This window comes from Vanessa tameamea, chromosome 30 (genome assembly GCF_037043105.1).
Source record: "Vanessa tameamea isolate UH-Manoa-2023 chromosome 30, ilVanTame1 primary haplotype, whole genome shotgun sequence".
In the NCBI taxonomy this organism is placed as follows: domain Eukaryota; kingdom Metazoa; phylum Arthropoda; class Insecta; order Lepidoptera; family Nymphalidae; genus Vanessa; species Vanessa tameamea.
Genome location: NC_087338.1, coordinates 3,207,042 through 4,360,474, shown reverse-complemented (window position 1 = coordinate 4,360,474; position 1,153,433 = coordinate 3,207,042). Strand labels below are relative to the sequence as shown.

At 34.6% G+C, this 1,153,433-nt stretch overlaps 25 protein-coding genes, 1 long non-coding RNA gene and 20 other non-coding genes across 59 annotated transcripts in view; 14 read left to right on the top strand and 32 right to left on the bottom strand.

Moving 5' to 3' along the window:
* LOC113391633 (synaptotagmin-7) overlaps positions 1–149,006 on the top strand; it is a 632,900-nt gene extending 483,894 nt beyond the window's left edge. The window contains exons 1-9 of one of the 4 annotated variants that reach the window (XM_064220037.1): positions 915–1,060; positions 105,656–105,667; positions 106,768–106,924; positions 140,646–140,786; positions 142,623–142,799; positions 144,188–144,268; positions 145,075–145,243; positions 147,676–147,888; positions 148,430–149,002. In XM_064220037.1, coding sequence (XP_064076107.1) covers positions 936–1,060; positions 105,656–105,667; positions 106,768–106,924; positions 140,646–140,786; positions 142,623–142,799; positions 144,188–144,268; positions 145,075–145,243; positions 147,676–147,888; positions 148,430–148,530 — 1,176 coding nt within the window. In that variant the 5' untranslated portion in view covers positions 915–935 and the 3' untranslated portion in view covers positions 148,531–149,002. Of the gene's footprint in view, positions 1–914; positions 1,061–105,655; positions 105,668–106,767; positions 106,925–137,767; positions 137,881–140,645; positions 140,787–142,622; positions 142,800–144,187; positions 144,269–145,074; positions 145,244–147,675; positions 147,889–148,429 lie in introns of those variants that run through there. The other 3 variants (XM_026627662.2, XM_064220038.1, XM_064220039.1) reach the window with 3 other exon arrangements.
* A 5,957-nt stretch (positions 149,007–154,963) lies between these two features.
* Positions 154,964–167,836, bottom strand: LOC113391640 (uncharacterized). The gene is made up of 3 exons (XM_026627672.2): positions 167,561–167,836; positions 155,871–156,059; positions 154,964–155,167 (listed from the first exon to the last, which is right to left on the bottom strand). Exons 1-3 carry the CDS (start codon positions 167,670–167,672, stop codon positions 155,031–155,033), a joined length of 438 nt encoding a protein of 145 aa, XP_026483457.1. The 5' UTR covers positions 167,673–167,836; the 3' UTR covers positions 154,964–155,030.
* A 45,362-nt stretch (positions 167,837–213,198) lies between these two features.
* Positions 213,199–235,936, top strand: LOC113391632 (MAP kinase-activated protein kinase 2). The gene is made up of 8 exons (XM_026627659.2): positions 213,199–213,522; positions 227,274–227,399; positions 231,250–231,387; positions 231,822–232,028; positions 233,863–233,994; positions 234,350–234,472; positions 234,940–235,092; positions 235,789–235,936. Exons 1-8 carry the CDS (start codon positions 213,430–213,432, stop codon positions 235,858–235,860), a joined length of 1,044 nt encoding a protein of 347 aa, XP_026483444.1. The 5' UTR covers positions 213,199–213,429; the 3' UTR covers positions 235,861–235,936.
* A 7,505-nt stretch (positions 235,937–243,441) lies between these two features.
* Positions 243,442–279,645, bottom strand: LOC113391694 (putative fatty acyl-CoA reductase CG8306). Of its 2 annotated transcripts, XM_026627752.2 has the most exons (12): positions 279,540–279,645; positions 251,996–252,218; positions 250,242–250,493; positions 249,591–249,736; positions 248,974–249,083; positions 247,508–247,591; positions 247,321–247,429; positions 246,234–246,350; positions 245,439–245,558; positions 244,601–244,760; positions 244,220–244,317; positions 243,443–243,824 (listed from the first exon to the last, which is right to left on the bottom strand). In XM_026627752.2, exons 2-12 carry the CDS (start codon positions 252,191–252,193, stop codon positions 243,686–243,688), a joined length of 1,533 nt encoding a protein of 510 aa, XP_026483537.1. In that variant the 5' UTR covers positions 252,194–252,218; positions 279,540–279,645; the 3' UTR covers positions 243,443–243,685. The 2 variants fall into 2 exon arrangements, with proteins under 2 accessions (XP_064076106.1, XP_026483537.1); XM_064220036.1 differs by lacking the exon at positions 279,540–279,645 and having other exon boundaries at positions 243,442–243,824; positions 251,996–252,282.
* A 4,631-nt stretch (positions 279,646–284,276) lies between these two features.
* LOC113391683 (uncharacterized) lies at positions 284,277–344,291 on the bottom strand. 2 transcript variants are annotated; one of them, XM_064220007.1, is made up of 20 exons: positions 343,862–344,291; positions 303,704–303,794; positions 302,124–302,626; positions 301,026–301,176; positions 300,170–300,365; positions 299,025–299,101; positions 294,936–295,134; positions 294,361–294,496; positions 293,793–293,910; positions 292,837–293,026; positions 292,369–292,528; positions 291,462–291,969; positions 290,623–290,737; positions 289,841–289,880; positions 288,913–289,020; positions 288,495–288,622; positions 287,223–287,604; positions 286,584–286,737; positions 285,835–286,021; positions 284,277–284,590 (listed from the first exon to the last, which is right to left on the bottom strand). In XM_064220007.1, the coding sequence occupies exons 1-20, from the start codon at positions 343,890–343,892 to the stop codon at positions 284,510–284,512; spliced, it is 3,555 nt and encodes a 1,184-aa protein (XP_064076077.1). In that variant the 5' UTR covers positions 343,893–344,291; the 3' UTR covers positions 284,277–284,509. The 2 variants fall into 2 exon arrangements, with proteins under 2 accessions (XP_064076077.1, XP_026483515.1); XM_026627730.2 differs by having other exon boundaries at positions 284,282–284,590; positions 287,214–287,604; positions 343,862–344,290.
* On the bottom strand, positions 295,385–295,458 carry Trnai-aau (transfer RNA isoleucine (anticodon AAU)). The gene has a single exon. It is a non-coding gene; the product is annotated as a tRNA-Ile (tRNA).
* Trnai-aau (transfer RNA isoleucine (anticodon AAU)) lies at positions 295,533–295,606 on the bottom strand. The gene has a single exon. It is a non-coding gene; the product is annotated as a tRNA-Ile (tRNA).
* Trnai-aau (transfer RNA isoleucine (anticodon AAU)) lies at positions 295,681–295,754 on the bottom strand. Its single transcript has one exon. It is a non-coding gene; the product is annotated as a tRNA-Ile (tRNA).
* On the bottom strand, positions 295,829–295,902 carry Trnai-aau (transfer RNA isoleucine (anticodon AAU)). The gene has a single exon. It is a non-coding gene; the product is annotated as a tRNA-Ile (tRNA).
* Positions 295,977–296,050, bottom strand: Trnai-aau (transfer RNA isoleucine (anticodon AAU)). The gene has a single exon. It is a non-coding gene; the product is annotated as a tRNA-Ile (tRNA).
* Positions 296,125–296,198, bottom strand: Trnai-aau (transfer RNA isoleucine (anticodon AAU)). The gene has a single exon. It is a non-coding gene; the product is annotated as a tRNA-Ile (tRNA).
* On the bottom strand, positions 296,273–296,346 carry Trnai-aau (transfer RNA isoleucine (anticodon AAU)). The gene has a single exon. It is a non-coding gene; the product is annotated as a tRNA-Ile (tRNA).
* Trnai-aau (transfer RNA isoleucine (anticodon AAU)) lies at positions 296,421–296,494 on the bottom strand. Its single transcript has one exon. It is a non-coding gene; the product is annotated as a tRNA-Ile (tRNA).
* On the bottom strand, positions 296,569–296,642 carry Trnai-aau (transfer RNA isoleucine (anticodon AAU)). Its single transcript has one exon. It is a non-coding gene; the product is annotated as a tRNA-Ile (tRNA).
* Trnai-aau (transfer RNA isoleucine (anticodon AAU)) lies at positions 296,717–296,790 on the bottom strand. The gene has a single exon. It is a non-coding gene; the product is annotated as a tRNA-Ile (tRNA).
* On the bottom strand, positions 296,865–296,938 carry Trnai-aau (transfer RNA isoleucine (anticodon AAU)). Its single transcript has one exon. It is a non-coding gene; the product is annotated as a tRNA-Ile (tRNA).
* Trnai-aau (transfer RNA isoleucine (anticodon AAU)) lies at positions 297,013–297,086 on the bottom strand. The gene has a single exon. It is a non-coding gene; the product is annotated as a tRNA-Ile (tRNA).
* Trnai-aau (transfer RNA isoleucine (anticodon AAU)) lies at positions 297,161–297,234 on the bottom strand. The gene has a single exon. It is a non-coding gene; the product is annotated as a tRNA-Ile (tRNA).
* Positions 297,309–297,382, bottom strand: Trnai-aau (transfer RNA isoleucine (anticodon AAU)). Its single transcript has one exon. It is a non-coding gene; the product is annotated as a tRNA-Ile (tRNA).
* Trnai-aau (transfer RNA isoleucine (anticodon AAU)) lies at positions 297,457–297,530 on the bottom strand. Its single transcript has one exon. It is a non-coding gene; the product is annotated as a tRNA-Ile (tRNA).
* Trnai-aau (transfer RNA isoleucine (anticodon AAU)) lies at positions 297,605–297,678 on the bottom strand. Its single transcript has one exon. It is a non-coding gene; the product is annotated as a tRNA-Ile (tRNA).
* Trnai-aau (transfer RNA isoleucine (anticodon AAU)) lies at positions 297,753–297,826 on the bottom strand. Its single transcript has one exon. It is a non-coding gene; the product is annotated as a tRNA-Ile (tRNA).
* On the bottom strand, positions 297,901–297,974 carry Trnai-aau (transfer RNA isoleucine (anticodon AAU)). The gene has a single exon. It is a non-coding gene; the product is annotated as a tRNA-Ile (tRNA).
* Positions 298,049–298,122, bottom strand: Trnai-aau (transfer RNA isoleucine (anticodon AAU)). Its single transcript has one exon. It is a non-coding gene; the product is annotated as a tRNA-Ile (tRNA).
* Trnai-aau (transfer RNA isoleucine (anticodon AAU)) lies at positions 298,197–298,270 on the bottom strand. Its single transcript has one exon. It is a non-coding gene; the product is annotated as a tRNA-Ile (tRNA).
* A 2,578-nt stretch (positions 344,292–346,869) lies between the features above and the next one.
* On the top strand, positions 346,870–362,367 carry LOC113391697 (uncharacterized). The gene is made up of 10 exons (XM_026627754.2): positions 346,870–346,978; positions 348,186–348,349; positions 349,340–349,510; positions 350,322–350,481; positions 351,235–351,311; positions 356,101–356,155; positions 359,120–359,250; positions 359,435–359,554; positions 360,514–360,668; positions 362,139–362,367. Exons 1-10 carry the CDS (start codon positions 346,891–346,893, stop codon positions 362,212–362,214), a joined length of 1,197 nt encoding a protein of 398 aa, XP_026483539.2. The 5' UTR covers positions 346,870–346,890; the 3' UTR covers positions 362,215–362,367.
* A 4,014-nt stretch (positions 362,368–366,381) lies between these two features.
* Positions 366,382–429,619, bottom strand: LOC113391692 (putative fatty acyl-CoA reductase CG5065). 2 transcript variants are annotated; one of them, XM_026627750.2, is made up of 12 exons: positions 429,392–429,619; positions 382,561–382,799; positions 382,043–382,159; positions 380,184–380,306; positions 377,531–377,656; positions 374,995–375,148; positions 373,906–374,007; positions 371,378–371,570; positions 370,361–370,467; positions 369,852–369,984; positions 368,669–368,926; positions 366,382–367,793 (listed from the first exon to the last, which is right to left on the bottom strand). In XM_026627750.2, the coding sequence occupies exons 2-12, from the start codon at positions 382,672–382,674 to the stop codon at positions 367,646–367,648; spliced, it is 1,575 nt and encodes a 524-aa protein (XP_026483535.1). In that variant the 5' UTR covers positions 382,675–382,799; positions 429,392–429,619; the 3' UTR covers positions 366,382–367,645. The 2 variants fall into 2 exon arrangements, with proteins under 2 accessions (XP_026483535.1, XP_026483533.1); XM_026627748.2 differs by lacking the exon at positions 429,392–429,619 and adding an exon at positions 387,902–388,055.
* A 4,092-nt stretch (positions 429,620–433,711) lies between these two features.
* Positions 433,712–446,325, top strand: LOC113391699 (cyclin-dependent kinase 12-like). The gene is made up of 17 exons (XM_026627758.2): positions 433,712–433,835; positions 435,962–436,042; positions 437,067–437,087; positions 437,614–437,652; positions 437,761–437,796; positions 438,669–438,755; positions 439,463–439,531; positions 440,088–440,183; positions 440,514–440,549; positions 441,189–441,266; positions 441,355–441,429; positions 442,182–442,244; positions 442,925–443,011; positions 443,555–443,599; positions 445,425–445,508; positions 445,919–445,963; positions 446,256–446,325. The coding sequence occupies exons 1-17, from the start codon at positions 433,781–433,783 to the stop codon at positions 446,312–446,314; spliced, it is 1,056 nt and encodes a 351-aa protein (XP_026483543.2). The 5' UTR covers positions 433,712–433,780; the 3' UTR covers positions 446,315–446,325.
* A 1,131-nt stretch (positions 446,326–447,456) lies between these two features.
* LOC113391698 (arginine-hydroxylase NDUFAF5, mitochondrial) lies at positions 447,457–452,645 on the bottom strand. Its single transcript, XM_026627756.2, has 6 exons — positions 452,267–452,645; positions 451,815–451,966; positions 450,565–450,672; positions 448,880–449,025; positions 448,059–448,242; positions 447,457–447,670 (listed from the first exon to the last, which is right to left on the bottom strand). Exons 1-6 carry the CDS (start codon positions 452,577–452,579, stop codon positions 447,473–447,475), a joined length of 1,101 nt encoding a protein of 366 aa, XP_026483541.2. The 5' UTR covers positions 452,580–452,645; the 3' UTR covers positions 447,457–447,472.
* A 514-nt stretch (positions 452,646–453,159) lies between these two features.
* Positions 453,160–454,538, top strand: LOC113391701 (uncharacterized protein). The gene is made up of 2 exons (XM_026627760.2): positions 453,160–453,323; positions 454,325–454,538. Exons 1-2 carry the CDS (start codon positions 453,194–453,196, stop codon positions 454,453–454,455), a joined length of 261 nt encoding a protein of 86 aa, XP_026483545.1. The 5' UTR covers positions 453,160–453,193; the 3' UTR covers positions 454,456–454,538.
* A 1,265-nt stretch (positions 454,539–455,803) lies between these two features.
* On the top strand, positions 455,804–457,132 carry LOC113391700 (zinc finger protein 808-like). The gene has a single exon (XM_026627759.2). It carries the CDS (start codon positions 456,067–456,069, stop codon positions 457,060–457,062), a length of 996 nt encoding a protein of 331 aa, XP_026483544.1. The 5' UTR covers positions 455,804–456,066; the 3' UTR covers positions 457,063–457,132.
* A 2,760-nt stretch (positions 457,133–459,892) lies between these two features.
* Positions 459,893–460,954, bottom strand: LOC113391749 (uncharacterized). Its single transcript, XM_026627808.2, has 3 exons — positions 460,896–460,954; positions 460,248–460,472; positions 459,893–460,026 (listed from the first exon to the last, which is right to left on the bottom strand). The coding sequence occupies exons 1-3, from the start codon at positions 460,944–460,946 to the stop codon at positions 459,949–459,951; spliced, it is 354 nt and encodes a 117-aa protein (XP_026483593.2). The 5' UTR covers positions 460,947–460,954; the 3' UTR covers positions 459,893–459,948.
* Positions 460,955–464,010: 3,056 nt separating this feature from the next.
* LOC113391685 (serine/threonine-protein kinase BRSK2) lies at positions 464,011–513,397 on the top strand. The gene is made up of 25 exons (XM_026627735.2): positions 464,011–464,303; positions 472,266–472,498; positions 487,984–488,078; positions 490,137–490,222; positions 493,883–494,023; positions 494,640–494,790; positions 500,718–500,834; positions 501,850–501,948; positions 502,230–502,429; positions 502,685–502,829; positions 502,917–502,990; positions 503,914–503,975; positions 505,161–505,223; positions 506,104–506,175; positions 506,438–506,536; positions 506,946–507,032; positions 507,999–508,103; positions 508,511–508,680; positions 508,843–508,947; positions 509,643–509,724; positions 511,006–511,137; positions 511,420–511,541; positions 512,146–512,205; positions 512,845–512,929; positions 513,008–513,397. The coding sequence occupies exons 2-25, from the start codon at positions 472,414–472,416 to the stop codon at positions 513,175–513,177; spliced, it is 2,607 nt and encodes an 868-aa protein (XP_026483520.1). The 5' UTR covers positions 464,011–464,303; positions 472,266–472,413; the 3' UTR covers positions 513,178–513,397.
* On the bottom strand, positions 495,671–499,361 carry LOC113391684 (kinesin-like protein KIF23). Its single transcript, XM_026627731.2, has one exon. The coding sequence runs from the start codon at positions 499,244–499,246 to the stop codon at positions 496,622–496,624; it is 2,625 nt and encodes an 874-aa protein (XP_026483516.1). The 5' UTR covers positions 499,247–499,361; the 3' UTR covers positions 495,671–496,621.
* A 3,936-nt stretch (positions 513,398–517,333) lies between the features above and the next one.
* On the bottom strand, positions 517,334–757,240 carry LOC113391690 (uncharacterized). 2 transcript variants are annotated; one of them, XM_064220031.1, is made up of 16 exons: positions 756,647–757,240; positions 712,629–712,849; positions 532,053–532,200; positions 530,082–530,149; positions 528,190–528,337; positions 527,651–527,763; positions 526,978–527,092; positions 525,407–525,534; positions 524,376–524,491; positions 523,403–523,512; positions 522,725–522,861; positions 521,925–522,005; positions 521,568–521,696; positions 521,147–521,254; positions 520,977–521,069; positions 517,334–520,472 (listed from the first exon to the last, which is right to left on the bottom strand). In XM_064220031.1, the coding sequence occupies exons 2-16, from the start codon at positions 712,720–712,722 to the stop codon at positions 520,369–520,371; spliced, it is 1,692 nt and encodes a 563-aa protein (XP_064076101.1). In that variant the 5' UTR covers positions 712,723–712,849; positions 756,647–757,240; the 3' UTR covers positions 517,334–520,368. The 2 variants fall into 2 exon arrangements, with proteins under 2 accessions (XP_064076101.1, XP_026483529.1); XM_026627744.2 differs by having other exon boundaries at positions 521,568–521,681.
* Positions 757,241–760,896: 3,656 nt separating this feature from the next.
* On the top strand, positions 760,897–771,117 carry LOC113391695 (uncharacterized). Its single transcript, XM_026627753.2, has 7 exons — positions 760,897–761,015; positions 762,386–762,412; positions 763,181–763,393; positions 764,670–764,828; positions 769,134–769,175; positions 770,002–770,151; positions 770,874–771,117. Exons 1-7 carry the CDS (start codon positions 760,973–760,975, stop codon positions 771,113–771,115), a joined length of 876 nt encoding a protein of 291 aa, XP_026483538.2. The 5' UTR covers positions 760,897–760,972; the 3' UTR covers positions 771,116–771,117.
* A 2,425-nt stretch (positions 771,118–773,542) lies between these two features.
* LOC135194482 (uncharacterized) lies at positions 773,543–774,522 on the top strand. The gene is made up of 2 exons (XR_010309789.1): positions 773,543–773,643; positions 774,105–774,522. It is a non-coding gene; the product is annotated as an uncharacterized LOC135194482 (long non-coding RNA).
* A 932-nt stretch (positions 774,523–775,454) lies between these two features.
* Positions 775,455–837,971, bottom strand: LOC113391686 (P protein-like). Of its 2 annotated transcripts, XM_026627737.2 has the most exons (21): positions 837,814–837,971; positions 835,370–835,536; positions 805,992–806,095; positions 804,338–804,470; positions 801,573–801,633; positions 798,950–799,085; positions 798,096–798,241; positions 788,001–788,193; positions 787,112–787,260; positions 786,267–786,470; positions 782,839–782,954; positions 782,316–782,454; positions 781,708–781,843; positions 781,209–781,306; positions 780,435–780,536; positions 779,811–779,904; positions 778,906–779,048; positions 778,243–778,353; positions 777,845–777,986; positions 777,019–777,348; positions 775,455–776,977 (listed from the first exon to the last, which is right to left on the bottom strand). In XM_026627737.2, the coding sequence occupies exons 2-20, from the start codon at positions 835,528–835,530 to the stop codon at positions 777,170–777,172; spliced, it is 2,547 nt and encodes an 848-aa protein (XP_026483522.1). In that variant the 5' UTR covers positions 835,531–835,536; positions 837,814–837,971; the 3' UTR covers positions 775,455–776,977; positions 777,019–777,169. The 2 variants fall into 2 exon arrangements, with proteins under 2 accessions (XP_026483522.1, XP_026483524.2); XM_026627739.2 differs by lacking the exons at positions 835,370–835,536; positions 837,814–837,971 and adding an exon at positions 825,230–825,331 and having other exon boundaries at positions 775,456–776,977; positions 805,992–806,237.
* A 788-nt stretch (positions 837,972–838,759) lies between these two features.
* Positions 838,760–887,480, top strand: Plx (pollux). Of its 3 annotated transcripts, XM_026627723.2 has the most exons (25): positions 838,760–839,052; positions 841,381–841,506; positions 842,560–842,648; positions 844,466–844,571; positions 875,883–876,058; positions 876,361–876,460; positions 876,737–876,877; positions 876,963–877,670; positions 878,003–878,201; positions 878,689–878,811; positions 879,318–879,433; positions 879,732–879,823; positions 880,200–880,335; positions 880,664–880,781; positions 880,909–881,008; positions 881,588–881,700; positions 882,182–882,328; positions 882,810–882,974; positions 883,230–883,394; positions 883,575–883,726; positions 884,331–884,429; positions 884,839–884,992; positions 885,084–885,253; positions 885,341–885,487; positions 886,321–887,480. In XM_026627723.2, exons 2-25 carry the CDS (start codon positions 841,387–841,389, stop codon positions 887,200–887,202), a joined length of 4,518 nt encoding a protein of 1,505 aa, XP_026483508.2. In that variant the 5' UTR covers positions 838,760–839,052; positions 841,381–841,386; the 3' UTR covers positions 887,203–887,480. The 3 variants fall into 3 exon arrangements, with proteins under 3 accessions (XP_026483508.2, XP_026483509.2, XP_026483511.2); XM_026627724.2 differs by lacking the exons at positions 838,760–839,052; positions 841,381–841,506; positions 842,560–842,648; positions 844,466–844,571 and adding exons at positions 848,965–849,733; positions 869,232–869,308 and having other exon boundaries at positions 886,321–887,479; XM_026627726.2 differs by lacking the exons at positions 838,760–839,052; positions 841,381–841,506; positions 842,560–842,648; positions 844,466–844,571 and adding an exon at positions 848,967–849,733 and having other exon boundaries at positions 886,321–887,479.
* A 3,102-nt stretch (positions 887,481–890,582) lies between these two features.
* LOC113391687 (dynein axonemal intermediate chain 7-like) lies at positions 890,583–928,136 on the bottom strand. The gene is made up of 25 exons (XM_064219948.1): positions 928,110–928,136; positions 927,294–927,315; positions 926,446–926,571; positions 924,518–924,561; positions 922,921–922,987; positions 922,660–922,763; positions 921,302–921,393; positions 920,397–920,530; positions 919,833–919,885; positions 919,537–919,674; positions 919,079–919,153; positions 917,977–918,176; positions 916,757–916,923; positions 915,087–915,222; positions 914,210–914,310; positions 913,567–913,642; positions 912,606–912,691; positions 902,081–902,237; positions 900,397–900,539; positions 899,360–899,435; positions 897,707–897,860; positions 894,616–894,764; positions 893,420–893,489; positions 892,068–892,169; positions 890,583–890,720 (listed from the first exon to the last, which is right to left on the bottom strand). Exons 1-25 carry the CDS (start codon positions 928,134–928,136, stop codon positions 890,583–890,585), a joined length of 2,637 nt encoding a protein of 878 aa, XP_064076018.1.
* On the top strand, positions 903,690–911,347 carry LOC135194485 (toll-like receptor 3). Its single transcript, XM_064220029.1, has 8 exons — positions 903,690–903,721; positions 904,607–904,752; positions 906,189–906,331; positions 907,009–907,183; positions 908,319–909,665; positions 910,011–910,144; positions 910,570–910,697; positions 911,112–911,347. Exons 1-8 carry the CDS (start codon positions 903,705–903,707, stop codon positions 911,323–911,325), a joined length of 2,304 nt encoding a protein of 767 aa, XP_064076099.1. The 5' UTR covers positions 903,690–903,704; the 3' UTR covers positions 911,326–911,347.
* Positions 928,137–930,241: 2,105 nt separating the features above from the next.
* On the top strand, positions 930,242–948,327 carry LOC113391693 (fatty acyl-CoA reductase 1-like). Of its 3 annotated transcripts, none has more exons than XM_064220033.1 (14): positions 930,242–930,371; positions 937,020–937,116; positions 938,681–938,811; positions 939,335–939,422; positions 940,821–940,893; positions 941,758–941,848; positions 942,567–942,712; positions 943,075–943,184; positions 944,547–944,630; positions 945,529–945,637; positions 946,626–946,806; positions 947,025–947,095; positions 947,562–947,819; positions 948,149–948,327. In XM_064220033.1, the coding sequence occupies exons 2-14, from the start codon at positions 937,026–937,028 to the stop codon at positions 948,264–948,266; spliced, it is 1,551 nt and encodes a 516-aa protein (XP_064076103.1). In that variant the 5' UTR covers positions 930,242–930,371; positions 937,020–937,025; the 3' UTR covers positions 948,267–948,327. The 3 variants fall into 3 exon arrangements, with proteins under 3 accessions (XP_064076103.1, XP_064076104.1, XP_064076105.1); XM_064220034.1 differs by lacking the exon at positions 930,242–930,371 and adding an exon at positions 936,604–936,742; XM_064220035.1 differs by lacking the exon at positions 930,242–930,371 and adding an exon at positions 936,605–936,751.
* A 14,822-nt stretch (positions 948,328–963,149) lies between these two features.
* LOC113391748 (fatty acyl-CoA reductase wat-like) lies at positions 963,150–971,621 on the top strand. Its single transcript, XM_026627807.2, has 10 exons — positions 963,150–963,324; positions 964,764–964,854; positions 965,460–965,582; positions 965,991–966,115; positions 966,611–966,769; positions 967,503–967,612; positions 968,456–968,523; positions 969,507–969,702; positions 970,256–970,436; positions 971,222–971,621. The coding sequence occupies exons 1-10, from the start codon at positions 963,155–963,157 to the stop codon at positions 971,589–971,591; spliced, it is 1,593 nt and encodes a 530-aa protein (XP_026483592.2). The 5' UTR covers positions 963,150–963,154; the 3' UTR covers positions 971,592–971,621.
* A 9,103-nt stretch (positions 971,622–980,724) lies between these two features.
* Positions 980,725–989,125, top strand: LOC113391747 (fatty acyl-CoA reductase wat-like). Its single transcript, XM_064220032.1, has 10 exons — positions 980,725–981,051; positions 981,267–981,357; positions 981,705–981,827; positions 982,209–982,333; positions 982,735–982,893; positions 983,977–984,086; positions 984,366–984,433; positions 985,413–985,611; positions 988,427–988,607; positions 988,676–989,125. Exons 1-10 carry the CDS (start codon positions 980,882–980,884, stop codon positions 989,049–989,051), a joined length of 1,602 nt encoding a protein of 533 aa, XP_064076102.1. The 5' UTR covers positions 980,725–980,881; the 3' UTR covers positions 989,052–989,125.
* Positions 989,126–1,000,680: 11,555 nt separating this feature from the next.
* Positions 1,000,681–1,051,734, bottom strand: LOC113391691 (fatty acyl-CoA reductase wat-like). 2 transcript variants are annotated; one of them, XM_026627746.2, is made up of 11 exons: positions 1,051,594–1,051,734; positions 1,037,032–1,037,200; positions 1,009,294–1,009,387; positions 1,008,052–1,008,174; positions 1,007,006–1,007,160; positions 1,005,647–1,005,763; positions 1,003,816–1,003,925; positions 1,003,152–1,003,213; positions 1,002,730–1,002,946; positions 1,001,909–1,002,089; positions 1,000,681–1,001,705 (listed from the first exon to the last, which is right to left on the bottom strand). In XM_026627746.2, the coding sequence occupies exons 2-11, from the start codon at positions 1,037,196–1,037,198 to the stop codon at positions 1,001,357–1,001,359; spliced, it is 1,575 nt and encodes a 524-aa protein (XP_026483531.2). In that variant the 5' UTR covers positions 1,037,199–1,037,200; positions 1,051,594–1,051,734; the 3' UTR covers positions 1,000,681–1,001,356. The 2 variants fall into 2 exon arrangements, with proteins under 2 accessions (XP_026483531.2, XP_026483532.2); XM_026627747.2 differs by having other exon boundaries at positions 1,051,562–1,051,641.
* A 38,752-nt stretch (positions 1,051,735–1,090,486) lies between these two features.
* LOC113391681 (uncharacterized) lies at positions 1,090,487–1,145,461 on the bottom strand. The gene is made up of 11 exons (XM_026627727.2): positions 1,143,427–1,145,461; positions 1,113,421–1,113,765; positions 1,097,894–1,098,002; positions 1,097,132–1,097,595; positions 1,096,096–1,096,235; positions 1,095,567–1,095,663; positions 1,094,456–1,094,808; positions 1,093,654–1,093,803; positions 1,092,916–1,093,084; positions 1,091,736–1,092,014; positions 1,090,487–1,090,919 (listed from the first exon to the last, which is right to left on the bottom strand). The coding sequence occupies exons 1-11, from the start codon at positions 1,145,002–1,145,004 to the stop codon at positions 1,090,605–1,090,607; spliced, it is 3,999 nt and encodes a 1,332-aa protein (XP_026483512.2). The 5' UTR covers positions 1,145,005–1,145,461; the 3' UTR covers positions 1,090,487–1,090,604.
* Positions 1,145,462–1,153,433: the final 7,972 nt, after the last annotated feature.

The window sequence follows — 1,153,433 nt, the reverse complement described above, 5'->3', positions numbered from 1 at the left end:
TTTGGGTGGTGGTGACCACTTACCATCAGGTGGCTTGCTCGCCCACCTACCGATACCATAAAAAAAAATTGTAATAAATACAAACCCACAATAAAAGCATTTCGTATACTTCGGATACTTATTCATCCATATTTTTTACGAAATGTTTCCAATTAGATTGAAATACAAAAATTGTAACGTAAAGTGCGAAACCGTGAAACAAAACTGTTCATCTGTAATGTCACTAGCAAAATAATAATGTCACGGCGTTTGACAAACACACAGCGACGTATATAACAGAGAACATATAAAGTTACATCAAGGTGAAAAGACTGTTATAAATTGGTATCTAAAGTCAAACCAACTGTGGATTCCCTTGTAGCGAGTGAGTGTTATATATTATTGCCGTCGATCCAACCATTATACCAAGACCCGTGCGTTTGTAAACAACTACCTCTAAGTACCAACAATTCATCCAGGATAGAGGGGATGGAAAGGTCGAATAAATTGGCCGTATATTCCATCAGGGCATGCGCCATCCGATCCTTTCTCAGTTCAAGAACGGGGCCCGATAGAAGCGTACGTTCATTTAGAATTAAATTAAATACTTTTTTTATACCGGCATGTAATTCGAAATTTGAATTAATAATTCAAATTTAGAATCACGTGACAATTTTAACGTTGGCCGTTTAAATTAAATTTGTATAGTAGCGGTTTTTTCTATGTAAATAAGCTGACCTGTTGCTGAGTACTACAGACGGTCTGTGTAGGCGGTGTAGTAACGTAGACACAGATTTTCGCGTTACGTTTTCAGATAAACTATGATTACGCGCGCGTATACTCATAAACATATATAGTTAAACAACTTTTCATTATTTTTTTTAAGTTTTGAAATGTTCAACTGAAATAAACTCGGTGTGAATTTGACAGTGATATTATTAACCATGTGTGTTTAAATGTCTGACGATCAGTCAAGACTGCCTATGCCATCGCTCTCAAAATGCAAATCGCACGAAATGTGGGCTGCAATGACTAGGTCGATCGAAATTCTCGTAGCATTCTTCGAATATTATGCCCAGAGGTGAGTGATTTTATTTTTCTATTTGAATCCATTGCTGCGTTCTATTACAGTTGATACAGCATTACTTGGCTTGAAGATCATTTGTCAATTTACATACGATGGTGACTAAGAATCGATTTCGGAAAATGTACAAAATGAGTTTCGCCGTGGGATACTCTGTTTGGACAAGAATACTTTCGCTTTATATTTATTAAATAAACCAGATTATAAAATATATTATCAAAGTTTGTCACTGATTAACGATAAAAAAAAACTGTTATTGAAGTTCCGTGTGAATTAAACCAATAACAAAGAACGCTTTTTCCTTAAGCCGCGTACAAGAATTTAGTTCCAATAAATTGGGCGACTTGTAATACTCCAAAAAAAAGGTAACCTAGAATGGAAAATCACAGAATTACAATTTTGAATATCTATACGTCTCGAACATTTATTATGTATTAAGTTTTTCTGTCATGATCGCAAAAATACCTAACAATATTTAAATTATTTTTTATATATATATGTAGCTTATTAGATAGAAGAGCTAATTATTTTAAGCAGACGTTGCCAATATTATATGGACTAAAATTCTGTACCTATGTACTTTTACAGCATACAAAGCGATCACATCTATCTGTTTGGACGCGATAAATTGAAAAACTACAAAAAAGACTTTCATACGGTTTAAACCATTTGAGGTCGTGTTAAAAATCATTGAGGTTTTGAGTAAAATGTCTAAAATACGACCATAGTTGTTGAAAATGTCAGAAAAGATAATGCCCTTCGTTTTTCTTGCTTTTGAGTTTTACTTGCCTGCCCTGTGTAAACCAAGAGAGTTTATTACGACATGAACTTTTTATGGTAAAACTTTCCCTACCCATGCGAAGCTGACGGGCAGCAAGAGTAGTAAGAATGAACAAGGAACAAATACCAACTTGTTACTCCTGTTACTCGACTGCATGGAGTCAGTAACTCTTTTCTCGGACAATATGTACGGGACAACGAAGTCTACAACAGGACCCCGGAAAGCGTTCAAAATGCCTCTCTTGCCAAATATAAAAAAACGTTCAAGAACGCTTGTGTTCGAAAGGTTCTTAAATACAAATAGTGAGATCATGGTTGAAAGCACTTGGGATAAATCGATCGCCTCCTGGCTATTTCTTTTGATATTGAATATTTGTGAACAAAAAAAACCGCTGAGTTTCTTTCACCGGTTCTCAGGTCGGGGTATTTTGCTTTCAGAACCGGTGGTAGTGCTTCTATATTGAATAAAGGAATTTGATTTGATAACACAACCATTGAAGTGAACACTATACTTATAAATTCTTTCCGAGCAACTTTCATTGTTACAGAACGTGACTAATTTGTCTATTAGGTTGATTTTGTATTGTGTCTTGAAAATGTATATACTGCGACAGGATTATATTATTTGATATAAAATATCTATATATTCATTGCTGTAGTTTGATTTATTTTAATAAATTTAGCAAACTTCAAAAGCGCAATGGTTTAAGGGCCGCCTGGCGATGTGAATTGCGGGATCGATCCTGACCCCTTGGGCTGTTGTCGTCCCCACTCCTAACACAGTCTATAAGCTAAAAGGAGGGGTTAAATAGGATTTTTACTAATTTAGTAATTCCTAAATTTGGGGCATCTCTACTATTATTTATATAAAATAGATATTATTACTTCATTGTAATGTATTTATGATGTTTATCTACGCTGTGTACCTTGTTACCTGTTTCTTTCCTTTAACTTAAGGTTGTCTGAAAGAGATAGCAGTTTTAGCAACAAGGACGTCATTTTTGCATCTTTCTTAAATGTAATTTATGTATGTGTTTACTGGTGTACAATAATGAGTTTTATTACATTGAACGTAGTAGTCCTTTCGGTCAACTATATAGACTATGTTTGGTAAAATAATATTATTAATAAAGATTTTAATATATGTTTGAGAGATATTAATATATTAATATATATGTGAGAAAACTATATGTATTAAATATATAGGAATCAATTAATCATCATTCGATAGCACATGAAAGTAAAAAGCTTTTTGAATTGTTTTTTTTTTTAGCATCTTAAGGCGGACTGGCAAATGTATCACGACCTTAGACATTATATATAATAAATAAATATAAATAAAAAAGTATTTATTATTCATAATATTTTGACACGTTATACTCTGACATTACATAGTTCAATACATAGTTCAATTCCTTTAATAATAATAATATAATATAATATGTAGGTGGTACAATGCTATACATTATTGAGTCAGAGTGAAAGTCTGTGTCCGTGCTAGTATAAACTGTGTTACAGACACAGGCGCCTTCCTCTTACAGTTCATTCACAATTCTCTGCACTATGTAAAGGTTTTGGTAAGTTTACCTATGGTAAATTAAGTTTTGATACCATTATATTAGTAGTGCTGTAATAAATATTAATATAAGGTAATTTAACTACAAGGTACATAATCCCTTTTAGTTTAAATAGCTTACTCACCCTTTAAACCGGAATACAAAAATACTAATTGCCGTTTGGCGGTATAATATAAGCCCTGTTATAATAACACGAAAATCATAATTAATTTATTAAAAAAAAATCGACATTTTATTTTTTATATTTCATATTTTGATGAACCTTATTTTGAAGTTACTTTTTTTAAAGTATTGATCTACATCACCAGTGCGCTACCAACATTGGCTGCTAAGGTGTTATGTCACTAGTAATTAAACTGGCTCACTTCAAACCGGAACACAATAATACTAAATATTACTGTTTGGCGGTAAAGTATGTGATGTGCTGTTGCCAGTCTGACAAATTATTTGGCAGAAATATCTTCTAGGCCTGTGGCGAGTAATAGTATGTATCTGTACAGTACATATTGATAGATCATTAGGTTTAATATTGACCTGGTTAAACCCAAGCAAGCACCACTGAATTTCCATGTGCTTAATTTGTGTTTATAATTCATCTCGTGCTCGGCGATGCAGGAAACCATCGTGAGGAAACCTGTATGTGTCTAATTTCAACGAAATTCTGCCACATGTGTATTCCATCAACCCGCATTGGAGCAGCTGCTAATTTAATAATGTAATGTATGTTCCACTGCTGGGCTAAAGCTGAAAAAAACTATTCGTGAATGAATGAATTTATAGCCCTTACGTGCCACTTAGGTTGAATTAATCATGGGTGAGTTCTAATGATACCCCAATAATTTGAATCTTTTCAGATATTTAAAAGTTATGATGGAATAAAGAAACTTACATACATACATATTTTGAAAACATAGCACTACGTTTAACGGACGCGGTTAAATTAAAGACATTAATATTTACACGTTTTTCTTAATTAACGTAGTTGTTAAAACAAAAGCCAGTTGTGTCCCACGAAATTCAAATTTCAAGGGGAACTCCCTTGGAACGTGAGCACTAAAACAAAACATAGTTTTGTTTTTAAGTGTATGTACAGACTATATATATTATAAATTTAGTAGACGTAGCAGATCATATGATTATATTATTAAAAAATGTTTATTATATAAACAAAACGTTATCTGATTTTAATAAAATCAAAATCAAAGTATACTTTATTCAAGTAGGCTTTTACAAGCACTTTTGAATAGTCATTTAACAAACTATTTAAAGTAAAGCTACCACCGGTTCGGAATGTAGATTTTACCGAGAAGAACCGGCAAGAAACTCAGTAGTTACTCTTTTTCAACATATAAAAATACAGTCATGTTAGTTAAATACAATTATATATGTATGTTATGTCTCCTGCCTGGAAGTCAACAAGCATCAAGTCCACGCTTTTTCATCATCAATATAATCTTGATACCAATAGTATGTATCTATCAATTCGTATTGAACCAGCTCGGTGGCATGAGCTTCAAATATTTTCATCAAAAAGAGATTAGGCGTTAGTCTAGCCCATAACACACAGGTTATAGCCTCAGTACTTTTAGTTTAGATAACTTTCAGTCCGGAGTTACCATTTAGTTACCACTAGCCTTAATGAGGTTCTTGTGTATGCCGAGATGAGCCAGCAGTTAGTACGCGTGCATCTTAACCGATGATTGCGGGTTCAAACCCAGACAAGCACTAGTGAATTTTCATGTGCTTAATCTGTGTTTATCATTCATCTCGTGCTCGGTGAAGGAAAATATCGTGAGGAAACCTGCATGTTTTGAATTTCAACGAAATTTTGCCACATGTATATCCGCATAGGAGCAGTGTGATGGAATATGCTCCAAACCTTCTCATCAAAGGAAGTGCTGGCCTTATCCCAGCATTGAGAAATTTATAAGCTATTACTGTTGAGTGACTTGAAGGTATTAAAAGGAAATCACAAGAGGTATTAGTTGAGCAACTTTTGTTGCTCAAGATTTTTTTTTTAATTGAATCAACAAAATTAGAAAATTGACAAACTATATAATGTTAATATATGATTTAAATGCTGTTCTAAGAAAAAATAACGTTGGATGTACCAGCTGGTCGATTATAATTCACTTGTGTGAAAGTTTTCGGTAACGAGACATTGATATGCGTCTTGTTTGATACACGTTTTGAATTCAAACATGAGCGATAAAGATCAAAGTTTAATCATATCACGATATTATTAATGGTGTAAATTTAATTATTTGTCGTATAAATACTTGGTAAGATTATTGGCTTAAAGGTCTTCAATTGAAAAAAATAGAACGTAAAATGTTTTGGGCATATGGATTAAAATTAATACCAATTTTTTATACGATAGATTGGACGTTCTATTCAATGAAAGACTACCACCATTTTTGCACGAGAAAAATTATATAGTAAAAAAAAACCGCTCCAGGTTGACCTCGAAATATACATACAAACAAATTACCATTAAAAAAAAAATGATGCTATTAAAAAACCGTTGGTATAAATCATACCGAGTGACGCTGTCCCCCATCAAATATGACGAGTTCGCCGAAAAAGTGCGCGTCATCTCACATAACTCGCTTTAAAATGAAAGCCGCTATTGCATATTTCATACGAAAATTTACATATCACGTTTTTGAAACATGCACTTGTATTAGTGATAAGTAACATCCCGTATATATCCCACTGCTCAGTTAACGCGACTCATATAGAGGGAAAGGTTTTGGAGTTTATTCCACCACCCTGCTCCAATTCAGGCTGGAGACACGTAAAATTTAGTGGCGCTAGTCTGGATTTGAACTTGTTGCCGTTAAGATTGACGTATTCTAGCATCAGGGTCGTCTAGGTTATTTTTTCTGTACGTCCTGTATATGTCACTGCTGGGTAGAGTTATTCTTAGAGTAAACCCTTGAAGCGAGTCTGTCTTCGAGTTCAATTCAATTCAGACTCAAGCTCAAATTCCTTTATTCGACATAGAAGCATTACACTTTCTTATTGATGTTCAAATTAAACACTACCACCGGTTCGGAAAAAGGAACACCCTGACCTGAGAAAAACCGGCGAAAGAAACTCAACGGGTCTTTTTTTTTTTTGTCAAATTAATTACATACATAATTGTGTATGAATAGAAACAGCCAGGAGGCGATCGTTTCATTCCCAAGGTGTGCTATCAAACATAAACTCAATAATTGTATAGTAACCTTTAGCACACAAGCGTTCCTTGACAATATTTTTTAAATTTGGCAACAGAAGCATTTTGAACGCTTTCTGGGAATTGTAAGCAATATAAAAATGCTATACTATATTTAAAAAAAAAAGCAATCCTTACAAATTAAATTAAGCACTGTACTCATTCGCATCCCACAGCTGGGCACGGGTTGTCTATTCTATTACGGTTCGAAAATACATGTCTCAATTCACTTTTCTTCGACAAATGAAGACAATCTTTTGATAATTTCCCTTGTCTATAAACGAATAAATATGTCTAGGCACAAACCCACTTAAAAAAACACAGCGAATCAGAACCTGTGAAAGTCGGTTAAGATCAAAGTGCTAACAACTGCGTGTCTGGAACAGTTTACCTCGTACCGTCGGTAAATATTTCACTTATTCAAACAATATATCAGTCTTTATTAAAGCTTGTATCACATTCGTCCCGCCAAAGAAATACTTTACCATTTTTCTTGCCAGGTAATAAATTTGCCCGGATTATGGTATAAATCAAACCCACCTGTATAGGTAGGTAATTAATAATCGGGTTTTGAAATGCTTATCGGCTTATACTTCACTGGGTTTGATTTGTAAAAGAGACGAAAAAAAAATCATCTGAACGATGATAAATTGTCTGTCTATTTTGTTTTTCGCTTTTTACTACGGGACCGGAAAAACTTGGGCTAAGGTCCAAGTTCTGAATAGACAAATTTTTTACTTTAGAAACATCACAGCACGGCTCATGAATAACTTTTCCTGTCTCTCCGTTGACATTTTTGCAATAATCCGGCTCGAAGGATCAATTTATAAACATTAAAATATCGGGATCAAATTAAGGATACTCTTTTATTTCTAAAATCCTTTCTTATAATTGCTCGAACAAAAATGTGGAAAGCATATTTTGGAACTAATTAAACTTCGATCGATAAGTATTCGTAATATTTACACTGGACTTAATATTTTTGTCTGCTCTACGATATTACTTAGTAGGGATATTTGCACGTCTAGACAAGTACTGCCCTTCTCATCATCTTTTTTACTGTTAATACCCTGAATTACTTTAATCTATTATTGTAATTAAAAGTACTAGGAACGTAATAATATAGACTACATGGTCAACAGCTCATCAACGATATAAAAATAAATTCTAAGTACACAATATGTCTGAAGATGTCATCATGTGAGGGGTGAAGAGGCATCTTGCTGGCCGGTATGGCGAGGAAGATTAGTGCATTTTTCGTTCATTCTTCCTGACTTCACTACCACTTACCATCAGGTGGACTGGAGTCATGAAGCTTACCCGGATAACAAAAATAAAATAGAAAAAATATGATCGTACTAAAAATACGGCAGGAAAATATGATTCATTTTTTTATCAAGGTCAAACTCATTTTTTTTTTATTATTCGTGTAACATAAAACCTTAGAGGTTCAAACATAAAAATCTATAATTTTAAACTGTACTGCCTCGTTTATTTAGTAGCTGGATATAAGACTACAGATCCAAATGTCCTGATCTCAAACCTCGTCGGGCTAGCATAAAAGTTTATGGGGGTTTTATGTTGAGAAAAATTTAGTTCTGTTTGAGAATTATTTTCGTGTCGGATTTGCCGTCCTATCGGTATTTGAGAGTGCACCTGAGTTTGTGTATAGACCTATGAACTATCATATGAAATGCCTCATCAGGTAATATTCCTTGAGATTGGTCACCGCATTTGAAATCAGTTAGAAGGACTTCAATATAGCCATTAATGCCTTCTATTTTTTTCTTTTATTTATGTATTTAACTTTATTCACAATTATGTACTAAGTTTCTTGCCGGTTCTTCTCCGTAGAATCTACATTCCGAACCGGTGGTAGCTTTACTTAAAATAGTTTGTTAAATGACGATTCAAAAGTGCTTGTAAAAGCCTACTTGAATAAAGTATATTTTGATTTTGATTTTGTAAGCTTTCCGTAAGTATACATTGATTGATCTCATTAATTGTATAATGTTACCTCTTTGATTTTATGTTAGTCTTTGTTTAATTTTAATAATTGTGTAATTAGTATCAGTGAAAACTTAGCTGATGTACGTGATTATGCACTAAGTGTCATCAGTGTTTGTTTCCCAAAAAAAAATCATCAATTTTAAAAAGAGGTAGGAAGGTTAGATACTTTTAAAAAAATCAGCATCTACCGACGTAATAACAGGAACATATATTTTTCACACATTCAATGGCGTTTGTTCTGGAAGGTTCTATCGTATTTTTTTTCTAGTTATAATATCATCAGCTTAAAGACAACGATACGCAGGGTTGTTACATATGTTATCAGAATTAAAATCGTAGCATAATCCCCCATTTTTTTTTTTTTTGTATATGCTTATTCCTTTATATTTTCTGTATGGCGTATGTAAACTGATATAGCTTAGGGGTTAGAAGAATTAAAACTTTAATAAAAAATTGTGGTTTCTAACTTGGGCAAGTAAGTTAGTAGCTCGGAGTTCCATGTGCTTAACAAGAGTTTAAAATTCAACTCGTGTTTGGGGATGAAAGAAAAATCGTGAGAAAACCTACATGTGTCGAATAGTTTTGTATTTCAATTTGTTTTTGATAATTTTATGTATGTACGCAAAAACATAAATGATTTTCCCAGAAATTGTGACGTACATTCTATAAACACTAGGAACAAGAATAAAATTGTTACTCCAAGTACCCGATTACACAGGGTTAGTAACTCTTTTTTGGGGTAATGTATACGTTTTTACAACAATACCCCAGAAAACGTTCAAAATTATTCAATTATAAAATTCAAAAGAATCGTTAAAGAGCGTTTGTGTGCTAAAGGATATTACAACACTAATGACTTTATAGTTGACTACACACCTTGGGAATGAAATGATCGCCTCCAGGCTGTTTCAAATATCTAAAATATAACTATTATTGTACATGCAAAATTGAAAAAAAAAAATATCCCGCTGGGTTTCTTTCGCCGGTTCTTCTCATGTCCGAGGTGTTAAATTCCGAACCGGTGGTAGATTTTGGACTACCAATAAGCAAGTGTAAACACTTCTATATTGAATAAAGATTTTTGACTTTTGTATATCTGCTAATCCAAGCTCCAAGCTTTCTCGGGGAGAAAAAGCCGAATCAACAAATACAGGAGCAACAGGATACGAACAAATTGTTACTTCTAATATGCGTAGATTCATATCTTGGAACAAACAACACTTTTGGTAACGGTGATCGATCAAATTTTCCTAATCTCTAAGGTTTTAGTTTCAGGAACCTTTTAACAACCTTTCATTGACACAGTCCACAAATCTAAACCAGAACCTGGATAAGATAAGCATTTTAAGCAAAAAACTAAGCCTACGAGATAGATTGTTAAATTTTCCAATTTTATTAACGATTGTTATTTGACCTTGAAGTATAATGTATGGCGTCATAGCAACACTACAAGGACACGTCGAAATTTCGTTATAGCTGTAAACGTATTTTATAGTCGGATTTCCGAGACCCTTTCCCCCGATACGTTATAAAAAATCCACTCGCCGACCGAAGGTAAAAAATATGGAGAAAAAAACGAGTTTTGTCAAAATATAAATCCTTGTAAAATTACGCGTTACTAAAGTCCTTTCTTGGAATACAGCTTCATACCAACTGCCATTAAATTCGATGCATTAGTTCGGCTATGAAATAGTCAAGGTTATACATAGTAACTTCGCTGAAATCGCTGAATCGATTTAGTTTAAATTTGTTATAGAGGTAGTATAGAGTGCCGGAAAAAGACTTAAGGATAAAATGGGATGACGGTTGGGTACTAAAAGTAATGTTTTTTAAATTTTGTGCGGGTAAATCCACCGTTTCAGATAGTGATTTTATAATTAAGTTCGTGTTCAAACCTAAAGGAAAACATCGTGAGAAAATTTGCATGTATTGCGTGAAGTTATGCCACGTGTGAATTCACGCCGCATTGAAGCAACAGTTTCGTGAAATAAGCTTCAAAGGTTGTCCTCGAGTGGATAAGAGGCCTTAGCAGTCAGACATTTAGAGACTTACTTCACTTTACAGAATAATGACGTAACACAATGGGTAATAAAGAATAAGTAAAATTCCTTTCCTTATTTAAAAAGTATGACACTTTTAAGTGAAATATCACATTTTTGGAAGGAAATACGTCCGACCAAGTCGCATCACAAATGAAATGGTTTAGTATTTTCAAACAACTTTATGCCATTTAAAACTTTTTCGTATATATAAAGCCGACTGTCTAAATTATCATTTACAGTTCCTATCGTATAAGGACACATTTTTTTTATATAATTATAGATTCAAAAGGAAACTTTATCAGTTTCGGAAATTTTGGAAAAATGCCAGATTTTTTTTGTGAGTCCCATTTAAAGAATTTAGTAACTTTCTTTGTCGAGAAAAAAGTTTGTTCCTTTTATATTTTTTTTTAGAATATTTATTTATCCTTCTAGAAACTTTCTTTCTCCACATACTTAAGCGATAGAGCCTTATTGAGTATTATAATATTGAACAAATTGACGAGAACAGAGGATAGCATTGCTTCATATAATCCTATCTGTTATACGAAGATAAGAATTATTAAATATAATTATATATTATGTTAATTAAAGGTATTAATCATTCTAAGAAAAATAAATTAATGACTCTATGGGTTTCTAAACCACTCCGCTTGTAAGGATACTTTGGTAAGTCGTTCTGCGCACGCAAAAGTTATCGGTCAAAGAATAAGATTTTATTTTTTGTATGTTCTTGCTTCAATATAAATGTTTTATATAGATACTTAATCTACCCATGCGAAGTCGGGACGTGTAGCTAGTAATCTTCAGACATGTTGTGCATGCTTTTTATATTAATATGTATTATTATTTTATTTTTTAATTAACTGAACCTGCATATTTTGTTACCAGACAATATCGTGTATGTTTTAAATCTAATATTCATATCTACATGGTATAAAACAAAATCGCTTCTTATCGTATGTACGGTTCTTTAAACTACGCAACGGATTTTTCATCACTTACAAGAAACTTCCTATTATTTAATAATAAAAAAAAATATCTTATTTTTGATTACTGAATTGCGGTCAAAATTTTCCATTATAATTTCTTTTTCAGTAACATGAGTATAATTTCTCTCAGATAAAATACTACAAATACTATTCATCAACTTTCCATGTTCACATAGTAATCATGATTATTTATAGTGGTCACAATTTAGTTGTAATTATGGTTCGTGGTCATTTCCCAGTGATTAGTGGTTTCGCGTGTTTTAGTCCACTGCAGCATGCAATGGGGCTTGAAATTAATAATATATTTACAGCAGGTTTATTTTGTACTTATCATTTAAATATATTTTAAGATCTACTTTGGTCTTAGAGCAGTAGCAGTCCCCAGAGACCTGTAACAACATTTTACTGAAAAACCCCAAGTTTTTTGGCGGAAACCTCATTAACAGTCCAGGGTATCTGTTAGCAGTTACTACACTCTCGTGTCTCTGTGAATTTCACTGAAATGTGTTGAAGTCAATCATTTTGAAAATCGATTCATTATTAAATATAACTGGTTTGATTGACATAATAATTAATAAGCAAAATGAGTTCCCGGACTAATTATGGTTAAAAGACAGACGTTGATCTACTAACTAAATATCACTTGGAAATAGGGCTTTGTGCAAGCCCGTCTGGGTAGGTACCACCCACTTATCAGATATTCTACCGCCAAACAACAATAATCAGTATTGTTGTGTTCCGGTTTGGAGGCTGAGCGAGCCAATGTAACTACAGGCACAAGGGACATAACATCTTAGTTCCCAAGGTTGGTGGCGCATAGGTGATGTAAGGAATGGTTAATATTTCTTACAGCGCCATTGTCTATGGACGTTGGTGACCACTTACCATCAGGTGGCCCATATGCACCAACCTTTACCATAATATATATATATGCGGTCAAAAATTCGGAGGTCATTAATTTAAGCCCCTGGTAGGGCTGATATAAAGTTATTGGGGTTTTCTATGAAAAAATCACAGTAGCTGCCTGTAGTCTGAAAGCTGGAAGGGTGTACACTCCCGTGCATCACAAAGAAAGCAAATAAAGCCGTTGGTCCTGCGCCTGAACCCTTTCCGTTCATGTCATATTCGCTGTACCACGTGATTATGAAAGCGAAGGAGTACAGAACGCATTTATGTTTGCACACACATTTGTGCGTGACATGCTCTGTTGGCCGTTGGCCGTTGGCTGGTCTCCCTTGAGATTGATCGCCGTAACCGATATTGGTCGTCTGTTTTTATTAATTAAAATATAACAATCATGTTAATGCAATTATACTTCCATTTGAAATTACCTTAAGACGGTCGTTTTGTTCCCAACGTATACCACCAAAAATAAACCAAGAACGTGGTCGCGACAATGATTCAGAATATAATTATTGTGAAAGCGCTACCATTAAGTATATCTGTATAATATCTACATTAAAAATATTATTAATACCAATATAAACCTAATGTAGTGCTGTGCGTTCACATCTTACCGATATCGATATTCCATTAGCCATGACCCGTACGATGACGGGTGGCCGGTTAATCGGTTATAACCGGTACGGACAGGATACAACTGCATTAGTAGAGCGGACGTTTCGTGTTGATATTTAAATTAGTTATCGATACAATTTGATTTATCAAGATATATTTCTAAGTTATATTTAATGGTTAGTTTTTTTTTTTTTTAAATATAATTAGATTTTTTTTATCTTCAATTGAAAAAGAAATGCCTCACACTTCAAACCGGAACACAACAATTATACATGTTGGTAGAAGACATTATGATTGGAGTGGTACCTAATCAGACAGTCTTGCACAAAGTCGTACCACCAAGTAAAATAGCAACAATAATTTTAAAGATAGATTTTATCGAACTTTGTAATTTTATAACGCGATATCATACATAAATGCAGGATGTCGCCAAAAAACACACAATAATACAACAAAATAGTTATTTTTACTGCCTGGTCTAGTGGATACTGAAGTCCTCGAATCAAATGTCACTTCGCACTATTAATATTTAATAGATTCGGTCGTGAACTTCTCAGTAGCGATCTAGAGTCTGGAAATAGTTTATACTTATATTTTGTTCCTAAATGATGTAGTGCTGTTGGCCCTACTGACCTTTACAGAGTCACCTTGAAATTTGAGCCCTTTCGAGCTCGAGAGTGACCTTCGTCCTTAGGGTGTCTCCTATGAGATCGCATCTCGGCTCAGAATGTAGTCGGTGGGGTGGGAACACTTCTAATCGGAGCACTGATTGAATCTAATTGACGTCACTAACCTGGGTAGATATTTTATACAGTCCTTCGCCTCCTGAAATATTTCTGATCGTGTCAGATTTACGGACTCATCGGATTATGAGAGTTAGGGACTAGAATGATCCTGTGTTTATGCACACACTTTTGCACTATAATAAATCCTGCGTAGTTGACTAATCTCTCTTGATATTGGCCGTCGTAGTCGAAAAAGGTCAGGGCGACATCATAATTTATCCTTGTTGCGACTAACGCATCGGTCGCAGACTTGCGCTCGGCAGCCAATGGGCGAGTGTGACGTCGTGTCTGCAGTGATGGGAGGCCGGGTATATAAGGCCCCGACAGGCCACACTCGCCCTCTGCTCCTACATTTTCAACATTTAAAATTGTAATAGTAATACGTGGTCTTGCTCCTAATTTAAAATATATTAACCAGTCTATGGACTTTTATTACGTCCCAACAATCCTATGTAGTTAACGTCGATCTCTAGAGTATAAACGCCGTAGCCGTAATCGTCCTTCTGACCGATTGTCCTTTTGTTTCGTTTCCCACGTTATTCATAATTACAATAAATTTTATTTCAACTTTCTAATGCGTACATTGCTTTCCTTTATTTTTAATTATCTGTGTGCACTAGGGGTAATATTTATTTTTTAATTTATTAGTTTCGATTATTGTTTTACGATTCAGACTTTAATTAGCATTTTAGAAAAAAAATATTTTGATTTTTTCTGATATATTCCTGTAATCTATTTTCTTTTCTATATATTATAAAGGATAGTGTAATTATGTGTGAAATTGAACTTCTTCGGCGTAATTAAGAATAGTTATTAATATAATATAAAATAATTAATTACAATAAAGTAATAATATTCTACTGCATCTAAACATTGTAAAATAAAATAAGGTGTGAAATTCTATTCCGAGTGACTGGAAACTCAATTGGCGATTAAGCGAGCAACTTGCGCGCACCCATCCAAAAAATTCCAACTTATAAATCAAAATATACTTTTACAAGGACTTTTGAATCGTCATTTAATAAACTATTTTAAGTAAAGCTACCACCGGTTCAAAATGTAGATTTTACCGAGAAGAACCGTCAAGAAACTCAGTAGTTACTCTTTTTCAACATCTAAAAATACAGTCATGTTAGTTAAATACAATTATATATGTATGTTATGTCTCCTGCCTGGAATTCAACAAGTTTTCTTTCTTAACGCTCTAAACAAAATATAACTTCAAAAATCATTAATCCAGTTCAAAATCATGTCTTCGAATATAATTTAAGGATCCTTTCAATATTTATGTAAAGATAAAAATCATTAACCCCCCCCCCTTTTAAGTCGATGTTTATAATATCGATTTTAAATAACACAACACTAAAACTCTAACGGCTACGTTTAACTTTGCAAGTTGCAGTTCCCTTTTCTAACTCATGAACTAACCAACTGAACGCTAGATACCCTCAGATATGATAACGAAATGTTTCCATTTGTATATCTTATGTTAAGAAATATAAAAGTAAATTGTCTCCACCACCATTATAGGTTTTAATCATTCTTTACATCTCCAACGAATCAACAACCTTGAGAACTAAGTTAAATGTCCCATGAGCCTTTAGTTACACTGGCTCACTCACCTCTATATTTATATCTACCACTAGTAGAAAATAATGAGGAGGTGGTACAAACACTGGCTTGCACAAATATTTAACATTTAACGATCTTGTTCTGAGGTGAGTTTAGTTTAATTCAAGTAGTAATTATAAAAAAATAATGATATCCCGACTTGTACTGACAACTAAAAATTACTTTATGTAGTTTTCTATCAACTACGAAGCTGTTTGAAGTCTGCCGAGCATAAAGCATGTTGTTTCATGTTTCACTTAACAATATGTACAACATAAGTTTTTGCACGTGTGGTTAATGGGGGGGGGGGGGGGGACGAAGGCACCAAGTATAAAAACGCCTGTGTCCTTCCTTGTAGTTCCAGCTCGCTTCATACCTATGAAATTCGGTTCATTGGCTTATACGTAACAGAAAGACAGAGTTACTTCCGCCTTTATAATATTAGTATAGACTAGCTGTGCCCGTGACTTCGTGCGCGTTTGAATTTAACAAAAATAGTGTAGCCTAAGTTACTCCCTATTACGTCACATGTCCGTTGTGCCTGTTACACTGGCTCACACCCCCTTCAAATCGGAACACAACAATACTGAATACAGCTGTTTGACGGTAGAATATCTGATGAGTGGATAGAACCTACCAAGACTGGCTTGCACAAAGCCTACCATCAAGTACATAAATTATATCTATGTTATTTTAATAGAACGCGATAAATAATCGGCGTTTTTGACTTTAAGGGGAAAAGTGGTCCTCTTTCAGAGATCGTATCGCAAGGGTCATCACTCAGTTACTCTTCAAATATAATTGGTTGTACTCTTAAGATTGAAGGGATTAAATTATAGATATTTTTGATTGATTGCATTACCGGTTTTTACAAATTACGACTTGAGTTATCTTTAACTTTTAATGAACTTTCAATATTTATTTTGTTGTCAGGCCTGTGAAAAGTCACTTCGTATCTCACTCGTGAAATCTTGAAAACCGATTTAAGATTGTACTGTATACTATTTTGACGCGTGTATCTTTTATATATATATTAGCCGAGATGGCCCAGTGGTTAGAACGCGTGCATCTTAACCGATGTTTTCGGGTTCAAACCCAGGTAAGCATCACTGATTTCTCATGTGTTTAATTTGTGTTTATAATTCATCTCGTGCTCGGCGGTGAAGGAAAACATCGTGAGGAAACCTGCATGTGTCTAATTTCAATGAAATTCTGCCACATGTGTATTCCACCTACCCGCATTGGAATATGCTCCAAACCTTCTCCTCAAAGGGAGAGGAGGCCTTAGCCCAGCAGTGGGAAATTTACAGACTGTTAATGTAATGTAAAAAAAATATTTTATATATATGTGTGTTTATTTACTTTCACCATTTAATCTTCACACGCACACTAAGATATCTAAGTATGAGTTTCAGTCGTACGAATGTCCGCCGATAAAATTAGTGAACGGGAGCGGCTTCGTGATGGATAAGATCTCTGACAAAGAGTAACTACTGAGTTTCTTGCTGAGTCCTTTCAGTTGAAACTACATTTCAAACTAAACTAATTTAAAAGTATTTGTATACTCGTACTATATATATATATGTAAAGTATATGTATTATATATTTTAAACTTTAAAATATTTAAAGTCAAAGACCCATACCATATTCTGTTTTATTATGATATAGATATTCAGATGAGCCTAACGTTAAGTGCACCACCGCCCATAGACAATGGACAATGCCAATGACAATGTTAGAAATATTAACCATTCCTTACATCCCTAATGCGCCACTAACCCTGGGAACTAAGATGTTATGTCCCTTGTACACTCTATTCCAACCATAACAGGAAAAAAGTCAAATAAACAACATTTGACAGCAATTGACGCGATATCATTGGTCGAGAGCTTGATTAGTCTATGATATTCACTGTGGATTTGCGAAAAAATGGCGTTTTGAACGTCGACGAAACTATTATCGGAATTATGGAAGTAAGATTCAAGTTGAAAGTAGTTAAGTGTAATAGTGTTGTATTATAAATACAGATATGTTAACCATAAACTCTTAGTAGTGCACGATATAGCTGAGTTATTAGCAAATCGCATGAAATACGTAAGTCTAAGGTTTGTTTATCTTTTTTCCTACTTTAATTGGAATAGGCTATATAGTTACACTGGTTCACCCACCTCACACAACAAGACTGAGGACTACTGTTTGGCGGTAGAAAATCTGATGAGTGAGGTACCCAGACGGGCTTGACGCAGAAAGCCCTACCATTTGACGATCTCCGTGGTCGAGTAGTGTGTACACCAGTTTTCATGGGTACGCCACTCCGAGGTCCCGGGTTTGATTCCCGGCCGAGTCGATGTAGAAAAAGTTCATTAGTTTTCTATGTGGTCTTGGGTACTGGGTCTGTGTTTGTGGTACCGTCGTTACTTCTGATTTTTAATAACACAAGTGCTTTTGCTATTTACAATGTGATAAAAGTAATGTATGTGATGTTGTCCAATATTTATTTATTTTACGATCCTATTCTGCGTTGAGTTTAGAGTTTCATTTTAAAGAAATTTTTCTATAGCTAATTATCAGCTCAGTCACAAAATAATGATAAACTAATTCACTTTGTTGAGCAGAAAAAGAGAATTACCAATGAAAGACAGAATTAAGTAATAGTCTCATCATTACAGAAGTATGAACGTCGTGGAATGTTCGAGAGAATCCGAGTCATATTCTTTGAATCGATTAGCCGCTACCAAGAATGTGAAACCAGCGAATGGAACTAGAACTACTTTAATTATTGAATGTTCTACTTATACTTTCTCATTAAATTTCATTAGATACCGATAGATGGCGGTAATCGATTTCATTAGCATTCCTGAATCGCGCTGGCAAGATTATTGCTAATGGGTATATATGGTTTGAGATTTTAATGAATCGTCCCCCACCCCCGCCGACTACGTTCTGTGTCTAGATACGATCTCATAGGAGACACCCTCAGGACGCACGTCAACCCCGAGCCCGAAAGGGCTCAAACTTCAGGGCTGAGACTAGTACTCGCCCCAACGTCCGGTGACGCTGTAAAGGCCAGTAGGGCCAACAGCACTACATCATTCAGGAAAAAAATATATGTATAAACTCTTTCCAGACTCCAGATCGCTACTGAGAAGTTCACGACCGAATCTATTAAATATTAATAGTGCGAAGTGACATTTGATTCGAGGACTTCAGTATCCACTAGACCAGGCAGTAAAAATAACTATTTTGGTGTATTATTGTGTGTTTTTTGGCGACATCCTGCATTTAAGTATGATATCGCGTTATAAAATTACAAAGTTCAATAAAATCCATCTTTAAAATTATTGTTGTTATTTTCCTTGGTGGTACGACTTTGTGCAAGACTGTCTGAGTTGGTACCACCCACCAATCATAATATTTTCTACCACCATATATCATTGTTGTGTTCCGGTTTGAAGTGAGAGGCGTTTCTTTTTCAATTGAAGATTAAAAAAAACAGTCTACAACTCAGGAAAAAAATAAATTATGGTCGATCTAGTGGCTAGTTCTTAGGGCCGTAGACAAAATCAAAATCAAAATATACTTTATTCAACTAGGTTTTACAAGCATTTTTGAATAATAATTTAACAAACTATATTAAGTGAAGCTACCATTTCAACATTATCAACATTTGAAAATACAAAGTCATGTTAGTTAAATACAATTATATACCTTATGTATATAATACATCCTGCCTGGAAGTCAACAAGTATTGTAGGTCCAGCTTATCCTTATGTCTCGTGCACATACAATGATTACCACTGATTCTATCAAAGTAATCAATGTTACTGTGTCAACATAATATTTTTGTAAATATATTGTGACGAACCAGTGAGTATCCCTACTTTGTAAAAACATCTCGAAGGGACTCCTAAGTCCTGGGATCAATGCCCAAGTCGGGGCCGAATATTGTCAGGAACAGTCCGCAGTCCAGAAGTTGACAGTGCTATCAGCTATATAAGATCCTGCGATCTAATTACTTTCCAGTCGTACTGATTCATCAGTCCACCGAATTAGAACAGTGTAAAAATAAAGTATGCACCTCTATTGCACACACAACTGTAGACTATTATGTAAGTATATCCTTTGAGATTGACCAGCGTCGATATTTCAATCCAAAAGAAACTTAACTGGATTCGAAACAGAACTCGTCTATTGACGCCTTTGTCCATTGAACTCTCAGCCATCTTGTGTACCGCCATAAGATCGTTTCAGACAAAGAGGTCGGATGTGATTACTTGCAAAGTTCCTTTTAATGATCCTTCAGATATGAAAACGTGTTCCCTGTAAAAGAAAAGTCTATGCATAATCTTTGAATAAATCACCCCAGTTGATTTTTATTCAGAAGATTTCCGGTGTGATAAAATTATTGATATTCATTCAAATTAGTGGTATGTAAGGGCTGTAGATTTTGCCCTCTAGTTACTACTAAGTTTCTTGTCGATTCTTCTCGGTAGAATCTACCTTTCGAAATTGTGGTACGCTTACATTTAATAATCTTTAACGTCTTTAATTCAACCTTCAAGTAGTAATACTTAATATTATTGTATTCCGTGCATGGTGAGTGAGCCAGTGTAACTATAGGTACAAAGGAGTAAGGTATGATATCTCAACTCCCAAGATCGATGGCGCATCGCACTGTTTTATCTTACGGTACCGATGCCTATATGACTTTCGGTAGTGGTGATCACGTAATTAATAATATTTTGTTGGAAATGGTTTTTTATCTTTCTGGTCCTTAACAACAATATTTTATGAAGGTTTATGCACTTAGCCCATACACGCCCCATTGCTGGGGAAAGTTCTCTCTTTCGTAGTAAAAGCTTATTCCACCATACTCCAATACGAGATACGTACGTGGCATAATTTAATTGCAGCAGGTTTCCTCACGATATTTTCCTTCGCAGTCAAGCGCATGATGAATTTAAAATTCAACTTGGACATTTTTGTCTCACAGTTGTGGTAACCTCAATATCATGAGCAGAGTTGAACACATGTCATCATCAATTTTCTCGTCTTTTTTGTATAATTAAAAGTCTTATATTTTAAAAAATGAAATGCGAAAACATATTTCCAGCTTTTGTATTGTTATTTTATTTTAAATATAATTAGACATTGCGTCATTGAATTTTAATTGATATCGGAAATGGAGTTTCATTAAAATAATGGTACTATTATATTCAATAGCACATCCGAACCCTCACAATGAAAATTACCTTTGATTACTAATTACAATGGATGAACTGAACTGCCTCTTTGGGTGAGAAGCTAGGTATAAGGCGACAGAAGACGAGGTTCTGAGTTCGAGTCTCAGGTCGAGCTGAATTGTTTTTCTGACGAAAATATTCCCAATAACAGTCCGGAGTAATCCCGTACCCGTAATAACACGTAGATCCTAGTCCTGTACTTAAATTGTTTCCGGTCTTATCGTAAATGCCGGGTACATGTAAACTTTAATTTATTCTGCGTAGTTGGCTGATCTTCCTTTACAGTATAGTGTCCGCCGTGACTGAAATCGATCAGTACGAGTAAATATCGCATCATAAGCCCGATATTCTTTATCAAGTATGGGTTCGATCATATCTGAGAATCCTCGTTGTGTTTTATGTATGTGTTTGTATATAACCTCTACTAATACGTGTTGAAAGCCGAGATGGCCCAGTGGTTAGTACACGTGCATCTTAACCGATGATTTGAGTTCAAACCCAGGCAAGCACCACTGAATTTTCATGTGCTTAATTTGTGTTTATAATTCATCTCGTGCTCGGCGGTGAAGGAAAACATCGTGAGGAAACCTGCATGTGTCTAATTTCAACGAAATTCTGCCACACGTGTATTCCACCAACCCGCATTGGAGCAGCGTGGTGGAATATGCTCCATACCTTCTCCTCAAAGGGAGAGAAGGCCTTAGCCCAGCAGTGGGAAATTTACAGGCTGCTTATGTTATGTTATGTTAATACGTGTTGTGTACGTTTTCAAATACGATGAGAGATAATTACGTTAAGGACATTTGTGGAATTAAAATTTTGTTGATATAAATAAATGAAGCTGTAGGGGTTGTTTGAACCCGTGAGTCGTAGAACATAATGTACCATTTGATAAAATATATTTTCGTTAGATCAATTTATTCGATAAGATTATTCTAATGACGTCACGTTACGACTGACAGGTGCGGAGCCGTAACGATTTCGAAGGTACTTACGTTATTTGACATTAGTGGTACATTGTTTTGAAACATGTACTTATGTTTTCGGGTATATGACACTCTAACTTGCCGGTAAATAAAGAAACATTGGACAAAATCACATACATTACTCTGATCCCGATGTAAGTAGCTAAAGCACTTGTGTTATGGAAAATCAGAAGTAACGACGGTACCACAAACACCCAGACCCAAGACAACATAGAAAACTAATGAACTTTTTCTACATCGACTCGGCCGGGAATCGAACCCGGGACCTCGGAGTGGCGTACCCATGAAAACCGGTGTACACACCACACGACCACGGAGGTCGTCTTGATGATGTCTCTTGTGTAGTTACACTGGCTCACTTATCTTTCAATCCGTGATTTAATACTAAGTATCTACCCAGAAGTGCTCGCACAAGAGCTCTACCCACAAATCAAGTAATGTTCGATTATGACTTACGACATGTAAGTCAAAAAAATGATTCGGAATATTGATTACTAACTTTGGCATACCCTCTCTGTTCTCCCTTGTGTGTGCGAGACACATGAAATATCGTAAACAAAATATACTTTGTTTGAATCCTCATGATACAGTGTGGAATTTAACGGAAAGCCAAGAGAACAATGAGTATTTACTCATTTCCGCGATTTTAATTGCAGCGTTTTGAATCGTCAATTGCGCAGTGATTTACTGGTCGCCTAGCGATGTAAAAAATCGTAGGATCTTTACCCCTTTGGTTATTCGTCCCCACTCCTAACGCAAGTGATAAGCTTAAAAGGAGGGGTAAATAGTTACATTAGTAATACTTCAATTAATTTGGGGCATTTTTAGTATTATTTTTATAAAATATTAAAAATAGTATTTATAAAAATATTTATTTAGTATTTGTTGCCCATAGCTTCGGTCGCGTTTTAGGGGTTCTTCAACATTCTTGGGGTTCAAGCTTCATACCAAATCTAATCAAAATCGGTACAAAAGTATGGCCGTGAGAGATCAACAGACAGACAGACAGAGTTAATTTCGCATTTATAACATCAACATACGTTGTATTTTCTTTATTAAATTTTATTGGCTGCCTTTATTTATAAACTATTCCAATTTTAAATTTTAACGACATTTCTATATCTATCTTGAAGACGGATGCTGTGTAAATAAAAGATCTATCACACGAACGCAAGCTGAAGTGATTTTAAAGTATCATTTATAAAGCTGAGACTACACAGGTGTTCTTTATCAGCTGTTCATGACACATTTGCTGTCATTTGACAGGTTAAGACGTCTTGTATAACGTAGACTTAAATTTAAAACGAAACTTATAAAGTTATGTTATTGTTAAGCTATTTTTAGTTATTCTATGAAGTAGAATCCGTTAATATTCCACTGCTGGTGAAAATATTAAGAAATTCCTATAAGTTTTACGTATAGCCTATTGCAATGGAAGTAGGAAAAAAGATAAACAAACAGATTTACGTATTTCATGCGATTTGCTAATAACTCAGCTATGTTGTGCACTACTAAGAGTTTATGATTATTATGTATTTATTTATAATATAACACTTAACTACTTATTTCAACTTTAATTTTACTTCCAAAATTCCGATAACAGTTTCGTCGACGTTAAAAACGCAATTTTTTCGCAAATCCATAGCAAAGATAAATCAAGCTCTCGACCAATGATATCGCGTCAATTTGCTGTCAAATGTTGTTTATTTGGCTTTTTTCTTGTTATGTAATAGAGTATAGACTTCTTCTATCCAAGCAAAGCCGGGCCAGATTAGGGATATATATATCATGAAATTTTAATGCTTATAAGCATCAAGCTTTCTCTTAACCCAGTAGTGGCATATTTTGATGTAAATTTGTTACCTTTATTCGGTTCGGAGAGAAACAAATTCGACAAAATAAACGCAAAACAAAAAAAAAAATTTTTCTTTCGTTATTAATAATTTTATATAATAATAAATATTTATTATTTTAAAAGGCTTGCAGGCGATCGTTTATCTCTAAAGGTGTTTCATCTTATTTAAAGTCATTAGTTAAATAATTAAAAACAGTTTTATTTTTATTTTATTTTTAAATAAAAAAAATTACATCTGGTAATTTATTGTATAAGCGTATTAAGCCACAAAAAATTAAGAGGGCAAGAGATATATAAATACTAATTGAGCAAGAAATACTCTCAAATCTGACATTCAAACCTGATCAAATCAAATGTACTTTATTCAAGTGAACTTTACAAAAAGGCGTTTTTCAATCGTCAATATTTAAACTCAACCACCGTAGAGAGCCTCTAGCTTGAATATACGGCAAGTAACTCGCATAATTGCTATTTTCAAATAAAGAGATTTACAATGAATATAAATATCATGACAGACATTATTTTACGTGCACGTGTAATATACTTAAAGCTTTGATATCGCTGAGTCGTAACCATTAGGGATGTCTAGACGAGATCCATGTCGTAACTACCCCTCCATCGATAAAGTTATAAAATAAGTTTCAAAGTAACATGTTTTATATATCAAACATTTGAAATATCAAAAAAATATATCGTTATTATAAGAATTTTCTTCTTATTATAAAAAGGCTTTGTGAAGACCTTCTGGGTTTATCCTGAGCAAGAGAATTTGTGCAAAGCCTGGGTCTGGGTTTTTCCTGGGCAAGTGTCGCCGTAAACCGATGACATCTCGTTCAGTATGTTCAGAACCGATTTTCAGTGTTTGTTTCAGTGGCTGCTTCAAATAACTAAAATATAATTATCATTGTACATGGAAAATGGTTAAAAAAAAAATATATATATCCCGCTGAGTTTCTTTCGCCGGTTCTTCTCAGGTCCGAGGTGTTAAATTCCGAACCGGTGGTAGATTTTTGACAATCAATAAGCAATTGTAAACACTTCTATATTGAATAAAGATTTTTGACTTTGACTTGACTTTGACTTTGTTAAGGAACTTTACAACGGCACGATATTCGATATTTTCCACATTTCACTTTTCACTCCCGATCATGTTGCTTGGTTGACGATAGATCAAAGAATAATTCTCTGATAACAATGAAACCACGTATTTATACTAATTATGAGTCCCTGAACACGTTACGATCCTAAAGAGCTCAACCACCCCCTCCAACCCCCTTATTCCGCGAACATATAAACGCTAACGTATTATACCGCCAAGCACCAATACTTACTGTCGTGTTTCAGTTTAAAAGGTATGTGACCCAGTGGAACTATAAGCACGAGAGACCTAACTTATTAGTTCTATATTATGGAGGCCCGTCTGCCTACTTAAGTTATAAAACATTAAAAAATAACACGCCACTCACAAACAAGGAAGTAGAGCGAAGATACGAATGACGGGTTAAACGTCATACGAATCTTTCTCAACAACCAATATATGTTACGTAAAAACCTTTTCGTATTTGCTAAATAACTAGTTATCAGATGCGGCTGCGCTCGCCTTTTAAAGGTAAAAGCTTATGTCGTTCCTTGGAGTTCAAGCTTGCTTCGTACCAAATTCGGTTTAGCGGTTTGATCGTGCCGAGATTTAGCGAGAGTTTCGTAGAGCCGAGATGGCCCAGTGCTTAGAATGCGTGCATCTTTACCGATGGTCTGTCTTTGATGTTGAGTGTGTTTAGCTAAACTTTTAACCTAAAACAAAAATATGTTCAATTGATAAGCTATTCTTAATTTTTAAGTTACTAATTTATATTTGTTTTTTACTGCTACGTATATTTTTTTCACTTTTTATCTTAATTATATTTTTTTACTTAAGCTTAGTTCATGCTGTGGTCTCCTATAATTGAAGGAGCACACAACTTGTAACCCTTATATTGTTTAATATTAAGAATATGTATTTAGTGTGTATCTTTTGTTGGAGACTCGTGAATTAAATAAATAAAATAAATGATAAGGGGTCAAATCCAGGCAAACATCACTGGATTTTCATGTACTTAATTTGTGTTTTATATTTCATCTCATGGTCAGCGGTGAAGGAGAACATCGCGATGAAAGCTGCATGTGTCTAATTTCCATCAACCCGCATTGGAGCAGCGTGGTGGAATAGGCTCCAAACCTTCTCCTCAAAAGGCCTTAGCCCAGAGGTGGGAAATTTACAAGCTGTTACTGTGTGTGATTTCGTTGTGAAAGAGCAACAAGCAGACATAGTTACTCGCATTTATAATATTAGTACAGATGTCAATGTTTCAATCAATACGTTGTGTAAAGTATGCCGCGTGTTGTTGACTGTCGTCCATTTTTATTGTAAATACCTACTACAGGTACGACCTCAATTTTTATTCAGGTCCACGCCACAAATATATTTTAAATCTTTACAATAATGATTCGATGTTCAACAACTGTGCATTAATGCATTACATACATACATTAACAGCCTGTAAATTTCCCACTGCTGGGCTAAGGCCTCCCTTTGAGGAAAAAGTTAGGGGCTTATACCACTCCCTTCGGAGAGAAGGTTTGGAGCATATTCCATCACGCTGCTCCAATGCAGGTCGGTGGAATACACATGTGGCAGAATTTCGTTGAAATTAGACACATGCAGGTCTCCTCATGATGTTTTCCTTCACCGCCGAGCACGAGATGAATTATAAAAATAAATTAAGCACATGAAAATTCAGTGGTGCTTGCCTGGGTTTGAACCTGAAATCATCGGTTACGATGCACGCGTTCTAACCACTGGGCCGCCTCAGCTCATTAATGCATTAATGCGATTAATAATACTGATTTAATTCGATAGAACCAGCAATGATCAATCCCAGTATTATAAAAGCGAAAGTAACTCTGTCTGTTACCTCTCAACGCTTCAACCGTTGAACCGATTTAGATGAGTTGTAGTCAAGGATAGAGGCTACTTTTTTAATTCACTCGAGGTAAAATGCCTCCATTTTGATTGTGATGACTTAAGTGCTGTAGGTAGTTATAAAACTCGTACGGGTAAAGCCGCAGGTTCAATTAGTTCCTGTATCAGCGAGAAGTAAAGTTTTTACCCCCATTTAACATTAAATAAGTTTAACATTAAATTAAATAACATTTAACAAGTTTACGACTCCGTAAAGTTCTATAAGTAATGTTTTAATAAAATTACGTATATATTTATAACTGCTATATAGAATCTATTAATTTATTTTTGTATAAAAAATAAGTTTCAATAAAGAATATAAAAATATAAATCAATTCGACTTAAATATTTATATAGTATAAAACAAAGTCGCTTCCCGCCGTCTGTACGTTAAGATCTTTTAAAATACGCGACGGATTTTAATGCGGTTATCATCGATAAACCGAGTGATTCAAGAGGAAGGTTTACATGTATGATATATGCATATTACAGTAGAGAAAAGCCAAGAATTTCAAGCTTTTCTAGCCGAAAACAAACGAGAGTTTTTCTTTTTATGTTTGTTATTCAATATAAAAGTTTTATATGGACCCTTATTGTACTTGTACGTAATTAACATTTTTACCTACAATAGTCTATACTAATATTCTAAATGCGAAAGTAACTCTGTATGTCTGTCTGTTGCTCTTCACGGCGAAACTACTAAACCCAATTTGCTGAAATTTCATACGAAGCAATCTTAAACTCCATGGAAGGACATAGACCTAACACCTGACGGCTACCCTTAAAAAGCGAGCGAAGCTGCGGCCAAAAATTGTTACATAATTTATGAAACATCAACTACTAATATTTTTTCATTCATTAAACAAAGTATATTTAATTTAGATTTTGATAGTAGAATCATAAGTGTTTAAGTTTATAATCCTAAATCTGTTACAATACATTAAACATGAGATATGTTAGTTATATAAATCTGAAACGCTGGTTTTATGGCCTCATACAGTTTTCCGGTTGACCGCTCGTCGGTGATGGGATTCTGGACATTTCAACATCATAAGCCTGTCAATTCGATTCTGATGATTTGTTTACGTGAATGCTGTCATTGATAGAGCTATACAGATTAAGTACCAAGTATTCGTCAGTTGTGTTCCAAAAAAAAAAACATTTTCTTCAGTCAGGTGGAATAATTAACTCCTTTAACATTTTTAATTATTTATAAAAAAAAAATGTTTTATAATATATATAGTTAAGATCCATACAAATCACCTCGTCCATTTCTCGCCCATGAAGTTGTAATTTTCACAAATTCATTCTCATTAAGTGTCTACGAAATGGCCCAGTGGTTAGAACGCGTGCACCTTAACCGATGATTTTGGGTTCAAACCCAGGCAGGCACCACTGAATTTTCATGTGCTTAATTTGTGTTTATAATTCATCTCGTGCTCGGCGGTGAAGGAAAACATCGTGAGGAAACCTGCATGTGTCTAATTTCAACGAAATTCTGCCACATGTGTATTCCACCAACACGCATTTGGAGCAGCGTGGTGGAATATGCTCCATACCTTCTCCTCAACGGGAGAGGAGGCCTTAGCCCAGCAGTGGGAAATTTACAGGCTGATTATGTTTGTTTTTATTATGTACATATGTATATGTCGCAGGCAAGTATCTTAATTAGCCATCCAGTGAAACGCCTAGCCACTTTACTATACGGCGCTGTTCAATGGGGGGCCTGAATGTCACTCAGCCAATCATTTCCGTTCATAGAATAGGGATTTGACTTTTTATTGAAAATTAACTCAAAACTGACCATTTTAACTCCGACTCTATATGGTCTTGTCGGCCGTACCGCTAGAGTGTTTTTTAAGAAACCGCAGGCGCGAAGGGGGGGCAGCACCCGCCTGCTATAACAAAGCTCACGCACGATGTGCCTGTGCTTTGTTACGAAAGGCAATGGTGCTGCACATCCCTTAGCGCCGAAGGCCACTGAGTTTCTAAATTGTTGATAAGATTTTAAGGTTAGAAGTATAATATTAATTATTTGCCAATATCTCAAGAACGGAGCACATTCGCACGATGGGAATGGTACCCGGGGATAGGGAGAATAGATCACAATGAGAAATTATTAAAATTTCATGTGTCAATGTTTATGGCCAAAAGTTACCATCAGTTTGCTCAATTTCAAGTCCGTATACTAAAATAATAATAATTATATATGTACCAAATATTTTTCTTTAATTGTCACTTCGAAAGAACTCGACATTAATTATAACTTCCGTGACGTTACGTGGGTTCTTCATCGTGTAGATATACGAGTATGTATCTCATTAGCGTTATTCATTTTATCTCATACTAGCTGTGCCCGCGACTTCGTTCGCGTTTGAATTTAACAAAAAAGATTTTCTATAACTTATTAATTTTGTATTAGGCAGGTTTTGTGATATTAAATCGGTGGTAGGAGGCACCCGACGTGACGGCGGAGTGGTGGCATGCGCGAGTACTCCGCGCGGTATTGGACACTATTTGGACATTGAAGCGTGACTTTATTATTATTTTATATACAATTATATAACAAAAGTAGCCTTAGTTACTCCTTATTACATCGGCTATCAGCTAGTGAAAGTCCCGTCAAAATTGGTTCAGCCTTTCCAGAAATTAGCCAGAACAAACAGACAGACAGACAATCATTGTAAACAATGTTATTTTGGTAAATGTACCGTGCATACATACATATGCATTTAGTAAAGAGCGGTTATTTTAATATAACAAACAGATACTTCAATTTTATTATATGTATGTAAAGATTATATTACAATCACCAAATTGGACATCACTACACATATATTCCAGTCAACCATATGTTAAACAGTGAATATGTGATTGGAAAAATACAAAATAGAATATCGTGTAACGTCTAAAACGATAAGGAAAAGAGTCTCACCTTAGTTGTAAATGAAATGTAACATTCGATATTCCACCTTAATAAGCAATACTTGCACGTTGTCCAAAATATGTTATAGTCCAGTGAATAACTACATTGCACTTCGGAAAAATTACGGGAAAAACTGGATTTTTGGATGAACCTTCCTTTTGATGTTGGTTGAGTCCTAACAAGATTCTGAAAATTTTTAGTGCTAAGCCGAGCCTGCCCTCCAACACTTCGTTAACGAGCTGGTGAGGCAGGTTAGGTTAAGCAAATAATATACGTATTTCCTTGTTTCTTTTTTTTGTATTCTGCTTTTTTGTGTCGTAATATCTTTTGTTGTACTAACATAGTTGTAATGTGTCTTTTGTAACTAACAAGTGGACTATTGATTGTCTTAAATAAACGAAATTATTTTGATGGTTCTAAACAAAAACCCGGAAGTCCCCATTGATTCACGTCCCGCTAAGAATTCACAGGGTCAAAGGTCAAGACAAACAGTTTTTCGCGATTATCTCCATCCGAAACTCCAGCTTTCCTCTAATTTTTCCGAAGTTCGGTTCGTTGTCAATTTTTGCTTATTTGTCTTAACTGCTCTTGTGGTTAGAAACGTCTCGTTTTTAAGGAGAATCGTTAGCTGCGTAAGACATATTTTAGTCCACAATAGTCTGGACAAGTACATATGTACTCTTAATTCCCTTGTGGTCATTATTCACTAAGGACCAGTGCAGGAGACACCAGTAACATTACTAATAGTCTTACTTCCACCAGCTACATCAAATCCTTCCAGGTTCAAACCTAAGACCAGTCGATCTGCAGATGAACAGGCTAATAGACAACCGAGACCATCCATCTGATCTTAACACAGATCTATTATTGAAATAATTCTTCAAACTTTAATGAAATAAAAAAAAAAAACTGGACAGGTACGAATTGAACAAAGAGTGACCCAGTTAACAGTTTTGAATTTATTTTATACGTTTCCGGTAGTTTTAATTATGCTCTGGGAGACATTGAAGTGAATGAAAGTACTAAAGATTACATTATCATATTTATCTTTTGGGGTTAGCGTATAATAATACTGGCAGTCATTATAGTTGTCATAATTGTCATTTAATACGTTTTGAGACACTTTATAATTTCCTATACTCCTCGTATTGTAATGGGTATTTTACTTGGTCTACGTTGGTCTACGTTGGTTACGTCTGGGTAGCTATCATCAGATATTCTGCCGCCAAGCAGCTATACTTGGTATTGTTGTGTTCCGACTTGAAGGGTAAGTGAGTCAGTGTGGCTACAGGCACAAGGGATATAACATCATAGTTCCCAAGGCTGGTGGCGCATTGGTGAAGTAAGGGTGGTTAATATCTCTAAAAGCGTCAATGTCTATGGGCGGTGGCGACCACTTAACATCAGGTTCGCCAATTGATTACATAAAAAAACCACCTGCAAAACCTTACGAACATCAGGAACACCGCTCCTTCAAACATCAAGCAGCCGATCGGCCGTAAAATTCTGGCGTAATATTTTTTTCAAGCAGTTTATTAATTCGCTAATTCTAAATAAACAGTACTAGTTATATTAAATTAGTATCACAAGATTTCATTTAAAAAAAAGTCATCTATTCCACAAATGAATATAAAGGACGTGGCTAAGCAATACTTGCCATACCATTGAACCGCGCGCGCGCGCGCGCTTTAAGCGTTAGCTCAGTATTGTATCTCTCTCTCGAAATTTTTATTTAACTAGTATTTATAGTTATTTTTTTATGTTAAAATTGAACAATTGTATAATAAAGTGCCAGTACTTAAAAGTGACTAAAGTTAAAAGTGGTGCAAGTCAAAGATTTTGTGTGTGTTGAGAAATTAAAATTACAAATTATTAGCAGTGTTAGTATAAACTAATACACGGTTGTCGCTGTGACCACAGGGCATTGACCTGTAGCCGAGCTGTGCGTGTGATTCATACGGCTCGCACCTGTGCATCGCGAAGAAGTCCTTATCTACTAGGATTACGTTCGCTTATTGAAATTACTTATATTTAGCAACAAGTGTCAGCGCTGTTTACCAGATCAACAAATTGTTATAAATTTATTATTTTGTGCAAGATGTCAAAGCAATGCGCAGGTTGTCGTTCGTCGATAACGCGAAAAGACTTTTTAACTTGCATAAAATGCAAAGATAATTATGATCTCCTCTGTGCGAACTTGACACCTAAAAAATTTAATTCTATGTCTCAAGAAAATAAAAATAACTGGACTTGTCAAGCGTGTCGTAACAAAATACCTAAGTGTGATAATACGAACACACCAATTAGCCGTCGTTATGGTACTCAAAACCAAACTGAAATCAACCCATCATGCCCAGAAATTTCTAACGTAACGTATCGATCCAAAAATATTGAACATGATCACAGATCCGTCAGAGATGAATATATAAATACCTCGGACTCTCAGGAATTAGAATGCACGAAATCTCCCATATCTGATGTTATTAAGAATGAAATACGTTATGTAGTAAGAAATGAATTATCTTCTTTTCTCTCAAACTTTGAAACAAAAATATTCGAAATACTTGAATCTAGGAACAAGGACTTGTTACAGCAGGTTGAACAATTAACCAATTCATTGAATTTTTTTGAGCAAAAATATGAAGAAATCAGACAAGATATTAAGTTTAAATCGGAGTGTATAAAAGACTTGGAGTCGAAAAATAATGAATTAAAATGTACTGTCTCAGATCTTAGTGCCAGATTAACTCAAATGGAACAACATTCTAGGGCCAGTAATGTTGAGATTCAATGCATACCGGAGCACAAGTCTGAAAACCTTGTTACTATAATAAAACAAATAGCAAGCATCACAAATTATAAACTAAATGAATCTGACATACATCTCTGTACACGCGTATCGAAATTAAATAAGTCAAATCCCCGCCCTAGGTCTGTACTAGTGAAATTTAGTTCCCCAATAGTACGAGATGGGTTTTTGGCCGCCACTTTATCTTTTAACAAGAAGAATAAAAATAAATTGGATAAATTAAATACAAGCCATATTGGCATATCGGGTGATAAAACACCTATTTATGTGATGGAACATTTATCCCCGGCTATGAAAGCTCTTCATGCTGCTACCAGGATCCAAGCTAAGGCAAAAAATTATAGATATGTCTGGATTAAGTCAGGTCGTATCTACGTGCGAAAGAATGAGTCATCCGAACATAAACTTATAAAAAATCAAGACTCTGTTGATAAGTTAGAATAGTTACAACTTAATGTTTTTATTATTATTCAATTGATCTCAAATTTGTTTAAAAGTTGGTTATGTGTTATTAATTTCTTATAAAATAATTAAATTCGGTACTTTAAATATTTATTATCAAAATGTTAGGGGTCTTAGGTCTAACACTATGGATGTATCCCTAAAAATTTTAAATACCAACTACGATATAATTGTATTTACGGAAACTTGGTTAAACGGTACCATATTTGACAACGAAATATTCGACAGTAGATATAATGTTTATAGGACTGACAGAGCTGGGGCTAGGCTCGGAGGAGGTGTATTAATAGCGGTTTCGACAAAATTCCCGTCATGTAAGATTTTAGGACATAGTAACGATTATGAGGATCTATGGATTGGGGTAGAAGTAAATTCAGGCAAAAGTAAAGAATTTTTAAAAATCTGCGCTGTATATCTTCCTCCTCCGATGAACCTAAGAACATTTAATAATTTTTTTGATGAGGCCAACAAATTATCTGAGCAGAATTCTTCTAAATATACCTTAATACTAGGTGACTTTAATATCAATAATATTACATGGAATTCAAGCGAATCTGGTTCTAACTTAGTGCCTGAATTTAATTCTGGTTGCAGCATACATAATGTCCTATCGGATTTTATGGAATTGAACGACATCCGGCAATTTAACTGCATTACTAACGAGAATGACCGAGTTTTAGATTTAGTTTTATTTGATTCGGATTTTCTTAAGATAAAACAATGCGATTCACCACTACGTAAAGTCGACTCACATCACCCTCCTTTAGAGATATTTGTTTCGTTTCCATTGAGTAAAGAAAATGCGAATGCGAGTCCTACAAGTATAAGGTTTAATTTTCGTAAAGCAGATTACGATAAAATTAAATCAGCCTTGGACAAAATATCTTGGTTAGAGGAACTCCTCATTTATGACGATGTCAATCTTATGATAGATAAATTCTATAGTATATTAAGAGAAATAATCCAGCAGCATGTTCCTAAAAGTAAAAAATATAATAATAAGTATCCAACTTGGTTTAATTCTAATTTAATTTATATGATTAAGCAAAAACATAAATATCACACTCGTTATAAAAAATATAAAAATCCTCTAGATTTACTTGAATTCCAATATCTTCGTGATGATTGTGAAAAACTTATGCATCACTGTTATAATAACTATATTATGTCAATTGAGTCCGCTATAAGTAATAATCCAAGGTACTTCTGGACACACATAAAGAATAAACATAAAAATAGTTCCAACTATCCACCTATCATGTCATTTAATGAGATTAAAACATCGGACAAAAAAGGCATATGCGATCTTTTTGCTCTTAACTTCTCAAGCGTATTTGAGGCAAACCTTGGCTATTCGAGCTATAGCTTAAGTAAATCGACATCTTGTAACGAAATGGAAAATATATTTATTTCTCAAAAAAGTGTTGCAATTAAATTAAAAAGACTTGATGTGCATCAAACTGCGGGACCGGATAATATACCACCTATATTTTTGAAAAACTGTTCTGATTCTATATCTTTACCACTAGCAATTATCTATAATACCTCTATTTACAGTGGAATATTCCCGGATAAGTGGAAAGAGGCCAGAATAGTACCAATATTTAAGGACGGTAATAAGGAGTGTGTACGCAATTACAGGCCAATATCGATCCTATCAGCAATGTCGAAGGTTTTTGAAACCCTTATTTACCCGTTTATTTTTCATCATGTCAAGTCTCTTCTATCACCCGATCAACATGGATTCATTGCTATGCGGTCCACAAATACAAATTTATTAAACTACCTTTCAGATCTTATAGACGCAGTGGACAGTAATTTGCAAATTGATTCTATCTATACAGATTTTTCAAAGGCATTCGACAAAGTTGACCACGATCTATTGCTTCTTAAGCTGACGCATCACGGAATTTCCAATCCTTTATTGACATGGTGTAAATCTTATCTTTGTAATAGGCCAGCGAAAGTAGTCATCGATGGCTATGAATCATATCCCTACATTGCCACCTCCGGGGTCCCTCAAGGCTCAAATTTGGGTCCACTCTTTTTTATATTGTTCATAAATGATCTCATGACGGTAATGAAGCACTCACGTGTATACATGTTTGCAGACGATCTCAAAATCACTAAGATTATTAAGCAACAGTCTGATGTCTTAGAACTTCAAGAGGACCTAAATAATCTAGTAATCTGGTGTCAGAAAAATAAAGTGTATTTGAATCCCCTGAAGTGCTGTTTCATTAGATTCACAAGAAAAAGAAATCCAATAATTAGTTCATATACAATCTCCGAAAAACATCTAAAGGAGTCAAAAACGGTACGTGATTTAGGCGTTATATTTGACAGTAATCTCCGCTTCGATGCTCACGTTGATGGCATTGTCACTTCTGCGTTGAAATCACTGGGTTTTATTATAAGACAATCTAAAGACTTCAGGAGGACATCCACCATGATTCGACTTTTTAACTGTTATGTTAGGAGTAAACTTGAGTATTGTTGTCAAGTATGGTCACCGTTATATAAGGTATATGATGATCGTATTGAAAAGGTGCAAAAACGATTATTGAGACACTTGTGTTACAGAATGAGGGTACACGTAAAAAGCTATAGCGATAGACTTAAGTACTTCGAAATGCAACCTCTTCGTGTGCGAAGATCCTTATTGGATTTAGCCTTTCTGTATAAGCTTTTTCATAATAAAGTGGACAGTAAATATTTGCTCGAAAAACTTAATATAAACGTACCACGAAGACCACCTCGGAACCCATGTCCATTGTTCAAAATGAGTAAGAATAGAACCAATCTTGGGAAAAATTCACCATTAGCCCGAATGACACGCTTATATAACGCAATACCAACTATCGACATGGGTTTCGACACTTTTAGCACTTTCAAAAAGAAATGTTATGCCTTTTATGCAAATTATTAGTCAAAGTAAATTTGTTTCTATAATTTGTTTATGAACTTATTTTCATTTTGTTTAGTTTACATTTTGTTTAGTTTAGATTTATTAAATAGTTTTCGATAAATTATTTTATTTCATTGTTTTGTAATTATTAGTTTTAGTTTTTTCTTTTTCTTTTATTTTTATTTCTTAAGTTTTGTTTTAGAGTTCAATAATTTATAAGTGCATGTTGTGTTCTCCTATAATTGGAGGTACATTTAATATTTTATTGTCTAAACTTGTATTTTTTGTATTACATATGTACCTGTGTTGGAGTTCCATATTAAATAAATAAATAAATAAGAAGGGGAAGGGGTGGTTGGAGGATTACACGCGAATTTCACTTCATAAATTAAACTAATTCAACTTGAATTATTTAATTGTTTGAGAAAATCCATCATCTTAATCCATTGCTAACTATATACAGTGATAAATTTAGTTTGTATGTTGACCTTTACAGACTAAACAGCTATATAATATGTACCACTCGGTCTATGATGATCGCCTCGTCGGTCTAGTGGCTTGACATAGGGCCACAGATCAAGGGATTCTGTGTTCAAGTCGGACCGATAAAAGGTGGAGTAAAACCTACCCGGTTTGTATAAAAAAATAATTGGATTTTCTAATTTAGTGACAATAATATGAATGAATTCTATTTCTTTTTCACTTAAAAAAATCATAACTATTCTGACACAACAATGCATATTAATCATTATAATATTTATTCATTTATAATTTGATATTGAATTTTAATTGCGTGTTTAATTATCGTGTTAATAATTTGACGTATCTTTGTTAATTCGTAAATAATTCGCCTCGTGTTCTGGAGTGAACAAAAATATTTAGATAAATCATTCGTCTATCTTCAACAAGTCTAATACTCTGAACCATAATCTGAACCTCTTCAAAATGAACACCAGAGGAACTTTAGTACAAGGAGTTTCACAGTATTTTCATCGTCCGTATGATACTGAGCGATATGAAATTTTTGTACGAAGATACGAAATAAACCCTTGATATTTATTCAACAAAGAAAATACCTTCAAGAGCACGAATATTTTCATAAGTTTAGTAATAAATTTTCATATCTCCTTAAGTTGGAAAACCTAATGTGTCAGACGGGTAACTAAAACTAGTAACTTTTTTATCTCAATGTATCTCTTCTCTTCTTCTATCTTCTCTCTAAGTCTCTCTATATTTGTAACCTTTATCACGAGTGACGCTCCAAAAAATATATTTTAGATTTTTTTTTTTTAATATTTCTATCTAGAAATTCAACATTTGAATTTACACCTTCAATTGGACCGTGCTTTGAATTTAGCATTTGTGTGTAGGGATTTTTTTAATAGCTCTCATGAAGTAAAGTCAATTCATCATAATATATTCTTACTCCAAACAGCATTACTTTTATTTATATTTTCTACACGAAATACCGATATTTCTTTTGTCGGCCGACCGGAACATGCGGCCTTTATTTAGATTAGAGTAAGGAGGCAATCGAAAACATCACAATACACATTAACCGAATCACAACTTATTAAAATAATACTAATACAAAAAAAAATACAACGCTCAAAATCGATTTCAACAGTCACCTTCGAAAATTTACGACCCCACCAATTTCTCACCCTGGTCCTTGTCGTACCGTAAATTATATTGATTTAACGTAACACACCTTTACACACAACGACATCACCCATCAATGTGTGTGTAATTATTGAAGTACTATGTATAACAATAAATTTATTTTTTCCTTACATATTAGTTTATAATCTATTGACTCGAATCTGACCAAATCAAATCGAATTCCTTTATTCAATATAGAAGCATTACACTTACTTATTGATTGTCAAACTAAACACTACCACCGGTTCTGAAAAGGAAATACCGTGACCTGAAAAGAACCGACGCAAGAAACTCAGAGGGTGTATCAAAAGAAATAGCCAGAAGGCAATTGTTTCATTCCCAAGGTGTGCTATCAACTATGAACTCACTAATTATATAATAGAAAAAACTACGTAACATATTCAAATAATTCTTACACCATCAGAAAACTAATTCACCATACGTACATAGGTCATATTTTAATTTAGTAATACTAAGATATAACCCCAAAATAACTTTGTAAAGTAACGCTGAAGAAAAAGCGCTACAAAGCTGCTCTTTTCTCAAGCGCATTTTCTTCAATATATATACAAACAGTTTTTCACGAGTGAAACGTATATATACATATTAAGCTCTCTTTTAAAACATAGTATCATTTCCTTTTAATAAAATATTATCTGCTTATTAATAATAAAATTATTATCATAATTATGATAAATCTAATTAGCTTTTCTTTCCACGACTGTTATAACGCTCGCTCGCAAATTTAAATTTCTACTAAAATAAACATTGTACAATGAGATTAGGTGTGAAGTTGTCTATTTCGAGCGCCTTGTCATTGGCGGATTAGCGAGCAACTTCAGCACGTAGAATTCACGTCACCCTGTGCACGCGCAGCATGAAGTTACTCTCATAATTCATTTTCATTCAACTTCAAAAATCGGTGACGAGCTGAGGAAAATGAAGTATATTACTGTTTTCGTTCGTCTAGTTATATTTTCTTATCATAAATTATACAAAGTTCGAATACCTCATCTCGTTAGTCAACCTTAAGTCAAAAAGTTTCTCTGGAGGAGATCAGTGTACAAGAGATTAAGCTGCTTATGAACATACTTTGGTAATATTTATTTTATCACTGGAAGTTATGATATGGATTAAAAACGGCGAAGCTACAATATTTGGGAATACTTGGTGGTAGGGCTTAATAGCCCTACCATCAGTCTGGGTAGGTGCCACACACTCATCAGATATTCCGTTGTGTTCCGTTTTGAAGGGTGAGTGAGCCAGTGTAACTACAGGCACAAGACAACATCTTAGTTACCAAGGTTGGTAACACATTGGTGATGTAAGGAATAGTTAATATATCTTACAGCGCCAATGTCTGTGGATGGTGGTGACCACTTACCATCAGGTGGCCCATTTGTGCGTCACGTCGTCAGGCAAGTATCACTGAATTTATCTTAGTGTTTATGATTCATGCTCCGCGTTGAAGATGAACATCGAACAAACCTGTAACTGACTGGCTCTGATGATCTACTCATCTGCCTGAAAACATCGACCTTTAGACACGATATGCGGGAAAACGCTGTTTATTATAATTTCCCTTAAATAGGGGTAGTTGTAACAGATTTTGAGATCTGTTTTACTTACTGTGGTGCTTTGTGTAATTCAATCAAGTAGGTACCCCTTAATGATACTAAAACTCATTAATAAAAAGATTTCATATACGGGATGTTTCAACTAACATATTTTTAAGAACTACGTGCGGTCAATATTTTTAGGTAGAAATTCGACCAATTTTTTTTTGTAAAGTTAATTTTTTTTTTCCACGATGAGCTTTGTGCAAATGTCTGATACTCATCAGATATTCTACCTTCAAACAGTAATACTTAGTATAATTGTGCTCCAGTTTGTAATGCGAGTGCACCAATGACTGTGCCCAAGATAGCATTTATTCCCTGGGATTGGTGGCGCATTTCTCAAGCTATTAATGTAAATTACTGGTAGTGACATCTTACCACCAGATGGCCTATTTACCCACCGTCTCACGCATTTTATAATTGAGAAAATTTCAATGGATGTTTGTTACTCGATAACGCCATAACGCCTAAACGAATTTGGCTGAGAAATAGTTAATAGTCTGGAAGCACATAGAGTTCTTTTTATCCCTTACATATACCTGTTCTCCCCTTACGTACAAGCGAAGTTGTACCCGAAAACTATGACAAATAAGGTATCAAAAACGACATAACCGGTCCATATTCATAATTGGCTCGTATTATACAAATGTCATGACAAAAGACATTCGACATTGTAGAAATAAATTATTTAAATGTCAATTCTATTGTTGTTGTCATTGACACGAGAATGTCGCGTGAACAGTCAGTTCTATAACTGTACAATCGACGTTCGACTTTATTCATCGGGTCACGTGACAATAATAATAAATAGAATGACCTATAAACGTGAATTCTTTTCAAGCATATTTCTATGTTATTTTTGTATTTAATTATACTTTATATTAATTAGCCCTCACGAGCTTCATTGTTTCATTGTGTACGGAAAAATATCCCCTATAGTACCCCTCCCACTTCCCCTCCTTAAAATTTATATCACCAAAAAATTTTTTTTGCAGCGGATGCTTCATCATCATTAGCAGCCTGTAAATTTCCCACTGCTGGATTAAAGGCCTCCTCTCCCTTTGAGGAGAAGGTTTAGAGCATATTCCACTACGCTGCTCCAATGCGGGTTGGCGGAATACACAAATGGCAGAATTTCGTTGAAATTAGACACATGCAGGTTTCCTTCACCGCCGAGCACGAGATGAATTATAAACACAAATTAAGCACATGAAAATTCAGTGGTGCCTGCCTGGGTTTGAACCCGAAATCATCGGTTAAGATACACGCGTTCTAACCACTGGGCCATCTCGGCTAATACGGCGGATGCTTACGTTACCAAATAATATCATACATACTTAAATGTCAGCTTTCTAGAATCTTTATTTTATTTTTAACTGTACGTTAAAACTCAGAGAAACGATTTGATTTACGGTTACAGGTCTACCGATCTATTTAAGCATTCATTTTTCTTTATTAAATAGCCCGAAGGATGTACTTCAAACTTGAGACTATTGCTAAAACTATTGACTTAAATTGAGCTATAAATATAGATACTTTAAGATATCACCACATACGATTCGCTTTATAAGACGATTTTGACACTGTAGTCTGAGAAATTGATCCATCGTTGTAAATCGCCTAAATGATTACTGTGGGATCCAACCAACCGGGTTATATGATATTCTTACGCGTCAATACACTTGCAAACGGACAGACACAAACACAATTTTGCATATATATTGTACCAGCTCGGTCACGACTATGCATAGAATCATATTAGGAGTCACTCAAGTAGGCTTTTACAAACACACTTGATTTGTCATTTTACAAGGGTAATTTTAATATTAAGATATCATTGGTTAAAAATGTAGGTTATAGGGAGAAGGGCTGGCAAAAAAAACCTTTTAATCGACGTGATATTTATAAATATTACACTTTAATAAGTTCTAAGTCAAGCGACCTCATGTCCCCTACTGTGTTTAAAATAATAACGCATGCCACGTCAATTACTTTTAAGATTACGCAAGTTACTAGGTCTTTAATGTTGTATAGGTAGACGATCGGGCAAATAGGCTACCTGATGGTAAGTGGTCACCACTGCTCGAATAAATGGCGACGTAAAAAAAATAACTTATTGTTTCATCGCCAATGTGTTACTAATTTTTGGAACTAAGATGTTATATGGCTATTGTTGCACTGGCTCACTCACCCTTTGAACCGGAACATGTCGATACTAAGTTTTTTTTTTATGGTAACGGTAGGTGGACGAACAAATGGGCCACCTGATGGTATTTGGTCAACACCGCCCATTGGCAATGGCGCTGTAAGAAATATTAACCATTCCTTACATCACCAATGCGCCACCAACCTTGGGAACTAAGATGTTATGTCCCTTGTACCTGTAGTTACACTGGCTCACTCACCCTTCAAACCGGAACACAACAATAGTACCCAGTATACGGTACTGCTGTTTAGTGGTTGAATATCTGATGAGTGAGTGGTACCTACCCAGACGGCCTTGCACAAAGTCCTACCACCAAGTAGTATGATTTATTTATTTATTTATTCACTTCAATAAACACAGACATAAATATCGTTTAACACAATACTAATTGCTATATGCTCAAAACTTACTATAAAAAAGTGTAGTATAACCCGTGCAAAATCAGAAATATGGTAAGCTCTGTACGTTCCACACAACAAAGGCCAATTGAAAAAATTATCATAACACTTACACAGACTAAAAAGTACAGTAGGTCTGACAATTATTTAAATTCAAGTCGAATTGGGTCGTAAGTAAAAAATTTTAACGAAACGTGGAGTCTCCTAATTAAGGTGGGTGTAATTGTTGCGTTTGGGCACCCCCGGGGGAGGGAAAGTGGGTGAAATTTTACGAACGTCATGTAACTGCACAAAAAGTTTATTTAAATATGACCGTTTGAGATTATAATAAGGTTTTATTTAACTTAATCGGTATACTTAACAAAGTTTACTAATGCTTCTCTATAAATTAAGAATAAAAGTGTTGAGAATGATTTTTTAAACTTCGCAACGGATTTCAATGCGGTTTTCACCAATAAATAGACTGATTCAAGAGGAAGGTTTATATTCTGTATAATGAATATATGTTATTATTATATATATGATTATATTAATTATAAAAAAACATGGACTTAGTATTTGTTGATAGGCTGTATATACATATGTTTATATAATTTAATTGTATTTTATTGACACACTGTGTAATTGGAATGATGAAAAAGAGTAACTACTGAGTTTCTTACCGGATCCTCTCGGTAGAATTTACTTTCCGAATCGGTTGAGCTCTACATTTAACTCAACACTGTGTAATATGACGATTCATAAGTGCTTTTATGAGCCCACTCAATTGGGCTCATAAGTTGTTCAAACTAAGAATATTTTGATTTGATTTGCTTCCCACCCTCTGTACCCTTAGATCTTTTACCATCAATTTAAAACATATATTATATTCAAAATTGTCGCGAGATTTAAGTACTCATATTTACTTAGTTTGAATATTAAAAAAAAAATCTATCAGATCATTACGATGACGTCCGTGGTCGAGTAGTGTGTACACCGGTTTCCATGGGTACGCCACTCCGAGGCCCCGGGTTCGATTCCCGGCCGAGTCGATGTAGAAAAACTTCATTCGTTTTCTAGGTTGTCTTGGGTCTGGGTGTTTGTGGTACCGTCGTTACTTCTGATTTTCCATAACACAAGTGCTTTAGCTACTTACATTGGATTCAGAGTAATGTATGTGATGTTGTCCAATATTTATTTATTTATAAAAAAAGTCATTTAATTTACTTGTTTATCTTCACAGGTAAATCTAGATCCCTTATATAAGATCCTAGCATATAATAAAATCGTAGGAGTTTATTTGTTTTGTCTGTTAAACGAGCTATTTTCAGTAACCAAATCCCTCGCCCACTACGGCAGATGTTAGGCACCCCTAACATCTGTTCGGAAAATTTAATAATAATCGCTTGATTCGTTTATTCGTGAAAGCGTAACAAACTAACTTACTTTCGCATTTTTAATATTAAGTTTTAAAGACCAATTTTGTTTTTATTTATATTAACATGGATGTTTAAAATAAATTAAAAAAAACCTTATAATTATAGCAATGATTTGTGATAGAGCTGTTTGAATCTTAAGCTCATTTAACTTTCATAATCCTGGCAACATTTTTGAAGGTCAAACGGTTCTTTGTTATGTCAGCTAATGTAATATTTAAAGCCGGATTTGGTGAGACCCGAGCATATACGACCGGAAGCTGAGCCTCCGTCCTGACGAATCGTGGCTTTTATTATTAAAAGGTATGTGTTTTAAATATTTTTGTGAATAAAATGTTTAAAAACTATACATTTTGAAAATGTGTTTATATGCTTGTATAATCGATTATTTTTGTCATGGATTAATATCAATAGGCCATCTGATGGTGAGTGGTCACCACTACCGTTAGACATTAGTAGCGTTTAAAATTTTTAACCATTTCTTACATAATCATAGCACCACCCACTGGTTTACTCACCCTTTAACACATACACACAAAAATACGAAGTATTTGCTTCTTAACGTGGAATATATGCCCAAAGCCCTACGACCAAGTGCTCCCGCCTTCCACACCCAATTGATTGAATTGATTATTAGAACGCATAAAAATTGTAGAACTTAAAAGTCTATAGAAGAGAATTAATAAATTATTATATACAGAGTTGTGTTAACAAAATATTAAAAAGGTTTCAACTCAGTACAGTGCATTTATTTTTTGAAATAGAAACGCCCCAATTAAATTAAGGAATTACTAATATTCTTATTTACCCCTCCTTTTAAGCTTATCACTTGTGTTAGGAGTGGGGACGACAACAGCCCAAGGGGTCAGGATCGATCCTGACTCTATGTTACTGTAAAAGCTCGAACTACGGTAAATCTTAAGATTTTCCAGTATAACCTAAGATTTACCGATTATGAATGGTAAAACTTTGGGATTCGAACTTTTAAAATCATTCCCTTGGTAAATCTTAGGATTTACATGTTAGTTTAGTTTAGGTTGGAATGGTAAAAGTCCGAAAAAGTCGTCCCTTTATAATAAATACTTACATTTACAAACTCATTTCGATTTAATTCATATTGATTTTAACTTATTATCTCGAATCATAATATAATATTATTGAAATGTTTCTATAAAATAATCTTTATTTCGTATTCAAACTATGATTGTTATTTTTCTATGTATATCACTACATAGTATAAAACAATGATGCTTTCCGCTGTCTGTCTGTTCCTGTGTAGGCTTAGATCTTTAAAAAGTTTTCTTTTTAATAGATAGAGTGACTCAAGGATAAGTTTATGTTTATAACACATGCATTATAAAGTAGAGAAACACGGGTAATTTTTTTTCGCTTACATTGCAAACGCTGGCTGATCCCTACGAGATAGATCAAAATAAGTTCTGCAAAAAAGTCCTCAATAGTATACGTCTATCTCTTAGGGATAGCTCACGACAACCATTTTTTAACCTTTACTTTTTAAGAGACATAATGGCTTATTTACGAAGCAAATTTAAACAATACAGCATTAATCCTTATTCAATTAAGTACCTTAAGTGAATTGTGTATTTAATATAGATCAATATGGCCTGTAATTTAAATGAGTATTTTCGAAAATATTACAGATTTAAAATGCAGGGACATAGCGGTTTGTATTGTCTAATTGGAATCTCATTTAGTTGGAAAAGCAAACAATTATAAGTACACTTTAAAAAACAAATATAAGAAAAACATAAATCAATCGAGTTAAACAAATGTTTGTTAAAATTAACAAACAAATGACAACTTACATTAAAAATAAAAACAAAAACAGAAAGTATAAGAAGCAAGTAAAACAGTTAAAGTTTAATAATATTAAATTTATTACATTATCAGCCTGTCAATATCCCACTGCTGGGCTAAGGCCTCCTCTCCCTTTGAGGAGAAGGTTTGGAGCATATTCCACCACGCTGCTCCAAAGCGGGTTGGTGGAATACACATGTGGCAGAATTTCGTTGAAATTAGACACATGCAGGTTTCCTCGCGACGTTTTCCTTCACCTTCACAAACACAAATTAAGCACATGAAAATTCAGTGGTGCTTGCCTGGGTTTGAACCCGCAATCATCGGTTAAGATGCACGCGTTCTAACCACTAGGCCATTTCGGCTCTAATATGACGTAAACTAAATTTAAATTAACTATTATTCTAGTTCAATATATCTTATTCTTTACAATGTATGTTATAATTTTTACATATATATATATTTAGTATCAGTATTGCATGTTTGCGAAGCCGGGGCAGGTCGCTAGTTTTTACATCTATTTGGAAAGAAGTTCGTTTACGCGGCTGACACAGAGTGAACTGAAATAAATCGTAACGTAAGCAAGCTCTCCCTGTCTTTCTCTCACTTTCTGTCTCTTTCTATTTTGTACACAGTTTATATAAAATAGAAAGCATATGTATATACAATTACTAAACTGGTCATTCTATAATTGTTATACATACACCGGTTATTAAGGGTTAAGAAAAAAAAATTATAAAACATATAACTCGTTCAAGTAAAATAGTCATTCGTATATAAAAATTCGAATTAATATTTTGAAATGAGAACGTTTACGTTTATTCGAAATTTGAATTTCAATTTTCTAATTTAGCTATGAAATGTGATTTACGGAGGTTGATTATTGCGGTGTATTTCATTTTAGAATGTTTTTCTTTCGTATTTCACTCTACTTAGTTTATTTTACTGGTGGTAGGGTACGTCGGAGGTGGTAACTGCTTGATTTATTGGCAAGATATAAGGCCACAGATCCTAAAATATCTGGGTTCAAAGCCCGAGTCAAGATGATATAAAGTTATTAGATTTAATGTCGGAAAAAATCTCAGTAAGACCTCGGAGTCCGGAAGGAAGTATTAAACGTTACTCCCGTGCCTCGGAGAGCACGTAAACCCGTCGGTCTAACAGCGGAACTCTTTCCAATCGTGTTGGGTTTGCCGCCCCATCGGATTATAAGAGTAAATTAATAGAAAGTACATCTGTGTTTGTGTACGCACACATTTGTGCACTATAATTTTTAGTTGTTTAAGAATAAAACATGCTTGTTTGCACCATCCCGTTTCCCACAGACAAATTCTTACTCTAAAGGGTTGTCTGTAAGAGATTGCTTTAAGCAATAAGACCGCCTTTGCACGCTTCTCTTTTTTGTTATATGTTCTTGTAATGTTATGTACACTGTATCTTTTGTCTTTTGTGTGCAATAAAGTGTTTATAAATAAATAAATAAAAATAAATATAATATGTCCTGCAAAGCTGGTCCTCCATGAGACTGGCCACTATAACTGAAATCGGTCTGGTCCATATCATCATCATCACCAGTTTTCCACCATTTACTAATCTACAGGAATATCTACAGGCTTTTCAATTACATATTTACAATTACCCGAACTTCTCCAAATCCTTCCCAAAAGTGATACAAATGATCCATTATTCTAAAAGCCTTCACACATAAAGCTTATAAAGCTAAATATACGCTTACATTAAAAAAAGCTAACATGTTCCCATTAGACAGGATTTTTCCATACCGTTGGCGGTTTGTATACGGACTAATATATCATGACTCTTTTCGTTGAATCAGACAAAATTTCGGTAACAGAATCGCATTAACGAGTTTTTTGTAACTGAACATGATGCTGAGCTTTAAATGTGGTTAAGAAAGTGATTAGTTAAGCAATGCTGTATGTCGAATGTTAAATCATTGCTAGGCGGGCAAATGGGCCATCTGATGATTAATGGTCACCACTGCCATTGGTATCCTAATTAATTTAAGCATTATGCGCCACCAACCTTGGAAATACACACACATATACTGGCAACTAGTTACACTGGCTCACATTCCTTTCACACATATAACTATACTAAGTATTGCTGCTTAGCGTAGAATAGATGATACACAAAGCCCTACCACTGAATAATCCTGGCTTCCAGAGAAGGCAGTGGAAGACTGGCAAGATACCAATAAATCCTAGTCTGGAAGATGCCAATCTTCCATTCTTGGTCGCGTTATATTTTCCGTTCCAGCGGATCATGAGAGGTTACAAATAGTGCACATAAATTGGTGCACACACTTGTGCAGATTGAGCAAATATACCAATTATAGGTGATCAGTTATACGAACAATAAATATACTAAACCATTTCATAATGAATTACAATAAAGTGGATCTCCGCTAAAATATTAGTTGCGAATTTCCATGGTGTTCAAGTCTATTAATCTCTAACATATATACCGAAATATATCCTTCCTACTGTACATAATAATAATAAACAAAATCAGCCTGTAAATTTCCCACTGCTGGGCTAAGGCCTCCTCTCCCTTTAACGAGAAGGTATGGAGCATATTCCACCACGCTGCTCCAATGCGGGTTGGTGGAATACACATGTGGCAGAATTTCGTTGAAATTAGACACATGCAGGTTTCCTCACGATGTTTTCCTTCTCCGCCGAGCACGAGATGAATTATAAACAAATTAGCACATGTAAATTCAGTGGTGCCTGCCTGGGTTTGAACCCGAAATCATCGGTTAAGATGCACGCGTTCTAACCACTGGGCCATCTCGGCTCTCTACTCCTCTCCTCTCCTACTGTACATGATTTAATTTAATGAAAACCTTCCCACAGACCAAATAGAAGTGTCGTCTTTCAATCCACCAATTTTATTTACCCTCGTCTTATTGGAGATAATGTGATCAGAATTTTTATGGAACGCTGATGTCGAAATAAATGTGTCTACTGAATGCGGAAAGCCCCTCACATTACTCTTGTTTAAGACATGTTTTCCTTCAAGCTATTTTATTTCGTACTTGCGGCCCACCCCGGCTGCGCACGGGTGCAATGCTGATAATAAATATACTACAGAACGTCTTACAACGTTCACAGCTTTTTTGTCATTAGACAATAAAAACCGCTATGTCCCTGCGTTTTAAATCTGTAAATATTCAATTAAATTTTATGCTGCAAAGGGCCATATTAAATGCACAATTTATTTAAGGTGCTTAATTGGATAAGGATTAATGCTGTATTGCCTAAAATCGTTTCGAAAATAAGCAATTATTGCTCGTAAAAAGTAACAAATATAGAAGAGACAGAAGATATACCATCGCAGACTTTTTTGAAGACCTTTTTAAGGTATACAATACTGTAGTACATTAATTTTGATCTATATCGTAGGGTTCAGCCAGCCTTCAGACATCGCTTCAGAAACCTTTAAAATTATCAGTGTTTCTCTACTATATTGTGCATGTATAAACCATCCTCTTGAATCAATATATCTATTAAAAAAAAATCGCATCAAAATCCGTTGCGTAGTTTTAAAGATCTGATCATACATAGGGTCAGACAGCGGTAAGCGACTTTGTTTTATACTATGTAATGATAACCTGGAATACTGGCAACCATCACCACCCCCTTGGACCTTCCAACATTGGAACTAAGATTTTTTTTATGTGTAATAAGTAAAGGTAACCATCGCCCATAAACATTGTCGCTGTAAGAAATATCAACTATTCCCTACATCGCCAATGCGGCTCTAAACTTGGAAATTAAGATCTTATGTCCCTTGTGAATGAGGTGACATTGGCTTACTCACCCTTCGAACTGCAACACAACACTAAACTGGTAAGTAGGTGATTGGCGGCAGAACACCTGATACCTGGTGGTACCGACCCAGAGTGTGTGTTACAAATGTTACAACGTCGCTAAATACACCAGGAACATAACGTCTTGATTCCCAAAGTTAATATAAATAGTATATAAGTTTTATTTATGACATGGTGATCATTGCCTCTATGTTTTAAGCCATACATCCGCATCCGCTTCCGCACGATATCATAATGAGGTAGAAACTTGTCGAAGTAAATCATAAATGACAGTTCCCAGGCGCGGAAGCGTTAGCAAAAAACTTCGGAACATTAATTATATACGAAGGCAATATCATTTCAGCTGATTGTCTGTATATATGTATGTTGTTGTTCGTGTATATGTGTGTTCAATTGCAAAGGTTATTTCACGTATATGACTTTCAAAAATGCTATCTATATTTTGACGCTACATTAATCAAATCACTAACATAATAATTAAGGCTGTATAATAATTGTACAGCCTTAAAATCTAAAGCAATGCAGTAACAAATCACGAGCAGAACCCCAAACAAATCAAACACCACACCTTTTAACGAGCATCGACGCGAGTTTGCCGACTGCACGTCTCAATTCCAAAAGGTTATAACTCATGAATAACAAAAAATAACATAAGGTGGTTAGTGATGGCCACTTACCTATCTAAAATACAACGATTATACTTTATATTCTTTGTCGAAAAGACGAAATGTATGTTGTGTTTCTTGGTGCAAACCCGTCTGGGTAGGTACCAATCATGAGATATTCTACTGCCAAACAACAGTACACAGTATTGTTGTGTTCCGGTTTGAAGGGTGATCTATCGGCAGATTCATCGGCCGAGCGGCGGGTGTTTCAGAAAAGACCATCCTAGAGCACAGCCTCAAGACTTCTATACATAAACGCGACATCAGAGTCGCTGAGGCTGTGCTCTCTCTGATCGAGCACGGAGCAGGGCCCGCTGGATTGCAATAAATAGGATAAAAAAAAAACTACTATATACAGTATTTTTATATATTATATATTATCATATATTATTTATTGCGGATTATTTATATATTATTTAAAAATGAAAAAAAAAATGTCAATGTGGGCCACGTCTTCCAAGAAGAAGACAAGCTCGAAGGCCAGCGAAGATCTGCTGATGTTCAGTAAAAATATAAAATAACGCCAAAATTTATAAAAGTAAAATGTAAAAAAAGGCACGGGCAACAGTGAGCCCGTGGATGTTGTAAATTAAATAAAAAAAAAATGAGTGAGCCAGTGTAACTACAGGCACCTAAACCATAAAAAAAATCCTCTCGTGAGTAGGTCTTACTTAAAAAACACGACGTCAAATTCCCTCCTTCGAAGATTGTTTACAATAAATTAAAAATATATTTCTTTAGCTAAAATTGTAAAATGTATTTATTGTCATTTAATTTTAAGGCACAATACTTTATCGTGTTACGTGTTATTTTGTGATTATGACAAACACGAGATTATCCTAAAACAAGCTTAGACAAACGGTATTCAAAATGATTTTAATATGAAATTTTACTGTTTGTCATAAAATGTAACGGCTCATTCAATTTTCGCTTTTATATCAATCGATTTAAAACCTATATTTCCAGTAGAGTATTTTAAATGTAGGATCGAAGATTAGTATTCGGGTCCACGCTTAACTTAAAATTAGATAAAACTGTATCGTATAAAACAATGTAATAATTTATGCATTAAATTAAATTACATTTAACAAATTTTCGATATCGTAAAGTTCTATTACGACGATGACGATGAAGGACGACCTCCGTGGTCGATTAGTGTGTACTCCGGTTATCATGGGTACGCCACTCCGAGGTCCCGGGTTCGATTCCCGTCCGAGTCGATGTAGAAAAAGTTCATTAGTTTTCTATGTTGTCTCGGGTCTGGGTGTTTGTGGTGCCGTCGTTACTTCTGATTTTCCATAACACAAGTGCTTTAGCTACTTACATTTGGATCAGAGTAATGTATGTGATGTTGTCCAATATTTATTTATTTATTTTTAACTATGAAAAAGTTATTTTCTTTGGATAAAGAATATTGATACGAGTAAATCTTAATCTCTACATAGTATAAAACAAAATCGTTTCCCGCTGTCTGTGCGTTTAGATCATTTAAACTACGCAACGGATTTTAATGCGGTTATCATCAATAAACAGAGTGATTTCAAGGTTTATATGTACGATACGTGCATATAAAAGTAGAAAAAACCCGGGTATTATATATACGGGTGATATACTTGACAACTTCGAAACATATTAGTCGTATTGATGATAAAAAAGCGTGGAGTTAATGCTTGTCGACTTCCAGGCAGGAGACATAACATACATATATAATTGTATTTAATATATTTGTTTTTTTAATAACTTTATCGACCTTATGTTAAAGAGTATTGTCGTTTCGTTTAATGTGATTACGTCGGCGCCACTCTATATAAATTAATTATTAATCTATACATATAATAAAATTGGAGTGTCTGTTTGTAATATTAAAATAACCCATTTTTACTAAATGCATATGTATGTATAAACGGTACGTATACCAAAATAACATTTTTTACAATTTTTGTCTGTTTCTCTGTCTGTCTGTTTGTTCCGGTTAATCTCCGGAACGGATGAACCGATTTCGACGGGACTTTCACTGGTAGATAGCGGATGTAATAAGGAGTAACTTAGGCTACTTTTATTTTAGAATTATATACAGAATAAAAATAAAATCACGCTACAATATCCAAATAGCGCACGAAGTCGCGGGCACAGCTAGTTATTAATAAAATATAACTACTTTCTTAAACGAGAATGCCAGATCCTGTGACATCACATTAATTAATTCACAGAAATATTAATATTTACATTACATTAAATTAGCAGCCTGTAAATTTCCCACTGCTGGGCTAAGACCTCCTCTCCCTTTGAGAAGAAGGTCTGGAGCATATCCCTCCACGCTGCTCCAATGCGAATTGGTGGAATACACATGTGGCAGAATTTCGTTGAAATTAGACACATGCAGGTTTCCTCACCATGTTTTCCTTCACCGCCGAGCACGAGATGAATTATAAACACAGATTAAGGACATGGAAATTCAGTGGTGCCTGCCTGGGTTTGAACCCGAAATCATCGGTAAAGATGCACGCGTTCTAACCACTTGGCCTCGGCTCGATATCATATATATTAATATATGAACAAAAAATACCCATGAAAATAAGAATAATTATTCTAAGAAACCCTCGCAATCAAAGTTTCGGATAAAAGGAATTTATTTTCGATCCCTGGTCCTTTTTTCGGTTCTTTGAACGAATGCTGATGCATTTCTTTGGAGGCACTCAAGCTGATTAGAAAGAAAATAGTTAATATATTTTTAATTTAGATGTATATTTTAAGCAGATACAGATTAGACATCAAGTTTTAAGGCTATTTTCAAGAGAGGGAGGAGGGTGAACGAGGGTATCACTAGATATTCTACCAGCAAACAGCATTTATATTTGCTTTTATAAGCAAGTGTAACTACAAACCAAGGGATATAACATTTTAGCTCTCAAGGTCACTGAAGCATCGGGGATGTAAGGATGATTAATATTTCTTACAATGCCTATGCCTATGTTCAGTGGTGACCACTCACCATCAGGTGGCCCCTTTGCCCGATTACCTTACGAATAAAAAAAGTGATTCTGATATTCTTGCATTATCCTTTATTACAAAAAACTCGACCGTATTACGATGATATCATGATGATACTTACGAAAAATTTGAAGTTTATCTAGAGTTCGAGCTCCATTGCTAATTTAAAAATCGAACGTTCTAATTTCAAATCTAAGTTCTGATAAAAAAATCTATATTATTAGTAAAAAGGTTTATATTGTAGATTATGCAGCAGCCTGAACATGTTTTACTGCTGGGCTAAGTAAGGAGCTTTTTGTCCGTTATTCCAAACCAAGTAGGTTGCACATAGCTCCGACTTAAGCGCAATAAAGTCCAAGCAGTCCCCCCAAAATTTTCGAAAGCTCTTCTGGGGTGCGTCACCAAGACTTCACCATCATCAGTGAAGCATCCCACGCTTGCAACACACACGCATCGATTGGGTGTTTTACTCCTGCACCCTGAGTTAAGTCGGACCTGGTCGCACATTAACAAATGGCAGAATTACATCCAACACTTGTATTTCTCAGTAATCTTTAATTTCACTAAGCACCTGAAAGCTCAGTGGTGCTTGATTTTAATCCGCAAATTTTGGTTATGATTAACGCAATTTTTTTTAACTGTAACATGACATAAAATTATAAGCCATACATTATTTCTGATGAAGGCTGGTTTACTTCAAGTAGTAAATATATTTTCTATGGCCAGTGGAAACACTAACTGCTGTATTTTAATCGCTCTTAATCAAAGTAATCTAGATTGCGAACAAATGGGTTACGTTTGATTGTCACGATATACTTGTAAAGCGATTCATGATGTACTTGGATAAAGAAACAGTATATCAATAAATCTCAGTAGTTCTCTTTTTTACTAGTCTTCGAAAAAGGAGGAAGCACAATTTTATCTGGAGAATTCTTTAGAACTCTCTAATTTTACATATGATTAGGTATCGTTTCTAGGTATTGAAATGGGGCCATTTCAATATCATTATTATTATTTTTTGTAAACGTATGTTTTTTTTAACTTTTCTTTCTAACCGTACCTAGATAGTATCGATAGGTTTTTGGGACAGTCTTATGAATACCCTTAATAACACCAAAACGTACTTTTAAAACTTTCAAAATGGCTATCTACCCAATAAAGCCTCAAATGTTTTCCATAATTTAAACATTATCCCATAAAAATACACTTATCGCTGTTCAAACTTAAAGTTTGTTGAAGTTGTAATTTTGGAAATTATTCCCATAAAAAGTATTGTCGATATAAAAGATGAATGTTTAACTAACATTTTTCTCTTCAAGCTAAAATTGTTTTTGGATGGAATGTGGTAACATTAGTAAATTAAGTTTTAAGAAAATGTCTTCTTAACTGATAATAGTAATAATATTATAGTTATAAGTAACTCTGTCTGTCTGTTATACTTTCACGACTAAATCATTGAACCGAATTCGATGAAAATCTAAAACCATCATACCTAAAACATACGACTGCACCTCCGTATTTAACAGCTAATTACAATAATTATTCTTATAATGCACATAAGCCATATTAATAATAAGTTCTAAAAACAGCATTAAGAACGAAATATAATTTATTCAAATGGATAAGAATTTATGAATCGTCATTTAACAACAAAAAATATTCATAATATACATTACATAGAACAAGAAACTTTGCCACCAATTGAATTATATACAGTTTAATTAAATCGCCGATTTATTAATTCAGTAAAGGGTCACTCAGTACAAATTACCTGCTTAGTATGCTACCCCAAAGAAATAAAAATTACGTGTTTTTAGTTAGTCAGTATAATTAACGACACAATCGACTTTATAACCAAAATTCTGCGGCTGGCAGCGTCTTGCATGTTCAATGCGCCTGAAATTGGCAATGTCTTAAAGACCCTTTATTATAATGCCCAGTTACCGTCTTAATCTGCAGACAAGATGGCTGACTGAGTTACGTTTACAACTATTTAAAACCTTGATATTTTATCCAATGGTCACGCCATGGCAAAAAAAATAAAAATGGCTAATTCGACTGGCAAATGAGCTACCTGATAATTTTAATCTTTTTTATAACATCTTCCCATCCAAGAACTAAGATGCCTTGATGCTATAGTTTTTTTTATTATATAGAAGGCTAACGAACAGGAAGCTAACCTGATGGAAAGTGAACACCATCTTGTGACTTGTATGTGTTGCCAGTATCTAAGAAATATGTAAGCTCTTTTATTAAAGGTACACTGGATCACTCACCCTTACAGTACATAAGAGGTAGTTTGAAAGCGGCACTGGTACCCGAGAAGCTATCTGAAAACCGACTGTCATGGTATGGGCATATTATGAGGACCATGTTGTGAGAAAGGTTTTGAGAATGGATGTGGATGGATATAGAGGTAGAGGACGACCAAAGAAACGATGGATGGATTGTGTGAAAGACGATAGGGTTAGAAATAATGTTACTTGTGACATGACGTCCGACAGAGAAGTATGAAATAAGAAGACATGCTGCACCGACCCCAAGTAAAATTGGGATAAGGGCAGGAGGATGATGGACCACTCAACCTTCAAACCGGAATTTAACAATAATGAGTTTAGCTATTTAATATTGAGAGAAAAATATTGAATACATTACATTATTTATTAGCGAATGTTTAGTTAAACACTAACCTCTCGATGTCTGTCATTGATTTTATATTCGAACGAAGAAGACACACTTATGTTTAAATGAACAAAATTATAAGTAAAACTATAATTACTAAGTTTTCTTTTATTGTCATGACATGCTTATAAATAGATAAAATATAATATATTCATTAAAGTATTACTTAAATAAAATCGTAGTATACAATATTAATAAAAGCAACTTTAACAGAAGTTGAATGTTAACTAGTCAATGGATATTATTATTAATACTTTTCTGTAATCACGACGCTTTATACTAATAAATGTTTATTTATTCATTTCAGGTAAGTATCCAGACCTGACTGGTAAGCAAAAAGAAAAATGGCGCCCGACATGGGACTACAGACGTCGCTTAGTTTTTACGTTTAATTATAATAACATTTTTACGCACAAATAATCATATTTTTTCTTACATATTTATATTGTCTACAGAAACTGATTTTAGAGTAAATTATTTTATCCTCAATTTATTCCATATTAAATTATTTATTTTAATGCACCTTATATAATTTTTTGAAAGAAACGGTAACCGATATTATATAATCCAGTCCATCCTGGTTTGATTGACCGGCTGGTAATTAAATATAAAAATGGTGCCCGACGTGGGGCTAAGGGCGTCGATTAATTAATATTTAAAAAAATGAGATATATTTGTTTGATGTATTATAATTTTTAATCTACATTTAGATAATTCGGAAAAAGAATTATCCTTTATACTATATGTAATTTTACTACTTAATTTATCAATCATATACATATATGATACACACAATAACCAACGTTGTATAATCACTAAAAGTAGAATTAGTATGATTATATATTCGATTAATGAAGACATTTTTACATATATCATTAAAAGAAGATCCTAATCACAATGTCAAATAACTATTCGTTGATATTTATATAGGTAACATTTAGTTGCTCCGCGTTGGTTTTACGCACGTTAAGCCTTATATTCCGCCTCTCAGGGTCTGAGGGTGTTTCTTCATAGTTTATGACCGTTATCAATAAATGGGCTATCTAACACGATGTTTTTATAACGGACAGCTATATATTATGATTAGTGCGTTCAAACAAACAAATTCTTCAGCTTTTTATATATATGCTAGTGTTCGCTCCGTGCTCTAAATTCGAACATATTAACTTCTATTTACTGATCTTAACGGTAATGCTGTTCCATTTTTTTAAAGATAATACTGAGGCTCATGAAAAAGAAAAAAAAAAGTTTGTCAAAGAGCAAACTGCAGAGTTAAGTTTTGGCCTCTGTCTTTATTTCTATCCAAATGTACGATCCGCAGCAGTAGTTGTAATAACACTCGGATATATATTTAGTTACATTGAGCTAATACAAAAATCGTTGACACGAGGAGGAAAGGTAAACTAATAACACATAGTTTCCGACTTCGCAAAGTTTATACATCCTTTCTGGGGCACGGTCTTCGTTTTTGTCATAAGATTTCACAGTTATTTTTAACTTTGCCTATTAAAAAATTAAAGCAAATGTCAAAAAAACATTGATAAATATGGCATATTCCTCAATACAAGATTATATTAATGATAAGAAAGTGTGCAGGACATATAAAAAAAGTAATTGTTCTTTACTGATTACTCTGTAATTAAAATTGTGGAAAAGAGTAACTACTGAGTTTCTTGCCGGTTCGTCTCGGTAGACTTTAATTTTCGAACCGGTGGCATTTTACATTTCATTCAAAACTAATATGACGATTCAAAAGGACTTTCATGAGCCTACTTGAATAAAGAATATTTTGATTTTGGTTGGAAAAAGATTACCAGAACCCATTTACTTTAGATAGAAAGTCAAAGATCGATTCCTATAATGGAATTCAAAGTTGTTACTGATAACAGAATTTAATCAAGCGCCCCTAAATGATAATAAAATTCGAAAGGTACATTTCGATAGAACATTATTAAGATATCAGATACGAGTTAACTAACTTATGTTTTTAAGTACCGCATGTGATCAATAGTCGCTATTTTTTGGGTTAAAATTCGACCAATTCATTTTTGTAATATTTTTTTTATAGATACTATTTCTACGATGGTCTTTGTGTAAGTGTCTGATTGATCTTAGATATTCTACCATTAAACAGCAATATAAAATGCAATATAAAGTGTTCCGAATTAAAGGAGGAGTGAGCCAGTATAACTGCAAGCAAAAAAGGTATAACATCTTAGCTCCCACGGTTTGCGCACTAGTGTGGTGTAAGGATGGCTTAATATTTCTTACAGTGCCACTATCCTTGGGCGGTGGTGACCATCATCAAGTGATCATCAGGTGGCCCATTTGCCCAACCTACATATTACATAACAAAAAAAAAATATCTTATAGATTTCACGTCACGATACCTAGATAAAGTAGACTTAAGTTTATGATTAATATTTCCAAGAAGTAAGTAATATGTCTTTAACATATTTTTTATATTAATAATTATGCATGACTCGGTTCTATTCGGTTATTCTTGGTTGAAAAAATATTTAAAACCAGTAGTCGCTTTAACTAACGTGATTGGACTTGATAACTGATTCAAGTATATCGAGTAAGAGCCTACTTAAATAATATAACTTCGAATTTTATTTTAAGCTTTAATTTACAATTTTTTTGCATCGTCGATCTAATATTTTCTATAAACGGTACCAATATCTACGGATGGTGGTGACCATTTACCATCAGGTGGTTAATTTGCCCATCAGCCTTGATTTAAGAAAAAGAATACAGAAAATTGCAAACATATTCCTGATTATCCGTTGAAGTCTTTGAAATTTGACTATGTCCAAAATTCCGACAGTTAAACATTATTATTTATGATTCTATCTAAGAATATTTATTATCAAAACACCCTTGAAGCTAAGGGATTAGTACAATTTATATTAAAGAAAAACAACTACTCAAAAAGATGGATGATACAAAATAATCACGCGATTAAGTCTGACACTTAAAAATAACATTTCGATTAAAAACGTATTTTTCGTGTCAAGACGGCCTTGTAAAAAACAGTAATCATTCATTCAGCGCGATATAAAAGATATAACGTCTGATATTATAAAAACAATTTCATGCTCATTTTCTTACAAAACTTTTAAGTCTTAAGTGTTTCTGGAATAATATGCAACGCTATTGAACGAAACGGATGCCTTATTGTAGCAACGTGGCTATTGTACCCGTAATAAATGATTGTATGTAATTATATCATTAATATAAGTCCTCAGCCACAGTCTTAAATGTCCAACTGATGGGCTAAGGCCTCCCTTTTTAAAAAAGAAGATTGGTAGCCTATTCTCCACGCTGCTCTAATACGTGTTCATGGATACACAAGTGGCAGAATTTCATTGTCGTCACGATGTTTCCATTCACCGACAAGCACGCGATGTGCTTTAAACACAAATTAAGCACATGAAAATTAACCGGTGCCTGCCTGAGTTTGAGCATACAATTATCCGTTAAGATGTGCGCGTTCTTATTACTGGGCCATCTCGGCTCATCTCATTTTTTTCTGGGTTTAGGCCTCATCTCCAATTTTCTTTAAATTGAACCATAAAGCCCTTCACCAACTAAAAAAAAAAAAAAACACCATATACAGTATTTTTATATATTATATATTATCATATATTATTTATTATAGACTATTTATATATCATTTTAAATTGAAAAAAAAAAAAATATGTCAGTGTGGGCCACGTCTTCCAAAAAGACGACAAGGCCGAAGTCCAGTGAAGATCTGCTGATGTTCAGTAAAAATATAAAATAACGCCACAATTTATAAAAATAAAATGTAAAAAAAGGCACGGGCAACTGTGAGCCCGTGGATGTTGTAAAGCAAATAAAAAAAAAAAACTAGCACGAAATTTATTATACACCCAAAATATCCACATTAAAAACGGTTATGAACCGATAATCCTCAGTCAAGATTCATTCTAACCATTAGGCTAATTCAGCACATCTATCTCTATTGGTAAAAAGCTTGAACTCATTACATTATACCTTGGATTTGGATTTGAAATTTTGATTTTAAAACTCTAATCCTTGTGAATAATCTCAACGGTAGAAACATTCTTCTCTGTATTGCTGTGTTCTGCTGTAGTAAGTGGAACTAAAGGTTCAGGATCTACAAGATCAATAGCATGGTTGGCTGGGTATTAATGGTGAAAGGAGTACTCCTTTATACATTGACAATGGAAAGCACTTACTCAGGTACCAAAAGGTTTGTTTGCCTCCAAAAAGAAAACAGTAAAAGATAATTCTACTTTTATTATAATTGACGTGTTTTCTTTGGACCGAAGCACTTTTACACGGCTTGGAGTAAACTGGCAGAAATCGTAACGTAAGGTAAAAACGTTATGGCCCCTCGAGGCTACATTTCCCTATCTTTCTGTTCCTCTTTCTCTTTCTAAGATATACAGATATATATCTATAATAAGATTTTATATAACATTATTTAATATAACTTTTTGTTGTTGTTGTTGTTTTAAATCACGCGGGAGTTATAATGACAATTCTATATCTTGTTAAGTCATTCTCAAATGCTTAATTATATATTTAATATATAATACTATAAAGCAAAGGCAATTTCATTTCGGGTGTTAAACGACGCCTCTCCTTTTTTAATTAAGTGTATTTATGTTAACCGAAAACATTTCCTAAAACAAATGGTATCCTTTCTTTTGTTTTTAAGACTGTTTTTATCTTTTAGACTTTCAAACAAGATTGCGTATATGTTTACTAATCTACCTATATTCGATTTATATAAATCTTTAATTACCTTACACATACTACCGATTTAATACTATTTCAAAGGTCTTTGATTTAAAAGGAAACTTACTCCGTAGTTGGCTGTGTGACGCAATATCCCCTGGAACCTTTTAATTTTATTTAATTATCCTCTATAGAGGGAAAGTGAAGAAATTTTCTGTGCAATCTTATCAAGTTTGTCTCCTATATGGTACGCTTTAATGTAACACGTATCTCCACTAAATAAATGAGAAGAAGAAAAAATGTAGAGACTACAGGAAATTAATTGATTTCAAGAACGTACTTGATACCTAGTTGATTACATCCCTATGCAAACTGGCAAGTGGTATCTGTGGTCCAGTGATCACCGCTCATAGATAACGTTAATGCGTCAACAATCTTGGTTACTAATATAAGTGTCCATTGTGCATGGTTTCACTGCCTTACTTTTTGAGCCGGAACAAAACTATAATAAGTATTCCTGCTTGTTATGAGATTACGTGTTAAGTGAGTGGTACCTGTCTACATATATCTCAGTTTTAGTATATTCTGAATTATTATTGGTGGACAGAAGCCGATGGGGCAATAAATGCCCAATGTATTTAGCTGGATTAGTAAATCTGACACCGAATCTACGGTATGTTATATGAGTTTAGCTAGAGCGCGGATCGGTCTGGTCGGTTCAGCTGAAATCATCAGAACTCCTAGCAATAAATCAGTCAGAGTCAAATATTAAGTTGAAGGTTATTTGCCTCGGGAAACACATAATGGGTGAACGGGGGTTCCGATCTGATTTACCTTACATAAACATTACATAATCAGCCTGTAAATTTCCCACTGCTGGGCTAAGGCCTCCTCTCCCGTTGAGGAGAAGGTATGGAGCATATTCCACCACGCTGCTCCAATGCGGGTTGGTGGAATACACATGTGGCAGAATTTCGTTGAAATTAGACACATGCAGGTTTCCTCACGATGTTTTCCTTCACCGCCGAGCACGAGATGAATTATAAACACAAATTAAGCACATGAAAATTCAGTGGTGCCTGCTTGGGTTTGAACTCGAAATCATCGGTTAAGATGCACGCGTTCTAACCACTGGGCCATCTCGGCTCGATTTACCTTCAGTCATGTTGAATTGCTGTCCCATAGGATTATGAAAATGAGACAATAGAGAGTTTTCTCGGTGGTAGGGTTATGTGCAAGCCCCTCTGGGTAACTAACTCCCACTCATCGGATATTCTACCACAAAACAGCAGTACTCAGCATTTTTGTGTTCCGGTTTGAAAAGTGATTACGCCAGTATTACTACATATACAAGGGACGGAAAATATTAGTTCCCAAGGTTGGTGGTGTATTGGCGATGTAAGGAATGAATAATATTTCTAACAGCACCATAGTCTATAGACGGTGGTGACTACTTGCTCGCCAACCTACTGATATCGTGAAAAAAAATCTGAAAGCCAGTTGGATAGTCTCCAAGAAGTATAGCTACTGGCATTGAAAGTCAGTCAGGCAGGGGCACATAAATATGAAACTGTTGTTTTTTTTATATCCGGGGGGTAGGGCCATGTGCAGTCAGGCATGAGTACAATGTTGTGCTTTGGAAGGTGAGCCAGTGTAATTACATCCATAATGCCAATAGCTTATATACTTATTAGAAGGTGAATGAATAAAATGTCTAATTTTGGTGTTAATTTTCGTAGTTCCAATGTCTGTGCAAAGTGTATACTACCAGATCACCTATTTGCTCGCATGTCTCTCGTATAAAGGTATAATTATAGAATTACTTTGAACAAATATACCACTTTTGCAAGAAAATATTAATAGCTTACAGCAATCAACGAAAGTGTGGTAATTATGATGTCCTCCTTTTAATTTTTGGGCACGTTGGCTATTTTTTAAACATTGTAGTCATACCATGAACCGTTTTAAACACAAACTCGAGTGCGATCTCTGCTTCCTCATTTTCATAATCCGATGGGATGCTGAATTCAAAATGAACAGAATGAGTCCAGGTGTCCGGTTTTACTTGCTTTCCGAAGCACGGGAGTGATGATACCTCCAATTTCCAAACTTCAGGCTACTTCTAAGATTTAGTCGGAAAAACGTACTAATATTTTAAATGACCCGAATTTTTACGTTTCTGCCCACGATAAGTGGATTTAAACTAACTACTGTACCGACGAAGCAGTCCAACAAAAGTATAGCGCCTCACAATTCACAGCTTCCATAATCTTATTACTGAAAAATTTCTACAAGAACGATTTTCCAGTAATGCGTCATCTAACAAGAAAAATCTTCCATTTTAAATGAAAAATGCATTTACGGCATTTTCCCGATATGATCCTTTTAAATAAAAGATGATATTCAATATTTCTAGAGTAAAAGTAGCCAAATCGTCTTGTTACTCTCGAAGATTTTATATTTCGAATATAGAATTGATTCGCTAGAAAATATGAACAATGGAGTCCCTCCATACCGATGTTCAACCGGGCTATTATCAAAGGGAGAGCTCTAGAGGATATTTTACAAGGTACACATACATGATGAGTGCGTGTGTGTGTGTGTGTAGTTTTAACACACATTTAAATCATTTGTTATTGTTGTGTTAAAAAAAACGCGACACTAATTCATATTGACTTTAGACAGGATATAGTAGATACAATTGTATTTAACTAATATAACTATGTATTTTATATGTTGGAAAAGAGTAACTACTGAGTTTCTTGTTGGTAGAATCAACATTCAAGCCTACTTGAATAAAGTTTCATATTTATTTTAGTTTTTTTTTTTTTTTTAAGAACGAAATCCAACTCGTATGTAACTAATTCAATTGCAAGACCAAAACCTTTACACGCCTTCTGAGTAAAGATATTGTATCCACTACTGATTTTAAAATTTTAGGCTACTACAAAAGAATATTTACAACACCCAATGTTTTTACTGACCCAACCAATATATTTCTGTGGCAGGACCCAAGACTTGAACTTACGACCTCTGGATTTGGGACTAGCCGCAAATTTAACAAAAATCCTTCATTTGCGTTTTAAAGAACGATTAAACCACACATTGTATTCAAAGCAATTCAACCGTAATCGGCTTTGAAAATCAATAATTCAACTGGAAATAATCGCAACAAAAGCTCAACATACGAGGAAGGTATTTTTGCTATAACTTGACACAACACAACGAAATGGTATATTTGTAACATTTATGTAATATAATATAATAATATATAAAACTTTATCGGAATTCCTATTAATAATACCAACAAACCTTTCAAAGGAAGGACTTTTGCAATTATTACCAAAATTTTCCATTATGATGACTCCAACTGGATAGATTTTTTTATTGTAATTAGGTAGGTAGTCTCGTAAATGGGCCACCTGAAGGTCGCTTACCTTGATCACGGTGATGACCACCTACCATAGATAGCGTATATACATTAGCACTGTAAGAAATATTAACCATCCTTTGCTCCTACCAGCCAATACGCCACTAAGCTTTGATTCTAAAATGTTATACTCATTGTGGCTGTTGTTACTCTGGTTAATTTATACTAATATTATAAATGTGAAAGTAACTCTGTCTGTCTGTCGCTCTTTCACTGCCAAACCAATGAACTGAATTTGTTTAAAAATTTAGTATGAAGCAAACTTAAACTCCTAGGCTACTTTTTTGCCTAACACGTAACAACCAACCGCTTAAAACGCGAGTAAAGCCGCGGGCGACAACTGGTCCAGAATACAGCAATGCTAAGTATGTGACGAAGAATATATGGTAGTGAAATAGACAAACAGACCAGCTTGCACAATGCCCTACCACCAGAATAATGCAACTATGAATCATAGTTGTCTTAAGAGCTCAGGATCCAATGTATGAAGAATATCCCATAGATGTCCAACAAATTCTCTATTTGTAATCTTGGAGCTCGAAATTCTCTTCTGAGATGTTTTTAATATTACTAATATTATAAATGCCAAAGTACAGATGTTTGCTACTCAATCACATCAGAACAGCTGAACGGATCTGAATGAAATTTGGCTCAGATGGATTCTACTCTGGATTAGCAAATAGGTGATTTTTATCTTGGGCAACAGTACCACTTTACATCGACCCCTTAAATATACAAGCGAAGCCGCGAACAGAAACCAGTGTGTTATATAATCAGCATACCGACATATTCAGCTACAATCGTTGCATAATAAGATTACGCAGATATTTCAACAAGTTTCTTAATAGATTAAAATCTTATATACAATACATGAGTATATAATAATGCTCATGACACAATACGCGAAAAAAAAATAGATTATAAAAAAGCGTGAATTTCGTTTTCGTTGATTCCATATTTCATTTGAAAAAAGGATTAAATTCTGAGACGTGATGATTCTTTGTGAGCAAAGTCTACATTCAAAATCGGTGGATGCTTTGCATGCCATTTATTCCATTGCATAAGGATCCATAACATAAAGATCCAAGAGCCGAGAACGCCTAGTGAACTAGTGAATTTAACCGATGATTACGAGTTCAAACCCAGGCAAGCACCAATCCGCGTGGAATATGCTCCTAGACTTCGCCTCAAAATGGGAGAGGAGGCCTTAGCCCAGCAGTGGTAGAATTCCAAGCGGTACGTGTTGTTGTTTTTGTATAAAGATCCAAAAGTGCTTCAGAGAGCAGACTTTAATTGAATTATATTTTGATTTGTTCGAACCAATCGCCTTATACAACCCTATGATGATAAAATATACAGATGGAGATATCAGAACCACCAATAACATTCTCAAGGCGTTTAGGCTGTAAAATCTACCTTTTACTTTCTTTGTAATCTCACATTGCGTCGAGCTCTAATAAAGAGACGTAATTTAGTTGGTTGGTGCCAAGGTTGGTTGCATATTGGTGATGGAAGGATTGGTTAATATTTCTTACTAATGTCAATGCCGATCTTGGTTAAAACTATGAGAATTGGTAACTACTGACTATCAGCTGCATCAGTATTAGCATCAGCGGCATCAGTCACATGTTTATTTGGAAAAAATATGTGTATAGTTCCAAGACATTACTGGTCGAAGAGCTAGTGAACTATTCCAAAGATAATTGGAATTGCAATTGGACATGTTATGTTATGCTACATACTCGTACTTTTAGAAACGAATTCAGTTCAAATACGTTTTTCATTTGTACAGTATTTATTTTATAAATTGATCTGATATTTATTTACTTTTTTTGAAGTGAAATTTGTTTCAAAATAATTTCATGGTCAAATTTGAGTGCAAGTTTGGCTATATATAGAAAAACCGATATTCTTTATTTTCGTCGATCAGTCTCTTTAATTAGAATTTTACCCCAGGGTGAGGACTAGTCTTTATAAATTTATCAAAATCAGACAATATATGCAATACCCTAAAAGTGACCTAAAAACTCTATCACTCTTAAACATAATGTGATATTCATGTCCACATCACGTCCCTCAAAATTGATCCCAACTATTTCATAATACAATCTTTCAAACCTTTACATTGATAAAGTCAGAATAAATCATCGTGAAAGAAAATATAACGCAAAAAAGTCACATTTGAGATTCAAATCAAAATCCCTTTCTTATAAAATACACTATAATATTAAGTGACACTTTTTTTGTAACCCAAACTGCGGCCTTCAAGAAACAAGGAGGTTCTCAATTGGGTTGTATTTTTTTTTATGATTGTCACCTTAGAACTTTGTCATTTATGATCCGTTTATAAAATTGGTCCAATTTCCATTAGAAGAAAAATAACACCCTAAGGATAAAAAATGCAGGTTTTTTTTTTATAATGATATAAGTTAATTTTCTTATCTCAACAAACAAGTTTTTATTTACAATTGTTCCCAAATAAAAAAAGAAGAACCTCGGTTGACAACCAATCGGAGAAAAAGGCAAAGATTATTTTCTTTCTGCCATTGAATATTTCAATTGTATCGTATCAATAGTTCAATATTTAACTAGAATGAACCATACGATACCGGTTTTTGCCGGTTTAAATCGGATTGCAATGTATATATGACTCAATCCAAGATAACGAGTACTTTTTGCAGTTAAGTACTTATTCAATATTGCTGCTATTGTTACGTAACGATGGCATTCGTATATTGAAATTCTTTGCAATACTTTAAATGCGCCATCGTCAATCGAGTCGCCCGTATTTCGACATATTGTAAATTCAAATTATTCGCTTGGTTTAAGACGCTTGATAAAACGATTATTCATTGATACAATAGTTCCAAAACTTTTCCTTCTTAAGACTCTTCGAAAGGTAGTTAGGCAATAGCCCGTAAAGGCCCACCGTAGGGCAATGATCTTCTATCCCAGGTGACATTTTGGACCTTACTTCTCAACGCAGCTTCAAGTAGTAAGTTCTATTGGTTTTCATCCGACACATGTTTAACAGCAATTTTTGAGCACCAAAAACAAATGAGGACTCATTGCCCACTATATAATATGTCCCTTTAGGTGTTAGTTCTTCCTAAGCAACCTAGCATCAGATTGTTGTGGTTTTTTGCAAATTTCAATTAATGAGATACTTTATTTACTTTAGGGTGAACTGTAATTTTGGTGCTAGTGAGAAAATAAATCAATTTGTTGAAACTAATTGAAAATTACATTTCGTTGAGCATTTTTAGGTATTAGCAACTAATTCTCTTTCGACAGAATTTGAAATATCTTCTGAGAATTTTCATCAGAATTTTCTGTGAAGTTCGTCGTTAGTTCATGTAAATTTTGGACATGCCATTCTTAATATTTTATTGTAAATGAGATTTGTTTTATGCATAAATTTACCAAGTCATTGTTGTGATAAGGAGACGCGTAAAAGTTTCTTCGCTAATAGGATTCAGATCCAGCGCAAGGTTCATACAGATTGCAAAATTAAGTGGCAGAATTTCGTTGAAATTAGACACATACAGATTTCCTCAGGATGTTTTCCTTCACCGCTGAGCATGAGATTAATTATAGACACAAATTAAGCACATGAAAATTCAGTGGTGCATGCCTGGGCTTGAACCCGAAATCATCGGTTAAAATGCACGCGAACCACTGGGCCATTTCGGCTCATCTCATGTAATTATTTACATGAGAATTATGAACATCAAAGCCTTATTTATACACACATATCAATATAAAAATCGTTACACTTGTAATATAATTTCTCAAAATTTTATTAGTAGAGTTCAATTTATGTTGGTCCTGTGCTTAGTAAAGTGAGAATGTTGAATGCCAGCGACTGACTAACGCTACAGCCAGATAAGTGTCATTAATTTATGGAGATGAAACGACGTTTCGGAAAACGTATCCTTTACAGAAGTTTTGCAGAAAATTTATAATTAACGTGGATGAAATAGAACAAAATCTTTCTTAACATGATATCCTTAAGAAAATTTTGATTTTAGGGCGTGGCGCTTCACGTGCAATTTGTAAGATTTTTCATTTTCCATTGATAGTTTTTTTACAGCAGAAAAATAATAAAATCAGAGTCAAATTCAAAATATTCTTCATTCAAATAAGCTCATAAAATAACTTTTGAATTAAAATTTGAACTTAAAGCTACTACTGGTTCGGAAATTAGATTTTACCGAGAAGAACCGGCAAGTAACTCAGTAGTTATTCTTTTCCATCATTGTAATCACAGAGTATGTCAATAATATCTCTATTAATAAGATTATTTGGAACAACGATATGGATTTTCGCAATTCTAAAAAAGTAATTACTTTTTATTTTAAAAAACTAACAAAATGAAGATTACTAACTATTCAAGATAAGCTCATTCAAGAAACCATTTTAAGTCAACCATCTGATTTAAATGTAACATTACGTCTTAAAGTAAAAGAAATATTAGTAGGAAGATTTATTACTGCAATAAAGAACAATCATTTAAATATCCATCCCACTAAATACCTCACGGATACAAAGTCTTCGCTCCAGTCACAGATCTTCCCTTCACTTCGCTTCGCATAGATATATTTCATATCGATTTCGAAATTAAACCAAGTTGCTATCTCGATGCTCAATTTATAACACACATAATATCAGGAACATTCTAGGTATAAGAGGAAACGCACAGTCAATAACAATAATATTCCTCGAATCATAAACCTACTTGAAATTTTGTAAACAGAGCAGATAAATAAAAACGACTTTAAGTCAGTAACAATAAGGTCTTTATTACTTTGCGATTTGATACACATCGTACTTTCTCGAATATTTAATATCTGACGCAGATTCTAAATGTTTCTGTAAATGTCGACATGTACAAAATAGTTATGCATTTATTTCATATGTCTGTTGAGCGCTGTATTCGAAATACTTAGTTTCTTATTTATTCACTATCTTTGACTTTGACTTGACTTAGCTGGGGGCCCCTTGAATCCATGGGGTCCTGGGCCCTGGGCCCAAAAAACCATATGGTAGATCCAGCTCTTCAATGTAAGCCTGACAGATTTCCATATCTATAACATCAGAAAAGACAATTTTTTTTAAAAATTATCGTCCTTCATTAAAAACTCTTAAGAAAATCCTGTGCATTTAATTCTGTTGAACCCATTTAGATATTGCAACAATCACTTTAAAATTTTATTAGTAGTATGTGTGCGTGGTTATATATAATCACACACACATCAAAAAACCGAAACAATATCAAATTAAATTTTGTTAAATTATAATTTAGATCGAAAACTAGGGCATAGATCAATGTGCTTACAAATTAAACATTCCACACTATTCGTGACTAGTAAGTGCTATTTCGCTTGTACTGATAAAAAGATTGACTTTTTTACGATAACATTTTGATTTAAATTGACTTTTATAAAATAAAGTCTTTGTAACTTTATTATTTTTTTTAAACAGCTTCATATCATGCAATGCGTAACCCTCCTTACATCGCGCACTAACCTTGGGAACTAAGATGTTATGTCCCTTGTGCCTGTTGTGTCTTACTCACCCTTCAAACCTGAACAACAATACTGGATTCTGCTGTTTGGCGGTAGAATATCTGATGAGTGGACCTACCTAGACGTACTTGCACTAAACCTAACCACGAACTGAAGCGTAGTCAATTGCTTATAAAATTCATGTTAATAAAAACCACATAATAATCGTATTAACTCGATAAAAGATTACACAGATGATAAAAATTCTTATTAATATTCGTTGATTTTCGTTTACGATAAATAATAATACAATTATATTTAATCAACGTGTAATTTAATTAGTGGAAAACAGTAGCTGATGTTTCCGATAGCCTTCGGTACAATTTATATTCTAAACAGGTGTTAAGTTCAAATCTAATTGCACATACAGAACAGTAATACTATACGGCCACGGTTATTCTAAAGCGGTTTTCCATGTGATAGATTTTTATCCGCCACATGAAAGTAAAACCTAGTCTAGCACTAGATGAATTATACACATAAATTAAGCACATGAAAAGTGAAGCCTTAAACCCGAAATCTTCGATAGATCGATGAAGCTAATCGAAGTTGGCACTAATCATGTATAATGTCATTGAATTAGACATACAACAATATGTCATAGCATTATTTATTCATCAATCAAATGATAAATATTAAATCACGTGCGTTGGAGTCACTTCAAATGTTTTCAACAAAAATTACTTACTTTCGTCACTAAACAAAATGTTTTTTTACAAACATTACGATATTATTTATTTGTTATATTTACTCACTACTCTAAAGAGGTACATGAAGGGACGTAAGGTAACCTAACATAACATTTGACCACGCCCCCCCCCCCCTGTGGGTAAACTTGGGGAAAAATGAAATTTTATTAATATAACTGTCATCATTTCATGTTTTATAATCTTAGTTTAAGCCAGCCTGGCTGTATGTTATAACCAGTTTATAACGAAAATCTATTTAAAAGGCTAATGTTAGGTACCTTTATTCCCGTCGTGTTAGGTACCTTCCTCTAACTCACTGTCACAAATAACATTGCTCAGTATTGTTGCGTTCTGGTTTAAATAGTGAGTAAAGAAACGTACATGCACAAGGGACATAAACATCTTAATCCCCAAAGTTAGTAGCACATTGGGATTATAAAGAATGATTAATATTTCTCAAGCGCATTTGGTTCAATATTTATGAGTGATGACATTTAACTACCACTCGGCCAATTTTCTCGACAAACTCTTTAAAAAAAATAAAATATATATTCATTAATCATGATTTATAATAATTCATTAAATAGTTCCATTACTTATTATAAACCATGACAAAATGCTTTAAAAAAAATCTCTTACTCAATGCTTTATCGTGTAAGCTCAATTACTAGAAAGCTCCTAACCTAGATGTGTCATTAATTTAACTGAGGCCATTAAAACTTGGAGCCTGCGTATACCCTCAGCGAGATAACGCAGAATTAATCTATTAATAAATTATACCTTATTACTAGACAGACAAATGAACGCAAAGCTCAACGATGTCTAGATATATATGTATATATATATATATATATATATATATATATATAAATAAATAAATAAATAAATATTGGACAACATCACATACATTACTCTGATCCCAATGTAAGTAGCTAAAGCACTTGTGTTATGGAAAATCAGAAGTAACGACGGTACCACAAACACCCAGACCCAAGACAATATAGAAAATTAATGAACTTTTTCTACATCGACTCGGCCGGGAATCGAACCCGGGACCTCGGAGTGGCGTACTCATGTAAACCGGTGTACACCCTACTCAACTACGGAGGTCATCATGTATATATACATATATTAAGACGTGATTAAGGATAAACTGGCCAACTACCAGACCATTTGAATAATCCAGAATCCCAAAATGAATAATAAACAAAGACAAACTCCGAGTCAGTGATGAAGTCGTCATAGTAGTTTAATGCAAAATGCTATCTATACATATAATAAAATTGGAGTGTCTGTTTGTAATATTAAAATAAACGCTTTTACGCGGTACATATACCAAAATCAGATTATTTTAAATTTTTGTCTGTCTGTCTGTTCCTCTGACTAATATCTGGAACGACTGCAGCTGATGCAAAAAGGAGTGACTTAGGTTACATGAAACTTTTTTTTTGTAAATTCAAACGCGCAGAAAGTCGCGGTATTCAGCTAGTTCTGATGCTACCAGACCATAAAACCAAGCAGGCTCATTCAAATAAGATCAATCAAACTTTAAATAAGATACGATAACGAAACAGAGTGAACGTTAATATCTCCAATATTAAAATAGTTAGTCAATGACAAGGTGGTCTTTCCGATACTATATGGAAACTTTCAAGAAAAGAATCCACGCTTCTAGGTTTCCAACGCACCTACATGCATTTCGGTGTTGGCGATGTCTATAGATGGCACTTTCCATTAGTGAGCATCCAGCCAGTATGAACTTGTTATTGTTTGGACCTTTTTATTGTTTGGTAGTTATTAATGTGTTACCAATAAAATTCGGAAAGAAAAAAAATGCCCAAAACGTTCAGTACATTTTTCTCAAATTATCAATAATAATTTTGGTCGAAATATTCGATACTAAAAGATAAACCACTTACTATATTTAAAAAAACAAGGCGTATTGCATATAATGATCCTTTAGTTGAATTTCTTGATTATCGTTTACAGAATTTTATTGAAACAATTTTATTCTTCATCTTCATATCTCGACACTTCTATCCGTCATTCGCAGTCTTCTGATCTGTAAGTAGCAAGGCAATGATAGCATAATGAAATGAACAACTGTTCGAAGACAATTTTATTGTACTTTTCATTTCATATCCTAGTAGGAAGCGGGCATAAGTTAATTACAAAATTCGTTCAACGCTCGAGCAGAAGTATTTTTTTCAAATTTGGACCCCTGAGAGAATGAATTGCGGATCAAGGTTCACGTGAAATCTAATTTCATACTCGGATGGACACAAAACTTAGTAAAATAATTTATTAATCAAATACTGAACAGAATTGGCAACTTTGACATTAATCCTAAAAGGACAAGAAAATTGTTTTCTTAAATTACGTGCCCTAAAATAAGACCCCTGTAACTCCAGTCGAAGTTTCACTTGAAATGCTAGGACAAACTTATAGACAGACAGATCATAATTATAAGGATAACCATTTTCGACATTCGACTACAGAAAATACTTGTGCAAAAGAAAAGCATCACATTGGTAAGACGTATTGATTTCTAAACCTATTAGATTTTTTTTTATGGCATTGATTGGCGGACGAGCATTTGGGCCACCTGATGATAAGTCACCACCGTCCATAGACAAAGGTGCTGTAAGAAATATTAACCATTCCTTACATCACCTTTGCGCCACCCACCTTGGGAACTAAGATGTTATGTCCCTTGTGCCTGTGATTACACTGGCTTACATTGGGTACACAGATTAAAGGATCTTCTAAAATATGCGTAGTCCAAGCTTTCATGTCAGAGAAAAATCCTAAGATCTCTCTCTCTCGTCAGTAATTTAACATTCGAAAGAAGAAGACGAAGCATTTTATTTCCAGAAAATTAAAATCTTATTATGGCTCTTGCAAAAGATAGTAGGACCGCCCATCCTGTAAGAAATATGACCCAATAATTCTTTACACCAATGCGCCACCACCATTGGGAGTTAAGATATTATGTCCCTTTGCCTGCAGTTACACCAGCTCACTCACCCTCCAAACCGGAAAACCGGTACTACCAGGTAAAAGCTCTGTATAAACACTGAACATAGATATCGAAAACTAAATTATAAATTAATTTTACTTTGAGTTTATGTAATACCTCGTACGACGATCCAATCACCAGAATCTTACTGACTTAGTTTGGACATGCACGGGCTCACATTGTGATATCATATAGTGATTATAATCTATATATATTTTTAACTGATTTAAAATATAGCTGACTGACAATTTGACGTAACTCCGTCATATATTTCCAAAATATTTTGTTCGATAGTGGTATTCCGAAATGAGCCCATTCGAATTACGTAAAGATCGGATTCGGAGACAGGCAACGGAACTCTTCGAAAATGCCAGCGAATCAACCGCGAATACTATTCTGGTTCATGTCATTGAGATATTGTTCGAAAACATTTCATAGAATCCACATTCCGATATTCTGTTGCATGACAATTCTAACTTATATATGGTAATTTATCTACTGACATTAGTATTATGTATGTAGTATTTATTGAATTATGTATATCAAATAAATAAATCAATTAATTTACTCGTCTATAACTCATACAATAAATTCAAATATAAATTAAACATTTAATTTATTTCCAAGGAAATTCTGGTTAAGATTTAAGCGCTTACCGTGTTCCATTTCGACACCAATTTATTCAAAGTATATTTACCGCTCATGCTGAGTTCATACAAGATTTTATCAGCACGGAATTTTCTTAACAGGTTCTCATAATGGTATGGCTATCACAAAGACGGAAATATAAAGAGCAAAACAAACAATGGATCCTTGTAAGGCTGGGTATACAAGCACATTCGTGATTAAAGTAACAGCTTGGGAACAAGCATTTGTTATGCAATATATATTTTAAAGATTGTCTCGTTCCTCCATTGGCTATCTTAGGGTCATTGACTCTAAAGTCTTGAGTTTTTTTTTTATGTTAAAGGGGGCAAACGAGCAGGAGGCTCACCTGATGGAAAGGGATTACCACCGCCCATAGACATCTGCAACACCGGGGGGCTTGCAGGTGCGTTGCCGGCTAAATGTTGACTTGGACCAAATAAGCTGTTGCGTTTTTTACAAGAAATTATTTCGTAGCCCGGATCCACGAAATTGTCGTCTGAAGTTTTCCTGGTCGCGTCGGATTTGCCGACCAATCGGATTATGACAGAAAGAGCGTACTTGTCTCACACACCTGAACACTTATGTCCTGCAGAGTTGGGGTTAGTTTACGACTTAAAACGGTCAGGAGTTTAGGACATTTTCAAAATAAACAACAAACCTTGTCACGTACATTTTTAATGCTACAACTACGAATATTGTTTGAGTTAATAGACATAGTGTGCGCCACTTTTAATGTAACGCGACGATCCAGGTGCTATTCAAGGGTAGGCACATGATTCCCTAGTAGTTCTCGTCTCGTCTCGTATTTTTTCAGGGATATCGATAAAGAATTCAAAATCCGAAATAACACTTCAGCATTTTGAATTTTTTTTATTGAGAAATTCTCAGCAACATCTCGGATTTCAGAAGTATTGGAATGTACGTACTAATAAAGAGTTTCTATCTTCAGAGCAGTATCTGCAATTCGATAACCATTAACATACAAAAAATATACTTGAACAAGGAAATAGTACATACATGTTCTCGGCCACCTTCCGTATATCGTCGCTCCACCGTGCCGCAGGGTCCTACACTACGCTTGCCGATTCGCGGTCTCCGAATAAATAAATACTAAAAAGTATGGTCATTATAAAATATTCATTTATTAAAATACATACAAGAACTCATCGTGAATACCCACCCTTATAGCACAGCCTATTGTAACAAACGGCTGATTCCTTCATTGATTTACGGATTCATAGATATAGCTAATATATTCCTTGATTGCTTTTTACCTGAGTTATAAAATAAAGTATTTTATATCCTCAGAATTTAGTACATGCAATTTGCTAATGAAATGGACCGAGATGGCCCAGTGGTTAGAACGTGTGCATCTTAACCGAGAATTTCGGGTTCAAACCCAGGCAGGCACCACTGTATTTTCCTGTGCTTAATTTGTGTTTGTGAAGGTGAAGGATAAAGTCTGCCACATGTGTATTCCACAAACCCGCATTGGAGCAGCGAGGTGGAATATGCTCCAAACCTTCTCCTCAAGAGAAGAGGAGGCCTTAGCCCAGCAGTGGGAAATTTACAGGCTGCTATTTGCTAATAGCTTTGCTATATTATACACTAAAAATATATGATTATTATATATTTATTTATAATACAAAATTATACCACTTATCTTTTTAGTAGGGCTCTGTGCAAGCCCGTCTGGGTAGGTACCACCCACCCATCAGATATTCTTCCACCAAACAATACTTAGTGTTGTTGAGCAACAACAGGCATAAGGGACTAGCCATATTAGTTTACTAACATTGGCGATCTAAACGTGTAATAATTCTTACAACGCAAATGTCTATAGGCGGTGGTGACCACTTATCATCAGGTGACCCATCGACCCGACTGCGCACCTATATAATAAAAATTAAAAAAGGTACTCATATCCATTTCATTTTCATAACCAGAGGTCTAATAACTTGACCGATATAAAAAAACACCTTTTATTGGAACGAAGTTTTGTTACGCGGTTTACAGTAGAGTGAACCGGCAGAAATCGTCGCGTAAGGAAAAAGCGTTATGCCCCCTCTGGGGGGGGGGGACCTTTATCTCTTATTTCCTTTTCTGTCTCTCTCTTTCTATTATATATATACAATATTATTTCAACTTATCTCATAGTTATTGTTTAAAATTCCCTGGATTTAAAAATATATGTTTAGTTATCATTTAATTACTTTCTAACATTGCCGATTTATTTCATTGTATGTTAGTGGATGTGGACAACATCACATACATTACTCTGATCCAAATGTAAGTAGCTAAAGCACTCGTGTTATGGAAAATCAGAAGTAACGGTACCACAAACACCCAGACCCAAGACAACATAGAAAACTAATGACCTTTCTCTACATCGACTCGACAATCGAACCTCGGAGTGGCGTACCCATGAAAACCAGTGTACACCCTACTCGACCACGGAGGTCGTCAAATTACTACCGGATACATAGTGAAAGCTACTTCCTTCTAAAAGGGTGTCCACCCACCTCCCCTTTTTTAAAATGAACACAAAAGACTGTTTAATATCACGATTAATTACGTCATATCAATTCAAGGTCATAGTTGATTATTTTAACTACTCCTGCCATTAGATTAGACTATAGAGTCGGTTGCGATATACGATAGACTATATTTAAATTATAACACGCGAAGCCGCATTGTTATAAATTTTAATTTATATCTTTGTAAAGTGCAATTCAGTTTTGCCTGATTCTAATTATATATGTTTTAAGTTTCTATCTACATGTATTATTTTCATCCTAAATATATTATATATTTTTGACGTGACTATATTTCTTATTTTGTATTTATATGTTAAAAAGTACACAGTACAGTAAGAGCCTGTAGACGTTCCAATACTGGGCTAGGGCCCATCTCCCTTCGAGACAATATATTGGGAACTAATTAACTAAGGGACCACCAGGCTGGTCTAATACTAGGTCTAATCCAGGTTGTATATATGTAGTAGAAATTCATTGAAACACAGCCGAGCACGAAATGAATTATAAACACCAAATAAAATCATAGAAAATCATTGATGCTTGTCTAGGTTTAAGTTCGCAATCATTAGTTAAAATGCATGTCTCCGTCTCCGCTTTTACTGAATCCGAGCATTCATTGCTGAACATCAATGTATCTAAAATAAATTCTTTGTTGCGTTGGAAAGAAATACGTATCCTCTATCTAACCCTTATCGTCACAGTGTAGAATACTATCTAAAATTCCTTCTCAATCAGAGAACAGGTAATTTCCCAGTAGAAGTAAAGTTACTCTACCTTTAGAATAAAGTGGTAAATCGTTGATTAGATTATTTCCCCTGAAAGGTAGTAAGTTAATTAAAACTCAGGTCAAACGAAAAGTTCTAATTCACAAACTATATCGTTAAAATTCCAAAACAAAGAACTTTACATCAAACTAGATATACTTCTAAATTTATAATCAAAATTTTACATGGTCCAAAAGACTTCATGCCTTCGTAATTCAATTAAGTTCAATGACTTAACACGTATAATATATTTATTTATTTAAAATAGATTAGGAGGCAATTGACAGAGGTGGTTTTTTGTGACATTTTTATCACCAATGTACTGTAAACTCTTAGAACTGTGACGTAATCTCCCCTAAGGCTGTAGTCACACTGGCTCACTTACCTTTCAAACCAAAACACGACAATTCTAAGTATTGTTGGTGAAATATACAATGAGTGGAGTTTTAGCCTTAGTCAGAGTATTATTCACACAATATCTATATAAATAGATTATATATTAGTCTATGTATTATTCTGATGTATAATCTATATTAATGTAAAGTTTCATTCAAATCGATTCAGTAGTTTTTGCGTAAAAGAGTAACAAACATTCATACAAACTTTCGCCGCAGAAGCCGCATCCGCTTCTGCCGCCTCCGTAGGTATTGTTAACTTAAACGCCATATCGAACGTGATATCCTCTTCCGTCTTTGCCTTATATTTTCACTGGTTATACCACAAACAAATTGATCTCTTAAACTCTCTTTCAAAGGAACTGATGAAAAACTACAGTTTGCGGAAGCTTTTTTTAATGCTGTAACGTAATCTGAAATGCTTTGCTCGCATTTTTGCACACACTGCCTAAATTTAAATCGCTCAGCTAGACCACTAGGTTTTGGCTGTACGTGATCTTTCATTATATCGACTAAATCTCCGTAGGTTTTTTCCTATGGTTTAATCGGTCTTCACAAGTTAACCATAAGCATAACCTTCCAGGCCGGCTTGACGTCGTTTACGATAAAAAATTGTTCTAGTCTGTCGATATATAGTTCCCAATTACCGCCTGAGATATCAAACGCACCGATTTTACCGACAGACATTTTGGTCATATATTGTATCCAAATAATATTTATTCAGGCAGTAAATTAATTTAAACGCAATACGCAATAGACTCGCTTGCTTCTTCGCTTACATTTGGTTTCTAATGGTTTTTTATCGTCGTCGCCATTGAGATGTTTGTTGATAATTGAAAAACACGTTCAATTGCTCGTTAGTTTATTGCTAAGAAGGATGTTGCCCATAGCAACCCGAGTAACAATAAATACGAGCGGTAACCATAGCAACGCGTATAATCACATCACAGTTAATATTGTTACATCAAATATATTCAAGTAATATACTAATATCGTTAACTCTTATTCGATAAGGGAAGTGCGCAATTCAAATATTATCTTTTTATATATCTACCCTGTATATTCTCGTTTAAGCCTCAGGTAATGTTTTCATAAATTACCTAAAGATATAAGTTCACCTATAAAGCGAAGATATAAAAAGCAAAGCGATTAATTCAAGAATTTTTTTTTTTTTTGGGTTATTGAGTTTAAAATAAACACATAATATGAACTTATATTCAAATAAAATAAAAATGACTGTTATATTTTACGTAATTGTAGTCACAGGATTCTACATATTGCATCGATCAGTTCAGTAGATTTTGGTGACATTATTCCAGTTACTAGAAAAAAGCTGATATTGACCCCAATGAAAAATCCTTTCTTAGGACATACCTACGTTTCATAAGGAATTCCTGTCCAAAGTTTAATCCTACAAGAACCTTAGACAGTGATTTTAGACTTATATTATGAATCGCGTAGCATCGTGTGAAGTGAAATCCTTATTCCAGATTCTTTGAGATAACGAGTATTTCAAGATACCACCTAAACACACCTGAGCCTATAATGATCAATCTGCTATCTCTTTCTGTTACACAAGAATATTCGAGAGTGAAAGAGATAGATATAAACGTAATACGTTTTCCGTGTTGAAAGTTGAAGGAAGTTTTTTACGTTACAATTTTAGTGAGACTAACAAACTACTATCAAAAAGTTTTCGATGATTCAATTCAATAATACAGCAATATTGCATTACATAGTTTTGTAATGTAATAGTTCAAACATGTCTTCTGGGTTAATAGGCTCTTTTTCTTTTGAGGTTGTAGCAAAATTATAAACCACGCATGCGCTTATATACGTTAGTTTACGTTTTAAAAAAAACCGGGCAAGTGCAATACGGACTCGCGCACTGAGGATTCTATACGAACAGATCGGTAAACAGACACTGACTTAATAACAATTGTTTGGACAATAAAATGATGTTTTTTATTTTTATTTGGTGGAGCTCGATATTTCGACATTATCTACGAATGTCTTGTTTACGAGACAAGACAAGACAAGACGAGACAAGACAGTCTCGTGAACAAGACATTCGCAGATAATGTCGAAATATCGAGCTCCACCAAGTAAAAATAAAAAACATGGTAAATATCCCGTTTTAAATACTGTTAGTAATAAAAATAACCACGTTCATTTAAAATCTTAAATAAAATGATGGTTTTCATCATCATCATTGGAGTAAGTGCAAAAAGCTTCATTAAAAGTATAACCTCGCCTTTTAACCTCCACTGCTGACAGGAGGGCTGGATCGTGTTTTGCCCAGAGGAACGTCTCGGTTGAATCTACATTCCTTACCCCGTAAAGAGACGATTCAAATGCATTTTATTCAGGATTTTAAACAGTAACCTTCAGCTTAAATGTAGTTAAAATCACAATATTGATATTTTTATTTAAAACAAAATACAAACATGGAATAATAATTATAAAAAATACTATATTAGACTAATGAATACGTAGCTAAAACGTAATTACATTATTGACTTACCAGATTTTGTCAATTTAAAAAATACTACCCCGAATAAAATCATTCATGAATGAATGGATCGTTGTCATTTCTAACGGCGCCAATGTCTACTAGCACTGGTGACTACTTACCATCAGGTGACCTATAAAAAAGATTGGTTGATGGTACTATTCAACTCAATACACACACGAACCCAATGTAGGGGTTCGTGTGTGTATTGAGTTGAATAGTACCTGTAACATGTTGTAAATTATTTGATTTGAAAAACTCGTTCTATAAATAAAATCAAAGGCAATTAAATGAAAACAATACGTGACGCGTTATACATTCAACGACTCATTCATTCAATATCATTCACATGACAACATTTATTTCCGCTCTTAAAGAACGGAATGGGAACAGCTATTGTATATAGACACAGATCTATAGACACGAGAACAATAAATTCAGACAATGCAAACGTCAAAGATATATATACGTATATATGAATATCCAAGTTGATTTTTACACTTGGTGGTAGGGCTTCGTGCAAGCCCGTCTGGGTAGGTACCACCCACTCATCAGATATTCTACCACCAAATAACAGTACTCTGTATTGTCGTGTTCCGGTTAGAAGAGTGAGTGAGCCAGTAGGTATAATCACAGGCACAAGGGACGTAATATCTTAGTTCCCAAGGTTGGTGGCGCATAGGTGATGTAAGGAATGGTTAATATTTCTAACAGCGCCTTTGTCTATGGGCGGTGGTAACCACTTACCATCAGATGGCCCATATGCTCGTCCGCCAATCAATGCCATAAAATATATATATATATATATATATATATATATATATATATATATATATATATGACGGCGCGCTGATTTTTGATTAATTTTCATGATAAAAATTACGAAATTATTATTTACGATTTTTTAATAATGTTTTAATTTTAGTTGATTATGTGATGTTATTAAAAATATGAGCGGGTAACTCCGAATAGAGTAGTGGGTGTCGCCTCGAGGAATAGCGGCCGGCATTCGTTTGACAGCTGCCGCACGAGGTGCACACGTGCTAATCTATTGGCTCTAATTTAGTTATAATAAAGTGTTGATTGTGTACCTTTTGTGTGAAATTGTAAAACGGTGAAATAATAAGACTATACAATACGAGTGTGCCTTTTTTTATTATCAAAGTCCTGCCGTTACAACGCCCACTATGGATGGCGACGCCCGGGACCTCAATGGGGCCCCTTCTGACGCTCCTTTATCAGAAGTGGGATTACCTGTGACGAATCAGGAACAGAATACAGGCCAGTGCAATAATATTTCACAAGTAAATGAGTGTGAACGTTGGAAAAGTCTTTTTGAAATGCAGCAACAAAACATGATGGAGTTAATTCGTGCTATACGAGAACCACGTGTATCCAGCATGATTACGTTGCCTGAGTTTAATCCTGATACTCCAGAGCACGACGCTCGCGCTTGGTGTGAGACGGTGGACATATGTTTACAAGAAAAACCTATTTCTGGCAGTGATTTGATAATCACTATGAGCAAGGCACTCAAGGGATCGGCGTCACCATGGCTAGCCCAATCTAGTTTTTCGGGAATTACATGGCCGCAATTAAAAAATCTGTTCTTGGCAAGATTTGACACTGTTGAGACTCCAGCTGCGAGTTTATGGCGATTACTGAATAGTACTCCAAAGGAAGGCGAGTGTTTGTCTGCATATGCCGGACGATTTATGAGTACTTTATTAGCGCAGTGGAAGTCTTTGTCGAAAGAGCAGATTGCGATCGCGATTACTCTAGCACATGCTTCAAAAATTGAGCCGCGATTGCAAAGAATAACATTTACTACTGAGATTGACACTCGTAATAAATTACAACAAGAGCTCATGGCTTTTAGCTTTAGAAAAAGAGGGCCTCCGCCTAATGAGAAGACTACTACGCCTGTAGAAGCGAAGAAGCCACGTATGGAGAATACGCGGCGATGCTATAATTGTGGCAAGATGGGTCACGTGTCTAGTGATTGTAGAGGCAACAGTAGTCGTGACAGTAATACTAATACGCGACTTGAGATATCAGATACAACCTCCTCTCAACAGTCGAAGGAAACTGGCGCGCAGAAGAAGACAATCACTCCGACCTGCTTCAAGTGTGGTGAACGAGGCCACATCGCGCCGCGCTGTCCCAGTGTGGATGTTAAGGGCAGCGATGTACGGACCGAACGGCGAGTGAATGTCTGTTCCATCCAACCAGCTATGGATAAGCTCATAGATGAAACCGGTGAGATGTTTTCATTTTATTTTGACTCGGGTGCCGAATGCTCTTTGATAAAACAAGTTCTGTCAGATAGGTTTCCAGGTAAAAGACAATATAATGCAGTAACATTATTGGGTATAGGTAACGCTTGCCTTAATTGCAATATCCAAATTCTCGCTACAGTTTCAATTCAGGGTTATTCAGTGCAGATACTGTTTCACGTGGTGCCCGATTCGTGTATTTCCAACGATATAATGATTGGAAGGGATCTGCTTGCATTAGGGTTTTCAATAGAGATTTCTGAAAACAATCTTATTCTTAAAAAGAACAGGGTAGTTTCTATTTGTGACATAGGTAAAAAGGTAGACAAATTCGAGACTATAGAGTGCGACGTATCCGATCGTGAGAAAGAGCAATTAATAACCTTACTGAAAAATCATTCTAGTTATTTAGTTGAGGGTACACCCACTGGTAGGGTTAGTACTGGTCAGCTGGTCATTAAACTAATTGACCCTAATCTCACGGTTCAACGTAGACCCTATAGGTTGAGTCCAGACGAAAGACAGGAAGTACGCCGTCAAGTCAAAGAACTTTTATCAGCTGGTATCATACGCGAGAGTTCTTCCCCCTTCGCGAGTCCAATTATCCTAGTTAAGAAGAAGGACGGGAGCGATAGGCTCTGCGTAGATTATAGGGAACTGAACAGCAATACGGTGCCTGATAGATATCCTCTGCCACTTATTTTGGATCAAATACAGCGTTTAGTGGGTGCAAACTATTTTACTTCTTTAGATATGGCTAGCGGCTACCATCAAATTCCTGTCCAAGAAAATTCCATAGAACGTACCGCGTTTGTTACACCGGATGGCCAGTTTGAGTATCTGTCAATGCCTTTTGGGCTTCGCAATGCACCTTCAGTGTATCAACGTGCCATTAATAAAGCCCTTGGGGCATTAACTGAGTCATTTGCTGTAGTATACATTGATGACGTCATCATTCCATCACGAACAGTAGGCGAGGGCATCGAACGATTACAGCTAGTTCTTAAAGCGTTAACTGATTCTGGATTTTCGCTAAATATAAAAAAAATGTAGTTTTCTTAAAACCAGGGTTGAATTTTTGGGTTATGAGGTGTCGGCCGGTGAAATAAGACCAAATCCTCGTAAAATTCGAGCCCTTACTGAGCTACCACCACCTCAAAATGTCACTCAACTTCGACAATTCATTGGTTTAGCTTCCTACTTTAGGCAATTCGTACCTGGGTTCTCTCAAAAGGCAGCTCCTCTTTATGGGCTTACCTCGGGAAAAGGTAAAATCAATTGGAATCCCCAACTCGAGAAGGTTCGTCAGGATATAATAGACATTTTGACTGATAAACCTGTATTGATGATCTTTGATCCTAAACTCCCAACGGAGCTACATACAGATGCCAGCGCTGAAGGCTATGGTGCAATACTTATGCAGCGAGTTGATGGCAAGCTGCATGTAGTCGAATACTACAGTCGCCGAACCTCCAGCGCTGAATCAAAATACCACTCATACGAGCTGGAAACGCTTGCAGTGGTGAACGCTGTCAAGCATTTCCGTCACTATTTGCAGGGTAGAAGGTTTATTGTTGTTACTGATTGCAATGCTGTCAAGGCTTCTAAGTCGAAGGTTGACCTTACACCTCGTGTTCATAGATGGTGGTGTTTCCTGCAAGCGTTTGACTTTGATGTCGAATATAGACTGGGGAAACAAATGAGTCACGTAGATTTCTTTTCCCGTAACCCGTTGCCAAACACAGTGCGTTCAGCCATCAAAGCTGAACAAAAACGTATCCATTTGACTGTGATTTCAGACCATTGGTTACAGGCTGAACAACAAAAGGATAATGAAATTAATTCTATAATGACAAAACTTCAAGCAAATGAGCTTAGTAGTGATATCGCTAAAACGTACGAAATTAGGCGCGGTCTTCTTTATCGCAAAATTGACAGGAATAACAAGAGCTATTGGTTGCCAATAGTGCCTAGGGAATTTCAGTGGGCTATAATTAATCATGTTCACGAAAATATCATGCACCTAGGGTGGGAGAAAACATTGGAAAAGGCCTATTGCCACTATTGGTTCCCAAATATGAACAAGTACGTACGAAAATTTGTAGAAAACTGTATAACTTGCAGAATTGCAAAGTCTAACTCGGGAAAAGTTCAAGCTGAACTACATCCAATCCCTAAAACTCCAATCCCATGGCATACCATTCACATGGATGCAACGGGTAAATTAAGCGGTAAGAAAGACGCAAAAGAGTATGTTTTTGTATCAGTAGATGCTTTTACCAAGTACGTGATATTACATCATACACGCAACATAGACGCAAACAGTGCCATTTCGGCATTAAAATACAATGTCTCCTTGTTTGGTGCTCCTACACGCGTCATAGCTGATCAGGGTCGATGCTTTGCTGGAAAAGAGTTTAGGGACTTTTGCAATACACATAACATTAACCTACATCTTATAGCTACCGCCACAAGCCGCGCAAACGGGCAGGTAGAGCGAGTCATGTCCACATTAAAGAATATGTTAACTGCTGTTGAGGTAGATAATAATAAGTCATGGCAAGATGCGTTGCCTGAAATTCAGCTGGCCATTAACTGTACTATAAATAGGGTTACAAAGGCAAGTCCTTTGGAATTGTTAATAGGAAAGGTTGCTAGGCCCCTAAATTTAATGTCATTAGAAACCGATGACATAGAAATAGATTTAAGTCATATTAGAGAGCAATCGGCACAAGCAATAGAAATTAACGCTTCCTCGGAGAAAGTAAGGTTTGATAAAAGTAAAGCTATTTTAAAAAAAATTCAAGTAGGTGATTATGTGCTTCTTGAAAATCACGAGCGTAACCAAACCAAGCTTGACCCAAAATTTAAAGGCCCCTATAAGGTAGTTGAGCTGTTGGATGGTGACCGGTATTTACTGCGGGCCCTTAACTCTAATAGGACGTATAAGTATGCGCACGATCGTGTGCGTGCAATGCCTGAATGTTATGTTCCATTAGAGTTAAGTGGCGGACTAGAAATCCCAACCAACCAAATTGAGACAGAATGTGCCGATGACGGCCATAGTAAGTAATTACATTTTCTTTCAATTGTATTTTTGATCTATGTGACATTGACTAGCCTGTGTGGCAAAGACTAGCCTGTGTGGCAACGACTAGCCTGTGTGGCAACGACTAGCCTGTGTGGCAACGACTAGCCTGTGTGGCAAAGACTAGCCTGTGTGGCAACGACTAGCCTGTGTGGCAACGACTAGCCTGTGTGGCAACGACTAGCCTGTGTGGCAACGACTAGCCTGTGTGGCAACGACTAGCCTGTGTGGCAACGACTAGCCTGTGTGGCAACGACTAGCCTGTGTGGCAACGACTAGCCTGTGTGGCAGCAAATGGCCTGTGTGGCATTGAATAACGTATGAGACATTTGTAGGTCTCTATGCTATGTGTACTTTTTATTTAATTTACGAAAGATTTTGTTGTATCTGGACGCAAATATTTGTAATCACTGTGAGTTGTTGTATAAGATTAACAAAGGAAGTTACTTGAAGAGTCAGGGTGACCGAACGGAGTGTGCTATAAAAAAAAAAAAAAAAAATACTATGTCTTTGGCTTACAGATGAGACACACGAGGACGTGTGATAATGCAGGACGGCCGTGACGGCGCGCTGATTTTTGATTAATTTTCATGATAAAAATTACGAAATTATTATTTACGATTTTTTAATAATGTTTTAGTTTTAGTTGATTATGTGATGTTATTAAAAATATGAGCGGGTAACTCCGAATAGAGTAGTGGGTGTCGCCTCGAGGAATAGCGGCCGGCATTCGTTTGACAGCTGCCGCACGAGGTGCACACGTGCTAATCTATTGGCTCTAATTTAGTTATAATAAAGTGTTGATTGTGTACCTTTTGTGTGAAATTGTAAAACGGTGAAATAATAAGACTATACAATACGAGTGTGCCTTTTTTTATTATCAAAGTCCTGCCGTTACAACGCCCACTATGGATGGCGACGCCCGGGACCTCAATGGGGCCCCTTCTGACGCTCCTTTATATATATATATGTTTATACATTGCCTATAATAAAAATCTCTAAGTTTAAGGTTCAAATCCCGAGTTACAGTTATAGTACAGTAAACTGGCAAAATCGTCTGTTTGTTATTCGTTTTTTGTTCTGTGGTAATTAATACGGATTCTCAATATATATTTGTTGTAATTAAATTATTCTCAAAACTTATTAATTTATATTATCGAGTCTGTCAAACTTCGTTTCAACCCGACGTCCTGTTTTTTTGTTGAGATATTCTCAGCTAATCAAAGAATTGTCAGCCAATCGGTATCTGGTACATATAGGCCATTTCCGAAGTACGCCAAAGCTGTTCGTCGCCTTCCACGTCCAATCAAGTCGCGCCACCTACATACCTCAGATCCTTCGTTGTAGTAAAACGGACTCGGGAGGTTCACAGTATTTACTCTTTTGTATATACCTATATATATATGTATATAATATACCCAATACACTTGGTAGGGTTTTGTGCATATTATACCGTCAAGCAGCGAATTAGTATTGTTGTATTCTGGCTTGAAAGTTGGGTGAACCAGTGTAACTACAGGCACAAGACACGTTAGACCGCCTATCTACATTATAATTTAAGCTATAACTATCATTTACTGATAACTATCATGACTTAGTTGAGTATTTGTTTTATATGACTACTCACATTAGTGGCCCCCCCACTAGGGAATTATGGAAACTTCCTGTAGCAGAATTATGAGCGTGGGTAAAAGTATCGAAATACACATTGAGGTAATTCTCAGTACTCAGAAGCGACCGTCGAGCATCCGTTAGGGCGTTATGTTAACATGAGCGAGCTACTCCATAAGCCACCAGCAGAGACGGAGTTGGTACCGCTGGTTTTTAGTGAGTATTCAGGCGAGTCCAGCTTTAATGTGTATTTCCCGCGAAAAAGTCACTATATTCCGAGTACTTAATTTGTGTCTAGTTTTGAAAAACTATTTTATCTAAACTATTATGAAGTCTATTCATCATTTAAACTATGAAATATGGAACATTGTTATACCAACTCCTTAGATTAAAATATTTTCCAACGAGCTAAAACATATTATTCTATCCATCTTATAATGCCAAGACTTCTACTTGAGTATGCTATTTATTACATAGTTGAAATTTTTCTTCCATATCTACCAGGCTACTTCATACAGTTACGATTAAGATTTATCAGGAGACCAGTAACTCCTCTCGGCTGCGCACTAGTAAGGCTCTACTTTAGGTAGAGCCTTACTAGTGCGTAGTTACTTTCTTTTAAATGTCATGAATGTATGTAGTAAGGCTCTACTAAGGTAGAGCCTTACTACATACATTCATGACATTTAAAAGTAATTTAGTTTATAGTAGTTTAAAGAGCATGCTACTCAAGCTCTCAGTCGACATGTTTATTTCCGATATTTTCAAAAACCTTTGACACAATTCAGCCAATTCACTTAAATCTTCTTCATTCTTCCATCAAAAAACCGTAATATGAAAATCTATTTAATAGTTTTTGAGTTTATCGCGTGCAGACAGACAGCATTGAAATAGCGTGGTCGAAGGAGCTCAAAGATTCCTTAGCCCAGCAGTGGGACATTTACCATCTGTTACTTCACTTCAAAGAACAAATACTTTTACCTTATTTAAAATTGGATTTTATAAATATTGATAATTAATTCTTAGTAATGATTGGATTATAACAATAGTAAGAGACAAAAGATTACAGAATGTGACATTCCAAATTTAAAATTCAATTTTATGAATATTGAACATTAATTATTATTAATAATGATTCGATTTGAATGAGAATGAGCCAGTGTAATTACGAACATAAGGGACAGACTTTTGGCGCCAATGTCTTTGGGCGGTGACCACTTACCATCAAGTGGCCCATTATCCCGCCCACCTTAATCATAAAAAAAGCCAAGCAACCATTACAACTGTAACAAATTCAGTTCAGACGTTTGTCAAACACTATCTTTCTATACAAAAAAACTCCAGAGACATGACTCTTTGAAGTGCCTTTAACAATAGCTACAGAGCATCCGGTAAAGTGTCGAGTGTCCAAGAGGAAGTGTTCTTTGAAAGCGAAGTTATTTTTAAAATGGTATATTTTGTTTTAATTTATCGTTGCTTAGGTATCTTGGTTAATGTAATGGGGAATTCGTTTAAATTAACGTGAAAATACTCGTTCAGAATGATTTGTGAGTTTTTTTATCTGAATACAGTATTTTAAGGGCTGTTCCATCTCTTGTATTTTGCTTTGACTTCAAAGGTACGGAATTAAAATTAGGAAACACTTCACATTGGCTTCAAGTAGGCTCTTTAGAAGCATTTGAATCGTGATTACACAATACAAACTTAAATTTACCACAGGTTTATTTGGATATAATTAAATCGGTATATATCCCACATTAAATTTAATGGACAGTTTTTCAGAATCATCCTAAATAAGCAAAAAATCTTCATTTTTCCTTCAAGAAAAGATCCCACTCATTCCTTAAAGGCCGTCAAAGCACCTGCAAGTCCAGTGTTGCAGATGTCCATGGGTGTCACTTTTTTATACATTATCCAGGTAGGCATACGACTCCTGGCAGTAGTGAAGTCCAAATGCGAAGACGACCTGTCCAGTTAGGAAGAATGAACTGCACTAGCCGCCCTCGCCATGCCGACCACAAGATGCCTCTTGGAGCCTCTTGGAACACATGCGCTGTTAGAGCATTCCATTTTTAAACGGTGCAACAAAGGAAAGCGTTAATTACTTCATGCGCGATGGAATTGTTAGTTTGGTGGTGTCATCGAGAGTCAGCACGCGTAGACTTGTCGTAAATCAAATTTAACGAATAAAGTTTTTACGAAACATCCGAAATAAACAAAAATTCTTCATCTTCAACTCAATTCTTAGTTTAATGGCTTTTAATGTTGCCAGGGCACAGATTATTTCGCCAATGTCACGTAGGATGGAGAAGACTCGAAATATATTGATTGGTACGGTTGAGGTAACAGACTCAATTAAATTTTGAAGACTAGCATAGTAGAAACTATTCCCTTGTTAATCCTTAACCTAGAACAAGACAAAGATATTCTTCATCTTTATTAATGACTAAATTTCTGATGGAAGCAAATGTCGTAATGGAACCTGCACGTGCCGCATGAAATTCTGCAACATAGGTATTCACCCATTGGAGCAGCAAAGCTTCTCCTTAGAGGACAAATCGTCTCATTAAATATTTCTGACACAAAATAAAAATTAATAATCTTACGCGACTAACAACAGCGTAATTCCACTTAGTGATACCAACTTTCACCAACGATTTTTCCGAACCGATATAACTTCAACCGTCAAGAAAAGAGTACTCTGTACTTAAATGCTACCATTCGCAGCAGTCACTTTCCATCAGATGAGTATTCCTGAACGTTTGCCACGTATTAAAAAAAAAATACGTTCTCTGAGTTGTATACACTTCTTTTTAAGTTAGTAAATACAAGTTGCTGTTAAATACAGTCTTATACAATATTTCAAGTTAAATAATTGTATACAGTGCATTTAATTTTTTTATGTCTAATTTATTATGCCTTGCAGCATTAAATAAATAAAATATGATTTAAGTGTAAATTTTTTTTTACAAGCTTTTATACTTTACACTAAGAACGTGTACAAATTATTTATGTGTTTAAATTGTAACTAAACCGCGACACATCACGCGACTGGAGTTGGGATTTCCTAGTACATCATTACCGTAAATAACTTTTATGAAAAAAAAAAAAAAAACAATAAACCATTTCCCTAAGATTTGTTTACTTTTGTGTAAACTCAAAATAGAAATATCCTCTAATACAGGGATTCCCATAGCGGTCAGGGGCCATAGGGGTCGACAAGGTCTAAAAATTGAACCCTTTCAATTAACACAAATTCTTATTTCAAACTGAGACTGTGTTACGTGTATCAACTTGTTATAATTTGTATTAATAATTATTAATTACTTTTGATTTTATATATGAAATACGTAATGTCATATAAATAATTTCAAGTCAATTAACGAACCGAAAAGTTTTTAAATTAAATTTGTATTTTGTTTCAACAGGAAAAACTCTAAAGATAGGATTGTCAAAGTAATTCGACAATGGGAGTCTGATGTAATTAGTTCATTTTTGAAAAGGGGATGCCCAAAATAGTTTTGGAATAACTCTAACAAACACAAGAATCCAAAAGATTTTTTAAAATTCATCCCCTAATTGGGTGACGAAATTGTGTTTGGAAATTCGTTATTTCTAATGTTTGAAATACGAAAAATTAAAATTTAGGCTCATGTTAATGAGCTTAAGACAGATATTAAAATTATTTTTGATAAATCATAACAAAAGAAGATGAAACTTAGGATGAAAGTTTGTATGAATGTTCGTCAATTTTGAAAGTTAGGTAATATAGAAATGAGAATTTATCATTCTGTTAATGAGACAGCTGGTTTAGAATTGGAAGGGTGAAATTGGGGCGAAAAGCCTGCACACTTTTTAAAAGAAAGAACTTTAGAAAGGTAGAGAAGAGTGGGTAGGTTCGATGGGTATCTAAATAATGTTCCCGATAACATATCCCATCGCGTACATGCCTAGATAAAAATAAAAATTTAATTTATTTCAAATAAAAGTAAAATGCAAAAGAAATTAATTTAATAATAATTAATTAATCATTAATCATGAGCCGAGATGGCCCAGTGGTTAGAACGCGTGCATCTTAACTGATGATTTCGGGTTCAAACCCAGGCAGGCACCACTGAATTTTCATGTGCTTAATTTGTGTTTATAATTCATCTCGTGCTTGGCGGTGAAGGAAAACATCGTGAGGAAACCTGCATGTGTCTAATTTCAACGAAATTCTGCCACATGTGTATTCCACCAACCCGCATTGGAGCAGCGTGGTGGAATATGCTCCATACCTTCTCCTCAACGGGAGAGGAGGCCTTAGCCCAGCAGTGGGAAATTTACAGGCTGATTATAATCATTAATCATATTTAATTAATCATTAATTATTATTATGCAATAAAAATATTAGTGTACTCATGTAATCTTATGAGAAGATTTAATTCTTCGACCTACTTATAAAAAAAATTAATTGCTTACAAATAATTAATTACAATTAAATTATAATAATCTACTTATTTATAATTTAAGATTATTACTACTATTATTATTATTAATTTAAATTTGTAATAAATAAATATATATTAATTAAATTTAATAATTAATAAGATTAGGTGTGAAGTTGTCTATTTCGAGCGAATTGATACTCAATTGACTGTTTAGTTTTTTTTTTATGATTTCGATAGGCGCATGAGCAAATGGGCCACCTGATGCTAAGTGGTCACCACCACCCATAGACAAGGGCGTTGTAAGAAATATTAACCATTCCTTACATCACCAATGCGCCACCAACCTTGGGAACCAAGATGCTACGTCCCTTGTGCCTGTAGTTACACTGGCTCACTCACCTTTAAAACTGGAATTACTGCTGTTTGGCGGTAGAATATCTGATGAGTGGGTGGTACCTACCCAGACGGGCTTGCACAAAACCCTACCAAGTGAAGTTAGTGAGCAACTTCATCGTGTAGTTTTCGAGACAAGATGACATTAAAATTTCCTCTCATAATATTTACTATACAAGAATACGTTAATTTTTTTTCTGTTGAAATTCCCAGAACTGGCAAAAAACCTTCATGCTAAAGGCATTATAACGTTAACGATAAGATATATTATGTTACGCCTTGAGGATGAAACGATCGCCTCCGGGCTGTTAAAAAAATATATCACTGTAAACACACAGTTCTAAAAACAATAAAATCACACTGAGTCTCTTTCGCCGGTTCTTCTCGTGTCAGAAGTGTTTCTTCCCAAACCATTGTATTACTTCTATTTATACTTCTTTTGTTTTTCTTTGTAGTTAGGGGGATAACTAATGAATCAATCCTATTTTTTTTTTCTCTACTAGGAAGCTACATTGTTCCTGTTTGCTACAGAGTATAAATTATATTAATATCATATCATTTATCTTTATAAAAAAAATTATCATGCGAAACTGGTGTTATCGAAAAGAAATTTCATATTCTTGTAATATATAAACAAGACTCAATTTGTCAAATCTGATATGACAGTTCTTATTACCTTTTCAGTATATTCCACTAAATATAAAGAAACTCAAAACAATTCGTATGTGATCGGAATTTAAATACTATGTCAACTATAGTTACCTCCACGAAATACATGACGTAATCAGTCACGACCGACGCGTGACGAACGTTTAGGGATGAGAATTCTATCGATAAAAAATATTTCTTAGCTAATCCTTACGAAATAATAAAATAATGTTCGGAATTTAAGTTATCTGTACTGAGTAATTTTGGAGTCCGTCGACAGACAGGATAGGTAATAAGCTAAATTAATTAATATCATTATATTAATTAATTTAATTATACGAAATGCAGTTTGTTTGCACCTGGTGGTCAATTTTAAACCAGTCAATTACTGTAGCGATGTACAGAATTGAGTATGCAATTAATATGTATTTTAATACCTAATTAAGGCATTGATTACACACTATGACAGATTTTTATTGGTCAACTAACTACCCGTCATATATTTTCACTAACTAGCACTCATCAGATATACCGACTCATAGCTACTCTTATATGCAATGCGGTTTTTTTTACGTTCGATGGTATAAATAGTTCGTAAGAAAGAAATTTTAATCATTCCTTACATCGCCAATGCACCAGCCATGTTGGAAGCTAGGATTTTATGTCTCTTGTGCCTGCAGTGGCTAAGTCATCCTTCAAACCGAAACACAACATTACTAAATATTACGATTCAATCTCAAGTAATTTACATATAGATTTAGATATTTTTTAGATATAGGATATTTCTCAAAATATATTTGCGAAATAATCAGTAAATTGTAAAATCGGTATAATAAAAATCCAATACTTCAGTCCCTAAAAGTTTTATTTTTTATTTTATTGTCGTCTTTGAAAGCAAGGAGAGTAAAATTTTGAAATTAGAACGTAATGTTGTGGTGAACGCTGCGCAGCGGGCACGTATTGAATAAAATAATATTCGACATCATTTCGAGCAAAACGTATGAATATAATATTACATTAAAATTCAACATATACCTTACAATTGTCAAATTTCATTAAGTCCTAAAATTTGGATTCCTAATTCGGAATATTATTTTTAACTTGTACTATTAAAAATTTGAAACTCATTTCAAAAACACAAGCAAATCAATAATGCATATTACTCAATACAAGATTATGTTAAAGGAAAAAAAAACGTGGAGTTAGTATTTTTGGATTTCTAAACAGGATAAATAATAATTGAACCGTACTTTTCTGCCATACTCTGTATTATAAAAATAAAATTAACTACTGATTTTCTTGCCGGTGATTCTCGGCAGAATATACTTTCCGAACCGGTGGCAGCTTTACAATTAATTCAACACTGTAACTGTAGTTTTCATCACAATCGAAGCCAATCGCTTAAGTATTTTTCGCCATTCCTCATAATTTCTGATTTGGCCTTTAACCCAGATAAAAATACACCCTGTATAGCCTGTGTCTGACCTTAAATTATTACTAAAATAATCTATGAGTTCCATATGAATCAGATCACTAGCGTTCAGGTGATATTCATATTAGTTTTAGTATCCAAGGCGCGGTCGTTTCCTCAATAGAATGACATCACTGAGTCCATATATTTACAGGGAAGCGTTTTCATTGATTGGCGATAGTAAACGTATTCGGAACGCCGGAAGTTTCTAGGATGTATTTCAATCTACAGCCTATCGATATTAACTTCCTATATAGGGTGGTTTGGATTATTTGCGTCGATTCAGATTGAAATTATCCAGTTTTACTGTTTATTTATAATAATATTATAAATACGAAAGTACCTGCGTGTTGTTCACGCTTAAATCGCCGAACCGATTTAGATGAAATTTGTTATGGAGATAACACTGACTACTTTTTCAATTCACCTCTTCTTGGGGAGGGGGAATGGAGGGTGACGGTTAGTGTTCTGTAGCTAAAGTCTTATAAATTTCTATAAATATGAGCCTTAATTCAAGGTCAAAAGATCACACGGAAAAATAACTGGAAAAACAAAAATATTACTATTCCACTGCTGGGCTAAGGGTTCCTGTCTTTTTGATGCGGGTTGGTCGAAAAACTGAGACAGATTTCCATATCACCAGTGGAAGGAACGAAGAGATAACGCACTTAAAAGGAAAATGAGACCTAAAGTTCGGTTATTAAACCTCATTACCCAAAAGCGCCTTTTTGCCACTTCATTCATTCTTCCTTACACTGACATAAGGAAATTCAGTCTTCGATCTTCTGTAAGGTTCCAGCCCAAAATAAGAAGTACAATTAAATATACATTTCATGTATATTTAATTGAAAATAATTAATAAATGTGTCTAAATAGGTCACGGCTATAATTAGGTCGATTTTTATACATCAATTCTGATTGATTGTATTGTTTCGTTAATTAATTAATTATCAGAGAAGTCAATCACACATCATTAATATTGAGTTGACAAACACATGTAATTAAATATTTTATCGATATCGATATTTTCAATACATTGACGTCCCTAAGCATGTAAGAAACATGAGGGTTCTAATCATCCATGAAATGAAAGGTCGGCAGATCAGTGTCGATGTCGGGATAGATTTAGTAGGAAACGATTACGTCAAAGGTTTAATAAAATTTACTAAGGAACGTTTTAATAGTCCCTAGCCTGATTTATAAATAAAAAATGTGATATAATTTGATTTTGGTTCTAAATAAATACAAATTGGAATGACGGAATCAGTGAAATTACGAAACTTCGTCATTGAAAAACAAAACTTACGTTACGTTAAACGTTAATGAAATAAATATATTTGTATAATTATTATTATTATTGTAATGTGTGTTATATGTGAACCGAGTGTTTACAATCCGTGCATTTTAACCAGTCATAGAGGCAAACACTACTTAATTCGTGTTTATAATTTTTGTTGAAGGAAAACATCGTGAGGAAACCTGAATATGCTTAATTTTAATAAAATTCCGCCACGTGAGTATCTAACAACCTGCATTGGACCTGCGTAGTGGTATTAGCTCCAAAACCTTCTTCCTAAGGGGAGAGGAGGCATTAGCTCAGCTGTGGTACTGTACAGGTTGTTTCTGTTACTTTGCTATATGTTATATAGCAACGATGTCAATAAAGATACTACGCACATGAACAGCAGCAAGATGAGAGCAACATATACGAGTCGATTCTACCCCCTAAACGATCCAATAGATATTTCACATAAAATACACAAAAGTACCATCTTCGTAATGATCGGAAAAACGATCTGAAGTCACTAATCCAAAACATATATACAAATATTCATTATTAGGGTTCCGTATTTCTATAAGAAAAAGGAACCCTTATGCGATCACTTAATCACATGGCCTTGGAGCTGTGGAAAAATCGAACCCCTTAATTGACGACCTACGTGGTCGAGTAGTGTGTACACCGGTTTTCATGGGTACGCCACTCCGAGGTCCCGGGTTCGATTCCCGGCCGAGTCGATGTAGCAAAACTTCATTAGTTTTCTATGTTGTCTTGGGTCTGGGTGTTTGTGGTACCGTCGTTACTTCTGATTTCCATAACACAAGTGCTTTAGCTACTTACATTGGGATCAGAGTAATGTATGTGATGTTGTCCAATATTTATTTATTTATTAAATCTACGCAATCAAAATGTATGGTCGTGTATGTAATTAAAGACAATCAAAACCTATTAGGTACTTCAAATAGACCCAGAATCATGAAATTTCGCAAGAAGTAATCTTGTCTTGCACAAGTATAGGAAAAAATCTGAAAACCGGTAAATCTTTCAGTATTTTCTGGTGGTACGGAACCCATAGTGCACGAGTCCAACTCACACTAACCCGGGTTTTTTGTATAAAATCTTTTATATAGTGTTTTTTTCTGGCATAAGAACATCTTTCCGGGGTTAAATATCATATCTTCCATTCAACGAATTCGGGCACTTCATGAGCTTAAATAAATATTGATTTTGAACATATTTCCTTCGCACAGCCTTCAGTTTAATGCCTCTGGAGGCATAAATAACGGCCAATGATATCATATCTAAAAATAGCAAGGTTTAATGTTAAATTCTAAGTGAGTACTTCTAAAAATAAAGTCATCATGAGACGCCCAGAAAAAGTAATACAAATCGAAGATTATTATTAAATGTATCTGTGATTTAAAATAATATACATCTTAGTTCCCAAGGTTGGTGGCGCATGGGTGATGTAAGGAATGGTTAATATTTCTTACAGCGCCTTTGTCTATGGGCGGTGGTGACCACTTACCATCAAGTGGCCCATATGCTCGCCAGCCAACCAATGTCATAAAAAAAAAAACTAATTACCAATATAATTAAAATCAAAACATTCTTTATTCGAGTAGGCTCATAAAAGTACTTAAATGTAAAGCTACCACCTGTTAGGAATATAGATTCTACCGAGAAGAACCGGCAAGAAACTCTTTTCCACAATATTCATTACACATTGAAGATAGAATCGGGTCTTGTTGCATTTTTACGGATTAAAATTCCGGATTTGTAGCCTTCGATCGGAGGGGGCAATGGTCGTCTCAATATGCGTCCGTTGAAAAGCGAAATCCCTAAACTCGCTGCCGTTCCCATGGAGTACTTTACTCATGGTTCAGTGGAGCTCATCTCAGAGGGAAAGAGATTAATTTTGACAGACGACTCAATGACAAGCTCACCAATTGATAATTTATTTATGGTCACCATCCAACCTTGCAAACCAAGATATTAAGTCTCTTGTAGCTGTAACTGGCACAAATAACAATACTTATTATTGTTTGGCAGTAATATATATGGTACCTACCCATACAGACTTACACAAAGCCCTACCACTAAGTAGATCAAACTTCTACACTATGATCCAGTATGACGTAACTTTTATACAACCACAAATAATTTCAAGCTACATGTGTTAGCTATTGGTATGAATTCCGGAATAATTTATATGTGGAACTAACTAAATTGCGGTCAACGCTAACATACTAAAACAATATATTAACACATTCAATTATAGCTTAACATATGTAAACATACAAATCAGCTGCGGCTAAAATGTAATTTAAATTTTAACTATATATTATTACGAATAACAATGCAATGACTGGACGTCTATATTCATATTATAAGTGCGAAAATAAAACTGTCTGTCTGTGTTGCTCTTTCACGACCGAACAACGGAACCGAATTCCAAGAACCGTTTGCCTAATACCTCACGATCAATCCCTAAAAAGCCAAACCAAAGATAACTACTTTATAAATCCTACAGCGCCAGTGACTAGGCGACCATTTGCCATCAGGTCGTACCATAAATAAAGTATCATCATAGCTTAACATCGTGTTGAAGTATTAAAATTGACAATTGTTGGAGATGACTTCCAATCGGATGGTCCATCGTCTGTTGATAATTCTTTAAAATAACTTATGTTTTCTAAGTCAGACTAATTGTTAAGCTTTTCTTCAAACTCCAGCCTTATCACTTTATGAACTTGTATCGTTCCAATTAACAGTGCTTAAAAATATTGTACGCTAATATTAGGATATTATTGGACCATTTGGCTACACTTCGCCAAAATCTTATACCCAAGTCATGCTTCAGTTGAATGTTAAATGGAGTGTTTTTTTTTTCTTTCTCGTATTATTTTCCGTCGTTCCCGGTTATTGGATAATCTATCGTATTTTCCTTAGTTTTCCTCATAATAAAGGGCACGTTGTAACATATTATAGATATCCGAAAAGATTTATATTTTCACGAGCTTATCAAACTAGAGATAATATTGACGAAGAATCCCATCTGTAAGAACCGCCTCGGGGTAAGGAATGCTTTAGGAAGAAGAACAGCTTAAGTGCATGTACAACAGATTATGAACGTTTTGTTTGACACTTTTAACACTTCGTATTTCACTCGTGAAATATTGACAGGCGACTTTCGACAGTGATACGCTATTATACAGGGTTATTGGTAATTCGACGTAATCCCGTTAGGGGGTAATAGGGGTGACTATTTGTGATAATTTTAATCCTCTTATGCATGATGCAAAAGTGAACCATTTTTGAGTTATCGCGTTTTTAATTTTTTTTCAAAATAAGTCAAAAATACAACTTCCTAAATTTATTTAAAAAAAAAGTATCAATTTAAATCTATATTCTTTTAATTTATCAATATTAAAACAATAATTATCGGTCGTATTTAAAAATGCGAGACGAAAAACGATATAATTTCAATATATTTTTTATTTGTTTCCACAAAAATGCCTTAAAAACAAAAATAAAACGTTACAAAACGTGTCCTGCAAGATTATTTTAAAAACATCACCTTTTTCTTATCTCTTCAAAAATTGATAACAACTAGGAACTTATTTCAAAGCAACCGAAATAAAATTACCACCAGGAACGCTCGTGGAAATTCTTCGTATAGTCAATGTCGTACATTTCACGCTCGTGTTCTGCGGTGAGTTTCGAGTTTCTTGTTACAGAATAGCCTAAAAGTATGGGTTAGATTTCCTAAAAGCTGATTCAGACTAGTTGCGGTACAATTTGGTAATATTATCTAAGAGTTTTTAGAGTCGCGCTCTTAATGAATTTACATGGTAACGTTTCGGAATATTAATATGCTTAAATTGAAATACTGATAATTAAAAGTTTCGGAAAGTAGGCCGATAATCTACCATAAGTTCAGGTTTCTAACAAGTATAAGAACTCAAAGTTCACCGCAACGCATAGGGTCATAAAATTGCAATTCATAAGCATACCAAATATTAATATTATATTTAAATGTTTCTTTAATTGTAACCATAGTAGTAAGTAAGGGCAGGAGAGAAGTATACCCGGACAACTATGGCTGAATTTTCATTAGCGTAGTCAATTGGTGCTTGGTGGGTAAGGAAACCATCGTAACATTAACAGTCTGTAAATTTCCCACTGCTGGGCTTAGGCCTCCTCTCCCTTTGAGGAGAAGGTTTGGAGCATATTCCACCACGCTGCTCCAATGCGAGTTAAAACACAGGTGGTAAAATTTCGTTGAAATTAGAAACATGCAGGTTTCCTCACGATGTTTCCTCACGACCCGAAATCATCGGTTAAGATGCACGCGTTTCAGTCCCTGGGCTATCTCGGCTCTTATATCTTGATCTATATTACTGTAATCTATATTTCTGTAATGTTTTTTTTTATAATTGACACATGCTCTTACCAAAGAACGATTTTTGAAATAGTTCGTTCAACATAAAGAGACATATTATTATTACTCAAATAACTAAGATATGTTTTATTGATACGACGCTAGCATACGTATTATGATTAGACCACAAACTATTCCAAAACAAAATTGAAAAATAATAAGGTTCTTTAGTTTATTTTGTAGGAAAGATCAAACGTCAATAACGCCTATAGTCCACAGGCCGCACACCGATGTAAAAAGTCGCAGGTTCGATCCTGACCCCTTGGCCTTTAGGTTCAATTTTAATGTACTTTATTGTACACCACGAACATTAAAAAAAAAATAAAACAAAAATTGAAATAATACTAAAAATAAGGGTGGACTTACGGCTTATTAGCCACCTCTTCCAGACAACCCAAGGTTTAATTAGAGGGTTGAAGGGGAATATTAGTAATTCCTTAAAATGGAGCATCACTAATATATTTTTTTAATTATAGCAATAAGCTTGTGCACTAAAAGAGGTGCACTGTTTATTCAATTACCGTCATAATCCGACGGGACAGCGAATTCAACACGACCGGAGGCTGTAGAGGGATCATGGACTCGAACAACTTGAAGGCACTTGAACTTTACAACTCCGACCGGATATTGAAACTTTTTTATTTTATTAAATTTATTTTCTATCCGAACACACGAATATAACGAGCGAGCGAACAGTCAATTACTAAATAACACACTAATACATAAACTCTGTCTATTTATCTGTACGTTTCGCCAGCACGGCTAAACAACTAAACAGAATTTGATGAAATTTGGTATGAAGGAAACTAGACCCTATAGATAGGCTTTTTATACCTTAAACTTATATCAACCAAACCCTAACATATATATTATATCGAAAGCAATATGCAATTATGTTTGACTGAAAATTCAATAAACAGAATAAGTAAATCATAAACCACACACACAGACACAGACACGGACATACGTGTAAAATCAAACAACAATTGACAAATATTTATTAAATAAAACAAGAAATCATTTACGATTTGAAGTATCCGCCAAACCCGGTGAACATAATATGATAAGACTATTGTTCTTCTGTCTCTACCCACCCACACACACAACACTCTCACACACACACACAGGCCATCATGTAACCGATGATAAATATTTAATCATTACATCGAAGAATAACTCGCAATGAACTACGAACGCGAACGTTATTGAAATTGTTATTCAAATTTCGAACGAATGCAATTAAATCGACGTATTTTTCCGACAAGTTCACTCACTTCGCTCGTTTTAACGTTTTATTCGTGCAAATAATATCTATTTAAACTACTGCATACCGTTGCTTGAATTAACGTCTACTAAAATGTTTCAAAAGTTAAATGTATTTTAGTTAATAATATAACTTCAATGTAATTAGTCACTTGTAAATATTTAAAACAATCGATTTATTGTGTACTATATTTTGAACGCGGTTTCGCTCATTTCGGGGCGCTTGAAGCGAGGTTAATGTATTAGGAACCCTATGTTTTTTAGAAACACTGATAATTTTAGAATTTTCTGAAGTGATGTCGTAAATAAACACATTTTTTACGCTTACATTGAAAACGCTGGCTGAACCCTACGAGATAGATCAAAATAATGTACTACAGTATTGTACACCTGATAAAGTTCACAATGTTATATGTCTATCTCTTACGGATAACCCAGAATAACCATTGTTTATCCTTTAGTTTTTACGAGAAATAATGGCTTATTTTCGAAGCGATTTTAAGTATGTATTAATCCTTATCCAATTAAGTACCTTAAATATATTGTGAATTTAATATAGATCAATATTTTCGAAGATATTACAGATTTAAAACTTAGGGACATACCGGTTTGTATTGTCTAATGACTGAAAAACTGTGAACGTTGTAATACATTCTGTAGTATATTTAGTATCGGCATTGCACCCGTGCGAAGCCGGGGCGGGTCGCTAGTAATATATAAAATAACTTACGAAAAAATCTTCGTTTGATATACGACACACGACGCCTCCATCTTAATTTGAAAATTTGATTAAATAATGATTACATAATCATAACATAAACATAATCAGCCTGTAAATTTCCCACTGCTGGGCTAAGGCCTCCTCTCCCGTTAAGGAGAAGGTATGGAGCATATTCCACCACGCTGCTCCAATGTGGGTTGGTGGAATACACATGTGGCAGAATTTCGTTGAAATTAGACACATGCAGGTTTCCTCACGATGTTTTCCTTCACCGCCGAGCACGAGATGAATTATAAACACAAATTAAGCACATGAAAATTCAGTGGTGCCTGCCTGGGTTTGAACCCGAAATCATCGGTTAGGATGCACGCGTTCTAACCACTGGGCCATCTCGGCTCTCAATAATAATGATTACAATCAAAAAAAAAATTCAAATCACAAACACACGGACAAATATATCTTATTAAATACACAGAATTAGAAAATGTATCCGTTTTAGTTCAGACATAGAAACGAGCAGTAACGTTGAAAGAAAACTGCTCCACCCGTAATGCAAGCAAAGTGGAGTACTATTATAGCGATCCAAGTTAATTATGGTAATTTTTTGGCAAGTGTATTCTGCCGGTGGAAAACATAAAACGGAATTGCATTTTGTAATTTAGAACCAAGTTAATTATTTAGAAAACACTTTGTTTTACTTTGTGCAAACCTGAGGGAGTAGATACGACTCACTCAGCACATGTTCTACCCCCAAACAGAAAGAGCAAGGCAACCTGAATTCACAATACGTAGTCATTTAAGAATTAAATTTGATTATTTTCAGTTGAGAACTTTAATTTTAACAGATCTCAAAGACTGAGAAGTAACCAGCATGTTATAATGAGTTCCAAATGAGTTTTTTAATTGAGCATAATTTATTTTAAGAAATTTTGGAAAATCCAAAAGTGCGCAAGTAACGCTCATTGCATCGTAAATAAAAGAAAAAGAATAATCTGAGTGAAATAGCCATTTGCAATAATTAATTATTAATAATATTTGAACCCACAATAACTTTAACTAGGGAATTTATTTAAAATAATTGTCATAATTAGTGTTGTGTTTTTCTTCTTTAAACATTTTCAGGTCACACTTGATTGACGAGAAAAGTTCTATCACATTGAATTGATTTTTGAAAAGTACAGAATTAATCTTTAATTAATTATTGATCTTGATTGTGTAAACGCCAGTTTAAAATAAAAATTGTTGCCTAAATGAGCAAAAAAAAAGTAAGATGTCGCCTATTTTCACGAAGTGAAAAACTTTAGAAAGGCCCCTACAGAAGAACCAGGTTGTGAAGGGTTCTTAGCCATTAAAACCACTATGATGTCTTAGCCACGGCTCGGGGAGGCTGCGGGATAGTGATCATTTTTTCTATTTCCCGGGAGGAAATGCACTTACGCATCCCGCCCAGATCTATGGGCCTCCCGGTGCAGAGGGCCTTAGCCTACCCACTAAAACCTCCACTAAGGCGAAAACCCACTTGTAGCTTACCACCTCCAGTGGCAGTCTCCATTAGGCGACAGTCGCCATTAGGCAGGCAAGGCCTTTCTTTTTTTTCTCGCTCGAAAAACACGTTACGCTCTTCCCCCACGTGATGGAAAGTGGGGTGTGTGTGGGACTCCCCGAAGCCCTGGACGCCGAGTGCGCTCAGGTACGCCTGGTTTACCCACTAAAAAACCAGCGGTACCCTCTCCGTCTTTCGGCGGGCGCCACGGGACCGCTTGCGCATGCTACCGTGACGCCCTGACGGTCGGCCCGCCTATGCAGGCCTCCAACACTTAGGGGGGTTATCGGGGTATTGAGACCCCCCCTAGTCCCTGCGACGTCTATTGAGGCGGGGGCAGAAGGTGCGCGTAACGCTTCTTTCTTCTCCCCGGTCGTCGGCTTCCTTCTGCGACTTCACGTTTTCGCAGAAGGAGTGTGAGTGTGCCCTTCTTCCTCTCGACCCAGCGGCTCCAGTCGGGACGAAGCGCCTCCACTGTCGCCAGGCCCGCCGTGGGTGACCCCAGGTCCTCCTCCCATTGGACGATCAGGGCTCGCTGGGCTAGAGCCTTGATCCGCTTGGAGCTCCCAGGGCGAATCGCCCGCGAGAAGTGTCGCCGCTGTCCCCGACACCGCACGGTACCCTCTGATGCCTCTCACCGCTATGACCCTCTGCGGCTTTCGCAGCAGGGCCCGATTATCAGCGGTGAGGGCGTCTACCCAGATCGGGGCACCGTACAGCGCCATCGACCTCACTACGCCGGAATATAGACGCCGGCATAGCAACCCCGGCCCCCCCACATAGGCAGGCAAGGCCTAGCACAACTTAACTTTATAACTTAAAATTTGGCCACCAGTTGAATATATTCCAACTTAGATATAATATTTAAGCTATTTTAATGACCACTATGACCGTTATCAGTCACATCATTATATTCATACAGAAATATTTGGTCTCAATATTTTTTAACCAAAACAACACAATTAAAATCCTTGAAATCCAGTAGAGCGAACTATTTCAGTATTTTAACGAGTGTTGAAAATAAGATAAACGTGGAAGTTTTCAGAGCACCATTTTTAATCATTTTTTATTTTCAGAGAAACATATTTATTAATTAACTGTCGCTCGCGGCTCCGCTCGCGTATTAGGGGTTGGTTGTCAGATCTTAGGCATAATAAAACGTTTCCTTGGATTTTTTTTTAATTTACACAACTTCCATGGGCTCATGCCCATGACTTTTTTCCATGCCAGCAGATCTTCGCTGGAGTTGTCGCTCGTCGTCCTTCTTGAAAGACGTGCCTCCTTCTTGAAAGTTTTTTTAAGAATTTAAACATTAATAATTATTATTTATTTATTCTTTCTTGGAGTTTTAATAAAGCTTGCTTCATACCCAATTTCATCAAATACGAATGATAGGCTATTCTGCAACAAGAAACTCGAATCTCACCGCAGAACACGAGTGTGAAATTTCAGAATATTATATATGACGTTGACTGTAATAATTAATAACATTTATACGATACACGTATCAAAATGGCGTATCACTGTTAGTCAGCTGTCAATATATCACGATTGAGATACGAAGTGATTTCTTTCAGAATCGCACTGCGGTTATTCGTGAAAGAGCAACACAGACAGACAGAGTTCCTTTCGCACTTATAATATGAATATAGACGTCCAGTCATTGCATTGTTATTCGTAATAATATATAGTTAAAATTTAAATTACATTTTACCCGCAGCTGATATGTGTTTACATATGTTAAGCTATAATTGAATGTGATAATATATTGTTTTAGTATGTTAGCGTTGACCGCAATTTAGTTAGTTCCACATATTAATTATTGCGGAATTCATACCAATAGCTAACACATGTAGCTTGAAATTATTTGTGGTTGTATAAGAGTTATTTTTCATATTTTTATACTAAATACGTAAAAAATTATTTAAGAATTGTTTTTCTCTATGGTATATTATTTTCGTAGCACTTAAATAACAATTAAACAAACTATCTCAATTTTATAGTATTTTATTAAAAATGTAAAAAGTAACGTCAATTTTCCACGACTTGCTAATTTAGGAGTTGATTTAGAGTTAGCAGAAACTCATGTGAAGGATTTGTCCTACCAACACGTGCAGGTTTCCTCACGATGGTTTCCTTCATAGACAATAATGAAGCACATGAATATTAAATAGTTCGTGTCTAGATTTGAATCCTGTTAATATAAATATATAAATTATACCTTCGGTATTTTATTGACCAACTCTAAAAAATTCAATAATTTTTTTTTTTTTTTATAGTACCAATGTCCCTTTTTTAAGGAATCATTTAAGCTTAAAACTTTTGCTAAGAGTGAGGACGACACTAGCAAAGTCAAGATCGAACCTGAGACTTTTTACATCGTAAGATGATCCGTAAACAATTGTGCTATTAATGCTGTATTATGATACTGATGATGTTTTTGTATGTATTATTAACGATATATCATAAACTAGCACACCGATTCGGATGATTTAAACTTAACAGATGTGAGAAATAGCGCGACTTACGATCAGAACGCATCGTAGATCGTGACGTCAAACGGCATAACATAACATGACATAACATACATATATAATTGTATTTAACTAACATGACTGTATTTTTAGATATTGAAAAAGAGTAACTACTTAGTTTCTTGCCGGTTCTTCTCGGTAGAATCTACATTCCGAACCGGTGGTAGATTTACTTTAAATAGTTTGTTAAATGACGATTCAAAAGTGCTTGTAAAAGCCTACTTGAATAAAGTATATTTTGATTTGACGCTCTCTTATGACGTCATGCACCTATTTACTCCCTTTTGTGTGTGTGCGTATTCTATACTTCGCAGCTATAAAATATTTTTATTATATTAACGAAATTTAATATTATTAAATTTATTTTATCGTTTTTATTAATAATTGTTTCAATAACTCTTAATGTCAAATAAAAAAAAAACAAATAAATAACAAATCTGTCGTTCCGTAACGTCCGATTTTTTTTGTTAATGTAATTTATTTTACTAATTAACATAATATACGAACAAAATGTATACAATTTTTAATATAATATTTTTTTCCTTTTTTTCATGTGCTGTCTACACAGAGCGCAGCTTGAGTAAGTATTACAAATGTATTATTTATATTCTAATAACACACAATACACCATTATTAACACAGGACACTTGAAGGATACTTCACTTGGAGGTAGGGAGAATGACAGAAACAAAGGACATAACATCTTAGTTCCCGAGGTTAGTTAATTTTTCTATGGGGAGCACTTACCACCAGGCGGCCCATTCGCTCGTCCGAAACAAGCATTGGAAAATGTGATATGCAACATTGACTTGAATTATTTGAACATTTAAAGGATATACGTGTCAAAATAGCGTGACACTGAAAGTCGGTTTTCAATTCACGAGTCAGATACGAAGTAAGATCTTTATGATTATAACTGTTGTTTGTAAACGGATGGAAATGTTTAAAATAATATAATAAATCTATCAAGCGCTTTAGCGCTACGTACATAAATGTATTAAAAAAATAATAGTTTATATTAAGCTCTGAAAGTGCTGTTGTTGAGTTTTTTTTTCAAATATGGAACAAAACAATCAATCAAGTCGAATTAAACGTCTTGACCGCTCGTTTTTGGTGAGAGTCACCAAGATTTGGAACGACCTGCCTGGGTCTATTTTTTCTGATAAGTTGAACTCTGGAGCCTTTAAGAGTAGAGTGAACAGATTTCTTTTGGATGGGCGTGTACCACCTTCGTCTTCATCTACACTTTCCATCAGGTGAGATGGAAGACAAACGCGTATTCCATTATAGCTACATTAAAAAAAAACCAATAGAATCACTCTTTCAATCTACCTAGAAATTCGATCGAGAATTTTTGATATAATACTTTAAAGTTTATAAGACTAACAGAAATTTCATTTAAATTGTTATCAAGTGGAACGTACTATGTGACAGAAAATACAGTATATACAGTATTTTGTTTTTGTACTATGATAGAATATATAATGACAGAAAATATAGAAAGTCCACCAATGCACATATCGCTGAATGAAATGTAAACCATGCTTTGCCAATACGCCACCAACATCGCGAACTGAGAAGTTCACACCCTATCACAACAGTACTTAGAACTGCGATTGACTGTAATAAATTAACTTGTACCGCCAATATTTCCGTGTGACTTTAAAAATACATTTCCAGAACCACATCAACAAGCTCACCACAAGCCAAGTCGCCCGCGAGCAGCAGTGCTGGAGCTGCAGCTGGAGCTTCAACAGCCCAAGGGGAGAGGACACCGACAGCCCATAACAAGCAACTACAGAATGTCAAGGGACAAGACCACCCAACGCATCCTTCCGTGAGTATTAAGTTTTATAGAAATTACTCTTTAAGATAAATGGAAATTTTTATTCAGCAAACTGGAAATTATCGAACGGAAATTAAATTATTGAAACTATGAAATAATTACATTTTCAATTTAGTATTTTTTTTAAAGTAGATATTATACAATATACTATACATTATTGGACGACAAAAAGTAAGTATATAAATTTGTTGTATATAATATGTCGATCTTTGTTGTTAGTTTTAATTTGTTGTTGTAATTTGGAGTAAGTGTTAATTTAGTTTAGTTAATTTCTTGTTGTTGACTGTTGTTGACGTTAAATGGAATTTCTTTTAATTGACTTAACAATTAATAATTAGGATGATTACACAACAACGGTATATTAATAATTATAATCTTATCAATTTATCCATTAAAAAATAATAGTTATTAATTATTAATTCTTTTGTACATGTAATAGTGTAATTATCCTAATATTTAAGTATTTTGGACTTAATAATTATAAAAAAATTGAATCAAAAGTTAAAAATATAATATCTGAATGCGTGTTATATAAAATTTCTTTTATAAATTGAATATTTAAATTTAAAATAAGACGTGCAACACCCGCTGAGTTTCGCCGGTTCTTCTCAGGTCAGGGTATTTTTTTTCCGAACCGGTGGTTTTTATCTTAGCCTATCAATACGTAAAAATCTCTTCTATCGAATAAATGAATTTTCATTTGAATTTACTGATAAGAAATGTATATAACAGATAACAGCTACGCCGAACTGTCATTCCTGTTATTTTTTATAACTTTATAGATGTTGAAATTGAGCTTGGTTTCTGTGCGTATTTCTGGCCTCTCCGCATTTAATTCACATATCGTATTTTATTTACAATTATTAAACCTATTAGTATGAAATATTATAGTATTATGAATTATAACAATATGTAACAATTGAACTTAGTTTATTGTGCGTATGGCTTGCCTATCTGTGCCCTTTGAGCACACTTCTGCTAGTTGTTGTTTAATATATTTCTCATATGACATATTTCGTAATTTAAATTATACTTACTAAAGGTGATATATTTTTTTAAATATATTAATTAAAATAAAATGTTATATTATATATATATTATTGCCGTCTAATACCTGTAAAATTTGTGCTTGACTTCTGTGCGTATATTTTGCCTCTGTGCTCTTAAAAAACTTAATGTTAAATGTCATTTAGTATTTTAGTTTCAATTCGTTTTTTTTATTATTCTTATAGAAGCTTATGTTTTTATTTATAAATGTTGTTTTGGGAGTGGTTAGACACACAATGCTGTCTTCTTCTGTATTTGAAATCTATAATGGCAGAAAGAGACAAATAATTGTTTAACTGTCCACCCTCTAAACAACTTTTATAAGTAAGGTAATGAAATAAATCAAATAAAATTTTACTGTTAATTTCACATATTTACAGAGATTTTTATTTTTAATAATACTATATTTATTCGAAGTAAACCCTCAATATTAAAATTATTAAAAAATACATTAATAATAATCTTCCAAAAAGACTCACTTATCCTATAGTAAAGTTAGCAAAAGTAAATTATATAACTTAAAAGACAAACGTCACAAGAATCCCCCCCCCAAACACCGAAATAATATGTTTAAGTTAATGATATAAACATGTATATGTTTACTGTGTATTCATAGTATTATTTATCCTATTTAGTAATAAATTACAGTGTCATTGTCCGGAAAAATGGTTCGTACCTAGTGATTATAATTAAGGGACGAAACGTTTTCCTTACGGATAATAGTATTGTTTACAAGGCGTATTTCAGAAGCTACCATTGGCTAATTAGATAAAGAACTAATTAATCACGAAGGCGAACATCGACCCCCTCCACCCCCTCGTTAATTATCGGAGTTTTACAAAATATACATAACAAATATAATGTAATTTGTATTTTTTTGCTGTCTGTACTCTTAGCAGTCTCACACACACTAGGACATTGTGTAAGCACGTCACTCAAACACACACCTTCGTGAATGAATAGATCTATAATATAGTACACTTATTAAGGTGACATAGTAATCTTTGAATAAAAAACGTCAGACGCTTACTATCCGTAAGAAAAACGAACCGTTTTTTGAATAAAATATCCAGGATTTGATTCTGAAAGTAATACCAATACTACAATCTTATTTGTGTGAGTTTTAAAGTAACATTGAAAATTGATATTCCCAAGTATTTAGGCCATAACAGTTTTTAATTAAAACGAGCTTATAAAAGAGCTCACAACTTCGCTCATATGGACATTCTTTATAGAGGATCGGATATATGTATTAAATCTCTACGTACTCTTTCTATCCCAGGACAAAAGAAAAGGATAGAAAATGTTTGATAAAGCAAAAAAAAAAGGTTATAAAAATCTATTGTTGATTTCGATTTAACAGTTAATCGATTTAAATCGACTTGTGACTCGCACACATACATTTTCCCCTTTTGGGTGTTGGTCTTTTCTAATTAGGGAGGATGTTAAGTACTGGAAGGACGACGAATACTAAACAAACAACGATTTAAAAACTTACATTTGAAGACACTAATATAAGCATTAAAAAATCACCAAAAACGTCTTCAAAACGAAAGAAAATATTATTGCTATGTGCTTAGCATTCATTATGAGGTCCAGGTTTATTTATTTTTTAACACCTTATACCATGTACAAAAGGATCGAAATCGTTTTACATTTCAGATGTTATAAGACTTTATTGGCTCTCGTGGGACATTTTTGTTTATCTTTATTAAGATTACGTTAAATGTTTAGAATCTAAATGAATATATTAAATAGTAAAGAAAAGTTACGTGCCTGTAAAATGACTACGGGATCTTACAGTTAGCGAGTTCAAATTCAAAGAAACGCCAAATCCAGATCCAATCCAGTGTTCTGAAAAAGTGAAGCTTAACCGCAGATTCAAACCCGAGCAAGCATCGTTGAATTTTCATTGTCATGTGCGTGATATGTTTTTATAACTCATCTGAAAACTCCATCTATCGGACGAAATTCTGCCACGTTTGTATCCACCAACACACATCAAATTCCCGTTGTGAGATAAGCTCCAAACTCTCTTCTCAAAAAAGAAACCCTTTGTCCATTTGGGGGACATTTACTAGCCTCTTTACTTACCAGACTGACGATCAAAGTCCAACGTATTGTATAAATATAGTATCACAATTATGAGGACAATTCGCCAAATGTTGTGTTTGTCTTAAAAAATTCTCTGCGAAGATCCACTTGTTCATCTAGGCCATCTTAATTTACTAACTGACAACATCTCCATTTATTTTCCGAAGAAAATCTATTAATATAGTTTTAAATGCGCGTTCAGTATGATTAATGGACAGGCTTTCTTTTCGCTAAATGGGCTTTTTTTGCCCATTTAGCTGTAACAGTAGTCTTGGATCCTGAAATCATCTCATTCATTAATATAATTCAAACAAATATATTCATTTAAGATTTTAAATTAACATGGTTATTTTTATTACTACAAGTATTTAAAACGGGATGGTGATTGCGGGTAGATTCTACCTGCAATCTTCAGTCTCGTGAACAATATCGAGCTCCAACGAATAAAAATAAAAAACATGGTAAATATCCCATTTTAAATACTTGTAATAATATTAATTTAAGATTTGAAATAGAAAATTGATTAAAATTTGATATTGACGTGCTGACTGATTTTGGCCAAACAGGCCTTTCATCAAATAGCCAAGGAAGATATCGATATACGAGTACGACAAAAATATATATTTTCCAACAATGATACCAGTTTGAGTTTATATACCACTAAAGATTATATTTGTTATAGCTATTTACAAATAGGTATTTATCTAATATAGAAGCATTACACTTACTTATTGATAGTCAAATTAAACACTACAACCGGTTCGCAAAAGAAAACCCTGACCTGAGAAGAACCAGCGAAAGAAACTCAGCGGGTCGTTTTTTTGTCAATTTTATTATTTATGAATAGAAATAGCCAGGAGGCGATCGTTTCATTGAATAATTCAAATAAACCTTTATCAATTCCTCTATCCCGATACCTTACTGATGTTTTCCTTTGTTAAAGGCTGTCACCCAAATATCTAATAAATTAAAATGTATTTAACTTTACTTATATACATTTTATGAGTGTAGATTTTTTCCTATACCTGTGATACCAAATTCAATTATCCTAGATCATCGTTACGGTTATGTTTTACCAGACAAACAGACAACGAAGTGATCCTATAAGCCTAACCTGTATAAAAACCATGATCTCGACATTTGCAGTCTATAAAGTAGAGATTAGACTTACTGTTTCAATAGAAAAGAAATCATGATAACGTACAATACAGGCAAGAATGCTAGTAACATTTTTCCGTTCCACAATTCCGGTTCTCTTGTTGAGAAATGAATTATCCTGTCAACGTTGGATGTGAAAAGTAAATTAATAAAATTGGCTATAGCAAACTGTTCCCAATGGAATAAGTTTTGCATTTGCGGTAACAGTTGAAATGTCTTGGAATAATTTAATATCCTGCGTTTAATAATAATATTTAATGTATCGTCATAATTGGACAGCATTTCACAAGAGATATAGGAGTGAGTTCTTACTTTTTTTATGATATATGTAGGAGGACGAGCAAATCGGTCACTTGATGGTAAGTGGTCACCATGGCGCTGTGAGAAATATTAACCATTCCTTACGTCACCAATGCGCCACTAATCTTGGGAACAAATATGGATCTTTTGTAGCTGTAGTAACACTGGCTCACTCACCGTTCAAAACGAAACACAACAATACTAAGGTGGTAAGTATTAAGTGGTACCTATTCAGACGAGAATACACAAAACCGTATCAACAATCAATTTCACACAGCACTATAAGTGGCCTATTTAAGTCATAATAATTTTCATGAAATATTTTGCAATGTCATAAATTGTCGTCTTGAATCTTACTCCAGTATCAAGAGTAAGAACTTCCATTGAAACTTTTGACACATAATTCCAACACATGACAGCTCGTTTAAGCTGAAGATAGCAGAAATATAGTTTACTTCGAATATTTCCAAAAACATATTTTTTACCTTTTATCAATGGATTTTCTTTTGTTCGAACTCGACTTCGGGTATATTTTTGGCGTTGGCTGAACAATTTTCCAGGAATCGATCATTATCTGTGATCCGTCTTTTGTTATTAATAAATTACAATCTTATTTTAAAAATAACAATGATTTTATTATTTGTTTTTTTTTGGTTTTAACTCAATTTTATTTATAAAAAAAAAAACTAGACGTGTCTTGGGATAACGATGACATTTTTCATTATAATCTCGTATGAATTAAAATAATAAAAAAGTACGTTCCAATTATGTGGACTAATGTCATAAATGCGAAAATAACTCTGTCTGTAGATGAAAGTAGACGTATTTACTAAAATTTGGCATAACGCAAGTTTGAACCTCAAGGAAAGACATAAGCTACTTTTTTATATAACAACTGACAACCAACCCCTAAAAACGCGAGCGAAACCGCGCATGAAAACTAGTCATTACATAGTATAAAACAAAGTTGCTTACCGCTGTCTGTCCTTATGTATGCTTAGATCTTTAAAATTACACAACGGATTTTGATTGCGGTTTTTTAATAGATAGATTGATTCAAGAGGAAGGTTTATATGTATAATACATGCACAATATAGTAGAGAAACACTGATTATTTTAGAGGTTTCTAAAGTGATGTCGTAAATAAACACATTTTTTGAGCTTACATCGCAAACGCTTGCTGAACCCTACGAGATAGATCAAAATAATGTACTACAGTATTGTACACCTTAAAAAGGTCTTCAAAAAAGTCCACGATGGTATATTTCTGTCTCTTAGGGATAACCCACAATAACCATTGTTTATCCTTTAGTTTTTACGAGAAATAATGGCACATTTTCGAAGCGATTTTAAGCAATACAGTATTAATCCTTATCCAATTAGTACCTTAAATACATTGTGAATTTCATATAGATCAATATGGTCCTAGCATATAATTTAAATGAATATTATCGAAGATATTACAGATTTAAAACGCAGGAACAGAGCGGTTTTTATTGTCTAATAACTGAAAAATTGAACGTCGTAAGACATTCTGTAGTATATTTTTAGTATCAGCATTGCACCCGTGCGAAGCCGGGGCGGGTCACTAGTATTATATAAAACCGTTTGCAATAGATAGATAAAGAGCAGTAGTTCATTCTGCTGTAAGCCTCGTTAAAGAACTTCATTCCAAAAATGGTTACATTTACATTTTATCATGAAAAGTTTAGCCCCAGTTTTATAAAACATATAGTTTTTATATATCAAAATCTTATTCCAAAAAATACACAAATCTACATTTTAATATGACACTGAGATAGAAGCCTTAACCATTGGCAGCTGAGTGAAATTCTGCATAGAAATACCTAATGGAATTTTAGGGGTACCAAAAGGATTTTTCGAAATGTTTCCACTAAAATCTTGAAATTTGTAATTTCGTTTTTCACCTACGACTACAGCGTGGATATCCTGGATGATATTTTATAAGAAAATTTTCAGTTTTTTAAGCTTCTTCTTATGAGTAAAAGACAGCTGGTACAGTCATTTTCAAAAGTGATCACATAGGAAGTTGAAATTGGGTATGAAAATTTGTAAAGTAATTCGTCGCTTCTTCGATGTTAAAATAATGAAACTCGGTATTTTGGCAACTTTTCAAGAATAAAGGACAGCTGTCACGATGTTTTTGAAAACTCATCTAAGTACGTGAAATAGGGGATGAAAGTTAGTTTGGAATTTCTTAATATTCGAAGTTAAAAAAATGGCAATCGATGTTTAGGGATGTGTTTATGAGTTAAAGTACGTCATTACAGCGGTTTTTAATAACCATCCCACGAGAGAGCTAAATAGAGTGAGTTTACATGGTGGTAGGGCTTTGTGCAAGCCCGTCTGGGTAGGTACCACCCATTCATCAAATATTCTACCGCCAAGCAGCAGTACTCAGTATTGTTGTGTTCCGGTTTGAAGGGTGAGTGAGCCAATGTAACTACAGACACAAGGGAGATAACAACTTAGTTCCCAAGGTTCATGGCGCATTGGTTATGTAAGGAATGGTTAATATTTCTTACAGCGCCATTGCCAATGGGCGGTGATGACCAAATACCATCAGGTGGCCCAATTGCTCGTCCGCCTACCGATATCATAAAAAAAGAGGATAAGAGCTTGAGCGAGGTGACCAAAAACTCTAAAACTTAAGAAATTTCGTCGAGTTCATATAAAATGGATAGTGGCAAATAAGTAAATTTCTCTTAAAATGTATACCTCAAAGACCTTTTAACGCTTTTAGAATGCTGAATTATTTATGCGGAACCCGTCCACCGTTATAAATGAGCAGATATCGGAACTGAAATTAATCGATTGCTTGAATATCGCAAGAATGGCATGACATTCGTTTAACTGTTTCGTCGAATCGAATTATGCTGTTCGACTGGAAATTAAGTTGCTCTCACTGTATAATGTTGTGTATTAAATAACAGAAACAATACAATAAATTAATAACGATAATTTGTAATCCCTTGTGAATTAAAACAAATACAAAAGAAGACGAGTTCAAGAAATGTCTAATAAATTGTTTTTAAAAGAAAGAGAGAGAGACGGAAATGTCGGTTGGAGTTCGGATATTTTTTTCTAACGTGACAATTTTTGCCAGTTCACTCTGCTATAAGTCGCGCAAAAGAACTTCGTTCCAGAGTCACTTTCGTATTTATAATATAAGTTTGGATAACTTAACTTTTTTAGTGAAATTCGTACACAATTCTTATCCAATTACCTTTTATTACATTGCAATGGCAGAAGGAGCAAAAATTAACAAACCATAGGTTTACATCTAAACGATTTGCAATGATAATACCTTGCTATATGCTGCACTACAAATATTTCTTGATCAATATTCCAATACTTATATTCTAGTCTAACCACAAGAGGAGAAAACCCTAATAAGCAATATTTGACAGCGAATCGACGCAGTATCATTGGTCGAGAGCTTGAATAATCTATGACATTAATTATGGATTTGCGAAAATAAAATATTTTGAACGTCAACGAAACTGCTGTCGGACCCTTGGAAGTAAAGTTAAACTGGATATAAGTTGTTAAGTAGAATTGTGTTGTATTAATCAAGCTCTGTCAGTAATGCATTTTTTTTTTTTTAGCATTAGCAGCCTGTAAATTTCCCACTGCTGGGCTAAAGGCCTCCTCTCCCTTCGAGGAGAAGGTTTGGAGCATGTTCCACCACGCTGCTCCAATGCGGGTTGGCGGAATACACATGTGGCAGAATTTCGTTGAAATTAGACACATGCAGGTTTCCTCACGATGCTTTCCTTCACCGCCGAGCACGAGATGAATTATAAACACATAGAGCCGAGATGGCCCAGTGGTTAGAACGCGTGCATCTTAACCGATGATTTCGGGTTTAAACCCAGGCAGGCACCACAGTAATGCACAATATAGCTAATGTATTATTAGCAAAACGCGTGGCAAACATAAACCTAAGATTGATTATATTTATGTCTTCTTCGATTTTAAGCTTTACTTTTTCGTAGTTCCGATAACAACTTCTCGAATCCATAATGAATACCATAATTATTTTAATTCAAGGTCAAAATAGTTTAATAATCTTCACACCTCCTGCCAGTGAAATGGACTACACGAATATATATTATAATGAAAAGAGACAATAGTAACAAATGCATAATGCTTTTTACGTGTTAGAACGAGACGGATATATTCATTTAGTCCGTTATATTTTCCGTAACATAGCATTAAATGCGACTTGGTTAATGTTAATTAACTCGTTTACCTTCGACCTTTGTGTTTCTAGTGTATATTTTCGCGGAATTTCGCCCTCGTTACGTGTAAAGTTAATGTTTTATTTGTTCAACAGTAAAGTATGTTCAGTAAAACGAAGTTGAATTGAATTATATATTATGAAGGCTTTGATTATAAAGTCTAGACAATGCATCGAACAATAGTGGCCAACCGCTGGCGATTAAGTACACGCACACTAGTAAATTAGTATAGCCTTTGGCGAGTGTCAACGTGGCTATCACGCACACCAATATAATAAAGTTGACTTGTTTGGTTTTTATTTTTTTTATTTTAGTGCGACACTATGTCGGTATGTCAATGATCCAATTATAAATATATACTAATAAATGAGTACCGATATGTTTTTTTGTATTACCAAAATGAAGAAAATACTAAACCGATACACATAAAACTTTTACCAGGAAATGCAGCATTTTTTATTTATTTATTTGAGAAACCAACGTGTATTTTATATTTTTTTTTGAAGAATCTCGTGTATGCTAATATTTTAAATGCGAAACTAACTCTGTCTGTCTGTCCGTTGCTTTTTTATGGCTAAATCACTGAACTTGATGAAAATTGGTATTGGTAGGTCGAGCACGAGATGAATTATAAACACAAAATAAGGACATGAAAAATCAGTGGTGCCTGCCTGGGCTTGAACCCGAAATCATCGGTTAAGATGCACGCGTTCTATAAAACACGCGCGCACGGTTTCTTTAAAAGTTCTTTAAAGAGCCGAGATGTTTGTGCGTCAAAAATTAAATATTACTTAATTTGTAAGTAAAAAATCCATAAGACATTACTTTTAAAATTTGTACTTTTTTCATTTGTTCTCAGGGTAACGTTTTTATATATAATTCTTTTGTACGTGTGTATGTCACTGTCTAAACGGCTGAACCTATTTTAATGTGACTTTTTTATCTTTTTATGGTTAAGATTGAACCCAGCGAGTGGCCAGACAATGACGTCACAGGTTTTTAAAAAGTATACATATATATAATGATATTCTTAATTCTTAAAGATATGGAAGCTAGAGGCTAGCTGGAGTAACTACTGAGTTTCTTGCCGGTTCTTCTCGGTAGAATCGACTTTAAATTTAATTCAATACTGCAACACGAAAATTCAAAATTGCTTTTATCAGTCTACTTGAATAGAAAACATTTTGTATTCCATTTTGATTTTCCGAATTTAAAGTTCGAAGTCGGAACGGGAATCTAGTATAAGATTTTTATTTTTTTGCGTTAAGAAATGCGAAATGACAAAGGTTTCATAAATTCATCCTACGAAAAATTTATGAAATAATTATCTGTCACTCTGTCACTCAACAATAAAGTTCAATTCATTCGGTCTTAAACAAAAAAAAAATCTCTCAAAAGTTTTCCATTACAACGTACCATAATGGAATGATACGCTCAACATTTTCGTTCAAGTTTTTAACGCTCCTGACCTTTAGGATGAAATAAACCAGACTTATAGAGAAATTGACCTTTTATTTGGAACAAAGGAACCAATTGAATTCGTATAAATAATTCTTTATGAGTTACTAACAAAGGATGGCCCAGTAGCTGTGATATGAATTTTAACTAAATTACGAGTTCAAATCCGGCAAGCACTACTAAAGTTTTTTTTTTTAAATAATAGGCGGTCACGCAAATCATCTGATGGTACGTGCTCACCACTGCTGATAGACAATAGCACTGTGAGAAATATTAATAAATCCTTTCTTGTGTGTTACATACATGATATTTTTTTTATGGTATATGTTAGCGGACGAGCGTATGGGCCACCTGCTGGTAAATGGTCACCACCGCCCATAGACAATGGCGCTGTAAGAAATATTAACCATTCCTAACATCCAATGCGCCACCAACCTTGGGAACTAAGATGTTATGTCCCTTGTGCCTGTAGTTACACTGGCTCACTCACTCTTTTAACCGGTAACAATACTAAGTATTGTGGTTTCGTTTTCTATCTTCTCTTATAGGAAACAACTCGCAAACAAAGAAGCACTTGGTGGTCTTTGTGCAAGCCCATCTGGGTAGGTACCACCCACTCATCAGATATTCTACCGCCAAACAACAGTATTTAGTATTGTTGTGTCCCGGTTTGAACGGGCGGTTGAGTCTATGGGCGGTGGTGACCACTTGCCATCAGCTCCCATATGCTCGTCCACCAACATATACCATAAAAAAAATCATGTATATAACACACAAACAACGTACATAGGGACTAGATAATCTATTCAAAAAGGGAAGAATCGATCTTTCTGGAACAGAATTAAAGTGTTATTCTTATGAATGTACGAAGTTCCATTTATGTAATTAAATTGTTTTTTCCATTAATTAATTATATACGTCGATCCCATTAGTTTTAATCCTTTATATTACTTTAATCACCATTATCTGTAAATATCTCAAAAGAAATTCACTTAGCGCCGTCTGTATGCTTAGATCTTTTAATCTTTTAACTACGCAACTAATTTCAATACGTATTTCATCGACAAACAGATAGATTCCAGGTAGGTTCATACGTATGCATATTACAGTAGAGAAAAGCCGAGAATTTCAACTTCCCTAGCCGGAAAAACAAGACAAGTATTTTTATTTTTTGTCTGTTATTCAACCTAAAATTTAAACATACTTATTTAGTACCCATGGATATGTAACTAATCACCAATAAATACTAAAAATATTTACGTCAATATTTGACGTTCTCAAGTTAAATATTGTAAGGAGTTTTCGTGCATATGTAAGGAGGTTTTATGCATCGCCGTTAACCACCCGACGAAAAATAACTCAGAAGTAAATAAGTATGGTGACATTTGGCTTAACTTCGGTGGTGTGGTACGGACGATGGTGATGCTCAGTGTCAGTCGTGATTGAGGTCACGTACGCCATTTTGTTTTGACTTGATGTTATTTTGTTATTGAAGTTTGCAAACTTTGCCGTATTTGTTTGCAATAATCTTTGTGTGTTACCTCTCTTCTGGTAGCTAAAAAAATATATATTAATAAAAGCGCCAAGTGTTCAGTCAGCCGCGTAACCCCTTCACGTCAATTAGGTATTTATAATCTATTGCTAACATCGTGTTACCATGTATATCTTTATATATTTACTCGATAATGATCCTTTATTGAAACTCAGTAAAACTCACACGCATCTAGACTGTGAGTTAAGTAATTTAGACGAAAAAATATCACAAGCTTAATTGTTAGCTTGACAGGCGGCATTTGGAATATGAACTACATTACATTTTTACGTTAACAGCCTGTAAATTTCCCACTGCTGGGCTAAGGCCTCCTCTCCCTCTGAGGAGAAGGTATGGAGCATATTCCATCACGCTGCTCCAATGCGGGTTGGTGGAATACACATGTGGCAGAATTTCTTTGAAATTAGACACATGCAGGTTTCCTCACGATGTTTTCCTTCACCGGCGAGCACGAGACGAATTATAAACACAAATTAAGCATATGAATATTCAGTGGTGCTTGCCTGGGTTTGAACCCGAAATCATCGGTTACGATGCACGCGTTCCAGCCACTGGGCTATCTCGGCTCTTATATCTATATTGCTCTATATTTCTGTAATGTTTTTTTTTTATAATTGACACATGCTCATACCAAAGAACGATTTTTGACATAGTTCGTTCAACATAAAGAGACATATTATTATTACTCAAACAACTAAGATATGTTTTATTGATACGACGTTATTTTATTAATACGGCCATCTCGGCTCGAAGAACTACATGTACTTTCTTATATACTAACTGCATCATCAATTATTGGCAATTAAGTCTCGCTCTAAAAGTTGTGTCTTTATATAAAAAAGCGAAATACTACTCCCTGATTAAAAACGAACACCCAGAAACTATAGAACCTACAAACTTGATATTTGGTAGGTTCTTTATATGGTTAGACAAACGCTATGAACGGATTTTACGAAAAATAAGGAGTTTCGTAAAATAAGGGGGTGAGACGGGGGTTGGAAGTTTGTGTTTTATAGATTTCGTGCGGCTAAAGCCGCTGGTTCAGCTATTGATATTATAAATGCGAAAGCAGTTCTGTCTGTTAGCTCTTCGCGCTTAAACCGCTGTACCTGCTGCTTGCTCTGGAGATAGTTTGAATCCCGGGTAAGAACATAGGCTTCTTTTAATTCACCCCTTGAGGGCGTAAAATCTGGGATGATAGGGTGTGCTATAGGTGCAGTTTTATACATTTTGAGCGGGTAAAGCCGCAGGTTCAACTAGTTAATTATAATATTCAATTTCGTGTCAACAGCTTCCCGATAAAGTAACATTCGTTAAGTTATCATCTCAACTTTAAACTTATCGATAACCAACTAAGTTTAAACGAGATTTAATCAATCCACATTATCTTATACGAGCAAATATTATACCAAGAACTCCAAGGAAGTTTAATATAAGTTTATGACATCTGAGTTTATAAGGTTTCCGTTAAAGTGTATCGCGTATTAAGTGTATCGAGGAGATCTTAGTAGTGGAGTGAGGGAGTTATTTAAATTTCAAATGTATGGTCCTATACATGATCCAATATCAAGTCCACTTCTCTCCATATCTACTATATATGGGGGAAACGCTTAATGCATATTTCTAATGAGAAAAAAAAGAAGGCGAAGGGGAAATGGACCAACTGATGGTAAGTTGTCTACACTTCCCATAGACAACGCTGTAAATTTTAACCATTGATATCAATAAGATGAGAACCAAACATCGCTCACGCGAAAAAAAACTTTAAATTCGCAAATTATTAATCGCTCGTCCTTCCGCTTCCGCCGGCACTATACGCACGGTTTGATTTAAGTCGCACTGGATGGGAGACAGCGTTAACAGTGTAATTAATTGGTAGGCTAAAATCACAAAGTTTCCAATTAATAAAACGACACAAACTTTAATGGTTATATTAAACGAGCAGCTGTGACCGCGATCGCTTTCAAAAGGAAATTTAACGAAAACATACGATTAATTAACTATTCTGTAGGGAATATAATAATATCTTGTATATTTATTGAATAAAAAATACGTGTGCGTCTCGGGACGCCCGACCGAAGTGATAACTTAAGCTGTCCGAAATACGGCGAGCCGTGGGCGTTAGAGTGAGACAGGAGGAGCTTACCGCTGCCGTATGCGAAAGAGAAAGGGAATCCAGACAGACTGGCGTCGTAACGCGTTACGTAACGAAGCGGTTTCTGATAAGAAGTTATCGCTTCAAAAAAGTTTAGCTACCAGATCTAATCAAATCCACCAATAAAAACATACAGTTATATATGCCGTTTATGAGGAGTTCAGTGATATATATAAACGTAGAGAAGAAATATATAAAGATCGATTATATACTTATTTATGTAGTTATATTATTATACAACCGAATATTTACTGATATTTTAAGTTGTCTCCAGCTCAAAGGTTTTTTTATTATATTAAAAGTAGGCGGATAAATTGGCGCTGATAGAAATATTAACCAATTCTTCCATTGCCAATGCGCCACCAACTTTGGGAACTAAGACTATGGCCCTTGTGCCTGTAGTTGCACTAGTTCTCTCACCCTTCGAACCGGAACACAACAATACTAAGTATTACGGTTGGGCGACAGAATGCTTGATGAATGAGTGGTACCCAAAAGGAAAGAAACCATACCGTCAAGTAAATTGATATTATAAATCTGGTTCGAAGGAGCAAAATCTCTACGACAACCACGATCACTTTATGTAGCTATCGAGTTAAATATACATTAAAACAACTCTCATTTTACAAAATTAAAACATCACCATGGAAAAATAATCGTCAGATTCAAGAATAAATTAATTCTATCGATTTAAACCGAAAGTTCATTCACGTCACGTTGTCAATAAATTATTCATTTAATAAATTTACAAAGGCACTTTGTTCTGATGTTCGAGTGTTTTTCGACCTAGATACATCACTATTCCCAAAACAGTTAATAACAGTTCAATATACGTTTGACAGCTTGTTAACTCAATATTAAGGTTACATCGTTCGAGAAAGAATAAAGAGAAAAATAAGATTAAATAGAATAAGCTTAAGGCCGAGATGGCCCAGTGGTTAGAACGCGTGCATCTTAACCGATGATTTCGGGTTCAAACCCAGGCAGTCACCACTGAATTTACATGTGCTTAATTTGTTTATAATTCATCTCGTGCTCGGCGGTGAAGGAAAACATCGTGAGGAAACCTGCATGTGTCTAATTTCAACGAAATTCTGCCACATGTGTATTCCACCAACCCGCATTGGAGCAGCGTGGTGGAATATGCTCCATACCTTCTCTTCAACGGGAGAGGAGGCCTTAGCCCAGCAGTGGGAAATTTACAGGCTGATTATGTTTATGTTATGTTAGAATAAGCTTGTCGGATTGTAGGATCTACATTACGAATCGGTAGCTTTTAATAAAATTTAATATTGTAAAATTACGATTCAAAAGTGCTCGATACACTACTCGAACGAAGTATATTTCGTGGGATTGGTTGTTTTGTAAATCGACATTTTACAAGGTGGTCTTTGGAAATTTGGCAAGTGACAATTTTTACTGGTAGGGCTTTATGCCTTGGTCTGTGTAATATCATCCACTCGTCAGATATTCTACCACCAAACAGAAAAAAATTAGTAATGTTATGTTTCGCTTTGAAGGATAAGTGAGCCAGTGTAACCAATGGGACAAGATAAATAAAATCTCAGTTCATCTCATGGTTAAAATTTCACACGGTGCCAATGGCTATGGAGAATGGTAACCACTTACCATGGTGGTGATCTTGGCAGGTGACTCATTTGCTCACAAATACTAAATAAATAGATATATATATAGGTATCGTCAGTAGAAAGGAAGAATTAAAGTGCCAAGTTTACAAACGTATCATTAATGCTCATTTCTCAAAAGCACCACTTCGGCACATCAGCGTACCTTCCGATGGACGATTCAATAAATAAGCAGTTCGAAGTATCACTCGTACTAAATTTAGACTATTGATACGATACACGTATATTTCATGTTCCTTGTAATTGAATAATGAATTAGAAAAAATGTTGTGGTCGATGATGTTATCCTGACACAGATTAAACAGCATGAAAAAGTAGCAGTACTTCTCACATCGAACAATTTTTTTTTATACTGTACGTGTGCGTACGAGCTAATAAGCCACAACAGATTTTAAGTACTGGACATAAACATTGGCCCTGTAAGAAATATTAACTATTCCTTAAATCGGCAATGAACCTATTTGAGAGCTAAGACGTTATGTCCCTTTAGTTATACTGGCTGACTGACCCTTCAACCCGTAACACAACAATAGAAATTATTGCTGTTTGCCGGTAAAACCGATGAATGGGTGATACCTACCCGGACTGTTGCATAAGGCTCTACATCCAAAACTTTGACAAGTTTTCATATATTTTTATTTATTAGTATAACTCTGAAAAAACCATCAAATAATATTGGTTAGAAAACACTTTGACATTTACTGCCAAATGCATACCAAATCTTTCGGTATCTCTCGAAGATTTCCCTCGCGTCTTGCCTTAACTTTAATATTATTGTCTAACGACAATAATAAATATTTATTACGGACAGTGAGCACATTGTAACCTATCTTAAACTCAATATATTTATATTTCATAAAATAGTATTTTTTAATATAATTTCTACAGTCCTCTGTGTCAAGTTTAGAGATTTTCTCGCGTTTTTGTATTGATCATAGAGCTAGGGTATGATTTAAAGTTCTAATTTAAGATAATACTTTTAAAGCGAATTTATAAATAGTTATCAATTTTACTTTGGTAGAGATTTTGTGATTGACAGTCTTAAGTACTCATATTTACTTAGCTTGAATATTAAAAAAAAAATCCAACAGACCATTACGATGACCTCCGTGGTCGAGTAGTGTGTAGACCGGTTTTCATGGGTACGCCGCTCCGAAGTCCCGGCTTCGATTTCCGCCGAGTCAATGTAGAAAAATTTCATTACGTCTCTATGTTGTCTTGAGTATGGGTGTATGTGGTACCGTCGTTACTTCTGATTTTCCGTAACACAAGTGCTTTAGCTACTTACATTGCGATCAGAGTAATGTATGTGATGTTGTCCAATATTTATTTATAATTGTGTATCGATTTGAAGGGTGAGTGATCCAGTGTAGGTACAAGTAAAAGGGACATAAATTTATGGTACTTTGGAGACGTATTTTCATATATTAACCGGTGGGGAACTCTTATGTTCAACCCATTTGTTAGTCTGTCTATCTATTTTCGATGAGAAGTTATTTGTTTTCTATGAATCCATTACAAATTACAATCGACTTTAGAACACGATAAGATCCAAGCGTGCTGAGCAATCACTTTTTTATTATCGAAAGCAAGCCAGTGGACAATCGCTCTAGAAAAGATTTATCGCTTTGAGAATCTTTCTTAATAAGCAATCTCGTCTAGGTAGGTTATTCATTATACCGCCGAACAGCAATATGTTATGTCCCCGTTTGAAAGGTGAGTGACCCAATGCGACATTTGTGGTGACACGTTGGTTACGTAAGAAATGATTATAATATCCAATGTCAATGAGCACTGGCTACCACTTACCATCAAAATAGATTTTAATATTATATTTATGCAAAATTTCGATCATACAAACCAAGTCCCAGTCGGAAACATTTCTAATAATCACGCAAACTGATTTGAGCATTCCTTATTTACATAATTGCTCACTCATCCCCCCCCCTTACCCTTCCCCTCTACTTCCTTCCAATTACTCACGCAAACTGAGATTATATTAAATTATTCATTACTTTCCTCGTGTTATCTACATAGAATATATTCTAGAGGAAAATAGTGATGCACTTTCTAAGATCGTTGTGGAAACCAATATGATTGGAGAAAACAGAACATATAGGTGGTAGGGCTTCGTGCAAGCCCGTCTGGGTAGGTACCACCCACTCATCAGATATTCTACCGCCAAATAACAGTACTGTGTATTGTTGTGTTCTGGTTAGAAGGGTGAGTGAGCCAGTGTAATCACAGGCACAAGGGACATAACATCTTAGTTCCCAATGTTGGTGGCGCATAGGTGATGTAAGGAATGGTTAATATTTCTTACAGCGCCTTTGTCTATGGGCGGTGGTGACCACTTACCATCAGGTGGCCCATATGCTCGTCCGCCAATCAATGCCATAAAAAAAAAATAAAGTCACACCCGCCGTCTGTACGGTTAGATCTTTTAAACTACGCAACGGATTATCATCGATAGAGTGATTCAAGAAAAAGGCTAATATGTATAATACATGCATAAGGCAGTTGAAATATGCCGAGATTTTTTTTTTGTTCTTCAATATAAAAGTTGTATACAGACCTTGATTGTACCCGTGTGAAGCCGGAACAAGTAGCTAGTATAATATACATCTTATATATGTTAAATTATGTACAAATATTCGAAGACAAAGCAGTTCAGTTTCGTGCGTCTCTTCGCCAATTGCATTAAGTATTGACGAGCTTCGTTATCAATAAAAAAATTGAAAACGGAACGTTAATAACGGTCGTCCATGATGCATGTTTGAATATACACATAGTTATATCTTTTTAATTTTCTTATAGTCTAAATGTTATCTGGGCTGACTCCGTCTTAATCGTCGCCGCTATTGGAGAAAAGTTTATTCACCAAACTGCACCAACGAGCCTTAGTGAAAACATAAGTGGTACATTTACTTGTTTGTAGGGCTTTGTGCCAGCCCGTGTCAATAGAACCTCCCATTAAAATATTCTACCGCCAAAGAAAACATGTTCTGATTTGAAGGGTAAGTGCGCCAGTGTAACTCGAGGCACATGGGACATAATGTCTTAGTACCAAGGTTGGTGGCGTATTGGCGGCTTGAAGAAAGGTTTCCTTCTTCACGGAGCGTACCTTTCCTTATTCCTTATGGAGCGAATGATTATTGGCAGGTTTGACCACTAGGTGGCTCGTTTGCCATTCCGACAACATTAAAATAAAAAGTTTTCATACCACGTGTGCAGGTTTCCTCACGATCGCTCGAGAAGAATTGTAAATTCAAATTAAGCACATGAAATTTCAGGAGTGATTCTTCTTAAGTACGACATTAAGGCAAGGCGAATATAGAACTGTAAATTATGTAATAATTAGAAAAGCAATCAACACCTCGTATTGAATTTTATAAAATATTTCTAATAGAACTATTGTATTAATAGGATAAAGAATTGTTGGTTCGTATGCAGGGAGTCATCTCAGGAATTGAGGATACAATTTAAAAAAAAAATACTGGAAAATGTTCATTATTCCTGAAAGGGTATAGATTATAAATTATATTGATATCATATCATTTTCTTAATTGATAAATAGTACCCGTGCGAAGCGGAGGTAGGTAGGTAGTTCTGTAATAATTAATAAAGAAACTTTGCCATTGTAACGAAATTTAAACTCCAAAGCGAAAAATAAGAAATTCATTTTCATAAATATTTTTTCATTAGCAACGTAAAAATATTATAAGAACTTACTTAGCTGCAATGTTATGAATATTAACGACAGTTTAATGAATAAGGAAATTCCATTATACCTACAATTATAAAGATGGAAAAAAGGACGCGCGTCACCAAAACCGCCATATTGTTTTCGGCTCCCGGACAGGAATATCGTTATTGACGCAACATGACATGATGTCTTAAAAGAGTCCGATTGTATTATTTGGATATTTAAAAGTAACCAAGTGTGTAGGATACTTTAGTTTGGATAGTTTGATATTTTATGCTCATGAATGCACCACTACACATAGATATTGGCGCCGTGTGAAATTTTAATTATTTCTGACATAATTTATGTTTGTTTGTTTGCATAATTTATGTTTGTTTATTTGCATGTTTGTTTGCTGTTTTTATTTTTGTTTTAATTTTAATTTTAATTTTATATTTTTTTTTTGTGTATTAGCTTTAAGTGGAAACTTGATTGATTTGTGTTTTATGTTATTTTTGTTTTATATTACAGTGTTTTTAAAATTGTTTGTTTCCCAAATAAATAAATAAATAAATAAATAAATAATTCGCCACCAGCCTTGGTAACTGAGATATTACGTCCCTTGTGCCTGTATTTATACTGGCTCACTCACCCTTCAAACTGGTACAGAAAAATACTAAGTATTACTGCTTGTCCGTAGAATATATGATGGGTGGGTGATACATACCTAGATGGATTTTTATTTATGATATAGGTATAGGAGACTTGTTATAGAATCAAATATCCTACCTCAGAACAGATGTACTTACTTTGTTAAGTCGAAAGCCTGCTGTTGCAAGTCTACCTTACCTTAGAAAAAGAGCCTGCTCATTTATGAAAGGTCAGCAAAGCACCTGCGAGCCGTTATGTGTTGCAGACGTCCAAGGGCGGTACTGGTCACTTGTATAGTATATTTTTATGGTATAAAAAGTGAAAAAACCACCAAAACTATCGATATTGTAAGTTTTCCAAACATTCCGAATGGAGTCCCTGGTTCTAAAATTACAAATAGCCCTCACTTTTCTCTCTCTTTCTGTCATACTTAAATTACCATTTGATAGTACAGGATAGCATTTCTTTACTGATTAGTTGTGAGTAAAAGTTTATATGATATAAGTTTCTCATCGTTTATAAAAATAATCGGTATACTTCCGAAAGATGTATGTGCTTAACATTTAATTTATCTCTGTAACTTGATGATCCAAATGTGTATCAATAAGCCTACTTGAGTAAAAATATTTTGATTTTGGATTTTATCGAAGAAGGTTATAGCCAAGACTATCTTTAACAAAAGTCTACGACCACGGGATCGGAACAGTATCGTCTAATGTCAATGATACCAAGCGTAGTGTCTCAAGTAAATAATTGTAAGTTAAGTTTAAAACGTGGAAGCTGGTTTTAGGAAGCTGGTTTCTGGTTTTCTTGGTGGTAGGGCTTTGTGTAAACCCGTTTGGGTAGGTTAAGTGAAGTGAAGGGTGAGTGAGCCAGTGTAACTACAGGCACAAGGGACATAACATCTCAATTCCCAAGGTTGGTGGCGTATTGGATAGGGAATGTTTAATATTTCTTACAGCGTCATTGTCTATGGGCTGTGGTAAACACTTTCCACCAGGTGGCCCATAAGCTCGTCTGCCAATCTATACCATTAAAAAAAAGTTTTTTTTTGAGATTCCTTTTGTCTGTCTTTGTCCCGATCTGGTTTGCACCCAAGAGCAAATGTACTAAAACTATTTAAGCAACGGTAGTCTAGACTGATGTGGTGGATTGAATACTATTTGAATGGCTCTTTCATCTCATTTCAAATTTATATCTCGTTCCTTAACGATGAATGTTAAGTGAATAATATATTCAATTTAAACGTTAACGCAGAAGTCGTTCATAGAATAAAAATCTTTTCTCTCTTTCGTGCATACGGTTTTTTATACTTGTCCCGGTCACACTTTCACACAACCATCCATTCATTAATTCTAAATGCATAGATTATGTAACTCGCGTTAGGGGTGTCGATTCTACAGTCTTTGTCATTTTTGATTTATTTGAGGATTATTTAACAGATACATAAAAAAAAACTGATTTGATTTGGATGAGGATTTTTTTCAGATAGATAAAAAAAATTGTATGAATTATAATGTTAATTGATCTATGTACTTGCTGCTAGTTGCTAAATTGATATTTTGTAACGAGGTATATTGTAACCAATGACAGATTCATTAATACAGTATCGAACAAAATAATATTTAAGCTCTGGGATGTTGAGAATTAAGGGTTTCGTGTTCTTATGTATACATTTATAACTTTATCGTATACAAATACAAATACAGACATTTTTAATAAAGGAGAAAATATAAAATTGTAGACGATCGTGGCCTTAAGCGGCGCTAATACAGCCTTAATAGCGATCACTTACAAGGAACCTCGAGTATATTGCGATTAAACTAAAATATTTAATCTTCTACAAATCTTTTACAGGTAAAGTGACAGTACGAATATTTAAAGTTACGTTACTACATAAATATTCACAGCAACATTGATTACTTTGATAGAATCAGTGATAATCATTGTATGAACACGACACGTGAGGATAAGCTTATAATGCCAAATTTCCGACTCCGCAAAGTCAAGAATTCTTCTCGGGGCAAGGTATTCGTTTCTATAATAAAATACCGCAGATAATTTTAACTTTGCCGATTCGTATATTCAAATTATTTGATAGATAAATCTTAATAAATAAGGCATATTATTCGTCACAAGATTATATAGATGATAAAAAAAACGGGCAGTTAATACATGCTTAAGGCAAGATATATTATATATAATTTAACTAACATAGTGTATTTCAAATCTTGGAAAAGAGTAACTACTGAGATTTTTCCGGTATTTCTCGATAGAATCAACATCCCGAAGTGGTGGGAGCTTTACTTTTAATACAGTTCTGTAAAATGACTTGTGGCTTGTTAAAGTGCTAAAGTGCTTGTGGAAGCCTACTTGAATAAAATATAATATTATGATTTGATCAACCTATAAATTTCCTGTTTGACTAAAGTATCTTCTTCTTTTCTTCTTTTGAGGAGAAGATCTGAAGATTATTCTAGCATTCTGCACCGATTGTTTAGTGGATTCATGTGTAGCAGAATTTTCTAGACGTGTAGCTTTCCTTGGTAGGTGATAAGGATTTGTATATACTCACATTAACAGCCTGTAAATTTGGAGAAAGTTTGGAGCATATTCCACCACGCTGCTCCAATGTGGGCTTGTGGATACACATGTGGCAGAATTTCGTTGAAATAAGCCACGTGCATGTTTTCCTTCACCGCGGAGCACGAGATGAATTATAAATACAAATTAAGCACATGAAAATTCAGCGGTGCTTGCCTGGGTTTGAACCCACAATCATTAGTAAAGATGCATGTGTTCCTCGGCGCTTGTATACACGTCTGGGTAGACACCACCCACACATCCTAAATTCTACCGTCAAACAGCAATACTCAGTATCATTGTATTTCGGCTTATAATAACAAACACGAGTATATAATCTTAGTTCCCAAAGTCGGTGATACATTGATCTCGTGAGAAATGATTATAACTTGCAGTACCAATGTATTGACAGTGACCATTATAATAGTAGCCCTTACTTCAGACAGTAATTTAATTACAGTAAGTTAATCACTTATTAATAACCCTTTGTTATATTTTCGCTTAACTCAATTCAACGACAACTCTGTCTGTATGCCTCTAATGGCAAAGTTCTCCTCCAACTTCTCCATTCTCCTATATCGTTAGCTCTCATCGATTCGTCTCCAGCTACAGCTTTAATATCCACCACCCATCTTCTAAGTGGTACCATTTTTTCTTTTCCTTTTATCGTGACCAGTAAACCAATTCATTGTTGATTTCTAATTGTTTTTATAACGTCTTTTGTTTTCGTTTGTTTTATTATGGTCTCAATTATTGTTATGTCGGGTAGTCTGTTTCCCATCAAACTCCTTTCCATGGAAATTTGGCAATTATCTAACTGTCAGTGACTATTACCATCAGGTAAGTCATTTGTCAGTCCACCTTCGAATAACTTAAAAAAGTACATTTATAGGCCGTTATGTTACATTTGACTAAGCTATGAAGTAAGCAAAATATATGTGTTTATTTTCGACCGAACTAAATTGGACAAGTTTCGGTACCACGCCCGGATATAATGAATGTGTACCTCGACAAGTGTACTGTCGTACGATTGAGATCAAATTATCTAAAGTCTAGACGACAATAATTACGTTGTTCAGAGAAATAGCGAAACATTACACAATCGTCTAATTAGGATCTCGTTATCTTAATAGCAAATTTTGTCCCCTTTTTAACCGACTTCGATAAAGGTAGATATCAATTTAATGTAATAAAAATAAATTGTATAAATGTATTTGAATGAATTAAAAATTCAACATAAGGGGTTAAAAATTTGTTGACTGTTAATGATAAAGTATTTTGAGGGTGTCATGCTTAGAATGTCTACTTATATTTACATAGTATAGACCCTAAAGACGAGTTAAGACTTGTCTGATCAGACCTTTGATCATAAGATGGATATATAAAAAAATATATACAGGGTTATTGGTAATTCGACGTATTCCCGTTAGGAGGTGATAGGGGTAACAATTTGCAATAATTTGAACCCCCATATGCATAATGCAAAAGTGAACCATTTTTGGATTATCACGTTTTTTACATTAATTCAAAATAAGTAAAAAATGCAACTTCAACAATTTATTTAAAAAAAAGTATCAATAAAAATCTATTTTTTTCATCTGATTTATAAAAACGAATAAACACTGGTTATTTTTCAATATTAAAACAATAATTGTCCGTCCAAATTTAAAAATGCGAGACGGAAACAGATATATATAAAGCAAGTTTGGACTCCACGGAAACATAGGCAACTTTTTCGTGCCTAAATCCTGAACCAACCAACTCAACGTGACACCTAGTTCTATATAAATTAATGAGCTCTATACGTTACGTATCACAATAAAGGCTATAAATAGTATTTCATGCTGTACCGTATTAGACAGAAGGTGACTTCAGGAAGGTAAGGTAAATTGCAAGAAGTGTCGCACATAGACAATGGCGATGTATGTCCCTTGTGCCTGTAGTTACGCTGGCTCGCTCACCCTTCAAACCGGAACACAACAATACTGAATACTGCTGTTTGGCGGTAAATACCAAACATACGGTAAATACCATTGACGAATTTGCCCGTCCTTATTGAAGTCGAATAAATCCTCGAGAACTAGAGGGTTTGTTTATTTTTGCAACAAATAAATTTCTCCTTCTTCGAAATCATCCTACGTCGATTGATTTTTAGTTCAGACCCGTAATGTTTAATTCAGAAGGCGGCAATAACGTTCGAATCACTGGTAATAGGTACCCTTTATGAGTCTTGTTTTATTCAAAGGAAAAACTGTATTAAATAGTTTCTTAGAAGATAAACCTTTATTTTAATTAGTTGAAAGAAGGAGTCTTTAATTAATTTCAGTGATTGGATTACATTACATATATTAACAGCCTGTAAATTTCCCACCAGTGGGCTAAGGCCTCCTTAGGAGAAGGTATGCAGCATATTCCACCACGCTGCTCCAATGCGGGATATTGAAATACACATGTGGCATAATTTCAATGAAATTAGACACATGCCGGTTTTATCACGAAGTTTTCCTTCACCGCCGAGCACGAGATGAATTATAAACACAAATTAAGCACATGAAAATTAAGTGGTGCTTGCCTGGGTTTGAACCCGAAATCATCGGTTAAGATCAGAAGATTTCTGGAGATATGTTGAAAATTTTCAAAAGACAATTTTATTTTTAATTACATGTCGGAGGAGCAGGATGCCGAACATTTGGATTCGGGGATTGATCCGACATTTGGAAGACTATGCGGGCGTGAAATGGAGATATTCACAAAATAAAACATATTTAATATCGTCTAATCACTGTATTAATTGATTCAATAATCGTACACCACAAAAATGTCAAAGGATTACAATGATTCATCTCGATTAAGAGCAAATGGGTTTGCAAGCAGCCATCGCATTCGAGTCGCTTGTCAAAACATAACAGCTCGCGTTGCCATGACACTTACAACTCCATTCGGGGTGACCCGCTCTTAAAAGTAAATCAGCCATCAAACATTATTGCCAACTACTCGATTCATTAACTATCCAAATCAACAACCAAACTAACCGCGCCCCGTTATATATAATAATCCGTCTATAAATCCAGAAAATCGAATCCTTAATCAAATGAAAGTACAATATCAATCGGTTTAGTACTTTAACACGAACAAAAATACCTCTGATGCAAGATACTAAGATTTTTCTAGAACAATTTATTCCCAATTTAGTTCAAACGATAAGTGATAACAACTACAATTTCTATGAACCTAAATGAAGTATTTAACTGGGTTAAACATTGTTTCTCTTTGACTTGTGAAATGAAATGCCCCAGATACGTCGTACTTAAAGGTATTAGATCAAAATCTATGTAAATGTTAAGGTGAATTGAGTATTCTAAGATTAATAGAACACTACTAGGGCTGGAAAAAAATGCGCCTTGAAAAAAATTCGATATACAGTTTTTAAATAATTAAGATTATGAAAAATTATACGTATTAGAATTTTTTTCTGTTTTTGAAATATAAGATAAGACGAAGAATTCTTGCATCAAAATTCTTTTACGCGGCTTACAGTAGAGTGAACTGGCAGAAATCGTCCTATAAAAGAAAAGCATTAAACCAAAGGGTGATCTTTCTTTTTCTTTCTCTCTCTGTGTCTTTCTATTATATACAGTTTAATGTAGCATCATTTCAGTTGTTGTTGTTGATTTATTTTATTGTATCTGTTATTTAATACATTATATATATATAGCAAAAGAAACATCATTCAAACCGGGTATCCCATAAAATTATATTCTTGTTCTTCAAACTTGTCGATTAATTATAATAAATTTCATGACATTTGAAATGACACAAGATTTGAAAAGACTTTTACGACCTCTTGGAAGTATCTGATCACACAAACAAGTAGACACAAACATACATGCAAATATGAGATAATTTCTCTTAAATTCCAAACGTTTTCCATTCGGTTTTGCTCTGAGGAAATTTCTGGTAGCACCCCAAAGTTTAGAAGCTGGTAATACATACTTCCAAGTTACCAAAATTACATGTCCATTACAACGTTTAATGAGAATTTGAGACAAACTTCTCACTGCAGAAGAGATTCGACGGTAACATTTTGGTCACCCCGTATTATGAAATTCAGGAAACAGAAAAAGCACTTATTTTTGCGTTCTCACTTGTGGAGTATATTACATCCTGTATATATAACAATAATAATAAATGATTAATTCAGACTATATGTCTATTTTGTTAGTATCAATTTTCTTACCCTAGTGTTAGTTCAATTGATATAAATAAAAAGGAAAACCTGTTTACACTGAGTGCCGTTAGAGATTGTACAACAGTGATAGATATGAGCTGTCAAGTTTGCTGGCGATCATACTAAGGCTGGTGATCATGCTAAGTTATGACTAGAATCCAGCAGCCACCATCAGGACATCACCATTATTATAACCACATTCTAACAATTTTCAGAAAATTCCCTTTGTTCAAAGAATAATTTAATGTGTGTAGAAAATATAGCACCTTGACGTCAATAATTTAAAGCGAACGTTCGTTTACGTTATGGAATATAACAATAACGAAACCCCCCAGGCATTAATTAACGCCGACGATATGTTTTCTTCGTTCAGAGGCATTTTGCCCTCCGGCCCTCACTTGAAGGTGTATAAAAGAAATAAATGTATCTAATTATTATATAGTAAAGTAAATAGTAAAAGCCTGTAAATGTCCAACTATTGGGTTTCCTTTCCATTTTGAGAAGAAGGAAGAAGAAGTACACCAACGTGAGTTCGTGGATACACGTGGATATACTTGGTGGTAGGGCTTTGTGCATGCCCGTCTGGGTAGGTACCACCCACTCATCAGATATTCTACCGCCAAACAGTTGGTGGCGCATTGGTGATGTAAGGAATTGTTAATATTTCTTACAGCACCATTGTCTATGGGCGGTGGTGACCACTTACCATCAGGTGGCCCATTTGCTCGTCCGCCTACCAATAACAAAAAAAAAAAAATGCTCATTAAATATGATTTTCATGTCATCGTTAAAGACGGCAAAGCTCAGCCATCATCAATTATTCAGTCGTTAAACGATTAAAAAGTTGAATCAGCCATAAAGGACATCACGTTTGAAATTCCAGTTCTGGTGACATTTTTAATACCGGAAAATTCATGTACAAACAAACGACGAATCTAATATACATTCAAGTAAGTCTATTTTAAGAATGGACAAAACTGTCACCAAATTTAAGTAATACTCATTAATATTTTTACTAGACAAAGGCCTGCTCCCCCCAGAACAACTTGTTCTGACACGATACTCTATAGCGGATTTATGGACTGACATTTGGCAAAATTTCGCCCGACATACACGGTGATGTTTTTATTCAAAAGCAAGAGATTAAATATCGTGGTTAAGATTTTTGCAAAATTATAATAATATCTTCTATGCATGACATTAATGCACTTTGTCCGTTAAATACTTTTCCTAGCCATTACGCTCGCAGTGAAGTTGGAATATTCGAGAAAATCGTTTCTTTACTTGCAAACTTGTATTCTGAAGACTCCCCAAAATGCAATCTGTTAAATGTTGAAAGTTAGTTTTACTTGAAATCTACCATTGTCTTGTAAACGTTATTTAGTTTAAGGAAGATAAATTTCATGGAAAATAATTATCGCCAGCTGTATCAAAGTCATAAATTTAAACTGTCGTGGTTTAGTTACAAAACATGAGTACGTTTCAGCATATTTACGACTTAAACTGTTTTTGGTTCTGATAAAATATCAAATTTAAAAGAATCAGAAATATTTAGTTCCACTTGAAAGTTGGACGTTGAATCATCTATTTGGTATTATACCGTTATAATTACGAACCGCGCTTTTTATTGTCATGACAAAACTTAGAAGATCCAAAAATATCTGGTACCACCAAAAATTTGAATAGGCGTGTTAACTTTTGAACTTTTCAGTCGTATAAGATTCCTTCGGATTATGAGAGAGAGAATAATTGCACTTGTGTTTGCCCATATAGCTGAACTATAATTTGTCCTGTGCAGTTGGTTAGTCGCTTAAGAATAACAGCCGTTGCTGAAATCCGGAATGTAGATCCGCGTTTTAAATTGTGATAAAACATCAAATTTAGAAGATCCAGAACTATTTTTTTGTTTCTTTTTTATTACTCTAATGTTGTAAATACATACAATTAATTTTTTTGTTTTAATCTATTTAACATTGAATAAAAAATAAAGTCATAAGTATAAATTATGACTATGTCGTAAAGTTTTAAAGGAACTGACTCACGAAATACTGCTAGCGCTGGTTTGCGTTTCAGTGCTAACATAAAATTGTAATTACTGGTTATTTAATACCATTTTTTCCTTAAAAACTATGTATTTTATTCTGATAACATCTCGGTGGGAAGGTATTTTCAGCATATATCCAAGTTTTGCTGCAATAGTTTTGTCCGGTATTTTTTTAAGAACATCTGTATGTATGTACGAATGCGTTCGTTCATATTCTTCTTCCATATCTTAAACAAACTACTTTCATTCGACGTGCGATTGCATAATGGATGAATTAATTAAGTTTTCTCTGAAACCCGATAGTTTTTTTACAATAAAGAAACCACCAAAAGTAGGTTTTAGTACGTTTTTCTTCAGTCGATCTTTTATTTTTATGTTACTAAACGATACTAAAGACTATACAAGATATAATATTTTATATATATACTATCTTGGGTACGGACGTGGATCGATATAGAGGAAGGAGACGACCAAAGAAACGATAGATGGATTGTGTGAAAGACGATATGACTGGAAATAATGTTACTTGTGACTACGATGATCATGACGATCAAGACGACGTCGGACAGAGAAGTATGGAAGTAGAAAACATGCTGCGCCGACCCCAAATAAAATTGAGATAGGGGCAGGAGGACACTAGATGTCATCAAGGCTATGCTCACGTTTTAGGGATTAGTCGTAAAATGTAAGGTATAAAAAGTAGCTTATGTCCTTCTTTGTAGTTCAAGTTTTGTTCATACCAATTTTTCTCCAATTCGGTTCAATGGTTTTGGCTTTGAAAGAGCAACAGACGGACGACACTAACTTTCGCATTTATAATATTAATATAGATAAAAAATATAAATAAAAAAAAACAAATTACCACACAAGGCGTTGCATATTCTGGTTTGTGTTTTATGTATATTGGTTTATATATAACCGAAGTATTACTTGGTGGTAGGGCTTTGGGCAAGCATGGCTGGGTAGGTACCACCCACCCATCAGATATTCTACCACCAAAGAGCAATACTTAGTATTGTTCTGAATAAGATATTGTAACTACACCAGGGACAGGGCGATGTAAGGAATGGTTAATATTTTTTACAGCACCAATGTCAGTGGGTGGTGGTGACCACTTACCACGTGGCCTATAAATCCATTTCGAAACTTTAGATCCGATTGACTTTAAATTTAGCATCGTTCCTTCTTTCAGGACGTAGAACTAAAAAATGCTTTTAGGAAATTTCAACTTTAAGGTTGAGAGTTGTTTTGTACGAATTCTATTTTGTACGAAGTCGGGAAGTTCAGCTAGTCATAATATATTCGGGAACTCGTCTGCTGTTACAGTACATTCATGACAGACGAACTACAGAAGAATTTAAAATGCACCTTTTAAATATATTCGAAGGAGTTCAACGATCGTTTTGAATTACAATGACAGTAACACCATAATATGTAATATACATATACAAAGAATATAGATACATTGTTTATCGAAAACCGATGTCAAGGAGGTTTGAACATGTGAATCGTAACCGAAGATTGTGGGTTCAAATCTATATATAATACTAAATTTTGTTTAACTTATTATGTGTGTTACGGTTAAGGAAACCGGCACGTGTCGGATGAAATTCTGACACATGAACCATTACTGATTAAAATTCACGTGTTCACATTTTCATAATTCTATAGTTTATCTGTCTAGATCTATAACAAACTAACGGTACATACTATGCGGCAACATAAATATGATTATTAATAACAATTTATATTTAACAATAAATTGAAAATATATTTTAAACTCTATTTACGTATTAAATCTCACTCGAAACGCAGATAGGTTTTTATTTAACGAAATCATTATAGGATTTAAATTACGAAATCACGCGTTACAAACATGACGTTAAGATATATGCAAATATTTATAATAAATATACACGCATTCAGATCGTATCTCCTAAACTTCAGTCCATCGTGTTCTGTCGTAGCGTTAAGTGATGAGAAGTGAAGTGAAAAGTCAGTGATAGTGTTATCTTTCTCCTTTTCTCTTCTAATATATCTAACTTTTTGGTTCTTTTTCCATGCTATCTCCTTCAAAAATGGTAGGTAGAAGAGGTTGTATACGAAAGATATAGAAATGAAAAACATATATATTTATAGTGTGGAGCTTCTTATGATTAATTTTAAAATGCAATTTATTACGAACTCATATGAATTGAATCGCTTTTAATTTCATTTAGAATAGAGCTTGCTTTGAATTTATATTTTGATGATTATAAATAATGCTGAAATTGAACGCTTTAGATAAAAACAATATTAAATCCACTCAGAACTGGATACTCACTTATATAGATATATCACAATATACGAATATTATATAACATTCTAGTTTGTAATATATAAAATAGAGGATTAGTTATAAAATTAATTAATTTAATTTCGAAGTATATAATTTTTATCTTAACGTAAATTAATTTACATAAGATAAAAATTACAAAAAAAAACATATATTAGATATATAGAATAACATATCATTATATATATTAAAAACACAAGCTGTAGTATCTATCACAAGTGTTTTTCGAATTAATAAAAAACACGCACTTAAAAATAACAAAACACTTATATTTGATTTGGCACATTACAGAACTTGCACTGAGCACTGTCATGTTGGACCAACAACGCCAACATTGGTTAATACATACATTTTTAATTGCATTAACCATTAATTATATTGTATTCATACATAAAATTAATATAGTATATTAATAATCTCAGTAACAGATAATATTAAATACAAAAGTATATAAGAAACACATAATAAGCAATTATTCAAAAAAAAAAATTTTACATAATTGGCACCAATATTGGTCACTAATGTACGTAAATATACTTTTTACTTAAACAATTTGTATGATTTATACTTAAATATTTAAAAAATAATTTTATCCGAAATTATGATGGACTAAAGAAAAATTTTGAACAGAGAAAATTTAACATGGGGTTTAATTTACGGTCAATTGACCGCCATTTAATCCCTGATTAAAGCCCTAATTCAGGGCTGGATGACCCTCGGCCAACCGTGGAGTATCCTATTATTACTTTCCAAATAAATTGAACAATTATTTAATGTATCGCTGTTTCAATAATTTATTGCGAAACATATTAAATTCTTGTAACAAACATTATGAAGATATAGTAAAATACAAGATATATACTTTTATACATACTATATACTATGTTAGAGTTGTTTACGCGTCGCAATTGGAATTTTATTTTTGGTAAAAAAAACAATTTTAAAAAGATTTCTTTTTATTTTGATTTTAAATAAGTTACTAAACTTACAAATAACAAGTGCAGTTTACTCAATTCGAAAGTTAAAACTAACTCAATACTAACTTCGAAACTCAAACTTGACAATTTGAGTTCAGACAAATTTATTTAATTCAAAATTTGAAACATATTTAATAACATCATAAGTACGCATTCTCATACTCGGTTACTATATCCAGTAAACGATTCGTTTTAGTTACGAGGCGTCATGCAATTTAAAACACCTTCCGAAGTCATACATGTGACAAACATAGAAACAACTTCAACCAATGATTACTCGTAACCAAAAACCGATCGACTTATATACAATAAATTTTTAAATAGTAACCGGGTGTTACTGACCGACGTAAAAAACAGGTTCTATTATGGACGCGTATGGTTCTTTTTGTATTAATAAAAAACATTTTATATAATTCATTTAGCATAACATCTAAGCCGGGGTGGCTTAGATATGTAGTCGAGTTTATAGAAGTATGATAACATTATTAACCCTCAGAAAAAATCTACCATAATTATTACCTAACATATAACCATCAAAAATATATCTAAATATATAGTTACATCAAAGTCATTATAGAGTTATCTTTAAAAAGAAATGCAATTCTCACAACCGCTACCAAATCAGATTCACTTTTCAGTTTCTGAAACGCTTGTCAAAGTGAGATTAACCAATCTGTCAAAATACTCGAAGCTCATTGGTCGTGTATTACGTCATCACTTGCAAGCGACCAATTAAAATTCAGATTTGTTATTTTACCTTGATTAGTTGCTCAAAAGTTTAATGATGTCGCTGTAGCTCTGATCACGAGATTAAGACCAGTGACTTAAATTGTCATACAATTGTTTCGTTTATTTTAAATGTAAATATAACACAGTAATAATACGATACTTTGCATGAGGAAATAGATTTCAAATAATAAATACAGTATAAATAAATAATCTTTTGGCCACAATATGTGTACTTAGGTAAGTTACTTTAATGTCTAAATTGTTAATATTTTTATGAAAAAAAAAATTATTAATAATTTAGTTACTCTTTCTAATTATTATATATATAAATAAAAATTTTACTATTAAATATATGAAATATTTTAGCATATAGTTTCAAATAGTTTTATTATGATTAGGTTAGTAATATCATTGATGTATTCGTATTGCAATTCGAAAAACAAAATTAATTAATAATATTGTGCAACAACTATTATCAAGTTTATTTTTTTTAAATATTTCCGTCGTGTAGTAATGAAAGACTTAACATTAAAATAAAAACAATTTTATAAAATTCGAATAATTGTTGCACGATGTATCCTTATAAAGCAAAAATTGTAAGATTTTTTTTACAGCCGATAGTTTACGCATGTATACAAAAAGACAACTAATTCATTTAACATATAAAATAACTTTCGTTATCAATAAAAACTATCCGCCTGTTATGATAAATCTGCAATTAATAGTTTAAAAAAAATTGCTATTACGAATACATCAGGCGCTATTCAAAGCGCCGTATATAGTGTATACCAATCTGGACTCACAGATGGCGTTCCTTCAGAACCGGTCCATCTCATTGGTGGACATGTACATCGACAACTCGGAGCCGTCAGAGAACGTTGGCCAGATCCATTTCTCGCTGGAATACGACTTCCAAAACACTACCTTGATCCTTAGGATTATACAAGTAAGTATAGTTTATACGTGTATTTATTACAGCAATTCATGGATTTCTCAAACGAAATTGGATTTCAAGGTAATTATTTCTTTATTTTTAATAGCTTACAAATCGATTTAGCTTTTTTGAAACATCTTATCTTTGTCCACAATATGATATTAGCATAAACAAGATCGATTCAACACATATGTGATAAGCATTTGATCAAATAACGTAACGAACGTCAATTTATTTCATTTCAATTGAATAGGCGTTGCCTTTCAATCTTAACAAAGAACCTTGGGTGATATGATAATAACTCTGTCAATATCACATGTTGAGAGAAACTCGAAATTCACCGCCGAACACGATTGTAAAATTTCAGATATCGTTTAACAACATTGACTGAAATTAACTGTAAAATTTATATCATAGGCATCAAAATTGCGTATCACTTAAGTCGACTTAAAACATTTCACGTTTGAGATGCGAAATAAATTCCTATAGTACTATTGATATTTAGATCGGCAGTGAATGAAATATACATTTGGACAAGTTTAATCTCATTGTTATTTGGTGAAATGTAATTTAAATTAAATTGAAGTTAGTTCGAATATTTACTCTGTTAACTCAAAATTGGTAGTTTTAGAATAGCTGAATCTGAAACTGAATTAATCTGTTATTTTAAATACAATTTCTCAGAAGTTGTCATAATCGCCGGCTTACTGAAAGTTTTAAGACAAAATGAGTTTGTAGTACAATTTTCTCATGGACTAGAGAAAATTATTCTGCGTGATATGAAATTAAAATTCTTTTGATAAATATTAAACGTATATTTTTATCAATACATTAGGTATTAGTCAAGTAATATTTTTTTTTAGTATTATAGATAAGTTTGCTTTTTCATGTTATTGTTAGCTATTAGTCTATTCTGTAACAAGAAACTCGAACTCACCGCTGAACACGAGCTTGAAATGTCAAAATGTGATTATAATAATAATAACATTGAAAAAGACATATGTATCAAAATGGCGTATCACTGTACGTCGGTTGTCAACATTTCACGAGTGAGATGCGAAGTGATTTCTTACAGAATCGCATCGCATATAATTGAATTTATATTCGTTAACAGTAAAATCTAAGCTTCTTGTCAGTTTCGTTGAATCAATATTCCGAATCATTTTTTTTACTCGTATGTCGTAAGTCAAAATCGAACATTACTTGATTTGTGGGTAGAGCTTTTGTGCGAGTCACGGATTGAAAGATAAGTGAGCCAGTGTAACTACACAAGAGACATCATCAAGACGACCTCCGTGGTCGAGTAGTGTGTACACCGGTTTTCATGGGCACGCCACTCCGAGGTCCCGGTATCGATTCCCGGCCGAATCGATGTAGAAAAAGTTCATTAGTTTTCTATATTGTCTTGGGTCTGGGTGTTTGTGGTACCGTCGTTACTTCTGATATTCCATAACACAAGTGCTTTAGCTACATACAATATTTACTATCTATCTTAGCTCCCAAGTGTGGTGGCGCATTGTGGGAAATAGTTAATGTTTCTTAGAGAGCCAATGTTTATGGGCGGTGGTGATCACTATCATCAAGTGGTCCATTTGGCTGTTCGCCAAGATATACAATAAATAAAATAACTATACACTTTATTAGAGTGACGTCACATATAGGATAGCCATCCTTAGCTTTAGCGTAGCTCATCCTAGAAGCTGTCTCTGGTACTCTGTTTCCAATAGAGATTTTAAGTGACTGTGTTTCAAGAACTAACGAAAGCGATTATCAGAGCCAGTTTAAATAAAGAATATCATTTTGAACTCAATGCCATGTATTTAAAGTTTGTGAACATTATTCAACCAGGGCAAGGAACTCCCGGCTAAGGATCTAAGCGGGACATCCGATCCTTACGTGAGGGTAACATTGCTGCCGGATAAGAAACACCGCTTGGAGACGAAGATCAAACGTCGAACCTTGAACCCGAGATGGAACGAAACCTTCTACTTCGAAGGGTTCCCGATACAGAAGCTGCAGAGTCGGGTAGGTTTTGTTTAATATGATATTTATAGTACCAGTTGTCTTCGACTTCGCTCGTGTTTTAGGCATTGTTAGTCAGGTATTAGGGATAAAATAGTAGCATTTATTACTTGGAATTCAAGCTTGCTTAATATTAAATTTCATCAAATTCGGTATAGGGGTCTAGCTGTGAGCAGCGACAGACATACAGACAGACAGACAGTTACTTTTGAAGCTATAGTATTAGTATAGATTATAAAGAATTAAAGTTTGTTTGTATGTGGAAGTAACCTCAGGAACTAATGATCCTCTTAAAAAAAATATCTGGTAGACAGCTATAGGGCATTAATTATATTTATATCAGATCATTTTGTTTATTAATACATTTCACCCTCGCGAAGTGGGTGGGCGGCAAGTACTATAAAAAACCGATATTCCCTGTAATTTGGTACAGGTTTTTTGATATTGGTATATATGATATTTGTTTTAGCCTTTTGGTAAATCTCACCACTTTTTGAAGTGAGTATCAGTACCAATTATAGCGACAAATAAAATATATCACTAGCGACTTAATAATCAATATCATGGCGAGGAATCGACCACACCATCAAAAACCTAGCCACTTATATGGCCTTGAGCTACTCGTATCCTTTTCCTTAGAATATCATGAACCCTAAACAAATGGAATCTTGGAACGGATGATAATGATAGTGAAGGAAACTGCATTTTAATAAACAGCCTGTAAATTTCCCACTGCTGGGCTAAGGCCTCTTCTCCCTTTTTAGGAGAAGGTTTGGAGCGTATTCCACCAATGCGGCTTGGTGGATACGCATTTGGCAGAAATTCGTTGAAAATAGACACATGCAGGTTTCCTCACGGTATTTTCTTCACCGCCGAGCACGAGATGAATTATAAACACAAATTAAATACATGAAAATTCAGTGGTGCTTGCCTGGGTTTGAAGTCGAAATCATAGGTTAAGATGCACGCGTTCTAACCATTGAGCCATCACGGCTCTAATTAACACAACATTTGACGGCAATTAAAGTACTATCTATTCAAATATGTACCATAGTTACTATATGAAGCAGCAATACTTAGTATTTTTATAATCCAGTTTGAAGGTGAGTTAGCCAGTGTAACTACAGACACAAGTTACGTCTTAATTACCGACGTTAGTGGCGCATTGTTTATATAATGAATGATTAATATTTCTCATTGCACCATTGTCTACGGGCAGTGGTGACTTACCATCAGGTGGCCCATTTGAAAAAGTAATACAAATTTATACATAAAACATTAATAATAATACTGTAATTCGTTATAATTCCGCTGCAATTTTTCCGACTATCGACGCAGTCTATAACGAATTAGTTTGAATATTTCCAAGCTTTACGACATAATATTCACAGGTGCTACACCTTCACGTCTTCGACTACGATCGTTTCTCGAGAGATGATTCCATCGGCGAGGTGTTCCTTCCATTATGCCAGGTAAATGAATATTTGTAAGAAAATGTACATCGCGCGTTCAATTGTTTATTGTTACGTACAGTCCATATCATGGATCGGCTGCGAGAGATGCTGGATGAGATGGTCTCTTTCTGAGAGAAGTAGGAAGAACATAGAGCTGGAGACACAAACGTAACCTTTTCCAACCATGAGAGGAGAAAATCCAAATAAACGACATTTGATAGCAAATTGACGCGATATCATTGGTCGAGAGCTTGATTAATCTATGATATTCACTATGGATTTGCGAAAACATGGGGTTTTGAACGTCGACTAAACTGTTATCGGAATTTTGGAAGTAAAATGAAAGTGGAAATAAATATTTAAGTTTAATAATAGTGTTATAAATAAAAATATATTTTATCATTGACGACCTCCGTGGTCGAGTAGTGTGTACACCGGTTTTCATGGGTACGCCACTCCGAGGTCCCGGGTTCGATTCCCGGCCGAGTTGATGTAGAAAAAGTTCATTGGTTTTCTATGTTATCTCGGGTCTGGGTGTATGTGATCCATCGTTACTTCTGATTTTCCATAATACAAGTGCTTTAGCTACTTACATTGGGATCAGAGAAATGTATGTGGTGTTGTCCAATATTTAAAAAAAAACTCTTAGTAGTGCACAATATAGCTGAGTTGCTAGCATATCGCAAGAAATACCTAAATCTAAGGTTCGTTCATCTTTTTCCCTACTTCCATTCGGATAGGCTATCAGAAATATCATAATACAGATCATTGTATTAAAATAGCACTTTACAAATTTTTAATCAACTAATTAATACGTTTTGCAGGTGGACTTAAGCGAGAAGCCATCCTTTTGGAAGGCTCTAAAACCACCAGCTAAGGATAAGTGTGGCGAGCTGCTGACGTCACTGTGCTATCATCCGAGTAACAGCGTACTAACACTGACACTACTCAAAGCTAGAAACTTAAAGGCTAAAGATATTAATGGAAAATCAGGTAAGTTTTAGTAACTTAGGCATTTTAAGGATAGATTCTGGTTGCATGTCTTAACGGAAGATTTCTAGTTCAAACTCAAAATTTTATAATTAATCGGGTGCTCAGTGACGTAGAAAAACATCTGGAGTAAATCTGGTTATTAAAATCCGCCATGTTTATCTGAATAACCGAATTGAAACTGTGTAGTGGAATAAACTCCAAACCCTATGCTCAAGAGAAAACGAAGCATTATCCCATCAGTGGGACATTTACAGTTATTTTTCTTTACTCTTGTTTTTGTTCATAGGTACTTATAATATCTATTACTAGCGACTCACCCCGGCTTCGCACGGGTGCAATGCCGATACTAAATAATCTATATAATGTCTTCTAATATTCACAAATTTTCTGTCATTAGACAATACAAACCGCTATGTCCCTGCGTTTTAAATCTGTAATATCTTCGAAAATATTCATTTAAATTACATGTTGTTGAGGGCCATATTGATCTATATTAAATGCACAATGTATTTAAGGTACTTAATTAGATAAGGTTCGCTTCGAAAATAAACCATTATTTCTTGTAAAAAGTAAAGGATAAAAATGGTTTATGTGGGCTATTCCCAAGAGATAGACCTTTTTAAGGTTTACAAAACTGTAGTACATTATTTTGATCTATCTCGTAGAGTTCAGCCAGCGTTTGCAATGTAAGCGCAAAAAAGGTATTTATTTACGTCACTTTAGAAACCTCTGAAATTATCAGTGTTTCTCTACTATATTGTGCATGTATTATATATATTCCTCTTGAATCAATATATCTATTAAAACCGCATCAAACTCTGTTGTGTAATTTTAAAGATCTAAGCATAGATACAGACCGCGGTAAGCGACTTTATTTAATGATTTTAAAAAACGTAACGCCTGTTTATATAAAATAGCAATGACACTTGAAAGCAAAATACAGTCGCCTGCTAAAATATAATGGCAACAAAATAATAAAATTATTTAACCTATCAGAATCGGTACGGCAGAAGTCGCTTAGCGATACTAATACAAACGCTTAACAAAATTATGTTCTTTCAACTTTTTAATAAAATAAAGTTTTCTTCGCAGGGATTATTATAAATCTTTTCAAATTTTCAGTCGCTCCGTTAATCCGCAAATTGTCGACTAAGACTCATAAATCAGGACTATCTGAAACGGCCAATTACGCGAATCATTTTGAAACTCGATCATTTCGCCTAGGCGTTTGTCAAATTAATGACCCGGGTGGAAAAAATAGTCGGAAGACAAGATTTTGTTCTCAGTTTCATTTTATAAATAGATAGTCTATTGCGGAAGATAGATTGATATTAATGACACCGACGGACAATTTTACAGCTTGTGTTTACATTACATTAGCGGCCTGTTAATTCCACCACGTTGCTCCAATACGAGTTGGTGGAATTCACATGTGGCTGAATTTTGTTGAAATTAGACACATGCAGGTTTCCTCACGATGTTTTCCTTCACCGCCGAGCACGAGAGGAATTATAAACACATGAAAATTCAGTGGTGCCTGCCTGGGTTTCAACCCGAAATCATCGGTATCTTAACCGACGCACGCGTTATAACCACTGGGCCAACTCGGCTCCAAAAGTGCACTTACGCTGTTTATTGTATCGAATAATAAAATAGAAGACTTTGTTTTTTTTTTATTAATAATAGACGCTGAATAAGGTAGCCATTCGCAAAGGGGACAATTATTTATTAAAAATAAATTAATAAGAAAAAATACTCAATTTGTGATATTTTTAAGTTCGTTTTTTTATTGAAAAAAATTGAAATAAACAAAATTGATCACTATTAATGTATCGTTACAACGGTATGCAATTTATCAAAATTCCTTGAGCGAACAATAGCTTAATAATAAAAGTATTTACCGAATAGAATCAAAAAAAAAATCGACCGTGAAGAACTCTCTGACAGTTCGCATCACGAGTCGTGCAAAAGATGATTCTAAGCCGAAGACTGGGTTCAAACAAGGGTAAACATAAATTAATGCGCTTCCTGTGGGCTTGTTTTTAATATAACGTGTTCTCATATAGTATCTTTGATCAATAAATTTGCTTTTTAACTTGACGGCAGGGCTGTGTGCAAACCCGTCTGAGTAGGTACCCATAATGTCATCCGGGTGGTGGAAGCCAAGCACAAATACCTAGTGGTTTTGTGTCCCAGTTAACGGGTGAGCCACTGAGTCACTAAGTACAGGCACAAGTAACATAACATATCAATTTCCAAGGCTGCTGGCGTATTGCTGATTTAAAGAATGGTTATTTTTTTCACTGGGCAGTGATGACCCATAACATCATATTATTTATATCAAAAATAAAAAGTATGGAACATTCCAAACTCAATGATATCAGACTCGACCATTAACAAGTACTAAATTGTAACTCCTGTGTTATTTTCAGATCCCTACGTTAAAGTTTGGCTGCAGTTCGGTGACAAACGTATCGAAAAACGCAAGACAGCCGTCTTCAAATGCACACTGAATCCCGTCTTCAATGACTCGTTCTCCTTCAACGTGCCCTGGGAGAAGATCAGAGAGTGCTCCTTGGACGTCCAAGTAATGGACTTCGACAATATTGGCCGGAACGAGCTCATTGGCAGAATACTCTTGGCTGGTATGTAGCATTAAATTCAACTCAACAATCCAAATCGAAAACACTTACATCTCTCTCCTTTTCAATCATCCATCCTTCTGTCCTTATCCCAATTTTGGGGTCGGCGCAGCATGTCTTTTTCTTCCATACTTCTCTGTCGGACGTCATGTCACTAGTAACATTCTTTCTAACCATATCGTCTTTCACACAATCCATCCATCGTTTCTTTGATCGTCCCCTACCTCTATATCCATCCACATCCATTCTCAAAACCTTTCTCACAACATGGTCCTCATTCCTCCGCATAACATGCCCATACCATGACAGCCGGTTAATCCTATACAAAAAATGCAATTTTTTGCCTATTTTTGCTCGATATCATTAAATATTTTAACCTTCTGTTGTTTACCTAGTCAATAGTACGGAACCCTTTGTGCGCGAGTCCGGCTCGCGTTTTGCCGGTTTTTTATAAAAAAATTCAAAGACCTCTCTGAATGATCTGATTTGAAATATACCTATGTATTAATATATGAATAAATTTAAATTTTCATCTCCTTTCCAGGGAAAAACGGCTCTGGGGCCACAGAAACAAAACACTGGCAAGATATGATCACCAAACCTCGACAGACCATCGTACAATGGCACCGCTTGAAACCTGAATAAATCGTTGACATGGGGTCATTTAAACCCCATACATTAATGCGTGTTAGAAAGAAATAACACTATAGGTTAGACAGAGATCGCTCTCTGAACTTTTCTTAGCGTTATATCTATTTGACGAGCAATATTAATCGTATGGGGGTCATCATTTTTTAGACAAGACGTTTATTAGTAAAAAATAATAATAATTAATTAGAATTAATATAATAACAGTTATTTTATTGTTGAATCGAATAAAACATTGAATATTTGTGCTACTAAATATTCGTTGAAATTAACTTTTGATAGACAACATATAAAACATAAGTTTTGTCTTGTGAATGATAATGCCCCTTATCAAATAAATTCAAAACGTCATAAGACTGAATGGTTAAATAAAAGATTAATATTCGAAACTCTTCGTCGATATCATGGCTTAAGATATTGCTGAAACGAACGTAACTTTAATATTATTTCTATGAAATATTTACAAAAATTTTAGTATTGTATGTCATTTTATGATAGAACATACCATAATACTTTAAATTTGTGGATCTTCACTAATGAACTTCTTTCCTTTAAGCAACATTTTTTGGAGGTTTCTCAGTGCGGGTTATTATTAAAAAAATGAATTGAATAAAAAAAATACAATAATCATTTTTGCTATGATATCGACAGCTAAATTTCACCTGATTCGTACTTGTCATCTATTCTCAAAGGAAAAATGTAATCCTTATTAATAAACGTGAACTTCTTTCACTATATCTGTCCTTCTCTAACTAAATCAATTGTTACGTATGTTAGACAGTGACAAAGCGTTAGGAATATGTTGTTACTGCGCGTTTATTAATAAGACGCCTTATATTATGGAAACGTTGAACATCAAAGTTTCTTAGCCATACGGCAAATTGTTAAGATTTTTATGATAAATCTGAAATGACGAGTTTTTATTATATTTTGTTGGTATTTCTATTTTATGTATACTTGTATGTCTGTTTAAGAGTATAAAAGTCAAAATATGTATTTTTTTTAAATAACGCCTGACAATTTTTTACGAGAAAAAACACAAGGTGATGATTTTGCTAACTTTATTTTTAATATTTCACTACAATCTTTTGAATAATTATTATTAATTTATGTTTAAATATAAATATATTAAATTTAAATATATTTATTTGTCTTAATAGTAATCTGTTTTTATATGTATTGGAAATTAGTTAATGATATTTTCAACAAGATACAAAGATTTCTCTAAATGAGGTAATATGCACTCAAAAGTTCTATGTAATTTATATATTTCTTACCATTTTGTAACACGTGAACAAACATCTTTGGTGCTACTATTTTCATTTTTGGACAACGTTTTTTTGATTATTTATTTGTAGTTAAAAAATATATTATTTACATTTTAAGAATTTTAATGACAGATTTTTTAAACGACTTTGACAATTACGCTGACGTTTTAAAACTAATTCATAAAATTCGACGTTGTATGTTAGAAAATCAATGTTAAGGTTTTAATAGATTACTAATAATTGTTAAACTGTAGAAAAAATATTATTAAAGGTCGCATAGTATCGCACAAAATGAGTAGGTGGTTTTAGTTTGTATTTTTTTTTTTAAATATTAATATATATTTTTTTGCGTGATGGAATTAAAAATGGAAAATAAATAACTGCCAATAACGCAAGTGTCAAAAAATTACGTTTTCAATTTAGAAAAAAAAAAAAACATTATCTGATACGAAATGTTAGTACTTCATGGCAACATACTATATCCATGTAATCGATACCCTAGAAATTGACAGTGTAGTTATTGTTAGTTTATATATTAGTAATTATTTATATATTATGTACATATATATTATAAAATAATTTTCTTGCTTCTTGTTATAATGTTACGAAGCTTATTTATAGATAAATAATTAGTTCGAATCGATGTTGATAATCAGTTTTCAATATTGTATACATTTATAAAGATTTTATAGGTATTCGTAGAATACTTTATATACCCTATGGGCTTCACGTTGACGTGCAATTAACGCCCATATCGCGACGTTATAAGAGTCATAGTGCTCTACATACTTCGACGTGTAGCCCAGAGCGTTGAAAGAGTAGGGTGTTGTTATAGTGGTTAGATCGGCTACGAATGTGACACAGTAGCAAAACTAAACAGAATAATAAAACAATAAAGACATTTTTTACCCCCTAACCGAGCTTCGAAACCCGATTTTAGGAAATTGCCAACAAAATAAAATTAAAATTTAATCGTTAAGATTATTCTTAGAAATAGATATCTGAGTCGTTATTGGTCATACGGATACTAGTTAGATACTGTTTACGTAGTGCGTAAAACGTAGTTTTACCTTATATTATTTGTCGGGGGACACAGTTTGAGAACCAGTGTCGATGCAATCAATACCATATTTAGTACGTGACAACGTTTTTGGAGCATATTAGATCTGATCTAGATTCTAAGCTGGGCTCAGACATAGATTCGGTGATTAATATAATATTCTACATATTATGCTGATATATTTTTTACTCCTGGGTTTTTGGATGCGTGTAGCGTTAGTGGGATATAATGATAAAGTGCTTCTTATTATTTTTGCTATGCATTTTGAAATAATATTTTTTCTTATCAATGTGCGCAAACGCTTATTTAGTGTTAAGCATGCACGTGATCCCATTCAATGTGTACAAATGTAACATGCCAACAGTCTCATTAATGTTTGAACAACACAGTGAATCTCCAATTTATAACAATAATCTTCCAGTCTACCTTCAGATAAATTAAGTGATATTGCTTATGCAATCTCGCAACGACTAAGTAATATGTATAGATGGTTATCATTCCATATTTAAAACATTCCATAAACAAATGCCGAGTACATGTCAAATTTGAGAGGTCCTTGTTTACATCTGTACAAATTGGATTGGTATGGATTGTAATTGAACTACGTGATCAGGTGTTCTGCAGTTATTATCGTATGTCGTATGATATAGAAAGAGACAGAATAATGACATATTGTGTTCTCTTTCATTTCTAATGACCACGTAGTTCGTTGTTAGAAAAGTTAACATTACACTTCATTGTTTGAAGCATATCTTCGGTAGTAAAATTAAAAATGTATTTAATATAAGTATAATAAAAAAAGGTCAATATGAGAGGAATTATTCTATAAATGTATATAAAATAGGAATATTTTAATGGTGACGTCATGCAAAGTTTGAGAACCAGTGCTATTTTCATACTTATTAAGGTTTTGAAATCGAATCAATCATTTTTATCTTCCTTGCTCTACCTCTTATTTTTTTTATATAAAATAGGATAAAGGTCGTAATTTATTCTTTCTAAATTATTTATTTCAGTCGTTGTGATGTACAATATATTGACATATCATTTTTTTATGTTTCGTCAAAATAGTAGCACAAACGAGTATGTTGATGCAAAATTATTTGATCTCTATTATTGAAAACTATTTATAATTTTGTCTAGATTATTTATATACAGTTGTGCAAATGATTCGTGCAACACTATTTGGTTATAAATTAAAAAAAAAAACAACTTAGTAAAAACTTAAAAACATTTTCGCATTGACATACTCAAATATATTTTCATGAAAACTATTAAATATAAATGTATTTTTCGCATAAATGTTTTAAAATAATAAATATATTTGTTCAGTTCAATTTTTAATTTAATAAAATATATATCCGATTTTAAAACTTTCTACATCGATAGTTGTCAAAATTTTCGCGCGCTTTCGACGGTCGGCCATTTTAAATGATTGCTTGTTGGTAAAACGACGGCTCAAAATATAATTGCAATGCGATCGATGTCTATTTTGTGCAATATAAATTAATTATTAGGAGAATTGTGATTTAACGATATAGTTGATTATTTTAACATATAATAATGTTTTAAAAATATATAATATCATAATAATATTAAGTCTGTGTTTAGATATAGATAAAAAAAAATGTTAAAAAATTGTATTTATATAGACTGTTACCGTAATGATTGGCTTGTCTATAATTAATTACGTAGTTTTGTCAAAAAAAAAAAACATAGTTTTTCTGCCGTGTTATAATGAATATTCAATTTGATTTTGTTTAATTTAAAATTATACCATATAGCTGTATGTTTATATAATACGTATTTAAAGTGTTGAGAATTAATGTATTCTGTATTTATTATACTTGTGAAATTAATTATTCCCAAATAAATTATTGAGTTAATATTAATTTTTATTTAGATATACATATTTAGAAAATATCATAATATATTTATGATCCTACTATAAACGCAAAGACAAAACGATCGTATCTAGATAGCTGAAATTTGCAACGCAATCCATTCAAAGAGGTTTTTTCTTAACTCTCACGAAATGACGAAATCTCAACATTAAAGGGGGTAAAAGTGGGAAGGTTAACTGTGAGTAAACTGGACCATACGTCGTTCGGATAAAATCAGCTCTACAATAAACATTTTTTTAATTAAATTAGTGTTATTTCGTCCATAATGGCCTATACAGCGTCGCTTGGCGGGGAGGCGAGTTAAAATACTCAAGCCTGGTCTTGGTACCCCACTTAAGGGCTTAGAATACGCACGTCCTAAGAGTGCTGGGAGGCTGGACTTCGTATTACGACACCGTTGACGTCGGGAGGAAGGAATGACGGGTGCATACGTTGTCATATACCTAGGCGTCGGTGAGTCGATATAAATGACCTCCGTGCGTGTATACATAATACAGTTACCTATTATATTCATGTTGTTGGCAGTGAGTCCGTTAACAGGGTCGTATAGGGCGTGCTTAGGGCACCTAGGGGTCGGTTAAGGTAAATCTAAGGAGCTACACTTGCTCGCCTCGGGTATAAGTGGATTTAAAACGTCAAAAAGTTAAGTATTAATTTCGTTACTCTAGTGGTCAAGATTACAGGTCCAGAAGCAAATTATTTAAAAATTTTCAGAAGTAGTTCCGAGTTTAAAAATTAGCAGTGTTGTCTAGGGAAGGCCTTGCACCAGAAACGTCTTCGTCTCTATTGAATTGTGTCAGATTATAAAAGTGTTCGTCACGGTGCGAAAACGGAGTCGAAGAGGGTATCGCTGGATTCTTAATGGGTTATCATGGTGTACTGGTGCGCGCTAATAGTCCTGGGCACCAGCGAGTACCATAAAAAAGTAATGAGTTTATCCAGAGAGAAAAAGAGGAGTATTATGACTAATCTCCTGCGTACTCGGCAAGTCTTCATTAAGAATATTGGTCACGACCACGTTTTGTTAGGATCATCATCATCACAAAGACCACATGGTCCCTCAGTCACATCCTTCAATAAATATATAATACTAGCCATCGTCCGCGGTTTTGCTAGCGTTTAAGCGGTAGGTCGTCAAGTGTTACCCATATAAAAGTAGCCTTTGTCTCTCCTTGGAATTCAAAGTTGCTTCATACCTAATTTAATGAAATTCGGTTCAGTGGTTTCGGTCGTGACAGAGCAACAGATAGAATAACTTTCTCATTTATAATATTGTTTTAGATAAATACTTAATTACGGCAAACAATTGATTGAATGGTCAATGAGACTAAGGGCTGCGTTAAGGGTACCGAGACATTTTGTCGTCTACAGCTGAACGAAATCCTTATTATACGTATTGAATATAAATATATTATGGATACTGTATTCGAATCATAACAGAAAAAACCCTTTTGACATTTGACAGCAAATTGACGCGATATCATTGGTCGAGAGCTTGATTAATCTATGATATTCACTATGGATTTGCGAAAAAAAGGCGTTTTGAACGTCGAAACTGTGTGAAATTGGAAGTGAAATTAAAGTAAAAATAAGTAGTTAAGTGCAATAGTGTTGTATTATAATTAATGATATTTTAATCATAAACTCTTAGTAGTGCACAAAATAGCTGAGTTTTTAGGAAAACGCTCGGAATACGTAAATCTAAGGTTTGTTTATCTTTTTTCCTACTTCCATTGGAATAGGTCATTCTATAAGTAGCTGAAACGGGTTGCTAGTTACAAAAATATTATAAACTGCTGGTCAATGATCGTTTAATTAAAACAAGGGTAATGGGCCATAAATAAAATTCGATATTAGAAATTTTGTATTTTTTATTGAATCTCTTTTCTATTTTTAATCACAATATCACAAACTTTACTTATAATAGGCAGGTATTCAAGTAAAAAAAACCGATAAACTTCTAAAAAAACCAAAATGGCTACGTGACAACAACATTAAAACTATGCTGTTAACAAAGGACGTAAGTTTTGTCATCGTTTGAATGGGACCGGAAATAGGAAACCGCTTTGAATTTCGAACAATAGTTAATTGTTATACTAAAATTAGAAAGCGGTGAAAAAAAATCACGTTTATAAGTAAACAACGATCGGCTATTGAAAACGTAACTGTTGAAAAACAAAATTAATGGACGCGGGAAAGTGGAATGTCAATTGTGCGTTCATTCACAAATAACTAATAAATTTAAAAACTATTTTTTTTTTTTATTTAGGCTTTCGTCTCCTCCTTTTTCTTCTCGTCTTCTGGGGGAGGGGTGGGGAGTTCTGGGTATTCTAACTTGACGCCATCCTCGCAGGTGAAGATCGGGCAGCAACCAGGGAATGGAGCAGTTTTGTTGGTTTTGTCTGTAAAATAAAAAAAAGGATGATACACTTACTTCTCATGGTGTACTTAATTTTATTTATTAATTTAAACAAAAGATACAAACTATATTATTTAACGGTACATGTGTTTGTAAGTGATCAATGGTCTATAAAAAAAATTACAACTATCAAATTGATTTATTTGATGATGTACTTGGCGGTGATAGGAATTGTTAATATTTTTAGAGAGTCAATATCTATGGGGGGACCACCCCCCATAGATTTAAAATTGACTTGAACCACCAGGTTCAAGTCAATTTTAAAAAATACATTGGTATAGAAGGCATATTATTCGATACAAGAGTATATTGATGATAAAAAGCGTGGAGTTAATGCTTGTTGACTTCCAGGCAGGAGACATAACATACATATATAATTGTATTTAACTAACATGACTGTATTTTTAGATGTTGAAAAAGAGTGACTACTGAGTTTCTTGTCGGTTCTTCTCGGTAGAATCTACAATCCGAACCGGTGGTAGCTTTACTTTAAATGACGATTCAAATGCTTGTAAAAACCTACTTGAATAAAGTATATTTTGATTTGATTTTATTTGATTTGGTGACCACTTACCATTTGCCTGCCTATTTTATAAAGCCAGCACCAGCCAAAGTCAAATAATATAGAATTTAGAATTACTAACTTATTTATTGCAAATTTTAATTATTTTATTTCTTAAACTTACCAGTGTCAAGTTTGCATTTGGGGTTAGCGATCGGGAGGGGTCCGCAGTCCTCGACGAGTTCCAGAAGCCTGGGAGGCACGTCTTCACTGATGACGCAGGTACTGCGGCCGCAGAATGGAGCAAGGTCCCAGGAGTTTGTGGGCTCGACGGTGGCACAGCGAGTTGACGCGAAACACATTCCGGGGAAATCTAAAAAAAAATATAAAAATAAGTTTACATATTTATTTATTAGAAAACATTTTTAACATATAGTTTTAATTTAAAATCTTAGTGTAGTTTCTGAGATAAGTACATTCGAACATACAAACTAAAGAGATTTATAATATATATCTAGCTGAACCGGCGGTCTTACCCGAATTTTATAAAACTTGACCAAACCGTCATCCACTATTTTACCCTCTCGAGGGTTGAATTACAAAAACTATATAGTCTATCCTTCCCCGGGACTCAAACTATCTACATACCAAATTTCATCTAAATCGGTTCAGAAGTTTGAACGTGAAGAGGTAACAGTCAGAGTTACTTTCGTATTTATAATTAGTATAGATTATTGATTATAAGGAGAAGAGGAGGAGAGTTAGTCAAACTTTCCGAACGTCATTACGTCGAGCTGTCAAATTGGTCTTTAATTTTTGGCGGGAAGCATCGCGAGATACGGAGGACCATTGCAAACCAGTAATTGAAAAAGTATTTTGGTATTAATTAATATATTATTTTATATTTTAATAAATTTATTAAATGTGTTTTTGTTTTATTAATAATATTATAATATATATTTAGGAGATAACTAATATTCCTATTAACCCCTCTGATAAAGTTCGAGTCTGCAATAGTCCTGCTGAGCTAAAGCTCTCTTAGAAGAAGGCTTAGAGCTTAATCCATTACGCCACCACTGCGGGATGAACATGTGACACAATATCATACAACGCAGTTTTCCTCACGCTTTGAACGAATGAATAATAAACACGTCCCCTCAAAATAATAGAAAAATTATATAATATATAAAATATTATTGTTTATTATTGAATTAATTATGAACAAACAGACACATTAATTTATATATTTGTGAAAGTAGTCAACGAGTATATAACACGTATTGCTTTTTGTAACGTATGATAAAACTTGCAACATTCAACTGTCAAAGGACTATATATCGTATGGCCTTGTTAATAAGGTGCATAAATTGCAATTTGTGAAAATGTCTCGCGTGACCGGCCCTGGTCTAGAATCTAGATTCGAATAAGCTTTACCACGCCTAGCTTAATATGTAAGCGTTGGATTCGTTTTGTAATAATTTCTAGATTATTCGTTTGAAATCGATTTTGAATCGCGTTTAATAAACTCAACTGTTTATTGATTAGGTTTTGTTTTGAATGCGCTTTATTAGCCCTGATTGGTCAGTGGTTACAAGACGTGAATCTTAATCGATGATTCTGGGTTTGAACTCGATGCAGACGTAACTGAATTTATGTACTTAATTTATTATATGAAGATTTTTTAGTTATAATATCGACTATAACGAAAACATATTTTTTTTCTTATGTCCAGTAACTTTTTTCCGCTCACTAAAATCAATTATTTCTTAAATCGTAACAATTAAGTAAATTACAATCAATAATCCTCTATATTTATATTTTTCTGCACATCTACGGCTGGAAAAGAATCGGCTCACGCTATTAATATATAAGATTTATATTTTAACTCCTTCTCTCTTGTAGTGGATGAGAATCTGTCACGTATACCAACCCCCATTCTTCCGCGTGATAGAGTAAGCTCTACATCCTACTCCTCAAAAGGGAATTTAAAATTGCCTTTGTCCAGCAGTAAGTTATTAACTGATTGACACTATTAGATCCGCCTGTATTTATTTAATGTAATCTTTGAATGCGATTTTCAGTCGTCATATAAAATTTAAACTTTAAACAATAACCTAGAAACGACGACAGTACAATTATTTAATTAGTAAAGTAATCACACCGACCAGAACCATTAACCTTAAAAAAAAAACGACCGGTATTACGCGAAATTTTTCATTAGTATTAAAACGAATATCTTCCGTGCTTAGACAGTTAACTGCTCAGAATTTGACATTTTGTGTTCCCGATACTTGTTGTTGAAATTGCTAACACAATATGAATTTACATATATTGAGACTTGACTGAAACAAATCTTTATATATATAAATTCAAAAATAAATAAATAAATAAATTCAATCAAATCGATATATATATGATTTCTTTTGTACATGTGTATGTAACTATTTTTTGGACCGTAAATGGCGCTGCGATCGGAATCTTCATATAAAATTAACCCGACTGAAATCGAGGCGAGATTGTATACATCCAGTACTTAGTATGTATGAGTTTTTATATATAGTTTATACGAGTTTATGAGATACAGTTGGACATTCAATGAATATTAAAATAACGTTAAAATGTTAACTAACGATGCAACGTCAGAAAGTATTGTAAATTATTCATTACACGTAAGTTACGTTACGTTGTTACCTGTTCTTTTATAATTGGGTCATAAGGCATGTTTTGTGTATTAGCTATACTATTAAATGATATATAAAGCTATATAAAAATTTTGAAAGAACATAATGTTTTTTATGGATTCTGTCTGATGGTATTTTCATTGTTAGAAATCAACCAAGTACAAATTTGATATTGCATATCGTGTGTTTAATTACACTGGCTAACTCAGAATTTAAACAAAATCTGTATCAAATTTTGACCTTGAAAATGACGATTCAAAACTCTATGAATGAGCTTACTTAAACAGAGTATATTTTCATTTTCATTATATACATATATGTTTGGTATATATTGTATATAGAATTTAATACTAAGTTATTATTAAAATGAAGTAAATATTTGTTTGTATAAGTAATTTATTTATATACATAGGCGAAGAAATGGGCCACCTGATGGTATGTGGTCACCATCGCCCACATGTCGTTTGTTTGTAGTTATATTGGCTCACTCAACCGGAACATAACTATTCTAAGTATTGCCGTTTGACGGGAGATTAAGTTATGAGTGGGCGGTACTTACCCACTTAAATAACATTAATAATAAATTCATTACTTACATATTTATCTGTATGAATATAAAACATATTCATAAATAAATAAATGTTTAAATTAATAATTATATAATCAATGTTATAATTTTTTTTTGTCAAAGAACGAATGTATGAAACCGCCTTTATATTAAGTTAAGCTAATATAAAACGATTACTCATGTGGTGAATGGACTTTATAGTTGCATCCAAGGTTGGCTGATTCACGATATTTCATTAAAACGCATTCTCTTTGAAATGCATTAGTAAATGTCAAAATGACAAAGGAATTGGCGGGTTTTTTTTTTTTTTATTAGAACGTTTAATGTCCGAAGGTAAAACAATGAATGATTAAGTTATTTTTAAATTTAATTTAAATGTATTACGAATGTTCATTTGGGATTGGGTAACATTTATTATATTTTTTTAATGACACGATAAAAATCAGTTTTGTAATATTTTTAGTTATATATAAAATTAATATTGAAATTTGTCACATTATAAACGAGAGCGGCCATTTGCAAAAATGCAACCGAGTGTTACACAAGTGATTACGAAACAACGATCCGTCTTCGGATTAACCGCCCTACATTCTAACACTTCTAGAAACTTCTAACTTTCACTACACGTTCGATCTCTTTCATGTATAACTGTGATTTATCTGAACAAATTTCTGATTCGATTTAATTTTAACCGGCGGTTGTGAAAGGCAACATTTCAAACGGCCATTTTGTTTTTAGTCTTGTACTGATTTTATAACGTTTCAATATTAAAACAATTATTAAATTAAAATGTAATGAGTGTTTGTACAACATTAAATATATATTGCATTTTACTGATTACTAGTTGCCAGTCTCTATTTCGTACGGGAAAAGTTCATATATATATATATATAAATTGATTTATATATATAAATTCGCGTATGAAATATATATATAATAAAGATCGAATACGAAACAAACAAATAATTCTTTTTATTACAAAACAATAGATCATTGACTTGCTGTATTACGCAAAGTTACTGAACGCAATCAAAGATGGCTGCAATGAAAATTGATGGCGGCAAAACAACCGGAAAATTACCAATTAAACATGTAAAATATTCGTAATAAAGTTGATTGGTACAGATATTTGAATAAATTAATAAAATTACCTTATAACTCCGTCATTTATGAAACGATTTTGGAAGATTTATTTACTTTCCAAAATCGTTCAACTAAGAATTGAATTGAAGTTTATTTTCTTAAAAAAAAAATTATAACACTTGACGTGACTGTGTACGATTACTGACGTCACATTAAACATTTTTGACGTTTCGACTAACGATGGATATGAACTGAAGATTTACGTTACATTACATTTACAGCCTGTAAATTTCCCACTGCTAGGCTAAGGCCTCCTCTCCTTTTTGAGAAGAAGGTATGAGCATATTCCACCACGCTGCTCCAACGCGGGTTGGTGGAATACACATGTGGCAGAATTTCGTTGAAATTAACCACATGCAGGTTTCCTCACGATGTTTTCCTTCACCGCCGAGCACGAGATGAATTATAAACACAAATTAAGCACATGAAAACTGAGTGGTGCTTGCCTGGGTTTGAACTCGCACAATCGGTTAAGATGCACGCCTTCTAACCACTGGGCCATCTTGGCTCAGAAGAAGATTTACTTCATTGGTTTTTTTTTTTTAAATTGCTTTACTATGTCTGGATAGATTATCAAAGAGAACGCGCCGAAAAATAGAGGCCAACTGTTGACCACTAAGTACACGCACACCAGTAAAGTAATATGACGTATGGCGTATGTCAAGTGTAGCTGTCACGCACACCAAGATACTAAAATTAGCTCGTTTTTTTTGTAGTGTGTCACTATCTAGATATACATATAATCAATTTGTATTTTAGTGTGCCTGTATGTTATGTAACTACAGAATTTCTTTTCGATTCTGTAGAATCTACATTCCGAACCGGTGGCATCTTATACTTAAACATATACAACTTTGAATAAATAATTCCACTTAAGCTATCTTCATGTAAATTTCCGAACACGTTTGACAATCAGCTTGAATTATAATTTAACAAATAACGGATTTAATATAATTAGATAGATATCTGCAATAATATTGACTAAGTGCTTCTCCTTACAGGTTTATAATTGTTGGTAACTAGATAAATTACAAACATTTAAAAACACAAACGAGAAAACGTTAACAACATTTCTAGACAGATTTCACTTTTAATGACAAACGAGGAAGAGACGCTGTATCCTTATATAACGCTAGTAACGTATATACAAAACAAAACATTTAATTCGACTTGTATAAACATACATACAAACTGAGAAGCCTGCATAGCTTAGCAATTGAAACCTTGTGAATTTGAAACGAATGTTGTAGGTTCAAAATGAAATGTTTGTTAGTGAAGGATGCATGCATGTAGCGAATGAAAATCTGCTACATAATATAGATACGCATGGTGGAATATTCTTCAAATCTTCATCTTAAGAAGGCCTTAGCCCAGCGATGGGACATTTAAATTTTTTCTTATATGATTTACAAAATCACGACGTATAAACAAATAGTTTTTAGGTTATACGAGAGATGATTTAAACTTTAATATTTCAACATTTCGGAAATACTAACAAAGAATATCATCCGTCTTAATGTTCAATTAATAAAACTCTGACGAAATTAGGTTGAATATTAACATTAACATATATTTGAATATATTAATCGGTATATTTATATTGACCTTTAATATAGAATTTATGAAATGAAATAAATCGCAGAATTTTATATAATTAAATCTCTTCAAACTAGTTGGAAACTCGAGCACAAAAAATTTGAATAAATTATCTTTGGCTGTATGTCATTATTACATCAGCTATAATAAAAAAAAAAACTGTCATTTATCTCAATACACGACCGTTCCACGTTTTCATCGAAATTAATCGTCTCGTTGTTGTAATTAATTCATGTATCAATAGAGTCTTAATTGAATATTTTAAAATTAGAACGTTTTATCTAATCGACGTTTCAAAATTAAGTTTCGTATTGTACAGGCACAGATAATATATACTAAGTGTTATACTAATCAACTTGATAAATGGTGCTAATCAATTATTCTCAGAACACACAAACATACTGAAATCATCTTACGTAACTCTTTATTGGAGTAAAATTAAATCCTGTTAGACAACATCACGCACACATCTAAAAAAATAAATAAGCTTAAATTAGACTTTGCAGAGATAAGTCACGATTTAAAATTTGATTAAAAATAAAAATCGAATTGTATCTACAAACTTAACCTTTGCCAAAGTATTTTAAGTTTCGTTAATTCAGAACATCAATAATTAAAAAAAAAACAACTAACATATTCATGTCAAAATATCAAGAACGTCTGATAAATGACAAAAGTGTGCAAAAGCAATCGCTCATCGTTCACTTTCCATTCAGTGTGGTCACGGAATGATTTTTTGCGTGGTTATGTAAATGTTTTTTTTTAAAGCGAAAGTCAATATCTATACATCCTTATATTTAATTCACAATAACTTGTGAGAACTTCATTTTTAAAGTATTATTAAATTTATAATTTATTTGCATATTTTCAAATTCGTATAAGAAAAACATTCTTCAATCATAATATAAATTCTATGAACTCATCTCTCAGACCTTGAATGTTATACCAATACAAAAAGAACAGCATATAATTTGATCTAAAATAGAATATATATTTTGGAAACATTCGACATTTGGAAATTTTGTAAAAAACTGTTCCATGAACTCCCATACTAACTATTTTAAACTAACCTTTTCCTTAATCTTATAATCCCATCGAACCGAAAAACAGCCTAAGATTCGAACCCTACAGCCATAAAAGTTACTCCTTATAGATCAAGTCGAATTAGCAAGAATATTTAAATGGAAATAGTTATTAAAATTCATTACCTACAAGTAACTCAGTCGTTATGAAGTTTCTAGAATAATCCAAGGTTGGTTTCAGACCACTCACCATATTCGACTTTATATGACTCAACCTTTCACAACAAAAAGGTCACCAGGAACTTTTTTTCTGTCCAATTCGTGTGACAGATAAAAAATAATATGATTGAACTGTCAAAAAACGATTAACTTTTTAATGTTGTTCAAATATACACATATTGTTCCGTGAACAATTTATTTTAGTGCAAATAACTCAAATGGAGTTTTTTTGCCGCGTTTATTTACTTTTTCTACAGATAAATAAAATTAGGCTAAGATGTAAAACTGAAATTTCATTGTATGTATACGATAACTACATATATTATTATATAATTATAAAGATAACTGAAATCATTGAAGCGTAAAATTCATATTGAAATTTGTTCGTTACATTCTATCTAGATATGAAAAAAATGTTTTTTAATGTCAATATTTTATCTTGATAAAAATGAGCCTTTAAAATATATCATAATACTAAATAACACGTAAATTAAATATAACTCTAATTACGAAGTTTAACGATTTCCTTTTTATATCAAAAACAAATATATAAATTAATTTATATATAAGGAAGTGCCGACAAAGTAATTAAATAAACAAATACTGAATACTTTAACTAGTGTCAATAAGGGTAGTAATAATTTCCTGTTGAATCGTAATCCTATTTGCGAAATATTAACATGCCTGTCTGTTCATAGTAATGAGACGATTACCTTTTTTTTTTTTAATTTTGTCGTCAGCTTTAGTATTGTGTTGTATTGATACGGTTTTAAGCTTATTCGACCAAGCCAGTGTGGGTTAGTTAGTAGATACAAACGAGGCGTATGACATGAAATTTAATCGCTTTAATTTGTAACAGTGTGATGGGATATACTCCAGACCTTCTTACGAGGAGATATTTTCGTCTACCAGTGGAAGATTTTGAACTTTATTCGCGGATTATTTTATTTATTATTTAAAAGCTTAATCATTAATCGAGCCGAGATAACCCAGAGGTTGGAACGCGTACCAACCAATGATTGCGGGTTTAATTACAGCTTAAATTTTTTTTATAATTCATCTCGTGCTCGGAGATAAACTAAAATATCCTAAGGAAACTTGCATGTGTCTAACTTCAATGCAATTGCAATTCTATGTACCAAAACTGTATCGATATATATAAAAAAAAAAAATAAACAATGTCGTAGTATATAATGTATATATACTTCTTTTAAAAATTATATGATGAAATGCGAAATCCTAATTATGTTGCAATGGAAGTTGTTAGGATATATGAAATCAAACGCTTCCATTGCTAGGTTGAGCAACTGGTTGCACGATTTGCAACCAGCTACGATTTAGTTTACGATAAAAATATTAACATCCTTTAAGGATCTAAGTTGTATTTAACACATTTAATATTTTATAAATACAAAATATATTTGAAAATCGAATTAGTGTAATTGAAATCCAAATCAGTATGGCTATTTATATACTGATATAAATAAACAATTATATATTTATATGGTTGTTATATTTATATTTATTTATATGTACACATACATAATGATGACTGGATAAAAATAAATTTACTCTATGTTCAATTTACTTTGCTCTATAAATTATTTTAATAAACAAAAATCATAAAAATATATTTTACATCTGCCGTCGTGTGACGACCATTTTTTTTGAACCCCTAATGTTTTTTGACAATAATATGTCCAGTTACAGATATATCGATATGTCATACAATCCATCATTCTAGGCAAGCTTAAGTAATTTTTTTTATTATAAGATATGTACGTAAGACTCAGCATAAAACTCATTCTTATGAGATAGTTAAATTTTATTATATTATATAATATAATATATAAGTATGTCAATTAAACACCATGAAATTATTATTTATATATTTTGATATTATAGTATCTGTAAAGCGACGGGCCGCATAGTAAACTATATTAAAAAAGACATCGTTTAAATTCGGGCAACACTATTTTTAATACTCAAACCAATGTTAACTAACAAATTCTATTTTTAACAATTATTATGTATTAACACGATCACTTAACTACGTAAATAAGCATAAAATCTTTTGTCGTATTTTAAGTTTGAATTATGTAAGTTGGACAAACATGAAGCAAATCCTATCAAGATTTCCCTTGGAAATAAAAACAAAAAATCGACTTTCGTTATCAAGATAACCACTATTAATCAGTCATCTTACTACATTTTTTTTGAGGGGACGGTTTGGAGATTACTCCACCACGCTATAATACGGGTTGAATATTCACACATCATTAACCACATGAATTCAGTGGTGCTTTGCCCCGGTTCAAACTTAGAATCATTAGGAAAGATTCACGCTTTGTAAACACTAGGCTATTACGACTTTCTCCTCCTAAAGGGAAATTAGGTCTGTATAACCGTAAAAAAATATGAAATGTTTGTACTTAAAATTTATACGAAGGCACGTGTTTCTGAATCGCGCTAGCGTTTGGTTCACCCCAATCTATATAAGGTCTCTCGACATTGAAAACATAATATTGGCATTTTAGGGACCTTTGTGTTTTATTACCAAGTAGGGGTAAATAAATGTCAACCAAAACTACGAAATTTGGTTACATGGATTGTAAATAATAATACAAGATCTATGCCCAACAGTGGGATATTAAGGGGCTATTCCTACTTACTAAATAATAAGCATTATTAATAATTTAAAAGCCAATTATAATTTTCTTTACGCCGTTTTGAATACCAAGGTCAAGATTAGTTGAGACCATTCTCTATCAAATAAATGTCTTTAATTTAAATATTATATAACAAATTTAAGACATACCTACTAATATAGAAGCCGAGATGGCCCAGTGGTTAGAACGCGTGCATCTTAGCTGATGCTGTTTGTTTCAAACCCGGACAACATTGAAGTTTTACGTATTTATTTTGTGTTTAAGGAAACCAGCATTTGTTTAATTTCAACGATATTCTGCTACATGTGTACCAACGGGACCAGACTGGTGGAATTAGATCCAATCCTTCACTTTAAATAGAAAGGACGCCTTAACCCATCGCGAGACATTTTCCGACCGTTACTTGTTTACTTAACTACTAATTACGAAGATAGAAAGTGTGATTATCGGTTTAATTCTTCTTAACGCAGCCATTTAATAGTCAACTCATTTATTATAGTCACGTTATACGTCACTTAAATACAGAACATAGATAGAAATATATAGTCACTCATATGCAATAGATAGATAGAAGTCACTAATGTTATTATGAAAAGGATCCTTAAAAACAACAAGAGTTTTTAAATATATTTAATTACGAATTTTGTTTCAACCAATTAAACGATTCTAAGTGTGAAACTTGAACGATAAAATTATAATTATTCAAATCATATTAAAATTAATTTATTATTTATTCGACTCATATAATAAGTATATATTAATAATACATTCATCGTACGATTATATGATTCATATTAACTGCCTAGTTTATAAGAAGGCTGCATCCTTAAGTCCTTAGCACATAGTGAAACGATCAATACACGATCACAGCCTTGTAATTAAATTTAAAAAAAAAATAGCGACTCAAAGTAAAGCCCAATCAAATAAAGATTTTTTATAATTGACACAGTATACTTGTCTCCCTTGAGTATGTAATGTAATATATATTATAACAATACGATTATATCAAAGAAAACAAAGCATTATAGATCGAATCTATTCGTAATTATTCAATTAAAAACACAACGATAAATACATTTGATTTGATTAGAAAAATAATTCATTGTAATTAAATAACGTTATTATTACTCAACACATACGTAATTATTATCAAATTATATAAAATCGAAATAAATCATTGTTCACATAATAGTTTCTAGTCTAATTCTAGTGTAGCTCGTCCAGCATAACATTTAAGTTATTACGTGAGGTAAAATTTTTCGCTTAGTGGTGCACACGCGTTGACGTCTAATTTAAGTGGACTGTTTGTTTTATTAATAATGTTTAATAATTGTATGTCTTAATATATATATATATATATTAATTATATTATAAAAGCGAAAGTAGATCTCTGTGTTACGCTTTGTCGGCTAAAACACTAAGCCGAATTTGATGAAATTTCGTAGAAAGTAAACTTGAATTCCAAGGAAGAACATAGGTTATAGTATACCTAAAACCTAAGACACAAAATGTGAGCGAACTGGTATTTTATATAACATTAAATAGGTACACCTATTGAATACATTTTCATTTTCTTCATGATTCTATTAACTACCTATTCATAGACTTCCTCGAGAGTAGGTTTGAGACTAGAAGTATGTTATAAGGCTACTTTTAAAATTTATTTGTAACGAGACAGCCTTGTTAAGACTTTTAATTCAATTTTACGCAGTAATATTTATGTATTGTGTATGTATTTAAAAGTGTTATAAATTTTTTTAAATAAATTCAAAGTAATTTCATCCATTTAATCAACTGAATTTTTCATTGAACAAAACAAATAGATAAAAATATATTTAGTTTTTTATATACAATTAATAATTATTGTAATATTAGAATTTTTACAAGTAATTTAAAAAAATTGTCTCATTAAAAACGACATTATCAATTATATACTATTTTAATAAAACACAAAATATTTTCACAAAGGCACTGACCTCTCAAAACGTCAGCTGGGATAAGCCGTCTGAACGTCTTCGGCCGTTCTTCCTCCTTTTCTTCAGCGGCGAACGCCAACGCGAAAACAGCCAGGACAACTAGGTACTTCATCTTGAACACCTGTTTGGTGAATATAAAAAGAATAAAAAACCCAAGCGCGCTTTCCGTTAACTTCGAATGCGTTCGCGCGAACGACTGAGTTCTAAATTCAATTTTCGCGGTATTTTATTCGTTACGTGCGGGCGGGGAGTGAGCGGACAAGATGGCGGCTTGGTGGGTATCATATTTTTTAATGTTTTATGCCATGTTCACACGAGACAATACAGTAAGATATGACAATGTTTTACTCGTGAACTGACAGTGAACTGTTGATATCAATTTGGATGTACGTGCGTGACGATTAAATAAATCTTGGCCAGTTTCAGTGCAGTTAAATTTATCGTATCATCCTTCAAGATTACTTTCACAAAACATATTTAATGCTATAAGCTAAGATTATACAGTATTAGGAAAAAAAACGCAGTCCAAATATGAGCGTCATTTTATTGCAATAATGGGGATTTTGACATTACATTCTAATATTAAAATAAATCTGCTTTTTTTTTAATTCGAACGCAAAGCGAAGTCTTTGTGCTTTATTTTTAAATACACATTGATTCGAATGCAGAACAGATAATAAAACGAAAAGGAAGAAATGATAAAAGATTATTTCATTATTTATTTAATTCAATCTCAACACATTTAAAAGCGTATAAATAAAAAAAATAAACACCCTAATAGAGAATATAAATATTACAATTTAATTTCGAAATTTAAATAATTAAACAAAAAAAGTTTTTATATATTTTACCAATAATACCATGTCTTAACAATTATACTTTTTTTTTTTTTAAATAATTGCATCAGTTAAAACGTAAAGACTGAAGGACTATACAAATTGTCACAATACAATCGTTTTTACGCTATTGTTGTATGTATGTAGCTTTTATGAACGTCGTCAGTTTGGCTCAGGGTTGCATGTGTTACGAAATACCATTTTTTTTATTGCTGATTGTTCAAAACATCGTGTGAATACGTAAGACAAATGAACTCGTTTCTTGGGTATTATGTTTCGCATTTCTGGAAGACTTTTTCAATAATTCAGTTTGATTACCATTTTGTTTAATAACGCAACTTTAATCGCACTGTTATAGGCCTGTAAAGGCGTATCACACTGTATTGACTTGACGTAACTTATTACATATAATATTCAGAAGTTTAAGGGCCGCCTAGTGATGTAAAAAGTCGCAGGATCTATCCTGACCCTTTTGGATAATGTCGTCCTCATTTCTAACACAATCTTTAAGCTTAAATGTATTTGAAAATGGAATATTAGTAATTCCTTACAAAAAAAAGTAACATAAATGCCTTCAATATACAAAAATAGTTACTGTAAAAATCATGCGTGCGTGGACTGGTGGCAAGAATACTAGCAAGCATTTCCTCGTTGAAAAGCAAATCCGATCCTCTGGCCAAAAAATGACCCCAGCGCTCCTGTCACCGGTGGAGGCAGTAAGGCGAGGTGTAATATAAAATATATATATAAGCTATTATATAAAGGCTACTAGTACATATGTCATAATATATAAATGTTGTACATTACTGGAGAATATTTACATATTAATTATTTCTATATTATTAGTATTAATTTATATATTTTCATACATAGATAGTATAAAACAAAGTCGCTTACCGCTGTCTGTCCCTATTATGTTTAGATCTTTTAAATTACACAACGGATTTTGATGCGGTTTTTTTTAATACATAGATTGATTCAAGAGGAAGGTTTATATGTATAATACATGCACACTATAGTAGAGAAACACTGATAATTTTAGAGGTTTCTGAAGTGATATCGTAAATAAACACATTTTTTTGCGCTTACATTGTAAACGCTAGCTGAGCCCTACGAGATAGTTTAAAATAATGTACTACAGTATTGTACACCTTAAAAAGGTCTTAAAAAACGTCCGCGATGGTATATGTCTATCTCTTAGGGATAGCCTACAAAAAACTTTTTTTATCCTTTACTTTTTACGAAAAATAATTGCTTATTTTCGAAGCGATTTTAAGCAATACAGCATTAATCCTAATCCAATTAAGTACCTTAAATACATTGTGCATATAATATATAATATAGATCAATATGGCCGTTTATTGCATATAATTTAAATGAATATTTTCGAAGATATTACAGATTTAAAACGCATGACATAGCAGTTTGTATTGTCTTATGACTGAAAAACTGTGAACGTTGTAAGACATTCTGTAGTACATTTAGTATCAGCATTGCACCTGTGCGAAGCTGGAGCGGGTCGCTAGTTTGTGATAAAGCATTAAATTAAAAATAAAAACGAATGTTGAAAACTGTCCTTATAAGTACGGACTGAAAATAGCAGTTTTTTTAAACGGAGTTCTGTTACGCGACTTATAGAGTGAACTGGCAGAAATATATTTCCCTCTCGTTTCTTTCCCTGTGTCTCTTTCTATTATGTTAAGTTTTATGTAATATTATTTCAATTCAACTTATTTTTCGTAAAAGTTTATAATAATTAAATGCATTTTTTTTTATGTCATAATAATATTGACGCTGCCAATTAATAAATTATATCTATATTAATAATTTCGTGCAGGAAAACTCTTCAGGAGATATTTCTCTCTCGTTTTTTCTGTCTGTTTCTATTATATAAAGTTTTGTATAATGTATAATGTAATATAGAACATGGTGGTCATATATTAATTTATATTTTAAAACCGTTTTCTGGTGAATGTTTATCATTTTTATTATATGAATGCAGTACCGATTTATTGTAAGATTAATATTTATTTTAAAGTATATACCTTTTATTGTTTAACCAGTTATAGGACGACCTCCGTGGTCGAGTGATGTGTACACCGGTTTACACGGGCACGCCACTCCGAGGTCCGATTCGATTCCCGGCCGAGTCGATGTAGAAAGAGTTCATTAGTTTTCTATTTTGTCTTGGGTCTGGGTGTTTGTGGTGCCGTCGTTACTTCTGATGTTCCATTACACAAGTGCTTTAGCTACTTACATTGGGGTCAGAGTAATGTATGTGATGTCCAATATTGACTGTATATATTATTGTAATATGTCTATATGTAACCAAAACTATTACACTGAATAAAACATTAATAAAACAGATGTAAATGGTTATATCAAAAATAAATTAACATTACATATAAATAAGGTTTGAAAGGTAACTACTACGGTTGAACGGTACGGACAATGATGGTCACCATTCCACATATTCAATGGTGCTAAATACTCCTTGTGGTACAATATAATACGATCAAAACAGTCAAATTAATAACTTATAATGATTAGAATTGAGTTGAATATTGACACAGATCTCAGTCAGGTGAGATTGTTATATCATTGTTATTATTATTTCAAATATTATTACAATTTTCTACAGGATCTACAATTTTTGGTCAACTTATTTTCATGATAACACTCACCGTTTACGAGATAAAGTAAAATCTTTTAAACTGGAATTTTTATTATATATATAGATTCCTTGAGCATTTCGTAGATATTTCTTTTGTAATAGAGTACCATTTTAAATTGTTTGTATTGTTAATTGGAACATCTATTTTGACTGTATTATAACGTAGGTGAGAATTAATAAAGCTAACGATCAAATATTTCAGTTGGGCTACTCTGTAACAAGAAACTCGAAACTCACGACCGAACACGAGCGTGGCGTAACAGATTGTAAACATTGATTATATGAATTATAAAGTTTATACGATACACGTATCAAAATAGCGTATCACTGAAAAACATTTGCCAATATTTCACGAGTGAGATACGAAGTGATTTCTTATAGAATCGCACTGCTGAACTTATACGGGAACTTAAAATACCCTCTCCATAACGTCACCGAAGTCAGTTAAGAATCCGCTTAGTTTCATTTGCTCGTTCAACGGAACTCAAGAGACTTTTTCCTTTCAAACTTTTTGTATTATTTTATAAGAGAAAGTGTATTGACTCGACTTTCAGTAATACATTTGACTTTGACTTTGAAATTGTATTATATCAATAAACTATAGACGAGCTTAAAATATTGATTATATAATTTCGGATCTATTGTGTGTGATGGTTCCTCCTGCTTGACCTAGGCCAAGCGGGGTGGGGTACATGTCAGTCACCTCCTCGTGGTGTACCCTGGGCAACGGGGCCGGCTTGAGCTTGCTCGTCGGCCGCGGCTAAGACTGGCGGGAGGGATGCCGCGGGGCCGCTCCTGGTACGTCCCTGATCGGCGTCAGGGCGGACCATGTGAGTGGCCTCGTTGGCTAGGAGGGAGTGGGAGGGCTCGCTACTCGAGCCTCCCAGGTGTTTTACACCAGCGGTCAGCGGCGGAGCCTACCATCTTGTCCGCCGCAGGGCGTCAGCTTCGTTGACGCCCAGCCTCCAGTGGCGGACTCGGGGGAGTTCGCCACATTCCCACGTGGAGGATGAGGGGGAAGGCGCGCACTAGGCGCGCTTTCCATGAATATTCAGCCGCCTTACGGCGGCTGCCGCTGGTGGGGTCGCGGTTGCATGCCCTTGGCGATCCCGTTGCCTCACCACTCGGCGGCATGGTGGAAACCCGAGGATGGTTTTAGTGGGTAGGACAGGGCATTAGCATCAGCGTGCCCTGGCACGGGGCATTAGGCCCCGGTTGAGTCCCACGTACCCGTCCCGGTCCCCCGACCGGGCGGCATGCGTAAATGCATTTCCTCCTCGTTAAACAAAAAAAAAAAAAAGGCCAAGCGGGGTACTGGCCTCGAGGTTGCCCTCCTTACCCGGGCTGTTCTGCCCCGGCAGCCTTAGCTACCGTGTCAATGTGTGACCCGGTGGGTCAGGGTCCTTTAGGCCCAGTCGGATCTATTACATTCAAATATGAAACATCTAGTGTTGGGGTCGCTGGGGGTTAAATCTGGCACGTATGACGAGACGGCAAACGTCATGACGTTCTCTTACGACGTCATATAACTTCGCCGCCATTTTGAACTCCCGTGTCTGTCTTATTAACCGTATACCATTTGATCAATAAAAAAATACATTAACGAAATTACATTTTTATTTTTATTAAACAAAAGTACATTAAAGTAAGAGCTTCTAAATGTTACATTCAAGGTTTAGGGCATCGTTTAGGTTTCCGCGGCGCTGCGCAAAAGAGGGTTGTGGATACACAGCTAACAGAATTTCATATTCTCCCAAATCGCCGAGATCTATACATATATATAAAAGCGAAATACAAACTCACTGATTGACTGACTGATCACGAAATCTTAGCAACTATAACACCTAGAAACTTGAAATTTGCCGGGCAAGTTCCTTATAGGGTGTAGACGTCTGCTAAGAACGGATTTTACGAAACTCCATCCCTAAGGGGCTAAAACGGGAGTTGAAAGTTGGTGTTTCATAAATTTCGTTCGGGTAAAGCCGCAGATTCAGCTAGTATAGTATAACATGATATAGGTAGCACATCGGCAACCTGAAGTCAAGTGGTCATCACCACCCATAGACAATGGCGCTATAAGAAATGTTAACCATTTCTTACAGCACAAATGCGCCACCAACCTTGGGAACTAAGATGTTATGTCCCTAGTGCCTGTAGTTACACTGGCACTGAGTGAGTGCACTCAAACCGGAACACAGCAATACTGAGTACTGCTTTTTAACGGTATAATATCTGATGAATAGTTGGTACCCAGACGGGCTAGCACATAGCCCTACTATCAAGTAATTCATACTACCAAGTATAATCATTGCCTGGGTTAGAACCTGGGTTAAAATGGACTAGTTCTAACCACTTGGCCATCATAGTATTATCTATTTTTTTCTTAACATTACTGATCATAATAGTTTATTTTAATGAGCCGATTTTGATGTTACTCTTATTACGTTTCCTCGATCTCTTAGGAAGGTTATGAGATATTTATCACTGAAATTTACCAGAGCAGATCTAATTACATCCACGCGTTCTTAAATAAATCATATTTTATGTACAAAATGTAAATATTTACTTAATATTGCTTATTTTTATTTCAGCCTCTTTTTTATACGTAATTTTGACTAAGGCCCTCTCGTGGGCCTCCCCCTCACTCTACTTTATCCTGTCATGGACTATTCTCATCCAGTCTCAGTTTTGCAAATTTTAAAAGTTCCTCTTCTCATTTTTCCAGGGGGGGACCTCTATTCCTTTTTCGAGGGTCCAGCCCGTGCAGTTATTTTTCTGGTCCTCTCTCTTTATCCTGATGTGCAATGTGACCTTAATCCACCTTAAGTTTCCTGCAATGGGTTAACGCATCAATAATGGTTCCGCACGCTTTTTCAACGTTTAAAATGATACGATATGCTAATTATTAAATCTATCCAATTGAGTCCTTAAACATATACAAATATGAATTAAAAATAGTTACTGTATAAATCTTGACCGCGTGGAACGGCGGCAAGAATGCTAGCAGCATTTCCCCGTTGAATCGCAATTCCGATTCTCTGGACTGAAAACGAACCGGCCCTTCTGTCACCAGTGGAGGCAATAAGGCGAAGTATAATACTTTTTGCACTGCAACTCCTACTACTGATATTTAAAATGTGAACGTTTATGAGGCTGTATGGACGTTTGATAGTCTTTCACGCAAAAACTACAGAATGGATTTCAACGAAACTTTACAATAATATAGTTTATATATCATAGTAACATATATGCAGATATTGTGTTAATTGCCCCAAATATTATATATTAGCGAGCTATTTTTGGTCGGCGTAGCAAACATTGTAAGAGTTAGAGTTACACCAATAATATAACAATTAGTTAAAATTTGTTGGGGGTAATCTCAGTAACTAGTCATCGAATTCCAAAATGTTTTTCATCGGTAAATATTTACACCATATCTGAGTCCTTATGAGTATAAACTATTTTTATATCATATAATTTATATTATTGATTGCGGACGCGCGTGTAGGTACCACATACATCACACATTTCGCAAGCAGCGGTACTAAGTATTGTCGTGTTCCGGTTCGGATGGTAAATGAGCCAGTGTAATTACAAGGGACATAACATCTTAGTTCTCAAGGTTGATGCCGCAATGGCGATGTATTTCATACAGCGCAGTTGTCTATAGGCGGTGGTGACCACTCACCATCAGGTGGTTCATGGGCAAGTTTTTTTTTTATGGCATTGGTTGGCGGACGAGCTTAGAGGCCACCTGATGGTAAGTGGTCACCACTGCCCATAGACAAAGGCGCTGTAAGAAATATTTACCATTCCTTACATCACGTATGCGCCACCAACCTTGGGAACTAAGATGTTATGTCCCTTGTGCCTGTGATTACACTGGCTCACTCACCCTTCTAACCGGAACACAAAAATATAGAGTACTGTTGTTTGGCGGTAAAATATCTAATAAGTGGGTGGTACCTACCCAGACGGGCTTGCACGAAGCCCTACCACCAAGTAAAGTCCAACACCATAAAAAAAATTCGACATAAATGATCATATCTTTTGATTACACAGACTTAGAGGTTCCATTTTTTGACAGCTCCAAAATTTCATAGAACTCAGTATTTGGCATTCATTTCAACTATATGCGTCTGTGCGTTCCTGAGGCAAAAGGTGTTGGCAGACAGATAGATAGACAGATCTTATAAAGGTACCTTTTTTACTCAGAGGTACGGAACCCTAATAATGAACGATACAAAAATAGGACATGTTTTTAACACCGTAATATTTTTAATCTGTTCCATTAATAATACGACATGGCGTTACGCTCATTTTATTAACAGATGATAAACTTAGCCTTATTGTATTACATAAAGATCGTATTACGATAGAAGTCACTACCGATATATATATTTTTTAATACAATTATATACGTATATTAATTGCTTATAATCGGTATTCAGACTGGCAAATTGGTTACTTGATGGTACATGGTCACCACCGCCGTAAAATTTAAGAGTTAATATACTTAACGGGACCAGACCAACATGTATTGCTGTTTTGCGAAATATTTTGATGAATCATAATTGTTATTAATAACTCCTCGACGACTAACGTAAGTAGAAATAGCTAAACTAAATATCCTAAAAAAAAAAGAAAAATATCGCTAGTTCTCTCGCAAAATCTCAATTAATCGAAAAAAACACATTTTTTAATATAAAAACTTAATATATCAATACTACCAAAACAAACGATACAATAACCATATTTTATGTCACCTCCGACATTCTTAATTTAAACATGATTGAAAATTTTGACATTATTATGTTATGCCATTAAAACTAAATGTACAGGCAAAGGAATCAACTTATTCTACCGTATTTTCATGTTCATGTAATTTCCTCAAATTTAACTACTGGAAAAAAAAAACAATTTCAATTAAATGTTTTGTATTTCTTTTTATTTACAATATGTTACATCGGTATATATCAATAAATGAGACTTATATTTTAATGACATGCTAAAAAAATCTACTAAACCAACATACATATAACTTATAACAAAATATGCAACGCGTTTCGGAAACTATTTTAGTATACCCTTCGATCGGATAAAATAAACAAAACTAAAGAAATACGATTTATCCTTGACTTTACATAAACCATATAACTTTTTAATAAACGTTGATCTATAATTTATTGTGGATAAGTTTCCATCGAGTCTACCGTACCACTGCAAGAAATTATTATTTGGAAAACACTTTCTGAACGCACCCGTAAACATCAAACATGGCCGCTCGTTGAACTGTCATGTCAATGAATTTTTTGGATTTAATATCGAATTATCTCGATTATACCAATTTTGCTGATATGTTGTTGACTAAAAAGTAATTATATTTTAAAGATCTATAATTGTGGATAGGTTTCGATCGGGTCTATCGTCGATCTGCACGAAAATATAAATATAGAAATTATGTTCTCAATGAATATGAGGATGATTTATACATGTGACAATACTGATATTCGTTTACGTCATTAAACTTAAGATGGCGCGTGTTATTCACAAAAAAAGGCTCGGCCATATATCCGAATTTATGTTCAATTCAAAGGTACCGTCTTATTAGGTGACGGTGGCTAAAATGAAAGCCACTGGCGTCATCGCGTGCTTATGACGTGATGTCATTTCGAAGTTTCTCTTAGGTTTGAATTTGTCAATAAATGTCAAATAAAATCGAATAAAAATTTTAATTTTTTTTATTAATTTTGAAATTTACAAATGCAATTGTCAAAAGCTACAATGCCAGAATGAGGAACCGAGAAGAACCAGCAACTCAATAATTACCGTTCAACTATTCGCCATAGCTCATGATTAATCCTTTCAATTACCAGCGTAGCCTTTTCAGATGCTGTTCAATCATTGGCCTAGATGACATTTGGCCAATACATAACATATTATACAAAATTATAAAAGCCAAAACGGCTGCCAATTTGCTAAGACGGTACAATAAACGTATCGATATATTTTTTAGATTATAGATAAAAATAAAATTTCTTGTTTTTTTCCTTCTTGTAATATTGAAATTCTTGGCTTTTCTCTACCATAATATGCATGTATTGTACATATAAATCTTCCTCTTGGATCACTTGGTATATTTATTAAAACCGCATTAAAATCCGTTGCGTAGTTTAAAAGATCTAAGCGCACAGACGGAATCGACTTTGTTTTGTACTATGTAGAGATACTTCGAGTGTATGCTGTTGAACGTTGAGGAGTTGCTGAGTCTGGAGCCAAGACTAAGTAGAGTAAAGTCAAGGTTACCATCAAAATGAATTTTGTATTAAACCAACATGTAATTTTAACGTTGAAGTTGATCCATTTCAGTTAAGTTTTAACCTAAACAAACCTACGGAAAAACTCTGCAAGTTAAATAAACGCTTATTAAATTATGTAAAATATCTAAATAACATTTTAAAAGTCGTTGAATTGCTCGCAAAATGCAGCGACGTGTACGTTTCTTTAGTAAAAAAAAAACGCATGAGAGAAAGGCACTTGCCCATGCACTTGCCAATTTCTGATAGCATCGGCCATTCTAATGGTAACATACGATTTTAGACTTAATAACAAACGTATTAGAGACGAGAATCGTGTTTTATTAAAAAGAAATACAAAAATTCGTTATACAAAACGGTACTGCATCTTGAATTTAAATCTATTATATTATTTTATTATTATAGAACACTCAATCGATTGCTCAAAATTATATTCCTTGTTTAAATTATTTGGTATTTTGACGTTTTTAAGTTTTTTTTTTCCGTGAAGGCGAAGGCTTGGATTGATTAGTTTATTTTAATATAGTATTTAATTAATATAATTCCCTCTTCTTTCCAAAATAACATCTGAATGGTAATGACAGAGATTAGAGCATTGAAATAAATCAAGCAGTTGTACCATACTATAACACAAGTAGCTAAAGCACTTGTGTTATGGAAAATCAGAAGTAACGACGGTACCACAAACACCCAGACCCAAGACAATATAGAAAACTAATGAACTTTTTCTACATTCTCGGAGTGGCGTACCCATGAAAACCGATGTACACTCTACTCGACCACGGAGGTCGTCAAATTTTTTTATATTTTTGTCCACGGTCAAACGTCTAGACATAAACGTCGCCCAATAGGACTAAAGTAAATCCTGTGTTAATGACTAACGAAATATTATCACTAAAATTGAATTGTTAACAAGTAATGCGAGCAACTATTCTGTTATTGTATTGGCTGGAATTACATCATAATAACTAGAATGACAAGTTCTACTCGAACTACAATGACTAAATGTCCTGAAATATACGAACGATCTGTATGACTTATGTCCATTTTGAAACTATTGCCTCGAATTAATAATGTACTCTATTTTTCTTATACGTCGTTGTAATATGTGAAAAGAAAGGATGACACGGAATAAAAAATGGCGCGAAAAAGCGGTGTAATTGCTTCGATGTTTCACGGAAAACTTTTGGTTAAAAATGTTGGTAGGAAGAAAACCTTACCAAACGTAAAAATGAGGAAATAATGCTATACATTAACAGCATGTAAATTTCCCACTGCTGGGCTAAGGCCTCCTCTCCCTGTGAGGAGAAGGTATGGAGCATATTCCACCACGCTGCTCCAATGCGGGTTGGTGGAATACACATGTGGCAGAATTTGCCATATGCAGGTTTCCTCACGATGTTTTCCTTCACGGCCGATTACGATATGAATTATAAACACAAACTAAGCGCATGAAAACTGAGTGGTGCTTGCCTGGGTTTGAACCCGCAATCATCGGTTAAGATGCACGCGTTCTAACCACTGGGACATCTCGGCTCGGCATCTATGCTCATTTAAATTTAAATGCGTCCTTTTAATATTTTTCATTTGTTTAACATAAACAGTCAGCAAATGGGTCACCTGGTTACCAATAGTTTCAACGCGTTTTAGGAGTTGGTTGTCAGGCGTTAGGAAAAAAAATAGCCTTTCTGGCCTTTTAAAAAGGTGTTCAGTCTTGCTTTATACCAAATTTCATCAAAATCAAAATCAAATGAAAGAAAAACATACTAATAGACAGACAGAGTTACTTTCCCATTCGTAATATTCAACTATACGCCACCGACCTGAAAACTGAGACGTTAAATCTCTTGTGCCTGTAGTTACACTGACTCACTTCACTGACTTTAGAACCAGAACGCGTGGAATATTGGCAACAATGCTAAGTGCTCGGGGTAAAATATCTAATGACTGGGTATGATATGATACCTCATCATAATTGCTCCAAGTAAGCGCCAGCTGTAGATTTATAAACAACGCAGTTGTTCGACGCAATTACAAATATCAGCAGATTAGAATCAAGTATATTGTTAAGATAGACCAATCACAGCATTCGTTTGTATGTAATCGAGATCAACGCTGAGGTTACAAATATAAATATATAGGTCACTTGTATAGCAAAGTTGTTTAGTCGCCTATAAAATGTTAATTACGTGCGATTTGTATTAACATAACCGGATACGGAATGCGAAGGAAATCACTTTATATTGCTATTTGAGTTTCGATGATAATGTTCCAAAATTTTAAACTTGTGTTTGATAGCACACGTTGGTTTGCAATGATCGCCTTTAAACTGTTCTAAATACAAACAAGTAAACAAATAATTTGTACAACACAATTGGTGCTGATTATTTTTTCGGTTCTTCTAAAACGTCTTTCTCTCTGATCCGAATCTTTAGTAGATTTAACAATAAACATCAATTAACAAATTTTGCAATCTGCATACAAATATCAGATAGGTTGATAAAAACATAAATAACATAATCAGCCTGTAAATTTCCCACTGCTGGGCTAAGGCCTCCTCTCCCGTTGAGGAGAAGGTATGGAGCATATTCCACCACGCTGCTCCAATGCGGGTCGGTGGAATACACATGTGGCAGAATTTCGTTGAAATTAGACACATGCAGGTTTCCTCACGATGTTTTCCTTCACCGCCGAGCACGAGATGAATTATAAACACAAATTAAGCACATGAAAATTCAGTGGTGCCTGCCTGGGTTTGAACCCGAAATCATCGGTTAAGATGCACGCGTTCTAACCACTGGGCCATCTCGGCTCTTTATATAAGTTGATATGTTAATGAAATCAAATAATAATGAAAAATTGCATGTGTTGGATAAAATACTGCCCTAATAACTAATTGTGTTGGAATTGAGTTCCAACTCTACTTTAGTAGGAAAGGTCTTTGGCCAGTACCAGTCTTTTGGTGGCAGACACCATCCACTCATCAGATATATGTTCCAATTTGATGGATGAATGAGCCAGTGTAACTACAGGCAGAATAAAGTATTAAAATATAGTTATTTATATAAAAAATATTAACATTAAACATTAAAAATAGTTACTGTACATCATGACCGCGTGGAATTCTGGCAAGAATACTAACAGCATTTTCCTGAGTACTAATTCCAATCCTCTGGACAAAAAATGAACCATGTCACCAGTGAAAGCAATAAGATAAGGTGTTATACTTTTAATATATCTAAATGTACTAAAAATAACATTTGGGAGTTTATTCGCCTCAGACAACGGTAGAGACGATGAACTTAAATGCACACGCCCAAGTCGCAGGGCTCGAAAATCCGGGCGACGCTCTTTGGAGGGCGCCTCAACGAACATAATCAAGACCATTAAAATTGAACAGAATCAGATCCCCTAGAAGATTGACTGACGATCTTGTGAGGATCGCAAGAAGACACTGGATGCAGGTAGCACAAGACCGGCCATTGTGGAGATCCTTTCGGGAGATATTTGTCCAGCACTGGACGTCTTGCGGCCGAGATGATTATGTGTATAAAAAATCTAGCAATTAATTTAAACAAAGCCATTAATAAAACATAGACATTAAAATTTCATACAATACTTCGGATCTGTCTGATCCGACAACTTCGTGTTTTGAAAACATTTTAAATCAGACATCGAAGATTACAAAACTTAAACCATAAAAATCTCATTACCAAGCTCAAAAACAACAAGTCATTTTCGAATGTACCACCCAAAAATTGCCACCTGAGATCAATGATTTAGCAATAACGCCAACTAACCAACCTAATCAAATCAAATCAAATCAATTTTATTCAAGTAAACTTCACAACGAAGCGATTTTGAATCGTCGATATTAAAAAACTACCACTGTTTCGGAAAGCAGCCTCCAGCGAGAAGAAACGGCAAGAAATTCGGAAGAAGCGGCAAGAAACTCGCATATATCGCTTGCAGTATACCTCATTACACATGACTTTGGCGAAACAATCCGTGGTTATAATAACTGCCTTTCACCGTGTGCTGTCTTACGGCATCATACTTTGGGGTAACGTTCAATTATCCATACGAATTTTGTGTTGCAGAAGACAAGTATTCACGTGATCTATAATTTAGTAGTCTAAGAGTCAGTACTCATTGATCTAGTGGCTATAGGGCTCCAACTCCCAAGGTTCTAATCCAAAGGTTCAGTAATTTCAATGAAATTCTGCCTCTCAATTTTCCTCGCGAAGTTTTCCTTCACCTTTGAACCTGAGATGAATTATGAACACAAATTAAACACATAAAGATACATAACTAGGAGCTATGTATGTATGTATGTGTATGTATGTATATAATAGTAAACGATTACAAATATAGATTTAAAACCCTCTGAGTATCTTTCGCTAGTTCTTCTCAGGTCAGTATTTTCTTTTCAGAACGTTTAGTACCTTTCACTTTGATTCTATCAATAAATAAGTGTAATGCTTCTTTAGTGAATAAAGAAATTTGAATTGAATATAAATTATCTTTGTCAGTGACGGTATTCTGTAAAAAAAAAAAATTAAACTCATCGCAGAACACTATCGTTAATCAGAAAGTGGTAAGTATGCTCCATCAAGTATTAGAATTCTAACGTTTGAAAAGTAAGTCAAAGTGCTTTTTTTAAATATTTTTGACAATATCGTTGTATCATATTGATGAACACTTAAATATAATATTTATTTTCTAAAATTCCAAGCCATTTTTACACATCATGAACCAAATTCAAGCGTTTAAACTTTCAAACAAATTAATAGATTATATAAAACTAGATGAACCCGCTCGGGTGAAATAAATAAAATTAAAGAAATACGATTTAACCTTTACTTTTCATATAACACATAAATTTTTCATAAACGTTGATCTATAATTTATTATGGATATGTTTCCATCGATTCTTGCACGAAATTATTACTTGGATCACACTTTCTGAACGCTCCCGTAAACGTCAAACATGGCCGCCCTTTGAACTGTGAACAAGAAGATTAATCAAAACACGTAAACAAGTTTAAAAAAATGCTCAATAAATTTAACCCTGTACAATTGATTTTCCAGCACCAATACGCGTTCACATAAAAAAAAACAATGTCCAACTTTTTTGTTGACGGTTCAATGAATCGTGACGTCACAATAGACTGAATGAACAGCATAATTCACGGTACAGATAGCATGTGGGGCGCCTTGAATTGTTCTCTAATTTTACAATTTTTGTATGATTAATATGAGTGACATTGTTTTATTAATAACAATTTCAAGATTAATATATTTAGATTTTGTCTCATGTCTTATTTTTTTTAATTTTATATAAAAAAAATTAAATTGCCTGGAAGAGAGCTCTGTTTTAGCAATAAGGCCACCTTGTGCATCTTTCTTGAATGTGAGTTTTGTATATGTATTTTGTAGTTCCCAAGGTTGGTCGCGCAATGGCGATGTATAAAGTGGTTAATATTTCTTACAGAACCAATGTCTATAGGCGGTGGCGGCCACTTAAAATCAGGTGGCCCATTTGCTCGTCAACCAACCTATTCAATTCAAAAGAAAAAAAAATTGGATTTGGTGGTCAACCGAATCACTAAAGGTTAGACACGTAAAAATACCATGTTTTTTTTTATTTAACGCAGTTGGGCCATTGGGCCACATAATGACAAGGCGTGATCCGCTGATAGACATCAGTAAACAGTACAAAAACGCTTTGACCATTTTACTTCTTCTGTCGAGGGTTTTTCCAAACCGATATGATTTGGGAACCTTCAATAAAATAATTAATTTCGGCAATAAACCTCACCGGCTTTTCAGATGTTCTTTGGTGGTATTACGTCACGTTCCCTCTGAGAAGCCAGCTGTTCGGTTCGCCCTCTATACCGTAAAATAAAACATCAAGATCCTTGTCACGTTCGTCTCCAGATAATTAGTTGTCAGAACACATTACTCTCCAGATAATTGAGAGCCAGGTCGTCGTAAAAACAGGATAATATGGTTTTGTCTGGATTAAAACTCCAGACCTAACCTAACCAGCAGACCACCAAAACATTACAAGCCCATAGACTTTGCCTTCATTGTCCGAATGGGTAATTAATTGTTGTTTACTGACATACCTTGTAATTAAAATGGTGGAAAAAAGCAACTACTCAGATTCTTGCGGGTTCTTCTCTGTAGAATCTCCTTTCGGAACCGGTGGTAGCTTTTAAATTTAATTCAACAGTGTAACATGACTTGAATAAAGAATATTCTGATTTTGATTTTGAATCCAGGACTGTTCGCACAGACATGACTTAAACATTACATTTGTATAGTTTATTTGTTATTTATTAATGTCAATGCTGAAATAAATATGTATCAAGCTCTTGAATACACAGCCTTGTAATATTTCCTGCTTTTAAACCACTTTAATGAGACATTTTATCCATGCAGATATTATTACATTTATTTTAATTACGCGCGGTTTTAAATCCTACAACAATAACATAGATTACATCATAAAAAAAAAACCTAAACAAAATGGCTTTGTATAGTAATATCCAAATGTGCCCACTAAACAGCCCAAACTCTAGTGATTTAGTTTGTGTTTTTTTTTTTTACTAAATTATTATCCGCCAACCAGCATTGGACTAGACCTCACTTTTCCAGTCCCAATATGAGTGGTGATCAATTTCCCTCTTATCTTCTTAACTGATAGAACTGGTACTGTAAAAATATTAAGTCTTATTAAAAATAAGTAAACTGTTAAACTCTCACTGCTGGACAAAGTCAGGGTCGGATTTGAAGGTGGAGGCCCTGGGGCCACAAAGGAGTGGAAGCCCTAGTCCGACAGAGACGTGGAGACCCTAATGATTCTATCATAAATTAATTAGAATATTTTAAATTTCAATCAGTAAGCTATAATTCATTTACTTGTAATGGTAAATTTTAACATTATTATAATTTGACGTTGTATATATATTATGTTGTCTCTCATGTGTAAGCCCCAGGGCAGTTGCCCCGGCTGCCCTCCCTTAAATCAAGCCCTGGCCAAAGTCCTTCTCTCCCTTTTGAGGAGAAGGTTTGAGGCTTACTCATAATACACGTGGCTTATTCTCATCTGCCAGTTCATCATCATCATCATCGTCAGCCCATATTCGTCTACTGCTGGACATAGGCCTCACCAATTGCACGTCACTGTGGTCTTTCTTGGGCAACTCGCATCCAGCTCCTGCCAGCCGTCTTGCGCAAATCGTCACTCCACCGTGCCTGAGGAGGTCCTACACTACATTTGCCGAGACGCGGTCTCCACTCTAGAACACGTTACAGGTTTACACGTTATCTGCCAGTTACAGGTTTCAATTTTAAATACAAATTAAGCACATAAATTCAGTGGTGCTTGCCCCAGGTCTTGTAACCACTGGGCCATTACGCTCTGAAAATAATCTTATAACACCAAAAATTAAAATTAAAATTTTTCGAATGTACAATGTAGACTGCATTGTAATAGAACGGCAGAATAAGATCAGATCTTTGCCTTTGACTTTTTTTTTAAGATCAATAACTTGTATAGAAAAAAAAAATACCAACTCTGTTCTTTCGTTAGGCATTTCCGTCTCATGACAGTTGTCATATATAATTAAGATTTAAAATATATTCTTTGCAGATGAAAAGTAATATAAAGTCTTTATATGTTGTTTGTTTTTTTTTTTAATTCACAGATGATTAATATCTTATTAGCCCAATAAAATACAAATAATTATTATTTTATTTAATAAAAATGCAATTAGTTCTTTAATTGATCGACCCAATAAACATATCAAATCTGACTATTGACACAGCCAAAACTACTGGGAAGACTGAAGTTTGGAACATATCATGTTTAATTTATAACGCAAGCATTCAGTAATTGTCCAGTAATATATAAAAAGGAAAGAGCCACGTTGGTCTAGTGGCTAGATATAAGGAAACAGATCCAGATCTTGTGGCTTCAAGCCCCAGGTCGAGGCGGTAAAATTATATTGTGTTTTTTAAACAAATAAATATCAGAATCAATCCGGAGTTTGGAAGTGCATACTCTTCGGAAAGATCGTAAATCAAGTCCTGCGCTCGAACTCATCCCTGTCGAGTCGGATATGCCGTCGGATTATGTGAAGTCAAAATCAAAGTCAAAAATCTTTATTCAATACAGAAGTATTACACATGCTTATTAATAGTCGAAAATAATATAATAAATAAATAAATAAAAAAAATAAAATCTACCGCCGATTCGGAAATTAACACCTCGCACCTGAGAAGAACCGGCGAAAGAAACTCAGCGGGATTTTTTTTAAATGTCATTTCTGACAACTATTGTGTTCATATAATAATAATTATATTAAGAGTGAGGAAATAGCGAGCTCATCTGTGTTTTCGCACACACCTCTGTGTGATAGCTATAGTATCAATAGTCTATCGATGTTATGGTCACGCTTACTTTTAACCTAAACTATCGATAGTCCAAAACTATCGATACTATCGATATTATAGATCAAACGATACTATTGATAGTACTATCGATATCCTGAATAGTTTTCGAGGTCAACTATCGATAGTCAAAATATCGATAGTTCTGCAACGCTGGTTGGCTAGTCTTTGAGACTGCTGGTTTTAAAAACATGACTCATGCCTTCATACTAATATTGTTCAAGCCGATGTGACCATGACGAATCCTAACCGCTTTATTATTTCTCTAATTAAAACATCCTTCAAACATTTTTAGACTAATTAAAACTACAATATTTTTTCTGTTGTTAATGTTTAACTGTAGTGTAACTTAAGAATGTGAAGGTTAAAGGTTTTTTTTTTTTTTAAATCAGTGCCGTTAATTGTGTCACAGATGTAAAAACTTAGACTTAACTGAGAAATAAAACAATATTTATTAGGTTTTCTTATATGATTTGACAAAAAAATAATATAATGTTTTAATCAAAACGGAGCTAAAAATGTATATTCAAGAATTTTCCCGCCATTACGAGTAACTGTCAATGTTCATGTTAACAGATTAAAAATATAATCTTTAATAAACAAGTGACAGATACTTGTCTGTAATACATAAATAATAAAAACTCATATATTTTTTAATATAAAGTATTACATTCTTATTGAATCTTACACAGGCACAGGATGTATTATTTGTGATGTAACTCTTAATGCTAACAAATGTTCCATAAGGAATTCCTGTGCAAGATTTCATCCTTTTAGACCCACACGTGTAATTCATGCGTTGCCAGCCAGTCATTATGATTGTATTATATAAGTATTTTTAATCAATTTTATATGTAATTCATAGGTTTGTGCAAGCTCCGTCTGGTTAGGTACCACCCACTCACCATATATTCTACCGCCAAACAACAGTACTCAGTATTGTTGTGTTCAAGTGAGCAAGTTTTCAAGGTTGGTGGCGTATTTGTGTTATAAGAATGGTGAATATTTCTTACGGCCACAATGTCTTTGGGCGATGGTGATCAATAACCAACGCACTCGTCCGCCTACCACGTTTTTAAACAGCAGTTTATTTTGAAGAATTGTGTTACGACGTTGCATTAACAATCGACCTTGAAATTTCACTTTTAAAGTTAAAATGATTAACAAATATCCTGTTATTTTTTTTTACAGTATATTTATTAAGTACGGTAAAAATATATTCAGTAATATAATTCTTTGACATTTAAGCGTCTTTTTTTTTTTTAAATATCATTTTAAACGTTCATATCTGACGTTGTCATAAAAGTCAGATAATTTTACGAAACACTAGAAAGTTCTATCAAATTGGCGAAATAATCTATGCCCTGTCGGCACACCTAAAAGCCATTAAACTAAGAATTGAATTGAAGTTCTATCAAACATATATGTCGGAGGAGCAGGATGCCGAACAGTTGGGTTCGGGGATTGATCCGACATTTGGAAGACTAATAATTCATCTCGATTAAGAGCAAATGGGTTTGCAAGCAACCATCGCATTCGAGTCGCTTGTCAAAACATAACGACTCGCGTTGCCATGACACTTACAACTCCATTCGGGGTGACCCGTTCTTAAAAGTAAATCAGCCATCAAACATTATTGCCAACTATTCATTAATTATCCAAATGAACAATCAAAGTAATCTCGCCCCGTTATATATAAATAACTATGAAACTATTAAATCTTACTAATTGTTTGTTACTCAGTCACGCCAGAACGGATCTAATCAGATCAGAATTAATTTAAGCAAAGAGATATACATATATAAAAAAAATAAAAGAATTGAGGTAATAAATACATACAATACTCATACATTTTTTACAGGTACCTATAAATGTCCCACTGGTGTGCTAAGGCCTCCTCTCCCTTTAAGGGGTTTGGAGATTACTCCACCACGGTACTCCAATGTTCCAATGCGGGTTGGTAGATAATATGTGTACATGAAGACAGTATAACGTTCAGACGTCGCAGACGGTCGGTCGGATAGACCACCTGATGGTAAGTGGTCACTAGCACTAATTAAGAAATATTAACCATTCCTTACATCGCCAATTCGCCATCAACCTTGGGAACTAAGATGTTATGTCCCTCATGCCTGTAGACCCTCACCCTCTCACACACTTTTCAATCCAAAACACAACAATATTAAGTATTGTTTGGTAGTAGAATATTTGGTAGTACTGGCTTGCACAAACAACACAAACACCATCACCAAATTTTTGTATAATGTTTAGTGTTTGTGTCTTAATGAAAACAGATTAAAATAATATATCTTATATGTGAATACCGTAAGCCGATTTTTGTCTCAGTGATTATGAAGAGCTCCAGCCGTAGCTGTGCAGAAAAATAAAGAGGATTCTTGATTGTAATTAACTAAATTATTACAAGGAATTAATTTTAGAATTCGGAAATAAGTTACTGGCCGGTTAGAGGGTGGTATCTATAAGAGAGACTGAATCAATGTATACTATTTGACATTAAAAAAATCATTTAAAAGAGGTTTCATCATCTTGGCGTCAAATGTAAATAACTGACTTGCAGTTTACAATGAAATGAAATCAAAACAAAACCTGTCATAGGTTTCGAAATTCCTAAAAAATCTTTTGAATAAACGCGAAGTTTCGCTTGATAGCCATTAGTATTAATAAATCTTAATAATTACCCTTCAATCATCTCGTCTCTCCTGTCACATCGTGACCATGTTAAGATATTTATGCTTGATTATGAATGCAGGCAGGCAAACGGACTATGTAAAGGTAAGGTCGTCTCAACCCATAAGAAGTACATCGGCAATGTTTATTATTTTTAAATTTATTTTTTGTTATTATTTTAATTGACACGGGATTTTATATTTCTCTGTGTGACTGTGTGAGTGTCTCATGACACCTCCCTTTTTTATAAATCGAAACGCTTTGAAGATGAATTTGTTCGTTTGAACACATTCATTTGGCATTTTATGGTTGAAATAGATAATTGAAGACAGTACTACTTACCATCATGTAATCAATTGATAATAATCTTATAAAAAAAACACATAAGATACAAAAATGTTTCATTAATTCATTTGCAAGAATAAATGTTTTGTTTTTGTTTTTTTTTGTTTTATACAGATAACCGATTTATTGAAACTGTTCAGTCTCGTTTTCCGTTGATTAAAAGCCTCGTAACCTTTACAAAACTGTCGTATCGCATGCATGTATGACAATGCGATCCTGTCCCTTGCCCATATATGCTTGTAAGTTATTTATATCATAATATATTTTTCAGGGTCAGTTGCCTTAATACAATCGTATTGCGCATTTATCTGAGGTATATGATGTAAGATTTAATTTTATATGTAATATTTAAATGTAGTTACTCGGGGTTTTGTGTAAGTACATCTGAGTAGGTACCAACTAAATTTTTTTTTTACATTCACAGCCTGTAAATTTCTCACTGCTGAGCTAGGGCCTACTCTCCCTTTGAGGAGGTTTGGAGCATATTCCACCACGCTGCTCCAGTGCGGGTTGGCGGAATACACATGTGGCAGAATTTCGTTAAAATTAGACACATGCAGGTTTCCTCACGATGTTTTCATTCACCGCCGAGCACGAGATGAATTATAAACACAAATTAAGCACATGAATATTCAGTAGTGCTTGCCTGGGTTTGAACACGAAGTCATCGGTTAAGATGCACGCGTTCTAACCACTGGGCGATCTCGGCTTACGTTACTTGGCGGCAGTTTAGATAAACTCAATCAGATGATGAGTGGGAAACCTACCCAGACTGGCATGAACAACGGCTTACCAGTAAGTAAACACATTTACGACATTTGATTCTTCAGCATTTGGGGGAGCAAATCCAAGTACTAACGAGCCCAACAGTATCATTTACCGTCTTATTTTATATTCATAATGCATTTAATATTTAATCCGTCCGTCTTTAATTATCTAACTCTTAACTCGTAGAACAAATCTCTATTAAGCGATACGGCCGCTTAACGTTCAAACGTGTTTATTATGCTAAGTGCTTCCGTATACCTTTTGTGTGTGTGGTGGAATAAAGAGTATCTATTTATCTATCCACCACACATTCAAAAATCTAGACGACAGGTGTGACATTAAAAACAATATGGCTGACACGCCGCGACAGCTGTTAAACGTCAAAATAAAAGAATTTATGTTTACAGGAAACCAATAAATAAATATAAAGAAAAACGTAGAGTTACGTTAATAAAATATAAATGTTTCTCTTATTATTGTAATAATATATAGAAATGAATATTAATACGCGATGCACATGCAATGGGGGACTGACAGAGAGGGACTAAGCTATCTCAAGCGTTATTCTGTTTGCCGTCACGGCATACGTCGACCATAACTTCGAAGCGCGCCAATAGATTCATACAATTTTATTAAAATCATTAATTCGATAACGAAGTCGCAAACCGCTAGATACGAGTATGTATGTATATACAAGATTATACAGATGATAAAAAAGCGTGGAGTTAATACTTGTTGACTTCCAGGCAGGATATATTACATACATTTATATATGTACGCTTACGCATTGGACCAGTGTGGTGGAATATGCTCCAAGCCCTCTCCTCAATGGGAGAGGAGGCCTTAGCCCAGCAGCGGGAAATTTACAGGCTGCTAACGTAAGTAACGTAAAAAAACTCGTAACGATTGGTCCATCCATCCATCTTAGTCTCTTTAATAATTTTCGTTAATTCTAAATCACATAACATTTATAATTTATAAGATTCCATTATCTAAAGATGGTGAAAGGAGATGACATGAGAATTTCTCCAACAGACGTCCACTGTATATAAAACAATCATACGCAACCTCAATTAAAGATCATTAAAAATAAAATCAACATCACTGGATTCAATTAAAACCGAAATTCTGTAATACATATATTTCAAATGAATATTTATGACGGTTTTTAATGATCAGATAAGTGTTTTTTCATTAATGACTAATATATTAAACAAAGGACCCAGTACGTTGCCTTGCGGTACCCCGAGCTCGAACAATAGAATAATGACCTGACGGGGTCGAGTTTTAATGAGATCGTTGTATGGCAATGGACATTGTTATAACCTTTTGTTTATTAGATTCGTGAGATTCATTTGACTCGTATAATTAACCAAAACATTGACAATTTACTTGGAAATTCGCTGAATATATTCATCTATATAATACGTTATAATATAATTATATCAATTTTGTCTGTATTTATGTACAGTTTTTATTGATTAATAAATATTGAACAACATCACATACATTACTCTGATCCCGATGTAAGTACCTAAAGCACTTGTGTTATGGAAAATCAGAAGTAACGACGGTACCACAAACACCCAGACCCAAGACAACATAGGAAACTAATGAACTTTTTCTACATCGACTGGGCCCGGATCGAACCTGGGACCTCGGAGTGGCGTACCCATGACAACGGCTGTATACACTACTCGACCTTTGAAAAATTAGACTAAATATAATATACATCTAAGTATCATTAGATATAGTTATAGATTTGTTTCTAAGTTGAATTTTATATTCAATTAAAAATGTGTTTTCAAATTTCATAGGAACTTACGAAACTATTATTTCCGAAGAAAGTGAGTGGTGTTTCTGATGAACCAATTTCTACACTAACTAAGTTTAGTTTATCTTATATATTAATAACGTAAGCCGATTTTTGTCCCAGTGATTATGGAATTATAACTGCACATAAAAAATCTGTTATGGGCTCATTTTGACGAGTAGCCGTAGATATGCATAAAGTTAAAGAGAATTCTTGATTGCAGTTTACTGAATTGTTACGATTTAACAAAGATTTTAGAGAGCGGAATAAATCTACTGGCCGGTTAGAGAGAGGCTCTACGTCTGTATAAGAAAAAAAAATGAAAAACGTAAACAAAATTAAAGTAAATTGATATCGACAAACTCCAATTTCAAATTCAAATTAAATATTTCATTTGGATAAGGTTAATTTTTTCCGAATGTAGATGAGTAACTTGCAGTTTACAATTATATCAAAATAAAACCTGTCATAGGTTTCGAAATTCCTAAAAAATATTTTGAATAAACGCGAAGTTTCTCGCGAGACCTTCTTGTAAATGAACACGACTATGACGAGGAATCAGAATCTAACCTTTAATTTAATATTGAATGTTGAGACATTTATTAAATCTCAGCGTGATTGAAGTCGACGTAAGAACTTGTATAATGCTTTTCGATGACAAATTTCTTTAAATTTGTATGCTTTGAATCGCTGTTTTATTGTATTTACAAAATCTTACAAATATTTATTTTTAAATATTCAGACACGGTTTCTAGCCGTGGCTAATGCAACAAGTTTATATGACCAATGACTGTTATTAGACATTCAGTGGTTTTTTTTTTTAAATAAAGTTTGATAATTTTGAATATTCCGTAGAAAATTGAGAGAACGCGGATACTATCATCAAAAATAAATTGAAATAATTGTCTGGAACTATTTGTATAGAATGACATGGACATTGCATTTTTTTATATATTGCAACACTAAACTTTTTCAATTTTAACAAAAAATAATTTCAATTAAATGTGTTTGAAGTTTAATATAGAATCTCAAGTTAACTATTTAAAAACGTCCTGTCTTCGTCCAATGAGAAGAGATATGTTTTATTAAAAAACAATTTAGAAATTATGTTTAACTCAGTCCTTGTTTATTTATTAACATAAGAAATAAAAAATAATATTAGTTTCTGTACAAGTCATGACCGTGTGGAATGATTGCCGAATGCTAGTAGAATTACCCCATTGATTCGCAATTCCGATCCTTTGGGCAAAAAATGACCGAACCTTCCTGTCACCAGTGGAGGCAATAAGGCGAGATGTTATACTTTAAATAAAGGTTTTTGCACCACTACTACAAGGTCCAAGTGTTTATACTGCAAATGTGACAAAGACTTAATAAGAGATTGTACGCTTCAGCTTTTTCCGCGGCGGCTTCGCCTCCTAACACTGTTTCCCTGATGTAAGACGTCTCACACTAAAGCACATCTTCGTTCCCAGGGAACCAGTGTCAGTCCATCAGGTCTCTTGCCATCATCACTAATAATTCCATGGGCTTAATAAGAGAAGGAGCGTCGATGGTGACAAGAGCCCTTTTTATTGTATCATTAAGAGAACCATGGTGGAAAAACCTACCTGAACTTCTTGGCTTGTCCAAGACTCCGTACTACCTTAAATATGTACAGTCTACCACCAACTAATATTGCCAAAAATAACCGACTTAAGGGAAGGGTCAAGCTCATCACATTATCATATCCCAACGTGCTGTTTCAATGTAGGTAGATCCATTTGTAACAACATTTCATGTGACACAATAGGGGGACCCAATCGAATTAATTTATTATGGGTACAACATGATCCCGATTCTCTTCCGACTTCCACCTAACGGAAAATGGATCGTCGTGTTTGTAGATTCAAGAAAACGGCTAACTGACGACGATTAATTTTCGATTCAATTGAGCTGAGATGCCTCAGTGATAGATGATGATGGATTCAAACCCAGATATGCACCACTGAATTTTCATGTGCTTTGTGCTTATAATTCATCTCGTGCTAGGCGGAAAACATCACATCATCAACATCGTGGGAAAACCTGCATGTGTATAACTTCAACGAAATTCTGCCACATGTGAATCCACCCACCCGCATTGGAGCAGCGTAGTGAAATATGCTCCTAACCTTGTCTTCAATAAGGGAAACGAGGCTTTAGCCCAACAGTAGAAAATTTACTGGCTATTACTGTCTAAAGTGACAGAGAACAGAGGTGTCTCAGGCTTCCTAACAATGTTTTATTTCACAAAGATGAATTTTACATACAAAACAAGCACGTCTAACTGTGTTTACCGTGGAAACCGAAATCTTCCGTTGAAGTCCACGTGTTCAGCTCCACGGCGATCTCGACTCTGTAAACGTTTCATTATCTAAATTGATTTCGTACATGATTTACAATGAAATAAATTTAAACCAAGGTTCCCGTTACGGTCAGTATAAACGAATTTATAAGTATCATTACGCTTCTTTTGATGGGAAAAAATAAAGATCGTACTACTTCCTGCAGAGCATTAATTAAACGCTATTACTCCATAATCAGCGAGACAAGAACAATCTGAAACGATCTTGTATAATTTTAATATAGCAAGTGGTTTAAGGTTTTTTTTCGGTCTCGACCACATACCTGATAATAAGTATAGTATCGATGATGTTATGACGATGTTTTTTTTTTTTATTATTATTTTTATGTAAGTAACTGTGAGAGCCGAGATGGCCCAGTGGTTAGAACGCGTGCATCTTAAACGATCATTTCGGATTCAAACCCAGGCAAGCACCACTGAATTTGGATGTGCTTAATTTGTGTTTATAATTCATCTCGTGCTCGGCGGTGAAGGAAAACATCGTGAGGAAACCTGCATGTGTCTAATTTCAACGAAACTCTGCCACGTGTGTATTCCACCAACCCGCATTGGAGCAGCGTAGTGGAATATGCTCGAAGACCTTCTCCTCAAAGGGAGAGGTGGCCTTAGCCCAGCAGTGGGATTACAGGCTGTTAATGTAACTGTGACGTTTGAAAATGGACGGCAAGAAGGAACCCCTCTTTACAATGACTTAGAGTGTATACCTGTAATTAAGCTGGTTCACTCATACAACAAATAGTACAGATATACGTGTTTGGTAGGATGGTTGGTATTGAGAACCATCGATTGATCACGAAGGAATGAATCAACACAGAAGTCAAAACAGCTGTGAATATTTTGCAATCAGCGCATTGGAAATAAACCTCTTTGATCGACCAGATTTAGTATGTTCTCGTGATTATACCAAAAGTCACTCAGCCACTGATATCAAAACAGAAATCATTAAAGTGGACTCCTGTATCAGGATGAAAATGAAAATGAAAAAATGAAAAATAGTTTATTCTTTATCAAGTTGTACATAGCAAATAAAGGTTGGGACCCTCTAGTGAGTATAATATAATACTCGTGACAGAAGGGCCCGCTCTTCCATAACATACAATTCTGTCCATGTTCTTAAAAAGAATAAACAATATCTTACTATATACTAAAACTCACAATCAGTAGGTAAACTAACATTATATCAAAATAAATTTTACTTGTGTGTGCGTGTGTGTGTGTGCGTGTGTGTGTGTGTATGTGTAGGTGGGTGTGTGTGTAGATTACAGTAGATTAGATTATGTTTTATGAAATAGAATTAATTCGGTGTCATCGTATGTTTTTGTTTTTAACCATTCAAATAATTTATGTTTGACGTTAAAATATTGTTCGGGATATATGTTTAGAATTTTATTAATTTTATTATAAAGGTAGGCAGAACGTGTTATATATTGGTTGCTAGCAAAAGTAGTCTTAGCACCATACGTTTCAGCAATTTCATGTTTTATTCTTCTGTTTAATGAACTGGATTTAATGAATTTTAATGATTTATGAGCTTTAAGAATGATACGTTGGATATACATTTGTCTGACAGTCAGTATCTGGCTCATTGAATATAGCGTGTCCGTTGAGAAGCGATATGGCTTGAAGTGGATAACTTTTATATGGATAAAATTGAACATAAATCTATAACTGGTTGTCAAACTGGTTTCGAATAATCAGCGAGAAACTTGGGAGTTACTGTTTTTTCTCTAATAAAATTACATATTAAATTACGTAAAATTATATATCCTGTGTTTAAATCAACGAATACTAATTCCACGCTTTTTTATCATTTATATATCATATATTATGTAATGACTTATATATATTTAGGTTTTTTCATAAGATTTAAATTTATTAATGAGCATAGGTAATAATTTATTCGGTTTATCATTTCTATTTCGGATCCGGCTCGAAGGACCAATATTCAAAAGATTTTAAAATAAAAGTCTTTGCTGTATATTGACTATTTAAATTCATATATTTGAATATGTCATTTATATCCGTTTTTATAATGAAAAAATATTATAGATTCATTCCGTTTTAGCGTAAGATAATATAGTATTTAAAAAAAAAAAAACATACGTAAATTGATCTGTACGTATGAACGCATGATTATTTGTCGATGATACTTAATATCTAGATTATAGACTTAAAAAATTCTGCAGAACTCCAGTATATTATTAGATCAAAGAAAATTATAAATCGATCGAGCAATACAGCGGACGTTCTGCTATGAAATTATATACATATATAAGAAATGAACTGAGTCACAATTAAGAGGTATTAGGGTGAAATAGAATACATAAATCGTACTCGAGAGTAAAGCAACAGCCTGTAAATTTACCACTGCTGGGCGAAGGCCTTCTCTCCCTTTGAGGAGAAGGTTAGGATTATATTCCGCAATGCTGCAGAACTTGATCAGAATTTCCGTTAAAATTAGACACATGCAGGTTTCCTCATGATGTTTTCCTTCATCGCCGAGCACGAGATTAATTATAAACACAAATGAGGCACATGAAAACTCAGTGGTGCTTGCCTGGGTTTGAACCCGCAATCATCGGTTAAGATGTACGCGTTCTAACCACTGGACCTGAAAACATTCATTCTTTTCATCTCGGCTCTCAGATTATCTTGATCATCTTAGTGAGTTTATTGATTCATCTTGGGATCGATAATGAAGTCACTTACACCCTTAATTCCTCCACTCTCATAGTCCAATCAGAGAGCAATCCGTTACGTCCAGAGATACGATATACAAGTGCATTTTCTCTAACAATGCCCTCCCCCCTGCTCCTTTTAAATCTGGAACACAAAGAGTTCCGATATAAAATCACTGACATTAGGTGCATCACAATGTTTCCTTCTGAAAATTTAAAAAAAGAACTCTACGTCTGCATTTGACCTTCAAGAACTGCAGCCATATGTGCTACCCATAAAAAAACCAAGGCAGTTGTTCAACAAAGCCAGTACATAAATATATAGTATCATTTTAAATGTCAATATAATAAATCCAATGTCAACGTTAATGAACAAGTTTGAAAATGAAAGTTTAAAATTTTAAAGAGATCTGACATTTGATAACTTCGATGAATAATGTTTGATCGCAAGTAGCTTAGTACTTAATCCGATATAACGTTTAAATATATATTTAGTCATTTCAGTTATTAGATAAGTAACAATATATTAATCCCATATTGTTTATCCAAAGGTTGTCTGGAATAAACCGCTCTCTTAACGATAAGATCGCCTTTTATACAAACCAGGACCGGATATGGAGGTCAGGAGACACTGGGGCACTTATAAAACAACAATACTATAACTTGACTATATCAAGATATCTAAACAAATATTACATTAAAATTCTTAACTCGTCGGAACCTCTATTGGGGGGGGTTATTTGTATATAACAATATGTTTTCTTTACTCTTTTGGTATACAATACAGAATATTCTATTCTATTCAACTAATTGCTTCAGGCGGTTTTATATATGTTAAAGTAAGTGCTCCGCCTCTGTGTGTCATGTTATATAGTTTACTAGAAGCATTGCTTGATTTCGCATATTCATACGAACAGAGCCGGATTTAAAGGACCCGAGATTCCAGGGTTATATATATATATATAACTTTTTTCAAAGATTGTTTTTATAAATAAAAGTGTTAAACATAGACAGTAGCCAGTGAGTCCTTTCCTGGAGTTCAATCTTGCTTTATAGCAAATTTCATCAAATTCAATCCAGTATTTTTCACCTTGAAAGAGCAACAGACAGACAGACACAGAAAACGAGTTACATATTTTGAATTTATAATATAAGTATAGATTAAGAGATATAAAAGATTTCTAAGGAGTTGACAGTAATATTTTATTTATTCAAATACAATACAGAAACATTACTGCATAAACTTTGTATGCAGGACGCGACTTGAAGGGTTGGACCCTTTAAGTCTCGTCCTGCATACATAAAGTTACAAGGTATGTTATCATCATAGTCAGCCGAGATGGCACACGTGACTATTTACCGGAAATTAGGGTTTTGAGGCCGAGCAAACATCACTTAATTATCATATGCGTAATTTGTGTTTCCACCAACGCGCATTGGAGCAGCGTGGTGAAATATGCTCCAAACCAAAAAAAATAATTATGTTTAACATTAATCTGGTGCTCGGTAATGAAGGAAATCATTGTGAGGAAATCTACACGCGTCCGTAACACATTTGTAACCCGAATTAAAGCGGCGTTAAAGATTTTCGTTCCAAATAATATTCATTCAAACCAATATTAAAAAGATAAATATCTATTTGAACATTTCACAATTGAATAATAAAATATTAACATACACAAACAAACGCACAATTCCGCATCACAACTAAATCACGATACACTGACATAACGCCATAAATATTCATAATTATTGCGTTATGTATAACAATCTTCTTTAAAACACTAAAGAAACTTGTTTTTGCATAATATTCGAATTCATAACACGCGATGAATGAAAACAATGATACGTATTCAATTTTGAACTCAATTTACTTTGGTATAAAGTTTATATTTGCGAGGATACTTGCCCAGTAAGGCTTTGTGCAAGCCCGTCTTGTAAGTGGTCACCTCTGCACAAAGACATCAGTACTGTAAGAAATGTGTGATAATTCCTCAAATCCACCAACTTTGGGAATTTAAATGATGTTTAAGTGGATAGTAAGTACCTACTCTTTATATACTAGTGCGTCGCCCGCGAAACTTCGCGTTTATTCAAAAGATTTTTTAGGAATCTCGAAACTGCAAGACGCTCTCTACATTTTTTTATAATTTTTTTTTTATAAATATTGGACAACATCACATACATTACTCAGACCCCAATGTAAGTAGCTAAAGCACTTGTGTTATGGAAAATCAGAAGTAACGACGGTACCACATACATCCAGACCCAAGACAAAATAGAAAACTAATGAACTTTTTCTACATCGACTCGGCCGGGAATCGAACCCGAGACCTCGGAGTGGCGTACTCATGAAAACCGGTGTACACACTACTCGACCACGGAGGTCGTCATTTGGCGCCAAAATGATGAAACTTTTTCAAATTAATTAAATTTTTGATGTCAAATAGTATTTGTTAACTTAGAATTGGAGTTTGTCGATAATAAATTGTTTAACTTTGTTTACGTCATTAATTTTTTTTTCTTATACAGCCGTAGTACCGCTCTCTAACCGGCCACTAACGTTTTTTTCCGCTCTCTTAAATTAATTATTTATTAAATCGTAACAATTACAATCGAAAATCCTCTTTATATATCTGCATATCAACGGCCGGAACTCTTCAAAATGAGACCAAAACCTATTTTTCATGTGCAGCCATCGTCCCATAATCACTGGGACAAAAATCGGCTTACGATATTAAGATATATAAGATACTTCTGGTAAGCAGTGATACTTAGCATCCTTGTCTTCCGGTTTGAAGGGCGAGTGAGCCAGTGTAACGAAAGGCATTAGAGACATAACATATTAGGTGCCAAGGTGGGTAGAATATTGGTGATTTGAGTAATTATTAAAATTTCTTACATTACCAAAATCTGTAGACAGTGATCATGACTAACCTTCAGGTAACCCGATCTACGTGACAAAAAACGGATGACGAATCCGCCATTATTGAAAAGAGTTCCAATGGCTTTACGTGCTGTTTAAGGCAAGAATAAGTTCTGCCATTTCCAAACTCCAAACTATTATGAAAGATTATACTAAATCCAATAAAAGTTCTTCCGCGATTCGAACCAGGGACCTCGGGGTCTACAGCTACAACAGTTATTACATTGAACATTAAATGACAAACTTAACAAAAGTCCATTACTGAATAATTCTGTTCTAGTTTTTTAAAATTTTGATACATATAACATAAACATAATCAGCCTGTAAATTTCCCACTGCTGGGCTAAGGCCTCCTCTCCCGTTGAGGAGAAGGTATGGAGCATATTCCACCACGCTGCTCCAATGCGGGTTGGTGGAATACACATGTGGCAGAATTTCGTTGAAATTAGACACATGCAGGTTTCCTCACGATGTTTTCCTTCACCGCCGAGCACGAGATGAATTATAAACACAAATTAAGCACATGAAAATTCAGTGGTGCCTGCCTGGGTTTGAACCCGAAATCATCGGTTAAGATGCACGCGTTCTAACCACTGGGCCATCTCGGCTCAAACTTTGATATTTAAATAAAATAACAGTTATATTAATTGCATTTAAATTAAATATCTAAATTGTACTGTTTGATAAAATCTTTTTACAATAACAGTTCAAGGTATTTCCTTATTGCTCGTTTTGATCAACTATTGTACTCTGTACTCTAACTTATTATTTACTAGGTGTACCCGCGCTTTAACAAAAATATTATTGTAGCCTAAGTTACTCTTTATTACATCAGCTTTCTGCAAGTTAATGTCCCGTCAAAATCGGTCCAGTCAGAGATTAGCCGGAACAAACAGACGGACAGACAGACAGACAAAAATTGAAAAAAGTTATTTTGATATGTACCGTGTGTATGTTACTGTAAAAGCCCGAACTACGGTAAATCCTAAGATTTAATACTAAGTCTTAGGGTAATAATAAGCCGAGATGGCCCAGTGGTTAGAATGCGTGCATCTTAACCGATGATTTCGGGTTCAAACCCAGGCAGGCACCACTGAATTTTCATGTGCTTAATTTGTGTTTATAATTCATCTCGTGCTCGGCGGTGAAGGAAAACATCGTGAGGAAACCTGCATGTGTCTAATTTCAACGAAATTCTGCCACATGTGTATTCCGCCAACCCGCATTGGAGCAGCGTGGTGGAATATGCTCCAAACCTTCTCCTCAAAGGGAGAGGAGGCCTTTAGCCCAGCAGTGGGAAATTTACAGGCAGCTAATGCTAAAAAAAAAATGCTAGGGTTTACCGAAATGAGTTGGTAAATGTAAGTATTTCAGAAAATGGGACGATTTTTTCGGGCTTTTACCATTCGAATTCAGTGTATGCTAGGTTTTACCGCTGTCAACTGGTAGATGTTGGTTTTAGGAATAAAACAATGAGTAATTCTTGATCACTTATTTCAATTAACTATTAGTCAAAACCTTAGGTATCAAACGATAGTAAGCAAATAACTAACCTAATCTAACCTAACCTATTTAAATTATTTTCATTTCGGATATTATTTTATAATACGTTATGACATGATTTTTTTCAACGTTTACCGCGCCTTAAATGAATGGTGGCAAAAGTCCGAATCGCAAACCGTTTTGGGCATTTACCATTAAGAATTGGTAAATCTTAGGATAATTCAAGTAACTTACAAACTTATGCTTGTTAGTCAACAATACGTCAAAATTCCTGGTCATATCGTTTATGGTGTTACATAGCCTATTCCAATCGAAGTGGGAATAAAGATAAACAAACCTTTGATTTAGGTATCTTTCGATTTGCTAATAACTCAGCTATATTGTACACTACTAAGAGTTTATGATTGATATATCTTTATTTATAATACAACACTATTACACTTAACTACTTATATCCACTTTAATTTTACTTCCAAAATTCCGATAACAGTTTCGTCGACGTTAAAAACGCCATTTTTTCGCAAATCCATAGTGAATATCACAGATTAATCAAGCTCTCGACCAATGATATTGCGTCAATTTGCTGTCAATTTGCTGTCAATTTGCTGTCAATTTGCTGTCAATCTCTCGTCTTATGGTTGGAATATTTTTTATGTTATGTATTTACATTATGTATACACAAAATTATTAAAATAACATTAAATAATTGTACCAATAAATAGTTACGTACTACTTAAGTAACTGTTACTCCACACTAAAATCAGATCTCATGATGTAATAATTATAAAACTAAAATGATTATATACCTAAATGTTATAATAATTTGTGTGTTATATTGTGATGCGTAATTTCGTACCAGTTTAAAACGTTGCCCAACAGACGCGGAGTCTGCGAAGAACAATGTGGCTACGAAATTAGCGATTTTATTATAGGAATAGTTTTAAGAAAATGTTAAACTCTTTGCTGAATTATTTAATTTTTTTATTTCCTTTTAATGTTTTGTGAACTTCCATATTGTTGTTCATGTTTTTGATTTTATTTTAATGATTTATATATTAACGTAGGATTGTAGTGTTTAGTTTTGTTGTTATAAATATACAATGTAATCGTCTTTAGTGGTATTACATAATAAGAACTTGTTTACTACTTTTACCCAATAAGCCCGCCTACGTCTATGAAATAATAACACAAAAATAAAAAAAAAATACTTGTGGTCAAATCTACTGACTTATAACCTTGTTACATTCCGATCCAATTTCAATCGAACCGCAACTGATCGTTGTGTTAGTAGAACACGAAAATGCGAGCAAAACCGCGGGCGACAACTCATATATTATTTTACATTATAAATTATGAATTATATGTATTGTATATGTTACTTACACAGTAATTTTATCCTCGCTTCCACTATTGATAAAGGTTGCCTGTAAAATATCTCTGTCAGTGATAAAGCCTTCGCATACTTTATATGCAAAGTATATATTGTACTTATGTTGCAAATAGTAGAAGTATCATAATACGTGCAATAAAATAATATTCATGAATATTATTATTATTAATTTATTATCGAGTCAAGCGCGCCATTCGTCTAGTTTTGTGCCCACGTATTTAATCAAATAATTTAATTGTGTAAAACTACCACCGCAAATTGTAATGAAAACGTAAATTTTATGTAACAAAAAATATTAATGTTTATATTATTGTGATGTTTTGTATTCATGTTACTATTATTTTTATTTACAATTGGTGTCATATATTATTTTTTATTCTGTTTACATTCTGAAGATTGGAAGATTGGCAACAGAAATTGGAGAATGTTGGCTTGAAAATCAGTAGAACGAAGACTGAATACATGTTCTGCGATTTCGGCGGTCTTTCCGGTCCTGAAGCTTACTACTTGTTACTTGTGAGATAACTTCCGACAGAGAAGTATGAAAGAAGAAGACATGCTGCGCCGACCCCAAATAAAATTGGGATAAGGGCAGGAGGATGATGATAATGATGGCAATGTTCGCTTTTAAAGCCTCCGGGTCTGCAATTTTCTACGATTATATTAAACCTATCTTCAAAATAAACAACACATAAACTTAATACATATCGAACTACTATAGGTATAAAATATATGTTAACTAATACACAAACATAACTTATACCATGTCGCATCAGTTCTTACAATCACTTAAAATATTCATAACACAAGTATTTTTTTTTTAATAAAAAAATAGGACGGGCAATTGTGACACAATTTCAAGTTTCAACGTCTATGGGCGATGATTAGGACTCACCGATAATAATTAATAAGCATTCCTTAAATTTCTAATGCGCCACTGATCTTTAGGGCTGAAATCCTTGTGCATGTTACATTAAGTCATCCTTCAAACTTAAATACAACAACACTTGAGTACTATTTGGCGTTAGTATATGTGATGTCATAAATAGCACAGACGGGCTTGCACAAAGCCCTACAACCAATGCTTACAATTAAATCTTTACATGATTAGTAATGTAAATTAAAACATCAGAAATATATATTCAACATTTATTGATTCACCAATTTAATTATGAAGCTGATATAATTGTAGCGCTTATTAAAAATCGCTTATTTCATAGCCACACTCATGAGTCATAAAATAGAAAGTGGTCCCTGACAACATCGCAGACTCGAACCGAATTCAGATTAAATGCTCGTACATATTAGTTTTGTCGATTTGTATGTCTGTTACAGGAAAATAATAAACAAGCTTATCATATTCCTCACTAGTTGCGGCGCGCGATTACTCTCGCGTTTTAGTTTAAGGTCGGAGCAACAGACAGACCAACAGAGTTATTTTCGTATTTATAATATTAGATGGGATTTTTCAGTGTGATTAAATTGAAATTTGTATAAAAAGTAAATAATATTTTAATGAAAGCAACATAGTCGTTTTCGCTTTGCCATTTATAAGTTAGGATTTATTATTAAATAGAGATATTAATTATACGTTTTTCAACGTTAATACTGATATTTTTTTCCAATTTTAAATTTGGACCAAACCCGAAGTCCCTCCCCAACCAAAAAAAATTATCTTCCAAATCTGATAAATTACGAAATGAGGTAAGCGACATAAAAATAATATGTACTTCTGAATAGAGAACCTCTTTTGAAAATACTGTTGGACACATTAGTTTGTTTCGTAAGTTTGTCGGATACAGTGAAAGAAATACTTACATTAACTTAAAGTTAATGACGGTTGCAATTCAAAAAAATATATAATATATATGTATATCATAAAAACTTAACAACAAATAATACGATGGTGTTACATTTACTAAGAGAATTTTATAATGTTGTTTTTTTTTTTTTTTCGATACGTTAAAATTTATTCAGATTAGTAAAAAAAAACAAAAATTAATATCAATACTCTTGTAAAATAACTTTAAATTGCTACACATTAAAATATATATCATTTATATAATATTAGATTTATAGTAATGATCAGTTGACAATCCAGACTACAGAAGGTGCAACCACCCGGACACTACGATTTGGGGACTTCGCCGATGAAAGTAAAGTCTTGGGGCAATGGTAAGTCGCCCCAGATAAAGTTTAAAAAAAATCTTTACTTTTAAATCGCCTGAACACTGCTCCACCAGCAGGTTTAACATAGGGCTGCTCACACAATACCAATTCTATATAGGTAAATTTACAACTTTAATAATTTAAAGGTACACAGATGACTATTGATGTGAGAGATACAGGTTCCATCCTGTTTTCATGAGCTATATCCATCCCACTTGCGCCACAAGAAGAGGGGAAATAAGGAATAAAATAAAAAATAAAAAATCAATAGAATAAATGAAACATAGATTCAATTTGTATAAAACTAAAACTTTTATTTGAAACTGGTTTCCTTGACTAATTAGGGGGGGGGGCAGAATTTTTGCACTCTTAGTCATTTCCTGTACCTCTCACGACGTGTGTGCAATTTCATGATGATCAGTTCAGTAGTTAAGAAAAGGAAGCGTAAAAAATAATCAGACCCATTTTCGGATTTCGGAGAAAAACACGTGTCCGGAAATTATTGTTTTAATTATTTGTTAATAATTGAAAACTGTTTGATTATTAAATTAATTATATTTAGTGAATTTTGAGATGTTAAATTAAGTAGTTCGAAATATTTCAATAATTTCCAGGGACGTGTTTTACTTAATATTATGATTTTCCGCCGACATACATATTAAGGATCAGTTGTGACTATGATAAAAACAGGACGTTCTTAAATAGTTCAAAGTGAACTATTTAGTTTATATTTGTAAGCCGACTTTTATTTAATGTTTTAAATTATTATTTTATATATTTTTATTAACAATAAAAGATTATTGACTGCCGGGAATTATATTTCGTGAATGGCAACAAAATGTGTGCAGGGAAGGAGGATACGGTAATTTGATTCATTCGGTTTCGAGCGTTGAAGGAAAAACAAAAGGAAATAAAAAAAAGAGAAAAATGTACAGTCAAGGGAAAAATAAAAAAAGTGATTGTGATATTTACGGAGTTTTATTTTGGACATATTTTGTTAAGTTTACATATTAAAGTTAAAACACAAAAAAAGTTTAGTTTAGTGTTGCTATATTGAAAAAAGTATAGTTTTTCCGTGGCGTATTGTATATATTATTTTTATTTGTACCTAAACCTTACGAATAAACATACTCATGCACTGACCTGATTTCTATAGTCCCTGTCAATATCACTTTGAACGAATGATCCAAGGTACTGGAAGTCGGAGCTTGCTGATAAGGGTACCCGCCAGGGGTATGACCGTCTGACCGATGAGACTATAATACTAAAATAAACACAAAGTAAGCTCAAAAAAATTATATTAATATAATATCAGTAAATAAATACTTCATTTTTATACACCCGTATAATAAAGTTGAAGCGCATTGCAAGTTTAACGACTGTCCTTTGTACGTGTAATTACACTGGCTCACTTAACCATTACACCGGAACAAAACATCACAAATTATATTTGTTTGTCGGTTATGTTAGATTTTAATTATGTCTTGCTTCACGCACTACGCTGATATTTAATGATGATCTGTCACGATGGTCTATTGGGTGCTTGTACGGCTGCGGATCGTGATGATGAAAAGCCAGGGTTGGATAAAAGGTTTGGTGGTAAATAGATACGCTTACTTGGTAAGTAGGGCTTTGTACAAGCCTGTCTAAGTGGTCCACATATTCCACTGCGAAACAGTAATACTTTGTATTGTTGTGTTTCCGTTTGAAAGGTCAGTGAGTCTGTGTAACTGGCACAGAACATCTTAGTTCTCAAGATTGTTTTCGCATTGGCGTTATAAGGAATGATTAATATTTCTAACGGTAAACTTAAGTGGCATTACTTAAAATTAAGTGGCATTTGCCCGTCCGCGTATTTATTAAAAAAAAAACGCTTTTGTTTTGGTAGGATGTAATTTAACTGAATTGGCATAACTCCAATCCTATACTAAGGAAGAAGTAAAACGATCTTATGATGAATATCTGCTCAAGGTTTCCAATGGCAGAACGTAAACTAGAAAACTTTCTATACCAAAGGAGCCGCTCGTTCCCGGGGCTTAGATGAGCAGAATTTTTATTATCGTTGTCTGCCTGTGTGTCTTGTAGGCATGTTGAATGAATTTAGGCGAGAACCCTAAAGACGAGGAGGTCATAGGCGTTTGTTGCGAAAATCTATTGGAAGTAAGAACAAATTGTATGCATTGACGTCTAACAGCCTGATAGTCTTTTACGCCGTCGTGCGTGAGTGGCAGGAGGACTCTCCGACACTCTCTTCTTCCTGTGCGTAGTGCATATCTCTACATAATATAAAACAAGGCGCTTTTCACCGTCTGTACGCTTTTATCTTTTAGACTACGCAACGGATCCTAACGCGATTTTTATGAGTAAACAGAGTGGTTCCAGAGGAAAATTTATATTTAAAATACATGCATAATATTATTGTAGCGAAAAGCCAAGAATTCCAACATTACTACCAGGAATCTTTCTTCAATCTAAAAGTTTTTATAGAGCTTTATTGTATCCGTATGAAGCCAGCTAATATTATATACTTTGCTGCATGCTTAAGAAGGCGTCATGCCGTTTGCTGTCACGGTATATGAGTCAGCCTTACCCCCAAGATCGATTGAAGTTTTACAACAAAAAAAAAAACGGACCAATTCGTGACCTTTACTTAAGTACCAAGAATAATATACGACGCATATAATATGGACTAAAAGTTGCAATATGTTTTGTATATAATGTTAGATAAGTTTAAACGTGTAAAAGCTTAGCAAGTACTAACCTTAGACCTCAGTGAAAGTACTGATTTCCAAATGCCAACCACTGAGGTTAACAACCTTATCATATATATAATACCTAGAAATACTTATCTAAGCAGCTCTGCATTCGTACTGCATAATATTAGAGCACTATACAGAATTCGCGCTCAGATCATTAATGTCGTAGTTTTTAGGAATATTACATTAAATTAAAAAGTAGTAAACTTGTCTATGTCTAAATGCCATTGTCTTTGATTGGGCACATATAATACTAGTTTCTATCTACAACTTCGCCCGAGTTTGAGAGGAATTTGCAGATGTTAGGGATAAAAAGTACTCAATTCCTATAATTTATCTCTGAGCAAAATTTCATTCAGATCCGTTCAGTTTTTCTCGCGTGATTGAGTAGCAAAGGTTATTATATTAGAAATAAATGTTAATAACAAATAAGATATGACTGTACACTACAGGAACTCGAAAACAATTCAACAATAAGTAAATGGAATGTTCAAAAATTATAAAGGTAAACAGTTATGTATTCAAAAATGATATATACCCTAAGCTATTGTTGCGTTCGTTTTTATTAAGGATAGGTAACCAGACTGGCAAATCGGCCACCTGATGGTAAGTCACCACAAAAAAAACCATTCCCTACATCGTCTGTCGCCCCACTAACCTTGAGAATTGAGATAATACGTCCCTTGTGCGAGTTACACTTGCATTTTTCTTAAGAACCACTCCTAACTAATTTGAAAATGGAAAGTCTTAGTGAAATATACTATAATTAAAATGATTGCAGATTGGTAAAAGTCAAAATTTAAATAACTATGTTTTGAGGAACTGTCTTTGTGTTACGTATTCGAAACCACACAAATATTAATTATAGATTAAAACAATAAATATGTTACATTACTTCGTTTTGAAATCCTGTTAGAAATCACATATGTAATAATTATACAATAATTACAGTAGTGTTATAATATAATATTTATTAATATATATATATATATATATATATATATATATATTACTAGTACGTAAAGTAACAAACAATATCGAAGTTAATGTCGTACAGCGCCATCTAGTAGCGAGTTGCAACAAAATGCATTGCGTAAATTCTCTCTAAAATATTATACATATTCCAACCATTATGCTGGTCGGTCAAACGCTGCCAAGATCTTTTAATCTCAAATATATTCATTTTTATAAACATAGAATTAAATATTTTGGTATTTTGTGAGTTAGTGTAAGGTTAAGTATGAAATTCCGTCAAATGCAAACAGATCCCGCATCGAAGCGTGATGAACTAATCGTAAAATATTCTCCTCAACAGAAGAGGCCTTTGCCCGCTACCATGCTTCTTAAATTGTGAATTCCATGAATGCATGACACATATGAAACATACACAGCCAAGCACCAGATTAATTGTAAACACATGAAAACTCAGAGATGATTGCACAATTTTATATAAGCAAATTCCGGTTAAGATTTACTCAGAGCCAAATTTAGAGAATCCGGGGCAACAATTCCCGAAGTCACAGCAAATATTGCTTTGTTATTAAAACTCTTTGAATTATCATTGATCATTTTTTAAGAAAGTATTAATTTTGTTTTATTTGACATTTATTCTTGTATTATGGTGTGTTTGGAATTATAAGATTATTCTATTCTATTTTTTTTTTAAATATATAATACGTAGGCAGACTGGCAAATGGACCACTTGACGGTAAGTGGTTACCACCGCCCATAGACAATGGCGTTGTAAGAAATATTAACCATTCCTTACATCACCAATGCGCCACCAACCTCGGGAACTAAGATGTTATATCTCTTGTGCCTGTAGTTACACTGACTCACCCTTCAAACCGGAACGCAACAATACCGAGTACTGCTGTTTGGCGGTAGAATTTGTGATGAGTGGGTAGTACCTACCCAGACAACCTTGCACAAAGCCTCACCACTAGGGATTGCAATCCGGCGTGATTTTCAGTCCGGCCGGATTCGACCGGATTCCCATCGATCCGGCCGGATTCGGTCGGATCCGGCCGAATCGGTTAATACTATTTGATAAATCTGTCTAATGAGTGGCACAATTACCACAGTAATGAGTTTGTATTATAAATAAAAAATATTAGTTTCAACAACTTACGGTAAAAAAAAATTAATTAGGTTTTTAGCGGTAATCCAAAGTAAGGCGTTATTCTTTACCTGTTTCGTCTGTCACATACGTTTGTAGACAATATTTTGAAAAGCTTTACCACTTTTCGTATCTAAGAATTACTTCTGCCTTAGAAAGATAAGGATGACGGAGGTCAGTTATTGTAACTGTAACTCCTTGTTCATCATCATTCGTTGTGTCTTCATCATCTGTATCTGATTCATTTGATGTTGTTGGCGTTCTTGCCAGGCGGTCATCTGACTTCTCTTCATTATTTTTATATAAAATATCGACCATATCTAATCATAGCTAATGTGCGAAACACAGCTTTTCATAAGAATTCATAAGCTTACCTACTTTGACCATGACTCTTGCTCATGCCAATAATATCAGTTCAGTATCAAAACCGGAGTTTTTTAAGCAGTGCTGATAGTATGTTCTGCAGTACATTAACGATGTAATTTAATCAAGCCTAGATTAAAGAATTTTTAACAATTAAGCGCATTTAAACTGTCTACTCATGCAACAGTTCTATCATTTTGCCAAAATTGCTAGCACCGGATCCGGTATATTGGTACCGGATCCGGTAGACGTATAATGATGCCGGATCCGCCGCATTACCGGATCCGTTTTTCCGGATTGCAATCCCTACTCACCACCAAGTGTGTTAAAATAATTTAATTTGATCCGCGATAAATTATTGAAACTTAAATTTATTTACAATTTAGTTCATTTAAAAAATAATTTAGGACTACAAGACTCATTTGCTGCCCCAGGGTCAAACTGTATTCTAACGATAGAGTCAAACTTACCTTTACAACTATACGATAACTTAATACGTCGAATGAAATTACATTGAATTATAGTTAATTGTGTAAATAACGTTGTTTCCGAATGTAGACACAAAATACACAATTATTATAATTATATAAGGAGGCAGTTAGCTTGTTCTATTTGAGGATGTATATTTACACAACATATATATATATTAAAAGAACTGAGATGGCCTATGACTTAGAACGCGTGAAATTAACCGATGATTACAGACAAGCACCACTGAATTTCCATTCATCTCCTGCTCGGCGGTGAAGGAAAACATTATGAGGAATCCTGTATGTGTTAGATACACAGTCCGCATTGGAGCAGCGTGGTGGAATAAACTCAAATCTTCTGCTCCTCTCTCAATCTCGCCTCGAAGGGAGAGGAGGCTTTAGCCCAGCAATGAGACACTTCCAGACTGTTACTTTATATATAACAACCTGCCTTATATTATATATATATAACAGAGTAACAGCCTGGAATAAAATAAAAATCTTAGACAGCTTGTAATTTAGAAATTTACCCTTGTCAAAAAGCCCATCAAGTGTACTAATATCCTGTGCTTTGTCTGAATGTGAAATGTTACAATAGTTAAACCAACTAATTAATATTTAAAGTCCTTACTTTCCTTCTTTCTTTGTCACCATATGTTTGATAGTTATACCCTGTACAAGATAGCTTGATATTTTTGACATATGTAATTTTTTCTGATCGACATAACTTTGCAATGACGAACATATTATATAAAAATTGTAAAAATATTTTAAAAAAATACATATAATACAAAAGTTCCTAAAGATTCAAGCGTTATCCGAAAATTTTAAGACTTTTTCTATTATATATTATTGCTTCAAAGTAAAATTTAAATAGAAACACTGAAAATAATAGACGCTTGTACATTGTTACATCGGTCGGATGCGAATAACAGGCAGTAAGTGCTACAAATATCGAATACAAAAATCCTTATTAAAGATCATTGTTAAATTATTGTTACGAACGGGGGTCCTTTTGGTTGGGTTCTCTTTGGCTAGTAGTTCGGGTCTCTTTAGCTGGTGTAACTCTTTTAACTTAAGTTGAAATCAAAACATACTTTATTCAAGTAGGCTTTTAGGAGCACTTTTGAATCGTTATTTTACTAACTATATTAAGTGAAGCTACCACCGGTTCGGAATACAGATAATACCGAAAATTACCGGGAAGAAAACTAGGTAGTTACTCTTTTTCAACATTTAAAATACAAAGTTATGGTATGTCTGGAAGTCAACAGTGAAATATCCCTCTTTCGCCTCGGAAAGCACGCCACATCATTCGTCCTGAGCCTCGTAGATAGATATATATATATATTATATTATATTTAAAAAAATAACCTACTACGTCTTATTACGGTATAAAATCGACACAAATAGCATTGTAATAACTTTAACTATCCTAATATTCAAATATATTTCAAAGCTAAGTACCTATTTCTTTTATTAAGACTATTTAAATGGACACAAAGAACAGACATTAGAGTCAAGGCTGTAATTCATAATTCTTACCATGAAGGTTTATTTCAGATGACCCTCTATTTTTTATACGGTAATAAGAGCCATAATAAAGGAAGCCAGTACCAACCTTCAAAATTTAATAATTGACTCTTGTATATGAAAAGTTTTAGCAACACGTACAAACTATATAATCATTATAATAAATTACGATTTGACTTTTACAAATAACATATTATTATTAAAAAAAATTATTACCTTATAAATAAACAAATAATAAATATAATGTAATTTTATTTAAGAAATATGAATAATCCCAGAACACATTCGTGACATTTGACACAATCATTACGATCATTAGACATATTACTCAAAAACGGTGCACTTTGTAACGACTCGAGGGATATTGTTGTGATCAGTGATGAAATCTTAACCGTATACGACATTTTGTTTGGTTAAGCCCTTTTTTAATTATACTTGTTTATGTATTTAATTTATTATTTATGTATTTAATTTTAGTTATTGCATGTATAATCTACACGCGATTAGATTGAAATGCAACATTTTGGTATTGGAGGTGAGCAATTGACAAGTTTTAAGCCATTCACCGCCAATAACCTTGATGATCCGACCTGCCAAAAAGCTGGTGATTTAGTTGCATATTTCCCAGGAAGCCATAGGAAGGAAGCTCCGAAAGAAGCACTTTGTGTCAGGAAAAATTATGTATAATTTAAGGCCTTCGCTATGATCAAACTGGATGCTGAGATTGAAATAGCAAAAAGAAAAAATACTAAAATAGCCTACAATGTTTAAAAGGCATAATTATCCTCTACATTAAAGTACCGTGTGCGATTCAAAAGGGAAATCAAACTTGTTTATTTACCCAGAATTACTTTTATTTATAGACATTCCCAAACGAGTCACATTGCTGATGAGCCGGGTTAAAGGAGCATCAACACCATTTTGAGGGCAGTGAGTAAAAAACTTGATGTGATTGCTGAGATTATAAGAGATATACGAACGATGCCTTCGGCAGATAAATATGTATTGACCAAAATCACCAAACACAAAAGTTTGAAGTAAAAAAATTCTGTTTTATGTAATTTTATTTTATAAACATTTAAAATGTATATATATTGCGTAAATTTATGATCTGTTAACTTTTCATGTGATTAATATAACTAAAACAAAATACAAATAAAAGATAAGTACCAAAACAAAACAAAAAGAAACATTTTAAAATATAGATAATTTTACTAATTTTAAAACTTATTACTGTACATTAGCGTTGGTAATTAATATAATTTCATTATTAATTAATTAATTAGTTAAAATTATCTTTAAAAAACACACTATATTCAGATCGTTTTAAATAAAGATAGGTAATACATAAACTATACGAATTATTATTTTATATAGCAACACAATATGAAAAGTCCACTGTGAGATTGCGAGTCTGTGAAAATTTTATTCGTTTAGTTGGTAGCCTTGCCAGTTTATTCGTCAATCTTAGTGGTGTGTTGCTCAACTCGATGTAAGATTTGTCATCTACGAAGTATTCAGATAAAATATACATATACTTTTACTGTAAAGACCATTTAGTTTAATTACTAAATATACTGTGTATCCAATAAATCAAATATAAAGTGCAAAAAAAGAAGCGATATTGTGTAACTTTGTGTTTAAAATTTATGGTGCGGACTAAAATCAATACAAGATGAATTCTATATCAAGAACACCAAAAACTACGCCTATAACGGATGATTACGATATATCTAACACGGTCCTCGGCCTTGGTATTAACGGAAAAGTAAGTTTCTTTAATAATATTGCTTTAAATATACATATAAGGAACTATAACGTAAATCACTCATTGTTTACATAAATGACGTAAATGCACAAAATTAGATTTATCTGTAGGTTTCTCACTGTGACCAAAGCGACAAAATTAAAACGTGAGATTATTAATATAATTGCCTCGTTTTTATTTAATTTTATGCATACTTTGAATGAATGCTAAAACGAATATTATGAGCTAATAGTCAAAACGTTTTTAAATATTGACTCATTAATATGTTTAAAATCTATTATTGGAACTTATGAGTATTTAAAAATATGTTTAGTAACTCCAGTATAACATTGTAAGCTCCATCTAAAAACAAATTATATTTTTAAGTGAAAAATTGTATTAAAAACTTATTCGTGATTAATAAATCCGAATTCGTCTATACCATTTTACAATGTTTTAAAAAAAGAATAATGTTAATTTATTCAAAAATGGATGCTTTCAAATTGAAACCTTCCTTTATTATCTATTATTATTATTAAATTATCTGAATTAGCATATACATATATTACTCAGTTTCATGTATCAATTTATATGCCATCTGAGTAATATAATAAGCAAACACTTGTTTCTTAAGACCTTTAGGTTTTAGCAATATTTATATTTAATATATTTATACCCTTATTAAAAAATTTACAAAATGTTTACACACACATACATTCATATTCATATATACACACTGAAAGCAATGGCTCTTTCGCTTAAAAAAAAAAAGTAATAAGATAAACTTGTATATCGATAATGAGTAAGTTGAGAAATAACTGTATTTTAAATATTTATTTAATTGGAAAATCAAATAGGTGTACCAATAAATTAAAAACTAAAAAGAAGCAAAAATAATCTTTGTTTAAATATTATTAAAGTATACACAGAATACTGTCAGGTAAATAGACATGTTAATGTCACCCAAACATTGGTTCCAAACCCTGGCAAATTATACATGTATATTTAACTTACACCTGCCTTATTGAATACACCATTAGTTAAATCAATACAACTGATTGAATTCAAGTAACAAAATGAATTAAAGATGATCGAACCCCTGGTTAAGTAAGTGCGGCTATGAGGAACTGAAAGTATATGGATGGCATTTTGGTGAACAGAAATTAAAAAGTTAACAGAGCAGCTTAGAAATAGTAAATAACATTTGCCTTGAGTAATATCGTATATATTAATCGCATATATTAACCTATTTAATAATGTACATATTAGAATCACTTATAATAATAGCACAATCAACACAAAGCTCAAGTCTCTCAGGGATAAGTATTTAATATCGGAACAATTGCCATTTTTTATTATTTCTTATCTCTACAGAAGTGTTGTCCGTCCATTTAATCTATTAAATCAAGTTTAGTTGTCTGATGGACCTGCCTTGCTTGACGATTCAATCCAAATTTCAATACAACAATTTTTAATTGTTTTGTTTTCTTTTTATCAGTCATTTGGCTCTCTTGTATTAGTCATATATTAGTGGTACAAAAAGCTTCATTAAAAGCATAAAACCTCGCTTTATTGGCTCCACTGGTGACAGTAGGCTGGTTTTTTCTTTGTCGTGTGGATCAGAATTGCGATTCAATGGAGAATTGATGTTAGCATTCTTGCTGCCTTTCTATGCAGTCGTGATTTATACAGTAATTATTTTTAATTCATATTTGTATATATTATAAAATTGATATTAGTGGTATTCCAGGTAGATTGTATGGGTTACTAGGCTGTAGTAGATTGTATTCGACCATCAGATCATATTTTTACAGGATTACCATTATAACATTGATAAACTAAAGTTGTGGAAGAAAATAAGACGGAGTGATAAGTTTTGTATGAATAGTTAACGATATCCAGTTGAAAATATTAAATCTAGAAATAAATTATAAATATCTACAATTTAATATTATCTATGGGCGCCTTGTTGATAACATATTTTATCTGCAATGATAAACGTTAGTTATCATAACGACGGAATTAGTAAAATTGTTCCATGGTTATTAAAAAATTTAGTTTAAATGTATGCGAATGTTTTTTTTAAAGCTATAGATTAGTGGCGGATTGGAGTCACGTGCCTACCCGGAATGTATATAAAAAAATATCTTAACCTTAAAATATCTGGTTCGAATACCGACCCAACACCACCTCGTTTTAATGTGTTTATTTGTGTTTATGATCTCGTTATAGGTGGTAAATGTTGTGAGATAGTCTGTATGAATTTCTATCACATGTACGTAGCACCAGCTACCAACCCGACGGGGTAGTGATCAGTTTCACGATTGCGAATCTATACAGACTGTTAGATTTTGAATTTTATATCATTTTTTTTTTTTTTACGTTGAACAGCTTTAATAGCTGTTCGACGAAGGTATTTTATAGGTAAATATTTGAATTCAGAATAAACTAACCCGCATTGGAACAGCGTGGTGAGATAAACCTTCTTCTCAAAGGTCTTTGAAGCTTCAATAGCGGAATAGTTTACCAGCCGTCTAGTAATGTAAAAAGTCGCAAGGTCGATCCTGACCCCCACTATTAGCACAATATTTAGGCCTAATTGAAATAGATTTATTAGTAATACCTTTCAATGGAGCATTGATACTATTCTCTAGTTTAAAAAAAAAATGTTAAGAGGAGGTAGCTTAGCCCATACATTACTATATAACATATCAACATATAAAACGGATGCAATTCATCCGTAATAACATTCAAGTATCATGCAAGTATTCAATTATTATTATCAATAGATCATTGACCTTATATCCCTTAGTAATGCGAGTTGATTCATCTCATTTTATACTAAAGTATCAAGACGAGTTAAGTTAGTTACAATTAAGTTTACTCAATCAAAGTATCTTAATTTTAATTTAATTAAATGTATTCTTAAAGCAAGTCCAGCTGGGTAGGTACATGCCGCTCAAAAGATATTCTACTACCAAACAGCAATACTTATGTACAATAAGTGCTGTTTTCTGGTTTGAATGATGAGTTAGCCAGTGTAACTACAGGCACAAGGGACATAACGGCTTCGTTCCATGGTTGATCACGCATTGGCGATGTATGGTTAATATTACAATGCCAATGTTTACGGACAGTGGTGACCACGTTGCATCAGCTGACAGATGGATAGAAATGGCCCACTAAAATATACTTTTAAACTTAGTTATTCGCCATAACAAAAAAAACGAGAACTGTTTGGAACGTAGTTGCTTTTGTCATATATTATGTACTAAATAACAGATACAATGAAATACATAAGATGATGTGGTTAGAAAGAATGTTACTTGTGAGGTGACGTCCGACAGAGAAGTATGGAAGAAGAAGACATGCTGTGCCGACCCCAAGTAAAATTGGGATAAGGACAGGAGGATGATGATGGTGAAATACATTAACAACTTTTAAATATAATTAAATGACAACCATTTTTTTTTTGTTTAAAATACTTTGCGAATTAAAGCAATAAGTTTTTTTTTTTACATAAAACCATATACAACAGAAATTGAGGGAATGGTCGCCTGGAGGGGGGAACATAACGCTCTTTCCTTGTGTGACGTTTTTATGACGCAAACATTTTTTTTAATGCTTATCTGATGGTTGAACAGTGTGTTTATTCTTGTTGGTGATAATGTATTACATTGTTTACCAAAATAAATTAAGATAAAGTACGTGTTGTGTGTTTTTATTCTATATATTTATTATACAGAGTATGTGTGTCCTTAGTGACGTACACACGTTGAATCCCCTGTGCATGTGATATGTCTGAACCAGTCCGGAGAGCGGGTGCACACGCCTCAATTGCATAATGCTGGTGGACAGGGCTGTCAGGTCGTTTTATGGGACACAAAAATTAAAAATGAACAATTCGAGGCCTACAACAGAAGATGTAAGAAAATTAAAAAAAAAAGTAAGATAATCCGCAATATCTATTTAGCGACTTTACTTTTTATGCGATTTCAACGTTTATTAAGAGTTTTGTTAGTATATTAAATTTAAAGGTAAATCGAAAAAAATATCTAAGATATAAAAGACCCAGCCGTTTAAAATAAGTTGGCTCCACTTGCAGCTCTGTTGTTGGAACTCCGTGCGCGATTCGCTGTCACTCAGCCCGCACACTAAAGGCACATTTGTATGTATTCCATAAAATATAACAAGCGTACACGACATTTATAGCATCGTGTAAACTTAATTTAAAGGTGTTTAATAATTACACATAAGGAAAAACAAACAACTAGATATATGTAGCAGCCAATTGGGAATGGACTAATAGTTGCAAGAATAAAATGTTATGGTCGTCTTATCCATTCCGAGGCAGTAAATCGTAGGTGACCTATTTTTTCTTCAAAATGACAGTACATTGCAAAGGTAAATCCTCGTTACCGCGGCGCGGGTAATCCCTGGTCATAGAGTACTCGATTTTGTTACGTTCCCATATATGTTACAATACACAAAATAAAATAGAATATCAAAAATTTGTTTTTTAATGTTTGTTGTAAACTGAACATACAACTTTATATTCCATACAATTTTTTTGAAAATAACGAGTTTCATGAATTGGTTGTTATATCAATCATTAATGAGGCCGTGCTATTGTCGTATCTAATAAATAGAGCAGATGGTCGTCTGAGCAGATTTATTTCCGGTCCCACAAATACGACCTCCGTGGTCGAGTAGTGTGTACACCGGTTTTCATGGGTACGCCACTCCGAGGTCCAGGGTTCGATTCCCGGCCGAGTCGATGTAGAAAGAGTTTAGTTTTCTATGTTGTCTTGGGTCTGAGTGTTTGTGGTACCGTCGTTACTTCTGATTTTCCATAACACAAGTGCTTTAGCTACTTACATTGGGATCAGAGTAATGTATGTGATGTTGTCCAATATTTATTTATTTATTTAAATATGCGGGATCCCGTACGAGTAATCCCGCATTTCTGATCTTGCATAAAAACGATCACACGTTTGCGGAATTGGTATCCCTAGTTATAGCAATGTCGTGAAGTGAACGATATGTTCCCTACAAGCCTTCTAAACAGGAGACGATGCCTTAGCCCAGCTGTGGGGCATTGATATTCGGTTACTTAATACTCTACTATTGATTCTCTAATTGGTCTAGTGGCTAGACTTGAGGCTCCAAATCCCAAGAGCCTGATAAAATGTTATGTTGATTTGCATCTGAAATTTCTAAATAGATGTTAACACTGGGGCCTTTGGCAGTACGTAAAGCCGTTGGTTCTGAGCCTGATTATATCTTTCCGGTCGTGTCATTTGACGTCCCATCGGATTATGGTGGTAAGGCTTTGTGCAAGCCCGTCTGGGTAGGTACCACCCACTCGTCAGATATTCTACCGCCAAATAATAGTATTGTTGTGTTTCGTTGTTGTGTACCGTCAGGGAGCATATGGGCCATGCTCCCTATGTCATAAAATAAAAATGGGGGTGAGGGCAAATTGCACCTGTGTTGGCTCAACCCTTGTACACTATATGTTGTGGGTATTTGGCCGTGGCTGGAATCGATAAGGCGGATATCACCTTATGTAGCTAAAGTGTTTCGTACAGCCCTGCCAGTCTTAATGTATGTTTGTATCTATCCTGAGTATGCGGGTCGTCTTTTGAAGTTTATTTTTAAAACGCTAAAGCTATATGAGTAACATATCCGCTACGGGATGGTGAATGATCGTGAGACTGGTTGTCGCCCGCGTCTCTCGCGTTGTAATTGTTGTCGTCTGGTTTTGGGCATAAAAAAGACTTGCATTTATTGTAAATCAAAATCGAAATATTATTTATTTAAGAAGGCTCTTAAAAGCACTTCCGAAACGGCAAAGAACTGCCAAGAAACTCATTAGTTACTCTTTTCCACCATTTTACTTACAGAGTGTCCATGCAATGATTGTCAGTGTTTCTTTCGAAAATATATATATTATTGTGAATATTACTGTATGTTGAATAAAAGTAAAAAGTTAGGTAACAGCCTGCTAACGGCTCACTGCTGGGCAAAGGACCTCTCTTCCTTTTGAGGCTTACTACACTACGCTGCACCGCGGTTTGGTGGTTATACGTGGCAGATTCTCATTCACCATGTGCGGGGTTCATCCAGGAGATAAATTATAAATTTACTTTGATATAATGGAAGACAGCCTTTTGCATCTCATCCTACTTTTGTTAATCCAAATGTTAACTTTGGTTTTAGTGTCTGTTACGTTTTAACTAAACCAATTTTGATAAAATTTACCGATCTAAGGGGTAAAGTTGTAGTATGCAGGATCTTGAGGGGTTTTTCGTCGCAAACTGAATTTAAAACGGACGAGGCTGCGGCTTCGACTAGTACTAATAAAATAACATCGATGTGAATTGTATGTACTTCGTTTGAGAAAAAGAAGTAACTACAGAGTTTCCAACCGGTTCTAGTTAGAATCCGGACTCTCAGCCATTGATAGTCCGTTAAAGTTTATCAATGTCAGTAACAACCGATTCAAAATACGCGTATAAATTTATTTTTATTTGGCGCATAAACGTATTCAAATAAACAACCGTATTAAATGATTTGTAATCACTTTTTTTTGCAAAATCATTCTCCATAAAGGCATACCTTGGCACAGTTTTACGTAAGCGATCTGACGTCATCCGTTTCACAATATGACGTACAATTTATAGTCTCGTTCTACGTATCAGTTGCGTGTGATGGCATTTTCACCCGTTGATCGTTTGGTGCGAATTGAGATCTAAAGGTCCAAAGATCGTACTCCAAGTTTGTATAATAAAGTCACCAAATTATATGGAGTTAATTTTTTTTTAAATATTAAAACTTTTGTTTGGGAGAGCCGAGATGGCCCAGTGGTTAGAACGCGTGCATCTTAACCGATGATTTCGGGTTCAAACCCAGGCAGGCACCTCTGAATTTACATGTGCTTAATTTGTTTATAATTCATCTCGTGCTCGGCGGTGAGGGAAAACATCGTGAGGAAACCTGCATTTGTCTAATTTCAACGAAATTCTGTCACATGTGTATTCCTCCAACCCGCATTGGAGCAGCGTGGTGGAATATGCTCCATACCTTCTCCTCAACGGGAGAGGAGGCCTTAGCCCAGCAGTGGGAAATTTACAGGCTTATTATGTTGGGAGTGTGTATCTCTACAAAGTAGGATAAGTTGTTTCCGCTGTCTATACGCTGAGATCTTTTAAACTACGCAACGGGTTTTAATGCGGTTTCCATCAATAAACAGCGTGATTCAAGAGGAATATAATAAATGCGTATGCAATAATTTCAACTTTTAGACTTTTTTTGTTTTTTTTTTTAATCTTAAAGATGTATATAGACCTTGATCGTACGCGATGCGTCCCGGTAGCTAGTAATTTATGAAATTGTGTTATATACTCACTGTCCATTTTTTTTATTAATTTATCCCTCAATTACGATTCAGCTGAGGATTATTTTTGTGCGGTATAGTCGAAGTTGGTTCGGAATAGAATCGGAGTCGTGTCGTAATCGTCGGATTGCCCCCAGATGAAATCAGCCCTTTTACATCACTAGAGCTGCCTTTAAAGGAAGACGCTATTGTCATTTACGTTTTTTAACTTTCATAGAATATTACGTACGATCGCCTTCTATCTCTAGCGCCATTTGTGACTCACGCTGGTAATTTTCAGATACAACATATATAGAGAATCGATAACACATTAGTCACGATGACGTCGAGAAGTATGTCTAAATAAATCGTTAATTAATTCGTTGAAATATAAGCTTTAATGACATTCCGATAAGTACCTTAGCTATACTAATGTTCTAATTGCGACAGTATCTCTGTCTGTCTGTGTTTCATTCAAGGCAAACTTACTGAACCGAATTTGATGAAATTCGTATAGAGCAAGCAGAAATGGAAGCTTGAAGGACACACATGCCACCCGTGATTTGGTTCGTGTTTTAGGGGTTGGTCCTCAGGTCTCAGGTATATAAGTTACCAGTAATGGGATTCAAGCTTGCTTCATAAAAAAAATCATTAAAATTAGTTCGGCGGTTTGGCTGTGAAAGAGTAACAGATAGAGTTACTTTTTTTATATAGCTGAACCTGCGACTTATCCCGTGCGAAATCTATAAAACTTATAGCACAGAAACCGTCATTTTCCATTCTACCCCCTCGAGGGGTTAATTAGAAAAAGTAGCCTATATCCTTTCCCCGGACTCTAACTATATCAAATTTCAGCTAAATCGATTCGCCTGTTTAAGCTTTTTTTGTTATTTTTTTATTTTATTTGTGTTACTAATATTTCTCGCGTTTTCCCTTTTAAAGTCTCGTTGCGGTAAAACGTAACTGCGTATTATATTGTCGCAATGTTTACTCTACGCGATAAATGTTTATACGAGATAATATCGCTGTCAACAAACAGTGAAAAACATAACTTTTACGCATAGTATAAATCGTTGTGTTTATATACAAGAGAGCCGTGACGCTCCAGTGGTTTGCACGCGGGAATCTCGGATCAAAGTTGTGAGTTCAAAGGCGGGAGGATCAATTTTCATGTCCGTAATTTGTGTTTGTGATGCCATCGTGAGAAAACCTTCATGTGACGTCACCAAACCGCATTCAGGCTTGGATGGCCTTATTATTGTACCTTATGTCAGACTAGGTACTCGTCCCATCTTCGCACGGTTATATTAAGGGTTACCGTGAAATTATATTGTCATTTTCCATCAATAAACAGAGTGATTCAAGAGGAATGTTTATATGTCTTATATTTGTATATTATAGTAGAGAAAAGCCGAGAAATTGAACTATATTAATTAAATTGTAAAAGTAGTATATAGTTCCTTATGGGGCCCGTGTGAAACCGGGACGGGTTAGCTATTAATGAATAAAACTAGTGGTTTAAGCAATACACTATAAAGCTCAGCTCAGCCATTCTTCGGGTGATTTTCCGACATCTTCAACAGTCATCGTCTTTAAGCCAATTTTTCAATGAATTATACACCTAAATCTTCGTCGTGAATCACAACGTCCATTGGTAAATACCGAATTTTAAATTTATCGTGTTCGGACAGACAGACGCGGAGGGGCTTTGTTTTTAATACGTAGTGATTCACAAATAATTTGTACATATATAAATAAATATTGGACAACATCACATACATTACTCTGATCCCAATTTAAGTAGCTAAAGCAGTTGTGTTATGTAAAATCAGAAGTAACGACGGTACCATATACACCCAGACCCAAGACAACATAGAAAACAAATGAACTTTTTCTACATCGACTCGGCCGGGAATTGAACCCGGGACCTCGGAGTGGCGTACCCATGAACGGTGTACACAATTACTCGACCACGGAGGTCGTCAAGGTTTATGAACATTCAATGAATTCTGTGTTTGAAAATATGATCACTAACCTGATAACGTCTTCTGTACTAGTATTATAAATGTGAAAGCAATTATGTCTGATTGTCTGTCTGTTGCTCTTTCACGGCCAAACCGCTTAACCCAATTTGATGAAATTTCGTATGAAGCTCTAAAGAAGGGCATATAGTTTTTATGCCTATCATCTGACGACAAACCCGCCGAGCGAAGACGTGGGTGACGACTGGTTATAAATGATGAATGAGTATTGAGTCATCCAACAAATGTCTGAATAACTCGATAAGAGGATAGATCATTAAGATAATAAATAAGCTAAATCATTAGTTTTTAAATAGATAGATAAATAAAAAAAACATTATTCCACTCAATTACAATCCTCCTCTCCTCGAAAGGGAGAGGAGGACCAATTTTAAGCCATTTTCTGACTCACACAACCGTTTTATGGAACCAGCTTTCGCTGGCGGTTTTTTCGATACGACTTGGAAACCGTCAAGAAAAGAGCCTACTCAATTCTTAAAGGTCGCGTTGGCTAGCCTTCCGTATTGCAGATGTTGCAATTACTACTAAGTTTCTTGCCGGTTCTTCTCGATAGAATCTACTATCAAAACCAGTGGTAGCTTTACATTTAACTCAAAGGTGCTTTTATGAGCCTACTCGAATAAAGGTTAATAATTTTGGAACTGAAATCAAGTTTTTTATTTAAATATTTAGATACATCTAAAAATGGTGCTTTGATGTAGTCTTTGATCTTTAACCTTCAGTCAAACTAAGACCAGTGTAACACGTTTGTTAGTCAATTTTATTTTTAAAACATTCGCAGAATATCGGCTTCTAAATATAAACATACAAGGTCGAATATTGTATACAAATAGTTGCGAGAATACTCGTATGAAATTGCTTTTTTTTTCAAGTAAATGTTAGTCACGAGCAAATGAAATTAGTTTAAGAAGTATTACTATAGAAAAACATTGGCTTAAAGAATCGTTGGAATACTTTAATTATTGTCTGATTCGTTGGTTTAGTGGCTAGATAAATAAATGCAATAAGTTTTCATTGTTGTTTTATAATTTAACAGTGAGATTAATTAAGACTAAATTAATTATGGAAAAAAATACGCCTATATGCGCTCGGGTTCCATCACAGGACTGATTGAACAATAATTGGTGAATAACACCATCGTGAATCTGTTTATTTGAAATGAGAAACGAGTTCCTTGCCGTCTCTCTATCGACTGCTTTCCGAAACGATGGTTGATTTTAAATATTGACGGTTAAAAATGCTTCATTGTAAAGGTTACTTGAATAAAATACATTTGATTTTGATTTGATGACATTTATTATTGATAATCGATTTTTCCATCAACAGCTTGTCCTTCGACAGAGGCCGGTTCATTTGGCTCCACCTCGAAAGGGCTCCAATTTTTTTCAAGAATGATTGAAAAATATGTAGCACCCTAAGTAATATTAAGAAGGTGCATGACTTTGAAAATTAGGCTTAGGTACTTTGATAAGTACCTGCACTGGATAGCGCGGCGGAAGGTGTCACCCTCCTGCCACGAGTGTGGTGCGTCAGTGGACACGGTGACGACAAATTTACCCAATGGCCTCCGAAGACTCCCTAATTTGGTCTCTTGCAACTCTGATCCTTTTCTGGACTGACACTTTTTTCGGGTTACTTTTCCAACGTTTTACTTATCGACCATTACTTCTTTTGACATCCCTAGGGTACCACTTACATAATGTTTTCGTCCATTTCTCATTTTCTACACACATGTACGCTCCTGTTCCTCTGAAAGTACGGAATTTCGTTGGTCCTGTGCCAGTTTTTTCGGATCATTTCGGACCATCGGATTATTAAGTGCACCTGTCCTGTGTAATTGTCAAGTCCCTCGAGATTGATCACCGTTTAATAAACCTATCGCCCAAATGGGTGCAGCTGGGACTTTGAGACCGTACGCATGATATAACGATTCAATGAATTAATTGTGTTCTGACGTCATAGTTCACTTGAGATTGATAATTAAACGCAACTGCATCAAGGTGCCGTGAATTAATTTCGTGTCGACATTTCTTGCTTGATAATCTTAATCACCTTGGCATGAAGTGGGGCTTTCCCCAGCCAACATCTATATAAAATATTATAAATCTGAATTGTTTGTTTGAATGCGCTAATCTTGAGATTTAAAATTAAATTAATTTAGGGCGTCATCCAAGCCCGCCTGAGTATGTACCATTCATCACGTGTTCTATTACAAAACAGCAATACATCGTTTATATAGTATTTCGTATTGTTGTGTTTCAGTTTTGAGTGATGAATTCCCAAGGTCGGTGCCGTGGATAATATTTCCTAGAATGCCATTGTCTATGCCCATTTGCCAACCTGCCTGCCTATTTTAAACAAGAAATCATTTTGATCAACTTTGGCGGAGCAATATCGTTTAAGACGCGCGAACGGGAGCTACACGGCTAGGCTAATTTCCAATTACTGGATATTACGTCTGTTCCAATTAAAATAATTAATATATCGCTTATAATAAACATCGGACGCTAATTTATTGCTAATTAAAAATAGATAGGCTAATATTATTAATTATTCTCTCACACAGTAGAGACAGTTAAACATACAGACGTATAAACATATACATACATAAGATTTGTATTATATCGTGGAGTTAATGCTTGTTGACTTCCAGGCAGGAGACATAACATACGTATATAATTGTATTTAACTAACATGACTGTATTTTTATATGTTGAAACAGAGTAACTACTGAGTTTCTTGCCGGTTCTTCTCGGTAGAATCTACATTCTGAACCGGTGGTAGCTTTACATTAAATAGTTTTTTAAATGACGATTCAAAAGTGCTTGTAAAAGCCTACTTTAATACAGTATATTTTGATTGATTGATTGATTGATTGATTGATTATAGTTTTACCGTCTAGCAAAATTTAGTATTGTTGTGGTAGGTTTGGAACGGTACGGTTATAAAAACTACTGGCACAAGGAACATAACATAACATCTTAGATCTCAGGTTTGTGGTATATTTGCAATGAGGAATTATAAAAAATTCTTACAGCGCCAATGTTTATGGTTATTGGTGACCAATACCATCAGATAGCCCAGAGGATACACCATGCAATAAAATAAATAAAAACAGTAATATTATTTACGACATTAGTGATAAATATATTAAAATTAAACATTTTTTTATTGTAAAGGAAGTTACAGACTTCTGACGCACGGTTAATTTTAGTTCAGATGTCAAGGCTGCGGTATTTTGTTTTGTAGTAAATAGTTTATTATTACTGTCCGTTATTTCGTTCGTCTGTTGTTGATTAGCGTGATGGAACAATGTTTAAAAAAAAATCTCTTCACCTATGTCCGATGGTAAGGAAACTTTGAGAAGCTGTAACTTTAACAATATAACATTACTCGCTGTATTTAAAAAGGTCGACGAACCCTGTTTTAAAACCCATAATCACGATCCGTCGTAACTAAATATCAAAGGTTAATGTGCCGTGTGTTGCAAAAGGTTGGGAACCACTGCACCAATGTACTGTAATTCTAATACTGTATACAGGATGTTATCTTATTGACGTCAGTATAAACAAAGAATCTTCTGTCTTTATGTGCGTTCTCGTATATCTTATAACGGGAAATTGATATACGCTATGATTCATACAATATTAGTGACTAGTGGCACGCGACTTCGTCTATCGTTTTTGTTATTTTTGCTGTAATAAACATACTGTATATTTGTTCATATTTTTATTCTGAATTGTACTAGGATTTCTTTGTATGATTAAAAAAAATGGCTACGAATATTAACGAAATTTAGCTATTTTTTTTATCACTTATATCTATATATATTTCCTTAATGGTAGGCTTTTGTGCAAGCATCTCTGGGTAGGTAGCCACTCATCAGATATGCTACCGCCAAACAGCAGTGCTCAGTATTCTTGTGTTCCGGTTTGAAGGGTGAGCGAGCCAGTGTAACTACAGGCACAAGGGACAGCTTAGTTCCCAAGGTCGGTTGAGCGGTGGGGATGTAAGGGAGGGTTAATATTTCTTACAGAGCCAATGTCTATGGACGATGGAGACCACATACCATCAGGTGGCCTAGTTGTGCCTCAAATGGGACATATATATCATAAAAAAATAGTAGTTTAATAATTAAAATGAATCGCTTTGAACCAGTATAATCCAGTTATCAGATAAGCTGCCAAAATTACCAATATGAGTTGTCAATCGAAGCCATGGAATTCCCTTAGTTGACAATAAATCTCATTTCAAGCAGAAGATCAGCTTGAAGAAGCTCCCACCCCATGGTGTCTCTTCCAAGAATCAAGAAATTTAAAAGCTGTAACTTATTTAAAATATATTGTTCACAGGTGGTAGAATGCAAGGAGAAGAGAACTGGTATGAAACGAGCGCTGAAAGTGCTGCACGACAGCGCTAAAGCTAGACGCGAGGTTGAACTACATTGGCGTGCAAGCGGCTGCATTCATATAGTCGAGGTAGATATTCAATACATACTTACTTATATTATAAAACCGAAACTCTTTCACGCGAAAACTACTGCATGGATTTTTACATTACATTAGCAGCCTGTAAATTTTCCCACTGCTGGGCTAAGGCCTCCTCTCCCATTGAGGAGAAGGTTTGGAGCATATTCCACCACGCTGCTCCAATGCGAGTTGATGGAATACAGATGTTGCAGAATTTCGTTGAAATTAGACACATTCAGGTTCCCTCGCGATGTTTTCCTGCACCGCCGAGCACGAGATGAATTATTAAACACAAATTAGGCACATGAAAATTCAGTGGTGCTGGGTTTGAAACCGACCCGACCACGACCCGAAAGATCAAAATGATATACTACAGTATTGTACGCCTTAAAAAGGTCTTCTAATCTGTAAAGGAAAAATTCCGCGATGGTATATATCTATCTCGTAGGGATAACCCACAATAACCATTTTTCATCCTATATTTACGAGAGATAATGGCTTATTTTCGAAGCGATTTTAAGCAATACAGCATTACCCAATTAAGCACCTTAAATACATTGTGCATTTAATATAGATAAGGATAGCCCTTTGCAGCATGTAATTTTAATAAATATTTTCGAAGATATTACAAGATTTAGAACGCGGGGACATAGCGGTTTGTGTTGTCTAATGTCTGAAAAACTGTGAACGTTGTAGGACATTCTCTAGTATGATTAGTATCGGCATTGCACCCGTGCGAAGCCGGGGCGGGTCCATAGTTAATAATACAATAATAATCCACATTAAAATATATATCAATTATATTTTAACTTTGAAAGTTTCGATAACAGATTTTATTTTTTATTTATCGTATCAGTCAAAGTAGTCACGCCTTCCCATACCCCTATGAATGTCCCCTCTTGTAACTTTGGCTCAGAAGTTTGAGCGGTTGGTAAACGATTTCCTAGAATGTACGACGTTTTCAATCTTCGTCAATGGATCGATAAATGATCTCTTCGTTCTTCTAGACAAAACAATGTCAATTCCTATACAAAAATACCATTTGTCAATAGACAATAGATAATTATGGCGTCATTTACAATTCCATTCATTAAAGCGTTGTAATCGTTTCTTTATCTATCACAGTAATGTCTGTTTATGAATAAAAAGATTTCTATGAAGTAAATTGATCGGTTTCCGTTAAAAGTATAGAAATACAGATAAAAATCATTTGGTTGTGCTGATGATTAATTGAATGTGCATATAAGTGTCGAAATTGATACCTATGCCAGTAGACACAAGGCTTGCAACTTTGTGGACGTGACGACTGGAGTTCCGGCTTTTCGTATAAAACCTCTTCCAATCCAACAACATCCTAAGCCAAGTTGCGGGGACTAGAGATACCATTAGGTCGGTCGTCTCACTTGGCCCTTGCGTTGTTAACCATTCGTCCTGTTTAACCAGTGACGCTCTCAAAGCCACTAGAGCTAAAATAATTTAACACAAATTAAATACATGAAAACTAAATGATGATTTCGTGTGTTCGAACGCGCAATCGTCGGTTTAAATCCATCCAAATTCTAATTTCTTCGGCCTAAAAGGCTCACTGCTTTTCCATTTCTAGTTTGTTCTCAGATTTCCCAGTTGAAAAACAAATAAAACCTAATTACGTCCCGATCGATTTATCCCTATTTGAAAAATACACCTTTGACCTTCCAAAAGGTCGGGTTATTTTTATAAATCCAATTTTGTCGTGAACGTAGATCGGGGATCAAATAACCATTATATCATTTCCTCGTAATGTTGTCGTATCTTTCAAGGTTTATATAACACGGTTAGGTATATACTAAAAAATCGTTTGTCCTGGCTGTCTATCGACGTCCAAAATTAGAGAGTCCAGAAAGCTGATATTTGGAACATAGGTTTACTTAATAACCTATTCCAATGGAAGTAAGAAGAAAAATAAACAAACCTTAGATTTATGTATTTCATTCGATTTGCTAATAACTCAGCAATATTGTGCACTACTAAGGGTTTATGATTAATATGTCTTTATTAATAATACAACAGTATTATACTTAACTACTTATTTGCACTATAATTTTACTTCCAAAATTCCGATAACAGTTTCCTCGAAGTTGAAAACGACATTTTCTCGCAAATCCATAGTAAATATCAAGCTCTCAACCATTGATATGGCGATTGCTGTAAAATGTTGTTTATTTGGCATTTTCCTGTTAAGAAAGGATTTTCGTAAATTTTAAGGGCGTTGTAACTTGGTATGAAATTTACCCGTCGGAACGACGTCAGGACGAGTCGCACATAAAACGTAATATAAATCTTCAGTCACGATTTTTACGATCCTATACTTCGTCATATTTTATTATTAATGCTGAAATTTATTATAAGATCGTATTTCCACACGCCCACGCGTTGTGATTGTAATTTATACCTTGCGTCGAAAGAAATAAGGGCGATTCTACTAATAAATTGTCTCTATCGCAATATAATCGAAAAGTCATCATTGCCGTTCAACCGTTTCCCTATTCCGCTAACACAACGATCCATTTACCGTTCTAAATGTGTAGAATTGTCCTCAGCTACGATTAAGCTGAGATTCACTGTAAAAATAGTGAGGGATCGAGGATTGAAAAAGAATCGGGAATATACATAAAATAACCGTTATGTATTAGTAGAATTGCCCCCTGTATGTGGCGGATAAAATGCCTAATACGTGTGGATTAGAGGATTTCCAACCTGTATTGGAACAGTTTGGTGATGAAAGCTTCAAATTTTGGTTCCAATGGAGAGGATGTATCATCCTGTCTTTGGGACATATGTTTTTTTAGGATATCTGTAGACGGACGGGCAAATGGGTCGCCTGATGTTAAGTGGTTACCACCGCTCAAAGAAAATAGGGCTGTAAGAAATATAAACCATAGCTTACATCGCAAATGCGCCATCAACCTTGGAAACTAAGATGTTATGTCCCTTATGCCTTAAGTTACAATGGTTCGCTCACTCTTCGATCCGGTACACGACAATACTGAGTACTGCTGTTTGGCGGTAGAGTATCTGATGAGTGATTACCTACCCAGAGAGGCTTGCACGACGCTCTACCACCAAATAAATATATATAGATATATCTGATGAAAATAATAACTGAACTTCGTCGATATTCAAAAGGCAATTTTTTCACGTGAATCATTTCATCATGAATCATCATTCAATGAATATCATTGATTATTTAGGACTCTGCCAATGAGCTCATTTCACTTCAAGGTCAAATTTGTTTATTTTATAATACTCCTCTTGGACACCTTGGGGATCAGATATAGATAGATATAGATTAGATACATTCACTGGTATCTTGACTGTCTAAGGAATGAATAGGCTATTTGACTGGTTTTTAAAATCCATTTTATATTATTTAGTAGAGGTTGAGGAACCCAGTAAAAGTTGTTTTTTTTTATTCTAGTACATATTTGCTGTAAAATGTCAAATTAATAAAATGTATATTTAAATAGCGCGCGAAAACGCTACTTTGACAATATGGCGCTGCAATGGGGTCGGTGACGTCACTTGCCTGTATTGTAATCTGTGGCACATATAATCCACATACAGTAGGCAAACGAGGTTAACAAGCAAGTGACTTCATCATAAACCCGACAAGTCAGGAGCGTTTTGTGTCACGTGACAAACGTTTAAAGAAATGCATTATTAAACTCATAATATATACTGATTACAATAAATGACACTTTATTTTTCGCATTGTCAAATACCCTATTAATACTTTTTAAAGGTTCCTTGCCGGATGTGACGTTTACTGAAATCTCGAAGACAAATAAAACAGGTCTAAATTTAATTTTTTTGTTCATAGATAATAGATGTCTACGACAATACATACGGTGGTAAGCGCTGCCTACTCGTCGTGATGGAGTGCATGGATGGTGGCGAGCTGTTCCAGAGGATACAGGACAACAGAGAAGGCGCATTTACGGAGAGGCAAGCTGCAGAGGTAACTCCTGACCAACTTCATATAATATCAATAAAATTAAAGTGCTTGTCTGTGATTTCAAAACACCCATTATTATCATCGGTATCTGTCTGCTAGCACGTAATATTCTTCAGACTCAGATTATTATACAGAGTATTCCAAGATAGTGTCTTGGAATACTCTGTATATTGAAGTGGATTGAGTCTTATTAATATTAATAACAATTTAATGTCTACCTATGTACATATTCCATGTGTAATACAAATTTAACACAAGTAAAACCACGGGGCTAAACCAGCGTTATTATATATACTAAAATATGTATTGTATACTTTTCGTAAATTCTCAAAAAGTTTCGTCAATAATTTATCAGCGATGATGTAACTGTTTGCAGTGTCTCCTTTGTCGAATACCAAAAAAAAAAAAAACGCTAAATGTCATCATTCGAATTTCAGATTATGCATTCGATATGCGTCGCTGTACGTCACCTCCACGATTCGAACATAGCACACCGGGATATCAAACCGGAGAATCTCCTGTACACAAGCATGCAACCGAACGCAATACTAAAACTAACAGACTTCGGTTTCGCTAAGGAGACATTGACACCCGCCGATACACTGCAGACGCCGTGCTATACGCCCTACTATGTTGCTCCAGAGGTAAGAGCTCGCTGGTCAGCTGATAAGCCTGCACTCCAAGGTCAGACCTGGGTCGGAGGGGTCATCCTCGTGGGAAGTTGTGAAGCTGGTCTAATTTGATAAATCATTCGACTATACGAAGATAATGTCAACTCTAGATCGGATCAATAATTGTTATTGGTGTTTCTGTTAAGAAGTTCTCCGTATCAGCCTGATGTTTGGAAGTCGGAAGTATTTAGATCAGTTCACAAATTAAGTGCCTCGACAAGCATGTAAATCTTTTGTCAGTTTAGGATACCTGTAAATTTCCCACTGCTGGGCTAAGGCCTCTCTCCCTTTGATCGTTGGGAGCATATTCCACCACGCTGCTCCAATGCGGATTGGTGGATTCACATGTGGCAGATTTTCTTTGAGACTCGAGACACATGCAGGTTTCCTCACGATGTTTTCCTTCATCGCCTCGCATGAGATGAGTTATAAACACAAATTAAGCACATGAAAACTCAGTGGTTCCTTGCCTGGGCTTGAACCCGCAATCATAGGTTAAGATGTGCGTGATCTAACCACTGGGCCATCTCTGCGGTCCTATTATATTATTAAAATGAGAGAATAGAGCACCTGTGTTTACGCACACATTTTCGCGCTATGTCAGACCAAAAATTGTCAGATGGTCATAATCAGCCTAATGTCAATGAATTGACGTTGAAACGTCAAAATTATTTGTTTGCTTCAACTCCTCCTGCCATTGAAATGAACTATACGATATAAAGAGCTCATTCCAATTGTCTGTTTTATTTTAAATTTTATAGAAAATAAAATGACATATTATTTATGGGTAACGGCGTTGAATTGACACAGAAAGGTAGACATTTTTGAAAACATTCGTTGTTAAAAAATAATTTATCAAATATCAGTAATGTTTATTAAGGGTTTTTTTTTCTATAGATTCTATTAAACAGAGATTAAACTTTTGTAGAGTATTTTCTGTTTAAGTAACTTATAGATATTTGGCTCACGATCCCTTTAAAAAGTTTCGTGAAAACGGCCAATCCGACCGGAATTCAAATCGGAATGTAAGCTCTATTCAAAAGGAATATAAATATATGTTATATTTTTTATGTCGAATTTTCAATTAATTATTGAAATATACTACTACTATAGGTATAATATAAGCACTACATAGTCCCCTAATCAGTCCTATTTATATATATATATATATATAGGGTTAATATAGTATTAATATATCTTAACGCACTGCTGACTTTTTTCTTTTGCATGAATTGATAGATATTTTTATATATCTCAAGGTATTGATTTACGTTGCAAAGTTTAAAAGGCGTTTTTTATTAACTATAAAGAGAAATAGAGCCGAGATGGCCCAGTGGTTAGAACGCGTGCATTTTAAACGATGTTTTCGGGTTCAATACCACGGAGGCACCACTGAATTTTCGTGTGCTTAATTTGTGTTTATAATTCAACATCAACAAGGAAAACATCGTGAGGAAACCTGCATGTGTCTAATTTCAATGAAATTCTGTCACATGTGTATTCCACCGACCTGCATCCAGCGTGGGAAATTTACAGGCTGTTAATGTAAAATGTAATAACTAGAAATACATTGAAACGACATCAACAAAACAACGGAGAATTTTTAACCCAGGACAAGACAACAGGAGTTATAGTTTTCATATTAAAGCAATGTCATGGAATAAGTCCTAATATTTTTATAGCAGAGGCATTTGCCCAGCCTGCATTAGGTGTTTGACCAAAGCTGTTCCTGATTTTTTCCTAATAGTTTCCCGATTGAAGATTTTCTCTCAGACTTAATTCGAATATTAACAATTTATAATTTCAGGTGCTGGGACCAGAGAAGTATGACAAATCGTGTGACATTTGGTCATTGGGAGTCGTGATGTACATTCTTCTGTGTGGGTTCCCCCCATTCTACTCCAACCACGGCCTGGCCATATCGCCAGGCATGAAAAAGGTACATATATAAATAAATAAATATTGGACAACATCACATACATTACTCTGATCCCAATGTAAGTAGCTGAAGCACTTGTGTTATGGAAAATCAGAAATAACGACGGTACCACAAACACCCAGACCCGAGACAACATAGAGAACTAATGAACTTTTTCTACATCGACTCGGCCGGTAAACGAACCGGGGACCTCGGAGTGGCGTGCCTTCGTTACACGGGCTCACCCCCCCCCCCCCTTCTATTCGGAATACAATAATACTAAGTACTGTTGTTCGGTGGTAGAATATGTATCCAGGTGGATGATGGATAGAATACATAATATAAAGTAAATAATTTAATTTTTTTATCTTTTCAGCGTATTAGACTCGGGCAGTATGACTTCCCAGAGCCGGAATGGTCGAATGTTTCGTCTGAAGCAAAAAATCTGATCCGTGGGATGTTGTCTGTGGATCCAGCGAAACGTCTCACAATACACCAGGTAATATTTTTTTTGTACTTAATTCGTTTTTATAATTCATTTCGGTCTCGTCGGTGAACGTGATGGAACCCTGATGGAAATCTTCCATTCGTGGTGGAATATATATGATATGCAATGTGTGAATGATTTGTCTTAAAATATTCGAATTTGGTTCTAACTGTTTTCAATCAGTTGGAACCAAATTCGAATATTATACGAAAAAGCTAGCTTTAGACATAATTACAAAATCGAAATATACTTTATTCAGGTAGGCATTTACAAGCACTTTTGTATCGTCATTTAACAAACTATTTAAAGCAAAGCCACTACCGGTTCGGAATGTAGATTCTACCGAGAAGAACCGGCAAGAAACTCAGTGGCTACTCTTTTTCAACATCTGAAAACACAGTCATGTTAGTAGTCGACGAGCATTAACTGCCGGCAATGTAGTGCCGCGTAACCGGCGTAACAGTGAGCGCGTGGCGCAGGTGATGGCCAGCCCGTGGGTGCGGCAGCACGCGCAGGTGCCGCAGACGCCGCTCTACACGCACGCGCTGCTGCGCGACGCGGGCGACGCGTGGGCCGACGTGCAGGACGAGATGACGCGCTCGCTCGCCACCATGCGCGTCGACTACGACCAGGTGAGGCGTTGGGGGGGGGGGGAGCCCGTAATGGACAGTAACGACACAGTCGCAAAGTTGACAGGTTAACTTCGCTTGGTAAGTAAAGAGAAAGTTGAGTCCAAGGTCGTGTTTTATAAGCAACGTCTCGGGATCCGGAGTTTGGCAATGTTCACACGTGCCTCGGAAAACACGTAGAGCGGTTCGATCTGACTCTTTCGAATGAATTAAATTAACGTGTGTATAAATTAGGTTGTTATAGTATACAGTGGCGCTGACGTCATCACGGTAAATGAAACGACGATCAATACTCGTTTTTACGAGGCTGATAAAATTATTGAAAAAGACAAATGAACGACTAATGGAAAATTTTAATTTTCGAACAAAATAATTCACACGGATACGAAAACGAAAGTAAATTATTGACCTCTATGAACCCTCACCATCAACCCCTTTGACGTCAGTCGGCGTTACGTACGTTTAAGGCTCTTTGGGGCGTAAGTTATTTTACCAGCTAGTTGTATTGTAACAATATCTCCGGTAATTTTTAAGGATGTCACGGCTAAGTTAATGAATGTATTTGATTGTTTTTGGTCGTGTTTGGTCCTAAAACGCCAAGTATTTTTGGGGGTATCGTTGAATGCGCTGACGTCACAGACACATTGTGTATACTTAGTCAAAATACGTTATTAACGGTTTTGTTGATTTTTATTAAAGGTACAAATCAAAGCGCTGGAACAGAGCAACAACTCGCTGCTTAATAAACGACGAAACAAAGTAGGCGCTTGAGAAATTTAAATAGTAAATATAAATGACCCGACAGTGTGACCAGAATAATTAATGTTTCAATTGTTTTTTTTTTTTTTTTTTTATATATGTATACAAAATGTAAACAAATAATGTCATACAGTTGCCAATGTTGCCAGTAGATTTTTTTTTTTAATTTATCGTACAATATGATTCATTTGAAACCGTATTCGGTTTAAACGTACGCACTTGTAACACTAAGATTATTTAATTTATGTTTTGTTTATGATGCCTAACTGAAAAACTACAAAACCTGTATATATAAAACTTGTATAGATCGGAGATGGTTTTAGTATATAATATTGATATATAGGCTGTTGTGTGCTCAGCAGTTACAATCCCTATATATTTGAACTGTTGAATGTCAAGCGTGAATTTTATTATATTGGTTTAATATTTGAAATATCTTATATCATAGCCAAGAGTATAATGGTGCTTTCGTAGCCTTAAGTAATATTATCAATAAAAAAAATGCCGAATTGCAGACAGCAAACGAAATAGAAGTTATTAATGAGGAGTTTGTTTACATTTTGTATAAACTAATTTAAGAGTATGAGTTAAAATTGTAATATTTTATGTAATTTATTATGAGGCCTGTTTAATTTAAATTTTGCAATCATTATTGTATAAAAATTTAATGGAAGTGCTTCAATAACCTTTTTAACAGATCTTTGCCCAGCTGTGGGAATATAATGGGGTATATTCGCTCATACTCTATACACAACCTTGTGCCAACAAGTACAGCTGAATATTATAGATTATTATAAGTGAACGTCAAATCCGACTACGGAAGGGTGTCTTTTAAATTTGTATCACAAATTATCCGTCCAAACGCCTTAAAAACTTGGAAATGGATTTCTTTATATATATATTTTACTTTTTTTGTTAAATTGTTGATAAATTTACTTTACTGTAGTTTGTTTTTTGTTATAATATATTTATTAATTTGAATTTAAAAATATTACTCGTGACGGTTCCGTAGTCGGGTGGAGAGTGTGATATACATATTTTGTTAATTTATGATGTCAATTAAAGTTTCAATCACTACTAAGACTGAAAGTGTTCAACCATTAAATTGTTCTGGTCAGACGCTTGATACAATCATTATTAATTACTTATTAATAATTTAAAGCATGGTTGAATAGTTATTTAATAACAAATAGTTATTCCTAAATATATCTGAATGATGAAGTCTAACGAAAACAAGATGGCTGATTTGTTTAGCCGCGAAATTTCGGATTTATAAATCCGTTAATATTATTGACATCACAAATTATTTTCTTTAAATATAACAAATATATATTAAAATCAATTTTAAGACGCATATTTCTTGTTTTATTTTTGTATATTCGTTTAATATTTTTTATCAGTACACACAGATTATTAATTAAATAAAAAGTCTGTCCACGTTTAGAAATATATTCTATATTCAAATATGTTGCTGCCTTTTTCTTGTCTGTGGTGCAGTGGCGGTGATTTTGAAGTAAATTTACGTTTAAATAAATTAAATGTATATTTACAGTGCAATTGTATGACAAATGGAAAGTATATTGTTGTAAAACTGAGTTCTAGTGTTGTTATCGATGATAGATAGAATGTCACAATTTATCGATATTTATATCGATATTATATACCTGTCAATGATTACAAAATAGCTTAAGTATAGGTTTAAGAATCTAGATTTATTACTAAAATAGTCATTATGTCTACATATATACAGCGGGCTTAGAGGTATATATTATATATCTATTAAAGTATTTGTTCGTGAAAATAATTAATATTATATGAAAATTATTTATAATTTTTCGATGTCACAAAATTACGATAATTCTCTGTTTGTAAGGAATACATTTTTCTTTATAATAATTCTTCTAATTTTAATCGATTAGACAATTAACTAGTTTCATTTGTATCTAAGCCCGTTAAAGATTAAATGCTATATCAGAGGTGACAATAGTATCGATATATCGAGTTTAGTTATTACTATACATCACTATTTAGTGCTTATATTATATTATAGTTATTGTAATTCAGTAACGATATTCTGTAATTAATTAAAAAAATCTAGAGAAAAAATAATCTATGTAAATATTTTGATCGTAAAATTCCTTTTCTTTTTTGGCTGGGAAGTGTTCATAAATGACGAAAAGCACCTTTGACTTTGAATTGATAAGACGCCATTGGTCGAGATCTTGAAAAATCTATGTTATTGATAAATACTTCTCAAACTATTCCGTTTTTAATGACAGCGAAGTTATTAACGGTTCGTAGGAAGTACAATGTGGATATAAGTAATTAATTGGAATTTGTGGTATTAAAAATAAAAGTATATTAGAAAGAGGATTGGGAGCCTTTTATGTACACTTCTTCATCACAAGCTAAGACTAAGGTTTCTCTCGAATGAAATGTCGATTTGGTTGATTTCCTACAGAATGTTATTACTGAAACGAATAAATTCTTTGAATATTTTTGTATGTCGATGAAATCAAAAATATTCATGTGTAAAAATTAACTTTACTCGGTGTAACGTAATTGTGCGTGTCCACTGAAATCGTTGACAATTTTTGTGTTTGCAACAGTTTTGTTGACAACTTACTAACTTGCTAACACAAATTTGTTGAGACACAGCTTAATTTTTATAAACAAAAAACAATAGTATACCCATAATGTACAAAAATAAATTAAGTTTAAATTGCAAAAAAATAATAAAATTAAGCTAATTGAAAAATATTCAACATGTTACTTCTGCTGTCGGTACCTATAATGTCATCTTGACAAATGCTATGTCAAAATGACATTGAAGTTACTTAAACAAGTGCCAATATAATAAATCTGTGTCATCTCATCATACTATTCGCATCTCTAGATCAACATTAGAATACCTAGAATTCCAAATTAAAACCGACTGCCCCGCAATATTGATTTTAAAATATATTAAAACCCCATATCATTTGGGATTTTGTAATGATTCTAACATACATCCAAATCTGTTCAGACGTTTAAAAGTTGGGATGGATTTAAAAGTCACATAGAACCGTTAAACAAGTTAACATCACAAACTGGTGTAATCTGTTGGCTATAAAGTCTGTACCTTAATTATAAATTGTTGCTTCAAATCTTGGTAAGTGTTCTTATTATAAATCTATCTTTAAGTATTGTTATTATAATCTGTTGTAACCATATCGGCCATTATTTTGTGCACTCTATCAATCTTATGAATCAAAAATATATATCTTCGACCATATATATTTAGGTACAAAAAATAACCACAATGTTCGGTTTGAACTTATATAAAAATAAATAAATACCAATTAGTTTATATTTAGTTTCATTCCTATAATGGTCAGTATAATTAATAATTTTAATTTAGTTATATATTTGTGACTTTATTTAAAAAAAAAACGCACAGAAACTTACTAATAATTATTCTAACCAATATGAATGTAACACTCAACGTGTATTTAAACCATGTATGTATGTGAATCATGCAGTATAGAAGCCTTCTTATTTCATTCAGTGTGAAGCTACTTAAGGTCTGTCTGGATCGCAGTATCATTCTCTATCGCGTTGTAATCGGTTAAAAATTAACGATGTTTTTTTTTTTATAATCATCAATAATATTTTTCTCGATAGAAATATCACATGTAATACTAGTTTGCTTAAAAACAGTGTTTCTAAACATTTTTCAGCATAGAAAAATTCTAAGTAATCTCAATTTAAACTAGACAAATATTTTCTTTTCTATTCCATAAATACATAGTACATATGTATGTTAATTAACACATATTAATAATTGTTACTGACAGTACTTATATAACTATGTTTTAAGAAATTTAACTTCTTTTAACGATATAATTATTTCTAAAGATATTACAATGAAACTATTATTATCATTACCAAATGTTTAGAAACGCTTTTGAGCAATAAATAACGTATCTCATTATAGCATTTTATTTAACTAGTCGTTTGTATAAATATAATCATTCAAAGCATTTAATTGATGACAAAATATTTGCATAAACTTGTATAATTACTGTATAATAACGTTCTACGACGTTAATACTATTATAAACGATTCGCTGGCTCAGTGGAACCAGTGAATCGTAACCGAAGATTGCGGGTTCATTCGAGAATTTTCATGTGCTTAATTAGTGTATATCGTAATTACTCTAAAGGCGAGGACTGTCTTGTGCTTCAGATAAAATTCAATATTTTATATCAAACGCGTCGGTGTTGGTTCAGAAAAATTGTATGCACAATATTTAAAGTCCATATTTCGATAAATAAATCAATTGTCATCGTCAGGAAACCCGCATGTGTCTAATTTCAACGAAACTCTGCCACATGTCAATCCAACCAACCCGCACGGAGCGTGGTGGAATATGCTCCTAATCTTTTTCTCAAAGGGCGAGGAGGCCTTTGCCCAGAAGTGGGAAATTTACAGGCTGTTACTATATACTCTATATAAATTTGGATATAGGAATGCAGTTGGCTGGGATTGTATGCCGTCGCATTCGAGCGTTCTTTGCTAATATGGACTTTAAAAATTGTCTAGATATGTAATTACCACATGAAATGAATCGTATAATGTCATTGGAAGTGTGGTGGATTAAGCACTAATCCTCATCACGAGGAGAGGAGGCTTTTGTCTGGTAACACTGTCAAAAGGGTTTTTGACAGATGACATGGCTGGGTTAAGTTAGTTTAATTTTTTTATTAATGTTCTTTGGGGACTCTTATCGCATAAACTCTTGGTCCGTATACTGAGATGTATGATATATATACAAGCTTACAAGTCAGATGGTACGCCGAGAAATAATCTAACCTTAACTCCGGCCAGAGAAGGAATACGAATCTGACGTCTGTCAGTTTGACAAGTAAACACTTGACATAACTGTCAAATTATATGTTGAAATAGTTGATTATAATGTAACGTGTTACATGGTCAATTCGACCAGGGATCTGTCAGTAACGCGTTCTATCAGCGATCGGATATGACGTATGTCTTTTGTCAAAAGTATTTTTGACCGAAATGTTCATAGCTCTAACTGTAGCAGATACTTTAAATAAATATATAAAAAAAAAATATTTGATATGTCATTAAAATATATTTCATGATAGCATCGTGAGAAATTATATTAAAGCTTAAAGGCTTTGCCATTTCCCGTCCGTACTTACAAAGTGTGTACTTTAATAAAAGTACATACTAATATTTTTGTAGTCAGTAGTTATAACGTCGTTTTGATGTTTATATAATAAATGTATTAGGCACAAATTTTATGATAAGGTAGTCCCACGAAATGATTGATTTTTTGTTAATTATTATTATTAAAAATAATCAAATACTACAAAAAGACATATTTTTGTAATAAGTACAGTATATTTATTATATATGTGAAGATTTTATTTAAAATGTGCCTCGATGGTCAAGTTGATAACTTATAACGCTGCACGTGCAATTACTGTCTGTCTCATTAAAACGCGCATTTTGACATTTGACGTTATATAACGATGTAGTTTCAACTGAAACTTTATTAAATTCATCAAAGAATTAATCTTGAACGCACTATATACAAATATAATTTGTTACTATGAAATAAAGTTGTGACTTTTTTTCTCTTCTAATATTTAAAGTGATTGCCTATGTTTGTGTATAGGCTAGTTTTTTAGGTTATAAGTTAAGAGCGTATATTTTTTCAACAGAATAGATAAAATATCGACAGAGATATATATTTACATCACAGTAAATAGAAACCACACGCAATGAAAGTTTAATAGACTAAGTACTTATTTTCATATATTTACATAAACAATGTAACGTATAAGTTTCTTTAAATCTAGTGTTGCCATGATTATTTTTCGCGTTTAATTTAAAGGTGACTAGCTCATAATTTACATTTCTAGAATGTTATACATGTATTTACTTTAATTATATTTTAAGGAAAGCATTGTATTATGTATGTACTGATGTGTAATAAAATTTATTTAGATAACGTAAGCGCATTTTTTATTTTATTTCCTCTTCAATATTATGCATCCATTTCGTATCATAATTTTAAAATTTTAATTTAGAAAGACAGGGGACTAATCGTCCTTATAATATTTATACGTATATGGTAGTCTCTCATTGTCAATGTATTTGGGCTCAAATACACTAGAATTGCGGCACTGAGGTCTTAGATGTTGAGTTAGAAACACTTCTGCGCTGTATATTCCAGGCGGTTAAATAGTCAGTTATGAAACGCTATCCATGGAATGGTCGATTTCAATCAAGTTAAAATCATTATAATTTTTACCGATCCCTCGAAGTCATTTATTTTAAGACATATTGTTCAAGATTAAGCTTAGTGCAGATTTATTCGCTAGAGTAGACCTATTTTTTCTTTTCCCGTCAAACACCTATTTCTGTTTTTGTGTTTTAATATTTTCGATAATTTAAATAGTAGGTGAGCCAGTAGCATGCCAGGCATGATGGATATAATATCCCATGAGTGGCGATACATAGAAATTACAGAAATAAAACTCACTTCTCAATAATCACTATTTTTATTAGTATAAATTTCATTCATAATTGCACAGAAAAAACAGAAAGACTTAAAACTATTGAAACATGAACCGATTATATTAAAAACACTTTAAGCTTAAGATTATCATATTGTAGTAATTAAACATTTTTCTTCATTATTTTGTAAAACAGACACAGGATATAACAAACAAATCCCATGCGTATTTGTAATGCAACTTTAGTCGATCAACAGCTAAATTGGAAGAATTAAATCATCTGAAGAATTTATAGCAAGTTTGCCTTAAAACATTGGCTTCCAATATCAAATAAACTATTCTTTTTTTTCTGTTAATCAACTAATATTGACTTACTATATGAAACCGTTAAAAGTCAGTAAGCAAAGAAACAAAATAAAGCGTTCAATTGTAATTTAATAACACTAGCTAAAATTGTTACAATGAGAACAATTTCCCATACAGTCAAACTTTGCTGTCAATAATACTTACAGTATCGGGAGACCGTTATAAAATAAATCAGAAACAATTTGATTCTCTTAAATATTGTAATGAGCCGAAATACACAAATATATGACAAAATAATACGTTGCTTTAGCTTATATAATATGTGATAACTGTATTGTATATCTAGAAATACTGAATTAAAATATAAAATTGGTCTTTTTTCCAGAATAATAATAAAAAATATATTTAGATTGGCTCATTCCATTAAATTGGTGTAAATTATATATAAAAAACTGTCTTAATTTTATTTGACATATTTAAAAAAAATTTACTAAAACCATTTTAAACCAAAACATTTTACTATCGATATACCTAAACCAGTCTAGTCTTTCCTAAATTATTTTTTATCTTAAATTAATAATACAAAATATATATATATACTATATAGTATAAACGAATAATGTTTAACTTTTTTATACATTTTCCATAATTTAGAGTCATTCAAACAAAATATATATATCAATTAATGCAAGATTAAAATAGATAAAAAAATTATATAATTTATAAGTAGACTAATTGTCCGATAACTGGTTCATTGTGATCCAAAATTATTGTGGCTCATTGTAATGTTCTAATATTACACTATGATCTGCATAATGAGATTCTATTTTTAAATTGAAGACAACAAATAAAAATGTTAAAATCAAAATATAATAATAATAAATGTATAATACTCATTTTAAAACAATTGTAAAAAAAATACTGGTAGTAATTTTAATTAGTTTGAAACAATTCCATTGAAAAATTCTGTGATGTTGTTCCTGACGGATTAAAATATAATCTATAAAAGACTGTAAAAGAAGTAAATGACAGGTGGACACCATGAAGTCTGGATCATAGTGAGCCCAGTGACAAGTGCGAATATGAACCATACTAAAGTAATCACTAAAACTTGCCATACTATATGTACCATCTTCAGACTGAAAAAATAAAATAAAAATAATATAAATACCCGAAAATCGAAATATATAATTTTAATTCATGTCACTAGTTGATTTTGAGGTTGAATCTCGCTTATGTTGGGCGAGAATGTAATTCATTTGAAATAAATTAATACATAATTTCTCTTAATAACTCACAACTTTAAACGCTAAACAAAGGTACGTAAGTATATAGATATGTTATTTTTTAGAAACAATCTTATTCACGATAATTTAGACAAAAATGTTTGATTAAGTATTTAATTTATACACTCAACAATTTTGATGCTATGTTGTATATATTAGTATTAAGTTTATTGAAGATAATTATTGGACTAGAGGACATCAAAAAAAAGATATTTTGTAAATTTATTGCAAATTAATTAAGAACTTACATTGATTGCTTGTTTTTCGCAGCCGGTAATGTTTTCTCACTTTCCTTATTCAAATATCTTCGTACGCCCAAATGTAGATTCACAAAATACTCCTCCCACTGTTGGCAGTAGATGGCACCATATTTAAAACATATATACATTAACAAATGTTACAATTCACTTATTAAGTTACTTATAAATGAAAACATTTTTTAAATTCTTAGCAAAGGCCAACGAGTTACAGATTTTAATCTACCTTGTAAATTTTTCAGTTAACCAAGTCGGCTCGTACAAATAATAAAAATGTTTTTGTATTATCTCATCTTGTATTCTATATCAGCAATTACACTAAAAATTATACTCTTTAACAATAACGAGGCTTATTACCCCTCAAATACTTACATACATACTCTCGATGTTTATATAAAATTTCTCCTTGTCCGTCTTGTTGAGTTTATCATTAAGTTCTCTCGTATTTTTATTGTGGAACTTCCACTCGGTGAATATGAATATTTCTAGACGATTGAGTGAATTCCATACGTTTTTATGCAAACGAAACAATCTGTAATAATTAATGTCTCTATTAAAAATTTATTACCGTTTTTCATACGACATCTAATGATGTTTTCTTTCGCAACCGAGCACTAGATTCTGTGGTTTAGTGTTAAAGGACACAAAGTGCATTTATAAGTAAAATGTATTCGTGCTAAAATTATTATATCACGGGCAAATAGACCACCTGATGGTAAGTGGCCATCGCTGTCCCTAGACATTTACATATCCGTACACCGACATTGGAAACAGAGATGTTAACTCCTTTTTGCCTATAGTTACACTGACTCAATCAACCTTCAAACCGGAACACAACAATACTAAGTACTGCTGAGTGGCAGTAGAAAGCCCTACCACCAAGTAACCTTAACATTACGAAATCCAACAACAATACGCGAAACTGCCTATGTTAATATATTTCCATTATTTCTATTATGATAACTAAAGTAAAGCCACAGCATCATGAACAAAAAAATATTAAATTTAATACATGCATTAATCGGTTACAATTCGCGTGCTCTTAATTTAAACAAAATAAATATACATTCAAAAATACCTATACCTCCAAGTGTTTGCTAAATAAAAAACAGACATTTAATATATATGTAGATAACAAAACACCAAAATTCAATTTAAACGAATAACATTTTAATTATATATAAACCATTAAGATAAAACAAACGCTTACATCGGTTTTCCTCCCATTATCCTCAATAATGTATCCAGTAGAACAGCCGGGATGAAATGAACGAATATAGCAGACAAGCGAAACAGCCAGAGAGATGGAACAAAACTCAAATACGGGTACCTGGTATAAACAAAATTAGTTCATATTGATTGGATTTATTGGAATTGAAGTTATGACTGTATAGTGTTCAAATGGTAAAGTTCAATTCGAACGCATCATTATTAACAATCTCAAGTGGTCACCCTTAATTGGGCCTTAATTGGGCCAGTTCGTTTTTGTTATAGTTTTATCCTTAGTAACTTCATTACACTTGTTTAACAACAACAACAACATTAACAGCCTGTAAATTTCCCACTGCTGGGCTAAGACCTCCTCTTCTTTTGAGGAGAAGGTTTGGAGCATATTCCACCACGCTGCACCAATGCGGGTTGGTGGGTTTAAATCCGCAATCATCGGTTAAAATGCACGCGTTGTAATCACTGGGCCATCTCGGCTTTTTTTATCAAAATTCAAAAATCTACCACCGCTCCGGAATGGAATACCTTATAGTGGTAACTTTACTTAATATATTTAGTAATATGACGATTCAAAACTGCTTGTAAAAGTCTACTTTAATAAAGTATATTGATTTTATACCATAGAAGAACCAAAGAAACTAAGGGCTTATTGTTTCTTAAATAATACATATCAATTATTTTGTGCATACAGTAAATAAAATGATATATTTATCTGCAGGCGATGCTAAAATTAATTAAATTAAAACCAGATGTTACAAGTTGAATATAAAATACTTACCACACAGCGCTTTTAAGAGGATAGTTATGTAGTATATCATTAATTACAGGTTCTATTATTGACCATCTGAATGGCTTTTGAGTTGAAGACGAACAGTGGTACACCGTGAGCCCAGATCTGGAAATAATATAACATTTTTATGTATTATTAAGGGTTAATTATTCAAAAAAAACTTTGTGTTAATTTGTACAAAAATTTAAATTTAATTGATTTTTATATTTCGAGTCTATTAGTAATTTATATAAATTTTATTATATATATTCAATCAATTTACTTAACAAGAACTGCTAGTTAAATCAATCAAATATATATAAAACATCAAAAATAAGATTATTTTATGTCTAATCCATACACTATGAGCCACATTACAATTAACTTCAGATTTTATGAGCCATAATAAAACAAGTTATAACGTATAAAATACATATTAATACAACTATAATATATCTCTTGAGAGCCCGGTTAGTAACAATTATTCACAAAATATCTTAGATTTTAAAATATACACAATATGCATATCCGTCGTTGCGAGTTATGGATTACATTATTTTAGAGATGTAGAAAAGGCGAATAACCGCTGGATTGGTAGTATAATTTTACTGCTCCAGCACGAAAAAGTAATTCAAAAACTAAGTGTTGATAACTTTCAGAACGTAACACAACGGATCCTCTGATAAAAATAATCTAACTTTTATTGTTTTTATTTGTTAACACGAAAGGTGCAAAAATTTAATATGATATAATCGCCTTAAACGAGATTGTACCTATCTCAGGATACAGGTTTGATTGCATTGTTATTGAAAATGACTTTGACCTTATGAAAAATCCTATATATATATAAAAAATATAGCATCACAAACTAGGTGCAATGACCGATGTACGAGTTTAAACCAGTGTTACTCATCCACCAAGACAAAGAGTTAAGAATAATAGATCTTAAAATACACAACTTTATATCTATGTGTGGGTGTGTCTGAGCGTTGTAAAGATTATTTTTTTTTTAGATTTATTATAATTTCGCAATAGATATTGTTTGATAAGTGAGTTATTAAATTAATTCACAAGGTTACTAATAAAAAAAACTTACTCGGACGTAGCAGCGTTCCAGCCGGCCACAAGGAGCTGGTTAACCACCACATCGACCGGAATGTAGTCCGCTATGTTATCTTTCGCTAGAGGAAGTCTACGGACAACACCTGTGGATGGTATACTTAATAAATTATACACTATTAACAATAGATCAAATATACATAATATATAAAAATATTTCACACCTTTAGCTGCTCCCATAAGGAACCCTTGTGGTCCAACTTTAGAACAAGTCCAGCCAATCACCGGCTCCTTCCATGACGCCACAACTGAAATTAATTTCAATAATAATTTATTGTTTACGATAAAACCGGGCGTTTTACATAATAACACTATTGGAAAAGTTTGGAAACCAAGCTAAAAAATATGTGCCTTATACCGAAACGATCATCGGTTTCTGAAACCACGTCTATGATGTCAGAGAACTTTCTAATCTGTAAATGTTAAGTCAAAACTAAGCATCTCATATATTACTTAGTTTATATAGGATGATATAAATATATAAAACATAATAAACCTGTTGCACCTCATGCAACTTTGTGTAGCAAAATTGTAATTTTTAGTTTTAAGTTTGGGTGCAAAAAAGAATTAATAAAAATAAAATAACTAAACAAAATAAAATATAACATTAATATCTTACGTGCATACTAACATACGTTATGTCAAACTTAAAAATCAGTAACGATTTTATTTTTTTTAATTATCATAATGACAAGATCTCGACCAGCTGAGCCTCATTATTCCTAACTTTCGAATAAATGCATCTTATATTTTAATACAATGGAATTACGGTGGAATTTCGAATAATGGGCAGCCACTATTTATATAATTATTCCAATGGCAGGAGTTAAACAACCTTGAACTGAATTGTAAACATCGGTAGAGATATAAAATCGATGTTATTAATTATGGACTCGTTAAGAAATTGCGTTTTGAAACGCAAAGTTGTTGTTGGAACTTTGTACGCAAAACATAAATTTAATATAAGTAATTCAGTGAAATTGTATTGTAATATAAATAAAAATAAATTCGTCATAAACTGTTTGGAAGGTATAAAATATCAGCAAATCGCATAGAATATGTTAATCTAATGTTTGTTTATCTTTAAAATATAGTAGACAGATCAACTAATTGTAGTGTACAGTACACGTAATAAACATGGCCTTATTTAGAAATAAAGCCGAGATGGCCCAGTGGTTAGAACGCATGCATCTTAACCGATGATTTCGGGTTCAAACCCAGGCAGGCACCACTGAATTTTCATGTGCTTAATTTGTGTTTATAATTCATCACATGCTCGGCGGTGAAGGAAAACATCGTGAAGAAACCGGCGTGTGTCTAATTTCAACGAAATTCTGCCACATGTGTATTCCACCAACAGGCATTGGAGCAGCGTGGTGGAATATGCTCCAAACCTTCTCCTCAAAGGGAGAGGAGGCCTTAGCGCAGCAGTGGGAAATTTACAGGCTCCTAATGTAATGTAAAATGTAATGTAATATTTAGAAAATATCGAAGTAATACAAATCAACTGTCTAAAGTGCAACCGGTGTGCCTTGCCTTTTGTACTAAGTTATCTTTTGACATGTTTACTACCAATTTTATTACGGTACCGATATATATCTATAATATGTTGTTAAATAAATCAACTTACTCATCGTCGGTCTGACTATTGTACAAGGGAATTTATCAGCACACTTCTTGACTTCATGTTCAGCGAGATGTTTCGTAAATGTGTAGGTATTTGGATGTTTTTTTAATATTCTGAAATATATATTCTTTTTCAATACGATACGAAGACAAATAACAAAACACACCATATAATAATTCGCAAATCATTATGTAATTTTTATTTACTTTAGAAGTTTAAGATCATCAAATTCATGATCCTTGTCTATAATCCCTATTATTTGCAATTATGAGCCAAAATGTATTAATGAGCTATTTTTTTAAAATATTCATTCAAAAATATTCTTATGAATAATATATTATTTTCCTTATAGGTTTTTGTCGACCTCCGTGGTCGAGTAGTGTGTACACCGGTTTTCTCCGACCGCTCCGAGGTCCCGGGTTCGATTCCCGGCCGAGTCGATGTAGAAAAAGTTCATTGGTTTTCTATGTTGCCTCGGGTCTGGGTGTTTGTGGTACCGTCGTTACTTCTGATTTTCCATAACACGAGTGCTTTAGCTACTCACATTGGGATCAGAGTAATGTATGTGATGTTGTCCAATATTCTTGTCCAATATTTTGTATTGTATTTAATTTACTCACGTCTTCTCCAAATCAATCAACGCCTGTTCCGTTAGCTTATCAGCCATGCTGATTACTGATTCAACATCTGCTGGTGAATCATAAACCTTCTCATCAACTTCCTTTAAATAAGAGTTTACATAAGCAGATGACACATGAACCATCACCTGAAAAAAAAAACATTTTGGATCATACTTGTATACGACTCATTGTGGTTGCTATGTATTGTAACTAACCAAACAGAATATATCTTCACCGAACAAAGAATTAAACTGAACTTGTTAGAACTGTACATGCAATTATGTAAAACTAAGTTGTATCTGGACTATTGCATAGCTAAATAAAATATAAATAATATGGTTTTTTAAGATTTAGAAATAATATTATCTTATTTTAACTAAAAGAATGTTTTTTCTGACTTAATATCGGTCGGTCCAATCTCAAAGATTTGTTTGTCTGTAATAATATAAATATAGCAAACTCTATCCTAGTCAGACTCGAGACCAACGGCTTTAGAAATATTTCTAAGACATCCCAGTTTAACCATGCTTCCTGCATCCAGTACTTGACAGAAGATTTGTTTTTTTTTTACAAAGTTCTACAATAACTGTAGGGCTATCCAGGAGTCGAAGCTATGTTATCTATAAAACAATAATAAGTAAATCGCCTTACCTTTAAGCTTTTAATCTGTTGACAAAGTTCCATAACCTGCCGAGTCCCTAATATATTGATTTTGACAGTTGGCTTCAAGCTCTCTTCAAAGTCTAGTGTAGCAGCAGAATGGATAACAACATTGACATTATCAATAAGCGTCTGTCGATCTGTGCTACTGATGCCGAGGTCTTGAGAGCCCACATCACCGGATATTGGCACAAGTTTGTTGAAGACATCTTTTGATTCTGTTGTTAGGAGTTTCTCAAATACCTAAAACAATAAATATTAAATAACATAAAATTGTGATGTTAAATCACTAAACATTGCTTAGGCAATGATTGTTAAACAATACTGGGTGTCCTTATTTCAATAAATATATATATATATATACATCCGTCGCAGTTTGGCAGTGGAATATCTGATGAATGGGTGGTACCTACCCAGATAGGCATGTACAAAGCCCTACCGCAAAGTAGTTGATAAATCAAGATAAAAAAAAGAGATGTCAGTGTATTTGAGACTACACCCAACAACTGTTTCCATTTTGAGTTTTTACAACATAGCATACATTTTTTATATATAAATCTTCTGCATGTGTGTATGTAATTGAAATTCTACAAACGGGCTGGACCTATTGTGGTATGCTGCAATTTACTGTGTGTATTAATGTGTGGGTTCTAGAATGGTTTAGATTGGACCCCGTAGATGGTGCTATGAACAGGAAGTATATAAATAAAATTATTTTTTCCCCTAAACAAAGTCAGCACGGACATCTAGTACATACATATTACTAGAATAAAAATTGAAGTATCAATGTCTACCGGTAATACAATGATAAATTGATTTATATTTATGTAATTATCTATAATAAAACTTTATAATATTTAACTATGGAGATGCAGAACTTTTTAATTAGTTTCATCTAGCCAATTATTTGTTATAGTCACGAGGATAATTCATATAGAAATTAGTACTTTATGGCTTATCAAACTACATGTATACTAACATCCTTGAGCCGAGAATATGATATTATTCTATAGTATGAACAGCTTTATTTAAAAATTATACAAACAAAAAACATTTCACTTCCATTGCTATAAAATAACATTCCATTGCTAAGAATTAAACAAATTCAAGGGTAATCAGAAAGTTATAAGATGTACCTTTATATAATTGTATAATGTTTCCCTCAGAATGTATAGAAATTAGACGTCACTGCTAGGGCTAGAGGGTGGAATTTGATGAAGGAATGATAGAGTAAACATAATTAGAAAGAAAGAACATCGGTATCCTTTTTTTAAATTGACGAGCTACCTGTCCCGGCTTCACGTGAGTCTGAGGGTCTATATATAACATTTGGATTGAAGAACAAACACTAAAAAGATATTTAATTAAGAGTGCTCGGCTTGTCTCTACTGTAATATGTATGTATTATGCACATAAACTTTCCTCTTGAGTCAATCTGTTTAATGATGAAAACTTCATTAATAACCATTTCGATGTTTGCGTAAATGGCGGGACGACTTTGTTTTATTCTTAATAGAAATATGATTAATGACTTTGCAATGCCAGTGTATATGAGGTTCCATAACCTCTTTAGTAGCCGAGCTACAGTCCCAAATTTCATCCTTTAGTTTTAAAATAAATTTAAGTCTTATATTAATAAATGAGATGGATGCACAGGTTTTATAGTCACAAGATCATTAAGATATATAAGTCAGATATAGACAATGTATGTAAAAAAAAGTATTATTAAAAGCACAAATACTTACAGGGTTCGTAGGAAACTCTTGCAATCTTTCTGATATCTCCTTGCCTTTCTTCGGTCTCATTAATAAGTATATTTTTCCAACATCAGGTATTGTACGTAGTATTTTCTCAATAAGACACAATCCTACAAAGCCGGTGCCGCCGGTTATAAATATGTTTTTGCCGGCGTAAAACGCGCCCACTTGCGTTTCTTCTGACATTTTTACGGTTGTTCTTTGGTTAATTCTGAAACAATCATGGGCTAAATTATAAAACTTAGTATTAAACGAGATTGCAACTTCTTCCCAATTCCATTAATAAACAAAAATTGACAAATTAAATTTTCAGTTGTCACAGTACCAGTAGAGCCAACATAAAATTTACAGAATCAAATCTTATTATACCAATTAACAAAACAAAATTACAGCAGTGTTACCGTAAGGCTTAAATTTATGAACGATATTCTTCTCAGATTGACAAATTATTTAGTTTAGCAACATAAGGAAATCTTTTTTTAAAATAATGACTGTCGCTTCTCAATTTGTCTTTGATAATGTTATATGTGTACGCAAAAACTTAAATGAATTTTCCAGAAATTGCGATATACATACGGTTAGTACTAGGAACAAGAATAAACTTGTTACTACAAGTACCTGATTACAAAGAGTTAATAACTCTTTTGTGGGGCAATGTATACGTTTTTTACAACAGGATCCCAGAAAACGTTCAAAAATATTTAATTGTAAAATTTAAAAGAATCGTTAAAGAGTGTTTGTGTGCTAAAGGATATTACAAAACTAATTAATTCTTAGTTGATTGCACACCTTGGGAATGAGATGATCGCCTCCAGGCTGTTTCAAATAAAGAAAATATGTTTATTGTTATTGTATATGAAAAAAAGAGTAACTACTGAGTTTCTTGTCGGTTCTTCTCGGTAGAATCAACATTCCGAACCGGTGGTAGCTTTACTTTAAATAGTTTGTTAAATGACGATTCAAAAATGCTTGTAAAAGCCTACTTGAATAAAGTATATTTTCATTTTGAATCAATACCTGTTAAAATGACAATTAAAAAAAAATACCGCAGAATTTATTTCACCGGTTCATCTCATGTCCGAGGTGTTAAATTCCGAACCGGTGGTAGATTTTCGACTATCAATAAGCAAGTGTAAACACTTCCATATTCAATAAAGATTTGACTTTGAATTATTTACACAAATCAAATCCCACCCAAAATAGTAAAAACGTTTTCAATTTCTTAATATAATTTATTTATAAACTTGAAATACGTGATAAAATCTTGACCAATATTTTATTCAACTACGTTATTAAGGCTGTTTTTTAACTATTTATATAGTGTAATAAATATTTTGCAACTTATTCACAAAGTATTAAATTTATTAATATTGTCAAACAAATAATCGATCGATGTAAACAAAACGTACTGATTGGAAAAAACAGGAAATGTTTCTCTAATTTCTATCGACGCTTGACAATGACTTTACGAAAACGTCGAAGATTTAACTTTAACGCTGTCCGGCCGATTACATTTGCGCTTTACAGATAAGTAATTACTTATTTTAATATATCCAAACGTCTCTCATGTTTTGAAGTACGAACAGAGAATCTCATACTGACGGTGCAATTGTATTTTATTTTAGAAGTGTATCTGTTTGACACACTCATAAGGCTGATTTCTTGACGGTGTTTTTATCACGGCCGAGCACGAGATGAATAATCAACAATAAAAAATAATGTAGGTAGTTAACCTACATGAAAATTCAGAGGTGCTTCTTTGGGTTTAAGCCAACAACCGTCGAATAATCGGTTATTCGAATAATAGGTAATAATCGGTCAGTCGGCATCTCGACTCTTATACATAACTTTATATAAAATATTTTTTCTTTAATTAATTTTAATATTGTCAATACTGTAAGAACATTTTTATATTGGAAATATTATTGAGACTTATCTTACGTTTTAAATTAAATTATACCGTAAATATGGATATAAACATAACATAAACATAATCAGCCTGTAAATTTCCCACTGCTGGGCTAAGGCCTCCTCTCCCATTGAGGAGAAGGTATGGAGCATATTCCACCACGCTGCTCCAATGCGGGTTGGTGGAATACACATGTGGCAGAATTTCGTTGAAATTAGACACATGTAGGTTTCCTCACGATGTTTTCCTTCACCGCCGAGCACGAGATGAATTATAAACACAAATTAAGCACATGAAAACTCAGTGGTGTCTGCCTGGGTTTGAACCCGAAATCATCGGTTAAGATGCACGCGTTCTAACCACTGGGCCATCTCGGCTCTTAAATATGGATTGCAATGTTAAAATTATTATAGTTGCAACGAATATTCGGTAACTAATCGATATTCGCCGTATTCGGTAAATTTATCACTTTCAACGGCATACCAAATATGGTTCGAATAGAATATAAAAATATGAAATGTCACAATCAAAATCTTTAACAGTTTAATATTGATTAAGATATAAATATGCATCATTCATATATTTATTAATAATGTCGAGTCAATATTTTTATTGAAGTTTGAAAAAAAAAACAAAACGCCTTGACCGACTTTTATTAATCAGTTTGTCCAGATGACCCGTAAATATTATATAACTAGCCACCCGACCTGGCCTCGTGCGTGTAAAATAAGGATTTTATGCCGAGCTTCTTCGCCCACACTCAGAACTCACTTCGCTTTGAGTATTCAAATGGTTTCAATAAATCGCTTAGAGATGTTTATTTAAAAAAAAAAATTGTGACGGGTAATTTTTAAATTTAAGTTCTTAATTAAAAAAAAATAAAACTTCATTGTGACAGCAACTCATCCGGTTGCATAGAAAGATATTTTTCGTTGACATTTAATTTGTAAAAGATTCTATTTCTAAATAGTAGTAGTACCTTATTCATTCGAATGTTTCGTTGTAAATGACAATTTAAATCTATATGAAATTAGCTAACTTACATATTTTTTTCAAAATATATTAATTCTGTATCAGATAAATACAGAATTAATATATTTTGAAAAAAATAACAAAAACACTATTAAGAATTTACCTTAAAAGATAGGCACTATACCATTTGTAACGAAATGTACCTAACATTGTTTTGATGCATCTCTTAAAGTTAACCCTGCTTTAACAATATGAGCCTACAAAAACATTTTTTTTCCACAAAAATTCCGCCTAGTTCAGCCACAAACCATTCTCGTTCATCGCTATTTCGATAGTGTAAACCGTATCAAAATTTGTTGAGTGGTTTAAAAGAAGGAAGTGGAGATACAGACAAAAAAGAAGCGACCTGGTTTATGCTATCCATAGATAAAGATTCTGAAATATATTTAGGGACCGTATTATTATTATTTTTGTTTTTTGGACTATTTATCTCCCAAATAATGGGGCAAATATTCCAGTCACACGGGTCAATGACCAAGTGTATCTGGGGAGTGAAAAAGTCAGTCAGTACAGTCAGTCAGCCAGCTCATTATTAGATTCTAAAAACTTACGTACTATTCGACAAGTATTTAAAATAGCAGCTTTTTGCATGGTGATGTATGTGAGAGGTGGTAAATCAAGAATTTTTAAACTTTGGTGTAAGTGCTTAGGTATGACTCCGGTAGTGGAAAGCACGATAGGGACAATAAAAACCTTATTTAAATTCCATATTCTAATTATTTCTTCTTTTAATTCTGTATATTTATTGATCTTTTCCGTAATAGTTTTTAATAAGTTATGTGTATTTGGAACAGAAACATCAATTAAGTAAGCTATTTTAGATGATTTGTTAACTAAAGTTATATCCGGTCTATTGTAATGAATCGTTTTATCAGTAAGAATTGCTCTATCATAATATATTTTTATTTCTTCATTTTCTAAAACGGGGTTGGGTTGGTATTCATAGTAATGTTTTAGTGGAGTATTTGTGAAGTTATATTTGTGTGCAAGTTTTTGATGTATGTAGTGAACTATTTGGTTGTGGCGATGGGTGTAATCTGTTTGAACTAGAGTAGGGCAAGCTCCTGTAATATGTTGTATATTTTCTGGCATTCTTTATTATTATTATTATTGCATTATAGGTATTTGGTACCGATTACAATCTTGAATCCATTTTTACACTGGCTCACTCGCTCTGATCCACAATTCCGAAAATTATCAATAAAATATGCAATATTCTAATTTTGCAGACTTTACCGGACCGTTACCAGTTTTTGTTGAACGCGGATTTCGAATTATCTAATTGCAGATAATAAATCATAGACAATTTACGCTACCCTATGTACGCTACCCGTGAGTTATGTTACACAAGTCACTTTGACTTTATTCTATTTTTTTAATATCCTCGATATTCGTTATGTTTTTAATGATTTTCCTTATTTACTTTAAAAAAATATATTTTTCATTTCGAAGAAAATATTCTATGAATAAAACCGTAAAATAAGTATTAATTACTTAGTAGAACATGGTTGGATGTATATCGTTCGATCAGGGTCTACGATACTATCTCTAATAAAAAAGTTTAAATTTGATACGTAATGAACCGATGTTCAATAATGCTATATGCATTTGGTGTCTCACTCGTAAAATATACACCGTCTTACGATGTTACGCCATTTATTTTGAACTTTGTATCCTTCAAGTGTAATTGTAAGTACAAGGTACAGAATATCTTAGTTCCCAAGGTTAGTCTATCAGGGATGGAAACCACGCAAACAGTTCTTAACCTAAGATAAAATATAAAATAAGAAATGCCCGCGACTTGGTGCGCGGTTGAATTAACAAAAATGTTATTTTTTGTAGCCCAAGTTACTCCTTATCTAATCAGCTATCTGCCAGTGAAAGTCCCGTCAAAATCGGTCCAGCCGTTCTAGAGATTAGCTGGAACAAACAGACAGGCAGACAGACTAAAATTTAAAAACATGTTATTTTGGTATACGTACCGTGTATACATACATACGCATTACATAAAAAGCGGTACAAACAGACACTCCCATTTTTTATATTATATGTTTATTTATTTAATGTATAAATATTATATTAAATATTAACGTAGACAGCCCGAAATGAAAATCAGCGTTGGATTTTGGAACCCGACTTGGAAGCTGAATGGTAGGTACACCTATTTAGGGCATGATTACTATCAATGCTTATTAATCCCTTTTTGTGGATCATTGTTTTTTTTTGTAGCTTAATTAGTGTATACTTTGTTTTTTTTTTTGGCAGGATTTCCATTTTTTTTTTAAATTACGCCGTGTCCTAAATACATTTTTTTTTCTATTTCTTTCTCTGCCGTCATTGACGGCGCGGCGTCCCGATCCTAGGACCAACCTTACAGGAGGCACCCTTAAGGCATGCGTTCTCTAAGCCCTTAAGTAGGCTCTGAACATCTACATAACTTTAACTGACGCTGTAAAGGCCATTGGGGCCAACAGGAACACAATAAAAAGAAGTAAGAAAATAAATGATCACATTTCACCACGGTGCTTCTGCTTGGTGTACAGGCCTTATAACCTATTCCTATACACGTAGTTTCCTCATTTCCTTCAAGGTTACCGTGTGAGGGCAATCTGTATCATCCGGTCATTGAGTATTCAACACTTATGAACGTATATGGAATATACGCATCACATCGCATGGTTACTGTATTACTCACCTCATATATTGTCTTTGGATAACACTGTACGCATATATAGTTGATAATTAAAAAATAACAGCGCATAAATATGTATTTGATGTGAAAAATCTATTGCCGCAGGTAGGGTTGCCAGATCGCCAAACCTAGTAGCCGGACAGACCGGCCAGTTTGGCCGGACATTTGTAAAAAAAGCTGACACCCTACATTGTTAAAGATATTATGCCTCAGTATTAATAGATATGATAAAAAAATATGTATGTAAAATCAAGCTTCTCTGATTACTAACATGAATCTTGTTAAATTCCAATGAAATATAAATAATATCAAATGAACCTATCTCGTTTGCGAGATAAATAAATAAAATTTTGGCCGGACACGCAATCAAAAAGCCGAACTTTATCCGGCTTTATCCGGACGCCTGGCAACCCTAGGCGCAGGGAAGACTAGCTCGTATATGTCGGCAACGGCTTGACGTTCTCATACGCCGTCGTGCCAACTCTCCACTCTATATATATACATATATATATATAAATAAATATATAATAATAATAATTAAAAAAGCCTATAACGCAGTTTTGATATGTCACAGGTTCCTCATCACACTGATTCCTTACAGTGGACCCCCGGCAATCCGACAAACGTTTTGCAGGGCAGTGTTGGACTATCAAATTTTCCGGATTATAGAGTACTGCCTAAGACCCCTATAGGGGATTTCAGGCAGTACTTGAGATTTAAGTAAATCGTATTAAATACGTAAATCCAAAGTTCGTTTATTTTTGCCTGCTTGCATTGGAAAAGGCTACAGATAGGAAGGCCTTTGTTCAGAAATGGAACATTAACTTCGCTTTAATGCGATTGGACAATAGAACTGAAACTGAGGCAGGTTTCCTCACAATGTTCTCTTTCACCGAGATTAATTATAAACCAACGGTCATATCGGATATTTTCAAAGAGATACTTTCAACTGATCGGTTGCCCTTAAATATGATCTCATTGTTTGCTCTCCGTTCGACACTTCACAAGTGTATCTTAAACATTACATGACGCTTTTCTGTTTACGTAATAACCTGTATATGTTTGTTCTTTTGTTACACAATCAGTTTCAATAGCGATAACATCATTGACGTTATGACAAGTTTTTTTTTTTTTTTTTCATTTACTATTTATTTTAAAATTAAATTCGAAATCATGCACCTTTATTAACACGACTGAGAAACTATTATGTGGTCTGCCTGCGTCTTAGAACCGAACTATGTGTCTGTTTTTGTAGATATATGTATATAATAATAATATACATAATATATATAAATATCAGCCTTGCTGAAATAATGTAAATTTTTGTCAAATTTAAGTAGCTTTGAAATTATAAAAAATATAGAAGGAACCGGAGTAAGTGTCTGCCATTGAAGTTTTCTATATATTTTTTTTACATATTTTAAGATATCAAAAGGGCAGACTTGCTGCGGTCACGTTTTGAAAGTCAATTTTTATGCTTTTCGACTCCATGGCATGCTCAAAGGAACCCTCGATGGGAATAGTGAACCTCCATTTCACGAACAGCAGGTGAAGCAGTATACCTGGCAGTAATATGGAGCTTGCTACTATACCGTAAGTCTGCCGATCACTGGCTCTCAGTCTATATCGTTGTTATGACTGCGGAGCCACAGGGACAGCTCCTTCTTAAGCATAACAGATAAATATTTTAAGAAATCTTCCGTGTATAACAGACAGATAAACGTCAACAGCTTCCTATTGTAATGTCAACATGAGAATACCTTTTTGGGCAAGCTACGTGACCGACATAAACCCGTTAGTGAACACTGAGAACTACGAAAATAAAATAAGTACCAAAACTTAATTTTAAGCGAAGGTCTAGTCTATACTTATATTTCAAGAGGTTGAATTTGTTTGTATGTAGAGGTTATCTCCGGAACTAGTTATACAATTCTAATTATGTTTTCACTGGTACATAACTATATTATACCGGAAGGAACGATCTTTATTAATAAATTGCATCCGTGAATAAAGGGGCGCTTAATTTAAATTGTTATTAATATTCATCTAATGTTCGGATGTGAAGGAGACAATGTATGGATACTCTCACGTATTCATATAAATCTGAGACGTGAATCAAGAAGTTTTAAAGAAATCTATCCGAAGCAATAACACAATTTGAACGAGTCAACCTTATTTTTTGTCGCTAAAGCGTATCCCCTACGTGATGTGATCGGACGTCTAGTACATTACATTAATAGCCTGTAAATTTCCCACTGCTGGGCTAATACCTCCTCTCCCTCTGAGGAGAAGGTATGGAGCATATTCCACCACGCTGCTCCAATGCGGGTTGGTGGACACACATGTGGCAGAATTTCGTTGAAATAAGCCACATGCAGGTTTCCTCACGATGTTTTCCTTCGCCGCCGAGCACGAGATGAATTATAAACACGAATTATGAACCCGCAATCATCGGTTAAGATGCACGCGTTCTAACCACTGGGCCATCTCGACTCCATGGACGAACCAAGGCTCTGGACGTCTAGTACGCCTTAGTAAACGGAATACCCATTATAAAACCAGCGGTATCCTCTACGTGTTTCGGGCGCCACGGTATCGCTTTCGCCTGCTACTGTGACGGTAATGAATCACCTGTGTATTCCGTTTTTAACCTATAAATAGTTGAATTATAAGAGGTATTATTTGTGCAGTTATGTGACATTGAAGGGGGATTAATGTTTGTCTTTTATTTATGGGCGCCGTTAAAAATATTAACCATTCCTTACATAACCAATACGCCACCAACTTTATTGGCTAAGATGTTATGTCCCTTGTGCCTGTTTCACTGGTTGATTCACCCTTCAAAATGTAACAACAATACTAAATATTGCTGCTTGGCGGTTGGATATGATGATGAGAGAGTGGTACTTACCCAGACGGGTTGGCACAAAGCCCTACCACCAAGTAAATCCCACTATGAAAAATGACAATACTAAATCTACCAATACATTTAAAAAAAATAATTTCAAGTATTCTTGAGAGAATAAAACATATCGAGTAATGTAGATTCTACAGAGAACCGGAAAGGAACTGCTTCTGCGACAATCAAATTATAACTATCATTAAAAACAATTAAACTATTATTTAAGCTGGATGGAAATCAACGAATACGAATAACATGCTTTTATTATCTGTACTAATATTGTAAATGCGAAAGTAACTCTGTCTGTCTGTCACGCTTTCTCGATCGAATCACTGAATCGATACATTGAACCCCAAAGACAGCCATGGACGTATTCTCACCCTTTTAACAGATAATGTTTCCCAACATATGAGATTAAGTATACTATTAACTTTAAAATATATTTAGTTACTTTATTTAAGTATAACACTATTTTTTATCGGTTCGATTCGATTACAGATATATATTAATTTCGGATATCCGATAGTTTCCGTTATGGTTACGGAGCTCCATAATATCCCTGCTACGGAGCATTACGCCTTACTAAGGAAGTTTCTTTAACATCCGATTGTAATTTATTAATTTGCAAAGCTAAATTTGGAAAATACGACGTGTATTTTGTAGTTTTAATATTTTATTAATACAAAATAATTATTCTCGTCTGCAATTATCGTCGTGTTAATACGGAGCCGGCGTTATTTTACGTTCACTTAACAGTAAATCACGATTCACGTGTCGGCCCGAATAAAGTATATTTGGATTTAATTTGACTGTGTTCGTATACGATTTGGTATGTGTTATTATTATTTGAATGTCTATATATTTGGTATCTTATATATGAACAGCGTAAGCCGATTATTGTCCCAGTGATTATGAGACGATAGCTGTAAATAATAAATCGGTTACGGTCTCATTTCGAAGAGCTCCAGCCGTAGATGCGCAGAAAAATAAAGAGGATTCTTGATTGTAATTTATTAAATTGTGACAACTTAATAACGAATTAATTTTAGAGAGCGGTTATTAATGACCGGTTATAGAGAACTAATGTACTTATTTGACATTAAAAAGGTCATTTAATAAAGGTTTCATCAGTTTACAATGAAATGAAATCAAAACAAAACCTGTCATAGGTTTTGAAATACGTAAAAAATCTTTTGAATAAACGCGAAGTTTCGCGGGCGACCCAATATTTTTAATATTAATAGTAACAATAGTGCTAGTCATTTGTTATTTTGAAAACATGATGTGATTAATTTGGTACGATAGAAAAAAATCACAAAGTTACCTCTAAAAAAATCTTTTAACAAATAATAACTATACTTATATACATTCAATAATTCTGGTTTTTTGTCAGATTATTCTACAAGCAATATACTACTTTACCTCTGTGTCACTTTTTTAGTAAAATGAAGTTTTTTTAAAATCAGATATTCTTATTTTCGAACAAAATGCGTACGCATGTGTGCGTAAACGCCGTGTACAGACATTGCCGGCCGAGGCCTGATGCTATACAGACGTGTCGATCTTTTCGCCGCATCATTACGTTACGAGATATTATATTATTATAACTAACATCGAAAGAAATAAAAACAATTCTGTTGTCCTATCTATTTTTTATGAGATTTATGATTGATCTTACTTCGCTCGGTTTGGCGGCATCTATTAGAATATTCGGGCGTAACCTCTTTACCTCGCTTAACCATTAGTTCACGGGCTTGCCGTTTTTGTCGATTTTGTAAGTGTGTGCGTGCGATTCTCAAGGGCACTTAGCTCTTGTAATCCTCTTAATGGAGAGTTTGCTTGAATAAAGAAAAATAGTATAATATACATGTGTGATAATTTATATATAAATGATATATTTATATATAAATTATCAGCCGATTTAAAAAAACATGACGCGGTAGTCAACTCGTCTGTTTAACATATAGGTCCGTCCATCCATATAGTCCGCAATACATTAATAATATAGAAAGTACCTTTACATATAAACATTCTTTTATTAATGCGTTTTTTTTTTTTTAATAAATTTACGAACAATTTGCGGACAGATATCACAGTTATTTAATAATGAAAGTTTTTTTATTAAATAATTGGACTCCGTGTTAAGACTCTAAATTTGGATTTCATCGTTATGTGAATAACCTTCATATATATAATTATTTTGTACGTGTGTATGTACGACCCTACCTAATGAATGTTTCCTTGCCGATTCTTCTCGGTAGAAACTCCTATCCGATGTGGGAATACCCACTAAAAAACCCGCGTATTTTAGGTTCTCAGGGTACAAAGACTTTCTAGCCCCGGCGACACTTATGGCGGGAGGGGATGTCCGTAGTGAACACTGTAACATGGTGCTAGGGTAGGTGCCACCTACTCATCAGGTAATCTACCGCCAAACAGCAGTACTCAGTATTGTCGTGTTCCAGTTTGAAGCGTGAGTGAACCAGTGTAACTACAGGCACAAGGGAGATAACATCTTAGTTCCCAAGGTTGGTGGCGCATTGGCGATGTAAGGAATGGTTATTATTTCTTACAGCGCCATTGTGTCGTGGCGGTGGTGATCACTTACCATCAGGTGGCCCATTTGCTCGTCCGCCAAACTATACAATTAATAAAAACAACGGTATATCCATTGCATGTTGTAATTATTTTATTTAATGTCACGCATGACATTCTCACTTTTCACGATAGTGTTCCGCGGTGAGTTTCGGGTTCGTGTTTACAGAATAGTTCTACATATATATTACGCATTCCTTTCATATAAGGTAAGTGAAATCGACACACGTCACTGCTGGCTTTGGAGCCTATTCCACCACGCAACTTCAACCTGATTTGGTGACATACTGTCATAAGATAAATGCAGGTATCCTCGCGACGTTTTCTTTAGTCGGGTACGAGATTAAATACATTCAATTCAGTGATGCCTATCCGGAGTGAACTCGCAATACTCGACGTTTCAATTGTTTTAACCATTGGGCCAATCGGCACAATAATAAATATGATATTCCGAAAGTTTACAAAATAAATATTAATAATGTATATTTTATAATAATCTATTTTCAACTTTATGAAACAGAATACTTTGTAACAAAAAAAAAAATGTTTGTTTATACGTGTGTCTCTATTATTGTGCGTATGTAATTTATGTTAAAACAATTGTTCAAGTTAAAATATACTTCAAAGTGCTTCTGAGCTTCATACTATACGTTAACAAAAGCATAAACCTACATTCTCGAGGTCTTGAGGTGAATGACCATACGCGTTCTCATAAACTTGCGTATTTCTACACTTAATGGCTTATAATCATATATTCATGTTTTCCTCGGCACGTCGCCAGCTTTGCGTCCATGAAAGGAGGTTGGTACATTGAGGTTTTATTACTTCGAAACTATTAAAAATAAAAAGAAACGAATATAAATGAGGCAGTAGATACTTTTTTTTTTTTTTTTTTCATTAAATTTATAATATTAATTTGTTAATTATATAATATTAACCAACCTAATAAACAATTAAATTAATTATCAATAAATTTTGTGTGATATTATAAAAATGTCACGCTCCATGTCTGTCTGTATTTCCATACGGTGTATAATTCATTTTGTTTAAATTGTCTTAAATATGATGATTGTTGAAGATGTCAAATCAAATCAAATAAAAATAAACTTCATTCAAGTAGGATTTTACAAGCACTTTTGAATCGTCATTTAACAAACTATATTAAGTGAAGCTACCACTGGTTCGGAACGTAAATTCTACCGAGAAGAACCGGCAAGAAACTCAGTAGTTACTCTTCAACATCTAAAAATACAGTCATGTTAGTTAAATACAATTATATATGTATGCAATATATCCTGCCTGGAAGTCGACAAGTATTAACTCCTCGCCCTTTCATCATCTGTATGTCGGAACTGGCATCACGTAAACTAACATAGTTATATTGTGTATTACTATGTAAATTTATTTAGATCATTATTATACTCGTGCGAAGTAGGACGCGTAGATAGTGTTCAATAAAACTATCATTGTTGTTTAATTTTTGATCGATCCAAATATTCGTGTTTTATGTCAAATATTTTTTGGCGCTTGGAGTTAGTGCAAAAAATCCTCATTAAAAGTATAACACCTCGTCTTATTGTCTTCACTGGTGTCAGGAGGGCTGGTTCGTTTTTTGGCCAGAGGATCGGAATTGCCATTCAACAGGGAAATGCTGCCGAGCCGAGCCCAGTGGTTAGAACACGTGCATCTTAACTGATGATTGCGTGTTCAAATCCAGGCAAGCAATGAATTTTCATGTGCTTAATTTTTGTTTATAATTCATCTCGTCCTCGGCGGTCAAGGAAAACATCGTGAGGAAACCTGTACGTGCCTTATTTCAACGAAGTTATATTATAATTAATGCCAATAACTCGATTACAAACATAATTAAAATAATAATCATAAGCTTCTTCATGGCGAATGGACTTGATATTATTGCCAATAATAATCATATTCATGGCGAACTTGATCTTCTTGCCTTGATCGTAGTCCACGGGTTATTAAAATATACCATTATATAATTAATTTTATTTCTACTTTGACGACCTCAGTGGTCAAGTGGTGTGTACACCGGTTTTCATGGGTACGCCACTCCGAGGTCCCGGGCTTAATTCCCGGCCGGGTCGATGTAGAAAAACTTTATTAGTTTTCTATGTTGTCTCGGGTCTGGGTGTTTGTGGTACCGTCGTTACTTCTGATTTCCATAATACAAGTGCTTTAGCTACTTACATTGGGATCAGAGTAATGTATGTGATGTTGTCCAATATTTATATATTTACTTTAAATTTACTTCCAAAATTCCGATAACAGTTTCGTCGACGTTCAAAACGTAATTTTTTTGCAAATCCATAGTGAATATCATAGATTAATCAAGCTCTCGACCAATGATATCGCGTCAATTTGCTGTCAAAAGTTGTTGATCTGGATTTTTCTTGTTATGGTTGGAATAGAGTATAGGAGCGCCTTCAGAAGTGAACAGATCTATAATCAACGTACGAATGACCTAAGGATTTTTTATCTTTGAAATAAAGGATACCATTGACTAAAAATTCATAGTGGCTAAAATTACAAATTTCCAATTAATTTCAAATGAATAAAGCGATTTATATGAGTTTTCTTACAATAATATATTATTTGTCTTAGTTTTAATATAAAAATAATCAATCATAATCATAACTCTTTTTTTTTTTTAATCCGCGCCGCGAGGCCTTAGTCTGTCAACATACAGACGCAAAATAATTATAATATATATTTTTAAGAAAAAATAAGAATATAAATAGATATGTATAATATCAATTCGGCTTCACTGTATGGTCTCGGGTTCAAAACCCAGGTGGGGTCGATAAACAATTACTGTGTTTTTTGTTGAAAAACTAAAACAAAAATATATTTAAAAAAAAAAACCCTATAAGAGTAGGTAAAGTAAGAGCTGGAACCCGGATTATTTTCCATTGCATTGGTAAAGGCCTAGGCAGGTTCAAAATTAAAAAACAAGATTAAAAAAAAAATAACATTATTTATGAAATTGTTGAAGGCAAATTAATTCATTTTCGTAATTAAATATGGCAAATCATCGTAACTATGAATTAGACTTCGTTTTGCTAAAAAAATAAATATACGGGGATCTAGAAATTACATAGCGGTCCTGACTCGGTAAATCCTGTTCCGAGTATAAGGTTGTCCTGTGTCATTAACCCTGGATGCTGGCGTGGAATTTTGTTCTCTACTATAATACATTGCAACTCATTTAATTTTAAGCGTGCAAATTCAAAAACAGAAACTACAATTAAAAAGTAAAAGGTAAATATATTCTTTATCTTATTATTATTGAATTGAACGGCTTGCGTTTAAGTTACTTTCACCGCTTACGGAATTCCAATTGTACGGTTCCGTTTGGCGCCAATTGAAAATTGAAAATAGCTACCTTTACGTAAAAAGATATTCGTGTCAAAATTTCGCGCCTAAAATGTTTTTTTTTAACCTTCGTAATTTAAATCTCTTTTTGTAATGCGTTAAAAGACGCAACGTTTTTCGAGGAATGTTTTTTATTACATTTTTACATTAGCAGCCTGTAAATTTCCCACTGCTGGGCTAAGGCCTCCTCTCCCTTTGCGGAGAAGGTTTGGAGCATATTCCACCAATGCTCCAATGCGGGTTGATGGAATACACATGTGGCAGAATTTCGTTGAAATTAGACACATGCAGGTTTCCTCACGATGTTTTTCTTCACCGCCGAGTGACCTTCAAGCATCATTTATAGAAAGTGTTATTACCGCTTATTTAAAATGGGTCGCGATGACCCAGAGATAGGAACGCGTGCATCAATGATCGCGAGTTCAAGCCCAGGCAAACATGAAACTTTTTGAGCTTAATTATTTGTTTATAATTCAACTGTCAGTGGTGAAGAAATCGTGAGCAAACCTGCATGTGTATAATTTCATGGAAATTGTACTTCATGTGTAACTTGGTGAAAAAGCTCTAGAGCCGTCTTAAACGGAGGGGGTTCTTAAGCCCGATATTCGTTTCTATAATAAGATTCTATTGTTAATTTTAAGTTCGCCTATTAATAAATTTAAATCTCATGTCAAAAAAATCATTGATTAATAAGGCATATATACATATATTGATTAATAATAATAAGCATACTCAATACAAAAATATATTAAAGACTAGCTGTGCCCGCGACTTCGTGCGCGTTGTTTGAATTTAAGTTATTTGGATATTGTACCGTGCTTTTATTTTTATTCTATATATAATTCTAAAATAAAAGTAGCCTAAGTTACTCCTTATTACATCCGCTATCTGCCTGACAGACAGACAAAAATTGTAAAAAATGTTATTCTGGTATAAGTACCGTGTATACATATACATGGGTTATTTTAATATTACAAACAGACACTCTAATTTTATTATATGTATAGATAAAGAGGCAGGATATTGAGAAATCAGCTGTTCTTCACTGAGTACTGAAGTACTCTGTAATTAAAATGTTTCAAAAGATTAACTACAAAGTTTCCTGCCGGTTCTTCTCAGTAGAATATTCTTTCTGAACCGGGTAGTTTTACGTTTAATTGAACACTGTAACCTGACGATTCGAAAGTGCTTTTATGAGCCTACATAAATAAAATACTGAAAGGACTTGAAAGGGACTAAAATATTACTTATCCTTTATTCAAAACAGATTAGGCAATATTTAAAATATGACAATAACAACTTAATAGGCGGTTCAGTTTCTAAGCAGACATTTCTGCCAAACCGCTAATCGTTCAAGAAACTCGTACTAGAAAGTAATACGACAGGATGAAATTATACGAGAGACAACTTCCATGACTCTGTGGTTTAACTGTCTGTGAAATTTTAATTTAAGTATACATTTTAACTTAATCCCAATAAAAAAATCCAGCCAATGTCGAGATGATCCAGTGAATATTTACTTGGTTATAGGGCTTCGTGCAAGTCCGTCTATGCAGTACCTACTCTGTTTGGCGGTAAAATGGTCCCACTCATCAGATATTTTACCAACAAACAACTGTACTTAGTATTGTTGTGTTGTGACTTGTGTGCCACTTCAGGCACAAGGGATAACAACTTAGTTTCCGTTAACAAATACCACAAAAAAAAACATGATTATTATTCGGTAAATTCGTAAAAGGATTTTTTTTTAGAGCTCCATAGCCGTAATCATAACTATCGGGTATCGGAAATATAAATCTATTCGTAACCAAATCCGATAAAAAAATATTTAGTGTAGAAGATGGAAGAAGAGTGGGGGAAACATATAAAAAGCAGCGCCAGCACCCGTCGCGATCTCTTTGCTGTTCGGCTGTTATCGAGTCAACATCTCGGCATTCTGTTTGTTGGGTTTTTCGTTAGATTGTTCCGTAATTGGTGTTATAGTTTGAAAGGTCTTACATTTTTAGTTTTCGTTTAATTTAATTTTGGTTTGTTAAATTTAATTGTTTTCAAAGTAGATTCGTTTTGTAAATTGTTTTCTTGAGGGTAGTAATAAATTTGTATTTAAAAAAAATAACTTCTGGTCTTATTTCTAAGATTAGTATAATTTTGTTTTTGCATATTACAGAGAGTAGGTAATTGTATTTGAAAGCTGATAGCTTTTTTCTGTGATTGTACCTAATACTTAATAATGGTTTACGAGTAAAGTAAAATTTATATCTTGTTTTTTTTTTCTTTAACAATTTATAAATAAATTAATATCCATAACTGACGCTATCCGATACAATCGGATAACCGAAATTATTTCGTATCCAAAACCGGTAAAAAATTATACAAATATCCTTATCCAGATCCAACATCCCTGAGCGTAACCCATAATTGTATCATATCCAGCTAAACATCGTATATTGGGATGATCAATTTGTAAGTCTGTTTATAATTCATTTAGTTCTCGGTGGTGTTAGAAAGTCAAAAGGCGTGAGAAATCTTGCTTTTACTGGCTGAAAATCTATCAAAATCAAATCAAATTCCTTTATTCAATATAGAAGCATAACACTTACTTATTCATTGTCAAATGAAACATTACCACCGGTTCGGAAATAAAATTCCCTGACATGAGAACCGGCGAAAGAAACTCAGCGGGTGTTTTTTGGCAATTCTATTATATATACAATTTAATATGAATAGAAACAGCCAGGAGGCGATCGTTTCATTCCCAAGGTGTGCTATCAATCATGAACTCACCAATTGTATGGACACGAGCGTTCTTTAACATTTTTCTTTTTTTTTTAATTTGGCAATGAAAGCGTTTTGAACGCTTTCTGGGATCCTGTTGTAGAAGCGTATACATTGCCCCACAAAAGAGTTACTGACTCTATGCAGTCGAGTAACAGGAGTAACAAGTTCGTGTTTGTTCCTTGTACCGATGCTATGAGTATCAACATTTTCTCATAAAATAATTAACATTTTTCAGTACATACTCGTACATAATAACATCAAATTCACTCAAACTCACAACTCACAGTAAAGAGTAAGTAACTACTGATTTTCTTGCCAGTTCTTCTCAGTCGATTTTAGATTCAGAACTATTATTAGATTTAAATTTTATATAATCTTGTAAAATGGTGTATCGACATTGTTTTATTGATGAATAGTTGAACCTGCGGCTCTACCCGCGCGAATACACGTGTGGCAGAATTTCGTTGAAATTTGAATAAACTGCTATAAACAGAAATTAACTATCAAGATATTTTTTTTCGTAGCATTTGTATCCTTTACAACGTTACCTTGAGGTACGCAGTACTTAATTATAACTTAGTTACGATTTATGAAACTGGTTTTATGTTGACAAAGTACTCATGATGTTAAGCAATTATAACTTTAATTGAATAAAAACACGCTATAAACAAGATATACTTAACTAACTTATCGCTACATTCAAGTTTTACTTAAACACAGAATTGTTGCGATTTTTTCCGAGCCTTTGTCTTTAAAATTTCGTCAAGTTTATAATAGATGGAGGTTACTTATTTGGCTTTGCAGTTGGTTCGAGTTCATCTGGGTAGACATAACACGGTCACCGCAACACGCGAAATCGATCCTGTGCCGTCCGCCGAAGAGAGAGTACCGCTAGTGGGTATTCCGGTGTACCGGGGCACACTCGGCGTTTTGGTCACCGGTGAGACCCCCCCCCCCACTTCCAAGTGGGAGTCACGCGTGACGCGTAAATACAAACCACTCATCAAATATTATACCGCCAATCAGTAGACGACCTCCGTGGTCGAGTAGTGTGTACGCCAGTTATCATGGATACGCCACTCCGAGGTCCCGGGTTCGATTCCCGGCCGAGTCGATGAAGAAAAAGTTCATTAGTTTTCTATGTTGTCTTGGGTCTGGGTGTTTGTGGTGCCGTCGTTACTTCTGATTTTCCATAACACAAGTGCTTTAGCTACTTACATTGGGATCAGAGTAATGTATGTGATATTGTCCAATATTTATTTATTGTAATATACAATCAAATCAAATCAAATCAAAAATCTTTATTCAATATAGAAGTGTTTACACTTGCTTATTGATTGTCAAAAATCTACCACCGGTTCGGAATTTAGCACCTCGGACCTGAGAAGAACCGGCGAAAGAAACTCAGCGGGATATTGTCGTATTCCGGTTTGAAGGTTGATGGGGCTTGTGTAACTACAGGCACAATTGACATGACACCTTATCTTACAAGATGGCTCATTGATGATGTAAGGAATGGGTGGGAAGGGGAGGTGTTCATTAGCATACATACATACATTAACAACCTGTAAATTTCCCACTGCTGGGCTAAGGCGTCCTTTCCCTTTGAGGAGAAGGTTTGGAGCCCTTTCTACCAGGCTGCTCCAATGCGGGTTGGCGGAATTCACATATGGCAGAATTTGACACACACCGCCGAGCACGAGATGAATTATAAACACAAACTAAGAACACGAAAATTCAGTGGTGCCGGTTAAGATGCACGCGTTCTAACCACTGGGCCATCTCGGCTCAGGGGTTCAGTCCCCTTCAATATTTATTTTATTTTGTTTTTAGTATTTGTTGTTATCACGGTTCATGAGATACAGCCTGGTGACAGACGGTTGGACGGACAGTGGAGTCTTAGTAATGGTGTCCCATTTTACCCTTTCGGTACGGAACCCTAGTCAGATAAAAGGTACAATTAAAGTAAAAGAATCTCCGTTTTAATCTTCAGTGACGTTGTTAGACAATTGCAAAAGTACTCAGATGTAATACAAGACAAACTATTGAAGACGAATCCTAATTTTTGTGCATATTTAAATGTTTTTTTTTTATATGAATGTATGAATCGAATCTCATCAAATCGAATCAAACGAGTAGTATTGTGTGTTTAGCATTGTAATTATATATTGTATGTAATTATATATATATCATAGTATTGTATGTAAATATGGTTAGCACGACGTCGTGCTCAAATGTACAAAAAAGTCAGCATAGCTTGAGAAAATTTTTTCTGAAGAATACTTCATTTCGAAACAAACCTATTAAAATTGTGTTGTGTTTAGACGGAAACGGCGCAGCAGTGATTATTACCTAACAGTCATTTTTTAGTTTTTTTTTTTTTATTTTTGGTTTTTTTTGTAGTACTAACACTAGGGAACGTAACCGTTACTAACAATATGGACATACAGTCTGAAATAAATGATATGATGATAAACTATGCGCGTTTGAATTTAACAAAAAGTTAATGTTGTATCCTAAGTTACTCCTTATTGCATCAGCCATCTGCCAGTGAAAGTCCCGTCAAAATCGGTCCAGCCGTTCCAGAGATTAGAAACAGACAGACAGACAGACAAAAATTGAAAAAGTTATTATTTTGGTATATGTATGTACCGTGTATACATATGCTACAGAAATAAGGTCGCAAATTCCGAAATCTTGGGTTCGAAATCCGAGCCGGACCATTGAAAGTTTAAGGGTATTGAACCCGTAGTCTTCGAATTAACAGCGTATATACTCCCGTATCTAGGAAAGCGAGTAAAGTATTTTGCGCCTTAACGACGTCATCGTATCGGATCTGCCGTCCCAAATGCAATTTTTAGTAGTGAGTTCGGAATTCACCTGTATTTTCCATTAGTGTTTCGCAGTTAGCCAACTGATGTATCAGGTAGGTTTTAGGTATTTTTTTTTTTCATGATCGTAGAGTAGGATCGTTTCATTGAGTAGACCAACTAAGGAAGGAATTTTGGAAATTCTACCCCTAAGAGGGTAAACTAGGGGGTTGCAAGTTTGTATGGAAGTCAAACATTTTTTTAAGTTAGAAACATGAAAGATTATTTTTGGGATAGATTAAAAATGAGTAGATACGTATTTAAGCGTTTCTGGATATTCTAACCTAAGGATTGAAATACACACCAATCAGGTATACAAAGAGGTCTTAAATTAACGTAATCTTATAAGTTAAACCGTAAAAATAAAACCGCAGGCAACGGCTAGTGATAGATTAAAGTTAGTTCTCAATGACAATGTTTCACATCAAAATATACTTTATTCAAGTAGGCTTTTACAAGCATATTTGAATCATTTAACAAACTATATTAAGGGAAGCTACCATCGAATCGGAAAAAGTAGTAGAATCTATCTACCGATAAGAACCGGCAAGAGACTAAGTACTCTTTTTCAACATTTAAAATACAAAGTTATGTTAGTTAAATTCAATATACAATCTTTGATTTTATTTATGTCTAGCCAACTGGTAGTCATTACGTTTTGAACACGCACACTATAAAGCTGTTAAAAATAGTCTCAGTATAAAAGTAGTTATCGAAACATTTAAAAGATTTAACTGTCCGATCAAAGTTTAATTAAATATTTATATATATGCATTTCAATACTTTTATGGAAATGGAAAAGTACAGCCGGTTGCTTGTTTTTAGGGTTCCGTAGTCGTGATAGAGCTTTTTTTAATATGTAATAGGTGGGCAGTCTACTTACCTACCACCAAGTAAAGTCGTAGTAAAGGACACGTCTAACATTACAAGTATCAGAAATCAGGACTTCTTTTTTACTTTCAAAGATTGTGAAAATTATTAAAAAAAAACTTGTTAAGTGAGAGTCGTACTCGCGCACCAAAGCACTTCTTACGTTTAAAACGTTTTTTTTTTTTTTTTATTATTATATTTGATAGCAGAAATAGTTGCGTCTGTTCCGTATAAATTCAACTACACATGAGACGAACAAACCCACGTACTACAAAATAACCTACAAAATAAAATAATCACATGACTAACAAACTACATATTTAGTTTTTCCGGTTCTACGCGGTAGAATCTAGTTTACGAACCGGCGATCGATTTACATTTTATTCAATAAATATATACTACTCTTAATAAATAATAATCATTTGTTATTTTTTTTTATAAAAATTGAAAATATCATAAGCTTATATAATAAACGGCTACGGAACACTATTGCGCATGCGTCGCGCTTGACTTTTCCTTCAAACCCATCGGCCTAAACGGTGAATCTCGAAAAAAATTCCATTGATAGCGTGGAAAAATATAATTACGCAAATCGTTTCTTAATATCGAATGAATAGAAATAAATGTATCTTTGTATGTTTGTTCTCCTTACGCTGCTAAAAGAACCGGTTGGGATGAACGTTTTTGTTAACTGCGTGCGAAGGTTCTCGACACAAAAAAGAGATTTTTTTCTTTGTAGTTCCATCGTCCACGAATTCAGGGCGGACCGCTAACAATATAACACACTAGTTGGCGTCGCGGCTTCGTTCGCTGTTTAGGGGGTTAGTCGTCAATTGGGTAAAAAAGTAGCCTGTCCTTGGGATTCAAGTTTGTGTTATACCAAACTTCATCAATTGTCATACCAAACTATTCTTTCATGAGTCACTGAAACGTCAGTGAGTATATATATGTATATAGCTAGACTATACTAATATTATAAATGCGAAAAGAACTGTCTATCTGTTGCTCTTTCACGGCCAAAACACAGAACCGAATTTGATGAAATTTTCTATGAAGGAATCTTGGACTCTAGATAAGGATATAGGAAGGCTCTTTTACGCCTAACACCTGACTGCAAACTTCTATAACGCGAGAGAAACCGTGGACCACAACTAAGAGGTATTATAAATGTGAAAGGCAGTTCGTCTATTTGTTACGCGTCCACGTTTTAACCACAGAACCGATTATCTAACTATGCCTACGTACTTAAAGTCACAGAAAAGGCATACGGTATCAAACGCCTTAAAAATCTACCGCAGGCAAAGGCTTCGAAAACGCTTCATTGTGAAGTTTACTTGAATGAAATACATTTGAAGCAAATTCAATGCAAAAATTAGCTTGTTCAAAATGCAAGACACTGCGTCGAAAAAGTTATTTTAAAGTGAAAGTTAGTTAATTTTAGCGCAAATTTCGTTCGAAAGTTGCATCCGATTACAAATATGGATCACGTGGGGATGTTAAGGTGTTACATGAAAGGTAAGATGAGAATTCTGGGTTGACTCGGCTCACAGTAGTGAACTGGCAGGAATCGTCACGTAAGGAAAACCCTTCCTTCTCCCTCTTTATACCTCTGTCTCTTTCTTTTATATACGGTTTTATATAACAGTATTTAAACTCATTATTTTACTAACACGGGTACAGTAACAGCCTGTAAATTTCCCACTGCTGGGCTAAGGTCTCCCACGCTGCTCGAATGCGGATCGGTGGATACACATGTGGCAGAATTTCGTTGAAATTAGACACATGCAGGTTTCCTCACGATGTTTTCCTTCACCGCCGAGCACGAGATGAATTATAAACACAAATTAAGGACATGAAAATTCATTGCTTGCCTGAGTTTGGACGCGCAATCGTCGTTTAAGATGCACGCGTTCTAGCCACTGGACCGTCTCGGCTTACACGGGTAGTTAATAACAAATTATTTGTTATTTATATATTTTTAATTTTTTTTATTTATATAAAGCGAAAGCAACTTCATTATAACCGGATATTCCAAGACAACTCCTTTTTTTGTTGCGTGTAGACAGGCTGTAAGAAATATTAACCCTCCCTTGTTATATAATAGGTAGGACGAGCAAATAAAACACCTGATGGTACGTGGTCACCATCATGGACATTGGCGCTGTAAGAAATATTAACCGTACCTTACACCAATGCGCCATCAACCTTGGGAGCTAAGTTATGTTCTGTAGTCAAACTGACTCACTCACCCTTCAAACCGAAACCCAATAACAATAAGTATAGAATATCTGATAAGTGGTACCAATAAGTAGATTCGTTTATTAACATGACAATGGTTTCGTGAGTAAACAGATCCATACTTTATTTGGAAATAATATTTAATTAAGTATATAAAGCAAACGATCTGAGTTTCAATAATAAATAATTAATCATTAAAAATAAATTATATAAAAAGTCAAGTGGCCGTCGTACGATAAATTCAGATTATTATATTGCTTGGAAACTCAGTACTCTGATGATACATTGGCTTGCGTTTGTTTCTAAATTGCCATATAATTATATATATTTACATTCATGTTGATCGAATCAGTAATAATCATTGTATAAACTTTACAATTATAAAAAAATAAAACGTATGGGAGCGCGTGGAACATTCAAGTGGAGCAACTAAAGCGAATACAAATCAGAAACCAGTAACATTTTGGTCAGTGCGAAATTACGCGTCGTTTTGTTAATAATTCAACAATTTGACTCGTTTAACATTCTACCACCAAGATCAGCAATGCTTAGTTTTTCTGTAATCCGGCTAGAAGCAACTTCCTAAGCTTCACTAGCGAACCAGTGTAACTAGACACAAGGGAAATATCATCGTAGTTCCTAAAATTGCTGGCGCTTTGGCGATGTTAGAAATTGTTAATATTTCTTCCAGCGGTATCGTCTATGGGATGTGGTGACCAGTTACCATCAGGTGGTCGTCCACCTGTCTCCGTCAGTATCTATTAAATAAATAATAATAATCTAATTTGTATTTTTTTGCTGTCGTTACACTTATGGTAGTATCACACACACCAAGACATCTTGTGCTTACAAGCGTCACTCGTGCTAATACAGGCCGTTAATAAATTATCGTGGATCTAGAATTTACTTAGAACCGAAATGGAACATTAATCTTCGCTTAAACCAGTGCGGGCACCATTCAAAATCAAAGTATACTTTATTCATGTAGGGCTTTATTATGTAACGTAAACCTACCACGGATTCGGAATGTAGATTCCACTGAGAAGAACCGTCAAGAAACTTATTAGTTGCTCTTTTACGACATATGAAATACAATTACATCCATATAATATATCCTGCCTGGAAGTCAACAAGTATTCGCTCCACGCTTTTTTATCATCTATATAAACTTGTGTTGAATAATATGCCTTATGCGTTTATGTCAAATATATTATTTTAATGTTTCTTATTGCGTATGTTTTATTCCAATCGAAAAATGAATGAAGATAAACAAACCTTTTTTCGTATTCCATGTTTTACCGACTTTAAATATTTTGATTTTAATACATTGTTTAATCAAACGGAAATATATAATACTTAAATAAATCACAAACTATATCCTACAAATATTTTCGTATTTCAATTAATTCTTTCCGTTTGGATTTAAATATTTATTTGATTAATAATATAGTTTTTATTTTGACTATAAATTAAGCTTATTAATTAAAGTCGGACAACCAGCCATTCGTTTGGCTAAATACGAACAAGAAAGGTGTGCTGTCAAATAAATACCTATACTATAAAAGTAGTACCAAAGTGTTTTTAATTAAAATTAAAATCCTAACGTCGAAGAAACTGTATAGTGAAAAATAAAGTGTTGTGCAGTTTGAGTGATCAAAATAATAATACCGTAACACATGCGATTTGGATAAAAGCTATATTTAACAATACAAAAAGTTATTGATTAATATACAAATCTTTATTTATAGCACAACATAAGTACACATAGCTACTAATATATATGTACTTAAATTTAACTGTCCAATATCCGATAAACAGCTTCGTCGTTTTAAAACACCATTTATTCTCAAATCCGTAATAAATATCATACATTTCAAACTCTCGACCAATGATTTTTTTTTTTTTTTTCGCGAAACAAACTGTACAATAGAATATCATCATCATCCTATCTCGTCAAATCGATGTCAAATCTATACAAATACGATTAATGCGAAAGTATCTCTGTTAACTCTACGTATAAACCACTGAACCCTTTTAGATGAAATTTAGCGCGGAGATAGTTTGAGCTCCGAGGAAGGACATAGGCAACTTTTTATAATTCAACCGTCGATGGGATAAAATCGCAGAGAAGGTTTATGTGATTTTATTTTATTTTCATTAGGACAACCAACAGTAGATACAATATCACATCTATAAAAAATAAAAAATTACATTTCAAAATTATCAAGGCAAAAGTTCTACTACTTACAGGTAGTCTCACCACCCATACTACACAATGTAATTATTAAAAATATGAATTAAACATAAGCATAATAATTAAAAATAAGAAATACAATACATTAATATTATTATATTAATATTTGTGTTATAGCTTTTACAAATTTAGGCGGGTAAAGCCGCTGGTTCGGCTAGTGTTGTAAATTTGGCTTTTGTTTTCTTTTGTTTGGTGACGAAAGAAACATCGTGAAGAAACTTTCATGTATCGCAAGTATACCAAGACTGCATTGGAGTCACATTGTTGGAATAAACTCCAGCCTTTTCCTTGAGAAGAGGCTTTGCCCAGCGGTGGGACACTTACGGACTGTTACTAATACTTTAAGAATATAAACAGGTTTAGTTTAATTTGTATGGTTCAATAATTAATTATAATTATTTACTACTATTTTCTAATACGGGAAAGTGACACTCCCAATCGTGAAGTATGTGTCCGTAACCAAAGTTTGAGAGAAACACTAAAATATGAACTTAATTTAAAAATAAATTAATATTTGTTTCTTTTAATTCTATCCTTCGAGTATATCAGAATTTAAAATTTATGAATTTGTTAGTTATTCTCTAAAACTTAATTATTCTTAGTTTTTGAACCATTTTTCATTTAATTTAGCGTATAACGACGGCGCCGACATAAAGGCTCCCTATAAAGTAAAAAAAATAAAATAAAAAAAGGTATCTCGCAGAGATCTGTTCGGTATAATCTCTACATAGAATTTAAAAAGAAAATCACTTCTACGCAACGGATTTCAATGTGGTTTTTATCAATAAGCAGAGTGATTCAAGATGAAGATTTATATGTATAATACCTGCATAGCTACTAAAGTTCATTGTTTAAAACACATTAAACATCATGATTGTAATTTTTTATTAAATAAAATTGAAGGATTCTTACATAAAAACTGCATAAAAGTTTAGGTACCTGTGATTTCAATTGTAGTCTCACATTAGTCACGAGTCGCTGCGTTTATTAAATTTTCTATAAACCAAAAGTGGAGTTTGCCAGCGGTAACTTAGGTTAGACAAGCGACACACGCTAACAAATATGACGCAGTTAAAATTACTTAAATAAACAGTCATTTATTTTTAAACGCGCAAACTTCTTAGGGTAACTAACTCGCTCGTGAAATATTGGAAAACCGATTAACGGTTTTACGGTATTTTGAAACTAATATCTGTTAAATGTTATAATATTTAAAGTCATTGTCGCATAATATATAAATTTATAACGTTTTACGATCTTACTTTTAGACTTTGTATTAAGTTAGTATTTACTATACATAGTTTAGTATACTGGTAAGATTCTCTTATATATTGGTTTTATCGACGTCAGTAAGAGTGAATTAAAAAATAACCATTGTAACGTAACTTTTAACCAAAGTACTACTTGTATTAGTGAAGGCAAAGAATATTAAAGAAAAATATGTTTGTTTGTTTATTTTTGTTATGTTTGTTTTTGTTGTAATGTTTAATTTAGATTCAATTTATTGAGATAATATGTTCAAACAAAATTCAAAATCTAAACGTACTTAATATTAGTAGATTATATTTTAAATCATATTTTTGACATGATTAAATTATATTAAAACTTACCACTGGTTCGGAATGTAGATTTTACCGAGAAGCTTAAAGACCAAAAACCTAGTTCCTCGTTTTTTAATATATTGCCAATATGTACCTTGAAGGCGGAGAAGGCGGCGAGGAAATAACAAATGGCTTTGATTTTTTTAAATTAAATACTACGTTTGTTTATTAAAAATGGTTCCACAAATTGTATGAACCAGCCTCTAAATATAATGCGGATGACCCATGAGACAAAACTTTATCAATACTCAATATTAACTATGTAACTATTATTCGCTGTACCTAACACTTTTTAAACTTTTCGAAGTTATTCACAGCTCAATTTACGATCTCTACAAAATATATTCACATTCAAATATTAAATCTTATAAACTACTAATAATATAAAAACTACTTACAGATTACAGTTATGTCAATAAAATGATCTTGCAGTGTTATTTAGAAATCACGACACAATAATAAACTCAACAGCACACAACTTTGCGTGTTCACCGCGCGTTGAGAACTGCCAACTGTCAACTAAATTGACAAGCTAAACTGCCTACTAAATACAGTGCTACCAACCGCAAATATGACTTTGTACTGGGCGCGTTATTAAGTCATAATATTTTATTTTGAGCCATTATTTACAAGTTAATCCAACTAGAATGTGAATATTGTGTCGAATGTGGATATTAAAAAAACGATTTTTTTTTTCGTTCTTTTTTTATTTAAATGATTATTATTCTTTATTTAGAAAATAATTTTCATCAATTAGAATTTAATCAATATCTTAAACTAAAGGAATTCCTCGCTATTAAAATATTATATATTTATATAAATTAACCATGTGAAATTCAGTGATATTCGCTCGGATTTGAACTTTTGATCTTTGATTGAGATCATCTTATTACATTATATCCACTGGACAATCGCGAATCTTTCAAAAAGCAATTGTTTCATTTAGTTTAGTTTTATGTTTATTTATTTGTATATTAGTTTTCATAGATTATTTGGGATCTCGATCAATGATAGCACATCAATTTAAATGTCATTTGATACATGTTGTAGTTTAAAATACTTATTGCAACTGAATTACTATCATAATTATTTGTCAATGCAAAATATATTGTTACCATTGATAAAATATACGTGTATTTTTTTTACAGCCCTTAAAACTAAGGTGCATTTACCGGGTCAATATTAAGACTATATACATTATTTTCTGAGTTTAAAGTGTTCCGGTTAGAAGGGTAAGTCTAATGGTTAGAAATTATTAAAATGACAATATGCGCAAGGGTGATAACATACTATCAGGTGGTGTGACCACTGACCGTCACCATTTACACGTCATCCTATATGGAATAAATAAATTAGTTACAAATGTTTTTTTCTCAATTAGTGGCTAATTTACTAGATAGGGCTTTTTGCAAAACCGTCTGGGTAAGTACCTACTCATTGTATTGTATACTATTCATTGTATTGTATACTATTCATTGTATTGTATACTATTCATTGTATTGTATACCTACTATGGGCATGTTATGCGGAGGAATGAGGACCATATTGTGAGAAAGGTTTTGAAAATGGATGTGGATGGATATAAAAGTAGGGGACGACTCAAGAAACGATGGATGGATTGTGTGAAAGACGATATGGTTAGAAAGAATGTTACTAGTGAGATGACGTCCGACAGAGAAGTATGGAAGAAGAAGACATGCTGCGCCGACCCCAAATAAAATTGGGATAAGGGCTGGAGGATGGATGAATGTATTGTATACCTACTATCGTTATTGTACCGACAAACAGCAATTCAGTTTCAAGTTCTTAGATCGCCAATGTCTATAGGTATGAGCGTTGGTGACGACTTACCTGAAGTTAGCCCGATAAAAATAACAAACACTTCGTCTTTATAAACATATATAATAGAAATTTGGTTAAAAAAAAAACAAAGTTTTATTTCTACAAGTAATATTTTTATTTTCTTAAACAATGTTTTGTCGTTTACCTTAAACTAATAAAAATTACATCTTAATATAAATAACTAATTTATATTTTACGACGAATTAAAAAAAAAACATTAAATATGGCGTCATAGACGAGCCACGCAGAAACAATATAATAAGAAAAAGAAATATAATAAAATGTTTTGTCTCTATGTAGCAAAACTATTGACTTTTTAAAATATATTTTAATGGTGTGAAGCTGATCTGGTTTGGAATAGGTTTTATTATATTTGCATATTGTAACTATCCCGTGACGTCATGCCCCCTTTCCGCCGCTCTCTACGTGCACGCGTGGCACATATACCATACTTTGTTGAATTAATATAAATATATTTTTTGGAACGAAGTTATTTTAAGTTTAAGTGAGCTTGCAGTAGAGTGAACTGGTAGAAATCGTCACGTAAGGAAAAAGCGTTATGCTCCCTCCAGGCGACCTCTCCCTCTTTTTGTTTCTCTCTATCTCTTTCTATCGCGTATGGTTTTATATTATATTATTGATGTTTTTTTCTATTGATTTAATTCACGCAGGTTTACATAATATACTCAATAAGGAAACCAACTTCGATCTAACCGGGCCCCACCGACTAGGTTCTGAGCCGAGGTGCGATCTCATAGGAGACACCCTCACGACGAACGTCACTCTCGAGCCCAAAAAGGGTTCACCTTAAGGCAGAGTCTAGCACTCGCCCCAACGTTCGGTGACGCTGTAAAGGCCAGTAGAGCCAACAGTAATACACAAATCCAGATAAAAAAAAAAAAAAAGATCTAACCGGGTGTCCTACGACACATCCCGTATTAAATGTCATTAATGAAAAGTCTTCGTTTCTATTTATTTTATTGTACGTATGTGTGTTTTTTAATTATACAGAATATATTATATTGATCTTCATATATGCATGATAACTGAGGAAAGTGTACTCGCCATTCGCCCAATTAAGATTTGATGATATTGTTGTTAAATACTTTTTTTTTTATTAATCTTAGTTTTAATTACCATTCAATTCCAATAGCTATACAAATTATAGACAAAAACGGACTAATACTCATTAAAAAAAAACATTCTACTATTTTCGAATTATCATTATTAAATATTTGCATGCATGAAAATACAATTATTAATAAATCGTTTTGTATATCATAGTTGTCATTTCGAAAAATTATATATACTACATACCACTGGCAACACAGGAGCTATGTGAAATATGAAAGACATAAATTATATAATATGTATATATATAAAAAAAATCTTAACTAAAGATAAACCAGGAATATGGCAAGATACATTAATTCTAACCTTAAAACTATTCTTATATGTTATAATGTTCCCTAAATTTTCATATAATAATGTGAGTTTCAAAAATACTACAGTGAACTGCACACGAATCTAAATTAACTATAAATAATTCTATTCGTTTAATTTTAATATTTTAACCATTAATTATGTATATTGAGATTCATCGTTAATTATTCTTTTTGGCGATAAATTTAATCGCACGTATAATATTAACAAATTTATTTTCGTTTAAGTTTAAAACTGTCTCTATGGTTTTGATTAACGCACGAAACGAATGAGTTAATGCGAAAATAATTCGAAAATTAAAAAAGTTTCAAATCGAGAGTGAGACAAACATTTTAAAAAAAAAGGTCCGAAAAATAAACTTTTTTTAAATGATCCAAATTACAACCAAAAAGAATAAGCACTAATAACAGTAATTAATAATATTAAAAAAAAAAACTATGAAGATTCTATCTTTTGAAACCTATTCCTTAAGAACAGAATATAAATATTAAATAAATGAATTGTGCGTATACATAGAAAAACTTAACATAATGGCTTAAGTACTGGCTTTTAATGTTATATATTAGAAATATATATATTTCTGAAATTCGATACGAAAAATATTAAAATCAATATAATTTATATTTAAACTGCTATATCAATTAAACGAATTAACTATTTTGAATATAATTCCTACACTGAGAAGAAATTAATAAACGCAAATGTTTGCAAACTAATATATATATATATATATATATGTATATAAAAAACTACCATCGTTCGAATTAAATTACTGTGTGAGAAGAAAAACTGTCAGAACGTTTTTGAGTATTCACTTACCAACTAAATACAAAACTAACTTAATCAAATAAAAATAATACATTCGAAATATCAATGAATATCTGTACAGTACAATATAAAAAATACAGGCGAGAAATTAATAATAATAATAAAAAATAGCTACCACCGTCTTTAAACACCAACATAACTTATTAATTAACTTAATAATAATCTATATATCTGCATTATATTATTACAGGTACAATTAAATAAAAAAATATATCTTCAGACAGATATATTTTTTTCTATTACTATAACCGAAAGACAAGAACAGGGATTACGAACTTCATACTAAATTTGTAGACCCAAAAAATAAAACCACAAATATTTTTTTTCCGTTATTTGTGAAATAAAATAAATTATTTTAACATATGTTAATGCTTTTATACTATGTTTATATATTCACAGTTAATTATAGATAAAAAGAGTCTTTTTTATCTGTAGATCGGAAAGTCATGCTAACTATAGACGTAGATATAGTTTGACTTATCACTAGAAAGAGACAAAACTACTGCTATAATAAAGTCTATAGTGCGACCAATAAATAACTACTAGTCGAGCTATCGTTTCATCTCCCTCGCACTATTCTAAATTAAAATCCATGCTTGGTACATATGACACAAAATTTCATATGAAAACGTTAAGAAATTTTTAAAATTTAAAAATCAGAGACAATTTTGACAATTAAAATGTTATTTATACTAACATAGACGGAAATTATTATTTCTATTTCAATCATCGCTTAAACAAAAGTTTGTTTCCGCCAAAGACTAAGCGCAATCCTTAAACATAAAAAATACTTTCTAGAAAGGGACAACTACTGACCCTAAGGTAGGTCTTGTCTCATACTTTATTAACTGCATTTATTTGACGGCTTGATAATGTCAAGAATTCTACACCTTTGTCTAAAGTATACACAGTTCAAAATTTTTCTATATTTTTAAAACTATTGCCTGTCAAAGATTAAATCGTACACATCTTTTATATGTTATTGACATATAATATAATGTATATTTTATTAAGTTCCTCGTCAGGGTCGCCAGAATAAAATTACACGTCATACTAAATTCCATTAATTTTAAAGCTCTAGGAATGTTGAACGTATATATAAAAAATAAATATATATATATTAGAATTAATCCGGACGGATATATAATTGCACTTCTAGGAATGTTTTAAAGTTAAAAAAAAAAATAATAATAAAAAAAATATAATTTGTGATGTTTATATCAAGTCAATGCCTGAGACATATAAAAAAAAAAAATTAGTTACGACAATCTCTATAGACGTGCATGTTGAATTCTAGGAAGGGTGTCTTGCTGTCTGGGCTCAAATAGCACAAATCCTGTTGAAAAAAATAACATTTCATATGAATTTAAATACATTTATTAAATACAGATGTATTAAACTTATTTATTGATAGTCGAAACATTGATAAAAAAGGTAAACTTTGTGTCTTATATTAGCCCTCCTATTGTCAACAATTTCTCATATTACAAGGAAATAGCTGGAGATGATCGTAATTCAGGGCGTACCATCATCTATGAACTCACTAATAATATATATGTCGCAGGCTACTACGTCAATTAGCCACTTTACTAAACGGCTCTATTCATCAGCGGCCTGAATGACAATCAGCCAATTCATCTTCCGTTCATAGAATAAGGTATCTTGCTTTAAATGTCCCTTTTTTTTAATCTAACCTAACCTATAGGCGCGACTTTATAAATATTTTGTATTTAACCAAATAATTCCAACCTAAACTATAAATCTCTATTCTATGAATGGAAGATATATTGACCGGTGTAATTCAGGCCACTGGTTGAACGGCGCCCTTTAGTAGTGTCTAGGCGGTCAATTAAAAGACTAATTTAACCAGTTGGCTGCGACATATATACTCTATTCCAACCATAAGAGGAGAAAAGACAAATAAACAATATCACTGGTCGAGAGCTTGACTAATCTATGATTCACTATGGATTTGAAAAAGAAAGGCGTTTTGAACGTCGACGAAACTGTCGCAGGAATTTTGGAAGTAAAATTAAACTGGTTGTAAGGAGTTAAGTGTAATAGTGTTGTATTATAAAATAAAGATATATTAATCATAAACTCTTAGTAGTACACAATATAGCTGAGTTAGAAGCGAATAATGATGAAATACGTTAATCTAAGGTTTGTTTATCTTTATTCCTACTTCGATTGGAATAGGATATATATATACATATATATAAACCTTTTACACATAGCATTCGTTTCCTTATAAAAGATTTCCTGAATATATTCCATCAGCTTTAATAATTTCTTTTAACCATCGGATGATATGAACATGCTAGTATTTAATTAAACCAAAAGTTATTTCAACTTTTGGGTAGGTATCAGCACCTAATTGACATTCCCAAAGACCCTATATTTTGATCTCATATCGTGCAGGATTGCCTACCTACCCAGAATATAAGAGTCTAAGATGCAAAGAGGGAATAGAAAATGGCCATTATAGCAGGAATCAGTTGAGATATTATTATAATACCCAATGTAATAAGGACTTCTCAGCAGGTCCCTCATTGGTCTAATATCAAATCAAATACGAACCTTTAGAGGCACAAACGCCGCTCTAATCTTCACGCGTCTGTCCATGTTGCATTCCAATGTCATTTTCGACGTCCAAAACTCGCCCGTCGGTATCGGCTTCGCAATCTCACGGTTCAGCTGACAATTCTTGATCGTGTCGTACTTGCAATGGAGTTCGCACAGACGCATTTCCTTTAGTTTTGACGATCTGCAAATTTTTACGCAAGTTATAGTCTGTGACGTGGTAGACGAGAGGCATCCATCGTCCTCTCATTTTGAGGAGGGATAAAATATTTTTATCCTAGATGTTGTTCTCTTTCGTGAGATGAATATTTACAAATTGCACGTGATAGTTAAATATATCCATCAACTTGAATCGGAGCATAACCGAACCATCTCCTCGAGAGGAAACGGGGCCCAGCAGTGGGAAATTTACGACTGTATTTATTAATATAGGCAGGCGGACGAGCGAATGGGCCACCCGGTGGTAAGTGACAATGACACTGTAAGAAATTTTAACGTCTTCTTGCGCCGCCAATGCGCCACTAACCTCAGAAGCTAAGATGCTACGTCCCTTGTGCCTTGTTACAGCGTCTGACTCATCTTTCAAACCGAAACACAACAATTCCAAGTACTGCTGCTTTCGGTAGAATATCTGATAGGTGGGTTGGCCCCACCCGGACGGGCGCGCACAGAGCCCTCCGACCAAGCGTGTAAGCGTGTAAGCTCGTTCCCTTTAGATGAAAATACGTGTTCGAGAGACGGGTCACCTGAAGGTGAGGTCGAGGCGCTCGGCGCGCAGGCAGCGCGACAGCGGCACCGCGTAGGAGTAGTTGTGCGCGGCCCGCGAGCACGCGCGCGCCGCGAACACGCTCGCGTTCGCCTGCGCCGCGCTCGACACGCCCACCGACACCGTGTCGCACTCTGGCGGCGACACAAATGACGACACTATTCAGTCCCCTCTCTCTCTCTCTCTCTGGTCACATCTTATACTATTCCCCTTTTACATTACTGATGAAACTTTAAAAATATACATTATGTCTATGGACTTATCACGAGTAATTTACGCTTGATGCCTTTGTAACTTATCGATTGGCGAATAAATTTGTAGAAAACACCAAAATACACACAATGACATTAGTAAACGATGTCACGTGATCAAACATTGACAAAAAAAAAATAATCTTCAACTCAAATTAAAAACAATTGTCTTAACTCTTTTGTAACCTAAACATACCACTTTAACGTACAATAACAAAATATGGAACAGTCCACCAGATCCAAAACTACCATACAATACCATTTAAAAATATGTAACTATTATACAAATTTATACAATATGTAGTTCGACATCCAACCCCCCATTCTAAGATACAAAAGTATAAATCATATCAAATCACCTGGCATACTTATCTCTTCCGATTGCTCTATGATCATCTCCTCGGAGCTGCTCCTCAGCAGTGCCTCATTGGTCTCCCTTATATCTCTCGTCAACTTGCCCCGCACATCTCTCCTCAATCTCCCGCTCTCCGATCCGTTCACTTTATTCTGCTCCAAGTAATTCGATTCGGCCATTATATCCTCATGAATTGCGTTTTTGAGAGAATCGTTTTCAGTTTTTTGTATTTTTGAATTGTTCTTCTCTGGTATCACTGGGGTCAGGGGTAGTTTATCTTTGGGTAATGTCTCTAGGGTTCTCGGGTATGTCTCGTTTAACTCTTTATCTGTTTTAGAACGTTCTAAGGGTTCCTGGTTTTCGTATGTCTGTGGAGGGTCGAGGCCACAGGAAGACTGAAACGAAATTATTTTTGTAATAAATATTTTTAAGAACCATAGCTGACTTGTAAAGATTATATAAAATAACCAATGGTCCTTCGAGCCGGATCTTAAGAGATCTCTTTATAAAGTGCCGGCGTAAGAACACATGTTATGTTTTATTCTTCTTAAAATGATGATGTTCAGAATATGGTTTAATAAATATACAATAAAAGAAATAATCCTCACCAGAAAATACAGTATCCATTTGGAAATCCTTTTAATATCCTTTTTTTAAATGCAGCGTGAAAATAATATTAAACTATTAGTAAATATAAATAAATCAATGTGAAGTTATAATAAGGTATATACGGCATAACTCAGTGCTGTAGTGTTCCAGTTTGAAGGATGAGTGGGCCAGTGTAACTGCAGTCACAAGGGACATAACACTTAGTTCCCAAGGTTGGTGACGCATTGGCAATGTGAGAAATGGTTAATATTCCTTACAACGCCATTGTCTATGGGCGGTGGTGACCACTTACCATTAGACGGCTCATTTGCTCTTACGCAAACCTATACAATAAAAATATATTAATGTTTCTAATCATCATTTATGAATTATTATGTATAATAATAGTCTTAACTTCTACGTTGCTGATTTTGTGTTCTTGATTTCTAATTCAAGTGTGTGTTAAGCTGCTGTGCTCAGTAAAGCATGAAAATACTTTGAAAAGACGTAATAAAAACAATGTCGGTACATAACATCGAACAACAAGGCATAAGTTTAAAAAAAAAAGCAGGTATTACAAGTTTTCTAACAATTAATCACAATTTTTATATAAGTAAAATAATTAAAGCCTCTACATAAGATGTACACCTTTTTTAAAATACTGGTTGGTTTATTTCAAAAGAGTAAATCATCTCACCTGACATTCAGCGTCCAGTTCGTTATCTGAGTTCACGGTGAACGTGCACCCGCTACCGATGACGTCAGCGATTCGAGTCAGAATTACTGGCGTATCCAATTGGGGAGATTGGGATGTTTGCTCCATGTCTGAAATGACATGTCATAATTTAATATGGCGACCATTTACATTTTATTTTCTCAACAAGTGCGGATTGGAGTAGCATGGTGGAATATGTCAAATCTTCTCCTCAAATAGAAAAAAACCTTTGCCTTATCTTTTATCTAATGACAGGCTTTTAATAACATGACCTTGAAAAAAAAAATATTGTAAAAATAAATAAAAACACTCTAAAAAGCAAAACCATAGAGCTTGTTAATATCCCACAGCTGGGCAAAGAGCCCATCGAGGTGAAAGTAATAATAGAATATTAACTTACTTAGGACATTCTTCACGTAATTTCTCGATGCGTGCAGAGTCGTCGCCACGAAGTGGGGGTCGGGGGTCGATGTCGTGTAGTCTGGACTCGTTTTATAAGGACCTTTCTCTGTTGACAATAAAACACTGTAAAGTTTTAAATAATTGTTTTAATGGGATAATTAATGTATGTTGCGTCCTCTTCTTAGTAATATCAATAGAAAGAGATATATCATTGTTTAAATGAACACCCGTTTTTTATATAAAACTATACGTATGTTATACATAAGTCTATATGTAATATAGCACTCAGGAATAATGTAGATTAATGTACAATCGATTTTCGTATTTTGTTTCTTAAACACTACAATATTATGTGGGGAACGGAACGTTTTTGTGTGTGAGCGAGAGGTACGACAACCCTCTCTTGGAATAACTATATTTACAAATGACGGAAGGAGGAACAAAGACGTACGAAGAATTAAATAAATAAATAAATATTGGACAACATCACATCCATTACTCTGATCCCAATGTAAGTAGCTAAAGCACTTGTGTTATGGAAAATCAGAAGTAACGACGGTACCACAAACACCCAGACCCGAGACAACGTAGAAAACTAATGAACTTTTTCTACATCGACTCGGCCGGGAATCGAACCCGGGACCTCGAAGTGGCGTACCCATGAAAACCGGTGTACACACTACTCGACCACGGAGGTCGTCAGAATTGTCTTTGTTTTAGATAATCGACACCAGTATTGCCAGCTTTTAAGTACAATGTTAAGAGTATACAAAAATAATCAAACACTGGTTAATTGAGATGATGTTCGATTGTTCAATCATACATTATCAGTATTACATTGTGTTAGTGTGTGTGTGAGTGTGTGTACTTTGTTATGTATTTGGATTATTGTTTATGATTTATATGAATCAATCAATTTAACTTACCTTTAGTCTTCTTAGCGACCGAGTGCTGTGATTTCAGATTCTGTAAAATAAATTAATATTAACGTTAACGCAACGCGAAGTTGTAACAAAATGTTACTATATATGAATATATATTTATTAAATCGTGAACATTAAAATGTTTAGTAATTTTATTTTGGTATATAAATATTTATTTATTTAAAGACTTTATTACCACCACAAAGTAAATGGAACAAAAGGCGAACTTAATTATATTTATAATATATAAAAATATATATTTTTTAATAATATAAAGCTGTCCCTTTCGAATTAGTACGGGTGGAACAAGAACTTGATGTCTCTTGTTAAAAAAAAGAAACAATTCTCGTCCTCTCTAAATTGTTATCTAATCACACAAAGATAAATAAAACATCAAAATCGGTTCAGTCGGTTAGGACTTCAGTGTCATAAAGTTTGGTGCGTCAAAGATCAATCGACGCAGACCGTAGATGGTAACAGACTATTTTTTTTTAATTCCGCCCCCCCTTGTTGGACGGGTAATAGCCAATAACATATCACAGTAACATACAAATCACAATTGATAAATTTCCACTGCAAATATTTTTTTTATGATATAGGTAGGCAGACGGGCAAATGGAGCACTCGACGGTGAGTGGTCATCACCACCCATAGACGATGGCAATGCGCCACCGACCTTCTAAACTAAGATACCATGTCCCTTGCACCTATAGTCATACTCGCTCAGGCCAAGCCTCATGCGTGGGCTGTGAGGGGCTCGCACCGAACCCTACCAAGCAGCGCACCTGTATGCGGTTGTGCGCGCGCGGCTCGTGTCGCGGCGCGGGCGCGAGCGCGCGGGCGCGCGCCGCCAGCAGCTCGCGGTGCTCGCGGAAGTACAGCGCCGACATCGCCACCAGGCTGCGACCACGCGGCCATCAGCGCGCGCCGCGCAGCGCCGCCCTGGGGCTCCTGCGCTCCAGTGGCGGCGCTGGGCGGCGCTCGCTAGCGTTGGAACTCACTTCGACATTCCGCTGTACGTAAGCAATATCTACTTCTGCTCACGTTTCGCGTTACGTGTGTTCGATACGCACATATATTCATGATTATATTGTCTATGTTTCGTAACGATATCTAGTATGACGTATGTGAAACGATGACTTTTGTCTATGGATGTGTCAGAAGCGATTAATTTATCAGTTATCTGTGGCGAGCATGTTGTTAATAAACAGGAGTTTATTGAAAGCGAAGTGTGCATTGCTATCCGTTATACATACGTAAATGTCTTATCTGTAAGTAGTGAGCCAACAGTTGGCGTAAAGTGTTCACTTTCGCAATAAACATCGCCAATCGTATTTAGAAAGTTACTATGTCGCTTGTGCTTATATAGGTGAAGGTGTAATGGACGATCTGATGGTAAATGTTGCCCATTGCTCATAGACAATGTCACTGTAATAAAATGTAACCATTCCTCACATCGCTAATGCGCCACTAACGTACTAAAAATATACTAAATAATACATGATGGGTGGGTGGTACCTAATCAGACGGATTAGCATGTAATACCACCAAGTAAAACTCATCGCGTCCAAATGAATGTGAGATTGAACACCACATATTATAAATAAATATAACCAGTACTCACCATACGGCCATTATGAATATTAGTACAGTTATAATAATTTGTAGAAACTTATTTGATATCAATTCATTACTGGCATCCCCGTATCTGTATTTTCTTCGACAGCAGAAAGCCAAATTAGTGTTGCCATTACCGAAACTGTCGTCGTCTTTTAGCCATAGACAAGAATCCTTCTTTTTGGACGTGTTCGTATAATTTTGCTCTGGCAACTTTTGGGTGCTTTCAATTGTATTTATATAAGCGGGATAGACTTTTGGATCTTCAACTTTTTCTTTGCTGGAATGATATCTGACGCAGGTTTTATTGTAATTATAATATTTGCCGTATTTCGAGTAGCTGCCGTGGCAATTTTTGCATTGTTTGCGTGTAAATTTCGGGGAATTGTGGCTCAATTTGTGACAACATTCATGCTTGCGGATGCTTCGGGCGATGTCCCTTATCTGGTCGATGGAAATGTTACCGTCGCTGTAGAATGACTTCGATGATGTCGATACGCCGGAAAAACGCGAATCTACGACCAAATATTTTATTTAACATAGTTCGGTATATTATTTTGTAAATTAGTACCACTTCCCATTGGGTATTCTAAATATCTCTTCAGAAAGTATATGACCCAACAAATGTGGATTAAGCCTCAGGCAACACCAGGGATATTTTTTTTGTGCTTAATTTATAATTCATCCCGGCTCAGCGGTAGAAAAACGTCGTGATAAAACCTGCATGTGTCGATTCCGTCACATGTATATATAAACACATAGAAGCCGCATGGTGAAAAAAGTTCACCATGTTCTCCTCCAATTTCCTCTAGAGGAGAATGTTGTGGGCTTTTTGGAGGCTTGGAAGATTCACTCAAACGGTATTTCATTTGATAAATATTGTACTTTAAACGATCTGGCAAATGTTTGCTTACCATTACTAATGCTAGATCTAGAACTGTCTCTCCTCTGAAGAACGCTGATCTTGCAGAGCTTCCTGTTGATCCTCTCCAGTTGATCGATCCTGGATTCCAGGTTACCCGTCACTTTACACAGCTCCTTGACAGCTCCGAGGTTCTCCATAAAGATACGGTCCTGTCGACGAATATAGAATATTCTATTTATTATTCTACGTAAATATGGACTGATTTGATGTGGAGTTCAAGGAGTGATCATATATCAAATTAGTCTTAATCTATTGAGATATTCAATTACTTAAATTAGGTAGTCTATCACTTATTTGAATTTATTTGGTCACATATATACAAAATCTTTATTCCTAAATGAGAAGATATTTTTGTACCTACTTGTAAAAGTTGCACTAGATAGATAGATAGATACAGCGTGTTTCTAAAAAAGTTCTCGTCATAATACATGAAAGAGGTTGGGCAAGGCTAGCGCACCTTGTTGACGACGAGGAACTTGTGGATGGTGTCGCCGTCGGGCAGCGCCACGTCGCCCGCCTCGCGCACGGCGTCGGGCAGCACGCGGCGCACCTCCTGCGCCAGCACGCCCGTGTCGGCCGGCGCGCCCGCCGCGGGGTCGCGGCCCAGCAGCCCCGAGTGCCGCGCGAACGACGGGTCGTACGTGAACCTGCGCCGCGCGCCGCGCACGCACCGAGGTCAGCCCGGGACACACCGGCCGGGGGGTCGGGCCCTTTGGCCGGTGGTTGGGAGAGGACGAGAGACCAGAGCTCCATGTCCGGGATGGTTGGAAAATGATGAACCACTAGGTACTAGGCACTTTCACCCTGGCTTTCGGTAGTTTTTTATCTCAGTAGTAGTACTAAGTTTGGAAGTTCCCTATACTAACGTACTATACGTAACCGTTGGTCCTGCGTCTGAAGCTACTGGTCGTTTCGGATTGCCGTCTCATCAGATGAAAAGAATTGTACCAATGAAATAGCACTTATATTCAGACAGATACGTTTACACTAACTGTCCCGTGCCTCTCGGCAGTCTCCTTTGACATTGGTCACCATCACATCATAGATCGAAATATCATCATCACACAAAAAAAATGTGATCTATTATATATTTTAAATATTATTTAACGGGAGGGGGGCACAATGCAATAATATTCACTTGGTACCACCCACTCATTAGATATTCTACCAGCAGACAGAGATACTTAATATTGTTGTTCCAGTTTGAAGGGTGAGTGAGACAGTGTAACTACAGGCACAAGGGACGTAACATCTTAGCTCCTGGGGTAGTGGTGCAATGGTATTATTTCTTACAGCATCAATGTCTATGGATTGTAACCACTTACCATCAGGTGGTCCAATATCCCGCTCATAAAAAGTAGCCAATGATGAACGCTTCCAGACATTCGTTCGTCCAATTCGTCCAATACTCACTTGACCACTCTTATACTCTGCACGTTCTTCAGCTGCTGCGCCGTGTCCAGCTCTTCGATATTATGTTTAGCCCTCGCGTCCGAAGGATGTACAATATGGCCCATCACTTTCAGATTACCTGCAACGATTGTATTAAGATTTGAAACTCTGTTAAACCTTATATACGAGTATATGTCGGAGACGCCATCTTGCTTTATCTGACACTCAAAATAATTATACTTTCGTTTTTAGCAAGCATGTGTGAAGTAGATGGAGCGGCGGTGACTGGATTAACGTTGGCCATACGTGGACAGCCGTCATTGAAATTAAACAGGCTCACTCACCCTCCAAACATAACAAAACAACGCTAAGTATTGCGGTTTGGCAGTAGAATATCTGATGAGTGGGTGATACCTATCAAGGCGGGCTTGCACAAAGCCCTACCACCAAGTAAATTATCTGTTCTTGCTCAGCTCTTCAGAGAAACCCGCTATCATTGTTGATATATATTCAGAAAGGCAGGATATCAGCTCGGTTTTGTTTTGATTATAAAATTGAAGGATTTCATGTATATAAATATATTACTAACCATTTATAACGCAGGCTTCGTCTGGTCTGTCCGTGTTGATACCGACTCTACCGTTGTAATGGACGCTGTTCTCTGACACGCCACGCTGCCACCAGTTTTCTGTGCAGTCCGACTCGAACTGCCCGGGGTTTGATGCCTGGGTAAAAAAAATAAAGATCATTTAAGGTCTACTCTGTGATATGTGGTGATTTTGCAAATATACATATTGATATTGGTCGTGTATAGCTGTAATTACACTGGCTCACTTTTACAACAATTGGTGGTGGTGGTCTGTTGTTATACGGTGTAAAATACTGGCCTCGATTATTTTATTTTAATAGGACTACCAACATAATTACATATTTTATGTTACACGTTACAGAGCCGTAGATAACAAAGTTACACACAATCCTACTGACCAGATCACGTCAATTTAGTGTACGCCCGCCTGCCTGTGTACAACCCACTTTAAAACCCACAGTCTAACTAAAGGCACAATCGACATAACATCTTAGTTTCCGTGGTTGATGGCCCATTATCAGGTGAATCATTTGTCTAACCATATGTTAAAAAGTAGTAAAGTAAATAAAGCGTACCCTGACGATTATCCTGTCGCTGGCATGGGCCGCTACCATGTAATCAGCGTGGGTGGTGTGCGCTCGTAGAGCCACCACCAGCTGGAAATGTCTCTGGTCTGGATTAGGTCTACCCTTCTTTCGCATGTTGTTATTGGTGGTTTCGGCAAAGTGAAGCCTACCGACCGTCACCTTAGCGCCTTCTCGACGTAATTCCACACTGAAATATTTAAAAGAAACGCTCCCAGATTTCGTACCAGAAAATTCATACAGATTTAAATCTTCCATTTATCCCGCTTAAAGTTGATATTTTCACAAACTCTCTTAGTAGATGTTTAAATAATAAAATAAAACTGTTACAAATTTAAGTTTCCTAGACTCAGTAGTTCTATGAGCCGCCTGCGTGATATAGCCAAACACTGGATCAATATGTGAGGCTGTCTTAAATGGTATCAAAACAAAAGAATCCTTGGCTCATGAGGGGATCTAACCCGCGGCCTTCGCGTTATTAGCACGACGCTCTAACCAACTGAGCTAATGAGCCTGCTGTGTGATAGAGCCAAACACCGGATCATTAACTGAGGCTGTCTTAAATCGTATCAAAACAAAATAAATCCTTGGCTCATGGGGGGATCGAACCCGCGGCCTTCGCGTTATTAGCACGACGCTCTAACCAACTGAGCTAATGAGCCTGCTGTGTGATAGAGCCAAACACCGGATCATTAACTGAGGCTGTCTTAAATCGTATCAAAACAAAATAAATCCTTGGCTCATGGGGGGATCGAACCCGCGGCCTTCGCGTTATTAGCACGACACTCTAACCAACTGAGCTAATGAGCCTGCTGTGTGATAGAGCCAAACACCGGATCATTAACTGAGGCTGTCTTAAATGGTATCAAAACAAAATTAATCCTTGGCTCATGGGGGGATCGAACCCGCGGCCTTCGCGTTATTAGCACGACGCTCTAACCAACTGAGCTAATGAGCCTACTGTGTGATAGAGCCAAACACCGGATCATTAACTGAGGCTGTCTTAAATGGTATCAAAACATAATAAATCTTTGGCTCATGGGGGGATCGAACCCGCGGCCTTCGCGTTATTAGCACGACGCTCTAACCAACTGAGCTAATGAGCCTGCTGTGTGATAGAGCCAAACACCGGATCATTAACTGAGGCTGTCTTAAATGGTATCAAAACAAAAAAAATCCTTGGCTCATGGGGGGATCGAACCCGCGGCCTTCGCGTTATTAGCACGACGCTCTAACCAACTGAGCTAATGAGCCTACTGTGTGATAGAGCCAAACACCGGATCATTAACTGAGGCTGTCTTAAATCGTATCAAAACAAAAAAAATCCTTGGCTCATGGGGGGATCGAACCCGCGGCCTTCGCGTTATTAGCACGACGCTCTAACCAACTGAGCTAATGAGCCTGCTGTGTGATAGAGCCAAACACCGGATCATTAACTGAGGCTGTCTTAAATCGTATCAAAACAAAATTAATCCTTGGCTCATAGGGGGATCGAACCCGCGGCCTTCGCGTTATTAGCACGACGCTCTAACCAACTGAGCTAATGAGCCTACTGTGTGATAGAGCCAAACACCGGATCATTAACTGAGGCTGTCTTAAATGGTATCAAAACAAAATAAATCTTTGGCTCATGGGGGGATCGAACCCGCGGCCTTCGCGTTATTAGCACGACGCTCTAACCAACTGAGCTAATGAGCCTGCTGTGTGATAGAGCCAAACACCGGATCATTAACTGAGGCTGTCTTAAATCGTATCAAAACAAAATTAATCCTTGGCTCATGGGGGGATCGAACCCGCGGCCTTCGCGTTATTAGCACGACGCTCTAACCAACTGAGCTAATGAGCCTACTGTGTGATAGAGCCAAACACCGGATCATTAACTGAGGCTGTCTTAAATAGTATCAAAACAAAATAAATCTTTGGCTCATGGGGGGATCGAACCCGCGGCCTTCGCGTTATTAGCACGACGCTCTAACCAACTGAGCTAATGAGCCTGCTGTGTGATAGAGCCAAACACCGGATCATTAACTGAGGCTGTCTTAAATCGTATCAAAACAAAATTAATCCTTGGCTCATAGGGGGATCGAACCCGCGGCCTTCGCGTTATTAGCACGACGCTCTAACCAACTGAGCTAATGAGCCTACTGTGTGATAGAGCCAAACACCGGATCATTAACTGAGGCTGTCTTAAATGGTATCAAAACAAAATAAATCTTTGGCTCATGGGGGGATCGAACCCGCGGCCTTCGCGTTATTAGCACGACGCTCTAACCAACTGAGCTAATGAGCCTGCTGTGTGATAGAGCCAAACACCGGATCATTAACTGAGGCTGTCTTAAATCGTATCAAAACAAAATTAATCCTTGGCTCATGGGGGGATCGAACCCGCGGCCTTCGCGTTATTAGCACGACGCTCTAACCAACTGAGCTAATGAGCCTACTGTGTGATAGAGCCAAACACCGGATCATTAACTGAGTCTGTCTTAAATAGTATCAAAACAAAATAAATCTTTGGCTCATGGGGGGATCGAACCCGCGGCCTTCGCGTTATTAGCACGACGCTCTAACCAACTGAGCTAATGAGCCTGCTGTGTGATAGAGCCAAACACCGGATCATTAACTGAGGCTGTCTTAAATGGTATCAAAACAAAAAAAATCCTTGGCTCATGGGGGGATCGAACCCGCGGCCTTCGCGTTATTAGCACGACGCTCTAACCAACTGAGTTAATGAGCCTGCTGTGTGATAGAGCCAAACACCGGATCATTAACTGAGGCTGTCTTAAATGGTATCAAAACAAAAAAAATCCTTGGCTCATGGGGGGATCGAACCCGCGGCCTTCGCGTTATTAGCACGACGCTCTAACCAACTGAGCTAATGAGCCTACTGTGTGATAGAGCCAAACACCGGATCATTAACTGAGGCTGTCTTAAATGGTATCAAAACAAAATAAATCTTTGGCTCATGTGGGGATCGAACCCGCGGCCTTCGCGTTATTAGCACGACGCTCTAACCAACTGAGCTAATGAGCCTACTGTGTGATAGAGCCAAACACCGGATCATTAACTGAGGCTGTCTTAAATGGTATCAAAACAAAATAAATCTTTGGCTCATGTGGGGATCGAACCCGCGGCTTTCGCGTTATTAGCACGACGCTCTAACCAATTGAGCTAATGAGCCTACTGTGTGATAGAGCCAAACACCGGATCATTAGCTGAGGCTGTCTTAAATGGTATCAAAACAAAAGAAATCCTTGGCTCATGGGGGGATCGAACCCGCGGCCTTCGCGTTATTAGCACGACGCTCTAACCAACTGAGCTAATGAGCCTGTTGTGTGATGGACCAATATACTCGAACACTATGTGAAGCTAACTACAGACGTAATAGAACGAAATATATAGTATAGAAAATAACTTATCAGAACGTCGAATATAAAATAAAAAATATATATTAAGCGACGTTCCTGTACTGAAGATTAAAATAAAAGAATTCATTACGTATTATGAATCGTTTCTGCCCGCGGATTCATCCACGTCAGAGGTGGGGGGTTGGAGATGAGTCATACGGTCGAGATATTAAGCAATAATCATTTAGTTGGACTGCGCGAAGCCCTACTAGCAATAATAAATATAATTTGTATGTATTCAGCGGCTATTCAGAAGATAATCTAGCCTGAGGAGGATATGGGCATAAGTCTAACATTACATGATCGAAAACAGCTCAGGTAGCCCAAAGAGGCTCATGCTCCATCACAGGACAGTAATTATTATAAAATGTTTTTTAATGAATTGTAAATCTATTTATTTGAAAAAAGCAACTATGCGAGTTTCTTGCCGGGTCTTCTCGCTTTCTGAAACGGTGGTAGTAATTAAATATCGACGATTCAAAAACGCTTCATTGTGAAGTTTACTTGAATAAAATTGATTTGATTTGATTTGAAAGCCTTTACATGTTCTGAGCTCCTGCTGAGAATGTCTTGACAGAAAAACTTACACGTCCGTGCATTCACCTGACTCGGTATTTGACCCTAGAACCTCATGAACCCGATGATGATGAGAATTTGTATTTATTTGGATACTCACGGAACAGGATGGAATGGTTTCTTCGTTCTATCGGACTGGCTTTGTTCGATCCTCACTTCCTGACTGGGATCTTCTGCCTGGAAATCGATAATGATAACATAAACATGAATTGTAAAACTAATTTGCCCTGGATTTTACCATATATACTGAATATCAAACATTAGAGGGAAAAATGACGAAATTACTTCTTGTCTACCAATTCGAAGTCATAAAAATAACTGCTTAGCATATGAGAAAATAATCAGAGATTGAGTTAGCTTAATAAATTAACGTTAACTTGATCGGATAACAATAATAAATAATTAAACAGTCAAACATAATAGAACAAATACAATGCCACTAATTTCAGTCTAGGGGGGGGGGGCATCGCTTGCTAACATTTTGACTAGTTAAGCCGTTAAAAAGTAACAAGCAGACGCATATTCATTTATAGTATTCGCACAGCGTAAGGAAAACCTACCAGTGGGCCAACGAACGCCAGACACGTCAATCGTGTTAATAGCGAGCCTAAGCTGTCATACACTCGTTTTGGACATGCCATTCAGGGGTGTAAAAATCTCATTGTTTTTTTTTTATGGTATCGGTAGACGGACGAGCAAAATAGGCCACCTGATGGGATGTGGTCACCACCGCCCATAGACAATGGCGCTGTAAGAAATATTAACCATTCCTTACATCACCAATGCGCCACCAACCTTGGGAACTAAGTTATATCCCTTGTGCCTGTAGTTACACTGGCTCAATCACTCTTCAAACCAGAACACAACAATACTGAGTACTGCTGCTTGGCGGTAGAATATCTGATAAATGGGTGGTAACTACCCAGACGGGCTTGCACAAAGCCCTACCACCAAGAGTGTTATTTAGTTGTGATAATTTGAACGATCGATTTAATAAAACAATTCATATGTACATCAATATTGTATGCATTATATTCCTGGTTAGTGGTACCCTACACATATGTATACTACAAATAAAAAAATACGGAACTGACATATTATAACAAAATAATAAAAAAATGTGACAACCCTACGGCAATGACGGAAAGCGGCATTTCGCGAGTCTTCAAAGGCGATGGTCCACTGGTAGTTATTCTTTACACTGCTGTATTATTAAAGAATATCCCTCCTTGAAAAAAAACTTACCTTAACACCGTAGAAGTGGAGACAAAAATTATTTATCTTCTTGAAGCCTTCTGCCGTCTTGACATAGTGAGGGTCGCCCTGCATAAGGATCTGACACGTCACTTGGAAGTGGTTCTTCTTCTGGCAAACGAAGGCTTCGTCTATTTGGGAGAAATTAAAACCCTTGTCCGCTCCGACGATGTAGGAAGGAGGTGGTCTGAAATTAAGTACGTATGGACAGGATGTTTTATGGTTTTCGTACTAATCATGATTTGAGATATATGAAAAGATTTTCATTTGTAAGAGATTTCTAACCTTGTAGGTAAGTACAGTCAATAAAATAAATTATTACTTGTATTGAATTCATATTAATATTAAAGATTTCCTATGACATGACAAGTATCTATACTTGATTGTAAGTGGAATTTACTTGGTACCACCCATAGATACCGGCAATTTTATGATATAAGTAGGCGGACGCACAAATGGGCCAACCGTCGATAAGGGGACACTATGGCCCATAGACATTGGTGCTGTAAGAAATATTAACCATTCCTTACAACGCCAATGCGCCACCAACCTTGCGAACTAAGACGTTAAGTATTTGTGCCTATAATCTAGCTGACTTAATCTTCAAACCTGAACACAAAATACGAATTATTGCTGTGTGGCGGTAGAATATCTGATGGTGGTACCTAACCAGACGAGCGTGCACAAAGCTCTTCCACCAAGTAAAAAATATAATAGAATTCTGAAATTTTGCTTTAGAAAGAGAACTATATATTTTAAAACGTTTTATCTCCATCGCCTGTACGGTCAGCAGGCACTTACTTACATTTAATTTGTACTCAATTAAATGCTCAAAATAAATACTTACAATAACTTCGCGTTGCAATCGTACAGTGAATGCCAGATATTTTGTTGGAAATGGGCAAAACGTATGCACTGTAACGGCGACTCGTCACCAGCCTCCGATCCGTCTACCGAAGCTGGTGGACGGACCACGACGCTCTCTGGTGACAGGGCAGCTATTAAAAGAAAGTATTATATAAGATTCGTAAGAGTAAGACACCACACATCATATCATAGTGATTCACTTATTCACACTCTGCACACACACATATATACACACTTTTTAATGGTAGAGAATATTAATTCCATTTTGGAAAACACGATGAAACGATTAGATGAAGCTGATAAGTTATTATTACCTCTTGTAGTAGCAGATATAAATCTCACATCAAACGCACCGCAGCGCATTTTACAAGTAAAGGAAATTAAAGTGTCCACACATTATTTAAAGTCCATACAGTTAACAGGTAATCGGACAAACGTTTTTCAAGGCGATGTCGGATAATATAATTTGTCCAACTATAGAGTGCTGTCCAACCAACCTCCGTGCAGTCTGGATTTTTTTGAAAGGACCTTTTAATCCGAAAAATTTCATGACTACCGTCCCGCGAACAAGTCACAACATAAACATAAATTGTCAAATATTTGCCGCAATAAATGTGCTTTGTACGACTCTGTTACGAGATCTCGAATGGCGACCATGGACCGGAAGACGCAGCGTGGGTAGGCCTCCACAAGGTGGTCCGACGACCTGGTGAAGGTCGCGGGAAGCCGCTGGTTGCGGGCTGCACAAGACCGGTCGTTGAGGTGATCTTTGGGGGAGGCCTATGTCCAGCAGTGGACGTTCTTCGGCTGAGAGAGAGAGTACGACTATGCACTATTCTAGGCATGTCGGATTATAGGGGTGACAAATTTACATGGGTCAATTATATTTGGATAGAGGGATACAGTCAGTTGATCGTATGCCGTCGTATGGATGTCATGCAAATATGAACTTTAAATAATCCGTAGAAACGTTAGTTTACTTCACCACAGCTTATATTATAATTACGTTTCGATGCTCGCATCTCATACGAATAGTACTTAAGGAAACCAATTTCAGAATATACATATGTAATCTTACCTGGCTCACATTTCACTTGAGAATTAATATCTTGCGAATGTTTTCTCTTCTTGGTGCTTGGTTCCTGTAGATTCGTGTACACGGGCGTCAGGGTCTCATGTCCCAGCGACACTAGCTGAGGGTTAATCATGCCCTGTTCCAGCTCCGGCAATTCGACCCTTATTTGATTGTATCTGTTTTGGTAAGCGATCTGCTCCGATAGGCCCATATCGTGGCGAACAGTTCTCAATCCCAGATCTATGTTAGAATCTTGGGGCAAAACCACCACTTCGTTTAAATTGTTCCTTAAGACTTCATGGTCGATATTATCTGCTTTTAATTCTTCGTATATGTAGTCACCATTTTGATGTAAGATCTCGTGGGATGTTATATGGTCTGGAACCAACATATAATCAGCTCCGAGGACTGTTTGTGATACCGCAATGGTATGAGACACTTGAGTCTCTGGACTGTAAGGGTTTTCTGAACCGGAATCTGGTGGACTCTCTGGTAGTTGGTGGCCCCTAAAAGGTAAACAGTATGATTGTACACGTTTAATCAAAAATACAAAATATTTAAATGAACATAAATACAGTTATTTGTCATTTTAATCGTTAGTTTAAACTTATTCTCATTATATTTTACGTTTCATAGTTATTTATAGTCAAATATAGCGAAGAAAAATTATTAATAAATTCAATACAAACATATATACATTTACATACACACATATATATATATCCAATATAATACGAGTAATGCAAAAAGGAGTCCCAACAAAAAAAAAACTGGTGTACAAGACGCCTGAGAAATTAACAATATTTTTGAAAATCACATTTTGCGCTATATCAAAAATAGAACACGAATAACAGGTAATGGTTCTATTTTCAAAAATTTAGTTTCCTGGCAAAGAAAAGTGCTGGAGTATTATCCACCAAGTTTTTCAAATGGCATTTAGTCAATATCCATGTGGCAAAATTGCAACCAAAACAAACAGGTTTCCTCACGATTCCTCTCTGAAGTGAGTGGTGGGAATCCATCTCTTTGTTCACAAAGATACAAAAAAATATGAATCCATATATATCCATATATGTTTACAATAAACATAATATTTTGATATATTTAACTAACTTATTCTTAATTTGTACTAACTGAATTTATAATTATCTTTTTTTTTTATGATATAGGTAGGCGGACGAGCAAATGGGCCACCTGATGTTAAGTGGTCACCACCGCCCATAGACAATGGCTCTACCAGTAATATTAACCTAACATAAGATTTAAAGTCCCTTGTGCCTGTAGTTACACTGGCCTACTCATCCTTCAAACCGGAACACAACCGATAGAATATCTGATGAGTGGGTGGTGCCTACCCAGACGGGCTAGCACAAAGCCCAACCACCAAGAAAAGTATAATAAAATATATGATAGGGATGTGCAATACCCGTAAAAAGCAATGTTAAGGATACTAAGCAAAATATATATATCGTGTAAAGTCATATTGATAAATAAAAAAAAGTGATAAAAAATTAAATCAAGCATTTCGAAACTCAGAGGTTGTTGTCTCGTCACTGAATAAGGTTATATAATTCAGAACATACCCTATTCGGCGGGCGTCGATTGGCTGAGGCTGATAACATCCCTCGCCGACGGGGGCCATGAATGCCTCCAACTCGTCTATAAGACCGGGGCCTGTAACAACAAAACATATATTACGTCAATTATTTCGAATAAATATATTAAAAATATTGGATACAAGAACAATACACTAATAACAGGTTTCGTCCAGATAAGCCTCATATTGCAGTATCTTTCGTATATTTCAAATAATTCGTTAATTATTTACTTTATTTTATACTAGCGACCCGCCTCGGCTTCGCACGAGTGCAATGCTGCCACCAAATATACTACAGAATGTCTTACAACGTTCCCAGTTGTTCAGTCGTTAGACAATACAAACCACAATGTCTCTGCGTTTTAAATCTGTAATATCTTCGAAAATATTCATTTAAATTATATGCTATAAAGAGCAATATTGGTCTATATTAAATGCACAATGTATTTAAAGTACTTAATTGTCTCAGGATGAATGCTGTATTAAAAAATGCTGCAAAAAAAAGTGTTATTTACATCACTTTGAAAACGTCTAAAATTATCAGTGTTTCTCTGCTATAAACCTTCCTCTTGAATCAATCTATCTATTAAAAAAAACCGCATCAAAATCCGTTGTGTAATTTTAAGGATCTAAGCATACATAGGGACAGACATCAGTAAGCGGCTTTGTTCTATACTATGTAATGATAAACAACAAGACCAAATAGATATCATTGGTATAAAAGGTGGACTTAAACCTTACTCTCTACCAGCTGATCAGAAATGAATACCTAGGCGGCTCTAATTTTTGACCACAATGGTCAATCTTAAGGGTGAAGCTACACAGGACATATTATAATGGCAAACACGGGTACGGAGTGCACCTGTTGCCTGTACATAATCCGATGGGACGGCAAATCGGACACGATCAGAGTAAGTTCAACTGAACTGATGCATTTACGTGCTTTCTGAGGCACGAGAACGTACAAGAATCACAGAGACAGAGTTACTTTCGCATTTTAATATTAGAATAGATTCATTACGGTCGAACCAATAGTTTTGTTATGGTTAGGGTTCCGTATCCAAAGGGTAAACCGGGACGCTGTTACTTAGACTCCGCTGTCCGTCCGTGTGTCTGTCCGCCTGACACCAGGCTGAACCATATGAATCTCATGAACCGTGATAGTAAGACAGATGAAATGTTAGCAGATAATGCATTTCTGTTGCCGCGTTAACAAGTACTAAATTAAATAATAAAATAATTATTTAAGGGGGCCTCGCATACAACAGACAACTTATTGCTGTTTTTATAGACTAAGGTACGGAACCCTTCGTGTGCGAGTTCGTCTCGCACTCGGCCGGTTTTTATCATTATTTTTCTATTGAATATCTAAATTCTTTTGAGTTTATATATAACACACGACACCTGTTTATGGTTATCAAATAAAACGATTCGCTTTGCCTACCGATAGTAGAATTATCTGATAACCGTTAACATGGATATGACTAGTGTATCTAAAACAATTTGTTTACGCCTCGTTGGTAATTTTACTATCGATAGGCAAAACGAATAGTTTTTTGAATATAGTAACGGTCATAAATAAGACTAAATCAAGTCTTATTAATTTTAAGTATTACAAGTTACCTATCTGTATAACTTTAATAATAAAAACACAAATATAACTCACTTAAATTCACTGAAAATCCGTTTACTCAAAATCAACAATTTTAATCAAAATCTATGCTACTATAAAAACACGAAACAGGACAAATTAAAAATTAACTATTTTTAAATAAAATAAAAATAAAAACAACACTACACACTGCAGCACAATAATATTTTCAAACTATTAATACGATTATTTTTTTTTCACAGTTAAAATGGCGTGTCGATTCTCTAGATGAAAGAAATTAACTGTTCGGTTACGTTTATTACGTATTTAATTGCGTCATGATTAATCAGAAAGAAAATGTTACGGTTCATGTGTGAAAAATAAAAAAAAGTATTATTTTATTAACATTAACAGCTTGTAAATTTCCCACTGCTGGGCTTAGGCCTCCTCTCTCTTTGAGGAGAAGGTTTGGAGTATACTCCACCACGCTGCTCCATATATATGCTATTATTACATGCTCTATTTATTTTCTTTTAATTGTAACACTGTTTAGTTTAGATTATTAGGTACTATTTAAATAATTATTATTTTGTAATTTTGGAAATATTTCGAATCATTAAAAATAAGGAAGGGATGTAGTGTATGCGCAAGCGCTTTGTTACGTCAGTCTAACACCTACCGTAGCCGAGTGCGCACGTCATACTTTATATCCTTCGCAAATATCAAAAGTGTGTTTTATTGGCCCCCGAGTCATTACAACCATTTTAGTAGATTCGATAATCTAATTTCATTTTAATATTCTAAAGCATTTTTTTTAATGATAAATATATATCTATGCATATCGTACATGTTCCTGATAGTTTCCTGATACTGATAGCTTAAGTTGGGGGCTTTGTTTGAGGGGAATGTTGGATGCTTATATCTCTGCGGTACTCGAACAATTAATTTCTTTCGCCGGTTCTTCTCAGGTCAGGGTATTTTCGTTTCCGAACCGGTGGTAATGTTTAATATGACCATCAATAAGTAAGTGTAATGCTTCTATATTGAATAACGGAATTCGATTCGATTTGATTTGACATATGACAGATTAACATTTAACGTATGTAGGTTTCCTCATCGAGATGATTATAAACACAAATTAATAAAAGAAACTAGAAATATACTTACATGAAGCGGTTGAAAGCTATTATGACATTTAACATAGTTATTATAATAACGGAAGTTACGTTTATCACAAATCAACGTCAATATCACTACTCGAACAAACGACGCGTTCCTAAATTTTGAATTTAGAACGTTTTAATGGACGTTATATTCCATTCTCCATTGTACCGTTGACTATAAATAATCACCATGACATATGTAATTTAAAATTTTGCTTTTAATTTAAAACAATCTATGAAAAAATAAAAAAAAATACATTTTATTTTACCGTAATTATACAATGAAACTATATAAATGTAATATTAATGAAACATAAAAATATCACATTGCATGTTTAGCACTTTTAAAGGCAAGTACATCATGATTAAATAAAATTAGGTACAACTTAATTTAATTTAATTTACCTAACTAAATTCAATATATTGCATATTTAAACAACAGGAAAATAAAAACAAGAGCAAAAACAAAAAAAAAAGAAATAGTGTCATCAATATAGAAATAAATAAAAAAATCACGAATCTCGACACTCACTGCAACATGTTAAATTACAGCGCTGAAGAATGCCGACTGAGTGAAAGTTGCGTTAACGTTCTAAGATGTAACAGAGCAACTTGTAAACTTAGATAAAGAAATGAGACATACAACTTTACATTGTATATAATATATATATATGCAATTACGGATCTGGATATATGAATTATATTTGAACGATTTCGGATACGGTTAAGGATAGGACATTATTCCGAACTATTTTTTTTACATATAATGGTAAATGGTAAACCTCATGGTAAGTGGTCACCACCGCCCATAGACATAGCTGTTATAAATAATAACCTTTCCTTACATCACACCAATGCGCCACCAAACTAGGGAGCTAAGATGTTATGTCCATTGTCCCGGAAGACAACAATACTGAGAACTGCTGTTTGACGGCAGAATATCAGATGACTCAGGCGCTTGCACGAAACCCTAGCACCAAGTAATTTCTGATTATCCGATTGTTTCAGTTACGAATTTTAGATAATTTATAAATAAGGTATGAGGTATGTATATATAATATATATACTCTATTCCAACCACAACAGGAGAAAGGCCTAATAAACAACATTTGACAGCAAATTGACGCGATATCATTGGTCCGAGAGCTTGATTAATCTATGATATTCACTATGGATTTGCGAAAAAATGGCGTTTTGAAACTGTTATCGGAATTTTGCAAGTAAAATGAAAGTTAAAATAAGTAGTTAAGTGTAATAGTGTTGTATTAAATATAAAGATATATTAACCATAAATTCTTAGTAGTGCACAATATAGTTGAGTTATTACCAAACCGAATGAAATATGTCGTTATGGCGATCTTTGGTACAGGCCTATGACCAGCAGTGGACGTCCTTCGGCTGAGAGATGAGATAAGATGAAGGTTTGTGTATCTTCATTCCTACTTCCACTGGAATAGGCTATATATCTAACTGTTATTTGCGGATTATCCACTGTATAATATATATAATTGACTTGTAATAAAATACATTGTACAAAATGCGACATTTATAGTTGAACGAGTATTTCGCTACCTTACCGCGGTATTTTCCAATTACGTCACAATACTATTATGATAACCAATGAAAGAGAACCCTGAATATAAGCAGATTTTCTTTAACAGTAATGATGTTCTCTTGACCGATTTCGGTCACGACCGACATTCTTGACTAGCCTACGCAAGACATACTAGCTACTAGAAGTTCTAGTTTACTCTAGAAGGGCGATTGCACACACAGGTGCACTGTTAATACTCCCACTCTTATAATCCGGTGAGACGACAAATCCGAGACGAACCAACCAAGAGACTTATGTCCTTTTGAATCGCTAGAGTATACACTACTAAATTCCATACCTATTGTTCCTAAGAATTATTCCGTCGAAAAATTCTGTATAGATTTTTTTATTTATTTACTTTTCATCTAAGACTAGATCGATCGATACTTAAATATTGTACCTATGTTCTATATGATATAATTTATTTATATACAAGTCGATAAAATCAAAATATAATTTATTCAAGTAAGCCTTTAAAAACAATTCTGTATCGTCATTTTACAGAATTGTAACCACCGGTTCGGAATATTGATTCTACCGGGAAGAACGGTTAAGAACCTCAGTGTTTGCTCTTTTCGAAAACTTTGAGATACAATATGTCAGTTAAATACATTTAAAGTAAACATGTATTCGCTTCACACTTTTCTGTCGTCTATGTAATCTTTTCTTGAATAAGGTCTTATTTATTGATGGTTTTTTGTAACAATTGATTTGAATTTATAACTCGGCAAAGTTAAAAAAAAGTATATCATTAATTGACAATTTTCTTTTCATATAACTACTCGAGGAAATATTTGACACGCTATTTGGTTCCACTGGCTTAATGTATCGGTAATGTAATTTACTTTAATCGTCAACTAAACGAGTCATTTTATATCATCATTAGAGAAGGAAAAATATAAAGAAAAACGACTTCAAGTAAAAATAAAATTGAAGCCAATAAACAATTTTTTTGCAGTCGTAAGGGTAAATTTATTTTCAAATTTAAATTTAACCAAATTTGAAGTATTCTCTTCCAAACAAAGAGAGGTCCAAAGCGGTTTATAAATAACGAAGTTTTTAGGGTAACAAACGTAAAAAAAAAAAGAAATACAACCGCATTGACGTCGGCTTAGAACGAGAGGCGCTGCGGTACGAGTGGTTCCAACGAAGTCCCTTTCGATCCCTTATAATATTATAGTAATGTTTGGCACTTATAATTATCGAAATATAAGGAAAACTGCATTCATTTGTACGTTGCGAACATTTTTCAAGCGGCACGTCTCGTCGATTCGATAATCAAACAAGTGGACGAGAATTAGAAGTAAAATTTGAAGGAGTTTCGTGTTTAGTCAGATTTCGTTTTACGTGAGAGAGGAGATAGATGTGACGTGGAGAGAAAGAGAAATAGAACTATATTTTCCGTTGCCACGCAATTGGAACAAAAGAGAGAGATGTAGGTATACATAAAGATGTGCCTCGGAGATGTACGCCTCGGACAGGACAGCAGAGATACCACGCATAGGTCTTCTTATTAATATTTAAGTAGTTGTATCACGTGTACGGTGGCAAACGCAAAATATTTATTAAATTAATAATCCTTAAACATGTCTACATAAATTCAATTTAACAAATAAAGTCCGTTATATATATATATTATATATGTCGCAGTGTCAGATAATTAAATACTTTGATTGTAATCTCTTAGTTTTGAGATTTGATTCTGGATGGCCAGTGAAGTCAATCACTCTTTGTCACGTTAGAAAAACATAAAAGTCAGTTGTTAAGAAGGATAAGACAGATGTGGTCGCGGCCAATGAAATATTGTAAAAATCAATATACGATAATCCAGCTATCGATTTGTTGTATTATTTGTGAATATGTATGACGAAGATGATGACCCCGAACCAAACAATATTGCCGGCTCGCCGTTATATATATATATTATGTATTCATACATTTATTTACTCATCTCCCTTAGAGGAGAAGGTTTGGAGCCTATTCCACAACATACACATGTGGCAGAATTTCGTTGAATTTAGACACATGAAGGTTTACTCACGACATTTTCTTTTAGCAAGAAGCACGAGATGAATTATAAACACTAATTAAGCAAATGAAAATTCACTGGTGCTTGCCAGGGTTTAAGCCCGTTAAGATACACACGTTTTAACTACTGGACCATCTCTCTTATTTACAAGAGAATTATTAACCATATACCTCAACTACATTTATAGTAGTACTTTTTTTCGTTTGACATGATGTATTTAATTTTTCAGTATGAACGTAAAGTATGAATGTTTGTAACACATAATTAAGTAACTATGTCTGTCTGTCTGTTGTTTCACGGACAAACAGCTGAACCTAATTTGACGAAACTTGATATGAAGCAACTTTAAACACGGAAGAACATAAGCTACTTTGATAAATTGCCAGCGACAACTATTTCATCTCACCCCCCCCTCCATTTAAAAAGAGGTGCAAAGTTGTCTCTTCACGTATTAATGTATAGATACATATTAAATAACAGGTACAACGATATAAACTGACAACGAGAATATCTAATTAAATTAATTAGGAATGTTAACCAATAATTATTATTGTAATTAATTACTATAAAATACGATTACAGGAAACGCTATACCGCACGACAGAAACGCGTACAGAAACAAAAACGAAATCCACTTCATTCAAGTAAGCTCTTACGAGCACTTTTGAATCGTCATAAAACAAACTATATTAAGTGAAGCTACCACCGGTTCGGAATGCGAATTCAACCGAGAAGAACCGGCAAGAAACTCAGTAGTTACTCTTTTTCAACATTGAAAATAACAAAAATGTTACACTCGCAGTCTTACAGTTATTTCGAACTCATACACCAAGCGTCTGGAGTACAAAGTGCGATAAGGAAATCCACACCAATATTTATATATATATATATATAAATCAACAAAAACCTCCACCAATATGAGACCCACAAAAAAAAGCATACATTTTAATGAATTTCGAACGTTAAACATAATTTTCACGGTTGAGCAATTTCAGGGTGGTTTCACACGATCATGTTTACAAATTAGCGATATTGGGGGATTTGAAAGGGTAGCTTGCTCAGTGAACCGCTTGATTTGTTGTACACGCTAGTCTTTGATAAGCACGAACCATTTTTATATGTAAACGGAAATAAGTTTAAACCGATCATTACATCTATTCAATTATATCAGCAGGTGATTTATATTTAACAGCACCTGCTAATTCAATTATTTTAAGTAAGAAAAGTAATCTTCGTAAACGCAGAGGAATTAAAGCAAATGGTACAGAAAGCAATATCCAAAGAAAACTGTCCATGGAGCCATCGGGAGTCCACGAGATTATCAGAAATCTCGTCGAAGAAGAAGAGGCCTTAAAGGAACTGAAATCCCATACCAAGGAAAGGAGTTCGAAGACAACGAAATACATTGAATAAGCAGATAGAGGCACTGACTTAGCACCAATACAACATTCAACACATCGACATACCACCGGCATGAACTATGCCGCTTACCAAGCGCCATTACTCCGTAGTAGTGGAGTCGGCTGCCCCAGCGCCTAGTAGTGAGGATATAGTGAGAAAAATCAAGGAATGGTGGTGGAGTGGGTGTATTGGTGTAAACAGTGTGAGAAAAGTCAGGAATCAAAGAGTTGTTATAACATGTGCTACGGACAGTGACCAAAACACGTTATCCACGGCGATCGTAAATACGAGCGAGAAGCTAACGGTAGCAACGCAAGATTCTTCTTGGGTCTTCTTGGGTATTCTTCTTCAGGATAAACATCTATAGTCACTTCTTGTAGAAACTTGTAGAAACAAGAAGTGACTATAGACGTTTATCCTGCCAGATATCATCAGATTATTGTCAAACAAACACACAAAGCGAGGACAATAACAGCTGACTTCGAGCCGACCGAGGGTTTCCAATTTTGTTCGATCCACATAAACGAACGAAAGAATTGTTCTGTTCCGTTTAGAAGGGTGAGTGAGCCAGTGTAATCACAGGCATAAGGAACATAACATCTTAGTTCCCAAGGTTGGTGGCGCATAGGTGATGTAAGGAATGGTTAATATTTCTTACAGCGCCTTAGTCTATGGGCGGTGGTGACCACTTACTATCAGATGGCCCATATGCTCGTCCGCCAACCAATGCCATAAAAAAAAAGAAAAACGAATGAATAAATTTTATAAAATAACGCGCGCCATCGCGCTATATGTCTCCAAGTTTGGTGGATAAAGAGAATTATTTCATAAAACCGTTTCATTCTTAACACGCTAGCACTAATTACCTATAACAATGTTAACAACTATTATTCACCTGCATTCACGTAAAGTCATCATTAAAACGTATTATTAATTTATATTATGGAAATATTTGTTACTTATGGAATAAGGAAATTTATTCCCGTCTACTTATTATTTTATTGAAATATCCTTATGTACTATTACTATGTAACGAATAATAAAACTTTATAATTTAAATTTGCATTTTTAATCTGTGATAACTCATTTACATAAGAATTATTAACATGAAGTTCTTAAATATATACAAATTTGAATTAAAAATAGTTATTGTACAAATCATGATCACGTGGAATGGTGGTAATTCCGATCCTCTGGGCAAAAACGAACCAGCCCTATAAACCAAGTAATAACTTACTGTATACCTACTTAACTACCTACCTACCAACTATATACCTTTATAACTTTGTATATCAAAAATTTAAACGCTTAGAATGCAAGACATCGCTCTAGTAGTCGTAGTTTTTATGTATATAAACCAGCCTACATACTTCCTTGGGATCTGACATAGTTGTTCGCCCGTAAATCTGAAGTCCACGAATATTTGCATATCCCGACCAGAGGCCAATCAATATCCAAAAAAAATATTCCAATAGATTGGCAGACCACCCAAACCCTCTATCACAGCTACTAGCCGTAACAAATGAATAGGGAACAAGAGAATCAAGAGCTGATGTACTGCTGGAATAAGGGCAGCTAGGCAATGGCCCTCTCTCGTCAAAAATTAATTTCTCTCTAGCTGTCTACTCTCATAGTCATACGACTGATTGCAGATTATACATTTTGAAAAAAAATCCTTGGGCTTCAGTGGTTTAAACAACAGACAGACCGAGTATCTATCGCAGTTGTAATATTATGCTTTGCAGTTTCACGCGCTTTGAATTTAAACTATTCGTGTTAGAATTTCATGTTTTTATAATAAACGAAATCGTTGTGTACCTAACAATAAAATCGTTCTTAAATACCGAATTCCTCGCGCCATTTTTATTTTTTTTTTAAATTCAATTAATATTAACTAAGCGAACATATGCGTCGTTTATTTATAGAAACGTTCGAAATTCGAAATTTGAAACCACAGATAACGATATTACAGTTGTCGCAGAAACTATTTATTTTATCTGTGACGTCAATGTGTTGCAATTTGTTTTTAATTCGATATTTAAATTTAATTTATCGATTTTTTAACATCCAGATTTTTTGAAAATGAATAATTATCAATTAAAAAATTTAGGAAGTTATTGTTCTATCCTTTTCGTTTAAGAGTAAGAAGTTTATGAGCTAATTCCACCACGCTGCTCTGGCGCTAAATAGTGGATACCTATGGTACATATTTATCAAAAGAACTCTCACAGTATTTTCGTTCACCGCTAAGCACGAAATTAATAATCATAAACAAAAATCAAACACGTTACAATCTTCGGTAAAGATTCGGGCGTTTTATCCACTGGGCCATCACGGCTCGTTTTAGACATTTATTTTATTTATTTATTTTCATCATGATATGACATCGTATTAATTCGCTATACTAGGAGACAGTGACAGAAAATCATAAGTGATTTGTTACAAGCTGTCTATTTACTAATTTATGAATGTTATATATTTTATTAATTTGATTAATAAAAGTTAAAATTATAAATAAAGAATTAATTTTAATAAATTAAATTGACATTATTATGCTTTTATTTGAAGCATTTATTTAGAACAAATTTTTGAAGACGATTTTTTTTATATAACTTACAATTCTGGATCTCCGCTAACTTGTAAACCATTCAACAGATTTTGATGCGGTTTTCAATACAAGGAAAAGCGATAAACGAGAAATATTTGTGTATATAATTTGTAACAAAATAACTGAACTCTGACTGTGTTTTGTTCAAACAACTGTTTTACGCTTAAATGGCTCGCTTTGCATCCTTAGGAAATGCATCAAAACTTTATACCCAAAAATTGTAGGTCTTAAACCGCCTACATAAATGTCTGGAATAGCATGTGTTTATCCTTAAAGGTACACTTATAATAACTATTTTATATCTATAAAAATATAAATAAAAATTCTTAAATTCTGTACTAATATTATTTGAAATTTCATAAACTCTGCACTGATATTATAAAGTTAAAGAGTTTATTTGTTTGAACGCGCTAATCTCAGAAAATTCTGGTCCAGTCTGGCGGGCTCGGGTCGCTAATATCTCAAAGGATAGTAACAAAAAAAATGGCGACGTACTCCAAGAATCATGCATTACATTACATTTTAATAATCGTAAACATAACACACGTAACCAGTAATCAATCAAATTATTTTGTAACATAAACGTTAATTATTTTCCAATGATTATTCATTAACGTATGTATGTATAACTTGTATTTTGTCGGTCCATTTGTTGTGAATTGTTTCAAAACTGATTGACCTCACTTTAAAAACATTAGTGGTCGCCCACTTCACTAACTTTTTACTTGGTGGTAGGGCTTTGTGCAAGGCAGTCTGGGTAGGTACCACCAACTCAAAGATATTCTACCGCCAAATAATAGTACTCTGTATTGTTATGTTTCGGTTAGAAAGGTGAGTGAGCCAGTGTAATCACAGGCACAAGGGACATAACATCTTAGTTCCCAAGGTTGGTGGTACATAAGTGATATAAGGAATGGTTAATATTTCTTACAGTGCCTTTGTCTATGGGTGGTGGTGACCACTCACCATCAGGTGGCCCATATACTCGTCCGCCAACAAACGCCATAATTTTTTTTTAAATAACGTTTTATTTGAGACTAAGCATAAATAGCTTATGTCCATCCTTGGAGATTAAGATTCGTTCATGACAAATTTCATCAAATTCGAATCAGCGGTTTTTCGTTAAATATAACAGACAGACGGACAGACAGAGTTACTTTCACATATATAATATTAGTATAGAAATATAAAACACTCCCCATGTTAGTTTATTTTAAACAGTTTCCATAATAATATTAGAAATTGGGTAAGTTTGTTTGTTCCATTATATAGCCGAGTTTCTTTCGGTTCTTCTTAGCAAACCGTTAGTAGATTTTTGACAATCAATTAGGAAATGTAACGCTTCGATGTTATATAAAGATTTAAATTTAAATAATTCATACCGTCAACGTATCAACTGTACTATGATAGAATTTGGTATACGCCCGCATAAGACCCTAACGCCGCGCGTTGGCGGGCGCCTCCCATTTCATGGTAAAGTTTTGGACTATCAGTGAGGCATCCCAGGTCTCCTAAAAGTGTTCTTAATCCGCTCACTATGATTAAGGCTGGTTTGTTGTGCTCGCATGTTTTAAGTTACGGACAGCATAACAACCAAAATGTCATGATTAAAATTTACTTTTTGCCTTTGTGCTTTTTATCAGACGTGTTATAGAAAAATGATCGTAATCTGTGTGCTGACGACCAAATGGCATATTTTGATAAATGATCGTTGATTACAAAAAAATGCATTAAGACCGAGATGGCCCAGTGGTTAGAACGCGTGCATCTTAACCGATGATTTCGGGTTCAAACCCAGGCAGGCACCATTGAATTTTCATGTGCTTAATTTGTGTTTATAATTCATCTCGTGCCCGGCGGTGAAGGAAAACATCGTGAGGAAAACCTACATGTGTCTAATTTCAACGAAATTCTGCCACATTTGTATTCCACCAACCCGCATTGGAGCAGCGTGGTGGAATATGCTCCATACCTTCTCCTCAACGGGAGAGGAGGCCTTAGCCCAGCAGTGGGAAATTTACAGGCTGATTATGTTATGTATGCATTAAGACCGGAACGATGGACAGGATTGGGTGTGATTGAGATTGAGATATGAAGTTCTATTGCGTATATTTTAACATAAATTTTATAAAACACTAGCTGAACCTGCTTTACCCGCGCGAAATTTATAAAACATATACTTCCAACCCCCGTTTTACCCCCTTAGGAAAGGAGTTTCGCCTACAAGGAACCTACCTGCCATATTTCAAGCTTGTAGGTTTTATAGTTTCTTATATTTCGTGACAAATCTACATGTGAATCTGGTATGTTTTATGTCAACGGTTTGAAGTGTTTTTTGATAATTATAAATACCTATCAAATATTGGATGACTTATACGTAAAAACCAGCCTCTAAAACGCGAGCGGAGCCGCGGGCGAAAACTAGTATACAATATTAGTAAAATATTGACTACAATGGTCTCGTAGCTTGGTTATATGTCTGAAGATCTGGGAATACTGGGTAAAATTTCTTTTGACTGCGTATCGACCACAGATATCCATCTCAAAAAACATCAAGAGAAACAGTACAATAGTTTATACGCAAAAGTAGACATTCTAACTCATCACTCATCTCATTGGCAGCAATCCTCCACTAGCTGACTGACAACTCTGAGAGATCAAATAAAAGACAAGAGTTTAACGAGTTAACCAAAGTTCCAAATTCCATCCTCTGTTAATCACGTTTGCATAAATAAATCCTTCATAAAAAAAGTACTTACGTAGTAACTTCGATTATTTATATATACCGAGATACTAATAATATAATATTTACTTGGTGGTAGGGCTTTGTGCAAGCCCGTCTGGGTATGTACCACCCACTCATCAGATATTCTACCGCCAAATAGCAGGCAGTACTCAGTATTGTTGTGTTCCGGTTTGAGTGATCGAACCAGTGTGACTACAGGCACAAGGGACATAACATCTTAGTTCCCAAAGTTGATTGAAGGGAATGATTAATACTTCTTACAGCGCCTTTTTCTATGGGCGGTGGTGAGCACTTACCATCAGTTGGCCAATTAATCGTCCGCCTACCGATATCATACCAAAAAGTGTCGCACTATAAACGAGCCAACTTTATCATCTTAGTGTGTGTGACTATTACGCTTGACACTCGCCAACATTTACTAGTGTGCGTGGCCAATAGTTGGCCACTACTTTTTTCGAAGCGTTCTCAACTTTAACAGTACGTCTAGACATATTAATAATCAAAGACAATTTTGTAAATCTGACTTTGTATTTAAGTAATACAGATGATGTTATAAAATTAAAACACTGATATACATCATGTCGGCTCACTTACGGGCGTGATTAGTTAAACAATGCTGTCTTCTTCTTTCATACGTCGAATCAACGGCGACAAAAAGAGACAAATCAGTATTAAACGCCGCAAATTTTCTGCGTTTCATTGTATGATTCTGAACGTATACTTAAAAAACCCATATTTTTCTGGATTTTTTTTTACGGTTGTTTTTGCGCGTTTAATTATATTTAAGAGAACGTGAGGATTTTTCAAAGTGCTTGAAGGTTACGGTGATTTTAATCTTAATTAATATTATCAATGCGAAAGTGAGTTTGTTTGTTTGTTTGTTACACATTCACATCTTAACTAATAAACTTGGGTACAGTATAGGGCAAAGGGAGCCCTTTCTCATACGTAGTTGAAGCCGCGGGTCGAAGCTAGTTTACTTATATTAGAGGTAGCTTTCTTATACCTATCATTGTTTAAAAAAAAACTACCTTGATTTCTGCCTTGGTTCCTGTTATTCCGTCCGTTCGTGTCTTGGCTCCCTGCGTCCTCCATTTGCCAAGAAAATTCCATTTTTATTCAAACAATGCTCATGTCGCACAAACTTATTTACGTCGCGTCCAGGGCGAAATCGGAACACATAATTAAAAAAAAAAAGGTTCCTTGTTTGAATTCCGATCAAAACTCACAGCGAGAATGTTTATTTAACAATAACAATATTATTTAAATGTGGAACCTTAAGTGTTCTTTTTTTAAATCTTCGTTAAAATATATTTGCTTATTTTTAGAAAAGAGTATTAGGTATGTCTTATACGTCCGTTTATAGTTTAAACTTGGAAGGCACTGACGGTGTACCATCGTCGCCACCCTGGCGTGAAAGAGGCAGCAAGCGGAACGTTCCGTAAGCAAGAACGAGACAGCTGTATTTGTCATTTAATGGTTTTCACGAAAAACATTGGCGGTTTGGAGGGAAATATTGACCAATGGGGTGTTTACGCCCCTTGTATGTATTTAGGTTTAGTAAACAGTATCGACAGTATTTTATGAGTTTTTGATTTCATCTTTTGGTTTAAAATAATAATATATAAACTTTTACATTTCATTCATAATAAATTAAACTATCTAAAAAAAATTGCAGGCTCATCAAATTACTCAACTCAATAAAAACAACATGGACGATACATCGAATGGCTGGAAAACACGTCTCTAAAGAATTCTAGAACAAGCGAATCTTAAACAAGGATTGCGGGTTCAAGTCCGGACAAGTACCACTAAGTCATCGTGTCTTTATAATTCATCTCGTACTCAAGCGATGAAGAAAACAAACGTGAGGAAACCTGAATGTTTTGGACGAAGTTCATTCACATACATCTCTTACCTACAGTGGAGCGGCGTGGTGAAATGATCTCCAATCGCATCTTAACGCATCGATGGGACGTTAACGTCTGTTACCATGAACTAGTATATTATGAAGTTAATATGTTCAAATAAATTTTATTCAAGTAAACTTCACAATAAAGCGCTTTTGAATCGTCGATATTTAAATACTACCACCGTTTCGGAAAGCAGCTTCCAGCGAGAAGAAACGGCAAGAAACTCGCATAGTTGCTCTTTTTCAAATAAACAGATGTACAGTGCTGTTATTTATAATTAGTGTTCAACCAGTCCTATGATGGAACCCGCGCCTATAACCAGGCGTTTTTTTCTAAAAAGTATTATTTTAATGAATTATAAGATTTTTTTTTTTTTTAATTCTAATTATATAATTAAACTTGCTGGTAGAGCTTTGTGCAAACCCGTCTGAGTATCACCCACTCATCAGATATTCTGTTGTGTTCCGGTTAAAATAGTGAGCCATTGTAACTACAGGCACAAAGGACATAACATCTTAGTTCCTAAGGTTGGTTGATAAGGTTTCTTACGGCACCAATATCAATGGGGATGGTGACCTATCACCAGTGGGTGGCCCACTTGTGTGTCCGTCTACCTATTCCATAAATGAATAAAAAAGGTACTATTATAACTTCGCATAGAACGCATTTAAGGAAAATTGTCATCAAACAAGATCGCAATATTATAAATGCAAAACTCTGTCAGTCTGTTTGTTGCTCTTTTTTATGAAAACAATTTGTTATAAAGCAAGCTTGAACTCCAAGGGACATCTTCATACCTAACACCTAACCGAGCCATAAAACGCGCGAAGCCGAGTGACAACTAGTTGAAATGTAAATAGGCATTTAAAAAATCGACCTTTTTCTCCTGTTATTAGTTATCGATGACCTTTAGACCTTTGACTTCATCAATAAAAAAAAAAGAGAAAAAAGAAAGTGGCTCAAGAGATATAACATATTAGTTCCAACGTTGGTTTCATATTGGCGATGTGACACCAACTTTGGTTAATGGTTAAAAGTTTCTTACGTCGCCAATGTCTATGGGCAGTGGTGACCACTTACCGTAGGTTGCCCGTTCGCCTAACGGCAAATTCATATTTATGTCGTCAGTGGAAAGGAACAAGGGCTAAAGTACCAAATTGGTGCTTTTGGGAAATGATGTTTAAAATAAAGTTAGTAAACATCATTTCCTATAAATTCCATTTATAGGCTTTAGCGTTTCTTCTATTTAATAATCTTTATAGCCGAATTTCGACCACTAAATTGAACTGAAAATAGGAAGTAGGCGGTTCTTCCCAGTACAATCTACATTAGACATTAAAAAAAAATAGCTTTAATTTAAATTGAATTGAATGCTGTAACAAAACTATTCAAAATATTCAAATTCGGAATGTAGATTGAAGAGATTAGATGATAAAAAAGCGTGGAGCTAATACTTGTTGACTTCCAGGCAGGATATATAACATATATATATATAATTATATTTAACTAACATGGCTGTATTTTTAAATGTTGAAAAAGAATAAGTACTTAATTTCTTGCCGGTTCTTCTCGGTAAAATCTACATTTCGAACCGGTGGTGTCTTCACTTAATATAGTTTGTTAAATGACGATTCAAAAGTGCTTGTAAAAGCCTACTTTAATAAACTATATTTTGATTTCGATTTTGATTTTTGAAGAGAATGCCCGTCAGGGAACCCTGTTTTTCTTCATCAATTCAACTACATCGAAATCAATGGAATACTTTATATTATACTTTATATATGTTTGATTGTTTTTTTTAACAATATATTTAAATTTATTAATTGGTCATTCTAAAAATATATTCAGAATTTTAACTACAATTTTACAATCGAATTTAACTCAAGTACTTATACTCTATTCCAACCGTAAGAGGAGAAAAGTCTAACAAACAACATTTGACACCAATTGACGCGATTGACGCGAGAGCATGATTCGTGTATAATATTTACTAAGGATTTGCAAATGGCATTTTAAACGTCAACTGTTATAATTACTGAAGTAAATTAAGTGGATATAAGTAGTCAAGTGTAACAGTGTATCATTAAAAATAAATATATATTAATCATTAACTCCTAGTTGTGCACGATATAGCTGAGTTATTAGCAAATCGCATGAAAAACGTAAATCTAAGTTTTGTTTATCTTTATACCTACTTTGATTGGAAACTATACTTAAAAACATCTGGATTTCAAAATCGATATCCAAAAATCGTTTTGAATATGACTTTGAAATTAGAAGCCAAAAAAATCGAACTACTTGACCGAAACGTGCAGCTTGACACAAACATGTGCTGTACCGTTTTCGATGCAATGACGCGTGAAATATAATCGAGTCCGTCAGGTGGCGATCGAGGCGATCATGGGTGACATTAGGGTCAGAGCACCTGGATCAGAACCAGAACACGTCAATAACATAAGAAGATAGTTAATACGTTATACGTAATAGTTAATACGTAATACTACACAAGAGTTATTGAAGTCATCATTTCTTTAGCATTAGCAGCCTGTAAATTTCCCACTGCTGGGCTAAGGACCTCCTCTCCCTTTGAGGAAAAGGTTTTTGGAGCATATCCCATCATGCTGCTCCAATGCGGGTTGGCGGAATACACATGTGGCAGAATTTCGTTGAAATTAGACACATGCAGGTTTCCTCACGATGTTTTCCTTCATCGCCGAGCACGAGATGAATTATAAAAACAAATTAAGCACATGAAAGTTCAGTGGTGCCTGCCTGGGTTTGAACCCGAAATCATCGGTTAAGATGCACGCGTTCTAACCACTGGGCCATCTCGGCTCTATTAGTAGAAATTAGTAGCATGGTGGAATAAGAAAAAATTCTATTAAAACAGAAGAAGAGATAGAATCGAATTTAGTTTAATTGATAAGTTTCCACAGAAATAGACAATATTTGTATTTGCAAGTGAATAAATTGTTCTTAAGTAACCAACGCAAGACGGAAACGTAAATGATGGCAATTTTCCTTAAACCAAAGTTCAGCTTTGCAATACTTTTAAATTAGAATGAGATATTCCATCCATTAAAGTTCTTCACTACATAGTATAAAACAAAGTCGCCTCCCTCTTGTATGTCTGTACGAAATAGATCAAAATAAGGTACTGCAGTTTTGTACACCTTGAGAAGGTCTACAAAAAATCCGCGATGGTATATGTCTATCTCTTAGGGAGTAAGAAAATAAGAAAATATCTCAGCACCCAAGGTTGGTGGCGCATTGGGGATGTAAGGAATGGTTAATATTTTTTATAGCGCTAATTTCTATGGACAGTGCTGACTACTTACCAGGCGATCCATTTGTCTGTCCGTCTACCTATATCGTAAAACAACTCATTCATTTAATTGAGTACATTTTCCAGAATTTCCGATAAATGCCGTCTCCTATGTTTCTTCACCACCAAACATAAGATCCTTTTATAAAATTTTACGTGTCTTATAGTGAACCCAATAATGTAAAACGATATAAATAATATCACAATAAAAACTATAATTATACTAAACTCTTGTTTCGATGTTCAACCCCAAACTGTTAAACACAGCCTGTGGGAAGTGTGACGTCCCGCTAATTCGTAACGCAGGTGCTTTTTAGGGTACCTTTGGCGATTTAAACGAACCCCTCGTATATTTAACATGGTTTTTTTTATGATATCGGGCGGCGGACGAACAATGCCACCTGATGGTAAGTGGTCACCACCGCCCATAGACAATGGCGTTGTAAGAAATATTAACCATTCCTTACATCACCAATGCACCACCAACCTTCGCAACTAAGATGTTACGTCCCTTGTGCCTGTAGTTACACTGGCTCACTCACCCTTCAAACCGGAACACAACAATACTGAGTACTGCTATTTGGCGGTAGAATATCTGATGAGTGGGTGGTATTTAGGCTTATACTGACATTTGATTTAATATACATATCATATATAACATTAATTATAGTGTTAATAATTTCGTCCGTCGGTCACACGACCTCTTCAACGCGTATATCCCCTACATTAATGGAGCAAGCGTTACTCAATAATTATTCACAATAGCCGACTTCAAAATAGAAGGCTATTATCAATTCGACTATTTTTGTTCACGAATTATAACTTCACTTTCGTGCCGCTTTTAGAGTCTTAAGAATCTAAAGACCGAACCGGCTATCGCTAGAAGATTTAAAAGTACTTGCATAATTACAATTTTTATCAGTAACTGTGCGCGTATTTCAATTTGTGGAACGAAGTTCTTTTACGCGGCTCACAGTAGAGTGAATTGGAAGAAATTGTCACGTAAGGAAGAAGCGGTTTGCCTAACTAAGGAAGCTGCTAAGAAATTCTCAGCAGCAACCCTGAGTCTAAGAAGGTGCAAATGTGTACACTACCGAGCCTCCAAAGCACGCAAAACCATTGGAACTGAACTGCGCCTGAACTTGTTGAACTGAAGCAAAGCGTTGTTTGCCTGGAAGAGATCGCTATGTAACGATAAGGTCGCCCAAATTGTACGCCTATTTTATTTAGGCTGTATCCATGTTGTATTTATTTTTCTCTTTATGGTGTACATAATATATAAAGTAAAGCAAGGGAGACTTAGCACTTATGCACTAATACGTCTTGCACTGTTAATCTAGTATCTCTTGAGACCCCTGAAAAAAAACTCCATCGAACCGAGAAGAGCACAGCACGGGGCCGCGGATGCGTTGTATCGCGTAGTGTCTCCGATACGAAGCCGTGTCAAAGATGGCCATCGCAGTGGTTTTAGAAGGTAAGAATCCCACATATATCGGTTCCTCTTCAAGGGATCGGGGTACCTTTGTGCGTGCGTGAAAAAAAGTTTGGTCGATATTAGCCAAGAGAACTTTGTCATCATTACCAATATAAAAACAAAATTATTTATAATCAACATAGTTCAAATTAAAGCAAACTTTAAAAACATAAATTCGTGCAATAATTTCAAAAGTCGTTTTAACCCGATTTATGACTGACTCCAGCCATAATTAAATTCGCTTTTTCGACAACAAAAGCGATGTAATTTCGGACATAAAATGCAAATTCCGTAATCAATACTTGACATCGTCGAGGGCGAAGTAAACGTCATGCCAGTCACGAGATCATCATGGCAACGGACTGTTGGTTCGATCTCAAGTTGACGCTAACTTTTAACGTATATCAAATTCACGAACGTCAATATTTCATTGTTTAAATTAACAATAAATATCAAGTTTATAAAACATGACTTAAATTCACAGTGAATATCGTAGATTAATCAAGCTCTCGACCAATCATATCGCGTCAATTTGCTGTCAAATGTTGTTTATTTGGCTTTCTCCTCTTATGGTTAGAAATAAGATATACATACAATAAAATTGGAATGTCTGTTTGTTATATTTAAATAATCGCTTTTTACTAAATGCATATATATGTATGTATACACGGCACATAGACCAAAATAGCATTTTTTACAATTTTAGTTTGTTTGTTTATTCCGGCTAATTTCTGGAATGGCCGGACCGATTTTGACTTTCACTGGAAGATAGCTGGTGTAATAAGGAGTAACTTAGGCTACTTTTATTTTAGAATCATTACATAGTATAAAACAAAGTCGCTTACCGCTGTCTGTCCCTATATATCCTTAGATCTTTAAAATTACACAACGGATTTTAATGCGGTTTTTTTTAATAGATAGATTGATTAATATAGTAGAGAAACACTGATAATTTTAGAAGATTCTAAAGTGATGTCGTGAATAAACACATTTTTTGTACTTAGATTGCAAAGGCTGGCTGAACTCTATGAGATAGATCAAAATAATGTACTACAGTATTGTAAACCTTAAAAAGGTCTTCAATAAAGTCCGGGATGGTAGATGGCCATGTCTTAGGGATAACCAACAATAACCACTTTTTAACCTTTACTTTTTACGAGAAATAATGGCTTATTTCGAAGAGATTTTAAACAATACAGCATTAATTCTTATCCAATTAAGTACCTTAAATACATTGTGAATTTAATATAGATCAATATGGCCCTCTACAGCATGTAATTTAAATGGATATTTTCGAAGATATTACAGATATAAAACGCAGGGACATAGCGGTTTGTATTGTCTATTGACTGACAAACTGTGAACGTTGTAAGACATTCTGTAGTATTTAGGCTGCGTTCACACCAAACTGACTGTCAGCCGCCGAAAGTGAGCGAGCGTTACGCGGTTTATTGTATCTCCATACATATATACTTTTTCGTTCACATCAAACCGACAGTACGTTATTTCGCTATGCGTAAACGGTGACATTCGTCAGCCGATTAATTTAGGCCGTCACTACGTACGTATTGTAGGCTACAGCGTATTGTCAGCATATTGTGAACGTTTACACTGCAGCTCACTGTGAGCCTGCTCACATTCGGCGGCTGACTATACGTTTGGTTTGAACACGGCCTTAGTATCAGCATCGCACCCGTGTTACAATATACAACTTTTAGTTTAAAGAACAAACATAAAAAGAGAAAATCCTTGTTTCTTTTTCTGGCTAGGAAAGTTGTCATTGATCGGCGTGTCTCCAATATAATATACACTTATTATACATATTCATATATATTACCTTCATCTTCAATCACTCTGTTCATTGATGAAAACCGGATTAAAATCCGTCGCAGAGAAAGATCTAAGCGTGCAAATTGCGAGATACGACTTTATGTTCATACTGTGTAGAGATATCATGCACCAAAACCTTCCCCAAAAGGTGCTGCATGTTCTGATATGTAACTATTATATACATATGTACATATATTGGTTTATGAGTTCTGCCTATGAATAGGGATTACAAAAAAATGTCTCATTTATTAGTTTATGTTGTTGGAGACAGTTGTTATTTGGGGGAAGGGGGATGTGGTTTACATTTGACGTTATTATTTCAACAATGTTCTGTCTTCTTCTTTCAAATATCAAATCAACGTTGATCGAACGAGACGCAACAATTTTAGTTTTCAAACTAATTTAAACTTAATTAGTTTACAAGTATTAACTGGTTAAGCTATAATATATTATTTTTTATATTTATATAATTATGTTTAGTTTATGTCCACCAGCCTTTAGTGAAAAAGCCTGATATATATCTGTCTATTTATATATGTATGTACACAAAAACATAAACGATTTTTCAAGAAATCGTAATATAACACTAGGAACAAACATAAACTTATCACTTCATTTACCCCCATTACACGAGGTCCGTAACTCTTTTACGGGACAATCAATGTATGCGTTTATAAAAAAAAAATCCAGAACATTAAAAAAAATATATCCATTGTAAAATTTAAATGAATCGTTAAAGAGCGTTTTTGTGTAAAAGGATATTATGAAACTACTGACTTCTTAGTCAATTGCACACATGGAATGAGATAATACCGTCCAGGCTATTTTAATACCGAAAAAGTGTTTTTTATTATTGTATGAAAACTGTAATTGTAAAAAAAATACCGCTCCCATAGTATACTTTATGTTTATGTTGTTTTATAAGTTTTAATAGCATCTTTTAATCGTCATTTTACAAAACTATATTAAGTGAAGCTACTATGGAATTTAGATTCTACCGAGAACCGGCAAAAAACTCAGTAGTTACTCTTTTCCAACATTCAAAATACAAAGGTGTGTTAGTTAAATATAATTATATATGTATGTAATATATCCTGTCTGGAATTCGAAAGGTATTTGCTCCACGCCTTTTTATCATCTTTACAATCTTGTATTATTGTATATTTTTTTACAAGTAATTTGAATTTATAAATTAATAATTTATTTTAACATAAATTAAGCGTCTTTTTGTTAACTTTCGAACAGTTTCTCTGTAAAATACTTGTATAATAAAAACTAACTTTAAGTAATAAACTGCAGCATCACGAAGTTCTGAAACCGCACAATTACTTTCAAGGCTACAAACAACTGTACAACTATAAATATATATATATATAATAATCTGTTATATTGATCAAACAACCTGTATATAAATACGGGGCGGACCCTCCCTTCCAACAGGGGTTGAATCGACCAATCACGTGCTGAGATTTTAAATTGAGAACGCGTGCCGATGCGTCACTCGAGTTGAATGTCAAAATGTATCGTCAAAACATTCGTATACAGAGTGATTGCATTTCAAAAAATTTTGTACTGTCTAAAAATTTACTTATTTTTATTACATTAAAGGTATATTAACTTAAATATCCATTAATACATTAGCAAATACAGGTTGTACGTTTTCTGAGATTATGTCTGAAGTAGACCCACCCACAAAAGAGTTAATTACTCTATGGAGTACCAAAAGACTAATACATTTCATTATTTAGTCGTTGAGATACTACATATTGTGATCCTGTTGAATTTGTTAAATTTCTTAGTGGTCACAACTGCCCCTATACATTGGTACGTAAGAAATACTAACTTTATTCAGATGTTCCTTCCACATGTACACAATACTGTATTGCTGTTTGGTACATTATGTGTTGAGTTGATGGTACCATCAAGTTCTTATTTTTATACTTTATTAAGCAAATAAATAATAACTTATTTAGATAGAACTTTGTTGGCCGCAATGAATGGGTAATTTCAAGGTCAAGCTTAAGAACAACTATTCTATACGTAACGTATATTCAAAACGTCACTTGTACTGAAATAAAAGTACTTTTTTATTTGAATAAATCATTTTTTAAACACTCTATATAATAAAGCTTGTTCATTCATTCGCGTGCCGACCCGTTAACCGCGACGTACGCTGTTCCCATACATAAACACTGTTTCGGGAACCGAATAACAATAACGGAAAAAATGTGGCAGATTCTTTGAAAAATCAGTCATTTAAAAGACCTTATATGAACCCTTAAATACTCATGGAGGTCGTTTTCACGCCAATGAAAAAAACCCACCTTTAATACAAAACACTATAAATTATTTTTACAGACCTAATTTAAGGTCTTTAATGTTTTTTTTTTTATTTCTTACTAGCTTAGGCCGCGGCTTCGCTTGTTTGTATACACGGTTATTAGGCATTCTATATTATTTTCTATAACTAGAGAGTTTCTTGAGTTTAAACTAATGAGTTTCTTGCCGGTTCTTCTCGGTAGAATCTACATTCTGAACCGATGGTAGTTTTACTTTAAATAGTTTATTAAATGACGATTCAAAAGTGCTTGTAAAAGCCTACTTGAATAAAGATTTGATTTGATTAGATTTGTACTTACCAGCAGCACAGTATTGACAACGTGTTGGTACATTTTATGATGATTGGTTGGGTTTTTTTCTATGAAATAGATGGCAAACGAGCAAGAGGCTCATCTGATGGAAAATGACTACCACCAGACATTTGCAATACCTTAACTTGCAGGTGTATTGCCGGCCTTTAAGGAAAAGTTGCCAAGACGTGTAAACATAACGAACAACCAAACAAACAAACTCACTTGCGCATTTATAATATTAGTTAGGATTAAGAAATGATTATAGAGACCAGTTTAATTATAATTAAATCATTTAATTTTCACATATAATAATGTACAAGTTATTCTCCCTCGTAAATAAAATAAAATTATAATAATCGGTGCCAAAAATGTACCCAGCCGGCGCATAAGGGTTAATGGAAGGGATACGTGTAACTGATATGTCACGTGATCAAAAATAGAAAATGACATACAGACAATAGTTTAACAACTTATAAGCGATCTATTTTAAGGTGGCTCTGGACAGGTTTTTTTTCATGATATCGGTAGGCGGACGAGCAAATGGGCCACCTGATGGTAAGTGCTCGCCCGCCCATAGACAATGGCGCTGTAAGAAATATTAACCATTCCTTAGATCACTAATGCGCCATCGGGAACTAAGATGTTATGTCCCTTGTGCCTGTAGTTACACTGGCTCACTCACCCTTCAAATCGGAATACAACAATACTGAGTACCGCTGTTTGGCGGTAGTATATCTGATGAGTGGGTGGTACCTACCCAGCCGGGCTCGAACAAAGCCCTACCACCAAGTAAAGTCCATATACAAAGTGCATAAATTAACACAGGCAGACGATTTCGATGACTTTACATTATTTATAAGCTGCTCTATTGATTTAATCACTAGCTTGTACTGCTGCAGATTTGGGGTTCCAAGTTTGAAAAAGCCAAAATTAAAAAAAATAAAATTATTCGCCTGATCTTTTTCTGTCAAGAACGTCTGCAAGCAGACTTGGGTTAGACGGTTTCCAGTGTTAAACGTATCTCGGAAAGAGAGAAAAATGTGACCTTACGACTACCAATCACATAGAATAAGAATCCATAGACATAAAAAGAACCATAGGTCTGTTTGCATACATAAAAATATAATATAATTTAACTTAAGACGGTATCCGCTCAGCCAGATCGCCATTTTTATATTAGAGCCAACGCAAAAGTTACATTAAAAAAAAACAGTATCAGACGACCTTCTTATTTTAAAAATCAAATCGAATTGTACTTAAGACCTAATGCCACTAAGACTGTAAGTGTTGATTCAAATTATTCTCCACTATTTCTTTTAAATGTCATCGAAATCGGTTCAGCAGTAACTAAATCTATATACACCTAACATTTAGAAGTACAGTGGCCATAGAATCGAACCCAGTCTATTGTATGGGCATTGTTGCGCCTTGAGCACCAGCCTTCAATTAGAAAACCACTGTAACTGTGAACTTAGCGAAGCGATTGATTTTATGCTATTCAACACTTTTTTTGTTTTAAATTGTGACTGGTTTTTTTTAAACTAGCTGCGCCCTCGGTTTCGCTGTTTGAAATTCAGGTTTTTTTTTTTTTAATAATTATATAGGCGGACTTAAAATGTGACATTTAACTACTCTAATGCGGTACCGACCTTGGGAATTAAGTTATTATGTCCCTTGGGCCTGTTATACTGGCTCGCTCACCCTTTAAACTGGAACATCACAATACAAAGTATTGCTGCTTGGCGATGGAATATTTGTTGAGTCACTGGTACCCGGACGGGCTTGCACAAAGCCCTACCGCCAAGTGAAAAAGTTTGCATCTAGAATTTTTATTATTACTGAAATCAAATATGACATATGTTACTTCGGGCAAAAGTATATTTCTAATGGCGAAAGAATTTAAATCAGTTCAGTATTAATTTCTACCATATTTTCTATTAAACTTACTGACTGGATAAGGCTGTTGGCATTATTTAGTCTACCTTCGCACAATTTTAAATATTAAAAAAAAACAATAAAAAAATTGCAGTTAGTATACCGTGACCCTATTTATTTATTAACTTTTTTTAATACCAAAAAAAAAACTCTTCCAACCTTGGCCTTGGTTAGAACAAAATTATAATCGCACGAACAAGTCAGGTCAAGTTAAAGTTAAAATTAGTTAAGATTACGTCCAAAGTTTTCGTGATTTCACATGATGCAATTGGGTATTGTATTTGCTGTATAAAAGACACGTTGCTTTCGTTACGAATTATGTTCTTGACAAATGTATAATATTCTCACACTTAAATGTCCTTTAATATGAATCGGGGTCTGAAATGAAAGTTTAAAATGAAAAAAGTACGTGTATTTAATTATATTTTTTATATTTAAACATCGTTTTTGGTGTATGTGCCAAGATGGCCCAGTGGTTAGAAAGCGTGCATCTTAACCGTTGATTTCGGGTTCAAGCTCAGGCAGGCACCACTGAATTTTCATGTGCTTATTTTGTGTTTATAATTCATCTCGTGCTCGGCGGTGAAGGAAAACATCGTGAGGAAACCTGCATGTGTCTAATTTCAATGAAATTCAGCCACATGTGTATTCCGCCAACCCGCATTAGAGCAGCGTGGTGGACTATGCTCCAAACCTTCTCCTCAAAGGGAGAGGAGGCCTTTAGCCCAGCAGTGGGAAATTTACAGGCTGCTAATGCTAATGCTTGGTGTATGTATAAAAGTTATACTAACATTTGATTATTTACAATTATTATAATTGATAAATTGATACTACTGAACTGATTTTAATAATGATTTCGCTATTAGAAAGCTGCTTTGACCCGAAGTAACATAAGTTATATATATTATTTCAGTAATAATAAGATTTCTGGTGTATGTCAGTCCCCCTGGGCAGGGCCGGACCGTAAGTTTAGAGGGCTCTGGGCTAACAGTACTTAGAGAACTAAGATATATCTGAACGTAGACTTCAATTAAATTAATTGAATGGATTACGATACGATCTGTTTAATTTAATAAAGTTATGCATTCTTTCGCATTGAATCCCTTTCCCCCTTGAATCCACGGGGCCCTGGGTTGAAGCCCAAAATGCCATGTGGTAGATCCGGCCCTGCGTCTGGGTAAATACCGACGACTCATGATATATTGTACCGCCAATTAGTAATCATTTGTATTGTTGTAACTTAAGGCACAAGGGAGTAGTTTCAAGGTCGGTGGCGCATTGGCGATGTGAGATGGTTAATATTTCTTACAGCGGATAGACAAGGTATCCGCCGGTGACTACTTACAATCAAGTGAACCATTTGCTCGTCCACCTACCTGCACTATAAAAAAAGGGGCGTGAGAAGTTCTACTTCTTCGGCGTATTAAAAATTGTTTTTAATTGCATGCTCATAATTAACAAAATAAAAAAGTAATCTACTTATTGACAATATAATAATTAATATCATTATAATAAATGTATTTCTTTATTTTTTTTTTCGTAAATTTGTATTAAAATTAAAATTGTAAATTAAGTTAAGGCGCGAAGTTGTCTATTTCGAGCGATATGACTTTTAATTGGTAGTTTAGGAAAGAACTTCATCATGTAATTTAAATGATGAAGTACTGCGTACTACTAACATACTATGAACTACTATGTACTACAACACACGCGTCATAAAAATCCAATCTCATAAATTTTTCATAAAACGCCGAAAGGAGTATTATTTCAAAAACCATTTAATTTTGAAGTTATACTTCGTACATACTCAGTTCGGATCGAGAACACGTTGTTAACGTGAACGTTGTAACGTGAGTTAGTTATAATTGTGTAGACAGACTTTGACTGTATGTTTGTGTATATACGTTCATAAGTTCCTTAATAGGTAGGCGGACTGGCAATTAGGCCTCCTGGTGGAAAATGATCACTACCAACCCATAGATATCAGCATTGTAAGAAATATTAACCATTACATCGCCAGTGCTACCAACCTTCAAATCTGATCAACATTAACAGCCTGTAAATTTCCCACTGCTGGGCTGAGGCCTCATCTCCCTTTGAGGAGACGGTTTGGAACATATTCCACTACGATGCTCCAATGCGGGTTGGTGGATACACGTGTGGCAGAATTTCATTGAAATTAGACACAAGCAGGTTTCCTCACGATGTCATCCTTCACCGATGAATTCATCTTCCGAGATGAATTATAAACACAAATTGACTACCATGAAAATTCAGTGGTGCTTGCCTGGGTTTGAACCCGCAATCATCGGTTAAGATGCACGCGTTCTAACCACTGGGTCATCTCGGCTCTCAATTCAAACCTGATCAAAAAATATTAAATATTGCTGCTTGGCGGTAGCCTCTTGTACAACACTACCACCGGGTTAAATTACAAAGCAAAACCTAGTCTAAACTTAAATCACAAAATATTTAAGCCATATAATTCATTACGTAAATAACAGGTGTACGAAGATACAGCCTCCAACACAAGTTGTGAAATTCAGATATAATTTTAAGTCTTATTTTATACACCATAAGGTTTAATACGTAAAAATGTAAAGGTTCATTGTTTAAATGATATTTTCTTTTTCTTATGAATCTATTGTTGAGTTTCGAACCGTGGGAAAGTTTGATAATTGTTTGCGAGTTGTGTAAATAAAAGAATTTACATTGTCTTAAGCCGCGATGACCTAGTTGATAGAATACGTTGATGTCAAAAGAAGATGACAGGTTCAATACCTTTTATTATGTTGTGTTTTTATTTATATACATATATATATATTTATATATATATATATATATAATATACATATAAGATGACCTCCGTGGTCGAGTAGTGTGTACACCGGTTTTCATGGGTAAGCCACTCCGAGGTCCCGATTTCGGTTCCCGGCCGAGTCGATGTAGAAAAAGCTCATTAGTTTTCTATGTTGTCTTGGGTCTGGATGTTTGTGGTACCGTCGTTACTTCTGATTTTACATAACACAAATGCTTTAGCCATTCACATTGGAATCAGAGAAATGTATGTGATGTTGTCCAATATATTTATTATTTATTTATTTAATACTTCAATACTATATTATAAGTAGCTATAACCCATCACACCTGGGAAGCGTCTTGGTTTAATATCTTTTGAAAAGCTATCGCGTTCACAATTAATATAATATGTTAATTGTATATAATATACAATATTTAAGCGTACTAAAAATAAAACAACATTTAATTTTTGTTTTTAATTCCTTTTAAAACCGTAATAGAAATTTATAAGGGAACATAATTGTTTTTAAATAAAAAACGAATAATAAAAAGCATTACGTCATAAAACGTCACGCTGGCTGACTTGACGTCATCGCATTATTAACCTTAATAATCTTATTGTTAGACAATATCTCGAAGTATACATTGCTTGTCATAATTTCGAGAATATACGATACATATATCATTTTAAGGTATATTTGGGGGACTTCCCGTATTAAGATTATGACTAACATATTCCAATCAAAGATTAACAAGTCTCAGATTTCAAGCATGACCCGATCTATACCTAGAATTGGGTACAGCAGAACTCATCATCACTCACCGTGACTCTCACTTTCAGACTGACCAGGTTCCTGAAAACCTTTGGACAGGAAAACCTAATGACTTTATACGGTCCGATCTTGGATTAGAACCCAGAAACTCAGTATCCGTGGCCTTATATCCAGCCACTATCCCAACGAGGCAATCATTTTATTAATAACATAATCCTTAATAGCTACAAAACAAAACAAATGAAAATCGATTGACAAACATATGAGAAAAACCGAGCTGAACCGTAGGGCTATGAGTTAGGGAAACGAGCGTGTAATGTCAGAAGGTTATATGTAACATTGACAAAACTTTTAACCTAACGCAAAAATAATGTTTAATTAATAAGCTTGTGTTTTACTGCTACGTATATTTTTTTAACTTTTTATCTTAATTATATTTTTTTACTTAAGCTTAGTGCATGCTGTGGTCTCCAAGATTTAAGAGGACAGTCCTTGCGGAACGCCTAAATAGCGCTTACTATTTTCGAAATATCTTAAAACTGGAGCATTGGTTATGGATGAAAAAAGACATTCAGTATCTTAATAGATAGATCTCAAGTTTCACCGCGTGATATTTATAAAATTTGTATTAATAACTCAGTAAATTCATCGTCAACATCACTCCAAACACTGAAATCGACCTTTTCTATTAGCGTTTTTTAAGCTATTTAGCTGCTAGTTTATACATGTATTTTTGGTTAAATGGGGACACAAAAGTATAAATAATAAGTTCACCGTGTTAAATTTCTATTATATCACATAATATTATAGTAATTTTTATTTAAATATTGCTTACTTTTTGGCATTCGTCGTCCATACATTTTAGTATGGAGAAAATAATTTGACGGTTTTGACTTATTATTCGACATCGCTGTCAATAAATTTTCAGTCCCTCCCCAGAGCCCAAGGTGAGAGCACGTCAATTTTTATTTCGAGCCGACTCTTATAATTTCGCAAAACGTCTACGCACACATAGACAAGTTAGCATAAGGGTGGGGCGCGAGTGTCGTGAGACACAATTGTTAATTTTTATGTTGCGGAGCTGAGTCTTCCTGTCAGGGACGATAAATGAGGACTCCACTGAAGTTTGGAATCCAATGCTATAAAAAAAAACCGTAGTATTGGCTACATCAAGACGGCCACTATTTATAGATATATTATAATTTTGCTTTCTAAAATTTGGTAGGGTAAAAACTACACATTTTGTTTTTTGAGTATTCAAAACTAAATTATTTACTGTAAACCAATCGTGTATCTGTGATAATGCACCGTTCACATCGTCATAGTCAGTTTTTTCCTGTCTACCTTAAAAATCAGTGAAGTATCGTCAGCAAACAACATTATATCACAAATACCTTTAACATAGAAAGGAAGATCATTTATATATACTAGAAATAGAAAGGGACCCAAAATTGATCCTTGTGGAACACTCATTTATAACGTAGATCCAGAAAACTTAATGCCATTAATGAAAACTTGCTGGACTCTTTGACTTAAATATGAAGCAATGAGATCAAGAGCTTTACCTTTAATACCGTAGTATTTGAGCTTATAAAGAAGCGTCTCGTGTTCTACACAATCAAATGCTTTAGACAAATCACAGAATACTCCAATAGCATTCTGTGATTTTTGTCAAGCATCGTAAATATGTTTAAGAAGTGCTATTCTCGCATCAGTTGTCGAGCGACCTCTTGTAAAACCGAATTGCTCACTATGAAAAATAGTATTTGTACCGAAATGGACGAGAAGTTGATTTAAAATATTTATTTCGAATATTTTACTTAAAAATAGAGTATTAAAAAAAATTATATTTAACTCCGTTATTTATATTTATAAAATTTAAGAAGTGATTATTTAATGTGTCTTTACTTTAATTTAATTCGGTATATCTACTAACCTTAAAATATCAAGAAAATAATTATTATTATTTAGTTAGACGAAAGCAGTTGAAACAATAAAAATCATAATGAATATTTGGCATCTTAATGCACTCTGACCGCACCCTATGCTAACAAATAATTTATAATTGCGTTTGCGAGTGACAACCTTATAGCTAATACATTACTCGTAATTAAATGTATTTTTATAAATTCTACGTTATGAACGCGCAATGAAAATTTAATTTATTCGTTGCACCGAAAACAAGCAACTAATTATCTCCGGGGATGCGTACGATACACTGCACAATGCAACTGTATTATTGAAAAGTACCTATGTGTGTGTTCTAAAATTAATTCCCACGCTTACAAACTACGCTCTTAAGGAGCACACAATTTGTAACCCGTATATTGTTCAATTTTAAGAATATGTATTTAGTGTGTATCTTTTGTTGGAGACTCGTGAATTAAATAAATAAATAAATAATAACTATAAAATTTATTGTATACATGTATCAAAATGGCGTATCACTCTAAATCGGTTGTCAACATTTCACGAGATACGTGGATACATAAGTGATTTTTTACAGAATCGCGCTGCTTTCCTGTCTACCAATACATACATATAGTATATTCCAATCACAAGAGGACAAATGTCAAATAAACAACATTTGAAATCAAATCAAATCAAAATATACTTTATTGAAGTAGGCTTTTACAAGCACTTTTGAATCATCATTTAACAAACTATTTAAAGTAAAGCTACCACCGATTCGGAATGTAGATTCTACCGAGAAGAACCGACAAGAAACTCAGTAGTTACTCTTTTTCAACGTCTAAAAATACAGTCATGTTAGTTAAATACAATTATATATGTATGTTATGTCTCCTGTCTGGAAATCAACAAGCATTAACTCCACGCTTTTTTACCATCAATATAATCTTGTATCGACTAATATGCCTTCTTTACCAATGTATTTTTAACATATGACTTGAATCTATGAAACTTGACACTGAATTGATGCGATATCATTGGTTGAGAGCTTGAATAATCTATTATATCAATTACGAACTTGAAAAACATTTTCAACATCAACGAAATCGTTGTCAGATCTTTGGTGATAAAGTAAAAGGATATAGTGTTGTATTATAAATAAAGATATATTAATCATAAACTCTTACTAGTCTTACTCTTGACGACCTCCGTGGTCGACTAGTGTGTACACCGGTTTTCATGGGTACGCCACTCCGAGGTCCCGGGTTGGATCCCCGGCCGAGTCAATGTAGAAAAAGTTCATTAGTTTTCTATGTTGTCTTGGGTCTGGGTGTTTGTGGTACCGTCGTTACTTCTGATTTCCATAACACAAGTGCTTTAGCTACTTACATTGGGATCAGAGTAATGTATGTGATGTTGTCCAATATTTATTTATATTTATTTATTTATTACTAGTGCACAATACAGCCGAGTTATTAACAAAATGGACGTATTACGTATGGAATACGTAAATCTAAGGTTCGTTTATCTTTATTCGTACTTCCTTTGATATAGCTGGAATAGAGTAAATATATAAATATATGCATCACATCAAACTAGCTCCTAGTCTACTTGTCAAATGTCTAGCCTAGACTTGCTCTGCGATGAACTAGGTCCACGCTTAGTGAAACCGGTTTTAGTGTTGTGTTATACTACTTTAACGTTATATCGATTTTTTGAATAATATTTATTATTTCAGAGCAAAATTCTAACAATCTACGGTTTAATTTAAAAAATTATCGAGTTGAGAACTGTTTTATTTTTAAATATTCTTTAAAGTGGTTTTAATAACATCGATTAAAATAAAAATCGATTTAGCCCCTCGGACCGTTACCAATATGAGTTATATCGAATGAATAGATCGACAAGTATATAATGGTCACCGGATAGCCGCATTACTGGCCCGATGGCCCGTATTGTGTGCCCATCTGCGACGAGATTAGGCGCAATATAAACACTTCCCTTGACATCGTTCCCAGTCGTGATTGTCTGGCGAAAACGATTGATGGACGGACGGGATATTGATGATTATAAATACGAAATCTATATTCATATATACCAAGTGAAGATACTTTTGCCCAACTGTCGCACATTTACGATACGACAAATTACAATTATATACATTTCCTCTGATTTACAATTGAAAGACTGGCCAGGAATAGGTCGCCTGGTTGTAACAGATCACGACGATCCCAAGACATCGGTCCCGTAAGGAATATTAACCACCAACCTTGATAACTACCCGACGCACGACCCCTTGTACCTGTAGTTACTAAGTACTGCGGTTTGGCAGTAGAAAATGTGATGACAACAATATCATACATCTATTCCTATTCCATGAATAGAATCAAAAGCTGAATAAAAATCGATATAACTAACATAGTGTTGTTCGTGACCAAACAATAAACTAGTGTAATTACCGGTGTTACTGTTACAATGGCAGAATAGATTTTCCTTGATCACACTTACAGGAAAATCGGTAGATATTGTGACGTTATGTAAATTAATTATTCGCTATTATTAAATATGAAAGTACAATAATAATCGTTCCAGAAGCAATATACTTTGATGGATAATAATTGGTGCGCCTTGGTGGTGAGATTATTCCGTATGGCAACACGCGAGACGGCAAAACGCTCTCTTGTCCGCCGCCCGCTATCCGCTGACGCTCGCTACTTCCTTGTGCGTGGCGCGCTACATATATAATTCATATACAGTAACTAAGTAGGTATATGAGCTTATAGCGCCAAGTTTCCGACTCCGCAGTCAATAATTCCTTCTTGGTGCAAGGTATTTGTTTCTATAATAAAATTTCGCAGATATTTTTAACTTTGCCGATTCACAAATACAAAATTAAAAAAAGAAAAAAAACATTAATAATTAATGCATATTATTCAACACAGGATTATGTAGTATAAAATCAAAAAGCGTGGAGCTAATACTTGTTGATATTATGACCTGATGTTTGACCTGATGTTTAACCTGACCAGGCAGGTTATATTTTATACATATATAATTGTATTTAACTGACAATGCGTTTCATATATCGATTACGAATAATTAGTAATTCAGTTTATTGTATCTGTGAGGTATGAACGGCGTGACATAATGAGTCACGTGATCGGAACCTTTTGAAGGGACAACTGGCACATTTTTAATGACTTCGAGAGCGATGAGTCGGAAGCTAAATTTTATTATAAAGTGCGATACAGTTCGGGCCTTCAAAGTCTGATAATTATAATATACCTAATTTATAATTTGTGATTGCTGTTTACCTACATAAAGTACAAGAATTGTCATATTGTATCGTTGCGGTTAATTGCCTTAAACCTACGTCATGAACCCTGTACCAGAACTCTGTACCAGGGCGTGCCGCTGATCTATCGTGGTCGCCATCATATTATATTTGTGATATATTTATAAAATATACCCAGCGGAGAATATTCAGCATGTTAAAATCGTGCAAAGGCGGTCTTATCTCTATGAAGATCTCTTTCAGACATCTGTGACAGGAACTCGACGACATTTAATCACAAAGAACGAACATAATATTACAAAGATTCGATCATTTCATTCATTTATCGATTGCTCAATCAATATTTAAATATTACATATAATTGCAACACAGCGAGCTTGATCAAACAAAAATATGCTATGGAATAGTTATTACTGTATGTATGTCATGCCTTGTTGGTTTATTGACTAGACATAAAGCTGCAGTTCCCAAGGTTCAATACCCAGGTCAGGCCTAAAGTATGTGGTTTTTCCATAACAGCCCGGAGCATAGATACTGGAAGTGTGTAACTATCCCGTACCTCGGAAAACACGTACTGAGCTTCTCGGTCGTGTCGGTATTGGCATCCCATCAGATTACGAGGGGGATTAGAGAGGGCATCTGTGTTTCATTTGCACTATAGCATATCCTCGTGAGGTTGGCCGCTGTTACCGAAATCAATTAGGACGGACGATAGCAATGTTATATCAACAAAACCATTGAGTATCTTTCGCCAGTTCATCGCAGGTCAAGGTAGTCACTAATTCAACAATCAAAGATTAATTTTTTTACATTATCAGCCTGTAAATTTCCCACTGCTGGGCTAAGGCCTTCTCTCCCTCTGAGAAGGTTTGGAAGCATATTCCCCCACGCTGCTCCAATGCGGGTTGGTGGATAATTGTAATGCTTCTTAATTACCGTATCGTATTCGTATCAGTAGTTAGTTAGGTTAGGTTTAAGTCAACAGCTTATGTTAAAATAACATTGATATATAATGCGAGTTACTCATACAAGATTATATTAGAGATAAAAAAGCGTGGACTTAATATATGTATACATTAAAATTTACTATACTGACGTACTATGTAAATAAAATCATGGAAAAGATTAACTTGAGATAAATAATCTTTTGATTTTAATTGTTTTGGGTAAGCTTATTATTAAGTCCCAGTGCTCTTAAACATATGATTGCGGGTTCATATCCAAGCAAACATTAATATATTAAATAACTTTGTGTTAAACAGACACGCAGACATACGCGGCGGGAGATTTTATAACATGAATTGATTGTAGGTCGAGATGACCCAGCGGCTAGAGCGCGTGAATCCTAATCGAAGCTTACTGGTTATAACCGGTTAAGCAAAATCAAGCATGCTAATCTTCATTTGTTTGACTTCCGAGATTTGTGATTTGTAATTATTATTAATCGCAAGAACCCGCATATGTCATTGGAGTATTAATTAAATAAAACAACCGTCCAAGTGCGAGTCGGACTCGCGCACGACATCTTCCGTAACAATATCTATTAAAACGGTAACAAAATCCTGGAGCTCCCATTAAGATATATTTATTGCTTTTTTTTTTAGTATTTGATGTTATAGCGGCCACAGAAATACGGTCATGAGATACAGTCTGGTAACAGACGGACAGACAGACGAGACGAACCGCAGTAATAGGGTACGGAACCCTAAAATAGGTTCAATTTATTTAATAAGTTATTCATTACGTCATAAAAGCACAAATACATACATAACATATTTACGCTCAAAACATTGATTAGGTTTATTAAATATGAAGAGAATACAAAAATAGATTAAAAAGTCGAGTCTCCTGCGAAATACCGACCATCTATAACCGGTCCAGCATCCGATGGTGACTTGTGACTCGTGATATACGCGCTATCTGATTTTATAATTTCTAGAACTAACTACGACTTGACATAATATTATACAATTATACATACATGTGATATATGATTACAATAATATAATTATATATATTTGAATGTGTGCGTACGTCACTGAAGCCCTCCTTAACGGTCGGTCGATTATGATGTTTTTTTTTTGTTTATGTTTGAGTCGATGGAAGGTCTAGATTGGACCCAGTGGCTGAAATGGAATCGAGGATTTTTAAAACTATGTACATTTAAATGTTATAACTCCTAAACCACTGACTTTCGGTTTAAATGAATGCATGCGATGGAAACTACCCAAAAACAAAAAAAAAAACTGAATCACCATAAATGTAATATCGTGTATTTTATTTATAAACGGAATACAATTGTTTGACTTATCACGAGATCTCCATAACTATGGACCCGATAGACTTGAAATTAAGCATAATTACTACTTTTTTTTTTATATCTGAGAAACAATGTTAAGAGCCGGTGCCGCTGCGGAAAAAGCTGAAGCAAAAAAAGATGAAATATTCGTGTCTTATGTCAAATTACTTTTTTTGTCCCATTTGCTGTCGAAACGCTTGGCCCTTGGAGTAATGGTGCAAAAAGCTTCATCAAAAGTACAACACCTCGCCTTATTGCCTCCACTGGTGACAGGAGGGCTGGTTCGTTTTTAGTCCAGAGGATCGGAATTGCGATTCAACGGAGAAATGCTGCTAGCATTCTTGCCACCATACCACGCGGTCAAGATTTATACAGTAACTATTTTTAATTCATATTTGTATATATTTAAGCACTTAATGTTATCAATTCTTATGTTAATAAATTAATTAACTTTATTTATTTATTGAGATAATTACACTGTCAACTTATCACTTAAAATTCGAAGTGTATATCTTTAAAGTTGTAAAAATTAAAAATCCAATTTGAAAATAAAATAAATCGTAACTAAGATAAGTTATAATATTGTGATTAAGTAAAAAAAAAAAAAACTAGAAACTGTTAGAAGCTATGATCGATCGAATATCTATGGTAATTTTAACAAAATTTGTTTTGTTTATTATGAAAGATGTCATCACCGACGGACGTCACGTCATTTATTCACGAGATTCTTGAGTGTGATGCTTATTTACATGAGTTCGTTTTCGAGGTTGGGGTACAATAAGTGATTTTATATGTTTTTATGGCCCATTCGTTAGAACGCGTGCATCTTAACAGATGATTGCGGGTTCAAACCCAGGCTAGCACCACTGAATTTTCATGCACTTAATTTGTGTTTATAATTCATCTCGTGCTCGGCGGTGAAGCAAAACATCGTGAGGAAACCTGCATGTGTCTATTTTCAACGAAATTCTGCCACATGTGTATTCCACCAACACGCATTGGAGCAGCGTGGTGGAATATGCTCCAAACCTTCCCTCTATGCTCCTCAAAGGGAAAGGAGGCCTTCGGCCAGCAATGGGAAATTTACAGGCTGCTAATGATGCTGTTAAAATACTTTAGGTATAGATTCGATTCATTTGTAAGGTTTGGATTTAAATTGAAAAGTACATGTGATTTAATTTAATAATTAAATTTACGTATTTCATGCGATTTGCTAATAACTCAGCTATATTGTGCAATATTATGAATTTATGATTAATATATCTTTGTTTATAATACAGCAGTATTACACTTAACTACTTATTTCCACTTTAATTTTATTTCCAAAATTCCGATTTTCGTTTCGTCGACGTTTAAAACGCCATTTTTTCGCAAATCCAAAGTGTAAATGTTCGCAAATATCATAGATTAATCAAGCTCTCGACCGATATCGCGTCAATTTGCTGTCAAATGTTGTTTATTTGGCGTTTTTCCTGTTATGGTTGGAACATAGTATAAGATAATTTTAATTCAGTTATTTGCGGGTCCGAACCATCTAGTCCCGATCACACGTCCGATCTCCACTTCCGAGTGGACTAAAGATCTAATATACCTCGTATTTGTGGTTTTAATTTTAACAAACTGTTTGGTACGTCTTGAGTGGTTTATTGGAATATTCGATAGTAGTATTCGAAATTCGATAGTTTCTTTATTTGCAAATTTATCGTTAACAGCATCCAAACAAACAATTGGGTGTCAACAGAGAAGAAAAAGTTACTGGACTGTTTAGTTTACTAAACAAAGATACGTCTACTAATGTTGAGTGAGAATTTCTACTTATTCGGCGTAATTAAAAATAGTGTTTATTATAATGCAGACAATTAATTACAATAACTTGTTAATAATCTACTTATTAATCATTATTATTATTATGATGAACTTTAATTCTTCTTTTGTCACGAGTATTATAACACTTCGTGTAGTTTTCATGACAGCCTGTGCGCGCGCATCATAACAATTCGATACCTTAATATTTTTTCATAACGTGCAAAAAAGTATAACTTCAATAAGTAAGCATAATTTATTCTAAACTTTTTTCTGTGAACAAAACGATTCTAGAATAAACTTACATCATTGTAGATAATAAAAAGCTTACTGGCGATGTAGATCGAACAATTGACAATTAAACGCCTTTACAAATAATTGTTTAACAATTGAGAGAAAATAAAATAACAGTACGATTCCATTTAGTCGGTTTATTATCTCGAACAGTAGGTAAAACGCTTTGTTATAATATTTACATAACGCGGCTGTTAGTACAAAAGGGACGTATGTAAAAATCGTCTACTTAACAAAAGAGCATATCTTTAATTAATAATTTACTACAATATCATAAGAACATATTTCCTCTTATGTCATTTATATTTTAAAAAACGAATAACATTTTTTAAATCAATTTATGAACAAGATGTCGGTAAATGTGACTATTCGAAGTTTGAAATTGTAAATAAATTGTGACATACGACCTTTTTGTATTTAACGATAAGTGAGAGACAGAGATCGTGGGAAATGACCTTACGATAACGAATAGTTAAGATTTTTTGACATTACACATGAACAGTTCACCGTACGGTCTTTTTGTTTTTAGTTTAATTTGATATTATATTTGAATAACAGTTACAATATTTAAAAGTAGGTCATTATTTTTAAAGTTTAATTTAAAAATAGAATTATTCATAATTATTTTTATATGTCACATCGGCATAATAACTTTACATATATAGTCGTATACGTATATTGCTTTTTTTTTAAATAATATTTGGATTGATAAAGTTCAAAAAACTTACTTAGCTGTGACAAATCCGTGATCAAATCCATGTTAGGGAATTCACTATATATGTTTTTTCTTTCACTTTAAATGGGTGTTTCAACCTGTCACCCATTTCTCAACCACAATTTTTTGCACATCGAACTATCCACATACACGAAATACACATTTTAAAATAAGTTCGTCACATACTTTTCCGTATAAAGCGATTTGCAATCACACAATTAATTTCATTCAGGTAAGCGTTTATACAATTATACGATGTAATTCAACACGCGCAGACGCACTAACGATTTATTTCGATTATATCTTGATATTATCCGAGTATTTCACGCACTATATGATTTAATTTTCGTTTAAAACAAACACTAACACGAATATTGTGCTACTAAAAGCTTCACAAAAACATAGACGAAACGTCATCGTATCAAACAGGTTCTGTTATTTTTTTTTTCATCGAACTAGGTACCACGTGACCGATAGTTAGCATGTAGTTCGGCAATTAACCGCTAGATGGTGTTAGTAGTTCGCAATAAGCGGGACAAATTGAAAGATTTGTTTTATTATTTCCTCGATGTTTAACTAACCGTATAAAAATAATTAATGTCGTGAATTCCATTCGCGTTGATGTTAATTTTATGTTGATTGGACTGATAACGTTTTGACATTTTGAGTGACAACATTTTTTTTTAAATTTATTACATATAGAATATGGTAGAAATATGTATACTATTTTGTCTTTTGTCTTGTATAATCTGTCTGGTTTTGTTTTATCCTACATAGTACATCATTGTTAAGTGTTTTCATAATTAAGTTTGTTTTTAGGTTGCTTGAAACGACTTTGTAGAAAATATACATAATACTCGGAGCATTGGAATTGCGATATAACGGCAATTACTCCTTGTTTAATATAAAAGCTATTACACATGTTTACCAATAAAAGGTAAAATATACCTAGATTTAATTTTATTCAAATCTAAATAGATTTGTGGATTGAATTCGATTTTAGTATAAAATAAAAAAATATATATTAAGATGACTTGCGCTGGTTCAGTGGCTGGAAGACGTGATTGAGTAATGATTTCGAATTCGGGCCCAGGCAAGTACCATTGAATTATTATGTCTTTATTCACATGTTATGTATTGAAATTATTTTCAGTAACAACCCAGAGACTGGAACTTGGAAGTATTTACATGACGCCGTAAGCACGTAGAGTCGTTGGACTTGCGCCTTAACTCTTTCCGTTCAGATTTTCCATCCCATCGGATTATAAGAGTTAGGGAACAGAGATTACACCTGAGTTTGCACACACACTTACGCACTGTAACATGTCCTGCGTTGGCTGGTCTTCCTTGAGATTGACAACATAATACGACGCTATAATCAATTTAAAATATGCACGTTATCGCCCTCTATCTGGATACTGAACCTTTTTTTGAATTTATTTTAACTTTTATGGTAATACAACTATTCGGTTCTACGTAAAACAATTAAAAAATATATTTATTACAAAATAGTATATATATCAATCAAATTAACTAATTGTTGTTAGGGTTTTTTGATTATCATCCCTAATGGAAGCCCGTCTGCGAACTACCCGTTTCAGTCCAGTCCGCGTGAGATCCATTGTAACTACGGATACAAGGGACATGACATCTTATAAAATAAATTAAAATCAAATCAAACATTTCAACTCTACCACCATTGCGTTTGTTAGTCGAGAAGAAACGGCCAGAAACTCGCAAAGTTGCTCTTTTAAATAACCATATTTCCAATGGTTTTAGTATTCATAATTATTGTTTAAATTTTTTGTTGGAACACGATTTTTAATTGAGGCCTCTAATTAGTTCTCAAGGTTGAAGTCAAATTAGCGACAGCAGGGACGGTTACTGTTGCCACCAGGTAGCCTATTTGCCTTTTAGCCTAATGTATATAAAAACTTCTATGTAAGCCCTTATTCTGCTAATGTCAAGCCGGGTCAGGTTTATTTCACCATATTCTCACGTATCAATGCTCGCTATTATTCAGGTCTATGAAGCTAGAATTGTCAGTTGGAAAGAATCACTCAAATGTTTGCAGAGTATTAGGGCCGGCGTTAGGGAGGAGCGCGATGGGGTGACGGCCCAGACGCCAAATCTACGGAGGCGCCGAGTCTTCTGCACCCGTCCTACCTACCCTCAAAACCATACGCATATTGTTCCTCGATCAGACTGCAAGTTTGCTCGCCTCGCTACGTAAGAGAACCTTGACCTTTCCATTCCGACCGTATTTAACCGTAAATTTAATTTAAAAGTATTAAGTTAAGCACTCAATGTTTTGCACAATGAATGATTCTGCCAAATCGACCATTCTACCTTAATGTCCAAATAATCTGCGGATATGTCAAACGTCAACGTTAACGCGTTGCTATGGCAACTGTTATACCAAACTTGGTTGCAATAATTTTGACGAGGTGAGTGCTATAATATAATCTTTTATCGAAATGATCAGGATTACACTTTATTATTTTATTATTTACATGTGTTGATTAAATTAAGTAATTAAAATGCAATTGCAAAAAAAAACCCCATTAAATTTTTTCGTTTAGTGGATATTTTTAGGTTATAATAAAGAATTACGTTTTATAGTATTTAAAAATAAAAAATATGCTTTAATGATATTAAATAGGATTATTTTCTCTTAATCATTGAAACAAGCTTGTTCATTTTTCCCCTAAGAAAAAATCGAAGGTGCGATTTTGGGAAGGCTGCTTGCCACCATACCACGCGGTCAGAACAATTACAGTACTGAACTTAATACCTTCCGATACATATTAAGCTTTTATTTAATATATGAATTAAAACATAGCAACTTTTTAGATAGATACTTTTTATATTTTTCATTAATGTTTTACAATTTGACGATACTTCGAACTTTTTTCTAGTTTTAGGCTCAAGGACGTTACACCTTATCATCTTAAATAATATTTTAGACATCAAATTCTTCTATGACTACTAGACTTATTCATCTCAAACTTTGAATATTTTAGGTGCTAAGTAAAATCCAAGATGCCGGAACTCATAGAGCAGATGTACTGTTCTCAGCAGATCGTTATTCCGCCGAAGTTTCCGTACATACTCAAGAAGTATTGTAAAGGTGAGTTCATTTATAAGGTTGGTGTTTACCAGCTAGGCAGGTCTGGGTGGGTACAACCCGTGTCTCTTGGACTTGGTAAATTGTGCTTCAGGTAATGTGATTTTATTTATACTGATATGAGCTGAGCCAAATTTGATGAAATTTCTAGGCTTAAGAGTTTATTCTCAAAAAGACAGATTCACTTACATGAGAACAATATGTTAAATGTAACAATAAAATATACGCCTTATTGGTACTCAGTTAACGGAATAGAATATAATTAAACCGCTGTATATATTTTAATCGCAGTTTAATTCTCTAAAACATATTTTGAGAGTTGAGACTTAAACTCGTTAACTGAGTTTACATTTTTTTATATAAGAAGGTAATTTGTTATAAAGTTGTGCTCCATCGAAAGGAATATTTTTTTTGCAATTTGGTTCTAATTTTTGGGAGAACTAATAAGCTTGGTCTGCGGGTGCTGCGTTTACTGCTTTGTTTTATAAACGTCAAATCTGAATGTATCGATTCATTAATAATTGTTCTAATAAGAATACAAGAGTTATACACACAAAGTTGCCATAAGTTCATAATGTTTGTTTCCTTGTAAAGTGTAGTTGTGGATGTCAAGGGTGGATATCGAAAAAGTATTTTAATTATTTTATTTGAAGCTGTTGCATTTTTTTTTTCCAGTATTGCCCCATATTTCTATTAAATACAATAAATTTCGTATGAAGTAAGCTGAAGCCCCAAAAGAAGGATATAGGCTACTTTTTTATTCCTAAAGCCAGATAATCAATCCCTATAACGCGAGCGAAGCCGCGGGCGACAACTAGTTATTTATAAATAGTACAAATATCGAATATATAGGTTCCTTCTAGGCCGACAAAGTCTTCGCAATTCCCCCTACCATCACCACTTACCATCAGGTGGACCTTTTGCTCGTTTGCAATCTATAGATATACTAAACTAAAAACTATTCATTTATTTCTTATAATTATTGTTACATATCTTTTTTTTTATTCATATATTTTTCTATTTGTAATAATAAGCGAAGTACTTCTTAAGTTAAGAAACGCAGTAGTTGAAAATGCAATAATCACAAGCCTTATCCGTTACATGATCATATTACTAAATAAAGCAACAGCTTTTAATTGCTGGGTTAAGCAATCAAGGATAACTCAGTTGTACTTGCTTAGATTTGTCAATTATTATTTCTTCTTTACAGCAGCTATAAAAACCCAGCCATACGACCTTCTCCGTTGGTCCTATGAGTACTTTACAGCGCTTGCGCAGAACCGCCCACCCCCTGTGAAATTGAGATTGGAGTATCCCATATACAGCACCGAGGGTGGCCTTACCAGAGGATGCTTGAAGGTCTTGGCTAATCAGGTACATTTATTATTGCCTTAGTTAAATTTGGAGCAATTGAAAACAGTTTAATGACCAGAAATTGCCAACTATTTTAGTTTTTGCTCATTATAAGATACAGTTCATATACCTTATTAAATCGTCTAAATCTTTCGCCTCTGTAATGATTTAGATATCGCATAAAATTAAAGTAATATCCTGTACGTTCCATGCTGAGAATATCTCCTCTCCTCTTTAGAAGAGAGTTTGAACCTTATATGTTTAGCAGAGTTTATTCCAATACGTGCAGTTTTTTTTCTCAATGTATCCAATCACACACAATCTTCGGTAAAGATTCACGTAATTTAGACACGGGGCTATCTCAGAGTTTCAAATACACTGCTCCGTTACCTAGTGACAAGATATGAGAGCGCACATCCCAAAATCACGGGTTCAGACCTCAAGTTGGGCTGATAAAATATATATTGAATTAATCTGTCGAAAATTCTCAGTCGTAGCCTGGAGTCTCAGTGAATCTGAAAGCACGTAAATCCTTGGTCTGAACTCTTTCTGGTCGTGACAGATTTGCCGATCTATCGGATTATCAAAATCAAAATATAATTTATTCAAGTAGGCTCTTACAAGCACTTTTGAATTTGAATCGTCATTCAAACAATATTAAGTAAATCTACCACCGGTTCGGAATGCAGATTCTACCGAAGAGAACCGTCAAAAAACACTCAGTAGTTACCCTTTTTCAACATTTAAAAATACAAAGTCTTGTTTGTTAAATACAATTATAGTATGGAATATATCTTGCCTGGAAGTCGACAAGTATTAGCTCCACGCTTTTTTATCATATATATAGATATATGATATATGAAAGTACATCTGTTTGCACACACTTGTGCATTAAAATATGTACTGCGTAATTGGATAATCTCGTTTGAGATTTGCAGCGGTAGCCGAAGATTCAGGACTACACCATCGCCATATTGTGAAGCATTGTTAAACATATAATGTTTATTTCAGCTGATTGGTGTATCGGATGTGCCTCTGCCGGTTGTGCGTAATGCGTGGGACGGTTTCTGCCTTGATCCTCATGAACTAAGGCGGATATTCTGCTTGTGTGAAGTATATCTAAGGGAAAATTCGGTACCATTTTTGCATTTCATAGCTGTTGCTGGAGGCTTGCTAACAAAGGTATGTCGTTCATGTTTTAGTACAATTTTGCACAATTTTCTTAATGGTGCAATTGTAGTTTAGGTAGTAAGTGAGCATAACAGTTTTTCTTCAAAGTAATAATGTTTTAAATTGTTTTTTTTCTCATTTATTTGATAGCGGCTTTGTATATAGAGTAATAGTAAATTTTATTTATGGCCACGGGCAGCTCGGACAATTATTTATTGTTTATTTAACATTAACAGCCTGTCAATTTCCCACTGCGGGGCTAAGGCCTCCTCTCCTTTTGAGAAGGTTTGGAGCATATTCTCGGCTCTAAATTTATGCCATTAAATCAACTCTAAAATTTACGGTTCTTATTTAATAACTGAAATTCCTGTAGTTTCTTGTAGTTTTTATTTTAGCACTCTTGAATCGTTATTTATAATTCCGGTTTGAAATACAGACTGCATTAAAAAAAAGTAACATAAAATATCTAGTCACTCCTCTTTTACTTATTAAAGTACATGTGGCTTTTGCCGAAAATGAGCATCAATGAAAATTTTGTATATTTACCGAATCTCGTATGATATCGCTTATTTTTTACTTCTTGCACTGTCTTCAACTTTTAAGTATTGTCTTATTTGACTTCTGATTCCGCTATGGAACAAGTTATTCCTATGGTTTTTTCCGGCATCGAGATCTTAAACTCTCAAGTAATCAAAGACAATGATATTTGGACATAGATCATTTTACAACTTATTCTAATTTAACATATTCCTTAATTTTTATTATCGTAAACGTTTATAAATTTATTAATATATCTATTATATAATCAATATTTTTTAACTAGACACTCACACACACCATGATCCTACTCTGCGAGACGCTGACCAAGGAACCTGACGGTGGATCAGCAGCAATACCAGTTCAAGATTTCCTGGTTATGTACAAATTCCTGGCGCACATAGACGCTTCTAAGGATGTGAAGTATTTCAATGGATATCGGGAAGGTTATCTATGTATTGTATAGACTTTAGTATAGAGTTTCGAAGGTTTTAGTGTATTGACGCAATTTGACTTGCTTTATGTTTAGACCATTGGCTGGACTAACGTTAGTTTCATGTTTTTGTATATATATTTGGTAGGGCTTTATGCAAGCCCTCCAAACAGCAATACTTTGTACTGTTGTGTTTCGATTTGAAGGGCGAGTAAGGCACAAGGGACGATGACGACCTCAGTGGTCGAGTAGTGTGTACACCGGTTTTCATGGGTACGCCACTCCGAGGTCCCGGTTTCGATTCGAGTCGATGTAGAAAAAGTTCATTAGTTCTCTATATTGTCTCGGGTCTGGGTGTTTGTGGTGCCGTCGTTACTTCTGATTTTCCATAACACAAGTGATTTAGATACTTACATTGGGATTAGAGTAATGTATGTGATGTTGTCCAATATATATTTATTTATAGGGACATAACAACTTAGTTCTCAAGGTTGGAGATGTAAGGAGTGGTTAAAATTTCTTACGACGGCAACGTCTATCGGCGGTGGTGCCCATTTACCATCAGTTGGCCCATATGTCCATCCACCAACCTATTTTTTTGTATATGTATATATAATATATTATTCATTGTATTATAATTTGATGTTCAGAGATGGTTGATTATATTTCGCGTCTTCCAACTTCTGGGTCATCTCGGTTCTCTCATGTAATGAATTGTATACGTGATGGTACTTGAATATTATTATAAAATTCTTTTTAAAACTAGGCGAAGCACCGAAACCTGAAACTCCTGTCGAGGAAGAGGAGCAGCCGCAAATGTTAGAAGAGCTCACAGATACTGATGTAAGTATTATATTTAACTACAATAGGGAAAAATGGGAGGGTAAAATTTATATGAATTTACTCGTATGAAGTACCAAAAATGTTACGGTAGTATCAATATATGTCCTACTTTATAGAGTTTTTGAAATATTTTTGATAGGCCTTTGAGAATTGGGAATCTCGATGGTGAGTGGTCAACTTCGATCGTGGATAGCAAGAAACGAATGCGCCTCTAAACATGAGCTCTGAGATATAATATGCCTTGTGCTTGTTCCTCACTCACTTATCGAACCAGAACAAAGAAATACTGAGTATGATGTTAGGCAGGATATTTGTGTAAGCTCTCCCTCGGGATCACGATGTTTAAGAAAAGTGAATGTTGATATATAGGATGAATTATATGTTCCTTCCTTATGCATAGAAGTGATGCGTTATATTCGAAATTTAAATATATCGTCTTCAATGTCAGTTAGCTCTTAGTTATATTTTGCGTAAACTGAAGCTGCTCCTCTATACTAAGTTACTCCAACTCGTTTATTTTTTATGGTATACGTAGTCAGATGAGCTAATAAGCCACCCGATGGTAGGTGGTCACCACCACCCATAGTGGCGCTGTAAGAAATACGAATTCCTTACATCGCCAATGCGTAACCAACCTTGTGAGCTTAAGATGTTATGTCCCTTGTGCCTGTAGGCTCACTCATCCTTCGAACCGGAACACAATAATACTGATACTGCTGTTTAGTGGAAGAATATCTGATGAGACTGGGTGGTACCCAGATGGGCTTGAACAAAACCCTACCACCAAGTTTATGTACGTAATCACATAAAAAAATATCCAATTATTTATAATTCTATTTCCTAGTCATTAGAAGATTATTGGCAAGACTCTAAGAACCTTCACAAGGTGAATCTTATAAATGATCACGTGTCCCAATCAGCGAGATTAAGTGGTAAATTGAACATGCCAATTATTGGCAAAATCCAACGTTCACCTTCCGTCGAGAGAGCGGGACGGATAGAGATGGAGAACTACTTGAGAGAGAGAAAAGGTTATTTACTAGAGGAGATTTTTTCATTAATATTTTTGGTATTAGGAAACCAGTTTTTAAGACCGCATATTTGTCAGACATAAGGTAGTCCACACAACAGTTCCAAATATAAACATTGTTTAAAAAATCTATATACAGTAGAACGCCGATTATCCGAAATCATTGGGACCGCGGTCGATTCGGATAATCGGACATAGACTGGTAATAAAGAAAAACGAACTGCCACACATAGAATAAACTTTATTAAGTTTAACAAACGCAGTTCTACAACCATAACAGTTGAAATATATCTTCACTCCAGCGACTTCTAACTTGTTACAACAAAACAAAACAAAAATACTTGGTTTTAATTTTTTGTATTACGATTAGGACCGATTCGGATAATCGGCGTTCGGATAATCGGCATTCTACTGTATACTACAATCCAATGACAGGAGGAGAAATTTTTCCATGTGTTTTACTAAGAGTTCTGCTGTATTATGCGCTACAAACAGTACTTGAATTATATGTATCTTTGTTTATAATATCAGTCTATTCCACTCAACTATAGCCTATTCCAATGGAAATAGGAAAAAAGATAAACAAACCTTAGATTAACGTATTTCATGCGATTTACTAATAACTTAGTTATATTGTACTCTACTAAGAGTTTATGGTTGATATATATTTATTTATAATACAACTCTATTACACTTAAATACTTATTTACACTTTAATTTTACTTCCAAAATTCCGATAAGTATTTCGTCGTCGTTCAAAATGCCATTTTTGCGCAAATCCATATTGTATAACTTAGATAAATCAACCAACCGTATCGGGTCAATGTTCTGTCAAATGTTGTTTATTTGGTTATACTTATATTCGCTTTGATTTTACTTCCAAAGTTTTTAAAAATTTTTGCTCAGTCATTATGAACACATAGATATATATATACATAATCAGCCTGTAAATTTCCCGCTGCTGGGCTAAGGCCTACTCTCCCGGTGAGGAGAAGGTATGGAGCATATTCCACCACGCTGCTCCAATGCGGGTTGGTGGAAATACATAGATATATATATAATATATTCGAATCGAAAAAGATAAAAATATACAAACCTTAGATTTACGTATGCCACGCAATCAATTAATAGCTCAGCTATATTGTGCACTAGTAACAGTTCTTGATTAAGATATCTTTATTTATAACACAACGCCATTCCACTGAATAACTTAAATCCACTTTAATTTTACCTACAAAGTTCCGATAACAGTTTATTCGTCGTTCAAAACGTAATTTTTACGCAAATCCATAGTGAATATCCTGGATAAATCAAGCTCTCGGCCAATGGTATCGCCTCAATTTGATGTCAAATGTTCTTTATTTGACTTTTGTCCTCTTGTGGTTGGAATAGACTAAAGAACTTATGTAAATTCAATGGTCGAAGTTTATCATTTATCTTTAGTCCTTTTGCAATTGGAATCGACTGATTTTTCGTTTTTAATTAAATGATAATATTACACCAAATTTGAAATACTGGAGTCACCGGAAATGTTAAAATTATATTCTGTAAAGATTATCGCGATTGAAAAATCTTTTTTTTTATACAATAGATAGACGGACGGACAAATGGGTCACCTAATGTTAAGTGGTCACCACCACCACCCATAGACAATGGTACTGTAAGAAATATTAAACATTCCTTACGTCGGCAATGCGTCACCAACCTTGGGAGCTAAGATGTTACGTCCATTATGCCTGTAGTTACACTGGCTCACTCACCCTTCAAACCGGAACACAACAATACTGAGTTCTGGTGTTTATCGGTAGAAGATCAGATGAGTGGTTTTTACTTATCCCGACGGGCTTGCAAAAAGCCTTACCTCTAAGTAAATCTATGTGATGAATTGTCCTCATTGATTTAAATTGTTATTACTACAATGTTTTATTTTCGATTGAGTTTATTTCCCTTTTATAATAATGACGTTGAAATATTCAAGACACATTTCAATATTTATGTTGTATAGATACTATTTCTAAATATTTCAGGAAGGGCTGCACCAAGCGAGGCAGTTGAAGTTAGTTCAATACATCGGATATATTTGGATAAGATTTACTTTCATTTAGAGTATATAGTGTTGAATTACAATATACATATTATTTTTAATAGAAGTAAATATTTTGAAACGTCGTCAGTTTCGGAAAAGTTTATTAAGAACTTTCTAGAAATTGCAACTAAGTTTCACTCGCGTTTTAGGAGTTGGTAGCTGTCTACCATATCTGAATATTAGGCAAAAGAAGTCTAAGTTCCTTTTGGATTTTTGTTAAGCCTATGTTCCTCTTTGGAGTTCGAGCTCGCTTCTTAAAAAAAATAATCAAATACGATTCAGGAGACAGAGTTGTTTTCGCATTTATAATATTAGTATAGGTTATACGTCTTATATGTTACTTGTAGTAATATATATGAGTTCATTCATCTTATGACACTAGTTTAAATACAGTAGCAAGGTAAATATTTCACTACTATAGAGAGACATATCTTGTTACGTTTATGTAGAAGTAAAAAGTTTATGTAGAACTTTCTAGAAAATTATGTACTATTAACTCATCCAATTTACGTATTATAATTTTTTATTGTTTTATCCGACGATTTGTCAAACAGTTGTCAGTAACCCGAATATAAAATATTTTTAACGAAGTTGGTCTTCGGGAGTTCGGAATTCAAGCTTACTTCATAAATTTCATCAAATTCGGTTCAGTGATTTAGCCGTGAACACGTGTAACGCACAACACGCAACAGACAGACAGAGTTCGTTTCGCATTTATAATATTAGTATAGATCATATAAAAACACGCACACATCGGGTAAGTTTAAAGTGTTTTTGATTAATTTACTTACTTAGCTGTTTAGAATTTAATAGTATGTACTGTACTTGGACGAAATGACGTAAGTATATTGTACTTACGTCACTTCCGTCCGTATAAAGTTTAGAGCTGTGATAACACAAGTGATTTAAAATTAAGTTTACATTGACCTTTACGGCGCCAATTGTGTTAAAAAATTGTCACTCTATCGCAATCGAATAGAAATCGTTTTCCGAATGTACTAACACAACGATCCAATAGCGATTCGGTCGAAATTGAATCGAAATATAATCAAGAATACATACACATTAGCAACCAAATTTGCTACTGTTGGGCTTAGGCCTCCTCTCCCTTTGAGGAGAAGGTTTGGAGCATATTCCACCACGCTGCTCCAATGCGTGTTAATGGAATACACATGTGGCAGAATTTCGTTGAAATTAGACACATGCAGGTTTCCTCGCGATGTTTCCTTCACCGCCGAGCACGAGATGAATTATAAACACTAATTAAGCACACGAAAACTCAGTGGTGCTTACCTGGGTTTGAACCCGAAATCATCGGTTAAAATGCACGCGCTCTAACCACTGGGCCATCTCGGCTCTTAACAAATATTTTAAGTAGAATTAACCCTCATTACATTAAACTGATTTTTATTTTTTTTCGAATTTAGATTTAAATAGAATTAGGAACGTATCATTATCGGTATATGTTAGAATTGACCCCCTCCCCGTGTATATCAATTGCCGCGAAGATTTGTATAGTAAGGTTAGTGTTTATGTTGGTCGAGAGAGTTGCGTCAAAGTGGAAAATTTATAGTGTAAAAATGCCTCCATGACACAGTCAATACCACTTTTGTTAATAACTCTTTTGTAAATGTTTCTAGCCTAGATAATTAATTAATTTTATCATATTACAGAAAAAGCTTCGTGAAATTAGTAGTGCGAAAATCAACGCAGATGGAACAGCACCAAGTAAGTAATTCGAGCAGAAAGGGTTGAGGAAAATTTCAGTGTTATTGTCCCGCTTATCAGAGTATTCGTCCGTGTTTTAGGGTACGTGGTGACAGGTTTGACGCATAAAAAAGTCTGTGTCATTACATGGGGTTTAAGTTTTTTTTTGGACAGTAAATTTTGACAAACGGTTTAGCCTTGAAAGCGTAACAGGAAGACAGACAAAGTTATTTTGCCATAAGTATAGATGTTTATTTTCATTGACGGTCTATTGCTATGTTTAAGAAATGTTCGGTATTGCTAACCCATAGATTTGTCTACTTAAATCTATCGTCACATAAGTTTTGGGCTCCTATATAATGATGTAAACTAGATGAATTGATAAAAAATTACAATCGGTAACTGGTTTTGAACGATTTTTGAAGTGATAACTTGTTATGGGATACCCTTCGTTACGTAACGCGTTACGGTGCCAGTCTGTCTGGCTTTCCTTTCTCTACACATACGGCAACGGTAGGCAGGATCTTCTGTCAACCTAACCCACAGCGCTAGTCGTATTTCGGAGAGTTATAGTTAAGTATTCACTTCTGTCGGGTGTCCTGAGATGCACGTGTATTTTTCTTTATATGCAACGCACAAAGTTTTTTTTTTTTTTTCAAAAAATCGCGTGCACCTCATCTCTTCAGGTTTATAATTTACCAAAACATGCCCATTTGAAAATCCAAAAAATATTCATACCAATGATTTTATAATTTACAAAATTATTCCGAATAATAAGCCTTAATTCATTATGATATTAGTTATTTATAAGTGGTTGTTTTTAATGATTATTTTATTAAATATATTCCTTCGTGAAATTTAGGTGAATCCAAAACAAAAGACAAACTTGAGAAGAAGAAAGAAGGAATCGAAATTATTGTCACAGATGAAAACGATACGGAAATACCGTTAAAGATATATGGTTATTTACTTGTATTGTTATAACATAGTACATAGTATGTTTATAGAATATTATCACTTTAATTGTTTAGTTAATTTTTGATTGCCTTGTTGATCCCAGGCCCTGGGTTCAAACCCCAGGGCCGAAATAACATATAGCATATTCTTCGATAGAAAAATTCTCAAGTATGTATCTGCAATCTGGTGCCTCGGAAAGCACGTTAAGCCGTTGATCCTGCTCCTAAACTCTTTCCGTTCGTGTCGGAGTTGCCGTCCGATCGGATTATGAGAATGCACCTGTGTTTGAACACAAACTTATACACTATAATATCTCCTGCGGAATTGGCTGGTCACCTATTCAATTGCCAGCCATAACCGATATCCGTCAGGACGACATTAAGATCATTCATCACAGGTTCATTAGAAAATAATCAAAATATTATAGAAACGACAAATAAAATTGAACAAGTAATGTTGAACAGAATATTATTAGTAACAAATATTAAAAAAGAAGTTAAATTTTTAGGAATTATGGTGCTACTTGTTCACCGCAAGATTTCATGATGTTTGATTCATAGTTAGGACGTTAAAGGTTAACAAAGATTCATATAAACAAACTCACTTTTCTATTTATGATATAAGTAAGTTATTAATAGAGTTTGATATGTTGAAATTATTATTAGTATCATACAATTATAGGCGAACCGAGACAAGTAATCGTTGATGATGAAATTATAGACGGAACGGATATATTAGGTGGTGAAGAAGTGAAAGAAGAAGAAAATATAGAGATCGATGAAAAAGAGAAGATTAGACAGTTTGTTGATGAAGTAAAATATACTTTATGATATTGTAGTTACGGTTGAAATATTAACACAGCGTTGGCAACATTTGGTATAATACTTACTTACTGGTACTACACTTTCAAAATAAATTAAGTTACTCTGTTAGCTATTTATAATATACTAAGATCGTATAGAGCATAAATCCATCTTCACACAATTTCATTTTATTTACAGTAGCAGCTAATTTATTGTAGATAGACCACCTAATTATTTAACAATTGAATTAAAAAAGTATTTTTATGATATACTTGGGCAGGCAAATGTTAATAGGCCCATCAGGTGTATCAATTCTGGCTTACTCGCCGTTTAAACTGGGTCGTACCTACGCAGAAGGGCCTGCAGTAAGCCTTACCACCAATTTAGATTGATATCAATGTCAACGTTGAGACTATTTATTATAAATTCTAATCCCAATCAGTGTTTTGAAGAACGTGAAAGACGTCGTGAAGATTTGGAACGTACATTCGAAGAAATCGCAGATATCGTGGATCGATTCAAATCGGCTAATTATGATCTCGGTTAGATTTCAATAGTTATTCATTTTAAAATGTACATTCAATATTTCACCCTAAATAAGAAGAACATAGACCTAGTAATATTCACTTATATTTACATAAATTAAAATGTATTCAACATTTGCAAGTTTTAAAACAGAAGCTATTATTTTTTCAGTTATATTGTTATGACATTATATATGATTGACGTCAGTATCATTATTTACATCATCATTAGTAGGATGTACGTCACGTATACCATTATGGTTCCGATATTCTCTTTGCCTTCGATTTACCTATATTTCTTATTTTCATGAATCATTTGTGTAACTGTTTAAATCACTTTTTAGCTTTGCTCCTTTGCTCTTATTTTCAAACGTTTTAGCAGTCTCGTGACGTTTGAAACCAAAATTAGCATGTGCTGTGTTTGCTCCTGGACATTAATCTCTCGTAAATTATAGTACAGGATCAATAATCTATGTTTCATTTATTTTATTAATTTTTCCAAAGTTTATTTTAATGTAAACGTCGGTAGCTTTAAATTAACTTGCTTTAATTCCTCTTATTCATTTAAATATATTCAATACGAATGCTGTCATGTTAAGTGTAGAAAAGTTTAACGTTATATCGGCGACAGCACTTTAAGAAAGTACTCGAATCTTTAGTCTTTTACGATGGTATCGAAAAAAAATTGGATTCGTCTTCAGGTATGGTCGCTGGTAGACAGATGTCGACGACGAGCGGCGAATTCGTAGTGGCTCATATCGAAAAGGATATCATGGATTACATAAATGATCAAATTGCAATATTACCTGATCCAGACTTGAAAAGGAAGAAGGTAAGGATTTTATAGATTGGTTAATATTTTTTACAGTGCCCCATTGTCTATGGGCAGTGATGTGCAGCCTATTAACCAGACTGTCTCATTATTTTAAATATGAAACAATATCTTACCATGTAGTAAAACTTAATCAGGATGTGTAATCAAAGCATGAAATTAGTTTATATTTAATTGGTTTCAGGCTAAGCCCGAGGAGGTGGCCATGGTGAGGGAAATTCTGGACAACTATCTCGATGAGAATATGGATGTGATCATACCTGAGCTAGAAGAAGTGGAAGAAGAGGAACAGCCGATACCAGAAGTAAGATTACTCTGACAATAAAACAAAAACTGTTTTTTATTTGTCTTATACAAGGTTATTTATACATAATAATAATCAGCCTGTAAATTTCCCACTGCTGGGCTAAGGCCTCCTCTCCCGTTGAGGAGAAGGTATGGAGCATATTCCAGCACGCTGCTCCAATGCGGGTTGGTGGAATACACATGTGGCAGAATTTCGTTGAAATTAGACACATGCAGGTTTCCTCACAATGTTTTCCTTCACCGCCGAGCACGAGATGAATTATAAACAAATTAAGCACATGTAAATTCAGTGGTGCCTGCCTGGGTTTGAACCCGAAATCATCGGTTAAGATGCACGCGTTCTAACCACTGGGCCATCTCGGCTCAAAGGTTATTTGTAAATTACTAATAACCTCGCGGGAACGTATTACTAATATTATAAGCAATAACTTTTGTTCGACTAATATCGCCGACTTCATCGTCAAAGTTTTAACATTACAACAAAATAAGTATGATTTCAACCACGCAAAGTAGGTGCCCCGGTCTGTCCATTGATCCGAGACCCTTTTATGTTCGACTAGGGTCGGCCTAGGCCGCAAGTGCCCAGGTGGGTTTCATAGCCGTCTTTGAGTGTAGAAATCAAATGATATAAAATTGTGTTTTTTTGAAGCAAGCATAAGTACAGTGTGATCAAGGATTGACTTGAACTATACGAGTAGAGCACAGTGTTGAGGGTATGCAGCACGGGAGGCAGGAGACTCCAGACCTCGGCACCCTTGCCCTATGGCGCATGCCCCTCACGCTGGCACTGATTCAAACCAAAACCTTGGCATTTGTGATTTTAGTCACTATATCAGCCAAGCAGTTAATTCCTTAAGTAGTTACTTATCGTAATAGCTGTCTTGCATAAACGTTTCCAAAATCGATTATCAATATTAATTCAGATTTTGATTTAAAGAATCATAATATAAATTTCAGGTAACCGTAGTATACGCGGTACCAGGAATTGGGCCTCCGGTTGAAAATGACTTGATAGAAGAATTCGCAGAATACGCTTTAGATATATGCAAGCTGCAAGCTGATGTTATTATGCCGAGGAATATTCGACATTTTCTGTGTCCACCCTTGGAAAAGTAAGTATTTCTTTTCCTCTGTCTCAATCTTTTTATAATATTGGAGCTAGAGACTCCCTGTTTTCAACAAAGTAGCAATGCTTACGGTTGCGTTACAACATATTAACAACAATGTTTTATATTCACATTGATTACTTTGATAAAATCAGCGATAATAATTGTATGGTAACAAGAAGTAGGGATAAGCTTATAACGCCAAGTTTCCGATTCCGCAAAATCAGTTAATTCTTCCTGGGGCAAGGCATTCGTTTCTATAATAAAATTCTGCAGATATTTTTACTTTGCCGATTCACAAGACGACCTCCGTGGTCGAGTAGTGTGTACGCCGGTTTTCATGGGTACGCCACTCCGAGGTCCCGGGTTCGATTCCCGGCCGAGTCGATGTAGAAAAAGTTCATTAGTTTTCTATGTTGTCTCGGGCCTGGGTGTTCTTGGTACCGTCGTTACTTCTGATTTTCCATAACACAAGTGCTTTAGATACTTACATTTGGATCAGAGTAATGTATGTGATGTTGTATAATATTATTATTATTATAAATTCAAATAGTTTGTTAAAAGAAACATTAAAAAATATAGTACATTGTGCAATGCCAGATTATATAGATGATAAAGAACGTGGAGCTAATACTTGATGGATTTCAGGCAGGATACGTAATATGTATTCAACACTGAGGTTCTTCTCGGTAGAATTTACATTCCAAACCGTTTTGGATTTACGTTTCAAAAGTGTTTTGAAAGACGTACTCGAATGAAGTATATTTTGATTTTGATGTAAAACATCAATTGACGCACCAACATCAAGACTCGTAGGTCATACAGCAAACGGCAAACATGTATAAACAGGATTAAATAACCAAGATTTTTGTGGTTTCTCACGAAAAATGTCGTTACGAGTAATTTCTTCTACTCAACTGTTAGAGACTGTAGTAGTATTGCTAAACTTTATCTAAATCTAATCGAGCATCGAGACCATTATCACGTAATATTCGGTGTCCAATAAAACTGAAAGTTGTTGAAAAACATCAGATCTTCTATCCTGTAATTTAAAGGTAAGTTACAAGTGCTAGCGCCAAAAGTTTGAAGAATATTACTCAATGTATTACGTGCTTTTGTGCAAATTTAGTGTAAGTCCGTCTTCCACGTAGATCTTCTTGAGGGGCTCCAGGGTATCTTGCAAAGATTAGCCCTGCATAAAAAATATTCTTACTTACTTTACGACGCAAAGGCCGTAACATTTTAGATACCGTGAATGGCACAATCAATCCATAATTAAAATATTGAAAATTTGAAGGTATGTATGTATTGATGGATTTGAATGAAAATAATAGTTCGCCTCTGCTCCCTCATACACACGCAGATTCAGATGAAAGCTGTTATATATAACACTCAATAAATTAAAGTCTATGTTAAGAATTTTTGTTGTTTACGTGATTTAAAAGTAAATGATAATATTTCTTAAATATTTTGTAGGTATGACGAACCAAAGTACGAAGACCAGCAGACCAAGAGAGAAGAAGTGGCAATGGGGGGAGTTATCACAGAATGAACATGAAACTCATAAACTATTACGTACTCTAGGGTGTACTGGAGCCTTAAATATTAGATTCCTAGATCGAATCCTTACTCTATACTCGTATCCTCAATCAACACAAACTTAACACTTTTTCGAAGCGAAAAATAGATGGTATTTGAAATGTTCTTCACGTCCCAAGAAGAAATTGTTTTATTATTAATCATGAAATATTTAATAACGTTTTTAACTTTATAATATTTTATAGCACAAAAGCACATTTGTTATAGTGAAGTTTTAAATAAATTATTAAAATAAATTATTATTTATTTTATTTTATTTATTGTCAAGTGGTCTTGACCGATTTCGGCTAATGCGACCATGCTCAAAGAACTGAACAGGACATATATTGATGGATGACCGAAGAGATTAACCAGAGGACAATGGGATATCCTCACGGAGGAGTAACACTAAAAACTGCTTTCTGACTCTTGACTGCTGCTGAGAATGTCATGTCAGAAAAACTCCCTTTATTGACTTGACCCAGTATAAGCAGCCAGGTCCTTGAAATCTGCGGCTTTAGGAGCTAGCCACGAAACCAACAAGCCCATCAATTATTAAAGAAAGGTTAAACTTATCTCCTTCACGAAAAGTATATCTAAATTTTCAAATTTCCCTCCAAAATGTATATCAATAGTAAAGCGTACATGCAGGCGGTAAGTGATTTCTGGTACCATGACCAGTTCTTAATAATCTCATCTTTTTTTATATGCGTGTCAGGCATAACCGATAAATATTTTGACATGAAATTACCATTATGTTCAGCGTGCTTTAGAACATCGCGGGACCAGGTAGCTAGTATAATATAATTATGGACAGAAAAATCCAGATAAAGGTGCTTTGGAAGCGATAAATTTTTAGGATAATCTAAGTTACCCGTTCGCTAGATTTATACAAATGAAAAGACATTTAATTTATTTTATAATATTGTAGCAGTGGAATCCAGCTGTTAGGTGATGATGAACAATTGATACAAAAATTACGTCTATAATATTAGTAAGATCAGTATTTTGAATTACATATTTAATATCAATAAACTGAGAACAGCCTGAATATTTTATTAGAACTTTAGTTAATAGACTTATTAATAGTCAGGGTTTACAAAATAAAACATAAAAAACTTTACATTCTTTTATTTTAATATATATGGAATAATAAATTAACCCCCCATGTATATACCATCCTATCACCGAGACACGTTGGCTGCCTACGGACTATCCCCATCCCGCTCTAACTAGGTAAACAACGTAATTTCATCTCACTCTGTTTCTATTTCAATTTAAAAAAGTTATATATCGTGACGAATATTAGAATGCCGTTAAAATTATTAATTTTATGAATATAATATGATTTGCCGAAATTAGTCAGATATTTTGTGAAAAAAAAGGAAGCCTAATTAATCCGGAATGGGGACAATCGATCGTTGAACATTTAATACCCAGCACTAGTTAATAACATTCCACCAAGATTTTACGGATTTTAATACCATTACCATAAACCGCTGGCATCTAAGCGAAACAAATTCAATTTAAAGCATTTTCTCTCACGGTTTCCAAACGAACTGTCATGACGCCATTTTGTATTATTTCGGCGCGAAACGCCATTTTATTTCTTAATGTGATAGTTATAGATTCTTTTTACAGAGAATATTAATTATGATACACGTTATTAAGCATCGCATCGATTCGTATTATTATATCTCGATTTTTAATATTTTAAAAAACGAAATACAAATACAATGGCGTCAAACGATTGATAGTCCGTTCAAAAACCGTCTAATTTCACACAAAACTCCGAAAATCTACGCCATACAGCGAATGATACAAACAAAATTCGCTTTCGTGTATATGGATCGTATCTTTGGGTAACTAAATTCTATATACACAATAATATGTCGCATTTATGCAAATAAAATGAAAAAAAAAATACATTTAAATATACATAAGCATAAATTAATTTTACACGCTAAAATAAACTGCATGACAAAAGTTTGTTCAAAATTTACATATAATATTACTTACAAGCGACAAATAAAACAAATAATCAATAAAGAAACTCGTTTTTTAGGAATTTATTATTATACACTAATCCGTTGTACTACGCTGCCGAAGCACGATTCGTAATCGATATAGCGAATCGATACGATAATCGAGAGACATACAATTATTCGTCCCAATAAACACGTATAACAACGTCTAAGTTAACTTAAATAATATTTAACACTGGAAGAAATCGGAATCGATATTCAATGCCGAATATTTTATAGCAAAAAAATCGATTTGATATTCGACTAAAATTAATGGCAGCTAAATTTGAGTACAAGTTGCAAATAATCGGGTATTGATTGAATCGATTCCAACGTTTCGCGACACATTCTGATAGATCGAAAGCGAAAGCATTAGGCTTATATTAAGTAAAATGCTAACATTTAACAAAACTTAGGCATTACTTAACAGTACGTATATACCGAACATCCTGTAGGTATTTTTTTTTTTTAAATAAATCGAATAATAATATGTATTATGGAAGTTAAATCGATTAAAAATTTTACTATAGTCTATTTTCGTAATGTTAAGTTAGCACGTCTCGATCTCGTTTGCTATTGGCTACAAATAAGAACCAATAGCGGCCGATAAGCCGGCGTTCACAATCAATGCGTAATACGTACCGTTCCTATTTTAAATTCTACTTACCACATTTTTAAGATTTGAACATTATTAATTAACCATAATATTGAATAAAGTGAACGCTTATTGTGAAAGTCGGTTTATACCATTCCATTTGACTAACCAATGAGCGAGCGAGTTTTGTATTCAATAATCATAGAAAATATTGGATATAGTACAACACAAAAACGATGCTTTATATTTTAATATGTAAAAGTCCGTTAAAAGGAAGACAAGCCGGAATACTTTATTTAAAAGCTATATGGAATATCAAATGTGACAAATTAAAACACAGAATAAACTCTGATAGTTAAATTAGCTCTTTGTTATAAACACTGAAAACATTTTCATACTAATTTGACAATAGGCCATACTCTGAGATTCGAACAAAGGGTTGACACCAATGTACGATCACGGCCGGTCTTTGAACTTGTGTGACATTTATTTGTTTTTAATTATTTTGAATATAATTACAAAAACAATTATCAAATAACTATTTTCATTTTTTTTTTATCGTCAGCTTAAAAAAGAGCTACGGGACAAAATTTCACACTATACTAAATTTGTATTTCAAAATTTTCACATTTCGGTATATTACGAATAATAACTAGCATTACATTAAAATAAATAAAATTGTAAATTAATTACATTTAAATATTTTAAATAAATACCTTACAATATACCTATATTAAGGAAGCGTCATGACATGGAACGAAATGACCAAACAAGATGGCCGACAACGCGATTTTTTTATCTTTTACCATTATAATATCCTTTGTCATATTTCACTTTTTTTTATAGTCATCGTGTAATTCTAACTAGAAAAAAAAACAGTAAACTAAATTGACATTTTATCTCTAGACACGTTGTTGTTACAAAAAAAAAAAAGAAATATTTATAATCAAACTATAAAAACTTTGTTGCCAAACTGATTTCCATATAACTATATAACATTCATTACATACATACATTCTGTCGATTTCGTTCGCCAGAAGAAAACGTCGTATTATATTTTGTAATGTTTTTTTTTTTTATTTGTGAAACCCATATAAATAGAATGGACGGTGAGCGTTCCCTCTCAGTCAGCAAAGCATAAAATTGTGAGAGAGACAAAGGTATCATGCGTCTAGTAATTGTGAATTTTTTTGTAATTACAGACTACGCAAAGGAAATAGAAATTGGCAGCACAGTCGCTGTCCCTTTCTAGAGCACTAACGATCTGTCAGCTTATTAATTTTTAAACGTGTCTAGAGAATTCAAAAGTCAACTGTCATAAATCGCGTCACTAACGTATTATTATTTTTTTTGTAAAAAGATTAATTTTGACATCTTTTATATCGAAGACTGTCACCTAATTATTATTGATTCAATTGTATTTCCTTTATTTAAATTTATAGAGAATAATTACGTTATAACTTTGATTATGTCTAGATTGGAATAGTTTATTTATAACAAATTCAAACGTAAATTAACAATATTATCTCCAAACCCTTTCCAAGCTACATACAAACTTTCTAGACAAAAACAATTACAGTCACTTACTTTTTAGAAAATGCGTTTTTTGTATTTCTAATTTACAAATTTAAATTTAACAAACGATAAATTTTCAAAATAATCGATAACTTTTTTGCTTCATTCGCTAAATTTTGAGCGTTAGTTTCTAATAATTAGAAAAAAAAAATCGCAAAAATTTCACTAACATTTTCATTGTAAATAAGTTGTTCTTTTTTATTTAAAGATTAGCCTAGCGAAGATTGAAAATTTTCCTAGTGATTTTTTTCCGCAATCGATTAAAACAATATATATAAATATTAATAGTGAAAAGCATTATTTTTTTAATTTACATAAATTAAATCGACATCTTTGGCAGACTGACCGGTAGCTAGAAATAATCTTACAACCTTCTTTTCAAAAACAATGTTATACCGATAATATTCCCAATTTTCTTAAATTAAATAAATATAATCAACTTGAATTTAAATTGTATCGTTCACAATTTTTATCATATTTCGCTACCGGTAAAGCTTTGTTGCTTTGTTCAATGTTGCTAATTAACAAATAAATATGCTACAAATGTTACAATAGTCGAAAGAAGAAGTACCAACAATAATTGGTTGCACTTATATTACGGCTTAAGGTGGAGTTTTTTCTCTCTTTTTCTATAAACTATAATTAAACGCGTAGAACCGATTTAAGTTATTAAGTCGTTGTGACACCGTTCGAGTGACAAAAATACAGCACTTACAAATAAGGCAGTTATATTATCTATGGCTCAATTTACAATCATTAATATAACGGGAATTATTGCGTCTCTATTACAATAATTATTACTATGCATAAAGTTTTGAACTTTATCATTTTTTTTTATTTGATTTATCATTGAGCTGTAACGGTACAAAAAAATCCGGAATAACACCTTAACATTTTAAAAATCTAACGTCTAGCGCTCGATAATTCGAACGCGACTTGAACTGTCAAAATGACAGTTGACGTTTCAATTTGACATGTGGAACGTGCGTTGACATATGTCATGGCAACGTCGAGTTGACGTTAAAGCCGCAAGCCGCTTGTGAAGCTTTAAAAACTATCGGTGTTTGACTGTTTACGACCGCCATCTTGTCGTTATATTAATGTCAACATGAAAAGAAAACGTCGAAAGGGTTCTTTTTATTGTTTAAAGCGTTCTTAAGCTGTAAGTGGCGATGTCAACGAAGTTTATTATATATTATGGAAGCGGGACATCAGGCGATGGCTAAAAGTCTCGCGGCTCGCGTTAATAGGTCGACAATTCGGCGCCATATGTTTCGCAGTGCATTGGAACGGCTGAAAAGGAATCTCCAAAGGAAGAATACGGCAGCCACTTGAGTAAGAATGTGCACTATGTGTAACCTGGAAATTAAGAAATTATAATGTAAATTATCTAAATACATTTCTAATTAAACCCATAAATAATGCAAAACGTGTACTTCCATAATCTAGTATTAGTGTCAACATCAATTTTTACTTGAATTATTAAAAGTATTAAATTTGGATTTAATCATTTCTATTGATTAATTTGGCAATCCTCCTCGCAATCCTGGACCTCACATGGAAACTTGCCCATTTTGCTAAATAACTTATCCACAAAATAGGGTAACATGCAGAATTAATCTGAACAGTATCTAGTAATATTTTATTATTTATTAGATGCATTTACCAAGCAGTGAGAAATTAAAGTGGGATCGATTAGATTATTCCTATAACAGTACTAAGAGTGGTAGTGCTCTGTGTCCTACTGGAAAATTACTACACACACATGTTATTCTACCGCTAAACAATAATACTTTCTATGGGTGTGTGCTGTGCAAAATGACTGACTAAGTATAACGTATGATTGACAGGCCATTAACCGCGTAAAACGCCCTCTACACTACTCGGAAAGTAGCCACGTCGAAATAATTGTCGAAGTTTTACGAAATCCTAAGTACGTGACTACACACTCATGCAACCTCGGAGGCTCATTGAATGATACTTCCAGTCCTTTGACTTGTACGTAAATCGACAACGGTCGGTATTTAACAGAGTTTGCAAGAGCCGAGATTGCAAGAATCGAATCAAGTGAACCTCTCGGCTTCGCTTAACCTTATTAACTTCGCCAGTAGCCTTTTTAGGCATGTTCATATTCCTCGTAGTTCATATAGATATATGAGTTTTAGTGCCTCTTATCAAATTCCTCAATTGAAGCGTTCCTGCTAAAGATAAAAAAAATTGTTTTCTTTACTCACCTACGTAGTAATTTTCTTGACTTAGGCAAAGTGTCCGGACTTTCCTTGAAGAGGAACCTCCGTATACCTAAGACGTAGGATTCGATATAGGCGTCCCAGTCTATGTTAGTGACATCAAAGTCGAATGTATTCCGGTCCTCGGGCGAGAGGGCGGTACAGAGGGCCTGTACATTGTCGTCAGCAAAGGCCCATTGACGAGTAGTAAAGTATTCCAAGCATGCTGAGGCTTTTTCCAACTTGTTCTGAACACGAACCATCCTGAAATTAGCAAAAGATTATTAAAACTTTAAAACAAAAAAATAAAATTTGAATGAATAATCATTTAACGGATTGTGCCTAAACAGAACGCGTCCTTAATATTTAATTCTCAAATCTCGTTCACTTATGAATTGTCATTGAATCACCACCTGAGGAACTTCAAAACTTCAAAAAACCTTCGGAAAAAATGTCTAATTTGGAACTATGTATATATACGTACTCTTTCTTATACGTAATCTACAGCAATACGAGTATTGCTGTAGATTATTGTATTACATAAATACATCCATCATAGAAAACAATTCCATGATGGCTCTATCTGGCATATGTGCACAGTAATTCTAGGCCCAAAATATTTGACATTAAATATTCATAAGCATTCAACCTGCTCTTATAATTTCGAGCTGATCATCTTAGCAATTCGCTGTTAACAATCCTCTTACCAAGGCACAGTATATAAGACACATTGCCAATAGACTGTGGATATATACAGAGTCTACCTTAGATATATATAGCTGTATATCCAAGTTTTATGCATACCAAAATTTCCTTCCTTCTTTTATTCCTTTTCCAAACTTACAAAGTCTAAATAAACTCAGTATATATTATAGTGGTAATGATTTATTCAGGCGTCCGAATGTGTTGTAGCATTCAATTATCAATAATTATTCTTCTGCCAAACATTATTACTATTGCTATTTTCCGGTTTAAGTTAAATTTGAGTTGGCAAAGAGAATCGACACTAGATTCCATGGTTGCCGGTGCATTGACGGTGTAAGGTTAGCATTATATCACTTGCAGTGCCAAGTCTTTGAGCCAAGGTGACCACTTATGGCGGAATTGCTGGTGTAATTTTTGGACCATTATTGCATTCTTAAAACAGTTCTCTATTTTTAGTACATATTTTTCGATTGATAAAACATACATAGGTTTGTTTCCAGTGAGTTTGGCGATGAGGTCTATGATGGTGGCCGGTGCTCTGTGCTGCAAAAACGTCAGCGTGCTGTGCTTGAGACGGTTATTCGTAATATCTCCACCAGGATACCAAGTAATTTCACCTGGAAACATAATATGAAAACACTAAAATACAGCGCAAATTATAAATCCTAAAACAAAAATAAATCAAACATTTCATTTACAATTACTTTTGGTTGAAAATGTAAATTTGCCCAAAAATAACAGATCATATGATATGGCTAAAATATTTGTTTAAGATACTTAATTTTTTTTTCATAGATTGATCTAAATTGTCAAAAAAGTAAGTAATTGATTCGGAAGATTGAGGATCATTTATTCCTAAAGCATACACCTATTGATTGAAAAATTGTAATATAGTTCAATACGCACACGAATAAAACAATATTGCATTAAAACACTACAAGTTTTGAATCAAATTAGTAAAACACTAGACAGTTAAAGCGATCAGATACTCACTAAAGGGATGTTTTCTCATATACTTGAAACTGGTTTTGACGAAACGTTGCCACGTGATCGGATTCTGCTGACCCGTGCAGCAGTTGTAGACCACCACACCGTCACCTCTAAAAATCCAGTAATAAAATTATTAGAGGATCTGCTTTCTCCTTAATCTACATTTTTAGTCTCAATACTTTTAACAGTTGCCTAAGTTACATATCATGACGAAATAGTGCGCCTTTTTCTTAGCGCCCTAAACGCTCCCAGCATTTAACTATAAATTGGGGATAAAGATATATTATGAAGATAAAAATAAGAAATAGCCCAAGGAACCATTTGCAAGAAAGAAATTAATAACATAACATAAACATAACATAATCAGCCTGTAAATTTCCCACTGCTGGGCTAAGGCCTCCTCTCCCGTTGAGGAGAAGGTATGGAGCATATTCCACCACGCTGCTCCAATGCGGGTTGGTGGAATACACATGTGGCAGAATTTCGTTGAATTTAGACACATGCAGGTTTCCTCACGATGTTTTCCTTCACCGCCGAGCACGAGATGAATTATAAACACAAATTAAGCACATGAAAATTCAGTGGTGCCTGCTTGGATTTGAACCCGAAATCATCGGTTAAGATGCACGCGTTCTAACCACTGGGCCATCTCGGCTCTAAGAAATTAATATCGAAGATAATTTGCAATTGATTTGCCTTCGGATTTATTAAGTTCGGCTCAGAAAACCGTATGCTATCCCTTGAAAAATAGAATACCTCAAGCTGATCCACATACCTCTAAGGAAATTATCACAATGCAGTCAATCGATAGATTGATAGTATGATTAACTAGAAGCGTCCAAATTGATGATCAAAGTGAGATTAACTAAGACTAAATGATGCGCATTGGCTGCCGATTGGATCGTATGCTGTTATCGACCAATCGGTATTCAGAGTCAAATTACTAAATAATTAAAAAAAAAAGCGTTTTTACAAATGTTCTTATTATACATACATCATTATAATTAATTTCTCATTTACCGTCTCAAATGAGTCCGCCAAGCGCAAACAATCATCAGATTGATGACGGTATCGACTGGCACCAAATCTGCGACACGTCCACCCGTGCCAAGCATGGTACGGAATACGCCCTTGCCGACCGCTGCTATGATGCCATTGGGACCATTCCAGTTATCCACCCAACCTTTAACCGGCTCCCGGACAGATGAGAGTACTGAGAATTTAAAACATAATGTTATTAATAAATATTTTAATTTATGGGTATTCTAGGTATATGATACGTATTCTACCGCTAGACAGCAATACTTAGTATTGCTGTGATCCAGCTTGAAGATTGAGTGAGCCAACTCAAACTAAAGGCACAAGGGACATAACATCTCACTTTCCAACGTTGGTGGTGCATTGGCGGTGTAAAGGACAATAAATATTTTTACAGAGCCAATGTCCACAGTGGTGCCCACTTACCATTGGTTGGCTCATTTATCAGTCGGTCTGACTATTTACATTGATAAAAAATATAGAATCTATAATCTAGAGACACCGTGTCTGCAATACATCAATAGTTTAAATCTCAGCTTGAAGCGATAACTGAGAATCTCAGGAGGTATTACATAACTTTGGAAATAAAATGAAAGTTAAGTGGAATTGTGCTGTGTTACAAATAAAGATACATTAAACAAGAACTGTTTGTAGTGCACGATGTAGCGGAGCCATTAGCAGGTCGTATATGAAGATCGAAGGTTTGTTTATTGCAACTCCTCTTGCCATTGGAATGTATTAAACCCGTCATCGTTATCATATGATTGATTATGAAACGTTAAAAAAAACCCTTGTTTATCTACACGCCTAAATTTATCGTGCGATTAAAAATATTTTAAAAACTGTGTAATTATGTTAAACGATAACATAGTTATCTTTCAACGAAATTTATTGACTAATAAGACTAGCATCCATAAATTCAAAAGAATTCGTAGAAAGAAATTATTATTATTTCTTTTACTGGACATATGATTTGATATGGACTTTTAGTATTAGTTTTGTACACATACGGATGAATTTATTCTCTTTTTTATGTATGATGTAGGCGGACCGGCAAATGGGGCCACCTGTTTAGTGGTCACCACCATAGGCCCATAGACATTGATAATGTAACAAATATTAAACATTCCTCACATCGCCAATGCGCCACCAACCTTTGGAACGAAGATGTTATGTCCCTTGTGCCTGTAGTTACACTGGCTCACTCACCATTAAAACCGGAACACAACAATACCAATTATTGCTGCTTGGCGGCAGAATAACTCATGATATTATTATTTTCTCGTTTGAAATTATTTTAGGAACTTCAGAGCTATTACTGGGGAACTTGAATTAAAAATTACCGCAGTTTAAGAACCTGTAATACTAGAAGGCAATATCCGACACTACTTATATAAATAATTATTATGATAATCACGAGTGAGCTATAAAGTGATTTCTTACAGAAACTCGACTGCGGGTAGTTTTGAAGTATAATTGAAATGAAACATACGAGCAGAGAGCCGTGGTTCAGTTAGAACATTGTGTAGTGAATCTAAACTTAGTATAGTAGGTACAGATTTAAAAAGCCTCACTGAATTCTCATTTCTTCGGTAAAATCGTCATTTTACAGTGTTGAATTAGATGTCGAGCTAATACCGGCTCGGAAAGTATGTAGATTCAACCGAGAAGCGGCAAGAAACTCAGTAGTTACTTTTGTCAACTATTACAGAATATGTCAATAAATAATCTCGAGGAAACCTACGTCTTATGAAAATGCACAACTAATACCAATAAAATCTTGAAACGATCTAACTAAACGGGATAAATAAAAATATCTACATATATAATATTCCAATCAATTTTAATCTACGCCAATCGAATGATCTTGATAGTTTCAGTTGTGACTAACAAGACATCAAGAGTCATCGTTACACTGTACTCCGATATCCGATATCTATGTTTTATCTATAATATTGTATAAATCATTTATTTATAATAGATAAAGTGCATCATTTGTTTCCGCAACTATTTAACGGAGCTGTAAACTTGCTTAAGCAATAATTTAAAAAAAACTAAAGCAAACACTTGGTGATACTTTGTGATAGGTCTTTGTGCAAGTACCGTCTAGGCTCATTTATCACATATAACTACTAAGCAGCAATACCTCATGGTTATGTTCCGGTTTGAGTGAGTCAGCCAGTGTAACTTTAGGCACAAGAGGCATAACATTTTTTTTTTGAATAATACTAGTGATGCCCTAAAATTAATTAAGGAATCACATTGTTACCCCTCCCTTTAAGCTTGTCAATTGTATTAGGAGTACCACAATAGCCCCAAGGGTCAGGATGGATCCTGCGACTTTTTACATCGCTACGCGGCTTGTAAACCGAAGCTCTATTGACACTTAAATACGCTTGGCGATGTGAAATGGTTATTTCTTACAGCGCCAATATTTACGGTGGTGACCAAATACCATCAGATGGCGTATGTGCCGGTCAGCTTCCATCTACACGTCTCGTTTAACTTACCAATTGAAGGTCTAACGATCGCGACAGGAAGGTTATTGCATTCCTTGATCAGCATGTCCTCGGCAAGAGCCTTGGTGAACGTGTAGGTATTAGGCCTGTCTCCTGAAATTATAATTAACATATATGAAATATGAGAACCGACATGGCTTATTGATTAGAACTCATTCTCACCGTTGATTATGGATTCGAACCCTGGTAAGCACCAATGAATTTTCATGTACTTTATATCTTTGCAAATCATCTCGTGCTCGGTGGTGAAGGAAAACATCGTTAGGAAACCTGCATTTAACTAATTTCAATGAAATTGTGATGGGTGGAATTAGCTCCAAATGTTTTCTTCAAAGGTTAGAGGGTCATGCATTAGGGCATTTTAATGTTGATACTTTAGTTTTGATATCTCTACATAGTATACAACAAAGTCGCTTAGATCTTTTAAACTAGGCGATGGCTTATGATGAGGTTATCATAAATAAACAGAGTGATACAAGGGGAAGGTTCACATGTATAATACGTTCATATCATAGTAGAGAAATGCCGAGAATTTCAAATTTCCTAGCCGGATAATAAATAAGAATTTTCATTGTTTTTGTTCATCAATTTAAATGTACAGATACATTTAGACCCTCATTGAACACATATGAAGCCTAGACGATGTTTTTTTTTTAATTTTTTTTTTATTGTTAAGGACAACTTACAAAACATACACCATTTATAGGTTAAAAATAAAGGTAATTACATATTTAGCTAAGTGTTGTTTCAATTAAGTCATCACGGCATGGAAAAGGCCAATTTTATCTATTAACCTAACAATAATAATACAATATAAAAAATGCAAATTACAAAAGACAAGACAATTACAAATTACCAACTAATTACTAAACAATTAAAAAAAAATAAAAAAAATAACATCGTCTAGGCTTCATATGGGTTCAATGGTGGTCTAAATATACATATGTAACATTGCTATTTCGGCCCTGACTTACTATATATGTAATATATTTCCCAAATGGGAACTATATGTTACAATAAGATAACCTCAGCATAGATATAGTTGCAGGGAACACTGAGTTGATTTTAACAGAAACGTACCAACTAAATCCGGCGTGATTCGATCCACCAGTTCATCAGGCAGCGTCTGTACCAGGGTGACGACGTGCTCCGGGTGAGCGGGTGGAGCGTACACCGTTTCCTCTACGCGTTCTCTCTCGCAGTTGCAGTATGCGGTCGACACGTGAACTAAAGCCTGGTTCGGAAGTACATTAAAATATATATATAGTTTTTCTCACTATGACCTTGAAAAGAATATTTTGTAAAACTTATTCTATCGGCAAAGATCAACTACTGAGTTAAGAATCTGCATCCTGAACCAGGGGCAGTATAAAATTTAATTTAATCTTGTAATTAACGATTCAAATATGCCTACGAGACTCGACTCGAATAAATACTTTAAATTTCACGGTTATTTTTCTGTTTTGTATAATTCATTAAGAAAAACTAATTTATTACGATAAATAGTTTTTTGTTAACCTATGAAAGTACTTATTTACATATAATAGCGACCCCTTCGGGCTTCGCACGGGTGTAATTTATTATTGAGAAAATTATATTCAAATATAATTTATAGTATTCAAGAATATTGAAGACTGGTGGCTTGCACGCGAAACTTCGCGTTCATTCAACATATTTTTACAAATTTCGAAACCTATGACAGGTTTTGCTTTGATTTAATTACATTGTAAACTGACGACGTCTGTTCGCACGTTTTATTAATATATAAGATTTCTATCAGTGGAAAAAAAGCATTTACATTTATATATTAGGTAATATTATAATAATATTAATGAAAATAAAACTCAATAAAGACGCGAACGAAAATGTCTTAAAAAAAGAAATAAAATGATAATAAAAAAAATACCCAATTTTGGCCATTGGTCACAAATATTTAAAAAAAAAAAAAACTTTCACATTTCAAAATAAACGCGAGTAAAGTCGAAGAAATAACTACGTATGATGAAGATATTCACCAATAAGGGGGGAACTGGGTAAATAGACAGGTGTATCGTTAGAAATGAACACCTAATGCTATAATAATATAATTATATTCTTGAATAAAACAATACCATAACAACACTTTTTAGAGCGCATTAATTATGCATACACACGATTTTCTACCTGAAGTTTAACTTAGAGTGGAACATCGTATTCATTATGACAATACTGCTATCCGACCTCGGCTTCGCCTGCGTGTAAGGGGAAAGGGGGGGGGGGGGGTATGCCGTACAAAGTCACCTATTTGTCATTCCGGACAATAATCTGTGCCAAATTTCAATAAGATGTTCAGCTGTTCCGGCTTGATTTAGATAAAAACATCCATCTAGTGTTGCATATCGATAGACTATCGATAGTTAGGGTGGCAGCGATAGTATCGATAGCTGCCCACGAGCAATACTTTCGATAGTATTGCAAAAACCATTACTTTTAACCTAAACTATCGATAGTCCAAAACTATTGATAGTATCGATGGTATCAATAGTATCGCTGCTACCAATAGTATTGCTCACGGAGAGATATCGATACTATCGATAGTACTATCGATAGTTCTGCAACCCTACATCCTTCCATCCATCCAAATTTACATTAATAATAATAGAAAAATATCTACTCTTCGTTTTTTATTTCTAAAAGGACTCAAGATCCAAGTAAACCAAGTTAGTCCAAAGGTGGGTTCTAACAATGTGGATTACGCTGTGTACCCATAGACATAAACTCAATCATGGCTAGCCTTAGACCATTACTAATATTATACATTTACTTGCTTGGGTATTGTGTTTGAATGGTGAGCCAGTGTAACTAGGGGCATAACATCTTAGTACCCAATGTTGGTGGCGCATCGACGATGGAAAGATGGTTAATAATTTATTGGTGGTGCTCACTTACCATACAGTGGCACGTTGCTAATTTGTACATTAATTCAAAAATATAATCTTCGACAACACAAATATTATACCGAGCCTTGTCAAGACAGATATATTACGTGACGATTTGAAAGTGCAAATTTACATGATCATTCAAAGCGACCAGAGAGAGAGAGACGTATGTGTTTGTGTAAATACACCCAATACACACACAGAGAGACATCTTATTCACGACAGCGTGCTGCGTGTATTCGAAAACCAGGTCAGGTGAGTTATTAGGTTTTTCTGTCAAGAAATTCACAAGAGCAGCCCGTTAGTTAGTCTCCCCACTCTTCCTATAAGGTTTATGCGCGAATCGTGTCCGATTACCATTCCATAGGAGTTTGATCGGGGGAATATAGCATGCCTGAGTTTGCGCACAAACTAGTGCACCAAAATACTTCTTGAGCAGATTGCTAGTTATTCATCGTTAAAAATTGCTACCTAAGCCTAGAAGGTTCGGTCAGGTCAATTTATTTTTGCTCGACTCTTTGTCGAAGTTTTTTATTTTCAAAATAACTTTTAAATGTCCGAACTAATTTGGACGTACGTTGTATTTTTAGAATCCTTACATCATTCCCAAGTGACAATGGCTATAAAATCATTCATTCATTTTTACGTTAGAAAAATGTTTTTTTTTTTTTGTTTTCCATGTGTGTGTTTATACGTACCTCTAGCCCAAGCATACGATGACAGAGCTGGACGAGCTGTTGCGTCCCCAGCATGTTGATGGTCACTGATAGCTTTAGTTTCTCATCGAATTTAACCGTCGCAGCCGAATGGAAGACCACAGATACCTGCACAGAGGAATAAAATATTAAGTTTTAAGTCAAAGCAATACTTATAACGTCTTTAACGCATTAAGGCTATTTGTATTGGACATAATCGATCAATCGAGCACGTAGCGACTGCAAGGAACAAGGAAACCTACGCACCATAAAAGGCATCTCCCAAAAAGGATTGATGTCATGCAGTCCTTTAAAGTTCTCAAATCATTTCACATAACTGCCTCCTCAATATAGCAGAAGGATTCCCTAGTAGACCTGACGTCAGGTAAAAAGATATTTAAAAGTACAAGTCTGCCAAATTTATTTGTTTTTGTTTCAACATGCCTCTCCACTCACCCCAAGAAAATGGGCTAAGGAGAAACGAGTGAGAATGATGCTAGTAAGATGTAATATGTCGTGCCTGTTGAGTGTATTTGTGTGAGTTTATATAAGTAAGTCATTTAAGGTCGTCTTTTCACTCACAAAGGCACGTCTCTCCACGACGAGTGATTTACAAGATGTCGTAGTGTATGTGAGATGACTAATGAAAGAATAAAGACAACAAATGGTAGCCCGTCTGGGTAGGTACAACCCACTCATCAGATATTTTACCGCTAAACGGCAGAACCCAGTATTGTATTCCAGTTTAAAGGGTGAGTGAACCAGTGTAACTACAGGCACAAGGGACATAACGTCTTGGTTCCCAAGGTTGGTGGAATGGTTAATATTAGCGCCATTGTCTATAATCGGCGATGACTACATAACATCAGGTGGTGCATTTGCTAGCGTGACGGCGTGTGTGTCAGCGTAAGTATAAATATGAGAAAGTTCGGGTGGGAGTCCTAGTGAAATCTTTGACTGCAATCATTTAACAGACCATACGTATAGGAACAGCTGAGAAGTGAGTGATTATGTATCTTAATTAAACAGGCGATCTTCTTTAGAAACCTATGCGATTTTTATTTTGACTCGTATGATTCGTACATTCATATTGTATGTGTCTGTTAGCATGTGTCTATTCCATCAACAGGGTCATGGGTACGTGGCTCAATTCCCAAGGCTTTTTTTTTCTATAGACAGTGGATTACATGTTTGGTGCATAGCAACAGTTATATAACGTGCAAAAACATCATACCATCAAAGTAATTAGGTTAATTATCCACGATACAGGGGTTCAATTTCGGTTGAATATAACATATATCAATTTTATTTTACGTTAAGAATTAAGTTGTATGATGACTGACGTGTGTACCGTTAGCAAAACTATTCGTTTTATTTATTTTTTGTATTGCTTTTATTAATGGTGCATATTGACGTGTGCTAAAGGAGATGTGATCGAGATATAGCTATGAGAAAAATCTGGTGTACCGTTTGAAAAACAAGGAGACACTATGAGTTCTGAAGAAGTAGATGACAATATTAATGCTGAAGAGTTTGTTTGTTCGAACGCGTTAATCTACAAAATCGATTTGTAGATTACAAGAAAATTGTAATCTACAAAATCTAAAAAAAAAATGTAAAATTTTTGTTTTAGATTAATTATTATTGAGAATATCAAAAACAATTCAAAGGTAAAGAAACAGAGCGTAAATGTGCCACTGCTCGGCTATGGCCTAAACCTTGAGGAGAAGGTTCGGAGCATAAACCACCACATCGCTCCAATACCGGTTGGTGGAAACTGCATGCATGTTTCCTCACGATGTTTTCCTTTACCGCCTTTACGAGGTAAATAACCATATCCATCAATATATCTAGACTATATCAAATCACGCTAAAGCCCATGGGGACGGAGCAGTATCGCTTCACACCGTTGAAACCGCACGAACCATTAGTACGGAACGACGAAAATTTGTTTAAAAACAAACGAAAATCAACGAATTATAGACAAGATGTTTGAAAAAAAAGTTGTATGAGATAGATAAATAGTTATATCTTGATAAAAAACATTGTGATAGCTTAAAACGTCGCTAAATCAAAGTCCACTTTACGCTTAGTAAATTTGTTTTTTTTTATAGATAATCAAAGATTAAATTGACTGATAATATTGTAGCTTTATTGAGTATTAAAATGTGTTTTAAATTTTATTTATAACTAGTCATCGCTCGCAGATTTGCTTACGTGTTAAGGGTTGGTCGTCATTTTTACAATACATTAACAGCCTGTAAATTTCCCACTGCTGGGCTAAGGCCTCCTCTCCCTTCGAGGAGAAGGTATGGAGCATATTCCACCACGCTGCTCCAATGAGGGTAGGTGGAATACACATGTGGCAGAATTTCGTTGAAATTAGACACATGCAGGTTTCCTCACGATGTTTTCCTTCACCGCCGAGCACGAGATGAATTATATAAACACGAATTAAGCACATGAAAATTCAGTGGTGCCTGCCTGGGTTTGAACCCGAAATCATCGGTTAAGATGCACACGTTCTAACCACTTAATTCGGTTCCGTACCAGTATACCAGTGTACCAGTATAGTTTGGTCGTGAAAGCGTAAGAAACAAACAGACAGACAGAGTTACTTTGGCATTTATAATATTAGTATAGATAAAGATCTTACCTTCTGACATAACATCGCTTGATCCGCTGGACTGATACCTAATTCTGGTTCCGTGATGTCGCCGACTATTGGTACGATCTTGTTAAGTTCTTGAGGCCGTTCTTTCCTTAACGTCTCGAACAACTGCGAAAGGAAAATCTTTCTAATTATCCCTCATTTTAAATTGTACACATAATTATTACCTATTTTAATTTAATGAATTACTTATCTATAAACATTTTACATAAGATACGATTTGTAATACCCAGGCGATAGATCTCTAATGTATTTTAATTATCACAACTTTCGGGGAGATGACTGATTATCCTTAACACAGGCTATTTAATTTAGCCTAGCTAGGATAGCCAGTACTTGACCTGTTTTTCTTTTGATGACCATATTATATTACACATTAAGTCTTTACTCATAGTGCAATCATGTAATAGTTTTATAGATGTTTTCTGTGTATGAAATAAATAAATTATTTCAGTTGTTATATGTAACTGAAACTGAAGATTAGTCGAAGCCTCCAAGTTCGAGTGAGTAAATATATCTGTTCGTTGTTGGATTAATTAAAATTGTAAAATTACATTTCCCACTGCTGGACTAAGGACTGTCCTCTTAAGAAAATATTTTTCACAGTTGCATTCGTGTCGGTGGGTCCACGTGTGATTTCCAACACACGAATTTTTCATTTTTTTTTTTAATTTTGAATTCGCGATCAGATTCACTCGTTAACGCTTGTGTGAAAGGTTATTTTACAATTGGTGAGTTCATGATTGATAGCACACCTTGGGAATGAAACGATCGCCTCCTGGCTATTTCTTTTCATATTCAATTTATCTAAATAATAAAATTGACAAAAAAAAGATCTGCTGAGTTTCTTTCGGCGGTTTTTCTCGGATCAGGGTATTTTAGTAAGTGTAATACTTCTATATTGAAGCATTACATTATTATTGAAAGGAATTTGAGTTTGAGTTTTTTTGCTGTCCGCTGTCATTTCAGTGTTGGATAAGCGAGTAATTAATTCCAGATATGATATGATATGAGTGGATACACTTACACACTCATACTATGAGTGTTGTGTTCACAAAGTCAAGGTTCAGGGTAAACTTGAAATAATTTTCACCTTTCAGATTCGTCAAATTATAACCGCTTGACGACCGACTTTTCGAGGGGAGAATGACCTCACTATTTCAAGGTCAATGACCGTTCTATTGCAGATAGCCCAGGGTAGTTTAAATTGTTCGTGTATAATCATAAGCTTAGAACAATCACCTTAAAAACTCACAAGATTTGATCAAAAAATTATGACACGACAATTTTGTTATCGAGTAATTTAAAACAACTCATTCCACGAAATAATATACTGAGCTAAAGAATTAGAATCGCGTGATTTACGTCATTGTTCAGTTTTTTCTATTATTTTCAACGGATATCGATCTTAGTTGATTACATGGTATTTTATGGTCATACGTAACATACTAGTCACGTCATATGTTTCGGAATATACCTATTCGAACGCGGGTCGAATATGAAATTAAATTTTGAACACGTTCTAAGTTACTGATTGAGTTAAAATTTTGCACTCTATTTTGAGTTCTGGTAAAAATAAATGGTTATATTAATATCATAGAGTACATCGTTGTCAAAATCTGTCTCTTCAACCCATTTGACCACCAATGCAGAATAATGGGATTTATATTGGAATAATCACTATACGTTTATTAAAAACTTATTTTTTATGGCACTGGTAGGAAACTAAGTCGTCACCACCATAGAAAATTAATCATTCACAACCATAGACCACAGTTACATACAAATACGTACAAACTGATACACATACGTAATACACATAAAAAATATAAATAAATACTTACAGGGGATTGTGTGAGTTCTGTAAGACGGGACGCCACATCCTGACCACGCTTCGGCCTCATCAATAAGTAAATCTTCTTGATTTTGGGACAGCTCCTCAGCAATTTTTCGACCAGCACCTGTTATGAGATCTATACATATAATCAAATAGAAGCACCGCACCAATTTCCTATAATTGGTATATCGTTAAGTCCAATAGAGAGAAAGAGAGAGAAATATAAAATTGGAGTAAGACAACAAATCACTCATCATCATCAATTTAAAAGAATCAGTTAAAATCTCGACTATATCACAATGCTGCTACACTGCGGATGATGGATATTTGGCAAAATATTCCCCTAACACACAGAGAAATATACCCAAAAGTAACCCATGACTGGATATGAACTAGTTATTTTCGGCTGAGATCCTAACGACTGGTCGTTCCAGCATATATAGGCCATAATGCCTGCCCGGAATTCAACTGCAACCAGAACCAGGTGCAACGATCAATATAAAATAAAAACCAGATATTCCTCACCTTTCCCATGAAACCCGTTCCACCCGTGACAAAGACTGATTTGTCCGCGTAAAATTCCGCCACCGGCATATACTCCTGACTCGGCCCAAAATGGCCGCCAAGGCAAGACGCCATATTTATTCCCTTGTCAAACGTTTCAAAGTTAAATTTTTGAAGGCATCAGTTTCTTGTTGACGTATGCGCCTGTTTTTATTAATCTTGAATTACTCTGCGAATGTCACTCTTCCCAACATGGCCGACTGCAACAATGGAAACCACAATGAGAATTTCTTTAGTGAGCTTAGTGGCTCGAAAATAGCACGATTGTCATGAGAAAAATATAAAAAATATATATAATACAGTAGTTTTATTGTGTGTGTGTGAAAAAATCTAAATTAAAACACGTTTCGTTTGGAATCCATTTGATTTATACATTTATATACGATAAACATACATACGTAACATTATATGGTATAAATTGGCGAACGAGCAAATGGGCCACCTGATGGTAAGTGGTCACCATCGCCCATAGACAATGGCGCTGTAAGAAATGTCGTCAATGCGCCACCAACCTTGCGAACTAAGATGTTATATCCCTTGTGCCTGTGATTACACTGACTCACTCATCCTTCAAACCGGAACACAACAGTACTGAGTACTGCTGTTTGGCAATATTTGATGAGTGGATGGTACCTACCCAGACGGGCTTGTACAAAGCCTAAATATAGAAATAAAAAGTAAAGCTTAAATATCCTACTGCTAAGAAAAGGCTTCTTTTCTTAGGTATTATTTCTGTAGAAAGCTTCCACAAAATTGTCCTCTTTATAATAATCAAATATTCTTAATAAAATTATAAAGCGGTTTTATATGTTTGTGACTCTGTTACGTGGCATGACAATCATGTTAAATCATACACAGAATAACAGCATTTTTATCGATCGTCGTAATTTTTTCATATAGACAGTGACGGACGAAGATTCAAAAAGGAACAGATACCACCGTCAAAAACTATTTTGAAAGTAACAACATAACGTTATAAGAGAATATATATTTTTACAATTTATGAATGTAACTTAGTGTTTAATAATACTAAATAGTGCACTATTATACCCTGTACAAGATAGCTCGATCTTTTTGACAGATGTAAATTTTTCTGATCGACATAACTTTGCAATGACGAACATATTATTTTCTTAATTTAATGATTTTAAAAATTGTAAAAATATTTTAAAAAATACATATAACACCTAAAGATTCAAGCGTTATCAGAAATTTTTAAGACTTTTTCTATTATATAGTTATTGCTTCAAAGTAAAATTTAAATAGAAACACTGAAAATAACTAACAATGTTACATCGGTCGGACGCGAATAACAGGCAGTAACTGCTACAAATATCGATTACAAAAGATCATTGTTAAGTTATTGCTTACGAACGGCCGTCCTTTTGGTTGGGGTCTCTTTGGCCAGTGGTTGGGATTCCTCTTTAGCTGGCATATCTCTTTTTAGAAAAATAAGTTAAAAAAAAAAGGGAATTCTAATTTGAATTACGCGTTCCATCGATTGTTATATATGTTATATCTTCTGTTTCTCATTACTAGCCGGTCTGTCAAAAAGATCAAGCTAACTTGAACAGGGTATAGTACTAATGCTAGCTTATGTCAGACAGTACTTCCTGTATTTAATTTTAAGCAAGCAGAAACAACTTCAAAACGTCAAGAAACATCGTGTGAACGATTAAATTACCAATGTTTTCATAACAAGTATTAATTATATATAATATATTTTAAACAAATTCAGTTTATCCGTTACTTTTCTGATAAGTTTCCATCGAGTAATTATTATGTGGAACACACTTTCTGAACGCACCCGTAAACGTCAAACATGGCCGCCCGTTGAACTGTCATGTCATTGAATTTCGTTGATTTAATGTCGAAATATCTCGATTATATGAATTTTGCGGATATATGTTGTCGATTGAAAAATCATTATTTTTAACGATCTATAATTGTGGATAAGTTTCGATTGGATCTATTGTAGACCTGCACGAAATTATTAATATAGATATAATATAGATACATTTAATAAGGTAGATTTTGTTATCTACATTTCATTTTGAAAATAAACATTAAAAAATATAGTCGTGATCAATCGATGCCGCGGAATTAGATTAAATTATTTACTGAGGTTTCCGGTTCTCAGAATCCATTTCCACAACTAGTGGTAGCTTTTAGTTTAAATATTTTTTTAAATGATTACGCATATCTTAAAGTTACTTAATAAACAGTTTGAAACGAAATTAGTATTGCTTTATAATGTAACGTAAACGAAGTTTTTTGTAATGCCGAACTGAAAAACATTACTAAGCAAATATACATAAAGTTTACACCAAAAGACACAGCGCGGTTTGGAGAAGATTTTAGAATACAATAATATTATTCATGTAGTTGCGTTTTGCCATTTTAACCCTCGTTAACTTTAGACAATTTTTTGACAAAAGTGAATTTCGTATTTTTGATTAATATTTTTCAAACGACGATTCAACCAACTATTTTGTATATAGCTACTGACTACTGAGCTTGCTGGTCTTTATCGGTAGTATCTATACTCCAAACCGGTGGTATATTTACTTTTAATACAGTTGTCTAAAAAGACCCTTAAAATTTATCGTAAAAGTCTACTCGAATAAAATATATTTTAATTTTGATATTAGCTTTAAGTCAGTCGCGTCACTAAAATATTGGTCCGACTAGGTATTGGACCTCTTCACCACGTGGTCTGTTGCATTATAAACTACATTAGACCAACGCGACGGTTACAAAAATTCTGTTTAACAGAATCGACTATCATCTATGAATGAACGTAAACCGTGATTATTAATGCAAAAAAATATAATCAATAAAAAAATATCAAAGTCCTTTTTGAATTTTGGCATGGTCCCATTTTATCCTAAAAATAGTAGTAGCAATTACCAATTTTAAAGAATTACTGATATTCCTATTTACCCCTACAATTAAAGTTAAGTCTTGTGTTCGGAGAACGACCATAGTCCAAGGATTCAGGATGGACGAACTGGCGACTTTATACATCGCAAGGCGTCCCGTTAACCAACAGACATTGGTTCGTAATATAAATGTAAACATCACATCCATGGGTTGAGGCCTGATCTACATTTGAGCGGAAGATCTAAAGCTTATTCCACCAATGCAGGTTTTCTCACGACGTATTCCTTACCACCGAACACGATATGAATTATACACACAAACTAGCTGAAACTGCGGCAACACAAATTTTCAAACCCCGTTTTGCCTTCTTAGGGGTGGAGTTTCGTAAAATCCGTTCGTAGTGGATGTCTACACCATATAAGGATCCCACACGCCAAATTTCAAGTTTGTAGATATTATAGTTTCTAAGACTTCGTGATTAATCAGTGAGTGGTATTTCGCTTTTATATATATTGACGAATTCCGTGGTCGAGTAGTGTTTACATCGGTTTTCATGGGTACGCCACTCCGAGGTCCCGGGTTCGATTCCCGGCCAAGTCGATGTAGAAAAAGTTCATTAGTTCTATGTTGTCTTGGATCTGGGCGTTTGTGGTACCGTCGTTACTTCTGATTTTCCATAACACAAGTGCTTTAGCTACTAACATTGGGATTAGAGTAATGTTTGTGATGTTCATCAATATTTATTTGTTTATATATATAAAGTACAGGAAAATGAAGTTATGATTGCCTGAGTTTGAACTCGCAATCATCGGTTAAGATTCACATGTTCCAGACACTGGACCATGTCGTCACTAGACTATACGAAATATTAACTACGAGCATCATCAAGGTACCACTTTAGGTTTACCTATCAAGGTACCGCCAACGGTTTTACATTTAAACATAGTTTATCTAGTGTTTATTAAAACGATTTGTCTCTGACATAAGTAATTGGACATTCGAAAGAACAGGACAGCATTCTTCACTAAACACCACCTACAAACAATCCTTAGAAGTAAAGTCGTAAAATGTTATATCCTTTGTGCCAATAATTCCCATAGTTCATTCGCCTTTAAATAGGAAGAAAGAAATAGACGTATCTGTTAAGAGATATAGCACAAATGGCTTCGACACGTAAAGTCGTTAGTTTTTGCGTCTGAACTATCTCTCTCTATCGTCTCAGATTGATCACATCAGATTTTTAGAGGGGGGGGGGCTTAAAGACACCTCTGTGTGTTCAGGCTTTAATTTAAGATATTTTACACTGTATTACCGACGATTTGATTATCGTTGAGAATAGTTACCGTGACCAACATACAGACGAATAAATTGTATATACTTAGGGCTATCCCATTAATATAAAACAGTCATATACTTGGTGGTAGGGCTTTGCACACACCCGCCTTAATAGGTCATCCATTTGTGTTATATTCTCCAGTCCTATCCAAAAAGTAATGTTAAGTATTCTTGTGTTCCAGTTTGAAAGGAATGAATTATTGTAACTAAACAAGGAATATAGCATCATAGTTTCCAAGGTGGCACTTAACATCAGGTGGGCAATTTACCTGTCTAACCACCTATGTTAAATAAAATTTTTAATTTTACAAGATTATATTAAATTTAAAACAAAACTCAGTAGTTACTCTTATCCGACGATTGAATTAAACGGTTAACTAAGTACAATCAAGAGGAGTCAAGTTTATTTCACCAGTAATGTGACTTGGTGTAAATATGTGTCAGAATTTTATCACACGCAAGCAGATATCCTCACGATGTTTTCACAAATTGAGTACAAGAAAATACATTGGTCCATTGATAAATTGAACTCGTATTCTTCGGTTTTTCAACCATTGAGCTGTTTCCTGTCAGCAATATATTGGAAATAGTAAACGTCTTGAAACGTGATCTTTTGTGAAGATATTAAATCGTTGATAATTATTATGTACATAATATTACATTACATAAAATACATAATAAAGTTTTTTTTTTTAAATATTTGCAAAAAATATGCAAAGGTAGACATTCATTATGCCAATAGGCTTTCCCTTTCAGACAACTCCATATTGACCAGAAAAAAATTTATTGGGAAATAATATAAATAATATAAATCCAGAAAATATATAAGAACAATCCCAATCAGCGAATAAATACAAACATAAAAATATCAATGACTTAAACACACACATATTATAACAAGATATGAAAAATATTTGGACGGAAATGTAGAGGGAACTTTGATGAACTCTATCAAGTATTTTCTAAGTGTCTAGCGATCGTTTTAAATGATAAGTATCGCTAGTATAATCACAGGATTCACCCAAACATATGCCACGCGAATGAAGTCATAGCTATCAGCTAGTAATATTTAAGATAGAATTACCTGTCACTTCAAAGTAAATATCAGTCCAAACATTTTCTTCGAGTCAAATTTAACAGTTTCACAAAGATCGTTTATATTTATATTACATATACGACAAACACGTGTATATCGTCGTGTTACTACCGATAAAGTTATAACACTAAACTCAGACTGAATATTTATCTGATAAAATATTTTTTTCATTGATAAAACGTATGACGTTTTGCGTTATATAATCTGTCGATTTAACGTTTACTGGCAGGTAACAGAAGATTTGATTTTAAGGTTTTATTTGAAACGTTGCATCTATATTTATATATATGGATGCAACGTTTATTTTATTAATGGCGAATGAACGATTTGGTGTTTGAGCTCAGAAGGGGTTCATTTGCCTTATGGCCACTAGTCCCACGAGGCAGTTGTATGTCAATGAGACTATATCGAGAAACTGGAATATGAAAAAAACAGCACAAATGGCTTCGGCACGTAAAGCCGTCAGTTTTTGCGTCTGAACTATCTCTCTCTAACGTCTCAGATTGATCACATCAGATTTTTAGAGGGGGGGGGGGGGGGGGGGGGGGGTTAAAGACACCTATGTTTGTGAAGGCTTTAATTTAAGATATTTTACACTGTATTACCGACGATTTGATTATCGTTGAGAATAGTTACCGTAACCAACATCGATCAGCTAGACATACTGATTCTTAGTGACACATATCAAACAGATAACCTAAGAAAAATACTAGTCTTCTATTATAAATATAATAAAATTGGAGTGTCTGTTTGTATTATTAAAATTCAAACCGCTTTTTACTAAATGTTTAATTTTTTACCAAAATAACATCAAATAATTTTCAATGTTTCTGCCTGTCGGTCTGTCTGTTTTTTCCGGCTAATCTATGGAACGGCTGCACCGATTCTGACGGGACTTTCACTGGCAGATAGCTGTTGTAATAAGGAGTAACTTAGCCCATATAATTAGTCTAGTCAGAATGGACTATTTTCATGAGTAGTATTTGAAATCAATCGCATGACGCCTCCCGAAAAAACGGAGCATTTATTTAGGATTTTAGTGGGTATTGCGGTGTACTAGGGCGCAAAAACGTTCTGGGCATTCGTGAGTCTCACATAACCCCCCAATTCACGTGGTGCGAAGGTGTGACGCGTTTATCCAGTTAGGTAAAAAAGAAATGAGGTTTATTTCCCCTTCAAATCTAGACTTGAGATTAATAAATATGACTGAATGATTAAAACTAAACTAAATATATTTTTGTGCGCGTCATACTAATAATAAACATTTTAAATACAATTTCATTAACTTTAATCAAAGAAAGAGGGAAAGCCTTAAAACAAATAATTCTATTTAGAAACGAACCAATATTAAATATACATAAGTACCGATATATCTCAATCCCTCTTCAAAGGGAGAGGACGCCTTAAACAGTGGGACATTTCCAGAGTGTCACTTACTTAAGTCTCAACCAGACATTACGAATAAAAACTAAATAGTTTTTTTTTTATTGCATGACTTCGATTGTGATGTAAAATATACTTTGACGCGCCTTGGGTAGTCCGACGCGTATGCTGTCATTTACGCCGAAGTATTATCTGGGGATCAAATGATGAATGAAACTGGGGAACTGCTTTCCGCTGTTCACAATTAATTTTATTAGATTATTTTTTTCGAATGGATAGTCGCTGTTGGTCATAATGGCCTCTACAGAGTCACTGGACGGGTGGGCGAATCGTAGTAGACTGCCGGATGTCGGGAGCCCACTGAAGGGTTCAGAGTATGCACGTCCTAAGGGTGCCTTATGTGAGGCTGGATTGAAAACAATGAGACTCGTTACAGATTTCAGTTAACCTCAATTGGGATTTGAGACACATACTAAATTATGATAAAATAAAATATTTATATTATTTAGAACGCTGTGCCTTAACTGTGGGTATCACCAGAAATGTTATGTAAAAGTCTTATGCTTCTATATTGAATAATAATAACATAATACTTGTTTACTGATTATCATAAATCTACTAGCAAATCGGAGAGGGATGGTGTCGTCCAGACCGAATTCTGCCATAGCGGCAAATCGTATAATACACAAATGTGGCGCTAATACAGGTGCACTAGATATTTTCTAAATTCGATGTGATGGCAAATCAGGATCAACGGCTTTCCGTGCTTCCCATGGTAAGGGAATGTATGTACATACTTCCAACTTATAGTCTCCGGGTTGTTACTGAGAAATTCTATAGATAAGGCGTATAACTTTTTATCGGCCTGACTTGAGGTTTCGATCCAGGCCCTCAGGACCTGCAACCTTATATCTAACTATTAGACTATCGAGAGTGATAAGTTCCCAAGAATTTATAATAAGCTTTAGGTATTTACTTATCCATTACCAGAAGATGCAGCGTCTTTCGAAGAAGGTTTTAGTATATAACATTCATTACGTTTTTAATTTAGACTATTGACAATTAGCGTGAATTTCCATTTCTCATGCGCGACTAATGACAAATAGCTAGTGGAATGTGGTGCCATCTGTCGAGGAATATTTCTGTAGTGTTTATTGAGGAAGTTCGTCCCACGTTGGTTTGTATCACGTCAACTTGCTCTGAATACTACAAGATATTATATATTTAATTGTAAATGCCTATTTCTGAATTGCTAACAATTCTGCGTCCATTTACGTGCTCATATCATTGATGATGTTCTGAGCGTATTTGCTGTTGAAACACTTGGCTCTTGGTTTAATTGTTCAAGCTTCATTAAAAGTACAGCATCTCGCTACTGGTGACAGGAGGGCGTTCGTTTCTTTCGGAGGATCGGTATTGCGATTCAACGGGGAAATGCTGCTAGCATGCTTGCCACCATTCCGCGCTTTCAAGATTTATACGGTAACTATTTTAAATTCATATTTGTATATATTTAAGAACATAATGTTAATAATTCTTATTTCGTATCTCACTTGTGAAATGTTGTAACTGATATATTGGGATACGCGATTTAAATACTTATATTCCTTTAAATGGTCTAGTTATGATTTATGTTTTAATGAGTAGGCGGACTAGCAATTGGGACAGCTGATAAGACAGACATTGGCGCTGCGACGAATATTAATCATTCCTTGAATCATGTATTTGTCACCAACCTTGGTCAACCGACCAACCTTTATCAATTTGGGGCATTGCTAGTATTATTTAAAAAAAAAAAAAAAGATTGTCATACTGAAGTGTAAATATGTTACGTTACGGAACAAATCTAATTTACACTCAGGATTACAGAAAGCCAGTGTTGCTATGTGCAAGCGTTACGCAATATATTACTAGAAAAGTAGATTACAAATTGTATTGTAAGTTATCTTAAAAGAAAGATAGACAGATGGAGTTACTTTCGTATTTATCGAATTAAGGAGACATAGGCTAATTTTTATACTTAAAACCTACTAAGACCCCCGTAACATACAGATAAAGCCGCAGGCGATAACATGTAACATTACAATATATTAAATGAGATACATTAATAAAACTTAAGCAATAATACTGTAAGTATTTATTAATGTATGTTAGTTATTATTAATTATTATTCGCTCGTGTTTTAGTTGTTGGTTATAAAGTGTTACGTATAAAAAGTAGCCTATGTTCTTCCTTGGGATCCAAACTTGCTTGATAGTAAAATTCATCAAAATCGGTTCAGCTCAGTCGTGTAAGCAGACATCACATGCATTTATAATATAATATCAGTATATATTCTTTAGAACTTGAAATAAGGAACATAAGGTCTTCAGACTTTATTAATCAAAATTATTTATCAAAATAGCAAATATCATTTTTTTACGTTTATCACCCCCACTCTAAAATTGGAGGGCGATTATTTCCACTCAATCCATCGAGTGGGGTATCCTTGAAAGTCTTTTAAAATCAAGTCGATTTTTCTTTGATCATTTTCAATTTGATTCTTAACTTTAAGAAATTGAAGTTCAGAGTGGCTTGTTTTTTCTTCATACTTGGGAGTAATTATTTCTCTAAGCCTATGTTCAAAGAATCGAAAAAAGATTTTAATTAAATTATGATTAATAGGCAATTATACGGCATAACTTTTTCTTTGACCCGAGAATGGAGCCTTATACCAAGGGATCACATCAAGGGTCAGTTTAACGAGCCACTTTTTTCTTTTTTTTTTCTCTGGAAAACCTCATTACGCGTTTCCCCTAGAGAAGTGGGGGGGGAGGGGTATATGTAACTCGCCGCTCCCTAAGACGACACTAGTACATCCTAGTACATCTGGAATACCCTCTTAGAAATCAGCGGTACCGTCTCAGTATTTTCAGCAGGCGCCACAGGATCGCTTTCGCATGCCACCGTGACGCCCTGACGATCAAACTTAGCAAGCCACTAAACCATCGATATATGTTCATATATATATATATTATTTGACTGCCTCTAGTCTAGTGTATATAGTTCGGTAGAAAGAGATATAGAGAGTGCACCTGTGTGAGTTGTGCACACACTTGAGCACTATAATATGTCCTGCGTAGTGGCTGGTCTCCAAGTCAAGTCAAGTCAAGTCAAGTTTCTTGGTGGCAGGGCTTTGTGCAAGCCCGTCTGGGTAGGTTCATTCATCAGATATTTTACCGCCAAACAGCAGTACTCAGTATTGTTGTATTCCGGTTTGAAGGGTGAGTAAGCCAGTGTAACTACAGGCACAACGGACGTAACATCTTAGTTGCGAAGGTTGGTGGTGCATTGGTGATGTAAGGAATGGTTAATATTTCTTACATCACCAATGCGCCACTGTCTATGGTCGGTAGTGACCACTTACCATCAGGTGACCTATTTGCTCGTCTGCCTACCGATATCATAAAAAAGAGTCAAGTCAAAAATCTTACTTTTACTTTATATTTTATTGTATACCACACAGAGAAAATAAATAATTACAACATAGATCCAGTCTTAATAAAATAGGCGTACAATTTTGGGGACCTTATCGCGACATAGGGATCTCTCCCAGGCAACCGACGGTGTGGGTTGGGTTAGCCCGTAGAACATGAGGTGGGTGGTGCTGTAATAATGAATAAAATAACATGAATCTACTATTACTAAAACTAATAAATAAATTTAAATATAGATTCTTTAATTCTTGTATTTAATAGAAATATGGGGCAATACTGGAAAAACAAAACTGCAAGAACTTCAAAGAAAACAAAATAAAATAATTATAATACTTTTTCGATATCCACCCTTGACATCAACAACTACACTTTACAAGGAAACAAACATTATGAACTTACGACAACTTTATGAGTATAATTCTTGTATTCTTATTAGAACAATTATTAATGAATCGATACATTCAGATTTGACGTTTATAAAACAAAGCGGTAAACGTAGCACCCGTAGACCAAGCTTATTAGTTCTCCCAAAAATTAGAACCAAATTTGCAAAAAAACATATTCCTTTCGATGGATCACAACTTTATAACAAATTACCTTCTTATATTAAAAAATGTAAACTCAGTTAACGAGTTTAAGTCTCAACTCTCAAAATATATTTTAGAGAATACCCACTTTTGTAGCGATTAATATATATACAGCGATTTAATTATATTCTATTCTAAGTACCAATAAGGCGAATATTTTATTGTTAAATTTATTATATTGTTCTCATGTAAGTGAATCTGTCTTTTTGAGAATAAACTCTTAAACCTTAAAATAAAAACCTGTATTCAATACAGAGTTACACTTGCTTGATAGTCAAAACTCTACCACCGATTCGGAAATTAATGCCTCGGACCCGAGAAGAACCGGCGAAAGAAACACAGCGGGATTTTTTTTTAATGTAATTTTTTACTCTCTTGCCGCCTGGCCGAAACAAGTCAGGTCGACATTATCATTATCATCATACTGACGATGGCCGTTGTCAAGGAACAGCCTATTTTCATGTTTACCCCTCCAGTTAATCCTACGTTAGGAATTAATACATTTTTGAAAAAGCCGGCAACGAAACTCACTTTCATATTGCTGGAAGTTTCGTAAGCCACTGAGCGATTGGGTCCGAGGCTGTGTAATCCATTATTTGACCTCAATGGAATTATATATTAACCTAATTAGAACATTTAATTATGTACTATTAAATATTAAACCACTCTTTGAATTATTAATATATGTTGAAAATTATAGCAAACATACAAATTTATGATTTGTAAATTAAAAAAGTAAGGTAATGGAACTGATTCTCTGCAGCTGGGCAAGGCAAAGGGCAAGGTATTCGTTTCTATAATAAAATCTCGTAGACATTTTTAACTTTGCCGTAATATAAAATATATATAAATTAAAAAAAAACCATGAATAAATAAGTCATATTATTCAACACAAGATCATATAGATTATAAAGAAGCGTGGAGCCAATACTTGTTTCGGGTACAATCTGTTTATATTGTATTTGACTAACATAATTAAAAGAGTAACTGAGTTTCTTGACGGTTCTTCTCGGTAGAATCTACATTCCGAACTGTTGGTAGCTTTACTTTTAATATAGTTGTATAAAATGGCGATTAAAAAGTACTCTTTTCTTCGTCGCACAACCAAAAAAGTCTGTATCAGCACACATGTTCCTCTCCTCTTATGAACTGGGTTCCTTCAAACGAGGCGTGATGATCTTGCGGCCCAGCATGGCAAGGGCTATTGCAGTTCTTACCGTACTAGCCGTCTTCGCTTTTGGACCCCATTGCCACTAACTATCAGGTGGAGAAGAGTCATATGCAGTATAACCGTTTATATATACGAGTATTTATAAAAAATGTGTCAGAATTTCCACCATGATATCCTCAAGATGTTTTATATTCGATTTTAGATATTTGTAAAACAAATCTGTGCGTGTTCGGTTTTGATATGTTTTAAATTCCATGTCTGACATAAATGGGACATTACGTGTTATATTAAAACGCAGACGTTATCAGTGCTACGTGTGATATTTGAAAGATATCGATGTAGATTTAAAGTATCTAGTCACGCTTATCTAAAAGTATTTTTTAAGTTATTCGATAAGAGATTGCGTTTTGTCAATTACGGTACTAATCCGATTATATATATATTTTATAGACGTTTATTCTTGATCACTCACATACTTGATGTTTAGAGTAGAGAAATAAAAGATATTAAGAAGTGGTTAAAAGGAGAAAATAAAGACTTGTTTAAATAAAGAAAAACGTGTGCGTCGAGGGACGTCCGATAGAAGTGACTACTTAAAAAAAACGTCTTGAATAAGACATGACTAAACTTCTATGACTTGCCTAGAGCCCTTTGCATGACTAATCCGGCCCTAGCAACAGTGATACCAACTCTCATAGACATAAAAAAAAGAATTGATAAAGCGTTGGGTGTGTGTGTTGTTTTCTTTCGTTTTTTAGGGTTCCGCACCTCGATACGGAAAAAGGACCAATCATAAGAACACTGTCTGTCTGTCTATCCTTTTCTCATGAACGCGCTGATAAAGTTGAAATGAATACCAAATACTGAAATTTGCGGTCACTTAGAGCTACCTCTAAATCTACTTTTATTGTTACATCTGCATCTGTTTGTCTAATTTTCTAGTTGTACGGAACCCTCAGTGCGCGAGTCCGACTCGCATTTGACCGGTTTATTATAATATAGAGGCGCACGGGCAAATAGGCCACCTGGTCCCATAGAAAAGTTTATTCAGGACACGAAATAAATATATATATATATTTAAAAAAAAAACAGATATATATATTCAGACAATAAAACATTACTCAATCTACAAAACACCAAAAGAGGAAAGAAAAAAAAGAATAAAACAAAAAATAAAGATATTTGATAAGCAATGAATCGTGTCCTAAACAATTACACCAATCAGCTTCCAAGTTTGGTTCCAAAAAACAACCAACTTTCAATACTACCTATGTAACTATGAAATATCGAATCCTTACATCTTCAACGGACGACCAAGCTTGTGAACGGAATTAATTTGTTATGAATGAAATTAGATTGAATCACTCACCCTTCAAACTGTAACACAACAATTCTAAGTTTTGCTTATTAGCGGTAGAGTATCTGATGAGTGGATGGTACCATGATGGCTTACACAAAGCCCTACCACCGAGGAAATAGATATGTGTTTAATAACAAAATCTCCTCAGTTGTGGTGTCCGTGTGGTGTATCTTATCTTTTAAATTTCAATGTAGCTAATGACTACCACGAGCCGATCGCCCAGAGGTTAGAACGCATCTTAACCGATGATTGCGGGTTCAAAACCATGTGCTTAATTTGTGTTTATAATTCATCTCGTGCTCGGCGGTGAAGGAAAACATCGTGAGGAAAAAATAACTGTACACGTGGGATGTAGAAAATGGATAGTATTTTTTTACATGCAGCCTTTTCTGTGCCAACGCCCGGCCGTGACCTCGGCTTATTGATCGAGAGTCCAGACGCGTAGAGAGAGTTGTACAGATTAACTCGTGTACAGAGAATTCCATACAATTTAATGCACTTTAAAAAAATATAATTTACTTATGATTTAATAGTGGTTGCTGTAATGATTGATTATAGTTGTGGTGTTAAATAACACATTCGGCGATAGTCGTTTTAAATTTCGTCGCTGGTTTTAAATTATCATATAAAAAAGGACTTTTGCAATGTGTGGCAAATGAGCAGGAAACTCACTTGAAGAAAAGTATCTAACACCGCCTATGGAGAACTGTAATACCGACGCTAATAAAAACGGGCTTTACGTTGCCTACCTTTAGGAAAAATGTAGAATCTGTTTAGAAGATTCCCCAGTATCGGTTCGGAAACTTGATGACAGATAACGATACGACAATGTTCAAATTGGATACAAAAAGAGCGAGACGACAAATATTTTGTTATTAATTAAAAGCACAAGTGTAACTTAAACTTTAACTTACATATATACAATATAAATAACTCCTGAATTTGGTGGTATAACTCTGTAGTTTGTATGCAACCGCATCGTGTCGTGTTATTACGCACACAAGTACTGTGTTACGTAGCGTTGTTTTCACACACGTGCACACAGCGACAACACGAGATAGACATTGATGTGTACAGACAACAGTTGTCACTTTCAAAACTTCATACTTCTTTTTGATTATAGCTCGTAGAGACATAATATATAGCCTGCCTATAACCTCTATAGCCTGTCTGGGTAGCTACCACCCACTCATCAGATATTCTACCCAAATAGTAATGTATAGAACAGTATTCTGATTTGAATGGTGAGTGAGCCATTCGATTCACAGGAACGAGGAACTTAGTTCCCAAGGTCGGTGGCGCAATGGCGACTTAAGTGATGGTTAATATTTCTTATAGCATCAGTGTCTATGGGTAGTCGTTTCCACTTACCACAAGGGTTTGAGGACAAGGTTTTGTAATGCCACCACACACATGCGGCAGACAGGTCTCCTCACAATGTTTTACTTCACCACCGAGCACGAGATAAACACGAATAAAGCACATTAAAAAATCATTCGCTAGCCTGGGTTTGAACCCGCAATCTTCTAGAAAAATAAACGCATTCTTAACATTCTACCACATTAAACCATACACGTACTGGTTACTTTGCTTACTTTATTTTGGAACTAAGTTCTTTTACGCGACTTAGAGGCTGTACTGGCAGATATAGTCACGTAAGGTAAAAGCGTTATCCCCTCCAGGCGAAGTTTCCCTCCTACGATTCTCTATGTCCTTTTTCTCTTAAATGCGGTTTTTTTTAAACTTAGTTTTTGCCATTGTTTCAATTCAAACGAGATTTTTAATATATATTTTTTTCATATCTATTTATTCTCTAATGGTGTTAATTTATTTCATTATGTATATAATTTTATACATAATATTTAGTACACCTGTAGTTTTTTAACTAAGAAAATTAACAGTTTGCGTACAGCGCTATATCTAGTCTGTAGTTTGAGATGACGGTGTAATGTCGGTCGGTGCTCAATTGTCGGTATCCGGTAAGTGTCGGTTAATATGAGAAACCCTACGGAATAAATAATGTGGTTCTAAGATTGTGATAATACACAATTTATTATTCGTATTGATTGTTATGCTTATAATCATAGAAACAGTTTATATATACGCGTTATGACGTCATATAAACAACGTAAAAGCATTGCTCTTATGACGTCATAAGGGAGCGTCATGCCGCTGTCACGGCATTTACTTGGTGGTAGGATTTTGTGCATGACTATCTGATTAGGTATCTACTCATATATTCTACCGCCAAGTAGCAATACTTGTAGCAATACGTGAGTCAGCCAGTGTAATTACACGCACAACATAATACCCAAGGTAATCCCAAGGTCGGTGGCGCATTATTGTTAATGGGCGTTGGTGACCACTTACCATCTGATGGCCCGTTTGCCTGTCTGCATACCAATATTTTATTTTATGCTATAGTTGGCAAACGAGCACGAGGCCCTCCTGATGGGAAGTGACTACCACCGCCCATGGACAACTGCAACACCGGGCGGCTTGCAGGTGCGTTGTCGGCCTTTAAGTAATGAGGAAGAAAAAAAAGTTTTCAAAAACCTATCCCGAAACTCTATATGTATTCAAAAAAATATATTTTATTTGATTTTATTAAGATATTACCAATGTTAAGTTTAACAAGCACAAATTTATGTGACGACATGCTTAAATTAATTTAAGTATATATTTTTTACTAGCGACCCGCCCCGGTTTCGCACGGGTGCAATGCTGCCACTAAATATACTACAGAATATCTTGCAACGTTCACAGTTTTTCAGTCGTTAGACAACACAAACCGCATAGCGGTTTCTCTGCGTTTTAAATCTGTAATATCTTCAAAAATATTAATTTAAATTTCATGTTGTACAGGGCCATATTTATCTATATTAAATGCAAAATGTATTTAAGGTACTTAACTAGATAAGGATTAATGCTGTATTGCTTAAAATCGCTTCGAAAATAAGCCATTATTTCTCGTAAAATGTAAAGGATAAAAAATAGTTATTGTGGGTTATCTCTAAGAGATAGACATATGCCATTGCGGAGTTTTTTGAAGACCTTTTTAAGGTTTACAATACTGTAGTACATTACATCACTTCAGAAGCCTCTAAAATTATCAGTGTTTTTCTACTATATTGTGCATGTATTATGCATATAAACATTCCTCTTGAATCAATCTATCTATTAAAAAAAATAGCATTATAATCCGATGTGTAATTTAAAGATCTAAGCATACATAGGGACAGGCAGCGGTAAACGACTTCACGTCGTGTATTAATTCAGACAGCCCAGAAGAGCACAGCAGCCAAGTGGTCTCGTGCTGTCGTACGCGCAAACGAGAAGTGTGTGGACATCAAGTTCAACCCGGAGGAAATGGACCGAGGATGAGTTATATTAACATGATTCCGCCTCTCCGTGCAAAAGACTTCCATCGCTGTGGTTTTTGTAACGCACATAATCCGATTCCCTCCTAGAGGTACCTCTCTAAGGGCGACAGCGTGATAAAAAAATTGACTACCGTCTCATAAGATTCTTATGAAGAAACAGGAGTTGAGGGGTTATGTAAGGGTTATTTAAATTATATAAAATTAAAAAATAGAATCGATTTTTATCTTATAGTTTGCGTATCGAAGCCAATATCAGCTGATAGACCAATATACAGAACTATTTGTCGCCTGCGGCTGCGCTCGCGTTTTAGGGGTTGGTTGTCATGTGTTAGGCAAAAATAGTAGCCTATGTCCTTCATTGGAGTTCAAGTTTGCTTCATACCAAATTGCGTCAAATTCGGTTCATTGGTTTGGCTGTGAAAGAGCGACAGACAGACAGACAGACAGAGTTACTCTCACATTTATAATATTAAGTATAGTATAGAAGTGTAGATTAATTATAAAAATATATATAATACAAAGTATTGTTGTTGTTGCCGGTACCCACCCAGACGTGAACCCATAATAAATCTACCGACAGCAAAAAAAAATCAAGTTCAATAAAAATATGAAGGAAATAGCAGGCTATACAGATTTCAACAATATATGTTTTATATATGTATCAAATATGTAAAACATACTACGTATTCTAAGATCGCTGAGCGTGAGTGGTTTGAATGAAAGAAGACTTGAAATAGCTCTGTGCATACTTAATTGGGTTACCATTCATTCACCTGCAAAGACTTGAACGGATTTTTGTATAGAATTTCAAATGTACTATTAATATATACGCTATGTCCTTGGATATTAACAAAAGGGTTACCACTCAAAATAATGTAACTGTACTAATAAATCCAGATTACCTTACTTCATTGGTTCATTACTTTAGTAAGCTCTTCACGAGATCAACACAGTACGTGTGATCGTACCAAAGATTGTACATTAAATAAAAAAAAACACGTGACATAAGATATGTACTTGGTAGAACTTTTTTTTTTTTTTTTATTTTATTCGGGAAACAAACAGTACAAATTAACATAATTAAAAAAAAAAAACATAAAATATAAATCATTGATCAATAAAGTTTCCAAAATTAAATAATACATAGAATAATGCGAGCAAGTTAATTACAATTAAAAAAAAAAAAATCTAATACATTAAATAAAAAGTAATATCATATAAACAGAAAAACTTTGTGCCCCCTTGTGGTGCAACTCACTGATGAGTGAGTACTTGATATATTTACCGCCAAGCAGCAATCCTTACTGATGTGATCCGGTTTTAAGGTGATTGATTCAGTTTATGGTCCATTGACGATGTTAAGCATGACTAATCTTTCTCCGTGGTCGAGTAGTGTGTACACCGGTTTTAATGGGTACGCCACTCCGAAGTCCCGGGTTCGATTCCCGGCCGAGGCGATGTAGAAAAAGTTCATCAGTTTTCTATGTTGTCTTGGGTCTGGGTGTTTATGGTACGGTTGTTAGGGCTGTTTTTTCATAGCACAAGTGCTTTAGCTACTTGCATTGGGATCAGAGTAATGTATGTGATGTTGTCAAACACTTCGATGATGACCACTCACCATCAGGTGGACCATTAGTCTATCTTCCTAATTTAAATAAAAAAGACATGTACCATACACATTTGACACAGAAACGTTGATTTATAATTTTGATCACAGAAAAAAATATTTCACTTAGCTTAAAGAAAACAAAGATTTAGAACTTGTTCCTCCAGGTTGTCCACTAGATTTTGGTGGGGGGGAAGGTAGAACAACATTATCATGGCGTGTAGAAGTGATCATGGGGTTTTGATTTAAGCGAAAGTTTTTGTGAGTCTGACGATGAGCCAGAAGTTCTTCATAACCTTCCACCTACAAATTGTAACGGGATGTCAAATATATCAGCGTCAAATAAAATGTTCGTTCGTCTGTTTTTTTTTCGAAAACAGGTTTCTCGCGAAATTTGCTTTCGCTGAACACTCAATGAGTAATATTGTAAATATGTATATATATTAACATACATTAACAGCCTGTAAATTTCCCACTGCTGGGCTAAAGGCCTCCTCTTCCTTTGAGGAGAAGGTTTTGGAGCATATTCCACCACGCTGCTCCAATGCGGGTTGCACATGTGGCAGAATTTCGTTGAAATTAGACACATGCAGATTTCCTCACGGTGTTTCCTTCACCGCCGAGCACGAGATGAATTATAAACACAAATTAAGCACGTGCAAATTCAGTGCTTGTCTGGGTTTGAACCCGCAATCATCGGTTGAGAAGCACGCGTTCTAACCACTGGGCCATTGGATCTGAGTACATATATATATTATATAGTAATAACATTTCGATAGCGTGAATCACACGTCGATTGTGTTTGAAAGTTGCGACGGTACAAAGTGAAAGTTAAACGTGGAGAAATTTTAAAGAAAAACATGAATAAGCCATCGAACCATATCATACAAGTTGTCCCCCGCGGTTTTACTCGCGTTTTAGGGGTTGGTCGTCAGATGTTTCATATAAAAAAGTAGCCCATGTCCTTCATTTTGGTCTAAGCTTGCTTCATTTCATTTTCATCAAATTCAGTTCAGTAGTTTGGCCGTGACATCGTAACGGACAGACAGAATTACTTACATTTATAATGTTTTTATCTGGTGTTTATCGTGTAGAAATTCGAACATAGTCATTATTGAAACTTTAACACATTTATGAACTTGACGTTTGAATTTTTTTTTTTTATTTATTCGTATACAATAATAGTACATATAGAACCTTTAGTTGAAGAACAAACATGAAAAAAAAATCTAAATTTTGCCCGCTGGGAATGTTAAAATCCTTGCCTTTTCTCGGCTATAATATGGATGTATTATACATATAAACCTTCCTCTTGAATCACTCTGTTCATTGATGAAGACCGCATTAAAATCCGTTGCGTAGTTTAAAAGATCTAAGGGTACTTCTATATTGGATACAGATTTTAACCTTGACAAAAAAGGGCCTTGCCAACTGAGATGATATATGTATTAGTGCTCTAGCCATTCTTACAGAAATATTATGGGATGACTATTTGCTTAAAAATACCAAGCACAGGCGCCGCGGTACTCACGCCCAGGTTACGTATACTCTAACCATAAAAGGAAAAAAACCAAATAAACAATATTTGACAGCAAATTGACGCGATATCATTGGTCGAGAGCTTGATTAATCTATGATATTCACTATGGATTTGCGAAAAAAGTGGCGTTTTGAACGTCGACGAAACTGTTATCGGAATTTTGGAAGTTAAATTAAAGTGGAAATAAGTAGTTAAGCGTAATAGTGTTGTATTATAAATAAAGATATATTAATCATAAACTCTTAATACTGCACAATATAGCTGAGTTATTAGCAAATTATTAGCAAAATTACTGAACGTTGTGTTAAACTTGAATAGTTACACAATGTTTTGTCTCATTTTTTTAAAGTTAAACAGATGATAGAAAGAGCCAAATATATTAAATAATTGGTAGATTTAATCAGAGAGACTAAGAACACCAAGAGACCTGCGGATCCAGGATTGTCGTTGGGACGGGCTTTAGGGTAGGTTTTATTAAACTAAATATCAAAATTACTAATTTTATTGTGCTTTAGGTAGTCTTATACTTGGTAAAAGTATCAAAACAATACTAGTTAAGATTTCTGACGGAAGGACTCACATAGTTTTGGAGTTTATTTAGGAACTAGATACTAACTGTATAATGTCACAGTATTACGCAACACAAATAATATTAATCTTTGATACTCTAGTGGCTAACTTTTAAGCTTGCAGATTTCGAGATCCTGAGTCGCATTCATGGCTTGAACCAATAAATAATTGTTGCCTATTATCGTAGAGATTTTGCAGTAACAGCCTGAAGTCTGAAGGTCAGTGCACACAATTCTTCGAAAAACACTTAAAACTATGACACACACCAAATCCCTTAATGGCAATTTAAGGGACCCATCGATTTATGTGTGCAAATACTTAGTCTTTTGCAGTTGGTTTGTCTTCCTTCGAGAACGCCGTGACTGAAATAGATCGAAAAGACGTCACCGTTCATCATTATTATGATACTTCTTATCGTTTATTCAGAACCGAAAAACATAGAGGCATGTTTGTATACAAACGCTATCTGAACATATAAACATTGACACTCAAATCAAATCAAATCAAAATATTCTTTATTCAAGTAGACTGATAATAGTATCTTTTGAATCGTCATGTTACACTGTTGAATTAAATTTAAAGCTGCCACCGGTTCGGAAAGTAGATTCTACCGAGAAGAAACGTCAAAAAACTCTGTAGTTATTTTTTTTCACCATTTTAATTACAGTGTATGTCAGTATATACATATAATCTTGTATTGAGTTATATGCCTGATTTATCAAAAAAAATTTGTCATGAGCTTAATTTTTTTTTTAATTATATAACTATTAGAAATATCAACAATACATTGGTCTCTATCCTTAACGATCCAGCGATATCAAAGATCAAAGATAAATTAGCCATGATCAGGATATATTGTAGAGCACGTGTGTCTCATAATTCGATGAGTCAGAAAATTCAACAGGAAAGAGTTCAGATGCAGGAGCAGACTAGGATTATATGGCGCCTATTTCTATATTCTAAGTTATTATTTTGAATTTTTAACTAGCTTTGAGAACAATTATGTAATCGAATCAATCAAAAAAATCAATTAATGATTGAATCATTAATTGCATTTATTAATTTTTATTAAGACGGTAAGCTTATTAAAGTGTGGTCAGTTTGAATCATGTTGAGAAGATTTAACTTATGATTCAAATAACTTTGACCGTGTTGATACGGAATATCATAGAGCTGATGGTAAGTAAATTTTGTTGTAAGGCATTGGCAATGTAAGAAATTTTAAACAATCCAATAACCTTGGTAACCAAGATGTTATGCCAATAGTGAGACTGGCTCACTCACACTTAAAACCGAAACACAAGAATATAAAGTATTGCTGTTTGGCGGTTTAATATCTGATGAGTGGGTGGTATCTACCCAGAAAATATAAATATGAAAAGCTTGAAATTAGAATAAAATATTGACGGAATTTATAAAGCTGTTTCGTTGGTCCGTATGTTATGTAATTTTTTAAACGGGAAAAATTAAGGATAAATTTTAGTACAGTTTAGTTTCAGACTATTTGTAATACGAATTTCATACGAATTCGTTCAGGTTTTTTCGCTTGAAAGCATAACAAATATCGCACGATGCTTACAAACTTTCGCATTTAAATAATATTAACATAAAATACGAACGTTTGGGAGTCACATAAATATGGCAATAATTGTAATTCTTTGTTTCATAATGTTAAAAAAAAAACATTTTTAAATTAATTAATTATTTTAAAAAACTAATAACATGGCATATACGTCAAGCCGCGCACATACGTCGTGACGGTCGACGTATTAAACTTATTTGGACTATCATCATCCGCCAAGTCTGGAGTGAAGCAAAAAAGAACTTCATCAGAAAAACACGCAAACTACTGGAACTATAGCAGAATAAAAGCAAATCAGAATCATCATCCTCCTGCCCTTATCCCAATTTACTTGGTGCCGACGCAGCATGTCTTCTTCTTCCTTACTTCCCCATCCGACGTCATCTCACGAGTAACATTCTTGCCAGCCATATCATCTCTCACACAATCCATCATCTTTTCATTGATCGTCCCCGTCCTCTATATCCATCCACGTTCACGCTCAAGACCTTCCTCACAATATGTTCCTCATGAGGAACATATACCATGATAGCCGCCTTCCACAAAACTTCTCGGCTATCAGTGCCACTCTATCCATTCGCGTAACACCACACATTCCTCTCAACATTCTCATCTCACCTACATGCAGTTGTCTTTCATTAATCAAAAGCAAATCAAAATATTCCACTTTGATCAAGTAGGCTTTTACAAGAACTATTGAATCGTCATTTAACAGATTTGTATTGAATGTAAATCGATCTCAGGTTTGAAATGTAGAATCGTAGAATAACAAACAGAAAATTAAGCAGTTACACTTTTCCTACAGTTGAAACACAAAGTTATTGCAATAAAATACAATTAAATTTCTATAAAAGCGAAATACTAATCACTGATTAATCACGAAATTTTAGAAACTATAACAGTTACAAACTTGAAATTTGCCAGATATTCCTTATTGGGTGTCCGCTAAGAACAGATTTTACGAAATTCCACACCTAAGGAGATAAAACGGGGGTTTTAAAGCCTCAGTTTCAGTTAGTATATAATATATCCTGACCGAATGTCAACAAACCCAGGTTATCGATAGAATCATGTGTTGAGTAATATAATCTTGGCGGATAATTAGTCATAACTGAAAGTCCTGTGTATCTTTTATTAATAAAATATGTCATGAGCAGGATTTAATTGTCATTTTAAAGGATTTAATTTAATTTAAATGCTTCGGAAGAATCTAAGAGGAGCTTATTATTTAATATATATTTTAATTGAAATAGTCAAGTATAATTAAATGGAAGTGTTTCCGTTTCATTTAATTTAAATAATGAATTTTTAAAATACGATTTACAAGTATAAATATATAAAATATTTTAGTTTATTTAAAAAAAAATGTCTTAATTGAAGTCAGACCAAAATATTCAGCCGCTCATTGCAATATATGTTTGTATTTTTTTAATTTCAATTATTATAACGTAATTACAAAGATAATTGTATTTCTGACATTTTTAATTGAAAAGTCAATGAGATAAAAATAATACATATATTTTTTATAATTTCCGTAAATTTTAAAAGATCAAATAAAATTAATATCTTTTTATAAAATAAAATACAAAACAATCCACGTTTTTTTTAAATACTTATCTGGACTGAAATAAATATTACCATAACATTTATAATAATTAATAAATAAATTATTTATTAAAAATTATCACAATTTTTTTAACAGTATAAAAAAAACGTATAATAACAATAAGTATATCATTCGGCCGTTAAACTGTACAAAAAGAAAAAAAAACAACGAAATAACATTCCAAATTCGAACACATAAACAAAACAAAAATAACAATAATATCAAATAATAAAACTTACCCGATCCACCGCATAAATCACATCGAACCACAACTGAAATGATCTAAAAAAAAAAACTCGATCGTAACAAATCCTGACCTAGTAGAATTTCGTTTTTGTATACCGACACACAAAAATACCGTTTCGACGAACAATGATTACCGTTACGGACAGAGTGTCACGGACAACTGACAAAATTCTTAGCTTGTCCGATCAGATGATTCATAATATTATACCAGCGGTTGCTCGTAACTTTGTTCCTTTGATTTGTTATGTTACCATCTACTTTAACACGTTTACCCAGATATTTTTAACAACCACACAATACCTGTTGAGATTTTTTTCGCCGGTTACACTTAGATCAGATAATTTGACAATCAATAAATGTTATGCTATATTGAATTAAGGATTTCAATTGATTGGATTTATATAGAAAATGATGGCAGTCTCTGGAGGAGGCCTTCAGCCGAAAGGGTTCTTGCCAAAAAAAATAACAGAAAATAGTAATACTAATAATACCAAATATAAGTTTGATATTATTATTGTATACGAATTATAACTTAACGTAAGAAATAATTATTATATATTATTTAATATAATTAATAAAACTATTTAACTTAATATACTTTAATAATATAAAGTTAATTTATTAAATTTAATTGTTAAATGTTACTAAGTTTTGTGAGAAATAAAAGCAAAATTTTTTTTTTAGTTTTTATAAAATATAGCACGTATTGCTCCTGGAGATACGAGTTTTTTTTTTTTTTTTTATGTTTAGGCACAGATACAAATGGATCACTGTACGTAGTCTTGACCTCTATTGATTGTGTTCATTAAAATTGTAAGAAATAATAACCAAACTTTGACACCAACCATGAGATTTAAGATTTTATGTCCCTTACACTTATGTTAGTATATAATCACTCTTCAAACTGGAACACATTTATAATGAGTACCGCTGTATGGCGGATGAATATACGATTGATCTACCCAGAGAAGATTTCACAAAGCCCTCACAGGACAAAGATTTAAACAGAGCTACTCCAACTAATTTCCATTTGGTCGTAACAACGTTTCGTCCCATTGGACTGTGAGAGGGATAAGACAGTGCACTTGAATGAGAACTAATCATCAATTTGTTGCGTCATATTACTTTGTAAGATTAAACCATTTTACTAGCGAACCAAAATATATAAACAGACCACCTGTTATGTTTTTAATATACATATATATGAGTAAGCTTATTAGTTTATCACGCCTTCACCGTCACGGTACATCTACCGTAAAGCCAACCAATATTGAATTACTCGCTAATCGTTTAAGTTACTTTTGACGTTTGCTAGAAACAACTCAATTTACTTTGTGTGCCAACAAAATACATTTTGAAGCGAACCAAAATCGCCTAAATAGTCTACCGTTTAAACGACAGCCATAAAGAAGTACACTAGTTAGTAAATACCCAATCGAGGGCGCAGATAACTATGTAGATCAAATCAATATAGAGGCACTTACTTATTAATTATTAATATTGATCGAATTAAAAACAACCGATGGTTCGTAAGAGAAAATACCCTGACCTGAAAATAGCCAGCGAAAGAAACTCAGCGGCTTTTTTGACAATTTGTGATTGTTTAAATATTATTAATGTTGTCCATTACAACATAAAAGGTTATATATAATATTATATGTTGAAGAAAGCACAGCAATGATGCAAGGAGCTTGCTGATGATGAATAAAATGGCGTTTGACAGCTACAATGTAGTAGTTGACGTTTGGCAGTACTTAGCTGGTACTTACGGCGCCCTCTGGTGCCAGAAATGTAAGGTATTCTAGATTAATTATGTGTTCCAGTAAGTAAATACAGAATCATATGGACTGTTTCTTCATTTCATTCATTTTCGGAGACATATAATATATTCAATATATCAAAGTGAATATATAAATTAAATATATAAGTATATATTCACTTGGCGCTTGGAGTAGTGGTGCAAAAAGCTTCATCAAAAGTATACCACCTCGCCTTATTGCCTCCACTGGTGACAGGAGGGCTGGTTCGTTTTTAGCACAGAGGATCGGAATTGCGATTCAACGGGGAAATGCTGCTAGCATTCTTGCCGCCATTCCACGCGGTCAAGATTTATACAGTAACTATTTTTAATTCATATTTGTATATGTAAAGAAAAGATCCAAAACGTCCGATTGCATAGAAAATTTGGATATAGTATATCGTAGGTTCAATGCGGACAAGTGCTAATCTTTCATGAGCTATACATCTCTATCTTACTAGGAAACATCGAGAGAAACTTGTAGGAAGAAATAAAGTCACATCTGTAATCATCAACCCGCATTAGAGCAGGGTGGTGACGTCTGCATTTATAATCCTCAAGAAAAAATATATATGTGAAGTTACATTTTATTTAAAATATATATTGGTACAATTTGAGGGTAAGGCCGAATCAGCTGCCATGACGGTTAATGGCTGACGCTCTCAACGTCGTAATGGTACTCTCTACTCCCTTGTGTGTGTGTGTGTGTGTATGTGTGTGGCTCGTATACTATAAACATCGTTGTTATCTATACTTAATATTATAAATACGGAAGTAGCTGTCTGTCTGTCTGTTGCTCTATCACGTGAAATTTGGAATCAAGCGAGGTTGAACCCCAAGGAACGACATGGGCTTTTATTCGTAACACCTGACGACCAACCCCTTAAATTCGAGAGAAGCCGCGGGCTACGACTAGTATAATATAAAAATAGTAATAAAAATGTATTTATGATATTAATGAAACTCAGTTTTTCGTACGGAGTTCTTTTACGCGGTCTAGAGTAGAGTGAACGGGCAGACATCGTCACGTAAGGGAAAACCGGTCCTTCCCTCTCTCTCATTATATTTTTTTTAAACTTATTTTTTGTTATTGTTTCAATTCATACTGGTTTTTTTAATTTAATCGATTTCATTGTTTCTGTCATTTAATATGATACTAGTGTGTCTACTTTATTAGAAATTTCGAAACGTATGATAGGTTTTGTTTTGATTTCATTTCATTGCAAACTGCAAGTCACTCAACTACATTTGGTGCCGAAATGATGAAAGTTTTTTTTAAAGGATTTTTTAATCGCAAATAGTATACATTAATTCAGTTAGGTTTGGAGTTTGTCGATAAGAATTTACTTTAATTTTATGTACATTTTTTATTTATTTTTTCTAATACAGCACCGGCTCTCTAACCGGTAAGTAACTTTTTTTCCGGTATCTAAAATGAATTCTTTGTTAAATCGTAACATTTTAATAAACTGCAATAAAGAATCATGTTTATGTTATCTACAGCTGGAGCTCTACAAAATGAGACCATAACCGTTTTTTTTATGTGCAGCTATCGTCCCATAATATATAATACATAAACATAATCAGCCTGTAAATTTCCCACTGCTGGGCTAAGGCCTCCTCTCCGGTTGAGGAGAAGGTATGGAGCATATTCCACCACGCTGCTCCAATGCGGGTTGGTGGAATACACATGTGGCAGAATTTCGTTGAAATTAGACACATGCAGGTTTCCTCACGATGTTTTCCTTCGCCGCCGAGCACGAGATGAATTATAAACAAATTAAGCGCATGTAAATTCAGTGGTGCCTGCCTGGGTTTGAACCCGAAATCATCGGTTAAGATGCACGCGTTCTAACCACTGGGCCATCTCGGCATAATATATAAGATTATAATATCGAAAGCAACTTCGTTCCATGCGCGCGCGCAGGATGATTTGAAAAGTACACAATAAAGTTGCTCGCATAAACGGTTCCCACCTCTTATTTTTACAAGGTTAATTTTATTACAAATTTAAATTGTGAATATTTAAAACATTGAGTGAGTCTTTGAGTATAGTTGTGATAAAAAAAATTACATTTATCATAATAATAAAATCATTATTTTAAATACCACTCACTGATTAACAACGAAATCTCAAAAAACTTTAACACCTACAAACTTGAAATCTGTCAGATGGATACCTACCTTATAGGGTGTAGACATCCGCCAAGAACGGATTTTACGAAACTTTACTAAGGGGGTAAAACGGGTAAAATGTTGTTCTTTTTATCGAGTGTTAGAGATCTAGTGTATCTAAAAAATAATATAAATACTTTTATTAATAAAATAATATGTTCCGTCATTTATGAATCTACTGCATTCAATTTATTTTAAAGAAATCTAACGGTTATTACATGAGATAAAAATATTACGATCTTTAAATATTATTTGTTTACGTAATGAGGAGGCACACCCTCAAATGGGCCACCTGATGTAAATCGGTTACCATCGCCTACAGACAATGGCGCTGTAAGAAATACTAACCATTCCTTAAATCGCGAATGCCCCACCAACCTTGGGAACTAAGATGTTATGTCCCTCGTGTCTGTAGTTACACTGGCTCACTCACCCTTCAAACCGGAACACAACTATACTAAGTATTGCTATTTGCTAGCAGAATTCCTGATATGTGGATGGTACTTACCCTGATAGGCTTGATCAGGGCCATAACACCAAGTGGCTTTTGGGTGCAATTTATTAAAAACCAATTTACTGTTTGGCGGTAGAATACCTAATGCGCAAGTGGTACCCAGACGAGCTTGCGCAAAGCCCTACCACCGAGTAAACTTATTGTTAATAATAAATAAATAAATATTGGACAACATCACATACATTACTCTGATCCCAATGTAAGTAGCTAAAGCACTTGTGTTATGGAAATCAGTAGTAACGACGGTACCACAAACACCCAGACCCGAGACAACTTAGAAAACTAATAATTTTTTTCTACATCGACTCGGCCGGGAATCGAACCCGGGACCTCGGAGTGGCGTACCCATTAAAACCGGTGTACACTCTACTCGATTCCTTCGATCCCGATTTTAAAAACATCTGTTGAAATTGTTGGCAAGCGTATTCAACTGGGTAACTATAAAAAAATGAATGCCATTTAGATTGATGTCAAATTGATCGCTCTATAGGAAATCCTCAATTGTCTCATTGTTGTAAAGGTAATCTAATACCCGTCAGTCTGTCTGTACGCTTTTAGTACAAACATCTGTTACTATAACAAGAATATGATTTCTAAATATACTATACTCGGCTGTAGGGATTCGTGCACGGTGAGTACCACTCATATTTTACCAATAAATAAAAAAAATTATAGCTTATTCCAATATAAGTAGGAAAAAAGATAAACAAACCTTAGATTTACGTATTTCATACGATTTGCTAATAACTCAGCTATATTGTGCAATACTAAGAGTATATGATTAATATATATTTATTTATAATAAAACACTATTACACTTAACTACTTAGTTCCACTTTAATTTTACTTCCAAAATTCCGATAACAGTTTCGTCCACGTTCAAAACGCAATTTTTTTTAATACGTTTTGGCAAACGAGCAGCAGGCTCACCAACACCAGGGGGCTTGCAGATGCGTTGCCGGCCTTTAAGAAATGTGAACGCACTTTTCTTGAAGGTTCCCAAGTCGTATAGGTTCGGAAAAACCTCCGGCGAAAGCTGATTCCACAGAGAGGTTGTGCGAGGCAGAAAAATCTCGCTGTTGTGGATTTTTTGCAAAACCATAGTGAATATCATAGATTAATCGAGTTCTCGACCAATGATATCGCGTCAATTGGCTGTCAAATTTTGTTTATTTGGCTTTTTTCCTGTTATGGTTGGAATATAGTATAGTATGATTGTGATCCAGTTTAAAGTGTGAGTGAATGTCAGTACAGACTCATCTATGTTCCCGAGTTTGTTCGAATTCTTATATTAAAATGAATAAAGTATTAGTTTCGAGCTATCCAATAAAAAAAAATCAGACTACTCCTAAAAAGTTATACGTATCAAATAACAGAACTCAGTATTGTTGTGTTCCAGTTAGAAGGGTGAGTGAGCCAGTGTAATCACAGGCACAAGGGACATAACATCTTAGTTCCCAAGGCTGGTGGCGCATAGGTGATGTAAGGAATGGTTAATATTTCTTACAGCGCCTGGTGGCCCATATGCTCGTCCGCCAACCAATGCCATAAAAAAAACGTATACAAATATAAAATAAGTTTGTCATGGGATACCGGTTGGAACAAAAGCATCGATATATATTGTATATTAAATAACAGATACGATGAAATAAATTAACTAAATTTAAAAACGTGTATAATAAAAATAGAGAAAATGACGGAAAGGTCGCTCGGACCGCTTCTAACGTGACAATTTATGACAGTTCTATTATAAGACGCGTAAGAGAACTTCGTTCCAAAATATAAATGAACTTAGGTTTAGGTTTAAAGAAGTTAAAAGAGCCGAGATGGCCCAGTGGTTAGAACGCGTGCATCTTAACCGATGATTTCGGTTTCAAACCCAGGCAGGCACCACTGAATTTTCATGTGCTTAATTTGTGTTTATAATTCATCTCGTGCTCGGCGGTGAAGGAAAACATCGTGAGGAAACCTGCATGTGTCTAATTTCAACGAAATTCTGCCACATGTGTATTCCACCAACCCGCATTGGAGCAGGGTGGTGGAATATGCTCCATTCCTTCTCCTCGACGGGAGAGGAGGCCTTAGCCCAGCAGTGGGAAATTTACAGGCTGATTATGTTATTATGTTTATGTTAAAGAAGTTTATTTCCAAAAAGAACAAAGTTCGCTTACAAAGGAAATTTTAAAATTATAACTACAATTAAGATATTACAAATAATAAACAGTAGTGATATCAAACAAGATCAGTGAAATCCTCTAATATATGGGTTCTTAATCGTTTTTTAAATATATTTAGAGATTTTGAATTTACAACACTTAAGTTCGACATAAAAACCTTACCCTGAATATTTTTTCTGTGTCAGGCTTTATAAACGCAGAAGTGGCTACAGAACGTACCGAGAACATCCGACAGGATACTCAGAAGTTATCATTTATTAATGAATATATTAATATATAGGTATTTATGTTACGCGTGCAATTAAATTTGAAAAATTATGAAAATCAACACAATATAAACAGCGATCTCCTTCAAGCAATCTTTGGCCAGAGGACTGGTTGTCTGTAAAATAAATAAAAAGACACAGAGAAAACGACAACAATATATTAGTATAGATTTATATAATAAGATATAGGTATCAATCGGTTTAGTAGTTACTACGTGATACTAAAAAAAAAAAAAAATTAAGAATACATACCCCTTAATAATATTAGTCTAGTATAATCATGTTATATTCAATCATAAAAAATCTCCAATATAATTATTTTTATAACAAAATGTACCTAACCTAAACATTTAAAAGTAACCATTCAAATTCTTCGTAAATGAATAATATTTAAAATAAAAATTTAAACAATGCATGACTATTTAATTATTTAAACAAACCAAATTTAAATTCAACAATTTCGTTATATAAATATTTTTTAACAAATTCATTAATTCATTACTTTATTTTTAACAACTAAGGAATTAATTCCTTGAGCTGCAGCGTAATACATTAAAAAAAAAAGCGCGCGATCATCTGTCACGCACAGACTTGGATTTTTTTCGCCGCGAAGTTTGGGTGACGTACAATAATTAGTGTGTTATTCGTTTTTACTGATCTTATATATTAATAACGTAAGCCGATTTTTGTCCCAGCGATTATGGGACGATCGCTGCACATAAAAAGTCGGTTATGGTCTCATTTAGAAGAGCTCCATCCGTAGATGTGCAGAATTGAAGAGGATCTTGATGGAATTTTACTAAATTGTTACGAACTAACAAATAATTTATTTTGACAAAGTTACAGGCTGGTTAGAGAGCGCCGGTATGGTGTATAAGAAAAAAATGAAAAACGTAAACAAAATTAAAATAAGTAAATTGTTTTCGACAAACTCCAATTCTAACTGAACTAATGTATACTATTTGATATTAAAAGTTTGATTTAAAAGAGGTTTCATCATTTTGGCACCAAATGTGACTTGCAGTTTACAATGAAATGAAATCAAAATAAAACCTGTCATAGATTTCGAAATTCCTAAAAAATCTTTTAAATAGACGCGAAGTTTCGCGAGAGTTTAACATAATAATTGTAATAGTCATTGTTATTATAATGTCAGATAGACATTTGTGTATTTTTTTTACCTTTTTTTTTAAAGTTTTCAACCAATTATATCGAGTGAATTCAATATTTATATATCTTAGCTCTTTCGATTGGTATAGAATTTAAATACAAATTACTTGAGAAAGAAAGAGATAGACGCTATTTTGTCTGCGCTTCCTTAACAATAATCATATCAATATGGACGAGCCCATTCATGCGATGTATTTATGTCAAGAGGTCACTGACCAATTGAGTCCTTGGAACGGTGTCCTCTGGGCCATCTATCATTCAATTTGGTAATGGAATAAGTGCGATTCCATTTTTGAAATTGGAACGTTACGAAAGTTACGTTTAAAATGTATTTTTATTATATATTTAAGGTTAGTTGCTGATTTACTTACTAAATTGAATATTCCGAGTTCGACTACAAAAATGTATGTCGATTTTTTTTATTTTAAATTTATAATAGCTAGATGGGCTGGCAAACTTGGTGGCAAGTGGTTACCAGCTCCACAGGGTTTAAATTAGGGGGGAAGGTTTGGAACATTGAAATTCGTAGTGTATGTACCACGCAATGTACCTCGAAAAGTTGGTAAGGCCATTGGATCTTGTGCAAGAATTCTCTCCGAGAATGTTCTAGTCGTCATTTTGAATTATAAATTGTGTTTGCGCACACAATTCCTCACTATTTCGGCATCAATTTTGCTAACACACATCACTTTACCGCAGTCAAAATAGAAACATAAACGTTAAGTTTTCCCGTTTTTCCGCAACGATCCAGTTGCGGTTCCGTCGACACTGGATCGGAATTGACTCGGGATCGTATCTGTGCCCTGTCTTTTCATAATGGCTACCCTTGAATAATTGGTCAAGAGGACCAGTTTAGTTTAGTTTCGGTCTACTATAGACGGCTTAATCTGATGTAAAAAGATCGTCGTTATAAGTTCAACGGGTATATCAGTACGTCTTTACGGCATAGCTCATAAGCCCATTTTCATTCGGAATTTTTTTAATTAGATAGATCTATGATCTTTAATATAATCCTTGTTTCTCTCCGTCACGCCAACTTGAGAACGACATTACCTAGTGGCTTGATATAAGGACACAGATTCCGAGGTTCTGAGTTCAAACCTCAGGTCGGACCAATAAAAAGTTATTACGTTTTTCTGTAAAAGAATCTTAGTAACAGCCTAAACTCTCGAAGTTGAAGTTGTGTGTCTCGGAAAGCATATAAAGCCGTTGGTCCTGCGCCTGAACTTGCCTGATTTTCCGTCTCATCGGATTATAAGATTTAGGGTTTAGAGAGGGCATCTATGTATGCACACACACATTGTGTAGTATAATATGTCCTGCATAGTTGGCTTGTCACCTTTGAAATTGACCATTGTGACCGGAAACGACCAGAAAACGTCATCGTCATCATCATCACTCTTTTTATTTCCGTGAGAACATTCCGAAAAGGTTCTCACAAAAGGAAAATTTTAGAAAATTTTTATTTTTTTTCCCGATTAATTATTTATCATTCATTGATTACCATAAATTTTAATACGTTTTAATTGAGCGGCTCATTTTATTTCTGAATAACAGGATGGATGATTTTTTGTCAGTTCTTTTCAATGTAAATTTTTAACCTGTGGTAACTTAACATTCAATTGGATCGAACTTCACTCGTATTTAGTTATGACACAAAAAAAAATTTAATTGTGTTATAAATTGCGTTTTTTTTTCAACAAATACTCCAATATTGCTTTATTTTTTAATGCATCGTTAGTTCGATTGGCAAATTGAGATGATGGTATGTGATATCTCTTCAGATTGGCTCCGTATGAAATCTTAATCATATCTTAAATGACCAATATGCCACCTATCTTTGGAACCCAATCACCCTTCAAATCGGAACACATCAAAAGTCAAAAGTCAAATATCTCTATTCAGTACAAAAGTGGTACACTTGCGATACTCAAAAATCTACCGCCATTTCGGAAATAAACACCGCGAACCTGAGAAGAACCGGCGAAAGAAACTCAGCAATTTCTTTTTAAATGTCATGTTTTCAACTATTCTAAGTATTACTGTTTGGCGGAATATTCGATAAAGTGATTGTACCTACCCAAACGGGCTTGCACAAAGCCGTACCACCAATTAACTCAATAAACATATATTATAATATAGTTTCCTTATAATTCATCTCGTGCTCGTCGATGTAGGAAAAATCTCGTGATGAAACCTGTATGGATTTGTAGGAAAAATAATTCCAAATGTGTTGGAACAGCGTGTGATAAACGCCTAAACTTCCCTTCAAAAGTAGATCAAAATATACTTTATTCAAGTAGGCTTTTACAAGCACTTTTGAATCGTCATTTAACAAACTATAGTAAGTAAAGCTACCACCGGTTCGGAATGTAGATTCTACCGAGAAGAACCGGCAAGAATCTCAGTAGTTACTCTTTTTCAACATTTAAAAATGCAGTCATGTTAGTTAAATACAATTATATATGTATGTAATATATCCTGCCTGGAAGTCAACAAGTATTAATTAACCATTAAACTGATTTCAGATATCGCCCTATCTTTGTTTAACTTTCCATTGTACGATTTGTGAAAAAGAGATGAAACGAATTTGGTATAAAAATGGGTTCAACATTCGCTTCATCTCTTTCCCACAGATGGGTTACTGTACCGTAAAAGAGAGACGGGGTGAATATTTCATGAGTTTAATGTTATCGTACTTTGAATGCTTTGACGTACGAATGAAAACGGTTACCCGTCAACATCAAATCGATGACATCTGATATTCCGATGACATCCGATTTCAGATGTGTTTCGATATATCTAACACATGCCCATTTGTAACTGTAGATCGCTAGGAATTTGTGAAACAGGCTTTATTTATTTACATTATACATTTCTATGAATTGTATATTTAAAAACAACATGTTTATAAATATTTAATATTTATTATTATTAAAAACAATATTAAGATTGTTCATTTGTTCGTTTGAATGAGCCATTGTTTTTAGTAGGCTAGCTACTCGTCCCGGCTTCTGACGGGTACACTAAGAGTCTATACACAACTTTCAGAACAAACATAAAAAGAAAAATTCTTATTTTTTTCCGGCTACGTAAGTTGAAATTATCGGCTTTTTCTACTATAATATTAATGTACCATACGTAAAAACCTTCCTCTTGAATCACTCTGTTTATTGATGAAAACCGCATGAAAATCGGTTGCGTAGTTTAAGAGATATTTTATACCATATAGAAATGAATAACCTAAAAGTCGATCAAGAACAGTATAGGTTAATAATTATTTTAATGTACTTAATTTCAAGTGCCACGTCTTTCAAGAAGGTCGACGAGCTCCAACTCCAGCGAAAATCTGCGGATGTTTAGTAAATAAGAAAAAAATGTTTACCGCCACACCTAACTAAAACTATGAGAATGTATACAAAAATATAAAAAGAAAAAAACATAATGAATATTAAACATCGGAAGACAGGTTTAAGTGCGAAAATGATTTTGAAAATGAGATTTAAAGTAATAACTATAAATATCATTTCCGAAATGGGAATTTAATGACGACGATGAGTTAAGCCGTTACAGCCTAACAGACAAACATACTTTCGGATCTGTAATAGTTAGGACCACTAAACTAGGAGCCTACAGGAGTAGGCTAAATACCACAAATCCGACCAACCGTTCAAGTCAAAAATGCAACTTCAAATATTTATTAAAAAAAAAAGTATCAATTAAAATCTATATTTTTTTTCTTCTGATTTATAAAAATGATTAAACACTGGTTATCTGTCAATATTAAAAACAAAAAAATACTCATTATAAAACATGTCCTGCAGATTATTTTAAAAACATAACCGTTTTCTTAGCTCTCCCAAAAATGTTTAACAACTAGGAACTTATTTCAAAGCAACCGAAATAAAATGACCAGAAAGGACGCTGATGGAAATTCAGCCACGGTCCACACTGCCTCATTGCGGTTACACGTGTAGAAGTTTACCAACGGATACGTGCATTGCACACAAGTTCATTATTGCTGAATTAACTTTGATGGAATTGGTGATATATATAAAACAAACTTAAACAAAGTCAATAAATACGGTATGACAAAATACAGCGGATTTCTTAGATTGACCAATTAGCTTATTCTAAACTTCCTAATCTACTTTTTATCTAACAATAGTATACGTCACTGTTTACTGCCAGTACTTCTGGCAAATGGTCGCCACTGGACAGCGAGCTAAAACATCGAGCTCAATAGCAGCCTGTAAATTTCCCACTGCTGGGCTAAGGCCTCCTCTCCCTTTGAGGAGAAGGTTTGGAGCATATTCCAACACGCTGCTCCAATGCGGGTTAGTGGAAGACACATGTGGCAGAATTTCGTTGAAATTAGACACATGCAGGTTTCCTCACGATCTTTTCCTTCACCGCCGAGCACGAGATGAATTATAAACACAAATTAAACACATGCCTGGGTTTGAACCCGAAATCATCGGTCAAGATGCACGCGTTCTAACCACTGGGCCATCTCGGCTCTTCGACATCTCAGTGGAAATCAATTTGTTTAATCACATTAGAATATTACATTGATGTATAATTATTATATTATAATGTTCACATATATATCTACATGAGCGTCGTACTACAAAATAATTAAAAAAAAACGGACCAACTTTATAATCTTGGTGTGCGTGACGGTTACGCTTGACACTCGCCAAACGTCATACAGTTTACGAGTGTGCGTATTGTCAGGGGCCAACTGGTGGCCATATTTTTTTTCGACGAGCTTTAACAGTCTAAGGTGATGTTCAAAAATTTTTATTTTCATGATTTGTTTTTATTATTTCATACTATGTCTAATTTTTATATTTATTTATTTACATGCATATAGTGTGATTTCAACGGATTTAATATTATTATTAGTAATTATAAAAACGGAAAAAAAATAAACATATAAACTAACGGTCAAAAAGGGCATAACCCATTTTTTCTTAAATCCTACAACAACGAAAATTATTATATTTGAGTTATGACACAATTGTTTTTATTTTTTATTAAAAAACACATTTTGTTTGATTTTTTTTTATACGGATTATATTCCTGGGTCTAAAATTGAACTTTTAACAGTTTGAAAAGGTATACGTAATAATATACATACATAGATTATTGTGTAAACGGTTGCTTCCGGCACGTATAGCAATGTATGTCTGAATTGTACTTGTCATATCTCGTTTTATGCTATAAATGTTAGTTACACACGATATTTTCGTGTGAAACGTCTTTTTTTTTAATTTATGTTAGGACGACGGTTGCGTAAATTGACAACTGATCACGTCTTATGCCGTCAATGTGAACACTTGAGATTTAAAATATAAAGTCAAAGTCAAAAATATTTGTTTAATCTAGATCAACCATCGGTTCGGAAATAAACACCTCGGACCTAAAGAACTGGGGGGAGGTTTTCTTTGTTGTTTTTTATAATTATAGCTTTCGTACAACAATAAAATAATACCTTTATTCGTTATTCAAAATATCCTGGAGGCGATGATCTTAAAAGAAATTACATTTTATTAACTACTTTCCTATTTTCGTTGAATTTTAATAAATGTTAAATTGAATGATCGTTAATTTCAATTATCTTTTAATTATTAATTTATATTCATTACAAGTTTCTTCATTCTGTTGCTGATTTTTTATAACATACTATTTTATGGTCCCTCTTCTTTTTTCGCTGTAAAAACGACTTTAAGCGTTTCCCCTACGCGTTTCCCCCACGGGGATCCTGCGGCGCTGAAGGCACCGGAATACCCATTAAAAAACCAGCGGTACTCACACCGTCTTTTCAGGGGAAGTCACGGGATCGCTTGCGCATACTACCTTGAGAATTCGGCTTTACGAGAGGTCGCTCGACAACTGATGCAGGAATATCACTTCTCAAACATATTTAAGATGCATGGGAAAATTCACAGAATGCTGTCGGAGTGTTCTGTGATTTGTCTAAAGCATTTCGCAATCTGCATTCCTAACCGGTGGTAGCTTTGCTTAATTGTATCGCAAAAATCGTACAGCGCCCTTCGGGTACACTATAACAATGCGTTCAGGGTGCTGGTGGGGCTGCCGCGATTCTATAGCGCATCGGGAATGTTCGCGGAATATCGGGTCGATTGTTTTTATGCCACGATGCGTAAAAGATGCGCAACCCCAGTGCGTAAAGGCAGTGGCAGCACCAGCAGCATTCTTAGCATGATCGCCAGCAGACTTGAATGCTTGTATATCAATCACTGTTGTGCAATCTCCAGCGGAATGGCGCAGTAGTGATTATTTAACAGATTGTCTTTTGTTTTTTTTTCTTCTTTAGTGTTATTTATAGTACTAACGTCAGGTTAAGATAATTGTTACTAACAAAATGGACATATAGTCTGAAATATTCATTATTATTATATTATTTTAATGTAGTTTGTTAAATGACGATTCAAAAGTACTTGTGATGGCCTACTTGTGATAGCAGAATATCTGATGTGTGGTACCGACCCAAACGGGTTTGCACAAAGCCCTACCACCAAGTAAAAGTGTATTATGCTCACTACAGAGACCCAACCTCAAATATGTTATAATAAAGGAAAAGATGTTTATTTTTAATGCAAGTTTCATGTGAGAAACAAAATAAACAAAAACACAGAAAAAAAATATCTATAATAATACATTAAATTTAAAAGATGTGCAAATACCTTTACAATTAGATTTCACACTAGAACTGAATGTAACCTTTATGTATATACTACTAAGGATAATAATTGTACGAGCTTAAACTTCTAAGTCAATTACGAGACTGGGTTAGTACTGTAATCCAATAAGAGATGGCGCCACTATGCTGTAATAGGGTCAATGATCGTAAAATGATTTAAAATCCCTTCTTACTCGACTGAGACGCAACCAAGTGGGGTATGTTCTAAAGATACGACTAGAAATGTGTGTTAAGTGGAATATTCATTGTCTTTTTATACGGTTGTAGTGCATGATGTTCTTATTTTATTTGAAACTAGACGATCGGCGGCTGCAGCACCCGCATAAAATTTATAAAACTTTGCTTATATCACGCAAACAGTAGCACCTAGATCATCATCATCATCAGATAGCACGATATCCGAATTTTGTGACACGCTCGGCTATATTACAGATCCTGTCATACATGATTTTTTCGAAACTTTGGTTTCGGAAATTTCCTTAACTTAAAAAAGGAATAATTTTTCCCCCTTTTTGCAACACATTTCATTGATACTCCGCTCCTATTGGTCAAAGCGTGATGATATGACTATAAACTTTTTCGATTAATAGGTTATCTCATGCTGAAATATTTTTTTTAATCGGACCAGTAGTTCCTGAGGACGCGTTCAACCAAACAAAAAACCTCTTCAGCTTTATAATATATATATTTTTTATGATGACAATGGCACCGTAAGAATTTTTTACCATTCCTTACGAGTACATGCACCAACAATCTTAGGAACTAAGATATTATGTCCTCTGTGCCTGCAAATACATTAGCTCACTCACCCCTCAAACCGGAATACACCAATACTGAGTACTCTTATTTGACGGTAGAATGGCATGAGTGGGTGGTAGCTACCGAGAGGAGCTTACATAGAGACCTACCACCATCTAAATTTAGTAAGTATATATATTTTAAACTTTAAACGAAAATCACATTTTACTTGGTGGTAGGGCTCAGTACAAGACCGTACCACCCATCACACCTATCGCCCAACAGCAATACGTAGCATTGTGTACAGCCTAAAATTCCATATTTTTCGTTCCTAAGTAGTGCATTGGCGATCTCATTGTATTTAAAAATTCTTAAGGTGCCAATGTTTATGGGCAATTGCCACCAGGTGGCCCAATTTGCCAGTCATATTTATGTGTCTATCTGTGGTCTTGTTGGTAATATTCGTATGTGTAATGTTCATGAGAGTTGAGTACAAATTGACAGTCAATTCCTTATATTTTATCAATAAACTACCCATGTTATCCCCCTTTTCTGGTTACCATGGCAACTAATGTATAACGTGACAGATAAAATTATGCATAAAAGAATTTTCGAGCGATAAAAATGGTTGTTAATTTTCACTAAAGTTTTTTTTTTATATTTGAAAATCTGTCAATAATCAAGTACGGAAATTAGTTGTAAAAGTAAATAAAAAATTGTACAACAGTATTAAGTATAAATAAGGTCCTTTTGATTTACAAAAAATATTTTTTTTTTTAATTTGTGAATCTGAAATTAAACTACATATATATATAATACAAGTAGCCATACATATGGTAAAAAAAAAATGACAGATTATATAAAACAATGCGTAAATTTTCGACGAAAAATCTCTCTTGCGGAAAACTCGGGGCAAGAGTCGGATAAAACCGGCTCTGGGTTGTATGCTTAACCATACACCAGTGCGCGGTGGTGCAATTGAGGGTCACTATGTTTATCATCACCGCCGACAACAGACTGAATAATAAACGACAATAAAGGACAAATTGAACACCTGATGGTAAGTCACCACATACATTGACCCTGAAAGAAATATTAACCATTCCTTACATCGCCGATACGAACATTGGGAACTAGGATGTTATGTCTTGTGCCTGTAGTTACACTGGCTCACTCACCCTTCAAACCGGAAAACAACAATACTGATGTTGTGCACAGACGGGCTTGCACAAAGCCCTATCACCAAGAAAAACACGAAACCATCGGTTATGCTGTAACCGCTAAGTAATTTCGGTTCCGTTTTACGAATATTCTCATACAATTAACGATGCGAATTAAAAGAGACACCGAGCCCTCGAGTCTCAATCAGCCAGGTAGAAACTAATAAAGCAATTACCGCACCTACCTTACAAATTGACCAATTAACTAATTGATAAAACGGTTGACACTGTGTAATATAAAAATGACAATGTCTGTTTGTTCGTTTGAGTTCGCAAACTGCTTATAATAATTTCTTTTTTACATAATTACTACAACTTACAACTGGGCTAAAGTCTCTTCTCTTTTTAAGGTTTGGAGCTTTTGGTGGGTCAATATTTAAATATAGAAATATGGGCTATTAATAAATATAATACAATAGATAGACAGACGGGAATATGGACCAGCTGATGGTTAGTGATCACCATCGTCCATAGACATTCATGCCGTAGGAAATATTAGCCATTCCTCACTCCGCGAATTCGCTACCAACCTTGGAAACTAAAAGCTTATGACCGTAGCTGTAGTTACATGCAAAACTATGACATAAATTAATGTTATTTATATATTTTGATAGTTTAGCTTTAAGACAAACATAGGATATGTAATATAATGTCGTTTATCTTTGTAGATATAGGTTTTTATGTCCGTGCGCTTTCAATGAATCTTGCCAACGTCGTAACGTAAAGCACGTAAAATCATTGCAGGTAAGATTTGTAGATCATGAAAATGCCTTTTAATAAACATATCTATCTTTCATAGATAAATCACAGTAACATTATTTCTCACACAATATTAATGCTTTGTCAATATAAAACGTACGTGTATTCTAATTAAAAAAAGGTTTTTCATCAAATCTGACTTACGGTTTAAGAGTTACGATTTTTTTAGTATCAAATAGTATACATTCGTTCAGTTGGAATTGGAGTTTGTCAAAAACAGTTTAATAATTTTGTTTACGTTTTTAATTTTTACTCTTATACATCCAAAGCACCGTTCTCTAGCCGGTCAGGAATTTTTTTCAAAAGAAATTATTTGTTAATTCGTAACAATTTAGTAAAATGCCATCATGAATCCTCTTTAATTTTCTTCAAAATGAGACCATCATCATCATCATCCTCCTGCCCTTATCCCAATTTTACTTGGGGTCGGCGCAGCATGTCTTCTTCCATACTTCTCTGTCGGACGTCATCTCACAAGTAACATTCTTTCCAACCATATCGTCTTTCACACAATCCATCCATCGTTTCTTTGGTCGTCCCCTACCTCTATGTCAAAATGAGACCATAGCCGATTTTTTACGTGCAGCTACCATCCCATAATCACTGGGACAATAATTTACGCATTAATATATGAGATAGATTTTACGACATGGATCTTTTTCAACAGTAGTAGAAAGAAAAGATTATTATATTTTTTTAATATTCGCAAAGCAACGCTGGAGTGAGATCGTTTACATCTTTACATCTACATATTTATATTTATACAAGTTCAAACGCCTTCCTGAATTCAAATCTCAGAATCAAGTCAATAATATCATCTAGTACAGCATAACTTTAAACTCGCCTTTTGCAAACCTGTTAAAAGCAACAGTCTCACAGCTAAGACCACCTTTGGAGGAGAAGTTTTGGGTCTTACTCCACGACGCTGCAACGCTGGTGGTTATTTATGTGCTAACTATTCATCGGATACATGTAAATTTTTCATCAAGATGTTTTCACTAAGCGAATTTTAATTACAAATTAATTACATCAAAATTCAGTGATGCTTTACTCGGAACGAACCACGCTTAGGTGAATACTTACGTCTTCAAACTGGACCGAAATCGTGGCAGCGTTTCCGATAAATATGTCGTAGCCGTTTTATCGGTGCTTACTTATTCGAATACAATTGACATATATACGTCAACAATGGCCGAGATGGCCCAGTGGTTAGAACGCGTGCATCTTAACCGATGATTTCGGGTTCAAACCCAGGCAGGCACCACTGAATTTTCATGTGCTTAATTTGTGTTTATAATTCATCTCGTGCTCGGCGGTGAAGGAAAACATCGTGAGGAAACCTGCATGTGTCTAATTTCAACGAAATTCTGCCACATGTGTATTCCACCAACCCGCATTGGAGCAGCGTGGTGGAATATGCTCCATACCTTCTCCTTAACGGGAGAGGAGGCCTTAGCCCAGCAGTGGGAAATTTACAGGCTGATTATGTTATGTTATTATGTACGTCAACATACATGCGATATCTTTCATAACGACCTTTACGTATATATGTATATGTCACCGTGAAATTATAAATGCCGTTAGATTATAATCTATCTCGCGAGATTGTGAACTGTCGAAAGATACTGTTTATAATTTAACGCATTACTTTTCGGTAGATTATAATCCACCGAAGCTAATAAAAGTTAAATTATATAAACTTAAGCCTAACCTAACCGAAATATTATAAACTATCGAAATTTTTGACGTTTTATTCTGAGGTAAATCACCGTTCACAATATTGCTGCAGTTTATAATCTCGCAAGATAGATTACAATCTAACGGTATTTAAAATTCTACGGTGATATATACATATATAATTGTATTTAACTAACATAACTTTGTATTTTAAATGTTGAAAAAGAGTAACTACTCAGTTTCTTGTTACTCGGTTCTTCTCGGTAGAATCTACATTCCGTACCGGCGGTAGTTTTACTTAATGTAGTTCTGTAAAATGACGATTCGAAAGTACTTGTAAAATCTTACTTGAATAAAGTATATTTTAATTTTAATTTATGTCAGTCTGTAGATATGTGAACCTCTAACTATGATATTATAATTTAAAAAAAACATTATAATGTAGCCTTTTTATTTTTTAAAAAGATTTCCGTATGTAGAATAAGAGTATTCACTAGCCTACCTACTTGACACACTAACCAGTTGTGTTAATGTTTGCACAAATAGACGTATGTATGGACAGACTATATAATATATATACGTGTTACTGTATATCGCTTTGTCTGTTAAAAAAATTACTGAAAACAGTTTTTCCTTAGGTAATATTTACTAATTATAAAAAGCTTAATTTGTTAGTATGTAGGGGGTAATCTCCGGAAGTAATGATCACATTCGAAAAAAGCTTTTCCTTGGGAGAAAGGTATGTACCTTAATCTGTAATCCTGAGTGCTATAAGGTGTAAATAACATTGATATCATATCATTATGTCTACATAGTATAAAACAAAGTAGTTACCGCTTCTGTGCGCTTATATCTTTTAAACTATGCAACGGATTTTAACGCGGTTTTCATCATTAAAGAGAGTGGCTCTAAAGGTTTATTTGTGTAATACACGCATATTGTATTGCTGAGAATTTAAACTTTCCTTACCGTAAAATAATTTTTCATTCTTATGTTTGTTCTTCAATCTAAAAGTTAGATATAGTTTATTATTCTTAGGTGAAGTGGAGATGGGTAGCTAGATCAAGATGGTCTCGTTTAAATGTGATCATAACAAATCCCTTGTCGACATCATCATCATTGTTTGGGATTTGTTACTTGTTTAATTTTATAGTATTGACAGGCGGACGGGTTAATGAACCTTATGGTAAGTGGTCACCATCGCCATAGACATTGGCGCTATAAATATTAACAATTCCTTACATTGCCAATGCACCACCAACCTTGGAAGCTGAAATGTTATGTACCTTGTGCCTGTAGCTAATCACCGTTCGAACCGGAACACAACAATATTAATTATTACTGTTTAACGGAAGAATATCTCATGAATGGATGGTACCTCCCAGACGGGCTTGAACGAAGGCCTACCACCAAGTGACCACCACCAAGTGTTCTCATCCCTTCATCACTATCAAATGAAATCAAATAAGAATATTTGTTTTATAAATGTGGCTTCGAAATATACGAAAAAATATCCTAATTATAAATAACATTGCGTTGAGATGAAAATATATATTTTAGCAAGATAGAAAAGGATAAAATATCACCAAGACGTGAATTGCCTAGAGGCCCGAACATGATTAATCCGGCCCTTTAAGTGTCAGTGTAGACTGCGGACTATGCGTATTTAGCGTATAATTTGCCCTAAAAATGAATTATACTAACCCCATAAAGACAAAAGCTTATATTCAATTGATATAGGTATGTCTGCATTATAAAACTGAAAAGTTTGTTTGTTTGAACACGCTTATCTCAGGAACTAATAGTTCAATTTGAAAAATTCTGTCAATATTCGATAGCCCATTTATCGAGTAAGGCTTTAGGCCATAAGGCATTATGGTAGGAACAATTAGAGTTGAATATCAATGAAAAATATTGCAAAGGGGGGGAACATTTTCCTTTTGAGAGCTTCCGTTGCGTGCGTTAACGGTTAAAGTTTCGCAAAAATCATGTATGACAGAATTCATTCCATTTAAAAGTTCTAAAAGAAAATCACGACAGCATATATCTATCTTTTGAGGTTGACTCACTATGACTGTCTTTATGGTGATCATAGATATATTTAATCGTCGTTGTCGTACGTGTCTCTCACACAAAACACATATAGTTACTATATTTTATTCACCAATACATATATAGCAAAATATTATGTACATGATCATATACACAACGTAGGGTCCTAACCCCTAGACGAACACGGCCTTTTTATTTTACCTGGTGAAGGTCGCGGGAAGCCGCTGGTTGTGGGCTGCACAGGACCGGTCGTTGTGGTGATCTTTCGGGGGGGGTTTCGGCTTCTTGAATGATCATATACATGATAGTCTAATATTGGAGTCAGTATTCGTTGATTTTCATACAAGATATATAATCTGACTAATATTATAAACGCGAAACTATGGATGTATGTTTGTTGCTCGATCAAGAAAGAACGAATGAACGGATCTGAATGAAATTTGTCACAGAGATAGATTACAGTCTTCACATAGTCTAACTAACATCTGCAGACCCTCCCACGCGGTCAAACAAATATATACCTGATTATTACAGGTGTAAACGTGATTGAAACGAGGATCTACGATCACGGGGCTTCTTGTTAGAATCTACATTCTGAACCGGTTTTAGGTCGAAAATGACGATACAAAAGTGCTTTTTTAATATTTTATCTATAGTTATAAATATCTCGCTGTTTTATAACACGCTTCAGGCTAAGACTGCTGAATATTCTGACAAGTCATTTGTACCATTACATTCAGCGTGTTTTAGAGAAGATTAGAACCTAATTATGATACAATATAACTAAACATATAACCTAGCCAGAGCAACGCCTGGCTGAGTCTGAAAGTTTAATATTTAGTCTTGGATTTTGATTTTAAACGGCACTACGCACACACCAAAGTCTTCATTCCACCACTAACGCAATAAGTCGACACGATTTGATTTTTTTTTCTATCTGTGTTATGTAGTACATTATATAGTACATATAAATTCTAAACATATAAGCCATATGATATTATAGTCAATTTTATATTAAATAAGTTAAATGTATTTTAATATATAATTGTAAAACTAAAAATTTTACACGCAGATGATATTTGCTAGAATAATAGGACGCCTTAATTCTAATCTTAATCCCGGGACCTACAAATTAGCTGTATAACCTTGAAAATTGTTGGAATGCAAAAAAGTCCAGATATTACAATTTTTGTTATAAATATTACACCCTGTATTAAAATTAATTAATTCACTTTTAATAAAATTTAAAGATTATGTTTTCTTAAATACTTATTCTTTTTTTTTTTGAGAAGAATTATCTCATCGAGGCACAGAAAGCACCGCGCATGCTTATCCCCTCATTGAGAAAGACCTCAGAGGGGGACAGATTCTATGAGAGAGAAAAAGACAGCGATACGACTCCCGAAAATCAGGGAAAACCTCGTTTTACCAATCGCAGAACTGCTTATAAAATCACATTTTTTTTACATAGTTATGTCATTCCTTAATTCATTACTTACGAAGTTCAAAAGAAAAATTTAAAACGTTCATAAACGATTCGTATATTTGAAATTGGAATGCTCATAACCTGTCAATGTAATAAAGATTGTTTTAAATGCAGATAAAAAAAAGAAATTCCGATGGAACGAAACACGCTATACTCAAAGAGGTTTTATATCATTAAAATTCAATAAAATAACGTAATGCACTTACCTTTTTTCTAAGGAAACGCACAGAATATACAACACATTATATTCGACACTGAACACAGAGTAGGTTATGAAATTTTATTATTCTATTTTTGAACGCTGCGTGCGTCTCTACGAATAGCGTGTTTTTTCTCTTATATTTTAGACGCGGACTGTGCGGAATTAAAAATCAATCGGAGTCTTCGTTGATAGTGGCCATTTTGTATTAATAAACCGGGCGGGCGAGCATGCGCGTAGCGTCAGCTATAGACTAACTTTACAGAATCGTAGCAATGTATTGCCAGATCGTCTTGAAATTACGTTTTTCATGGTGGTATGCGGTTACACTTTCCACAGATACTTTTTCACAAAAAAAAAAAAAAATCCTTGTTTATTATTTACATACGTAAAGAATGCATGAATGGAATGTTTTATTTTTAATATTAATAAACGTGGACAGTTAAAAACGGTCAATTCCGATGTTTAATCGCTCACTGTGAGTTCCGTACACTTGAGAAATTGACACAACGGCTTGTATTTAACACGACCATTGTTACATCAAGGATGAACTAAAATCTCTATTTTTCTTTTATTTTCTCCCTCTTTATTAATACATCAATTATAACTATTAACAATAAGGCCTTAATTTATACAAATAATAATTAAACATAGTTACTGTTCAAATCAGTCGTATGGAGTGGTGGCAAGAATGCTAGCAGCATTTCCTCATTGATAGGCGATTCTGATCCTCTGAATAAAAATGAACCAGCTCGCCTGTCACCGGTGGAGTCAATAAGTCGAGGTGTTATATTTTCAATGAAGGTTTTTGCATTATTACTTCAAGGTCCAATGGTATGATAAAAATAATATGCAACCTTTGAATTATTTCTAAGTTACACCACAAATCTACCGCATAACAGCAGTACTCAGTATTGTTGTGTTCCGGTTTGAAGGGTGAGCCAGTGTAACTAAAGGCACAAGGGAAATAACATCTTTGTTCCCAATGTTGGTGGGGTATTGGCGATGTAAAGAATGGTAAATATTTCTTGCAGCGCCCATTATCTATGGGCGGCGGTGACCACTTACCATCAGGTAATATTTGCTCATTCATAAAAAAACATACATCAAAGTTTAACTGTTTGTAATGATTAATTAATTATTTAACTTTAACAAACATATGCCATCAAGAACGTAAAAGGTAAAAAGAGTCTCGCCACGCAGTTCAACCAGAAGAAGTATTCTGATCTCATTAAAAACCAAGTCATCTTACTTTCCAAGGTTGGCGTATTGGCCATGCAAGCAATCGATAACCTTTCTTACAGCGCCAATGTTTGTGTATTGGGACTGTTCACCATTACTGTCTTTACCATAGGGCACATGGGGCACGGGCCCAGGGCCCCCATCCTGAGAGGGCCCCGAAGAACCAACAATTTACCAAATTAAGCAAAAAAATATCTAGCAAAAGGGCCCCAAATTCATGGGTGCCCAAGGGCCCCAGCATAGCTTGAGAAGGCTCTGCTGTTCACTATTAAGACCCATTTGGCTGAACTTACTTTATTAGCCTAATTAAATATGATTATGGTTTCTTTGTTCTGATTTTATATGACGACCTCCATGGTCCCGGGTTCGATCCCCGGCCGAGTCGATGTAGAAAAAATTCATTAGTTTTCTCTGTTGTCTTGGGTCTGGGTGTTTGTGGTGCCGTCGTTACTTCTGATTTCCATAACACAAGTGTTTTAGCTACTTACATTGGGATCGGAGTAATGTATGTGATGTTGTCCAATATTTATTTATTTTATTCCTCTTATTTTAGTCATATTGTACTGTATAACCTGTGGTCTAGATAAACCTGTACTCGTTCTATTTTAAAGTTATTTTCTATTCGCAGATTAGTGAAGAGACGAAAATTTACCAAACGCAAATAAATTAGATTTTTTAATTCCAAGCTTTTTTTTTTAAATATAACCTTCTTGGTTGGTCAATTTAATTACTCACGAATGTAGCCAAGAAAACTTTGTGTGAGAGATTTAAAAGATAATTTTACAGAGAAATCCAACGATAGCTTTGAATTTTAACATAATTCAATGCGGTCACAAGCTGACGGAAGCTGATGCAACTTTATCAAAAAGTTGGACGAAAAAGAATGGCAGCTGTTAGAGAACTTTAAAAATTATACATAATTATTCAGGCTACCCAAGTATTTAAAAAAATAAGAGCAGCAAGTACCCTAATGTAAAGATCATCCAAAAAAATGTGGGGCAAAGTGTTAGGTACAGAGCACAGGGCATAGAAAACCCTGTATTTCCTCTGTATGTGCCACTGAAAACTTGCGAGCAAAATTAAATAATGATTGGTAGGAAACGGTACTATAAAAGAAAGCGAAAATTATGTATGTCTGTCTATATGTTTGTTGTATGTAATTTTTTAAGATGCCGATGAAGAATCGAGATGGCCCACGGATGCATCTTAACCGATGATTTCGGGTACAAACCCAGGCAGGCACCACTGAATTTTCACGTGCTTAATTTGTGTTTGTAATTTATCTCGTGCTCGGCGGTGAAGGAAAACATCGTGAGAAAACCTGCATTTGTCTAATTTCAATGAAATTATGCCACATGTATATTCCACCAACCCGCTGTACATTAGAACAGCGTGGTGGAATATGCTCCAAATCTTCTCCTTAAAGGGAGCCCAGCAGTAGGAAATGTACAGGCTGTTAATATTGTTGTTGTTGTAATTCTAGAATGTTCTATAGTTAAACAACATGATTTCTAGATTTTTTTATGTTATAGTTAGACCGGCAAATGGGCTTCTGATTTAAGTAGCGCCGTGAGTATTCCTTTAAGCGCCGTAGTTATGTAACGAATTCTTACAGCACCAAAGGAAAGCCAACAAGCGCCATCCATGAGGGCTAAGATGTCCCTTTGGGCTGTAGTTACACTGGCTCACTAGGGCGAATGGTATAATCGGACCACAACAATACTAAGTATTGCCACTTGGCGGTAGAATATATTATGACTAAAGTGTAGTTCACACATTGTTATTGACATAAAAACAAATCTAGTCCACAAACATCTGACCTTTTTATGTATGTATGTATGTTGTTGAGTTAGCTCTTAGCTCAGTTATCCATAACATGATTGCTATTGCATAAATCTGGACAAATAATAATTTATCCTGTTACAGTTCGTCACGCGACGACGCAATTTATTAATCATAGTAGGGTGACCAAACGGTTTTGCAGTTTTAATTAAATAAATAATACTTATTTTGACGCGCTATTTATTCCAAAGGTACACTTACAATGTACATATCAAACATAAGTTTTAGTTTTTTATGTTAATGGTGATACACTCATTTTTTTATGTAAGTCAATCCGTATGTAACATTAACGAGAAGTATATTTAAAATTGACGACCTCCGTGGTCGAGTAGTGTGTACACCGGTTTTCATGGGTACGCCACTCCGAGGTCTCGGGTTCGATTCCCGACCGAGTCGATGTAGAAAAAGTTCAATAATTTTCTATGTTGTCTTGGGTCTGGGTGTTTGTGGTACAGTCGTTACTTCTGATTTGCCATAACACAAGTGCTTTAGCTACTTACATTGGGATCAGAGTAATGTATGTGATGTTGTCCAATATTTATTATTATTATTATTTATAAACTATGATAACAGAACAACGAAGAATATTTGACCTAGAGTAAGTCACCGATTGGTAATCGGATTTTTTTTTAATACAGAGTAAGAATTGTGGAATATGTCGATATGAGTCATGATAAAATAATAGGAGTGATTTATTATGATGCGTGCGCACCGTGTGGCGGGATAGCTACGTGATGAAGTTGCTCCCTAAACCGCCAATTAAATGTCAAGTAGCTCGAAATCGACGACAAATTCATTCCTTATCTTATTTTAAATCTTTTATTTAAAAAAAAAAATTGAACCAATTGACAACGTTACCTACTTGTTTTTTTTTTATTATTATAAATAAATATAATTTATCACACGACGAGTTATTTAAACGTCAATAGCGCAGTCAAAAGCCGTCTAGCGATTTAAAAAGTCACAAGTTACATCCTGACCCTTTGTGCGTTACCATCCCCTGTCCTAGCGTAATTGAAGGGGTAAATGGGAATATTAGTAATTATTTACAATGTGGCTTTGGTACAATACTTAAAAAAAATAAAAAGCTTGTGACATTTTAAAAATCACTATTGTTATAGGGAGCGAGAGAGGTTATATTTTATTTTGCCCCGGCGCAAAAAGGTCGTATATACCAGGACTGATATTTGTCACTGAATCATGGTCAGCCTACGATTTGAAAAGTTCAGATATCGTGTCTATTCGCATAAGTAATATTTATTCCCCATTATGAGGTATATTGTTGTTGTTAAATATATTGTTGAGAGCTAATATGTTTTGTTGTGTTTTTGTGTTCCATTTATTCGGATTTATTTTCGCCACTGAGGGTAAGTGATATTTATCGTCATCCAAATATTTAAATATTCCTTAATTTTTATTCTGATTGGTAGAGAAGACTGTATTTTTAAACCCTGGTTAAGTTTATTCTTTTGTTTTTTTTGGTATTTTGTCTATTCGTATTTAAGTATGCATAAAACTACTATTATTAATAGTCACTGTAAAGTGTAATTTATTGTAAAAAAAATGTCGATCCCTGGGATTCCCTTAAAAGCATTATTTATATATAAATGTCGATCATCTACATTTATAAATAAATAGTCATATTAAGGTTAAGGTTTACCATATTACATAAAAAGTGACAGTTACCTAAATGTCCCATGGCTGGGCTAATGCCTTTCAGTTTGAAGGGGGAGGTTTGGAGCTTATTTCCCCGGAATTTTATAAGTCACATGTAGAATTCCTCACGATACTTTCCTTCACCAATTTTATACCCTTTTGACCAATATTAATATATCTATATAATTTATTAATATGGGTTTAATTCAGGATATTGTGCGAATTATCTGAGTTTATGATGGTATTTACAACTGAATTTTAATGTACTTTAATTCAGATTATCTGTTCACTGAAAGATCTGCTTTATTTGCTCTATTTCTGGTTCATATTGATCGTATGATATGTAATTTAACTGCGTCTAAGTGTATGTATCTCATGAAGCTTTCATCACTAGACGGATTGATTCATGAGTAAAGTTTAAACGAATAATTCATTTGGATAAATTCGCTGAAATATTACTGACTAATGGCTAACTTATGGTAAGTCACCATTCCTTACATCGCCAATGCGCCATCAACCACGAGAACTGAGATGTTTTGTTCTCCATGTGTTACTGTTATAGTGACGTGAATCATGTAAATCAAAAATGTACGGTATCATTTTATCCGTTTCTTACCCGTGTAAAGCCAGAACAAATAACTAGTAAATTCTATATACCAGTAAACAACTCGTGACACAAAACCTTACACAGTGTGCGTTAAGCATGACTATGATCTTGTAAACAATGACGACACTGCTATGAGACTAATAACAAACATATTTTTAAATTAACATATATCTATCACGCTTACTCATGTTGTCGGCGTGTTGGGATGATTAATTAGACAAAGATGGCAATACTACTTTCAGTACATGCTTGGTGTTATTTTAGAAAACTAAAAATAATATTAAAGTACCGTATTTATGGAAAAACCAGAAGTTTATCGAATGTATTGTCATTTTGTTCTGAGTTTCAAGCCTCTAGCTCATCGGGAAGTTATAAACGATTGCATAATTTGTACCGAACAGACAGAGCAACAGTCGAGTAAAATTAAACAAAAATTATATAAAACACCCATCAAAATATATGAACAGTAGTTAACCACCGGGTTGGGGACGGTCGATGCAGGTGTAATGGATCAGATGACGTTTTTCAAAATTTTCCAAAACTTTCTAGTAATCGTTTGGGTAGATGTTACAAAAATTCAGAAACTTAGCGGGTTTTTTGTTAAGTTGGGAAATAGCAATAAACTAACAAATATACTCTTATTTATAATAATATAAACACATGATCTCTTAATAATCGACATTGGTCAATATTATTAAAGGAGGACTTACGAACGACGGGAACCCCTTTTTTTATCAACGAGTGTGTTTTAATCAGACGCTCGCTCAAAATGTAAATAAAAATATACTTAATTCAAGTAGGTTTTTACGAGCACTTTTGAATCGTAATTTTACAAATCTGTATTAAGCGTAAAACTACCAACGGAAAGTAAGTTCTACCGAGAAGAACCGGCAAGAAACTCAGTAGTTCCTCTTTTCCAACATTTGAAATACAAAGTTATCTCTCTCTCAAATGCAAATGTACAATCATTAAAAAACCCTTTAAATAAAAATGACGATTACATTTCAGTTTTAAGTACGAGAACTTTTAAGCACAACACACAATACGACTTTAAATATTTATAATAAGAACTTATTTGGCAAATACCGCAAGCCCCTACGATTTGATGGCGAATCTCTATGGGGTCATGAACTCCACTAAGTAGACCTACCCTGATCGATCAATTCTTGGTCATTTCGAGCTTATGGCCCTTCATATTAAATCAAATTAATATCACCAATTTTTTGACAGGTAATCCAATTTACGATCCGACTTTATCACGAGGTCTTGAATTGGACTATAATAGCATTCAAATACCTTCAATTAAACCAGGTAATTATGTTTTTTATTTACAAATGTAGACAGACTGACAAACAGTCTGACAGTGAAGACTGACTTTAGATACAGACACAAATACAAATATATTCTTATGGTCATGATATGGTACATACATCAAAGAGACCCTGTACCACTAAACTAGAAGACCCCGCATCTTATGGGGCCGGTGACTTGCCAATCATTGCTTAAATTTGTTAGACATACATACTTTTACTTGGCTTTGTGTAAGCCCGTCTGGGTAGGTACCACCCACTCATCAGATATTCTACCGCCAAATAACAGTACTCTGTATTGTTGTGTTCCGGTTAGAAGGGTGAGTGAGCCAGTGTAATCACAGGCACAAGGGACATAACATCTTAGTTCCCAAGGTTGGTGGCGCATAGGTGATTTAAGGAATGGTTATTTTTTCTTACAGCGCCTTTGTCTTTGGGCGGTGACTACTTACCATCAGGTGGCCCATATGCTCATCCGCCAACCAATGCCTTAAAAAAAACTAACTACTTATATAGATATTTACACGAATCGAATATTAATGATCCAGTACATCATTCAGTGGTGGAATATGTGTTCATTTGACGAGATTGCACAGAGATACTACCAAATAAAAAAAAGTAAGATCTATCAGAAGTACATTTATTTTCTTCTTCTCAGTCGACATGCTCTTGACAGAGTGGTCGTGGTAGTTGATGTAACTCTCGTCAGGATGATATGCCATCTCTTTCTATCAGCTATCAGCCTAGTCCACTTATGACACAGGTCATGTTAAAGTGCACAAGAGTTCTATTCCCTCACTCCCATAATCCAATGGGACTTCAGATTAGACCGGAAAGAGTTCAGACATAGGACCAAATCGCCAATCACGTGATTTCCGATGCACGACTGTATTCTCAGTCTTTCAATCGACCAGGTCGACGCCCTCACGGATTTGCGTCCTTGTCTAGCTATACAATGTATAAATTTAAGTGTTATACAATAGTTTATTTATCATAAAAATAATAATCTATTTTATTGATTTCAGATGGCGAAATCACAACTATCAGTAAGTGTCTTATTTTATTATTTATTTTTAATTTTTTAGTTATATTCATAACTTTAGGCTAATTACTAACGCCCTGAAGGACCACCGAATACATGAGTTTCATTTGTATTAATAATTCATTACGTGATCGACGGTGAAGGAAAACATCGTGAGGAAACCTGCACACAATACATTACACAAGTATGAACACCGATCACTAAGGTCCTGCTCCTGGGCTAAAGGCTCCTCTCGTGTAGCAGAAATTCATTGAAATTAGACACTTGCACGTTTCCTCATGACATTTTCCTTCCTAACGAGCACAAAATTAATTATAAACACAAAATGAGTGCAAGAAAATAAAGTGGATCCCGCGATCATCGGTTAAGATACACGCATTCTAATCTTTTGGCCATCTCGGATCATTATAATCCTAACACTTATTTAAACAAAATATACATAGTACCTTTTTTGGGACCCACGGAAAGAGCTCTTTATGCCCCAGATAATAAGTATTCTAATATCCATTTTTGTATTCTTTTTGTTTTAGCCCCTGATCCAACTAAAGAAACAAAATCGACTATGATTAGTAAGTAAAATTTTCTTTCGTTCTTCTTTGCCCAAGAAAAATCAGTTACGTAGTTACAAGCTGTGCTGTTAACAGAATGTGTAATATACATCAATAATTTGTTTTCAGCAACGCCACCTGTAGTGGAAAATTCACTCGGAATAAGTAAGTACAACCTCGTTCCATTTTTCTTTTAAGAAAATATAAATATATATATGTTAAAAGAGGTCATCACAATACAGATATTTCAGACACAGTGAGGAAATAATGAATGTACATATTTGAGCAAGAAATTCATCAATTTAAATATCTAGGAGAAACCAGAAACCTCCAGATTTTTTTTAAGCAATAGATAAGTGGACCAGCAAATGGGCCACCTGATGTTATGTGGTCACCACCGCCCATAGACATTGACAGTGGGAGGTACCTACCCGGACGGGTTTGCACAAAACCCTATCACCAAGTAGAAGAGTAAAGATATGTTCTAGTTTTTGACACAATTTGCAAACCCTGGGTACTCCTCATGGAATATTCTAACCAAACAGTAATACTTAGAATAGTAATACAGTATTGTTGTGTTCTAGTTTAAAGGGTGAATGAACCAGCGTAAATATAAGCAAGGGACATAACATCTTAGCTCCCAAGGTTGGTGGTGTGTTGGTGATAAGTAATGCTTAATATTTCATCGCCAATGTCTATTGGGGGTAATGACCGCTTAGGTGACAAATTTGGCTGTCAACTAACGCATGTACATTTACAGATTAACAGAGTTATCGTAATCAAAGTAGATTTCCTACGGCGATATTTCTAAATAAAACATTTTGACGTGTAAGATCTTTCCTCTCGCTTCCACGCAATATGTGATGATTTCGTGAAAAGGGACGGAAGTATGTAACGCGAAGCCGAGGAAGCGCGCGCCATTTTTTTCGACCAATGAGAGCGCGCGTTGGCAGAGTCACAATGTAAATTTTGTTTATAATGTGACACTTCAGATGTTACATTATATTCGATCATTATAAGGGTTGTTTTTTTTCCAGATATACTGTGGATCGGCCTCGGCATTGGAATTTTTATTTTAGTCTTTATCGTTCAAACGGTATGCATTATTATATACACACGAAAAGGTAAATATTTTTAATATATTTTTCAACAATTATCATGATATTTGAGACAATTTAAACAAAAGTTTAATGAATTATACATCTAAACATTCCGAATTAATCAAACGTTGATCGATAAACGACCTCCGTGGTCGAGTAGTGTGTACACCGGTTATCATGAGTACGCCACTCCGAGGTCTCGGGTTCGATTCCCGGCCTAGTCGATGTAGAAGAAGTTCATTAGTTTTCTATGTTGTCTTGGGTCTGGGTGTTTGTGGTACCGTCTTTACTTCTGATTATCCATAACACGAGTGCTTTAGTTACTTACATTGGGATCAGAGTAATGTATGTGATGTTGTCCAATATTTAAAATAAAAAAAACATATATTTATATATATATATATTTTTTATCTATATTAAGATAGTAATTATCGAACCAATTGTCATCTATATTATCACGCAGCGAAGCTTTGTGCAAGACCGTCTGGGTCCCAAACATATTCAAACGCTACACTTAACACACTCACACAGCAATGTTTAGTATGGTTTCACTTTGAGTGAGCCAGTGTAATTAGTGGCGCAAGGAACATAACATCTTAGTTCCCAAAGTTCATGCATTAATCTAAGGGATGATATTATAACACCGATGAGTATGCGCTGTGGTGACCATATAATCTGGTTGGTATTTGCCAGTCTACCTAAATATATTAATATTTATTTCCCGTTTATAGTAAAATCGGCACGTCGAACAATTGAAGACATCATACGTTCTAAGGAATTAAATCGTGACGACAGCAAAGGTGAGCTATATATATATATATGTGTACATATGTATTGAGTAGTATGACATAGCTCACGTGATAGGAACATATACACTATAAGCCTATTCTAATTGAAAAGGGAAGAAAGTTAAACAAACAGATAGATAGATAGACAGTTAGATTTATATATTCAATACGATTTGCTAATGTTTACTTGGTATTAGGGCGTTGTGTTCCGGTTTGAAGTGAGACAGTGTAACTATAGGCCCAAGGGATGTAACATCTTAGTTCCCGAGGTTGGTGGCGCGTTGGTGATGTAAGGAATGGTTAATATCTCTTACAGCGCCAATCTTGTAATTGGCTTTACTAATGTATACTTTTTATCTCACGTAATAACTTCTTGCTTTCTTTAAAACAAATTTACTGAAGAACGTTTATAAATGACGGGACACATCGTTTTAAAACAAAAGTATTTATATTTTTTGAGCCACACTAGATATCTAACACTCGATCAACAAACCCCCCCCCCCCTAACACTCACATATACCCGTGCGAAACTTGTTTCATAATACATCTTTTTTATGTTCACATTTAGCACGCTACAGTAAGACTCCAGGAAAACTGATAAAAAATCCTGAGAATATCGAGGCGTGTCATTACGAGTCATTACCGGAATTAAACAAAATAAACAGTAAGTATTAGTAGTACTAGCTTTTAAACGTCCCACTGCTGGGCTTAAGTATTATCTTCTGTTGATTAGATCCATTCTTCCTCAATTTATTGGCAATTTACGGCTATACGGGACCCCCTATAAATGTCATGTGCATGTATTCGTACCCACGCTTGCGTGCTTACTGATATAACTACTAAGTTTCTTGCCGGTCCAACGGTAGAAGCTGGACGTAAACTACAGTTCTGTAAAACTCCGATTCAAGGGTGCTTGTAAAAGCCTAGTTGAATAAAGTCTATTTTGATTTTGGTATTGATTTTAGTGATTATATTGACTTTCCTTTTTTTTCAGAAAAACCTCCGCCACCGCCCATAGAGACTCTACCTCGTGAGTAAACCATAATCAATAAACCTTTATCCATAAAATAAATCAATAGAGTTAATTTTACATACCCAAGCACATTATTCTCGAGAATGTAGACGTAGACTATTTTAGGCCGAGTAGAGGTAAGTAAGGTCCTCTAAAAAATCAAATTCTATAAAAAAAATATTGTTCGTTTTTTCAGTTAATTGCATATATTATGCTTTTGGCAAAGGTAGCTCGACAGTGCAGCCCAGTCACGGTCCTTTGGTCTTCTGACCAAGCGAACGTACAACAATAAAAAAAAAAAACAAAAAAGGATTCTTATACTAATTTCCGTTTTATATTCGAAATTCAAAATAAACGTCAAAATAGGATGTATTATGTTTTCATAGAACTTTTTTTTAATTAATTTTTTTACTTCTCTATACAATCCGCATTGATGTTTTTAAACGACTTCAAAAATAGAAGGAAGTTATCAAGTCGGTTGTTTTTTTTTTTATATTGGTTAAGTCGGAATTAATTTATGAACCGGCTTAGAATATTTGTAAATTGAAATCAGTCATTTTTTTTGTTAAAACTGTATTCCTTTTTCGAATTTAATTTGAATATTTCTGCTATATATTTTTTCAATGAAACTTAACGCTCTTTATCATTCTGCCTCAGGTGTTCCACATTCAAATCCATTACCAGAACCATTGGCAACACCAAACATTCACATAATACCACCACGGACAGTACCAGGTACATCATTGTAACCTTATTTCATTATTTTCTTTTTGATTTACATTGTTTTAAACGGTTTGAAAATTTAATAGTGTATTCTTTACAGTGAATTATTTCCATCAAACAGCGAGCATGCCAAGGAATAGAGAACGGCTACCCACCCCTAAGGAAATTGACTATGGTAGGTTTCATTCTCAACACCATAAACAACATTTCTTAATCTTACTAATATTATAAAGGCGAAAGTTTGTTTGTTACTCTTTCACGAAAAATCTACTGAATGGATTTTTAATGAAACTTTATAATAATATAGGCTATATACATCAGGCTATAATTTATAAAAAATATTGTGTAAATAATACCTGACAACCAAATAATGTAAAAAAAAGCGGCCAAGTGCGAGTCGGACTCGCCCATGAAGGGTTCCGTAACAGCACATAATATAAATGTTCTTGTAGTTCGTTGTAACTTTTGAATGAAAGGTAAATTGCGGTTTACGAATTGAGACGTATTAAAAAAAAACCACTTACCAGATCTCGTTCAAACTAATTTTTGGTGGAAATTTGCGTGGTAATGTACATTGTTTTATCTTTCTCTTATTTTAGAAGTTACAGGGGGGGACATACATTTTACCACTTTGGAAGTGTCTCAGTTTAGAAAAAAATTATAGTACAAATCTCAATATCACAAAAAAATTAAAAGTTTCAGTTCTAAGTATGGGGAACCCCCAAAATTTATTGTTTTTTTTTTAATTTTTGTGTAAAAACCTTAATGCGGTTCACAGAATACATCTACTTACCAAGTTTCAACAGTTAGTTCTTATAGTTTCGGAAAAAAGTGGCTGTGACATACGAACTTCAATTTCATTAAAATTGAACTATTTCTCTTTTTTTTTTATTTTTAATTTATTTTAAAAGTTGGTTTTTCTTTCAGTACGAGATCCAAAGCCTCAGAGAAGTAGATCACCGATGCCTTTACCGCATGAAGTCACAGCAGGTTCTTATCTTTCTCTTAAGAAATTGTATTTATTGACGTAACATTCTAGCTTCATATGAGTAAAATAATACGTACAACATTTAGATTTAAGAGCAAACATAAAAAGAATTATTCTAGATTTTCTTCCGGCCAGGAAAGTTGAAAGTCTCGGCTTTTCTCTACTATAATATGCTTCTATTATACATATAAACCTTCCTCAGCTTACATATGAAAACCGCCCTAAAATGAACAGTGGCGACCACCTTCCATCAGCCAATCCTTTATAAAATAATATATATTAAATAAGAACTGGTTGTGGTGCATAATTTAGCAGAATATATAAATTCAATAAATAAAAAAATATCTTTATACTTAAGGTTTGATTATGATAGATTGATAAATATAGATATAGATAAATAGATAGATTAAGATAGATAGATAAAGGGTATATCTATGCATACAATTTGAGAATAGAAGCATTTTGTCTGTTTTTAATCTCTGAGTTTTTTTTCGTATCTATGGTCATCCAAAAAGGCCTTTGTTTATAAATGTTCTTGAGGGGGTGATTATTTAAACAATGCTGTCTTCTTCTTTCGTATGTCAAATCAATGAAGTCAGAAAGAGAGAAAGCTATTTTTATCTAACCACCCGCTAACGTCCTCAAGTGTAAGCTAAGGTATAAGTATTATCTTTGTTTTCAGTTAAGCCTTCAACTCTACCATCAAGATCTCGTAAGAACTCCCTCAATGTCAGACCAAAGCATATTTTGCCGGCTCCAATAGTACCAGGTAATTATTTTAACCGACTTAAAATAGGAGGTTCTCGATTCGGTTATATGATTTTTTTATGTTACCTCAGAACTTTGTTGTTTATAAACCAATTTGTGAAAGGAAATTTTCGATTTCGCTTGGGATTAAAAAATAGTATATAAAATGTAAATAGTATATATAAATAATGATTTTTTTTATGATATCGGTAGGCGGACGAGCAAATGGGCCACCTGATGGTAAATGGTCACCACCGCCCATAGACAATGGCGTTGTAAGAAATATTAACCATTCCTTACATCACCAATCCTCCACCAACCTCGGGAACTAAGATGTTACATCCCTTGTGCCAGTAGTTACACTGGCTCACTCACCCTTCAAAACGGAACACAACAATATTTGAATATTGGTAATATAATTGATGAACATGCATAGTACGAACAATCAAAGGTTCTTTAATTTGAAATCGCGACCATCAGTTAAAATTAGTTTGATTTAATGTTTCAGTTCGACGTTAGTTGGGTTTTATTTTATGTTATTGAATTTTAAATCGTTTGATTCCAGGGGAAAATCATGAATTGCTGTCAAAGTTGAAACGACGAGCAGCGAGTAAGTTTATTAATTAGTTAGTTAAGTTAAATAATTTATTTTATACATACATATTTATAATACAGCCGTGTACGCGATGGACATCCCATCGAAAACATTATACTGAAAACTGAATTTTCTTTAATATGCGTTGCCTATAGACCGATTTCCATATTTTGAATTAAATAAATGACTAACACACATACAAACTATCATACATACTTAGGAGATGCATTTTAAAATCTGCGCAAAATTCCTGTGCACAAATTCATTCTGTTAAAACCACCGGCTTAGGTTGCGCGTTGTATCTGACATACAGACAGTCGTTTTCAAATTTCACTACACGGACTACACGGAGTCGAGATGGCCCTGTGGTTAGAAAGCGTGCATCTTAACCGATGATTGCGGGTTCGTAATTCGTGTTTATAATTCATCTCGTGCTCAGCGGTGAAGGAAAACATCGTGAGGAAACCTGCATGTGTCTAATTTCAACGAAATTCTGCCACGTGTGTATTCCACCTACCCTCATTGTAGCACCGTGGTAGAATGTGCTCCAAACCTTCTCCTCAAAAGTAGAGGAGGCCTTAGCCCAGCATTGGGAAATTTACAGGCTGCTAATGTAAAAAAAAATGGACTTATATATTATTTGACTTGTTTTAAATATATTTTATGGGTTTTATTAATTATTATTTATTATGTAATAGTTAAAAAATATATTATACTTCTTATTTTTACTTATTGCTAATGTTCGTTTATATTTTCAATACATACATTGTGATATGATATTGCATGGTGAGACTACCTTTAAGTAGAACTTTTGCCTTTATAATTTTGAAATGTAATTTATTTTTTATTTTTGATGTAATATTGTATCTACTGTCGGTTGTCCTGATAAAAATAAAAATAAAATAAAATTATAATATTAAATGAAATATGAAAAATGAAAAAAAAAATTGCTTGTATCTAACCTACTTAACGGATAACAGCTAAGGCTTATCCATTTCTCCGTCTCTTTTTATTTATTAATTGCACCCGGGAGAAGCCGGGACGCCAGTATTTAGATAAAAAGCTTAAAATTAATGTCACTGTGATTGACGTCTGGCCGTGTGGTCTGTACACGAATAAAGCTTCATAGAAACAGATGAAACGTTACAAAAATAAAACGATTCTAAACGAACCAGTAATTTTAGACAATTTTAGCTTTTTTTTTGTCAACGGTACTTGGTGTTTGGAAATTTCGACTGTATGGTATGCATGCAAATTTCTGTATTATTAATATGGGTTGGCAGCCATGAACAGCAAATGTGCCACATGATGGTTAGTGATCACCACCGCCCGTAACATTGCCGTAACAAATATTGACCAATCGTTATCGCCAATGTACTAAGATCTTGGAACTAAGATGTTATGTCCCTTGTGCATATTACACTGTCTTCAAATTGGAACAAAATAATATTGCTGTTTAGCGGTAGTATATGTCATATGTAGAACTACCTACTACCTAGAAGAGTTATAAATTATAATAATGTTGTGAAATATCAAATCAGAATTAAATTTGACCGATTGAGTTGAAATTGTTAATTTTAAATCACAGTCTTTAATCTTATTTATTAATATAGGCTATTGTGTATTATAAATAATATTATCATCCAAAGTATGTAATCTCGTATATATCTTGAAACATTATTTAATTACATATTTATTTTCTTAATCCAGCACAGACCCTACTTATACAGCCAATAGTGACACATGTCAAATTATATAGATAATAACAAAATTATTATGAAATAAATTATGATGATCCAACAATGATTATGAACTAGATGTTTTTTTTTTTAATTTTTAGTGAACGAATCCACATCCAGTTCGACGAGTAGTGTGTCACCGCCAACATTACCTAAGCCTGTTTCACAACAAACGAAAAAAATTGGTAAGTCCACATTATCGTATTTTATTAAAATCACGTCAGATTCCCACTATTATTGTATATGTTACATTATGTATATTTCAGTTCAGCTTTTGAGGCTACAGTTTTTATGACCCTGGTTTCGAACACTGGTTTGGGCGTATGTGTTGTGAATTTTTGGTAACAACGCGAAGTTCGCTTCCATGGTCTTCAAGGTTTAGGAAGTATTGGAACGCAATCTTCTTTAGACCTCATGAAGGCAAGGCATCAAATTTATAAACGCCTTTATAACACGTTTGTAACTTATGTATTTCAATTAAATTGAAACAAGACTCCTACCTCAATAATGTCAGCTTTTGAATGTTACGTCATAGGTACGATGCCTTCATTTATTTATCGGTAGCCATAAATGGTGTTCTATTATATATTTACAGCACGAGCCCCAAGTCCAAAATTGCCGAGGCCGAGATATGAAAATGGTATTATATATTTTACTTTATTTACATTACATAGAATAACATACAAGTTGTAACCTTCGCCCATAAACGCAAGCGCTGTAAAAAAATCAAACTGTCAATGTGACGGGTGGCGCTTATCCTGACATGCTCAAAGCCTTACTACCGGAAATTCTGGCCTTAATTATTTATTCTATTATTAAATGGGTAGGCGGACGAGCAAATTGGCCACCTAGTGGTCCTGCAAACTCGGTGGCTTCAAAACCGGGTTTGACTAGATTTTAAATTGGTAACCAAAGTCATGTTCATTTTTCAGATTCCGATGAGGAATGGGAGATCGAGCAATTAAAGCCGTTGAACTTGTACAATGTTTAAAAATTTTTTTTTTTATAATATGTACATTTAAAAAAATATATTATAAGAAGTTATAGATTACATTATTTAAGTACGAACATGAGTTTTATTTGAAATACCATAGACTTTGTTCTATAAGAGTTATCTATACTGATATTATAAATGCGGAAGTAACTCTGTCTGTCTGTGACGCTTTGACTTAAACCACTAAACCGAATTGGATGAGATTTGCTATAAAACAAGCTTGAAGAAGGAAGAATATGTACTCTATTTCAATTATAACAGGAAAAAAAGCCAAATAAACAACATTTGACAGCAAATCGACGCGCTATCATTGGTCGAGAGTTTGATTAATCTATGATATTCACTATGGATTTACGAAAAACGTTTGCGTTTGCGTTTTGAACGTCGACGAAAGTGTTATCGGAATTTTTGAAGTAAAGTTAAAGTGGAAATAAGTAGTTAAGTGTAATAGTGCACAATATACACAGCTGAGTTATTAGCAAATCGCATGAAATACGTAAATCTATCTTTTCTTCTACTTCCATTGGAATAGGCTATAGGTTACTTTTCATACCTTAACGTTGATCAAAACTAATATATTTCTATATCTACACAACTAAATAAATCTGTAGTTTGTCTGTACACTCAATTTTTTCCCGAATTTTGTCATAGATATTCGTTTTATGACCCACCGACATCAGTTTTACAATTTTTGAAAATTTTGTCTCTGTCTGTCTGTATATCCCGCTATAACTCAAGAACGGTTGAACCGATCTTTATATACATTGGTATACAGTAAGAACATGTGATTGCGCAAATGATAGGCTATATATCCATCTATACTCTATACCTATACCACAATATAAATCCAGTCTATAAATACAGTCATTTGTCAGAGTTTTTTTTTTTTTGAACGACAGTTGAGTCGGAGTCAAAGGCGCATTAAGTTTGTCGCGAAAATTCAATTACTTTTTTAATTCGGTGTTTGTCTGATTAATTTTATTATGTTCTCTATTGATTATTATTTTATTATCTTATATGTTCAATATTCAAAATAAAAAAGTATGGCTTCCATTTCTAACAATAACAATTATTATTATAAATAACTAACTTTAAATAAATATTAAAACGGTAACAGCTAGTTGGGAATAAAATACAAATAAGGTTTTATACAATTTATTTTTTATCGTCCTCGGTCAATTCTATTTTAGTAGTCTCTTTTATAATCTCGTCGATTTTATCCAAATCTTTTAAAGATAGCTCTGCAGTTCCTCTCTCCATCGGCTTCGGCTGGGTCGGGTCTGGTTTCCAGCCGACGAAGTTTATTATCTGGAAAGTAGCTGGTACACCTCGACTGCCGCGTTCTGGAATTTCCTGCCACCAGAGTTTTTTAAGTTACAATTTATATAAACATCATAATATACAACCACTAGCGGAGACCGCGGTTTCCCCACGTGGAATGCACTTTATAACAACATTCTTCAAGTACCCTTAGAACCCTTCAGATCAGTCTTTGATAATTATCGGTGAATTGTCTTAATGTTTTTATGTGTGATTTATTACTTAACTAAGAATTCATCATATTTATCAGGGAACCTCTTAAACAAACTTCGTTTACTTTCAAAGGGATGATAGTTTCAGAAGACAAGGCTGCAGATTCCAAGATCATTAAGTCCAAACGGTTCTTCTGCCCTGAAATTCTCAGTGGAAGTCAGGAAGTCGGCACCTGCGAGCGGCATACGCGCAAGCACACGCAGCTCACCTTGCCGTACATCTCGTCGTAGATGGCGGCGGCGGCGAACTGCGTGCGCGGCGCGAGTCTGAGCGGGCGGGTGTGCGCGGCGTTGGCCTCGCCCTGCGCGCGCACGTCGCGCATCACGTGCCACGCGGACGGGTACCACACCGTCAGGCTGTCCACGTCTACCGTCTGCAGCGTGAAGCCCGCCCTGAACACATACTGGACATTACACGAATTATCGACTGCGATTCGGTTATTCGCCCGCAGCCCCATCTTAAGCACAAAAAGTGCCCTGGTGTTAACACTGTTCTGGCGGTTCACCTTCTGAGGTGCCTCACCCATGTTTCAAGACTTGATAATCGATGACCTCCGTAGTTGAGTAGGGTGTACACCGGTTTTCATGGGTACGCCACTCCGAGGTCCCGGGTTCGATTCCCGGCCGAGTCGATGTAGAAAAAGTTCATTAATTTTCTATATTGTCTTGGGTCTGGGTGTATGTGGTACCGTCGTTACTTCTGATTTTCCATAACACAAGTACTTTAGCTACTTACATTGGGATCAGAGTAATGTATGTGATGTTGTGATGATTTATTTATTTATTTATTATTTATTTATAATCGTCGGCGAGACGCCCCGGTTTTTTTCACTACCTGTACCCTGGACTAAGAATATATAAGCGACACGGGTGAATTTAAAATTGACCGGGCGCCTTTACGATCCTTTACGATACTTTAAAGATAAATTGTAAATTTGTTATAACAATCTATTTCAAGTTTATTCTAGAATATGTGATTCTATCTGTCACACAGACGCCATAAAAATGTTTCTTTTTAGTGATAACTTACGCATTGAGAAGGCCTCCTATGTCCCGTATCTGTGTGAATGGTGATATATGAGGATAAACACCACCGAGGCGCTCCGTTTCAGCCAGCTGCAGCGCTTGACGAAGTTCCATTAGAGTGTCTCCACCAAAGACGCAAGCCATGAACACCTGGAGCGATCAATCTATTGATATTCAATAACAGTCGAGTCTGATAGAAGAGGACAAGTTCAATTGAATTTTCATGTGCTTAATTTGTGTTTATAATTAATCTCGTGCTGTTAGGATAAAAGGGAAACACCATCAAACAGAAAACTTCCATATATCGAAGAAAAACTGCGGCAAATGTATTCGCCAATCCGATTCCTCGAGAAACATTTCCTCTAAAAAAACGCCTTAAGCCAATCAATGGAACATTTGCAGGCTTTAACTTTATTTCTTTAATTGTCGGATTAATTTGATCATGGTTACTGCTCTATTGCAATAGATCGATTTTATTTGGTATATTAAACATTGGATCCGCTAACTTCAATACTGGTAAACTCGGCCACAGGTGGACCTTGAGTTTTCTTACAGGAAGAAATGAAGTTTATTCAGCACGAGGGTTGTGGAGCAATTGAAGCTTTACAAATACTGCGTATTTGGAATTGAGGTATTTCCCTTGGTCCTTCGAGCCGGATATGAACCAGCGACCTATGAATAAGACCCCAACTCATTCCCAAGAGAAAGACAATTTATTAATTTATATTATTAGTCTTATATTATTTCCTTTGACAAAGGATAGCGTGATTCAGAAAGAAGATAAAATGAACCATAACATCTATTGATACATAATAACAACTAAATAAATATTTAAAAACTATATAGTTACGAACTTTAATATTTTCAACCAACACTGAGCTGATAAGAATAAAATCAATATATACTTTATTTAAGTATTTTTTTTACAAGCACTTTTGAATCATCACCGGTTCGGAAAGTAAATTCTACCACGAAAAACCGGCAATAAACTCATTTGTTGCTCATTTCCAACATTTAAATGTATCCTGCATGAACGTAAAAAAATTACTCCACGCCATTTTATCATCTATATAATTATTTGTTGAGTAACGTGCCACGTTTATTAATGTGTTCTTAACAAACGATTTAAATATATGAATCGACAAAGTTAAAAATATCTGCGGAATTTCATTATCGAAACGAATACCATAACCAAAGAAGGATTTGAGTTCAGCATTGTGATTTTCATCACAATTATGGCCATCCAGATTTTAAATCAATACTTCTGAATTAATAAAACGACTTAACTATACAGCTCACATAGTAGATTATAAGAATAAATATCAAGAAGATAACCTTGTGCGATATGTCACTTTTAAATAAATATAATTACACTTTTTACATTAACAGCCTGTAAATTTCCCACAGCTGGGCTAAGGCCTCCTCTCCTTTTGAGGAGAAGGTTTTTGTAGCATATTCCACCACGCTGCTCCAATGCGGGTTGTTGGAAAACACATGTGGCAGAATTTCGTTGAAATTAGACACATGCAGGTTTCCTCACGATGTTTTCCTTCACCGCCGAGCGCGAGAATTATAAACACAAATTAAGCACGTGAAAATCATCGGTTAAAATGCATGCGTTCTAACCACTGGGCCATCTCGGCTCTTTTTAACATTAAGGACATAATATGACTACTAAAATATACTTACTCCGTCTGGTTTTAAACAATGCATCACTTTATCGAAGCAACCGGGCAAATCATTGATCCAATGTAACGCTAACGACGACACTAATAGATCGACGCTGTCTGCGGGAAACTGGAAGTCAAATGAGAAAAAATAATGATTATTTAATTCAATTTATAACTCAACTTGGTCGTAGGGCTTTGTGCAAGTCAGGGTAAATCAAATCTGCACACATCTTTCACCCACAGTTTTTGGTGGTAGGCTTTTGTGCAAGCCCTGGGTAGGTCTGGGTTCCACCGCCAGGCAGCTATTGTTGTGTTCCGGTTTGAAGGTTGAGTGAGCCAGTGTTACTACAGACACAAGGGACATAACATCTTAGCTCCCAAGGTTGGTGGTGTATTAACGATATTAACGTATCTTACAGTCCCAATGTATATGGACAGTGGTGACCACACACAATCAGGTGGCACAATTACCACCTGTCCACCTACCTACATTAAATATAATAGAAAGCTAGCCAGTGCGAGGTAAGTACTGAGAAACATTTACACAATTGTCATAACAACTGTAAAATGTTTTAAATTAATTCAATGAATGATTTACAAACTCACACAAAACAAACATATTTCCTAAAAAGAGTGTAACATAGTAATTATTATTATTGTCATATTACGGTATAATTATCAATAAACGAAGCTCACATATATTAGAAGTTGATTTCATACATTAAAAATAAAAAAGGATCTAAAATTGATCCCTGTTGAAAACAGTTTCAGAAGAATTTGTTTCAACCATGGAAACGTACTTGACCTAAGAACGAAACTATGCTATCAAGAAGTTTCAAAATCGATTTGAATGTGTAGTACATACGGAAGTGTTATATTACTGTAATATAAAGTGTTTCATGTACTATCTGATCGAAAGCTTTAGATAAATCACAGATTCAGTAAATACTATTGAATTATATTTCTGTATTGTTCACTATGAAAAATAGCATTTATACTAATTTAAATACAGAGTTGATGACCGGTTAGCATCAAGTGGCTCATTTTGATAGTCTGACTACCTAATAGTTACAAAAACAAGACATTTATTTAATCAAACCTATCACAAAGTGTGATACTCAATGAATTCAAGCTGTATACAGAGAGATATTATATTTCATGGTGGATCTTTTTTTGAGTCTCATGAGGTCTCGGAGACAATTACAATGATTCATCAGAAATTAAAATTCAATACAAAGTTAATAAATGTATTTTAACTTTTTAACTTACATCGAATTTTTCTTCATCGATTAACATCTTTTCAAATTGCACTCCTTCGCCTACAATAGCTTTACCTAGATTTGTCTGTGAACAATCACAGAGTGTAACCTTTTCTACACAATCAGGTAGAAAATGACGAGACACATAGCCGCGACCAGCTCCTGTAAAATATAAAAAAATATATATTTAATTTATGTTTAAACTAAAAGTAAAATTGTCTAATATAATGTGAAATGGACTTTGTTAGTGTACCTCTTTTGCTAAATATGATAACACAGAGTGGGCATCAATAATAATCGCCTCCTGGCTTTTTTGTTTTAATTTGAAAAAAAAAAATTACTTACATCAAAATTATTTTAAAAAATATTTACCTACCAAACTAGTAGTGTTCTTGTACGTTGACTATCCATAAATAAGTGTTACTATAAAATGCAAAATGATTACAAATTACAATTACTTACCAAGTTCAACGGCGTTTTTGAACGTTCTTTTGATATCGAATATCCTATCAGCAGTTCGCCAACCGACCTCCTCTTTGATATACTCTGATTGGTCGTAATTTTCACTTTGAGCTGATCTCTCTTTTTGCAATATTTTTGCTTTCCTATCAAATATATTCATAGTACGATATACTGAACTAGCGGTTTTCTTCTTAGGAATATTTGTACTCTGATATCGATCAAATTGTTTATTACATATATTCTTAATCGAATTTAATGTGGTTTTTAATTTACGTATCCTATATATTGGATTTAACAATTGAGTCTGAGCCATTATGATTAATAAATAAATATTATTGTGTAACTATCATATTTTTAGGTTAGATAAACAGCTGAGCTGACTGACAAATTTCTTTGATGTTGCCATGATTTAAGGTTGAAGCATATCTTATGGTTGGTGAGGGTAATATTTAAATCAAAGTTTTGCATGGCGATATTACGATGTCGAAAATAATAATCCATTTTTGTAATTAAAATATATATAATTAAAATGCTGTTTTTACTCTGAATGGGTAAATTACATTTCATCAACAATACAACGTTATGATTCGCATATTACATAGTGGCAACATTTTGTTTGCATAAGTCAAAGTGACTTCCTCTTTTAATCGTAAGAAATTTCGAATTATTTCTTATTTTACAAAATAATGTTTATTAAATAAAATATTGTATCTAAAATAACTTGCAACAAATTTGAATCGCTAACTATTTATTTTTAATGAATCTATCTTAGCCAAAAAAGTTCTAACGTTAGTGTAATTTTCATCATTACAGAGTAAAACTCTATTACAACAATGTTTTTACCTATTACATAAATATTCGGTTATTATTATAAACTAAAAATTTATTTACTGTTAAAATTGTTTATTTACCGATATAATTTTCTAGATGTGGCCGATATTAATGCAATTCTTGCGTGCTAATGCACCGTATATAACCTTACCCATAGCGGCTGTGGTCGGCGTTATTGGATATAATCTAGAAAGTCTTATATCAGACAGATATACACCTTACAATAGTAAGTATTAAGTGATAAATTATTATTACAATTCTAATTGTTGTTAGTACGTATTTGACTATAAACAACAAATCATTTTTTTGTTTTTTTTTTATGCTGTTTACCAATGCAGACACATTCAAATAACTAATTAAATGATAGTCAAGATATAACAATGTGTTTCATAATACAATATAAAGACTAAACCATTTCTTTTAGAATTGTAACAAATATTTTTTACCTGTTATAGCTCATAATCATAATAGTATTTGAATAAAGGAAAATGTCATTATAGTTACGTTTTACTTAAATCAAATCTTTACTTTATATAAAGCAAAGATTTTTGTATTAAAATCATTACATTTTTTTTGTGATACATGTTATCAATCTTGCATAAATATACAAAAATAAGATGTATAATGTTTTCACTTTAATTTTATTTCCTATGTTTCAATAAAAAGTTCCCCAACATTTAAAACTCAATTTTTTCACTATACTGTCAAAACCATGTTCTCAACCAATGATTTAGTGTCAATTCTCTATTAAGTTGTTGATGATGTCGTCCTAACCAATTTTGGCCATGACTACTCATCAAGGACAATTACTATGCACAACCTGTTATAGTGCACAAGTGTGTGCACAAAAACAAGTGCACTCTGCTCCCTTATTCTCATAATCCATGAGGCTGGAAAACAATCAGGCACCAAAATATACACACTTGCAGACTCTCTGCTGTTACTGAAAATTAGAGACAAAAACCCAATGATTTTTACTGGCCAGGGCTGGGCTTCAAACCCAGGATCTGCAGCCTTATATATAACCACTAGAGACAGCAACCAACGATACAGTCAAAATAGCTACAGCCAGTATTGTAATAACCTAAAATTAATTTATTAATACAAAACAAATATCATGTAATGTAGTTTGTACAAATAGTAATTTAATTACTGAAACAAATTCATATTTTTAGTTTTTTTTAAATTACAATATATTTTTTTATTCATATTTAATATTTTTTTCAGAACCTGTCCAAGATCAAAGATATGAAAGAATGGAGGATGAACTTCTTAAAGATCCAACAAATGTTAAGAAATTGAAATACCAAGAGAATGTACTCGGAAAGAATGTGTCTCCATCTTTACAGAAGAACTAGTCATTTTATAGTTTGTAAGTTTAGATAGATAATTGTTGCTCTTTGTTAAAATAAAAAAGAAATTAAAAATGTTAATATTTAAACTGAATATTTTATCTTATTTTAGCAAGTCAATAATCAGTGTCACAAAACTTCTATGGGAGTTTCACGGTGAATTATTACAATCTACAGATTTTACAATGCACTTGAAATCTAATAGAATTGAACATCTAAAGACTCCTCTATAAGGATTTAAATTAAAATTATTTAGTAGTTGTTCTACATGTTGCTGTGTCAAATGAAGTCACTCAATTTTCTGACATTTTATAACAATGATTTGGTATTTTTTTCTAAAATAGTAAAGCTGTAGTTTAAGTTTAGAGATATATTTATTTAGAAGATCAACGAAAATATTATATGAAAGTTTACAAACAACAAACTAAAAGTTTGTTATAACTTGTATAGAATAGTAAACAGTATTTAATACATTAAAAAGGAAATTATTGTAAATCAAATTAATTATTTGTAAGTAGAAATTATTTTTCTTTATCATTTATTTCATTTAGCAATTTTATTATGGCAACATCTAAAAAAAAGAAGTACATTTTTGAAACTTTTTTTTTGCTTTAAAATTATTGATCACAATAATATTCTTTATAAAAATGTTATAAACTTCTTTATTCCATATATAATATATATCGCAAAGTTCCACAGTTGTTTTATTTGTTACCTTTTTAATTAAAAAAAAATAATTTACGTCTCATAGAAATTATATTTTATGTTAAAAGCTACATAATATACCAGTTTACTAATGTATTTTCTCTGAACTTCTGGTTATTAAATTTTATATTTTTTGTATCCTGACGAAAGATACATTTCCAGCTATCATCCTGCTTACACATTTTTTTTATAATAAGAGTACTTTGATTTTTATCATACTTATTTTTTAGTTCATAGAAAACAGTAATGTCTCGCAAACTCACTTATGATGCATATACTTAGAGCAGAAAACCCTAATTCAAATTTTAAAGATTTTTTTACATACATCGAAATTATTTTTTTCGACTTTTTGATTCTATTAAACCCCAATGAACGTTTTAATATATATTGAAATAAAACATTTAAATCATCTTACCTGAAATTTTACTTTGTACCATACAATTAAAAATTTTGACATACCTACATAACAATTTTAAATGTAAAAAAGTAAATACACAAATGCTTAAATATGAAATATCAAGAACATATTTTTTGTATTTTTTTTTTACTTATTATAATTACAATGTAAACAAAATCTGTTTAATGACAACTGTGAAGCATTCAGATATTTACATTTTTAAAGCTTGCAACAAAACCAATGTCAATGTTAAAAAGTTATCGCTGTCATTAGCTCTAGAAAAAAAAAACCAACGCGCTTCGCTTCTCTTTTGGAATTTATGGTACAGTAACAAGGCTCGCTTTTGTGTTTCACTTCGGAAAAGTTTTAAATTTTCGGATACAATCATGTCAACAATGCGTTAATTGCTTCAACAATCATAGTATTATAAATTTAGGAGTTATTTTATGGAAGCATTAACTAGATTTACGGATCAATATTCGAGTCACTGAAATGTCCCCATAGCGTCACTGCAAATGGAGACAAAGTCTGGGGTTGGAATTACTGACCATTGGATAAAAAGTATGATGGAGCCGGCCGGTAGCGACAAACAAATACTAAACGATAACAGATCATCAGTGAAGCGCGAAAAAATGGCAGAGGCATACAACGGTCAGGACAATAATATGACTTATGAAATTAAGCAACAAACCGAAGGAAGATATCGCTGCGATGTGTGTGATCTAGCATTCGAGGGCATGGAGTATTTGATGTTGCATAAAAAGTTTCACGGTAACGACAAGGACACGCCGACTATGGAACCAGAACCGCCAATTATTAAGGAAGGTCCGAAGAAGCGTCGTAAGTTCAAATGCGATCAGTGTGACGTGAAAGTGAACTCGCAGTACCATCTCGACATCCACCGCAGCAAGCATGAAGGTAACGCATCAAAAAAATACATATGTCAAGTGTGCGATCGCAGTTTTGTCGCAGCCCAGTTCCTCAAGAGCCATATGCAGTCCCATTCGGCGACGAGTACAATTAATTGCGAGATATGTAATAAAAATTTTACAGGACAAGCATATCTGAAACTACACATGCAATTGCATAATGATATAAAAAAATTTAAATGTTCAAAATGCGACGAAATGTTCCCTACGAAAAATTGCTTAAAAATTCATATGAAAAAGCATACGAAAGTGAAAAATTTCAAATGTGATTTCTGTCAAAAGTTGTTTGTATCGAAAATTACGATGGAGAAGCATCGTCAGACACACGAAGGACAGCCGATGGACTGTCACGTGAAATGTACCCAGTGTGATAGAACTCTCCATTCTTCTTTACTACGTACTCATATCGCAAGAGCTCATCCCTCCACTATCGACGATGATGTCAAACGTCCTCATAAATGTTCCACATGTGGAAAAAGCTTTATTGTTAAAATAAATCTCAATTTACATATTCGGGTATGCCACCCAGATCTAGCGGAGCCTGAAGAGGAGGACGAAGACGTAATGACGGACAATTCTTAGCTTTAAGAATAGTTGTATACTATCATGTATTATTAATGAATAATTATACTTTTTTATGCTAACATTTAAATATGTTTTTATTTCTTTAGATCGTTTTTATCAAATCAAATCACATACTTTATTGATGTATTTTCTTCTAAGCATTATTAATTATTAATATTTTATTATTAAATTTAAAGTACAAGTCTGTCTGTTGTAATTGATCTTTATAATGATACACAAAACTATCTAAAAGTTTGATTTTGAGATTTTTACAAGACTATATAGTAAGTATACATACAGTAACAGCTATCTCTCTGAGTTGTATTTTAAATAAATACCTAGGTTAATAGTTTACTTGGTGTTAGGGCTTGGAAAGTTTTAATATATTCCACTGCCAAATATATTATATTGTTGTGTTTCAGTTCGAAGAATGAGTGAAGAAGAACAGTCATAACATCTTTATTGCCAAATTTGGTGGCATTGTACATTGGTGATATGAAATACCAATGTCTAAGGGCAGCTGTGACCACTTACCAAAATCTGGCTAGTTTATCAGTCCGCTTACCTATATAACATAAAATAATTTTATTATTATGAGTTTACTTATGACTTATTTTTAAAAGTTATTTTCTTCTCTGTAACAAAAAATATAAAATTCTAAACAAGATTCATATACTTTAAAAATGGTTTATTAGATTACCTTTTTAACTTTTAGTATTGCCATATAAATCTGACATTATTAGTGTAATGAAAAAAGTTTAGTTTAGTTAATTTTTAATTTAATTTTAATAATATTATAAATATGAAATTATCTGTGGTAAGAATTTACTCAATCACACTTGCCTAAACAGATTCTATGAAATCTATCAAATAATAGATATATTGATTTATGACAACTTGTATGAAAAAAATCGCCTGATATCTTCATAGGATGCGACATTATTAAAATAATGTATGATAGCATTATTTCACTCAACCTAACTTCTATTTAGCGAGAACCCGAGGCCGGGCAAGTTACTAATTTATACTTAAAACCTAGACGTTGAGAGCGTTAATCTTGAGAACTATTACTCAGTTTTGAGTAATTATTATTTATGCGTTTATTTGGGAAAATTATCTTACTAGCTATGCTATTATTATAAATGCGAAAGTAACTCTGTCTCTCTGTCTATTTCACGGCTAAACCATTGAACTAACTGATTAAATTTGATATACATAGCAACCTATTTAAGGGTGCAATTAGGTAAAAAGACGTCCGCCCAATATAATACATATTCATAGCACAGGATATTCAGATGTTTAAAAGTGTGCAATAGCATTGTCGCTAAAGGGATCTCTTTAAGACAACCTTCTGATTGAAACTTGTATCTACCTAAACTCAATCCAAATTCAATGAGGATGGAACCTTACTTCGTATAATAGTCAATTGTGTGAAGCGGACATTGTTGAATATTGCAATGAAAATCGACACATACTTTATTCAAGTAGGTATTTTACAGAATTGTATTAAACGTAAAGCTACAACCGGTTCGGAATGTACCGAAAACGTATTCTACAGAGAAGAACCGGCAGGAAACTCAGTAGTAGACTAGTAATCATTTGTAATTTAATATTCAATTGTTTTATTTTTAATCACCGTCTAGCAAAGACTGCACGCACGCCGTGCAATACCTAGTTATTTTTGGATGATCTACTGAAAATAAAAAAATAAAAGTTTCATGTATTTAAAAAAAAGTACAACTGTCAAAGTTTAGAATTATTTATATATTTAATGTTAGATAAATTATTCATTCAAATAATATTATTATGAAATACAATTTGCTGTTTTTATTATTTTATTTTGTTGCATTTTAGTTCTTAGTGATTTTAATGCATTATAATTTTAGGAACACTTAAGTAAGGTTCACATCAAACACGTATTTTACATATGAATAAAATTAAAGTCTCTTCCAAATACTTAAAGTCCATATTTGCATGGAACACGCATACTAAGAAACGCTCGCATGCGGTGACGTACAGTTGCAGCCGACAGTGTTGCTATATCCAAAAATGGATATGACTTTAAATATTATGTAGAAACTTTAATTTCCTATACCACGTGTAAAATGGGCTATGGTACAATGCGCTGCGGCGTGTTTGATGTGAATCGTACTTTAAGCAATTATATGAGCTTTAAAATAAAGCCTTACCAATCTTTATGAAATTAAAATAAAAACACACTTAACACTGTTGAGATCGGTGTCAATCATTGCTACTTTAGTTAGGAGTCTTGTACATATAAATAAGTAGTTACATTTTTGGAACGAAGTTCTTTTAAGTGGTTTAAGTAAAGCGAATAGGTAGAAATAGTCGCGTAAGGAAAGTGTCCAGGCGACCTTACCCTTCTTTCTGTTACTTTCTACTGTATACGGTTTTCTATAAATTTAAACTTATTTTTGTTATTGTTTTAAAAACATTTTTATCATAGACATTTAATTATATTTAAAAGGTATAAAGGTAGGCGACGCCTTATAGTGTCTGGTAACCAAGAGGTAGGTTTCGTAAGAAATACTAACCGTTCCCTAAATCGCCAATGCAGCAACAACCTTGGGAACTGCGATGTTATATCCCTTGTGCCTGTAATTACCCTAGCTGGCTCGACATTTAAATAGGAACACAACAATACCAAGTACTGCTGTTTGGCGGTAGAAGATCTGATGTGTTTATACCCAGGCTTGCAAAAAGCCCTAACACTAATTAACGAATAAGTTAAACACGGCTAATTTTTATTTTTACATAGTTACCAGCAATGACTTTACACATTTCCACCATTTTGTTTAACAAACGAAACTCTAAAAAAAACACCAACATAACGTAAAAATTTAATACATAAATAATATGAACATGAAATTACAAGTAAACAAATTAAACTTTAGGTTCAGCTGGAATTTTGACTTCATTTTCAGCAGTTTCAGCAACCTTCGTCTCGACTTCATTTTGTTTCTAAAAAATATTTAAAAAAAAAATTTATCTCACCGATGGATTGGTAACGCGCAAAAGAAAATAAATTTTAGTCCTAATTTTATTTATTAGAACTTAATCGAACAAAACATATTTACCCAAATTAGTAAAGAGAATTTTTTTAATAAAAAGTTTAGTTAGAATTAAATTTAGTATCAATTCGCACGTATGCCGACAAAATAGAATTAAAAAAAAAAACTTACATCAGCCTTTTTCAGGTCTTCATCCTTCTTTAGCGCCAACTCCCTGCTGACTTCTCTGATCACTTCTAATTCGTCTAGAAATTTCTTAGGTAAAGGATCATAGATACTTATTGGGTCCTGGTCGTCATCGTGGATATTTTCTATAAATTTTTGGTAACGACCAATCAGGGTATTGTACCTTTCCTCTGAGATCTGGATGTAACGGTTGTACGGCATTTTTGTTAGCTGAAAAAAAAAACATTAGTAACAATTTTGCATATCCTATGAACTTCTGTTATTTTTTAGTTTTACTGAGTACAGATGCGATAATAACGGTCTGTCTGTATCTTTGTTGCTCTTTCATGACCAAACTATATAAACGAATTTGATGACATTTGTATCAAGCAAGTTTGAATCCAAGGAAGGACATAGACAACTTTATTATGCCTACACGTGATGACTGACTCCTAAATGGTGACGCCGCGGACGACAAATAGTTAACAATTGTGTGTAATAAATTTAAAAAACAAATTAAACTTCTCAAGTCATTAGAAACACATCAATAAGAATATTTGTAATCTAAGCAGAATGTACTTAAACTGCAACAGGTTATTTAAAAAAAAAAACAATTAAATAAAATCATTATATATAATACAGGAAATGTCTTACCGTCAGGCGAACGAATGTAAAATAAAAACAATATTGAACGTTCTCAACCATCAATATTTCTTTGTTTTTTTTTTATTAACCGAATGTAATATACAGATGTTGTAAACATTTTGTATTTGTATGTTGGTTTTAATCGAATTCGTACCTTTATTTTTTCGGACGAAAAGCGAAGAACAATGTCATTCAGACACTCCTCATAGAACTACGATTTATTTAGAAAATGTTTTTTTAATGCATGGAAATAATTAATTACGATAAAGTATTAATAATCTAGCTACTTATTATTATAAAAAATAATAATAAAATTAGCATAAATGTAATTTCATCTATTCTTACCACTGATATAACTTACAAATTCAAACATTTACAATTTAAATTGTACAATAAGATAAGGGGTGAATCTGTCTATTTCGAACTACTTAACATTTAATTGTCGGTTAGCGCGCGACTTCATCACGTAGTTCTCTGTTTGTCTGTTTAAAGTTTAATGGAAATACAAATAATGTAGAAACCGGAGTCGAATAATAATAAAAAACAGCGTGGAAATGTATTCATACTTCTTAGATATATTATTAGTACAAGGCCCTAGTGCACCTGGCCCAGTGGTTAGAACGCGTGCATCTTAACCGATGATTTCGGGTTCAAACCCAAGCAAGCACCGTCGAATTTTCATGTGCTTAATTTGTGTTTATAATTCACTCGTGCTCGGCGTTGAAGGAAAACATCGTGAGGATATGTCTAATTTGATCGAAATTCTGCCACATGTGTATTCCACCAACCTGTATTGGAGCAGCGTGGTGAAATATACTCCAAACCTTCTCCACAAAGGTCGAGGAGGCCGTAGTCCAGCAATTAGTACCAAGTATCCGGTAGATTTGGTATTTATGGCATCAATAACAGTTCATAAACATCTTTATTTTATTTTTTTTATGTTGCACAAATGCTTACAATTTCTGAGGTTAAATGTCATACCAATAAATAAAACATTGATTAATAACAATATAATTTGAATTCGAACTTGAATTAATATGTTATGAATATGTAAACAGTACACTGCTTTGCATTCTTTTTAATCTGTGTATTTATATGTAAAAGTGGGTAAGGATTTTTTTGGGGCAACTAAAAGGTCAACGTACATTGACCTAGACGTCAAGTTAGTACAAGTTTTTTAATTAAAACATTTCTAATGTTACAATTTTGTGAGCTGAACTAATCTATAATGCCTTCAATTTTTTTTTAAATAATATACTCATTTTAATTAAGAACATTTTGTTTTCCTCGATTACGTTGAAAACAAGACTAGAAATAGTGCCGGGTTCAACCTTAGCACCACACCCGGGTACTTTACAAAATGGCGCCCGTTATGAAATTTTTCATAAAATGGGCAAATTTCTGACTAATAAATTTTGACTAAATACAAATACTCATTCATATTAGAAGATTAATTATATTTTAATGAACCTCCAAATTTTACCGCCATTCCACCAGACCCGAGTGTACAAGTCTGGTGGAATGGCGGAAGTGTAAATCCAGAGCTGACTAGAGTGCTACCTTGGACTAAGACAATTCATTTATTCATCATCTGTTCTCTTATTTAAGAAAACTTCCTTTAACTATTGTTTTTATTATGTATCAGATACTCTTTGGTCTTTGGTGAACATTTTATAAAGTAACAGACAATGAAGACCTAGGCTCAAACCTCAGTTAATGATTTGCATGAAAAAGATAAAGTGTTTTCTATGTTAAAAATTCTCAGTCGTAGCCTGGAGCTTTAAAATTGTCACTACAGTGGCTTACTTGCGTAAGATAATTTTAGGACGTTCAGTTCAAAACGCCGCAGTTTCGTGCTGATATTCCAAAAAATATTAATTACAAATATTTAGTTAAATAAGAGCTTGTTTCTCTACTTAAATAATACAGGAGTATCGGCTTTTGTTTATTTATGAAATGTTTCCATTACAAAAACTCGGACACCACGTAATGCTATTTGTCCCGAACTTGAAATATTTTTGTGTCGAATTGACGTGACGTCATCATGAGACAAACACACAAGTATAAATCAAAATATACTTTATTCAAGTAGGTTATTTGCTATAAATCATGCTTGAACCCCAATTAAGGACATTTGCTATTTTTTTATGCCTAGCGCCAACCGCTAAAATGCGAAGAAAACTGCGAGCGGCAACTAGTCTATTTTTTTTTTTAATTACACAATGTTTTTGTAATATGCATGTAATTGTTATGCTTATGATATTATTTTTTACATAAATAAATAAAAGGTATCATTTAAGACAAAATGTAGTTCTGTTGTTTTTGGACTTAAGTCCCGGCAACGCACCTACACCCGGTGTTGCAGATGTCCATGGGCGGTGTTAAACACCTTTCATCAGGTGAGCCTCCTGCTCGTATGCCACCCATATAGGTAATAATAAATTAAAATATTTGAATACAATTTTTTTTATATCATAACTAATATTCCTATTTTCAGAACTTTTTTATGGCAATGCTTATTTAATGATAAGGAAAATAAATATATATCCAATATATCCAAATGTGAAGTACCTAATCACGATATTGATTTATTAACAAACTCTACAATACTATTCAATGTAGTAGAAAATTTTGTACTCAATATTACAATGCGATTAATGTTGCCTTGGTGGTAGGCAAGTCTGGGTAGATACCACCCACTCATCAAGGGACATAGCATATCGGTTCCCAAGATCGGTGAGGCATTGGTTATTAAATAAATTTCTCACGGTGACTTGACCACTAACCATCAGCCTACCGATGCCGTAAAAAAAAAAGTAGATACCGAAAAACCTAAAGTTGTTTAAATTAGCATTAATTCTTCTTTCTCCTCAATATATTTTATCTGTATTCATGCATTTATAGAATTTTTATATTGGATTTTAGGTTTAGAATATTTATTATAATTTAATTTTACAATTATTTAACTATTTTACTAAATCATTTTCTGATTTATTCTATTCATATATAAAAAAAAGTATATGTTTAATATATTATGATTACAAAACATTTACATCGCGTAAAACGAAACGACAAACCACCCCTCAGAGGCTAATGACTCACTCCACCCCCAGTCGGAAACACACGAACGCACCCGACGGACCGCGAGCGAGTGTATTAACACGGAAAACATATTTTACTGTCCACATACAATTATGTAACATTTTCAAATTAAGAAAAAAAATATATAGTGTAATTTAAGCGGGAATGAATATATATTCAGCCAGTGATATTAAAAATGTAATTATAAAGCTGTGTTCACACGAAGCGTGATGTTGAAGCGACGTATTGATTTTCTTGTGACGTGCGAAACGTTGTATGCGGAATCCAGTGTTATTATTAGATGTAGTGCTTAATTATTTAAAGTGTCCCTTTAGAGTGAGTGCAATTTAAAATTTTAACAAAACAATTTATCTACAACACACAAATATTTTTAATATTAATTCAGTGCCCGAATTAAAAAAAATAAATAAACAAATGCCAAATCGATAAAGCCAAGTATAGTATTTAATAAAATTAATATCGAAATAAAAATAATAATTTCAATTTAACACATAACTCGATTGTATACAATCTGACGGCGCCATGTTAAACCAAAAATTGAATAAAAAAAAAATTAACATTTTTTTTTATATTTCATGATTTCTATGAAATAATATCTAAGCAAAAGTTGACGCATCGATCGTAGCGCGTCGTAGCATTCTAATGCTTAAACTTTCTGCCTACGACATTCAATTTTGTAGATATTTGTTTTTGTATTTTAATCCTTTTTATTTCAACAATTAATCGTATTTTATTTATAATTTTAACTTAATACAAAAATGCTTATAACGTTATTAATACTTAAAGCGAAAATATTTCATTATCATATTTTAAATTAAAAAGATTTATCAAATTATAATAATTATTTGAAAAAAGAATGTTTTTAAAAACAAGGTGTGATATAATTACATACTACAAATAAAAAGTAGAAAATAAGAAAAGAAAAATCTGACTATGATATAGCACCCATAACAAGATAAACGATTAAAAAAAAGTCTATTAAACAAGTGTGTGGACTCACACTAAAATCAAAGAGAATAGAATCACTCATGTTTTTATAAAACTTTATACTTTATTGTTTTTATAAAAACATAAGTGCATGTCTACCAATGTCTACCAATATTATATATGTTAATACAATTCAGCCTTATACGTAAATTAAAAAAAAAACACAAATGTACTGATTTATTTTTTTTGTCATTGATTTAACATTCACAAGATTATATTTTATCATTATTGAAATAATGACCACTGATATTATTTATAAGTATATATTTAATAATAATATTTAAAAAAATATATTATTTTATTACTAGATACTATTACAGCCAGCCATTAATAAAAACAATGAGCTTGTGTATAATATAAATTTTTTTAAAGCTTAATTGTAGATAAATTTTACTCATAATTACATTTTTCCAAAGTGATTTCAATTTCTCTGACGGTATGTTTTAATTAAAAATACCTGTTATTTTCAAATGTAAATATACTAATAGATAAGATCAGAAATACATAGAATCGTTTGTCTATGATTATAACACTATAACACGTTTTGTCTATGATTACATTTTAGCTTTTATTTAAATTTACAAATATGTGTGTCATTGGCAGAATGTTCTGCGGTCAATTATCATAGATACACGTCAAGAAAAAAAAATGCTGCAAGCAATACACATAATTTTCATTTTTAATTTCAAAACTTATATTGATTAATAATATTGAAAACTATTAAATTAAAAAAATTATAATAGGTTAAACTGTGAAATAGAATGTCTCACTTTATACGAAATTTATGGTTTTAATGGTTGCACTCGTATTTATTTACGCATTTATTTTGTTTTAAGGTATTAACTCCATTATAATTATATTTATACTGCATATAAATGACTAATTTATGTATTGTATTAATCAAATCAAAGGTATTCCTCTTTCTTCATTCCAACACTACATTAGGGTTTATTCATATTAAAACATTTTAGGCGCGAAATTTAACCCGTCAATTATCTTGGCGCCATTTTTTTGTTTTTGTATATGATGCATGTAATGATATTGCTTTATGGTATACAGCCAGATTATTTAATTATTACGATATTTTATTTAACTTTCCATGTATGTTTTCTGAAGTCATTTATTTCAACTTCAATTAGAATCTCTTCCTCTTATCCTATGGAGTTAAAATTTTACATTTTCGATGACAATCCAATTTTTACGACAAGCATGACCTGATTTTTCACGCAGTATTGGCTCTAAACGAAGGAACTCCTTCAACAGCCAACCGCATAGAAACGAAAATTTGATTATATTGGTACGCTTGTTTTTTAATAATATTTTTTTATGATTGATTTATTTATTGAGAGAATCATAAATTATACAGTCAAATAAATTTGGAAATACGAATAATATAAATATAATTTAGGAATTAAAGAAAAACTTAAAATAATGTTTTTGTTTGTTTGAAAAAGTAGTCTTATTGACATGAAAAAATATTATAATAATTAATTTCGACACCCTATCTCACTACAAAATCGATAAAGCTTTATCGTTTCTAAGTTTACATTGATGTCAAATATCACATAATTTCACGTAATCAATCTAAGTAGATTTTTTAAAAGTAAATAGAATATAAATAGATTTTTATCGCAATTTTAAAGAGTTTTAAGAATAATTTTCACATCAAAAATCAAAAGATTTTGAAGAAAAAAACTACTGTATATTATAGGTACCTTCTTTTGTTTTGTAAATATATTTTTAAATCTATTACAAAAACTATATCGCAAAGGCTCATCACGGACATCACTAAACACCAATTAAAATTAAACGTAATTAATGTATCGTGGGCTTGTTTTTTTTTTTAAACTGTTGATTGACGGTAAAAAAAATATTCAGCCATATTTTTTTTTCGATTATAAACAGACAAAAATAGTAAATAATAATTCGCGGATAAAACCACTATTGCGGTATTATCGGCAAAAAATTATGTTAAAAGCCTGGCTTGAAGCCAAAACATCGAGTTACACTTCAAATAAGCTTAAACTCGACTTGCCTTATGTAATATTCGACTCAGATCCGTTTGAATTATAATACAGTATATTAACGTCCACGTTAACACTCGGTATGGCCAACTAAAAGGAATCATCATTTTTTGACTCAAAAAAGGCCTCATCCGATAAGCTGAGAAAGTATTTTCCAACTTTTTTAACTGCATTTTTAGCAAATATATAACTTCAAAAATCATATATCCTTTAATTTCGTCGTAGGACTTTGTGTAAACTCGTCTGGGTATGTACCACTCACTCGACAACGTCATATATATTCTACCGCCAAACAGCAATATTTAGCATTGTTTTTTTCCAATTTAAAGGGTGAGTTCCAGTGTAACAACCGGCTCATAACATCCTAGTTCCCAAGGGTATTCATTTATCATCTATATACAACATTTTGGGCTTCCATCCCCATTTGTGACGTATGCAGGTGTTAGGTAAATTTTTCCGGATTAAAAAAAAGTGCTATTCCAGAGTATAATCTATCTGTGCCAAATGTCATTCAGATCCGTTCAGTCGTTCTTTCGTAATTGAGTAACAAAAATCCATTCAATCTTTTACATTTATAAAATTAGTAAGATCTATCCATCAAATATAAAGACGAAGAACCGAGACTCCTCGACCACATTTTCAATGGGAAGCCTTAATAAATAACTTAATAAACTTTTATTAGGTTTACCTACGCAAATTTGTACCGTCCTCAATGTATTTATATAGATTTTCTTTCAAAGAATCGAATTGCAATTCAATGTTGAAATACTTCTAAATGTTCTTAGTCATAAAATTTTTTTTTACAAAAGATACGTAAGGTAAGATTAGGATTTTTTTTTATTATTATAGGTCGGCGGACGAGCATATGGACCACCTGATGGTAAGTGGTCACCACCAGTAGACAATGGTGCTGTATAATCATTCCTTACATCGCCAATACGTCACCAATCTTGGGGACTAGAATGTTATGACCCTTATGCCTGTAGTTATACTGGCTCACTCATTTTTCAAACCGGAACACAATCATATTATTGCTGTTTGGCGTTGAGTGGTACCTACACAGATTGACTTGCACGACCCCCTACCACCAAGTATTTCCAACACTCTATTCCAATGCGGGCTGTATATATGTGGCAATTTACCGATACATGCAGGTTTCCTCACGATGTTTCCTTTGTTGAACGCGAGATGAATTATAATTACAAATCGAGCACATGAAAATTCAGTGGAGTTTGAACTGGTTTGAACCCGCAATCATTGACGTAACCGAGTGCATCTCATTAACTAAATACCACTATCGCTTGCCAAGTTGAAGTTTATCGTTATTGCTAAAAAGCGAATCTTCGAGGCTTAACTTGAAGTTATATCTCCTATAACGTTCCTGATTTGGGCGATGGTGACCATATCATTAAAAATACGATAGCAATCAAATACGGATCAGCATTGCCAAGTTTACAAGCGTAATTTGTATTTTAAATTGTTTCGTAGGCAATGCAAAACATGCATGTATGTTTAAAGTAAACCACTGAGGACTGGGAAGCGTGTTTGAAGCTTCAAACAGTCTTGCATAACTGAATGAGCAGAGCTCTAAGCCTTTACCCAGCAGTGGGAAATTTACATTTATTTTTGGAACGCTTTTACGCGGCTTACGATAGAGTGAAATGGCATTTATCCTCTCTCTCTTTCTCTCTCTGCCTCTTTGTTTTATATACTGTTTTATTTTAAATATTTTTTTGTTGCCGTTTTAATTCAACATGAGATTTTTAATAAAAAAATTTTTCTTCTTGTTATTTAATTAGTCTCAAGCGTTAATTAATATCATTGTGTTTATTATATAATACATAAGTACTATACTATTTTTATTTTGTCATTGTTTTAATGGAGTTCATTGTACATTTATAGAAAAAAATATAGCTACTGCCCGACTGTTCGCTGAGCATTGCAAAAAAGGTGGAAAAAGGGAGAATCTACAGACGATTCCGGGTCGATCGGTCATAGTATCAGTTCAGTAGTTCATGTGATTGACGCACACACGCAAACACATATATAGAGTTATATAGATAGAAGACTATTAAACCAATACATATATCCAATTTTACCAGCAGATTATGATCAGATTTTATTATATATATATATAATATTATTATAAAAGTAACTGCCCATTGCAGTTACAGAGGCTTCAAATTAAAACAATTGCCATGACGAGCGTGAATTTCATATTCTGATAAATAAGTATCTAGATAAAAATCGTGTTCTATTTTCGAACAAAAACATCTTCGATTGTATCCGCCATCTTGTCCTGATTTGATGTGAATGACAACTCGAATGAAAATCTCCCGTTTAACATTTAAAAATAACTACGAGATTCTTTTATCTATAAGATATATTCTCTTTAAATGTATACAACTTGATGTAATTGAAAACATTTTATTATAGAATATATTTAAGACTTCAACAATTAAAATAGAAAAAGTAATCTAGAAGGATAGATTACATTGGTTTTCTAAGGACATATGAAGAAATCTTCTTGATAATTGGTATATTGTTAATAGGTAAATTTCTCGACGTAAGTCTGCATTTACCAAAAATAATTCTTAGATTTAGATAAACTGTCAAACTTGAGATCGCGTCGAGGAAATAAATGGCGATCAGTTGACCACTAAGTACACGCACACTAGTAAAATAGTATGACGTTTCGTGACTGTCAAGCGTAGCTGTCACGCACACTAAGATAATAAAATTGGCTCGTTTATTTTATTATTTTATATGGCGGCACTCTATTTAGATCCATTTCCTTTAATATAAACGTTTCATTAAAGTGATAACTTCTTATGGGAAGGTAAACCGCTTCGTTACGTAACGCGTTACGGCGCCAGTCTGTCTGGCTTCCCTTTCTCTTACGCATACGTTAGCGGTAGGCAGGCTCCTCCTCTCTCACCCACAGCGCTAGCCGTATTTTGAACAAACTTTTTTTTAAGCTATCACTCCTGCCGCGTGGACGCACAGATTTTTATATATTTAGACATTTATTCCCCCTAAAATAGTAAATAAAAAAAGAGCCGGGATGGTGTGTTCATGTGTATTTTAAACGATTGTTTCTCGATTAAGTCCAGGCTGGCTAATATTATAAATGCGAAAGGAACTTTGTCTGCCTGTCTGTTGCTCTTTCACTGTCAAATCACTGAACCGAAATTGATTATAGGTATTTGGGCAAGCTTGAATTCCAAGAAAAGACATAGGCTACTTTTTTCCAACAACACCTGACGACCAACCCTTAAAACGCGAGCACAGAAAGTTGCCCAGGTCGCCCTCCCCAAATCCGGCACTGATTATACCGTTGTAAATAAATGAATTTAAAAACGGAATTAAATAATAATAATAAAGCCTCATAGCAATAATCAAGTATGACCGTGTAAACATGATCACATTTTAGAACTTATTTCAATATTATTTGTTTTCGCGTGTTTACCTCAAATTAATTTACTTCTAAAAAGGGCTGTAACCTTTCATATAAATTATATACTTTTTTAAATAAATAATTATATCAAAATTAAATCTTAATTGTTTTAGTCAATGATAACCTACATTTTGAAGTTAATTTAAATAAAGAATATAAGCTTTGTATGACGAATAAAATCTGATAAGTTGTTTTTTTTTTTTAAATTCCTGCTCAGGCAAAGAATGCGGATATACGCCACGTTGATCCTGTTTGTATTTTCATACATACATATGTTCACTTTAGATACGCGATGTTTCCTTCTTAGGCTCTTGCATTAAACCTCTTTTACTTGTTAAAAATTCGCTTGGTTATGTTAAGTCTATACGTTTGGCTGTTTTATTCTTAAAATAAGTATAAAAAAAAAAACAATTCTTTATTCGAATAGGCTCCTAAAAGCACTTTTGAATAGTCATTGTTGTTTTGTATCTATATTGTTTCCCCTGGCATATATCAGTCTACAATAGCAAGAGACTAGTCAATTGCACAGTAGGTATTAAAATGCACATGTGTGCGCACAAGTCTACTCGCTAGTCCCATACTCTCAAAATTCGATACGACCAACGTAGCTTCCTAGAATGAGTCAAATTTCTTTCGCCGGTTTCTTAACGGTGGTACCACTTCCGGTGGTAGTGTTTAATTTGACAACCAATAAGTAAGTGTAATGCTTCTATATTGAATAAAGGAATTTGATTTGATTGAACTAGCTCGTCTCGCGGCAAACTACTTCCCATATCAAAAAGCAGTTTGATAGGATCAGCTTCAAAACTTTTTCTTGACGTTAGAGAATACTCTTATTCTGGACAACATTTACGCATTGACACGTTACAAAAAAATAGTTTTCAATTGCATGTAAATTAATTGTTTCAAATTAAAAAAAAAGATTGTTAATCTATACATATAATAAAATTGGAGTGTCTGTTTGTAATATTAAAATAATCCATTTTTACTAAATGCATATGTATGCATACACGGTAAATATACCAAAATATTTTTTTTTACAATTTTTGTCTGTCTGTCTGTCTGTTTGTTCCGGCTAATCTCTGGAACGGCTGAACCGATTTCGACGGGACTTTCACTGGCAGATAGCGAATGTAATAAGGAGTAACTTAGGCTACTTTTATTTTAGAATTATATACTTCTATTTTAGAATTATCCAAATAACTTAAATTCAAACAAAGCTCACGAAGTCGCGGGCACAGCTAGTTATTAATAACCATTCTGAATATGAGAAATGTAATTACTTCTTTTTTCACTCACAAATTTAAACAATCACGACTTAAAATTGTAATAAAATAAACATTTTAAAATAAGATTAGGTGTGAAGTTGTCTATTTCGAGCGACTTGAAAATATAATTGACCGGTTGGTTATTGCGCGTGAATCATAAAAAAACACTCATATTTCTTTCATAACGCGCCAAGAGAAATATAACCTAAATAAAACTATTCAAACAAAAATAATTCATACATTATAATTCAATAATAATATAATAAACTTTAGTTGAACAGAAGTTGATGTAATATATAATATTATCTACTTCAAATCAAAACAAAAACGAATTAAATCAAGATAGCTCTAACTGGACAAACGTGAAGCTATACTCCACCCAAATATCAAGAGAATCACCGAAATCGGTTCATAAATAGATAAATTACACGCAAACTTACAAAAACTTAATTGAATATAGAACCTCCTTTATGGAAGTCGGTTACAAAGGCACTGAATTAATATTAAACGAAAAAAAAAAAACTAATATATAATATTTAAGGTATAATTCCGGTGTATGGAATATAAATCAGTATTAAACAATGTTCGTTCTAAGAGGACTAATAACCACGTGTTTCAAACTATATGACACACCGTGCTTCTGACCGCGTTATGAGACGTTCTGACCTGTTCTTTTACCAAGCCTGAAGATGGAGGGGACGAATACGGCCGCGGAGGCCTATCAATACGTAGGACCATTTAGATTGGAGAAGACGCTGGGAAAAGGACAAACAGGTATGACATTCATATATTTATCAATATTTGGATATTGTTGGTGGAAGTACTTTGTGCCATCCCCTCTGGGTACCACTTATTCATCATTTATTCTAACAAACAGCCTTTAGTACTGTTGTGTTCCAGTTTAAAGGATCCAGTATAATTATAGGTACCAGGGACATAACATCTTAGCCGACGGTTTTTCCGAACCGATACTTGGGAACCTTCAAGGGAGTCCACTTATTTCTTAAAGGCTCGCAACTCTCCTGCCCGGTGTTGATGTGATGATGTGGAGATGGTGGTAGTTACTTTCCATTGGATGAGCTTCGTGCTCCTTCGTTACATGAATGCCAAAGCCATAAAAAAAAGTTCCCAACATGGTACATTGGCGATGTAAGTTATGGTTTATATATCTTGCAGCACTAATGTCTATGGATGGTGGTGCCCATCAGGTGTCTTATCTGCCAGTCCGCCTACCTGCTACAAATAAATTATTGAATACTATTTATTTTATGTTAACTAAGTCAAAATTTGTATGCTCTGTTCATATCACGTAACTGCACAGGAGCTTATCATGCAAGCACATTGCGCAGACTTTGACTTCGAAATGAGATAACATGATTGGTCGAGAAATAATGGTGTTCATTATGGATTCGTGATAAAATGTCGGTAATTGCAGTAGTTGAATGCAATAGTATTGTAATATAAACAATATAAATAGTAATCAAGAACTGTATTTATTTCAAAATATAGCAATGCTATTATTAAATAAAATATAATATTACGTTTTGTAAATCTATTTTTTGTTTATCTTTAGTCCTACTGCCATTGAAATGTGCTTTATCTACCTAAATTCAGATTATTCTAATTTTATTGCAGCGTTCGAATTAAATGTCATAAATATAGAGGAATTTGCAGTGTCCACAAATATTCCCGTGAAGCTCAGGACACAGAAATCTATTTACTAAAATATTGTATTATTGTTCTATAAGATGATATATTTATTAACATAAGAATTGATAACATTAAGTGCTTAAACATATACAAATATGAATTAAAAATAGTTACTGTATAAATCTTGACCGCATGGAATGGCGACAAGAATGCTAGCAGCATTTCCCCGTTGAATCGCAATTCCGATCCTCTGGCCTAAAAACGAACCAGCCCTCCTGTCACCAGTGAAGGCAATAAGGCGAGGTTATACTTTTGATGAAGCTTTTTGCACCATTACTCCAAGGGCCAAGTGTTTCGACAACAAATGGGATTAAATGTAATTTGTTCTATTAGAATAAAATAATTTAATTTGAACTAATAATTAAATTTTATTTTTATTTTTTAAATAAAATTTTAAATGTTTAAATAACACCTTTATTGTATATAGTGCACAATTTTTTACTTGTTAGGTACCCATCAAACAGCAGTACTTAGTCTTGTTGTGTTCTGGTTTGAAGGGTGAGCCAATGTAACAAGAACAGAACAGGTCTTAAGGATTTATCTATATGCGATGGTGATCACTTACTATCAGTGCCATTTTATCATCCTAGAAAATAAAAGAAAAAATTTGAACCTAGTATTAGACAAAACGATAAACTTTCTACCATTTCTCAAAGCAAAGCTGTCTGTCACGACAAAACTACCGAAAATATTGTAATGAAATTGAATAGAGGTAGCTTGGGAATCGGATGAAGGGATACAAGTTTATAAATTATTTAAGGGATTTAAGGGGAGAATGAATTTGACGCTCATACAACTGGTAACAGCGAGTATAATATTATATATTTCTATTTCTCTGTATGTTTGGTAATCACTTTCTGAATCTCATATTGGTGTACAGATTCATTATGTTGTGAACTTAAGTGAATATTGTTATATTATCTATGTATACATATAATAAAATTGGAGTGTCTGTTTGTAATATTAAAATAACCCATTTTTACTAAATGCTGTTTTTTACATAATACTTAATACATAATTTACTAAATATGTATGTATACACGGTACATATACCAAAATAACATTTTTTAGAATTTTTGTCTGTCTGTCTGTTTGTTCCGGCTAATCTCTGGAGCGCCTGAACCGATTTCGACGGGACTTTCAATGGCAGATAGCGGATGTAATAAGGAGTAACTTAGGCTACTTTTATTTTAGAATAAAAATAAAATCACGCTACAATATCCAAATAACTTAAATTCAAACAACGCGCACGAAGTCGCGGGCACAGCTAGTTCTTAATAAAATAAAACAATTGGTTTAATATAATTTATGGTGTATTTATTTACACGATGTAATAAAATTCATCATATTATTCAAATACGAATGAATAAAAGGGACACTACACTTAAACTCAATAAGTACACAGTAGTTAAAATCGGGTGCAAGCAGTGTTTGGCAATAGCCCTTTCTCCGAACAAAATAAAATTTCTGATCATAGATAAGACATCATCGATTAGGCCGTTGAACCCATTGCGCCCTTGATTAAGATGGGTCTAGTGAAACTTGCTGAAGGAACTATCAAATCAATATTATAACATCAAACCTATACCAGAAGATGTGTACCAGAAGATGTGTACCAGTATACTCTATTTCAACTATAACAGGAAAAAAGCCAAATAAACAACATTTGACACCAAATTGACGTGATATTATTGGTTGAGAGCTTGATTAATCTATGATAATCTATGATAAAGTGTTATCAGAATTTTAGTAAAATTAAAGTCGAAATAAGTAGTTAATTGTAATAGTGTTGTATTATAAATAAAGATATATTAATCATAAACTCTTAGGAGTGCACAATATAGCTGAGTTATTAGCAAATCGTATGGTTACTTCTATAGGAATAGGCTATATAAATATATAGTTCGTACCATATCATATTATTTTATCAAAAAATGCGCTTCGCAGTTTCATTTTACATTTAGACTATTGACCTTTGGATCGTGGTTTTAATGTTCTAAAAAAGTAAAGTAATTTTACATTACAAATACACGTGTACCATTAAGTTTAAAGAATATTTATTTTCTCATTAAAAACGAAGAGTCGCTTACACGAGATATTAATATATAAAAAAGAAAAAAAAAATAACAAAAAGTTTTCAGCAGGTTTTGTTTTGTTTTGTGTGCTTAGATTTACAGGGTTATTATTCTTTACAATCATTTTACGTTATATTTATAACTAAGCATTTTACGTATCATATTTAACTAATCAACAAATACATTATTAGACTCATACATTATTTCCTGCGATTTCGAGTATTTAAAATAAGTATAAACGACGCGTACACGCAGAGCGCACGGATGGTAAGTTACTGTTACTGCCACCGATCGTTCATTGGTCAGCTGTTTGAGGTTTTATTCTATGTATCTATAACGCTGGACTCTCCTCTTATTGTCGGACTCCTCCAAAACTATTTGAAATAAAGAATTCGTCAACAGAGGATCTGGAAAAGAAAAATGTATGTTATCTAAATTATTTAACATTGTATGTACTTGTATATTTATGTAAATCTTGTGTCTGTTACTTTATGCAAGCCCAAGTCTTAGTAGATACATGTAATCAGAGCCGGACCGTAAGTTTAGCGGGTCCTGGGCTAAAACTACTTAGGGGCCCACCTAAGACATATCTGAGACTTGAATTAAATTAATTGAACGGGTTTTATTAATTGCAGCACTCGCAGGGATGCAAACCATACGATCTGTTTAATTTAATACAGTTATGGATTCTTTCGCATTATCGTCTATTCTTGACTTAGCTGGGGCCCCCTTGAACAGTGGCGTAGCATGGGGGGGCGGAGGGTGCGGTCCGCACCGGGCGGCACTTTGCCGGGGGCGACGCTGCGGAGGTGGCAGTTAGAGAAAAAAAAGTTAATTTCTTTCAGTGTTTTTTTCGTAATTTTTTTGTTGTTACCAAATACCAAATACCCAGGTACCTATGCAGGTTCTATGCATGGGTGATGCAAGGGCAAGCTTTCTCAATAACTATTATTTATTTACAATGTTTTTTATAATGGATTACAAAAATAAGAGGACGGCAAATTTGGAATCCGCACCGGGTGCTGGTGACCTACGCCACTGCCCTTGAATCCACGGGGCCCTGGACTGAAGCCCAAAAAGCCATATAGATAGATCCGGCCCTGCATGTAATACCGCCTAACAGCAATAATTAGTGTTGTAGTGTTGTCAGGCACAAGGTGTCAAATATTTTAGTTGCCAATGTTGGTATTGACACAGTTAGTAATCAGCGTCATTATGCAAAGCTGACTTAACATTAGTTGGTCAACAAAGGAGATTAGGTGACTTCCTTCTTCATCATATTACAAGTACGATATAAAAGATGATGCACAGCACCAGGTCGAGCGCTATAAATAATTTGGGCTGTATCGTTGGCAATTAGGTATCCAGGAATATGACCTCGAGTTGAAGCTGCAGCTAACTTTTTCTCAAGTCATAAACACTGTACAGATATTGATTTGAGTCGGTAAATTTTCTCGTACCGAGTCTCGACTTTTACACGAGTAACTTAATTTAAACTTGTGAAATTCAATTATCTTACAATCACTAGAATATTTATATATTTAGATATAGTGTCGCAATACAAAATGACTAGAACAAACGGGTCGTCTTTATTATCTTGGTGTGTGTGACGCCAAACAACATACTATATATTTACTAGAGTGCGCGTACTTATTATTATTATTATTAGAGCCGAGATGGCCCAGTGGTTAGAACGCGTGCATCTTAACCGATGATTTCGGGTTCAAACCCAGGCAGGCACCACTGAATTTTCATGTGCTTAATTTGTGTTTATAATTCATCTCGTGCTCGGCGGTGAAGGAAAACATCGTGAGGAAACCTGCATGTGTGTAATTTCAACGAAATTCTGCCACATGTGTATTCCACCAACCCGCATTGGAGCAGCGTGGGGGAATATGCTCCATACCTTCTCCTCAATGGGAGAGAAGGCCTTATCCCAGCAGTGGGAAATTTACAGGCTGATTATGTTTAGGTTTTATGCGTACTTATTTGTAAACTGCTGTACCATATTTTTTCGACGCATTCTTAGATTTGACAGTCTATCTAGACTAAATAAATAATGATCAAAGTTATAGATCATGTAATACTTTTTCAAAATACAACGTCATCTGAATTTAAGAAGCAGTTAATTTAGGCAGTTTATTGAGTCATTTAGACAAGGTTCTATTCAACAAGTTCATAATATTATAAGTATATGGATATCTATACATATAATAAAATTGGAGTGTCTTTTTGTAATTATAAAATAACCGCTTTTTCTGAATGCGTATGTATATATATACATATACCCAAACAACATATTATTCCAATTTTTGTCTATCTGTTTGTTCCGGCTAATCTCTGGAACGGCAGAACCGATTTTGACGGGGCTTTCACTGGCTGAAAGCTGTAATTAGGAGTAACTTGGGCTACAACAATATATTTTTCGTTAATATCAAATGCGCACAAAGTCGCGAGCACAATTAGTTCTATAAGATGAAGTTGAAAATGCAATATGATTTTTTGAAGTTTTGTCCAAAACATACAATTCTCATCACTAAAATTTTGGTATATTTGAATTCGTGAAGTTTTTGGTATGTTGTAACATATTTTTGTGTGTTAATTATGACACATAAGTCAGAGTTACATAATAACATAAACATAATCAGCCTGTAAATTTCCCACTGCTGGGCTAAGGCCTCCTCTCCCGTTGAGGAGAAGGTATGGAGCATATTCCACCACGCTGCTCCAATGCGGGTTGGTGGAATACACATGTGGCAGAATTTCGTTGAAATAAGACACATGCAGGTTTCCTCACGATGTTTTCCTTCACCGCCGAGCACGAGATGAATTATAAACAAATTAAGCACATGTAAATTCAGTGGTGCCTGCCTGGGTTTGAACCCGAAATCATCGGTTAAGATGCACGCGTTCTAACCACTGGGCCATCTCGGCTCGGCGTAAGAGTTAGACACGTACAATAATATAAAATATAAATAATAATGTATCTGAGATAAAAACAGTAAATACTTTTCCAACTTTTTCTCACAATTAAAAATAAACTTACTAGAGCGAATTAAATGCGGCAACTATTACTGTTTCACGGTAGAACGAATCATAAGATGTTACAAAGACAGTTTAAGCTTGGTGTAGGAGTGCCTTTAAAAATAATAAGAGAATGAAATTAATATAACAACGACAGAAGTGGACTTAGACTTTATGCAAGAATGTTTAGGTACTGCATAACAATAACTATTGAGTTCTTAGTATTAGTTAATATCAAAGACAATGAAATTTAGACATAGACAATTTTGCTACGATATAATCCTAACAGGTACGACCTACGTTGCACATGGATTTCGGCTGCTAAACACGAAAACTATTGGTATTTCATTTATGAATCGTAGTTGAACTTCCATTCTATTTCGACCATGCGGACCGGAGGAATGATTGAAAATATCTCTTAAATCAATACCCAAGGTACAGGATTACCCAGTCTGGGTACCAATTATGTTGTTCATTTTTAAACAAACAAACATTAGACAAATATCTTAAAACTTTATGCCTATATGTTATTTTATGGACATTTTGCACATACCCTTCCACAGTCCTCTAGCCCTCTAGCGTACTGCCTAGCAAGAAGTATACTATCGGTAGTATATTGTCATCCAAATATATTAAGACACTTCCATAGACAATTTAACTTTACAAAACAAATGGGTAGGATATGACTGTCAACAGCCGCCTCATTTGTTTTTGTCTTCGAGCAAAAAAAACCTGTTTAATTTAAAAACATTGCGTTTTGTGTAACGTCATTTCCAGCAAGCGCAGCCAAGTTTAAAACGTCAAAGCAAACTAACCTGATTGCTTTTCAAGGAAATCCTCTTACGAGAATATCCAGCGCTTGATAAATTTCCTTTGTGAAACTCTGCAAATATTTATTTCAATACCTTTCATCGCGACACTAGATAACGTGAAGGGCTCTTCAAGCACTTCTATTTCAAAGGTTTATTCTTGTAACGGCGTTGAATAACAACTAAACTGTTACCGAATTAAAAAAACAATATTTAGAAGATCTTCATTATGATAGCATTTTTTGAACGCTTGATAGTGAATTGTAATTCTACTGAGATCCAGTGGCGTAGCTAGATTTCCATCCCCTCTTTAGCTCATATTGCCCTTCAAAATTATAGATAGGGAAAAAAAACCTTGTGAGCAGGGTCGAGGTTTTCTAGATTCAGGAGCTGGCGAGTTGGAAATAGCTGGATTATGTGAACTTTGCGGATATATATTGTCGACTAAAATATAATTATTTTTTAAGGATATATTGTGGATAGATTTTGATCGGGTCTATCGTAAGTAATGAGACAAAAGGGATGATCGATCATATTATTGAGTTTCATCCAAATATATTGAATAGTTTATTACGATATACATTATGTTTTAGTAAAAACTGTATATTTTACATATACCAATGTAATTTCACGGACAGGCAGCTTCGACGTTTAGCTTAAACTATCATATTATATTGCAGACTTAAACGTGAAATAGCTCAAAGTAAAAGTCTACTTAGTTGCGCGAAATACTTAAAAACGACTTGAGTGTTTCGCTTTACTTTTTAAAATTGCTATTTTTACCGACGGAGCTTTTGCTCGGCAAGCTAGAGAGCTTAATTTATGTGGTTCGCTTATATTACATAACAATTTTGTATTCAATGTATATAATAAATATCATCATGATAGAAAATCCTGCCTATCAAATTCAAAGAATTAAAATAGACGAATAAAAAAAATTGTTTGTAGTTACAAGTAACTAGTTGTCCAATGTGTGACCGCCGAGAACTTTTGCGAAAACTTATCACAGTAAATTAACATACAATATCAAACCTTGACGCGCAGGACAGCACCCGGCCCCTGTGGGAAATGGACAAGGGTTGCTATGTGGTAGCCGGATGTCATGGTATGGGCATGTTATGCTGAGGAATGTGGAACATGTTGTGAGGAAGGTCTTGAGCATGGACGTAAATGGATATAGAGGTAGGGGACGATCAAAGAAACGATGGATGGATTGTGTGAAAGACGATTTGGTTGGAAAGAATGTTACTTGTGAGATGACGTCAGACAGAGAAGTATGGAAGAAGAAGACATACTACGCCGACCCTAAGTAAAATTGGGATAAGGGCCAAAGAATTTTTTTATGGCATTTGTTGGCGGACGAGCATATATGGGCCACCTGATGGTAAGTGGTCACCACAGCCCATAGACAAAGGCGCTGTAAGAAATATTAACCACTCCTTACATCACCATTGCGCCACCAACCTTGGGAACTAAGTTATATCCCTTGTGCCTGTGATTACACTGGCTCACTCACCCTTCTAACCGAAACACAACAATATAGAGTACTGTTATTTGTCGGTAGAATATCTGATGAGTGGGTGGTTACTACCCAGACGAGCTTGCACAAACGCCTACCACCAGTATATACAGATTTAGGGGGTCAATTCAAAAAATAAAAAATCAGGAAACGGTTGTCCTCCATAATTCGATAATTTTATTTAATAACAATATTTCTAATAAGTTACTACGTTATATAGGGTATAGTCCAAATGGCTATCTTTGTGAGCTCAACCAGGCTGCAACAAAACAAATCTCTCCTATCGGCAGACAGAGTTACTTATGCATTTATAATATGAGTAGATATAAAATATATTTATTTAAATATATCTCTGGCGCGCTTGTCAACTGTCGAATAAAAAAATTAACGCCACTTAAAATCATGAAATTCAATTATATTTCAATCTGTTACATTTAAATGGAATACACGCGTATATTATTTTATCTGTCCAATGCCAACCTTAAAATAAAATGTTTAAATAATGTTTTTTTTTTATTCAAGCAAGTTGGCAAACGTACAAATGTCGTTTGATTGTAACTTTCATCTCTACACGAAGACATTAAACATCCCCCAATTTTGGGATTAACGTAGTTATGTCTCTTGTGGTTATAATTACAGCTGTTAACTCACCCCTTACACAGTTACCACACATATGTATGTAGATATTAGGAGATGAATTATAGATAACAATACGACATATTTATGAATCCTGTATTATTTTAACTTTTTTTTTTAATGGAACATTTTTTGTTTTACCTATAAACGTTGCTTAGGTAAACAATGCTGTCTTATTCTTCCGAATGTTAAATCAATTATGATAGAGAGAGATGAGTGTCTTACTTAACAGCCGTTATGTTAAAACTAATAATATTCTAGATCTATTCACTCACGATAGAGTGCCTCTCCATGTGTGAGTGAGTATCGCTCGTGTCGGGCATTAACAAATATAAAAACGTGTGCGTCTCGGGACGGTCGACAGAAGTGATTAATTTAAAAAAAAAAACGTCTGTCCGAAATACAACTAGCGCTGTGTGTTAGAGTGAGACAGAAAACACCTGCCTATCGCAAAACAGACAGGTGCCGTAACGCGTTACGTAACGAAGCGGTTAAAAAAAAAAGTAAAGAACAATAGAAAAAGAAAGAAATAATAATAATAATTTCATAAGAGAAAGGGAAGCCAGACAGACTGGTGCCGTAACGCGTTACGTAACGAAACGGTTTACGCTCCCATAAAAAGTTATCACTTCAATAATCTAATTTGTATTATTTTACCATATTTATTCTTACATTAGTCATCTCACGCACACTAAAACAATTTGAGCACGAACGTCAATAAGAATTGAACGTGGAGGCGCGCGCATTCGTGAGTTAACAGATCTATACATTATTATTTAATATTGTGTTAGAAAATCATTACCAATTGAGGCATTTTAATGCGGAACATTTGGAAGAAATTAGCAATAAGATAGTCCGTTAGATAATTCTAAGCATTTTCCGTACCATTCTCTTGTATTCACTACATAAAACATACATAATCAGCCTGTAAATTTCCCACTGCTGGGCTAAGGCCTCGTCTCCCGTTGAGGAGAAGGTATGGAGCATATTCCACCACGCTGCTCCAATGCGGGTTGGTGGAATACACATGTGGCAGAATTTCGTTGAAATTAGACACATGCAGGTTTCCTCACGATGTTTTCCTTCACCGCCGAGCACGAGATGAATTATAAACACAAATTAAGCACATGAAAATTCAGTGGTGCCTGCCTGGGTTTGAACCCGAAATCATCGGTTAAGATGCACGCGTTCTAAACACTGGGCCATCTCGGCATCTGTATTCACTAAAGTATAAATAAACGAATTTAACCCAAATAAGAATACAATTAATACTTATTAATACTTACTGATAAATGAATTTCCGTTAACCGTCTTTCTATCATTCAAGGGGAGAAACGAGAAACCTGGAGGCATTGCTTGGAGATCAGCTGAATATTCCGTCACTGGTATACCGATCACTCTTGATATTAGTACTAAAATAATACTGAAATAAAAATTATTGTAATATTAGCTCATGATGAAATGACGTGAGTCACCAACGAATGAAGATGGGCATTGTCATTCTCAAAAGAGAATAAGGGGTGACTTCCTCACTCTGGCTCTTTAGTCCAGGATCCCTAGAAGATAGAAATTTAGACCATTTTTTTTTCACGCAATGTAAATCTTAAGAAAGGCACTGGGGTCCTTAGGAGAAAGCGGGTTATATGGAATTCCTACGTACTAAAACCACTAGGCCGTCCTCGACACGGATCGGAGAGGCTGCGGGATCGTATCGATATAAAACGCTCCCACTGAGCGTCTTATACCAATACTCAGCGGAGCTCATCTCAGGGGGTGAAGGTGATCTCCTCCCTCAATCCTTCCTAGCGCGTACGGCAGTACAAGGCCATACCGGTCGTCGTCCCCCTCAGGGAAAAATTTAGACCAGAGCCAATGAAACGTTTCACATCAATATATATTTGGTCAATTCAGCCTTTTCGACATCAATTTGCAATCCAACAATTATATATATATATATACAATTAAAATTATATAACAACGGTATAAACAGCACGCTCTGATTGTGGAGAATATATATATATATACATATGGGTTGCAAATTTAAAAATATGTATATATTTTAACCGATTAAAATAAAGAACGATGGTGTGAATTCGGTTTTAGTTTTTGGGAAGTCCGTCATTTATGAAAGTATTTAGATTCTTTTTTTGGATGTTTGGTACAATTTCTAAGAAACAATACGATTAGGCCTATGACCTTTATAAATGAATTTTATTTATAATTTTATTGTAACGCCTTTTCAAATTTCAATCAGAAATCAATCCCAGACAAGTTCCACTAAATTTTCGTGTGCTTGATTTGTGTTTATAATTCGTCTCGTGCTCGGCGGTGAAGGAAAATATCGCGAGGAAACTGGCATGTGTCTAATTTCTACGAAATTCTGCTACTGCTACATGTAACACATGTGTTGGACACACAATCCGTATTGGAGCAGCGTGATGGAAAAAGCTCCAAACCTGCTCCTCGAAGGGAGAGGAGGCCTTAGTGGGACATTACAAATTGCTGTTACGTGGATTGGAATAGAATCGGGAACAAATAATAGCTGTTTAAAAACTAGTGGAATTTGCCCTTTCGATTCAAATGAGGTTTATTTTATGAAGGATATTCCAATTTCAAGAGAAATAAAGAGAACGTAACGTAACTCTTATAAATTAGTATAATTTGTCCTGTAGAGGTATTCTATAAGAAGAAACTCGAAACTCACCGCAGAAAAAGAGTGTGTAGTTAGAATTTGATATGCGACAATGACTATAATAATTATAAAATTTATACGATACACGTGTCAAAATTGCGTATCACTGTACGTCAGTTATGACCATTTAACAATTGAGATACGGAGCGAATTCTTACAGAATCCCACTGCTGGACTGAATTAAAGCTTAATTATTGTGGTATTTGATATGTGCCACTTTATTATCTATACTAATATTATAAATGCGAAAGTAACTCTGTCTGTCTGTTTGTCAATCTGTCAAACTGTTGCTCTTTCACGGTCCCAACAGTGACACGAATTTGATGAAATTTGGTATTAAGCAAACCTGAACTCCAAGGAAAGACAAAGGCTACTTTATTTACTATGAAATCATCAATTAAATACATTTCTAGAAAATTCTAAATTATATCGAAAAAACCTACCTGTTTAGTAAATGAGCCATTACCGTACCATAAGCCTTCTTGCTGGTAACTTAGTAACTGTTGCAATGAGGTTCGATGTCAATGGAGTTCGCAAATTAATATGTTTACAAACTGACAAGTTGGACACTACTAAGAGAGGATATTACCTCCCATTTCTTTTTAGGATTGATGTTTTTTCTTCACCTATAAAAAAAAATCAATAACAAATTCCATTAAAGTCCTTGATGAAAATTTACATTAAGACAAAATTACTAACTGTAGAGGGCAAAAATTAGGAACATATACATATTTTATAACGGATATGGAAAGGGTTATTTTATATGACTTTTACCCGTACGAAATCGCGACAAGTAACTTGTGATTGCACTTTATTGCAATTTATTTAATCTAAGTAATATTAAACTTAATATTGTCACCGATAAAGTTTGATTGCTGATTAATTTGAGTCTCGGTCGCCATTCTCAATGAAGGAAATTGCACAGGATATATTATAGAGACTGAGATTGAAATTTGCAGATTGACTGAGAAGCTTAAGCTAGCTTAACGTAGGAAACTATAAAAAAAAATACTTCGATGCTTTGTGCAGCCCGTCTGGGTAGGTAACACCGATTCATCAAAAAAATCTAACAGCCAATCTTCAGTACTTAGTATTATTGTTTTCCGGTTTGAAGGGTGAGTGAGAACATCTTAGCTCCCAAGGTAAAGCGCCACTATCTATGGGTATTGACCGTGAGAGCAATTTGCTTGTGCGCCTACCTATTAAAAAAAGAGCTCTTAATTTATTTCTATAATATTTCTTATTTACGGTCAGGAGGGCATTCGCACTACCCGCCTGGTGAATTGATAAATTAATTTGGATAAGTATAAATTGTAATCAACTTATATTATAAATGTGTAAGTGACCGTTTATTTGTCACGCCTTCGCGTCTTAACCTCTCAACTGAGCATCATGAAATAATGCAGACACGTAGTCAGGGAAACAGATTTTTTTTTAATCTAATCTAAGTTGAACATTCATAAGAGAAAGGGAAGCCAGACAGACTGGCGCCGTAACGCGTTACGTAACGAAGTCAATCCGTCCCATAAGAAGTTATCACTTCAGTATATAGAATACTTAATACTAACCATCACAGACAGGCAAAGCCACGATCGGGAACTAGTCATAAACAAAACTTAATTTAATTTAACAACTCTTAGTAAATACCTTTTTACTAAGAATTGACTACTTCATAGAAATTTTATTTTCCTTCGAAACTTCATTTATGATTTCCTGTCAAACTTTCCGATTCCCTCATCATTCGATCCAGATGTTGAACTCCGTTCAAAAGTTTTAATAAAAATAAAATCTCACATAATTTTTCTTCCTTATTTTTAGCAAAGCGAATTTTACTATCTCTACTGGATACACTAATATACGAGACATTTTTAATATAATATAAAATAGGATTAAATTAATTTACATAAAACTAACCAAAAGATACAGTACATTACAGAGATTATCATTTTCTTGTATTTAATATAAGTATCCTTGAGATAAGAGATCTTTGCCCAGCACCATTTTTCAGACTATTTCTTGTTCATACATTACTCTGTATTCGAAACGAATAAACGGTGCTAGGTACTAAATACAAGCATACCAGCATTGAAGCCATTTCATCAGAAACGTTGTATTTTAATGTTTGTGACATTGCATATTAAACGCTCTCTACCCTTTAAATTCCACGTCAGTAAGATGATATTTGAAGATAATTATGCTTTTAAAAATAAAGAAACTACTGAGCTATTCGGATCGAATTCAAAACTCACCGCAGAGCAGTGAGATATCAGAGAGTTGTCACATTATAATAACGTATATAGGCCATTCCAATGGAAGTAGGAAAAAAGATAAACAAACCCTAGATTTACGTATTTCATGTGCTTTGCCAATATTAGCTATATTGTGCACTACTAAAAGTTTATGATTAATATATCTTAATTTATAATACAAACCTTAACTACTTATGTCCACTTTAATTTTACTTCCAAAAATTCCGACAACACTTTCGCCGACGTTCAAAACATTCATATATATCATATCATATCATATCATATCATATCATATCAAGCTCGGCCAATGATATCGCGTCAATTTGCTGTCAAATGTTGTTTATTTGGCTTTTCTCCTGTATGTTTCCCCTCTACTCTCGTAGACGCTCCTACGCGTTAAATTGTCGCCGTTTTCATAAAATAATCTTAACAAATATAATCTGTCTATAAATATCAAGATTATTAAATTTCTAGTTTAAAATATCAATAGCTTAGTAGTAACTACCTAAATTACGGCATTTTTTTAAACTTGCTACGAAATTGTCAACCATAGATTAAATAAGTTGTGCGTGTTGTAATATATTCGGCCTCATGAAGGAAGCTCATTGGTTGAATTCATAAATAAGCGAGAAAAAAATATATAGATCTTTAAGTAAATTGAAAACATAAAACCAGCTGAAGATTCTTGATTTAAAAACGTCTGATGCCTATCTTGCATTTCATTACTCTTTCGAAAAAATCCTTTTCTACTTCAATTTTAGTAAAATCAATTTAGTAAAGTACATGTCTGCCTTTAATAAAAAAAAAAAAACAAAAATAACGCAGCCACGACTTTAAGGTCAAGTTCTTGCCAAATTAAAGAAATAATAAATTTAAAATCAAATATACTTTATTCGAACTTTATTAACTCGATTATATTAAATTTAAAGCTGTAGATTCAATGAAATATAATGTTGATTCCACCGCAAAGAAACGGCAAGAAACTCGGTAATTACTCTTTTCCAACACTCAGTAACATAGATTATTATTAAATACAATAATTTAATTATAGCGTATCCCGTTTGGAAATCGAAACTAACACACACATCCACATTTTCTTATCATATCATATCATATCATATCATATCATATCATATCATATCAGTGTAATCACAGGCACAAGGGACATAATATCTTAGTTCCCAGGGTTGGTGGCGCATAGGTGATGTAAGGAATGGTTAATATTTCTTACGCCTTTGTCTATGGGCAGTGGTGACCACTTATCATCAGGTGGCCCATATGCTCGTCCACCAACCAAAAACATAAAAAAAAAAAAAAATCATCAACATAATCCTTTATCAAGCAATACGCCTCCTTTTTTTTTAAACCATTCTGTCACTTGGCAATCTTTGTCTAACACAATAAGTCATTCAGATGAGGTATCTCGATCTGTGTCTTGCAGAAGGAATTCCTACCATACGCCTTAATATTCAAAATATTTAATCGTACAATTGCAATTTATTAAATGGCAATGCTAAAATATACTTTTTTTATATTTGTTTACAGGTCTCGTTAAGCTCGGCGTGCACTGCGTGACTGGGAAGAAAGTGGCGATTAAAATCATCAATCGTGAAAAACTTAGTGAATCCGTGCTTATGAAGGTATGACAATACGTTTTAATGGAAGGGAAATAATGTTCTTCAGGTCGAATGGAAAGACTTTGGCCGTTCGACCTGAACTCCGACCTGAGATCCTGATTCGATCGATCTTAGTCCAAAGGCAATAATATCTCACGGAATTTTCGAGAGCCAATTTTTCTTTTAAACGTATAAGACCGAGTAAAATAACTTCCGCTTAAGGGTGGAATCAATATAGTTTGCAAATTTTTCAAGACCAGAAATGGTCCAGTTGCTAGAACACGTGAATCTTAACCGAAGATTGCGTGATCAAACTTAGATAAGCGTATCTGTTTGGTGGCAGGACTTTGTGCAAGCGTGTCAGTGTAAGTACAGACACTAGGGACATAACTTCTTAGTTCCCAACGTTGGTGGTGTAGTTGCAACGTAAGGAATATTTGAATATTTCTTACAGCGCTTATGTTTATGGGCGGTAGTAACCAATTACCACCAGGCTCCTATATTTGTCATAAAAAACACAGACTTTTCACGGCTCTAATTTGCCTGCGTGTCTCGGAAGAAAATTTGCCACATGCATCCATCAACATTGGACAAGCGTGTAAGAAAAAGCTCTAAACCTTATCCTCAAAATGATACTAGATCATCCATCCCAAATGTTTTAAATTTAGAGTATATTTCTACATTTCAATTCCATCAATTCCGACCAGAAATTCAGAAAAACTTCAGTTAAAACCAAAGATCATACTTAGCACTCCTTTTAATGACTAGAACTGAATTGCTGAAAATAAGTTCAAAGGTCCCCGTTTGAAAGCTGATAAGTTTGTACACACAAGCATTATATCTGACCCTTGCGAGCGGACAATAGCATGACGGTAGCGCAAGTAATTTTAGACCAATTAAGCGCTTAAATTACTTGATTGAAGGGGCATTGTTAACAAGAGAATTAACAACTTTAAACAGTCTTTAGTGTAACTTATCTTGTAACTTACCTCTTATACTTTATATAGTTAAGCGTCAATAGGTTTAGGACTAGCGATATAAAAAGTCGCAGGTTCGATGCTGAACCCTTAGGCTATTGTCTTCCCGACTCCTAGCGCGAGGTTCATTGGAAAATAATAGTAATCCTTTAAAAGAGGGATATTGCTACTATTCCTTTATTAAAAAAAAAGAATATATACGTACTGTTTATACTTCGGTTTCAGCTGATATAAAATAATATAATTTATCTATTCATCAATGATATAACTGTAAAGTATCAATTATATTAGTCTTCTTTATTGGGTTATAGAATAATTGTAGTGTAGAAGATGCGCGGGGCTTTTAACTTCGCCGTTGTCGGATAAATTTCAATTCAATTCAAAGCAATAAAGTTCGCTTGTATACAGATTGATGTCAGTGTGTACTTTATAAATTACTAGTTGTCGCCTGCGGCCTCGCTCGCGTTTTAAGGTGTTGGTTGTCATGTTTATTATTAAATATTAGCCTATGTCCTTCCATGGAGTTCGAGTTTGCTTCATACCAAATTTCTTCAAATTCGGTTCATTGGTTTGGATGTGAAAGAGCGACAGACAGACAGATATTGTTATTACTTAAAAACAGCAACACATTTGAATTATTTAAAGTCGGTTTAATTGTTTTATCTAAACAACTATAGCCACTTGGACTATATCATATATAATGTAGACTTATTTTAAATTTTGTTAATAAACGTGCTGTAATAACGAATTAGGACAATCATGTCCTGTAATGATATGTATACAGTTTTGTATTATAAATAAATAAATAAACTTATATTTTTCTATTGTTCATTGTTTTTAATGTAGAATATATCGTGGAAATTGAATTAATATGACAGTTTCTCTCAACATAATCTGCATTCCGAACAAACATAGTTGTTCTGAAAACTCTTTATTCGGAACCGGTGATAGCTTAACATTTATCTTATAAAATTACGATTCAAAAGTGCTTGTAAGAGCCTACGTATATAAAGGTTTTTTTTTTTTAAATACTGTCTGCATTGGATGTTAGCATAATTGCTAATTCGAAATAATGAATTAATATATTTCTCTTATCTAATTTCAGGTGGAACGAGAGATTGCTATTATGAAACTTATTGAGCATCCGCATGTACTTGGATTATCAGATGTTTACGAGAATAAAAAATATTTGTAAGTATATTATTATTACTTCTGACTTAATATATAATAAAAAATATATATTGGACAATATCACATACATTACTCCGATCCCAATGTAAGTAGCTAAAGAACTTGTGTTATGGAAAATCAGAAGTAACGACGGTACCAAAAACATCCAGACCCAAGACAACATAGAACTAATGAACTTCTTTTTCTACATCGACTCGGCCGTCTGTTGTCTATTGATCTATATACTCATTATTACAACAAATATAATAATCATAGACAATGAGATTTAGACGTAGACAATTTTACTCATTATTTAAGTTATATTAAGTATTTATTATCCTTACTAAGTACTATCGATAACCTATAACTTAGTCTAGTCCAATCACAGGAGGTGCAACGAGAAATAAACAACTTTGACCTTGAATTGAAACTATATCATTGGTCGAGATTTTGAATTATCTATGTATGTTCAGTATTGGTATAAATTTCGTTAAAAATGTCAACATAGTTGCTATCGGAACTTTGTAAGTAAAACTAGAGTTGATATCTTAAGAGGATTAATCAAGAACTGTTTTTAGTGCAGAATATAGCAGAGCTATTGACCGAATCGCACGTAATGTGTAAATCTATAGTTTGTTTTACATCTACTGTTATTAAAATAGGCTGAAGGTGTAATTAACTTCATAACACAGTATTTTCCTAGCATAGAGGTCATCGATCCAAACATATACTATGTTATAAACAATTCAGTACTTTTGTAATGCGTATTATGAAACGACACGTCCGGTCTACGGAGAATTATCCTATGGGACGTAAAGTAACGCAGTCTAGAGAAATATGGAGTCAGAAAACGAAATTTAATTAAAACTTTCAGTGGCATAGTTGAGGATGTTGTGATTTATATTAATGAATTGCAAACGTGGATACTTTAAATGAACGGTTCGCATCGGGAGAGATTTCACAGTCAACAGTAATTGACAATATTACACATTGTTAACCGACTTAAAAATTATGCACTCTATTTCGATCGTATGTTTGCTAGAAATATATGACAAAGGAATTCGTTTATTTTTAAGATAGATTAGCGGTTAATGTTTTAGATTAGCAGACTGGCAATTGGTAAATGATCACCGTTGCCAATATACATAAAAGTAACTACTTGTAAATTTCCCACTACTGGGCTAAATCCTCATCTCCCTTTGAGGAGTTTTGGAGCATGTTGCACCCGCTGCCCCAATGCTGGTTAGTGGATACACATGTGGCAAAATTTCGTTGAAATCAGACACATGCAGGTTACCTCGCGATGTTTTCCTTCACCGCCGAGCGCGAGACGAATTATAAACGAAAAAAATAATACAACACAAGACAATATACATTAGTACTTCGAATATTTGTCCTTATATCGCCAAAAACCTTGAGAACTTTTATACAAATCACAATTGCATTTTCGTTTTGGCGCTAAGCTTGCTCAGTTAAACGAGCTGTTCATAAATATCTAACAAACCTAATAATAGCACCAACATATTATTCTTAAGATATAGGAAGCAATTTACTTGAGTACGTCCTATTATATACAACCCCCAAAGGATTCCTTGTTGAAAAATATCAACCAACGACGAACTTAGTTCATCTAAGTTCGTCGTTGGTTGATAGACAATCTTTTGTATAGAATCTCGTGTAGTAATAAATATTTTATATAATGATAATGATGTCTTCCTGAACGATTCTTTTTTCATACTTCAGTATGGATTGCAAATTATAGGATGGCAATCAATGGCATAGCTAGGTGGGCAAAGGCCCCGGTGCATAAAAAAAGAATTGGGCCCTCCTCCCCTCTTTAACTTAAATTTCTCTTCAAAATTATAGATAGAAAAAAGCATATTCTTGTCAGCAGGGTCGAGGTTTTCTAGCTTCAGGAGCTCTTTTCAAAGCTTAGGTTAGAGGGTTCCCTGAGCTCCAGGGGCCTGGTGCACTGCACCAACTGGCCCTACGATAGCTACGCCACTGATGGCAATACCGATACGACAGTATAGAGTTCAAGCGCAGTAAAAAAGTATTTACGTGCTTTTCAATGCATAGGAATGTAAAAACTACCATCATTCCAATTCTGACAGCTACTCTCTTGACGTTAAAACCAAATAGGTAACTCTTGTGTCAATGAAACAAACCGAACCAGGCCTCGCGCTCTGCAGCCATATAAACTAACTGTTAGGACAAAGTACCTACCCTACCAGTAACAATTTTTATTATTCTGTAAAAAATATACAATCCTTCAAATTCGTTTTTATATAGTCTAGTGACTAATTTTATATATCTTATATAACACACACACATTGCCAAATGACACAATGATTTACAATGATATTTGCTACAGAATATTTTCTAATATTAGGGTCATCGTTTAATAATACGGACACTATTAACATAATGACAAATGACAATAAACGGTGTTACGGAACCATTCACGTAAATTCGAATCACACTTGACTGGTTTAGTAAACACAAGTGTACTGCTTCTGCTTCTTTACGAGTAAGTCTTATTCTATAAAGTATATTGCTTAAAATAATATTGAAAATATCCATGAAATAAAACATTGTAGGCAATACAAAATAATTAAAAAACGAGCTTAGATTACCTAAAACAATTAAGTTAAAAAGGAATCAAGATTCCGGGTGAATGAACTCATTGTTTATTAATGACGAGAGTTCATTGAATTCGAATAAAATGTTGGCTGAATAATATACATGCACGAAAAAAAATCCCTTACATTTAACATTGTGTATGTATTCATAAATAAGTCTTGTTGAAAAATAAACATATGAACATAAACAATTAATATTATATAGGTATTCCAGCTGCTTATCCCGCATGAGTGAAATAAATTTATTTTGTATTTTTGTTAAAAAATATCTATGAACTTAGCCTACAGCGCCACTTACAGGATCCAATCTAAAACCAGCAGGGGTCCCCTCAAACACACACAGCAAAATCGATCTAGTCGTTTAGGAGTCCAATGACATACAGGAGCATTTTTATTTGAGGCAATTATTATAAAAACCCATCGTTTAAAATAAACAGGCTTAAAACAATAACATTGTATTAATTTCATTAAAAAAAAATATTTTCGGTAAAATCAGGACCGGATTTAGGCGATGACATCCAAGGCTAAAGGTCCACAAGAATCCAAAGCTATATACTCGTAATAGACATTTCTAAAACAAAAAACATTCCGATTGCGACAAGTAACATTTAATATAGCATATAAGTACGTGTTATATTATACCTAAATATTTAATTTAAAAACATATCTCCGTGTTTAAAGAATTCAAGTGGTTCCGCAATAAATTATTGAAATACTAAATGAAATTCTATATTTCTACATCTTTGGAAAATAATTAGAGGCCTGTACTCTTTTGTTGCATCAGGGCCTTCAGACTTCTTAATCCGACCCTGGGACCGACCCTAGAATACATATTCTGAACCGTGTTAGCTCTACATTAAATTCATTGCAACATTAGAACTCAAAATTGCTTTTAAATGCGTATTAGAATAAAGGGTACATTGATTTTGGACTTCGATCATACTCTCTCTCTTCTGTGAGTCTCCATGGGCTAGTAATAGCATTGTACCCTAGTTACTACACAAGTGCACAAGAGGTTAAAAGTTTACTCTATCTCCAGATACCTCGTGTTGGAGCACGTCAGCGGTGGGGAACTCTTTGATTATTTAGTGAAGAAAGGCAGACTCACGCCCAAGGAAGCGAGGCGATTCTTCCGGCAAATTATATCCGCTTTAGATTTTTGTCACAGTCATTCGATATGGTAAGAAATATTTTGTTTTAATAATCTGTTTAATTGACTCTTAAAAGAAGATCCCTATCTCGTATATAATTATTATAACTTGTTGGTAGGTTTTAGTATAAAACATAAGGTATCATTACAGTATTATATCATCGTATTTATTGCCTGTTTTTTTATAGATGTTATACAATACAGGAACTACAAAAGGTCGTTATGTGGGTACTGAAATTTGAAAGATGGGACATGATATCTCGTAACTAAAACCAAACGAATTACAGCTCACCATTTAAAGATGGAAAAATCAGTAATATAATTAATCAGTAAATATTTAATAACAAGCAATGGAGAGATTATTTATTATAAAAAGTTCTAATCTTTATTATAAATAATTTAAGTACATAAAAATAAATGTATTATATTGTATGTCTGGAATTATTTCATATTGTACTACATTATCCGCTCTCTGTTAATGTTCCTTTCAATCTTTATGCATATGACAAAAACCCCAGAATGGTACTAGCGACTTTCACCCCTCCAGTCAGTCACAATTACGCCATAATTAACCATGTTAATTATATATTAAAGTAGATATTTTTGTATAAATTTTTTGTAATTTAATTGAATAATTCGATTTCAGCCATCGCGATCTCAAGCCAGAGAACTTATTATTAGACGAACGAAACAATATTAAAATAGCAGATTTCGGCATGGCATCGTTACAACCTGCTGGCTCCTTGCTGGAAACCTCCTGTGGAAGTCCACATTACGCCTGTCCTGAAGTTATAAGGGTAATTATATTTAAAAAAATATATATAAATTATTAGCAAAAACCGGCAGATTTGTGCTGTCTGCGTTTTTTTTTTAATCGTGACGATCAGATGAACAGATGATTTTAGAATGACAACGCCATTTAGTGGCGAATTGCAAAGTAGAAAGCTGAAATACTATATCCATATAGTACATACACATTCATACTTCCATGATTATCGGACAAAAAGTGTAGAAATGTATTATTTAATTTTTTATATTAATTATTTCGATAATGTAACCGAGAATTAATTTAAACTACTACAATAAAATTGAATTTTTTAGTAATTTTTACAGTGAAGCCTACAAATTTTTTAGTTAAATAATAAATTTATATTGAAAAAATCTGCATCTGTAAAATATATAAATTCGAATATATAATATACTATCTGTGCCCTCGACTTCGTGCGCATTTGAATTTATCAAAAAAGTTATCTTTCTCGTGACTTTATTATTATTTTAGATATAATTTATAATAATTCTTAAATAAAAGCTATATATAGCTTATGCTACTCCTTATTACATCAGCTATCTGCCAGTGAGTCCCGTCAAAATCGGTCCAACCATTCCAGAGATTAGCCGGAACAAACAGACAGACGAAAATAGTAAAAAATGTTATTTTGGTATATGTACATACATGCATTTAGTAAAAAGCAGTTTATTTTAATATTACAAACAGACATGATCATGATATAGATCTTAGTGCATGAGAGAACCTTATTTAATATAAATAATAAATTATATAACAAAATAAGGAATAAAATGTAAAACACTAATGAAGGATAGAGAAAGGTATTTAATACACTTCCAAAAAATTACAATAAATGTTACAATATACAACATTACGAAAAAAACTTGCCGCTAACAATAAACTTAAAATATACAAGGAAAAGAAAAACTAATTAAGTACTTTTATATTAAAGATATAACACATAGTAATATATTAAAAATATATCTAAATTATTGTAAAAATTTGTACTCGAGATTCTATCGTTCTAATAGAAGAAACGAAAAGGGCAAAAAATAAAATAATGTCAAATGTTTCTATGAAGAAATTACTAGTCAGAAAGAGATGGACTATCTCTGACTATCTTATTTAATAGACACAATTCTATGCTACATGTAAGTTGAAATAAAACACACGCCAAGAAATAACATTTAACTAAATAAACATTCGTTAACAATCATAATGAACATTTTTTTTAACCTTGCAGGATACTGTGTGCCCAGATAAATGTAAAAATAGTATTTAAAAAAAAATAGAAAACAAAAATGGCGAGTTTTTGTTTACGTTTGATTTGAGGTTTTTATTTAAGTACTTTTAGAAATGATTGTTGGTTTTTACATATAGTTTACATATAGTGTTTTATATTATAAAATCACAGACAATTTATCTCATGATAAAAAAAACAAAGTATTTTTGTTTGTAGAAAATCAAGAATGACCAATCATGAATTGACTACTTGAGCAATTTGAGAATAAAACAATAAATTTTATTTATGCTAATTAAATGAATTTCATTCTATAATTATACCTGGCTTCTACCTGTGCCATTATTCACTGTTTTTTTTAAACAAAGAAAAAATATCAACTAAACTAAAACAATATATGAGGTATAATATTCTAAGTATCAATCATGTCATAGCTTAAATTATTATCACTACAACTCTTCAAGTTCATCCCAAATTGTCGAGAGCTATAAACGAATTTAAATTGATGTGAACAAGCTGAGCAGGAAGCGTACATTACACTTCCGTCGTTAAATCAAAATACTTTTGTCGAAAGTTAATTCAATTTCGACTGCACATCAAATTAATCGTCATCAACTCTCTGTTTTTTACTCGTGTTTGAAGGGGTCTGAGGAGGGGAGCAGCCAGTTTCCCGCCTTTTTGCGGAATGCCTAGCACACGTTCCAGATGTCCTTCTAGACGATTCACGATCTTTTGTTGGTGAAAACTGTTTCAACATTTCCACATCATTGAATATCACTTGAGCTCCCCCACCGCAAGTCGGTACGATGTCCCCCTTGTACAATTTCGTCTCTAATTCACCATCCGTATCTTGTTCTTGAGATACAAGGCAATATTTCGATGACTTGGAATTAGCTATGTCTTTAACATTGGTTAGCTTATTAACGAACTTGCTGTTGGTTATATTTGGTTTCAAAACTGTGCCCATTGGAACTATTTTGTTTGGCGCATGTTCGACCCAACCCTTACCATCTGCGGAGAGCGAACGTCTATGACGAGGGTTAGCGATGGCAACGCCACGACGAGATGATGTCGGAGTCTCACGAGTATCCCTTGTTTGTGGTACAGAGCTAAATGGCGTCAGTAAATGCGCTGGCAGAGCTCTTGGTGTAGACCCTGGCGTAAAATCTCTCACGCTGGTCTGAGCAGCCATATCTCCAGTCATTTTAGGCACCTCGATATTATCTCCTCTGTCACCATTCAATGCCTCAGCTATGATTCTTAAGCGATTTTCTTTTTCTTCAATTGCATAGCGTAGACGTTCCTTTTCAGAATTGAATTCTTTCGCTTTTTCGTGTTCAGCAGCAATTTTATGGTGATATTTACGTTCCAATATTTTTTTCTGTTTCTCTTTATCTAACTTGTTTTGACTAAGAAGTAATTCCTTTTCTTGCAATCCTCGTTTAAGGGACGTGGTATACTCAGTCATTTCAGCCAATTTTCTCTGATGGGAGACTGATGCATTTTCCGTAGCAGTTAACCTTTCTTCAAGAGCTCGTACACGACGCTCCGCTGAAGCTAACTGGCCTCGCAAAGAAGCATTTTCACTCCTGACTTCCAAGGATTCTTTCTCTAACTCCAACAAAGCTGATCTCAGTCTTTCGTCCTTAATAGCTTTGCTTCGTTTGAGAGTCTCTCTGCGAGATATCCTCATTTCCAAATGAGCCATTAGTTCTTTGATGATATGGGATGCCTGAGAACTATTTAATTCTAGGCTAGGGAAGTCAGGGCCAAGGCTGTAAACAAGGCCTAAGTCAAGTTCCAAATCCTTAGCTTCAGGTCTAATAATGTTGTCTTTAGCTGTATTAAATAGCCGGTTAGCTTTTCTACGACCAGACATTAAGCCAATTGTTGCTGCAACATCAGTGATTTGTGGTTTAGCAACCTCAACTTCTGCTGCCACTTCAGCAAACCTCATAACCTGGAGAGTCTCATCATAATCTTCAGCCCTTGGATTAGCACAAACGACCATTCTAACTTGACCCTCGCCTTCAAAGAAATTTTTGAATAAATGAGTAATTTTTGATTCTCGATATGGTACCATGTTGTTCGTGCCATTGATCTGGTTTTCTCGTAAAGCTTCCAAGCAAGTTCTTAATGTCATTAATGATTTATTAATATTACCTGCTTCTCGTAATCTTTGTCCAGTATTTTTAGTTCTGTTTGTACGTTCACTTCCAGCTAAATCAACAAGACTAAGCTGACTAATAGACAGGAACTTCTTATTTTGTATCACAGCCTCGCCCATTTCATCTACGGGTGCCTGCACCAATCTGATTGTGAAAACAGAATGGCTTCTACTAGATTCTGCGTTTAGAGTTGTGTGAGCCATTCTTTTCCGTTTCAAACCCAAATAGAATGCATCAAATGCTTCCTCGGCAGATTTAATCTCTATTTCTGTTACTCCATGCACATACATGTTATGAGCTGCATCTTCTCTAATAATTTTTACTGGTAAATTCTTACTCATCGCTGGCCCATCCTCCAAGAGATCAAAAACACTATTGTTATATATTTCTACATATGTAACAAATACAGCATACTGGTTATCCTCATTTACACCAAATATTTTTGTTATATCTGTGTCTGACATAGCCAAGTCTGGATTGGAATTGTTTTTTCTGCCACTTTTGAATTTATGCAACTCCTGCTGCCTTTCCAACATGGCTTCAGCTTCAGATTGAACATCAAACATGTTCATTTTATCAGGCCTAAAAACATATTTGTGGGCTTGAAGCTCGTTGATAGTTTTAAATATGATATTTAGACATCTAGGTAGAATACCACAGTTTAAGGGTTCGCCCGTCATCGTGAATGTCTTCCCACTGCCCGTGACGCCGTACGTAAACAATAAACCATTTTTACCTTTAATCAAACCTTCAACTAATGGTAAGGCTACTTTGTCAAACACTTCTTGTTGATTCGCTTCTGGCGGGAACACTTCTTTGAAAGTGTACTTCATAGTTTTGTTGCCTTCATTTCTGTAACTTATTGCTGTCGATGGCGGGGACATCAACACCGTAGTAGGAGATATAATTTTTATACAAGAGCTATCATTTTCTCGTTGCATAGGTCGTAATCGACAGAATACTTGAACAGGATCTCTTTCACCCTGATTCAAATTTTGTTTACTTCTAGCCGGAGTTCGCATATCGTTTAGTCTCGGTTTCGATTTTGCAGATTTCATTTTCACTGAATTCACTAAATTATCACTTCACCACGTAGCTTAATCGAATTGATATTTCAACGGTTGTACAAAATCAAAGCAACGGTCGTTCGTGTTGAAAACTAATAACCGAATCAATTAAATATTCACCGTTCTATTCATTGCATATTTTGTTGTAGCTGTCTTCTTTTAATCCGCCTTAAAAGTATATAGCCATTGCGCTCTAACTTTAACGGTTGTCACAGTGTCACTCATTTTAATCTCGTCGGATAATAGAAATAATGTGTTAAATGTCACACTATATGACTTTTGTATAATGTTGCCTGTACTAACATATCTAACTTCTGATAATAAGTTCTGACTGCAATGATTTCCACTTAAAAGAAGTACTTGTAATTGTTTTTTTTTTAATTTCTTCAAATAATATATATAATGTTTTCAATCAGATTAATAAAAAAAAGGGTTTGTGTAATTCACATACTGTAGCAGTGAATTTTAATAATAAAATTATTTATTTATTTTTATGGTTTTGTTTATCTCTTTATCGTAACGTATCTTTAGATCGAATTTCAAATCTCAACGTTTCTAGAAAAAATTAACTTTAATATAATCCACATTTCTATCTAAAGCATAATTTGTTTCTATATTTTATTTTCATAAGTATTCATTCTAAATCGTAAACACATGAATATTTGGCTAATAATCTAAAAATATACCAAAATTACTTTATAACTTTTTGGGTGAATACATGATCATATTGATCAACGACGTTATATAATACATGTATATCCTATTCCAACCATAATAGAAAAAAAGCTAAATAAACCGAATTTGACAAATTGACGCGATATCATTGGTTGAGAGCTGGATTAATCTATCATATTCACTAATGAATGGATTTGCAAAAAATGACGAAACTGTTATCAGAATTTAAAAAATAAAATTAAAGTTGAAATAACTAATAAGTAGTTAAATCTAATACGGTAATATTATAAATAAAAATATATTAATCATAAACTCTTAGTAGTGCACAATATAGCTTAGTTATTAGCAAATTGCATAATATACATAAATCTAAGGTTTGTTTATCTTTTTTTCTACTTCCATTGGAATAGGCTATAAAATATACATATTGTATTGGAGTGGGAAAGTAATTATTATAGCAACACTTTCTTAAACCACGTTTCTTTTCAAACAATTGTGAAAAAAATATTTATTCAAAATTGTCTTTAATATTCTTAATAATTTGTGTGTAAGGTTATTTAGTATAGAATTCCTTATTTATGACCATTTTATTTATTAAAGTACATAAAAATAATTATACTACCTTAATTAAACCTCACAAAAAACGAAACGTTTTTAAATTGATCCGTTTTAATCTGTATTTTGTATTTTTTTTTTCATATTTGTAAATAAATAACGAACAAGTGTTCGTTTATTGGAATTTAAATTAGAACTTGAATTTAAAATTAAATATGCATTTATTGTTCAGGGAGAAAAATATGATGGAAGGCGTGCCGATGTGTGGTCCTGCGGTGTTATTCTTTATGCTCTCTTGGTGGGCGCCTTACCATTTGATGATGATAACTTACGACAATTACTCGAAAAGGTAATATTACTTGGTAATATATTTTAAATGTAGAACTTGTTAAGGAATACCTCTTGTAGCTAATACATCGAAATGCATGCCTCCAAACTATAATGCACAAAAGAAAAAATACAGAAAAAAAACCGAAAGATCGGTGGACAAATAATGAATATTAAAATTTGTATGAAGTTTTCGAATCTGATTATTGTATCAAATATCTTTTCATACATGTTCTTACAATGTTGAGCCGGTATGGACTCTTAAAAATAATTTATTTGCCCGCTATAAAAATAATATACAATTTATTTTTGCATAATATACGAATTTCTTTACTGGCGGGCTTTAGAACCTGTGTTGGGTATATACCATACGCTCATTAATTATGCTACAATCAAAGTTACTACAACATTGAGTTATTACTGGAGGTGGCCATGTACCATCAAGTGGCTCGATTGCACATCTGCCTATAAATAATTAATTAAAAAAAAAAATGAAGGAAAAAAGAGCACCAGTGCTTTTGAACTCATCTGTGCTCAGGGCCAGATTAACCAAATCTGAGCTCCTAGGCAATTTATTTTCTACCACAACACATTTTTATTAGTTATTTGATGTTTTTCTACCATACAAAAGTGTGATGTTTTTTCCCTTAAGCCTATTGTTAACCCAGCCCACTCATTTTGCAAATTGGAATGCAGAAATGCTAAGTATTGCTATTTGATTGTTGAATATCTGATGACCTACCTAGATGGACTTACACAAAAGCCTACCAATGTGTAATGTAAATTTAATACAAGTCCTGTAAGCAGTTGCCGACGCTGCCTTATTTATAATCAAACCCTGCTTGGTTATAATCAATACAAGATGATTAGGATGTCCAGCACATAATAATGGATACTCATCTCGGGAATATATTCCCTTTACAGGAAGGAAATACTAATCAACTTAAGATAAACAACATAATATCATTAACCCTCTCAGATAGAAGCAACATACAATACGAAATGATTAATGATTGTATTAAAATAACTTATTGTAGGTGAAGCGAGGCGTCTTCCATGTGCCGCATTTTGTGCCTCCCGATTGCCAGCAGTTACTCAGGGGAATGATAGAAGTGAATCCTGAAAAGAGAATGACTGTAAGTTTTAAAATCAATCAATGTTTTGTTAGATTCTCCCGCAGATTCTTTTCATGGCTTAGGTATTTCTTTCTATACTGGAAGTAGATTTTTGATAAGCAGAGAGTAAGTGAACTGGTTCTGTAAAAAAAAAATATACAGATTATGAAAAAACTTCAGAACTGGTTCTACATACTTTGTTTACCTATCAATAAATAAGTGTAACATGTAATATTTGAATTAATGTACATTTAATATAGCTAGCATAAAAAAATTATAAATATGTACTTAATTAATTCCAGTTAGCGGACATAACCCGTCATCCATGGGTGACGGCTGGTGGTCGAGGGGAGTTAGAACAGGAACTTCCAATGATGGAGGTCGTTCAGACTAGAGTACTTCCATCAGCAGAAGCGATCGACCCTGACGTCCTGCAGGCCATATGCAGTCTTGGCTGTTTTAAACATAGAGATAAACTAATACAGGATCTCCTAAGTCCACAGTGAGTTGTGTCTGTGATAAGCAACATCAATGACTCTAATTTTTGTAAAAAGTTTTGCATTAGATGTTTCAAAGACTATGTTGTGTTAAAGAAATGTTAAAGAAATCTATGGATACTCAGTTACTATATACAGGAATTGATTTGTTTTGCTTCTCATGGCGTTTTAAATATCGGCTGTAAGTTGCTACCGGAGCCACCCGCCATGAAATGTAACGTAACACGTAATACTCAGTAAGCGTGTCGGTCGGCCCGCAGCCACAACACGGAGAAGGTGATCTACTTCCTGCTGCTGGAGCGCAAGCGGCGCCGGCCCGCGCGCGACGACGAGCCGCGCCCCGCCGCGCCCGCCGCGCCCGCCGCGCCGCTCGACCCGCCGCGCAAGCGCCTCGACACCTGCCGGGTACGCGCCGCTCTGCGCACTCAGTCGACCTACCCCCCCCCCATGGCGAAGACGATGTTTCTCAAAATTTCATGCATGTGCTTTCAGGTAAATGGTCAGTCTGCGCATTTTGGTCAAATAAGCGAGGGATCTCCGATCACGCCAAGACGATCGCAGTTCAGGTAAAAATATCAATCTTATCTTCAATTTAATTTACATTATAAATTTTCATTATGATTACACACACACACAAATTGAAGTTTATTCATTTATATTTAACTAAATTCACTATTTAAATTTGAAAATCATTTCGCTCACTATAGTCAAACCTTGAAATAATACTATAAAAATAAATTTAGAGTTATCTAAAACTGCTACCTTTGGGCAAACGACTTAAACAAAAAGCACTCCATTACACATCAAAATTGTGTTATTACATAAAATATTAAGATATAATTCTTATATACCTACTTGTAAATCATACATAATACAACATCTATTACCGGTAACTAACAGCTAAAATTAGTTACTATTCAAGCTATTAAATGCCTCCACAGAACCCGAGGTGACACTTGGCATAATTTGAAACAGAATTTAATTTCATTTATATTGAAGTCAAAGTTATCGATCGATTCACATGATTAAATGAAAATAATAATTTTAAAGCAAGTGTTGTATTTGCTCTACTTTTCCATCAGATGTTTATTCAAAAAATAATGTATTTCATACAAATAAATCTGAGTCAGATAGACCTTTTCTTCCTTATTTATTAAGGGTTGAAATTTGTTAACAACCAATCAGGGGAGAGGGTTAATTAATTAAAAAATCATACAGTATATTGTACATTTAATATAATATGTATTAGGTTGTTTATTAATAATAATAATTTTAAATTATATTTATAAAATATAATAAAAATCTTTTGTTGAAACTATAACTAGGATACATAACATTTAACACAAACATTTGTTTTTAAATGTTAATTATATATATTACTTACAACATTATGGATCTGAATCGAACCTGTGACCTAATATTTTAAATCATATACACACAAGTAGTGGTATTAAAATGTACGCAATGAGAGCAGGTTTGGTCGTAGCAGGTCCGCGTCGGGGCGCCGCAGTGAGGGGCGAAGCTCTCCGCAGTTGTCGGCCAGCCCGCCGGGTTAGTACCATACATCTACACATTACATTAACAGCCTGTAAATTTCCCACTGCTGGGCTAAGGCTTCCTCTCCGTTTGAGGGGAAGGTTTCTTTAAACAACTGTGTACTGTTTAATAAATTTTTTTTTTTAAATAAAATATTAGTATTATAATATATAAACAAAGAAAACTATTGAAACATAATTTTTTTCTCAGAACATACATTATTTACTCCGATGAGCTATAAGAATAATAATTAAATATGTTTATTAAACAAAAAGTTCCAACGTATACGATAAACTTATTACATAAATAAAATACTAACTGAAATTTTCACTAATAGTGCCGCTGAAATGTACAATCAACTAACAATACTGTTTTCAATGGCAAGGGGAATAAAGATATACAAACCTTAGATTGTGCACTACAAACACGTCTTGATAAACAATGTTTGTAATACAAAAGTATTCTACTTACTTACTTAAACCAATTTTAATTGTACTGTAAAAGTTCCAATGATTTTTTTTTTTATCTGTTTTTGTGTATTGCTGTTGGCCCTACTGGCCTTTACAGCGTCACCGAACGTTGGGGCGAGTGCTAAGACTCTGCCTTAGGGTGAACCCTTTTGGGCTCGAGAGTGACGTTCGTCCTGAGGGTGTCACCTATGAGATCGCACCTCGGCTCAGAACGTAGTCGTTGGGGTGTTCCAATGACAACTTCGCTGATATTTATAACGCCATTTTTTCTCGATTCAATAATGACGTCATAAATTATCTATTCTCGATTCCAACCATAATAGGAGAAAAGCTAAATAAACAACATTTGACAGCAAATTGACGCGATATCATTGGTCCGAGAGCTTGTTAAATCTATGATATTCACTATGGATTTACGAAAAAAATGGCTTTTGAAAGTCGATGAAATTCTTATCGGAATTTTGGAAGTAAAATTAAAGTGGAAATAAGTAACTAAGTGTAATAGTGTTGTAGTATAAATAAATATATGTTAACCATAAACTCTTTGTAGTGGACAATAGCTGAGTTATTATATTAACCAATCGCATGAATCGCATACGTAAATAAATCTAAGGTTTGTTTATCTTTTTCCAATTCAAGGTCAAAGTTTATTTTAACCTCTCCTGCCATCAGAATAGACTACACGTTCAAATTTGCACAGTAGATATTAAAAATATTTCTTATCGTTTAGGTCATACTCCACATCGTGTGTCCTCACTGGGCGGCACTCCGGCTACCCCTGGATCACCACTAGGTAAATAATGCAACAATAATTGAAAGTCAGTTAATAATCCCACTGTTGGGCTGGATTAGTGCCTTAGTCGTATCTATAATTTATATCATGTTTGGGATTACATTGTGAGGATACCTGGATGTCTTGTGAGGAACTAGAGGGTTATTAAATAAATTGTTATTGTAGTGGCATTTAAATAAAATTACAATTAAAAACATTAACAATCTATACTAATATTATAAAAGCGAGAATAACTTTTTTTTTTTATGATATCCTGATGGTAAGTGGTCACCACCGCCCATAGATAATGGGGTTGTAAGAAATATTAACCATTCCTTACATGACCAATGCGCCACCAACCTTAGGAACCAAGATGTTACGTCCCTTGTGCCTGTAGTTACACTGGCTCACTCACTCTTCAAACCGAGACACAACAATACTGAGTACTGCTGTTTGGCGGTAGAATATCTGATGAGTGGATGAGACGGGCTTGCACAAAGCCCTACCACCAAGTAGACGTTAACTCTGTCTGTCTGTCTCTTTCACGGCTAAACAACTGAACGGAATTTGATGAAAACCGAAAAACCAACAAAAACTGACGATCAATGCCCCTTAAACTAGTGTTCTTATGTATAACTCACAGTTTCAAAAGAAATTTAAAAAAAGAATCACTTTAAAAAATGATAAACAAATATATTTTATAAATATAAATGAGTAGATCTTGTTTTGTTTGAGACTTTAAAACCTTTTTGGTCAATTTTATATATATGTATGTATATTAAATATGTCATCCATCGACACTTACCTCTATATGTCGCTGTAGCGCTTAACTTGATATATAATCTGTGAATTCTATATGTATTTTGTTTAATATAATTTTGTTATTCTGTTTCATTTTCAGCGTCGCCGTCTGTTCGTGAACATCACCATCAGAGGGCGAACTCCACCGGACCAACTATTAGTCTAAATATCAGTAAGTTTGAATTTAAAATATACTTAATTTAAGTTACTGGGACAGGATGGTAGGCGGGCAAATTGGGCTCATGATAGTAAGTGGTAACCACCACCCAAACATTATATTAACGTTTTCTTACATTGGCAATGCACCACTAACCTTGGGCACTAAGATGTTATGACCCTTGTGCTTGTCACAATATGGAGCGGTTCCAAGACTAATTAATAATTAATTAAGTCCATGTTAAATTTTTTTGTAAATATTTTTTCTTTAACCACAGGTGGAGAGCCAGGTGAAGCAGTTATAATAATTAATGAATCTCCAATGATGGGGTCGTCTGTGGCCGTCCGACCTCACAGCCCGTCGCAATCACATAGAGGTTAGTTCATATTTATATTTTTGAAGCTGTTGATTGATTGAGACTGAGCCGATTTGGCCCAGTGGTTAGAACGCGTGCATCTTAACCGATGATTTCGGGTTCAAACCCAGGCAGTCACCACTGAATTTTCATGTGTGTTTCATGTTAACTTTCAGGTTAATTTGTGTTTATAATTCATCTCGTGCTCGGTGGTGAAAACATCGTGAGAAAACCTGCATGTGTCTAATTTCAACGAAATTCTGCGACATGTGTATCCACCAACCCGAATTAGAGTAGCGTGGTGGAATATGCTCCAAACTTTCTCCTCAAAGGGAGAGGAGACCTGAGCCCCGCAGTGGGAAATTTATAGGCTGCAAATGTATGTAAATGTAAAAATATGTTTTTATATAATATAAATTGTTTTTTACAGTGCGAGAGAGGTCATCACTCCCAGGGCCCGGAACGACCCAAGCTCCAGTGCAGACGTCTCTATTCCCTAATTTGGGCACTATACCATGTGAGAATTTTATTTCTGTCTAAGCCTGAAAGTTGATGGTAAGTGGTCACTGCCAATGATCACCATCATAATAAATGTTAATCATTTCCTCCATGGTCTTGGTCATATTTGGTGTGACGTTTTCTTGCGTCCGTCTTAATTGATAAATTATACCTTTACCAAAACTATATTCCATATTATGGTACTATCTCATAATACAGTACCATACTACGGAATAGGGTACTTACGGTAGTGAAATATAAAGTTAAGAAATTTGAGAGAAATTAATATATATGTAGAAATATAATTAAATATTTTGATTTTGAGTCATAAAAGCGCATTATTATATTAAAATTAAAAGTCGTAATTTTTAGTCTGTATATCACGTGACCTAAAACACGAGCCGTCGCGGTGTGACGTCATACAGGCAAACATTGTCATTTCAATATCTGGCACTTTGATAGACAACTTTTCTAGAGTTTTAATGCTAGTATTTGTACATTACACAGGAACGATAGGGATATTAATTCATTATTTTCCCAAAAAACACCAAATATTTATAGCTGTTAACGTTGAATGAGTGCCGGTCGTACGTACACAACTGTTTTTTTTATCTTTTATCAATATTACGTCATCATAATGACTGACAGCGTTTTTGCGGGACTTGAAAAAGGTTTAAAATTTAATTCAATTCTATGGCAAGAAAACGTGTTTATTTTGCCGAAATATATTTTTTGTGACTTTTTATTAGGATAATCAACATTTTGTAGTAATTTTTCAAATATAGTAGAATACCCTTTTATGACGAGGAATCAAAGACATACTATATCTTAAACGGCACAGTACCGTGTACTACATCGTAATGTAGTACAGTGCAGTACGCACTGTGACGTGCAGCGTATGTCGCTGTACCGTAGAGCTGTGTCGTTGACCACAGGCCACAAACTGTGGTCCAGGACACAGCTCAGTATAGCCCCGTGTGCGCAGCGTCGGCGGCGGGCGGGGCGGCGGCGGCGCCCTGGCGCGCCCGGCTGGCCACCATCAAGAACTCGTTCCTGGGCTCGCCGAGGTTCCACCGGAGGAAAATGCAGAGTGAGTCGAATGGACTATTTTATACAATCGAATACTTAACGTCAACAAAATTACTTAAAATTGTGCTTATTAAAAGAGCATATTCATTATCCGTTGAGACGGCAATCCGTACAGACTAGAGAGAGGTCAGTCGCATACTAACGGTTTTACGTGCTGTCCGAGGTAGTGTAACTTCTATCAGGTTCCAGGATGCTACTAATATCTCCGAAGCACAAGAGTGTACATACTTCAATCTTCCAATTGAGAATATTTCGACGGAAAAACTCAATAACTTTTCTGATCGGGCCGACCTGGATATTGAACCCAAGACCTCGGGATATGTGACTTTATATCTAGCCACTAGAGCAATGAGTCAAGTTCCCAATATACGTTACAATAAATACTAAACGATACATAAACAATTCCAGCATCGTCCGAAGAAGTGCACCTCACGCCGGAATCGTCCCCCGAGCTGACCAAACGCTCCTGGTTCGGCTCCCTGTTGCTGTCGGCCGATAAAGAGGAAACATTCACGGCTCTTGTTAAAGGGAAACCCTTGGCAACCGTCAAGGCGGATTTGATACACGCTTTTTTAAGTGTAAGTATGTTGTCTAAACTAGAACTAAAAATATCTTCGGTTAGGAGTAAAAATAAATCAACAAATTTGACTTTGAATTGACATCATTGATGTTTATTATTTAATTTAAAAAAAAAAATTAAAATTTAGATCTTTGATCCACTTGTCTATGGTGCATTTCAGATAGCGGAGCTCTCGCACAGCGTGCTCAGTCCGATGTCGTTTCGAGTTGAATACAAGCGCGGCTCCAACGCGCCGGCGATGTTCCAGAGGCACGTCCGATTTCAGGTAAGATTGTTTAAACTTTTGGTTTGTTTTTGAATAAACAAGTCCGTAGACGTTATGAGAATGTGTTGGAATTTTTGTGTTCGATGTGTCAAGTAAAACTGATCAACTGTCTCCTTAATTGGAGAGGATGTCAATAGTGGGACTTTTGTGGGGTGTTACTGTACATCAAGCCCTCCTCTTCTTTGAATTTGTTTTGTACATCCCCGTCTGGGTAGATAACTCACTCATCAGGTATTCTGTCGTCAAACAGCAATACTTGGTATTCTTGTGTTCCGGTTTGAAGAGTGAGAGAGCCAGTGTAAGTAGGCACAAGGGACATAACATTTTTGTTCCCAATGTTGGTGGCGCATTGACGATGTAAGGAATGGTTAATATTTCCGACAGAGCCAATGTCTCCAGGCGGTGGTGACCACTTAACATCAGGTGGTCCTTTTGCCGGCCCGCCTATCTATTACATAAAAAAATTAAATCTTAGCTTATTTCATTATGAAGCTCCGATGCAGGTTTAGTGGATAGCAAGTGGCAGAGTTTCATCCGATACAGGAATGTTTTCATACGTCTTCCTTCATAGTGGCATAAAGTTAAATTAAAACGAAAAAGACGCAATCTTCAAGTGTAACTAATCATGAATAGAAGTTTAAATAAATATAGATGTGTAAGATATTTTTTGTAAACATGATCCGTATATTTTCCAGGTCGATATATCGACAATAACCAAAGCTCCCGGTGAAAATGGAAAGGAGTATTTATATGCAATAACATTTACGTTGTTGTCTGGTGAGTTTTTAAATGTTAATATATTAAATTTTTGATTGGTCGTTTGATCGTTTGATTGGCTCTATATATGTATAAGACAATTTAGACTGATTTGATTTATTTTTATTATTACTACAAGTTAAGATTTTAAAAACAAATGTAGGAGATACTCTAACCGTAAAAAAGGTAATACATTTTATAGGATTTTGACTTAATAGCGTTTTTAGAACGTTTAAGTGAAATAGCACTTACCATATAAAATGCCACTTAAGAGAGACATAGAAAATGATCACTAGTTTGATTTCTGAAAAAGTGACGGATCAGGAAAAAATGTATTATGATGTTTTCAATCAGTAAATAGAACCTTTAGATTATACGATGCAAGTGCCAGCCACGGCGGTCACATGACCGAAACCATATTCGAATACTAATGCAATAACATCAAATAAAGTAAATTAATTTTTTATCAAAAACATTTATCTTTGTTTATTTTCGATTAATAGCTCTCCACCTCTAAACAACCCTCCTTTCGTATTTAACGTATATAAACAGTGTTATATATATACTGACTAATTTAAAAATATATAAACGAATGTTATCAGCAAACCTACAATTTCTTGTTTATCACCTACCAGAAATGGCAAGTCATTTGTATAAATGAAAAAGAGAAATAGACGAAGAATTGATCCCTGTGGGATCCACAATTAATACAGCTCCGGAAGGTTTCTTACGATTGTTGTTAAGTGTTGATATTCGTGCACAGAATACGTATAAATTAGTTTAAAATGAATATTAATGACAGTGAAATTAAATGAATATCAACTTCGTTTATAAAACTTTCAGCGAACAGAAGACTACATAACAAGTTTGATCATTTTCTCAAATAATTGGGGCTCGTTAAAAATATACATACATACATTTTGTTATATTTTTTGGACATGACCAGGCTTATGAAGAATTACATTGAAACATAATTCTTTTTATACATCGATAAGTCTTGTACTTTTTCCACTGTCTGTTTGTCTGTTGTCAATGTATTTCAAATAATTGAATGTCTCCTTGGTCTTGTGGCTAAGTATGCCTAAACCCAGGTCGGGCCGAAAAGAAAATATTTGATTTTTTCTGTCGAAAAATTTTACTAACAGTAAAATGGGTCATGTGTAAACTAACGGCGTTGGTTCTTACTCTAAGCTCTTTCCGTCATGTTAGTTACCATATACAACTCCGATAACATTTAAATTACCATACAATCCCGTTTCTCGTAATATGTGCAACATTAAACACAAGTTTCTGTTTTTGTAGGCAACATCCGTCGCTTCCGGCGCGTGTGCGAGGTCGTGCAGGCGGCCGTGTGTCGCGCGCCCGGCGCCGCCAGACTCGCGCCGCCGCACCCGCCCGACCCGCGCCCCTCCCGCCGCGCGCTGGCGCCGCACGGTAACGTACCCGCGCCCGCACGCACACACACGCACCCGCGCCCGCGCACACACACACACGCACCCGCCCGACCCGCTCACACTCACACACCCAATCAAATACAGGAATCTACCTGACCCGTGCAGCTTGAGACGCATAGCTGTGTCCCATAGTAACACATGAACGCACACAATATATAATCACACATACACAAAACATGAAATCAACAACCGTCAACCGGGTCTTGTGCACTACACACAATGTCCGCGCATACAATTACAATGTCGACCGATCTCCCAGCAGCCGCGGAGATTCTGGACAGTCCCGAGACGCCGCACCAGCAGTCCGACCACGACAGCGACTCTTCGGTCTTCGACGCCGTCAAGAGTCCGACGAGCCACACTTCCATCGACCAATTAGATCAGGTCAGCATTCTCATAATTAACTACTAACCTATCAAAACACAGGACGTTTAAAGACAAATAAACAATTTGACATTGTCGTGTTTGGCTTTGTTTGCTTCTTATAGGAGCGTAACTAGGCTGCACTGTTGAGATACTTTTGCCCACACAAAGTCGAACAAAAAATTTTTATCTTTCGAGACGATCATTAGTGTTCATCATCAAAAAAGTCTCGGTTGAAATGGTTGTCTGTCTGTCTGTCTGTGGAATCAGTTGTCTGCTTGAAGTCATTGTTCAGCAATTGCCGACAATTTCGATCCCGAAAATATTTTAAAAATCCATGGGTACCATGTATTTTTTACTTGTCATCCTTCATGATTTTTTAAGTGTAAAACTACTATCGGTTTGGAATGTAGATTCTATATTGATTGGTCGGTGGCAGCCGATGACGTGATAGACGACCAATAGACGTTCAAATAAATCTAAATCAATACACAGGTTCTTAGTTCACTGTAAAACAAATATTATTTTAGAAAATACGATGTACTAATAAATAGTTCGAGTAAAAGGAGTTCATCATCACCATCAACCATCGGGTGTTTTTAAACTGGCTACGTTTTTGTTACAGAACGGTAGCCACGCTTTAGGTTCCAGTTCATCTGTTACCAGCGGTTCCAGTGGATATAAAGTAAGTAATAACTTGATAAAAAGTATCTTTGAATATGGTCTTTCTTTGACAAAAGTCTATGATTTATCTCTGGTCCAAATCCCATTTTTAATAAATACTATTGATTATTACCATTTGTTTAAATATTTTCTCATATATAGCTGGTCAAGTTTAACAATAATGCTAGGTTATTTGGTAACTGAGCTCAAGGAAATAACTAGCCTATAAATCGCGTGTATTTCGTTTCTGACCTTCGAACTAAGATAGGGTCAGCAAAACAGAACGCTTCAGTAGTTAAAATTCAATATTTGTTTTCACCGTAAGCCTATGTAATTTAAGATTCTACTTTAAACAAAAAAATAAACTTGTATTCTAGTGTTAAGTTTGATGATTTTTAAGTAATTATTAATAGGCATTTTTTAATAAGTTATATTAAAATAATAATGGTTAATTATAGTAACTTATTGATTCTATCAGTTGAAAGAAATTCAATATAAACACCCAATTAATTTTATATTAAATGCGCTTTAAATAATTTTACATTCGGAAAGTTTGCCTGAAGCCTTATTATGATTGGGATATTGGGTGTATGAAGCATTAGTCACGGTGTAATCGCAAGTGGACAACACAATACGCATACAATCAGTCTTGGGATTGCAGCAAGGCGTGCGCGGCCGGCGCGCCGCAGACCCAGCCTCCGCCTCCCTCGACCACGAGATCATGAGCTGCGGCAGGGACCTGCCCGGTGAGTGCACGCACTGTGTAGATCGACTTCCCTCGATCAGTGAAATATTGTGTGATCTCATTTATTTTCTCGGGACAGGTACTCATACGAAGCGGTCGTCGTCCGAGTGCCGGGACGCGACTTCCTCCCCCCGCCGAGGACTCGAATCCCGGGAGAGTTCGATCAAAGACGAGCTCCGGAGAAATAACTCCCTCAGGGAGTCCCGCCGGGACTTCTCCCGGGATCCCCCCACTACATCCATCGCGTGAGATTTTGGATTTTGAGGGGTTAAAGCGTCTTTGTAGTGTTGAAGGTTGTCCAAAGGTGCTGAATCTGTGTAACTTACTTTAAAAATCTTCGATAGATTTTTTCTTAATAGAGATCGATTCAATAAAAAATTCAATATTTTATAAACAGTAGCTGAAATGGTTACTAAATAAATAGAAAAATAATTTTAAAAATTATATGAAATAATTTCCGCACCTTAGCAAAGAAATTTAAATAATGAAGTCATCCTTATTATCATAATATGCATAATTGATAATTAAATTTCTTTACAAAAAAAGTTTCCTAATAACTGCCACAATTCGTCCTATTCCAATAAACAGATATATCCATCCTTTAATGAAATAGCTTTAGCATAAAACCAAGTATTTAACTCACAATCAATAAAAAAAGTGACTCGATTCCAAAAAAAAAAATACATCCTGTATATCTTCGATTCATTTACAAACGGGAAAACCTTTAACACAAAAAACGACGCATTTAGTAATGTTTTTTATATAATACCAGTATATAAGTAAGCTTATATTTATGTGTTTGGAAAGAAATACATACTGAAACCGGCCATATATTAAAAAAAAAAAAAGTATTTAAAAAGCATGAACTGATTTACGCTATTTTAATTAGGGGCCTCAAATTAATGCAGTATTTTTGCAATTTATCAATGTATTTAAGAATAACCCGCGTCCTACTGCCGTTAAGTTAGCTTATGTAATAGTTTGTAAGTGAATAGTTTTCACTTTAGCTGAAAAACGAGTGCAACCGACGTACGCGTGTATTGCCACATTAAAGAAATATATCAAAAAAAAAAGTTTTAAATTAGTCCTCCTTTTTAAATGAAATCCAAAATCGTCTATGGATTGCGTTTTCGATAATAAACTAATTGTGATGTGCTGAACGCAGTTTAAATATGTATTCAATGGAAATGTTATTTTTTTTAATTTTGAGTCATAAACGACTTTGCTGTTGAACGTTCGCAGCGGTAGTGAAAGTATTTTGTATATATATAAAAGTTAAATTGGATATGCATGCGTTTATTTCGACACGTTCGAAATTTAAAATATCAACTAGTCGTCTGAGCCAATTAAATCTAGTCAAATCAATGTCCAAATCACATAGTTTTTCAATTGTATACACAGTTTCAATGAAATAGTCATTTGAATATAATAATAATAGTCAACTATTTGTTTTAAGGTCGTCGAGGTGGATTAAATTAACTGCGGGTTAAGAATATACAATTTAGTGTAATGTATGGAAATTGTATAGAACGAACACAGGCTATTAAGTACCTTATGTCTGTCGCTGTAAGGGTTATTATTAATCGCCTATGTTTTTGTTGTTGATGCGTTTTTGTTTTGTATTATTATTTAACACGACAATTTGTAATGTACTGAGCGTAAAAGCATTTCAATGTGGGCTTCTGTCTTTATGTTTTTTTAAGGAAAATTTTAATATTAGTCACAGGAACATGAAATTTAAGTTAATCATGTCAATTTCATAAATTATATTAATAAGCGCAGTTATTTATAAAATAATTTTATATGTCAATGTATTGTTGGAAACGTATTGCATCTTCTTGTATGGGTTCTTACGTATAAACGTCTCTTATTTATTAATAGAGATGACTTTGTGATAGTGTCAATAATGAGTAGCATTTACCCGACGTAAAGGAATAAATTCTGATGAAATAAAATTTAGGTCTTTCAAAAATACTATTGTTTTTTTTTTTTTAATTTTCGCGTAGTACATTACACTTTGTATGTAACGCAAGATGTTCCCATGTAAATAATATATAGATATTTGTATGTAATTAGTAACCGCGTGGATGATTGAATGCGCACATTAATTAAAATAATAATGGTTGTCTGTAAGAATCATGTTAAAAAAAAAAATATTTTTTTATGTACAGTCTTTGGGCTATATTTGCTTGAATTTGTACGAATATGTCGTGTCTTTGCAAGTTTTCACACAGAAATATTAAAAAAAAAAAAATATTTTTGCTTTATTATTTTTTTCTTTCTAAGTGCATTTTTACACAGATATAGCCCATAACTTTAATGTTAATATTTTTAATTAATAACGATTTCATTAGATAGTACATTATTCGTATTATTGTATATTTTTTAATGTAATATGTAAATTTTCTTAGTTTTTTTTTGTTATGAATTATAAAAGAAGTGTTTGCCGCTGAATTTGAGAATTTTTCTCATAAAATAATGCTTTCATTTTAAAAATAAACGTATTCTGATTTATATTATACAATATTAGTGTAATATTACCATATAACAATATATTTTTTGGCGGCAAAATTTTAAATCTTTGCTTAAGTTATTTAAAAGAAAACTGTAAACCATTCTCATTGTCTTGATAAATTCATAATATGTACACTTTCATCACATATCATAAATGCTTTTTGTATTAAAAGAAAATATGTAAAATGCTTGAAAATGTTAAAATTATAAATAAAAGTTGATATTGAATGGATGAATGAAATAGAACGATTCTCGTTTTTTTTTTTTTATAATAGCAAAATTGTTCGTTTAATTTACTCGTATAATCTGGCTTAAAAATATTTTCTTTGTTAAATATATATTTTTTAATCTTTATTGGCATATTTATTGTTACGGTTATGTTAAGTTTTTTTTTTTATTAAAAATGTAGACCGTATTGTTTATGGCTTTAAGAAATTCAAAACAATGCAATTATCATTTGTAAAGGTTGCCTTGATTCGAATGTTATAAGGTTTAAATATATTTTAATTAAAAAGAGTGTAATTTTGTACTCGGTAATTGTTAAGGGCAAAAATGTTTTCAGGTCTTGAAATTGATGTTTAGGATTTATATACTTTAGCCGAAAAAAAAAAGTTAGCTAATTTTTTCAAATCATGATTTTCTTATTCTATATTATCTGTGCTTAAAGGGTTTTTATTTTTTAAATTATTTATTTAAATCTACCTGTATATAATATAGTTTTATTAAATATATAAATTCGTAAACATCAATAAATCTCATTGATATATTTTGAAGTGTTCGTGAAATAATTTGTAATATATATAATAACTGCTATTTATCGGTCTGCGAGTGTTTACCTATATATAATTATGTACTAACATCTGTATGTATGTGGTGTTCTGTTCGAGACCGGATCTTGTACATTACGATCTGCTGCGCTATACTGTATTTGCTTAAGAGATCATTGGTTAATATTAAAAAAATAAATAAATGAAAAATTTATTTTTGTGTTTTTCTTTTGTGTTCCTGTCGCACTTTTTCAAAAGATGTTAAGTAATGAATTTATTTTTCTTCTAGATTCTGTTCTTGTATGAGGGGGTCAGGATTAATAACACTAATCCAGAAACTTCCAATGGTTTCCAGCTCCTCCAAATATATTCAAGCAAATATTAAATATTAATAAACACATATAATTTGTCCTTTATGTGTGTGATGTGATTGTTTAATAAAACGAATACATAGTTTACAGGCAACCTACACATTGTGTAGTGTCTGAAATCTGCACCCAGTGGTTAACATCGAATTAACGAGGGTCAATAAAAAGCGATCATAGGGTTGCGTTGAATAGAAAATCTAATTTAAAAAAATGTTTTCGTATTTAAGTAGTAAATCAAATAACGATCACAACTTTAAAACTAAAGTATTGAATAACAGAAAATAATATAGGGGATGATTAGTAAAATAAAACAAAATATGATTTTTAAATATATTTCAGTAATCAAAATATAATAATAGGCTTATACAGTAATAGTTACAAATCGTATTCCACGGCGTGACCGATTGCGAGAACAGAAAGCGAAATCATCAGAACATTCAACAAATGCTTATCAGCTATACAAAATGGACTAAGCTAACGAAACGGGCCCGAAAATCATACAAATTACAATTCCCATAGATTACATATTTTTTTTAATACATAAAAACTTCAGTGCAATTATTCACAATGTGAAATATATCTTATTTATAATTTTTTTATTTATTTATTAATAATAAATAAAAATGAAATAACGTAAGCCTCCTTATCGACTACGTTGTGAAAGTTATCTTATCGTACTGTGCATTCAACACTTTATTTAAAAATGGCTGTTCGAATTCCTTTACAATTCATTTAAACGCTATTTATTATCTTCGGTTATTTTTTTTTTTTAAATTAATACTTTCGTCCTGTATTTTTTTTTAAATGCGTTACACTTATAAAATATTGGTATATAAATTATAGGCTAAATTTATTTACAATATCTTTTTCGGCTAGGTTTTATATTCTTTTTTTAATAGGTCTGTGTAGGCAAGCATTGACATATTCAATTCTTCACTTACAAACTATTTTCGAATATTCAAAAATTATCACAAAAAAGTCGGAAAAGAAAAAATGTCAGGAACTCGAGTCTAGTAATTATTTACATATTTTTTTTTATCCTTAAGTAATTTTTATATCACAAATAAAATTTCACACTATTTTATGAGCAATTATATTTTACCTACTATTGGTCAGGATTTTTTATGTATAGCGTTCGCGTGAAGCGTCTTTTAAAAAGCTAATGAAAAAAATAATGGCGCGAAAAGTATTCGACGTCAGTGTCAAACAATATCACCAATGAGGGCTATCGCGTGAATTCGCCGCGAGAGGCGCTAGTGTCGAGTAAGGTCTCTACAAATGTCAAATGAATGAGGTTTTATCGCGGATGGTCCGACTGACGGCTGTAAATATTCTAGGAAGTACAGTTATTCCTGCGCATCGCTACCAAAGACTGTTTTAGGCGATTTTTGTAACATGTACATTTTTAACACTATATGACTGGGCAACACTGGGACTACTAATAAATATTTAATTTTTTTAGTTACTATCAAAATAAAACCAAATTTATCGGCTCTGCCGCACAAACTGATCTCATTCAAAGACAGTTTCAGGACCTCACTCGTTTGGGGTTGCCAACTGCAACAAAATTAAACAGCCCTCTGCCCTTAGCCCTCCATTGACTTTAGATATATTTCTCATATTTCGACGTCAAAGAAATCTAAAGAAAAGTTCTAACAGTATTAGTTGTACTCAATTACAATCACACGAAAACATGACAAGAAACGTGTGAACTAGAAAAGTATTCATCCATTTAATAATTATATTGAATTTCACTCAGAATAATGTATTTAATCAACACCTGTTCGTTCAGTTCACACTTCGGTAACAACGCGTGCAAAGTAAAAATAAACTGGACGTTTAAAACTTATAACGCTGAGCACAATTCTCCTACATTTTAGTCTATCTATTTAATAATTTAGACTTAACGTTAAACTGTATAGCATACCGTACAAATGTATACTGGAAAAGCGTTTTTTTTTTTTTCTATCAATAATATACATTATAAATATTAAGTCCCAAAAAGTACAAAATGGTAACAATTGTCCATTCAATTTTTTTTTCTAATTCTCCGGGACATAATGCCTAATCTCAAAAAATACATACGAAACATTAAAAATGCATATTTATTTCATTTCTTAAAATCATCTTATATTTACATTATGATCACGTTTCTTCGTTTCCTTTTAACTCTGTTTAGTTCCCGACTAACCTAAAAGTTACAATACAGGTGGATATGGGCACGCAGTCGGCATGTTCATTCAAAAATAGTCATAATTCTCTTGAGTATTAAAACCATAATTTCGTACACCGGTTCCCTATCGTAGGAGCGAAGATAAACAAACGGCTGACCTTGACATTGAGATGACGTCACTGATCAAGATCTATATAATCTATGTTTGAATACCTTATAATTATCCTCTGAACATTGTGGATTCATGAAAAAATGGCGTTCTCAATCTCAGTGAAGCTGTTGTCGGAATAGTGTTGTAATTCAACAATAACTTTTTGTCGTAATATTCCAGGGCTGTTAACAAATCGCACGGAATGCGAATCTTAGTTTGTTTATCTTTACTCCCCCTGACAATTAAATATAGAATACAACCCCACGTTACAATTGTAACCGTTTTAAATGAGTAGAAAAATTAAAAAAAAACATAGATGGCGTTGCTTGTTTAGAAAAATAACATTAAAAAATTAAAACTAAATCACACTGGGTTTTTGCAAGTGAAACTGTTAACAAATATAATGAATTCGTCTGAAACGACACTTTCGTATTTGTTATAACCAAATCTATTGACAAACCAGTTAGAACCGGCTTAAGTTTCGACATTGAAAACGAAATATTGCCAGACGTAAAAATTTAGAAAATATTAATTTAATATATTTTTTTTACTCAGAAAAAACGGTTACCCGATTGAATAATTAATTAATAATAGTAATAATTAATCAATAAATATTAAATAATCATACATTATCTAAGAGAAAACACAAAATACTCGAAAAAAAAAACAGTACGGACTCTCAAAAGTATTAAGATTCCATTTCACAAATCATTAGAACTTTTCTGGAAATGCTATTAAATTAACAATTAAAATCGTCGCCTCCAAAATACTTGCATCCAATTATATTCTCCTAGATTCCCACCCGAGTGTATGTATGTGTGTGTGGGGGGGGGGGGGTCTATTTAAGCGTTGGGAACTATATCCTCTAGTTCCCCTGACCTGTATGCTAAATTTTATAGTGATAAGTTAAGTAGTTATGTCTTAAAAGCGTAACAAACAAACAGCCTTCCGCATTTTTAATATTAGTTAGTTTAGTAACGATTTTAGTGCTTTTATCATTGTTTGTAATTTAATATAACTAGAATTATGTGTTTGTGTGTGTGTGTATATATACTTCGAGTTTATTTAATATAAATATATTATAATCACAATTTGACAAAGAATTCACTAAAGGAAAAGTAAACTATTCTTTGATAATGTATTGAAGTCGAGTACGTGTTATATAATTGGTTGTACGATACTTGGGAGGCAGTTCGAATCAATTCAACATATCAGGTAGATTCCATTAATTTCAACTATCAAATCCTTTACTTATAAAATCGCAGATTTATTAAAATACAATACGAAATATTAAAGTAAAATCAAAATCACGAATCCCTAAGACGATTGTAGTTTTTAAATATTTCTTAAAGGAAAACCAAAACGTATATTAATTTATCGATCGGTATCAATTGTAAAGCAGTCTTAATACCCCGATGAACTTGAAACTGTGCAGCGAATCTAGCGGTCGTCCGTCCAGCGTTCATATCACCTGGCGGCGACGTACAGCGCGCCGAGCGCTGCGAGCCAACGGGCGGACTGTCCCGCTCGCACTCCGGCGCTGTTGTATTTGCTGCTCTGCTCGCACGTGCCTGAAATATCGTAGATAACATTTTAACCGACATCAAAGATTTTTTTTCAAATTTAAATGGAACCAAATAAAAAATAAAATTATGATAATCTATTTATGAATGACAGAGTCCTGAGATGACAAGAAATAGGACAAAAAGACAGAATCGAATTGATAACGTTCTTCTTTTTTGAAGTCGGTTAATAGTAAGATCCAACTGTTTGTATCCTCCCTAGGTCTCCCGTCTTCTCAAGGAGAAGTTTAGAGATTTATTCCAGCACGCCACTCCAATGCGAGCCGGTTTCCTAAGTAAGTTTCCTTTAAAGTAGGGTTAAAGATGAATTTAAACATATTAGTATTTGTATGTATTTTAATCTGTGTAGTTTGGGTAAGTTTTGTGTTAATTTTGTATTCGATCGTCTCACTTCATAGGAGCCAGTACATAAAGTGAAAAAAAAATACTACTCCTAATAAATACTCTGCATTGATGGTGAGCTCATGCTCGGTAGGGTGAGTGGCCACTGACCGTTCCCGCTGAGGTCGTACGCGTCCCGGCGCGGCGCCCCGCGCTCGCACGCGCGCCGCGCGCTCAGCCACAGCGACACCGCGCCGCCCGTCTCTGCAACGCGAGCACACGTCAGGGCACAGGCATGGGGTACAGGAGTGGGGCGCGGGCACAGGGAATGGAGCACGTACCGTTCCGCAGCGTGTAGACGAGGCACAGCGTGGCGGGCGGGCGCGCCCGCGGGGCGGCCACCACGAACCCGCGCGAGCCCTCGCGCCAGCTGCCGTAGCACGTGTACGCTGCGGAGCCGATATATCGATTCAACTGTAGATGGACTCTGAGTACTTTAAGATACGACGGGGGAAGATATTCACATTTATTGAAAACCTTACACCGCTAGAGTTCATTCCACGAAACGAGCTCCCAAAGAAAAATGCCACTGTGCTCTTTGTTACCCAAATCATCTCTACGAATTGTTCGTCGTGAGAACCGATCGATGAGGCGAGCTTTTATTCCCCAGGAGTTCGACTCGTAAAATGAACTATACATTTAATTTTTCACTTCTACATAAAAAGAGTTTATCGTTTGAAAAACATGCTTATATAGACTCACCGGTGGAGGCGCAGGCGGAGCGCAGCTCGATGGTGTCGCGATCGCGGCCGCAGCCCACGCGCGCGCTGTCGGGCTCCGCCCCCGCGCAGGGCGCCACCGCCGACTGAGACTCGTCTACGGACCCAAACACTTTAATAAAATATATTTGTGAGTTTATTGACGTGAAGTAGGCGATAGACAATCGTAGTAACGTGCTACCGACTGTATAACACTCAAATCGAAACACATCGATACAAATTACTGATACCTAGACCAACGGATAAGTCAGGGCTACAGTACAAATCCATACAAACATACAGGGAGATCTACCACCGCTAGCGGTGACGGCTAATAAGTAGATAAGTTAAAAGGCGGTACCGTCTCGGCGTCTCCGCGTGCGCGCGACCCGCACGGAGTACCGCCCGGCGAGCGGGCAGGGCTGCGGGGACAGGGAAGTCGCTGCAAGGGGACACAGACGGATATTATATCGCTTGACCTTGAAAATCCCATATTAACACTTCGCGTACCTCACGCAATTTTCAGAGCAAATATTATAAGGGTACCCACCCCCCTGGGACTTTATCTTAGGGTTACAAGTTCAAGGCGATTCGCTAATAGCCCAGCTGTATTATATACTAGGAACAGTTTTTGATTAACATAATAACATAATCAGCCTGTAAATTTCCCACTGCTGGGCTAAGGCCTCCTCTCCCGTTGAGGAGAAGGTATGGAGCATATTCCACCACGCTGCTCCAATGCGGGTTTTAGGTCAAAAGTTTTTGATTAATATATCTTTATTGATAACACAACACTATTCAACTTAACATAACTTAACAAGTAAAAGCCTGTAATTGTCCCACTGATGGGCTAAGACCTCCAATGCGGGTTGGTGGATACAAATGTGGCAGAATTTCATTGACATTATTTATTATTATTGATGTTTTCCTTCAACGCCGAGCTTGAGACGAATTATGAACACAAATTAGGCACATGAAGAATGAGTGGTTCTTTTCTGAGTTAGAACCCGCAATAATCGGTTAAGATGCACGCCTTCCATCCAATGGATCATCTGGGCCCTTGACTACTTATGTTCACTTCCCCATAAATCAAACGATTTTTTCAAGAAAAATCCCGGCCAATGAAATCTTTAAGTCGTTACGTCAGTCCATATGACTCACTGATGAGCGTGACGAAGGGCGGGTTCCCGGACTCCGCACACGCGTCCTGCGGCTGCTCCCACAGCTCGGAGCCCTGCTGCAGTTCCAGGATGTTCCCTTCGCGCCGGAAGAACTTGAGGCAGACGTGACCTGACATGCTGGAATTGAGATACAGGTTTTTTTTATATTCAAATTATAGATAAACATTGTTTCGACAAAGCCGACATGATTTCTAGCTGCTTAGATATTTAAAACTAAATTCATTTTACATTTAGTATAAGACGTTAGAAATAAACTTTTTCTAATCTATTTCTAATACAGATTTTTCTTATCTCAGTCCCTCGAGTGTCATTATATAGAGTTTACACTGTACACAATAAATATATTTAACAATAGTGATTTAGACATTTCATAATAAAATATTCTTTAAAAATCCTCTAACATAACGTTGTTATTTATACCCAGGGCTGGGACTTTGTGAGCAGATGTGGACTCATGATGTCCTCCTGACCGGTCGGTTTCCATTCAGAATGTTTCCGGTACCAAGACTTAGCCAGATATATTATATTATAGCCCAGCAGGGTCCTGGCACTTTCTCCAATCGATTTTCTATCTCTCATAGTCCGATGTGACCAGGAAGGGTTCAGACGTAGGCCGGCTTGTAGGTTCTTGTCTGCTAGCGGATAGTTCTAGACTTACCAGCCTTTAGTGACGTGCGCCACCAGTTTAATGTGCTTCTTATCCTTCTGTTCCAGTATAGAGTGACACACGAGTCGCTTCTCTTCGAAAGAACCGTCCGTGTTCATTATCTGTGGTGAAAATAAGAAATTAAAAAATGACAATGCGATAGTGGTGTGACTGGGCGGAGAAAAATGGGCCTCTGCTTTAGTGATATACTTTTTATAGAAATGGGGCCTCTGCTTTTATTGATATACTTTTTATAGAAATGGGGCCTCTGCTTTATTGATATACTTTTTATAAAAATGTGGCCTCAGCTTTTATTGATATACTTTTTATAGAAATGGGGCCTATGCTTTTATTGATATGATTTTTATAAAAATGGGGCCTCTGGTCTATTGATATACTTTTTATAGAAATGGGGCCTCTGCATTATTGATATACTTTTTATAGAAATGGGGCCTATGCTTTTATTGATATGATTTTTATAAAAATGGGGCCTCTGCTTTAGTAATATACTTTTTATAAAAATGGGGCCTCTGCTTTAGTAATATACTTTTTATAAAAATGGGGCCTCTGCTCTATTGATATACTTTTTATAGAAATGGGGCCTCTGCTCTATTGATATACTTTTTATGAAAATCGGGCCTCAGCTTTTATTGATATAATTTTTATGAAATATACATTTTACAAAACAGCTGTTTCACAACTCTTACAAGCTATTTTAAGAGAGGATTTTTTTATAGCTGCTTGTGCTTTTCATTTAAAAACAGTAATTAATTAGAGTCCTTAATGACATTGTATGAAAATATTAATTGAATAAATAAGGCGATATTTTATTTTAATAAAAATACGGGGCCCCTAAGGTACCGCACTGCCCTACGCAAAACTTAATAACCTTAATTTTAATACACATACGACTATATATTGGAACTAACATTAACATTTAAACATTAGAACTGATTGCGTAAATAGAAAACTTCACAATCCATACCTTGAGGGTCGCATTCTTGGTGGTGAAGTGGTACTGATGGGTATGGTCGAGGCTGAACCATTTATGATGATCCACGATCCAGCTGGGGAAATGACAGCGGTTGTGTTCGTCGTCACCTGGAACACGTTATGATATGTTTGTTACACAAACTTTCTGATTCAGCAACGTCAATACATCCTTCCTGAGTTCAAAGTTTTCGATTTTATGTCAAATTCTATAACAATTAAAGCTATCAATATTTAAAGCACATCAGTCTAAAGTCCTGAGGCTAGACTGACTGAGTCTTTTCGTAGACGGTCACCACGTCCCATAGACTCTGACGCAGGCTCGCCAATGGGTCACCTGATGGTGAATGGTCACCACTGCTCATAGATGTTGGTAATTTAAGAAATATGAATCCTCTTATCAGCAATACGCCACATTAAGGACTAAGATGTTATGTCTCTTGTTTCTGTAGTTTTACTGGGTTACCAAACCGAACCTGAACACAATAATAATAGGTATTTCTGTGTGGTGCTAGAGTATCTGATGACCGGATAGTATCAACCCAGACAGGCTTCTACCAAGAACATAACACGGAATAAGAAGCGAAAATTGCGAGAAATCACCACTGAAGTATAATTTGCATTTAATTTTCAAAGAAAAACATCGTTAGGATACCTCCATGTATTGGACAAAATAAAATAAAGTTGGTTGAATCAACTCTATACCTTTTCCTCGCGAAAGATGAGACTAGGCCTTAGCCCAGCAGGGGAACAAGTCAGTCACTTTTAAGTTACGACGTGTATGGGGTCTACCTCATAACCAAGAATTCGTGTGCGATCAAGAATTATTACGCAAGAGGGCCATACTTCCACCAAATAATTTTCCACCAGCCTCAAAATATAATAAGGGAGAGTAAGAGACGATAGAGAATTACACTTACAACCTCTCCCCCCCCAAATATTTTTGGCATACCGTCTGGGGCACCTCAGCTTGGATTCGAGACTTGATCTTCATCCCCTGAACCCCGAATCAAGACCTGCACTTACTCGTAGTTAGTTTCATAGTCCGACTGCCGTCCGTGGGCGACGACAGGCCGTTGCAGGTCGCGTCGCCGGACTGAGCTATTATATACGACGTACTCTTCTCGCCGTGCTGACCCTTGTAGATGAAACATCTGGAATTGTGACGCATAACACGATTTATAATAATCTGGACAGTTCCACATTTAAACATTGGCAGCCAGGGCACCAGGAGGACAATAAGAAACAGACCCGATAGACTTGGATAGATTCATAAAGCATTATACTATGAAAAAGATAATAACATAAGAATATTCCTTGAACGTGTGCGAAACGCCGCGTCATAATGAATGTTTCCCCCTCCCGGCCCGTAACAACCTGGTCTCGCCTTACGAATGGCATTAGGGCAGCCTATTTAATATTTAAACGTGCATTGCACAGAACTGTGCAAAACCTTTGGTCAATAAACGTACTCGTATGTATAAGTAGACTACAGTATCGTGACCTTGAACGCGTCTAGCGTAAAGGTTCCTGTAGAGAACCGGGATTTCTGCCATCTTATCGAATTCTTCGCCGGTTCTTCTCAGGTCCGAGGTGTTTATTTCCGAACCGGTTCTAGACTTCTGACTATCAATAAGCAAGCGTAACGCTATCTTCTTTATTTATAAAATAACATTACCTGACTGACTCGTTGACTCATTTATTAAGTAGACACCCACTAAGGAAGGAATTTCGGAAATTCTCTCCCTAAGGGGGTGAAATAGTGATTGAAAGTTTGTATGGAAGTCCGTCATTTTTTAAGTTTGAAACATGAAGCTTTATTTTTGGGATACAGATTAAAAATGAGTATATACGTAATTAAGCGTCTTTTCGTTTTCTATTCTACCCCCAAGGGGTGGAATATACACCAATGTGGTACACGAAGAGGTCTAAAATTAACGTAATATTTTAAGTTAATCTGTATATACATTCAACTTCCAAACAAGCAAAGCCGCGAGCAACGGCTAGTATTTAATAAAGATTTTTGACTTTGAATTTTTCTGAGGCGACAGAAAAGAAAAAAGAAGGAGAAGAGAAGAATAAGACGTATAATAGGCGGAGACGACATAAAAAGGATAGCAGATTTTACTTGGAGAAGAAAGACACAAGATCGCACTTTATGGTAAGCTTTAGGGGAGGCCTATGCTGGGAAGCAAGACAATCTTGGCGAAACTGGTTTCGAATATTAAAATTTAATATTTAAGAAAGAACTGTAATATGTAAGATTGTTAAATGAAGGCTTTTATTATTTATTATTACGATAAGGGGATAGAGTATGATCTTGTTATTTGCCGACTTGAGCAATATAATATGACTCTTGTAAAATGCTAGAACCTCTTCAGAATAGGCGAAATCGATCAGACCCTCTTGTTCATTATCAGAATGTTTAACTACTCGAATGATAAGACATATTCTTCAGCCGTAATCAGAAGACGACAAAACTACTAAACTGCCTAACCCTCTCCCCTCCAAACGAAAAAAAAATTGATTTCTCTAAACTAATACTTTTTTTTTGTTTACCATACATATGTAAAGCTAGGTAGAAAATCAAATGTTACCTATAAGTGTCTTCATCCGAAGCAATGGTGTTCCTCCTCTGCACTTGCGAGATCTGGCCCACGAGGTACCTCGTTGAACCTTCCTTCCAAGTCGCCAGGCACACCAACTCTTCCACTGAAAATTAAGAATAAGAAACCTAAGGTTATTCAAGGCAAACTTAAGAAAGAAGAAGTATCTGTAATAAACTAAAATTACCCTAATTATATTAGATAACTTATATTCTATGAGTAGAATACAGCCACACATACTCAAATGTTTGAGTTAAGTAAAAGCAAAGTAACAACCACTGGTTTTCCACTGCTGGGCAAAGTCCTCTCTTCTCGAGGAGAAGACTTAAGAGCTTATTTCATCCTAATTGAATACGGGTCACATATGCGACCAATCTTTATCAACACGTGCAGGTTTCCTCACGACGTTTTCCCAAGCACGAGATGCTTGCCCATCAAGACTCAGTTAGTCTAGCCACTCGTCTACTCGCCTCTGAAAAGGCCATTAATCTACCCAATAGTTTCCATGAAAGCAGTTGGTGGTAGGAGTTAGTTATTAGATTAGGAGTTAGTTAGAAGATTATATAGATATTAGGAGTTAGTTGTGGCAGGGCTTTGTGCAAGCCCTACTTGGCACCATCAGGTGGCCCACTCGCCCATCAAACTTCATGAAAAAAAATATTACCATTGCTCTCCGTGCCGGGTACATCTGGACAGGCCATGTATCTCAGCAGCAGCCTCGAGTCATCCGTGCAGGATTCCGCCCGGGATGGTGGATACGCACAATCTCCCGAACCCCTGAAATGAGACGGAATATCTGTTTAAATATAAATCTAAAAAATATGACATTAATGAATGACTCCTATGTATGTTTACGTGATATTTAGACAGTAACACCATTTTTACAATTTTCAAAGTGTATCTGTATGTATGGTTTGTCTGTCTGTCCGTCTGTTTGTTTGTTTGTTCCGGGTACTAGGTTCCCCTGTTGCAGTAATGGGGTACTTGATAGGCTTTAAGCAACTCGCCTGTATCCCCAGTATTCGGGGTCATTAAAAAAATGACACAGTAGTCATTCCCTTCCATTGATCCTACTATCCGTTTCGTAGCGGACTGACGCATAGTAACAGGCCCCGGAGTTAAGCCTCACATACAATAATACTATCCGTAAACAAAACGATTCGTTTCTACAGTAACGAAGCATGAGTGGGTCGTGTTACAAACCTGCTGTACGTGAACGTGAAGGGCGCAGGATGGAAGGGACAAGGCTGGGGTTCAGGTCTTGGCTCCTTCCTGAACATGGAGTACAACGGCGCGTCGCCGCTGATCTCGTCGCAAATCGACGAAAGCGAATCTTTCTGACTGCAGAACGCTGAAACGGTGATAAGATCCATTTATCTTTTATCAGAAATCAAAACATTAATGACTTGGTGGTTGGTATACGGGTGAGATATCTGCCAAAGTGAGAATCGTGGGTTAAACTCTGATCTCATGGTCTATTTTCGTTACACTGATGATATAAATTGATTTATATTTCATAAGGAATTAAGCTATTATAATAAGCAATAACTGATTGTAAATAAGTTGTTTTTTTTTGATACCCAAAAAAATATATTTTTGAGCGTCTCTAGCGTCAGTATCCTTGTTGAAATCCATAAATTTTAATATGTATACATACATAATTTATATATATGTATATATTGTTCCCGCCTAATGCATCAATACTTTGTAGCATAATTTATTAAAAAAAAAAAAATACGAGGTCGTCTAGCACAGAGTCTTGAGTTTACTTTTGGCGCGAAGTTCGGGTACATCGGACATACTGTTTCTGAGTCATGGAAAATTTGTCGTTTTGATTGGTTTTTGTTATTAATAATAATTATTCATTTAAAGTAATTAATGTTATCGTTGACTGTTATTTACTTATTATTATTATTCTTATTGTTATTAGTCTATTTTTTTAAACTGTCATTTTCACTTCTGGTCGGATATATTATAAGAAGTTAATTAATTCCCTATAATTAAAAAAAAAAGTTTAATCATTGAGAATGACATGAGATATTCTATAATAATGAATACGGTCGCATTTCGATCAACGAACGAACACTAATACACGAAACGTAACAGAAAAGATTATTACATATAATACGAAAATAAAGCGCAAAAACGTACAGACACCAAAGCCTGCAAAAATAAAATAAATTAAAAAAAAAACATCGAGTACATTTTTATTAAGATTAATTATGATCATTAGTACATGTTTTGCGCCATATTTAATAAACGAGTACAAGGAGTTTCAACTCTAAAACTATAATAATTTCGTGCTAGAAAATTAGCAAGCAGGATTCAATTAAAAATTTCATAAATTATATTCGCTTTAATGAAACTCATTGACCGCCACACGATCGAATGCAATCTACTGCGGTTGAACATATTTGAGACGTGACGCTCGATGTAATACCGTACAGAGCTGTCAAGAAGTAAAAATGAATCGAACACAAAGCGTATAGTCGATATCGCATCTTGGGAATGAAACGATCAGCCGATCGAAGGCCCGGAGGCCTAGGCCGTTCGGTGGAATAAATAATAAAACATAAAACCCACTGACTTTCTTTCGCCAGTTCTATTCAGGCCTGAGATCTTTCTTTTCAAATCTAGCGAAGTAAAAAGACGCAGGTTCGATCCTGACCCCTTGGGCTATATAATTATAAAGTCGTGACTACATAGTACTTGTCTCGTATAAAGGCTACTAAAATGCCGAATGAATTCAACATGAATGTACGCGTGTGTTAGGTTGGAGGGGGGAAATTGATTTTTTTATACGAAATAGGTAGGCGGGGATGGTCCACCTGATTGCAAGTATCCACCACTGCCAAAAAACAATATCACTTTAAGAAATATTGACCATTCCTTACATCGCCAATTCGCCACCGAACTTGTGAACAATGTTATGTCCCTCGGGCCTTTAGTTAACCATTAAACACTACCTTGACCACCCTTCAAATCGGAACACAATAATACTTAATACCGCTGTTCGGCGGTACAATATCTAATGAGTGGGTGGTACCTACCCAGACTAGCACGAAACCCTTACACCAAGTAAATAATCAACTCACTTTCTTTATATTGCAGCACATACTTGTGCTTCTCATGTATGACCATACACCTGTAGCAGTCGAAGCTCCTGAAAACAAATACAAAAAAAAGTTAAATTAATTATATACGTACAAATATTAGAAAATACTACTATTAATTTATATCTTTAAGAAATATTCGAACCAGAACAAGCAACACAGAGTTGTCACGTGTTCAATTTGTGTTTACAAACCATCGCGTGCTCAGAAGGGCACGTATAGCAGTTCTCCTCAAAAAAGCGGGGTATGTAGTACCTCAGCCATAGGACACTAACAGTCGAATACACTTCTTATTAAATTTTTACTTCACCTGGCTCTTACATTCCCGAACTAAGTAAATCTACAAAATAATATAACAACATTTTAAATTTAACAACGGAAAAATTTCGAGTTTTCAGACATCCTGCCTGTAAAACCCTAATTGTCCCATAAAAGATTTAGTAACCATAAAGCGCGGCGCTCAAACTGACGCTATTATTGCATTTAAAAATTTCATAGAAACTAAATATATATTCTGAGTTATTCTAAAATAATTTGCTGATTTTGGAAAATATATCTAGTATACTATACGCCGTGAGTGACCATCAACACGCAGCCAAAAATTTCCAACACGAGTCTAGAAATTTGAAATTCAGAAAAAGTGATTCTTTTAAATATTTACTTTAATGGGTGAAAATGTGAGGGGTTTGTATGAAATTAACTAGTACAAAGTCGGGACGTGTCGCTAGTATGTTATATAAAAAAAATACAAGATACGAGACTTCTGACAAGTGCTTCCTTGGATTTGAGCTGTTATCCATGCCGTCTCGAGCTATGCTAGGGCCCTTGGGCACCCATGAATTTGGGGTCCTTTTGGTAGATATTTACCACCATATACAAATGTTAGTTATTTCTTACTAAATATGGCAATTTCGAAAATATAGCATAGCAGTCAACGTAAGCACAAACGTGTGAAAGAAATTGTTGGTTCTTCGAGGCCCTCTCGGGATGGGGGCCCTGGGCATGTGCCCCATATGGTAAAGACGGCAATAGCTGTTATAATTGGTTAATATCTATGTTTTATCCACTAAATAATAATACTAATACTTTAGGCGTCTTGTATACAAAATTAGATATTGGTATATTTTATTGGGATTAAAAAGACTTCAACACCATTTGATCATTAATCGTGGAAAGCAAAAAATCAAAATTATATAAATTATAAATATTCAAGCAGGCATTACCAGTACTTTTGTATCGTCATTTAACAAACTATTTTAAGTGAAGCTACCACCGTTTCGGAATGTAGATTCTAGCGAGAAGAACCGGCAGGAAATTCAGTAGTTAATTTGGAGCCTACGTATAGTATTACATGGAGAAGGTTTTAATATTCTCCAATTTGCTGTTCTGTGTTGTTCGCCACCAGATTTTTATGGCATAGTAAGGTGGACGGGTAAATATGTCACCGGATGTCACCACTGCTACAGGCAATAACCATTCCTTGCGTCACCAATGCACCACCAAGATTTAGAACTGAGATGTTATATCCTTTGTGTCTGTTGAACATTAGATGGTGCTGTAACCTTACCTTCTACACCGTTCAACCAAACGCCATGACACAGTAACAGCCTGTAAATTTCCCACTGCTGGGCTAAGGCCTCCTCTCCCCTTTAGGAGAAGGTTCGGAGCTCATTCCACCACGCTGCTCCAATGCGGGTTGGTGGATACACATGTGGCAGAATTTCGTTGAAATTAGTCACATGCAGGTTTCCTCACGATGTTTCCTTCACCGCCGAGCACGAGATGAATTATAAACACAAATTTGAACCCGCAGTCATCGGTCAAGATGCACGCGTTCTAACCATTGAGCCATCTCGGCCGTGACAATTGGTACCATTGATCGCCACGTAATATGCCTCATTAGGACAACATCCACCGGATCTTTCTAAGTAAAATATATAGAATTCAACTCACCTGTCGTATAATAGGAACTTGTCGTACGATTCAGTTTCTGAACACTCTCCCTTCAACTGTATGTGTGTCGAGTTGATGGCTATTAATCCCTGACTACCGGACTGGAACCAGCTACCCGTCCACTCGGCGGGAAACGTGCAACCTCCACCTGCAAACAGAGATGTATACGACTGAGAATCTGTTGGGAATGAGTAAATTAAGAAAGCACTGTTGTAGAAGAGTTTACGAGTTAGCAAACCGACTCTAAATGACGTAATCCTGGTTTACAACCTTCTCTATTTCTGAAGAGAATAAACCTACTGGAAAGTAGATTTTGGTTATTTTAATTTGTTCCTTTGGTATGTTCAATATTTATTCTCTGATTACGTATTATAGCACTTTTTCATTAAACATTAAAGAAATTTTTCGAGCATTTCAATCATCACGAATGTTTTAAATGATAAATTTCACTGTACAATAAAAAAATCTAAAGCCGTCGAAGTGATTATAGAGTTTATATTCAATAGCGGTCCGCAGGGTTATTCTGTAAGACGAAACTCGAATCTCACCGCAGGACACGAGCGTGAAATAACAAAATGTGAAATGCGACATTGACGAGATACGAACTCTTACAGAATCTCAGTGCTGGCCGGTTTCGCATTGAATCGCAACTTAAAGTTGCATCTATTTAAATTCGCTTCGTAAATCATAATCTATTCAACAAAGGAATCCATTATAATAGTTTTACATAATCATATTGTATTACGAAGAGCAATAGAAATCAAACGAATATCAGTAGCGCGTGTGACCACGCACGAATGGTTTGAACAACGGCTAGCTTTGTCGAGGGTTCGTTAACAATACCTAGGTCTAATAGACCGCCTAGGTTTTCAAAGACTTTTGTTCTAATTTATTTATTTCATTCACAACTACAAGTGCAAGGCAGTGACGAATAAACTGTTTACGATTGCGCTTTAAGTTTAAGGAAATTGGCGATTCTATATCTCAGAAAACGTGTTCTTAATCAAACTGACATTAGTTGGCAATTCAATTCGTCCTCGGCGTTTTAAGAAAACATCGTGAGGGAACCTACATGACGTATTGAATAAAAATCTGTCAAATGATGGTAATATTCCTTTTGTGAATGTCAAGTTGATCTAACTTATTACGTTATACAGATGAAGTTCAGTCGAAATTTATCTCTTGCTTTGAATTAGACATACGTATATGTCACGGAAAAAAGGTAAATACCGTTAGATTATAATCTATCTCGCGAGATTGTGAACTGTCGAAAGATCGTGAACCTTAACATACTGTTTACAGTTTAACGCATTATTTTTCAGTATTTTTTTTTTATGGCATTGGTTGGCGGACGAGCATATGGGCCACCTGATGGTAAGTGGTCACCACCGCCCATAGACAAAGGCGCTGTAAGAAATATTAACCATTCCTTACATCACCAATGCGCCACCAACCTTGGGAACTACGATGTTATGTCCCTTGTGCCTGTGATTACATTGGCTCACTCACCCTTCTAACCGGAACACAACAATACAGTGTAATGTTATTTGGCGGTAGAATATCTGATGAGTGGGTGGTACCTACCCAGACGGGCTTACACAAAGCCCTACCACCAAGTATTTTATAATCTATCGAAAAATTTACGTAATTTCAGTTAAATTATAAGCACTAACCTAATCTAACCGAAATATCATAAAATATCGAAATTTTTGACGTTTTTTTCTGAGCTAAATCACCGTTCACAATATTTCAGCAGTTTACAACCTCGCGAGATATTACAATCTAACGGTATTTACAATGCATTTAATTGTTCACCCGTCGTCTCTCGGTTATCCATAAGCGTTCCCGTCTGGGTACGCACCGCCCACTCAACATATAGTCAACCGCCTAGCAGCAATGCTTGGCATTGTTGTGATCCGGTTTAAAGGTTACGCAAGCCAGTGTAATTACAAAGGACATAACATTTTTGACCGTCCCTAATGTTGCGCGCCATCACCTAAAAGATACTTTACCGGGAATTCCCACTTGAAAAAAAATATCACGATACTCGCTACCGCTCATCCCTTACGTCATTCCCATACATTTATTAACCTCCATTGTTCAAGTTGGCTTTGTTTTAAAATCGCCAGGTGTTCATTGCGGGTTCCGTGGACTGTGTACTAATTTTTAGGGTACCTCGAGTAGGTACTACATTTTGTATAGGGTCTCGTTTTGTACGTATTTGATTTGTATGGCGTTTTAATGCGAGAGACTATAAATAGTTTTTAGGGTTCCGTGGAAAATGTTTAAATGCAAGTTTTCATTTGAATAAATCTATTAATAAGGGCGAGTCTAATCAATTTTAAATTAGACCAACCTGGGATTTGAACAATAGTGACATTCTTTATCTATACTTCTAGAAATAATTGACAGTCTAAAATTGACTGTCCAAATGAAGTCTATATGTATGTATGAGAGCCGAGACAGCACAGTAGTTAACGTCTCATCTTAACCGATGATAGCGGGTTCAAACCCAGACGAACACCACTGAATTTTCATGTGCTTAATTTGTGTTTATAATTCATCTCGTGCCCGGCGTGAAGTAAAACATCGTGAGGAAACCTGCACGTTACTATTTTCAATGAAATTCTGCCACATATGTATCCACCCATCGGAGCAGTGTGGTGGAGTAGGCTCCCAACCTACTCCTAAGAAGGAAGAGGAGACCTTATCCCAGCAGGAACATACACAAGCATTATACATACCTAAAGTAACAACATTATATTTGTGTGTGTGTATTTCTCTTTAATTTTTTATGTCATCGTATGTCTCCTCTACACTTAAAACTTCTGCTAGAAATTTACTTTAGCAATGTGGCTGTTTCTACAGCTCTTAAAAGATTGCCTATTTTGTAAAATTGTTTCATCTTTATCTGTTCTACGATAAAGTACCTACTAAATTATTCAAATCAAATCAAATATACTTTATTCAAGTAGGCTTTTATGAGCACCGTTGAATCGTTATTTTACATAATTGTATCAAATGTTAAGCTACAACCGGTTCGAAATGTAGATTCACTTGGTGGTAGGGCTTTGTGCGAGCCCATTTATGTTGGTACCACCCACTCATCATATATCCTACCAACGACAATACTAAGGATAGTTTTGTTCTGGTTTGAAAGGTGAGTGAGCCAGTGTAACTGAAGGCACAAGGGACATAGCGTCTCAATTCCCAAGGCTAACGGTGCAATGGCCATGTTTATGAAATGGTTCATATTTTTCTAGCGCCTGTCTTTGGGTAGTGATGACTACGTACAGAAGGGCATTTTGCCCTTCGCCCTACGTTTCTTTTTATATAAATAAAAAGAAACTAAGTGAAACCGGTTAGTAACTCAGTAGATAATATTTCCGAACATTATTATAAGAAAGACGCTTTTTACGTCGACGATACTTTACACTTTCCATTTATATAGGAAATTTCGGAAAAACCAAGAGCACTGTCTACAGGAGAGATTTATAAAGTTACGACTCAAAAGTGTCGACGGCAAACTTATCGTAGTCATATATTGCATATATACTCATAGAGGAAAGAATTTTGCCACCTGTGGGACGAAAGTTATGCTCTAAGTTTCAACCTCCGTTGTCTGTCCGTCCGTCAGTTAAAAAGAGTTATGTGAACGAAATGCGCTATAACTGGAAGTTTATTTTCCACGGTTTTGAATTATTTCATACGAAATTCGAGCTCTTATTTTAACATAAAATGCAAAGTCCTGACTGACTATCAAGTCCAGACGAAGTCCTCATGTAGCAAATCCTAGTCCAGGGATGGACATAAGCCTCTTCAAAGGGGCCGAAAGGTCACGCTAAGCTGTTCACAACCCGTCGGGTCTAGCTGCCTTCTTTAAGGAATACGTAAACGGATGGGCCAATCGCTCTGTTCCTTATGCCTGTGATTACACTGGCTCACTCACCCCTTCAAACCGGTACACAACAATACTAAGTATTGCTTGGCGGTAGAATATATTATGTTAAGTGGGTGGTACCTACCAAGACGGGCCAGTAGAGCCACAAAGTTGATCTCTATCGTGTCTACTGATCTTAATATAGAGTCCGGTCAATCTAGATATTCGGTGATACATAAACTTACAACAAACTGATAATTCATAAAAATGTTCAAAACATAATTATAAATAAAATGTTGCAGTTGCCCACCGTTCCTGTGTATGGATTTTTTTTTACTGAAGGTCAAAGGTAAAAAAGAAATGAATATTTCGCGATTTTCAGCAAAACGGTAAGTTTCGTCATAAAAATACCCCTGACAGAAATTGTTTTCTGGTCTAATTTCAGCAGATTAATATATTTTTAAAGTAAATTGTTAATCTGACAGATAAATAAAATATAACCAGATAAAGGCCTTTGACAAAGGACGCGACGAATTCACAAACGACTTCTCATGTGATTAATTTGTGGTATATAATGAGGCCCTCTCGATCGAGGGCATCATACATTTCATTTCATGATCCGATAAACTTCGCATTAATTCTAAATAATTCCTAATGTCTCAAAGATTACTACATTTTAACTGTATGTATGTAGTAATTATAATCATTATATTATAATCGAATTATGCTCTCTTCAAAGCTCTACTGATCGTGTGTCAACGATGGACGATGTTATGCAAGGATAACCAACAATATATATATATATATATATATATATATATATATATTATAAATGCCAAAGCAACTCTTGTCTGTCTGTTTGTTGCTCTATCAAGGCCAAACCACTAAACCGAATTTATATAGTATATTATACCATAACAGTGACATATTTTATATTCCTTCCAAACAACTATAATATAATTACTCAAGAACTTTTTGATGGATACCTTGGATACCTTGATTGCATGCCTTGGGAATGTGATGATCGCCTCCAGGCTGTTTCAAATAACGAAAAAAATATTTATTATTATTGTAAATTAAATCAATATTTATAAAAAAAACGATATTTAAAAAAAATACCCGCCGAGTTTCTTTCGCCGGTTCTTCTCAGGTCCGAGGTGTTTATCTCCGAACCGGCGAAACCGAGCTAGTGTAGCACTTGTATATTTGAATAAAGATTTTTGACTTTGATATTTTATTTGATTTACGGATCAAAAATCGATTTCAAATCAAATCAAATCGAATCAAATCAAATCAATTTTATTCAAGTAAACTTCACAACGAAGAGTTTTTGAATCGTCAATATTAAAATACTACCACCGTTTCGGAAAGCAGCCTCCAGCGAGAAGAAACGGCAAGAAACTCGCATAGTTGCTCTTTTCAAATAATTAGTGTCCTGTGATGGAACCCGAGCCTAAATCCAGGCGTTTTTATCCAAAAAGTACTCTTTTAATGAATAATAAGACTTATTTATTAATTTAATCTTAATAAACTTTTTAAATTTCGTAAACGGTAAATTGGTTACATTTCCCGGTATCTTATTATATATGCGTATACCATTGCCCAAAAACGTTCTCTGTACCGTATGCAAACGGAAAGTGGGGGTTATAAGTTTATTCTTATTTCTTGTATTAATAGTATGTATATCAGCTTTTATGGAATACTTTTGTATATTACATATACATAGTATTATATACTTTTGTATATTTCGAACATAGATCCCACCAAAGAGAACGGGCGAGGTGACTTTTGGTCGAATTTACAAACCTAGTACTTATTCTTTAGAAATTATGTATATACTCATCTTATTTACATATATATACGTATATATATATTTCCATTGCAAGAATAACTGGCCAGATATATTGTATGTCATGACAGATGAATCAATGGTCCACCTGAGCATATTGACATTACTTGGTGGTAGGGCTTTGTGCAAATCGTCTGAGTAGGTACCACCCACTCATCATATTGGCGACGTAAGGAATGGTTATATAGTATTCGTTATATCGTCAATGTATATGAGCGGTGGCGACCACTTACCAGCTTCTTTATAAAAAGAATGACTAATTAAAACTTGGGATGTAAAATATAATACTTCTTGTGTCTGTAATTACACTAGCTCACTCACCGTTCGAATCTGTACAAAGCAGTGGAGAGTGCAACAAAACAATAGAATGTTTTTTTTTATGTAACTCTCAGCGCACTCAGGAAGCAAGTAAAAATAAAAAGTAGAGTAACGCGTCCTACTGCCGCTCGCATGGTGGAGTAACCTCCAAATGGACTTATAATGGACCACCAGCGGCCGATTTGTCTTCGAATCGAGCAAGAAATTGATAATAAGCACTGAAGCCCATGACAATTACGTGTTGTTTATCTGAGTTTGAACCCGCGACTTGCGGTTAATATTCACGCGTCAACCGCCCACCTCGGTTCTCACTCCGAAACGTTTCGCTCAAAATAATTCCTTTAAAACTTTAATAAATTCATGGCGAGTCAGCTCTGTTGCATAAAGCGGTCCCATCTAAACGCGCCAGGAAATAATATGATAGAGTTACATTTTCTGAATTCGTAATGAACTCGCCTCATTTACCGTCCAATCTTTTGTCTCTTTCTATCGCATACATCCACCCTGTCGGACCGGGTACATCATATTTTCGTCAAACACGTATTCTAAGGGGTGTGACGTGAATGTTTTCAACTCATTTGTTATATTGTAAAGCTTTATGAACTCTAACGCTTACGACATAAGGTTTCTATTGTCCGAACACATTAAATTCCTGCATTAGCTTATTAATTTTCCATTCAATAAAGTGCTGCATATTCGTGAAATATATTTTATGATTGAATATTCTGCGCTCACCTGAAAGATTCAACTGGTTTTCATATTTTCGGAAATTTATTATTCATCGAAGGTATTTAATAAAATTATAAAGACGTAGTTTTCTTATATTTAATATTTAATCGTTTATATTGATCGATTGAAAATATTGGATGTATCCCATTAAGTTAGGGGTTAAGGTGAGGGGTACATGTCAGTCACCTCCTCGTGGTGTACCCTGGGCAACGGGGCCGGCTTGAGCTTGCTCGTCGGCCACGGCTAAGACTGGCGGGAGGGATGCCGAGGGGCCGCTCCTGGTACGTCCCTGATCGGCGTCAGGGCGGACCACGTGAGTGGCCTCGTTGGCTAGGAGGGAGTGGGAGGGCTCGCTACTCGAGCCTCCCAGGTGTTTTACACCGGCGGTCAGCGGCGGATCCTACCATCTTATCCGCCGCAGGGCGTCAGCTTCGTTGACGCCCAGCCTCCAGTGGCGGACTCGGGGGAGTTCGCCACATTCCCACGTGGAGGATGAGGGGGAAGGCGCGCACCAGGCGCGCTTTCCATGAATATTCAGCCGCCTTACGGCGGCTGCCGCTGGTGGGGTCGCGGTTGCATGCCCTTGGCGATCCCGTGGCCTCACCACTCGGCGGCATGGTGGAAACCCGAGGATGGTTTTAGTGGGTAGGACGCACCCATTCGCATATCGCATTCGAAATTTTTAATTTCGCTGATACTGAGAAAATCTTTCGCCGGTTCTTCTCAGTTCCGAGGCATTTATTTCTGAACCGGTGGTAGATCTTTGACTATCAATAAACAAGTGTATCAAACACTTCTATAATGAATATTGATTTCTGACTTTGACTTGATAGGCAAGACGTTCATATAAAATGTTCCGAAACATAAAATAACATCGATAAAATTAAATATAAAATACACCAAGGACGAATCAGATGTGTAGAGTTAAAATAAAAAAAAAACTATGTATATATACTTTTTTTTAGCATTAGCAGCCTGTAAATTTCCCACTGCTGGGCTAAAGGCCTCCTCTCCCTTTGAGGAGAAGGTTTGGAGCACATTCCACCACGCTGCTCCAATGCGGGTTGGCGGAATACACATGTGGCAGAATTTCGTTGAAATTAGACACATGCAGGTTTCCCCACGATGTTTTCCTTCACCGCCGAGCACGAGATGAATTATAAACACAAATTACTTAATATTAATCTATGTAACGTAATTGTATATATATACTTATATACCGAAAAAAAAAAACGCATTTATGAAACAATCTTTCAACTCACATTTTAAAATAATAAATATAGTGACCTACTTCTTCATTAATTTAAAAGTGCGACGACACAGAACTGTCAAAATAATCCCTCCGACACTTGAAAGCGGCTCGTGGAAAAAACGATTAGAGCTAAATTATTATTGATTTTTCACGGAAAAATGCTCTCTTCCTCCATCAGAAGAACGAGAAGGTAGAGCACAATATCATATAGTAATATACTAAGCATTGAAAATATACAATTTGTTTACAAAAAAGCCTGCGACAGCTTTCAAAGTAAACACTTTTTTGTTTAAAACAATGCAGAAATGATTTAGCCGTCACTCTTGTTTAATATACAGGGTTATTGGTAATTCGACGTATTCCCGTTAGGAGGTGATGGGGGTGACTCTTTTCGATAATTTTAACCCCCATGTGCATAATGCAAAAGTGAGTTATCGAGTTTTTTAGATTTTTTCAAAATAAGTCAAAAATGCAACTTCTAAAATTTATTGTAAAAAAAAGTTTCGATTAAAATCTACGTGAATGTATCAAATTTATTACTTCAAATCTTAAATCTATAAAAACTGATTTACTAGTAAACGATGGACACATTATTAGAATACACGTAGATCAAAATCACAATCGTAAATTTCCTCATAGACATAGACATCTTGCCTTACGAAATTTTCATACGTAAACATATTTCGCTATATTCCTGTTCGATACGATGGAAAAACGTACAGGATGAAGATAATCGGCTAAGCGCGGAAATTGGTAAAAAAACTGTATCTCTGTTTTTGTAAAACTGAAAAAAAAAAATCTTACTTGTACCGGATTATTGCGTACACCTGAATCTCAACGGATGATTGTCGGTTCAAACTCAGGCAAGCCCCACTGAATTTTCATTAAATGAAAATTACAGACAGATCAAATTTTGATCCATTTGTGTTTATAATTTATGCCCACACTGCTCATACATCTCATTCTACCAAATATAATCCATCAACTACCTGATAAAAGATTATACTATATACTATCTGATAAAAGATTACGTACGAAACAAAAGATCGTGGTGTATGTTCGTTGATTTTTCTTCAGGACAAATAACTTCACTGTACTTAATATTAATCTATGTAACGTAATTGTTGGAAAAGTCCACTATTTCCTCAAAAACCGGCAACCCACAAACCCCCAGTGTTGGATATGTCCAAGGACGGTGGTAGTCACTCTCCATCAGGTGTGCCTCCTGCTATTTTGCCACCTATTCAAAAAAAAACCTAGTTCTACCTACTAAAGACCTACTACCTCCTAATGAGTTAATAGTGAATCAGTCAGTACTACTGTACCTACTGGTACTTAGTTTTTTTTTATGTTATAGGTGGCAAACGAGCAGGAGGCTCACCTGATGGAAAGTGACTACCACCGCCCATGAACATCTGCAACACCGGCGGGCTTGCAGGTGCGTTGCCGGCCTTTCAGGAAGGAGTACGCTATTTTCTTGAAGGTTCCCAAGGCGTATCGGTTCGGAAAAACCGCCGGCGAAAGCTGATTTCATAGAGTGGTTGTGCGAGGCAGAAAATGTCTTAAGAATCGCGCTGTTGTGGATTTTGTCATGGTTGTGTTCCGGTTTGAAAGGCTGTTGAGCTATTGTAAGATTTTTTATACTGTCAAAACATTTCAGTGACAAAATCTCTTATAAAGACCTACATAAATTGTTAACATACCCGAAATCGTGTTACCGTTTCGGCGGAAAACATCAAAGCAACGGCCGCGTTGCATATATTTAATAGTGAGTGAGTGCTGAGTGCACGCTTGTTCAGTTGGAAACAGAGCACGTCTGAAACCTGGACGAACGAATTAACCGCAACGTTAATAGTCTTATATCACACCCGAAGTGTACTTTGGGACTCGAGCGAAGTGAATTTAATAATCGATATATGTGTGTCGAATACGAATACAAATATGAAATAAGAAATTTCATGCCCGAAATTCTAAATATATAATGGATAATTTTAATAAAAAAACCAGCCAAGGGCGAGTCGCACTTGGGCATAATGGGTTCCGTATCTATAAAAAAGAAAAGAAATCATGTCTGTTGTGTGGGAAACCTCTTAAATATTTAGTTTATTCTGTTTTTAGTATTTGTTGTTATAGCGGCAACAGAATTACAGTGTGCCGTCGACCTTGTGAACAAAGATGTCATGTCCTCCCTAGTGCCTGTAGCTGGCTCAGTTACCCTTCAAACCGGAACACCATCAAACACAGTATTGTTGTTTGGCGGTAGAATATATGAGTGGGTGGGTACCACCCAACGGACTTATACAAAACCGTACCACCAAGTTATTTATCAACGTTCCTCAAATTATTGATATATAATTTTAATTCGTTGCCAATAAATTGAAAAAAAAATGTCGGCGACTTGTAAATGTCTGAGTACTGCAAATATAGAGATAGAAACAAAAATCGCCAACTATTTAAACGAAAATACACCTTAATAACAACAAACTTTGTTGTATGAGTCTTCCTTTGAGTATCTATACTAACATTATAAAAGTGAAATTAACTCTGTCTGCCTGTCTGTCTGTTTTTTTTTTTTTATAGTAGAGGTGGCAAACGAGCAGGAGGCTCACCTGATGGAAAGTGACTACCACCGCCCATGGACATCTGCAACACCAGGGGGCTTGCAGGTGCGTTGCCGGCCTTTCAGGAAAGAGTACGCTCTTTTCTTGAAGGTTCCTAAGTCGTATCGGTTCGGAAAAACCGCCGGCGAAAGCTGGTTCCACAGAGTGGTTGTGCGAGGCAGAAAGTGTCTTAAAAATCGCGCTGTTGTGGATTTTGTCTGTTGCGCTTTTAAAGCCAAACCACTGAACCGAAATTGATGAAATTTGGGATGAAGCAAGCTTAAACCCCAAGGACATAGGGTACTTTCCACAAACCTACGAAAGATCGCCCCCTCCCCCTAAACGCTCGCACAAAAGCTAGTTCTTGAAAGTTTCGAATTTCACCATTAACGCCCTGTTGAAATATTCCTATATAAACAAATCGATTGTTATATTTTTCCTTATTGAATGGAATGGAAATTTGCCATTCCCAGTAAACCTGGTCACCCTACTTCAACATCGGCTTGTTTACGTCATTATAAAATGGCAATTACGGCGGAATCTATTTACGAATCTATTTTTTTACCGGAGTAAGTGCGATTTGATTACGCATTGTTTATAAAAACATCTCGAATTTATAAAAAAAAATATTTACGATATACGACCTTTTTCAATTAAGTGCTTTTTATTCCTATATAGTATATAATAAATGTGTTTTAAACAATGGTCGTTAGTTCAATTTGTACGAAGAAAGGATCATGGAGAAAGTAAACATCGTTATGTAATCTAGATTTTATTATATTTATGTAATCTTAAATAGTCAGACAGACTGGCAAGTAGGTAACATGACCATGGTGACCATCCCCAAAAAACCATCCTGATTTTTTTTTAAGCTCTAGATGGCAAACGGGCAGGAGGCTCACCTGATGGAAAGTGACTACCACCGACTACGGGCAGCTGCAACACCGGGGGATTTGCAGGTGCGTTGCCGGCCTTTAAACGTATAGGCTCTCTTCTAGAGGGTTCCCAAGTCGTAACGGTTCGGAAAAACCGACGGGAGATGTTTGTTCCACAGAGTGGTTGTTCGAGGCAGAAAAGGCCTTAGAAATCGCGCTGTTGTGGATTTTCGGACATCTAGGAAGGTTCGGATGGAACTTGAAAATTTTGTCCGATCTAGACATCCGTATCCATCCCATACTTGCCACCTTTTTTAAATCATCCGTCCACCTTGCCACGGGCGTCCTAACTTTGTCTAAGCGCGGTCAAGGCGCCTAGAGACATGACCAGCCTACAGCCACTTCAGTGAACTCATTCTTAATAAATACGTGTAAAACTTCTATATTGAATAAAAACTTTTGACTTTGACTTCATTGGTACTAAATTAGGCTTCGTTTTCAAGAAAACGTTTACGTACCGTCATTTGTATATAATTGTAACGAAGCGAGTAACCCAGCGGAAAACGAGTTCAACGAGAAGACTACACTCTATCATGATTTGTGGTAGTTCTTTGTACTGGGTCGTCTGGCTATCATGACAGAAGATTTATGGTAGGTATTTGTCACCTACTCAACCGATATTATATTGGCAAATAGTGTTGCTATGACATAGTATTGCTTAGTGTTATTGAGTTCTGGTTTGAAGGTTGAACCATTATAACCACAGGCACAAGGGAATACACATCTCAGATACAAAAGTCTGTGGCGCATTGGTGATATTAAAAATTGTTGATCTTTCTTCCACCACCAATGTCTATGTGGTCACCACGGCAACCATTTATCAGGTGGCCCATTTGCCATTCCTCCTACTAGCATGACATAAAAAAGGATAAAGAAAACGAAAAATGGATGTCATTGATTAAACACCTCCGTGGTCGAGTAATGCGTACACCGGTTTTCATGAGTACGCCACTCCGAAGTCCCGGGTTCGATTCCCGGCCGAGTCGATGTAGAAAAAGTTCATTAGTTTTCTATGTTGTCTTGAGTCTGGGAGTATGTGGTACCGTCGTTACTTCTGATTTTCCATAACACCAGTGCTTTAGCTACTTACATTGGGATCAGAGTAATGTATGTGACGCTGTCCAATATTTATAAAAATAAAAAAACAGATACATTGTCAGGAAAGCAACACGATTCACAAACAAACGTCTGCAGCTACGTTGACTCACGTCCAAACGTAACAGAGCCTGAAGTTTACGTAACGCAACATTCCACGATAGCAACGTTAATGTGCTTTTAAACGTTACCAAACAAAACAAGTTTATTTGAGTTCGTAATAATGATTAATTCGTGAATTATGATACGCCGGAGACATACGCATTAATGATCTGAATTTGATACCATTAAGTAAATTACTTCGTGTGACATACGGACAAATCACGTGACATATTGAAGTTTGTTCCATACCGGACCGCCCCGACCAGCTCGTTCCCTATACTCATCTATCTCCCCCCTAGCTGCGCCCGCATTAACTAAACAGCTGACGTGTTTATTTATTATATTAATAGCCGTCCTAGTACGGACGAAATATAATTATTATTAATAAAATTTTTATCCTGTAACCCGATTTCTGTGACATTTACATACGCAAAGTTTCATCGAAATCGATCCAGCCGAATTTCAGCCGATCGGGACCGGCGATATTAAAAGTACCCCTCCCAGTTTCGTACGGACGAAATAGAAGTATTATTATTATTATTATTTTAATCCTGGAACCCGATTTCAGTATCGCTTGCACACGCAAAGTTTCATCAATATCGATCCAACTGCATAGATGGTCAGTGACATACGAACGTACAGAACAACGTAAAGGTTATACCTAAAGACTGATGAAAAATATCACAAGGATTAATTTTCGCCGTAACGGCAAATGGCGTGACTATCTCTTATCAATACCCCCTCCCCCCTGCGCGACCGCAATCTAATCGTTGTGCCTTTATCTGACGGACCCGTTTAAAATAAACAAACAGAACCGGATATAAAAACTAGTATCATGAAACGAAACAAGCGTAAAATAATGCTACAGTTGATCGAACACAATCACAATTGTTAGGGGGGCTTATCTCGGAAGCGATCGACTATTATGTCTGTTTGTAAGCTCGCCATAACTCGGAAACGCCGATCGTTACCGTATGCTTAATGACGTTAGACATTTAGATGTTTATCTTTGATTGTTTTATTACCTTAATTTTTTTTGTTTTTTTTTTTTTGTTATTACGATGTTAACATTACATTAAATTTATTTTTATTCGATGATTGCTTTATAAAGGGGGAGAGATTCAAACGATCATAGAGAACGCGTATTCGAAATTCGAATACCACTCTTTTTAAATTACAGCATAAGGTGTTCGATGGTAATGATAATTGCCATACAGCCTTACTTTTTTCATACGATATATAAAAAATAAATTATAAATGATTATTACACTTTAAAAAAAAATGATATTCTACATTCCGGACCTGGTTAGCTTTAAGTTTTATACAAACATTTAAAATTACATTAAAAACGTGCTTGTAAAAGCATATATCGTACTTCATAAGTACATTTTCGTACACATTAAAATTGACTGTAAATACAGTATAAAGTAAATTACGTTTACGACAGACAGAGGCTTTAAAAAAAACCGAAATGATTTTTAAATTAACTTCAATTATATTTAAACTCATTACAAATTAATCCTACGAACTGTGATTCCACTTCAAAGTGAGAATATGGAATGATCATTCTCACAATTTTATCATTAAAAATGACTTTGTAAAACGGTTACATAATTGCTGCATTGACGATTTAACTATATCAAATATAATTCAATAGAAATGTAACGTCGGCGTTCCTCATTTGATAGTTATATGTAATTAGTATATAGACATTGTTTTGCAGACGGTACTTTGTATCTGGGTGTAAAACATCTATCCCAAGGTCAGTACTCACCGAGACGGGCTCACGTAAGGCCTCACACCGAGATATATATTACAATAACCACTATTTCCAGATCTTATATATTAAATGCGATATATGTATATAAGTATGTATGAGTGTGTATATATATACACGATGCTCATTGATTCTAACTAATATTAGGCGACGGAAGTGAGTTTGTCTGTTCGTTATGCTTTCACATATTGACTAATCAGATACTCTACCGCCAAACAGCAGTAGTCAGTATTGTTGTGTTCCGATTTGAAGGGTCAGTGAGCCAGTGTAACTACAGGCACAAGGTTTCTTAGTTTCCGAGGTTGGTGGCGCATTGGCGATGTAAGGAATGGTCAATATTTCTTACAGCACCTTTGTCTATGGGCGGTGGTGACCACTTACCATCAGGTGGCCCATATGCTCGTCCACCAACCAATGCCATAAAAAAATAAAAAAATAATCACATTATTACCTGAACCAACCCCCCCCCCCCTCTCACACGCGATCGGATACAGCTTGTCTATATTTCGAATTGTCTACAATGCTTCTATCAAAGTAACTGTATTCTACCTGTTTTTGGAACGAAGTTCTTTTAAGCGACTTACTGCAGAGTTATAGAAATCGTATAAAAACGTAATAAAAATACATTATTCGAGAGAAAGAGAGAGAAAGGTCTTTGTCTCTTTCGTCTCAAAGATTGTTAATTTATTGTATATGTTATTTAATTTATAATATATAGCGCGAATTCGACGAATTTCCTTTCTTTTTTTTTTTTGACAGCTTAGATCTTAAATTACCGTCGATTCGGAAGAGTACCACTGCCTTATTCTATAACATGGTCTAAATAATCTGGATTCCCTAAAAGTTATGAAAAGCTACTAAGCAGAGAATTAAGACGCCGCAATGGACAGTATTCACGATTTAAATTGATCAACATTAATCGCTCGATACGAAACATAAAACGTACGAAATTTTAAATTTAATAAAAAAATTTTTTTTCTTTTATAAAACATACGTTTGGCGGACAGCCAAATGGTTCACCTGATAATAAGGCGCCACCACCCATAGACACTGGAAATTTGAACCATTCCTTACAAATACAATGCGTCACCAAACTTGAGAACTAAGTCGTTATATCCCTTATGCCTGTACACTGGCTCACTGACCCTTCAAACCGGAACACAAAGAAAGAAAGTACTCAAAAATCTGTTCAAAATTTATTAAAACAGTTTTCCCGTTTAGCAATTCAAACATATCACATGATCGAGATTTGTTTTTTTGAATCGGTCACATCTCGCTTGAAACCGTCCAAGTCCGACTCGTCACGACGAGGGGACAAGCTCTAGACGTGAGATCGTATTATGCAATTGAATATGTCAAATACAATTGTACCACAATTTAACTAAACGACGACGACAAGTTACCGAGACGTGCAGTATTATCATAATATACTAAGAACTCGGGAGTTGATTGTGGGAATTATTTTACGCTGCGCCTGCGCACAAACGATTTCATAAGAATTGAAAACAATATTGTCTACCCACTTAATACGAGGTAGTGTTGTTTTTATTTAGTTCAATCATTATTTATAGATGTATTTTTTTTTATATTAAAGTAAATTTAAATTATATTTCGACTGCCTCGTTGCTGAGGTCCTGGGATCAAATCCAAGTCCGGGCGATTAAGAAGGTATCGGGTTGTTGTATCGATAAATTTTTAATAAGAGCCCAGTGTCTGGAATTTAGCAGTGACTTCTGTGCCGCGGAAAACGTGTTAAGGCGTTGGTCATGCGCTTTGAACTCTTTCCTTTTTTTAAAAATATAATAGAGAGCATTAGCATTAGCAGCCTGTAAATTTCCTACTGCTGGGCTAAAGGCCTCCTCTCCCTTTGAGGAGAAGGTTTGGAGCATATTCCACCACGCTGCTCCAATGCGGGTTGGCGGAATACACATGTGGCAGAATTTCGTTGAAATTAGACACATGCAGGTTTCCTCACGATGTTTTCCTTCACCGCTGAGCACGAGATGAATTATAAACACAAATTAAGCACATGAAAATTCAGTGGTGCCTGCCTGGGTTTGAACCCGAAACCATCGGTTAAGATGCACGCGTTCTAACCACTGGGCCATCTCGGCTCATAATAATAGAGAGACTACTGGCAAATGGTCATCACCGCCCAGAGACATTAGACCGTAAATCGGCAATGCGTCACCAATACTGGCCCAGTCTCCCTTCAAACCCGAACACACCAATACTAACTAGCACTGTTTGGTAGAAAGGGTGATAAATAAGAGAACTTACCGAGGCTTTCACAAAGTCTACGATCACCAAGCAAACGAATCGAGCTACTTTGATTTTATCTCTTAAATACAAACAAACCGACGTACTAATTTTATTTTTGTTCATTCAACTTCCCAATAGTTACAATTCAGTTACAACTGTTTCAAATAATCCGCAGGCCAATCTCATTTCAATTCAAAGGGCGTTTTAAATGTTATATAAATAAAATGAACCCCTGTATATAAATAAATTGAAATTAATAAGTCCGTAATTGTGTCTGAGGTTGGGGACACCTGCGCGTACTGCGGCGGGACGATCTTGATACTTTAGCCATTTATAACTAGACTACGCTGTAACTTAATAGAGTAATAAATTAATTACTTAAACCTTTCTTTTAGTTTTATACCAAAAGTTTTGTTTTCCTGAAATTAATTACAAAGTTTTTATTCAGAATGTGAACCACAAGTGAAAATTACTTTTTAGAGAGAATATACTAATACTATCTGACTTCATAGCCGCAAATAACAATGAACAATAACATTAATTACTTTAAATGAATACTATAATGAATAAACAAAAACGATAAATTCTCTACGAGTGAAATTTGATATCCGAAGCACCCAAACTTCGCGCAAAAATGTAAGCCAGAACCGCTGTGACAGACGATCGCGCGATTCTTTTTTTAATATATTATAAAGTATTGATGCGTTAGGCGACAAAAATTTATGTATATTAAAAACGAATGCTTTAAGAAAACATATATATTATATAACATCAAAAAAATTATTATAATATGTCAACGAATAAAAGTGTCTTTGAAGAAAACAGCTCAGTAATACTTCACAGCTGTGCAATGGCGTTCCTCTCAATTTCCACGAAGCTCTTATAAAAACATATTCCACTCTATATCATCTCGGCGAGTCAAACAAATAAATACACGAACAATATTATACACTAGAACATTTCAAATAAATTACAAGAAATATGAAAGTCTCAAGACTATAAGCCGCACTACAGACCGCTAGACAGGGACACAGGTGTGCCATCGAGACGTTTTTCTTGCCGTGAGCCTCTAGAGCCGTCGCGTTATAGCGATGGGACACTTCACGATGAAATTCATATCGACTTAGTTAAAACAAATATTTACTTTAAACTTATAATATTACTCGGAGCCATGATGGTCCATTAGAAGCAACAATCTTAGCCGAAAAACCCAGGATCAAATTCGAAACCATCGTGAAAAAAACATGTGTCAGATAAAAACTCTGTAACATGGTGGAATAACTACAGGTACACAAAAGGAGAGTAGGAATTCACAGAGGAGTGAAACGTTTATTTAATTTTCTTTCGACATCATTTTCCTTTATTCAAGTTGCCTCTTACAAACTTTATTTTAGCTTATACGACCACACTGCTTAGACGTACATGTGAATTAATTTCATCGAAAATATGTACTTTGAAAATTATAATGATGTTGTCCTGACCGATTTAGTTCACGGCGGTCAACATCAAAGGAGAACAACCCACCACGCTCTATTTCTTCTCTCTCATAATCCGATGGGACAGCAAGTCCGACACGACCGGAAAGAGTTCAGATACAGAACTGTCTTTACGTGCTTTCCGAGGCACGAGACTGTACACACTTCTAACTCCCAGACTCCGGGCCGTTACTGAGAATTGTTCGATAGAAAAACTCAATAACTTTTTATTGACCCTTTTTTTTTTTTTTTTTCTCGCTGGAAAAACGCGTTACGCGCTTCCCCCACGTGATGGAAGGTGGGGGGGTGTGTGGGACTCCCCGGAGCCCTGGACGCCGAGTGCGCCCAGGTACGCCGGGTTTACCCACTAAAAAACCAGCGGTACCCTCTCCGTCTTTCGGCGGGCGCCACGGGATCGCTTGCGCATGCTACCGTGACGCCCTGACGGTCGGCCCGCCTATGCGGGCCTCCAACACCTAGAGGAGGTTCTCGGGGTACTGAGACCCCCCCTAGTCCCTGCGACGCCTATTGAGGCGGGGGGAGAAGGTGCGCGTAGCGCTAAACTTTTTATTGACCCAATCTAAGGCTTTGAACCCAGAATCTCGAGATCTGTGATCGAGATCTCATTAGACGAGTCAGTAATTATAAGTATCGTAGTTAAATATACTTTACAGTACGAAATGTTATAGCAAAAAAAATATATAAACGACAGCGAAACAACAAGCGATTCGAAAAACGAATCGAACGTTCTTTAAAAAAAAAAGAAAACCAATCATATCGATAAATGAACGCCCGTCACTAAAGCGAAGCATCTATCAAACTATGACAAATATTGTTTTTAAGAGAGGGAATCTCAACACAAACACAGAGAGAATTGTAGTCGATACATACGAATAAAAAACTTTGATACAAGATAATATTTTTTAAACTTCTATCAGTGGTAGGATTTGATAGCGGGTTTGATTTTTAAATGATGAATATTTTTTTATATTACACAAATATAACAATCCAGCGGTAAAAGGTAATATCATTACATTATTATAATTTAAATACTTCAAGTAGTCTTTTACAAGCACCTCTAGATCGACACTTTACACAACTGTATTAAAAGTAAAGCTACCACCGTTTCGGAATGCAGATTCTACCGAGAACAACCGGCATGAAGCTCAGTAGTTACTTTTTCCAACATTTGAAATACAAAGTTATGTTAGTTAAATACAAATATAAATGTATATAAAGTCAACGAGTACTCCACGCTTTTAGCATCTAAATATACATTTAAGAGCGATATGTGCTCAGTGTATTTATAAATAATACACAGAGCACACACACATATTCTAAACGTTTGTAAAATAAAACATTCGTAAAATTACAAATCAGTGCGTTGTTAACACAATATACAATACAATTCAAGTAATTTACTTTGTGGTAGTATTCTGTGCAGCTTAGGTAGGTATCGACCACTCATCATATTTCGCCAAACAGCAAAACTTTGTATTATTGTATTCCGGTTTGAAGGGTGAGTGAGCCAGTGTAACTACAGGCACAAGGGACATAACATCGACGATGTACGGAATGTCTAATATCTTACAGCGCCATTGTCTATGGGTGGTGGTAACCACTTGACCAACAGGTGGTCCATTTGCCCGTCCGCCTACACATACAATAAAAATAAACTTTACATAACACGTAAGGATCCTATTAAAGCGAATAGTAATTTTCTAAAATTACAGTAATTCTCCACGTATTGGAGTCGTGTGGTTAATTAACAAAACTGAATTGTCATCATCGTCCTCCTGCCCTTATCCCAATTTTACTTGGGGCCTACGCAGCATGTCTTCTCCTTCCATACTTCTCTGTCGGACTTCATCTCACTAGTAACATTCTTTCTAACCATATCGTCTTTCACACAATCCATCCATCGTTTCTTTGCAGAGCCGGACCGTAAGGTTAGGGGGCCCTGGGCTAACACTACTTAGGGAGCCCCTACGTGTTACCTAGGACATATCTGAACGTAGAATTGAATTAAATTATTGAATGGGTTTGATTAATTGCAGGACTCGCAGGGCTGCAAACCATACGATCTGTTTAATATTATTAATTAATTATTAATTAATTATATTAATTTACATTATCGTCTATTTTTGACTTTGAAATGACCTAGCTGGGGCCCCTTGAATGCACGGGGCCCTGGGCTGAAGCCCAAAAAGCCATATGGTAAATCCGGCGCTGTTTCTTTGGTCATCCCCTACCTCCACATCCATGCTCAAGACCTTCCTCACAACATGGTCCTCATTCCTCCGCATAGCTGAATTTTATTATTGCTAGATTATTGTGCGTAATAACTTACAAAACCAAACTTTTTGTACCATAGACTTTCGTACATTGCTAGAGTACGAATGAGAGCGGTTACAATTTTCTTTTTTGACACCATTGTTTTTTTCCACAGAGATAGTAGATTAAACAGCCTTCACAAATGTATATTTCTTTTTTTTTTAAATATAGTTTTTTCTCAATACGCAACCAACACAACAATCATTTCACGATTGAGGTGTTTCATTCCGTGTTAAGCCTTGTATGGGATGATTTTAACAATAAAGAAGCACTTATACCTTGAAGCACTTCGAACGATTAAACATGTTTCTATTAAATATCTTCTACGTACGTACGTACGTATTATAAGAGTATCTTACCCTTCGTGTCCTGTTTAACGTACGTACATCATTTTAGTTGTGTTCATCTCTGTATTTATCACTTACCTGTAACAAAAAAAAAAAATTAATTAAAAAAAAAAATCGATAATACAGCACTATAAAATAATTAAAAAAGTATTTTTTTTATTGTGAAGTTACTACGTTATATAGGATATAGTCTAGATGCTATCTTTGTGAGCTCTCTCAGGCTGCAACAAAACAAATCCACCCTCTCGTCTATCACGTTGAGGGTACTTGACGTACATAAATATATTATTAATAATAGGAATTATTCATAAATAAACAACTTTAATACCGTTATGAAATATAAAAATAAAGTAAACCTTATATGAAAAAAAGAAGTAAACCAATAGTAAACTATATACGAGTATATAGTAAGTTTTGTAATATATATAATATCTATAAAGCGTTTTGAAGATTTAAACTCCAAGGGGGAGGAAATGGGATCTGTATCATACTTTATACTTCACGCGTACAATTTCGGGACGGACAGATAGTACACAGTAGTAACTATTAATCAAAATATAACTTTAAATATTTTTTTCATAATATAATATATGCTATGATCTACTATATGATCATACTACTATACAAAGGTTCTCCGACCATTGAAACGATACGAAGTATTGCCGAAAATTTAATTTTGAATTTCTTTTTCAATAATTTATAAACTCGATATATGCAATGGGCATTCACAAGTGCATCCGTAAACACAAGTGACTCTATTCCCTCACTCTCACGTCCTTCGGCACTTTCCGAAGCACGAGACTGTACAACTTCTAAACTTCGGACTAGTACTATGAATTTCTGGACTGGAAAACTGGACCCGAGGATTATAACTCGAAACATACAACCTTACAAACAGCCACTAGCGACGAGCCCAACGACACAATTACAAGCTTAATACACTTCGAAATTCAAAATACTAATTCTAAACGTTACGACTTTTTTATTTAAAAAAAAAAACGTCCCAATGAAAACAATAAAAATGTTTCTTTATGATATCTTTTTAAAATCCTCCTTTTAAAATCTATAGAAATTCCACAGTTTAAAAATTTTCACTTAGCCTGTATAATGTATTTGACAGCTCTTTTTGAACACCACTGGCTTCCTGCCATTTTCTTATCTGTGTAATAAAATTTTGTGAAATCCAAGATGGCCGACGCTCGGCGTTTGCTATCTACACCTTTAAAGTAAAATATCGTTGGTTCGTTCAGCCCTGGCTATGTAGGGATTGTAAAACTTTTTTTTTTTATTGAAAGCGAAATAAACGCCTCTATCATTAACATAAAAATATTTTATTATTTTTTTCTAGACTATAGATTATGAATACTTATATTTTTTTTTTATGGCATTGGTTGACACAAAAAATTGGTTTATATAAGTCTTGTCATCGATATCCACAATCAAAATCTTTTTAGCTCTAGAAATAATTATTATGCTCTGTTAGTAATATTAGTATTATTATTGTTGTATTTTTATCTTTAGAGGATTACAATTGTTAATCAAAATACTCTTTATTGTACATCAATAAACAAATACATAAGCCACATTCAAGAAAAATGCCCAAGAGTCGGTATTATCGTTAAAACAGCGATGTCTTTCAGGAAGCCCTAAGGTAGAGAAAAAAAAACCCAAAGGTAATGAATTGTTGTGTTCGCTTAATACGTTTAGATTTAATTTTTAAGGAACTCAGCTGTAAATACTTTTACCACACTGCAGTTCGTTTAATTTTGATAAATTTGTTTTTGTGAACATACCGATGGAGTTTCCAATGTGTACACATTTTTCTATTGGGATATCTTTGAATATCAAGTTAAGAAAAAGTTGAAAAACACCAATTCATCCTTCCATGGGTAAGGTGTTCGCTTCTATTTTAAAATCTCTCAAATATTTATAGGAAATTAATCTCTCACACACACACACTCACACACACACACACACACACACACACACACACACATCAGCCCGCATTCGTCCACTGCTGGACATAGGCCTCTCCAAATGCACGCCACTGTGGTCTTTCTTCGGCAACTCGCATCCAGCTCCTGCCAGCCGTCTTGCGCAAATCGTCACTCCACCGTGCCTGAGGACGTCCTACACTACGTTTGCCGAGACGCGGTCTCCACTCTAGAACACGTTTTCCCCAACGGTTATCGGTTCTACGACAAATATGGCCAGCCCACTGCCACTTCAGCTTACTAATCCGGTGGGCTATGTCGATGACCTTGGTATAATTAAACAGGCGTATTATTTGATAAAGGGTTATGTAGATGATAAAAAATGTGGATTTAGTATTCGTTGATTTCCATGCGGGATGAGGGATAATATAATTATTGTACTTAATAATCTATGCAACTGATCGTCGGAAAATAGTAACTACTGAGTTTTTTGCGGTTCTTATCGGTGGAAGCCATATTTAATCTTGACAGCGTTACGCTTAAGCGGAAGCGTAGGAAAATAGTCTTTTGAATTTACTACCGTCATAGTTCAGTTGTGCAAAATATTGACAAACTATAATTACACACCTTCTAAGAGTATCGTTCTTTTAATCAGTGAAAACTGTATTAAAATCCGTTGAGTGGTTTTACAGAAGGAAGTGGAGGTACAGAGAGTCAAAAAACGACTTTGTGGTGAACTATTTCAGCCATACCACATTTTAAGGAACTACCAATATTCCTATTTACCCCCAATTAACTAAGAATTTTGTATCGTATCATAAAACATTAGAACATATAATATATTTCTGGAATATGTTTTTGTCATTAATTATACCAATCAATATTCACAGGTAAGCTAGGACAACTTCTTTTGGGTTAGCTAGTCGAATACAATTTTTTTTTTTTTTTATAGTATAGGTGGCAAACGAGCAGAAGGCTCACCTGATGGAAAGCGACTACCAACGCCCATGGACACCTGCAACACCGGGGGGCTTGCAGGTGCGTTGCCGGCCTTTCAGGAAAGAGTACGCTCTTTTCTTGAAGGTGAATACAAAATTGACAAGGCGTTATGACAGCATTCGAATGTTTATAGAATTGGCAACTTTTCCTAATCACAGAGGGTTACGTATGACGAACAGTATGGTAAATATATCAATGTACGCTAAAATAAATTGCTTTAAACTTCAATTGAACAATGTCACTATCCGTAAGAAAAACGAAACGTTTCTTGAAAAGTAACCGGACTCTAGTCGACATATTATAAAATAAGATGCAGGTCAACGAATTGTAGCGCGGATAGAGCTTCAAGTTCCGAAACTCAATCACACACTCGAAAACCGACCGACACTCAATTTAGTATCAGCACCGGGTTGACACCTGTCACTTTGACATTGACGTAACGCGCGATCGACTGCAATTTTGTCGATGACGCGGACCGAGTCCATCATACTTCATGAATTCGAAAAACAAAGTTTGTTTATTATTCACTGTTCCATTTTCAAAAACATGAATTATAGCATTGATCTCCTTCGCCTCTCTTCCATCCTAATCATTTCAATGGACATTAGTTATTACTTTGGAAGATGAAGACGTTTTGAAAGACTATACATTAACAGCTTGTAAATTTCCCACCACTTTCTAAGTCCTCCTCTCCCTTTGAGGAGAAGGTTTGGAGCATTTTCCACCACGCTGCTCCAATGCGGGTTGGTGGATTCACATGTGGCAGAATGTCATTGAAATTAGACACATGCAGGTTTCCTCACGATGTTTTCCTTCACTGCCGAGCACGAGATGAATTATAAACACAAATTAAGCATATGAAAATTCAGTGGTGCTTGCCTGGGTTTGAACCCGCAATCATCGGTTAAGATGCACGCGTTTTTTACCACTGGGCTATCTCGGCTCTAGTCTTGAAAGACTATGGAGACTAGATATGTGACGATCAAACCGCAGTTAAACTCCTTGATTGGAGCTGCTTACAATTCTTCAGAAAGTCAACCAACTTAAGTTAGTTACCATTTTTTCCCGATACGCTCTCGAGTCTTGCTTCATCTTGTAACTTCGATAAAATCTCGTAACCTTTAAAAGTATGTTAACTAATCGTTAGTTGTTAACTAACTTATAGATAAACTCTTCGCTTGGTGTGCATTTTACTAATAGTTATGAGTTATAAAGTACGAACAAGACACGCAGGAAATTTGTAAAGTATTCGATTTTAATCTATACGTTGAGAAACTAAATAGTTCAGTGTACTCACGTAACATTGATCTATGTTATAGATAGCTGGCTCCAATCCAGACGTCTAAGTGTTGTCTTGGTCTGCGGTGGAAGAAAATAATGTCTTCCGGAGCGAGTTTCGGTCACGAGGCCAATCTTAATGACCGGCCAACTGCGCAGGAGATATATTACCGTGCACATGTGCACACACATGCATGTTCGAGCATCGTTACACTATCGACTCGCGCTCTGCCAATCCGATGGGACTGTTATTCCACATTGCCCTTGACCGATCAGAGATCTGGCGAAAGACAAACGTGTTTACGTCCGATCCGAGTTATACAACTTAACGGACGATCTGCTTTGGACTCGATACTTTTAATGGATAGATCCAGTATGTTATCATGATCTACATCCGTATAAGGCGAGTGAGATCATGTTTTCAAGTATCTCCAAATTATTAAGATTTTCTGACAATAAAATAAAAGTCGGGTGTCTTGACCAAAAGGATATCCTAACAATGGCTCTCACCATTCCTAGAACAAAGCGATCCAAAATAATTAAATCGAAATTTACAATCAATTATTAAAAAAAAAAAAAACAAATGAAAGCATATCTAAAGCCGTTATCACACTGTACAATTTGTAGAAAATCCAATTAGGAAATCGGTAGATGTGATCGAAGTAAGAACACATCAGATTTAGGTAAAAGAGGTAGACGGAGACGCCGATCAAACGTTTCCCCGAAATTGTCTACGATCTTGAATAGTGAAATCGCATAGAACGCCTAGTCGGCTACGTTGGCATCCGCGCTTTTATCAACGTGGACGAGTGGAGGTGCACGACGCGCTTTCTTATATCGTATAGGGCGTTGGACAGACAATGCCGAGTGGGTTAAAAAAAAACAAAAGTTTAAATAATGATCTATTAAATCGTAGAAAGTCACAGAGAGAAGGAGAGAGAGTTCTCCAGATGATAACACTTTTACCTTACGCGACGATTTCTGCCACTTCATTCTACTGTAAGACGTATAAAAGAATTTCGTTCCAAAAAAAACCCTTACGACTGCGTCGTACGTGGCGCCTGCACGATATCGAATTCGGCTCAGTGTGATCACTACCTAACACGTATTCCCTCACAGTTCCTATTTAGATTTCAACAAATCGTACAGCGTAATAACTGCTTTAGTACATTTCTCTCGGACATCAGCATTGATTACAAAACCATATTTTAATAATCGGGATCGTATATACATTCATACGATTGTCTGTCTGTAGCCAAAAAAATAAACCACAAAAAACAATTGCCGTTCAGAAACTTCCCATTAAGAAATAAAAACATGAAAGATTTTTTTTATCTAGCTGAAGATTGAAAATGTTCATTTGTAATAAAACAAAAATATGTATTCGTAGGCGTATGAACAAGTACTGTTTCCTTTGATCAACATACCACCATCAAGCTGTAGCCAAATCTACCCTGGCTTTCAATTACATATACATGAAAACTTGATAGTGTATCATTTCGGCTTTAATTTTTTTAAATCTCCCGTGGCCCACCCCATTGTAAGTGGTCACCACCTCCGTAGACATTAGCACTGTGAAAAATATTAACCATCCCTTACATCGCTAACCAATTTTTAGAACTAAGACCTTTCTATGTGCATGCTGTTACACTGGCTCACTCATCAAAACAAACACCAGAATACTAAGTAGGTATTGAAAATGGGCGGTAATGGTTTGACGAGTGGAAGCAAAGTAAGGTCGCTTTCTTAGCTATAATTTTTTTTATATATTACATTGTTATTTCTTTCTGTAGAATACATAAAGCCTGTTTGTAATTCTAATTTTATGAAGCAATTTTCAATCACGCAAAAACGACTGAACGGATTTAAATTAAATTTGAAATATGGATAGCTTACGATGTACAGAGATAACTTAGCACATAAACATAATTATTACTTGAATCAGTAACATCCCCCCCCTACCACACACAGACACATACCCGGAGCTAGTATAATACAAAGTTATTGTTTAACTGATACTACGGAAATTGTACACACATTGTTTGTAGACGAAAAAAGAAGCTATTCCACCAATTCCAAGGGATGGAATTCAACCCACGTCCGTCAATCGTAACGGATACCAGACAATTACGCTCTTGGTCCAATGGGACGACGATCCGTCACGAAGGAAGAGACATCAGACAGCCTTTACGTTCTCACGGTGCACTGTCAGCTTATTTCAACCGGCTTAGTTATGAAAAATTTCTTAACAGAAACCCAATTAAATGGTCCAATTCCAAATTCGGAACATTGAGGTCTGCAGCATTATTATCTACAAGTCTTGACCTATCTTCTCTATACTATTATTATAAACAGGTAAAAAATAGTTTGTATGTTTGTATGGGGGGTAATCTCTGGAAATAATGATGCAATTCTACTTTTTTTTTCAAGGGGGGGTGGGAAACGACGTTATTCCTAAGAGTTTTAGGGTATACATTATATTTATATCATATAATTTTCTTTATTAAAAAATAGCTCTCGTTCGAAGCTGGGTCCCGTCGCTATTAGATAGTCCGTTTAATTTAACATAGTATTTACTTGGTGGGTTTTGTGCAAGCCCGTCTGGGTAGGTACCACCCACTCATCAGATATTATACCGCCAAACAGAAGTACTCGGTATTGTTGTGTTCCGTTTTGAAGGGACATAACATCTTAGTTCCCGAGGTTGTTGGCGCATTGTCGATGTAAAGAATGGTTAATATTACTAACAGCGCCATTCTCAATGGGCGGTGGTGATCACTTAGCATCAGGTGGCCCATTTCCTTGTCCGCCTCCAGATATCATAAAAAAAAATTGCAAATTTAACAATTTAATTATTATAAAAAAAGAGTAATAACTATTTACATCTTAAAACTTGAGATAAATTTAAAAGATTTAAACATTATATTAAAAGCAAGGCTATACTAATATAAGGCATACTAATTTCTATGCTAATTCAGGACTGATATTGTTAATTGGACTGCTTTTTTATAGATGGCAAACGAGCAGGAGGCTCTGAGACGTGATGGAAAGTGACTACCACCACCCATGGTCATCTGCGACACCGGTGGGCTTTCAGGTGCGTTGCCGGCCTTTAAGAAATGAGTACCCTCTTTTCTTGAAGATTTCCAAGTCGTATCGATTCGGAAAAACCGCCAGCGAAAGCTAGTTCCAAAAAGTGGTTGTGCGAGGCAGAAAATGTCTTAAAAATCGCTCTGTTGTAAATTTTCGGACATTGAAGTGATCGAAACTGATGGTCTTCAGGTGTTAGATCAAGCTTCAGTGGTTTGACCTTGAAAGTTCAACAGACAAACAGACAGAGTTACTTTCGCATATATATAGTATTAGTATAGATATAATGTTTTGGAGTATAGCTGGAGTAATTTTCGATAATAAGTATGTATAATATTGTACATTGTTGTCTGTTCGCGTGACGATATGACTTAAACCAATAAAGTGGAACTGTTACGAGGAACGTTAACCTTGGGTCGTACTGTAAGATATAAACGTAGTACTAACTTTTAGGGATATAAATTCGTTTTATTCGTGAACCGAAATACAAATACAATAAACACAATTGTTTTTACAAGAATATAACATTTTTCTTTAACATACGTATATATATAATTTTTTTGTGTACGTCTTTATGTCTCTAAGCTCCTTATATATGTGTGTGTCTGTTCTTTCATAAACTTTACCTTGAGAACAAATGCCGTATCACCTCCAAACCTAACTAACGGTAAGTTAAGGCGGACACCACACTTAAAATGCATGTTAGGTTCCTATTCCATCACGCCATCCGGCTGTTATCATCACGTTTGTTTTGTTTCACGGTTGAGCACAAAAAACTTAGATTACCCACATTCTTCGAATTGAACCGGCGATATTCGATCACGTTTTCCATAAACTATGCTGAAACTCTTAAATTAAGTTGATCTTCGTTTGTTTGCAATATGAAAATTTCAAATTTCGTCAGATTTGTAAATTAATTTACTATAGAAGTGATTACTATTCAATCTCTGCCAGTAAGATGTCCGTCGTTATCTGACTAATATAAAAAAATTGCAAAAGTTGCCCGTCTATCAGAATAACAATTTTACATAGAAGTCACTGAATATCATATTTACACCTAAATACGCGATCAGTAAAGGCATTATGTAAGAAGAAAGTCGAAACTCACCACAGAACACGAACGTCAAATGTCAGAATGTGATATATTTACCTTGACTATGATAATATTAAAGTTTATACGAAGCGCGTGTAAGCCTATAAATTATTTAAAAAATTTTTTTTACAAATAATCTAAAAAAATCAACGTACTCCTGTGAAAGTTGGTAACGAACTAACTTTATTTAAAAATTAAGCGATATCTACATCTATCCAGAGACAAGAAATGTAACCATAGACTACGAACTACAGATGACACTAGGTTGCTTATTTGATGTTACCATTTGTAAATATACATTTCCAACGTAATCATTAAATGTTGTGTATAGCTTCTGGCTATTGAGTTTATATTCAATCACAGAATTATATCAAGGTAATGAATACTTTTTGGTTTGACATTTTTATAAATAAAAGTAGAAAAAGAATATTTTTGAATTTGACGTGGGAATCGTTAATTTGTGTAATGTATATATTAAGACATATTAATATTGTAAACTATTATAAATATTGTTAACTATATTATGTTCCTGTTTACTTGAAACTGGATCTTCACACGTATCAAAATGCCGTAAGTCGGTTATCAAAATTTCACAAGTGGATCACACATTGCTAGTAACAATTATTACGACACGTATTTGATAAATCTTGCTATATCTTAGCTTTAGCTTATCCAGATAGAACAGCTACCTAAACGTTAGACAAACGATTTATTTAAATTATCTATCGTATAGATGTTACTTGCAACATTATTTATAGCTGACAGATACATGCATCGAATTCAAGTAAATTATATACCAAGTTACTTTAATGTTACATCCAAGCTAATATATAAATGGAAAACTAAATTTATTTATGTAACCTCGTCACGAACGAGTAAATAGTCGATATCAAACGATACGAAGACGAGATATTTAGGTCTAATGTAGTCATCAAACAGACTGCATATTTATATGTATATATAATGCGTGTGCGCGTGTGTGCGTTGACTTTCTCTGTCCGTGTGCGCGTATCTATGAGCGTGCGTCCGAGTTTGTTTATGTGCGTGTGTGTTTGTGTGCGTGTGCGTGGGTGTATTCATGCATGTGTGGATGTGTGTATTTGTTAGTCACATCAATAACCACGATGACAATGACTGAAAATATAACGATTATCATGAATAGTAAAAAAATATTTTTCATTCAAGAAATCATTCAAGAAAGCGAATTCTGAAAAGTGCGAAACAAAATCGAAAGTTCGATGTTCTTCGTTTATAGTAGTCCTTTGAAAAGAGCCATTAGAATTTTCATTTTGCATGTTTTTTTAAAGGCAGCAGATGAAACTATTTCTGTAACAGCAAAACCTACGCGTAGCGTATTTTATACAAACTTTAAGACGTAAAACTGGGACAGCTTGATTTGCGTTCAATTCTTCAAAACATAGGAGATGAAGAAAAATTTAAAACTTCCATAGCTATGAGGTTATTATACCCATTGAAACTGTATAACCCTAGGTATAAACATCTAGGTAGGTACCATTCGCTTCTCGCACATTATTCAGTTGTACAGCAATAGTATTTTTGGGCTCGAAGGGTGAGTGAGTCAGTATAACTACAGGCACAAGAACATAGCATCTCAGTTCCCAAGGTCAATAGTGCACTGATGGTCGGGCTTGTCAATATCCCTCACAGTGTCCATATCTATGAGCGATGGTATTCATTTATAACCAGGTCCATGTGCCAGTCTGCCTACCGATTTAAAATAAAAATAAAATAAACCTGAGACAATCGAGGTTGAATGACCTCCACGAAACGTATGTCTAAAGAACCCTTCATTTTAAATCATTAATTATTATTTTCCGAGAGTATTTTCCCTTTTTTAATTGTCTAGACATCACGAGGATCCTTGTTCGATGATAAGTTAGGTAATATAAATGAATTCTCATTACTTTTTTTTAGACGTTCTTTTGTAATGTTTGAATTAAGTATTCCGTCATCTTTTAACGTAATATTGCAGTTTATCAAGTTTAACGCTGTTTTTATAAAACAGCGATTATGCAGAAGGAGATGTCAGCAGTGAAAAGAAAAATGGGGGAGAGGCAAGAAGTTTGACGGTTGTCAAATTGTTGGCAAAGGGGGGTAGACGAGTAACCTGAGTATAAACTATTCAACACAAGAAATCAAAAGTCAAATTTGAAAAACTACAATTGACATCGAATTGAGGCAATATAATTGGTCGAGAGCTTTCGAAAAAATCGCGTTGTGAACGTCGACGAATCTGTTATCGGAACTTTGGAAGTAAGATTCAATTTGAGTTCATCAGATTAAGAAGTTCAGTGGAGAACTGTCGTATTATAAAACAAGACATATTCAATCAAGAATTGAAAAAAACACTAAGTTTAATTGGCAATCTAAATGTTGACACATAAAGCTGGAATCAGACAGTTTTTTTTTGTTTTTTTTTTAATTCATTATTTCTTAAAGGTAGTAGCAATTATCTAATTTAATAAAGAAATTACTAATATTCTTATTTACCATTTGTCCGTTCAATATTAAAGGTTGTGTTAGGAGTGGGGACACCCAGGGAATCCCCCTTAGGTGTTGGAGGCCCGCATAGGCGGGCCGACCGTCAGGGCGTCTCGGTAGCATGCGAAAGCGATCCCGTGGCGCCCACCGACAAGACGGAGATGTTACCGCTGGTTTTTTAGTGGCTATGGGCGCACTCAGCGTCCAGGGCACCGGAATCTCACATACCCCCCCACTTCCACGTAAACGTGTAACGCGTTTATCCAGCAGGAAAAAAAGAAGAAAAGGGTTGGGGACGACAATAGCTCAATGAGGTCAGGATTGATCCTGAGACTTTCTACACTGCTAGGCGGCACGTGAACCATTGCGACATGAACGTTTAACATACGTATTACAACTTACATACTTACACATCTTTCACTCAAAGTGACACGTTTTAAATAAAAATAGAATCGAACGCGACAAATCAATACACGCATACACCAATGTCAGCTATTGGCGCTCTCGTAGAAATTGAAATCATTCGAGTGAACCAAAGCCGAACTCTACACTTCGTTACCAACCGAAAAGACAGTACAAAATCATTTACATCACCACAAACCCCCAAAATAAAGATAAAGGTAGATATCTAAGATATCGTACCAAATCTGTACGTCCATAAATATTTATCAAGCGACCGAATCGACCTCTTCCGTTTCCGTAGTACTGTGGAAGGAATATATTTATATTTTCCTAGAACTAAACGTTACAATTGGATAACAAGAATAATATCAATTGCTATTATTATAGTATTTTAATTTTTTTTTCGGTAAATTTGTCATGGTCTCATTTCTCGGTCATTATAAATATTTATTTAGGTGTATGTCGTATTTTTTTTCTACTTGACAACGTTTATCATTGAGGCGTTTTATATAAAAAAAACGAATAAAATATATACGTAATGAAATCAAATCAAATCAAATCAAATATTTATTGTTAATACATCAAAGAGGCCCTGTACCCTTAAACTAGGAGACCCCGTATCTTAGGGGCCAGTGACTTCAAAATCAGTATTTACACACGTTACCGACTTTAGATATTTTTAGATTTTGATACATTGTTTAATAAAGTGGAAATATACAATACTTTAATAAAACACTATACCCTAAAAATATTTTAGTATTTCAATTGATTCTTTTCGTTCAGATTTAAATATTTATTTGATTAAATAATATGATGTTTATTTTGACAAGAAATTAAGTTTATAATTAAAGTTGGACAACCCGCCATTCGTTTGGCTAGCCACGAACAAGAATGGTGTGCTGTCAAATAAATACCTATACTATAAAAGTAGAAAGGGATTATAATTATAATTAAAATACTAAAGTCGAAAAGTAAAATGTACTAGTGAAAAATAAAGTGTTGTGCAATTTGAGTGATTAAACTAATAAGGCCGTAACACATTTTTATTAGAAGTTTAAATATATTAAGAGCTTGCAAAGAGGAAAATAATATGTCGAACTGATGTGGTAATGAATTTCCGTCTATGGCTTGAACATTCTTTGTAACCCTCAGAAAACTGTGAATGCATATCATGACGATCGGTTGTTAAGGAGCACAATAAACTCAATTCCGCATTAATAATATTTAGTGTATATCATAACAGGGCAATGGTTTACGGGACACCTAACTACGTATAGCCCTTGATCTAATGTAGTCCCCACTTACGTCCTTTAACGCTACCATTCTTAATAAAAAAATATGTATTGTATACTATTTTGGCATACAACTGGCATACTACGAAAATGCTAAAAGGGACCGGCTTTTATGGAAAAAGTATACCAGGCATACGAGAAGACAGTGATTCTTTTTTGATCTCGTAGGGACCAAATTTGGAGATCATTCATACATTATATCGTGACGACCTCTGTGGTCGAGTAGTGTGTACACCGGTATTCATGGGTACGCCACTCCGACGTCCCGGGCTCGATTCCCGGCCGAGTCGATGCAGAAAAAGTTCATTAGTTTTCTATGTTGTCTTGGGTCTGGGTGTATGTGGTACCGTCGCTACTTCTGATTTTCCATAACACAAGTGCTTTAGCTACTTACATTGGGATCAGAGTAATGTATGTGATGTTGTCCAATATTTATTTTAGTATTTATGTATATAAATATACAATAATACGAACATACTCGTAACGCACGTGAGTTATATACATGAAATGTTCAACAAGAATATTTAAAGAAGTATTACAACACATGCAGTGAACATGCAACATGTACATGCAGAGACAAAGTTCGGCGTCGAAACGATATTACGAAAAATCATGTCATGGGATCGTCCAAAGGAACCGGACACGAGCGAAATCGCGAGAATGGAGTAGGCTCTCCACCAAAACGATTTATCAATAGGGCATGTAGAGCGATCGTGACCGATTGATACTTGACTGATTTTTATCAAGACGTCGAGAAAGCAAAATTAATAAAAAAAAACTAATTGAGTCTCGGGACGCCAGACAGAAGTGATAACTTAAACGAATCTAAGTTGAACAATTACTATTAAAACGGTTTAACTTGAGAAAAGCTTAGGTTATATGTATTTACTTAATTTTTTTGTATATTTATATAATAACGTAAGAAAAGGTTATTTATTTAAAATATTTTATTCTTTGTTACAATTCTTCAATATATACATTTAAATTTTGTGTTTGTACATTGTTAGTATCATTATTGCCCGCCTACCGCTGTCGTATGCGTAAAATAAAGGGAACCCAAGCACACTGGCGCCGTAACGCGTTACGTAACGAAGCGGTTTACGCTCCCATAAAAACTTCAGTGTTATGAAAAACGATTTGAGTGAAATTTTATGTTGCGCGCTGTGACATATGAAGTACGAGATGAAGTTGCTTGCTAAGCTAAGATTAAGTGTCAAATCGCTCGAAATAGAAAACTTAACACCTTATTTTATTTTAAAATGTTTATTCAATTACAAATTTAAATTGTGTTTAAATTTGTGAGTTAATGTTTTAGTTGTGGTGAAAAAATACAGAAAATAATAATAATAACTTTATATTCGTATTTTTGGAACATATATAGCAGTATTGTCGATGACTGTTACATCATTTCGAACTGCGCAGCTGCTGTATACTATTCATCCAATACGTAAACAATATGACCAAAATATATATTTTCTTTTCTATTTTAATATACATATACTATATATATATATAATATTCATATACTATTTCTATTTTTATATACATATGAAGGTAATAATGGCTACTTTTTAAAGTTTATTTCTTATAAAGAACAAAGCAACTGACTAGTAAATGTGGCTACACATATCGATGGTGTAAAACTTATAAGCCATCGCTTGCTTATTGTACTGTACTGTACTGTACTGTAGGTACAAGGAATTTAACATCTTCTACCCAATGGTATCCTTGTACCAGTATGTGTAATTTGACTATTCATGAATTCGTTCTCGAACAGAATCACTGCAATACAAATGATCGCTGTGAAGTGGTTCACTTGGTGGTAGGACTTTGTGCAAGTCCGTCTAACCTGGTAGGTACCCCCCACTCATCTTATATTCCACTGACAAACAGCGATACATAGTATTATTGTACCTGTAGTTACACATGGGACATAATATCTTAGATATTAATTTGTCCTTTTTTCTTACATACAAATGTCTATGGCGGTGGTAACCATTTACCAGGTGGCTTTACCAGTCTACCTATTTATTGAAAAAAAAAATTTAGCTTTGTTGTACTTACCCAAGTGGAGGAGGTTATACCAAAGTCCAATACACGGGTTAAATGTTTGTGTGTGTGTTTTTTTATGTGTTTTGTAATTATACAAAGACTACGATCTATATTATTGATAACATATTTATATAATTGACATAAAAAAAACACGTCCCCCGTCTTTCAATACGAAATAAAATCCAATATAATAAAACAGTATACATTCAAGCAGGCTTTGATACGTATTTTTGAAACGAAAGAGATCAAGATCAGATATATCAAGTATGTATTTTTGTAAAAAAAAAACACACGAAGTTACGTAACAAATGATCAAAGTGTATCGGTTTCACTATACCAAGCCGACAAGTTTTGATCGTCACCACGCATCGTTAAGTGATTGGCGCTCGACTGGACGACCTGTTTTTTTTTTTCTATAAATATATATGTATACATAGTTATATCCTTTGTTTGTTAATTGTTATACAATTATATACTTTACTTTTACTTATGTGATAATGAGTTATATGTATCAAGAGAGAGATAGAGTTATATATATCAATGAGAATAATGAGTCATTGACCCTGAGATTCAACCACAGACCTCGGCAGTCAGGAATCTGAAATCCTAGCCGCTAGGCCTCCGAGGTATTCCTATCACTAACAGCGTAATAAAAATTGTTGCATTTCATATGTAACAGCTTGTAAATATACCACAGCCGGACTGAAGCCTGCTCTTATTTTTTAGAAGGTTAGGATCTTAATCCACTACTCTGCTCCAATGAAGAAGGCGTTAACACTTGAACATGTTTTCAACCGACACAGGCAGGTGTTAACATCACGATGTTTTCCTTCACCGCTGAGCACAAGATGAACTGTGTTTTTAACTGGAAAACAGATCTTTTTATATATAAAAAAATAGTATATAAACCTGGATAAATCGTCGACGGTATAATAAAATCCTATCTCTTCTAGTCACCTACCAGACTAAAACTCACTTAACAAACCGATTTTTATGCATATCACCGTAGCTAGCCAACGGTTACTCGGGGCGGGTAAACAGGTTCGATCCCCGGGGACGACATTTCATGCCCATCCAAATGGAATGCCCATGTACAAAACCCTCGCGGGGCCGAGAGAAAAATATATCTCCATAGCGTAGGCACTGTAAATTTTATACCAGCTAGCTGTATAATGACGGATATGTCCGCGGCGGTTTTATTCCCTTTTAAAATTGTTCATTAAATTCTACTACTCTAGTATTAATTACTCTAGTATACGCATAGTGAACAAAATTCGACCGTAAAAATTGTTAGAAATTACAGGAAAACATTTTTTTTTTTAAAAAAGACTACTTTTATAACCAATCTTTTTATTTAATGGTAACACTAATGTTTCTATGACAAAAATAATTGATTTTAGAAAGACATTTATAAAAAAAAAATCGCAACGGGCGTCTAGTGAAACATAAATACAAATTTTTTATGTGTTATTCTAGTTTATTTAACTTTATTTATATATCTGTATGTATTTTTTCCTTTGTGCGTCGATCACGTGAAGACTACTGAACATATCAGACTATGACTAATCGCAGAATCGTCCGTACATACAAAAGGAGGCGGATAACAGCTAGCATATGTATCTAATCTAGTATGTAATCTATCTAGTTATCAGTATAAAAAACCATACAAAATATCAGTCAGAACGACTGTGCAGGACAGGCTGTGCTTCGTAGTAGGGCTTTGTGCAAACCCGTCTGGGTTACCGTGGTACTAACCACTCATCCTATATTCTGCTGCAAAGCACCAATAATTGGTATTGTTGTGTTCCGATTTGAAGGGTGAGTGAGGCTGAAGGGCCATGACATCTTAGTTCCCAAAGTTGGTGGCGCATTGGCGATGTGAGGTAAGTAAGTTAATATTTCTAACAGCGCCAATGTCTTTGGGCGGTGGCGTCCACTTAACATCAGGTGGCCCATTGGCCGGTCCGCCTACCTATTAAATAAAAAATAAAAAAACATTATACAGCACAAGTGTGAATAAACGAGTGCACACTCTGTACCCACAACAACAACATTATGTGAGTGTAACTACCGGCTCAAGGGTCATAACATCTTAGCATCCAAGGTTGGTGGTGTATTGGCGATGTAAGGAATGGTTCCTATATCTTACAGCACTAATGTCTATGGGCGGTAGTGACATACCATTGGGATGTCCATTTGTTCGTTTACTTACCTAATTTATAAACAAAAAAAAAATGAAAACGCAGAAACAATTTCACGCGTTTGCACTGCCAGACTTCGGAGAATTTCTCGACTGAAAACCCTAAAATCTTTTCATTCGCCGAAACCCGACGACCTTGGAATCTGCTGCTTTATAACCTATCCAATCACGAGTGGTCATTAAATATATATATTTATAGAATAGTCGCGATGCCCGAAATTAATTAAGGCATTACTAATATTCCTATTTACCCCTCGTTTTAAGCTTATCACTTTTGTCAGGAGTGAGGACGACAATACACCAAGGGGTCAGGATAAATCCTGCGACTTTTTATATAGACGTTCGTCTTCCCAGTTCTGCCATCATTAAAACTGTATCACGTCAACTGTCAGCTACGTATAGCGAACAGCGAAATTATCGATATGATTAGCGTCTCAGAATAGCTAAACGAAACGTACATCGTTTATCGCTTTGAAATAGAAACGACCGGTGAATAATAATCGGTAATTCAGAGCACTTACACACGACCACGACTGTTAACGTATAATTGTAACCGTTAGTTAGTAATAAATATATCAGATTGTATAATGTCGAAATGAGAATTAATTATGAACAGCGCAGACTGTTAATAATAAAAACCAATTTCAGTTAAATAATAACAAATAAATATTGGACAACATCACATAAATTACTCTGATCCCAATGTAAGTAGCTATTAGCACTTGTGTTATGGAAAATCAGAAGTAACGACGGTACCACAAACACCCATACCCAAGATAACTACTAATGAACGTTTTCTATATCGTCTCGGCCGGCAATCGAACCCGGGACCACGGAGGTCGTCAATAAGCTAAACTAATACTATAATAAAAAAAAAATCAAAAACTACTGAAGCAATTTTAACGAATAAATGAAGCTAATCTTACCTAGAATGTTAATAAGTATCAAAATGTTATGCTTGTTATAGTTAACCGAATGGCACTCACACAGTTTGCTATCACCGGTCTTTACAAATTTACGGTGGCGGTTGGAGTGTATTCAACCAAGCCGTAGACAGGATGATACCGACCCATAAAGAATATAGATTCTTTATGGGTCGGTATCAGGACATAAATACTTTATTCTTCATGATGTTCTCCTTCATCGCCAATCACGTGATGAATTTTAATCATATGAAAGAAAGGTGATTGAAATAAACTAAACGACATAAAAAAAACATATGTCGTATTGACAGGGCAACTGGTGATCCTATGCCATCCACTCATCAGCCAGTATAACTACAGTTCTTGGTTCCCAAGGGTTGGTGACGCATTGGAGTGGCCGGGAATGTTTTATATTTCTTACAGTGCCATGCGGTGGTTACTACTTAGCATCAAGTGGCCAATTTATCAGTCCGTCTACTTGTATAATAAAAAAGGCGTCCACTATATTTCATCATCAGTAGCGAAACAAAAGTGCCGTGAAAAGTCAGGGTGGCGAGTGGTCGGCGTGCTTTCGGTTCAATTTCAGTTCAGACACTACCTGCCTAGGAACTGCTCTGTGATTATTGTGCCTTCGGGAGGAGTCACAGGATGCCTTTGGGATATTTTGTGATTTATCTAAGGCCTTTGATTGTGAGCAATACGAAACTTTGGTCAGGAAGCTACGTCATTATGGAATTAGGGACACTGCACTCAGTCTTCTGATTTCGTATCTGAGCAATCGGATTCAGAGGGTTGATGTAAATGGAAAGAGATCTCCCGGGTCTCCAGTTACTGTGGGGGTCCCTCAAGGATCAATTTTTGGACCATTTCTCTTCCTTGTTTCTGTAAATGACCTGCCACATCTCCTAGGTGATAAACTCGAGATAGTATAGCTTGCTGATGATACTTCTTTAATTTTTAAAATAAAAAGACGTATTTCAATATATGACGATATGAACATTGCTCTCTCTGAAATAGTAAATTGGTTTAGTGTTAATAATTTAATGTTAAATAGTAAAAAGACAAAATGTATTAAATTCACTACTCCCAATGTAAGATGTGTCAAAAAGAGTGTACTTTTAAACGGGGAAGCATTAGATGTTTTAGAATCAATAGAGTTCCTTGGTTAGACAATAATCTCTAAGCTCCAATGGGGCCCCCATATAAATAAATTAGCGAATAGACTCAGCTCTGCAGCCTATGCGGTAAAAAAAAATTAGACTTTTGACTGATGTGGATACGGCTCGCCTTGTGTATTTCAGTTATTTCCACAGTATAATGTCGTATGGCATCCTACTCTGGGGTAATACAGCTGACTTTAATACCATTTTTGTACTGCAGAAGAGGGCTATTCGTGCAATTTATAACCTGGACCCAAAAGATTCGTTAAGAGGTAAATTTAAAGAAATTAAAATAATGACTGTCGCTTCTCAATTTGTTTTTGATAATGTTATGTATGTACTCAAAAACATAAATGATTTTCCCAGAAATTGTGACGTACATTCATTAACACTAGGAACTTGTTACTCCAAGTACCCGATTACACAGGGTTAGTAACTCTTTTTTGGGGCAATGTATACGTTTTTACAACAGGATCCCAGAAAACGTTAAAAATTATTCAATTATAAAATTCAAAAGAATCGTTAAAGAGCGTTTGTGTGCTAAAGGATATTACAACACTAATGACTTTTTAGTTGACTGAACCCCTTGGGAATGAAATGATCGCCTCCAGGCTGTTTCAAATAACTAAAATATAATTATTATTGTACATGCAAATTGAAAAAAAAAAAAATATCCCGGTGAGTTTCTTTCGCCGGTTCTTCTCAGGTCCGAGGTGTTAAATTCCGAACCGGTGGTAGATTTTTGACTATCAATAAGCAAGTGTAAACACTTATATATTGAATAAAGATTTTTGACTTTGACCTTGACTTTATGAAAAAAGCTTGTCAAAACTCTGCCTCATGTTGCACGATATCTAAGTATGCCCACATTATTATCCTTAGAAGACGTAAACTTTAATCCTATTTTTACTCAATAACATATACAATATTTTACTGACTACCCCATTAACGTCTAGACTGATTAGGATGATTCAAACTTTATTCCATTCGTCAATGTCCCAAAGGGATCGTAGCACGAACACGCATCGCAAGTATACAACAGTATACCTTGGAACAATTTTGATCATGAAAGTTGGTATTACTGTGACTTTTCTGGAACCGATTCTTTTTATAAATCATATGAGACGACATAAGTTTCAACATAATCGTACCAAGACTCTTTTTTTTACTATTTTAATTTTTGTTTTCAGATTTTGCAAATGGACTTTGCCTGTATATTTTATTTTACATTTTCCGCATATTTTCTGAAGATGTAATAGTTGGTTTAGGACCAACGAGACGATTGCTTGCCTTCTGATCACAGATACACACTAGTGTCTATAAGATCCCTAAAGATCTCCGGGGCTCCAGCGCGGAAGGGACCGAGGATATGTTTCATCGACACCATCCCGCAACCTCTCCGATGCTTGTCGAAGACGATCATTACGGTAGTCTTGGTAGGAAAAAGCCGTCATAAAAAGGGGCCTTGCCTGTATGAGGCTTGACCTATGCCGTTTGACCAATACCCATTGAAATTGGCGCATAGTTAAATGCATTTCTCATATGAGTAATATTCAACCGATCGCCATGACAATCGGGTATCACACAGAGAACAACGTCCAAGTTTTGCTACTATGTTTTATTACATAACAATATATAAGTGAAATGTACGAACGGAGATCGAACATTTGTACAACATTTGTACAACAGTGTAATCAAAGTCACTACGCCAAACGATCGTCGATTGTAATAATACATACAATTATATATAGATATATAGATGTACATAATTTACATAGAACACGCAACATTTACCAAGAAAGAAAAACATCAAGACATTTCTCTTTACATCTGCAAAATGATATCAAGTTTTCCACGCTCAGACGAGCATGTGCTTTCATTGATCATGCAAATTATATATATTTCATGTAATATAGAAAATTCGCGAAATATATACTTAAACGTCGTTTTTTCGGCTAAAGTTTAGGGAGATTAAGTAGGAGGAATTAATATAAATAAATGATAATACTACATATATTTTATTTTAAGTTATTATAAACATGTTAACCTTATTAGTTTCGACTTGCGCTTCTCGACTTTTCACTTTGCCAACTCGTATATTTGCTGCTCGAGCGGCCATATTGGAAAAATGGCGCCCAAAAACAGTTTTTTGACATTAGTTCCTTTTCGACTCATTTTTCAATAACAATATTTGTATATAATGCTTTATCGCGTAATAATCATTATTTTTTTTATATGAGGTTTAAATATCAACGGCCAAGTTAGTCCGAAAAATAGGTATAAAATCCCTTGTATAAAATCTTAAAAATCTTAAGAAACTTAATTTCGAAAAGTTAGTATCATGTACAAACATTACTCACTGCATCGCTTTTTCTCAAAAATTTTAAATATTATAGAAAAAATATATCAGAACAATTTTTCTAGACAATTGTACGATCTTCAATTTTTGTCTGCTTTATTTTTATGACCTAACCTTTACGTTAAAAAATCCAAATACACATTTTTTTGAACTTATACTTTCATAAAAATTTTGCCACACATGGGATCGATGAGGGCTTTTCAGAATTTTATCAAAATAGTATCCCTAACGTTCGTGATTTTTTTTTGTTTTTTGGGAACTTATGCAAGGGTACCCCTATTTTTCGGGCCTAATCGGACCATACATAAGATCTCAGTCATGTTTAATCTGATTTTCAGCAACGAGCTCACGAGAGCAAATTGTTACACTACACAATAACCATCAAATTTAGCATGAAAAATAAAATTTAAAACACGACTTATTTTAGAAGTCGCAGATTTCAAAAGGTATTCTATGTCGTCAGAGTTATTTGAAACTTGTTTAAAGTTCAAGTCTCACACTGATTATTGTTAATATTTTATTTCAATAGTTGACTTTAATTCTCAGAGGATTTTCAAGGTTTGAAACTTCTTTATAAAGTTTCTCTCGTGTTGACTAGTCGTGATGTTTTTTTACGCGCGTCGTGTTATTTACTTTTCGAGGATTTTTATTATATCTTTACTGATATATATATATATATATATATATATGTTTAATTATATATGCGAAAGTTGGTTTATTTTTTTGTTTGTTCCGCTTTCAGGACTTAACTACTCTACCGATCATCATGAAATTTCAAGCCTATTGGTAGGGGTACAGAAAAAAAGACAGCCGCCTCCCACCCTCACACGCTGTCAAAGCCCCGGGCGGAAACTAGTACATATATGTAAGTAAGTATATAAGTATACATTTGAGGTATAATCTGGTATAACATTTTTATTTTGTAATTTGATTTGATTCAAAAGAATGGAATTACGATTCAAAAGTGATTTTATGAGCTTACTTGAATAAAGAATATTTTGTTATTGATTTCGATCACCACGTGGATGATGTCGAGTAAGTACCATTACGTAAAACACCATCGACATCCACTCAAGTAAACATTTTATATTATACTTTTAACGGCAGAAAGAGATACACAAAATAAATACAGCAATACAATCATTACTGGAGACATAAAATTCGAAGTAAACTAAACGGAGAACGAGAAATACGTATTCCCTGGAAGGGAAAAGTACTGTTCACGTCGTCGCTTACCACATCTGTTGTCTTTTTAATAAAAACTACATCTCGCTCGACCTAATTATACCGTTAATATAATGGCGGTCGTCTCTTAGTGTCTCGTTTGAACTGGTATTTACCGGATAACACCAGTAAGTTGTGCCCTCGATAGAATTAATTGCATTTTTGGCTGTATAACGAAAAAAACATTTTATCAAAACCTGATTAGCGTTTAAACAAACTTTTATTTCAGTTTTAATAATAGATTATTTTAGTATAGATTTATTTATGTTAGAACTATTTACTTTAATTATATGCAAATAAAATTGCCACTGTACAAATCATGGCCGCGTGGAATGGTGGCAAGAAGGCCATTCCGTTTCTCTGGACAAACAATGAACCAGCCCTCCTGTTACCAGTGGAGACAATAAGGCGAGATGTTATACTTTTATTGAAGCTCTTTGCACTTCTACTCCAGTTTCAATTGTTTCAACAGCAAACGGGACAAAGACATAATTTGGTATAAGAGACGAATATTTGGATCGTTCGCTCGCTTCAGTTCTTTTTCCACAGCGGCCCTGACTCTTAGCACAGTTTCTCAGATATGATTAGTATATTAAATGGACATCCATCCATCTATCAACATGAGTTACCGCAACGTGATGCAATATATTCCAACATTCAGGAGTAGAACAGGCCTCTATCCCCATTGGGAAATTTTGGACAATTGCTAACATTTGGACTATACTTGGTGGCTTTAGATAGCCAGTCAGGGTACCACCCTTTCATAAGATTCTACTGCCAAACAGCAGTACGCAGTATTGTTGTGTTCCGGTTTGAAGTGTGAGTGAGCCAGTGTAACTACAGGCACAAGGGACATAACATCTTAATTCCCAAGGTTGGGGGCACATTAGCGATGTAAGGAATGCTTAATATTTCTGACAGTGCCATTGTCTATGGGCGGTGGTGACCACTTACCATCAGGTGACCCATATGCTCGTCCGCCTATCATATTATCATTAAAAAAAAAACGATTAAATTGTTTTGTTTATATTATAATGGCCCGGATACACCCAAACAATTTGGATAAACTGGTTGTAGTAGGAAAGATCGAGGGTAAAAGATCTTAAGAGTCGATCACCTCCCCACTGGTCTGACCAGATTCAAAACATAATGCTGCTGAAGAGAATGATGTGGTGGAAGCTAGTCGACCTATCAGTGACCTTCAGTTTAGTGAAGTGCACGAAAAAGAAAAAGTAAAGCTGTATCTGAACTGTACTACACTGTTATTCTCCTAATTGTTTAATAAATAAATAATTTCAACTCACTGACAGATTAATATATGAAAAAATTGTATTCGCTGAAACACAAAACACTCGGACCGCAGTCAGTTAACCAAAGATTAAATACAAGCTTAAGCTGTTAGCAACAGCTCGTCAGAAAGATTAACATCACAAAGCGAATCCCTCCCGGATGAACATGAAACTTTAATTATGTACCTGCTTAATTGAGTTTTGATTTAATGCTTAAACTATACTTTAGTTATAAGAATAGCTGAGGAACTCGGGCCGTTGAACTTTACAAATCAAGATACTTTATTAAACATAGAAGCATTACACTTACTTATTGATCGTCAAATTAGAAATCTGACCCGAGAAGAACTGGCAAAAGAAACTCAGCGGTTTTGTTTTTCAATTTGTAATTGTTTACATATGTATAATCATTACATAATATAAAACAAATTCGCTTACCGCTGTCTGTCCCTTTGTATGCTTAGATAAAATTACAAAACGAATTTTAAATGCGAAAGTAACTCTGTATCATAACGTCTGTCTTTTGTTCTTTTACGGCCGAACTACTAAATCGAATTTTATAAAATCTGATAGGAAGCAAGCTTGAAGCTTAAGGAAGGACCATAGGCTTACTTTCTGATACCTAAAACCTAACGATAAGCCCCTAAAACGCGAGCGAAGCCGCCGGCGACAACTATTAAATATAACAAAGAAATCCGACGGTAGTGGCTTTGGATCTGGACAAAAAATTGTGTTTTTAAGTATATTAGTGTAGTATGTTAGTGTAGTGTAGTATGTTAGTAAGTATATTAGTGTATGTTAACAATTAAAAATGACGATTATATTCATACAGGATTAAGGCTAGTCAGGATTAAGGCAGGACAGTGTGTATTAACAACTAACTTAGGTAACGAAATAACTTAAAAATATATAAGAAATACATAAATTTAACTTAGATCCTGACTTTTTTTGATCTTGCTGGAAAAACGCGTTACGCATTTAGTGGGGGGGGGGGAGTATGTGCTACTCGCCGGTTCTTAGGACGACTATTACACCTAGTAAAACCTACTAAAAACCAGCATCTCCGTACCCTTTCCGTCTCTTCGACGGGCGCTACGGGATCGCTATCGCATGCTACCGTGATGTCTTGACATTTCGTTTTACTTAGATCCAATATACCATTACCTACCATTTCCTTAAATACTGTTCTGTTCTGGTCCTAATAACAAAGATCATAGATCTTCATCATACTATCATTTCAACATATTCACAAAAACTCAATTAAATTATATTAATTCATGTTTAGTGGTCGAATATGTATTGAGTGGTACCCACCCAGACAGACTTGCCAAGTATTAAAATGAACTTTCTCATATCATACACAAAACTTATAAACAGCAAGGGACAATATAAACTATTAAGAAATAAAAGGCAAGTTTTAAAACTTTAACATGCAGTGTGTGGAGACCCAGAAGACTGTGGAGACACAGACAGCCAAATTGAATTAGTTTCAGACGTCTTATATAAGATATGGGAAATTATATATCTATATGTATACTATACATATACACCTGTATATACGAAAAAAAAAACCTATATTTAATCCAATACTAAGAATAATAAAACGAAGTATGCTTTACTTTTAATATATACTGTTTATATAAAAGAGCATACTGGTGGGCGTCCTTGTGCCTGGACTGGCTCCCTCACCCTTTAAACCGAATCATAACAATACTAATTATTGCTGTTTGACGGTAGATTATGTTATGAATGAATGGTACCAATCCAGACGGTCTTGCATAATCCCCTACCATCAAATAATTAATAAGTACTAGATTGTTTTGTCGTTAGATAACAGTCCGATTAAGACGCCCCATTGGTTTGTACACGTGAATCCTAACCGATGTTTGGGGGCTCAGACTAGGACAAGTGCAGGTCAGTAGAGTTTAAATATATTTTTTGGCTAATTTGTAATCTTTAGAATGTACAATGATGTGTTAAAAAAATGAAAATGTATGGTAATTAGAGAAATATTGACCACCAGAATGATTCAGAAAAAAGTTCCCCACCGCCAAGTGAATTCCTTTCGTAGAGCTTTAAGAAGACGTACAAGGCTCAACGCTATACAATACCGACCCTAGTGTCGCACGTAGACCTTAACAAACCAAGAAAACCTTCAAAATCAAATTGTAACATACAAATAAACTACTCAGGTGTGTATCATTAAAGTCTTATTCGAACGAAATAAATTATTTTCAATACCTTTTCAGGTACATTCTGAAAGCGTCGGATGGCCACTAGACCGCACGCCGATTTAGAAGGATGACCGTGCTTTTGAAAAAAGCAGGACTTTCTCGAATTAGAATTAATATATACAAAGAACACGACATTGTCACATTATCTATTAGATATATAAAAAAGTAATTATATGAAAATAATTATAATTATTATTATTATGTTTACAAAAAACTAGCAACCCGCTCGGGCTTCGCACGGGTGCAATGCTGATACTAAATATACTACAGAATGTCTTACAACGTTCATAGTTTTTCAGTCATTAGAAAATACAAACCGCTATGTCCTTGCGTTTTAAATCTGTAATATCTTCGAAAATATTCCTTTACAATACACGCTGTAAAGGGCCAAATTGATCTATATTAAATTCACAATGTATTTAAGGCAGTGAATTGGATAAGGATTAATGCTGTATTGCTTAAAATCGCTTCGAAAATAAGCCATATCTTCGAAGCTCTTAAAAAATAAAGGATAAAAATGATTATTGTGGGTTATCCCTAAGAGATAGACATAGGTATACCATCGCGGACTTTTTTGAAAACCTTTTTAAGGTGTACAATACTGTACTACATTATTTTGATCTATCTCGTTGGGTTGAAAATGTTCGAAAAGTGTAACTCAGACTTTGTTGCCGGTTCTATAAAATGACGATTCAAAAGTGCATACAAAATTCTCCTTGAGTAAAGTATATTTTAATTTTGCACGTGGGGCAGTTTTCCTTTCAAGATTTAAGGTTTTTCATTATGTTTTCTTTTTATCACAAAAACTTGAGATGAATTATATATATTAAAACTCATTTATGTTTGTCAGAGGATTGAACCCGCTACCTTCCATTAACAATAACGTGTTCTAATACTATATAAGACTATACCACCTCGTAATATATCAGCGAAACTTTTTAAATAAATAATTGTTCCACTCTAAACTTAATTGTTTTTAATAATAAGTCTGGACGGAAGTAACGTAGAGACGCCTACGTCGTAGCCGTCGTAGCCGTCGTAGACAATACACATGCGTATTAGTTTATAAATTAAGATTATAAGGATCGAGATTACAAACAGTAACACACATATCTAAAATAAAGGACAAAATATTGTCTTCGGCTGTAAAGTACAAGTCCACGTCACAAAATAACGCGTGGCGACCCTACTTTCAGAAGCCTTTGTGGATGTCGAGATTGTACTATCAAATGAAATGTGACCACTTCGGTACGAAGGTCTGATCGAAATGTATTCAATTCACAAGTTTATAGAAGGATAAAAATTAAATTACGTAACATACATATACGTAATTGGTGATAAGGCTTTCAGCAAGAGCGTCAGAGAAGGTACCACCCACTCATAACATATTCTAAAGCAAATAGCAACACTTTGTATTTTTATGTTCCGGTTTGAAGAGCGAGTGAGCCATTGTAACTTCAGGCTCAATATGACATCTTAGTTCCCAAGGTTGGTGGCGCATTGTCAATGTAAGCGACAGGTTATGGTCGGTGGTGACCCAAACACCGACCGATTTTAAGTAAAAATATTCCTACAGAAAGGATATCTAAAAAATCTTGTTAAATTTTTTAGCGCGATGGCAGACCAATGCTAAATACCAAATATCCGACTGTAAAAAATCAATAAACCGTTTTTGGAGTAAGTTATTACTTTCTAATAAGATTCCGCAGATATTTAAAACTTGCCAATTAATAAGAATATCTACTTTTCAAAAACTTCAGAAATAGATTATAAGTAAAAAAATATATAGAAAAATACCATGCAACTCATAAGCCCTGGGCCCATCACCACCACAACAATATCGTATACGCGAAACTTTAGGTGGATGGATGTTGGTACTCGATCAAATATATAGGCCAAAACGCCAAATGAATGAAACTTGGCACAGAGATAGATTACAATCTGGAATAGTACCTAGGTTACTTTTAACCTGACAATTGATACCTTTGGTATGTACCTGAAGAAGCCCCCCCCCCCTTTACAATACGCGGGCTAAACCGCGGCCGACAACCAGTACTTTATAGATGAAAGCCTTCACAAAAGCTTATATCTATTTAATAAATACAAACACTGCAAAATTAACTAGAAAACTAATTAAAACTATTTCAATTCAAACGCACGTCGTTTCAGTTTTTAAAGTAAATATAAAATCCGACTTTGTAGAAAAGTTAATATCAGTTTCAGTTTAGTCTGTTACAAAAATATTTTCAAACAATATTTTCTCCAATTTCGTGGAACACGTGCAAACTAATATGAATGTAATGACAATTTTAAATAATTTTTGTAACGGTAACGCTTTACTTGTAAACAGTTATTTCTTAAGAAGTTCTGTACAACAACACAACATGTACAACCTGTAAATTTCCCACTGCTGGGCCTCTTCTACCTTTGAGGAGAAGGTTCGAAGCATATTCCACCACGCTGCTCCAATGCGGGTTGGTAGATTCACATGTGGCAGAATTTCGTTGAAATTAGACACATGCAGGTTTCCTCACGATGTTTTCCTTCATCGCCGAGCACGAGATGAATTATAGACACAAATTAAGCACATGAAAATTCTGTTGTGCTTGCCTGGGTTTGAACCCGCCATAATCGATTATGATGTACGCGTTCTAACCGCTGGGCCATCTCGGCTCTAGAAGTTCTGTGTCTTCTCTGTCGAATCGATATGAGGGAAAGAGATAGATCTATCTTTCAACTAAACAGCTGCTACAAAACGGCCGTTAATCTTTATCAAAATTAAAACCAACTTCTTCTTAAGGAAACGACCGCGTGTGACGGTGGTGAGAACGGCATCGGCATTTCCCCGTTGAATCTCAAATTCTGACAATTCTCAAATTAACCAGCTGACACCATTAGAATCTGAATATATTTAAAGATTTTTAGCTGCAAACAGTGCTTTCACTCCACCGACCGATGGACCATAAAAGAGTCAGTTTAAACCGTCCTTCATGGACCTAAGATCTGGACTGATAAGTAGGTGCCTACTTGGTGCCTATAATTTCGGGCTTACTCAAAGTCCTACAAGATTCTGAAAATTCAAATCATTGGCAGAAGTCAATGGTCACTGGTCGGTGGCAACCGATGACGTAATTGCCGACCAATGAACGTTCAGTATATAAGTATAGATCTATTCAATCACAACGACGCGCCCCTCCACTTTAAATAATTTTAAGCGTGCATTAGTATGAGCGACTGAGTTAATCTGACTGATGACCGTTAAAATATCACCTACTTTTAATGCAGGCATACGGTAATTTAATTTTATTTATTAAATAAGGTTTTGTTATCAAATAATTGTTGAGCGGATAATTAATAAAGCGCCGCTTATCTCAATCCGTCATCACTGATTCGACATTCGTAAAAAGTAGTTGTTTAACTAATCGCGCCCAAACTACACTTAAATAGGTGAGCCATTATTCACTGTAATGAACAAGACCGCGATTAAAACGATTGTACTGATTCAGAGAGACCGCAAACGTGCGCACAGCAACATAGTTCATTTTCATCGCAATGGAACGAATGGTATAGAAACGCATTGTAAACAAATAAACATTTATTTACACACACACACATATATATATATTTAAATTATGGAGTTATATTTCATTTGTTTTTTTTTCTTAATTCAAGCAATTATACCATCGATTCGATTGATGTGGAACTTTAATTTCACAATAAATATATTTAAATATATATAATAGATGGCCCAGTGGTTAGAACGCGTGCATCTTAACCGATGATTTCGGGTTCAAGCCCAGGCAAGCACCACTGAATTTGCATGTGCTTAATTTGTGTTTATAATTCATCTCGTGCTCGGCGGTGAGGAAACCTGCATGTGTCTAATTTCAACGAAATTCTGCCACATGTGTACACCACCAAACCGCATTGGAGCAGCGTGCTGTAATATGCTCCAAAATCTTCTCCTCAAAGGGAGAGGATGCCTTAGCCCATATATATGTGGTTATACTAAGATATTTAGGTTAATTATTTTAATGTTACACCTCCTTACTAGATGATTTATTTTTTATAAGTACGATGACACTAGACAATAGTCAGAGAATGTAACTCTGTAGAGTAGAGAACTCTGTAGAGAGTGTGTAACTGTATGCCTGGCTACAGGCAGGCAGATAGGCTGGCAGAAAAGAGGTTACGAAGCGGAAGCTAGATCAAGCTGCTTTCGTTAAACACTAATAACGAATAGGATACCAGATTCAATCTCAAACGACCACGAGACAAACCAGGCGTCGAGACGACGCGGTATACACACGCGATTCGATGACATCCCGCAATGACGACTAGAACCGCTAGATTTTAGTGGGTAGCCTGGAGATCGGCCAGAAATCCCACACAGGTAATCGATGGGGGGTACTTGAAACACAGATATACTGCAATAGTTAAAATATAACTTTATTCATTTGTTTTATTCTCTTGAAATAAACGAGTACAAAGTTAAATATTTTATTTGGTTTTATGTCTCTTAAGCAGCGGGTAACAGCTATAACGCTATAAGGACAATATCACATAACTGACCCATGAGGACAGTTAGTATACCGGAACTTCGTGGGCTGTGAGTGCGTTTAATTAACTCGTACACGACAGAGAAATATTAGGGGAACGCATATTAAAACGACTATTTTACAATATACAATATGAATACATCTATACACATTTTTTTATCGATAAACAAACCTTAGAATTAGGTATTCCATGCGATTTGCTAATAGCTAAGCTATATACGCTTCATGTCAAAAAAACACACACACACACATTGATAAATAAGGAATATCACTCAATACAAGATTATATTAAGAATTAATAACGTCGTCTTAGTATTTATTGATCTCTAGACAGGATATATAAAAATTTAATTGTTCTTGATTGACATACTCTGTAATTACTCTGTAACTGGTATAAAAGAGTAGCTACTGAGTTTCTTGCCGATTCTTCCGATTTGGAAACTGTGGTAGCTTTGCATTTAAATCAACACTGTTACACGACGATTCGAACGTGTATTCACGATAAATATATATTTATTTATAACACAACAGTGGTCCACTTGACTACATATATCCACTTTAAATATCCACAGTTCGGATAACAGTTGTGTCGACGTTCAAAACGCCATTTTACGCTAATTTCAAACCTTCAACCGATGATATTGCGTCAATTCAATGTCAAATAAATAAATAATAATAAATATTGGACAACATCACATACATTACTCTGATCCCAATTTAAGTAGCTAAAGCACTTGTGTTATGGAACATCAGAAGTAACGACGGTACCACATACACCCAGACCCAAGACAACATAGAAAACTAATGAACTTTTTCTACATCGACTCGGCCGGGAATCGGACCCGGGACCTCGGAGTGGCGTACCCATGAATACCGGCGTACACACCACTCGACCACGGAGGTCGTCAATGTTGGTTATATGGCATTTGTCCTCTTATAACCACGAGGACGAGATCGATTCGAACCGATTTACTTACCTACGAAATATAATAACTAATTAAATATAAATAATTAAACTATTCAAATATTATGAAAGCAAAAGTAACTCTTTTAACGCTTAGACCGCTGAACCGATTCAGATGAAATTTGTTACGTACGTAGTTTGAGTCCCGGGGAAGGATAACGGCGACTTTTTCAATTCACCCCTTGAGGGTTACAATCGGGGATGTCGGTTTGTGTGCTATATGTATCCTTGCGTGTTCAGTTCGTATCTTCATATATATTTTTTAGATAAATTCAAACATTGGTACTTGAAGAAGTATTAATCATTCCACACAACGCTGGTTCGTCTCTAATCTTGGAAACTAAATTGGTATTGCCCTTCTATCTGTAACTACACCTTCCCGATTACCCTTCAAATAGGTTTACAACCATACAAAGGTTTAGCGGTAGCTTTAAAGATGACTTAGTCATACACTAAATGTCATACACACCCAGACGAGCTCCGTGATACGTACCCAAGCAAAATTACCAAAAACATCGAAACAATAAATATACATGTAACTAGGTGTGCCCGCGACTTCGTTCGCACTTAAAATAATAATTATTATTTTATATATAATTCTAAAATAAAAGTAGCCAATTACTCCTTATTTCATCAGATACCTGCCAGAGATTAGCCGGAACAAGCAGACAGATAGACAAAAATTATAAAAAATATTATTTGGTATATGTACCGTGTATACATAAATATGCATTTAGTAAAAAGCGGTTATTTTAATATTACAAACAGACACTTCAATTTTTTATATGTATTTATATATGCCTACAACAACATATAGTTTATCCAACCCTACACGACGCGATCCGAAGCATTTTCAATATAATTATTTACATATGTATACTTTTCATGGCAGCCGATGTATCTGCAGTGGACATTAAGTACACAGTCTGTCCTTATGGATATTGCTGTTTGCCTGAGCTTTACTACATGCAGGCTATCCTTGGTTTTAAATAAACATTTTCGGAACGCTGTATGGATATGACTGACTATACGACTGACTATAGATCAGCAGTGGGATTCTGTGAGAATTCACTTCGAATCTCACTCGTGGAATGTCGACAATCGACTTACAGAGATACGCCAATGTACTACGTTTATCCTATAAACTTTAAAATTATGTTAGAGACTAGCCCTAGCCTCCATACGGTGCTACGTCATAGGATATCATAATTAATTATATCACTAATAATATCACATATTATAAATATATACAATTATTATTGTAATTAATTGATCAATAATTTGTACAACTTTAGTTAATATTATTTTATATGGGATAACATTTAATACTGGCATGTAACACTATTTCTTATTATAAAAATGATTGAGCTGTCATAAGGAAAACAATTGGATGATTGTGAGGGATTGTATAGAAATATAGAGAGATTGGAGCATCATTGTAAAACATCATGACATTTAACGCTAGTGTTCTGCGGTAAGTTTCGAATTAAAAATTTGTAATCTTTTTTTGCCGTCTTTATTCATACAGACGTAAGCTATCTCACACCAAGACATCTTATAACTACGATCGATACTAATGCTAATGCAATCCGAAAAATATATTAATTTTATTCTCATAATCTCTATGCTTTGATTTATCTTAAGATCATAGACTTTTAACACATCAAAATACTTTTCACGTTTGCTGAGCGTCCAGTGACATACGTGTTATTTCATTATTTTTTCCAAATATAGGAGCGTTAATTTTAAATAATAATATAATAAATAAATATTGGACAACATCACGTACATTACTCTGATCCCAATGTAAGTAGTTGAAGCACTTGTTGTTATGGAAAATCAGAAGTAACGACGGTACCACAAAAACCCAGACCCAAGATAACATAGAAAACTAGTGAAATTTTTCTACATCGACTCGAACCCGGAAACTCGGAGTGCCGTACCCATGAAAACCGGTGTACACACTACTCGACCAAGGAGGTCGTCAATTTTGTATTTTATTTAGAAAAGACATACTAGCATATGGACCACCTGATGATAAATGGTCACCACCGCGTTTAGAAATTAGATTAAAATAGCGTTCAACCTAGACGGGCAAGGACAAAGTCCTACAGCTAACTGAAGTGAGTTTATTCTTTAATTAATATTCTATAGTATTCATATAATAAAATATACAGCTATTGATCTCATCACGTACAGACATACAACCCGTACAGGTGTATATGTCATGACGAAACCCTAAAACTCCAATCGTCGCCATTACAGGGTCCCAATTATTCTCGACCTTTCATTTAAATTATTTCGCGGACCTTTCACGTGTCGTAAGGGCAACACGAAAACTATGAAATTATCGCAATTTTTTTTATATTTTATTTTGATCGATCATTTTTATAGTTTTTTCTAATGTCCAATCGAGTATATACTGACATTGTTCTTTGACAAATTGACTGTAGTAATTGACAGTCATTAAACATCCCACAATTGGACTAAGGCCTCTTCTCCCTTTGCGGAGAAGTTATGGACCAAATTCGCCGATGCTGTTTTCCTTCATCACCGAGCATGTGATGAATTATAAACACAAATACAGCACATGAAAATTCAGTGGAGCTGGCGTTTGAACACGCAATCATCGCTTAAGACGCACGAGTTCTAACCACTGGGCCATCTCAATCCTGTAATATATAATAATAGATTTCTGGAAACGTCTCATCGAAATGAGATGAGCCAAGAATCCATGAACATTGTTAGGGCTGTTACCCGGTAGTATTGGTACTGTGAGACTTCAAAATAAAACCACCGAGTATGTACTGCTGGTCAGATAGTGTAATTGTTCTCACTTTATGAAATTACAAAAATTGTATTGTACTTTAGAAAAACATTTCTATAGCGCGATGTAAAATACATCTAACGCCATCTATTGACGAAATAATAAACTGAATGATTATTTGGCATAATGTTATTCGATCTTAAACAAACATCTTTAATTTTTCTAATTATTTTGTTTGAGCTTACTGTGTAGATGTGTCTAGATGTTATCTGTAAGTCTGTATATTATACCGGTGTGATCTGTAAATGATTTATATCGCACAATTAGGATTATTACTTTCGTGAGTCGTATGTTTGTTATTTTACTTCTGCCCTTCAAAAACATTCAAGTAGACTTTAAGAAATTTGAATCGTAACTTTACAAGATTAATATAAATATAAACCTGTTACAAATAACTCTAGCAGTGGTTAGTCTCTACCGACGAGTAACATACATACTTGCGATATAGGTAATACATTTCAAGACATAAATATATCAAAATCAGTTGAATTTTTTGTCACACCCATACAATTGACGATCCAGGCCAGATCGATTAACAATTTAAAATATAGACCAAAACTAAAGTTTTAAATAAATATCAAAGTGTAAAATTTCACCAAGTCCACAGTTTAACGAATCACAAACCCATATCACGTGACACGGGTGTACGAACATATATTAATCAATGTTCCGTTCAAACTAAAAGTCGGTGCGAAAAGGTCCCCGACATAAAACAATCTAATGTTTCAAGGACGATATATACCAAATAACAAAATAGTATTCACAATTACAATATACTAGCCGCTCGTCCCGACTTCGGTCGGCTTAATTACAGCTTCTATCATGTATTTATACTTGATGGTAGGTACCACAAAGTCATTATATTCTACCAAACAAAAGCACATAAAAAATTGTTGGTTTCTGGTTGGTTTGAAGAGCGACAGAGCAGGTGTTACTACAGCCACAATGGATAAAACATCTTAGTTCCCAAAGTCGGTGGCGCATTGGTGATATAAGGAATTTTTAATATTTCTTACAGCGCCATTATATATGGGCGGTGGTGACCACTCACCATCATGACCCAATTGTATGCCACCTACCTATATCATAAAAAAATATGATATTTGCGAAACTTGAACCGTTTACGCAGCGCATGCAACTGAATCTCTCAAAAGGAATAATTTTCCCACGTTTTTGCAACAATTTTCACTGAAACTCCTCTCTTATAGGTCGTAACATAATTGTATATAGCCTATAGCCTTTTTAGACAAATACAAACAGACACTCCAATTTGATTCTATGTATAGAAGATTATCGTACGTAATATTTCAATTGCGCAAGCGAGTTAATTTATTTGTTACATCTTCACGTCTTAACCATTCAAGCGACAATTGCAAGATTCAACTACCCCCCCCCCATTACTCTTAATCGGAAACTACTCTACTATTTATTTATAAGAGAATTATTTACCAAGTCTCAAGATATATCATATCCCAGTACATGCTAGTTTATAAAATAATGATTTCAATGCAAACTCCGGTTTAGATGTTTGCTTGAATATCATTACGACGTGCACACACCGAGACCGTCGGGAACGACGGGCGCGCCGTTTCTGTAACGAGGCTAATGTATGACGTCACCGTTATTCCGGCTGATCAATAGCCATCAATCGACTCCACTTTTACGACTTCGTAATATTCTTCGTGTTACAAGAGTGACAAAGGCTAATCGATCCGAACAATAATTAATTATTAGATATTGATATACAACAAAAAGCTCTTTCATTGGTCATGACTGATGGGGTTTTGTAAGAACCAATCACTGTGTACTATTGTGGAACGATATTACACTTAGCGAATGAGATCTAGGCCGAAGTAAATATAAAGCGTGCGTAAGACGTGCGTATTCGAGTCGACGTCGTCGAGACACGTCGAGCTTGCCAACATCGTATCGCGATGTCGACGACGGCAATGTTTCATATTAAGGAATAGTATTATACTCGGTATCGGCCACGGCTTCTGCGGGCACTGAGGATACCGTACCACCACACAATACTGAAAGACACATTGATTTAACAACACATTAACGAATTTTCAGTTTTTTCTTATACTTGTACAACAATATATTGCTTCTTGTTAAATTTCATGATCCAAGGTCAACGAGATGTACCCTAGAGGTTGTGATTCTCTCTGCTAATGTATGGGAAATACGACATAAACGGCAATATCCTTCGATCGAGTAGACTTAGAGGTATGATCTTTTCGCAGCTCCAAGGGATCGCAGACCTCAGCATTTGGTAATTTCAACTTTTACATCTACGTGTTCCTGAGAAAAAATGTGTCTTGACGGACAGACGGACAGAGATAGAGATTCAGACAGAGAGACGGACAACGAAGTGATCTTATAAGGGCTCCTTTTTTCCTGTAGAGACCTGGAACCCTAAAAAAGTAACAGACAGAGTTACTTTCGCATTTACAATATTAGTATAGATGACATTTTAAAAACCAATAAAAGACGTCAGACTAAATGAAGTCACGCGATCTGCGGCGACTTACGAGCTGAGGCGGGCTACGATTAAAATTTTCAAACCTGTTGAATAGCCGACTAATTTACTCGGCGGTTTGAAAGTACTCGTACTTAGTACGACACACGAGCGAGAAATGTCTTCAAGCCCTGAGTACTTGCTCATTCGTCCATCAGCCCTTTACGACTTCGACCGTCATTACAGTTTTGCTAAAGTATGTGTTTACAAGCTTAAGAAACTAATCTTGTTTGTCTGTTAGTTCGAACAAATTAAACGTACAAACCCAAGGTCGCAAGTCATTTGATTTTACTCTATCGCCAAGCAGCAATACTTGGTATCGTTGGAACACAACGTTTGAAGGTTGAGTGAGCCAGTGTAATTACAGACATTAGCAGCCTGTAAATTTCCCACTGCTGGGTTAAGGCCTCCTCTCCCTTTGAGGAGAAGGTTTGGAGCATATTCCATCACGCTGCTCCAATGCGGGTTGGTGGAATACACATGTGACAGAATTTCGTTGAAATTAGACACATGCAGGTTTCCTTACGATGTTTTCCTTCACCGCCGAGCACGAGATGAATTATAAACACAAATTAAGCACATGAATATTCAGTGGTGCTTGCCTGGGTTTTAACCTAACCACTGGGCCATCTCGGCTCTCAATGTAACTACAGACACAATGACTTTGCCGATGTAAGTATCTGGTGGCACATTTGCCTATTCATCATAACACATGTTTGGGTGGATGTATTTTTAATGACACCAGAACAGCTAAGCGGTTCGGAATGAAAATCAGCATAGAAATAGATTATGGTCTGGAATAACACATAAGTACCTTTTTATTCCGGAAAAATGTACCTAGCGTCTACACAACCCCCTCACAAACGAGCGAAGGAGCAAGTGTTCATCAATTATTAAAAAAAAAAAAAAAAACTATTTCAGTATTTATGTCGCCTTCAAACACTTCAAGTAATGACATCAATGTAAATAGTCTTCGACGCTTTATTTTTTTCACGCGATATTTGTACGAGCGATACCTTTAAATAGTGTCATACGACACACGACCTACGTATTTTAAACTCTATCTCTATACAAATAAGATTAACTTTGGCACAATATTATCCCCGACTTGGGAATAGTTGAGTGTATTAGACTTACATTTGAAGAATTCTCGTCTTTATTTCATTGAGAACAAGAGCTAGAAACATATCGGTTATGTTAAGTATGGGTAAATTATTTCGTTCGAATATAGCTCTTACGTGTATCATATTAAAGTTCAGTTGCATAATAAGGGAAGTTGTACACATTAGGTTTACTGTCGCCAGGGGAGTGATCCGAGGTCTTTCCCCCGTTCCCACCGTGGTGTCATCGAAAGGAATTTTTATGGTTGTGTTAATAATTGATAGTACTTACTTTATCGGTAAAGACGTAAGGGAAAAAGCCCTTTTTTATATGTCTGAGAGGGTTTTCAAGGCTAAATCTTAATAAGGTTACACAACATTCGATATAGTAAAGGAGCAAAAGTATTGTACGACTAGAATCCTCCCGAGTTAGGAGGGGGGGGGGGGGTTGATTCAAGTGTTAGGCACCATAACGCATTGGCTATGTTAGGAATGATATTAATCATTCCTAACACTCTACTTCTTCATATGGGCGGTGGTGACCACTTCACATCAGTATAATTTTTTTTTATACGTAGGCGGCCGAGCATTTTTGCCCCCTGATAGTAAGTGGTCACCATCGGCCATAGACAATGGCGCTGTAAGAAATATTAACAATTCCTTATACCACCAATACGCCAACAAGCTTTAAAACTAAGATGCCATATCCCTTGTAGTTACACAGGCTCAACCCTTCAAACCGGAACACAACAATACTTGGTACTGCAGTTTGGCGGTAGAATATCTGATGACTGGATGGTACCTACCCAGACAGGCTTGCACAAAGCCCTACCACCAAGTGAAGACGATCACGATTGGAAGAATACAACAGCAATACATTTGAAATAAAAAAAACATTCAAACGACGTTATATCACAATACGTAACTTAAACATCGTGCGTCCTAGATTCCAGCTCCGCGGCACCGGCTCCGAACTATAAAACCATTCCTCCATTCATACAACCCATAAACCGAGGATCTTAAACAGTCGTAAACAGGAAGACATCCTGGTAGACGGGCTAGTACAGTTATATATCGTGAATAAAATTTATGTCTCGCGTATATTCTAGCGTTAGTATAAATCGTCGGATGGAACGTATAATAAGAACAATTTTAAAAGGTATTCCTTTCTCAGTTTAATCCTGTAAATATATCACTTCTCAACTGGTAAAGTACATACTAGTTCACGAAAAGGTTTACAAATTAGTTATTATTATTATCACAGCTGGGCAAAGGGCCTCGTCACCGGTCAAAGGCGTGGAACTTATTCCACTAGGCTCTACAATACGCGTAAAGGCTTTGTGAATGCTCGTTTGGGTCTATTGGCCCAAATAACAGTACTCAGTGTTGTGTTCCGCTTTGAAAGGTGAGTGAGTCAGTGTAACTACAGGCCCAAGGGAGGACATAACATCTTAGTTCCCAAAGTTGGTGGCGCATTGGCGATGTAAGGTATGGTTAATAATGTCTATGGGCGGTGGTGACCACTTACTATTAGGGGGCCCACTTGCTTGTCAGCCTACATATATCATCAAAAAAAAAACATGCGACACGTCATGCAGGTTACCATAGGATGTGTTAGGTTTTTGAACTTAATACAGCCTCGCTTGACCGTGGAGAGTGAATATAATTTTGGCAACATTTCATCAGACATATCACGCAGTTTACCCGACGATATTTTAGAAAGATTAGTGCTTATTTCAACTTTCTTCACTGAGGATAAATGGAAACAGTTGTGGAACAATTTTTCGGTTTTGACACGATATTATTTGAGCAGTTCTTTAAAAAAATCACTTGATTCCGTTGTCAGATTCGAGGTTACAGTTCAATTGGCATTCTGCCATATCCGAGGAAATAAACACTAGATTCTAACGCACCTGGGACTGGATAGGACGTTGAGACGACATGTGTTCTGGATTTTATAGGTCACAACCGACACTCGTTTAAAGTCTAGCTCGGAGTTAGTTCTCGGATAAAAAGAACATTCCATTTCTAAAATTTTGAGACCGACACCGCGTCATTGTTATATACGTATTGTTTAGTATGTATTTGATAAATTTATAATGCAGATATATTTTTTGTTTCTTTTTTTAATGAGCTCTGTTTGCAATTCTATTGTTTTGATTGAGTTTATTTCACAATCGAAATGTCACGGCTGTCAGTTGCCATGAAGGGGGATTTGGTATTCGTGAGATTCTTGGTAGTCGCGGTTCTCGTTTCTCACCGTGTCCTTACAGTCGTCAGAGCAACGACTGCGTAAGAAAAATTTTGGTATCGTGCAATGGTAGCTTCTTCGTCGAACATTCTAGACGCGTAGGACTATGGTAGCTCGGATATGGACCAAGAACTCATCAATAATTCCACCGATGATCAAATCAAAAATAAAATAGAAGAATTGCTTTATTAATACACAAGACTACAAACGGTTCGGAAAAAAATGCTCAAACTTGAGAAAAACCAGCAGGAAACACTTGAAGGTGTTTAACACTATTGACGTAGCAGCGCGTCGGTTAAAATAATTTTAACGAAGAAAACACAAAAACAAAAAAAAGGCGTCTTCTTTGTGATATTCGTGAAAATTCCCGAGCTGATTATTATTTTATAGAGGAATACATATATCAAATACACGTTGGTTAAGAATTGATATCTCATGGTTAATAAAGTTATCAGTGGACGAGACAAAAATATCACATTTTAAGGAAACAAAAGTATGACCGCAGCTTTACAGACGCCCGACGTGATCGTGTGTCCGAACCTCAAGTCATATCGGTCACAGATAATAAATAGCCATCCCGTCTGACAGTTAGATGTATTAGTTTCGCGGTAAAATAATAAAATGGCATCTTTCCCCATTTGCGCGATCGTAAAAACACATGTATCGTATTTTATTGCCAGTAGTGTCGTCAACACGAACCGTCACGTAGCCGTATAAACCGAACAGACCGTGAATATCCCACAGCTGGGCAAAGGCTTGCCCATTGGTGCAAACTCTGCGTAAGCCCGTCCGGGTAGGTAGCACCCGCTCATGACGTAATCAACCACCAAAAGCAATATCTAGTATTGTGGTGTTCCGTTTTCTGGGAATTAATTAGTTTATCTATCGACTTCAGTGTAATAAACACACATATATATATGTCTTCAAAGACGGTCACGAGTTAAATTCCCGAGAGAACATATTTGTTTAACACAAACACATTAATTTGGATCGGGATGTTTTCCTTGTGTATCTCCGCCATTGTTCGTAGGGAACGTAGGGCCATATTAGTGGTTTAATCGAAAACAATACAAACATACAAACGCACTAACCGAATGTATATCTTTTAGCGTATAGAAGAAATAGTTATCGCAAATTCATCTTGTGCTGAGAATATTAAAATATCGTTAACAAAACTTATACGTATCGGACGTAACTTGTCATCATGGTGTCCACAAATTATTATTTATCGTCGATCGATCGATCATCGTGGTGGAGTAAGTTCCCACCCTCCTCCCCATAATGAGAACACCCCTTAAAAGTAATGAGTAGTGGTACTTTACTCTCTTTATTATTTAAACAACTGCAAATATAAATTTTATCAATTTCTTTAGAACTTTCTAGAAAATCATCTGATAATTCAAGATCTTTGACTAACGACCAAAAAAAACAAACAAGACTTAATATTTAATTCAACAACATCAATTAAATATCTTGTCGTTTATTGGTATACGCAAATAAACTTCGTAAACATAAAACCAAACTACAATACTTTATCAGAAAAACCATGAAAAAATTGGTCATACTTCCCATGGCAAAAATTAAAACACCAAAAAAATTGTGAAATTAATAAAATAACAAGAACCTGAATACAGGCCCGGACGTGTTCAGAGTTGCCAGCTTAATATCATTTACACGATGTAAAGCTGAATCAGTGTTGCCACCGCGTTACGAATATTAATAAGGGCCCGTGCACACTAATCAGCGTCGTGTGTTCTCGCTCCATATAATTGTTTTTGGATCAGCGTATGGAATTATTCATTAACGAAGGGTATTTTGTTATATTGCTGTTTTTTTCTGATATGGTTCAGTCGATTGTACATTCGGATTTAAAATGACGAAACAAATTTAAAATCCGAGGAACTGAATTTTTCAATTCGTACAACCAACCACTCTGTGGAACCAGCTTTCGCCGGCGATTTTTCCGAACCGATACGACTCGGGAACCTTCAAGAAAAGAGCGTACTCTTTCCTGAAAGGCCGGCAACGCACCTGCAAGCCCCCCGGTGTTGCAATGTCCATGGGCGGTGGTAGTCACTTTCCATCAGGTGAGCCTCCTGCTCGTTTGCCACCCATTACATAAAAAAAAAAAAAGGTCGTAAACGAGAAAATATCACGAGGAAAGAACGGCGAAACAAATTTTAATTAGTGGTAGGGCTTTGTGCAAGCCTGTCTGGGTAGGTACCACCCACTCATCAGATACTCTATCGCCAAACAGCAGTACTCAGGCAAAAGGGACATAACATCTTAGTTCCCAAAGTTGGTGGCGCATTGGTGATATTAGTAATGGTTAATATTTCTTCCTGCGCCATTGTCTATGGGCGGTGGTGACCACTTACCATCAGGTTGCTCATTTGCTCGTCCACATAGCGATACCACAAAAAAAAATCTGTGTGTTTGTGTGTATAATTAAATTTTAAAGTAAATACCAAAGCAAAAGACCTTCGAATTTTTGATTTAACTCATTTTGCCGCACTCTGAAAACAACACACGAAAACTCTTCAAGTATTGCCAATTAACTGACGTCGAAACATACATACTAAAGGTTATCGCAAAAAAAATAAAACATTTTGTCCAATTATAAGATATCCTTATCAAATCCTTAAAAAAAGAATGATGCTTCTCTATACGTCGAATTTTTTCAGCACTTGTTACCTTGTTGTCCGATTTCATTAAATCTTTTTTTTTTTTCATAAAATATTATAGTAATATCAGACCATCTCTGTAACATCTCCTGTATTTCAAGTATCGCCTCGAATTACTTTGGTCAAGATCTGACCTACGCAAACGCATCTGCCGGACGTATGGGCGAATAATTCTTTACCAAATAACTGATTTCAATGACAAATACTTTAAGGACAGTTTTATATAAAGGTTGTCAAGATTTGGAGACTCCATGACAGCAACAGAAGTCTTCAATTCTAATGAACAAATAAATCTCTTACCTTAGTAATTAGGATGTTAATTTTAAATAGACAACTCTTTGAAAATATCAATAATAGCGCTTAGATATACAGTAACATACAAACATACGGCGAACACAAAGAACTTACCTTTTTATAACATATCCATCATGATTTTACGCAACAGAATAGTGTACTGATGCTAAAAAAAGCTCGTATAATTGAAACCCTCAAGCATATCTTCAGCCAATAAGGGTCCCCGGTGCCGAGGAACACAATCGCATACAGCATCACAAGTGCCATAGGGTTGAGGGCACGTAGAACTGTTGTGTGTTTCCATTGGACGACGAGAAGTAGATGACATTGTTAAAGGCGACACGACAATGTATTTATTTGTATAAACTGTATTGTCGCAATGCCATTGCATGGTACATAAGGCAGATTTAGAATCATAACCGATGATTGAAGTTCCAAGCCGGGCAAGCAACGCTAATTTATAATGAACAAAATTCGAGTTCGGCGTTGAAGAAAGCCATTTGTAAACCTACATTTGTCGGATGAAAATCTGTCACATTTAGATCCATTAACCTGCACTGGAGCAACGTGGAGGAAACGGAGAACAGTCTAGCAATATAAAGAAGAAAAGGTAGAAGAAATAATGTTTAATGTAGACTTTAAAGATTATATTCATCATAATATATATTTAAAACATGAGAACATCGATCGGTTGCACTTTGATAACAAAAATAGTATATTTAATCAAGAATTAGATCAGACTTGTTTAATTATGATAGATCTAATATATCTGATCGAGAGACAGTAATAAAAGATATACAGTACTGATAACTGCTTCGAAGATATATGCATTTAGTGCCTGAATACGGAAGAACTTTTTAAAATTTTGGGACGACGATTTTCATTGAGAATTGTCACACAATTGATATGATTTAAAATTTGATTACCCAATTTTTAAATTAATCCCAAATCTATGAGAAATATGCGAAAAGATATTTACTTTTGTTTTTAATATTTATTTCGAAGAAGCGGCCCTTTCGTCTGAAATAGCCTGATTAAGATATGTACAACTTTCTGCGAATTTACCACAAGATTTTTTGGAAGTGTGAGAGTCATTGACCTTTCATGTATAATAGCCCACTAGGGTTTGTTCTACGTTTTGCGAATTCGCTCGAAGACAAAATAAAGGTACATTTTAGCTGACGAGAATAAAAACGTTATCGTTCGATAATGGAAACGAACAACCTCTCGCGTGTCGTATCGATCGTCACGAAGGAAACAAATTAACAACTAAACTTCAAGTTGAACGTCAGAGACAATTGTAGTCCACTAGACAGAGCCAGAACCTATGTAAGTAAGTATGTATGTGTACATATATAACCAAACATACTCTAATATTTACCTAAAGACTAAGTATAGTTTTATGGCTAATTCTGTAAACAATTATTTCCAAAAATTATGAGCGTTAAATAAAAAAAAATCCCATACCTGAGAGGGACCCCTGACGAGATACTGGGTGGTAAGATTTTGTGGAAACCTGGATAGATACTCACTTACATATTCTAACGCAAAACTTAAAACTTATAGAATAGTTGTCTTCGTTCGTTTCCTTTCTTGAAACGAGTGGTTTACAGATGTTTATCGATACTAAGAATATCGCTTCAGAATATAGATCATACAATCGGAAACGATAAACAGACCTACCGATTTTTCTTAAGTACATTTTAATAACCTGTGTTGCCTAAAGACCAATTTCCATATTTGGAATTTCATAAACGAAAAACATCCATACAAAAATGTCACTCTCTATTCAGACCCCCTATGGGATAGATTTACTGAAGCGCTGAAATTACCGTCTTATTATCAAAAACAGTCAAACAAGCCTTAAGACCAATCCGTTATTTAAACATGGAGAAAAGACGCATTTCTATACAAAATTTTGAACCCAAATTTCACCCCTTAAGGGATGTATTTTTAAAAACACTATACTGCCTATTTTTAGTCATAAATAGTAACCAAAACAACGACTATTGATTAACATATTTTAAACATTGAAATAAGACCGATTTCGATACGAACTTTCATCCTCATCCATCTTGGGTGATAAATTTTCCAATTTTCTGTAACATCTGCCCTTGATATGTATCAAATAGCCTACACGGCTATTTCAGTAATTCGTACATCAGAAACAACGAATTTCCATACAAACTTTAATCTTCCATTTAACACTCTAAAGAGATGTCCTATAAGGAATTCCCGTGTAAAATTCCATCTCGTTGGACCCTACGGTTTTTTTCTGTTTTAATGGAAAACTAGAAATGGCTCATTATAAGAAATTACTTTTTGTTAGGAGTGAGGACGATAATAGCATCAAGGGTCGTACGAACCTGCGACTTTTGACATCGGCAGGCGGTCCTTGAACCACTGCGCTATCGAAGCTTAAACATGTAAATATATGTACATACATTTAAATCTATCTGATCTACAACAGTGATGCTATGATATTACGTAATTAAATTATTTATACATAAATTATATATGTAGGCGTTTCATCGAAATCAAAGAACGTCGTTAGTTCGAAATCGAAATATATCCTAATAAAAACACATATAATTATATCAACATATTCGCAACTTAATATTAAAGTACATTACCAGAGCCATACTTTCATCGAAATGTACGACGTCCTTACCTGAAAAGAAATAATATTTATTTTTTAGATAAATTCGTTATATATCGAGATAGTTAACAACATAACACAACAGCCACAAATACTACAAATCATTGCTGGTCATCTCACTTGGTATGGCTTTATGCAAACCCGTCTGCGTAGGTACCACCCACTCATCGTATATTCTACCGCCAAACAGCTATTGCTGTGTTCCGGTTTGAAGGGTGAGTGAGGGGTAACTACGGACACAAGAGACATGACATCTTAGTTGGCAAGTTTTCATTTCGTTTTCATTTTAGTTCTGATGAACCTAGTCATCGGGCGCAACATTTCACGAGATTCCCCAGACACCAGATCCAGGACCTCTCATCTGCGGCCGTACGAACTAACCTCTAAACCATCGATGCGGTTTGTAAACAAAGATAAACTACAGTCGTGATGTATTTCGGGTGGGTTAATAGCATTACTCGTAGTACATAAGCAATGGCAAGGGAGCTGAGTCGCTATGTCCCTGGTGCCTGCAATCACACCGGCTCACTTACATCGATACCACGAAACATACTATAATCAGTGACATAGTTCATTTATGAAACATTTACTAACTAGCGATTAGCTACGACTTCGCATGTTTTAAACCGAAATTTAAACACACACATACACAAAATTATCATACAATTGGTGAGTTTATGATTGATAGCACACATCGGAAACGAAACGATCGCCTCCTGGCTATTTCTTTTCATATTGAATATATGTAATTATAAAAATTGACAAAGAAAAAAAAAGTCCCGCTGAGTTCCTTTCGCCGGTTCTTCTCAGGTCAGATTATTTTCTTTACCGGACCGGTGGTAGTGTTTCATTCGACTATCAATAAGTAAGTGTAATGCTTCTATATTGATTAAAGGAATTTGAGTTTGAGTTTGATTAATCGCAATTAAAGATCGATTTCGAAAATCGTTGATAGTTAATAAAAATAAACAACACTTGTAGAAAATCTCAACATATCAAAACGATTTATTTTTAATGGCAAAGAAATATCAAACCTCTTTAGAGGCGAACTCGAAACTTGTGTCATATTGAACAATTTCCCGCCAACGATTGGATAATGGCGACCGGAAATGGCTCCGCCGATGACATCACATCACATCCGGCGCGCAATACAGCCTATTTGGAGTCGCTGTTTGTTTTCACAAAAGCCTGTATATATGTTGTTCCTGAACGTTGCTCGGAATATGAAGTATTTACCGACCTCGAAGTTGATGGAAGTAAGGCAATGAATTGTGGCTTATTTATATTTGTGACTGGGTTCTCGCTGCGATTGTGTGTGTGTGTGTGTGTCGAGGGGGGTTTTAAGTACATTTTTCGGGATGTACTGTTTCAGACTACGATTTACATTAGTGCCAAATTTCATTCGGTTCCGTTCACCCGGTTCAGGCGTTGAGTAACTTTCGCCTTTATAATTTAAGAAAGATATAAAGTTTAACCCTCTGGGTATCACTGCCAAACAGTTATACTCAGTATATTTGCGCACCGGTTTGAAGGAGAAGCCAGTGTAACTAAAAACCTTACCTCCCGTGTATTGCACTAGGGACATGACATCTCAAAACCAAAGATCGGTAGCGAGATGGTAAATATTTCTAACAGTGCTAAAGACTATGAACAATAGTGACCATTTACAATCAGACGTCCCGACTGCCCGATTTCCTATGTATGTATATGTTGCTGTAAAAGCTCGAACTACGGTAAATCTTAAGATTTTCCAGTAAAACCTAAGACTTACCGACATGAGCTGGTAAATGTAAGTATTTATTATAAAGGGACGACTTAGTCTTAGACGATTTAGTTCGAGCTTTTACAGTAACATATATATATGTATGTATGTATGTATGTAAATAAATTCATAATTCAATATAACAATTTCATCTGCACATAATTCGAATTCCACGCGAGTTAATAATACAATTATATCGATTTTAACAAACCGAATAACGCAAAGTAAAATGTCACATTGTGGGGGCTATTTGAAATGTACTTCCGTGACGGTCGATGAATTCGACCCCATCAATCGATATACACATATATCAAAACAAGAATAACTCACTACTTACTCTAATAACACAACAATTAAATACCATAATAACATCATCGCGAATACCATTGAAACCTAAGTATTAAGGTATTCTATAAGTATTTCTTTTCGACATTAAAGCGATTCCAAGTCTCCGCCCCAACGTCTATTAGTGCATTTTTCACTCGAAAGGACCTAACCGGCCCATAATCGAATAGCTAGATCCGGCCAATCGAGAAATACGTTCCTAATCGAATAACCTTAACGGGAGTTATTAAAATTGTTACGAAGGGTTGTCTAATTCATGATAAAAATATTGGGTTTAGAGAGCGAATGGTTTTATTAGCGGAAAGATGTTGGAATGAAGTTTTAATTTATTTATTTGACGGTTATACGTACGAGTATAGTGATTGCATGTGTCTCCGTTTGCTCTCGATTGAAAAACGTACTTGAAGTATTCAAATCATTTGCTTGGGATCAAAACAGGATTTTGGACAAATATACTATACCTAGCTGATTTTTTTAGACCGTCTTGTCCTTGCCAACGCTAAGGACAAGACGAATTTTAAACACAATTAAGAATATGAAAATTCAGTAGTGCTTGTCTGGATTTGAACTAATCTCTAGGTTGAATTGGCGGTTCTAACAACTGAACCATCTCGGTCCAAAGAAGAAAAATCAAATATAGCCATACGAATGGTACTTCGCCTGAAAATTGGAAGGACATACAAACTAAGCCACACGTATTTCCTCCAGCTCCACATTGGTGCAGCGTGGTGTAATCCACTCCAAGCCTTCTCCCGCAAATCGCTTGAACTCGTATTTAAGATTCAACTGTTCTTGCCTTTCGTCTGTGTCGGTGAATAACTTTATTAAACAAACCACCACAGAATCCTAAACAACTAGAATCCCACCAATAGAAAACAAATCTCTACTAATATTATAAAACTGAAGAGTATCTTTGTTTGGTCGAACGCTCTGATCTAAGGAACTACTGGTCCAATTTGTAAAAATCTTCATCGTTAGATAGCCCATTTATCAGGCAATAGACTATATACTGTTACACTACGACCAAAAAGGGTGGAGTATCAATAAAATGGTGCAAAAAAAAACGGAGGAAAATTATTAATCTTAAGAGCAAGACCAAAAATCATGTCAAATAATCAAAATTTGTAATACAGCCGAAGTCGGGACGAGCAGCTAGTAAGGAATAATTTCATCACCTTTAGTACCGTCATTAAATATTAACGTCTCGTCACATAGCACACATAGGCGTTGTGTACATACAGTGCTCGCTGAAAGTGTGCCACTGTAACGCGGTTATCTGATAGATTGACACGTGATTCGATTCGAAGTCAATTAAACGGCGTCATGTGGTTGGATGATTTGATAGCTTCAAATGAAAATATTCGATATGTTTTATTCATATAATTTGAAAGAGCGAATACTTTTCCTGTTTAATAAATAAATATAAGGGATTATGAATATCGAAAAGATACATTTTGATTTTAAGGAATTACTAAAACTAACGTGACATAAAAAATTATAACACTGATTCGGTAGCTGGCATATGGCAATTTTTAATTTGACATTTAGTTGAAGAACAAACCCTTTTTAGGGTTCCGTATCCAAAGGGTAAAAACGGGACCCTATTACTAAGATTTCGCTATCTGTCCGTCCGTCTGTCTGTCACCAGGCTGTATCTCACCGCCATAGCTAGACAGTTGAAATTTTCACAAATTATGTATTTCTGTTGTCACTATAACAAAAATTACTAAAAAGAAAATAAAATAAATATTTAAGGGAAAAAAAACAAAATATATCAGAATAAAAAACAAAAAACGCCATTTTTGCCTATTTTTTTCTCGATATCAATAAACGAGTTGTCTATCGAGTCAATGGCACGGAACCCTTCGTGCACGAGTCCGACTCGCACTTGGCCATATTTTTTCGTATTGCTCTATGGCACCCAATCATGATTCGTTTCTGTATCGAAAATGGGCAATATTCGTTTGACCTTATCCCATTCATTTAGGGTGGGGAGTCTACCCTCCATTCATATCACTAATCGAACGATTATTTATCACTCCTTCACGACCATTTATTTATTATCTACTGTAATATTTATTGATATACATATAGTTCATTGTTACAACATATACAAAGAGAGACTTAACCCGTGCGACCTCACACAGGCCCCTAATAAGGTGGATATTTGACTTCATTTAATCTATACCAAAACCCAAGACGGCCCAGTGATTAGAACGCGTGCATTTTAATTCGCTTTACTTGGTGGTAGGGCTTTATGCAAGCCCGTCGGTCTGGGTAGGTTACTCACCAGATATTCTACCGCCAAACAGCAGTACTTAGTATTGTTGTGTTCCGCTTTGAAGGGTGTGAGTGAGTGAGCCGGTGTAACTACAGGCACAAGGAACATAATGGATGGAATAAACTCCAAACCATCTCCTCAAAGGGAGAGGAAGCCCAACAGTGGGCCACAAGCTACTAATTTACTTTTATACTATTATAAAAAGATAAAATTTGTTTGTTTATATATTTGGAAGACGATTCCAAAAATATTTTCACTGGTAAAAGCTATATCATTCCCGAGTGCTACAGAATATAAATGATATATATATACATATATGTATATCATATCATATCATAGATAGTTAAATAATAATTAATTATTAGAATAATATAAAATTAGGAGTATTCTAATTTAATTAATTGAAAAAAAGAACTGACCGGTTCATTTAATTCAACAGTGTAACACGACCATTCAAAACTGCTTTTATGAGCCTACTTGAATAAAGAATATTTTCATTTTGATTTTGATAGTCTTAGGTTTTTCTGTCCAGTAATTTAATTAGCAGCCGCGAGTTCTTGCTCTCGTGTGCCTCTGAAGAAACTTTTAATGCGATGGAACGGATCAAACACAACCGGAAAGAGTTCAGTTCCAGATCAAAACCAACGGCTTCACGTGCTTTCCGAGACAAGGGAGTATACACACCGTCCAGCTACCGATAATTTAAACACAGAAACTCGTAGACACCGAACTTTACAATCAAGCCGACGATACGAGTCAGTCGTAACGTTCTATATCCGTCACGACTGATGACGTAAGTCGGTCGAAACTCCGATACACAGTCCCAACTTAAATGTACAAAAACATTTTTATTGCTTAGAAATACGAAGCCCTTACGTAACACGCACTTGATAGCTTTTTATATTGAAATTATTTTTACATCTATCTTTCCCTTATAAAAGCACCCTATAAAATTCTTTGTTAAAAATACTATTGTACTCTATGCTCGATCCCTCAACGACATAGCGCTATTTTTGTATTTAATACCTTATGTACTTAGATTTAAAGCTTATTTTGAATCGGTTTTGTATTGAGTCGCCGTCTGTACGTAATAGTGAAATTATTCGTGCCCACTCATCTGAAATTTCATTATGTTTTTATTCTTTTATTATAAATAAATAAATAAAAAAAAAAAACGGGGTTTCGAGTGCTTTATTTTTAATCTGCGGTGTTATTATAAAAAAATAAATGTTATTATTGTTTAATTAGAGCGTTAAATTTCAAATGAAACGTGAGAATTAAATGGTTCTCGATAAGTACGTCGTGTTACTCGATAAAGGATTGAAGAACTGGCGCTAGTTGCCGCTCACGGCTTCGCTCGCGTTTTAGGGGCTGGTCGGCAGGTGAGACATAAAAAAGTAACCTATGTCCTTCTTTGAGATACTTTCGGATTTATATTAGTACAGATAAGTATTATAATTAAATTATATTAGATGAATATTAACCATTTCTCATATGCGTCACAAAACCTTTGGAGTTATATATATATATAGATATAATCTCCCTCGTGTCTGTATCTACACTGGCAAACTCACAACGATACTAAGTATTACTGTTAGGCGTTGGAATATAACACCTCGTTAAAATCGACAGTCCGAACCGGTGGTAGTTTTTAATTTAATTTAATCGTTGAAAGTGGCGATTCAAAACTGCTCGCCAGTTCGCAAGTTCAAGTGGCAAAGTTTGTACCATCATGATGACCTCCGTGGTCGAGTTGTGTGTACACAGGTTTTCAAGGGTACGCCGCTCCGAGGTCCCGGGTTCGATTCCCGGCCGAGTCGACGTAGAAAAAGTTCATTAGTTTTCTATGTTGTCTTGGGTCTGGGTGTATGTGGTACCGTCGTTACTTCTGATTTTCCATAACACAAGTGCTTTAGCTATTTACATTGGGATCAGAGTAATGTATGTGATGTTGTCCAATATTTATTTTTATTATTTTATGATGGCCTAACCACCGAATACGATAGGGGATATATTATATATATTATAGGGTATCAATCAATAAAAACTAAACTTGGCTTAGATTAGAGCCAGTGACATCCGATAAGATCCCCAAATCTTTTTATGTGTCGTCTCGGCTCGCTTGTATACCGTTGATGCTATCAGTGACTCCAATAAAAAGGGTTGAAAACCCATTAACAGACTATAAGTTAAAGTACAAAGAGTAAAATTTTTAAGTTGCTCATTTAATTAAATAGTTTTTTACACCCTTCAAATCGGAAATATTGTCGTTTGGGGGTGGTATAACTTGTGATTGAGGGTGAAGAGTGAAATATAGCAAATAGATAGATACATAGACAGATAGATAAGAAACAAATTTTCATTCGAAGTGACAGCCGACCGTCACGTCGCAGCGCTCGTCGTAAACCGCTCGCTGCGACGACTGCGCGCCGATATAAAGTCATATTTCAGGGTATTTTATTACACATAGAAACAGTTTTTGAGTATTACGACCTGAAGTATATCATTTCCATGATGGATATAGTTATACGTTATATAATATTATTTCTATATAAATTTTAGATACCTACACATGGAGACTATAAATAAAAAAAATTGTTGTTTACATACATACATACATTAGCAGCCTGTAAATTTCCTACTGCTGGGCTAAGGCCTCCTCTCCTTTTGAGGAGAAGGTTTGGAGCATATTCCACCACGCTGCTCCAATGCGGGTTGGTGGAATACACATGTGGCAGAATTTCGTTGAAATTAGACACATGCAGGTTTCCTCACGATGTTTTCCTTCATCGCCGAGCACGAGATGAATTATAAACACAAATTAAGCACATGAAAATTCAGCGGTACTTGCCTGGACTTGAACCCGAAATCATCGGTTAAGATGCACGCGTTCTAACCACTGGGCCATCTCGGCTCATTGAGTATTTGTATATAATTTCTTATTATCGAAAAAAAAAAAAAAAACAAAACCACTGAGTTTCTTTCGCTGGCTCTTCTCAGTCTTCGTCAGGGTTTCGTGTACGACCGGTGGTCGTGTTAAATATGACAATTAATAACTAAGTGTAATGCTTATGTATTGGATTAACATTTGAATCTAGGATCTCGGTATTTGCACCTTTTTAGATTATCCACTAAGCCAACGAGGCAGTAATTATGGTCAGTGATAAGTCGGAAAACATTTAACCAACCCGCTTAACTACAGTTTAACTGACATACATAATTATGGATCAGAATTTCCAATTCGTAATATTACGCATTTGTTCAACACTTGATTAAGGTCCATTGAACTCCGAATTAATTAATGAATCGAAGTTCAATTTATAGTATTTATGGTAATACAAGTAAAACCATCCCCACACGTCGTGTGCCGTGTATGATATCCCCGAAACGCACTACATCGTCTGTTCATAGTTTTATGTATATGGGTTTAGTAATTTCATAAATTGCGAAGGATTCCAAACACATTATCCGGAATACATTGCAAAAAGTATACTCCTTTAATGTATTTATATACTGTTTTGCAACGACACGACTTGCGCTAAAATGATCAAGAATATACCTAGCCCGTCGAAATCCATGGAGGTACCCAAAAAATCCAGGCGCCACGCATTGCTGGGCACCTCACCGACGACCCAAGGTAGATCATAAGTGAGGAGCCATAGTTCTTCAAAAAATTTTGGGGGGAGGAGAGATCGCCAGCACACTGCTTGCACCCTGGCGTTTGTTGTGCTTAAGATAGAGCTGTGTATACCAATGGTCATAGCGATCGGTTGGTCAGCATAGATGCTGATATGCTGCAGCGACATCCAGCAACACGTTGTAACAACGTGGAACATATAACAACATATAGGCATGTGCCAAATTTTATCGTGATTGATCAAAAAGTACTAACTATATCTACCAAATTTTTTCTAATATATACATATATAAAATGTATATCTGTAACTTAAAGCATCCTTTATTAAGCAGCAATATTTAATAATGTAATGTTTCGGGTTTCGAGATGAAGTAGCCAGTGTAACTAAACGCACAGGAGAGATAACATCTTAAGTTCCCAAGTCTGTAATGTTAAGGTAACGTTAGGTCATTGGACAGTGGGGACCAGCAAGACCTTTTCGCCAGTCTGTTCACGTCCTTTTATTTAAAACTTTAATGGTGATCGTATCAAAAGTATCAACGTGTATTAATATCAAACACATGCATATACCTGCAACAAATTATATATATATAAGTTACTTAGCAATATAGTGCTTTATATCTTGAAGGTTATTTATTAAAGTTATGCTTTGCTGTAACAAATAGATAAATTAACCTTACGATAATAATGTTCAGAGTTAGCGAGCATGACGGTTTCAGCTTTCAGAGAGTTCTTCATATCCTCAGCTTTCCCGTCTAAACGTACAGGGGGTAAGAAACGCCTTCATTGAAAATAATTTATTATTAAACACCCCTTTCGTTATTAGATTGAAATGTTTGTCCATATATCCGTGACAGCGTAGACCACAAACAGTCAGGCTTCAATGTATTTTCATTTCGAAACTGGTCTAAACTAGTTTGTACTGGAGTTTATTTTCGGTAGGACCGGTGGTGACTTCAATTTCATTTATATCCAATATATTACGAATAAAAAATCCTACTATTTGACTAGCAAAAATCTTTGATTGTATGAAATGGTAAAAATTACTATTTATATAAGATTTTAAACTAATTTCACGTGTAGCTCAATGATTTCGCGTCATGGAAGTCACAAGTTGGATACCTTAACCATCTAATACCGTACTGACTTCTTAAACTTAAAAACAGGAAAAAATAAGTTTGAGCGAATTAAAGATTATTTATTTTAAAATAAATTTAAATTTTAAACAAATTGACTTGTTAATTTTTTTATATTAAACAACTGAGCTGATCTGAGACGAGAATTCGAATAAAAAATCCTACGAAGAATTATTATTATAATAGTGGAACAGCAAGCACTTATACACAAAACGCGAGCGAAGCCGCGGCCGACAACTAGTAGTAGATATACATATGTATATGTCGCGATAGGATCAGTCGGCGGCGATATCAGGTATTTATATATATCTCCGCTCGTTTCATATTTATGGGCGTAGATTTTTAAGTTCCCCAAGCACCGTGGGTAGAAGAAAAATGCTAAACACAATAAGTTTGAAAATTATTTAATTATTTTAAAATTTCGTATTACTTCGACACAAAATAGTTAAATTATTGGAAACAGACAAGTCCCTAGGAACACGTCTTACTACCACCGATTCTCCGAAACGTACTGCCCGGACTTTCGAGCGAGACCGTGCGACAGAGGCTTTGTCCAGGCTTACCGGAAGTAATGGCAACGCCTGCATTTTCGCAACATACAATTAATTTTAAAAAAATGTCAAATCAGATAGACAATAACAAATTGCAAATAAATCAAAACATCTATGAATAAATCTATAAACAAATAAATCGTGTCTATGCTGTTGAACGTTGAGGAGTTTCTTCGTTTGGAGCCAATAATGGGCGTTAAATGAGTTGATGGCAACAACAAAAATACACTATCGACACAAGTGGACCAACATATAAATTTAATCGCCGTAGGATAACGAAAATTTGTACTTGCAAGATTTATCCTCAACAAACACTACAAGTAACATATAAAATCTTATAAAAATACATTCCTTCGGTTATTTAAGGCGAAATCTAGCACTGTCGAATTTCAAATCGATCGTATGAGATTTAGCCCGTCGACAGATCAATCGGAAGTCGTCTCAACTATTAGTTCAATCCTAGCTGGGAAGGGTTTAGTGAGCCAGACGATAAGCGAAGCCTGGATAAATTCTCTACCCTCGTGACAGACAGACCCAATGAGGGGATAACCATTCAGTATTTAAATCTTTCTTATTTCGCCTAAAAAACTTCTATAGCATAGATATAACGTACAGATAAATAATTAACTTTAATAAAAATTGACGCGATATAATTGGTCGAAATTTAGAATATTCTTTGAGGATTCGATATAAAACGGCTCTTTGAATGTCGGCGAAATCGTCATCGTAATTACAGAAGAGTTTAGATGATATTAAATGGAATAGTGTTGTACTGTAAATAAATATATTCAATTGAGCAAGAACTGTGTGTAGTGCATAGCAATGATTTTTTTTTATGTCATAGGTGGCAAACGAGCAGGATGGAAAGTGACTACCACCGCCCATGGACATCTGCAACACCGGGGGTCTTGCAGTTGCGTTGCCGGCATTTGAGGAAGGAGTACGCTCTTTTTCAGAAAGTTCCCAAGTCGTATCGGTTCGGAAAAAAACCGCCGGCGAAAGCTGGTTCCAATTGAATATGCAAATCTAAGGTTGTTTTTCTGTACTCCTGTATTTTTAAGTGCCCATTTTATCGTTTTGTCTAAATATGCGGTATCTTGACCTCAACTACACACTTAAGTTAGTTACAAACCGGTCACATTATTCTACTTACCATAAAATTAAAATGTGTGTCTTCTCAAAAAGAAAATTGGAACTTTCATTTGAGTTAGCAGTAACAGTTGATGACTTCCCGAAGAATTCCTAGCAGTGAAATTGGTAATAGTTGCTATGAATCTTCTGGAAACATTATTGGGACACTTTTAACCTTGTAAATGAAAGAGTGTCGGGTAAGGGGTTTGAAGGTAATTAATTAAGTAAGAACAAGGATTCCAGCTCGCAAGCTTATATCCAACTCAGTAATAGATATTTTATTATGCAGATCTTATCAGGATATCAAATCGACGGACGACCTGCGTGGTCGAGTAGTGCGTACACCGGTTTTCATGGGTACGCCACTCCGAGGTCCCGGGTTCGATCCCGGCGGAGTCGATGTAGATAAAGTTAATTAGTTTTCTATGTTGTCTTGGGTCTGGGTGTATGTGGTACCGTCGTTACTTCTGATTTGCCATAACACAAGTGCTTTAGCTACTTACATAGGGATCAGAGTAATGTATGTGATGTTGTCCAATATTTATATATTTATTATTATTATTATCAATTAGAATATTTTTTAAGTTTAATTCGCCCAACCCAGGCTCTAACCCTGAACATCAGAAACCCTGACAACAGAGATCAACGAGACGCGTCCATCGAACGTAATACTAACCTTAAAATAATATAAATGACTTCGAACACTTCAAAGAGTTCGTTCTCTTTACGAATCCTAAAATATGTAAGACAATCTTTTCACCGGTCCCTCGAGACTCATTCGGATCAAAAACAATCCCATACATACATATGTTGACGGAACAAAAAAAAATATATACTTTATTCAGGTCAGGTTTTCTCTTGGAAGTCACTTCATATCATATAAAATGTGAATCAATTAACGCTCCAAAATACAAATCTTATAGTGGTATTTTTTTCCGCAGAGTTATATATGATATTCACCAATTAAAACTATTGCAAAGACTATCTTCGGATCGGGGGGCTACGGGATCCGATTACCACCTAGTCACAATATATTCCACATACAGTGTACCAGCGACCCGAGACGACACATTGGATAGATTCGACTGTCTTAACTGGATGTCACGGGGTCTAATCCGGGTAAGCTAAGCTAAGCCTTTCAATTGTTGATTTTTTTTTAATTTCCCTCATATTGGCTGGTAAAGGTCATAGTGATAGTATAAACTTTGCCACTTGAACTTTGTGATTAAATTAATTACAAAAGCTACCACCAGTTCGGACTGTCGATTGTAAAGCAGCAATACAAATAATTGTTGTGTTCCGGATTGAAGGGTGAGTGAGCCAGTGTAACAACATAAGGGACATTACATCTTAGCTCCCATGTTTAGTGGAGCATTGGTGATGTAAGGAATAGTTAAAATATCTTACTCTCTGTGGCCTTTTTAACCGATAGACTATATCGATCGATCTCCAAACTTATACAAAAAAATATCTAAGATCGATATGTCTAAATATCTCTCTATACACATTCTCCTCAGAGTTTTATTATTGATTAATTATCTTTGTATAACAACATATGTAATACATAGACAAGATTACATCGGAAACCACTGAATATTCCACAAATTAGCGCCACATAAATATATTCCAAAGATAACAGAGAGAATATTCAACGATGTTAAAAATTCGTTATAAAAATCATTGAACCTTAAATAAATCCTCTTTCAATGAACTTGCCCACAGTTATAATTAAATATTTTATATTTACGTTGAATAAATAAATCGTGTGAAAATATTAAAACAAAATCAAATTATACTTTATTCAAGTAGGCTTTTACGAGCACTGTTTAAACTATATTAAGTGAAGCTACCACAGTTTATTAACACTTTAAATGTATATCATGTAACAGAGATCACAGTGGCGTGCAATTAGAGAGATCTATGTCCATCAGTCGACGAGTATGGGCTGCTGATGATGATGATGATGAAATGTATATGAGTGACCGAAATCAGTCAGGATATCCTCATCATCATAATAAAGTTAAAGAGTTTGTATCATTGAACGCGTTTATTATGTTACAGAGGAACATTCTCGAACTACTGGGATATATTTCACGACGGATTGATACGCGTACCAATATCATACCACTGAAGAACTAAGACGAATTATACATAAAAATCAGACATTATTAGGCTCGTAGGCATTATTTATTAGGCTCGAATTATCGACGATCAAGCCCTTTCCGATCTGCTTGATCCTTTGGCTTTGCGTAGAGATGTTGGATCGCTCTGCATCTTCTACAGAATTTATCACGGGGAATGTTCCGAGGAATTGTTCGGATTAATCCCGGCTGCTGAATTTCACCGTCGGACATCTCGTCAAAATTCCAAATATCACCCGCACCACCTAGATGTCCGAAAATCCACAAAAGCGATATTTTTAAGACATTTTCTGCCTGGCACAACCACTCTGTGGAACCAGCTTTCGCCGGCGGTTTTTCCGAACCGATACGACTTGGGAACCTTCAAGAAAAGAGCGTACTCTTTCCTTAAAGGCCGGCAACGCACCTGCAAGCCCCCCGGTGTTGCAGATGTCTATGGGCGGTGGTAGTCACTTTCCATCAGGTGAGCCTCCTGCTCGTTTGCCACCTATGAAATGAATGACATGAAAAAAAAAAAAAAAAAGACATTAAAACTAAACCAGCTACCTCTACTCGAGGAGTAAGTGAACCAATCTACTGGGCATTGCTGGACCGTCACGGCTCTGTGCGTAGACATAATATTATATTGTATAGGACCGATGCACGTGACAGACACGTAATATGTCAATATGTCGACACGGCACTGTTTTTAATCAACGTTAATCCAGAAAAGTCCTTAAGCTCGCCTAGAAATATTGCACTCAAATTAAATTAAACCTCGACGACGAACCGGCACGAGATTATCATCGGAACCGGATAGACACTAGTCACTGCTACTTGTATTTCTATAAGAAGATACGTTTTAAGAAATATAAATAATAATAATTTAAAACGACTGAAATTGCAAAGCATATTATGTTTTATAATATTTATATATAGAAGTTTTATATACATATACTAGTAGTAGGAAGGCTTTTTTTAAAAAAAAAACTCGTCTTTTATTAGTAAAGATGGTAGCAGGTTCAAACATGGACAAGAACAACTCAAACTCAAACTCCGGAGCTATTTATGTTTTACTAGCTGTGCCCGCGACTTCGTGCGCGTTGTTTGAATTTATTTGGATATTGTAGCGTGATTTTATTTTTATTCTATATATAATTCTAAGAATAATAGTAGCCTAAGTTACTCCTTATAACATCAGCTATAGTATATGCCATTGAAATTCCCTTCAAGTCGAGCCGTTCCAGAGATTAGCCGGAACAAACAGACAGACAGACAAAAATTGTAAAAAATGTTATTTTGGTATATGTACCGTGTATACATACAAATGCATTTAGTAAAAATGGGTTATTTTAATATTACAAACAGACACTCCAATTTTATTATATGTAGAAGAACTAGAAGTAGGAAGGCATTTTTAAAAAAAAAAAAGCTCGTCGTTTATTAGTACAGTACACACGAATTAAACATAGCAGGTTCTCTCCAACTCAAACTCAAATTCCTTTATTCAATATAGAAGCATTACACTTACTTATTGATTGTAAAATTAAACACCACCACCGGTTAGGAAAAGAAACTACCCGACCTGAGAAGAACCGGCGAAAGAAACTCAGCGGGTCTTCCTTTTTTTTGTCAATTTTATTATTTACACAATTGAACTGATTTTATCACACTGTTAACTTGAATTTGTAATTGAAATCAAATATATATATAATACCTAGATCACCGTACGTTGGTTTTTAGTAGGTGATAAGGTTTTACGCAAGTCTGTCTGAACAGTTATAACGCACTCGTCAGATATTCTAAGCAGCAACGCTTAGAACATAATTACGAACGTATATAAGATTAGTACTTGTCCCCTGCTACGCTCGCGTTATGGACAGTCCGACTGATTCAAGCTTGCAAACCAAATAGTCAGTAGTTCCGCCGTGAAGAGCAACAGACAGACAGACAAATTTACTTTCGCATTTCTAATATTAGTATAAATCTACCTTATAGATATAATCGACCCTATATGGAGTTAATGCTCGTTGACTTCCAGGCAGGAGACATAACATACATATATAATTGTATTTAACTAACATGACTGTATTTTTAGATGTTGAAAAAGAGTAACTACTGAGTTTCAGGCCGGTACTTCTCGGTAGAATCTACATTCCGAACCGGTGGTAGCTTTACTTTAAATAGTTTGTTAAATGACGATTCGAAAGTGCTTGTAAAAGCCTACCTGAATAAAGTATATTTTTATTTGATTTGATATATCTATATAATATATCTAGATATTTCGTAACAAAACATAACGAAACGGCTCGTTCCAAGCTTGCAAGTCTAACGCGTCGAGAGCTTCATTAATCAGAGGTCTTGTGTTACAATCTATCATACTTTTTCGTTATCCCAGGAGTTTTTTATTCCCCTGGCTTACAGCTCTACAGGAACCCAGTACACTGGCTCGATGTACTCGTATCTCGCAGTGATGAATAGTTATTCTCGTATTATTTTATCCGTAAAAATAACAACGGCAGGTTTCATTTATATTTATTTATTGTTTTTACGGTTAAACAATTATTTTAGGATGTTTATAATGTAATGCACTTCGACCTATAAGTTAGCTGGCCTACAAAAGAAATGTTACCATATCAACTGACAAATTAATGAATTGATAGCCAGCGTCACTCTGGTTGTTACAACGAAATCTGTTCAGACATTTAAGAGTTATGTTAGAATAAATAAACGCTCCTACATATATAAACAAATCCGGTAGACGCTTGTTTTTTGGGCGATCGTATCCAACTGTCTTTTCTAATTTCCAAATATCTATAGTTCATAATTTAAACATATCGTTGATGAGTCAGGATTTAACTATTATATCAACATAATATATGTACATACATATTATATATGCTAGCCTCGTTGGTCTCGTGGCTAGCTTAATAGGCTATATACTAGGTTATGAATTGACCCATAGAAATAGAAAAGCAAACATATAATATATTTTTAATAACACATAAATATGTTTCTCAAACAGGCCATTTTTAAGTCAGTGTTCGCACTTGAACAGTGCATTCCTAACCTAACCACGGTGATCACCTCATATTGCCCATAACGACAGCAATAACGAATTCTTCTCCCTCCACAGTTAGTCGACTAATTACGTATTTCATTTTTGAAAACGGTTTTGATGTTATATAAGTAGGGGGGATTAAGTCTCGGCCAAATTAAAAATATATTTATTCCATTTTATTTTCGACTGTTTTCCTCTTATTACTGTTTTCATTCGGATTAGTTTAATTGGTCTTTTCATAAAAAATGATTTGTTTCTATTTTACAAGACTCGGTCATGCTGAATTATAATAGACAGGAACGTTCACACAGGCCCCGGCACAAAACTTGATGTGGTCAACGATTTTCACGAGATTGTTGTTTTTTTTATGTAACAAGTAGGTGAGCAAATGGGCCCCCTGATGGCAACAACCGTCATCATCGTCCATAGACTGACGCTGTGAAAAAGATTAACCATTCAGTACATCAGTACAATGCGCCACCAACCTTGGCAGCTAAGGTGTCATGTCACAACAATACAAATTATTATACGCTTGGCGTTAGAAAATATGATGAGTAGATGGTAGCTACCCAGGCGGGTTCGGACCAACTCCTAACACAAAGATAAGCTTTTATTTAACTTGAAAAACTGACCATGTTTACTTCGCTCATCATCACTTCCAGACTACACGATTGGCTCGAGTTAAAGGAAACGCCACCCCCCCAACGGTCATCAACACATAGAAGAAGTTTTATACATAAAACTTTATTTATTTGAAGGTTAACATACGTTTAGTGAGTGCTATCAAAGCATACGTCCGGATAAGTTTACTGGAACAACATTAACAGCCTGTAAATTTCCCACTGCTGGGCTAAGGCTTCCTCTCCTTTTGAGGAGAAGGCTTGAAGCATATTCCACCACGCTGCTCCAATGCGGGTTTGTGGATTACTGAGTGAGTTTACTGGAAACATTGAGATATTTCAGGGTTGTAAGCTCGTTACGCCACGGGACTGTTTTTTTAACAGGGCTGCCAGTTAGCTGTAGGAATTAACAAATAGGTATCCTTGGTCTTTGTCAATAGCCCCTCGCCCATAATTCTCTCTCGCAGCCCCTTTAAGCACACGGACGGAAATTAACAATATACCTACAGTACATTATGACGACGTACAACAATTGTCACGACAGCTCGAGTAGACAAGGTGAGGTATACGTATATGTCTCCCAGGGGCACTTGTATTGGACTTGAGCACGCGATGCTCGCTACGAACATTCTGCACTTAATTTAATTACTTTTTAAATGGAAACCATTAATATCCATTAAATGAGTACGAGACGATCTTAGCTGATCGCCGTACTTTTAAGTTCGAGTAAAACTCCTTTTTAAAGAACTCCTTCCAACACAACGATTTCTATATTCAAATTCAGTTTCACCCGTCCCACCTAGATGTCAGAAAATCCACAACAGTGCGATTTTTAAGGCATATTCTGCCTCGCACAACCACTCTGCGGAATCAGCTTTCATCGGTGGTTTTTCCGAACGGATACGACTTGTGAACCTTCTAGAAAACAGCGTACACATTTCTTAAAGGCCATTTACCAAAAGAAGTACCATTTAAGATAACTTACGAAGTAACAAGAGTCAGCAAATCCTAACATCAGATCTGTTTGTCTAATGTACATAAGATATATCTCCGTTTTAGGAAAACAGTTCCAATATCGTAAAATAACTCAATCTTTCGGTGATTAATATAGGAAACCACAGGAATTCGTAATAAATTAAAAAAGGTACACTACTGAAAAATTTAAAAAAAATCACTAACAGTACCCAATTAAATCATCATTACATTGTTTTACATTGCACCGTGTAAATTTCCCACTGCTGGGCTAAGAACTCCTCTCCCTTTGAGGAGAAGGTTTGGAGCATATTCCACGACGCTGCTCCAATGCGGGTTGGTGGAATACACATGTGGCAGAATTTCATTGAAATTAGACATATGCAGGTTTCCTCACGATGTTTTCCTTCACCGCCGAGCACGAGATGAATTATAAACACAAATTAAACATGAAAATTCAGTGGTGCCTGCCTGGGTTTGAACCCGAAATCATCGGTTAAGATGCATGCGTTCTAACCACTGGGCCATCTCGGTTCTTTAAATAAATTAAATCATCAACAAACATTATTGTTAACTAGCTAACCGTCCCGACTTCACACGGGTACAATAAGTCCATATATACAACTTTTGGATGGAAGAGCAATCACAAAAAGAAACACTCTTGATTTTTCCGGCTAGGAAAGTTGAAATATCCGATTTTTCTCTACTGTAATTTGCATGCATTATACGTATAAACCTTCCTCTCGAATCGCTCTGTTTATTGATGAGAACCAAATTAAAATCCGTTGCGTAGTTTAAAAGATATTACACACAAACGGCGTGGAGCGACTTCGTTCAATATTATTTAAATTAGTTCCAATTGTATGTTAAACAACATTCAACGACGACAACTCACATATCTACCGTAAATCCGTAATAAATAGAGTTCGAACGCATTACTATACTATTTTCGTCGAGATCGTGTAAACAAAAAACGATCGCAAAACTTGTCAATAGGAAACAAAAAGCCGTAAGCGAAATCTTGTACACACAACGGAACAAATGCAAGCACTTCTTACTCGTTAGTGGTTTGTATCGCGCTATCCCGACCTCAATCCCGTAATCCCGTTCCTATCCCGCTGTCTGTCCCCGGGTTCGAATCCCGTAATTGCGATGCGATGTCTCTTATGATATCGATTGTACATCGGGTTTTCTTTATAATAATACTAACTGTTTCTTATTGTTTCGTTTGTCGATTTCTTACTTTATTTATGAGTGACGTGAATACGTCATTAGTAACAAAAACACAGCGTACGAGTTAATTTATATACACGTAAAGAACCGTGATGGCCCAGTGGTAGGAACAAGCGAATCTTAATCAAAGATTTCGGATTCATACCTTGGCAATCAACGCTTACTAAACTAAGTGCCTAATTTGTGTTTATCATCACGAAACCGGCGTGAACCGACGTGTCGAATAATAATCTGTGTAGTGGTCGAATGAGGGGCAGCCTTAACCCAACACTAGATTATTTTAAAGGCTTAAAACCTTTACAAAACTGGTGTCTAAGATAACAATAAATAATTATAAATTGTTTAATTATTATTATTATTTTAAGGCATAGGCATTTTTCTCCACTCCACCTAACGCGAAGACGGCCAGTACAGTCAGGAAGGATCAACTGCACCAGCCGCTTTCGCCATGCTGGCCCGCAGAATGCCTCACCACGCCTGTATTATTCTAAAAAGAAAAATTTAAAATGCATGTTTAGATTACTCAATCTTATACGATATAAAACTTGTCATCGGGTTATTCTTAGAAAGTAGTGTTACCAACATATAAAATATTCAAACCCGTGCGATAATAGAAAGTAGGCCCTAAGTTAGCTTGCAAGATTTGTCCTAAACAAACTGATGCAATTGAAAATTAACTTAAAGCTTTTAAATATATATATATATATATATATAGTTTTTTTTTTTTTTTTTTTATTCTCATTTTAAGAGCTGAGTCACTTGGGTGACTATGTTGCTCTGGTAGGTTACACAAATATTCTTATATTTACATTATTTACGTTATCTATTCACGCTTATTTAAATTATGTTTACCTATATTATACATAATTTTGGCTAGTTCTGAAGTAGGATTAGCAAGATAAATATTACATATGCCCATAGATCTATCTATCAATTGTGATAGAAGAGGCTCGCTACGAACGCACTCCATTAAAATGTGGTATACATCCTCTACAGACCCGCAATCGGGACAATTAGGAGAAGAAACTTTCTTCATTAAATATCCAAACTTATTTAATGGAATGTGTCCGGAACGCAGTCTCAACGCCATTACAATATCTTCACGTTTCAAAACACATTTTTCTACCCAAGAATAATTGGAAGGTTGTGGTTGCATCGTTTTGTACCATATGCCTTTTTCTTTAGACCTCTTATCAAAATATTCTTTCCAAGTTCTTTGAAATCTATCTTTTATAATATAAAAACAATCTGAATAGAAAGGTAAAACATTAATTATTTCTCCATCAGTGCAGGCCTGTTTGGCAAACTGATCGACCTTCTCGTTACCAATAATTCCAATATGAGAAGGAATCCACTGCAAAACAACAAATTTTTCGAAGGACTTCATTTTTAGAATTAGTTCAATAATGGTATTGGCTATCGGTGTTCCTCGAAAAGTCGAGGTGCAACGAGTCAAATGTTGTAATGAACTTTTTGAGTCCGTGAGGATAATAAATTTTTTAAAATTAATTGTCTCAATATAACTTAACACTTCAGCCAAAGCAATAAGTTCTGCGTACATTATCGAAATTTTGTAATTATTTTTAAATCTTATATTGGTTTCTGCTTGGGGATCATAAAAGGCAATTCCCGTTTCATTCTTATCTATAGATGCATCAGTAAATAATTTATAATGGTTAGGATATTGTAAATTTAAGTAATTTATACATTTTGTTTTAATATCAAAAAGGTTATATGAGCGTTTTGCTTTATTTATGTGAGGTATATCTATCTTAATATGTGGATCTAAGTCAATTTTTGAAGGCCAAATATTGAGATTAAACATTTCTAATTGAACGCTTCTATGAACTGGTATATTTTGAATTTTATTAAATAATATAATTAATAAAGGCTTTTTCCTTCTGTTCCAATATGATTTTTCGAATTGAGGTGCATAGTCATTAAGTAACGAAATGATACTATTGTGTTCTAAGGATTTTGCTTTTAACAAATATTTTCCACCTAGGTAACTTCTACGAATAGTTAAAGGTGATAAACCTAATTCGCTTTCCATCACGTGTATAGGGGTTGTTCTTATAAATCCACCGATCACTCTCATACATTGGTTTTGAATTTAATCTAATTTAGATAAATGTGAGCGGGGGGCGTCATCGAACAGAAAACTTGCATATTCAATTCTACTTCTTAATAAAGAAATATATAGCTTCCTTAAATACCGAGGATGGATTCCCCAACCAGAGCCTGCTAAAACTTTAAATAAATTTAATAACTTGGACACTTTATCTCTTACACTAATTACATGAGTTCCCCATGCTAATTTCCGATTCAACCTCAACCCTAGATACTTTATATTTTCTACAGTTTCTAAAGAAACATTATCTATTCGAAGGTTAATAGATTGGCTATTGTGAGCTCTACTAAACACGCATGTTTTACTTTTAGAAGCAGAAATTCTTAAACCTAATTCATCAAGCATTGCAGTAAAAATGTTCAAAGCTGATTGTAAATCATTGGCGGCGATAGTCAAGTTCTTATGTGATGTATACAAAACAAAATCATCCGCATATTGCGAGATAAAAACATTTTTGATAGATTGGCATATGTGAGTTGTCGCAATATTAAATAGTAAAGGCGATAAAGGATCTCCTTGAGCTAAGCCCTGACTACAACATCTAGTCATCGATACTGTACCTAAATTAATATTTAGAGATCTATAATTAAGAAAATTCCATAAATAATTACAAATTTTTGATCCAATCCTATAATTGTCCATTAAAGTCAAAAGTCTAGATATATCTATGTTATTATATGCTCCATCAATGTCAATGAAACAAAAAGAGGTAGACTTGCCTAGTCCAAATCCGTTTTGTATACATAGAACTAGTTTGCTTAAATCGTCTAGACAAGAGCGAGCTTTTCTGAAACCCGTCGTGTCCTCAAAGAAGATATTTGATCTTTCAAAATACCATTCAAGTCTTTTGTTTAGGATTGAATGAAAAACCTTACATACACAGGACATTAAAGATATTGGTCTTAAAGATGATATTGAGTGTGGATCACGTCCAGGTTTCAGAAAAAGGATAATAGCAATTTCTCGCCATTGCCTTGGAACTATTCCATATTTGAGAATTACGTTGAAAAGAGTCAAAAGCCAGTCTTTACCACATTCAGGTAAGTTTTTTATCATTGAAAATGAAATCATATATATCCCCGGAGCCGTATCTTTAGATTTGATGGATACTTCTAATTCCTTTCTAGAAATTGATGATTCTAAAAGGTAGTTATTAGATCTAAAAGTAGGACAATTATTTACAACATAATCAGGAGCAAGAGTTTGAAGGAGATCCCTTGCGCTATCACCACCTATACAAGATTGTTTGGAATATCGTCCTCTTATCCATTTCATTTGAAACCACATTTCTTTTACTGAAGACACTTCACATATACTATTATAGCAATGGCAATATACCATTACAAAACTTTTGCCATGATTTTGACTTCGACTGACGTAATATTTTTTGAGCTTCACTTATTTTATTTTGTAAAATACCAAGGTTATTTGGCGTTGGGTTATCTCTAAATGCTACAAGTGCTAATCGACGTTCAGCTATGGATTTCGAAACAATCATATTCCAAAATGGTTTAGGTTTAAAGGCATTACTAGGGTTTAAGATAATTTTAATAAAAGGAATATACTTATCAGCAACACGTTTTATACAATCAAGAAACATATCGTAACCTAATTGCGCAGTTACGGGAAAGGTCGTATCACGTAGTGACGAACCAATTTCAGAACGATATGAATCCCATTTGGCTAATTAAAAGTTCCTCTTTTTTATAAAATGATTAGGAGATACGTTATAATTTAAAGTTATTTTAATTATTAGATGATCACTTCCTAGGGACTCGTTTGTAACCGACCATTCACAATTTAAGACAGTATCCGATGACACCAAAGATAGATCAGGAGAGGATTTTTGCAAACTATTATTAACAAATTTAACACGGGTTGGTACGCTACTATTATTGAGGATTACATAACTACTATCTACAATTGAATTAAAAATCTGGATTCCTCTTCTATCTGTTCTATTAGACCAGCTATGATGATGACCATTAAAATCACCTAAAATTAACGATTTTTGCGTACTGCTTAAAAAAAGATCATCCCAATTATTTTGCAAGGTTCGTGCGGATGGTGGACAATATATAGCATAAATACTTTCAAGATTAATGCAATTATGAATTTTGACATGTAAAACTTCAATATTTGAGTTTGCTATATTAATTTGGCAAACCTCCGTTCTAACCGAATAATGAGTTATAATAGCGACACCTCCATAACCGTCAGATCTATCAAGACGATATATGTTATAACCAGATATCCTTATATCATCAGTCTCATTCAGCCAAGTTTCACTAATCACTGCAATATGAATTTTTTCATGAATTAATAAAATCTCAAAGTCTCTTAGTTTAGGTTTAAAACTTTGTGCATTCCACTGCATAATATTAAGTTTAATATAGTTTCTAGACGTTAAACTATCCATGTAAAGATTCAAATATATTTTTAAATATTGGTAACTCTAAAACTTTGGTCTTGCATAAAGAAATTAGCCACTCCCATATAATTGTTAAAGCCTCTATAATTTTCTCCTTTAGAGATATTCTTCGTATAAATATAATGTTTTTCAGTTTTTCTACGAGTTGTTTAAAAGGTATATGACTACTACTATTATTTTTCTTTTCCTTTGGACATTTTGGTGTTGCCTCTATATTAGTTTCCGAATCCGAATTTGTTGACATGTCCCAGTCCACAGTGATTTGTGACTGAATGTTCTTTTCTTGCATTATGTTTTTCTTATATATTTTTTTACTTTTCTTTTGACTATCTTCACAATTTAATTTTTTCGCTGACTTTACTATTTCTGAAAAGCTTTGTGTTTCACTTGGGACTATGATTGGCTCTTGATATTTACTAAGTGCAGGGAAGTTCTCATTTATGTCCAGATTATTTTCTTTATCTGGTTGAGGAGATGGGGGAACATACATCATCGTCGCTTTTCTGAAAGTACAGTTAAACTCTGCCATTAACTGTCTAATTCGTTTTTCTTTAAGGAATATCGGACATGTTCGTACTAACGACATATGTTGTCCACCACAGTTAATGCATTTAAATTGGTTTGTTTCGCAATTGCTGTGATTCTTTGTGCACTTGGGGCATATCATAATTTTTGAAGGGCAATATTTATGGGTGTGGCCGAATCTCCAACATTTGGAGCATTGAGTCACCGGAAACACGTATGGTTCAACCTTTACCTTTAAGCCATATATGAAAATATGTGATGGTAAGGAGGAGCCTTTAAAACAAAGGCGAATTGTCTCGCTTTCAGTCCAACCAGCAGTTTCATCATTTCTACGAAATAATCTTTTAACCGATGCTATCTCTAAATCCGCCGCAATGCTCGCGTGTACATCTTTTTCGGACAATTCTAAGTCAATATTTCTGATAATTCCAAAAGAAAATCCAACTTCACTTGTTTTGTAACATTTCCAACCTTTTTCCTGGAGCGCTGTAGAAGTCAACAATTTATCTGCATCGCTTTCTTCATCAAATAAAACAAAAATTTTATAAGGTGTTGCGTATTTAACTCTTGTTATATTTGATATATTTTGTTCTTTTAAGAACCTCGCTAGTTCTATCTGCTTAGGAATTTTTTCTTTACTAGTAATACAAACTTCTATTTTACCGTCTATTTCTTCTGTACTTTTTTCTGATTCAGTTCTACGATACCTTCTTTTGCTATTTCTAGACACTAACGTCCAAATTTCTCCATCATCCTCATCACGATATCTTTTTTTTTTTGTATGTAGGTTAGTATTTTCTTCGGCCCCGTCCACTAGAAATAATTCTTCATTTTCATTATATTGTTCTACTTCACTCCTATTCTCCATGCCATCTTGCACGGGCGACGTGCTATTTACGATATTATTCATAATAAATATAAATCATAATATTCATTACGCGGTCTATTTACAAGAATGCACGATAGTGCAAAATGCACACGGCTAGCGATCAAACCGGTTTCTTATCTCAACGCTTAGTACAATAAATAATAACTTGCAAAAAACACGACCGTGCCGCAAAGGGTCTTCCTCGCAACTCCATATATATAGTGACGTCATAATAAATTACGAGCACTCAATATCTCTTAAACCATAACACGCAATCGATCTAAAAGCGTCCGAGACGTTTACTAGTGTCGCATAAGAACCTATAAAACGCGCTAAATATATTACCTTCGATATTGTAACGGCGTCACTTCCACCCTATGTGTATGCACTACTTAGAACGATTACTACGAACCGTAAAACATGTAGCTAGATATATAGATATATAGATTCACTTCGCCGGCCAGTCGTCGCAACCGACCGGTTTACGACTTGCGCCGCGACGTGACTGTCAGCTGTCATTTTGAAAATTAATGTTTTCGGATGTGAAATAAAAATAGTTCTCAACATATAACTACGTACCGCTCCGTCCTCCAATATAACACAAACTACGCTCAGATTTCTGTAATTATAAAATAAAAACACTAATAATCCGGACCTATTTTTTTCAACTAAAGCGCAATTAATAAACATGCATCGCAATAAAAATACCCTTTAAGCCTTAAATACTCGTAATTAACATAAAAACAGACATATATACACACTATCTCTCTGTCTCTAATACACACGCACACAGACAAAACACAAATTACACAATAATACATCCACACACATGTAATCCTACAATTTTTTTTTTTATTAATCGGTCTACTTGCTACTGTATTATTTTTTCTTTTACCAAACTTATGTAGTCTCTATACGGTTATATTTGATATCTACACTACTGACATATTATAAAACTGTAGAGTTTGTTTGTTTGGTCGAACGCGTTAATCTCAGAAACAACCGATCCGATTTGAATAAAATCTTTCAGTGCAAGATAGCCCATTGTTTGTGGAAGGATACAGTCAGTATGTACCATTACGCTACGGCCAAGGGAAACAAAATCACGTACGAATCTGTAGTATAGCCGAGCGAAGTAGGGGCGAGCAGCTAGTGTTAATCATATCGGTAAACATGAAATTATAAATACTATTAAACATAAACATAATCAGCCTGTAAATTTCCCACTGCTGGGCTAAGGCCTCCTCTCCCGTTGAGGAGAAGGTATGGAGCATATTCCACCACGCTGCTCCAATGCGGGTTGGTGGAATACACATGTGGCAGAATTTCGTTGAAATTAGACACATGCAGGTTTCCTCACGATGTTTTCCTTCACCGCCGAGCACGAGATGAATTATAAACAAATTAAGCGCATGTAAATTCAGTGGTGCCTGCCTGGGTTTGAACCCGAAATCATCGGTTTAGATGCACGCGTTCTAACCACTGGGTCACCTCGGCTCATTATTAGTGTACGTATATCGTATCTTAGTATTAATGCTTAAACACTTTCCCTTGAAATACCTTCCAAATCCACCCGAAGTTAGTTGGATTTGGATTCTGACATCGCTTGCTTCTCCAGGAGATAGACAACACGCTAAAAACTAGCGGTGTTCTCTCCATCATGGACGACACGGAATAGTTTTCCTGTTCTATCCTGCGAGTTTCCGTTGCCTAACTGGGTCGGTCTGGAGCTGAGGGGAGGAGTTGCCGGAGCATAGTCGTTTCCTATTGTTATAAGTACTAGCATAGCGTCGTGGAGTTAAACTCCAAATTCTTGTTTACGTTAGGATATATAATCAAAGCATCGAGAAACTAATTAAAAAAATATTTTTTCTACGATTTTTCAGACACTGTTTTATGTAAATCAAATCAAATACATCAACAGGCATACATAGAATATTATTGTTGGTATGTAGGAAAATACTATTTTATACATTTTTTTATTTACGTATTGGAGCAGCGTGGTGGAATATGCTCCCAAACCTTCTCCTCAAAGGGAGAGCCCAGCAGTGGGCAAATTCACAGGCTGCTAATGTGTCATTTTTACACATATATAATTATTAGGGAATTTCTTTAAATATTTTAAACTCAACTAAGCACCGTGATAGATTAACACATAATCCTGAACTAGTTGCCGTACAGACAGACAGAGTTACTTTCGCATTTAAAATATTAGAGTAGGTAACATACATAAACTAAACAATATAGATGTTATATATCCAACAATAATGACCGTCGTGCGTCGTGACCGAATTAGCCAATGGCGTTTGAGATATTATTGGTACACAAATGTGCGAATAGTCACACACACACACACAAACACACACATCCGTTCTTCAGTCTAGTTATCCGATGGCACGGCAATCCGACAAGACGTAAAGAGATAGGGCACGTGAACGCAGCCTCCGGGAATTTATCGACCGAAAGCCACATTTCGCTGGCCTTGACCTCGTGGTCTGCACCCATTAGAAGCTAGAAGATGAATAACTTCTTTATAAATAAGTATGCATGTATGTTCGTCTTCCATACATTTGTCCGGTTGTGATAAAACTTTAGTCAGGTGTTCTGCGTAACCAAGAGATGGTCTTGGTCAAAAGATATATACTATTTGTAAATTTATCCTACAGAGATGCACTTTTTTTGTAGACATGTCCGAACCCGGGACAGCTAGTGTCCGATTCAAAGCAGAACACAGCAAGGAGTCTGTAAGAACTCACTTAGTACCTCACTCGTGAAATTTTAAGCCGATATACGGTGATACTCTATTTTGTTGCGCCTCCTTTAAATATTACAATTACTTACTATCTCAATACTTGGTGGTAGGGTTCTGTGCAAGCTGGTCTATGTAGGTACAACACACATACCATATATTTAGATTAATTCATTCAGATTCAAACCGTCAAACAGCAATACTTATTGTTGTGTTACGGTTTGAAGGGCTAGTGAGCCAGTATAACTACAGTCAAGGGACATAACATCGCAAGTTCCAATATTGGTGGCGGTCGTATATTTCTAACAGTACCAATGTGGTAATTACATATCAACAGTTAGCACATTTGTCGAGAAAAATTCCTCCTCCTTATTCTAAAATGGGCGTCGAATATATTCTTTCAGGAGCTTCGAGCGACGACATCCCAGGTCTACACGAACAATATTACATCGCAATGTTTGAACATTTGAAGGGAAACGAAACGAAACGCCAAAATTGAATCTCATCCGATTCTATTAATCGTAAAAACATCAAAGGTCTCCCCAAAAATAAACGACGGTGACGTGGCAACATTGGCTAACATCTGTCACTCGCTCCGGCGTGCTGTTACATCCGATTCAACCGTATTTTTTTACTTGTACTGTGCTATAAGTACTACTACTACAGCTAGTGGAATCTACCGCGAAACTTCGCGTTCAATCAAAAGCTTTTTTTAGAAATTTCGAAATCTATGACAAGTCACTCATCTACATTTGGCGCTAAAATGATAAAACCTCCTTAAAATGTTTTTATTTTTTATTTATTTCAAATAGTATACATTCGTTCAGTTAGAATCGAAATTTGTAGATAACAATTTACTTTAATTTTGTTTACGTTTTTCATTTTTTTTTTCTTATACAGCCGTAGCACCGTTCTCTAAACAGCTAATAACATTTTTCCGCTCTCTAAAATTAATTATTTATTAAATTGTAACAATTCAGTAAATTGCAATCAAGAATCCTCTTTAATTTTCTGCGCATCTACGACTGGAGCTCTTCAAAACGAGACCGTAACCGATTTTTTATGTGCAGCTATCGTCCCATAATCACTGGGACAAAAATCGGCTCACGCTATTAATATATAATACTTGAATACCAAAGCGTGCTTTGTTCAAATAAGTGATAGTTTTAAAAATTGGAAGTAAAATCAAGTAACTTCTTGAACGTTTCCAGTGGTGAGCCTCTTCCTTCTTGAGAAGTTTCGAGCTGATTCCAACACGCTGATACACATGTACCAGAATATCACCCAGCACATATTCGTAATCTTAGTACAGACTTTGTAGGAGCCAACATGTATGTATAAAGAGGTAAAATTTGTTTGTTTGCATTAAGGTCATAATCTCCAGAACCAATAAACCAATTCCAAAATGTTTTTCATTGGTAGAAAGCTACATTATTCCAAAAAAATATTCTTTATTAATAAATTGCCCCCGTGCGAAACCCGGGCGGATCGCTAGTCAATCATAATTGAATTCGATTTTACTAAGTACTCGCTTCATTTATATTATTTTTCTTCATTTGAACACACAAAATAGTTAAAGATAATTAACAATTAAGGTAATACGTACAGCAATAAAACAGAAGCGTGGAACCGTTACGCTAGAAAGATAACGAACAAACAAACAAACAAAAACATAAAGCACTATAGTTCCAAAAACTCAATTTAATTTGATCTAAAAAAAAAAACATTCAATTTCAACGTTACGAACCTCGAACGGATCCGAACCCGGATACCGAGAGATGTAGGTCGTCGATTCACAAAGTCTATCCAATATTATCGTCTAGCACAAAGGCCTATATAAGTCCTTATAATTAAAACCTAGGCTATGACGTTCATAAAGGAACGTCAAAGCTTTTAAATGCGTTGTTAAACTCATAAATCCGTATTCCAGCAAAATACCCGGATAAAGCTGGCGTCAGACGGCTCGCTATAACCTACCTATAGATATACAGTGCATACCTATTATATATATTATATATTATTCAAAGTATTACTTCATTATGTTCAGCTTTTAATAGCGATCATACTTGTTTTTATTAGTTCGGCTAACCTATCGAGTTTTACTTGTCTCCTTTTCTGTCAATCCAGTTGTGACTACGACTTCGACCAATCCGAATATCTATATTAGTTACTAGTCGTCGTCCGTGGCGGTGGTTGATCGTAACATATCGTAAGAGCCTATATCGTTCCTAGGGATTCAAGCTTAAAAAATATGCCGAAGAAAGGCCTCTTGGGGCTTAATCTTACTTCGTACCAATTTTCATCAAAATCGGTTCACTGGCTTAACCGTACAACTTAATGATATTGTTATGTTTTCAGTGGTGAAAACAATACCCCTTGCAGTTCTCTTTTCTTTAAATTTCCCATTGCTGGGCTAAGGCCCCCTCTCCCTTTGAGGAGAAGGTTTGGAGCATATTCCACCACGCTGCTCCAATGCGGGTTAGTGAATTCGACTTCGTTCACGGTGGCCTTTCGCAAGGAAGACCAAACAACTAAACAGTACGTATTACAGTATAAAAGTGTTTGCACAAATACAAGCATCATCTTAATTACCTCATTCTCAGTCCTTCACGAACGGAAAGACTACTTGCTTTTTGAGGTCCATCCAAATCCTGCCAAGCTCCACTTAAGAATCACAAGTGCAAATCCTACAAATCATCAGTGAGTAGCATATTCATTGTTGTTTTTTTATTTTTGGAGGTTTATAATTGTTATGTTTGTGTTAAGTCTTAAGCCGTATCTTTATCTAAGTTTGAGCTAATTTAATTTTTTATTATTAATTTAATTTACTTATTGTACTTGTTTATTGTTATTCAATATTGTTATGAATATCTGTAGTAGTGTATCACATGCAATATGCCGATAGTGTTTCAAATAAATAAATCGAACATCAGTTCTTCGTCAGATTTCGTTCTCACGAGTGTGATGGTTCCACCCGCTTGACCTAGGCCAAGCGTTGTACGGGCCTCGAGGCATACCTCCTTGCCCGGGCATGTATTCAACAGTAGCACGCAGTTACCGTGTCAAAGTAATTTAAACCGGTGGGTCAGGGTCCTGTAGGCCCAGTGGTGTGTCCAATCCAGTTAAGGTCGTCTATTCGGTCGTCGTCTCGTTCTCGCGAGGTACGTAACTCGTGAAGTTTTCACTAATGTTTGTAACCAATTACGTACAATAGATTGTGACCAGTGAACAACAAGCCTTAGCTACACAACACATCCGTCTGTCGTATCTGCTGTTTGAGCGTTAACTGACGCGTGAACCGGTGACGTGAGTTATAGTCCTCATTTGTACTTCGCATTTAGTTTAAATATTTCCTATTTTAAGTAAACGTTCGTGCATTATAGTCGGTTTGATTGTATCCATATCACTGAATACCCCACGGATGACTACAGGCAAATATTTTCCGGTATTACTTCCAGAAATATAATTATAGTTTATTCTGACAATTAAAAAAAAAATGTGGTTTCCTATGTATTTCTTGATGTTTGTATTTAAGGTTACAGTCGTTACAAAATACACACAGAAAACAACGTAACTTAACATAACGTAACTTTATTATATCTTACTAATCCGTGTGTATATTCTTCTCAAATATTAAAGTACCACAAACACTTTGATGATCATTTTGATTCACATTATTTTTGTCGTGTCTCAGAATGGTTTCTATTTCCAGATACCATTTCAGCACCATAATCTTTTTTTTTGGCGGTAGGCAAAGAAAAACATAACACTGTTCTAAGAATATATAATTCGTTTTATTATTTTATTTTCAAGTATTCAACACTTTGTGTAACAGTTTTATATATTTCAAAAGGTGATTTTACTTACAAGTGTTATTTCAACTGATTGAATGGATTTAGCACTAGTTTAATCGCATTAACTGCACAGCCCTGCTGGCCAACTGAATGTCAAATATATTACACTAAACTCTAACAATATTCTGACAATATAGAAAATTAATACACTGTGATTGAGTCTCAAAAAACACTAGAAGCATCTTTATTTAAGATGATGTCAGAATTTGAGAAGCAGCTCAAGTCAACGGCAGTGAGTAGTGTTTCAATAGGCAGTCTTCATGATGAATTCTGTTGCTTCAAGGAACAAGTTTGGGCAATTCTAAACATCTTACGGCAACAAAAAAAAATGAGGCACAAAATGAGAAGAAAATATATTCTATTCAATGGAGTACCCGAAGAAGGTAAGGAAGATCTTCCAAACACCATTTCAAACATCTGTATTAATAAGCTTGGCATAAATGCTGCTACGACTGATAAAATTATTGCCTGTCACCGCCTAGGCAAAAGCACTGAGGGTAGATCTCGTCCCATTCTTGTGAGATTCAGCTACTTGAATCTTAAGGCATCTGTGTGGAGGAAGAAGGCAGGCCTGAAGGGTTCACCTTATGTTGTATCTGAGTTTTTAACTCATCAGCGCCAATCACTGTTTCTCCTCGCACGTAGAACTCTTGGAATGAGAAACTGTTGGACATTAGAAGACAATGTTATAGTTAAGCTTCCCGATGGCTCAAGACATCGTATAGATTCCGAAGAGAATCTCTCTAATCCAACTGCCTCTATTGATATAACCAGAGAAGTAACTCTTCCAAATAGTAAAGAAATACCATCTTTTACAGAAGCAAGCAAGACCAAGAGAGCAGCCAGAGTTAAAAAATAATACTTGATTTCTTATTCAGTTGAAATGTACTTAGTTGTAATTATTCCTTGTGTCTTTCTTTCGAATTTTTGTTTGTTTGTGTAATTGCCTTCATTAACTTATTGTTAACACACAATTCCTGTATATCTATGGTCTCTTCTTAAGATTCTAGTAATATATTCAATTAATTATGAACATTTTATCTCTTTAGTTTTTGTATTATATATTTCTACTATTAATCTATTACGTAACATTACTTTCTCAGTTTAGATATAGTTAACTCCAATTCTTGTACACACATGATCTGTTTCGAAATCAATTTAGTTAATGTTATAGTTTGTATTACCCATCATCATGAAATCAGGTCCATGTCCGTTGCTTCAAGTGATAACTTTGTCTTTTCTCCAATAACTGATGATGAAATTCTAGTGTCTAATTTCAACGAAATTCTGCCGCATGTGTATTCCACCACCCCGCATTGGAGCAGCGTGGTAGAATATGCTCCAAACCTTCTCCTCAAAGGGAGAGGAGGCCTTAGCCCAACAGCGGGAAGTTTACAGGCTGCTGACGTAATGTAAAAACTATCTGTCATTACGTATTCGAGCGCACTGCTCTCGCGCACGGCACGTTAACCGTGAAATATTCGAATCCTCTATAACGCGTGTTATTTCAACCAGAAGGATGACTTGCGTATCTGACCGTGTAATGAGAGGGTGAACGTCTAACGGCATATGTTGTTGCGGTTCATGTGTATGCTTATTGTATGAGTGTGTGTATACAATAATACGCAAACACTACGACATATAAGTATATTAATCATCTAGATCTTTAGGTATATTTTCCACCACAGTGCGAAGAGAGTGACGGGTGCTATGTACCCTATGTCCTTTTAGGTAAATGGGCTGGCGATGTGTACGAGATATTTTAACTAAACTTTTTATTACTAACAATCTATCTTATAATATTGGCCGAGAATGCTATTATTGCATTATATATACAAATAAAATAAATAAACAGCAAGCAACACTACGTCACAAGTACAACTGTCGCGACACGATATCCTTACAACACCCCCCCCCCCCCAATTATAAACATATTCACAAAAACCGCCAAGTCATAACAGATAATAGAAATGATTATGTTATCCCATTGCATAATTGGTCGGCTTTTATCGTTTCGATAGGGGATTCGAGAAACGGTGTCGAATATTAAAAACATATTTTATCGGTCAATTTTATAAATGACTGATTGAGTGAACGTGACTGTGACATAAGTTACAGTAATTATATCGTCAGTCGTTCAGTTCAACGAATTGTTATTTACGTATAGTTCCCTAAGTAGCGAGTCAAATATGACTGACGAATATAGAGAATCGAAGCCCCGAAGAAATCTATTAAGATATTAACGTTATAATAGCAATTCTAATTAATCGTATCAATAAAATTCAAATGAAAGAATTCTTATAATCTAATACAGTAATTCGATTTTCTCCTTAAAATATACATTCGGAACCCCTGAAACATGACTCTCAATCGAAATCTGTAACACGTCGATTCCGGAGTGTTCGTAAGAGCTTTGAGAGCCTACCCGAATAAAGTATATTTTGATTTGATTAACACTTCACGTTAAAACACATCTAGATCATTAAAATTCTTATTGTAGTCATTACAGGAGCAATCAAATTACAATGAACGTCGTAAACTCAAACTCAAATTCCTTTATTCAACATAGAAGCATTACACTTTCTTATTGATGGTCAAATTAAACACTACCACCCGTTCGGAAAAAGGAACATCCTGACCTGAGAAGAACCGGCGAAAGAAACTCAGCGGGTCTTTCTTTTTTTTTGTCAAATTAATTACATACATAATTGTATATGAATAGAAACAGCCAGGAGGTGATCGTTTCATTCCCAAGGTGTGCTGTCAAACATAAACTCACTTATTGTATAGTAACCTTTAGCACACAAGCGTTCCTTAACAATTTTTTTAAATTTGGCAACAGAAGCATTTTGAACGCTTTCTGGGATCCTGTTGTAGAAGCGTATACATTGCCCCACAAAAGAGTTACGGACTCTATGCAGTCGAGTAACAGGAGTAACAAGTTTGTGTTTGTTCCTTGTACCAATGGTATGAGAATCACATTTTCTCATAAAAACATTAATATTTTTCCGTACATACAAAACATTACAGAATATATATTGAGAAGCAACAGTTAATATCTTAATTTCTTTAAATTTATGCCTTAATGATTAAGAATCTACTGCCGAACAATTACACGTCCATATATAATATACACGTGCAACGCAATGAATATGTCCATACGAACACTCACTCTGTTCGACCGAACTGAACTGCGGACTGTTCACGTGTCATCAGTGTGGTTTTGTCATTCATTCAGTGTGGACGCGTACGGAGCACCGCTAATAATTCGAAAATCGAAATCAAAGTATGAACCTCGAATTTAATAACAATTCAGTAGTCTAGTAAATAAAATTACCTATTATTCAAGTGAATAAAAGCTAATAATATCACATTAGAAATATTTTTATTTAATTAAAGACGACGCCGTTTTACTATCTGTCAAATGTACAGGAACGACACGTTTTTACAGTACGTTGAACGAAAAACATAAACGCCATGAATTTGCCGGCGCTTACGACGTTTTGATCGCGAGAAAACTGTAACTACAAGCGATCTAGCGCTGTGCCATAAGCGCTCCTCATTCTTACCAGCATTTGAATAAATTGTTACGTCTTACATCTTACAATGTTCGACCGTAGACTATACGTAAATGGTATTACAATATGGTAACAGCTTTCTATTAGATATCTGACGTAATTATCACAGAAGTAATGCACTCTCATAATCCGATAGAATTTCAATCTGACACGACACGATCTTCAACCGGTGGACCAACGGCTTTGCGTGTTTTCCGAAGACATAAGTTTCAACACTGCCATCTTCCCTCCGAACTGGTACGGACAATGTATTTACAAAAAAAAAAACCACAATAGAGTTCCGACCCGCAACTGAACACAGCAATTTGAAACAATACATTTTACAGCGTCAGGCGGTGGACGCCACTTACTCCAGACGAGCCATTTGCAAGACCACAGAAAAATCCACTAGAACGACATTGACGTAGAGGCAATTGAATGGAATCATTTGATTCACTCAAGACACTTATACCAATCTTGAGACACTCAATTCTTCGACAACTTCGAATAATTCGACGAGAAAAAGTTCCGACTTTATTAGGTAGCAAATATACAAACAGGATACCTCCATTGACCGCTTTGGTTACGTCGTCGTCGTCGTCGTGGTACGCGTCCTTATAATTTAGATACGGAACTTAGTAACGTTCCCCACTCGACCGCCTTTTCGAATTGGTTGGGCAATCGCTGATTACGATCACTGGAGTCCACATCGAACTATGTATTCGATTCTATCATTAATCATTCGCAACGAGGGTGGGGGGAGTATTCGGTAAAAATACGTCACAGCAACAATTTGGACGTACAGGGCGGTTACAAAACCTACTGTGACGTCAGATTTGATTTAAAAAAAAAATGTTTTTTTTTTTTAATTCCACAGATAAAGCCAATTTTAAAATTGGTACTTTAGTAACTAAAGTTGAGTTCTTTCGTTCTTCTTATGTATTGTAATTATTTTAGTTTTTTCAACACCTCGTGTAACTCTCAACTTGGACGTAAGGCGATGGGCGATATTCATTCAGCCGTGAGCGTGATATAAACGGCCGAAGCATTCGGTCAACGTTCTTGACCATTTCGTTGTAAATTAATAGATAAACCATGAACTTATCACTAGGAACTTAAAATTAACAACCAATCATACGAAGTCATACCTTCGATAGGAGTGAAGAACTCAGCTCTCCAATTTTGTCATATAAATAGTTAAATATAAATAAATATACTCCATGTATGTACGTATGAGTTTCGTAATTCTCCAACTTTCTTATTAATAGGTAGGCGGACGGGCAAATGGGCCACCTGATGGTAAGTGGTCCCGACCGCCCATAGACATTGACACTGTCAGAAATATTAACCATTCCTTACATCGCCAATGCGCCACTAACCTTGGGAACTAAGATGTTGTCCCTTGTGCCTGTAGTTACACTGGCTCACTCACCCTTCAAACCGTAACGCAACAGTACTGAGAACTGACGTTTGGCGGTAGAATATCTCATTAGCGGATGGTACCTAGGTTATAGTGGAGCAATCGTAAGATACCTTATATCATTCCAATTGTAACTAGTTATTAATTAAACTAATTAATTATTTTACTTACAAATACAACGTAAAGTCGCTCTGTAGATATATACTTATATGAAACAAGTTCGATCATCATATATTCATGACTTTCGTTTCGATTATAGTTCACGATCAAGTTTATGCGTTTTTATCATTAATCACTCGTCCCGAGGGGCCCGTGGACGTATTGGGGGCCATTCGGTATGTGACAAGCTGACTTTATTTCACTTTTAACTCAACTGTTCACAAGTATAAAACTAGTAAATTAGAAACGAACCAGATTAATTGGACGAATCAATGGTGAGTGGTCACCACCGCAAATAAATATTGACACTATATACCTTATATCAGCAATATTTGACACCTTTGGTAACTATCGACCTTGATAACTAAAATGTTATGTCCCATGTGACTGTAGTTATACTGGCAAACTTTACTGAGTGTTACTGTTTCATTAACAACCTGTAAATATTCCCACTGCTGGGCTAAGGCCTCCTCTCCCTTTGAGGGGAAGGTTTGGAGCATATTCCACCACGCTGCTCCAATGCGGGTTGGTGGAATAACAAGTGGCAGAATTTCGTTGAAATTAGACACATGCAGGTTTCCTCACGATGTTTTCCTTCACCACCGAGCACGAGATGAATTATAAACACAAATTAAGCACATGAAAATTCAGTGGTGCTTGCCTGGGCTTGAACCCGAAAGCATCGGTTAAGATGCACGCGTTCTAACCACTGGGCCATCTCGGCTCAAGATAATTCATTGCCAAGATAATTTCGAATTGTTATTTTCTTTTTTTATGTGATATTGTATCTACCGTTGGCTGTCGTACTAAAATAAATAAATTAATTAAACGCATGATAATACGCACTTCTTAAAGGCTATTAATAAATTTATTTTATATTATCCTCCTCTCTCCATCATCAGCAATTTCTACTAGTTCAGATGAAACACGAAATAAGACTGACTAACATAGTTATCGCGAGCGATGACCTAATTAAACTAGTAGCCAAACGAAAATAGTAAATCAAATATCATTTCTCGACGAACGTTCCATTTTCTAATGTTTTTCATTTTTTTTCTCGATCATTCGAAAATACATTAAAAAAATGTTCAATCGTAAAACGTATGCTACTTCAAATATTGAGTTACACTCGGTGGCAGGGCTTTGTGAAAGCTCGTCGTGGGTAAGTACCAACCACGCATCAGATATTCTACCGCCAAACAGCAATACTTAGTATTTTTGAGTTCCGGTTTAAAGGGTGAGTGAACCAGTGTAACTACAGGCACTAGGGACATAACATCTGAGTTCCCAAGGTTGGTGGCGCATTGGTGTAATGTAAGGATTGGTTATTATTTCTTAGAGCGTCAATGTCTATGTGTGGTGGTGACCACATACCATCAGGTGGCCAGTTTGCACGTCCGCCTACCTATTACACAAAAAAAAATCTATAAAATCACGATTCAAAAGATATAACAATTTTTTTATCTTCTGGATCAGTAAATATTTAAAAAAAAAACATACATACGACCTATTTTGCAAGCAAAAGAAGAATTATTTTCTATTCACTGGTTTAAGGCTTTATTACGAAGCTTAAAATTTTCCATCGTTATCATGTTGAACCTTTTAGCACAAATTATTAAACCTAAAAGCTCTAAGCAATAAAAAGCCGTTCCGGTCTAGACATATCCGGTTTACGATCTAAAAAAGGTACAGAATTAGGATAGAGAATTAAATTTTGCGTTTTTTTTTATTTATCGATACAACACCGGAATGTAAATCCGGACGTCCGGAAAATGAATATCCGGTATACATTCGTACGATTTTATGTTCGGAATTTAAAAAAAAACATACTATTCTCCAAAAGCAAGATGAGTTAGGATGATCGAACGTAATATGTACATATTCCATGTGATTTGGCAACAGCTCTGCTATATAAAGCACTAAAAACAGTTGATTAACATATCGTCATTTATAACACGACATAAAACGCCGCCATTTTTTCACAAATACCACAGATAGTTTAGATATCAAACAATATTTTCATGATGTTTCGTGGACAAAGTTTTTCATGAATCACCACTCGTAACGGATGTATTCTGAGAGTCGAGGTGATCATCAAGAGGCTTCAAAGCTAGCCGACGGCAACTGAATCTTCATGCGGTTAATTTGTGTTTTATGTCAAACAGAGTAGCAAATGGGGCCATCTGATGGTATATTGTCACCAATACCTATTGATATTGGCCCTTTAAGATATATTAATCACTCTAATACCTGATACCCCCCCCAAATTCAAATAAAATTTCCATAAAATTAAAATAAAGTAATTATATATACAGTCATAAATATAAATATACATATGAATGTATGTGACTAATATTCGTTTTCAAGGAAATCTATTAAATTTCGCATACACATTACTTTTAAAAGCATATTTCGCGTAACAAAATTTATTACGTTGATAAATAAAACATAAAATAGGCAATAAACTACGGTTAACTGACGCTTAATTAATTAAAGCGTTTAGCGTGTACGGTGTCACTGAGCGAATGTTGATATTTGATTTAATTTTTTGTGAGTGTCTTACGCTAATTCAAAATCTCACATGGAGTACTGCTCTCACCCTGTGGGCGGGTGATCCCCAGTACCAGCTCCTTCTATTTGACCGTATCCAACGTAGAGCAGCTCGAATTAACGACGATCAAGCCCTTTCCGATCTGCTTGATCTTTTGGCCTTGAGATGTTGGATCACTCCGCATTTTCTACTGAATTTTTCACGGGGAATGTTCCGAGATATTGTTTGTATTCTAAAGTTTCACTCGCACCACCTAGATGTCCGAAAATCCACAACAGCGCGATTTTTAAGACATTTTCTGCTTCGCACAACCACTCTGTGGAACCAGCTTTCGCCGGCGGTTTTCCGAACCGATACGACTTGGGAACCTTCAAGAAAAGAGCGTACTCCTTCCTAAAGGCCGGCAACGCATCTGCAAACCACCCGGTGTTGCAGACAGTCTATGGGCGGTGGAAGTCACTTTCCATCACCTGAGCCTCCTGCTCGTTTGCCAGCTATCATATAAAAAAAAAACAGATTTATTCGGCTGAAATTTAAAAACCAGCCAAGTGCGAGTAGGACTCGCGTACGAACGGTTCCGTACCATCACTTGATTGACTTCTAGGCAGGATATATAAAGAAATAATTGTTGTTTACTGACTCTATAGTGAAATACTAAATACTCTGTAATGAAAATGGTGGAAAAGAGTAAGTACTGAGTTTCTTGTCAGTTCTTCTCGGTAGAATCTACATTCCGAACCGGTGCGGTGTTCGCTTTACGTTTAATTCAACACTGTAACCCGACGTTTCAAAAGTGCTTTTATGAGCCTACCTGAATTGAGAACATTTTGATTTTGATTTTTAATTTTACAGCCAAAGTTCCGATAGCAGCATCTTCGACATTCAAAAACGCCATTTTTTCGCAAATCCAAAACGAATATCATTGATAATTCAAGCCGAACCAATGATACCGCGTCAATTCGGTGTCGAATATTCTTAATTTAGGTATAGTCCTCTTGAGGTTGGAATAAGCCCTAGTGTCTCGACATTTTAAACATAGAGTTGGCTTATTCGGAAGTTTTGGATCTGGCGTTAAATTACCGTGTAATTTTAACAAGTGTCGTCACCTGGAAGTTCTTCAATAGCATCAATTAACTGCCCGTAAATTTCCCACTACTGGATTAAGTCCTTATCTTTCTGTGAGGAGAATGTTTTTTCTACCACGCTGTTCCAATGCGCGTTGGTGGATACACATATAACAACAGAATTTCGTTGAAATTAACAGTATCTATGTATGTAAATACACATATATAAATATTAAAATATATAACATTTATATAAATAAAAAGTTTAGTATGTAAAAATAAATTGTATTATTTGAAAAGAAAAAAAAAAGTAATGCTCTTAATTTAAAGCAATGAATGTCGTCGTATAAAACTGAACTAGTCGAGTTTACCTAATAAGTATGTAGATACGGGTTAATTATAAGTATTAAATAGAATTTCATTGTATACCGTTGCCTGACAAATAAAAAAAAAACAAACAAAATGTCACTCTCCTCAGCTGCTACGTAACAAACATCGTTACATAGATTATATACGAAGAATGCATCTTTGACAAAAAACTCAACATAATTTTTCTATTAAAATTCAATTTCCTTTTACATCATTTGTAAAGATCATTCAATTACCACAACGGAAAAAGATGGCGTCACGAGTGACATTTGTTTTAATTATTCTGCAGGGGAGGGATTGACAGGTGACAGAAACCGTTAAACAGTCGGAGGAGGAACGAGTCATCTACTGCATACAAATTTACAATCTTACTAATATAAATAGATTGCAGTAATTCAACACAGCTCCAAACCATTCCTATAACATGAGCCTTTGCCAAGTTGAATTGCATTGCAATTATAATTAAAAAAAAGTAAAAAATAAACTTCGTACTTTTTCGTTTCCCATATGTTCACAAATTAAGTTTTCAATAAAATTGCTTGTTGAATCTTCTATACTAATAAAATAAGATTAAAAATGTTAAAGTATCTCTCTCTAATATAGTTTGAGTTTCAGGGAAGGACAAGGACATTTTTTTTTAATTCGGGATGAATTAAAAAAAGTGGGTATGGTTTGTGTGTTGTAGGGTCTACATAACATCTTAGTTCTCAAAGTTGATCTGGGAACTAAGACATTTTGTATGTTATATGGTGCGCCACCGAGCATTGGCGATGTATGATTAATATTCATATTATCATCAGGTGGAAAATTTGCCCGCGCCTACCTTCAGCCTAAAAAGTATCTGCCTGTTTTGTTGGTTAGTTTCTCTAACGCCAATACGACAAGGCTGAAGTGAGTTCAGGTGCATCAACAGCGGCTTTGTGTGCTTACGTCGGTACGGAAAAACTAATACTGACATTTTTTCAAACTACATACAATTTAAAAAAACAACAACATTTTACTGGCCCGGGCTTTAAAACTAGGACTGTAGTACTAGAAACCTTATTACCTAAACAAACAGCATAGGCAATCATGAATGAACGTATGAAATGAATTCAACTACGAAATGTTGACATTGTGCCCTAACGATTTATAAACACTCGTGGAAAAACTTTGAGAAGAATGGCATTCTTTTGAACTGGAATGCAAATTATGGCAAAGGTGTTATGAAATGAATCCCGACTGAGCTCAGCAATTAATTATTTCAACAACAATAATATTTGTAATATAAGGTACCCATTACTGATCTATCTTCGTCTCGTTTTAATATATAATTATTAAAACGTATATATTTTCGGTGTTAAATAATTACGGTAATTATTCATGATACAACATTGAAATATTCGTCGTGATGTTATAATTGATAATTAATCGGTAACATCTTTAATATCGCAAAGACTATTACTTATAATACCTATATATACATTTGGGATCGGGGCACACCGAGCGCAGAATATCGTCTATCTAGCTTAGACTGATTACAAGAAATCCAATAAAAAAAAAATACTATTTTTAATTATAACGTTGTTTTAAGATTAATTGAAAGATACTTTAAAAACATTTAAATTGGTACACTTAAATATGGACCAACATCTGAAATACATATTACATTTAAGGAATATTATTTGGCGGTATAATTATATATATAATTATTATATGGTATAATTTTTAGCCACCTACAGACTATCCTTTGGAATAGTTTACAAGACAATACTTTTTATAGTATTAAAATGATTTATAACAGCAGTAAGCGATCCTAAGGCCAAGATGGTCGACATCACTGCCTATGTAAGAAATATTTTTTTATACTTCATATTTTAAAGCGCGCATAAATTTCTATATCGCGTAACAGTTTTAAAGTTCAAAAACTTTATTTTTATCTAATGACATATCTAAGAACGAAATTCAAAAAATAGCCTATATTTACGATATAACCATTCACAAGGTATCTGTCAAACAACATCCGATCCTTCTCAGTACCATCAATGATATAAATTAACAATACATTTAAATAATACGTTCGAGAAAATTCTACTGTAACGAAAGCAATTAAAACACGATATCGATATTCTCTTTACAAAGAACATTTAATAAACATTTTCATCTAAACAAAACTCATTGTATCCCCGACCTATTTCGCCCCATCTCCCACCATTAGTGTTTTGTCGCGTGAATTATTCAAATGGAGGACGCCCCCCTCCCACCTATTTATAGCGTAATGTTAATTTTATTTAACTTCAAAGTCTGTTTTGCACATAAATGTTGTTAGTGATCCAAAGTGAGGCTGTCATGGTTAACGAACTTTAAAGGAATCAGTTCTTTGAGTTGTGTTTGTGTGTGTGTTGTAGTTGCATAAGGTACAACGGATCTCTTTCGGGCAAGGACAAGCTGCAAAACAAGTGGGAGTATTCCACCATTTATACTGCAATACCCAAGTCTCTTGTTAGCTTTAATAGGAAAAAAAAATCTAAATTGTCCGTTTCATCTGCTATAAGGTCCTAGCCTGAATTTATAAAAGAAGTAAAATAAATGTCCCAGCACTGGACTTACACCCGCTCTCTTATTGAGGAGAGTGGGTCCTGCATTAACATTCACGTGTTCCAAATAGAGGGCTATCTCCACCAAAAATAATAGTAACACGCCGCGACAGACAAACACCGGAGTGATCCTATAAGCGCTGCTTTCGATCAGACAAACAAGATGTCAAAAACCTTCCGAAAATTATTAACAAAAGCATTACATTTGCTCAATGGTAGGGCCTTGTGCAAGCCCGTCTGGGTAGTTCGCTCATCACATATTCTACTGGCGAACATCAGTTATCAGTATTGTAGTGTTCTGATTTGAAGGATTAGTGAGCCAACTCCCCACAGGCGAAACGGACATAGCATCTTAGTTCCCAAAAATGTAGAGAATGGTTTTCTTAAAGCGCAAATGTCCACGGGCAGTGGTGACTATCAGGTAGGCGATTTGACTTCCCGTCAAACTATTTAATTTAAATGAAAAACCGTAAACGTAATATAAAACTTATGTATAGACAACGTTACTAAGACAAGATCGTACGTCACACCGTCACCGACGTCTTCCATCGTGAAATATCAGAAGGCTTCGGCGTCATTCACTCCCCCTTGTTTCATATTTAAATCAAATTTACTCCATTTATTTACAGGAAATCCTCCCTGAGGGCGTAATTATATTTTATTTCTTCTCTTTGTAATGAAATCGAATACTTTTGATTTTCGTTACGCAATACAAGACGAAATCCTCGCTTCTTATTCGCGGGGGCAAAGTTTTGTTTCCACCGGGTAACCTTCGTATTCTAGGACTATGTGTGTACAGATACGTATACCTATTGTAAGATAATTTTTGCTTTTATTTATTTTTATCGTTTTATTATATCTTGTGTTATTATTTATTACATATATCTCCGGTCTTGCAGTCCGAGCGGGTGTACGTCTTATTAACAACTAGTGGGCCGCCCGCGAAACTTAGCGTTTATTCAACAGATTTTCAGGAATTCCGCCAAATCTACATTTGGCGCCAAAATCATGAAACTTTTTTTGAATGATGCTTTGAATATTTAAATCTAGTTTACATTAGTTCAGTTCGGATTGTAGCTTGTCGATAACATAAAGGGCTAAAGGCCTCCTCTCCCTTTGAGGAGGATTGGAGCATATTCCACGACGCTGCTCCAATGCGGGTTGGTGGAATACACATGTGGCAGAATTTTATTGAAATTAGACACATGCAGGTTTCCTCACGATGTTTTCCTTCACCGCCGAGCACGAGATAAATTATAAACACAAATTAAGCAAATGAAAATTCAGTGGAGCTTGCCTGAGTTTGAACCCGAAATCATCAGTTAAGATGCACGCGTTCTAATCATTGGCCCATCTCGGCTCACTAGTTTCGTAATTCGTAATAATTGTTCTAATTAATTAAACGGTTGTTTTGATTTTAGGAAGTATAAGATTAGAAATGGCGTTAACGTTTAAATTGTTATTCTGAATTATAAGAGGTAGATCAGTTGCGTGTTGTTTATTTTTTTAATTTATCCTACATCTGATTTTTAATAATATATTAAATCATACGTAGACCTTTCAATCAGATGTATCTTATTCGCCATACTATCTTCGGGATACTTATATAATAAAAGACTTACCAAATTAAAGAATTATTAAAACAATGTTATTGAATAACTTTACCCCCCCCCTCTCCCCCATCTACTACCCCGGCTGATCTTACCTGCAAACAAAAAATACTTCATTAAAAATTATTTTATAAAAGAATACACGATTTGGTTGTAAATAAAATAAAATACATACATACGTATATTAATTTAATTAAAAAAAAATGCAACAGAGCTATAAAAAAAACAATGCATAGTCAAATAAAAAAATAAAAATTCAACAAACACGGACGTGAACAACTCTGAAATAACAATAAAACAAAATTTAAAAAAAATGTGTTGACTTGTACGCGCTTAAAACATCAAACATTAAAAATAATAAAAAAAAAAGTATTCTAAATATTTTTTCACCATTACTAGAAATAAAAATTCCTCATGAATTTTTTTTTATCATTTTTATCGTTTTTTCATAACGCGTTAGACAACCTCCCGGATTTGACACCCACCCGAACACGACGACCACCAAGAACAACAAGACAGGGCACACCACTGGGTCGACAAGGCCGGGTCAAAACTCAAGCACACGGTAGCTAAGAGCTACCGTTGAGGACATGGCCGGGCAAGGAGGCATGCCTCGAGGCCCGCTTGGCCTAGGCCAAGAAGGAAGGACCCTCTCTCTCTCATAACGCGCCAAAAGATGTTCAAAAAGATAGATAAATACTATTTTTGCTTATCTTATAACATTCAATGAGCAATTCTTGTCTAATATATACATACATATATTCATATATAAATTTATTTCGTACACAATTTTAACCTATCTCCGAAGTGTATTTAGATATCATGTTGCGTTTTAAGTAGATATATATTTATGTCTTTTCGATTTTTCTAATATCTATTAAAGTCGAACGAAGGTCGATCACCTATTCTATAAAATTTCCTTTAAATTCAATTTATAGTTGATATTTTAATCATTACCAGATCGTTAGAATAAGATTTTTAACCCACCCTGCAAAATATTTACTTTCGAATTACGTAATTATATAACGAACCAAAGAACACTGACAAAATAATATTTATACAGCACATATACGCACATATATATATATGTATGTATATGTATACAAAGTTCATAGAAAACCACACCTCCTGTTATAGTATCTACTTAATACTTGTTCAAACATTATTCGCGACAGACCGAACGACACAAATTATAGTTCTAGCTGACGTATTCATGGTTCTAAACAAAGTTTCGTTATTAGTTCAACGTATGACGTCGGAACGGGAACGGGGGTTACGGTGTATCTCGAATTAATGTCTCTCAGATATACTGCCTGCTTCAAATAGGATAACGTGTCACTGCCTCATTGGCTTAGCGACTAGATAAGTCCGAGGTCCTGGGTTCAAGGCTGGGTCATTCGCTGAGTTTCGTCGTTACAAACAAGACAATCAAAATATTATTTATTATATATTGGACAGCGATGAGATAAATGTAAAACTACCACCGGTTTGGAAAGTTGATTCTACCGAGAAGAACCGGCAATAAACTCAGTAGTTACTCTTTTCCGCCACCTAAAATACAAAGTTAGTTATACATGGCAGAAGGCCACGCTTCATATCACTAATATAATTATATATATATATATATATATATGGCTATGATTGGCGAACGAGCATATGGGCCACCTGATGGTAAATGGTCACCGCCTCCCATAGACAAAGGCGCTGTAAGAAATATTAACCATTCCTTACATCACCTATGCGCCACCAACCTTGGGAACTAAGATGTTGTCCCCTGTGCCTATATTGAGTCGTGTGTAAGTAAAACTCACGTCCATTGTACGGGAGTCCAACTTAAATATTTATTTTATTCTGTTCAAGTGTCTAACTATCACGGTGCATGAGATACAGCCTGGTGACAGACGAACGGACGGACGGACGGCGGAATCTTAGTAATATGGTCCCATTTTACCGTTTGGGCAAGGAACCCTAGAAAGGAAATAATTTCTGGAGGATTGTAAAATGGTTTTTAATAATAGAAGGTATGCGGCTGTTCAATAACCAGGAACTCCCTTAACACAACAACGTGTGCGTTACGCCCGTTTCACTCTGCGACCTTAATCCGTGGTCAGTACGCGAAGTTCCCGTCGACCGCGGCAATTTCAGACTCGATTTAACTGTGGGTTATAGTGTTGTTATAATTGCGAATGAACAATAACACAGTTAAGTTTTATGCGAGTTTATAAATTTTAAACTCTACTTTTGTCAACAGTTTCATTTAAAGAATTATATTATAAAACGAGAATTGAGATTCCGCCTGGGTAGGTATCACCTACTCGTCAGATATTTTACCGCCAAACAGCAATTTTCAGTATGGTTGTGTTTCTGTTTCATTGGCGATATAAGAAATGGCTAATATTTCTTATAGCGCCATTGACTATCAATCGAATGGTCAGCGGTCATCTCCACTCATGTACATTGACCCAACAATACTATGTACTGCTGTTCGGCGGTATAATATCTGATGAGTGGGCGGTACCTACCCAGACGAGCTTGCACACTAAAACATCTAACCTCCCCCTTTTTTTGAAATTCGAACACAAATATAAATTAACTCATTTCCTGATTCTGCAAATTCCAAATGAAGGAGGTACTGGAGTATGAATTAAAAAAAAAACATACATCGTCGCGGTTAACGACCCTTTGTTCCGTACCATTGTCCATCCGGCAGCCGACTGGCATACGATCCGCAGACATACAGGCAAACATTACATTTCGTCGAGTAAATTATTATCAAACCGCTCTCAAAGCATATGTAACTTTTGTTCTAAGCTAATCAGCTGATTTTTTTTATAGTATCTCCTATTCATAGACGATCGATTGAGTCATCCGAGGATAAACAACTCCCTTTCTATGAATATTGCTAATATATTTAATTTATTTATTTATTGTACATAAGCCGTCAATCAAATGCGTCACTCACGAGCGCGTGAAAGTGTGATCGTGAATCCTCCCCCTCCCCCCACAAAGTATTGTAAAAAATTAAACCACAGTTTACAACATCTATACGACGACACAGATTTGTAAATATTACTATTTTTTATTATTTATTGTAGATGAGTTAAACAGCAAACGTCACTCGATCCTAAAAAATAATAATAAGTAAACTACATTTTACAACATCAATGAAACGCTAATCACGGATTTTAGGCCGTTATATCAACTGTGTCGGTAATTACACTGGCTGACTCACTATACAAACCGGAACACATCAATAAAATTTATTTCTACACATATAAACCGCTACATCTGTACTAAAGTTGTATAGACGTAAAATTTGTTTGTTCGTATGCAGGTGGCAATCTCCGAAAGTAATGACTCAATTCTAAATCTGCAATTCGTAATATAAGTGGAATTTGGCATTTGTCTGCTAACCAAGAAAGTTATACACACCCACGCACACGCACACACACACACACACACACATATTTAAGGTAATCGTATTTTCCACGGAGTTTTGTATATGATCCTTACGACTTTCTTTAAAAATATTTAACAACTGTTTAATTAATAAAATTAAACTTTTCTCTCGCTTCAACTGATGTGAGGATTCTAAGGAGACGCCGTACATCCAAATCTGGTATGGTCCAGTTTAAGTTTTTATCAAAATCGCCACCGACACTTCTTTGAGCAGCAGAATTGGCCAATCACACCATCTTGAAAAGTTCACCTGTATACATATAAGAACCCTGAAGGCATTCGAGTAAAAACATGACCTCCCCACATCTACCTTCTTCCATACATAAGGGGAACCACTAAAACTAAAGATCCGATTGACTTGAAATTTAGCATACATTGTAACCAATGATCGGTTCATTTGATAAAATTTGGTAAGACTCTAGCTTGAACTTCAAGAAAGGGCATATTCTTTTTATACCTAGCACCTGACGACCGACCCTTAAAACGTGAGAAAAGCCGACTGCGACACTAACTATTATAGTAATATATATTGAAAAAAATACTTGAAAAGTAACTTATATTTGTATAAAGTTAATCATTTAAACAAAACAAAGTTCCCGTTATTAATATTATTAAGGTACGACTTAATGTAGTTATCTAATTCAATATGAGTTGATGGATAAAAATAGTAGATTCGAAATCAACACAATCTTCGCTTTAGAGTCCCGTATACCACTGAGCCATCACGGCTGCTAGAAAACAGCAATAATTTAACACGAACGTCTAAGCGAAAAATAGATATGAACCCACTGTACACGAAACGCGGTAGCATTTAATTGAATTTATCCAATTTAATTCAGTAATTACTACAATTTCAATTAGCATAATGTGTTTGATTTAACGGATAATCGCAGCTTCTGATAGATTTAGGTCACACAGATTAGAATAGGCTACAGGCATCGAGAGCCGAACCAGGCCCGTCGTGCAACCGAAGGTCTCAGATTCACATCCGACCAAATGTCACTTAATTTTGACACGCGTTATTTTCGTATATCCCAACAAATATTATAAAGGCGAAAGTGTTTTTTTTTTTCTTAACATAATATCTTAGCTCCAAGGTTGGTGGTGCATTGGTGTCATTTAATGAATGGGTAAAATTGGTTACGACGCCATTGTCTATGGGGATGAACAGCGGTGAGTCTTAGTAACAGGAACCCTAAATACCGACAATATTTGTCGATATTAATATTACTTTCATGACGTCACGTAGGATCTTCTAGAGATCTAGAAATCGTTAAAAAGCACCGTATACAAACATAACCTATGTTACTAAACTTTTTGTTGTTCTCGCTGGTAAAACGTATTTACGTGTTTTCGCCAAATGAAATAAAACTCATCGGCGCCAACCGCAATAATACCTACTAAAAACCAGCGGTACCCAATCCGTCTTTTCGGGTAGATCTTACTTACCCCACCAAAGTTATTAATGTGAAACTTTGTATATTCATTTATTTTTTTAAATATTAGTCACAGTACCTCATTTGAGTAATTACAAATATTCCTATTTACCCCTACGAATAAGCTTAAAGCGTGTGCTCGTAGTGGGGACGATAATTGAGCAAGGGGTCATGATCGAACCTGCGACTTTTTACATCGATAAGCCTTAAACCCTTAAACCATTGCAATATTGACGGTTCACTATGATAATGATGTTTGGCTTATTGTTATTCAATCGAGCAAAAACATCTGGACGGAAGAAGTTTGTAACAGAGACAGCTGACTTAACACATGGACTACCTAACACCCCTATCCCTCGAACACGCACGGGCGATTCCGCGGGCGGAAGCTTATACTAAGTAAAATGTTTAATTATTTGTACTTCAATACATATAACAATAAATAATTTATCTGTATTTACAATACACTAGATCAATTAAATAATTACATAAACTTAAATTTTACTTTCAAAGTTCACTGATTGCCAAAATGCCATTTTGGCCAAAGATATAAATTAAATGTCAAAGTTTTTAATTAGTAATTATTCTTCCTGTGGAGATTACAAAAGGATATTCATAAATAATGACAATATTAGTCAATAATGCGGCTGAAAGATTTAAGACCTTTAACAAAAATATAAATTAAAAAAAAGAAAAAACAACTGACAACACATAACTTGCAGGTACTCTTCACACATCGTGAGAAACATCACAACGATTTGCATACAACGAATAGAAAATCGCACACACATATGCAAATACAATACAACCTTCACCGACAACGATCATTTAAAAAAAACAGTTAACCGAAGATAGGCGACGGGAACTCAATCTGAGTTATTGATCTCGTGTTCTCATAAACACTTGTATACATAAAATCTATGAAAAAACACAAACGAATAGCGCCCATAAATCAATAGCGATACGACATATCATGAGTTGAACTTAGGCTGTTTCGTTTCGAAGCACTATAGATAGAGAACAGGAATCGTTTCAAAGGAAATTAGCCTTTATTTTGATATTCGTTACAGTACATTTTCAAAATACAAATGTTAAGTCCATTCGTACTGGACAGATGCTATTCCCCTTCAGTTGGCATTGTAAACAAAACGCCTATTAAAATGCGAGGCTGCACTAGTGACGTTGCATCAGTGTTATTAATATCGATAATTTTTCGATTAATGATTGATGTGATGTAAATTGTCGATTATCTGCAATCGACAATGTTATCTGGTAATTACTTAAGCGATTTCAGTTATTATATATCAAGAGCATTGATTATTATTATTAAAATTGTTTTCGTTTAAATTATATCAGTATAAAATTTTAAATACATATTTAATTTAAAAAAAAAAACATTTCGAATGTAACTTTAACGTAAAAAAGTGAGGTGTCGTGTGACAACCGATTGGAACGAAGTTGCTTTCGATAAATATTATGTATTAAATTTAATTAATTAACACACACAGAAGAACATATTATTTAAATAATAATTTAATAATTGTTATTAAAAAGGAGGGGAGCGTATAAAAAACAATATCATAAAAGTATAAATAGCTTTGTATAAAACTGTATGCAATAGAAAGACAGAGAGAGAACAAGAAAGAAAGGAAAAAAAAAAGGGGGGGGGGGGTGCATAAAGCTTTTTCTTACGTGACGATTACCGTCAATTCACTATACCTTAAGCTGCGTTAAAGAACTTCGGATGCTTTATATTGATTGATCAAAGCGAAATACCACTCATTGATTAATCTAGAAATCTCAGAAACTGTAACACATACAGACTTGAAATCTGGCAGGTATGTTCTTTATAACGTGTAGACATTCGCTAAGAACGGATTTTACGACTCCACCCCTAAGAGGGTAAAACGGGGCTTGGAAATATTTGTAAAAAAATGTTTTTAAAGTAAGATACTTGAAATTTAAAATTTTTGCTCCATAGATGATGATGGTCAACCCCTTTTTGGGGTTAAAACAGGGGAGGGTTGTCACAGCTAGTCGTCTTGTATATTTTACTTTTCATAAGAAATATAAATTATATTACTGCCATCGACTCATACTACGCGTTGAAATTACCAAATTATTAGTGTTAGTTACCAGTTCCATCTTTGCACGAGTAGAATCACGGTTTACATATTATAACGTGTTTATCGAAAAACATATCTCAATTGGTCGCCATATGTATTTTCAGACATATTCAACAATTTTACTTGGTGTTACAGTACTCAGTATTGTTCTGTTCGGGTTTGAAGGGTGAGTGAAACAGTGTAATTACAGGCACAAGGGACATAATATCCTAGTTCTCATGGTCGGTGGCGCAGGCGCTACAGAACCATTTTCTATGGGTGGTGGTGACCACTTACTATCAGGTTACTCATTGATCGCCCGTTTACCTAAATCATAAAAAACCTTTATAATGTTTCAGCCAATTAAATCAAAACCTTTATGAATAACACACCCAAACTTTCCTCATGAATAGCTCCATCCACTGACGAAAACCGTATAAAAAATCCGTCTAGTTTTTTAAAAAAAATATCCGTTACAGTAAGACAAGATAGAAATACGAGACTTTATTTTATAATAAGTAGTAGTGTTTTTCTGCCCTTTGTAATATAAATAATCAAAAAAGCACATGCTGCAGCCGTACCAGCCGAGCAATACGCTTGAAACTTAATGCAACAAACACGGGAGGATCACTAATTAATATTATAAATGCGAAAGTGAGTTCATTTGTTTGTTACGTAACATATTGTGTATATAATTTGCTACACCTCCCCCCCCCCTCCCCCCTTAACACACAGGCGGAAACGAGTATATTAATATGTATAAGATTACGGAAATCATTTCAAAGTATCACTAGACAGTAGAACATAAAACGACGAGAACCCCGCTAAGTCGCCATCCTATTAATTCTCGTGAAGCTGAAGAATTTCATTCTTCACAACAAATTAATTTGGAAGAAAACAAATAAAAAATAATTTTGCGCTCATTCCATAGAACAATATTTCAGTAGAAAAATGCAGCATGCAAGGCTAAGATGCTGCCCACCCTTTAGGCTCTCAAAAGTTATAGAAAACACGACGCGTTTCCATACCATAAAATCCGTTAAAATACACAAGTTCACGTACCCCATAACAGGATAACAATAAAAAATGCATATTATATTCAAATTTCTTAACATTCCTGAATTCACTGAACGCGAGAGAAATTAAACAAAAAGTACGCCATGAAAGTCAAACAATGGCGCGAAGTTGCGTTTAATTAACATGCAATTACTAGCGAGTACTCATAAATAATAATATGGCTGGCGATAAAGGGAAAGGTCTCAAGTTCTAGTCGGAGTCGTGTTTTTTTTAACTCCGTATATAATTTAATGTTAGAGTCGACTTTTTGTTTGCAACTTAACAATCATTTCATATTTCAGTATGCAGACAAACAGACACGATAATCTTGTAATTATTCTAACAAAATACTACTCAATTATATAAAAACAAATCTCTATCAAGGATAAAAAAAGATAAAACGACATTATTGTCAAAATCTATCGATATTACAATTTGTCGATTAATCGACGCAAACATCACTAACCCCTAAATTGTTGTAATCCGAACCGTTAGGTTAGGGCCGATGATATATGAACGTATTATTCGATTGCATCCGAATAATTCCTAGCGTGACGCACACGAGGAAATAAATTAAAATTTCGCAATTGATTTGACGTGTTAATCTATCATAATCATACATAATCAGCCTGTAAATTTCCCACTGCTGGGCTAAGGCCTCCTCTCCCGTTGAGGAGAAGGTATGGAGCATATTCCACCACGCTGCTCCAATGCGGGTTGGTGGAATACACATGTGGCAGAATTTCGTTGAAATTAGACACATGCAGGTTTCCTCACGATGTTTTCCTTCACCGCCGAGCACGAGATGAATTATAAACACAAATTAAGCACATGAAAAATTCAGTGGTGCCTGCCTGGGTTTGAACCCGAAATCATCAGTTAAGATGCACGCGTTCTAACCACTGGGCCATCTCGGCTCTATCATATCTCTATCTACGCATATATACTAATATAATCACAACTTTGCGTATATTATTAGACATTATAGATAGCATATAAATATATAAATATTGGACATCATCCACGTTACTCTGATCCCAATGTAAGTAGGTAAAGCACTTGTGTTGTGGAGAATCAGAAGTAACGACGGTACCACAAACACCCAGACCCGAGACAACATAGAAAACTAATGAACTTTTTCTACATCGACTCGGCCGGGAATCGAATCCGGGACCTCGGAGCGGTGTACCCATGAAAACCGGTGTACGCACTACTCGACCACGGAGTTCGACATATAGTTATATAAAACTTTGTCTTCTCGATTCGAATGACAACGTACTGACATTTCACTTGCACAGTGACCATTCGAACATTAACAAGAAACAACACGTCGATTTCTCGAAGTAGAATCTACCTTTAAAACCTGCATAGTTTTCCGTTTAATTTATCTTCTTTTAAAACGAAAATTAATACGTGCTTATTCAAATCAACTTGAATGAAGTTAGTTTCGATGACCCAATAGCTTAGAGATTGTATACCGGAACAATTCATTTTTCTATTGTAAACAAATCATGTCAAAGACTCTCAAATTCAATTCAAATTCATTTATTCAATATAGAAGCATTATATTTACAGATAGTCCAGGTAGACTCTACTTTCGAAAAAAAAAACCGGCCAAGTGCAAGTAGGACTCGCACACAGTAGGGTTCTGTACCATTATTATAAAAACGGCAAAAAAAATCATGGATGGTATCAATGTTCGGTGGTAATCTTTTAGAATCAGTTAGCACAGTTTCTAATCTGCCTACCGATATAAAAGAAGGAAACAAATGTTTAATTTAGGACACAGCACAATTATATAAAATAAATTGATTAAAAATGATTTTCAATGGTACCCTATGTATTTATAAAAGAGATAGTATTCTTAGATAGCTCACGCTGAAGATAGTATGGGCTGTTTCTCTTCCGTTTTATGCAAATCGTTGGCGATTCTCACGTCGTAACGAGTAATTGCAATAACGCTTCGGTATAACTGTTGCATTTTTCAAAATATGGAAACTATAGGAACGCTATTCTTCGAAACATATGAATAATTACACATAATTCGAACGAGGAGTTTCGCTTCGCTGGGCGTAAATTCAATGCAGTAATTATTCCTTGCAAAAATCTTTTACTAATATTATAAAAGTAACTATGTCTGTCTGTGTGTCAAACGCTTTCACAGCTGAGCCGCTGAACCGTATTCGATTTTTGTAAGTAAAACCTACGAACACGCGGGCGAAGCCGCTGATGAAAACTATTTAATGACCTTACTTCTATTCTATGACATAATCGACTTCTACAACCTAATAACGCTTGTCATATCACCATCATCATCCGAAATAATGCAATTCTCACAATACATAGATATAAAAAATAAAAAACCGTCGTTTCGTAAATCGTTAATGCATCAAGAGAAGATTTACGGAAACATACATTTTAAGGTCTACTTCTTCGAGCTTCAACCGAATCGAATTCAATTGAATTGAATTGAACAGTTGAATTCGATTCAGTCTCATCGTTTCGAGTACTACGAAACAAACATATTGGGTTGTTGAAAACTCAAACATACACTAACATTTCACAAGTCGCTCTATGTTTTGTTAGTTTACTATAATATCCTAGTCATGTATCTAGTACATATACCTCGGATATATAGTAACTAGTGGTCTGTTTCGACTTCTTCCCCTTTCCGCTTTTGAAGTTGACATTTAGCAAGCGTTTACGTCGCAAAAGGAGTAACTAAAAATACTAAACTTCAGGTCAATCACACCTACAGTTACGGAGATCTTGTGATGAGTGATGTTTGCAACTAAAATAAATATTAAAATCTTTTTCTTTATAATATAAGCATGGTAAGTAACCGCCGCCCATAGACAATGACGCTGTAAGATATATTAACCATCCCTTACATCGCCAATGCGCTACTAACTAATGGAACTAAGATGTTATGTCCCTTGTGCCTGTAGTTAAACTGGCTCACTCACCCTTCAAACCGGAACACGACAATACTGAGTACTGTTGTTTGGCGGTAGAATATCAAATCAAATTATACATTATTCAGGTAGGCTTTTACAAGCAATTTTGAATCGTCATTTAACAAAATATTTAAAGTAAAGCTACCACCGGTTCGGAATGTAGATTCTACCCAGAAGAACCGACAAGAAACTCAGTAGTTACTCTTTCCTAACATCTAAAAATACAGTTATGTTAGATAAATACAATTATATATGTATGTTATATCTCCTGCCTGGAAGTCAACAAGCATTAACTCCACGCTTTTATATCATCAATATAATCTTGTATCGAATAATATGCCTTCTTTACCAATGTATTTTTTACGAATGACTTGAATCTATGAAACGGCAAAGTTAAAAATGTCTGCGGGATTACATTATAGAAGCGAATATCTGACGAGTGGGTTAAAAGTGTATTAAAATGTAGTAACAGGATACTTTCTACAATAATATTAAGAACATATTTCATTCATAATCGCATTTACAATAAACATTAGCGTACATTTGTCGCTGTTTTAATATTAGGGCGTTACACCCCTTTGAATTTAGACGTGGGATGCGAAATGGTATTTCTTAATGCCATTGAGTCCAATATGTTATTAATATATTACAACTAGCTGAATCGGCGGCTATACTCGCTCGAAATTTATAAAACACAAACTTACAACCCCCGTTTTAGCAGCCTTATGGGTGGAGTTTCGTAAAATCCGTTCTTAGTGGATGTCTACACCTACCTGCCAAATCTTAAATTTGTAGGCGATATAGTTTCTGGTGATATATTTTAGTTAGACGGTTTATAGGTGAAAGAAAACTGTATGTTTGTCATGTGCGTCAATCCGCATTCGAACAGTGTGCTGGAATAAGCTCCAAACTCAGAAATTAAAAGAGGAATTAGCCCAGTACTTGGCATTTTACATGCTAGGCTTTATTTAAAGCTCTTATTGAATTACTTAAGTAAAAGTAAAATAATTGTCTGTTAATATTCCACAACTGGGATAAAGCTCTCTGCTTCAATACGTTTCGGTGCAAATACGCTTCAGATTCTCATCCACCGTACAGGTACCCTCACGATGTTAACCTTCATAGCTGAGCACGAGATGAATTACAAATACGAATTAAGCACATGACTGCAATAGTGCGTACTAGTTTGAACTCAGAATCATTGAACACCATTCACGACTTGTAACCAATGAACCATCGCGATTCAATGAATAATATTTTTTATTATTCTTATATATTCGCAGACGAATCTGAGATTTGGTTCGACTTATAAATCACTTAAATATTATAACTCAAAACGAAATATTTATTTTCAATAGCAAGATTAAATAAACTTCTCGGCATAGCTGCAGCGGCATTATTTATATGCACGCTCAGTTTAGGATACGGTTTGAATGGATAATATAGGCTATAAATGTAGCTATGAATGTAATAATGCGATTGGTTAAAGATATTTAATATTCAGTCCATAATTAAGTCAATTTGAAACCTTATACCTTATACGCGCCGAGAGATCAATATCTCTCTAAGAAAATATATGGTGTAACGTATTTTGTGTTTATTATATAATAACTTACCAAGTAAAGCCACTTTACAATTTGACCGACCGAAATTTAGAAATTTAAAGGTATCTATCACCCACTCATCAGATATTCTACTGCCAAACAGCAGTACGAGTTAGACAGTGTAAATGTAAGCATATCATCGCCCATTTGCTAGTCCGAATACCTATTTCATTACTTATATAGTTTCAATAACATTTATTATATTTTTTTGACACATAATTCTAAGAATTATTCTAAACTCATTCTATAGTATTCTAAAGTATCTAGTATAGTATTCTAAAGTATTCTATATACGATAAGTATTATTACAGGGGTGGATATGTGAAGAGGGTGAGTTGATAAAAAATATATAATAATTTGCATTACAAACAATTATACAACGAATATTATTTAAGCAGACTCTAGGTAAATAGGTTTGAATTTAAACCTTCCCATTGGTTATCGGTCTTTAATTTCTAATTTGATTTAACTTAATCAGATTTTAATTATCCAATTTTAACATGATCATACGCAATGTGTTGATAACATGCCTTATTTATCAATGAGCTTACATAAGCTTTCAATTTTTAATATGCCCAATGAAATCTTCACTACACAATATAAAACAAAAGTCCCTTACCACTGTCTGTCCCTGTGTATGCTTAGATCTTTAAAATCACCCAAAAGATTTTGATGTGGTTTTTTTTAAAAGACCGATTAATTCAAGAAGAAAGTTTATATGTTAAATACATGCACAATATAGTAGAGAAACACTGATTAATTTTAGAGGTTTCTCGAAGGAAGTCTCGAGCTCAAAGATTAGAAATAGACCGGTCAGCTCTTATTTGCAACGTAACGTCTCAACGGACATGTTTACAACGAAATATATCTTACGCTAATATGAAAATACATACATACATTCGACATAGCAGGATTCAGATATATGTATATCTAATTCTCAAATAAAACTCGGTTCTACAATATATTGAAACGTACTATTTGCATGTGGCATTATGAAGGTTGATGTTCGACGTGATATTGAACTATTGAAAGCTATATATAGCTTCACATCGCATTGCAAATATAAAAGTCAGAACCGAAAAATTTTTAACTGAAGAATTGGTTATTTTTTAAGTGTATAATTTGAAAATCATCTCGCGCCCAGCGGTCTGATGAATTTCGCACGAATCGATCAGCAAAAGAATTGAAACCGAATGCGACTGGCCACACCAAACGACCCTGAGTCTAACGAATAATGTTTTTGCAATGTTATATGTATATATGACGGCGACTGCGTTATCGGTAGGAGCTTCTGGTACAGGGTTCATGGCGTAGGTCTCAGGCAATTAACCACAACGATACAATATGACAATTCTTGTACTTTATGTAGATAATCAGCAATTATAAAGTAGGTATATTATAACTGTCCGAGTTGCGTGAACCAACGGTCCCGTTCGGAAGGCCTAAACTGTATCGCTCTCTATAGTAAAATTCAGCTTCCAACTCATCACTCTCGAAAATTAAAAATGTGACAGTTGTCCCTTCAAACGATTCCGATCACGTGACTCATTACGTCACGGCGTTCACACCCCACAGATACAACAAAATCATCTTAGTTAATAATAATTCAAAAAACCGAGCCGATATAAAATACACGCGATAAGGACGAGCGAATTCAAATGACTATTAATAAATATACATCCCTTAATCCCTACTAGTATAATATTATAAATGGGAAGGTAACTCTTTCTTTTACCTCTTCACGTTAAAACCGCTGAACCAATTATATATATATGTTTATAGTTTATGTTCCGAGAAAGGTTATAATTATACTTTTTTTTTATTTCACCCCTCGCGTAGGTATAAGGGTGGTGAAGGTTTAGAAGGATATTTGGCGCAGGACAACCCGCATTGGAGCAGCGTGGTGGAATGTGCTCCAAATCTTCTCCTCAAAGGGAGAGGAGGCCTTAGCCCAGCAGTGGGAAATTTACAGGCTGCTAATGTAATGTAATATAAAGACCGCCGGTTTAGCCCGTTATACATAAAACATTTGAAAAAGCACTGTGAAATAAATTCAAACTTCAATCATTAAAATATGTTAACAAAACTACTGTATGATTATTAAAAAACATTAACTAGGATTTTTTTTTAATATAAAAAATATATAGCATTGACTTAGTTAACACTACAGCATCGACCTAACCGAGTCGTGAGGACTATTCGAAAGTGTATACCATCACGAATGTACCTGTTACAACCTTATATAGACGGAAATACATCACGAAGATTACATTGTACCAGAACACGAGTAACAATAGCTTCAGAAGCGAAATAATTGATGCACACGAGAACGGAACTAACGGATGATTCTTTAATTTCAATACACATGCATATATAATTCTGATTTATTTCTAGTTTGATAATAGCTAGCTTACAAATAAGGCTCGGGGTTCAAAGCCCAGGTCGGCCGAATGAAAATATATAAGATTTTTATTTTTATTTGATGATCGACACTTCAGAAGATCAGAAGCATCCTAAATAAATTAATTTCCTTACTTGAATACATTAAATATAAATATAATAATCGACTCGGCCGAGAATCGAACCCGGGACCTCGGAGTAGCATACCCATGAAAACCGGTGTACGGACTACTCGACCACGGAGGTTGTCAGGTAGGAGGACATTGTAAATGATATAAAATGATTATCGAAATTTAATGACGACATTGGAACGGAAACAGTTTGCATTTCCCAGGCATCTCAAAGAGTTTGTCTGTGTTACGATCACCGGGAAGACGAAGGGAGGAGTGGATAGATGATATAAAAGATTACCCCAAGGGCACAACTGTGCTATATAGCAACAATGTATATATTATACCTACCACATCAAAGTAGAGAGCGATTGTGAAGAGGCATGACGTCATTAGGTATTTATAATTAAAAAAATAAATAAAGCCCCTTTATCGTACACTATACGACGTAAGCCTAACGAACGCTGAAATATCGAAATATAATGAGAATTTGAACAGCTATGATACGTCACGACAAAACTGGCTGTTTCTATATATAGACCGGTAACAAAACACGAAGCTAACATTGTTCGAGAGAACGGCGCCTGCGCACCTTATTAAATTTAAATTATATACATTCGGTATCGGTTCGTGTATATTCGAATCGATAAAATATTTATGTGTGCATTCCTTACGACCGTGGGGGGATCTCCATTTGAAGGGGAAACCTAAAAAAATGTGATTCGGTGGTTTATCGTCAGCTATATTTTAGAATAGCCGTAATTTCCTTCACATTTTATCTTCCTTACGACATTTTCTTTAACTATGACACTTGAATTTATTTGTAAACACACGTACATTTAAAGTTTCGAATATTTCAAATATTTTAATTGATTTTTAGTCTCCGAAATTAAATATAAACTAACTTATATAATTAATAATGTAGCGTATTAATAAACACTCCCGCTCTCTAATGAATATCCCACAGTTGGGCAAACGCTTCCTCTCCTGTCAATTGTACGGTGTTGTTATTAGACTCTGTGATTAGGACAAATAGAGTAATCTGTAATAAGTTTTCTCGAATTAAACCGGCAGTAACTTAACGCTTGAATGACTGAGTAACTTATATTTTGTTCGTGATTTTCTCCTTGAGAACATCTTTGCCCACCGGTGGGACTCGGTCCGTGGATTACTTTCGAGTCTCAGCGTCTTAGCCCTACCTTGGGTTGGATACCTGGACGACCCAAGAGACCTCTTCTGTAAAGATTATTTCAATTGTATACATATGGCTGCGAAATTCTTTTGTAAACGTAGTTTTTATAAATAAAATTATTATTTTATTTAACGGTACTGTAGATTCTTATATTATTTATTGAAAACAAAATTTAATATCGTTTTTAGTTTTTTAATATAAAAAATCCTTTCAAAGATAATTATCAAAATCATATCATCATTAAGAAATAAAACGTTTTAAAACTATTCCAACGTAAACGCCTAATACCACAACACGCATCGCGACCGCCCGCAATTCACATCCGTATGTTTCCATAGTAAATTCAATGAAGTTTTGGTTGGAAGCCCTTATAGAATTATACATGCAAATAACATTTTGACGGACAATATAAGTGATACGACTAATACGGTACACTTGAGATTTGGGGGCCCGCAAGTTGTTGATACTATTACAAACTCTAACGAGAGAACCGAAGCAGAATACCAATATTATTAAGTAAATTATGCATATGTTTGTCACATCGAGTCGACTCCTTAAACTCTGTAAACATTTTGGGGGAAATGTATACGGTTTCTCAAGATCTCAGAAAGAGTTTTACTCAGTGGTAGCATCCTGTTTTTAATAGAATTTTATAGCATCTAAATGTCTATAGGCGGTTATCTGTGACTGCACACATACTTGAACACAATAATATAAATTAATATTGGACTCTGATCCCATGCTAAAGCACTTGTGTTATTGAGCATCTGAAGTAACGACGGTACCACATACACCCGGACCCAAGACAACATAGAAAACTAATGAACTTTTTCTACATCGACTCGGCCGGGAATCGAACCCGGGACCTCGGAGTGGCGTACCCAAGAAAACCGGTGTACACAACTCGACCACGGAGGTCATCAGTCGTCAGAGGTCGAGGTCGTCGTCATAATATGTCCTACCTCGTTGCGTGACCCGTGACAGAACACAGTCAAAACATCAACACTACTAAATACCACAAAACGAATACTAAATATACAAAACTGCAAAGCGTGCACTAAACAACGGATGCAACATAACGGATAGAACTCATTAGTGCAGTTTACGAATAACGTGGCATTAATTTCCTCGATATGAATCATATGTCCAAATCTTCATCGCATCAGCAACGTGCAGACGTTGTATCAAAGAATGCGTAGGTCGTATATTGTTAAATCATTTTGAATCCTCTAATTTGGATCCGATACAGAATAGATGGATTCAATGAAATAAATAAAATGTAATGATACTATTTTCCCGCGGATCTGTTTGCCTGCGATGGGATCTGTTGTTAAGGGCCCTGCGTATTCGTCTGTATCGTTGATGACGTGCAAAATTTAATGACGACTTCGAAGCGTACTAGACAACCTATCTTTTGCATTACTAATATTAGTAATTGAACAAAGTAAGAAACTTTTCAATGTTGTTGTTAACAGTCTGCTGCTGGAATAACGACCTCTCTCCTTTTTAAGCAGACGCTTGGAGCTCCCTCCACCACAATGCTCAACAAAATGTCTACTTTCATCGCCGAGCAAGAGACGAATTCTCTTTATTTGGTCTTAGGGCTTTGTGCCCAGTGTAACTACAGGCACAAGGGACATAACATCTTAGTTCCCGAGATTGGTGGCGCGTTGGCGATGTAAGAAATGGTCAATATTTCTTACAGCGCAGTTTTCTATGGGCGGTGGTGACCACTTACTATCAGGTGGCCCATTTGCTCGTCCGCCTACTTGTATCATAAAAATAAACAAAACTGTATAACTTTTATTCGTCCTTCTGTAAGAACATTTAATACATAACACTGTAAACACAAATTAAGCACACATATAATTTATTCGATCTCACCCGGGTTTGAACTCGCAACCTTCGGTCAATATTCGAACACCGTTTCACTTCTATACGAATTAACAACAAGTTTTTGTTTTTAATATTCCAAGTTTTTCATATTACGAATAGTGCTCTCAAGACCCCCTACCGACCCCTATGTGAAACTGTTCTTGGGGTCCGGAGTACACTTAAGTTATAAAATCCGTGTAATTGCAGTTACTTTAATAGTTAACATAAGATTAAATAAAGTAATGTAAATATTATTTATATACTAAAATATTAACTATGGCCACAACACACAAACACACAACTTTTAATTATAATGAATACTATAGGGTATTCTACTGTTTGAAACGTTACTTCAAAATGTCGATTTTCCTAATAAAAAGCTCGACAAAGATCTTTGGGAAAAATAATCACGTTCTTGCCATAAAATCAATTTTAATTTTAAACCTTTTTACTCGCGCAAAAAACGCTGTCAGTCATTATGATGACGTAATATTGATAAAAGATAAAAAACGACAGTTGTGTACGTACGACCGGCACTCATTCAACGTTAACAGCTATAAATATTTGTATATATAATATTTTGGGAAAATAATGAATTACTATCCCTATTGTTGGTGTGTAATGTACAAATACTAGCATTAAAACTCTAGAAAAGTTGTCTATCAAAGTACCAGATATTGAAATGACAATGTTTGCCTATATGACGTCACACCGCGACGGCTCGTGTTTTAGGTCACGTGATATACAGACTATAAATTACGACTTTTAATTTTAATATAATAAAACAATAATGCGCTATTATGACTCAAAATCAAAATATTTAAGTATATTTCTACATGTAGTATAAACATACCCGCCTATTAATCCCCACTGCTGGGCTAAAGGCCTCCTCTCCCTTTGAGGAGAAGGTTTTTGGAGCATATTCCACCACGCTGCTCCAATGCGGGTTGGCGGAATACACATGTGGCAGAATTTCGTTGAAATTAGACACATGCAGGTTTCCTCACGATGTTTTCCTTCACCGCCGAGCACAAGATGAATTACAAACACAAATTAAGCACATGAAAGTTCAGTGGTGCCTGCCTGGGTTTGAACCCGAAATCATCGGTTAAGATGCACGCGTTCTAACCACTGGGCCATCTCCGCAAAAATATATATAAATCATAATTTATATATTAAACCGTAAAACAAACATAAACATCCATTCAAATATATCTGCGGAGATATGTTTTTATATAATAAATACACAATGAAAAAACTTTTCTTTATTAAAATTGATAAAAACACAAAGTATAACGAAATTCGTGAAACTTCCGCGCCCGTAAACAGAAAGTTGGAGGAGAAAAAAACCGACGACAATACGCGAAGGGATACATTGTACGTTTCTGAACGGTACGTGACTTTGTATATAGTGATGTTACTTTTGCGATACAAATATTATCGATATATTTAGTAAATATAATATTTATTAAATAAAATCTTTTTTTTTTTTAATTTAATAATGTATTGCACATACTTATCTATTAAGAAATTAATAAACTATAACCGACACGAGAAACTCGATAGTTTTCTTAAGGTAGATTTGATGATAATATAGACGGTCCAGCAAATGGCCATCTGATGGTATGTTCTATTATTATAAAAGCGAAACAGCTCTGTCTGTCTGTTGCTCTTTCAAGGTCAAACCATTGAACCGAATTTCATTAAAATTGGTATGAAGTAATCTTGAACTCCACGGAAGGTCATAGGCTACTTTTAATATGAAACACCTCTAAAACTCGAGCGAAAATGCAGGCGACAAGAGGTTAAAAATAAATTAATCAGTTAGACAGTTTCATGGTTTCTAGAGTTAAGAGACATTTAAACAAAACATCTTATAATGGCGTCTTTCTACCCGATATCCGTAACGGCGGCCATTCTCGAGAAAGACGTGCTAACTCCACGAGATCTACAGTGCTAAGTGTGCGCGCTAACACAATTCTTGGTGGTAGGGCTCGGTGCAAACCCGAGTGAATAGGTACCACCCACTCATCAGATATTCCGCCGCCAAGCAGCTATACTCGCCTACATATTGATAGATTAATGTCGGAAATGCAAACACCAAAAAGATGAGAAAAGATTTTTAATCCGTATGTTAATACATTCGAGAACGTTCCAGAAGCAAGTGAGAGATGTCAATCATTTTTTAAAACTATACAGCTACGGAACATTCTTTAAGACCCAATATTTAAGCATTTATAGAGCAAACATTATGTGAGACCCAATTCATAATTATTTCCCTTATGACATTGTGTTTATAAAGACAGCTCTAATACATATCACATAAAAAAAAACAAGTGCACTCTCTTATCCCTTAATCTCTCAATCCAATGGGACGGTACATCGGACACGACCGGAAAGATCAGGCTCAGCAGGCGGAGGAGGCTTTACGTACTCTCCGAGACACATTATCAACTTCCAGACACGGAGATGCCAATAAGGGTATATTTTTTTCGGCAAACAAATAATATACCATAGATCATAAATAATAAAAAAACAACAAAATAACACACAAACCAATCAAGTTTCCACCAGCAGGTCGTTTGAAATAAACAAGATGTAATGATATTAGTTTTCTCCCGCGGATTTTGTTTGCGTGCGAGGGGATCACTTGTTACAGACCCTATGTCTTCTTCTCTATCCCTGACGACGTACATGCAAAATTTCAAGAGGACTTCAATTCGCTGACTGCACTGACCGTATTCGCGATTGGACTCCACTCCCAGGTGGAGTGAAGCCTAAATCGAAAACCAATTAATGTGATTAAAAATTAAAAAAAAAAACAAAGATTACACACGACAATTTCTCGACAGAAAATCGCAATTAGTTCGAACCTAGCCTCGAGATTGACATCCTTACAAACTAGCTACTAGACCAACGAGACAAAACATCAAAACACGCGACACACAAACACGGATAAATTATTCGAAAACATCACATCGCACCAATTACATCACAGATAACTTCAATTACGTACTTCACTTACGAATAAACACGAAATAGAATTCAAATATATTGTATATTTATAAGATACCTTTGAACAAGAACCACTGAGAAAATGCTATCTGTGTTTACGCTACGCGAACAAGCATACAGAACAATTTCAAATAATCTTCGAATCGGTTTCTGTGTCGTTTAAATTGGCTGTGTCGTTGGTTTAGTAGTCTCATCATAATTGCCGCATATCCTGAGGTTCTGGGTTCAAACTGTGGGAAAGTTCTCAGTATCAATCCGACAACAGTATGTCCGGAATTTTCTTTTAAAATAAACTGTATCACTTGCAGAACTCTTCAATGTCCTGTGTATGTCGCGACGTAATTTTATTCATATATATATATATATATATATATATATATATCTTATATATGTGCTTAATTTGTATTTATAATTCATCTCGTGCTCGGCGGTGAAGGAAAACATCGTGAGGAAACCTGCATGTGTCTAATTTCAACATTCTTCCACATGTGTAATCCACCAACCCGCATTGGAGCAACGTGGTGGCAAATGCTCCAAAAACCTTCTCCTCACAGGGAGAGGAGGCCTTAGCCCAGCAGTGGGAAATTTACAGGCTGCTAATGTAATAAATCAAAAACACTTGATGCCATTTCCGACAGGCATGTTGTTCCATGAACGAGTTATAAGGTAACAAACACATAAACAGATCGTTTCCCTGACATTAACGTAAGTGAACTCGCTTCGACGAATAATATATATGATACGTGGTTAATAAATAAAATATCGCACGAGTTTTTCTTACCAAAGATGTAATACGGTTGCTGCAGAATATCCGAATCCTGTGTTCGCCGAGTGCTCGAACGCTCGACCGTAACCGCCATTTCGTGAGAAACATATTAAGCATATAAATTTGTATAAACTATTTACCGATTTTATTTTTTAAAGCTTGTCAGTGGTTACCATTCGAATAATAACAATGAGTTCACGAACAGAGATTAAAAGCTAGGTACTGAAGCGGTAGGCGTACGGGAGAATGGGCCACTCGATGGTAAGTGGACACCACCACCCAAAGACATTGGCGCTGAAATAAATATTAACCATTCCTAACACCACATCAATGCGCCACTAAGCATGGAAGCTCAGATTATATGTCTCTTGTGCCTGCAGTAGACGTTAAGGTTGATTCCTTGACCCTGTGATGTCACGAGCTCGGCCGCGTCAAATCGCGCCTATATGCCGTGGGAAGCCTTCCATTACTCATTCGAGTATTGCCTTTGGGCCAATTTTTCATAACATCTATCCAATCCTTCTTCTTGCCCTCCTCTTTCCTGGACATCTTTTTCCGGCAATCTTGAATGACTTGCTCATTGAAGATGCCCAAAAAATGCCAACTGTTTCTGTTCGAATGCCATAACTTTCGATAATCTCCCCCTCCAATTTTATTCTCCCCATCATAGCAAAAACGATTCAATTAAACAGAATTATATATAACATATTTATTACAAATTGTTTTCAATAAAACAACTACATAATACATTTAATTCGAACGAATGATCAAAAGAAAGCTTACGTCACAACTCACGATATAATTTCAAAGGGCATTACTCAAAACCCACGCGTTATCGAGTTTCGAACATATTTTTTTTCCTACCTTCGCGATATAATCTCCTTTAAGTTAAAAAGAAAATTTTACTTATTGCGAAGTAAATTGAGCGTAATGAGTTGATCGGCTTATACGAAATATTAGCATTGTAAGCGACAGCTTTAGACAAGTTATTATCGAAGCCGAGTCTTACGAGAAGTACGCTTTACGATTCAATTCGTGTACATATTAAAACGTATTAGTTAAACAATATTATAAAGATGTTGATGTATCTATACATACATTACATTAAATTAGCAGCCTGTAAATTTCCCACTGCTGAGCTAAGACCTCCTCTCCCTTTGAGGAGAAGGTTTGGAGTACATTCATATTGGTGGAATACACATGTGGTAGAATTTCGTTGAAATTAGACACATGCAGGTTTCCTCGCGATGTTTTCCTTCACCGCCGAGCACGAGATGAATTATAAACACAAAATAAGCACATGAAAATTCAGTGGTGCCTGCCTGGATTTGAACCCGAAATGATCGGTTAAGATGCACGCGTTCTAACCACTCGGCCACCTCGGCTCTTATATCTATACATATAAATAAAATAAGTAACTGTGATTTCAAAATAATCGCCTTTTAAATCGATAGTATTGCATGTTACAAAAACTAAAACTACCATTATATTTATCCTTGGCTATCTGTCTGTCTGTCTGGATAATCTTCAAAACGGACAAAAAATTACAAATGTAGAATTATCATTAAACATAACATTCCAAGGTACTCTTTATTATTTATTATATCAAAGTCGGTTTAGTCAATCAAATTTAAACATTTAATAACAATTTAAACTGCGAATTCACCCGCGCGAAATTTATAAAACTTTACCTATAGTAAACAAACCGTCAGCCGCCATTTTACCCCGAGGCTTGAATTAAAAAAGCAGCTTATCTGCTTCGGAACTCAAACTATCTCCATATCAAATGTCATGTAAATCGGTTCAGCAGTTTAAGTTTGAAGATGTAACAGACAAAGGTACTTCCACATACATAATATTATGATAGATTAACTATGTTTGTTTATCATATATTTTGCTTAAATTTGTGTCATACAATAAAACCGCGAGGCACACACACCTCGTAGTCAATAATAACAGTAAATTTTGTTAACAAACATCGAAAATAATAGCATCGAAACTGATCGTTATTTAATGAATTTATAATTAAGTAAAGAAAATCAATAGACTAATATGACGTAAAATAAAAATGAAAAATTTTAAGAATAAATATTTACAAACTAATTATACAGTATTCGCACTACGCACAAATGAGTTAGGAGAGAGCGGATTCCGAGACGGGCGCGTGACGGTATTTTTTTCGGGTAGGCATATGACTCCACACCACCTGATGGAAATACGGCCAGTAGGTACAGTCAGAAATAAACTGCACTAGTCACCCTCGCCATGACGGGCCGCAAGGTGAGGCACCTCGCTCCTCGTTCGAAGGAACCCCGTTTACGTGACGAAGGGATGTGTGCTGGTATATTGGAGCGTTAGGATATTACATCTCGTTTGCCATTGCGTCATAATCTATCATATCAAGCCAATAGATGTATCACACCAAAAAACAGTTATATATTAAGGGTCTTACGCTATCCCTCGTATTAGTAACATTAAACTTGATATTAAAAAATGAATAAATAATTATCATTCACTTCGGGAAGCCTTAAAGGGCGGCCTCTCGGGAAGCCTCCGAGAGCAAAAAGATGCGTGTATTAAAAGCGATGGTATCCGCGCGTTTAAATCCAAAGCCACATAAATAGCCTTACGTATAACTTAGATTTGAGTATTTCATGCCATTTGATAAATAAAAGAGCAACATTGTGCACTATACTTTTGAAGACCTCCGTGGTCGAGTAGTGTGTACACCGGTTTTGATGGGTACGCCACTCCGAGGTCCCGGGTTCGATTCTCGGCCGAGTCGATGTAGAAAAAGCTCATTAGTTTTCTATGTTGTTTTGGGGTTGGGTGTTTGTGGTACCGTCGTTACTTCTGATTTCCATAACACAAGTGCTTTAGCTACTATGGGATCAGAGTAATGTATGTGATGTTGTCCAATATTTATTTATTATTTATTTATTACTAAGAGTTTCTGATTAATATATCTTTATTTATAATACAACACTATTACACTTGCTTCTACTTTCAAATTTCCGATAAGTTTCGTCGACGTTCAAAACGCCATTTTTTCACAAATCCATAGTGAATATCATAGATTAATCAAGCTCTCGACCAATTATATCGCTTCAATTTGCTGTCAAATGTTGTTTATTTTGGCTTTTCTCCTCTTATGGTTCGAATATAGTATAGAGTTGTTCATGTGCAAAATTCGTTTATGATTCTGCGGTGAAGCAATCCTGCGTTTGTCGGGATAAACTCAGACAGTTGTATGTAAACGAACCGTCAGCGCAGACATCAACCAAGTTTGATGTCCTTCTGCTTAAAGGGAAAACCTTTTGTGTAGCAGAGGATAATTTAAATTTACAAAAATAAATAAAAAGGATTACTTATAATAAATTATATCATGTTTTAGGCCGATATATCTTCGTCATAGTATTTATTATTATCTCTTTGGAGGATACTTTCGACATAATAAGCAATGATTTAATTATGTCTTTATTTTCATCTTGTTGGTGTTGTTCTGCTGACCGATTGAGTTACCCGACGGCGTCCAATCTCACGAAAGACTACTACACGGAACCTTACTCTGCACAGGTACGCTGTATTCCTTCTCTCTGACAATCCTATATGACGGCAAATCCGACACGGATCCCAACCGGAAAGAGTTCATGCACGGGATATATGGCTTACGGCCACACAAACACAACGGCTGCGCCCGTCGCCCGCTCCTCTTGTCTTCTTCGACGTCGAGTTGACGACTCAACAATTGGTTTTGAAAGCAGGACCTCGAGATTTTAGGCTCAATTAAAAAGCCATTAGATATATATAATAATCGCCAGCAAAGCAAAGTAAACACGTATGTCAAATGAACGGTCATTTTTAGGGTTTATATATTACATAAATAGTACATAATGTAGTAAATAAAATCCATCGTTTCAACCCTAATAAGGTCTACGAGAGTAATATCGGTATGATACTAAAGCAATTTAATTACGAGTGAGCGTGATAGTTCCAGTGTCGATATCGAGTTATCGAGATCTTCACGCGTACGGCACTACACGACTCAATTTCAATGTAGTAATGTTGTTAAATTGTCGATATGTTTGTATTATATGTACGATATTTTTCAACATTTTCATTTGTTCAAGTTTATTTAAGCGTTATTTATTATATTTAAATGAACGTCATCATATCAATATCCTGCTGCTGGGCTAAGGCCTCATTCAGTTTGAGCAGTAGGTGTGGAGCATGTATCCTACTGGCAAAGAGCAATAAAAAAAAAAAACAAAATATACTTTATTCAAGTAAGCTTTTACAAAAAATTTTGAATCGTCACTTAACAAACTATTTAAATTAAAGCTACCACCGATTCGGAATGTAGATTCTACCGAGAATAACCGGCAAGAAGCTCAGTAGTTAGTCTTTTTCAACATATAAGAATACAGTAATGTTAGTTGAATACAATCACATATTTATTATGATAAGTATTATTGTGTTGCGTTTTGGGGGTCGATTGCGCCCGCGTAAGTACCGGCCCGAAGGACATAAGCATCTTACTTGTCAAGGTTAGTCGCGCACTGTCGATGCAAGGAATGTGTAGTATTTCGTACAATTTCCGTCACTGGCCCACTCGCCGGTCTGTCTACCTGATACTATAAAAAAAATATGACTGTCTCGTTGATCTAGTTGCTATATAAGGCCACCGATCTCAACGTTTAGGATTTATTAGGTTCTTATTTCGGAAAATTCTCAGTAACAACCCAACAATGTCTGAAAGTTGGGAGTGTGAACACTCCTGGTCCTGCGCCTGAACTCTTTCCAGTCTTGTCGGATTCCCCATCGGATTATATGAGTGAGGGTATAGAGTGTGCACCCGTGTCTGCGCACACATGCCTGCACTATTATAAGTCCTGCGTAGTTGACTGATCTCCTTCAAGATTAGCCGCTGTGACCGAAATCGGTCAGGTCGATATAATCCCAAAAAAAAAAAACTTACAATAAAAATTCGTAAAGTAACACGAAACGCAATAATTACATTTAAAGCATAACAAAATCTAATATTTACGTTCACTGGGTGTATTTTTAACTTCAATTTGCGTTTAGAATATTAAATGATTTATTAAAATCTGCCTTCCGGCGGTGAGACTTTGTATTTATTTTAATCTCTTCGTAGCGATTCGCTAAAAAGATGGTACTGTGTTTAACTACTGGGTTTAATAAAAGGTGTTGGTTTAAGGTAAGGTATCGCACTATAAAAAAAATAAAGCAAACGAACCAACTTCATTATATTTGTGTGCGTGTACTTACTAATTTGTCTAGACCTAGACATAATCAAAGACTAAAACATCCGAAACGTAACATCCGGTCAAGTTTTGTATCGAGTTTATCACGAACACGTTAAAAAAACCGTCGCCTAATTGACATTTAGAATAGACGCATTAGTCTCTTACGCCGGTTCTGTTCGGAACAGGGGAACAGAGACGCCCGTCATAGTTTTTACTTTGAAAATCAAAGTAATTCGCTAACGCTTCCACGTTAGATTTCGTTTTCGAAACATTGATAGAAACTTCGTGTTCCTGTATTTCAGCGCAGAGGGTACGCAAGCCACCGTAATTACAGTTCAAAGAGACGTTACTTCTGTGATCAATTGCAGGCGCAACCGGTAAACGAGTACATAATTAATTGTTTAACATTAACAATAAATTCAAAACTTACAATAACAACAATAATAAAAAAAGGCACAATAGTCGATACATGATCATAACTGTATACATCACTAAAATAAAAAAAAAAAACGTAGACGTACGATAAGTTACACTTTGAAAGCTACACGATTGCCCTGAACGAATGTATGAATGAATTTATAGCCAGTGTCATTCGGGGTTGCCATTATGTAAGTATTCTAATGATACCCTCCTATGTCACCACTGAAAACATTACACTCCTTTTTTGCGCAGTCGTCTAAATACTAGAGCCGAGATGGCCCAGTGGTTAGAACGCGTGCATCTTAACCGATGATTTCGGGTTCAAACCCAGGCAGGCACCACTGAATTTTCATGTGCTTAATTTGTTTATAATTCAACTCGTGCTCGGCGGTGAAGGAAAACATCGTGAGGAAACCTGCATGTGTCTAATTTCAACGAAATTCTGCCACATGTGTATTCCACCAACCCGCATTGGAGCAGCGTGGTGGAATATGCTCCATACCGTCTCCTCAACGGGAGAGGAGGCCTTAGCCCAGCAGTGGGAAATTTACAGGCTGATTATGTTATGTTTTATGTTTACGTCTAAATACTATACGTTTATTTTACGAAATATTATTTCGAAAATAATTTCATAAGTCAACAAGCTCATCAAATTATCCAACGGAATTAATTTTCCGTTAGAAATTAAAAACCGATGGAAGCGCTATAACTATTTGCGGAAGCTTTCATCGGAGATTTAAATCTAATTTACGAGGAAAACTATTTTACAAAATGAACATAAGAGGATTTCGAATCAATCTATAGTTTAGCAGATGAGATTCGAGTTGCTTTTTTTAGACTTTTTTTCATAACCACGCGAGCGAGTTTCGGCAAGCCGGATATTCTCAACGGAAGGATAGCCCATTGCGCTGGAGATATTACGGTGTTTATTGCGCTCACAAACACGGGCAAGGTAAGACAAGTCGATGGAGAGACAGCACTTCAGCTTACTTCAAAGACTTCAAAGACTTCTTGACGGGATAATCATTTTTTTATCACCCGAATCGGATTTTTTAACCTAGAACGATCGAAACCTTCAAAGGTCGACACTAGACGAACGAGGCAGGCAACATTGGGAGTTAACAGTTATGTCCCTTGTGCCTGTAGTTACACTGACTCACTCACCCTTCAAACCGGATACCTACCCAGACGAGCTTGCACACAGTCACACCACCAAGCATTTGCATGATTTGAATATTTTTTTTTAGTTATAAAAAATGGAAAACCGATATATATGGAAATTATTATTATTGATCAAAGAAGTTAACCGGTGCTCTGTGTAAACATGGACTCGGAATAGACGCCTAAACGCCTAAAAAAAACTGACAAATTAAAAGAATCTGGGCGGTTTTGTTTTACAAATACTTTGTCAGAGTCGGAAACTTGGTGTAAACCTACAAGTTTATCTTTACTTTGTTACGAAATAATCGATATAATTTTTGATAGATATTCAAATTACTCTTTTAAATATACATTAACTCTATAGTAAACATATTTAAAACTCTCTAATCTCGAAGTACCTTGTTCACGTCCATCAAAATAAAAATACTTATAAATTATATAGAACCTTTTTTCATAGCATAGGTAGGCAACCTGGTGGTAAGTCACCACTGCTCATAGACATTGGTACCGTAAGAAATTTTGACCATTCCTTACATGACCTTCGTCAACGTTGACAGCTGAGATGTTATGTCCCAAGTGCCGGTAGTATAGCGGAGCAGTAGCGGACAAGCGTGAAGAGCCACCAAGTAAAATTAATCATCATATCATCATCAGTAGATGGCGTCGATAACAACAGACTTTCTACACCTTTTTTTTTAAAGATCGTTCGTTGGTCAGCTTCGCTTGCAAACTCTGATGTCACCCAGGCCGATTTCACTTGGGAGACTAGCCAACTTTGCAAGATATACTATAGTACACAATTGTGAGAAGTGCACTCTCTAGTCACAAAATCTCGCAACCGGAAAGAGTTCAGAGGCAGACCAATGGTTTTACGTAATTTCCGAGGCACGTAATTGTACGCACTTCTAACTTCCAGGTTCTGTTACTATCTTTCTTTGTTCAGAAATATATACATATGACCTTCGAATTAACCCACGGATCTGCTGTTTTATTTATATCTAGCCACTACACCAACGAGGCAGTCAGCTGCATCACACAAATCAAACGAAATAATTGCCCGCCTACATTCCTCAAAAAATAAAAATATCCTTTATTCAAATAGACATTGCCAATCGCATTTTAAAATCCTCTTCATTATCATTACATAGTATAAAACAAAGTCGCTTACCGCTGTCTGTCAATGTGTATGCTTAGATCTTTAATATTACACAACGGATTATGATGCGGTTTTTTTTAATAGATAGAATGATTAAAGAGGAAGGTTTATATGTATAATACATGCACAATATAGTAGAGAAACACTGATAATTTTAGAGGTTTCCAAAGTGATGTCGTAAATAAAAACATTTTTTGCGCTTACATCGCAAACGCTGGCTGAACCCTACGAGATAGATCAAAATAATGTACTACAGTATTGTACACTTTAAAAAGTCTGCTATGGTAGATGTGTATCTCTTAGTAATAACCCACACTGCCATATTTAATACAGATCAATACGGCCCTTTACAGCATGTAATTTAAATGAATATTTTCGAAGATATTACAGATTTAAAATGCAGGGACATAGCGGCTTGTATTGTCTATGTAAGACATTCTGTAGTATATTTAGTATCAGCATTGCACCCGTGCGAAGCCGTACCGGGTCGCTACGCTAGTTACAAGATAAATTAAATTCAAAGAGAACCACCAGTTAGGAATTTGGATTCTACCGAGAACGACCGGCAGGAATCTCTTTAATTAGTATACACATAAATAATAAAAAATCATCAACGTATCGAACGATGCGTCACGACCTGAAACGATTTCACCGACGTAGTTTTTCTTACGTATTCCGTAGCTATTATCTCTAGTCATTATGAATGTCGCGGGAAATAAAAACGTTCGAAACGTTTCCGAGCACCAGTTATTCTAAGAGCGGTATGTTAAATTGTTTAGTGGAGTACTTTGAATAATCCCGCTTGCGATGAAATTCTAGCCGCGTGTCACACCGACGCGTAATCCTGATATAATATTATAAATGCGAAAGTTATTTTATTATTATTTCAAGTCTAACTACTTCACTGATATTGTAATATAAATTTTTGAATAATACGTGTCTTATGAGATCTTTGTCCAGCGGTGGACGTATTCTAGCTTATATGATGATGATGATGAATAAAAGCTTTTGAAAGATCTTTTCATTGGCTTACGCTTGACGACAAACATACTCAATGAATAAGTAGTCATGTGAAATGAAACGAATTCGCCCTGAAGCGGGCGAGTCATGTTTGTCTTAAAGATACCCGGATTGTAATGCTCAGGAAACACAGACACCGGAAGGATATTCCACATCTTGGATGTGAACATGTGATGAGGAAGCAACACGCTTCGTGCGAATGGTTCGATGACAGTCCTTTATATTTGTAGCTAGGTATAAGTATATTGTATATGGAAGTACTTCAAGTTAGTCTTGTTAATTACAATAATTAGTAATTCAACGATAACAATTACAAATATACCTATGATCTTATTGTTACTAGGATTGATTTTTTAATGTCGTTATTAGGACGCATGTTGAAAGGTACGTATCTAAAGTTTCGATTTATAGAAACAATTACGATATAAGTTTTTTCTTAGCTTGGAATACATTTTATCATTGTTATATATTTATTTTACTTTTTCACTGCTTGTGTTTTATCGAGTTTGTTTTTCGTTTATGTGGGATTTTGTCCAAACAAAAAATGGTTAGGACTTCGTAATTGGATATGAATTTTTGACTGCTTTCTGTAATAAAATAAAAGTGAGTTTCTGAATGTAAAGGCTTTGTAGGCTAGAGAAAAGTTAGTGAGGAATGACTCGAGTTGATGAGATGATAATGGGTATATTATTATTTTGAACACATCGAACGCTTAGCGATGTGATAGTGTTTTGTTATTGATAACAAATCGAGATACGCCTAGTTTTAATTATTTCTAGCGCGTTAATTTTACAATTATTTGATAAAAAACTTCACAAATGGTAAGAGGACATTCCATTAAACAATCCTGATAAAGTTATGAGTTATAATAATAAATATTTTTAGTTCTATTATTGAAAAATTAGATTTTAGTATTTTTCTTGTATGTGATCAAATTATCGCTTAAAATATAGAACTTTTAATATATACAATATAAAATTTTTCTCCTTATTAAATACTTTTATATAGTTCAATTCTTAACAGACAAAGTTAATATAATACAAATTTTATGTATTCCACGGTACGGTGTTATTGAGGTCTCCGTGGTATATGTAATCGGATTTGAACGTAATGCGTATCAGAGTTGCAGAACGTGTGTTTGTATTCGTGCTAATACCTCCAGTACTGACCGTTGCTTACATTAAGTATTGCTGTTTTGTTTCGTGTTATAATATAAAAAGGAATGATATGAATTTGATTTACTGCTACGGCGTTTGCAAATATATATAGATTATTAATTCTAACATCAATCGTTTTAAATTTGAAAGAAGAAGACAGAAGAATATCTAGGTATTGCGATGATTAGAACAGAGAACACACCACTACTAATTATTTTAATTTATAGCGTTTTAATTTCGCGTGAGTTAATCAGTGGGCACAGCTAGTTAAAATTTAAATGTGCGAGTAAATTAATCATTACTAACGTCTGTTTTATTTAAATATTTACTTTACATTATATATAATTCGCAAAAGGAGTATTCCTTTTATTTTGTATACTATACGAAATACTATGTAATATTTTTTTGTTAAAATTTCTAAGGGAATATTATATCTGTCTTAATAATATAAATATGTAAGTTTTCCACTTGAATAACCAAAACCAACTATTAATGTGAACGTGGACTTGACAAAAATCATCTATAAGTTTACAGCTTACATACTAAGTTCTATTACTAAACAGGTAAAAAAAAAAAAACAATTTCAATTTAATTAAACTAGATACACGCCCTGACTTCGCACGGGTAACGTTCTTCGGTAGTTCTAAAACGTTTGACATACTACATGCGTAGGTATAGTGGCTACATATAAGGCCGCAGATCCAAAGGTCACAGTCACAAACCGTATCGGACCGATAAATAGTTACCGTGGTTTTTCTGTCGATAAATTCCCAGTAACTAGCCCGGAGTCTGGAGTTTGGAAATGTGTACATTCCCGCGCCTAGGAAAGCACGTAAATCCATTGGTCCAGCGTATGAACTCTATGCGGTCGTGTCGAATTTGCCGTCGGATTATGAGAGTGAGTGTGAGCACATGCACTTGTGCCTTGTGTGCCTATAGATTGGTTTTCCATGAGATTCGCAGCCGTGGCCTAAGCCGATCAGGGCGACATCGACATAAACATTGTAAGACAGACATACAAAGGAAAATCTTCCTTATTTGGTCAAAATATTCACCCAAAGTTTCATCAGAATGTGATGAATGCGTTTTAGCACCCGAGGTCATTTGCGACCGAAGTTATATATTATAACAATTCTAATATTAGTTTATAGAAAGAAATGTGTTTGTTTACGACATCACATTAGAAACCTCTAAAGTTAAATCAGTGTTTCTCTACTATATTATAAATAATAAATAAATAAATAAATAAATATTGGACAACATTACATACATTACTCTGATCCCAATGTAAGTAGCTAAAGCCATCGTGTTATGGAAAATCATGTGTTATGGAAAATATTGGGCTCACTATATCTATTAAAAAACCTCATCTAAATCTGTTGCGTATTTTTAAAGAACTAAGCATACAAAAGGGCAGACAGACATTGGGAAGCGACTTTAATTTTATACTATGTGTAAAATTAAATCAACAATTTCACTATTCACACCATTTTATTAAAACATACGATATTATAATAATATTCCAAGTATCTCTGTATTAATGTATAGTCGTGGTCACTACATATTATAAAACATAATCCATCCGCCGCGTCTGTCTGTCTGTCGGTCTCAACACGATAAACTCAAAAATTACGCAACACAACGGATTCCCATACGATTTTCACAGACGGACGGTGGGATTCACAGGGAAGATTTAAGTGTATAATTGGTAGTGTTTAGTGCGGACCCGTCTGGGTAGATACCACCAACACATCAGACATTCTACCGCCAAACAGCAGTACTCAGTATTGTTGTGTTCCGGTTTTTGTAGATAAATGGTACGGAACCCTTCGTGAGCGAATACGACTCGCGATTAGCCGTTTTTATATATTTACAGCGACATATATAATACGCACACGTTGCACTTATCTCCGGCCTTGAATCTCTTCTTTCATCGCGCTGCAAGTAGATCTACAACTACAAAAACATATTAACCTTGAACTTCGTTGACCTTCGGTTGTGTAGAACATATATATAAAAGCGGAATAAAAAAAAAAAAACAAGAACAATACTAAATAACTTACAATATTTACGTTGAAACTATTTTGGTTTTTGTCTTACCTGAAACAATATTAAAACATATTAATATAAATAAACAGTCGAGAAAATATAAAAAAATATCTTACGACTATAGTATTTTTTGGAGAGCTAATCTGTAAGAATTAACTCGTAACTCATCGCAGAACACGATCGTGAAACGCGAGGACTCCTAAACTCGCGCGGGTAGCAAGGAGAGGGTGTCCGCTCCGAATGGACATGGATCCGATGGGACGAGGCGACGGCGCTCAACAAATTTAGAAAAATGGATTTGCTAGTGATATGCTACAATGACTGTAATTATTATAACATTTAAAGCATACACGTACCAAAATAGCGTATCACTGTAAGTCGATGTAACATTTCACAACCGAGATCCTATTGAGTGGACCAGTTCATTTTGGGCCTACTGATGTATCTTCAACAATTTTCTTCCTGATGTAAAGCGTTCAACATTCAACCAAGATGTTATGTCCAAACTGGATTAGAACAATAATAAGTTTTGCTGCTATTCGGTGCAACATATTGTACAAAACACGACCACGAAGTTAATCAAGCCTATATTACATTACATTAGCAGCCTGTAAATTTCCCACTGCTGAGCTAAGGCCTCCTCTCCCTTTGAGGAGAAGGTTTGAAGCATATTCCACCAAGCTACTCCAATACGAATTGGTGGAATACACATGTGGCAGAATTTCGTTGAAATTAGACACATGCAGGTTTCCTCGCGATGTTTTCCTTCAGCGCCGAGCAAGAGATGAATAATAAACACAAATCAAGCACATGAAAATTCAGTGGTGCCTGCCTGGATTTGAACCCGAAATCATCGGTTAAGATGCACGCGTTCTAACCACTGGGCCATCTCGGTTCTTTTATATATCACGTTTTAACTACTCATTATATTTTGCATACATCTTATATCACCCTATCCCCATAGAGCGATCCCCCACGAAGACGGAAACTAGTTTAAACTAAATTCGCCTATATTCAATAACACGAGCACATACTGTGTCGTCTATATAATGTTTCAAATGATACATTCGACAGTGTCCACATAAAGTTATGATGTGCGAACAATATTTCTCAACAAAAGCTGTACACATAAAAATGGCAACGTGCCAGTGGGTGCATCGTTTTTATGCTGACTGTACATTCCGCGCGCTCTGGCAACCGTGTGACTTAATATGTTACCCCCTTGTGTATTTAACGACACAAGATAAATAACTCTTCAAACATAAAGAAAATTTAATCATATTTTAGAAATAAATAAGTCATATTGTATGTTTATTTATAATAAATAAATATATATATAAAGGGTTATTGGTAATTCGACGTATTCCCGTTAGGAGGTGATAGGGGTGATTATTTGCGATAATTTTAACCCCCATATGCATGATGCAAAGGTGAACCATTTTTGAGTTATCGCGTTTATAAAATCATTTAAAATCAATTTTTTCCTTCTGATTTATAAAAACGATTAAACATTGGATATTTTTCAATATTTAAAAAATAATTATCGGTCCAAATTTAAAAATGCGAAACGAAAAACGATTTTATTTCAATTTATTTTTTTTTCCAAAAAAGTGCCTTAACAACAAAAAAAATCATTATGAAACTTGTCCTGCAGATTATTTAAAAACATAACCGTTTTATCAGCTCTCCAAAAATGTAAAACAACTAGGAAATTATTTCAAAACAACCGAAATAAAATGACCACAAAAGACGCTGGCCGAAATTCGTATTCGAACAAAATTTAAATTCGCTGTTTGAATGTCTCGCAAATAACTTAAATACATACTGAACCAATGCAAGATTATTCGCGTCGGTTTCCTCTTTACCGGCGACCCGATGTATCAGTTTATAATAAGCGAATCCGTTAACCTTTCATGACATCGCAATGCGCCACCAAACTTATGGTGATATCCCCTGAGCCTGTAGTTTTTGTCTCACTTCGTAAGCCGTTTGGCGATATAATATGTAAACAAGTGATTTTTAACCTAACCTACCCAGACGAGCTTGCCTATCAATGGTGTGATGGTGATCACAAACCTTTAAAAAGTAAATTACCTACTCAAAGTCAAAGATTAAAGTTATAATAACGACTATAAAATTTTCTAACATTTATTTCAACTTGTACGACATCCACGAACTGCAATTTCCTTTTAAAACAAATTATAATCGCATCTCACTAAAAAGTATTCAAAGAATCTCTGAGGACAGAGCTTCTCAAAGTGCAAGTCCATTAACTCCTTTTAAAAAACTTCTCATGCCATTATTGTTCGAAAGTAATGCGTGTGACTTATACTTCCGCTTTTTAACAATTACAAATAAATAATTGAAAACTTCAAATTTTAAACAATCAATTATTTTATATATGTAACATATAACATAATAATAAATATAAACTCATTTCCTGTACCTCGGAACCGGCTCTAACTTTATTTTAAGTTTAGCTCAAATTTTATTTTAAGATAAATTTTGCTTTTTGAGTTCATCTACCTATGTATGGCCGATTCCAATGGAAGTTGGAAATAAGAAACAAACCTTAGATTAATTTACTTCATGTCATTAGCTAATAACTCAACTGTATCGCGCTCTACTTAGTTTATGATGAATAATTTTCAGTTTCGTCGATTAATTATCAAAACGCAATTTTTTATCATTCTCATTTTCATTTATCAAAATCATAGTGAATATCATAGATTAATCAAGTTCTCGGCATATCGCGTCAATTTGCTGTATAATGTTGTTTATATGGCTTTTTGCGTGATATGCTGGTGTAGGGTATAAGTGTCTTTCGTGTTTGTATATCGTATTATTAGAGTTGAGCGAAACTGGGTCGCCCTGGTACTGAACTATATAAATAACAAACGGTCACATATTTAGGGGGTAACTCGTCGATTCGATAATTGCTAGTTTTAACTTAATGCCTTTTGGAATTACTCAAACCTGCATGTGTCAAATGAAAATCTACCACATGTATATCCAGCAAATATCTTTGGAGCAGCGTGAATATGCTCCAAATTTGGAGCCCTTGGGCCAATGTAGTACATTTACAGACAGTTCCTTTACTATAGTGTTTAATCTGCTTCCGAATTCGTAACGTCAAAGTCGAAAAAACCGTGAGGGTCGTTTAAATGTAGTTCATGTATTTGTTCACGATTTGTATTTGTTTTTTGCCTCAAACAAAAGAAAGAAATGACGGAAATGTATTTTTTTAGTCACTGTATTAAAACATGGCGTCAATGGTATGGTGGTCACTTCGATCTTGAACCAAAATATAATATTATAATTTTTGAAGTGATAATGGGAGTCTTCTTATAAATTCGTTACGTAACGCGTTACGGCGCCAGTCTGTTTGGCTTCCCTTTCTCTGGCAGGCTCCTCTCTCACTCTAATCGACGCGGTAACCGTATTTCAGACAGTTTAAGTTATCACTTATTAATATTATTATCTTTATCAGTGGTTTTCTTTTCAAAATATGTACTAAAATTGAACTCAAGATAATAAACAACTACTTTCATTCATTTAAAAGAAGTAATTTTATTAATACTCCAAATGCCTTACAAATTTCACCAGACGACGACGAAAAAGTTCACGGTACCATAAACTTCCATTGGAATCGGCTATACATAGATGAACTCAAAAAGCAAAACTTTATCGTAAAATAAAAAAATAAAAAATACAGAAAACTTCAAAAATAAACGAATTAAACCACACACATTAATCAATCGTAAACGTTAAAGATTTATATCACGGATGTCGAAAACGAGATGTTATTGAGATCGGAAGCTGTTAAAATTGTTTCTAATTTACAAAAATGTCGGCACTCGTGTGAGGTTAACATATCGCTTGACTAAACTATCCGTTTTATTGCTTAATATAGATAATAGTAAAGTTTTTGTAACAGGAATTTGTGTTGTTGATTGCTTTTCTTATGAAACTTAACTATATAAGGAAAAACATAAGAAAACAGATAAATAAATAAATATTGGACAACATCACATACATTACTCCGATCCCAATGTAAGTAGCTGAAGCACTTGTGTTATGGAAAATCAGAAGTAACGACGGTACCACAAAAACCCAGACCCAAAGCAACATAGAATACTAATGAACATTTTCTACATCGACTCGGCCGGGAATCGAACCCGGGACCTCGGAGTGGCGTACCCATGAAAACCGGTGTACACCCTACTCAACTACGGAGGTCAAATACAGATAAAGGTTCACCGATAATAAAAAATCAAAATTTTCTTTATTTTTTTTTATGATATAGTTATACGGACCGGTAGTACCTTTACTGTTAACTCAATATGTCACAGACATAACAGTTCAAGACTGATTATATGAACCTACTTGAATAAACATGCACTTGGTGGCTGGGCTTTGTGCGAGCTCGTCTGGATAAGTACAACCCATACATCAGATATTCTACCGCCAACCAAACGTACTGAGTATTGTTGGTACAAGGACCATAACATCTTCGCTCCCAAGGTTGGGGGCGCATTGGCGTTTTAAGGATTGGTTAATATTTCTTACAACGCTAATGTTTATGGGCAATGACCAATTACAATAATTGCATGGTCCATTTGCCGCCAACACGAGCGAATAGATCCAATCCTCATCCGTGTTAACCACGACCTACGACATCTCCCACCACGAAAGAACTAATAACACAATACATTCAATTATTATAGACATAGATCGATACAATCAACAGTCAATGACCTTTATACTAGTATTATTCAAGGCCTAAAGCCCACCAATTAACTTGGAAGGTTTCCTAGGAATACCGTAAGCCGATAGAGGCGTGATCGGTCTCATTATATCGCTTACGATCCGAAGAAAGGGACGGACCCTCGGGGTCTTAGTGTATAACAACAATTAAACTATTAATATTAAATCTATACTGATATTATAATTGAGTAAAGTTTTTTTTTATTTGCAAGTAATCAAAATATTCTTTATTCAAGTAAATAATAAATAAATATTGAACAACGTCACGTACATTACTCTGATCCCAATGTAAGTAGCTAAAGCACTTGTGTTATGGAAAATCAAAAGTAACGACGGTACCACAAAAACCCAGACCCAAGACAACATAGAAAACTAATGAACTTTTTCTACGTCGACTCGGCCGGGAATCGAACCCGGGACCTCGGAGCGTACCCATGAAAACCGGTGTACACACTACTCGACCACGGTCGTGTTATAATGTTGAATTAAATGTAAAGCAACCACCGGTTCCGAAAGTAGATTCTAACGAGAAGAACCGACAAGCAACTCAACTCTTTTTCAACATTTAAGTATAAATTTATGCCTAAAAATCAACACAAATAAGTCCACGTTTTTTTTATCATAAAGAGCGCTTATTGCAATTGCCGCTTGTCAAATTCAAGATACAAAACTTTTGTACGATATTTTATGCTTGAGTAGTTACTCATAAACATTTGCCTCAAAGTCTGCCATGAACGATCTTAATATAATCTCAAATTGATTAATGTGCAAACTGTAAAAAAAAAAATCACTGGTCAAAAGTTACATTAATCCTAGTATTAAAGGATTGCAGCCTTGCGAAGCCTTCACTATTTATTTATATAAATATTTTTTTCTGTTGAAGAGCATGATATACATATAAATCTGACGTGCACTGCGGTGTGTACGTTTTCTGAAACATACATAAAACTATACATAGGTATATATATATATGACTTGTACGTCTTCCAATTGTTATGCCCAACCCAAGAGATAGCCTTTACCCAGCGCTGGGACAGGCATGGTGTTTAGGTACACTATTCTTTATTCGGTTCTCCTGTAACAATTCATTCAAAATTTCATGATTATCGATCAGACTTAAACATTGACAATACTAATTAGTATTAGACATAAATATTTTTTTTACTATTCAAAAAAAAATCTTACACACATTTGCAGTCTTTAATATATATTCGTAACATTAAAAGGATTAAACGCCTTTACAGAAACTATGCGAGCAAAAAATGTACCAATGATTACGACCAGGTACCTTTTTAAAAAAAATACATAGAAAGAAAGAAATGTTTATATTTTTGGTTTACGAAACGGTACAATTATAAAAAGTATAAAAAAAAAAATTAAAAATACCGACGAATAAAAATAAACAAGTACTAGTACTAGTAATAATGTACTACTTAAGCTACAAAAACACAATAAAAAAGGAAAAAAAAAAAACGTGTCCTAAACATGACTGTGTACAATTCAGCTTCCAAGTTGGGCTCCAAAACGCCAACGCTGATTTTCAATGGTACCCTACCCTATGTAGCTATGACATATATGTATATAAAGACGCTAATTATATGATACATAATATCAATGTACATTTATTGGTAAGATAGAATATAGAGACCGGAAATATATATATATATATATATTTATAATACGTATATATAAACTCAACAATCCAACCATTTTTGTATCATCTAACTGAAAAAAACTTATACCAGAAGATACAGCGCGATACGGAGGTTTTACTATGTACAAAAAATCAAAATACATTTTATTCATGGAGGCTTTTAGGACTTTGAATCGTCATTTTACAACACTATATCAAATGAAACTACCACCGCTTGGGACTGTAGATTCTACCGAGAAGTACCGGCAAGAAATATATATATATATTATCACCAGCGAAGTCAACGAGTCTGCCATGTATAACTAACTGTATTTTAAATGTTGGAAAAGAGTAACTACTGAATTTCTTGCCGTTACTTCTCGGTAGAATCTATATATATATAGTAATATTAATTGATATAAATGCTAAAGCAACTCTGTCCGTATGTTACGCTTTCACACTGAAATTTGATATGGAGCAGGCTTTAACCCAATGGAAAAGCATAAGTTATTTTATATACTTAACACCCCCATAATAACTGATGAGTGAAAGCCCTACCATCAAGTCACTGTTATACAGATAGCAGAGTATAGTTTTGAAACGTTCAACAATTTGTACAGCAGCAGTCACAACAGGTAGAGAACAAACAGAACGTACTTATTATTATCCAAAGCAACGGGCGCAAGGCACCGTGCTAGCACTCAGCCTTAGGCAAGAATAGAGATGTCCAATGAAAGATGAAAATATCGATAAAAACTATTGTATCAATCATACATCCGGTTATATGAGGACTGGTTCGTTTTTAGTGAAATTGCGATTCAACGGGGAATGTTGCTAGCATTCTTGCCACCATTAGACGCGGTCAAAATTTATACAGTAACTATTTTTAATTCATATTTGTATATATTTAAAGAGTTTGATGTTAATTATATATTTCATATCTCTATAATTCATTATTAACCCTTATCCCATTTATTAGGCGGGTTCATAGAGCAAAAAAAAAAAAAGATTTGGCAGGCCTTTTAGGCTTGACGCCAAATTTCTTTCGGAATGCTTTTGCTGTTCCTATCTGTTCCTACCGTCATATTAATTATTTATGGTATTAATAAGTACGTATTAATAATAGTACGTTAATCAAATCTACCGTCGCACGAAGTACAAAAAAAGAACGAAGAGCTTTGTTCTAGTAATATTTTTTTTATTGTTAATGAAACAATACCATACATACACAAAAACAAAACACAAAAACGCTTGTCCCGACAATAGTATGAATTTAAGGAAGGTGGAATTTCGAAGCAATCGTTGCTACTTATACAATAATGATAGGTGTCACCCGCGGATTTGTCCGCGTTTTAGAGTTTGACAACGGAAGTTAGGCAAAAAAGACAATGTCATTCCTCGAAGTTCAATCTTGCTTTATACAAAATTTCATTAAAATCGTTTTAAAATTCGGCATAGCAAAAATTGTTTAGAGGTACTTAAATACTTGAATCAAATGCAATAAGATTTACAATTTAATGTATTTTAAACGTTAGATACATACACATATCTTCAACCAAAACTAACAAACCAATTCAATTTTGAATAACCAAAAAAAAAAAACTTAATTCAATAACAGTTCGATGCAACAGCTCCATCACTAACGACGTGGAAGATATCGAGCAAACAATACAGCTTCGGTTAATATTAGTGACGTGCAATTGAATTTCAATATCTAGAAATTTAAATATTTATTATATTGCTAATTTCGACTAAATTGTCATTTGATATCGTGTAAATATAACAATAAACGTGTAAATGAACGGAAGGAAGCCATTTGGCTGAGTGGCGATATAATAACAAAAAAAAAAAGTTTTTTAATTCAACAGTTAATATTATCTGAGTCACTCGTTTAAAGTGTCTCGGTGGTGTGTCTAAGTGAATTAAACGTGCTAAATAGGATGAGAATCAAGTCGACGTTTGTTTATTTGTGTACTTTTTCTCGCGGCAACTTATATAATTAAATATATAGTTGAACGACCGGCTTCGCGTGTTAAAGTCGTGACTTTGAATTGAATTTCGAATTGAAATTTAATTAAATCAAAATTTCGTAATTCAATTACTCGATTGGACAAAGGCGTCTTCTGTTTGTGTTGGTGTTTATTTCTGAGCCGCTGGTAAATTTTTGACTGTCAATATGCATACGTAACGCTTCTATATGGAATAGAGATTTTTGGATTTAACTATAAATCCAAAAAATAATTAAAATCTTCATATTACACTCAACTATGCTCGAATACAAAGAAATATTAAACATCACATTTTAAAAACTTGAACGTGAAAAAATAAACCAAAAAATCGATAAAGCCGTTACGTACAACACTAAACATTTCAATCGGTTAACGGACGGATTGTTATAATCCTGGGAAACAAGGGCTGCGGTGTCCCCACTCCTGACGCGTGGCGGACTCGTTTACACACTGTAGGGTGACCATGAACTTGTTCGGTGAAAGCGAGTGAGAGTCTTACAGTTTTGTAACGTTTTACAGTATTATTGTATTAATTTAACGCGAAGGTATCACCGGAATAAAAAGGACCTAGGATTCTATCAAGAATAACCGGCAAGAAAATCACTTAAAGTAACCTCCACGGCAGATTACTCGGGCCTTTGAAGTTAATGACTTTTGGTGAATCCGAAGGACCTTTAAGGCGTCAGGTTTCGTACGTTGCTTTAACGCAGAGGTATCACAGGCCTTGGAATCTTCGCTCTTCGATACTAATCATGAATATAAGACACATTTTCCAATCTATAGTAAAAAATGGCAATGAGGCAACCAATTAGAGAGATCACCTTGACCTATATACTATTTACGAATTACAAGCCCCTACCACTCTTTACGTAATCAAAGCGCCACTAACTAAGAGATCTAAACTCCATTTTACCCCCCACACTAGTTAACTTCAAACCAATACAGCCGCACAAAGTTTGGCGGTTGAATATTTGATAATATCAGGGCGGACTCATATGAATTATTTCTTTAAGATATGCAACTTGAAAAATCGAACATTCTCTACGGCCGTACATCATGTTAGTAAAATCATCAATATTTAATTTGACATTCTGAAGACATACTCTAAATCGATAATAGCTTTACATTTGACTGAAACTTGTCACGTGATTATAGTGCCTGCTAGTATGAACGGAATATCCTAATTTTGGTACATAAAAGAATATAGTTTATATTTTATCCAAAATTTGAAATTGAAAATGAACGATGTAAAGTTTTCTTTTTCCTAATCAATTTGGCAGCACAGAAAAGATACGAGGAGCAAGTTAAACAAGTCATATAAGTTTAAAATTGACAACTAAACCCGGCTGGTACTGAAAATTTCCTGAGAAAAACCCAATAATTTAATCAGAATTGAATGTGTCAGGTAACGCACTAAACACGAGACAATTTAATTAATATAATTTAGGCACTTGGAAAAAGCTCGTATATTTTTAGTTTATAAAATATTTTCAACTTGAAACTAAATACTCGGAAGCATTACAAAGAGTGTAGAGTTTACTTAAAATTTATACCGAAAAGTAATTATTGCTCTAAATTACTTTTGACCGCGGAGCACGAGATGAATACTTAATGTGAAAAAACCACTCAATAAAAAAAATATTCGGACGTGCTCGTTAAAACTCGGAAAAGTTTTTTAAAAATTTCACCACCTTTGTCTTGCTAAAAACTGTTCTCTCTAGAAGAATACGATGGATGGATGCTATTAAAATAGAAATATCGGTGAAAATTTTAATTTTAAGACATAATAATAAGACACTCTATTATTCAAGTGGGTCGATATCATCAGTATGGGATAATTGCTGATCCTTCTGGGTTAATTCACTCACAGAGGTCATTCTTATGAGGTCAACATTAAAGTGCAAAAGTGTGAGCCACACAAGCGCAAATATTACATAACTAACATAAACCAAATCGGCAAATGCATCACGACCGGAATTTCATTTGTTTATCTTTAATAGAAACCTTCATCATGGTCACACTAACTAATATTGTATCTAATTAATATGATCTATAGTTTTGTTTGTTTGTACAGTTGAGTGCGACAAAGGGCTTATGGAGGCTCGAGGCGTTTTTATACAAAGGGTTATCGACCAATTAGACAAAAGATGAGTATTGATTCGTTGCAAAATTTTTTTTTCTTTAAGCTCCCAAACCCCACACATCGTGCCCTTCGTGTACCTTTATATTATTTTGTTTGATTTTAATAATTAACATATTTTTTTTTTATTTCCATACAGCATTACAATCGAAATTTCTGGATTACAATTTAAACTACCTTCTGTTTTCACTTTCGACGTCCTAATTGTCGAGTCGCACGTTTTGCTCCCAGAAAAGCCGCATCTGATCTTCGTCAGAATCCATATTACTATTCTGTTCCGGATGGTCTAGGATTGTCTTGGTAGTCGCCATTTGTGCCTTCACCAGTTTAATTACTGCATCTTTTCTGTCATCCTTTTATACACAAGTTTACGTTTAGAACTGTCTGTAAACTATTCTTGGAACCCATCAGCTCATTCGTCGGTCACACAAATGTTTACAAATTGAAAATATAATTTTAGACATAATGATGATCATTACAGTATTTACGTATACATTGAAATAAAAACACTATACCATTGAACGAGAATTTTTTAGAAGACACGTTAGGAAATTACTGAATGATAAATTGTAACGATCCAGTGTAATTTGCATCCGAGATAAAAATTCTTGAGCAAAGTATTCCCTGCTCAATAGCTAGATGATCTTAGCTATGGTACCGCTGCTCAGCTTGTGCCAAAACATCACCCATATCCGACGAAAAAGGCATAAATTCCATACGTCATAAATTGGCTTAAGTCGATCCTATCGCCTTATTATCATTCAAACAGAGTCGCCGGAGAAAAATAGCTTATTACAATCCACCGATTTAAAATTTTAATGTCCTATCCGAGCGGAATTTATTTTTTACGCGGGAAAATATGGTGATTTTTTTTTTTTGGTTGTATTCTTCTGGGGTCGTAACGAGATTTAGGAAATTCTAAATTGCGTCGGAGGAATGAATTAAACGTCGAAAACACTTTAAGTATTCCTATGCGATATTTATGTATTATTGTTTTGGTTAAAATCTTTGAAGGTTTGAATCTCGATGAAACAAGAGCTTTAAATAAATTTCGGTATAACTAGCCAACTGCGAGCCAAGCAGAAAATATAGTGCACATATCAAAACACGACAAAACGGCCAAGGCATTCGAGTATATTGACGAATTAAACAACTCTATGCTTGACAATTTCTTAATAGAAAGACCCAATCCAATCAAATCAATTTTATTCGAATATGCCATTACGAGCACTTTCGAATCGTCATTTTATAGAGATTAAAGTTACCAATAAATTTTTATTACTCCGACCCGGAGATCGAACTAAGAACTTCGAGATTCGAAGCCTTGTAAGCCACGCTAAATACACTTGCAATCAGCCACGCCCATTTAAAAAATTCACCCAGTAATATAAAGATAAGCTTGTATATTTTTCTTTCATACAGTTAGTATTTCATTACTGATGTAAACAGACTCTGAGCCTGAACAACAACAATCGGGAACATATTATGACCGTTTCTATTTACTTAGGCACGTTAGGTACATAATAAAGTATATAACATCGATATTACTTTCTTTTAGAGAGTTCAAGAAAACCGACCAAATCAATTATATTTCTAATATAAACACAATAAGTATTTTCTTAAAGATTCGTCTGTATATTTAAGCATCTATTACAACGAAACAAATGGTCAGATTAAATATATAATTGGTACAGGAATAGTTGGAATGATGTTCTACCATATAGAATAACTTTAATATCGGAAACGTAGAGAGGTATTTTAAGAGGTCCAAAATACACGCACCCCATAAAATTATTTTTGATCGGTGAAACATCTGATTGAAGATTGTTTATCCTTAATTCGTTTGAAGTATTTTTACATCTAAGAAATAATTATACAAAGGCAGTTCTTTTTTTTAATTTCCTTCCCTCCGTTTCTTCCTCATATCTCGAGAAATTTATAATTTAGTATATTGCATTCTTTTGCAACAGTTTCGTTGATCAAGTAGCTAGCTTGGACGGCTGCAAATTAAAAGGTTCTGGAATGAAAAAGATTTAAGAAGTTCGAGACAATACAATATCCAAATAAGTTTTTCTATGGACAAATTTTCATTATTTAGAGAATATTCTCGTGTGTCAGACATATTGAATGATTCATGAAATGTCGTTATATCTAAATCTTTCTTCTGTTTTGTTCCCTTGCTATTCCAGTTGTCTATGAGAGTTAGGGGAAAAAGAGTGACCTGCCTTTGGAAACAAACTGTAACATCTCCGGCTAAATAAGCTAAAATCGGTCAGAAAAACATTACGATTAATCATTGTATAAAATTGCTTCTCGAAACAGACACGAGTAAAAACGCAAGAAACAAAAAGTATTATAACAAACTTCCCTCGAGATAGCATACTCTAAAACATTAACGAAGTTGTCCATCAAAATACTTGAAAGATTACACTCTCGCAGCGAAAAATCCGCCCCTTCAAGGAGTACCTACTAAAGCTGAGAAATTATTTGTAATTCCTCAGCGATTCCTCTGCGCATACGTGACAGCTCTTTGAATAGTATAATAGATACTTATGAAAAGGTAAGCATTTCACGAACAATGCTTTGAAAATCTTGTCTGTTTTTGCGAGAACCGGTAATAGGAGCTTCGTTATTGGGTATCAATTTGCGTTTCATCGACTAATTTTCCTTGTCAGTTTTTGGTTTTCAAGACAATAACATTTTTAATTTGTTTTTGTATATATTATATATTTTTTAATTTTTTTTATTGGAAATAGGCAAAGGGACCACCTGAAAGTAAGTTGTCACCACCGGCTATAGACATTGGTTATGTACGAAATATTAACCGTACTAAACACTTACCATTTAAGCCGGACCACAATAACATTAAATTATTGCTGATTGGCGATAAAATATATGATGAGTGGCAGCCCAGACATACTTGCACAAAGCCCTACCACCAAATAAAATATAATATGTAAATAATAATAATTAATTAATAACAAAAATATTAATAAATAAGTCATATCCATATATACATATATTCCATAAAGTATTTTAAAATTATAAGACCCTACTTGAATGTAAATGTATATTTTGATTTCGACGATTACTCATAACAAGACAGACAGACAGTTACTTTCGCATTTATAATACAAGTATAGATATAATATTAATACATACAATATCCTTATAACCAGATTCTTAACTATACTGTAGAGTTTATATTCTATTTCGAAGAACATAATCCGTTTCAGACACAGAATCACTAAGACCCAATTCATCATATAAAACAATAAGACACTTTTGAACTTGCCGCTATTGATAACTCGAACCGGCTTGATCCGGTTAAAACTAACGCGAGCCAATTAAAACCGGCAACAAACTCCGCGTCGGAGACACCTTCCGTTATTGTTAGTTTGTAATTACATTTCGTGGTCTCGATTTGTTTTCTTCGTTATAAGACACGACGTGTTGTTTTTCTTTTACTCGTTTTTAACGAAAACATCTCCCTATTTAATCTTTTAACCTGATTTGGCATACGATTTCGACACCTTTTAGGAGTCGTTGGACAAGCTCATAACAAAAAAAAAAAAAAAACATCGAAAGATTGCTCCGATATTTTTGTTGTGTAAAAAGTACTCACTTTTCGTATTTATAACAGTAAACACCCCGTAAAGGTAGAACTTCTCTTCGAAGGCTCTGGAACTGCAGATTTGGGGTTTAGTTGCAATGCGAGTTAATAGACTTTCGTCCGTGACATGTGCATTAATTCTTCTTCACCCCTGGAGCACGAGGTTAATCATAAACACAAACGAAGCCCAAGAAAATGTATTGGTCCTTTACTGGCCTTAAAAACCCCCATCTTCTTCTAATAAAGTATATTATATGTGGTGTGAGTCGTTTTTAGATCCAGGACCCTAATCAAGTGTGAGTGTCGGTGAATTAGCCGCTGACCAAACACAATGTAATGAAACCTCCCCCAATTTAGTAGATTTGTTCTCTCAACACCGACGCACTTTGGGGTTGTGTATATGTACATAGAACAGAAAACGGAATAGAAGTGATATTAGCACATTTTAATTTATTATAATCGAATCGAAATGGAAAAATGTAGTCCGTGAATTATATCATAGAAGCTTCAATAGCGCGGGTTACGGGCAACCTAGCGATGTAAAAAGTCGTATATTCGATTCTGACCCCTAAGATATTATCATCCCCAAGCCTTAAGATATAGATGTAGGTAAATTTTATTTTTTATTATATTTCATTTTATTATTATAAATGCGAAATTAACTTTGTCTGTCTGTTGCCCTTTCATAACCAAACCACTGAACCAATTTTGATGATAATTGGTGTGAAACCAGCTTCACCCCAAGCCTATGTTCTTGCATTATTGCATTAACCGCCTGTAAATTTCCCACTGCTGGGATAAGACCTCATCTCCTTTTTGGGGAGAAGGTTTGGAGCATATTCCACCACACTGCTCCAATACGGTTTGGTGGATACACATGTGGCAGAATTTCGTTGAAATTAGACACATGCAGGTTTCCTCTCGATGTTTTCCTTCACCGCCGAGCACGAGATGAATTATAAACACAAATTAAACATATAAAAATTCAGTGGTGATTGCCTGGGTTTGAACCCGCAATCATCGGTAAGGATGCACGCGTCCTAACGACTGGGCCACCTCGGCATCTCGGCCTATGTCCCTAACCCCTGACGACCGACAACTAAAATGCGAGCGTAGCCGCGAACGACAACTAGTTTCAAACAAAGATAACATTATTTTCACTTAGCATGGATACGAAGAACAATTAATTTTAATTCGCTCATAATATTTAATAAAATTAAGAATAGGGGAACAAAGAAATTAAATCATAATAAAAGAAAAATATGTATTAATTTGCATTTAGAACAAGTAAAGATTAAAACGACGACGGAAATTCCACATTACCAACTACAATAGTGTTACACATCCGTTACAAACTTTCAACTCGTAAATTACCCCCTTAGGGTAATGGATTTCCATAAACACAAATATAACTCACTTTTATCTATAAACAATGGGTAAACACTGGATTCCATATTTCTATCTTTGAAAACTACAAAACTTTCATTACGCATTCCTTTAGGGGGTGAATTAATATGTTTGAATTAACAAGATTTTATTAGCTTTACATGTTATTTATTCAACGTTTTCTTTAAAATTTAATATTGTCATATATACTTATACATTAGCAGTCTGTAAATTTCCCACTGCTGGGCTAAAGCCTCCTCTCCCTTTGAGGAGAAGGTTTGGAGCATATACCATATATACTTATACGAATTCATAATTTCTTCCCTGACCAGGATTGACTGGTTGCCTACGTACTCCTTGTGTGGGTAAATGTTATGTTCCCTCTTTTTTTAAACCATCATATTATTACTTACGTCGTGTTCGGCGGTGAAGGAGAACATCGTGAACAACTGCATGTCCGGTAGCCCACGTATTAAACCAGCGAATTAGCTACCGCTTTTCTGAAATACATCGAAATCATCTACAGAATTTATCACGGGGAATGTTCCAAGGAATTGTTCGGATTAATCCCGGCTGCTGAATTTCACCTCCGAACATCTCGTCAAAATTCACCCACACCACCTAGATGTCCGAAAATCCACAACAGCGCGATTTTTAAGACATTTTCTGCCTCGCACAACCAATCTGTGGAACCAGCTTTCGCCGGCGGTTTTTCCGAACCGATACTTGGGAACCTTCAAGAAAAGAGCGTACTCCTTCCTGAAAGGCCGGCAACGCACCTGCAAGCCCCCCGGTGTTGTAGATGTCCATGGGCGGTGGTGGTCACTTTCCATCAGGTGAGCCTCCTGCTCGTTTGCCACCTCTAATATAAAAAAAAAATCGAGCTGTTTTTGCGGGATTAAGTGACAGGCATACAAACTTTCACATATATTAAACTAGCGACCCGGTCCGGCTTCGCACGGGTGCAATGTGAGTTATCCCTAAAAGATAGACATATACCATCGCGGACTTTTTTGAAGGTCGTTTTGAGGTCTACAATACTGTAGTACATTTTTGATCTATCTCATAGGGTTCGGCCATCGTTTGCAATTTAAGCGCAAAAAATGTGTTTATTTACATCACATTAGAAACCTCTAAAATTATCTGTACTTCTCAACTATATAATGCATGTGTTATACATCCTCTCGAATCACTCTATCAATAAAAAAAACCGCATCAAAATCGGTTGCATAGTTTTTAGGCATACGCTTAGATCTTATTTACTTAAGCTTTATTTAATTAATTACTTACTTAAGCTATGTATATAGGGACAGACAGCGGGAAGCGACTTTGATTTATACTATGTGTGTAATGATAATCAAGTTTGTCTCATTTAGATGGATGGATAGAATAATTTTGGATAGAAAATAATGGATAGAAAAATTTAAGCCTCAAGTCTGCAACTGCTCGACTACGACATTCTTGTGGGAGACATTGATTAATTTTTTTTTGCTGCGACGTTATGTTGTTTGGGGAGATTTTACTGTGTTCTTAATTTAAATGTGGATAGAATAGAAATCATATATACCAACAACTATTTATATGTATGTTATAGGAATAAATCTGGTCCGATTGAAACTGACAAAAAATGTAATGCCCCATTGTATTATTAATATTAACGGGCTTATTTTAACTAACTTATCCATATACTAACCTAACAAATCCAATATATTATAAACAATCGAAATATTACGCGTTTCATTTTGAATACAATAATCTGCAACTGTTCTAGATCTTTTATTCAAACTAAGTCTTCACACTTTCACGGCGACATATACTTTTATAGCTATGTGTTGCCGTAAAAGTGTTCTTTTGGACATGCAACAGACGTTGTCATTATTATATATATACTGAAACCATACATATATTTACTGAAACCTTCTCCCAAACGTGCTAACTCTTCAAGGATACGTTCTATATCTATTGGCTTAGCATCTTTTTCAGCTCATTTATTTATTACAAGCGACTTCATGCGCGTTTGAATTTAACAAAAAAAGTTATTGTTATAGCCTAAGTTACTCCTTATTACATCAGCTATCTGCCAATAAAGGTCCCGTCAAAATCGGTCCAACCGTTCCGGAGATTAGCCGGAACAACCAGACAGACATACAGAAAAAAAAAAAATGGTATATGCATTTAGTAAAAAGCGGTTATTTTAATATTACAAACGGACACTTCAATTTTATTATATTTATTATATAGATAGACTACAAAACTGCTTAAAAACGCCAATCTAGACCGACTTCTGATCGACAAATTGGGCGTTATTCAATCGTCGAAATCCGCCTTTACAGACGGTCCCGAAATAATTCCTTTGTCGCACTTTCGTCTTTTTTTTTTTTTCACAAGCGACACGATGTCTAGCGATGTGGGCACTTAATTTTAACCGACATAAAAAAAAGATGAGTACACTTCGGAATCCTTAGTAGAATTACACACGAGGGATGCGTGTGTGTTATCTGTTTGTGTTTTTTGTGGCTAATAACGTTTGTAAATATATTTCAACGATTCTAATATTATAGCACAGTAGTTTATTGTCTTCTGTCATGTATTCGCTGTATAAATGATTAATGTTATGTATTATTATTATTGTTATGTACGTATATAAAACATAAAATCGTTCTTTAAATTGCAAAATATAACTTTTTGTATCGTATGCTATAACGTCGTGTCTTAAATTAAGTTTTATCTTTCATTACATACTAATATATACGAAAGTAACTGTCTGTCTGTTACCCTGTCACAGCTAAAAAGACTGAACCTAATTAAATAAAACTATGGCTGTAAAGCAATTGAACATTAAGGAAGAGCATAGGCTACCTTTTTATAAGTAAAACCTACGACCGTCCGCCCTAAAACGACGAATGAATAACTATAATGATATTTTCAAAGAGTTATTTTTTTTTTTCGACATCCGTACATATTTATTAATTACCCGATTGATATGAAACTTTCACGTCACAACATTTTACAGCTACGAAACGGACGCAGGGTATTCAGTTTATATTTTCGTGACGAAGCTGAATCAGGGTGCTTTTCAAACGAACAATGCATTGATAACAAAACTTCTTGATACCTACATTTTGTATGCAAATCCTTTGTATGCAAAGATTTATAGATCTTCCAAACGAGCCCAAAATAACTTGGATCCGTTAATTCTATCTGTCTGTCTGTCTGGCTTTCTTTTATGCTCTCCCGGATTGGAATGAACCGATTATGATGAAATTTGTAGTGAAGTAAGTTTGTATCTCAAAAAAGGACATGGCTGTTCAAGGACGCCTATTCAATGTTGAAGTCGGGGTTGATGAATTATACATGCAAATCTTTAAATTTGAAGTTAAAAACAGACACGCGGTCGATGCTGTGAGAGTAAAACTATCAATATATATTTGGAGTCACTAATTATACATTTTTTAAATGTTTATACTTAATACTTTAATGAATAATAAATATTTAATGAATTCTTTATTGTACCGACAGTCATTTTTATTAAGTGTGAGATAAGGTTGATAAGATGGAAAAAACTTAAATTTATATGACCTGGGGTTTGAACCGGTGACTTCGAGATCCGCGGCCTTGCGTCTAGACACTAGATGAACGAACCAAATCACCATACTGACGACAAGCAGTTAGTTTTGTCTAAGCTAAGTAAGTATATCTTTTCAAATCCTAGCTATCGTATCTTTCAAATAATTCACAATTTAAAGTATAGAATATTTAAAAAAAAAAACTAATAGCTTATATAATCTGTTGTGTACATTGTACGCTTTAAAAAGTTCTGACAAGTTACGAGGCGGCCTCTTTCGATATTACAAAAGATCGCAAACATCGTAACATAACATCGAGATAAAGACCACAAAACAAACATTACAATACGAATTGACATCGAATAAGGGTTTAGGTGACACGTCGGAATTGATGGGACGAGGACCGGTCGAACGAATGAACGGAACAAACGAAACGAACCAATGTTTCGGTTGATTATAATCAATTCAATGGAATTTAAGGGAATTGATTGATTGAGGATAAAACGTGCTTAATGTCTTAAGAAAAGATTACTTCATAACCAGTTCCCAACCTTTGCTTTTCGGAAATAGCTTGGTTTCGACTAGACGTTTTTTTGTACCCCTGACTACGTATATGCAAAACTTCATGACAAACAGTTGAGTAGCTACGACGTGAAAGCATAATTGCTTGGAAATGGACGGGGGGGGGGGGGTATGTGTGTTCTGAAATAGTTTGTACCTACCACTGATTACGTATACGCAAAATTTCATGACAAACAGTTGCAGCATTACAAAGTAACTTACTTTTGTATTTATACTTAAAACTAGCTACCGGCCCCGACTTCACACGGATACAATAATATAAAACAAAAAGAAAAAATCTTGCTTATCCAGGCTAGGTAAATTTTAATTCCCGGCTTCTCTACTGTAATATGCATTTAATATACACATAAACCTTCCTCTTGAATACATACATATATACATACATTAGCAGCCTGTAAATTTCTCGCTGCTGAGCTAAGGCCTCCTCTCCCTTTGAGTAGAAGATTTGGAGCATATTCTACCACGCTGCTCCAATGCAGGATAGTGAAATACTCATGTGGCAGTTTCGTTGAAATTAGACCTCACGATGTTTTTCTTAACCGCCGAGCACGAGATAAATTACAAACAAATTAATGCTTGCCTGGGTTTGAACCCGAAATCGTCGGTTAAGATGCACACGTTCTAACCATTGGGCCATCTCGGCTCTCCTCTTGAATAACTCTGTTTATTGATGGAGATCGCATTAAAATCCGTTGCGTAGTTTAAAAGACGTAAGCGTACAGACGGAGGGAAGCGACTTTATCTTGTCTTACGTACTGATGTAATATTAAGGCTGGGAATAAGTATGTTTGTATACAATCACAAAAGTGCAACTTTAGTTCTGCAGAGTGACATAAATTTTCTTTAAATGTCTGTCGTGTAAGTAATAGCTCCTACAATTGGATTTCGACGATTTATGTGTGTGCGATTACACAGGGGAACCTCCGACCCCTGTTCCGAGTGATTTGGTCATCATTGGTTTGCGTTACGCATGGTTTTAGGATTTTTAACCATTAATTATTTGTTTTAGTATTAAGTTGAATATCGTAATTATTTGACGACCTCCGTGGTCGAGTAGTGTGTACACCGGTTTTCATGGATACACCACTCCGAGGTCCCGGGTTCGATTCCCGGCCGAGTCGATGTAGAAAAAGTTCATTAGTTTTCTATGTTGTCTCGGGTCTGGGTGTATGTGGTACCGTCGTTACTTCTGATTTTCCATAACACAAGTGCTTTAGCTACTTACATTGGGATCAGAGTAATGTATGTGATGTTGTCCAATATTAATATTATATTATTATTATTTTTTATGTTAATTGTAGGTGGACTGGGTAATGAGCCATCTGATGGTAAGTGGTCACCACCGCCTATAGACATTGTCGCTGTAAGAAATATTAACCATTCCTTACATCGCCAATCCGCCCCAAACCTTGGGAACTAAAATGTTATGCCCCTTGTTCTTGTATTTACACTGAGTCACTCACACTTCAAACCGGAACAAAACGACACTATGAATTACTGCTTGACTGTGGAATATCTATTCCATACCTATTCCACCATGAAAAGTTGTCATAAGACATTACATACACAAAAAAAAAATACTTACAATAATGTTAATAGTTATTGATAAATTTAAATTGATTGATAGAAACCAATCTATCATCATTATCGGCAGAGTGATTCCGTAAGAATCACACTCGTTCCTCACTCGTGAAACTTCAACAACCGACTTACGGTGATACGATATCCAGTTACGTGTATCTTATAAATTCTTACTAACACTCAATGTCATATATCTCACTTCAAGATTTAACATTCGTGTTCTGTGGTGAGTTTTCGACTTCTTAAATAAAACTTCTTCAGGACCAAGATCTTACAATACGAAGTCTGTCCCATAATAAATATATTATTAAAATTTTATCAGCGTTAAGTTAGGATATGTTTCCCACACAAAAATATAAATAACTTTAATTGTTTGTTTATTAGTTTTCTTTTTCAATAAAAAAAATATCGTCTCTCTCTCTTAAGTATTTAAAAATTTAGAACATTTTTTTTTTTCGTTGTTACGAGAATTACTTTCCAAATCAAGAATTCTCGTCCACCGGATGGGGCGTGGTCTTTGATTTAGTGTATCCTTCCACGGGGCACTTCATTTGTGCGTCTGTGCGTTATTTTGTATAACGTCATCGAATAGTACGTACGTTACTCTTAGTTGAGTTTCTGCTAGTGTTACAAGTATTCAAGTTTACCGTATTGCATTTACAAAGTATATAACCAAGAACCAATAATAATTATATAATACGTATAATCTAATTCCAATAAATCCTAAATTCGGTCGGTATCCCTCGCTAATGTACTGTGTCAACATCTAACGATACTTACGACTCAGATGTCTAAGCAAAGCCTAATTTATTTATTTAAATAAACTATTAAAGCCGTATAATGGTTTAGTTTGAACTATTTTCTACATATAACTGTTATCTACGGCAAGTACACTAAGATATTTTTTGGTCCTTCGAGCCGGATATAAATCAACAACCTATTTAAAATTGCCTAACCTCACTGTCATAATCTGATGGGGCGGCAATCCAAAACAACTCTAGAGTCCAGGCGTTGGACCAGCGGCTTCACGTGCTTTGTAAAGAGTTTCATATACTGCAGACTTCCAGACTTTGAGCTGATTCTGAGAAATTTTCGGCAGGTATCTTTGATAATCTATTACAGAAACAACGAGAAGATACTGAACATTCCATAATTTTAAAGTGACCAGCGATACGTTTTCAGAAAATCTAAGATTTAATTACAAACACCACAATTACCGAGGACATTACCGGTCTAGGAATTTAATAAATGCTGTTAGAATATTATTCACAAAGCTTCTACGGTCTCAGACTTTGGAAGCTTTCCAAGCTCTCGAGCCGTTCTGCTCCGACGCCGAATCCGGAGGATGCAAGTATATACGGAAACAAAAAATACGTTTTTATATATTAAAATTAGTTTTATTGTTTTAATTACATAATGACGTCGTTAACGTCTTTGCATTACATTATTTAAAAAATAAAATACGAGTAAAATTATATTTTTATATTCATTAAATAATATCGTTATTTTCTTGTTCGTATATTTTTAGAATTAGTTTTTTCAATTAAAATTTAAAACGTCATAATTAAAAAAACAAATTTATTATATAATTAGTTTTGAATGTAGATTCTACCAGAGAATTAATACCTTGTATTTACTATTCATTCAATAAAATTATAACTGCAATAATGATATCAAATTTATGTATCGTGCGTCTTAAGAGTTCTGTGATGGTCCATCTCGGTAGAAATTCTGATACCTATCCTATTTTTCGGTAGACAACACTTTAAATCGGAACACAAAAATACTAACTGTATTGTTTGGTGTTTGTGTTTGAAGGGTGAATGATCCAGTATAATCACAGATACAAGTAACTTATCTTCCAAGTTCTCAAGTTTGATCGCACAATGGTGCATAGGGAATGGCAAATATTTCTAACATCGCCGAGGTCTATAGTTTTTTGCCAATCCAACTACTGAAAAATTAAAAAAAAAAAAAAAAACAAATGCCTTCGATACGCAACCGCCCATCGTAACTAAGACCTTTTGCACTCCGTGTCTGTTATACAAATAAATGTAAGAATACAATACCGCAAATAATTATAATATCCTTAAAACAAAGCAAAGGATTAATGTTACCTCGGGAAAAACAAAGACATGTTCGAACAAGACGAGTCCCAGTCATAAAAAGGGGTACAAGTCTTTTATGAGGTTACTGCGAGATGAGTTTCTTTGATGCATATTGTAGAAGTTCGCTAACGAGACTTATTAAATAATGGGAGCTTTATTCATGGAAAACTTATTTATTTATCGTAAAATAAATCCCTTGAAAACGTCTGATAATTTAGGTTTGCGTCGCCGACTTAGAGCGGAAATGGTAAAACGCAAAAATCAAAACCAATACCCCAAAATACTCGTTTTTCGAGTTGAGCAATAAAATCATTTTTGAATCATCATGTTACAGAATTCAATTAAATGTTAAAGCTAGGCATACAGAGTATCGATATCTGCGTATAATATATGCGATGGCAGAATTATTAATGAGTGGGTTGTACCCCGCCACATGGAGCATATTTCATTTATATAATTGAGTAAAAACACAAAAAAAAAAAAACAAAACTCAAGTATCTTATCACCGGAATGAAGATTTGAAAAAGAGAGAGATTGAAAAGTAAGGTAATAATAATATCTGATGATGACGCCACGGCTATCAATCTCAGAGACCTGCCATCAACGCAGGACATTATAGTGCCACTGTTAATGGGCCACCTTATGGTATGTGATCACCCCTGCCCACACACTAGTGCTTTGCTGTAATCCTTCCTCATTTCACTAATGCACCACCAAGACTGGAAACTAAGATGTAATGTTCCTTTAGTTGTTCACTCACCCTTCAAACTGGAACCGAGTTAACCGAGTGTGCCGTCCATATTATACCTACGGTGACGTCACCCCACCATAAAATGACTTTAAAATTAATTACAGAGCGACAAAATTACTGATAAAGGTAGGTAATACCGTCATTGATTCGATTTACTTGCCTACCTTAAAATATTTTTTACGAATAATGGCACTGTTACACGAACACAAACTAAAGTTAGCGCTTCGAGCACAAATCATACGATCAGACTAGTGGTATCTAGCGATCATGTACACAATTTATCTAGTAATGGTATTTTTTTAAATAAGATTTTAATTTATTGATGAAGAAAATTTTATCACAGAACCCGATGTTCGTTATAACACTAAAAAAATTAAATGATCTCGGTTTCGATTTCTTACAATCTCATAATAATACGACGACACGTAACGTATTCCCAACTCATTCTTTATAACGATCTTTTAAACTGTCACCGATATTATATTCAAGAAGGAATGGAGTCGTCATTCGGATATTAATTTTTATCCCAAAAAAAAAAAAAAATACAACAAACATACTTAAATTAACAATATAATATTAAACGAAAGTTAAATACATATTATAATATTATTTTCATCTGTCTTATATCGGCAAAGTCTTAATTGGTTTTTTATTTTTATAAGCAAAAGCGGGTAAGTGTTGACATCTCCTGAAGATATAACCATTAGTATTTTTAGGAATAAAATACGAGTATTGTTATAAAAACCCAGAACTATAATAAAAATGATCTTGAGAAAAAAATAATTGTGTTCTTTTTCGATAATATATCCCGAAAGGCTAATACGAATGGTCAGTTAAATTACAATTAGGAACTGTAAAAATGACATCAAATCGTAAAACGTAAAAATTTACACGTGATAAAAATTATAGTTTACGCAACAACTACTCCACGCCTTCTTTTACCTCGCACATGTTTCACATATGTCCTTAAATCCTGTTAAGATTCTATCGGAAACGCCATTGAAATATTAATAGATACCCTATATAATATCACTAAAAAGTTTATTGAATACGAAAACTGAAAAAAAAAACAAATATGACACTAAAAGCTTGTAAACCCCTCGCTCTAAATATCCTTAAACAAAAAATCTTTTCCAGCAGTCGACAATATAAGAGTAGAATGAGATATAAGCCGAACAAGACCAACTCACCAGCGTTTGCTGGTCAAACTTCGCCAACAAAAGCCAATATTTCGGGTCAGATTTACAGTTTAGCTATCAAATCCTCTTCCTGTACCAATCCACCAACAACGCCATACCTGGCCAAAAAACGCCAACGTTTTGCGTCAAACATACAGCGTTCGCATGGTCCAATCCTCTTTTAGCTCTATATATTACATGTTCTATAACCACAGAGATCATACAGATGATGACTCACTCAGAAGTCTTAGATACTTATCAATACTACAGAGTATAAATCTTTTCCAGTTATTCAAGCACTTAAAGAATCAAATCAAATCAATTTTATTCAAGTAAACTTCACAATGAAGCGTTTCTGAATCGTCCATATTTAAATACTAACACCGTTTGTGTTGCATGTGCTATTCCAGTTTATATTATCTGCGAAAATTTCATTCAAATCCATTCGGTCATTTTGGATTGATTGAGTAACATACGTCCAAAATTTGATACCGTCCGATACGCGTCTATTTCATTACCTGTATTTATACATGACAGCTAAACTAATGACGTTCATTTTATAGCGGAAATATCCGCTAAAAATCCATAAAGAGAGATAGAATCATTGGAAGTTTATGAGTTTCCATTAAACAGGTCTATAAAATACCCACATTCAAACAAAAAAATTATTAAACAGGAAAAAACATTTAAAAAAAAAAATAACGGCTCCGAGCTTTGCATCGGTAATGTGTACGGACGCGACCTAATTACACCTTTATTATAGACTAGCTTTGCCCTGCGGTCACGGCTGCGTTCAATTTAGATTATTATTTACCATTAAACATATTGGTCAATGACTATGGTTACAGCTCCGCTGCTTAGGCTCGAAGCGTGGAATTATATACCCTGACTCTACATCTATAAAGCGGATAACGCAAAAATAACTATTAGAATCGAAAAAATTATTCCTGATGTAACAGCCCATAAATATACAAGCTCTGGGCGTTATCACCCGACTACACATAACGTTACGTCATAGCATGATGTTATATAGTTTAATAACTATACAATACACAGGTGGGGCTTTATTTTTATGCAATACTCTTTGGGTAGATAAGATACTCTTTACTCACTGCTTATTCTACCAAACATTTGGAGGGCGATTGAGCCAGTGCAACCACAGTCTCAATCTCATCTTAGTTCCCAAGGTTGGTGGTATAGTTAATATTCCTTCAGAGCTATGTCAATGGGATGTGGTCACTTAACAGGCGGTCAATTCGTCAACCAATATTAAAATAAAACAGAGATTTATCGTGGGGGTACCTGGTTGAAACGAAGTTGCTTCTTAAATTAAATTAATTAAGTTTGAGAATAATTAAACGAAATAAAATTAAAATTTTACCAAAAATCCGGCACGAATTAAAACAATAACGAAAAATAAGTTTAAATAATGATAAAGAGAAAGGGAGGGAAAGGTCGTCTGGGGGCATAACGTGTTCTCCTTACGTGACGATTTCTGCCTGTTTCCTTTACTGTAAGCCGCTTAAAAGAACTTCGTTCCAAATAAACTTTTCCATCGCGTTTATACAAAATAGCTCTCCAGAATTTAAATACATAGAAATGGATTACTTAGTTTTAAATATGATACATCGTTTTGTCGAAATACAAACACGATCAGTCTGACGCTTATCTCGTGTTAGTCACGCTGAATTTTTTTCGGAGAAGTCTCGACGACCGAATTCAGGACATGACTAATTTGATTACGATGTAGTTTAAACGTATTTTTACCTGGATTAATTTAGTGATTTATTGTGATAATCTTACGAGATGTTATTAAGGTGTTGGTATTCATAAAAAAAAACAGCAAAATCCATTTCACTAAAAACTTTTATTAAAACTGTATAAAATACTAACGTCGGAATATAAAATATTTCACAGAAAACAATAAAATAAACTATAATTCCATTACGGAGTTACAAAAGTCGAGGTGAATAAATTCACAGTCCCGTTTCATACTGAATACATTTCACAAACAGACAGGCAAAACCATACCAAACAATATACATACAAATAAACAACCCTTTCAATAATTAATTTCAACAAAACAATTAAACATTTATGCATTATTCTTAAACAAGATGAACGACTTCAAAACGTTTGTCGTTAAACAATTTAGGCGGGAACCGTCCGTCATCTGTCAACATTTCGCGCCACGCCACATTAATGGCGTCCGAACGTTTGGAAAAATGAACAAGAAATATAAAATTCAACTTAAAACGTCTGTGCCAATGAACGTAGCATAAATAATAAGGAGGTATACGTCTCGGCAAATTACCCTGAACGGGCGGGTTAGGGAATTGATGGCAACACTGAAATAACGTCAGCCATGTTGGATGTCGAGAGCTTCCCTTTTTAAAATTCAAACGAAAACGAAATTAGAACTATTTATCGATACGGTTATTTCCGATGGAAAAGAATAATGAAATACAAACATACGTTTTAAAGGAGACATTTTTAATTATAATATAATATTTTAACAGTATAGAATAAAAACAAAAATACTTTTGTTCAATTATAAAAAAAAAAATTGAAACTAAGGAAGTAAATAAAACATACAAACAAAAAAGCAAGTTCCTACATGGATATGGATCTAATTTTAAATGTTTTTTTGGTGAGATTATTAAGGAAAATATGACCGGGATTATTATCAAATAGCAATACATAAATAATGTCTAATAAAATCTCACTTAGTAGCAACAATTATTTACGTTTAAACTGTGAGCTTAACGGAAGCGAGCCTCACCAATCGTCATAAATTCAAAAACCCCCGCCTTGAGCAATGAATCAATGAGACGAGAAACCGTGGAGACGAGACAGATTGTTAGCACTAAAGATTTTAAAATAATTGTCACATGTAACATGCTTACAAAAATATCAAACTATATTTTTCAATTTGAGAGTTAAAAAAACTAATAGTAACAATCTTGTTGTTAGTGAGATGCAAATTGCAAAGTGAAACAGAAGGTGCGCCACAGGATAGCGAAAGAATTGTTGTGTTATAACAAAATTTATTATACAGATAGATTAACCTCCAAGCAAGATCAACAATAATTATGATCGTTTATTGTAAATACATCGCCTATTTACACCAAAAAAATTATAATCAACTTAAATAAATATTAGGTTATTCTAAAAATATATACGAGTTGGTCGTAGCGTTTAGTTTAACAAAAGTGAAGCTCTTTTCTTATTTCAAATTTGAACTTGAGGGTTAATCCGGATTTTCAATTTAACGATCATCGGAGCTAATTAACTTCATCAATACGAATGTAACTCTTTCTGTCTCCCTTACACTTTCAATACCACAATATAACCTGAACTTGGTGATTTGATGATGAACTCGCTTCATACCCAGTTCTGCCCCACACAGGGACATAGGCTAATTTTTTATACCTAAACCTATAACACGGACGAAAACCAGTATAAAATAAATCACAGATGAACATTGACTGATGATGAATAGATGTGATATATTCATGTTGAAAGTTTTTTAAAACGAACTGAGATTAAAAATAAAGGATTAATTTTGCGTGCAATGTGTGCAGATTCTTCGTGTTAATCATTTTATTTGTTTTTTTCTTCGATAAAGACCAAAGCCCCAATATTATTTCACCGTATACCATACACCAATTAATAATCAAATAAATACAAAACTACCCTTATATTATTAACGTACGATTACAAAATAAAATTATATCGACTATATTAAATACTAGTAAAAATAAAACACCTCCACAGAATAATTTAACAATGCTACTCCACGGACACCGTTGTTCCTTTCAAAATGCATTTCAAACTCTACAGATTTATTTAAAAGTTATTTCCATAAACGATAGAGCCGTGTCTCGTAATAACTTCAAAGGATTCCGTGACTTGAGCCGCGGTAATAAGATACAAGGTGGACTTAAACTTAAAGGGGGGAGTAAAATCGGTAACTCGAACGATTACTTATTTTGTTATAACTTTACACACTTTTAGAAGCCGAATGGCCCAGTGGTTAGAAAGCTTGCATCTGAACTGACGATTGCGGTTCAAACCCAGACAATCACCGCTGAATTTTTATAGGCTTAATTCGATTACTGCGATGAAGTAAAACATCGTAAGGAAATCTGCTTTAGTCTAATTTCAATTAAATTCTGCCACATGTGTATCCACCAATGCTCATTGGAGCAGCGTGATGGAATAAACATCAAAGCTTCTCCTTAAAGGGAGAAGTAGATGCCCAACTGTGGGACATTAACAGGCTGATACATTTTTTACACATTCTAACTTAAAGTTAGTATTTCTTTACTGATCCGATTAATATTAAACCTTTTCGATTGGTAGATAAGTTTCAGGATGGAAAAAGGCTATAAAATGTTTATATGTTGTATATTCTTTATGATACATCTCATATATGTAGATCATTCAGATAGTGTGGGCGAAGAGAAAATTGTCGCTTCGGGCGCTTTCTAAGCAAACGCTGACAATACTTTTAGGTATGCGAAATCTTTCTACATAAGATTTGCCTAAGTTTAAGTTAATATTTAACTATAGGCAACTACACCATATTTAAATACGCTTTTGTAAAAACGTTAATATTTCTTACAGACACCCCCTCCCCCCGTCTGACCACTTACCATTTGAAGTCTGCCTACCTAGATTTATATAACAAAAATCAATGCATAACTTACATATACCAAAATAGGTAGTAATTACGTGCACCTTTTTAAATAAATCGATGCAAAAAAAAACACAGAAATAAGTTCTCTATTTATACTTCTGAGCATAATCCTTTGCCTCTTAAAGTGACAATTTAAAAAAGCAAATGTCAAACAAGGTATCGTGTTCCGTATTTAAAATCGTAACACTTCCCCGTCTCCTAATAGTCGAAACGTGACTTATTCTTAAATACCGAATATAGAAATAAAACGCTCTTCACACAGAAAGCGGTTTTGACGACGTGGTCTTAAAATTTATTTAAAGAAATTGTTACCTTATTTAAATAAATGTTATAATATGTTACCGTTATATGGTAACAGTACGTAACAATAAGAAAATAATATAGTAACGAAAACAACCACAAGAAGACGAAAGACAGCTTATATTTATATGGTGTTCAGTATGGATTTGCGAAAAATTACGTTTTTAATGACAAAGAAGCTGTCAACGTAAGTTTGGGAGTGAAATTAAAGTGGGTATAAGTAGTTAAGCGGAATAGTACAATAGAATAATCAAGAACTATCAGTATAGCTTCTCAGCTATAATTAGTAAACCTCATGGAATAGGTAAATCTAGGGTTTGTATATCTTCATTCCTTCCCCGTTTGGACTATTAGTAACAATAATTATAGTCGATATATTAAATTTTAGTTTCATCATTGAAATATTCATTTATCATAAAAACACCAGACACACATATTGATTGGTGAAAACCTACCATCGCTTCGGAGTGAAATATCTTAGACCTGAGAAGTACTGGCGAAAGAAACTCGGCGATATGTTCCCCTTTTAGGTCAAAGTGAATCAAATTTTTCAAATAAAGTAACATATCTTACTAAAATCTACATTCTGAATTAATAGTATATCACTACACATACCACTAAAAATACGCATCGTTTAATATCAATCTGACAAAACTTTAACACATCAGATTTTTCACAAATCCCCGCCTTAGCCAGTTAGCGCCATCTGTCATCGTGTTTGACACTTGACAGTGAATTAAAAATAGAACGATTTCGAAAGTGCCGTAGACCGTTCACATTACGGAAGGAGAATTTGTTGAATTATTTTACGAATGTTAATTTGTATGTGAACGGGATATTAAAGATATTATTCTTAATATGAACTCATATTTGGACATCTTATTATTACGGTACAGACGGTAATGAGAAAAAACATCTCGTCATGATAAACAGTTTAAAAAGCTTTGAAATTAATCTTAAGATTTTAAATTAAAAAAAGTTAATAAAAAAAAAACACCACTACCTGTAAATGTATAAAAAGATACACATGTGTCTACCAACTAATTACTCTTCCTTCGTCACCGAGCACGAGATGAATCCTAAACACAAGATAGACACACAAAAATTCAGAATAGCTTGGGCGAATCAAAACAAACATTCGATTAAAATTGTACAACCACTGAGCCGGCACGATCAAACATGTAATTTTTTTTTTCACATTAGTAGCCTGTAAATTTCCCACTGCTGGGCTAAGGCCTCCTCTCCCTTTGAGAAGAAGGTTTGGAGCATATTCCTCCACGCTGCTCCAATGCGGGTTAGTGGAATACACATGTGGCACAATTTCATTGAAATTAGAAACATGCAGGTTTCCTCACGATGTTTTCCTTTACCGCTGAGCACGAGATGAATTATAAACACAAATTAAGCACATGAAATTCAGTGGTGCCTGCCTGGGTTTTAACCCAAAATCATCGGTTAAGATGCACGCGTTCTAACCACTGGGCCAACATGTAATATCGAGCAACAATAGTTTTGCAACGCTAAACAATTGTACACCACAATTATCCAACTAATTAACCCGTACCGAGCCGGTGAAGACCTCAGTTACCGATGCGGTTAGACGAAATCTGGATACTAATGGTTATGAAAGCACTAAGTAGAATTTCGGTCGGATTATACATAAACATAACCGGACAGAGTACCTACTGCTTTATCTTCCCTGCCCGTGTCTCAATCTACTTGGGGTTGCGGCATGTCTTATCCTTCCGTTCCTCACTATCATTCGTCATCTGAACGTTCGCAATTAACGTCTTGTTTCCCTTTTCACGCACTCTTAGGATAGAGTACCTAGTACGAAGTACGCGTAAGTCAATTTGTTTGTTACATCTCACGTCTTAAAGACACTATTATATCTAACCTAACAACTACCCTCATATGGGGGCGACGCCAATAGTTCTCTTAATGGCAGGGTTACGTTTCGTTGTTATTTTAAATTAAACAACGTTAATGTCCTAAAGCTGTTAGTACAGTTATATTACGGACTTTGTGGTGAATTAGCCAGTGCGATTACAGGCACGAGGGACATCACATCAAGGCGTATTAAATCCCGGGGTCGGCGCTCGTTGACTTGTAAAAATTGGTTTATACTCCTTAGATTCCCAGAGTCTATGAGTGAACACTTGTAGGTTTGAAACAATTGATAAACTATAAATACAATTGAATCACATGTTGTTTTAATGATATAGGTAAGCGGACGAGCAAAAGGGCCACTTTTGTAAGTGGTCACCACCGCTCATAGAACAAAACGCTGTAACAAATATTAACCATTCTTTACATCGCCAATGCGCCACCAACCTTGGGAATTAAGACGTTATGTCCATTGTGCCTGGAGATACACTGGCTCACTCACGCTTCAAACCGGAATACAACAATAATATCTGATGAGTCGGTGTTACCTATCTAGACAGGCTTGCAAAAAACCACGAAGTAAAATGAAAAACTTATTCGTGATCATTCGAATTTGAGCCCGTAATCTTCGGTAATGAATCACATATTCTATCCAGTGAGTCATTACGGCCTCACGTCTGCCAGTAGTTTCATAACAACAATACCAATTTATTACACTTTTTCCACGCATTCATCTAAAAGGCATTATATTCACCATAGACTTAGGCAATGAGAGAAGTGTCACCTTAAAAATATTAAAATTAACATACATTATTTTTACATTACATAAACAGCCTGTAAATTTCCCACTGCTGGGCTAAGGCCTCCTCTCCCTTTGAGGAGGAGGTTTGGAGTATATTCCACTACGCTGCTCCAATACGGGTTGGTAGAATACACATGTGGCAGAATTTCGTTGAAATTAGACACATGAATGTTTCCTAGCGATGTTTTTCTTCTCCACCGAGTACGAGATTAATTATAAAATAGTTAACATACACCAGTTAACAATTTAAATCTTAAATATAATTCTTTTTATATTAAACCGAATATTTTGAATATATAACTACAAAATCAAATTCGGAAAAAGTGAACAGGTTTTTTTCAAGTGATATCTTTGTGTACATTGCGTCAAATACTTGGTTGTTAGTATATAAACTACCTTGTCTTACTTTAGCACCACCTTGGCCTTGGAATATCACGAACATTACCAAACGCACGAAAAATTATATTATAGAAAGATAAGTATGAAAAAACTACACTGACATGAATAATTTTCTAAGAAATATAATAAACAATACTGTCTGATAGAGTTTCAACTCTTCAAAACCACAACGACTCAGCACAAAAATTATTCATAATAATAATAATATGTAATTGTCCACAAATTGTAGTGCCGGTTCGAATCCGTAATCCTATGACGTCCAATTTATTTTATTGCCTACATCGCATTAACGAGCATCTTCGAAGGTAGCTTACCCATTCGTCTGTTCGAAAATATATATATTTGAATTTAAAATGGTAGCCCTACATGGTCAGTGCACTACCAGCCTAGCGGGTGGGAACTAGTTACATCCCTTGTGCCAGTAGTTACACTGGCTAACTTTCCCTTTAAATCGTAACACAAAAATACTATTTCATAAAAAAAATACAAATGGATTTTTTAAAGTCTTCAGCTTACACTTTAAAACAATCAAACCTGGTAAGTACTTTTGTTGTTTAAGTTGGAAAGTGCTCGCCTAGAAGATGCCTCGTCAATCATGGCTAGAAGATACCCGAATTGTAATTCCTTGGAAACACAGACACTGGAAGGCGATCCCAAAACTTGGCCGTGCGCGAGTGATAACAGTGCTTTTCGAAGGAATTACGGTGACGTAGACTCTCTTGGCATCTAGCTATATGTTGTATGTTTATAAATATATTCTAGTTTAATTTCAAAATTATCCTTCAAATACAGCACTTAATATTAGTTGCCCATTGATTTTGGTAGTAGAATAAAAGAAAAGGGTAAGGAAGGGTTAAAATTTGGATTGCCGACATTTTATTTGTAATATTTCCAAAAACGTATCTAATTAATAAGACGGATATACACTTGAGATGTGGTAGAGGCTACTTCGCTGATTAAATTTAGATTGGGTAGGAAAAAAGTTAACTTCGGACAAATGGCCCACTGGTTGGTAAGTGGTCAGCACCATACCACAATAAACATCGTAAGAAATATAAATCATTCCTTACATAACAACAATGCGCCACCAACAATGGGAAGAAATTATGTAATGTCTCTTGTTCCAGTTACAACACTGGCTCACTCGACCTTCAAACCGAAAAACTGGAATACTAAGTATCGCCGGTTTGGCGGTAGAGTATCTGGGTGGTAGCCCTATCTACCAAGTGAAGTGACATATCGAATTACAGATAAAAATTAACAGAAAATTCAAGACAAAAAAAAAAAAAGAAAAGAGTAGTACTTAATTTTTAATTAATTGCGTTGACGTCATAAGAGCTTTCATCGTCCGATTGTGAATAAGAATTCAATACTAATAAATAAATAGACGTATTTATAAAATCACTTACCGTAAGAGGAGTACACGGCTATCGACAACAGAAGCACCACACGTAACACCATACCGCCGACTCTAACCCGAAACATATTCAAAATGGCCGCCATAACACAAAATGGTCGACACTACACACGTCGACACTCTTTATCACATAATATTGACATTAAATCATATAGTTTTCTTGAAGTTCTTGAATTTATTTTTCGTGAATTCATTCGCGTTCCGATCTTGTATCTGTAAAGATAGAAAAAATATATATTAATAACAACTCACGGTAAACTAATACACCTTAAAACTAATTGATGGTTATTGAAATAATTTAGAATTTTACTATGGGCTTTGTGCAAGGCTCTCTCGGTAGGTACTGTTCACTAATCATATATTCTCCAACCAAGGAACAATACTTAGTATGTTCCGGATTGAAAGGTGAGTGAGCCCGTAGGCACAGGAGACATAGCGTCTCGGTTCCCAAGGTTGGTGGTTCATTTTTTTTAATGAACTTGTTGATTTTAACAGTTAAAATTGTATACGGCGTCAATGTCTATGAGCAGTATATATATATACATATAAAAAATAAGTATATGGTATACGCGCTACGAAACACAAGGAGTTAGAGCAGAACGGCAACAGCCTCAGATCGTCCACCGTCACGGCACACGAATCGGTCTTACACGAGATAGAGGTATTACGAAATCATTTTATTTTTTTAAAATAAATTTATACTTTTTATAGATCAGTCTTTTTTTTATACAAATTGGACAACATCACATACATTACTCTGATCCCAATGTAAGTAGCACTTGTGTTATGGAAAATCAGACGTAACGACGGTACCACAAACACCCAGACCCAAGACAACATAGAAAACTAATGAACTTTTTCTATGTCGACTCGGCCGGGAATCGAACCCGAGACCTCGGAGTGGTGTACCCATGAAAACCGGTGTACACACTACTCGACCACGGAGGTCGTCTAAAAATTGTTTATAGTTATTTGACTTATGTAAGTGTTTAATTTGACTATCAATAAGTAAGACTAATGCTTCTATATTGAATAAGGGAATTTGAGTTTGAGTTTGAGTTTGACTTACGAAGTAAATTAGCTATATACATAAAAGTACTTCTGTGAATACGTTAACAGTTATGTCACTTTAATATATTAATTACACGAATTTTGTAAAACTTTACCCATATCATACAAACCTACCACCCCGTTCAAATCACCCCCCATTTTACGCTCCCGAGGGTTGAATTAGAAATAATAGCCTATATCCTTCCACGGGAGTAAAACTATCTAAATACCTAATTTCGTCTAAATCAGTCTGCGGTTCGAGCGTGAAGAGGTAACAGGCAGAGTTACTTTCGCATGTACATACATTAGTACAGATAGACAAATTGACGTATTAACAAATCGTTAACTACCCAAACGTCCGGAAATTATAATTTACTTTTGTATTCGCTTCTGTTGCTTCACTTTAATGTTTCGTGCGCGCCATCTACCTTTTGTTTTAATATTATAATCTGAGCGCGTAATAAACAAATGAGCCGAAAACTCACGATATTCCCAACAATTTCACTTCATAAGCAGACGAGATGTTATCTTAATATCATATTACTTGTGCTTCTACAAAAGAGCATTAAACGGACTTGTCTCAACAGAATGCACTACACTCATACAGGTTATTAGTACATCAAAAGACGCATTAGTATAAAGCCGGTTGTACAACGGAACATAGCTTAGTATAGCGCTATACGAAGCTAATTTTAAATTAACCAGTCTATTGGGCTATGCGTCAAAAAATGTAAATCTAATCAAAGTCTACTTATAATACAATCGATCACTATTTCAAATTGACAATTAACGGTAAAAAATATTAAGTAGGTATCTATTTAAACACTGCAATTACGATGTGGTCTATATCTCTTTCGTTTATGCCTTATGGTACTGAATTTTCAGACCAGAAACAATCCACCATAATGCATTGCAAGTATTATTATTAGAAATAACTAATGCATACCTGCTTATAGCCTATTCAAATCACAGAAGACAATACCGCCAGTATTGTACATCTATTAATGAAAGAAAAAAAAAATTTGAATATCAGCGAAGTCGTTATCGAAACTTTGGAAGTAAAATTCGATTCGAGTCGATATGAGTAGTTACAATGTTGCTCGTTGACTTCCGGGCAGGAGACATAACATACATATATATATAATTGTATTTAACTAACATGACTGTATTTTTAGATGTTGAAAAAGAGTAACTACTGAGTTTCTTGCCGATTCTTGTCGGTTGAATCTACATTCCGAACCGGTGGTAGCTTTACTTTAAATAGTTTGTTAAATGACGATTCAAAAGTGATTGTAAAAGCCTACTTGAATAAAGTATGTTTTGAATTGATTTGATTTGAATGGCGTATTATAAATAAAGATATATTAATTTATGTCGATAGTGCATAAAATAGAAGAGTTATTAGCAAATCGCTTGTAATACGTAAATCTAAAGTTTGTTCGTAGCTTCTCCATCGATTCAAATAGACACTAAAGAAACTTACATAAGATCCTGTCCCAGGTATATTTATTTGGTTTACGATCAAGAATAAGTAATACGTAGGCGTTACTTATCTAGACGAGCTTGCATAAGGTACTATCAGTATTTATATTTATACTAGTTGAATCTGTGGATTTTACCCGCGCTTATTTCATAAAAAAATATCTATAACACACAAACCATCACCCCCCCATTTTCCCCCTCGAGCTGTGAATCACCAGGACTCAAACTATCTCCATACCAAATTTCATTAAAATCAGTTCAGCAATTTAAGCGTGAGATAACAGACGGAGTTACTTCGCATTTATAATATTAGTATAGATTAAATTAAATGAGATCACATTAGAAATCGTACAGATCAGACTTTAAAACTTTGGTATAAAAATCGCAACTTCAGTCACTTAAAAGAATCACTTCGTTATTCATAATAATCTTAGATTATTTATATAAGAGTGACGCACTTTAAAAGAACTAAAACAAACGAACCAACTTTATTATCTTGGTGTGTGAGACGGCTACGCTCAACACTCGCCGAATGTCATACTTAGCTAGTGTGCGTGTACTTTATTGTATTGAAAATAGTGGCCAACTGTTGGTTACTATTTTCGACGCGTTCTCAGCTTTAACTAACTGATATTTATACCGCTCGTCTAGTATATTTTGGTTATTTTCATAGTATTATGTCATATGGCATATTACTTTGGGGTAATGCTGCAGATATTGAATCTGTTTTTATTTTACAAAAGAGAGCAATCCAGTCTATTTATTATCTTGAGGCTAGAGACTCTCTTCGGGATGTTTTTAATAAAGAAGGAATACTGACTGTTGCGTCACAGTATATTTACAACAATATTATGTATATTCACAGTAGCATTGGTCACTTTGATAAAATCAGTGATAATCATTGTATGTGCACAAGAAGTAAGGATAAGTTTAGAACGCCAAGTTTCCGACTCCGCAAAGTCAATAAATCATTCTTGGGGCAAGGTATCCACTTCTATAATAAAATTCCGCAGACATTTTTAACTTTGCCGTTTCATAGATTCAAGTCAATTATAAAAAATACATTGATAAAGAAGGCATATTAGTCGATACAAGGGTATATTGATGATAAAAAAGCGTGGAGTTAATGCTTGTTGTCTTCCAGGCAGGAGACATAACATACATACATATATAATTGTATTTAACTAACATGACTGTATTTTTAGATGTGGAAAAAGGGTAACTACTGAGTTTCTTGCCGATTCTTGTCGGTTGAATCTATATTCCGAACCAGTGGTAGCTTTACTTTAAATAGTTTGTTAAATGACGATTCAAAAGTGCTTGTAATAGCCTACTTGAATAAAGTATATTTTTATTTTGATTTTAACAATTTATCTAGAAGTCTAGATTACTAAATTTGATTTCATAATATCACGTAAAGTACGACTATAAACACTGTATTCTTTTAAGAAGATTTGTAGTTTATTTCACAACGATCTAATAATAGCTGGTTGCATACAGGTTACCTCACGTTTTCTATCACCGGTGAGCACTAGATGAATGGATAAACACAAATTAAGCACGCGAAAACCAAACCTGTGATCTTCAATAATGGCACACGTGTTTTATACACAAAGTCATCTCCGCTCGGCGCATTTATGTTTTCAATGAAATATAATATCTGTTCTAATTACAAATTCATTACGAGACGTGAAATTCGCGCTTGTCACGCCAAATCATATAATAGTATTATAAACTAGAACCTTCTCCGAAACGCCAAGCACCTATTGCTATAAGTTCCATGCATTTTGACTTAGTAGCTTTTTCAGTTAAGTATTTTGAATATTTAAATTACGTTCATGCAGTGCGTTTATCATTATCACTAAATGCTAATAAAAAATAAAAACAGGTAAACAATCATTTTCATTAGGTTAGGTTATAATTTTGTGTACATATATATTCTTTTGTTTTTTAAACAATTAATTATTTTCATGTCGATAAATTTCCTCACTAATTAATAATAAACGATATAATCTACACGCTGTACTATATAGCGCTGCAAATCCAGTGAACGATAAGCATTGATGATGCTACGTTAAGGATACTCTATTTTATAATATCAAATTACTTTATCCCACAAAAGCACAAAGCTTATAGTTCAGGAGGCGATGATCCATTCATTCGAGATATTTATAAATTACATCTGAACGGATCTGTCTTTTGTATTGGCAGGTGGAGTTTCTTATTACAAACGTCGGATTTTATGAATTTAAAATGCATGAAATTTTAAATAGGTATTGTTTATTATTTGGGAGTTTTATTTATTTGCAAATATGAATGAACCTGTCTTTTTCTTTATTTAATTTCAATTTTATACAATAATTACTTTGAACAATTATGAAAACGCTTCACATTGAATACCATACGTTAGAATCGTACTCATGACTCTCTATTTTTCTCTTCTAAAAATAAAACAAAGACTTTTGTATTTCTAAACCACCTCTTGTACTATAATCGAGGTAATGAGAGCAATCCATTTACCGTACTTCTGTTACCACCCTTACTCCCCGCTAATAATTGACTTGTACGCGCTAAGTATATAGTTACAATGTTACATAAGAGATTAAAACGTAGACGGTCTTTAAACATAATTATGCACAATTTTGATTATAATAAATTACCCCCTCCATTAGCGCATGCGAATGTGTGTGCATGATGAGCAGACTGTGTAGGACATGTAATAAACAGACTACCAGTTCGATAGGACGGTATTAAGAGGCGATTGAGGATATATCAGACACAGGACTAACATATTTATATGGTTTTGGAAAAGCGGGACACTGTTAAATTAGTTACAGCCTGCAAAAGTTGCTATGTGTTTATTTTTTAAATACAAACAACGATTAAAACGGCATAACAATCTAAAAATAAGAAAAAAACACAGAGACTTTTGCAGGCGCAACGACAGTATAAAGTCCTTAAAAGCCCTTTGAATCGTCAATTACAATATTAAATTAATTTAGTATGACCGTTGGAAAAAAAAGCATAACTTGAAATACATTGTAAAATTTTTAGTAAAATTTCTAAAAAAAACATCCACATTTCCGAACCGTCTCCTGGACTACGTCCGGTATAATGCAGTAATAATTGCAGCCCATTCTACATTAACGTTTCGCCCTCACCCCGAGGCGAAGGAAGAATGAAAATTAATTATTAACAATTTCACTGAGTAAATACGAATCATATTGAAATTGAGTTTTTTACGTAACGTAGGTTACGTAGGATATTTTAGTCTTAACACAAACGATTCGTTTTTTAAAATAGCTACTAGTTGACAGGGTTTTGTGCAAGTCCGCCTATGGAGGTACCACCTGCTGATTACTTTTTGAGCCTGAACTAATGATAACACTAGGTGGTATCATTATATTCCAGTTACACGATGAGTGTTCTAGTATAATTAAAGTACAAGAATTACAATAGTTGGTCTAGCCAGATATACGGTCGCGATACCCCAGGTCAGCCCGATAAATGGGGAGAGTTTGACTTGGGTAGGTACCACCCACTCATTAGATATTCTACCGCCAAATAACAGTACTCTGTATTGTTGTGCACCGGTTAGAAGGGTGAGTGAGCCAGTTTAATCACAGGCACAAGGGACATAACATGTTAGTTCCCAAGGTTGGTGGCGCATAGTTGATGTAAGGAATGGTTAATAATGCTTACCATCAGGTGGCCCATATGCTCGTCCGCCAACCAATGCCATAAAAAAAAAATTAAGTCTGGAAGTTTGAAGTGTGTACACTTCCCAGGCCTCGAAATGCACTCATGCCTTTCGCCTGAACTCTTTCCGATCGAGTCGAAACCTCATTGTCGAGAGAATAGGGAGTGCAGCTGTGATTGCGGACACACTTGTGCTCTATAAAATATCCCGAGCTGATCTCTCTTGAGATTAGCCGTGACCGAAGGCACCACTGAATTTTCATGTGCTAAATTTGTGCTTATAATTCATCTCGTGCTCGGCGGTGAACGAAAAACATCGTGAGGAAGCCTGCATGTGTCTAATTTCAACGAGATTCTGCCACACGTGTATTCCACCAACCCGCATTGGAGAAGCGTGGTGGAATATGCTCCATACCTTCTCCTCAAAGGGAGAGGAGGCCTTAGCCGAGCAGTAAGAAATTTACAGGCTGTTTATGTTATGTATGAAATCGACCATGACATCATCGTCATAATAAACGAAAACAAAGAACTCTCACTTTACTTTTTCGGTTTAAAATACAATTCCAGACTACCAACCTAAACAAGTAAAAACTAAAAAGAACATTAAACAAGTAAAATTATTATAAGAAATTCTTTGAAAAATTATATGTAGGTAGTTAAATTATTCAGTCTTACGTTTGTAAAGATAATTAAGAAAAAGGCAATTCATGTCTTTAAAAAAAAAATATATATATAGTATATATCTTTTGTTCTTAGTCTGAAAACAGCCTCGGGGTTGACGTAGGTCTTTTAAAAATCATGTTCAGATGAAAAAAAATATAATATCGCAAACTGTAGATGTCCATTAAGAAGAAATGTTATCATCTCATTCTTTTCTTAGAAATAACGTTTACGAAATGTAAGTTTTAATGGAAGATATGATTTCATTTGTACGACAGGCTGAGACGCGCGGTCTCACCTGCGTTCCGTTACGGTTTTATATATTTTTACTTGAAATCTTGAAAATTTACTTCCAGGCAGGACATATTACACACATATGTGATTGTATTTAACTAACATGACTGTATTTTTAGATGTTGAAAAAGAGTAACTACTTGCCGGTTCTTCTCGGTAGAATCAACATTCCGAACCGGTGGTAGCTTCACTCAATATAGTTTGTTAAATGACGATTCAAAAGTGCTTGTAAAAGCCTATGTGAATAAAGTATATTTTGATTTGATTTGATTTGGCGGCATTTGATAACGGCATACACCCTCCCCGCCGTTGCTCTACTGCCTCATATGTGCACTGCGCATACAATATTGACCATAGTGGTAGGTGGAACAGATGAGTGATCCCTCCAATGGGAAACCGCTCCGCATGACAGCATCATGGAACAGATTTACTCATAGCTTTAGGGCTGATTGTAAATACAAACGGAAAAAAAAAGTATCTATTAACTAAGTATTCTTAAAGCAAACTTAGCTAATAAAGTGTTCACAGCTTGCTAATGTATTAACTATTGACGTTGTAATCGAAGCTAAGATATATCGATAAAGTTCATGTAGGTATATATACAAAAAAAATTTAGACCGACCGACAACAAACAGTCTATACTATACGTCGTAAAAAATTGACGCACTTAAATAAAAAAATATTTTATTCGAGTAGACTTTTACAAGCACTTTTGAATCGTATCATATAACAGAATCTTAATAAACGCAAACCGAACCGGTACCGAATGTAGATTCCACCCAGAATAGACAAATAAGATAAACATAGAAAATCACCAGTAACAATGCCCATTATCACTGTAAAGCAAACATACATGAAAGCTAAAAAGAACTGCGCGTATTGTTACATACCTATATCTAGTCTACTTTTTGTTTTGCAGAAATATGTATATCTCGTTTAGCTGCTCGTACCGACTCCGCTACGCTATTTTACGGATTATGTCGTACACGATTTTGCTCCTATTGGTCGTAGCGTATATAGCCTTCGTCGATAAATGGTTGGACTAGTAGTTCCTGAGATTAACGTGTTCAAACAAACAAACAAACAGTCTTCAGTTTTATATAGATGACGACAACTAAAATATCCGATTCTAAACTAATGAAAACACGTAACAAACGGACAAATTATTATTATACGTTATACATTTCAAACGTAAACAAAATATTCAAATCTGGATAGAATAAAATTAAAAAGTATGTTCAAATAGTTACATCTCGTTACTGAGAGAAGTATAATAAAATAAAGCATTGAAAACTTCAAATGGAATATAATATGTATACATAACTAACTGTTTTATTATAATAACCTTTTCAAAACTATGAAAACCGGCCAAGTGCGAGTCGGGCTCACGCAGGAGAGGTTCCGAGCCATTGCCTATAAAAACGGAAAACAAAACATGTCTGTTGTATGGGAACCCCCTAAAATATTAATTTTATACTGTTTTTGTATCTCTGAATATTTCAACTGTCAAACTATCACGGTTCATTACATGCAGCCCGGTGACAGACGGACGGACAGCGGAGCGGAATCTTAGTAATAGGTTCCCGTTTTACTCTTTGGGTACGGAACCCTGAAAACAGAGATCATGTATCCTAGCACAAAACCAAGTATCAAATGTCTTAAATTTCTGTTTATATGAATTCATCTCAGATGAACATTAAGAAAAATTTGGTGATGAAACTTTGCGATATTTCGGATGAAATTTTAACACATATATATTATGTAACATTTGTATATTATGTATCCAACAACAGGAAATTGAGCAGCGTGTTATAAAAGGGTAAAAGATCTCGTATGTAGAATCTCTATAAGAAATCTTTTACCAAACAGACGGACATGATATGAACAGATTTTCTTCTTATTTTTAATGAATGATTCAATTAATTATATTTATATATATAAAAAATTAGCATTGCCTATTAATACATCTCGTACTCGGCGGTGAAGGAAAACACCGTGAGGAAAATGCATGCGTCTTATTTCAACGAAATTCTGCCACTTGTGTATCCACTGAACCGTATTGGACCAGCGCGGTGGAATAAGCTCCAAACCTTCTCCTCAAACGGCAGAGTTGGAATTTATTCAAATTCATAAATTCGAATCATTTGTAAAAAAAAAACATTGGTAAAGAAGGCATATTAAAATTCAAAACATTTGGTAAAGAAGGCATATTATTCAATACAAGATTATATATATGATAAAAAAGCGATAGATTTTATTCTAACGGTATTTACATTTTCACGGTGACATATACCTACATTAAAAAAAAACGCAAAGGGACAACTTACTCGTAGGTAAAATCGATTTAGTACATCTAAATTCTCTATTCAAGCTCCACCATTGCACACAACGTAATTATTAATATTAATTACAAAAGCGATGTACGTACAGACGTCCGTATAGTAATTGGAGACAAAAGATCCCTTGTACGGAACCAGTGACCCGACGTATTTAGGTTAAGCTAACTGTCGCTCGGTTAAAAAAATGATACAAATTTTTACATTATCTGTGCACATATTGCAGCTTTTTTAACGTTTCTGCTTTCGCCTACTTTCATTTAGATAGGGACTGTATTCATTTTGATTAGATTTACTCGGGTATAATAATATTGTAAGATTTTTTTTACGGTTTCGTTGGGAGGACGGTTCAATAGGACGCCTGATGGTCATCACTGCCCATAGACATTAACACCGTATGAAACTTTACATAACCAATGCGGCATCAACATTGAGAACTAAGTTTGTTACGTCCCAAGTGCCTGTACTTACTTACTCATCCTTCAAACCGGAACACAACAATACTTAGAACTGCTGTTTGACGTTAGAATATATGATGATTGGGTGGTACTTGGCCAGCACAAAACCCTGGCGTCAAGTATCGCATTTTGTTTTCATTAAATGAAAAAAACATTGAGACAATTTTTTACTCAATACTTAAGAAAAATCTTGCTTTCTGAATTACTAAACTAATCTCCACTTATTTTTAAAAAGTAACTCTTTTTAATTCAGCTTAGCTAGTACTACCTACTTACGCTGTCTGTGTACGCAAATTGTAATACTATAGTCATGTTTTATTTTTGTATAATTAATGATATATTAATTTTATTAACAGTTATAAGTGGCCAATAAATAAAGGTTTATGTTATCGATTATATCTAATAATTCTTCGACTTCATGAGAAAACCTGCCTAATTTGGACGATTCAGATTACAACCCCTGGACCCTCAGACAAACAAACTTAACATCTATACTAATAATATAAATGCAAAAGTAACACTAGCTGTCCGTCTGTTGCTCTTTCACGGATTTCTTCTTACTTTGAACTCCAAGGCAAATACATGCGCACCTGACGACGAAACTCAAAACGCGATCGAAGCCGCGAGCGACGACTAGTTGACATAATAAATATTCTTCATTAAGATGACATCAAAAGCATCGTATCTATTATTTTCATTGACACTAAACACGAAGGTTAAAAATGACCAAGGAGAAACAGAACAGCAGGCGTGAGAAATACATATAAAAATAAAAACATAATCAGCCTGTAAATTTCCCACTGCTGGGCTAAGGCCTCCTCTCCTGTTGAGGAGAAGGTATGGAGCATATTCCACCACGCTGCTCCAATGCGGGTTGGTGAAATACACATGTGGCAGAATTTCGTTGAAATTAGACACATGCAGGTTTCCTCACGATGTTTTCCTTCACCGCCGAGCACGAGATGAATTATAAACACAAATTAAGCACATGAAAATTCAGTGGTGCCTGCCTGGGTTTGAACCCGAAATCATCGGTTAAGATGCACGCGTTCTAACCACTGGGCCATCTCGGCTCATACAATACAAGACGGCCGTTTATTCATCATATTTTGACATGACCGCCCCCCCCCCTCCCCAAGTTAATAAAAGTTCTAAGAATATCGTTATCCATAGCAATAAAATAACGTTGGCGTTTCAAAGACTGCTATTAAACGTTTGTCGCGGAACGAGACGAGATAGCCCACTTAACCCAGTGGACAATACACGTGGATTATAACCAACGGTAACAATATCCGGTCCACCATCAACAATATAATGTCATGTACTATCCGAATACATTATATTCGCTAAATTATGTGTTATATACTTTAACTTAAAACGTATTAAAATATAAGTTATATTTATAATTAACTAATATTCGCTACAGGCTTCGGCCGCTAATTAGACCGAATCTCAAAAAATTTACAAGATATTATCGTAAAAAAATTCAGAAGGTATGTAGTCGCAGCCCGAAAAATTGGAACTGTATGAAAAATAACGATGTATGGAAATGTAAATCCACTGCCAACCTTAGGAACTTAGAATTTATGTGTGTAGCTACACTGACTCACCTATCAAAGCGAAACAATAACAATACTGATTTGTGGTTGAATGAGCGATGAGTGGGTGGTATCTAATCAAACACGCAGTAACTGGCTTATCAGCTATCGTCAAAGTAATCACTCAATAGATACAAAATCAAATATATGAATAGTCAAAAAACATTTAAAATTTTCTTTAATAAACAAAATTCGTGTACATGCTGTTGAGCGTTGAGGAGTTTTCGTCTCTAGTCAAATAAGGTAAATGTGCATTCAAAATAAAAATATCCTTTATTCAAGTGGCATTTTACAAGCAATCATCATTTTACAGACATTTATTAAACGTACAGCTACAATCGGTACGGAATATATGTAGATTCTGCAGAGAAGAGCCGACAAGAAAGTCAGTAGTTACTCTATTCCAACATCTAAAATACAAATTGATGTCAGTTCATATACAATTATAAATCTCCCGCCTGAAATACAACAAGTTTTACCTCCACGCTTTTTCATTATCTATATAATCTTGTCTTGAATGATATGTCTTATTTATTAATCTTTTTTAACAAACAATTTCAGTTTAAGAATTAGCAAAGAAAAAAATTTGTCATCTTAACAAAACCAACTTGTAAAATATTACCTAAACAAACTAACAAGTTAAATAAGAGCCTGTAAAAACGGGTAACCTCTTACGTTTGAATGAACGTCTCAATTCTACGAAAATAAAATCATTTGTCGAACCCCCCACCAAAGAACAGAAAACGGTCGCTTAACCTGTCAGCGATACTGGTGTTAAATAATACACACGTCCCCGCGGTTATAATTCGTCGAAGTAAGCTAAATTTATTTGTACAATTAGCGACACAAGTGAGAATCAATTAAAAAAAAGGGCCAGTTGCTAACATCTGGCTCATATCTTGTTTAATGCTATTGATTCTAGTTTAAATAACAAATAAATCATATTTATAAATTGAAAGTAAAAAAATATATGTTACAACCATTCGATAATACAGTTTCATAAAAATTTAGAATGTATTATGTAAAATATAGTTTTTTAATCTATATTAACTTGATAAACTTGTTATTACTTGGAAATCAATAAGTAATTGCTATCCTTCTATATAGAATAAATGAGTTTGAATTGATTAACACTGATATATATATATTAATACTTAACTACCTCACCTAAAACCTTACGACCCAAGATTTTAGCTCGACACAAATCCAAACATTCATATAGTCTATATAAATATATATCCGGAGCAAATACACGAACCAAAACACGAACTAAAAGAAACAACTGTATAAATCAAATCATTGTCATAACGGAAATAATACTGCCACGACAAAAAAAAAATCAAACACTTGTGTCGTTAACATTACATAATGTTTATTCCACCCGTCTTTGAAGTGCCCACGGCTATAGTTTATTAAGATTAACTGTCGCTTCTGAGAAGATGATCTGAGGAAGATATAACTGTGTGTGCGGTTTAAATGATTCCTAGTTAATTGAGGTGGTGGATTTTGAATGGATCCGGTGGGCCATGTGTTCGAGTGAAACTATTTTTACACAGGAACATGAAATTCTATATAACACGTAACAGGTCGTTAAAAAGCCGCTGTTTATGATAAATTTATAACAGGAAGGTCGTATGAGCCAAGTGACGGTAAGGGCTGGTAATAAAACCATGTGAGCCCAGTTCGCTCGCAGCCGAGGTGAAGAAATCGTTTCGGTACTATAAAGATGACTGATATTGCAATAAATATTGGACAACATCACATACATTACTCTGAGCCCAATGTAAGTAGCTAAAGCACTTGTGTTATGGAAAATCATAACTAACGATGGTACCACAAACACCCAGACCCAAGAGAACGTGGAAAACTAACGAACTTTTTCTACATCGACTCGAATCGAAACCGGGACCTCGGGATTGGCGTACCCATGAAAACCGGTGTACACACTACTCGACCACGGAGGTCGTCAAAGTACGTCAAGGTACGTACATGCGTCGAAGGTACTATATGGAAATACAAATTAATGTGTCGAATTAAATTCTCCACCACATTTTTAACCACCAACCGGAGCACCGTGATGACATAAGCTCCAATCCTTATACTACCTTCAAAAGGGAAGACCCTAGCCCAGTCGATAGAGATTTAAAGGTTGTTTATTTACTAGATAGGATACGCTCACCTACAATCATAGTTCGCACGGTTGAGAGTTATTCTTAGTATAATTTAATTTATAAAGCGACACATTTTTCAAATCTTTGTGTATTTAAATGTCACTTTCGAAACGAGACCCGTTTAAATATATTTCCACGACGACTCGCGTGAAAAACTAGACACTAATCGATCATTTAATATCATAAAATCAAAAACCAATTACCGTAACACATAAATCAACATACATTTATAATAACAATGTTTATTAACGACTATTCGAATTTCGAATAAAAAAAAACACTGTCGCACAGAACGAAATCGATTTTTAATTCAAAACTCATAAATAATGTACTATAATATTATACGGGAAAAAATGTTTTATTATAAATTATATTCATTACATCTGATTGGGATACAATGAACGGTTTCGGAGATGTGACAGTGACAGATAGTCATATATATTAAACGGCTTCTATGCAGGACAATAATGGTAAGCCATCTACTTATTTATTACTATTAACCACCACCTTAACTAACGATACAATAGGATCTGTAGATTCACCCTAGGTGGTGAGTCCGTAGTAACGTGGTCGTGGAACATAAAATAAATTTTTATCTATACTAATATTATAAATGCGAAAGTAACTCTGTCTGACTGTTGCTCTTTTTTATTTTTTTTATCGTATACGTTGATGGACGAGCATATGGGGCGCCTGATGGTAAGTGGTCACCACCGTCCATAGACAAGGGCGCTGTAAGAAATATTAAACATTCCTTACATCACCAATGTGCCACCGACCTTAGGAACTAAGATGTTATGTCTTTTGTGCCTGTAGTTACACTGGCTCACTTAGCTTTCAAACCGGAACACAACAATACTGAGTATTGTTGTTTGGCGGTAGAATATAGGCTTGCACAAAGCCCTGCCACCAAGAAAGAAATTTGGAATGAAGCAAACTTGAAGGACGCAGGTTATTAAACCCCTAAAACGATTTTTATATATTTTATTAGCCTACCTTTTTTCCAAAAAATAGTAGACCTTTTTTGAAATGCCTAACTGGACAAAATATGAAACCAAATATACATAAAACAAATACCATAAGATGCAGCCAGTTTCGGAGACGATTTTAGTGTATAAATTTAATGAGGTTTTCTTCAATATGCATAATATTCGATACAACATTATATAGATGGTAAAAAAGCGTGGAGCTAATACTTGTTGACTTCCAGGCAGGAGACATAACATACATATATAATTGTGTTCGACTAACACGACTTTGTACTTTTAAATGTTGAAAAAAAATAACTATTGAGTTTCCTGCAGGTTCTTCTCGGTAGAATCTGCATTCCGAACCGATGGTAGCTTCAACTTAATATATTTTGTTAAATGACGTTTCAAAAGCCTACTTAAATAAAGTATGTTTGGATTTTGATTTTGAATTAACAGAGTGATTCAAGAGGATGTTTTATCTGAATAATACTCGGATGCCATAGAAATTTATTTTATATTTATTTTCTTTAGCCGAGAATTTCGACTACTCTAGCCAAAATTATGTTATGTACCTGCGCATCGCAGTTTCATCTTGTTTTAAGAAAAAAAAAACACTAACAATAATATATACCTCGATGAGAAATATTACATTAGCAGCCTGTAAAATTCCCACTGCTGGGCTAAGGCCTCCTCTGCCTTTGAGGAGAAGGTTCGGAGCATATTCCAACACGCTGCTCCAATGCGGGTTGGTGGAATACACGTGTGGCGGAAATTCGTTGAAATTAGACACATGCAGGTTTTCTCACGATGTCCTTCACCGCCGAGCACGAGATGAATTATAAACACAAATTAAGCACATGATATTCAGTGGTGCCTGCCTGGGTTTGAACCCGAAATCATCGGTTACGATGCACGCGTTCTAACTACTGGGCAATCTCGGCTCATGAGAAATATTAACTATTCATTATATCGGCAATGCGCCACCAACCATGTGCCTGTAGTTACACTTGCTCATTTATCCATACTAAGTATTTGGCAGTTGAATATCTCATGACTGGGCGACTTCCCACCACGAAAATCACTTAAAGTATTGTACTTTTCTTATACACATCATCACCATCATCCTCTTCCTGCCCTGATCCCAATTTACTTGGGATCGACGCAGCATGTCTTCTTCTTCCATACTTCCCCATCCGACGTCATCTCACAAGTAACATTTTTTCTCAGCCATATCATCTTTCACACAATCCTTTCCTTTCATTGGTCGTCCCCTTCCTCTATATCCATCCACGTTCATGCTCAAGACCTTCCTCACAATACGTTCCTCATTCCTCCGCATAACATGCCCATACCATGATAGCCGTCTTCCATATAACTAGTAATATATCTATATATATAACAGAGTATTAATCATTTAATTTACTGATTCAATCATTGTCTATTAACGAACCGACAATACATACAATGAAAAAACAGCCTTTAAAAAACATTCAGAGCTTAATTCGCCACGAATTTCCATTATGTTATGGAAATTCTCGTTAAATCTAAAACTCTCACGATTCCCTATTCATCTACAAGTACGGAAACACTTGAAATATTCACTTGGATTAAAGCGACATTCGGTTAATAGATCCGAGTGTTCTATCTAATGGACACGCGATATATTTTAGGACCTTTGAAGTATAACTTCCCAGGAGACCAAAATAAAACTCGTTATCAGTTTGTTTTCTATGTCCAGTATAAATAAATATAAAATCGTAACGGCGGGGGTTGAGAAAAAAAAATGCAAATTACAACGTTTGCCGAAAACCGTCGCGTGACCTCGTAACCTTATTCTTTTTACGCGATACCGAGTCTTAACACGACGAGTAGGGATGGGTTGGTGTTGTAATTAAACTTTATCGATATCGATAAAGCTCGATCGATGCGGTGCATGTATTTGATACCGGTATCCTATATGTTTTTACCTGTGCTATTATACAAATCAAAACAAAATATACTATATTCAATGAGGCATTTACGAGCACATGTACATATGACGTCATTTTACAAAATTAAACGACAAGAACCTTAGTAGCTGCTATGCTTTGACCGTTAAATTTGTTACGTACCGATGACGATACATGACTATCGTTAAGTACCGAGTCTAAGATTGATATACATTTAAGAAGGACACAAAGTTAATTGAATTATTTTTATTAAGTAAATTAATTATTATATTATATAATTATTTAATAATCACATAAAATTCACTAAGTTCTACGACGATATTTGATTTACGTAATTATACAAAGTTAAGTTATTGATAAACAAAATCGCCTTTCTATGGCTTCAAAATTTCTCTACCGCCTTTTTACAAACGGACGATGGTTTACCTAAACATAACAATTCTCAAAAAATCACCTTTAATTTAATTTCCATTTGTAAAATCGTATAAAAACTCACACTCCAAATAAATATCTTGCCAAAACTTAACGAAGAACGTAAACGTAAACCCACCCTTAGTCCTAGAATCAGCCAATAAATATTAAATTTAAAACCCCAAATAAAAGAACAAGGACAAAATTCAGTATAATTTCTTTAATCTTCATATTAAAAATAATGTTTTTTAATTTAAATTTAATTTTAATTTGCATCAATAATAATTATACGTTTCCAGGACAGTTCAGTGGAAACGAATTTGGCAGAATTTCATTGAACACAAGCTTATTACATAAAAATAAAAAAAATAAAAAATAACTTCGAACAAACGACAAGCAATTCAACCCAGACGCAGTATCAGTTATACCCACACGACAATCATAGGAGATACATCAAATTTGATACATAGCTGACGTGACCAATAAAACGGTTCTCGTAGTTCAGTTCACTTCTTCAATACATAACGGTCGTTAGATGGAAATTTAACTTATCTCATACTTGGATTAAATTTATATACATTCGATAAAGGATTATTGTTCGTGTCACTGGCCATTCATTGCATGCTAATTGCTTGATTATAATTAGCGACGATATTATTCGCTCGAGCAATCTCGATCGGTATTTGTGTGATTTTATAAAACTCCTAAGACTCGGAAACCAGTTATACCTGGATTGAGACTCGACTTTAAAACTGCGTCTGTCGCTGTATTTATTTATTAAAGATTGATATCTTTGTTTAAAGATCGACCTGACGACAGACAGATATCTGATGAAGAATAATATAAAACCAAATACATGTATATTTTATTCCAGAAAATTTTACAACAGCACAGTACGCTTAACATCAACAGTTTATACTCAGATTGTATACAAAAAGGTAGATGAAGCTTGAAAAAAATAGCGAGGCAACAAAATCAGAAACTAATGCAAATTCCCGGTTTAAACTTTAATTATAATTTACTGACGTGTTAATAAATCATTAATACACACAAGCGGGAATTTGCATTCGCTTTTTATTGTGTATTCGTTTTTATTGCTTCAATATTATGTACAGAGCGATACAACTACTTTTTTAAATGTCTTTTTAATAATCTGAGATTTTATATATCAGAGAATATACCGTGATCACTTAGATACGTCACTATTACAAGATGCAAGTATGTTAAAAAGACGGTAATATACAAAAAACTAAGGAATCCTTCCCAAAAAAAATAAGATTATTAAGATTTGATTTTTTCATCATTATCTAAGGAATAATGTTGTTTCAATACCCGACAACAAATTATAAACTCGTCTCGTGACCGAGACATTCGTAGATAATGTCGAAATATCGAGCTCCACCAAATAAAAATAATAAAATACATGGTAAATATCCCGTTTTAAATACTTGCAGTTATATACTATTCGAACGATACATTAATATTTATTATATACATATTCAAAGAAAACCATTACATTTTCAAACGTCTTCCTATCGTGAGTTGTTTTCGTCGCATTTATTATGACATTATGTTAATTAATATTTAAAATAGAATATATAATAATATACATATTAATTATTCAATACATAAATAAGTACTTATTATAAAATCTAACTAAATAATACCAAGCCAAGAGGAAATAAACATACACATAAAAATGTTTAAATGGAATATTGATGACCGATTGGCACATTAATTTAACAAACATCATTAAAGTGGCCTTGTCCAGTCATGGTACACGATTAAAAGCTATAAAAAATATGGCTATTATTTAATACGAGATTAAATTTTATAAAGATATTTCTAAGTGCGAATGTATCTTTGTATGTCTATTGCCACGTTCAAACCAATGAATCGAAATAAATAAATATTGGACAACATCACATACGTTACTCATCCCAATGTGAGTAGCTATAGCACTTATGTTATGGAAAATCAGAAGTAACGACGGTACCACAAACATCCATCCCCAAGTCAACATAGAAAACTAATGAACTTTTTCTGTATTGACTCGGCCGGGAATCGGACCCGGGGCCTCGAAGTGGAGTACCCATGAACACACTACTCGACCACGGAGGTCATCAAATTGATAGAATTTGGTAAAAACAAGCTTGAAGTTCCACGGAAGGATAGAGGATACATTTTATGGTCAACACTTGACAACCAACCTCTGTATATATATATTTACGCGAGCGGAGCCGCTTGCAACATCTAGTTTGAAATACACACGTAGACAGGAAGATAATTTTCTATGTGATTTAGTAAGAGAAGAAGATATATTAAGACATCAGACATCTTTCTAATTAAATTCATACAAACTAAACTTTATAAACATGTAATTATTGATATTAGTTTTAATTTTTTGTTGTAACATTTAAATGTCATTGTTGTCGTCTAAACGTATATTAACAATATCGTATAAATTTATATCATATTTAATGCAAAGAAACAATTATTATGAACAAAAAAAAACGTCAACAATTTCAAACGAATAAAAAAACAAATATAAATAGCAAACAGAAGTATCGACAACACGCGGTCACAGCGCTATGCATTCACCCGTATAATTTTAAGAGTCCTCAAGACCTCTCGGCGTCGCCACGTTCACCTGTCCCTTTCTTTTTACTGGGTGTTTAGCTCACAAAGGCATACGCCGTTTAAGAGTATCGTGTAAGGGCGCTGATGTTATCCTGAATTTTCAACGTAAAACCGGCGTAAAGGCGAGCGTACTTGTGAAAAATCTCCGTTAACATGACGCTTAACACTTGACGCGTGTACTTTTGAGACGCGCAACAGGTTCTTTTTTTTTTTTTTTACATTGTACGGAATTTTTCCTGACTTATGTTTCAAAACAGTACAAGTTTAAATTAATGTGGCAGTTTCAAAATAATTAAGTACCTACAATACCCTACTGTATACCTACTTTGTCGCTTGCAATTTTTTAATAATAATTTAAATACTTATTTGATGTAGTACTTCATTAATCATTGCCATTCAAATATAATTTACTTTATATACAATGCGGCCTTTACGAGCACCACCGAGTCCAAAAGTAGATTCTACCGAGAAGAACCGGCAAGAAACTCACTAGTTACTCTTTTCCACCATTTTAATCACAAAGTATATAACTTAAGTACGATTACATTTATGTATATATTCTGCGTAGAAATCAACAAACACTAAGACCACGCTTTTTGATATTTAATTTAATCTTGTATTGAGTAATGTACCTTTTATCAAAAGTTGTTTAGGCGTGACCTTTAAAATTTTTAAAAGGTCAAGTTAAATTAAATCTTACAATAAAGTATAGAATAGAAGGATGTATTAACTTAGATTTATTTATTTATTTTTAATACAAAACTGTATACATACCATTACGGGACATGGTTGTCCTAATTCAATATTACAGCACGTTTAATAACAAAATTTAAAATAAGTCTACATTATATATGACTATATCCAAGTGGCTATAGTTGTGAGATATACTTATATGATAGAAACTTATTGATTCGAAAGAAAATACTTCAATTAACAACATAAGTGAAAAATGTTTGAAACCTAGACAAAAATTCCACCTAAAAATTTCATTCGAAAGCATTACAATACGCGGAATCTAAATGGAATCTTCAAGTATACTGCTCCCTGGTCTGGAAAAATATATCTTTTCAGTGTCGTCCTGGGTTTTAACCTTTGCTATTCTGAAATCTTTATACAATTTTGTATATTTCCCGTTGTAAGAAACTACTGAAACGATTTGCCGTTTCAGCTCCGCGAAACGTAGGCTTCGGGGAGGTCCGATGGCCATTCGTATAGGCTTGTATATATATATTGTATTTATATAATCGGAATGTACCTTTGTATGTATTTCCTATTTGAGTCGGTAAATCATTCATACGATTTCGATGAGCAGAAATTTCGTAAACAATAAACGTCACGACTTTATTTAATTGTACGTTGGTACTGGTAAGGACCAGTCTTGGCTCCGTATGAGTCCAGGGACTAGTACAGGGACGTTAGGGATAGGTAATTTTGGATCTAGATACGGATATATGATTAATATTTTACCGATTTTCGATTCAGTTATGGATACGAAATTAAGTCGGTTTGTCCCATTATTTCATATAGTTTCAGTTACGAATATTAGATTATTTAGAAATTGTAAAGGGAAAATTACAATGTACCAATTTAATTTTATTTGTAGGTATTATATGGTATTTAGAGATGATATTAGAGAATTCCCAAGAAACCATTCACCTACTACCTTCAAGCAATGCAGATATAAAATAAAATTAAGCACTTTTTCAGATAGATTTTTTTAAGTAAGTTTTGGTTACGGAGCTCCATAACATCCTGGCAGATAGTATTATATAAAGAAAATATATCTTTGTATATCTGTTTGTAATCATAACCATGAAAATCGTAAGCGTGTGTGTTTATTTTCATAGAGTTGCCACCAGTTAGCGCTGCAATAAATCAACTTCTATACCGTTCAAACGAATGCCACGACAATTGTTATCCAGTCAGGACAATGATTTACAGGGTACGCAAATCGTAGTATATATGTATATATCTAAAAGAACACGAGATTCACATATGATACGTAAATAGTATAAAGTTAAATCGGGCGAAACTGCAAAGCGTTACTCCTTATATAATATTGTTAAATAAAATATAAATTTATAAAATAGATCATAGGTGTCTTTGTAAACGTGTTTGTTGTAGGCCGCCTTCATAAACGTGCGAGTTGTTTTTGTTTTCTGTCGCTAGTGACGTCGTTCGTTTTTGTTAATATAAATGTAATGTTACTTGTGAGCAAATATAAGTCGCTTTCATTAAGAAAAACTAAAATTCTAACAAGAGTTTTTAATGAAATACTGTCTAAATCCAACAAATATTATAAATTAAAACTCGCTGCATCTTGTGGCATAAGTTTCGTGTATTTATTAAAAACAAAACGGCTTCTCGTTTAATAAACAACACAACAACAAAAAACACATAGTTATATATGTAAATATTTATCGTTAAGCAACTGATATCGGTCAACCGAAGCGAAGCACGTGACCGCCGCAACTAGAACCTCCTTTATTATTTTAAGATCGTTTATTGAACCGAAAATTTCACCTGAATGTCACGAGGTTAACGAGATAGTTTAAAATACGATCAACATATAAGAAAGTGAACCAGATCGTAATGTCACTGAGTTACGTGGTATTTTTAAAGTTTAATATGTCACGTAAACTTTCACTCGAATGATGATTAAATCTTAATTAAATTGCGATTATTACTTGGAACTAACCGATAGAGATTTGCTAACGATGTGTGGTCAAAGTCTCGTATAAATTTATACTAATATTATACATATGAAAATAATTCTGCCTGTCTGTCTGTCTGTTGTCCACTGCCAAACCAATGAACCGATTCTTACGAAATTTAGTATGAATCAAGCTTGAATTACAAGGAAGGATATAGGCTAACACACGACTACCAATCCCTTAAACGCGAGCGAAGCCGCGTCACCTAGTATTGAATACATATATAACCGTCATCATGCTCCACTAATCATGAGATCAATCATAAAACACTGCTCACTCGCCAAGAAAATGAAATACGAAAAAAAAAAAATAATTGTAGCAGACCCGGACGAACCTGCACAAACTTCTGACGCTGATGTCTATGTGCAATGGTGACCTATACTATAAAAAAAAATATATTGAGTGACTCTCGTTCTTACAAGACGTTTTACGTTAGTGTGCGTGAGACAATTACGTAAAGGCAACAAATATATACAAATTACATTACGTTTTAACCTTTGATAACAAGTTTGACGTTAGGGGGGGGGGGGGTCTTGCTTCGTTAGAAACGACTAACAATGTCAAGTTTCAAGAATTCACCAAAGCTCTTATTTTCTCCTCCATTTAAGCGCAACGCGTATAATAAGTAAGGGCTGCAATATTCAAAGGGGATGAGGATTGAACCTGCGATTTAAATACTCGGTGGTCGTATACCGATGAACTATATATAATCAATTACATTATATATTAAAGGGACATATTTTATTTGGTATTGGAACATCACCGTAGAGTAAATATTTTATACTAGTCCTATCAAAGAGGTTTAACTACATTACGTTATCATTAAAAAAAAGACAAGCAACGCCGATGCCCCAACTTTCCTTTTTATTGATTTCGATTCGTATCCATATACCTACCCAACTTATTAAAACGATGCAACTTTAATAACGTACTCCTCAAAATAAGTGCCGAATACCGGCACGGCGTTTATTGGTCCGCTTCGAGTCATATCGAAAATCGTAAAATCGTATAAAGTCGATAAAAAGACCGTAATAACCTAGCATATGCCAATAAGTGCAGTGATTCGGTACAGTCGGCTACGAAAACTGATATCGGATCGACGACACTGATTGATCTTATTTTAAGTACTATTTATATTTTATATCAAATTTCCATGTTCGACGATATGGCTGGAAAGAATGTTACTTGTGAGGTGACAGAGAAGTATCGAAGAAGACATGCCGCGCCGACCCCAAATAAAATTGGGATAAGGTTAGATTAATAAGATCGTTGATTCATCAACTCTCAAGAACTCTCTATCAAACTACTACTCTAATTCTGAATCTAAATCATAACTACTCTTGACCACAATATAAAGTATAGTAATGTAAAGAAGTAATTACTTTCTATAACGACCTCCTGTAATGTACATCTAATCTAATCTAACGTATGACATTTCACGTCAAAATTATCGAAAACTATCATAAAATATATATATATAATATACTCAAAAATAGTAGCCGCGATATTGTCACCATAAACTAAACCCCTTAAATAGGTCGAGTTATAATATACAAGTATAACTACAATACATAAATCGTGTCATAAAGAATCTAACCCATAAACATTTTATATGCCATTCCGGGACACGCACATGTTACCGTCTTTATTATCGAGCTGTATCAACTTCCCTCTATCTCATCACCCCCCACCCGTTTTGTATGCTAACACTATAACTGCTTATTATCGTCGATTTTTCAAATATTCATATAATCATATAACTTACGATCGATAACGTTAACATTGATGGAATCGATCACGAGGACCTGTACCCGCTATGGCAACCTATTTCGTTAGAGACGAACCAACGATGGAGGATATAGTGCATTAGATAAACTACCGCCAAACATCAATACTTGGTATTTTTGTTTTCTGGTTTTGACTGTGAGGGAGACAGTGTCTCGGCAAACGTAGCGTAGGACGTCCTCAGGCACGGTGGAGTGACGATTTGCACAAGACGGCTGGCAGGAGCTGGATGCGAGTAGCCAGAGAGATTACAGTGGCGTGCAATTGGAGAAGCCTATGTCCAGCAGTGGACGAGTATGGGCTGCTGGTGGTGATGATGATGATGATGATGATGATGAGACAGTGTAACTACAGGCACAAGGGACATAACATCCTAACTCCCAAGCTTAGTGGCGCATTGTTGTGGTCTAAGGAGTATGGTCAATGGATAGCGGTAACCATTTACCATCAGGTGGCTCATCAGCCCGTCCGCCTAAATATCACATAAAAAATAACGTATACACAAGCAGAAAATCATCAATACGACAAAACTGGAGATAGTCCAGAGCACAGATCAAACGGATGCTACTCCTAACTCCAAGCGCAATGGAAAAATCCTTAACAGGATTAAGTTAAAAAATAAAAGCGTAACAAACAAACAATCACATGTAAAATATTAGTTAGGATATATATATTTTTTTTTACATTACCAGCCTGTAAATTTCCCACTGCTGGACTAAGGCCTCCTCCCCCTTTGAGGAGAAGGTTTCGAGCATATTCCACCACGCTGCTCTAATGCGGGTTGGAATACACATGTGGCAGAATTTCGTTGAAATTAGACACATGCAGGTTTCCTCACGATGTTTTCGTTCACCACCGGGCACGAGATGAATTATAAACACAAATTAAGGACATGAAAATTCAGTGGTGCCTGCCTGGGCTCGAACCCGAAATCATCGGTTAAGATGCACGCGTTCTAACCACTGGGCCATCTCGGATACATATTATATACCAACAATTCAAAATGGCATGTTACAGCTCACTTGAACATTTTTTTTATTATCTTGTATCTAAAAGTTACGAATTAAAACAAATCAACCAAAGATCATCACAAAGAGAAACTGACAAAACAAAGACATTATTCAATACCAAATAATTGATTTAACAAACTTACGTTAATATAATTCAACGTAAGTACAATTTATACTAACACAAGCTCCCGCCCCGGACTCACGCGAGTACAATATATGAAAGAAAAATTTTAGTATTTTTTCAGGTAGGAAAATTGGATTTTTCTGCTCTTCTTTACTTAACCTTTTTTAACCTTTAACCTTTTTTTGAGATACCGGGAAATGTAACCAATATGCCATTAACAAAATTTAAAAAGGTTAGTAAGAGTAAAATAATAAATAAATCATATTATTCATTAAAAGAGATCTTTTTAGAAAAAAAACGCCTGGATTTCATCGCAGGACACTAATTATTGTAAAAAAACAGCATTGTAAATCTGTTTATTTGAAAAGAGCAACTGTGCGAGTTTCTTGCCGTTTCTTCTCGCTGGAGGCTGCTTTCCGAAACGGTGGTAGTGTTTCAATATAGACGATTCAAAAACGCTTCATTGTGAAGTTTACTTGAATAAAATTGATTTGATTTGATTTAACATGCATGTATTATACGTATAAACCTTGATCTTGAATCTCTCTGTTTATTATAAAAAAAAAAACGTATCCGTCGCGTAATTTAAAAGATCTAAGCGTACAGCCCCGGACGCCCGGAAGCCCCGGAAGGACTTCGATTTATACTCTGTAAAGATTAATTGAAAACATTGTTTATCAATAAACTCTGAAACTATTGAACCGATTTGAATAATTTTTTCACGATTAGAAAGCACTTCATCCTAAAGTGTCATGTTTAATTTCAGTGTGTACCTATATCTTTGGTCCAGAGTGAATTCGAAGCCGTGGGCACCGCTAGTCTGTACAACATTCTAAGCATTGTAGCTTAATAAAGAACATAAAAGATTTGTTATAGGCCGGGGAGAACGTACCCGGAGGCGATGAATTTTCAAAGGAGATTTAGTTGTTGACAATTGTGCTTAGAGCGTGACCTAATTCATAGGAGATCGCGTTTTCATTTTGCTTAGATTAAATAATGTTATTTTCTATTCCACGGTTGAAAAAAAAAAAAATTAGATTTATTAACATTAATCAATTACACGGCTTCATATTCATTTCTACTTGTTTTTTTTTTTTTGTAAAATATACCTACCTAAAGAAAACTATTTCTTGTTCTTTCTTATAAGACCAGATCGGAAGTATTTCTTTTAAGAGTTTACTTGAATAAATCATTTTCTTGATTATGATAAAATAAAAGTGACGAGTAAATATGAGTGAATAATATGAATAAAACTAACTTTCACATTTATAATATTAATTATAAATGTGAAAGTTAGTTCGCTCGGAACATTGCAATAATCATAGGGATAGTTCAAGAGGTGTAATGACAAAGATTAACGCAGAGACCGTGCAGTATATTTTAACGCAAATGATATTGTGCCGAAGAGCATGTATGCAAATTTATACTTTATGTGATTACATATCAAAAGTCATAATAATGAAAGCAGTTTGAAAATAATGAATATTTTTTAAAACTATTCAAGGTTGGAACTCTTCCTAACAAGTGATTAAAATTCACGTAGCTCCTTTATATACCATACGGTAAATAAAACAGACGTTGCGTTAATTACGTCCTTTAGATAAGCTTTCTAGATCTCACTATAAGCGATTCCAGAGAAACAAAACGATATACATTATTCAGATTACATACGAAATGAACGAATGAAAACCTGACCGGCGAACGAAAAACGACGACTCATTCAATCTTTATAGCAAAAATCAAACAGTCGATTCTCGGAAAAACATTGAATGAATGCTTTCCCAAAAAAAGCGAGTTAAAAAGTATATTTTGTTTCCATTACGTGCACAAATTACGAGAAATCACTAAATGGATTTTAATGAGACGTGGGATAACAACAGGTACAGGGGTCGAACTAGGAACCTTTTTAGATCCTTTTTTTATTCAAGGATATGAAAGGATTTCCATAAAATTGTCAACATAGATTATAATGATGTATCTTTAATTAAAATGGTTGAAAACGGTAACTGAGTTACTTGCCGATTCTTATCGGTAGAATCTACAATCCAAACCAGTGGTAATTTAACATTTAATGCTATATATTGTAACATGACGGTTCAAAAGTGCTTTTATGAGCCTACTCGAATAAAGAATATTTCAATATTGACTTTATATTAAACGTGTTTTCATCATAATTTCTATATGTTCAAACTCTGAAAACATATGAATAACACATATTATACGAAGGTGTACATCAGTGAAATACTTCCTGTGATTCAAGTACCTTTGATGATATTTTAGTTTTCATTGGAGTATAGCACACGAGGTATAGCGTTTTTTTAAATACCAACATAAATTTAAATATACTCCATTAAATATTTGCGACTAATTTTAAACACTTTACAAATAAGTCTAGTTAATAATGGCAAAGCCGACGAGATTTTATATATTATGTCCAATATATGACAACGATATTCTCCGGACTTTGTCAACGGTTTTATCATAAAGGGACCACAGAAACGTCAAGACAAATACATTTGTTATTGCTAGATTTATTGTAACATCTAATGCAGCAGCGGTTGCAGCCATCAAATGGAGGGGCCTTATTCGATTAGATTTAATCGAACACATGAAATATTAAATTAGTATAAAATAGATAAGTTATCAAAACAAATGAAAGTTTGTGTAAAGTGAAAAAAAACAACAAAAAAATTATATTTGAGACATCTGGAATACCTCTCTCATATACAATTTGAGGGCTCTACTTATAAACTACAAATCAACTACTAGAATAATAGACCTAAGGATCCTTTCAAAATAATACACAACATCGTTGATTGAAAATCGCCTTAATCTCATAACTTGTACCGCACAATACGACCCATATCACTTGTCAACGGTAGAGATGTGTGTTTGGTTAAAACATGTCATGCAAACGTTATTTTAAATTATCTTTATGTAAAGCACATTTCTGTATATAGAATAAAAATATTTATATCTTAATTATTACGACTTGCCATATCTATACAACTGTTTGTATATACATAAAGACGATGCAAATCTGTTGTTATGTCTGAATCAAAGGTGAAATTAATATAAATTTATTATAAATTTAACGCCAATAGCTGAACAGTTTATGGGCCGCCCGGCTATGTTAAAAGTCCCAGGTTCGATTTTATCCATTCGGGCTACCGTTGTCTCCACTCGTAACATAAGCTATAAGCTTAACTGGAGGGGTCAATAGGTATATTAGTAATACCTTAAAATAGAGCATTGCCATTATTCTTTTAAAATTTTTAGTATATTATTTTAATACGACCGCAAATAGACACTGGCACTGTCAGAAATAATAACTATTCTCTACATCACCAATACGCCACCGACCTTAGGATGAAGATTTTACGTTATGTCTCTTGCGCCTTTGGTTACACTGGGTCATTCACCCTTCATATACCTAACTATTCATGTTTTGGAACATCCTCTATAATACGTTACTACTACTCTCCATGACGTCATTAGCTTCATCAAAGTTTATAGTCAAAGACAAAAACTTTTTTCAATCTATAAGCGTATTACTATGAGCAGAGGTGTACTTCACACATCCAATTGATTGACACATGTTACATGACGTTTCATAAAAGCCTACTCGTGTAATAAAAATATTATAATTTAATTGATTAATTATCAAATAAACTCCCTCGAGCGAGCCTCAAAAACTATTGGAGAGAACAGCGGTAACATTAAATTAAAAAAAAAAAGAATTATATAATCTGTCAGATCATTCCGTATGTCCTAAAGTATTTACAGACGATTTAAAAAAAAAAAAAAAATACATATCATTCAAAACGAACGCAACACTCAATTCGCTATTTAAAACAAGTTAACCCGAAAATTGTAGTTACGAATTTACAATCAGCAACGAAAGTTGGACGACTATAACGTGCAATTTAACCGGCAGTTAGTGCGAGTTGCAGTTAAACGCAGATAATGGGTCGATTGGACTGATTCACTGTAATTATGCTCTCGAATGAACGCAGGGTCGAGTCGAGTACTTAAGCCGTTACTGGCTTAAACGACACTTGATATCACTGTTAAATCTTTGATTTTAATTACTGAATACATTATGTATTCGACTAAATATATTACATTTACAAGTAAATAATATATAATTGAGTACCTGCATCTTCTATATTTATCCAAGATCTTTTTTATTTAAATAATATAAAATCGTTAATAATAAAAACAATTGGAAAACGAGTACCTACATCACGGTTTTTTTATGATAACGGTTGGCGGACGAGCAAATGTTCCACCTGATGGTAAGTGATCACCATCGCCCACAGACAATTCCTTACATCGCCAATGCGCTGGTGGCGGCTGGTGGTAAGATTTTCCAACATTTGAAATTAAATGGTTTTTTTATGGCATTGGTTGGCGGACAAGCATATGGGCCACCTGATGGTATGTGGTCACCACCACCCATAGACAAAGGCGCTGTAAGAAATATTAAGTAATACTTACATATGCGCCACCAACCTTAGTAACTAAGATGTTACGTCCCTTGTGTCTGTAGTTACACTGGCTCACTCATCCTTCAAACCAGATCACAACAACACTGTAGTACTGCTGTTTGGCGGTATAATATCTGATGAGTAGGTGGTACCTACCCAGACGAGCTTGCACTACCACCAAGAATCTAATAGAATTTCGACCAATGGGCGAAGATTACGAAGATCAACACGACGTTTATTTGTAAGGATGACAAAATATATTGAAATCATTATATATGTATAATGTACATATACAGAATCATTCACACTGAACCTACAATGTAAAGCTAATCTATCTCTGAATGTACCTATACACTATTCCAATGAGAATAAAAAAGAACCAAAACAAACCGTACTTTCCAATATCATAAGTGTTTTGTTCATAAATCCGCTAAATGATTTACTACAAACAGTTCTTGATTAATATATCTTCATTTGTAATACAACAATATTTCACTTAACTACCTGAATCCAGTTTAATTTTACATCCAAAGTAACGAAAATAGTTTTGCCGACGTTCAAAACGCCATTTTTAGATGAACGAACGATTAAAATGGTGGCCTCACTAAGGATGTTCGCTAAACGAATGGAGAATGAATAAATTTATACAGATAAAAAATATATTATTTTAGTTTTGACATACATTTTAGTTTTTTTTTTTTTTATATATATTTATTTAATTGGTTATATATGCACAAAAATAACGAAAGTTACCTAATGTTCGATAAAAATGTTATTATTTTATATAGTAAGTATCGACAGAAATTTAAAAGAAATAATAAATTTTAAAGAAATAAAAAAATCTCAAAATATAGATCAGTTTTATGCAAAGCAACACTTAATTTATAGTTTTGAAAATAATACAAGAGTAAGATAATACAATTGATTATTCGGAATTATCAAAAAAAAAAATTCTTACGACCTGGCTTTGTTTAAGTGAGCTGTAATTCTAACCGATCTAGTATTTACGACATTTTGCTTTTGCCTACTGACTTTTGATTTGCCTTCAACACGGACTACGCTGATTGAACATTACTTTTTCAGTTTGAATATTAAGATAAGATGTATATTTTTAATTACATTTTGTTTTTTTTTTTCAAAAAATTTAATGCTAAGAAATTTATTTCAAGGTCATAGTCGTTTTAGATATAAGATAAAGTAAGAGTTTTCTTTGAAAGATACTTAAAATTTTATCTATTCAAAACCTTAGTATTATACAATACGTCAAATGCCTTGAAAATATCACTATATTATTGAGACATACAATGTTTCTTTTTATTAATGGGGGTAATTGTGAGTGTGTTTCTATGAATTATCACTGAAAATAACTACCTCTTTATAAGTTAATAAGGTTATTTGCGAATTACCACGATCCAAATCAAAATTAACAATTAAATTTTTGTTTATACTAAAAAATGTTGCTACCTAAAAATTTGACCTTATCAGAGATTTATATAAAGTTTATTTAAAAAATAACATAAATTACGTTTAAAAACCAATAAAATATATCGTTCCTTAGCATTCATTACCCGTTCACTGAATAATTTTCTCCTCACTAGTGTAACTCAAATGTCATTTCAATTCAAGGTCAAAGTTGTTTATTTACCTTTTTACCTATTCCCATTGGAATAGATTATAACACCTTAGTCCCGTACAAATAAATGAATATCAAAACCAACGATCTCTAAAATTATTCGCATAAATATACCAGGTGATTACTACATTATGTATATATGAACTTGAGTAAAGACGTTGATAAATAAGGCATATTACTCAATACAAGATTATATTGAGGATAAAAAACGAGTGGACTTTGTGTTTACTGATTTCTAGACCAAATATATAAAAAAATATTTGTACTGACATACTCTGGAATTCAAATATTTTAAAAGAGTATTTATTATTTATATTTCTTTCCGGTTCTTCTTGGTAGAATCTACTTTGCGAATCGGTGTTAGATTTACATAAATTCAACACTGCAACGTGACGATTCAAAATGCTCTTATGAGTCAACTTAAATAAATAATGTTTTCATTTTGATTTTTTGATTACAAACACTAATAAAGGAGACAATATTTATTTGTATGTATGAATGAGGTAATCTCAGGAACTAATGATTCAATTCTAAAAATTTTTATTTTTTTTAGTACTACAGTGTAAAGGATACTTACATTATAGTTCACAATTCAACACATCATGACGAACCCTGAATTGAAACATAAATCTGACATGATAAAATGTATTTATTCATAAACCGCATTTGGAAAACCACTGACCATTTGATTTATTAAATAAATGTTAAAAATAAACCTATTTCTTTTTATATGTTTATAATTTCGACCGCTTAAGGGTTCCCTTCGTCTTCGACTGCCCCGTCTCTCTAGTAGCTAGTTATTGGGCCGCAGATCCCGATATCCTGAACTCAAACCCAAGGTCGCGCCGATAAACGTAAGCCCAGTTAATATAAATAAACTTTCAGTAATTTATTTAAAAAATAATGTACATATGTATAATAATAATATAGTCTTATAGAAAAACGAAAACTTACGTCGAGCGAAGCCGCGGCCACAGCTTGTAATATAAAATCTTACTTTAAAGTTCAATAAGTCGAAACAAAAACTTAATTTGAATACAATACTGTACAATGTCGCGATTATATTAAGAAAGTGCATGATTTGTGACCCGCCAACCCGAATTGGAGCAGCATTTTTATATAAGCACTAAGCCATCTCCTCAAAAGATGCGACATTAGCCCATCAGTGGGACATTTGCAGTGCGATTTTTTGTTTTCAATATTCTACAAATATGGTCATGCATGCAAATTTAATTGACTGGGGACTGGGACTTAAATGTGAGTCAACCTCTAACCGCGACGACTGTCTCGAGATTAATATATGTATTTTATATTGTTACGACATACTTAGAATGATTGCGGTTCTATTAGTAAGTCCCTAATATAAATACGTATATTTTTTTCTTCGCACTAAACACAGTACCTTTCAAATGACATAAGTTTGATGCAATTTTATAAATAAATACGTAAAAAATATATATATCGAAAATTTGCGAATTTGATTAATAACACAAATGACGTCACACAGTATGTACAATCATCATAAAATATATTACGTGGGAAACAAGCAAATGTTATCCTTTATAGGTTAACGGGTTAATTACATAAATACACATTCAATCATATGACAATACAAACAATTTCGATATCTCTATTTCGTTCCGTCAATTCGTTTACAAAACGCTTTTCGAACGCACGTAAAATTAGAAAACCAATATGTTTCCCTTTAAATTATCGTATTAAATATTAATTATATGTGTTTTCTTTTTGTGTCCATACTCGTATGTCCGCACACACACTTGGACATCATGTAAACGCAAACGTCACTTACTCATACTAATGCCAGCCGATAATAATTTGACGTGAAGCGCCTTCCTGAGTGAATTATTTGATCTATCGTTTGGGTATGATGTTCTTAAATTTTCAAAAGCGTTAAACTAAACTATTTCAGCCGCGGTCCGAGAGATATCAAAGGCGTCATGAAAAATCGTATAACCTCAAATGAACAAACATTGAAAAAATATAAAACTAGAAATCATATTTGATCTATTTATCAAGGCGCCAAAATATCAAAAAGTAACTGTCTCACAATTTGGTATGAAGCTACAACATCATAGAAGGACATAGGATACTTTTTTTTTATAGATAACACCTGTCAACCAAACCTCGGGCAACAACTAGTAATAAATTAAATAAATCAAAATTTTCATATACACAAAACATTGCCCGAGTTTATTTTTATAATTCTGACACTAATCCTCCTCTAGCCTCTCATCCCAGTATCAATGTAATTTCAAAACAAAAAAATAATTATTCCAAGAATTCGAAATAAGAATATAAAAATAACTACTTAAATATCCTTTAATCATATAATAACAAGTATTATATGCAAAATTTCATATTAAAACTTGCGCGTCCTATTGCTAACAATAAATGCACATACGAGAGTTTTTCTAATATATAACAATAATTTTTAAGATAATTCCTTTATACGGTACACCAGCATAGACCTATTTTTGGATTGCAAGTAGGCGCAGTCGATAACAAGGAACTAGTTTAGGAAGTTTCAGGACCGCTACGATAACGACATAAAATATTCTTGAAACTAGGTTAAGGGTCGGAATATACTATAACTTAAAGATGACCTTTAAGCCATCTTGTACCGCAACTACTTATAAAAAATCGGAAAAATAGATTTATTTAAAATAGGTAGGTAGACTAAAAGGTCACCACTTATAGACTAGACATGTAGGAAATATTCAGATACCGCCCACTGTATCAGGCACAGGGGACATAAAATCTTAGTTCAAAGGTTGGTGGCACATTGGCCTTTTCATTTTCGGAACAAATTTTTTTAAGTGAGCTTACAGTAGAGTGAACTGGTAGACATCTATATATATGTATATAAGCAAAATAACACCCACTGATTAATCACGAAATCTCAGAAACTATAATACCCACAAACTTGAAAAGTGGCAGGTACGTTCCGTATAGGGTGTAGACATCTGCTAGGAACGGATTTTACGAAACTCGGGTGGATTAGAAAGGGGGTAAAACGGAGGTTGGAAGTTTAAGGAGACCTTTCCCACTCTTTTTCTGTCTCTCATCTCTTTCCATTATATACCGTTTAATATAACATTGTTTAAACTTTGGTAATTTATTTTACTGTGGCAGTTATTCACTACGTAATATATAGCAAAAGAAGGTCACTCGACCCCCTTTTTTTTAAATAGTTTTTAACAGTCATTCATATTCGTAGTTCCTCTGGCTTAGTCACCTTTCAAACCGAAACGCAAAAATACTAAGTATTGCTGTTAGACGTTTAAATATTTAAACAATGGGTACCTACCCAAGCAAGGTTTCAAGCTCTATAAAGTATAAAATAGAAATAATTAACACCAATTATTTTAACAAAAACAATACGATTTACAAATTATTTCTACATAGTACGGACGCCGTTAAAAGGATTTTATTTTGGCGCGAATACGAGAATGCATTTTAAAAATTCAAATTTAGAATGTTTCAATGCAATCCGATATTTTAATGCATTCCTAGTACCAGCTTATACCTTTCACAGATTATATTTATAGAACATTTCTATACGCAGTGTATCTTACGTCCAACTTTTATTTTGTTTATTTTTTTTCCTCCTGGACATAAAGCAAAGGTATTGCGCCATACAGCCTCGTCGTTCTTATTTTCCCACTAATATAATTGAAATGAATGTTTTTGTTTCGACTGATATTTTATCTTGTTTTCACATGTACGGGTATAGTAAGATTTCTTTTCTATCAAATGTTCTTTTGTTTATTTATAAAAATAGTTGTAATTTTTATCGTAATTAGATTACTTCAATACAAAAATAAATACATTTAAAAACAGACTTTCACGTACATACTCAACCATACCAACTAACGATTTTGTTTGCGAATTCCATACTTCGCAAATATAATCTAGGCATACTTCGTATTATATACAATTATCAACAAAACTCTACTTTTTTAGGGCAATATATAGAAGAAAATAAACCCTATTGTTTTGAAAAACATAATATTATGAAACGAGAAAGATGTTAATAACATAAGCAGAAGATTAAGATAACGGAGAGGATTCAAAGACTGTGTAGGTGTAGTGTCAAAGGTCATCGTAGCATCTAAGGCCAAATTCACATATTGCGATTATTCTGTCGTTTATTTTTTTTTGTTAATATATGGAAAGAAACTAATAGTTTTGCTAACATGAAACACATTTTTTGTTTTTGGTAATTTAAATTGTTATGTGGTATTAAAACTTGCTTGTCTCGTTAGGTACCACCCGAGACATATCAACACAGCCTTAATACTAGAACAGAAATATTACTAAAACCTTAAAAGAGGATATCATCCATATTATTACTAAAAGTATCTTAAAGCATGCTCCCTTAACTAAAGAAGAAGGCACGCATACTTACGCACCTAGGTTATGCATCTTCGTGGTACAAGTTTGACAGTTAACTACAAATTTAGTTACCTATCCATAATCTTCCATACATAGATTTATCTCTCGTTCATAAAATAATTTCAAATAAATATTACTATATTTTAACTTGGGACATTTCATACGAACGATTAATGTTATGATTACTTTTTTGTCGTCACAAGTCTTACATTGCGTTATAGCCTTAGTCGTGAGTTATTTCCGCGGCGAGATAAAAAGGCCCTTAGCCCGTTTCACATGTATGTTAGAAAGCTTTTGTTTGCGTATTATTATAATAACTTTTTACACAACCGCGGCACGGAAAATAGAGATAGTTACTTTTAGCTTGTTTGTGTGTACTTGGAACGCGTGCATCTTAACCGATGATTGCGGGTTCAAACTTAAGCAATGACTACTTAATTTGCAAGTGTTTTCTTAATTTGTGTTTTCAAATCTTTATCGTGAAGAAATTTGCATGTGTCTTTCATTTCAATTAAATAATGAAAATGAAATTTTAATGAAATCCTACCACATGTGTATCCACCTATTGGAACAGCGTGGTGGGGTTAGCTTCTCTTCAAATGGAGAGGAGGGTTTTGTTAAGCAATATTTAAAGGCTGTTATGGTATGTTCTTCTATATATGTTAAATTGCTACTTTGAGATACTGACTAGCATATATGATACTGTGAATCTTGAGGTACTGGGTTCAAATCCTAGGTCGATCTAATAAAAGTTACTAGGTCATGAACATGGGTAGAGTTTACAATCCCGTGCCTCTGAAAACCGGAATACTCTATTCCAACCATAACAGGAAAAAAGCCAAATAAACAACATCTGACAGCAAATCAACGCGATATCATTGGTCGAGAGCTTGATTAATCTATTATATTCACTATGGATTCGCGAAAATATAGCGTTTTGAACGTCAACGAAAATTTTATCGGAACTTTGGGAGTAAAATTAAAGGGGAAATGAGTGGTTAAGTGTAACAGTGTTGTATTAGAAACAAAGATATATTAGTCATCAACTCTTAGTAGTGCACAATGTAACTGAGTTATTAGGTAATCGCATGAAACACGTAAATCTAAGGTTCGCTTATCTTTATTCCTACTTCGATTGGAATAGGCTATAAAGGCGTTACTCCTCCTCTCCTTTCGTGTTAGATTACTCGTCGTAACAAATCGAAAATGACTACACTTGTATTAGTACACAAATATAAAACATTCCATACAACGTCAATACGCCGACCAACCTCGCCCTAATCCGTATTTATATCGCATACCTGTAATAACACTGACACACTCACCCAACAATAAACCAAAACACAACAAATTGTATTGTTGTTTGGTAGAATAACTAATGAAAGGCTTTACCGCGTAATGAATATTACTTTTATTAGTAAAAATGTTAATTTTAATATGAAATATTATTATATAACACAAAAGCGTATTTGGTAAATATTTTTCATTTTTCTTAAATCTTTCCTAATCTCACATGTCTATGTAACTGAAGTCTTTCTAAATGTTTTGAACGATTTTTTGTTTGTATTTTAGTGGATAAGTGGTTATGCTACCGCAAAGTAAATACAATTCTTACCTATTTAATTATGTATTTTATTGTTTGCATTAAAATTGTTAAAAAAAGAGAAGTTCTACTAATGCTTGCCTACATAACGATATCTCACGAGTTTGAACCAACAATCCACTTATCGTGTTCCTACCACTGACCCTCTCGGTTACAACTTGCTCTCGAATCGATACGAATGCCTTTATATAGAGAATGTTCTAGAACATGACCATTCATGGTGTCACCTTGTCAACGTGCTCTAATCCGTAGACTTATTATGCCTTATAAAATTACTAACACGGATTAAAAAAAAATACTAGATATGTTGTTCGAAAATCAAAAGTGTACGAATAATTTCAATCAATGAAAGATCCCCTCCCGGTTATTCCTTCATTACTTCTGTCCGCCCATTGGTCGAAAATCGACAACAATCATTATTGTTGAAAAAAAACGTTTATTATTTTGTATGTTTCGAACATTTTGTCTTATATTATTTACAATTATTTTCGATTATAACAAAACTAAAGCTCGTCGGTAAAAACAAAAAACATATAAAAAAAAAAATAAGGAAATCGGTTGACAAACAGAAGAAATAGTACTGAATTGTTTTTATATACCTATATTAGGTATATATACAGTATATATGGAATATTATAAACAATTAAAATATTAGAAGAAAAAATGTAATATAGAATAAAAAAATTGTCCTAATAATTAGGTACCTTTGCCTGCTTTTCTCAGATCAAAGTAATTCCTATAACGAACCGGAAGTCGTTTATTACTTTGACCACTTGTAAGTGTTCCTGTTTTGAATATTTGTATGATTGTAAGTCAAAAAATTAATTCGTCAATATTTAGACTAAGCCTTCACGGTGGAATAGGCTATAAATACTTTCGTAGAAATTTGATTTTTTGTGGAGATAATTTTTTTTGTGGAGTAAATTTTGCAAACTCGACAAAAAACGGCCGAGGGGATGTGTTTCTTCCGAATGTTGTCTTGGCAAGAGATTAATGAATGCATGATATGAAAAAGTCGTAGAAGTTAAAAAAACTGACAAAGTTCAGGATGACTTATAATTATGACTAAAAGACATACGCAAAACTAATTTTAATTTTTAAATATGTATGCATTAGTGTTAAATTCTTATCAAAATTAAATTTGCTTATCACTCGACTATCTCAGGTTGATATAAAAATAATTTTCAAATCAAATCAATTTATTCAAGTAAACTTCACAATGAAGCGTTTTTGAATCATTTTTTTTTTTGTACATAACATAGTTTGAACAGGAATTACCGATATGACGAACGTTTAAAATATTACGCGGAGATAAGACCCATGGATTTAGCTTATATTTGATCAAGTGTTTTTTTTGAACACGCGAATGAACCAAAGGGTTCAAATCCGTGCAAGCACCGCAGAAATTTCATGTTTTTATTTTTGTTTATAATTCAACTCGTTCATGACGCTGAAGAAGATCGTTCTTTTTTTTATGAAACAGGTATGTGGACGAGCAAAGGAGCCACCTGCTGGCAAGTGGTCACCAACGCCCTAGAACCACCAAATGCATTGGTGCAGTTAGATATTCAAATCAAGGAATGATTACGTCTCCAATGCACCACCAACTTTGGAAACTAAATTATCATGTCCCTGGCTCACCCTTCAACCCCGAATACAACGATACAAAGCCTGCCACATCAAACAAGAGAAGGTTTTAGAGCAGCAGTGGGATCTACGGGCCACTCACTTATAATAACATACATATGTAAGCCTATAAATTATTTTATATAAAATATTTATAAATAATCATTTAAGGTTGTATAGCTTTTAACTATGTGATGAATACTTTTTGGTTTGACATTTTTATAATAAAAGTAGAGGAAGAATATTTTTGAATTTGACTTGGGAATTGTTAATCTGAGTTGAAAGGCGGAAGATAATGGATGATTGTAACAAAAGCTGGAAAAATAAATATCGTAAACTATATTAAATATTCTTAATTATTTGACGTTCCTATTTACTTGAAGCTGGGTCTTCACATATATAATAATTGCATTTAACTAACATGACTGTATTTTTAGACGTTAAAAAAGAGTAACTACCGAGTTTCTCGCCGGTTCTTCTCGGTTGAATCTACATCCCGAACCGGTGGTAGCTTTACTTTAAATAGTTTGTTAAATGACGATTCAAAAGTGCTTGTAAAAGCCTACTTGAATAAAGTATATTTTGATTTTGATTTTAAAATTCAGCTGCAATTGTTACACGCGCATAAATTACAGGTCAAGTTTTTATGAAGGTTCAGATCGATATGATAAGGTGTTTTTTATACTGTTGGCTGTCAATAAAGAAGTTACCGTGACCTCATTCAGAAAACTTATAATCACAATCCGTTATCAAGGGACTTGATGAGACAAGAAAAAGTAACGAGCTCATCTATACTAATATTTAAAAAAAAAAACTGAAGGATACATGAAAACGGTTTGATAAAAAAAATAAAAACGACATTTATCGTATATATTACATATTAAATAGCAAATTAGCAGCCTGTAAATTTACCACTGCTGGGCTAGGGCCTCTTCTCCCTTTGAGGAGAAGGTTTGGAGCATAGTCCACCACGCTGCTCCAATGCGGGTTGGTGGAACACACATGTGGCAGAATTTCGTTGAAATTAGACACATGCAGGTTTCCTCACGATGTTTTCTTTCACCGCCGAGCACGAGATGAATTATAAACACAAATTAAGCACATGAAAATTCAGTGGTGCCTGCCTGGGTTTGAATCCGAAATCATCGGTTAAGATGCACGCGTTCTAACCACTGGGCCATCTCAGCTCAATAGCAAATAAAAAAAAAAAAACCTAAACTTAGTTTACGAATAATTACATAACTATGAATAAAATTCGTAATAAAATCCTGCGTGAATTAAAACAACATTAAAAATAAGTTTATATATTCATTTATAAAGTAAAAAGAGATAGGAAGTAAGAGAAAGAGACGAAATCTGGAGCCATAACGCCATAATTTTTCTTTACCTGACGATTTCTGACAGTTCACTATACAATAAACGCGTAAAACTGCGTTTTAAAATGCGTTAGATAGTCCCTTCTATTGAGAAATATAATATACCATACAATGACATCACGGTACGAAGCATCGGCATAGAGAAGTAACGTTGAACGCGGTTGAAACCGCGCGATGCAACTACTTATATTATTAAGCGAAAGTGTTTATTGAACGCGCTAACCCTAGAAACTATTGGTTCGATTTTCAGAAAGTTTTTGCGGTATATAGCCCATTTATTGAAAATCGCCACACCGATCCATATAAGTGGAGCAGTTACGCTTGACGCGAGTGAAATCGCACGGAGCGACTAGTTATTATTATAAAGTCGAAGAGTTTGAACGCGCTAATATAACCTAGAAGTCTTATTTCCAAACATAGTTTCTGCGGATAGCCCGTTTATTGATAATATATATATTATACAACATACGCTACAGGGGAATGGAGCAGTATCGCGGGATACCACGCAGAGCATACAGTTAAATAATAAAACGTATTTTACGTTTTATTGCTATGATATATCTAATAATTTTGTTATTATTTAAAATAACGGCCTATAAATGAATATCTAATGCTCAAGACCATTTGAGGAGATTCGGTGCTAAGTCCACTATCCAACTTCATTGCGTGTTAGATATTCCAAATGACATCTGACATATATTTTCTTCCTACGTAGCACGCGATGGACTATATCATAAAATAAGCAGTTGGGAATTTCTTTGTTACAGGCGAGATTTCCTCATACGTCTAACCAACCCCACTCCCAATACTCGAGCCTAAGAACTCAGCACTTAATATAAATGTTTCTATAAAAGTATTTTATGAAATGTTAACCGAATTAAAGTTTCACTATAATTAATGTTTCAACTAGATTTTATTCTATATAATTAAAGCAATAATTATCGTATTCACTTACAAGTTTTATGAATACATTAGTATATGCTATAATAGCGTAGTATAATTGTATTAAAAAAAAGTAAAAAAAAAAGTTTCTTGTCTATTTTTTTTTTTATGATATTGGTAGGCAGACTAGTAAGCTGATTTATGACATAATTATTTTACATTATTAACTATGACATTACAAAGATTGCCACATCAAATCAAATAATACAACATCTTTATATTTTATAAATATAATTATTTGTTTATGGTATCACCTAAAACTAAATCAGAATTTATAATTAATTCTTTATGCACACAATCCAACGGCATTTTATACATTATTATTTATTTATGCACACAATCCAACGGCATTTTATCTTGATGAGTTTAATGCCAAAGAGATTATAGTACTATGTATAGAATTACAATTTAATAATAAATACTACAAACAAATATTGATATATAAAAAAAATTTTAAGAGAAACCAAATATTAAAGAAAAGAAATCTGAAGAACGAACTAGAGTATTAATTAAAAGTTTCTTTATAAATTCACCATTAAATCAAAAAGTTGGAAAAAATACAATCACCGAACACATATAATACATTTTTAACCGAGTTCAAATATCCTATCTCAACTCGTCTGTATATATATTGCACATATGTATGTTTTGGTATAACTTTTACGGTTTATGCAACGGTTCAGCATCATACGCTTTTGCCAATTTTAATAATTCCTCCAGCTATGTATTGCTCTAATGCAGTCCCCATTTCAATTCATCGTAAACTGACGAACCGAAAGACATACTTTTTTATCTTGTAAATCATGTATCCACAAAACTTAAGATGGTTCAAAGTGCATGCATGGGTCTGTTTCTATACTAAAATAATTTTACAAACAAAATATTAAAGATAACAGCAAGACTAAAAAAGATTTAAAACATTGCATCATTTTTATTTGTACGTTTACGATTGTAGTTATGGAGTTTCATATCTTCCAGTATTAGTATACCTGATGTTGAACTGGTTTGGCATTGTTAAAAATTTCAACACTCATTTCAAACTCTATGAAGTATAGTGAAGGCTTATTATAATCATTTTATTTATTCAATCTGACTCATTTCAAACTCTATGAAGTATAGTGAAGGCTTATTATAATCATTTTATTTATTCAATCTGACTCATATAAAGAGTCATCAAATCTTGCTTGAGAAATACAAGTTAATGAAATTTTTTTTTTTTTAATTTTTTCATTGATTAAGTCTGACATTCAAAATGAGTGTGACAATATAAAGGATATTTCTACATATAATCATTATCTGTATTCATTTCGTATATTTATTAAATTAAAATTTTATGTAAAAGAATTAAAATATGTTTATTATATATTTAAGAAATTCTATTATATCTTTACATTGACAAAGTTATAAGAAATAATGAAAACCCCAAATGAAAACCCGAAGACATACTGACATACTTACATGCAGGTCAAATACCTTCTTTTTTGAAGTTAGTTAATAAATAATTAAAATGAATATTATATATTTAGATAACAAGACAAAGCAACCAAACTTTTAATTATAAAAAAAAAACTAAAAATTATAACAGATTAAAAAACATGAATACATTTTGATAATTTTGACTACTCCAAAGGTATTATAAAATAATATATTATAACTTTACTTAGGTCATGGAACTGAAAAGACATGCAAATATTCGGAATTAATAGTCCAATATGTAAAAACAAACATATTTTATTTGTGTGTATAATGAGGAAAGTTATAGGCTACCTAGCTTTATACTGGACACTGCAGGAACAGAACCATAAGCATAAAAAAATCAGGCAAAGATATGGTAAAAAAAAAATAAGTGTAAAATATTAGGTATAATACATAATATTAATTTTAGGCACATTACTTCATATATTTATGATCATAATAAATTTTAAATTATACATGATAAATTATGACATAATACAGCATTTAATTCTATAAAAGCTAACATACATATATGCCTTAAAGTTACAGATGGCTGAGTAACTATGAATGTGCAGTAATGCAATATGTAAGAAACTTGTTTTCAGTTCTGGTTCCTAGGATTAGATTGTAGGGACTGAGAACTGAGAAGATACATTGATTTCAAATTCAGTAAAATTTACTACCGATATAAATATTCCATATTTAAATTATACCTAATGCTTTACCTATGCCTGCCTACAGAAAAAAAAGTCATAATACACTTCTTTTGTCAACTACGATAGTTTATCTATTTGTCATTATAGCATTTTTTATCTGTATTAGCCTTTTATATGTATCAAACAATTGTAGATTCTTAACACTGATAAAAATTTATTCACGCGATCGTAAATGTAGTATCATCATTTTTTTTATTATGGCATTTGTTATGACTCCGTATGTAGGTCGATACTGTTAAATTATTGTTTAATTATTCTGCGATCGTGATACGAAATTTTTAACTAAATCATCGGGTTCAAGTTACTAATTAAGTAGTGAATTTATAGAGTATATTTAAAAAAAAACACGAAATTATAGCTTATAATTGAAATACGTAAATAGAATGTTATTGTTTACTAACCTTTCCTCGTCGGATTTCCTTTGTAAAATAATCTAAGATTCTATATCACATCACTTCGACATCAGAAACAATAACGCACTGCAGTTATCAGTAACAGATGGATTATTTGAATGGACAGCATTCGCCCGCGATATTCGTGCCGGCACTGTATTGAACCGAACCTTTATGAAACCATGGGGAAAATATGCATTTTTTATTATCTTTATCGATTTTGAGCCCGCCACGATCAACTACGGTCGAAAAGTCAACGTAACGGTAGTCCACTGGAACAGGTTCGTTTTTACAACAATATCACCCACAAGCACCTAAGTAATTTCATTAATAACATCTAAAAATCGATTCCACAAGGTTCACGACTATTCAAACAGAAGACTGCGGCAGCGTGTGAAATTCATTATTTTACTATCTAACGGCTTGATACCGCACGTAAAACAAGATTTTTAATCCGTGACACTTTTGATTGGCTATAATTTAGCGAATGTATTGAAACTATGGTTGTACACAGTAATTTTTCGTATCATTTTTCTAAATACAATGGTTGCAAACAATGACCGAATTCATAATACACATACGACCAACGCTCGGCGAGCCCGCGATGACACTAAACTTGCTATAGATGTCGCGGCACTCGTGTAGCCATTATGGAAAATGGCGACCGACAGGAGCCGTCAAAATGTATTAAACTAATGTATTCTTTACAGCTTTTAAAATAAGAGTCAAATTCAATTACATTTTGTAGTATTTTAAAAACTATTCGATCGTATAAGGCGCCTGATTTAAGGAGTCTTAACTGTTAGCGACTATGAAACGAATAGAGGCACTATTTGTCTGTTCACGTTAAACATGAGATGTTTTGTCTCTTCCTCTTCAATGTGATTTCGAACAAATATAAACTTTATAGTACGCTTGCGCAAATTTTAAGGTATTTACGTTGTTATGCAATAATGAACTTTATAGAATAATAACAGCATAAATATAATTGTCTTTTCAGTGTTTCTAATTTCCCTTTAATTACTAAGCATTTATAGTTTTTTGAATACGAATTCACGACCCTCAAAACATTTTTGCCCCTTAATTATTTATTTAAGCTATTTAAATTACAAAAACAATTGTGGTATCGTTTATACTGAGGTTTCTACGGATGGTTAACATTAACACAATGGGTTGAATTGAATATTTATTTGGGTGTATAAATAATCAAATACCTATAACAATAAAAAACTGTTTTATATTATTATGGTATTTGATTTTTTTTTTAATTAATTCTGAATTAACTCACAAATAAAACAATATAACCAATATTATTAAAAATAATATTATTTACATATATAAAAAATAAAAAATGTCCTAAAATTGACCCTTGCAAAATTACACGGACGCAATATTTAATACAAACCGAAATGATTCTATACCTTTTGTGGAGACCTGTTTAGTTTGAATTAAATTTGAGCTAATGAGATCTAGATATGCTTGTAATATCAAAAAGCTTAAATTAACCACAAGAACATGAAATTCAAGGTTTTTACTATTTGTTACTAATATTAAAGATTCGTTTTATTCAAAACGTAAGATTCTTAGTAGATATTGATTTTCAGTGACACTCATATTACTTTATCTCGAAATACAGCAATATTAGGTTAAATCACGTACCTTTCTGTGATTTAACTACTTATTATGTTCAGACAGACGACGAACTTCTTCACATACGTATAGACTTCTTTATATTCTTCAAATATCTCTCCTACTTTTAATAATCCGGAAAAATTGTAATGTTTTTAAAACAAACATACATTTAATTTTACAGAATGTTTTTTCTTCTAGATCAGTTTTAAACTATTCATCCGATTGTGATGAAACTTTAGAAAGGTGCCCTGCATAAGCCAGAGATGGTACTGCCTAGAAAGCTCAAGTTTTTTCTTTGTATGCTTAAACTTATACAATAGAAACGTTTAATGTTGAGTGTAGACCCGTAATCTATTCTACCGTGCGAATTTAAAAACAAAATAAGAACGCGAAACTTGATCTTATTCAACGGTACTGCCATCTATTGGTATCATTTAAAGTTATATAGGTATTCATAGATGGCGCTGATTGTAAAATTAACGCCATCTATGGTTTATTTTAGAATTCAAATATTAGCATTTATATAAAGATGCTATTTTTAGTTTAGTTCTCTATTATATCAAAAGATGGCGTTAACTGAAGTCATCAAAATTAAAGGTAGTGTAGTAGTAATTATAATTTTATTCTATTATATATTTATAATATGGCAGTAGCGGCTTAAAATATTTCTTGGATATTCCATAATGATCCTTTAATATTCCTAAACATTCGAAACAGTCAAAACAAGCTATAATTAATACCAGAATAACCGCACATATAAAAATAAAACATATAAAATAATTAAAATTTTAAAATAATGTTTCTCACTATACAAAAAATAGATCTGACGTCCGGTTACAAATGGACATTTCAAAAACAAAACATTTCACCAAGTTTTCGATCTTTTAACATAAATTGCACAAGGAAGCGTTTTTTAAAGCGCCTAGTGGTTTCAGGTAGGTATAACTATTTTGACTTGACAATACAAATTTACTATAAACAATTACCGATTCTATACGTGCGTACTTAATTTATTAAGGACTAGCAGCCCACCCCGGCTTCGCTTGAGGGCAAATTATTAATGAAGAAAATGTCACGACATAAATCTAATTTAAACCTTATAGCACAAGAATAATGCAGCTATGTACCAGTAAATATTTTTTAGAATTGGATCATTACTTGTGGAGTTTACATACAAACAAACAAACTTATCATATTAGTATAGATTTCTAGGAAGTGCAGGTTGTTAAGTTTCCGAACGCAATAAACTACCAAATAGATCAGCTGTTCTAGCGTTAAACAAGGTAATAAATAGTAATACTTTTCAAGTAGCAGAAACAACGAAATTGCGTAATTAAACTGAAATTTCGATGCAATACTCAAAATTGGTCTCTGAAACTTTATAAAAAAAATAGCCTAACCGATGTGGGGCATTAAATGTGGAGCTCAATTTTAATATTGTTTTAATTTAAAATGTTTATCAAACAGAAAAAAAAAATTAAGAATCTTACCATTAACTACCAAAGTAACAGCGTTTATTTTGTTTTTTACATTGCAAATAATTAATAAAAAGGTTTTTACTTCTGACTGTAAATTAATATTTAATTTTTTACATTTCTAAGCGTCGGATAATCCGACTTTATCAACTTTAACTTTAACTTTATCAGCAAATCCGAGTCGGAAAGTTAAGTGCAGTGGCGTAATTCAAGTGATTCAATATCTTACATTGATCAAGTAGTTTGTAATTTTAGTTAAAAAATTATATTGTAGTTTTAATAAAGTGAATTTTTTTTAACCTACGCTGCCGTTATAATTAATCAAAATATTTACTGTTTAGTTGGTGAACAAAATTACAAATTTATATTTTGTTTTTCAATTAAATTTTATATTTAATTAAATGATGTAAGATCTGAAAGTACTAACACATGTTTAAAAATAAAACAACCCAAATGATGTTAACAATTTATATTAAAAAAACTTGTAACAAAAATAATTTGTCTTTTATTTTTTCTTATACAATTTAGTTAAAAAAAAGTTCTTAATCGGAATCATCAAGTAAACATTTAAGCGATAAAAGAACTGCAAGTCAATGAAATATCTTTACTTAATTTGTAATGTCAAGGTCTCGAGTCATTATCACCTTGAGAACCTCCAATCTGTACCTAACGCAATATCATTGGTCGAGAGCTTGACTATCTATGATATTCACTATGGATTTGCGACAAAATGGCGTTTTGTGTAACGTCGACGAAACTGTTATCGGAATTTTAAAAATAAAATAAAGTATTTTAAATAAATAGATATTAATCATAAACTATTAGCGCGCAAATAGCTGAGTTATTAGCAAATCGCATGAAATACGTAAATCTAAGGTTTGTTTATCTTTTTTCCTACTTTCATTGGAATAAGCTATATGTAACAGTAGTCTATGCTTAACAACTTTAATAAAATTAATAATGAATAACATAAGTATTCAAATACTAATCTGTCCCGACGTCAAACTTGTAATTTTTTATAAGTTCAGCCTTCGCAATTAAAATACTATTTTAAATTAATACGTCATAAATATAGATTATAACAAGTTTAGTCATACAAGTAATTCGTTAACGCCCCCCCCCCCCCTCCTAACAGAATCATCGGCCGCTAAATATAATTACACGATTATTGTCCTGTTAAATTTTACGTATTTATAATTGTATTCCTTAGTAGACGTACGCAATAGATATGTTTTCAAAGTTGTATTTTTTTAAGATATTTATTGCAATAGGTAAGTTAATTTTAATCACTTAAAATACAATTAATGTTAAAATATAATTTAGTTAATATAAATCTGTGGTACACAAAGAAATAACAAATAAAGACTGTGCTATAGAAAATCGTAATAAAATGCGTATTCGTTTATTAATTTCATTTGTGAATTCGTGATGTTTTGGATACAGTATGAAGTTCTTTTTGGTAAACTTAGATTATACGTATAAATTAAAAATATTTCTGTTTGAATACTTGCATCTATCAATTTATGACGTACTTTCGAATTATGGTTCAATTGTAATATCTATTCTAATATTATAAATGCAAAAGTAACTCTGTGTGTCTATCTGTCTGTATTTTCACGGCCACTGAACCGATTTGATTAAATTTTCTATGAAGCATGAACTCGAAGGAAGGACTGACTAACACCTGACGACCAAACTCTAAAACCCTTCCTTTGATAAAAGAAGTAAATACTTCTTATACGACTCGCTGGTTGATGGTACTCCAAGAAACATCACGAAACTGGCAAAGATTAAACAATCGCAACGACATACCAAGCAACATTGACAATGTAATTTGTAAAAAATACATTGGTAAAGAAGGCATATTATTCGATACAAGATTATATTGATGATAAAAAAGCGTGGAGTTAATGCTTGTTGACTTCCAGGCAGGAGACATAACATACATATATAATTGTATTTAACTAACATAACTCTATTTTTAGATGTTGAAAAAGAGTAACTACTGCGTTTCTTGTCGGTTCTTCTGAGTAGAAACTACATTCCGAACCGGTGGTAGCTTTACTGTAAATAGTTTGTTAAATGACGATTCAAAAGTGCTTGTAAAAGCCTACTTGAATAAAGTATATTTTGATTTGATTTGATTTTAAATCACTGGGTCAAGATGACTCTGACCTCCTGCAAAATAAATTGCTGATGAGAAATGTCCATGTAATGGGTAAAAGCTCCAGGCCTGTACTTGATCTCACTGTAAACCAATCAGGAAAGATTCAATCAGTCCTAACCAACTGTTGTCATTTCAACTCGACAACATGAACGATTGGCTGTCGAAAAGACCATTTTAAAGACTTAAAATTTGACCTTGAAACTTGTTCGTTGGTTGTTAAGGCTAGGTTATTTATTCCTTATTAGGATGGTCTATGAAATAAGGCAGCCAGGCAGGCATTGTAAGAAATATTAACTATGTCTTTTATTGCCAACCTCGGAGCTAAGATGTTATGTCCTTGTACCTTTAACTATACTGACTCACCATTCAAACTAGAGCACAAAAATACTACGTATTGCAGTTAGGCGGTAGAACATCTGATCTTTATGAAGAGATGATTAGAGTATCAGTTAATTATATAATTTGTTTTTTCAGTGACTTGTGCGTACCAACAAAATAAAGGTGAGCGTAAGAATATTTTATATAAAATGAATTAACAAATTCATTGGACTGGTATGTATGTGGAAAGCAAAATCAATCAGTTAACTTGTCGTAAGTAGACTAACATGTGTAGGATATTCTGATATCTACCAGATAATCGTGGTGGAATCAGCTCCAAACCTTATCGTTTAGATAAAAAGAGGCTTTTAGCATTCGAACGTATGGACGTCGCGGTCTTGACCCCAACGACCAATCGTCCTGGCCTGGTCTAAAAACGTTTATATGGTTTCTTTTAGTAACCAGGGTTACTGGTTGCAATGGTCTAGTGAGCGAAGTATTTGAATATTAACGGGCGTGTATAACAATAAGACGGATGATAGGGTCAATTATCACCAAGCATGTTGCTACACTGGCTCTCTCGTCCGTTTAACGACTTCTTCTAACTATAAAAAAGATTGAATTATAGCACTAAAATTACTGTTAAGAACGCGGTACCTTCAAAATGAGTTCCATAGCCGGCTTGGCTTGGCTACCTGGTGGTAAGTGGTCTACAGAGCTCATAGACATTATTGTCGTAAACATTTTTTTATAAATTTCTGCGTCACAGACTTTGGGACCTGAGATAATATGTACCTAGTGCCTGGAATTATAACGGCTCAGATACTCCTCAAACCGGAACAAAATAATACCTAGTATTATTGTTTGGTGGCAGAATGTCTAGTGAGTGGGTGGTACTTATCACCACCAAGTAGATATTCCAAATAATAATCAGTTTAAATATATTTTCAGGTAGATTAATAATAGAAATAAATGGCAAAGTTATCGATGGTGGTACTTCTGTTACCCATCGGCATAGTGGCAGCACCATAAACATAATACGATTCAACATAACAAATAACGAAAACGTTGAAAATGAAAAATTGAGATTCACCTGCAAATATGAATGTGCAACCGGTGAATATCATAGGATGTTGTGGATGGCAGACAATGAAATAATCGCTGGTAAGAAATATTTTATTAATAATAATGTGAACGGTTAAATAGCCTAAGTGATGGTAAGTGGCCACCTCTACTCATAGATGGCGCCGTACAATTTTTTTTTTTTTTTTATATTAGAGGTGGCAAACGAGCAGGAGGCACACCTGATGGAAAGTGACTACCACCGCCCATGGGCATCTGCAACACCGGGGGGCTTGCAGGTGCGTTGCCGGCCTTTCAGGAAGGAGTATGCTCTTTTCTTGAAGGTTCCCAAGTCGTATCGGTTCGGAAAAACCGTCGGCGAAAGCTGGTTCCACAGAGTGGTTGTGCGAGGCAGAAAATGTCTTAAAAATCGCGCTGTTATGGATTTTCGGACATCTAGGTGGTGCGGGTGATATTTGCCTTCAAGGCTGCCGAGGCGTCAAGAGCAGATATCATCTCTGACGTAAACGCACACCCCAGCTCGTGGTACAAAGGAATGTTCCAATTTGTACCCGGGGTAAGAAAGAAAAGTCGTATCGGCAGGAGAGGATATCTGGGTCTCGGTAAGAAAGAGCAAGGCCGGCTTCGCCGTCTCAAGGTGAAAGTGAACGGGGTTTAAGTTGGAGTTGAGTCCCCTTATGTTGCAGAAGTCCACAGTGTGGGTGGTAGGGGTTGCCTTATGATGGCTGCTCCGCTTGCCCCGAATAGTGGCGAGCGCAAAATTGCCCACCCCAGAATTCGGAGAGCAGCCTGGGCATCCCTGCTCAAGTCGTGTACGTCCTAAGCATGGATGCCCAGAGAGGGATTCTCCAACGCAGTCGCTGATGGAACCCTCCTGGGGTAATGAAACCAAATTCTGCACAACCATTATGTTTTGGGGGGAAGAGGGATCGGACCTCCGGGACTCTCACATACCGGACGAAACGCGGTAGCATAGCTACCACTTTACGCCGATTTTAAGTGAGAGAGTGGTACTTCCTCGGGCGTGCCGGCCCATTCGGCTGCAGCCCGAAGGTATGCAGTGTGGCACTACCACATAAGAAATAAATTTTTAACCATATCTCACATAACGGATGCACTGCCAAAACTACCGTTGAGATTTTATGTCCCTTGAGCCTGTACTTACACTGGCTCACTCACCTTTCAAGGTGGTAGAATATCTGATGTATGTTACTTACTCAGCCGGGCTTATATAAAGCCCTAACCCCAAATTTACTGCGAGAATTTACAGACCGCAACAATTAACTCGTATCGACCTGACCCGAAATGTCAAACTTAGTATTTGAAATGTTATTGTAAAATTATTTTACTATTTCAGATAAATGTGTAGGACCGTATCCAGCTTTTGACAGCTTAACTATAGATTGGACTCCAACATCTCTCGAATGTCAAATATACGCTAAAAGTAAGGATGTTAAAAATTGTGCTCAGAAACCGCAGACGTCCGTAGCCATTTTGAAATATATCCCTAAAGAAAGTAAGTATCAACTTTAAATCATAATATAAATATATTTGATTGAATAGAGCTCTCAAGACCTAGGAGATATACACTAAGTTTGATCTCCAAGTTACCACTTAAACCTAGGACGGATGGTATGGATGACAAATGGACCAAAGTCATAAATCTTTGTTGGCTTATTTTGGTATCAAATGTTTGTGTATTATATTATGTTGTATGCTTCCTGAAAAAAAAAAATGATCACCATAGATATTATCGCTGTTAAACATATAAACAATTTCTTACCTCATCAATGCTCTATTAACTTAAGAACTAAGAATTATGTTGTATACCTTGTGCAGAGGGATCAAGTTTGAATGGGTGTGGTTAACTACAGAGTTACACTGGCACAACATCTTCAAACGGAAAACAATAATATTACTGTTTGGCGATAGAATATCTGTTGAGTGGGTACTCGGATGCAGTGCAATCTGTTATGACCGAAATGATATTAGACGCAGGACCAGCTTCAAATGAGCTTTTCGAGGCCTGGGATTGTATACTGTCAACTTTCTAACTTCGTACTGTGAATAAACTATTCTAAACGTAACTGTTCGACACCCGTTGTGGGGGGGGGGGTGATTATATAGTCTTTCAACTTTCATCATAAATGGGTTACTATAAGGTATTATTTAAATCCGATACAACAAAACCGAGGAATTAAAAGTATCCCATAATCTTGTATTAATACAAGACTATGGGATATCTTACAGTGCAAACCCCTCCTCTTTTAGAAGTGTGGCAAAAATAGGGTTCTCATGGTGGTAGAGCTTTGTGCAAGCCCGTCTGGGTAAGTACCACCCACTCATCAGATATTCTACCGTCAAACAGCAGTACCCAGTCAAAATCAAAATCAAAATATACTTTATTCAAGTAAGCTTGTACAAGCATTTAAAAAACTATATTAAGTGAAGCTACCACCGGTTCGGAAGCATATTGTACCGAGAAGAACCGTCGAGAAACTCAGTGGTTATTCTTTTTCAACATTTAAAAATACAAAGTTATGTTAGTTAAACACAATTACAAATGTATGTAAAATATCCTGCCTGGAAGTCAACAAGCATTCCATGGAGTGAAGGTGAACTCCACGCTATTTTTTATCTATATAATCTTGTACTGAATAATATGCCTTCTTTACCAATCTATTTTTTTACAAATGATTTGAGTGATATTGTGTTCCGGTTTAGAGGGTAAGTGAGCCAGTGTAACTACAGGCAGGAGGGACATAACATTTCCCAAGGTTAGTGGCACATGAGCGATGTAAGGAATGATTAATATTTGTTTCGGGGCCCATTGTCTATAGGCGGTGGTGACCACCCATTTGCTCTTCCGTCTACCTATACCATAAAAAAAAAACTATTTATATAATTTGAATATGGAATTCAAAGTAGAAGGAAATATATCAAATCTGTATACTCGCCAGTATTCAATATCTCAATCTTCATAGGTAAGCCTGACATCACACTATGCCTAAATGATATTTACCTGATTAGGCGAAACGTTTAAGTAGTTACAGTTCACCATTATGAATCTTAAGTTACACTTGCCATCATACAACCATCAGTCTAAATTCTCCAAACAAAGTTTCATTGTCAACGTTAGTACGTAAACATGATTCATATTAAGGAAAAAAGGATGAATTTATTCCTAATTACTATATAAGTAAATTGAGTTATTAATTTTCATATACAATCCATGTGTCGTATAATATTGCCAAGCGAAATAGACACTTATTGTGTTGATAATTCAAGACGAGAATTGTGCTTATTGGACGCATATATTGATCGCTCAATATTCGACGCATTGTACAGGAAATAATCTTTGTAAGATTTACGGAATAATGTTAAATGTCACTGCCCGTACATTCAGTGTAGTATTAAAATAATTATTTAAAAAGTTTATTTGTTATAATGGTGAACTGTTTATTTGCACTGTTATGGTTGGGACTATGCACAAGTGAGTATAAAAATTGGTAATATTTTCAAAAAAGTTTCAGTATCATTACATAGTATAAAACAAAGTCGCTTCCTGCTGCCTTTCTGTCCCTGTGTATGTTTAGATCTTTAAAACTACGCAACGGATCTTGATGCGATTTTTTTTAATAGATAGAGTGATTCAATAGGAAGGTTTACATGTAATACATGCATAACCTATTCGAGAAACACTGATAATTTTGGAGGTTTCTAATGTGATTTAAATAAACACGTTTTTTTGCGCTTACATTGCAAACGCTGGCTGAACCCTACGAGATAATCAAAATAATGTATCACAGTATTGTACACCTTAAAAAGGTCTACAAAAAATCCGCGTTGGTATATGTCTATCTCATAGAAATAACCCACAATAACCATTTTTTATCATTTACTTTTTACCTGAAATATTGGATTATTTACAAAGTGATTTTAAGCAATACAGCATTAATCCTTATCCAATTAAGTACCTTAAATACATTGTGCATTTAATGTAGATCATACGGCCCTTTACAGCATGTGATTTAAATGGATATTTTCGAAGATATTATAGATTTATAATATAGGGAGATGGCGGTTGGTATTGTGTTATGACACAAAAGCTGTGAACGTTGTATACAAAGACATTTTGAAGTATATTTAGTAGAAGTAGGGGCGGGTCGCTAACCGAGAAGCTATCTGGAAACCGGCTGTCTTGGTACGGGCATGTTATGCGGAGGAATGAGGACCATGTTGTGAGAAAGGTTTTGAAAATGGATGTGGATGGATATAGAGGTAGGGGAAGACCCAAGAAACGATGGATGGATTGTGTGAAAGACGATAGGGTTAGAAAGAATGTTACTAGTGAGATGACGTCCGACAGAGAAGTATGGAAGAAGAAGACATGCTGCGCCGACCCCAAGTAAAATTGGGATAAGCGCAGGAGGATGATGAGGATGATGAGGGGCGGGTCGCTAGTTCGTTATTTAAATGTAATAACGGAAGCCGTTATTGGACGTGTTTCATGAGTTAGTGTTCCAGTTGGAAGGGTGTATGACCTAGGTTTATTACAGGCATTAGACACTGTCTTAGTTCACAAGATTGGTGGCGTATTGACGATCTAAGGGTTGGTTAATATTTCTTGTAGTGTCAATATCAATTGGTGGTTGTGACCACTTATCATCAGGTCACCAATTCGCTCGACATCCTATTTTAAAACATATACCACCTCGTTTTATTGCCTCCCCTGGTGACAGGAGGCCTGTTTAAACTTTCGCCCAGGTGAAAGGAATTGCGATGAAAAATCCTAGAATTCTTTTCATTCAATGCGGTCATAAATTTATACAGTCAATATTCGTTGAAATTAGACACATGCTGGTGACACATCTAAACGATGTTTTAGTACACCGCCGAGCACGAGACGAAAATTCAGTGGTTGCTTGCCTGGGTTCGAACCAGCAATCATCCATTAAGATGCACGCGTTCTTTAAATCGTCCGTTAAATTCTGATTGTAAATAAATTTGTTGTTCTGACTGATGTTTAATTCGAATTGTTTGTTTGATCTTACAAGTAATTAGCTTGTACAGTTGGTTAAGGTCCTGGAATAATTTTTCGGAGCTATAAAGGTGATTCGGAGCTTCTGTCAAGATATTCTCCTTTGTGTCCTGGTGTTGGGAAGTTGGACACACATTCCCATGCCTTGAATTACCCACTTATGTCCTAAACGTGATTTATTTCTGGGGTCCTTCAAGCTGACGGATAGCTAGTAGAAACGTAAAATATTACAACGTTTTTATATATTTTAATTTTCAAGGCTATTTCAAACCCATTCAACAATAACAGATTAAACGCTGAGTTCCTTGTCGGTTATTATCGATAGAATGTTAATTCCAAAATGAGTTGTGTAAAGCATTTTTTGATTTTTATTTATATAAGGTTACTTTGATTAACAGCCTGTAAATGAGCCATTGTTGGTCTAAGACCTCCCTCCTTTTTGATGAGAAGGTTTGGTGCTTACAAAATGCTCATAAGGGGTTAAGTCGATACTCGTGATAGATTCTCATCAGCGAAATGAGGTTTTCTCACGATGTTTACTTTCAGCACGAATTGTTTATAACAAAACTAAGCACAGGAATACTCAGCGGTGCTTGCTCTGATTACTAACTTACCTAACTTAGAAGTATGTTTATAATAATAAACTTATAACATAGTTGTTGCCTGCGGCTTCGCTTACGTTTTGTGGTACGTCGTCAGGTGTAAAAAAGTAGCCCATGTTCTACCTGAGGTTAATGACAATAATGATGTAAATTCATTAATATTTTTTTTTCATTGCAGATGTTACTGGAACTGTTTCTAGAAATGCTGAAAAAAGGAATTGTAAGTATTATTATTAGTTGTTTTAACAATCAATTATTTATTGTAATTAAGTTTCTAACGAGTATATCGTACTCCCGTACGAAATTATTATTTGGAACACAATTTCTGAACGCACCCGTAAACGTCAAACATGGCCGCCCATCAGAGCCATCTCAAGCTATGCTAGGGCCCTTGGAACACATGAATTTGAACACTTTTAATTTTAGTAAATATCTAGCAAAATATTGAAACAATATATTTTTAATTTTACCATGTAGAAGTAATTTTGCTTATAGCCAGGCAGGCAGTTTAGTTTCAAATAAATGGTGCAGTAATTTTCGTAAATTCTTAGGAATCTGATTCGTGGTACAATCTTATTGCACGTCTCTAGCTTTCAACTTTTAATATCGACTATCTTCACTAGCATTTTGATCATTATGTTAGTTATTTCTTACAAATATGGCAATTTTGAAAATATACATAACAATCAACGTGTGAGACGAATTGTTGGTTCTTCGGGGGCCCCTCAGGATGGGGGCCCTGGGCACGTGCCCCGTGTGCCCTTATGGTAAAGACGGTGATGCCGCCCATTGAACATCATGTCATTTAATTTTATGGGCTTAATATCAAAATATTTCGATTATACCAATTATGAAATAAATATCTTATGGACTTACTTAGGTTTCGATCGGGTCTATCCTAGACCTGCACGGAATTATTATACATATATATATACACACAGTCAATATTTCATGTGATTTTTGTCAGCCTGCTTACTAGCTTTTACTAAAAATAAATACCTAAAATATAAAACATCAACGAATACATCATTTATTTTATTTTCCAGCAATTTCAATATCAGGTCTCACGGTGTCGAATATTTTGCCTACTTATAGAAATAGTAGTGTACGTTATAAATACAGGGATGGCGACATACTTAAGTTGACCTGCACGTCCCAACTCTCATCGGGATATTTCTATATGAAATGGTCAAAAGGTAAGTTACAAATATAAAACAAATTAATATCCATTATATTATAAATTGATTTATTTATTTAATGTATGTTTATTTGGATATTTTGACCATGACGTTGATTCTTAGTAAGATAATTAAATAATTGACCATATCTGATGACTATTTACCATCAGATGGGCCATTTGCTTTCAAATAACACTTAAATGATAACATAGTGTTGAGACAGAATTCTTTGATTTCCATACAGGATACATAATAAATAATTTGTATTCACTTACTTATTTATGTGACGTAATCGTTGAAAAACAGTAACTACCAGTTTTCTGCCGGTTATTCTCGGTTTAATCTGCATTTAAAAGCGTAACTTTAAATTTATTATCGTTGTGTAAAACGACGACTCAGAAGTGTTTGAAAGAGTACTTGAATAAAGACCGAGTTTCACTCAACTCTCATAACAAAAATAAATTATACATATATTATAAATACGAACTGTAACTATGTCTGTCTGTAAACTGAACCGAATTTGATGAAATTTGCTATGAAGCAAGCTTGAAATCCAAGCAAGGAATTAAACTACTTATATCCACCGCTTTCCTAACACAGGATCGAAAACTATTTGTATAATAAATATCTACTTATAAAAGTTACGTTTTCTTAGACATAAATTTTAAAAACTTGAGCGAAATTAGAACCATACGAATTTGTATACAAGAATTGCTAACTTTCCAATAAACATATTACAGATGGCGTTGAACTTGCTAAAAAGAACATAACCAGAGACGTACTAACGGAACTACAAGCGGTCATACCATTGAATAAACACGACGACAAAACGATTATTCAGTGTAGTGTTATAGAGTTTACTGATAGACAACAAAAAATTAATAAAGACAAAACTATTGAATTAGTCTACGAATCGGACGATGAAGGATCTATCGTTACTACCGAAGGGGCAGATGCGACTGATAATGGTACGTATGATTAATTTATACTATCAAAGCCTGCCAGAGTTGAGAACGCCTCGAAAAAAATAGTGATCAAAAGTTTGTAGTACAGTCGTATGACGTTAGGAATTGTCAATCGTAGCTGTCACGCACACGAAAATAATAAGTTGGCTAGTATGTTTTAGTTCATTTGTAGTGCGATACACTATTTAGATAAACATTTAATAAAATTCCGCAGACATTTTTAACTTTGCCGTTTCATAGATTAAAGTCATTTGTAAAATATACATTGGTAAATAAGGCATATTATTCGGTACAAGATTATATAGATGACAAAAAAGCTTGGAGTTAATGCTTGTCGACATCCAGGCAGGAGACATAACGTACATATATAATTGTATTTAACTAACATGATTGTATTTTTAGATGTTGAAAAAGAGTAACTACTGAGTTTCTTGCCGGTTCTTCTCGGTAGAATCTAAATTCCGAACGGTAGCTTTACTTTAAATAATTTGTTATATAACGATTCAAAAGTTCTTATAAAAGTCTACTTGAATAAAGTATATTTTGATTTGATTTTATTTGATAAACGAAAGTTTGTTCCAAAGGGATTAAAAAAAACGTTAAGTTTAGTTAATCCAGGCGATTTGCTAATATCTGTGTTATGTTATGCACTAAAACAGTTCTTGAATAATCTATCTTTATTTATAATAGAACTCTCTTCATCTTTATCTATTTAATTTTATTTTTAATAGCAACTTTGTTGTACAACGCTTTCAGAGTTATTTCTCTCGACTCCGTAATGAATATAGTTTTTTTACAAATATGTTGTATAGGATCTTGCGTAGACTAGCTTGGACTTTTTGGAACTTTTTGATCTCAATTACCTCGTTGAAGTAATGAGTCTCAAATGAAAATACGGCAGTAGTTTTTTAGATCACGAGTGTGCAAATAACATAGAGTCGTTATTTAATTAATTAAGTAAAATGAAATGAAAAAACTAAATTCACCATCCATTTTTAATAATAACATCGTGTGGTGCGGTTTTGGCTGTACGAAGTCGGGTCGGACAACTAGTACGTAATATATTGCCAAAATAACTTCAACCCAACTAGTAGTCCTGCGACACCTCTCGTTTTTAGGGTTCCATACCCAAAAGGTCAAACAGGACCCTATTACTAACTCCGTTGTCCTCCGTCCGTCTGTCCGTCTGTCACCAGGTTGTTCTCAAGAACCATAATATTTAGACTGTTGAAAACAGACATGAAATTTTTTGCCGTTTTTATCGATAATGGTACGAAACCAATCGTGCGCAAGTCCGACTCGCACTTGGCCGGTTTATATTTTTTTAACATTTGCTCTCGTAATTTAAACCAAATGTCTATTCCAGCAGCATACAGCAGCCAGACAGAAAACCCGTCTGGAGAAAATAAAGTTATATGTAAGTTACATTTATCACTACAGTCCTTTCCACGAGTCGATATCCTAGTTAACAAATAACTTGCACCTCATTGGTAGATGCGCTCGGCGAGAAGCGAAACAAATCCAACATGAGAAACAAGACAATCAAGGTCACGCGTATTAACCAATGAGCGCGCAATCTTTTGGGACCTCGTTTCGTGGAATGGACTCTTTATATTGGTATTAATTACATACAGGGCCGGACCGTAAGTTTAGGGGGCCCTGGGCTAACACTACTTAGGGGCCCACATAAGACATAGCTGACCGTAGACTTGAATTAAATTAATTGAATGGGTTTGATTAATTGCAGGACTCGCAGGGCTGCATACCATACGATCTGTTTAATTTAATAATGTTATGGATTATTTTGCATTATAGTCTATTTTGGACTTTGACTTGACTTAACTGGGGCCCCCTTGAATACACGGGGCCCTGGGCTGAAGCCCAAAAAGCCATATGGTAGATCCGGCCCTGATTACATAGCTTTCCGGCATATTCTAGTTTGTATCTGCTGGTAAAAAGAGTACTGTCTGTTTTCTAACTCTCATTTTCCCCCACTGGAAAACTAAAGCAAAGACGATCCCACTTTCCAAACTCCGGGTTGCTAATCTCGAGAGAAAAACGTAATAAGTTTTTTGACCCGACCCGTTGAAGTTTCTAGCTTATGTTTTTTTTTTATGATATCGGTAGGCGGATGAGCAAATGGTCCACCTGGTCACCACCGCCCATAGACAATGGCGTTGTAAGAAATATTAACCATTCCTTACATCACCAATGCGCCACCAACCTAGGGAACTAAGATGTTACGTCCCTTATACCTGTAGTTACACTGGCTCACTCATCTTTCAAACCTGAACACAACAATACTGAATACTGCTGTTTGGCGGTAGAATATCTGATGAGCGGGTGGTACCTACCCAGGCGGGCTTGCACGAAGCCCTACCACCAAGAGACTCGTACTCGCCATTAGAATGTTATATATCTAATTAAATATTTGTCATTTTCAGATTTAATAACATTCATTGTCATTGCGATCGTAGCGATTATTATAATAATAATTATTACTATAAGTACTATAAAACATTATAAGAAGAATAAGGTGAAAGAGGTGAGTTTTCTTGATTTTCTTCGCTTTCCGTGATCACACAAATAATACCTATATAGGTACTTTGTACTCTATGAACTCTGTACTGTAGAGCTAATCTATAAAAAGAAACTCGAATCTCGCCGCAAAGAACGGAGGTGAACGGGGGAAATGTCAGAATGTATAAAATTTATAGAATACAAGTATCCAAATGGCGTATCACTGCAAGTCGATTGTCAACATTTCACAAGTGAGATATGTAGTGAATTCTTACAGAATCGTACGGCTGCTTCGAAAGTATTGTTGCATTTTAATTTCGATATTACAGATATCAATACGATTTTTGTCCTGAAAAATCTACTCGGTGTTGAGCTTGAACATGTAACAGACAGATTTACGAATCGTTTATACGCTAGAGAAGATTATTAACTTGAAGAGTTAGATAGAAAAATAAAGATAAAAGATAATATAATTATGTTTTGCAGGATAAAATAACTTTAAACGGTAATTCAGTGGAAACAAGATGGGAGCTTAAATGTTCACCTGAAACATACTCAAATCCGGCTGATGTTATATACAACACGAACAACGCGAGTGCCGTCTACAGCAGTCCGTGCAAGGAAGTTATGTACACGACACCCATACCAAAAAACTTACGAGTTGTAAATAAAATTGAATATGAAAATTTAAGAACCAAACATCAAATATATCATAACGATGTCAACGTTAAAACAAACTACGAAAACTCGAACAATTACAACACAACATACGCCAATTTAAATAATAAGAATTTCAATAATTATTCAAATACATTATGCAACGGAAATATTGGATCAGATATGTACAGTTATATTGTAGTCGATAATTAATTAGTGAACTGTTAAATCTGTATTAATAAATGAGTTTTTATTTTTTAATGCCTATCTAATTAAACTAGGGGGCGCCCATTGGTCGAAATTCGTCCGTAATTCATTTTATCATTACGTAGCATAAAACAAAGTCGCTTACCGCTGTCTGTCCATATGTATGCTTAGATCTTTAGAATTACACAACGGATTTTGATGCGGTTTTTTGTAATAGATAGATTGATTCAAGAGGAAGGTGTATATGTATGACACACACACAATAAATTTAGAGCCGAGATGGCCCAGTGGCTAGAACGCGTGTATCTTAATCAATGATTTCGGGTTCAAACCCAGACAGACACCACTGAATTTTCATGTGCTTAATTTGTGTTTATAATTCATCTCGGTGAAGGAAAACATCGTGAGGAAACCTGCATGTGTCTAATTTCAACGAAATTCTGCCACATGTGTATTCCACCAACCCGCATTGGAGCAGCGTGGTGGAATATGCTTCGAACCTTCTCCTCAAAGGCAGAGGAGGCCTTAGCCCAGTAGTGGGAAATTTACAGGTTGCTAATGTAATCTAAAAATGCACAATATAGTAGATAAACACTGATAGTTTTAGAGGTTTCTGAAGTGATGTCGTAAATAAACACATTTTTGGGGATTACATTGCAAACGCAGACTGAACCCTACGAGAAAGATCAAAATAATGTACTACTGACTACAGTATTATACACCTTATAAAGGTCTTCAAAAAAGTCCACGATGTATAGGTCTATCTCTTAGACTGAAATACTGTAAACGTTGTAAGATATTCTGTAGTATATTTAGTATCAGCATTGCACTCGTGCGACGGGACGGGTCGCCAGTTGTTAATAAAATATTAGCTGTATATACTTACGAATGTTGTGTTTCAGTTTGAAGGTCGAGTGAGCCAGTTTAACCATAGGCACAAGGTATATACCATTAAAACTTTGATTTATTCAAAGAATATATTTATTTCATACAACAATTTATTACAACAATAATAAGAATTGTGATAAATTTAGTTAACTAAAATTGATTTAGTCAACATTTATTTTTATATAAAATTATATCGATTTCATTAAAACATTGTTTTTATGATAATAATACTACATCAATTGATAAAATATAATACATAGTTCAAATACGTTTAAAAGTGTGATGGAATCACTTATCGTGTACAGTCAGCCTCAAAAATAGCAAATATAATCGTTTTGTTTTTCATAACCATAAAATATTATTGTAAAAAAAAAATGTGATTTTAAGTCAAATTAAGTTCTTTAATTATTATCCGCCAGGAGCGCTGTAGGCCACAAATCGGACTTGAGTTAATACAGACAGACAACTCGTGATGATTTAAATAAGCCAAATTAGAACAGAATTCTGTAACAGCTGCTGAGGTAACGTTTTATTAAATGTTATAAACTAAACCTTTTTGGGCAGCTTGTATACTGTCAAATGACTAATTCTAAAATATTATATTCAATTTGACCAAAATAATGACACATTTAACAATACAAATTTACAACGAAAGTTAATTTATATTCAAACAATAGTTTAATGTTGAAACTGTAGTAGTTCCTATTGTTTTCTTGCATAAAATATTATTTTGAAGGCATCTCGTGTATATCTTGTTCTAGATGTCCGTATTCAAATTTTAAGCACCATTGTGATGTAAAATAGTTAATTTCTCTAATTAATATATACGTAATATATTGCAATGTTTTGGAAATTAATATTATCACGCCCTTATAAATATTAAAAAATTAACTAATAGCCTTTAATGTATTTGAGGCTGACTGTACTAAAATATTTTGTCGTGTGACTTAACGCAACTAAAACAATACTTGATTAAAATACCTTTTAAGTTTTAGGCCCATTTTTACATTGAAATAAATATTTTGCTTTTAAAACTAAAATTAATTTAAAATATTTAGTTATCTAATAAAAAAAAATAAGTACCTAAACAAATGGAGGAACTAAAAGTAATAATAAATACTGTGTCGGTTAAGCAACGGCAACTACAGTTGCTATAAAAGTGGTGTTCCCATATCAATATTAAATAGTAAAAATTATTACAATTATTTCGTAAAACATAAAATTAAAACATACAGTACGTTTGGAACAGATAATACTATCATATAAGAGTTATATTTGAATATTATTATTTGTGATGTCATTGATATCCATGGATTTAAAATTGACTAATCATAATATAAAATAAAACAGACGCCATGTTTAAAATAATGTTTTTTGACATCTGACAAATAGGTAATGAATTATAGCGCCACAGACTTATCGGTTCTGGCGGCAAATGGAGAACTAACGCCATTTTGAATTATCGTTCCGCTGTCAAATTGCCTAGCGTCCAGTGTTTCCAATTTTCAGTGTCTTGATCAAAAATACTATCTATGAACAAAAAACGATGTAAATTTTGATGCACACTATCTTCCAGTTAAGTGATACTGAAAGCGACATCAGGAATTCTAAAAATTAATATTGAATCACAATACTGCCTTGACGTGACATAAAACTTAAATCGAAACTATACCATGATTACCAAAATATTTTGGTAAATTTATTTAAATGGTAACACTCAATTCGACGACGGTGACGCTGCCGCAGAACAGATAAGTCGCTGGCAAAAATTGCATTCGAATCTGTAAAAAGGTAGAGTTTCAATGCCAAGTGAAAAGACTGTGACATATCAAGAGGTATATGGAGGCGACGATGAGGTTCCCGATCATGATGGGGAACCCGATTTTGAGGAACTCCATGAAGGTGAACCGGTAGCCGTGCTGCTCCGCGACGCCCGCGCACACGACGTTGGCGCTCGCGCCGATTAGTGTTCCGTTGCCTACAACAGTAATTGTACAATTTGAGGTCGGATTTTTTCGAATGTAAAGCTGTGTAGTTATATAAAATTTAAAATTAGCATCATGTATACGTCCCACAATTTAGCAAAGGCTGCTCTAGCCGGTTTGGTGAATACGTGATAGAATTTAATTTAGCCGGTTATAACCGGTTTCTCAGAAAAGATTTTAGAGGGCGTCTCGACTTTCGGAAGAATAATTAAACATGACACAACTGACGTTTTAGGTAGAAAGACTGGCAAATGGCCCTCATGTAAGGGATGGTTAATATTTCATACAGTGCCAGTACCAGTGGTGGTGCGGTGGTGACCCTTACCGCCAGGTGGCCCATTTCTTAGTTTGTCAACAAAAATTATACAAAAACATGGTAATTTTTATCGGTAGTATTTTTTAAATATTATCCTATATCAATGCAAATTTGAAATTTCAGCGAGTAAGGGAGTAGTTTTTGAGAAATGCGTGCTCGGGTCGGATAGTTACCTCCGAGGCAGGCGCCGAAGCTGAGCGCCCAGGCCAGCGGCGGCAGCGGCAGCGCCAGCGAGCTCGCCAGCGCGCCCACCACGCGCACCATCATCGTCGTCAGCGGGATGTTGTCCACGAACGCCGACGCCAGTCCCGACACCTGCAAACATCTCGTTTGGATTATTTTCATACGGATATTATTCAATTGACATTATGTATGAATGTAGGAATAAGCATTATTGTCTGTCGGGGTATCGAGTCCCCCTTGCAAATGCGTGACGTCACAGTGCAGTCACGCCCGGCAGCGGAGCGGGCGGCGGCCATACTGCCGCCCGAGCTTGCACCGAGCGGACGACACGACTGGAGCGTTGCGTTATTTAACTTCCTAAGCATATAGTTGTACAAACATGACTTACCCATAATATAAGCATTATCGCAACAGACAGTCTTGATTCCTCACCGACTTTCAATATGAGTGATTCCGTTAGGCTGCCTATCCAGGCTATTAAGCCTAATTTTGATAAAACCTGAAAATTACATCAAGGTAAAACATAATTTGTTTGTGTGTGTTTGTGTAGAATTCGTGTGCTTAATCTATAAAGTTTTGTTTTGATGTATTTCACTTAGATATGATATGAAAAGGAAGATACATTGTTCTGAGCTAATAAGTGACCGATTTCGGTCACGGCAATCTCAACGGAGACTAAACAACTACACAGGTGCATTCCGTCGCATTCCATACCCCCCGCTCTGATAATCCGATGGGACGGCAAAACCGACACGAGAGAGTTCATGCGTAGGACCGACGTCTTAACGTGTTTCCGAGGCACGGGATGCACACAATTCCGAATAACAGACTCGGAGCTGTTATTGACAATTTTTCGACAGATAAACCAATATTTTTTGCCGGCACGACCTACGGTTTGGACCAAGAACCTCGGAGTTTCTAGTCAATGAACAAACGAGGCAGTCCTATAACCACGCTTTAAGCCACGCTTTATCAAAGATTTTAAGCACAATTGCATAGACTTAACTTAAATAATGCTTACATGATTGATGTATAAGAAAACAAAAGTTACCTCCATTAAAACAAATAAGGCTGCAAAGAATAATAAGGTAGACCACTCCACTCTAGCTAGCACCGGTTCCAGGTCTTCCCTCTCAGCCAGAAGTAGCAGAAGTATGGCTCCGAGTAACGCCGTCCAACCCAACGATAATCCCTCTGTTTACATAATAAATTCAATGTAAAACCTATATCAGAAAACAAGCTTTTATAATATACATAATTTCGTGTCTGTCCCATTGAATGTGAGGAGTTCCCGAGTGTAGAATCAGGTCATGTTCACCATAAAAATGTATTGTCATCAGATCTGAACCAATGCTTACAAAATTTTACTTATGAGGCTTACTAATAAAAATTGCATTAAATAAAAGGGTTTAAGTATGTTAATACATGGTTTGACAGCCGGCACGGGTCGTGGGCAGTAGTGGGGACAAGTTTGTGCATGTAGACTTTCTGCCAAATGACAATTGAGAAACCAATAGACGACGGGTATACCTATAACCAATAGACTTTTTTCGGCGGACGGACCAATCGCGTGCAGTCGGCACCGCCAACTCCTTCGTTCCTCCAAAACGACCTAAAACTGTACCACTGCGCAGGTCGAGGTTGTGCTCAAGACTTATGCTACTTCTTTATACGATTTTGATAAAAAAAATAATCCTAAATTGTAACGTTACAGGTTGGCTGGGATCAAGTTCACAATATACGCTGAATTCGTTTTTTAAACAAAAGTCAGATCACATCAAGTGCACCAAAAGTTTATACCACTATAGGTCTGAAATCTTACACTAAAACTTCAATACGACATTTTAATATACATATAAAAATAAAGAACAAATTAGGGCGAGATTGTCAAAGTCTATGCACTCAAGCACTCTGTATCGCATCACAGAGTGAAAGTTATTCGAAGGTTATACTTACGTAGTTCAGGTATGGCGTGCAGGAAGAACACGACAACAACGAACGTCACGCAGATCGTGGACTTCACCAACAGCTGCATATCTCTGATGCGGTACTGGAAATCGAAAACCCAAAATCAGTATAAACTTAATTGATACCCTATAGCACTCAGGAATGTGGATCTGTTCCAGAGAAAACATTTTTACAATTGGGCAATTCGTTCAAGAGTTCTTCCTACATACAAACAAACAAATTATACCTTTTTATAATATTAGTATAGTTCATTCAGAGGTTCATGTAGGTGCTTTTGAATATTTTTTGTTTCTGAGTTTCAAAAACTCAGTAGTCACTCTTTAATTTAATTACAGAGTTTGTAAATGAAGTAGAATTAAATAAGAACACTTATTAATCTCATCCTAAGAGAACAAATTTTAAATGTTGGATTATTTTTATATATTTGGAATTTATAACACCACGCTATCCCAATCGTCAACGAATACATATGTGGTAGGATTTTAAACAGACAGACATGTAGGTTTCCTCACAATGAAGACAAAATATATTAAGCACATGCAGATCCTGAGGTATCGATTAAGAGTCAGGCATTCAGCACAGATTTAAAATGGGTTTGTCTATTGAACGAACCTTTTGTTTCATTTGAGCGAGCGTTGAAGAGAAAAGCGGGTCGGACTTGGACTTCCCACTGCCTGCCTCTCGTTTCAGGAGCGTGGTCTGCAGTCTCTGCACCTGAAACAAGCAACCGTTAAATGAAACGAATTGAGTTTTAGTTATGTATATTGTTGATATGTTTGGGAGAGATCTGTTTGAGATTATTGACACTATTTAAATTAAAAAAATATTTTCCATTCGATCGATCCTGAAAGTTAACACGTATATGTATTTATCCGGGTATGGGCAACGAGGTTTTCCCAATTACCCGGGCAATTCACTGATTTTTTTTACCTATTCGGTATTAACATCTGTAGATCTAGTAGAAGAAATTTGCTGACCCTTTATTAGTTATATCCCAATGGTTTCCGTGTTCCTTGGAGAAGGTTTATGGTAACCATTTTGTTGCAACACACCAATTACCGCGCCACGATAAGTGATACTTCGATATAAGTCGTAGGAAAATCTTAGGACAATTGCGGAAATCTTAGGACAGTTGCAAAGAAATGAATAATTGGAATTTAAGGTAGGTTTTCAAAATCGTCCGACCTATATTTAGGATTGCAAGGATCAGATTTATCTTAAGCAAGTATCAATCACATTATGAACTTTGATTGGCTGTTATAATTGTCTTTAACGAATTGGGATATTTGCAATTTCTCCAATTATTCTTCAACATATAAAAAGTTAGGCAGGACTATGTCAGCCGGTTTTTCAAATATAGTAAAAAAAATGTTTGGTATTTGGTACCTTTTTCTCAAGCGCTCTCCTCACAATGTCTTCGTCTCTTGAATAAGAGGAGAGGGATGCTGCGGCTCTCTTCCAGACTCCTATCTCTTGACGCATCTCTGTAATTTAGATACTCTCATATAAAACAGAAAAAACGTGTCGCATGGGATTTAGAATATTATTTACTTTTTGTCTTACAAATGAAGTCATACATAATTTTTTGCATATTTGCAAAGTCTCTGGTCAAAGGTTTTTTATCCTACAAATTAACTCTTCGAACTTGAATTTATGTACCTCTGCTAGTCAAAGGTCTTCCGTCTTCTTAATAAAAAGGTTTGAAGATTTATCCACCATGCTTCAAGGTGATCCACTACGTCGTTAGTGGAAACACACGTGTAAAAATGTCTACTGTTTGCCTGAATTTGGTAACCTTATCATGGATACAAGAGGATATATAATATCCTCTTGTATCCATGATAAAGTTCTATCAAAATCGACATAGCACATATTTTTAACTCACCCACGATATCCCTTGGCACACTATGTCTCAATTTGTTCATGTCGCGGAACATGAAGCGCAGTTGTATGTATGTTTGCACGCAAACGAGCAGGATCCCGACACCCATGTGGAGAGTAAATGACGTGAAGTTTATGTTCTGAAAATAGAGTACAATTCTAAATCTTCATTGACAGCGGGTTTTTTTTTTATCAAAATGAATTTTACAATTATATATATATATAGTCTTTTCCAAACACAAGAGGTCAAATTAAAAACATCCGGCATAGAATATACCAGATAAATTATTGGTCTATGATATTTACTAAGGATTTTCAAATATATTGCGTTTTGAACGTCGACTAAGCTGTTATCGGAACATTGTGAATAAAAAAATGGGAATTGGTAGTTATGATGAACAGAGTTATATTATAAATACTAATATATATGGCCAACCAACCTTGTGAGCTAAGATGTTATGTCCCTTGTGCCAGTAGTTACACTGACCGGATCACCCTTTAAACCGGAACATAACAATACTAAGTACTGTTATTTGCTAGAATATCTAATGAGTGGGTGGTACCCAGACAGGCTTGCGCAAAGCCCTACCACCAAGTATTATATATTCTTACCGCATGTAGTACAGACGGATGGCTAGCTATGATCACATTGGGAGGATCCCCAACGGGTGTGGCCGCTCCACCCACGTTACTGAAGATCACCATGGACATCAGAACTGGTACAGGGTTTAGCTGCATCACTTCACATAATCTGTGAAAATAGAATCACATAAACAAACTTACTTCCAACGCCTTATCAATTCCGGAGCGTAGTAAAACGATTCTGGGTTTACCTCTTCACCAATAATTTATTAGGATTGTAAAACTACCCAAAGGCTAAATTATTATCATGTAATTAGTTAAAAATTAAAATATATCTACTTGAATTAAAATATATCTATTAGGACAAGCACTTTTGAATCGTCATTTTACAGAACAGTTACGTTTACGTTTGATGTAAAGCTACAGCCGGTTCGGAAAGTAGATTCTACCGAGAAGAACCGGTAAGATTTTCCAACATTTGAAATAAAAAGGTTATGTGTAAGGTTACGTGTAACCTACCTATAGGCAATACACTGACGAGTTTATAACTGACCTTATAGTGACTGGTGTCATCAGTAGAACAGTGGTAACATTGTCCAGGAATGTTGAGAAGATAGCCGTGAAGAAGCACAGTGTGTTGATGAGCGGCCAGGTTCGACCGCCGGTCAACTGAAATATTTTAATGGCTGATCAGAGCGTCATTTCTACAAACTTATAACGGTTTTGATACCAGTATTTGATACAGTACACTTTTGAATCGTCATTTTACAAACTATATTAAGTGAAGCTACCACCGGTTCGGAATGCAGATTCTACCGAGAAGAACCGGCAAAAAACTCCGTAGTTACTCTTTTTCAACATTTGAAATACAAAGTTATGTTAGTTAAATACAGTATATGTATATGATATATCCTGCCTGGAAGTCAACAAGTATAAGCTCCACGCTTTTTTATCATCTATATAATCTTGTATCGAATAATACGCTTTTTTTATTAATGTATTTTTTTACAATTGAATTTATGCATCAGAAAAGTAAAATTTTATTATAAAAACGGAAACCTTGTTCCAAGAAGGATTTATTGACTTTGCAGAGTCGGAAACTTGGTGGTATAAGCTTATCCTTACTTCTTGTGCCCATACAATGATTATCACTGAATTTATCAAAGAGATCAATGTTACTGTAAATTAGTGTTGCATATCGATAGTCAACTATCAATAGACTATCGACAGACTATCGATAGTTAAAGTGAAAGCGATACTATCGATAGCTTCCCATGAGCAATACTATTGATACTATATATAGTATCGATAGTATTGATCAATACGATACTATCGATATCCTGAATAGTTTTCGAGGTCAACTATCGATAGTTCTACAACGCTGCTGTAAATATATCGATTATTCGGTTACAGGTATGTCAGGTATATATCGATAATTCGATAGTTATGGAGGTCAGGAGCACAATTTCATTAAAGACGTCTTCGTACTTTTCAGTACTAGACGATCAAAAATTCTATCGGTATAAAATACCGTACTCTGCGGTGAAGGAAAACTTAATCGTGAGGACAGATACGACGGGTCGCAGACACTATATGGATGGATTCGTACCAAACGATAGCGCGATTTAAAATACAACTAACGCCATCTACATTTTAATTGTTGTAACTTTTTGTGTACGTTATTAAAATTATTTTTTTTAGGTCTTAGTAAATAAAATAAATGATAAAGTGAGTTATTTATTTTTGTTTTCTTAAATTCGAATTTAGAATTGAAGAATAGAAAAGAAGAAGTACTCAAATAAAAAATTAGATCTTTCGGCGACAGAGTTCGTGTTTTCTTTGAGTGTCAGAGTGTCTATGAGTATGTGTTTATTAATAAAAAAATATATATTATTTATTACAATAATTATAATGAAAATATCGAGAATCAATTACTTAATATATAACATAATATATTTTTTTTATTTAGCTATTAACTTTTTTTTAAGTTTAATAATATTTTTTATATTGCACATGACACGAACGGCAAGTTTAGGAGGACCAATTTTTTTTCTAAAAGTAAATAATTAACACAAAATAGTAATAGATTTTGTTTCTAGTTAAACTAAAAATAATTTTAAATAGTTATACTAGTCATCACTAGATGGCGTAAGTAGATTCATTTATTAAATATCAAGCGTATTTTTTCATATCTTCAGATTTACTATTTTTTATTACAAAAACGGTAAAAATCTATAAATCGTTCAAGACACAATGCCTCATGAAATGTATTATTGTATTTATGATAAATAATTACCTTGAAAACATCTGTTGTATTCTTGATGGTCACGTTTAAAAAAAAGTATTACAATATAAAAATAAGGTTATGCTATTATATAAAAAAAACTTATTGTATTCTTGTGACGTATCTACAATGATGTCAGCAGACAAAACTTGGTAGTAGTTACCCTACATTGTCCCTTTACAGTCACTAGGTAAGGAACATACGCCATACAACGACATCTATTGGTGGATAGCATGAAACTTGCATAATTGTTACAGAGGGTCATAATAGAAATCTAGTCACGGGAACACTTCGATAGCGCGATGCAACAAACTATTAGCGACATCTATCATCGAGCAGACGTATTAAAAATTGCTTAATAATAAATATCACACGCTCCAAGCTTCAGCAGAACTATTATTGCATCTTACAGGAGCTCTAAGATATGTCAGGAATACGGAATAGAAATAATCCAATAGCCGCGTGGCACCTGTCACCGCTAGTAAGTACTGCAGTACACAATAGGCTAAATAAATAGCTAAATAAATAAAGTGTAATTTATTGTAATCAGTATATATTATGAGTTTAAAAATTGTTATTTATTAATGAAAGTCGAAAATAATAATCAATTTATTCAAAAATCCATAAATTAAAATGCATTTCTTTAAACGTTTTTCACGTGATACAAAACGCTCCCGATTGGTCGGGCTTATGATGACGTCACTTGCTTATTAACCTCGTTTGCCTACTGTATGTGGATTATATGTGGCACAGATTACAATACAGGGAAGTGACGTCACCGACCCCATTGCAGCGCCATATTGTCAAAGTAGCGTTTTCGCGCGCTATTTAAATATGGAATTTTTAATTTGATATTTTTCAGTAAATATGTACTAGAATTATAAACTTTTACTGGGTTCCTTAACCTCTACTAAATAATATAAAATTTTTCAATAGCAAACTCGATTACGTGGACGTTATATATAGGTTACATATGCAATATAGTCTTATTGTGTAATTTTAGGTTATTGGTTTTTTCTATTCCGTGGTCAGGAACGATGTTCTACATCGTGACGCCAAGTCAACCAGAGAGTAGAGTTCGTCTACAGTTCCGCCTCGCGAGTTCTACTTTAGGGCGTACGTCCACAAAACCTCGTGACCCTTGCGGTTACCGACTTGCCCTAACGCAGGCATAGATAACGACGATTTGTATGACTAACGGATATGGCAACCCCAGGACGATACCACCACCCAAGTTAGACACCACGCACTTACATCTGTCTAGGCCTATGAGATCTTGACGTCCTAGGTCAAAACAAAGCGACCAGTTAGATGATGCTCCCGATGCCCAGTCTGACGTAGACCAGACACGACGCAAGTATCATTTTTATTTAATAAAATGTTCATATTAAATAACTAAAATGTACCTAACATTTTAAATACTAGCACAAAAAAGTATATAACAATATTGATAAATGTGTAATTATCTCTGTAATATTAAAACCGTAACATATTTTAACAATTTTAATTGTGTTTTATATAAATTTATCAAGCTTTTATTTTCACCACATACTAACAGCTCATCCCGGTTTCGTATACGTATAATAAGGGTCTGCATAAATGGTTATATTCGAGCATAATTTGGACTGGCAACCATTTTGGGCATACACAGAACGCAGGTTTAGAAAATCATAGAAGAAATACAATATAACCCTTACCTCAAAAGCCACAACAGCTAAATAATCAAAAAGACCGGTTTCCGCCAATATGGCAACCAGAATCATCATGCTGAACAGCAGGAGCAAAGTCTCCATATCCAGCCAGGAGACGAGTTCTGGTAGTGAGGGTCTGACGCCGCTGAGGGCCAGCACCGCCACTCCCAGGGACGATGACAGAATAGCTGCTATGGTTCTATTTACTATCTGTTGGAGATCAAAGACTATGGTAATTGATAATATCTTAAACTCTGGCAAATTAAGCTGAGATCCAATTGGGTGCACTTGACTCTTAACCTAAGATTGCGGGTTCAAGCCCAAACCTGATAATTTTTGTGCTTAATTTATGATTCATGACATAGTGAGGAAATCATGTTCGGATGACAATCTCCCAAGAATCCACCAGCAGCCATTTGAGCAGTGTAGAATAAAACCTTCTCAAAGAGAGAGGCTTAGCCCAGCGCTGGGACATTAACAATCAGTTGACTTTCCGTTTTCATGACAATTTATCATGTTTACTTCCAAAAATACTTTTGTAAGTATTAATGGCAGTGAGTCAAATCAGTTTAGTATAGATTCAGGGTTCCTGGGCTCCAACCCCGAATCAGACAAAGTGGGTTATTCTGTCAAGAACCACTGAAGTCTGGAACTCTTTCGGACGCACGTAAAGCTATTGATCCTCACTCTTGAGTCTGAACTCTTTCCGATAGTATCAGATTTGTCTGATGATGTGAGTTAGGAAAAAGAGAGTTAACTTATGCCGTCTTTGTCTCTCTTGAGATTTACTGTATTGGAAAAAAACAGCCTCGATGACATGATTATCAATTAACTAAATGCTTAATAATTACCTCGAAGATGATTAAAATGTACAGTACGCAGAGCAAGATGCTCGCGTAGATGATACCGTCCTCCTCAGATAACGGGTTGAGCTGGTAACTGACAGTCAGCGGTACGGTTCTGTTGCTGGTCGTACTAATACGTAACGATATGGAACTCTCTGGAAAAAAATAATAATGACGACCTTTATTTCTATTAACGGCTCTTTTAAGTATTACATAATATTTGTCTATTTAGGTACTAAGTTTTGTAACATTAGTCCTTAAGTCCTATTCGATATAGTACAAAATTGATTCGAGATTTCAGTCGAATTTAGTAGACATTAATTCTCTGAGGCCTTTGGGCGCCGCAAATAACTGGGGATCCACAGCACTTGCGAGTTGGAGCATTACAGCATTTGGACCGGCGAGAACATCCCTTTTGGCTTACATAAAGTCACATAGCGATTGTTGATAGTCCTATTTATATTAATCTATTTATTATATTATTGTATTTATATGAGAGCCAAGTTCATAATCGTTTCGACAATCTGAAGACTTTGTCCATCTCCGTATACAAAAACGACAGACACCACTCTGAATAAATTGTTGACAAGTTTTTATTTAATAGCAAATGTAACTCTTTTATTTTTTCGAAAATTCTTATGGTATCTCTTGGTAAGTGGTCACCAACGATACCTATTGCCATTGGCACTGTAATTAAATGATATTATAATCATACCTCCAGTATTTTATTATCTATACAATCATTTTTCAAATAAGATTTAAATTTATTAATTGGTAAAGCTAAAAGAGTATTTCCTAGTAGTATATACCAATCTATACCATTATGTCCAAGTCTATCCCATCGTATCCCATGTTACCCCAATAATATTATATATTTAAACAATTAATAACTAACCATTGTTATAGTTTATCGCTGAAATATTATTCGCAGTATCGATGCGGCTAGAATTTCCCCCGTTAAACGTCACTGGGTTATGTTTATTCGGTATGTGATTTTTATCGATTCTTAGCGTCTTCGAATCGGATGCACTGGGCGAGAAGTCTATGACGTCATCGGGTTGGAGTTGGATGATCCATGGCGAAGAATCCTGGAATTATTGGAAAACATTTTTTTATATAGTATTGGTCTTTTTGTATGTTATACTTGTTTCTCGCCGCGGTATGGCCCGCTTGTGAGAGGGGGATACATTTTCTGTACTGTGAGATCGTGTATGCAAAATTTCATGATTATCGGTTAATTAGTTAAGACGTTAAAACGTACCAAACAAACAAATAATCAAATTCACTTTCGCTTTCAAAATATTTGTTTGGACGAGTGACTATAATTATTTCAGCAGCAGTGGGAAATTTACAGGCTGCTAATGTAAAAATAGTGTAGTTATATGAATTTTTCGACTTTTTTTATTAAAAAAAACATCTCTCTATCAAACAAAAAAAATCGGATGACAAAAAATTCTGTACAAACGTACGTGGACAATCTTTATCTAAGAACACTAATTCTCATAAGCCAATGGGACGGCTAATTTGACACCACCAGAAAGAGTTCAGACACAGGACCAACGACTTTAGCGCTTTGGTCTTCCAGGACACTATTAGTACAATCGCGAAAGGCACCGTGGTATTCAAGAGCTTAGCCAGGAGTCCGGCACGCCACACCCGATCGAAGGCCTTCTCCATATCAAGAAAGAACCCAACGGGGGGATGCCCCTTGTTTCGCTGTATACATATATATAAATTAATATATTTATAAAAAAAATGTATGTTGGAACTTCCCTTCAAATCTTCTCAGTCAACACGTTACATGATAACAATGCAATCATAAATATTTATGAACATGTATGTCTGTTTGTAAACACTATTGTTCCTCTTCAGCTATCAAACGTTTTATGACTGTACGAGCGTTTTATGTGAATTTATTTGTAACTATTGCAATGCTATGAATAATTCATCATTTGAACGGTTCGAGTTCGTAATCAAAGTCAAAATATTAAATATCTTACTATTTTACTTTTTACCTTACTTTTGAATCGTCACGTTACATGATTTAACTGAAAGTAAGCCTTTGGCTTTGTGAGTTATATCTCAAAATATAAGCAACATATAAACGTATAACATAGTATATGTCTACTAGAACATGATTATGATAAATGTGAAATAGCATATCAATGGTTTCGTCTTTGCGCGAATAAGGAACAAAATACTGATTCATATTATAAAAAAGTTAGTTTCGTTTGCAAAAAGTGAGTTTGCTCATCAAATCGAAAACGGTTCTAACTAAAACTGCCTCTGGGTTTCCTAAGATATCGTTTAACACACATATTCAAACAATCAAATCAATCTTTGAATCATAAATCACAAGTTTTCGGCCGTGTTAGGGTTCGAATCGGTCTTAGGTTTTAGGAATATAACAGTAGCCTATGTCCTTATTTGGTGTTCAAGCTTGCTTCACACCCAGGGCCGGACCGTGAGTTTAGGGCCTGCCCTGCCCTGCCCCGGGATAATACCACTTAGGGGCCTACATAAGACACACCTGAATGTAGATTTGAATTAAATGAATTGAATGGGTTTGATTGATTGCAGGGCTGCAAACCATACGATCTATTTAATTTAATAAAATTAGGTAATTCTTTCGCATTATTGTCTATTTTTGACCTTGACTTGGTTTAGCTGGGGGCCCAATGATCCAAGGGACCCTGGGCTAAAGCCCAAAAAGCCATATGGCAGATCTGGCCATGTTCACACCAAATATCATCAGATTCGGGTGCAACTGTGAAAGCGTACAGACAAATAACCAGATATACAGTCGGAGTTGCTGTTAATAGGCCACCGGTTGTCTAAGGAGCTCCTTTTGGCGCACAAACATGCACCAGTTCTTCATACGATTAATCATAAACACAAACAGACATAAAAATCATTGGTGTCCTGAATTTGAAGCCGCAATCTACTAAAAGATGCATATTATATAACCACTGGACTATCTCATCACATTTGCAATAAATATTAATGATTTTGATAGTAACAGACATACACGACTTGCCTACAATGTAACATTTGTTCGAAGTAACTGAAATCGTGACCTGTGTTTAGCATTCAGTGAGCAGAAACACAGCTTGCACTTTTACTGTTCTTAAGGCTCAATAAACGTACAAATGAAGGAACAGATATGGTACTGAATATATACGAGTCTAGATAGACTGTTAAAGTTGAGAACGCGTCGAAAATATGGACAAGTTTTGGCAACTAAGTATACGCACAGTCGTATAATATAATTATACCCTGTTCAAGTCAGCTTGATCTTTTTGACAGACGGGCTAGTGATGGGAAACAGAAAATATAACACATATAACAGTCGATGGAATGCGTAATTCAAATTAGAATTCAATTTTTTTTTTACCTTATTTTTCTTAAAAGAGTTATACCAGCTAAAGAGACCCCAACCACTAGCCAAAGAGACTCCAACCAAAAGGACCCCCGTTCGTAACAATAACTTAACAATGATCTTTAATAATGATTTTTTTGTAATCGATATTTGTAACAGTTACTGCCTGTCATTCGCGTCCCTACCGTTCGACCGATGTAACATTGTACAATTGTCTATTATTTTCAGTGTTTCTATTTAAATTTTACTTTGAAGCAATAAAGTCCTAAAATTTTCGGATAACGCTTGAATCTTTAGGGACTTTTGTATTATGCGTATATTTAAAATATTTTTACAGTTTTAAAAATCATTAAATTAAGAAAATAATATGTTCGACATTGCAAAGTTATGTCATAATAGTGACCACACTTTTATTTCCTCACATGGACGTCACTCAAACTATAAAAGCAAAAGACATATGTAGCGCGCGGAACATTATAGTGAAGCAACAAAACCGAATACAAATGCTGAACAGCTGTATGGATATCGTTAGACTCTTTACATCATTCTAAGTGACATTGGCTATACATTTATTAATTATAATTAATTCAGGGCATTTATTGTTAATCAATATCAATTTTTTTTTTTTTATATGATATCTGTAGGATGAGCAAATGGGTCACCTGATGGTAAGTGGTCACACCGCTCATAGACTTTAGCACTGTAAGAATTAACCATTCCTTACATCGACCATCGGCACCAACCTTTGGAATTGAGATGTTATGTCCCTTGTGCCTGTAGTTACACTGGCCCATTCGCACCTTGAATTATTGTAACACCTATCCAGACGAGCTTCCACAAAGCCTTACTAAGTCTAATAAATAATAAATAACTCTTTAATAGTTCAATAGTTCGCAATAAGGAAAAATTTGCGTGATAATACTGTCGCATAATATGTGTTTATATCTGTGACTAACGACCGAAAAGGCACTAAAATATGACGTCACGGAAAACTCTGTTTTATGTGTCTCGTAAACATCGTATATGTGTGGGTAAAAATGAGTCACACTGACAGTAGAGAGCATTATTTTGAGTACTAGGACTTTACTACGTAAGGGTCGCGCTCTGAAAACTGTGCGTTTTTATAAATTCAGCCCAACTGTCATGTTAATCAAAGAAAAACTCTCTTTCCGAGTGATAATATCATGCCAAGGTAGATTTATTTGGTCCTCTTATACGTTTTGTATAGATCACATGGATTTACAGTTTTCACTAGAGCCTTCCGCCACATTTTATCAACTTTTTGACGCATTCATTTCGAAATCGAGTTACTGAACGCCGATCAATGTCAAATAATACAGTTTTCACTGAAAATTAGTTTGTATTGTTTATAGTTCGCTATGACCCTGCATTTTAAATCTATCATCGAAAATATCCATTTAAATTTCATGCTGTAAATAAACAGATCATCTTCTATATTATGCATGCACATAAAACTTTCTATTGAATCACTCTATCTATTAAAAAAACCCGCATCAAAATCCTTTGCGTTGTTTTAAAGATCTAAGCATACACAGTGACAGACAGAAAGTGGGCAGCGACTTGTGTTTTATACTATGTAGTAGTTGAAACATAGTATTTAAACATAATTATACTAACTTTGCACTTTTTACACAAGATTTAATGACGTTGGTGATCACGAAGGATTTCATCAAGAACGCACCGTTGAGTTTGTTCAAGAATGTTTTTGTATTATAATTGACTAGCTATCCGTCCTGTATTCGCATGGAAAATAAGGAAATTGCGTGTTCTAAACTATGAGATTGGAACGTTCCAGAAATTATATATTCGACCGCATTGATCTAACACCGGGTAACAGACACCGCTTATTTTTTCTTAAAATTCTAAAGGTGCTTACTTGGTGGTAGGGCTTTGTGCGAGCTCGTCTGATGATGTACCACCCACTATCATATATTCTACCTCATTCTACCTACCTTATTCTTTGTAGGGTTGTGTTCTAGTTTGGAGGGTGATTGAGCCAGTTGATCTACGCACAAGGAACATAACATCTTAGTTGTCATGGTTGGTGGTGCATTGGAGATGTATGGAATGATTAAAAGGACCATTTACCATGAAGTGGCCCGTTTCCCCGTCCACCTACCTATTTTATAAAAAAAGGAGTGATCTGTCACGCTTTCCTGAAAAAGCTTCACCAAGCTTCAAGGGATGGATGTTTTGAAGACGATCGCGCAGCCTCCATGCGATCCATATCGAGCCACCGCAAGAGGTTTTGTGGGTAAGAATTCCACCCAAATCGTTATCCTTTAGTAGGAGTCAAAAAAGTTCTTATTCCCTTTCTTTATGTTAAATAAGTAGGCAGATATTCGCGCCTCTAATAAGTGGTCACCATTGCTCATAGACATTGTTAATATTAGAAATATTTATGTGTTATATACCTTATGTTTGTATTTCTCTGGCTCACTCAACCTCCAAATAAAAACAACAAAAATTGCCATTTGGAGGTAGAATATATTATGGATGGGTACTGTAAGAATTAATCATTCCTCACATCGCCCATCGCCACCAAACTTAGCAATTAAAATGTCCCTTATGTTTGTAGTTACACTGGCCGATTCACATCTTGAATTATTGTGACACCTCAGACGGGCTTGCACAAAGCCTTACCACGCAGTGATCCTCTAGTAATCTAAGACATCTTACCAAGATTAATTATTCGTTAAGAAAAATAAGGCACTACCTTATAGATAGCGTTGGCTATCACGCATAGAGGTTCAGCCAGGTCAGGTTAGCCATTTAACCTTTATTTTATATTCTTTACTCAAGTACGCTCATTAAAGGACTTTTGAATCGTCATATTACACTTGAATTAAACGTAAATCTACCACCAGTTCGGAGTGTAGAACCGAGAACTGCCAAGAATCTCTTTTTCACCATTTTAATTACAGAGTATATCAGTAAAATCAGGGCCGGATCTGCCATATGGCTTTTTGGGCTTCAGCCCAGGGCCGCGTGGACCAATGGGCCCCCAGCTAAGCCGAGTCAAAGTCAAAAATAGACGATAATGCGAAAGAATTACTTAATTTTATTAAATTAAACAGATCGTATGGTTTGCAACCCTGGGAATCCTGCAATTAATCAAACCCATTCAATTCATTTAATTCAAGTCTAAATTCAGGTGTGTCTTATGTGGGCCCCTAAGTGGTATTAGCCCAGCGCCCTCTAAACTAACGGTCCGGCCCTGAGTAAAATACAACTATATTTTTTTATATATCCTGCCTGGAAATCAACAAATACAAAGTCCACGCTTTTTTAAATCTTTAATATAATCTTGTATTGAGTAACATGCCTTATTTATGACCGTTTTTGTAAAACTTGTTGTCTTAAACAACGTCGTCTTCTACTGTGCACCAAACGAGAGCAGCATTTCAAAGTTAAACTAATCAGTTGGTCGTGCATGTAGAGCAACATTATTGAAGTGCATTCACTTTTATCTGCACGAGTGGACACGGTGCGCGCAAGAGTTGCCACTGTGAAGGTCGGTGTAGTATTTATATAATACAAACCGCAAGTCGTATAGTTTTATTATTTTTAAAATGAAAATTAAAGCTACGTCGATTCAAATTCAAACTCAAATTCCTTTATTCAATATAGAAGCATTACACTTACTTATTGATAGTCAAATTAAACACTAACACCGGTCCGGTAAAGGAAACATCCTGACCTGAGAAGAACCGGCGAAAGAAACTCGGCGGGTCTTTTTTTGTCGAATTAATTAAATATATACATATTTAATATGAATAGAAACAGCCATGAGGCGATCGTTTCATTCCCAAGGTGTGCTATCAAACATAAACTCACTAATTGTATAGTAACCTTTCGCACACAAGGGTTCCTTAACAATTTTTTTTTAAATTTGGCAACACAAGCATTTTGATCGCTTTCTGGGATCCTGTTGTAGAACCGTATACATTGCCCCACAAAAGAGTTACTGACTCTATGCAGTCGAGTAACAGGAGTAACAAGTTTGTGTTTGTTCCTTGTACCAATGCTATGAGAATCACATTTTCTCATAAAATCATTAATATTTTTCCGTACATACAAAACATTACAGAATATATTGACCAGCAACGGTTAATATTGATTACTAGGGCATAGTAATCATAAATATATTTTATGACATCGGCGCTGTAAGAAATATTAAACATACCTTACATCACTAATGCAATCAAACTTGGTAACTAAGATGTTATGTGCTTTGTGTCTGTAGTTACTGGCTCACCGTTCAAATCGATCGTACAAAGTATCAGTTGTCAGAAGAATATCTGATGAGTGAGTGGTACCTACCCAGACGGGCTTGCACAAAGCCCTAGCACCAAGTAATATAATCAAATATTTTGTAGGTTTATAAGTGTTTGTTGTCAATTTTTAAATGTTGCAAAGTTTTAAATGTTGGTGTATAGTTCGACGGTTACTTCACCCTACTCTCCCCACCAATAGGACACATGTATTCACTGTTCACTTGGGTAAAATCTACAATCAACTCAAAATTCCCTTGACCACATTTATTTACCGGCTAAGAGGAGAGTCGGGATAATAATATTTGTACCGACCATGAGAAGATGGTTTTAAATGAAATAACTAATTTTGTTAAACATTCACAGATCTCATTGGGTCGATCTCATGTCATCCCTATTTTTATTTCATTTTCTTTAATATAGATGAGCCGAGATGGCCCAGCGGTTAGAATGCGTGCATCTTCACCGATGATTTCGGGTTCAAGCCCAGGCAAGCACCACTGAATTTTCATGTGCTTAATTTGTGTTTATAATTCATCTCGTGCTCGGCGGTGAAGGAAAACATCGTGAGGAAACCTGCATGTGTTTAATTTAAACAAAATTCTGCCACATGTGTATTCCACCAACCCGCATTGGAGCAGCGTGGTGGAATATGCCCCAAACCTTCTTCTCAAAGGGAGAGGAGGCCTTAGCCCAGCAGTGGCAAATTTACAGGCTGCTAATTTAATATAGGTAGCGGACGAGCAAATGAACTACCTGATTGTAAGTGGTCACCACTGGCCATAGACAATAGCGTTATAAGAAATATTAATCATTCCTTACATCGCTAATGTGCGACCAACCTTGGGAACTAATCTGTCGTGTCCATTGTGCATGTAGTTACACTAGCTCACTCACCAATCACAACAATACAGAGTACTGTTATTTGGCGGTAGAATATCTGATGACTTGGTGGTACCTACCCAGACGGGGTTGCACGAAGCCCTACCACCAAGTAATTGAGTTATTTTCAAATGTAATTCTTATTTTTTTTAATACGATAAATTGACGGTGTAACTATCGCAACGAATAAATAAGACCACACGATCAATGGGCTGTCTGTCTAGCTTCACTTGAAGTCTAAGCTATTCGTCCTTCAAACGTCCAATATATTAGATAAACCAACATGCAACTATAACCAAGAAACCGAACACGTGTTATGTTAATACACACACTCATACTGCTACTGGTAGTACTTGCCTTAGCTATAAATATATATTATAAATATATTATAAATATATATTAAATATATATTATATGTATTTATAGCTAAGGCAAGTACTAAGGAACTCTTCCTACTCAATTTCGTATGAAAATATACCGTAAGTATTCCTCAACAAGAGCTTCATTTCTTTTTAAGACGAAGCGGAACTTATTCCACAACGCTACTCCACTGCGAATGGATAGGACAGGACTTAACCAGAAAGAAAGAGGTTTTCACTAAAAAGTTTTCTGTACCTCTAAGTGAGACTATACCAAGATTGGAACCTGGAATCCCGGTGAAGATACGCATATTCTATCAGTCGTCTTGGTGATGTCTTCTTTTAAATTGCATAAATTAATAAGCTAGTATAAAACCTGACGTGATACGCTGACCTTTATCGAGAAGTAAAAAAAAACTAGGTACATTCGAACTTGGTGCAATTTTTTCTATACATACTACAAAAGATTTTATTATATTACTTGGAGGCTTTGTGCTTGTCCACATTCTACCGCAATACTTAGTATTATTATATTCCGGTTTAAATTGTAAGTAAGCCAGTGTAATCGAACACAAGGGACATAATATCTTAGTTCCAAAGGTTGGTGGTGCGTGGACGATGTAAGAACGGTTGAAATCTCTAACGGCGCCAATGTCTATGGGCAGTGGTCACCACTTGTACGTCTGCCTATGTCATAAAATATATGTTATCACTATAAACTGGCATTCGACGTCGCTTTGATGATTACTTTTGTAAATAAAGAAGTCCGATTGTCAGATGTTTAAAAAAAATACGTGAAAAACCGCAGTACAACACTAGTCCCTCAGTTATTATTCATTGTTGATAATTATAATCCAGCGATACAGTTTTCCTTAGAATTAACATAGATCATTATAATAATATTTGTGCTTCAAGAGATAACGCAACGCATTGAATAATTTTATCTAAGCCTTACTTCGTGCAGCAACTTTACCTGAAGCTTTCATTGAGCAAACTCGAAATTCCACACAGATCAAGATTGTATTTTTAACATTATTTTTAACATTTAAATGATATACGCTCGCTATTTATAAAAAATAAACCGGCCAAGTGCGAGACGGACTCGCGCACGAAGGGTTCCAGTACCATTATGTATAAAAACGGCAAAGGTCTACTTACATTTTTTTTGTTCTGTTTTTAGTATTTGTTGTTAAAGCGGCAACAGAAATAAATCGTATGTCAAAAAAAATCGGGCAAACGAACAGACGGACAGACAGCTGAGTCTTAGTATTAGGGTACCGTCTTACCCTTTGGTTACGGAACAGTAATAAAAGACAAAGATTAAGCATGCGGTACATTATAGTAAATCATAGAACGTTTTGTTAATAACTCAATAATTACTATAATTAACGTCACAGCGACATATAATGTTTTAACAAAAAGTCGCGTCATTTCGCACTGCAGTATTTGTATTCGTTGTTCCTACTGTTGTTCTACTATAATAGTCGTTAAAAAGTTTTTAGTCGGCAACATATATTCGTATAATCGAGAAATTTCGATATTAATCCGTGAGATTCAACGACATGACAGTTCAACGGGCGGCCATGTTTGACGTTTACGGATGCGTTCAGTCAGGGTGGTTTAAATAATAATAAAGTGCAAGGGTACGCTAAACTCGATGGAAATTTATATATATATTAATAAATGATAAACCGTATTTATTTAGTTTTATTTATTTTACCCGAACGAAGCCGAGTTTTCATCTAGTAGCATAAATCGGTTGTCAAGATTTCACGATTAATACGAAGTGAGCTCTTACAGAATAGCACTGCTAAATACGATCGTGGTATATCAAAAGGTGATTGATATATAACATTAACATACCCTTTCCCCTTTCCACTTTATAGTACTCGATGCGTGCCATAAATCGATATGACAGCAGTTCGACGACGAAAAAAGCAAAAACATTTCAGTAGTCCGACCTGGTACACCATTACAGGATCTAAGGATTTGCAGCCGTATGATGTTGCCTCTAAATCAACAAGCAGTCAAAATTCAAACATAAGTATGATATTAGATAAAATAATATATGTTACCTGAACAGTTTCTTCTTCAGTTTTAGAGCCTCGATGTAACCATAACTGCAACAGATTCTTGGTTTGGTTGCCAGTCGCATCAGAAAATGGTCCAGATAACGTGATTGAGACTGTGAAGTCATTGTTGGTTGATTTGAGAAAATATTCTGAAACAATGACCACAAATTAATCAACTATCATCGGAGTTCTAGCAAATCCAATAGTCCTGTCGTATTTTGAAGGAAAATAAACACTAACAGATTCTAACGTTACTAATTTGAAAGTTTGATTGGCATTTTACTTGGCAGAGCTTTACCAGCCCCTCTGGTTAAGTATCACCCACTCATCAGATATTATCATCAGATATTCTACTGCCAAACAGAAATACTTAGTCTTGTGTTCCAGTGTAACTGGCACAGGTATCATAACATTTTAGATCTCTAGATATATATAAAAACATAATTATCTACAATCCTTAATTCAATGGATAACAATTCGTAGGGCGGTTCCAGTGATCCGCTGTGAGAAGCCTTGCAATAATCAGAAATGAATAATAATATTAATAATTGGTAATTCGATTATTTCTTACAACTCTTTTTAAAAGGAACCATTATCATTGTTATCATCATCCTTAGCCAGACTTTACTCACTTTTTTTATCTATCTAGAAAGACGCAACGCTTTTCCCCTCTCCCCATCGGGGATTATGTGGAACTCGCCAGTGCGGTGGGAATACCCAATAAAAATCAGCGGTTCCGTCTCTATCTCTACGGTGAGCGTCACAGGAACCTGCACGCAATCTACAGGTCCACTCTTGTCTTCTCAACCAGGATTTCATTTCGTCGTCTACCAATTTTGCCTAAAACTATGACCTACCTTTAATGTCTCCATTGTGTACAGCCGTGTGTAGTACCACGTCTGTTTTTTCTCTGTTCAAGAGAAGAGATACAGTGAGAAGCACCCAACAAGCTATTAACGCTGATAGTTTCACCACTCGGAGCGTTCGATCCAGCTGTTGACAATCGAAGTTAAAATGTTAAGAAAAAATTGTCCGAAGAGTTAGTTCGTATGTTTAATCATTCCAAAGCCAATGAACAATACTGTTGTCATCCTAATCCAGGGTACAGGAGATGGAAAAGCTCTGGGTGTCACCGAAAATGGTGGAGTGTTGAACCATCGGAATTGGACCATTGAAATATTTTTGGGGGAGGGGAAGTGGATGTGTCATAAACAGTAGAAACAACATTTATAAGTGAAAAAGCTTTTTCACGACTACCCAAAAAAGGAATATAATATTTGCAGGATGTATGTATGTATGTGAGTTTTTTTAGTTTCACCATAAATTTTAAATGCCCGAACATATTTAAATTAATGGGGTATCGTTAGAATCGTTTTTTTTTTTTAATTATTGTAAATTAAACTAACAGCTTATAAATATCCTACTGCTAAGGCCTTAATGTCCCTTTACAGACAAGTTCTGCAGCTAATTCAACTACGCTGCTCCAAAGCAGGTAGATTGATACACATGTAGCAGAATTTCATTGAAATTAGACACGTGCAGCCGAGCACGAGATGAATTATAAACAAAAAAAAAATTAAGCACATGAAAATTCATTGGTGAAAAAATGCCTGCGTTCAAAATTAAAATGTTCCTTACTCAAGTAGGCTCTTAAAAGCACTTATGAATCGTCATGTCACAGTGTTGAATTAAATGTGAAGCAACCACCGGTTCGGAAAGTAGATTCTACCGAGATGAACCGGTAAGAAACTCAGTAGTTACTCTTCCACAAATTTTAATTACAGAATACATTAATAAAGTACAAGTGGGTGTAGTTTAAAATTATGCTTAACCAAGATAATACGCACATAATATCTAAAGATAAAAAAAAATTACTAGTATGTAATTGTATTTATAAAAAGACAGCACTGAAAATTGTATGTAAGTGTATCTAATTATTTGAAAAGCAAACATTATAAAGTAAGCTTGGTATTAACTATTGATCAAACATTATAATAAAAACATCATAAATAAATATTCTCGCTTTCAATTGAGTACATCTTAAGACGTTATAAAAGTTCTAAACATGTTCAAACCCATTATCGTGGGGTGTCTATGGATAGGCTTCAAAAATGATATTGAGGTTTCCAGTATCATTTTTTCTAAAATGAAAAGTTTGCGCGAGATACTCTTGCAAAGTGGTAAAATGTGTCTCCCCCCCCTGTAACTTCTAAAATAAGAGAATGATAAAACTAAAAAAATGTATGATGTACATTACCATGCAAACTTCCATCCAAAATTGGTTTGAACGAGATCTAGTTAGTAGTTTTTTTTTAATACGTCATAAATCGTAAATCGCAATTTACATTTCATTCAAAAGTAACAACGAACTGCAAGAACTTTTATATTATGTGCTGCTACGGAACCCTTCATGGGCGAGTCCGACTCGCACTTGGCCTCTTTATTAAATACCATTTATGTACGAGTACAGTAATAAGTTTTTGTTGATAAAATGTTTATTAATTATTATCAATTATATTTAAAAATATTATTGCTGCTGATCAAAAAATCAGTATTTGTTTCTATAATAAGAATTTGCAGATGTTACTTAACTTACTTACTTGGCTTATAAAAAATTTAAATTACAATTTTAAAAAAAGAAACAAAAATAAATATTTTTCATACAGTTTTTTAATTCGTGGTATGGCTTTGTACAAGCCTATCTGGGTAGGCATCACCCATTAATCGGATATTCTACCGCCAAACAGCAGTACTCAGTATTATTGTGCTCCGGTTTGAAGGATGAGTAAGCCAGTGTAACTACACGCACAAGGGACATATCATCTTAGTTCCCAAGGTTGGTGGCGCATTGGCGACGTAAGGAATGGTTAATATTTTTTACAGCGCCATTGTCTATGGGCGGTGGTGGCCACTTACAATCAGATGACCCTTTTGCTCATCCGCCTACCTAAATCATAAAAAAAACAGGATACCTAGTATTTTATTGAATTTAATAAACATAACATACATGTTTTAGTATTTATACATACGACAAGGTTGTGTTTTTGTCTGTTCAAAATGAAACTAAACTTGTAATCCACTTATAATTGAGATATTACTGAGTACTCGCAACCCTTTAAATACCTATTTCGTGTATTAGTGTGTAGTTGGTGATTTTAGTTCGTTCTCAGTAGAATCTACATTCCGAACCGGTTGCTTTTTGTTTAATTTATTACATGTAACGATACAAAAGTGCTTGTAAAAGCCTACTTGAATAAAGAATATTTTAATTTGAACACCCTCTATTCCATTCGTATCTTATGGAGCGATTACCTAAACTATGCTTTGAGTGTCTTTGTTACCGATCAACCGATCACTATGAACAATTATCATGGGTGCAAAAAGGACATAGAGTACCAACATAACACCCACCTCCCCATTCAGACGCCAGCAAAGCTGCGGGGAAAAGCAATAAATGAATAACTCTATATAAAAACTGACCTGTTTTTTTCTCAGTGAAGGTATCTTCTTAGTGTCTGCTGCCGCTGATTCTTGTACCAATCTAAAAAGAAAACATTTACATTGTAATTCATTTGTCAACAATAACAAACCGTATCATAAATTCAAGTCATTTGTAAAAAATACATTGGTAAAGAAGGCATATTATTCGATACAAGATTATATAGATGTTAAAAAAGCGTGGAGTTAATGCTTGTTGACTTCCAGGCAGGAGACATAACATACATATATAATTGTATTTAACTAACATTACTGTATTTTTAGATGTTGAAAAAGAGTAACTACTAAGATTCTTGCCGCTTCTTCTCGGTATAATTTGTATTCCGAACCGGTGGTAACTTCACTTAATATAGTTTGTAAAATGACGACTCAAAAGTGCATATAAAAACTGACTTGAATAAAGTAAGATATACTTTATTTGATTTTATTTGATTTGAACTGAGTTCAGTAATGACAACATTTCAGACTACAGTTCTATGTGGTTAATTGTAATAATATACTAGTTGTATTCCGCGGCTTCGTACCGCTTTAGGAGTTGGTCGTCAGCCTTGGAGTTCAAGTTTGCTTCATACGAAATTTCAATAAATTTGGTTTAGTGATTCAGGCGTGAAAGAGCTCAAGACAGACAGACGGAGTTACTTTTGCATTTATAATATTCGTATAGATGTAAATATAATTTTAACAATTCGTGATTTACTTTACTTAGCGTTTTTAACAGTAATTTAGAGATTACAACACCAAAACGATTTATTGGCTATAGGTGAAACCTTTTTTTTTATGGTTAACACTTACGGAGTCACCGTTGCCCGTGCTAGTCTAAGATCCCGTTGCAGAATCAGTGTACCCATCGAGTGTTTGCTAAAAACCAAATTTTTACACATATTTATGATTAGGAGATTTTATATCTACCAGGTTGCCTATCAAAATGTGGCCGCTAGTGTTTTTAATTAAATTATTAATAATTCTTATTCTTTATAAGATTTTAAATTAACATGGTTATTTTTATTACTAACAGTATCTAAAACGGGATATTTACCATGTTTTTTATTTTTATTTTTTTTTTTTGGTGGAACTCGATATTTCGACATTATCTACGAATGTCTTGTTCATTGTTCTCGTGAACAAGACATTCGTAGATAATGTCGAAATATCGAGCTCCACCAAATAAAAATAAAAAACATGGTAAATATCCCGTTTTAGATACTGTTAGTAATTCTTATTCTTATTTCATTTACTTGTTTTTTCAATAAAATGTCGTCCACTTTACGGCAACACCTATAAAGACTCTCATGGTTGCCGTTGCGCATCTGGCCGCACCTCTTCGCAGCCAGGTTTACACATGTATGATTTTGTTACGTTTATACACTCACAACGTACATTCATAATTTATATATTAAATTAAAGCTATTTTTTCTGTTTATTATGATATACGGTTGCCTAATTGAAGCAAAAATTATTGCGGTCAATCTTTGTTAATTCGAAGTGGTTAAATGCTACTGAGCCGGATTGTATCAAGTTTAGCGCCCCCTTGCCCTTCGATCCCTTAACAGAAGTACATTAATACATCCATTTTAAGAGCGCTAAAGGTTTCGGTAACTATTTGGGATCATAAATTATACTTTGCGTATGAACACATTGCTAAGGGCAAAAAATGATGTAAAGAAGGGCGTATAAGACTTCAAGGTTGCAAGATATTTTTAGTGGCCTTAAAAAAAGTATATTTATATCTTTCACGAGATATACGCGCTGTGCACCTAACCTGATACAGTTAGGTAGCATGATGGAATGGGCAAAGGTTGGTTCCATATTGCAGCCAACCTTTGCCCAAATGTAGAATTAGTGCTGCATTATATTTTTGGTTAAATTGTATCTTAAGGCATAGGTATCCTAAGATCTGATTAACAAAATGAACATTATATCATCATCAATCCTGTATGTATATAAGCGCTTCAACCACATTTCATTTAGTTCCTAAAACCACTTACAAGTCCGTCTGGGTAGTGCAACCCACTCATAAGATATTCTACCGTAAAACAGCAACACTGGTATTGTTATTTTTTTCTTTTTTTAAAGAGATTGCTCACGCAAATTACTATGTCGCTCTATAAGTTTTCCTTAACCAGAAAACTGGGTTTGAGACAAGATGATCTGGATCATTTTACCCTCGAACCCAGTCTTACAAGTTTATAAAGAGTCCTGGTACCCGCGGACATGGGATATGTCAGGACGCAGTTTAATCTCCCGACTTCTCTAATAACAAGACTGGTATTGATGTGTTCCGGTTTAAAGGGTGAATGAACTAGTGTAACTACAGCTACAAAAGACAAGACATCTTGGGTCCATATACCCGTACACCTATGCTATAAATTAAAAAAAAAAAACTTGAGAACCTAACAAATTACCAGCAAATTATTCTATAGCAGAGGATTGGGCGAAAAACCTGTAGAATCTCTTAACATTGCGTCGTATCCAAAATAAATGATATAATGAAATCTCCTTTTTACTATTAAAAAAGTCCAGCACGTTCTTTTGTTCTAAGTCATACCCCAAAAAGTGATAGTTACAAGAATTCTCATTTAACTATAATCGTAAGTTTCCCGGGCGGTTTTTCCGAACCAATATAACTTGGGAAATTTTAAGAAAAGAACCAAGAACTCATTCCTCAAAGGCTTAGACGCACCTGCCAGTCCATCAGATGGATCTCCTTGCCAGCGTTTACCAAAAAACAAGTTCTCTAACATAATCACCTGTTTTCATCCTTGTTGTTTGAATGTATGTTTCTCTCAACCGTATCAACGTCACCGACAGCGCCATCCGATATCTTTCTATTGAATATGTTACGGTCGCCTTCAGAAATCTCCTCTCGTGATTCTAGTTTACCTGTAACATTATATATTATACTATATCCAACTAATTATATATATTCGGACAGGATTAAGGGCTGAAAAGTGATTTTTATTTTATATCATTAGTCGGCGGATGGACAAATGTTCCACCTGATGGTAAGAGCACCAATGCCCATAAACATTCCTCCATTCCTTATATCACCTTGGTAACTAAAATGTTATGTCCCTTGTTGTTTACACTGGCTCACTCAGACCTAAACACAACAGTACTAACGATTAATGCTTGGCGATAGAATATATGATCAGATGGGCTTGCACCAAGAACACCAAGCAAATCAACATGTATGATCGATTTTGGAAACGGCATCTCAAGAACCAAGAGCCTCATTCAAACTGCAGACCCTCATGATCCATGGCTTAGCGTGTTTTCCATAACACAAGAGTATAACACGACCAAAACTTTTAACCCTGAGCAGGTAATATAATGCTGCAAATAATGTATCCCATGAATTACTAAATTAACTGTGAAATTAGAATACTTCAGTGGGTTTTGTTTGAGTGAGCCAGTGTAATAATTGGTTATAACTAGGAAGGAACGATTTATATTGTTTTTGTTTCAGTTGAACACGATTATAGTTGTTTATTCACATTCATAACAATATTATGTTAAGTAGATATAGCACGTCCATTTACGTCTGTTCGTTTGTTTTCGTTATTTGTACAGGAGTTTACAGATTTATTTAACAATTCATCGTCAAGTATATATGTGGGTCATATACCAGCCTTGTATTTAGTATTGAGATATAATAAAATCCGAGAGCCGAGATGGCCCAGTGGTTAGAACGCGTGCACCTTAACCGATGATTTCGGGTTCAAACCCAGGCAGGCACCACTGAATTTTCATGTGCTTAATTTTATATAGTTTATAATTCATCTCTTGCTCGGCGGTGAAGGGAAACATCGTGAGGAAACCTGCATGTGTCTAATTTCAACGAAATTCTGCCACATGTGTATTCCACCATTGAGGAGACCTTAGGCCAGCAGTGGGAAATTTACAGGTTGCTAATGTAATGTATAGTACAACAATATTCTACTTTAATGTTAACAACTTCTCGCCAATCCATAATGAATGTCATAGACTATTCAAGCTCTCGACCAATGATATGGCGTCAAATCAATGTCAAAATTGTTTATTTGCCTTCGCTTCTCTTGTGCAGGGCCGGACCGTAAGTTTAGGGGGCCCTGGGCTAACAAACAAGTTTAGGGGACCCTGGGCTAACAAACAAACATACAACAAACTTAAATTAAATTAATTGAATGGGTTTGATTAATTGCAGGACTCGCAGGGCTGCAAACCATACGATCTGCTTGATTTTTGACTTTGACTTGATTTAGCTGGGGCCACTTGAATCCACGGGGCCCTGGGCTGAAGCCAAAAAGCCATATGGTAGACCCGGCCCTGCTCTTGTGGTTGGAGTTTGACAGATTGTTTAGTACATGATGCTCTCTACTTACATTTCTATAACTACAAGTAACTATAGACAGTTTAACTTACCATGATGTTGTTCGTATAGCTGCTTGAACGGCGCGAGCGCAGGGTCGAACTTGATCGCGTCTGGCAGCTCAACCCACACCTCGAGGCTGCCTGGTGTGACGTCACTGCACGACACCATAGAGTATACACTATTTCTGTCCTTTTTCTTCTTCATATTACTTATTTTTGTTAATATAGTTTCCATTGTTTATTTTGTTGTCTGTACATTTCATTTAATTGTAATTGTTTTGTGGTATTTTTAAATGGCTTGAAAAAAATATAAGACGTATAACGTGAAAGAGTGAGATAGAAGATGAGTCTTAAGAGAGGCAACACAACTTTAATTAGAACGCTATTGTAACTCTTTGTTTTCTTCTAGATGCCATAAGGCTCTACAAAAAAAACTTCGCGAATCACTCGACTTTAATTGTTATAACAATTATCAAATTGTAGCTTTTTATATGATATGATACGATATTATAGCACCCATATATTAAATATATACAAATTCCAAAAGCAAATACCAAAGAATCGATTCTAACACAGATATAAATTTATTTATTTTTAAATTTTAATCTATTTTATTTAGACCAATAATTTTATTAATAAAAACTCATTACTCCGTGTTTTATATGTACAGGCTAAGTGGTATATATCTTATCGAAGATCACAGTTTCAAGTCCAGATGTAAATACCTAACCAGTGACGTTTAAATGTATCACAAAGCTCCCTCGCTGGCATTAACTAATACTTTTAGCAACATCAACTTAAGCGCGCTATCTTGTTGAGCTGTTATGTAAGAAGTAACTCGAATCTCACCGCAAAACACGAGGAAATGGTGATATGACATCGACTATAATCATTATAGCTGGGGATTTTTGGTATTTGTGGGACCGAACCATCTTAGTCACGCTGAGTCCAATCAGACCTCGGAAATCAATTACAATGAATGCCTAACAGACTTCGTTTTCGTGGTTCTAATTGGACTGGATTCTGGGTTATAACGTGGACTCTATTTAGACTCATAATGCTTATTTTGAACCAAGTAAATTCTATTTTACAATCACAGACAATCATGTTAATAATTCAGAAAAGTGGCAACACGTACAATCCACGCTATTCTGTAATCCTGTCAGACCCGCGTGATCCCGCAACTGTATGCGGTATCTAGTGTACCAGGATTGCATTACCCAACTATAACGTTTAACGCGTATGTCACGCGTCAAAACAGTGTATCAACCTTTGAGACAATTTTCAATTATCACGTGTGCGATACAAAGTATGATAGAGTGGTACTACTTGTTAACGATTAAACGAGGTTCCGGGTTCGATTCCCGGCCGAGTCGATGTAGAATATGTTGTCTTGGGTCTGGGTGTTTGTGGTACCGTAGTTACTTCTGATTTTCCATAACACAAGTGCTTTAGCTACTTAAATTTGGATCAGAGTAATGTATGTGATGTTGTTTAATATTAAGATCAAATTTGTTGAATTTCTTGTACAATTGAAACCTAATTTGGTTGCTAAGTTTGTTGCTAGAAAACGTTTCTAGACGGACGGACAAATGAAAAATAAACTTGATAATAAGGTTTCACCACCGCACATTGGCGCTGTAAGAAATTTAATCCATTCCTAACAACTTCAAAGTGCCACCATCCTCAATAACTAAATAGTTATATCCCTAGTGCCTGTAGTAATACAAAGTATTTAGCTTGGCGGGAGATGAGTGGGTGGTACTTCCTCAGACGGGCTTACACAAAGTCCTACGACCAAGTAAATTTTGGGATTTGTCTTTCTTAAAGCTTAATTGATTTTTTTACTACTTTAGGCTAATTTAAGCTAATTTAGCATCGGCGTTACGATATGCGCAAGGTATCCCGTGATGGCCCCGAAGAGATGGAGAGTTACTGCTGGTTTTTTAAATACATAGGTATTCCGGCGTATTTAACGTCAACGAGTCCCTCATACCCTAAACTTTTCATTCATTCGGGAAAAATAAAAATATCCGATGATATTCATGTGAAAGGCTCATAAAAGCATTTTTGAAAGTAGATAAAAGTAGTCTCTACCGAATAAACATGTCTATATAAACATCATACATAGAAACATTGATAATTTATTGTAATCTTCCAAATATATGATCCTACTGGCTAGTTAAACTAGTTCCAGCTCGTGGGTGGGATTAATTAAAGCATGCATTATTTTCCAGTCAAAGGAATGATAAACAAACCTTAGATTTACGTATTCCATGTGATTTTCTAATATCACTTCTGTATTCACTTCTAACAGTTCTTGATCTTTATCTTTATTGTTAATACAAAACTATTTAATCAACAATTGCTACACAAAGTTGCACCTCATGCAACTTTGTGTAGCAATATTGTAATTTTTAGTTTTAATTTTGGGTGCAATAAAGAATAAATAAATAAACAATATCCTCTTTAATTTAACTTCCAAAGTTCCGATCATTTACGACAACTTTGGAAGTGTTCGACAATGGACCGTACGACGCGACCAAAGATCTCGCGTCAATTTGATAATATTAAATATTGTTTATTTGGCTTTTGTCTTCTTGTGGTTGGAAAACATTGTATGTATTTATCTGTACCCGTGAAAAGATCAATGATCAATTTCATGATGATCCGTTGAGATGTTAAGACGTTATACCGTAACAGCCAAACTCACGCATATTTATAATATTAGTTATTTCTCCTGCCATATGGTATAGTCAATCTCTATGTCCAGAACAGGTGGCCTTTGTTTATTAATGATTATCATTATCTTAGGTCTCGTTGATAACTTAAGCTCTGTCAATATAACTAACTGTCACTGGTTTGCAAGGTTATTTTTTTTATCTGTGCGGGATATCTGTCATAATATTTAAGGAATATATAACGATGTTGTATGTTCAATTGTTTATGTAATCATTAAATAACAAATATTTACATTAGGTACATGACTCAGGTTTGAAGTTGATGATGCGAAGCCGAGGCAGGAAGCTACTACGAACTACGAGTAAGTATAATGTACATGTTTGGAATACTGATACGAATGAAAGTTATATGACCCAAATGTACGCTATTGACCATATTTGACCAATTTATTTAAGGGGAGGGAGGACGTCTCCTTAAAGCTTTAAGTTGGTCCTGTCTCATTGGTTAGAAATAAGGCAATAGGTTAAAAGTTATTGGGTTCTACTGTCGAAAAATTCTCACTAACAAGATGTCTGGAATTTGGAATTGTACACTATCGTGCCTCAGAAATCAGATAAATCCGTTAATACTGCGCCTGAACTCTTTCCGTTCGTGTAGGATTTGCCATCTCATGGGATTATGCAAGTGAAGAATTAGAGAATCCACTCGAATTTGCGTGCACACTTATGCAATGTAATATATCCTGGATAGTTGGTTAGTCTCCCTTGAGGATGGCCGCTGTGTCCGAAATCGGTCAGACATTGACATCAGGACCTAAGGATGCTTTGCCATAAAAGCAACTAGACCATACTAATACATAGCAATTAATAAGAATAACAGAAACAAAACGTTATCAATCTGAATAAAATTATCAAGTCTTAGATCTGAAGAACCTTCACCCTTTCTTTGAATGTCGTCGTAAGCATAAATTTTATTGCAAATTGAACGAAAAGTTATATTTGAAGAAGCTAGAAAAGACCAAAACAGCTCCGAGAAGTGCATTGCTTAGGATACCAGACATGATGAATCCGGCCATGCCAAGTGCTAATAAATATTTGATATCTTTATCACCATGGACGAAGTCACAACGATTTTTTTAAATGCGAGTTCCAAATATCGCGTATTGCGAAAATAAAAACAACTAATTAATCAATTACTCTGAACTAAATCAATTCTGTCAGGAAGCGAAACAGTCATCACACTACAGAAGGCCGTGGATTACAACCAGGTGTAGGGCGCTTCAGACAATTTAATTAGACTGGCAAGAAGTTAACGACGCTTTACGCACCTTCCCCCATCATCCAGAAAAAATCAGAAGTCGTTCTTAAACTCAAGGTAAATGAAAGCAATTTTGCCATCAGGGTATGTTCGTATGCTCGTTTTAAGTGGCTACCCACTGGCACTGGCACTGGCACTCAATCAGAAGTTTTACACTCCTCCGATTATACTGAGAGGGATGTACAAAAGCATTTTACAGCGACAAACTCATTCATATCGTTACATTACATACATTAGCAGCCTGTAAATTTCCCACTGCTGGGCTAAGGCCCCTTCTATCTTTGATGAGAAGGATTGGAGCATGTTCCAGCACGCTGGTGGAACACACATGTGGCAGAATTTCGTTGAAATTAGACACATGCAGGTTTCCTCACGATGTTTTCCTTCACCGCTGAGCACGAGATGAGTTATAAACATTAAAATTCTGTGGTGCCTGGGTTTGAAATCATCGGTTAAGATGCACGCGTTCTGACCACTGGGCCATCTCGGCTCTCAATTCATTACTATCGTAGCATGATATAACTTATTTCAATAGAATATCCATTTCAAGAATGGATATTCAACGGACTGATAGTTCCTGAGATCAGCGTAATCAATCGTACATACTCAGCCTCTTGTATTATGACGCTCATGAAGTCCTCCTGACCGTTTTACAGGACATATAAAACTATCCATGTGTACAAGATAACCTCACATTTATAATGCGACAGAACTGGAAATCCGATACGATTAAAAGGAGTTCAGTGAGATCAACGGGCTTTACGTGCACTGCGATCACTAAGTGTAAACACCAGACCGAGCTGATGCTTTTTTCTCTATACAAAAACCCGATAACATCTTCACTGTCCTGAACCAGATAATTGAGGCAGAACTTCCGTAATTAAAACCAACGAGACCCTCAATAATACATACAGATCATCACAATCTTAATGTGTATCAGATAGATTTATTACTAATGTTATCAATACTAGTTAAATGTAAGATGAGATTGTCAAGCGGAGATAGATTTGATATTATAATTTTGCGTCTAAATTCGTTGTCGATAAGGCTTATAATTCTATACGCGCTTAATTCCAATAGATCATGTTACTAGCGCCATAGAAAATACGATACGGTATCACACTGTCCACCACGTATATGTATGTACGTCGGAATGTTTGCAAGTAGAAACGTACGTACAGGGGAAATAGAAGCTAACGCAAATATAGACATATTAGTTGTTGCTCGCGGCTTTGTTCGCCTTGCAAAGGTCGTCAGGTGTTACGTTTAGTAAAAGTAAATGCAGCCTCTGTCCTATAATCATAAATAAAACATAATCAGCCTGTAAATTTCCCACTGCTGGGCTAAGGCCTCCTCTCCCGTTGAGGAGAAGGTATGGAGCATATTCCACCTCGCTGCTCCAATGCGGGTTGGTGGAATACACATGTGGCAGAATTTCGTTGAAATTAGACACATGCAGGTTTCCACACGATGTTTTCCTTCACCGCCGAGCACGAGATGAATTATAAGCAAATTAAGCACATGTAAATTCAGTGGTGCCTGCCTGGGTTTGAACCCGAAATCATCGGTTAAGATGCACGCGTTCTAACCACTGGGCCATTACTAACGCCTCTGTCCTAATTTTATCGAATTCGATGTAGCGGTTTGGTCCTGAAAGACAGACTTACTGGCATTCATAATATTCTTATAGATTTTATCTTGCATTTATTTTCTAGGTGAGTTATTAGAAGTAGATTTTATTTGTTGAAATTTTGAAATCATTTAAAACACACGTATGGTTATATTATAGCGAAATGTTAAACAATATAACAAAACAATTCAACTTTAAAGTTGGGTTCAATGTACTTTGCTAACCAGTTAATACTGGTCAGAACCGGTTACAACTAGTTGCTTCAGTAGTTCAAGCAAAAATAATATCTTTGCCTATAAGAATAAAACACGAATTTCAGTGTGGTGTTTTAAGGAAGAATGTGCAGACGAAATAAGTTATTATTCGCAGCGATTTACGGATTAATATCCTGTGAATGGTCATTAACGTATTACGCCTATGTTTAACAGAAACTGTATTTTAGCACGATACGAATGTGAGTTGCAAGTCTGCATAAGATTTTGGATGAATTTTTATTATGCCTTATAATACTTTGATTCAAGTAAAAATGCTCAGTTATTACTCGTTTTGTTAGTTCGTTTCTTGTCATATAAAGCTTAAATATTCCAATAGAGTTTATTATTAAGCTAAGTTCAATAATAAAAAATCGTTTGACCTGACTGACCGTCTACACACATAAAAAGTTACTGAGTCTAGTAAAATAAAATTTGGAACACACTTGTAGGTTTAATTTAAAACGAAACCACTAAGAAAAGATTTTTGGGAGTGGTTGTAACATTGTATTTTTAATATTTATTTAATTTATTTCGGAAAAAAAACAGTTTCGCAATAACTAAATAAATACATTTCTAATAATATTATATGTGAAAGTAACTTTAACTCTCTATTGTTCTTTCACGAACAAACCACTAATACGCATTCATTATACAAATGACACCACGGAATGGCAGCAGGAATACTAGCAGCACCATAGACATAGCAGACACGATATACGAGGTGACAGAAGATCTCGCAATTCATCCTCTGGGTAAAAAAAAATAACCAGGCCTCCTGTTACCAGTGGAGACAATTACGCGAAAAAAACAATAAGTTTTGAGTTCTGTAGCGTTCTGCAAAGTTCTGTGAAATTTACTCGTACGAAATCGGCATATACGTTGCTTATCAAATAATTCTAAAAATAAAGATTACCGCTATATTGCTTTGTCTAGTAGTAACAAAAAGATTTGTGTTCAAGTGGTACATATCTAGATAGACTGGTTTAAATAGCGTTTATGAGGGATGCTCACAAGCACTCAAGCCGTGTGATGTATCGATTAAAGATACGTTTCAGATAAGATAAACAAAAACCGGTTTTTTCCAGAAAAAACACATTGAGCAATCTTTGATATAAGCACTTGAGGTGTCACTGATATAGTTCTAGATATAGTTTTCAAATATAAGTACTAGATCTACATAAGTGTTGTTATTGTTTTGCATTTAACGAAAACGTGAAAAGAAACGTGTAATTTATTGGGTTCCGTATAAATTGAACTTTACGCTTGACAAAATATTGAAACAGTATCTCTTTAGATATATTTCTTTGTACATGGATGTTTCTAAGTAAATAGTTACTTTTTTGTTTTTTTATGTAAAAGATAGGCCGGCAAATGATCACCACCCCTACCACAACAGCTGTGGTCACCACCGCCCAAACATTGGTACTGTCAGAAATATTAACCATTCCTTACATCGCTAATACACCGACCTTGGGAACTAAGATGTTATGTCTCTTGTGCCTGTAGTTACACTGGCTCACTCGCCCTTCAAACCGGTACACAATAATACCAAGTACTGCGGTTTGGCGGCAGAATATCTGATGAGTGTGTGTTACCTACCCAGACAAGCTCGCACAAAGCCTTACCTCGTAAACTACTACTTTCGATGTTCACGTACAAAATTAATATATTTTATCGGATATTGTTTCGAAATTACATCATTATGTTGTTTAAAAAGTCACCATTCTGTATGGTTACTCAAATTAATTACTTAAATTTACTTAATTTAGTCACAAAACTAAAAATACATATCTCATATCTCCCCCGATCTGTCCCATAGTCGATTCAGTTCGTTAATCAGTATTTTAAATACATAGAAATCTAATCAAACATCGAAATAGGCCAAATATATCATTATAGTTATAGAAATTTATACTCTATTCCAACCATAACAAGAAAAATACAACATTTGACAGCAAATTGACGCGATATCATTGGTCGAGAGCTTGATTAATCTATGACATTCACTATGGATTTGCGAAAAAATGGCGTTTTAAACGTCGACGAAACTGTTATCGGAATTTTGGAAGTGAAATTATAGTTGATATAAGTTTTATAGAGTATCCTAAATAAACATATATTAATCATAAACCCTTAGTAGTGCACAATATAGCTGAGTTATTAGAAAATCTCATGAAATACGTAAATCAAAAGTTTGTTTATCTTTTTTCCTACTTACATTGGAACAGGCTATACACAGATTGCTATTTGTAAAATCCCTTTCAGATTGGCGTTATAAGGAACCGAAATTGAGATTCGATTTTTAAAAATAATTAGTTCTTATTTTAAATCCTTAAAATTATTTCAGTTAATTAAAAAAAATAACTTTACAACAGTACAAGCACGTACATGACGATCGTCCCGACATCGTAAACATAATTAGACTCTTCCTGTAATAAAAATCGTTATGCTGTTGTTTTTAACCGACTTTACAGAGTGTAATGTATTCTCGGGTGTCAGTTTAATAATGTCATTGTTAGAAGTGTATTCGAATTGTAAATAAACCGTTCTTGACGTAAGAGATTTTTGCCCAGTGGGTCTTCAACCCGAGTCTTCAAATCCGAGACGGCCCAGTGGTTAGAACGCGTGCATCTTAACCGATGATTTCGGGTTCAAACCTAGGCAGGCACCACTGAATTTTCATGTGCCTAATTTGTGTTTATAATTCATCTCGTGCTCGGCGGTGAAGGAAAACATCGTGAGGAAACCTGCATGTGTCTAATTTCAACGAAATTCTGCCACATGTGTATTCCGCCAACCCGCATTGTAGCAGCGTGGTGGCATATGCTCCAAACCTTCTCCTCAAAGGGAGAGGAGGCCTTTAGCCCAGCAGTGGGATATTTACAGGCTGCTTATGCTAATGCTAATGGGTCTTCAACGGTAAGCAGGATTGGACAAGGTATCCGTTTCTATAATAAAATTTCGCAGATATTTCTAACTTTGCCAATTTATAAATTGAAATAATTTGCTAAATTAACATTAATAAAAAAAGTATATTATTCAATATTATATAGATGATAACTACTGAGTTCCTTTCCGGTTCTTCTCAGTAGAATCTACGTTCTGAACCGATGCTTCACTTAATATAGTTTGTAAAATGACGATTCAAAAGTTCTTGTAAAAGCCTACTTGAATAAAGTATATTTTGATTTGATTTGAAAACAATGATTCGGCAATCACCTGTGGGTCACTTGGGTCACCACTGTGCGCAGATATTTCTAGTACAAGAAATATTAATCTTATCTTGTACTGTCTATGTGTCCCCAACCTTGAAGATTAAGGTAATACATTCTGGATCTAGTTACACTGGCATAACTGAATTGCTGGTGTTGTACTGGCCTTTTTATCGTCATAGTGTGGGATTCTAGATTTCAATTCGAAATATGAGCTAATTTTGGGCTTCGAATGACGTCCCTTCGACTATCTTAAAATAGTCTTGTTAAGCGCCCTTCCACCAGCGTCAATGAAATCCTTTTATACGCCTTTCAGAACAGGTTACTTCAGTGCACTTGATATCTCTACTTCCTTCCCGATTTTAGAGTCCTAGGTCCTTATACTAGCAAGTGAACGTTTCTGGATTCAATCAAATATATCTCAGCAGCAGTTTAGAGATTGGCAGTTTACACTCTCGGGCGCTGGAGAGCAATATAGCAGTTGTATGTTCAGAAATAGAGATTGCAACTGTTTTGCACACCTGACGCAACTGACTGTTCTTAATATGAACATGGAAGAAATCCAGGCAGGATCACAAAAAATCTATTATGTATTTACGTAACCAGCGTGACCTAACAATTAACGACTTCAAAATGTTTATTTGGATAATTGGTGTTAATAGTTAACCTCACATATATTCAACGCCATTTTTATTTCAATATTGCAAAGGTGTTAAACAATGAGTTTACTTTAATGAGGGAACAGAGTCAATTTGAATGAATCTTATATTTGTATTATTGATGAGCAACACCTATTTGCTCATCCTGAAGAGCATCCAAGAGTACCACATAGTCTATTCCAATCGAAGGAGGAATAAAGATAAGCAAACCTTAGATTTATGTACGCCACGCGATTTTCTAATGGTTCAGAGATATTGTGCAATACTAACAGTTCTCGACTAATATATCTTTATTTTGGAAAACAACACTATTCCACTAAACTACTCAGATTTACTTTTAATTTTACTTTCAAAGTTCGTGTAACAGTTTCGTCGACGTTCAAAATGCCATTCTTTCGCAAATCCATTTGGATTTTGTCCTGTTGTGGTTGGGATAGACTTGTTTGCCGTGGCGGAAAGCAGCGTGACAGTCTCCTCCACCAATCAGAGCCGTCTCAAGCTATACTGGGGCATTTGACCACCCATGAATTTGGGGCCCTTTTGCTAGATATTTTTTGGTTTCATTTAGTAAATTGTTGGTTCTTCGTGGCCCTCTCAGGATGGGGGCACGTGCCCCATGTGCCCTATGGTAAAGACGGTAATGCCACCAAATCCAATCCCATGCTCCATATCTACTCTATTTTATATATGTATATAATATATGACATTGTATATTATATATGGCATTTCACAAGATAATAAGTTTATCTATAATAGAAAGAGACAAAGAGGAAGGAAAGAGATAGAGATGTATTACATTCGCCGGTTTACAGACAGGTATTTTTTTTAATTTTCATTACGTAATTGAGCCCTTGCATTGTTTCATTTGACCGTAACGCTAGATTTTATAATGAATTGCGCTAAAGTGTTTTTTCCGCTATAAATGTTATTTTTAGTTTATTGCTTGTTAACCTAATCTAACATTGAAGCACCTCAACGCAAACGTAATGTATGATTTTTACCGTAAATTTATCTTGGTAGATATATTGACTTTACAAGGGTGTGGAGAGTGGAAGGGAGAGAGGCGGCTTCAGGTAGCATTATTATCCCCAAAACGTGCTACAAGTTGTTTTACAAGATATATATTCGGACTGACTAGACTCTTGTCAGTACTTTTCAGTAATACCTACCAATAAACACTACGTATAATTTGTAGCGTTTCTTTTAATCTTAAGTAGTACTATAATGGGGGTTGGAATGCGTTTATCCCGTTAATTACTAGTTTGGAAACTACTAATTTGAAAATGTATTTTGGAATTCATAGACCGTCATTTTTTTATTTTTTTTAATTAAAGCTATGTTCGATTCACCATAGACGTCATTAAATCTGACAAACGTAAAGTGAGTGCTGTAGTGTAGGTTTGATTTAATCCATCGACATTTATTTCGAAATTCGAATTGTATGTATTTATATTTAAAAAAAAAAAAAAACAAAAACTAAAGCGTCTCGTGAGTGTCGTGAACAAGACATTCGTAGATAATGTCGAAATATCGAGCTCCACCAAATAAAAATAAAAAACGTGGTAAATATCCCGTTTTAAATACTGTTAGTAATAAAAATAACCATGTTAATTTAAAATCTTATATAAAAACTAAAGCATATTTGCATCGATATTTAGACACTATTATCGTAGCAAGCAGCCTCTGGCGAGAAGAAACGGCATTAAACACGTATAGTCCAAACTCTTTTCAAATATATGTATATTAATTACAATGCTGTTATTTTTTCCAAAAAATATTTTCTGTCTCTCTTACTCTCCTATCCCCTAATTGTATAATATATATAATAAGATCTACTAATATATAGAGGAGCAAAAGTATCGGTATAGCTCCGACCATTGAAGTACCTCGGTATAGAACGTAAGTTTACGGCAATATTGACTACTGATGTTAAGTTACACGGTTGATGAATATAACATTAATTAATATCAAAAAATTAAATAACGACTACGTTGAGTGAATGAATGTATGAATTAATACAAAGTGTCATTTGGTATGATGTTAAGGTTATAATAATCCCCCACATATACAAATCTCTATAAAAGATTCTAGAGAGTCTACCGCGAAACATCGCGTTTATTCAAAAGTTTTTTGGAATTTCGCAACCTATGGCAGGTGTTAATATGATTTCATTTCATTGTAAACTGCAAGTCACTCATCCACGTTTGGCGCCAAAATTATGAAACATTATTTAAATGAAACTTTTAATGTCAATTAGTATAACATTAGCTCAGTTAGAATTAGCGTTTGTCGACAACAATTTACTTAAATTTTTGTGATCAGTAACTTTTTTCCGCTTTCTAAAATTAATTCCTTGTTAAATCGTAACAATTCAGTAAATTGCAATCCTCTTTAATATTCTGCAGATCTACGGCTGGAGCTCAAAATGAGACCGTAACCGATTTTTTATGTTCAGCTATCGTCCCACAATCACTGGGACGAAAATCGGCTTCGCTATTAATATATAAGATAATAGAATAAATAATCCCACTATTTTTTTCAAATATAAAACTGTTAATCTAACGAGATGGCCCAGTGGTTAGAACGCGTGCATCTTACCCGATGATTTCGGGTTCAAACCAGGCAGGCACCACTGAATTTTTATTGTACTTAATGTGTGTTTATCTCATCTCGTGCTCGGCGGTGAAGGAAAACATCGTGAGGAAACCTGCATGTGTCTAATTTCAACGAAATTCTGCCACATGTGTATTCCGCCAACCCGCATTGGAGCAGCTTGGTGGAATATGCTCCAAACCTTCTCCTCAAAGGGAGAGGAGGCCTTTAGCCCAGCAGTGGGAAATTTACAGGCTGCTAATGCTAAAAAAAAAAAAATGCTGATCTAACGAGCAAATGGTCACCACTGCGAATAAACATTGGCGATGTGAGAAATATTAACCAATCCTTTCATCGCCAATGCGCCACCAACCTTGGGAGCATACATGTTATGTCCCCATGGTCACACTGGCTCGGTCACCTTTAAACCGGAACAGAACTAGTGCCGCTTGGGACTGCTGCTGGGTGGTATCTATATAAACACACACAAATTGCACAAATACGTATCGACAAGTAAATCTAAATGCGGTTTTATATATTAGATTAGAAAATATAATTACGTTAACTCAGGCAAATTTTGCTCAAGGTCAACCACTAGCAAAATTAGTCTTATCATTGAACGGATGTAAACAATATTTAGAAGTTAAAATTACGCTATTACAATAATGATTATCTAACCGTAAGTAAAGTATATCAGGAATGCGTTGATGAAATTGACACTAATGGCTTTTTAAATGGGTTAATTTATATATAAGCAATATATATACAATATCGACATTTGACAAGCAATACATTCTATGATTGTGCTCCGTTAAAAATTAAATTTAACAGTAATTTTTTTGTTTTTATCGAACTTTAAATTGTTCTTGGTGCTTGACCTAGTGTTTGACAGTATATTGATTATAAATTTTAAGCGGAATGTGATTTAGTGCTTGATCTTTAAAACAAAAACTAAAACAAACAATTAAAAAAAAGTGTGGTGACGCAAGTTTTCGTTTAAAACGCGTAAGCGACGTGATATGCATGGCGCTTGCAACGTTTTGATCACGAGTATTGATCAGGTAGCAAGCTTTGTTACGTTTGATGATAACGGTCGTTTTAAACAAATGCCAAGACAATATTGTATTTTCACAATTGGAATACGAATACCCGCAAATTTTTAGAATATTAATATATAGTAGAATTAAAAATAATAATAATATAAATTTTTCAACCATGTCTAGTACTTCTAAAATATGTTCAGGTTGTTTAAAAGAAATAAAAGACGAATAATTCATATGCTGTTCATCGTGCCGGTTGCGTCTCGACTTAACATGCGCAAACATATCAGAAAAAACTTTTGCTGTGACGGGTGCCGCCAAAAAAAGACTGTGGATATGTCACGAGTGTAAAAATAAATTACCAAAAGGGGATAACACTAATACCCCTATCCGTACGGCTGAGCAAGTGGATATTGAACATTTCGAATCTTCTAACATTTCTATGCGTAGGGGCCATCAGACGACTAGCAGATCTGTTTCGGAACATTCCTTTAAAGATATAACCGAATCATGCGTGATTACACCGATAAGCGACATTGAAAATTTGATGGCTCTACTCAGACGTGAGATTCAAAGTGCAGTTAAGTCATATTTCTCAATAGAATTTGATTCGATAAAAAGCGAATTGAGAGCCGAGATGGCCCAGTGGTTAGAACGCGTGCATCTTAACCGATGATTTCGGGTTCAAACCCAGGCAGGCACCACTGAATTTTCATGTGCTTAATTTGCGTTTATTATTCATCTCGTGCTCGGCGGTGAAGGGAAACATCGTGAGGAAACCTGCATGTGTGTAATTTCAACGAAATTCTGCCACATGTGTATTCCACCAACCCGCATTGGAGCAGCGTGGTGGAATATACTCCATACCTTCTCCTCAACGGGAGAGGAGGCCTTAGCCCAGCAGTGGGAAATTTACAGGCTGATTATGTTATGTTTATGTTTATGTTAAAAAGCGAATTGAGTATGTTTAGGGAATCGAAATCTACGATAGAAATCATAAGTGCTGATTACGATAAAATTAAAACTGATCTCAAAACCTATGAAAATAAAATAATTGCACTAGCTCAGGAAAACGTTAAACTATCAGGGATGATTTCTGATTTATCTAATCGTTTAACATCTTTAGAGCAACACACTCGTGAAAATAATTTAAAGGTAAATGGGGTGCCTGAGAGAATCGGAGAACTTACTGTCTGTAATGAAACAACTCACGTCTCCTGTTTCATTTCCGTTGGGAGATAACGATATTATTAGCTGTGTAAGAGTGAGAAAAATGGATGATACCAGCAGTCGGCCTCGCGCTATTATTGCAAAGCTTAGTAGTACTAGAGCGAGAGATGAGATATTAGCCGCCGTTTCAAGGTTTAATAAATCTAACCCAGAGGATAGATTACATACTGGCCACCTAGGTTTCGGATCCAAGATATTGGCTGTATATGTGTCGGAACACTTACCATAATCCTCCTGCCCTTATCCCAATTTTACTTGGGGTCGGCGCAGCATGTCTTCTTCTTCCATACTTCTCTGTCGGACGTCATCTCACTAGTAACATTCTTTCTAACCCTATCGTCTTTCACACAATCCATCCACCGTTTCTTGGGTCGTCCCCTACCTCTATATCCATCCACATCCATTTTCAAAACCTTCGTCGGAACACTTACCACCACACCTTAAGTATCTACATGCCCGCACACAAGTAGCGCGGGAGAAGCTTATAAAGTATGTATGGGTGCGTAATGAACGTATCTTTATTCGGAAAAATGACACATCACCAGCTAAACAAATTCGTAGCATTGAGACCTTAGACCATATTTAATTAAAAAAAAAATAGAGTTTAAGTCCGTAAATTAAAAAATCTCATTCACAATTTATTATCAAAATGTCCGTGGTTTGAAAACCAAGCTACCAGATATAAAGGTGGCTTCTCTGAGAAACAACTACGAAATGATGGCGTTAACTGAAACTTGGTTGGACGATTCAATCAATGATAAAGAAATTCTCACTGATAGATATACAATTTACAGAAGAGACAGATTAACAACTTCATAACTTGGACATAGAGGGGGTGGTCTTATTCGCGGTATCAAAAAATTTACAATCTCAACGAGTCAAACGCCTGGAATGCAATAATGAGGATTTATGGATATCAGTTCGCTTAAGTGTAAATGGTGTACCTAAAAATGTACTATTCTGTTTATTGTATTCGCCACCACCTGTAACATCTAATAATTAAGAATTAATCTTAAATAACATAAGTAGAGTAATGAAAAGTAATTTATGTGAAACTCTTATATTATGAGATTTTAATTTGGGTTTTATAAACTGGATTTTCAAGTCAAATGAAAGAAATTCAGTTCCTAGCAATAGTACAAAACGTTTAGATTTTATGTTAGTGGATTTTATGGCCTTGAATCATTTATCTCAATTTAATCACGTAAATAACTATAATAGCAGAATACTTGATTTGGTATTTAGTAATTTCTCTGGTTTCAGGGTCGACAGTAGCCTGGACACACTAACCAAAGTGGACTCCCATCATCCCCCTTTAGAGATACAACTAGAACTAATGCAGTAATACAGTTAGAGGCACAATTTCAAAAAATCTAATTATACGATAGTCAATGACAAATTAAAAGAAATAAATTGGGAGTCTGAGTTGAGGTCAACTGCTGGTGATGTTGATGTCATGGTATCAGTTTTTTATGAGATCATAAAAAGTGTTATTAATAATCATATCCCTATAACAAAACCTAGAAATCGTAAATATCCAGCATTAATTTCCACTACTCTAATAAAAATAATTACTGAAAAAGAAAAAGTAAGATTAAAATTAAAAAAATACAATAATCCGCGTGACTTTCTTGAGCTTAAGTTATTAAACTCTCGCATATACAAAGTGATGAAAAATCGTTATACCAACTATACAAACGGAATAGAATCGGTTGTTTGCAGTAACCCGCGTAAGTTTTGGTCCTTTGTTAAGACTACACGTGGAACATCTTCGAATATTCCCAGTAAAATGAAAATGTCTTTCAGTACTATTATAGCTGAAGCTGGCAAAGATATTTGTAATCTTTTTAAACAAAAAATTTCTTCGGTCTTTTCTAAAAATATACTTAATAAGAATCAAATTCAATTTAAACAACAGGACTTTTATCCCAGTTCTCTTTAGGCTCTATAAAATTTAACGAACGTATCATTCACAATACTCTAAAGAAAATTGACCCTCATAAAGGGGCTGGGCCTGATGGGATTCCTTCTCTTTTCATTAAAAGAACTTACAAGAATTTAACGTTGCCATTAAAAATAATCTTTGAAACATCCTTTGAAACCGGTAAATTCCCATCGGCTTGGAAGCTTGCTAATGTTATACCTATATATATATTTTTTTTTTTATGGCATTGGCTGGCGGACGGGCATATGGGCCACCTGATGGTAAGTGGTCACCACCGCCCATAGACAAAGGCGCTGTAAGAAATATTAACCATTCCTTCCATCACCTATGCGCCACCAACCTTGGGAACTAAGATGTTATATAACTTCTGCCTGTGATTACACTGATTACTTAAACCTTAGATTCAAATATTCCAGACTAACAGCTCTGCTATGTTATGCTCACGTTATTTATAATATAATTTTTCTACCTTAGTACTCATATCTTTTACTTTTTCAAAAGGTTCCGATAGCGACTTCGGTGCCGCTCATTTCCCCCCGAATCTAATCTCGACCAATCATGTCATGACAGTTCAAGGTCGAAGTTGTTTATTTATCTATTTATCTCTGCTGTCACTCGAAAATTCTATGCTAATATATACTCTATTCCGACCACAAGAGGAGAATAACAAAACGAAAAACATTTGACAGCAAATTGACGCGATATTCGTCGAGAGCTTGATTAATCTATGATATTCACTATGGATTTGCGAAAACATGGCGTTTTGAACGTCGACAACACCGTTATCGGAATTTTGGAAGTAAAATTAAAGTGGATATTACTAGTTAAGTGTAATAGTTTTGTATTATGAATTATGATATATTAATCATTAACTCTTAGTTGTGTATAGCTGAGTTATTAACAAATCGCATGAAATACGTAAATCTATGGTTTGTTTATCTTTATTCCTATTTGAACTGGATTTGACTTTGATTTGCGATATTGATATGTATGTGTAGGGGGGTTAACGACAGACTAATGAACACATTAAAAAAAAACACTGTTGGATAGCTAATTTATTGCATAGTGCGATATGGTACAAATTATTTACATCATAGCAATTTCTTTATTATCAAATGGCCGTTCGAAGCCGGGACGGATCAGCGTTGATTTGACTTAAAGTACATTAAAATATAGGAAATATTCTCGTTAGTTTCACCTTGTAATTATTATATATTATATGACAACTTCAAGTTTCTCTATATAGGGCTTTACTGGGGCCCTAGCAGAAAAACCATCGTTATGGAATTTTTCCATATCATGCTGAGTCAGAGCGTCCGTGACATGGTATTGTTTATAGTCTGTCTAGCTTTTTAAATATTTCGCATACATGTTTGTGAATAAATGAATTTATTTATCAACAAGTACATTCTATACTGGCACGGAATTTGGACAGTTTTATTGTATATATTTATTGCTCGATCGCTTTGATACACCGCGCCTACTAATCGTATCGTGCTGTTTTTTTTATATTAAACAGTCCCAAGCGTAGACGGCCATTGAGGCAGGAAAAAAAGAAACTGCACTAGTCGCGCCCGCTATGCCAGCCCGTAAAACGCCCGTCTGCCTACCGATGACATAAAAATTATAAATGTATATATAGCCTATTCCAATGGAAGTAGGAATAAAAATAAACAAACCTTAGATTTACGTATTTCATGCGATTTGCTAATAACTCAGCTATATTGTGCACTACTAAGAGTTTATAATTAATAAATCTTTATTTATAATACAACACTATTACACTTAACTACTTATATTCACTTTAATTTTACTTCCAAAATTCCGATAACAGTTTCGTCGACGTTCATCATTCGTCACGTCAATTTCAAAGATTATCCAACTGGACAGGTAAATAACGCACTATTTAAGCGCGTAAGTAAACATACACGCGACGGTGATCTGACATGACCGAATATTCAAACGCTAGAATAACAACTCTTACTTGCATTCCGAAGCTAACACTGCTAATTTCCTAAATACGAACTGCCAGTAGACCATAGACACGAATATTATTAATATAAAATAATTAAACATAAAACTAACACCAGTTTTAAAAAAAACTATTTCTCAATAATAAAATTCGTGTAATTCGTATAAAAATTACACAAATATCGAGTTTAAAAACAACGGTTCACTGTTTATATTATAACATTCATTGAAATAAATAAAAGAAAACTGCTTTTGTAATAACTGGACTGGAATATGTATGGCACAGCAATTAAACTTTTGTTTTAATTTCCCTACAAATTTGTAATACTCTGTTGTACTTCCTGTATCGTCATTACCTAATAATAATATTATTGTGTTTGTTACAATCGAGTATTCGTTACTCGAAAGATAGTAGATGGCGCTAATCGATTTTATTAGCATTTTTGAAATCGTGCACGCCATTTATTTAGTATCGGGTGTCTAATAAATTATTTGTTTTAATGTTTGCTTGGAATCGATTTTATAAATATAGCTTTTTTTTAATTTTTTTTCCAGTTTTTATATTATGATATTAAATAATTATTTATTGAAATCATTAATTATTTAAATTTCCTTTTTTTTTTTTAATTACATTTAAAAAACTTTATTTTTACACATTTTTTTTATTTAATTTATATAAAAATATTTTAATTTATATTCATTAATTTACTATTAATTTATTTTATTTATTTAAAAAACACACAATAACACTTTTTACCAATAAACAAACACTGATCAACTAGAACAATTACAAATATTTTATCTGTATTTTTATCGGGAACAAATATTGCCGCCAATATGGCGTCTGCGCGTCGGGCATGCGCGGTGAGCACTGAACCGAAATTCGTAAACATTTGTCTTATCAGTTAACGCTCAGCTAAATTTTGAACTTATCAATATAAAAGCTTATAACAGTGCCCTAGTTATTTTTAATGTTATTATGATTTTTAATTATTTAAAAAAAGTAGATTAAATATGTTTTATCCGTTATTTTGTGAATGGTTCAGGCATTATACTGCTCATAACAATAATTCCTTTGAAATCATTAATTATAAAGTTACTAATTTATTATAATAGACTAACAAATATAGTAATAACAGTTTGATTCAATTGTTTATTTATAAAAATGCATCGCAATGACAAAGCTTTCATTAAAAAAGTATCTTATAATGATACTAGCCTTAATTGGTTAAGGATTAATACTGTATTACTTAAAATCGAAAATAAACCATTATTTCTCGTAAAAAGTAAAGGATAAAAATGCTTGTTGTGGGCTATTCCTAAGAGATAGACTTTTTTGAAGAACTTTTAAAGGTGTACAATATTGTAGTACATTATTTTGATGTATCTCGTAGGGTTCAACCAGCGTTTGCAATGTAAGCGCAAAAAATGTATTTATTTACGACATCACTTTAGAAACCTCTAAAATTATCAGTGTTTCTCTACTATATTGGGCATGTATTATACATATAAACCTTCCTCTTGAATCAATCTATCTATTAAAAAAACCTCATCAAAATCCGTTGTGTAATTTTAAAGATCTAAGCATACATAGGGACAGACAGCGGTAAGCGACTTTGTTTTATACTATGTAATGATTTAAATGTTATTTGATAGTGGGAATAAGGTCTATTTATAATTGTGATCGTGAAAATTTGCTCGATTTATGTCCAATTATGCACACAAAAACCAAACTAAACGGGTGCTTAGAGCCTTAGACTCTTTTATAAGGCTCTATTTTATTGTGTAAATATCTCTAATATTCGGACAGTTAGTGTGATGACCATCTGACCGAGGGTGTAATATTATAATGCACAAATGTGTGCGTACACAGGTGCACTCCCCGTTCCACCTTATTCGATTCTACGGGACGTCGAATCAGACGCGATCGGAAAGAGTTCAGGAGTTAAGTGTTTGTAAATACATTTTCATAATAAGATACTTTATTTAAAAGTAATAAACTTAAGTAAGAGCGTGTATGTATCCCATTGCTTATTCCACTACGCTGCTCCAATGTGAGTTGGTGGATACATATGTGGCAGAATTTCTTTCAAATTAGCATCAAGCAGGTTTCCTCAAGATATCTTCCTTCACCGCCGAGCATGAGATGTACTATTATAGTACATTTTTATTCGTACTTATTGCATATAGTGTATATATATATTATATACTTGTAATTTGATATGTATTGATATTATAATTTATTTATTGATATATAATATGTGTATTTTATGAGTTAGTTATGGATTAATGTTATTTCATTTATTCTCACTCATGTATAATACATTTTTAAATATAAAATACAAAATATATAAAATATATTTAAAAATATAAAATACAGAGGCCAACCAGTGGCGGGAACAGGGTCCAAGCCACCGGTGGTCAGGGCCCCAGAGAGAGGAACTTCCTCACAATACGCGCCGTGCCGAGGAGTACTGCCTTCTGCATCAGGCCCTTGACCCAGCTGCCTAACGAGAGCCTCTTAAGGTGTTGGTCGAGGCTCTTGGCCATTGGGCCATTCGCTGAAACGACTATCGGCACAATAACTGCTGTATCCACATCCCACATGTCGACAACCTCGTGAGCTAAGTCAAGATATTTCATTTATAATTAAGCCACCCAAATCATATTCTATGAGCTATCACATACACCGTTGGTTGTTTGGAAGAGATCGCTATGTAGCGATAAGGTCGCCAAAATTGTTCAATTCTTTTAATTAACCTATATCCATGTCTTATTTATTTTCTGTCTGTGGTTTACAATAAAGTATAAAGTATGTTCTACATAATATAAATATTTTATGTTTAGGATACAAAAGCAAATTATCTTATTCTATGAACGGTAAATGTATTGGCTGAATATAATTCAGACCGTTGATTAAACGACGCAAAAAAGGCTAGGCCGTTAATTGAATGGCTTATTAAGCTAGCTGCTAGCGACATATTCATAAAATGAGCTCTTTATGGCTAATGTGGTATCAATTTCGCTCTAAAGCGCTAAATAATGATAGGTTTTATGTCTTTGGATTTAATGGTGTAATTTCAAATATGATTGTGCAATAAAATTATATGGCGAAGCGTGAGTTGAAATGGGCTTCATGTTCCGTACAATTTATAACTAGGACATGAATTTCAAGCATTTCACCTCAATTGTTTAAATTTAAAGCGGTTTAAATATTTTTTTGGGCTTGCACGAAGCCCTACCAGTATCGTGCAAGTCCGTCGGGATAGATACTACCCACTCATCAGATATTCTACCGCCAAACAGCAATTAGTATTGTGTTCCGGTTTGGGTGAGTGAGCCAGTGCGACACTACGGGCACAAGGGACATAACATCTTAGCTACCAAGGTTGTTGGCGCATTGGTGTGATGTAAGGAATGGTAATTATTTCTTACAGCGCCAATGTCTAAAATGCTGAGGTTTACGGCGTAACGCGGGCTGACAACATGACAACATACGCAACTCGTTCATGCGAGGTCTCAGGGTTTGTGACGTAGTAGATAAGCTTCAAGAGCGTCCTTTGAGGTGGTACAGCTATGTCGCACGTAAGGGCTATGTCGGAAGAAAGGGCGTTGATATGTTTGGTCCTGTAACTAGGCCCTGTGCGAAGGCTGGGCTTCGTAAAGAGCACATGAGAACCAATGAACTTACAGAAGGATGGCGCTATGGATCGTGCAAAGTGGAGTAGGCTTAATTGGAAGGCAAACCCTAGCAATAGCCAGGATTAAAAGACCAGACAGAAGAATAATTACTCTAGTCAATGTAATTTCACAATCGTGTTCAGCGGTGACTTTCGAGTTAGTTTTTACAGAATATCTCAATTTGAATATATATCTTAATCGTTATTGGTCCTTGTTTTATTAAAGACTAGCTGTGCCCGCGACTTCGTGCGCGTTGTTTGAATTTAAGTTATTTGGATATTGTAGCGTGATATTATTTTTATTCTGTATATAATTCTAAAATAAAAGTAGCCTACGTTACTCCTTATTACATCTGCTATCTGCCAGTGAAAGTCCCGTCGAAATCGGTTCAGCCGTTCTAGAGATAAGCTGGAACAAACAGACAGACAGACAAGGGAGAGTTCAAGTATTACGTAACGCAATTTTTGAAGATTTTTGAACACCCCTTCTCCCCTTGTAACGCACCGTAACGTTTTTCTGTACCCCCCCTCCTCCTCTCTAAACGTTACGTAACACTCAAGTGACCATTTTTACTCTAAAGTCGCAAAAAGTTATGTTTTAGTTATTATCTTTGGTATAGTTTTAATTGACTTTGCGGTAATAATACTAAATAAAACCAGAGATTTTTAGTCCACAAAACCTGCGTATTTTGTTTATTTTTTATAAATTTTTGGCTCTACACACAATCGTTTTCGTCCTTCAATCTCCTATTTTAGCTTTTTTTACTAATACTCCTAAAATAATATACCATTTTTTCTTTTAACCTTTGGCAATGCAATTATAAAGAGAAACCCAACTGAAATTAAACATTTTACTCGAAATAAAATCGTATTCTTAACAAAATTAAAAAATAATCAACTACTAAACAAGTTTAAAAACAAAGTATAGTAGGTCTATCAAAACAATCCGATTGAAATTACGGCTCCTCTGTCCACGGGTTTGCTAGCCACTCAGATTCTTTCATCGCTGGTACCTGGAGTGCAGACGAAGACGGTTTTGGGCTGAACTTCGTCTTCGTCGACCCAGTCAGTATCCTCAGACGATGTTTCATAACGACGCACAATGCAAAGAAGCTCATTCGCCCTTCTGGTAGCAAGGCGCTGTGGCCGTAGTCTAGTTTCACAATGCAGACTATTCAACACAAGACAGCCTTCCATGCACGTAACGACAGTGCGTTTGAACACTCTTGTGAGATGTGAAGTAGATCCCACAGGTTGGACAACAATGACGACCAGACTAATACAATCGAGGGATTCCCCGTAAAACGTAAATGAAAAGGGTTGCCAATTTGGGAGTTTTGATTCCGTAATTTTTTATTTAAAAAAAACAATGTTACGTAACGTGTTGTAAGAAAGACCCCCTCCCGCCCCTCTAACGCATCGTAACGTTTTACGAGACACCCCCTCCCCCCCAAATTGCGTTACGTAATACTTGAACGCCCCCCAAACAAAAATTGTAAAAAATATTATTTTAGTATATGTACCATGTATACATTTATTAAAAATGAGTTATTTTAATATTACAAACAGACACTCCAATTTTATTATATGTATATATGATAAAGTACGTGATAAAATTTTAATCATTATAAGATATAGGGTTACGAGATAAGGAATGTATCTTATATAAATATACACGTGAATGACGTCATAGGCAGCCATTTTCATAATATTAGGCATTTAAATTCCGCTATCAATCTGATCCTCTTTTACCTGAGGGAATACCTGTCTGATATAGAGGTGGGGGTAATCTTACTAATTTGTAACGGTCGCGACACGTTCTCGATTCGATAACGATACAACTTCGATCGCAAATGGATCGTTGTGTTAGAAGAATAGGAGATTAAAGAAACGGCAATCATTACGTTTCGATTCGATTACGATAAAGTGGTTACTTGTTAGTAGATTTTGTCCCCTGTATCCCCCGTCCCCTGTGTGGTCGCTATCATAATAAATAATAAAAATGACTATCTTTACTAATATTATAAATATCATACTTACTCGTATCTGTCCGTCTGTTCTGTTGTCTGATACTTGGTGGTAGGACTGTGTACTAGCGCGCCTGGGTAGGTAGTAGGTACTACCCACTCATCAGATATTTTACCGCCAAACAGCAGTAGAAACTCATTATTGTTGTGTTCTAGTATAAAGGGTGAGTTAATCAATGTCACTAGAGGCACAATGGACATAACATCTTAGTTCCCAAGGTTGGTGGCGCATTGGCGTTGTAAGGAATGGTTAATATTTCTTACAGCGTCACCACCTACCATCAGGTGGTCTATTTGCCCGTTCGCCTACCTATTTCGTAAATAAATACCTTTTAACGAATAAAATACTGAACCGAATTTGATGAAATGTCGTATGAAGCAAGCTTGAACTCCAATAAAACACTGACACCTAAAACGCAAGAGAAGCAGCGAGCGAAAGCTGGTATATTATAAATTCAATATTAGATATACGTAATTTACTTAAGGTACTAGACGTACATTTAATGTCAATTTAATAATTCTAATTAACAATATAAAATTTATGTAGTTTTATACAATGTATCTATGATTATTCAAAGTGTAACCTACACGAACATCTTAGGTATTTTTTTTTAAATATTACTTGTGGTTTTTTTTTTATTGAAAATGTGTAGGCTGCCACTCACAGACACTGGTGATATAAGTTATATGTAATAATACCCCTACATCATCAGTGCAACAGTATTATATATTCACTTCAAACCGGAACACAGTAATATATATTGTTCTTAGCGATAGAATATGTACTAAGTGGGTGGTACCTAAAGAGGGTTGCTCAAAGCCCTACCAAAAAGTAAATTGATTCAGCACAGTTCGTTGTTTCTTTTCCAAGTCGTGAACATATAATTTTATACTTTTTGGGTACGGAACCATGCCATAAAGCGATTACAGTTGCGAGGCGACTAATAGTCATTGTTTTTTATTACAAATCCTTTATTATTGTGCGAAATCACGGTAAACGAGATGATCAGAACGATCGTACTTCTTTTGTTATCACGTGTAATGATTACGTTAGTGTTAAGTGAGTCATATAGAGGCAACTTTTCAATGATTAAGTCCATATATAGTATTCTATAACACCGTTAAATAAATACCGAGAGACGTTAAAGATATTCGTAACACGAGGGAACCAGTGTCCTAGCTCTCCTGAATATTTTAATTTTATAGATATTCTGCCGCCAAATAGCAATAATTATACCCTGTTCAAGACAGCTTGATCTTTTTGACAGATGGGCTAGTGATGGGAAACAGAAAATATAACATATATAACAGTCGATGGAATGCGTAATTCAAATTAGAATTCAATTTTTTTTTAACTTATTTTCCTAAAAAGACTTATGTCAGCTAAAGATACCCCAACCACTAGCCAAAGAGACTCCAAACAAAAGGACCCCCGTTCGTAACAATAACTTAACAATGATCTTTAATAAGGATTTTTGTAATCGATATTTGTAGCAGTTACTGCCTGTTAATCGCGTCCGTACCGTCCAACCGATGTAACATTGTACAAGCGTCTATTATTTTTAGTGTTTATGTAAATTTTACTTTGAAGCAATAATATATAATAGAAAAAGTCTTAAAATTTTCGGATAACGCTTGAATCTTTAGGAACTATTGTATTATATGTATTTTTTAAAATATTTTTACAATATTTAAAATCATTAAATTAAGAAAATAATATGTTCGTCATTGCAAAGTTATGTCGATCATAAAAATTTACACCTGTCAAAAAGATCAAGCTATCTTGTGCATTGTTGTGTTCCGGTTTGGAGGGTGACTCAGTATAACTATACGCACAAGGGACATATTATTATCAAAGTATCCGAGTTTGGTTACGCATTGGCGATGTAAGGAATCTTTATTATGTATTACAACGTTAATACCTATGGGCAGTGATCACTCAACATCAGCTGATCCATTTACGATCAGTATTGAATCAATTCCAATGGAAAGAGGAGTAAAAATCAACAAACATTCCATGCGCTTTACTCATAGTTCTGCTGTATTATACAATAAACTTTGCATGAATTTAATGAATTATTTAATTTTAATTTGTACCTATATCAAATCAAATTATTTGTGTTTTTAATTTTAATTTTATTAAGTGCATGTTTAATTTTTATTATGTCTTTAATTTTTATCAATTTTAACTTTTTTTTTTTTTTTTAAATCTTTCTACTCATGTTGCTATAATTACGTGTTAATGTATTTTTAAAACAAATATTGTAATTGTTGTGGCTACTTTAAAAATCTTCACATGTTAACTATTTTCATTTAACTGTGTTACATTTGTCATTAAAACATGTAGTAGCTACTAGTGGTCCTTAAAATAAATAAAATAAAAATAAAAACAGTTCTTGAATAATATATCTTTATCTCAACATTATCCCAATTTACTTTATACTATACTTCCAAAGTTCAGATAAAAATACCACCGACATACGAATGCCATTTCTTACGAATCTATAATGTATTCCATTGATTATTTAGAGCTCGAACAGTGTTGTCATGTCACTTCAAGGTCAGAGTTGTTTATGTACTCCTTTCGATTGGAATCGAGTATTCGTCCTCGGAGCGCCGCGGCGGCCCCGACTGTGAAATGCGCATTCATTTTTTATGTAAACTGTCTAGTTTATATGTGAAAACCCGGTAAAATAAATAAAACTAAACAAATACGTTTACATAAAACAAAAACTTATTAACTTTTTCATAAGCGTTGATCTATAATTTATTGTGGATAAGTTTCCATCGTGTCTACCGTATAATAATTATTATTATTTGGAACACACTTTCTGAACGCACCCGTTAACGTCAAACATGGCCGCCCGTTGAACTGTCATGTTGTTGAATTTTATGGATTTAATATCGAAATGTCACGATTGTAGGACTATGTTGTCGACTAAAAAATTGTCGAATAAAATTTAGATAAAGCATAGTGCCATACTAACAGTGCATCTTAATGCTATTTTTTTTAGGGTTCCGTACCTCTAAAGGAAAATAAGAACCTATAAAATTACTTAGTTCATTTGTTTTTTACTTATGTTTATATAACTCCTAAGAATATACAGTAAATTTACATTGACTTATATGTTGCTAGATAAGCTGTTCAAAATTAAAATTGAGTCGCAGCGACGGAAAAGGCAGACGATGCGGAAGCGGTTAGTTCAGTGAAGCCGAGACGATCGCGCAGATGTGTCAAAATATTAGTTAAGTATCTTCGTCTGTATGTCTCTGAGAGTCTTATATAAAAATTATTTCATTCGATAAAAGTCATAAATGTTGTTAAGTGGATTTGCCAATTATTATAACAACATAGCAAATTATACAACACAAGTAAACTTATATCGATTTGAAAAATGTATAAACAAATGCATTTTATTTTTCATTATACAAAAATTTGCACATCACACATTATTCAAAGTATTAAAATTTTAGATGTTTTTTTAAACGTAAACCAGTTTGAACCGGTTACCGGTTAAATAACCTTGACGATTTGACCTTTAAAAGTAACTTTTCCTTACGGTGCGAATTTGTTAGAATATTATTTGTATACATATCTAATTGTGATACGGTGTACGAAACGGTAAATTTTATGGTAATTGAAAATTGATTGTTATAATATGAAAATTCAATAAAATTGATTTATCTTATATATTAATAGTAGGTATATAATATTAATATAAAATTATAATATTAATATAAAGTATATAATATTAATATAAATGTCCCAGTGGTTAGAACGCGTGCATGTTAACCGATGATTTCGAGTTCAAACCCATACAGGCACCACTGAATTTCATGTGCTCAATTTGTGTTTATAATTCATCTCGTGCTCGGCGGTGAAGGAAAACATCGTGAGGAAACCTGTATGTGTCTAATTTCAACGAAATTCTGCCACATGTGTATTCCACCAACCCGCATTGGAGCAGCGTGGTGGAATATGCTCCAAACCTTCTCCTCAAAGGGAGAGGAGGCCAGCAGTGGGAAATTTATAGGATGTTAATGTAATGTAAAGTGTAATATTAAAAGCGTAAACCGATTTTTGTCCCAGTGATTGTGGGACGATCGCTGCACATAAAAAGTCGGTTATAATCCCATTTTGAAGAGCTCCAGCCGTAGACGTGCAGAAAAATAAAGAGGATTCTTAATTGCAATTTACTAAAATTATTAGAATTAATTTTAGGGGGGGAAAAAAATTGCCGGCCGGTAGAAAGCGGTACTACGGCAGTTTAAGAGTAGGTATAAGTAAAAAAATTAAAAACGTAAACAAAATGAAAGTAAATTGTTATCGACAAACCTCAATAACCTCACTAACTGAACTAGTGTATACTATTTGATATCAAAAATTTAATGAAGGCGAGATAAAATACTCAAGCTAGGTGATGGGAGCCCACTTAAGGGATCAGATTACTACTACCTAAGGGTGCCTTGTGAAGTCGGACCTAGGCTAAGACAACATCGACGTCGACTAGTTGTAATTTAACTTTAAACGTTGTAATTGTTAAACACAGTATATATTATTGTTTAACGTGTACAAAATAATTACACCCCAATTAACATAATTGGTTTTAAACACAGGTGGCGCTTAAATTGGTTCGCGATGTTTTCGAGTTATTTTCAACTACTACATTTAAAAAATTTAAATCTTATGTCAAAAAGTATTGATAATTAAGGCATATTACTCAATACAAGATAATATTAAACTTAAGAAAAAGTGTGGACTTCGTATTTGTTTACTTCCAGATAGTATAAATAAACATTTACATTTTATCGTACTTCATTGACATACTCTGTAATTAAAATGGTGAAAAAGAGTAATTACTGAGTTTCATGCCGGTTAACAAAATGGAAAAAAAAAATTATCCCGCTGAGTTTCTTTCGCCGGTTTTTCTCAGGTCCGAAGTGTTAAATTTTTAATTTTTTTAAAATTTTTAAAATAAATTTTAATAATAATAATAATTTTTAATAATTTAAAATTTTTATTTTTAACCGGTTGTAGATTTTTGACTATCAATAAGCAAGTGTAAACACTTCTATATTGAATAAAGATTTTTAACTTTGACTTTAAGATCTACTTTTCGAACCGGTGGTGATCCTTTTATGTGTCTACTCGAGAAAGTATATTTTGATTTGATTTGCTTCAAAACTTACCGTTCACAATCTAAAGCGGAGACATCAGCGTCACAACTAGAATCACTGATGGTCAACACGCCATTCTTCTTGAAGAAACACCGCTTTTTCTGACGTTCTTCGGTACTGGATTCCACTATAGATACCGTCGACGAGTTCGTGAAGTCTTGTACGATGTCCATTTTAATCTGAGAAGATTAATAATACAATTAACGTAGGACATAGTTGACGCTACTTCGCTCGCTTTTAAGAGGGTGATTGTCAAGGGTTAGGCATGAAAAAGTCTAGTCTAGCCTTGGAGTTCAAGCTTGTTTCAAAAAAATTATATTCTAAAATATATCAAATTCGATTCAGTGTTTTGACCGTGACAGAGCAACAGAGTGGAATTGTTTAATTTGGCAATAAATCAGTCAGTGTAATGATTATATCTTACATATCATAGCGTAAACAGATTTTTGTCCTAGTGATTATTATATGACGATAGCTGCATATAAAAAATCGGTTATGGTCGCATTTCGAAGAGCTCCAGATGAGTAGATTATTAAAAATAATTAATTCTAGAGACTTAACTTACTACAGTTTAATAATAAAAATGAAAAACGTAAACAAAATTAAAGTAAATTGTTTTCGACAAACTCCCATTCTAACTCAACTAATAAAATACTATTTGCAGTGACTTGGAGTTTACAATTAAATGAAATCAAAACAAAACTATATATATTCGAAATTCCTTAAAAAATCTTTTGAATAAACGCCAAGTTTCGCTGGACACCCACTAGTATCGATAAAGGAATTTGATTTGATTTGAAAATGTGCCAACTGTATAGCTTATTCCTCTCGTAGAAGAAGTAAAGATGAAAAAACATTTAGATATACATGTATAGGTAGATTATTGTAGCTCTATTAAGTATTAACACAAAACCTTTACTTCCAAAAATTCCGATTTCAAGTACACCGACATTCAAAAGGCCATTTTTTCGCGAATCCATAACGCACATTACATATTCAAGATCTCGACCAATGATATCACGTCAATTCAATGTCGAAGTTGTTTATTTGGCTTTACCCTTGTGGATGGCATAGGTTGCAAAGTTATTCGGTAAAGAACGAACGTGAAACACAATAGATAACGTCATTGAATGTCAGAAAGAAAAAAAAAAATTAAAACAAAAGACGTTCATGTTTTTTATGTTATAAATATGTATTTCATATGTTTAGTCTTTCTCCTTACTGTAAAATTGAATAAATAAATAGTTTATGTCTATACAATCTACTACAATTTAGTAAAGAGATACTTCAGACCTGACATTGACCGCGACAACAAAAATTTTAGCGAGTTTTAAAATTATATTTTTTTAATTTGAAACGTCGTAAAGGCGAACGTTGAATTCTTAAGGTTTGCTATCATCTAAAAAAAAAATTATTCATCATGATCAGCCTGTGTCATTCCACTGCTGGACGTAGGCCGCCCCCAAGGCGCGCAACTGAGCCCTATCTTCGGCAGGGGGGGGGGGGGGTAATGCCCATAGTCATTCTCCTCGTGGGGGTCATACTCCTCGTGGGGGTCATACTCCTCGTGGGAAACCAGTTGTCAAGCTGGTCTAATTTGATAAACCAATCAGATGAGACTTACTCTAAGATTAACAAACTGTATAAGCCAAAAAAAAAAAAATAGTTTTATAGAAGTCTTTCAAATTCAAAGTACAATTTCTGGTATACTGCTACAAAATCGCATACATTTCCCAAAGCCCTATCAAACTTGTCTAGACGGAGCCCTTTGTTAACTAGCACGTCTTTGTTCCAGGCGTTAATAGTACAGTAAATTTTTTAGAAAAATCTTTTTTAGAACTTACATCACATTTTTTAAAATATTTTGAAAAGCGACAGTCAATATATTATATTTTGTTATTATACTATTTATGGCCCAGTTTATAAAATGTGTGGATTTGTGAAATATTTTTCATTATTTTACATTGAAACACTGGTGCTTTGGTATGTTTTCACTGCAATACAAAATAACAAATTAAGCAGACTTATAATTCTTACAATAACGTAAAGTCAACATAACAGACGAATATAAAAAAAAAAACTGTTCCACTGTGCTATAATAAGTTACTATAAATTTTTATTTATACCCAATAACATTGTATGATAATTAAAATTATAGTTTATGGGATACTCATTGAATACCTTAATAGATAGATCAAGAAAAGTAAAAAAAAAACTGTCACGGACAGAACCTACTAAGATTGAAATCAGATGTTAAAAGAAATGCAAAAAATAAAAACAAAAGCAGTGGTAATCCTTACATACATCCAAAAAATGCTGTAAGAAATGATTTTTTTAAATGACATAATGGAGAAAATTAAAAACTATAAATCGTTGATAATTATCTATTTTTAGGAAAATAGTTAATCTGTATTAGAACCCAAAACTATTTATAACTCAAAGATTATTATAAATACCTGTTACAACAGCATTTTGATTAAAATCTTCTTTGTATAAAACTTCACAGTTCACTCAAAATGAAAACATATCATTAATCCACAATATACCTATGTACCCGCATTTTAAAAACCATATTGAATCACGCGGCGCTAGTTACGCACGGGCAAAATAGCAACTAAACTCAGTGAAATGTTTATTTAATTAGAAATGATTTGATTCAATACGTATTTTAAATATTATTGGCTGATTAACTAACCCGACTAAGTTAACACGTGGTTCTGATTGGGCGTCAATGTCATCGCGAAGCCATACAAAGTGTCCGATTCGTTGGAATAAGCCAGATTAAATTTAAGTAAGCGATAAGCTGTTAGTTTATAAAAATAAACTGTCGAGCAGGTTAAAAAATACTTATAGCGTAAAAGTTATTCAGATTATATTTTTGGTGTTTTTAAAATTATGTGTCATCATCTCAAGTGCCATCTAGTATTGAGAGGTAACAACTAATTATTTCGTTTTAAAGAAAGCATTTTATAATGATTTAATTTAAATGTGATTGTAATTAACAAAAAATATCCTATTTAATTAGGAGTCGATTGTGTAATTATTTTTTTTTTAAATAAAAACATTTAGTACCCGCATTTATGACAAAACTTAGATTTAATAGTATTCATAACATTTTGTTGGCACGAGATTAATTTTACTTCCTTTGTTTTGTATCAAATACTAGATACCTATATAGATATCAACAAGTATACATGTTTTGGTTCTACAATCCAAAATATTTATCAGCGCCATCTTACGTAATGTATTGTAAATATTTAGCCTCGTCATAGAGTATTCACGTTGCTATTGTGCAACAACAGAGGGCGTTGTCCACGAATGCAAATGTTTTGTATTGAGCTAGAAAGAGATGGACTACAACTTTTCATATTTCTTTATCGCTTAGAAGGAGACAGAAGATAGCAAAACTCAGTCCTTCATAAAGTTATTCCTTTCAGTAGATTCTAGGTACCTTCGCGTTATCCTTTAGCCGTTCATTGAGTCGGTTGTGAAAAATTGTAGTGTTTATTTTTATATTATACGCGTTGTATTCAGATATATGGTGTATTTAGTGAAACGTTGTGAGAAATGTGTTTTTATTCTTTGTGAATTAGTTACGCTATGTTGGTGTTATGTGTACTTTTGTCGTCAATATCGATTTTGACGTAACCGTGGTTTCGGCGTTTGGATTTTGAATATTAACACTATTTTATTAGGTAAGGTTTTCATGCATTACAGCAGATAAATAATTTATAAATATAATTTATACACTGTGCAAATTATCGCCAAAATATTGACCTATTGTAGAAAAATTGTGATATAATATATATAAAAGACATTTTATTATTGACGCAAGTGTTCATTAGCGGTTATTAGGTTCTGACAATATTTTAACCAATAAATAAATAAACATTGAACCCAGAAAATAACGTAATAACATAAAGATACGCGTTATTTATATCAACGATTCGTTTGAGTTTTTTTTTTCAAACATTCGATCAATTTTGCAAATTAAATTATTATATTATTTCAAATTTGAGGAAAACTTAAATAATACGTGTGTATCGATATTTTTTGTATTCAAAACATTAAAACGCGTTTTAAGCTACCACTATATTAGATAGAAGATCGTGTTTATTGTGCAGACATATTTTTTATTTTAATAAAAAAAAAGAGTAATTTACCTAATTATTCTTTAGATTATGAATAAGTTTTGTTTTATTAAATTTTCTTATTGATGTTATAGTTAAGTTTATCTCTAGATTTTCCTAATTCAATCACGAGCAACATCACGGTCGGTCGCGTCCTGTTCTGGAGGCTTCAGAACATGCCTAATTGCATAGAATATTAGTCTATTATTGAAAACAGACTAAAACCTAACCCATACATTTTTATCATATTACCACGAATATTTAATGTTTAATAAAACTAAACTGACGTGAAAACTCAGACATACAGACACAAAAACGTAGACATACAGACAGACAGTATGTGGTAATTTTCAAAACGGGAAAAACATACAAGTTTAAATACCTACGTTGATAATTATAAATGTTCGAAGTTGCCGTTAAACATCCTTAAAATCGGTTGAATCGACATATTTATTAATATGCAGTTTCGCCTTCGTTTTAGGGCTTGATTGTCAGGCTTAGATACAAAAGGTAGCTTATGTCCTTCGTTCGAGTTCAAGCTCGCTTAGACCGTGAAAGGGCAACATACAGACAGACTAGAGTTACTTTCGAATATAAGTATAGATTATTTATATTAAATATACATTAAAAATAAATTACCATTTTTATCTATACGTTAGTAGGCAAAGACAAAACGTTCGATACCTATTTCTATATATATAAGAAAGAACTCGAAACTTGAAATACTGTGAAATGTCACAATGTACGTAATGTGTATAGGATATACGTATCATAATGGCGTAACCTACGTCGCTTGTCAACATTTCACGAGTGAGATACAAAGCGAATTACAGAATCGCGCTGTTTGACAAGCGATTTTTTTTTCTTTGTTCGGTAGCTATTGACGTGTTTTAGTGATGTCAATAAGAAAAAATTATGTGCGTAATCAAATACGGTGGAAAGCGAAATTTTATAATTAATATTTTAATTTGTATTTCAGTTGGGACGTATTTAAGTTGTTTAGCCAGTATACAACACTTGTATACTTAACTACTTATATCTACTTTAATTTTACTTCCAAAATTCTGATAAGTTAATTCGTCGACGTTCAAAACGCCATGTTTTTGCAAATCCAAAGTGAATATCATAGATTAAGCTCTCGACCAATGATATCGTGTCAATATGCTGTCAAATGTTGTTTATTTGGTTTATTTCGCGAGAATTGAATAAAATTTGATACATAATATTATCTGATTCTATACATACTATTAATAGTGTAAATCAATTTATTTTAAAGATATTTTTATTTCATTGTAATGTATTATGTTTTGTCTATGCTAGGTACACCCCCTACTCTTTGTTACCCCTGTTTCTTTCCTCTACCTTAAGGTTGCCGTGACGTAATCACTGTTTTAGCGAAAAGATGCATCTGTGAATAAATTGTTTTTGGTCTCTGGTCGCACTCCTGACCCAACTTTCGTCTTTTGTCGCGAACAATACTTTGACTTAAGCTCTCAGTCGGCATGATTTATTCCGACATATGCAACAATCATTATATTTCAGGCAATTTACCCAATACTTTCATTAATAATACACGTCAACTTTCCTCATGAATCACTCCGTCTATTGATGAGAAACTATTTGAAAATACGTTTACTAGTATTTGAGTTTATCTACTTCAGACCAACAGACAGACGCGGAGGCATTTGGTTTAGTGTAGTGATAATTTTATCAATAAATGGGCTAGCAAACGAAAGAAAGTTTATTTAAAATCAGACTGACAAATCCTTAGGGTAATGTAATCAAACAAACATACGTAAAGAAAAGGCAATATATGAAAGGATTTTTTAAGTTATAAGCTCAGCGTGGGAAGGAGGAAGCAAAACTGGTTGATTAATATTGGTCTAATTCCAGATCAAAATGAAGACGAAGCTGACATCTGTTACATACCTGGGCTATACAGCGATGGATCGAAGATTCTCGATCTCCATGTTACCCTGGGTGTTGAGGGAAATACGAGCCACCGGCACAAGGGAGAAGGTACTTTTTTAAAATACATTAGACAAAGGAATATGTCTACAAAGTCTAACTTTACGTATGCGTTTTAGTGTCATGTAATTTATTATTATTAGTATCACCACTGTCCATAGACATTAGCGCTGTAAACAATTTTAAGCATTTTTTACATCGCCAATGCGCCACCAACATTGGATACTAAGATGTTATGTCCCTTGTGCCTTTGGTTGCAATGGCTCACTCACCCTTCATTTTAGTTATATTACAGTTATATTCCAATGGAATATAACACTTCTTAATATTGCTGTTTGGCCGGAGAATATTTGATGACTGATACTTATCTAGACGAGCTTGCGAAATGTCTTACAACCAAGTAAAACTGGTACCAAGAAGAATAAGATTTTGTTTTGATTTAGTGAGATTTTCATCCGAATGCAAATATAAGTGCATTCTCAACTGGCCACACCCATTCTCACTGGCAACTTGAAGGCTAAACGTGCTTACGATGCACGGGATTGTAGACACTGGAAACTTCCAAACTCCGGATTATTGAGAAATTCTTGACAGAAAAATCTTGCAACTTTTTTTTTTTTTATGGCATTGATTGGCGGACGAGTTATGGGCCACCCGATGGCAAGTGGCTACCACCGCCCATAGACAAAGGCGCTGTAAGAAATATTAACTATTCCTTACATCACCTATGCGCCACCAACCTTGGGAACGAAGATGTTATGTCCCTTGTGCCTGTGATTACACTGGCTCACTCACCCTTCTAACCGGAACACAACAATATAGTGTACTGTTATTTGGCGGTAGAATATCTGATGAGTGGGTGGTAACTACCCAGACGGGCTTGCACAAAGCCCTACCACCAAGTAACTAAACTTATAATGATTGCTCTCTCATCGTACTTTTAGAGTGAGGTAGCAGAGCTTGCACTTGTATTTGCACACGCAATAGGCCTGGCTCTTGATAGTGTTTGCCGTGGTCGAAATAATATAGAATTGAATATAATTGTATATAAATATTCATAGATTTTAGTAATAATAAAATAAAATGCTGTTTATTGTTTCACAGTTGAGCATAGCTGTTGAAGATGGCTGCTTGAAGGCATATAATGGAAATTTTGAACCGATTATCGTACATCGTTTGGTCGATATACTAAGGTAACTAATATTTGTAAAATAGCAAATCCTCTATAACTCATTCTGTAAGTACAAACTCGAAACTGGGTGCAGAACACAATCGTTAAATGTTAAAAAACGTTAAATTGATTGTGTTGTGTTGTTGAAGTATATAAATATATAAATAAGTAAGAATGTTAGTCGGTTTTCAATATATGAAAGATATGTTCTAACAGAATTACTAATATCCTAATTCCTTCCGCCCAGGTGAGCCTAAAACTTGTATTCGGATTAAGGATGACTATAGCCCAATGGATTAGTATCAACCCTACGGCTATCACATTGCTAGGTAGTGTCTACCATTGAACTATCACGATTTTTTGTACTACTTTTTTTTATACTTAAATATAGTTACAAATTTTGTGTCTGTATAAAAAAAAAAAAACATTACGTAATTTTAATGTAGAGCAATGTTTGTGAGTCATTTGTATATATATATATGTTATGTTTTATGCCAATAGAGCTTCTATGTGGGCTAGGTCATGAGAGAAAACTAGGTCGAGGACCTTACTACCTAGTTCCGTTTCTAGATTTCAATCTTAATGTTTCTAATGGGAAATAAGAACGTTATTGTATTGAAAGTGTTTGGTTCAAATAATTTATATAACAAGCAAATAACTAAATCTAAATAATGCTGCATAAAGACCTCTTCTCTCGAAAAGAAGAACTTGGAGTTTATTCCATAACGCTAATTAACAGCCTATAAATATCCTACTGCTATGCTAAGGCTCCCTTTACCTTTGAAGAGTAAGTTGGGGCTTATTTCACCACGCTGCTCCACCACGGTGGATACAATCCACCAACCCGTGTTGGAGCAGCATGTGGCAGAATTTCATTGAAATTAGACTCGTGCAGGTTTCCTCACGATGTTTCCCTTCGTCGAAAATGTATGTAAAACGAGACCTCTAAAAGTGTTAAACCGTTTCAAGGGTTGTATCTCATAAACTTAGGGAATGGTGTTAGTCGGAATATCGAACTTAAGTTAAGTTTTGGCAGCTAACGAAAATAAGAATCAAAGTCAAGTCAAAATCGTTATTCAATAAAGAAGCGTTGCTTATATTGATTATTAAAAATCTCCCACCGGATCAGAATGAAGAAAAATCACATGAAAATTCAGTGGTACTTGCCTGGGTTTATACCCGCTATCATCAGTTAAGATGCACGCATTCTAACCACTGTGTCAACTCGACGCCATTTTACCATAACGCTGCTCCAATGCAAATTAGACACACATGTTACTTATCTGACATATGCAAGTTTCTTCACGACATTTTCCTTTATCGTTGAGCACGAGATGAATTATTAACACAAATTAAACACACGAGAACTTGCCCGGGTTGAACTCTCGCGAGTTCAGAATAATAATGTTTTAAAGTTATGTAGTTAAATATAGAATTGCTCCGCTCATAAACAATTTGTAGGTATAACTTAATTGATTTTAAAATTATATTGGTTCCGAATGTGTTTTATTTTTGTTCCTGCTGGCCGTGACAACGATACCGAGCAGGAGGGTGACTAATACTCAAGCCAGATGTTGAGAGCCCTCTTAAGGGCTCATACGTATATCCTAAGTGTGTCTCTTGAGGACCTTCCTTGTTTCAAAACGTCATCGAGTTTGATATTTGTTATGTATTACGCCTTGTCTGTGTATGATATTTAATAAATACTACTTACTTTGACTCATATACACATTACCAAAAATATCACCAGCCCGATTCAGAAACATAATAATATCAAATATAGTTATCATTGGGTTGTATATTGTATTGTAACGAAAATATTTAACATTCCTTTTGCAGAGCTAGTCAAGTGCCTGGAAGACCGAACGAGCTGTTCTACATACTCTTGAATGAGAAGGAGGGTCTCCTGCAGTGCTACCTGTTTAAAGGCGAAACTGTCATTGAGGTGAGTGTATTTTATAATATTTTTTAGCTGTGCTGACAACAAAGACAGTGGAAAATTATGCTGGTGAACCTGATGATGTGATTGGTAATGATGATGTCCTGACCGATTTTACAGCAGCTATCATCAAGTTAGTCTGGCCAGCTGCAAGGGACCAAAGTCTAATGGTAGAGGTGACTGTTACCATGAACGAAATTATTAACATTGCATGTGGTACTATCAATTATTTGACCATCAAATATGGATGGCAATTCAAATAGCATTGTGCTCTTATCGTCATACAGTTTACATAGTTCGGATGGTAATATAATTATGTAATACCGAACTTGTTTTGCTTATAGTCATTACATACTAGATGTCACCCGCGGCTTCGCTTGCGTTTTAGGGAATAGTCCACTGGTGTTAGGCATTAAAAAAAATATTATCAACTTCGGTTCAGTGGTTAAGTCGTGTAAAATTAAAATACAGTTATTTTCCCATATATAATATTAGTAAGTATAGATTAGTATTGCCCCGCGATTATAGCCACATTATATTTGCTATCGTTTAACGTTTTATTCCGATTTATACAAATACATTACCTTACTCAATAAACAGGCTATTCAACGCAAAATGAAATTATTCAAAACGGACTTATAGTTCCTGAGATTAACACATTCAACTGTATAACTATAAACACTATAATCATTATGACTAGCAACTTCGCGCGATTACAACGTTAAATCTTACCTCTTCGCTCCTTAACGTTTATATAACTTAACTTTATATAATGTATAACATTTCTCAATGAACGGGCTATCAAGTGCAAGAATACTCTTTCAATGGGCGTTCGAACAAACAAATACTTCATATATTGGTACAGACTAATCTAACTACTCAGCGACGTTTCATCCGCATGAAAAGTTTTAAAATGTCTCACATGGAATGTCGCATGAATTTAGACTATAACCTTTCTCAATAAATGGGCTATCTAATGCAAAAAGTTTACCGCGTTGAGATAAACGCGTTCGATCAAACAAACAAACTGCTGTTTAATAATATATTAATATAGGTAAAATTAATCCGGTAAATATTATAAACAGGTTTCTTTAACGTTTTTAGACTTTAAACTATTAAATGAATATCGTCATTAAAATATAGTAATAACACATTTTTTATTTACAAAGTCAATTAATAATGGTTCGTTAAATAAAACACTATTGAGTGCTTTTTTTTATTGTTAATAGGTAGGCGGACTGGCTAATAGATCACTTGATGATAAGTGGTCACCACTAACTTTGGGAACTAAGATTTTATGTCCCTTGTGCCTGTACGTAAAGGCAAACGTACGTGTGTTACGTAAAGGCAAAAAGGAAAATGATGGTCATAGCGCTCGCACCGGCGGCCCAATCGCGTGGGCGTTAATCGAACGCGTCGGATAAATAACGGGTGTCGAACGATTTGTTCCACAAAAATGCTTGTATTTTCAGATAGTCGAAAAAAAAAGAAGTAGGCGGCAGCGTAATGCCATACTTCTCGGGTGTGACTTACAGCCCGCCATACCGACGCGAATACATTAATTTAAATAAAACAATTCAACCATTTGTACCAGGCTAATTTTTGCATAGCTAATCATCGTCGAGTAGCCATTCATGAAAATCACCTTGCCATACTTTTCCGACAGTTCCCAATGGCCGCCATACCACTGCAAAGGAGTTATTTTTTTCTTTTTCGCCAAACGATTTGTACCACCTTGAAACATTTTTTAACAGTTCCCTGTATGTTCGATTAACGCCCACGCGATTGGGTCGCCGGTGCGAACGCTATGACCATCATTTTCCTTTTTGTCTTTACGTAATTAGACCCCTGAAGAACCGCCATACTGGTACAAATGACCTAGTATTTTGTGTCATCATCTCCCGGTCTATCTTATTTAATATCAATGTTATTAACACAATTCAAAAATAACTTAAATTAAATTATTATTACAGAATTGATTAAAACATACAATACATAGTGTAAGCCTTGTTTGTAATCGTCTTATTATTTATTTCTTACTTAATCTGACATACTCGTATATTTTGATGTTAAAATTTTCATACAATTGTCGGCATAAACGCTCACTTGATGGTAGGTTAGAGTAGTTGGTACCTCGTCCAAAACATTAGCACTGTAAGAAGTATTTACCATTTATAAAATCGTCGATGTACCACCACCCATGGGATTCAAGATACATCCCATGTGCCTGTAATTACAGTATCTCGCTCAACCTGTGTATTTAAACTGATTTGTTGTCGTATTTGCGGGTTCAAACCCAGGGTCGAGCAAATAAAAATATATTGGATTTTTCTGTCGTAAAAATCTAAATTTCTCTAAAGAAGCCGTGGAGTTTACTCTCCTGGTACGGTCTTGGGTCTGAACTCTTTCTAGTCATATCGGATTTGCAGTCCTATCGGATTATGAGAATGAGGAAATAGCACTCGCCACTCCTTTTGACGTCACCATTATGACGTCAATAAGATATTACTGTCTCCGTGAACATCCTGGCACAGTAAATATTACCGCCCAACAAAATAAAACTCACTTTAATGGTAACCAAGGGCCAATTCTACTTTATTGTATCGATTTTGATACGACCCAACTCGTGGGCCACGTCTTTCAAGAAGGACGACGAGCTCCAACTCCAGCGAAAATCTGCTCACGTTTAGTAAATAAGCAAAGTACCTAACGTAACTAAAACAAAAACTGCAACATGCACAGGCAACTTTACTGTGATGTTGTTTAATAAAAAAAAACCGACTCCACTTCGACCAAATCGCAACTGGATCGTGTAATAGAATTACAAAACTGAACGGCAACGATAATCTTTCGATTCGATTGCGATTGACAATTTGTTAGTAGTATTGATGCCCTGGGTACAAGACCTTTATGCCTATAGCGTAAAGACAGCGCCGGTCAACACCGAAAAATAAACTTAAAAATAACAGCCTTTTATATAGCGTTACATATGTGTGTGTTTAATGTATATATGTGTTTAATGTCTACGTTGTTTGATCGATTACAGATGCGACATGTTTACGCTAGTTAATTAATTGACGAAACTAAACCGCCATTTTGAGGTGTGTCTATGGTGTGCCGTGTAATAGATCACTGTCACGATAAAATTACCTGATAAAAAAAAATTTTGACGATGTTCTTTTACGCTGCTTACAGTATAGTCAATGGCAGAAATGTCCCCCAAGCGATCTTTCCCCCCTCTTTATCTCTTTCTGTATTACACGGTTGTATATGATAATATTTAAAATAGTTTTTTGTTATTTTTTTTTTTAATTTACAACGGATTTTAATAACAATGTAGCCATTGTCATTAAATTATTCTCAAACGTATTCGATTTATTTTATTGTGTATATGATAGATATATACATAATGTCAAGCGAAAGCACCTGCGCCCCAACCGACACTACACGACTTTTTTATTTTTATTAAACTTTTAATTTTTAATGCCTTTGTTTGAAAATGTATATCGTATCGTAGATTAAAAAAAAATGACGATTTTTAAAAAGTATCATTTAAGCAGGTATGACATGATCTATGAAACTGTATCAGCACTATCCGGGCTAGGAATAGCGGCGTCAGTTCATTGTGCGCATGCGCTGATCTAAGCTGGAATGTTTGAACTATAAACATTATAATGTTACTAAAGATTAAAAAGATACAATAAAAAAAAAAAAATTACCGTTAAATAAACCGAAAATAAATTAAATGGAGATTAAGATATTAAATTTAATATAAAATATAAATTTATTTAATTCAAACACATTCTTAAGAATACTTTTGAAAATGTTTACGTAAAATTTGATTTTTTTTTTGGTTTATGTAACTCGATAAATAAATAAATAAAAATACTCATTAATATTTATTGCTACAAAAACAGGAACAATGAGTTATTGTCAAATGTAACCTTACGTACAGTTTTACCTTGAGAGCATTTTAAATTTAGACAACCCGACAATCATCAGTGTATTACCAGTAATACATTGCTTTTGACGCATATCGATTAAATAAAAAAGAACAATTATTATCTGTGCAAAAAAACAATTGTTATGTTTACGCGCCCTTTTGTGACAACAACTTTTTTATGACTTAAGAAGAGTGATATTGACTTTGCGCGTTTCAGTACAATAAAAGTGAAAAGTGAAAAATATTCCGTTACAGTTACAATAGAATAATATCAATTATATTATATTAAATAATATATTGAATAAGTCTTAAACATCAAAGAAATAATACACATGTGCTAAGTGATAATTTAATTTTTTTCAAGTATTCCCCTTTTTTTTGTAATAGTGTTTTAATACCTAGATCGAAGTCTAGTAATTTGTGTCATATCGAATAAATCTTCAGTTATCAATGTCAGCACCAAATAGGAATTAATTAAAAAGCGATCAACATCGCTGCCAAGAACGTGTGACGTACAAACTTACAAAGATGTATTCAGTGTGGTCTCCGCTATCACAAGGAGCGGTTGTCTATCGCGTTTCCCAAATTTCGAACGCGGAGTTTTGGCTCGGAACATTATTAGTATTGTTCGCGTGTGAAATGGACTTACTATATTTCCATATACTAAATGCCTTTGACATAGATTTGTTTTCGCTTTAAAAAAAAAAACAATAATTTGAATTCGTGGAATCGAATCAAAATAGAACGCAAATGCAAAGCCAAATGCTAAATTAACAAAGACTTAGTGTTTTGTTACATGTTTTGTATAAAATAAGAAAAGGATGAATAGAGGTGATGTTTGAAACAATTATATCGTCGTCTCTCTCATTTCGATGTGTATAATGAGAAAGACATGGACCGCGCTACAATACGTCCGCCTTGTGTGTAAACAGAAAACATCTGATTGTGTTCTAATTTAAAACTGAAACAGATCGATTTAATTTTAGTGTGGATTTTTCATTCGATTTAAATAAAAATAAAAAAGTGTTCTTAATTTCAAAAAGTAGGTTATTTGCGTGTAATTTGAAAATTGAATTTGTAATTCGAATGTGATATGAAAAATCGATTTCGAATTATTCGTGCACTGAACCGATTTTAATGTAGTGGAACGTAAACACAGTAGTGAGAAATAGTGATTCATTTGTTTGTAAATACTGCGTGCTCTTTATTTGAATTTAATTAATCTGTAAGTATGATTTATTTAATATTAGAATGATTTAAAAATATAGATTAATTATTGTTGACAGTTTTTTTTTTAAATTTAATTCTTTTTGGCAAAGAGTTTATATTTAATGAACTTAACTTTGTATAAAGGTATGCAACCTGTTCCACTTAACTGTTTAAGCTGAAAATTTCCGCTTTATTTTATGTTAGTTATGGGTTACTAATATCAAAATATATCTATAATCTACCGCCAAACAGCAATACTTAATGTTGTGTTCGGGTTTAAAGGTTGAGTGATATAGTGTAACTAGGGTACAATCGACATAATATCTTAGTTCCCAAGATAACTGGTGCATTGGTGATGTAAGGAATGGTTAAAATTTCTGACGGTGCCGATGCGGTGGTGACCACTTATCAGTAGATCCTCTACCTTATATACCCTTGCTATCTATTTTATATAAAAAAAAAAAAAAACGTTTATCGGAAACTGTCAATGTTTGCTCGAAAAATTAAAGAGTTAATCATGCCTATGAACTCTATTCGTGACGTATTGTCATCCTATTTTCTTATGTCATTGAGGGCATAGAGATGGCACCTGTGTTTGCCCACACATTTGAGCACTTCATTATCTACGTAGTTGGCTATCTCCGATGCGAATGTCCGTGACCGAAATCGGTCATGAAGACATTTTGAGCAAAAACAATCATTCCGGTATTTTCCGTTTATAAAATAGGTTCTTCTGAAACAATATAAGCATATAATATTATATAGTCGTTTACGCGTGTAAATGGAGGGGGGGGGGGTGGTTTAGGTTATGTATATAGGATTGACGTTTTCAATGGCTCTGACGTCTATGCATAATTCAATGATGATCTGTTGAATGGGAAACAAACAAACAAACATACAATCAAACTAATTTCCGCATTTATATAGTTAATATACATAATAACTATATAAATCTAGGACTTATATTATAAGTCCTAGATCGAAATAAAATATAGCAACTATAAATCATGACCGCGTGGAATGGTGGCAAGATTGCTTGGTTGGTTGATTTAATTGGTGGTAGGGCTTTGTGCAAGCCCGTCTGGGTAGGTACCACCCATTCATCAGATGTTCTACCGCCAAACAGCAGTACCCTATGGGGGGTGATGACTCTATTTCATCCTGTGGCCCATTTGCTAGTCGAACGACTCGTGACTTAGTCTGTTAACCTTAATGTCTGTCAGCTTGATAATATTACATTAACAGCCTGTAAATTTCCCACTGCTGGGCTAAGGCCTCTTCTCTCTTTGAGGAGAAGGTTTGGAGCATATTCCACCAAGCTGCTCCAATGCGGGTTGGTGGAATACACATGTGGCAGAATTTCGGTGAAATTAGACACATGCAGGTTTCCTCACGATGTTTTCCTTCACCGCCGAGCACGAGATGAATTATATACACAAGTTAAGCACATGAAAATTCAGTGGTGCTTGCCTGGGTTTGAACTCGAAATCATCAGTTAAGATGCACGCGTTCTAACCACTGGGCCATCTCGGCTAATATGAATATAATATCATATATAAATTATAATTATTTAATATATTACTATTAGTTTAACATTTTATCAATTAGTAATTATTTTTCATATGTTTATACAATGATAATTATTATTATTCCTATCAAATTTATCAAAAATATTGCGCATTATAATAATATTGCTGTACACACTGAGATATGTTTATTGCGATGGTAGGCGGAGTGAAGATTAACAAACCTTAAACGTCCGTGTTCAATGCGATTAATAGCTATGGGGCCATTCATTTATTACGTAAAATAATTTAGGGGGGGGGATCGACCATATCTATGTTTTCTTACAAGGGGGGAAGGAGTCTCGATAGTTCTTACGTAAGATCAAAAAATGCGCAAAGTTAAAATTATCTACCCCCATTCTTGTATCTCAAATTTTGGAAGAAAGTTACTACTGATTTTCTCGCCGGATATTCTCGATGGAATCTATATTCCGAACGTGTCTTAGTTTTACGTTTAATACCGAAGCCATGAACACCAAAAATTATTATAAAATTCGTTTAGTTATGACATAACAATTCAAGGTTAATGTTATTTATCTTGCTCCTGCCATTGGAATCGACTTAGTCGAATAGCGGCTTATTCGAATAGCTATGTTGTCGCAGGGCATTAAAATGTCGACCTAAGTCAACATTAAACCAATTTGCCATGTGAGTTGAATGGGGAATCTTTACTCCATTTAAACTAATGCCGATATGGTTGTTGTTCGTTAGAGGATAGCCAGTGATGAAATATTGCGGTTAATGGTAATAAGGATGGACAATGAGCGCTTAAGGATAAACAGACAGACCACAACAGATTTTGTATGATTCATACAAAAATGTTACGTACCATACTTCTTGTATATATGTTACTGTAAAAGCTCGAACTAAGGTAAATCTTAAGATTTGACATGAGTTGGTAAATGTAAGTATTTATTATAAAGGGACGACTTTTTCGGACTTTCACCATTCCAATCTAACCTAACCTAACATGTAAATCCTAAGATTTATCAAGCGTTGATGGTAAAAGTTCGAATCCCAAAATTTTATGGACATTTACCATTCAAGACCGGTAAATCTTAGGTTTTACTGGAAAATCTTAAGATTTACCGTAGTTCGAGCTTTTACAGTAACATATATAATTTAAACAACATTTTATTTTTGTTATTCTACTTCAATATTTTAAAGAGATATATGAACATATCTCTTAAATAACATTTGAAAATCAATGAATATTAAAAGCGTAAGCCGATTTTTGTCCCAGTGAATATGGGGCACATAAACAAAATCGGTTATGGTCTTATTTTGAAGAGCTCCAATCGTAGATGTGCAGAAAAATAAAAAATATTCTTGATTGCAATTTAAAACAAAAAAAATGACTGTGTGATGTGTGTGTGATGGAGACTGGTACTTGTTGACTTTCTGTCTGTTGCTCTTTCACGAACTTTCACTGGACCGAATTTGGTGAGACTATGCATGAAGTAAGTTTGAACTTCAAGGTAGGACGCAGGCTACTTTTTTATACCTAATACCTGGCGACTAAAAATTTTATTGAATTCAATTAATATATTCAACAAAATTCGGCCGCATGTTTATCCACCAACCAAATATGGTGGAATATGCTCATTACCTTCTACTCAAAGGGAGAGGATGCCTTAGCCCAGCTGTGGGAAATTTACAGGCTGTTGTATGTTGATTAATATAAATTTGTATTTCGAATGTTGGAAATGTAATTAATGAGTTTCTTGCCGATTCTTCTCGGAAGAATTTTCTTTATTAACCGGTGCTAGCTTTACGTATACTTGAATAAAGTATGTTATGAATCTTTTATTGACGTTTTTTTAATTTAATTTTTTATTTGTTTTACCTACCAATTCCCAACTCATTAGTTAGCAGACAAGGAGGTGGATTCAAAATTTTAAAGATTCGAACATATTATATAATTTTAATAAAAAAATAACCGACTTCAAATAATACTCTAAGAAAATAAATCATAAATACAATACGAGAACATAAAAAAAAAATTCACCCTCTTCAAATTTGAATGGGACCAAACCGGAAGTATACCGTCTGAAACAAAAAAAGGAATTTCCCAAATCCCTTTATAAATGACCGAGTTCTAGAGACGAGACAATCATTACAAAAGAATCGATACCCTCATTAATTATTGAATAACTTTCTATCGAGAAATTCTCTGTTTGGATATAAGAAATATTTAATTTCATATTGCAAGACAAATGAAAATTAAAAATATTAAAATATCGCATATAATTCAAACATCAAGAAGAATCGGCAAGGAACTCATTACCTGACCTGTTGCATCGGTCAGTGCTATCGTTAAGCTGTATGTAAAAGGTATTTTTGATTAAAATTATTTTAAACCAATCTTTTTTTCGCGTCTTCGTCCATGTGTTAGGGTCAGTGGGATTTCAAGGGGAATTTAAGCATCGTAACAGACATATTTGGTGGTAGGTTTCTTCAAGTCCGCCTGGGTAGGTAGGTACAGAGTAACTACAGGCACAAGGGACATAACATCTTAGTTTTCAAAGTTGTTGGCGTATGGGCCATGTAAGGAATTTGTAATATTTCTTACATCTTCCTTGTCCAGTTACAGCATCAGGTGGCCCATTCCGCCGCCTACCTATATCATCAAAAAACAGACAGACATAGTCACTTTATAATATATACGTACAAAAAACAATTTCGTTGTTAAAATCTTAATTGATATAGTGATAATTTAGTTTGTCTTTGAGGCTTTGGTGTTTGACCTCGTATTGTTTCTATCAAAACAACTTTAAGTGGTTTTTAATAAAACCGTGAATTAAGACGCGTGAGAGTTATGTACTATACTCTATGTCTACCATAACATAATACCAACTATAACAGGAAAAAAGCCAAATAAACAATATTTTACAGCAAATTGACGCGATATCATTGGTCGAGAGCTTGATTAATCTATGATATTCACTATGGATTTGGAATAGCGTTCCGAATGGCGGCAAAACTGTCATCGGAGTTTTGGAAGTAGAATTAAAGTGGAAATAAGTGGTTAAGTGCAACAGTGTTAAAACTCTTAGTAGTTCACAATATAGCTGATTTGTTAGAAAATTCGTAAATAATACGCAATACAATAAAAATACGTAAATCTAAGGTTTGTTTATCTATTTGCCTACTTCCATTGAAATAGGCTAAGGCGTAAAAATACGTAAAGATTACCTTGGAATATGACGTTCACAAAAAATCCTCAGGATAGTTAATCCCTATATATACTACAAAGCAAATCCTAAAAAAGAGTTAAGATTAAATAAAAACGAGTAGGATTCAAATCAAATCAAATCCATTTTATTCAAGTAAACTTCACAATGAAGCGTTTTTGAATCGTCGATTTTAAAATACTTCCACCGTTTCGGAAAGCAGCCTCCAGCGAGAAGAAACGGCAAGAAACTCGCATAGTTGCTCTTTTCAAATAAACAGATTTACAATGCTGTTTTTTTACAATAAACTAATTATTCCTGTGGTGGAACTAAATCCAAGCGTTTTTTTCTAAAAAGTACTGTTTTAATGAATAATAAGACTTATTAATTTAATCTTAATAAACTTTTTAAATTTCGTAAATGCTAAATTGGTTACATTTCCCGGTATCTTATAATATATGCGTATACCATTGCCCAAAAACGTTCTCTGTACCGTATGCAAACGGAAAGTAGGGGTTACAAGTTTATTCTTATTTCTTGTATTAATAGTATGTATATCAGCTTTTATGGAATACTTTTGTATATTCTTCTGTATAAACATTATATTATCATAAATATATTGTGAAGCAGCCGTTAATACACCTATTTCTTTAAATTTTTCGCGTAATATTGTCCTAGAGCTAATATTGTAAATAGTTCGGATAGCTCTTTTCTGCAGAATAAATACTATTTCAATATCTGCTGCATTACCCCATAACAACATTCAATATGACACTCGAGCACGAAGTATCGAGTCTGTTGTATGGGAGCCCCCTTAAATATTAATTTTATTCTGTTCTTTAGTATTTGTTATTATAGCGGCAACAGAAATACATCATCTGTGAAAATTACAAGTGTCTAACTATAACGGTTCTTGAGATACAGCCTGGTGACAGACGGACGGACGGACGGACGGACAGCAGTTACAGTATTAGGGTTTGGTTTTACCCTTTGCTTACAAACAGAGAATAAAAAAAATCCAGGATATAATACTCATATCCAAATATACGTTTCCTAAACTCCAGACGTTCTAGAAATACCGTTGGCAATATGCCAGACACAAAAATACTTGCATTTTATGTAGAGGAAGTGATCTTATGGTATTATTGGCGGCCACTTCTGCGCGAGCGCATATGACGTCTTCTATTTGTGTACGATTTTACAAAATTGATTTTAATTAAACATTTAGTTTAACTTTTCATAAGCAATGATTGCTTGCCCCGTAAAGTGTTATGGTGGGCTATGAAAGAGAAAGTGTGTGGCTGGAAAGTATGTGGAGTTGGTCCGTGCTATGTACAGGAGAACCTGTACCTACATTCATCATCTGCTGGCAACACCGACCAGTTCAGTGTGACTGTAGGCTTACACCAAGAGTCGGCTCTAAGTCCTTACCTCTTCCTGCACATTGTAGACGCCCTGACGGTGGAGATACAGGAGTCTTGAGCATGGACGTGGGTGGATATAGAGGAAGGGGACGACCAATGAAAAGATGGATGGATGGTGTGAGAGATGATATGGCTGGAAATAATGTTACTTGTGAGATGACGTCAGATAGGGAAGTATGGAAGAAGAAGACATGCTGCGCCGACCCCAAGTAAATTGGGATAAGGGCAGGAGGATGATGATCTCATAAGCAATCATAATATTATTTTATTATGAACATCATACCATAGTAACGTAGGGCTTTGTGCTAGGCTCTCTGGGTAGGTTACCTACCTCTACTTCCTACTGCTAAACATCAATGCTTAGTTTTGTTGTGTTCCGGTTTGATGGGTGAGTGAGCCAGTGTAACTACAAGCATATGGGACGTAATATCTTAGTTTTGGCGCATTGGCGATGTGGAATAATTGAAAGTTCTCACGGTACCAATTTCTATGGCGATGGTGATCACTCACCATCAGATGGCCCATTTGTCACTCGCCTATCTGTTTTATTGTAATAACAGTTTGGTTTGGTTATTTTTGTTTCGATTCTACGCAAAAACTATAATATGGAACGTTAATATTCATTTAGTTCATAGATTCAAAACATTTAGTAAGTTACATTACTCTTTGAGGTACATATATATACATTAACACATACGTAACATACAGTAAAATAAATAAATAAATATTCCTCTTAGCACATTCCAATTAAAACCAGTTGTTTTAGAAATACTATGAGATAATCAAAGAATGATATACGCAGGGTGTATTGTATGAATTATCGCGCAATATTTGAAACGGTTTCAAATATATTATACCCGTGGGTAGCTCAGTACCACCTGTAAGCTTATTATAGTGGTTCGAGTGTGGTGTTCCTATTAATTTGAAAATTATGCAGGCTATATAAATTATATATTTAAAAAAAAACAAAAATACTTGACACTTAAAGAAAAAATAGAAAAAATATCTAAAGTGTCTGTTTAAGCTTTTTAAAGTTATGGTAGAATAAACACATACTTGTACCCAGAAATTGTTGGTCTCCTTTTTTGAGCAGTTCTTTAAAAATTAAATGCCATTTATACTGGTCATTATTTATATTTATGTATAGTATGTAATTATTGTTATTCTAGATAAGCGGTTAGATACTTAAACGTTGTTTAAGGGTTCAAACCCAGGCAAGCACCACTGAATTTTCATGTGCTTAATTTGTGTTTATAATTCATCTCGTGTTCTGCGGTGAAGAAAGACATCGTGTGGAAACCGGCATGTGTCTAATTTCAACAAAATTCTGCCACATGTGAATTCTTAAACTTCTCCTCAAAGGGAGAGGAGGCCTTAGCCCAGCAGTGGGAAATTTACAGGCTGTAGATGTGTGTGGTTAGATCAATTATGAATTAATTAATTACTATTCATACATATACTGGTTACTTGAAGTTTTTCTGTATAATGAATTAATTTCTTTCAAAAAATATGGAACACAAACATGTTCCCAGCACGTGATGTGTGTGCACATCTTCACATATGTATAGATTTTCTCTTTGTTACTAGTCCTGTGTTACGTCAAACCATCATTAACCCAATCAAACAACCCGACGACGCAATTCTTTGACGCACAATCACATAAATTCAATTCTATTCAATTCTTAGCTTGATGGCTTTCAAAGATTCCAAGAGAGAACAGTTTATTTCCGCCAACGTCGTGCGGCAATCTCCTCTCGATCGAGTTTGGAGTACGATTGCTAATCTCAGAGAAAATCTTTCCTGGACATATTTTCTGTGCAAACATAGATGCATTATTTTCGCTGGCATAGTTTCGTCAATTGGTGATACTGCCAAATTACTAAGCTCTGGTCTGCTTCTTAGAATTTCTCGATAGAGAACTTTAGTTACTGTTTTCTTGGCTGAACTTAGGATTTATAATTAGTTACAAGACGAACGTGGTACATTGTGTGACATTTGTATGAGGAAAATGTTTTGTAAACATCTTTCAAAGTAATGGTTATAATTAATTTTACATTTTATTATGTTAATTTCCTACGTGAGGTCGTAAATAATATGTGTATATGCTAACAGTGTTAATATTATAAAGTTTAAAAAGGTGTCTGTTTGAACGCGCCAATCTACTAAATTCATTTGAAGAAATGTTTTCCTGTTAAATAGTCCATTAATTGAGATACGTTATAGACAATACGTATGTTTGGTGTGGTTGGAATACAGTGCCTAGTGTATGCATATCTTTATATATATATATATACGTTTGTATGTCACTTAACGGTTGGATCGACATTGATGTTTTTTCGCGTGTTTTCTATTGGGTGGTTTTGATTGGGACCGGTAATATGATCAGATTCCAGGATACTTCTAATAAACATATAATTTTGGCAAGATTTTTGAAAAGAAAACTATTACATGTAATATAGGTGTTCCGCAAGGAGGTACATTGGGTTCTGCTTTATTCAATATATGCATCCTTAACGACATTCCAAATTAACCTATATAATAATTAAACCATAGGAGGTAAACTAGTTTTAGGATATTTCTTGTCTTAGAAGTTCTGTGGGCTGCTCTGTCACGGTTCTCTTAATAGTCTAATAAAAAGGCCACTTGTAACCATCGACAATTATGCCCTCACGGAACATTCTCGAGTTAGCAGGGATGTAAGCGAATGGTTTGGTTCTGGTTCCTCGATTACGGGAATGGGCTCTTGTGGGACGTGCGTGGACAATTAACAGTTTGACCCCTCATAATATGGAAATTACGCTAAGGGCGGGAACCGAGCGGAAATTAGGTAACGAACGAGTGGCGCCAATATTCGTCTCTTTTTCGAAATTATTTCCCTTATTTTGCAGTTAAAGCAATCGGACCTTGGAATAATAATGCTAAACCATTTTAAAGCATTGAACACCTCGTTTTATTGCATCCTATGGGGACGTATTTTAAATTTGTTTTGTTTCATACAAATTAAGGTTGTGAAAATTCAGTGTCGGCAGATGAAAGAACAAAAAGGCGCTAAAAGGCCAAGATGATACTTTTAGGAAATGAGAATTAATATTAAAAAATTTACAGTAAATTTTCCAAAATCATCATTCAGGCGCTTATGACGTTCTTACGTTCATCTGTCGTGGTTTAACCACTGGACTGGGTCTCTAAAATTTTAATCCAAATATAATAAAGATTTTTAATAAATTATTAACACTAAATAATAAAAAATATTGCCTTTTAGGTCATAGCAGAACCACCGTCATCATATATAAACGTTCTGATGGCACTTATGAAACAAGGCACGGGTCAGGTTGGTCGTGTGGGCAATTTGTCAGCACTTACGACGTCATAAATGAAACACGTGCGGCAAATGAAATACAATCGGCAGTAATTCAACAAAACGAACAGCATATTTAGGTATATACGAATTTGATACGTATTGTTTGATTTTCTTTTCCTGCCTCGTGTAATGCTCCCCTCACTACTAACCGGAACATAAGTATACTTAATATTTCGGTGGTAGAATTTGTGATGACTGGTTCCCACCCAAGGGTCTAAATTTCTTTCATAATTCACATATTTTAGTGCGATAAAGGAATTTTACTTTAGCGATGATTACGTGAAAGAAATGGCATAATTCTTTATGCGATATTTTTAGGGGGGGGGGGGATACGGTCTGTCTATCTGTCTAGTTTTAAGGGCTAAACCACTGAACCTATTTTGATGAGATTTGGTATGTAACAACCTTGACCCCCAAAGAAGAACAAAGGGGTTTTTCCTAAAAACTACGACACTCAACACCCTTCCATAAGATGACGTAGCCGCGGGCGAAAATTAGTATCATATAACTTTAGTATTCATTAAATTTTATACTTTTTGTTATTAATAATTCATTAATGACTATCAAGTATCATGTACAAGTGATACTAAAATGAATAATCGATTTGTTTGTCCTTGTCCACTGCGGTCAATACCTTGTATAACTAATTTTTAATTATCGTTTATTAGCCGAGTACTCAAGACATTTGCAGGAATCCACCGATGTTTTTTAAGTATTCGAGTTTTTTGGTTGCGTTGCGTATGAACCAAATTTAAACGGTCAAGTGCCAGGTTTTTTTTTTTTTATTCGGATGGTTACGAACACATATAGTAAGAGATAGTGTTGGCAGTTACAAGGCGTCCATTTTCAGGCGTTCCATATTCCACATTTGGAATTTCAAAAATGATGAACGTTCAAATAAACTTTTATCCTAAATTAATAATTGGTGACCCTTAGGTGATAGGACCCAGAAAGCCTTAGCCCAACAGTGGGAAATTTACAGGCCGTTAATGTTGTTGATCAGACATTAGCGTCTACTTTGGTGTCCGACATATACATATTTCGAGAAGTTTACCTAATTATAGCATTTGGTGCAATGCAGTGGATTAGGTTTAATTAGACTCTTTTAAAACCGTAGTAAATATTAAATTGTTTAACTGTTCATAATTGTTTGCCTCTTAAAATACGTCAATCGTTTTTCAAATCGTTACGAGGGATGTAAGGCTGACTTGGAAAAAGTTGAATTAAATCGGTAAAGCCAAGGGAAATACATTTTAGGTGCATATGTCCGATTTTTTTAGTTTGTATTATTTATGTATGTTAACACAGGACTATTATTTATGAACCAACTTGGATTTGATTGAACTCTTAATTTGGTTTGGGATACTTCCCGCATAAATTTGAAGAAAAATGTACCACCACATAGGACGAAATTTTTTTTTTAAAGGTTCGAATATATATATATTTTTTTATATGTTTCTCATTTATGACATACTTAAAAAAATATCAAAAAAATATACCTACTTAATATTTTATTGCTAAGTGCATTTCTGTTTTTTATCAATAAATTGAGCCCCTGTGTATCTTGCTTGTTAGTATAGTAATAGTACATACTAGAAATTTCTCCGAAATGTGCTACATCTTTTGTTATAAGTTTTGTGTATATCGGTCTAGTAGTTATTTAAGTTATAAATATAGATTATAACCTACGAAGTATAATTAAATTAAGCAGCTCAACCTTTGCAGTCAGTTTCTTGATAAACCACATCATCTCAATATGTACACAGCAATCTTACAAAACGAAACTGTTGCTGTCAGTATACTCATAACTATATTCTTTGTGAAGTCGCATTGTTACATAAGCAGGGAGTAATTCTACTAACTTTTAACGTTTTTTTTTTCGCTGGAAATACGCCTTTACGCGTTTCCCCTCAATGTGGGTGGTATGGTGGAGCTCAAAATTCTTTTCGAAGGACGTCACGGGATCGCTTGCGCATACTACCGTTACCCGGCGGTAGGGGAATTCAAATCCTAGGTTCTCAGGGTACAGAAATATTTAACGCTTGCTTGTTACGATACGAATTATATTCCGATCCATCTTCGACCGAACCGGTTACGTTTCGATTCGATTCCGATAAAGTGACAATTTATTAGTAGAATTGACCCTCGGCGTAGACAAATATCATTGATTTCAGTTAACGTATTTCTTTCACCAATGTTTGTGACGTAAGTGATTTTATTTTATTACATAGAATAAAAGTTATCCACACCATACACGTCGTACTTCCGATACATCTTCAGCATTAATAATTATTAACTTCGTAAATTTCGTTCAGGTCTACGATAGACCCGATCAAAACCTATCCACAATTATAGATCGTTAAAAAATAATAATTTTTTAGTCGACAATATATTGACGCTATAGCAGAAAGGTAAACGGGCCGCCTTGCGATGTAAAAAGTCGCAGGATCGATCCTGACCCCTTGGGCTATCGTCGTCCCCACTCCTGACACAAGTGATAAACTTAAAAGTACTAATATTCCTATTTACCCAATAGGAATATTACTAATACCTTAATTAATTTGGTGCATTGATAGTATTAATTAAAAAAAAAAACATATCCGCAAAATTCGTACAATCGAGATATTTCTATAATAAATCCATGAAATTCAATGACACGACAGTTCAATGGGCGGCCATGTTTGACGTTTACGGTTGCGTTCAGAAAGTGTGTTCCAAATAATAATTTTGTGCAGTGGCGTACCATCTACCGTAGTAGATACGTAGGAAACTTATCCACAAAAAATGATACATAATGTTCATGACAAGTTTACATGTTATATGAAAAGTAAACAATAAACCGTATTCGTTCAGGTTCATTTATTTTACCCGAGCAATGCCGGTCTTTCATATAGTATAAAATAAACATTAGACAGACTTGAGACAATTATACTGATTATAACGCTTTATTACAAATCGGTTCATAAACAAAAAACTTATACTTAAACAAACGTACAGACGTAATCAGAATATCTTTAAAAACATTTGGTTTAAGTCAAGCTTTTATATGAACCGTATCATTAGTCATTCAAAGATCGGAAGCCCTTTAACACTTCCGCGAAACCTTTGGAGTTTAAAAGTTGATATTAGTCATCGGCAAGGTTAAGTAAATAATAATATTTACATATAAGATTAAAAAAAACTGTTTATGTCCAGATATATATCTGTCTTTGATTAAATTACTGATGTCGTGTGAAATACTTTGTTTAAAATTAATTATTTGTTATGATCATCTAACTAAAAATATTTATAACCAGTTGCCTCGCGGTTTTCCTCGCTTTTAAGTGAATGATCGACATTTGCTAGGCATAAGATCCTTTTTTTGGGTTTCAAGCTTGCTTCGTACCAAATGTGCCGATCCTTCGTTCCAGGTGGCGTTCCGTAATGGTGGTAGAGGGATGAATCAATGGAATTCAAAAATTAATATTTTGTACCCAACTAAGGATGATTCCTCGTCAAATGGTGGTAGTCTCAAACCGATACGTTTAGTGAAATCTGTTGCCTCATGCCTTTATCGAACTTTTTTAAGTATTAAAAATGAGTAGTGATCACTTTAAAGCTATACATAGTTTTTATATAATGACTTATATATATATATATATATTAATATATTTTATATCTCATCAGTGAAAGCAACTCTGTCTGCCTGTCTGTCTGTCGCTCTTTCACTGCCAAACCAATGAACCGAATTTGACGAAAGTTGAAATGAAGCAAAAACTAGAACTCCAAGGAAGGACATAGGCTACTTTTTTGCCTAACACATGACAACCAACCCCTAAAACTCGAGCGAAGCCGCGGACGACCACTAGTGTTAACATATATGTAAACCATTTTCTATAAGAACACACGCGATTTCTTGTACCTGTCATAGCGTCTTTAGTATTGAGAGCACACTTACGTTAAATGTCAAATTTGTTCTGTTCCAGATCAGCTCACTAGATAATATATTAAAATAAAGTCCTTCCATCAGTCTGTACGCGAGAAACTCAAAAGCTACCAACAATATTTTATACGGTATTCACTAAGTGAATCAAATCGAAATTTTAAAATACAATTCGAATTGAATACTGTGCTAATATCTACTGGAAGTGGTAGCCACTTACCATCAGCGTCTTTGTAAGCGATCCCGTGATGCCCCCCATAAAGACGGAGTGGGTACCGCTGGTTTTTTAGTGGGTATTCCGGCGCCCTCATCTCCGGCGAGCCCCATATACCCCCACATGTGGGAGAAAGGCATAATGGGTTTATTCAGCGAAAAAAAAGCCACTTAGCATCAGGCGACCCATTTGCCAGTCTACCCACCAATGCCATAAAAAAATGGTGACTTTATTAAAGCCGACTGTACATTATTAGTGTTGTTGTTATGCCTTGGCGTTCGTTCCAATTTTCACCCCCTAATTAATTCTACTTAACATGACTCATGGAAATTCCTTTTAAGGGCTTGATTCGTTTTGTTATTTGTAACTTATACCAAAAGTGTGCGTAAAACTTTAATAGAATAGGTTGCGTGAATGTGTTTAACGAGATAGCTTAGTGATTAAAAAACATGAATTTTAACCAAAGTAAGTGGGTTCAAAAGAAGTTGCCATTTCATTTACGTGGGTTTTACATTTTGCATATTTGGTGTGCTAAATTTTACAATTTTAGTTTTTTTATTATTCAGCCTAAGATTATTTACGCTAAACCAGTGTACTTTATCAGACATAGCATTGTTTACATCGTCATACTGTATCTGTTTCCTATTAATTTTAAAAACCAAAGAGGTATCATCAGCAAACAATACTATATCATGTTTGTTCCCAACAAGAAAGGGCAAGTCATTTATGTATATGAGGAATAGAAAAGGTCCAAGAATTGATCCTTGTGGAATAAACTCAAAGCCTTCTCTAAAAGAGATGAGGGTTCAATCCAGCACTGCGACAAAACTGTCCATTGTTAACTTATTAACAAATTAAAAAAGAAAAAACAAAAACAGTTCATTTCACAGTTCTTCTAAGACGGTTACCGTTTAACCTTTTTCAATATAGTAATACTAGTTTCCGTTCGCCCCTTTCCCTGCTTGTTAGGTGGGGAGGGGTGTTGTGTACAGAGAGTTTGATTGGTGAGATACTATAACTATACAAGGAAAATATTAACATCTTAGTTCCCGAGGTTGTTAGCGCATTGACAATATAAGGAATGTTTAAAAAAATCCCCCCAAAGTCCACGGGCCATACGGACCACTTACAATAAAGATGTTATAAAACAATTGTATTAATCTAAGCATTTTCTGAGCCCGACTGTACTTTGTGCTATCGTTCATATTTCTCGGCTTGCGATTCTAATTTTCACCCCGAATTAATTCTACTTAACATGACTAACGGAAATTCCCCTCTTTTAGGGCGCGTTCCCTCTATTGTTGTTTTGTACTATGCTGGAAAGAGACAGGTATATACGTGTGCCGTGGTAGTTAATATTGCCTACAATGAAAATATTTTTTCATTGTTTAGCACTCTGTAAAGTCAATATGTACTAATTACGTTAGCTAGTTGTGAGTTCGAAAAAAAAAATACTAATTTAAAATAATACTTTTTTTGTTGTAAAAAATACGTGAATTAAAAAAACCTTGTTATTCAATACAAGATTATATAGATGATGAAAAAGCGTGGAGCTAATACTTGATGACTTCCGGGCAGGGTATATTATATACATATTTGACTAACATAACTTTTGTATTTTAAATGTTGCAAAAAAGTACCTATTGAGTTTCTTGCCGGTTCTTCTCGGTAGAATCTACATTCCAAACCGGTGGTAGCTTCTAATATAGTCTTGTAAAATGATGATTCAAAAGTCTTTGTAAAAGCCTACTTGAATAAAGTATATTTGAATTTTAATATCTAACTTTAGCGCGATTCAGAAATCCGCCTCTTTATACAAACTTGTAGGTCGCCCGCGGAACTTCACGTTCATTAAAAAGTTTTTTCGGAATTTCGAGACCTATGACAGGTTTGGTTTTGATTTTATTTAATTGTAAACTTCAAGTACATCACATCTACACTCTGCGCCAAAATGATGTAACCTTATTTAAATTTTTAATGTCAAATAGTACACATTAGTTCAGTTAATATTGGAGTTTGTCGATAGCAATTCACTTTCATTTTGCTTTCGTTTTTATTTTTTTTCCTTATATAGCCGTAGTACCGCTCTCTAACCTGCAACTTTTCCGCTCACTAAAATTAATTCATAATTTTGCTAAATACGTAATAATAAATTAAGTTAATTTCAATTAAGAATCCTCTTTATATTTCTGCACATCTACGGCTGGAGCTCTTCAAAATGAGACCGACTACTAACCGATTTTGTATGTAAAGCTCGACCCACAATCACTGGGACAAAAAGCGGCTTACTACTTACTTACTGATAGATTCTTATGGAATAATCTGCCGTTTTCTCAACTTTTCGTCACCCTCACCCTCGACCGGCAGGCCGCTTTGGGGTGGAAAGCCCGCTATAAGTATATTTTTGTCTATATATCTTTGTTATTTTGTTGTAGTTTTTCCTGTTATATAATTTTATACCTATGTGTATGCGGGTGAGACATAGATATATAATCATAATACATATGGTTTTATGTAAAACGTTGGCAAAGCTACAAGAGCACTTTGTAACGGAGATTTGTGGATTTCAAAACTGTTCACAGTGAAGTTCGAACACAAGTTATTGAAAACTCGAACAGCATAATGTCGTGGATTTAAACCCGGACCTACAAAAAGCTGTTACGTTTTTCTATTGATAAATTCTCAATAGTAACCAGGAGTCTGGAGATGACAATGATGAATTGAGCAGCAAGTGCAGCCGTTTGTCTTGCGCCTGAAGTCTTTCCGCTCGAGTTGGATTCGCTGAATAGAGAAGAGTTAATGCCCTTGTATTAGTGGTACATAATTGTACACTACAAGTCCCGCGTAGTTGGCGTAGTTCTGTTAAAAATGGCCACCTTAACCGAAACCGTACACAGGATTATCGTCATTAATATTAGCAAATAGGCATCATAATAGAATATCACTGGAATTCAACATTTCGATATGCGAACGAGTGCCTAAAGAATATCACTAAAATGTTTGCATTTGCTTGGTGATAGGACTTTGTGCAAGCCCGCCTGGGTAGGTAGCATCCACTAATCATATATTCTACCGCCAATAATACTAAGGGTAGCTGTGCTTAGTATAGTTGTGTTCCGGTTTAATCTGTTCCGTTCCCGAGGGAGTTGACGTATGGATCTGTGGGCAGGAGTGGGTGCCTACCATCTTTGCCCTATTTGCTGTTGCGTTTACCATTTAAAAAAAAAACTGACAGATTCCAGCAATACTGACGCAATAATGTTTCTCGTGTGCATCGATCTATTCCAAGGTTACCGACGAGTATATGTCAAGTTTCATTACGATCGGTTCACTGGTTCAATCGTGATGAGTTAACAAACAGAGTCTGTTGGATGTTAGATAGCTTAAGGTGCTCGCAGTTCAGTAAGCAAGCGTGACATAAGATACGTTTTAACACCAGAAGCAAACATTTAAAAGTTAAGTATAGAACTTGGTTTTCAAATTCGAATTTGAACAATAAGATGTGATTCTATGTGAATTTACTTTTGTACCATCCAAAGATTTTCTTATGGTTGGTTAAGAGAGTCTACTGGCATTTTTGAAGTTGTGGGGTGAGGGGCTTATCCTTACAGGAAAGGAAAGCAGATGCGTATGTTAAAACGATCCCTAGTCTCCGATATGAGTCAAGGACGGCCATCTCAGCGGTTTTAATTACAAATATTCGCCAATTTTTTTTAAAGATATCCAACCAAAAATAGTTAAATCATTAAATAACTATTCACACTTCTTTAGTTGTATGTAATTAGTAATAACAATTACAAATATTTGTATTATTTATTATCGACAGAGTCCCAAGGTCCTCATTTCATGAAAATCGATTGAATCTATCGACTTTTAAAGTTAAGCAACAGAACTAGAATCAAACAACTAAAGCAATATAAATAAATAATATGACGGAAAATTTTGCAGAATAATTTAGGCCGGACCACTTTCGCAAACGCAGACTTGCCAGATAATATTGATAATCAAAATATACTTTATTCAAGAAGGCTTTCACAAGCACTTGTGACTCGTTTTACAGAATTATATTAAGTAAAGTTACCAACAGTTCGGAATGTAGATTCTACCGAGAAGAACCGGCGCGTAACTCAGTCGTATGTTCTTTTCCAAAATTTGAGATACATTATTAATTCATAGCCGATTTCACTAAGGAATAATTTAGTTTTATACCAATGAAATATCCATTAATGTTATTAGATTTATAATTTTATAGTCCTCTTTATAATAAGACACGGTTTACGACCATCAGATATTCTACCGCTTAAGCAAGACTTGGTGTTGTGTTCCGGTTTGTTTCCAAAAGTTGTGTTTGTGTTTCCAAAAGTTGATGGCGTGTTGGTGATATGAGGAATAGTTAATATTTCTTACACAGTCAACGTCGATGGGCAGTGTAGCCCGTCCATCTTGGCTTTTAAAATTAGTAAAAACCAACAATAGTCTCTCCAAATAAAATTGCAATTTATTTTTAAAACAGTATTATTCCTTGTCTCGTCAAATAAGAAACAAAACCGCGTGTAGGTGCTATATTAAATGACAATGCCAGAATTTCCCAACATCGGCGATCATCATGATAGTCCAGGCAATTTGCCAGAGATCTGTCCTTGCCCCTGACGTGAGCAGATCACTACTCAGACACGTGGACTCAAATATAACTGATATGCACTGAATTAACATTGGAATTCCGAACACCATTCATGGGCAAGTATGTGAATTACTATATGGAGCATATCGTGTCTGTTTGTCTGAATAATATAAACTCAAAAACTACGTGTGGTGTCACCAATGTACGGAGTGATTTATGAGGACGTATATTAGCTAAAATATAAAGTTCGTTGAAGATTACTATTGTTTCTTGTTAGTAGAGTTTGTGCAAGTTCATCTGGGTAGGTACAACCGGCACTTCGTATATTCTACCCAGGGCCGGACCGCAAGTTTAGGGGGCCCTGGGCTAACACTACTTAGGGGCCCACCTCAGACATATCTGAACGTAGACTTGAATTATATTAATTGAATGGGTTTGATTAATTGCAGGACTCGTAGGGCTGCAGACCATACGATCTGTTTAATTTAATAAAATTATGGATTATTTCGCATTATCGTCTATTTCTGATTTTGTCTTGACTTAGCTGGGGCCCCCTTGAATCCACGGGGCCCTGGGCTGTAGCCCAAATAGCCGTATGGTTGATCCGGCCTTGATTCTACCGCCAAACAGCAATACTTATTATCGTAAGTGTGTCAGTGAAATTACAAGCACTAGGGACGTAACTTCTTCTTCTTCTTCTTCTTTTAATCTTAATTTCCAAGGTTGGTAGCGTATTGGCGATGTAAGGAATTGTTAATATTTATAACAGCGCCAATATCTATGGGCGGTGGTGACCACTTACCTTCAGGTGGCACATTTGCCAGTCGTAACTATATAAATATAAAAAAGGTCAGCTTTGGTAGTGTGCACAGTAAGCCCTTAATTATATTTATTTTGATATTAACATTATATGTATACATCTGTTGTACCCATGCGAAGCCGGAATGTTTGGTTAGTGTTTTTATAAAAGTGAAAATTTTATTTGTCTCGAGCAAATTGATTGTTTATATCTAAAAACAAAAACAGTATTGACAATAATATATTCACGGACAAGCAAAATAACTGAAAATAGATTTGATTAATTTGTGTTTTATAAACACGTGCTCGGCGGTGAAGGAAAAAATCTTAAGAAAACCTGCCCCTTATGTATCCACCAACACGCATCGGAACAGCGTGGTGGGATGAGCTCCATATTTTATCCTCGAAAGAAATGTATTTTATACAAATTTTACAGAAAGCAGAAAGATGCATCCTCAGAGGCCATTTTTCGGATCACACTCCGATACGTCGGCCATAAATATGAAACACTTGGTAAGACATGGTTCTATGTACAAAAAGAATTAACCCTAACGTGTGAAGCTTTCTGATAACAAGTAGCGTTAAAATAGAACCTTTTCCTAGTGTGATCAGGTATAGATAAAAATAATACATTAGATTATAATCCTAAGGGCCCTGATCGACGAGCATTTATAGATTTGATGGTTTTTCCGGTGAATTTCATAGTAGAACAAAGTAAAACTACGTAAAGTCCATTTCAATGGCTGGAGGAGTAAAATAAATAAACAATTTTAACCTTGAATTGACATGACATCTTTGAACGAGATCTAATCTTAATATCTTGGCGATTTTTTTTTGTCTACCGTCTATTATTTACGATTCAGAGTTAATAGTGCCAGCGTCTTATATCATGACACAAATCAATCTTTTGGATGTCATGCTTATTACATAATTCATGTCATAGTTTTTTTTTAATTTAATTTAGTTTCTATTTATAGTATAAAAAAAATGAAAGTAAAATTAAACTGGACATAAATTGTTAAGTAGAATAGTGTTGTAATTTTTTAAAAATAAGATGTTTGAATCGAAAAACTGTTTGTAGAGCGTAATATTAAATATAGCAGATCTATTAGCAAATTGTATGAAATATTAGTTAGTTAATATTTATTATTATTAATATTAGTTTACTGTTAGTTTAAGGTTTTGTTTTTTTTACTTCTTCTGCCGTTGGATTATACATGCACTAGACATTGATTCAACAAACAACAGAATAACGGCTTGAGAGTCGTTAAAGAAAGCGCCGTAATCTTTAAAAACCTTTGTCTCGTTCATCGATTAGGGCCTTATTCTACAATTATCTAGAATCACGTGTGAGTGAAATTCGTCCTTTTGTTGTAAACAGCACACCTTTGGGGCCATTCGTTTATTACGTAAGACTATTTTAGCTTGTTTTTGGCCCCGTCCCTCACTAATATAAGAAAAAATGAGAATAAGCCGATATTACGTAAGAATCTAAAGGAAAAAATGAATATACGTAATTTCAAAGGTACTAATAATCTTTATTTTTTTTTGGCTAGCCCGTTGCCATGGAAATGGAAATATCGTTTTATACGCAACCGAGCGAACCTCGACAATCGAACCTTTTTCAAATGTTTTTAACTTTGCGCATTTTTTTTTTATCTTACGTAAGAACTGTCGAGACTTCCCACGCCCTTGTAAGAAAACATAATACATGGTCGACCCCCCGTCCCATCCTAAATCGTCTTACGTAATAAATGAATGGCCACTTACTAACGTTATTACTTTTTTAATAATTACTAATAACAATACGACGATTAAAGATGGACTGATATCTATCTAGAACATTCGATATTTAAAGTAAAGTAACAGCCAGAACGAGTAAAGTTAAAATAATACTCGGATGAAATAAATCTATATACGCCGCACAGATTAACTACGAAATCTCAGAAACTGTAATACCTACAAACTTAAAATTTGGATGGTAGGTTCCTCCGGCATAGAAATCCACCCCTAAATTAAAAAAAAATATATTTGACAATTCTTTTCTTTGTCGCACCGCCAAAAAATGGAACTCTTTACCTGCACACGTGCTCCCTTCCTCTTATAATCTGGGTGCCTTCAAACGAGACGTGAAGAGGCATCTTGCGGGCCGGCATCGTGAGGGTGACTAGTGCTGGTCATTCTAGCTGACTGTACTAGTCGTCTGGACTCCACTTTCACTTACCGTGTACTCAGGTGGAGTGGAGTCATATGTCTACCAATGGGACCAAATGGGAAAACCTTCCCAAGCAAAATAATTGTTTCCTTTATAGTTATCGTTTGTTCTAATGTAACAATGTTTGTGTGTATCTAATATATAATTGTAGATAGATTTCGTGCAGACCGATAGACCCGATCGAAACCTATCCATAATTATAGGTCGTTAAAAAAATAATGATTCTTTAGTCGACAACGTATACCCATAATATTCGTATAATAGAGATATTTCGATATGAAATCCATGAAATTCAATGACATGACAGTTCAACGGGCGGCCATGTTTGACGTTTATGGGTGCGTTCAGAAAGCGTTCAAAATGCATCTGTTGTCAAATTAAAAAAAAAAAAATGTTAAAGAACCCTTGTGTGCGAATAATTATACAATAAATGAGTTTATGATTGATGCCACACTTTGGAAATTAAACGATCGCATCCTGTTCCTTTCCTATTGAATATAAAAAAAAGACCCGCTGAGTTTCTTTCGCCGGTTCTTCTCGGTGTTAGTGTTTAATTTGACAATCGATAATTAGCATAATGCTTCTATATTGAATAAAGGAATTTGAGTTTAAGTTTGAACTGGTATATAAATACCATGTAAAGTAATGCTTCGCTCAGAGATCGCACAAAGCCCTATTGAATACTGTGCTCAATTAAAAAAAAACTATCTTTATACAACAGTACAGAATTACACGATTACATTGCTCTTCTTAAATTCGTATAATCAGTTACAATGGCAACGATTATTATATAACAAAACTAGCGAGTCGCCCCGGCTTCGCACGGGTGCAATGAAAAGAAAATTATAATATAAATATATTATATCCTAAAACACGCAAGTATAATGTACCTTTCTAACAGGGAAATTATTGAACTTTCGAAATTGAATCATTACTTAAGATAACCTCCTACATCCAAAAAAAAAGTTACCTTATTATAACAGGAGATTTTGACGACCTACGTGATCGAGTAGTGTGTACACCGGTTTACATGGGTACGCCACTCCGATATCCCGGGTTCGATTCCCGGCCGAGCCGATGTAGAAAAAGTTTTCTATATTGTCTTGGGTCTGGGTGTTTGTGGTACCGTCGTTACTTCTGATTTTCCATAACACAAGTGCTTTAGCTACTTACATTGGGATCAGAGTAATGTATGTGATGTTGTCCAATATTAAAAAAAAAGAGTTGAGTTGACAAAGTAACCTTAAGAGTAATTATTCAAATACATTCAACAAGCTCACCATCCTTGGAACTTGACTTTTAAATTAGTTCAAATAGTACAGCCATGTTATGGCGACCTTGATGAAATTGTTTATATCAACAGGTTCATAAATGTTTGCAAATTAATGTGTTTATCCCGTTCTATTGGCGCCTCATATTGATGATGGCGTCTTCCTGAATAATTTTGGTCATGGCGGCTGATTTCAAAGGAGATAAACCTGCTATGCAGAACATATACATGCACTCCGCAATCGGCAAAGATGAGCGGCAAATCCGACGGAAAGTTTAGGTGCAGGATCGGTTTTTTGTGCTTTCCGAGTCACAGGACTGTACTTCCTTATTCCAGACACTGGGCTGTTAGTGAGAAATATTCATCAGTAAAACCAATACCAAACTTTATATCAGCCCGACTTGAGGGTTGATTCCAGAACCTCGGTTCTTGTGGCCTTAGGTATGGCCACTAGACAAACACTCATCACATGTTCGTTCTACTGCCCAACTGTGATACAAATATTAATGTCGTGTTCCAGTTGGAAGGGTGAGTGAGCCAGTGTTACTACAAGGGACATAACATCCTAATTCCAAAGGTTACTGTTGCATTCAAGAGGGACGGGACGTATTATTATTTTTTTTTTAAAAAGAGTAGTAACCTTTTCACCCCTAAAGAATTGTAAGGCCCATTTTAAGAAATTACTAATATTCATTTTTAACCCTTTAAGATTAAGGTTTGTAGTAGGGACAGCATGGCCCATGGGGACCGGATTGAGCTTGCGACATTTTACATCGCTACGCGGGCCGTAAATCATTGCGCTATTGAGATTTATAAATATTTTTTTTCGTTGATATTCTTTATTATAGCCAGCGTGCATACAGAACTGAAATAAAAAAAAAAACAAAATAATTGGTACCTCAAAAAACAAGTTTCGAATTAGTATTTATTTTTTTCTGTTATATAATATAGTAATTAGTTAATTTAACCAAGTTTTTATTACACGAGGAAAAATTAATATATATTATTTTGAGCCGTGCGAAAATCACGTTTGCTTTGCTTTTTTTTTTGTTTTTAAAAATTTATTTTTAAAATTTATTTAATTTAAAATTCGAATAAATATACAATGGCGTTCAATTATAAATTCCAATTACAGGATCAAGGACATTGGTCGAGATTTCGAATAATGTATTCGGGAAAAAGATGGCGTTTTTATTTAACGTTGAAAGTAAAATCAAAGGATATAAATGTTGGAATATTATTGTATTATAACTAATATATATTTATGAGCTGTTAGCAAATCTCATAGGATAGTTAATTGATTAGAGTTTCGAGTTACAAATTCATAGGATACATGTCTCGATGTGGCGTATCTCTTCCTACAATATCCCTGCTGAAAGGTTTTTGTAAAATTCATTTATCGAACAGGAGGAAAAATGGTTAATCAAAAAATATCAAACCAAGAAATTAACATATTACGTGACGAAACGTAGACATCTTATATACGTAACGATATTGGAAATCGATACGAGTCAAAATGTATGTAAGTGTTTAAATCCACAGATTCTCAAACCGGTAGTGGGTAAGTTACGTAGCAATAACGTTACGTATTCACACTCGTACTTCTAGTGTTCGTATTTGGATAAATTATACTTCAAATTCATGGTTTAGAAAGTACAAAAGGGCAACTCAAATAAAATTCGTAATTATTTTACCAATGAAGAATAAAATGAAATATTTGACCGATAAAAGGATTAGGATTTTTAATTCTTCTATGTACGGTCAAATATATTTGAAAATGTTTTTGTTAAGCGGTTTCGAAATGGTCCCATTTAAATTTCGTAAACATCTGATGATAAGTTTCGGACAACGGAACTATTTAATAAAAACGTGATTGCTGCCATATTGCTATAATGATATTCAAGACAAGACACACAGACAGACAAGAAGATATTTTTGTTATAAATAATACAATGAAAAATTGTCTTACTCAAAACGACATATATACTACAGGTTTATTTGTCTTGTTGCTTTTTTATGATATAGGAAGCAAATGGACCACATGATGGTAAGTGGTTATCACCGCCCATAGACAATGACGCTGTAAGAAATATTAACTATTTTTTTATATCGCCATTTCGCGTCCAACCTTGGGCACTATGATGTTATGTCCCTTGTGCCTGTAGTTACACTGGCCCACTCACCATTAACCTGGTGGTAAAATATATGACGAGTGGGTGGTACCTACCCAGAAGGGCTTGCACAAAGACATACCATCAAGACAATATAATTTTAAATGGTTATGAGTCTAATTCGCTTCCTATAACGATATTCCGAATCGTTAAAAAAATATGTGCGCACGAATATTTTAAATCTCTGTGTATTTATATCATTGTGCTGTGCGTTCGTAGTCAGTAAGGATCAGATAAGGTATATTCGGTTACATGTATAATACCTTTATACGTGTTACCGAAATAATTAGCATTATTAAAAAAAGTGTCTTCCGCCTAATAAAATTATTATTACAATAGATCACAAAAAAACAGAAAATAACATTTGAAATCTATAATTTATTTAATATCAGAATAACTTAAAGTATCAAAATCGCAATTGCGCTATCAACGGTATATATCTTTGTAGTAAAGGTTCCTATGGGCTTCCTAACAAGTAACTATGGCTGTGGGCCGCGTCTAATGCCGCGTTTTTTAAGAAACTGTCTCGTTGTAATAGACACTATCCTAGGACCGAATCACGTAATGAGATATCCGTTTTTCTGTAGCGATTTCTAGGATAACAATTGACTTCACATTTTCTCCTTTTAAACTATTTTTTTAATTAAGCCTTTTCTTAAAAGCCTTCACATCAGCCAACTTTTCTTAAAAATGTTGAAATAAGTATACAGTAGAACGCCGATTATCCGAATTAATTGGGACCGGGGTCGATTCGGATAATCGGACATAGACTGGTAATAAGGAAAAACGAACTGTCACACATAGAATAAACTTTATTAAGTTTAACAAACACAGTTCTACAACCATGACAGTTGAATTATATCTGGACTCGACCGAGTTCCGACCTGTTACAACAGCACAAAACTAAAATAACTTGGTTTTAATTTTTTGTACTACGCTTAGGACCGATTCGGATAATCGGCGTTCTACTGTATTCGTAAATATCATCTACTAGCTGTTTCGAGTTTCGCGGGTCATTTGAGGTCACGCACATCCACGCAATAGCAAATAAATATATCGCGACAAGTGATCACATGATACTTTATATATTTATTTTGTACTTGTTTTTCCTCTGATATTTTATTATAATACATTACTAAGTATAGACTTCAATAATCGTTAATATACAATATATTATGAATTTAACGACATTTTATCAACACGGAACGAACATACTAAATTAACTAACCGATATATCACACTAACAGATAACTACTATTATCGAAACTATAGCAACAGAAGGAGTATGAGAAACAAAAGAGGTCCATAGTCGCGTGACCTCCTTTGACAAAAAAAATAATTTAATATATTTAAACGATGCAATAAAGTGCTAAATGACTACGTTTATTTCTTATAAACAACTGTTTTTGATTTAGTTTTATATCTTTCCAGGTCACGGATCTGTTTAGTCAGATGCGGGAGCCTTCCCCAGGGGCTCCAAGCCCCAAAGGCTCCACAGGATCACTAAATGTGACCAGGAATGCCGGCTTCCAGCAGCAAAATGGCGCTGAGCACCTGCCCTGGAGCAGCCCTGGGATGTCCTTATCTAAAAATTGTAGTTCTAATTTGTAAGTTACCGAAATTATTAACAAAGACAAAATAAACGTCCAATATTTGACATGCAATGCACTGAACCCGCGACCGTAAGCATAAAAGCCAGCTTCAATACCAAAATAAGTAGAGAGTCATTTGTTTGTTTTGATACTATATGTGTGTTTATCGATGGGTTCGTAACTCCTCAATGGATGGACCGATTTCAATAGAGTTTTTTAATCGATGTCTAGTTTCATCGGAGAGGTTGTTCAATGTATTGAAAGGAAATCCGCCCGTCCGTGTAACAGTAAGATAATTTAGTGTATTTTTTATACAGAACCAATGAATCATCAGGGCTTGTTCGCACCGTGAGCAACGCTTCAGCCCTAACGTCTCTATGTGCTGATCTATCGCCGTCAGATTCTCATTTCTTCGAGGTAAATTAATAATTATCTTACTCAACTCTTGATGATATCGAAAGTGTACGAGAAACAACATTTTAGCGAACAGCATTTGCCATAATGTGAATGTCAGCAACTTGCCAACAAATTGCATGAATTTTGGCAATATACGTAGGAACAAAGTCCATTGAGCTCAATGACCCATCCAAGCAAATATATCGTCAAATTAATATTTGACGATATGTTTGTACACATTTGTAAAAAAATATGCGTAGTTATATATGTTTCGTTTATAAATTTGTCGTGTTTCAGGTTCTGTATGTTGGCAAAGTACGCATCTCACAGAGGAAGGTCCCAGAATCGTTAATTGATGATGCATTACAAAAGTTCACTCAACATGAAGCCGAAAAATTAAAAAATAATAGGCGGCATAGCTTACTGTCTTCCACTGGGGTAATTATCTAGAAAAAGCTAAATTTATCATGTAATAATTAAACTAATTAATAATAAATTCAACACGATGATAATCATTTTATAGGCTTCCCAAGATAGTACAGATTCTGATGTAAAAATTTCACCAGAACGTGCAATAGAAAAGTTTAGACACAACAATTTAATACCCAGCACAACACCCTTAGAACCGGATAAATCCATTGCTTGGAAAAGCGCAGAAAACTTACAAAAACCTGAAAATACAGAAATAGACAAAGAGTTTGACGTATTTACCAAAGAGCGAATCGAAAAGATCGTCAAACAGCCAGTGCCTTTAGAGCCTACGGTATTAGTGATAAACGTACCTAAAAACAATCTAGGTACTGTTAAGGAGGATGAAGAAAAACACGACGATGGCCATTCACTGGCAACGACATCTCTTTTAATAAATACAAGTAAAATTGAACCTAAAGATGCCTTAATTTCTAATGCTGATAAGGCAAATAATCCTTTCAACGATAAAACAGATGAAACAAAAAAGCAAACAGTGGTTGATCCATTACTTCATGTGCCTGTAGAAGTTAAAAATATGAAACCACAGGCCGATGAAAACGCAGCAACATTAATGGATAATAGAGCTAAGTTAAATTTTGGAGAACTGCAAAGGAAACCAAAAGAGACTCACGAAGAGAAGAAAAGGAAGACAGATACGAAACCTTATTTGAGAGATAGGTCAGCGTCTATTGGTACACTAAATTTAAAAACGCCGTTGGCTCATTTGATTGGTGAACAGAATAGGATAATGCTTTTTCAGGTAATTTAATTAAAATATAATATTTTTATTCAAACTTTTTAACTTTTGTTGCATGTCCTGGTTTATTTACACCCAGTAAATATAATGGTAAGATCTCGAGCCGATTTGCCGGTCTTGCAGGTTACAAGTCTGTAATATTCAAATGAGGAAGTAACTGTCTGCCTGTCTGTTGCTTTTCACATTTGGTACGAAGCAGACTCGAACTCCAAGAAAGGACATAGATTTTTCTAAGCCTAACATCTGACAAAAAAGTATCCAGTTAAAAAATAATGTTATTCTTTTTATATGGTGAGTTCTTCGCTCATGTATAATATATTACATATGTTCCTCAGGTCGGTCGTTCAGAGTTACGTCTAATAAGTCCTGATAGAAAACAAATTCTTCTACATCGTGGCTTCAAGGACGTCGCCAGTTGCGTCCTCGGTAGAAGCAACAAGGAGCATTTCGGCTTCGTGTGTCGCGAGACTAATGACTACGCGTGCTATGTGTTCAAATGTGAAAGTGATTCTGTTGCTACTGAAGTTGTAAACGGTGAGATTATTATAACTTTATTTAGAAGCCTTTTTAGTTAACTTTTTAAATTTGTGAGATGTATTGGAAGTACACTTTTCCTTATGGAGTTCAAATGACAATGCATTTTCATGACAAGCATTACCCACACCCAGGATGGGATCAAGCTTAAATAACTCTGCAATGGTCGATGACTCTGAATTTTGTATATAAAAATACTACAATTTTTTCTACTAGTCATTTATTTATATACGATCCCAAAGTTGAACGTATCCTATGTTTTCTTTTAACATTAAAACTTTTTTTTTGTTGATGAAATTGGAATCTCTTATATTAAATATATCGTTGAATTTTGAGACGGACATATCTAATTTTTTTATTAATAAATCCTCTTTAGTCTTGGTTATCTTCATGATCTTGTTTATCTTGATGTGAATCGTGATGTGATGTGGATTACAAATATAGTGAACTTTTTAAATCGGTAATGACTATTTTTATTCTGTTGCAGCTATTAAACAAGCCTTTGTGGCACACGCCGATCTTTTGAAGAAGTCCAGGGATAAATCTCCAAATATGACATGTGAACATTGCCCTATGTTGTGGTACCACAGACTGTGCCACGATATTGAAGGTAGGAAAATCTTAAATTTCTCGAAACTAGAAAGTAAACGCAAAACGAGGGTGACGTGTCAGAATGTGATATCCAACATTGAGTAGAATTATTATAACATTTATAGGACACACGTATCATAATGGCATACTGTAAGTTGCTTGTCATTTTTCACAAGTGATATACGAAGTGAATTCTTATAGACTCGAACTTATTGTTTTCCATCTCATTATTATGAAGTATATTTACATATTCTGTTATAATACCTGTTTTAATTTACATTCTTATAAGTGACTAGAATATAAATTAAGCGTTTTATGAACAAAACAAATGATACAAAGAGAAGTTTACTATTAAAAACAAACTTAGATATTGTGTATTTTTCTAATTAACAACGGATACCTAAGGTTCAATTAATATTTGTGTTTTCTGTCATATACGAAATTGACTGAATAAATTCCACGGGGTGCCACAAGGAGCTCGACTGGGACACAATTATTAATATATACATATGATTGATTCACTAGGTATGAATGAAAAGAAGATTCACGCTTTTATACTGCGTCGCGTTGAACAACTACCAGATGATGAACAAGACGTCATCATCACAAAATATCAAGGTGGAACTAATCACATGTACGAGGTTAGTAAAATTCAAAAAATTTAATACAAAACTATCTTCCATGAATTGTATATTAATAATTAACAATAGCGACTTTGAATTCGTCGATGCCATTAAAATATACGAATTGAATAGTATATAGTGGCATACATATGTATTTTATTCGAGACGAGAGTGCGTTTCTTTTAAGTTCTAAGTGAGATCTACATTCCGAACCGGTGGTAGCTTGACATTTAAGTTAATCTTGTGACTGTTACATTGTATACGATTCAAAACGATCTATAAGAACTTACTTGAATCAATCATTTGATTTTGTTAGGTGAGCGAACACAACGCATTCCTGATGATGTTGCTCCGAGCGCACTGTGAAGCAAAACAGCAAAGACACGTGCACGATACGGCTGAAAATAGGTGATACTTTTTTATTAACTTCTACTAGTATCCGCATGTGAGGAGAGTTTCAGCTACGGATATTAGTTTAGGTAGGAGTTGTAAAAGAAAAATTACAAGGTAAAGACACTATTTTTTATTTCGAATATCGGATAGTTTTGGTTACTGTCACATCATCATCACGGGTTCTAGCAACATAATCCGTTGGGTCCAATTGCCGGTGGGAGGAGAAGTTCTCGCGGTACAAGTGCCTATGGACAAAATTGTATATTTTCATTAAAATCTGATTGCAATCTTCTTAAAAGTCTCCTTCGTATACGCCTCCATCATGATCATGATTAATTTTTAATATAAATTTTAGTAACTTGAATCTAATTATTTTGGTGTCAATTTTCAGATCTGAATTCCTCAACCAATATCTAGGTGGCAGCACTATATTCATGAAAGCTAAACGATCTTTGTCCAGTGGATTTGATCACCTACTCAAGCGGCGGCAGAGTAAGGATGACATTTCACCGATTGCTATCAAAAAGGTAATTTTTAACTAAAAACAGAATTTATTTTGTTGGTTGGTGGACTTGCAAAAGCCCAACTGGGTAGGTAACACCCACTCATCGGATATTCTACCGTCAAATAGCAATACTTAGTATTTTTGTATAGCGATTTGAAGGGCGAGTGTCACCACAGCCACAAGGGACATAACATCTCAGTTCCCAAAGCTAGTGGCGCATTGGTGATATAAGGAAATGTTAATATTTCTCACAGTACAAAATTCTATGAGCGGTGGTGACCACGTACCATTAAGTGGTGGTCAAGCTTTCTCATTAAAATTAATTAAGCAGAACTTCTTCTTTATTCCAGGAGTTATCTCCACACCCATCAGTTCTGGAAACATCGTCAGAGCCCAACAATTCGGAGCTCCTCTCACCGGATGTACAACGTTGTAAATCACTGTCGCCGGGCGTTAATATTATCACGGGTGAGCCAAATTCATAAGTCTGTACATGTCCCACTGCTGGGACAAGGCCTCCCCATTTCAGCGTAAAGTGAAGAGCTGATGAATAAAACATTCATGCTTTTTTTAATTTTTGATGTGTTTCTTTCAGAGCAACCGTCGTCGCCGAAATGTTCCCAGCAAGTGTCATTCGACGAAGGAACAGATGAGAACAAAGAAGAGACATCCGTCAATTCGCCAATGATGGACATGTAAGGATTGTCATTTATTCCGTTCGCAATAGAAACAGACGTTGGTGTAATTATAAGAACAACGTAATGCGTCCAAAATGACACAGAGTTTCGACAATTCACAAAATGTCGCCTGTCGCCACACATCTTTGAAATAAGGAGCAGTTCCTAGAGAGGTAGGGTCGCAGCCAACGTTCACTAGTCGACTAGTCGGCGTGATTTCAGTTCTGAACTCGCGACATAGAGTACATAGTGCCACCTGGTATCAATCGCGTTTGAGTTTCGCTTCCGGTGATAAAATTTTGGGCGCGAAGGAATATATCGTTGAACTTTAATATCCATCCGCCTGTCGTCGCCATTATTTGGGTATGCTTTTGCTGGATAAGTTACGACTATACGGTGCGGTCGAGGCCCTTAGTCGGTTAGTTAGTCGGTTTTGGTAGACACCACGGCTTGGGAGAGATGACCTTGAAATTCAACTAGTAACAAATAACAGTAAAACAATTATATAACAATAAATTATTAAAAAAAACCTTGCGTTTTGACAAAAAATGTTTACTATGTTTTGCCAATTTTCTTCACAATTGTTCACTTTTATAGTTTCCTGAAAGTGAGTGACTCACGCGCAGCTGCTAACGAAGGCGGTAACGAGTCTGATGCGACTTGGCGTCAGGCGATATACGAGAAGGTGGTCCAACCCAGCAAGGACGAAGGTAAGATAAAATTAACGTTATCTTAAAATTAAGGAAACCAAATTAAGATGTTACTGAAATATTAAGCAAAATAATATTCCACTCCATTACCAAACAGGTCACTTTAATTTGAATGGTTTTTTTTATATATGTTTAATTATACATTTTAGTGAATCCATATTTGTATGTAAGTTTGTAGGCAGCACCTTCCGAGATTATGTTCTTAGAAATCTCACTCAGATTGGGTTGTCTGGAAGAGATCAGCCAGAAGTCCGTTGTTACTCGTCGTACAAGACATACATGAGATTTTTCTGTATTATATTTATGGTGTACCATGAAGTACTCAAATTAACAAAAAAAGGTATCAAAATCTTACTCTATATAATAACAAAGATCTAAGGGAAAGAAATTTAAAAAATGGCCATCTGTCAGTACCAAGTGACGCACTAGTAAACTTACCTCGATAGATACCTCTGTATATAAATAATGTATTTATTCCCAGGGGATATACAGCAGAAGGATCTCCTAGGTCATCCAACGTCACCAACCGGGAAGCGGTCGAAGGAACAGCTCCGACAGCTTTGGAAGATGGCGATTGATCAAACGATATTACTTGTTAGGATGGAGAAAGAAAACGCAAGATTGAAAGGTATCTCATAAACAGTAGACGTATTAGACATTTTGGACCCTTTTAATTCCTTATTATACGAACCAGAAATAAAAAAAATAGTAGTAATACCAAAAATGAACTTGGTATAGTGGGCATGCTTAGCCCTTGAAGAGACTTTTTCAGAAAAAGGACAAATTCAATCGGACTGATAAATAAGATGATCACGATAGACTATTGGTCGAGAAATCTAAATCAAAATTATTTCACGCACACTAAGGAAAAGCAAAAAATAAATCTTATGTTAGTTCTTTACCAAACTACAAATAAAAAATAGCAACATTGCTCTGACATTTCGTCAGGCACAAAAAATATCTTAACACTGTGTTTATACACAGAAGAAGTTTTGCAGATTTGTTTTTTATGTAAGTCTTTGGTATTAAAATAAATAAGTAATTATCGTAGCCTTTTAGAAGTTAAACGGTTTGGAAGTCTAATCGTCCCAATGCTCTCAATATTACAGAAAGTGAAGAGTCCTCAGCAGTTCGGCGTATTAAGCTGGAATACGTCGAGATGGGATCGTGTGACGCTGGAGTGTCGCATATGTGGGACTCCCTGCTCGCGAGAGATCCCTCACAGCCCGTCGCCAAAGTTGATAGGCACATGCTGAAACAAGCGGTCAGACAAGGTCAGTGAGTAACAGACGGTACACGGTGCACTGCTGGGAAATGGGGCACAACATCGACAGCCTCTAAATTTCCCACCGCTGTGCTAGGGCCTCCTCTCCCTTCGAGGAGAAGGTTTGGAGGATATTCCACCACGCCGCTCCAATGCGGGTTGGGGGATAACTGAGAAATGAGAAACAGGACACGTCACCTGTCCATGAATATACCTTCGTTCGGCTAAGTTAAAGATATGAGCCCTCGGTGTCGCCTGTGCGCAGGCGTCCCGCGCACGTCCCGCGGCGGCGTGTGGTACTTCCTGGCGGAGCAGGCCAGCCTGCGCGCGGCGCCGCCCGACGCGCGGCAGTTCCCGCTCTACAACGCGCCCTACCGCTCGCTGCTCGCCGGCCTCACCAAGCACCAGCACGCCATCCTCATCGACCTGGGTGAGGGACTCGGACCCGAGTCTCCTTGACTCGATCTGATTGATTTATACGAGAACTAAAGTTGCATTACCAGATTTTTCAAAAAATTACGTCGCCCTCTTATAAAAACAGGATCGAAAAAGCTACCACCTGATTATTAATATGCAGCATTCTCAATCTGATAATCTGTGTTATTAACAGGACGCACCTTCCCCAAGCACTCGTACTTCGCCTCGGCCCTCGGTCCTGGTCAGTTGGCCCTATACAACATACTGAAGGCGTACTCCCTTTTGGACCCCGATGTGGGCTACTGTCAGGGCTTGAGCTTCGTGGCTGGAGTGTTATTATTACATGTGAGTACGCTCATACGAATCATGACACGTAGTCGGTTTAATAGAAGCATATTTATTCTTCAAAATTGATTGGACAGTATTTATAAAACATTAATAGTCTCGCAGGACTATATCACTATATTTTGTGTATTTTACTAAAAACAATAGATTTAACAAAATTCAAACATAGTCTTAAAATCTGCAATGCGAGTCCGTATGAAATCACTACGCAACTCACTCGTGAAACATTGACGAACTACTTAAAGTGATGGTCAGTGTCGCATCACCTTCTGACATGACGCGCTCGTGTTCTGCGGTGAGTTTCGAGTATCTTGTTACAGAGTAGCTTGATTATATTAAGTACTGAGTAGCTATGTCACGTCTCGTCCGCTTGCTTCCGTGCAGAGTTGCTAATGTTTAGAGCAACCATTTTGAATTTTGTATGGAAGTTAAATTGATGTATTATTAATTTATTGTTTATCATGTTGGTAATATAGCCAGGTTGGTCTTATTTTGTTAATAATAATTACTAACACTAAAGTATCTCATGATACTATGTCAAAGTAAAAACAATATAAGTAGCACTTTAATCACTTCAATAACAAAGAATTTTGGGGTTTTCTAGATGGATGAAGCCGAAGCATTCACACTGTTGAGACATCTGATGTTCCGAAGAGGTATTAGAAAGCAGTATCTACCGGATATGAGCGCGTTACAAGTCCAAGTAAGTATAAGGGTTGTGTATTTAATAAAACACTATTTTGTATAATGTATAATTATTATTTGTTTTGGTCGCCTGATTTTAAGTGGTCACATCCGCCCGTAGACTTTGGTGCTGTAAGAAAATTTAATCATTCCTTACATCTCAAATGCTTGACCACCTTGGGAACTAAGTTATTAGCCTGTGAATACACTGGTTTACTCACTCTTAAAACTGGAACAACTATACAAAATATTGCTGCTTTAGAATATATGATGAGTGGGTGGTACTTAACCAGACGGGCTTGCACCATGCCCTACCACCAAGTTGCTAAGTTATTAAAGCTTAATATCCCTGGATGATAATAAATAGTATTCAAAAATTGGTCCTTCGAGCCGGACTTATGGTTTATAAAACCTCTTTATCTTTTCAGTTGTATCAACTCTCTCGTCTCCTTCGTGACCATGAACCGGAACTACATGCGAAGCTGGAGTCTCTCGACATATCACCAGCTCTTTACGCAGCACCCTGGATGCTGACACTCTTCACCAGTCAGTTTCCACTCGGCTTCGTCGTCAGGGTCTTTGGTAATATTAAATATATTTGACTATTACTATATTTTACGACGAAACATATTAAGATCTCGTATCTCAAATAATATATGACTCTTGCAAACAGACCTGATCTTCCTGGAGTCGTTCGACGTGGTGTTCGCGGTGTCGCTGGCGCTGCTGGCGGCGCACCGCGACGGGCTGCTGCTGTGCGAGAGCTGCGAGGAGGCGGCCGAGTACCTCAAGCACAAGCTGCCCGACCTCGACCCCGCGCTCGTGCAAAGAGTCATGGCCACGGTGAGCGGCCCCCGCCCGCGCACTCGACTCTCGCACTGAACTCTCACACTATAGTCACTAGTCACCCGCCGTCATCACTTGTTCCAGGTTTCAAAGTTAGACATCAGTCGTCAGTTAACCGAATATGCGGTGGAGTACAGCGTGCTGAGAGAGGAAATGCCTCGCCTGGCGGCACTCACGGAACATAACCGGCAGCTACAAGAGGACACTAGTAGAATGAGCTCCGAACTCGATGTGAGTAACTTAAGAGAACTAATCTATTGCCCATTGGTCCCGTTGCGGGACGAAGATTCGTTTTATTTTATCAGATATATTATAGATTTCCTCGCTGGTTTTAGTCTGTGGCATATACAAATCACCGTTATTGTTTAAATTCTCTTGTTTCCTATTTGATTTTGAAACGAAGTCCTTTTACGCTGCCTACAGTAGAACTGGCAGAAAACGTCACGTAAGGAAAAAGTATGATGTCCCCTCTCCCTCTCTCTCTGTCTCTTTCTATTATAAACGTACGAACGAACAAGTATTTATATTACAATTAAACGCTGTTAAAGTTATTTTTTTAATATGTCTGTTATTTAAAACATAGTGTGTGGCGAAAGTTACGTCGTTCCAACCAAGTGTGCCACATTAACAGCATGTAAATTTCCCACTGCTGGACTTAGGCCTCCTCTCCCATTGAGGAGAAGGTTTGGAGCATATTCCACCACGCTTCTCCAATGCGGGTTGGTGGATACACATGTGGCAGAATTTCGTTGAAATTAGACACATGCAGGTTTCCTCTCGATGTTTTCCTTCACCGCCGAGCACGAGATGAATTATAAACACAAATTAAGCACATGACAATTCAGTGGTGCCTGCCTGGGTTTGAACCCGCAATCATCGGTTAAGATGCACGCGTTCTAACCAATGCCATCTCGGCTCTTGCGAGTGTGCCATGACTCTTCTCATTTTTATATTTTTGTCTATCATGCTTAACGAAGGCACCAAAATTTTGCAGTCATAAAATAGTAATTTATAAAAATAACAATTATTATAATGAACATAATTTGTTTGTCTTGTCTCCACAGTCGGCAATGGACGCGATCGAAAACTATCAAAAGACTCAAACTCGTCTAGAATCGCAAACCAAAATCATGGAACAGCATCTAACTTTCCTGAGCCGATATATATCCGCGCACCATAGACAAGACTTACCGCACGAAATCAAGAAAATCGTCCAAAATTACAGCAAGAAAATCTCATTCGGCTCAAAGATCATCACGAAATTCACTTCGAACGACGATGAAGATGAATTCAAGAAGAACTATAAGCAAGGGATGAGCACGCCGAATTTATTCTCCAAAACGACAAAGGAGGAAGTTTTGAATGCTCTCAATAAAGAAAAGAATATCGAGGACAGGAAACATTACATGATGAAGAAATCTCAGTCAGTGCATTCTGGTTTAATATCGAATAAGCATTTCCCGTTGAAAGTTCTAGAAGAGAAGAAGGAGGACGTGAGAAGGAGAGACAGTCTACGCATAGAGAACTTAGCAAACGATAACATAAGAGACTTGGGACGGAAAACATCAGGATTTTTCGCGAACACGCACGAACAAATACGACAGGAGCGATTCTTCGAGCAGCAATTGAAGCACGATTTTGATGAGAATTTGAAAAAGTTAGACGAAAAATTATCAAAGAAACTGTCGCCCAAATCATATTCAGACGAATTGAGTATATTCCAGAGTAAAAAAAGTATGTCGCTTAATTTGAACGCTAACTCAAAAGGACAAGATTCAAAATTGAATGACAGTGGTTTCGTAACACCATTGTCCCCTGAAAACAATAGAAAAGAAGACAGTTCATCTACTATTTCACATCCGTTGAGCGACTGTGATGTTGACATCAAATTTGACGGTCAATTGACTAAATTGAAACAGATTCGACCGTTGAAAAGTAGTAATTAGTTCTAATTTCAATAGAGAATTGCTAAACAAAGGAGAATTGTGACGTCACAACAATGTACGTTTACGAATTATATTCAAAATAAGGCTTTATAACATTTTAGAAAACTACACGTCACTAACATATCTGTGGTCTGGCGCTAAAATTGAAGTACATTTTTGAGTTAATAAAGGCACTAGAGACAACATCTTGGTTCCCAGGTGTTTAAACGATTACTATTTCTTACGGCGCCTTTATCTACTGACAATGGTGACCACTCACCATCAGGTGACTCATTGACCTACCTATTTCATAAAAAAAGTACTAATACTACATAAAAATAATTTTGCTTTAACGATTTAAGGCATATGAGATATAAAGCAATCGAAATCAGTTCATTGTTTTTATTCTGAATACGAAAAATAAGGGTTATTCATATTGGTCCCTTTAGCACCGGGTCACAGAATTGTTCCATCTATAAATATAGTTTTATTCACAAATTATTTTTATATTTCGGATCAGGATTTGTAGCATTGCAAAGTCATGTCAAAAGTTGCGTCACTATTCGCAATTTAAATTAAAACACACAACACACACACACACGCAATGAAAAGCCACAAACGTTCATAGCCCAACGCAAGCAAGATAGACACTTATATACAAATGTTTATACCATGAGATCTATTCACTCACGATGGCGTCTCCAAATTAATAATCGTTCGTTCGTTAAAAAATTCGAATTTGTATTATTTTGCTATCTCTACTTTTAGTCGTCTTACGCACACTAAGACATTTTAAGCACGATTGACACTGGTCACAACAACACTTCGTGAAAGCCCCCTCACTCATCATATTTGACCGCCAATCAGAAGTACTGAGTATTGTTGTGTTAAAGCTGAGTGAGTGGAACTCCAGGCATAAGAGACATAATCTCAGTTACCAAGGTTGGTGGTATTGGTCATGTAAGAAATTGTTAAAATTTTATACAGCCCTCATGTCTATGGGCGGTGGTGACTGCTTACCATGAGGTTGCCCATTACGTCCACCTACCGATGCCATTATAAAAATACGAATAGATCTAAACACGTAAAACGACGCTTTATACATAAGTAAGGATTAGTCAATCGTCGACGTAATTTTTGATACGACTTTCAAATTTCGAAAAATTTTAACACCAACGACACGCCTTTTTACATAAGATGTTACTTAATATATAGAAAATATATCGTAGTGGTTGGATGTTCAGGGAAATTCACATTTAATAAAGATATTTCGATAATTTAGATGTCCAATGACCAAATGATAATAAGTCCTTTCCTTCGACCATAGACGAACAGTGTAGGGAATATAAACCACTACTGTTATTACACTGGCTCACTCAACCTTGAAACCTTTTCGCCCAAAAACAAATAACATCACCCTCGATTTCTTTCGAGATAATAACTGTATTTACGTAATTAAAGTCGACGTCCTTCATTAAAAGAACCACAAAATAAGAAGCACATTATTGCATTTATAAAATAAGAGGGAGGTATCAAGGTAACTAATAAAAGGGGGTACAATAAATCATGCAAGTATATACATAAAAAAGTATTTCATTCATATAAGAATTACAATTTCTGGACTAGAATGGGCCAGTGTTCATTAAAATATGACCCAATCATTTAACTTTTCCAACACAGTCTTGCAACTGCAGGATATCGCATGGAGAACAGGTACATACGACCGCAAAGAGTTCAGGTGCAGGTTTTTTGAGGTACTGGTGTACTACCTTACAGACTTCTGCACATATGCTGGACTGGATTGGTTGTACAAATCCCATCAAAATAGGTTCTACTTGATTTAAACGGTTGACCATATAAATTCCTTCGTGATTTCAAATTTAGAATCAAAGTCTGGATTTGAATAGACTTCCTAAATAAACGGTAACTATATAGAATTATTTAAAACGCACCGGTAGTTATTAAATCTTACAAACTATATGTCATAGAACTTTGGTATCGAAATATTTTTAAAAAATGTGAGTTTTTCCATCATCACAGCGTAGTGTGTTCTAGTAGATGTTGTGTATAAGAAATAAATGTTAAAACATACATGTATTTACATTTTTTTGTTATTGTAAGGTCGTGCATGTTTGCTAAGAATTATTGTCAAGTGGAATGTTTTTGTGCAGTAACGTGCGACCGATGAAGAAATGGTAAAGCATTTTATTTTATTGTGTTTTAGTCTATTTCAATGGCAGGAGTAGTAACGAAAAATAAATAATGTTGACCTGGAATTTTCATATGATTGTGTTCATAAAGGAATCGAAAAAAAAAAAACGTTTTGAATGTATGAACGTTTTTGTTATACATTCGTAGTGCATATAAGTAGTTAAGTGTAATAGTATTGTATTATAAATAAAGATATATTAATCAAGAACTGTTTGTAGCGTATCGCATGAAATATGTAAATCTAAGGTTTGTTAATCTTTTCTCCTCTTGCCATTGAAATGCATAGTGCGTTATTGCATACTGTACAGAAATTAAGTATTTAAAAGATTATCTTCCGTTATTTTGTTTATCATCTTTTGAATTTGCTCAAAATTAATATATTTTTGTTAGTTTTTTTTTAAAATCGGAAATTGAGATTTATCGATAATATTGTCTGGATATATTAATATTTAATAGAAACGTGATATTGAGGTAAATAAACGTTTAAATTTGGTCTCTTTTTTTATTTACCAGTTAATAATTGATACTCAACAGACAACTGACAACTCGACAACAAAAAAAAAAAGATTGCCATTGTGAATATTTAATTAATTTATTTATATATACTTTAAATAACATTTTTAGATATGGTTACACTGACCCATCAAAATCGGAGGTCCAATTCTCTCGGAACACGGTTAAACGCTTTAAAATTTTAAATACAAGCCCTGAATGGATGAACTAATCAATTTAAAACCAATGTCAAGTCAAGAATACATCATACATGCAAAACTGTTCCGGCATATAAAAGTCATTGTAGAATAAAGAAATTCATATATGTTCCTGCAAAAGCTCGAACTACGGTAAATATTAAGATTTTCCAGTAAAACCTAAGATTTACCGATTTTGAATGGTAAATGTCCATTAAACTTTGGGATTCGAATTTTTACCATCATTCACTTGGTAAATCTTAGGATTTACAGGTTAGGTTAGGCTGGAATGTTAAAAGTCCGAAAAAGTCGTCCATTTATAATAAATACTTACATTTACCAACTCATGTCGGTAAATCTTAGGTTTTACTGGAAAATCTTAAGATTTACCGTAGTTCGAGCTTTTACAGTAACATATACAATGAAACCTTAAGTCATCGAAGAATAATATTTATATTACCAATAAAATAACAGTTACATTGACTAAGATCGTTATTTATTTTACGAATAACTGCACAGCTTCAATTCTTGTAACAAATCGAAAACCGTTTCCACCAGCCTGTACTTCATGTTGAACGTCGCTCGTCTCGCGTCAACGGAACCGTAGGACATGTTCAGAGTGAACAGGTCTGGGTAGAACTGGAAAGAAATATATAATTATACGTGTAAACAGAGATCAAGAGGTCGTCTTTAGATATACGAACGATCCACTAAGAAAGATCTAGAATATTGCTCAAATTTCAAGTAATTTAAATTAATTAAGTACTTTTTAGAAAAAAACGCCTGGATTTAGGCTCGGGTTCCATCACAGGACACTAATTATTGTAAAAAACAGCATTGTAAATCTGATTATTTGAAAAGAGCAACTATGCGAGTTTCTTGCCGTTTCTTCTCGCTGGAGGCTGCTTTCCGAAACGGTGGTAGTCTTTTAATATCGACGATTCGATTTGATTTGAAATATTCAACCAATACTTCCAGACAGTTTGAAGACATATTATACTTCGAAAATATTATAGATCTCATTGTCATCTAAGATTCCAATCTCGAGTTTTATTTGTCCTGACGAGTTGCTTACAAAGATTCCGATAAGTTTAGTATTTGCGGAACTTTATATTTATATTGTATTTCAACCACAAGATTAAATAAACATCTTTTGAAGCGATATCATTGGTCGAGAGCTTGAATAATATTTTGAATGGATTTGCGAAAAAATTGCGTTTTGAACGCCGACGAAACTGTTATTGGAACATTGGAAGTAAAATTAAAGTGGATAAGTAGTTTAGTGGAATAGTGTTTTTATTATCAAATCAAATTTTATTCAAGTACACTTCACATGAAGAGTTTTTGAATCGTCGATATATAAATACTACCACCGTTTCGGAAAGCAGCCTCCAAGCGAGAAGAAACGGCAAGAAACTCGCATAGTTGCTCTTTTTAAATAAAAATTTAAAAAATATAAATAAAGATAAATATAGAAGAGCCGAGATGGCCCAGTGGTTAAAACGCGTGCATCTTAACCGATGGTTTCGGGTTCAAACCCAGGCAGGCACCACTGAATTTTCATGTGCTTAATTTGTGTTTATAATTCATCTCGTGCTCGGCGGTGAAGGAAAACATCGTGAGGAAACCTGCATGTGTGTAATTTCAACGAAATTCTGCCACATGTGTATTCCACCAACCCGCATTGGAGCAACGTGGTGGAATATGCTCCATACCTTCTCCTCAACGGGAGAGGAGGCCTTAGCCCAGCAGTGGGAAATTTACAGGCTGATTATGTTTATGTTATGTTAAATAAAGATATATCAATCGTACATTGTTGTGCAGAATATAGCTCAGCTATTACCAAATAACATTGTATACGTAAATCTAAGGTTTGTTTATTTTTATTCCTACTTCGATTGGAAGAGATTTTAGATAAGTTTAAACGTAAAAAAAAAACAATATAATTGCAGTTAATTCATGATTTTCCATTGCTGCTCTACTTGCCTTCAAACCAACGGCGGGTTCTGTATCAAATTCTTGGGATAGTTCTATGCATTTGAGGATCGTCGCGCGCTGAGGTGTTACGTGCAAAAGTTGAAATTTAGCCTGTAATCATAGAATTTATTTAAGTGAACTAGTCTTAATTCTCAATGGCGTGTTTGCTTTGAAGGTTGTGAACAATGGGCTAGCTAGAGTAACGACAGTTTTCTTGGTGGGAAGGGGAGCAAATCCATCTGGGTAAATACCTACCACCCAGTCATCATATATCCTACTAAACTAAAGGGACTCAACATCTTAAACATCAAGGTCGGCGTATTGGCGATATAAGGAATGGTACATATATTTATCGCCTACCGTTGTAATAAAAAAAATAAAAAAATAAAAATATTGTTACTGAAATAAAAAAATGAACGAAAGATGATTTTACCTCACTCACATAACCGAAAAGCAATATGACTTTACACGACCTGAGAGAGTTCGGGTGTAGAACCAAAGGTTTTACTTTTTTATTTACTATTTAAGTAGTTTTACGTAGTTCTACTTGGTTATTCAACGGTAATGCTCTGTGCAAGCCCAACGTGATTAAATTATGTGTACAATAAAAAGTATTTCGATTTAATTTGATAAAAATAAATATGTTTATTACCTTAAGTATTTTATTTAGGACATAATTAGGCTTAACATTTTATAATTTAAATCAATATCTTAGGTGATATCGTAAAATTGAAGTCTCCCGTAACAAAAATAATTATTCTTGAGGGTATCGATGCGATGGCGGAGCCGGTCAGCTCGTGTAAAATTTTGGTACCTACTCTTTTGTTCTTATATATTTAATTTTCGTCATGTTTGGCTATCTGATAATGTGTTTTGAACCGGGTATTTTATCTCAGATAATAATAAATATTGATAAAATTTTACGTTTAATATTGATAATATGTTACGTTTTTTACGTAACGTAAGTCACAACCCAGGCTTTGATTTCAAAATCAAAAAAGAGAATACATTTTATTAATTGAGAATTTATACTTAAAACTGATACATTTAACTTTTTTTTTATGGTATAGGTTGGCGGACGAGCATATGGACCACGTGATGGTAAGTGGTCACCACCGTCCATAGAAAATGTCGCTGTAAGAAATATTAACCATACCTTACATCGACAATGCGCCACGAACCTTGGGAACTAAGATGTTATGTCCATAGTGCCTGCGGTTACACTGGCTCATTCACCCTTCAACCGGAACACAATAATATTCAGTACTGCTGGTTGTCGGTAGAATATACAAAGTGGGGGGGGGGGTATCCAGAGGGCTATTACATCTATTAGCGTATAAATAAGATTGAATTTCCCTTGCCTCACGTTTCGTATCAACTGATTCCCGTAATTGTAATATAATATTACGACTGCCGGATGCGATGTTCCATCTGAAAATAGATAAAATTTAAGCAAATATTCATTCCATAAGCATCGTATCATTTTATACACAGATTTTATTAAATGCATTATCGAGATCACATTTCCGATAACGGATACTGGAGACGCTATAGAAATATCTACATTGCTCATTCTATTCGATAAGATATACTGATGGCTAAAAAATTATGATTGAATTGCTATACACTGAATGTTCTATGTCCATGTTTGATTGATGAATTTCCAATTTTATTGAAGATGGCCGACCTCTGCGGATGATAGAACCTTATCGACTACGTTCACGAGTTAGAATCGATCTGCCGAAACATATATCATATATATTTTCACTATTATATTCAACATAGCCTGTCAAGAAGTCTGTTCAGGTTAAAAGAACGAATGATTATAAGACAGAACTACAGGCACAAGGGACATAACATCTCATACAATTGTACAGATTGGAGTATCGTTAACTTCACAACAATACGCTATAGAATTTCCTAGCTACTTCCATTCGGTCTATAACATCTGAGCTAAGCTTAATGTAAACTTGGCAGTAGAAGCTGCGGGGAGTGAGAATGGAGAAGCACGACACTTAGACCGACTGACGTTGGACGAAGTCAGGCACGCTCTAAAACAGCTTAAACCGAAAAATTCTGTAGCGCCGAATGGCATACATTTTTCGAGATTGTTGGTCAGCGTTAGCAGAGCATTTGCATTATGTTTATAATCTATGTCTCGAAACAGCTGTATTTCACATTTTTATGTATTATAAATAAATAAATCTTAGTTACCAAGGTTGATAGTACATTGCCGATGTAATGGATGCTTAATATTTCGAACTGTGTCAGTCTATGACTAAAGGTGACTTACCATCAGGTGGCCCATCTGCCCGTCCGAATGCAAATATTATATAAACAGGTCAAGAGTAAATTTACAAAAAATATTCCTCGACTGAACTTTGCGTTTACGAATAGGTAGATCCTTTTAGGTAGATCCTTACCTATCTAAATTACAAAAATAATATTCTTATTATTTCTTATAAAACATATGTAGAAATTAATGTAGTACTGACAGATATTCTTTGAATAATCATTGCAAACATACACTCAAGCACTCATTTCAACTCCTACTTACCGACTCCACTGAAATTGATACGCTCTTGATAAAAACGCCATCGCGTGATACAGGTGTCTCTCCATGACCCATTCCTTGGGGCTCGTGCCTTCTATGTGATTGTGAGCATCGAAGTCTGGGAACATGTCGCAGGCTGCTTCACGCATTATCTGAAGGATGTATCGTAGTGTTAATTAGTTAAGTTAAGCGTTTACGTGTGTGCGTGCGGCTGCGTCGCCGTCGGTGCAACGCTTCTATTAAATCTGTGCGTAACAAGATTTGTTGTTTAATTTACGCAGTCCTTAACATATACAACAAAATAAAAAAAATGCACACAATTACAAATGTAACTAATTTCAAGCGATCTATATAGTTCGAATGTATGTTAAGAATAATAAAAAAAAAAACTTGTATAATTAAACTAAAACACTTAACATTATTTATTTTTTTTAAATATCGTTGAACATACGTTAGTTATAATAGTATTAAGTTCAGAATAATATAATTTAGCAACAGTGAACACGGTTTCATGTCGGGTTGATCAAGCAATACAAAACGTACATACGTATATCACAAGTATCAAACGTAATCAGTACCAACGTTAGAGGTGAAACAGGTAGATGCAATTAACATTAATTTCTCGAAGGCTTTTGATAAAGTTAATCACTTTATTCTTACAAAACGACCCCTTTTATTCAGCATGCCGGACAATTTGTATAGTTCTTATTTATATTACAGATAAAGGTCAGTACTTAATTCCAAACTGAATTTGTAAATTATTCTGGAGTGCCACGGGATCAAACTTTGGACCGTTATTATTCAATGTTTTCATTAACAATATAGCTCACTTAAACAAATAATATCCACTTAATTAAACTTATCTCCAAAGCACATATTGATTACCTAAATAACTGAATTTACTTTGTGCGAGCTCATCTATTGAGGTATCACCCACTATTCATATATTCTACCCGCAAACAGCAATATTTACTAGTTCTAGTACTCGTATAATACTTAGCATTGTTGACACGCTTTGAACGGTAAGTAAGCAAGTAAGCCAGCGTAACTACAGACACAAGGTACCAGTTACCATCGGGTGACCCACAAACGCGTTTGTCTAACTATTTTAAATTATTAAAAATAAAACAAATATTATATCTTTAACTTTTATACATACAGGTCTGGGACAACTGTCTCGTATGTTACAAAGATAACGATAACCAGATCAACGTATCATGAGTCATATGTTTTTTCAAACGATTTAATAAAAATAACAATAGCAACGTCTTAAGGGTATTACTTGAGCCTGAATCACTCGTCGTCCATTTAGACGTGAAAGATCTAGCACGGCTTCGCTCAGTGACGTTTACTTACTACGTTTACTTTACGGGAGAGCACTTCAAAGTTCCAAATTTCGGACAAAAAACATAGAAAATTTAATGTTTTCCTTCAAGAAATTCGCTCAATTTAGTCTTGTTTTTATTTTATTACGTCAATTTTACCAGAACTAAACGATAATACCAAAATCATCTCGAATCATTTTTATTTTAACAGACTAAATGATTCAACCACCGCAAACGAAAAATTTTATTTCCAGGAAAAAGGATTTATGCGACATTCAATTGTTATTTTAGTGTAATGTTAAATTTGTCAATAATCCATTGGTATATAAAAATAGGATCATGCTAATAAATTTAATCATCTCAAGTATCATAAAGTATATGCAGACCAAAATGATTTATGTAGCATTTTATATTACAAGAGCCGAGATGGCCCAGTGGTTAGAGCTTATTATTTAAAATTAACAATTGCGTCCCACGACACTCGCGCCCCACCCTTATGCTAACTTGTCTATGTGTGCGTAGACGATTCGCGAGATTATAAGACTCGGCTCGAAATAAAAACTGACATGCTCCCACCTTGGGCTCTGGGGAGGGACTGAAAATTTATTGACAGCGATGTCGAATAATAAGTCAAAACCGTCAAATTATTTTCTCCATACTAAAAAGTATGGACGACGAATGCCAAAAAGTAAGCAATATTTAAATAAAAATTACTACAATATTGTGTTATATAATAGAAATTGAACACGGTGAATTTATTATATACACTTTTGTGTCCCCATTAAAAAAAAAAAGCTTGAAAAATGTTAATAGAAAAGGTCGACTTCAGTGTTTGGAGTGATGTTGACGATGAATTTACCAAGTTATTGATACAAATTTTATAAATATCATGCGGTGAAACTTGAGATCTATCTATTCAGATACTGAATGTATTTTTTCATCCATAATCAATGCTCCAGTTTTAAGATATTTTGAAAATAGTAAGCGCTATTTAGGCGTCCCGCAAGGACTGTCCTCTTAGTGATTTTAAAAATTGTAAAAATATTTAAAAAAATACATATAATACAAAAGTCCCTAAAGATTCGAGCGTTATCCGAAAATTTTAGGACTTTTTATTGCTTCAAAGTAAAATTTAAATAGAAACACTGAAAATAATAGACGCTTGTACAATGTTACATCGGTCGAACGGTAGGGACGCGAATGACAGGCAGTAACTGTTACAAATATCGATTACAAAATATCATTATTAAAGATCATTGTTAAGTTATTGTTACGAACGGGGGTCCTTTTGGTTGGAGTCTCTCTAGCTGGTATAGCTTGTTTTAGAAAAATAAGGTAAAAACATTTGAATTCTAATTTGAATTACGCATTCCATCGTTCCACCGACTGTTATATATTTTCTGTTTCCCATCACTAGCCCGTCTGTCAAAACGATCAAGCTAACTTGAAAAGGGTATACGCTATATTTAACATATATATTGTTAGTGGAATGTTTCCTGACCTACTAAAATATACTTAAGTACTTCCAATTTTAAACCAGCTAAATACTCTATACCTCAATAGTCGCTCGACGTCCAATGAGCTCATTATATCTTTAGGATTTGGGAAGAATCACAGGACGTTTTGTAGGCATGGATCACAGAACGATTCATCTACTTGATACTAGGGTTTTGTGGAGCTATTTTATTGGTGGAGCTTTTATGCTAGGTGGTTGGCCTTGGTGGTTGTTTGTAGAGCTTCCTATAGAAGTTCATATCAGTTTTCCATACCTGAACCATTCTCTTCACGCTGTACGGCTTACCGAAGTGTTGTTTCAGAGCCGACGTCGTGGCGTTGGCGATCCATTTCAACTTAACAGTATTAGCGATGCAAATCCAAGTCACAGTCAGACAAACTCCCGTCACCGTTATAATAACGCCTTTACTGAAATAATTACATTTGCAAGATTAATTATATACTAGTATTATTTTATTAGGACAAGAAACTGTACGTGTATAGCTTATTCCAATGTGTGTAGGAATAATGATAAACAAAACTTTTATTTACGTATTTCATGTGATTTGCTAATAAGTCAGCTATATTGTGTACTAAGAGTTTATGATTAATATATCTTTATTTATAATAAAACACGATTACCCTTAGTACTTATTTGCACTTTAATTTACTTCAAAAATTTCGTAAGTTTCGTCGACGTTCAAAACGTAATTTTTTCGCAAAACCATAGTGAATATCATAGATTAATCAAGCTCTCGACCAATGATATCGCGTTGATTTGCTGTCAGATGTTGTTTATTTGGCTTTCCTCCTCTTATAGAGTATACATAACACAGACATATCTTCAAATATTTCTGTTGCAATTTTGTTACTATTTAATAGAGTATTTTTTTGGAACGAAGTTCCCTTACGCGGCTTACAGTAGAGTGAACTGGCAGAATACGTCACGTGAGGAAAAGGCCCTTTATGCCCTTCTATAGGCGCCAGATTCCTCTCTATATTTTGCACGGCTGCATTTATTACTATTGAAACATATTTTTCGTTTTGATTCACTCGGAATTTTTAATAACAATTTATTTCTTGACATTCAATGATTCTCAACCGTAGTTAATTTTTTTTATTGTGTCTGTCATTTTATACATAACACTAGCTGAACCCGCGACTTCGTGCGCGTTTGATTTTTAACAAAAAAGTTACTGTTGTAGCCCAAGCCTTATTGCATCAGCTATCTGCCAGTGAAACTCCCGTCAAAATCGGTCCAGCCGTTCCAGAGACTAGGCGGAACAAACAGACAGAAAAAAATATTATTTTGGTATATGTACCGTATGTACATACATATGCATTTAGTAAACAGTATTACGAACAGACACTCAATTTTATTATATCTATAGAAGATACATAGATAAAACGAAAGCAACTTCCTTCCAACCTCGTCTCCCACGATACAATGTCGACAGTCGAATTTGCCATCTTATGGTAAGTAACTTCAACTGACCATAGACGCCGTCTGAAATTATAACCTCTAACCGTCACACGTCGTTCCTCCCTCCAATCGACGACGGCGTCCTAAGCCGAGGTCCGGCCTCGCAGGAGGCACCCTTTGGACGCGCGTACTCTGAGCACTTAAGTGGGTTCTCAACATCAAGGCTTGAGTAGTTAAGCTCGCCTATCCCGTCCGGTGACGCTGTAGAGGCCAAAATGGCCAACAGCGATACACAGCTCAATAAAAAAATTCTAACCAATTCCTACATGACCAATGCGCCACCAACATTGGTAACTGAGATGTTACGTCTCACTCACCCTTCAAACTGTTACACAGCAATACTTAGCATCGCCCTTTAGCCCACCACGAAGTGAATTTAGTATCACGTGATTTAACTTAACGCCTCAATACCTAATATAATAAAATATGAGATATCCGTTCTTACCTGTTTGGATCTGGTCTTATATCCCATCCTTGATATGGCATATTGCCATATCTGAGAGCTGCTATACCGATTGGCCCTAAAACACCATAAAGGTTCTATATTAACAGTACAAGATACTTCTTCACGTCGAACTGTCCTTGGAGCGAATTCCTCTATTCCAAGACTTTGTAAGATCCTCAATAATAATATTGTTGTTTTTCTGACTCATATATTCTGTAAATTGTTAATTTCTTGTATCGTACCTGAGAATTCTTCATGAAGAAGTAAGGAAAGATTATTTTTTTAAAGGTGGAGTTTAAATGCCAATTAATATTAGCTTATCAATATAATCTAATTTCAATTTAAATTATTCCCTTTCGTTTTTGTTTCAATTTGTCAATTATTTAACAATTTCTAGCTATTTTAATGAACTACATAACTATTATTGGACCTGAATAAAATAATATATATACTTTGGAATAGACCCAAAGACTGTAAGTATCTTTACACCGACCATTACTCCTGCCATCATGACATCTGAGATCACAATCTCTCGTATCTGTTATCTGTAATAACCAGGGCCGGATCTACCATATGGCTTTTTGGGGTTCAGCCCAGGGCCCCGTGGATTCAAGGGGGCCCCAGCTAAGTCAAGACAAAGTCAGAACTAGACGATAATGCGAAATAATCCATAATTTTATTAAATTAAACAGATCGTTAGGTTTGCAGCCCTGCGAGTCCTGCAATTAATCAAACCCATTCAATTAATTTAATTCAAGTCTACGTTCAGATATGTCTTAGGTGGGCCCCTGAGTAATGTTAGCCCAGGGCCCCTAAACTTACTGTCCGGCCCTGGTAATATATATAATAGCACTGACTCACTCACCCCCAAACCGAAAAATGGTTATAAAGACTACAAAATAATGTAATAGATATTAACGAAGCCATCAGTTTTCTTTTATACATTATCAGGAGTCAGGATTTGCCTCAACGCTTTATACAAGTTCCAATCCATTACGATATCTGAGAGATTATTACAAAAAAAAAAATTTCCGTACAAAGAACACCAGTCCTGAACTGCACGGTGAGTTTATCCTCATTAAACTTGTAATCGTTCACGTAGTTGCTGGTCCAAAGATTTCTGGTCTCCTGCCACTGGCATATCACAGGCGGTTCCGTCCACATGACGTCTTGGGGCAGACTGAAGGCATAGAATTAAAATGTTTAGTTAAAACTTAATGAAGATAATTTGACATAAAATGCTCGAATTCTGGTTGTCGAATCCGAATTTCGTGACATCGGTACTAAAACGGATATTTGGATTAAACATCGATGCTGACATCTGATTTCAGATGTCGTCCTTGTCTTTGTTTAACGTAAAGTAAGAGAGAGAGATTATATAATACATTTTGAAAATAAATAAACCATCATCATCATCCTCCTGCCCTTATCCCAATTTTACTCGGGGTCGGCGCAGCATGTCTTCTTCTTCCATACTTCTCTGTCGAACGTCATCTCACTAGTAACATTCTTTCTAACCATATCGTCTTTCACGCAATCCATCCATCGTTTCTTGGGTCGTCCCCTATCTCTATATCCATCCACATCCATTCTCAAAACCTTTCTCACATAATAAATAAATGCCTAGGAATGAAATGACGAGGAATATAGTGTTAGCTGAAGTTCTGTCTCAATATTAACAAAATATGATTTAAAACCGTATGTGATAGAAAGATCTCCTCCCATAACGCTTTTCCCGTATGTGATGACACTGCCAGTTAACACATACTAAGCCGCGCAACAAAACTTCATTCCAAAAAATAAACATCTATATACATACATAAACATAATAAAATTGGAGTGTCTGTTTGTAATATTAAAATAACCGCTTTATACTAAATGCTTATGTATTTGTCTGTCCGTCTGTTTGTTCCGGCTAATCTCCGGAACGGCTGGACCGATTTTGACGGGACTTTAACTGGCAGATAGCTGATTTGATTAGTAGCTTGACAACAACAACTTTTTGTTAAATTCAAACGCGGACAAAGTCGCGGGTATATTATTATATTATAATATTGTTGAAATTACATACCGAAATTTTGTATGTTTATATTTATATTACAATAATATATGTAGCTTTAACAAACCGTCACCCCTAATTATACCTCCTAAGGGGTGAATTAAAACAAGTCTATGTCCTTACCTGGGACTCGAACTATCGCAACACAAAATTACACCTAAATAGGTTCAGCAGTTTAAGCGTAAATACGTAAGAGATAGAGTTATTTTCGCGTATATGTATGTAAGAGCCGAGATGGCCCAGTGGTTAGAATGTGTGCATCTTACCCGGTGATTTCGTGTTTAAACCCAGGCAGGCACCACTGAATTTTCATATGCTTAATTTGTGTTTATAATTCATCTCGTGCTCGGCGGTGAAGGAAAACATCGTGAGTAAACCTGCATGTGTCTAATTTCAACGAAATTCTGCCACATGTGTATTCCATGCTCCAATGCGGGTGCATTGGAGCAGCGTGGTGGAATATGCTCCAAAACCTTTTCCTCAAAGGGAGAGGAGGCCTTAGCCCAGCAGTGGGAAATTCACAGGCTGCTAATGATTATGTAAAATGTAATATATATGTATAATATTAGTTTATAATACATAATCTTGTAAAGTGGTTCTAAGTGGTATTCGAATAAAGTACATCTATTTTGATTATGAGATTATTTAAAATAAATACTTACTCGATACAAACTAGAGCGAGCTTCTCATATTGAGCCTCAACCTTCTTGAGTTCAGCTTCGATTTCCTCGGGAGTTCTGGTGACCCCTGGAGGCGGAGGCGATGGCGCCCTGTATTGTACTTGATACTTCATTGGTTGTAACCGTTTCGGTATTTGTACTGTAATACAATATTATGTCATTTGCTTGTGAAAATTCTACTTAAAATAGATAGGTAAACTGACAAATACCACTTCTGATGTTTAGTGGTAAACACCGCCCATAGACAATGGCGCTGTGAGAAATATTAACCATTCCTTACATCACCAATGCGCCACCAACCTTGGGAACTAAGATGTTATGTCCCTTGTGCCTGTAGTTACACTGGCTCACTCATCCTTCAAACCGGAACACAAAAATACTTAGTACTGCTGCTTGGCGGTAGAATATCTGATGAGTGGGTAGTACCTACCCAGACGGGCTTGCACAAAGCTCTACCACCAAGAAAAGTCTGTCTGACTGTTACGCCTTAACTGCGAAACCACTGAACCTTGAGTTTGAGCCCCAAGGAAGGACATAGGCTTTTTTAAACCTACAATCGCCCCCTAACACGCAACTAGTATAGTAGGGAATATTTTAAACACGAGAAAGTATATCGTTGGGTATAATCAACCTTTTTTATTTATATTTGAAGTATAATAATGTTGTCAGTTGTGTGAGTCAGGTCAATATGACCTGTAGCTATTCTGTAAGAACGAAATCGAATACTCGACGCAAAAGTGTCAGGGTTTTTTCATGATTACTGGAAGCTATTTAACTTGATTCTAGGTCTTTATGCAATCCCGTCCATGAAGATACAATAACATCATCAGATATCCTACCGAACAGCAAAGACATCCTGAATACCTTAGTAACCTTAAATACTTTAGTTAACTTAGTATTGTTGCCATCCGATTTGAGATTGAATGAGCCATAACTACGAGCTCAAAGGACATAACATCTTAGTTCAAGTGTGATGGTTCAATGTCGAAATAATGTTGGTATTTACAGCGACTATGTCTATGAGCGGTCGTGATCCCTAACGATCAAGTGACCTCCGTTAGATATCTCCATTAGATGCCAAACTATATGAAATCAAGAATAATTTGTACCTTTTTTGGATTTCGTTTCGTGTTTTATTTTAACCCTAAACTATTACAATACTGACTAAGCTATTAAAATTCATTCATGCATACAATACTCGAGTTGATAATACATTGGCAGATAATTTAACATGAGAATATTCAGATAATTCACAATAATATCATTGAAATTTTATTTATTTCAAAAGACACACGCAATAGTAATCTGTTTTATTAAAAGATAAACATTAGATAACACACGCTAAGTATCTCACGACCAATCATTTTCAATATTAGATTAAATTTTGTATTTTATTTTTGAGATAAGATATTTATTGGTAACGATATGAGTTTATTTTATGTGTCATTTATTTGTTACGATTCGTGCTCAGTTTTCCTGTTAATTTTACGAAACGATCAAGACGCGTGTTTATATTTTTATTTATGTGTAAATAAAACATTCGATTTATAACAAAATGTTACGTGTTTATGTTAGCTGACATTTTGGGATTAATGGATTTTGTAAAATGTTTTTATACGAAATGTAAGTATTGTTGATTTCATTTAGAGGTTATGATAGTATTTAAGCTGTAAAAGGTAGTCGTATTATTACTCCTCGTATACATCCTAGAGTCATGATCATGATTTATGATGTACATGTAGACATGATGATACTCTTATCAAATTTGGTCACGGTGGCGATTCTAGTCTTCTGCGCAGGAAATATTATCTTGTTTAAGCATATCCGCAAATATAAATGTACTATTTATTCCTTGAACCTGGTAATCCACAGCGATGGCCGTTCGGTCACGATAGGACAGAACTCAGGCGCTGGACCATCTGTTTTACGCATTTTTCAAATCATAGATATTTATTGGAAGAATGAAAAAAATACTGAGAATGTTACAACTATCACAGACTTTTTAACGAATACTTAAATTAAATAATTAATAAAAAAATTAAATTGAACGTCGTTATTTCTTTTTGAATTTAGTCAATTGTTTTGGTCACTGTGACGTAATTTGTTTATTTATTTTGGATATAACCGTTACTATTGCATGTAATAATACAAAAAACTTTAATAATATATGTTATTAAAAACATATCGCCACGGAATCTTTAATAGTTATATTATATAGATAACTATCTATAAATATACTATGTTTGAAGGTTTTGTATATCTATTAATTATACGTCACGCATCGTTGTTCAAGCGATACGGTTTGACAAATATATATCCAACTAAGCTGACATAATAGGATATATTACACATAAACTTAGAACACTACGTAAGACAAATATTTTGGCATATGACCATTTAATTTCTAGACCATCTTAAGTAATACTCAAATCAGTGTGATTACCAGCACCGAATTACGTAATATGGTAACGAGACTAGTTATTAAACTCCCTCCATTTTTGGTTTCAGCCTTAGCTGTTTATTTTACATAGCTGTAGTGATTGCTGATAAAAGGGACTGGAAGAGCGATCCGAAAGACACAAAATGTCTAACTGGTTATATGACGGACGTACAGAAATGGGTCGACAAATTTGGGACACTAAACGCTGAGGAAGGTGAGTTTATAACTTGATCCAAGTAAAGACCATCAGTGAGACAAGCGTCGATAGAACAAAAGTTAACGGGCCATCTAGCGATGTAAAAAGTAGCAGGATCGATCCTGAAGAATAACCCAAAGGGTTAGGCGTGGGAAAGACAATAGTCAAAACAAGTGATGAGCTTAAAAGGAGGGGTAAATAGGAGTATTAGTTATTTCCTTAATTAATTTGGGGCATTGCTACTATTTCATTTTATTTTTTTTTGTAAAAAAGACGACTATACAACTTTGACAGGCAATAGAGACGATATCATTGGTCGAGACTTTGAATATATCTGATGAGTGGGTAGTACCTACCCAGACGGGCTTGCACAAAGCTCTACTACCAAGAAAAGTCTGTCTAACTGTTACACCTTAACGGCGAAATTCATGATGAGTTCACGATAAATTGTTGTAGTATTAAATCTCGGTGTAGTAGAGTATATTAATTGTAGTAATAAATTTCTCTCTGTCTCACTCTCTCGGACATTTCAATTTGTATTTTTCATGTGCCTCAATAATAAGCAGGATTTTGTGTGAGAGACAGGTACCCAAACCTATTAGCCCTGTACTGAGGGTCTCCTGCCTTTCCATTTAGGATAGAAACTATTAATTAAATTTTACAGTTAATACTAAAAACTCCAAACTTAAACATATATTATAAATCGATAAGTACTTATGATATTAATAAATTGTGTATGTGTGTCCATACGTGTGTGTGTGTATTTTTGTAAGTGTATGTTACTTGGTTGTAGGGCTTGTGTAAGCTCGCCTGGCCTACTACCCACTTATCAGTTATTTTGCCGCCAAACAGAAACTTAGTGTCGATGTTTTCCGGTTTGAAGGGTGAGTGAGCCAGTGCAACTACAGGCATAAGGGACATAACATCTTAGTTCCCAAGGTTGGTGGCACTGGGCGATGTATGGAATGGTTAATGTTAAGCTCCAGTCTATCAGTGATGGCGGCCACTTAACATCAGGTGGCCCATTTGCCCACCTGCTTACCTACACATAAAAAATGCGAGTTTTTTGGGGAACTATCTAACTGGGGCACAACTGATCTGAGAACTGTTTATAGTGCTGATTTTAGTGAATCGATTGAATTATGTTAATCTAAGGATTATTTGTATCTCCTTATCCGATAAGGCTTTTGATACGAAAATTTCAATATCTCACAATCCACACTTTATAAATCCTAAAAAGCTTGTACGTGTTCAAAAATCAAAAATCTAAATTAAAATATAGTTTATAAATAAACGTAAATCTACCACCGGTTCAGAGAGTCTCAAGTCTCAAAACTCAGTAGTTACTTTTTTCCATCATTTGAATTCCAGACAATTTCAGAACATAATATTAGTTAAGAATGGTATAATATATCTCTATCTATATCTGTATCTGTAATCTTGATATTTTTCAGATATAAACACGTCGAGTATTACAATTTCGTCTCGTGAAGGTATTAATAAATTACAATATGAAGTAGCTAACTTCAAATGCACTCAAAATCGAAGGATTAGGTATATGAGTATGGTCAATTGCAAATTGACTCGTGTACCAGCGGTGAGTATGAAAGTACTGGCTAATGGGCCTTCTGTTATTAGTCACGATCCCAAAGACATTGGGTTTTGTTTTAGGAATCGCTAATATTACCTATTTACCCCTCCAGTTAAGCTTAAAGCTTGTGTTAGGATTGGGTACGACAATAGACCAAGGGTTCAGGATCAATCCTGCGATTTTTTACATCGCTGCGCCATTTGTTGCCAATACGCCACCGTTAAGAATTAAGATTTTTTTTTTGTGTCTTACTAGAGTGGCTCTGAGGCGAGATGGCCCAGTGCGGATTCAAGCCCAGGCAAGCACCACTGAATTTACATGTGCTCAATTTTTGTTTATAATAATTCGTCTCATGATGAGTGTGATGATGCTGATGATGAGAACAGTAGTGGTTATGGTGACAATGATTATAATGATGGTTGTGCTGATGATAGTGGTGTCTGTAATGAAAATAATGATAATAATTATGGTGATCCTGATGCTAGTTATAATGGTGGCCGTGGTGATGACGATGGTGGTTTTGATGATTATTTATATAACTATCTATCTAATTTACAATTTCTAAACTTTTTTGTACTTATTAAACTATCTGATACGCTTTGTCACCTACAACGGACTATTATTGGTATCCCGAAAGCCTTAAGTTGTATTACAAAAATAAATTGCTTAATCGTCTTTTTCAGGTGTTTAAATGGAGAGATAGGTTAGACCGTAGTTTAGCGGATACCCTGGTGTATTTAACGTTATATGGCAATGACTTCGGAACACTAGATAAAGCTGAAACGTACGATGTCGCGTTAAACGCGTCAAACACACACGAGATCAATATTAATACGAACATGACCACGTATGGGAAACGTAAGCATTTTATTTTTCACTTGGTACGTGTTTGAGTGGTGTTTTGTCCCCAAAAGAAGGAAAGAAAAGCCTGAAAAATGTCTACTGGCCAAACGCCTTTCCTCTTATGGAAATTCAAACATATTTCACCTCGCATTCATTCAGGTTTCCTTACGATGTTTATTTAACCGTCGATCACGAAATCGAGCATATAAAAATTCTGTAGTTGCAACCCACGATCTTCGGTTAAAGTTAACGTGTTAAGTGCTAGGATATTTTCAACTTCTATACTTTCTTCATAGTAGCGCAGGAGATATTGTCCACGAAGAAGACTGTAAAGTGGTCAATAATCAACTGTCTTCACCAGCAACCGTATTATTAGCCAGCGACAGACAAATACTAGTAGGGGTACAGTTCTGTTTACCAGCAAAAGTGCGCGATTCCACTTTTTTATGGCATTGGTTGGCGGACGAGCATATGGGTCACCCGATGGTAAGTGGTCACCACCGCCCATAGACAAAGGCGCTGTAAGAAATATTAACCATTCCTTACATCACCCATGCGCCGCCAACCTTGGGAACTAAGATGTTATGTCCCTTGTGCCTGTGATTACACTGGCTCACTCACCCTTCAAACAAAGTACTGTTATTTGGCAGTAGAATTACTGATTAGTGAATGGTACCTACCCAGACGGGCTTGCACAAAGCCCTACCACCAAGTTATTATTGGCGTGCATTGTACCTTGCGTCTGTAGTTACACTGGTATACTCACCTTTAACAAACCGGTACAAAATAATACAAAGTATTGCTGCTAAGTAGAAGATGTGATGAAACTCTGTAACTGGTATTACTATTTGATTTATTTAGCTTTAGTCAATTTTGACACTTTTTGGGGATTAGTCTTTTTTACTGTAAACAACTGTCCTATCAATGTTAGAATGAATGTTTGGATCTAAACTGCAACTTAATTTAAAGCTAGAACCGTTTAAAATTTGCGCAATTCCTTCCGGTTCCAATAAATAGTTCTATTTATTTACATAATCAAAAAGAGGAGGAGGTTTTCGACATGTCATATATAAATTTGGTAGTATGTTCGGGTTTATCGTTTTTATAATAATAAAAATGTAATTGTTAATATTTTCACTATTATTTACAGAATTAACTTTGTGGTCCGTGGGATTCCAAGCCTTCACGTTCAGCAACTTAAAAGAACTAGATCTACGTTCATGCTCCATACAAGCATTGGGCAGCCACACATTCCAAAGGATGCCAAAACTGAGAAATTTATACTTAGGAGAAAATAATATACATTATATTGAAACTAATGCTTTTAGTTCTCTAACGGCTTTAAGGCATTTAGATTTAAGCAGAAATTACGCTTACGATGAAAACGGACAGCAGAGGGATATGTATTTCGAATCTTTGGATATATTACGAAATTTAAATTTGGAATCCTTAGATTTGTCATTTACAAATTTTGGTCAGCGAAATATTAACATATTAAAGGGCGTCGAGAGGAAACTTAAGCGATTGTCACTTTGTTACGCTGGCTTAAATAGAATAAGGGACGATGTATTCTACTTTCCGTCGATGCAATATCTCGACGTTTCAGGTAATTACGAAATACTGAGCACACCGAATGTATTCAGAGATCTAAATAATTCACTACAGATACTATTCGCTGAAAACGTAGCGATGCGGAATATGAACATATTTCAAAATCTATCGAATTTGGAAATTTTAAAATTGACCAATAATGAAATAGTGAGTATACCACCACACGTGGCGGACAGCTTGAAAAAATTACAAATACTCGATTTAGATAATAACAGGATAGCTTCTTGGTTTAGTGATTTGATTTCATACATGAAGAATTTAAAGTTACTATCGTTGAAAAGTAATAACATTAACCTCGTAACCAGAGAAATGTATTATGACGTAGAGAATCTTACATACATATCTCTATCCGGAAATTTCTTGATTTGCAATTGTCACGCAAGAGATGTATATGAAGTTGGTTTGAAGAATGAATTAAAACAAAAGACTACATTAATAACAGAACTAAACCGCCGTGCAAGTAGTCCTTTATTATTTCACACAGGATTCCAGTATTTCAACGATATAATACGCCAAAGGAGTAACTTAACGAATATATGCAAAGAATCCAAAAAATGCAATAGCAATTTCAGTCCAGATGTTGTTGGAAATTATGTATTTTTGGATACTAATGATTTAACTGACATGTATGAATGTTTGATAGTAACCGATGGCGTAACGAAATCAGTATCAGAGATAGATTCATGTTTTAAAAAAAATCGAGAATTTGACATGCCTGATGAATATATACGTTATTGGAACAAATTCTTACTTTTCATCATCCCCGGAGTGCTGTTCCCGGTGTTGTGTTTCGTCTATGTCTTCAGGAAGAACTTGAGATATTTCGTGATAACAATGAGAAACTCAGCAATGTTAAGCTTGATTAATAAGAAAGATGTCTACGACGGTGAGTACAGTTTATCAATCAATACAAATCATTGTACAAGGAATCATTATAAATATAAAGTGACATAGCTTTAGTTTGAAATAAATGATTCTGAGGAGATTGGCTGCATAGTAGATTCAATGGTGTTAGTATTTTGTGTAAGTTCTAGTTATTTGTAAACCAGCCCTCTCCGGATTTGCACAGACGACTTTGCATTAAGTGGATAGCCATTTTAAGTTATTTTATCTAGAACTATTCGAGTAAAGCAAATCAAATTTCAGTTGTACAGTACAATAAGTATAAGGTCCTTCGGGTATAGCGGCCATTGTTATGAGAGATTTCAATTGCGTAGGATTATTTTTTCAGATGGGTCTATATTTAACTATGATGTATTTGTTTCGTACTGTAACGAGGACAGGGCTTGGGTATTGGACCAGCTTCTACCCCACGTCGAGAGAGATTGCAATGTGAGCGTTTGTCTTCACGAGAGAGACTTTCAGGTGCTGTAACATCTATTTTTATTTTTTTTATAATATTTCTAACAACGAAATGTTAGGATGACGATGTGGACAGAAGAAAAGGATTTTAAACAAAGATTGCAAGTTTGAATTGGAGCACTGTTAAGTAGATTCATGCTTGACGATGGAAAACATCGGAAGAATTCAGAAAAGTTGCGTCAAATAGAATTATGCGTTCCGATATTGATGCATTTCTCAAGCTGTGGATGTAAACAATTAAAATTTTATTGAGTTGTTTGTTTACTTGAAATTGTTCAGTTAAAACACTTTTAATATTGATAATATTAATTTAAAAAATAATTTAAAAAAAGAAAACTGAAAAATACTCAATTCTGTTGTCTCGCCTCCGTTTTGTAAAATTACTTTTATAGTATAATAATTTAAAATATTTTCATTTTTATTGACAGGTTGGTCTCTCGATCTTAGAGAACATAGTTTCTTGCATGGACCGGTCCCGTTCCATTATGCTTATCATATCAAAGAGATTCTTGCTGAGTCAGTGGTGTCAATTTGAAATGCATCTTGCTCAGCACAGGTAAATTGAAATCATTACGTATTTTAACATTAATGATATTTTATTAAACATGCACTGAAATTCTAAGAAATGAAAAAAATATCTTACAATTCTAAATGTAATATTATATTATGACTGTCTTCAGTGTAGTGTTTGGCTTATAAAGCTGAACCTTGTGCTTTTAAAAAATCATATATTTTCCGCCAAGAACTCCTCAAAACCTTCGAAAAGCACGAAACGCCTTTAGTCTCGTGGCTCATGTATCTCTGGTTATGTCAGATTGCCGTCAAATTTGAGTGCGAAAGTAAGGAATTATAGCGCGTGTTTGTGTTTACGATGGAAGGAGATTATTTCAAATATTTGTTTTAAATCATTAACATAGATTTAGTTCGTACAAACAGAGACTTTAAAATATAATTTGACCATTTCTTACAGACTGTTAGAAACGCGCAGAGAAGATTTGATTCTGATCCTGCTCGAAGAAATACCGAGACGTCTTCGTCCAAACACACTTCACTATCTAATGCTCACGAAGACTTACATAGTATGGCCAAAAGAAGAATCAGAGCATAGTTTATTTTGGAGAAGAATGAAAAAGAGTCTAACAACGCATAAGTTAAAACAGCAAGATAATGTGTCCTTGGCCTAAAAAAAGTCCTATGAATAATTTTGGAACAAGATTATTATTAGACGATGAAAATAAAAAGTGACCCAAAATTTGATAAAAATGTAAAGTATAGGAACATTTTAATACATCGTAATCTACTTGATTGTTTTCTAAAATGACTAAGGTGCATTTGTGTTCTCCTTGCACTTCATTTTCTTATCATTCAATGACATGTTCAAACTAGATTTACGATCGATTTGAGTGTATTGACAACAAACTGACTGTTTTATAAAGCTCATATATAAAACTAGCGTGTTATTTAAACATTTCCTATTAATATCTATATTTATAAACGAGGTGTGTCTCGCGGTTTAGCCGTAATTATAATGCTAATAACAAGAAGAATAAAACTTGTTTATATGTTTTTCCTGATTGGCTCCAAGTCAATCTAGTTGTGATCGTCGAGACTTCATCGAGGCATTTGCTCCCTTGTGTCTGAGTTTATCATTACAAATTTTGTTTATTTGGCTTTTGACCTTTCGTAGTCAGAATAGGCTTTAAGCTCAATTTTAAGTATTTTTTATTTTTATAATTAAATTTGTAATATAAAATCAGTTTCTATAGCATTAGCCCACAACAAAAACCCAAAATAAATAGTACTGAAATAACTGAAATATACTTTTAATCTAACTTTTTTAGATGTAGTACTTATCTAGTATCAGTGAGAAAAATATTACCATATTTTAATGTTAACTTAAAATTTAACTTAATCAATATTTCTCACATAGTAAATAACATCACTTACATATATCAAAAATAAAAGAGGACCTAAAATTGATCCTTGTGAACATCTATTTTTTTGTAATCTTATTTAGGTTACATAAAATAAGGTTAGACTTATGAATAAGGAAGGATACCTCACACAACATCATACGTAAGTAAATGTAGATTAACGTTGTGTATAAATATATAAAGTCTTTTGTCACGTACTTTATTAATTATGCATATATAATAGATTGCATGACCTTCAGATTTGAGTGCAATTTAAAATATTGGTCAGAAAGGAACATTGTTAGAAGTTGTTCGCAGATGGTAACAATGCTCTCCAGCAAAACGTAACTTATGTGTTAAAATTAAAATTGGTCTACAATTTGATAGTGTCTGCCCCCTACACTACACTACACCCTGCCCATGTACGGTTTTAACCACGTGTGATAGGATGGGGTGCAGGTAATAGGGATAAAAATCTCTGCCAAATTTTAATCAGATCTGTTCAGATATTTTTTTATAAATAAATACCAAACATGCTACTAATAACTTACACGTTGTCAAGAATATTCCTCCGCTGATTTTTTTCGCTTGTGGCGGTGTGACCAGTAAGTCAAGGTTTAAAACTCCACTACAAATCCTGCAATGAGTGATAAGATTTGATACTGTGACTTTGAAGCTTATATTTTATATATAATTAAAAGGCAATGCATTTATTATGGTAATATCTCGCTCACAGTATTGCCCGTGTCTTAAGAGTAGGTCTGGTCGTAATGTGTTTGGTATAGAAAACTAGCATATGCCCTTCCTTTTGGCCAAAGTTTGCTTAATACATAAATTTATCAAATTCGTTTCAGGGGTTTAGCCTTTGAAATGTAACAGACAGACAGAGTTACTTATCCATTTATTATATTACTATAGCTTGTATAGATCCCACTGCTGGTCTTAGACCTCCTCTCCTCTCCTCTTAAGGAGATGGTTTTGAGCTAATAAGCAGATGTCCTTATGATATTTTACTACACACCCGAGCACGAGATCAATTATAGAGAAATTGAAGCTCATATAAATTGTGATTCACGAATTTGAAACGCAATTTCTTGATAAGAAGACGTTGCCTATTTAGGCAAGCGACAGACGAATTATTATTATTTTCTAATTACTTTACAATTAATTGCAGCTTTCATATTGATTCATGCTTGACGATGGAAAACATCGGAAGAATTCAGAAAAGCTGCGTCAAATAGAATTATGCGTTCCGATATTGATGCATTTCTCAAGCTGTGGATGTAAACAATTAAAATTTTATTGAGTTGTTTGTTTACTTGAAATTGTTCAGTTGAAATACTTTTAATATTGATAATATTAATTTAAAAAAGAAAACTGAAAAATACTCAATTCTGTTGTCTCGCCTCCGTTTTGTAAAATTACTTTTATAATATAATCATTTAAAATATTTTCATTTTAAATCACTATCAAGTGATAGTGATTTAAAATGACGAATATTTCTTCAAATACCTGTACTTCCGTAGATTCATTTCACCAGATCTCGTTTTTGTCATACAAGTCTTCAAATACTTCGCAAAAGCACGCTCTGAAAGGAGACCGGATTGTTACACCTTTTCAATATTTGTTTAGAAAAAGCTACAATTACAGGCACCTAGGCTATTCCAGGTAATTATGTTATCAACACATTGATAAGAAATAGCATCTCACACTGCCAGTTCTATGGGAAAAGGATTACTTATCAAAAGGCGCAGAGTGCAAATAAAAAATTGTTCAATAATAGTCTAGGAATATTGAAAGTTTTTTCTGGCTGGTTAGGTTAGATTAGGTTGTTTTCTCAAAGAAATTGAGAAATAACCCTGGGAAAAATGGGCTTTGAAAATGAACATTTATGAAGTTGTCAACAGTTATTTACAATAAGAAATATATATTAATATATAATTAAAATAGCACAGGATGGAAATAAAATGGAAGGATGAAAGAAGAAGGAAAATGCAGAAATATTTTAGACGATAGTTTAGACTAACACTTAAAAAAATATAAAGAGCCTATGTTTTGTAAAATTTTGTTTTGATTGCCTAATGATAAGTGATCTTGGACAAAGCCCTACAACTAAGATAAGTACCAAGTACCACATCAATAAAATATAATCTACCGTTCTCTTCAGCTATAAATGTCCTTGGATCAGGTAAAAATGGAGGCTCAGCCATATTCAAATTGTCAAGTTCATCCTTCTCCTTTTCATTTTTTGTGTACCTGAAAACATACAAAATTACAGTCATTTCATCCGTCCACCTATGTAGTAAGATATATACTATGAAATATATAACAGCAATGTGTACTCAGAAGAATTTGTTTGTTTATCAATTCCTATCAATTTTTCTCCAATTTTCTCCGTCTAATAAAGGGTCATTTCGATGACACATTTGTAAGTCTAGATATAAATTATGATGAAATAAAAGGGAAGAACGCTCAAATTATCCCTAACTTATCAGTATTTAATATGAGAAAAAATTACTGAGGGTCTCATTTTTTTTCTGTTGAATTCAGAGCATAACTTCTTTTTGGTATTCCGAACTGATTATGGTAGTGACATCCAATCCAATTTAATTCTATCAATCAGATTTGACGATTTTTGATGTAAAGTCATCCGTCAGCTTCTCAGTATCCCGTGCGATTATGAGAAACCCAACTATTAGCTAAATAATTTAAAAGGACGGTTGTTGCCAACCGACGGTAGAGTCTATGGGGTGATTGCCAGCTATGACGCCTGATGCGACTCTAATGCCTTATTAGTCACTACTGGTAATTTTATAATTAGCAGAGTGGACTGAGCAAACGATCCTATACAGCCTTTTCTAGGAGTTGGAAGAGAGAACTTAGCTCCTTTCGATATTTAAATTATCATATTCTGGAGATAGGTAGAACGGGATTTCCTAAGGACCGAATCTGAACTGCTTACTTGTCTACCAATTCCCAAAGGCTTGCAAAAATCTTTAGGAGTAGGCATATAAAAAATATCATTAACTTACGGATTTGCCTTTAAAAACGCTTCAACCTCCTTAATTTTATCGCGTATCTCCTTGTAGAATTTCGTACGTATTTCGTCTTGTTCTTTCTTTAGCTTATATGTTGCTATATGTTCTTTTAAGTTGAATATGAAGAGATCTATGTAAAATTAATATTCATTACATAATATATAAATAAAAACATAATCAGCCTGTAAATTTCCCACTGCTGGGCTAAGGCCTCCTCTCCCGTTGAGGAGAAGGTATGGAGCATATTCCACCACGCTGCTTCAATGCGGGTTGGTGGAATACACATGTGGCAGAATTTCGTTAAAATTAGACACATGCAGGTTTCCTCACGATGTTTTCCTTCACCGCCGAGCACGAGATGAATTATAAACACAAATTAAGCACATGAAAATTCAGTGGTGCCTGCCTGGGTTTGAACCCGAAATCATCGGTTAAGATGCACGCGTTCTAACCACTGGGCCATCTCGGCTCTATTCATTAATAAACTAAAATAATTTAGATAATAGTATTCATGTATGTTTTAGGAATATTTTCCTAAAGAATGTAACGAAAGGAACAAAGCCCTTCTCCCTTTTTTGAGAACAAAGTTTTCCTACGATGTTTTCTTCACCGCCGAGCACGAAATTAGCTTACCTGAGGCCTTGGCGTTTGAAATCGTATCGTTGGTTAAGATTCCCTTCCCTTTAAGGCGTTGATCTTTCTTAGTAACTATAGAGTTAAGAATCACGTTAACCATCCTGTTATCGGTGGGACTTAATCTTCTGATAGTACATAAGACTATAGGCGTAATTGACCACATACCACTAAGGCAACCAGTTATGTGAGTTAATGATATTAAAAAATAATTTGGCGAACGAGCAAATGGGCCACCTAATGGTAAGTGGTCTCCATCGCCCCTAAACAATGGTACTGTACACTTGTTCACTCACCCTTCAAACCGGAATACAAAACTACTGAGTACTGCTGTTTAGCGGTAGAATATCTGATGAGTGGGTGGTACCTACCCAGACGGGCTTGCTCAAAGTGATTTTGGACAAGAATCTAAAATATTCAACCCCAAGCGTAAGGTCAAATACTCCGTGGCTAGTTTCAAATTTAAAATATTGACCCCTTGTAATAACAAGTATGCGATGGAAAAAAATACATTGTTTTGATTATGTATTTATGTCTGTAGTTGAATTGAAATTCAAATGAAGTACATTTAACCTTTTAAAAGATTACCTGCTGTTAAAAGTAACTAGTCGTGTTAATAAATACAATGTAAAAATATTTATCAATAGCTGATTTAAATAATTTAAAGGTCATCACTCAGTTCCTTTTAATTAATATAGGTAGATAGACCGGCCAAATGGTTATTTGTACTGTAATAAATATTAATCTTTCCTCCTTAATAGCTTGGGAACTAAGGTGTTAAGGTGTGTCTCTTGTGCCTGGATCACTCACCCTTCAAACCGGAATATATATATATATATATAGGCGGACAGGCAAATGTGCCAACTAATCGTAAGTGGTCTAGACCCCTTATAGGCATTGGTACAATGTATCGTGGACAAAAAAAAAGGTGTCCGAAAATACGGCGCTCGAGGAATACTGAGATAAACGGATGACGTCATGAATTTAAATAAATACAAATATCAGCTGAAAACCAGTTGTCAATTACATACCTTCATATCTGTTGGGCATGTCGCCAGCTAATGCGAAACTTCTAGAACTCTCGCTTAGCAAATCAATCATAGAGCGAGCTGCGCGTACGCATACGGATGATCCATCTATGATCTTTGGTAGTTTGACAGCTACCTTCATTGATGGGAAGGATAACTCGACTGGTTCCCTAAAATTAATGATGATATGGAGCGAAGATAATTCAGTGGACACAAAACATGGAGGTTCTTGTGTGGAGAAAGTAATACTGAGTTTCGTGTAAGTGGTCACCACCGCCCATAGACAATGGCGCTGTAAGAAATATTTACCATTCCTTACATCGCCAATGCGCTACCGACATTGGGAACTAAGATGTTATGTCCCTTGTGCATGTAGTTACACTGGCTCACATTTCAAACCGGAACACAACAATACTAAGTACTGTTGTTTGGAGGTAGAATGTCTGATGAGTGATGATGACCTACCCAGACGGGCTTGCACAAAGCCCTACCACCGAGTTTATTAATCTGTAGCATACGATAAAACGACAATTCTTACCCTTGACTTTTCTATAAAAGTGCCAAAAAAGTTAAAATTAAGATTTACAAATGCTGAGCAATGTTGCTTGTTGAAGACGATTTGAGCTTCCAACACTTCCTCCGTAAGGGATAATGGATGAGACAATATTTCATCTGATATGGCGGATTTATTACGACTTTTTATGTTATCGTGAAGCCCGGTATGAATTTTACGTATAAATTAGATTATTAAGAACATGCTAACTCAGTGGTTTAGCTAAAACTTATAAAGGTTAACCAATGGGCCATGAAATGTTCATAACCACCCTATGTTGATACACCATTTTGACAAGTGTATCCTATAACATTATTATAATGAATATCACATATGACAATCTCACATTTCACGAGTGTGAGAGAGATTCGAGTTTTTTCTTACAGAATACGTCTACAGTGAAAAGTTGCTCCTCAGATAATTTTTGGTAATAGTTTTGGTAGGTGATAATGACTTAGGTGCCATGGATAGACACATAATTAAAATGGATTATTATAGTCCCATTTAATATAACTTCAATGACATTCCGATATCACTTAAATGCATCTGCATAATCTTATCTCCGATTTCGGTTTCGATTCGATTTGAATTTCGATGCGCAGTTCTTTCCCCATCTTTTTAAAAATTAGATGTGTATCCAGTTATGATTAATATATCATCTGCTAAATACCTTTCTGGTTCAACGGGCTTAGGTTTCCTGGTGGGCAATGGAACAGCAACCCACAAATTGAGCCTCAGCCCATTAAACTCCCTATGATAGCAAGCCAGCTTAATAGAATCCCATTGGAAACGTTTTTCTAGGTCTCGGAGAACGTTGAACGATGCTAGTTGAATAGCATTCGACAGCTGTTCACGGAGGGCGATGCGAACCTGTGACATCATATTGGTAGAATTAACCATACATTTCGGTAGTTCTTGTAACATTTATATCAAAATCAAAATAAACTTCATTTAAGTAGGCCTTTGCAAGCACTTTTGAATCGTCATTTAACAAATTAATTTAAAGTAAAGCTACCACTGTTTCGGAATGTAGATTCTACCGAGAAGAACCGGCAAGTAGTTAATCTTTTTCAACATCTAAAAATACAGTCATGTTAGTTAAATATAATTATATATGTATGTAACATATCCTGCCTGGAAGTCAACAAGCATTTACTACACGCTTTTTTTTAATAAAAAAGAGTGGAATTATATCGTATTATAGTGTATCAACAAGACTATATAGAATCATCTATATAATATGCCTTCTATACCAATATAGAATCATCTATATCATCTATATACGAATGTATTTTTTACAAATGATTTGAATTTATGAAACGGCAAAGTTAAAAATGTCTGCGGAATTTTATTATACAAACGGATACCTTGCCCCAAGAATGATTTATTGACTTTGCGGAGTCGGAAACTTGACTTTATAAGCTTATCCTTACTTCTTGTGCACATACAATGATTATCCCTGATTTTATCGAAGTGATCAATGTTACTGCGTAAATTGATCCTGTGGAAACTTTTGGATGATGGAACAAAGCAAAAACTCAATATAAGATCGAAACTTGAATAAAGATTTTTTTTATAGCATAATCCTGTCCACGCAACGAGTTCCAAGGGAAATTACTTGAACCGTGTGAGCTTATAAGCCAAATATTTTTAATTAAACATGCCAGATTCGTTTTTGCTTATCTCTAGCTGCGTGTATCGACCAATGCGATGCGAGTACTTTGTTACCTAGGAGTTCGACTCATGGAATGAACAGTTAGTATTGTAATCACCTCATTGTAACTTTTCGCCTGAAGTGCTGTATACTGTCGCGAATTGGCAACAAATTCCTCCAGCATTTCCAGCATCTGAAATTGGATCAAATTTAATTTGATTTCGTGGCAAAATAATATAAAAAAACGAATTTCATTGAAATTCTGTAGGCATATATAATGGCTAGGTTATATGTTATCTATATATAAGGGCGCAGATACCGAGATTTTTATGTAGAAAAATTCTCAATAAAGTTCGGAGTCTAGTAGTTGGAGGCATTTAAAACACGGAGCCTCGGAAAGCATCTAAAGCCGTTGGCCATGCACCTGAACTCCTTTGGTCGTTTTGGATTTGCCTTGCCATCGTATTATGAGAGTGAGATTTCGAAGTAAAATGGAGCAAACAATTTTTTTATATACAATTTCGGTAGAATTTCAATTATCTGTATGTATGTTTTATATAAAGGTTTCATTCGTACCGGCAAAACTTCTTGACATCTTTTGTTGAGCTCATTATCATCACACGTCTCGTTTTCCCTCCACAGGTGTATATATGTATTCATCTGAGTCACCACACGAGGATCTGGGAGTCCATCACAGCGTAGGTATTGTTGCCACTACGATGAAAATAAAAAAAAGTTAAATCTTTTCGCAGAAAGCAGTCTCTTTTTGATCTAATATTTTGATCTTTGGCCCCTTTATTGATTGGCATTTTACTTTTAAAAAAAGTAGCGTAGCTTAAAAAAACAACAAAGAAAGAGAAATTTGTACGTACCTCAGATTCGAGTTGCTTTTTTCTATTATATTCAAATTTTTGCTTTTCAAATTCTGAAATAGAAATAGTATCCTAATTTATTAACAATTCAAATGTTATTAATATAAAATAGTGTATCGCAACATTTAAAGAAAACATTGTTTTAAAAGTTATGCTTAGCGACTAGGAGAAACTTCGGACCTAGACAAGTTACAATAAAAGCGATCTACGATTCAAACTCCAAGTCGGATTTCAATAGTTATTTGTTGATGCTTTTACTTAGACGTTAAATTATACTCTGTATATATTTACTTCAAGACATCGAGGAAAATTTGTATGAATGTATAATTTGATAAAACAAAATACTTGATTTAGTCAAGGTCCTGGTCTGTTTTTGAATAATCATTGAAACCATATTAAAAAATAGGCATTAAAAACATAGCCTCCTCATGTCTGACAATTGCATTTTCTTGCATTTATATAATTAAATTCTACATTACTGACCGACTATAAACTACAGCTCCGAAGTAGGCTTAAGGCTTATCACAATATTTTGTCCTTTTTAGGTATGAAATTAATTCTTACTTTGAAAAAGATTAACTGTCTTTGCCAGTATGTCTCTCCTGATATCTTGTTCTGCATTATCCTTTGCCATCAACTCAGCACGTTCACGAGCCAGGGTTGCTCTTTTCTCTTTAGCACCGGCCAGAATTGCTTGCCTGTTGGGGGACAAAGAAAATATATACACGATTTTGTGTAAACTAAGATAATAGATATTTGAATAGTTAGGAGGGTCTTTCACACTCATCACGATACCAATTTAAGAAGTTTTTGAGTTTGATGTACTGCCATGGAAGAAGTAAGTATGACGCTGTACTTATTACCTCCAAATTTTCTTTATTTTTCATAAAGAGGTACAATTTTTATTGGACGACAAAAAATGGAGTAGGGAAATTCTAAAATAAAAATTACGTTGGCCAAAACAATCTATCTCCCATTTTTCATTCATTGACCCAATGCAACCATACTGCAATGTTTTAAAAATTAGTGATTCAATAGACTTCAATTTGAATTGTCTATAAAACTTATAACAAAGCCTTTGCAACCTATTAGAAATGAATTGGCTTGTATTGCTAAAATATATTTAACAAGGGATACATTAGCCCGAAATCAGAAAGTACTCAAATAGGTACATTTCAGATTTTGTGAAATCACATATACTACAGACAAACAAATGTATTGATTTTAGCGGATTATAGACTACGATTTGGTGATACTGACGTAGGCAGACTATACTCTAAGACAGCATAGGCCATATACTTAGGACAAAAGAAAAACAATATGAGAATCATACGATGAACAATTGTCTACTCTATAATTCTGAAAACATAAAACAAGATTATGTGTAATCAAACGTACTATATTAAATAGCATTTTGTTTAGAAACATCTATACTTGTTAAAAGTTTGAAATAATTCTTTAAAACTAACTTTTCCGCTTCTTTTTCCGCTTTCCATTCTTCTATTCTCTGCTGCAGCCAAACTTCTCTTTCCTTTTTATTCATCTTTTTCCAGTTGTTTGGCTGTTTTTATTTAATATTTTTATTTAATGATCAACCTATTTTTAAATATTTGCCAATTATAACTGCACTTTTTAAAATGACAATTTTTATCAACGAATTTCTAAAAGTTGTCTGGTGTTTTAACATCGACCTGATAATACTTAGCTTTTACATGCTCTTAGTAGCTAAAAGGCCGTATATGATGAATTGCTCTTATCAAAATATCAATATTTCCATTCCTTTCCTATACTTGGTCAATTATAACAATCACTACCACTAAGGACCAAATTTTGGACTTTGGACGAATTCACACCATATAGTCACGATTTTGTATAATTTAATTTTAGAATATAAAAACCAAACGGAACTCCACACGTCCTGACATTCGAGTGGATTTTAAAAGACAATACGTTGTGGCTGATACGGTATGGATTACGAAGTCAAATAAGACGTAGATACAGACTGTATGTTGTTTTTTTATCATAGTAGACACGCAAAAACATAATACACGCAAGGGGTGATGTGTCACAAGCCTTTTACAAAGGAGCCGAGTAAAACTTAAATATTTTAATGGATTATGGGCAAAATTACGCGGAAGCTATTGATTAAATTTGGCATGAGCTGAACTGAACTCTTGTTACTCCTGTTGCGAAAAATTCACAAACAACTTATTGATTAATTTTTCGCAACTTAAACATTAAGTTAAGTCTACTTTATAAATATAATCATAAAAACTCTGATCAATTATGGATTCCTGAATTATTCGGGCATTATATTTCGTACCATCTCACCATATCATCATCCTTGACCATCAAGGGACACTAACTATCAACAGACAAATAAGAATCGTAACAAACACATCAGAAACCGATTGTCTGTGATTGATAAAATTTGTCCTTTGCTTTTAGAAACTTGTAATTTTATTATTGATTCAAACACATAGAATAATTTACCATGATGTTATGATCTAAGGGCTTTCAAATGTACATCAATATACGTAAATGTCAAGCATATATGACATTACGATCGATGCAAGGAATTCATATAGAATTGAACCTGCTGTAGGACGTAAAGATTCCATGTAATATATTTTATTGACACTAATAAAGGTTATCATAAGTTTCCGATTTCAATCCGAATCAGCTTCTTCGAATTACAATTGGATCGTTGTGTTAGTGGAATAGGAAAACAGCTGAACGCCAACGATCACGTTTCGATTCGATTGCGATAAAGTGAGTTTATAATTACTATGTATACAATGTATAAAAATCACTTCCAATAACTTACCTTTTCAAAGGCAGGTAATTCTTCTTTTTCTTTCTTGCCTTTCTTTCCTTTACCCCTCTTCTTTTCTCCAACCTGTTCTTCTTCTACTTTTGCAACTTGCTCTTCTATTTAAATAAACAATAAAAAAATAACAATTTATCTGTCCATATTTTCAGCTAAAGAATCAATTATTTAATATTACATTATTTCGATATATTGTATGGAATATTTTTATTTCCACGTGTATTAAATTCGGATCTAAAGTATTAAAATTAATTTTACCAAGCGGTAAAGAGTCTTCAGACCACTGGAAAGCCTCACTGCTTGTTTTCTTAACAACTTCAACAGTCTGTAAATTAAACAAAGTATTTTATATATTTTAAAACAATAGTCGTATTTTTATGATACAGGGTAACTAAGAATATAGGCTGGTGAAATTGTTTTCTCTGAAGCGTTGGACGAGTGAAATATTGATACTTAATCAGCTGAGTTACTTTATTCTGTTCAACAGTTACGTTCTAATGATTTCTATCTAAGAAAAACAGATTTGCTTGAACACCAATTGACAGTACATAAGTTCTGCGGAATTTGTTGTGCGAAAGTGGTTGGTGTCTTTCATTTTCTTGGCCTATTATGTATTTTTTTTTTTTATGTTATCGGTAGGCAGACGAGCAAATGGGCCACCTGATGGTAAGTGGTCACCACCGCCCATAGACAATGGCGCAGTAAGAAATATTAACCATTCCTTACATCACCAATGCGCCACCAACCTTGGGAACCAAGATGTTATTTCCCTTGTGCCTGTAGTTACACTGGCTCACTCACCCTTCAAACCGGAACACAACAATATTGAGTACTGCTGTTTGGCGGTAGAATATCTGATGAGTGGGTGGTACCTACCCAGACGGGCATGCACAAAGCCCTGCCACCAAGTAATTAGACTACTATTCTACCAAAGCTTACATGCTAAGTGATAAAGCGATAGCAAGTTGTCAACAATGATCAAAACAATATAAATGATAATTGATAGCTTAATATGAAAATTAACCTTTGAAAATGACGATTTAAAACTTCCAATAAGAGGGTTCAATAAACTTTGCTTTGTTTTAGATTTTTTTTTTTCGGTTTATTCAACTTTGTGAAATTTGTACAGTTGAATTAACTGTTGTAAATACAGAAATTGTTAACGATTTATGTAGAAACGTAATTGATAGAGGTCAAAGATATCTAAATTTGATAAAAAATTACTTGGTAGTGTGGCTTTGTGCAAGTCCGTCTGGGTAGGTACCCATTACATCACATTAAGAGCCTGTAAATTTCCACTTCTGGGCTAAGGCCTCCTCTCCCTCTGAGGAGAAGGTATGGAGTATATTCCACCACGCTGCTCCAAAGCGGGTTGGTGGAATACACATGTGGCAGAATTTCGTTGAAATTGGCCACATGCTGGTTTCTTTACGATGTTTTCCTTCGCCGCCGAGCACGAGATGAATTATAAACACAAATTAAGCATATGAAAATTCAGTGGTGCCTGACTGGGTTTGAACCCGCAATAATCGGTTAAGATGCACGCGTTCTAACCACTGGGCCATCTCGGCTCTGGTAGGTACCCACTCATCAGATATTCTACCGCCAAACAGCAATACTTAGCATTATTGTTTTCCGCTGTGGAGGTTAGTAAGCCAGTGTCCATATTAGCATGAGGGACGGAACATCTTAGTTTCCAAGTTGCTGGCGCATTGGCGATGAGAGGAATGGTTAATATTACAGCGCCAATGGGCGGTGATGGCCACTTACCATCAGATACACCATTTGCTCGTCCTCCTACCTACACCATGAACATATATATATATATATATACTTTGCTTTTACTAGTACGAACCTCTTCAACTTTTTTCTTCCCCTTTTTCTTTTTGGTTTTTGGTTCTGTGGAAAAAGTAGAAATACATTTAAAACAGATGAGAGATGATGGCGATGATGAACTGATCTCAGTTGTGATGCTGCCTGGCAATATAACGAATTTAATAACAATTGTAAATAATATTATATAGCAACGGCACGGATAGCCCGTCTCTGGATAAATAATAATACATAAAGAACAGAATATACCAAAATCAGACAAAACAGAACAAAACAACCAATATCGAAACTATTATCATACTCTTTATTGAAGGAGGAAAGATGGACGAGCAATCAGACCTGATGGAACATAAATTCATGGATTCTTCCGCTGTTCTATTGCCAATCATCATATTTCTTCAGCTACTATATGGCAAGGTACTATTCATCAAAGAATATGTGAAACAAAATACATTTTGTTCAATTGTTATGTTCTTGTGCCAAGCTTATTTTTTACAGGACACTGAATTCTTGTCTTATTTCTGTACATGTTTGTAGGCTGCTATAGGTATAAATCAGCAGTGCGATTATCTGAGCAGCTGTAAGAAATCACTTCGTATCCTACTCGTTAAATGTTGTCAAGCGACTTACAGTGATACGTAATTCTAATACGTGTTTCCTATAAATTTTATAACTATTCTACTCAATGTCGTATATCACATGCTGGTATTTTAAGCTAGTTGTCTGTGGTGAGTTTCGAGTTTCTTGTTACAGAATAGCCTAACTGGTAGAAATTTGGTGTGGGACCCTTATCTAACTAGCTACGTCACTGATCACACAGTCCCTTCACACCGAAAATTAGCAATAGATATTTCGGTTTTGGAATAATGTCGTAATTTAATACCGATATGACGTCATACGTTATGACATCGATAGGGGTTTTTATTCACGACACTAGAGTAGGGGATAAAATGTCACAGAAGAAAAAATAACATCGTTATAAATTATACGAAATAATTTCCCTCTAATTTATTATCTCGTGACATAATCAAGTTTACAATTATTTAAATATATTTACAAAAACACAAAATGAAATGGTGTCTGATATGACAAAGCGATCAAAATATAAAAAAGGTTTTATCTTACCTCAAGTATGTTAAGGAGTAATTTGTATGCGACTTGGTTATTTTTTTATTACTAACGTTGGTTGGGAGACATGGTTGTTATTGGAATCAAGATTATTGATTAAACAGAGAACACTCCGATGTTACCGTGACCATGGATAGTAGGCTATAAAAATGTTCCGTTAGTTTCATTGTCGCATGTTTGTAAACTTTAGAAAAAACTAACGATTCGTAAATCAAAATTGATCTATGTTGACTACAATAAAAAAAGTGAAGTTAGAGCCTGCAAATACCTCTTTTTTAAATATATCATTTAGGTAGGCGGATGTGCACATGATCCACCTGATGGTAAGCGGTCACCACCGCCCATGGACAATGGCGCTGTGATAAATATTTATCATTCCTTACATTCCTCATTTATCATCACTGCTGGGGTAAGGAAAGTTCGCCATTTTTAAGGAGACGATGTGAAGCTTCCACGAAATTTTCATCCGACACATGAACAAAAAAAATGGAAGTATGTCATGACTTTGCATGACATTCGTTTCTATGATTATTAATAAATCTTAGCCCGAATTAGAAAATAATAATGAAACGACCGTAGAGTATTATAAATTCTAAATAGAGCATTCAACAGGCATTTATTAAAACTCGGTCTCGTTCCGGCCAAAACAATCTAGGATTCAGCCTTGCGGCTGTGGTTATAAAATGCCCAAAAGAATTTAAACACTATTGCGTAGTAAATAGAATCCAATTTTGTACGAAATCTTTCGTGTCTTGTAATGCCAATTGTCCAACATGTATGTTATATATAAGTTCGATGACTTTTATGAAAATTGAAATTAACCTTCGACGACAGGGGGTAAGGATTCAAAGGACGCGCTGGTGTACGAAGTATCGGTGTATTGAACTTCTTCTGGCTCTGGTTCGAGGTCAGTGGTAGCCAACAGAACCTCATCTTGGATGTCAGCCTCTGAAACAATAGTATACATTTTTAAATGTATTGGAAAACAAACAGTTGAGTTTCGCTTGTTTTCCGAAATAGTAGGGTACTTTTTCGATATTGAATAAGGATTTTATATTAGCATTACTAAATGCTACGGTTATTTTTTTTGTATATGTAATATCTGTTTAGCACTCCTTGGGGGGTACGGCCGGTCTCTTATACTCTCCACTATCTCTCAGCCGCTGCTCTTGACTCTCTTGTGACTTCGTGGCGAACATATTACATATATTTTTGCTATATTTTATAATAAGAACTCTATATATAAGGTTAAAGACATTTATTTTCTCAAAAGATAAATATTTATATTTATATCATTCCATATTTATTAATTGGTTTTCTTGAAGTATAAATTATTAAAATAAACATCAATTACAATTTTTCTATCAAGGTGTCGTAATCACGGTCACGAAATGTACATTTATTAAACACTAGTTAAATATTATTAAGAAATATTATACACTAAAAAAAAAAAAAAAACTAGTGTATAATTTTATCCCCCAAGTAATATTAAGTGAGCCACTGCAACTACAGTCTCAAGAAACATGACATTTTAGTTCCGAAGAATGGTCTCCCATCGAAGATGTGACGCATGACTAATACTTCTAACAGTGTCAATGACAACATACGTACGAATTGAATAAAGAAAAATATTAATAAACTATAAATATTTTCATTTAAAAATGGAATACCTGGTGGTTCGTTTTTCTCATCCTGAAACAATAAATAATATTAACGGTTGCACAGCACTCCTCAGTACCTCCTCAACCTCGTGTCAGTTGAGTGCATAGAGTCAAAAACTCTTCTATGGGGCTATACGGTTTTACAACAAAACTCCATAAAGCGTACAAAGGACCTCTATTGTAATGTGCAAAAGGTTATTATAAAATTAGTAAGTAGTTGACTTTGGGAATATAAGGGTCGTCTCCTGGCTATTTCTTTATCGTGAAGGTTAAGTGAGCTGGTGTAAATATAGGGTCATAGCATCTTAGATGATCATTCGTGCAGTACCAGTAAGTTACAATGTATATGGCCGGTGTTTGCTTCCAGGTACGTTAACATGAGCACAGCACAAATAATAATTACCAGTACTGTAATTATTTGGTTTCGCGTCACCATTCGCAATGAGGCTGGATTTTTATGACTTATTTTTGATTTAGAAACAACGTAACATGGTACAGTTAAAATATAGACTTAATACTAATATTATAAAAGCGAAAGTAACTCTGTCTATTTGTCTGTTGCTCTTTTACTGCCAAGCTACTCAACTGATTGTATGTGAAGCAAGCTTGAATCCCAAGACAGGACATAGGCTTCTTTTTAAGGACACCAGACGACAAACATCAAAACGTGATCGAAGTTGAGGAACACAACTAGTCAAATATATATGTAGATATATTGTACATTAAACAAATACTATATCTAGATGTTATAGATATATAAACACATACACTATATGTTAACTAATATAGTATATGTTATGTATATAAATATCTTGACGAACTTACCTTTTTATTTTTATCTTTCTTGGCCATGATTTTTTTTGTATATCTTATTTATAAAGATAAATTATAAATAAAAATATTTATCGAGTATATTGTTAGAAATGTCCATGTAAAGTAATTACTTCAAAGTTTGACGTTTGTCAATATAAAATACGTTTTATTAAGTTTCTATAAATCATTTAAGAACTCCTTTCCACGATTTTTTTTATTAAATAGATAATCAAACCTGTGCCGGAAGTAGAGGTTATAAAGTTACTTTATTTATTTATTTAAAGCAGTGACCGAAAATAAAAATAAAAACTTTATTGAAAAATTGAGGATTGTTTTGAAAGATACATCTATAAATGAATGTTCATTTATTGTACGAACGAATAAACTGGTTATTTGTCAATATTAAAACAATAATTATCGGTCATAAACTTAAAAATGCGAGATAGAAAAGATAACCAGGTTTATTAGTTTTTATAAATTAGAAGAAAAAAAAATAGATTTTAAATTATTCTTGTTTTTAAATAAATTTTTTAAGTTGCATTTTTGACTTATTTTGAAAAAATCTAAAAAACGTGATAACTCAAAAATGGTTCGCTTTTGCATCATGCATATGTTATATTTATGGTTAAAATTATCGCAAATAATCACCCCTATTACCTCCTAACGGGAATACGTCGGATTACCAATAACCCTGTATATATATAATAAAGGGATCATGTAGGGCCCCTATGTAAGTACCTCAGGGATTTATTCTTGGTCCATTTCTCTTCCTCATATACATAAATGAATGAACATTGCTGTTTAGTAATAAACTGCGTTGTTTGCTGATGATAACTTTTTATATTTTATATTAAAATATAAGTCTTGATTGTCGCTTGTCATTATATATATGTTTGTGAAAACAAAAACAATTTTTCTAGAATTTATCATGAGTATTTTTATGTACAACACAATACAATTCGAGAATGAAACGAGCGTCTCCTCGTCGTTACAATATATAATTATAGAAGAAATGAAATTTTGATTTAAAAAAAAAGTCGCTTTGTTTCATTCGTCGGTTCTCCTCATTTCTGAAGTATTGTTATTTTAGATTTTAAAACCTATTAGAATATAAAGTCACAGCTCCTAAATAGGTCATACTATTTGTCTCTCGTACCTTCGTATTGAAAAAGAGTTTTATTCAAAGAAAAATTGTCGACACAGGCAGAATAACTGCCATTTAATAAGCAATACTATAAAATGCATAGTAATCAATGAGAATTACATCACGTTAACCTTTAAGCCCGACGACAAGGTAACGATGCGATAAAAAAAAATGTCTAATATTTTACATACAATATAAGTGTATTTTATATAAATAAAAGTCAGGACGAATAGAATCACTTCGGTCTATGTAAAACGTTAAATCCTTATATACATATATGTCTATTGATATACGCGATGCACGCCAGTAAAACACCCAGTCAGCGTGATTTCTTTCAATATTTTCAACAATAATATTTATATATCAGCCAGTATATACGAGTATTTTAAGAATTTTTCACCTATATATTTTTCAATAATCTTTTCGTGCATTGGTGGAAAGTGGATAAAAATCTGTTCGGTAGTTTTTGAGTTTATCGCGTTCAGACAGACGCGGTGCGGGATTTTGTTTCGTAATGTGTGTGATACCTAACAGTGTAAAAGTTTATATTTCATAAGTTTTGACCCTGTATATAATTTGACGACCTCCGTGGTCGAGTAGTGTGTACACCGGTTTTCATGGGTACGCCACTCCGAGGTCTCGGGTTCGATTCCCGGCCGAGTCGATGTAGAAAAACTTCATTAGTTTTCTATGTTGTCTCGGGTCTGGGTGTTTGTGGTACCGTCGTTACTTCTGATGTCCATAACACAAGTGCTTTAGCTACTTACATTGGGATCAGAGTGATGTATGTGATGTTGTCCAACATTTATTCATTCATTTATAATCAAATGGTTGAAAGTCAATACAGGTACAGACTTTTATTGACTTTCAACCATTTGATTATATACAGGTTTATTTTAATTGTAAGCTCCAGTGTGCTGTATTGTAAATGAATTAAATTAATTTTACAATTGTAACCGTCGAATGTAAATGTCTTTTTTTAACAGTGCCCCATTGTTAAGGCAATTGGTAGAGAATTGTTAAGTGCGACTTATGACTTATACGAAGTTAGTTGTGAATAAAATTCGTAATTTTGTATTAGATATATAAATTGTTTGTTGTGACTTTACAGGAATATACTAGAGACTTAGGTATGTTTTAAATTTAATTATTAAAATTAAAATGAAACTATTTGTCTGCCTTTCTAACTGAAAATAAACTAAACCGATATACGTAAAACTTGTACCAGTTGAGACAGGTTAGTTCGGTGATATTTCAGTATAGAATCTTATATTCTAAAAATTTAATTTAATTTGTCTATTGATGTGACAATTACTCGTGTTCTTGAGTGTTATATACTTCATTAAAGTACGTTTAATAAAATAGTAAGTTCTGTCTTTGTCACCAATAAAGTACTGTTGACAAAAAAAAAAAAGATTTGTATCAGTGATTAATTTAAACTATATGACTATTGTTAGGTATACAGTTTCAGAATGTTATAGTATTGTAAAATTTTACAACAACAACTAAATTGTATTTAATATTCGATGATGCTTATAATACGTTTTTGTATAGTCAGAATTTCGTTTCGTAATTGTCTGTTGCAACAGCAATGTTGACCCTACCGCCTTTCACACATAGCGGAGAAAAATGGGATTACATTTATCAATTTGAATTTTGTCAATGTTTTTGGTTTTGGTGTCAAACTAGCATGACTTGATGGAAATTGATTATCTCCGTCCATTGGCGTCCTTTATTGCACGTGCGTTACTGATCTTTAAGTGTGTACGCTCTTTTCTAGAAGGTTCCTAAAGCGTATCAGTTCGGAGAAACCGCCGGCGAAATTTGTTAAATTGTAATGTCCCCAGACAACACCTTTTTTATACTAAATTATGGTTATTAATATAATTTTATGAATGAATGGCAAATGGGTGCATTAAGAAATAACCAGTGGGTCTGAAAAGAATCGTTAAAGAGCGTTTGTGTGCTAAAGGATATTACAACACTAATGACTTTTTAGTTGACTGCACACCTTGGGAATGAAATGATCGCCTCCAGGCTGTTAAATAACTAAAATATAATTATCATTCGTAACAATAACTTAACAGTGATCTTTTATAAGAGCATAAAAGCTGGTGATACACAGATAGGCTTGAACAGAGCCATCCCAAATGTGATCCTAGTTAAATAATATTAAATAGAGGCAAAACTAAACTTAATTACGAAGCTTCGCGCGTTTCTATTGGTTGATCAAGTTTCGTTTTCATAATGACATTTTACCACTGAAAGCCCACGAATAATTCACCAATTTACCCAAGATTTTCTAGTTCCTAGAGTCGTGATTCATCGACGATTATTATCAGACTAATTGCGAATTTCCATAGCGAATATTGTGATTATTATTGATTTCAATTGGTTGCGAATGTTGGACTGTATCGGTTCTCAAATTGGCTATAAATTGAAGACATATTCTTATTTTAGACGTACATATAAAAAATACATCTTTAAATATTCGATTTTTTTTGTAATATAGAAAGCGGACGAGCATATGGTTCCGTGATGGTAAGTGGTCATCACCATTTATGGGTATAGTGGTTGGTAGTGTAGGAAATGTTAACCAATTTTTAAATAACTTGTGCGCCAACATTCTTGGGAGCTAAGATAAATCATAAGTAATAAATATTGGACAACATCACGTACATTACTCTGATCCCAATGTAAGTAGCTAAAGCACTTGTGTTATGGAAAATCAGAAGTAACGACGGTAACACAAACACCCAGACCCGAGACAATATAGAAATGTAATGAACTTTTTCTACATCGGCTCGGCCGGTAAACGAACCCGGGACCTCGGAGTGGCGTACCCATGTCAACTGGTGTACACACTACTCGACCACGGAGGTCATCGATAAGATGTCATGTCCCTTGTGCCAGTTACACTGATTCACACTTCAAACCGGAACACAACAGTACTAAGCATTGCAGTTTGAATGGGTACCTTCCCAGAAAGGACCTGCATTGAACCCAACCTACCTAATACCTTTTAAGGTTTATTTAACAAAAAAAGGTCAGGTAATGACCAACTGCTAGACAAAAAAGGTTTGAAGAAATTCATACAGCTTCAATGCGAGCGAATATACATATTGTGACCTCAGATTATAAAACAATTGACGGATGGAGCACGAGGAACAGTATTGTGAAGCAAAAAAAGCGAATACAAATTCAGAAGCGAATATGCTTTTGTGGCTTCACTGTAATGTTCCGCGTGTTCTTACTGGCTTTTTTGTAATAATCCAAGCATGTTACTAAATTTCGGCTTAAGACGCAATTTTCGGGTTATCAACACTGTCGCATCATAAAGCGATATGCGAAGTTGATATGATACACGTATCAGAACAGCGTATCATCTTAAGGAATTGAACCGTCGAACTACAGATAAAATAATATTAAAAAAGGGCTCTATCGCTTACGTCAGACATACATTGTGTGAGTAGAAATTGTCGTGAGAATATACACACATTTTTTCTAACTCATTGCATGTCGCTGTTATATGAAAACGAAAGTTTATGGGAATCTTAAAATCACCTCGTGCAATGATTTGTTGTCACGAGATATAGCTCTTAAAAGAGAGACGGAATATATGTATGTCTGCGAGGAAGAAAGAGATAGCAAGATATATTTATTATTGATCGAAATACATGATACATGTGAATTTTAATTGGGGTGGTGTGATGTTTGATTCATCTTATATATTAGTAGGGTGAGCCCATTTGTCTTTTGCTGCTGATTTGCTGAGATTGCTGCACATAAAAAAATCGGTTACGGTCTCGTTTCGAAGAGCTCCAGCCGTAGACGCGCAGAGAAATAGAGAGGATTCTTGATTGAAATTTATTTTTAGAGAGCGGAAAAAAGTTACTGGCCGGCTATAGAGAACTTTTGATTTGAAATTACAAATGTCATTTGAAAAAGGTTTCATCAGTTTACGATGAAATGAAATCAAAACAAAACGTGTCATAGGATTGAAATTGAAATTGAAATATCAAAAAAAAATCTTTTGAATAAACGCGAAGTTTCGAGGGCGACTCACTAGTTAATATCGAGACGTAAACGTAAAAACGTGAATTTATTTAAACACGTGATTCCATTTGAATTATCGGAAGTATAAGTATTATTCGAAAACCAATCGAATTTTCTTAAATATTAGAGTTTTTTGATAACCTGCATTGTTTTTCATTTGCCTTGTTCAATAGTAACAGCCTGTTAATTCCCCACTGCTGGGCTAAGGCCTCCTCTCCCTTTGAAGAGAACGTTTCGAGCATATTTCATCACGCCGTTCCAAAGTGGTTTGGTAGATACACTTATGACAGGATTTCGTTAAAATTAGACACATGCAGGTTTCCTCACGATGTTTTCCTCCACCGCTGAGTCCGAGATGAATTAGAAACACAAATTAAGCAAATGAAAATTCAGTGGCGCTTACCTGGGTTTGAACCCACAATCGTCGGTTAAGATGCATGCGTGGTTAGACCACTGGGCCATCTCGGCTCGTTTGACCAATTCACGGCATACAAGACCTTATAAAACCCCTCCTTAGCCTTGGTAATTTATATATTTTTGGGCGTTCCTTTCAAGAAATTCCCGGTAGCAGCTTGGAATCTGGAAATTGGCCTCATCTAACAGAATCGGTAGATTCTGTCGGAATTCCCATCGGATTGTGAGGGTGATGATGTCCTACGCAAATGGCTCTCCTCCCTGAGATTAGATGTCTTCATCGATATCAATCAAGAGCATGGAATATATATCTTTTGACGACCTCCGTGGTCGAGTAGTGTGTATACCAGTTTTACGCCACTCCGAGATCCCGGGTTCCCGGCCGAGTCGATGTAGTAATGTAGAAAAAGTTCATTAGTTTTCTATGTTGTCTTGGGTCTGGGTGTATGTGGTACCGTCGTTACTTCTGATTTTCCATAACACAATGGCTTTAGCTACTTACATTGGGATCAGAGTAATGTATGTGATGTTGTCCAATATTTATTTATATTTATGTCTGACCACAACGACTAGGCTAGGTCTATCGTTTACTGTCCTTGTTTCAGTCGTGTTCATGGACGAAAATTGTTGGACTATTTCTAGCAGGAAAGTACGCTAGAAGACGGTCCAGTAGTTGGAACATAAACGTACATAATGTTTTGTTAATTTGTGTGTTTTACTTGGCAGAAACGTTTGTGTAAACCCATCTAGGTACCATCGACTGATCATATATTCTACCGCCAAGAAACGCTTATTATGTTCCGATTAGAAGGGTTAGTGACTCAGTGTAACTAGAGGACGAGGGACATAACATCTTAGTTCCCAAGGTTAAGGCAATGGTGATTTAAGGAATGGTGAATATTTCTTACTGTCCCAATGTTTATGGGCGGTGGTAATCACTTACCATCAGATAGTCAATTTGCCTACCTACCTAAAAATAACAGTTTTGTTGATTGTGTATTTGTTTGGAGTTCTAATTGAAATGCCGATTGCTTACATTTAGGTCGCCGTTTACATTGACCTTTGATTGTTACGATTGATTCGGGTTGTATCTTGAAGCATTGTCAATATATATCAACAGATTAAAACTTAGTCGACTATATATTGTTACTTTCGCAACTGTGCGAAGAGAGCAACTAAGGGAGTTTCTTTCGATTTCTTCTCGCAAACTGCTCTCCGAAACAGTGATAGACTTGGTATTGACGATTTAAAAATGCTTTATTTTAAAGTTTTTTTTTTTTTTTGGCATTGGTTGGCGGACGAGCATATGGGCCACCTGATGGTAAGTGGTCGCCACCGCCCATAGACAAAGGCGCTGTAAGAAATATTAACCATTCCTTACATCACCTATGCGCTACCAACCTTGGGAACTAAGATGTTATGTCCCTTGTGCCTGTGATTATACTGGCTCACTCACCCTTCTAACCGGAACACAACAATACAGTGTACTGTTATTTGGCGGTAGAATATCTGATGAGTGGGTGGTACCTACCCAGACAGGCTTGCACAGAGCCCTACATTTTTAATGAAACAACATCCACGCGCTGACAGTTGTCCGTAACTAATTTTCACTTTATAGTTTCAGTTAGGTGTGGTGGTTTAAATTTTTCTTATTTATTTATTCATTCGAAACACCATCGGCATATTTACAAAACAATGCAATCAAAACTACACGCACCGATGCAGTGTGATGCACCACTACGGGTACTTACGGCACTATTGAATTACAATAAAAATTAACACACTCTTAAATTAATAATAATAATAGAAACTTAAACAAGCATAAACTTAGGCAAAAGATACGGCTCTAAAAATAAAAATAAAGTTACAATAAAAATAATGGTAATGCTACCCACTTGCAGCGTGTAATACTGATTTTTTAAAGCTAAAGAGATTTTGATAGTGGATCTATTTCAAGTCTGTTGATAGAATTGTAAGTCCCGATGCATCGAGTAATAGGCGAGAATTTCCCTAATAAATTAATATATTTACTAAACATCAGCAGATATCTGCTGGAGTTAGCGGTCGTCAGGCTTCTCGGAAGACGTGGCCCGCACTGACTTAATTCATTTTTTTTTTTGGAAAGTTTATACAATAAAATACAATCGATTTGATATTATATACAAGAACATGAAATTACGCGCGTTGCCTTAATAATCAAAACTTAATAAACAGCGTTATAGATATTTATAGTACAACAAGCTCTTCCCGCGACATCGTGCGCGTTTGTATTTAACATAAAAGTTATCGTTGTAGCCTAAGTTACTCCTGTGAAAGTCTCGTCAAAATCGGTCCAGCCGTTCCAGAGATTAGCCGGAACAAACAAAAAAGACAGTCAGACAAAACATAAAAAATGTTATTTTGGTATATGTACCGTGTATACATACATATGCATTTAGTAAAAAGGGGTTATTTTAATATTAAAAACAGGTACTCCAATTTTATTATATGTATGGAAGATATTGACTTAACTTATAAATTCACAGTCGGTAGCTATCATAGGCCAAAACGGTGCGTTTCGACCTTAAGTTGACCCTCTAGTACCCATATTCAAATAAATAAATAATGACTATTTATTAAACTAGACTATATTTCCATACAAGCAATATCTAATTATGACTCGGCTATATTATTGACATTTATTAACTACTAGTCGCTTTAATACGAAATATAATCAAAAAAGGTTCAGTGGTTTGGCCTAGATCACAGACAGACAGAGTTACTTTCGCACATATAATATTAATGGAAATACTTAGCTCTTAGATCTATCGGCATGTAAAGTCATTTAAATTCAAGGTTAAATTGCGTTTACTCACACTGCAACGTGCACAGTTGAGTCAATTCGTTTTGTTTACTCTTGTTTGTGTGTTCAAATATATCAGTGAAACATCAGAAAGTTATAAACGACCTTGATTATAGTAATTATGATATTTAATTGATACGAGCGTCCAAATAGTGTCAGTAGTTCATAATTTCACGAGTGAGATTCGATGTGAGTTCGGTATGTAACTTCTCATCACGTATAATACCTCTAAAAGGTAATACTGAGTATTGTTGTGTTACAGTTTGAACTGTGTGAGAGTTGAATATCTGATCAACTGACTTCTCAGCTCCAAAAGTTGGAGATCACATAATGAATATTTCTTACATTTCCGATGCTTTGGAGGTGTTTATTTCCCACCAGGTTCATTGTCCAGCCAACTTAAAATATTACGTAATAACTTAGATCTTGCTTACTTAGTACTAATTCAAGTTTTTAATTATTTCAGGTGAAAATGACGTTTTTACAAGAGCGTGACCTTGAAAATGTGCCGACTATACGAGATTATTACAAGGGAAAAACTCTATTCATTACCGGTGGATCAGGTAATGCAATCTAAGATTAACCGACTTCAAGGAATGTCTTTCTTTATGAACCGATTTTGATTCTTGTGCAACAATCTTCAACTCGTTGGGGTGGTCCCATTTTCATTTTATTGGACTTTGTTACGTATTTATTGAGACGTGGTTAGGATACCCAAACGAATACGTTTTACTTGGTGGTAGGGCTTTGTGCTTCTGTCTCTTTGACTGGGTACGTATAGTACGACACAATTAAAACGTAGTATCGACAAAATTCGTAAAACAGATCACATCCGAATTAAGTACGTCTTCGAAATCATCAATCTATTTGTTATGCGAAAATGGTCTTTATGCAATCGTACAATGTACGTTTTCGTACTCCAAATTCGAGGACTATTGAACTATGTCGAATGTGGTTTTATTTTATTAAGAATGGTTTGTGTATTTAAAACACATTTAATAAACACGTCTTTGTAAATCTTGGTCAAATTTTGTTGTAACTATTTGAACTGTGTTTTCATTGAACTAAAACATTTTTTTTTATAATATTTAAAAAAACAATTGCGTCACAACATTTTATATATTCACAGTAGTATGAATTATTCATAAACAATTAGTGAGAAACATTGTTTGAATACGAGACGTAATCATTTTGCGACGTGTTTGTACGAAAAAATTCCTACCTTTGACTTATAATGAATGTAAATATCGTATTAAAAAAAAGGGTCATATTACTCAAATCTCAATTTAAGATTTTATCTGATATAGCAAACTAGGCGTTATTCGTTGATTTACAAATTGTTTAAATAGTTGATTAATATAATTTAATTGTTCAACTGATCTTTTTACTAAGCTGGTAGTAGCTTTATATCCTGTAAAATGATAGAACTTTGAGTCATGATGTCATAGGCTCTGTACCCAGCCCAGTAAATAGGTGATGCGATTTTTGTAGAGAAATTCTCATTAGTAACCCAGAGTTTTGAAGTCAGGAGTCTTTATGACATCGTGCAGTTCACTTGGCGGTTGTGCAACCTTCTGGATAGGTACCATTTATTCATTATATATTCTACTGCCAAACAGCAATACTTGGTATTGTTCGGTTACGGGTAAGTGAGCCAGTGTAACTTCAGGCACAAGGGACATAACATCTCACTTCCCAAGGTTTTCAAATAGGCGAAGTAAGGAATGTTAAAAATTTCCTGTACCCATGACTACTAGATGAAGATTTGTTTGAATTACCATGATCAGAATGTATATAATTTATAAAAAAAAAATACAATAAAACGCGTAAAATTTTTAAGTTTTTGTTTAGGTTAGTGATATATTATAGTGCTTAAGTATTTGCATTAACACAGGTCCACTCTTATTAATAGAAAGAACGACAATACCCATTAGAAAGAGTTCAGGCAGTTCCAAAGCAGTACACGCTGTCAAATTGCAGACTCCGTGCTGTTACTAAGAATTTTTCAATAGAATAACTCAGTAAATTTTTATCGACTCAACATGCGCTTTGAACCTTGAAATCTACCATGCATCCATTAGACATACAAGACTGTCAGTTTTAAGAAGAAATAAATAAAAATTTCAGGCTTCATGGGAAAAGTTTTGGTGGAGAAATTGCTCTACTCGTGTTCAGATCTAGACAGAATCTATTTGTTGCTGAGAAATAAAAAAGGCGTTAAGGCGGAAGACAGACTAGCTGATATATATTCTTCAAGAGTAAGTCTGTTATTGCGTAATAATAATTGTTGAAATAAATATCTTTAAAGGACGATATTCTTATTATATATGATTTTAACTTATTTCCATATTTTATTACATTTTTAGATATAGTTGAAGAAATGAGATTGACACCTTATTTCAACTTATCTGACAATTTAGAACTGTTTCGATATATGTTTACTTGGTAGAGCTTTGTGCGAGCCTGTCTGACTCACTCTCATCAGATATTCTACCGCCATCTATTACTCAGTGTTATTGTGTTCCGGTTCGAAGGATGAGTGAGCCAGTGTAACTACAGTTACAAGGGACTTAACATCTTAGTTCCCAAGGTTGGTGGCGCATTGGCGATGTTGAAGAATGGTTAGTATTTCTTACAGCGTCATTGTCTATGGGCGGTGGTGACCACATACCATCAGACGACATCTATGCTCAACCAGCTTTATGTATCATACAAACAAAAAAAAACTGAACTCTAACTAACTACATGTATGTAATTAAAGATTATGAAATTATATTTCAGTGTTTCGATCGCCTGAGAAAAGAAAAACCGGGTATATTCCAGCAAAAAGTGTTTTTTATCGCTGGGGACGCGAGTGAAATTGGACTTGGTAAGATTTTGTTAATTATAACCTTAAATTGATTATTCTATACGAAACCGACCAAGGTGTCTATTCTCAACGGAGGTTAACGAATCGTCCAGATAAACAGGAAATATAATACTGCACAAGTGTCTATACTAATACACGTAGACCTTTATTTATTTATTTTTATCTCGTAGACTGATGAGATGGCAATCTAAAATTACTGAGGAAACACAAGCCAGAGAGAGAGGAATCGAATTACTTGGGGACCACCCTTTCGTATTAAGATCTTAAGGGTACCTTATACTCAAATGCCTGTGCACAATACAAAAAATCTCAATAACTCGTTTGTTGTACAGGCCATAAAGTTATGGAATGCCTTTCCAGTAAACGTAAAAAAATCAAAATCTATTTTGTATATTTAAAAAAAATAAAAAAAATAATTACCTTATTAATAATTTAGACGAATTAAATTAATTTCCTTGCATTGTAAAATTTTATTATCTAAAAAAAAAAATGTATTATTTTATTTAAGCCTCTTTAATTCCTTAGTAACAATAGTAATCATTGAGATTTTTATTTTTTTATTTTTATCTCATTTTAACTAAGGACCAGTATAGTCCTCCTCCATCTCACTCCATTTTTTTCTGTCTTGAGCTATTCTCATCCAGTCTTCGTTTAGGAATTTCAAAAGTTCGTCTTCCCATCCTAAAAAAAAAATCTTATTGTGTAAATATTTGATACATAGATTATGCTTTAAAAAACTCTCACAGATTGAGTTGTCTGGAAGAGATGGCTGACTAGTCATAAGTCCGCCCGTTGTACAACACATCAAATTTTTGTTTATGTTTTTAGTATTATTTCTATTGCAATTTCTATTGTAATTAGTCCTAAGATTTCAGTATTTTACGTCTGTGGTGTACAATAAAGTATATTAACATAACATTAACATATAATTATACAACACATTGTAAATCACTAAACTGCGTGCCGTTATTAAAAAAATCTAGACAGAAAACCTGATAACTTGAATAAACCTAAACAGGATCCAAATCCGGTCGTGATTCATTCACTCATCACTCATAATCTGCAACTGTACAAGCTAGACTGAGCTGGTCGTAGTACACAGCTTACTTATTTCCACTTAACGTCAAATAATTCATTTTATGCCATTAAAAAAAAAACAATCCAAAGATTTATTTGTTATATTAAATTTAATAACTTGAAAATGGAACGGGAATCTCATTCGTTTCTTTTCGATTGAATTAATATAAAAACTGTCACGATCACGTTAAATAATGATCTCTATAACGGGCCCTCAGGTCTCGTTCAGTTGCAGAATATTCTATGAAAATGTAGTAGACGTATCTTTTGTTATATCTTTATTAGTAAATTTTTTTAGTTGTTCCAAATTTCTTCTTTCAGGTATATCAGATGAAGATAGAACCTTGATTATTAATAGAACGAACATCGTTTTCCACGTTGCTGCTAGTGTCAGGTAAACCAGGTTATGTAATAAAGAAGTTTACTTGAGCAAACGGTTTACACGTGTTTATGCGCAATAAATGGATAGCTCACGCAAATCAAATGCTGCGTGGTGATTAATGCTATATTGTGGGATTTCGACGTGTAATGTGCCTTAGACAGTTGGTTTAGTATAAAAATATTTGCAAATGTTTTAATTTGAACTTATTAACCGGAATGGTTTGTCTAACACGTGAATCTTAAACGAAATATATGATTTAAAAGCCGGATAAGTACCACTGAATTGTTAAGTGCATAATTGTATTTGTAATTACATCCCATGCTTGGCGCTGAAGGAAAACATGATAAGGAACCTGCATATATCAAATGGAGAAGAATTTAAGACTTCTCAAGAGAAGCCTTAGCCCAGCTATGAGACATTTTTATTTACGTTGATTGATAAAACTTATAGCCTTGTAATAACACCTGAGTTAGAAGATCCTGTTTTTCTGATACAGGTAGTCGAGCAAGTGGGCCACTCATATGTTAAGTGGTCACCACATAACAATTCCTTACATCACCTTGAGAACTAAGATAGTATGAACCTTGTGCTTATAGTTACAATGAATCCCACCCTTCAAACCGAATCACAACCATAATAAACATTACTGTTTCCTGGTAGAATATCTGATGAGCGAGTAGTAACTGTGGCTTGCACAAAGCCCTGTCATCAAGTAAAACCTGACTCACATTTAAAACGGATTACTTTTTGTCAGCTGTGCAATCCTGTTATTACTAGTATTTGATATGATATTGTGTGGGTTTGTGTATATATGTGTGTATTGTTTGTGTGTTCATGAATATGATTTAGCGTATCGTAATCGATTTTTAATTACAGATTTGATGATACCCTAAAAGTAGCTGCTAGACTGAATCTTCGAGGAACAAGAGAAATTGTTGAACTATCTAAAGACATAAGGAATCTGGAAGTAAGTATTACTTATGATATATGCATGACGTCATTGTTGTTTACTTTGTGGTAGTTTTATGGAAAAGTCGTACCGGAAAATGGATCACCTTATGGTAAGACCTCCCACCGAACTTGACATCGTAAGAAATCTTAATCATTCCTTACGTCATGAATACACCACCAGCTTTGGAAACTAGGTTATGCCTGTGGTCACACTTGCTCCCTCTTCCTTTAAACTGGAACACAACATTATAAAGTATTACTTGGTGGTAGGGCTTTGTGCAAGCCCGTCTGGGTAGGTACCACCCACTCATCAGATATTCTACCGCCAAATAACAGTACACTGTATTGTTGTGTTCCGGTTAGAAGGGTGAGTGAGCCAGTGTAATCACAGGCATAATGGACATAACATCTTAGTTCCTAAGGTTGGTAGCGCATAGGTGATGTAAGGAATGGTTAATATTTCTTGCAGCGCCTTTGTCTATGGGCGGTGGTGACCACTTACCATCAGGTGGCCCATATGCTCGTCCGCCAACCAATGCCTACCACCAAGTAAAACAAAACCGCCAACTCATCTAATATTTTATCGACAAATAACAATACTTATTGTTGCGTTCTATTTGGAAGGGTGAGAAACGTGAACTACGTACTTCAGTAGTTGAATATGGTGGGATGGATGTGTGTATGTGTGTGTGACCAGTGCAGTAATGTTTATTATACATTTGTACGTATTTTAGGTCCTTGTGCACGTGTCAACGTCTTACGCGAATACAAATCGGAAACAGATAGACGAAGTTATTTATCCCGCTTTCGCTGATTGGAGGGAAACACTGGATATTTGTGAAAATGTAGATGATCATACTTTGAATGTTCTGACTCCTAAGTAAGTAAATTACTGCACGCAACTTTGTCACATCGTCCTTTCATTTCGTCTACCTTAAGTATCGAATTCGTTCAAAAAACTTGTTGATATCAAACCTTAAGCGATCAAATGCAATCGTACTGGTTCCAAAGTTCCTGGAACTGGTTTTCCTATTTGATGAATGAAATGAAATGAAAGACCCAAGTGGGAAAATTAACCACCAAGTTGTTATTTGTTAAATGAAGGAAAAGATGGCTATTTCGGATATTATTTCAATTTTGTTTCAAATCAGTATCGATTCAATCATTTCTTCACTGATTAATTCAGTATAGCGTTCTAAACGTTTAAGCCATTGAGGAGAATTAAGGAAATACTTTTTTCAGGTATTTAGGAGAATTGCCTAACACGTATGTGTTCACGAAGCAACTGGCGGAGCATGTACTGGCCGAACAGAAAGGCAAACTGCCCATCGTCATTATGAGACCATCGATTGGTATGAATCTTATCAAATTTTCTGACACCCTAGACTGCTTCTTCTGAGAAAATATTTCGTCAAATATGTTGTAATACCTATTCTACGAACTCAAATACACTGCAATATGAACACCGAATATTGTCAAAAAATATGTCTTTGTTACGGGACGCGCGGCATGTCATTCAATATCGAAATTGATAGTGTATGTAAAATAAATATATTCTTCTTATTATTGGAACGAAGTTAATAATAATAATAAATAAATAAATAAATATTGGACAACATCACGTACATTACTCTGATCCCAATGTAAGTACCTAAAGCACTTGTGTTGTGGAAAATCAGAAGTAACGACGGTACAAACACCCAGACCCAAGACAACATAGAAAACTAGTGAACTTTTTCTACATCGACTCTGCCGGGAATCGAACCCGGGACCTCGGAGTTGCGTACCCATGAAAACCGGTGTACGCACTACTCGACCACGGAGGTCGCCGAAGTTATAGTAGAGTGAACTGGCAGAAATCATCACGTATGGAAAAAAAGCTTTATGTCATCCTTCCTTCTATTTTTCTTTCTCTGTCTGTTCTATTGGGTAGAATTTTATACATAATATTATTTAAACTTTTTTTTTATGTAAGGTAGTCGGACGGGCAGATGGGTCTCCTGATGTTAAGTGGTTACCACAGCCCACAGACAATGGCGCTGTTTAAAATATTAACCATACCTTACTTCGCCAATGCACCAACATTGGGAACAAAGATGTTATGTCCCTCGTGCCTGTAGTTAGACTGGATCAAACCGGAACACAACAAGACCAAGTATCGCTGCTTGGTGGCAGAATATCTATTGAGTGGGTGGCCAGACGGACTTGCACAAAGCCTTACCACCAAATATATTGGTATTGCTTTAATGTTGTCGGTGTCTTTTCTCAAGTGTTATTGATTTATTTCATTGTCGGTTATTTAATACACAATGTTATAGCAAATGTAACTTTGTTCCAACTGAATGTCTCAAAAAAATACGGTATACGAGAATGTCATACCATCATGGCACTGGTCAGTCAGTCTATCTTTCTGGTGCAATAGACGTCATCCTTTTTTTTTAATAGCAGCAATGCTCCATTTTAAAGAGTTAATAATATTCCTATTTACTTGTTCAATTAGGATTGAAGCTTTGGCTAGGCCCGTTACTCTTTGATTCTGATGTTCGAAGTCTGTTTTTAGGGCCATTGACAACTTTACATTTCACGATTGCTAAAAACCTTAAAAAATATGCATCTAATATCTTACATACATAATATACGTAGCAAAGGTCATTTAAATAAAATATAAAATAATACTCTTACATTTGAAACAATTTTTAAATTATTTATTTCAGTTATATCAAGTGACAAAGAACCAATGGCGGGTTGGGTTGAAAACTTAAATGGTCCGGTTGGTATATTGATCGCCAGTGGTAAAGGTGAGACAATTTCATTTAAATTACGCGCTGTAAAGGGCCATATTGATCTATATTAAATGCACAATGTATTTAAGGTACTTAATTGGATAAGGATTAATGCTGTATTGCTTAAAATCGCTTCGAAAATAAGCCATTATTTCTCTTAAAAAGTAAAGGATAAAAAATGGTTATTGGGGGTTATCATTATGAGATAGACACTTACCATTTTTTAAGGTGTACAATACTGTAGTACATTATTTTGATCTATCTCGTAGGGTTCAGCCAGCGCTTGCAATGTAAGCGCAAAAAATGTGTTTATTTAAGACATCACTTCAACCTCTAAAATTCTCAGTGTTTCTCTACTATATTGGGCATGTATTATTTCTATGACGAAGATAATCAAATAAAGACAAAAAATATGTTTTTTTTAACATTGCTTTAATGACCTAATCACTTGAATATAAATTTCAATCAAAAGAGTTAAATTTGACTTCCTTTAATTAACCCCTATGTAGTGTCCGATGAAACGTCAGTACCGTCCTGGGCACTAAAAAATACCACATTATTAATATTTAGCATAAAATGGATAATCTCCATACACCATTTTTAAATCAATTTAGTAAGTCAAATCTTCAATCATAGAAGAATTTAATTATTTATATTCTGGAAGATAAGAAGAGCTTTTTTGATAGCGCGAAGATTTTTGTGGATTCTTCTATTTTTACACAGTGGACATGAATTCTTAAGAGGAATGAATCCGAAGGTTGCTCGCGTGACCGTCTAAAAGATGATTAATATATCATATAGTATCAATGTGGCGTAAGGACACTTATCATTTGCCATATATATATATAGATAAATTATGCTTATTGTATAATAATAATATTTGTTTGAAATAGTATATGTATATATTTTTCAGGAATTCTAAGAAGTCTGTATACGGATCCAGATATTGTATCCGACTACATACCTGTTGATGTTGCTATTAAGGCTTTCATCGCCGGAGCTTGGGCACGGGGTGTTAAAAAGTAAGTCAATTCGAGTTAATATTAAAGAGTTATTATCCAAGTCTATTGAGAGTCAATTTGCGACAGTAATACACAATTTTGATGGTAAGTTTTTAAAAGGAACGATGTGTCTATACCTGCAATTGAAGATATTTGAAGAATTCATTTTGTAAATGTGTTATCTGAGTGATTTAAATTGGACATGATTATTTCAAAATTGGCCCATGACTCTTTGCATAGTTTTACAAATATTATCCATAAAATTTGTACTGACAGCTACAGTGAAAAATCATGAGGTCCTCACACAGATGGAATCCTATCTTACCGGTTTATGTGAATGAGGGAATAGAATGTCATCTGTATTTATAAACTCATCATTTTTTTTTATGGCATTGGTTGGTGAAATAGCATATGGGCCACCTGATGATAAGTGGTCATCACCGCCCACAGACAATGGTGCTGTAAGAAATATTAACCATTCCTTACATCACCTATGCGCCACCAACCTTGGGAACTAAGATGTTATGTCCCTTGTGCCTGTGATTACACTGGCTCACTCACCCTTCTAACCGGAACACAACAATACAGTGGTCATCACCGCCCATAGACAAAGGCGCTGTAAGAAATATTAACCATTCCTTATATCACCTATGCGCCACCAACCTTGGGAACTAAGATGTGATTACACTGGCTCACTCACCCTTCTAACCGGAACAACAATACAGAGTACTGTTATTTGGCGGTAGTATATCTGATGAGTGGGTGGTACCTACCCAGACGGGCGTGCACAAGGCCCTACCACCAAGTAATCGCCATAATCGCCACCACTTTGTTAATTGCTTTCACTTTTAAAATTGCTCAAAACCTAATTTACACTTTAGACCATTTCACTTCTGTTTCACATCGCATTTCACACGTCACATTTGGGTCAATTTGCCTTATAAAAAATATTTTTTTAACATAATCTTCTAAAATAGCATTTATTAATACGTATTTAAAATCGTTTTAGATTTGAACCGACAGACGATATAGAGGTTTACAATTGTTCTACGAGTCACATGAAAACAATGACAATAGGCGAAATTGTTGACTTCGGCAAAAACAGTATCGCCCGTGAGATTCCGTTGGAGGGCATGCTGTGGTTTGTTGGAGGTTCAGTCACGAGATCGAAGCTTGAGTACTACTTGAAGGTACAAAAATCCAACCACCTAGCAATTATCTCATTATTTTCCTTTAATTTGTATGCAACTTCATTAACGCCATTTTGGATTGAATCGGAGAATAATTAAGCTGTTCTGATGAATGAATTCCTTTTTATCGGTTTTTCTTAAAATCTTGCGAGACAAGTTCCACCCGCAGCTTCAACCTCATTTGAAAGGGGGATTCTTAATCCAAGTATTCCTTTCAGGTACTCTTTCTCCACTTACTACCAGCTGTCCTAGTGGATTTAGTTCTTCGAATTATTGGAAGTAAACCAATGTAATATATTTTGTATTATTTATATATATTATATATATTAAATGTCTATTTATGTAAATTCAATTTGCAAAATGATATCATTACTGATTTTACCAATTGGAAGAAGTACGAAACCATATTTAGAGAGAAGTTAATAGTCGTGCATGTTTTTTGGTTACACTTACATAGTTTACGGGTAAACAGCCCATTTGATTTGATTGATGATCACTTAGTCCATTCAATATTTCCATTCAAGTGCTGCTAATTCAATTTAAGACCCAATTAGTTCAGTCGCCTTAAAAACTGCAATCCAATCGTTCAAGTATTAGCTTAGTATTGTTTGGTTTGCAATTACAGATAGCAGTTGACATATTACTGTTTGGTAATGGCAATGTTGTTGTATAAAGTTTCAAAGGTTCGTAGAAGAACCTATTTAAATATAAAATAGTATTTAATTTAATTCAGATATAATGTTGTTCTTTAATAGGCTCGTTAAGTTACAACGTCGGATATATGTGGCAAATCTAGCTCTTCAGTACTTCGTGACCCAGCAATGGACGTTCATAAATAAAAATATCCTCGAACTTCGCTCGCGGATCAAAGAGCAAGACAAAGTGCCGTTCTTCTATGAAATGGAGACAATTATACCAGAAGAATATTTCAGAAACGCCTGTATAGGCGGAAAGGAGTTTATTTTGAACGAAAAAATGGAAAATCTACCGAAAGCTAAAGCACATTTTAGAAGGTATAATTAATGTCAGACTTAATTAACCACTGTTTGATTATCAAATGAGGTTAGGATGCATGGACAAATAAATTGAAGTATAATGAATATTTGGGGGACTTTATTTTAGTATCTAGTAGGATCATTTAAATATTGTGCCTTTGGACATTTTAGTTACACCCACTAAAATTAATTTAATAAATAAGGATCGATTACTTTTTGTGTACATATATACAATAAATAGATAGATGAATGATAATGATCGTTTCAAAACATTTTTAATTGGTTCTCTACTATAGATTGCGCTAAACTGCTATTAATTTTGTTTAATGCTCTTTCCACCTTTTCAGAATGGAGATTTTGGACAGAGTTGTCCGTACTGTATTACAAGGCTACGGTTTATGGTTTATTGCTCATACGAATTTCGCTGCAGAAATTTTCCGGAAGCTTTCAAATTTGACTATTTGAGAACAAAATAATATATTACATAGATATTATTTTAATAATATACACTTCGATACTACTTAGAAATACCAAAACACTGTTTTTTTTTATTTGTATCGCAACACTTGTTTTATTGGTCGTTGGTCGATTTACTGTTATAAATAGTTTTTAATACTTCAATAAATTAAACTTTATCGTTGAAAACTGTGTTTATTTTAATGCTAACAGTGCTTTTCTACATTTCTTACATTACATTAGCAGCCTGTAAATTTCCCACTGCTGGGCTAAAGCCTCCTCTCCCTTTGAGGAGAAGGCTTGGAGCATATTCCACCAAGCTGCTCCAATGCGGGTTGGCGGCGCTTTTCTCCAATAAATAACTCCAAAATAATTTTTATTCTCATTCCTAGCACAATATTCTTATAAATTTTGTGCTAGGAATAAGACTAAAAATCAGTCAAGATAGCACCTGCTTCTTTCCGATCACTATGTAGACTTCCGATGTAGACTTCCCAATTATACATATAGTTTGAAAGTCTATAGGTGTCATAAGAAAACTGTATATCTATACTAATATTAAAAATGCGACAGTAACTCTGTCTGTCGCGCTTGGACGGCTAAACCATTGAGCTGAATTTGATGAAATCGGTTATGAAGTAATCTTAAACCCCATAGGACATGGACCACTTTTTCTATAGATATATGATATTTACATTGATATTTTTTATCCCGTACATAAGTTTATTCATAAATACTGGCCAATACCTCTAGGTTTAAGGTCTAGAAAATATATTGTGGCCATCTGCAACAATTGCAGTTTTAAAAAGTTCCTTTTTATGTTCAACATTTTTTTTTTATGATATCGGTAGACGAGCAAATGGGCCACCTGTTGGTAAATGGTCACCACCGCTCATAGACAATGTTGTAAGAAATATTGACCATTCCTTACATCACCAATGCGCAACCAACCTTGGGAGCTAAGATGTTACGTCCCTCGTGCCTGTAGTTACACTGGCTCGCTCACAATTCAAACCGGATCACACCAATACTGAGTACTGCTGTCTTGCGGTAGAGTATCTGATGAGTGGGTGGTACCTACCTAGACGGGATTACACGAATGTCATGTACCACCTTCGAAGATAATTCTCCGCAACTGCATTGTCTTAGTAGAACAGCTAGTTTAACGAAAATATTACGATTGACATAAATAAAAAAAAATTGTTAGTAGAATTTTCCCCTTCGTTTAAATATCACGTAAACACAATGTTGTTTGTCTGACGTCAACTCAAGATTAACGTCATCACCTAATTTCGGCTTAATGACTTATCCATAGCGAATTTTGTTTGTTGTTTGGCGGTAGAATATCTGATGAGCGGGTGGTACCTACCCAGACGGGCTTTCACAAAGCCCTATCACCAAGTATACTACAAACACACAACACAAGATTATATAGATGATAAACAATCGTGATACAAACACTCGCTGAAATTCTGCCGGAAATATTATAAACAATTGTGTTTAACTAACATAACTTTGTATTTCAAATAATGGAAACGAGTAACTGCTGAATTTATGGCCGGTTCTATCTATTCTATCCGGTATCTACATTCTGAACCGGTGCTTCCTTTACTTTTAATATGGTTATGTGAAATGACAATTCAAAAGTGTATGTAGAAGCTTACTTGAATGAAGTATATTTTGATTTTGACGTACGGCAATTGATCACCACTGTCCAGAGACATTGTTACTGTAACCTTGGGAACTAAGATGTTATGTGTCTTGTGCCCGTAGATACGCTGACACATTCCCTCTTCATACAATACAACAGAGAGCCGAGATGGCCCAGTGGTTAGAACCCGTACATCTTAACCGATAATATCATATAAGTGGATTATATGTGCCACAGATTACAATACAAGAAAGTGACGTCACCGACCCCATTGCAGCGCCATATTGTCAAAGTAGCGTTTTCGCGCACTATTTAAATAGGGAATTTTTATTTTGATATTTTTCAGCAAACATATACTAGAATTAAGAAAAACAACTTTTACTGGATTCCTTAACCTCTACTAAATAATATAAAATGGATTTTAAAAACCAGTCAAATAGCCTTTTCCACCGCGCACGAAGGAATTTGGCAACTCTTTTTCGGGTCGTACTGCTGAAAAATGGAATTGTCTACCGGCACACGTCTTCCCCTCCTCTTATAACCTGGGTCCGGCATGGCGAGGGCGACTAATGCAGTTCATTCTTCCTGACTGTACTGGGCTTTTTCGGTTTGGACTCTACTACCATCATTAACATCAGGTGATGTGGAGTCATATTACTAATCGGATAAAAAAATCCCAACAAATGCCAGGTGTCCCGTGACTGACCTACACATTTGTTATTTCTCTTGTAATAAAGTATGTTCCCGACAATTATATTTTTGTGAGGTTCCTTTTTATGTAAATTAGTTACAGGAATTGAATTTTACTACCATATCGTGTTAAAGAATAGTTTTAAAATAAAGTTTTTACTTCATTTTTAATCCATGTTTTGAAATATACATATTTAGAACGGACTTGAATGACTAAACAAAAAATAAACTGTATCCATTTAAATGACTTGGTAAAACTGATTGTAATGTTGGCGTATTATAGAATTGTAATATATTTTAATAGTCTAGTCATTATATACGTAATAACAATTAACGATATATTAAAAACGTATATGTAGGACCTGTACAGGTAGAACGTAAATGAAGCAACAAAAGAGTATATTTTCATAATTCTCGTATCACGACGTACAGCCGAGTTATCGCAAAAATACGAAATTTAACCCCTTTTTTCAAGATGGCGCCGAACGTACACAGGAAATTGAGGTCGACAATTTCAAAGTTTTTTCCTACGACATATCCAAAAATCAACCTTCTCGGAATGTTTGCATTTCTCGGTCTGTTTTTTTTTTTGTATATAATAAACAATACACAACAAACTGTTTTTTATACAACTTTTAATGATTATTTATAAATATTTTATATAAAATAATTTATAGGTTTACAGTTCGGGCTTCCTGTTGAGAGTGAGTCCCTTCGCTCCCAGGTACAAATTTACAATTATTTTAATTATAAACAAAATATATAACAAAAAAAAAACCGACTTCAAATTAAACACAATTCCAAAACAAATTAATACGCACTAAAAAGTAAAAAAAAAATAATTGCGTAGTCTTCTACAACTTAAGAATCAACTTACTTTTTCTACTCATCAACATGTAGGTACGATCTATGAGTTTAAGTTTAAGTAGGTAAGTAAAATGAAATGAAAAATATTAGAATACTTAAAAGTCGATTCACGATAATATAATGTACTTAAAATTATTGTTAATTTTGGAATCGGTGTCAGCCAAGAAAACACTACAATACTTTAAGAAATGTATTTCAAAAAAAAAAATAACCTCCTCCTTTTTGAAGTCGGTTGAAAACATAACATTTTTAATCTACTCGTGTATCTTGTTTTTTTTTATGGCATTGTTTGGCGGACGAGCTTATGGGCCACCTGATAGTAAGTGGTCACCACCGCCCATAGACAAAGGCGCTGTAAGAAATATTAACCATTCCTTACATCAACAATGCGCCACCAACCTTGGGAACTAAGATGTTATGTCCCTTGTGCCTGTGATTACACTGGCTCACTCACCCTTCTAATCGGAACACAACAATACAGAGTACTGTTATTTGGTAGAATATCTGATGAGTGGGTGGTACCTACCCAGGCGGGCTTGCACAAAGCCCTACCACCAAGTAATTAATAAAATCTTATTACACCAAATAAAAAATCTTATTCTACCTAATAGTATTAATTTTTATTTCGTCCTTTTCCTTTTTTAATTATTCTACATACAAATATATTATACATATATGTATTCAAATTTATGGATAACATAGTATTCGTTACAAGTGCTTTCATATATTAAACTTGACATAATTTTATAGTTATAATATGTAAACTATTTCTATGCAGAATAGTACTTTATTCTGTTCATATTTATTTATATTTTCATATTTTATTAATAATTTGATGCTATAAAATTACCTTTATGGTATGTACTCGTATTAGATATGAACTAATATTATTATTATTATTTATTGCCTCCACTGGTGACAGGAGGGCTGGGTCGTTTTTAGCCCAGACGATCGGAATTGCGATTCGACGGGGAAATGCTGCTAGCATTCTTGCCGCCATTCCGCATGTCGTGATTTATACAGTAACCATTCTTAATTCATATGTGTATATATTTAAGCCGAGATGGCCCAGCGGTTAGAACGCGTGCATCTTAACCGATGATTTCGGGTTCAAACCCAGGCAGGCACCACTGAATTTTCATGTGCTTAATTTGTGTTTATAATTCATCTCGTGCTCGGCGGTGAAGGAAAACATCGTGAGGAAACCTGCATGTGTCTAATTTCAACGAAATTCAGCCACATGTGTATTCCGCCAACCCGCATTGGAGCAGCGTGGTGGAATATGCTCCAAAACCTTCTCCTCAAAGGGAGAGGAGGCCTTTAGCCCAGCAGTGGGAAATTTACAGGCTGCTAATGCTAAAAATATATTTAAGCACTTAATGTTATCAATTCTTATGTTAATATATTATATTACAATTATCACGTCACGGTAATATTATTCATCGTCAGAATAATTTTCTTCGCAACTACTTTCGAAACCTCTAGAAAAGTTTAACCAAGGGACTCGCTCTGAACAGGAAGCCCGAGCTGTAAGCCTATAAATTATTTTATATAAAATATTTATAAATAATCATTAAAAGTTGTATAGCTTCTAGCTATTGTTTTATATATGGAAATAACGGTTGAAAGTTTGTATGGACGTCCGTAATTTTTTAAGTCAGAAACATGAAACTATTCTTGGTGCACTGACTAAAAATTAGTAGATATGTATTAAGGCATTTCTACCCCTAAGGGTTGACATAAAGGTTAGTCTGGAAATCAGTTATTTTTAAAGTTAGAAGATTAGCGCACCAATTATGTTACTGAGGAATTAAGACCTCCAAAATTATGCAACGGTACCAGACTAGCAACGGCACTCCATCGGAATTTCATAGAAGCAACAGTTATCACTGGGACAGTTCTAAATAGCTTCGAGAGTGCGCTCTAGTAGTCTCTAGGGGGATCAAGTCCACGAAAGTCGAATTACAAATATGTTATAAATGTAACGTTCGAACGTAATATTTGAAATTATACAGTAATATAAGCAATTTCCACGCGAGCAATGTCGCAAGCTAGTAAAATTATAAATGCTGAAGTAACTGTATGATATACAATGAACCAATATTGATAAAATTTGGTACGAACCAAGTTTGAATTCCACAGACGGACAGACGATACTTTTTGTTATAATATAATATGGTTATTTGCAAGTTGTTGAAAGTTTTTCGTCAAAAAATTAATTCTGTTTTGCGCGTGTTTGCACGTTCACCCTCAACATTGACTTCATTACTGAGTGTGAGTGAGTCAGTGTGTCAGTCAGAGTGAGTTACAGGCACAGTAGCGAAAATCCATAGTTCTTAAAGATGATGCATTTGAGTGCCTCTGCTGACCTGCTCGGCTGAAGAAGACCACCCACTCATTACTTAAGCTACTGCCTAACCACATTGCTTAATATTTTGTGTTCTGGCTCTGTTTTGAGAGAACCAGTCAGTCAGAGTATTACTTTAAAAATAAAATGCTAATACACCGAATCGGAAACAAAAAATGGCTCTTGTAAGCAAGTTTGAAACGTCACGTAAAATGACCAAAACGCTAGTCAGTTAAGGGGACTACATGAGCTAAATGCAAGTTTTATAATGCAAAAAAGTATATGATCCGATGCAGTAAACCAAATGAAAAATTGAATATATACTATTTCTTTGTGAACCGATATTAATAAAACGAACAAACACTACGCTATATGTTACCCCACGGTTACTACACTACAGATTTCGAACACTTACGATTTTATTATATAAATAGATTATCAAACTTTTTTAATATTTAGTATAAGAACTAATTGTGGTATAATAATATATATATAAAAAAAGGTTAAAACTAACTGTCTATTTTATTGTATACAAAATATACATAAAAATATTGTAAGTTGAATTGAATCAGTTTTTTTTATAAACATTTGTTAACTAACATCGAAAGAAATAAAAATAATTCTGTTGTCCTATCTATTTTTTATGAGATTTATGATTGGTCTTACTTCGCTCGGTTTGGCGCCATCTATTAGAATATTTGGGCGTAACCTCCTTACCTCGCTTAACCATTACCACCGGAAACCCTCTAAAAAACCAGCGGTACCCTCTCCGTCTTTCGGCGGGCGCCACGGGATCGCTTGCGCATGCTACCGTAACGCCCTCACGGTCGGCCCACCTATGCGGGCCTCCAACGCCTAGAGGTGATTCTCGGGGTACTGAGACCTTCCTAGTCCCTGCGACGCCTATTGAGGCGGGGGGAAAAGGTGCGCGTAACGCTTGCTCCATGCGCTCTAACCCAACACTCTCTAAGTCTCATCACTGCGTATAGCGTTCTGCATGATTGTTACTTTTAAGTTCTCTACAAAAAAGTGGCTTAGTCGTTTCAGGCGCGAGGTGGACTATCTAATAGGATTATGAACAGAATGTAATTCACTAACTAGACTTTAATTTTGTCCCAATTGCTCTTTGAGTAAAACTGGCAGCAGATCTTTTGTACGTGTGTATGTAACTGAACTCCTCTTTCAACAACTGGACCGTTTTGGTTGATTTTTTTTACGAGCTCAACACCAGCGTCAGTTCTCGAGAGAACCCTTGTAAATCCAAATTGTTTATCGTGTAGTAACTTGTTAGTATTAATATGTACCAACATTTGATCTAGTAATAATTTTTCAAAGATCTTGCTAAGAGTTCGTATTACAGAGATGGTCCTATAATTAATGGGTTTGAAGTACTATCTGATCTAAATATTGGGATTACTCTACTATGTTTCATGAGGTCAGGAAAAACGCCATTAAGAACACAATTATTGAATATAGTGACAAAGATAAAATATTTATTAGCATAAGAATTGATAACATTATGTGATTAAATATATACAAATATGAATCAAAAATAGTTACTGTATAAATCTTGACCACGTGGAAAGGTGGCAAGAATGCCAGCAGAATTTCTCCGTTGAATTGCAATTTAAATTCTAACAGAGTATTTTTGTATTTGAATGGTTTATGTTAGACCCGGTAGGTGCCGCTGCGATGAAGTAGATGAAATTCCTATTTCACCTGGACGAAGTTGGGACAGGCATCTAGTATATTATTTTAAACTATAGCGATTTTTACGTTCACGGTGAAAAATGGAAAATCGAATTAACAGTTTTTAATTGCAACTACTATGATTGAACTGCTGACCGATTTCATGCACAGAGAACTTTCTCGTAGGGCCAATATACATACAGCACATAATTCGATGATAAGAATTAAGGAACAGAACTAAAGGCTTTGCATGCGTTAGATGACCCAAGAGTGTTAACATTGCCCGTATCCAGATCCCATGTTATGTGCTGCTACAGAGATTTTATTGACGGAACCCGATAACTTTTAAATGGCTCTGGGATTTATATCCAAGACTTCAAGGCCAGCTACTTTATACTTGCAAATTAACAATCGAGACATTCAGTTAAAACGTGACGTCATGGTGAGATTTGAATTGATAATTGCATTTTAATATTAAAAAATAAATAATTAAACAAACAGAAAAGCTTGTTCATTGTTATTGTTATCCGTATATTATTACTTAATTCAAGTCAGTGCACGTGACTTTAGTTGTATCTATTGTATCTATAAACATAGACTGGATGAGGGGGGCGGGATTGGTCCGATCCGTTGATGATCCAATCATTAGCCACAATCGTAACCAAAGTCTTTCTTAATGCCACACTGGGGCTTCTTACTTACTCAAATGTTACGTTTGTGATATGTTAGTTCTATTTCGATCGAACTTCGACTATTACTCACAAAAATAAACGTATATTTATTTACATAGACACGATCCCGATTAAATTCCGATCCAATTTCGACCGAATCGCAACCGGATAGTAGTGGAATAGTAAAACTGAACGATTACGTTTCGATTCGATTGCGATAAGGTGACAATTTGTAAGTCGAATTGGCGCCCTGGGTATGGCGCTTACTGTTTACCACTCTTCTGCAAATTTTCTTCCAAAGTTATATCTTATTAAATATCTTTGAAAAATGTAACCGTCTTTGATTTTGTGACGATTTTAAGTGCTCAGTTAAACTGGGCCTTTTGCTTGTCTCCTGTAAATTTCAGCTGATTGGCTTACTTGGGTGGTACCAGTTTTGCAGGTTCTTATCCTATTCTTAATATCTTACAGTAACCCTCCCAATAATGTGGAGCTCTTTTTGCTGTTGAGACAATACGCGATGCGTGAACAGTACAAGCTCATCTCATCACAATAGCTTATCACCAAGTCAGCAGAAAATCACGATTAAAAATGCCACTACCAAAAAAGCCGAGATAATTTAGGCCACGATTAAAGGACCTATGATTAATTTCTACAATACACGAATTGGAACCATGAACTACGCAAAGCAAGTATGCTAAAATATATATTATTAAGTAATCATATGGCCTCTCTTGCAACATGAACGAACGAGGCCCAAGTCAATATAAATTAGAAAACGGAAGAACTATGCTTCTACAGGTTTGGTAAGAGGCATTTATTACAGAATTAAAGACGTCACAGACAGATACTTTGATTTAATTTAAATGTATATGACGTACTTGAAAAATTTCAATAAATATACATAAAGAACTTAAAACATCGATAGATATTTAATGTCTTACGTGCCAATTGCTTGCATTCTGTCATACTCCTTGGGAGTGCGACTTAAAAGTTTAATTTTTTACGATTATATCCATTTTATATAAGAAGTTATATCAGACAGAGTATTTTTCTTTCTTTCTAATTTGATATTAGAACACGGTGAGTTGTTTGTAGCACTGAATTTGTTTTGTTTGTTTTTTTTTTTTTTTTTTTTTATATACAGCGTCATTGCTAATTCGTCGTATTCCCGTTACGAGGTGATGGGGTGACTGTTTGCGATAATTTGAACCCCCATATGCATAGTCCAAAAGTGAACCATTATTGAGTTATTGCGTTTTTTAGCTTTTATCAAAATAATCAAAAATGCAACTACAAAAATTTGTTTAAAAAATTATATTAATTTAAATCTATTTTTTTCTTCTGATTTATAAAAACACTGTTACTTATCAATATTAAAACAGTAATTATCGGTCCAAATTAAAAAATGCGAGACGGAAAAGATATTATTTCAATATATTTTTTTCCACAAAAATGCCTTAAAAACATAAAAAAAAAAGTCGTTATGAAACTTGTCTTGCAGATTATTTTAATTATTTTAAAAACATTACCTATTTCTTAGCTCTCCAAAAATATATGACAACTAGGAACTTATTTCAAAGCAACTGAAAAACAAATGACATTGAACAAGTTTTAAATAATAATAATAATAATAATTTATTTATTTAAGCGTAATATTGAACAAAAACAAGATGTGATCGATAATAACTGCGATTGTATAAAACTGTGTTGCAGTTATAAACGCCCGTCAAGAAAGCGACATTGTTCTAATATTTACACTCACTTAAATTGCACATATTTGTTAAATATATTTATACAAAAAAAACACAATAGAATTATGAATAAACAGATTACAAAATCAAAGAAAAAAAAATATACGAAATACAAAAAAAAAGAAAAATCTATAAATAGTAACATCGATTTCGCCAAAACAATTGTAAGAATGAAGTTATATTACAATCAGTGTATGCACTTAAATTAATAAGTTACATAATTAATGGAATAAAATAATATGACATTACTTGTAAAAATAAAAATACTAAAAGAATAATAATAACAATACTAAAGTAAAATGAAAACAAATACAGAACCATATATTTAATTATTGTGTTGTAATATTTAATTATAGGAAAAGGAAGGGAAAGGTAGGGGATCATCAGATTACAGGTTCAATTAAGTTTTCAGTCTCATCGTAACTAAGATTAAGAAGCCAGTTACTTAGTTTTATTTTACAATGAAAAAGGTTTAGTGAATAAATATTTATGTCTTTATTTATTTTATTGTACGGCACTGAACTGAGGTAGACGTATTGTTGGCTTGTCCAGGAGGATACACGTGACATATTCTTGCAAACACGATCAGCTCTACGCTTATTCTGAGCAAGTCTAGGATCGAAGGACATATGCGTATGCTTCCGCAGAATTGTCAATATTATGTAAACTTGACGCACAGTATGTACCTTGCATACGCTGTACAGAGTCGAAGTAGGGAAACGCATAGGTTTTGCAATCATAACCTTCAGTATTAATCTCTGTGCTTTTTCCAACCGAAACATGATGGTCTTGGCAGCACTACCCTATATTGTAATGCAGTAGGAAATCAAAGATTGACCAAGGGCGAAGTAAATTGACTTCAGAGTGTGAAGTCCAACCGATGCTCTCAGTCTCTTAAACACATAGGTAGTCTTCCTCAGACGTGATATCAGAGACTGAATATGTGCATTCCAGCTAAGACTTTCATCAATTGTTACCCCTAAATACTTAATACTTTTAGTACGAGTTACGTACTCACAACTACAAGGAACATTGTGCTGGAACTCAGAACATTTGTGAGCAGATAATGAAAAAGCTAATTGTGGTAAGGCGTATTTGGAACCGAAAGCAATAAATTGTGTTTTTTCTATATTAAGTGTCAGTAAATTACAGGACAGACAATTCATAACCACAGCAAGGGCGGATTCAGCCCTCTCACGAGCCTCAACCCAAGTATCACCATGGACAAGCAGAGATGTATCGTCGGATACATTATGATTTTACAATTAGGTATTTTGAGTCTGCATAACTCATTGACATAAACTAAGAACAAGGTTGGGCCTAATACACTGCCTTGAGGGACTCCAAAGGTTAGATGCCTATCAGAACTGACTACATTATCCATGGAAACACGTTGCGTTCGGTTGCAAAGATAACTTTTAAAGATATTTAATGCTATTCCTCGGACGCCAATTTCCTCAAGTTTCTGTAGCAGTAAAGGAATGGAAACAGTATCGAAGGCTTTAGACAGATCCAAAAAGACACCGATGGTCCTTTTATTGTTACATATATTGTTTGCTGTGGTATTAACCAAACTCATAATAGAAACTGGGATAAATCGAGTATGGGATTTGACAATGGACGCCACCAATGTAACAAGCTGTGTAGCCGATTCTTCTGGATCAGATGATTTTATGATAGCAGAAAAATCAAAATTAGTCAGTTCAGATATTGCAGCAGCTTCATCAACACGTCCGGCCTTACATACAGATCTCACAACTGTTGATTTTAGATCACAATAAAAGATAACAGGTGCATGGTCTGTAAACGGGGCGTGTAACACAAAAGTTGTTGTTCTTTTATTGCTTCTAAGTATGACATGATCAATACATTTATCGCTCCCAGTCGGAAATTCATATGCCGGTAGCAGACCGTGCATAGAAGCGAGGATAAGGTAATCATCTACATGCGGATCTTTACAAAAAGAGTTAATGTTAATATTAATATCCCCTATGATTGCTACAGTTTAATAGCATGATAGAGTTTGCAAAACATTATCGAGACTGTTGATAAATAATGCAGTATTATGATAGGATGGTGAGCGATATATTGCAACCAAAGCAACATCAAAACCGAATTTGAGGACCAGGCAAAAGTAGCAAAAGTAGGCTCTAAGACAGAGAACTCAAAACAATCTCTGACGTTCACCACCACCCCATCATTTTGATTAAAGTGATTTGACTTAAAATAATTGAAGCCTAATAACGGAGGAATGACCGACACTTTATGTAATTAACATTCAGTTAAAATTAGTACGTCAACCCGATAGTTTAATCTATGTAGTAAAATTAAAAGTCTATCAAAATTGCAGTTCAGGCTTCGAATATTTACGTGAAAAATTTTCAATCCTGCTTTATTTTCTAAAAATTTATAACATTGTTCAGGAGAACAAACTGATGAATCTGAAGCAGAAATTTCATTAATATTATTATTAATTATATCCAAGTTATTCACTTTAAATTGTATATATGTTAACACGGGTCCTACTCAGAATATTCAAAAAGTTAATAAAATCAATTTTGAAGTAATTCAGATAATCATCATATTTGAGAAAAAGACTGGCCTTAAAGGAATTAAAATAATAACGGTAATTTTTATTTAAAGAGAATGATAATAAGGAAAATAGGTCAATAGGAATTTTAATGAATTTATTATTGATATTAAAACTAAGTACATTGCATTTAACGAAAGACATATTAATATATAAAAAATAAACACAAAAATAGGCTATCTCTATTAAAAACGTTTTACAAGCGAATATCTCTAACATGCTATCGTGAAAAAATATTGTATGACCAAAATTTAGTCATTTTTTTAACTTGTCTAGATCTGACTCACTTTTAATCATAATAATCTGTTCTTTTTTTTATGTTAGAGGTGGCAAACGAGCAGGAGGCTCACCTGATGGAAAGTGACTACCACCGCCCATGGACACCTGCAACACAGGGGGGCTTGCAGGTGCGTTGCCGGCCTTTCGGGAAAGAGTACGCTCTTTTCTTGAAGGTTCCCAAGTCGTATCGGTTCGGAAAAACCGCCGGCGAAAGCTGGTTCCACAGAGTGGTTGTGCGAGGCAGAAAATGTCTTAAAAATCGCGCTGTTGTGGATTTTCGGACATCTAGGTGGTGTGGGTGATATTTTAAATTTTGGCGAGACGTCCGAAGGTGAAATTCAGCAGCCGGGATTAATCCAAACAATTTCTCGGAACATTCCCCGTGATAAATTCTGTAGAAGATGCAGAGCGATCCAACATCTCTACGCAAAGTCAAAGGATCAATCAGATCGGAAAGGGCTTGATCGTCGATAATTCGAGCCGCTCTACGTTGGATACGGTCGAATGAAAGGAGCTGGTACTGGGGAGCACCCGTCCAGAGGTGAGAGCAGTACTCCATGTGTGGCCGAATTTGTGCCTTGTAGAGTCTTAGACGATGGGCCGACGTGAAATACTGTCTTGCCTTGCTGAACACACGGAGCTTTTTTGATGCCAATTTGGCTTTGCCTTCCAATTGACCGCGGAACTGAACGAGGCTTGAAATATCAACGCCAAGTATTCCTATACTAGCTGTGGCGGCTAATGGAATGTTCTCAAATAGTGGAGATACGACAAATGGTGTTTTTTTAGCAGTTAACGCGCAAACTTGCGTCTTTTTGGGGTTGAAATGGACTAGGTTTAGCCGACCCCAGTTCGAGACTTTGTTTAACGAAGACTCGATTTCAGACACAAGTTTGTTCCAGTTTTCTTCGACGTTTTCCCGAGAAATATTAGCACGGCCGGTGTATGAGGTGTCTCAACTGCTTCCGCCCATTTATGAGTCAGGTAAACTAGAAGATCACCGGCTGAGCGACCCCGACGGAAACCGTACTGGCGGTCGCTAATCAGCTGGTACTCCTCTAGGTATCGCAGGAGCTGGCAGTTAATAATGGACTTCATTACCTTGGAGAACAAGGAGGTGATGGCTATAGGCCTATAATTGGACGGGTAAGAAAAAAACAAATTAACGGGTTTCACTTGAAGCTGGAATTGAACTCGTACACGTCACAATGAAGTGTGAGCTTAGCGTATAAGCGAATCCGGGAAACTGGCAGTGTTCAGAGACGACAAATTAATGTCGGAAGACTCCCAGTTTTTAATTAACAAACACCTTCGCCGCGCGACTCTCTGTAACACAATGTAAAGCATGGTCTACACCGCATAATTCAGGATTCCATCCTTACCGTTACACTCCTGTGCAAGTTATACAAAGAGGTCCTTGAAAAGAGAGTTATTTTTTAAAGATTCGTGCTTAATGCAGATTTAGGAGACTGTATATATTTTATACAAATCTTACATCTCATAATAGTCTTGTTTAAGTTCTCCTCTCGGAAGGAGATCAGTGGCGTAGCTTTCGTAGGACCAGGTGGTTCAGTGCACCAGGGCCCCGAAGCTCAGGGGGCTAACCTAAACTTTGAAAAGAGCAGGTCAGTCAACTCGCCAACTCCTGACGCTAGAAAACCTCGAACCTGCTCACAATATGTTTTTTCCTACCTATAATTTTGAAGGGCAATATAAGTTATAGAGGGGATGGGTGCCCAATTCTTTTCCTACACACCGGGGCCCTTGCCCACCTAGCTACGCCACTGGAGGAGATATGTGTATTTTTAATAGCTAGGCGTTTATTTATTATTGTCATAAGAGTCATTCAAGATTTGCCAAGATAATATCTTATTAATAATACTATAGTATTATGCTTAATTTAAATAATATTAGTACTCCCTCTGCCGTACACAGACTAACGTTCAAAGGGTAACTACTGAGTTTCTTGCCGGTCTCTCTCGGTAAAACATACTTTTCGAATCGGTGCTAGCTTTACATGATACTGTAACATCACAATTCAAAAGTGGTTTTATGAGTCGACTTAATTGACGACCTCCGTGGTCGAGTAGTGTGTACACCGGTTTTCATGGGTACGCCACACCGAGGTCCCGGGTTCGATTCCCGGCCGAGTCGATGTAGAAAAAGTTCATTAGTTTTCTATGTTGTCTAAGGTCTGGGTGTATGTAGTACCGTCGTTACTTTTGATTTTCCATAAATCAAGTGGTTTAGCTACTTACATTGGGATCAGAGAAATGTATGTGATGTTGTCCAATATTTATATATTTACATAATTAAAGATTTTTTGATTTTGATTTTGAAAACTTTGATTTCAGAAAAAATGAGTAAAGTCAAAGAACTCGAGGACAAAGCATTGGAAAAAAGGAAAGCTTTGAATGAAGCCATTCTAAGTGGTGATTCTCAAGTGCAGAAGTTTTATGATGACGCCGTCGTGTTCGTCACGGGCGGGTCAGGCTTCATTGGCAAGCAGCTGATCGAGAAGTTGATCCGGTACGTATGAACTATTAAAAATAACTATATGAAAATAGTAACTTATTTTTAGTGAGCAAAATAAATTTTTGCAAATCAATTCAATCAATAGTAGGTATTTAAAAAAATAACAAAAGAATCAAATTAATTTAAAACTTAATCAATAGTTTAACGTGCATTGGGTGACCTTAACACGACATGCATACGCGTTTAAAAATGTTCAGATATTTTAAAACAAATTTAAACACTCGTCAAAAAATCTATTAACATTAACAGCCTGTAAATTTCCCACTGCTGGGCTAAGGCCTCCTCTCTCTTTGAGGAGAAGGTTTGGACCATAATCCACCACGCTGTTCCAATGCGGGTTGGATACACATGTGGCAGAATTTCGTTGAAATTAGACACATGCAGGTTTCCTCACGATGTTCTTCTCCATTGCCCAGCATGAGATGAATTATAAACAAAAATTAAGCACATGAAAATTCAGTGGTGCTTGCCTGGGTTTGCACCAGCATTCACCGGTTAAGATGTACGCGTTCTAACCACTGGGCCATCTCGGCTCCCAAATTCTATTGCCAAACAACAATTATCGATTACTAATTTGAAGAGTGACCCAGTACAATTATAGGTATGAGGACTATAACATCTTAGTTTCCAAGGTTTCATGAAGAGGTGCGTGGACGATGTAAGACATGTTTAATATTACTCATAGTGCCAATGTATATAGCTGGTGGTGAGAGCTTCATGATCCTCATCATTACTCCTCATCCCGATTAATTGCTGTGATACAGATGCGTCAGTATTTCAATGGACATGGATCTTTAATAGTACGTTTGCTGACGGTTCAATTTCCAATTACTAATTTGGGATTGAAGTACTGCTGAATTGATTGATGCACTTAACAAAAATAGTTTTAGTCCGATATGACACCTTCCGGTTGTGTTCTGTTGTACTATTCTGTAACAAGAAACTCGAATCTCATGCACGTATCAAAATGGCGTATCACTGTAATTGATTTGTCAATATTTCACGAGTGCAATACGAGGTGGTTTCATTAGAAGTTTACGGCGATTTTTATCAGTGAATTTAAAAATTACAAATTTTATTTCACCTGTGGATACTATTGATGCAATTTATCTTATACTCACTTAATTTATTGCTAAAATAAATTAGATTTGTCTGTTCAGATAATAACTAGTGTTATTCGCAATTTTTCAGTCCTGTGCACCATGTATCTTTCGTATTGACTGCCTTAATGATTTAACAGCTGTCTTATACAGTCCCGAGGTCCCGGTTTCAAGTTATGGTACAGCCCATAATTAAACAAAAGTTATTGGATTCTTATGTGGTGGACTTATCGTAGTAGTTTTAGTAGTGCTAGATTTTCCAGCTCATCGTATGAAGGAAGAGGGAGTGGAGAGTTAATATTTGTGCACTGATTTGCGTTTTAATTTTTTCAGATCAACAAATTTAAAAAAGATCTATATGTTAGTGCGTCCAAAGAAAGGAAAAAGTGTTGAAGATAGGATTAAACACATTTTAGAGAACCCGGTACGTTTTTTTTTGTTTTTTGTAGTTTTATCACAAAGCCATTCGTGTTAGGTCGCTCGGACAATTTGTACACTGTGGTAAATAGAGGCTATATGTTTTCAATATTATGAACTTTAAGTAAATAAAGTCGTACAAAAATTAATATTGATTTAGATTCCCAAATGAAATATCATTCGTAATTGGTTACTTCTAGCCATAGACATTGTATCTTGGTGGTAGGGCTTCGAGCCCGTCTCGGTAGTATTTTTGTATTCCGGTTTGATGGGTGAGTAAGCTATTGTAACTACAGGCACAAGAGACATAACATTTTAGTTCCCAAGATTAGGGGCGCATTTGTGATGTAAGGAATGGTAATATTTCTTGAAGCGTTAATGTCTAATTATAGGCAGTGGTAGCCACTTACCATAAGGTGCCAAACATATTAATAAAGAAACGAAAGAAAGAAATGTAAATACCGAAAATACCAAAAGACAATTCAACATGAACAATAACTTATTTTCAAGGTTATACAATCTATCATCTATGTAATATGCCTCGAATATAAGTTATTTTGTTCATTAAGATTTATAAAATACTACAATTACACCCGCATGACATTACTTCAGGTTTTTGAAGTTGTACGCGAAGAAAAACCTTCGTTTGAGGACAAAATCGTGGGAATTGAAGGCGATATTTGTGAAATTAACCTTGGCATAGATGAGAAATCTTGGGATAGACTTGCTGATGAGGTAAGTGAGAAATGCTTGATTATATGGCCCATGGACATATCTGGGCTGCAATAGCGGAATTAGTGCACTGAGCTCAATATTCTTCTCAAAGGAAACAAGATAATTTTTGCGTAGTACAACATTGAATTTTATGGACTTAGTAGTCATTGCAAAATCTTCTGTACAAATAATCTAGACAATTTCGTGAATCAACAAGAATTAAAATTCATTTTAATTTTTAATATATGTGTACGGTAATATTCATTGGGGTTTTTTTTATTAAGCAATTGTTGGTCACTTTAAATAAGTTATCAGAGTAATATTAAAAATGGGAATCAAATTTATAACTCTAAATTGGACTGGTGAACAGACTAGTCTGTATTAATCGAATACTTCTGAAATAAATATAAAATTATTTATTTGTTACAGGTAACCGTGATAATGCATGCTGCTGCAACGATAAGTTTTGTCGAGCCCATGAAAGTAGCAACGTTGACAAATATCCGTGGGACGCGAGAGGTACTGAAGCTTGGGAAAGCTTGTAGAAACATTAAGTAAGTAATCATTATTCTTATATAATCGTTCAATTATAAACAAAAAAAGACAGAGCATAGAAAAAGATCAACTCCTAAAGTACTTAAGTAGTAAGTAACGTCTCGCTTAGTTCTCTGATCAAAAGCCAACGAAAGTTTTTTTTTTTATAAATATATATACATATGTAGATTGGCAAATGTCACCTGTATAGGATAAGTGGTCACCACTGCCCAAACACATTGGCAATATAAAAAATATTAACCATTCCTCACCTCGCCAATATGCCGCTAACCTTGGGACATATTACGTGCCTTGTACGTAGTTACACTGGCTCACCCACATTTCAAATTACGACAATAGCAAGTATTGCTCCTTGGCGGTAGAAAAAGACAGGCTTCTATATAGCTTTACCACGTAAGAAGGTTTCTCAGTCGAGAACCTTTACCTTTTGGTAAATACCGCTACATATTTCAAATATGACAAGGAAAATAAAAGACAATATTATTAATTCACAGGTCGATAGTTCACGTTTCCACAGCCTATGCTAACGCTACGAAGAATCGTATTAAAGAGGAGGTGATTGAGGACTTCTGCGACAGCCCAATTAACCCTGACACTTTGATCCAACTCGCAGAAAGTGTTCAAGAAGCTAATTTAGACGAGATGATAGCTCCGTAAGTATTTTATTTTATTAAGTGCTTGCAAAAGGTCGATTAAGGTAATTACCGAATATTTCAATAAAACAGTTCTGCGAGTCTATCTGTCTGTTTGATTAAGGCTAATCTTGCATCCAAGGGCCGCAAATTACTATTGAAATAGTACATAATATATACATTTATTAATATTTATTTATTCATTGAAATCACTCCACGCGGTCATGATTTATGCAGTTACTATTTTTGCTTCCTATTTGTGTACAGTAATGACCTTGTTAATAATTCTTATGCACATAAATAAAGTATTAATATTTATTTATTTAAGGCCAAAGAGGTTGAAATCTGAATGACGTATTATTTTAGTAAAATCGTACGATAACTGAGGATTACCAGTCCTATCTGGACATTAACAAGCCACGGGTTTAAATATCTATGAACTAAATAACAAATAACAAAGACTTAATGCCTCTGCTAGAAGTTTATCTCCTTGAGTTAATTGGTTTAGAGTTTATTGCTCCAGGCTACTCCTAGACTAATCAGTTTCCTCGCGATGGTTTCTTTCACCACAAATACGATATTCATATTAAGCCCAAATTAAACCTTTGAGTAAATATTTCGAGTCAAAATATATGAATATGCTATAATGTACTATAGGAAATTTGTTTTTAATTTGGGCTAGCTACTGTTCTGGTTCGGTGTGGCTCTTGGTTTTTTAATTCGGATTAAGCTATAAATATTTCCTCTTTCATAGACTCATGAAACAATGGCCAAACAGCTACACATTCACAAAAACTGTCACCGAAGAACTTGTAAGGAGTCATACAGGACTTCTACCAATTTGTATCGTTCGACCTGCTGTTGGTAATATATATATTCAATATACCTAAATTCTTAATTAATTCACCTAATATATTATGCTTGCTTCCGGTATAAGCAGAGTTTGTAATTCGAACATCAATAAGCAGGAGTAATTTTCATATATCGAATAAAGGATTTTGCGTTTGAGTTCTTGGCAGAATTTCATGCACACACGTGCACATATCCTGACTGTTTCCTTCCACCATTAAGTACGATAAACACGGAAATTCAGCTGGATGATTGTGGACCAACTGTTTGGAATTACAGGAAACAACAACAAGAATGGTTACTAACAATGCCTACGGTGGTGACCACTTACCATCAGGTGGTGCATTTGTCAGACTGATGGCATGTGTTCACCCCTACTCATATACGTTGGCGCTGGAAGAAATATTGCTGTTACGCCACCAAACTAACAAGACCCTTGTACTTGTTATTACACTGGCATACTGACCCTTTATTGTGCACCTATCCAAAATTTTGTGTCCCCTGACAAGTTTATAATAAAAAATGAAAACGTCATAAAAGTTCTCGTGTCTGGATTGGAATTTTTTCATTGCACTAGTACTTACTTATCTCTAGTCTCAGGACCGGATTTAGTGGCCCTAAAGCAACAGAGGAGTGGAAGACCCTAATTATTATTTTACAAATTAATTTGAACTATTTTATTTTTGACAGTTTATTTTGTTAATAATTTATTTACTCTTAAAAATTATTAATTTTATTATAATTTGACTATATCTAATAAATAAATATTGGACAAACTAAAACTGTTCACTCGTCGGAATCTCTATCGTGGGAACCCTCTGTTAAGGCTAAGAATTTAAGTAGTATTCATTTTTTTAGTGATATCAGCGTTTGATGAACCATCGCCTGGGTGGATTGACCAACAGAGTATAATGGGAACAAGTGGAGTAAGTACCAATATTTCTACACCAAGCCACATGAAAATAGGGTCTGAAATGACCATACTTTCAGTAATAATGATTGAAACTTTTTGTGCGGTTTTTTAAACGACTTTTCTATTCTTCTGGAAGTTCACAAATCGTCTGTTTATTTTTTATGTATTTTGTTCGGATATAAGTTTTATTATATTTATATATACTATCTGTTATATATGTATGTGTGGTTAGACTTTGATGTTATTAAATGTCATTTACTTTTTTTTAATTATTATTAATGATGTCGTCCTGACCGATTTTGGACACGGCAGCTAATCTCAAGGGATACCAGCCAACACAGGACATATCATAGTGCACAAGTGTATGAGCAAACTCAGGTGTACTCCCTATTCCTTCACTCTCAGAATCCGAAATCTTCTATCTTGGCACAGGCCTAGCTTGGCATTGGTCTTAACGTGCTTTCCAAGGCGTGGAAGTGTACGCGCTTCCAACTTCTAGATTCCAGGCGTTTACTGATTTTTGAGACAGGTGATTTATTTTATTGCTGCGACAGAAACCGAAAATGTTTACTAACTTACTGGTCATAATTACTTAGTTCTTTAAATTAACGATTTATTTATTACAATAAACGATTTAAGCGTGCCTACCACCCTATCAATTATGGAATCTAAAACGTTACGTCTTTCAAATGGTCTATCCAGTCTCTAAATCAAAACATAGCAATACAAGATGCATATGTTACGGTAAACTAACCGATGAACGAACTGACTAAACCACACGATAGAAACACCACATACGTTCTGTTGTGTTCATAGCATTCCTCACAATTTATCGTTTTAATTCTTATGTCATCAACCTAAGGATTTTCACAATCACAGATTACAAAATTAAATAAAAAAAGCAATCATTTCTTCAAAAAGAATTCTATGAAATGTTTTTATATTTACAATTCAATAATTTGTATGTTTATTTAAACGAATGAATATAATTTCTAGTTTTTAGTTGGAATAAGCTTGGGCGTCACGCATACGATGCTGGCAAGTAAAGATACTAAAATGGATTTTGTACCCGTTGATATAGTTAATAACGCAATCATTGTATCTGCATGGGAAACTAATGAGAATTTCAACAGGGGCGACAAAAAAATCACAATATACACCGTTACGGGAACAAGGGATCCCATAAAATGGGGTACGTATTTACTTATTTCAATCACATCTCCCTGATTTTGGTTTAATTCAAAACCAATGTTTACCAATAAGATTTTCGTCATAAAATCAGTGTTTGAGTGTAAATTTTTATTAATAATAATTAATTTACGTAAATAATAAAAACAATAATTAAAAAATATTTAATTCGAATTAAGTACTTATATATCGCTCGTTCTCGCCAAGTCTTCGCTCGCGTTTCAGGGATTGTCGTGTTTGGACTTCAATTTCCAATTTCAGTTCAAATTCTAACGTATAACGGACAGTTATTTTTGCATTTATATATAATAGATGACTGTCTGGAATAAAGCAAAAACGATATCAGTACTTTCCTTGAATTTTTTGTCTGACTGAAAAACAATTCGCATCATAAATTTCGTACTTTACAAAAAAATTGAACAAAATGGATGTGAAAATCTATCAAATATCTCTATGGTGTTAGGTTTCAAAAACAAAAATAGCCAGATGTAACCCATCATGGAATGAGATGAGCATATGGCATTATTTTGACTAAATTAAATTTTATCAACTTCCAGGAAATGTTTACGACTTGGTATACAGCGGCAGAACGGACTTGATGCCATCGCAAGCTCTTTGGTACGCCTTCGTTATTGACACTGAATACATACCTATCTATGTATTTTTGTCATGGCTGTTGCACTATATACCGGCTCTTATATTTGACGGATGCCGTATGTTGGTGGGAAAGAAACCAAGGTATGTTCATGTTTAATAAATAACCCTCTGAGGAGGTACCATCCACTCATCATATTTTCTACTGCCCAGCAGCAATACTTGACTAAGTATTGCCGCTATGTTGTGTTCCTGTTTGAAGGGTGCGTAATAACAGACACAAGGGATTGGTGCATTGATGATGTCTATGGGCAGTGACCATCAGGTGGCCTATATGCACGTTTGCCTGCCAATATCATAAAAAAAAATAGGAGTGAAGACTGCTGCGCAGATATTATATTCATTAGTTTACTAGCACCAAATAGCAGTTCTTTGTGAAGCTGTGCCCAGCATTGTGTAATACAAGCGATTGATTCCATTGTAAAAAAACTGTCATTTTTATACATGTTGTTTTGCAAGCTGTACAGAGGTACTGTTTTCAAAACAACTTAAAAATTTGATTCATTAACAGGCTGTAAATTACCCACTACTGGGCTAAGGCCTCCTTCTTCCTTTGAGGAGAAAGTTTGGAGCATATTCCACCACGCTGCTCCAATGCGGGTTGGTGGAATACACATGTGGCAAAATTTCGTTGAAATTAGACACATGCAGGTTTCCTCGCGATGTTTTCCTTCACCGCCGAGCACGAGATGAATTATAAACACAAATTAAGGACATGACAATTCAGTGGTGCTTGCCTGGGTTTGAACCCGAAATTATCGGTTAAGATACACGCGTTCGGTTAAGATAACCCCTGGACCATCTCGGCTCATTAAAATTAAATCAAAATTTGATTGACACTTTTTAATAAAAAAAATTTATCATTACAGATTATTCAAGATATACAAATTAGCCGACACTCTATCGTCAGTTTTTAGATATTTCACGATCAATTATTGGATCTTCCGTGACTCGAACACTGTTTCGCTATACAATAAATTGTCAAAAACAGATAAACTGTTATACAATTGTAATATGTCGTCTGTGGATATGAAAAAAATGATCTTCATATGGTGTTATGGCATCACAAAATATATAATTAAAGTGGATTTCAGTAAAACCGAATATGCACTGAAGAAACAGTTCTGGTTAAGGATAGTTCATTATATAGTTTTTCCGCTGTATGTTTACTCATTGCTCAAAATAGGACATATTTCATTCGTTTTAATATATAAACTCATAGCTATGTTTCTTCTATAATAATTGTATATAAATGGGGAATTATTGAAATTTTGTTTGTAATTTATATTTTACTAGCTGTTACCCGCGGCCTTGCTCGCGTAGAATATGAATATATTTACAAATTTACTTAAAATATTACGTTCATGTAAAACCTCTGTTTATATCACATTGGTGTGTAGTTTAGCCCTTAGGGTAGAATATCCAGAAACGCTTAAATGCGCACCAACTAATTTTTAATCGGTAGCCCAAAAATAAAATTTCGAGCTTCTAACTTCAAAATGACGGACTTCCAGACTAACCTGTATACGAAATGTCAACCCCTACTTTTCCCTTTAGGCCTAAAGTATCAATAAACGCTTAAATACGTATCATCTACTTATTTTTAATAAGTAGCCCAAAAATAACGTTTCATGCTTCTAACTTCAAAACTGTCGGTCTTCCAGACTAACCTATATAAGAAATGTCAACCCCTATTAAACCCCTTAGTGGTAGAATATTTAGAAACACTTAAATACGTATTTAATCAGTATCTCAAAAATAAAGTTTCATATTTTTTATTTTAAAAAATAACGGACTCCCATAAAATTAAATACTCCAATGTAAGCAGAGCCCTGCTCCCAAGCAAAATGTACGCAGTGTGGGATCAATTTATATTGGTTTATGTATAAGCAAATAAAAATAAAAAAATCATGATTTCAGTTTTTTTTTAGTTTATTGTGCTATAATAACTATCTTCATGCCAAATTTCCAGTTTCTAGGACTACGGACTTTCAAGAAAAAAATACAATTCCCGTTTATTCCCTATCCCTTGGGAATTCCGAAATATCCTAAAAGTAGTTTTTTAGTTGTTGTTATAGCCTACTTGCATGCTAAATTTGAAACCCCCTAATAATTATAGTTACGGAGATAGAGCTACTTTGGTTCGAAAATATAAATCCCATTTATTCCCTATCCCGTGGGAAATTTGAAAAATCCCTTCTTAGTGCACCTCTAGGATACTCAAGGTATACGTGTGCCAAATTTCAAGTCTCTAGGTCCAGTGTCACTCTAGTGTCAGTCAATCACTCAATCACTCAGTAACGGAAGAGCTTTATATATATTGATACAATTGTTAAAGGCATTTATATTAATTTATGTGGACTTGTACACCTCAACGAAAATTAAACTACAATTCCTCTACCCGAAGATCGTCTGGAAGAGATCGCCAATTAATCGATAAGCCTTATGTAAATACTTCTTTAACATTTATCTCTGTATGTTAATTTATTTTTTTGTTCGCAATAAATAAAATAAACTAAACAAAAATTGTTGAGAATTTCCTAATTAGATAAGATATATATAACACATTTACGGGATGCGAAAGTATTGTTTACACCCTTTTTTGTCGCTAAGTTAAAATTTTGGACATAAAACTCTTAAAGGAAGTATTATGAAAGTCTTTTAAATGTTTTAATCTGGCTTTTGGTTTGGTCTTCATAATAAAACACTTCACTAGGCTGTACTGTTAAGTTACCTTTGCCTAAAATGCCTATTATTATACAAGATTAAGTTTAATTTACAGAAATAGTCTCACTTTTCACAATAGTCATACTCTAAATTTGAGTGGTTAAATTGAAAAGATTTTCATCGAACGCCTATAATTTAAGGGAGATTTTAAGGGTTCTTCGTAATAATGAAACTCCATTTTCCATATAACACCTCGCCTTATTGCCTCCACTGGTGACAGGAGGGCTGGTTCGTTTTTAGCCCAGACGATCGGAATTGCGATTCGACGGGGAAATGCTGCTAGCATTCTTGCCGCCATTCCACGCGGTCAAGATTTATACAGTAACTATTTTTAATTCATATTTGTATACTCATTTAAGCACTTAATGTTATCAATTCTTATTTTAATAAATATATTTATTGTTGAAAATATTAGTGTCTTATTTCACGTCGATTTCGAGGATGTGGCTCTTATAATTGACGGATGCTGCGTATTGATGGGAAAGAAACCAAAGGGTCAGTCTTAGTTGATTATTTACATGAAGGCCACAATCGGATTGAAATTCCTCGAGGACATGTGCAAAAAGTAAATAAACAAATAATTAAAAAATAATTTGAACAATTTAATTTCTGTCAAACTTGTTTGTCACAGAGATATAATACGTAATTGAAATATATCCCTGAGACCCTCTAATAGTTGAAGTAGAAAATATAAATGTATTCCTTAATTATATTCCTGTTATGTCATTGTTTATTTTTCATCGGCGACGTGGCGAGTGTTGCTAGTGCGATATTAATATTCAAATTCTGAGTTTTTATACATTACGTATAACTATTATTAATTTACATAACAGTGTCGTAGTTCAAAGGTCCTCGTTTATACTCAAATTATGTAAATGTACTTTTAAATTTAAAATTACACAACATTTTAATTCAAAATTTAAATTTTACAATTAGAAACAAATTTCGATACATAACCATAGCCTCGAAGAATTTTATGTCCAAAATTTAAATTTAAAAGGACGCACGTATATGTTTGTCACCGTAAAATTGTAAATGTTGTAGATAGATTACAATCTAACGGTATTTACGGCACCAATCTAAGGAGCTAAGATATTATTAGTCCCCAGTACAAGCATCTTAAACTGTTTTGACACGTCATAGAAATGTAAAACTTTATGTTTTTTATCATTTATTTTAAAGAGGGTTTTTTCTTTAAGAAAATGCCACTCTCATAGTGCTTGCAAAACATTCAACTCAATACATGCTTAATTACATCTATTTTTAAGAAGATCATCCAAGAATTTGTATAAAGCCTGCGCTGGTTTTGAAGTAGGGTCAGCGAGGACACTATTACATGCCCCCACTTCCCCGCAATAATTGATTAAGTGTAAAAAAGATATTCTTTCAGCCTCGTTCCGAGCAGACTCCGTTATTGCATGGTACGTGTCTTCTATGATGTTACATATACTGCAATTAGGTGTAGGTGTTTTACCCATAAGAAAACCAGTCATTCAATGGAATGTGACCGGAACGGAGCCGAAGAGCTGTGATAATTGAAGACCTGCTCATATTGGAACTATCAAACCAAAGACTTTTCCGTAGTCCGGGCTGCATTGTTCTGTACCAGATCCCTTTAGTAAGCGATCGCTCATCAAAATACTCTCTCCAGAATTTGTAAAATGTATGTTTTGCTAGATATAATAATTCCGAATGATATGGTAGACAATGGTAGTGAATACCATTTCGTTCTGCATGTTTTGCTAGTACATCAATTCTTTTGTTATCCTCTAGACCAATATGAGCAGGAATCCACTGCAACATCACTTTTTTTATATTGACGAGACAAACTTAGAATAGATTTTAAGATTGCATAGGCTATCGGAGTTCCTCGAAAGGTCGAGGTAGATCGAGCCACATCTTGGAGAGCAGTTTTTGAATCTGACAGAATTACAAATTTATCACAATCTATAGAACTGATATATGATAAAGCCTCCAAAATGCCTAATGACTCTGCACGCATCACAGATATCTTAGTATCTACTCTAAGTTGACAACTAGTATTAGTTTGAGGGTCATAAAAAGCAACACCAATATCAGAGCTATCTTTTGAGCCATCCGTAAACACTTTATAAAATGATGAATATATTTCAGTAATTGTTCGTTCGGATAATAATTTTAAAGCTGCATTACTATATTTACTTTTACTTTTGTCAATTGAGGCTAAAGAACATTTAAGGTGAGAGGATAAATCCACACTGCTAATCCACGTGTCTAAACTAAACATTTCTAGCTTATTGCTTTGATGGATTACGAAAGTATTGTAATCGTTATGAATTGTAATAACCAATGGTAGTTTTTTATTTCTCCAGTAAGAATAAGTACAATTTTTTTATAAAGCTAAACGTCTCTCAGACACTGCTCTAGACAAATGCTGATTCCAGTATGGCTTAGGGGAAAAGTTAGAGGTGGGGCTCTTATTAAATCTTATTAAACGGATAGATATTTCTGCAGCTATTTTTATATAATCTACGAAGGAGTCGTAGTCTTTTTGGGGATCATTATGCCAAGAAAAAATATTGAACAAGTTTTCAAGTGTCTGCGTGTATAAGTTCCAATCAGCCAATTTAAAATGTCTTTTATACAATGGATATGAATGACTGATATTAGTCGAGATTTTAATAACCCTGTGGTCACTGTCCAATGTTTCATTAAGAACTGAGTAAGTGAATTTTAGCGCAATATCAGAAATTACCAATAAAATATCTGGGGAGTATTCTCGAAGAGCACCGTTAACTAATTTTACCCTAGTGGGGGTACGGTCATTTAAGGTCACAAGCTGATTGTCAGAAAGCGCGTCGAATATTTAAAGGCCTCTTTAGTCAACTTTTTGTGACCAGTTAGTGTGATGACCATTAAAGTCTCCAATTATAATAGTCCTAGAGTTAGCTATCGAGAATATGTGAAAGTAACTGAAATAAACTAGGCGAGCCGTATCAACATTGCTAAATAATCTAATTTTTTGACCGCAAATGCCGCAGAACTCAGTCTACCCGCCAATCCGTTTATATGGGGGAGCCACTGTAACTTGGCATCAAGAGTAAGGCCAAGAAATTTAGTTGTTTCAACTGGATCCATCGATTCCCCATTGATAAGTACATCGGGTTTTACATTTTGCACGTTTGGTGTGCTAAATTTTACAATTTTAGTTTTTTTATTATTCAGCCTAAGATTATTTACGCTAAACCAGTGTACTATATCAGACATAGCATTGTTTACATCGTCATACTGTACCTGTTTCCTATTAATTTTAAAAACCAAAGAGGTATCATCAGCAAACAATACTATATCATGTTTGTTCTCAACAAGAAATGGCAAGTCATTTATGTATATGAGGAATAGAAAAGGTCCAAGAATTGATCCTTGTGGGACCCCCATACCAACTGAGGCCCCAGGAGACCTTGTCCCTTTAACGTCAACCCTCTGAATTCTATTTTTAAAATAAGAAGTTAGAAGGTCGAGTGTACATTCTCTAATTCCATAGTGATATAGTTTCTTGACTAGAGTTTCATGTTGAACACAATCAAAGGCTTTGGATAAGTCGCAGAAAATCCCTAAGGCATCCTGCGACCTCTCGCAGGCTTCATAGATATTTCTTATAAGTTCGATACCTGCGTCGGTAGTCGAGCGACCCCTCGTAAATCCAAATTGTTTTTTATGAAGCAGATTGTATCTATTGAAATATGCTAAATCATTGAATATTATTGCAAGATATGGTGCAATCACATCAATAGTAGAATTAATCACCTTTACAGAAATACCCCATAGATTAGCAGTTCTCTTAATGTCTAATGATTTAAATGTACAAATTATGTCATTGGTGTTTACAGGGGTAAAATTAAATTTTGATGTGCATTCTCGTACATTTTCTTTCATCAATGATTCGGCAACTGCTGGAGAAGAAATAAGTAACTCAGTTGTAGAAACTGGTATGTCAGCAAAAAATTGTTCAAAAACTGAATCAACTTCCCGTTCACTATTTATGACTTTATTATTATAATTTAAGTTCAATTCGGAGCTGCGACTGTCACCTCTACTCGCTCTGACCACTGTTCTATATCATCTTCCATGGGTATATATTCTGTTTCTTTCTCACAATGCTGCTCTTTTTTTTCTTTCCGTACCATCTCACTTAAATAGATAGTCGGGCTTGGAGTCCTCAACTCATTATTCACACTGTTCTCATCAATCGGAATATCTTTTTCATCCATATATATTAAATAAGAAATATATGTATAATTAATACAACCACAGTTATTCAACAGTAAATTGATCGATAGATAAGCGGCACCGGTCGGCCCGCGCGCAAAACCGGTTTCGCGGTAATTAACTAATGACTTGTAAACAAGAAAGAATGCATTCAATACAATAGACGTCCACCTCGTACGAGTACCGTCGCGAGACTCGAAATGTAAAACTTTGTAAGTGCCTTTTTTGCGATGAGTCCGACAAACTTTTCTAATGCGAAAAGTTTTGGTGCTGCTGCGTTTTCGATAGCTCGATTCCTGGAATTGTTGAGCCAAGATGGCCCAGTGGTTAGAACGCGTGCATCTTAACCGATGATTTCGGGTTCAAACCCAGGCAGGCACCACTGAGTTTTCATGTGCTTAATTTGTGTTTATAATTCATCTCGTGCTCGGCGGTGAAGGAAAACATCGTGAGGAAACCTACATGTGTCTAATTTCAACGAAATTTTGCCACATGTGTATTCCACCAACCCGCATTGGAGCAGCGTGGTGGAATATGCTCCATACCTTCTCCTCAAACGGGAGAGGAGGCCTTAGCCCAGCAGTGGGAAATTTACAGGCTGATTATTATGTTATTATGTTACACCAGCTCACTCACCTTCATAAGGTAACGCAACAATTCTAAGTATTGCTGCTGAGACGGGCTTACAAAAAACTATCACCGAGTAAATTACCAAATATTTTACTTTATTTATTGAACATGAACATACCTTGGTTTCTTTCCCACCAACATGCGGCATCCGTCAAATATAAGAGCCGGTATATAGTGCAACAGCCATGACAATAATACATAAATAGATTTGTATTCAGTCTCAATAAGGAAGGCAACCAAAGAGCTTGCGATGGCATCAAGTCCGTTCTGCCGCCTTAAGTCACTAAGTTGTAAACATATTCTGGAATTTGATGAAATTTTATTTTATTAGTAGAAATAATGGTAGTGTTTTTTTATTCGATGATGGGTTATATCTGGGTAATTTGAAGTATTAAATATTTATATTATGAAAAATATGAAACCATATATAAAACATTAGATACATTATAAATTTCAATGGGTTTCTTTAAGTTTTTGGTAAATATCATGATTTAAATTTTCATTTCGCATCATGACGTAATTCGTGAAGCGAATTGTCCTTCAGACTGAAAATCGAATTTGCAATTTAAAGAAAATGCTACTACATTTTTTTAACCTTACACCTACCTGTTTTCGTTCTGAACTTCTATCACCAAAGGTTGTCTGAGAGATCACTATAAGCGATAAGACCGCCTTTGCGCACCATTTATTTAATTTGTTTTGTGTTTCCCTTATGTATTCTTGTGTTGTGCACTAAAGTATTTTAAATAAAATAAATAAATAAATTATTTTGAATAATGATTCAGCAACGGTAGGAGAGGAAATGAGTGATATAGTAGACGAAATTGAAATGTCAGCAAAAAAAAATTCAATAACAGTTGCTCTTAAGAAATGAGATTATTATCAATAGATAATACATCAATAGATAATATATCAATAGATAATAGAAAAAAAAATGTAAAGTTTCGGCTATATGACATACTCGTTCGAATAAATCAAGATATTCTTTATTCAAGTAGGCTCATAAAAGTACTCTTGAATCGTGCTGTTAGTGTTGTTACCGTGTTAAAAATATATTTATTAGATCCAGATAATTTCAATCAAACATTTTCGAATACTTCACGTAAGAGGTCTGTTTCAATGATCTCTTGTGATCCTTACGTAGTTTAATTTTGTTTGTAAGAAGTATTAATAAGCTAAACATGTTGGCATGTTTAGCTTTATTCTACTGAACAGACTAGCCATCAGGTGACTACTAAAGTTAAACATAAACTGATAATTTAAGAGCCGATGTAATGTTACACAAAAATTCATCAATATTAACGTCATTGCTGTTTATGAATAACTCAAAAATATGAATAATTCAATATTTTTCTAGCATTCCTTGAATGTTAGAAAAATAGGTTTACAAATTTACTATTTTAATTATTATTTTTTGTTTATTTCTGATATTAAAATTTACGAATTTATCAAAGACTAATTTGCTATTAGGTAAAATAATATTTGAACCAGAGACTACTTCTAAAAAATATTCTAAGAAAATTATTTCGTCTATTTTAATATATATACTATTTTTCATAGCGAACAATTCGGTTTTACGAGAGGTCGCTCTACAACTGATGCGAGAATAGCACCTCTGAAACATATTTAAGATGCTTGGGAAAAATTACAGAATGCTGTTGGAGTATTCTGTGATTTCTCTAAAGCATTTGAATGTGTAGAACGCGCAACGCTTCTATATAAGCTCAAATACTACGGTATTAAATTCTAATATTATTGCTTGATACTTAAGTCAAAGAATTCAACAAATTTTCCTTAATGGAATTAAGTCGTCTGAGTCTGTGCTAAAAATGGGTGTTCCACGAGGGTACATTTTGGGTCTTTTTCTATTTATAGTATATAAATGATTTTCCTTTCTATGTTATAGGTGTAATACAGATTTCTTTGCTGATAATACTTAACTATTTTTTAAGGTTGATAGGGAAAATTAACTATAACGATGTTAACAGTGCTCTATAAATACACGATTGGTAATTTAGTTTTGTATGTTCCAAAAATAAAATTTGTATTTTTTATCATACTAAATATATTAGATATATAATAGAAATCAAAACCATAATACATCATCGTCAATAAACGGTGGCTGTCTTTCTATAACCGACACTAAGGTTTTTTAGGAATAGGATAATTAGGATTCGAAACTTTAGTAGAGTCCTCATTTTTTTATTTCAATTAAACAAATATTATGTATAGAAACAGAAAAATAATGAATAACAGGTCGATGACGCACGTTTTGCGTTACTCCTGCGTTACAACTATAGATGATGTCATCCAAAACAATTTAGGGCACGGCGGTCAAATCAAGAGAAACACGCCAACTACGCAGGATTTATTTTGGTGCATAAATGTCTGCGCAAACTAATAAAACACTTACGATAGTTCTATAATACAAACAGAGGTGGATTCCTCCATTCCAGTACACTTATCCGATGAGTTGGATCAATCCAACAATCCGGAAAAACTCAGTCGCAGGACCAAAGGCACATATTTTCAATGGGATTCAAGCCAAGCTTCGTGAAGAACATTTTTGTTTTTTGAAAAATTTAAATAGAAATAAAATATATATTTAAAATAGATTGATTTTTAAATGACATGTATTTATTACAATTAGGTCGATTATATTAACATGTAAATATATTTTAAATGAATAATAGTAAAATCATGTATTTACTTTACAATTATTTGAACTATATTGTAGTGCCTATAAATTCGGATTCATATACAAACTTGCAGTTGTAAGTAGTAGTCCAGCAGTAGTGAAATACTGTCTAGATTCTCCTTTAATAGGTTTGACCGGTTGTAGGTGTTTTGAGATTACGTTAGGTACTGTAACTATTGCCATTACATAAGCAAATACTGAATTCTATTTGAGAAGTTCAGAGAAAATGGATTCAATAATATCAATTGAAGAACAGGCATTAGAAAAAAGAAAAATCTTGAATGAAGCCATTTTAAGTGGCGATTCTCAAGTGCAGAAGTTTTATGATGATGCAGTCGTGTTCGTCACGGGTGCGTCAGGCTTCATTGGCAAGCAGCTGATCGAGAAATTGATGCGGTATGTACCAAAGAAACGTTGTACTGCAAATTGAGATTGTGCTGCAAATTTTAAATTAAGCTAGTGGCTAGCTTGTATTTATGGCAGCTGAGTCTACAGCTTTACCGTTAAACCCCAATTGACAGTTTTTATAGTTCCATGCATCAGAAACAATTTCAAACCGTTGGTATCACTACCAAATGATGTCATATAGTTTATGTGTCTTTATGTTTTAGGTCAGCAAATATAAGAAAAATTTATGTGTTGGTGCGTCCGAAGAAAGGAAAAAGCGGTCTAGAAAGAGTTACTAAAATTTTGGAGGACCCGGTATGATACATTTTATTTATATCCCTTTAATTCATCAAGTCTTAACTAGCTGTCGTGAAATTGATTAATTTCAGAATATTATATTTCGAAAAAGTCTCCTCTTCACATAAGCATCGCATTGCTTTAGGCATAAACTATTCATGACATTGCTTGTGAGCTATCATACTATTGGGATATATGATGTTTCTTTGCGGCTTAATTCTGATAAACTGATCTTCAATTCGGAAGCCAGCAATACCATAATTACGTATATTACTCCTCATCGAGCCACTTACCCTATCGAGATACTGTATATCATGTTTATCAAACTTAAGAATTTAATCATATTTAAAAAAAATCTTTTTCAGGTATTTACAATTCTGCGCAATGATAAACCTAGTTTCGTGGACAGAATAGTGGGAATTGAAGGCGACGTCTCTGAGATTAATCTTGGAATTGATGACAAAACATGGGCCATGCTCACCAATGAGGTATGATTAAATATAATGATGATTAGTTTGAGAGAAAACAATTACCTGAACAGTTCATACGTAGCTTTTATTTTTTCCCTTAGCTAAGTTGACTGGCAGATGGGCCATTTGGAAAATTAACTATTCAAAACATTACTGGGCCCTTAAAATTAAAACTTTATTGAAGTTAAAGGTTCAAATATCACATTAATTTTTTTAGTAATTTCATTATATTCACTTCATTATATATATTCACTTCATTAGAAAATATTTACTCAAGCTGTTAAATCTTCTTTGTGACCACCTTCACAGATGGATGGGCAGAGAATGAGTTTAATAAATCAGTTTAATAGATCAATTGTTTTTCGATATATAATATTAATTTAAGATTTGTTTTAACAGGTAAACGTGATATTTCATGCGGCTGCTACCGTCAATTTTGTTGAAACTATCAAAATGGCGACCTTGATAAACATCCGTGGGACAAGAGAGATGCTGAAGTTTGCTAAATCTTGCACGAATATTAAGTACGTAAATAAAAAAATATTGAGCTAAAAATATCTAAAAAATCTAAACAACGACTCACATCACCTAATTACGTGGAAGTTTCTCTTAGAAAAGTAGTAAAATTGAATGGTATTTGTGCTCTATAAATTATTCTGTTCAATTGTTATATATTTATATAGTTTTCCATTATTTATGGGAACGGCCACCGTGACCACTATTGACCAGGAACACATTATCACACGTAACCATTGAATTGGTCTAGGCTCTCTAGACCAGGACCTATAATCATTTTTTGGATGCTCCCATACTCGGTGGGCTTCCTGTTAGCCATTGCAGAATATATTCAATAATAATATCTGGGTGATGAAATCGGTACTGAAATTTTTCAAAAGCGTTTATTTTAAATATGAATGATTCATAGGTCGATAGTTCACGTGTCTACAGCCTACGCTAACGCTACGAAGAATCGTGTCAAAGATGAGGTGAAAGAAGACTTCTACGACAGTCCAATACCTCCAGATACGTTGATAGATCTTGCAGAAAGTGTTCCTGTAGATACTTTAAACGACATGATGACTCCGTGAGTATTTCTTTTATGAACTTTAGTCAGCGTTTCAAATATTCAACCACAGCAGTTATAATTAAGAAACTTGGCGTTCTAAGCTTATCTTTACTTCTTGTGCACATACAATGATTATCACTGATATTATCAAAGTGATCAATGCTATTGTGAACATACATAATATTGTTGTAAATATATTGTGACGCAACAGTGACTATACCTACTTTGTTAAAAACATCCCGAAGAGAGTCTCTAGCTCCAAGATTATAAATAGACCTTTTGTAAAATAAAAACAGATTCGATATTTGCAGCATTGCCCCAAAGTAATATGCCATATGACATAATACTGTGAAAATAACCAAAATATACTATACGAGCGGTATCAATATCAGTTATTTCACGTCGGCCGATCGTCTAAGACTATACAAGGCGCAAATTCGGCCTCACATAATACGGAATACTGCTCTCACCTCTGGGCGGATGCTCCCCAGTACCAGCTCCTTCCATTTGACCGTATCCAACGTAGAACGGCTCGAATTATCGACGATCAAGTCCTTTCCGATCTGCTTGATCCTTTGGCTTTGGGTAGAGATGTTGGATCGCTCTGCATCTTCTACAGAATTTATCACGGGGAATGTTCCGAGGAATTTTTCGGATTAATCCCGGCTGCTGAATTTCACCTTCAGACATCTCGTCAAAATTCCAAATATCACCCGCACCACCTAGATGTCCGAAAATCCACAACAGCGCGATTTTGAAGACATTTTCTGCCTCGCACAACCACTCTGTAGAACCAGCTTTCGCCGACGGTTTTTCCGAACCGATACGACTTGGGAACCTTCAAGAAAAGCACGTACTCTTTTCTGAAAGGCCAACGCACCTGCAAGCCCCCCGGTGTTGCAGATGTCCATGGGCGATGGTAGTCACTTTCCATCAGGTGAGCATCCTGCTCGTTTGCCATCTATGACATAAAAAAAATAATAATAATTCAGCATCCAGGATTCCCAGCTCCTAAAGTTCCCAGTTCCCAATATTAACACATAATCGTTAAACATTTCTTACGACTTGTATTTGTAATTATTTAAATTAATCTGTGTATAGGCTTACCCAAGATTGGCCGAACAGTTACACCTTCACAAAAACCGTTACCGAGGACCTTATAAATCGTCACGCAAGAGACCTGCCTATTTGTATCGTTCGACCTGCGATAGGTATGTATAATATACTAATAGATAAATTGGAAATTATTTTTAGTACTTTGGAATCAGCTTCAAGCATTCTCTTCAAGTATGGTCCTTGTCCAACAGTGGGAAATATAGAGGCTGCTTCTTTAATTTTTACTTTTTTACTACAGAGTCTAGTGAATACTAAGTGGATGGCTAACTAACTTCATCAACATCTTTCCAATATCAAGGACAATTTTAATAATATATAAATAATCTAGAACTTAATTTAATTATTTGAAATTTAATTTCAAATATCATTTTTAGTGACACCAGCGCTTGAAGAGCCGATGCCTGGATGGGTTGATAGAAGAAATGCTTTAGGACCAAGTGGAGTAAGCGACGATTTCCAAATAATATTTCCAAATTGTTCAGTTTAATTATCTAGATGAGTTCTAAGTTTTCAGGTATCAGTGTCTTTAAACGCACTAGTTCAATCACCCTTTGAACAAAGCAATTTTCAACTGAACAGGTTTCTACATTAACTATAAGTGTACAATGATTTTTAGTTTTTTATTGCCAATATCTCGGTTTTCCTGGTTTTCATTTTAGTATATTTGGTGAATTCAAAACAACTATTTTGTATCAACGGTTTAAATACATACACACTTTATCTGAAATAATCAATCACGAACACCTTTGTAATTTATCAACGTAGGATACGTTATAGGTATTGTGAGATAAAAACCAAATTTCACTTCTCAAAAAATTCTAATTATTGTATTAAGGTAACGGTAATTCAATGATATCATTATTCGTCATGTCTTCATTGAATTTCCGTTCAACTGTTTACAAATCATTTTAAAAGTTTTATAAGTGGTAGCAATTTTACTTTTTAAATAAATAGGATACTCAATTATTACACAATAACCATTCATATTCATTCTTGATAAATAAAATGTTTTGCGAATTATTAGTTTGAATCGTAACGCACGGGAGTCTTGAAGTCGCTCACTATTAAATACCGATATAAAAGTATCAGAGAAGAAAAAAAATACTGAAAGGTTTCGTGGGAAACCTGGTTGGGACGAAGTTGCTTCCGCTCTATATTACTTGTTAAATTAAATAAAATTGTTATTAAAAATTTCGTATTCAAACAACAACAAAAAAATCCAGAGAAATCAATCATTCCATTCCAAAAACTTGTATATGTATTTATGGAAGATCTATTAAGACTTTCTTGAAAAATATTGTTGTTTATATAGTATAAACTATCACCCCCAAATGTTCCGTCTTGGGTTAGATCTTATCCCGATAAAGTACGTTTTTATTAATAAGATGAATACACAATTATGAAAATAAATCTGTTTTTAGGTTATACTGGGGTTGGGCCTCGGCGTTATACACGTGATAGTTGCAAAGGAAGAAGTTATGATGGACTTCGTACCCGTCGATTTAGTTAATAACGCTATAATAGCAGCGGGATGGGAAACCTATGAGAAATTCAATTCAAGAAATGACAAGAAAATATCCATATACACCGTTACGGCAACAAGAAATCCTATGAATTTGCGTAAGTGAATCTTATTAGTTTAGCCGAGATCGACCAGTGGTTAGAACGCGTGCATCTTAACCGATGATTTCGGGTTCAAACCCAGGCAAGCACCACTGAATTTTCATGTGCTTAATTTGTGTTTATAATTCATCTCGTGCTCGGCGGTGAAGGAAAACATCATGAGGAAACCTGCATGTGTCTAATTTCAACGAAATTCTGCCACATGTGTATTCCACCAACCCGCATTGGAGCAGCATGGTGGAATATGCTCCGAACCTCCTCAAAGGGAGAGGAGGCCTATAGCCCAACAGTGGGAGATTTACAGGCTGCTAATGAATCTTATTATTCACATTATCTCGGATTTTTGTATCATTAATGTCACACTACTGACAATGTACCCGATAAAATACTATTTTATTTAATATCATCAACATTAGATGCAGCTAGATTTTAAGATAATAATGTTTCTAAAAACGTTATTACTTTTTCATTTGAAACAGTTTCTGAAATGGACATCATGAGCATTTAAAACCCTCAGTATTAAGAACAAAACTAGACAGACTTGGCGTATTTCGGTATTTTTTTTTCAATTTTGGTTTTTTTTTTCTGTTTCTAGTATACATAAATGATCTTCTTTCCTATGGTAAGGGGATCTTTGGTATTATGTTGTTTGCTGACGATACTTTACTGATTTTCAAGAAAGAAAAACAATAAAAAAGAGATTATGCCGATGTAAATTATTAATTAGGTCTACTTATAATCTTCAAGCCAGAGGCTCCCTTTGGGATATTTTACAAGGAAGGAATATTTACAGTTGCGTCACAATATATTTATAACACTGTTATGTATATTTACAATGATATTGATCACTTCGAAGGAATCAGTGATAATAATCATTGTATTCACACAAGAAGTAAGGATAAGCTTATACAATGTAACCTTCCAAAATTTAATTTTAGCTCAAGTAATCCCAACTTTTTATATAAATCACTTTTAAAATTGATTGAAAAATTATTCAATAAAATATTCCAGTTCAAATCCTTTTATCAAAACAATCAAATACAGTTCTCAGACTGGGCCACTACCGGTATATATATAAGCCGAAATAAATTATATGAGCTATATGAACTTAGGAAATATAATCGTAATTGTAAATTTCTAAATTTTGTAAAAAAATATTCCAAGTTATTTAAACAAGTTTGTCAAACAGCTCGATCGTTGCATATTAAAAATAGAATCTTAAAATCTAAAAATAAAATGAAAACTATTTGGGATATTATAAGTTCGGAGACAGGCAGAATGAAGTTTGATGCAGGACGCATGACGCCTTAGACTTAATTAAGTGTTACTTTCCCCAGAATAAGGTATAATTTTATTTTGAGAGTATAACTCCGTATGATGTATTAAATTTTTTTAATACATGAAATCTTAAAAAACCTAGCGATCTATGGGATCTATCAGTTACAATTATTAACAACGTAATTGTCGACTTGGCTCCTTATTTAGCTGTCATCTTTAATAAATGTGTACAATCTGGTATTTTTCCCGATCTATTAAAATTAAGTAAAGTAATCCCATTATTTAAGGCCTGTGATAAAAATGACCCAAACAACTATAGACCAATCTCTATTTTGCAAATTTTTAGTAAATTTTTTGAAAAAATGATGCTTAATCAATTATTATTATACTTTAACTCGAATAAGCTCATTCTCAACAGTTCGGTTTCGCTAAAGGTCGCTCGACTACTAATGCGGGTATAGCATTTATTAAGCACATTTATGATGCGTGAGAGAAGTCAAAAAATGATAATGGAGTTTTTTTTTACTTATCTAAAGCTTTCGATTGCTCTAGGCCTGATATTCATCTAGAAAAATTTAAATTTCATGGAATCAAAGGCCCTGCATTGAGATTCATTTCCTCCTAGCTTAATGAAAGAGTTTTGAAGGTTGTTGTTAACGGTGCAAAATCAAATGGTGCTCTAGCGCAAATTGGCGTACCACAGGGTTCAATTTTAGGATGTCTCCTATTCGTAATATATGTAAATGATTTACCTTATTTTGTAAATAATACTTGCGACATTGTACTGTTTGCAGATGATACATCCCTTGTTTTTAAACTCGACAGAAAACAACTATGACGTTGTAAGCAGTGCTCTGTCGCGGGTTCTTGGTTGATTTGACATAAATAATTTGGTACTAAATGCAAAAAACACTAAATTTATTTCGTTTTCCCTGCCAAATGTCAAGTTAAATTCTTCTGCGGTCATTTTGAATATTGAGTTTGTTGAGTCGACGGTCTTTTTAGGGATAACCCTTGACTCTAAACTTCAAAGGGGCACCTATTTGTATGCCCTAGCAGGGAAACTAAGTAGTGCCGGTGGTAGTATTTAAATATCAACGATTCAAAAACGCTTAATTGCGAAGTTTACTTGAATAAAATTGATTTGATTTTACCGCCAGGTTTCCGACCAAAGTCAATAAATCCTTCTTAGGAATACCTCGCGGTATTCGCATTTTATAATGGGATTCTACAGATATTTTTAACTTTGCAGATTCTTAAATTCAAATCGTTTATTAGAAAAGCATTAAAAATTAGTCATATCAATCAACCCAGGATAAAAAAACGTGGAGTACTTTTAACTTTTAGGCAGAATATTTTATATAAAATTATATTTAACTTACATTAGTTTTGTTTTATTGAACGTTGGAAAAGAGTAACTAATGAGTTTCTTGCTGGTTCTTCTCAGCAGAATCGATGGTAGCGTTTAATACAAGTGTATTAAACGGAATTTTATTCGTTCTCTTAAGAATAAAACTATTTTTTTAATTTCCAGAATACATAGTTAACGCAGTCGAGAATCTTAAATATAGCGTAGTGTCAAAACAAGCTATTTGGCACTGCTTTGGTATTTTGACTGGATACAGATTCACTTATGTCATTTTATCATGGCTGTTACATTATATACCGGCTCTCATAATTGACGGATGCAGCATATTGATGGGAAAGAAACCAAGGTATGTGAAAAAATATTCTATGAGTAGTGTTTCGTGTATGAAAATATAAATTTGTAATTATCTTACAGGTTATTCAAGGTATACAAATTAGTTGACACACTCTCCGCAGTGTTCGAGTTTTTCTTTACGAACGACTGGGTGTTTCATGATGCAAACACTCTCTCACTATACAACAAACTGTCGGACACAGATAAGCTGTTATATAACTTTGATATGGCGTCTGTGGATTGCAGCAAAAAGATGTTTGTGTTTTGTTATGGAGTTAAGAGATACATTATTCAAGAAGATGATGCTGATATGGAATACGCGTCAAAAAAACAATTTTGGTTAAGAGTAGCTCATTATACAATTTTCCCTTTGTATATTTATTCATTGTATAAAATAATGTATATTGCGTTTGGTTTTATATACCAAATCTTGACTGCGATATGTCTATATTTTTAACATATACTGAAATTAAAGGGAATTTAAAGTTACTTATTATTAATCGTTGAAAGCAAAAGATAAATTGTGTTGTAAATATTATTTAAATTTAATAAATTTTTAAATATGTTTTACTGATTTTTTTTTTGTTCTTCGAGGAATTAAACAAGTAAACTGATGAAAAGCAAAATAATGAACTTTTTAAGATTTATAGTGATTAGATTCTTTACCTATGCTTTGAGCGAGCCCGTTCGGGTAGGTACCTGACAACTATATCATATTCTACCGCCAAACAGCAATACTTAGTACTGTCGTGTTTCCAATTAAAGGTTGAATGAGCCAGTGTAGCTACAGGCACAAGAAAAATAACATCTTAGTTCCCAATGCTGGTGACGCATTAGCGATGCAAAGAATAGTTGAAATTTCTTATGTCTTATTTCTAGAATATCAATGCAAGTAATGCTAAAAGAACGTGGGCAGGCCACGTAAAAGAAAATACAATAAATAAATGTGTTTGATTGTTTTAGTAATAATTTATATCTTTATTTTTATATTGTTTTCTGTAAATAGTTTTGGTACTCCATAGCTTTTTATTATAAAAAAGGAAATCATAAGCATACAATACAACGTCATAAATATGTATTAAATATTAGAGACTAGCTGATCCGGCAGACTTCGTACTGCCATAATTGATAAATAAAAAGCTAAACTTTCGTATAAAATAAATTTTGAAACAAACGATAGGAATTCGTAATTAATAAAAAAAAATGCTTGATATGAATGAGGTTTTATTGTTATTATGCCGTTGACCATACAGTTGAAAACTCTGCAAGGTCCATGTATCATATGTATTAAGCATACAATTTTGGGTCAACTGTTTCATAGCATTTGTAATTAATGTATTTTTCTGATCGAAGCTGTCGTTGGTTCAAACGGATGTATGTCAATTGTTCAGTCTCAATTTTGACATACATGTCTACTGCAAACTGATGGAAAAGCACATCAGAACATAATATTCATGGATCATGAGTCTTTATGAATAGAAATTCATAGCACTAACTTTTTTGTAGGCACCTGCTTGGTATCAGCGCCTGTTACTTGTTTAACCATTTTTATATTAAAATGTTATCCATCTTCCCCCTGCCAGAAGATCAAAGGAGATTGTAACACATCAAAAGTCCTGTGTGTTTCAGATACATGTTTTAAATCATTATTCCGACGATGAAGCACAATATATTTTTTTTTTTTTATAATAGAGTTGGCAAACGAGCAGGAGGCTCACCTGATGGAAAGTGACTACCACCGCCCATGGACATCTGCAACACCAGGGGGCTTGCAGGTGCGTTGCCGGCCTTTCAGGAAAAAGTACGTACTTTTCCTGAAAGTTCCCAAGTCGTATCGGTTCGGAAAAACCGCCGGCGAAAGCTGGTTCCACATAGTGGTTGTGCGAGGCAGAAAATGTCTTAAAAATCGCGCTGTTGTGGATTTATATATATCTCTAGATTGTAAATTTTCTCCGACAATGACAACAGCCACTTCGTCAATGGTGGGCGAATTAAACTTCCTTGTTTGTTCATCGGCAGGTATTTTGTCAGCTCGAATGACAATATTATGTCTGTCGGATGGCATTCGATCAAATGCTATTTTGAACATGTTTACTAAATTGTTGTTCTGATGAAGAAACATTTGTAATTCTTGGACAATGGTTCTCTTCACTGTTGGATTGTGAGCACAAGGCTTATCAACTTCCGCATCTGAATTGCCCATAAAATAAATTTGTAAAAATTGATGATCTGCATCTGGTCGTGGTAACAGCGCCGCCGGAAAGTGATAATTTTGTCCTTGTATCTGTAATTTTTAAAGATCTGTTAAATAATTATATCTGATACATATTCCAATACAATTCCAACTTGAATATTATAAAAAACTATTATGGTATAATACCTTGAAAGTGGGCATAAAATTGTCCTGTACAATATGTATTGCGCCAAATTATGTCATCTGGAAATAGCTGTTATATTTTTGAACGTTGAAGAAGTGTATAGAATCATTTCTCATCCCAGAAATTAAAGAACGTAAGGGATCTGGTGGTGCGACCATCTGTGGCAATTATACTTTGCCTCCAGCACAACACAATCCGATTAGATTCACCACTGTATTGTAACACCTTACAATATTTACAAATTATTGTCATTTCCCCAACTGTTACCGATTTGTCAGCACAATAATCTTTTACCGGATCACAGTGGAATGCAGGATCGTTCCAGGATCACAGCAGCACTGCGTCTGCGAGATCTCTCAATGTCATTATGTCGTGCTCGCTGGTGTTGTGTGTTTGTGTTATGTTGTGTTTGATGTGCACGAACTCATTGCATTCTAAGCCTATCTACTTCATTGTCACTCAATAAAGAACGCAATTCTAACATAGCAATACGACTATTTTCTCGATCTGTCTCTTTCTGATCATTAGTGCGGTTAGCACGTGAAGTCGCTCTTCGCATATTTGATAATGACATTGATACCGAACATTGATACTCGATTTTTATTGAGCACTAAACGTCGATGTTAATTGATAACATCGGTGTTTTTTGTAAACTTTACGTCGTCCTAAAAGGAAATTATTAAATTCGAGAAATAGATGTAACGATGTTTATAATAATGCAAAATCAATTTTAAAACATCTTTGTTTTATTGTCTAACATCGATGATCATCGAAAATCAATAATAATCGACCATCCCTATTTCTAAGGAAAAACAAAGTTGTTTTTATTAAATTCCTAGCATTTTTATCATACTTACTTACCTTCTAAGCCTTACTTGGACTTCCACAAATAATTCAAGATCAAAATTAGCCAAATCGGTCCAGCTGATCTCGAGTTTTAGCGAGACTAACGAACAGCAATTCATTTTTATATATATAAATAGATAATGATCATATACCAAAAACAGAGACTGACCAAACATTGAACCCTGTGAAACGCCTTCGTAATTGACATATCCAGATGAATTGACTCCCTCAATAGTAACTTGATAAAGTTTTACATGATGACATAAGTTTACAGTAACAACATATACTTCTATACTAACATTATGAAGAAGGAAATAAAGTGCGAGAATTTTTACAAGTTTGTGGATTTAGGGAAAATAAACTCGAGAACCACAGTACCTATTTTACCATTTTAAAGGTTATTCTAGATGGTCATAGGCTCATAGCTTTCATGGCGTACGCTGTGTGAATGGCTGTAGTTACACGAATATAATGTATGGTCGAATTGTACCTCATGATAAGTACTTAAAATAGACTATGGTAACGTATATCTTCGAAGAAAAAGTCACGGCGATTATATATTTTTTTAATTTTGGCCAAAATTAATGTATTATTTTTGTGGAACTGATGTGGTGTTGATATATATATTACGTATGTGTACAGGCACAAGGGACATAACACCATAGTTCCCGAGGTTGGTGGGGCATTGGTGATGTAAGGAATGGTTAATATTTCTTACAGCGCCATTATCTATGGGCGGTGCTGAACACTTACCATCAGATGGCTCATTTGCTCGTCCGCCTACCAATACCAAAAAAAAGAGGAGGAGTAGTTTATCGTTTTTATTTTAATTAGCTTCTTAAATTGTTTTCGTATTGCTAATTTTATTATCGTGTTTAACCTTACTAATACAATCAAAGCTACTATAATATATGCATCCTACGTGACGACCAATCTTCGAAGATCGAAATCCAAAATCTATCGACGAGGCGACAGTCATTATTTTAATTTCTTTAAATTTACATATTAACGAATCTTTTGGGCCCAGGTTATAGATTGTACGAGTAGACCTCTTCTGCAATAAAAAATGGTAGTAACTTTCGCATTATCCCAGAGTAGAATGCCATAAGACATTATTACGTAGAAACAACTAAAATACCCTAGGTGTGCCGTGTCAGTATCGGGTAATAGCCTATTTTTTTTTGCTGCAAATGCTGCCGAGCTAATTTTATATCGAGGCCCCATTGGAGCTTAAATTCTATTGTGACACCAAGGAACTCTGCTTCACCACTTAAAGGAAGGAACTGCTTCACCACTTAAAAGTACATTCGTTTAGACACATCTTAGGAGTAGTGAATTTAATATTTATTTTATCTTTTTACTATTTAACAGTAAGTTACATTAAACCAATATACTATTTCAAAGATAGAACTGTGTATTCTGTGAAATAAGTACAAACAAAACTTCGTACATTTAAATTAACAGCTCTTTATTTTGACGTGCGTATTGGTTGGGAATTTGAAGCGTCTAAAATAGGCAGTAACTTTAGATGTGATTTAAGTAATGCATGAGTGCCGTCTATCGCTATAACATATGGTCACATACAAATTGTAAAATAAGCGGATATGCTATATTTTTATGGCAGGCGCTAACACATTGTTCAAATCTCCATATATTGAAATACATCATTTATTTTAAAGATTGAAGAAGTATTATCAGCAAACAATACTATCTCGTGTTTATTATTTAATCAAAACTTATAATTAATGCAGAACTTGTTCGGTAGGTCGTGAGTTCAATTCCCGGATCAGGTTCGAAAAAGCCATCGGATTTTCTTTGAAGATTTTTTTTGCCCGAAGATTAGTTGCTATTGCTTACATATATGCCTCGAAAAGCAAGCAAACCTTATCTGTACAGTAACTTGGTTTTAAACCTAAAACGTATTCCTTACATGTGTGGTCTCTCAACGCACATTCCAACATTGACTGATAATAATTAAAGTGGACACATTATATAAAAGTTCTTTTAACGTTCGAATAGTTCCGTTGTCTGTTTCTAAAACTAAACATCTTATCTTTGTAATATTTAAATGGGACCAATTCAGAGTAAACGTTTTCAAAAAAAAAAAAGATAAACCTCCTAATTGAGATTCTACTCCTTTTTAAGGGTGGTTAAATATGTGCTAACATACGTTAATTTTATTTACCCCACTTGGTCCAAATGCATTTTTTTTCATCAATCCATTCAGGCATCGGTTCTTCAAACGCGGCTATCACTGTAAAAATGAACACAATAACAATTTAAAAATCAAATTCAAATATCGTTATTCAAAATAATAACATTACACAAAAATCTTCATTGATTGTCGGAATTCTATCTACCATTTTGTGAAACAAACTCTAAGGGATTTTCTGATTTATCAAAAATGTATCTTTACCATGATAAATTATTTAAAATATATATTTTATGAAAAAAGCGGATGATAGGTATTTCAATTATTACGTGTTTTTTCTCTTCTAAAGAACTGATGTACATATGTTTGAATTTTGGACAAAATCAACCATTTACGTTCAATTAATCTGGATCTAGTTAAATGACTGAAAATTACAAGTATAAAGACACAATAAATCACAAATTCCGTCACTTCTGTGGACACAATCCACCTAGAATTCATTAGACTCTGTAGTAAAGAAATAAAAAGTAAAGTAGCAGCCTATATAGTTCCAACGAGAGACAAAGGTCATATTTGAAGAGAAGGCGTAAGGTTGCTTTCAATGTTCATCTATCATTATAGTATACATACCTACAGCGGGTCGAAGGATACAAATAGGCAGGTATCTTGCATGACGCCTTATAAGATTTTCGGTAATGGTTTTCGTGTAGGTTTAACTCTTGGATAAGCCCATAGACAAGAAACTTTAATTTAAATAATTACAAATACAAGCCGTAAGTCATGTTTAACAATTATGGGTAAAAATCCATTGCCAGGAAACCTTCACCTGGAAGAGGATTTAGAATTGCTCTAGCTTTCCTACTGGAAGGTGAATGGTGGCAGGTTCACTTTGATTTTTTGGGTTATTTTCATAGTGACCACTATAACAAGCTTTACACTAAAAATTAAATTAAACAATCTGGCTAAGCTAAGCCTAGTAGACACGTTGCTTACGTATAAAAGAAGCCTGTACAGTATTTTTTATATTTCTAACTTAAAAAATCATGAACTTCCCATACCTAATTTCACCCGCTTGGGTGATTAATTTTCAACAACACTGTAAAAACACTATTTTACTCATAAGCATATACCTAAAATACCGATTTCCATATTTCTAAGTTATATTTAACTTCCTTGAAAGATGAATTTCGGAAAGTCCTCTCTCAATACAGTCCTACAAAAATCTCGTACAAAATTTCATCCTGTTAGACCCATCGGTTCAGCCAGAGTATGGTATGTCAGTCAGTTACTTAGAAAAATGTATTAAATAGATTCTGAATGATATGAATTCAATACCGTTATTTTTTAACACAGATACATTCTACAGATGCCGCGCGCGAGATTGAGAACTGATCCTTGTGTTCTTTGACTAAGAAGTTTTGATTCCTATTAAGACGTCTCCTTTACTCTAACTCAAACATTTTGCAAATGACAAATGACAGTCGATCGGAGTAAAACATAGTATGTAAATTGAACGTATGATAATGAAATCTTGGTACCAAGCAATGAATACGACCAAATATAAAATAATTAACGCATATGAAGTTAGTAATTTAAAAATGATTCAACTTCTTTGGGTCAGTAGACGTCTACAGACGTAAAAACAATTACTCAGACGTCGCGCTGTTGTATTGTCTCTCAGCGTGTTAATTACAACCGCTGTCGTGTATTAATTATGCTTTACTAAAGTCACGGAATAAAAAAAAACTCACGGTGCTATCATGCCGTTTAAAGTATCTTCAGGAACACTTTCTGCAAGTCGTATCAACGCATCTGCAGGTATTGGACTGTCGTAGAAGTCTTCTTTCACTTCACCTTTGACACGACTCTTCGTAGCGTTAGCGTAGGCTGTAGACAAGTGAACTATCGACCTATGAATTATTCATATTAAAAAAAAGGAATGAACGATTTTAAAAAGAGTAAGTAGAATGTTTGACTTTTCTAGGATGTCTCATCCATCTCATTACGTACTTAATGTTCGTGTAAGATTTAGCAATTTTCAGCATCTCTCTTGTCCCACGGATGTTTATCAAGGTCGCTATTTTGATAGTTTCAACAAAATTGACGGTAGCAGCCGCATGAATTATCACGTTTACCTGTTAAAACAAATCTTAAATTAATATTATATATTGAAAAACAACTGATCTATTTATTACATTCATTCTCTGCCCATCCATCTGTGAAGGTGGTAACAAAGAAGGTTTAACAGCTTGAGTAAATATTTTCTAATGCAGTGAATAACGTGTAAACAAAAATATTACTAAAAAAATTAATGTGATATTTGAACCTTTCATCATTTAAGTTTTAATTTTATTTGCCACGTAATGTTTTGAATAGTTTTTTTTTTATGACGCCTCAGCGTTGGTGACTACTTACCATTTTCCAGATGGCCCATCTGCCAGTCAACTTAGCTAAGGCAAAAACTAAAAGCTACGTATGAACTCTTCAGGTAATTGTTTTGTCTCAAACTAATCATCATTATATTTAATCGTACCTCATTGGTGAGCATGGCCCATGTTTTGTCATCAATTCCAAGATTAATCTCAGAGACGTCGCCTTCAATTCCCACTATTCTGTCCACGAAACTAGGTTTATCATTGCGCAGAATTGTAAATACCTGAAAAAGATTTTTTTAAATATGATTAAATTCATAAGTTTGATAAACATGATATACAGTATCTCGATAGGGTAAGTGGCTCGATGAGGAGTAATATACGTAATGATGGTATTGCTGGCTTCGGAATTGAAGATCAGTTTATCAGGATTGAGCGGCAAAGAAACATCATATATCCCAATAGTATGATAGCTCACAAGCAATGTCATGAATAGTTTACGCCTAAAGCAATGCGATGCTTATGCGAAGAGGGGACTTTTTCGAAATATAATATTCTGAAATTAATCAATTTCACGACAGCTAGTTAAAACTTGATAATTTAAAGGGAGATAAATAAAATGTATCATACTGGGTCCTCCAAAATATCATTAACTCTTTCTAGGCCGCATTTTCCTTTCTTCGGACGCACCAACATATACATTTTTCTTATATTTGCTGACCTAAAACATAAAGACACATAAACTGATAATGACATCATTTGGTAGTGATACCAACGGTTTGAAATTGTTTCTGATGCATGGAAGTATAAAAACTGTGAACTGGGGTTTAATGGCAAAGCTGTAGACTCTGATGCCTAAATTATAAGATAGCCACTAGCTTAATTTAAATTTGCAGTACAACGGTTCTTTGGTACATACCACATCAATTTCTCGATGAGCTGCTTGCCAATGAAGCTTGATGTACCCGTGACGAACACGACTGCGTCATCATAAAACTTCTGCACTAAAGAATCTCCACTTAAAATGGCTTCATTCAAGATTTTTCTTTTTTCTAATGCCTGATCTTCAATTGATATTGCTAGATCCATTTTTTCCGAATCCCTAAAGGAAAGCCACTGATCTGAATTACCACTAAAAGGAGGTATTTTTAAAAGAGGCAAGATGCATTTTCTTCTTTTTCCTTGTTTTCAAAATACTCCAACAAAGACTGAGCCTTGGCAATTAAATTATAAAATATATTCTCCGTTGTATTCCTCAAGCTGCTTTGACATATCATCTTCTAATAATTCTATCTGTGATTGTATATCCTCAAAACAGCTTGAAAGGTCACGAAACTTGTCACATCTTAAACGAAGTTCGTTTAATTGCACCGCATTAAATTCCTTACATTCCTTTAATGGTGATAAATATTTATCGAAAACAGTTAATCTACCTCTAATGGTTGCTCTTTGTTTACCAAGATCCTTTAAATTACTCATTTTAACGGCGAAAACAACGCAGTGATACATATGTTTCAATAAATATGCCTTAATCAATTTGTTATTTTTGGAGCTTTAATTAATCATCATGTATCCGGTTTCAGTACAAGTAGTTTAAAAGATTACATCTCATATACGAATATGTAGCTTATGCATGCGCTATGTCATTTGCTACGGCTTTTCCCCATTAGGAGTTCACGTATGTATATGATAAAATTAAAAATATAACTTTTAAACTGGATTTTGAACATTCCTCCACCCTGAGCTCCTTGTGCTAGTTAGCACGAAAAAATAAATCGGTATTAAGTAGCATGCTACTACTATATTATATGTTATTGTATGTATGTATTTATTTATAAATAAAAAGAAAGTATATATAAAAACAACATATCTAGCAGTGCAACAAAAACAATACATTTCTTTACAGTGTGCACTGTGGTTTCTAGAACAGAAGCAAAATAGATATTATAAAAGATTACATTAACAGCCTGTAAATTTCCCACTGCTGGGCTAAGGCCTCTTCTCCCTTTGAGGAGAAGGTTTGGAGCATATTTCACCACGCTGCTCCAATGCGGGTTTGTGGAATACACATGTAGCAGAAACATAATAAACATAATCAGCCTGTAAATTTCCCACTGCTGGGCTAAGGCCTCCTCTCCCGTTGAGGAGAAGGTATGGAGCATATTCCACCACGCTGCTCCAATGCGGGTTGGTGGAATACACATGTAGCAGAATTTCTTTGAAATTAGACACATGCAGGTTTCCTCACGATGTTTTCCTTCGCCGCCGAGCACGAGATGAATTATAACGACAAATTAAGCACATGAAGATTCAGTGGTGCCTGTCTGTGTTTGAACCCGAGATCATCGGTTAAGATGCACGCGTTTTAACAACTGGGCCATCTCGGCTCTCCGGCTCATGAATAAACAATAAGATCTTTACTATAAAATCATAATACTTATACAAAGAGGATAATTTGTTTTTATTTACATTTATAAACAATTAATTGCTTCCGGCCATTCCGTTCGCACTATACAGGTTGATCAAGAAATTATACGTAAAGTATGCATTTGTAATTTTTTTCAACATTTTTTGTTTTAAATTTGTTTCCAGACTATTTATCGGAAAAGGAATAATATATTCAAGCACTCGTTTTCCATAAATATTATCATGCTTGATGATTTGTAATGTTTGTCGTTTTTGTACTGATCCCATATTCTTTGGAGGAACAATATTGTTTTTCGTAACTTTAATTGAAGATGATAAATTCTATCGAGATATTATTGAAATGTAAGACCATAGCTGCTCAATCAGTATGATACTATGGATTCACTCGAAGATTTTTTCTAACTTTTGTTAATTTAGCTAAATGGCTCCTCCCAAATTCAATTACTATTTATAAACTAAACGCTGATTATTAAGTAGTAAACTCAAACTCAAATTATTTTATTCAATATAGATGCATTATACTTACTTATTGATAGTCAAATTAAACACTACCACCGGTTCGGAAAAGGAAACACCCTGACCTGAGAAGAACCGCCGAAAGAAACTCGCCGAGTCTTTTTTTTTGTCAAACTAATTAAATACATATTATATTTAATATGAATAGAAATGGCCAGGAGACGATCGTTTCATTCCCAAGGTGTGCTATCAATCATAAACTCACTAAATGTATAGTACCTATCGCAAAGCGTTAAATTCAACAGAAGCATTTTGAATGCTTTCTGAGATCGTGTTGTAGAATCGTATACATTGCCCCACAAAAAAGTTACTGACTCTATGCAGTCGAGTAACAGGAGTTAAAAGTTTGTGTTTGTTCCTTGTACCAATGCTAAAAGAGTGACATTCTCTTATAAAATCATTCAAATGATTTCTTTGGCTCCTAGGTTATAGATTGCGCAATAACAGGTCCTAATCTACGAATTGTGTAAACATTGATGGCTATCTGCGATTATTTTTATATCTCCAGGGTATCTGTTGTGACTTGAACCTATATACTAAACATTAAGATCAATCATGAGACTATTTTAGTGATTGTTTTATATCGATGTTTATTTTATACGATGAGCTAACAGGAGACTGATGTCGATCTGCATATTGGTACATTTCACAGGTTTTTACAGCGTTTTTTAGATCATTAACGTAAATAAGATAATTAAGTGGTCCTAAAATTGACCCTTGTAATATTCCTTTTGTCACTTGTATCTCTTCACTCATAATTGCAGCAATTTTAACCTAGTATGCTTTGTTCGACTAGAAATTACAATAACAATTTAAAAGAGCCCTCTTACTCCGTTATCTTCTGATTTTTCAAGAAGGATATTATGTCGTGGAGTATCAAATGCTTTGCTATGATCAAAAAAAACAATCAAAATGTGTTTTTGTCGTTTAAGTGTTTATTTACTGTACGTGTGTATATTTAATAGTGCGTAATAGATTTCCATATTGCACCTCCGTTGCGAGACCGTCGCTTTTGCGAAAATGCAATGTCACAGGAGAAGCATTTAAAACGTTGACATTCTCCGAGTGTCGCCGTGATTCGCGCCAAAACTATAATGACACTCACGCCATCTTACGGAAATGATGTGTACTACGGAAGTAAGGTTATTGCACCATGTAAAGGGTTGCTTTAGTACACTTATTACGAATTTAACTCATTTTTTCAATTTTTGCACAAGCGACGGTCTCGCACCGGGCCCGCGATGCTGTATGTGAAATAAGAATGACTTTATTTGTTGGCAAATATATTTTTCCACATTTGTTGCAATAATAGTTATAGGTGTCTAATTTTCATATAAGTCACCGTGTCCCTTTTTAGGCATTGGTATATATAATTATAAATTAATAAACGTTCAATTTATTAAAATATTTATTTATAATATATTGTCTACAGATTTGAGCATAATCAATTTAATATCTAAACATCACATTGCATACATTATTTTCATTATAAAAACTTTATACTATGACAAGAAATTGAGCCCTTTATTGTATATTCAATATCAATAAAGCTATACGTAGATATATTAAATAAAGTCTTTAGGAGAACTTTTACAAGCATTAGCAGCCTGTAAATTTCCCACTGCTGGGTTAAAGGCCTCCTCTCCCTTTGACGAGAAGATTTTTGGAGCATATTCCACCAAGCTGCTCCAATGCGGGTTGGCGGAATACACATGTGGCAGAATTTCGTTGAAATTAGACACAAGCAGGTTTCTTCACGATGTTTTTCTGGACCGCAGAGCACGAGATGAATTATAAACACAAATTAAGCACATGAAAGTTCAATGGTGCCTGTTGTGTGCAAACTTTTACAAGAATTCATTCCAATACACGATATTCCAATTATTCAGTATACAAAGTTCCATGTTTAATATTTGGCGTCCTTAAATCTATTATTATTTACTAGTTTTAAAATCATAACTCTTATCCACCAATAAACCAGTGTAAAACCCATAAAGGTCAATGACACTTGTCTAAATTATACAATAATCACAACACAGACTAATATATTTACAGCTTAGCAACATAATTGTCAACCTATAATAAATCTAGCAAGAAACCAACACAGTCTCAATAGAGCCAAACAAATGACAGAAAGACAGATATAATGCATGATTTTCAGCTTGAAATGTTTCTTTCTGCTCTGAGGGAGGGTATCCAGAGGATCCTTTAAGAGGTAAAGCCTGATTCCTCTGACATATGATTTGAAATATGTCTCCCAGTCCAAAGTGCGCATGTTGAAGTTGAATATGTGTTTGTCGGCGTCGCATAGTTCTTTGAACAAATTTTGTGCGTTATCGTTATGAAATTTCCATTCCCGTAAGGCGAAATACCCGATGACAGCTGAGAACTTTTCGATTTTCTTATAGGCTTTCCTTAACCTGAAACGAAAACGGATATTTTTATTGATCACGTAAACTATCTGGTAAAGTTTTGGCATACTTTAACGACCAGCCTCACTTCAACTATCTTTCGGTATTCCTTTGTTTTTGGGTTCGTTTCCCGTTACCAGATTTGGTCTCGTAACATTTCGATCTAAAGGTCCTTATAAGATCGTACTCAAAACAAATAATCTCATACTTACATAGGTTTCTTCCCAATCATAATGGCGATAGCGTCCACAATATAAGCTGGTATCCAGTGGAGGAAGAAGCAGAATAAATTATAAAGAAACTTCGAAGGTGTCAGCCAGAATAGATAAGTCCACACAGCTTGCATTGACGGCACTTGGAGACCGTAAATTTCGGTGTGCTTCATGAATAACTCTGTAATAAAGATTAAACTTTAGCTCATACATATATCGTAACATACATACATCCAGTGTGTAGAGTAGGTATATATCAGCGCAAAGGTGTAATATATGTTTACATCGTAAAATTATTGCCAATATGTATGGATAGAAAAACCACTCAGAATAAGCTGATCCATTATAAAATCTTCCTTCGTTTTTTATATTAATAATGTATCTGTTATTTTGATCTTTAAGTCTTAAAACCAGATTATTATTCTTTTATTCCGCTCATTGGAAATCTTGAAAAGTTTTTGGGTTTCCCCTTTTATTTCCCCTTGGAAACGGATTATTTTATTTTTATTCTAGGGGAACAAACAATGAGGTGACACTTAAAGCATTATAATATTACATACATCAGCTAAGTTTCCACTGATAATAATAACACAATTACTACAAATACAAAAAATCAAATAGGTAACATTTTACAATCAAATGATATCAAAAAACGCATAGTAAATTAAAGCTCATACAATTTTGAAAAAAAATTAATTATTTGGGATTCCTATTGACCAAAATCACAGCGATAGCTGTCCTCGCCACGAATCGGAGAGGCTACTGGTATAAATTCTTAAAACACACGATCTAATTAATCATTCTGATTAAAGGTAGCTCACCCCATGTCAAGGGTCGTTCTACTGATGATACATAATTGTACACAGTAGGTAACTGGTCCATTGGTGCTTCTTCGTGGTTTCCAGGGTAATCCTTGGCAGTCTTCCAAGCAGTGGCAATGCAGCCGTTCACGACCAAGTCTCCTGGGACCAGATCGGCCAGAGCCTTAGGGCTGCAGTTCAAAACGTGAAGAAGACCCACCGCGGCACCAACGACCACCTAGACAATTGAGATAGCTATTACTTCATATTGACTAGGTTCTAATAAATTTCATGATAGTCAATTGTACTATTGACAGCATATAATTTTGCTCTGGTAGTATTTTCTTCTGGTACTTGTAGATCTATTTTATTATATTTATTATTGTTTGTAGGAATTCATTCTTTTTCATAATAGGTATACAAATATATATGTATATACTTACACCCGTAGGTCCATATACATTGTCTATCCATCCGGAAACTGGTTCGTCGGCTGTTGCTATTACTGAAATAAAAAAATCTTATAATTATGTTTATAGATACTAATATTATTTCATTTTATTTTCAATAGGACAACCAACAGGAGATACAATATCACATCAAAATAAAAAAAATACATTTCATAATTATTTAGGAAAATGTTCTACTATTTTCAGGTGAATCTCATCATGTACTTTCACAAAATTAATAATTTCTAAATTTTATATAGTCCAAGTAGTGTTCATATTTACTCCAAAATAATGACGTAACTGTAATCTGACTTTTGATAAAATATGGCAAGCTTCGTTACTGTTGCAGACAAATAAAAAACTAGAATATTGAAGTCGGAGAAATGTGTTATTATTGAGATATAGTGCTAAATTCTCTGATAGCGCTAAATACTTCTGAAAGTGAAAGAATTATTCAAATCGGTTCAGTAATTTCAGAGTTTACTTCCGTATCCTGTCCTGTCCCAGTAAATTTTTTCGGTAGTGTCGAATTATGACGAGAGTGCACCTGTGTTATGCTTTATAATATGTCCTGCATAGTTGGCTGGTTTCTTGTAAAATTGACTACGGTCACCGAAATCGATCAGGACGAGATGATCATAATAAAAATATATCTTACCAATAGATGGTCGGAACAATGCAACCGGAAGGCCCTTGGAGTACTTCTGGACGATGTCTTCAGCTGCTGATTTGGTATATGCGTATGTGTTAGGGAAATCACCCAGCAATCTGAAACCATTAATTTGGTTTAATTACAAAGTCATAATGGTCTTTATAAGTAGAAATACATCGAATATAACTAAGTATTAGATCGGTCCCATAACATATAACAGTTCAGATTCGAGCATCACATAAGTGAGCCAGAAGAACTGAGTCATTACAGTGTTCAACCTGTAATAATACAATTTGTTATATAACGCCAGTTTTCGACATTATACCATTTTTTTATGGCATTGGTTGGCGGACGAGCATATGGGCCATCTGATGGTAAGTGGTCACCACCGCCCATAGACAAAAGCGCTGTAAGAAACATTAACCATTCCTTACATTACCTATGCGCCACCAACCTTGGGAACTAAGATTTATGTTCCTTGTGCCTGTGATTACACTGGCTCACAACAATACAGAGTACTGTTATTTGGCGATAGAATATCTGATGAGTGAGTTTTAACTACCCAGACGGGCTTACGCAAAGCCCTACCACCAAGTGACATATTAAAATGTAGTAAAACTTAATATTAGAAGAGTAGTCTACTATTGATAGTAGTTCGGTTATGATAGTTCAATGACTACAGTAAATGCGAACTCGAAAAATCAGTTGAAGTTTCAGTGTGAGAGAAAATTAGAGCATTACAGTACAAAAGCAACTGACTCAACTGCAGACGAATACTCGTCAGTTGGTGAGGCAGTTCTGTATCATACTGCTCAGAATTGAATTTTAGATTGTTAAATTACAGGCGAATGCTTCCGATGAGAAACCACCCTTACACAAAACTATAACACGTTTAGCATTACAGTACAGAAGCAACTGACTCAAATGCAGGCTAAGGACCAATACTTGTAAGTCAATGAGGAAGTACTGCAACTAGATTGTTACACTACAGACAAATGCGCAGAGGAAGAGATGAGGAACCGCCCTTACACAAAACTATAACAACACATTTAGTCTTCTGCTCGTCCGCTTAGAATGACGTAATGTTGCCAAAGTCAGCATTTGCTATGCTCCATTAGTTTGCCAGTAACACCAAATGTGTTTTTAATTTCAAATAGCTGAGTGGAATTCGTAGGTGGAGGAAAAAATCGTGATGATGGTCGCATGTGATGAATAGAACTACCACTTGTGTATCGACCAATCCACATGGAGCAGTGTGGTGGTATAATTAGCGCAGCAGTGGAACAATTACAGATTTTTACATTACTTAGAAAGTACCTGTAAAACTACTAATAGATGAAGTTAAAATTTTAGTAATTAACAACAGTATTAACCTAAAGCAATTATTTTTTTAATTGAATTAAAATAGGTAGGCACACTGGAAAAATGGCGATCTGATTATAAACTGATATATCAACTATGCACCGTGAACCTTCGGAGCTAAGTTATTAAGTCCCTTGTGCCTGTCAAACTCAGCCTTCACCAATAATCACCAAAGTTTTCTAGATTCGTATCATTTGTATAGCGTAAGTGGTCAATAAGTGGTCACCACTGCCCATACACAATATCGCCGTATCAAATTTTAATAAATGCGCCACAAAAGTTGGAAACAGAGATGTAATGTCCTTGTGCCTGTAGTTACACTGGCTCACTCACCCTTCAAACTGGACAAAACAGTACTGTATATAAGTATGACTGTTTGTGATTAGAAATATGAGTGGGTTGTACCTAACCAGACGGGCTTGGACAAAGTCCTACTAACTGAAATATTCAAATACAAATATCTTAAATCACTTACCCAGGAGTGATGGTGTTTAAGGTCTTCTCGTCGATATTCTCAACGAGATCAATCAACTTCTCGCCGGACAATGAACTTTCGTAGAATTTCTCATCAATTTCTCGTATAGGACAATTACTGAAATTAATTAATTACATACGTATAGTTAAAGTAAACTTACTTAGCCGTTTAGCTTGAACTTTGTAATCGCGATAAAAAACCTTAAAAAAATTGTCTGAAGTTTTGTTATTACAGTGAATGAAGACAAATAATAATTCGTTAATAATTCACGTTTTTCGTAACATAAACATAAATATACGAATCGGGTCGGGTCGCTTATCACTCAGTAGCGACCCGCCCCGTCTTCGAAATAGTGCAACTTATTAATAAAAAGCGAAAAGCGCTTTACAAGAAAATATCAAGCAGGTATGACTTTCATATCATACACACAAATGAGAAAAAATAGTCGTAAATTAATTGTGAAACATGGATCAATATTTGTCCACGGCTCACATTTGAATTTGGTTAAATTTTCAAGGGCATAATTTTATTTCTAAAGCCAGCCGGTTACATTATTTGGAATTGGAATCTTCTAGTCTTCAATCGAACGATATGGCATTAAAGACTAACTAACAGACCTGAATAAGTTTTAGTAATAAATTGCAGGAAACGTCTTCAAAGGTCAAGGTCAAAAACCATTATTCAATATAGAAGTTTACACTTGCTCATTGGTGGTCAAAAATCTACCACCGGTTCGGAAATTAGCACCTCGGTCCTGAGAAGAACCGGCGAAAAAACTCAGCAAATATATCTTCAGTTTATTTGTTTACCAGACATGTGAATGGTTATTATATGAGCTATGATTAGCAGGTATTTACTTAAAGACTGATAAATGTATATCGTTCTCTCATCTTATGACATTTAAAAGAAAGAGACAGCATTATTTAATAAAATAAATCCGAAATGATTCATTTATAGATTAAGTCATTTATGTCCATCTAATTTACGTATTGAGAAGTTGGGGCGGGGTAGGTGTGTAAATTGAGGGAAAAATTGGTTAGGGGGGTAGGGAAATGATTCATTTCTCCGGAAGTAAGGATTCAATTCTAAAAGAAGTTGCTGGAAGATAGGTACATTATTCCTTAGAGCTATAGAGCATAAATTATATTTAAGTTAAAACTATAAGCCAATTTTTGAAAAGCAAAGACAATTTCGGTAAGAAAAATTTCTTAAAACACTGATTCCAAAATTGCAGCAACAAATCGTTCGTTGCAAAAAGGGGCATTTGGACAACTGGCTGTAATAAAATTTTGATATTTCTGTATAAGCCCGTGCGAAGCCGGGTCTGGTCGCTAGTAACTTATAATACTAGTCGTGTACCTGTAAGCGGTCGATATATGCACGTGCGCTCGCAGCTTCGTGCAAGACCGTGCAAGTGTCAATATTTCCCGCGTACCACGAACGTTGATCTCCACAGCTGTTTTGAGTGCTTCATCGAATCGCACGGTAGCTGCGCCGTGGAAAATATATTCTACCTGAAATATATTTTATAGTTATATTAATTTAAATCTTTTTCTCGTATTTTTTTTTTTTGCTGCATAGTGAAAAGGTACTATTGATCTATTCTGATGAGAACACAGCCCGTGATCATAAAATGTCCGATAGAAAAATGCGATATTGACCATGATACTTGGGGGAGGGCGGATATGCAGCATGGCAGACACTGAGTCCGATGGAATACCCACTAAAAAATCGGGTATCCATCCATCCGTCACTTGGGGACATCACGTGATTGCTTGAGCGTGCCACCTTGACGTACCGGCGGTTTGCACGCTAACATTGCCAAGGATATTTATAATATATAAAGGATAGATGAAACAGAATAAAAAAAAAACACTCTAAGTCAGTTTTCATTTCACGAGTGAGATATGAATTGAGTTCTTATAGAATAACACTGCGGCCGGAAAATCGTCACCACATCCTATGAAGTAATTATTGAAATGCATCAATAACCATATTAACTAAGATGTTATCTCCCTAGCAAATTTTTCCACTGGGATTGACTCATGCCACGTTGGGTCACGTGCATAGTTCAATAATCCGGCTGAGGTCTTCTTACCTACTGAGCAGAAGTTTTGAGGATTAATCTACCACGTTTATCCAATGCGAGTTTACTCACGGTGTTTATAGTCACTGGAGGAAAACTAGCACAACTCTTCGCTTAAGATTAACGTGTTCGAGCAACTGGACTAATTCAAAAGTCATCAAGTATCAAAATTGTCAACAAAAGTATAAAATAGTAAACGAAACACACGCGTGCATTTGCAGTCTTCGACTAGACTAGAGTAATACGAAGTATTTCCATTTGACGGTACATTAAGTCCGAAAACTCATTACAATGGTTTGAACTGAAAATTTTAATTTACCTCATTCATTATTTTCACTCTATCTTCATCGCTAATACCAAGATTGAGCTGTCCCACATCACCTTCGATGACCGAAATCTTTTCTATGAAATCAGGCGCCTGTTTTCGTAGCTTATCGTACAACTGTAAATAAAAATATATAGACTTAACGTCGACGACTTAACGAATATTGCTGTAACAAAGGTGACGACCTCCGTGGTCGAGTAGTGTGTACACCGGTTTTCATGGGTACGGCACTCCGAGGTTCGATTCCTGACGGAATCGATGTAGAAAAACTTCTTTAATTTTCTATGTTGTCTTGGGTCTGGGTGTTTGTGATACCGTCCGATTTTCCATAACACAAGTGCTTTAGCTACTTACATTGGGATCAGAGTAATGTATGTGGTGTTGTCCAATGTTTATTTATTTATTATTGAAGAGTGTGCGACTAGACCCGTCATCGTCGTACGTCTCAATCAGCACCCAAACGAATCCGGGAACATATATATATATAGATCATCGTAACATTGTAAATACTGTCGGATAATAATCTATCCGGAGATATTGTTAAATGTCGAAAGATTGTGAACGGAGATTCAGTTATCCAAAAAAAGTGTGTCTCACTAAACTTTAAAAGACCAGCACAAAAATATATTCTATTGAAGTTTCTAATTCTTTGATTTTGTACTGTTGAATTATTTTTTCACTTTTTATCGTAGCTGTGTTCAAAACATTTCCCGTTTAATAGTGCGCGCTGTGGTCCCCTGTAGTTGAAGGAACACACAACTTAACTTATATTGACACACCGAACCTTATATTGGTTAACTTTAATGTTTATTTAGCGGATATATGTATATTGTTGGATACAAAATTTAAAATTAAACAAAACGTACAAAATAATAATAGATAAATATTTTTTATAGATAGACTCGTTGAACCTCGCGGCTTTACCCACGCGAAATTTATGAAACCTTCCCTGTGGCACACAAATCGTCACCCCCAAATAACGATCAATAAATTAATTACGAAAGGTGAATTTAAAAAAGCCATATTCTTCCCCGGCACTTAAACTATCTCCATACTAAATGTCATCTAAATATATATAATTGTTATTTACAATTTTACGATGGTATATATATATATTTATAATAATTATAATATCTCAAGATCGAACTTGAATTACGATTTATTCGTTATGAATTTTAATTGAAATTATTTAATTGAATACACGTAACTACACGTGCAGGAAATAAATTAAATTACCGCGTCATCGAATTGCTCTTGCAATCGTTTCAAGATATCTTTATTCTTCTTTGGTCTCGTTAGAAGATATAATTTCTTCACATCTGGACATGATCTGAAACAAAACAAAATAATTTGAGATTAGCCAAATGACTAAATGACTAGAACATGTAATCCTTGACCGAAGATTGTCGATTCAAACCCGTTGAAGGAATACATCACGAGGAAATTCTGGCACATGTGTATCCAACCATTGGAGCAGCGTGGTGGAATATGCTGCAAACCTTCTCCTCAAATAGGGAGGAGGCCTTCGCCCAGCAGTGGGAAATTTATATTAGTGTGTGACTACTAAAAAATTCAAAATTTCAAGACCTGCAATTCATCCAGCAATCGACATTGGAGCGTGTTGTTAGAAAAAAACTTTCCTAACATAAGGGAGACGAGGCATGTGCCCAGCAGTGGGATATTTGCACTCTGTTATTTACTCACTATATAAACGATTTGCACATTGGATTCAGTGGGAGGAAATAGAGAGCAGCTGTGTTTGCGCATAAACTTTCGCACTATAACCTCCTGTGTAGTTAGGTTAGGTTAGGTCTCCATTGAGATTGGCCTCTGCGACCAAAATCAGGACGATATCATTAACATAGAAATGTGTAGCGCTATGTTTACGAATTGGATTTATTATATGTTACTTTGCGTTGAGTTCAGTGTAGATTTAAGGTGTAGTTTCATCGGCATTTGATTCTATATCAATCTAGATCATAGAATCATCTAATCACTTGCGTCTCGATCAATATAATAAAATGGAATACGGAACCGACTTGAAATTAATAAAAAAACAAACGTTTACAAAACAGACTAAAATAAAACACACATAAATAAGGCATATTACTCAATACAAGATTATATTAAAGATAAAAAAAGTGTGGACTTAGTACTTATGGGTAGGTACCACCCACTCATCAGATATTCTACTCAGTATTGTTGTGTTCCAGTTTGAAGGATGAGTGAGCCAGTGTAACTACAGGCACAAGGGACATAACATCTTAGTTCCCGAGGTCGGTGGCGCATTGGCGATGTAAGGAATGGTTAATATTTCTTACAGCGTCATTGTCTATGGGCGGTAGTGACCACTAACCATCATATCATAAACAAACAAACAAAAAACCGCCATTGGATCGTGTTAGTGGAATATAAAACGGATGAAAATCAATCATTACGTTTCAATTCGGTCGCGATATCGTGTTAATTTGTTAGTAGATTTTCCCCCGACTGAGATTCGAATCAATGGAATATATTGATTCCATAAGCTAGCCACTAAACCGATGCGGCAAGTTAGTCAATTAAAACACTGCACGAGAATTCAAATTATTATAATAATTCTAACGATTTAACAATTATTTGCGTTACTTAGAATCGAATGGCTCTACCTATTTGCAGAATTCTTTACCGCGTCATAGTTAACACGCGTAATGAATATAATGTAATTATTTATAATAAATAAATTAATATCTCTTTCCGTTCGTGTTTCAAATTATGAGTAATTTGAAACTTAACCAGACAGACAATTTATATACTAGTTTCCGTTCGCGGTTTTGGCCGCGTTTGAGTAAATTACGAACTGTGAAAAATACTTGAAAAATGACAACCATCACACATCGAAAAAAAAAAAAATATGTCTCTATGGCCAAAAACATCATGGACGGCTGTGTCAATTTTTATGGTTTAAGAATTTTATTTATTTACTACTATGACAATGTGGCTGCGCCATTTTTAAGAAACACAAAGTCATCAGGCTGTTTCTCACTTACATTATATTTCATTACTACTTTAAACATTACACAAATCACTGGTAAAATAATAACTTAAAATATTCTGATTCCGCACCTGAAAAAATGGCTAAAATTATACCAGAATACGAGCTTTAAGAGGCTCGTCAATAGCTATCAAATAAAATAAAGGAAATCCCTTCACAAACCTATCCATATTTACAAATAGATAGATATTATAAGGATGAAAAGTACGATCAACAACTCTACAAGCCCCATTTGAAATAATCGTTTTGCGTTAAACGATTTTGGCCACGTCAATCACACAAGAGAGACCAGTCAACTACGTCAGACATATTTTAGTAAACGGGTGTGTGTGCACTCTCTATTCCGACAAGACTAGAAATAATTTAGACCCAGGACAACGGTTGTACCTTCTTTCCAAGGAACGGGAGTGTACACATCTCCTACTTCCAGATCCCGGGCTGTTACTGAGATTTTGACGTAAAAACTCGGTAACATTTTTTTTTTTTATTACTTTATTGACCACAACAAAGTAAATGGAACAAAAGGCTGCATTCTCTGCCAGTCAACCTTTAGGCTAAACAGAAGACCAAGAAGGCAGTATTAGTAATTGACAATACATAACAATATACATACATACAGATATAATATCCACAAAATAAATATATATTATCTATGGTAAAAATATATAAATAATAATAATAATAGTGCATAATAGAAGTCATTTTATTGGTTCGACCTGGGGTTTGAACCCAGGAATCTGCGGCTATATATCTAACCACTAGACCAAGCAGTCAGTGCGTTATGGCCCATTTTGAGAAACTCATAAGTAATCAGCAAGAGCAATTTATTTATACGAACACAAAATCAAAGTAGTCTTTATTCAATTGGGCTCATAAAGGCACTTTTGTATCGTCATATTACACTGTTAAATAAAATATAAAGCTACCACCGGTTCGAAAAGAAGATTCTACCGGGAAGACCCGGCAAGAAACTCTTTTCCGCCATTTTAATTACAGAGAAAGTCAGTAAACAACAATTATTTTATTATTTATTTTGCCAAAATTCTATAAATACTTAGTCCAAGGTTTTTTATCTTTAATATAAAATCAACGCACACATTAAAACATACATTGGGCATGGTCTTAATACGACTAAGTTATATTAAGTTTTAAGGTCGGTCGCGTTAAATGTCTTTTTATTGGGGACTTTTTTTTTCTCGTGATAGGTCGTAAACCATATCTAGCTATAAACTCAAAATTTACTGCAGAAAAAGATCGTGCAATCAAACAATATGCGAAATTGACTATAATAATGAGAGCCGAGATGGTCCAGTGGTTAGAACGCGTACATCTTAACTGATGATTGCGGGTTCAAACCCAAGGCAAGCACAGCTGAATATTTCATGTGCATAATTTGTGTTTATAAATCATCTCGTGCTCGTCGGTCGTCAGGAAACCTGCATGTGTCTAATTTCAACGAAATTCTGACTCATATGAATCCACCAACCCGTATTGGAGCAGCTTGGTAGAATATGCTCCAAACCTTCTTCACTAAAGGGAGAGGAGGCTTTAGCCCAGCAGTGGGAAATTTACAAGCTTTACATGTTATAGGTGCGTGTGTGTGACTATAATGATTATAACATTTAAAACATGCGTCACCATAGCGTACTATAATTTTTCGGTTATAAGGATTTCATAAATAATATACGAAGTGAGTTACAAAAAAGTTACTGGCTCACTATCGCAGTTGATTTACAAGCTTAAGGGACTGTTTTTTAGATTTAATGTTTGATTGCAATGTGTTTGTGCAATACAATCACAACGCACAAAGTTAAAAAAAAAGCCTTTTTACGTCTCACTGTTGGTCCAAAGGCTCCACAGGTCCAAAGGCTTTTGAAGTGAAGTTTTAGCACGTGGCAGATGTTTTCCTTAATCGCCGAGCACGATATAAATTAAAAATATAAACAGAGCGAATTAACTAAGTGAAACTTGCCCGGGTTTGAACTCAGAATCAACGGTTAAGTTTTACGTCTTATAACCACTATATAACAAGAGCCGCGATGGCTCTTACAATATAGTGTACCGTTGATCTATTCCATACCTTCTCTCAGCCCTCGTAACTGTAGTTTTAATTCTTTCTTAATTATTTACTTAAGATTTCAGACAACGTCGAAGGCTAGTACGTCTACAATATATCCTAGAACGTGTATGTTTGTGTGTGTATCTAATCTCATATCTAATTCGAATCATGAACGTTACGCAGTATGTCGGTAATCACACGTGATCTTATAGAGATTCTTAGCACGTTCAGTGCAAGCGACGTGACGTTCTACGGTTTTTATATTCAAGAGTTTAGATTGACTCCGGTACTTGTAAACCCGATGACTTATATCAAGGAATAACAATTATTCCTCTTTCGACCTCAAATTTAGCGCAAAGGTATTGTGTTTGTCAGTAGTACAGAAATCATGATCGAACAACCTTTAAGTTAATGCGAATTAGGTTTGATAAGGACATACATGGTACTACAAGAAACCTTCACGCGAGTGTCCATAACTGTACAAGTTTTCTAACTCAAACGAACTCATGAGAATAAGATTCTACTGTTTCAATAAAATAAGTAGTAAAGGTTAAACAAAGATTTTACGTATTCCATGCGATTTGCTTGTAGCTCTATTATTTTATGTACCTACTACAAACAGTTCTTGATTTGACCTTTACTTATAATCCAAAACTATTCCACTGGAGGTGAAATGATCGCGTCTGTATCTATTGCGAAAACATTTCACAGTAAAATATATACCGGGGTTCTTGAGGTTAAGCCTTGGGAACTAAGATTATGTTCCTTGTGCATTTAGTTGCACTGGCTCACTAACTCTTCAAACAGGAACAAAGCAATCCTGAGTACTGCTCTTTGGCGATAGAATATCTGATCTGTGTGTGGTATCTGCCCAGACGGGCATGCACAAGGAGAGAATCACCAAGCAAGATACTAAAACCAAATTCCAAGAACTCTACAGTGGTTTTCTTAATCCCTCCTGTGTTTTAAATAGTTTATATGATAAATGGGACTGTTATGTTTTGATAGAGATTTAATTCGTCTCAAGTACACAATTAACATAGTGTTTTTACGACCAAGAGCATAAAAATACTCCATTAAAAATTTCCTTCTTCCAGATTTGCTTCCGCAAATTAACCTTGAATTTATTTAAGCGGAACAAGTTATTAATCTTTACATATCGAACCCAAAACACTCAGTAGATAAAAACGTAGATCTGAACAAAAAATCTTGGGTCCAAATCCTAACAATTCTATAATCCATATTAATATTATAAATGTGAAAGTAACTCTGTCTGTCTGTCTGTCGCTCTTTCACTGGCAAACCAATGAACCGAATTTGATGAAACTTGGTACGAGGCAAACTTGAACTCCAAGAAAGGACATAGGTTACCTTTTTTGCCTAACACATGTCAACGAACTCCTAAAACGCAAACGAAACCGCGGGCGACAACTAGTACGAAATAAACAATAAACACGATCAAAATTAATTTCCATCAGCACGGACAATATATCTGCAGACATATTCATGATTGACATGTGTCGTGTGAAAGGTCTTTATAATTCAACACGTGCGTGTTGACAAGGTAATGAACATTACGATCATTAACTATTCACTCTATCTGTTACTTTGTTGCTGTAACTAATACATAACCGCAAAGTCTACGTCACTTTTCTCAATAATCTATTCAAAAGCATTGCCTCATCGTTCCCAGGGGGGGTTTTCTGTCGATAACTTCTCAGTAACATGATAAATATGTGATACATACATACATACAGACATACATACATACATACATATATACATACATAGATACATACATACATACATACATACATACATACATAGATATATACATACATACATACATACATAGATACATACATAGATACATACATACATAGATACATAGATACATAGATAGATAGATAGATACATAGATACATAGATAGATAGATAGATACATAGATACATAGATACATAGATACATAGATACATAGATAGATAGTTAGATACATAGATACATAGATACATAGATATATAGATACATAGATACATACATACATACATACATACATAGATACATAGATACATAGATACATACATACATACATACATACATACATAGATACATAGATACATAGATACATACATACATACATAGATACATAGATACATAGATACATAGATACATACATACATACATACATACATACATACATACATACATACATACATACATACATACATACATACATACATACATACATACATACATACATACATACATACATACATACATACATACATACATACATACATACATACATACATACATACATACATACATACATACATACATACATACATACATACATACATACATACATACATACATACATACATACATACATACATACATACATACATACATACATACATACATACATACATACATACATACATACATACATACATACATACATACATACATACATACATACATACATACATACATACATACATACATACATACATACATACATAGATACATACATACAGACATACATACATACATACATACATACATACATACATACATACATACATCCATACATACATACATACATACATCCATACATACATACATACATACATACATACATACATACATAGATACATAGATACATACATACATAGATACATAGATACATAGATAGATAGATAGATACATAGATACATAGATACATAGATACATAGATAGATAGTTAGATACATAGATACATAGATACATAGATATATAGATACATAGATACATACATACATACATACATACATACATAGATATATATATACATACATACATACATTAACAGCCTGTAAATTTCCCACTGCTGGGCTAAGGCCTCCTTTCCCTTTGAGGAGAAGGTTTGGAGCATATTCAAACCTTCTTCCTTCTTGTAGAGAGGGTTTTGTGCTTCTTATCGGTTATAAACGTGTCAGATTTCTATCCGATATGTGCAGGTTTCCTCGCTATGTTTACAGCCGAGCACAAACCTAAATCATAATTATAATAAATCAAGTGTATGAAAATTATTATGATGATGCAGAGCCGATATGGCCCAGTGGTTAGAACGCGTGCAACTTAACCGATGATTGCGGGTTCAAACCCAGGCAAGCACCACTGAATTTTCATGTGCTTAATTTGTGTTTATAATTTATCTCGTGCTCGGCGGTGAAGGAAAACATCATGAGGAAACCTGCATGTGTCTAATTTCATATATTCTGCCACATATGTATTCCACCAACCCGCATTGGAACAGCGTGGTGGAATATGCTCCAAACTTTCTCCTCAAAGGGAGAGGAGCCCTTAGCCCAGTAGTGGGAAATTTACAGGCTGTTAATGTTATATGAAAATTGGCTCTTACGAAGTTAACATTCAAACCTTATACAAGAGAAAATTTCAGAAAGTTCCTCTGGTTCCTCAGAGGAAATTTCTGAGGGTCTCTACTCCGGGTAATGTAGGACTCATACCCACAAAAATTGGATCGAATCGGCAACGAATGCGATTGTAAAACACAAGCCAGATGGGATATACGGAACATTATAGAGACGACAACAACGAATCCAAAATAAAGTAACCTAAAGTAATAAGACGCGTCTTATTTTTGAAACGTCAAAAGTACTGTTACTTTCTGTATTAATAATCGTCATTTTTGTTTTTATGCTAAAAAATGTCTTCCTTGCAATCTGTAGGATCGATTTCGTAAAAGGGACGCAAATGTGTAACAGCCACGGACGCGCGCTTTTCGGACCAATGAGCGCGCGCTTTTCGGACCAATGAGCGCGCGCTTTTCGAACCAATGAGCGCGCGCCGTGCGAGTCTGTAGTCAGATGGTATAGTACATATTTTCCGAGAGGTGATGATTACCAAGATATCAGCTGTTACACGTCCTATAATACTACTTATGACGTCATTTTTTTTTCTTTATAGTCTGAGTTACGGTATCGTTTCAATGATACGTGTCCATTTGCGCCTCAATGTTAATTCGTTGGTGGTTCGGCGGAGCTCTCTAAACTGGGAAATCTTGGTTCTTGTATTTCATAAATGTTCTTTTATAGATTTTTTTTTTTATTTTAAACGGTCATTGAGATTTATCTATTAAAAGTTGCATTGTGTATACATAAATATATTTTTTTATGTTTGATTTTTTTTTGTTTTTATATATATATGTGTTTACCTAAAGGGGAAAAGCCGTAGCAAATGACATAGCGCATGCATAAGCTACATATTCGTATATGAGATGTAATCTTTTAAACTACCTTGTACTGAAACCGGATACATGATGTTTAATTAAAGCTTCAAATCCATTTAAGCAACCGAGCGAACCAAAAGCGATAACATTATTATCCAAAACATAAAGGGGTATACACAACATCAATACAATTGTCTGTCTGTGAATTTTCTAAGTTAATATTCCTATTTGCGAGTTTAATTAAAACAAACCGAACCAAAACTTTTCCACGGGTATTTTCAACTTGCCTTAAGTAAATTTAAATCCCATGGCAATAAAACATTGATAAATAAGGAATATTACTTAATACAACATTATATAAATGATAAAAAAACGTGGACTTTTAAAAAGTATTTTTTGATTGTCAGGCAAGATATACGAGTAAATAAATTTAATTCTACTTCATCAACATAATCTGTATTTAAAATCGTGTAAAAAATTAACTACTGAGTTTCTTGCCGGTTGTTCTCGGTAGAATCTACTTTCCGAACCGGTGGTAGCTTTGTATTTAATTTAACATTGTAACATGATTCAAAGTGCTTTTATGATCCTACTTGAATAAATCATATTTTGACTAGAATTTTATTGTTGTGTTCTCTGTTTTTCTGTCCCGAATAAACTTGAAAACGGACGAGAATTCCAAATGCCAATAAATTGATTATTTAAGGAAGTATTCAAAGTTATGTTGTATCAAAATATATAGTTACTACTATTACTTAGTATTACAAATTATAGTTTAAATATACATTTAATTCAATACAATACAATGTTGATGTTATCTCGATTGGACACACGTGTGGTGGCAGTTTTAAATTATTCCATCGCATAAGTGTAGGCCGTGCCTTATCATATTACATCTCACGGGTAAAACAAAGTGTTTACTCGAAGACATATTTTAAATAATTCATAAACAAATATTACATTTGCGTATGTTACAGCCCGTGGCGATAGATGGCGCTAATTGAATATGTCACTTTCCTGAATCGCGCTGGCCAGATATTTGTATAGGGTGATATAGGTTGAAATAACATAGCTTCAAGGTCACACAGACTCAGGTGTCCTATGTAGGTCCTGAACGACGAAGATGATAGCATTACTATCCAGCTTTGCAGAACTATCGATAAATGACCTCGAAAACTATTCAGGATCAGCGTTGCAGAACTATCAATAGTTTGACTATCGATAGTTGACCACGAAAACTATTCAGCATATCGATAGTACTATCGATAGTATCGTATTGACCAATAGTATCGATATTATCGTTAGTATCGATAGCTGTCCGTGAGCAATACTATCGATAGTGGCAATACTATCGAATAAGCAATACAATTGGTTGTAGCGATACTATTGCTACTATCGATAGTATCGATAGTTTTAGACTATCGATAGCCAGCGATTTTTTTATAGTATTAGTTTTTTAATGTAAGTAATGTATTCGTAATTTATTCTAATCGATTACTACAAAAATTATTTATTGTAATGCCACCGTCCTCCTAAAAGTTTTTTTAATGTTATGAGTATTTATAATGTTTATTCACAAATCAAACACAAAAAATATTGTCAACATTTTTCATATTTAAATTTTTCATTATTCGTCTTCCGCACAAAATGTCTTAATCCTAAAAACAAATATTGTGGTAAATTTAATTTAATGTCATTTATTTAAATATACACTATAGTTGGCCTACTAAATTACTTATCTTGAGAAAGTAATACTATCGGAAATTACTGGCTATCGATAGCACAAAACTATCGATACTATCGATAGTTTTGGTTAAAAGTAATGGTTTTTGTAAACATATCGATAGTATCAATAGTATTGCTCATGGGAAGCTATCGATAGTATCGATACTATCGATAGTATTGACACGTGACAATACTATCGATAGTATCGCTTACACCTTAACTATCGATAGTCTATCGATAGTGGACTATCGATATGCAACACTATTCAGGATATCGATAGTATCGTTTCAATCACAAATCCGCACTTCGTTTAAAATAACATTATCGAGAACTTTGACTTCGTAATTATACCCATCTCAAACTAATTCACTGACTAATGACTATCGACAGTACAAAACCATCGATTACAATAAAAAGGTAGGTGACCCAGCCGCCGGGGTCGAAGTTCCTCAATGATTTAGACTCGTCGACGTCATTTCTAACTCCCCGACGCTCCTGACGTCCTAAACCGACGAGGTTCGGCCTCACAGCGGTCACACTTAGAACGCGCGTACTCGGAGCCCTTAAATGGGCTCTCAATACTCAACTCGAATCACCTCCCCGTGATTCAGTGGAGACCATTACGGCTCGAAATTAAAAAATATTGCAAAGTGAAAAAAAAAACATCACAGATTAGAATTAGTGACCTCCATACTTCAGCGTAAACGAATAACATAAACTCAAACCAAGTATAACGAATTCGGCACAGTTTTCGCACGCGTGTTCTTAAATTATTTTATAATAATTGTGTCTACCTTGGTTTTTAAACGCGGAACTAGATTATTACTTGGCTTATTGTTAAATTTATTTTGAATCAAAATTTATTTAATTCAAATTGTCTTTAAAAAACTTTTTCGTGAATTGACTTTTTACAAACCTATTTTAAAACCTGTTCGAAATGTAGATTCTACCGGCAATAAAATCAGTAGTTACATATTTATAAGTACATTTACAAGTACATGTTAGTTAAATACAATAACATATAGTATATCGACAGCCAAGATGGGCCAGTGGTTAGAACGCGTGCAGCTTAACCGATGATTGCGGGTTCAAACCCAGGCAAGCACCACTGAATTTTCATGTGCTTAATTTGTGTTTATAATTCATCTCGTGCTCGGCGGTGAAAGAAAACATCGTGAGGAAGTGCATATGTGTCTAATTTCATCGAATTTCTGCCACATGTGTATTCCACCAACCCGCATTGGAGCAGCGTGGTGGAATATGCTCCAAACCATCTCCTCAAAGGGAGAGGAGGCTTTAGCCCAGCAGTGGGAAATTTACAGGCTGCTAATGTAAAAAAAAAATAGTACATCATGCCTACAACGACGAGTGTATGAGATACCTGATGGTAAGTGGTCACCGCCGCCCATAGACAATGGCGCTGTAAGAAATATTAACCATTCCCCACATCGCCAATGCGCCACCAACCTTGGGAACTAAGATGTTATGTCCCTTGTGCCAGTAATTATACTGGCTTGCTGACGCTTCAAACCAGTACACAACAATACTGTTGTTTGACGGTAGAATATCTGATGAGTGGGTGGTACCTACCCAAACGGGCTTGCATAAAGCCCTACCACCAAGCTATAATTCTAATAACGGTAATCAGTCCTTTCCGATTCTATTTCGATTCTACTTCGACTATTCCACACAACAAAATAATCTCAGCTTAATCGTAACCGATGACCAATACTACTAATCTAAGTTGAACTATTTAATATTTAACTTGAAAAGCTTATGTTATTACTTAAATTTTATGTATATTAATAATAAAATCTTTTATTCGATTATAAAATATATTTTACAATTATATTATGTCACAATTCATTAAATAATATATATTAAATTAATTTTAATGAAGAATGTATAAGAGAAAAGGACGCCAGATAGACTGGCGCCGTAACGCGTTACGTAACGAAGCTCAACGAAGGTTTGCCCTCCCATAAGAAGTTATCACTTCAAAAATGTGTCGATTTTACGCTGTTATAACATAAATAAATATACACATATGTTATATGTTGGCTAAATATTAACATAATGGAAGGAGCTTAGCAGTATTAGAAGTAATTTATTCTATTTAAATATTAAACATCGTAAGTATATTTAATCAATGAACAATATCCGTGGAGAGCGATAATTTCTAGACCGAGCTGCGAGTGCTGTTATTATAGGTACCTATGGCATATTAAAACTTCATAAAGTCTTACCCCCTTAAAGGTAAAGGAATGAAATGAACCTACCTCGAAAATTTCAAGTTTGTAGTTGTTTGTGTTTCGGAGATTTGGTGATTAATCAAAAAACACTTTTGTGTATATTTTAATGGGAGCTATGTTTAAATTTATTTTGAATAACTTTTAAGGCGAAGTCTCTCGTTGAAACATCGCGATCAATTGACAACCATTTGGGATATCTGGTTTAGTTTAGTTTGAGCTAATGTAATAATATATTTGTTGTTTTAGTGCGTAAGTATAATTTATGTATGATGACATATTATTTAATGAATTAATCTTATTCTAAAGCACTTAAAGATGAGTTCTAAAATCAAAGTATGAAGATCTGGTGAGTTTTATAAATATTTGTTATTTTTTTTATTTTTTTACGTTAACATTGACAGTCTGTAAATTTCCCACTGCTAGGCTAAGGCCTCCTCTCTCTTTGAGGAGAAGGTTTGGAGAATATTCCACCACTCTGCTCCAATGCGGGTTGATGGAATACACATGTGTCAGAATTTCGTTATAGAAATTAGACCAATGCAGGTTTGCTTACGATGTTTTCCTTCACCGCCGAGCACGAGATGAATTATAAAAACAAATTAAACACATGAAAATTAATCGGTGCTTGTCTGGGTTGGAACCCGAAATCATCGGTTAAGATGCACGCGTTTTAACCACTTTTTTCGACTCGTACAATGTTATTACAATCGTGTACCGATTTCTCAAAAAAGCCTTAAAAATCTCAATCAATATTTCTCTGTGTCATAAAAGCATTTGAAGTATATTACATGGATGGACACGCTCGCGATTATCTAAGACCACTTCACCGTGAATCTTGATTTAGAAGTTATTTTCCTACGAAATATATATTATATAAAATGATATAGCTATGTTTATAAACATAACTCCTTGTTACATGTGAATATATCCTCATACAAACATATAATAAACGACTACGAACTAGTCAATCTTAACCGAAGATCGCGGGTTCAAAACCAAGCACCATAGATCTTGCATCTACTGAATTAATACTTATAATTAAAAATCAAAATATACTTTAATCAAGTTGGCGTTTACAAGCACTTTTGAATCGTCATTTAAAAAAACTATATAAATCGAAGCTACCACCGGTTCGGAATGCAGATGCTACCGAGAAGAACCGGCAAGAATATCAGTAGTTACTTTTATAGTCTGGAAGTGACTCTCTCCTGGCCTTTAAAAGGAAATGTTTGGAGATCGTTCCACAACGCGGATCCATTCTGTGCTACGATGCACAAGTGAAGAAGTTTCATCAGGCACGTGCAGTTTTCCTCACGATGTATTTCTTCCAAACCGAACACGATGTAAATTCCAAGGCACGAAAGTGTCAAGCAACCGGCTATTACTGTGAATTCGCGTCAGTAAATACGAACTAAGAACCTCGAGATCGACAGCCTTAATTAACCACTAGGCCAACGCGGCAGTTAACTACTGTTAAGTATCTCTGTTGTAATCGAGTTATTACTTGTACTTGTAAATAGTAAGTGTTTTAAGTAAAATGTTACGAAACGAGGGCTATGTATGTAAGGACGGACGTTTGTTAAATTTAAATTATGTCTAACTAGCTGCTTCGTGCGGTTTCAACCACCGACCACCGCCGCCCTTCTCTTTATAAGTATAATTTACTAGCGAACCGCCGCGGCTTCGCACGGGTGCCATTTATACACACAGAAAATTATACGATATAAAATATAATTTATACTCTATAGAGTATATATGATTTTTACATTTTTACATTAGCAGCCTGTAAATTTCCCACTGCTGGGCTAAGGGCCTCCTCTCCCTTTGAGGAGAAGGTTTTGGAGAATATTGGAGTTTTCCTTCACCGCCGAGCACGAGATGAATTATAAACACAAATTAAGCGTAGGTTTGAACCCGAAAGCATCGGTTAAGATGCACGCGTTCTAACCACTGGGCCATCTCGGCTCGAGTATAAATGTACTCAGGCACAATGTAGATTTCAACCAATGAAAAAATATGTTTGGATTATTAGTTGCGCTAGAAAAATGTGAAAATATATTATATACATATATTTTTATGTAACAAAATCGAAATCAAAACATTCTTTATTCAAGTACGCTCATAAACGCACCTTTGTATCGTAATGTTACACTGTTTAAATGTAAATCTACCACCGATTCGGAAAGTTGATTCTACCTATAAGAACCGGCAAGAAACTCATCAGTTACTCATTAGTTTCCCACCGTTCCAATTACAGTTATAGGTTATTGAACTGATTTTGCAAATGGTGTACTTTTGTTAAATAAATAAATTGTTTTAATTGCCGTTTGAAATATTATTGTCTTTTATTATTCGTCTATGTCCTTTTTCGATTATATAATCAGCCTTATATCATCGCTGTTTCATTATATATGATGGTGTCGGCGTCATTGTGTATGTTATGTATAACATTGTTATGTAAATATATCAATACTTATAAAATAACATGCCCTGACTGACTGATCCGTTATCGGCGAGCGTAAACTATTAAGAGGACAGTCCTTGCGGAACGCCTAAATAGCGCTTACTATTTTCGAAATATCTTAAAACTGGAGCATTGATTATGGATGAAAAAAAACATTCAGTATCTTAATAGATAGATCTCAAGTTTCACCGCATGATATTTATAAAATTTGTATTAATAACTCAGTAAATTCATCGTCAACATCACTCCAAACACTGAAATCGACCTTTTCTATTAACGTTTTTTAAGCTATTTAGCTGCTAGTTTATACATGTATTTTTGGTTAAATGGGGACACAAAAGTGTAAATAATAAGTTCACCGTGTTAAATTTCTATTATATCACATAATATTATAGTAATTTTTATTTAAATATTGCTTACTTTTTGGCATTCGTCGTCCATACTTTTTAGTATGGAGAAAATCATTTGACGGTTTTGACTTATTATTCGACATCGCTGTCAATAAATTTTCAGTTCCTCCCCAGAGCCCAAGGTGGGAGCACGTCAGTTTTTATTTCGAGCCGAGTCTTATAATTTCGCGAATCGTCTACGCACACATAGACAAGTTAGCATAAGGGTGGGGCGCGAGTGTCGTGGGATGCAATTGTTAATTTTAACTTTTCAAGATTTCGACTATTAGTCAAGTCACATATTATTAAGTTAGTTCTTTGATAAATAAATATTTTTGTAATAATTAATAAAAATTGAACGATTTTAATTGGCTTTTTAATTACCCTGTATGAATCTACCCCATGGCGTACGAATTTACCGCATTTACTGTACGAACGTACCCGTACCATACCAATACGTGGGGTACATTCGTACAATTATTTTATGTAGAAAAAAGCCTATAACCCTTTAACCTTTTGTCATAATAGTTTTGGACTTTTTTGTAACAAACTATAATATATTTGTTACACTTAAGCACATAAACTAGGTAAATACGACAATTAATCACATCGTAAAAAAATAAAATCTGAAAAGTGTACGAAGGGTAACTATTTTCCCCTAATGTCGAATTAAAAGTACAAAATTGTAAGGATGAACATAGTGAATACCCGAATGAACCTGAATGTAATGTAATTTTTGCACTATCCTGCTTATTTTTTTTCTCTTAATACGAAATTTAAAACAAACGCCAACTCATACCCAAACTCATGTCGTTTAGTTCGTCTGCTTAATTCCTAATTATTTAAATGCTTAATTAAAATAGTGCATAGTGCTAAGCAAAAACGGTTGATATACATTCCATTTTGTACTGATGCTATACTTAGTTAGTACCTTTCATGACCAGATACCGTCAGCGGGCCGCCCCCCTGATTTTTGTGTAATATAAAATAATTTTAATTGACTTGTTTAACCAAGAAGATTTATGTCTTTTTAATTTTTTAGTTAATTAAAAAAAAAACTGATTAATATTTACCTCCATTATTTTTATTTATAAAATTTAAGTAAGTGATTATTTAATGTGTCTTAACGCCCTAATTCGTTATACCTACCAACCTTAAAATATCCAGAAAATAATAATTTAGTTAGAGGAGAGCAGTAGAATCAATAAAAATCATAATGTATAATGGCATCTTAATGCACTCTGACCGCACCCTATGCTAACAAATAATTTATAATTGTGTTTGCGAGTGACAACCTTATAGCTAATACATTACTAATAAATAAATGTATTTTTATAAATCCTACGTTATGAACGCGCAATGAAAATTTAATTTATTCGTTGCAACGAAAACAAGCAACTAATTGTCTAGGGGGTGCGTACGATACACTGCACAATGCAAGTGTATTATTGGAAAGTACCTATGTGTGTGTTCTAAAATAAATTCCCACGCTGACAAACTATGCTCTTAAACTTAGGGCCATGAAATTTGGTGAGTGGAATCGTTTTATTGAATTACACACTAATTAATTAAGTAAAGAATTTTGGAAATCATTATACTTCTGGTTGAAAATTTTTATGGATGTCCGTCATTTTTTAAGTTAGAAACGAAACTTTATTTTGGGGATACTGAATAAAAACGAATAGATATGTATTTAAGCGTTTCTGGATATACTACCCCTAGGGGGGAAATAGGTGTTGACTTTACGTATACAGGTTAGTCTGGAAGTTCATCATTTTTCAAGTTAGAAGTATGTAAATTGATTTTTTAGGCTACTGATTAAAAATTAGAAGTCACGTATTTAAGCTTTTCTAGAAATTCTATCCTTATGGGTTGAAATACACACAAAGAGATATTAATATGTAAATATGTATGTATATTCAATTTCCACGCGAGCAAATCCGCGGATAACAGCTAGTAAAATATTTAATAAGCATAATTTTTATTGTATTATACATAGTATGTGATAGCATATTTAAAGAATGAAGGCTCCCGAAAATTGGGCCACCAAGTCCCTAGCCAAGTTTAACACAAACACGACTATACTAATAATACAAAAGCTGAAATAAGTCTGTCTATCTGTTACGCAATCACAGCTAATGCACTGAACCGAATTTGATGAAACTTAGTATGTAACAATATTGAACCCTAAAAAAGGACAATGACTCCTTTTTTATCGTTAACACCTGACGACCAACCCCTGAAACACAAGCGAAGCCGCGTGCGACCATTAACATTAGCAGCCTGTAAATTTCCCACTGCTCGGCTAAAGGCCTCCTCTCCCTTTGAGGAGAAGGTTTTTGGAGCATATTCCACCACGCTGCTCCAATGCGGGTTGGCGGAATACACATGTGGCTGAATTTCGTTGAAATTAGACACATGCAGGTTTCCTCACGATGTTTTCCTTCACCGCCGAGCACGAGATGAATTATAAACACAAATTAAGCAGATGAAAATTCAGTGGTGCCTGCCTGGGTTTGAACCCGAAATCATCGGTTAAGATGCACGCGTTCTAACCGCTGGGCCATCTCGGGCGTGCGACCACTTAACACTAATTATAAATATGTACATTTATACGTATAATGGTGGGTCTCCCGCGAAAATTCGCGTTTGTTCAAAAGGTTTTTTAGGAATTTCGAGAGTTATGACAGGTTTTGTTTTGATTTCATTTCTTTGTAAACTGCAATTCACTCATTCACATTCGGCAACAAAATGATGAAACCTATTTTAAATTAAATTTTTGATATCAAATAGTATACATTAGTTCATTTAGAATTGGAATTTGTCGAAAACAATTTACTTTAATTTTGTTTACGTTTTTTTTTCTTTGTTGTACCGCTCTCTAACAGCACAGTAACTTTTTTCCGCTCTCTAAAATTAATTTGTAAAATCGTAACAATTTACCCGTCTGCGTAGGTACCACTAACTCATCAGATAATCTACCGCCAAATAACAGTACACTGTATTGTTGTGTTCCGGTTAGAAGGGTGAGTGAGCCAGTGTAATCACAGGCACAAGGGACATAACATCTTAGTTCCCAAGGTTGGTGGCGCATAGGTGTTGTAAGGAATGGTTAATATTTCTTACAGCGCCTTTGTCTATGGGCCGTGGTGACCACTTACCATCAGGTGGCCCATATGCTCGTCCGCCAACCAATGCCATAAAAAAAAAAAATAGCAATCAACAATCCTCTTTAATTGTCTGCACATCTACGACTGGAGCTCTTCGAAATGAGACCGTAGCCGATTTTTCATGTGCAACTATCGTCCCATAATCACTGGGACAAAAATCGACTGACGCTTCTAATATATAAGAATCGGATAAAGCAGTAAAATCAAAGTAAATATTGCTTGGATTCAAACTTGCTTTGAACTTGAAATATATATATAACGGGACGCGGTTACTTTGGTTGTTGATTTGAATAATTAATGAATCGAGCAGTTGGCAATAATGATGGCTGATTTACTTTTAAGAGCAGGTCACCCCGAATGGAGTTGTAAGTGTCATGGCAACGCGAGCCGTTATGTTTTGACAAGCGACTCGAATGCGATGGTTGCTTGCAAATGTAATCCTTTTGATATTTTTATGGTGTACGATTATTTAATCAATTAATACAGTGATTAGACGATATTAAATACGTTTTATTTTGTGAATATCTCCATTGCACGTCATAGTCTTCCAAATGTCGGATCAATCCCCGTACCTATTTGTTCGGCATACTGCTCCTCCGACATATATATAAACGAAATTAACATATATGATATTCATCAAACATACATAACGTTAGTAATGTATATGAAAGTTTAACTATAACAGGATATTTTGTCGAAAAATAAACATTTGCTTCGAAAATATCAACCAATCAAGCTTCCATCGTTTGAAGGACGATTAAATATTTACAACCATAGTTACATAATACGAAGTAAGTAAATAAGATTAATGTTAAGTAATGCTCAAGAGTAACCTTACGACAGAGTAGGTATCTAAGATTATTCCGGAATAATAAAAATTAAAAAAAAAAAAACTTTTTTTTTTAATTACTCAGATTTTTGTGATTTAAATAAGTTTACATGTATTAGACATAGTTATTTATGTATGTATTTACATATATTTATATGTATATTGCATTCGTAATTCAAAATAATTGTACTCTTTCCCACATTTATTATACAACCAGTATGCCCTGACGTTACTTGGAAGCGATCGCTGCTTTAGCCATATGACCGCCTCTTTGGAAAAACGCGTTACGCGCTTCCCCCACGTGATGGAAAATGGGGGGGTGTGGGACTCCCCGGAGCCCTGGACGCCGAGTGCGCCCAGGTACGCCGGGTTAACCCACTAAAAAACCAGCGGTACCCTCTCCGTCTTTCCACGGGCGCCACGGGATCGCTCCGCCTCTTGCACCTAATGCAAGTTTTGTTTAAACCAAATGTTAAAATTAGTTTTAAGTTTTTTTTTTATGTCATAGGTGGCAAACGAGCAGGAGACTCGCCTGATGGAAAGTGACTACCATATATAATAAGATATAAACGTAAGACGTACTTATATATACGGAAGGGTAATCATGGAAACAATCCTCAAACTAATAATGCTTAGATACACAGAATAAGTATCCGAATTAAGTAGGAGACAAGCGTACGTAAGCCGATTACCATTTTTCGTCGCTATGTAACACAACCGCAACGATCGTGTCTGTTCATGGAGATTATTTTTTATGTTATTATTTACCGGGGGCTTGCAGCTGCGTTGCCGGCCTTTAAGAAAGGAGTACGCTCTTTTCTCGAAGGTTCCCAAGTCGTATCGGTTCGTAAAAACCGCCGGCGAAAGCTGCTTCCACAGAGTGATTGTGCGAGGCAGAAAATGTCTTAAAAATCGCGTTCTTGTGGATTCTCGGACATCTAGGTGATGCAAAGTATTGATTTGCAATAAAGAATTAAAAATTAATTCAATATTGTTAATATATACCTGGTTTAATGTTGTACCTCTTATTTAATTTAGATTATTTTTGATAGGAATTATTGGTGCGCTCGCTAATACGGAACGATTTATTTTTGTTTGACTAATTTATTTACTTGGTCACAGAGCTTAGTGCAAGTCCGTCTGAGTATATACCACTTATCAGATATTCTACCACCAGGTAGCAATACTTATTGTTGAGTACATATTTGACTGAGCCAGTGTAGCTACAGGTACAAGGGACGTTACTCAGGTCTTACGGTCGGTGGTGCGTACATGAAGTAAGGGATGATCAAAAATAACGGTACCAACATATATGGACAGCGGTGAGCAGGCAGCCCATTGGCATGTCAAATTAAACTATAAAAAAAATATGTAAGAATGTTTTTTTTAAAGTAAACATATCATTGATTTCCCCGCAGTAGAGCACCGACTGAGTTAATTACAATGAGTCAATTAAAACGACATTTTAATGCAAATAAATTTACATACTTTATGATATACGACAAAAACTATACGACGATACTTAGAAGTGTTCATGATAATTTGGTTCATATTAAAAATATATATCAATAAATAAGGCATGTTATGTACTATATTACGTTGAGATAAACGAACTTAGAGTTAGTACATATACTAATATATACAACAATTATATTATCTATGAACAAACTATGGTATTTTGATTGATTTGAAAAAGTAACTACTGGATTTCTTTTTCCACTGAATACAAGTGTAAACACGTGTTATACGTACACTTTAACTCAAACACTCGTCGTCGTCCGCGGCTTCGCTTGCGTTTTTATAGTTGGTCGTCAGGTATTATGCATAAAGTACGGTAACGGCCAGGAGGCTCACCTGATGGAAAGTGACTACCACCGCCCATGGACATCTGCAGCACCGGAGAGCTCGCAGGTACGTACGGCCTTTTTCAAGGTTCCCAAGTCGTATCATTTCGGAAAAACTGCCAGTGCGAGGCTAAAATCGCCTCAAAGATTTTCGAACTTCTATCATGAATAATCAACTATCATAATCATTATCCTTCGACGACCTCCGTGGTCGAGTAGTGTGTGCACCGGTTTTCATGGGTACGCCACTCCGAGGTCCCGGATTCCCAGCCGAGTCTACGTAGAAAAAGTTAATTTTTCTATGTTGTCTTGGGTCTCAGTGTTTGTGGTACCGTCGTTACTTCTGATTTTCCATAACACAGGTGCTTTAGCTACTCACATTGGGATCAGAGTAATGTATGTGATGTTGCCCAATATTTACTTATCTTGGAATTTAGACGAGATTTCCGAAGGTGAAATTGGTACTGCTCAAAATTTTCCGAAAGACAAACTCGGTAGCTATCTATCTGACTTTGAACTCAGTTTTCTGCGACCTAGCCACCAGATCAACGAGCAATTTAATATTAAAACATACAAATCACAAATTACCTTAATTGTTTATACTTAACGTTAAATGTCAGTCAACCGCATAATTATGAACGACGCAAACATAATACGATGGAAAGTTTTGAACTAGGTGGAAAAACTGGTCGAATAAATTCTGCATTATAATAATACATGCATTCATATACTAGCGAACAACGTCACGGCCCGCCCGTAAAAAATACAAGTTTATTAATATTTCTAAGACGGCAAAACTATAAATATTCTTAAAACAAAAAAAAAAACGTGTTCAACAGCATTAAAATCAGAAATCACTATTGATTTGATGGCATTTATCCCGATGTCTGTTATAATCAAAATCAAAGTATACTTTATTCATGTAGGGTCTTTTAAACATTTTCGAATCGTCTTCAAATTAGTTCTCTACATCAAGTAAAGCCAAGAAGAACCGGTAAAAACTCAGTAGTTACACTTTTCCCTGTTAGTTAAATACATATAACACATCCTGCCTGATGAGCCGAGATGGCCCAGTGGTCAAAACGCGTGCATCTTAACCGATGATTGCGGGTTCAAACCCAGGCAAGCACCACTGAATTTCATGTGCTTAATTCGTGTTTATAATTCATCTCGTGCTCGGCGGTGAAGGAAAACATCGTGAGGAAACCTGCATGTGTCTAATTTCAACGAAATTCTGCCACATGTGTATTCCACCAACCCGCATTGGAGCAGCGTGGTGGAATATGCTCCATACCTTCTCCTCAAAGGGAGAGGAGGCCTTAGCCCAGCAGTGGGAAATTTACAGGCTGCTAATGCTAATACATCCTGTCTGAGAATAAACAAGAATTAGGTACACGCTTTTAAATGTTTCCGAAATTCGTCATCAGATCGTTACGAAATTTAAATATGACCGGTTCTAAATAATCCTATTTCAAATAAAAAAAATAATATCCGTCTATATATAACGGTACTTTGTCCGAAAACTAAATTTATGTAAATTGAGAACCTTTTATATAAGGTCGGTTAATTTATTTTTTTATAAACAACATGGCTAATGCTTACGGGATTCACATATGGTATTTTATAAAAAAAAACTCACTCAACAACTACAGGTGAATCGTCGTGTTATAATATTAATTTAAATGCCTTACACCGGTTCAGAAAGTCGTTTCCATATACGAGAATCGTCAAAAATCTCTTTCCCGCCAATTAAATTACACAGATATGAAAAAACCCGAAATAAACAATAGAAATTTGTATTAAAAGTAAATATATACTAATATTATAAAGGCGAAAGTAACTCTGTCTGTTGTACTGTCACGGTCAAAACGCTTTTGTTAAAATTTGGTATGAATTCAGATTAAGCACAAAAACACGAGCGAAATTGGGTGATAAATAGTTCTTTTTTTATGGATATGGGCCACCCGATGGTGCGTGGCCGCCGCCGCCCATAGACAATGGCGCTGTAAGAAATATTAACCATTCCCCACATCGCCAATGCGCCACCAACCTTGGGAACTAAGATGTTCTGTCCCTCGTGCCTGTAGTTACACTGGCTCACGCACTCTTTAAACCAGAACACAACAATACTGAGTTGTTTGGCGGTAGAATATCTGATGAGTGTGTGATACCTACCCAGGCGGATTTTCAGAAGGCCCTAAGGCTAAGTTTAGTAAGGGCTTTTTGAAAAATTCAACTTTAATGGGAAATATAAGAGGGGGTAACGTTGCAAGTACAAAACATATTAAAAGCATCATACAAAGCAATTTAAACATTACTGAACCATTTTATTACTGCAGCTAAATCTATTAAAAACCATACGAAATGTGTAACAATTTTATTGGAATCCATTTCCTGGTTACGTGAATTAAAAAAATGTATATTAAACCTTTTTTGATCGCTTACTTTTTAGAAGGTTATATTGAATAGCTGTTCTGGCGGGTTTTGATTGTATAAAATGTACAGCTAAAGTTTTTTTTTTTCAATTGTAATTGAAATATTTTTTTATGCAAACACCGCAGACTACTTAACCCCGTGGGGTCAATAGTATAACATATATTATATACTAGCTTATGCCCGCGACTTCGTAGATTTCGGATGTGTGACAGGATTGCTTATCTCAAAAGGAAATCAAAATAACCCATAAAGATACAAAATAAAAAAGAATTAAATAAATAGAAGTAACAAGATGATTTTTTTAAACTTTGCGAAAATTATGAAAATCTTCCACGTACAGACACCGACATTTTACAATTTTATTATATATATTGACATAATAGTGAGTATACGCAATTATAGTAATCTAGTCCCTACGTACGAAGCAAAGATATATTTTACCGACAATCAGGAATACTTAGTAGGGTTGTGTTTCAGTTTTAGGGGTGAGTCAGCCAGTTAGGCATCAACATCTTAGTTCCCAAGGTTGATGGCGCATTTTTGTCTTGTAAGGAATTGTTAATATTTCAGCGTTATTGTTGTTGTGACCAATTATTAACAGGACATTCATCAGCCCGTCCCTACTACTACTGAACTAAATATATAAATATAAACTCAAGAAGTAGTTAGTTCAGTAGGACCGGATTTTATATACGATTTTCACCAACTGACGGAGTGATTCACGAGGAACGTTTAGGTGTATAATTCATTGAAGGTTTGCGTAAATTGACTGGAAGATGACGAAGATCATTGAAGACGTCGGAAAAAACCTACCGACTGAGAGCTTTAAATGTGTCGCGTAAATCAATAGAGTTATTTCTTATACGATATAAAGACAATCTATGTAGAGGTTTATCCCTGTGCGATACCGGGAAGGGTTGTCGATGGATTGCTGTCGTGACTAAGGTTGTTGATCATGTCGTGTGACGTGTCTACTTGTTTATGGTCATTTCCGGTCAAATATTTATGTGTTCGTACTTTCTAGTTACTGTTATTGAATGAAATGTATTTGTTAATAATTTTACGTCAAAAAACGTATTTCCTGTATTTAAAAACCCTCAGCCTTAACAATGAGGCTTATAGTTTTATAGTTCAGGAAAATGAAAAAGGCGCTGGGCGGTTCATTAAATCTCGCCATCGTATATTACAATGACGAACTAATCCTTTACTACAAAACAGTATCTTGGCGTTAGAATATCTGATGAGTGGTACCCACACGGGTTGCACAAAGCCCTACCACTAATAAATTTGAACGATTTTTTTTATTGTCTACGTTTAATCGATTAATCATAAAAACATTCTGGAAACTTAAAAGTAAAGTTTAAAAAAAACGGTCAAAATCTATTTTAAATATCATTTCACAAATAAAGGGATTGTGTAAGGTTTAATAACCTCTACAAGGTAATACGTAATACGTTTAAGGACAAAACGCCGACGAAAATTTATTTGTGATATCAATAAAGTTTGTATGCGTAAATAACATACAGTTTAAATGAACATAGTGTACGGAATAAACAAACTCCCGCTCAGTAAATACCTCCGCTACTATTGAGATAACCCTTTGAACTTAATGCAACACGTGAAATTGACAGAAATTCTGAATCGCGCTAACGTTTGATTCACCCCGATATATATAGGGCAACGACTTTTCAAATTTAATATGGGATTTTTGGAACGATACATGCTACTGTAATTAGAAAACTATTCAGGATATCGATCGTATCGATAAACGATACTATCGATAGTATCGTTTTGATCAATACTATCGATACCGTGAGCAATACTATTGATTATGACAATACTATCGATACTATCGATAGTTTTGCTAGCTCTGTGTAAGCAATACTATTGGTACCAGCAATACTATTGATAGTATCGATAGTATCGATAGTTTTGGACTATTGATAGTATCGATAGTTTTGGACTATTGATAGTATCGATAGTTTTGGACTATTGATAGTATCGATAGTTTTGGACTATTGATAGTATCGATAGTTTTGGACTATTGATAGTATCGATAGTTTTGGACTATTGATAGTATCGATAGTTTTGGACTATTGATAGTATCGATAGTTTTGGAATATCGATATTTGAGGTTAAAAGTAACGGTTTTTGCAATACTATCGATAGTATTGCTCATGGGGAGGTATCGATACTATCGCTAACACCTTATCTATCGACATTGGACTATCGATATGCAACACTACTTCACACCACGACCCTTAAAACGACAATGGGTAATCAAACGTGGGAACTAGGGGTGTTAGGTCTAGAGTGCCTGTAGTTCTGACTCAAGCGCTTCAAACCGGAGCACAATTATATTTTTTAATTCTTCATTTTCCACATTGCTCTCCGGCCGTCCACGGGGTTGCATCTGAAGGTCGAAATTTCCAGAACGAAAATGTACCGTGCTTTCTTTTGCGACACCAGCGCGTTCCTCATACCTAATTAATCCTTCGAGCTGTTTCTGCAGCACCGGTGCCACGGTAGATCTCGTACTCTTAAATATACCGACATTTCATGTTTTCCATTGTACGGTAAGAAGCGACGCCAGAGAAAAAAAATAAAGAAAAAAAAAACAAATGAATGACTGTTTTCAAAACTCAAACGTACCAGCTACATGAATTTATAAATTTGAATTTGGAATTCTTAACCAAAGAGGAGATATTCCAGATCAAAGAGGTCAGTACGACAAAACGCCAATTTCATATGTAAGGACCTAATACTAAATATTGTTGTTTGGCGGTTGAATATATGATCAGTGGTACCACACAGTACAACGCTAAACCACCGCAACATAAAAGGTTCTAGTTTAAATGTTTTAAGTAACTAAATAATTGCTATTGAGTTTAAGAGACTTAATGTGATTATTGTGTTAAAAACACATTAACCTTATACACCAAAGGATATCCTTCAGTATTTAAAATGGTGTTTATTACGTTTTCATATTTACTAACAATAGTGTGCGAAGACAATTAACATCCTGTACATATCATAAAAATAAATAAAATTCTCAGACATAATTAATTTATTTATAAAATAATTATGAAAGTTAAGAATATAAATACTATTAAAAAACATCGTAAGGTAAATAAACTCTTGCGTTAAAATAATATTACGTCATTTATATATTTCAACTAAAGATTTATCGCGATTTCATACAATTACCACTTACCTGGGATAATCTATTAAACAATATTGTTAAATGCAATAAAACATACATTTAAATTTGGAACACATTGTAATTAACAACAATTCGTATACGCGTGAGAAGTAAGTATTATATAAGGCCAAGTTCCCGACTCAAAGTCAATAAAACCTCCTTGGGGCAATGTATGCGTTTCTGTAATAAAAGTCCCCAGATATTTGCTTTGACAATACATAAATTCAAACCGTTTGTTAAAAAAAAAATACAAGGTAATATTTGTATTTTAAGTGTCGGAAGTGTGTCAGCCGAGATGGCCCAGTGGTTAGAACGCGTGCATCTTAACCGATGATTTCGGGTTCAAACCCAGGCAGGCACCACTGAATTTTCATGTGCTTAATTTGTGTTTATAATTCATCTCGTGCTCGGCGGTGAAGGAAAACATCGTGAGGAAACCTGCATGTGTCTAATTTCAACGAAATTCTGCCACATGTGTATTCCACCAACCCGCATTGGAGCAGCGTGGTGGAATATGCTCCATACCTTCTCCTCAACGGGAGAGGAGGCCTTAGCCCAGCAGTGGGAAATTTACAGGCTGATTATGTTATGTTATGTAAGTGTCGGAAAAGAGTAACTAATGAGTTCCTTGTCAGTTCTTCTCTTTAGAATCTAGATTCGGAACCGGTGGTAGGTTTACATTTAAAACAATTCTGTGAAATTACGATTGAAGACTACCTGAAAAAGTCTACTTGAATGAAGCATATTTTGTTTTCGATTTTATAATGAAAGAGACGAGTTAAGTTAGTTACAATATTAAGAACCATAATTTAATTTCCTGTAGCACAAATACTCGCTATAAAATGATCCGTAAGTGCTCGTGATATTTTTATTAACCCGAATTGTTATATAAAATTTAAAGAGTAATTCGCGAAATCGTCCAAATCCAATGCTTTCACTTCTAAATAATGGTAATCAACTTGTTAAAATATATTATTGAAATGACATTTTCAGTATAAATGTTGACTTAGTTCTATTTCAGAGCACGACATTCCATGGCTGAATCTTTAATTATGTAATTTTTATTGTAAATGTCAATGTTATATATTTGTTTTTTTTTTTTTGTATTCAATTTTGTTAGGTACGTAGATTAAGAATCCTAATAAATTTGTATGTACGTTAACGGCAGTTTGCAAGGTAACTATCAATAATGTAACTCAATGTACATACGAAAAGAAATTTGACTATTTTGACAAGTGATATTGAAATGGCTTTTAGAAAACCTTTAAAAAAAACGACAAAGCATTTCGTCTTCAATTTCGTTGTAAATTATATAAGAAAGTATCGGAAAAATACCTTAAAAGCTTCTCCACCAGCAGCTTTCCGAGGAATCCAGTGCCGCCGGTTAAGAGAACTGTCGAACCAGAAAACAGCTTCTGTATCTGAGATCCGGCATTTTTGTCCACATCGCTGTGTTCGAGTATTTTGGTCATTTTCAAATCTGTATGATCAGTTAGCGCCATATCTGTAACAAGGATACACACATAGAAGAACTCGTCAAATGGTCTCATAGCATTCTATTCTAGGGCAATGGTCAATTTTCCTTGGTAGGGTATCGCGCAAACCCATTTAAATAGGTACTATACATTACATTACATTAACAGCCTGTAAATTTCCCACTGCTGGGCTAAGGCCTCCTCTCCCTTTGAGGAGAAGGTTTTGGAGCATATTCCACCACGCTGTTCCGATGCGGGTTGGTGGAATACACATGTGGCAAAATTTCTTTGAAATTAGACACATGCAAGTTTCCTCACGATGTTTTCCTTCACCACATGAAAATTCAGTGGTCCTGAAAAAGCAGTATATTTTTACAATTAAAATTTGAAACCGTCAGTCAACAATCTATACTAATATTACAAATGCCAAAGTAATTCTGTCTGTCTGTCTGTCGCTCTTTCACTACCAAACCTCTGAACCGTAATTGATGAGATTTGGTACGAAGCAAACTTGAAATCCAAGGAAGGACAGGGGCTACTGTTTTTGCCTAAAACATGACAACCGATCCCCTAAAACGCAAGTGAAGCCGCGGGCGACAACTAGTTATATAATATATTGAATTTAAAGTTCAAAACCGTGTCAATGTCAGATCGTTGGAAAGTTCCGACGCATCAGACCTTCACGAGTTCATCGGGACATGACGTCATTTCAAAATCAAGATCAAATTCTTGTTTTCCGTTACGATTGTTGAACTCTTTTAATTTTTTACTGTTCTATGTATTTATTCGGGTCATAAGTGCGATCAGTTTTGGAACGAAGTTCTTTTACGCGACTTACTTAGAGTGAACTGCCAGAAATCATCAAGTGAGGAAAAAGCGTTATCCTCCTCCAGATGACCTCTCCCTCTCTTTATCTGTCACTCAGATTCTTTATATTATATAAGATTATTTAAACATTTTTTTTTGTTACTCTTCTTTTAGTCGACTTTGGATTTTTAATTACAATTTTGTTTCTTATCATTTCATTTTACTCAAACTTTTCTAATTAATTTCATCGTGTCTGTCATTTCACACGTAACATGTAGCAAGAGCAACTTCTTTCCAAACTTTTGTCGATAACAGATATATTCTTATAAAATACTAGACGCTCAATTTTGTACGGGTGTATACCACTAAAATTAAAAGCATGCGTGCAGTCGCCATTATTACACACAGATGTTCTAATTTAAAGACGCCAGTCGAAATCGACCGTTAAATTTTCGTCATCTGAACATAGCCTTATAACGCTTGGTTATGTGGCTAACTGTTATAATAAAAAGCAATTATGTCCAAACGGAAAACAATTGCGACATCAATACATTAGTGAAATTACTTCATCCTGAAGACGATCAATTTCTATTACAATAAACTTATCATTGCTTTCGCCTGTCCTAATAGGATAAGGATTTAAGATAAATAAACAAAATTGACCTTGAATTGACATATAATCTATGATATTCAATATGGCTTCGTGAAAAAATGGGGTTTTCAATGTCATTATTATTGCAATTTTGAAATTATAAGTGGAAGAAAAACGCAACACCAAAAGAGTGATGAATACGGGTGAAGAGAGATGTAGGGGAAGAGGACTTAAGAAGACGTGGATGGAGCGTGTAGACGATCAGATGGTTAATAACAGAGGATGAGGAGAATGGAAGGAAAAGACATAATGCGCCGACCCCAAATAATTTGGGAGAAAGGCAGGAAAAAGAAGAAGTTAAGTGCAATAGTGTTGTATTATAAATAAAGATATATTTATCAAGAAGTGTTTGCACAGTATAATAACAGAACTATTAGTGAATCGCATGGAATATATAAATCTATGGTTTGTTTACATTTACTCCTTCTTTTATTGAAATAGATAAATATTTTTCTCATGAGTTCGTTTACAATGCCTTTGAGTTAAAAATTGTACAGTTAAGGACACTCGCGTGAAGGTTTCTTGTAGTACCATGTGTATCCTTATCAAACCTAATTCTCATTAACTCAACGGTTGTTCGGTCATGATTTCTGTGACATACACAAACTTCTAACAGTTCTACACGTCATTCGAGTGCAAAATAGGAATTTTAGTTATTCCTGCATATCAAGGATTGGGTATATTTAAAAAAAAAAGACCACGATTCATTTGAAAATTTTGTGCATTTACAAAAAGAACAATCATAGGATGTAAATATCATGTACCATCAGTATCAAAATCTAAATATCATAGTTGAGTATGTATTCAAAAAAACTCTTGATTGCATTTTCAATAAAATCAATCGGCGCATTTAAAAATAGAACTGATTATTACATTTCGGGGTTACGTTTTTATTTAAAAAAAGAACTCTCGATTTCGTATTCGTGAATTTGATTTTGTTTGATTCGTGAACTCGATTTAGCGAAATTATTTTAAAAGAAATACTCTTTATTTGCAATATACTTATGTGCAATACTAAAACATGTCGCGATGAATAGATATACATCATTTTACCTCGCTCAAACATGCTGGTCACGGTCGTGGTAGCCTAAGGCCGACCAGTTTGACCGTAAGTGATGTGCAAGTGCGTTTTAGTTGACAACGCGGAGACAAACTGTACGCAACACTATAACAGCCAAGTAGTTTAACTTGATCTTCTCCTTTGAGATTGGTCATATGGTCTATCAATGTGGTCATCACTCTCATCAGGTCACCCATTCGCCCGTCCGCCTATTTGACGACCTCCGTGGTCGAGTGCGTACACCGGTTAACATGGGTACGCCACTCCGAGGTCCCGGGTTCGATTCCCGGTCGAGTCGACGTAGAAAAAGTTCTTTAATTTTCTATGTTGTCTTGGGTCAGGGTGTTTGTACCGTCGTTACTTCTGATTTACCATAACACAAGTGCTTTAGCTACTTACATTGGGATCAGAGTAATGTATGTTATGTTGTCCAATATTTATAATTTATTTATTTATATTAAATCTGAGCTGTCAACCAAATGAACGGGCTCACCTAATTTCCTCAGAAATAAATACCTAGTTAAAGTATTCATTACCTAGGTGAATAATGTCGTAACGGTTTGTGTAATATTCAACCCCATGGTATCGCAAGTAAACTAGAGTTATCATTACGATGTCCGCCTTTCACTATGTTTACAAATTGCATTTATTTATTTATGCTTTATTGCACCAACACTTAAATATATTATATCTAAGAATTAACATTTAAAAGTTGCACGAATGCAACACGCGCTCGCTAAAACAGCGATCTCTTCCAGGCAACCTTTGGACAGAGGACTGGTTGTAGAACTAATTAGGGAAGGGGTACAATAATTTTATAAATTATATATCATACTGTAAATAAAATATAATAATACACATAATATACATCTAACTATAAACATAAATAAATACATACATATATATATATATATATATATATATATAATACAAAATTGAATATATTTATTTATTTTCTACTAGCTGTACCTCCCAACTTCGTACGGTTCATTTTAAGTTATAGGGGTCAAACGAGCAGGACGCTCACCTGATGGAAAGTGATCATGACCAACCCATGGCCCAACACCGGAGGCTTGCAGGTGCGTTGCCGGCCTTTAAGGAATGAGTACGTTCTTAAATAACCCTCCCCCTGCATATTCTCTCTTAAATTTGAAATTACCAAAATTATACTGATACCATAAATACGAAAGTAACTCTGTTACCTCTTCACGCTAAAACCGCTGCACGGATTTAGATTAAATTTAGTATGGATTCACACTTTGATAAAATCAGTGATAATCATTGTATGTGCACAAGAAGTAAGGATAAGCTTAGAACGCCAAGTTTCCGTCTCCGCAAAGTCAATAAATCATTCTTGGGGCAAGGTATCCGCTTCTATAATAAAATTCCGCAGACATTTTTAACTTTGCCGTTTCATAGATTCAAGTCAATTGTAAAAAATACATTGGTAAAGAAGGCATATTATTCGATACAAGATTATATAGATGATAAAAAAGCGCGGAGTTAATGCTCGTTGACTTCCAGGCAGGAGACATAACATTCATATATAATTGTATTTAATTAACATAACTGTATTTTTAGATGTTGAAAAAGAGTAACTACTGAGTTTCTTGACGGTTCTTCTCGGTAGAATCTACATTTCGAACCGGTGGTAGCTTTACTTTAAATAGTTTGTTAAATGACGATTCAAAAGTGCTTGTAAAAGCCTACTTGGATAAAGTATGTATATTTTGATTTGATTAGATTTTTATGGAGATAGTTTTGAGTCCCGAAAAGGGACCTTTTTTTTATAATTCACCCCTCGAGCGAGGCTAAATGTAGGCTGATATTTTGTGTGCTGAAAGTCAAGTTTAATAAATTTCGCGAAGTTAAAGCCGCATGTTCAGCTAGTACTTTCTAAGTGTACGTCTCGAAAGCAATAAATATGCTTAGTTTCAAGTTATTCCTACCTATAGCTTCAGAGATCTCGTTTTGTGTGATATATACATTACAAAATATCAAAAAGTTCAATTAAAACTATATAATTAGTTCAATTACATACACAAGCTACTGATCCATGTATAACTTTAACACTGTCACAATCACTCTTTAAACCGGATCACAACAATACTAAGTTTTGTTATTTATGTCTAATATATAACTGTATAACTACCATATTATTTAATAACTCCATTAAAAACTTAAACGCGTATTAGTCTTTTTTAAAAAAAAAAAAAAGAATATTATCAGTGCCCCAAATTAATTAAGGAATTACTAATATTCCTATTTACCCCTCCTTTTAAGCTTATCACTTGTGTTAGTGGGGACGACAGTAGTCCAAGGGTTCAGGATCGATCCTGCGACTCTTTACATCGCTGGGCGGCCCGTGAATCATTGCGCTATTGACGCTACATACGAGCAACGTTTGCTTGGAAGGCAGACGGATTAAAATCGTAATCCATGAATCGATCACCTCGAACACTGCGCCTTCTGTCTTAATGACCATTTAAAAGTTAGAATCTATGATGGCCTTGCTTAAATCGATCTCGGCCTTCGAGATAGATACCAATTGAATCACTACAAATATATATATGTCCAGATATAGTAACGCTGTTCTCTAAATATGTAAACATTAATTATATATTTCAAAATTCGAATTCACCAAAGAATTACTGCCGAGATGGCCCAGTGGTTAGAACGCGTGCATCTTAACCGATGATTTCGGGTAACAGGCAGGCAACACTGAATTTTCATGTGCTTAATTTGTGTTTATAATTCATCTCGTGCTCGGCGGTGAAGGAAAATATCGTGAGGAAACCTGCATGTGTCTAATTTCAACGAAATTCTACCACATGTGTATTCCACCAACCCGCATTGGAGCAGCATGGTGGAATATGCTTCATACCTTCTCCTCAAAGGGAGAGGGGCCTTAGTCCAGCAGTGGGGAATTAGAGGCTGTAGGTACCACCCACTCATCAGATATTCTACCGCCAAACAGCAGTATTCGGTAGTGTTCCGGTTTGAGCCGGCGAGCCAGTGTGACTACAGGCACGAGGGACATATCTTAGTTCCCAAGGTTGGTGGCGCATTGGCGATGTGGGGAATGGTTAATATTTCTTACAGCGCCATTGTCGGTATCATCATAATCCTTACATGTTATGTGCACGTTCCGTCCCCTCAACGTCATAGCCGACAGGGTGGATTTGTTTTATTGAAGCCTGAGTGAACTCACAACTACAGCCACTTGGACCATATCATATATAACGTAGAGACTTATTTCAAACATTGTTAATAAACGTGCTGTAATATCGAATTAGGACAACCATGTCCTGTAATGATATGTATACAGCTTTGAAATATAAATAAATAAATGTTAGTAGAATAGACCCCTAAGCGTCAGTATCTATGTTGATCTAAGCATACTGGAACCGAAATAAATAAGTAAGACACGTCACAAACATGACGAAAACATAACAAATTAAACGAGAAGTTGCGCTTCAAAACGTCGTAACTACATGAATTACTAAATACCTAATGAAACTTACATAAAGAACAATGGTTGAACCATCGTTAGGCAACCTGCACGTATCGGATGAACTTCACAAACTAGTGTAGCAAACAAACCACATCCAAACACCTTAGGATGATATCTCCAAAACCTCATGAACACTTAATACATTAAACCGGAACACAAAATATAAAGTACGGTTATATACGAACGAAAAGTTTTCTTAGTTTATAAGCGTGTTCTTAACCTAGAAATCTAACATCTAAGGTCAATTTTGATCGTGCATATTATAACATATTCACGGACAAATGTGACCGATCATTTTATCGCCTTCACGACATTATTTATATTGAAATTTTAACCTAACAAATAACCTGTTATATATCTACAATGATACAAGTCGAACCTTCGGCTTTACGCGCGCGAAATTTACAATACACAAACGTCCAACCAACGTTTTACCCCCATCGAAGTGGAGTTTCGTAAAACACGTTCGTTATAAAGAACCTTTACCAGGAACAAGGAAAGGTTACCTTTCTAATTTGTAGTTGTTATAGTTTCTGAGATTTCGTGATTAATCAGTGAGTGGCATTTCGCTTTTACACAAATAGATCGCAAACCCGGGAATTTACCACTAAAATTTTCTTGAGTTTAATTTTTTAGTTTCTATAAATCATCTCGTGAAGAAACATGTGACACATAAATTCACCAACCTGCTTTAGAGCAGCGTGGTGGAATGAGCTGCAAACGTACTCCTCAAAGGGAGAAGAGACGTTAGTCTCAGCAGTATGATTGTATTTATATTTTAAATTTTCCTTTGTATAATTTCATTAAGACTTTAAACCGAATAATTTGATGACACCAAATTACATTTTACAGAAGCTGTATCGCTTTAAACCGATTTCATCCAGAATTCAACAGAAGAAAATTACAAGTTATTGGTATATTTACAAGTACATCGTTAAATCGTTAAAATAATTAATATATATTTTATTGTATTTAATTAATCGGTTACTGCAATAAGTTAATGACGAAATAAAATTTACGACTCTTTGAAGTGTTCACACGCGCACGCGCGACGTAGACAACGAAAAGTACATTTAGCAGGAAAATATTGAGTAATCATATTTATTTTATGACGTTTGTTTATAAATTAGTATATACGTCGTCGTTAAATTGTAAATAACGTTAGATTATAATCTATCTCGCGAGATTGTGAACTGTAACATATTGCTTATAATTTGACGCGTTACGTTACGTTAAGTAGATTATGATCTAACGAAGCTTATTAAAGTTTAATTATAAAAACTCTAACCTAACCGAAATGTCATAAACTATCGAAATTTTTGACGTTTTATTTTGAGTATACGACTATGACACCAAAATAGAGGGAAGGAGGGAAAACTAAGAAAACGCTAAGAAAACATGGATGGAGTGTGTGAGGATTTGAGAGAGATGGATAAGACCGATCAGATGACGAATGATAGAGGAGAATGGAAGGAACATGCTGCGCCCCCCAAAAAGATTGAGACAAGGGCAGAAGGAAAAGAAGACAAGTTGGACAAATGTGAAATAACAGAAAAATCTATTTCATTTCAAATTATAATTTCTCGACGGTCTCATTCAAATGTGAGGTTCTCACATGACCTTGGTCATAATTTAATTCGTAAAATCCGTTCCATTTCGCAGAGAACGTTTTTCTTTATTGCACGTAAATTGAATTCGGTGATATCTTCTAAACTATTTATGCGATTAAGAAACCATTTTAATCTATATCTAACGTCCAAGGAAACTAACATATTTATTTAAACGAGTATTAATAATCAATTGAAGAAAATTACTTCGCAAATAACCTGTTGTTTATGAGTGTACCTTTGAAAATGGTCAAGTGGGCCACCTGATGGTATGTGGTCATATATAAGATTAACCATTTCTTACACATCTTACAACAACCTTGGTAACAAAGATGTTATGTCCCTTGTGCCTGTAGTGACACTTTCCTATCGAACCGGAACACAACAATACTGTATTACTGTTCGGCGGTATATCTCATGAGTGGAGTACTCGGTAGAGCTTGCACAAAGCCCTACCACCAACTAAAAGCCCTGCATAAACGAATTTATTAAAAATCCTTACATTTGGTGATATCCTTATGTTTATTAAATTAGTCCGGGGCCTTATTCAGAGGAAGGCACACGGGCCTAAAGCCTCAAAACTTTTACAAGAGATACGGATACAATGGAGATTTCTTAAATAAAAAACATCCCAAATCCGACGAGGAAATAAATTAATTTTTGAAAAGAGTAACTACTGAGTTTCTTGACGGTTCTTCTCGGTAGAATCAACATTCCGAATCGGTAGTAGCTTTACTTTATATAATTCGTTAAATGACTATTCAAAAGTGCTTGTAAAAGCCTACTTGAATAAAGTATATTTTGATTTTGAATACATTAGTATATAGTAGGTATATTATTCTGCACATTTAACAATATGAGTACTTTTTTATTATTAATTCATTATGTGTCATTAAAGTTTGAAACCTTAAGCATCACGAGGAAAAATCATTGATTTAAATGCAACACCGCGTCATTGTCATGTCTACAACGAAACAGCTGTATTACAATATTATATGCTTGTTGACTTTCAGGATATACTATATTTAAAAAAACATAGTGTCTCAAATGTTGGAAAAGAGTTACTTCTGAGTTCCGTGCCGGTTCTTATCGGAACCTAATATGAATCTCGGTCGATACTATTTTTTTTAAATTAATAAAGTATATAAAGTAAATAGTGATACTATTTTATAATTTGATATATAAAAAATATATTTGGTGGTAGGGCTTATGTAAGCCCACAGATATTTGATAGATATTCTACTGCTAAGCAGCAATACTTAGTAATATTTTGTTCCGGTTTGAAGGGCGAGTGAGCCAGTGTAACTACAGACACTTAACTTTAGGGCTTTAAAGACTAACATAAAAAAAATAAAAATAGGAATATTCCTGCTGAGTTACTTCCGGCGGTTCTTCTCGAGTGAGGTGTTGTGTGTCTTTCCGACCCAGTAGGTAGGTTTTTTTCCTTGACAATCAATAAGTGTAATATTACATTATATTAAATAATTATTTTAAACTTTGTCTTGACCTTTGACTACATATTTCGTGGAGGAATTGGAAAGTAGACACTTTTTCATGTTGAAATCTACTTACGGAAACTTATAGAAACTTCTAGAAGATTATTGTCGCAATTAAATCAGATCAATGAGAAAATCAATTATTAATTTATTGTCATTATTTCCTATTATCTCTTTTTATTATATTTTATAAGCAATTCTAACTGATTATTTGTTCAAAAAGATACTTTACCATATAAGGCTTATTAACTGATAAAAGGCTTTGTACAAATCATAAAAGTCATGGAGCTAACATTCGTATTTCCATACAAAATAAATTCTAATAATTTGATGAAATAAAAAATTATCAATTTAATCGGTGTGGAGTTTGAGTTCCTTGTTCTGGACAGAATCTACATTTCGAACCGGTTTCTTGCATTGAATTCAATACTGTAACATGACGATTAAAAGTGCTTTTATGACCCCACTTGAATAAAGAGTAATTAGACTTTCACAAGAGTCTATTTTGATCTATACATATAATAAAATTGGAGTGTGTCTGTTTGTTATATTAAAATAACCGCTTTTTACTAAATGCATATGTATGTATACACGGTACATATACCAAATTAACATTTTTTTCAAATTTTGTCTGTGTGTTTGTTCCCGCTAATCTCTGGAACGGCTGGACCGATTTTGACGAGGCTTTCACTGCCAAACAGCTGATGTAATGAGTAGTAAATTAGGCTATAACAATAACTTTTTTTGTTAAATATTATTTCGCACGAATTCGCGGGCACAGCTCGTAAAATATATTTCATTTCCTTGTATTAATGATAAAACACAGATTATTAATTGTTTATTAATAAAATAAATGATTATCAATAGTATCGTACTAATGCAATTTCTCTTTCGCAATCCTATTGAACGATACGACGATTGTTGATTCAAGTAAATTAATTATATGTTTCATCATGTATACGTCACAACGAAACTTCTAGAATTATGACGCTTAAACATTTCGAAAAGATTTACGTAGTCTAGGGACCAGCACAACGGAGACAGTTCGCCATCTCTATGCCGGTGTCTTGCGATCGATGGCCCTCTACGGGGCACCCGTTTTGGTAAATCAAATTGTTGGGCGTCCGCCGCCTCACCATACGCTGGAGGCGTGACCTTCATTGAACGGGGAGAGGCAAAATCTGGACCGCGAGGTTGGACTAGATCTCCCCCTGTGAACAATCGTGTCGGCTATACTCTGAAAATCGGCGTGGAGGGCCGTAGCCTCCTTCTGAGAGACTGTCATGGTCCAGAAGGAGACGGTGGAGTGGGAACGGGAAAGGGCCGATCCCGCTCGGTATAGACAACGAAGGCGTCGTCTTGGCCCTCCCACAGCCCCGATGCCCGGGGCTTAAAGATAGATACGCTTAGTGACCCTGGGGCCTTGAACGCGTGAGGTGGGTGAAAGCGATCCCATAACGCCCACCGAAGAGATGACGCCGCTGTTTTAAGTTTTATTTAATTCATGGATTTAAAAGATTGGTATCTAGATTGGCAAATAGGTCACCTGATGGTAAGTGATCACCACACATAAAGATTGGTGCTGCCAACAGCGCAGCGCAGCGCGTAATTGCTAACAATTTTATCCATTGCTTACATCGCCAATGCACCTTGGGAACTAAGTTAAGTTCCTTGTTGGCTCACTCACCCTACAAACCGCTGAGTGAACCAGTGTAACTACGGGCACAAGGGACAGAACATCTTAGTTCCCAAGGTTGGTGGCGCATTGGCGATGTAAGGAATTTAATAGGCGAGGTTATTATTTCTTACAGCACCATTGTCTATGGGCGGTGATGACCACTTACCATCAGGTGGCCCACATGCTCGTCCGCCAAACTATATCATTAAAAAAAGTAGTGAGTTAATATTTTTTTCGTCTGACCTGTATGATGTCTACCCACATCCGGTTGATGAAGGAATAAATCTTCACACAGCGGTTAAACAGCCTTGAACACAAGCGCGAAGGGCAGCTCAGCTCTGAGCGACCTCCGATTTATAAAATAACAATTTAAGTGCAAATGTTTGATTAATTACTTTGCATAAAGATTTCACGCGTCTTTTGCGACGTCTGTAAACATTCTGACGTTGTATACTTTATTCCACAACAAAACGAAAATGGAAATATGGAAAATGTAATTGAAATAATCATCTTAATAAGTATAAAACAAAGTTACTTCCCGCCGTCTGTACGTTTATATCGTTAAAACTACGCAACGAACGAATGCGATTTTCATCAATAACCAGAGTGTTTCAAAAGGAAGGTCTATATGTTTAACACATGAAAATTATAGTTGAGAAAAGCCGAGAATTTCAACATTCCTAGCTAGAAAAAAACAAGTTTTTTTTTGTATGTTCTCCAATTTAAAAGTTGTTTTTTAACCCAAGATATTCTAAATAAATAATACCGGATTTAATTTAGCTTAAACTGCACCGTCGAGGCGGCATCTAGTCATTACAACATTATGGAGAATCATAGTTCATTGTATACACGTTTTTCTAACGTAAAAAACTGCAAATCCGAAAGTTAACCAATGTTGTCCATTCAAGGTCATGGTTTGTTTATTACGTCTATTTATTTCACTGCCACTATTGGAATCTATATAAATATTATAAATTCGAAAGTAACTCTGTCTGTCTGTGTGCTTTTTGCCGCCATTACCAGACGACCGAGACAAATATACTCTACAAACTTTTAATATCAAACTATTGACTTCACAGAGTACATCCCTCATAAAGAAAGGCAGACATTCTATCAAAATCTTCGATCTTTATCTCTAACTAAATGTAAAACCCATTTTATTTCATAAGTAAATAAATCTTATTATACTGTATAGGACTATATAAATGACTAGCTGAACCCGCGGATTCGCCTGCGTGGAATTCTGTTTATAATAAAAACTCCTTAAGTATTTTACCGTTATCCGACCTTAGGACTCGAGCTTGCTTCGAACCAAATATCATCAAAATCGGTTCCGTGGTTTAGCCATGAAAACATAACAAATAGACAGAGCTACTTTCGAATTTATAATATTGGTATGCATAGCAGCGCCCGGAGTCACTGATCGATGACATACAGGATATATAAATATAATTCTACAGTATATTCATATATACATGTATAAGACGAAAAATAGTAACTACTGAGTTTCATGCCGGTTCTTTTCGGTAGGATATACATTCTGAACGTATAGCCCATTCCAATCGAAGTAGGAATAAAGATAAACAAAAGTTAGATCTACGTATTTCTTACGATTTAGTATTAAGAGTTTATGAGTAATATATATTTATTTGTAATACAAAACTGTAACACTTAACTACTTATATCCGCTTTAATTTTACTTCCAAAATATCATAGATTAATCAAGCTCGAAATAAAATCGGAAGATGTGCTACGCGCACCTTCTCCCCCCGCCTCAATAGATGTCGCAGTGACTAGGGTGGGGGGGGGGGCGTTCTCAGTACCCCGAGAACCCCCTCTAAGTGTTGGAGGGCCGCATAAGCGGGCCGACCGTCAGGGCGTCACGGTAGCATGCGTAAGCGATCCCGTGGCGCCCGCCGAAAGACGGAGAGGGTACCACTGGTTTTTTAGTGGGTAAACCCGGCGTACTTGGGCGCACTCGGCGTCCAGGGCTCCGGGGAGTCCCACACACTCCCACACTTTCCATCACGTGGGGGAAGCGCGTAACACGTTTTTCCAGCGAGAAAAAAAAAAAAAAGAGTATACGTAGCTTTATAATCAAAATCAATTTAACCTTCCAACTCGTTGAGCCAACTTGAATAAAGTATATTCTGTTTTCCATTTTTGTATTCGACTGTACGAGTAACATCAAGTTGTGGCGAAGGAGAACACTAATAAATCCTAAATTTAAAGGAGGTTAGGTTGTAATAAAAATCAACTTAAATCCAAATATATACGCTCATAAATTACGAAGCCGTCGTTACAAGCGCGCCAATATTTCACATTCGTTTATGTAAATATATCTTAGTCGTCATTTTTAATTGGAGTTATATGTATTACGAAAATTTAAAATAACTTTAACTTATTTCGTGTTATTTTATTATTTAAATGACATAGGGAGACTGGCAAACCACCAACCTTAGAAAAGAAATTATAACTTCTAGGGTATTATTACCTTACCTAGTTACCTATCCAGACGGGCATACAAAGGCCTACCACCAAATGAAACGCATATCATACAAATAAAATACTTAGCTTACTAACTACGTCTTGTTAATTTCGTATCCGTATTTGAACCTAGGACCTCAAATTGAACATATTTATCTACATAAAGTAATTTATATCAATTCTTATGTTTTTAATAAGAGTTCTGTAAATCAACTCACGAAACGCTTCCTTACAAGTTTAATATTTAAAAAAATATACCATATTTTTTTAATTTGGATAAACTAATATTTACGAAACATTGCTCAAAAAAAAATCACTAGCTTTTATAAGCTGTTCATAAAAAAATTTAAATAAAGTTACAGCCTCAATATGTTCTATAGCTTGGCTAAGGCTCCTTGAGAAATTGATTTAGACCTAATTCCACCTCTATGCAATGATGGTTTGGCGATACACATGTGGCAGAATTTCATTGAAATTAGACACAATCATGTAAGTTCAAAATGTTTTCCTTCACTAAACACGAGATGAATTATAAGCACAAATTATACACATGACAACTCATTGCTCGTCTGGGTAATCCGTAATCATAGGTAAAGATTACCTTCTTACCAAATCAACAACAATATTAAATCAAAGAATATAAACAAATAAATGGAATCTTGGTCATTTTCAATACAATCCATATTTATTTCCGGTAATACATTTACCTCAATCATACTTGGTATGTATTATTTTTAAATATCATTAAAATATTTGATGAAATCGCCCTTAGGCTTTTTAAGGATAAAAAATGATGATTAATTTTATTGAAAAAAATAATCCAAAGAAAAAAAAAGTTTATATTTCCACAGATATTCTTTCATAATTATTGCAAAAAATATAATTATTAAAAAATATTGTTTTTTTTTTTTTTTAATTCAATAATATCAGTAAACAGATAATGATCCATCGATATAAGAACAATTACAATATTTCATATAATAATATAATACCAAAATAAATTTAATATAATTATAATTTTAACTTTAAAGACTTAAAATTATATCAATAGAATTTTTTTTAACAAAAAAAAAAGTTTAATAGAAATACCTTATCCAAAGAAAATAAGCACACAAACTCACCGGCACGACTTTTCCAATTGAACTATATCGATAAAACACGTATACGCGATATATGTATTTGATACACATATATATATATATATGTATGTATTTGATATATTTTAACGGTCACGCGTCTATTTCCAACGGTTTACCGCCAACGACTGAACGGATAAACGATCACATCATACCGTGATATAATTTTTATCATCACCTTGTAAATACAACCATTTACCAAAAAATTAATTCGTTTAATTATTGAAATGAATTTTATTAAATTTAAATGTAATTTTAATAATGTACACTTGTTTCTTTAAAATATAAACGATGACATATAACTTTGGCTAATGTACAATGATTTATTCGAACATTTACTTTGGGGTACAACTTTGTGCTTACCTGGGGTAAAGCCCACTTATAACATATTCTATCGCCAAGCTGAAATACTTAGTATTATTGGTGATCCGGTGTATCTACAGCCACAAGGGACATAGCATCGTAGGTTTGAGGTGCATTTTCAGGAAAAGGAATAAAGTGATAATGTCTATGGGTGGTGGCGACCACTTACCATTAGATAGCTAATTGTAGATCTGTCTATTTACTTGAAATTAAAAAAAAAATCTTAAAAAAAAATACAATAAAATTACAGATCATTTTCTATAATAATTCACATTCCATTTAAATAATACAAAGGAACTTGTGGGCAAAGGTGTCCTCTATTGAAACGAATTCTACCAAGTAGTCCAGAGTAGATTGGTGGACCCATTAAAAGGGAATATTATCCAACACATAGAGTTTTCATCATGATGTGCACTGAACACGATTTAAATACCAAAAACCAATTAATAACATAAAAGATAAATAACAAGGATTCAAACGCACGACCTTTAATTAAAATCCACTCGTTCTATCCACCGAACCATCACCACTGCACCAAGAACAGAACTTTTACAAACAATTATTTTTAATAACTTTTAAGTATGATCACGATGACTCATTAATAAAACCGCGTATAATTTTTCAAACTGTTTTTCTGTGGAATATTTTACGAACCGACCGTCAAAATAATATGAACGCTTTATAATCCGTTTGGATATATAATCCAAGACAGATCAGGAACAGAACAAACGGCTTTACCTACATTCCACTGCCAAGTTACGGAGTTTTTTTTTTGTAAATATTAGCATTTTATTGGTGCAGCCTTGAGTTTGTTTCGTTAACCTCGATGTATATATCCTTATAAGCTAGTGATTTTTTTGAATGATATTAATATATCACGCAATGGAAACCATCCATGACTGCGATGGTCGTCTTCGGTACACATCGAATGTAACATGAAGCTTTATTTTTGGGCGACTGATTAGAAATGAGTAAATACATTTATTTAAGTGTTTCTGGATATTCTACCCCTAAGGGTTGAAATAGGGATTGAAATTTCGTATATAAGTTAGTCTTGATAGTTCGTCATTTTAAGTTTATTGGCGTGCCAATAATATTACTGAGGAATTTAAGATCTCAAAAATTATGCAACGGCACCAGAAAAATAGTAACGGCAGTCCATCCTAATGTCATAGGGGGCCACAGTTATCACTGGATGTGCTAAAGGAGAAACAGTGTATATTCCACGAATATATTTGATACCATCAGAATACCCCTTTAAGTTCAAGAGAGTACCGTTCGCGCTTAAAGTCTGCTTCGCCATGACAATTAATAAAGGACAAGGTCAAATCTTAGTAGACCTTAGAGAAGACTGTTTTGAGCTCTACGAATAGTCTGGTGGATGATGAATGTTGTATACAAAGAGTTCTTAAATTAACGCAATATTTTAAATGATTCTCTAATATAATAATTTTCGACGCGAGCAAAGTCGCGGGCAACAGCTGTTATTATATATACATATATGTATATACTAACTAAATTATGCAAGCGGTAGTTTCCTGTAATCGAAATAACATACATTTAATTATGCTTCAGGCCGTCGTAATACATGTTTAGTTTATATCTTTCGTTAGACTACCTTATATACATAAATTAATAAACACTTTAGTCATTAATCGCTTCCAAATTATATTCAACGCATAAAAAAATCACTGCGGAACCGATGGTCGCATAACCGGCTGTAACGACAATACTTTAACCTTGGTAGTTTTAATGATCAAAATCTATGTTCCGTAATAAAATTATCTGTGCTAATACTATAAATGCGAAAATAACTCTGCCCGTCTGTCTATCCAATGCTGAAGTGAACCGAATTTTATTAAAGTTTGGTATTTTTATACGTAACAACCAACTACCAGCAAGCCAAAATTGCCGACACATCTGAGCAAGACCGGCTTTTTTGGAGATCTTTGGGGGGGGCTTTGTCCAGTTGTGGACGTCTTCGTTATACTGTGATGAGCTGACGACCGACCCCTTAACGACGAGCGACGCTGCGGGCAACAAATAGTTATTCATATATCTCATTTTAAGTAATCATTTTGAATCGTCAATTTACATGATTAAATTCTGCTGAATTTCACCTTCCGATATCGCGTTAAAATTCGAAGTCTCATTCGCATCATCTGGATGCACGCAAAATCTACAACAGCCTTATCCTCACAAAACCACTCTGTGGAACCGGCTTTCGCTGGCGGTTTTACCGAACCGATACGACTTGAGAACCTTCAAGAAAAGAACCTACACATTTCTCAAAGGGGATGGTAGTCGCTTCTTATCAGGTGAGCCTCCTGCTCATATGCCACCAATAGCATAAAAAAGAAGAGAAAAGTTGTTACTCATTAACATTCTGTAAATCAACGAGTAGTACCACCGGGCTCTTCTAGCATTTGGCGATGGTGACCACTTACCACTCAGTCCATTCACCGGTCTGCCTAATTACAAAGAATGAAAAAAAAAAAATTATAAATCCTTGTTACCTTTTTACTGTGGGTATGGATTTGAAGAAACCAGTTTTGTTATATAACTATTTAATTGTAGAAACCAAAATTTATAAATCTTACAATAAGTTTAGTTACAGCTTTTGTACTATAGATAATTAAGAAAATATATGCCAGCTAGACTCAGCGTGGGTCACTTGGGATAAAAGGAATGTTTGAAAATTCAATGCATTATAATTTAGGCGACTCTGACGATTCAAAGATCCGTTCGCCAGACCGGTGTACCTAAGTTTGTATAAAAAATTAAAGTGGGTACATCACCAAATTTCCAGCTACACGTGGATATTGTTTATATCTAAGGGAACAGGCATGCCATCCTTAGAGTTGCACCAGCAGCTATCTGGACACACTCAACCCGGAAACTGCAGCCGTCCACACTTAATATTTCAAATCCATGTGGTGGGTAAAAAAAAAAACCTCCTGCAATACGAAATATACAGGTTCAATAATCAAGTAAATAACCAAGAGATAAATACCTTTAACGAGGGATGTAAGCAGTAATTTACCTTTTGGAGGTTTAAAGTCCTACTTACTCTAAATGACGATTTCAACTCCGGAGAAACATTCCAATGGGTCAAAAATCACTGTAAATCACAAATTAAACATGACTACGACTTTCTGAATTGCAAACCAACGCATTTAAGCAAAAACAAGAATTAAAGACTTACAATTTTTTAAAGTCGGTAGAAATACGTTGTATAAAGTTTTATCAAACTTCAAAACTCCATTATAAATATATTCTGAAAAGATATATGCCGTTAAAGCACTGAAGTAATAATCAATCACAAATTAAGAAACTCAACTATTAAGGTAACTCCCCGATATATTCAGTATATCGAATTTGAAGTTTGAATTCGGTGTTAAACCGAAGATGTCAAAATGGAAAAAAAACGAAATCGAAAGTTCTTGAAACCTTGAAAGATTGCGGGAGTGTGGCCAGTATAACCACTAAAATTAATTGGAAATTATATCCATATTTAAATCAAAGAAATAATTATTCCATAATTATTTTATTTAATAAAAGCCTAAATATTATAGGCAAAATAAATCTGTCATATTAAATTTCCGACATTTTCAAACAAATACTAACCCTTAAATTGGATGACAGCTAATAAATTAATATGAAACGATGCAGAATGACTTCCAACAAATACAACAAACGAATTAGAAATTAAAATCTAATTTTATTATTTAAATTATTTCACTTTACTGATATTATTAATTATTTAAATTCAAAGAAAATGCTAAAATTATGTATTGTGCTAGCAATACCGAAATATGGGAAGTGGGAAATGGACGGATTTTAGCGAATTGCCACTTTTGTGACGTTTTATATAATTAAAAAAAAAATTTAAATTATAAAAATAATTTTTAATGTAACATCCTATTGTTTTAAAAACATATATTAATTATTTACATATGTTTGAACTTGTCAAAGATCAAAACTATTGAATTCTTGACCTTAAATTAACCTTAAAGTATTAATAATAATTAAAAAAAAAAACGATGAACAATATTTAAAAATAGAACATATTTTTAAATAATATTAGTTAAATTAAAAAAAAAAACTTATATTTTTATCTTGATTTTTAAATTTAATAATCGTAAGCTGATGATTAATGGGCCACTTGGTGGTGAGCACAACGGTGCTCTTTGAGAAATATTAACTATCCCTTGTTGGTAGCGATCTCTCAACACGCCATTATTCTTGGCAGCTAGGATGTTAGGACCCTTGTACCTTAGTTGCCGTAGTTACACTGTCACTGTCAAACATCCTCCAAACCGGAACACAACTTAACTGGAATTGACAGTATGCAATACCTAAAAATGCAGGTTAGATTGCTCAGGTAAATGGTGAATCCTAGACAGGGCTGTTCTGCGAAGACCGCAGATAATCTTAGCTGAGTGGTTACCATACGATTTCCTGAACGGCGCCGATGCTTCTTGCAAGTCATCCGAGGAACAGGGGGAGGTGCTCGTTGAAGTGTACCGATTCCGGGTGTTAGCCAGAGCCAGCGGTAACCATCAGTCAGGATCCGTGAAGTGGGGCAAAGTCACGGCACATTAACATTCAGCCTGACGCAGGTGCGTACCGGGCATGTTTGCTTCGGTAGATATGTGAACTGGATAGAATGGCAGGAGAGGATGGCCACTTGCCACGAGTGGTGAGTTTGGTCACAGTATGTCACACCTAGATGGAGTATGCCGCTTGGGGCTCCCAGAGTCATTTCCAGGTGGCGATAGTCAACGGAGATCTCTCAGCAAGAGGTGCTGGATGGTCTCTTTTTGAAAAAATGAAATGTCACAGAAGGAGGCCGCCGATCGTGCGTGTTAGAACAATTCCTTTACAAACTCGCTCCACCGAAGAAGAACGGGGAGACGACGTCAGCACTACGCGTACATTTCTTCCCGCTGTAAGCATCGCCGGGAGTAGGGGTTCTGTGAATCCCGGGAACTCCTCTAGCTTGGAGGCCCGCAGAGGGAGGCCAACCTGGGCATCAGAGAGGGAAATAATAGTATGACATAATGAGACGGAGTGAGAGAAACGCTGTTTTTTTTAGAAAGCTGAATCTGTTCCTAACCTTCTCTTCTAATAGAAGGCCTTAGCCCAACAGTGAGACGTAATTTTACATTTATGGGGCTGACATAGTCGCTCAGCGACTAAAGCCTCTTTTCAAATAAAGATTTAAAAAAAAAAAAAAAAATTACTTTTATTTATTCGGAAATCCGAAAGTGGGGGCTAAATGTGTTCCGATAAAATACACCGTCTCCAATATTAATTGTAATATATTTTTAAAATAATTTAAACAAATTAATTACAAATAATTATCTTAGAAGATTTTCCCTTATAACGAACGTGTCTTATCTTAATCAAGCTAATCACATTACATAATGTACAATATGAGGTATTTATATATGTAGATATACTTTTCAAATAAATCTATTTTAATCTAATTAATAGATTTTATCTCTCTACAATTATTTACCGCGCAGATCGTCTAGTAGTTTATATTATAAGGCTGATGAGTCTTTGGGTTGAAACTTTGGATCGGGCCAATTAAAAATGATTAAGATTTTCTGTCTCTATTTAAGTCTTTCCGGTCGTCTAGCTATATACTCGTCCTAGGTAGTCGGACTGGGCTACCTGATGATAAGTGGCCACTCATGTTACAAAGACGTGTCCCTTGTACCTGTAGTTAAACTGGCTCACCATTCAAACTGGAACACAATAATCTAAGTATTGCTGTTTGGCGGTAGAAATCATGAATGGATGATATCTACCCAGGCTGGCTTACACAAAGTACGAAGTCCTACCAAGTAAAGATTGAATTACATGTTATGTACACCATTAATTCTTCGTAATATGATTTATACATTCACTAAAGTATCTCGTAACATTTCTAAAACGATTAACAGAAGAAATATTTCTACATAAAATATATTACAGACCTATTCAATAACTAAGGCTCCACAACAGGTAATTGTGAAATAACACAATTAATTTCATTTACCGTACATTTGCTATTACAAAAATAGTTTCTTAAATAATTAATTGTAAACTGCGTATTAGACAACAAAGATCGCATAGATTATAAAAAAAATATTACTCAATTGAATATGATAACAAAAAACCTTGGATTTAAGTAATTTGTTAACTTTTCAAACGCTATATAAATATAATTGTATATAATTAACATTGTGCTATGTAATTAAATTTTAGAAAAAATCACGAGTCAATTTTTTTTATTTTTGATTCTTCGTAAATTATCTGTTGAATATACATTATATATAAATATAATCTTGTAAAATTACTAGAAAGCTCGTCAGAAACTTCTGGAGTAATATAGTAAGGCAAATATATTCTGATAGTGCGTTAAACCTGATTAAGACCAGCACGAGACCTTGAGAAGTACCACAAATAAAAGGCCTATCACCAGCAGTGGCTGCAATCTGGTTGCAGAGGTTGATGAACTGATATATGACATAAATGGAAACAACTAAACGCTGTACAAGATATATACATCTCATGATATTAAGGCTGTGTAACAAATATAAATCCTAACATAACTAACGTATTTATAAAAAATATATATATGAAAATTTGATAAGAATTTAGGATGATTATGATGTTGTCCTGACCATGGGAGACAATCTCAATGGAGACTGTCTCCGACCAATCACGCAGGACATATTATAGTTGGTGGTAGGCCTTCGTCCAAGCCCGTCTGATTAGCTACCACCCACTCATCACATATCCAACCCCCAAGTAGCAACACTTTATATTTTTGTGTTCCAGTTTGACGAGTGTGTGTAAATACAAGTAAGCGTAGAAGAGCCGAGATGTCCCAGTGGTTAGAACGCGTGCATCTTAACCGATGATTGCGGGTTCAAATCTAGAAAAGCACCACTGAATTTTCATGTGCCAAATTTGTGTTTATAATTCATCTAATGCTCGGCGGTGAAGGAAAACATCGTGATGAAACCTGCATGTGTCTAATTTCAACGAAATTCTGCCATATATTTATCCACCACCCGCATTGGAGCAGCTTGGTGGAATATGCTCTAAAACTTCTCCTCAAATGGAGAGGAGACCTTAGCCCAGCAGTGGGAAATTTACAGACGTTTGTTGTAAAAAATGTTGTTAATGTTGTATAACTACAGGCACAAGGGACATAATTACTTAGTTCCCAAGATTTATGGCGCATTGGATTTATAGCGACATATTTAAATTTCTTATGGCACCAATGACTATGGGAGGATTTTTTTATGTCATAGGTGACAAACGAGCAGGAGGCTCATCTGATGGAAAGTGACTACCATCGCCCATGGACATCTGCAACACCGGGGGGCTTGCAGGTGGTGACTATTTACCATCAGGTGGTACATTTGCCCGACCATTTGCAACGTAATAAAAAAAATGCACAAGTGTGCGCAAAATCACAGATGCAATCTCATAATCCAATGGAACGCCAAATCAGAAATAATTCAGATGCAGAACTAACGGCTTTACGTAATTTCCGAGGAGTTTACCAACTTCTAAGACTCCGGGCAGTTACCGAACCAAACCAACGCGGTCACGCATAAAATAATATTTCTTCTACTTTTTAATAATAGCACCAATTATTCATTAATAGGGCAACACAGAATTGAATATTAATCTAAAGTATTGTTAATATAAATTCTATTCACGATAAAATCTGACATAAACGTCTGTGGTTTCAATCAGGTTTAGTCGAGCTGCAGGTGGGTTTTTTCCCTTATTTGCTTTTTATGAAAAGCAATGACGTCTTTATACACATATGTATGTATGTATGTATGTATTTTAATCTATTAGGGTTCCGCAAAAACAAACCTCATTTAGAAAACATTTGTTATAAAAACTTATCAAAATAAGTGCCATACAATTCTTAGTTTACGCACAGATTATATTACGAATTTTTATTTTTAGATTAAGTATTCCATACTATTAATATTTTTTATTTAGCAACATACATACATGCATTAACAGTCCGTAAATTTCCCACTGCTGGGCTAAGGTCACCTCTCCCTTTTAGGAGAAGGTTTTGGAGCATATTCCACCACGCTGCTCCAATGCGGTTGAATACACATATGGCAGAATCTCGTTGAAATTAGACACATGCAGGTTCCCTCACGATGTTTTCCTTCACCGCCGAGCACGAGATGAATTATAACCACGAATTAAGCACATGAAAATTCAGTGGGGCCTGCCTGGGTTTGAATCCGAAAACATCGGTTAAGATGGACGCGGTCTAACCACAGGGCCATCTCGGCTCTCTATTCTATAAATATTTTGCAACGCTATTTTGAAACTAATTTGGATTTTTGTCAATGCCATATTAAAAATGTAAAAAATATTAATCTACTTACTAAATTATAACCTTCTTTTATGCTAAACTAGCTGAAAACGCGGTTTTGTCCGCGCAAATTAAAAAAAAAAAAATCTATGGCACACAAATCATCATCAAAGTATACCCCGTCGTATAATATCCTTCACTAGGATTCAAACTATCTCCATATCAAACAAGCGTAAAGAGGTGACAGACAGAGTTTCTTTCGCATTTAAAATATTATTATAGATATAAATTTTATGATTTTAAATTCAATTTTAAGTTTACCATAGTTAAATAACAACGATTTAATTTAAACCATTTTTTGTGGTTGCGGCACTAGTAACCTGATGATGATGACGTCATTTCAACGATGGTTATTAGCATTAAAAAGTTATATAGTGTTGTTAATACTCAATTTATTCATTAAGATCTCCAACAAAAAATACACTTACGGGTACATTACATTGTGCAGCAATGTTTTATCATTTACTTTACCACTTTACATTACCCACGAATTGACATGCTTTTCAACCGACTTCAAAAAGGAGGATGTTATAAATTCAAGTTTTTTTTTTTTATGTTTGTTACCTCAGAACTTTCGACTGAGTGTACCGATTTTGATGATTCTTTTTTTGTTTGAAAGCTAGTAATTAAATAAATATACTTAAATTGGTTCTGTTACCCATATCCTACTCCTTTGTACTGAACTTCTTCGTCCCATTTACGACATTCTCCCTCCTAAAGTCTCTCGTCCTATAAATGTTGAATGTTTGTTGACGTTTGTGTTTAATCCATTTTGTCCTTCTTTGTGTAAATATATTCAATTTAATAAAATCAAGTTGTGAATAGTCCAATTGAGTGATATATCTTATTATATATAGTTTAGAGTACTATTATTTTTTTTAAATTTACCTTATTGTTAACAGTTGTTATGTTTGTGTTGTTCTAGGTTAAGGATTCACAAGAAAATTGCTACTACTATGCCAGTGTCCAAAATTTAATTGAGTTCATTACCTCAACCGTACCAATCAATCTCCTTCGTGTCTTCCCCATCCTACGTGGCACAACTGAAAGAATTGAATTGATTTAAAGTGGGTAGGTACCTATCTTCCCGCGTGGTAAACTCATAGATCGTATCTACATGTTGATGAGTAGAAAAAGTAAGTTCATTATTAAGTTGTAGAAGACTACGCAATTATGTTTTTTTTTTTTACTTTTTAGTGCGTATTAATTTGTTTCAGAATAGTGTTTTATTTGAAGTCGTTTTTTTTTTGTTAAAATTTTTTTTTAGTAGTTGGTTGTCAGTTTGTCGTTCCTTGGATTTTAACCTTGCTTCGTTAAAAACTTCATCAAAATCGGTTCAGTGGTTTGACAGTGGAAGAGCAACAGACGGACAGAGTTGTCCTTCAAATATAGGAAATCGCATCTAGGGTTATATATTGTCTAAGCTGAATTTGAACAAAAACTTAATAATTATTTTTAAGGTCATTAATATTTTTCTACAATTCGACATTCAAATCAATCTTTGATATATGTTAATTAATATTTAATCTACGTCATAATAACGAATCGCACCATTACAGTTTTTTTTTTTAATCTGGATTTGTGTATTGCTGTTGGCCCTACTGGCCTTTACAGCGTCACCGACGTTGGGGCGAGTGCTAAGACTCTGCCTTAAGGTGAACCCTTTTGGGCTCGAGAGCGACGTTCGTCCTGAGGGTGTCTCCTATGAGATCGCACCCCGGCTCAGAACGTAGTCGGTGGGACCATTACAGTGCTATGGTATTTGTTATAGCTAATTTCAAGAAACCACAGCACGGAAGACAAATGACGCGTTATCATTGGTCGAGAGATTTACATAAACTATGATATTCGAAATATCATTGGTCGACATTTTGGATAATCGGGATTCGAAAAAAAAATGGCGTATTGAATGACAATGAAATTGTCATCGCAAAATTCATATGGATTAGATAAATCTCAGTTTTCTTTATCTTTCAAGGCATTAGAACTCCTACTAAAGATCTCCTTTGATGTCATGTGATCCTGGTAACAGAAAAAAAAACATTTCTTTTTCATCTTAATTTAAATCGTAAATTATTAATTGCTAGCGACCCGCCCCTACTTCGCACGCAATACTGATACTAAACATACTACAGACTGTCTTTATGTAAAACAATTACAGATTTTTCAGTCAATTCAGGGCCATATTGATCTATATTAAAGGTAAATTTAATTGTTTAAGGATTAATGCTGTGTTGCTTAAAATCGCTTCATAAATAAACCATTATTTCTCGTAAAAATTAAAATATAAAAAATTGTTATTGTGGATTATCCCTAAGAGATAGGCATATACCATTGACCTTATTTGAAGACCTTTTTAAGGTGCACAATACTGTACTTTATTTTGATCTATCTCGTAGGGTTCAGTCAGCGTTTGCAATGTAAGGACAAAAAATGTTTTTTATTTACGACATCACATTCGAATCCTCTAAGAATCAGTGTTTCTTTACCATATTATGCATGTATTGTAAGCCTTCCTCTTAAATTACTCTATATATTAAAAAAAAACCGCATCAAAATCCGTTGCGTAGTTTTAAAGATCTAAGCATACACACAGACAGCGGGAAGCGACTTTGTTTTATGCTATGTAGTGATACAGATAAAAGATTTTGTTACAAAGAGATTATTTAAAACAACATTCATGAATTAATTTGATGGATATAAAGGGATGATACACATACGGGTTATAAGTAAATGAATCTTAACACAAACCTGGAGTTGAATAAGGCAGCTTTTACACTCGGATGTCTTCAAATATCTTTGCGAAATTTAAGATTATTTTGTAACACAAAATATCACAAACATCTAAATAATATTATACACCATTAAATCGTTTAAAAAATATTACTTCAAATCCAATGTATTTGAACGATTAAACTTTGAATTGTTTTGAACGATCGATAGAGACGTCAAAAATGTTTTTTTTTTTTTTTTCATTTGTCGTTTATCTGCGCTAGTTAGGCGCAAAACATTCTGCCAATGTCACGTTTGATTGACAAGACACGTAGCAATGTAATCGAAAATTTCTAGGTGTTCTCATTGACGGCTGTAAATTAAAGTTTTCACAAATAAAAAACTTATCTCTTATCTGCGATTGGCTCTTAAAGTTCTTTGCGTCATCTTTATCTATCTTTTATTTTTAATCTTAAAACTTCCTCGTATCTATTATCGATTTTAGATTAGATTATTACATTTTAAAAAGGTTGTATAGTCATACAGTATTAAGAGTATAATAATCATTTGGGATTAAAATAAATCCAAGAGCACAGATTGTCCAATGATTGCCCATAACTGGATTGTGTGTTCGCATCGGTGCTAGCACAATGAGTTTTGGGTATAGGCAAATGGGCAACCTGATGGTAAGACTTCTCCACTGGCCATAAACTTTAGCGCCGTAAAAAATAACTATTCCTAATATCGCCAATTGACTACTAACTTTGGAAACTGAGATGTTATGTCCCTTGTGCCTGTAATAACACTGGCTCACCTACTGGCCTGCCATAAAGAAACCAATAGAATTATTGAATAGTCAGTGTCACTTGGAATGATGTAAGGGTTCTCGACATCAAAATCTGCTTAGGTATTAAAAATATATGGTTGAATAAAGAGACACGCACACTGAACCAAACTGATTGGAATTGCTTGGAACCCTGAATACTTTAGGCATTTTTTTTTTGGGCAGTTGCGTAAAAATAACGGTTATTCCAGAATGGACGTAAACTTGATTTATAATATTTTTCTTAATAAAAATTGATACGTCTTACATTTGATTTGATTTAATTTAAATGTCTGGAGAAAATAAATCAAAGACGATTGCGATATCTTATGCCGGACTAGTTGTTACCCGCGGCTTCGCTCCCGTGGTAGTTGAATATATTTACAGATTTTTATCGAATTTAAGACTTCTTCGTATACCACATTGGTGTGTATTTCACAACTTAGATGAAGAATATCCAGACATGCTTAAATACGTATTTACTCATTTTTAATCAGTATCCCAAAATTAAAGTTTCATGTTTCTAACTAAAAATTAACGGAATTCCATATAAATTTTCAACCCTCATTTCACCCCCTTAGGGGTAGAATATCCAGAAACGCTTAAATACGTATCTACTAATTTTTAATCAGTATCCCAAAATTAAAGTTTCATGTTTCTAACTAAAAAATGACGGACTACCAAACAAACATTAAACCCCCATTTTACCCCCTTAGGGGTAGAATTTCCATAATTCCTTCCTTAGTGGGTGTGTACTCAATAAAACAATCCTCCTCGCTAAATTTCATGGCCCTAACTTTAATAGTTTACGCTCGGCGATGATGAATCAGTCAGTCAGGACATGTTTATTATCAAACTAGTTGTCAAGGCTTCTGCCCTTCATATAAAAAGTAGCCTATGTCCTTGCTTCTAGTTCAAGCTTGCTAGAACGGATGGACGGACGGACGGACAGAGTTACTTTCGCATTTATAATATTAGGACATTCAGATTAAATATAGAAGATTGGATTGGAGCTTTCAGTTTCGCAATTTGATATAAAATTAATTTATCGCATGTTTTTTAATATAGTTTATATAAACATCAATTTATTCTTAAGCACAACAACAACAATGTAAATTTCCCACTGCTGGGCTAAGGCCTCCCCTCTTTGAGCTCCAATGCGGGTTGGTGGATACACATGTGGCAGAATTTCGTTGAAATTAGACACATGCAGGTTTCCTCACGTAACCTAACCATTGGGCCATCTCGGCTATATTCTTAAGCACGATACGAGTAAACACATCAATACGTGCAGCTGTGGATTCAGTGATTCCAGTTAGCGGTTTGAATGCATTAAAATAGTTACATTAACTCAATAGAGATCTAAATCTTATGTTAGTTTCGCAATAAATTTACGTTGAAATCACGGCAATTAATTTCTTTATTAAACATTTGCAATATTTTAACTTGACAGACGCGATTGCGAAGCGAGATCATACTATTGATTGATACATTCGAAACGATTAAGAAACCGCGGAGTTAAATAGAAATAGCAATTTACCTATATTAAACTAGTTTACGTCCGTGGCTCCTATGAAGCTATATAGGGCACGCCTAGGCATAGACAAATATTCCACGTGTCTATATCTAGGCGTGCCCTATGTCCTCTTTCGACTGCAGCATTGGTCTAGTAGGTAAAAGACAGATCAGATTTTGGGCTCAAATCCAGCTAGGGCCGATAGTTTTTCAGTAACAGCCTGGAGTTTGGATGTTGGAAGTGTGTACAGTTCCGTGCTTAAAGTCACGTAAAGTTAAGGTCCTGCCTGATTTCTTTTCAGTCGTATCGGATTTACCGTCCCATTTGATTATGAATGAGGGATAGAAGGTGCACCTGTCCTGGGTAGTTGACGTTTATGAAAAAGTTGTACGTTAGATGAGAAGTAAAGGATAAACCGTGTTTGACGACCTCCGTGGTCGAGTAGTGTGTACACCGGTTTTCTTGGGTACGCCCCTCCGAGGTTTCGAGTTCGATTCCCGGCCGAGTCGATGTAGAAAAAGTTCATTAGTTTTCTATGTTGTCTTGGGTTTGGGTGTATGTGGTACCGTCGTTACTTCTGATTTTCCATAACACAAGTGCTTTAGCTACTTACATTGGGATCAGAGTAATGTACGTGATGTTGTCAAATATATATTTATTGTTTAGTTTCATATATTTTAACAGAGCGTATCCGGGTTCTCATCTATTAATCAATGGAAAATGGAAATGTTCTCGAATGTGCATGATTTTATACCCATTGCCAACTTTACCCTAACACAATACACCGATAAATATCTATTTATATATTAAACCTGTCTACAATTATGTCTGCAGAAGCGTTTATGCGAAAAAAACCGAATAAATCAATACATGGAACTGCTGTTCGAATGTCGATTTAAATATTATCCTAACAAAAAATAAAATGGTATAAATGCTGACTAACAAAAAGCGATTACGTCACGTGCGCCTGCGCAGCGTGGACTGGACGACGCGACGCAGATCGCAATTAAATGGTCAATTCGTAGGTCAAGGCTGTGCATTAATTTTTATTGTTGTTTGTGTTTTAAATAATGTTCAGCAGCTAAGAGGATGCATTTCTTCAAATCTTTGATCGGTTGGATAATGTTTTTTTTTTATGATATCGGTAGGCGGACGAGCAAATGGGCCACCTGATGTTAAGTGGTCATCACCACCCATAGACAATAGCGTTGTAAGAAATATTAACCAATCCTTACACCACCTTACGCCACCTTGGGAACCAAGATGTTACATTGGCTCACTCAATACTGAGTTCTGCTGTTTGGCGGTAGAATAGTGGATGGTACCTACCCAGACTGGCTTGCACGAAGCCCTACCACCAAGTAACTGTAATGTGACTTTGAAATCGTGATAAATGTATTATTATTGTTTATTTGCTGAGCTGCCCTGGCGCACTGGCTTAAGCGCGTGTATTTTAACCAATAGGGTATTCTACTATTTATTGAAAATCCACAACAGCGCGATTTTTAAGAGATTTTCTGCCTCGCACAACCACTCTGTGGAACCAGCTTTCGCCGACGGTTTTTCCGAACCGATACGACTTGGGAACCTTCAAGAAAAGAGCGTACTCTTTCCTGAAAGGCCGGCAACGCACCTGCAAGCCCCCCGGTGTTGCAGATGTCCATGGGCGGTGGTAGTCCCTTTCCATCAGGTGAGCCTCCTGCTCGTTTCCCACCTATGACATAAAAAAAAAAAAAAATGATATGTTTAAAAAAGTACTTCAAAATGTTGATTTTCCTAATAAAGGGAAAATATACTTCGGCAAAATAGACACGTTTTCTTGGCATAAAGTGAAATTAAATTTTAAATCCTCTTTTTATACGTCAGACATCTCACCGACTCTAGCTTTTAGCTTCCTTTCGCATACTTTCGATTTCGGCACCTCACAAATTGTAGGAAAGCGAAAAAACGATGATCATCAGAAAAACATCAGAAATAAAAATAGTCCAGGATCCAAGGTCAGTTTTTGCACTTGATTACTATCAAGCTAATTTTACGTGAGTAGCTTAATTTTGATGAGACGCCCACTAATTGATAGGAATTATTTGAAAAAAATAAAGAAAACGAACGAAAAAAGGATATGGCCCAGTGGTTAGAACGCGTGCATTTTAACCGATGATTGCGGTTTCAAACCCAGGAAAGCACTGAACTTTCATGTGCTTAATTTGTGTTTATAATTCCTCTCGTGCTCGGCGGTGAAGAAAAACATCGTGAGGAAACCTAATTAAAAAATTCTGCATGTGCTTCAACCCTTCTCCTCAAAGGACAGGAGGCCTCAACCAACCAGTGGGAAATTACAGGCTTGTATTCGATACTTTGGCGCAAACAATGTTATTGTATAGCAATATATTTGTACACGTAAACTACTTACGCACTTACAACTTTAGAATGTTAATACTAAGTTTTTTTAAATAAAAAAATCATTTAGTTCTGACAAGGCCGTCTGACGCGCTCAAATGTTATCGTCAATGTTTTCGGAAATATTGTATATCATCGATCGAAGGTTATTTAGGCACTGTTTATATTTTATTGATTGCATATAAAGTCCGTTGATACTGCGTCCTACGTATATACTAGTAACTTGATATAACTAGTAAAACAATAATCAGTCAAAGCCAACTCAACTGCGAAGCAGAGCCGTGATGGCCCAGTGGTTAGAACGCGTGCATCTTAACCGATGATTTCGGGTTCAAGCCCAGGTAGACACCACTGAATTTACATGTGCTTAATTTGTGTTTATAATTCATCTCTTGTTTAGCGGTGAAGGAAAACATCGTGAGGAAACCTGCATGTGTCTAATTTCAACGAAATTCCATCAACATGTGTAATCCACCAACCAGCATTGAGCAACTGTCAAATTCTATGCAGTTATCATGTCGATGTATTGAAGTGTTTTTATTAAAGTAATCGTCTTTTCAGAATAAGATCCTTCAACTTTTAAGCGAGTACTACAACATTATTGATTCCATGATTAATATGATTCACATAATTATATAACTACTATGAATACTAGGCCTTGAATAATCGATGCGATTTCCTGAACTTTGCGAAAAACTTGTATATCAATAAATATAGATTCGGTGTCATAATATTATTTTAATTTGATTAAAGGTTTATGTAAAATTTTGTCTCGAATATACATTTTATCGCAATTTAATTTTAACGAAACCGTTTTGCCTTCCGTGATTAGTGCACGCATTGTGTTCGTGCAGTCGCGTTTTGAGCGAAAATTTACTAATAATATAGCAGTCTAAACAAAAATAGACAATATTGCTTGTTTCTCGCTTAGAAAATCTTTACGCGGCTTACAGTAGCGTGAACTGTCAGAAATCACGTTTTGGCGGACGTGTATACGGATCACCTGTAAGTGGTCACAGCCTTGGTCTTGAGAACTAAGATGTTATGTCCCTTGTGCCTGTTACTATCTAACTCACCTTCCAAACCGTAACACAACAATACCGAGTACAGTTTGGCGGTAGAATATCTTATGAGTGATTGGTACCTACTCAGACGGGCTTGTATAAAGTCCTACCACATACAAAAGCCTTCTACGATGAGTCCCCCCCTCCAGGCGACATTTTTCTTTCTTTTTCTATTGCTATATTTTATATAAGATTTTATTCACAAGATATTTTGAATTAAAATTATATTTATTTTTAATTAATTATTCTCAAACGATGTTCATTTATTTCATTGCGTCTGTTATTTAATACGTAATATATACCGAGAGCTACCTCGGTCCAGTCACGTGTCCCACCACATCTCAAATCAAATCAAAATATACTTTATTCAAGTAGGCTTTTACGAGCACTTTTGAATCGTGATTTATCAAACTATTTAAAGTAAAGCTACCAACGGTTCGGAATGTAGATTCTACCGAGAAGAACCGGCAAGAAACTCAGTAGTTACTCTTTTTCAACATCTAAAAATACAGTCATGTTAGTTAAATACAATTATATATGTATTATTATATATCCTGCCCGGAAGTCAACAAGCATTAACTCCGCGCTTTTTTATCATCTATATAATCTTGTATCGAATAATATGCCTTCTTTACCAATGTATTTTTTACAATTGACTTGAATCTATGAAACGGCAAGGTTAAAAATGTACAATAACAGATAACTATCAGATAGATCACCTGTAAGTATTACTAGCATTAGCAGCCAGTAAATTTCCCACTGCTGGGCTAAAGGCCTCCTCTCCCTTTGAGGAGAAGGTTTGGAGCATATTCCACCACGCTGCTCCAATGCAGGTTGGCGGAATACACATGTGGCAGAATTTCGTTGAAATTAGACACATGCAGGTTTCCTCACGATGTTTTCCTTCACCGCCAAGCACGAGCGCCGTGTCTAGGTGAATTATAAACACAAATTAAGCACATGAAAATTCAGTGGTGCCTGCCTGGGTTTGAACCCGAAATCATCGGTTAAGATTCACGCGTTCTAACCACTGGGCCATCTCGGCTCTCAAGTATTAAATATAAGTATTACTAAGTCACATATTATCTTATGTTGTTTTCTGTTCTTAGCACACAATTATAATATATGTGTTAATTCCAAGCAAACAATTGCACGAAATCGTAAATTTATTTTATTTTGTTTAATGGACAATTATCACGGTTGGTATATTTTTATTTATTTATTTAGTTATAATGGAATAGGCGTTTGTCTTACATCTCACCTGATGGAAAGTTTAGACAAAGACGAAGGTGGTACACGCCCATCCAGAAGAAATCTGTTCACTCTACTCTTGAAGGCTCCAGAGTTCAACTTATCAGGAAAAATAGACCCAGGCAAGTCGTTCCAAATCTTGGCGACTCTCACCAAAAACGAGGTGTCAAACCGTTTAGTTCGACTTTTAGGTATCCGTATGGATGAAACTTTTGGCTGCGCCTAGTAGTCCGATAAAGGGATGGAGATGGCAATCGGTTCGAAAAGAGCCTCCGAGCACTCTCCAATGCGTATCCTATGAAAAAGCGATAAGCTGGCAACTCGAGTATGAGTATTTGCAAATACATAAAACACGCGGCTCGTCCAACTCCTTTCGGCTAATACAGATTGTGTCGTACAATATTCTCGCGAATCTTTTCCCGTTTACGCAGCACACGCAACGGAAGTTCACAAAAGTATTAATATTTCCACGCTTTGCATGAATACTCCGCCCCTATTGGACGTAGCGTGATGGCATATAGCGTAGAGCCTTCTTCGATAGACTTATTGTAAGAATTTTTCAAATCGAACATGTCTCTGATCTGATCACTCCCCTCAGCTCTATAATATAGAGTATATATATATATATATACGTGGATTTGAAACAAACCCTCCCCCCTTAAATTATAAAGTAAACCCTATATTTTCAGCTTTCTGGATACATTCGTTTGGTTTTGCGTTGATTATCAATCAGTCAGCAGGTACTTTATATGTAAATGAGCGTTTTGTGCAATATTATATTTTCAGTAAAACATAAACACCGACAAAAAAAGAAAAAAATATACAAAGAAAAATATACACATCCTAGTAATATAAACGGCCTTGAGCAATTTTTTTAATTATTTTGCACTCAATTTGGTTGCAAAAACTACTTGTGCGGATAGACACAATTACATTTAATTTATAGAAATGACTATGCTTACGTATAAGCCAGGAAAACAGAGGTCTACTGACATAGGGTAAGGATGTGCGTTGCCCCCAAAGTGAGGGGCCTCTGGTCTTATACACTGGCTACATATAGCTGTACCACTGAGTATATGTTTATTAATATAAATAGTATGTTAATATGAGACGAGATGGCCCAGTGGTTAGAGCGCGTGCATCTTAACCGATGATGTCGGGTTCAAACCCAGGAAAGCACCACTGAATTTCATGTGCTTAATTTGTGTTTATAATTCATCTAGACACGGCAGTGAAGGAAAACATCGTGAGGAAACCTACATGTATCTAAATTCAACGAAATTCTGCCACATGTATGTATGAATCCACCAACTCGCATAAGCAGCATGGTGGAATATGCTCTAACAGCATCTTCCCTTCTCAAAGGGAAAAGCCTTAGCCCAGCAGTGGGAAATTTACAAGCTGTTGAGTATGTTAATATTTATTTCAATTTAACGCCTTACATGGTAAATTATCTGCCTAGCAATGTGACTGCTGGAAATATCCCCCTCCTGGACTAGGTTCTCTTTTTTACGAGACGATCAAAGTATTCCTCACGATGTGTTCCTTCACCATCGAGCATAGGAATTTTAAACCAAAATCAAGCACATACTAATTCCGTGTTACTTGCCTGGATTTGACACCGAAATCTTCGATAACGATTCACGTGTTCTAACTACTGGGTCATTCCATGATATTCCATGATCACTGGTCACATAGGGTCACTTGCCAGCGATGTGGTAATCGATCACAGCACACGCTGAGTCATAGTATTTTCGTAATGCGCTATGACTTGCATTTGCCGTAATATCTATTTAAACCTAGCCCAGACTGACGGATTATGAAATAAATAAATAATTTATTAAGTATATTACGAATTAGTCGGTTCCGTTCGGTGAAATTTCTGGTGTGTTCTTTAAATATTTTAGGGGGGGGGGGGGGGGACAGACACTAAATTGTTATCGTAATGATATGGTTAGTTTGGCGGAAATACATTGGTTATGCATATTTAAACCACTAAGCAATCCGCATCAATGCATCGCAAATCCAGAAAAAAGAGGCGAGATCGACTGTCAACAATTGTAGACCGAAGATAAAGATATCAGAGCCTTAGTGCACATTAGGAGAGGCCGAAGGTGAGGCGAAACACAACAGTACAAAGTATTTCTCCTTAGCGGTAGAATATATAATGAGTGGGTGGTACCAACACAGACAGCTAGAAGCTCTACCACCAACCTGTGTAGCTTCAGCGAGGCTGTTATGTCAGCAAAGGAGAAAACGGAACGACAACGTCAACTCCTTCCCGCTGCCGCCGGAGGAGACCAGGTCGGCGGCGATAGGCCTTCGCAGGCCGAATACTGTCTTACTGACGAAGACAAAGGAGTGGTTGACGCCCAGCCTCCAGTGGCGGACTCGGGGGATTCCGTCACGGTACGGGATGGAGGCAATGAGTAGGAAGGCGCACCTTATCATCCTGGCGTGCCTTCGAGGTGGGTTGCGTAGTGGCAACTACGTGGTTGCAAGCGACAGCGTTCCTGTAACTAGCTAGCTATGCGGCGAGGCGGAATTCTGGGAAGGTTTTAGAGGGTAGGCCGGGACCTTCTGCCCCGGGAGTCCTACAGAGGCTTTATTGATATTGTGGAGTCTGTAACTTGATGTCGTAACTTAATATTACTTCTGTTCATTGCTAGTCACTTCTTCTATCAAAATATGACTAATCTGCATATTTTTTGTACGTATTTTTTGTTGTATGTTGTTGTTATATATTTTAATAAAACATATATAAATAGATATATTGTAAAAACACCGAAGCATGTATCAAACTAGAAATACAAGTCGAACTCCTAGAGAACAAAATACTCGCACCTCATTGGTTAATGCGCAGCTAGAGACAAGCGAAGACGAATCCGGCATGTAAGAAATTATGTAGCTATTGAAGGTCACGCGTATTAACCAATCAGCGATAAAAGGACAATTTCCTTTGTGAACTCATTTGGAAAGCAGATTAGTCTTTGTAAACTAAAAAGTGTTTCAAATCTTTATCTTTAGCTTCATTGATTCGACGAATTCATTGACTTAAATTGTATAATAAAATTAATGTATTATTTAGTTTCGTCGTAGCTTTTATTAAATATACTAGCTGCCCATCCTGACTTCGCCCGGGTGACGTAGGAATTATATTTATGTACTTTCCGATCCAAGAGCAAGTTGCACCAGGTCCAATTTAAACCATCCAAGGACTCATTTAAATGCAGACAATTTCATCAAAATCGTGGCAATTGCTCAGGAGTTCTTTTATATGTTTACACGTAGTTTTATATGTATGTAAAAAAATATTGACTGAGGTTCGTATATTATTGAGCGTGAGGTTAATAGCCACACAACAATGGCTATATATTCAATGTTAAAAAAACATAAATATTTAAATTGTATTATCGTAGTGTTTTAATATTTATAATTGTTTCAAGATTTACATATTAATTATATATAAAAAATATGTCACTGTATAAAGTATTTATAGCTTTAAAGTATGCGTTTTGTAACACGACTTACTTGGAGGGGATCCAAGTGCCATAGTAATCCTTTCTCAAAATGTCCTTTTTGACCACTCTCAGGGTAGGACTTTTTGCCGGCCCGTAGGTTACCTACCTACCTACCTCATTGTATGTTCAACTGCCTAACAGCAATAATTATTATTGTGTTTAAGTTTGTGGAGTGAGCCAGTGAAACTACGGTCACAAGGGACATAACATCTTATTTCCAAAGGTTGGCGTTGCGTTGTTGGTGTAAGGAATGGTTAATATTTCCTACAGCGCCATTTTCTAAGGGCGGTGGTGACCATTTACAATCAGGTGGTCCATTAGCTAGTCCGCCTACCTATATCATAAAAAAAAATGATTTTACATAATGTCTATATCATAATATGCAAGATGACCATTATAAAATCGCTAACAAATCTAATAAATAAAATAAAAATTAACAAAAACACACTGTCCTCAATATCGGAGTCGAGGTCCTCGATCAGTCGCTGATGTTGAAGCTTATGCGATCTCGTAACGTAACCAAAGTCCAATATGATAGACATTCTAAGTTAAGAAGCAACATCACAGAAAATAATAATTTTTATTCTGTCGCCCTTAAGCATAACAGCTTGGCGAGAACTAATTTTTTTTTTTGTAAAAACTTTATTTAATAAAAAAAAAAAAAAATTTGAAACAACAATATTTAAATATGTACTTCACTATGAGCAGATCATTCTTTGGCTGTTAATTGTTAATTGTTTGTTGCAGCGGCATAGCTAGGTGGGTAAGGGCCTTGTTGCATAGCAAAAAGAATCAGGCCCTCGCCCCCTGTTTCCACCTTAACTTATATTGCCCTTCAAAATTATAGATAGAAAAAAAAAACTTGTGAGCAGCGTCGAGGTTTTCTAGCTTTAAGCTGGCGAGTTGGCTGACCAGCTCTTTTCAAAGCTTACCTGGTGTACTGCATCACCAGGCCCTACGAAAGCTGCGCCACTGGGTATGCATCCCGGTTTCGCACGGGTACGATTTATAAATAAAGAAAATGATATGATATCAGATATATATGTTAGAATACCAGTGGAAACATTCTTATGATTGGGTCATTAGTTCCGGAGATTACCCCATACATACAAACAAACAAATTATACCTCTTTATTCGTATATAAATATTTTTTATAGACGCAGAACTAACTTTACAGTCAAACGAATAAAATTTGAATAGTTTATAATATTTTAAGTAAGATTAGTTTAGCGTGATTATATTTAAACTCAAAACAATAGTCACGTCACAACGGGTATTTTATAGTGGTAACATTACCATGATATGTAATTATATTTACAATTACATAGAAGCGTTTAGTGTAGGTCAAGACAGATGTATTTATGTGTGTGTGTGTCGGAACATCAGAGGGCTACGTTTAAAATGATCTTGGCCGTTATTCTCCACGGCGAGCGTGGTAATAGGCTAATTTGACTAGTTTTAAAAATCCATTTTATATTATTTAGTAGAGGTTAAGAAACTCAGTAAAATTTTTTTTTTTTTTTTTCTAGTACATATTTGCTGAAAAATATCAAATTAATTATTTAAATAGGGCGCGAAAACGCTACTTTGACAATATGGCGCTGCAATGGTCGATGACCATAAACGTCTTTACCATAGGGTACACGGGGCACGTACCCAGGGCCCCCATCTTGAGAGGGCCCCGAAGAACCAACAATTTCCATCACACGTTTGTGCTCACGTTGATGTATGTATTCGAAAGTGATATATTTGTAAGAAATAGCTAAAATATTTATCAAAAAAGGCTATAAAATAGCCATAAGATTGTATACCAAAAGGGCCCCAATTTCATGGGTGCCCAAGGGCCCCAGAATAGCTTGAGACGGCTCTGTCGGTGACGTCACTTTCCTGTATTGTAATCTGTGGCACATATCATCCACATACAGTAGGCAAACGAGGTTAACAAGCAAGTGACGTCCAATCAGGAGCGTTTTGTGTCACGTGACAAATGTTTAAAAAAATGCATTTTTATTTATGGATTTTTGAATAGATTAATTATTATTTTCAACTTTCGTTAATAAATAATCATTTTTAATCTCATAATATATGCTGATTACAATAATTGACACTTTATTTTTCGCATTGTCGAATAGCCTATTGTGGAATGTGCGAAATAAAAACACGTTTTTATAGTTCAGTACAATGTTATTAAATTTCCCAGAACAACTAAACCAAATATAAAAAGGTTAAATTGATTAACTTGGATTGAGAAACAATAGGTTAGAAAGTGCCTGCCTCGTGCGACGGCGAGAAAGCGAATGAATTAGTGTTGCACACAGATAGTCCACTATCGATAGACTATCGATAGTTAAGATGTTAGCAATAGTATTGATAGTCTATCGATATTATTGTCACGTGTTTTTTTATTACAAAACCATTACTTTTAACCTAAACTATCGATAGTCCAAAACTGTCAATACTATCGATAGTTTTTTATCAAAACGATACTATCGATAATACTATCGATATCCTGAATAGTTTTCGAGGTCAATAATTTGACCATCGATAGTTCTGCAACGCTGGAATGAATCAGCTGTCAGCAACTTTGACACACTACCCTATTCGGGACTACTATGTAAACTGTTAGTTACTGTCATGGAAGACGTGTCACTGCATAGTATAAAACAAAGTCGCTTCCCGCTGTCTGTCTGTACGTATGTATGCTTAGATCTTTAAAACTACGCAATGAATTTTGATGCGGTTTTTTTAATAGAGTGATTCAAAACGAAGGTTATATGAATATTAAATGTTGTGCAAAAAGTTGTACAAAAACTACCGCGATGTTATATATTTATCTCATTAGGATAACCTAAAATAACCATTTTTTATCCTTTACTTTTTACGAGAAATAATGGCTGATTTACGAAGTGATGTTAAGCAATACAGCATTAATCCTTATTCAATTAAGTAACTTAAATACACTGTGCATTTAATATAGATCAACAGGACGTAGTTTCTCTAAAAGGATCCAACCCACAAAATGGGTTATTCAAGTTTAAAGTTTTACCTGTATTTGGTTATAGCTGTGGTTGTTTGTTTTTATGGCTTCCTGGACAAATATTTGTATAAATGTACCATATTTCATACAAATAAGTTAATCTAATCAAAAATATCTACCTTTATGACTACTGTGGTGTACTAAACTCATTTTTGATCAGGTTGTAGGATGGATCCTTTTTTAGAAACTACGTCCAATATGACCCTGAAAACCACAATAATTATCAGACCGAACACAAAAAAATGGCCACAAAAATCTACTTACTACTTACCTAGTGAAGTTATCAACGCGCCGTCATATAAAACTAGTGGTCGACCGCAGCGTCTCTCGCTTTTAGGTTTTGGTCGATAAGTGTTAGACATAAAAAAAAAACAAAAAAGGCTATGCCCTTTCTCGGAGTTCAAGCTTGCTTCGTACTAAATTATATTGTATCGCCAATGTCTTTAAGATTGAAAATTAATGAGTTATTTCCCTTGTGATTGTCACTCTGGCTTATTAACCCGTCAATCCGAAACACGAAAATATTGCTGTTACGCGGTAGAATATATGATAAGGTGTAGAATATAAGATATGTATATTTTTGGGTATTTTTAATTTTTATTTACCGCCTTCATGGATTTCTGTTTTACCTAAAGGTTGAGTTGCAGAGAATGCACACAGGTATTAAATTCGCGTTTTGTTACATTTACTTTAGTTTGATTATAAAGTATTTAAATAAATAAATAAATAGTTAATGGGGAGAGTGGAAGACATGCAATTTCATACATACATATATAATTAAATTAATAAACTTCACAAGCTCAATAAGATAATGTTTGTTTATTGAAAGAAATGGTTACAAACAAATATTAACACTAAAAAGTTATTTAAAACTTTATTATTATTAAAGTGTAAAAACATAATATTTTTGTTGAACGTAGACTGAGCGACGTGGCCGGGGAAGTGACGTCACCGGACAGACGACTTGTGATGAGAAATTATATGACACGCGGGCGGCAAGGCGGCCATCTTCAGTTGACATAAGAGATAGATTTTAATAGTCAGTTGCATGTTTTATGAGTTCCTTAATGTTTTTGTCATTTTCTAGAATATAATTTTATTAACTAATGAGTAAGTACTTGTTTATAGTTTTTCAATATTTTTGTGAATGGTAGATTATAATATATATATAGATAAGGGTTTATTGATAATTATTATAATTATATTTTGCAATTAGAACCAATAGCTTGACAAATTTAAGGTACAAGAAATAGACAATAAAAAAAACATAAAATACGCAAAATGTACTCAGAACTACGAGTATTAGAGATCAGAGATCAGCGCCGTCTTAGTCTCCGCTGCACGCAGGTTGACGGTCAACTCTTATTTCCCCTATGCCTGTTACCTATTGACTCTTAAACCGGAACAAACTGAGTACTGCTGTTTGGCAAGTAAATGTACACCGGTTTTCAGGGGTACGCCACTCCGAGGTCCCGGATTCGATTCCCAGCCGTGTCGATGTAGAAAACGTTCATTAGTTTTCTATGTTGTCTTGGGTCTGGGTGTTTGTGGTACTGTCGTTACTTCTGATTTTCCATAACACAAGTGTTTTAGCTACATTGGGATCAGAGTAATGTATGTGATGTTGTCCAATGTTTATTTATTATTAAAAAAAAAAAAAAACTGTTTATTTCTATTAACAGCCGTGGCATAACCACCGAACACTAATAAACTGTTAACAGGTTTTTAGACGACGATAATATTTAAATGAACTCCGTTATTCTTGATATAGGTTTAAAAATCACGTGAATATTTTATGACTGTGTTTACAAAGTCCATTTAAAAAAATCCACTCATACGTACGCAAGGATACGTTCGTTCATGTCTATTTGAATGCTAGCTGCCTTGATGGTCTACCTACGTCTGGTTTGGAGGTCTCGGGTTCGGGGTTCGGACGTTTTTTTTTTTAAATCGAATAACTCTTAGTAGCAATGTGTTGGAATTTCATAACGTATAATACGCACAGTACGTAAAGCAGTGGTCTTTCTCCAGTCTTAGCCGACTGTGCACGTGTTTAACACACACACATTTGAAATGATATGATAAACGTCACAGAAAGTGTTATATACAAGAAAATCGAGCATCAAAAAAAAAAAAACAAATGAACGGATGTTTTCCGAAAAGAAATGTCACGGCTATGTTATGAAAGTAATTTGAATTTGGAATTCAAAATAGAAAAAAAAATATCTTCACACGACCCAGAATTAAAAATCGAAAATTTCATAATTTAGAACCTAATTTATCACGATACAACCTGATGGTAAGTGGTCACCATCGCCGATAGACAATGGCGCTGTAAGAAATATTAGCCATTGCTTACATCGCCAATGCGCCACCAAACTTAGGAACTAAGATTTTACGTCCCCGTTACACTTGTGCCTGTTACACTGGCTCACTCACCCTTCAAACCGGAACACAACAATACTGGGTACTGCTGTTTGGCATTAGAATATCTGATGAGTGAGGGGTATCTATCCCTACCACCAAATAAGTAGTACTACCTACAACCCCGTGTGAGGAAGAGGGTTAGTTGTTAGAAAGTGATAAGCATATAGGATATTGCAAATTTCGTTCAAATTCGTTCAGTAATTTTTGCGTGAAAGAGAAACAAATATCCATCCATCTCCATAAATTTTCAACCTAATATCGTAGGATCCAATTAAATACCTCGCAAACGAATGGCGCATTTAATATTTCAATGATGACCGTCAATATAGTGGCAAGGCATCCGTCTCTAAAATAAAATTCTGTATACATTTTTAACTTTGCCGATTCATAAATTAAAATCATTTGTAAAAAATACATTGGTAAAGAAGGCATATTATTCGATACAAGATTATATAGATGACAAAAAAGCGTGGCGTTAATGCTTGTTGACCTCCAGGCAGGAGACATAACATACATATATAATTGTATTTAACAAACATGACTTTGTATTTTAAACGTTGAGAAAGAGTAGCTACTTAGTTCCTTGCCGGTTCTTCTCGGTGAAATCTGCATTCCGAACCGATGGTAGCTTCACTTAATATAGTTTGTTAAATGACTATTCAAAAGTGCTTGTAAAAGCCTACTTGACTAAAGTTTATTTTGGTTTTTATTTTATTACGGTATAATGACCATAATGGTCATTGACCAATTGAGTATAAACACCATAACACTTCTTGAGTCTACGCCGTAATCGGGTAATAGGAATCCATATTTATTCTCTCAAGGTCATAATAATAATTATTTAATATATTCAAAGAACAGAGACTCAATTAAAAAATTACAATATAAGATTGGTCGTATGTCAATACTAATCTATACTAATATTATGTATGAGAAATTAACTCTGTCTGTCTATTTTTCACGGTCAAACCACTTAACAGAATTTGATTGAATTCTTTAGTACATTGGCTACTTTTTCCCGTCTAAATACTGACGAACAACCCCTAAATGTGGTATGGTATGGGACTCACCGGTATGGTGTGCACCGGAATACTCACCTTAAAAACCTTTAGTACCCACTCCGTCTCTTCGGGTAACGACACAGGATCACTTTCGAACCCTGAAGAAGTCTGCACTTAAATGGTTTTAAACTCCCGTTCTAACCGATGATGTCGGGTTGAAACCCAGGCAAGCACCACTGAATTTTCATGTGCTTAATTTGTGTTTATAATTGATCTCGTGCTCGGCGGTGAAGGAAAACATCGTGAGGAAACCTGCATGTGCCTAATTTCAACGAAATTCTGCCACAAGTATATTCCATCAACCCGCATTGAAGCAGCGTGGTGGAATTTGCTCCAAGCCTTCTCCTCAAAGGAAGAGGAGGCCTTAGTCCAGCAGTGGGAAATTTACAGGCTGTTAATGTAATGTTAAAAAAACTCCCGTGCCTCAGAAAGCACGTAAACCTAGTCCCCTACCAAAACTCTTTCTTTTCTGATTTGCTGTTCCATGGAATTGTAATGGTGCTGTTTTTGCGTGTACATATGCACCACATATGCTGCTGAATTAGGAATGATTGCCATGACACAGATCAACCAGCTTTTTATAAAACAGTAACTGACCTCGTCTTCCTACGTATCGCATAACGCTACTGTACAAAATATTCAGCCAATGTCACGGTCGATGGAATTTAACGACCTCAATAATGCAGAATACGGTGTCAGGGTTATTACCACTTGAATATTTTTTTATTTACATAATATAGACATAACATTAGCGATTTGCTGTCAGCCTTCGGGGTATATAACTGCGTTATTCGACAATTAATTACCGTCAAAGTCAAAATTGGTCGTATAACTTTGGGCCAGCGTGATGCAACACCGCCAAGCCGCAATACTTAATATTTTTCTGTTCCGTTTTGAAGGGTAATGACCCACGGAGATCAGAAGTGAAATAATTTCTTTGAGGTTTGTGTAGCAACTTAAGGTATCTCGTATGTAGAGAACGATAAAGGTAGACTACTAGCTTCCACCCGCATCTTCACTTGTATTAAAGAGGCCGTGGTTTTTCAGTGGGTGTTCCGGTGGTTTTTGCGCACCGACGAGTCCCACATACACCCTAACTTAACGTGGGGGAAACGGGTTAGAGCCTTTATCCAGCGAGAAAAGAACCTTGGCAATTAATAAATCTGGATAGAATATACGCTATTTCTATTCCAAATCTAAGCCAGCATTTTCGAAGGTAAGTGTCAAGTCAGGATATATCTTTTCCGAAATTCATACAAATTTAGTTATTGCGTAAAAGACTAACAATGATCCATCTAGAAATCCTCAAAAACTTTTGCGTTTATAATATTCGTAATATACCACAGTTATGTGTAACCCAAGTAAAACCACGTGAAACAGCTTGTGTTCATATTATAACAAATTGTCAGCGCTGAATATAAACGTCTTTATGGACAAAAAAATATATTCTTGCTCAAAAGCGGAAGAAAGGAGTCTCCCATTTGGAACATTTGAAGGTTGTATTGGCATACTGATCTAAGCTCATGTACTTTTTAGTAAAAAAAGAAAGAAAATCTTCAGGAATATTAACTAAATATCTATAATCGACATATTTGAAAATGTATTCTAATATTATAAATTGCGAAAGTAACTCTGTATGTTACCTCTTCACACTTGAACAGCTGAACCGATTTAGACGAAAGTACTGAAATAGTTTGAGTCACGGTAACGAACACAGGCTTCTTTTTTAATTCACTCCTCGATGGGGTTAACGTTAAATGGGGATAACGCTTTGTTCGATATAGGCAAAGTTAGATTTCTCGCGATTTGAACAATACAAATGAAACGACTAACAAACATAATTATTAATTGATATTAACGTAAAAAACACAACGTATTCATAAAAAAGCACATCCATTACAATGACTGTAATAACAATCAAAACACTTGGAGCAGTGCAAAAACCTTTAATAAAAGTATGACACGCCTTATTGCCTTCACTGGTGACAGGAGGGCTGGTTCGTTTTTAGCCCAGAGGATCGGAATTGCGATTCGACGGGGAAACGCTGCTAGCATTCTCGTCACCATTCCGCATGTTGTGTTTTAAGTTTTTAATTTTAATATATATATTATTTTATGATATAGGTTGGACGAACAAATGGGCCACCTGATGGTAAGTGGTCTCCACCGCCCATAGACAATGGCGCTGTAAGAATTATTAACAATTCCTTACATCACCAATATGCCATCAAACTTGGGAGCTAAGACGTTATGTCCCTCGTGCCTGTAGTTACACTGTCTGACTCACCCTTCAAACCGGAACACACCAATACTGAGTACTGCTGTCTTGCGGTAGAGTATCTGATGAGTGGGTGGTACCTACCCAGACGGGATTACACGAATGTTATGTACCACCTTCGAAGATAATTCTGCGCAACTGCATTGTGTTAGTCGAACAGCTAGTTTAACGAAAATATTACAATTGTCATAAATAAAAACATTTGTTGGTAGAATTTTTCCCTTCATTTAAATATCACGTAAACACAATGTTTTTTGTCCGACGTCAACTCAAGATTAACTTCATCAAACTTAATTTCGGCTTAATGACTTATCCGTGGCGAATTTTGTTTTCAAAGCAACAGGCGACGTATTAAAATAAAACTTATTGACGGAAAAAAATCAGTGACGTAAGCAGGTGATTGTCCTCTTCGATAACAAAATATAAAATATAGAATAACAACAATTTTTTTATACTGTAGGTATAAAAAAATATTTTATTTTTAATTTTAAAAAAAAAAGACGTAGAATTACACGCCGACATTTTTATAAAAAAATATTTTATTATCTTCAGGAACTTTTGTATTTGTGCAATTTAATTTTAAAAAAAGAACAGCTTCTATATTCGACGAGTATTTTTCTATGATTTAGGTTTTAATTTTGTTTTTTATGTCGTCGATAGGTGGACTGGCAAATGGGCCACCGGATGGTAAGTGGTCACCACTGCCCGTAGACACAAGTACTGTAAGAGATATTAATAGTTTCTTAAGCAGCAATACTTATTGCTGTGTTCCGATTTGAAGGGTGAGTTAGCCAGTGTAACTACAGTCATAAGGGACATAACATCTTAGTTCCCAATATCGGTGGCGCTTTACCGATGTTAGGATTAGTAAAAATCTCTTACGGCATCGATGTCTATAGACGTTGGTGACCACTTACCATCAGATGGCCCATTTGCCTATCCGCCCTACTATACAATGTACCAGCATATTAAATTGTTTCATTATGTTAGAAATACTTATTTATGTAGTTGCATTTATATTGTAATTATATATTTAATAAACTCATATTTCGTTACTGTATTCGATTTCATAAAAGTGTAATCGATTTCGGAAAGTCAATCGATGGCGTATTCGCATAAAAAAAAACAAAAGACAGTCGCGCAACAACAGGAGATTTTTTGTTAATTTGATTCATAACTACAGGACTATAATATTTATAAAATAAATATTCTGCGTACCGGTGTATTTATTAATTCGTTTCGGAGATTACCCACTGTACATACATATGTATATAAATAACATTTCCTTGCATCACCATATTCATATGTATAAAATTTAAGTAATGACCTTAGATTAGTTTAAGTTATCACTTCTGTCGGGCGTCCCGAGACTCTCGAGTATTTTATTTTATTTTGACTGAAAGCAAGGCTTGTAATTTACTCTAAGGGTTAACATTCATAGATTCAAGTCATTTGTAAAAAATACATTGGTAAAGAAGGCATATTATTCGATACAAGATTATATAGATGATAAAAAAGCGTGGAGTTAAGGCTTGTTGACTTCCAGGCAGGAGACATAACATACATATATAATTGTATTTAACTAACATGATATTTTTATACGTTGAAAAAGTGTAACTACTGAGTTTCTTGCCGGTTCTTCTCGGTAGAATCTACATTCCGAACCGGTGGTAGCTTCACTTAATATAGTTTGTTAAATGACGATTCAAAAGTGCTTGTAAAAGCCTACTTGAATAAAGTATATTTTGATTTTTTCAAGTAGGATTTTACAAGCACTTTTTGATTTTATTAATAATTTCGTGCCGGTTTACGACAGACCCAATTTAGAACCTATCCACAATGATATCCTTAAAAAGTAATGAATTTTTAGTCAACAACATATATCCGCATAATTCGTATAATCGAGATATTTTGATATTAAATCCATGAAATTCAATGACAGTTCAACGGGCGGCCATGTTTTACGTTTACGGATACGATCAGAGAGTGTGTTCTAAATAAAAAATTCGTGCAGGAATACTCAATGTAAATTTATCCACAATAAATCATCATTACACAGTATAAAACAAAGTCGCTTACCGCTGTCTGTCTGTACGTATGTATGCTTTTTAGATCTTTAAAATTACACAACGGATTTTGATGCGGTTTTTTTTAATAGATAGATTGATTCAAGAGGAAGGTTTATATGAATAATATATGCACAATATAGTACAGAAACACTGATAATTTTAAAGGTTTCTGAAGTGATGTCGTAAATAAACACATTTTTTGCGCTTACATTGCAAACGCTGGCTGAACCCTACGAGATAGATCAAAATAATGTAATACAGTATTGTTCACCTTAAAAAGATCTTCAAAAAAGTCCGCGATGATGTATGTCTCACAGGGATAACCCACAATAACCATTTTTTATCCTTTACTTTTTACTAGAAATAATGGCTTATTTTCGAAGCGATGTTAAGCAACACAGCATTAATCCTTATCCAATTAAGTACCTTCAATACATTATGCATTTAATATAGATCAATATGTTCGTTTACAGCATGTAATTTAAATAATATTTTGGAAAATATTACAGATTTAAAACAGAGGGACATAGCAGTTTATATTGTCTAATGACATAATCTTGTATCGAATAATATGCCTTCTTTACCAATGTATTTTTTACAAATTATAGAAGTAAGTTAAGGTACTATGTCTTTCACATATATTATATCAGACTTGACGAAAAGTATGTATATATTTGTAGTGACTTTGTAGTTTGACGTCATTCCTGTCAATAATTCTACTCACGAGAGGTATAGAGAAGTATAACTTAATAAATAAAATAAAAGCACTTTAATTTATATGGCGTTTCGTTACACGGTCGGAATGCGACGGGATTCCCTTCAAGGGAAAAACCTTACGAGTGAAAGGCTTACGAAATGGGTTTATTTTTGTTAAATTACGAGGAATAAATACAAGCGATTGTGCTTTTTGATACGGATTGGCTTAAGAATTTATAAAACGAAAATAAGTTAAATCGTGGTTTAATACTGTCAGCTTAGAATTGTTTCTGGTGTTATATGATGAGTGGGTGGTGGTACCCAAACGGGCTTGCACAAAACCCTACCACCAATCTTGTATATACTTCAATAATACTAACAAATTATTTACAATAAATATGTTAATGTTGATCTACGTTAAATGGTTACTTACGCAAAAGTATTATGGGGGGATCAAATTGTGAACTAGGAAAGTGTTTACCACCGTTTGCATATATAATTTTATTTGATCGTTTTTATTGAATTCACAGTATCTTTTGGCCATAGTGCACTCTATAGCGTCACGGGGCGGGTGGGCGAGTAATAGAAGACTCTGCCGGATGTTGAGACCCCACTGAAGGGCGGGCGGCTTAGGACGCCGTCGACGTCTGGGGGGAGGACATTGTGTGGTTAATGGCCCGTGATACCTCCATATACTATCTGTGATTAAACGAAGGACCTCGACCCCCTCGGCGGGTTCCTAATACATTTTTTTTTTCGAATGAATATTCTGTAGGCTTTAATGGCCTCTACAGCGTCACCAGACGGGGAGGCGAGTTAAATTACTTAAACCAGGATGTTGAGAACCCACTTAAGGGCTCAGAATACGCGCGTCCTAAGCGCCTCTTGTGAGGTCGGACCACGGCTTAGGACGCCGTCGTCGTCGGGAGGGGGGAATGACGTGTGCATTTGTACATACGCCCAGGCATCGAAAAAAATCCACGATGTTATATGTCTATCTCTTAGGGACAACTCACAATAACCATTTTTTATCCTTTACTTTTTGCGAGAAATAATGGCTTATTTTTGCATTGATTTGAGGCAATATAGCATTAATCCTTATCCAATTAAGTACCTTAAATACATTGTGCATTTAATATAGATCAATATGGCCCTTTACAGCATGTAATTTAAATGAAAATTTTCAAAGGTATTACAGATTTAAAACGCAAGGACAAAGCGGTTTGTATTGTCTAACGACTGAAAAACTGAGAACGTCGTAGGATATTCTGTAGTATATTATTTAGTACAAGCACTGCACTCGTGCGAAGTCTTTTAAAATAATGAATCATTGAGTACTCAGGTGCTCCCAAAGCGCTATTATCGCTTAACTGCAGCAGTGCATTGCTTTTAATAAAATTCCTTACATAAATTGTATTGTTATTATGTAAACGAGTATATACTTATTTATATAATGTATTTATGGCAGCTAGCTAGCTGCTTTACCTTAGCTAGTGTAATTTCAGTAGTTCGGGATGGCAAAATAAAATTATGTTTTACAATGATGCTCCAATCTCTCTATATTTCTTTAAAATCCCTCACAATCATCCAACTGTTTTCCTTATGACAGCTCAATCATTTTTAAAATAAGAAATAGTGTTACTTTTGTCTATTTTGTTCATCTCGTGCTCGGCGTGGCGAAACGTCGCGAAGAAACCTGTATGTGTATGATGACAATTTGACACATTGAAAAATCAGAGCTTTTAGCCTAATTGGGTTTTTCTGACAGAGTTATCTATTAACTTAGGGACTTATCTATTAAATATATTAATACTAGCGGCCCGGTACGTGCTTCGCTACGTATAAAGTGATATAATACAAAAATGAGTTAGAACATCGATTCATTTCTTAAAAAAATATATTTACTTAATTGCTAGCTATTTAAAAAATTAATTCAAAACATTTGGATAAACAATATTTTTGGTTTTTTCATTTTGAATGTGAATAAACAAACGGCTGCGGGTACCGACTCTGGAACAGGCAACATAAAGTTGGCCGTGTGAAAAACATGATTCTTCAAAATTCACACCACAAACGTGAACGTGAAACTATACTTAAGGCCTGGCCATAAGCAAATTATCTGTACATGGTAGTAAATATCTACCAAAGGGCCCCAAATTCATGGCTCTGAACATGCTCCACTTATCAAATGTTTTACATCCAACACTTAGTATTGTACAAGCACACGGGACTTGACTTAGTTCGCTGGTTAGAGAAGCACAGCAAGGAATGGTTAATATTTCTTACAGCGCCAATATTCATAGACGTTGGTGACCACCGTCCACTTACCACCAGGTGGCCTATTAGCCCGTTAAATTCATGAGCCTACTGGAACAAAGAATATTCGGAAATAACGTAGACAAAATAAAAACACACCAAACATTACCAATTTCTATTTAATATTGTAATTTTTTTATTTTTAAATATTCTTATATTTACAAAAACTTAAAATAAAAATGTAAACAAAATATATAATTATTTAAATGTATTACATAAAGCTGCAATTATATTTATATTAAAACATTTATATATAATTAATTCATCCGTATTACTGTTATGCACGTTCTACGTATATAAACAATTTAATCTTAAAACATATCGATTCAAAAGTGCTTGTAAGAGTCGAGTCGAATGAAAAAATTTTTGATAACTTAAATACATCAAATCTATTGCAAACTTCTATAGGTATAGTTATCATAAAACATACAGACAGATTAAAAACGAATTCATCACGAGATTACCGTAGCGCACAGTTGCGCGACGAAGACACGTTAAGAGAGGACTTTTGTTAGGAACTTCAAAGCGGAGAAATGGGGGGGCAGCGGTGCGACAGGACGGACAACTTACTATAAATAATATACACCAAGTCACGAAAGCCGATCTGTTGAGATAAAATTGTAAAAATAATTAAATCGACTTCGATTAGCGTTTCGAAAACTAAGTTATTACTATTAATAATAATAATTAAAACACTAGAAACAAGAATATCAGACCGAACACTGTATATTATGTTAACATATTGGATATATAAATATGACCGTGACTAATCAACAATGAAATCATATTACATATATAATATCAAAATGTTACCCGCGCATTATGTAAGCATATTTAAATTAAGACATTGTATACATTAAATATTATTTAAACGTTGTGTGGAAGTCACCGCTCAAGCCCTTAGGGGGTGACACTCCCCACCCAAAGCACAAACTTAACTGGAGGGTAGAATCCGTAATACCTCGAGCCGGTATTACTTTACATAACAAGAAAATTAATAACAAAATCAAATATTTTACATTTTTAATATTCTTAAGAAAGATTATTAAATGATTTTATAATAAGTTACGACGTACGGATGAATTATTTAATATACAAAACAGATCTCGTCAAATCGGTTTGATTTCTTAAAACTAACACAATTATAATTCGATGTGGAAGCCGGCTCAAGTCTTATTTGAGGTGAAAAGCAAAACAGTCCATTCCAACGGCACGAGAAGTAAAGATAAAAAAACTTTTTTATAATTTTAATATTCCATACTAACAGATCTGCTATGTTATTCACCAAAACAGTTCTTGATTAATACATATATATTTATAAATCAATCCACTTTAATTTTACTACCAAAGTTCCGACAACTTTCACCTGTATTAATCGAGATTTCGACCAATAGTATCGCGTGATTACAAGGTCAAAGTTGTTTGACTCTACTCCTCGTGTGATTGGTACAGACTACCGGAATTCATACATATAACAGTTCGGTATATAGTGTAACCTAATCGATTTTGAGACTTTAATCTTGTATCAAAATTGTTTTAGATTGTATTGTCTGAAATCGTATTAAACTCTCCCGTTATGATAGTTATACTAATTTAACATCTTCGTTTATATTAATGAGAAGTTTTTTTTAAATTCCTAACTGAAACTAATAAACCGATATACATAAAACTTATACCAGAAGATATTATATTATAGCTCGTTTCGGAGAATGTTTAAGTATATAATATTATTACATAACGTCGTTTTTTTTCTTATTTTTAAATAGTTATGCCGTTTTAAAATTTAGCTGTGTGACGTTCATACATAAATTTATATGATATTAAGCTACATAAATTGAAATAACGATTAGAACGGCATACAAATCTAAAAATATGAAAAAATCACATAGCGACTTTTGCAGGCGCTACGACGATAAATATGTTCATATGCTTAGCAAATTCATTCGCTTTAAATTTACAATAATGACGTGACGAAATTCAATATCTTTTAAATATTATAAATATACATTATTTTCGTCATCAGCAACTGTATATATCAAAAGATTACTCATAAATAGAACCTTTTGTAAAATTATATTGTTACTTTAATTATATATACTGTTCCAGTTACATACTGAATATATATAAATATATATTCACTCACTATTGGAAAATAAACCATAATGATACTTGAAAAAAGGAAAAAATATATGAATTTTTATATTTCGAACGTTTTCTTTTCTGCTTTTATTGACAATTTTTTTGTTAACCCTACCAGGTACAGGTGGCAAAGAAAAGTAAAAATATGGAAAAAATATCAGTTGACGGAAATAGGAGAAGAGTTACTGAACTGTTTTGTCTTTGCTTGTTTATACAGACTAGCTATCCGTGCCGGTTTCACACGGGTATATACTTAACTTTAGGTTGAAGTAAACAGAAATTAAGATTTTTTTCGTTGAACTTTGAAATTCTCGCCTTTTCTCTACTATAACATGCATGTATTATACAAAAGAACTTCTTGAATGAAATGTTTATCGATGGAAATCGCATTAAAATCCGTTGCGTAGTTTAAACGATCTAAGCGTACAGACGGCGGGAAGCTACTTTGCTTTATAATCTGTAGAGATAATTGACACAATTTATAAAAAAAAAAAAATGACATTTAAACAGTTTTTAATTTAAAATTTCGTCTATTCAATTATAAGAATGAAATTAAAGTCATGAATTTTTTTTTTCTTAAGAATGATTTTGTTTTAAATTAAGATTTTTTTTTTACTTAAGGAATGTTTTTAATACATTTTTTTTTATATTTCATATCGTTCATCATTCCTTACGTATGGAATACTATTTTGTCCCTTTTAGTCATAATTGATTTGACATTCGTAAGAAAAGGAGAGCAATGTTTTACTAAACACTCTCTTAATAATATTTATAATAACGAAGGCGGCTCAAGCGATATGTCCTAATTTTTTAATAAGGCAATAATCAGACTGACAGTACATATCAATTACAAAAAATAATAATTCAATACGATTTTTAAGGCACCTTTCAAACTAGCAATATATTAATTATTTACGCAACAAGATCTCTTAGTTTAGTTTTTAACATTTTAACTTTTTTATTAACTGCGTTTTTGTAATTCAACTTGGAATCACTTTTTTGATTTTGCGTTTTACTGCGACTTTTAACTCTTTCGTGAAACAGTTCGTAGAAGTTCGGTAGGGGAGTGTCGACTAAGTCTTTATTGATGTAATCGTTCGGTAACGGTAGGTCGTGGTAGCACGTCGCCATGTTCTGTATGAAATGGTTGAACATTGCTGTTTCTGTGAACCACTCCAGGAAGTATTGCACTTGCTTCGAACTTGAGTTCTTGATGAAGGCTTCTTTCTGTAAAGACAAGATTTTACATATATATTTACACCGGTTTTCATGGGTACGCCACTCCGAGGTCTCGGGTTCGATTCCCGGCCGAGTCGATGTAGAAAAAGCTCATTAGTTTTCTATGTTGTCTTGGGTCTGGGTGTATGTGGTACCGTCGTTACTTCTGATTTCCATAACACAAGTGCTTTAGCTACTTACATTGGGGTCAGAGTAATGTATGTGATGTTGTCCAATATTTATTTATTTATATTTACATATATACTTGGTGACTTTTTTCTGTCCGTCCGGGTAAATCCACCCACTAATCAGATATCCTACCGCCAAACAGCAATACAGTAGAAGAAGTGAACCGTAGAAGTGAGCCTGTGTGACTACAGGTACATAGCATCTTAGTTCCCAAGGTTGGTGGCGCATCGGAGTGTTGGAAGGATTCTTTATTATTTCATACAGAGAAAATGAAAACAGAGTCTATGGGCGGTGGTGACCACTTTCAATCAGGTGGTCCATTTGCAACTCCGCGTACATATTACATAAAAAAAAAGCACAACACGAACAAATACTACAGCAACTATGCTTATGTGACCGTTATTTTGGATTCAAAATACAATTGTGTGCAAATCGAAAACTAATACCGACAATCCAGTGTCAGGAGAATTGAGTCGCTTCGTAACTGAGCACACACAAGTGGTTTCCCTCCTATTGATTTATGAAAGTGAGAGTGCACTATAACAGAATCTCATGTGCAGATCCTTTAAGGACGGAAGTCATAGACTAATTCAACAAGGTCATCATTACTGCAAGACAAAATATATTCCTACTCACATCAAACACTACCCCGTTCTTCCCCAAATCACTGTCCCCAATTTCGCCAACGGCGAAGAACTTCCAGAAATCACCCAAAATATCGACGAAAAATCTCAAAAACGCTTCTGATATCATAACATTTCTCGTTTTCGTGTCTTCGTGTTTGTCCTTGTGTTTTATTGACTCCATATGTAAAGAGGTCTTCAGGGTCTTGTAGCTGGCCGTTGGGAGGATGGTCGATTCATCCCCCTGGTAGAACAGGACCTTTGATGGGTGGGTTAGATCGATGAGCATGCCCTGGAACGATGAGAGATATTAATCAAAATATGTTTTATTTGTTGATTTGGGAAATAAGTGATCCAAGACACAAAAATCCAAATTATGGCTCTTAATATAAATGGAGACAGAGTTTAAAGAAAATTGTCAATTTGTCATAAACAACGAAAGTCTATGTATGAGAGTGATCATTTGCTATAATAAAAAAAAAACGAGAAATATTTGTCTCATCTATGAAAATAAAAAATAAATATATAAATTTAAATAATTTATTAGATACTGTACGTGCGTACGAGCGTGCGTGCGTCCGTGTGTGTACATTAACCGTTTTTAATATTATTTGTATTTCTAAATTGTCTTATTCCGTACGAAAATATCTCGAACTCAGTATAACTTTGGATATTTAAACACCGTGCTTTAAACGACAATTTTTATTAAAACTAAATTAACTATCTACTTTTCCATGAACAAAATATCATCGCGATTTAACTCGATCTCAACGCCATCTAGTGAAGCCAATGAGCAACATGTTAAATATTTTGTGAAGGCTTTGGAATCGAACAAATCCTGAACACTAACTATAAAAAAGAAAAGATACGTTTCATTAAATGTGAAAAAAAATTAAAACTAATAACATAATTTAATATATGAATATAATACAAAGGAAGACGACATCAGACAAGTGGCGGGAGTCAAGCGGAACAGAATCGCTCAAGAAAGGGATGAACGGAAAAGGTCGGAGGAGGCCTTTGCCGACTGGCAAACAGATATTAGTTTAAGTACTTTATTTAGTTGAGAATTAGTGTTAGAGTCAGTTTTTTTAAGTTATTGTAATCTATTAAGAGATCTGAATAAAAGGCTATTTTATTATTATTGATATAATTTAAACAATTTTTTCAGAGAGTTTTGTTACGGAACTTACCTCCTCGATCTGAGCGGGGTTGTGGTCTGATAGCATCGCTGCTAATATCGGGAGCGGCGCTGTGAGGACATCCCTCTGTATCTGGGAAGGGATGGTCGATATTAACGGTTGCTGCCACACGAAGGGATACAGAGCGCTTTGTAACGCTTCCATACACGAAGAGATGACACTGGAATAAATAATTGTTTGTATTGAATAATGTTTTATAAATCGAGTTCTATTCAAAGCCGTCATCGTATATATTTAAAGCGAAACCCCATTTTTGTCCCAATGGTTATGTGACGATAACTGCACATAAAAAATCGGTTATGGTCTCACTTTGAAGAGATCTAACGAGGATTCTTGATTGCAATTTACTAAATTATTGCGATTTGATAAAGTTTCAATATTAGAGTGGAATAAAGTTACTGGCCGGTTAGAGAGCGGCACTACGGCTTTATAAGAAAAAAATTAAAGAAAATTGCGATCGACAAACTCCAATACCAAACCCCAAACTTTAATAGTGCATCATACAATTGCTTATTGACTGTCAACAATTGAGTTTCGTGTTTCATATGTATCGGCAAATGGATTGTCTTTTTGTCAAAGAAAAGTTCGCTCATGTACAATTCTCTTTAAAATGCCAAACTATGACTATTAAATACAAAATAGCCTTTAAAGTTTTGGTAAGAATTCTCCCCTCTCGACTAAAATAAAACGCACCGGACGGCACCCATCCTTTTACATAAAAAATCTCACCTCAATTCATCACCCATGACGATAACTTTTCGCTCCAAGAGTAACGAACCAAAGACCTTAATCACGAGACCAGCACCGAATGTGTCCAATAAAATTGACACGTTGTCCTCATCGGCTCTTGGATCCAAGGGACGTTTTATAATCCTTGTCCTATTGAGAAAAAAAAAATCATTTTTAATATATTTTATTATACATGAACACCGCAATACCACAGAGTAGGTAATTCTCCACCAATAGTGTATAAATACCAGTTCAAGGTCAAAGTTGTTTATCTATTTTTACTTTTGCCATAAACAAAAATCATATTATAAATGGGAAAGTTTGGATGGATATTTGTTATTCAATCGCGCAACAATGACGGTCGGACTAATGTGCCATCTGATGGTAAGTGGTCACCGCCCATAGACATTGACGCTGTATGGAATAATAAACATTCCTTACATCACACCAACGCCACCAACCTTGGGAGCTAAGATATGTCCCTTGTGACTGTAGTTGCACTCAATCCTCCTTCAGACAGCACAACATAACATTGCTGTTAGTCGGTAGAATATCTGATGGGTGGTACATATCCAGGCGGGCTTGCACAAAACCACCAGAACCTTAACTTTTTTGGATTTGGATGAAATTTAACACAAATACCGATTTTAGCTTGCAATAGCACATAGGTTACTTTTGTCCTGGAAAAATATAACTAACTCCTGCAATACCCCCTCCCCATCACAAGGGAACTAGTATTTACTACACCCTTGATATTCAGTATATCTAACACATATATGAACATTAATAATAATAATTTTACCTGGGCCTCTCTATGCTTAATAGTCTCGGACGATTATTATTCTCCAAATCGTAATACTCCGGCAACTCATGACTCTCCGTCTCACTCTCTCTCTCCGTGAGCTCCGGACTGTCTGACCCTGACAAGTCCTTCCTGACTGACACGTTCATCGTGCTCTCGTTGCGTCTGGGGTCAGGCATAGTTTTGCACTTGTGTATGTCACCTAAACTCCTCGTCCTATCCTTATTGACGTTCGTGTACGTTATTGATATCTGTTCCCCTGGATTCGGGAAATCGGTTTCAAATAATTGTTGTAGTATTTGATTGATTTCGACCTCAGAATTACCGTGGTGTGACTCTATCTCTTGTAATACCTACAATTAGACGTAAATACAATTATTACATCTGTCAAATGTGGCCTAGTTGAGTATGATCTTATGAGCACTTTTCTAAGGGGCTTTTTACAAAATTTCACACGTGGTTGTGGATTGTACTACCAAAAACCGCCAAGAAGTTCAGCGGTTAATCTTTTATAACAGCTACTTTATTTTCATTAAAGTTTTCTTTCATTTGTTTGAATAGAAATGACGTTAGTTTCGTGAGAACGAGGCCTCCTGTTTGAGGTTTTTTTTAATCTTATGAGGAAGTTCGGAACCTTGTTTGATTTGTTCGGAACAAATCTAATGGAATATTGCAAATTAAAATCTGGACAAAATTTAAAATAATATATCATAGTTTTATTTTTGTTTATAGTTAATCTCTGGGTCGGATGAAAAAAACAAAGCATGAGAAACCTGTTCTTGTCGAAAGAATTTCTGCCAATTAAATTTATCTAAATGCTTCTCTTTAAAAACAGCGGACAACTTTGTCATTATTTTGAAGTACATATTTACTTTGCATGGAAATCAATGAACACCATCGATGTTTTTTATTAAAATATAAATTTGCCAATTTCAGCCAACTTCAGACTCTACAACTATGCCACTATAACACAACTATGACTCTAAAACTATACTCTACAAAAATTGCCAACTTGAGACTCTACAACTATGCCAGCATAGTTGTAGAGTCTGAAGCTTGGTTATATAAATTCTATCGTTTGATTGAAGCCGTTTTAATTAATAAAACTCACCTTATAATAAAAACCAGGCGCTCTGTATTTCCCAATGAGACAATAGCAGAGAGGGAGGCACGTAGTAGCGCCCTCTGGGAGCACCCGGCGGCAGTAACTGTTCAAATCAAACTTAAATTATTTTTCCGTGCATATGAAAATGTTCATCCACCAACAATAAGGAGTAAATAAGATTTATATATATAACCCTTATACTAAAATTAAGATTAGCCGAGCAGGTGGACATTACGAACTGTTACTATACTATAAATGTTTTACCAATTTTTTTTTGTCATAGCTAGCCAGACTGGTAAATGGGCTGCCTAATGGTAAGCTGTTACCACCGTCCATAGACTGCATCGGCAATTTATAAAATATTAACCATCCTTTACTTCGACAGGTCGCCACGAAACTCGGTAAATAAAATTTTCCTTGTTTCTGTATTTACACTGGCTCACTCACACTTCAAACCGGAACAGAACAAATAAATACTGCTGTTTGGCCATAGAATATGAGAAAAGCCCACCAAATAATACAAGCATCAACTCACCCATAGGCTCTCTCCCCCCTCTCATCTGTAAGTACGAGCGAGTAGCACTGTGCGGCCGTCTCTGTCGCCCATTCGCCGATTGTTCCAGAACTTATTGTTTCCGGAAATATTAAGTTTTCTATATGTGGCGGTACTTGTACCTAGAAACACAGATACACAGCATATAATATCGGATTAATATACTCGTATAAATAATCATGTACAGTTTTAACACAGGTAATATGAATCTTTTGAAATTTTGCAGCTTTTCTCTCTTCTAATTAGACATGGGTAACGTCTTGCCTAAAAATAAGTTAAAAAATTTAAATGAACTTCTTGCCGGTTCTCCTCGGTAAAATCTTCGGTAGCTCCATATTTTCAAAAGTGCTCAAAATAGCCTACTTGAACCTAAAGAATATTTTACTTTGATTTTTGAAACATAGATGCTAAATGTTAACCTTGGACTTGTTTATAATTATTGTCATAAAGGAGGTAGAAATGTAATCTTGCGCGTAGCAGTCAGTCTATGAGATGTATACCGACTGAACATTTGAAGCGCAATTGTGTGCAAACAGCTATCTCTCTTACTCTTGTACATTTCATATCTTCTATCTCACTCGTATCGGAGCTTATAAAATTAAAACTATTGACACGTAAACGGTTGAAGCATGACTGAGATCTATTGGAGTCGTAAGCCGGTCACGTGACATAAACATAGATATATTTAAATATAATATGTATGTATCTACCGACAAGTAGCCAGCTAACGTGACGGAGTAGACTTCAAATATTTCCATGACGGAGAAGGATCATCAGCTATTTTTTATGGTAACCTGGTTTATGAAATTTAAACCATTTCTTAAATGACCAATACGTATCCAACCAACGGGAACTGAGGTGTTATGATCCTTGTGCCTGTAGTTACAATACAATACACTGGCTCACTCACTTACTAAGTAAAGCTGCTTGGCGATACCATATATATATGCTATACAATTTTGTACAAGTCTTGATATTTTAATCGGCAGTAGTAACTTTGTTGAAATTAAAATCTTACCTGACTCGGAAAAACGCTCTTGACGTACGCCTCGCCGGTCATATAATTCAATCCGACCAGCAGACATATATTGAACAGACCCTTATCCCTGGGCACGAAGGGCAGATCAATATCCACACAGCCCGTTTTCTCATCAATGCTCAAATTATCCAAGGAATCATCGCTGACCATGTCCTTTATGGACAACATGTTACCACTAGAATCTGTCAAGTTGATCTTCGAATCAGTGGAATCGTGACGATCCATTTTATCCCTGGCCAAGTTGCTCTGTGACGTTCTAAAACTTTTCCAGGATCGGAATGTGGAGTATGGATTGTCTAAGATTTCTGATTTGTACGAACAGATAGATGTTTGGTGTCTGAAACGTGTTTTGACATTCTTGTCTAAATATGCCACCCTCGATGAAACTCGACGGACGTAGTTCTTCCTCTTCTCTGTCAGACTTCTTGTAAGGGTTACTGATTCTGGAAAATGAAGATCACAACATTAACTTTGTTTAAGTGCCTAAGAATTTAGCAGGATATTCGGATTTAACAACTGTGTAATCAACGGTATTAGCTATGTTAAATATGGCTACATATCCGAACTCATACATTAAATACAATTACTCTCATTAAAAGAAAATGTCCTGCACCCAAAAAATTACCAGCTCTGGCAAAAATAGTTCCATTATTCAAAAAGGCTTAAGAGTTACAGATGTTCCCTACAAGATTACATGGCCTTTTCGGGTTAAATGCGGTCTTTTATGTAAAAACGACTCACCTTCACTGGCTGCGTCTGAAAGATCAGTGGGGAAGCTCCCCGGTTTGTTCTCGTCCATGTTGCAAGCTGCCTTTACAGTCTCGTAGATCTCCGTCATCAGACGGTTCAGCTGAAAATATATCGAAAATTATTAACCGAACAGCAACACATAAAATAAAAGAAGTACTCATCCAAATTAAATCAGCGAATTTCGGTCAAGACACAGGCATTCCATTCATTTGTCCATATTTTCTATCTATCTATATCTATTGTACATAGATACATTCGCCTTTCTACAACAATAGAATTCCGGCAATTCTCAAACTCGAAACAGAAATATTTCTGAACCTGCTTCTGTCCGCCTACCCGCGTTTGAGGGTCAAGTAATAAGCAACATATAACATAAGCTATTTCCGATCAAAAATCATGCAAATCCGTCTGATCGTGTGTATGTGATAGAGTTACAAAAACATCCAAATTATCACATTTATAATATTTGTAGGATTTTATACAATCGGCCTGGAAATTTTAAATTGAAACTGCGACCAAATAAACTATTAAAACCACGATTCGTGTTCGTATTTGTACGAATTGTGACGTAATTCGTCCCACCCTTGACGTTTGATGACGTAAACATGAAGACACGCAAAATAAGGACGGTGGAACAAAGATGCATTGGCTATTATTAGAAAACTAATCACTTTCAGCTATATGATTGTGTTTATAGTTAAAGATACATGATTAAAAATTAATAGAGTACAGTTATTAACTTCAAAAAATATATTAGGTATAGCCTATTCCTACCACAAGAGGACAAAAGCCAAATTAACAACATTCAACTTCGAATTGACCTTTGATATTCACTATGATTTAAAAAAAAAATGCGTTTTCAACGTCGCCGAAACAGTTATCGGAACTTAGGACTGAATATGAGTGGTTAAGTGTAATAGTTCTGTATTATAAATAAAGATATACAAATATATAAATCAAACTTTGTTTATATTAATTCCTTCTTGTATTGGTTAGTTAGTTATTTCTTAAATTAACTTTATCTAGACAAGCAAGCTTAGGTAAGCTTAGGTTATTGACACTGGCATTTTAATAGACCACACGATCGAAGCGTCATCAACGAATGTCGGGTCGCTTCAATCGGTGACTCTTTATTGTAAATCCATCCGTCCGTCCATTTTTGAGCTACGAAAAAAGAGCAATGCTCGTAAGCTTACAATATAGTAAAAAATTCTACCATAGTAAGCTAAACGAATCGTGTCATCAATACAGTAACCGGAGATGAGATTAATGATGTACATATAATCTTTGTGTCTATAATTACACTGACTCACTCAGCCCCGTATTAAGGACCACAAGCGCCTGGGTAAAGTGTTCTGACGATCGCCTTTCCCCAAAGAAGAGATTTTTAAGTGACCTTCTGGGATGCCTCACCGATGTTGTTAGACTTGACCATATCGGCGTGGCGCCCCAACGTGTGGCATCCGGGTATTTTTCACCTCTTGTACCCCGGGTGGGTGCGAATGAGTCCTAGAATTTCTAGGTCAAACTAATCGTTCAGGTATCACTACCTGTCGGGAAAAGCCAAAGAAGAGTAACATCGACGTCCGTACTATTTACAAGAAATTCACTTACAATTATAATTCCAAGATAAATTTTCTAAGATTCAAACTTCATACAAATTTTTAATTGAAATAACCTTGTTTAATCAATTGTTTATTTAAACTATCAATACGCTCGTGATAAGGCAACTTTTATTAACATTTGTAACTTAAATTATATTATATTCAATAAGAAAAATATCTTCGGATACAACTGTGACTTTTTAAACGAGGCAGACTTATGAAGATCTACGAAGAAGAACTAGAATTAATTTCAATGTAATATAATATACTTATATTATAATATGACATAAAATACAATAGTTTTAGTTAAAAAAATTGCGCGAGCAGTACATCTCATTCTCTCTATCATCTGTCTCTCCTCGGGTGTACCTAAACGTGACGTCATTGTATTTTTAGATACCGTCGCCTCATTATTTTTACATCAAAATCATTAATATAGATTATAAATGGGAAAGTAACTCTGTCGGTCTTTCGCGGCCGTAACACTGAACCGAATCTGATGAGATTTGGTATCAAGCTAGTTTCGACACCTACAATTTATACTACGCTAACTCGAATTTTAGAGATAATTGTTTTTTTTTATACCAAGTTGCTTAAAATGTTTTATTTTATATTTATTAAAAAATCGTGAAGAAATATACAAAATTAACGAAGTTATACATTTTATACAACGCTAACTAAAGGCAATTTTTGAAATCAATTGATTTATATTACGCTAACTACTATCAGCGAAGTGTGCGCACACTCTCGAGTTAGCGTAGTATAAATTGTTGGTGTCGGTTTGTTTCGCCTAATCCCTGACGAGCAACCCTTAAAATGCGAGCGATAACTACATATAAATGAGTTTAGAAATAATTATTGTTGCGTACTAAAAAAACATACTTATTAAAAGAACACATTTGTCTACTTTAAAAGCGATGTCAACATACATACATATATACCAAGTTTCTTAAACATTCTTATCCTTTATCATATATATTTATATCACTCACACACGCAAACACAAAAGCTAAAACACATCCGTCAATGAAAATAAATAAAATAAAAAAAAAAAAAAACCACCTTTAAAAAACATCTTGGCCGGTATACATTAACACTTAAGTACTGTTCAAAAAAAAAAAAAAGTAATCTGTCAAAATTGTCTTTTGCACCAGTCTCGTCGGGCATTCAAAGTATACTATTTCGTACAATAAGAAATACATAAACGATAAAGAACGGGACAGTATTATGCTGTAGTGCAGAATCAGTAAGAAGATTCTATACAACGACTATTATTTCGCTACAGATGCAATCATACGTATTTTGATAAGGGGTAGCTTTTGCTTAGCATTACAATTTTAAAAAAATTAAGCCATTTATTTTGGTCGGGTAATTCAATAACTTATCACTTGCTTCGTTATAAACTATTCAAATTATTCGAATTATATTCATTAAGACGTATCGTATTACACCGTCCCAAATACGCAAACGAGGCTAGGTCACCAAACATAGTACAATAACAATTATGATAACGTCAATTAGTGATGTGTTAAACATTTATCGATATACTAATTACCGCGTTGTTTCGTGACATATAATTGATTTGTTTTTATTTTCGACGCAGCAATTAATAATGTTATTATCTTATAAATTTACTTGGAATTCGACATCGTTGTTATAGTTATTGCGGAGTGTTTCTGACGTCAAGACCGGCGACATCAATGGACTCATTCGATTATTAATATACCATAAGGACGTACTAGCAGTATAGAATCTCACCAGGAGAATATATATGTTCCTCCCATTGAGATTATCCTTAAGTAGAGCATAAACTTCTTTACTGAAACTTGGCGGTGCACACACAACATCTATAGCCTTATTTTCATCCGACATGCAGATGTCATCACGACTTATTCACTGATGGAAAGTGACTAACACTGCCCATGGACATCTGCAACACCGGGAGGCTTGCAGGTGCGTTGCCGGCCTTTGAGGAAGGAGTACGCTCTTTTCTTAAAGGTTCCCAAGTCGTAACGGTTCGGAAAAACCGCCGGAAAACACGAGTTTAATTATAAATATATTTTAAAAAGACTTCGGTTACGTTCAACGTTCTCTGTCTGTTGGACTACCTCGGCATAATCAGATAGCATTATACTAAAAGCTACATTTATGACGCCAATTAAGTATTAATATCAATATTAAAAAAAAACTATAGGATTGCAAACGTACCTACTTAGTACATGAGTTGAAATGTAATTGTTTTAAATAAAAACAAAAGTAAATATAAAAACCGTATAACCATTTCCACAAGTAAAGTAACGTCGACAAATAAAACTATATCGATAATAATATTTTTTTATCGACATCACTAAAAACAATCGCGATAACTCCTCCAAAACATTGAACCGTCAGACAGACGGACGCCGCATGACACAAAAAGACATTCCTTTAAACTTACCGCGAATAATCTTAACTGCGAATAATTAGTACAGAGATTGTTATGTAGGTACATGCGTACATACATTATGACAACCCAATATATTATCAAAATTATATAAAACTCTTTGTTTATATATTCGCTAATCACAAAATATTCGTGGAAATATTTTGCTAAGATTTTTAAACATCTTTTTAATATTATAACTAACTAGCTGAACCTGCCGCTTTACCCACGCGAAATTTATAAGACATAAACTTCCAAACCCCCGTTTTACCCCCCTTAGGGAGAGGATTTTTGCAAAATCCTTTCGTAGCGGGTGTCGACGTCCTATAAGGATTGTCTGTCAAATTTTAAATTGGAGGTGTCATAGTTTCTGAAATTTCGTGATTAATCACCGAGCGGTATTTGGCTTTTATGTATATACATTATACTTATATAAATTGCATATAGTTAGCGCTTTTAATATAATCCATAATGCTATCGTATTAAGACAGTTGAATCTGTGCGCCCCAGATATGTGTGGCGCAGACATCGACCGTCGTTGGTAGCGGTGCCTAACGAACGGACCAAGTTGCTCAAGGAGGCGCCACTGACGCGCACGTTACCCTCAACGTCATAGCCGACAGGGTGGATTTGTTTTACTGCAGCCTGAGTGAGCTCACAACTACAGCCACTTGGACTATATCATATATAACGTAACCTTATTTTAAACGTTGTTATTAAACGTGCTGTAATATCGAATTAGGACAACCATGTCCTGTAATGATATGTATACAGTTTTGTATTATAAATAAATAAATAAATATTACCGACTTCGTGCTTTTCAAATTGAAACAAAAATGACTTCTTATTAATTCCAAAATTTCTATACAGTCTCAGTATTTTTGGATACAGTCAATAAAGAAAAGAAAATTGATTATCCTGATCTCTACCACGGCGACGAACATAACCTGACAGCGTTTGAGTTATTATAGTATACAATAACGACTGGTGATCGAGCAAGGACTAACGGCTTTAGAAACTTAATTAACGAAACGCAAATAGTTTAAACTCATTACGTATTATGTAAATGTAATTACAAGTTAAGATATCATCTGTTATCATTCAGTGAGTTTTATAAAATTTATATTTATATTATTTAGTTATTCTTTTTAAATGATTTAATAACTAGTTTCCAACCGCTAGACGGGAGGGAGACATTTGAACTTCAACCCATGCTATAAAAAAACTAAAACTGTCCAAACTAGATCGAAAGCATTACAATGTTAAACATGATATGATTCTACACCCAGGAATGACTCCAAACGAACTAGCTCCTCAACGGTCAACACATGTCTTGAGGTCAACACCAGAATTAGTTTTTTTTTTTAATATAAATATTAATCAATTATTGTAATTTTTTTAACATTATGATTATATACTCACTTTGTTGAAGACGACGAGTTCGCTAAAACTCGCGAACGAAAACTCGCTTCGATATGAATACAATTTAGGTCCGCTATACATTTGTATGGAGTATCGTTACGCATTCCGCGCATGCGTATAAAATTCCCTTATAGAGCAATTTGACTCATGTCCAAATAACACGATGACTGATCATAGATGTTATATTTTTCTTTACATCAGGAAATTTTGAAAACATTGCGAAAATGAGAACCTTAGCCGAGTTCTGTTCTGTGAATTCGCGGCTGTACGTGCGCGTAATTTATAAAACTTTTCCTATTATAAACAATCACCCCCCAATTTTAAACCCCTTGAGCGGTATATTATGAAATAGTAGCCTATGTCCTTCGCCTAAAATCAAACTATCTCCATACTAAATATAATCTAAATCAGTTCAGTGATTTAAGCGTAAAGAGGTAACAGACAGAGTTACTTCCGCAATTATAATAATACTGTATATATTTTTTTATTTGCTTTTTTATGTGTATTTTCTCATCTATGATCAGTAAAACCAAATGAAATTGTCACATCAATAATATGTCTATGACGACCTCCGTGGTCGAGTAGTGCGTACACCGGTTTTCATGGGTACGCCACTCTGAGGTCCTTCGATTCCAGGCCGAGTCGATGGAGAAAAAGTTCATTAGTTTTCTATGTTGTCTTAGGTCTGGGTGTTTGTGGTACCGTCGTTACTTCTGATTTTCCATAACACAAGTGATTTAGCTACTTACATTGGGATCAGAGTAATGTATGTGATATTGTCCAATATTTATATATTTATATTTATATATCTTAGTTTAAAGCGGGTGAATCTTGTTTACTTGGTAGTAAGGCTTCGTACAAGCCCATCGGGGTAGGTTCCACTAACTGATCAGATAGTCTACCGCTAAATATAATAACATTTTTCCAGACAACTAAACTAAGTATTATATTCAAAGCTGAGTGAGCCTACACAAGGGACATTTAAGTTCTTAAGATTGGTGATTGATTGCTTACGGCGCCAATGTCTATGGCCAGTAGTAACCACTTACGATCAGCTGGTCCATTCGCTTATTCGAATACCAACGCTATAATAAAAAAAAGACACAGTTACCCATATAAAACGTACCACATACTACGAATACTTATCCCTTCCAATCGCTGCACCTCCTTTGTTTGGTCAGTAGTCGTTAGGTTAGCTCTGGTTCAGAAGTCTTTCAATAAGGCAGACACAAAAACCATCTCCTTATCTAGTGACAATCATTGTACAGACACGAGGAGAAAAGTTGAACTGTTTTTTTTAAAGAAAATAATAGCAATACCCCAAATTATTTAAGGAGTTACTAATATTCCTATTTACCTCCTTTTAAGCTTATCACTTGTGTCAGTAGTGGGGATGACATCAGCCCAAGGGGTCAGGATCGATCCTGCGACTTTACCGCTAGGCGCCTAAGTTAACTAATAACTTAGTTTCCAACTTCGCAAAATTAATACACCCTTTTAGAGGCACGGTATTCGTATATATAATAAGAACCCTGAGTAATTTTAGGTCGGTCTATTAAAAAATTTAAAGCTCATTAAAAAAAATAAAAAGGCATATTACTCAATACTATATTCGTGATAAAAAAACGTGGTCTTAGTATCTGTTGATATCTAGACAGGATATACATATGTAAATACCTATAAATTCCATTGTACTCCATTGACATAATCTGTAATTGGAATAAAGGAATATAGTGATTCCTCACAACGGCACAATACTAATACTGTTTCTAAAAAAACATATGTAATAAAGTTTAATATTTTATTTGTTTGAATATGCTATTCTCTGGAACTAACAGACGGATATTGGAAAATTTTCTTTTTCTTTTACGGTAGCCCAATTCTTGATAAAGGCTATTTAACGGCTCGCTAAGATTACATAATTTAAAAAAAAAGAACGCCGAGCACGTTCTATTTTTAAAAAACTCTCAGTCGTGTTTATAAATGAGTATATAATTACTTTCATTGTATGAATGCATATATTCCTTTTTCAAACAATCCATGAATCAATCGAGGAAATTCTTACGTAACACATACCAACGCCTCCGTGACGTCACACTAGTCACGTCACCGCCCTTACCTCGCGCTATCGATATACAAACAGATGAAAATTGTAAACTAGAATAATGTTTCGCTTAAAAAAGTCTTATCATAATTTTAAACACTTAAAATATGTACTCATTTTCATATTGTCGTTCATTTCATTCGTTCTTTCTCAGTTCAAGCTGTTTGTAGCAAACGTGTCATAGTCATAATTTCAGCATTCAAGTACTAAGTCTTAGGCAAATTTATTTTTTTACATTAATTCGTGATGTTTCTAACAAACATGTCATAGTCATAATTACAGAGATTGAGTACTAAGTATTGGGTAAATTTATTTATTTCCATATATTCGTTCATTTCATTCGTTCTTTTGTAGCGAATATGTCATTGTCATAATTTAAGCGATTAAGTAGGTAGAGATTATATAGATATTCTTGTGCTCAGATTCCAGGTCGGACCATGATTTAATAGGTTTACCCATGCTAATCATTGATGGTAATCCATTATTGTTTTCCATAATCAAACAATTAATTTAAAAAACAACATAACGCTACTCCGTCGTTTCCCATCGGGTTATTTCTTGCACGTGCGTGATCAACTATCATTAGCCGCCATTGTTTGACTTAACACAAGCTTATCATTTGGGTTCTGTTTCTAGTGTACATAATATTTAGTACTGTATGTTATTTTTTAATTAAATATAAATAGACTTAAGACATGAGTCACGTAATATTAATGGGACTATTAGACATATTAAATATATATATGAGCCGAGATGGCCCAGTGGTTAGAACGCGTGCATCTTAACCGATTGCGGGTGCGAACCCAGGCAAGCATCACTGAATTTTCATGTGCTTAATTAGTGTTTATAATTCATCTCGGGCTCGGGGGTGAAGGGGAACATCGTGAGGAAACCTGCATGTGTCTAATTTCAACGAAATTCTGCCACATGTGTATTCCACCAACCCGCATTGGAGCAGCGTGGTGGAATATGCTCAACTCTTCTCTTCAAAGGGAGAGGCCTTAGCCCAGCATTGAGAAATTATTGCTGTTTAACGATAGATATGATAAGTCGGTACCTACACAGATGAGTTCGCACAAAACCACCACCAAGTAGATTAAATTATTTTAATTTCTGTGTAAATTAACTTCTTCGTAACTAGATTCAGCTATACATTGGGCCATATCGGCTCTTACATATATTAAACAGACAAAACACAATGGTTCGACTCACGTAATTAATTTGCGTTTATAATTCATCTCGCACTCGGCGGTGAAGGAAACGTCACGAGGAAAACTGCATGTGTATCAAACCCGCATTGGAGCAACGTGTTGGAATTAGCTCCAAATCTTCTCCTCAGAGGATTAAACCTAATCCCAGCACTGGGAGACTTACAACCTATTATTTTACTTTATTTTTTTAATTAAATTAGGCAAAGGCAGTACCTTTTTCCTCCTTATGTATATCGACTGTTGTTCGATAGCTACAGCAACAATAACAGTTGAAAATCAAGACATACAAATTGAAACATATTTTCGTCCCCAAAAACATTATCGTCGAAATTGCTTTAGGCGAACACCGCTATCAAAAATAAAAATAAAACATTATACAATAATGAAAGTTGGATAGATAACATAATACCCGTCGCCTGAATTGAATACGAATGTACCGTAAGTCGGTCTTTGTGTTTCAAACTGTTGTGCCTTTCGAAGCCTATTTGGGTGATGAACTGTGGTAGCTTGAAAAACAAACGAACTTTCACATTTATTCATGTCCGTCCGAGTATGGTCGGGGGCAGGTGTTAGGTCTGGTAATATTACAAAGCGAAAGTAACTCTGTCTGTCTGTCCGTTGCCTGAACCGAATTTGATGATATTTGGTATGTAAGCTTGAACCCTATGAAAGGATATTTTTCATGTCTAACACCACGAACAACGCGTGGTTAGCAAAAAAAAGGGATCGTTCTTGGAAGCGTAATAGAAAGATTTACTTTCGAAAATGTACATTTATAATATCAATATAGATACACTAGAAATGTATTTAATTAATAAAAAAAAAACATTACACACACTACCACGCGTTTGACACACGCACATATAAACTAAATTAATATCAAACGTTCATAATTTACGTTCATATTGCTAATGACAACACACGTCATGTCAAAGTTGAAAAACAATGACGTTATTTTGACATGTTTTTTTTTTTTATTATTTGTTATAATGACAAGGTATCGTCCAGCTGAGTCTCATTTTTCCTATCTTTCGAATTGATTTATGTTATAATTTGGTAACAATGACTGACAGTCGAATTTCGATCATTTAGCGACCAGAATAGCATACAATAATTGATAATATTTCTTAGTAGGACTCTGTGCCTGTCTGGATAGTGTCAAACAAACTCTTCGTATATTCAACCGCCTAACAGCAATACTTATTTAACTGAGCCAATGTAACTACAGACACAGATGATACCATCTTAGCCCGAGGTTGGTACCACATTGGTGATGTTAGGGATGATGTACAAATGTCCATGAGGCGTGGTGACCGACCTGTACCTTAATACGAATCTTATTGCACCACCATGATATTTAACAATATTTTTTTTTTACATTTCACAGATTATTAAAGAAATAATATTTAAACAATATTTACAAACGTGCAGATATAATCTATAAGGTTGCTATAACACGTGAGTAATATCCCGTACTTACATTATAATTACCTTTGAAGCTTCATACAACAATATACATTGTTGTTACAATCCAATAATAATGCACTTCACTAACGTTTATAAGAAGAAAAAAACTATCGATGTTTAATGGAACATCACTGTAGGAACTTTAATTTTCCTTTTTATTTATTTATTAAATTCACTTATAGTTATGATCCCATGTTGTTTATCTCACTGACATTTGACGGGAAACAAAACGTTATATTTTCCAAAATGGCGCCGGAAAAGAAAACGACGCGCACTGCCGTTCGATTTTCAACTAAACCGCTAGTTTGTGGAATCCTTGTACTACATTAATGGTGGGTTTACATGCCATACAATTTTTGCTTGATAATATTTATGTAAATTTTCAAGAAGATAGATTCGTTAGGAAATAATGAGTAAAATAATAAACAATATAAATTATAATACAATTCAAATACTCTGTCAACAATGTTATTTCATTTATTTTTTATATATTTATATATAAATATATTTCTCTTCTATTAATAACTTTTCAGTCACTCTTTTCATACGTCATTTTTTCACATCTCACCCAGCCCAATAATTTTTATTTCAGAATTCGCGTCTCAGCGATTCTGAAAGTATCGTTTCTTATCTCACTCGTGAAATCTTAACAAATGACATACGATGGTACGAGATTTTGTTACAATAATCCTTGTAATTATTATAATCAATGTCACATGAAACGCTCTCGTTCTGAGGTGAGATTCGAGTTCCTTCATACATATTTGCTCTACAGTTTGGCTTTTCTTACGACACCTTAGATATACGACAACAATTTTGATGTATACGTGACTTGAGAGTCTCAAATTAACATTTCGACGTGCACCACCGAACCCCAATTACTTTATTACAAAAAAAATACTCTACCAATGAATCTTATTAATAAAAGACTATTTTTATAAATAATCATTAAACTTAATAATAAATAAATTATTTAGAACAACAGCATATAAACCAACGATATTTAGCAGCCATTTTTTTTCTGTATAGACCGTGACTCAGAGATAATAGCCACTGTTCCAGAACATAGAACATGTAATGAAAAAGAAATGGCATGTGACGCCTAGTCACAATACTAGATACACACACAGATACCAAAAATATATGTATATATATTATTTCAATCGAACAAGGAGTAAAACTAAATAAACCATAGTTTACATATTCCATACGATTTGCTAAGCTACATTGTGTACATAAATGAAACAATACTCTACCTATTATTAGTCTATATCCACAATAGTTGTCGCCAGCGCTTCGGTTGCGATTGTACGGTTCGTCGTAAGGCGTTAGGCATAAAACGTAAGATTCTATATCAGACATACAGAGTAACTTTCGCATTTACAATACTAATATAGATTAATTTTATTGCCGAAGTCAAATTAAAATCTTCGATATACATATGTAATTTTTACCGAGTTTTTCAAGGTGATATAAAAAATCAAATAAAGCACTTGAACAATAAATGGTGCTTGCGTTATTAAACACACGAATCAATCCATAAAAGTATCCGCTCAATTGATTCAATACTTATATTACACACACATTATATTAATCTGTTTGTTCATTTGTTTTTTTTTTTATGGCATTGGTTGGCGGACGAGCATATGGGCCACCTCAGTAAGTGACTCACTCATCCTTCTAACCGGAACACAACAATACAGACTACTGTTATTTGGCGTTAGAATATTTGATAAGTGGGTGGTACCTACCCAGACGGGCTTGCACAAAGCCCTACCACCAAGTAATGGCATGTTTATTCTTATTTCCAAACATATTTTATGTACCATTTCCATTATATAGGTATATTATTACTATTAAAATGTATAAGAAAATGTCCGTATCTATTAAGTTTAGGTATGAATTTAGTTTTTATGGTTCATACCATTTTTGATACACACTGTTCTATGGGTGTATGTACACTTCGAAACAAAAATGTTAGAAATTATGATTTTTATAACAAAAAAATTGGAAACAAACTCTGGCTATACGAAGACTTTAAATAAATTATTATTTCGAAAATGTAACTATTTTGAACTTATAATCAAATATTATTAGTTTTTCATAGTTATCGATGCCCCACCACAATGATTCAGTGTCTATGTTAAAACTTCAAACATGTAGGCGGTCTATCAATTTTCCCACCTGATGATTAATGGTCACCAGCGCCCATAGACATTAACGCTGTGCGAAATATTAACCAGTTCAGTATAATAAATAAATAAATAAATATTGGACAACATCACATACATTACTCTGATCCCAATGTAAGTAGCTAAAGCACTTGTGTTATGGAAATCAGAAGTAACGACGGTACCACAAACACCCAGACTCAAGACAACATAGAAAACTAATGAACTTTTTCTACATCGACTCGGCCGGGGATCGAACCCGGGACCTCGGAGTGGCGTACCCATGAAAACCGGTGTACACACTACTCGACCACGGAGGTCGTCGTCGAGTATATATTTAATGCGCCACCAACCCTTGGAACTAAGATGTTATGTCCCTTGTACCTGTACTAAGCTGGCTCGCCCGTCAACTCGGATCACAGTATACTGGCAAATATCTATGACGATTTCTGTTTGACATAATAATAAATACTTGTCTCTTATAATAATAATTAGAAAAATAAAACCATTAAACTAATTAAAGACAAAAAAAAACTATTAATTACAATTAAATATATATATAAGTGCTCGGCGGTGAAGGATAACATCGTGAGGAAACCTGCATGTGTTTAATTTCAACGAAATTCTGCCACATGTGTATTGCACCAACCCGCATTGGAGCAGCGTATGCTCCAAACCTTCTCCTCAAAGGGAGAGGAGGCCTTAGCCCAGCAGTGAAAAATTTACTGCTAATGTAATTAAAAATGTAATGTATGAACTGACACAGCCTACAATAATATTACATTTATAGAAAGTATAATTCGTACGTCTGTTTGATCATCAGATGGCTATCTTTAAATTTTCGGTCAAGGGCGACGCGAACTAAGGTCTTAAGATGATTTTGGCTTAAAACACGTTTTAATTTTATTTCATTTATAATTATACAATCACTAGGATATACTTTCAACGATTGTATAAATATTTAATTTTTAATAATATTTAATAGACAATTTTTACCTATTAATAATAATAGTATACACGACATTTCAAACGTCGTACCGTACTATAACGGAATACACCATTAAAAATAATACCATAATCATTAAACAATTTTCTATCCAACTGTACAAGAAGTAATCACACTAAGTAATAGAACGCTGTCCCTTTTTGGCACGACCAAAGTCGTAATCTATCTCTTTTCTACATTTACATACAAATTGACAGATAATTTCGACTTTGTCATCAAGGCGATAAGATTGATTTTTCACTGTGATTTTTTAAGGTTATTAATTTAGTACATTCCCACAATTGAAGATTATTAAGACAATGGTTGTTTTGATAACAACAATTGTACGGAATAATTCGTGTTAAGATATTAAATATACATTATTGAATTTTACTAGATAGTATCCTTTGTAGGGCTATGTGCAAGCCAGTCTGAGTTACCCTGTGATTATTTATATGTCAAGATAAAATGTCAAAGCTTACGCGTCGAAAAATAGTGGCCAATGATCGGCCACTACGTACACGCACACTAGTAAAGTCGTTTAGCGTTTGTCTAGCGTGAAACGTGGCTGTCACGCACACCAACATACTAAAGCTGGCTCGTTTTAGTTCTTGAAAACTAAAACCGCCCAAATATTGTGAACGGTGATTTAACTCAAAATAAAACGTCAAAAATTTCGATAGTATATGATATTTCGGTTAGGTTAGGTTAGAGTTTTTATAATTTAACTTTAATTAGCTTCGGTAGATTATAATCCCCGTAACGTAACGTAACGTAATCCGTTTATTGTAAGCAGTATGTCACGGTCCACGATCTTTCATATTCTTAGGTACTACCCACTCACCACCTATTCTACCGTTAAATAGCAACACTTAGTATTGTATTCCGTTTTATGGTGTGAGTGAGTCAGTGTAATTTAAAGGACAAGGGACTTCACAGTATCCGAAGTTTGAAAATTGAAGATTGGTTAATATTTTTTACGGGACCAGTGTGTATGAGCGGTGACCACTTACCATCAGATGTGTCATTTGCTAAAGATTTTATTTATCTGATATTTTATTAGCTCGAAGTATTAGTAATATTTGAAGACATAGGTTCTATATGCAATGAGGTCTGTCTAGGTTATTTTATAAGAAGAGATGGAACAGCAGTGTTCATGAGTGTTTTGGATATACACGTGGAAAGTCATTTGAATGTTTCCTCAAAATGTTTTCCTTACACGAAATGTCAGTCAACGAACAATCTGTAAGTCTCCCACAGTTGGGCTAAGGGCTCTTCATTAGAGGACACAATTTAAAAGCTTACTCCACCTTGCTGCTTCAACACGTGTAGGTTACCTCGAGTTGTTTTCCTTTACCGTCGAGCTCTCGAATTTTAAAACACAAAATTGAAAAAACAGCAATTGAAAATTCATTGGTGAACTGGGTTTGAACCCATAACTCAGCCATCTCTAATAACTTTGCAATAATTTTCCACAATCTCTAAAACTTCTAATTTTCCTGTTATGAAAAATACCCTCACCGTAATTGACCTTTGTTTATAAAGTCAATGGGTTTCCTGGAACGATTACAACTATACATACATACATGCATGGAATCTATAAGAAATTGTACCGTTTCATCCAATGATGTTCTAGTAAATTCAAGTGTAGGGTGATAGTTACTGGTGTTGAGGATTCGTTTTATAATCTCTAAGTAATATAAAACAAAGTCGCTTACCACCGTCTCAAGACTTGGATCTTTTTAACTACGCAACGGATTTTAATTCATTTTTCATCAATAAACAGAGTGATTCAAGAGGAAGGTTTATATGTATAATACGGAAAGGTAATCTAATAATACCTAATTTCCGAGTTCATTAAGTTAATACATCCCTTGGTATTCGTTTCTTTGATAAGATTCCAATTATTTTTAATTTGACCTGTTAAACAATTTTAAGGCTCATGTCAAAAAAAACATTGATAAATAAGGTATACTACCCAATTCAAGATTATATCATTGATAAAAAAGTGAAGTCAAATTGATGACCATTTGTTATCAGGTGGCTATTTGCCCATCTGCCTAGCCATGCCAAATAATAAGACCTTGTTTCCGAAAATTCTAGAAAAAAAAAACACAAAACACTTTACTTACATTTTCTCTATCCACATCGAGCTGGGACTCCCTCCTCGGCAAACTTAGGGAAATTTTCGATCCTCTCTCATTCCGTTTGTACCTCTTGACATCCGTTGCGAACTTCTTCTCAATTTGTCGTTTCGCTTTCTTGAAATCCTCCGTAACGTTTTCCGACGACTTCCAAATCTTCTTGCTCATGATCGGCTTTGGGTCTACGGCTCTCTCGTCCAAATTAATTGGTTGTATGATGGTTTTATGGGTCGCATTCTCGAAATTATCACGTAGCCTTTGAAAGTCAGATTTAATTAAATCTGGAGTCGGCGGACGGGATATCTCACACGGAACATCGTAGATCTTTTGATCCTGGAAAGAAAAAATTAATATTATTACAAAAACATGAAGTGAAATGTTCAGAAAGGTTATAAGATAATCTGTACTGATAAATAAAAAGACATGGTGTAATAATCTCTTAACTACAAATCCTCTCCCCTCCATGTTAAATGTTATAGACGTGCATTAGTGTGAGCTCTTCCGAGTCTCGGTGTGCGTTAGATGATTAACACGGGGGTAGAGACAGCAAAAAAATTAAAAAAGATTATATTTAGAATAACTTAACGAGGGGCGCAACTTAGTGAACTAAAATGCCTAACTAAAAATATTACTCAAACTTATACTAGAATTTACAACGCCTTTCGGAGCAGATTTTAACAATAATAATACTAAATGTACTGGTGAAAAAGAAACTATCACTAAAATCATATTTTTTGGACATAGGCCGATTTTAACGCCTTATACATGACAACCAACGCCTAAAACGAGCAAAGACGTGCGCAACAACTAATATTATATATAAGTAGTCTCCCTTTCGTAGCATCTCTTTAAATTAAGACGATTGACGTTATAAGAATTTTCATGTTCTTGTATATAAATATATACAGGATATCTGTTTGAAATTAATCAAATTGAATTACTTTTAACCGAACAATTTGTATGGAATATTCCTGCCCTATTTTTTAAACGTAACTTCTCCACCTCTGTAAGTCATATCTTGATATTTAGTCAAAAAAAAACTCAATAAATAAGCCATCGAACCGATATCGATTAATTTCGTCAAACTAAACGCGTTTAAACAAATAAACTCTATTATATTTTTATTTTATTTCCAAATATTTATCAGAACATCTCAATCTCAAAATATAGCACAATATTTTAACGAATCTAAAACATAAACTTTCATAGAACGCTCATATACAACATAATTACTCATGAATTATAAAAAAATATAAGTAAATTTAATCTAAATACTAAATATCCTTTATCACACCAAACCAAACAATAAATAATATTTGAATGGGACCAAAGACCCTTCTCAGCAAAAGTTTTTTTCCAAACTGTTCATAAATGGCGGAGTTCTGAGATAACAAGCATAAAAAAAACCGTAGAAGACCATAAAAAAATGAATAGATACATATTATAATTCAATGTTACAAGCCCAAAAATGTATTATAGTATAAGTTAAACCCAAGGCAATTTATACCATAGAAAATCACCAAAGACGTGACCGAAATTATTTACAATGACATTTAAATATAGAAAAAAAAAAACAATACAATCTTTAGCTTTCGAAACTAATTACCATATCCTCTGCGTCGGAAACGGAAGACAATTATAGGATTGACAAATGTTCAGAGACCTATTCTGTAAACACAATTCGAACCTCACCATAGAACACGAACGTGATGTCAGAAAGTTATACGCGATATTGATTATAATAATTTCACTGCCTCGTTGGTCTGTTGACTAGCTTCTATTGCTGCAGATCTCGAGGTCTTGTGTTCAAATCGCGGGTTAAGCCATTAAAAAGTTATTTTGTTTTTCTGGCACGAAATTCTCAGTAGCAGTTCTATGCCTTGGAAAGCTGTTGGACCAGTAACTAAAACCGTTCTGGTCGTGTTGGAAGTGAAGAAATTGAGAATACAGTCGCATTTAGCTAGAGTCCCTTGACTTGAGTCTTTAGCGTGTCGGATTATATATGTCGTGTGTTATAACATTTAAAGGATACGCGTCAAACAGTGATTATTTTAATACATATTGTACATGGTGAGACTACCTGTAAATACTAGAACATTCTCCAAGATAATTTTGAAATGTAATGTTTCTATTTTGTTGTGATATTGTTTTTGATACTGTATCTAATGTTCGTTGTCCTATTGAAAATAAAATATTGTGTGCTGATAACAATTCTTAATATATCTTTATTTATAATACAACACTATTACACTTAACCACTTACATCCACTTCAATTTCACTTCCAAAGATACGATAAACATTCAATTCGTCCAATCCAAACCAATCCATAACGAACATCATAGATTAATCAAGCTCTCAACCAATGATATCACGTCAATTCGCTGTCAAATGTTGTTTATTTGGCTTTTGTACTCTTGTGGTTGGAATAGACTACAAATATTGCTCTTTAGCGGTAGAGTATCTGATGGTGGGGGTTTACTCGGTCATCATATATATTTAATTTGTATTTATTTTGCTATCTATGTTCGTAAATTAATAATCACGACAAGACACATTGTATGCACAAGCGTTAATCGCACTAACGTACGATAATTTAGCGTAGAGGGAAGCGCTTTCGTGAGTGAATAAATCCATATAAGTTCCGTACATTTCACGAGTGAGATACGAAGTGAGTTCTTACAGAATAACACCGCTGTTCCGGATATACGTATGACAATGGAGGGAAATGATTATTTTCTCATGATACTACTGTACGATGTATAATAACGTGATTGTTCTGTCACACAACATCGACTTGTGGATCATTTTTTTGCGCCAACAACGACTATTATGTTATCTTGTTGTTTACAAATTGTTTTAATTTATTATCGTATAATTATAGTGTAGTAATCTATACTAACATTATAAAAGCGGAAGTAACTGTCTGTCTGTTGCTCTTTCACAGCCAATCCGAATTTGACAAAATTTCGTATGAAGCTTTACTTTAATTTTTATGCCCAACGCCTGACAAACCTAAAACGCGAGCGAAGCAACGGACGACAACTAAGAAATAAGTTTATCGAATTCAAACTTTATAGTGATATATTTTCTACAAATATAACAAACATCCCTACATAGAAACTTTCGCCTTTATGATATTAGTAAGAATTCATACAAAATATATATATATATATATATATATATATATATATATATAAAAGCATTTATAATTAATAAAGATAATTTCAATAAACGTAATAACAACCGTCTGGGGTTCATTGACCCCTGCGGTTAATTTGTGGTCACGAATCTAAAGTTACAGCAACAGATTGATCTACGATTTCATAATAGTATGCACTTCATAGTAAAACATTTTGTTCTCGTCCACATTTCTTTCAAACTTACCCTTATTGTATCGGGGAAAGTGTAAAGACGATAATTTAACAAATAACAAATATTGGACAAAATCACATACATTACTCTGATCCCAATGTAAGTATCTAGCTAAAGCACTTGTGTTATAGAAAATCAGATGTAACGACGGTACCACAAACACCCAGACCCAAGACAACATAGAAAAATAATGAAATTTTTCTACATCGACTCGGCCGGGAATCGAACCCGGATCCTTGGACTGGCGTACCCATGAAAACCGGTGTACACACTACTCGACCACGGAGGTCGTCCGATCATTTGATTTGACACAATGGATATGCCAAACCCAGATTAAGATTGCAAAATCTCAATATGATGAAATCATTCTCACCGAGGAAGAAGAAACAAAATAAAAATATTCTTTATTCAAGTAGGCTCATAAATGCACTTTTGAATCGTCATGTTACACTGTCGAATTATACGTAAAGCTAGCACCGCACCGGTCCGGTCCGGGAATTAGATTGTACCAAGAACATGAATGAGAATGTCGGTTCGATAAGAAAATCAGTAGTTACTCTTTTTCCACCATTTCAATTTCAGAGTAGATACGTCAAATGTAAATAATCTTGTACGTAATAATATGCCTTATTTATCAATGTCTTCTAGTTGTTTTTAGTTTATATTTCCTCTTCATACCTACACGATACTATAAACATATAACAACAGACAGACCTACAGACAGCAAAATGTTACAAGATGACAAGTTAAATTAAGATCTTGTATAAGGACATTGTGGAAATTAAATCATGTAGGTACATAGAAAAAAACAAATTTATTTTGGAGTTATTGCATTTTTGATATATTTTTATATAGATATAAAAAAAAACGCACGGACACTAACGTCGGTGGAGATTACACGTTTTAAGAAAAAAACCAGACAAATACGCGGGGCATATTATAAGTGCACAAGTGTGTACAAAAGTAGGTGCACACACTAAAAATCAAAATATACTTTATTCAAGTAGATTTTTACAAGCACTTTTGAATCGTCATTTAACAAACTATATTAAGTGAAGCTACCACCGGTTCAGAAAGTAGATTCTACCGAGAAGAACCGACAAGAAACTAAGTAGTTACACTTTTTCAACATCTAAAAATACAGTCATGTTAGTTAAATACAATTATATATGTATGTTATGTCTCCTGCCTGGAAGTCAACAAGCATTAACTCCACGCTTTTTTATCATCTATATAATCTTGTATCAAATAATATGCCTTCTTTACCAATGTATTTTTTACAAATAATTTGAATTTATGAAACTAGGCCCCCACTCTCATAATTTGGTAGAAACGCAAATCCGACCACGATCGGTAAGACTTAAGGCACAGGACCAATGGCTTTACGTGGTTATCGAGGCACGAGAGGTTAATTTTTCATAAAATAGGTACACCGGCACTTCGAACTTACAGACACCGGGCTATTACTTGGAAGATTTCGTCTCAACCTCAGGATCTACGACCTTATAAGCCAGTAGACCAACGAGGCAATCTTATGTTCATAATTTCTTAGCGTTTATAGGTCATAAGAAATCACCTTCTTTTGTACATGAGTTTGTGAATCTACTAACACACACACACACACACACAAATTTTCAAATTCTTTTATACAGCTTTACATTTAGAAAGTAAATAAAGGAAAATCTCACTACTGTCGTCGTTTAAGTCTAGAAAGTAGCTCTCACTGTTTCCTTTTATGTTCCTAGGTCGTTATAACCTGTACGGTTCTAAGATCATAGTCGATTGGAAATGACATCTATCGGCAGCATATTACACATACTAGACGAAAACCCTGCTGCGCTCGGGTGAAATAAATAAATGCTGTATTTGACAAACATCTAAATATATTTTTTATTTATGTAGTGAACTAACAATAATTATTGTTGATTGTATATCATTCTTATCACAGGTTTCTGAACGCATCCGTAAACGTCAAACATGGCCGCCTGTGGAATACTGTCATATCATTAAAATCCGACATTCAAAATTTCTATATATCGACATTATATATGTTAACTAATATTATAAATGCGAAATTATTTTTGTTTGTTTATTTGTTATGCTTTCATGTCTAAACTAATCAAGCGAACATCATATTTGCACACACTATCAGGAGTACGAAAAATAACATAAGACACTTGATATTAGACAATGCCCCCTCCCCTCTTCACAGGCGTATCCGCCGGCAGAAACTAGTATTTTCGACTTTTTGAATGCGTCTCGTATAAAAAAAAATATATTTTATACGACGCATTTACTAAAACTTGTACGGTTAGCAGAAAAATAAATTTGTTTATATATATATATTTTTTTTTTTTTGTAACTCTACTTATAAAATTGAGTTTATACATATATATTACTAATGAAGACCCAGCTTCAAGTAAATAGGAACGTCAAATAATTAACAATATTTAATATAGTTTACGATATTTATTTTTCCAGTTTTTGTTACAATCATCCATTACCTTCCGTTTTTCGACCCAGATTAATAATGTCCAATTCAAAAATATTCTTTTTCTACTTTTATTTATAAAAATGTCGAACCAAAAAGTATTCATTACGTTTATATAATTCTGTGATTGAATATAACTCAATAACTAGAAGCTATACAAACTTTAATAATTATTTATAAATATTTTATATAAAATAATTTATAGACTTGCACTGAGTAAATAGTATTTTATACTTCATCGGAATTTTCTGTTATATTATAAATATTGTAGGAAAAGACCCAACAATATTTTTTTTAATCCTCGAGCTTTTAATTTTCGTCTTCATCTAAATCAATATTACAAATGCAAAAGTAACTGTCTGTACTCTAACACGTGCGAAAAGCCGCCATAAAACTGGTGTACACAAAGACTACACATAAAATTAAATTAAAAATAACTTAATTGGGTTAAATAAATAGATAGTGATAACGTCCTTATCTCTCAAGTCGGTCGAGAGTGTACGACATTAGTTTAGCCGACAAGAATTTCGAAAAAACAGAACACTACAGTGACAGGGACATCGACTACAACACATAAAATTTATCAGATACTGATAGTTCACTGCCCAGTTCTGTGCAATGTTCGCTCAGTGTTCCAAATTCAACCATAATCATTATTTACATACATACTAATACGAGTTGTCGCTCGCGGCTTCGCTCGCGATTTAGGGATTGGTTGTCATGTGCTAGGCAAAAAAGTAGCCTATGTCCTCCCTTGGAGTTCAAGTTCGCTTCATACCAAATTTCATCGAATTCGGTTCATTGGTTTGGCAGTGAAATAGCGACAGACAGACAGACAGAGTTACTTTCACATTTATAATATGTAATAGATAATAAACACAGTCTGTCTGTATGACTGTTACCCTTTCAATTCCAAGTCACTGAACCGAATTTAAGAAATTTGGCATGAAGCACAATTGACCTCCCGGGAAGGAAATCGGCTACTTTTTTATGCTTAGCCCCTAACACGCGAGCGGAGTCGTGGACCGATAACTAGTTTAAAAAACAAAAAACATGTATAAGAATTTGCTTATTTCCATAAATTATTAATTTTATCAATAACAATGATATTAAATCAAATCAAATTCATTTATTCAATATAGAAGCATTACACTTACTTATTGATAGTCGAATTAAACACTACGATCGGTTCGTTAAAGAAAATACCCGACCTGAGAAGAACCGACGAAAGAAACTCAGCGGGTCTTTCTTTTCTTTTCTGCTAATAACTCATGAATACTATAGCTACGTTGATCTAGTGGCTTGACATAATGCCTAAGAACCGAGGTTCTGGGTTCGAACCCCAGGTCGGGCACATAAAAAGTTATCAAGTTTTTCTTGTCGAAAAAACTCTGGAAGTGTGTACATTCCAGTACCTCAGAAAGCACTTAAAACCGTTAAATATTTGTAAGAGTCGATTTGAATACTGTACATTTTACAGTACTATATATATATATAGATTACATATATGGTCACGTAGCTCATTGTTCTTTAAAGATTGTTGATAGATTATCTATGTAGGTATGTAATAACAGTGTTACGAGGATGATACGTAATATCTTGGGAATACGGTCCGTTGAATGATATGTCAGGTAACTAGGTCGATTTTGATGTAACCGTGCTAGACTTTATGGCGAAATTGTAGGATCATTCTAGTTCAAACCGGTTTTGTTTTTATATTATATTTATAGTATTTATAGTATATATATATATATATATATATATATATATGTATATATATATATAATTATATACATTAGTACCAAAATATTATTTAACGCAGAATTCTGCGGAATTTTTTTAAAACTTTATTTAGTCTAATACGCAAATAATACAATAAAATAATGGAAGCGTATCCTTATTGGATGTTTTTTTTTAAATTCACTGCATATATTTTGCCGATTCATAAATTCAAATCATTTTTAAAACATACATTGGTAAAGAACGCATATTATTTAAAATTATATAGATGATAAAAAAGCGTGGAGTTAATGCTTGTTGACTTCCAGGCAGGAGACATGACCTACTTATATAATTGTATTTAACTAACATGACTGTATTTTTATATGTTGAAAAAGAGTAACTACCGAGTTTCTCGCCGGTTCTTCTCGGTAGAATATGCATTCCGAACCGGTGGTAGCTTCACTTAATATACTTTGTAAAATGATAATTCAAAAGTGCTTGTAAAGTATATTTTGATTTCGGATCGTAAATTAAGTTATGATAAAAAATATAATATATGAGAAAATACGACTTTTGTATCGATGCAAAAAACTAACGAATCGATTAAAATAATTAAATCGAAATTTGTTTCCGAAACATTTATTCGGAAAAATTTAATCAATCAAATAAAACCGTTATTCGATTTTATGACTATTGCCTTTCCTTGTACGTAGAAAACGACAACGTAACTTAACGCTTAGCTTTGCTTTGATCGTTGCCCGTCTCACTTGAATGTCAATATCGCCTATTCTTAAGGTGTGGTACCTTAACTGAATGTGGGTCAGTATTACAATACATTAGTGACTATTTTACTTTTCATTCCTTAAGGCACAGCACTACTTAAAACTAGAGATGTGCCAATTTTGCTGATTAGCCGACTAGACTCTACTAATCGGCCTCTTGATTGTTGCTTGGAAAAGGGGGTTCCTCTGGGGTGTTTTTTTGTAAAAAATAAAGTGTTTCATTGTTCATTAAAGTGAAAGAGCTTAAGATAATTAAAAATTGATCATGTCAAAAATAGAGCCTCGCGCGTTTTTTGACCAATTGGATAATGATTCATGTAAAGTTAAGTGTTACCATTGACAAATGATAATTTTGTCCAAAATTCTGAACTGACTGAACTGACTGACTGAACCCTACGAGATAGATCAAAATAATGTACTACAGAATTGTACACCTTAAAAAGATCTTCAAAAAAGTCCGTGATGGTATATGTCCACATGTATAGCCCACAATAACAATTTTTTATCATTTACTTTTTACGAGAAATAATGGCTCATTTTCGAAGCAATACAGCATTAATCCTTATCCAATTAAATACCTTAAATACATTGTGCATTTAATATAGATTAATATGGCCCTTTACAGCATGAAATTTAAACGAATATTTTCGAAGATATTACAGATTTAAAGACAGGACAGACACACCGGTTTGTATTGTCTAATATCAAAAAGTTGTGAACGTTGTATATTCTGTAGTATATTTAGTATAAGCATTGCACAGCAAAGCCGGGACGCGTAACTAGTAAGTAATAAATTTCCTATTGCGTTTATGAACATGAAATTCATATCACGACCAGTAGTATATACATTTATATAAAAAAATATCACGAAACTTTTTTTCACCGCTAAACACGATATCACTTATTAACACGAATCAAGCACACGGAAACTCAATGTATAGACAGAGCTATGTACATTTTTCACTACGTATAAAGATTAGAAATCAGCAGGAAAACTGCTAATTAAAGCACCGGCTTCGATTCCCGGTTATGACATAATTGTATGTAAACTGGTTGCTGTCCCGGTGTTCGAACGCATATTATACCTAATATTATAAATGCGAAAGTAACACTGACTGATACCTCTTCACGCTTCAACCGATACGGCTGAACCGATTTAGATAAAATTTGTCGTAGAGATAGTTTGAGTCCCCGGAGAAAGACATACTTTTTAAATCACCCCTCGAGTGGTTAAAATGTGGGTAACGGTTTGTGTGCCATAGGTTAAAGTTTTTTAAATTCGAAGCCGCAGGCTAGTAATATATAATTTTACATCTTACTAGCGACCCGTCCCGACTTCGTACGGGTTCAATTTATTAATAAAGAAAATATAAAAAAAAAAAATTTAAAACATTTTTAGAATTGGATCTTTAAATCCAGAGATTACCCCCTACATAGACACTAACAAATATAACCTTTTTAATAATATTACAGTAGATACCATTACTTAGACAAATTATTTCTGTAATAGATAAGGCATGTATATACAAAAAAAATATCTCTATCTGTCAGTATTACTGATACTAGCTACCCATCCCGGCTTTACAAGGGTACAACAAAGGTCTCCACGGAGCATTTAGGCTGAAGAACAATCACAAAAAATCTCATCTTTTCTCTACTGTAATATACATATGTTATACAAATAAACCTTCCTCTTGAATCACTGTGTTTATTTATGAAAAACCGTTGCAACCGCTGCGTAGTTTAAGAGATCTAAGCGAACAGACTGCGAGAGGCTTCGCTCTATACTATTGAAAAGACCAAAGTTATAGTTTTCTCGTATACAAAAACTATTTATATTTTAATCATTGCTCAATTGAACGTTTGAAGTGTTACAAAATATGAATACAATTGCTTTTTTTAAAGCCTTATGCCGCGTGAACAGATTGTGGGAGTTACGACCGAGAAGATCGGTGTTACGACGTAACCTTAATTAAATTTAACAAACCGACTAGTGCAATTTTATTATACAATCCTTGACTTCAAATGTATTCTCACCAAAGGAAGTGCTGTACTGTTTATCTACTCGTACTTCTTGCGGCTTAAATTCTAATGTTATTATTTATATATTTATGTTGTACAAAATTAAAAATTAACTTATATCTAATTAGTTATTTTTCAAGAGGTATTGTTAATTGTATAAGTAAATAATAATATCTTATATTAATATAAACGCTTATTTAAGTATATAATTACAGTTTTTAATTTCGAAATGGCTACGACCTCGATTCGAGCTGCCCAGATGATAATGCACCGTTTACAAAAAATATCTCACATTTAGTGGAAGTACCTTCACATTGAATTTTAATCTGTTAATTTACAATCGGTGGATATCGCGATATCGTTGAGTAATATATTTGATACGAAAATAGAGAATTATAGATAAATTCTCTTATCACCGTCTGGAGTCCCACAGGGATCTCGTTTAGGACCTATTTTTTTCCACATATATATAAATGACATAAATGAATGTTATACTCATTCCCGGTTTAATTAGTTTGCAGATAATTTAAGCTTTTTTAGAAGTACAACCTCCTCGGAAGATGGCTTTTCTTCTAAATTACTTAGATAGCTTAAGTACCTGGTGATGCAAATGGTATGTATCTTAGCGAAATGAAGCGCCATGTGATGTATTTTAACAGATTTTGAGCAGTACCCAAGAGAAAATATTATGTAAACAAATCGCTACTTGCAGTAGTCACTGATGTTCGTGACCTAGGCGTCACGCTGGGTAGCACTTGGTCAGTCTCACATCGATTAAATATGTCAGAAATCAGAAATCTACAAATAATTATGACATTATATAATGCAATACAGAGTGGTGAGTTTGACTATTGTAGTGTTGAATGGAATCCCATTTACAAAATCCATGTAAATAGATTGGAATGCATTCAGAAAAGAAATCTAATTCAAGACGAAATTCTCCTTTAAAAAGAATCACGTTAAGTTAGAATGGAATATGCAAAAATCAAAAAAGTAACCAATGAGCGTCGAATCAAAAATCAATACAAAATGATAATTTTGAAGTCAGTTAAAAAAGATATGAACAATAACTACAAATACAGAACTAGTAAAAGTAAAACCACTCGCGAATATCGGGGACATAGTTAAAAAAGCTCTTATTATATAAGGTGTTAAAATACGACAACTGGTTTTCAATGGCATATACAGGATTATAACCGCGACTTCGTCCGCATACCCTTCAATTCGTGTCATATGATAATGCATATGTATATTATATATAGAACATATTTAAACTATCAAGAATCAGGAATTGTCTAGTGTGTCTCAACATTAGACCATTACTGATTCTGTTGGTCTGTAAGGCAAAATTTCGATCCCAGAAAAAACTTAACTTTTCAAGGTCATAGTTGACTTGTTTCTGTCATTAGAATCTTTATTGTGTCTTATTAATTAAGATATGGTTTGGCTTTTGTTTTAAATTTATTAAGGATCATTTTTTTTGTTGTACATATTATTTAATCAACGCACGCGGATAAAACAGCTCGGTAACACTTTTATTTAGCTTATTTCACGAACTGTTCATTTGAGGCTAAAATCTAAATATAACTGGAATAATATATTCATACATATAGATTCAGATGTTTTTTTTTTTTTTAATATACGTCAGCGAACGAACAAATGGTCCTCATGATCATATTAATACTAATTTATAAAAAAAATTAACTGTTACAATTAAATTGAACGAAATTTAACTCCTTTTAAATTCCTTCCTGTTTACCTTCGAACTGGAATAAGAAAATATTAAATATTGCCATATGGCGCTAGAATATGGAACGAGTGGGTGGTACAACCTACCACAAAGCCCAGAAACCGTCCAGACTAAACCAAAACAAATCAAAAATATCTTTATTAAAATAACCATATAAATTTACCGAATAGAACCGGCACTAAGCTCAATAATAACTCTTTAAAAAAAATTTAATTTCTGAACGAGTTCCGGCAATTTTATATTCAATATTTTTTTTGTCAGAGATTACATTCATATTCTGATACAGAGTAATGAACGAAGTCGACGTAATTCGCTTTCCTCTTGATACATAAAAACGGCTTGTATATTAAATCTGAACTGTCAAAAAGCGAAAGTTTAATATCCATCGGAATTAATCATTACAGCCTTATTACACTTCATCGATCAAACCTGTACCACGCTACACTCAGAACCAAAAAGTTCTTAGTAGTTTGTTAGCGCGTCAATAATCGGACTTTTTGAGAATTAGACGAGTCGAATATTTATATATAATTAATAGAAAAATAGTATTGAATTTCTTACCGGTTTTTAGTAAAATCTACATTACAACCATTGATAACTTTCCAAAAAGAAGCAGTTCAAATGGCAGGATATATTACATACATATATAATTGTAAGTATTTAACTAATATGACTGTATTTTTAGATGTTGAAAAAGAGTAACTACTGAATTTCTTGCCGGTTCTTCTCGGTAGAATCTACTTTCCGAACCGGTGGTAGCTTCACCCAATATAGTTTGTTAAATGACGATTTAAAAGTGCTCGTAAGAGCCTACTTGAATAAAGTATATTTTGATCGAGAAAAAACGTCAAGAAATGGTTAATTATCGCGCAATTAAATTACACATAGGAGAACCATTTATATTTAAGACAGTATTAGTAATGATACAGTTAGTTCTATTTGCGTCATTAATATCAAGACTTGTAATTAAAGTATTAGCATAAAACACTTGATAGTTAATTCATACGATCGTATCTCTAAACACGTAACGCACACACGTGCAATAAAGATCGAGATCTGAAGTTGGCGCCAGCCCTAAATGGATATTATTTTTCTGGCCGGTTAATTCCCCACCACAATAAGTGCTCATGAAGTTTATGAGTGCGTTTAGCACATACAGAATTCTTAAGTCGACTATTACAGGGTTGATATGAATTAGGCCCATTTAACATTTCTATTTCAGAGCCCTGAGGAGGATGGCAGCCAGGAGAAGCCTTGTGCTGCCGTACGCGCTAGCGAGGCGTGCAAGGGAGGCGAGATCACGAGCCACGAGCAGAGCACTGAACTTGGGAGCCGAGGATGCGTTATAACGACACGATCCTGCCTCTCCAATCCGTGCCGAGAACGGCGATCGCGGTGTTTTTAGTGGATTACCAAGATCAGAGATCCGGGTACCTTTATTTTCCGGCATTCATTAGGCTATTTCCATTTGATCAAACACTCTAGCTAAAATATCGGTAGTACAATTTAATTAAAAACATTCGACCTATTAAGAGTTACAATTCTGCCAACTAAGAATATTAACAACGATTTCATTTTGGATAGTAAAGTATACCAGTAAACGTCATAAACCATATGACATTGTGATATTTCCAGCAGTGCGGGCCACGGCCTAAGATATAAAACGTATTATAGTTGATAAACGATTATTTAATTATACATCGAGTATTATATACCTATTGGAGATGGCCGAGTGGATTTCAGTAGTAATGATATATCAATAAAAGATAATTGGACTCGTATATAAACAAGAAATTAAATTTCATGCATTTAATTAAACAGGTGGTCGATTTTCGACTGCATATTTTATATTATTTTATTTTCATTAGGACAACCAACAGTAGATACAATATCACATCCAAAATAAAAAATAAAAAATTACATTTCAAAATTATCAAGGCAAAAGTTCTACTTACAGGTAGTCACACCACGCGTTATCATATTACACAATGTAATTATTGAAAATATGAATTAAACATAAGCATAATAATTAAAAATAATAATTATAATACATTTTTTAAACTATTATATAATATATAATAATTAATAAAACCAATAAGATAAACCATATGATTAGAATTGAGCACAAATGAAATTCTTTATTTTTCGATTGAATTGAGGTCGACCATCGTGACATATGTCTAAATGTTTTACTTTAATACTGATGGTGATGTACATAACAATGCTCCATATGATGGAATTCCTACCTAGTTGCGTTTTATATAATCTGGTACAAAAGAAATGGCTCATATTACGGGAATTCATATGTTCCGGACAGACAATGTTATTGTTAAATAAATTAAATAAAAATTTCCTTGACAATATTTACAAAATAACAGCTGTATGAAAAGGCTAGACCGAGTTGATATACTACACAGACTGATATTGATAATAGTTGACCGATTGTCGAGATAGCATTTAAGCATAACATACTTGATTCGAGTATGACAAGCACTTTAGGCTCGATTTTAAAAGATTATATAAAATGTAGAGAACTACTTATTCGAAATTTTGATTCTTTTTTAATCGCAATGGTTCACATGATGCGGCCACCACTGCTTGACATCAGCGTCGTATGAAATTATAATAATTCCTTACATTGCTCCATCGAATTTGGGAACTCTGAGATGTTATGTGCTGGGCCTGTAGTCACACAGGCTCACTAACCTCTCAAACCAGATAACAACATTACTAAATGCGAACGCGCAAAGCCATACCAATAATGTCAAGTACATTTCAATTCTACCTAGAAGAACCGTCTCGAAACTTATTAATTATTCATATGTAAATAAATAAACATATCATATCAATTACCACTAAAATCCATCTCGACTCAGCTAGAAAAGCATCTTACGTAGACACTACCGCAAGTTTAGTACCTGCTTAGTACTTAATCTTTTAAAATATAAAAAAAAAAAACAAAAAGATGAACATTTGAATATCTTTTAACTAATTAATAAGTGTTAACACTTGTGGGTTTTCTGGGTTTTTATGAAAATAAAACACAGTCCAATAATTGGTACACTTCAATTTATAATACTCGGACAGCGTAACGTTGTGCCAGGACTTATTAAAACAACCGAATGTGCTCCTTCGGCGCGTACTAACTTTTTTATGTCAAATAATCGGAAGTCAGTTTACGAACTAGTAAGGTTAAATTATTGTTCACAGCGTAATTTATTACTATGGTGATTAACGAAATGATTAATATTAATGAATTATAGAAATAAGGTATTGGTAAATAAATCACTAAGATAAATATAATTGAGAATAGTTATTATATGCCACAATAGCTGGGCGCCTATGTGCTACTTGTTAACATAAGCATCTTGAAGAAATACTTCAAGAGATCCAGACTCATTAAAACTATTTATTTTTATCATACACTTACTACGGAGACACTTATAAGATTAATTTTAATAACATTTTGAACTTTATTTAAGTTCAAATTGTTTATTTCCTGTTTAATTTATTTATATATACTTAGTGGTTTACTTTGTGCAAGCCCGTTTAGGTAGGTACCCCCCACCCACTCTGATATTCTGCCGACAAGCAGCAATACTTGATATTGTTGTGTTACGGTTTGAAGGGTGAGTGAGCCAGCCAACTACAGATACAAGGGATATATCATCTTAGTTCCCAAGGTTGATGGCGCATTGACAAAATAAGATATTGTTAATATTTCTAACAACGCTAATGTCTATGGGTAGTGACCACTTTACATTAAAAAAAAAAAGTTGTTTTTTAATCATCGTATAGGTACTTTTGATTAGAACTGTCTAGTAACGTTATATGTTACAAAATAAAACTTATCGCTGCCACACTTCCCGCCGACCAACTTCCGCTAGACACTTCAAGCTCATAAAAAACTTAACTTATATTCCAAAGCGTGATTTTGTATATATGTTAACCACTTATTGCTACTAGGGGTAAATTTCGGTCTTGCGGTTTATCTGAACAAATTAGAACTTAGTTCTGATTTTATTTACCTTTCTCATCTGGTACCTTTTAATCGGTCAACTAACCAACTCAGCAAGTATGCCTTCAATGTACATATGAACACTACAATCGTATTTTATCTTTTAGAGTAGATAGTATGTCTTCGGACTCTGCTTACTCGGTGCTCAGTATATTGGAGAATTGTTGAAGATGACCTAATATTTGCGGTAGGGTTTGGACGTATACGTTGAGTTCCTTTGCCTACACGGTTGTTATTCAATGGATTGGCACAGATTTATGTAACGATAATAAAAATGAGTCATTATGAGTCAATCTTATTAAAACAATATTCTTTATCAGATTCTGATATAGGCAACAGATTATACCTCTATAGATATTAAATTATATCTGATTGTAATTCGTTAATGAACACATGGTCAATATTATACATATATATGAAATTATCAAAATTCTCAAGTTACATATTGATGGAATTTTTATATTGCAAGCCTAATATACACGGGAAACGATTCATAATATGGTGAGTGGTCACCACCTATCACAGACATTCTGACCATATTACTAATCGAATGCACCACAAATCTGAGGATGGAAGTTATTATGTCCCTTGTGGTGTAGTTACACTGGCTCATTTACCTTTCAAACTTTTTTTTAAATAGACGCGAATTTTTTTTAGTTTCTATTTTAGTATTAGGTTTGTGTCAAATTTTAGGCCTGCAGATATGTACTATTGGATAATTTTGAGATTATTTGTAGAACATAGTGTTTAATTTGACTTTATGTGTAACATAACAATTTCTCATCGTCAGGTATATTTATTAAATAAGGAACCCTAAAAACCTCGATTGCTAAATTAGTCGCATTAATTACCCTGATTAAGATTAATAAGTCACAACAAATTAAAACCGCAAATTCTTGCTAATAACAATATATACATAAATATAATCAACATGTACTTATTATTCACTAATCTAAGATAATATACTTTTATTGTTAACTTTTACTTTCGTTTATACTTGGAGGGTCTTATGCAAACCCATCTGGGTGGGTACTGACCTCTAATCTCATACTCGACCGCCGAACAGCAATACTTAACAAAATCAAAAACCGACTCGAATGAGATCTTTAACTCGCTTTTAAGTTCAATTATAGGCACGAACTAAGTTTAAAACAGACAAAGAAATTACGCATACAGCCTAATGAACCCAAAGAGTTCTAATTGTTTGAGATAAGACCTAGATATTAGGCATTGCGATCACGTCATCAATCCAACATCTGTCAAGCGGAATGATTGCTTATTGCTTTGATGTTTCATGTACCTAACATTATTAGTAACGATCAAATATATATTTTGAGCCGAGATGGCCCAGTGGTTAGAACGCGAGCATCTTAACCGATGATTTCGGGTTCAAACCCAGGCGGGCACCACTGAATTTTCATGTGCCTAATTTGTGTTTATAATTCATCTCGTGCTCGGCGATGAAGGAAAACTTCTTGAGGAAACCTGCATGTGTCTAATTTCAACGAAATTCTGCCACATGTGTATTCCATCGAACCGCATTGGAGCAGCGTGGTGGAATATGCTCAGACCTTCTCCTCAAAGGGAGAGGAGGCCTTAGCCCAGCAGTAAGAAATTTACAGGCTGCTAATGTAAAAAATATATTTTACTAGCTAAAATATATACCATAAAAATAGCACGTGCAACACCGTCAAACTAAATATACAGCTGTCTTTCTCTCTCCCTACATCAATACTTATAAAATAACACACATTTATCGGAATATTTGATCTTTGACTGTAAAATAAAAAAATATACAAAAATTGCGAAATCTATACATCTTTTTTACTTATAAAATAACATGTCTTGACTGACTGATTCATCATCGCCGAGCGTAAACTATTAAAGTTAGGGCCATGAAATTTGGTGAGGTAGATTGTTTTATTGAGTAAACATCCACTAAGGAAGGAATTTAGGAAAGACATCTAAGGGAGTGAAAAAGGGGTTAAAAATTAGTCTGAAGGTCCATAATTTTTTTAAGTTAGAAACATGAACAACACTTTAGTTTTGAGATACTGATTAAAAAGGAGTAGATACGTATTTAAGTGTTTTTGGATATTTCTATCCCTAATTCGGGGAAATAAGGGTTTAAAGTTTGTCTGGAAGTCCGTCATTTTTTAAGTTAGAAACATTGAATCTTTATTTTTGTTATACTGATTAAGAACAACTAGATACGTATTTAAGCGTATCTGGATATTCTACCCTAAGGGGTAAAATACACACCAATGTGGTTTACAAAGAGGTCTTAAATAAATATAAATAAATTCAACTTCCACGCGAGCAAAGCCGCGGGCAACTAGTCATATATATTTTTCTCTTCACTCTCTATAATTTTCGTTCACCAATTGATTTAATAGAAACGCCACTTAAGACGGTTCACTTTAAAAAAGTACACTGTAAATACTCTCCTCTAAGGATTTGATGCGTAGAACGTAAAGGACTTAAGGAAGTATACAATCGGACGGAAACAGACATCTGAGAAAGCTATGGGCATTCTTGGTCAACGCTTCCAAGTAGTTCCAAGTTAAGCGTTTCTAATCCCTTTACACGATATCTAAAAATCAGTCATAACAGTGCACGTGCACTTACATACCATTATTTGGTTACCAATTCAGTTATATTTTTAAAAAATTGTTACATCAACATCCGTCATTGTTCCGGAAAATTATTTTAATGTTTGAGAGACATTCCCGTTCGGTCCCATTTGAATTCGACGAAAACATTTGAAGTCTGTCAATTTTTTTTTTTTAATTTTTACATATATTATTCCGACGAAAGCGTATACAAAATCCGGACAGGTTGCTGGTAGAGCATAATTCAACTTGATAAAATTTTTGTATCTTAGTTTATTTAGTTCTATTTTAATATGATTGTTAGATAAATAATTATAATTTTGGAGCCGACCTGCTACCAGCATGTTACTAAGAATAGTAAAAGCAATACAGCTGCTGATCTATTTATACACATTCGTTTCGTATTAGGGTTACCAAACATCCTGTTTTTTTCAGGACACAATTTCATGATGGGCTTGTTATTCTTGTACAAATAACCCGGTTTTTCAAATATATGTATTAAAGCTTTTAAACTAATAAAAGTTACAAAAAAGATATTTTTTATTTATTTTATTTAATTGTACAAACGGGTAAAAACGAAAAGTTTATCGGTTTTAATTTATTTGGTATAAATAATTGAATATCTCTTGCATTTACTCGAATAAAATTTTAGTAATATTTATTTATTACGATTCCAATGGTACTTAATAAGCAAATTCTTACCAAATTAATTCAACATTCCTTTTAAAACAACGACCATTCTTACCAAAGTCATGTCATTATTTGATGAAAATAACATCTTTATTTATTAAATTAATCAGTACAGCTGAATTTTCTAAACACTACAAGGTATGTTAATAAATTTGTCGCAACGTACATGCATGTATTTGTATATTTCGTTGTTATAGTGTTTCGTTTGACAAAAAAATATCTTTTAAACCGTCATTCACTTGGTGGGGATGTATATAATTTCATCTCAGTACGTACCACCCACTCATCAGATATTCTACACAGAGCTACACTTGGAATTGTTGTCTAACGTAACAAGAGGCAACAGGTCCCTAGGTTAATGGTACATTGCCGATGTAGAGAATCGTAAATATTTCTTAGAGTAAGAATAAATACGGTCAGTGGTGACAATTCACCACCAGGTGGCATTTGACCAGAAGAAAACATACTTAAAAAACTCAAATTAAACGTGACCACTTATTGATTTACATCATTCTTCTATTTTCAATTCAAATAGCATTACTGTGACTATTTACAATCGATAAAATAATATTCATATAAATACTTCGCCTTGTCCTAAATTCCAACACTTAAATATGGTCACCGCCGGATCCATATATAGATGCCATATAGAATCTATTATAGAGCATCTAAATATAACTTTAACATAAACCAAATACCGTATCACTATATTTAGTCTAAACAAAAGTAGCTTTTATATTAATGACATACGTGTTATAATTCTGTATCAATGTTTACACAGACATTTCGAGTGGCTGTGGAGTTATTACTTATAATAAACTATCAATAACATCTAATCAAAAAACACTATAAAACTAGGCTTAGAAAATATCGAGCTGAAGAGTGAAATATCGCTTCAGATTATGGTTATTATTATTTATATAGGTGGTAGGGATTTTTGCAAGGTAGGTTGGTACCTAGTGGGTGGTCCACTCATTACAAATTCCAGGACACACCACTACCTAAACTATTTCTATACTAAAATTATACAGAGGCAAAAATTTGTATGTATGTAGGAGGTAAACACCTTTACTAAAAATGTTTCCATTGGTAGAACGCTACATTTTTCCTGAGTGCTGTAGGGTGTTAAGTATATCATATCATTTTCTTTGACGCTATTTAAGTATGACGTTGAAAAATCAACTGGACGAGACAAAATTACAAAGAAAATTACATAAATAAATAAACAATCACTTTAAATATATTGGTGTTGACTATCTGTATCATTTACTTGTCTGTTTGTAGGTAATGTCGAACTCAAATACAAAGTATATGATAAAAAAAAATGGAAACAAAAGTTGACAGAACAAACGAAGTGTTCGAAGCGTGCCAATTGTAAAATATATTCAATGTTAATGAATTTACTAATTATGTTAATAAATCTTTGTCAGTGGCTCATACTTTAATTTAATTTATTTTTAATGTATTATATACATAGTTTGTTATTTTGTGATAATATGCGGAGACTTGAACATTTTTGTATCTTTTAAATGTTTCAACTGTTAATTTTATGATAACTGTATGTCCTTAAAAACAAAGATTTTTTTTTATTATTAATTAATATTGGTACTTGATTTTAATTCATTTTTTTATTATTATGTAAAAAGCACCTGACTTTATTAATATTATTGTAATGAGCAAGCCAATGTAATATGTGCCTGCGTTAGGGGTTGCGCTAATCGAGCGACGGTCCAAACCGCCTAATCTGAGGGGGCGGCGAGGTCTGGAGTCTCTTGTCTCCAATGCTGAATACTCTCAATATCCTACGCATATCGTTAGGTACAGTCCTGTCACGCTGCACTTACGCTCGCTACGTACGAAAAAAAGGTCGTCCATGTTTTCTAAGTGCCGTCTTTTACCTTCCCAGTTCGACCCCGGTCGAATGCATGCCCAACCCGGAGCCTGACCTAGCCGCCTAGTTAGTTAAGGCCGGCTAGGAATGTAATCTAGTTCAAAATTGTATCAATCCGTAATATATGTTCTGATTGTATTCTGTTCATTAGTCAATAAATAAAGAAAGAAATTATTATATATTCGTCAAGTATGTAATAATGATTATTATGGTTGAATTTTGACTCGGCGAATATAGTCTTAAGGAGCAAATCCTAGCAACGGCTAGAGTTTGTCATGTGCTAAAATTGGACACATAACTCATCGAGTGCTTTGGTGTGAATGTCACGAGAAAACCTGCATAGCCATCGGGTTAGTAAACGACTAATATTGGAGTAGCGCTAATAAGCTTTAACTCAACCTGCGTTATCTCTTCATGGTATAAAACAAAGTTGCTTCCAGTGTGTACGCTTAGATCTTAAAAACTACGTAACGAATTTTAATGAGCTTTTCATCAATAAACAGAGTGATTCAAGAGGAAGGTTTATAAGCACATTACAGCAAAGAAAAGCCGATAATGAGGTATTTTCGATAGTGAAAAATAATTTATGAAATTTGATAAAAATTAAAATATATCTAGAAGTACATTTAAAAATTTTGATCGTTTATATGTCATAATATATATATATATATATATATATATAAACATGTTACAAACTTCTGTTATTCTGTTGATGTTCCTACTTACATACATACACGCATTCTCACTTTTTATTAGTGATTACTGTTAACTATGCGTTTATAATCGATAGACGTTTCCAACGCAATGTTTCCGTTAAAAAAAACGTTCCAAGTTCGCTTATAGAACAGGGTTGTCAATGGTGTTATTTTTAATACATATTAATAATTTAGCTTTATTTTCGGAAAGATCGAGCTGAGATAGCCGAGTGGTTAGGACGCGTGCATCTTAACTGACGAGTGCGGGTTGAAACCCATGTGCTTAATATATGTTTATAATTAAAATCAACGGTGAAAGGAAACATCTTGCGGAAACCTGGATGTATCTAATTTCAATGAAATTGGGCCACATGTGTATCCACCGACCTAGACTGGAGCAGCGTGGTGGAATATGGTCCAAAAACCTTCCAAAAGCCAAAATTCCTACTCGAAGTGAGAGGAGGCCTTAGCAGAGGGACATTTAGAGACTGTTACTTTTTTCAGATCCGGTATTGTCGGTTCAATCCCGAGCAAACTTATGTATTGTATTTCTATAAATTGATATCATGACACGACAATAAAAAATTCAACATAATATTTCATCATTATAATTGAAAAAGGCGATGTTATCAACAAAAAATATATCGTGTAACAGTTGTTGACTTTCTGAACTATTGAAAACCACTAAAACGCACAATACGAACAATCTAATTACCTTACAATAAATAAAACAATTTACCTCTAAGTAGAGGTAAATGGAAGTCTAAAGAAGGTAAAGGGAAGTCCCTAATACATGTCACTTTTAAGAAGTAATTCCTAAGCTAAAGCCCCGGCGAAGGGAATACTGTGAAATAAGAGAGACATCCCTTATTCGATCTCAGTCCCAAAGCCCATTATTCGTTAATTTAAATATGAACAAAAATTTAAAAATCGAACACTAACATCGAGTGGCAACCCTACACTCGTTGCCCACCTACACGCGATGCTTTAACAATTGACTTTCGCTTGCCAATACCGCCTATACAAATTTCGTTACCTAATACGTACTTGCACTTGTAATTTTTCTATGAATTTATTTGAACTAGTACCTAATATAATAACACTCGTTTGTAGGGTTTGGGTACACCCAAAGGGTAAAACGGGACTCTATTACTAAGACTCCGTTGTCCGTCTGTTAACCGTGATAGTCAGACAATACAAATTTTCTCAAATGTATATCTGTTGCTGCTATAACAACAAATACTAAAAAAACAGAATAAAATAAATATTTAAGATGGCTCCTATACAACAGAAATACTTTTTTTGTCGTTTTTGTAGATAATGGTACGGAAATCTTCGTGCGCGAGTCCGACTCGCACTTGGTTTTGATATGAAATTTGTCTCATTTACTGAGGTACTCCAGTATATTTTCATAACTATTGACTAATATCCCAAGTTAAACAAGAGATAAAAACAATAACAATTTCAGAATAACCCGAAAAGAAAGTAAATAATCATATAATTTTGCTTTATATTTTATTTATGATATCGGTAGACGGACGAGCAAATAAGCCACCTGGTACATGATCGATACTGCCCGTATACATCAACGCTAAGAAATATTAACCATTCCTTACATCAATGCACCTTCAAGCCTGGCAACACTACCCAATGAGTTAGAAATACCTGAGACTTGCACAAAGCCCAACCACCGAGAGTTTTAATCAAAGATGAATGATGTCAATATCCCAAAAAAAATGTAAAACTAAAACATTTCTCAATTTGACAACATTAAAACTGGCGTTAGTCACACCGTGCAGTTCGATTACATTACAACCCGTCTAATTTACAAATCGAGTCGAAACAGTCCAGCCCAGTCGTATTACACAGTATCGCCTTGAAAGCCGGTTTCACATCCTGTGCACGATCGAACAGCGCCAACAGGATACTCTCATTAGCAATTGGATTGTTAAACGTAGACCTGTGTTGGTGCGTTCTCATTTCTAATGTTAAGTCGGTTCATACGAATAATTGGCATGGCATCCGTCTGGCTGATTGGCACAAAAGATGGACAAATACAGGACCAGACTGTATGGCCTCGAGTTCCAGTGAAGGACCAGATCGGTTTCGTGGTACGACAGCATCACCCCAACCAACTTCCAAAGTTCTGGCTGCTAGAGAGAATTTTTCGACAAACCCGATAAGTTTTTACCGGCTCGATCCGGGATACGAACCAGGACCTTCGATCTATGGCCGTATAATCTAGCTTCTAGACCAAATAGGCAGTCATTAGGATAAATCTTTAGTAATGAGCACTCATTATTATTTCTACAGCCAAACAGGGAAACAGGCTCACCTCAGTTATTATGTTTCCATTCCCATTGTTTAGGAAGTAAAAATCATTATACAATAAATAAGTGTAATTTTCTTTATGGATTATGTAGGCGGACGGAGGTATGGGACACCTGATGGTAAATGACCACCTCCCATAATATTTTTACGAAATATTCACCACTACTTATATCACCAATGAGCCACCAAACTTGGGAACTATGATGTTCCTTGTGCCTATAGGTACATCGACTCAGATAACCATCAAACCAATACACCCACACGACGTGTTGCTGTTTGGCGGTAGAATACGAATTTGTGGTACCTACCCCTAGACCTGCACAACCGTTGGCACAGTTAACCAAGTAATCGTTACACTTGCTTATTGACTTTGTCCATAATCCAATGAAACTCAACCGGATACATTTCCAACAATGTTTATTGGAATGATTTAATATGCAGTTTATGGACTCATTCCTAGTCTTTCAGTATTTTTTAAGTTTATTTTAAATCCAGAGTATTATTTTACAATAAATTTCATTAGTTTTAGAATTTAATTCATCACCCACTCTCACTCTCACGCAGTCGGTTAAAAAGTAGCTCAAACCAACAAATACACACAAATCAAATATTAACCGTTTAAAATACCGTTCATTGAAAATCTACATCACATTTGTAAACATGCATGTTGAATTTCACAAAACTTTTGTTAAACTATTTTATACCGTATCCCACAATTATAAAGTTCAATTTATGTTTCAAAGAAACCACGACTTGTAACGTATCATGTTAATTGCAATTCATCGTTATTGAATACATAAAAAATATTGAATTTAAACTGTACTAATACTTTTTAGGGTACCGTAGATTAGATAAAAAAAGTAATTCGATACTCTGTGTTACATTTTTTATTACTGTTTTGCTAGTCACCGGCTGAAGGCAAATGAGTAACCTTAGGTGAAATTCGTTATCAGTTTTTAAAATTGGGTATATATATTTTTTCATTATAATATTTAAAATCAACATCTCGTCCGCTTAAGTTCTAAGCAAAAAAAAAAATAGGTAGGTAAAATGTATATCGAATACTTTATTTAAAACACAACAGTACTACTTGGTGGCAGAATATACGTATAATGGAGTGAGTGGTACCTACGCATTCGGTTTTGCTAAACCGAGTAAACTCTCTTCGGTCATCACCAATTTGAAATACAAAAGCAGACAGCATAGTTTAACAAATCAACCCCCCCCCCCCCAACATTTACAAGGAAATCCGTACATGAATACAATATAAGAACCATTGAGTTCACGTACAATATATTATTTTAGAAATTTAATTTCATTCGAAGATAGCGCCAAATAACGACAGATTAGAAATTCGGTAACAAAATTGCGAGTGAAAGTATTTATAAAATGATTTGACAATATAATGAGGGTCAACGATACACCATACAATTCTAACGTATTGATCCCACAGCTGAACACCGGCAGATTTCTCTATTTCTCAAGAATTGGAGCTTACTGCAACAAATCACTTGGTGCCATACAGCAATACTTATTATTGTTAGATTAAATTTTCAAGGGTGACTGAACCAGTGCAATTACTAGCAAAAGGGACATAACTTCCTATTTCCCAAGGTTGGTAGGTTTACCTGTAAATCTTCTTCAAATATCGCCACTAGGCTGAATTAGCGAATTATCTTTGCGTAAACAAAGATTTTACTTACGTCCTTGCATTTCTTTTATAAAAAAACACTACATTAGCTACGGAGGAAATGGGAACTGCCTAATTTTCTAAAAAATACAAAATAATATTAATTACAACGGAATCCCAAAAGTTACGAACATTAAACATTTAACAAAACATCGTGACATTGTATCCATAAGAGGAATAAACGAGATCTTGAAATAAAGACTATTTATTAACGGGACAACTCTACAAATAGAGTCAAAAATGACGATTAATTGCAATGGAAAAAATGCGAGGGGTTGGTTCCCACGCAGCGAGGCGTGACGTATCGAATACTAACCTTCATGGTTTAACAAACAGCATTGAGCAATGAGATTAAACGAAGCGATATTTAAAGAAAACTTAAAGATATCAAGTATTTACATCTGTCTCTCGACTAAAGTATCAAAATCTAATAATAATAACAATTGTCTAAAACATCTTTCTTGGGAAGATTCAACAGTTAGTTTTAAATTGGCCTATTAAAAAATTTGAAGTTTAAATAAACATTGATAAATAAAGCATATTAATAGATACAAGATTATATTTAAGACAAAGAACTATGGTTTAGAAAGTAAATTAGAAATTGCATAACAATAACCAATAATAAAAACATTTGTTTTTAAAATTTCACTTTATTTTTAAAATTTCAACTCATTCTTTTGTAATAAATTATTTATTAGTAGGTATTTTTTTCATGTGATTAGAATAACAATATATGGAAAATTGTTACCAAAAATATTTTTTATATTGTCACTATTCACCAGAAGGTATTCATACAATTTAAATACAAATCACACTCGCAGATTCATTCATTCACTCCTTGTCATCAGATATATGAGACGGTTTATTTAAAAATATATAATACCTGGTAACCCATAATAGATTATGGCAGAGAACAAGAAGCTGACGTTGAGCGTCGACAAGAGAACAGCTATCAGTGGTATGCCATAGAACCACCAGAATAATAGCCAAATCGCTCCAAAACATATGCCAGACAACAGATGCCCCTAGCAAAGCTAAAACATATTCACAATTTATAACCGCCTTTTGGTCTAGCTAGCAATTATAAGGGCTAATTTTAAGGCCAACAAACAAGTTTTTGGGTTCTTTTTGTCAAAAATTCTCAAAAACAACCTGTAGATAGGAGATTTGCAGTGTTTTAATTTATGGTTTCGAAAATAGCCTAAAGCAGTTGGTACTGCAACTGATCTGTCTCCGGTAGTATCGACTTGTCTCCCATCGCGGTGAGAGATTGAGAAAATAGAATGTGCGCTTGTGTGGTGACACGTGTATACTGCATTAACTCCTGCGCAGGTGCCCAATATTCGGTCAGGCCGACATTCTCGTTATTATAAATGCTAATTAACTGACTTCGGCAAATGTTTATTATTTTCATATCAACTTAAAAATTTACATATCAAATTGAAATTGCACAAAGAAGTGCAGAGTTTACATAAAACAAAGATTTAAAAGGTTAGGTTTGGAATCATATCGCACAGTTCACAATATTTCGACAGATTACAATCTGTCTCGTCAGATTGTAATCTAACGATGTTTGTAATCTTACGGTGACATATATATAACACTGTCCGTCACAATTTCGTACGGTTACCCGTAAAACAATTCATATAAAATTACACCTCCCCAAAAACCCCCGCCCATTAAAGTTGAAATTACCAAAAAACACTTTCTTAGCGTTTGCTTGTTGTATAAAAAAAAACCTTTGTTCCAAAATTCAGTTTCAAGTTTTGGCCGAGCATCAATTAGGAAAAACGATTTAATTATATGTATAACAACAGTATTTTATAATTACAAGTCGCGCAGTTTGTTTATTATGTAATTGATAACAGAGAGAAGACAGGCAAAGAGGTCACCTGATGACCTTTAGCAGTCAAACGTAATAACAATAACCATGTACATTAAGGTTGATGATAAAAACAATAATAAATAAAATAATATCATCTCTCTAGACACTAGTCATGTTTATTTATATATAATTATCTTGTACTGACCGATTTGTTCTTTTTCCTCACTCTCATAAAACGATGGGAAGGCACATCTGACACTCGAGTTCAGGCACAGGACCCACGTCGTTACGATCTTTGCAAGGCTCCAAAAAATCCAAAATTACAAAAATTCTCGAGAAACCCAATAACTTTTTATCGGCCTGGGGTTTGAACCCTCGGGATCTACGGCCTTATGTCTTGCCATTAGACCAACGAAGTAGGTGTTATTTATATAAATTAACCCCATAATGTTCTATAAGATTTTATAAGTACATTGTCTTGCCCGTGTTTGTTGATGAATATCCTCCTGACTGAATTCAGCCTGACGAGCTATGTCACGAGACACAGAAATATGATAGTGCACAAGTATGTGCTAAAACACAGGGGCCAATTCTGTTAACTGCTATGACACGTTCCCGATTGTATTCCGATCTAACTTCGAACGAACCGCAACTGGATAGTTATGTCAGTAGAAAAGACAAATGTCTGAATAACATATTCGTTTCGATTCGATCGATTGTCTGATTTTGCAAAAAATCTCTTACGTTGTATAGCCCATTCGTTGAGAAATACAGCCTTTTTTCATACTCTACGACTCATGAGGACGGTAACGTGTAAAGGGGTAAATCCATGTCTGTAGATATTTTGAAGATCTTTAAAAACTTTAGGTTGATAATTGCCATTCATCAAGTATAGATTTGGCAGCGTTCCCTTGGAAAGCACCCAGACTATCTAGCAACTCAATAAGCAACATATCGATTGGACTAGTAATGTTTGACGGCTTAAATGGGTTATCTCAAATCCAAAAATATACCTCAGAAAATTTCAATTGTAACCATGGCAATATAAGAAAAGTGAATATTTGCCAGGTGGCCTATTCGCCAGACCTCCTACCTATATTACATAGAAAGTTTACAAGCCTTTTGAGGAGAAGGTTTGAACATTATTACACCATACTCCTCACGGATTGGTGGATACACTTATGGCAGAATTTCACCCGAGGCAGGATTCCTCGCGATATTTTTCTTCTCTACCAAACACGAGAAGAGTGAAATAAAAAACATAAAAAATCTGTGGTACTTGATCGGATTCAACCAGCTATTCTCGGTTAAAATTCACGTATTCTTACTACTGTGTCATCTCGACTCCATAGTTATTTATGTGAAACAATTTTTAAACACAATACACTTCAAAGTTAACAAACTGTACAAGATGAGTCATGATTCATCATAAATGACTAACTACCCAATTATAACTACACTTAAGGCCTGTGCACAAGTGTGTATGCTTAAACAGGTGTACTCTATATTCTCTCACAATCCAAGACCGGAAAGAGTTGAGACGCAACAGCCATACATGCTACCTTAGGCATGAGTACTTATTGAGCAGTAATTGACTGAAATCAGCTTTTTACTGACTCAGGATTTGAACTTGAGACCTCGATATCTAAAGCCTTTTCTATTAGCAGATCAATCCTCGACCTTCAGTATGAAGCAATATTTATTAAATTTATCTTTTAATTATTGCAAACTAACACCTTGCCACTTTTTTAGTATCATGGCCTTTAATGAAAGGTTGTCTTTAAGAAGTAGCTCTCGTAGCGATCAGACCTTTTGTACTTAATATTAATTTAATTTTTAATTGTATTTTTATATTATTTTTTATCCAAATATAAAGTATGTTAGGTATAGCTATCTAAGATATACATATATCTCCAACCCCATAATTATTTAACGTGTTATTCTAATTCATCATGCCTATCACTGAACATGTAAAGTCACATATTACAATTTCAATAAATAATAAAACTACTATATAAAATATAAGATGTTGGATCTGTAAGGGCAAGTTGTAAAACTACCCTTATAAGTCTTAAAGGTACAAAAAACATTCTACTACTTACATCATCAAAATTCCTGGACTGCAAGTCTTCCATACTCCGACTGTGACTCCCTTGTAATTTCAATGAGTTCAACGTACCATAGTGATTGTCGTTGCTCAAACTCTTATCAACGAACGGCACATCATATATATGTTCTTTTTTAACGAAGAATTCAGACTTTTTCTCTTTGCAATCACAATTTAAATGACACTTAAAACCGTCTGTTTTGTCGTTCGATTGACATTTAAGGCACTTATTACTTAAAAATGTACTTAAATTATTCATATCTACATTTTCATTACTGCAGCAAATATTGAGAGAGTCACGATTGTGGGAACTTAATCTTGTATATGGCAAGCTTAACGTTGAATTGTTAGTTATTATGGCACAGTTTAAAGAATTAAAACATTTCGAAAATGGATCCTTTTGGTTGTTAGGAGTCAATGTCCGATGGGTTATATCTAGAATCTCTGTGCAAAGGTAATGCATTTCTTTAGGCTTATCAACAGTTTGATCTGTTTCAGCAATGTCATATATATTATTGCTTTGACTTGGAACTTGAGCTTCACGTTTCTGTAGCACCTGTTCTAGTTTTTCCAACATTTTCTTTGCATCTTTTTTATTATTTTCAGGAGATTCTGGTATAGATGGTCCCGCGAATATACGTGGTGGTTTTTTAGGTGGAGGTCCAGGGGGCAATGGTTGTTTTAAAGCTTTTTTCAATGTGTCTGTTAGAATTAAATGTGGATTCTTACGTTCTAATTTCATAGTTTCACTGGAAGCACAGAGATCATTCATAGATTCTAAATTTGCTTTAGATACCTTGATTTCTTGGGGGACATCAATTTTTTCATACTGGGATACTAGTTTTTTAATTTTATTCGATTTATCATCTTCAACTATTTCAGTTTCTGAGCTAACACCACTGTCTGTCATGGAGTCTTGTCTATTTTCGGCTTTATTCTTATTTTTCAAAACCTTAGCGTACTGATCAAGTATATGCTTCGGAACTTGAGAATCAGGTATTGAATCAGGGAGTTCATTGACCTCACCGACAACAATGGAATCATTTGAGCTTGTATTTGGACAAAAATTCTCCTTTTTCATTTGAACTTCAAGGAAGTTTCCTAATTGTTTCAAGCGTTCCTTACTTAACTTCTTATCGCCCATTTTTAATGTAAAATCACTGGTTTCAGATCTACCGTTGCAACTGCCGTGACGTTTTGGACTCTGATTGATAATCTGGCTTCTATCACACCGGAAGGCGTGACTTCGGTATAGCTTTTTGCAAGGATCACTTGTCTGCCTCACTAGGGTCGGTTTGGTCTCGCTCAAGCTGCGTTTCACTTCATTTTTACTGTACAAATAACTGGAATTAGGTTTTGGAGACCACTCATCTGAGTCTGAATCATTCCTACTATTTTCCTTTGACGAAATTGTTTCGATAATTTCACCGTTAATTTTATCCTTGCACTCATTTGTGTCTTGTTTATTCAGTTGGGTCGACTTTTTCCTGACAACCAGAACCTCGCTCTCGGTTTTTAAACTCTCGAATTTACTTTTAATAGCTTGCACTCTATTTTTTGGCTGTGCTAACATTATTTCAAATTCTTCAAATACATTTTTGTAAACGAAATTATGTCCGAACTTTTATGTTGATAAATACTATAACTTATAAAAGAAAACACATGTTTTTTTAAATTACTATAGAATATTGACTAAGGCTCTGACACAGATGTATATTTTATTACGATATTTAAAAAAACACACACACACGCTTATTTTTTGTTATCAACCTGTTGATGAATTTGTTTTATAAATCATATGGTTACACGAATCACTTAACACATATAGAGCTTATTAAAACACTAGATAATTCGAGTTTCAGATATTAAATAAATTAGATCTAATCCATGTACATACTTTTATAAAATAACTTAAATACTTTTTTAGTGAAACACTATTAACAAACCACAACACTTGACAGAAAGTTTACATAAACAGTTGTCTTGTTCGTTCGTTTCGTACTTCGTATCACGATCGCGAGACCGAGAGGCCGAGGGCATGGCACTCTGATATTGCCAGATTAAAGATACTACGAGGAAAAATAATTACCCATACGATGGAGGGTAATTATATATTGAATGATATGTTATTTCTTCAATTGAAACACGTTTTTTGATACATTTATTAATTTTTATTACTATTTAGGAAACATTTATTATCAGAAAGAATGAAAAAGAAAAACAAAAAATATTTTTATTATTCACATTGTATATGTTCTATAATTACTTTCATCATTATAAAACAGAAAACGTATGTAACGAATACTCAAATTGACATACATTACGTACAACGACAAAAAATTTTTTATTACAATAATATTTTTATTAATACTATAATACAATAATATTTACCTTGTTCTTTTTTTATTTAGTATGGCGGGCAAAAATATAGTTTTGATATGTAAGCACTAACACTAGTATGAGGTAAGAAAGGAATTGTTCAATGTTGTTAAAAAAAAAAGAAATTATTGTTTTTTGAATTTTATTATAACTGAGAAATTAATTATTTTATAGTTCTGAACACCATGTCATAATCATGAAACTTACAATTAACGACATCTTGTAGAAAATATGCAAAGGTAAAAAAAAGTCTGTGGAATATTATTTTTTCTTCAGTTTTCAAAAATAAAAGGTAATTAAAATAAATTTAGCTAGAATATTTTTTATTATTGATTATTTACCATGGTATTTAAACAGTTGCATCTTTTATTTTACTGTAATTATTTGCGCCATCTACCGAAGTATTTGTTATCTGTAACACTATCGCTTATGTTTCAAGACTTTACCAACAGATGACACTACTACTTTCTTCATAAAAATACATTTATTATACCGTAAACTTTTTGTACGCAAATATGGAACATTCCATTACATATTATAGCAGGGAATTTTTTTCAAATTACAGGTGTTTTTTAAACTCATTAATTATCCTCATATGTAAAAGCCTGATAAATATGAAATAAAAGTATGGATTGTCGCTTCTCGATAAATATTAAATAATGTATTATATTTTTTTTTTAAATTATACAAATGTCCTGATGTCCACGCTATTAATTCAAGGCACACATACTGTTGTGACTCCTGTTACCCGACTACACGGGGTTGGTAATTCTTTTGCGGGGCAATGTATACGCTTTTTTAACAATATTTCAAAAAACGTTCAAAACATTTATTTTTTATATTGTAAATTAAAAAAAGAATAGTTATAGAACCTTTGTGTGCTAAAGTTTATTAATAACATTAACGATTTTATAGATGGTAACTAGCACGGCTTGGAAATGAAACGATCGCTTCCAAGCAATATGGCAAAAAAAAAAATTATACCGCAGTGTCTTTGGTCAGTTCTTCTCAGGTCTGCGGTGTTTCCTTCCGATCCTGTGGTAGAATTTCGACAACCAATAAGAGAGTGTCTCATGTTGAATGAAGATACTTGGATTTGAATATATAGCGCGACCAGATTTCAAGTGTCAGTTACTAGGTATGAACGTTACATCTTATTTATTACATAGGCGTTTTTTTACTTTTATTTTTCGCTGGAATATCGGTTTTGACGCGTTGTACCAAATCTTTTATTATAATTTATTATAGCTTGTATCTTATTTTACAACGTTGTTTTTGTTCCAAATTTAAACTGTGACTGTTTGAATCTATATGTGAGTATTACAGTATTGATGATTAGGTATTAAAGTTAATTTTCTGTATGTGTACCTCCGTTTTCATTTATACTTATGTCACACAAGATAGAGTTGAACTCACCACGTACACTTTCGGTCGATGTACCTGTATCTCGAATTTCGACTGCTATATTGATTGACTTATGGACAAATAGGACGAGGATCCGAGTTGGTCAACGGCGGAGCCAATCATCTCATCCGCCGCAGGGCGTCAGCATTTGACGCCCGACCTCCAGTGGCGGACTCGGGGGAGTCTGTCACATTACGGGAAGGAGGCAGAGGAGGAAGGCGCGCACTCTAGTATTCAGTCGCCTTATGGTGGCTGCCGCTGGTGGTTCAGGGGTTGTAAGTCATGAGCGTTCCCGTAGCCCCACCGTTATGGGGCACGGTGGAATCTCGAGGAGATTTTAGTGGGTAGGGCGGGGCACCGGGGAGTCCCATATAACTGTCCCGATCCCGACAGGGCGGCATGCGTAAATGCATTTTCTCTTCGTAAAACTAGAAAAAAAAGGGGTGTTTCCTATCAGCACTCATACAAGAAAATCATAAGCACAATACTATATAGTTAACTATCAAACTCTTACTAGGGGTACTACGTAGTACGGCCAACAGTCATTATTCTGGCAGAAATACAGCCATTATTCTGGCAGAAATACAGCCATTATTCTGGCAGAAATCATCACGTAAACAAGAAGCATTACGCCCCCTCCAGGGGATTTTTCCTCGCCATCTGTTTTTTTTCTAGTTGTTGTATTAATTTACACGGGATTTTAAATAAGAATTTTGTCATTGTAATTTAATTATAATATATTATATAGCAAGTTCGTTGATACTGGATGTCTCGAGAAACCAGTTTTTGTTTGTTTTTATTGCAATAATGTACGGCTTAGTTGTTTTGTTCCGAATAAAATTAATTATAGTTACAGGTTGCAAGGCAACCCTCACATTAATAAAAAACAAATTAGAGTCGAATTTGTTTAGTTCATTTTAAAGATGGCAGCTTTCAGGAACAGGTTTCGACGACTGACTCCAAAAGCAATGTACTGAAAACATCAAATTATTATGAATTCAGTGCATTAATATTCGGCTTCATTTCGGCGCCGTTCGCGCGTTCGTACGGTTTAAGAAACCTAAAATTATTTAATGTTTAAAAATAAGAAATAACACATTTACTTCTCAATTCGGAACTCTGATTCATTTAGTATTGTTAAGATCAGCAGTGCGATTCTGTAAGAATTCACTTCGTATCTCACGTATGAAGAATAAAAATATATTGGATGTTCCGTCTAGGAAAGTTAAAATTCTCCTCCTTCGACATTTGTTGATTTTTTTTTTGTTACTGTTTGGTCAAAGTAGTCTCAAATAACGTTTCATTTAAATTTGAAATAATAATCTTTATTTTAATTTGATAAGATACCCAATATAGTTCAATTCAAATGGGAAAGAGTAACTATCGAGTTTCTTGTCGGTTCGTCCCGGTAGAATCTACTTCCAGCTATGACTGCAAGAATTGATTGGGCGAACATTCCCCAAGTTGTATACAACGGCACTAATTTACCTTACTGCTCAACAGTTAAAGACCTTGGCATACATCTTGACCGAACACTTTCCTGGTCAGAACATTTAACTGAAATTAGTAAGAAAACATACGCGTCATTGAACTCCTTGCGACGTCTACAAAAAGTATTACCAATTCCTACCAAAACTATGTTAGCAAACTCCCTTCTACTATCTATTCTCGATTACGCGGACGCAAGCTATCTTAATCTAACCGAGGACCAGCTTAATAAACTTGAGCGATTACTAAATCTAGCTATTCGGTTTATTTTCGGTCTCCGAAAGTATGACCATGTTTCAGAGTTTCGTTGAAAGCTCAAGTGGCTCCCTATACGCCGTCGCCGAAACTTGCATACTCTCTCTCTTCTGTACTGTGTGTTGTTTAATCCGACCGCTCCTTGTTATTTGAAGGAGAAATTCGAATTTCTTGGAGATCAGTCCAGTATAAGATCATCACGAAGTCTCATCCTAAAACTGCCTACCTATAGCAGTAAATATTATAAGCAGTCCTTCACTGTGCAGGCAATAACACTTTGGAACAACTTACCGCTAAGCATAACACAATCTAAATCGTTACAAATATTTAAAAAATCTCTGAAGAAATTCTATTTGGACACTAATAATGATGACATTTGAGATACAGTTATTTAATATCCTATTATACTTTCTATTATATTTATTAATAATATTATATTTTTTTTTTTTTTTTTTATTACATACACTATATAGATATATGTATGTATATATGATTTATTTATAAATATCTATAATCTGCTTTATATTCTATTTATTAGTATTTTTTTGTATTTATGTATTTGCTATATTTATTGAGTTGTATTCGTTATTATTTCATAATGTAAGTTTTTACTGCACCACCATATTGCCGTCTTCCATACACATTATCCTTCTAACCCAAAGGTTGTCTGGAAGAAATGGCTTATAAGCCATAAGACCGCCTTTTGCTTGGCCAATTTTCTTTTAAACAAAATATATTTTGTATCTTTTTGTATATTTGGTGTGCAATAAAGAGTTAAATAAATACTTTCCGAACCGGTGGTAGCTTGTACTTGGTGGTAGGGCTTTGTGCAAGCTCGTCTGGGTAGGTACCACTCACTCATCAGATATTCTACCGCCAAATAACAGTACTCTGTATTGTTGTGTTCCGGTTAGAAGGGTGAGTGAGCCAGTGTAATCACAGAAACAAAGCACTAGGGTTAATATTTCTTACAGCGCCTTTGTCTATGGGCGGTGGTGACCACTTACTTATCAGGTATCCCTTATGCTCGTCCGCCAACCAATGCCATAAAAAAGCTTAACATTTTATTCAACGACGACTCAAAAGTTCTTTTATGAGCCTTCTTGAACAAGGAATATTTTGATTTTGATTTGAAAAATGAACAATGCTACTTTCAGTGGTTGCCTTTGTATTTATTATATTATAAATTATTGTTAAGATGATAAAAATTATTTTAAAAATAGTGTGAATTAAATATTTTTGTTATTACATATTTTCATACTGAAAACCGTGTCCCAATTTTTTTTGAAAGCAACACTGTTTTTTCTAAGTGTCAAAATCATTTGTATATTTCTATGCTGTCAAAATGTTACTTGATTTAGAAAACTAATTTCGCACGTGACATTGGTGAAATAATCTGTGTCTTTTTGGCACAAAAAAAAAAAAGAAATAGAAAACATGGTGCCATCTTGTTTATTTAAACATGATTTACTTTGTTGAACGGCGCTCTAGTGAGGCGTCGCGTCGATGGTAGCGGGGCGGCCATCTTGGATCGACGGTTACATTCAAAATTTTCCGCGCATCACGAACGCATAATATTCTATTGTAGTAGATTCAGTGATTTACATCTGTTTGTATATATGATATATTAACGAAACGATATCGATGACTATTTTGAATTTATCTGTGTAATTAATTTGATTAATTGAAAACTTACGGAATTTCTGAATAATAATAGTTTGAATATACGCCCACTTATCATGAATAATCCTGATATTGGTAATAAAATATCTACATAGTCTTTATACTGCATTTTGAATCTCGAGCGATATGAGACGCGAGGTGAACTACGCGACGAGTGTGTCAGCGGTTGTGTCCTCGCGCCTCATCCCGCCACTCACAACGAGTATAGTTAGTTATATTATTTAGTTTACATTCGGGCTTTTACTTCATCTATTTGCTGGCGTTCAATGCAGGTAATATGTATAATTTGTTGATTCACCTACATAATGGATTGGATCTAAGAGATTTGCTTGCCTTGTGTTAGAGACTAGCCCTAGCCTCCAATACGGTGCTACGTCATAGGATATCATTAATTATATCATCAATAATATCACATATTATAAATATATACAATTATTATTGTAATGAATTGATCAATAATTTGTACAACTTTAGTTAATATTATTTTATATTGAATAATATTTAATACTGGCATGTAACACTATTTATTATTATAAAAATGATTGAGCTGTCATAAGGAAAACAGTTGGATGATTGTGAGGGATTGTAAAGAAATATAGAGAGATTGGAGCATCATTTTAAAACATAATTTTATTTTCCCATGCCGAACTACTGAAATTACACTTGATTATTACAAAAGAAGTTTATAATTTTTGACAATAATAACACAACATTTTTACATTAATCGTATTGTAATAAAATCTCAATATAGAGTTGATGCCGCTCAGTGCCGGCGTTTGCGGGGTGCGTGATGGAGCGACGGCCCAGGGCGCTAAGGTCTATAGTCTATGCCTCCCGTGCTGCATACTCTCAATACTGATGTAGTCTACGCATATCGGTATAGTCGGTGTACGATCACAACGCCGAAAAAAAGGTCCTCCACGATTTCTACTGACAAAGGCGGCCCTGGAACCAGTCCGACTATTGTGGTCCAGTCTGACCCTCGTCAAATATAACTATATCCAACGCGAGAGTTTAAAAAGAAACGTCGTTTTATGTTGGACCACGCGACCTGCAAGGTTAACACGAATGCGAACAAGATACGAGCCGAGAAACGAAGCGAGAGTCGAAATGAGCCTAACACGACCGTATGTACTGTGTATTTATATTATATACTTGTATTTTTATATTTATTGATATATTATATGCGTATTCTATATTTAAATTTATTTATAAGTTTTATTTATAGATAAATGTTATTTTATTATTTTTTTATTTATTTACACTCATGCATAATAGATTTTTAAATATAGAATACAAAATATATAAAATATATTTAAAAATATAAAATACAGAGGCCAACCAGTGGCGGGAACAAGGTCCAAGCCACCAGTGGTCAGGGCCCCAGAGAGAGGAACTTCCTCACAATACGCGCCGTGCCGAGGAGTACTGCCTTCTGCATCAGGCCCTTGACCCAGCTGCCTAACGAGAGCCTCTTAAGGTGTTGGTCGAGGCTCTTGGCCATTAGGCCATTCGCTGAAACGACTATCGGCACAATAACTGCTGTATCCACATCCCACATGTCGACAACCTCGTGAGCTAAGTCAAGATATTTTATTTGCTTATCCTTCTCAGCCTTCACGAGATTCTCGTCATGAGGGATGGTGACGTCAATAATTATCGTGCGGCGTTCTGACCGATCTATCACCACTATATCAGGCTTGTTGGCGACAACAGTCCTGTCAGTGATTATAGATCGGTCCCAGTACAGTGTGATACAACCATTCTCGAGAACTGGGTCGGGCACATACCTGTAGTAGGGTACCTCTGATACCACAAGACCGTATCGAAGTGCAAGTTGTTGATGGATAATCTTGGCCACTTGATTATGTCTGTGCAAATACTCTCCGTTAGCAAGACGAGAACAACCGGAAATAATATGTCTAATGGATTCGCCCGGAGTGTGACACGCCCGACATATGTCCACCGTGCCATCCCTCACAATATACTTCCGGTAATTGTTCGTCATGATAACTTCGTCCATAATTGCACAGACAAACCCTTCGGTTTCACCAAATAGGTTGCCGAACCGTAGCCAAGCTACGGACGCTATAAAGTCCACATCGGGTCCATGAAGGGCCCGATAGAAGCGTCCGTGTAACTCCTTGCTCTTCCATACCTCCTTGCGGTTCTCAGTACTTAGTACTACAGGTTTGCGCCAGTTCTCTTTGCCTAAGGAGAGCGGAGTTAGCCCCTTGTCCATTGTAACTACATCTCGGTGCATATCCAAGTCAGTGTGGAGAAAATACTCCCTGAGTTTGTATACCTCACTGTTATGTAGGGTCTTGGCATTTAAAAAACCACGGCCGCCACATCTCCGTGGGATATACAATCTCATTACCGAAGACCGAGGATGATGCATCCGATATGCAGTCAGCAGGACACGGACTCTCCTATCCAAGGCGTCTAGTTCTTTTTGAGTCCACTTGAGTATGCCGAAAGAGTACATCAAGACCGGCATGACCCAACCATTGAAGGCGCGAACCTTATTACCACCCGATAAAAGACTCTTGAGTACTTTTTTCAGACGACCAAAGAAACGCTCCTGCAGTGATTGTTTCATGTCGGTCACATTGATGCCTAACGCTTCCGACACACCCAAGTATTTGTATGATTCGTTTGCGGACAGTGATCTAAAGTTTATGGAATCTGAAAGTTGTAATCCGTCAGATTCCATAATCTCTCCTCGCTCTACATGCATAACCGCGCACTTGTCAACTCCAAATTCCATTCTAATAGAATTACTAAAAGTTT

Excerpts from the sequence above, each read along its gene's own strand:
- LOC113391632 (XM_026627659.2), top strand. The coding sequence starts at position 213,430 with ATGAATTCTATATCAAGAACACCAAAAACTACGCCTATAACGGATGAT. Across the intron at positions 231,388-231,821 it reads CGGAGAGGCAAGCTGCAGAG|ATTATGCATTCGATATGCGT; the intron begins GTAACTCCTGAC and ends TTCGAATTTCAG. Across the intron at positions 233,995-234,349 it reads TATCGCCAGGCATGAAAAAG|CGTATTAGACTCGGGCAGTA; the intron begins GTACATATATAA and ends TTATCTTTTCAG.
- LOC113391747 (XM_064220032.1), top strand. The coding sequence starts at position 980,882 with ATGGATTCAATAATATCAATTGAAGAACAGGCATTAGAAAAAAGAAAA. Across the intron at positions 981,052-981,266 it reads CTGATCGAGAAATTGATGCG|GTCAGCAAATATAAGAAAAA; the intron begins GTATGTACCAAA and ends TTTATGTTTTAG. Across the intron at positions 988,608-988,675 it reads TTGATGGGAAAGAAACCAAG|GTTATTCAAGGTATACAAAT; the intron begins GTATGTGAAAAA and ends ATTATCTTACAG.
- LOC113391691 (XM_026627746.2), bottom strand. The coding sequence starts at position 1,037,198 with ATGGCGCTAACTGATCATACAGATTTGAAAATGACCAAAATACTCGAA. Across the intron at positions 1,009,388-1,037,031 it reads CTGGTGGAGAAGCTTTTAAG|ATCATGTCCAGATGTGAAGA; the intron begins GTATTTTTCCGA and ends GTTTTGTTTCAG. Across the intron at positions 1,005,764-1,007,005 it reads CATATATCGACCGCTTACAG|TAATTGTCCTATACGAGAAA; the intron begins GTACACGACTAG and ends AATTAATTTCAG.
- LOC113391640 (XM_026627672.2), bottom strand. The coding sequence starts at position 167,672 with ATGAAGTACCTAGTTGTCCTGGCTGTTTTCGCGTTGGCGTTCGCCGCT. Across the intron at positions 156,060-167,560 it reads CCCAGCTGACGTTTTGAGAG|ATTTCCCCGGAATGTGTTTC; the intron begins GTCAGTGCCTTT and ends ATTTTTTTTTAG. Across the intron at positions 155,168-155,870 it reads CAAATGCAAACTTGACACTG|ACAAAACCAACAAAACTGCT; the intron begins GTAAGTTTAAGA and ends TTTATTTTACAG.
- LOC113391684 (XM_026627731.2), bottom strand. The coding sequence starts at position 499,246 with ATGAAATCTGCAAAATCGAAACCGAGACTAAACGATATGCGAACTCCG.
- LOC113391685 (XM_026627735.2), top strand. The coding sequence starts at position 472,414 with ATGGAGGGGACGAATACGGCCGCGGAGGCCTATCAATACGTAGGACCA. Across the intron at positions 472,499-487,983 it reads GCTGGGAAAAGGACAAACAG|GTCTCGTTAAGCTCGGCGTG; the intron begins GTATGACATTCA and ends ATTTGTTTACAG. Across the intron at positions 512,930-513,007 it reads CTGCGGCAGGGACCTGCCCG|GTACTCATACGAAGCGGTCG; the intron begins GTGAGTGCACGC and ends TTCTCGGGACAG.
- LOC113391693 (XM_064220033.1), top strand. The coding sequence starts at position 937,026 with ATGACGTTTTTACAAGAGCGTGACCTTGAAAATGTGCCGACTATACGA. Across the intron at positions 939,423-940,820 it reads CGCGAGTGAAATTGGACTTG|GTATATCAGATGAAGATAGA; the intron begins GTAAGATTTTGT and ends TTCTTCTTTCAG. Across the intron at positions 947,820-948,148 it reads GCTAAAGCACATTTTAGAAG|AATGGAGATTTTGGACAGAG; the intron begins GTATAATTAATG and ends CCACCTTTTCAG.
- LOC113391748 (XM_026627807.2), top strand. The coding sequence starts at position 963,155 with ATGAGTAAAGTCAAAGAACTCGAGGACAAAGCATTGGAAAAAAGGAAA. Across the intron at positions 965,583-965,990 it reads GGGATAGACTTGCTGATGAG|GTAACCGTGATAATGCATGC; the intron begins GTAAGTGAGAAA and ends TATTTGTTACAG. Across the intron at positions 966,770-967,502 it reads TTAGACGAGATGATAGCTCC|ACTCATGAAACAATGGCCAA; the intron begins GTAAGTATTTTA and ends CCTCTTTCATAG.
- LOC113391697 (XM_026627754.2), top strand. The coding sequence starts at position 346,891 with ATGCCGGAACTCATAGAGCAGATGTACTGTTCTCAGCAGATCGTTATT. Across the intron at positions 346,979-348,185 it reads ACTCAAGAAGTATTGTAAAG|CAGCTATAAAAACCCAGCCA; the intron begins GTGAGTTCATTT and ends TCTTCTTTACAG. Across the intron at positions 348,350-349,339 it reads TGAAGGTCTTGGCTAATCAG|CTGATTGGTGTATCGGATGT; the intron begins GTACATTTATTA and ends TGTTTATTTCAG.
- LOC113391683 (XM_026627730.2), bottom strand. The coding sequence starts at position 343,892 with ATGGATTTGATCACGGATTTGTCACAGCTAA. Across the intron at positions 293,027-293,792 it reads CAGAGTATAAGAGTGGTCAA|GTTCACGTACGACCCGTCGT; the intron begins GTGAGTATTGGA and ends CGCGCGGCGCAG. Across the intron at positions 289,881-290,622 it reads GCGCGCACAACCGCATACAG|AATCTGAAATCACAGCACTC; the intron begins GTGCGCTGCTTG and ends TTTATTTTACAG.
- LOC113391692 (XM_026627750.2), bottom strand. The coding sequence starts at position 382,674 with ATGGCGTCTTGCCTTGGCGGCCATTTTGGGCCGAGTCAGGAGTATATG. Across the intron at positions 369,985-370,360 it reads TATGAGAAAACATCCCTTTA|GTGAAATTACTTGGTATCCT; the intron begins GTGAGTATCTGA and ends TTATGTTTCCAG. Across the intron at positions 367,794-368,668 it reads TCAAGAAAATTACTACGTAG|GTTACACATAGTGCACATTC; the intron begins GTGAGTAAAGAA and ends CTTAATTTCCAG.
- LOC135194485 (XM_064220029.1), top strand. Across the intron at positions 906,332-907,008 it reads AATTGACTCGTGTACCAGCG|GTGTTTAAATGGAGAGATAG; the intron begins GTGAGTATGAAA and ends CGTCTTTTTCAG. Across the intron at positions 909,666-910,010 it reads TAAGAAAGATGTCTACGACG|ATGGGTCTATATTTAACTAT; the intron begins GTGAGTACAGTT and ends TTATTTTTTCAG.
- LOC113391701 (XM_026627760.2), top strand. The coding sequence starts at position 453,194 with ATGTGGCCGATATTAATGCAATTCTTGCGTGCTAATGCACCGTATATA. Across the intron at positions 453,324-454,324 it reads CAGATATACACCTTACAATA|AACCTGTCCAAGATCAAAGA; the intron begins GTAAGTATTAAG and ends TATTTTTTTCAG.
- LOC113391699 (XM_026627758.2), top strand. The coding sequence starts at position 433,781 with ATGTTTTGTTGTGTTTTTGTGTTCCATTTATTCGGATTTATTTTCGCC. Across the intron at positions 436,043-437,066 it reads AATACCTTCAATTAAACCAG|ATGGCGAAATCACAACTATC; the intron begins GTAATTATGTTT and ends TATTGATTTCAG. Across the intron at positions 441,267-441,354 it reads ACCACCACGGACAGTACCAG|TGAATTATTTCCATCAAACA; the intron begins GTACATCATTGT and ends TATTCTTTACAG.
- LOC113391690 (XM_064220031.1), bottom strand. The coding sequence starts at position 712,722 with ATGGCGGCCATTTTGAATATGTTTCGGGTTAGAGTCGGCGGTATGGTG. Across the intron at positions 532,201-712,628 it reads AGCCGTGTACTCCTCTTACG|GTGGAGGTTGCACGTTTCCC; the intron begins GTAAGTGATTTT and ends CTCTGTTTGCAG. Across the intron at positions 528,338-530,081 it reads TGTGCTGCAATATAAAGAAA|CGTTCTGCAGTCAGAAAGAT; the intron begins GTGAGTTGATTA and ends TCACCGTTTCAG.
- LOC113391700 (XM_026627759.2), top strand. The coding sequence starts at position 456,067 with ATGGAGACAAAGTCTGGGGTTGGAATTACTGACCATTGGATAAAAAGT.
- LOC113391681 (XM_026627727.2), bottom strand. The coding sequence starts at position 1,145,004 with ATGTTAGCACAGCCAAAAAATAGAGTGCAAGCTATTAAAAGTAAATTC. Across the intron at positions 1,098,003-1,113,420 it reads TCGATGTGGATAGAGAAAAT|CTGAACCGTCTGATGACGGA; the intron begins GTAAGTAAAGTG and ends ATATATTTTCAG. Across the intron at positions 1,094,809-1,095,566 it reads CGCCTGGTTTTTATTATAAG|GTATTACAAGAGATAGAGTC; the intron begins GTGAGTTTTATT and ends GTCTAATTGTAG.
- LOC113391687 (XM_064219948.1), bottom strand. The coding sequence starts at position 928,136 with ATGGCCAAGAAAGATAAAAATAAAAAG. Across the intron at positions 902,238-912,605 it reads AGGAATATTCTTGACAACGT|TACAAATACCGAAACGGTTA; the intron begins GTAAGTTATTAG and ends ATTGTATTACAG. Across the intron at positions 897,861-899,359 it reads ATAAGACCAGATCCAAACAG|TAAAGGCGTTATTATAACGG; the intron begins GTAAGAACGGAT and ends TAATTATTTCAG.
- LOC113391686 (XM_026627737.2), bottom strand. The coding sequence starts at position 835,530 with ATGGACATCGTACAAGACTTCACGAACTCGTCGACGGTATCTATAGTG. Across the intron at positions 806,096-835,369 it reads TCCGCTTTAGATTGTGAACG|TGACGTCACACCAGGCAGCC; the intron begins GTAAGTTTTGAA and ends GGTGTCGTGCAG. Across the intron at positions 787,261-788,000 it reads AGCGATAAACTATAACAATG|AGAGTTCCATATCGTTACGT; the intron begins GTTAGTTATTAA and ends ATTTTTTTCCAG.
- LOC113391695 (XM_026627753.2), top strand. The coding sequence starts at position 760,973 with ATGTTTTCAAAGTTGTATTTTTTTAAGATATTTATTGCAATAG. Across the intron at positions 762,413-763,180 it reads TGCGTACCAACAAAATAAAG|GTAGATTAATAATAGAAATA; the intron begins GTGAGCGTAAGA and ends ATATATTTTCAG. Across the intron at positions 769,176-770,001 it reads AAATGCTGAAAAAAGGAATT|CAATTTCAATATCAGGTCTC; the intron begins GTAAGTATTATT and ends TTTATTTTCCAG.
- LOC113391749 (XM_026627808.2), bottom strand. The coding sequence starts at position 460,946 with ATGGTTGAGAACGTTCAATATTGTTTTTATTTTACATTCGTTCGCCTG. Across the intron at positions 460,473-460,895 it reads TTACATTCGTTCGCCTGACG|CTAACAAAAATGCCGTACAA; the intron begins GTAAGACATTTC and ends TTTTTTTTTCAG. Across the intron at positions 460,027-460,247 it reads AAGACCTGAAAAAGGCTGAT|AAACAAAATGAAGTCGAGAC; the intron begins GTAAGTTTTTTT and ends AATATTTTTTAG.
- LOC113391698 (XM_026627756.2), bottom strand. The coding sequence starts at position 452,579 with ATGGCTCAGACTCAATTGTTAAATCCAATATATAGGATACGTAAATTA. Across the intron at positions 450,673-451,814 it reads TCGATGAAGAAAAATTCGAT|TTTCCCGCAGACAGCGTCGA; the intron begins GTAAGTTAAAAA and ends TTTGACTTCCAG. Across the intron at positions 448,243-448,879 it reads ATAGGAGGCCTTCTCAATGC|GGCGGGCTTCACGCTGCAGA; the intron begins GTAAGTTATCAC and ends GTATGTGTTCAG.
- LOC113391694 (XM_026627752.2), bottom strand. The coding sequence starts at position 252,193 with ATGTCAGAAGAAACGCAAGTGGGCGCGTTTTACGCCGGCAAAAACATA. Across the intron at positions 249,084-249,590 it reads TTGATTGATTTGGAGAAGAC|AATATTAAAAAAACATCCAA; the intron begins GTGAGTAAATTA and ends TATATATTTCAG. Across the intron at positions 244,318-244,600 it reads TAAACATCGAGAGTATGTAT|TGGGAGGAGTATTTTGTGAA; the intron begins GTAAGTATTTGA and ends TACTGCCAACAG.
- Plx (XM_026627723.2), top strand. The coding sequence starts at position 841,387 with ATGAAGACGAAGCTGACATCTGTTACATACCTGGGCTATACAGCGATG. Across the intron at positions 841,507-842,559 it reads CCACCGGCACAAGGGAGAAG|TTGAGCATAGCTGTTGAAGA; the intron begins GTACTTTTTTAA and ends ATTGTTTCACAG. Across the intron at positions 882,329-882,809 it reads AGAAAACGCAAGATTGAAAG|AAAGTGAAGAGTCCTCAGCA; the intron begins GTATCTCATAAA and ends TCAATATTACAG.